This window comes from Anomaloglossus baeobatrachus, chromosome 4 (genome assembly GCF_048569485.1).
Source record: "Anomaloglossus baeobatrachus isolate aAnoBae1 chromosome 4, aAnoBae1.hap1, whole genome shotgun sequence".
In the NCBI taxonomy this organism is placed as follows: Eukaryota; Metazoa; Chordata; class Amphibia; order Anura; family Aromobatidae; genus Anomaloglossus; species Anomaloglossus baeobatrachus.
The window spans coordinates 607757196-608649695 of NC_134356.1; the positions used below are offsets into that span (position 1 = coordinate 607757196).

Below are 892500 nucleotides of genomic sequence, written 5' to 3' on the forward strand. Positions count from 1 at the left end.
TTGTGACTGGCACAACCGCTCCAGGTGAGTGTATCTTTCTACATCCTTACACGGTTAATACCGGGTAAAACCCTATTTGCGCCTTTTCTCCCCCCTTTCAGCAGCTTCCAGTAATATAGGCACCCGTTTTGGGACTCTTTCTTGGTATAATGCCTCCCATCCTGGTACAATGTCCCTATTTCCCATCCAGTAATATAGTCTCATTTCCCATCCAATGATATTGTCCCCATTTCTCATCCATTAATAGTGATCACATTTCCCATCCAATGATATTGTCCCCATTTCTCATCCATTAATATTGACCACATTTCCCATCTGGTAATGTATAGGTGCATCTTAATAAATTAGAATATCATCAAAAAGTTAATACAAAAAGGGAAACACATATATTAAATAGATTCAATACACACAGAGGGATCTATGCCTATAAATTATATAGAGTCATTACACACAGAGGGATCTATCCTATATATTATATAGAGTCATTACACACAGAGGGATCTATCCTATATATTATATAGAGTCATTACACACAGAGTGATCTATTTCAAATGTTTATTTCTGGTAATGTTGATGATTATGGCTTACAGCCATTGAAAACCCCAAAATATCAGAACTTTGTAAAACAAAATGTTGTTGTCTCCATTTTCTGAATTTATTTTAGGCGATTTACCTGACTGAGAACTTGTTTTTTGCCTTTCTGGAGGGCTGATGGGAGCCAATGTACACCTGCAATCGCTCCACTTCAGTGCTACCTTCTGTTATTGACAGTGGCATCTAAACTGTTGAACAGCAGTGATCGGAGCTATGGCCAGTCCCTGCTGTTACATGCAGATGCCAGCTGTATAACACAGCCGTCATCTGCCGCATTTAGAGTTGGCTAACATCCTGAGCCCCTTCACACATGCAGAGCTCAGTGAAAACGTAACAATAAGTTGACTTGAGCTACGGGGTTTACACATACTGACCACAATTCTATCATTAAAGCAATTGTTCTGTGCATATAGAACTTTATATTCTGAGTAGCACATGTGTTCACACATGGCAATCTGCTGCCAATAAACAATTATTTTACACCCTCCTTAAAAATCATTGCAATCTAAGGCCCTCCGACACACTCACGTGAAAATCACGCACGTGCCGCGAGACACGTATTTTCCCTGCGTGTTGCGTGTAGGTAAGTACGTGTCTCTGGTACGTGCGGGCCACGTGTGTTCTCCGTGTGCTATCCGTGATAACATACAGAGAACAGGTAATTTACATACTCACGTGGTCCATTCGGCTGTCTGTGGTGCTGATCTTCGGTCTCCGGTCCTGCCGACTCCCCGCTGCTGCTGCTTCCGGCCGCAGTGAAGTGAATATTAAATGAGAATAATGAGCGGCGGTCGGCAGCAAGTGACAGCAGCGGCAGAGACAGGAGGGCAGGAGAAGGTGAGTTAAGCTTTTTTTTTTTCTCTGACACGTGAGTTTTCTCCGGCGCGTGTCACACGGGACCGCATCCACACTACATCCGTGTGGTACGGGTGCGGCCCGTGTGACACTCGTGATGCCGGAGAAAAACGGACATGTCAGCGTGTAGAAAAACGCACACATGTACAAACGGACACGGACACACGTTCCGTGTGGTTTTACGTGTGTGTGCCTTCTACAATAGGGTAGCATTGCTGTACGTGTCTCCGTGCCGCCGGTATGTGTAAAAAATGGCAAACACGTACCGGAGGCACGGATGTGTGTCACAGGCCTAAGAACAAGCATTCTTGCTGGCTTATCGGGTGATTGCCAGACTGTTTTGACAATGTTCATAGGAATTATAGCAAAGCCGCATATGAAAGAAATATCACTATTAGGGAGCAAACCTTACAGTCGCATCTGGGTCCCAGTATTTGAAGAGGACTAGTTGCCGCTCTCTCACCAAGGCCATCATTAGCATGCCATGATTTTGAGGTACAGCTTCTAATTTTGATTTGAGGATCTGAACCTTCAAGTTACACATCTACACATCTTTCCAAAGAAGTGCTCCAACTTCTGCATCTTTATAATTCGGTAAGGAACAAATAATTCATCTTCACTTTTTATATAGAAGGTTGACAAGTTTTTAATGTATAATTAAAACCTCTTTATGGTTTATATGAAAAGTGGTTGAGTACAAAAGCAACTGTTATGCATCGCTCCATCAGAAAAATGTTTTATAGTGCAGCAAGCGCTATGATTAAAGAATAATGTAGCGGTTTGTGAGTATGCCTGAACTATACCTTTTTAGATCATATGCTATTTATTTGTAGCCTGATATATTAATTACTTATATCCCACTGATATGTTTTTCTTAATGCAGAATACATTTCACAAATGTTTCTAGCAAAGCAGAGGGTTCAGAGTCTCATATCACTGTAGCTCCTATCTAATGGCAGCCAGTGATGGAGCAGTGACACAAAGCTGTTGCCTCATTTACACCTTTGGGATTCAAGTTCAGTGTGTCTCCCCTGCCTACTGCTGGTGATAAGTTCCATCTTGTCAGCTTTTAGATGTGTGAAGCTGCATTTCATAAAAATGCTCAGCGCACATATAGAGACAGCAGGGTTGCCAACATAAAAAATAAACAATTATGGACAGCTTACCAAAAATCGAGGAGAAACAATATTTTTATGGACACACTGGAAAACCATAATATATCAGAGAGAACCTACCACCAGGAGTTTCATATATACGAGGGGCGATCCAAAAGTAATGATAATCAATAATAAACATAATTAATATATTAAAAAAATATATATTTTTCTACATAGTCTCCTAACAAGTCTATACATTTAGTCCATCTCTTTTCTAAACTTAGAATTTCCTTCGAAAAAAATTCTTGATCTTGACCCTCAAAAAAATCCCCAACAGCGGTTATCACGTCGCTATTGTCATCAAATTTCTTGCCCCGGAGGTGTTCCTTGAGGCGAGGAAAGAGAAAGAAGTCACTGGGTGCTAGATCTGGCGAATAGGGGGGGTGTTCCACCAGTTCAAAGCCCGCTTCTTGAATGGTTGCCATGGCAACTGCAGCTTTGTGAGCCGGCGCGTTATCTTGGTGAAACAGCACTCCAGCCCGCAGTTTGTCGCGCCTTTTCTCCTTGATAGCCTCCCGCAATCTTCTTATTTGTTCTGCGTAGTAGGAGCCCGTAATAGTGGCTCCCTTCTCCAAATAGTCCACCATAATAATTCCTTCAGCGTCCCAAAAACACGGACACCTTAACCTTCCCTGCTGAGCTTGACACTTTGAATTTCTTCGGTTCGTCGGCTAGTTTCCATGTCATCGATTGTTGTTTAGTTTCGGGATCAAAGTGGTGGATCCAGGTCTCGTCCATGGTCAAAAAACGTGACAAAAAATTCTCCTTGTCTGCTTGGAACTTTTCGAGATTTGCTATTGAAATGTCAACTCGTTTCTTCTTTTGCTCGTCGGTTAACATTTTTGGCACCCGCGTGGAGACCTTTCTCATATGCAATTCTTTTGCAAGGCTTCTTTGAATACTGCCATATGAGATCCCTGTGACCTCAGCTGCATACCTGATAGTCACTCTTCGATCAGCCAATACAACTTCTTCAACTTTTTTCACGTTTTCTTCATTGAGGGACGTGGATGGGCGTCCTTCACGATGTTCATCTTCCGTCGATGTTCTTCCCAGCTTAAATTCCTTGGCCCAGCGTGCAACTGTGGAATATGGAGGAGAAGAGTCCCTCAATGTTTCCACCAAGTCGCTGTGTATGTCTTTGGTAGTCATTTTTTTCAAGCAGAGGTATTTGATGACAGCTCTGAGTTCGTTTTTTTCCATTTTGATGTTCACTCCTCGGCAGTTCATATTCAAATGAATGTAGCTCCCGGGAATCGTGGCCTATTTAAGTGATTTTTTTTTACCTGACTAGTGGGTACCTAAGAGAGAAGAAAACATTTTATTTTAATTTCTGTGTGCAATAGAAATAACTGATTATCATTACTTTTGGATCGCCCCTCATATATATATATCCTTCAAAGAGTTTTCTTTATTTTCATGACACATGTGGAATGAAATACTTAACAAAAAAGTGTGAAGCACCCTATCACTGCTTCTTAGTCATATAGCCCTTACACAGCCTGAAGGTGTGTTTGGGGGTCATTGTTCTGTTGAAAAATAAATGATGGTCCAACTAAACACAAACCGGATGGAATACCATGCCGCTGCAAGATGCTGTGGTAGACATGCTGGTTCAGTATGCCTTCAATTTTGAATAAATCCCCAACAGTGTCATCAGCAAAGCACCCCACACCATCACACCTCCTCCTCCATGCTTCATGGTGGGAACCAGCCATGTAGAGGCAATCCATTCACCTTTTCTGCGTCGCACAAAGTCGGTGGTTGTATCCAAAGGTATCAAATTTGGACTCATCAGACCAAAGCACAGATTTCCACTGGTCTAATGTCCATTCCTTGTGTTCTTTAGCCCAAACAAGGCTCTTCTGCGTGTTGCCTCTCCTTAGTAGTGGTTTACTAGCAGCTATTTTACCATGAAGGCCTGCTGCACAAAGTCTCCTCTTAATAGTTGTTCTAGACATGTGTCTGCTGCTAGAACTCTGTGTGGCATTGACCTGATTTCTGATCTGAGCTGCTGTTAATCTGCGATTTCTGAGGCTGGTGACTCAGATAACCATATCCTCCGCGGCAGAGATGACTCTTGGTCTTCCTTTCCTGGGGCAGTCCTCATGTGAGCCAGTTTCTTTGTAGCGTTTGATGGTTTTTGCCACTCTACTTGGGGACACTTTCAAATTTTCCCAATTTTTCGGACTGACTGACTTTCATTTCTTAAAGTAATGATGGCCCCTTGTTTTTCTTTACTTAGCTGCTTTTTTCTTGCCATAATACAAATTGTAACAGTCTATTCCGTAGGACTATCAGCTGTCTATCCACCAGACTTCTACACAACACAACTGATGGTCCCAACCCCATTTATAAGGCAAGAAATCCCACTTATTAAACCTAACAGGGCACACCTGTGATGTGAAAACCATTTCCGGTGACTACCTCTTGAAGCTCATCAAGAGAATGCCAAGAGTGTGCAAAGCAGTAATCAAAGCAAAAGGTGGCTACTTTGAAGAACCTAGAATATAAGACATATTTTCAGTTGTTTCACACTTTTTTGTTAAGTATTTCATTCCACATGTGTTAATTCATAGTTGTGATGTCTTCAATGTGAATCTACAATTTTCAGAGTCATGAAAATAAAGAAAACTCTTTAAATGAGAAGGTGTTTCCAAACGTTTGGTCTGTACTGTATATATATATATATATATATATATATATATATATAAATTGCCTTATTCTGTCTGTCTGTCTGTCTGTCTGTCTTGCTCCAAAATTCTGTCCTTACCGCGACAAGCGTCTCATTGGCCGCTCGCCTCGCCTCGGCTCCGCCCCCCTGCACGGATTGGCCGCTTGCCCAGGCTCCGCCCAGGCTCCGCCCCCACACGGATTGGCCTCTCGCCCCGGCCCCCTGCAAGCATTGGCAACTCGGCCACGCCCCGCCCCCCTCACGCATTGCACGCTCGCTCTGGCCCCGCCCCCTTCACGCATTCCCCGAAACGACACGGAGCCCTGACTCCCAGGTGAGTGCTGTACCCCCGGGAGCCTACATCAGCGTACGCCGCCGTGAGTGCTGTACCCCCGGGAGCCCACATCAGCGTGTAACGGGGTGCCAGGGGTGCCTCCGGCCTTGTAGTCGTGGCCCTCGGTATCAGGCTTACCCCTGGTTCCACCGTCACTATGGGGACAGGAGATGACTTGGTGGGGCAGAGTGTGGTGGTGGCGTAGATGTTCTCCGGCGCACAAACACTCTTCAGGCAGGGTACAATGCAAGGAACAAACATTCTTTTATTCTTCACAGATAAAAAAACAAAGCAATCCGGTCAGCAATAGATCTGGCAGATGACAATTTCTGTGGAGCTGGGGACAACCTGTCCAAACGCACCCTCTGGTGGGGCTATGCCCTAAGTACTCCACTTCCGTCGGGCACCCACTCTTCAGCCAAGCATACACCGGACCCACACCGGCAGAATAGGCTCTGAGGTTGCGTCCACCTCCTTATCTCCGGTGTCCCCTGCTGTTCCGCTCACACACTCTGCCTGATGTGCACACACTGCTGTCCCGGATGCTACTTCTCACAAAGTCCCAAACAAAGCCACAAAGGTGCTGATACGCTTTCTTAGCTGGGGGAAGCCTGTCCTTGCGCCCCCTCCAGTGGGGATGTGCCTGACTACTCCACTTCGTCCGGCTCCCACTTCTGGCTACCCACAGCCCGGACCCACACCGGACTGCTTCACACTATGAGGTTCCGCCTGCTCCTTTTCTCACCGGCTTCCCTGACTTCCAGCTCCCACACTCTGCCCCGGCTCTGCTGCTCCGCTCCTGTCCCCGAGACGACTGCTCCCTTGATCTAATCTTTCCCTCACACCCTTGCTCTCCCCCCTCCCCTTGTCTCTGCCGGCTCCTCCTCCCCACTGTGGTGACAGCCGTCCCACCCGGCCACTAGGGGTCCCCTAACACAATGTACATGCACATACAAATAAAACATTTTTATTAATAACATTTCCGGGTTAACTATGCTCCCTTTTGCAGGGGGTCTGCTCACCCACTGCATACCTCCCCTCTTAAAACCCGAGCCTCCCGGCAAGGCTCTTAAACACATAAACACATAAAAACCTTTTGGGTCAGTCCTCAACAGCGGCACCAGTTCAGCGGCGCTCCCGGTCTCTGGACAGCGCCCGGAGGCTTCAATAGCGCTCCCGGTCTTAGATGGGCGCCCGGAGGCTTCAGTAGCGCTCCCGGTCTTTGCTGAAGGTGCCCGGAGGCTTCAAGAGCGCTCCCGGTCTTTGCTGGAGGGCAACAGGCCCGTCAACGTTAAAGAAACTTCTGCCGGCTGAACGGCGCCGGACTTAAACAACAGATCAGCAGTGGTGACTTACTCTGGGGCCAGGCCCGCTTCCATTCTTCCGCTTGAGCCTGTATGTATGCCCCCAGCGATTGTCCCGGCTGCCGACGGATCCTCTGGAAGGACACAGGGGCGTAGGGTGGCTCCACGGGTACAGCTGCTGCAGCTCCTCTCGGTGGTGAAGGTGTCCCTGCCCCTGCCAATCTTGCTGGTAATGGCGGCGGTGTCAATGCTGAGGCTGGAGGAAGTGGAGGCAGGTCTTCGTTTCCCGCTCTTGAACAAACTCCACCCCCAGCCTTGCGCATCATCTCGACTCCTCCGCTGAGGTACTTTTTTTTCCTTTTCTTCGTCTTTAATGCCCTGGAGCTGGCGCCTCCCCTCTTTGGGCGGAGTACTCTGTCCTTTTTCTTCGGCGCCGGCCAGCCCCAGGCTCTTCTTTTGGCGCCAATTTTCCGCGCCTTCTCTTCCTCACAGATAACGGCCTCCTCGCCGCCATCTTGTACCCGGTCCAACGCTACGGGTACTAAGTTCTCTTCCCACCACGGGACTGGAAATCTTGTATCATGGTCCGGATCTTGTGCTTCAGGCACGACCTGATCTCCAGTCTCTTGGGTCCCTAGCAGGGGACTCGTATCCTGCCGACTACGCCACATGTAACGGGGTGCCAGGGGTGCCTCCGGCCTTGTAGTCGTGGCCCTCGGTATCAGGCTTACCCCTGGTTCCACCGTCACTATGGGGACAGGAGATGACTTGGTGGGGCAGAGTGTGGTGGTGGCGTAGATGTTCTCCGGCGCACAAACACTCTTCAGGCAGGGTACAATGCAAGGAACAAACATTCTTTTATTCTTCACAGATAAAAAAAACAAAGCAATCCGGTCAGCAATAGATCTGGCAGATGACAATTTCTGTGGAGCTGGGGACAACCTGTCCAAACGCACCCTCTGGTGGGGCTATGCCCTAAGTACTCCACTTCCGTCGGGCACCCACTCTTCAGCCAAGCATACACCGGACCCACACCGGCAGAATAGGCTCTGAGGTTGCGTCCACCTCCTTATCTCCGGTGTCCCCTGCTGTTCCGCTCACACACTCTGCCTGATGTGCACACACTGCTGTCCCGGATGCTACTTCTCACAAAGTCCCAAACAAAGCCACAAAGGTGCTGATACGCTTTCTTAGCTGGGGGAAGCCTGTCCTTGCGCCCCCTCCAGTGGGGATGTGCCTGACTACTCCACTTCGTCCGGCTCCCACTTCTGGCTACCCACAGCCCGGACCCACACCGGACTGCTTCACACTATGAGGTTCCGCCTGCTCCTTTTCTCACCGGCTTCCCTGACTTCCAGCTCCCACACTCTGCCCCGGCTCTGCTGCTCCGCTCCTGTCCCCGAGACGACTGCTCCCTTGATCTAATCTTTCCCTCACACCCTTGCTCTCCCCCTCCCCTTGTCTCTGCCGGCTCCTCCTCCCCACTGTGGTGACAGCCGTCCCACCCGGCCACTAGGGGTCCCCTAACACAATGTACATGCACATACAAATAAAACATTTTTATTAATAACATTTCCGGGTTAACTATGCTCCCTTTTGCAGGGGGTCTGCTCACCCACTGCACATGAAGTGACCAGGCAGGGAGGCCTCTGGCTGTGTAGTCGTGGCAGCACTATGGTGCAGGCACATCCCTGTCTTCATCACTTCTTTAGGAATAAAACAGTGTGTGTCAGTGTCTTCGTTCTCCATTACACAAATAGACTTCAGGCAAGAGTTGAATGCAATAAAAGAGAACATTTATTCAGCACAGTCCAATAATCCGGACAGCAGACAGTAAAGAAGCAGGCAGTTGCAGACTTTCAGTGGAGCTGGGGACACCCTGACCAAACGCCACCTCGGGTGGGGATATGCCCTCCGTACTCTACTTCCTTCGGGCACCCACGATTCAGCCAAGCATACACCGGACCCACACCGGCAGAATAGGCTCTGAGGTTGCGTCCACCTCCTTATCTCCGGTGTCCCGTGCTGTTTCGCTCACACTCTGCCCAAGTGCACACACTGCTGTCCCGGATCTCACAGCTTGACAGACACTCCGGTAAAAGCCACTCCGGTCAGCGGATCACGGCAATATTAGTGGAGCTGGGGACACTCTGACCAGACGTCACCTCGGGTGGGGATATGCCCTCCGTACTCTACTTCCTTCGGGCACCCACTATTCAGCCAAGCATACACCGGACCCACACCGGCAGAATAGGCTCTGAGGTTACGTCCACCTCCTCCTCTCCGGTGTCCCTTGATGGTCCGCTCACACTATCGCACTTGCCGCTGCAGATGCTCGCACTCCGCTGACCCGGATCTCTCTACCCCACACACATTCAGACCTAGCCTAGATATCCGGCCGACTCCTCCTCCCCGGTGGCAACAGCCGTCCCACCCGGCCACTAGGGGGTGCCCTAACACATCACATAAAAACATATAATTCAACACTTTTAATAATCACAATGCCGGGTAACTATGTTAAACTAGTAGGGGGTAGGCCCACCCACTACATGCCTCCCCTCTTAAAATCCGAGCCTCCCGGCAAGGCTCTTAAACACATAAAAACATAAACACATAAAAACCTTTCGGTTCAGTCCTCAACAGCGGCACCAGTTCAGCGGCGCTCCCGGTCTTAAGGGGCGCTTGATGGCGCAGCAGCGCTCCCGGTCTCTGGATAGCGCCCGGAGGCTCAACAGCGCTCCCGGTCTTAGATGTGCGCCCGGAGGCTTCAATAGCGCTCCCGGTCTTTGCTGAAGGTGCCCGGAGGCTTCAATAGCGCTCCCGGTCTTTGCTGAAGGTGCCCGGAGGCTTCAATAGCGCTCCCGGTCTTTGCTGAAGGTGCCCGGAGGCTTCAATAGCGCTCCCGGTCTTTGCTGAAGGGCAACAGGCCCGTGAAACTTTCCAACAAAAACAACTTTCTGCCGGTTTACAACCATCCCGGTCTTTACAGGTGCTGGAGCGAACAGCTTACTCTGGGGGCCAGGCCCTCTTCCACTCTTCCGCTTGAGCCTGGATATAGGCCCCCAGAGTTTGTCCTGGCTGGCGGCGGATCCGCCTGAAAGACACCGGAGCGTAGCACGGCTCCTCCGGCACAGCTGCTGCCGCACCTCTTGGTGGTGATGGCGTCTCCGCCCGGGACGGTGGTGGTGCGGCGGGCGACGCGTCCAGCATGAAAACTGGCCGGTTGTTGACATTTTGCGTCACCGCCACCACAGTTGGGAGCCTCTCCGGATCGAGGGCTGGCTCTGCCTCTGCTTCCGGGGCAGCCGTCGGTACGCGCCGGGGTTGAGGAGGCGCGGCCGGTCTGGTACGGCTCTGTCGTCGCTCTTGCTGCTCTTCCCACGCAATCTCCTCCTGCCACTGCTCCGCTTCCCGGGTGGTGGGCATGCGGGAAACACACACCGCAAATAGACCGCGGCTGCCTTTGTCCGGCAAGAAGCTGACTTTCTCGCCCGGCCACAGGGTATGGAGTCGCTTGGGGAGTCCTTCTACATCCAGGTGAACTCGGTTGTAAAAGTAGTCATCCCCGGTCTCTACTTCACGGATGAATCCATACCCCTCCTGCTGGTTGAATTTAACAACCACCCCGGTCACGAACTGTTGGGCCAGATCTTCTCCACCGGGCCCGGACAGCATTTCCCGGACTATGGTCTCAGCCAGGAGTCGTTCCCGGACGGGATCAGGCTTCGGGGGCGGAACACTGGGACGCGCCCTCTCCGGCGGGGCGATGACTGGGTCCCAGAAGAAGCCCAGGTGGTCCTCCTCTAGACGCTCGGCTAACTCCTCGGCTGACTCCGGCACCGGGACAAATGGTGTGGCGGCGGCATTAAGCTGCGGGGTGTCCCAAGGGAAAACAGCAACCCCTGGACGGCTTGGCATGGGCGGGGTAGCATAGGTCGCCTTCACTTCCGTAATGGTGCTCCCGGTTTGAGCGTCCCACGAGGTCTTCCAAGAGACCTTGTCCGGTCTTGTAGAGCCTCCCGGCCCAATGGGGAGATCCGCTATCGCGGCCTCGTTAGCAGGGGCGAACCGGGGTCGGCCTCGGCCAAGGCTGATGAGGGCCATGGTCGTCGCCAACTCCGCAGGTTGCCCAAAGTTCTCCATCTCGATAATCACTGGTAATGGCGGTGATGTCGACGCTGAGACTGGAGGAAGTGGAGGCGGGTCTTCGTTTCCCGCTTTTGAACAAACTCCACCCCCAGCCTTGCGCATTATCTCGACTCCTCCGCCGAGGTACTTCTTTTTCTTCTTCTTAGTCTTCAATGCCCTGGAGCTGGCGCCTCCCCTCTTTGGGCGGAGTACTCTGTCCTTTTTCTTCGGCGCCGGCCAGCTCCAGGCTCTTCTTTCGGCGCCAATTTTGCGCGCGCTTTCTTCCTCACAGATAACGGCCTCCTTGCCGCCATCTTGTACCCGGTCCAACGCCTTGGGCACTTCTTCCTCCCACCATGGGACTGGAAATCTTCTTTCATCGTCCGAATTCCGTGCTTCAGGCACTACTTGGTCTTCAGACTCCTGGTTCTCCGGCAAGGGACTTGAATCCTGCCGACTACGCCACATGAAGTGACCAGGCAGGGAGGCCTCTGGCTGTGTAGTCGTGGCAGCACTATGGTGCAGGCACATCCCTGTCTTCATCACTTCTTTAGGAATAAAACAGTGTGTGTCAGTGTCTTCGTTCTCCATTACACAAATAGACTTCAGGCAAGAGTTGAATGCAATAAAAGAGAACATTTATTCAGCACAGTCCAATAATCCGGACAGCAGACAGTAAAGAAGCAGGCAGTTGCAGACTTTCAGTGGAGCTGGGGACACCCTGACCAAACGCCACCTCGGGTGGGGATATGCCCTCCGTACTCTACTTCCTTCGGGCACCCACGATTCAGCCAAGCATACACCGGACCCACACCGGCAGAATAGGCTTTGAGGTTGCGTCCACCTCCTTATCTCCGGTGTCCCGTGCTGTTTCGCTCACACTCTGCCCAAGTGCACACACTGCTGTCCCGGATCTCACAGCTTGACAGACACTCCGGTAAAAGCCACTCCGGTCAGCGGATCACGGCAATATTAGTGGAGCTGGGGACACTCTGACCAGACGTCACCTCGGGTGGGGATATGCCCTCCGTACTCTACTTCCTTCGGGCACCCACTATTCAGCCAAGCATACACCGGACCCACACCGGCAGAATAGGCTCTGAGGTTACGTCCACCTCCTCCTCTCCGGTGTCCCTTGATGGTCCGCTCACACTATCGCACTTGCCGCTGCAGATGCTCGCACTCCGCTGACCCGGATCTCTCTACCCCACACACATTCAGACCTAGCCTAGATATCCGGCCGACTCCTCCTCCCCGGTGGCAACAGCCGTCCCACCCGGCCACTAGGGGGTGCCCTAACACATCACATAAAAACATATAATTCAACACTTTTAATAATCACAATGCCGGGTAACTATGTTAAACTAGTAGGGGGTAGGCCCACCCACTACAAGCGTACGCCGCCAACCCAGCCGACACATACCCTCACATTGCTGGGGTTGCCGGCGTACGCTGGTGTGGGCTCCCGTGCGAGCGGGGGGCGGGGTACGCTGGTAACCATGTAATATTGTGTAGCATGGTTACCAGCGTACACCGGCTTCCAGGTGAGCGCATCAAGGTCCTGCAGCGGCGAAACACAGACACACGCACACACATAAGAACAGACACACACACACACACATCAGATCACACTCACTCTCACACACACCTCACACACACATCAGATCGCATCCACACACTCACAACATCCCTTGATATTGCTTGCTTCTCGGCGGCGATACTGTGCGTGCAGTGACCTTCCAGGACCTGCCGGAGGATCACATGGCCAGAAGCATGTGGTATCTCCGGATGTTGTGAGTGTGTGAGCGCGTATGTGCGATATCGTCAGTGTGTGTGTGCGTGTATGCGATCGGGTGTGTGCGTGTATGCAATCGGGTGTGTGCGTGTATGCAATCGGGTGTGTGCGTGTATGCGATCGGATGTGTGCGTGTATGCAATCAGATGTGAGCGTGTATGCGATCGGATGTGTGCGTGTCGGCAGAAGGCAGAGGAGCACTGCGTGCAGCACAGCTGCTGGGACCGCACACCGGAGGGCACAGGCAGAAGTGGGGTGTGAGTGTATGCGATCAGATGTGTGCGTGTATACTGTCTGATGTGTGACTGTGGAGCACGATGGGGGGTGCACAGCATGGGGAATGGAGCACGATGGGGGGTGCACAGCATGGGGGATGGAGCACGATGGGGAGTGCGCAGCATGGGGGATGGAGCACAATGGGGAGTGCGCAGCATGGGGGATATAGCACGATGGGGGGTGCGCAGCATGGGGGATGGAGCACGATGGAGAGTGCGCAGCATGGGGGATGGAGCACGTTTGGGAGTGCGCAGCATGGGGGATGGAGCACGTTTGGGAGTGCACAGCATGGGGGATGGAGCATGATGGGGAATGCGCAGCATGGGGGATGGAGCACGATGGGGAGTGCGCAGCATAGGGGATGGAGCACAATGGGGAGTGCGCAGCATGGGGGATGGAGCACGATGGGGGGTGCGCAGCATGGGTGATGGAGCACGATGGGGGGTGCGCAGCATGGGGGATGGAGCACGATGGGGGGTGCGCAGCATGGGGGATGGAGCACGATGGGGGGTGCGCAGCATGGGAGATGGAGCACGATGGGGGGGTGCGCAGCATGGGGGATGGAGCACGATGGGGGGTGCACACCTCCCCCCAAAACACACACACACCGCCACACACGCACTGCACAACACACCACACACACACTGGGAACCACAAACACCGCCCTACACAGACACCCACACACACAGACAACGCCGCACACACACAACACCCAACACACAAACACCGCGGCACACACAAATATACGCACATACCGCACAACACACACACTGCACAAAACATACCTCCCCCCAAAACACACACACACACCCCACACAAACCGCGCAACACACACACACAACGCTACAGACACACAGCGCTCCACAAACAACACAACACACGCAACACACAAACAAGACCGCTCTTACCCCCTGCCACACCCAGACAACACCCAGAACATGTACAGCGCCCTACACAAAAACTTGGTAACTACACACAACAACATCTATATATATATATATATATATATATATATATATAACAAAAATCATACATTAACTACACAATACGTAAATTCTAGAATACCCGATGCGTAGAATCGGGCCACCTTCTAGTATATATATTTTATATATATATATATATATATATATATATATATATATAGATTTTATATATATATATATATATATATATATATATATATATATATATATATATATATATATATATTACAGTGTAGACCAGCTCACTCCTGTGAATCAACTGGAACCTCAGCTGACCTGGTTAACTCCGTTGTGCCCGGATCAGGATGTAGGAGTCCATCCATGCAAATGTGAACAACGGCAGAGCAATGTCCAGCAATAACGTGAGCAATCCAGGATGCTGTTAAAAATTTATTTCACTTTATTCGTAAATCCATTAAAAGGCAATGGTCCAAGCAGTTCAAAACACCTCAAGTTCACGATTCTGGACCGTGAAGAAGATGGGTTTTACCGCTGAAACTCGTAGTCCTATCTGTACTACATTCCTGCGTTAATGCTGTTTTGAACTGCTTGGACCATTGCCTTTTAATGGATTTACGAATAAAGTGAAGAAAATTTTAACAGCATCCTGGATTGCTCACGTTACTGCTGGACATTGCTCTGCCGTTGCTTTTATATATATATACACTAAAGCCAGTGCTATAGTGGCACTATCATGCTGATTCTATACATACCTTTAGTTGTGAGATATTAGTTGTATACTTTCTTTAATATAGACAAGAAAAGTTTGTGAAATGCACTGTTATTTGATTGATAGGTGCAACAGAATATCTAATAGGTGGGTCGGGTTTTGCTAGTTATTTCAGCCCCTGTCTGTCTGCCTGTCCTTCCTCCCTCTGTCCTTCCTCCCTCCTCCTCCCCCTGCAATAACAGAGTTAGGGTGAGGAGTTGTTCATTTCTTGTTTCCTGGTTTACAGAGGTTGACGAAGAATAATGGGGATAGAACAATCACTAATAGATCCATCTGTCCCCTATAGTATCATGTTATTGTTATCAGCAGCACATCTCCCGTTTACACAGCGTGATGTGCTGCTCAGAACAATTATTTTTGTTCCCCCATAAACAATCCACTCACTAAAATGATTCTACATATATGTAACGTGACACTGGGCGGTGGCCATTAGCAAGGTACATGAAGGTGGGGTTCCTGGCTAAGTGTGTGGACTTGTGCGATGGGGTGCTTGGCCATTGCAGGCCACATGTATCTGCTGACTTCGGCTGGCCAGGACTAGAGGTTGAATAGTTCAATGAGAAAGACCATCGCTCAAAGCTCATTTCCTTAACCACATCAAAGCACAATACTATGGTTCAGTTAATGAGACTCCTATTCTCAACCCATGGTTCCGCATCTCCTTCCCTTTTAAAAGGAACAGGTTTTCCAACATGGCCGGTAGTTAACTTCTCTACTTCTGACACCTTGGAACTCCTGCCCAAGCACTCTCTTCATCTCATGTTCTCTATTCTATCCTGATATGTTACCTCTCTGAGTTATAAACTCAGGGCTGTACTGCTATGCGCCCTGCCCCAGGATCCTTTTCCAGTTGACCACCCTGTCTTTCTGCACATTTTATTTCTCCTTTACTTAGGAGCACGTTATCTACTGCCTTAGTCTCCACTTACGTTACAGACACCCATGTCTTGTGGCTCTTCTCACTGGTCAGACCATAGGTCCAATTTTACTGCATGCTGGTCCCTATCTCACTTCTTGACATGAAACTGTCAATGTCCCTTCACTTGAGCCTCTCCCACTTTGGGATAGTCCGTAACATTACCTCTAATCCTCCCTACTGTTGATCAGAAAACAATCTATCACTAATAACGAATGTCACAATACACATTACACATCATAAGAATACTTGTGTCCTTAAAGGGGAACGTGGGCAGTGTGTCCATCTCCTTACATTCACACAGTATGTAACACAAACACTGTATGTTACACACATATAGCACACACACATGTATACACCAAGCACATAAACACACATAGAGCAGCTTCATACAGACACATGCATACAAAGAGCAGATACATACATACCAGGAGCCCATACATTCTGATATCCTCACTAATATATACGACGAAGAGCCAATTCATTTTGATGTCTTCACTACTATAACTAATATATACCTACCAGGGCTCAGACATTTTCATGTCATCACTAGTATATACCGCCAGGAGCCCATACATTCTGATGTCCTCACTAATATATACCACGAGGAGCCCATACATTTTGATGTCTCCACTAGTATAACTAACATATACATACCAGGGTTCAGACATTTTGATGTCATCACTAGTATGTCGCGGGCGGAGGAGGGGACGCCGCGCTCTCCCACTGCTCGGGTCCGGCTGCCGCGACGGCTGCTGCGGCCTGCTGCTGCTGCTGCTCGGTGGCTCGAGCGATGGGCCGGATCCCGGGGACTCGAGCGGCGCTCCTCGCCCGTGAGTGAAAGGAGATTGGGTTTTGGGATAGTTTATTGTCCGTGACGCCACCCACGGTTGTGGTGATTAAGTGGACACCACCGCTGCTCTGTCTGGGGATCCCAGGAGTGATGGTATGGAGCAGCCAGTTGTTGATTTGCCCCTCCGTGGGTAGAGGTTTTGGTGATCCCGGGGCCCAGTGATGGGGTCGGTATGGTGGTCAGGCGGGTATGGGGCCTGTGGAGGTGCAGGGGCGCAGGGGCAGCACTGTGCCGCACGGCACGGAGGTACTCACTCAGCCAGTAAACACGACACAGTTCTCGGTAAACAAACGGCTGGTTGGACGGGTCCCTCGGACGGTTGCGGTGCTGCTGTTCCCTGCAGTTAGCGGTGACGGTCTCTTCCTGCACCTATGTAAAGTCTCTTGGTAGCGATGGGTTCCCACCGGGTACCCGCTCCCCGGCTTGGATATGGGCCGGAGGAGCCCCTCTCTTGCCCGCAGGCGCTGGCCCTGGGAAACTGGTGCCTTGGCGGTGGTGGTGTCTCCCCTTAACGGTCGGACTGTTGCCTTCAATCGGGACTTGGTTGTTAGGAGACAGAGGTCCCCTTCACTGACGGATTTGGCAAATTATGGCGACTCCTAGCCTTGCCGGGATCCGAAAGGCCCCTGCCCTGGTGCTGACTGTTCTTCGTATACTGCTCCGGTACTGCCGGGTCACCACCCGTCCGCGGTCCTTCCAGCAACCTCCAAGCAGTCCCCCTGCAGACTATCACCGCCGTCTGCCGACCTTGCTGTCTCAGTCCGGGGCACACACCCGGACCAACTTTAGGCTTTACTACTCTCTCTTTTCTGTCACTTCAGCTTCTCTCTTTTGCTCCTCTACCACTTCACTTCCTTCTACTTTCGCTTCCTAAACTCATCTGCCTGGTTCTCCCGCCTCCAGGGCTGTGAACTCCTCGGTGGGCGGAGCCAACCGCCTGGCCCACCCCCTGGTGTGGACATCAGCCCCTGGAGGAAGGCAACAAGGATTTTAGGTTAGCCTAGATGTACCTGCCGGGAATGTGGGGTGCATGTGATGTTGTGACCTGTGACCCCTGGCTTGCCCAGGGCGTCACAAGTATATACCACCAGGAGCCCATATATTCTGATGTCTTCACTAATATAACTTAAATATAGCTACCAGAAGCCCAGACATTCTTATGTCCCCACTAATGTATACCACAAGGGTTCCATATGTTCTAGACTCAACCACACACAGACACCCACACAGATAGATAGATCAAATACACAGGACTTACCACCAGTCCATAACCTCTTTAGATCTTCCGACTTCCGCAAAGTGTAGTACCTGTGGTAACAACACAGTCACAGTCACCAAAGGTCCTGAAGTAGTCTCCACATCGGAAGCTACACTAATAATGCTGCCATCAGTATAGCACCTGCTGTAAACATGGGGGCTCCTGGTGTAGATGTGGGAGCCCCTAGGGGAGTGGAGGCAACTGACCAGTTTTCTCTGCTTTAACACCAGTCCTGTATGACAATCATATTAATGATCATACTTTGCACATAAAAGGTTTGAATCAGACAATAAACTAAACTAGACTAAAGCTGCCTATTAGTTATATACAAGTCATTTAATTGTTTCGTATAAACCTGATATGATTTTAGGGATTTTAGGACACTTTTATAACTTATAATGGATTGTAATTAGTGTCGTGGGCGGAGGGGACGCGCTCGCCACGCTCGGGTCCGTGGCTTCTGCTGCTGCTGCTCGGTGGCTCGAGCGGTGGGCCAGACCCGGGGACTCGAGCAGCGCTCCTCACCTGTGAGTAAAAAGGGGTGGTTTGGTTAGGGAGATTGTTCGTGACGCCACCCACGGGACGTGGTGATGATGGCACCACCGCTGCTGCTGACGGGGATCCCAGGAGAGATGGCAGGGAGCAGCTAGGATGTTGTCCCCTCGTGGGTAGGGGGTTGGTGATCCCGGGGCCCGGTGGTGTTACGGGGAGGCTGGATGGCTGGGGTACAGGGACTGAGCGGCGCAGTGCCAGACGGCACTGGTGTACTCACTCAGACAATCACTGACAGAGTCGCTGGTAAACCAAAACGGCCGGATGGACGGGTCCCGCAGCTAGCTGCAGTGTTGTTGCTGTGCTCTCCCCGGACGGCTGATGGTGGCTGTCTTTCCCTGCACCTGTTAGAAGTGTTCTGACTCCTGTGGTTGCCCACCGGTAGTCCGCTCCCCGGCGTATAGGTGCCGTAGGAGCCCGTTTGCCTGCAGGCGCTGGCCCTTGGATCTCTAGCCTGTGGCGGTGGCTGTATATCCTCACGGTGTGGACTGTTGCCTTCTGTCGGGACTTGGTTGTTGGGGAACCCCTGGGGTTCCTTTCACACTCGGATTTGACTATTGACGGCGGCTCCAAGCCTGGTCGGGGTCCGACGGCCCTGCCTGTGTGCTTAGCTTCAGTCCGCTCCCCAGTTCGGTACCGACCCCGGTCCTTATGGCTTCACAGAGTTCCACCAACTCCTGCAGACAGCAACCACCGTCTGCCAACCTTGCTGTCAGTGCCTGGGCTCCTACCCAGACACCTGAAGTGTTTACTCCTCTCACTTTCACCTCCAAAACTGATCTGACACTTTTCCCGCCTCCAGGCCTGTGAACTCCTCGGTGGGTGGGGCCAACCGCCTGGCTCTGCCCCACCTGGTGTGGACATCAGGCCCTGGAGGGAGGCAACAAGGATTTTTGATTGACTGTTGTAACTTAGGGTGGGGGGTGTGTATGTTGGTATGTATGTGACTACCTGGCTAGTCCAGGGTGTCATATTAGCACCAACCAAAGATATAGGTTGAGTCGTAGTTTACTTTCATTCACATGTAACAATGTGCGGTGGGCAGTTTTGTGTGAAAAGTTCATGAAGAAGGTCACCTTCTCTCATTTTCAGTGGTGAGAGCAACACCCACCCAAGCACCAGGTTACTTTTTATTGATACGTATATGTGCTGCCCCGGTGGAAGCAGCTGAGCTGCTCGGATCCGGGTTAGCTGTGACTCGAGGGTTTCCGGACCTGGGTTCGTGCGGCAACTCAAATGAAAGAGGGTTATTTACAGGGAATTGATATAGTTCTTGACGCCACTCGTGGTGTACAGTAATTTGGGAGTACCGCCATTGCCGTTGAGAGTACCCGGGGTGATGAAGTGGGGCAGCAAGGTGTCGTAGCCCTCCACGGGTAGGGGAATGCCCCGGGACTCGGTGTAGGGTTGCCGTGGGATACAGGGGTCACTCTCGTACTCGCTCAGTCAATAAGCAGACGCTGACAAACTGGTAAACCAATTCTCTGCCACTGAGGGGAGCTCGTCCGGGTCCCATCCCCTATAGTGTTGCCTGGTGATCCGTGACCTGCCTCCTGACACTAACTTTAACTTCAACGTGGTAGCTCAGTAGTATGGAACTTGCCGGGCCCCGCTCCCCACTGTGGCTAAGTGTAGGAGCTCTCAGGGCTCAAGCTTGGGATTTTCTGGACCGTTTTGGATTGGAAAATCCTTTTCCCCCTCGTTGCGCTGATGCCCCGATTCTGCAGCGGGTGGGAACGGATCATAAAGGCTCCGTTCTCCTCAGGTGAATTGTCGGGTTGCCTTAAGCTATTCTCCGACCTAGGGTCCATGTACCCCATCGTGCCTTCGGTCCCAGACCGGTGATAGTGCTAGGCTGCCGGCTGTCCTCCTCGACAGGTCTAGGCACCTTGCCACAATCCCCTGCGACCGGTGGTCTGACTCCTCTAGGTCTAGACCACCGTCTGCAACCTAGACAGTTTCTCTAGGAGCCACTGCTCCCGACCTCCTCTCACTCTCACTACCTACATTCTACTCCTCACTACACTCCTCACCTTCCCTCCCTGACCCCCCAAGTGGGTGACTCTATTCCACTCAAGCCGTCCACTGGTGTGCCTGGTGGGTGTGGTGCAGGGTATATCTAGGATTTGATTTGCTGTTGAAGGCAACACTATTTAGATAGGGACCCAGAACCACGAGGGACTTGAAATACTGCACGGAAGGGCAGTTTGTGCAGTACCCTGTGATGACCTGATAGTCCAGGGGCGTCACATATATATCTGATTTCTTCAGTTGTCACAGCTTGACAGTTCTTCTATGCCTAGAGGTATAGTTTTATATTGGTATACTTTGTCATTTCCTCCTTGGCTCAGTAGATGGGGTATGATCAGGCCATGTCCCTGTACGGTCAAACACAGCCATTACACAGCACATAGCAAGGGTATATAGTTACATAGGTTGAAAAAAGACCTAGGTCCATCTATTTCAAACTTCCTCCACCGATTATACATTTAGTCACTAAATAATTCATAACCGACAATGTTGTGTGTACTGAGGAAATCACCCAGCCCTTTTTTAAAAGTTGTTATGGTGTCTGCCATTACTACTGTGGCGCCCCTGAGGCTTCAGTCGCCACAGAGTATTGCACTTTATTTTAGGTGCCACATTCCCCTCGGGTAAGCAGGGGGTTAATCACCGGTGTTCCACATTCTCACTTTCCATAAAGCTTTGGAGCCTTCTCCCGGGGAAATGGCTCAGGTTAAGCAGGGGGGTGGCCATCATGAATCATGCGATTTCCCCGGTCACTGAAGCCAGCCACCTGGGGGGCGGGTTCCACTTGGAGTAGAAGTAGGAGCACACTCACACAATCACTAGTCAGTCTACCCGGGACACCAGTTCTGGGACATGACACCATCATCTTTTTCTTCTCTTCTCTTCACGGGGCCTGGGGCTTGGAGCAGAACGCTCGGCCCAGGTGCCTCCCAGCTGGAAGGGCAACTCTGAAAAAGGACTTTCTTCTTCTTTCAAACAATGGTGACTTCTATTAACTTATCCGAGGTCGGCAGAGCCCATCACAGCAGGTGACCAGTACTATCCAGGAGAGCGGCACAGCACAAAGAGTGAGTAAAGACACCTGGAACCGCAGCTATTGACTCTGACTCTTGATTACCGGCACCGCTGCCCCGCACATCGGTGCTTAAACGCCATAACTACTCCCCTCATCATCCTCCCCGGGGCCTGCTCCACCTGTGGGGAGCGATGCCATCTCTGGCTGCTACTACCATCCGCCATGGAGGACAGCGACAGCAGTGGTGGCTAAATCCCTGGCTGCATACCACAGTCGGCGTCACGATATTCATCCTACTACTACCCCCACCATCTTCCCTCCTTATTGGTGTACACCTCGGGGCACGAAGCCGGGCAGGCCACCGCGACATCCCAGATCATCACACCGGCCCGGTGACGAGTAACGCAGGTACAAGACTCCACGTGCCTGACAACCCCTGCCTCCTGGGTGTTACACTACCTCTTGTGGTAGGGCATTCTACAATCTTACTACTCTAACTGTAAAGAAACAGGAGAGCAGATGTGGTTGAAATGCAAAAGAGAATGACAAATTTTATTACATCATAAAAAACAGTTTTTAGATGTAGCACAGAAAAATACATATAGGTGCAACAACAGAGGGCACCTTGGCACATAAAGAGTTAATCAGAATTAACAAGGCAAGTAGAATACATAAGACAACAAGTATGCAGCACAGATGGCAAAAAATACAAAATTACATGCCAGGTGATACCAGAGAGCAATAGCTGGTGTGCAAGATAAGATAAAATTATACAGCATATATATAATTTTATCTTATCTTGCACACCAGCTATTGCTCTCTGGTATCTGGTAGCGTCGGTCATCCCCAATTCATGGAAATGACCGACGCTACACCGATGATACGATTACGACGCTTTTGCGCTCATTAATCGTATCAAAAATGCTTTACACACTACGATATCGCCTGCGACGTCGGATGTGCGTCACTTTCAATTTGACCCCACCGACATCGCACCTGCGATGTGGTAGTCTGCAAAGTGCCCCTAAGTATCTATGGTTACGACCACGAGCAATTAACTAACATTATATAAGTGGACGTAACCATGGATATCTAAGCTGAAATGCCCTGCACATGAGGTAAGAAACATGGCTATATCAGGAGAAAAATACTACATTTCTAAATGGAGGGATTTGCTAATATTATTATTATAACTATGTCGCGGGCGGAGGAGGGGACGCTGCGCTCTCCCACTGCTCGGATCCGGCTGCTGCTGCCGCTGCTTTGTGGTGGCTCAAGCGGTGGGCCGGATCCCGGGGACTCGAGCGGCGTTCCTCGCCCGTGAGTGAAAAGGGAGATTGTTTGGATGGTGGGGAGTTTGGTGATTGTCCGTGACACCACCCACGGTTGTGGTGATATTGGTGACACCACCGCTGCTCTAGATGGGGATCCCGGGAGCGGTGACAGGGAGCAGATTTGTTGTTAGTTCTCCCCTCCATGGGTAGGGGGTTGGTTGTCCCGGGGCCCGGTGATGGGGTAGGGATGGATGACAGGCGGGTTACAGGGCCTGGTGAGGTGCAGGGTCGCGGGGGCAGCGCTGTGCCGCACGGCACGGTGGTACTCACTCAGCCAATGATGAGGACACAGTTCTCGGTAAAACACACGGCTGGATGGACGGGTCCCACAGGCGGCTGCGGTGTTGTTTCTCCCGGCAGGTTGATGGTGACTGCCTTTCCCTGCACCTACGTACTGTAAACGGTTCCAATGGGTTCCCACCGGTAACCCGTTCCCCAGCTTGGATATGGGCTGGAGGAGCCCCTTTTGCCTGCAGGCTCTGGCTCTGGGAACAGTAGCCTTGGCGGTGGCTGTGTTTCCCTCTCTCGGTTGGACTGTTGCCTTCTGTCGGGTCTTGGCTGCTGGGAAACCCAGGAGGTCCCCTTCGCTAACAAGTTTGGCAAATTCACGGCGACTACTAGCCTTGCCGGGGTCCGTAAGCCCCTGCCAGATGGTGCTGACTTCTCTTTGTTCACCGGTCCGGTACCGCCGGGCCACCGCCCGTCCACGGTCCTTACGGTAGACTCCGATAGGTCACTCCTGCAGACGGTCACCACCGTCTGCCAACCTTGCTGTACCGCCCGGGCCACACACCCGGACGCTGTCAGTTAGTTGCTCCACTACTACTTTCCTTCCTTCCACTTTCACCTCCAAAACTAATCTGTCTGCTTTTCCCGCCTCCAGGACTGTGAACTCCTCGGTGGGCGGGGCCAACCGCCTGGCCCACCCCCTGGTGTGGACATCAGCCCCTGGAGGAAGGCAACAAGGCTCTGTGTCTGACTTCGGTGTGCCTGACCGGGAGTGTGGGGTGTGGTGGTGTTGTTCTCTGTGGCCCCTGGCTTGTCAAGGGCGCCACAACTACTACATATTGGGATAAGATCTTTGATATGGAAATAACCCTTCAAGTCATGTTCAGGACCTTTCTGTATATTTTGGAACTAGATAGGCATTATATGTGGATAATAAAGGGTAATATTATACTGATGGGCAAGGATCCCCATCTTTCTTCAGCCCTTGCCAGTCATACCCTTCCATCTCTTCACAGAGGACAGCCGTATTACTGAGACTTCTCCATCTGAAATATACAATTCCCCAGCTGAATCCCCTCGTTCCCAAGCTCCTGTCTCTGTCCTCCGCTCTGCACAAGTTCTGGGGAATAAAACACACTAATAATGGCCTCCACTCTCACTGTGTTAATAGCGTTACTCTGCGAACAGAACCTGGTCTATTTTAGTCTGCTCGTTATAAATAGCTCCCAGCGAGCGCGGCCTGCGCCCGTTCTGCAGCCTGTATACAGGCATGGGTTTGGGTTAATAAGACATTTTTTCACATTAGGGCCCCCACTCTTCATGTGAATCTCGGTACTTGGGTTGGGTTACCATGGAGATGTGAGGGTGGGTGTAGGATGCTGCAGATTATCTACTGTACTGTCTGTGTAGTTAGCTCCTTATACCGACACAGCAGAGCTGACTTTGTCAGCATTGGTTACGAGGCTGTAAAGTTAACTTGCCGCCCACAGCTGATAAAAGGAGGTTGTTTAGTGGCTGACTGGCTGTCCAGAATGGTGATTTTAATGCTTGCCATCCGATAAAGGAGCATTTTATTCATTCGTTGGTGCATTGCTGGTCTGTATAGCCAAGCCGATAATGAACACTCATGTGACGCCCTGACAAAATCAGGTTGTCACAGAAGACTGCATCCATCTTCCAGATGCAGGATTCTCTCCCCTTTGGCCCTCCATCACAACCCCACACAGGTACATACACCAGCCACAAAAGCCTAGTCAGTGAGTCACCCCCCCAAGGACAATAGGGACACACCAGTGGGCGGGGCCCAGGCAGATGGTGACACCTACCTAGGGGTTCTGAGGTGTCAAGGGGAGGGAATAAGACAGTTGAGTTCGGACAGTAGACGTGAGAGGAGTGAAGTGGTAGTCGGAGGTTGTAGCTCCCGGACTACCAGACTACACCTAGTGGCCCCGGGACTACACCTCCCCTACCCATGGAGGGGATACCATCCTGCTGCCCCGCTCCATCAGCCCCGGGCACCCCATACCAAGGCAGCGGCGGTGTCACCAATAATCACCGCAAACCACGGGTGGCGTCACTGACAAACTCTCCCCTGTAAATAACCCTTTTTCACTTGCAGGCGACAGACGGGTGCTCAGGCCCCGGATCCAGTTCCCACCTCGAGCCACCGCAACGAGCCCGGCATCTGAGCAGCCCTTCCACCTTTGCCACGGTCTGTCCCCTGCCCGCAACAGTCATTTCCGATTATTGCCTCATGTAAATTGGCCAAATACAGGTTGTCCAATGAAAACCAGTTATCACCTTGTTGATTGGTCGGGATAAGCTATCGGGACTTACCCCCGTTACAAAATGGGGCTGCAGGTCAGATGCTCAAGCGCTGATCCATTAATTTACCATGGAGATTCCAGAAAAATCCGAAAACACAGCGCTCAGCAGCCCCATAATGAATTATTGGAGTGGTGAACGAGCATGCACATGGGGATAAGTGGTCTGCTAATAAGTGTATTGGGACCCCAACTGATCAACAAGATATCACCTATCGTCTGGATGGGTATGCGTGATAACTAGTTTTCCCTTGACAACCCCTTTAATTTAGAGGGGTTGTCCACTAGTTTGACATTGATGGTCTATCCTTATGATAGGTCATCTATGTCTGATCATCCAGGGTCCAACGCATCACACCCCTACCGATCTGTTGTTTTCGGTCCCAGCGGGGGCACCAGGCAGCTGGAATCCAACTGAGCATCGCCGACCACCTGCTGCTGCTGCCGGGACAAAGAACAGCTGATTGGCGGGGATGCGTTGTGTCGGACTCTGGCTAATCAGACATTGATGACCTATCCTAAGGATAGACTATCAATGTCAAAGTAGTGGACAACCTCTTTAAGGTTGTTGGCTAAAAAAAAAGTCACCAAAACTAAGGGCCAATTCATTAGGGTGTTTACCCCAACATTTTTGAGTAAAACAACTTAATAACAAGCAGTATTTTTGTGCAACTCTGTAATATTGCAATTTGGTGTTTTCACACCAGTGCCGGCGAGCCACGGCAATAAAGGTGACAGGGTGTGGCTACGTATGCACCACAAATGCATGAAAAGTTACACCAGTTTAGTACATTAATGTCGGTAACACACATCAGTTAAGAGATACCCCTTCACTAAAGAGGTAGACCGGACTAAATCTACAAGTCTGCAGATACTCTGTGTGTCACTCTATGTGACTGTAGACTTCTGAATACTCACATCACGCACACTGTGAGCTGTGAGCATTTTCCGATATCAGAGCCAGGAGTGGCAATCACGTGGCCATGAGTATGTGATATTCAAACTCCCGGACAGAATCCTATTAGATGGGCGCAGCTCTGACACCAGCAAATCCTCATAGTGTACTGTACAGTGCATGCAATGTGAGAATTCACAAGTCTCCAGTCACATAGAATGACTTAAAGGGAATCTGTCAGCAGGTTTAGCTATGTATGCTACAAGGGTTAAAACATAGAATTCAGGGATGCCTGTCTTGTCAAGGTCCCATCTGTTATTTATGTGCTATGTTTGTTTAATCAGCAGGATCCTTATCATTGCTCGGACTACAAAGTCACAAGCACAGCAGTCCGACACACCCCTCCTGTGATTGACATCTCATTGTCACAGTACAATCTCTATTGACAGCCTGGTGTGGGTGGGAAAGCTCACTTAGCTCTGCTAAATCTAAAAATTGTGATTGTGTCAGAACAGCTGCACCCAGTAATTTAAGGGATACATCATTGGATTCAGGGGATTTTTGCCTACATTATGCTTCTCTCAGATGAGGTAGCAAAAACCTGCTGACGGATTCCCTTTAAGACTCACGTGCACAATGCCAGTCTTAATGAATCTACCCCCAAGTGTCTTAGCATGCCCACATCCCTTTCATAACTAGAATCTGATAGCTATTCCTCCCGAGTCTCTTATACACCATGCACAATCTGCTTGGCCAGATGTGAGTGTTTTTATAATTGAGAGAGAGGAGGAAGCTGCTGCCAGACCCCTCTTTTAGGGGCTCATTTGCCAAAAAGATCAGGCATAAAGATTCAATATGCCCAATCATTTGGGCACCTCCATATACATTTGATGACTGATCACGCACAAATCAGTGGGATCTGCCAACATGAAATCAAGGCCTCTTTGCACTTTTCACACGCCAGTGAAAATCACACACTTTTTACACTGACGTGATAAAGGTGCATGTGTCCCTCTGTGTGCCATGATTTTGCCACACGTGTAATCTGCATGTGCTATCCATGATAATACACAGAGATCAGGCACTTATACTCACCTGCCCACGCTCCTGCTGTCCGTGGTGCTGAAGTTTCCTGCTATGCTGTGCCCGGCCGCTGCTGTCTCTCCACTGCAGCTACTTTAGGGTCGGCTGTGAGTGCATATATGTGAGCATATTTAGCTGCCTTGGAAGCAGGAGACAGCAGCGGCTGAAGACAGCATCGCTGGAGAAGGTGAGTATAAAAAGCTTTTTATTTTCAATATACGTGTTTTTCTGGTGTGTGTGTGGCGCCCTGGACTAGCCAGGTCGTCACAGATAACACACAAACACCCCCACCCCTAGGACAGCAACATTAGTCAAACACAAAACCCTTGTTGCCTCCCTCCAGTGTCTGATGTCCACACCAGGTGGGGGCGGGGCCAAGGCGGTTGGCCCCACCCACCGAGGAGTTCACAGACCTGGAGGCGGGAAAAAGTGTCAGTTGAGTGGGAGAGTTGAGTCGAGGAGGTTGAAGTGAGAGGACTGAGCACTTGGGTGTCCGGGTTCGTGGCCCAGGCACTGACAGCAAGGTTGGCAGACGGTGGTGGCCGTCTGCAGGAGTGGTGGAGCAACGCGGAACCGTAGGACCGGGGTCGGGCGTTGGCCTGCCGGTACCGACCGGGGAGCGAAGTGAAGCCAGCACAGGCAGGGCCATCGGACCCTGACCAGGCTTGGAGCCGCCAACAACAGTCAAATCCGAATGTGACTGGAACCCCAGGGGTTTCCTAACAGCAAAAGTCCCGATTGAAGGCAACCGTCCGCACTGTGAGGGTATACAGCCACCGCCAACGGCTAGAGACCCAAGGGCCAGCGCCCGCGGCACCCATACACCGGGGAGCGGACTACCGTTGGGAAGCCACAGTAGTCAACACGAAACACTAAGGTGCAGGGAGAGACAGCCACTATCACCTGTCCAGGGAGAGATACAGCAGCCGGCTGCGGGACCTGTCCATCCAGCCGTTTGGTTTACTGGAGACTTTGTGCCTCATTTGCTGAGTGAGTACACCTGTGCCATCCGGCACTGCGCCGCGCTGTCCCTGCAACCCTGCACCTCACCGGCCCTGCAGCCCCATCTCATCACCGGGCCCCGGGACCACCAACCCCTACCCACGGAGGGGGAAAACAACATCCCAGCTGCGCCCCACCATCGCTCCTGGGATCCCCGTCACCAGCAGCGGTGGTGCCCATCTTCACCACAACCCGTGGGTGGCGTCACGGACTAAATCCCCCAAATCACCTCCCCCTTTCACTCACGGGCGAGGAGCGCTGCTCGAGTCCCCGGATCCGGCCCACCGCTCGAGCCACCGAGCAGCAGCACCGGACCCAAGCGTTAGCGAGCACAGCGGCGTCCCCTCCTCCGCCCGCAACATGTGTATCATGGATCACACCATAGTGGGGTCCGTGGGACATCCGTGATGCCAGAAAAAAATTGACTTGTCTCCGTGCGGAACACACAAACATGCATGTGCGCCGTACGGAGACACGTCTGTGAGAAATCACTGATGTGTGTGCAGACCCATTGATTTTAATAGGTTTGCGTATGTCCGTGATTCTGGTACATATAAAAACTGCAACAAATGTACCAGAATCACTGATGTGTGAAGGAAGCCTAATGAATACTTACAAATATTTTTGTTGGTATAAATCATTCCTCCAAACCTCCCAGTATTGGCCCTTGGAAAACCATGGAGTGATCACTTTGAGGGGTAGTACATTTAGACCCTTTCAGTCTGAAGTTGCTGGGATTGGGTTTCAAAATTTGGCCCAATCTTTACAAATTCAGGACGGTTGTCAGAGATGCTGATGTGATTGGACATTTTACAGAAATTTCGCCTTGCTGGAAACCATTCTGTGCCTATGCTTTTGCCTTCCCATTCTTTTCTAACCCTTTTACACCCATTGAGTTTGGGCACAACCACTGTTACCAGCATTACCCGTAGTTCTCCACCCCTCAACTCTGCTATATTTGTCATAGTTAATAAAATACTAACAATATTGTTAATTTGCGCAAATCCACATAATAACCTGTCATGTGTAATTTATTCTACATTTGCGTGGTACTTGGGGTTTTTAATTCACAATATAATGGATGTCACAATGAGGCGCCAACCCTGTTCAATTACTAAATGTACAAGCAATCGATGTTAATCTGAAGAGCATAAAATTAATCTAGCTAATAATTATGTAATCACATATATAGGGTACACCATGCCTCCCGTGGGTTACATATATATGGAAATTGAGAGTATTTATGGAAGATTTTCCAATTTAATTCTGGGTATAAGTTTGGTCATGATTATTACCATCCATTAGATGTATAGGCATGAGAGCATAAGAAAAATCTAATAAAATATATATATATATATATATATATATATATATATATATATATATATATATATATATATATATATCTCTCGGTTCAATCTTTGTGGGAAATTGTGCTGGGTGGCTACAAAAGGAATAAGATTTGCCAGAGAGGTTTAAGGAGTGTGGTAAGAAAACGGTTAATACAAAAGAGGCTTTTTTTTTTCCTGGAGACTCGGATAAGAGCCTGAGAAGAGAGGAGGCAGCGCACAGTGTTCCCATTGTCACACAATTACAGGCTCACCGCATCCTTCCTCTACTCTATATCCAGTTACCATGCAGGTAAGATATGGACCATTATGGAATCCTGTCTATGTCTATCTACTTTTAACTCACTGGTTGTGTCTAGTTTCCTCTCTGCTTCCTTTTTTCCATTCATTCTCACATTTTAACTATTTGCATTCTCCTAAGAGATCCATATAGTGAACAATTCTTTCCTCATCCAGGGGGATGCATTTCTATAGAATCCATGTGGTGAAGATCAGAGAGATGCAGGTTGTCTCTGGAAGTTGTACTTGTTAGTTGATGGTCACTTGCTCTTCTAGCTTCCAAAGCCAGAACAGAGCTCAGCGCTGACATTCAATGTTTTTAGTGGAGTCTTGTACGATTAGTTTATGTACAATCATATAGAGTTGCACACTGTGCATACCATGCAGATCAAATTACCAGGTACCTATGTTGTACTTTGCCGCTCTACACAAAAAAAAAAGATCTTGTGCCTTAGGCTACGTCTACTTTACAACATGTAACTATGTTACATTACGTTAGTAAATATTGTAATGACAGTCGCAAATAATGATAGTGAATGTGATTACACAGGATCCGGGGGAATGCATTTCTATAGAATCCATACAGTGAAGATCAGAGAGATGCAGGTTGTCTCTGGATGTTGTACTTTTTAGTTGATGGTTACTTTCTCTTCCAGCTTCCAAAGTCAGAACAGAGCTAGCGCTGATTTCCAATATTTTTAGTGGATATTCCTACGATTAGTTTATGTACAAGCATATAGAGTTGCACACTGTGCATTCCATGCAGATCAAATTACCAGTACATATGTTGTACTTTGCCGCTCTAGTACCTATGTTGTACTTTGCCGCTCTACACAAAAAAAAAAGATCTTGTGCCTTAGGCTACGTCTACATGACAACTTATAACTATGTTACATTACGTTAGTAAATATTGTAATAACAGTCGCAAATAATGATAGTGATTGCAGCACGGTGGCTCAGTGGTTAGCACTGCAGTCTTGCAGCGCTGAGGTCCTGGGTTCAATTCCCACCAAGGACACCATCTGCAAGGAGTTTGTATGTTCTCCCCGTGTTTGCGTGGGTTTCCTCCTACACTCCAAAGGCATACAGATAGGGAATTTAGATTGTGAGCCCCAATGGGGACAGTGTTCCCAATGTATGTAAAGCGCTATGGAATTAATAGCTCTATATAAATGAATAAATTATTATTGTGATTACGCAGAATCCGGCCAGGTTGTGATCTTATGTTGTACGGCTACTAGTCACCATGTAGTCCTGGACTTAGATTTCTGCAACTTGTGCTCCAAAAAGGAGTATAAAGACCACAACGTCTGATATTGGCACAGGTGCTGCCTGCCTGCCAATTAGTTTGTCATCATATTGTGCAACCACTGCTATAAAATACCACCTTATTGATTACTCTCTGTGATCTGTACAAGTTGTGACCCTGCTGTTTGAGCTTTCTTTGCCGGTTAGTATTAGGGTTTATCCATCGTGAAATAGAAACAGCTTTAATTGTAAGTTTATTCTTGGATGTGAAACATCATTGATATTAAGGGCTCCTGTTCCTTTATGGAACATAGAGGAAGAATATTGGACAGATGTAGAAAGATGTCTTGGGTAATCGGAGGACCGAGCAGCAGGGAGACTCAGTGGTTAAGTGTTTCCGCCTTGCAGCAATGGGGATCCTGGGTTCTCCCTGTTTGCATATACTCTAATAATTATCTTTATTTTCGTATAGCGACAACATATTCCGCAGCGCTTTACATACATCATCTCTGTCCCCATTGGGACTCACAATCTAAATTCCCTATCGGTATGTCTTCGGAGTGTAGGAGGAAAGCGGATAACACGGAGGAAACCCACGCAAACACGGGGAGAACATACAAACTCCTTGTAGATGTTGTCCTTGGTGGGATTTGAACCCAGGACCCCAGTGTTAAACACTGAGCCAACGTGCCTCCCTAGAGACAGTGATAGGTTAATTGGCTTTCTATGACATTTCTTCTACAGTTTGAATCTTATATTATATATAGAATTAATTCATCTTACATTTAATATATTCTATGTTTGCATATGTCTTGGCGCTTGCAGGCAGCTGCTGTATCCCTCTGTGTAGTTTTAGCAGTAAGCACCTGTTCACACTTGCTATATTTAAAGATGCAGTTTTTTGGTTTATACTTCTTATATTGTAAAATAAGACTGTGTGAGGCATCTCTGCACAGATTGTAGACTATGTTGGTGCTTTGTATAAAAAATAATAAATAATAATAAAAATAATGTACAAAAAATATAAGAATTATAATAATAATTAGGTTTGTTCACTAAACACCCATCTGTCCATGGGGCAGGTAGCAGAGCAGCGCGGATGCTCAGTGGTTAAGCATTTCTTCCCTATAACACGGGGCTCCTGGGGTCTCGCTGTTTGCACATACTCTAAAACAGTGATAGCTTAATTGGTTTCCTATGAAATTCACTCCAGGGTATGTTTCTTGTACAATCAGATTGTGACAATCATCTCTGTGCAGAATATGTTGGCGCTTAGAAAGGAACATAGATTCTGATTGACCATAAATGAATAAATACAAATAAAGATATTAATAATTAATTTAAAAAAAAAATAAATAATAATAATCTAGCAACTTTTTACGCACCATTATAGATGTGCCCCCCCCATTAGAACGAGGATCCTGGGTTCAAAAACAACAGATCACAATATAATTATGTAGGAATTAGGTTGCGCGCCTCAATTAAAACTGACACTGAGATTGTGAGCGATGACAAAGCTTGATTTAGGGGACGGCAGCAGGGGCATTTCTGCAGGGTTTCTATTTATTAGGGGTCCCCAAGGATAGTAACCCCAAGAGCAAACTAAAATCACCAGTGTTATTTAGAATGGTATAGTGGTGTTATTGGGAGTGACTATATGGTATTACATGGGAACAATATGGCAGTATCATATGTGCTCTTTAAAAGGAACCAACCAGCAAGATTTCCCCATATAAAGTAAGGCTGTGTGCGCACTTTGCGTTTTTACCTGCGTTTCCGCAGCGTTTTGAACTGCAGCGTTTAAATGCCAAATTCATGCGTTTTGATTTTCAAGCAAAGTCTATGGGAAATTGTGATTTCTTGTGCGCACAATGCTGTTAAAAACGCAGCGTTTCAGTTGCGGCATATTTGGCAAAAACTCAGCATTTAAAGAAGCAACATGTCAATTGTTTTTGCCATTTTGGCAGCGTTTTACTAACATTAGAGTCAATGAGAACTTTCAAAACGCATCCTAAATCAAAATCCTAGCGTTTTACATGCTTTTTTTGATGCAGAAAACATGCTTTTTTGACAAAATAAATGCATCCATTTTTTACATTAAATTAAGGGCATGATATGTCCCTTTACACACACACATAGTCGGCAATTACATAGTTACATAGTTACTTAGGTTGAAAAAAGACCTAGGTCCATCTAGTTCAACCTTCCATTAAATTAATGAAAATCCATATTTTAACGTTATTTTATATATAAATGTTAGAACGCAGTTATAATTTTAATAAAATAATCTATTTTGTGTATGATTTTAATCATGATATTTGTTATAATTTTTTTCCTTTTTTTCATAGTGTTTAAATATTTAAACTTTATTTAGTAGTGTATTTGTAGTCAAAACGCATCTGACTTTAAGCAATGAAAAAGCATGTACGGTAAATCGCGGTAATAACGCGGCTAAAACGTGGAAAAAACGCAAACGTATTTATAGCGTTTTTGTGGTCAAAACCAAATTTGACAAACACATTTCTGCCAGAGGATGCATTTAGAACTGCAAGAAACTCAACGCAAAGTGCGTGCATAGCCTAAAGGCAGTGCCATGCTGGCACTAGCATTACCTTTACCTTTTAGATTGGATGATTGCAGAAAAAATGTTGATAAAGTCCAGAAATCGGTGCATTCCTTGAGTGATATGTTCAGCAGGGCGGGACTTTGGGGGTCGGATCTTCTGTATATATTCCCTATCTGGCTTGCCCTTCTCTTTATTTAAATTTCGCATTTCGCCGCCATTGCCACTGTTGGCAGCGCATGTGCAGTGCTAGTGTAACAATGTCTTCATTAAAATAGCAAATCAGTCAGTGGATGCACATTGCTAGTGTAATGATGTCTTCATTAAAATGGCGCCTGAATCAGCGCATGCGCGTATCATGCTCTCCGGCTCTATTTTATTGAAGACACTATGGAGAAAACTATGAGTAGCACTGGCGCATGCACAGATTTATTTTTTTTCTTCATCTGTGCATACACCAAAGCCTTTCATAGTCTTCTCCACAGTGTCTTCAATCACAGTACGCCCATGGATTGACTCTGGCACTATTTTAATAAAGACATCATTAATCTAGCAATTGCATACGCCGCCAATAGTGGCAATGGTGGCCCATTGCGAAATTTAAATAAAGAAAAGGGGCAAGCCAAGAGGACACTGGAGGAGGAATTTACACTGAGGAACCGACCTACAAAAACCCATCCCGCTGCACATGTAAATCAAAGGACGCAACAATTTCTGGGTCTTCACAAACGTTTTTTTCTGCAATCAAGGATCCAATCTGAAAAGTGAAGCTCTGATTCCAATTACCAAGCTAGTGCCAGTATAGAACTGCCTTTACTTTATATGGGAAAATCCTGCTGGTTAGTTCCCTTTAAGGAATATAATTTATATACTGCATAGTATTCAGGCTCTATACGGAGGTGCTAAGTCAGCTGTGTATAGCAGTATTATTTTGTATTTATATGCAAGGTAAAATTATAAGAACAGTTACTAAAAATGACAAGCAGGAGCCCCAACTTTGTTACTCAGGGTGCTTGATCGCTATGAGCAGGGGAGGGATTCTTGGATGATTGAGTAGCATCAATGTAAATGTTGTAATCAGTGAATCATTTGTGGGAATTAGATATTAATACTTGTATATCAAATCTGTCACCTGAGAACAAAACTTTCTATCTCTGATCATCATATTTCGTAGATTCTCTCAGTCATAAAATGTCATAAAAAGGGTGACTATAAAATGCATACAGTTGCACACTGAAAAAGCCAAAAATGTACAAGCGAAAATATGGCACTGCATTACTGCAAAAGAGAGATATTTAGTTTTATGTATTGGCCAATGCATGTAAGCCCAGAAACCAACGGCAAGACATATCTCTGTAATCCGGGAACCTAACTTAAATGCCTCTATCTAGGTTAAAAACATCCGTGTCTGGGCAAAATGCCACTATTTGGACTACAAACCTCCATGCATGGGCTGCTAGGCTCCTGCTACAATGGTTATGAACACAGCCAGGTCTTAGGGCGGAGTGCTCAGTCAGAAAAAGACTCACTAGAAATATCAAAAAACTGACCCGCACATCCAACAAATGTGAACAGGTGATGACTGAAAAAACATAGTAACTATAACCATTGTAGGAGGAGCCTAGCAGCCCATACATGGAGGTTTGTAGTCCAAATAGTGGCATTTTGCCCAGACACGGATGTTTTTAACCTAGATAGTGCCATTTAAGTTAGGTTCCCGGATTACATGCATTGGCCAATACATAAACTAAATATTTCTCTTTTGCAGTAATGCAGTGCCATATTTTCCCTTGTACATTTTTGGCTTTTGCAGTGTGCAGCTGTTTGCATTTTATAGTTACTATGTTTTTTCAGTTAGCACCTGTTCACATTTGTTGGATGTGCGGGTCAGTTTTTTAGATATTTCTATAAAAAGGGTGATGTCCTGAAGACCTCCCCTGCCTATATGCCTTATAATGAATATCATAGTGGGGGTCCCGATCACCCCTAATACAAACCCACTCCTATAAGCCAGAACGGAGAGCTGTCCTGCTCTGGTGAACTTAACTCATCCTGAAGGTACATGAACGACCATTCTTTTGAGCGGCCATGTAACGCTATATTTCTGACCACTGCAGGAAAAATTCCTCTTCTAAAGAGGATTTCCAAACATAAACAATGGATAATCACCAGACCGGCGTCTATATAAAAATACGTTTTTTTATATATATATATATATATATATATATATATATATATATATATATACATACATACATACATACATACATGCACACACACACACACACACACACACACACACACACACACACACACACACACACACACACATTTCTTAACATTGAAACACTAACAAACTAAAAGTCGTGGAATTATTGACATCATAGGACTGATAGAAATGTTAAAGGGAATCAGGTTTTTGCTATGTACTCTGAGAGAACTATAATATCAAGTCATAAAGTGCCTCTGCCTTTGTTCCTTTCCCATCTAGGGGTTTTCCACTTCGTAAAATAAAGGCAGAGACCCTGATCCCAGTGATGTGCCACTTACTTTACTGGTTGTTGTAGTTTAACTCCATTGTGACGAGGCCAAATATTGTGACCTACAATAAGTTACTTTATATGACAATAACTCTTCAATGTTTCAACATATCCCAGTGATTTTGAGATTATTTTTTTTATGATACTTATATTTTATAATAATTGGAAATTTAGGTCAATATATTTTGTGTTGATTTTATTAAAAAAAATCAGAAATTTGAAAAAAATGTCTAAAAATTAGCCATTTTCAAACTTTGAATGATTATTATAATTCCTTAGCCGGAAGATTCTAGGGCCGTTATTTAGGCATGAATTGCCATGGCAACCATCAGGACCACCCAATCATGATCTCAGGATGCCGATATGGGGGCTCTGTAGGGGCATCATACTCTGTGGGGAGCGGTGTTGGAACATCTTTCTGTCTTGAGGGTTTGTGGGGGCATCATGTGGTGTTGGGAGCTGTTGATCAAGGAATAGAGAGCAATAATATGCTGTTGATTAGCTGCAACAGTTAAGATTACATCTTACAGTAAGATCTATCATAACATGTATTAGCAGAAGCCGCAAGTCAACCTACTTAAAAGTGTTGTCCGGTCTAAATCCACAAGTCTGCAGTCACTCTATGGGTCACTGTATGTGACTGCAGACTTGTGAATCTCCACATCGTGCACACTGTCCACTGTGAGGAATGTCCGGTATTAGAGCCAAGAACAGAGGTCATGTGGCCGAGGATATGCAATATGCATACTCCCAGCCACATTCCAACTGGATGGAAGTGGCACCGTTCAGTGCAAGTGTATTGTGCAAGGTCATGCCCATCTAGTTGGATTCTGGTCAGGAGTATGTATATCACAAACTCGCAGTCATGTGACTACTAATTCCACCTCTAAAACTGGAGAATCTGTAGAATGACGTGGAGCCGTAGTCGTGAGCGATCCCGGTCCACTACATACAAGACGTGGTTCTGGCTGGGTGTGTTGACTTGTTTGGACTGGACAGTCAAGTAGACTGCATGTTCTTCCAGCACATTTTAGTTGTACAAAGCATAATCAAACACATTTATACTTTCCTGTTGAGCTGTTTCTGATCTTACTGGTCCTGTGACTTCCAGCACAACCCAGCCTAACGCTACAATCCAATTCATCACTTTCCCTTCCTGCAGCTCCAAGCCCAGGCTCCTCGTACAGGGAGGGTTAGCGGTTCTGTCACTATGTCCAGAGTAGAGCCATGTGCTCCCAGACAATTCTGTATCCCATCTCTTCTTTTAGAGGATGGGGTATTGGGTAATCAGTAAAGCCAGAGACGAGCCTTGCGCTCTTGGATGCTTGAGGAGATTCCATCCAGGGAAAGCCAACACTGCTCACATCTTAGTCCGTTCTGATCCATTACCTTTCAGGCTTGGAGCCTGGTTGCTAAAGTCCCGTTCTCCGGACCGTTTTATCTGGGACCACTCCTTATGGAACCCAGTTTCTAGCCTCAGTGTTCTCTAGTGTTCTGTGTCCTGGTCAGTACTTGAGGATCATGCTATCTCGACTCCAGTCTCCCTTCTCCTTTCTCTGCCACCACAAGTCACCCACTGAACGCGACCTTCATGACTTACAGGCTATCCGTCAATATCTATAGCACACTAGGTCTTCCCTAACTTTCCAGAAGGCACCGTCTCTTACCATATGAACTAACCACTCCCATTCTGGGTGTTATGCACATAGGTATTCCAGCAGAGGTAAAAGGGGAAATGAAACCTATCTCAATAAAGTCACATTTGCACCCTACTGGTTCCTGTGCAGACTAGGATTCTTAGTTGCATAGCCCATAATGGCTCCTGCACAGGCTGGAATATCCATAGCCACAACACTCGAAACCTGCAACTTTGACCTGTCTACTTAAAAGGTCATTGAGTGTTCCTTGTATCTCCTAAGGAACAAGTTTGGAGGTTGCTATGCACTATGAACCAAGTTAAGAGAAGCATGCAGATATCAACAGGAACCCAAGGTGAGGAAACATAAAATACGTACACAAGTGGAAAAGGTGATAAAATTGTAAGCTAGGGTAGACTCCTACAGACCTCAAACAAGCACAAGGCAAACGCCACACAAGTCTCTGTCACACAGGGAAAATGTATAGCAGCGGGTTGGAACTCCTTAGCAGAACCCATAAAGGAATATAGCCAGCACAGAAAGGTGGTATCAGGAGGGCAGAACTATCCCCACTCAGGTTGTGATAGGACGGAGAAAAGGAGTAAGTGAAAACACCTCCACAACAGTAACAGTCTCTCATGTGGCCCCATGGGAAAATGAATTGCCCACCCCTGTTCTAAACTAAATAAAATAGCATTAGTTACCCTTTATATCTCCGGTTGCACCAGTGCAGTCACTCCAGTGATTCCCACACACACACTTGAAGTGAAGACAGCTCGTCCAGCCAATCACTGGGCTTAGCGGTCACTGATGGACAGGACAAGATTAATGCTTACTTCATTACAGTATTTTATAACATTCCCTATTCTACTTCAACTTTTGAAGAATCATGGAAATGTTTTCAAGGGACATCTCAGAATTAAAGGGGTTGTCTGTGTCGCGGGCGGGGAGTAGGGTGTCAGCACACTACGCTCACCCCTTCTGCTCGGGTCCGGCGGTTGCTGCTCAGTGGTGGCTCGAGCTGTAGGCCGGATCCCGGGGGTTCTCGAGCGGCACTCCTCGCCCGTGAGTGAAAGGGGGGTGTTGGGTGTGGGGATAGTTTATTGTCCGTGACGCCACCCACGGTCGTGGTGATTTCACCACCGCTGCTCAATATGGGGATCCCGGGGATGGTGATGCGGAGCAGCCAGGTGTTGTGTTGCCCCTCCGTGGGTAGGGGTTGGTGATCCCGGGGCCCGGTGATGAGATGGGAGGTGCAGGGCCTGGTGGGAGCAGGGACACGGGGGCAGCGCTGTGCCTTGCGGCACTGTGGTACTCACTCAGCCTGAGACGTTGACACAGTTTTACGGTAAACCACACGGCTGGAAAGACGGTTCCCACGGACGGCTGCACTTGCTCTCCCAGTAGGTAACGGTGATGTCCCTTTGACCTGCACCTAGTGTTTCTGTGTTGGTAGCGATGGGTCCCCACCGGTAACCCGCTCCCCGGCTTCAAGCTGCACTGGAGGAGCTCTACTTTGCCCGCAGACGCTGGCCCTGAGGAACTGGTGCCTTGGCGGTGGCGGTGTTCCTCCTTAATGGTTGGACTGTTGTCTTCAATCGGGACTTGGTTGTTGGGGGATCGACGTCCCCTTCACTGACGGATTCGGCAAATTATGGTGACTCCTAGCCTTGCCGGGGTCCGAGAGGCCCCTGCCCTGGTGCTAACTGTCCTTTGCACGCTGCTCCAGACCGCCGGGTCACTACCCGTCCGCGGTCCTTCCAGGAACTCCCGAACAGTCACCCCTCTGGACAGTCACCGTCGCTGCTGACCTTGCTGACTCTGGCCTGCACACAGCTGGACCACTTCAGGCTTTTCACTCCCTTTCTTTCCTGTCACCACTCTTACTTCCTTCACTCAAGCCCTGCCTGGGCTAAACTTCCACTCCTTCCACTTCCTCCTCCAAACTCTATCTTAGCTGTTTACTCAAGCTCTCCCTGAGCTAATCTGCCTGGTTCTTCCCGCCTCCAGAGCTGTGAACTCCTCGGTGGGCGGAGCCAACCGCCTGGCCCACCCCCTGGTGTGACCATCAGCCTCTGGAGGAAGGCAACAAGGATTTCTGGTTAGCTTTGTTGTTCCTGACTGGGATGTAGGGTGTGGTGGTGCAATGACCTGTGACCCCTGGCTTGCCCAGGGCGTCACATTCCCCCTTAGCAAAATGCAGACCGTCCGCGGGCTGCCCGTCCAACACCGGTTTTATTTTTCTGAAAAATATAACATTGTAAACGGTAACATATATACATTTTTAATAAATCTTCCCATAACGGGAGGCACTTTTACTTTAACGTTTCAAACGGTTTACGGTTACGGTTTCCGCTCTCTCCCACCCAAGCAACCTGGCCCTGATGCTGCCCCTAGAGCCCAGGCAGCACCCCTTGACCCACAGTCCAGCACACGGTACCCGAGTGGGATCTGTCCTTCCCCTCCAGAGGGTAGCCACCGGTTCCTTTGGTGGCTGGGCCCCAGCCTGCTCTGCTGAGGGCCCTCCCTCCAACCTGCCTCTCCGGAGGCGGCATTGCGGAAAACGGTAACGGCAAACAACTTATTTACAAGCCACTTAACGTTTGTGGTTGCCCTGCAAGTTCACGGGCTTGTCCATGGATAGTTCCCATGCAAACTTTTTAAACGGTCCCCACGGGGACAACGATGCCGGCTCCGGCCGGTTGCAAATCACTTTTTGACAATCAGGTGAAGTACTCGGTAATCATCATTTTCTTATCATTCTCAACTTTTTCAAACTTTTAAACAAAAACACAACAACTCACACAGACTTCCTGACCCCCCCCCCTCCTTAAAGGACAGTCTCCCTGTACCTAAGTGGGGGTCTACCTAGGTTGGGACGGGTAGACCTTCGGGGACCGGTCTCAGTGGGGCTATGCAGTGGGGCAGAGGGAACAACCGGTTCCTCCTCCCTTCTATCGTGTGGGACAGGCGGAGGCATAGGGGAGCTGGGTACAGGTTCATCCCTGGGCACTGGCAATGGTTCTGGCTCACGGTCGACCGCTTCCACCCCTTCTTCATCCACAGGTTGTGGGAACAGTATCACTGGAAGAATCACCGCGCCGTTCTGTGTAGGCCAGTCTGCTGGGAAGTCACCCATCACAGTGTGGATCACCTCTTTTGCCTTCTCCGCTGGTGGAGGAACTGGTACGTCAGCCGTTGTCCTCAATGCTGGTGGGCACCTTTTCAGATGGTCTCGGGAAACTGTGGCCAAAGTGCCCCCTTGGTCACGACTGATCTGGTAGGCCTTCCCATCTTCCCACCCTGTGGGTTGTATGACGTATGGGATTGGTTCCCATTGATCATCCAGCTTGTGGGTCTTCCTCTTCCGCTTTAACACCACATCTCCTGGCTGGAAAGGGCCCGCAGACGCTTTCTGGTTGAATCGCTGCTCCTGCTGTTCTCGGCTTTGACTTAGATTCTTCTCCACATACTCCTGAATCTGCCGGTATTGTGCTCTCCACCGAGTTTCCCATTCAGCTGTCGAAGGGAGTGCTTCTGGGGACTCCAACCCGATTTCTAGGTCCACCGGCAGACGGCCGGGACGAGCCCTCATCAGGTATGCTGGGGTGCACTTTGTCGAGCTGAACGGGATATTGTTGTACATATCGACCAAGTCAGGTAGCTTCTCCGGCCACAGGTTCCGCTCTTCCAGCGGTAACGTCTTGAGGAGTCCCAGGACCAAGTGGTTCATCTTCTCACACATGCCGTTGGTCTGGGCATGGTAAGGGGTGGTCCGGATCTTCTTACAGCCGTACAACTGGCAGAACTCATGGAACACCTCCGCTTCAAAAGCCGGGCCTTGGTCAGTAAGCACTTTTTCTGGATATCCATGCGGACGGCAGAAATAAGCTTGGAACGCTCGAGCAGCGGTTCGGCCAGTTAGGTCCTTGACGGGGACAACCACCATGAATTTTGAATAGTGGTCTACGATGGTCAACGCATAAGCATACCCACTCCTGCTGGGGGTGAGCTTGACATGGTCTAGAGCGACCAGCTCCAACGGTTGATGTGTGATGATTGGGTGTAGGGGCGCCCTCTGGCTGGTCTCGTCCTTCCTTCTCAGCGTGCAAGGACCACACTCTCGGCACCAGGCTTCTACTGACTCCCGCATCCCACTCCAGTAGAACCGCTCCCTCAACAGCATCTCCAGCTTCTTCCACCCGAAGTGTCCGGCACCATCATGGTATGCCCGCAGAACCGTAGCCACATCAGCTTGGGGAATAACCAACTGGCAGATTTTCTCATGGGTCTTCGGGTTGATCAGCTCACGGTACAGCTTCCCTTGATGTAGATAGAGCCGTTTCCGTTCTTTCCACAAGCGCTGGGCTTCAGCTGGAGCGGCAGGGTCTATTCCAACCGCACCTTGTTCCACCAAGGTCTTGACGAGGCGGACAGCCGGCGCCTGGTTTTGGGCTTCCTGCCATTCCTGACTGGGCCGTGGGTCTAGATCCACCCGTTGTTGGTATATTTATACCCTCTCAGTTGGTGGCTGGTGAAATGCAGGCAGCTCAATCTCCTCGAGGTCATCATCCTCGCCCCCTTCTTCTGACAAATGGGGCATTCGGGAGAGTGCATCAGCGTTAATGTTGACACGACCAGCTCGGTACTTGATGGTGAAGTCGTAGTTGGCTAGCCGGGCCACCCATCGCTGCTCCAATGCGCCCAGCTTAGCTGTGTCCAGGTGGGTCAACGGATTGTTGTCCGTGAAAGCGGTGAATTTTGCGGCAGCCAAGTAGTGGCGGAACCGCTCGGTGATAGCCCATACCAATGCCAGGAGCTCGAGCTTGAAGGAGCTGTAGTTCTCAGGGTTCCTCTCAGTTGGCCTAAGCTTCCGGCTAGCATAAGCTATCACTTTCTCCTTCCCATCCTGGACCTGGGACAGGACTGCTCCCAGTCCCACATTGCTGGCGTCCGTATAAAGGATGAATGGGCAGCCATAGTCAGGGTATGCAAAGACTTCTTCCCCAGTCAAGGCCGCCTTCAGCTGGCAGAAGGATTCTTCATGCTTTTCCTCCCACACCAGTGGGGCCCCTAGGGGTCTACCACCTTTGGTCTGTCCCACGAGGAGATCTTGCATGGGAGCAGCCATCTTCGTGTAACCTTTGATAAAGCGCCGGTAGTACCCCACCAGACCCAGAAACTGCCTTACTTCCCTCACTGTGGCTGGTCTCGGCCAGCCCTGGATGACAGTGATCTTCTCAGGGTCGGGGGCGACACCTTCTGCACTTACCACGTGCCCCAGGTATTGCACCCTGGGTTTCAGCAGGTGACACTTAGAAGGCTTCAATTTCATCCCGTATTTGGCAAGGGACGCGAACACCTCGGCCAGGTGCTCCAGATGGGCTTCATACGTCTGGGAGTAAACAATCACGTCATCCAAATACAATAGGACGGTCTCGAAATTTAGGTGTCCCAGACAGCACTCCATCAGCCCTTGGAAGGTTCCCGGAGCGTTGCACAGCCCGAACGGCATACTATTGAATTCACAGAGCCCCATCGGAGTGGTGAAGGCGGTTTTCTCCCGGTCCTCCGGTGCCACTGCCACTTGCCAATATCCGCTGGTGAGGTCAAGGGTAGAAAAGTAATTTGCAGTTCTCAGTGCGGCCAAAGACTCTTCAATACGAGGCAGTGGGTAGGCATCCTTATGGGTTATCTGATTAATCTTCCGGTAGTCCACACACATCCGCATGGTACCATCCTTCTTTTTAACCAGTACCAACGGAGCGGCCCAGGAACTACAGCTGTCCCGAATAACCTCTGCCTCCTTCATATTCCTCAACATGTCTTTGGCACACTGGTAATGCGCAGGGGGAATAGGCCTGTACCTCTCTTTGATAGGGGGGTGTTCGCCGGTGGGGATGTGGTGTTGGACCCCTTTGATCCGCCCAAAGTCTAGTGGATGTTTACTGAAAACCTGTTCATACTCCTGCACCACCCTGTACACCCCTGCTTTGTGATGTGTAGGAGTATCGTCAGTACCCACGTGTAGCTGTTGATGCCACTCCTTTACCACCCCTTGAGGCGGGGAAGTGCTGGTGTTAGGTGGGGAGACTGAGGGACTGGCTTCGTGGATGGTGTGGGGATCCAGGGTGAGCAGCTTGGCAATAGTGGCATACCGGGCAAGCCTGACTTCTTCCTCCCCACAGTTCAACACCCTCACAGGCACTCTCCCCTTCTTTACATCCACCACCCCTCTGGTGGCCATTACAGTGGGCCAGTGCTCGGAGGGCATGGGCTCCATCATAGCAGGGTAGTCACGCCCCTGAGGCCCTACTGCTGCCCTACACCAAATCATCATTTCGCTCCTAGGGGGCACAGTCAATGGAGCAACATCCATCACTCTCACTCCACCAATCTCCCCTCCTGTTGAGCTTACATGCTGGCGGTACATCAGAGCTCGGATCTCACGCTGCACAGCTCTCTGCCGGCTCCCTGATGCTGTGGTGGCTAGCTGTTGCAATAGGGTCAACACATCAGACATGCAGTGCTCCATCACATTGGTTCCCAGCACTATCTTCGGATTATGATCACTGGGTTCATTCATGATCACAATCATACCCTGGTGTTGCAGTTCAGCTTGCCCCACTGTCATAGCCACTTGTTTATACCCCACCTGGGTCAATGGAAGTCCATTAGCAGCAATTAGCGTTATACTATTATCTGGGGGTGCCAGCTCGTCTATTGCCCAATACCGCTGGTACAACGTGTACGGTATGGTGGTTACCTGTGATCCAGTGTCCAAGAGAGCCATCACTGGTATGCCATCCACAGCCACGGGGATGATGGGGCGGGCCCCGATATATCGGTCCCGCCAGTCCGGGGGGCCACGATGTTCTACTCCTGAGGATTGGCCCGGGGCCCCAGGGGTTGCTCGTTTAACGGGCACTGTCGGAAGTAATGACCCGGCTTACGGCACTTGTAGCAGGTTGGGGGTCTGCTCCTCGGGTTATTAGCACTTCTCCGCTGCATCCAGGGAACATCCTCGGGGCTGTCAGCAAGCTGTATCTGTGCTGGAGGCTGAGATCTGGTCAGAGGTTGTAGTGCAGCAAGGATCTTGGCGAGGTCTCCGTCCATGCGACGGACCTGGGCTGCCAGTTCTTCCACTGTGCTGCTTGGGGCTGTAGGTATTGGAGAGGTTGATAAGGCAGGGGCCGCCACAACGGGGGCCGTCTCGACGGGCCACGGGGCAGGTTCCCGAATTCTGCAGCTGGGGGCTGTAGTGCTTTAATGGCCCGCTCCTTTAACACAGCAAAGTCCACATCAGGGTGTTCCAGGGCCCACAGCCGGAGTTGTTTACGATCCTCAGGGGACCTCATTCCCTGTGCAAATTGCTCTACTAACATCTTGTTGCTATCCGCCTCATTAATAGTATTCACCCGCTTTAGCGTGCGGAGGGCGGTTTGCAGACGTAAAGCATAGTCCCGAATGCTATCCCCAGCCCGTTGCCGGCACTGATAAAACTGCATCCTCAGCTCAGCTTCAGTCCGGGTCTCGAAGGCAGTCTGTAGCTTCTCAAAGATGGTGGCTACAGAGAGCCGGTCCCCCTCGGCCCAGGTCTCCGCTTCCTGCTCAGCCGCACTGGTTAACTGGCCTAGCACTATCGCTGCACGTTGCTTATCAGTCAGGGGGTACAGTTCTAGCAACGGGTTGAGCTTTTTCCGGAAGGCCTGTAAGGCATCCGGTTTCCCGTCATACTGCGGTAGCCAGGCAGCTCCGGGCGCATAGGGCAAGGAGAACGGCATAACCTGAGCGAGCGTGGGGGCCGCGGCACCTCCCGCCGGTACGGCCGGGACCTGGGCAGGCCCATTCCCATCCGCGGGTGCCGCTGCGGCTGCGACCACCGCTCCTCCAGCGGCTCCGTCGGGCGCAGACATCTTGTTTCCGTCCCCCTTAGCTCTTTCCGGCCACTCCCCTCTTGGGGCGGAGTTTTGGCCTTCGCGCCTCTGCTACTCGAGAAGACGCTCGAGCGGGAACTTTTCGCGCCAAAGATGGCGGCTTCTGAAATTTTCCTGCCGGACACCTCCAGCGGTAACAAGGCGCACCTCTACCTGACGGCAGAGCGGTAAGATCCTGTTCGTGACGCCAAGTTGTCGCGGGCGGGGAGGAGGGTGTCAGCACACTACGCTCACCCCTTCTGCTCGGGCCCGGCGGTTGCTGCTCAGTGGTGGCTCGAGCTGTAGGCCGGATCCCGGGGGTTCTCGAGCGGCACTCCTCGCCCGTGAGTGAAAGGGGGGTGTTGGGTGTGGGGATAGTTTATTGTCCGTGACGCCACCCACGGTTGTGGTGATTTCACCACCGCTGCTCAATATGGGGATCCCGGGGATGGTGATGCGGAGCAGCCAGGTGTTGTGTTGCCCCTCCGTGGGTAGGGGTTGGTGATCCCGGGGCCCGGTGATGAGATGGGAGGTGCAGGGCCTGGTGGGCGCAGGGACGCGGGGGCAGCGCTGTGCCTTGCGGCACTGTGGTACTCACTCAGCCTGAGATGTTGACACAGTTTTATGGTAAACCACACGGCTGGAAAGACGGTTCCCACGGACGGCTGCACTTGCTCTCCCAGTAGGTAACGGTGATGTCCCTTTGACCTGCACCTAGTGTTTCTGTGTTGGTAGCGATGGGTCCCCACCGGTAACCCGCTCCCCGGCTTCAAGCTGGACCGGAGGAGCTCTACTTTGCCCGCAGACGCTGGCCCTGAGGAACTGGTGCCTTGGCGGTGGCGGTGTTCCTCCTTAATGGTTGGACTGTTGTCTTCAATCGGGACTTGGTTGTTGGGGGATCGACGTCCCCTTCACTGACGGATTCGGCAAATTATGGCGACTCCTAGCCTTGCCGGGGTCCGAGAGGCCCCTGCCCTGGTGCTGACTGTCCTTTGCACGCTGCTCCAGACCGCCGGGTCACTACCCGTCCGCGGTCCTTCCAGGAACTCCCGAACAGTCACCCCTCTGGACAGTCACCGTCGCTGCTGACCTTGCTGACTCTGGCCTGCACACAGCTGGACCACTTCAGGCTTTTCACTCCCTTTCTTTCCTGTCACCACTCTTACTTCCTTCACTCAAGCCCTGCCTGGGCTAAACTTCCACTCCTTCCACTTCCTCCTCCAAACTCTATCTTAGCTGTTTACTCAAGCTCTCCCTGAGCTAATCTGCCTGGTTCTTCCCGCCTCCAGAGCTGTGAACTCCTCGGTGGGCGGAGCCAACCGCCTGGCCCACCCCCTGGTGTGAACATCAGCCTCTGGAGGAAGGCAACAAGGATTTCTGGTTAGCTTTGTTGTTCCTGACTGGGATGTAGGGTGTGGTGGTGCAATGACCTGTGACCCCTGGCTTGCCCAGGGCGTCACATCTGTTTTCTGTAACAATGTTTGAAAAGGGATTGCTTTCATTACAGGGATAGATACAACCTAGGACGTATAGGTACGTCCCAGGTCGTACAGGGGTTAAAGGGAATGAGTCAGCAGATTCTTGTTTTCTAATCTGACAGAAGCATGATGTAGGAGCAGACACCCTGATTTTATGGTATCATTTAATTTATTGGGTGCGGCAGTTATGATACACTGCTGATTATAATGCTGAGCTGTGTATATCTCACCACTAATTAGCTTTATATGTACACTGTGCATAGGCAGAAAGCTGCTAACCAGTAGTGACAGCATGGTTGGACTAGGAGGAATGCAGGCAGCTTGTCCTGTATTGATAATCTTCTGCTGATAAAATACTGATTTTATTAAAGCAAAGAACACAATCCAGTAAGTGAAACATTGCTGGAATCAGGCTCTCAGCCCCTACCTCATGCTGCTCTTAGATTACATAGTATAAACTCACTGACAGATTCCCTTTAAAACCATGACAACTGGGTGACATACCCTGGATACTGTGCGTTCACTACGGCTTAGAAGGAGAGGTGTTTGTCATCATATTATGAGGGATAGTGTATTCCCACCACCTTAGAGGTGGCTGTTGGGCATATGCTTGTAGTGTAGCTGTAGTCTCTTCTGAGAAGTGGTCCAGGGACTTCAGGGCAAACTACATCTCAGAAAACTAGACAAAATCCAACACCAAATACACACCCTGTCCCGTGACTTTATTGTTCATCTCCAGAAAATACAACAGCTCGTCTAGCTACTCTGTGGTCACTGCCCTTCAGCATATTACAGTACCATTTGGCTGTCTGCATTATGGATGCAAATCTCAACCCGATCATGGATCTAGGATCTACGAGGCTGTCAGTTCAGGTTTTTCCGACACTCGTTTGGTCTACGACTTGCATCCATTATACAGGCGCTCGTCTGAAATTGGCCATGGTGGGATATTTTGTATGTGTGAGCTGCAGAGAATCTCATCACTGTGCATAAAGTCTACATTAAAAGTGCTCAGAACATAAAATATCGAATATTCGAATATTTATCATGTTTGCTGGCAGGTTGTTAATTTGCAATTTGGTCCCAAAGTGACCTCATAAATGGAAAACTACAGTCTACCTCTCATCATAATACTATGGCTAAAAGTGCATGGGAATCGTCTCTGTGCTCTCCGAGCCTCCGCCACCCCCTCGATCTCATTTACCCTTCTTTAAATCCCCAAGTCGACCTCATCTGCCAGTGTTTATCTCCCTCCATGGCTTATTCTCTCACTTTCTTCCCTTTCCCATTGTTCATCAAAGGTTATTTTTTATCTTGTATGAAGAGGGAAGCTATTTTAAAGGCTTTGTTGTACAAGCTGCAAAGAATAAGATAATAATAAGTCGTATTTATCCTGTAAGAGATAAATTAGAACCTGTGATGAATAGACCCAATTCTCTCAATCTCTCGCGCACTCTCGCTGCATTTCTTCCCTTTGTGTCTATTGTCGAGTGGGACGCTACATATCAGCAAGTTCATGTCCCATTTTAGTAAGATCAAACCCTCTTTATAAAGTGGTTGTATATGGATAGGAAATGAAGTTTGGTATTTTAATTTCCCAGGGACGCTGCCACTCATGACGATGGGGCTTTGTCTTGTATTGCTATGTAAGGCAGTGCAAAAGAGTGAAGTTTTAGTAGAATGTTCTTGTTCTCTGAATGTACCTTAGAAATAAATATGCTGTCATCTTCCTTATCAGATTGGTTGAGATCATGGGGTGCAAACAGGACAATAATTTTTAATCCTGCTTGTTCGTCTCATGACTAGTAGCCTACATAGTCTACCTGGTAGTCGGGAATGAGCATTTATTGACCCATCTACAAGCAGCAGTATGACTCTCCATCAGGTGCCAGAGTAAAGTCCTGCCCCAAATACACTGTAGTTACCGCTATTCTACGCCTAAACCACAGGAAAGGCAGCTCAATCGGTACTAGTAGTGGTCAAACACTACCCTTCACAAAATATTAGACCCTTCACATAGTAGCCTACATAGTCTACCTGGTAGTCAGGAATTAGCATTTATTGATCCATCTACAAGCAGCAGTATGACTTTCCATCAGGTGCCAGAGTAAAGTCCTGCCCCAAATACACTGTAGTTACCTCTATTCTATGCCTAACCCACAGGAAAGGCAGCTCAGTTCAATCGGTACTAGTGGTGGTCAACCAATACCCTTCACAAAATATTAGAGCCTTCACATAGTAGCCTACATAGTGTACCTGGTAATCGGGAGTGAACATTTATTGACCCATCAGCAGTATGACTCTCCATTAGGTGCCAGAGTAAAGTCCGGCCCCAAATACACTTTAGTTACCTCTATTCTATGCCTAACCCACAGGAAAGGCAGCTCAATCGGTACTAGTGGTGGTCAACCACTACCCTTCACAAAATATTAGGCCCTTCACAGTCTACCTGGTAGTCGGGAATGAGCATTTATTGACCCATCTACAAGCAGCAGCATGACTCTCCATTGGCTGCCATACTAAAGTCCTGCCCCAGTAGTTACCCCTATTCTACGCCTAACCCACAGAAAAGGTACCTCAATGGGTACTGGTGGTGGTCAAGCACTACCTTTCATAAAATATCAGATCTTTCACATATGGTAGTATATAGCTCTTCTGGGGATCTGTCAGTAAGTCTAGGAGCTCTGACAAACCCAATGATTCTGAAAATGAAGGGACGTGGCATTGGTTTAGCTGTTGTTTCCTGCACAGTAACATCCCTGAGATTCTGCAGCCAAGCCTATTAAGTTAATGGGTCATGCTGCAGTCTTCTGCACAGTTGCACGAATTGGAACACTTTTGCATCACCATATGCCACGGCCGGGGATAGGAGCTATAACAGCTGTATAGTACAATACAGAGGGAAGGGGAAAGAAATGCCCTATCGCTAGGGAAAGGGTGAATTGGTGACCGTTGACAACAATCTGCAGCTCACCAACCCTATACAGGTTCTGTACCTGTCGCCGTGCAGGAATACCTCACCTTAGGCAAAACCTGATCTGGGCACTAAGTAAGGATGGCGGGTATGAGCACTTGTGAACACCACTAATTCTAAGGGAGACAAAATGAAACAATACAGGGGAAACACAAATGCTATCATCTGAGCCCAGGTAGATAGCAAAAGTCAAACACTTATCTTTGGAGCAGCAAGCACAGAAGTGTTCTGAACAACAAGAGGAGAAGACTGCTGCAGACCACAGCCAGGAATAACTATAAACCACACCCAAACCACCCCAGGGTGAGGTTTATAAAGGAAGCAAGAGGCTGGCAACTGAGAGGAAAAACTGACAGTTTCCCCGGTCATAGAGTCTGCTGCTGCAGAAAACGGGAACTATCAGATAATGCATGCTGCTAATCTCTGGGATTTTCTAACACTCACTGCCACTGGATTGTCAGCCGGCCATAACACCTCCATGACAGGCCATGACACATCCGTGACACTGTGCATTAAAACTTTGGTCGATCCCCATTGATCATATCTTGTACGTATTTACTAGCAATATGTCATCACAAGAGTCTGCCCTTTGGCAGTCTGAAACTGGAGTTATCATATAGTTGCACTTCTACTCTATTCACAGAGGAGACTTTGAGACCCCAATTTGCATGAATGGCAAAGTCTCAGCATTAAGAACCTCAGCAATCATATAATTATCATCCATCCTTTGAATAGGTGATGAGTGAAGGTAGTGGAAAAACTTCTTTACGTTTATTGCCAAGTCACTTTGTAGCTGGGTTATACTGGAATTATTGAGATGAATCGTTATTGTGAGCAACTCCATAATTAATAGCCAATCACTGGAGAAATATGTTCCTTTGTAATCATCTAGTTATACAAGAAAATAAGCTTAAGCTCGTTAAGATTTCTCTTCTCAAAAAGTGACAGCATTTTGCTAAACCAGTCTGACAGCCAGAGAGCCAATGGATCCAGAGAGCAGATTTGGTGATGCATCCAGGATGAGTCTTCCACTGGACAATGGCACTTCTGGACACTTTGCCAGAGCACGGAGCTTACATCAATCATAAAGTTATAACATATTTTAGCAATATATCATCATTTTATAAGAGGAAAACTGCTTTAAAGGAATATTCATAACGTCCCAAAATATTATGAATAGTATTATAACATGATGACTGGTTGGGATTCCTCCCGTCCCAAATTCGTCACCTTTCTAGCAATCCTATCCAACTGTGGTATAAGGCAGTGGTCAGCAACCTATGGTGCTCCAGGTGTGTTGAAACAGGGGACATGCTAGGAGTTGTAGTTTTACAACTAAAGTGTTGCAGGATGCTTACACCTAATAAAGGGAGGAAGAACCCAGTTAAAGAGGAGCTGTCACCTAGCACAGGTATGATATGGTAACTAGAAGTAGGGGCGTCTAGACTGGCCCTCAGACTAAGGACCCTAAACTGTCCCTTATTCCAGAGATATGCTAGATTGTGGCAAGGTCTGGACCACTAGCGTGGCCCTAACTCCTAAGCAGCCCTGGACTTACCCCCCTGTCTCCCACTCCAGGGAGGGCTGGGACAGGAGTAATGAATCCCACAAATACAGACAGACGAGGAAAACGAAGATATAAACTCACTGCAAGCACACACAGGGATAAAGACAATACATGCTCAGGAAGAAATAAAGTAGAGGGAAGAAATAAACAAACAAAAAATATATTTCCACCACATACCAATTGGCATACAGCAGTTCATCAAGAACTGGATCACCATGCACAAAGACTGGTATCACTGGAGCAAAGCTAGAGCTATAATCGGCATGAGGGACCAATTTTCACCATCTTTTAAAGGGCGGAGGAGGCAGCTGTGATAGGTCTTCAGCAACCTGTGACCCCAGCAGCAATTCACAAGCCAGCAAGAATTTAATTCCGGCTAAACCGATCACAAGTGAGCACAAAACCGACCAACGCCCGTCTCTGACAGAGAAACTCAACAGCACCAGGTGTCGTGTCAGACTCTGCAGTGTGAACAGACCCTGAAGACGCCAAGACACCTGATGAGATTAGAGTAGAAGACTGCATGACATCACCAGATCAAAAGTAGCCAGTTTTTGGTCTCATTTTATTCCCACTGTTAAGTACCACATTACTAAATTGTGGTTCTCGTCTAGACAACTAAAGCGGGCTTTACATGCTATGATATATCTAACGAGATGTTGGCGGGGTCACGTCGTAAGTGACGCACATCCGGCATCATTAGTGATATCGTAGCGTCTGACAGCTACGTGCGACGGTGAACGAGCAGAAGTTCTCACCTTCTCGTTCAACGTTGACACGTTGCTCATTTTCAAAAAAAACGAACGTCCGGTTGTTCATTGTTCCCGAGGCAGCACACATCGCTCCGTGTGACACCCCGGCAACGATGAACACAGCTTACCTGCGTCCCGCCGGCAATGCGGAAGGAAGGAGGTGGGCGGGATGTTTACGTCCCGCTCATCTCCGCCCCTCCGCTTCTATTGGGCGGCCGCTGTGTGACATCGCTGTGACGCCGAACGTCCCTCCCCCTTCAGGAAGTGGATGTTCGCCGCACACAGCGAGGTCGTTTGGAATTTAAGTGCGTGTGACGGGGGATTACGACTTTGTGCAACACGGGTAAGAAATTGCCCCGTGCCGCACAAACGATGGGGGCGGGTTCGATCGCACATTCGATCGCATGACTAATTGCAGCGTGTAAAGCAGCCTTAACTGGTTATACTCCAGAGTTGCATCTGATAAACTGATGACATGGGACCTTGCTGCAATCCATGGAGGACACTTTATATTGGGCCACTTTATGATAATGGAAGAGATGATTTCCCATCTGATTTAGCTAATTTGCAAGAGAAGAGGACAGGGACGATACAAAGAAAGACAATAAACACAGCCATTCCATGAGTAGCTTTACCAGTACACAGGTATCGCTCCTCCTAGACCACAGATAGGGTGTTATACGCACCCCCAAAACTGCCCAACTCCATTCCCTAATGTTGCTGGATGGCTGGCCATAGCAGCAAAGATGAGTAATTTGTACAAGGAGGTGTCTGCCATTGTAATAAAGAAACTTGTGGCTAATTTTATAAGAAAATACGAAATGTACCGTAAATGTGTAGGCAGTTTCATTCACTGATTATAGGGTTTGTCCTTTCATAATAACTAATTTTCATATAAAAAAAATCAAATAAAAAAACTAGTCACTGCAGGTAAAAGGCAGCATGGCAGTCATCAATTGATTCCACAACCTTTAATTGCAGTGGCAAAAAAAAAAAAAGAGTCCTGAACATTCACATAGATTTATATATACAAATTGCCTTTTCAGAAGAGGTCTTGAACCACATATTGGAAGTAGCAATTATAAAATGTAATATTGACCCTTTAATGAGCCTTGGCAATGGAGAGAGGATAAAAGCCAAACCAGACCCTCAATTTGCAGACACGTGTTTCAGGATTGTTGCCCATCTTCAGTGCAAAGCAGGAGACCTGATTTGGTTGTAGGAGAGACCTCTGACTGGGGTGTAAGGGGTGTAGGAGTACAGATAGCAGTCGTAAAATGGAATAGAAATTCCTGTTTAAGAAACTTGAAGGCTGCATTCAATAGAACAATTCATTGTAAACTCCTTAGTACACAATATACTCAACTATTTCCACATACTACAGTTACACCCAAGTATTTCTGTCCATTAATCACAGTTATTGCCTAATTATGATTACAGCAGTTATTAAAAGAAATGTGTCACGTTGAAAACGTAGTCCGATAAGTAGGGAGAATGATATAAAGCAGATACATATTTGTGTTGGGAAAAAATAGTATAAATAATAATGAGGTCATTTAAAGGGATTATCCATTCTTTAAAAATTGATGGCTTATACTTAGGAAATGCCCTGACTTAGGAACGTCTGACTGACAGCCCTAACTTGCCGTTCTGACCCAAACCAATTATCCACCTTTCACCACTTTTCCACTAAAATAAGACACAGACTGCGTGACATTGGATGTAAAGGCCACAGCAGCCTCGTTTATTAACACCAAAATAATCAATAACATTTTATTCATAAATATAGTAAATAACTCCATAAGCATAACCACCAGAAAAGGAGGGGGGGGTAAGTGAAGAGTCCCTTTGTCCATGATTGCAACACCAGCTCCACCATGTGCCCTCAGCCGCACCACACCGACTTGAGGACACCCAGCCGAGTGTTGCTCCACCATGTGCCCTCAGCCGCACCACACCGGCTCGAGGACACCCAGCACATTAACATGCCCTGCTGTGACCGAGCACAGCAGGGACCCACCAACCATACCATTGCACACCAGGGGTAACCCGCTCCTGCACTGGGTTCCCCCCCGCTCTTTGTGCAATCCACCGACTTCAAATACCCCCCTCCTTTCCGCCGACTGCTGCGACAAGGTCGATCCTCCTCGTCTCTCCATGACGATCGCCAGGAATCCAAAAATAGGGCGGGTGGGCGGGACAATTCAAGACGTCTTCCAGGTAGTGAATGACCTCCCACCTCCTAATCTAGCCCTGTATATACTCCCCTACACTAGCAACCCCCTGACCAATTACATGGCCCCACAGCCCTATAACTCCACCTCCCACTTTTCCCGCACAAAATACCCTGTACCTTAACCCCTTGCTAACCCTCAGGCCTAGCATCCCTCCTCAGTCATGTTGCCCTCCCTTGAGCCCTTTCAGGGCAGGCGTCCGGGCTTTTCTTTAATATTAGATTGATGATTGATGGGGGCTGATTTTTGACCCCCTTCGATCAGCTATACATAGTTACTTAGGTTGAAAAAAGCCCTAGGTCTATCTAGTTCAACCTTCCTCCACCAATTATACATTTTGTCACTAAATCATTTATAACCAACAATGTTGTGTGTCCTGAGGAAATCATCCAGCCCTGATATAAAAGCTGTTATAGTGTCTGCCATTACTACCGCTTGTGGTCAGCATTCCACAGTCTGACTGCTCTAACTGTAAAGAACCCTTTCCTATTTATGTAAAGATGTTTGGCATTATTGCACAGTATTTTATCACAAAATGCGGGACAGGCATGAAACTCATGTTTTAGTCTATGGACAAGAGTGTTACCAGTGTAGAAAATAAATGTGATCAATAACACTGCAAAAAGCCTCTTCAGAGTACAAGCGATATTGAACTGTAGCGCCACCTATTGGATATAGCAATCCTTTAACTCAATGTCAACCCTATTGAAGGTAATCTGTTAGTAGGATCAACTCTCTAAGTAATGCAGGTTGTAGAAAGCTGAAAAAAATGATATTTTGATATCAGCAATCCGATGTCTTGTTCCAGAGAATTCCATGTTTTCCTTAATATGTAAATGAGCTGCTAAGATCTATGGGCCGGAGATAGATCTACATAAGAATCGGCCTCCAGATATTATTTTAAATGAAAGGGGAGTAACCAGTGTGAGACATGTAATTCCCCCTGCATTGAAGATCAAGAGAGCAGACTGTCAGTCATTACATGTCACACAAGTAATGCCCCCTTTCATTTAAAATAGGCTCTGCAGGCAGATTCTCAGTAATTGTCTGGCACAAGACATTATATCACAGATATCAAGATATCATTTTATTCATCTTTATATGACCAGCATGCCCATATAGACATCTTAGGAGGGTCAATCCCACTGACATATTAACTTTAACAAGCCTTGCCACATGCCAAACCAAATACTCCATTTGCAAAAACATGTTTCAGGGTGTTTGCACCTCCTCAGTGCAAGGCATGAGATCTGATTTAGCTAGTTGAGAGGCCTCTGACTGGGGTCTATGGCAGAACATTTCTCCTTATGGAGTGTCAAGCTGGTATAAGTAGACTTTTATTGACTATGCAATGTACTGTATATATAATTTCCCATAGGAGCATTGCATGGCCTGTAAGTCTACTTCCACTGGCTAGGCACTCTCCAAAAGGAGAAACAGTCCTCCTTAGACAACCAGTAATACTGCTATCCAGTGACCAAATGTATACTGGTCAGATACCAGTACGTCACAGGCATCTGCAGTTTATTCTCACACTATTTGAGAAAATAAAATTCTAATTAAGCAGGAGTCACACTTGCGAGAGACTCACACGAGTCTCGCATCGCATCACCCAACACGGCCTGCCGCCCTCTGGACAGGAGTGTCTCAGCTGCATAGAAATACTGTACATACAGCCGACCTACTCCTGTCAGGAGAAGGAGAGCCCGTGCCGGGTGATGCGATACGAAACTCGTGCAAATCTCTCGCATGTTTGACTCCAGCCTTAGATGGAGTCACAGACAGAAATCACAACAGTTATATCCAGCAACTCATACATTAGATGAGATTTTCTAATTTTACTCTTTTATTCTCAATCTAGTCCACACCACTATGACACCTTCTCCAAAGTTAGCAAAGTTAGCAGAATGTACAGTCCAAAAATATTCTTTGGCTCTTCTCTTTCGAATTCCCAATTGCGCCAGACCCTTCCACTTATTCAGGCCCTAGAACAGTCCACTAAATTATCTTAGTCCACAAATCAAACCTCAACAGAAATTCAGATATTGCATCTTTAATGAATTCAGACCCCTACAGTAAGTTGAACCCCGAGGAAAAATCAGATATCAAATGAGAATCCTAAAAAAATTAGACTCCAGATGAGATTCTCTAAACCAAAAAATCCCAAATCATCTAAATAAATTAGACCCAGAGAAGTATTTAGCTCTGAGACCAATGAGAATCTGACCAATAAGAGGAACCACTATATTAATTTTCAGTACAGCCAAGTCGAAGGGGCCTAAGGGGTACTTTGCACGTTGAGACATCGCTACTGCGATATCGTCGGGGTCAAATCATAAGTGACGCACATCTGGTGCCAGTAACGACGTCGCAACCTGTAAAGCCTGGAAGCACCGATAAACGATCGCAAAAGCGTCGTAAATCGGTGATCTGTGTAGTGTCGGTCATTTCCATAATTTCACTGCAGCGACGGTACGATGTTGATCCTCGTTCCTGCGGCAGCACACATCGCTGTGTATGAAGCCGCAGGAGTGAGGAACATCTCTTTACCTGCCTCCACCGGCTATGCGGAAGGAAGGAGGTGTGCGGGATGTTTACGTCCCGCTCATCTCCGCCCCTCCGCTTCTATTGGCTGCCTTCCGTGTGACGTCGCTGTGACGCCACACGACCCGCCCCCTTAGGAAGGAGGCGGGTCGCCGGCCAGAGCGACGTCGCAGGGCAGGTAAGTGCATGTGAAGCTGCCGTAGCGATAATGTTCGCTATGGCAGCTATCACAAGATATCGCATGTGCGACGGGGGCGTGGACTATCGCACTCGGCATTGCTACCATCGGCTAGCAATATCGCAGCGTGCAAAGTACCCCTAAGTCTAAAGGGTGCTTTACACGCTGCGACATTGCTACCGATATATCGTCGGGGTGACGTTGTTAGTGACGCACATCCGGCGCCGGTAGTGACATCGCAGCGTGTGACACAAATGAGCGACGATCAACGAGCACAAAAACATGAAAAATCGTTGCTCATTGACACGTCGTTCATTTCCTTAATATCGTTGCTGTTGCAGGTACGATGTTGTTCGTCGTTCCAGTGACACCACACATCGCTATGTGTGACACCACAGGAACGACAACATCTCCTTACCTGCGTCCACCAGCAATGCGGAAGGAAGGAGGTGGGCAGGAGGTTACGTCCCGCTCATCTCCGCCCCTCCTCTGCTATTGGTCGGCCGCTTAGTGACGCCGCAGTGACGTCGCTATGACGCCGAACGCATCTCCCCCTTGAGGGAGGGATTGTTCGGCGGTCATAGCGACGTCGCTGCCAAGGTATGTGCGTGTAACGCTGCCGTAGCGATAATGTTCGCTACGGCAGCGATCACCAAATGTTGCACGAGCGACGGGTGCGGGTGCTATCGCTAGCGATGTCGCAGCATGTAAAGTACCCTTAAGTCAGCCATTTCATGTCAGATCATGCAGTGTTTAGTATGGGATGTATGAACAAAGTAAAGAACTTTTGACCTTAAAGGGAATCTGTCACCAGTTTTTGGTATCTCATCTGAGAGCAGCATAATGTAGGGGCACAGACCCTGATTCCAGCGATGTGTCACTTACTCAGCTGCTAGCTGCATGTTTGATAAAATCTTTGTTTTCTCTGCTGCAGATCTAGCAGTTCTGTGAATACGGAGCTCTGTATAACCCCGCCTACACCAGTGATTGACAGCCTTCTGTGTACACTGTGCATACGCAGAAGGCTGCCAATCAGTGGGGTGGGCGGAGGGATTATACAGAGTTCATGAATATGGAAGACTACATAACATCAGGTTTTCTAGTCCTTTAATGATAATCTCCTCCTGATAAAACAGTGATCTTATCAAAACATCAGTAAGCAGCCCAGTAGGTGATCGCTGGAATCAGGCTGTCGATATTTACGTTATGCTGCTCTCAGATATTGAAGGCTATAATTTGATGGCAGATTCACTTTTAGATGCATATTTTTAAGTTTGGTATATCCACTATCTTTGGATTTAGGCTGCTCTCGACTGATATTTGGCATTCCCAAATCAATGGATTGCCAGTGTACATGATCGACCTCTGTACCATTAACTAGAAGCTCTTCAGAGGCCTCGTTCTTGTTATAGGTGGGGGTCTTAGCAGTCAGACCCTCAGTGATCAGGAAATTATTCCCTATCCAATGGATTGAGGATAATTCCAAACTTGAGAATACCCCTTAAAGGGAGCCTGTCAAGTTAAAAAAAGCTATTAACCTGCAGAGATGTGGTTAATCTGCATGTTAACAGCATTCTGAAGCTGTGCAGCTGCACCACTGAGAGCTCCACTGCCGGGAGGAAATTAACTTTATCCCTCTGGACAGCCTCGGCCTTTCAGTCATAGAGATGCGGCCATAGCAGTTTAGGTTCTCAGTACATAGAGAGCTGCAGCTGTAACCACACTTTGACACTGACAGTCCGCTCCTCAGTGCATCAGTACAGAGCCGGCTGTCAGTAAGTGCCAGGGTCGTTATTAGAGCCACTGCTCACTATATACTGAGCAATGACTGAAAACACGTTGGACACACCTCTATGACTGAAAGCTTGAAGCTGGCAGAAGGATATAGAAAGTTTTCCCCGGCAGTGAGGCTCTCAATGCAGCAGCTGCACGGCTTCAGAATGCTATTAACTTGCGGATTAGCCCAATATCTGCAGGTTTGTAGCATTTTTTTTACATGACAGGTTACCTTTAAAGGCCTATATTTTGGCTTCCTGTATTCTTCTCATAATAGGTTTAGGTTATGTGCTGAAGATCAGTAATAGCAGTGTTTAGACGCAGAGTGTTTCCACTGCATTGTACAGTAGAAACACAGTGGATGGGATTTAAAAAAAATCCCCTTGCTTGTTTTCTACACAGCATAAACTGACATCCGGCGTGGCTTCCCGAGTCACAGCATGTCAATTTATGCTGCAGTAACGCACCTGTGCTCCGCAGGGAGAACATAAACAAAGTCCACACCGGCCCAAACCCTGATCGTGGGCACAGACCACTGCGGTCTGCTGTGGTGAAGACTTGTGCTCCGCAGGAGACAACACGCTGCGTCCTGATCATGTGCACCCATGCTTAATGTACAGCTTATATACATCTGGTACTATTAATATACAACTCTACTATTAGACAGTATTATTGTCGCGGGCGGAGAGGGGTTTCGGGAACGCCACTCGCCTGGGGTTCGCTGGCGCTCGGGTCCGGTGCTTCTGCTCCTCGGTGGCTCGAGCACGGGGCCGGACCCGGGGGCTCGAGCAGGGCCTCCTCGCCCATGAGTGAAAAGCGGAGGTTTGGTGGTGGGATGTCGGTTGTGACGCCACCCACGGGGTTGTGGTGATGGTGGGCACCACTGCTGCTGGTGACGGGGGTTCCCGGGAGCGATGGCGGGGAGCAGCTGAGGTGTTGGCCCCTCTGTGGGTAGGGGCTGTTGGTCCCGGGGCCTCGGATGGGGGAGTTGGTGAGTAGGGGATAGGTGCAGGTGCCAATGCGGGGAGGCAGCGCGGAAGCGGGGCAGCGTTACGGTGCAGCGCTGTGCCGGATGGCACTGGTGTACTCACTCAGGTAGTCAATAACAGAGTCTCTGGTAAACCAAACGGCTGGATGGACGGGGTCCGCAGTCGGCTGCGGTGTCTTCACTCTCCCCGGACGGGTTGATGGCAGCTGTCTTTCCCTGCACCTGTATGTAAGTGTTTGACCCCAATGGATTCCCACGGGTGGTCCGCTCCCCGGCTTGTACGTGTCGGGAGAGCCCGTGTTGCCCGCAGGCGCTGGCCCTTGGATCTCTGGCCCTTGGCGGTGGCGCTTATCCGGACGGGTTGGGCTGTTGCCTTCTGACGGGACTTGGTTGGGAATGAACCCCTGAGGTCCAGACCGCAATCAGAGAATTTGACCGATACGGCGGCTTCTGAGCCTAGTCGGGGTCTGAGTACCCTGCCTTGGTGCTTAGCTAATAATAATTTATTCATTTAATAATAATTTATTCATTTATATAGCGCTATTAATTCCATAGCGCTTTACATACATTGGGAACACTGTCCCCATTGGGGCTCACAATCTAAATTCCCTATCTTTATGTCTTTGGAGTGTGGGAGGAAACCAGAGTACCCGGAGGAAACCTACGCAAACACGGGGAGAACATACAAACTCCTTGCAGATAGCTTCGGTCCGCTCCCCGGTTCGGTACCGGCGGGCCACCGCCCGACCCCGGTCCTATGGTTCCGCAGACTCCCATTAACGCCTGCAGACGGCCACCACTGTCTGCCGACCTTGCTGATGGTGCCTGGGCTCCGACCCAGACACACACAGTGTCACTCCAAACTCCACAACTCCTCCACTTGACTCCTGAACTTCACTCCTCTCCCCAACTCCTCCAAAACTTAACTGACTACTTTTCCCGCCTCCAGGCCTGTGAACTCCTCGGTGGGTGGGGCCAACTGCCTGGCTCCGCCCCACCTGGTGTGGACATCAGACCCTGGAGGGAGGCAACAAGGGTTATTGTTTGACGGGTGTTCCTGACCAGGGGAGGGGGTGTGTGTGTATGTGATGTTATTCTGTGACCCCTGGGGTCCAGGGCATCACACTCCCCCTTGGTAAAACGCAGACCATCTGCAGGCTGCCCGTCCACCACCGGTTTTATTTTTCTGAACAGATATAAAAACAAAGAACAGTATGCATTTTCAAATCTTCCCTTACAGGAGGTGTCGCGGGCGGAGGAGGGGACGCGGCGCTCTCCCACTGCTCGGGTCCGGCCGCTGCTGCTGCGGCTGCTGCTCGGTGGTGGCTCGAGCGGTGGGCCGGATCCCGGGGACTCGAGCGGCGTTCCTCGCCTGTGAGTGAAAAGGGGAGTTTGATTGTGGGGATTTGATATTGTCCGTGACGCCACCCACGGTTGTGGTGAGGTTGGTGACACCACCGCTGCTCTGGACGGGGATCCCGGGAGCGATGGCAGGGAGCAGCCTGGATGTTCGTTCTCCCCTCCGTGGGTAGGAGGTTGGCCAGGTGCAGGGTCGCGGGGGCAGCGCTGTGCCGCACGGCACGGTGGTACTCACTCAGCCAATGATGTACACAGAGTCTCCGGTAAAACAAATGGCTGGATGGATGGGTCCCACAGACGGCTGCGGTGTTTCTCCTCCCGGCAGGTTGATGGTGACTACCTTTCCCTGCACCTGTGTAGTGTGTACGATTCCAATGGGTTCCCACCGGTAACCCGCTCCCCAGCTTGGATGGGTGCTGAAGGAGCCCCTTTTGCCCGCAGGCTCTGGCCCTGGGAACTTTAGCCTTGGCAGTGACTGTGTTTCCCTCTCTCGGTTGGACTGTTGCCTTCTGTCGGGACTTGGCTGCTGGGAAACCCAGGAGGTTCCCTTTGCTAACGGATTTGACAAATTCACGGCGACTCCTAGCTTTGTCGGGGTCCGTAAGCCCCTGCCGGATGGTGCTGGCTTCTCTTTGCGTACCGGTCCGGTACCACCGGGCCACCGCCCGTCCACAGTCCTTACGGCTAGCTCCAATAGGCCACTCCTGCAGACGGTCACCACCGTCTGCCAACCTTGCTGTTCCGTCCGGGCCACACACCCGGACCAACTTCAGGCCTCTCAACTCCTACTTCCCTCCTTCCACTTTCACTTCCCAAACCTATCTCTCTCCTTTTCCTCCAGGACTGTGAACTCATCGGTGGGCAGGAACCGCCTGGCCCACCCCCTGGTGTGGACATCAGCCCCTGGAGGAAGGCAACAAGGGTTTTTGTCTGACTTTGGTGTGCCTGACCGGGAGTGTGGGGTGTGTTGGTGCAGTACCTGTGACGCCCTGGCTTGCCCAGGGCGCCACATTCCCCCTTAGTAAAATGCAGACCGTCCGCGGGCTGCCCATCCATCACCGGTTTTATTTTCACAAACTGGAAAAGATTTAAATCGGTAAACAGGTATTACAAGTATACTAACTTCTTCCCACATCGGGAGGCACATTTCTTAAACGTTGCTAAAGGTAACGGCTTCCACTCTCTCCCACCCAAGCAACCTGGCCCTGATGCTGCCCCTAAGCAAATGGGCAGCACCCCTTGACCTCAGTCCAGCACAAGTTACCCGAGCGGGTTCTGTCCTTTTCAGGGGACCCACATCCATGGGGAACCCCTGAAACCCCTGGAGGATCGCCACCGGTTGCGGTAGTGGCGGGCCTGGGCCATCACTTCCCTCCAGGCCCATCCTCCAAATCAGCCTCTTCGGAGGCGGTAACGGTAAAGCCAACATTTTTATTTACAGACCACAAGTTCGTGGTTGCCCTGCCAGTTCTCGGGCTTGTCCGTAGTAGTTCCTACGCAATGGTTTGTAAGGGGTCCCAACGGGGACCAGTTGCCGGCAACGACCGGTTCAAATCAGGGTTTCAATCAGGTAACATCTCGGAAATTATTCACCTATCATTTTCAAAACTTCTAAACAGTACTTTCAACAGACACAGACACAGTTCCCCCCTCTAAAGAGTAGTTTCCCTGTACCTAAGTGGGGGTCTACCTAGGTTAGGACGAGTGGACCTCCGGGGTCCAGTGTCAGTGGTGACAGGCAGTGGGGCAGAGGGAACAATCAGTTCCTCTCCCCTGCTATCGTGTGGGGCAGGCGGAGGCATAGGGGAGCTGGGTACAGGTTCATCCCTGGGCACTGGCTCATGGTTGACCACTTCCATCACTTTCTGATCCACTGGTTGTGGGAATAGTATCACTGGAAGAATCACCGCGCCGTTCTGTGTAAGCCGGTCTCCTGGAAAATCACCCATCATGGTGTGGATTACCTCTTTTGCCTTCCCCTCCGGTCTGGGAACCGGAGCTTCAGCCGTTACCCTCAATGCTGGTGGGCACTTCTTTAGATGGTCCCGGGAAACCGTGGCCAAAGTGCCCCCCTGGTCACGACTGATCTGGTAGGCCTTCCCATTCTCCCATCCTGTGGGCTGTATGACATATGGGGTTTGCCCCCATTGATCATCCAGCTTGTGGGTTCTCCTTTTTCACTTCAGCACTACATCCCCAGGCTGGAAAGGACCAGCAGACGCCTTCTGATTGAAGCGCTGCTCCTGCTGTTCCCGACTCCGACTCAAGTTCTTTTCAACATATTCCTGAATTTGTTGGTACTGCACCCTCCGCCGAGTGTCCCATTCAGCTGTCAAAGGGAGTGCTTCCAGGGCTTCCAACCCCATGTCCAGATCCACCGGTAGCCGTCCGGGGCGAGCCCTCATCAGGTATGCTGGGGTGCATTTCGTTGAGCTGGAGGGGATATTGTTGTACATATCGACCAGGTCAGGTAGCTTCTCCGGCCACAGGTTCCGCTCTTCTAGCGGCAACGTCTTCAGGAGGCCCAGGACCAGGTGGTTCATCTTTTCACACATGCCGTTGCTTTGGGCGTGGTAAGGCGTGGTCCGGATCTTCTTGCAACCGTACAACTAGCAAAATTCTTGGAATACCTCCGCTTCAAAGGCCGGGCCTTGGTCAGTAAGCACCTTCTCAGGGTATCCATGTGGTCGGCAGAAATAAGCCTGGAACGCTATAGCGGCAGTACGGCCGGTCAGGTCTTTGACTGGGACAACCACCATGAACCTTGAATAGTGGTCTACAATAGTTAGAGTGTAGGTGTACCCATTTCGGCTGGGGGTGAGCTTTACATGGTCTAGGGCAACCAGCTCCAGCGGTTGATGTGTAACGATCGGGTGTAGGGGCACCTTCTGGCTGGCCTCGTCTTTCCTTCACAGCCTGCAAGGGCCACATTCTCGGCACCAGGCCTCTACAGATTCCCGCATTCCACTCCAATAGAACCGCTCCCTCAACAGCATCTCTAGTTTCTTCCATCCGAAGTGTCCAGCACCATCATGGTATGCTTGCAGGACGGTGGGCACGTTAGCTTGGGGGATCACCAACTGGCGGATCTTCTCATGGGTCTTTGGGTTAATCAGCTCACGGTACAACTTCCCTTGGTGTAGATACAGCCGGGTCCGTTCTCGCCACAGGCGTTGGGCTTCGGCTGGGGCGGCAGGGTCTATCCCAGCAGCGCCTTGTTCCACCAGGATCTTGACCAGGCAGACAGCGGGTGCCTGGTCCTGAGCTTCTTGCCACTCCTGGCTGGGCAGCGGGTCCAGGTTTACCTGTTGTTGATGGACATGCACCTTTTCAGTTGGCGGACGATGAAATGCGGGCAACTCAATCTCTTCGAGGTCGTCGTCCTCGGGCCCTTCTTCCGACAGGTGGGGCATCCGAGAGAGTGCATCGGCATTAATGTTGGCATGGCCAGCCCTGTACTTGATGGTGAAATTGTAGTTGGCTAGCCTGTCCACCCACCGCTGTTCCAACGCGCCCAGCTTGGCTGTGTCCAGGTGGGTCAGCGGGTTATTATCCGTGAAAGCGGTAAACTTAGCTGCTGCCAGGTAATGGCGGAACCGCTCGGTGATAGCCCACACCAGTGCCAGGAGCTCAAGCTTGAAAGAGCTGTAGTTCTCAGGGTTCCTCTCAGTCAGTCGGAGCTTTCGGCTAGCATAAGCAATCACTTTTTCTTTTCCGTCTTGGACCTGGGATAGGACTGCCCCCAAGCCTACATTGCTGGCATCGGTGTAGAGGATGAAGGGGTGGCTGTAATCAGGGAATGCTAGGATTTCTTCTCCGGTCAGGGCCGCTCTCAGCTGACGGAAGGATTCCTCATGCCTTTCTTCCCACAGCAATGGGGCTCCTAGGGATCTACCACCTTTGGTCTGTCCCACGAGGAGGTCTTGCATGGGGGCAGCCATCTTCGTGTACCCCTTGATGAAGCGACGGTAATACCCCATCAGGCCCAGGAACTGCCTCACCTCCCTCACCGTGGTCGGCCTCGGCCAGTCCTGGATGGCGGTGATTTTCTCAGGGTCAGGGGCGACACCCTCTGCACCGACCACATGTCCTAGGTACTGCACTCGGGGTTTCAGCAGATGACACTTTGAGGGCTTCAACTTCATCCCATATTTGGCAAGGGCCGCGAACACCTCGGCTAGGTGCTCCAGGTGGGCTTCATATGTCTGGGAGTACACAATCACATCATCCAGGTACAGCAGGATGGTCTCGAAATTTAGATGCCCCAGACAGCATTCCATCAGCCGTTGGAAGGATCAAGGGGCATTGCACAGCCCGAACGGCATGCTATTAAACTCGCAGAGTCCCATAGGGGTGGCAAATGCAGTCTTCTCTCGGTCTTCTGGCGCCACAGCCACCTCCCAGTACCCACTGGTGAGGTCAAGGGTGGAAAAGTAGTTAGCGGTTCTCAGCGCAGCCAGAGATTCCTCAATGCGGGGCAGAGGGTAAGCGTCCTTATGCGTTATCTGGTTAATTTTTCGGTAATCCACACACATCCGCATGGTGCCATCCTTCTTCTTAACCAGTACCAATGGGGCGGCCCAGGGACTACAGCTGTCCCTAATAACCCCTGCCTCCTTCATGTTCCTCAACATGTCCTTGGCACATTGGTAGTGTGCAGGGGGAATAGGCCTGTACCTCTCTTTAATAGGGGGGTGCTCACCGGTGGGGATATGGTGTTGGACCCCTTTAATCTGCCCAAAGTCTAGGGGATGTTTGCTAAAAACTCGCTCGTACTCCCGTACCACCCGGTATACCCCTTCTTTGTGATGTGTAGGGGTATCGTCAGTGCCTACGTGTAGCTGTCGGTACCACTCGTCTCACTCCCCTTGGGATGGGTGAGTGCTGGCAGTAGGTGGTGAGGTTGGGGGAACTGCCTCGTGGATGGTGTGGGGATCCAGAGTGAGCAACTTGGCAAGGGTAGTGTACCGGGGAAGCCTGACTTCTTCTTCCCCACAGTTCAGCACCCTCACGGGCACTCTCCCTTTCTTTACGTCTACCACCAGTCGAAGGGCCATTACTGTGGGCCAGTGTTCAGAGGGCATGGGTTCTATCATGGCAGGGTAGTCACGCCCCTGGGGCCCTACCGCTGCCCTACACCAAATCATCATCTCGCTCCTGGGAGGTACAATCAAAGGGGCAACATCCATCACTCTCACCCCACCAATCTCTCCTCCTGTCGAGTTCACATGTTGGCGGTACATCAGGGCTCGGATCTCACGCTGCACAGCTCTCTGTCGGCTCCCCGCCGCCGTGGCGGCCAGCTGCTGCAGTAGGGTCAGCACGTCACTCATACAGTGCTCCATCACGTTAGTCCCTAGCACTACCTTCGGGTTATGATCACTGAGTTCATTCATTATCACAATCATACCCTGGTGTCGCAGTTCAGCTCGTCCCACAGTCATGGCCACCTGTTTGTACCCCACCTGGGTCAATGGGAGTCCATCAGCAGCAATCAGTGTCATACTGGCGTCTGGGGGAGCCAGTTCGTCTTTTCCCCAATACCGTTGATACAGTGTGTATGGTATAGTGGTTACCTGTGATCCAGTGTCCAGGAGAGCCATCACCGGTATGCCATCCACGGCCACGGGGATGATGGGCCGGGCCCCGATGTACCGGTCCCGCCAGTCTGGGGGGCCATGGGGTTCTACTCCTGAGGATTGGCCCGTGGCCCCAGGGGTTGCCCGCTTAACGGACACCGTCGGGAGTAGTGGCCGGGTTTGCTGCACCTGTAACAGATCGGGGGTCCATACCGTGAGTCATTGGCCCTTCTCCGCTGCATCCAGGGGACGTCCTCAGGGCTGTCGGCGAGCTGCATCTTCACCGGGGCCTGGGATCTGGTCGGAGGCTGGAGTGCGGCAAGGATCTTAGCGAGGTCCCCATCCATGCGGCAAACCTGAGCAGCGAGTTCTTCCATCGTTCCGCTTGGGGCTGCAGGTACTGGAGGTGCTGTTGGGGTAGGGGCCACCGTGACGGGAGCAGTCTCAACCGGCCATGGGGCTGGCTCAGAGGCTTCAGAAGTGGTGGGTTGCAGAGCTTTGATGGCCCGTTCCTTTAACACGGCAAAGTCCACATCAGGATGTTCTAGGGCCCACAGCCGAAGTTGTTTGCGGTCCTCCGAGGACCTCATCCCCTGCACAAGCTGCTCACTTAACATTTTGTTACTGTCCGCACTGTTGATGGTGTCCACCCGCTTCAGTGTGCGGAGTGCGGTTTGCAGGCGCAAGGCATAGTCCCGAATGCTATCTGCGGGCCGCTGCCGGAATTGATAGAACTGCATCCGCAAGTCTGCCTCAGTACGGGTCTCAAGGGCAGTCTGTAGCTTCTCAAAGATGGTGGCTACAGAGGACCGGTCCCCCTCGGCCTAGGTCTCCGCCTCTTGCTCAGCCGCGCCGGTTAGCTGCGCCAGCACTACCGCTGCACGTTGCTTTTCAGTCAGGGGGTACTGTTCCAGTAGCGGACTAAGCTTCTTCCGGAAAACCTGCAAGGCATCAGGTTTCCCATCATACTGCGGTAGCCAGGCAGCTCCGGGCACATAGGGCAAAGAGAACGGCATCACCTGAGCGAGAGCTGGGGCCGCGGCGCCCCCCGCCAGCGCGGCCGGGACCTGGGCAGGCCCATTCCCATCCACGGGTGCTCCCACGACTGCGTCCGCCGCTCCTCCAGCGGCTTCGTTGGGCGCAGACATCTTGTTTCCGTCCCCCTTAGTCTCTTTCCGGCTCCTCCTCTACAGGGGCGCGGTTTAGGCCTTCGCGCCTCCACTGCTCGAGGAGACGCTCGAGCGGGAATTTTTCGCGCCCAAGATGGCGGCTTCTCCAAATTTTCGGCCGGACACCTCCGGCAGTCACAAGGCGCACCTCTACCAGACGGCAGAGCGGTAAGATCCTGTTCGTGACGCCGAGTTGTCGTGGGCGGAGGAGGGGACGCGGCGCTCTCCCACTGCTCGGGTCCAGTCACTGCTGCTGCAGCTGCTGCTCGGTGGTGGCTCGAGCGGTGGGCCGGATCCCGGGGACTTGAGCGGCGTTCCTCGCCCTTGAGTGAAAAGGGGAGTTTGATTGTGGGGATTTGATATTGTCCGTGACGCGACCCACGGTTGTGGTGAGGTTGGTGACACCACCGCTGCTTTGGACGGGGATCCCAGGAGCGATGGCAGGGAGCAGCCTGGATGTTAGTTCTCCCCTCCGTGGGTAGGGGGTTGGTTGTCCCGGGGCCCGGTGATTGCGTAGGGATGGATGGCAGGCGGGTTACGGGGCCTGGCCAGGTGCAGGGTCGCGGGGGCAGCGCTGTGCCGCACGGCACGGTGGTACTCACTCAGCCAATGATGTACACAGAGTCTCCGGTAAAACAAATGGCTGGATGGATGGGTCCCACAGACGGCTGTGGTGTTTCTCCTCCCGGCAGGTTGATGGGGACTGCCTTTCCCTGCACCTGTGTAGTGTGTACGGTTCCAATGGGTTCCCACCGGTAACCCGCTCCCCAGCTTGGATGGGTGCTGAAGGAGCCCCTTTTGCCCGCAGGCTCTGGCCCTGGGAACTTTAGCCTTGGCGGTGACTGTGTTTCCCTCTCTCGGTTGGACTGTTGCCTTCTGTCGGGACTTGGCTGCTGGGAAACCCAGGAGGTTCCCTTCGCTAACGGATTTGACAAATTCACGGCGACTCCTAGCTTTGTCGGGGTCCGTAAGCCCCTGCCGGATGGTGCTGGCTTCTCTTTGCGTACCGGTCCGGTACCACCGGGCCACCGCCCATCCACGGTCCTTACGGCTAGCTCCAATAGGCCACTCCTGCAGATGGTCACCACCGTCTGCCAACCTTGCTGTTCCGTCCGGGCCACACACCCGGACCAACTTCAGGCCTCTCAACTCCTACTTCCCTCCTTCCACTTTCACTTCCCAAACCTATCTCTCTCCTTTTCCCGCCTCCAGGACTGTGAACTCCCCGGTGGGCGGGAACAACCGCCTGGCCCACCCCCTGGTGTGGACATCAGCCCCTGGAGGAAGGCAACAAGGGTTTTTGTCTGACTTTGGTGTGCCTGACCGGCAGTGTGGGGTGTGTTGGTGCAGTGCCTGTGACACCCTGGCTTGCCAGAGGCATGTTACTTTAACGTTGCAAACATTAATAAAAACATTTTTAATAACACGGACGAGTCCCATTTCTTCCGTTTTCCCACCCAAACAACCTGAACCTTGATGCTGCCCCTAAGAAACGGGCAGCACCCCTTGTCTCGCACCCGACTGTCATTCAGGGGGCCCCACGTCCAGGGGAACCCCTGACCCCGGAGGATGGTCACCGGTCCTGGGGGTGACTGGACCCCAGCCTGCTCTGCTGCGGGTCCCTCCTCCAACCTGCCTCTCCAGGGGTGGTCAACGGGACTCCTGCCCACATTTATTTACAAACCCACAAGTTCGTGGGTGGCCTGCCAGTTCTCGGCCGTGTTCATGAGTAGTTTCTCATGTGGGCATGGGTATTTAAAGAGACATGTGACTTAAGGTCCCAACGGGGGCCAAACTCTTCATAGCCAATGGGCTACCACACTGTAGGTCCCAACGGGAGTTCCGCTGCCTTTACTTCTCATCGTGGGTCGGTGGCGTGGAGGCTCGGATGTGCAGCTGAGCATCCGCATGGGATTCACGGGTCTCACCGCAGACGGGTTCGGCATCCTGCCTGGCCGGTGGGTCGGGGGAGGCTAGATCCGGCAGGGAGGCGTTCTCCGGGGTGGCCCTTTCATTCGCCTGCACTGCAGCTGCCATCTCCTGGATCCCCTGTTTCTAGCTCATAGCCTGCTGCATTGATTCGACCCGTACCTGGATGCAGAACTGTGCTAACTTGTTCTCCAGCCACTCTGCCGTCCCTGGCGGCCACCGACCCTGGGCCGCCTCTGCTTCCCCGTCTCGAGTGGGTGCTGTTCCTGAGGTGCACGCGGCGACTGTAGCTTCCCCTTGTCTGCTGGTGGTCTTCTCCGCGGGTAAATCTCCTTGAGCCGGGACCGCGGCTTCCGCTGTTGGTGGAGGCACCAGCGGGCCGGGCGGAGGGAGACCGTCAGCCGGCGCGGGCAGCAGGGGAGACTGGATAGGGGCCGGGGGCAGACCGGGTCCCTCAGCCGCAGTGGCCGGTCCCTCCGGGACACAGGGGCGTGGGTCGCTTACCCGCTCCTCAAGAATAGCCTCCACCTCATACAACCATGCGGCTGTAACCAGCTCCTCCACCTCGGCCGTCCACCGGGCCATCAGGAGGCGTAGGTCCACCTGGCTGTGGCGACACAGCAACATCGCCTGGGCCTCCAGCCACGCCGATGTTCCTGGCGTGGGTTCCAAACCCTCGGGCTGTGCAGACGCGGCGGACATATCACTTGCTTGGCTTCCAGGAACCATACGGGTGCAGGGTCCTGGCGTCCCTGCCCTTTATCCCTTCGGTTACATCAGGCAGACCTCCACCCGCCCCCCCCTTGGTTATCTCTCGCACCTCCCTCTCTTGGGGGCGGGGCTTCACTTTTCGCGCCCTCCTTGCTCGGGGAAGACTACTCGAGCGGGAACTTCCCGCGCCCAAGATGGCGGAATTTCAAAATTTTCGGCCGGACGCCGCCGGTGGGAACTGCAAGGCGCACTTCTACTGGTATACTTACCGTAGATGGGTAGGATCCTGTTCGTGACGCCAAGTTGTCCCGGGTGGAGAGGGGTTTCGGGAACGCCGCTAGCCTGGCACTCGGGTCCGGTGCTTCTGTTCCTCGGGGGCTCGAGCAGCGCCTCCTCGCCCACGAGTGAAAGGGGAGGTTTGGTGGTGGGATGTCGGTTGTTACGCCACCCACGGGGTTGCGGTGGTGGTGGGCACCACCGCTGCTGGTGACGGGGGTTCCCGGGAGCGATAGCGGGGAGCAGCTGAGGTGTTGGCCCCTCTGTGGATAGTGGCTGTTGGTCCCAGGGCCTCGGTTGGGGGAGTTGGTGAGTAGGGGATAGGTGCAGGTGCCGATGCGGGGAGGCAGCGCAGAAGCGGGGCAGCGTTACGGTGCAGTGCTGTGCCGGATGGCACTGGTGTACTCACTCAGGTAGTCAATAACAGAGTCTCTGGTAAACCAAACGGCTGGATGGACGGGGCCCGCAGTCGGCTGCGGTGTCTTCACTCTCCCCGGACGGGTTGATGGCGGCTGTCTTTCCCTGCATCTGTATGTAAGTGTTTGACCGCTATGGATTCCCACGGGTGGTCCGCTCCCCGGCTTGTACGTGTTGGGAGAGCCCGTGTTGCCCGCAGGCGCTGGCCCTTGGATCTCTGGCCCTTGGCGGTGGCGCTTATCCGGACGGGTTGGGCTGTTGCCTTCTGATGGGACTTGGTTGGGATTGAACCCCTGAGGTCCAGACCGCAATCAGAGAATTTGACCGTTACGGCGGCTTCCGAGCCTAGTCGGGGTCTGAGTACCCTGCCTTGGTGCTTAGCTTCGGTCCGCTCCTCGGATCGGTACCAGCGGGCCACTGCCCGACCCCTGTCCTACGGTTCCGCAGACTCCCACTAACGCCTGCAGATGGCCACCACCATCTGCAGACCTTGCTGATGGTGCCTGGGATCCGACCCAGACACACACAGTCTCACTCCAAACTTCACAACTCCTCCACTTGACTCCTGAACTTCACTCCTCTCCTCAACTTCTCCAAAACTTAACTGACTACTTTTCCCGCCTCCAGGCCTGTGAACTCCTCGGTGGGTGGGGCCAACCGCCTAGCTCCGCCCCACCTGGTGTGGCCATCAGACCCTGGAGGGAGGCAACAAGGGTTTTTGTTTGACGGGTGTTCCTGACCAGGGGAGGGGGTGTGTGTGTATGTGATGTTATCCTGTGACCCCTGGGGTCCAGGGAGCCACATTATTATCACGATCAAATATCCCTTTTAACTCTTCAATAGACAATGCTCCCCGCCATACAATTAAACTGAATACATGAGTAAAACCAGGTACATCCATCTGTTTTAATTATCTGTCTCCTGTAAATAATTAAAACGAGTATACAAAGTGATACAAAGAAGTCGATCTATTATTTATGCCAAGACCAAATCTGCACTAATTGATGTGATTCATGGTAAAGGCAGCACATATGACCGGCGTATGGTGTCATCTATAGTTATGCTAATACAGAGACTGAAATAGCACCAGCTCAAATTTCTGGAGTTCACATGTACTGACTATACAATGGAGTAAAGAATTAATATTAACAAATAAAGGGAACCTGTCAGGTCCCCTATGCATCCAGAAGCACCAGCAGTTCTGGGTTCTGGGTGTATATTTCTAATCCCTGTCTAAACTGTCCTTGTATCTAGTAGCATAAAGAGATCTTTAGAAAAAGTATTTCTAAATATCCTTTATGATATGCTAATGAGGCCAGGGACTAGTCACAAGGGTGTTAGTTCCTCCAACTAGTCCGTCCTCTTAGCATGTCAGCACAACCACAGGATCTTGCTACCATGCTTTCAATGCCTATTGCCCAGAGTCATTGGTGGTGATGTGAGTACCTGTGCCCATTGTCACTGCTTCAGACGCCGGGTTTAGGGTCAGTGTGCAGGATCAGAAGTCCCGACACTTCCGGTCATGCGCACTATGAAGACGTGTACGCGTCCTGGGTTCAGAGAGATCTAGTGTGCATGAACCTAAGTGCTTCTGGTCATGCGCAATGAGCCTAAAGCCGGCGTCTAAGGTGGTGACTATGGACACAGGTACACGCATCACTGCCGATGTCGCTGGGCAGTGAATAACATGTTAGCACACCCCTGTGGGCGTGCTAACATACTACGAGGGCAGACTAATTGGGGGAAGTAACACCCTTGTGACTAGTCCCTGCCCTCATTAGCATATCATAAAGGATCTTTAGAAATACTTTTTCTAAAGATCTCTTTATCTATACTACTAGATACAGGGACAGTTATGCAGGGATTAGAAATATGCATTGTGCTTGTGGTTCTGGGTGCATATTGGACCTGACAGGTTCTCTTTAAAGGGATAATGCAATATAGGGTTAATCTACAGGCTAATAGCATTAGGCAGGTGCCTAGCCGTCATACTGAAAGTGCAGCACCAGGGAGAAAATGCACTTTATTCCTCCAGGGAGCTGCCGGCTTTCAGTAATAGGGATATGGCAGCATGGATTCAGTCACTGCTCAGTATACTGTGGCAGCCGCTGTCAGTCACAGTGCTGGACTGTGCTTACAGCCACCGCTCACAGTATACTGAGCGTGGAATGAATCCGGTACACCTCAATAACTGAAATCCAACGGTTCTTGGGACGCATCATCATATTCCAATAGCCATAACATTTTTACTTTTTTGTCGACATAGCTTTACGAGAGCTTGTGTTTTGGTGGAGCAGTTGTATCTGTCAGTGGCACCATTTGGGGTACATATAACTTATTATCTATCGTTTAGTATCTCTTTGTGGGGAGAAATAGTGAAAAAATAAACCACCGTGCTGTTGTTTTTCTAATACTTTTACACCAAAAAATATATTAAAATATCTTATAAAAAACTAACAATTCCAGTAGTTTTTATTTTCTTTTGGAATTGACCATGCAGAATAACTAATGATTTAGTTTTATACTATTTGTCGATATTATTACAGTGATACCAAGTTAGTTTTTCATTGCTACTGTGACGCCCCTGAACTATCGGATCGTCACAGGGTATTGCACAATCTGCCCTCCCGTGCTCTATCCACCTCCTTGGTTTAGGGTCCCTAACTACATGGTGTTGCCTACATCAGCTAATTAAATCCTAGATACACCCTGCACCACACCCACCAGACACACCAGTGGACGGCTTAAGTGAATAGAGTCGCCCACCTGGGGGTTGGGGAGGGGAGGTCGGGAGTGTCAGGAGAGAGTCGTGTTTGAGAAGTGAAAGTGAGGGGAGTGGGGAGTAGTGGGTAGTAGTGGGGAGCGGGACCCGGCAAGTTTCACACTACCGGGACCACCAAAGAAGTAAACTTTGTGCCAGGAGGCAGGTTACGGATCACCCGGCAGCACCATTTGGGACGGGACCCAAACTAAGCTCCCCTCAGTGGCAGCGGTATCCAGAACTTTGGTCTAACCAGTTGTCGGTGTCTGCTTAATGGACTGAGTGAGTACACAAGTGACCCCTTTGCATCCAACGGCACTCCCCTTCTATCACCGAGTCCTGGGGCATTGCCCCCTACCCGTGGAGGGTCACAACACCTGGCTGCCCCATTCCATCACCCCCGTGTACACCCAACCGCAGCGGTGGTACTCCTAATTACCACACACCAAGGGTGGCGCCCTGAACTCTATATAAAATCCCTTGTGAATACCCCCCTTCATTTGAGTGGCCACACGACCCCCGGGTCCGGAGACCCTCGAGCCACTGAGAACCCATATCCGAGCAGCTCGGCTGCTGACACGGGGGCGGCACACTACTATTTTGGGATATACTGTTTATGCATTTTGGGTCTTTTGCGGCATTCACTATGCAGGATCAATAAAGATTGTGCAACAATACCGATATGTGTATTTTTGTGACTCAATGTATGCATATCGCATGCTTGTGATCACATGCCCGTCTGCTCTCAGCACAGCACTGGAGAATCTTTACAGCGTGCAGTGTGCGCACTGTGAGGATTCACAGGTCTGCAATCACAGAATCGCTGAAAACTTGTACCCCAAAGGTCGGAGAACCCCTATTTAGCTCTGTGATTAGTTTCTTTATTTTTCATTGCAGATTCCCTGCAACATTTTTTAGTGGGAATTTTCTTTTAAACAACTATTAGAATAGGGCTGTATTTTTTAAAAGATTTAGTGAAAACTCCTTAACACCTTCGTTAAGCAGCCTCTGAAAGATCACCGAGTTATGGCTCCCGCTTCTCGTCTGCACGCAGCTGTAGCTAAGGGACCAAGACAATCATGTCTTAGGCAAAACTATCTGAAATATTCATACCGAAAGCTTGATGAAAAATTAACTCTTTCCACTTGAGGGATAAGAGGCCTGTTCTTTATAAATGCTGTTTCTCTCTTTCTGATTAGTAGACTGGTAATGCGCGGTGACAGCAGGGAGAAGTCTGGCCATTTTTTAGTTGGAAAAATTTACACCTCACTGAACAGAAAGAAAAGAAACCCTTTACATCCCTTGTCTATGTAGTTTTCACTACACTAGTGGGTATACAGTTAGGTCCAGAAATATTTGGACAGTGACACAATTTTCGCGAGTTGGGCTCTGCATGCCACCACATTGGATTTGAAATGAAACCTCTACAACAGAATTCAATTGCAGATTGTAACGTTTAATTTGAAGGTTTGAACAAAAATATCTGATAGAAATTGTAGGAATTGTACACATTTCTTTACAAACACTCCACATTTTAGGAGGTCAAAAGTAATTGGACAAATAAACCAAACCCAAACAAAATATTTTTATTTTCAATATTTTGTTGCGAATCCTTTGGAGGCAATCACTGCCTTAAGTCTGGAACCCATGGACATCACCAAACGCTGGGTTTCCTCCTTCTTAATGCTTTGCCAGGCCTTTACAGCCGCAGCCTTCAGGTCTTGCTTGTTTGTGGGTCTTTCCGTCTTAAGTCTGGATTTGAGCAAGTGAAATGCATGCTCAATTGGGTTAAGATCTGGTGATTGACTTGGCCATTGCAGAATGTTCCACTTTTTTGCACTAATGAACTCCTGGGTAGCTTTGGCTGTATGCTTGGGGTCATTGTCCATCTGTACTATGAAGCGCCGTCCGATCAACTTTGCGGCATTTGGCTGAATCTGGGCTGAAAGTATATCCCGGTACACTTCAGAATTCATCCGGCTACTCTTGTCTGCTGTTATGTCATCAATAAACACAAGTGACCCAGTGCCATTGAAAGCCATGCATGCCCATGCCATCACGTTGCCTCCACCATGTTTTACAGAGGATGTGGTGTGCCTTGGATCATGTGCCGTTCCCTTTCTTCTCCAAACTTTTTTCTTCCCATCATTCTGGTACAGGTTGATCTTTGTCTCATCTGTCCATAGAATACTTTTCCAGAACTGAGCTGGCTTCATGAGGTGTTTTTCAGCAAATTTAACTCTGGCCTGTCTATTTTTGGAATTGATGAATGGTTTGCATCTAGATGTGAACCCTTTGTATTTACTTTCATGGAGTCTTCTCTTTACTGTTGACTTAGAGACAGATACACCTACTTCACTGAGAGTGTTCTGGACTTCAGTTGATGTTGTGAACGGGTTCTTCTTCACCAAAGAAAGTATGCGGCAATCATCCACCACTGTTGTCATCCGTGGACGCCCAGGCCTTTTTGAGTTCCCAAGCTCACCAGTCAATTCCTTTTTTCTCAGAATGTACCCGACTGTTGATTTTGCTACTCCAAGCATGTCTGCTATCTCTCTGATGGATTTTTTCTTTTTTTTCAGCCTCAGGGTGTTCTGCTTCCCCTCAATTGAGAGTTCCTTAGACCGCATGTTGTCTGGTCACAGCAACAGCTTCGAAATGCAAAACCACACACCTGTAATCAACCCCAGACCTTTTAACTACTTCATTGATTACAGGTTAACGAGGGAGACGCCTTCAGAGTTAATTGCAGCCCTTAGAGTCCCTTGTCCAATTACTTTTGGTCCCTTGAAAAAGAGGAGGCTATGATTCCTAAACCCTTTCTCCGATTTGGATGTGAAAACTCTCATATTGCAGCTGGGAGTGTGCACTTTCAGCCCATATTATATATATAATTGTATTTCTGAACATGTTTTTGTAAACAGCTAAAATAACAAAACTTGTGTCACTGTCCAAATATTTCTGGACCTAACTGTAAATCTTCCTTATCTGAAGGCACAAACAAAACAGGATTCAATACAAAAAACCTTCAGAGATAATTCACAGAAGCAATAAGCAAATAACACACAAAAAGTATGAAGCAAAACCATGAACATGGACAAACAGCCAGCACACGCCTATATCCAAAATCAAGGTTTGAGCTGCCAACCAGGTGAGTAGAACTGAGGAACAGAATCCAACCCACTAACAACAACGACCACAGGAGGGAGTCCAAGAGCGAAGTTCCACCAGACTGTATTCACAACAATAGTGTCCCCCATAGTCCTCCAAATAGTTTAATGCACACCCCATAGTCTTCCATATAGTATAATGCACCCCATAGTCCTCTATATAGTGCATAGGCTTTACTAATTTAGGAGTCCCACTCCTTAATAATGTGAAAAAAATTCTATTCTGAGGTCCTCCTTTACGTGGCTTCCAGGACGTATTGCAATCCCTCCTTCTAAGTTTTGGCAGCTGTTACAGTTAAAAACATTACATGTGAACATAGACTAATTGGTGGAAGAGGAGGAGTTTATTTTCCTCTATCTTTTATTTCGCCTTATATACTAGTCATTATACAGGAAAAAAAGGTCTCAACATTTTTTCCTATAAAATCTTTTTTTTATCTTCGGTTTTGCATGTTTGATTGTCAATCCGTACAAGTGGTGTAGTACTCAGACAACATCATTCCAGGACGCAACTTGAGAGTCAGGGATGTGTCTAGACATCTTCCCCTGCTGTTTCCTGTTCCAATTCCAAATGAGGCGGTTTAAAATAATTTTGCTGCCCCCTTTGCCCTTCAAGGGGGGTCTTCCGTAAAAATTCTCAATTTTCTAATTGACTTCCATTATACTCGTTACTTAGATTGAGCCCGTCCGAGTGTCTGATCTGCTCGGTTCGAGTATTGAGCACTCAAGCATTTTAATGCTCGCTCATCAATAGTGGTCACACCAAATGTTCACTTGACTTAAGGCTACTTTACACACTGCGATATCGGTCCCGATATCGCTAGTGTGGGTACCCGCCCCCATCTGTTGCGCGACATGGGCATATCGCTGCTCGTGCCGCACAACATCGCCCAGAGCCGTCACACATACTTACCTGTCCGGCGACGTCGCTGTGACCGGCGAACCGCCTCCTTTCTAAGGGGGCGGTCCGTGCGGCGTCACAGTGACGTCACTGAAACGTCACTGAACCGCCGCCCAATAGCAGCGGAGGGGCGGAGATGAGCGGGACGTAACATCCCGCCCACCTCCTTCCTTCCACATAGCGGCCGGGAGGCAGGTAAGGGGAGCTTCCTCGTTCGATGTGTGCTGCCGCAGGAACGAGGAACAACTTCGTTACTGCTGCAGTAACGATTTTTAAGAATGGACCCCCATGTCGCCGATTAGCGATTTTGCACGTTTTTGCAATGATGCAAAATCGCTTATCGGTGTCACACGCAACGGCATCGCTAATGCGGCCGGATGTGCGTCACAAATTCCGTGACCCCAACGACTCCGCATTAGCGATGTCGCAGCGTGTAAAGCCCGCTTTAGATTTCTCTTTTGTTCATTCACTTTTAATTTTGTTAGTTTATATTTTCTTTAATCAGTCATCAACATTTTTATTTTTTATGCATTCTTACTTTGTCGAATTTTTTCCCCGTACCTGCCTAAAACCTTTGCACAGCACTGTTCTCTGTTTCTGGAAAAGTTGGCTAACAATTAATATGGCTTCCATTCCCACAGGGGCTATAATTTCAATCTATCTAGTGAGGCATCCACCTCTCTGGCCTATTTAGTTCAATTTATCATTTTGGACTCAGTGGAGCCAAATGATAATCCATGTGAAACACATAAAGGTAGCCATATTGGTTGTCCTCCAGTTTTCTATGAAAAGAGAGGTCCCAAGCCTTATCACAGGTAGTGGGTCAAGGTTGACTTGATGATGATTTGTAGGGTAGGGAGACATGTGTAGTTGTAGAGGTGGTCGAGTTCCTACTCTGTTTTATGCTCTATGCTATCTACCTGTACTGCGAAAGTTGTTTTATACTAAATGTATCATATGGTGTTGATTGTTATAAATGTGCGTTAATAAATAAATGCTGCCAGCGCAGTGTAGGTTCCCGATGTAGCAGAGCTGGGACTGTTTGCCAGCAGATACCACCTAGTGGGAGGGCTGCAGAGGTAGAGGAGTGAGAGGTGGAAAGTGCTTTGGCTAGTGGTGCTCGCCACATGGGGAGCCAGTTCTGAATAGAGTTTGAGTAAGAGAAGATGTGATGCCCTGGCCTATCAGGTCGTCACAGGGTATTGTGCAACCTGCCCTTCAGCGCGGTATCAAATCCTCCTTGGTTATGGATCCCTGTTCTTTGGTGTTGCTAAGATCAGAGCCAGTCAAAACCCTAGGAACACTTTACACCATACCCACCAGACACACCATTGGGGGCCTGAAGGGAATAGGGCCGCCCACTTGGGGGGTTGGTAGAGAAAAGTGAAAAAGTGAAAGGAGAAGTAAAAGAGAAGTGAAAAGGAGTGGAAGGAGTAGGAGGTAGAGCGTGACTCTCGGAGAGGGAGAGGTCACTTGCGAGGAGCAGGGCTCCTAAAGTCTCCTAGGTGGCAGACGTTGGCCTGGCCTGGTAGGAGCTGGAACCCTGGTCGCAGGGGATCGTGTCAAGGGGCATGGATTGCCGAGGAGGGCAGCCGGCGGCCTTAAGCCATCTCCGGGCAGGGGCCAGGGCACGATGGGGTACGCGGACCCTAGGCTGGAGTAGCTTCAAGCGTCCTGGTAATTTACCCGACGGGGGTGAAATCTTCAAGATTCATCCCTCACCCGCTCCAAAATCGGGGTACTAGTGCACCGATGGGATAGGACTTTTCCCAGAAACACAGTCTATCAAATCCCAAACGTGAACCCTGAGAGCAAGCTCACTCCGTTAGCCATACAGGTGAGCGGGACCCGATTAGTTCCATACTATAGGGTCCAAAAGTGAGAAGGTGCCACGGAAAAGGTCACAGGCAATCAAGCAACACCAAGGGCACGGATGCAAGCGTGCTCCCTCCTGGCTGCAGCGGTGTTCAGAATTCTGGTTTACAAGCTGTCGGTGTTAGTATTCTTGGACTGAGTGAGTACGCAGAAACCCTTTCTCTTCCCAACGGTACCCCTTCACTGCCATCACCGGGCCCTGTGGCACACAACCCCCTACCCACGGAGGGGTTAAACACCTTGCTGCCATACCACCGCCACCAGGCTCCCCAACAGCAGCAGTGGTACTCCACCTCACCACGCACCATGGGTGGCATCACAAACTTCTAACTCCCCTGTACATACTCCCTTTTTCAAACTCGAGTGTCTGCACGAACTCCCGGGACCGGAGACCCCTCGAGCCACCGCGGTTCCGGATCCGAGCGGTTCGGCCGCTGACACGGGGGCGGTACAAAGATGTGGCTACAATATCAGGGCCAGCTAGGGAACCCTGAAGTAACTTTGTGAGGTCCGAAACCTACAGTTCACCCGGATAGGCATAGAGGGTCGTGTAACCAAAGAAACCGTAGGGGCTAAGAAGCGGACGAAGGTGTAAGGAAAGGGGGGAATAAAGATGCAGACCTGGCAGCTTGAGGATGAGTTCCTAGATAGCGGGGGACAGGTCAAGAAAGAGTACAACTGACACAGTAGAATCAGAACCATGAGAAGTGAGGCCATGTCTGTCATAACAGTGTGAAGAATAAACTGAACAAGTTTGGTTGCAAAGTAAATTCTGTTGTTGCGTCAGTTATTATTTTCTCTACGATGAGGACCGGCAGCGGGGTGATGGACACCAGCCTGAAGAAACCAGTAAGTATCCCGCACCCCACCCAAAGTCACACCAGTACATGCAGTCTCCCGGCGTGAATGCCTTCCTTCATAGCAGAAGTGGTTATGGGGTATATAAAAAAGGTTTTACGGAGTGGATTATCATTGTCGCTCAAGAGACACTAGGTAGTTGGGAAGGTTCTTTAAGTTTGTATCAAATTGGTCCAGATGACTCACTGTTGGTATAGGTCCCTCAACTTGGGGATAACTATTCCTAGTTGGTCTTGTAATTTGGGGTATCTTGGCAAAGGGGTGTGATGTTGCTGGGAGTTGGTTATTGGCAAGTAAACCTTTGGTTTTTATAGCGTTCCTGAGCCAGTGAGGATTGCTGCTGATGGTAATTATGGTCTTCTGAGTTATTTAGTGATCATGAAAGCTTGAAGCTACAAAGGTCCTCCCACTCCATATTGGTAATGATTTTATGTCTAAAAAACTATTATGTTTGGTAGTAAATGACTTCTGCTGCCAAATTTATCTAAACCAAGTTATCGGGGGGTTTTTTGGGTTGGTGATAATTGCTTGATGATGGGAGTGGTAAAACGTAGAAGGTATATAAGACTACTCCCTTGAGAAAGAATATCGCAAAACGCTCGTTGGGCTGCGTGTGGGAACTTCCACATGGGTGAGTTGTGCACTATATGGTCACATTAGGCGATAAATACATGGATTTCTTGTGCCCGATATATTATATTGATTACTTGTATCTAAACATCTATTCAGTCACTTGTTAATGCATTTGACCTGCACTGTACTGTATGTACTTTGAATCACCATTGCCATTTGGTTGTTCTCCCACTTGAGGTGTACTAATCTACTCCTTGTAACCTCTATTATATTTATTGTATGTCATGTGTGTTTTTTAATTTATCCCAATAAAAATTGTATATATTTTAATCCTTTTTAGGTTACTTGATCTGGTAGCTCTGGCCGCATATATTATTATTATTTATTATTATAGCGCCATTTATTCCATGGCGCTTTACAAGTGAAAGAGGGTATACGTACAACAATCATTAACAGTACAAAACAGACTGGTATAGGAGGAGAGAGGACCCTGCCCGCGAGGGCTCACAGTCTACAGGAGGAGAGAGGACCCTGCCTGCGAGGGCTCACAGTCTACAGGGAATGGGTGATGATACAATAAGTGAGGACAGAGCTGGTTGCGCAGTGGTCTACTGGACTGAGGGCTATTGTAGGTTGTAGGCTTGTTGGAAGAGGTGGGTCTTGAGGTTCCTCTTGAAGCTTTCCATGGTAGGGGAGAGTCTGGTGTGCTGAGGTAGAGCGTTCCAGAGTATGAGGGATGCACGGGAGAAATCTTGTACGCGATTGTGGGAAGAGGAGATAAGAGATATAATAATAATAATTATTATAATATATAATAAGATATATTGTTTTCTAGTTACTCTTTTGAGCGTTATACCAGTTAGTATGGGGGGTTCATCTCTTTTTGAGCTGGTCACTGACGCCACTAATTTGTACGTGTCTTGAATCTTGACTTGGTAGAAGGTATATAGTTGGGGTCTCGGGTTAGAACACCAAATCTACAATACCAGAGTCACATGTATAATAATAAAGTGGAAGAACGTGTCAATAGTAGTACAGATATACAGTATTACGGTACTTATTCTGGATACAAATGGTCTTTGGGTACCGGCTCCTCAGTATCATATTACATTTCAGCAACTTACATGTGAAATTAGTGATTATCTATGAGAGCAAAGGCTATGAATAATGTTTGCTAACCGACTTCTGTCCCCTTTGGGACACAGTGGAATTGTATGCAGGATATTGCTGCAAAGCAACTTGTGGATGACCCCATATCTTCACACTAAAGGCTACTTTACACACTGCGATATCGGTCCCGATATCGCTAGTGTGGGTACCCGCCCCCATCTGTTGCGCGACACGGGCAAATCGCTGCCCGTGTCGCACAACAGCCGTCACACATACATACCTGTCCGGCGACGTCGCTGTGACGGGCGAACCGCCTCCTTTCTAAGGGGGCGGTCCGTGCGGCGTCACAGCGACGTCACTGAACCGCCGCCCAATAGCAGCGGAGGGGCGGAGCTGAGCGGGACGTAACATCCCACCCACCTCCTTCCTTCCTCATAGCGGCCGGGAGGCAGGTAAGAGGAGCTTCCTCGTTCCTGCGGCGTCACACGCAGCGATGTGTGCTGCCGCAGGAACGAGGAACAACCTCGTTACTGCTGCAGTAACGAGATTTGAGAATGGACCCCCATGTCGCCGATTAGCGATTTTGCACGTTTTTGCAACGATGCAAAATCGCTTATCGGTGTCACACGCAACGGCATCGCTAATGCGGCCGGATGTGCGTCACGAATTCCGTGACCCCAACGACTCCGCATTAGCGATGTCGCAGCGTGTAAAGCCCGCTTAAGGCTAGTTTCACACTTGCGTTGGACGGGATCTGTAGCATTGCGTTGTGTGACGGATGTAACGGATGCGTTGCATATAGTGGCACAACGGATGCTACGGATCGTACAAAATAACGCAATCCGTTATAGATTTTTTTTCCTTGACTTTACACATCTGAGCATGCGCAGGTGTGTAAAGACGTATGCGTTAACGGAATCCGTCAAAATGACGGATTCTAACGGAATCCGCCACCATAGGCGTCCATTATAAAAACAACGGACGCCGACGGAATCCTTCAGGTTGCGTTTTTTTGACACTCCGCCAAGTGCAGAAAAACGCTACATGCAGCGTTCCATCTGCCCAACGGTCACTGACGGTCAGCGTCAAAACAACTGATGCGCCGCGGGGCGGATGCAATGCAAGACCATCCGTTGCTATCTGTAGATAATAGAAGTCTATGAGGAATATAACGGTTTGCTGCAACGGTTACCGTAATTCCTCAAGGCTGCGGATAGCAACGGAAGCCGTCCAACGCAAGTGTGAAAGTACCCTAAACCTATTAATGCAAATTTGACCCTCCCACCGTCCTCTCCTACCAGAGAAGAATGCTTCTCATATCAGGTTTTTGGGATACCCTCACCATTCATTCACTGACTACTATGTGCTGTAATAAGACCTTTTTGTCTCCGTCAACAACACACAGCCACAACTTTCTTTACAATATGGGCAATTTACTGGGTAACAATGGAAATAAAGGGATTGTTATGATTGTTAGGCATATTCATGGAAATTATATTTGGGGGGGATGTTTCCAACCTGGTACAAAGAGGAATTTCTGCTGCAACAGAACATCAGATCTTTCTTCCCAATGCCAGAGATCAAAGAAACTACAGTATCTAGTTTTTCTAAAATTGATGAACCTGAGCGGCCCCTGTGGTGCCCTGGGGCAGTCTGATCATGCCAGATGTTACGGCATATGCTGCTACATCATAACAGTAGCCTAAATAAATAGTAAAGTAAGGATTATGTTTCAGCACATTACCCTTCAAGCTCTTAAGAAAAGTAAACACGAAAAACAATAGAAATAATGGTAAAATGTTCTAAAACTTCTGTGCTTAAAAAAAAGAAGTTACAGTTGTTAGTTTTGGTAACTAAAACAGTTGCCAACGTTAAAATCATTTTGTTAAAGGGATGTTCTCGCTTCTGATAAAAGTCTGCAGTCAATGTTATTGCAAACGTCTGAATCTTTACAGCTTGCACACCGCACGCTGTCAGGATTCTGCTTTGTACACTGCAAAAGGAGTCACATGAATGCAAGTGTGCAATTTCCATACAGGTGGTCATGTGAAGACTAGACGTGCTCAGCCAGTGAATTGAACATGACCAAGCACGTTGAGTCTAAATGTGGTCAGAAGTATTAAAATTGTATACTTGCAGTCATGGGATCACTTGCTCTTGCCAGCAACACCAGATAATCTTGACAGTGTGTGGTGTGCATGCTGTAAAGATTCATAAGTCCAGCAGTCCCATAGAGTGACTGCAGACTTTAACCACAAGATCACACAACTCCTTTAAGGATTCCAATTTCCACAAAAAAATAATTCAATGCAATATTGTATGTTGTCGCAAGATGGTAATTGTAGGTGAGGAAATTACTCCAGATGCTTTGGCATGGAACATAAAGTACATGGTCCTTGCATGCTGAGTGTGTGGGCTTGTGACGTGTGGGACGCTTGCCCGCACAGGCCAGATGCTGCCACTATTTTCGGCTAGCCAGGACCGGATGATGATTCAGGAGACCACCAGTTCATCTTAAACAACAACTCTTTACTTAACGAGTAACGTTCCTCAGCAACAACTTCACACATGAGATAGTGGGCACATAACTTCCAAGTTATTCAATTTGTTTACAGTAGTTTCAAGCTCAGTCTCAGTTCCCACTGGGTTACTTCCATTTCTACTTGTGCTGCGAGTCTCAGAGCACCCCAGTCCACCACCACTGTAGACCAATCCACCAAAGCACCTTCCTGGGCGGTATGAAGGACATTCCCATCTTGTTTGTACTTGTGTGTAATTGTTTGTACAGAAGAACGAGGCACCTTCAGGTATCTGGAAATTGCACCCAAGGTTGATCCAGACTTGTGCAAGTCCACAATTCTCTTCCTGAGATCTTGGCTGATTTCTTTTGACTTTCCCATGATGCTACACAAAGAAACACTATGTTTCAGGTATGCATTAAAATGCATCCACAGGTGTGTCTCTAATTAACTCAGATGTTGTCAATAAACCTATCAGAATCTTCCAAAGACATGACATCATCATATGGGCTGTACCATATTGTTTAAAGGCATAGTACTCTTAAGGCCGCTTTACACGCAACGACATCGCTAACGAGATGTCGTTGGGGTCACGGAATTTGTGACGCACATCCGGCCTCGTTAGCGACGTCGTTGTGTGTGAAACGTACGAACGACCGTTAACGATCAAAATTACTTACCTTATCATTGATCGTTGACACGTCGTTCTATTCCCAATTATCGTTACTTTTGGAGGACGCAGGTTTTTTGCCGTTCCTGCAGCAGCGCACATCACTATGTGTGACACCGCGGGAACGAGGAACATCACCGTACCTGCAGCCGCCGGCAATGAGGAAGAAAGGAGGTGGGCGGGATGTTCCGCCCACTCATCTCCGCCCCTCCGCTTCTATTGGGCGGCCGCTTAGTGACGTCGCTGTGACGTCGCACGAACCACCCCCTTAGAAAGGAGGTGGTTTGAAGGCCACAGCGACGTCACTAGGCAGGTAAGTACGTGTGACCGTTCTTAGCGATGTTGTGCGCCACAGGCAGCGATTTGCCCGTGACGCACAACCGTCGGGGGCGGGTGCTTTCACTAGCGACATCGCTAGCGATGTCGCTGTGTGTAAAGTGCCCTTAAGTGTGTGTAAACTTTTGACTTTGCAGAAAGTAATAAAAATGCCTTACATCCTCTCTCTCTCATTATTCTGGCATTTGGCAAATATAAATAATTTTGGTTCCTAATTGACCTAAAACGGGAAAGGTTTATTCTGATTTCATGTCAGATAGTGAGAAAAACATGCAGATGTGTCTTTATAGATTTATGTCAACTATACATAATTAAAACCAGCCCTGAACAATTGAAGGGGTATTGCACTACTTTAAAGGGAACCTGTCAAGTCCTTTTTCGATATTAAACTCTCTCAGTGTCTTGTTAGTGATGAAATATGCATCACTAACATGATTTTATCAAACACAAGTTCCCAATATTTGTCTTTAAAAAAAACCCAATACTTTTTTTATGATCAGGTTGAATGCATTAGATACCTTCCCTTTCAGTCATGGGTTGGTGCTTGCCTTACGGGTACTTTGCACGCTGCGACATCACTAGCTGATTGTAGCGATGCCGAGCGCGATAGTCCCCGCCCCCGTCGCAGATGCGATATCTTGTGATAGCTCCCGTAGCAAACATTATCGCTACAGCAGCTTCACACGGACTTACCTGCCCTGCGATGTCACTCTGGCCGACGACCTGCCTTTTTCCTAAGGGAGCGGGTTGTGCGGCGTCACAGCAACGTCACACAGCAGGTGGCCAATAGAAGCGGAAGGGCGGAGATGAGCAGGACATAAACATGCCGCCCACCTTCTTCCTTCCGCATAGCCGGTGGAGGCAGGTAAGCAGAAGTTCCTCGCTCCTGCGGCTTCATACACAGCAATGTGTGCTGCCGCAGGAATGAGGAACAACATCGTACCTGTCGCTGCAGTGAAATTATGGAAATGACCGACGCTACACAAATCACCGATTTACGACGCTTTTGCGATCGTTTATTGGTGCATCTATTCTTTACACATTGCGACGTCGTTACCGGCGCCGGATGTGCGTCACTTTCGATTTGACCCCGAAGAGATCACAGTAGCGATGTCGCAACGTGCAAAGTACCCCTTAGGGTCAGTCATGGTCTAGTCGGGCTCCATCCTCAAATTATGCACGCCCCTCCCGCATTGTGATTGATTGCCGTGACTGGCCCGAGGAGACATGATAAAGCATGAGCATGGGCACTGAATCTGGGTGTACATCCGCTGATTCATTTTATATGTGCGCATGCTCTGGGCCTTATCATGTCTCCTTGGGAGGATGGTGCTGATCTTTAATTGCCATATTCCCTTTTTATTAGATGTGTTTAAAAATGTGTCTTTTTGATGAATTACAAATAAACTATATATTTTTAGTGGGCTTACTCTTCTGTGAAATATAGCTTGTTTGGTTGTTTTTATATTTGAGAGCAGTGTCGGACTGGCTACCTGAGGAATATCCAGTAATACCAATATTATAAAAAACCCCGGCACACAGATGGAGAAAAAGAGAATATCCAGTCAAAGTTGCTTTTAATATGCTGGTGTTTTATTCGTGAAAAATTCCATAACAGTCAGTGTGTGGCATAAAGGCAAAGTGAGGTCCAATGTTTCGGCTCATATGTGAGCCTTCACCAGGGACATAAAATGCCGTATAATATAAAGGAAGAGTCCTGCACACACAATGTATGAAGAAAGATAATGTAGGTTATAGGAAGAGCACAAGGCTATTAAGAATCCGAGGTTCAGGATGGAGTCAGGATAGGGGATTGTACGGGCAGTATTATGGATGTGATGTGTACCATGTAGGGGCTCACATCTAGAGGATGCAGTAAAGGCTAATGCAATAGATTATGAGGATGGGTCACATCAGGAGAGGGAAGCCTGAGGATTGTACTTCGTGGCCATGTAATAGAGGAAATACCCCATGTGTATAACAAGGCTAATCAGAAATGGTATACAGACCGAAGGTAATCTGGAATGCCTATTGCAGCATGTAGTCAGAGTGAGGGAGCCCTCACTCTGACTACATGCTGCAATAGGCATTCCAGATTACCTTCGGTCTGTATACCATTTCTGATTAGCCTTGTTATACACATGGGGTAATTCCCCTATTACATGGCCACGAAGTACAATCCTCAGGCTTCCCTCTCCTGATGTGACCCATCCTCATAATCTATTGCATTAGCCTTTACTGCATCCTCTAGTTGTGAGCCCCTACATGGTACACATCACGTCCATAATACTGCCTGTACAATCCCCTATCCTGACTCCATCCTGAACCTCGGATTCTTAATAGCCTTGTGCTCTTCCTATAACCTACATTATCTTTCTTCATACATTGTGTGTGCAGGACTCTTCCTTTATATTATACGGCATTTCATGTCCCTGGTGAAGGCTCACATATGAGCCGAAACGTTGGACCTCACTTTGCCTTTATGCCACATACTGACTGTTATGGAATTTTTCACGAATAAAACACCAGCATATTAAAAGCAACTTTGACTGGATATTCTCTTTTTCTCCATCTGTGTGCCGGGGTTTTCTATAATATTGGACTACTTTTTTCTCCCGAGCACCGATTCCTTCAGTAGTAGAGCGCAGCTTATCTCTTCTCAGTATCCAGTAATACCAGTCCTGGCCGCAGTTACCTGCACTGAACTCCGGAGCTCTCACCTGAGCTCTCGCCTGCAGCTTGGATTGAACCCAGGGTTTGCAGACTGAACCGCGAGCGACGATTGATTCCCCAGCGATTGTGGTTCAGTTCATGACAGCTGCAGACAGGCCGGGCTGAACTCCGGAGCTCAGGTGAGAGCTCCGGAGTTCAATGCAGGTAACCGCAGCCAGGCCTGGTATTACTGTCGGTTTCTCCAGTTGCCAGTCCGAAACTGTTTTGGACTGCCTTGAATTCTATTTGACATTGTATAGGTGTTTGCAGATGTAAAGAGAGTACGAAACTGAACACCGGAGCTGATCTGCTGTACCCAGGAGAAGCCACTACACAGCGTGTACAGCGCTGTGGTGGTCAACACTGTACCTGGTTTACATTTGGCTACCACCATAGGTGGTAGGTAATAGCTGATGCTGATTTTTGGACCACCACCGATCTGATATAGATGACCTATCCTATGGTTAGGTCATCATGAATATAAAGCAGTGGACAACCCTTTTTAATGAAATGATAGCGATGGATATAAAACATCCTCTTATTTTAGTTCACTACTATTTTCATTTCTTTTTAGGATGATGTTAAAGAAAACGATGGAAGTCTATTTGGTGACCCTGGCCAAACTTCTCCCGAGAAGAAGGACGGTGTGAAGTGGCAGAAGCCTCGCTTAACCCGTAGGACTCTGATGAAATGTTGTCTGGTTAAATGGATTCTGTCCAGTACATCAACACAAGGTCCAGGTACCCAAACTCACATGTTCAACCAAAATGCTTCTCTCTTGTGTTGGAGTGCGAAATATGACTATTTCAAGACTGTCAAATATCATGAATGGAATAACGACACTTGCGCTAGTCTAGGAAATCTGCTCATATAGTGTTGAGTTGTACCCGCTGCACAGTGCACCAAACATACATTGGAGTGTTGTTTAAAGGCAAGAACTATAAGCTAATGTCTGCAGTCCCTCCATGTAACTGCAGACTTGGGAATCCTCACACCACACGCAATGTGCATTAAGGATTTGTCCAGTAATATTGGGAATAATTTAGTGTGCACACTTCCAGATGTGTAGGTGCTGGTAGATGGGATGCAAGATCCCCCATAGTATTTCTGTATGGAAATCACCGCACTCTTTAAAGCGTTTCATGCAATTTGGCTTTTTATTTTAAACAGACAAGTGACGGACAGGTGAGGAAACAGGAAAAAGGCGACACAAGGGACGTTTCGACCTGTGTAGGTCTTTTTCATAACATCGCTCTTGTTAGTTGATGCAGGGGCGCACCAGCGCCTGAATCCCAGCTGTTCTGTCTGTCTACTGTCAGCAAAGAGGTTACATCTTTAAAATGTACTATATCCAGCAGAATAGCACGTATTCTACAGTGTTCAGCATAAATGAGTACACCCTCTTTTAAACATAGACATTTTAATCTATATCTTACAGAACACAAGAAAAATTTCCAAAATTTTAATAAGACTGGGTTTCATAGAACATGTTTTCAACCCATAACATGAAAGTAAGGTTAATAATATAATCTTCATTATTTTTAAGGACAGCACCTATTCTTCTTGTCCTTAAAGGGGAGGACAAGATGGACAGCTATGGCATAAAAATTACAAATTTTATTAAATACATTTAAAAGAGTTGCACACAAAAAAGACAGACACACAGTAATGCGGGCGTCACATGGTACGATATATCGTGCGATTGCAGGAGCGATTGTACCCGCCCCCGTCGTTTGTGCGTCACAGGCAAATCGCTGCCCGTGTCGCACAAAGTCGTTAAACTACCATCACACATACTTACCTGCTGAGCAACCTCTCTGTGGGTGGCGAACATCCTCTTCCTGAAGGGGGAGGGACGTTTGACATCAAAGTGACGTCACACCGCCGCCGGCCAATAGAAGCGGAGGGGCGGAGATGAGCGGGACGTAAACATCCCGCCCACCTCCTTCCATCCGCATTGCCGGCGGATGCCGCGGGACGCAGGTAAGCTGTGTTCATGGTTCCCGAGGTCTCACACGGAGCGATGTGTGCTGCCCCGGTACAATGAACAACCGGCACCATGAAAAATAAACAATTTTTTAAAAATAAGCGACGAGTACACGACTCACGATTTGTGACCAATTCAGCGTCACTCGGAGGTGTCACTCGAAGCGACGTCGCAAACGATGACGGATGTGCGTCGCGAAAACCGTGACCCTGATGATGCATCGCTTGATAGCTCGTCTGGTGTGACGAACACGTAAGTGTTGAGACCGTAGTCCTAAATCATACTACGTATACAAAGTACGTCAAGATAATATGTAAATAGACAATATAATGACAAAAGTTGTGTCATAACATCTCAAATATATAATTAATATACAAAGTGGCTGGTGCAGCAGCAAATGGGGCAAACCAAGACCATATAGTGTACATCAGTTAAGATTAGGAATGCAGATACAAATTCAACCCATATAGGGTGCTCGTATAATACAAGCACTGCATTACCTGAGGTTATGGTGGTATAATAATGGTGGTGGTACAGAGGAAGCCCGGCAGACACACACCGACGAGCGTTTCATGTGTTTGTTTGCTCGCTTTATCAAGGGGTGCATTTCTGCAGGGCTTCATCTGTACCACCACCATTATTATACCACTATAATAAACACATTTTGATGTGTGGACATATGCAATATATATAGTATAACCATGCAGGGATTTATGCATTTATATCTCATGGCTAACATGTATTGTACCTTTGTCTAAATGGCATTGTTGTATTTACCTATTCTTCTTGGCATGGAATCATAGGCATAACTAGGGCTTCAGCTCTGGGGTTGGAAACCTCTGAGTGGGCGGCTAACCAGTTAACCATGTTTACAACTATGTTAATCACAATACTCTGAGTGCCCCTTTAGCAATAGGTGTCCATTTAACATTATTAAATGTTACCTAAGATATGCCCCCCCACCCGTACAAGCCCACCTGTCCCCACAGATCCCCTCTGCAACGTATGATGTCACCACAGTTCCCCTCTACATAGTTGATGTCCCCGCAACTCCTCTAAACACAGTATGTTGGGCCCACAGATCCCTTCGATTTAGTATGATGTCCCCACAGATCTCCAATACACGGTATAATGTCCCCACAGCTCCCCTCTGCACAGGATGATTTCCTCCCAGCTCCCCTCTACACAATAGGATTTCCACCCAGCTCCCCTCTACATAGTATGAATTCCACCCAGCTCCCCTCTACACATTATGATTTCCACCCAGCTCCCCTCTATATGGTATGATTTCTTTCCAGCTCCCCTATACATAGTATGATTTCTTCCCAGCTCCCCTATACATAGTATGATTTCCACCCAGCTCCCCTCTACATAGTATGATTTCCACCCAGCTCCCCTCTACATAGTATGATTTCCACCCAGCTCCCCTCTATATAGTATGATTTCTTCCCAGCTCCCCTATACATAGTATGATTTCCACCCAGCTCCCCTCTACACAGTATGATTTCTTCCCAGCTCCCCTATACATAGTATCATTTCCACCCAGCTCCCCTCTACACAGTATGATTTCCTCCCAGCTCCCCTATACATAGTATGATTTCCACCCAGCTCCCCTCTACACAGTATGATTTCTTCCCAGCTCCCCTCTACATAGTATGATTTCTTCCCAGCTCCCCTATACATAGTATGATTTCCACCCAGCTCCCCTCTACATAGTATGATTTCTTCCCAGCTCCCCTATACATAGTATGATTTCTTCCCAGCTCCCCTCTACACAGTATGATTTCTTCCCAGCTCCCCTATACATAGTATGATTTCTTCCCAGCTCCCCTATACATAGTATGATTTCTTCCCAGCTCTCCTCTACACAGTATGATTTCCTCCCAGCTCCCCTCTACACAGTATGATTTCCACCCAGCTCCCCTATACATAGTATCATTTCCACCCAGCTCCCCTCTACACAGTATGATTTCCTCCCAGCTCCCCTATATATAGTATGATTTCCACCCAGCTCCCATCTACACAGTATGATTTCTTCCCAGCTCCCCTATACATAGTATGATTTCTTCCCAGCTCCCCTCTACACAGTATGATTTCTTCCCAGCTCCCCTCTACACAGTGTGATTTCTTCCCAGCTCCCCTATACATAGTATGATTTCTTCCCAGCTCCCCTCTACACAGTATGATTTCTTCCCAGCTCCCCTCTACACAGTATGATTTCTTCCCAGCTCCCCTCTACACAGTATGATTTCTTCCCAGCTCCCCTATACATAGTATGATTTCTTCCCAGCTCTCCTCTACACAGTATGATTTCCTCCCAGCTCCTCTCTACACAGTATGATTTCTTCCCAGCTCCCCTCTACACAGTATGGTTTCTTCCCAGCTCCCCTCTACACAGTATGGTTTCTTCCCAGCTCCCCTATACATAGAATGATTTCCTCCCAGCTCCCCTCTACACAGTATGATTTCCACCCAGCTCCCCTCTACACAGTATGGTTTCTACCCAGCTCCCCTATACATAGTATGATTTCCACCCAGCTCCCCTCTATATAGTATGATTTCTTCCCAGCTCCCCTATACATAGTATGATTTTCCTCCCAGCTCCCCTATACACAGTATGAAGGGTCCACAGCTCCCCTCTACACAGTATGATTTCCACCCAGCTCCCCTATACATAGTATGATTTCCACCCAGCTCCCCTCTACATAGTATGATTTCCACCTAGCTCCCCTATACATAGTATGATTTTCCTCCCAGCTCCCCTATACACAGTATGAAGGGTCCACAGCTCCCCTCTACACAGTATGATGTACTCACAGCTCTCTTATACACAAAGAGATGCCCCCACAGATCCCCAATACACAGTATAATGCCCCCCAAACTGTATGATGCTCATTCAATAGTCCCTACACTTTATCATAGCCCAATCCTAGCCCCCACATGCACTATTCTGCAGGCATAAAATGACTTGCGGCTACAGAACAGAGAGCGGTAGCGCAGGGAGACACAAAGTTTAACTATACTGGCATGCTACTCACCCTGATACAGTTTAGGGTGGGCCCCTCCAAGTCAGGGGCTCGAGTCAACTGCCCATTCGACCTCCCAGTAGCTATGCTACAGCATGGAATGAACAAATTGGCAATATACTGCAACTTCTATCTATTTCTATTCTTCAAGAATGACCTCTTTCAGAGCCTGGATAGAGAGCGATGACAACTTGTCTTTTCAGAATTCCCCACAGGTGTTCAGATGGGTTCAAATCAGGAGACACTTGGCCACTGAATCACTTTCACCTTGCTCTTCTTCAGAAATGCAACTGATGTGTGTTATGAATCATTTTCATGTTGGAAAAGAGAATGTCTAATAAGGGCATGGAGTGATGGGATCTTATTCTCTTTCAATACAGAGCATATGTAAATTCATGATATCATCAATGTCATGTAGTTCCCCGACACCAGCAGCGCTCATGCAGTCCCACAGAAGGACACGGCCACCATCATGTTTCACTGTAGGCACCATGCATTTTTCTAAATTCATCTTTCTAAATATATGGTGCCATAAGTGAAACATGGTAGTGACAGTCTTCTTATGAGGGGCTGCATGAATGTTGCTATTGTCGGGGAATTACATTTATGCTGAGCCCAGTATAAAGGGCAAAGTATCCATTTACAAACATATGCAACATTTTTTGCCAAATTCATCAAAGCTTTTACATCAGAATTCTGATTCTGCAAGCTTTTAGGGGAAATGGGAGTTGTGCCAAAATTTTGTGTCTTCTGACATTTTCACGCTATTCACGCCGAACTGGCTGGAGCTGAGGCAGAGTGGGGTCACAGCGGGGCATGATCCTTTATCAAAAAGCTCTATCTTGGTCTCATTTGTTTACAAGACGCTTCCCTAGAAGCATTTTGGCTTACTCAGGAACATTTTAGCAAACTGCATTCTAGCTTTTTTGTCTTTGTGTCAGCAGTGGGGTCCTCCTGGGTCTCATGGCATAGCGTTTCATTTCATTAAAATCTGCATAGTTTGCTCTGACACTGATGCCCTCTGAGCCTGCTGGATAGCTTGAATTTCTTTTGGCTTCTGTTTGGCCGCCATCATTTATTGCAGCACAGGGACCCGACAGGTGTCTGTGCTGTAAGACATTTCAGCTGGATATGCATCTTTGGACACACATACAGCTGAAGTAGGCACTGCGGTCGGCGGGGCCCCTCCACTGCTGTGCAGAGTCGTGGTGGCGACCTCTAAGACCGCGATCATTACACTCCTGGTTAAGATCACGTGGCAACTAAAAGTCAGAATAAAGAAATAGGAAAATTTTAGTCACAATTGCTACTGTCACAAGGGTACTTGTGTCTTTTGAAAAATTTCAACAACATTTGGATATAAAATTTTGTAATAAAGCGCCATCCCAGAACGTGAACAGGTAATTTACATTATGACCACTAGATGGTGTAGAAACACCATGAATCACTATGAGTATGAGGGATAATACATTCCTTTGCGCAAGGCGGTGAGCAAAATTCTACAGGTTGCACAGTCATATAAAGAAAAAGGAGCGGGTGCAAACATATTTATAGAGTGTGAATGGAATTATTTCACATGGCAGACAATAAGAAACAGAAAGAGTGTCCATATACCAAATGTGCATTGGGGCTCCCCTTTACAAATAGGAATCATAGACCAGGTCATACATGACTGTCCACGTAAAAGGAGATGTCCTTATGTAGCACTTCTTTGGTTAAATCCAGAAAAAGAAATCTACCCTTGCTATTAACACCAGCTATGGGGCAAAAAATGTTACATTTTGTATCTTTTTGCTTATAATAGTATATATTTTTGATTCTGCGGAAGCTTTGTTCCCACCATTTCTCTTTTATTCGTTTTGGTAAATGAGCTCAAAAATGGGAAACGTTTGTGTAGTTTTGAGGCATACCATTATTTGCAACAACTTTTAAGTGGGAACTGAATTGTGTCCCGGTGGCTGGTAGCACTACATTCACTAACAAGCTGTGGATAGGATACAAGTGGTTAGGGTGTGGTAGTACTAGATACCACCACAAGAGGCGCCTTCACTTCTTTGTATACCCATAGCCATGATTTCATTGACATGGTCGCGGTCTCCTTATTTTATGGGGAAATATTCCACAGAAATATGCACATCCTTAAGCCAATACTTTGTTGATGAACCCTTTAAATTTATGACCACATTGAATCTGAAGAGCATGGCACATCCAGTTCCATGTAATGTCAGTGTGGTGACCAATTTTATTCACTTCTTGATCACCGTGTTCAGTGTGCCATTAATCTGTATTCTTCTTCTGATAATTTTCAACAATGAGATCCCTTTGCTGTGTTGTCAGCTGTTTGTGAACCATCATTTTTGCTATAAAATACAAGTATGAAAGTGTCAGAAAAATCCTACTAGAAAATAAAATTTATATGGGGTTAATCAGAATCACTGTATATCATGGCAGCTGAGTACTGACTACTATTAATAATATTAAAGGGAATGTGTCACCAGGTTTTTGTTTTGTAATCTGAAGACAATATGCTGTAGGCGTTAAAACACAGTTGTCAACTATGTGTCTCTGATCACACAGTTTGCTGTTGTTTACCTGCTATGTTTGTTTTAGCTTCAGGAGATTATCATTGCTGGACTAGGTCAGTTAGAGGTCAACTAGTCCCACACGCCATCTGCTGTGATTAGCAGGACACAGTCTATAGACATTGTATATAGAGAGCCTGGTGTGGACAGGGACAACTTTCTCAGCTTTGCATTTCTAAATCTAAAAATTTTGAAAATACAGAAACGCTGCATCCAGTAAACTAAGTGATACATCGTTGGATTCAGGGTCTCTTTGCCTACATCATGCTACACTCAGATGAGGTAGTAAAGACCTGCTGATAAATTCTCTATAACATGAGTTTAAATGTGATTGGCTAATTCTGAACACATTATATCCTCAATTTTAACAAGGTTTTAAACTTATGCAACCACATTATTATGGGTGTCATTAAAGGAGGAAAATGTCCTAAAATTATTCTTCTTGATATAATTTTTTTACGTGACAAAACACCCCCTACACAGACCATTCCACATGTGTTTAAGTTGCACCCACAAGCTTAAATGTATTTTATTGAGATTTTAGGTGACATACCAACAGAAAGAAGTAAGTATTTGTGAATCGTAAAGAAACACCCATGAATGTGCTTTGATATAAAGCCTCCATTGTAGCTCTGGCAGTATGTTTGCGGTCATTGTCCTGCTGGAAGATGAAACTATGCCCCAGTCTCAAGTCTTTTCCAGACTCTAAGGCCTTGTGCACACGCTACTTTTTTTCCGCCTTTTTCGAGTGCAATTTTGGTTCCACTGCATGCATTTCCTTCCCCAGCAAAGTATATGTGATGTCATTTTTCCTGTGCACACGTTGCAGGTTTTTTAGGCTGCATCTTTGTGGTGACCACAAAGATGCAACATGTCAATTCTTTTTGCGTTTTGTCCCTGCGTTTCGGAGGACTGGCAGATCAATCCCCCGCTAACTCTGGGTCAGTGGGGGATTTCTCCCTGGTATCTGGCCAGATACTGGTCCCTATATAAAGTCTTTGGGGACCAGAATCCGGTGCAAAGGGGTAGGAGCAAGAACTTCATACTTACTGAGTCACCGGGGCATATGTCACACTACCCCTACGGTCTCTCATTCTTCTTCCCCGCCACCCATTAGGCTCATACATATTCACTGTTTCTCCTGCCCACCAATGTCTGTGATTGGTTGCAGTCAGATGAGCCCCCATGCTGAGTGGCAGCGTGTTTGACTGCAACCAATCACAGATGCCAGTGGGCGAGTCTATATCGTACAGGAAAATAAATAAAAAAATTGGCATAGAATCGCCCATATTTTGATACCAGCACAGATAAAGCCCGAAACCTGGAGGCTGGTATTCTTACGCTGCGGATAGCCATGGTTATTGGGCATTCCCCAGCCTAAAAATATCAGCCACCTGCCGCCCGGAATTGCAATATCCATTAGATGTGACAGTGCCAGCACTTTACCCAGCTAGTCTCGATTGTTCTGGTGTGGTGGCAATCTGGGTAAAGTGGGAGTTAATGACAGCCCACAGCAGCCGCTAAGTCCTGGATTAGTAATGGCAGGCGTCTATGAGACCCCCCCATCACTAATCTCTAAATGAAAGTAAATAAACACAAACACTGATAAAATCCTTTATTTGAAATAAAAGACAAAAAGCACCCTCTTTCACCCCTTTATTAACCCCAAAAACATCCCTGCTGTGAGCCGTGCGATTAGCGGTGACGTCACTCAGGTTAGCCGCAGCCACAGCTGGAGTCCTCTACCTGTGACTACAAATCACCTGAGTGATGTCACCACTGATCGCGTAGCTCACTTCAGTCACTACATGGAGCTCACAGTGGGCATTCATGTTCTGTGGTGCTCATTGTGAGCTTCAGGTGTAGCGTTTTTACCGCAGGTGCGTTTTTTGAGGTCCAAAATGTGCATCTTTGTGGTCATAACAAAGATGCAGCATACGCACATAGACTAACAGGTTTTCCTCCAGGATTGCCCTGTAATCTCATAGATTGTAGCTTGCAAGCAGGGCCCTCACTACTTTTGATATCTGTTGCATTGTGTTACATTCAAATGTCTTATATTGTCTGCACCTGTCCAATCTAAATTGTAAGGTGCTGTAGAATTTGTAAGCGCTATATAAATAAAAATTATTATTATTTATTATTTAGCTCCATCCATCTTCCCATCAACTCTAACCAGCTTTCCTGTCCCTGCTGAAGAAAAGCCTCCCCACACCATGATGCTGCCACCACCATGTTTCACTTTGAGATGGTGTTTTCAGGGTGATGTTCAGTGTTAGTTTTCTGCCATACATAATGTTTTTCATTTAGCCCAAAAAGTTCTACTTTGGCCTCATTTGACCAGAGCATCTTCTTCCACATGCTAGCTATGTCCCCTAAAAGTCTTTTTCAATCTGTAAACGGGACGTCTTATGGCTTGCTTTCAAAAATGTCTTTCTTCTTGCCACTCTTCCATAGATGCCAGATTTGTTAAGTATATGACTAAAGGGGGCTTTACACGGTAGCGATATCTCTAGCAATTTGTAGCGATAGCGAGCGTGTAAGTACCCGCCCCCGTCGTGCATGCGATTGTTTGTGATCGCTGCCGTAGCGAACATTATCGCTACGGCAGCGTCACACATACTTACCTGGTCGGCGGCGTCGCTGTGACTGCCGAACAATCCCTCCTTCAAGGAGGAGGGACGTTCGGCATCACAGCGACGTCACCGCAACGTCACTAAGCGGCCGGCCAATCAAAGTGGAGGGGCGGAGATGAGCAGGACGTAACATCCCGCCCACCTCCTTCCTTCCGCATTGTGGCCGGCGGCAGGTAAGGAGACGTTCCTCGCTCTTGCGGTGTCACACATAGCGATGTGTGCTGCCGCATGAGCGATGAACCACCTGGATAAACAACCCTTACCGATTTTTGAGTTTGGGACGACCTCTCCATGGTGAACGATTTTCACCATTTTTGAGGTCGCTTAAGGTCGCTGGTCAGTGTCACACGCTGCGATATCGTTAATGACGCCGGATGTGCGTCACTAACAACTTGACCCCGACGACAAAACATTAACGATATCGTAGCGTGTAAAGCCCACTTAATAGTTGTCCTGTGGACTGATTTTCCTACCTGAGCTGTGGATCTCTGGAGCTCTTCCAGAGTGATGATGGGCCTCTTGGCTCTTTCTCTAACTACTGGGATGTCAGTTTATGTGGACAGCCATGTCTTCATAGATTTACTGTTGTGCCATACTCCTTCCATTTTTGGATGATGGATTGAACAGTTCTCTGCGAGATGGTCAGAGCTTGGGCTATTTTTTTATAACCTAACCCTGCTTTACTCTTCTCCACAACGTTATCACTGACTTGTCTGATGTGTTCATTGTTTTTCAAGATGCGTTTTGATTTAATTTAGGGGTAACAGACTACATGGGGCTGAATACATATGCACAACACAATTTTCAGATTAATATTTTCAACTATACATCATTTCACTTATACTTTACAAATACTTGCTTCTTTGTGTTGGTATAGCACATAAAATCTTAAGTACATTATATATACATATATATATATATATATATATTATAGTTAGATAGACATAAAAATATAAGTGATAATAAGTGATAGTTTATTTCTATAACTTAGCAAATTGTGAAGTGAATGTCCAAAAGAGAAAAGTAAATGAAATCAATATCTGCCCCTCACACTGTTTAAGCCTCCTACATAGCTGTGCCTGTTTCAGTTAAATACATATGAAAGTAATAATCACTATCACCTGTTTGATATAACTATTTACTCATTCACCAAAATCCCACAAAATCTCTCGCTATGTGCAAGTGCTCCTAGAAGAATTGATGCTTTTATGCTATTTTGAAGGGAAAAGGCGGTCACCCTAAATATTGATGGCATTTAGATTTCTCTATTGTTTAATCACATTGCATTTTGTTAATTAATTAAAATAAACCATTAACACTTGTATTTTTTTAAAGTGTTCTTGCTTCGCAGAATTTTTTTACACACCTGACAAAAACTTTTGCGCAACAATTTATATATATATATATATATATATATATATGTGTATATTGCTACCGAGAAATAGGATGCTACTGGGTAAATTATGCAACAGTGTCATGTCTAGTGGGTGAGAGTGGTCTGGAGACTGTACGTTTTATTACCTCTCCTGTGTGTGCTCGGATGGGCTATAAAGCTAAGCGTTAGCAGCATGTTAAATAAATGATAGTGCTTGGTGTAATGTTAAAGAGGTTGGCCTTGTGGCATGGCCCACTAATAGTTATAGCTGTAGGGGATGGGGAACTATTGTGTGCCAAGTGGCACAATGTCACCCAAATACTAAGAACTACTGAGAAAAAATGTTGCTACTTCACAGGACATGAAGATGGCATTGGTAATACCGGCAGAGAATACAAACACTATCTACTTGTATACTGTGCAGCAGTTTAGTCCTTCTGTGTATTATGCAGACAGTATGGACTTATCTTCCTGCAGACTATGGATGACATACGAGGCCAATTACCCTCCAGGACTCCACTGTTCTACGTCCGAACCAACTAGATTTGTGATTACTTTTATTACATCTTTAACATTGTTCATGTGATTTTGAGCACTGTAATACATGGCTCATCCGACCTGTGTAATGTAGATACCATCATAGCCGAACGTTTTGGCACCCTTAAAATTGTTCCAGAAAATAAAGTATTTCTCCCAGAAAATTATTGCAATTACACATGTTTTGCTATATACATGTTTTTTTCATTTGTGTGAATTGGAACAACACAAAAAAATCTGGGAAAAATGGCAATTGGACATAATTTCACATAAAAGGTCTAAAAATTGACAGGACAAAAATGTTGGCACCCTAAACTTAATATTTGGTTGCACACCCTATGATATATATAACTGCAATCAATCGCTTCCTATAACCATAAACGAGGTTCTTACACCTCTCACCTGGAATTTTGGACTCTTCTTTTATTAACTGCTCCAGGTCTCATATGTGAAGGTGTCTGCTCCCAATAGCAATTTTACGGTCTCTCCACAGGTGTTCAATAGGATTTAGATCCGGACTCATTGCTGTCACTTCGGAACTCTCCAATGTTTTGTTTCCATTCATTTCTGGGGGCTTCTTGAAGTATGTTTAGAGCAGGGGTAGGCAATTAATTTTCCCATGGGGCCGCATGAGAAATTCGGATGGTTTTAGAGGGCCGGACTAATATAATTAACTCAGTTCTACCCAATATACTACATCACTACACCCCCTCCATATACTACACCTGTAATATACTACATCACTACACCCCCTCCATATACTACACCTGTAATATACTACACCACTACACCCCCATATACTACACCTGTAATAAACTACACCACTACACCCCCATATACTACAATTGTAATAAACTACACCACTACACCCCCCTATACTACAGCTGTAATAAACTACACCACTACACCCCCATATACTACACCTGTAATAAACTACACCACTACACCCCCCTATACTACACCTGTAATATACTACACCACTACACCCCCATATACTACACCTGTAATAAACTACACCACTACATCCCCATATACTACACCTGTAATATACTACACCACTACACCCCCCTATACTACACCTGTAATATACTACACCACTACATCCCCATATACTACACCTGTAATATACTACATCACTACACCCCCGTAAACTACACCTGTAATATACTACACCCCCATATACTACACCTGTAATATACTACATCACTACACCCCCATATACTACACCTGTAATATACTACATCACTACACCCCTATATACACCTGTAATATACTACACCCCCTCCATTTACTACACCTGTAATATACAGTCATATGAAAAAGTTTGGGCACCCCTATTAATGTGAACCTTTTTTTCTTTATAAAAATTTGGGTTTTTGCAACAGCTATTTCAGTTTGGCGACGTAACGACCAGTTGGATGCTCAAATTAGTGCAACTTAAGTGCCCAAGCATAATGGAAATCAATGGGGAACTCATGCATTTTTCCGGGAAATTTTCCAGAAAAATGTTCAAGTTTCTCATTGACCTCCATTATACTCGGGTACTCGAACATCCAACTGCTGGTTTCGAATACCAAGCACCTGAGCATGGTAGTGCTCACTCACTACTAGTGGGAACTGCCGCAAGGAGGATCCAGGCAGAAGAGGCTCAGAGGCCTCCACCAACTCCTATTCTAATCTGTCTTCCTGGATTGGTGACCACCATTCACATACATGTTGTAACATCATACTTGTCTTCTCTCCTGGATTGTCCAGCTCTCTACAAAATAGTGAAGTTCTTCAACAATCCTGACAGACCAGACAAGTTTTCCACAGTGGCTGTCTATAACAGCCAGTAGGGGACGCTATTGTGATATGTATTCATATTACTCCCATTGTTGGTAATGAAAGATGTGTCAACACCTATACCATGGAACCATATGTTTTAGCCTATGGCACCATAAAAAGTCAACACATATAAGAAAAAAGTGCAAGTGAAAGATCTGAGATAAAACCACATCTTTATTTATATATCTAACATGAAATAGTATAAATACAACAATAGATCACAAGAATACAAAAAAACAAAATTGGAAAACATCTGGATGAGAATTTAACCCTGCAATTTCAATGTCCATAATAAGATCTCAGTATAAGAATCCACAAGTGCAAATATCAAACCTGTGCATGCTGTCAAGGAGTAACAATATAGCAAATGAAATAACACCAAGATTGAAGCTTTCCAAGCAAAACATGTCGAGACCAGTGGGTACCTGGCACTTGCTGTTCAACATTATGTCACTTTGTATTATTGTGGTAACTCTGGCTTATATGCCTGTTTTAAAGGGAATCTGTCAGGTGATTGTAGTACAATACTAATTTTATCTTTAAATAGGGCTTAATCTTTCAGGATCAGTAAGTTTTATTGCTCTACCTTATCCTGTTATCTTGTTGTAAGCTCCATAGAATTCCTTGTCTCAAGCTATGCAAGCATATGTAAATAATACAATTTGCATATTCACTGCTTCACCCTCCCACCTCTAAAGCCCCCGTCACATTTAGGGGTACTTCACACACAGCGAGATCGCTACTGAGATCGCTGCTGAGTCCCGTTTTTTGTGACGCAGCAGTGACCTCATTAGCGATCTCGCTGTGTGTGACACTGAGCAGCGATCTGGCCCCTGCTTTGAGATCGCTGCTCGTTACACACAGCCCTGGTTCGTTTTTTTATTGTTGCTCTCCCGCTGATAAGCACACATCGCTGTGTGTGACAGCGAGAGAGCAACGATCCTGAATGTGCAGGGAGCAGGAGCCGGCGTCTGACAGCCTGCGGTAAGCTGTAACCAAGGTAAACATCGGGTAACCAAGGTGGTTACCCGATATTTAACTTCGTTACCAGCCTCCGCAGCTCTCACGCTGCCAGTGCCGGCTCCTGCTCCCTGCACACGCTAAGCTAAGCGGTGTGCGCTGACAATAGCCATTTTTATATTTGCAATACAGCTGGTAACTAAGGTAAACATCGGGTAACCATACCTGATGTTTACCTTAGTTACCAGTGTCCACAGCTTCCAGACGCCAGCTCCGTGCAAGCGCAGCGTCGCTTGTACGTCGCTGCTGGCTGGGGGCTGGTCACTGGTCGCTGATGAGATCTGCCTGTTTGACAGCTCACCAGCGACCATGTAGCGAAGCAGCAGCGATCCTGATCAGGTCAGATCGCTGGTGGGATCGCTGCTGCGTCGCTAAATTGTGACGGTACCCTTAGTGACTTACCAGAGATCCCGAAAACAATGCGACCTGATAAGGATAGCTGGTAAGTCGCTGGGAGGTCACTGGTGAGATGTCAAACAGTCAGCCCTTACAGTAGCGACCTGTATAACGATCTCTGCTGTCATTGGGACCCTGTCACACAGTGTCAAACATAGTGATGTGTCCTGCCCAGCAGGACATCGCCTTTGAAGAAAATGGTCCAGGACATTCAGCAACAACCGGCGACATCACAGCAGGGGCCAGATCGTTGCTGGATGTCACACACAGTGACATCGCTAGCAAGATCGCTGTTGCATCACAAAAACCGTGACTCAGCAGCGATGTCGCTTAGTGAGATGTGGCCTTAAGTGCATTCACTATCACTGCTGAGAGGTGGGAGGGAGTATGTGTGGGGGCAGCAGTGCAAATTCAGTTCAGATTTACTATCATTGATGTCTGCACTTAGAGAAGGGAAGGGGGAGCAGTGGATATGCAGTTTGTATTTACAAATGCTTGACTATTTACTACATCACACTGAATTCTAAGAGCTTACAACAAGTTAACAAGAAGAGGCAGAGCTACTCCAAGCTGTATAGGCTTGAGAGCCAACTACCAATTAAGTAAATCAGGTGACGTGCATCTCTGTAATGAGGAGGGGTGTGGTGTAATGACATCAACACCCTATATAAGGTGTGCTTAATTATTAGGCAACTTCCTTTCTCTTGGCAAAATGGGTCAGAAGAGAGATTTGACGAGCTCTGAAAAGTCCAAAATTGTAAGATGTCTTGCAGAGGGATGCAGCAGTCTTGAAATTGCCAAACTTTTGAAGCGTGATCACCGAACAATCAAGCGTTTCATGGCAAATAGCCAACAGGGTCGTAAGAAGCGTGTTGGGCAAAAAAGGCACAAAATAACTGCCCGTGAATTAAGGAAAATCAAGCGTGAAGCTGCCAAGATGCCATTTGCCACCAGTTTGGCCATATTTCAGAGCTGCAACGTTACTGGAGCATCAAAAAGCACAAGGTGTGCTATACTTAGGGACATGGCCAAGGTAAGGAAGGCTGAAAAACTACCACCTTTGAACAAGAAACACAAGATAAAACGTCAAGACTGGGCCAAGAAATATCTTAAGAGTGATTTTTCAAAGGTTTTATGGACAGATGAAATGAGAGTGACTTTTGATGGGCCAGATGGATGGGACAGAGGCTGGAGGTGGAGGTGGGGTACTGGTATGGGATGGTATCATCAAAGATGAACTTGTGGGACCTTTTTGTATTGAGGATGGAGTGAAGGTCAACTCCCAGACCTACTGCCAGTTGCTGGAAGACAACTTCTCCAAGCAGTGGTACAGGAAGACGTCGGTATCGTTCAAGAAAAACATGATTTTCATGCAGGACAATGCTCCATCACATGCATCCAACTACTCCACAGCGTGGCTGGCCAGTAAAGGTCTAAAAGATGAAAAAATAATGACATGGCCCCCTTGTTCACCTGATCTGAACCCCATAGAGAACCTGTGGTCCCTCATAAAATGTGAGCTCTACAGGGAGGGATAACAGTACACCTCTCGGAACAGTGTCTGGGAGGCTGTGGTGGCTGCTGCACGCAATGTTGATCGTAAACAGATCAAGCAACTGACAGAATCTATGGATAGTAGGCTGCTGAGTGTCATCAGAAAGAAAGGTGGCTATATTGGTCACTACTTTTTTGGGGTTTTGTTCTTGCATGTCAGAAATGTTTATTTCTAAATGTTGTGCAGTTATATTGGTTTACCTGGTGAAAATAAACAAGTGAGATGGGAATATATTTGGTTTTTATTAAGTTGCCTAATAATTCTGCACAGTAATAGTTACCTGCACAAACAGATATCCTCCTAAGATAGCCAAATATAAAAAAAAAACCCACTCCAACTTCCAAAAATATTAAGCTTTGATATTTATGAGTCTTTTGGGTTAATTGAGAACATAGTTGTTGATCAATAATAAAAAAAAATCCTCTAAAATACAAATTGCCTAATAATTCTGCACTCGGTGTATAAAAGTTACTGATTCTAAAAGGTCTTGTTAAGCCCTATTTAAAGATAACATATGAATTGTACTAGAAAATCACCTTCTAGATTCCCTTTAACCCCTTCACGACCATGGACGGATCTTTCCGTCATGGATCGTGTCCCGGTAAGCTCCGCCCCCTGCCGCGGGCAGGCGGCGTGGATCGGCACACATATCAGCTGTTTTCAACAGCTGACATGTGTGCCTACATGTTCCGAGTGGAATCGCATTCCACCCGGAACATTAACCCCTTAGATCTCGCTGCCAAAGTCTGGCAGCGAGATCTATATGCGCGCGGCCATGTTTTTTACTTACCGCCGCCCCCTCCGGACGTCACGTGAGTGATCACGTGACGTTCGGTGGTTGCCATCGTAGCACAGGGTCATGTGATGACGCCTGCTGCTATGAAGTTTCACTTTCATTCTTCCTCGGCACGGAGCAGAGGAAAAAAGAAAGTGACTATTTCTGCTGTTTACAGCGGTATAGCTGTAATCAGCAGATAGCGATCAGCAATCGGATTGCTGATCGCTATAGCCCCCTAGGGGGACTAGTAAAATAAAATAAAAAAAGTAAAAAAAAAGTTTTAAAAAATTAAAAAAAAAAACAAAAAACCTAAAAGTTCAAATCACCCCCCTTTCCCCCCATTGAAAATTAAAGGGTTAAAAAATAAATAAATATACACATATTTGGTATCGCCGCGTTCAGAAATGCCCGATCTATCAAAATATAAAATCAATTAATCTGATTGGTAAACGACGTAGTGGCAAAAAAATTCCAAACGCCAAAATTACGTTTTTTGGTTGCCGCAAGTTTTACGCAAAATGCGTAGCATCTGCGCAAAAATGGTACCATTAGAAACATCAGCTCGAGACCCAAAAAATAAGCCGTTACTGAGCCATAGATCCCAAAAAATAAGAACGCTACGTGTTTCGGAAAATGGCGCAAAACGCGCGCCACTTTTATTGGACAAACTTGTGAATTTTTTTTAACCCCTTAGATACAAGTAAACCTATACATGTTTGGTGTCTACGAACTCGCACCGACCTCAGGCATCATACCCACACATCAGTTTTACCATATAGTGAACACCGTGAATAAAACATCCCAAACACTATTGTGCCATCACACTTTTTTTGCAATTTTTCCACACTTGGAATTTTTTTGCTGCTTTCCAGTACACCATATGGTAAAACTTATGGTTTCATTTAAAAGTACAACTTGTTCCGCAAAAAACAAGCCCTCATATGGCAAGATTGACGGAAAAATAAAAAAGTTACGGCTCTCGGAAGAAGGGGAGCAAAAAACAAAAACGCAAAAACGTGCCCCGGGGCTGAAGGGGTTAAGGGGTATTTACTAACTTTTTGGCAGTGTTATCTGCCTTTAAGGGAGACATATTTTTGGACCCTACAGGTTTGTGGTGTTGATAGGTGTCTGATATCCCTTTTACTTTATTTTCTATGTTATTTATCGTTTACAGCAACAATTTCATTTTCTTACACTTGTAGTTATGAACTATACTGCTATCTTGTGGTAGATATTGAAATTACAGGGTCTTCATACAGGTGTTTTGGCATCCTGTTTGTATTTTTATGATCTTGTGTTGTCTCTATACTAATCGTATCTGTGTATTTCATTTTAGATATATTAATAAAGATGTGATTTTATCTCAGATATTTGCCTTGTGTATTTTATTTTTTTTGCAAAGACTGATTTTTTTTTCAATCACCAAAATAAGTAAAAAGAATAAAAAATCTATATATACAAGTTTGATATCGCCAAACTCACATTCACCTGAAAAATCACTTAGCAAATATGAGAGACCTGGAACAGTTTTCAAAAGCCAATTGCTATCAATTTTGTCCGTCCATTTTTGAAGTTTTAAGTGAAATTATGTCAAATTTGCCTTTTTTTTCTCCATTTTTTTGTGTTGTTCCACTCCACATGTAAGTGGGTGGTGAAGAGAAGATGTACGCAGCCAACACCGCACAGCAATCACAAAAAAATTGCCATCTGCTGGTTTTATAGACCAGACAGGAATTGAAGAATGGCGAGTGTGTTTCCACAAGGGCTGAGTTTGGAGGAAACAACGGGTCAGGTGACAGCTGTGGTGCAGCTACAAAATATAACAGGTGGAGATGACAAAGGAGGATAGGCGTTGGCACCAAGACTTGAAAGGTAGCGGACGTGTGCACTGTAGATCACGCTTTTGGCCACCACTGTAGCACAGGTACTTGGATAGAATCTGATCCTAAGGGAGCCTAAACACCAAATACCAACTTCAGGAGGAATCCAATGACCAAACACCAAATACCAACTTCAGGGGGAATCCAACATCCAACAACCAAACACTGAATATCAACTTCAGGAGGAACCCAAAGACTGAACACCGAATACCAACTTCAGGAGGAACCCAAAGATTCAACACCAAATACCAACTTCAGGTGGAACCTGAAGACGGAACACCGAATACCAACCTCAGGAGGAACCCAAAGACCAAACACCAAATACCGATTTCAGGAGGAACCCAAAGACTGAACACCAAATACCGACTTCAGGAGGAACTCAAAGACTGAACACCAAATACTGACTTCAGGAGGAACCCAAAGACTGAACACCAAATACTGACTTCAGGAGGAACCCAAAGACCAAACACCAAATACTGACTTCAGGAGGAACCCAAAGACTGAACACCAAATATTTGACTTCAGGAGGAACCCAAAGACCAAACATCAAATACTGACTTCAGGAGTAACCTTAATACTGAAGACTGAACATCATGCCCAAAGGAAGATGCGAGTGAGCCGGGCTGTTGCTTCCTATCCACATGTACAGTACTCAGTGAGGGGAGTTACCCACTTAAATTGGACATGAGGCTTGGCGGTTTGTATTATTGTACCATTAGAGCCTATGTTTTGATTGACTGAATTATTTAAACAAGTGGAATTATGACAAAAGCTGGGGTGACACTAACATTTCCCTGACAGAGATAGGGACCAATATATCTTTAGTAACATCCATTGTTTAGTGTTATAAGGAACCAAGTATATGGAAATTTCATTTAGAACTTGTATATCTCTTGCTGTGTGTTAATCTTTCTATTTTTTTATAATCACTTTTGCTGTTTTCTGATCATACCTTTCCACTGCTACTCCTTTGTTTGTGTAAAATAAATTTCTGTTGTGAGTCACCACTGAGTTGCCTTTACTACGTCGTTGCATCTTTGAGACCTGTTCACACACACAAAGGACATAAACATGTATATAACAAAACATGTGTCATTGTGTGAGATGGTGAAACAGCTCCCATTGTTCATGGCCAGAAATATGTACCTGGTTAAAGATGTGCATGGCAAGCCCCTGTATCACCTCACAAGCATAGTTTAGACATATATATTTGTGTCTAATAAATGTGAACAGTATTTATTGTATGTAACTTTACCACCTGCTTGCTGTCAGTAATGATGTGATAATACTTTATAAGGGACAAAAATGTCATTATTCAACCATAAGAGGACGCTGTTTCTCAGCACAGATGAAAGACTGCAATAGGTAGCTCAGATGGGGGCGGAGCTACAGGCTGATAAAAAAAAGTACATCACAGGAAGTGGAGGAGCAGCCATCTTGGAAGCGGTTGGCAGTTGGCAGTGAATGAATACAGAGACAGAGGACGTGCAGAAGAGGGAAGAGATAATATTTGCCACTAGAAATCTATCATCTTGATCAGAGCTGTGACACTGTATCTGTGACGCCCTGGCAAAGCCAGGTTGTCACAGAAAGAGTTAATCCTCCTTGGTAATCTGATCTCACACCGGTGCAGCAAGACAAACCACATCCCCCAGGGTAGGAGAAAAGCAGAGCAGAGGGGAGGGGCTGGAGCAGAGTGTTTGGAGAGGCAGACAGAAGAGGAGTCTGGAGTTGTAGCTCCCAGGCTGATGGTGAAGCGTGCTCCGAGAGGGCCGGGACAGGCTGTGAGTGAGGAAGGGGCCAGAGGTAGCCGGGCAGGGTAGTGGCCCCCCGGTACCTGGGTGACCCGGATCACTGCAGGGGAGTGTATTCCCCGTTCCCGGCTGAGGAGAAAGAGGAAGAGAGTGGAGAGAAAGGCACCTGGCTGCAGGGAAAGAACAGGAGCTGCTGCACCGTGTGTGGGACACTAACACCACCGTACCGAAGGCTGCGGACACCGGCAATTCATAGTTACCAGTGACTCTGTGTGAACTACTTGTGAGTACGCCCGTGCCCTCAGGCACCGCACCGCAGCACTGCGCCGTGCTCCCTGCTTACCCCATCACCGGGCCCCGGGACAACCAACCCCCTACCCACGGAGGGGAGAACTAACATCTAGCTGCTCCATACCATCACTCCCGGGATCCCCGTCCAGAGCAGCGGTGGTGTCACAACCTCACCACAACCGTGGGTGGCGTCACGGACAATAAACTATCTCCCTCACCAAATCCCCTTTTACTGTGGAGCCTGGGATCACAGATCGGGTCACGCTACCGTGATACCCACAGGAGTGACCCCGTGGCCCGGATCTGAGTACCCCCTGGTCCCCGGGCGACACATATCCGTATCCTTACCAGATGGGAGAAGATTGCTGAAAGAACGCTTTTGCGCTTTTGTGAAGTTGATAGGACGTTGCCAAGGAGACAAGCCACAGTGACCAGCAGTACTGCTCAGCTGTTGGAGAGGCCTCTCATCTTACTGCGTATTTCAGACATATTGTCCAGAGCAGACCCGGGTCGGTAAGATAAGTAAGGCCCACTGCGCCATTGCAGAGGGTAACCGTGCACGCACCTCACATCAGTTTGGCGCCAAAATATTTGAGACTCAGGTAGGGCCTGTAGTTAGTTTAGGTAGTCATTGTAACCCCTTCAGGCCACACTTACTGCACAATCACCGTTTGGGACCATTGTTTCTACAACTACAACATCTAATTATCTGCCATTGAGGCTTCTCTGTGGACCACAATGACCTCACACCTGGATGTTGCTAAGACCTATCATGGACTTTAGGCCAGAGTTGAGCTCATTCAGGAGGGAACTTGTATTGAACAATATATCTGTTTTTTTTATTTATGTCTTTATGCTCTTTGCTAAGCAGTCATTGTATATAGAAAGTTGTTTGGTTATTCAAGGTGAATCTTGGGAAGGATTAATGGGCACTATATTTATATTGGGGCAGGGGAATAGTCCATTTGGGGTTAGAGTAAATTTATTTTAAGTTTGTAAACTGTTGTGCTATATTGCGGGCGGCTTGTGTTTCACACCCATCCATTTTTTTGTTTCATGTTTAAGGGTACTAATAGGTAGTTGGCAGTTGGAATATCCAGTCATGCCTGTAGGTAACATATAGTGTATATATTGTAGTTGACTCATGTTAAAAGGCGCCACGCTGTATAGCACGAGAGTCTCAGCTTATTTACTGAGTGTTTGTGAATTTTTCCCTGAGTGTCTTCCCCTGTTAGATTGTGTTCATATCCAAATTGTAGTAAAGCACTTTTGTTAGTTAATCTAATTTTGGGGCCGTTTATTTCCCATTTGTGACTTCGCTGTATCCTAAAGAGCCCACCCCGGTGCACGGCTTACAATTGCAATCAGTTTCTGGGAGAAATACTTCATTTTCTGGAACAATTTCAAGGATGCTAATGTGAAGATGTAATTTACCCTCTCACTGTATATGCTGTACAGATTCCTATTTCAAGCTGGGTTCATTGTCTTATTTGAACTACTTCTGTGTACATTTCTATTGTTGTAGCTAATCACCCCTAAAATGCAAGGTTATATCCTCTTGAGGCACTTCCATCCCTGGGAGTAGGGGGAGGTGGGCCTAGAGTCCAACTAGTGTAAACTCTGCTTACCTGGGAGATTCAGTCAGAGTGAGCTGAAACTTGAAGGGAGCAGGAGCTCCAGCCTGTGTGGCTGTGGACACGGACGGAGCTAGGCCTGTGTGGCGGCCCGTGGGATTGTGTGGAACTCTTTGGACTACTGTAAGGACGATTGCTTTGTAATCCGGTCCGAGGATTGTCGGGAAGGGCCCCCGAATCTGTTTTACGTGGACTTATCGTGTGCTGTTCCAGTGTTCTTGTGAATAAACCTGTTGGATCGTCCCTCGGCCTCGTCCATCCTTTGCTCTGTTGTACACCCCCGTCACAAACTGGTTGGCAGCGGCGGGATCAGAGCAGAAGAAATGGAGGACAACAGCCAATCGACGTCTGAAACCAGAACCTCAGGATACAGGAACTGGACTGTGGCGAGTCTACAAACAAAGGCCCGTGAATTAGGTGTCGGCTACAAAGGACTCTCTAAGGAGCAACTAATTGAGGCATTGGAACACGCTTGCCTGCAAGATGGCACCGAGGAACAATTTCCACAGCAAGGGGAGCAAAGACGGGAGCCGGAGGTGAATACCCAAAAAAGTCAATGGGTTGTGTGGTACAAGGAAAAGATGGCACTGCTTGGAGATGAGGCCACCATAGAAGATAAGAGGGAGGCCATGCGTGGAGCTGAAGAGAAGGAGCGCAGGATGGAGGAGATGGCATTGCTGGATAAGCAGCTCGCTGTGGAAGCCGCGAGAGGTTCCAGACAGACTGTAACCCCAGCACCCACCATGAGGGAACTTCCCAGGGTGTCCCGCAAAGACTTTAAGCCGTTTAATGAGGCTGCAGGCGACATTGAGGGCTTCTTCCAGGACTTTGAGCATCAGTGTCGATTAATGGAAGTCCCGGACAGGGAGCGTGTCCGGCATCTGGTTGGGCTCCTAGAGGGGGGAGCTGCTGAAGCCTATAGAGCTATGGACCCTCGGTGGAACTGTGAGTATGCGGATATTAAACAGACTATTCTAGAACATTATGCTGTGACCCCAGACACTTACAGGACTCAGTTCCGTGCTTTAGCCTGTGATGGGGAAGTGTCTTTTAAGATATATGCTCATAGACTCAAACAAATATGTAATCGCTGGCTGGAGGCAGAGGAGGCCTTATCTTGGGAGACCTTCCTGCAGGTCATCCTAAAAGAACAATTCTTTGCCCAGTGCCCAGCGGAAATCAGAGAATGGGTGCGTGAGAGAAAACCAGCGACAGTGGAGGAAGCTGCTGCTCTCGCTGATGAGGCTCTCACCATCAAGCCTCAGTGGAGGGTTCTGTTGGAGGATGGAGAGACGCCTAACAGCTCCACAACACCGGATGCCCCCAGTTATTCTGTCCCCATTGTTCCCCGTTCCTCTAAGCCACCACATGTTGATACCCGTGTTAATGTGCCTCCAGTTGCTTCTACTGCACTTTCTGGAATACGCCGGGGAGAGGAAGTAACAGAGCGCAGGTGTTATGTTTGTAGGCATCCCGGGCATTTGCAGGCCTCATGCCCAGCCAGGCCATGGAGGAATCATCCTCAAACCCCTACAGCACCTTCAGGTGGGAGCCGGCCTCCAAGTTCCCCTACCCCTTACCCAAGAGGACGCCTTGGATGGAGGGAGACCCAGCTCAGATGCTATCAATGTGGACAGCCAGGGCATCGGCAAGTCTCCTGCCCAGCTGTTCAAATGAGGACTGATCCTGCACCCAATCGGATTGTTAATTATTTACAGCCCAGTGCCATGGAGGAAGATGTGGCACCGTTATGTGAGGACTGGCCTAGTGACTCAGCCCCCCATGTTGCACCACCAGGAGTTTACGGGGTGCGACCCGCAGTTATGACGACTTCTGCTCATCGAGGTAAGCACTTGCAGGAGGTTGTGCTGGATGGACAGAGACTTGTTGGATTTTGTGACTCGGGTGCTTTCCTCACACTGGCTGATCCCCGAGTGGTTCGGCCTGAGGCAATCCATAGAGGACCTGGGATTGTCATTGAACTGGCTGGTGGACAATGGAGGACTATTCCCACAGCCACTGTGGATCTGAACTTTGGTTTTGGGGTCAGGCGATGTGTGGTTGGGGTGATGGGTGGTCTGCCTGCAGCTGTTCTCCTGGGCAATGATGTGGGAGAGCTACGATGCCAATTCGTGGCTGCATGAAGCCACATGTAAGTAACGCTCTGCCTGTGTGTACTTAACCAGTGACCTGTAGAGGTCCCTAGTATGTACACAAGTTGGGAGGGGGAGGGATTGTGAAGATGTAATTTACCCTCTCACTGTATATGCTGTACAGATTCCTATTTCAAGCTGGGTTCATTGTCTTATTTGAACTACTTCTGTGTACATTTCTATTGTTGTAGCTAATCACCCCTAAAATGCAAGGTTATATCCTCTTGAGGCACTTCCATCCCTGGGAGTAGGGGGAGGTGGGCCTAGAGTCCAACTAGTGTAAACTCTGCTTACCTGGGAGATTCAGTCAGAGTGAGCTGAAACTTGAAGGGAGCAGGAGCTCCAGCCTGTGTGGCTGTGGACACGGACGGAGCTAGGCCTGTGTGGCGGCCCGTGGGATTGTGTGGAACTCTTTGGACTACTGTAAGGACGATTGCTTTGTAATCCGGTCCGAGGATTGTCGGGAAGGGCCCCCGAATCTGTTTTACGTGGACTTATCGTGTGCTGTTCCAGTGTTCTTGTGAATAAACCTGTTGGATCGTCCCTCGGCCTCGTCCATCCTTTGCTCTGCTGTACACCCCCATCACAGCTAACACTTTCGGCCATCACTGTTGATGAAAACAGGGATTGTTGTCTTTGTAGAGGTTGAAGCAGCTACAGAAGCCCCCAAAGACCAGGTTGCATATTTTAGCACCACTGCTGCATCTTTAAAGCTGGACGGCAATGTTCAAGTCTAAGCCTTGCCAATAATTAGCACACAAAGGGGTTATGGTGGCCAAAACTACCGTAGCAGGGTTCAGAGCCTACAACCCGCTAAATATGCCTTTGAGTATGCATCCATAAGAGCCAATCAATACCATTTCCCTATGGCCTAATTTTCCTCCCATAGACCATGTTAATAAGGGTGCCAATATTGATGGCACTGAGCACCGGTCAGTCCATGTGATCCCGCAGGTGTTTGAAGTTCTCTTGTCTTTGATGATCTAAGCCAGAACACGAAGACAAAAGAGTTTTCAGATCTCTGTGTGAAGATGAAGGGTGTTAGTGTTTTCAAAGGATGAAACCTATAAATGTGAGACCCCCTTGTAGAACTGGACAGTAATAGAGACAGCAACACAAGCATCACAACCACACAGGTTACGTGGTATCAATGGGAGCAGCTATGAGCTTCATGAAGATCCAGAGAAGGGTAAATGAGAAGATTCAGAGAGGTCTATCACAAAAGAGGCAACATGCAGCAGGTGACCATCATAGCCGTATTGTTTTATATCTTTGTATCTGTGTATGTATGGTTGTTCATCCATTTTTGTCCTTTCTTATAACGTGACCATAATAGACGACCAAATGGAGTTTTAGCATTATTCCACCAAGGTCAGACTTTTGATGATGATTATATTGCTTGAGGTCATTGTGTGTGATGATGATAATGATGATGATGATGATGTTGATGATGATGAGACAAAATCTGATTAGTCCTGATTCATTGTTAATGTCAATTTTTTTTTAGACTTTTTTGGACTTATAATGGCACATCATACACATAGTGCAGCATTTCTTACTCCACTGTGCCAGGTTTTTGATATATACAGTATTTCTGAGTGTTTCTAAAACAGATATCGATGCTTAGTATATATGGCTTTATTAACACAAAATTTATCAATAGAGCTTAAAGAGCACCCGTCAGCCCCCCTGACTTAGAAGAAGAGAGAAAAAGATGAGATGGTGACCGGTGCTGAAACAACCCTTGAATTATTATCCATATGGATGTGTGAATAGCCATCTTATTATTGAATAACTAATGATCAGCAATGAGTTTCAGCATCAGTCTAAAGTCTTGGTCAGTCCATATATATACGATATGAATCGCAGATTGCAGCCAGGATGATTATCATCTAAAATTCTCCAACACTTTAAAGAAAATAACTAGACCATTTTGGCTTTGCCCCCCACCAGCTCTTCCCAGCACCAAACCAGCTGATTGACAGGTCTCTCTATCACGTGTACACAGGAAGATACCTGTCAATCACCTCTGTTGGCCAGGAACAGAGCTGTCACGGATGTATCACGGGTGACAGACAGTTCTGTGGTGTCTGACTATAGAAGGTCATAGAGTTCGGGTGCACAAACTGCTCCCTGACCTTGTATTATTTCTGCTTGGTTTTCATCCCTTACTCTTTAGGACCCTGTGGAGTTCCCCAGTCTCTCAGCTGCTTTTCATCAGCACTTCCCTTGGTGTCTTTATATACCCTCACTTCCTATTACTCGGTGCTGGTGATAGCTCATATACCTTTAAAAAGCCTTCAGAGCAAGCAGTCAGCTTGCATACATCTGGATAATCTTTGTGATTGTTGCAGTTCCTCTCCCTGAGTCATCTGGAGAACAGTTGTTTGTTCACTTTCCTTCTGTTTTTTACCCCTGTCTTCGTTAGTGCTTAGTTGGGCTGATTAAGCGCTCATCTCATCTGTTGCCTACTTAGGGTCTATTTCAGGGTCAGCCAGGGTCGGGTATCCAACTCGGCGCATAGGTGCAGAAACTATCTAGGGTGGTAACAGATGCCTGGGCTCAGCGGTAGGCTTAGTCAGGGATCACCATCTCCCCATTCCCTAGACACAATGTTTCCCTTCCCTTTCGCCGTTCGCTTGATACGTTCCCGTACCAAGTGTGACAGGAGCCTGACTAGGCTTGCGCACCATAAATTACCCTACAGATCCCCTTTAAATGGGATCTGCCCCAAGATTTCTCTATAGAAACGCCTTACTCTTCCATATAGACCTCTTAGATTGTATAAGAATGATGTACATGCCTAATTCTCCAGCCACCTTGCTTTATAGACAGCTCTTCAGTGTCTTTCCTCCCTGCTGCGATCTCACACTGCTCAGTACAAGTGTGCCACCACTACATCAGTAGCAGCTCAGATCCGGATCCGCAGTGGCTTGAGGGATTTCCGGACCCGGGGGTCGCGTGAACACTCAAATAAAAAGGGGACGTATTTGTACGGGGATTGCTGTAGATATTTCGTGACGCCACCCATGGTGTGTGGAAAGATGTGGTACCACCGCTGCTGTTGGGGAGCACCCGGGGAAAATGGGATAGCAGCTGGATGTTAAGCCCTCCGTGGGTAGGGATGGATGCCCCAGGGTTCAGTGTCCAGAACACAGGGAGTGATGCAGGCCGGAGGTGGCGCGTCGGACCGGACCGGGGAGTGTTGGTGTACTCACTGCGGAATAATTGCACACAAGTCCGTTGGTAAACCAAGGTGTCAGTGGCCGGCTGCCGCATCTGGGTGTACTTGGGTCCCACACCCGGCTGGTGTACCGATGTCCCTTCCTCCGGCACTCTGTAATTTTCCTCACTTTCGGACGACTCCGTCTGGAACGGGGAAGTCCACTCGTGGTATGTTCTGGTTTGGAGAAGTGCCCGCGAAAACTGACCCTTGGGATTTCAGTGGGTGGTTACGGATACCCTATCCCCCGCGGTGGGCTGCCGTTTCGCTCTATCTGGGCTAACACTTCTGGAGCTAGGCTTGAAACCTGCCCCCAGCCTGGTGAATTAGAGAAGGGGCTTGCAACCGTCTTCTAGCTAGGGTCCAGGTACCCCGCCTATGCACAGTTTCCGGACTGGATCTCGCTGTTGGTACCGCCGGGCTCCAACCCTGTCCCGGTCCAGTCTAGATTTCCCGCGACCATATTCCCGGTCCACTGCTTGCCACCTAGCCAGTAGACCAGGGCCACTACCCTGTCTACCCTTCACTAGGCTCACATAAATCACACAGAAAAGGACAAGATGTACGACCAGTTTTACCATATTATTAGGACTGCACCCAGTATACATAAGCACAACCGAAGAGAAACAGGGGCAACGCAGTCATGGGTCACATCAGGGACCACCAAATTAATAGTCAATATACCAACTTTTGCAAAAATATCAAAAATATTTATTTAAATTTAGTGCATAGCAAAAGTAGTGACATTAGATACACATTATAAGAATCATAAATGCTGATCAGGCTAAAGCAGTGTCACAGATGAAAAACAGGTCCACGGACCATATGGGGAGTGCAAGTATACTTATGTCATCAGGAAGCTCCTCAGAGTTATTAGCACACAGGTCATAGTCACCCATTATACACTAACAAGGATCATATGCAAATCAAGGGGCATTACAGCACATGTCCAGGGTGACGGGCACAATAACATTCAGTTACCCATAGCTCAGAGGGGCTAAAGTCAATATAAGGGAAAACCAGCCAGAAAGTAGGTGAAATTAGCTGGAAGCACTCCCATCAAGGCACTCACCCATAGGTAGCCGTGGAGACCGAGGAAAACGTGCCCCGACGCGCACGTTTCGCTGACTTCTTCGGGGGGCCGTGAAGTGGTGTGGAAAAGGCTAGCATGTGTCTTTAAATATCCCGCTTCCGTGGTCCGCTTAACAGCCATTGGGTGCACGCGAGGCGGGACTCCGGCCAGAGACCGCGTCATCGGGCACTCCCGAAAGTGACGTGAGCAATTCCCGTGTCGTCACACAGGATGCGCGTGTCACGCCGTATGGAGGCCGGCCGACGCTGGCATGGTGGGAGTGACGCCGCGCGTGCGTACCACTGAAGTGGCCATGGAGGTGAAGGGCAAACTAAAGAGCAAATCTTAACGAATGGAGAGAGGATCTGCACCATGAACGGTTTGAGTAGGGATAATCAAGGGAAACGTGTAGACGGGAACACCGTCCCTCCATTCATAACACACCTGCATATAGAATACAGCACATGACATCTACCAAACATAGTGCAGCTGCCAATAGTATAGATAATCTAGTCAACTGGGGGAAGACGGGGACACCGTCCCTTCATTCATAAAGCACCTGCATTCAAAATACAACACATGGCATATACTAAGAATAATGCAGCTGCCAACAGTATAGGTGATCTAATTAGTGAGAGAAGATCTACACAAAAATGAGCAAAAAACTCCCCCCCTCCCCCACTCAGTCCATAATCCACAAAAATAGTGCAGAGTGTTGTTTCTTCTCTCCAGAACGTAGCATAATCGGGATGCCGCTAATGCAGTAACGTGATCCTCCATATGTCCGGAGTTCTATCAGCAAGTATCAGAGGATCCGACCAGAATCACTTTCTCCAAAAGGGGTTTTATTCTTCTCTCGGACGCTCCTGACCTCTTAAGCAGGGAAAGAGAGACGGTCGTAGAACCATCACCTATAATTGCAGGGAGGTATATCCGGAAAATCCCAGAAAAAGAGGGGGAGGAAAAAGTTGAATGAAACCTCCAAAAAGGGAAATCCATGGAGCGGGAAGTATGTAAAATGCCATAGCCAAAGCCTGTAAATAAATCAACACAGAAAAACAAAAAGGAAAAAAGACAACACACCAACATTAATAAAATGTTTTAAAAAGGACACCGAGGCATACTGCTAAAATCCAAAACATGATAAAAAGACTCAATTGAAGACTGGGTCAGGCAAAAATCATAAAAAAGGGGCAAATGACAATTTTTCATTAAGTCCCCCAGGTGCCATTGTACCCAGGGTGACAATCCACTTGCATTCAAGGCGCGAGAATGCTTGTTGATAATTACCGCCCCTTGAGCCCAGATGTAACCTATCAATAGCCCGTACTCTAAGGGATGCAGGGTTGCAATCATGATGCAGCTTGTAATGTCGGGGGATGGTCCTCAGGGACTGCAAGTCATCCACCTCTCTTGCCGCTATAATGGCCCTAACATGCTCACGTGTACGCACGCGAAATTGGCGAGTAGTCAGGCCCACATATAGTAAGTTACAGCCACATTTGGCAAGGTAGATGACATGATCAGTATTGCAGGAGATGTCATGTCTAATAGTAAATTCCCTTGTCCCATCCGCCGATGAGAAAGAAAAAGCTCTTTCAATATTATCACATGATATACATGAGCCACAGGGAAAACATCCCCATTTTGGTTTCCCAGTATTAAAGGGTAAGATGTCCCGATGTACGAAGTGGCTGTGTACCAAAATATCTCGCAGATTTTTACCTCTCCTTGCTGTCATAAGAGGATGGTCAGGGAGGGCTTTGGCTAATGTTGGTTCGGTTTTGAGTATCGACCAGTGCTTATCCAAAATACGTCTTATCCCCCCCCACTGGTTACTAAAGGTGGAGATGAAACGAATTGGTCCAGAAGTCGATTTGGTTTTGTATGACGTAGATAACAATTTATGTCTGGAGGCGGCTTTAGCCCTGGAGTAACCTCGCTTGATACTACGCGCACTATACCCCCTATTCCTGAAGCGCTGGGAGAGATCTCTACCAGGAGAGATCCCTTCACTAGGCTCAGCTTTCCTTTTATAGTCTGTCACTGTCACTCCTCTCCACTTGACCTCCAACTTCACACTGCAAACTCAATCTACTGTGTTCCCGCCCCCGGATCCTCAAGAGCCCTAGGTGGGCGCTCCCAATCCGCCTGGTCCGGCCCACTGGTGTGTCCTTCCTACTGGGGATGGGCGGGGTGCGAGGATTTTGTGGCAGATGGAACCTTGTGCGGGAAGGTGTTATGTAGGGTGTAGTACACTTCTGTGTGCCAGGGTGTCATACAAGCTGTAGCTATCCGTCAGGCTGGGTGGGCAGCGAGTAAATAGATTTGCACTCATGAAATATTTTGTTCTATAACTGTTCATTTTAAAAATACAAGTTTCTTTTTTTAAGTTATTTTTTAATGTAAGTATACATGAGCTCTGAAGACTATCAAAATTAGCACAATGAGAACAGTAAAAAAGGTCAATATCTATAGAATCGAATGGTGGATTTTGAAACAGGGAAAAGTGAAGTTCTCTGGGGAGCGGCAGGAATAACAGAAGGACACTTTTGACTTGATGACGGATCCTTTTTATATAAAGTAAAAAAAACTTGGGAATAGTAATCAAAGGGATCAATGTTTTATCCATGTATTTGAATCCTGTATATTGTGTATTATGTATACTGTCTGACCAACGCATCAGAATAGTGGAATGTAAACGAAAAAGAAGACCCTCTTCGCCCATCCGGCCTCCAGGATCATTACAATAGCCCCCGCCATTCCCTGCATTTTTCCTTTTCTCTGATTTACTTTGAATACAATAGTGTTCACTCCAGTGGAGACCAAGGGGACAGCAGGTGATATTAGATTAACATTAAAGTAAGCTTTTTAAACCACCGCTCTAGCGGATTTTTTTTTTTTATTTCACCGCTGGAGTCATACTTTAAATCTAAGATCCCTGTGTTATACTCACCTTCCGGCGTCTACATCTATATCCACCATCACTCCTATTGGTCTTCTGCAGTTTGTGACCTGCCGGCTGCTCCAGTGTTTCAAGAAGCATGCCAGGGATAAAAACTCTATACAAGTCTATGAGAGCCTCGATCTGGTTCTCATAGACTTGCAATGAGCGCTTGTGACATAATCTCTTCGTTCTGGATAGTCAGAACTTACTGTTACAAGATAGCGCCGCAGGACAGGAGTGGCTTTGATAAAAGGTGAAGAAACCCAGTAGTCATAGGAGAGCGTGATTTTATCTATACAGGGCAATGCAGATGCTATTGCCCTGCTCTGTATAGCACAGGCGATCGGCCTACCACAGCTTCAAGTCTCCTAAGGGGACTATTAAGTACTGTAAAAAATAAAAATAAAAAAATTTAAAAAAAAATATATATGAAAAAAACACAAGTTCAAATCACCTCCCTTTTGCCCAACTAAAAATAAAAAATAAAAGAAACTACATATATTTGGTATCACTGCGTTCAGAAATGTCTGATCTGTCAAAACATAAAATAAATTGATCTGATGGGTAAATGGCGTAAAGAGAAAAAAATTAAAAAAGTAGAATTAGGTTTTTTTGATCGCCGCAACATTGAAATAAAACGCAATAACAAGCGATCAAAACATTGTACCTACCCAAAAATAGTATCAGTAAAATGTCAGTTCAAGGAGCAAAAAATAATCCCTCAAACAGCCCATATCCAAAAATAAGAACTGTATAGGTCTTGGAAAATGGCGAGAAAAACAAAATACTTTTTTTATTTTGACAATTTTCAGAATTTGTTTCACCGCTTAAAAAAAAACACAAAAAAGCCCCCTAAACTTGTCTGGTATCTACAAACTCATACTGATCTGGGGAATCATATTGCCAAGTCAGTTTTACCATATAGTAGGGGAGGTTAGTGGTGGGATGTTTGGGGATGTCGGTCGTGACGCCACCTACGGGTTGTGGTGATAGTGGGCACCACTGCTGCTGGTGACGGGGAATCCCGGGAGCGATGGCGGAGAGCAGCTGAGGTGTTGACCCCTCCGTGGGTAGGGGCTGTTGGTCCCAGGGCCCTGGTTGGGGTGTAGGGAGGAGGTATAGGTGCAGGTGCTGATGCAGGGAGGCAGCATGGGTGCGGGTGCAACGTTGCGGTGCAGCGCGGTGCCGGATGGCACTGTTGTACTCACTCAGACACAGAAGGACAGAGTCTCTGGTAAACCAAACGGCTGGATGGACGGGGCCCACAGCCAGCTGCGGTGTTCTTACTCTTGCCGGACGAGTTGATGGTGGCTGTCGTTTTCCTGCACCTGTGTAAGTGTATTTGACTCCTATGGCTTCCCACGGGTAGTCCGCGCCCCGGCTGGCCCTTGGATCTCTGGCACTTGGTGGTGGCACTTATCCAGATGGGTTGGGGTGTTGCCTTCTGACCGGACTTAGGTGGGAATGAACCCCTGAGGTCCAGACCGCAATCAGAGAATTTGACCTTTACGGCGGCTTCGAGCCTGGTCGGGGTCTGAGTACCCTGCCTTGGTGCTTGACTTCAATCTGCTCCCCGGTTCGGTACCGGCGGGCCACCGCCCGACCCCAGTCCTACGGTTCCGCTGACCTACACCACCTCCTGCAGACGGCCACCACCGTCTGCCAACCTTGCTGAATGTGCCTGGGCTCCAACCCAGATACCAACAGTTTTCACTCCTCTCACTTTCGCTGTCTACCACAAACCTACTGTCTTTTCCCGCCTCCAGGCCTGTGAACTCCTCGGTGGGCGGGGCCAACCGCCTTGCTCCGCCCCACCTGATGTGGACATCAGACCCTGGAGGGTGGCAACAAGGGTTTGATTGACTGATGTCACCTACCCAGGGGAAGGGGGGGGTGTGTGGTGTTAGTGTACTGTGACCCCTGGGGGTCCAGGGCATCACATATGCATGTGTGTATGTGTGTATGTTCATTAAAGGAATTTGCACTGTTGCATTTACAATGACAAAAATTTGCAATTTGCACAGACACCCCTATTTCACTCAGGGAACGTTATAGACTATGTTTAGAGGGGAACATTTTAACCCCGCGTTTTACAGTTGCTTGGAAAAACACCTGCTTACTTTAAAGTCAATGGAGCCGGGAGATACAGGTCATTAATAGGAGCTCTGATTTGGTAATATTGTGACGCCCTGGCCGGGCCAGGTAGTCACAAATAGGGCCCATACACTACACCGTTCCCTCACAGGTGACATCAGCCAACCTTTAAAACCCTAGTCACCCCCCTCAGGACTAGATAGACACACCAGGGGGTGGAACCAGGCGGTTGGAAGACGCCCACCAAGGAGTCTAGACAGCCCGGGGGCTGGAAAGTAAACAGAACAGTCTGAGAGTTCAAGTTGGAGAGGAGTGTGGGCTGGAGCTGTGTCCAGCTCCAGCAGAGGCGAATACCCCAAATTGAACGTCACCAGGGTAGGAACCCTGGTGCCACTGGCTAGGAGGCAGATGGCGGTCTCCATCTGCAGGAGCCGGGAAGACGGCTCGGTGGAAACGATGTGGACCGGGACAGGGTTGTAGCCCGCCGGTACCGACCCGGGGAACCGACTCGGAAACCGGAGCACACAGGGGGGTATACGGACCCTGAAGCTGGGATCAGAAGCGACTGGAATCAGCTAATTAACCGATTGAGGCCAGGACTAGAGGTCCTGTCCCACCCAAAGTCCCTATTAGAAGGCAACAGCCCACCGAGGGGGATAAAAGGCCACCGCCAAGGCTTAGAGATCCCACGGGCCAGCATCTGCAGGCAAGGGCTCTTTAGGCTATAACCGGCCGGGAGCGGACTCCTGAAGTCCACGGAGGGGTTAACAACTTGCTGCACTACATCTCCCCCGGGTGCCCTGTAACCGCAGCAGTGGTGTCCAAACTCACCACATACCGTGGGTGGCGTCATATACATACAGAAACAAACAGAAAGACAGAGAGAAAGATAGAGACAGAGAGAATGACAGAGAGTGAGACAGAGAGAACCAGAAAGGGACAGAGAAAGAGATGGACACAGAGAGAGACAGACAAAAAGAGAGACAGAGAGAGAGTGAGACAGAGAGAGTCGGATAGAGACAGACCTAGAGAGAGAGATGGACACAGAGAGAGATAGACAAAAAGAGACAGAGACAGACAGAGAGAGAGTGAGACAGAGAGAGATGGATAAAGACAGACAGAAAGAAAGATGGATAAAGAGAGAGACAGACAGAAAGAGACAGAGACAGACAGAGAGAGAGAAGCAGACAGACAGACAGAGACATACAGACAGAGAGAAACAGAAAGACAGACAGAAACAAACATATAAAGACAGAGAGAAAGCTAGAGACAGAAAGAGAAACAGGGAGACAGACAGACACAGAGTGAGACAGAGAGATGGATAGAGACAGACAGAGAGAGAGACGGATACAGAGAGAGACAGACAGAAGGAGATATAGACAGACAGAGATATAGAGGCCGACAGAGTCAGACAGAGAGGCAGAAAGGGAGAGAGACAGAGACAAACAGAGAGACAGACAGAGACATACAGACAGAAAGAGGGAAACAGCGAGGGAGAGAGTCCAATATCCAATTGCAAAATTAAATATAAGATAGATAGATAATAGATAGAAAGGTAGATTGATGGATGGATGTATCGATATAGATAAATGTATGGATGGATGGATAGATAGACAGATAGATAGATAGATAGAGGGATAATGGTGAGGATCCTCTGTTTACATGTTGCTGTTCTACGTGACTTCCCCCTTCCGTGCTTCCATGATTATCGATCTCGGTGCTAAGTACACAGCTGGCCCCGGCCCAGTGATAGAGGCAAATACACAACAATAAAATGAAAATATTTACAGCCATTAAAATGAGGCCTAAATCAGGTGGATTTATTGATTTGGCTACTGCTTACCACAGCGATAAGGCACTTGCTTACTCATAGTTTATTACAGGCAGCCCTTTTTTGTCTTTAATAATTCACAGCACTAATTGTCTTAAAATACAGAATTTGAAATAGCAAAGCAGGCAGATTGTCTTTCCTACCCTCCGACTCCATCTTGGAGCCTAACCACCTCCCCTAGTGTCCACCTTGTAGATCCCCTGAAGTGAGGGTCCAAGCCTATCAATAAGGAGAGAAGGACGAGCATAATGTATGTGTAATAAAATGCCCTCAGGTCAGTTTAGAATGACATGAGAAGACTCAGCACTATGTGGTGGGTATGAATCATACTTACATAGCAGCGCAGGCACGGACCCGCTTTAGTCTATGGGTCCGTGCATGCACTAAAGTATGGTGTTTTGTATGGGCTAATGTCCCTGACAAAATTGTATTTAAAAAAAACAAAAATACAGAGTGTATTGCAAAAGATAACATACATACATAGGTAAAATAATAATTCTGGACTAACTTTTTCAAATCAAATTTGCCATAATTTTATTAGTCATGAACATTCAGTAGTACTGTTTTTAGAATAACAAAAATTCCTGATGTTATAACAATATAGTTATATCACAATAGCTTATGGGGACCACAAACACAACCAACCAACAAAAAAACACAAATTATGCCTATGTATGGTCATTTTCTCTTTTGTAATACATATGTGTTTGTGCTTATGTAACCAAGTGATAAAAAACTATAACAATGTCAAAATTATACATGACTATGGCGATTTAAACTAAAATAATCTTTAAACTGATTCCTCACTTGTAGACCAGAAGTGGACACAGTGGTTCTAACACTACCATTCTCTACAAATGGTGCATTTAAAACTGGCAACTCCTCAATATCTTCGTCATTGCTTTCATGTAATCTACAGTAATTATGTAACACTACTGTAGCTTTAATGACAGCCTTGACGGTGGTTGGTTGGAGTTGGATGGTGGTTTGATAAATGCGCCATCTTGAGGCCAAAATGCCAAAGGCACGTTCAACATAGTAACGTGCTCTGGCCAATTTGCTATTAAATAGGGCTTTTGATCTGTCCAGCCCCCTTCTGGGATATGGACGCATCAAATGCCTAGACAATGCAAACCCCTGATCTGCAACCATTACAAAAGGGACAATAGGGCCATTAGTACCAGGCAATGGTCTTGGTGCAGGCAAACTTAAACTATCAGTCTTGCTAAACGTGAACTTCTGAAAAAGCGTGCATCTGAGGCACTGCCATAGGCCCCAATATCAGCAAATAAAAAGCAGTAGTTTGTATCTACCATGGCCAAAATAACTACAGAAAAAAACTTATGATAATTAAAATATCTTGATGCAGAGTTAGGTGGTTTCTTCACTCTAATGTGTTTTCCGTCAATGGCACCAATACAATTTAGGAAAGCTGTTTTCTCCAAAAATTCATCTGAAATGTGCATCCATTCCTGTGTTGAAGGCAGTTGCATGACATGATGCCTAAGGGTCTCCCAAAGCACAGTGCAGGTATGCAGGATAATCTTGCCAATTGTGGACCTTCCCAATAAGAATTCGAAATGTAGACTGCTGATGGATTGGCCAGTTGCTAGGTAACTGAAATAGAATAAAAACATGACATTACTTTGACTATTCATGTAAGTTGTATTTCACACCAAATATTTGTATCATCCAATGACTGGCGAGATACTGTGCATGTTTTTTTATAATTTCTTTGGTTGGGAAAACATATGTGATCTTTACTTTCCATATTGGAAAAATATTGAATTTTGTGTTTAATAAACAAGCTTGTTTGAGTTAAGCCTCTTGTTTCTTTAATTTTTGTAGAGATAGAATGGTAGATATGACTTCTCAGATCTTATTTTGAAATTGCACTGTGGTTAAGTGATCAATATAAGTTTTCTACAAAGACCATAATTTTAAATTACATAATTTCAACAAAATGATGCCTTAGCGACTTAACATGTATTTCAATATAACAGATAAAGCATGAGTATACATGACAACACCTATCGTAAAGTCACCAACAGTCGTTCCTCAGGGGAGATGCTGAGGCGCATAGAGGTGTCCTGATGCTTCAAACCATGGTACACAAGGCCAAGGATGTTGTCAAATTAATTCATGGTGAGATGGCAGTAGGCTTGGAATTTTGGTGGAAATTTCCGCATTTCGCCATATAAAATATTAAAATGCCCATTTGTTTTCCTGAGCTTCACAAGGGGGTGAATCCACATCCTTCTCTCCAGTGGTGGCTCTTCTTCAATCATATGTCGCCTAACCCCAAATCTCCGAGATATCAACCAGAGCAAATACATGGTTGCTTCATTGGAGAGAGACATTTTGGAGTGTGTCTAATGTGAGAATGAGCTCTGAAGCCATGTTTTTTAAGGTTTTTTAAGCAAACTAAACAAATTGGGTAGTTAATTGACCAATTTAACACACCAGGAGCACATTTTGATGGGCTAACAAGGTTATTTGTGTGAAAATACGTATCTGAAAAAACGGACGGCACACGGACTGCACACGTACGTATTTTATGTCAATACGGACATTCCACACGTACCGGAGAAACGCCCCAAAAATACGGAACACGGACTCGAAAAACGGACCGTGTCATACGGACGTTTTTTTTGCGGAAGTGTGTTTTAGGCCTAAAGGAGTTTTTACTGTATCACCTATGCATGAGATAGGTAATAAGTACTAGATTGGTGAAGGCCTAACCCCTGGAACCTCCATTGATCACCAGAACAGGGGACCTTACAGGATGAGCATTACTAAAGTGGGTTGTTAGTGGTTAGGTGATAAATGTTTGTGCCTAGACTACCTCTTTACTGGACCAGTCACTTTAAAAAAATATGTATATGTATTTTAATATGTTGTCAATGCCGATGCTCCCCTTAATGTGACATTATTATTCTTGTGTTCCTATTCCTGAGGTATGATCCCTAACTTCCTGTAGATAAATGTAGTTTTTTATCCAACTGGGCGTTGTCCTCAATTAGAATTCCATAGAGAAGTGCTGATGAACATTCAATGGCAGACACAGACAGAGAAGGGCCTGTGAGAAAGAACAATAAAAGGGCTCTGGCAGTCTAAGGCCGGCTTTGCACATTACGACATCGCATGCCAATGCTGCGATGTCGAGTGCGATAGTCCCCGCCACCTTCATACGTGCGATATCTTGTGATAGCTGCCGTAGCGAACATTATCGCTATGGCAGCTTCACATGCACTCACCTGTCCTGCGACGTCGCTCTGGCTGGCGAACCGCCTCCTTCCTAAGGGGGCGGGCCATGCGGCGTCACAGCGACGTCACACGGCAGGCGGCCAATAGCAACGGAGGGGCGGAGATGAGCAGGATTTAAACATCCCGCCCACCTCCTTCCGTCTCATAGCAGCCGGGACGCAGGTAAGGTGATGTTCCTCGCTCCTGCGGCTTTACACACAGTGATGTGTGCTGCCTCAGGAATGAGGAACAACATCGTACCTGTCGCTGCACCGGCATTATGGAAATGTCGGAGACTACACCGATGATACGATAACGATGCTTTTGCGCTCATTCAAAAAGGTTTTACAGACTACGACATCACAAGTGACGCTGGATGTGCGTCACTTTCGATTTGAACCCCACCGACATCGCACCTGCGATGTCGTGGTGTGCAAAGCCAGCCTAAGAGCTCATCAAAATTCACAATCCCACCTTCTTTGGAGGTAGAAGTGCCCCCCTTTCCTCTTGGGCCAATGTGGGGCCACACAAGTTGCTCCAATAATATTTCCGCCCCTGAAGTGGTTGTCTCCCTAAAGACCACCCTTGCGACATCCTCTACGAGGGTGTTTTTTGTTGTTTTTTTAAACTGTTTATTTTTTAAGGTATTTTTCATAGAAATTTTCATATATTTTTCATGTCATCTCCACCTCAAAAACATCTCTAGAATTCGTCCTTTTCTTACCATTGACTCTGCAAAAACTCTTAGGGGTACTTTGCACGCTGCGACATCGCTAGCATCAGCTAGCGATGCCGAGCGTGATAGTTCCCGCCCCCGTTGCACATGCGATATCTTGTGATAGCTGCTGTAGCGAACATTATCGCTATGGCAGCTTCACACGCACTTACTTGCCCTCCTAAGGGGGGCGGGTTGTGCGGCGTCACAGCGATGTCACACGGCAGGCGTCCAATAGAAGCGGAGGGGCGGAGATGAGCGGGACGTAAACATCCCGCCCACCTCCTTCCTTCCGCATAGCCGGTGGAGGCAGGTAAGGAGATGTTCCTCTCTCCTGCGGCTTCACACACAGCGATGTGTGCTGCCGCAGGAACGAGGAACAACATCGTATCTCCTGTTGGTGCGACATTATGAAAATGACCGACGCTACACAGATCACCGATTTTCGACGCTTTTGCGATCGTTTATCGGCGAATCTAGGCTTTACACGTTGCGACGTCGTTACCGGCGCCGGATGTGCATCACTTTCGATTTGACCCAGACGATATCGCAGTAGTGATGTCGCAGCGTGCAAAGTACCCCTAACTGTCGCTCTTTTTCATTCTCACCTGGATTACTATAATTCTGTACTAATTGGTCTCCCTGTTACTAAACTCTCCCCTCTCCAATCCATTCTGAATGCCGCAGCCAGGATAATTTTCCTCTCCAACCACCTTACTGATGCTTCTTCTCTGTGCCAGTCATTGCACTGGTTGCCTATCTGCTACAGAGTAAAACATAAACTTATTACTCTGACCCACAAAGCTCTCCACAGTTCCTCACCACCTTACATCTCCTCCCTCATCTCTGTCACCTCACCCGTGCCCTCTGTTCTGCTAATGACCTAAGGGGTGCTTCACACACAGCGAGCTCGCTGCCGAGATCGCTGCTGAGTCACGCTTTTTGTGACGCAGCAGTGACCTCATTAGCGATCTCGCTGTGTGTGACAATGAGCAGCGATCTGGCCCCTGCTGCGAGATCGCTGCTCGTTACACACAGCCCTGGTTCGTTTTCTTCAAAGGCGCTCTCCCGCTGTGACACACAGATCGCTGTGTGTGACAGCGAGAGAGCGACCAATGAAGCGAGCAGGCAGCAGGAGCCGGCATCTGACAGCTGAGGTAAGCTTGTAACCAAGATAAACATCGGGTAACCAAGGTGGTTACCCGATATTTACCTTAGTTACCAGCCTCTGCAGCTCTCACGCTGCCTGTGCTGCCGGCTCCGGCTCTCTGCACATGTAGCTGCATTACACATCGGGTTAATTAACCCGATGTGTACAGCAGCTAGGAGAGCAAGGAGCCAGCGCTCAGTGTGCGCGGCTCCTGCTCCCTGCACACACAGCTAAGCGGTGTGCGCTGGTAACTAATGTAAACATCGGGTAACCATACCCGATGTTTACCTTAGTTACCAGTCTCCGCAGCTTCCAGACCGCGGCTCCGTGCAAGCGCAGCGTCGCTTGCACGTCGCTGCTGGCTGGGGGCTGTTCACTGGTCGCTGGTGAGATCTGCCTGTTTGACAGCTCACCAGCGACCATGTAGCGATGCAGCAGCGATCCTGACCAGGTCAGATCGCTGGTCGGATCGCTGCTGCATCGCTAAGTGTGAAGGTACCCTAAGACTGACATCCTCAACAAGTCGAACCTCCCACTTCCGTCTTCAAGATTTCTCATGAGCTGCGCCAATGTTCTGGAACACACTACCAAGAACAATTCAAGTAATTCCCAACATCCACACCTTTAAGCGGGCCCTAAAAACGCATTTCATAAAACTAGCCTATCACCTCACCGCCCTGATCTAATCTAGTCCCTTTCTGCCCTTCATAAAATTTACTTCCAATTCTTGTCCCCTGTACAGTATCTTCTGGTTCCTTCCTCTTCATGTACTTTTTAACACTTTGCATATATATATTCTGGCCGGCGACCGGTCCATGCAGCTGGTTTTGAATCCCCTATTAAATTGATGGCTGGACCATACTGTATATGACAAGCTTTTCTCCCCCCATCCACCTTTTGTGCCTCCCCTATCTCCTCATAGACTTTAAGCTTACAAGCAGGGCCCTCACTCCTCCTGGTATCTTAATTTTGTTATTTTGTATTGTCTCATTGTCTGTATATGTCCCCTCTGAATTGTAAAGCGCTGCGGAATATGTTGGCAATATATAAATACAAATTATTATTATTATTATATAAACATAAAACTGCTAAATTACATCATTTTGGTAAGAATAGACGAGACCTCAGGTGGGGAAGACTCAGGGAAGGATGGGGTAACGCAAAACAGGCGGGGGATGACAAACATGTGATATATGTCATCCATCTGAGCAAGGTCTTAAGGCATACAAACTCTTTACTCAGACGACCGGCTGTCAACTGTCCACAAAAAGGTCCCAAGGCAACCATATACACTGAAATTCGTACAGCTGATAGGTGATGTAGGGAGGCAACCATGGAAAATGTAAATTTGTATAATGTTTCCAAATTTTAGTGAATACTCTCTTTTTATTGGAAGCTGGGTTAGATGTTCAGCCGCGAAGATGCTATGACACCCTGTCTCTATGGTCCATTGTATTACATCTATAACGTAATATGAGTGTCGCAGTAAATGGGATGGTTCGACTTTCCATCTTTGACCATCCTGGGAATATAAAAATTTAGCCCTGCAAAAGCAGAAAAGCCCCAGTAACACTTATCATCATATTCATGTTATGTCATCTCTAATATAAAGGTGATGGTATTTGAGACTTATTGACTTGATTAATTATTTAGGATATCCAAAAAAGTGGGGGATTCCCTCTGTAGTATTTTTACTCTCAGTTCCGGAAATCTGTCTGAGTTAAACCTTGCACAAAGTGCGTCTAACTTTATTAATGGACATAACCCTCCTCCCTCTTCTCCAACCCTAATTATCCATCCATTGTCATTGATCTGTGGTCCAAACTGCTCTGCATACCCATGCCACGCGTATCACTCAATGATCCAGAATCTTTAAAGGGACACCCATCACTTAGCAGTCCCAAAATAACTATATAAATCATTGGCTAAATGACCTCAAAATGCGGTTTCTAAACTCTCACTCTACCAGCGCAGGGCTAAAGAACTGGATCATATTGCTTTCTGAGGACAAGGGAAGGAGCAGAGATTATATTCATGAGGAGACGTGCAGTAGAAAGGGTTGTATAATTAGAAATGAGGGCATGTGTTTTAACGACTTTGCAACTTTGGTGTTGGAGGCATGTCATGGATTTTCAGGTCAGTTTAGTTGAGGTAAACATAATACGCTCAAACAAAGGATACCGGCTTACATAAAAGAAGACCAAGAACATAGACCCAAGGTCTACAGCCAACAACAGACCACCCAGATCTTAAATGGGTGTTCACAGAAAGGCCATTAATCACCTGTCCACAGTAGAAGTGATAAGCGTCTGACGGCTTGATGGCACACCAGTGGGACCGTCACTTATCCTTAGAACAGCGTTCCGTGCCTTTTGGCTAAGATGACTGTAGAGATAAAAATATAGCGCAGATGAGAAGCACCCGTGGAGTGATTTCTGTATATCTATATTATAGAATTGCTCACCTGGTTAGGTTGTGCGCCCTCGCACAACCCCGGTGTTAGATGTATAATTCCTCTGGGGGATGAGGGACTGTCTCAGCTGGCATTATCCGTTGTTTTGCTGGGTGGATCCAGGTTTGTTGCCGCTGCTGGCTTCAGATTCACCGACTTTTTGAATCCTGGAGCTCTGTGCGGACCTGTGTCCTCCCGCTGTTAGTTCAAATGATCTGATGGATTCTATTACTCACAGCAGCTCTACCCGGATTCCCTTATGGGAGTAGGCATGTAGAAAAAAGATTCCGGTCTTTGTGAGCGCTAGTAATAGATCTTTGGTCTTTGATCTTTTAAGAAAAATGAAAAAACCATTTCATTTTATCTATAAATTTAATGTGTGTGAAGTGCTCTTGTTACACCTGAGGATGGCAAGTGTATCTTGCTGAAACGCGTTGTGTTAATACAAGAGCTTTATGTTATTAATAATAAAGCCAAATTTCTTAAAAGATCAAAGACCAAAGATCTATTACTAGCGCTCACAAAGACCGGAATCTTTTGGCTAAGATGGGGAATTTTTAAATTCCCGGTCAAATAGTTGAAAACATTCCACTGTTTATTTTGATTGTTTCACTGTGTGTCACCCTTTCCACGTGGGTCTTTGCACCATGGATTTGTCGGATGCATCACACTCCCCTCCCTTCTGACCCTGGCTCTCCTCTTTTTGGGATGACTCATAGTTTCTTGCTTGGGTGGGATGTCAGGAAGAGATTAGCAGCGATATTGGGTCTTCCGTGGCTTCGGCTAGGGAAGACTACTTGTCCCTGTCCCTCACTTCTGTAATACACAGTATACAGGTTTACACTGTAAAAATGTGATGGCTTACACTACAGTATGTCTCATAGGATTCTGACATATTTGGTGCAGCTGATTTTATATGGAGTCTTCAGTGGTACAATCTGGACGCATAGAGGTTAATGTGCACTCTACTAAAGATCTATTTTGTAAAGGTCCATATTATGCTCATAGGCATGGAGCTTTCTAAAATGGTCATGTATTGAGGTACAAGAGCATGCAAGAGTGGAATTGTGTAGGAATGGGTAACGGGGTCATGATTAAACCCATGAGGGGGCTGAATATAGGGGCCATCTTGAGGTTAGGTGTGGAATCTGTCTTGGTCACCATATAAGCTGTCACCTAGCTTTATCAAACATTGCCAAATAGATTATGTAACAACTTGACAGAAGTGAGTTTTTTTATTTTTAGTTTCTTCAATGGCTGATAATGCTTTAGGATAAAGCACCCTGAGTCATCTTGCAGACTCGCTATTTTACATTATTATTTAACTTTGTCATTAAAATTTGTCAACTACTAATGGACCCTATCTTTCCTATTTACTGAATGGCCTCAGAAGGTAACAGCACCTTCTTATGCACAATTCTATAACTTGCATTTGAGTGAATCTAGTTTCTTTTTAGTGCTGTTGATGTTAAGGACTATTTACTATCTGGTTGTCTTTTGTAGCCTTAATCTCAGGTACAGCTCTTTTGTGACCACTTGTTTTCGGAATCTTACCATCAGATGCCGGGTATAGATTCTCATTCTATGCTGACCACTTTGGAAGGAGCAGGTCTCTTGAAGAAGCTGAGGAGTTGTGACTATTGCATCTGTATTGTTAGCTGCAATGGAGGAGCTTGGAGTATTTTCCTTTTTGTGTCTATTTTCACTGTGTCTGTCTCCTTTACCTTGTGGTGTATTATTGCAGTGGTGATACTAGTGTTCTCGCTAGCATTCTCACTAGCCTGGGTGAAGTCATGGCAAGCAAGGGACTAGGCATGTGATGGCGACGGGCTGGAAGGACCCATATAGGAATGTTACGGAGTGAAGGGTACAGACTCATAGGAATTACAAGAGGTATCCCCTCTCCCCATCTCAAAGGCCTTCCTTCTATACCATTTCCTTTGTTACCCTTGTAATGCGCTGCACACTGAGGGTCTCTACGCTCTGGCGTGACACATGCTTGGTACTCGTAACAAGCAGTTTGCCACTCGGACAGGATTGACTCTTGTACCAAGTATAATGGAAGTCTATGGGGAACGCAAGCATTTTTCTGGAAATCTTCTGGTAAAATGCTTGATTTCCCCATTGACTTCCATTATATTAGGTACATGGTCGCGACTGTGATGCTAGTCACTACTTACAGATAGTATAGAAGGAAGGGTAGCCAGACAAGCCTGGATAAGGCAACAGGAGGACACAATAGGACAAAGGGAGTAAGCAGAAATGCACTCAAGTCACAGGCCGAGGGTCAGAATTCCAGGAAAGTACATATTAGATTCAGGAAGCAGACAGAGATGTGGTTAGGTAAATGGTTCCAGGTCAGAAGCCAGGAGGTAACAACAAGAATAGGGACCGGGCAGAGAAGAGTAATGAACGGTCCAGAATCAAGAAACTTAGATCAAAACACAAGCCACAAGCACAAACACAAGAGCACAACTGCAGACCCAGAGAGAATGACTGGCAAGGTTCTGGGAGAGCATGCTCAATGAAAGAGAGCAATTACCAGGAAGGTAGAACACCTAAGTAAAAGCACCTCCCAGAACCTGCATAGAATCCTGTGCTGTCAAACAACCTGTAAGCTTGTTCTTAAAGAAACACAGCAGAGCATCTCAAATGCAAGATGCTCTGCACAAAGGAAACATGTCACTGCCGGCTCTGAAGTGCAGGAAGGCGTGGCAGAGTTTCACATGTGTGCACAATGCTCTGCACAGAGGAATCGTGACAGCGACCATCCAAGTGTCCAACTGCTTGTTACTAGTATCAAGCATCATCAGTGCTCGCTCATCACTACTTCTGACATATCTTCTGGTCTGAGAACCTACACTAACCACCAATATCTTAAAAATCCAATCTTGAATACCAGACATACTGAAACTGCTCACATATATGCTCAGCCCTCCCTTAATTAGTCAATATTTGTATTTTTTTACTGTTTTTTCAACTACCAGCAACAAAGTTTTATACTAAAACTGTGCTGGCCGTGTTTCCAATTCTAGTTAGTACTAGCCTTTTGGTTAAACCTAGACAATCACATTTACAAATGTCATTGATACAATGTCTCTGTCTTACCAACTCATTTATTGGGAATATATCGTCAGAACATGACCAGTCATGTAAATCAAGTTTATATGTTAAAAATCTTCTTTTATAAACTTTTGCCGGTGTTTCTAATATTCCATCTCATTATATTTCAAAATGATCATGTAGTTTTCACTCTGGCAACCAGGCTTCATAGTTACATAGTTACAGTGCTGGCCAAAAGTATTGGCACCCCTGCAATTCTGTCAGATAATACTCAGTTTCTTCTTGAAAATGATTGCAATCACAAATTCTTTGGTATTATTATCTTCATTTAATTTGTCTTCAATGAAAAAAATAAAAAACGCCAAATTAGATATAATTCAACACCAAACATAAAAAAGGGGGTGGACAAAAGCATTGGCACTGTTTGAAAAATCATGTGATGCTTCTCTAATTTGTGTAATTAACAGCACCTGTAACTTACCTGTGGCACCTAACAGGTGCTGGCAATAACTAAATCACACTTGCAGCCAGTTGACATGGATAAAAGCTGACTCAACCTCTGTCCTGTGTCCTTGTGTGTACCACATTGAGCATGGATCAAAGAAAGAAGACCAAAGAACTGTCTGAGGACTTGAGAATCCAAATTGTGAGGAAGCATGAGCAATCTCAAGGCTACAAGTCCATCTCCAAAGACCTGAAAGTTCCTGTGTCTACGGTGCGCAGTGTCATCAAGACGTTTAAAGCCCATGGCACTGTGGCTAACCTCCCTAGATGTGGAAAGAAAAGAAAAATTGACGAGAGATTTCAACGCAAGATTGTGCGGATGGTGGATAAAGAACCTCGACTAACATCCAAACAAGTTCAAGCTGCCCTGCAGTCCGAGGGTACAACAGTGTCAACCCATACTATCCGTCGGCGTCTGAATGAAAAGGGACTGTATGGTAGGATACCCAGGAAGACCCCACTTCTTACCCCGAGACATAAAAAAGCCAGGCTAGAGTTTGCCAAAACTTACCTGAGAAAGCCTAAAACGTTTTGGAAGAATGTTCTCTGGTCAGATGAGACAAACGTAGAGCTTTTGGGGAAAAGCCATCAACATAGAGTTTACAGGAAAAAAAAGAGGCATTCAAAGAAAAGAACACGGTCCCTACAGTCAAACATGGCGGAGGTTCCCTGGTGTTTTGGGGTTGCTTTTCTGCCTCTGGCACTGGACTGCTTGACCGTGTGAATGGCATTATGAAGCCTGAAGACTACCAACACATTTTGCAGCATAATGTAGGGCCCAGTGTGAGAAAGCTGGGTCTGCCTCAGAGGTCATGGGTCTTCTAGCAGGACAATGACCCAAAACACACTTCAAAAAGCACTAGAAAATGGTTTGCTAGAAAGCACTGGAGATTACTACAGTGGCCAGCAATGAGTCCAGACCTGAATCCCATAGAACACCTGTGGAGAGATCTCAAATTGGCAGTTTGGAGAAGGCACCCTTCAAATCTCAGGGACCTGGAGCAGTTTGCCAAAGAAGAATGGTCTAAAATTCCAGCAGAGCATTGTAAGAAACTCATTGATGGTTACCGGAAGCGGTTGTTTGCAGTTATTCTGGCTAAAGGTTGTGCAACCAAGTATTAGGCTAAGGGTGCCAATACTTTTGTCTCGCCCATTTTTGGAGTTTTGTGTGAAATGATCAATGATTTGATTTTTGTTTCATTCTCTTTTGTGTTTTTTCATTGCAAGCAAAATAAATGAAGATAATAATACCAAAGAATTTGTGATTGCAATCATTTTCAGGAAGAAACTGAGTATTATCTGACAGAATTGCAGGGGTGCCAATACTTTTGGCCAGCACTGTAGATACGTTGAAAAAAGACCTAGGTCCATCTAATTCAACCTTACTCCACTAACTATATATTTTGTCACTAAATCATTTATAACCAACAATGTGTACACTGAGGAAAGCATCCAGCCCTGTTTTAAAAGCTGTTATACACCGTGTGCAGAATTATTAGGCAAGTTGCATTTTAGAGGATTTTTTTTTATTATTGATCAACAACTATGTTCTCAATCAACCCAAAAGACTCATAAATGTCAAAGCTTAATATTTTTGGAAGTTGGAGTGGTTTTTTTTAGATTTGGCTATCTTAGGAGGATATCTGTTTGTGGAGGTAACTATTACTGTGCAGAATTATTAGGCAACTTAATAAAAACCAAATATATTCCCATCTCACTTGTTTATTTTCACCAGGTAAACCAATATAACTGCATAAAATTTAGAAATAAACATTTCTGACATGCAAAAACCAAAAAAATTAGTGACCAATATAGCCACCTTTCTTTATGATAACACTCAGCAGTCTACCATCCATAGATTCTGTCAGTTGCTTGATCTGTTTGCGATCAACATTGCGTGCAGCAGCCACCACAGCCTCCAGACACTGTTCCAAGAGGTGTACTGTTTTCCCTCCCTGTAGATCTGACATTTTGTGAGGGACCACATGTTCTCTATGGGGTTCAGATCAGGTGAACAATGGGGTCATGTCATTATTTTTTCATCTTTTAGACCTTTACTGGCCAGCCACGCTGTGGAGTAGTTGGATGCATGTGATGGAGCATTGTCCTGCATGAAAATCATGTTTTTCTTGAACGATAACGACTTCTTCATATACCACTGCTTGAAGAAGTTGTCTTCCAGAAACTGGCAGTGGGTCTGGGAGTTGAGCTTCACTCCATCTTCAACCCGAAAAGGTCCTACAAGTTCATCTTTGATGATACCAGCCCATACCAGCACCCACCTCCACCTTGCTGGCGTCTGAGTCGGAGTGGAGGTCTCTGCCCTTTACTGATCGGCCTCTGGCCCATCCATCTGGCCCATCAAGAGTCACTCTCATTTCATCAGTCCATAAAACCTTTGAAAAATCAGTCTTAAGATATTTCTTGGCCCAGTCTTGACGTTTTATTTTATGTTTCTTGTTCAAAGGTGGTGGTTTTTCAGCCTTCCTTACCTTGGCCATGTCCCTGAGTATGGCACACCTTGTGCTTTTTGATACTCCAGTAACGTTGCAGCTCTGAAATATGGCCAACTGGTGGCAAATGGCATCTTGGCAGCTTCGCGCTTGATTTTCCTCAATTCACGGGCAGTTATTTTGCGTCATTTTTGCTCAATACGCTTCTTGCGACCCTGTTGGCTATTTGCCATGAAACGCTTGATTGTTCGGTGATCACGCTTGGACTTTTCAGAGCCCATCAAATCTCTCTTCTGACCCATTTTGCCAAAGGAAAAGAAGTTGCCTAATAATTAAGCACACCTTATATTGGGTGTTGATATCATTACACTACACCGCTCCTCATTACAGAGATGCACATCACCTGATTTACTTAATAGGTAGTTGTCTCTCAAGCTTATACAGCTTGGAGTAGGACAACATGTATAAAAAGTATCATGTGATCAAAATACTCATTTGCCTAATAATTCTGCACAAGGTGTAGTGTCTGCCATTACTACTTCATGTGGTAGGGCATTCCAACATCTGGCTGCTCTAACTGTAAAGAACCCTTTCCTATTTAGCTGCCGGAATCGCTTTTTTTTCCCAATCGCAGTGTATGCCCCCTGGTCCTTAGTATTGTCTTTGGAAGGAATAAGTCATGTGCCAGTCCTTTATATTGACCACACATGTATTTTTATATATATGTAAATACATATATACGTCTCGTCTGAGACGTCCTTTTTCTAAGCTAAACAAATCCAAGTTTTTCAACCTCTCATCATATGGGAGGCCTTCCATTCCTTGTAGTAATGTAGATAGCCGCCTTTGAACTGACTCTAACTTCTGAATATACCTTTTAAAATGCGGAGCCCAAAACTGGATCCCATATTCCAGATGTGGCCTTACAAGTGATTTATAGAGGGGTAACAATACGTTGGGATCACGGGATCTAATCTCTCTTTTTATACACCCTAAAATCTTGTTTGCTTTAGCAGCTGCTGCCTGACATTGAGTTCTGCTGCTCAGCTTATTTGTAATAAGAATACCCAAGCCCTTCTCCTGTTCTGTAGTCCCGAGTTTACTTCCAATTAATGTATACGCAGCTATAGGGTTACTCCGTCCTAGGTGCATTACTTTACATTTATCAACATTAAATCTCATTTGCCAAGTATCTGCCCATTTTGACATCTTATCCAGATAGTTTTGTAATATTAGATATCCAGATATTTGTATATACTATCAAGGTCAGTTTTTAATATCATATATAGTTTGGTGTCATCAGCAAAGACTGACACTTCACTATCTATGCCATCCACAAGGTCATTAATAAAGAGATTAAAAAGAATTGGTCCTAGCACAGATCCCTGCAGTCCCCACTGCTGACTATAGCCCTTTTAGAGTATATACTAGTTATGACTGCTCTTTGTTTCCTATCTTTTAACCAATTCCTTACTCAGTTGCATTCAGTTTCCCCTAGACCTTGCTTCTGGAGCTTTAGTATAAGGCTATTATGTGGTACAGTATCAAATGCCTTTGCAAAGTCCAAATAAATCACATCAGCTGCATTACCAATATCCAGGTTTGCACTTACCCCCTCATAGAACAGGTTGGTTAGACACGACTTATCTTTCATGAATCCATGCTGTCTGTCAGTTATTATATTATTTTCTGCTATATATTTTTGCATGTCATCTCTTAAAATGCCCTCAAAAACTTTGCACACCACTGATATCAGACTTACCGGATGGTAGTTGCCTGGATCCACTCCCTTACCTTTCTTAAATATCGGTACCACATCAGCAATTCTCCAATACTGAGGCACAACCCTGTTGCGAGTCTAAGAAGATGAGATACAGCGGTCTGTCGATTACTGAGATCAATTCCCTAAATATTCGTGGATGAATGCCATCTGGCCCGGGGGATTTGTCAATGTTTAATTTACTCAGACACAGGCGTACTTCTTTTTGTGTTAAATTAACTATATCAGGGGGGACTTTGATTTTTTTACCTTGTTGTTTGTCTTGTTCATAATAGACCTACATTTCTGTTCTGTAGAGATCACCTTTTAGAAGTCATCTCATTATCTTCAAAGGTAGGATAACCATAACTGGTAAAGCGGAAAGGTAATTGTGAACAAGGGTTCTTAAAAATGATCGTTTCACAATTCTTTTGTCTTAGGCTGCAAATCACTTGATGTATAAACAAAATGCTTGTTCATAGGGTTAAATGATCTTTTTGTGCAGCGCACAACTATGGTAGCCTATATGCACTGAGCAATCTATTACAGATCGCTCAGTGTGCATTATCTACTTTGCCTGTGAAAACTGGCTATTTAATGACCGCCAGTCGGTAAATGTTTACTGATCAACAGTTGTATCTTGTCACCGGTTGGTCCATGTATAGAGATGGTCGAGTCCCCACACTGTTTTATGCTATTGGTTGTTTACCTGTACTGCAAAAGGTATTTTATACTAAACACCTGCCTGAAGAAGCCAGTAAATGCCGTGCACCCCACCAGAAGTCACACCCATATGTGTCGCCCCCGCATCAGCAGCCGGGCTGCTCGGATCCGGATCCGAGGTGGCTCCAGAGGGCTCCGGACCCGGGGGTCGCACGGCTCCTCAAACTAAGGGGGGTTATGCACAGGGGATGGTGTGGAAAGTTTGTGACGCCACCCATGGTGCGTGTTAAGATGGAGTACCACCGCTGCGATTGGGAGTAACCGGTGGCGATGGTGTGGGCAGCTAGGTGTGTACCCCTCCACGGGTAGGGAGAATGCCCCAGGGACTCGGTGATGGTGACGGGGATGTGTCGTTGGGACAGTAAGGGTCACTTGCGTACTCACTCAGTCCAATAACGCTGACACCGACAACTGTAGTAAACCAAAGTTCTGGACACCGCTGCCGCTGAGAGGGAGCATGCCTGGGTCCCGTGCCCATTGGTGTTGCCTGTTAGTCTGTGACCTTTTCCCGTGGCACCTTGTCTTCTAGTTGGTTCCTTTAGCCTGAAACTAATCGGGTCCCGCTCCCCAGTATGGCTAACTGGGTGAGCTTGCTCTCAGGGTTCACGCTTGGGATTTTCTGGACTGTGTAGTGGAAAGTCGTATCCCCCTCGTTGCGCTAGTACCCCGATTTTGGAGCAGGTGGAGAACGGATCTTGAAGGCTCCGTCCTCATCAGCTAAATTGTCAGGACGTCTGAAGCTTCTTCCTATGGGGAGATAAGGTATGCACACCAGTGACTATGGAAGGGGAATACATGGAATAGCAGAAACTGCTGTGTGAATACTGACATGAAAAATTCAATAGCTATTTGTAAGAATGAAATGTGAAAAATGGAACCTGCATTACTGCCATGAATATATGAATAAAGAGAAATTTAGCTACTGAATTGATCAATGCAATAGAGCCCCAACACTACGCCAAAGTATTTCTCTACGTTGGGGTCCCTAGCTTGTGTGTGTCCTCTCATGCAGTTAAAAAACTTACCGTGTATGGGAGGCTGAGACCCAGGCTATATATACGATGTGGATTGGCAATAGGTGTGTATGGGGAGGGTTCACAAACGAAAAACTACTAACATTAAGGAATAACGTTTGGAACTCCATTCTATGTCTGAACTGGGTGCAAAAAACCTAAAAAACATCACTATGGGGAGATAAGGTATGCACACCAGTGACTATGGAAGGGGAATACATGGAATAGCAGAAACTGCTGTGTGAATACTGACATGAAAAATTCAATAACTATTTGTAAGAATGAAATGTGAAAAATGGAACCTGCATTACTGCCATGAATATATGAATAAAGAGAAATTTAGCTACTGAATTGATCAATGCAATAGAGCCCCAACACTACGCCAAAGTATTTCTCTACGTTGGGGTCCCTAGCTTGTGTGTGTCCTCTCATGCAGTTAAAAAACTTACCGTGTATGGGAGGCTGAGACCCAGGCTATATATACGATGTGGATTGGCAATAGGTGTGTATGGGGAGGGTTCACAAACGAAAAACTACTAACATTAAGGAATAACGTTTGGAACTCCATTCTATGTCTGAACTGGGTGCAAAAAACCTAAAAAACATCACTATGGGGAGATAAGGTATGCACACCAGTGACTATGGAAGGGGAATACATGGAATAGCAGAAACTGCTGTGTGAATACTGACATGAAAAATTCAATAGCTATTTGTAAGAATGAAATGTGAAAAATGGAACCTGCATTACTGCCATGAATATATGAATAAAGAGAAATTTAGCTACTGAATTGATCAATGCAATAGAGCCCCAACACTACGCCAAAGTATTTCTCTACGTTGGGGTCCCTAGCTTGTGTGTGTCCTCTCATGCAGTTAAAAAACTTACCGTGTATAATAGTTCCAAACGTTATTCCTTAATGTTAGTAGTTTTTCGTTTGTGAACCCTCCCCATACACACCTATTGCCAATCCACATCGTATATATAGCCTGGGTCTCAGCCTCCCATACAAAAAAACCTGCATGAGAGGACACACACAAGCTAGGGACCCCAACGTAGAGAAATACTTTGGCGTAGTGTTGGGGCTCTATTGCATTGATCAATTCAGTAGCTAAATTTCTCTTTATTCATATATTCATGGCAGTAATGCAGGTTCCATTTTTCACATTTCATTCTTACAAATAGCTATTGAATTTTTCATGTCAGTATTCACACAGCAGTTTCTGCTATTCCATGTATTCCCCTTCCATAGTCACTGGTGTGCATACCTTATCTCCCCATAGTGATGTTTTTTAGGTTTTTTGCACCCAGTTCAGACATAGAATGGAGTTCCAAACGTTATTCCTTAATGTTAGTAGTTTTTCGTTTGTGAACCCTCCCCATACACACCTATTGCCAATCCACATCGTATATATAGCCTGGGTCTCAGCCTCCCATACACGGTAAGTTTTTTAACTGCATGAGAGGACACACACAAGCTAGGGACCCCAACGTAGAGAAATACTTTGGCGTAGTGTTGGGGCTCTATTGCATTGATCAATTCAGTAGCTAAATTTCTCTTTATTCATATATTCATGGCAGTAATGCAGGTTCCATTTTTCACATTTCATTCTTACAAATAGCTATTGAATTTTTCATGTCAGTATTCACACAGCAGTTTCTGCTATTCCATGTATTCCCCTTCCATAGTCACTGGTGTGCATACCTTATCTCCCCATAGTGATGTTTTTTAGGTTTTTTAGGTTTTTTAGGTTTTTTGCACCCAGTTCAGACATAGAATGGAGTTCCAAACGTTATTCCTTAATGAAGCTTCTTCCTGACCTAGGGTCCACGTACCCCGTCGTGCATGACCCCTGCCCGGTGATGGCACACGGCCGCTGGCTGTCCTCCTCGATAGTCCGTGCCCCTTGTCACGATCCCCTGCGACTGGGGTCCAACTCCTACCAGGCCCAGACCAACGTCTGCCACCTAGTAGTTCATGGAGCCCAGCTCCTGATCGCTTCTCTTGAGAGTCACTGCTTAACTGACTGTCTCCTAACACTCCCGACCCCCCTTCAACCAACCCCCCCCAAGTGGGCAACCCTATTCCACTCAAGACGTCCACTGGTGTGTCTGGTGGGTGTGGTGCAGAGTGTTCCTAGGATTTTGATTAGCTTGTTCTTGGCAACACCAAAGGTGAGGGACCCGTAACCAAGGAGGAGATGGATATTGCACAGAAGGGCAGATTGCACAATACCCTGTGACGACCTGATAGGCCAGGGCGTCACACATATAGGCAGTCACTTTGGCGAAGGAGCGCGGCACCCATACGGCCCAACATCCGTGCCTTTCTTCATATCTATGTGGACCCTTGCATACATGAAGCTAATAAAGATTGACACAAATGACAATAGATGAATTTTTCAAGTCATCAGTGCCCCCTCCCTGAACAAGGTCCTTTGCATGGATCACAGACCATCCCAACTGCACGCTCCCATAGAAGTCAATGGATCATCTCCAGACACCAGTTTCCTATCTTGGTTTGCATTTTGCAAAGCTTATCTCTGAACTGAATGGGATCTGGTAATGTGGCGCCCCTGACCTGGTCAGGCACCACTGAGTACTGCACCCATGCTGGGGACAGTACAATACAGGTAATCCAGATGGCTGACAGGGGTGTGGAACACAGGCGCATAGTGATCAGGTCTCACACATGTACCCATGAGAGGACCCCTGGGGATCCCAGGAGGGGGCAAAGCCTATACCTCCACTGGAATAGTGGCAGGGGGTTAAAAAGCCTCCATCTCCTCTCAAGGGGTGTGGTGGAGAGTCTGGTTGCTAGGTGGCGTAGGCAAGAACAGGAGAGGAGGAGCAGTGAGTCAGTTAGAGCAGAACTCCAGAGGGCTCAGTGAGGAGCAGACCTGTGGGGCTGATGCTGTCTAACAGCGCCCGCGCAGTGGCTACAGACGGGGGAGAACGGTCAACTAGGAGTGCTGCCTGAAAGCCAGCTTCAGCTAGAGAGTGCACGGAGTGGGAAGTACGGAGACTTCTAGAGAGCACCAGGCCCAACCGGGCGGCAGATCCCGAAGCGAGGATAGATTCACCTTTCCCTGCTAAACCTGCCGGTGTGGGGCTCTTACAGCCCACACCACAACAACCAAAAGCCGCAGCCACGTAACCGCAAGTAGGGCCCATAGGTCACAGGAGGCAAGAGGCTGGAGTGGCCTGGCCCGGGGAACAAGCACACGGCAAAACAAGAAGGGGAGAGAGGCTTGGAGCATCTTCCCTGGGTGACCCCCATAGGGACTCAAAGTCGGGGTCACCCCAAACCACCAAGGGCTAAGGAAGGCGAGTTTGTAGTCACCCTCATACAGTCAGCCGGAAGGATACCTGGTTCCCACCTGGTTCATCCCAGCTACGCCCGGGTTACTCACCCTGCCACCTGAAGTGAGTAAAAACCCTGAAAGACACTCGGCCTGTGTGTGGTCATTCTGCGACTTGTGGTACTACAGCTTTACAAAGGGCCCTGGGGCTTGCCTCACTCTCAGGAGGCTACTACACCCGACTGCACCCACCATCAGCCCCAGGCGTCCTCTAACCTGCAGTGGCGGTCCCCTCTGACCGCAAATACTGAGAGTGGCGTCACGATCAAAAACCGAAGATTCCCTACCTGTGACCAGCACCAGCTACGTGGAGTCCCTGAAGGTAATGCACCGACACCGACACAACACCTGCGGGGCTTCACATCTGGCGTCACGAACAGGATAAGGACTAGACCTGTTCAGACAGGTGACCATGTGCCTAGGCGGTCCGCTTGAAAAATTGGAAGCGCCGCCATATTGCCACCATGAAAAGCGCGCTGAAAAACAACAGCAGCCCGCGCTGGAAGAAGTTACCGCCCACGAAGAGGTGTGGCTACCCAGAGATCCCCTGCAGAGTTCTGACCTTGCCAGCTATGAGAGTGGAAGCGTCGAGAGACGGCGGGAAGGAAAGGAAGCCACAAGCCTGCTGCTGGGAGAGGAGCTGCTGAAAGAGGCAGAGCAGAAACTGGACAGCTTGTTACAGGAGGCAGCGAAGAGTCCACTGCTGGGAGACCGTGCAGAAGACGGCGCAGAAGAAATGGCGTCTGACCGCAGGAACCCAGAACCAGGCTCCGCTGCCTGGTGGTACCGAGAGCTGGCCCAGTTTTGCAACCGGCTGGAGACCCGGGTCGTGGAGCAGATTCGGGAGGAACGGATGGAACTGCAGGAGCTGACCGCGGCGGTTCGGGCCTATGAAGGGAGAGCTGCATGCCGAGTGTCAGGCGGGACGGCGACGACGCAGACCCCAGTGCTACCAACAACGGGTGAGTCGAATGATGCCCCGGCCCGCGCAAGTGCCCCGACCCCTGCTGCCACGTCCGCGGCCCCTGAAGAGGCGTCCGGTGCGGCGACGCTGAAGCAGGCCGCAGCCACGCCAGGTGCGGCCCGCCAAGCCCCGGCCGCCGCAGCGATGCCCTGCTCGGCCCGCCAAGACCAGGCCGCCGCAGCGATGCCCTGCCCGGCCCGCACAGACCAGGCCGCCGCCATGATAGGCGCGGCCCGCCAAGACCAGGCCGCCGCAGCGATGCCCTGCCCGGCCCGCACAGACCAGGCCGCCGCCATGATAGGCGCGGCCCGCCAAGACCAGGCCGCCGCAGCGATGCCCTGCTCGGCCCGCCAAGCCCCGGCCGCCGCAGCGATGCCCTGCCCGGCCCGCACAGACCAGGCCGCCGCCATGATAGGCGCGGCCCGCCAAGACCAGGCCGCCGCCATACAGGGCGCGGCCCGCCAAGACCAGGCCGCCGCCATGCCAGGCGCGGCCCGCCAAGGAAAGACTACCTCAGCATTTACCCCGGCCTGTAAGGCCAGAGCTGACACTGCTCCCCAGTCCCCGGAGGTCTCTGATAGGAAGCCCACGCTGGAGGAAGAATACTGGCAGATGAGGGCTGACATGGAGGCCAAGTTTCCCCAGTGGTTGGTGGATCTGTACCTGCGCCCCCCATGCACCCCTGAGGAGATTCAGGTAACCCCTGCAGCTACACCAGAGAGTCCCCCGCCTGGGCCAGCAAGAGAAAGTCCATCCCCAGTCCTGCCATCAGAGGAGTGCCAGGAAGAACTAAGGGGGAGAGGAGGCCAGGAGGCAGAAGGGCTAACTCCGACGCCAGCCGCAGCAGACTCCTACTCAGAGCCGGAAATGCTGCCATACTCCCGCTGGGACGAGGAGGACCTGACCCCCTCTGCAGAGGAAGAGCTGCCTAAGAGCTTCACCTGGGAGCCCACAGGCATGGATCCAGCCCGCAAGACACGGCGCAGAAGAACACAGTTTGCTCCAGCACCACAGTCTCCTGAACAGAGAGCAGTCACCGCCAGAGACCTAAAGGAGAAGCGTATGTTGAGAGAGTCCAAAGCCCAGGCTAGAGGACCCCTGTGTTATGGCATAGTGGAAGACTTTAATCTGAGAAGTGGTTATGGCTTCATTGTGGCACCAGGAATAAAAGAAGGGATATTTGTAAACCGCAGAGATGTGAACGCTCATCTGCCAAGAGGACACCCTTGCAGAAATCTGAAAATGGGAGATTCGGTACAGTTTACCATGCACCAAGGTGAAAGGGGATTGTACGCACTTGACGTAACGCTATGTCCCAACAAACCCTACAGCCATCCCATGCAACAAGAAAGACAAGAAAGACAAGAAAGACAAGAAAGACAAGAAAGACAAGAAAGACAAGAAAGACAAGATAGAGATAAAGAACCAGATGTAGAAACAGATGAAGACCAAGAACGGAAAGATAAAGATCCTACAGATGAAGAAAGAGACAAAGAGCAAGAAAGTCACAGGTGCCAGTGCCCAACGTGCCCTCGCCCTAGTGAAAAAGAGGAGTAAAGTAAAGTAAAGTAAGAAGTTTTGACCAGTTAAAGTTTTGAAAAGTTTTGTTTTGCAACGTTTAAGCATGTGCCCACAAAAACTATTGTGAGAAATAAACTTTAAGGCTATGAACTTGCTATAGCCACAAACTCTCGCAGTGTAAATAGTTACACCAGTGGCACCACCACCAGGGCCAGCCTGTTTAGGGGCTTGGCTCGTCTGCAACCAGGGGGGCCCGTCCGTAGAAAAGGGCCTTGGCTCACCTGCGACCAGAGAGCACGCCTGTTTATGGGGCCTTGGCTCACCACCACAAAGAGGGTACCTGGTCAGCACCAACTGTGGAGGCCGCCTCTGCATCCTGCCAGAAGAGGTTGACGGCGCGGATCCACCAGGCCAGGTATACCCTGAAAACCACCAGCCCATGAAAGCCGCCTCTACATCCTGCCAGAAGTGGCTGAAGTCGCGGCCAACGTGAAAGGGTTTTGGGTGGGTTAACGGACTTGTGGGTGGAGGGTGGTGATGTCTGATACCTGGTGCTTTTAAATGTTTTACATGTTTTAATGTTTTATGCATTTTAAAATGTTGTCTTGCAGCCCGAGGACGTGCTGGTGATAACTAAGGGGGAATGTGGCGCCCCTGACCTGGTCAGGCACCACTGAGTACTGCACCCATGCTGGGGACAGTACAATACAGGTAATCCAGATGGCTGACAGGGGTGTGGAACACAGGCGCATAGTGATCAGGTCTCACACATGTACCCATGAGAGGACCCCTGGGGATCCCAGGAGGGGGCAAAGCCTATACCTCCACTGGAATAGTGGCAGGGGGTTAAAAAGCCTCCATCTCCTCTCAAGGGGTGTGGTGGAGAGTCTGGTTGCTAGGTGGCGTAGGCAAGAACAGGAGAGGAGGAGCAGTGAGTCAGTTAGAGCAGAACTCCAGAGGGCTCAGTGAGGAGCAGACCTGTGGGGCTGATGCTGTCTAACAGCGCCCGCGCAGTGGCTACAGACGGGGGAGAACGGTCAACTAGGAGTGCTGCCTGAAAGCCAGCTTCAGCTAGAGAGTGCACGGAGTGGGAAGTACGGAGACTTCTAGAGAGCACCAGGCCCAACCGGGCGGCAGATCCCGAAGCGAGGATAGATTCACCTTTCCCTGCTAAACCTGCCGGTGTGGGGCTCTTACAGCCCACACCACAACAACCAAAAGCCGCAGCCACGTAACCGCAAGTAGGGCCCATAGGTCACAGGAGGCAAGAGGCTGGAGTGGCCTGGCCCGGGGAACAAGCACACGGCAAAACAAGAAGGGGAGAGAGGCTTGGAGCATCTTCCCTGGGTGACCCCCATAGGGACTCAAAGTCGGGGTCACCCCAAACCACCAAGGGCTAAGGAAGGCGAGTTTGTAGTCACCCTCATACAGTCAGCCGGAAGGATACCTGGTTCCCACCTGGTTCATCCCAGCTACGCCCGGGTTACTCACCCTGCCACCTGAAGTGAGTAAAAACCCTGAAAGACACTCGGCCTGTGTGTGGTCATTCTGCGACTTGTGGTACTACAGCTTTACAAAGGGCCCTGGGGCTTGCCTCACTCTCAGGAGGCTACTACACCCGACTGCACCCACCATCAGCCCCAGGCGTCCTCTAACCTGCAGTGGCGGTCCCCTCTGACCGCAAATACTGAGAGTGGCGTCACGATCAAAAACCGAAGATTCCCTACCTGTGACCAGCACCAGCTACGTGGAGTCCCTGAAGGTAATGCACCGACACCGACACAACACCTGCGGGGCTTCACAGTAACAGCTGTTTTGTGGGGGTACTGGTGTTGGATCTCCATTGATCTGATATTGACGACCCATCCTGATGATATCTAGGGATAGGATATGCATATAATACTGTAGTAGTGGAAAACCCCTTTATAAAAAAAAAAAAAAAAAAAAAATCAAACTTGTGGCTTGTAAATAATAATGTTGTTGTTGCAGCTTCCACCGTTACCGCCTCCGGAGAGGCAGATTGGAGGGAGGGCCCGCAGTGGAGCAGGCTGGGGCCCAGCCACCACCGGAACCGGTGGCTACCCTCTGGGGGTACCAGGGGCTCCCCATGGACGTGGGTCCCCTGGAAAGGACAGATCCCGCTCGGGTAACTTGGTGCAGGACTGGGGTCAAGGGGTGCTGCCTATTTGCTTAGGGGCAGCATCAGGGCCAGGTTGCTTGAGTAGGTGAGAGCGGAAGCCGTAACCGTTAACCGTTTGCAACGTTTAAGAAAGTGCCTCCCGTTGTGGGATGATGTTATTTTACTTGTATTGTGTTTTCTTATCTTTTTGCAGAAAAATAAAACCGGTGATGGACGGGCAGCCCGAGGATGGTCTGCATTTTGCTAAGGGGGAATGTGTCGCCCTGGACAAGCCAGGGGCCACAGGTAACAACACCACCTCACCCCACACTCCCTGTAGGCACATCGAAGTCAAAACACAAAATCCTTGTTGCCTTCCCCAGGGGCTGTTGTCCACACCAGGGGGTGGAGCCAGGCGGTTGGTCTCCACCCACCAAGGAGTTCACAGTCCTGGAGGAGGGAAAAACAGGCAGTTAAGCTAGGGAAGTGAAGGAGTGAGGAGATAGCGTTTGGAGGAGGAAGTGGAAGGAGGAAAGTAGTAGAGAGGAGAAAAGTGACAGAGAAAGAGCCTAGTGTGTGGCCCGGACAGGACAGCAAAGTTGGCAGGCGGTGGTGACCGTCTGCAGTGGAGGCCGATTGGAGTCTGCCGTAAGGACCGTGGACGGGTGGTGACCCGGCGGTACCGGACCGGTATACAAAGAGAAGCCAGCACCATTGGCAGGGGCCTTTCGGATCCCGGCAAGGCTCGGAGTCACCGTGAATTTGCCAAATCCGTTAGTGAAGGGGACCTCCGGGTTTCCAAACAGTCAAGTCCCGACAGAAGGCAACCGTCCAACCGAGAAGGGGAGACACCGCCACCGCCAAGGGCAACCGTCTCCCAGGGCCAGCGCCTGCGAGCAAAAGGGGCTCCTCCGGCCCACATCCAGATCGGGGAGCGGGTTACCGGTGGGAACCCATCGATACCAACATTGAACTTAGGTGCAGGGAGAGACAGTCACCACCAACCTGCAGGGAACAACAACACCGCAGCTGTCCGAGGGACCCGTCCATCCGGCTGTGTGTTTTACCGAGAACTGTGTCATCGTCTCAGGCTGAGTGAGTACCCCTGTGCCGTACGGCACAGCGCTGCCCCTGCAACCCTGCACCTCACCAGGCCCCGCAACCCGCCTGCCATCCACTCCTACCCCATCACCGGGCCCCGGGACAACAAACCCCCTACCCACGGAGGGGAAATAACAACTCAGCTGCTCCCTGTCACCGCTCCCGAGATCCCCGTCTAGAGCAGCGGTGGTGTCCCCAAAATCACCACAACCGTGGGTGGCATCACGGACAATATCCCCAAAACCAAACCACCCCTTATCACTCACGGGCGAGGAGTGCCGCTCGAGTCCCCAGGATCCGGCCCATCGCTCGAGCCACCGAGCAGCAGCGGCCGCAGAGCAGCGGCAGCCGGACCCGAGCAGTGGGAGAGCGCAGCGTCCCCTCCTCCGCCCGCGACAACTTGGCGTCACGAACAGGATCTTACCGCTCTGCCGTCTGGTAGAGGTGCGCCTTGTTACCGCCGGAGATGTCCGGCCAGAAAATTTCAGAAGCCGCCATCTTTGGCGCGAAAAGTTCCCGCTCGAGCGTCTCCTCGAGTAGTGGAGGCGCGAAGGCCAAAATCCCGCCCCGAGAGAGGAGGAGCCGGAAAGAGGCTAAGGGGGACGCGGATGGCGGAATGGCGGCGTCCTCGAACTGGAGCGCGGGAGTACCCGCCACTGGGGCGTCTAAGCTCTGGGGGAACCGAGGAGGAGTAGCTTTTGAAGACTGCGGCCCGGGTGAGCTCCCCGCCGGGACCGCGGCGTGGCTGGAACGGGAACTGGGCCGGTTCTGCTTGACGGTGAGGGCACAGAGCCTGCAGCAGTTGCTGGACTGGAAGGCAGAGATGCGCAGAATGGTTGCTGTAGTAGGGGCCCGTGAGCAAGGGGCCACCGCAACCGTGCAGCACCGCGACCAGGCTACCCAAACTCCAGAACCACCCCTGATTGAGTGGGAGCCGGGGACCGGCATCGCGGTTGGAGGCCCAGAAAGAATGCCGTTGATGGAGGAGGGGGTCCCGAGTACACTGCCCCCGCCACCGTTCCTAGCGGCCGTCAGTGGTTCTGGGCTGAATTGTCAATGGAAAGAGAACCCAATGTACCGCTCGGTCCCTGAGTGGGCAGACCCCCTGCGGTGGTAGCTGCTTCAAGGTCAGCGGTTCCCGGTTACCTTGCTGTCGGTCCCCATTGGGACTCTGCTGACGTTCCAGACGGCCCTCAAGGCTAAGGAGTCCGGTTTGAGGAGCAGTCGTACCCACATCATCAGCAGCTGAAAATGGAGTCCTGTGGGACAGTGTCACCCCTGTGTGTGGGTGGCGTTGGGGGCTCTTGCTGTTCGGTGGTGGACTGTGGGAAAGCTCCAGGAGAAGTTGTACTGGAGCCAAGTGTCGTGGATGGCCCCTGGGACCCAGCTAACGGTCCCCGTCGGGACCCTACGGCAAGTCTCCGTTGGGATCCTACAGTTTTGTTTGTGGTAGCCCGTTGGCTACGGAGCACTGTTGTTTACCTGATTGACAAGCCTTGATTTGGAACCGGTCGTAGCCGGCAACTGGTCCCCGTTAGGACCCCCTTCACCTTGCATAGAAACTTCTATGAACATGCCTGAGAACTTGCAAGGCAACCACAAACTTGTGGCTTGTAAATAATAATTTTGTTGTTGCAGCTTCCACCGTTACCGCCTCCAGAGAGGCAGATTGGAGGGAGGGCCCGCGGTGGAGCAGGCTGGGGCCCAGCCACCACCGGAACCGGTGGCTACCCTCTGGGGGTACCAGGGGCTCCCCATGGACGTGGGTCCCCTGGAAAGGACAGATCCCGCTCGGGTAACTTGGTGCAGGACTGGGGTCAAGGGGTGCTGCCTATTTGCTTAGGGGCAGCATCAGGGCCAGGTTGCTTGGGTGGGTGAGAGCGGAAGCCGCAACCGTTAACCGTTTGCAACGTTTAAGAAAGTGCCTCCCGTTGTGGGATGATGTTATTTTACTTGTATTGTGTTTTCTTATGTTTTTGCAGAAAAATAAAACCGGTGATGGACGGGCAGCCCGAGGACGGTCTGCATTTTGCTAAGGGGGAATGTGTCGCCCTGGACAAGCCAGGGGCCACAGGTAACAACACCACCACACCCCACACTCCCTGTAGGCACATCGAAGTCAAAACACAAAATCCTTGTTGCCTTCCCCAGGGGCTGTTGTCCACACCAGGGGGTGGAGCCAGGTGGTTGGTCTCCACCCACCAAGGAGTTCACAGTCCTGGAGGAGGGAAAAACAGGCAGTAAAGCTAGGGAAGTGAAGGAGTGAGGAGATAGAGTTTGGAGGAGGAACTGGAAGGAGGAAAGTAGTAGAGAGGAGAAAAGTGACACAGAAAGAGCCTGAAGTTGGTCCGGGTGTGTGGCCCGGACAGGACAGCAAGGTTGGCAGGCGGTGGTGACCGTCTGCAGTGGAGGCTGATTGGAGTCTGCCGTAAGGACCATGGACGGGTGGTGACCCGGCGGTACCGGACCGGTATACAAAGAGAAGCCAGCACCATTGGCAGGGGCCTTTCGGATCCCGGCAAGGCTTGGAGTCGCCGTGAATTTGCCAAATCCGTTAGTGAAGGGGACCTCCGGGTTTCCAAACAGTCAAGTCCCGACAGAAGGCAATCGTCCAACCGAGAAGGGGAGACACCGCAACCGCCAAGGGCAACCGTCTCCCAGGGCCAGTGCCTGCGAGCAAAAGGGGCTCCTCCGGCCCACATCCAGGTCGGGAAGCGGGTTACCGGTGGGAACCCATCGCTAACAACATTGAACTTAGGTGCAGGGAGAGACAGTCACCACCAACCTGCAGGGAACAACAACACCGTAGCCGTCCGAGGGACCCGTCCATCCGGCCGTGTGTTTTACCGAGAACTGTGTCATCGTCTCAGGCTGAGTGAGTACCCCCGTGCCGTACAGCACAGCGCTGCCCCTGCGACCCTGCACCTCACCAGGCCCCGCAACCCGCCTGCCATCCACTCCTACCCCATCACCGGGCCCCGGGACAACAAACCCCCTACCCACGGAGGGGAAATAACAACTCAGCTGCTCCCTGTCACCGCTCCCGGGATCCCCGTCTAGAGCAGCGGTGGTGTCCCCAAAATCACCACAACCGTGGGTGGCGTCACGGACAATATCCCCAAAACCAAACCACCCCTTTTCACTCACGCACAAGGAGCGCCGCTCGAGTTCCCGGGATCCGGCCCATCGCTCGAGCCACCGAGCAGCAGCGGCCGCAGAGCAGCGGCAGCCGGACCCGAGCAGTGGGAGAGCGCAGCGTCCCCTCCTCTGCCCGCGACACTAGACTTCTACAGTAGGCACTGTGAAGTAAAATCATGATGTAGTGGGACCTGGAAAGTGCCAGAGGTCCCATGGATGCGATCCTGAGGATGTCAGGCACAGAAGTGAAGATCGGCTGCTGTGTAATATTTAGTAGACTAGACACCGCAATAGGGCAGCGTGAAATTAATTACGCATCCCTAATACATTAGTATATGAGCTTGGCAGGGAAGATTTATGGAAAGGTCACAATTTTTGTTGTAGGTCTGTAGGAGAAGGAGAAATACAGCAGGGACTAAAACTTAACTTTTACTCTATAGCTAGATAAAATCAATATTAATAATAAAGTGCTTGTGCATAAATTGTGCAAACAACAAAATGCCACATGGCAACGCATAGGCTTGATCTCACCCAAGCTTCATCCATGGGCTGGACTGCACATCGGTCCCAAGGTGAGAGGTCACAGGCCGGAAGAATTAAGTGGACAGGTATGGTGCAAAAAACCCTGTCGTGCCCCGTGGATAGACTTCCGCCCTGACAAGGGCAGCACCCAAATAAGATGTCTGCCCCGCAACCACAAAGAGAAAAACAAATAATTCCTCCCGACGCATTTCCCTCTCAATAATAAGAGTTCCTCAGGGGAGACGGAGGAAAAAATTGGGAGAGATCGACCTGCAGTGGCAGGGATCAACACAGGCCAAAAAGGTGATTAACCTATGTGTGCTAGGCAAATGGTGGAATTATTTGTTTTTCTCTTTGTGGTTGTGGGGCAGACATCTTATTTGGGTGCTGCCCTTGTCAGGGCGGAAGTCTATCCACTGGGCACGACAGGGTTTTTTGCACCATAGCTGTCCATCCTTTTCTTCCAGCCTGTGACCTCTCACCTTGGGACCGATGTGCAGTCCAGCCCATGGATGAAGCTTGGGTGAGATCAAGCCTATGCGTTGCCATGTGGCATTTTGTTGTTTGCACAATTTATGCACAAGCACTTTATTATTATTATTGATTTTATCTAGCTATAGAGTAAAAGTTAAGTTTTAGTCCCTGCTGTATTTCTGCTTATGCTTTTTGGACTATTGGGCATTACATTTCTGCTTGGCAGACCTGCTATTATACTGTAGGAGAAGGAGACAGAATTGGTAATGCTTGGGAGCTAGAGTAGGACTATTGTCATGATGTGACTGCAAGTGTCATGCCACCAAAGATGGGAGCAGCACAACACAGAGGGTACACAAGGAAAACAATACAAAGGTGGACCCTTGCACTAGGGAGAGGGGAGCAAGGTCACTTGCTAACACTCACCTGAGGCTCAACCCTGCACTCCCTAGCATCCCTAGACGGGTCTTTCCCTCCGTACACCATCACGTGCATAGGTACTTGCTGGCCCTAAACCCATAAACTCACCCTGGCTTGTGAAGGCCAGGACAATAAGACAACTGGAGGATGGTAAGACAGACGGGTGGGAAAAATCACTCCTTGTTTTCTTCAGTAGGAAACTTTGCAGCTGCAAAAGAAACAACACCACAGCTATGCAGCGACAAGCTCCTTCAACATGGTCAGCTTATATATAAGCTATAGCCAGCACAGAGCGGAGTGAAGTGTGGACATTTATACCAGAAGGGAGTGGCTGTAGCTGAAGTTACCCCTACCTGTTAGATCACTGCAGGATATGAAACTTAACCCCTTCAAAATCATGTGGAATGAAATATGTTCTAACTCAGTAAATGACGAGTGGGCGCTAAAGCGGATCTGCTATCCACAATACGCTGTTACCTTCTGATCCCAGATCCCCCCAAGATCGCATCAGGCTGTGACACAATCGTGACAACTATATGGCAACTTGTTGTATTCTGGAGCAAGATCAATACAACTTAGGTGCTGTATACAGAATGTCTATAGGAGGTTGTTGCAACTTTTGATGGCCACTCCATTGTGCAAATAATATGTGGCTACTCAATGAGCAATACCTATATAGAGATATCATCCTCTTAAATGTTCTCCCTAGTTTCTAGAGCCATCACTTCTGCCATATATCTCAGCTTGGTATCTTACCCATACTTCTCTGTATTTTTGCTGTCCTAAGTTGCTACCGCACTTCCATTTCCTTTCTGCTTTCTCAGATAAATCAAGAGAGTTATCATGCTGCGTAATGTGTAAATAGGAGTGTCCCCTACAAACTATTTCCCTTTCTCAGCATTTAGAGATTTAAAGGTCTTGCTTTTAATGGAGCAGGGATCCTATTTGTATAATGCAGAATAGATTCCACTGTCTAGAGCTTTTATCCATTTAAACATCTTTAATATTTTACATTGAAAGAAAGAGGAATCAATCTCCGCTGTATCTTAGCTCTCATTCTGGGGCTCAAATAACAGCACTGGCAGAAATGCTGAGAGGGAGAATCAGAGGAGGCGAATACTGTATATGATAGGCCTGATGGGGAGGGGGGACATCGGGGCCAGCCTGAGACCTTCCAATACTGGGAAAATAAAGAGACGATGGGAAAACACAAACCAGAATGAACAGTTAGAAAATACGCAAGAAGGGAATTTCCACGCTAATTATATTTTAGAATAATTTAAGATTTAGAATAAAAGGTTTCAAGATTAGAAAACATGATGGTTTTCTATCAGAGACCGCAAGATACTTGACTATTAGTTATGGTAGGATTAGCAGCTCAGCACTATTCTGTTAGGAAAAGATGCAATGCCAGAAACAACCAGTGGACAGAGGTGGCGCTGTCTCTGTAAGAAAGCAGTCACGACTCCTAATCCTATACAAGCTCTTTAACTGTAATCATAGAAGGAGTTCTAGGCCATGGTGGGCAGCCCAACCCAACTAAGCCTCATACCCCTTCTTCATGGGTGGTGTAAGCCCTTTAAGAACTCCTCCTCTTAAAAAAACACCAACAATTAAAGGTTAAAGAGGTTATCAACTATTTTTACATTGACAGCCTAGCCTTAGGATGGGTCATTAATGTCTGATTGGCAAGGTCCCGCCAATCACCAGCTTTCGGTGCCACCACAGACAGCAGGCAGCCAGAAATGCTCAGTTGTGGAGCTGTCCCACCAGCTGATAGCGGCTGGGTACTGCACTTCAACCTCCCATTCAAATCAATAGGAGGCGGACTTGCAGTACCCGATGGAGGCTGCTATCAGAAGATGGGGCAGCTCCGGAGCTGAGCATTTCCAGCCACCTGCTGCAACCACCGGCACCATAAGCATGTGATTGGCGGGTGTATCGGGTGTAAGACCCCGGCCAATATAACATTGTTGAGCCACCCTAAGGATAGGCCATCAATGTTAAAGTAGTAGCCAACCTCTTTAATTGTCTTCAAAGGGCCGATTAACCTTCTCTACCATTCATTTGGGGGATAGTTGGTGATATGAATCAATAAAGGAAAAGTTCCCTGTTTTTAATATTTTTCGCCAGAATATAATAGGGCCTGGTCTGGGCAAAATCTCAAAAGTGAAAGAGTTAGGAAATTTAAAGATAAGTCTCTCCTGGCCTAGCTTTAGAGGAGATATGGACATCTTCTTGGTTTGTAAAATACATTCCAAGATTCACCGCCACCATTGTATCAAATTCTTGCTTTCTTTAGGTTATACAGCCCTGATCTTTAATGCATAGGTGAAAAACCAGAGCCATAGCTAGTCTTCCTCTATCTTTATCTAGACATCTTGGTTAAATCAAGTTGATTTGTTGGCACCTAGGACCCAGGGAACATAGTCCAGTTAACCCCAGACATGCAGTTGGAAAAAAATACATTGCAATTGTACTATACAGCTTATATTCTTCTTTTCTGATCAAGCAATCCTTTATTATGGTGGATCCCTTGTCCGTAGCGTTGTCTAACCCCCTTTCAAATGTCTCAAATCCTTCTGTGACGCCCTGGGCAAGCCAGGGGTCACAGGTCATTACACCACCACACCCTACACCCCAGTTAGGAACATCAAGGCTACCAAAATCCTTGTTGCCTTCCTCCAGGGGCTGATGTTCACACCAGGGGGTGGGCCAGACGGTTGGCTCCGCCCACCGAGGAGTACACAGCCCTGGAGGCGGGAAGAACCAGGGAGATGAGTGTTAGAGATTAGCTCAGGGGGAGCTTGAGTGAGGAGCTAAGTGAAGGAGTAAACAGTGGAGCTAAAGAGAAAGCTGAAGTAACAGAAAAGGAGTAGAAGTGAGAGTAGTAAAGCCTGAAGTTGGTCCGGCTGTGTGCCAGGACAGTGTCAGCAAGGTCAGCAGACGACGGTGACAGTCCGCAGGGGTGACTGATCGGAGGTTGCTGGAAGGACCGCGGACGGGTAGTGGCCCGGCGGTCTGGAGCAGTATACGAAGAACAGTCAGCACCAGGGCAGGGGCCTCTCGGACCCCGGCAAGGCTAGGAGTCGCCGTAAATTTGCCAAATCCGTCAGTGAAGGGGACGTCTGTCTCCAAACAACCAATTCCCGATTGAAGGCAACAGTCCAACCATTGAGGAGAGACACCGCCACCGCCAGGGCACCAGTTTCTCAGGGCCAGCGCCTGCGGGCAAAGTAGGGCTCCTCCGGCCCATATCCAAGCCGGGGAGCGGGTTACCAGAGGGAACCCATCGATACCAACACAGAAATATTAGGTGCAGGAAAAGGGACATCACCGTCACCTACTGGGGAAAGCAAGTGCAGCCGTCCGTGGGAACTGTCTTTCCAGCCGTGTGTTTTACCGAGAACTGTGTCAACGTTTCAGGCTGAGTGAGTACCACAGTGCCGCAAGGCACAGCGCTGCCCCCGCGTCCCTGCACCCCACCAAGTCCTGCATCTCCCACCTCATCACTGGGCCCCGGGATCACCAACCCCTACCCACGGAGGGGCAACACAACAACTGGCTGCTCCATACCATCCTTCCCGGGATCCCCATACAGAGCAGCGGTGGTGTCAACAAATCACCACAGCCGTGGGTGGCGTCACGGACAATAAACAATCCCCACACCCAAAAACCCCCTTTCACTCACGGGCGAGGAGCGCCGCTAGAGTCCCCGGGATCCGGCCCATCGCTCGAGCCACCGAGCAGCAGCAGGCCGCAGCAGCCGCGGCAGCCGGACCCGAGCAGCAGTGGGAGAGCGCGGCGTCCCCTCCTCCGCCCGCGACAACTTGGCGTCACGAACAGGATCTTACCGCTCTGCCTTTGGGTAGAGGTGCGCCTTGTAACCGCCGGAGGTATCCGGCTGAAAAATTTCAGAAGTCGCCATCTTTGGCGCGAAAAGGTTCCCGCTCGATCGTCTTCTCGAGTAGCAGAGGCGCGAAGGCCAAAACCCCGCTCCAATAGAGGAGGGGCCGGAAAGAAGCTAAGGGGGACGCGATGGCGGCTGGATGCATGTGAAGGTGGCGGTACAAGCAGAAACACTGAGACCCCCACAGTCCGCCGACCCTGGCAAGGAATGTCCACCCCACCTAGTTATGCGGAGGCTACCGAGTTGGTGCCCGGAACAGCGGCATGGCTGAGGGCCCGGACGGCGGGGATCTGCCGCCACTACCGGAGCCAGATCTGCAGACTGATGGAGCAGTGGACCGCAGAGGTGGAGGCGATAGCTGCTGTTGCACGAGTATATGGAATGGAGGCCATGATGGAGGAGCTGGTGAGTGACCCACGCCCCTGTGTCCCCGAGGGACCGGCCGCTGCGGCTGAGGGACCCGGTCTGCCCCTGGCTCCCACGCCACCTCCGTCCTCTTTACCCGTACACCGTGCTGCGCCTGGCCCGTCGGGCGTACCCCCCTCCGTGACTGTGGCCATGAGAGTAGCCAGCCTGGAGGCTACGGCAGCTGGTAGCCACCCGCCTGGTACAGAGGCCGACGATAGTGATTCCGGGCCTGACACCGAGCCCATGTCAGAAGAGGATGGGCCCACCTCCGCTGAAAGTCCGGAGTAGGGCAGCGGATGCCCGCTGCAGCAGTCCCCGTTGGGACCACCTGTGTGTATGTTTGAAAAGTTTGAAAAGTTTGCAAAAATTAAGTAATCAACTGATGGAGTAACCAGATTGTCTACAACCGTGATTGAAAGGAAACCGGCCGTTGCCGGCACCGTTGTCCCCGTGGGGACCGTTTAAAAAGTTTGCATGAGGAACTGCTCATGGACAAGCCCGTGAACTTGCAGGGCAACCACAAACATTAGTGGCTTGTAAATAAGTTGTTTTACCGTTACCGTTTCCGCAGTTGCCGCCTCCGGAGAGGCAGGTTGGAGGGAGGGCCCTCAGCAGAGCAGGCTGGGGCCCAGCCACCACAGGAACCGGTGGCTACCCTCTGGAGGGGAAGGACAGATCCCGCTCGGGTGACTTGTGCTGGACTTGGGTCAAGGGGTGCTGCCTGGGTTTTAGGGGCAGCATCAGGGCCAGGTTGCTTGGGTGGGAGAGAGCGGAAACCGTAGCCGTAAACCGTTTTGCAACGTTTAAGAAATGTGCCTCCCATTGTGGGATGATATTATGCATTAAATGTTACCGTTTACCTTTTTATACTTTACAGAAAATAAAACCGGTGTTGGACGGGCAGCCCGCGGACGGTCTGCATTTTGCTAAGGGGGAATGTGACGCCCTGGGCAAGCCAGGGGTCACAGGTCATTACACCACCACACCCTACACCCCAGTTAGGAACATCAAGGCTACCAAAATCCTTGTTGCCTTCCTCCAGGGGCTGATGTTCACACCAGGGGGTGGGCCAGGCGGTTGGCTCCGCCCACCGAGGAGTACACAGCCCTGGAGGCGGGAAGAACCAAAGAGATGAGTGTTAGAGATTAGCTCAGGGGGAGCTTGAGTGAGGAGCTAAATGAAGGATTAAACAGTGGAGCTAAAGAGAAAGCTGAAGTAACAGAAAAGGAGTAGAAGTGAGAGTAGTAAAGCCTGAAGTTGGTCCGGCTGTGTGCCAGGACAGTGTCAGCAAGGTCAGCAGACGACGGTGACAGTCCGCAGGGGTGACTGCTCGGAGGTTGCTGGAAGGACCGCGGATGGGTAGTGGCCCGGCGGTCTGGAGCAGTATACGAAGAACAGTCAGCACCAGGGCAGGGGCCTCTCGGACCCCGGCAAGGCTAGGAGTCGCTGTAAATTTGCCAAATCCGTCAGTGAAGGGGACGTCTGTCTCCAAACAATCAAGTCCCGATTGAAGGCAACAGTCCAACCATTGAGGAGAGACACCGCCACCGCCAGGGCACCAGTTTCTCAGGGCCAGCGCCTGCGGACAAAGTAGGGCTCCTCCGGCCCATATCCAAGCAGGGGAGCAGGTTACCGGTGGGAACCCATCGCTACCAACACAGAAATATTAGGTGCAGGAAAACGGACATCACCGTCACCTACTGGGGAAAGCAAGTGCAGCCGTCCGTGGGAACCGTCTTTCCAGCCGTGTGTTTTACTGAGAACTGTGTCAACGTTTCAGGCTGAGTGAGTACCACAGTGCCGCAAGGCACAGCGCTGCCCCCGCGTCCCTGCACCCCACCAAGTCCTGCATCTCCCACCTCATCACTGGGCCCCGGGATCACCAACCCCTACCCACGGAGGGGCAACACAACAACTGGCTGCTCCACACCATCCTTCCCGGGATCCCTATACAGAGCAGCGGTGGTGTCAACAAATCACCACAGCCGTGGGTGGCGTCACGGACAATAAACAATCCCCACATCCAAAAACCCCCTTTCACTCACGGGCGAGGAGCGCCACTAGAGTCCCCGGGATCCGGCCCATCGCTCGAGCCACCGAGCAGCAGCAGGCCGCAGCAGCCGCGGCAGCCGGACCCGAGCAGCAGTGGGAGAGCGCGGCGTCCTCTCCTCCGCCCGCGACACTTCTAACTGTTATTGCCAAATTAAGCTATTGGCTCCACATTTTCCCACCATAGAGAGGATTAATATACTACCGCACCTCTGTCGAAGAGCCGTAACATAGAGTACCGTATTTTCTAGGATATAAGACGACTTTTTAACCTCTAAAAATCTTCTCAAAAGTCGGAGGTCGTCTTATACGTCTTATGCAGCGGTGCACGTGTGGCGCCCCTGAGTAAATCAGGGTGCCACAGGGTACTGCATCCTTACCCAGGGTGCAGGACCTACCCCCCCATGGTTCCAGGTTCTTAAGAAACCAGTGTCACTACCAACAGCACCACAAATCCCAATCAACACCTCGCATCATGACCTGTCAGACACACCAGTGGGTTGGTCTAGCTGGAATAGGGCCACCCTCCTGGGGGTCAGGCAGACTGGTGAGAGGGAAGGAGTCAATTGAGTTTGAGTTGAGGTGAGGGGTCAAGTAAGAGCCCTCAAGGAGAGAGAAGCTGGGGAGACTGAGCTCCTGGGGAGCTAGGCGGTGGTTGGGTCGCAGACGGTGGTCCGGGACCAGAGGAGTCGGGGACCGGTGGCAGTGACATTGGAAAGGGTGCGACAGACACAGTCTAGGAGTACTGTTGGCACCAGCTAACCCAAAGAAACTGACCGGTACCAAGCACAACGGGGTACAGGACTCTAGGTCAGGACCTGATTCTACGTCCTGGCAATTAACCTTTCCACAGAGCTCAGAGATTGGGGGCATCAGCACAACGTGGGGGACAGGGTTTTCCAGCCAAAAGCAGCCCACTGAAGTCCCAAGCGCCAGCTCCCAAGAGCACAGCTACACTTTAGAAGGGTAGTGGGGCCCTAACTGCTTCAAGCCGAGGGGCCACAGACAGACACTAAAATTGTGCACGGAGGTGGGCTCTGGGGCCATCAAGTGACACCGGTGGGAGCGGACACCTGGACAGGCTCTCCTGTAGCAACTGTGACATACGGAGAACTTGTTTATCTGCAGTGTATGTGTCTACTTTATAATCCTAATCCTGCACCATGACTACCCACAGTGAGTACCTCGCTCCCCCCTGCACCCTGCGCTCCCAACTAATCACCAACACCCCTGAGTCCGGGGCCATCCTTACCTGTGGAGGGACAAACATCAGGCTGCTTCACTCCATCTGCCCCGGTACTCCCCACAGCAGCGGCGGTAGTCCTATTACCACAACCCACAGGTGGCGTCACAAACTTATCGCCTGTAAATACCCCACTTTCATGGATCCAAGTGTCCGCCGAGCTGGGTCCAGGCCCCTCGAGCCACCATGATCCCGGATCCGAGCAACCCGACCAACACCGGGGTGGTACACACGGTGCCGTCATGGCTTTACACACAATAAAAGATGTTCTCACCTGTCCTCAGTTCTTGTGGTGCCTCCAGCTGCTTTTTGCAGGCCGCAGGCACACATACCCCTCCGTGATAGAGTCCGATGCACAGAGCGGCCGCTGCAGGATGTCGTCATGGCTTTACTGCAGTTGAATGCTTTACGGCACCACAAAGCATTCAGCTGAAGTAAAGCGCTGACAGCAGCGACGGCAGCCCTGTGTATTGGACGCAATCATGGAGCGGTCTATGTGTCTGCGGTCCACAAAATGCACTCCACCATGATCGTGTCCAATACACAGGGCCACCGCTGCTGTCAGCGCTTTACTGCAGCTGAATGCTTTGTGGCACCGTAAAGCATTCCACTGCAGTTAAGGCATGATGACATCCTGCAGTGGCGGCTCTGTGCATGGAGGCACCGCGGGAATGAATGATAGGTGAGAACATCTTTTATTGTGTGTAAACCATGGCATAATAGGAGACAAGAGGGAAACCAGCAGGATGGCATTATTAAACAATGGGCGTATTACAGCAGGGGACATTACTAAACAATGGGGACATTACTGCAGGGGACATTACTAAACAATGGGGACATTACCAAAAAATGGGGACATTACTGTGTCGCGGGCGGAGGAGGGGACGCTGCGCTCTCCCACTGCTCGGGTCCGGCTGCTGCTGCTGCTGCGGCCTCTGCTGCTCGGTGGCTCGAGCGATGGGCCGGATCCCGGGGACTCGAGCGGCGCTCCTCACCCGTGAGTGAAAAGGGGATTGGTTTTGGGGATTTATTGTCCGTGACGCCACCCACGGTTGTGGTGATTGTGTGGACACCACCGCTGCTCTGTATGGGGATCCCGGGAGCGGTGACAGGGAGCAGCAAAGTTGTTAGTTCTCCCCTCCGTGGGTAGGGATTGGTTGTCCCGGGGCCCAGTGATGGGGTGGAGGATGAGGGATGGCAGGCCAGGTGCGGGGCCTGGTGAGGTGCAGGGTCGCGGGGGCAGCGCTGTGCCTTACGGCACGGTGGTACTCACTCAGCCTGAGACGGTGACACAGTTCTCGGTAAAACACACGGCTGGAGAGACGGTTCCCACGGACGGCTGCTGTTGCTTTTCCCCGGTAGTTAACGGTGACTGTCTCTTTCCCTGCACCTTGTGTAATGTTGGTAGCGATGGGTTCCCACCGGTTACCCGCTCCCCGACTTGGATATGGGCCGGAGGAGCCCCTCTTTGCTTGCAGGCGCTGGCCCTGAGAAACTGGTGCCTTGGCGGTGGCGGTGTCTCTGTCATACGGTTGGACGGTTGCCTTCAATCGGGACTTAGTTGTTTGGAAACCCGGAGGTCCCCTTCACTGACGGATTTGGCAAATTTACGGCGACTCCTAGCCTTGCCGGGATCCGAAAGGCCCCTGCCAATGGTGCTGGCTTCTCCTTGTGTACCGGTCCGGTACCGCCGGGTCACCACCCGTCCACGGTCCTCATGGCACCTCCGATAGGCCACTCCTGCAGACGGTCACCGCCGTCTGCTAACCTTGCTGTCTCTGTCCGGGGCACACACCCGGACTCACTTCAGTATGCTCTCTTGCCACTTCACTACTCCTCACTTTCCCTCTTTCCACTTTCACTGTCAAAACTGAACTGCTGCTTTTCCCTCCTCCCAGGACTGTGAACTCCTTGGTGGGTGGAGACCAACCGCCTGGCTCCACCCCCTGGTGTAGACATCAGCCCCTGGGGAAGGCAACAAGGATTTCTGGTCTAGCTTTGATGTGCCTGACCGGGGTGTAGGGTGTGGTGATGTCATTACCTGTGACCCCTGGCTTGTCCAGGGCGTCACAACTGCAGGGGACATTACTAAATGGGGACATTACTTCATGGGACATTACTAAACAATGGGGACATTACTGCAGGGGACATTACTGCAGGGGACATTACTAAACAATGGGGACATTACTGCAGGGGACATTACTAAACAATGGGGACATTACTGCAGGGGACATTACTAAACAATTCTATATTTTAACTGGAAAAGTTGGGGGTCGTCATATATGCCCAGCCGTCTTATACGCCGGAAAATACAGTAACCACGAAAATCAGGTTTGGCACACCTATCCAATTCATGTATCATGGTGACCCATTTAGTTGAGTAGCCTGCGTGCAATACTACATTGCCGCTTCTATGGCCTGAAACACACATCCGTGAAACACGTGCGTGTTTTGTCCGTTTCTGTATATACCGGAGACACGGCCAAACGTGCACCAATGTTATTTAATGTTTGAGGATACATGTGCGTTTTTCATTAAGGTCCGTGGGTCCATGTGCGTGCTACGTTTGTGTCTCTGTTTTGCACGGAAGCATGTCTGTTTTCAGCACGCAACACGCAGCACGGACCCAATGAAAGTCAATGGGTCTGTGCGCACGTCCGAGTGACACGGACGCATCTCTGTTTGCTCCCTGTACTTTTTGTGCTTTTTTCATGTGATGTCGGTCTTTTTTCTTTTTCTGTTTCGTTCTCTCCCTCAGTCCGTAGGTCAGTCGGTCTCTCTATGTCTGTCGGTCGGTCTCTCTGTCTTATCTGTCCCTCTCGCTGTCTATCGGTCAGTTCCCCCCTCTCTCATACTTACCGTTTCCCGATCTCCGGCGCGGCGCTGCATGGCTGTTCTCTAAACTCCGGCGGCTTTTCATTTTTTGAAAAAGCCGGCCGTCATTAATCAATCTCGTATTCCCTGCTTTCCCCGCCCACCGGCGCCTATGATTGGTTGCAGTGAGACACTCCCCCACGCTGAGTGACAGGTGTCTCACTGCACCCAATCACAGCAGCCGGTGGGCGTGTCACTATGGAGTATAGAAATAAATAAATAATTAAAAAAAAACGGCGTGCGGTCCCCCCCAAATTTAATACCAGCCAGATAAAGCCATACGGCTGAAGGCTGGTATTCTCAGGATGGGGAGCTCCACGTTATGGGGAGCCCCCCAGCCTAACAATATCAGTCAGCAGCCACCCAGAATTGCCGCATACATTATATGCGACTGTTCTGGGACAGTACCCGGCTCTTCCCGATTTGCCCTGGTGCGTTGGCAAATCGGGGTAAAAAGGAGTTCTTGGCAACCCATAGCTGCCACTAAATCCTAGATTAATCATGTCAGGCGTCTCCCCGAGATACCTTTCATGATTGATCTGTAAATTACAGTAAATAAACACACACAACTGAAAAATCCTTAATTAGAAATAACAAACACAAACACATTCCCTGGTTCACCAATTTAATCAGCCCCAAAAAGCCCTCCATGTCCGGTGTACTCCAGGATGGTCCAGCGTCGCTTCCAGCTCTACTGCATGAAGGTGACCAGAGCAGCAGAAGAAACCGCCGCTCCTGTCACCTCCACGCAGCAAATGAAGAGAGTCGCGTGATCAGCTGTGCTGTCACTGAGGTTACCTGGATCCAGCGGTGGATGCAGCGGTGGCCGCGGGTAACCTCAGTGACAGCTCAGCTGATCGCGCTACTCACCTCAGTTGCTGCGTGGAGCTGACCGGAGCGGTGGTTTCTTCTGCTGCTCCGGTCACCTTCATGTAGCAGAGCTGGAAGCGACGCTGGACCATCCTGGAGTACGCCGGACATGGAGGGCTTTTTGAGGCTGATTAAATTGGTGAACCAGGGAATGTGTTTGTGTTTATTATTTCTAATAAAGGATTTTTCGGGTGTGTGTGTTTATTTACTGTAATTTAAAGATCAATCATGGAAGGTTTCTCGGGGAGACGCCTGACATGATTAATCTAGGATTCAGTGGCAGCTATGGGCTGCCAAGAACTCCTTATTACCCCGATTTGCCAACGCACCAGGGCAAATCGGGAAGAGCCGGGTACTGTCCCAGAACAGTCGCATATAATGTATGCGGCAATTCTGGGCAGCTGCTGACTGATATTGTTAGGCTGGGGGGCTCCCCATAACGTGGAGCTCCCCATCCTGAGAATACCAGCCTTCAGCCGTATGGCTTTATCTGGCTGGTATTAAATTTGGGGGGGACCGCACGCCGTTTTTTTTAATTATTTATTTATTTATTTCTATACTCCATAGTGACACGCCCACCGGCTGCTGTGATTGGGTGCAGTGAGACACCTGTCACTCAGCGTGGGGGCGTGTCTCACTGCAACAAATCATAGGCGCCGGTGGGCGGGGAAAGCAGGGAATACGAGATTGATTAATGAGCGGCCGGCTTTTTCAAAAGAGGAAAAGCCGCCGGAGCAGTGTGAACGCCGTGCAGCGCCGGTGATCGGGGATCGGTGAGTATGAGAGGGGGGGGACACTTCAGTCACTCGGGGGATTAGCGGTCACCGGTGAATCCTTCACAGGTGACCGCTAATCAGTACACGGCACACAGACAGAGCCGCGGCATGACAATGAAGTCGGGTGAAGTTCACCCGAGTTCATTCTCATCGCACTACTCTGTCTGCTGTCTGCCAACATGTAGTAAACGACATTTTGCATCACACACGGACATTCCACACGGACAAAACAAACACATGTCAGTTAAGTTTCCCACGCACACACGGACATTTCACACGCACATACGGCTAGCATACGGGATACATACGCAGGCCACACATACCATAAAAACGGACCTAAAATACGGAAAACGGCCCCGAAAAACGGCCCGTTTTACACGGACGTGGTTTTAACGGATGTGTGTTTTCGGCCTAAAACGAAGGACCATGCCTCACTCTGTACCACCCTGAAAATCCCTAAACCCAGCTGTCTTTACATGTTTCTTCCAGGGAATTTAATGGTTTAGTGAGATAGAATTCCACAAATCCAGTCTTTTGCTCTAAAGGTGTGTGTGATAGGCTCAGTCCCTTGGACAAGCCAAGTGCGCATATGTATAATAGCTGCCAAAAAAAGGTTTATGGTAGCCTTAAAAAGACTCTGTCACCAGGTTTTCTGCTATCCAATCTAAGAACAGCATAATGTAGGGACACAGGGCCCAATTTCAACAATTCAGTATATCACTAATTGGGCTACTTGCTGTAGGTTTGATAAAATCACTATTTTATCTCCTGCAGGCTTTCCGGTTCTCTGAATGCTGAACTGTGTATTACCCTGCCCACACCAATGAGGCAGCGTTCTGTGGATACTGTGAATAGGCAGTGGTGAAGGTGGGGTTAACCAGAGTTTATGAATCTGGAGGACTACATGGCAGTAGGTTTACTAGTCCTCAAGTAATACATTTTTACTGATAAAATTGGGATTTTATCAAAACTACAGGAAGTGATACATTGTTGGAATCAGGATCTCTGTCTAGGTGGCAAAACCTGGAAACAGATTCCCTTTTAAAAGGAATCTGTCACCAGGTTTTTGTTATTTCATCTGAGAGCAACATGTTCTAGGCAAAGAGATTCTGAAACTAACCATGGTTATCTTAGATCACTGTGTGCAGTTGTTCTGACTTTATCTCAGAATTGAGTGTAGAGTGCTGATTGAGCTTCACAGCACATACCAGGCTCTCAATAGAGATCATGCATTGACTGTGAGGTGTAAATCCCAGCAGGGGGACTGGTCATAGGGGTGCTTCACACACAGCGAGCTCACTGCCGAGATCGCTGCTGAGTCACGCTTTTTGTGACGCAGCAGTGACCTCATTAGCGATCTCGCTGTGTGTGACACTGAGCAGCGATCTGGCCCCTGCTGCGAGATCGCTGCTCGTTACACACAGCCCTGGTTCGTTTTCTTCAAAGGCGCTCTCCCACTGTGACACACAGATCGCTGTGTGTGACAGCGAGAGAGCGACAAATGAAGCGAGCAGGGAGCAGGAGCCGGCGTCTGACAGCTGAGGTAAGCTTGTAACCAAGATAAACATCGGGTAACCAAGGTGGTTACCCGATATTTACCTTAGTTACCAGCCTCTGCAGCTCTCACGCTGCCTGTGCTGCCGGCTCCGGCTCTCTGCACATGTAGCTGCTGTACACATCGGGTTAATTAACCCGATGTGTACTGTAGCTAGGAGAGCAAGGAGCCAGCGCTCAGTGTGCGCGGCTCCCTGCTCCCTGCACACACAGCTAAGCGGTGTGCGTTGGTAACTAATGTAAACATCGGGTAACCATACCCGATGTTTACCTTAGTTACCAGTCTCCGCAGCTTCCAGACGGCGGCTCCGTGCAAGCGCAGCGTCGCTTGCACGTCGCTGCTGGCTGGGGGCTGTTCACTGGTCGCTGGTGAGATCTGCCTGTTTGACAGCTCACCAGCGACCATGTAGCGATGCAGCAGCGATCCTGACCAGGTCAGATCGCTGGTCGGATCGCTGCTGCATCGGATCGCTGGTCGGATCGCTGCAAGTGTGAAGGTACCCATAATGAGTCACACCAATGTTAATCACAGAGCAAGCAATAAACCCTTTAGTATAGGTAAACAATAGCTGGACACAGATAAGAGAAGCACAGATGTTTTTACTTTTTTAACCCTCACAGCATTCTGTCCTCAGCTGCCATTGCAAAATCCTGGTGACAGATTCCCTTTTAGGGGTATTCCCATCTCCAAGATCCTATCCGAATATGTAGTAATAATAATAGAAAATACCTCCAATCAGAAATATAGTATAGTTCTCTTGATATAGCTATGTGTCTAAAGCGGGCTTTACACGCTACGACATCGCTCAAGTGATCTCGTTGGGGTCACGGACGGAATTTGTGACGCACATCCGGTCGCTTTAGCGATGCCATTGCGTGTGACACCTATGAGCGATTTTGCATAGTCGCAAAAACGTGCAAAATCGTTCATCGGTGACATGGGGGTCCATTCTCAAATATCATTACTGCAGCACTAACGAAGTTGTTCCTCGTTCCTGCGGCAGCACACATCGCTCCGTGTGACACCGCAGGAACGAGGAAGCTCTCCTACCTGCCTCCCGCCCCCAATGCGGAAGGAAGGAGGTGGGCGGGATGTTCGTCCCGCTCATCTCCGCCCCTCCGCTTTTATTGGGCGGCGGTTCAGTGACGCTGCTGTGACGTCGCTGTGACGCTGAACAAACCGCCCCCTTAGAAAGGAGGCGGTTTGCCGGTCACAGCGACGTCGCAGGGAAGGTAAGTAGTGTGATGTGTCCGGGCGAAGATTGTGCGACACGGGCAGAGATTTGCCCGTGTCGCACAAGCGATGAGGGCGGGTATGCACAATGGCGATATCGGTACCGATATCGCAGTATGTAAAGCGGCCTTTACCATGTGTGCAGGGCATTACAGTAGCTTAGACATCCATAGACATCCATCATTATGACCATGAGCTGCTAACTAAGGCTGTGCTCACATCAGTGGTATTTTGCCGCAGGGCTGGATCCGGTACACATGCGTTTCAGCTCCATTCATTTCCTATGAAATCGTGCCAACATCGGTCACATGCGGTCACATGTGGTGCATGTGACCACATCCCGCTTCAACTCCTTTGGAGGTGTATTGAGCTGAAACGCATATGTACCAGATCCAGCCTTGCGGCAAAATACCGCTAATGTCACCGTGGATTAATTGTCACTCTATCAGTGGATGTAACCATGGATACTTAAGCTGCAATGCCCTGCACATGAGGTAAGAGACATGGCTATATCAGGAGAATTATACTACATTTCTAATTGGATGTATTGGGAATATTATTATTATTCCACCTACTACATATTGGGATAGGATCTTGGAGATGGGAATAACCCTTTAAGCTGTTCGCAAGGAATCCCTCATCAACTGTTATTTGTGGGTAAAATATAGTAATAAATTGATTTCATACAACGCCACGACAGTGCCCATTGACGTCAAAGCATTGTCTGTGTAATGCAGGGCATTACAGGTCCTGCAAAGAAAGAAAAACTCTTTCTAGCCATTCTGCACTCTGGATAGATGAGACTCCTGAGCGAATGATTTATTAACTCCTAATACACCAATAGCAAAGGGTATAAGAATGAAGTTAAAGCGAGGGGTATGTCGGATTTTATAAAATGAGCAATAAAACGAATGTGTAGGTTGCGTTACTGTCTGCCACTGACCTTACAGAAGCCTCAGAAGCAGCTCTGCTTTATCCTTCCTTCCCACCCTCCTTCCCACCCTCCTTCTCTCTCCGGTGTCACCTCTACTCATACACATTACTTCACATGCATGGCTGAGAAATCCTGCAGCTCACTTTTCAAAACCGCGGGCTTGCTGAGGTAAGTCTTTTTCTTTCTGAAGACCATCACTCTGTTGTCTCTATGGAAACCTTTATCTCAATCAATGTATGTAAGGAGAGAGTGGTACTCCTCTCACGCTCCTCCCCATCCCATACTGGAGAGAGGATGGTTGAGGAAGGGAGGGGGGGAGTTGATAAGAGCCGGCTAGTTTCTCAGCTTCTAATGGGACGTTATTGGGCTAACACCCACTGCACAACAACATAATAGGTAGAGATGACCCACTGCTTCTTTGGGGTCCAACATAAGAGACCACTTTAGGTCACTTGAGAAGCTTCTCTAGATGCTGCAAGTTGTTCCACCTAACAAAATGCTGACGTGAAGCCATCTCCGCACTTTATCAAGTTCTAGGCTTGTATTCTGGCTTGTTTTGATGACCATGTAGATGTTTTAGGGGTCTTGTTACGCATCCTGGAGCCTTTATTTTTTGCTGGGATATTTTTCGTTGGGCATATCTGGAAATATGATTTCAGATGTCTCCTAAGGGATTCTAAATCAGGACCGAGAAGACCTGGAGACCAGGTTGATTTTTATGCTTGGTCCTACAGACCCCGAGTTGGGTAAAACTGGCCAATCATGGAGATCCATGGAATGGAACTGTGTGCAATTGCGGTGGTTATTGTACTGTTCATAGCGGTCCTCAAGCAATTTGGAATATTGGAACCTATGTCTATGGAAGGTAATTAATCACCAATTCTGTCTCCTTGTATAAATACGTTGGGTCATTGCAGATGAGTTGTAGTCCATTTAATGGGTATAGCAGAGCTGCATTTGTTGTTTAACTCCATAGGCTCAACTATATATCCTTTAAGGTAATATAGAATATATACATGCAGTCCTATGTAAAAACAAAGATTATATGCAAAATTCAGCTCTGCAACATTTGTATTACTAAGCTCCAAAATAATTAATGTAAGTGCAAACAAGGCAAGATGGATTCAAGAAGTTTTCGGCACAGGGGTAGGTTGTAGGGGTAAAGATTTGTAGGGTCTTGCCGGTTACAAGAGGAAGACTAGGACGTGAACTCAGATTCTCCAATGCACTTAGATAATAATAACAAATCCTGTGTGGCAAAGGCAGGAAACACTGAGAACTGGCATCTGCGATACAGATTTATGGAAATCAATCTGTAGAGATGAGCGATGTGAATCAGCAGCTGATGGAGAGAAAGGTTACAAGGCTGCAATCCTCTACTGAGAGTGTGGTACACCAGCAAATGGATCTTCTACTGCCAGAAGGTCTGCTCCAAAGTGGCACGTGATACGCTATTAGAGAACCCTAAACAACAAGGCACCCCTTACTATATGTTCTTTAGAAAAACTAAACTGACCATGTCCACCTAAAATCACAAAATACCTTCACTAAAAATGATAATCTGGTGCTTCGGGGTTTATCTAACATTAGGAAACTGGATAATAACCACAATGGCCTCTATTATAGATACCACAAGTGTAGTCATCCAGCTTTTCTAGAATCCTCAATGGTAAATCTTGGTTACGCAGCAATATGGTTGTGGAGAATGTAGGACTGAGTTTCTCGGTAGACTTGGGAGCCCAGGTGAACACCCTTTAGGAGGCGTCAATTAATGATTAATCAAAGTAGGCTAATCAATGACTAGTTAAATTAGAATAAATATCATCTTGAAACAAGTTTCCTTTTAAAGGGAGTCTGTCACCAGGTTTTTACCACTCAATCTGAGAGCAGCATAACGTAGGGGCAGAGATCCTGATTCCAGCGATGTGTCACTTACTGAGCCGCTTAGTGTAGTTGTGATAAGATCACTGTTTAATCAGCAGTAGATTATCATTACAGAACTACCTGCCGTGCTGCAGGTAGTCCAGCATATTCATGATCTCTGTATAACTGCTAGATCTGCAGCAGAGAAAACATTGATTTGATCAAAATGACAGCAAACAGCTCAGTAAGTGACACATCGCTGGAATCAGGATCTCTATGTTTACTTTATGCTGCTCTCAGATGGGGGAGCAAAAACCTGGTGACAGATTCCCTTTCAAAAAACCAATTCCAGGAAGAAAAGGTAAAATATTTGGGCATAGCCACTGTGGGGTGATTTACATTTCCCACAGACACTGGACCTTTAAACTAAAGGCTGCTTTACACCAGACAATCTATCGTGCGATAGATCGTCGGGGTCACGGTTTTTGTGACGCACATCCGGCATCGCTGGCGATGCCGGCCTGTGTGACACCTCCTAGCGACGCAGTATCGCTCACAAATCGTGAGTCGGGTACTGCTCGCTAGGTTCCATAATATCGTTTAATTTAGTTGATCATCGTTTCCGTGGTAGCACACGCCGCTCCGTGTGACACCACGGGAACGATGAGCAGCTCACCTGTCTCCCGCGGCCGCCGCCGGCTCTATGTGGAAGGAAGGAGGTGGGCGGGATGTTTACATCCTGCTAATCTCCGCCCCTCCGCTTCTATTGGCCGGCGGCCGTGTGACGTCGCTGTGACGCCGAACGTCCCTCCCACTCCAGGAAGTGGACGTTCGCCGCCCATAGTGTGGTCGCACGAGAGGTAAGTATGTGTGACGGGGGTTACTGACTTTGTGCGACACGGGCAGCGATTTGCCCGTGATGCAAAAAGGACGGGGGTGGGTACGATCGATTGTCAAATCGCACAATCGGTCGTACCATGTAAAGCAGCCTTAAGTTGTCAGTATTATCCATATGAAATGAAAAACACAAAAAGAAAAGTTTAAAAAAACAAAACAAAAAAAAACAACTTTACATAAATATCAGTTTTTGGAAGAAAAAAAAAAGAGAATCGTAAAGTGAAAACTTTTGGAAAAAGGTTTTCCCCATATACCTATGCTTGTATTAGGCCGGGGACATACGAGCATAGAGAATCGGGTGCGATTAGCTGACACTCGGCTCAAACTCTGCTGCGAGCATGATCCAAGCGTCATTCACTGTGATCCGAGGAGAGGAGAAGATGTGAGGAGAAGATGGAGAGATTAATCTTTCCATCTTTTCCATTGCCTGTCATCTGAGTGCATTCTGATGTTTCCCACGCTCCCATAGACTTGTATGGGAGCTTGTGACCTGATTTACGGAGGCACTTTACAGCATGCTGTGAATTTTTTGCTCATGCCTAATCGGCAGGAGAAACAACCCTCAGCTCTACTCTGCATCATGGACTAACATTGGTCCGGGTGCAATGTGAGATTTTCTCACATTGCACTTGTTCGCTTTACACGCTAACGTGAGCAACGACTTAGAGGGGTTTACACAGGCATGATATGGATGCAGAATGGGGGTCTGAAAAATGTTACTAATAATTGTATATTAACCAGTTGTTATGCCATGGGTCAGCTTGAACTTTAAAAGCCAAAGAAAACTCTATAGGCATGCAGGCTTTACTAGCTGCCACTTTGGGCTCCTTCACACGCCCGTGAAAATCACGCACGTGTTTGACAGACGTGTCAAAGGTGCGGTTTCCCCTTCGTGAGCCGTGTTTATGGCACACGTGTGTTCTCCCTTTGTTATCCGTGATAACACACGGAGAACAGGAACTTTCTACTCACCTGTCCCTGGCTTCGCTGTCCGTGGTGCTGATCTTCGTTCTCCGGTCCTGCCGTCTCCCCGCTGCTGCTGCTTCTGGCCGCAGTGAAGTGAATATTAAATGAGCATAATGAGCGTTGGTCGGCAGCAAGTGACAGCAGCGGCAGAGACAAGAGGACTGGAGAAGTTGAGTAAAGGTTTGTTGTTTTTTTTCTCTGACACGTGAGTTTTCTCCGGTGCTTGTCACACGGGACCGCATCCACACTACATCCGTGTGGTCCGTATGTGGGCCGTGTGACACCCGTGCTGCCGGAGAAAACGTGGACATGTCTACGTGTAGCGCACACGGACACACGTATGCTCCACACGTACACACGTTCCATGGCAAAACACGCAAGTGTGCGCAGACCCATTGATTTTAATGGGTCTACGTGTGCCCATGTCTCCGGTACGTGCAGGAACGGACCTAACACGTACCGGAGACACGTGCGTGTGAAGGGGGCCTTAGGCAGCGTTATAATATGTGCTTCAAATTGAAGGATTTAGGCCCAAATTTAAAGCAGATCTAATCAGGCCTCACACATATACACACCCTGTGTAAAAACATGGACATGTGAGCCGCCCTATCGGTCATAATGGGTACGTGTTTCTGGTATGTGTGGTATTAGTTATTTTCACTCCACCCAGCTAAACTTATTAGGCCAGAATCACACTTGCTAGTGCCTCGCGTGTAACTCGCGCGAGTCTCTCATGGTAGAACCCGGCATGGCCGCACACTCCCCTAACAGGAGCGGGTCGGTTGCATTTATCTCTATGCAGCTCAGACGCTCCTGTATGCATAGTGTGCGGCCATGCCGGGTGATTCAATGAGAGACTCGTGCGAGTTACACGCGAGGCACTAGCAAGTGTGACTCTGGCCTTATATGAATTTCAAAGCCACATTTTACACTTGCGTTGAAAGCTATTAGCCTGCAGATATTGCCTTAATCTGCAAGTTAATAGCGTTTGAAACCTGCCCGACACCTGCATATTGAACCCTGCTGCCAGAAAGAAATTAACTTTATTCCTCCCAGCAGCCTTCTGGTTTCAGTCGCGGGTTCAGTCACCGCTCTGAACTGGGATATGTTGAAATATTGCAGAGTTATTGGCACATAAAGTGACACGCTAGATTTAAAAAATTTGTCCCGGTGTTAACAAAATTACTGTCACCATTGCCCATAGCAACCAATCAGAGCCCAGCTTTCATGCCTTACACTGCTTTACAAAAATGAAAGTTGCACTGTGATTGGTTGCTATGAGCAACAAGGCCTTTTCTATATAAAATAAATAAATAAATAAATGAGGCCTGGTTATTCCTTTATTATATTCCATTATACCATTGCTCTCCTTAACATTTCACGCAATGCTGCTGCTAAAAGTCTACTAGCAGAGATAGGTGGGCTGAGATACTGTGGTCAGATGCAGAGACAGCAGTCTTCCATTAATCTTAGGTTACACTGACGCAGGGTAGCACAAATTATTTACATCGCTGTATGGCCAGGTCTTTGTGGTCACAGGACTAACGTCAGAAGTGTGACTTTAAGATCCTGGGCACCAAAGCACAGTTGGCATTAGAGCCTAAATACCATGTGTTATCCACTACTCACAAAAAGTTACAGATATCTGGCTTTCTGGTGAAACCTATGGAAAACGTAAAAAGTTCACTCTACAGTGATATTTTTTCATGAGAGTAGGACATTTATGTAGAAGCAGCAATGGTGATTTCCTCATCCCTAACAATTTATTGAAACACAAGCCAACACCAGTGGTGGGTATACCCCAAAATGTCAATGTCTCAATAACTTGTTATTTGGCCTTGAGTATCAATTACAGCTGACAACAACGCCTCCTGCATGTCACAAGTGGAGTTATTGTCTGCTGAGGCATGGCATCCTACTCTTCTTGAAGGGCGGTCCTCAGGTCATTGAGGTTCTGGGGTACAGAGCTTCAAGCCTCTACATGGCGACTCTGCTGATCCCATGGGTTTTCTATGGGATTCAGGTTTGGAGATAGTGCAGACCGCTCCATATGAGGTACTCCAGACTCCAGCAGCCATTCCCTAATGGTGCAACCTCGATGAACTTGGGCATTGTCAGCCATGAAGGTAAAATTAAGCCTGTGTTGTTCATGCAGACACACGATGACTGAATTAATAATGTTATTCCAGTAGTAGGAGCTTGTCACTGGACCATTCACAAAGTGTAGGGCAGTTCTGTATTGACTAGACACACCTACCCCCACTGTAACACCACCACCAAAGGCTCGTCTGGTGACAACAGTGGATGATGCATAGCGCTCTCCTTGATGTTTCCAACATTCTTGGCAGCCATTATTTCTTCTCACCGTGGATCGACTATCATCAGTTCATCCCTCATCCAGTATAGATATTGTCTGTGCCTGACGGCGTGGTTAGATCCCCTTGCAGGTAGCATAGCACGCATACCACGCTGATCTAAATAGTTTCAAATTATCTCACAAAACACTTGGGTATTTCTCACCTCCCTTAAATGTGCCTGGAATTGTGTGCCATTTATCATCTGGTTCCAAAGGCTATTATTCACAATGAAGCTGTCAGCAGTGTAGGATGTGTCCAAAAGATGTCCACTTCTCTGCCTTTCTGTGACTCTTCAGTCTCTCTGTCTCTCTGTCGCAACCTGCTGATGACACTCTCTGACATTCTAAACTCAGTGGACACATCCTGCTTAAAGCTTCGCAATGGCAAGGTACTGCTGATGAATTATTAGGTGTCATCTTGGTCTCATGATAACAAAATGTGAACAGCATGATGAGGAGGACTGTTTATATGCAATTCTAATTGAACCCCGAAATTTAGTGGTCGATTCATGGATCAAACACCTGTTGTGAATTTGCCATTAAGCTCCTTGTTAGAGAACAGCAAGTTGTGCAAAAATTACTGAAACATTGAATAGTTGGACATGTGCATTGAATAGTTTAGAGAAGGTCACATTAGTTCACCTGAAAAGGTTAGAGGGCATTTTAGGATCATCCTGAAATTTCAAGTATAAGACAAATATCCCTAATTTTTTGTGAGTAGTGTATATGTAGTGTACATCAGGGTGCTACAGGGAACTGCATCCTGTCCCCCAGGGTGCAGGGCCTACCCCCCATGGTTCCAGGTTCCCATCAACAGTGTCTCTAACACCCGCTTTCAAATCCCAACCACACCTCCCACCAGACCTGTACAGACACACCAGTGGCTTGGTCAGGTTGGAGCAGGGCCGCCCACCTAGGGGTCAGACAGACTGGTGGGACGGGAGACAGGGTTGTTAACAGTTAGCCCTCAAAGAGTGAGGAGCTAGGGTGTTTGAGCTCCCAGAGAGGCGACAGGTTGGGTCGCAGACGGTGGTCCGGGACCACAGAAGTCAGGGACTGGTAGTAGTGACGCTTGAGAGGGGTGCAACGGACGTTGTCGTGTAGGACGTCGACATCAGCAAGCCCAAAAGAACTTACCAATACCGAGCACGGCGGGGTACAGGACCCTAGATCAGGGAAGAGCTTCAAGCACCTTGATAATTAACCTGGGGAGGATAGTCTCTTTATGAACTTTCCCCAAGAGCTCAGAGACTGAAGGCATCAGCACAACGCGGGGGATAGGGTTCCCCAAACTACACAACCCACTAAAATCCCAAGTGCCAGCCATCAAGAGAACCACTACCATGCACACAGGTAGCTGGGCTCCGAAAGCTTCAAGCCGAGGGGCCACAACAGTCAATCAATTTGTGCATGGAGGCAGGGCTTCGGAGTTACCAAGTGACACCGGTGGGAGCGGGATCTGGACGAGCCTCCCCCCCCCACCCATAGAGACTGCGGTGCCTAGAGACTTTGGTTTACCATCTGTGTGAGTGTCTGCTTATTCCATCTAATCCAGCGCCACGACTACCGCAGTGAGTAATCTGATCCCTGCACCCTGCTTTTCTAAGCCAAGCCACCCGTTCACCAAATCCCCACTGTCCGGGGCCTTCCCTACCTGCGGAAGGACTGACACCTGGCTGCCCCCATACCATCTGCCCCGGTACTCCCTTCGGCAGTGGCGGTACTCCCGTTTACCGCAACCCGCAGGTGGCGTCACGAACATTCATCCCCTGTAAATACTCCCTTTACATTTGAGTGGCCGCAAGTTCCTGGGTCTGGAGACCCTCGAGCCACAGCAACCCCGGATCTGAGCAGTTCGACTGCTGCAGGGGCGGCACATATATAATATTGGTGTTCTTATATGTGGCTTTTGGGCCTTCTCTGGTACCAGAACTTAACTGTATAGTGTAATAGCTACGCCCCTGATTAACATGAGTCCACTACAAGTTAGATTATGAATAATACTATGATACTATCTGCATCAGAGGTCTCCATTGCAGATTCCCCTTATGTAGAAGTAGTTCTGCATGAAGTGCTATTTGTATCATCCATATTAAATCAGAGGGGTCCATTGGACATTACTCATGCACATCATGTGCTGGATCCTGTAAAACGTTGTGGCTTCCATTACCAACAGAAGCCACAATGCAGATGTGAGCAGAACCATATACAATCCATTCATAAGACTTCAAGTACACATTACTGGCCTAGTGAATGGGATGCCGAGTCATGTAATTGTTTGTTACTGTATCTGAGATGTTCAGCACCACCTACGAGAGAATGTGAAGCCACAACACTTAGAAGCCTAGAACTGTGCAGAGCCGGGCAGCCGCTGATTCTCCGCCAGCATGATCCACCAGAGAATTACGTCATGATAGTCAGCAGTATAATACCGTACTAGTATTACTAAGACCCTGGGTCATTATAAACTGAGAGAGTTATTAAACCCTAATGCTCAAGACATACGGCAATAAGTCTATTAGACATGCTCTATATAAATCTAATATAATCTATAATATAATGTCTAGAATAAATCCATTATAAACACGCTCCACAATACATTTTAACCAACAATTTTTACATATTACACTCAATCATGACCTGTGTGTTGACTTCTGTTACCCACATAGATCCAGACTTCCCTGCCATGACTCTGGCGCTCCAGTTACTGGGGGCGGGAGATTCAGGCCCTTTACGTTTTAACATTATGTATATGCCCAACATCATATATCGGTCATGTATGGTTCCGATCATTGGTTCCACTGTACTTGGCTGTATGAAAAGTCTTGGTATTGTATTCTGCATTCTTATATAAAGCTAGAAAAAAGAAGCGCTAATAGGGTTTTACCAGATAAGCATACGGTTAATATGTAGTAGAATACACTCACCAGTTGTGGTTGTGAGAGGTCACAACCACCACAGATAGCATGAGATAATGGCGGCTGCCGCGGCCCCACGTGGTTCAGACTTCAAAGTGGAGGGGAAGGAGGGGTTAAACCCGCGCAATCCGTCAAAGAATGCAGAAGAGATGTTGATAAGTTAATCAATCTTTTATTCCATCGGTCTACGCGTTTCAAGGTATAGAACCTCTTCTTCAGGACCAGAATATCTTCAATCCTGAAGAAGAGGTTCTATACCTTGAAACGCATAGACCGATGGAATAAAAGATTGATTAACTTATCAACATCTCTTCTGCATTCTTTGACAGATTGCGCGGGTTTAACCCCTCCTTCCCCTCCACTTTGAAGTCATTCTGCATTCGTAGGAAGATATCAAGAAAAGTGACTAATTTTCAACTGCTAATGTTAAACAGGCTTTTTTTTGTATAATTGTTTAATAATTGTTGTATGATTCAAATTTCTATGATATACAATATACTTTACATTTTAATTCTTTACCATTACTAAATAAGAGCATGCTCTGAGAACCCATACTGACCTATGGTTTACAATTGACAAGTCTAGGGCCCTGTTCACACTTGTCATATTTGGCACAGATGTTAAGGCGGCATCTGCAATGCAGCAGAAAATATCCAAGGGTATTTTTTTACTCTGCCATGGAAAAAAGTTATGCGGATCTACTGTAACCCAAATACATACAGCAGCAAACCCAAAGCAGAAATCTGAGAGTCAGTCTGGGATTTTTGCTGTTGAAATAGAGAACGGCTTAAAGATGACGTGTGCACATACGCAAGGAAGCCTTCTAAAATATAAAAGGGTTGTCCACTACTTTAATGGCCCATCTTTAGGATACTTAATCAATACCAGATCAAACATACAGCAACTCCCCCCCCCCTCCACTCCTTCTCAGTGGCAGCCCGATGTGCTTGGTTGTGGAGCGGAGAAGCACGGTTCTGTAAACTGCATGGTAGCTGCAGCGGATACAGCGGATTCACCCCTTTTTATTGAAAGGGAACCTGTCACCAGTTTTTCGGCCTATAAGCTGCGGCCACCACCACCGGGCTCTTATATACAGCATTCTAACATTCTGTATATAAGAGCCCAGGCCGCTGTGTAGAACATAAAAAACACTTTATAATACTTACCTAACGATCGCGCTGCTGTGGATTTGAGTCAGATGGGCGTCTCCATTGTCCGGTGCCGGTGCCGCCTCTTTCAGCCATCTTTGTTGTCCTAATTGTGTAGCCAGGGTGCATGACGCTTCCTACATCATCCACACTCACTGGCATTGAGGTTCTGCGCAGGCACACTTTGGCAGATTAAAGTATTGTAGTGCGCCTGCGCGGGATCGGCGTCATGCACACAGGCTTCAGAAGGAGGATGAAGATGGCCAAAAGAGGAGTCACCGGCACTTGACAGCGGAGACACCCATCTGACTAAAATCCACTGCAGCGCGACCATTAGGTGAGTATTATAAAGTGTTTTTTACATTCTACACAGTGCCCTGGGCTCTTATATACAGTATTCTGGAATGCTGTATATGAAAGCCCAATGGTGGTGGCCACAGGTTATAGCTTGAAAAACTGGTGACAGGTTCCCTTTAAATAATGGCAGATGTGCAGTATCTGGCGGCTGCCACTATGTAGCTGATGATCTGTACTATGCAGCTCTGCAACTGATCATGCCCAGCCAGGGCCACAAACAACTTATTATCGGGGATGTATGGTGTACCACCCCCATTGATCTGGTATTGTTGACCTATCCTTATGCCGGCGTCACACGGGACGTTATATCGTGCGATCGCATGAGCGATTGCACCAGCCCCCGTCGTTTGTGCGTCACAGGCAATTTATTGCCCGTGGCTCACAAAGTCGTTAACCCCCGTCACACGCACTTACCTCCCGGACGACGTCGCTGTGGGCGACGAACATCCACTTCCTGAAGGGGGAGGGACGTTCGGCGTCACAGCGATGTCACACAGCCGCCGGCCAATAGAAGCGGAGGGGCGGAGATGAGCGGGACGTAACATCCCGCCCACCTCCTTCCTTCCGCATTGCCGGCGGGACGCAGGTAAGCTGTGTTCGTCATTCCCAGGGTGTCACACGGAGCGATGTGTGCTGCCTCTGGAACGATGAACAACCAGAGCACAGAAGGAGGACCAACATTTTGAAAATGAACGACGTGTCAACGAGCAATGATAAGGTGAGTATTTTTGCTCATTCACAGTCGTTCGGAGGTGTCACACGCTACGACATCTCTAACGATGCCGGATGTGTGTCATGAATTCCGTGACCCCGCAGACATATCGCACGATATATCGTACCGTGTGACGCCGGCATAAGGATAGGGTAGGTAGATTGTAAGCACCAAAGGGGACAGTGATGATGATATCTGTGGGATATGATGGTGCTATATAAAAAAAGTGAAATAAATAAATAAAAGGGACAATATGTACAGTATGTGTGCATAATTAATGGACAGCAATTGGTGTGCATAATTATTAGGCAACTAAATGAAAACAATGTACATTTTCCCATCTAAATTGTTTATTTTCATCTGCTAAAATCAGAATATTAATAAAAATAACCCCTCAAAATGTCCAAAAATGCATTTCTGACATTTCAAATTAAAATAATTGACCAATATAGATGCCCTTCTTTTCAATAAAAGCTATACGTCTTCTATCCATGTAGTCTATCAGTTTCATAATGTGTTGGCAATCAACTTTTTGGGCAGCATGAACCACAGCCTCCATCATTACACAAATTCACATCACCTGATATGCTTCAACGAAAAAAGCTTTTAAGTTAAAATATACATAAAAATGATATGGTCAAAATATTAATTTGCCTCATAATTCTAAAGACAGTGTATATAGACATCTAGGTCTTTGAAACATAAATACACTGAGACCTTTAAATCTTCTATCTGTTGCTGCATTTCCGAGCAATTAGCATTTTCAATCATATTCAAATTAAACATTAAGTGTTCTGGGAGTGACAGAGCACTTAAAGAGCCACTGCCTCCTCAGGTTGTCCTGCACTAGACTCTTTAGCTTAATGGATAGCTCGCTATCTGATTTCCTTTCCCGGGACCTGAGGTCACACTGACAGTGAGCTTTCAATCAAGCTTAAATACTCTGATGCTGAGCAGGGAAACATGCTTGAAGCCAGTGGCTTACTAAGTGCTCTGTCACACCCAGAGCACTTTATTCCTTATTTGCATGTTAATGAAATACTAATTACCCGGGGGGGGGGAGGATGCAGCAACAGATATGAAGGTCCTTGGAATTTCATCTTAAAGACCAACAAATTTTGTGCCCATCAGTCCAATAATTTTCTTTCTTATATCAGTGTAGGTAAAATGTGCAAGTCTGAATTCCAGAGGACAGTGTATTTAAAGGCATTTTCCTCTACAAGGACAACCCCTTCTGATTGCCGGTTTGCCCCAGGTAAAATAGTAAAGACTGTAATCGCCTCCTGTACCTGCGCCGTTTCAGATTACGGTGACAGGACTCATGTGGGATTTTGATGTTACGCAAGTGTAGCGCCCCACAGGGCAGGTAGTTAACCTACTCATTGCCGGTGTGTTTCGGGTCGGGTCAGGCGATGTCACGGGTGCCCTTGCCTGGTTCCGTTGCCCCGAGGCATACAGTAAATGGTGGGGGAAGCGGGGTATTGGGAAAAGTTTGTTGTGACGCCACCTGTGGTATGCGGCCAGGGAGTTCCTCGCCGGGGCAGGTATTATGGCAGCCGGGATGGTGTCGCTCTCCAGAGGAGGAGCGGGCTCCGGGTGGATGATTAGGGTTATAATGGCCATTGGTGCCTAAGCGCTGGGCGGCGGCGCCGGTAAGGACGAGCCAACACAGTCTCTGCAGGTTCAGGATTTAGTTTACTCACAACTTTAGCTGCAGGCCGGTCACACTGGTCACTGCCGTGATGGACTCAGGTCGATCCCGGATCCGCAAAAGGTTAGAACCGGTACAGTAGTCTGTGGGCCCTTCCTCATTGCGCATTATAGTGCCGGTCCCTGTGGCTTGAAGCACTTAGAGTCCCTTCCGTACTAGGTAGAGTACTGTTCCGTATGTCAGTAGCAGGGATCCCTTGAGTCTGACCGTGATCGAGGCCCGGGAGTCCTATATGCCACTTGATTCTGGAAAATTGGGTGGTTGAAGAAGCATGGATCTTCTCCGTCTGGCAGAATCTGGTGATGCAACGTGAAATTACACCACCCTAGGGTGCTGCACCCTGAACAGTGCTGGTCCCGGGGGAACTGACACGGTATCCTCCTCAGTGACCGTTAAACTCCTATGTCACATAGGAGCTACCAAGAAAGACGTCTGCTCACTGTCACTCCTGCTGGAGAACTCTCTAGTTTTCTGTAAACTGTGTGTGTGATTCCTAACTCCCCCTGGTGGCTGCTCCTCCCCCTGCCCAGGTCCTAAGCTAGTGGACTGGGGCCCCTGTTGTGATGGCATCCTGTAAATGCCACACACTGTTGGAAACCCCTTTTATACCCCTCAGGGGCGCCACGCGTGCACCATGTCCAATTAGAGCCAGCTTCTGTCTCCCCGCCTTCGGACCAAATGAGTTCATCAACAAGAAGTGAAATTCGCTTCCTATTCATTCTTTGTTTGGTCCGAAGGCGGGGAGACAGAAGCTGGCTCTAATTGGACATGGGGCTCATGTGATGTCACAACCGTACGTGAGCCCCGGCACCGCAAGTCACAGCACTGCTGGAACAACCAGGTACAGGATGTGAGTATAGGCTTTATTAATTTACCTTGGAAAAATGTGGAATCAGAAGTGGTTGTCCTTGTAGTGGACAACCCTTTTAAGTGTTGTACCAAAATACCAAGTTACCATATATTCACTGGGTGTCTGACTGCTGGAACAACACCGATCCCAAGAATATGGCTTTGTACAGCCCCATCTAAAATAGGCTGCAGTCAAAGTATGTGCGCTACTGCCTAACTGTCTATGGATATGCGGGAGATAGCCAACTGCTCTACTCCAATAGTCCTGAAAGCAATGAATGGACTGGTGGTGCACATGCTTGGCTCCAACTCCATTCAACGGGGGCTACGCAAAAAAGCATTCTCGGCATCAATACAAATCCGCTAAATAAAACACCTTTAACCAAGGTGGGGAAGTTGTCCTGTACAAAATATTATCTCATCATGACCAATTATGTACGTCTTCCAGGTTATGAAGGATTATCCACTTTCTTACATCTTTAGTGTCCTTGACACCTCTGCGTTAAAGGTGAAATTTTGCCGTTGTGTTTCCTTCTACACTTTGACCGTAGAGAAAACCATAAAAGAAAGATCATGGCAAAGAAGAACAAGTGGTCTTTTTAGATGTCACCATGACCCTCTGTGCTGCCATTCTGTTTTCTCCTGGGACCACCATAGACAGGGCCATATTCTCACTAAGTTACCTAGTAAGCCACCAGAAAAAGTGATGAACCATACGGCAAGGATGCAGTTAATCTCTATAGGGTATCCCTCTTCATAAACACCTCCCCTAACAATGCGTCATTCCACTCAGGAAACTCTATCCATGGTTCACGTGTGCTGCATATTTCAATTCCCTGTCTGCAGCTGGGTCTATATTTAGGAGGGGGGGTAGATGGAAGAGATTTCAGAAGGACAGAGCATTGAAAGATGACACTGCAGTCACGTTATGCCTGTCAGATTGTTATTTATTTCACAGGCTATCCCAATACTTGACGGAAATGTTCTCCTCTGTTGGTTGGGGATAACTGATGCGTAAAAATGTTCATCTTAGAGTAAGAGTGCGGGGATTTCACAAATTTCTAAAGTAAGATCTAAGTTAAGGGATAAATATAAGAATCTATTACATGCTGCACTGTTCGTCAGACATTATCTACTGACGAGGGATGACCCTACAAGACAAAGACACCATAATACAACTACCACCTTAAATGGTCATACGACACATGAAGCATCTGACCTCAAATTAACATATACTGGTCTTTATCGTGATTTTGTGCTGTCGGTAAATACTTTGTTCTAAAAGACACGTCAATGGAGACTCCACAACATCTGAGAACAAGTGTTTTAGTACCCAATACATCGATGACAAAATTACCACCTAGCCATGAACATCTTCATGGAGGCAACCCGTTTTTTAGATGAAATGGAGTATATCAACTCAAAATGACTATTCAAACCAAGCTCAATGTGCTCTTGGCGTGGCCAAACAGCTTCTTTCCACCTATTTGCTATTGTTTCCACCAGTTTCTACTCTATACCGGTTTTGAAAAGCCACAGTCCTCAGTCAATAAATAAGGGGGGAAGGGGGAGTTACTAAACAAGTACAGGAAAAGGTGCACTGAACAGCTCAGCCACGCACAGGGTGCACATTGAGCCTGTGCTTGGTTTGGACAGTCATCTTGTGCTGACAGACTCAACTTAAAGCTGCTAAAAGTAGGTCTGCCATCCCTCTCCCATGGCAAGCAACTGATATTGCTATCGGAATGGCAATACATTTTATCCGCAATGCCTACTGCAAGGAAACTGAAGTATTATATGGGGCCATTTATGTTAAATGTGAGATGAAATCCAGCGCAGGAAAGAAGGCACTCTTCAATATAAATTTCCATATGGTTTATTCCATGTGCACACGTATGAAGGTAGGTACAGACAGCCCCTGAGCAGGGGAAAAATGACTAGCGACGCGTTTCGACCGTATTACACGGTCATGACTAAGACCTTGTAATATGGTCGAAACGCGTTGCTAGTCATTTTTCCCCTGCTCAGGGGCTGTCTGTACCTACCTTCATACGTGTGCACATGGAATAAACCATATGGAAATTTATATTGAAGAGTGCCTTCTTTCCTGCGCTGGATTTCATCTCACATGCTTGCAGCTGCCCGGCCGATTGTCCGTGCTGCCCATAGAGGGCCTGGAGACTTGGAGTGGGTGAGCTGAATTCCTTTGTCATTCATTATTTATGTTAAATGGCTTAAATTCACCTGAGGACGGTACATGCTCAGGCAGTGCAGTGTAGTGCCGCTTTCTATGTATTTTTGTAAACCACAATTACTTTATAGTCATCGTCAGGAGCTATATTTAAAGTGTTTTTCTTATTAAGTACCTACTTTCAGTTAATAACAGGATTATTCAGGATCCAGCTGTCACGGTGGTCTCTTCGCATATAGAGACCTGTGACAGATCCACGGCCTGAATCTTATTCTGTTGGGAGTCTCTTCATATTAAATGTGTTACTTTTGGAGCTGAAAGGGTTAATGTCAGTTTTTGTTCAGGAATGGCAAAAATGTCCAGCTTCCACAGAGAGTTCCTTATTTTTTGCTATTTTTTATTTTTCTTTGGCACAAATAAATAGGCATATAACGGTCAGGACAGAGTCATGACTGACGTCAGCGACGCGTTTCGAGTGACGCAGCACTCTTAATCATGATGATCACGATCAAAAAATAAGGAACTCTCTGTGGAAGCTGGACTTTTCTTCATTCATGGAATTGCTTTAGGCATGGCAGCACCTTGTCTGATGCTCCAGAGAGCCTTTGTGATTGATTGAACACGGTGAGCTGAATTTCTTTTTTCTGTCAGTTTTTGTTGCCAGCAGCTTCCCAGCAGTCCATGTCAGGTGCAACTGCTTATTTACCATGCCCCTCACCTTTAAGTAGTGGCTTTATCCAGCACCCATTGTTGTTAATAGAATTCATTCTATCCTGGCCACCTAAGTGAAAGGAGCTGCTGGGGTTCTGACCTGAGTCCATCCGTCTGCTGCATTGGAGTCTGGCCACAGCCGCAGAGTTTGTTGTTGTATCTTTTCCCCCTTGTGTGTCTATCTTTCCCTTGCGTTGTATTAGTGCAGTTGTGGGTCTAGCAACACTCACCTACCAGTTCACTAGCCAGGGATACTGCAGGGTTTTCCTAGGGTTTCAGGTATCCTGCTCGGTGACAGATGCGGAACCCTATATAGAGCTCTTTAGGAGTGCAGGGTACAGCTGCAGGTGAGTGCAGGAGGTGTCCCATCTTCTGCCTCCTTAGCGCCAGGGCCCACCATTGTTATAGTATCCCTAGTGTTCCCCCTTTTGTTTGTGGTGTTTTTGTAGTGCGCCAAACAATCATAGGTCTGAGGGCACTGTCACACTGTGTACACGGACTTATGCTACTCCGTGTGTGACACCAACTGCTGGGACACACATTGATTACCACAACACCTATCCTAGAGATTGGTGATACATTTGTTGATGGTTTTGTTGTAAAATTAACTGATATTTGAAAGAGCATAATTACTTCTTCTTTGACTAAAGCCCTAGTTCTAGCTGCCAATAAACAGCCCCAAAGCATAATGCTGTCTCCACCAGGAATAGTGCCCCATTGGCTGGGACTTGGAGCAATCACACAAGTGGTTAGGGTGTAGTAGTGCTAGATACCACCACAAGAGACAATCTCAGTTGTTTTGTATGCCCATAGCCATGATTAAATTTACATGGTCATGGTCTCATTATTTTATGGGGAAATTATCTTCAACATAATAAATATTCCACAAGAATAATCACATCTTTAAAGAGAACCTGTCAAGTGCAATATGCACACAGGACCACGAGCAGGTCTGGGTGCATATTAGTAATGCCTGCCTTGCAGTCCCTGTATACACCAACATAAATAAACAGATCTTTATAAAAGGTATTTCTAAAGATCGTTTCTTATATGTTAATGAGGCCAGAGACTAGTCACAAGGGCGTGAGTTCCCTTGGCTAGCCTACCCACATAGCATGTTAGCACACCCCTGTGGACGTACTAACGTACTAATGAATGCGCAGCTTCGCTGCACATACCTCATTCTTGATGCCAGCCGGCAGAGGATGGATGCGCACTGCGCATGATCTGGAGTCCCCTGGACTTCCAGTCATGCACACTATAGCTCACTGAAGCCGGGAAGCTTACACCTAGCATCAGTTTAGTGCGCACGATTGGAAGACCCGGGGAATCCAGATCATGTTCAGTGCGTATTCCACTCGGACCAATATTAGCCTATGTGTCAACACCCATGAGCGATTATTTTCTCAGCCCTAATCGGACAGAGAAAACAATCGCAGCATGCTGCAACTGTAATGCTAATCTTGTTTCTCTCGCACCCATTCAAGTCTATGGGGCAAGAGACAAATCGCACTGCACTCGCGGTACACCGGTGTACCACGAGTGCAGGGCGAGAATGGCAATAGCCGGCAACGGAGGATAGAGGGAGATAAATCCCTCCCTCCCCTCCGCAGCACTGGCCCGCCCCTCCGCAGAGCCGGCCCACCCCTCCTCAGAGTCGGCCCGCCCCCCCGCAGCTGAGGTCCGATCGCATGATCGAACCTCAGTTGCAGTGACACTCGCATGACACTCGGCTCCTGCTGTGCTGCCAGCGTGAGCCGAGTATTATGCAAAGATCGTAGTAGATCCCTGTGTGGCCCCGGCCTGAAAGGTGAAATTTGTCATCCGCTTAATAACAGATATTTGAAAGTGTTGATGCAAAATTCACTGATATTTGGAACTGTTCATAATGATCTCCAGCATGATTAAAGCCCCAGTGCCAGCTGCTGAAAAACAGGCTGCACCATGCTACACTGAGGGTATGGTGCTCTTTTGTTGATGTGCATTGTTGGCTTTGTGCCAAACATACCTTTTAGAACCATGGACAAAAAGTTCTTGGTCTCATCAGCCCATAACTGGTTTTTCCAAATGATTTTGGCAGACTTGGTCTAGGTTTTGGCTTGGATGTTTGCTTTTTAAGAAAAAAATTTCCTGTTGCCAATCCACCCCTCAGGACAGAAAATTGAAGAATATGGGAGATTGTTGTCACATGCAATCCACAACCAGTACTTGCCATAAATTCATAAAGCTTCTTTAGTGTTACTGTAGGCTTCTTGGCAGCCTTTTGAACCAATTTTCTTATTTTCATTAATTTCGAGGGATGTCTAGTTGTAGGTAGTGGCAATTTTCTACCAAATTAAACCCACTTCTTGATGACCGCCCTCAGAGTGTTTCATGGTATATATATTGCCTTGGAAAGTTTCTGTACCCTTCTTCTGACTGATAAGTTTTAGCAATAAGATCCCTTTGCTGTGTTGAAAGCTGTTTTTGTACCATAGCATTTGCTCTAAAATGCAACCAAGAAAATGTCAGGAAATTCCTACGATATAAACTAAGTTTTATATGGACTTGACTATGGATTATGAGAATCACTGTAAAAGATGTCAGCAGTGTACTGACTACTATGTAACATGAGTTTAAATATGATTGTTACACGCAACGACTAACAATATATCGCCGGGGTCACGGATTCCGTGACGCACATCCGGCATCATTAGCGATGTCGTTGCGTGTGACACCAACGAACGGCTGTTAACGATCAAAAATACTCACCTTATCGTTGATCGTTGACACGTCGTTCATCTTTAAAAAAACCATTGATTGTTGAGGTCCCAGGTTGTTCGTCGTTCCCGAGGCAGCACACATCGCTACGTGTGACACCTCGAGAACGAAGAACTACAGCTTACCTGCGGCCGCCGGAAATGAGGAAGGAATGAGGTGGGCGGGCTGTTAAGGCCGCTCATCTCCGCCCCTCTGCTTCTATTGGGCGGCCGCTTAGTGACGCCGCTGTGACGCCGCACGAACTGCCCCATTAGAAAGGAGGCGGTTCGCCGGCCACAGCGACGTCGCTAGGCAGGTAATTGCGTGTGATGGCTCAAAACGATTTTGTGCACCACGGGCAACGATTTGCTTGTGACGCACAAACGACGGGGGCGGATACGCTCGCTAGCGTACATAGAACACAACCACATCCCCAATAACACTGTGTGCACAATTATTAGGCAAGTGAGTATTTTGACCATATTATCATTTTGATACACATTTTCCAAGCTGTGCAAACTTGAATGGTCATTGGATAAAGCTGATTAAGTGATATGTATTTGTTTAATGATGGTGTACATGGCCTAAAGACCTCAACACCTTTATCAAGGTGTGCATAATGATATTTTTTTTTCCACTGGCAAAATAGGCCAAACAAGGATTTATCTGAATGAGAAGAAGAATTTGCTAAGGTGATCGCAGAACCATCAAAAGATTTCCTGCAAATAGTCAACAAGGTCCCAAAAGTTGTATTGAGGGAAAAAAGCGTTGCATATTAACTTCTAAAGATTTGAAAAGAATAAAACATGAAGTGACTAGGAACCCATTATTCTCCAGTGCTGTCAAGGCCAAGAAATTAAACCTACATGGAGGGCCCATAAGTACGAGGTGTTCAGTGCTGAGAGACACGGCCAATGTGAGGGAGGCACCACTGAGCAAGACACCAAAGAGAAATGTCAAGGCTGAGACAAAAAAATATCTGAAGACAGGGTTTTCAAAGGTTTTATGGACTGATGAGATGAGTGACTTTGGACAGACCAGATGGATGGGATTTCGACTGGATCAGTAACATCACAGACCTCATCTTCAACTCAACTATCAAGGTAGAGGTGGGATACTATTATGGCCTGGCGTTATTAAAGATGACATAGCTAGACTTTTTAGGGTTGAAGATGAACTCAAAATCAACTCCCAAATCTACTGCTAGATTTTAGAAGGCATTGTCTTCATGTCATGCAGTGGTACAGGGAAAAGTCTGCATATTTCAAGAAAACCCTGATTTTTATGTAGGACAATGTTCCATCGCATGAATCAAAATCTCCACTACTCGGCTGCCAGTAAAGTCCTTAAACAATAAAGAATAATGACCGGTGCCTTCCTCACTTGACCTAACCCTATTGAGAACTTGAGGGCCCTCCTGAGACGGGAGATTTACAATGAATGAAAACGGTCACGTCTCTGAGCAGTGTCTGGAGGCTGGGGTTGGTGCTGCCCAAAAAGTTGATCATCAGCAGATTAAGAAACTGACAGACTCCATGGATGGAAGACTTATGACTGTTATAGAAAAGAAGGGGGGTTATATTGGACACTGATTTTTTTTTAAAAATGTATCTTATACATTTTGAGCTGTTTGATTTTATTCTCACGTTAACAGGTGAAAATAAACAACGGCAATTTTTCATTTAGTTGCATAATAACTCTGCATACTATAATTGCCCAATAATTCTGCCCACAGATATTCTCCTAAGAAAGACAAAACCTCACTTTTACTTTCTTAAAGGGAACCAACCACCAGGATTTTGCTAGATATGAACTAGAGCCAGTGCCATACAGGCACTAAGATGCTGATTGCAGACATACCTGTTATAGGAAGATCAGATGCTTGATTAATGAAATATCTTTATTCAAAGTTGCAGAAATACAATTCTGTCTTCATTGAAAAGGCGCCAGAGTCTGTATGTGTGTACCGCGATCTCTGGTGCCATTTTATTGAAGACACTGCTGTGAAGAATATGAGAGGCATCGGTGAGCGCGTAGATTTTGTTTTTTACATCTGCGACCCGGCGACTCAAAGGGGTACTTTGCATGCTGTGACATCGCTAGCCAATGATAGCGATGCCGAGAGCGATAGTCCTCGCCCCCGTCGCACATGCGATATCTTGTGATATCTGCCGTAGCGAACATTATCTCTACGGCAACTTCACACGCACTTACCTGCCCTGCGACGTCGCTCTGGACAGCGACCCGCCTTCTTCCTAAGGGGGCGGGTCGTGCGACGTCACAGCGATGTCACGCGGCATGCGGCCAATAGAAGCGGAGGGGCGGAGATGAGCGGGACGTAAACATCCCGCCCACCTCCTTCCTTCCACATTGCCGGTGGAGGCAGGTAAGGAGATGTTCCTCGCTCCTGCGGCTTCACACACACAGCGATGTGTGCTGCCGCAGGAACGAGGAACAACATCGTATCTCCTATTGGTGCGACATTATGGAACTGTCCGACACTACACAGATCACCGATTTACGACGCTTTTGCGATCGTTTATCGGCGCATCTAGGCTTTACACGTTGTGACATCGTTACCGGCGCCGGATGTGCGTCACTTTCGATTTGACCCCGACGATATCGCAGTAGCGATGTCGCAACGTGCAAAGTACCCCATAGTCTTCACTGCAGATCCTTCAAGAAAATTTCACCAGAGATTGTGGTACGCGCATGCATGGACTCCGGCGCCATTTTAATGAAGACAGAATTACTGTGGCAATGCGCACGCGCTGCCAACAACAGCAATGGTGTCACGGCGTTATATTCAAACAACGTAAAGGGGGCCAGCCAGGAGGACGCCCGAGGAGGAATAAACTCCGAGGACCCGACCCACAAAGACCCGTCCCGCTGAACACATCAATCAAAGTGCAGTGCATATCTGCAACTTTGAAATTTCCGCAACCAAGCATCCGATCTTTCTATAACAGGTATGCCTGCAATCAGCATATTACTGCCATTATGATACTGCCTTTACTTCATATCAAAAAATCCTGCGACTGTGGGATCAGTATATCACTAATTAAGTTTATTATTATTTATGCTAATTTGCCTGGCATTTTTTGAAGCCACCAATGCGGTGAATGCTGCACTGTTTCTAAGGGCTGCTTCTCACTTGCGAGTTTCTCGCAGTAGAGCAATGCGAGAAAAACTCGCATTGAAATCGGACACATGTTAGTCAATGATTCAGCTCTCATCTGCGATTTTTTTCTCAGTCCAAATCGGACCGAGAAAAAAATCGCAGCATGCTGCTTTTTTGCGAGTTTCTCGCACCATTTGTCCCAATGATTTCCTATGGAAGGGGATTAAAAGTAGCATCACACACGCGCACCACCGTTCACATTTGCGAGTGTGGCAGTAACTTCGCACATTAGATGAATGTGACAGCACATTCCCATAGGTTAATTAAATGACACATGTGTAATAGCTTTTATCTAATTAAGATGTTGCATGAAACTAGCATCGCAATCGCGACACACACGCGAGCAAAAAGCATTGCACTTGCGTTGCACTCGCACCTAACGTGAACTAAAATCAGCCGAGTATTTTTCAGCCCAGTCGGACCGATTTTACTCGCATAGATGTGTTTCCACCCTAAGGCTATGTGCGCACTAGAGATGTGAAGTTTCTCAAGAAAATTTCTTGAGAAACGTCTGCCAGTGAAAGATTTCCGGACCTGCGGAAAAAATCCGCACCAAATCCGCATGCGGATTTGACGCGGATTTGCCGCGGAATTGCCGCGGAATTGCCGCGATTTTCCCGCGGGTGGTTCCCTGCGGATTTCTGCAGGCTATACTGCCGAAATCCGCAGGGTACCTGCGGAAATAATGGACATGTTCATTTTCTCAAGAAAGTTTCTCGAGAAATTCTTCTCGCGGAAATTTCTTGAGAAAAATCCGCACCAGTGCGCACAGCTTTTTTTTTTTTCCATAGAATTTCATGGGAAATGTCTGCACAAAGATTGCAGACATTTCTCAAGAAATTTCCGCCGCAAATCCGCGGGTAAATCCGCGGGTGAAAAGCTCTAGTGCGCACATAGCCTAACAATGGTATTGGCTCAGTTTTTAATGCGCACATTTTCATTGAGTGATAGTTTAATGAACGTCTGATATAAAAATCCACCTTGTTTCATATTCTACATAAACACGCTTGGATAAAGCCACGGCAAAACGCGTCAGGGTGTCCTGTGGTAAGATACAGCATGTGATCATTGGGGTTATTTTGTATATTTGCATATGGCAGGTCATTTAATGTGGTGAGGCGTGTCTGGATTCTTATTATAGTCTTTTGCCCATATTTTCCACTTGGATTTAATTATGGCATTACTTACTTGCATTTACATATGATTGTTTTGTTATATCCTGACACTCCTCATTATTGTGTTATAGGCCAATGTTGTATTGCACCCATTACTATTATTATTTTCATGCTGTTCCATTTCCATTCATTATTCACTTGCTATGCAGGGTGTTCTTTTGGTATGGATCTGAGACGCCCCTGGACTAGTCAGGTCGTCACAGGGTACTGCACACTCTTTATTCTTAGTGCAAGACTCAACCCCTCTTGGTTCCGGATTCCCAACCTGCAGCATTGCCTCCATCAGCATCCAAAAATCCCAATTACACCTCGCACCACACCCTGTCAGGCACACCAGTGGGCTGCTAAGCTGTAATAGGGCCGCCAAGCTAGGGGTCAGGCAGGGAGGTGGGAGGTGACAAGTCAGTTGGCTCCAGGGGAGAGAAGAGAGAGTTTAGTGGTAGCCCTCGAGCAGTGGGGAGCTAGGAGGGAGCGTGTGGCTCCCGGGGAGGAAAAGATTGGGTTGCAGACGGTGGTCTGGACCCGGAGGAGTCGGAGACCCAGTCGCGGGATATTGGGACTGGGTACCTGGACTTAGTCTTGGAGGACGGTCGATAGCTCAAGTACAATAGCCGGTCTGTGGCTGAAAGCACGTCGGGGTACTGGACCCTAGGTCGGGTCGGCTTCAAGCAACCCGGCAATTAACCTGCGGAGGACAGGGTCTTTATGGACTGTCCCCATGAAGCTCAGAGATCGAGGGCACTAGCGCACTGAGGGGGATAATGCTTTCCAACCAAAGCTTAGTGTTGTTCATCAGGATGGGTATGCCATTTGTTAGTTCATTTTCCATTTTTGTCAATATTAACACTTATTATAATAGTATCTACTATTGTTCACATCCTGATAGACTCCACTGCTTATTGTTGTTGAATTATTACAATTGCATTTTTTTGTGTATTGTTGTTCCTCCATATGTCATTGTCTTGCTGTGCATAAACTTTTTTTTTTAAAAAAAAAATAATTTTATTATATTTTTATGCTTCAATAAAAATGTTTCTAAAATTGCATTACTGTAGTTCTTTGTAGGTATAGTAACTTAGTAAGTAGTCACTGTGAACTACTTAGTCATTATGATTGTATAGGCTCTTTTTGAGTGGTGATCAATATTATAGGCTTGTTTAATAAAATTAATCATCAAACAAACAAATTGCCTAATACGTCTGCGCAAAATGTATACGGAGGTGTTTTAGTTTTGTTCTTTATATTTTCCCCCTCAAAATTATTTCACTTTGTTTGTCAATGGATTTGTATATATTATTGGTGACCTAATTTAAGGTGGAAAAGGTTCTACAGGCTTCTTCTAAAGGGGGCTTTACACGCTACGACATCGTTAATGCGAACTCGTTGGTGACGCACATCCGGCCGCATTAGCAATGCCGTTGCGTGTGCACCTATGAGCGATTTTGCATCGTTGCAAAAACGTGCAAAATCGCTCTTCGGTGACATGGGGGTCCATTCTTAAATATCGTTACTGCAACAGTAACGAAGTTGTTCCTCGTTCCTGCGGCAGCACACATCGCTCCGTGTGACACCACAGGAACGAGGAAGCTCTACTTACCTGCCTCCCGGCCGCTATGCGGAAGGAAGGAGGTGGGCGGGATGTTCGTCCCGCTCATCTCCGCCCCTCCGCTTCTATTGGGCGGCGGTTCAGTGACGCAGCTGTGACATCTCTGTGATGCTGAACGAACCGCCCCCTTAGAAAGGAGGCGGTTCGCCGGTCACAGCGACGTCGTCGGGCAGGTAAGTAGTGTGACGGGTCTGGGCGATGTTGTGCGGCACGGGCAGCGATTTGCCCGTGTCGCACAACAGATGGGGGCGGGTACCCACGCTAGCGATATCGGTACAGATATCGCAGCGTGTAAAGCGGCCTTTAGTCCAATTATATTACATAACAAAAACCTGCTATTTTAACAAGGGTGTGTAGATTTTTTAAATCAAGTGTAGTGATGCTATATAGACGTACTATGTGTGCAGTGCTGTGGTAGATTGGATTAGACAGAACAGTCTTGGGCATTTGTAATGGGATCAACCATTCAGACTGCATCATCAATGTAGAAATGGATTTGAACATTGCTTCAGCACTTGCCCACAAGGGGGCAGTGTCAGACTGTGTAATCACAGACACAGAGGTGGGAAATCCCCTACAGCTTGTGTGTTTGAACCAGGAAGAAAAAGAGCGGCAAAGTAGTACAGACCCAGAGCTCGGCCAGGACAGAGCTACGTGTGGTCTCCCTGAACAGAGGGTTCTTTTGCAACCGGATTCTTGGAAGAATCACCCTGTGGAAGTGGGTTCTGCCATCCCCGGTCTGCAGGACTTTGTTTTCACCGAGGATCTAACCGGACTGCAGAGCATCGCGCCCGGAGTGCATATCCAGGGGCTGTGACAACTTGACTGCAGAGCATCGCACCCTGAGTGCAAGTGCAGGGGCCGTTACCGACACAAGGGAGCCATCCGTGCAACCGTGACCTCCCTTCTTCTGCTCGGTGTGCCCCAGGACTAAGAGACTGACTAGAATCCGTTACCAGCGGGAGAAGATCAAAGGAGAAGACCGAGGAGCTGCATCCCTTCAGCGCTGCACCGGGACCCATCATCGTGAGACTCCAGGCCTGCGACGTGGGAGCGGCATCTTCTTCTGGGATAGACTGGTACGTGATTGCAGGGAAAGTTAGGGAAAGTTGCCGCCATTTCTTTGTTTTTTTCTCTTTTCTTTTTTTCTTTGCTGCGTACCCGGAAGGAGTGAAAATCCGGGGACTCCACCATACACATGTGCGCAGATAGTTCGGTTGACTGTGTTATAAATATGTTTCATAGTAAAGAAATGTTACTACCAGTAAAATCTGAGTATGGGGATTTTGTTGGAATAGAGCATACACACACACCCGCGGCCCTACCACCGGTCGCTTCATGTGGCGTAGTCGGCAGGATGTGTGACCAACAAAATCATCCCCCGGTAGTAACTTATAACCGGACAGCTCCCCCGACGTCTATTGTCAATCAGGTGAGAAAGTTTAACGGACGGAACTATCCTGTAACTGAATGGACTGAACAACTTAAGATAGTGGTGGAAATGTATAACACTGATCCTAAGACCTTAGCAGAAATAGCCATGCTAACATTAGAGGGGGAAGCGTGGACGACAGTCAGGCTGGAGACGGTTAGGGGCCAGCGTACGTTGGATGACTTGGTGCGGGTGCTGGAGAACACCTATGGGCCGACCACATATGCGGGAACATTGCACTATATGTTCTTCCGGCGTACTCAGCTCGAGTCGGAGGATATTCCTCAATATGCCAATGCCCTTCAAGTGCTGCTAGAACAAGCCTGTAGAAAAGAAGAACAGATAGCTAGTACGGGTGCCCGTGACCTGGTGTTGAGAGATCAGTTCGTGACCGGATTGAGAGACCCGTACCTTAACCGCTCATTGCAAGATCTACTCCGGATAAATCCGGCCTTTACGTTCGCTGAGGTCAAACAAGAAGCTATAGAACGTTCAAGGGGACCTGTCGTGGAGACACAGACATATACCGCGGCTTGCAGGTCCATATCTGGTATCGGGACTTCGAACAGCGACACGGAAGAACTGAAGCAGATGGTGGCAGAGTTGCAGAAACAGGTGTTACAGCTCACCCTAGACCAACAGGCGGGCCGGCAAGCGAGACAACAACCTAGCCGGCCGATGGGAAGATGCTGGACATGCGGCGACCCCCGCCATAGAGCAAACCGTTGCCCCCAGAACTTTCAAGTTCATCCACGGTCCGATCTACCATAACCAGCAAGTCGTGTCCCACAACAGCGGCCGCCTTTAAACTAGACGCCCCTGCCAAAGAGGCTCACTCGGCAGGGGAGGCCAAAGAGAGGGGTGTAGGAAAACAGAGCCAGCCACGGAGCAAACTTGCATCAAATAGCCCCACCCTGGAAGTATTACTGGAAGGGATCGCCGTACAAGGGTTAATGGATACTGGGTCTCAGGTATCCACCATCTCCGAGCAGTTCTACGAAGAATGTCTAAAGCCGCGGGTTGCCTATGACCCTGATACCGCCATCAAGATCAAAGCAGCCAATAATCTACCCATTCCGGTGACGGGAGTTGCCTGGATGAACACTGAAATCTGTGGCCAAGATCTTGGGAAGAGAGGGATAATCGTGGTCAGGGAAGGCTTTGGATCAGAAACGCCCATGATTATTGGGATGAACATCTTGAAAGACCTGAATCTGGTGTTGTTTACCAAGAGGGGGCCCAAATACTGGCAAGAAGTGACCGCACATAGGGCCACCCGCCGTGCCTTTCAGCAAGTGGTCCGGACCTGCAACCTCCAGCGAATGACCGAAGAACAGCTGCCGCTGGCCACGATCACCGTACCCCGCCATACTAGGATCACCTTACCGGCTGGGAAAGAGACAGTTATCTCACTACCCCTTAGCACCACGAGACAGCTTGAAGGCGTGGAGGTGCTGATTGAGCCGCGCACCCCGAAGGAAGGGAAGCTGAATCCACTAGTCGCTCGAACTCTAGCAGTAGTGAGAAAGGGAAGAATTCCTGTCAGGCTGGGAAACACGGCTAACGTGAGCGTTGACCTAGAAGCCGGGACACAGCTCGCCCGAGTCTACGCTCTAACTGAGGAGGTGAACCCTATGAGCCCCCTCCAGATTGTACCGTCTACAGAGGGAGAATGGACAGTGACGGTCTCTGCCATGGCCGCTGTCGCGGGTGACACCAACGCGGGGCGAGAACTACGAGAGAAGTGTCAGTTGGACGTATCCCAATACTCCAAACGGGAGGTGTCCCAGGTGGAAGAGCTACTTCAAGAGCATCAGGCGTCCTTTGCCCGGCATGACACCGACTTTGGGTGCACCACCAGTATCAAGCACGAAATCCCCACCGGTGACACTGCTCCTATCCGTGAAAGGTACCGCCAAATACCTCCCCAGCAATACCAAGAAGTGAAAAATCTCCTGAATTCCATGCTACACGCTGGAGTGGTACGAGAAAGCCAGAGCCCCTGGGCTGCACCGGTGGTGATAGTCAAGAAGAAGGACGGGTCCCTGAGGTTCTGTGTGGACTACCGCCGTTTGAATGCTTGCACCACCCGGGACTCATACCCTTTGCCAAGGATCGAAGAATCCCTGACAGCCTTGAAGAAAGCCAAATACTTCTCTTCATTGGATCTGGCCAGCGGATATTGGCAGGTACCCATGCACGAGAAAGATAGAGAGAAGACTGCTTTCATCCTACCCATGGGCCTGTACGAGTTCGACCGGATGCCCTTTGGTCTGAACAATGCGCCGGGGACTTTCCAGCGGCTGATGGAGCGCTGCTTGGAAGACTTCAACTTCGACTTCACCCTCATCTACCTGGACGACATTGTAGTCTATTCGGCCACATTTGAAGAACACCTGCAGCAGCTGGGCCGTGTGTTCAGTAGGTTGAGAGAACATGGCTTGAAGTTGAAACTCAGCAAGTGCCGTCTTCTGCAGCCCGAGATCAATTACCTGGGCCACCGGATCTCAGCCGAAGGTGTTCAGCCGTCTTCAGAAAAGATAGCCGCCGTACGGGATTGGCCGCAGCCCACAAACGTCAAGGAGGTCAGGGATTTCCTGGGGTTGGCCGGCTACTACCACCGGTTCGTCAAAAACTTCGCCCGGCTTGCTGCACCCTTGCATGACCTGCTTCGAGGGACCACCAACAGCCCCAGAGGACGACCCATCAGCTGGGGACCCAGCCAGGAAGAGTCCTTCCAAGCCCTAAAGGGTGCCTTAACGTCTCCCCCCATCCTGGCATATGCGGACAACAACCTGCCCTTCCAACTACACACCGATGCCAGTCTACAGGGTCTAGGGGCAGTACTTTCACAGGTACAAGAAGGCAAGGAACGGGTCATAGCTTATGCCAGTCGGTCCCTACATGAGGGCGAGAAGAACCCCACCAATTATAGCTCGTTCCAGCTGGAGCTGTTGGCCCTAACGTGGGCTATGGCGGAGAAATTTGCAGGGTACCTCACGGGGACCGAAGTACTAGTCCTGACCGATAACAACCCGTTGGCCCACTTAGAAAATGCGAAGCTCGGAGTCATGGAGCAGCGTTGGATGGCTCGACTCTCCAAGTTCAATTACAAGATCAAATATAGGGCTGGAGCTGAGAATCAAAATGCGGACAGCCTGTCTAGAGTGTCATACCCCTTACTCAACCGAGACCGGGATGAAGAATTAGAAGGGGATGAGACGCCTGACTTTGCAAAGCTCGCCCAACAGATGATGGATTACCACCAGTTCGTTGTGGGCGAAGCTGGAACTCCAGTGGGGGTCGCCTTGCCACCCCAGGAGTGGTGCAGGCTTCAGGACCAGAACCCTGAATGGGCTCTACTCAAACAATGGGTGAAGCGGCAGCAGAAGCCTCCCGCTGATATACGGGCACGACTGTCGACCGGGACCTTGACCCTGCTCAGTCAGTGGGACCGGCTGATTCTGAGAGAAGGAGTGCTATACCGGAAGGTTCTCTTGTCGCATATGCTGGAGGAATGCACACAAGTTGTGGTGCCTGATCAATTGGCCCGTGAGATGCTGGCCCATGCCCACAAAAGGAATGGACACTTCGGGATAGACAAGACCTTTTGGTGGATTCAACAGTCCATCTATTGTCCGGGGCTCCGCAAGCTGGTTGAAGACGTCTGCCAAACCTGTCGCACCTGTGAACTACACAAGTCCCCTGAACAGCGTGCACCTGTCCAGACAATTAAAACATCCAGGCCCCTTGAGCTGTTGATGGTGGACTATCTGCTGATTGGGACGGCGAGCAGTGGCTATCAGTACTGCCTAGTCATGGTGGATCACGTCACAAAATTCGCTGTCGCTGTTGCTACCAAAGACCAGACGGCTGAATCGGCTGCACGGGCCATCTGTCGACAGTTCATCCATGTCTATGGGTGTCCGGAGAGGTTGCACTCCGACCAGGGGGCTTGCTTCGAAGGCCGAGTCATCGAAGAGCTGCATCGGATGTATGGGATCCAGAAGTCGAGGACCACTCCTTACCACCCACAAGGGAACGGTGCATGTGAACGCTTCAACCGGACTCTACTCCAGCTGATCCGCACCTTGGCCGATGATAAGAAAGACCAATGGCCCCAATTCCTTCCCGATCTAGTATGGGCCTACAACAACCAGGTCCACTCCGTAACTGGTTACACCCCACACACCCTTCTCTTTGGCCGCCCCGGAAAAGGGGTCCATGACCTGAACCTATTCCGCCCCGGAGATGATGTCTGCCATAACTACCCCTCCTGGCTAAATGCTCACCGACAGAAGATGGAGACTGTACACCGGCTGGTGAGCCAACAAATCCGGGGCCAGATACATGCTGACCCACTCCCCGTGCAAGAGCAACCCTTGAAGTTGGGACAGCTAGTCCTGCTCCGTATCAAGAAGCCACAAGGGAAACTTCGAGCCAAGTGGGAGACTGAGGTCTACCGGGTAATCGAACGCCCCTACCCCAATGTGCATGTATACCGAGTGTGGGGTGAAGACAGTCGCAGCATCCGCACTGTGCACCAAAATATGTTGCGTCCCTGCCGATCCCAGCCTGACTCCCCTACCACAGTACCCGGAGGGGGTGACGCTGCCGACACGACTGACGTCACGGACGTTTCCCAGCATAGTGATCATGTCGACTCCGGGACCGGTGACCCACCTACACAACCCAGTTCTTCCCCCGGAGTGCTGACTGAAGTGGGGCGTAAAGACAGTGCCGGGGAGGGGAACAACCGACCCTTGAGGCGCACTGACCGCACCACTGCTGGGATCCCGCCCGGGCGGTCTTACAGGGATCAGTATATATGGCCCACTTCTCAACCAACCCCTGTGACATCTGCAGTCATCACTGCCTGGGAACCGACGGTAGTTGACAGGGACTGCCAACCTTTAAGTGGGGGGTATGTAATGGGATCAACCATTCAGACTGCATCATCAGTGTAGAAATGGATTTGAACATTGCTTCAGCACTTGCCCACAAGGGGGCAGTGTCAGACTGTACAATCACAGACACAGAGGTGGGAAATCCCCTACAGCTTGTGTGTTTGAACCAGGAAGAAAAAGAGCGGCAAAGTAGTACAGACCCAGAGCTCGGCCAGGACAGAGCTACGTGTGGTCTCCCAGAACAGAGGGTTCTTTTGCAACCAGATTCTTGGAAGAATCACCCTGTGGAAGTGGGTTCTGCCATCCCCGTTCTGCAGGACTTTGTTTTCACCGAGGATCTAACCGGACTGCAGAGCATCGCACCCGGAGTGCATATCCAGGGGCTGTGACAACTTGACTGCAGAGCATCGCACCCTGAGTGCAAGTGCAGGGGCCGTTACCGACACAAGGGAGCCATCCGTGCAACCGTGACCTCCCTTCTTCTGCTCGGTGTGCCCCGGGACTAAGAGACTGACTAGAATCTGTTACCAGCGGGAGAAGATCAAAGGAGAAGACCGAGGAGCTGCATCCCTTCAGCGCTGCACCGGGACCCATCATCGTGAGACTCCAGGCCTGCGACGTGGGAGCGGCATCTTCTTCTGGGATAGACTGGTATGTGATTGCAGGGAAAGTTAGGGAAAGTTGCCACCATTTCTTTGTTTTTTTCTCTTTTCTTTTTTTCTTTGCTGCGTACCCGGAAGGAGTGAAAATCCGGGGACTCCACCATACACATGTGCGCAGATAGTTCGGTTGACTGTGTTATAAATATGTTTCATAGTAAAGAAATGTTACTACCGGTAAAATCTGAGTATGGGGATTTTGTTGGAATAGAGCATACATACACAACCGCGGCCCTACCACCGGTCGCTTCACATTCATTATTTTTATGGAAGATTGTGCTTCTGGATTAATGATGTTATTCCAGTAGTAGGGACTTGTCACTGGACCAGTCACAAAGTGTAGGGCAGTTCTGTATTAACTAGACACACCAGCCCACGCTGTAACACCACCACCACCAAAGGCTCATCTGGTGACAACAGTGGCTGATGCATAGCGCTCTCCTTGTGGTCTCCAAATCGTTGGTGGCCATCATTTTCTGCTCAACGTGAACCGACTTTCATCAGTGAACAGCATTGAGGTCCAGTGGTCCCTTGTCCAGTGTAGGTATTCCCTGGCCCATGCAAAGTGATGACGCCTGTGCCTGGTGGTGTGGTCAGGTACTCTTACAGGTTGTCTAGGACATAGACCACGCTTATGTAAATGGTTTGGAATGCTCTAAAATGACACTTGGGCACCTCTCACCTCCCTTAAATGTGTCTGAAGTTTTATGGCATTCATCATCCGATTTTGAAGGACATTGTTCACAGTGAAGTGGTCATCAGTGTGGGATGTGTCCAAAGGACGTCCACTTCTATGCCTTTCTGAGACTCTTCCAGTCTTTCTGTATCTCTGTTGCAACCTGCTGATGACACTCTGTGACACTGTAAGCTCAGTGGCCACTTCTGTCTGAAAACATCCTGCTTGAAGCCTCGTAATGGCGAGTTACTGCTGACCAATTGTTAGGTGTCGTTTTGGTCTCATGATGTCAACCTGTGAACAGCATGAGGAGGAGGACTGTTTAAATCCAACTTCTAATTGAACTTCAAAATTTATTGGATGATTCATAGATAAGACGCCTGTTGTGAATTTTGCTATTAAGCTCCTTGTTAGAGAACAGCAAGTCGTACAAAAAGTACTGAAACATTGAACAGTTGGACACGTGCATCCACAAGTTTACAAAAGGTCACAATAAATTCATCTGAAAAGGTTAGAGAGCATTTTAGGATCTTCCAGAAATATCACCCGAAAGCCAAATATTCCTATTTGTGAGAAGTGTATATACAGTATATCACAAAAGTGAGTACACCCCTCACATTTTTGTAAATATTTTATTGTAACTTTTCATGGGACAACACTGGATATAACATTTTGATATGATGTAAAGTACTCAGTGTACAGCTTGTATAACAGGATAAATTTGATGTGTGCTAAATAACTCATCACACAGCCATTAATATCTAAACCGCTGGCAACAAAAGTGAGTACACCCCTAAGTGAAAATGGCCAAATTTTATCCAAAGTGTCAATATTTTGTGCGACCATCATTATTTTCAAGAGGGTTGTATTCATTTTTGTACATATATGTACAGATATGAGTACTGAACATGTCCTTAATTTTTTAAGTAAAAAAAATGAATTTATCACCAAATGTTTGCAACAACCCATCCAATCCACACAGGTAAGGAGATCAAACCATAGATTCCATAAATTAAATACTGTTTAATAATGAAAAATGACACAGGAAAAAAGTATTGAACATGCTTTCTCAAATTGAATTAATACTTCATACAATAGTCTGCTGTATTGACAAAGCGGCATGCATTGCTCTGGTGTGATTTTGGGTCATTCTTTCACACAAACACTTTTCAATCCTGAAGCTTCTGTGGGCCCCTTCTATGAACGCTGAGCTTTAGTCCCTTCTATGCATTTTCTATTAGGGCATACAAAGTGTTCAATGTATTATTTTTGTGGAAGGATTGCTTTCTGAATACTGATAGATTTCAGCAGGCTTTCAATGGCTTTTTGAACCTCTCTTTCTGCATATGTTCAATACTGTTCCTGGAGTCATTTCTAATTATTACACATACAGTGGGGGAAATAAGTATTTGATCCCTTACTAATTTTGTAAGTTTGCCCACTGACAAAGACATGAACAGTCTATAATTTTAAGGGTATGTTAATTTTAACAATGAGAGGTAGAATATCAAAAATAAAATCCAGAAAATCACATTGTATAAATTATATAAATTTATTTGCATTTTGCAGAGAGATATAAGTATTTGATCCCTCTGCCAAACAAGACTTAGGGTACCGTCACACTTTAGCGATGCAGCAGCGATCCCACCAGCGATCTGACCTGGTCAGGATCGCTGCTGCGTCGCTACATGGTCGCTGGTGAGCTGTCAATCAGGCAGATCTCACCAGCGACCAGTGACCAGCCCCCAGCCAGCAGTGACGTGCAAGCGACGCTGCGCTTGCACGAAGCCGGCGTCTGGAAGGTGCGGCCACTGGTAACTAAGGTAAACATCAGGTATGGTTACCCGATGTTTACCTTAGTTACCAGCGCACACCGCTTAGCTTAGCGTGTGCAGGGAGTAGGAGCCGGCACTGGCAGCGTGAGAGCTGCGGAGGCTGGTAACGAAGGTAAATATCGGGTAACCACCTTGGTTACCCGATGTTTACCTTGGTTACAGCTTACCGCAGGCTGTCAGACGCCGGCTCCTGCTCCCTGCACATTCAGGATTGTTGCTCTCTCGCTGTCACACACAGCGATGTGTGCTTATCAGCGGGAGAGCAACAATAAAAAAACGAACCAGGGCTGTGTGTAACGAGCAGCGATCTCACAGCAGGGGCCAGATCGCTGCTCAGTGTCACACACAGCGAGATCGCTAATGAGGTCACTGCTGCGTCACAAAAAACGTGACTCTGCAGCGATCTCAGTAGCGATCTCGCTGTGTGTGAAGTACCCCTTAATGCTTGGTGGCAAAACCCTTGTTAGCAAACACAGCAGTGAGATGTTTTTATAGTTGATGATAAGGTTTGCGCACATCTCAGGAGGAATTTTGGTCAACTCCTCTTTGGAGATCATCTCTAAATCCTTAAGATTATGAGGCTGTCACTTGGCAACTCAGAGTTTCATCTCCTCCACAAGTTTTCTATGGGATTAAGGTCTGGAGACTGGCTAGGCCACTCCATGACCTTAATGTAATTATTTTTGAGCCACTCATTTGTTGCCTTGGCTGTATGTTTTAGGTCATTGTCATGCTGGAAGATCGAGCCATGACCCATTGTTAATGTCCTGGCCGAGGGAAGGAGGTTGTCACTCAGAAATTGATGGTACATGGCTCTCTCTATTGTCCTATTGATGCAGTGAAATAGTCTTGTGCCCTAAGCAGAGAAACACCCCCAAAACATAATGTTTCCACCTGAATGCTTGACAGTGGGAACGGTGTTCTTTGGGTTATAGGCAGAATGTCTCTTCCTCCAAACATGGTGAGTTGAGTTAAAACCAAATAGTTCAAGTTTTGTCTCATCTGACTACTGCACCTTCTTCCAATCACTCTCAGAATCATCCAGGTTTATTGGCAAATTTCAGACTGGCCGGCTGTACATGGGCTTTCTTGGGCAGTGGGACTTTGCGGGCACTGCAGGATTTTAAGCCATTACGACGTAATGTGTTACCAATCGTTTTCTTGGTGACAGTGGTCCCATCTGCCTTGAGATCATTAAGAAGTTCCCCCTGTGCGGTTTTAGGCTGATCTCTCACCTTCCTCATGATCCTGGATACCCCATGAGGTGAGATTTTGAATGGAGCCCCAGATCGATGTTGATTGATGCTAATTGTGTATTTCTTCCATTTTCTTACAATTGCATCAACAGTTGTCTCCTTCTCACCCAGAGTCTTACTTACGGTTTTGTAGCCCATTCCAGCCTTGTGCAGGTCTATGATCTTGTCCCTGACATCCTTAGAAAGCTCTTTGGTCTTGCCCATGTTGTAGTAGAGGATAGAGTCTGACTGATTAATTGAGTCTGTGGACAGGAGTCTTTTATACAGGTGACAATGTAAGACAGCTGTCTTTAATGCAGGTAACAAGTTGATTAGGAGCATCTAAGTGTCTGTAGGAGCAAGAACTCTTAATGGTTTGTAGGAGATTAAATACTTATTTCTCTCTGAAAAATGCAAATAAATGTATATAATTTATACAACTAATTCATTAATCAACCAATACATTTCAGGGTTCAGTTAGAAGTGGTATATAAACATCCTCATTATGCTGTTCACATTTTGACATCATGAGACCAAGACGACACACTGAGCTTGGAGTGTCGCAGAGTGTCATCAGCAGAGATACTGAGAGACTGGAAGAGTCACAGGCATAGAAGTGGAAATCCTTTGGCCATATCCTACAGTGATGACAGCTTTATTGTCAACAATGCCCTTTGGAACCGAATAATGAATGCTACACAACTCCAGGCACATTTAAGGGAGGTGAAAGGCAAGCAAGTGTCACGTCAGACATGCAAAACCATTTATATCAGCGTGGACTGTGTGCTGGATGACCTGCGAGGGTACCTGACCACACCACCAGGGACAGGTGTCATCGTTTTGCTGGACGAGGGACCAATGGGCCTCAGTGCTGCTCATTGATGAAAGTTGATTCACGCTGAACAGAAATGATGGCCACCAATGATGTTAGAGAAATCAAGGAGAGTGCTAAACATCAGCCAGTGTTGTCACCAGACGAGTCTTTGGTGGTGGTGGGGTTACAGTGTGAGCATGTGTGTCTAGTCAGTACAGAACGCCCCTACACTGTGTGAATGGTTCAGTGACAAGCCCTTACTACTGGAATAACATCATTAATCCAATCATTATTATTATTTATTATTATTTATTATTATAGCGCCATTTATTCCAAGGCGCTTTACAAGTGAAAGAGGGTATACGTACAACAATCATTAACAGTACAAGACAGACTGGTATATGAGGAGAGAGGACCCTGCCCGCGAGGGCTCACAGTCTACAGGGAATGGGTGATGGTACAATAGGTGAGGACAGAGCTGGTTGCGCAGTGGTCTACTGGGCTGAAGGCTATTGTAGGTTGTAGGCTTGTTGGAAGAGGTGGGTCTTGAGGTTCCTCTTGAAGCTTTCCACGGTAGTGGAGAGTCTGATGTGCTGAGGTAGAGCGTTCCAGAGTATTGGGGATGCACGGGAGAAATCTTGTACACGATTGTGGGAAGAGGAGATAAGAGAGGAGTAGAGAAGGAGATCTTGTGAGGATCTAAGGTTGCGTGCAGGTAGGTACCGGGAGACTAGGTCACAGATGTAGGGAGGAGACAGGTTGTGCATGGCTTTGTATGTCATGGTTAATGTTTTGAACTGGAGTCGTTGGGCGATGGGAAGCCAGTGAAGGGATTGGCAGAGTGGCGAGGCTGGGGAGTAATTAATTAATCATTGTGTCTTTGCATGAACAACTGAGTGTAAATTTCATTTTCATGGATGACAATGCTCCAGCTCATTGAGGTCGCAACAATACGGAACGGCTGCTAGAGACTGAGGAATCTGAAATGGAGTGGCCTACACTTTTTCCAGACTTGAATCCCATAGAAAACCCATGGGATCAGCTTAAGGCCGCTTTATACGCTGCGATCTCGCTAGCGAGATCGCTAGCGTGCGTACCCGCCCCCATTGGGTGTGCGTCACAGGCAAAACGCTGCTCGTGGCGCACAAAATCGCACAGACCCATCACACTACTTACCTGCCTTACGTCGCTGTGACCGGCGAACCGCCTCCTTTCTAAGGGGGCAGTTCAATTCAGCGTCACAGCGACGTCACTAAGCAGCTACCCAATCGAAGCGGAGGGGCGGAGATGAGCGGGACGAACATCCCGCCCACCTCCTTTCTTCCTCATTGTCGGCGGACGCAGGTAAGGGGAGCATGTCAACGATAAACGATTTTGCGACCTTTTTTGATCACACGTAGATGTCACACGCAACGACATCGCTAATGCGGCAGGATGTGCGTTATGAATTCCGTGACACTAACGACATCGCTTTAGTGATGTCGCTGCGTGTAAAGCCACCCCTGTTGGCTTTTGTTCCAAGAAATTGTTTGAGATGAGGAATTCACCATTGCTGCTTCTACTTAAATGCCTGACTTTCATGTTAAAATATCACTGTAACGTGAACTTTTTAAGTTTTACATAAATTTCACCCAAAAGCCAAATATCCTTAACTTTTTGTGAGTAGTGTATATACATATACAATACAGACCAAAAGTTTGGACACACCTTCTCATTTAAAGAGTTTTCTTTATTTTCATGACTCTGAAAATAGTAGATTCATATTGAAGGCATCAAAACTATGAATTAACACATGTGGAATGAAATACTTAACAAAAAAGTGTGAAACAACTGAAAATATGTCTTATATTCTAGGTTCTTCAAAGTAGCCACCTTTTGCTTTGATTACTACTTTGCATACTCTTGACATTCTCTTGATGAGCTTCAAGAGGTAGTCGCCGGAAATGGTCTTCCAACAGTCTTGAAGGAGTTCCCAGAGATGCTTAGTACTTGTTGGCCCTTTTGCCTTCACTCTGCAGTCCAGCTCACCCCATATCATCTCGATTGGGTTCAGGTCTGCTAACTGTGGAGGGCAGGTCATCTGGTGCAGAACCCCATCACTCTCCTTCTTAGTTAAATAGCCCTTACACAGCCTGGAGGTGTGTTTGGGGTCATTGTCCTGTTGAAAAATAAATGGTGGTCCAACTAAACGCAAACCGGAATAGCATGCCGCTGCAAGATGCTGTGGTAGGCATGCTGGTTCAGTATGCCTTCAATTTTGAATAAATCCCTAACAGTGTCACCAGCAAAGCACCCCTACACCATCACACCTCCTCCTCCATGCTTCACGGTGGGAACCAGGCATGTAGAGTCCATCCGTTCACCTTTTCTACAAAGACACGGTGGTTGGATCCAAAGATCTCAAATTTGGACTCCTCAGACCAAAGCACAGATTTCCACTGGTCTAATAATGTCCATTCCTTGTGTTCTTTAGCCCAAACAAGTCTCTTCTGCTTGTTGCCTGCCCTTAGCAGTGGCTTCCTAGCAGCTATTTTACCATGAAGGCCTGCTGCACAAAGTCTCCTCTTAACAGTTGTTCTAGGGATGTGTCTGTTGTTAGAATTTTGTGTGGCATTGATATGGTCTCTAATCTGAGCTGCTGTTAACCTGCGATTTCTGCGGCTGGTAATTTGGATAAACTTATCCTCCGCAGCAGAGGGGACTTTTGGTCTTCCTTTCCTGAGGTGGTCCTCATGTGAGCCAGTTTCTTTGTAGCGTTTTTTCCACTGCACTTGGGGACATTTTCAAAGTTTTCCTAATTTTTCGGACTGACTGACCTTCATTTCTTAAAGTAATGATGGCCACTCGTTTTTTTTTTACTTAGCTGCTTTTTTCTTGCCATAATACAAATTCTAACAGTCTATTCAGTAGGACTATCAGCTGTGTATCCACCAGACTTCTGCACAACACAACTGATGGTCCCAACCCCATTTATAAGGCAAGAAATCCAACTTATTAAACCTGACAGGGCACACCTGTGAAGTGAAAACCATTTCCGGTGACTAGCTCTTGAAGCTCATCAAGAGAATGCCAAGAGTGTGCAAAGCAGTAATGAAGCAAAAGGTGGCTACTTTGAAGAACCTAAAATATAAGACATATTTTCAGTTGTTTCACAATTTTTTGTTAAGTATTTCATTCCACATGTGTTAATTCATAGTTTTGATGCCTTCAATGTGAATCTACAATTTTCAAAGTCATGAAAATAAAGAAAACTCTTTGAATGAGAACGTGTGTCCAAACTTTTGGTCTGTACTGTCTATGTATATATACAGTGGGGGAAATAAATATTTGATACACTGCCGATTGTCCATGTTTTCCCACCTACAGAGAATGGAGAGGTCTGTATTTTTGTGGATTTTGACCAACAACCTCCTTTTCTCATAAGAGCATTGAAGATGGGTCATGGCTGGGTCTTCCAGAATGACAATGACAAGAAACACAGCCAGGGCAACTAAATAGTGGCTCCGTAAGAAGCATTTCAAGGTCCTGGAGTGGCCTAGCCAGTCTCCAGACCTGAACACAATAGAAAATCTTTGGAGGGAGCTGAAACTCAATGTTGCCCAGTGACAAATCTGGAGAAGATCTGTATGAAGGAGTTGCCAAAATCCCTCCTGCAGTGTGTGCAAACCTGATCAAGAACTACAGGGAACGTCTGACCTCTGTAATAGCTTACAGTCATGGCCAAAAGTTTTGAGAATGCTACAAATATTAATTTTTACAAAGTCTACTGCTTCAGTTTTTCTAATGGCAATTTGCATATACTGCAGAATGTCATAAAGAGTGATCAGCTTAATAGCAATTACTTGCAAAGTCAATATTGGCTAAGAAAATTAACTTTAACCCCCAAAACACATTTCAACATCATTGCATTCCAGCCTTAAAAAGAGCAGCTAACATTGTTTTAGTGATTGTTCCATTACCACAGGTGTGGGTGTTGATGACGACAGGGCTGGCGATCAATCAATCATGATTAAGTAAGAATGACACCACTGGACACTTTAAAAGGAGGCTGGTGCTTGGTATCTTTGTTTCTCTTCAGTTAACCATGGTTATCTCTAAAGAAACATGTGCAGCCATCATTGCTCTGCACAAAAATGGCCTAACAGGGAAGAGTATCGCAGCTACAAAGATTGCACCTCAGTCAACAATCTATCGCATCATCAAGAACTTCAAGGACAGAGCTTCCATTATTGCCAAAAAGGCTCCAGGGCGCCCAAGAAGGACCAACAAACGCCAGGACCGCATCTTAAAACTGTTTCAGTTGCGAGATCGGACTACCAGCAGTGCCGAGCTAGCTCAGCAATGGCAGCAGGCTGGTGTGAGTGCTTCTGCACGCACTGTGAGGCGGAGACTCTTTGAGCAAGGCCTGTTTTCAAGGAGGGCAGCAAAGAAGCCACTTCTCTCCAGAAAAAACATCAGGGACCGACTGATATTCTGCAAAAGGTACAGGGAGTGGACTGCCGAGGACTGGGGTAAAGTCATTTTCTCAGATGAATCCCCTTTTCGATTGTTTGGGACATCTGGAAAACAGCTTATTAGGAGAAGAAGAGGTGAGCGCTACCACCAGTCTTGTCTCATGCCAACTGTTAAGCATCCTGAAACGATTCATGTGTTGGGTTGCTTCTCAGCCAAGGGAATCGGCTCACTCACAGTCTTGCCTAAAAACACAGCCATGAATAAAGAATGGTACCAGAATATCCTCCAAGAGCAACTTCTCCCAACCGTCCAAGAGCAGTTTGGCACCCAACAATGCCTTTTCCAGCATGATGGAGCACCTTGCCATAAAGCAAAGGTGATCACTAAATGGCTCATGGAACAAAACATTGAGATTTTGGGTCCATGGCCTGGAAACTCCCCAGATCTTAATCCCATTGAGAACTTGTGGGCAATCATCAAGAGACGGGTGGACAAACAAAAATCAACAAATTCTGGTAAAATGCAAGCATTGCTTATGCAAGAATGGAAAGCTATCAGTCAGGATTTGGTCCAGAAGTTGATTGAGAGCATGCCAGGGAGAATTGCAGAGGTCCTGAAGAAGAAGGGTCAACACTGCAAATATTGACTTGCTGCATTTACTCATTCTGTCAATATAACCTTTTGGTACTCATAATATGATTGCAATTATATTTCTGTATGTGATGTAAACATCAGACAAACACAAACAAAAACCAGAGGGCAACAGATCATGTGAAAATATAATTTTGGTGTCATTCTCAAAACTTTTGGCCATGACTATACAAAGGTTTCTATTGTATCAAATACTTATTTCTGTATGCCTTCAATTTTGAATAAATCCCCAACAGTGTCACCAGCAACGGTGGGAACCAGCCATGTAGAGTCCACCCGTTCACCTTTTCTACAAAGACACAGAGGTTGGATCCAAAGATCTCAAATTTGGACTCATCAGACCAAAGCACAGATTTCCACTGGTCTATTGTCCATTCCTTGTGTTCTTTAGCCCAAACAAGGCTCTTCTGCTTGTTGCCTGTCCTTAGCAGTGGTTTCCTAGCAGCTATTTTACCATGAAGGCTTGCTGCACAAAGTCTCTTCTTAACAGTTGTTCTAGAGATGAGAAGGTGTGTCCAATCTGTACTGTATATACTCAGTGTGTATATAGTCCCATTGTGTGTGTGTGTGTGTGTGTGTGTGTGTGTGTGTGTATATACACTGGTCAAGTCACTTCTTTTACCCAATTTCAATCCTAAAGCTAGGGATGAGTGAACCCAAACTGTAAAGTGAGATGAGAAGTTCCTGGCCCTGGCTATTGCTGGTTATTAACAATAGGGGGGAGCCCACACATATTTTTTTATTTTCATTCCATATCCTCAAATTTGCAGGGTAATTGGGTCCATTTTGCTTTCTTTTGAAAACCCCTAGCCCTTACTTTGATCATTTTACAGGCATTTTGCAGTACAGAGGTTCGGGTCCCCCTTGACTTATATGGGATTCGGGGTCTGGGGTCAAGTCCAGGTCCCGAATCGAAAATTTAACTAAAGTCTAGTCAAACCCGGTGAACCTGAACTTCCACAGGTCTGCTCATCTCTATCTGAAGCGCTACAAGAAGTCTAAAAAGGCTGAACAAATGAACAAGTTGTTTCGACATTTCAGTGAATATGTTCATTCTTTTTAGAATTTTCTAAGCCCTTTTTCAGGTAGTATCCGCCTGAAAAAGTTGTCGTGGGACGTGTAATCATTTTTGTATCTGCCCTGAACGGTTCACGTTTCTATAGAGGGGAATGTTGGAGAACAAGCGCAGCTATTAGAGATGTATTAGTTACATAATTTATGTCACCGGCTGCAGTCACATAACAGAGGATATTGGACGCTAGATATTAAACGCAGAAATCCTGCTCCATTATTCCAGTAAGATGTTCTATCCAGCATAATGGTTTGATGAAGCCAAAATCATTTTTGTATTGAACTACCACAAAAGTATTATAGGAACTGGATGTGAGACTGATACTTTGTACATTCAAAATGCTGAAGCAAAACTTTGCATGCTGGTGTTTCTTTGTTATTCCTCCTGGTAATGTATATTTAAATGTCCAATGTCTGATATTGATACCACTGGACAACACCAGAAGGATAACGGAGTAACAAGACAATGCAGAGTAAGGCTGGGTTCACACTGCGTTTGGGCCATACATCAATGGTTTCATTGAGACTTGCATCAGAAACCCTAAAATATTAGATTCAGGAGGAACTCTGATGGGGCCAAAAGCACAGTCAAAGTGGGCACTGGGGTGTAGCAGAAATGCACATAAACATAAACAAACCCTAGTTACAAAAGATTTTCCAGAAGGAGGAATAGGCGCTGTGATGTGATCACTGGTGATGTGCACGAGGGGAGATGTGTCGCTGCGACTGCTGCAATCAGTGATGTGAACCCGGATGTAGTACTCCGGCATATTAGGTGCTGAGAGGGTTCATTTGTATTACCTGGGCTGGGTTTGTTGTGGACAGCAAAAGAGATGGGTGGGATGACAGTTCACCATATCTCCACCTCGGGGTGTGGTCCCAGAGGTAAAAGCCAGGCCTCTGGACACACTCAGGGTCTTCTCTTTGGCTGTGTAATTTCATGTGCTGGAGGAAGTAGTGCTGTCTTTTTGTCAATGGATTGTGACTGATGCTAATAAACCAGGCTTGGCTTAAAATCGACACATGAGGTGTTCCTGCATCCATCCCCTACTGCTGAGAGAGTGGCTCTACCACAAGTGGTGCAGACTGCAGGCAGGCATCCCGGGGCCATTTATACCTGCTACAGAGGAGCTGGATGTCCTGGGCGAAGGCAGCCATGAGCCAGGGAACACGGTCAGACACCATGGAGGACCTGATTAAACACCTGGTGCAGGCCCAACAACAACAGCAGCAGGCCCAGCTGGAGTTGAACAGGTTGTTTATACAGCAGCAGCAGCTAGCCCAGCAAGAGACGAACAAGCTGTTGATACAGCAGCTGCAGCAGCAACGGGAGCAACAGCAGTAGCAGATAGACGTCCTAGCAGAGGTAATCCGTGGCAGAGCGACCAGTCCAGGTGATGACGCTAATGTCCGTAAGGCGGTAAGGCGAGCTATGCAAAAGATGACTCCGGGGGATGATGTTGAGGCCTTCTTGACTGTTTGAGATAGTTACTGAACGAGAAAAACTCCCGCCGGAGCAGTGGGCGGAGTTATTGGCGCCATATTTAAGTGGAGAGCCACAAAAGGCCTTTTATGATCTTGCTTTACAGGACGCTAAGGAGTATGACAAACTAAAGGCTGAAATTGTGGCATGCCTGTGTGTAACTATGACTGTTAGGGCCCAACGGGTCCACCAGTGGGCATATCATGGCGACAAATCCCCTCGCTCGCAAATGTTTGATTTATTGCATCTGGTACAAAAATGGTTGCAGCCAGAGTCCTCCACCCCAGCGCAGATGGTGGAGCGGGTTGTAATGGACAGGTTTATTCACTCCCTTCCAAAGCCAGTGCAGACTTGGGTTGCCCAGGGAAACCCCTTGAATGCTGACACCCTGGTTGGACTGGTGGAGAGGTACCAGGTGGCAGAGAGTTCCCTGGGGAAGCCACGGGACTTACCATTTCCCTATTGGGGGGTTTATTCAGGGAGCGACACCCAAAAGAAGGGTACAAGAGCCACAAGAGGGGGGAATCCAAGGTCCCAAGTGGCAAGTGGAGGCATGCAAAAACCCCCAGTCAGTAATATTATCTGTTGGAGGTGCCAGGGACTGGGTCACATTGCTGCCCATTTGCCCTTGACCACTGAGCCGATCGACTGCAGCATGGGTCGGCACTCTTCCTATTATGCGTACCCAGTCTGCAGTGTGGACAGTCAACCCAGTGAGGGGCCACAGGCACGTCTTGTAGAAATAAATGGTACCAGAATAGTGGGACTGTTAGACTCCGGGAGTTTGGTGACCCTTGTGAGGGACATACTTCCACACCAGATGATTCCTGGGAAGAGGGTGGGCATCCTCTGTATTCATGGGGATGCCAAGGACTACCCTGTGGCCGCTGTGACAATAAAAACAACTTGTGGGTCGGAGTCTCATGAGCTTGGAGTGGTAAAAGATCTGTTGCACCCAATAGGGCGAGACATTGCTTTGTTCTGGGAGTTGTGGATTAAAGGGGTGGAACCCTGTGTCTCAGATAAAGGATAGTTAATCCTCAATGAAAAGACTTCATTTCAGTCGGAGGTGGATGAATTACCCCTATGTGTGTTGGTAGGCGATGGATGAGGACGAGGCCGAGTGCCAGGAGGTTGACATGCCGGAGTTGGCCATTTCCGAAGGGAACTTTGGGACTGTGCAAATGAGGGACCTGACACTAAAGAGGGCATTTGAAAATGTGACTGTCATAAACATGGTTGGTCAAGAGCGGGGGCTGACACCAGATTCCCTCACTTTGCAGTAAATGGGGAATTATTATATCGGGTTACCCAGTTGAGAGATGAGATAATTGAGCAACTATTGGTACCAGGGCCTTCTAGACGCCGGGTGTTAGACATGGCCCATTCTCATGTCCTGGGTGGTCACCTGGGGGTAGATAAAACACAGGAGCGGATTCTTCAGAGGTTCTACTGGCCAGGGTGTCATCGAGAGATTCTCAATTATTGTAGGTCCTGTCCCACCTGCCAGCTAACTGCAGCAGTTTCACACTTTCAAAGTCCCCTTCTGTCATTACCTATAATAGAGGTCCCGTTTGACCGTATTGCCATGGATCTTGTGGGCCCCCTGGTAAAATCCGCTAGAGGGCACCAGTATATCTTAGTTGTTCTGGACTATGCGTCTCGATACCCTGAGGCGGTACCATTGAGAAATTGTTCCTCTAAGAATATAGCCAGGGAGTTGGTCCATATCTTCTCTCGGACCGGACTGCCAAAGGAGATCCTGACAGACCAAGGGACCCCCTTTATGTCGAAAGTCATGAGGGAACTGTGTAAGGTGCTGCGGTTACACAACTGAAGACTTCAGTCTATCACCCACAGACAGACGGCCTTCTGGAGAGATTCAATAAGACCTTAAAGTCCATGCTTAAGAAGGTCGTGGAGAAGGATGGCTGAGATTGGGATTGCCTGCTTCCATACTTGCTCTTTTCTATTAGGGAAGTTCCAAAAACCTCTACCGGGTTCTCTCCCTTTGAACTTTTATATGGTCGACATCCCCGAGGGTTGCTTGACATAGCCAAAGAAACCTGGGAAGCAGAGGTTACCCCCCATAGGAGTGTCATTGAGCATGTGGCCCAGATGCAAGAGAGGATGGCTGAGGTGATACCCATCGTGAAAGAGAGTCTTCTCCGGGCTCAAGAGGCACAGGCGAGAGTAAATAATCGCTCTGCCAGGGTGAGACAGTGCAACCTTGGCGACCGTGTGTTGGTGGTGAGCCCTACTGTGGAAAATAAATTTCTGGCCAAGTGGCAGGGACCCTATAAAGTGGTCGAGGAGAAACTGGGAGAGGTGAATTATAAGATCCACCAACCGGGTAAAAGGAAGCCCTACTAGGTGTACCATATTAATCTTATTAAGCCATGGCGAGATAGGGAAGCGGGGGAAGCTCCGTGTCTAGCTGCCAAGGTGGACGCTGATATCAAGGACGTCACAGTGGCACAGACGCTGTCAAGGGCCCAAAAGCAGCAGTGTCGGGAGTTGCTTTATCAAAATCGAGATCTCTTTACAGAATTGCCGGGGTGTACACAGGTTGTGGAACATGAAGTTCTGACGGAACCACACGTGAGAGTACATCTGAAGCCGTACCAGAACCCCGAAGCCCGCCGAGAAGTGATCTCAAAAGAGGTGAAGAGGATGCTGAGCCTCAGCATGATTGAGGAATCAAGAAGTGGCTGGTCTAGTCCTATCGTCCTTGTGCCAAAGCGGGATGGAGAATGGCGATTTTGCAATGACTACCGCAAGTTAAATGAAGTCTCAAAATTTGACGCTTATCGGATGCCTCGAGTCGATGAGCTCATTGAAAGTCTTGGGCCAGCCAGGTATATTACCACCCTTGACCTGACAAAAGGGTACTGGCAAATACCCCTGTCTCAAGCGACAAAGGAGAAGACGGTTTTCTCTACACCTGACGGATGTTTCCAGTACACCAGGATGCCGTTTGGGTTGCAGGGAGCCCCAGCCACCTTCCAGAGGGCCATGGAGACTGGATCCTAGTTTCTCATCAGAAGTACGCCGCAGCTTATCAGGATGATATTGTGATCTTACCCCCTGAATTGGAGAAGTCATTTACAGAGGGTCCAGGCGGTGCTGGATGCATTGAGGAAGGCGGGGTTTACCATAAACCCGAAGAAGTGTGCCATAGGGAAGGAGGAGGCCAGGTACCTGGGCTATGTCGTCGGTAGGGGCCTAATCAATCCACAAGTGAAAAAAGTGGAGGCGATCCGGAAATGGCCATGACCACTCTCTAAAAAGCAGGTTAGGGCATTTCTGGGAATCGTCGGATACTACCGGCGGTTTGTACCAAAGTTTGCTGGGAGGGCCGCTCCGCTGACTGATCTCCTCAGGGCTGTGGCTGTGAAGCCATCGGTGGCCAAGTAGACCTCTGAGGCGGCGGTGGCGTTCCAGAACTTGAAGTCTGTTCTGTGTCGGCAGCCAGTCCTGGTGGCACCTGATTTTACAAAGGAGTTTGAGCTTCAGACTGATGCTTCGGAGGTCGGGTTGGGAGCTGTGCTGTCGCAGGAAATAAATGGCGAGGAACATCCAGTGCTTTACCTGAGTAGGAAACTCTCTTCTTGTGAGAAAAACTATGCCATTGTGGAAAAGGAATGCCTGGCCATTAGGTGGGCAGTGGACTCTCTAAAATACTACCTGCTAGGCCGTAAATTCAGGCTAGTGTCTGATCATGTGCCACTGACATGGTTGAGAAGTAGGCAGGGAAAGAATGCTAGGGTGACCAGGTGGTTTCTAGCCCTTCAAGACTTTGCCTTCCATGTAGAGCACCGGCCGGGGAAACTACATGGGAATGCAGATGCCCTGTCGCGGCTCCCCTGTTTAGTGGTTGATGGTGCCCATGCCTCTGGCTTTGGGCAGAGGGGGGGATATGTGATGTGATCACTGGTGATGTGCACGAGGGGCGATATGTGTCGCTGCGACTGCTACTGTCGCGGGCGGGGAGGAGGGTGTCGGGACACTACGCTCACCCCTTCTGCTCGGGTCCGGCAGCTGCTCAGTGGTGGCTCGAGCGGTGGGCCGGATCCCGGGGTTTCTCGAGCGACACTCCTCGCCCGTGAGTGAAAGGGGGGTTGTTTGTGGTTGGGTGTGGGGGATTTGTTATAGTTCGTGACGCCACCCACGGTTGTGGTGATTTCACCACCGCTGCTCAATTTGGGGATCCCGGGGATGGTGATGCGGAGCAGCCAGGTGTTGTGTTGCCCCTCCGTGGGTAGGGGTTGGTGATCCCGGGGCCCGGTGGTGGAGAAGGCGGTGCGGGGCCTGGTGGGCGCAGGGACGCGGGGGCAGCGCTGTGCCTTGCGGCACTGTGGTACTCACTCAGCCAGAGACGTGGACACAGTTTGTACGGTAAACCAACGGCTGGTAGGACGGTCCCACAGACGGCTGCACCTGCACTCCCGGTAGGTGACGGTGATGTCCCTCTTCCTTGCACCTATGTTTGACTGATGGTAGCGGTGGATTCCCTCCGGTTACCCGCTCCCCGACTGTAATCTGGGCCAGAGGAGCTCTACACTTTGCCCACAGGCGCTGGCCCTGGGGAAACTGGTGCCCTGGCGGTGGCGGTGTCTCCCCTGTAATGGTTGAGCTGTTGCCTTCAATCGGGACTTGGTTGTTGGGGGATCTACGTCCCCTTCACTGACGGATTCGGCAAATTTGTTGACTCCTAGCCTTGCCGGGGTCCGAGAGGCCCCTGCCCTGGTGCTGACTGTCCTTCGGAACACTGCTCCAGACCACCGGGCACACAGCCAACGGGGTCCTTCCAGGAACTTCCAAACGGTCCCCCTCCAGACAGTCACCGCCGTCGCTGACCTTGCTGATCTGGCCCTCCACAAAGCTGGACCCTTCAGGCTTTCTTTCTCTACTGCCACTTCACTTGCTTTCCTCCTCTTCCACTTTACTTCCTTCACTTTCACTTAGCTTTTGTTTTCTCTCTCACTTAGCTCCTTACTCCTGCTCCTCCCTGAGCTGTCTGCCTGGTTTTCCCGCCTCCAGAGCTGTGACCTCCTTGGTGGGCGGAGCCAACCGCCTGGCCCACCCCCTGGTGTGCATCAACAGACTCCTGGAGGAAGGCAACAAGGATTTTTGGTTAGCATGGATGTGCCTACCTGGAGTGTGGAGTGTGGTGGTGTTGTGACCTGTGTCCCCTGGCTTGTCCAGGGCGACACATTCCCCCTTAGCAAAATGCAGACCGTCCGCGGGCTGCCGTCCTACACCGGTTTTATTTTTCTGTAAAAAGGGGATAACAGGGTTAAGCAAAACATGAATACATTTTTAATCAAAACTCTTCCCAAGACGGGAGGCACATTTCTTAAACGTTGCAACGGTTTACGGTTACGGTTTCCGCTCTCTCCCACCCAAGCAACCTGGCCCTGATGCTGCCCCTAAAGCACAGGCAGCACCCCTTGACCCACAGTCCAGCACAAGTTACCCGAGCGGGATCTGTCCTTCCCCTCCAGAGGGTAGCCACCGGTTCCTTTGGTGGCTGGGCCCTAGCCTGCTCTGCTCAGGGCCCTCCCTCCAACCTGCCTCTCCGGAGACGGTATTGCGGAAACGGTAACGGCAACCAACATATTTACAAGCCACTTAACGTTTGTGGTGCCCTGCAAGTTCACGGGCTTGTCCATGGATAGTTCCCATGCAAAACTCTAAACGGTCCCCACAGGGACAACGGTGCCGGCTCCAGCCGGTTGCAAATCACAAGCAAATCAGGTAACTGTTCGGTATCATTTTCCTTATCATTTCAACTTTTAAACAAACAAACTGTAAACTCAGTGGTTGTCCCAACGGGGACGGTGCTGCGGGCATCCGCTGCCCTACTCCGGACTTCCAGGCTCCAGTGCTCCTTCCAAGGGAGGGGGCGCGGCGCTTGCTAGGGCCTCTGGGCTGCCCTTCAATCTAGCGTCCAGCGCAAACCACCCTCGCTCCCCAAAGAACCGAGTGTACTGGATGATATCACCCGGCATCAGATTACGGCCAGGATGCTCCTCGGGCAGGTGGGCATTCACATCCCGCCGGGCTACAAAAACTTCAGACTCCAGGCCCGGCTCGTAGATGAACCCGTAGCCCCGGCGGACATCAGCCGCCTCACCTGCCCCATGTACAACGGTCCTCGGGCACGGGAGGTTGCCCGCCGGAGGTGCTCTTTCTCCCGGATCGCTCTGACCACCAGTTCGGCCTTCTTCCGCTCCCTCTCATCGATCTCCAGGCCCAGCGGTACCGGCTCCCTATCCCAGTACGGCGCTGCTGCCAGCGCCGGCGCACGGGTCGGGCCCCGCGGGACATCCAGAACGTTACCCACTGTCAGGAAGGTGGGCGGCGTATCCCGCGGTGTCATGGCCTTGGGCGCTGCCTTGCAGCAACAACCCGGCGCCACCTCAGCCGAGGTGTGGGGGATGGGCATAGGGGCTTTCCGCTGCCGGGCCTTCCGCTCGGAACGGGTCATCGGCTCCGGCTCGGGGAGTTTTTCAAGGGATGCCTCCGGTTCTACTTTCGGCGTCTTCCACGGTAACACCTCCGGTGTGCCGCGGGCTCCGGTTACAGGTCGGCCCGCCTGGGCGGGGACGCTGGGTACTGCTACCGGTTGCGGTGGTAGCAGGCCTAGTGGCGGGGTCACGGCCTCCGGGACGGGTGGCGAGGGAGGCAACGGGGGGAGAGGGCTTGGACCGGGCCCCACAGCCGCGATGACCGGCCCTTCAAGGGCATCGGGACGTGGGTCACTCACCCTCCCTTTCTCCGCCTCCTCCTCGCGTCTCAGCACGGTGGCTACAACGTCCGCCATGTCGGCCTCCCACTCCTCCATGAGGAGCTGCATCCTGACCTGCAGCCTTTGATAGAGCTGCGCGGTTCGGATCTCCACCCACGCCGCGGTTCCAGGCGCGGGGGCTACGGTGTCGCGGGACGGCATCCACATGATGGCTTTTCTGTTTGCTTCCAGGAACGGTCTGCTTGCAAGGTCCTGGCGTCCCTGCTTTTATATTCGCGACTACATGCCGCCAGCCGCCATCGCGTCCCCCTTAGCTCTTTTCGGCCCCTCCTCTCTCGGGGCGGGGTTTTGGCCTTCGCGCCTCTACTGCTCGAGAAGACGCTCGAGCGGGAACTTTTCGCGCCAAAGATGGCGGCTTTTGAAATTTTTCTGCCGGATACCTCCGGCGGTAACAAGGTGCACCTCTACCAGACGGCAGAGCGGTAAGATCCTGTTCGTGACGCCAAGTTGTCGCGGGTGGGGAGGAGGGTGTCGGGACACTACGCTCACCCCTTCTGCTCGGGTCCGGCAGCTGCTCAGTGGTGGCTCGAGCGGTGGGCCGGATCCCGGGGTTTCTCGAGCGACACTCCTCGCCCGTGAGTGAAAGGGGGGTTGTTTGTGGTTGGGTGTGGGGGATTTGTTATAGTTCGTGACGCCACCCACGGTTGTGGTGATTTCACCACCGCTGCTCAATTTGGGGATCCCGGGGATGGTGATGCGGAGCAGCCAGGTGTTGTGTTGCCCCTCCGTGGGTAGGGGTTGGTGATCCCGGGGCCCGGTGGTGGAAAAGGCGGTGCGGGGCCTGGTGGGCGCAGGGACGCGGGGGCAGCGCTGTGCCTTGCGGCACTGTGGTACTCACTCAGCCTGAGACGTGGACACAGTTTGTACGGTAAACCAACGGCTGGTAGGACGGTCCCACAGACGGCTGCACCTGCACTCCCGGTAGGTGACGGTGATGTCCCTCTTCCTTGCACCTATGTTTGACTGATGGTAGCGGTGGATTCCCTCCGGTTACCCGCTCCCCGACTGCAATCTGGGCCGGAGGAGCTCTACACTTTGCCCGCAGGCGCTGGCCCTGGGGAAACTGGTGCCCTGGCGGTGGCGGTGTCTCCCCTGTAATGGTTGAGCTGTTGCCTTCAATCGGGACTTGGTTGTTGGGGGATCTACGTCCCCTTCACTGACGGATTCGGCAAATTTGGCGACTCCTAGCCTTGCCGGGGTCCGAGAGGCCCCTGCCCTGGTGCTGACTGTCCTTCGGAACACTGCTCCAGACCACCGGGCACACAGCCAACGGGGTCCTTCCAGGAACTTCTAAACGGTCCCCCTCCAGACAGTCACCGCCGTCGCTGACCTTGCTGATCTGGCCCTCCACAAAGCTGGACCCTTCAGGCTTTCTTTCTCTACTGCCACTTCACTTGCTTTCCTCCTCTTCCACTTTACTTCCTTCACTTTCACTTAGCTGTTGTTTTCTCTCTCACTTAGCTCCTTACTCCTGCTCCTCCCTGAGCTGTCTGCCTGGTTTTCCCGCCTCCAGAGCTGTGACCTCCTTGGTGGGCGGAGCCAACCGCCTGGCCCACCCCCTGGTGTGCATCAACAGACTCCTGGAGGAAGGCAACAAGGATTTTTGGTTAGCATGGATGTGCCTACCTGGAGTGTGGGGTGTGTTGGTGTTGTGACCTGTGTCCCCTGGCTTGTCCAGGGCGACACACTACAATCAGTGATGTGAACCCGGATGTAGTACTCCAGCACATTAGGTGCTGAGAGGGTTAATTTGTATTACCTGGGCCGGGTTTGTTGTGGACAGCTAGAGAGATGGGTGGGATGACTGTTCACCATATCTCCACCTCGGGGTGTGGTCCCAGAGGTAAAAGCCAGGCCTCTGGACACACTCAAGGTCTTCTGTTTGGCTCTGTATTCTCCAGTGCTGGAGGAAGTGGTGCTGTCTTTTTGTCAATGGATTGTGACTGATGCTAATAAACCAGGCTGAAAATCGACACGTGAGGTGTTCCTGCATCCATCCCCTACTGCTGAGAGAGTAGCTCTACCACAGCGCATTTGCTAAACCAGACATGTGTGGAGCAATAACTGGTTCTCCAGACTTTTATGGATACAAGGATATCCAAGTTATTTATGGTTTTCTCTTTCTTTCTTTCTTATTTATTTTACATTTTTTAAAACTTTTCCTATATTTTTACTTAATATAGTCCTATTAGGTAACTTGAGCCTGCAATAGTCTGATTACTTATACTGTAACGTGGTATGGGGCGGCCGCTGTGGGTGAATTACTCATCTTGGACACCAAGGCACGTTACATGTAGGTGGAGTCCTGGCTGGGTGTGTGGACTTGTGCTATCGGGGTGTTATGTCTGTGCAGGTGCCTTTGGCTGGCAAGGACCAGATGTTGGACAGTTCAATGAGAGAGACCTTCATTCAAAACCCCAAACATCAATTGTGCAATTGCACTTTTTTTTGCAATTTCACCGCACTTGGAACTTTTTTTTACTTTTTTTCATTACAATATAGGGCAAAATGAATGGAATTGTTCAAATGTACAACTTGCCCTGCAATAAAACAAGCCTTCATATGACTATGTTGCTGGAAAAAATAAAAAAAGGTATGGCTTTTGGAAGAATTGGAGGAAAAAACAAAAACGAAAAACAGAAAATCTCCAGGGGGTGAAATACTTAAAACTTTTTTCCCACTTTTGATTGTATTTACTAGTGCATATAGGGGACTTGAAGCTGTGATGGTCTGATCGCTAGTGCTATACGGGGTAGTGCATTAGCACTGCTCTGTATAGCAAAAATCACAATCTCTTATGAATGCGGGATTTAACTGGTTAACAGGCGCGGGTGGATTAAATCAACCATCATGTGCAGGGAAAGATACAAGCTCTGCGTGCTTGGCTGCATTAAAGGTAGGGACATAACCTTTGACGTACCAGTACATCAAAGGTCGTGAAGTGGTTAAAGGGTAGAGTTGACTAGTAGGCCGGACTTAACTTCTCTATTTCTGATGCTTTGGGAACTTCCGTCTGGAGCACTTTCTTAGTCTCATGGTCTCTGTTCTTTCCTGGCCCATTACGTCCCTGAATTCTAAACTTGGGGCCCTACCACTAGGGATGCTGTTTCAGGATCCGTCACTCGGTCCTTTTGTCAATCCACTCTCACTTTACTTAGGATCATGATATACACTGTCACAGTCTCCTCTCATGTCAGGAACACCCATATGGCATTGCACACTAGGCAGACCTTAGGTCTGTTCTTACTGCACACTGGGTCCTGTCTAATCTCCAGACAGGAAACTGTCTCTGTCCCTTCACTTTAGCCCTTCCCACTCTGGGTTAGTCTCAAATGTTAATGAATCCTCTCCCTACAGTCGGCACATTACCATCTAACACCAATAGCGCATGTCACAATACACATTACACATCATAACCATACTTGTGTCTCCAGGTGGGAACGTGGGCAGTATGTTCATCTCCTTACAATACAATAAACTGTAATACAATGGTGCGGTGGTATGTAATGTAAATCGCAGTCACATACTGGCTGAACTTCATAGAAGTACCAAGATGGCAGCTAGGGTGGCCTTTAGCCACCATGGTATATAATAAATGACTAGGAATCGCGCTATGAGGGGCCGATGGCTGTTGGTGCATGTGCAGTGGCAACAATTTCATTGAAACGTCAGAGATTGTCAGAGGCAGATAACTGGATAATAGCAGCAATTGGAGCACAGCTCCAGCCAAAAAGTAGCAGGGTATGTAACATAGCTGACATCTAATATATCTAGTGCCTGACAAATGGACACCCCAGGGTTGATGTACAGATACGTTCTTTTGCGCTAAGGCGTTAAACTGCTCTTATCACCATTGGTTAGTTCACGGTGCTAAATTCAGCTCTTAGCCTGCCCTGTTTGCGTTCTTTTACTAATTATACATGACGATAGGCCTTGTCATATTTTGGCTAAAAGCTGCCTTGAAGTTGAGGTTTCCTTTAAATCCTGTACATATATAACATAACATCAGTCTATAGACGAGTGTCCGAGGACCAGACTACACACAGATGTGATGGAAACAAAGAAACTTAATGAAGCTGAGATAAACATAGTGTTTTGCTGATAATAAATTGAATACCCTGAAATGGAAAGATTATAGGGCCGGCAGGATGAGTCAGTGTTGGCGTGTTCGTAATTTGATGCGTCGTAGGGCGCACTATACAGACGGGTTATATTAGTCAATAATCAGCAAAAATAGAACATTCGGAGGTGAAGACATAAAAAACTGATCAGTCCCAATCCTTGTTTTGCTGAACACTTTTACAAATTCTATGTTGTAGTTTTAGATTGGAGCCACACTGGAACCTGTATATTGTCACACGGTGTCTGGCTCAAAACTCGCCGAGTGTCAGGACTACTTCTGACACTGTTCATACAGCAGAGGTGGACACTCCACATGATGCTGCTTTTGAGTTGCATATGTACCGCCCCGTGCTCGGCGGCAACCGAGCCGCTCAGATCCGGACTCGCCGGGTGATGGCTCGAGTGTCTCCGGACCCGGGGGGCCCCGTGGTCCACTTCGATCTGAAGGGGGGCTGGCGCTTTAGGGGGACGTAGGTGTACGGCCGGAGCCGTGTTTGAGTTCTTGACGCCACCCACGGGTTGTGGTGAAGGTGGACACCACCGCTGCGTTTACTGGGCACCCGGGGGAGATGTTGCGCAGCAAGATGTCAACCCCTCCGTGGGCAGGGATGATGGCCCCGGGACCCGTTGGGAGTTGTTTGGTTGGGCGGTGCAGGGAGGTGCGCGGCCGGAGGGCACTGTTGTACTCACGATTAGTAACACACACAAGTCTCTGGTAAACCAAGTTGATGGTGGTTGGTGCTCGCAGCTGGCTGCGTCGGGTCCCCCGCCCGGTTGGTGGTCTCTGCCTTTTTCCTGCACCGTGTTGTGTATCTGTGGACTGCCTGCGCTTCAGCAACGGGAGTCTGCTCCCCAGCTTTGTGAATGTCAGGAGAGCCCTTTTGCCCACAGATGCTGGCCTGTGGCATCTCTCTGCCTGTGCGGTGGCTTTCTATCCCCCTCGTTGGGCTGTTGTCTTCAGTCGGGACTTTGGGTGGGAAAGGACCTATAGTCCAGACCGCAATCAGTTAATTAACTCGGTCCAGTGGCTTCTGGACCTCGTTTCAGGGTCTGAGTACCCCCTTTTGTGCTCCTGTTTGAGTCAGTTCCCCGGCTCAGTACCGGCGGGCCACTACCCTGTTCTGGTCCACCACGGTTCCACCTAGCCGTCTTCCCGGCTCCTACAGGCTGAGGCCACCGCTTGCCTTCTAGCAAAAGGTGCCCGGGCTCCAACCCTGGCACCTGTCAGATTTCTGCAGACCTGAGCACAGGCCTGCTTCTCCTCTCCTTCACCTCCACTAACTAACTCCTCCAAACTTCATCTGCGTTTTTCCCGCCTCAGGCTCTCTGAACTCCTCAGTGGCTGTGGCCAGATGCCTGGCTCCACCTCCTGGTGTGAACATCAAGCCCTGAGAGGGGTGACTAGGGTTTTACTGGTTGGCTGGTGACACCTTATTAGGGGACAGGTGTTGTGTGGGGCGCTATCTGTGACTACCTGGCTAGTCCAGGGCATCACACATAGACAAGCTCAGACGTAAACCAGCTGTGCTCTTGTTAATAATCAGGCTTGCAGGAGTTAATTTCTGATAGCCGGAGGAATGCTGCTTGAGTCACATGTTGCAAGAGACCTATCACAGTCGCCTCAACCTTTTTTAAGATGGTAGAGCCTGTTCACCTTTGCCAATCATAGCTTTATGCGATCCGGTCATTTGTGCTTTGTTATCCACTTGCTGGTGAACTTCTGTGTGCTGTTTGGTGCAATGTGGAAATACTGTTGTTGTCTGAATATTTCCTCCATTCCTTTAGTTTCGTCCTTAGCACGTATTGTCTATACCTCTGTGAGTGATTGCTGTGAGTTTGAGTTTTGATTTTCTTTCCCCCGTCTGTTTATTTGTGAGGGATTAATCACTCCTATCCTGGCCCTCTTATGAGTGGTGGGAGGGGGGCACTTGTTCAGGAGCTAGGGCAAGGAAGGCGGCTCAAACATCATCACCTTAAGACGTACCTTTGAGATCAGAGTCAGCTAGGGTTCCCCTAGTCTGGGGTCTAGTTTAGGCTCTCTGTTCCTAGTGATTGTCACACCCCGTGAGATATATTAGCTTCTTTTTGGAGGATTTTGAGTGCCTACTAACTACGATAGATGTAATGGATACCAATGATAGAAGTGCAACCCTTCCTGCGTAGCCTTAAAAATGAACCCTTACACTGCAGTTTACTAATTAAAAGATAAAAAGGGTATTCCAGAAACACGCAAAACATCCAATTTATTATAGCTTTATTAGAACCATATACAAAACCAAAATAAAAAGAGGAAATATTTGGCCAATGCATTTCCAACCCATAAATCAGCCAGTTACTCAAAAAAATGAATCTCACGCTCATGGCAAAAACAGATCAAAGATGGATAAAAATCTTATTTAGTAAGAACCCGTAGTGGGTTGGAAATGCACTGGCCAAGTGTTTCCTTTTTTTAGTTTTGTTCTGTATATGGTTTAAGCTGAGCGATAATGAATTGAGTGTGTTACTCGCCTTCCTTTATTGATTGCCTAAATTGCCAGCATACCTGACCCTCTCCGAGCACCTCCAATTTTCTCAGGACCAGGAACCTTATGTTCCGAGATTGGTGATGGATGGATTACTACATTTGAACTCTGTTTACTAAATAAAATCAGCTCTCTCCTCAGTGTTTCCTAGAGTGAATGCGTACCGATTATACGCTAAGGGGTACTTTGCACACTACGACACCGCAAGCCGATGCTTGCGATGCCGAGTGCGATAGTACCCGTCGCAGCAGCGATATCTTGTGATTGCTGCTGTAGTGAACATTATCGCTACGCCAGCTTCACATGCACTCACCTGCCCTGCGACGTCGCTCTGGCCGGCGAATCACCTCCTTCCTAAGGGGGCGGGTCGTGCGGTGTCACAGCGACATCACACGGCAGGCGGCCAATAGGAGCGGAGGGACGAAGATGAGCGGGACGTCAACATCCCGCCCACCTCCTTCCTTCTGCATTGCAGCCGGGACGCAAGTAAGGAGATGTTCCTCGCTCCTACGGCTTCACACACAGTGATGTGTGCTGCCTGCTGGAACGAGGAACAACATTGTACCGTCGCTGCTGCTAAATTATGGAAATGTTGGACCCTCCACCGATCATACAATAACGACGCTTTTGCGCTTGTTAATTGTATGTAAAAGGATTTACACACTACAACATCAACAGCGACGTCGGATGTGCGTCACTTTCGATTTTACCCCACCGACATCGCAGCTGCGATGTCGTAGTGTGCAAAGTACCACTAAGCGTATGTTCACATTTATGCAAACGTCCAGAATGTCCCTCCAAAGAAAATAGAAGACATGTCAGTTTTTGATTCAATTTGGGGATCAAAATCACTCACTGAAACCAATGGAATAATAATAAAAAAAACAACACACAAATGCCTTCCATGTCTTCTAACAGTTTTTTACTGTTTAAAGAGTAGGAGAAGCTTTGAATTTTTTTCTTTTGTGCATACCAAAAACTTAAATGCTATTCTGATGGTGACATTAGGGCCCTAGTCCAAAAAGGGATGAAAAATGCTCATTTGTTTTTATAAGCTAAATGTACAGTCGTGTCAATGAGGCCTTATTGTGCAATCTCATAGTGAGGTGTCCTGCTATTAGTGTCTTGACGAGGTGCGGACAATCTAACAGGATTATTCATATTGTAAACTATTTCACAATTGTTCCACTAATTAATAAAATGCCACATTAGAGTCTGGTATAAAAGTCGTTTCATTGGCTATGTGAAACGTTTTCTGGGAAGAACCTCAAAGAATTATAAAATGTTAGAGTTGAAAGAGACCTCCAGGATCATCATGTCTAACCCTCTGCTCAGTGCAGAATTCACTAAACCCTCTCAGACAGATGTCTGTCCAGCCTGTGTTTGAAGACTTCCATTGAAGGGGATCTCACCACCTCTCGTGGTAGCATGTTCCACTCATACCCAACCCTCTGCTCAATGCAAAATTCACTAAACCATCTCACAGATGTTTGTCCAGCCTCTATTGGAAGACATCCAGTGAAGGAGATCTCACCACCTCTTGTGGCCGCCTGTTCCACTCATTGATCACCCTCACTGTCAAAGTGTTTTGTCTAATATCTAATCTGTATCTTCTCCCTTTCAGTTTCATCCCATTGAGTCTCATGTTTCTATGTGCAAATGAGAATAAGGATGATCCCTCTACACTGTGACTACCTTTCAGATATTTGTAGACAGCTATTAAGTCTCCTCTTAGCCTTTTTTTTTTTGCAACCTAATCATTCCCAGATGATGATCCCTTAACCGTTCCTCATAGGACATTGCAGTCCGCTCACCATTGTGGTCGCTCTAGTCTAAACTTGCTCCAGTTTTTCAATATCTTTTTTAAAATGTGGTGCCCAGAACTAGACAGTAATCCAGGTGAGGTCTGACCAAAGGGGAGTAGAGGGATATTTACTTCATGTAATCTAGACTCTATGCTTTTCTTAATACATCCCAGAACTGTTTGCCTTTTTTGCTTCTGCATCATACTGTTGACTCATGTGCGGTCTGTGATCTATTAATATACCCAAGTCTTTTTCATACGTGCTGTTACTCAGTTCTAGTCCTCCCATTCTGTAGATGCTACTTTCATTTTTCTTGCCCAGATGTAGAATTTTGCATTTCTCTCTGTTAAATACCCGTCCATTAACCCCTTCACGACCGCGGGCCGTAAAATTACGTCCTATTTTAACGTGACTTAACGACCAGGGACGTAATTTTACGGCCTAAACTTCATTTGATTGCCGTGGCCATAGCAACGGCTTTCAAATGATGTCCCCTGCTGTTTCTTACAGCAGGGGACCTTTGCTTGACCCCAGGGGGGGCGGCATCGCCACCCCCTATCGACGATCGATGTGATTGGCTGTTCAAATCTGAACCGCCAACCACATCGATCGCACTAATTTCGGCAAAAATAATGCCCGAATTAGTGCGATCCTGTGAGATCCAGCTATGAGATGCCGCAGCTGCAGCAGCATATCATAGGTGGACCTCAAACATGCCGCCCCCAGCCCCTGCAGCACTGATTGGAGCGATCGTGCTATGACGCGCAATCGCTCCAATCAGTGTGCAGTGGGGCGGTCTGATCTGCCGGTGGCCGCCCTCCCCAGGCCTGTGCTGGCCTGTGAGCCCTCCCCCAACATGTCTGCAGCGTGGAGTGGCTGGTACTTTTGGTACCACGCCACCGCTGCTGCCGCCGCCGCCGCCTCTGATGTCTCCGCCGCTGCAGCTCTAATGGTAAGTATTCCGCTCCCTGCGCGCTCCCGTGAAGGCCCCTGCGCGCTCCCGTGAAGGCCCCTGCCCGTGCCCCCCCCCGATCTGCCCCCCTACGCCCCGATCTGCCCCCCTACGCCCCGATCTGCCCCCCCGGCATCCCGATCTGCTACCACCGCTGCTGCTGAGGTCACCGCTGCTGCTGCAAAGTGAGTACTGTGCTCACTTTGCAGCCCGTGCGCGCTCCCGTGGTGCCCCTGCGCGCTGCCGTGATAGCCCCTGCCGTGCCCCCCCCGCGATCTGCTCCCCCCAACCACCACCCCCCCCCCCGACATCCCGATCCGCTCCCCCCGCGATCTGACTGCCTCCCCCATTATTTCTATTCTGCTTCTGCAGCTCCCTCTCCGGTCTCCCCCTCTGCTCTCCCCCCCTCCCCCTCTGCTCTCCCCCCCTCCCCCTCTGCTCTCACCCCCCCCTCTGCTCTCACCCCCCCCTCTCCCCCTCTGCTCTCCCCCGACGTCCTCTTACCTGTCTTCACCGGCCTGATCACATCTGCGTCCATCGCTGGGTCCTTCCTGGGCATTCTGCTGATCTGCCTGCTGCTCCTGTAAAGCTGTCCATCTCTCTGCCATCTGTTCCTCTGCAGCTCTTCTGGTCAGTGATCCTCCTGCTAGTCCTCTGGGTACTGTGAGTATAACTTTTTTTATTTTTCCGTATCCCCTGTCCATTTTTACACCTCATCCGTCCGTGCGTCCCGCCAAGCGCTGATCAGGGATGCAGATAACGGATCGGCATCCCTGCTCAATTTTTGGCGTGACTTTTTTTTCCGTATCCCCGACGCTTTTTGTATCGCATCCGTCCGTGCGTCCCGCCAAGCGCTGATCAGGGATGCAGATAACGGATCGGCATCCATGGTCAATTTTTGGCGTGACTTTTTTTTCCGTATTCACGACGCTTTTTGTATCGCATCCGTCCGTGCGTCCCGCCGAGCGCTGATCAGGGATGCAGATAACGGATCGGCATCCATGGTCAATTTTTGGCGTGACTTTTTTTTCCGTATTCACGACGCTTTTTGTATCGCATCGGTCCGTGCGTCCCGCCGAACGCTGATCAGGGATGCAGATAACGGATCGGCATCCATGGTCAATTTTTGGCGTGACTTTTTTTTCCGTATCCCCGACGCTTTTTGTATCGCATCCGTCCGTGCGTCCCGCCAAGCGCTGATCAGGGATGCACATAACGGATCGGCATTCATGGTCAATTTTTGGCGTGACTTTTTTCCGTATTCACGACGCTTTTTGTATCGCATCCGTCCGTGCATCCCGCCAAGCGCTGATCAGGGATGCACATAACGGATCGGCATCCCTGCTCAATTTTTGGCGTGACTTTTTTCCGTATTTGCGACGCTTTTTGTATCGCCTCCGTCCGTGCGTCCCGCCAAGCGCTGATCAGGGATGCACATAACGTATCTGCATCCATGGTCAATTTTTGGCGTGACTTTTTTTTTTACGTATCCCCGACGCTTTTTTTTATCGCATCCGACCGTGCGTCCTGCAGCGGCCGATCAGTGCACTGCGTCTGTGCGTTTGAAAAGTCAAATGGCGCTCCTTCTCTTCTGAGCCCCGCCATGCGCTCAAACAATTACTTTCCACCACATATGAGGTATCTGCGTACTCAGGAGAAAATGCACAATACGTTTTATGGTGCATTTTTTCCTGATAGCCTTGTGAAAAAAAAAGCTACCTAGTTGAAGCAACCGTTTTGTGGTAAAAAAAAAAATTTTTCTTTTCACGGCTCAACGCTATAAACTTCTGTGAAGCCCCCAGGTGTTCAAAGTGCTCACCAAACATCTAGAAAAATTATTTGAGGGCTCTAGTTTCCAAAATGGTGTCACTTGTGGGGGAGCTCCACTGTTTAGGCACCATAGGGGGTCTCCAAACGTGACATGGCGTCCGCTAATGATTCCAACCAATTTTGCTGTCAAATGGCGCTCCTTCTCTTCTGAGCCCCGCCATGCGCCCAAACAATTACTTTCCACCACATATGAGGTATCTGCGTACTCAGGAGAAAATGCACAATACATTTTATGGTGCATTTTTTCCTGATAGCCTTGTGAAAAAAAAGCTACCTAGTTGAAGCAACCGTTTTGTGGTAAAAAAAAATTTTTTTCTTTTCACGGCTCAACGCTATAAACTTCTGTGAAGCCCCCAGGTGTTCAAAGTGCTCACCAAACATCTAGAAAAATTATTTGAGGGCTCTAGTTTCCAAAATGGTGTCACTTGTGGGGGAGCTCCACTGTTTAGGCACCATAGGGGGTCTCCAAACGTGACATGGCGTCCGCTAATGATTCCAACCAATTTTGCTGTCAAATGGCGCTCCTTCTCTTCTGAGCCCCGCCATGCGCCCAAACAATTACTTTCCACCACATATGAGGTATCTGCGTACTCAGGAGAAAATGCACAATACATTTTATGGTGCATTTTTTCCTGATAGCCTTGTGAAAAAAAAAGCTACCTTGTTGAAGCAACCGTTTTGAGGAAAAAAAAAATTTTTTTCTTTTCACGGCTCAACGCTATAAACTTCTGTGAAGCCCCCAGGTGTTCAAAGTGCTCACCAAACATCTAGAAAAATTATTTGAGGGCTCTAGTTTCCAAAATGGTGTCACTTGTGGGGGAGCTCCACTGTTTAGGCACCATAGGGGGTCTCCAAACGTGACATGGTGTCCGCTAATGATTCCAACCAATTTTGCTGTCAAATGGCGCTCCTTCTCTTCTGAGCCCCGCCATGCGCCCAAACAATTACTTTCCACCACATATGAGGTATCTGCGTACTCAGGAGAAAATGCACAATACATTTTATGGTGCATTTTTTCCTGTTACCCTTGTGAAAAAAAAAGCTACCTAGTTGAAGCAACCGTTTTGTGGTAAAAAAATTTTTTTTTCTTTTCACGGCTCAACGCTATAAACTTTTGTGAAGCCCCCAGGGGTTCAAAGTGCTCACCAAACATCTAGAAAAATTATTTGAGGCCTCTAGTTTCCAAAATGGGGTCACTTGTGGGGGAGCTCCATTGTTTAGGCACCTCAGGGGGTCTTCAAACCCGACATGGCGTCCGCTAACAGGTGCAGCTAATTTTGCACTCAAAATTTCAAATGGCGCTCCTTGCCTTCCGAGCACTGCTGTGTGTCCAAACATTTGATTTCCACCACATATGAGGTATCTGCGTACTCAGGAGAAAATGCACAATACATTTTATGGTGCATTTTTTCCTGTTACCCTTGTGAAAAAAAAGCTACCTAGTTGAAGCAACCGTTTTGTGGTAAAAAAAATTTTTTTTCTTTTCACGGCTCAACGCTATAAACTTTTGTGAAGCCCCCAGGTGTTCAAAGTGCTCACCAAACATCTAGAAAAATTATTTGAGGCCTCTAGTTTCCAAAATGGGGTCACTTGTGGGGGAGCTCCATTGTTTAGGCACCTCAGGGGGTCTTCAAACCCGACATGGCGTCCGCTAACAGGTGCAGCTAATTTTGCACTCAAAATTTCAAATGGCGCTCCTTGCCTTCCGAGCACTGCTGTGTGTCCAAACATTTGATTTCCACCACATATGAGGTATCTGCGTACTCAGGAGAAAATGCACAATACATTTTATGGTGCATTTTTTCCTGTTACCCTTGTGAAAAAAAAAGCTACCTAGTTGAAGCAACCGTTTTGTGGTAAAAAAAATTTTTTTTCTTTTCACGGCTCAACGCTATAAACTTTTGTGAAGCCCCCAGGGGTTCAAAGTGCTCACCAAACATCTAGAAAAATTATTTGAGGCCTCTAGTTTCCAAAATGGGGTCACTTGTGGGGGAGCTCCATTGTTTAGGCACCTCAGGGGGTCTTCAAACCCGACATGGCGTCCGCTAACAGGTGCAGCTAATTTTGCACTCAAAATTTCAAATGGCGCTCCTTGCCTTCCGAGCACTGCTGTGTGTCCAAACATTTGATTTCCACCACATATGAGGTATCTGCGTACTCAGGAGAAAATGCACAATACATTTTATGGTGCATTTTTTCCTGTTACCCTTGTGAAAAAAAAAGCTACCTAGTTGAAGCAACCGTTTTGTGGTAAAAAAAAATTTTTTTCTTTTCACGGCTCAACGCTATAAACTTTTGTGAAGCCCCCAGGTGTTCAAAGTGCTCACCAAACATCTAGAAAAATTATTTGAGGCCTCTAGTTTCCAAAATGGGGTCACTTGTGGGGGAGCTCCATTGTTTAGGCACCTCAGGGGGTCTTCAAACCCGACATGGCGTCCGCTAACAGGTGCAGCTAATTTTGCACTCAAAATTTCAAATGGCGCTCCTTGCCTTCCGAGCACTGCTGTGTGTCCAAACATTTGATTTCCACCACATATGAGGTATCTGCGTACTCAGGAGAAAATGCACAATACATTTTATGGTGCATTTTTTCCTGTTACCCTTGTGAAAAAAAAGCTACCTAGTTGAAGCAACCGTTTTGTGGTAAAAAAAAATTTTTTTCTTTTCACGGCTCAACGCTATAAACTTTTGTGAAGCCCCCAGGGGTTCAAAGTGCTCACCAAACATCTAGAAAAATTATTTGAGGCCTCTAGTTTCCAAAATGGGGTCACTTATGGGGGAGCTCCATTGTTTAGGCACCTCAGGGGGTCTTCAAACCCGACATGGCGTCCGCTAATGAGTGCAGCTAATTTTGCGTTCAAAAATTCAAATGGCGCTCCTTCCCTTCCGAGCTCTGCCGTGCGCCCAAACAATTGATTTTTACCACATATGGGGTATCAGCGTACTCAGGAGAACATGCACAATAAATTGTATTGTGTACTTTCTCTTTTCTCCCTTGTAAAAATGAAAATTTTATGGCTAAAGTAACATTTTTGTGTTAAAAAGTAAAATTTTCATTTTTTCCTTCCACATTGCTTTGGTTCCTGTGAAGCACCTAAAGGGTTAATAATCTTATTGGATGTGGTTTTGAGCAGTGTGAGGGGTGTAGTTTTTAGAATGGGGTCACTTTTGGGTATTTTCTGTCACCTCGGCCTCTCAAAGTCACTTCAAATGTGATGTGGTCCCTAAAAAAATTATTTTGTAAATTTTGTTGGAAAAATGAGAATTTGCTGATGACCTTTGACCCCTTCTAACTTCCTAACGGAAAAAAAATTTGTTTCGAAAATTGCGCTGATGTAAAGTAGACAAGTGGGAAATGTTATTTAGTAACTATTTTGTGTGACATATCTCTCAGATTTATGGGCATAAATTTTCAAAGTTTGAAATTTGCGAAATTTTCAAAATTTTCGCCAAATTTCCTAAATTTTCACAAATAAACGCAAAAAATATCGGCCTAAATTTACCACTGACATGAAGTACAATATGTCACGAAAAAACAATCTCAGAATCGCCAGGATCCGTTGAAGCGTTCCAGAGTTATAACCTGTCAAAGTGACACTGGTCAGAATTGCAAAAAATGGCCCGGTCATTAGGGTGTTTTAGTGGCCGGGGGTGAAGGGGTTAAGGCCGCTTTTCACGCAATGACATCGCTAACGAGATATTGTTCGGGTCACGGAATTCGTAACGCACATCCGGCCTCGTTAGCGACATCATTGCGTGTGATATGCATGAACGACCGCTAGCAATCAAAATGACTTACCTAATCGTAGATCGTTGATGCGTCGTTCCTTTACCGATTATCGTTGTTGTTGCAGGATGCAGGTTGTTCGTCGTTCCTGCGGCAGCACACATCGCTATGTGTGACACCACAGAAACGAGGAACATCACCGTCCCTGCGGCCGCCCGCAATGAGGAAGGAAGGAGGTGGGCGGGATGTTACACCCGCTCATCTCCGCTTCTATTGGGCAGCCGCTTAGTGACGTCGCTGTGACGCTGAACGAACCGCCCTCTTAGAAAGGAGGTGGTTCGCCAGCCACAGCGACATTGCTAAGCAGGTAAGTATGTGTGACGGGGACAAACGATGTTGTGCACTACGGGCAGTGATTTGCCCATGACGCACAACCGACGGGGGCAGGTGCTTTCACCAGTGACATCGCTAGCGATGTCGCTGCGTGTAAAGCCCCCTTTAATCCCTGCCCATTATTCCAGCTTATCTACATCCTTCTGAATCCTTTCTCTGTCTTCTCTAGTGTTAGCTATCCTTCCTAGCTTTGCATCATCTGTAAATTTGATTAGTTTACTTACAGTTCCCTAATCCAGAGCATTTAAAAAATGTTGAGCAACACTGGGGCTAAGATAGTCTTGTGGTACACCACATAAACAATTTGATGTGCAACCATTTATGACGACTCTTTGAGTACGATCACTGAGCCAGTAATGAATCCACCTAACCGTAGCTTTGTCAATCCCATAATTGGTCATTTTTTTCAATAAGGATTGTATGACATACTTTATCAAATGCTTTGCTGAAGTTGAGATATACTATAACTAACATATTTCCCTGATCCATCCAGTCAATTATTCCATCATAGAAGGATATTAGACTAGTCTGGCATGACTTGTTTGCTCCAAACCCATGCAGGCCCTGGTTAATCATTGTATTCTTATCCAAGTACTTACATACATGACGTTTAATTCTTTGCTCAAATATCTTTCCTGGTATAAGAGTAAGGCTCACTGGCCTGTACTTTCCTGGCTCCACCTTCTTATCTTTTTTGAAGTTAGGGACAACATTTGCCTTTCTTTAATCCTGTTCTCCAGGAATTTTCAAAGATTCTAGCTAGTGATTCTGCAATCTCCTCTGCTATCTCTTTCAGTACTCCAAGATGTAATTCATCTGGACCAGAAGATTTATACTAATTCTCTCACCATCTCTCTGTAGATAGTGTGGATTTTTTTATTCCTTCGATAGTATAGTGAAGATCAGTTGATGTTGAAATTTGTTTTCTTAGAGTCCACAACTTTAACATTGATGGCCTATCCTTGGGATAGGTCATTAATGTCTGATCAACCAGGGTCCAACACCCAGTCCCCCTATACCCCCCCCCCAATCAGCTATCGGTGCCTGCAGCGGCACTAGATGACCGGAAATGCTCTATTTCGGAGCTGCTCCATCTTCTGATAGCGACCGCAGCTGGATACTACACATCTGCCTCATTGATTTAACCAATGCTAGGAATGTGTAGAAGATACCTGTGATCAGATTTTAGTCAATACATGTTTGAATATGATTGAGATGGCATGTGGAGTAATACTCGAATTGTGATTTGAATAGTCAATGCGTTTCAGAAATAATTTTCCTTTCTCACCACAAAAATCACATAACCTTAAGTGATTGTTGTTCTGAGGAAGTACTGTATTTCTGAAATGTGACTATTAACATCCTAATTCGAGTATTCCTTCACATGTCATTTTTTCGCGGCAGTGCGACATTAACCCTTTGTACCACTGTCTACAGTTTATTCCCATTAGGGCTGCTGCAGCCGTACATCTAAGCCAGCTAAGTAGTTGTGACTCTCACAACCACGTAAGGTGAGCCTGCTACCTATTCCTCACCCCTGCTTTCTCGCAAAGTAAGACCCTATTTGCGCTCCTTTGTCTTCCAGTTTTTACCTTAGATTGCATACCATTGAGACTGAGCATGCACAGAAGGATTCAGGCATTGACAGTCAAAGGAGGTGGATTTACAAAATACTAAATTAAACTTTTGATTTTTTTAAGAGAAAAACAGTAACAATGCAGTGATGTCACAAGAATCTGTATAACTAATCATATGCTAAATAGTTGCAAGTCAGATTTCTATATGAGATAGCCAAGATGATTGTTTATAAAATGATTGTAGTCTCATATTTGAAGCTTTGGTGGATGGCGAGATATGGACCTTGAAAGTCAAAAGTTCAAAACATTGTTACCCTTTTGCTTGTCAGTATATGTGTATGATGCAACCGACCTGATCTAATAATATGAGCATGACCAATAAGCTGTAAGCCATACAATCTGTGTGACTGACAAATACTGAGCAGCCATCCCCTCCATGAATGGTAGGTGTGCGACATGTTGTTTCATCAGTATTTTGCTCCTATGGTGCCTCTACCTTTATCATGGGACATGGTGCATCGTGTGGTACACCAGTATTGTACATGTCGTTAATAAATCTGACATTCTTTTGCATTCTATTGTGTAGGTGACACCAAGTGCCTTTGAAAAACTGGCTTTAATCAATCCTCATTTTTTACTTTTTAATATCGGAAGGATCAATAATTTATCAAATTAAAACTCGCAAAAATTACCGAAAGTGAAAAATGTTTTGTTATGGGTAATGGTAGGGTTAACAAAAATATATATATGAATTATGATAGATAGAATGACTATTGTAACTGGTTGATATGGCAGGTACTCTGTTTAGGGTGTGACGCTGTGATCCTGTTTTGCAGATAGCAGTGACAGTGAGTTGGAGCTATCGACAGTGCGACACCAGCCAGAGGGACTGGAGCAGCTTCAAGCTGTCACCAAATTCACAAAGAAGGAGCTCCAGTCTTTATACAGAGGATTTAAAAATGTGAGCATGTTGTCCATAATGATGTCTTTACATACGGTCTGTCATCCCAGTGACATATCACATATATATATATCTTTCCTATGTAAGGCTGAGTTCACATGTCCAGTAATCGTCCATTAGAATGGATCCAACGGCAATGAAGTGGCAAAAAAGTTCTGCAAACTCAACCTTTTTGTCCTTTTTGGAAAAAAAAAACGATTTTTGCAGAATCCATATTTTTAACATGGGAGTCTATGGAAAACGGATCCCTTAATGGATTGCTATTTTCTCATCCATTTTTTTTAGCATGTGTAAAGGATCCATTTTTTCTTATTGGATAAGTTTCAAATGGAAGATAAATAGCAATCAGGTAATGGATCAGTTTTCCATAGATTCCCGTGTAGAGATGATTCCCGGTTTTGCCAGGTCCAGCCGGACTTTAGATAAAGTTCAGTTCAGAAGACCCGGAAAGACAAGAATTTCTATGAAAGTCAGACCACAGGATTTTTCCTTTTTACATAATGACATGTTGGATGTATTTGATAACCTTTACTTAGTGGTGTAAACTGTAAGCACATGTTTCTTTAAAAGATAATTCGTCAGAAGTTTTCATATGACTGTTGTTATTGTATTTTCATTGGTCAAACCAATAACAGAGTTATCTAACTACCGTGTTTTTCCAAAAATAAGCCCTCCCCCAAAAATAAGCCCTAGCAGGGATTTTCAGCATTTTCGGAGTAAGACTTAAATATAAGCCCTCCCCCGAAAATAAGCCCTAGCCACGGTTCAATAATGGAGTGTCCGTGCAGCTAAAAAAGTTAGAGATACTGCAATACACTTCATTATAGAAAGCGGGCGAGCGGGAGGCCCTGCAGTGATCACACACCCACACACATCAGATCTCACACACACACATCTGATCACACACACATCGCGTCACACACATACTCACCACATCCAGCGACACCGATTTCTTCTGGCTGGCAGAATCCTGGGAGGCTGTGCAGTGGAGCACAAGATTGCTTACTTACAGGACCTGCGGGACGGACACGTGACTTCCTCCCATCATTCCCTGTGGCCAGAAGTATTCTGTAACACTGGATGTAATGAGTGAGTGTGTGTGTGTGTGTGTCAGTGTCAGTCAGCCAGAAGCATGGGAGGACGGCGTGCATGCAGCACCCACCGGAGATCACAGGGAGGACCTGGGAGCCATGCAGACATCCGGGTCTGGTATGTGTCTCCTGGAAAGTTCGGTGTCTGCTATTTTGGGGGGATAAACTTACCCCCAGCCATGTTTCTCCAAAAATAAGACCTTCTCCAAAAATAAGCCCTAGTGCTTTTTTGGGGGGGCAGTGTCTTATTTTTGGAAAAACACAGTAGTAATATTTTGTGAAATTCATCCTATAGTTGTCTAATTAAATCAATTTAGGGGTTGTTGGATTTCATAGTGAAATTGCTCAAAGACTTGATCTGCTGTGATAACAACATCATTACTTTACCAAAAGAGATAAGCGGACCCGTACAAGTTCAGTTCGCCGGGTTCAGCTGAACTTTAGATAAAGTTCGGTTTGGGACCCGGACTGGACCTGAGCCCCAATGGAAGTCACTGATTGGCAGTTTGGGTCTTCAGCCACATGCAGCCAGCCATAAACAGATCACTTCCGGGATGGATGGGCGCAGTTTGTCCATTTTTTTGGCTTGGTGCACACTACATCCAATCACGCTGTTGTTACCCCCAGTGTGAGCCGTTCAAACACTGCAAGTGGCTCACACAGGGCTGAGCACCGAGCGTAGCTTAACACAGGACCCAAACTCTGGTTGTTTTTTGTAAAGTTTGTATTTGGTACGAACACCAAACCACAGGTTCGTTCGTCTCTATTTACCTAGTGGTTCCAGCACTGGCTCGTTTCTGTGCTCATGTGCAATAGATGGGACTTCTTCATTGCAACCATGTCAACAAAGATTGGGACAGCGGAGAGGTGGTGATTCAACCATGATTGCTGATATTATTTTCAAGCAGAGCAAAGCTTTGGGCAGTTCTACTCTTTGGCTGTGGCATCCAGTTAAGAATGTGGGGCAGTATTTGCTGGTGGAATTACCCAACCAAGGTACAATTCTGGTAATGTTCATCATCCATTTTTATTTCTTTTTAGGAGTGTCCTAGTGGATTGGTGGATGAGGAAACCTTCAAGCTCATCTACTCACAGTTCTTCCCTCAAGGAGGTGAGTATCATATCTGCCTCTTCCTTGTGGCCCGTAGACAAAGCAATGTAATACTAAGGGGTACTTCACACACAGCGAGCTCGCTACTGAGATCGCTGCTGAGTCACGTTTTTTGTGACCTCATTAGCGATCTCGCTGTGTGTGACACTGAGCAGCGATCTGGCCCCTGCTGTGAGATCGCTGCTCGTTACACACAGCCCTGGTTCGTTTTTTTTGTTGCTCTCCCGCTGATAAGCACACATCGCTGTGTGTGACAGCGAGAGAGCAACAATCCTGAATGTGAAGGGAGCAGGAGCCGGCGTCTGACAGCCTGCGGTAAGCTGTAACCAAGGTGAACATCGGGTAACCAAGGTGGTTACCCGATATTTACCTTCGTTACCAGCCTCCGCAGCTCTCACGCTGCCAGTGCCGGCTCCTGCTCTCTGCACACGCTAAGTTAAGCGGTGTGAGCTGGTAACTAAGGTAAACATCGGGTAACCATACCCGATGTTTACCTTAGTTACCAGTGTCCGCAGCTTCCAGACGCCGGCTCCGTGCAAGCGCAGCGTCGCTTGCACGTCGCTGCTGGCTGGGGGCTGGTCACTGGTCCCTGGTGAGATCTGCCTGTTTGACAGCTCACCAGCGACCATGTAGCGATGCAGCAGCGATCCTGACCAGGTCAGATCGCTGGTCGGATCGCTGCTGCATCGCTAAAGTGTGAAGGTACCCTAATGCTACAAGTTGTGTGGGGTACAGCTAACCACTGTAATTACAGTATCAGCAGTGACTACAAATTAATCCATCATTTGCTGCAATGGAGTCCATGAGATTTGGCTCACAGATAATTGGCTGAACCAGATACCATTGTATCCATGTTTTAGGCTCTGTACACATCTGAATTGAAGCCTTTGTTGCAGATTCTATCATATTTCCCAGAAGAATAGACCAACATGTGGCACTAGTTTTTCCAGTAATATGGAGTTCTCTGTGACAGAATACCATTAACTTCATCAAAAGTCATTGGGATCAATTGATATCCTTTATGTTATGCATCAACCACAGCTTGATTTCTGTTTTTATGTTTCTAAGGATATGTTCACATGAATGTATTTTCGGTCAAGGTGCTGTCAGTGTAAAAAAACTGTCCTCAACTGGACAGCATTTGGACCAATGTTAGTCTATGAATTACCAAATGAGGTCCATGTGAATAAAATTGCAGCATGCGCTAGTCTGGTCTGATTTATGGACCCAACTAGTGCACGTAGCAGGCAGCTCCTGTCCAAATAGTAGCGCAGAGCCAGTTACATCTGCAATATGCAATATCATTGTAGGCACAGCGGCAGCATCTTGATAGGGTTAAGGTTGTGACTCTGACTTGACCATTACAAATCACAAATCTTGTTTTTTAACCATTCTTTATAGGTGATTTATTTCTATACTTTGGCTTACTGTCCTCATGTATCACCCAACATCTCTCCATCTTGAGGCTATTCTACCTTTCTTCAGTAAAATCTTCTAATACACTTTTAAACTTATTCCTCAATGATCATAAAGGAACCCCAAACCTTGCAGCGCCCTCCACCATGCTTCACAGATGGGATGAGGTTCTGGTGATGATGGACAGTGTTCTTCTTTTTTGAACCACAAAGCTTAGCATTTGTGGTAAAAAAAAATCACTTTCATCTCCTTTTCTCAGAAGCATTGTGGAATGTCCAGGTAGTCTCATTGAAATGGGCCGCAATGATTTTTGGAATCTAGTGGTTCCTCTGTGAAGTGCATCCATGAAGACAACTCTAATAGTAGACTAGAGATGAGCCACCACCCTAGTGTTCGAGTTCGGTTCGGCGAACTTGGGGTTTGTTCGTCGAACACTTTCGAACATCTTCGAACACCATTGAAAACAATGTCAAGCAAACACAAACACATACAAACATGCACAAACACGAACGCACACACACATATTATGCTCACCTTACCTTCCGTTCCATCGTCAGCCTACTGGGACTTGTAGTTTGCCGGTACAAGATGGGTATCGAGTAACCATCGCGACCGATGCTGGAACTTCTGCTGACAGAGCACTGAAGTCAAAGGCAGGAGCTGCTTGCCTCTGATTTGCCAGCGCGCTGCCTTTGAGTAGTGTCTGACAGAGGAAGTTCCTCCCTCGTCGCGATGGTTACCCGATACACATCCTTTACCGGCAAACAACGTGTATCGGGTAACCATCGCAGCGAGGAAGCAACTTCCCCTGGCCAATCAGAGGCAAGCGGCTCCTGCCTTTGACGTCAGCGCTCTGGCAGCGGAAGTTCCGGCATCGGTCGCGATGGTTACCCGATACACATCTTGTACCGGTGGACTGCAAGTCCCAGGAGGCCGGCGATGGAACGGAAGGTAAGGTGAGCATAATATGTGTGTGTGCGTGTATGGAATGGCACAATAGGGGACCAGGATGGGACATTTAACAAGTTGTGGAAGGAATTGTCTGTATTGCAATGATTTCCTATGGGAAATCTTGCTTTGCTAAACGAGTAACTTGGTTAATAAGCACACTCCCAGAACGGTTTGTTCTCGTTAACCAAGGTTCCACTGTATTAACATTGAATGACAGTATTACTGTGAAAAGCCAGTTACGCTTTTGGTGATCGAACCATTATCGAACATAACCTCGAACTGTCGAACTTGAAGCTAATTGTTCGTGTTCGTCGAACGACTCGAACAACGCCTAAAACAGGTCGAATTTGAGATTTGCGAACAGTTTGATTCGAACACCGCTCATCTCTACAGAGTCTTCAGTAAGTTTTTGCTATTACTCTTCGGTTCTTTCTCACCTTTTTCAGGATTGTGCTCTTAGTATAATCTTTTGGGAATTTCCCGATTTTGGAAAACCCATGTAATCTAGCTGCAATTTGTGTTTTAAAATAAAAAAATGGCTTTATTCACCCACTCCGGGTCCAGCAAAGGGTCTTCACCCATTGAAGGGTGAAAAATGTATAGGGTTTTTTTAGGGGTTTTTTTTGGGGGGAGGGGTGTTAAACAAATTGCAGTCAGGTAAAAGGATTTTTCTTAAAAAGAAAACCTCTTTAGCGGGACATCAACTCTAAGGGAAAATAGCAGAAGTCCTGAATTTTCTCAATTATTTGACAATTTGTCTAACGGTGGTTTATTGCACACAGGCCTTTAGAAATTCTTTAACAAAAAAAAGACAGTTGCACTCTGTAAAGCTAGAGCATGCAAACATTGAATGCAATAATATAGACATGCATTACTGCTTATAGAAATCTAGGAAAAATTGAAATATTTAGCATACAAAAATGGACATTTCAATATCTGCCCAGTATCCACGTCAAGGTAATCTCATAATACTGGAAACCTACCCTAAACTAAAGCCTCTCCCTGGGTTAGAAACATCCATGTGTATGGGCAAGTAGGAACCTGCTACTGAAGAATAAAATCACCTGTATCTAATGGGGGATGGGTGCACAGTTAGAGGGCATAACTCCATAATCTAGACACAATGACTGATGGCACTCCCAAAATGCAATCTGAACAGGTGCAAAACTGAACATGACATATAATAACAAAAAAGACAGTTGCACTCTGTAATGCTAAAGCATGCAAAAATTGAAGAATGCAAGAATATAGATATGCATTAGCCTCTCCCTGGGTTAAAAACCTCCATATGTATGGGCATGTAGGAACCTGCTACTGAAGAATAAAATCCCCTGTAGCTAATGGGGGAGAGGCTTTAGTATAGTGTAGGTTATCAAGTATCGAGATATGCCTTGATGTGGCTACTGGGCTGATATAGAAATGACCATTTTTGTATGCTAAATATCTCAATTTTTCCCAAATTTCTATAAGCAGTAATGCATATCTATATTCTTGCATTCAATGTTTGCATGCTTTAGCATTACTAAGTGCAACTATCTTTTTTTTTGTTATTAAATGTCATGTTCAGTTTTGCACCTGTTCAGACTGCATTTTGGGAGTGTCTTTTTGTTTAGAAATTCTTTGTCAGCCTTCTGCAGCTCCAAGCATCTCAACAATGTTGTTTCCCTCGATGCATGGTTTACGCGATCCCATCTTCTTTTGGGAGGAAACAGTAACAAGGCTTTGGTTAATTTGCACTGCATTGGGCAACCCACACAATTGACCTTAGAAGGTCCAGCATAAGCCTAGTTAAAGGCCTGAGGGGATTATGCTCTTTGCTGTTCCTTTATTTATGAAGTCCCTGTTCCAAGTCTCAGTGCTTAACTGAGCTTCGGACGCCAGATTCTGATTTATTTTTACTCTACTTGAAGATGACAAACTGCTGTAATCTATAGTTAAAACCAATGATGCTAAAATGCTAAAGGTCTTGTACATCATCACCCTGCATAACAAAGGAAGCCTTTTACATTAACTTCCAACCTTTTAACCATCGGAAAATTAGAAAGAATGAGGAATATTATTTGACTTTGGAAAAAAAAAAAGAAACAAAGAAAGAAAGAAAGAAAAGCTCTTTACTTTGTAATTTCAAGAACGGATCGATAAGGTGAGAGGCATGAAGCTGGACATTGTGGAGCAAGGCATCCACAAAGAACTGTATTTTAGTAAAAGATTTATTTAATGTACTTGTGGGATTTAGCTCCTGATCTCTAAGAAAAGTAATCATGTTGTTATCTGAATGATTTCCTGTTGGAGATTCGGAAGATGAAGAACACTTTCATGTAGACTACTGACCTAAAAATGGTGAATAGCCAAATAATGTGTGTAATTTTGGTCGACTTCTCTGAAGCACTGGTGCTAAGATTATAAAAGGATCTATGTTTTACCAGCCACATGACTGAACGAAATTACTACGACTGCGGACCAAAAATGGGTTCACATTGCAGCTGATGTCCCATTTGTCTGCGTATGTCTACAGATCAAGGCACTATGGATACCACTAACATGGCCATGCGCTTGACATAGATGATACTTTTTGGGCATTATTATGTATTCTACTCACCCTTAGAATATGTACAACCCCAGAAATCGCCAATGCACACTTTGGCTACATTCGCGCCACCGTATTTTTGGTCCAAATTCTCTCCAAGAAAAAAATTGACAGCACTCGGACCAATGTTATTCAATATAGCTGCTCAGATGGCCATAGTCTTCACATGGACCTAATATCCTCATGGAAAAAAATCACAGTATGCACTATTCTTGTCACGCATGGAGTATGAGATGTCCATATGTAACGCGTGACACTCGTAGTCAGACCAACAGGCGTCTGGCGCACAACAAAAACACCACAAACAAAAAGGGGGGAGCACCGGGGTCACGATACAATGGAGGTCCCTATCGCTAGGGAGAGGGGTAAGGGAGCACCTCCTGAACACACCTCAGGCTGGCTCCTGAGCTCCCTAGCGTCCCTATACAGGTTCTTTCAACCTGTTGGCAAGCAGGATATTTTGGACCCTCAGCTGGCCCTAAACTCACCCTGCCTAGTGAGTAGGCCGACGAGTTCACTAGACTCGCCACTACACTAATAAATACGGAGGGAAAGGAAAAACAGACGGGGAATACACAGAAGGATACAAACACCAAACTTGACAGCAGCAGACAGACTCTAAAGTAGCAGATGGATGGGTACAGGACAATTCCTCAGCAGCTCCTTCCACCAGGCTGGCCAAAGTAGAATAAATTCTAACAGCAGCAAGGACTGCTGGGAAAGCTCCAGTATTTAAACCTAAATGGCAGTTGGCTCAAAGCAACTACAGCTGACCTGCACTGCTCTGAGCTGCTGGCAACAAAAACTGAAACTAAAGGCCGCTTTACACGCTGTGACGTCGCTGTGACTGGCAAACCGCCTTTCTAAGGGGGCGGTTCGTTCAGCGTCACAGCGATGTCACAGCAGCGTCACTGAACCGCCGCCCCATAGAAGCAAAGGGGCGGAGATGAGCGGCTGGAACATCCCGCCCACCTCCTTCCTTCCTCATTGCGGGCGGCCGCAGGTAAGATGAGGTTCATCGTTCCTGCGGTGTCACACATAGCGATTGTGTGCTGCCGCAGGAGCGACGAACTACTTCGTACACCGAGCAGCAGCGATAATTGAGAATAGGGGGGCATGTCACCGATGAGCGATTTTGAACGTTTTTGCGACGATTCAAAATCGCTCATAGGTGTCACACGCAACGACATCGCTAAAGCGGCCGAATGTGCGTCACAAATTCCGTGACCCCAACGAGATCACTTGAGCGATGTCGCAGCGTGTAAAGCCCGCTTAAGGTATGAGACACCAAAAGAAAGGAAACTTTGTTTAAATGAGGAGTCTAGATGGAGATGGGAGGCTCCAGTTCTAAGGCTGTCACTAGTCTCAAAACAGCAGAGAGACCACTGTGAAAATTCTCTTCTATATTTTGAATGCTTACGCAAGTCTATGAGAGTGCAAAAAATAAATTTGATCCCAAACAGATCATCCATAGATCGTAAAACTTTTACAGATACAGAACATTGCAAATTTTTAACACAAGAAAGTGTATTTTGTCTTGTAAATGTAATATAGCTGCTAATGTATACAAATGGATGTGACGCGCCTACGGGGTCTTGGGGGGGGTTACTTGTCGCCGGGCCGGTGTTGGTTTGGGATGTCACAGCGACCAGGCCCGGTTTTGTGACCCCGGCGGTGTCAATAAAGATAGGGATGGGGATGATAGGAGTAGTTATTCGTGATGTCACCTGTGGTGTGCGGCCAATTATTAGCCGCCGCTACGGAAAATATATTTTTCTAGGGCAGATGGGGACGCAGCTTGGTTGTTACAGCTCTTCACAGGTAGAGCTAGGTCCCAAGGAGGATGTTGGGAGTAGTAGTCGCATATGGTGCAGGGGCGCGAAGATGAGAGCGCCGGCAATGATGGGACAAGACAGAGGTTGCAGTCAAGGATTTTTTACTCACTGAGATGTCACCGCCTTTGGAATGCTGGGGTTTCACTGTGTTAGTCTCCAGTCGATCACGGATAGTTCAAAGGTCAAGGCTGGTGTTTCCTTCTGTGTGTCCTTTCCATTGGTCTTCTCTCCACCCCCAGCTCCTGGGCCGTGGAACGAGTCATGGGTGCCTGCTGCACTCCCCGAGAACCCTGGGATCCCCCTTCTTCCTAACAACTTGGGTTGAGCCTCCAGCTCTTGACCACGGGTTCCTTTCTTTGTAGTGTCTTCCGACGTCTCTTCCGGAGTCTGACCTGGCGCTTGCTGTGCCTGGAGCTAACTGAATACTGTGTGAGATGGCTCCTCACTTCCCCTGAGGGTGCACCACCTCCCAGGTTGCTGAACTAGTGGTCAGGAAGTTCCATACCTCGTGATGGCAAACCCCGGCACCTACCCTGGCACAGTCCCAGTGAAGGAGCTCCCGTGTTATGTGTTGGATGAGTTATGGTGGTTTACCGGTGATGATCTCCTCTGTATCTGAGATGAATACTGATGAGGTGCAGTACCCGGTGGTGCCTGGAGCTGCAGGGGTGCCACAGATGCCATACGGATGACAATATAATAGAAAATCGGAGGATTTTTGTATACGTTTGTGTGAACTTAACCTTACAAACATTGATCACTATGGTCTTTCTTCACACTAACCTCAAAACATGATTTCGACAATATGCAAAAATGTTAACAAAATCAAAATGTAAGTAGAAAACACACAAAAATATTTCACATTTTTTACATTAAAAAAATGCTATAAAACTGTTGTCTTATTATTTATTCTGTGTAGTAACAGTGGAGGGAAAAAAAAGATCAGCAAATAATAGAATTGTTTTTCTTCAGTATGCTGCTTCCAAAAAAATTAAACAATAAAAATTGACCAAACAACATATTGTCCCTAAAATAGTGCAAAAAAAACCCAAAACAAAAAAAAAACAAACAACTTGTTCCAAAGCATAATTTAAAATGTTTTAAAAAACAAAGCATTAATAGCTTTCTTTCATTTGTCTTCAGAAAGAGTTAACAGTTAATTAATAAGTTATATGTACTCAAAAATGGTGTCCCTGAAAAATAGAACAAAAAATAATCCCTCATAGAGTGAGGTCAATATAAAATCATTATTGTTCTAAGAATGCAGCCACAAAAAAATTGAAAACAATTCCTGTGATCTTAAAGGGGTGGTCCGAAATCAAAGTTTAATTTTATTCTAAATGTCAATATATTTAATAAACTAATCACCTTTCTAATATACTTCAGTTAAAAACTCTATACCGTTCCCTTTCTACTCTTTCTTTCTGCTTTTTTGAATGTTTATTTTGTTTTACTTCTGTTACAATGACATTTAGTTTGAGAAAACCCAGTGCATGCTGGGATACCCAAATGGGTCATCATCAGGGGAGCGGAAATTGGTTACTACTGCAGCTGCTTTCCCCACCCTGAAACGAAGCATAATCAGTAACGTTCATTTTTAGGGCAGGATTTGTCTCTGCTCTCCCTGCGTTCTCCTTTTCAATGTACACTGACAGTGCACTCTCTTGCCAGCTTGTTACTTCTCATTAGACCTGGTGTTGGCGCGCACTGTCACTGTGCATTCAAATGAATATAGCACTGGGAGCACAAACTGAGCATGTGTCGGAATTGACAACCGATACCTGCTCAGTAGATCAGAGACTAGCCCTCCCCTGAGATGGACATCACTGATGATGTATTGTTTTAAGCAGGTTTTACACGCTGCGACAGCGCTAGCCAATGCTAGCAATGCCGAGCGCGATAGCACCCGCCCCCGTCGTACAGCCGATATGTGTTGATCGCTGCCGTAGCGAACATTATCGCTATGGCAGTGTCACACGCACTTACCTGCCCTGCGACGTCGCTGTGACCGGCGATCCGCCTCCTTTCTAAGGGGGCGGTTCGTTCAGCGTCACAGAGACGTCACAGCAGCGTCACTGAACCGCCGCCCAATAGAAAAAGAGGGGAGGAGATGAGCAGCCGGAACCTCCTGGCCACCTCTTTCTTCCTCCTTTTCAGGTGGAGGCAGGTAAGGAGATGTTTGTCGTTCCAACGGCATCACACACAGCGATGTGTGATGCCGCTGGAGCGACAAACAACATCGTACCGTCGCTGCAGCGATATTGTGGAAATGAGCGACGTGACGAGCTACGATATCACACGTATTTGCGCTCGTTGATCGTCGCTCCTTTGCGTCACACGCTGCGATGTCGCTGCCGGCGCCGGATGTGCGTCACTACCGACGTGACCCCGACGATATATCGGTAGCGATGTCGCAGCGTGTAAAGCCCGTTTTAGGTTGGGAAAGCAGCTGCTGTAGTGACCGGAGCTCCTGCTCCATGATGACGTCCTGTTTGAGAGTATCTCAACAAGCACTGGGGATTCTCTAATTAAATGTCACTGGATTGAAAATATAAAAAAAAACAATTTTTAAAAAGCGGGAAGATAGAATAGAGGCAGAACTGTAGGGCATTTTACATTTAAGTATATCAGAAAAGTGATTACGGTAGATTGTTGCATTAAACAGATGAACATTTAGAATGAAATTCAACTTTGCTTTTGGACCATCCTTTTAACACAAAACTAATCCTGATTAACCATGAATCTCTTCCCATAATAATAGGAATGAATAATTCTGTAACAATGACTATAGCTCCTGTCTTTTCAGATGCCACAATGTATGCGCACTTTCTTTTCAATGCCTTTGATATGGACAGAGTTGGAGCCATCCGGTTTGAGGTAAGACAATTACAGTTATTGAAAAAAATAAATATATATTATTTATCCTTGTCTAGTATATAGTCTACCTATTCAGCAAATCTCAGATGTAATTTGCCTGAAACCTCCTAGAATCAAGTGATCCTGGGAAGTTTCTTAATTTAGGGGGGTGCAGAATAGGACATGGTGAGGTGGGGGATGGGAGAGGTATGGCTCTAGAAAGGAGCATGGTTATGGCTGCTTTGCTGTGCCCCTGCTATGTACTGTTTATGTGCTGTGTCTGACCGTACAGGGACATGATCTGATCATACCATATCTCCTGGGTCATGGAGAACGCAAAAGAGAGAATACAAACATTATAAAACAGAATCATAGCTGATTCTTTCTGCGAGGTAAAACATTTCCCTGCCTATTTTTTTTTTTTTTTAAATGTTTTATTTCAAAGAAAGATTTATTTGTGATCCCATGTTGTAATGTCTGTATACTTTATTACTTCCTCCCCTGCCAAGGAGATGTGGTATGATTAGACCATGTCCCTGTACGGTCAGACACAGCTATTACACAGTTCATATCAGGGACACATATGCAGTGCCTTGCAAAAGTATTTGGCTCCCTTAATTATTTTCAATCTTTTCCTACATTTCAGGCTTCAAACATAAAGATAAAAAAAAATTAAATTTTATGGTGAAGAATCAACAAGTGGGACACAATTGTGAAGGTGAACAATATTAATTAATATCATAAATAAAAAATAAACAACTGAAAATTGGGGCATGCAATATTATTCGGCCCTTTACTTTCAGTGCAGCAAACTCACTCCAGAAGTTCATTGAGGATCTCTGAATGATCCAATGTTGTCCTAAATGACTGATGATAAATATAATGCACCTGTGTGTAATCAAGTCTCCGTATAAATGCACCTGCTCTGTGATAGTCTCAGTGTTCTGCATAAGGCACACAGAGCATCATGAAGACCAAGGCACACAACAGGCAGGTCCGTGATACTGTTGTGTAGAAGTTTAAAGCCGGATTTGGTTACAAAAAGATTTCCACAACTTTAAACATCCCAAGAAGCACTGTGCAAGTGATCATATTGAAATGGAAGGAGCATCATACTAATGCAAATCTACCAAGACCCGGCCATCCCTCAAAAATTTGAGAATTTGAGAAGACGGATCAGAGATGCAGCCAAGAAACGCTTGAGCACTGTAGATGAACTGCAGAGATCTACAGCTGAGGTGGGAGAGTCTGTCCATAGGACAACAATCAGTTGTACACTGCACAAATTTGGCCTTTATGGAAGAGTGGCAAGAAGAAAGCCATTTCTCAAAGATATCCATAAAATGTATTGTTTAAAGTTTGCCATAAGCCACCTGGGAGACACACCAAACATGTGGAAAAAGGTGCTCTGGTCAGATGAAACCAAAATTGAACTTTTTGGGCACAATGCCAAACGATATGTTTGGTGTAAAAGCAACACAGCTCATCACCCTAAACACACCATCCCCACTGTCAAACATGGTGGTGGCAGCATCATGGTTTGCGCCTGCTTTGCTTCAGCAGGGACAGGGAAGATGGTTAAAAATGATGGGAAGACGGATGGAGCCAAATACAGGACCGTTCTTGAAGAAAACCTGTTTTAGTCTGCAAAAGACCTGAGATTGGAACGGAGATTTGTCTTTCAACAAGACAATGATCCGAAACATAAAGCAAAATCTACAATGGAATGGTTCACAAATAAACGTATCCAGGTGTTAGAATGGCCAAGACAAAGCCCAGACCTGAATCCAATTGAGAATCTGTGGAAAGAGCTGAAAACTGCTGTTCACAAACGCTCTCCATCCAACCTCACTCAGCTCGAGCTGTTTGCAAAGGAAGAATGGGTTAGAATTTCAGTCTCTCGATGTGCAAAACTGATAGACACATACCCCAAGCGACTGCAGCTGTAATCACAGCAAAAGGTGGCGCTATAAAGTATTAACTTAAAGGGGCCGAATAATATTGCATGCCCCAATTTTCAGTTATTTATTTTTTACAAAAGTTTAAAATAAGCAATAAATATCGTTCACCTTCACAAATGTGTCCCACTTGTTGTTGATTCTTCACCATAAAATTTAAAATTGTAATCTTTATGTTTGAAGCCTGAAATGTGGGAAAAGGTTGAAAAATTCAAGGGGGCTGAATACTTTCACAAGGCACTGTATAAGATTATCTCAGCACAAGATCGTTTTTTAACCCATCCAAAGTGGAACTTATTATTATTCCAAGCTCTATTGATTAAAATAAACTTTGTTTGTGGGAAAACCCCTTTAATTCTTTGGAGTCCCAGTAATTTTTCAACTCTTTCATCAAATATCACCATATGATGACTTGTTTTTTGCTGGACAAGTTTTTTTTTTTTAACAAAACCATACATTTTATTGGAAAAATTTGAAAAAATTCCAAGTGGGATATACTGTAACTGCCATTGTTTTTTTGAAATTTGTTCTTGCAATGATCACTTTGCGGTAAAATTGACCTGGTAACTTTGTCTCATGAGTTCGTAAAGTTATGGTGATACCAAATTTATATAGTTTTGTTGTACTATTTAAAAAAAAAATAAAAAATAATAGTTTTTGTTGCCATATTCCAGTTACCTTTATGTTAAGAGTAATAGTTTTATTTAAGGGCTTGTTTTTTCTGGAGTGTGCTGAAGTTTTTTATTACTACCATTTTGGGGTCAAACAACTTCTTGATCTCTTTCTATTCTGGGGGGAGTTAATGATGCACCTCAGGGCTTTGGGGTACTCGGTCCCAGGCGGTATATCACTGGGATAGTTCATTGGGTGGCCGTTGCCCGGTTCCGTGACCCTGGGGGGGGGTCGCTTAAATGGGGGATATGTACAAGGGAGACAATAAAATAATATTTTCGTGACACCACCTGTGGTGTGCAGCCAGGTAAGGGGGCCGCCGCTGCAGGGTTCTTCTCACCGGGGGTCGATGTTGATTGCAGCCAAGATGGAGTCACTCCCCACTGGTGGAATGGGTGCCCGGGGAGGATGGCCGGCTGGCTGGTAGTGGGCCGTAGGTGACGGAGCGCGGGATGGCATTGCCGGTAAATAATGGGGATGAGGCAAGAGCTCCAATTCAGGTGTTTGACTCACTTGTTAGGAGAATGCCCGAGAGCATACTGGTTCACTGCTGGTAAATCTCAGGTTATCCGGTGCAAGATCCAGGTGGTTACCGATGTCAGTGTAAGGCTATGTGCGCACTGGGAAATGGAATTTTCTTGAGAAAATTCCGCATGCTCTCAAAGATTACCGCACCTGCGGTAAAAAACCGCGGGAAACCGCACCCGAAAACCGCATGCGGTTTGCCGCGGTTTGCTGCGGTTTTACCGCGGTATTATTCGCGGTGTTGCCGCGGTTTTGCCGTGTGCGGGTTGGGATGTGCTTTATTGCATTCAATGCAATAAAGCACATTGAAAAAAAAAAAAAAGAAAAAAAAAAGTCATTTAATTCTGAGATAGTAGATAGACAGAAGAATAGATAGAGGGATAGATAGATAGACAGACAGATAGAGGGATAGATAGATGACAGATCGCTGCATTTCCCACGGTCGGCAGTGAGTTCACATTACCGGCCGTGGGAAATGACCGGTAATTACCTCTGCTGTCTGCTGCTTTCATTCAGCGCTGTGTCTGTGACAGTCGCGGCTGGATGTAAGCAGCGCAGGACCTGTGGATTACGCCGGAGTGGTGGATTACGCCGGAGCTTTGGTGCGGGAGGGGTTAATAAAATGGTGAACGAGGCTTGTTTGTTTTATTTAAAATAAAGGATTTTTCGGTGTCTGTGTTTTTTTCACTTTACTTACGGGTTGATCATGTCAGCTGTCACATAGACGCTGCCATGATCAAGCCTGGAATTAATGGCGGTGGTCCCCCACCATCATTAACCCCTTGTATTACCTTGCTGCCACTGCTACACGGTGGCAAGAAGAGCCGAGGACACGCCGGTGCTGCCGCATAATGCATGCGACAGTGCCGGGGCAGCTGCGGCTGATATTCTCGGCTGCGGGAGGGGGAGTGAGGCGGGGGACATTAACCCTGCCCCTCTCCCTCCCCAGCCTCAGAATACCGGGCCGCCGCTGTGTGCTTACCTCGGCTGGACGGTGAATATGCAGCGGAGCCCACGTTCTTTGTTTTCTATATTTCCGTTTTCTTTTTATGTGTGTTCTATGTGTCTGTGTCTATGTGTTCTATGTCTGTGATGTGTTCTATGTGTGTTCTATGTGTGTTCTATGTGTGTTCTATGTGTCTGTGTCTGTGTTCTATGTCTGTGATCTCTGTGTGTTTACTCTCTGCTCCGCTTCCTCTTCCTGTAATGACATCACTTCCCTGCAAACCGCAGACAGGTGATGTACATTACCGGAGGTAAACCGCGAAATACCGCAGGGAATAACGCAGGAAAACGCAGTGAACCGCACAGAATTTACTGCCTGCGTTATTCCCTGCGGGATTTCATGATTAACATTGGAGTCAATGGAGTGAAATCCCGCAGCGATGTGCGGAAAAGAAGTGACATGTGTGGCGCCCCTGACCTGGTCAGGCACCACTGAGTACTGCACCCATGCTGGGGACAGTACTATACAGGTAATCCAGAAGGCTGACCGAGGTGTGACTACACAGGCGCATAGTGATCAGGTCTCACACATGTACCTTTGAGAGGACCCCTGGGGATCCCAGGAGGGGGCAAAGCCTTCACCTCCACTGGAATAGTGGAGGGGGCCAAAAGCCTCCATCTCCACTCAAGGGGTGTGGTAAGAGAGCCTGGTTGCTAGGTGGCGTAGGCAAGAACAGGAGAGGAGGAGCAGTGAGCCGGTTCAGTGCAGAGTCCAGGGAGCTCCGAGGGGAGCTGACCCCTACCCCTGGGGCTGTTGCAGTCTGACAGCGCCCGCGCAGTGGCTACCGACGGGGGAGAACGGTCACCTAGGAGTGCTACCCGAAACCCATCTCCAGCTAAAGAGAGAGCACGGCGTGGGAAGTAAGGAGACTGCTAGGGAGTACCAGGCCCAAACGGGCGGCAGATCCCGGAGCGGGGATAGATCCACCTTTCCTTGCTAAACCTGCCGGTGTGGGGCCCTCAAAGCCCACACCACAACACCACAAAAGCCGCAGCCACGTAGCCACAGTTAGGGCCCATAGTTCACAGGAGGCAAGCAGCTGGAGTGATCTGGTCCAGGCGACAAGCAAACGGCAAACGAAGGGGAGAGAGGCTTCAGCAACTTCCCTGGGTGACCCCCATAGGGACTAAAAGTCGGGGTTACCCCAAACCACTAAGGGCTAAGGAAGGCGAGTCGGTAGTCACCATCATAAGTCAGCCTGAAGGATACCTGGTTCCAGCCTGGTTCATCCCAGCTACGCCCGGGTTACTCACCCTGCCATCAACTGTGAGTAAAACCCCTGAAAGACATCCTGCTTGTGTGGAGTTATTCTGCGCCTTGTGGTTCTACACACCTACACAGGGCCCTGGGGCTTGCCTCACTCTCAGGAGGCTACTACACCCTACTGCACCCACCATCAGCCCCAGGCATCCCTTGATCTGCAGTGGCGGTCCCCACTGACCGCAATTCTGAGAGTGGCGTCACGACAAATAGAAGATTTCCTACCTGTGACAGGATCCAGCCGAGTGGAGTCCCTGAAGGTAATGCACCGACACAACACCTGTGGGGCTTCACATCTGGCGTCACGAACAGGATAAGGACTAGACCTGTCCAGACAGGTGACCATGTGCCTGGGCGGTCCGCTTGGAAAATTGGAAGCGCCGCCATATTGCCACCATGAAAAGCGCGCTGAAAAACAACAGCAGCCCGCGCTGGGAGACGTTACCGCCCACGAAGAGGTGTGGCTACCCAGAGATCCCCTGCAGAGTTCTGACCTCGCTTGTGAAGAGAGCGGAAGCGTCCAGAGACGGCGGAACGGAAAAGAAGCCAGCAGCTTGTTGTTAGAGAAAATGGCGTCTGAATGCAGAGACCCAGAGCCAGGCTCCGCTGCCTGGTGGTGTCGGGAGCTTGCCGAGTTCTGCGATCAACTGGAGGCCAGGGTCGGAAGGCTGATCAGAGAGGGACGTGCGGAGTTCCTGGGAATGACCGCGGCGGTTCAGGCCTATGAAGAGAGAGCCGCGCGCCGAGTGCCAGACCGGGCGGTGACGACTCAGACCCCGATGCTGCCACCGATGGGTGAGTCCAGTGATGCCCCTGCCAGCGCGAGTGCCCCGACCCCTGCTGCCACGTCCGCGGTCCCTGAAGAGGCGTCCGGCGCGGCGACGCTGAAGCAGGCTGCAGCCACGCCAGGTGCAGCCCGCCAAGCTCAGGCTGCCGCAGCGATGCCCTGCTCGGCCCACCAAGACCCGGTCCCTGCAGCAACGCCCAGTCCGGCCCGCAGAGAACCGGCTGCCACCGCGACCCTCATCCGCGCCGCAGGTGTGACGCTGACCCAGGCCGCCGCCATGCTAGGCCCGGCCCGCCGAGACCCTACCGCAGCCGCAACGCTCGTCCGCGCCGCAAGTGAGGTGCTGAACCAGGCCGCAGCCCCGTCAGGTGCGGCCCGCCAAGCCCAGATCGCTGCAGCGACGCCCAGCCCAGCCTGCAAAGACCCCATCGCAGCTGCGACGCCGATCCAAGCCGCGACAGCGACGCCGATCCAGGCCGCCGCAGCGATGCCCTGCCCGGCCCGCCAAGATAAGATTGTATCACCATTTACCCCGGCCTGCAAGGCCAGAGCAGACACCGCTCCCCAGTCCAAGGAGGTCTCTGCTAGGAAGTCCCTGGTAGGTGAAGACCCCGCATACTGGCAGCTGAAGGCTGACCTGGAGGCCAAGTTCCCACAGGAGATGGTGGACCGGTACATGCTACCTCCGCATACCCCCAAGAGGATTCCGGCAACCCCTGCAGCAACCACGCCAAAGAGTCCCCCGCCTGGGCCTGCTGATGAAAGTCCATCCCCAGCACTGCCACCAAAGGAGTGCTCAGAAGAACTAAGGGGGAGGGGAGGCCAGGAAGCTGAGGAGCTGACTCAGGAGCCACCAGCAGTGGATCCATACCCAGAGCCGGAGATGTTGCCATACTCCCGCTGGGATGAGGAAGACCTAACACCGTCTGCTGAAGAAGATCTGCCCAAAAGCCTCACCTGGGAGCTTGTAAGCTGTACCTCGCAGAATCCAGCCCGCAAGACACGGCGCCGTAACAGAACCCAGTCTTTCCCTGCACCGCAGTCCCCAGAGCAAAGAGATGAAATAACGGCCAGAGACCTAGAGGAGAAACGGTTCCTGAGAAGAGCCAAAGCCCAGGTCAGAGGACCCCTTTGTCGAGGAGTAGTGGAAGATTTTAGCCTAAAATCAGGATACGGCTTCATCGTAGCACCTGGTATGAAAGAAGGCATTTTTGTCAACAGAAGAGACGTGAGAGCTCATTTGCCCAGAGGACATCCTGGAAGAAACCTAAGAATGGGAGACACAGTGCAGTTTACCATGCATCAAGGAGAAAGAGGCTGGTATGCGCTAGATGTAACACCATGTCCTAAAGAAAGAGAAACAGACACAGAGGAAGAAAGAAAAGACAGAGATAGAGAAAGAACAGACAAAGAGCCCACTGATGAGACCACTACAGACGAAGAAAGAGATCAAGAAACCAACAGGTGCCGCAGCCCTACAGGCCCAAGCCCTGGTATGGAGGAGTAGAGAAAAGTAAAGTAAGAAGAGAAGTTACTGTTTGACCAGTTTGAAGTTTTGCAACGTTTTCAAGTTTAAGCAATGTGCCCACATAAACTAATGTGAGAAATGAACCTTAAGGCTATGAACTGGCTATAGCCACAAACTCTCGCAGTGTAAATAGTTACACCAGAGGGCACCACCACCACCAGAGTCAGCCTGTTTAGGGGCTTGGCTCGTCTGCAACCAGGGAGCACGTCCGTATATAGGGCCTTGGCTTACCTGCAACCAGAGAGCATGCCTGTTTATGGGGCCTGGCTCTCCACCACAAAGAGGGTACCTGGTCAGCACCAACTGTGGAGGCCGCCTCTACATCCTGCCAGAAGAGGCTGAAGGCGCGGCTCCACCAGGCCAGGTATGCCCTGAAGACCACCAGACCATGAAAGCCGCCTCTACATCCTGCCAGAAGTGGCTGAAGGCGCGGCCAACGTGAGAGGGTTTTGGGTGGGTTAACGGACTTGTGGGTGGAGGGTGGTGATGTATGGTACCTGGTGGTTTTAAAAATGTTTTACATGTTTTAATGTTTTATGCATTTTAAAATGTTGTCTTGCAGCCCGAGGACGTGCTGGTGATAACTAAGGGGGAATGTGGCGCCCCTGACCTGGTCAGGCACCACTGAGTACTGCACCCATGCTGGGGACAGTACTATACAGGTAATCCAGAAGGCTGACCGAGGTGTGACTACACAGGCGCATAGTGATCAGGTCTCACACATGTACCTTTGAGAGGACCCCTGGGGATCCCAGGAGGGGGCAAAGCCTTCACCTCCACTGGAATAGTGGAGGGGGCCAAAAGCCTCCATCTCCACTCAAGGGGTGTGGTAAGAGAGCCTGGTTGCTAGGTGGCGTAGGCAAGAACAGGAGAGGAGGAGCAGTGAGCCGGTTCAGTGCAGAGTCCAGGGAGCTCCGAGGGGAGCTGACCCCTACCCCTGGGGCTGTTGCAGTCTGACAGCGCCCGCGCAGTGGCTACCGACGGGGGAGAACGGTCACCTAGGAGTGCTACCCGAAACCCATCTCCAGCTAAAGAGAGAGCACGGCGTGGGAAGTAAGGAGACTGCTAGGGAGTACCAGGCCCAAACGGGCGGCAGATCCCGGAGCGGGGATAGATCCACCTTTCCTTGCTAAACCTGCCGGTGTGGGGCCCTCAAAGCCCACACCACAACACCACAAAAGCCGCAGCCACGTAGCCACAGTTAGGGCCCATAGTTCACAGGAGGCAAGCAGCTGGAGTGATCTGGTCCAGGCGACAAGCAAACGGCAAACGAAGGGGAGAGAGGCTTCAGCAACTTCCCTGGGTGACCCCCATAGGGACTAAAAGTCGGGGTTACCCCAAACCACTAAGGGCTAAGGAAGGCGAGTCGGTAGTCACCATCATAAGTCAGCCTGAAGGATACCTGGTTCCAGCCTGGTTCATCCCAGCTACGCCCGGGTTACTCACCCTGCCATCAACTATGAGTAAAACCCCTGAAAGACATCCTGCTTGTGTGGAGTTATTCTGCGCCTTGTGGTTCTACACACCTACACAGGGCCCTGGGGCTTGCCTCACTCTCAGGAGGCTACTACACCCTACTGCACCCACCATCAGCCCCAGGCATCCCTTGATCTGCAGTGGCGGTCCCCACTGACCGCAATTCTGAGAGTGGCGTCACGACAAATAGAAGATTTCCTACCTGTGACAGGATCCAGCCGAGTGGAGTCCCTGAAGGTAATGCACCGACACAACACCTGTGGGGCTTCACACATGCACTTGTTTTTGCTGCGGGATTCCCGCAGCAAAACATGCAGCTGTCAAATTCCGCCCAGTGCGCACAGGATTTTTTTTCTCCATAGGATTTGCTGGTGATTCACTGCAGAGATGTTATGAACATTTTCTGCAGCGAAACATGCAGCAAATCCGCGGAAAATCCGCGGCAAAATCCGGTAAGTGCGCACATAGCCTAAATGTCCTGTTTATCCTCGCTATCCAGCAATCCGCAGAAGGAACCTGGGCTGAGCTCCTCCTCACAAGCCCCAGGCCCCGCAACAGAAAGATAAGATATGTGAAGTCCCACCAGCATTGGTGCCTTCCTGCACCCAGTCTGGTTTCATGGGACGTCCCTCCAGGAAGGCTCACTATGTGTCATGGCTACCTCCTCTTATACCCCATGTGGCACCCGCCCCCCAGTAGTTGTCCTGGTGAGTGGGAAGTCCCATACTACTGGATGGCTAACTCTCCCTGTCTACCCCAGTCCACTCCCCCTGTGGGGAAGGCACCTAGCTGCATGTGAAACGTTCCTAGTGTGAGCACCGGCAAACCACCTGTCACTTACCCCAGATAGATAACTCAGTTGCAGTACCCTGTGGCGACCAGAGCCTCAGGGGAGCCACATTAATGTGACTCCAAAATACTGAGATTTTGCTGTTTTGATTTTTTTTTCCAGTTTCAGCATTCATTTTATGGAAGAAATACTTTCATATTTTATTAGTTCTAACAATTATGCATATGGCAATACTAATTCTGTTTTCATTATTTATGTATCGGAAAAGTGTGGTGAATGATTTATATACATAACTACTGATCCAAACCTTGGACACACCTATTTATGCAATGGTTTTCCTAGTCTTACTGGAATCTGGACATTGTAGATTCAGACTGAAGGCAGCAAAATCACAAAAGAAGACAAGCAAACAAGGTGTAAAGAAACTGGTGTGAAAAAGACAAGAGTATGTTCTAAATGTTAGATTCTTCTATGTACTTTTACTCTAACAGCTTAAAACAACCATAACATTCTCTCAAGCAGCTTCATAAGAACGGTTTCCACCACTCTTGAAGGAGTTCTCAGAGATGTTTATCGCTTGTTGGCTGCTTTGCCTTCACTCTGCGTCCAACTCATCTCAATTTGGTTGGGTTCAAGTGATTATGGAGTCCATGTCATCTGACGCAGTACTACATTCCTCTCCTTCTTGGTCACATGGGCCTTATTTCCGAACCCTGGCGCTCAATGCTTCTGACAAAATTATATGTCAAATGTTTTTCTAACTAATTGGTATCCTTGAAGGGAACCAAATTGTGGGCAGCATGTATCAGCCATTGTCTGTATAGTCTCAGCCAGGTATGTTTGACTCTGAAACTCTGCAACGTTTCAGAGAAAAACACACAGGGTCCGAGCGCACTATACACTAATCATACATGTGGGTTTCCGGTGGCTTTACCACTCCAGTTGGCAGTGACTGACAAGTCTCTGCTTATACCTGGGCAGGGAGAAGCCGCTGGGGGCCCACCTATAGGACTAGTGTACAGTGTGGCTCGGTGCCCAGTATGTTTTTCTCTGAAACGTTGCAGCGTTTCAGAGTCAAACATAGCTGGCTGGGATAATACAGCCAGTGGATGATATATTTTGCTCATGGATTGGGCAGCATTTATCAGCTGACAGGTTCCCTTTAACAATAATATGACGTATACAATAAGTAAAAGCTACACCCCACCCTGTGCACGGCACTGTACAAAATGATTTTGGAGCGGTCTCCTAGCAGTTAATTTGTAACATCCTATATTCCCTCTTCTGCTTCACAGGATTTTGTGGTTGGACTGTCTATTCTACTACGGGGAAGTGTCCATGAAAAATTAAAGTGGGCTTTTAACCTGTACGATATAAATAAAGATGGATACATTACCAAGGAGGTAAGTCCGAGAACTTATGGATAATGGGCAGTGAAAAGCACTACCAACTCTCTACAAATTGATCATGATTTTATGGGGTTCTAGGCCGGAAATCTCTATATACCGGGGATGCCAATCTACTAGAAAAGATTGACTTTAAGGGCTCACGTACAGGAGAGCTGCCGTGGATTTTCCATCTGGATGTTTTGGGGAAAATTGAGCAGCAAAATTCAATAGCAGCTAAGTAAATGAAATGCCAGCAAATTCCATATACACTGTAGGTATTCTGACCTACAATACAATTTTTGATCTCTAAAAGGCCTTGTGCATATGCTGCGTTTTTGATGCGTTTTTTGAGTGCAGTTTTTGCTGCAGTTTTCTGCATGTCTATCCTTATGCAAGGAAAGTTAATGAGAATTCTGAAGTGCTGTGTACACGTTGCTTTTTTTTCCTTGCAGTTTTGGGTGCAGGAAAACAAAAAAAGCAGCACGTCAGTTGTTTTCTTGCGTTTTGTAACCCTTCCAGTCATTGATCTCACTAAAAAAAAACGCGTGGCATAAAAGCATACCAAAAAATGCATGCGTTTTTTGGTGTGTTTTTCAGCCACAAGGTGCAGATTTTGGTGCAGAAAATTTCTGCACCAAAAAACCAGTGTGCGTACATACACTAAAATATAACTTTCTGATGTAAATTGGAAATGGATTTAATGTGGCTTTTCTTCCTTTGACTTCAATTGGAACACCAAAATATAAGATAAAGCTGCTAAACACATATGGGTTTTGCAGCCAAAATGTAAATAAAGCCACAGTATTTCCTTTCTCGCTTGGTGATTTGGGGGCTTCCTTACCTAAGCCCATGTTTTATTCTTTCCAACCTGCCTTCCTGTGATGACAACTGCTCACATATGACTGCTGCAGCCAGTAACAGGCTGCAGGGGTCACTTGGGATGTGGTGTTGTCACAGGAGGTCAAGGTCAACAGGATCAGGCAGGAGAACCACAGAAGCACCAAGGGATTAAGGGTATGTGCGCACGTTGCTTTTTACCTGCTTTTTACCTGCTTTTTTGCTGCTTTTTCTTCTGCGCTGTTTAATGCCAAAATGGATGTGTTCTTCTATTCAAGCAAAGTCTATGGGAATTTGGGTTTCTTGTTCACACTATGTTGTTCAAAATGCTGCCTTTTTGTGGCAGAACTTTGGTCAAAAACTCAGCTTTTCAAAGAAGCAACATGTCAATTGTTTTTGCCATTTGGGTTTTGCACTGCAAAGCTGAGTTTTTGACCAAAGTTCTGCCACAAAAAGGCTGCATTTTGAACAACATAGTGTGAACAAGAAACCCAAATTCCCATAGACTTTGCTTGAATAGAAGAACACATCCATTTTGGCATTAAACAGCGCAGAAGAAAAAGCAGCAAAAAAGCAGGTAAATAGCAGGTAAAAAGCAACGTGCGCACATACCCTTAAGCACAGACCTGTTTTTTTTTTGTTTTTTTATTTATGTATTTACATTTTGCCAGAAAATTCCATCAAAACATGGCAAATTTTGAGCAGTTTTGCTGCCACAGATTATATGCTGATTTGCTTTTTCGCAGCACATCCACTATATGTGAATATACCATACAGCTGGATCAGGAATCTGTTCTTTCTGTTGTTAAGGGGGGCATAATTTTACTGTGATGCAATCCAAGTTATGCATCTACACCTTAAATCCGTCTGCATCCAAATCATCTGAGTCATTTGTCATTAGCATGCTATCTCATTCATCCAGAGACCGGTGATGTACACAGATCTAGGTTGAACATATGACTGGTTTAATTACGGAAGTTCACATACATTTAAAGAAGTCAGTTGGCTAGGAGCCAAGAATACATAACAGGTCTTCTATTGGGTAAACTGCAAAAAGAGTTTATTCTGCGATATATGTATATTGTATACGTGTTTCCTCATTTATATGGAGTTAAGTCAGCATGATTCACTTATCACATGAAAGTCCCAGAATGTCTGGTGAGTCTTATGATGTCTGCTGAATATAGGTGTAGTACATATTTCAAGCGCCATCTTACATCTTGTTTTTGGATATCTTCATATAATTCTTAAAGGGAACCAAACATCAGGATTTTCGTGTATAAGGTGCAGCCAGTGCAGTACTGGCACTATCAGGCACCGTGTGTACATACCATTAGTGGGCAGCTCGGGTGTTTAGGCTGTGAAATTCAACTTTATAAAGTTTGAAAATTCATGCACTTTTTGATTGACGTGTGCACCTCGCTGCTAATGCCCGGGCGGGTTATGCACGTGTATCCCCGCCCTTCCCCCCGCCTGTTCCTCCCTCCCTCTGGCCGTATGTAAATTTCTAATCTTCAGTTACACGGCGTCGGATTTAGCGCCTGCGCATAGCGCTTATCTCCGGCGCCGTGTTTCTGATTCTGAAGCCCACAGTATTATGGTGCATGAGAGGGCGGCGCATGCGCCCTCGCTTCTTCAGATCTGTTGTGCGCGCTCCCGCGGTCACAATCACAACAGGACTGGAAAACAGCTGATCTTACGGATTAGCTGCAGCAGACGATATCGTAGCAGACGTCTGCAGCAGCTAATCAGGGTAAGATCAGCTGTTCTCCAGTCCTGTTGTGACCGCGTGCGCTCCCGCAGTCACGACAGATCTGAAGAAGCGAGGGCGCATGCGCCGCCCTCTCATGCACCGCCCTCTCATGCACCATAATACTGTGGGCTTCAGAAACATGGCGCCGCAGATGAGCGCTATGCGCAGGCGCTAACTCCGACGCCGTGTAACTGAAGATTAGAAATTTACATACGACCAGTGAGAGGGAGGAACAGGCATCGGGGGGGTGGGGGGGCGGGGATACACGTGCATAACCCGCCCGGACATTAGCAGTGAGGTGCACACGTCAATCAAAAAGTGCATGAATTTTCAAACTTTATAAAGTTGAATTTCACAGCCTAAACACCCGAGCTGCCCACTAATGGTATGTACACACGGTGCCCGATAGTGCCAGTACTGCACTGGCTGCACCTTATATAGGAAAATGCTGATGTTTGGTTCCCTTTAATACTCATAACAGTTCATAACCATGTCCATAACACTGTAACTGGGGTGGACTCATGGCACCTACATATGTATTTCAATTGAAGAAATGACAATTGACATATTTATAAACAGGATGTTTGATGACAATACAAAGTAAACGATAAAGGATTTTTGGAGGTATCCAAAGTGTGTGAAAACTTGTATCAATGCTACTACTGTATTTTAAAGGGAATGTGTCATCAGAAAATTACTTTTGATTGCTTATATCAGGTTTTTTGTTAACTGTACATTTTTTTTATTTTACATATTACTATATGTACAAAAAAAAAAAAAAAAAAGAAACCTTGCAATATTTTAACTGGCCACTAGGCCTATAACAAACTCCTACTTCCTGTTCTGTACAGATGACTTTTCAGCAGTATCATTATCATCACACACAGGATTTTTAATGACTTACAAAACCTCTTTATGCATTAGATAATCGGCCATATTAAAATAGCTCGCATATATTTTTAACAGCGATGAGCTTCAGTCGTGGCTCTTAATCATTTAAATACCGCTGTCAATCACTAATAATGGCATTTAAATGGAACGTGTGCCAATACCCGTGTTTTCTGGCTCCCGTTGGCGTCCTGTATTGCTACTGCCAATGGGTTAGTATGGGTTAGTATGGTAGCAGGAGCTTGCTGTTTGCCCCCATCGCAACCTTCTTGGTAAACAAATGCTGAGCCTTAAAGAAGACAAAGCTTTCCACTATATCCTGCAATGAAATACACAACTAATGAATACTATATCATACTGTATAAAGGTGGATCATCTAATGATAATTGATGGGTGTAAAAATAGGGAATGGTGTTGTAGCTGTGGCGCCCCTGCGGCCCTCATCCGGGGTGCAGTATTCATCTCGGATACAGAGGAGGTCATCACCGGGAAAACCCACTACAATCCACGAAAACACACAGTTAGTTCTCCTCTCACCGGGACTGGGCTAGGGTAGGGTCATTTGGACGGTCATCACAAGGTAGGGGACCTCCTACAACTAGTTTAGCTACCTGTGGGGTGGAGCTACACACGGGGAGTAAGGCGACACACACGCACAGCCATTCAGTCAGTAGTCAGACAGTGACAGACACGGAACAAGTGAGACGTGGGAGAACACAGTTGCTGAGGGGAGAGCTATGCCATAGCTCCCTCAGGACCAAGCGCAGATTACAAGGTGCGGAGCTCTAGGCTGGTGGGCAGAGGGTTCCAAGTCTTCTGGCCCACACAAAGCTCCCGGGGCACAGCAGCACATAGAGCCAGGAGTCATGACAACAGAGCGGCACCAGTAATGGACTCGCGCTGCCTGCTATACGGGACAGGAACGGGGTCCTTTCAGGAACTCGGGTCCCTGCATGGCTTCAGGCCGCAGGGACTCGCACAACCCAGCACAGGGAGGAAGGACTCACAGGAAGAAACATCGGTTCCAACCTCTGAACTATCCGGGATTGGCTGGAGCCCATCACAGTGGAGTTCGGCAGTCCAAAGGCGGTTATATCTCAGTGAGTAAAGAACTTAAACTGCAAGCGCTGTGTCATCCAATCCTTCCCGTGCCCCTCACTCCTTTTTTTTGAGTGGACTACTACTACTCCCAACCTCCCTGTGGGCCCGAGCTCTGCCTGTGGAGAGCTATACAAACCTAGCTGCACTACCACCGGCCCTCAGAGGAAACCCCTTGCAGCGGCGGCTCCCATATTATAGCCGCACACCACAGGTGGCATCACGAAGAACTACTATTCTTCATTTATTGACACCGCCAGGGTCACGGAACCGGGCCTAGCCGCTGTGACATTCCAACCCCCAGCACTGGCCTGGTGACGAGTAACCCCTCGGACCCCGTGGGCGTGTCATAGCAATTACTAGAATATGGATTAGTAACGCTATGTATATATCATTCCCTGTATCTTAGACAATGCAGAAATCATATAGAAAAAAAATACTCCTTGAAAAAGCTACTAAGTGAAACGTACATCAAAGATCCAGGCGGTCCAGGATCCTCGTGTTGTCCCTTTAATCTGTATGTCCTCTTACTAAACATTTAACACATGCCTGACATATAATGTGCTGCAAAAAAAAATTGCTATATGATTTCTGCATTGTCTAAGATACAGGGAATGATATATATCGAGAGTGACTAATCCATATACTAGTAATTGCTACAACACCATTATCTATTATTACATCCTCACCCCCTCCGTACTGCTTATGTTTTTTATTTGCACTTTAATATTGCTCACCACATCTTGCATTATATCATATTTATTCTTCTGCCATGAATATGTATTTATCTCTAAAAAAAAACAAAAAACACAACCTTTTTAATGATGTATCTAATTAAAAGTGTATTTTATATTGTCCTTCGTTTGAGTAATTTCCTCTGTCTGTTCAACTATATACTGCAGTGTTGTATCGCAGTATATACCACATGTGATCGGATGGTCACAGATTCAAGTCCCCTAAGGGAAATAAAAAAAAAAATAATTAAAAAACAATTTTTTTTTATCATTACTCCTCCCTAAAAAATGCAATTTAAACATATCAAAACCTTATATAGTTTTATTGATGCCACTTTTAAATATATTAGCTTGTCAAGCCCTCATCTCATCTCCATAGATGGAAAAACAAAAATGTCATGGAAAATAGCGACACGAAACACAAAAAAAAATTATTGCAAAAATGTTTTTCTCCACTTCATTAAAATAAAAATGCTTACAGTTTTGGTATCGCTGTAGAATCATGATTCAGAGTAACTTTTACCACAAAAAATACACCATAAAAACGCTAGACAAGCAGTGTGGGGGAAGGGGCAGTGCAGCAGAGGTGACAGTGCTATGACAAGAGGGTATAATGTGACACAGAAACTCAGCTGTGTTGATCCTCCCCCCATGCTGACTACCAAGACCTTATCTAAAAGGTATTATTCATCTGTGCCCTACTCCCAGCAGTTTCTACTCATGCAGGAGGTTAAACCAGGAGATCAGGCAGTTATTATACGTCTCACACACTAAAGCCTGCAACACACTTCCGTGCTGCCGGTACGTGTTTGGTACGTTTTTACACGTACTGGCGGCATGAGCACACGTGCACCAATGTTACCACATGGTAACAGGCACACACACGTAAAGCCACACGGAACGTGTGTCCGTGTGGATTGTACGTGTGTGTTTTTTTCACACGGCTGACATGTCCGCGTTTCTCTAGCATCACGTAGACACGGACCCGCTAAAGTCAATGGGTCCGTGCCTGCATGTTCGTGACACGTAGCATGTACGTGTGCTATCCATACCGTCCGTATAACGTGTATTGCTTAGCATGACTAGGGGGTGGATCCACATCCTTTTCTCACTTGTTGGTTTAAAATCTAGCATATGGCACCATAAACCAAATCTCCTTGAAATCAATCAGAGTAGATACATAGTACACTCATTTGAAAGAGACATCTTTGTGTCTGTCTATCGAGCTATTCTAACCCTTTTAAATGAGTTTAAACAAAGGTTACCAATTAGTGATTATGGCAGCTGATAGTCGAATTAGACACATCAGAATCTCATGATTAGGCATTTTTAACGTCATTTTCCATCAAAAACGGATCAAGACAAACGGACTGAACACGGACATGACACGTACGTATCTCATGCATACACAGACATTCAACACGCATGCACGGCGAGCATACGCCATTACATGGATGTCACACATACCGGCGAAACGGACATAAAAAACGGACACGGAAAACGGAACGCGAGACACGCACGTGTTTTTTGCGGAAGTGTGTTGCAGGCCTAAGAAACCTTTCCTGAGCAATGGTGGGGGCGTGTTATTCTTTCCCTTGCTGTCTTTGTATGATTGGGCAACATCATAAAGTAGGAAGACGTACACGTCCCCAGTGAAAACTGTTAGCTCCTGCTTTGACTAAATGGAAATGAACTCATTAGGTGCCCAAAACTGTGACTGATAAATTCTAATATCTCTGCAACAAAGAAGCAAAGAAGAAAAGAAAGAAATAGTTCCACATTTGTATGATGTGTTCAGTTCAACATAAAATGTTTGGTGAATGGATTTCTTTAAATACTAATGTACATTTCAGTATGGTTTGAGTCAGTCTGCTGCTTATAATATCCATATACTCAACAGGAAGTAGGAGTTTATTATAAGCCTAGTGGCTAGTGTGAAAACTGCAAAAATTTTTTTATATATACAGCAGTTTTAATTTTAGATATTGATATGAAAAATTAAAAACATTATGACACAAGGTTAAAAATACTTTGTCAGCAGGGTTTTGCTATGTTATCTGAAGGCAGCATGTTGTAAGAGTTAAAACAGAGATTACAGCCAGGCCTCTCTTATTACAAAGTGTGTTTTTGTTTACCTGCAATGTTAGCTTAAGCTTCCTAGCCTTATCATTAGTCGGACCCAGCAGCGCGTGAGCTCATGTACAACTCCCTCTGTGAGTAGCAGCTTCTGTCTATAGAAATGTGCACTGAAAGCCTGGTGTGGGCATGAGCAGCTGTATGGGCTCTGCTAAAAGTAAAAACTAAAATCCTGGAATCTGTCAGAACGGCTGCACCCTGTAATCTAAGTGACACGTTGTTGGAATCAGGGCTTCTTTTCCTATATCATGCTGGTCTCAGATAAGGTAGCAAAAACCTCTTGTTTGATTCCCTATAAATAAGAGTATGGATGTTTTAAGGCAAACTATTTAATTTTTGTTTAGGAAATGCTGGCAATAATGAAATCCATTTATGACATGATGGGACGCTACACATACCCCATGCTTCGAGATGATGCCCCCATTGAGCATGTGGAGAGATTCTTCCAGGTAATAGAAAAGGGGTATTCTCAAATTGTGTATTGAACGGCTCAGAGCAATGTAGTCTCCTTATTTCTTGGTTGCTTTGGGGGTGGACAATCCCCTTTGAATAACAGTTCTGATCCAAGAGCTTCATCCTGTCAGTGCATATTAAAGTGTGCCAGTGTTTTTCTAAGTCTACACTGTTATCACTATATTTACATATAAAGATGACAGTGCATTTGAACAAGTACACAGCTCAGTACAGTGAGAGCCATCATTAGGAAAATTCCAGGATTAGCCAGGATTAGGAATTCTTTGGAATATACCTATGAAGGGTGCCAGGGGTGGATGATTTTACAGGACTGATAACAGCTTAGAACCTGAGGGGGAAGGTGAGGGAGGTGAGTAGATAAAGGCTTTATAGAAATCAAAGTGCTGGAGAAAGCTGACTGGGATGTTAGGAGTTGACTCCTCTCCTGAAATGAAACTACTGTGTATGCTCAGCCAGATTCTGGTGGCTGAGTTCCTTGAAAACAAGCTATACACTATGTAAGATAAAAGCTCTCAAAGCAGGAGAATGGCAACAGATAGAAAAAGAAAGTCAATTGTAAACTTGTTGGTTTGAATGCTGTCTAACTAAACCAATTTAATACCACAACAATACTGCTTGAAATTATCATTACATTAGTACATGCTCTTCCTACTTGACACATTATGCTACAGGTCATTCATTTTCATCTGTTTTACAGAAGATGGACCGTAATCATGATGGAGTAGTAACCATTGATGAATTTTTGGAGACTTGTCAAAAGGTAAATTGATTATAAAGAACACATTGCATATTTTAGAATGTATATGTTCTCGTTATTGATAAGGATTTAGCATAGAAAAGCTGCAGATTAGTTTAAGGCAAATCTGACCAGAGTAAACATAGCTTAGTTGTCAGAACCTCCCTTTCCTTTATTAAAGGGAATCTTGTCAGATGATTCATGCTGCCCGACCCACAGAAATAGCCAAGTTTTACTCTGAAAAGAAGCAACATTTCAGAGAAAACATGGGAATCAAGAAGTGAGGTTTGTTAGCCTATGGGTTGAACTCGATGGACTTATGTCTACCTTCAAATGTCAGTCAAACAGAGCCAGGTGGGAAGAAGCCACATAAGTATTTCTCCAAGTCTCCTCATTCCCGGGTTCCTGCTCAAAGTACCATATTTTACGAATTGTAATATGCATTAATTTTCCCCCAAAACTGGGGGTAAAATGGGGTGCGTCTTACAATGCAAATATGGCTTATTGGGGCGGCGGTGTTGGAGCGGGGTCATTAGAGGCAGTGTCGGCGATACTGAGGGTGTCCCTGCAGTGTCACGGCAGCAAGCGTCTGATCTGACTGCGGGCTCCATTGAATTGCCCGCAGTTGATGCGATGAACTTCAAGAAAATTGCTGTGGAGATGGCGTGTGCGCAGATTGACGAGATGGACTTCAAGAAAATGGCCACAGAGGTCTTTCTGTGCATGCGCCGCCTCCACAGCCATTTTCTTGAAGTCCATCGCATCAACTGTGGGCAATTCAATGGAGCCTGCAGTCAGATCAGGTGCCCGCCGCCGCAGCGACATCCCATCCTGTGACCCTCCTGAGTTGCTCCACTGCAGTGACACCCCCGCAGCACGCTGGCAGATCAATGGCGCCCGCCGCTGCGATATTCCTGAGGCTGCAGTATCACCGACCTTCCATCTACTGACCCTCCTGAGACGCAACACCCCGTCGTCTGAGCCCGCAACATCGCTCTGCTTCCTGTGACCTTACTGAGCCGCACCTTCACCGACGCTCCCTCTTAGTAAGCATTAGGATTAAAATGCACTAGGATTATAAAACGGACCCTCCTTTTAACATTAAAAATTATTTTTTCCTGTTTTCCTCCTCTAAATTTGGGGTGCTTATAATCCGGGGTGTCTTATAAACCGAAAAATACAGTATTTTTTAAAACCTTCCTCAATTTTAGAATGAAACATGGTTATGTTTAAGGATGGAGCCAGTTTCTGGTTGATGCCGATAGTAAGCGCAGCATGATTTTATTCCATAATCTATGCGAAGATGGTCTACAAACTGCCTTCAGTTACTTCTATATGGAAACCCACAATGCCATTCATACCACAGATTATTCCACTGCAGATTTGATAACTGCAAATCCACAGTGAGCTTGAGTATCAGCCTCAGCCTACTGTCAGTTCCCCTGTTGTACACATTTTTACCTGCTCCAGCTTTCTCTATGCCCTTTTAACTACGGTATTTGAAAACCAAAACTGAATCCCACCAACACAGTTAACATATCTTTTTATATATCCTAAAATCTTATTTGCTTTAGCAGCTGCTGCTTGACATTGAGTACTATTGCTTAGATGACTTGAAACCAGAATAACCAATTTTGACTGCTATATTCCAACCTATGTTAATAAATATAGGATAATGAAGGGGTAGTAGGTTAAGTGTAGGTTTGACCTCCACAAATTCTGTTTCTTGCTCGTATTTCAAGGGAAATATCATGAAATGTCTTCTTCCTTCTTCAGGATGAAAACATTATGAGATCCATGCAACTGTTTGAAAATGTGATCTAGAAGAATACATTGCATTCCACCCATGCCAGCACTAGAAAGGACAAATCCGACGGAGTATGCCCAAGACTGGATCACACCCACCACTTTTCTTCCTTGTGTCACCAACTATCCATGGATGGTGTAATCTCTCCCAGGGAACAGACAATCCTTCTTACTGCCTGCCTGTTTGCACTGACCCCTTCCTACTCATCACCATAACAAACTCACCTTTCTAAGGACTGTTTTATATTATTACAGAAAAAAAGCACATTTATCTCTGCAAGAGCCAGGATTCTTAAATCAGGGATTTTTACAGAAAGCCACTCTTGCCTGTATTAGATGTGGGAACATATGAACCAACCTACCCCCACCCTCCCCCCCGCCCAACGTCCCCCGCAAAAATTAAAAGAAGCTATATATTTGATGGTTTTAAGTACAAAATAATGAATTGTATGCAGATATCTGCGTTATGTGCTTCCTGAAATTCTGCCAAATTCCCCCACCACCTTACTGCTACGTTTGCAGACAGAAATATGATGGCCTCTTCCTCTGCCGGTTGGAGGCACTGTAACCTACCGGCACTAGAAGGGTTTAGACCAGGTATAGATATCATGTTTTTTATGCTTTTGCCTTCCATTTCTTTTTTTTATTTTTTTTTTATTTTTGGGGGGGGGGGAAACAAACATGGATTTGAGTGCATGTTCTCTACCCGATTCCAATGGCAAATCCTAATAGGACATCCATTATCTGTGTAGTACAAACCATGTTTAAGGGGTTGCCCTCAGGATAGGTCATCAATATAAAAGTAGTGGACAACATCTCTAAGGCTACATGCCCACAATCCGGACTTGTTCTGTAGTGTTAGGCAGCAAGTGTTCTCCACACCGTGCCCACCATCATGGTTTAGGCGGTTGCGGTCTTTCTCGCTCTTCTCCCTGCGGAGAACACTCGCGGCTCCACAGCCATAAAATTGACATGCTGTTGCTCAGGAAGCCGAACCACATGTCAGTTTACGCTGCGGGCAAAACAAGCACAATAGTCATGCGATTTCTAGAAATCCCATCCACTGTGCTTGTACTTTACAACGCAGAGTTTTGGACTCAGCGATAACACACTGCGTCCAAAACGCTGTGAACCCTGATCGTGGGTAAGCAGCCTAATGCCATCCTGAAGCATCTGAAATCCGGTGGTCTAGTAAAGAACATGCACTCACGTTCATTCTACTGTTTTCAATAACTTTATTTTTCTTGAATAGTTTTTTTTGTACCTCTTGGTGCATACACAACATGAAATGTAGCATCAACGAATAATGACCTGAGGGTCACCATCATCCTCCTCTCAAGCAAAAGCACAATTCTTGACAAAGGCATGGGACATCCTGAGAGAGAGGAAGGTACAATGGAGCCTGCTTCAGATATCACAAGCATGAAGATTACTAAAAGCCTTTTTTAAGTTTGTTCTTATGATATTGTTTTTGTCCCTCAACAAATACCCTGCGTTTTACTTTCTAAAAAAGCTTTACTTCATTATTTACGCCTAAATAAAATTGCCCCATAAAGAGCTATTCCCAAAATTGCAAGTTGACCCCTACCAATTGCTGATTTGCTGTGGTATGACATTTGAGCTTTGGATCCTAACAATGGAAGTCTGGAGAACCCAGACATGAAAAAGAATGGATCATGCTCATCCTACGCTCCATACTTTGCCTATTGATTTGCCAGAGAAAGACTAATAACCCAATTGGCAATGAATGGAGTAGAAGCTGAGCGTGCACACCTCTTCTCCTTTTCTGATAGGGCTCTCTAGAGCCCGTTCTGGTGATACCAGGTCCTTATTTGCGGGATCGTATAATCTCTAGAGTCCGAGCTCCAATTTGTGAGATTTCATGGACCCCAGAATTTAGTAAGTTATTCTATATTCTATGACTAAGGAATAACTGCAGAAAATAACACTTAAAATCTCAGATTTGGTTTTCATACTTCCATAATACTCGCATGGACTGTACATCATCTATGTAGTGTACACAGAGGACTAGTTGGCTCTTTTCAGGCGCTGGTTGACCCTAACACTTTTTTCTGGGAGAGGAAGTCATAGTGCCTCATTACATATTCATGACCTTAGTATATTTTACATTTGCTTGATAACATTGGCATTGCAGCACCCATGGGCCACAATTTGGGGCAGGTTCTCACCAATCATTTATATGGTAAAGACTCCAATCTGGAATGGGCACCCTCATCGAGTGACCACCTCTAAAGGTTCATTGTTCATATAGTCATGTTATTTAGGAACAATGGTTTAGCCACCAATAAGACCCAATATATAAGAGATAAGCCTCACGCTTCTTATGCTTCACACATTAGAATACAGTCAGCCAAATCCACCAATAGATAAGCCTCTGCCAGAGTAATTTGGCAGCAACATGATCCTTTTTGAGTTCCCACCCCTAAAATTGGTTCTACCAAATATTAGTCCGTATATAACTATTTCTCTGCGTTGTTTAGTTACAATGACGTCATGGTTATTCTATATCCGTCCTCTTCCATTACTCCTTTTTTATCGTTCTTCCTAGGAATCTGTGTAATGTATAGGAATCTTCTCTATCATCCCAGATAGGGCAGGAACCTTAACGTTTCACACCATTTTTCTCATGGTTTATGTTCTCCTGACAGGCTCCAGGAACCTTCCTTTCCCCTGGGATTACTGAAAATTTGCACTAGACCAGAGAGGCATGTATAAGAATGAATGCATGTTAAAATGGGAGTCTTCTCTTGTATATGCACTCACCTCACTACTACACGATGTGTCTGTGTATGGCAGCACCTAGTGGCTAATCACTGATTATTTTAATAAAATAAATGGAAAATATGCCTCTGGCTTATGTTTGTTTCTGTGTCAGATGTTATGAAAAACCAGTTGTATCCAACCAGGGCTGTTAATTGAAGATAAGAACAGTCAGCAATGGCTGCTTTACTCCAGCAAAGTACAACGGTCAGCTAGAAACTGTGGCTGAGAGCTGAAGGGTAAAACACGTAACTGCCAGTCGGAGCAGTGCAGATACACCAGTGGGTAGACAGCAGGACTGAAGTTGGACTTCCCTGATGAGTAACAGTGGGAGGTCCAGTAGGCTGATGGCATGTACTAGATTCAGAACCAAGCCTATATAAGAAACATGCGACTAGTAATTAGACCATGTGAGAGGGAGACTTATAAAGACAAAACAGCTGTATAACATGGATGACGCACACATCGCAATGCTCGGACTGGCCGACAACTCTCTTGACCTGAGTGTGAGAGCTGCAGAGAAATAGGTGAAGCTATACGCTCGAGTCAGGAGAGTCTGAGCATTGCAATGTGATCATCCATGTTATACGACCATGACTCGCCCACCCCAGGGCTATGGGACACCCGATGCCGGGCCGGACTAGTCCGGGGGACGTCAGTGGTAGCTGGGCCCGACTCCGTACCCTGGTGGGGTCAATTAATATGGCTGGTGACTTGGGGGTGATTAAAGTTTGTATTATTCGTGATGCCACCTGTGGTTTGCGGCTATTAAGCCGCCGCTGCTGTATGGGGCCTCCGGGGCTGGTGGAATGGCAGCTTGGATGGTCCTGCTCCCCACAGGTGGAGCGGTACCCCGGGGCACAGTTGGTGCTTGTAAGTGTCTATGCAGTGATGGAAGTCTATGCAGATGAAATAACAGAGGCAACACCAAGGGTGTAGTTTCAAGTTGTTTACTCACAGTTCCTGGTAGGTGCACACTGGTGCCTCTAGACTGCTGAGACCCACTGTCAGGGACCTCCGCCGATCCTGGGTAGATCTGGGGGTAAAAGCCGGTACACCCCTCTATGTGTTTCTTTCTTCAGCTGTCTAATTAAGCCTAGCCCTTGTTGGCTGAACCTGGCTCGGCCTCCACTACAGCCTCCGGGCCAGGGGCTTGCCTGTCGGTAGTTTACCCCCTTTCTAGAGGTTCTGCTGTGGGCTGTGGCCCGGGGAGCTTGCAGCTTTCCCTGGGCCTCGGTTTTTACTTTTGGAGATGACTTTTTCTCCTCCAGTTTCTAGGGACCGTCCCCTGTGTGCAGCTTGATCCCTCTACCGAATCTTCTTATTGTGGAACAGGCCACGAGCCTGAAAGCTATCTGTGGCCCTGGAATCCCTTCTTTTCTCTACTTGGTGTCACCTGGACCCTCTGAGTCCCAGGGTCTTCACCAGGAAGCGTCACTTTCTTCTCTTACTCCTGACTGACTAGAGTACTACTCTTCTCTCTCTTCTGCCTCCCGCAGAACTCATTCCTTCTCCTTCACTTCCACTTCGTCCCTTTCTCTAGCTTCAACTCCTTCTCACTACTCCTCCTCCTCTGCTCCTCCTGGCAGACTCCTTCTCCTCTGCCTCCCGCAGACTTACTACTAAACTTAACCTTCCTTTCTACTCTACACTCGGCTGGCTCCTCCGACCCACCCAGTTGCTAAGCTACCACCCTATGGGAGCAGGGATGGGTCTTACGGCCCCTCCCAGCATGCAGCATGGGAGGGTTGCTGCCACTGTCCCTGGTCCCTGTGTGTACCTAACAATGGGTGTAGTGTAAATTTGCATGTGGACCGGCGTTCACTCCTTTCCTTACCCAGGATGGGACATCACACCTCTGGCTGGGGTGCAATGTTCCTGTGGCGACGGAAGCCTAAGGAGCGCCACACTCCCCCACAGCGAATCCCAGCATGTCCTCGGGCTGAAAAACAAGAACAGTGGAAAGAAACTGCAAAAATACATTTTTATGTGCATATGCAACAGTAAAACTTTATAACTTTTCTTCCCTTTATGGGAGGTGCAGATTCTTGAACGTTCCTAAACATAAAATAATAAACTTTAGAGTTTTTGGTGCCTTCTCACCAGAATTCTGGTAGGGGGCACAACAGGTGCAACTATGTACATTTTTGGCTACAACAAGTCCTGTAGCCTGGCAGTCTGTTCAACTTTTTAAACTAGACAGGGCAAAATACCAGCCACTAAGTCCAGTGGCCTGGTAAAACAGGACACATAACACATAATAAACAGGGGACCACTTTCCAGTCTAGTGGTCTGGTACATAACGAGGGGGTGACATCTTTGAAAAGCACATGAGGGCAGACATTAGGATGGGTGACGTCTTCAAAAAGAACATGGGACAGTACAAAAAAGGGAAAATCTTCAGAATGACGGGGGACAGACAGGGTCTATGTACAGTTCAGCATCTTCTTTACGTTTCTATTTGCGGGGGTAGATGCGGGGATCCCACTCCGGCATTGCTCCAGGCAACAGATAGGCCGAGGAGATCATGGTTTGGGTCTCCTGGGTGTTGGTGGCCAGCCTGCTGCGGGGCGCTGCAGCCTGGGTTGGAGTGGGACTGCTTGCTGAGGCGGTACTGCACGCTGGCATGGTGCAGCGCCACTCTGGCTCTTCTGGGGCTGCCTCCTCCCGCAAGATATGGACACTCAGGGCATACCAGCCACGGCTCCCCATCAGCCTGGTGTATTCCACCATGTCGCTGGGCTGGACGTCGCGCCCTGGGTGGCCCTTGGTCAGGTGCTCCTCGATGTCGCGGCGGGAGACGAAGACATACTTGCCCAGGCCGGGCTCCCGGATAAAGCCCTTCCTGTCTAAAATCGATGACCTGGCCCCTTCTGACTGGGCCCTGGGATCCTTTGCGGGCCTGCCGGATTTTTGCTTTTGAGGCCAGGTTGGACGCCTCCACGGCTCTCCGCTTCTCCTCCCGGAGCTCCCGCTCTTGCTGGAACCGCTCTATCTGACGTGCACAGGCGATCTCAGTGGCAAGTGGGGTCTCGACAGGGCGCAGGGGACGGGCCAGTCCCAGGTCACGGACCGGGGCGGCATCCCAATTTACCCCCGGTGAGCACGCGCCCAGCAGGTCGATAGGAGGGCTCGGCACGGGGCCTACCAGGTCATTGGGGTCCTCGGGGATCAGGGAGCCGTCTGCACTGCCGGGGGCTGCACTGGCCTCGGTGCGGTCTGCAGACGCCTTCTGCAAGCCTGCAGGAGGGCTGGGCGGTGGCGCTCCATAGTGCCCTGGGTCTGGACGGACAGGGGCGGCGTATCGCTTACCCTGGTGTACTACGACGGCCTGCTCTCGATGGCCCACCACCTCGGGTGCCGCCCGCTCCTCCTCGGCATGCGCCCCTCCAGCTTCACGCTCGATCCGCTTCTCCTCCTCCGCTCTGACTCCACTCAGCCTCCGGGTGTGCAGCTCCACTTCCTCGCGGAGCAGGTCCAGCAGGGGATCCATCTGTCGGCTCCCTGGGGTGCTCAGCTGCAGCTGCTCGGCCATGCTTCCTGCCTGGTTCCCACTTTCTGCTGCTCTGCTCGGGTGCTCAACCACACCACTCGACTGCACCCTTTTTCCTGAAGGCGGGGCCGGGGGCTGCACCAGCGCCTGGCGCCAGACTGGCGCCCAGCCCATCACAGCCGGCACCGCTCCGCTTACGATCAGATACATTTTCTTTATCTGCTGGTCTGGCATTTAGACTCCGTTCTGCCAGCCAGCCAGCTTTTCTAGGCGCCATGTCTTCTTCTTCCGCTCTCCATAGCGGGCACCGCTTCGCGCTCTTTTGCAAGACCAAGGGGGCGGGGCTCACTTTCGCGCCCTCTCCTCAGGCATGCCCCCCTTCTTCCCGCTCTTTGCAAGCTGTAATGGCGGCGGTTCTCACAGTAAAACACTCTTTCAACACAGTTTTGTCACACAGTTCTTCAGGCGCACAGTACCCAGTGGGTCCGGGCACGAAATCCTGTTTGTGACGCCAAAGTTGACTCACCCACCCCAGGGCTATGGGACACCCGATGCCGGGCCGAACTAGTCCGGGGGACGTCAGTGGTGGCTGGGCCTGACTCCGTACCCTGGTGGGGTCAATTAATATGGCTGGTGACTTGGGGGTGATTAAAGTTTGTATTATTCGTGACGCCACCTGTGGTTTGCGGCTATTAAGCCGCCGCTGCTGTATGGGGCCTCCGGGGCTGGTGGAATGGCAGCTTGGATGGTCCTGCTCCCCACAGGTGGAGCGGTACCCCGGGGCACAGTTGATGCTTGTAAGTGTCTATGCAGTGATGGAAGTCTATGCAGATGAAATAACAGAGGCAACACCAAGGGTGTAGTTTCAAGTTGTTTACTCACAGTTCCTGGTAGGTGCACACTGGTGCCTCTGGACTGCTGAGACCCACTGTCAGGGACCTCCGCTGATCCTGGGTAGATCTGGGGGTAAAAGCCGGTACACCCCTCTATGTGTTCCTTTCTTCAGCTGTCTCCTTAAGCCTAGCCCTTGTTGGCTAAACCTGGCTCGGCCTCCACTACAGCCTTCGGGCCAGGGGCTTGCCTGTCGGTAGTTTACCCCCTTTCTAGAGGTTCTGCTGTGGGCTGTGGCCCGGGGAGCTTGCAGCTTTCCCTGGGCCTCGGTTTTTACTTTTGGAGATTACTTTTTCTCCTCCAGTTTCTAGGGAGGGTTGCTGCCACTGTCCCTGGTCCCTGTGTGTACCTAACAATGGGTGTAGTGTGAATTTGCCTGTGGACCGGCGCTCACTCCTTTCCTTACCCAGGATGGGACATCACACCTCTGGCTGGGGTGCAATGTTCCTGTGGCGACGGAAGCCTCAGGGGCGCCACAACCATATGACTCTTCCTTTAGGAAGAATTTTATTGAGGTTTACCGTGTCAGTTTGATGCTTATGAAATTCACAGATCCCAGCAAATTTGTACAATTTGTGATTTTATTCGTGAAAGTCAACAAAAAAAAAATACCCACCAACATCTTACACATTGCAGAAGATTGCATCAGTCACAGAAGACTGACAATACCTCAGGTGCAACCATGCGGGCTTCCTCTTAGGCCCCTTTCACACGTCAGTGATTCTGGTACGTTTGTGCTTTTTTTCTACGTACCAGAATCACTGACTTACGCAGACCCATTATAATCAATGGGTCTGCGCACACATCAGTGATTTTTCACTGACCTTGTCTCCGTGCGGCGTACCCGCGTGTCCGTGATTGCCGCACGGAGACATGTCCATTTTTTTCTGGCATCACATATGTCCCACGGACCACGCAGTGGTGTGATCCATGAAACACGTGCCAGAAAAAAACGTGCATATAAAATAAAAATCATTTTTACTCACCCGGCTCCAGCGGCGCTCTCTGCAGCCTGTGCTGCCTGCTGCTTCTGAGCCGGCTCATTACTGTCGTGCATATTCATGAATGCATGACACAGCCGACCCGTAAGCAGCTGCTGCGGGGATCAGCGCCGGCCGGATGCTGCACCGCGGGAGCGTTCAGCACCATGGAGAGCGGGAGTGGGCACAGGTGAGTTAATCTCTATGTGCAATCACGGACCACGGAGAACGGAGCCCGGATTGCACATAGACAACCCACGTGTTCCGTGAATCACGGCACACGGAGGGACATGTGCGTGTTTTACACGTCAGTGAAGAATGTCTGTGTTTTTCACTGATGTGTGAAACGGGCCTAAAGTAGAAATGAGTGAACCCGTGGAAGCTCGGTTTGGCGGGTTCAGCTGGACCTTAGATAAAGTTCGGTTTGTGACCCGGACTTGACTTAATCCCCAATGGAAGTTACTAATTGAGCAGTTCGGGTCTCTACCCACATGCACCTGAATATTTTTTTTTTTTTGTTGAAAGGTCCGTGTTCGGATTCGATTATCTCTACTCTTAAGGCCTTGCAGCTATAACATTACCATTACATGATCTAGTGCAGCTAATCAGGAGGGACTATAATAGCCTGTATATAATCCGAAGTAAGGAACGTAGCAGACATTCTAGGGTGATTTTAGGATAGTGCGAGTTTGTCAGGAAGACAAAGCCCTAAAACATTGGACAAATACTTCAGACAGTAATAGGTTATTCAACTGCAACAGTGCAGAAGGTGAGAGTGATAATCTGTGAAAAATACAAAGATTAAATTAATTGAGAGAGATAGGAGAGGTGCCAGCAGCCGTGCAGAACTCAGTGGTACTTCAGCACAGAAGGAAATCCATGGGCTCACTTCCAGTGAATAAAATCTTGTTTTATTGCGACATATTATAATTCACCTTTCAATGGAGGCCAAGGCAGGAGTGAGGGAAGAGGAGGACAAAGCGCAGATTCAGTCAGACGATGGATCGTTTGCGCGACTGCGCTTCTACAGATCTGAGACTCAGTGGGATTGATCAGTGATCTGGTGTACCTGGCATACGTCCTGCTGCTTCTGAATTACAATTATACATTTTTTTCATTCTTAAAGGGAACCTGTCACTAGTTTTTTTCCCTATAAGCTGCGGCCACCACCAGTGGGCTCTTATATACAACGTTCTAACATTCTGTATATAAGAGCCCAGGCCGCTGTGTAGAACACAAAAAACACTTTATAATGCTCACCTAAACTGGTTGCTGCAGTGGATGTGGCTCAAATTGGCGTCTTCGTCCTCCGGTGCCAGCGCCGCCTCTTTCGGCCATCTTTGTCGCCACCTCTGTCATCCATCTGAAGCCGGGGTGCATGACCCATCCAACGTCATACACACTCGCCGGCATTCAGGTCCTGAGCAGGGTAGATCAAAGTATTGTAGTGCGCCTGCGCGGGACCGGCGAGTGTGTATGACGTAGATGTGGCATGCACACAGGCTTCAGAAGGAGGACGAAGATGGCCGAAAGAGGACGCGACGGCATCGGAGGACGGAGACGCCCATTTGAGCCACATCGACCGCAGCGACCGGTTTAGGTGAGTATTATAAAGTGTTTTTTGTGTTCTACACAGCGGTCTGGGCTCTTATATACAGCATGTTAGAATGCTGTATATAAGAGCTCACTGGTGGTGGCCGCAGATTATAGGCCAAAAAAATGGTGACAGGTTCCCTTTAAAGGGAATCTGTCAGCAAGTTTTTGTTACCTCATCTGAGAGGAGCATGATGTAGGCAAAGAGATTCTGAATATCATGATGTATCACTTAGATTACTGGCTGCAGCCATTCTGACACAGTGAAAGATTTTAGATTTTGTATGTAGGAGTGTTGGGAGAGTTGCCGCTTCCCACACCAGGCTTTCAGTGCACATTTCCATAGACAGAAGCTGCTACTCACAGGGTGGGGGGGTTGGAGCCGGACTACAGCTCAAGTACTGCTCAGACCCACTAATGATAAAGCTAACAGGCTTAAGCTAAAATTGCAGCTAAACAAAAACAGGCTGAGATAAGAGACAGCTGGCTGTAAACTGCGTGTTAACTCTATGCTGGTTTAAGATTACATATAAAAAACGTCCTGACAGAGTTCCTTTAATTTTCTAAAAAGCAGAAGCAAAACAGCAAAAAAAAACCTGGGTTGATCAACCTCCAATTTACATTGAAAGAAAAGACTGGGTGCTTATTCCACTGGAGCAAAACACATGACTCCCTACTTCATCAGAAAATTAATAGTGTATATAGGAATAGCACATAAAAAAAAGGATATTATACCACAATGTAAAGTATAGTGTAGTGACTGAGCTACTTCCGTTGTTTTAAATCCGTCAGGTCCGACAGGAACGGATCAGTCGTTTTTTAGTTGTCAACTGATGCAACGGATGTGTTTTTCACAGGATTCCTTTCACAGGAATTCTGTGAAAAAACTGATCTGTTGCGTCCGTTGCATCCGCTGTGCGTCCGTTTTTTGACGGATCAGTCATGATCCGTTTGTGTTTGGGACAGCCCAGTGGGTGTGCCAAACATGCTGGGCATGCTCAGTAGAGCATGACGGAATCCAGCGCTGGATTCCGTTGTAAGACGGATTACGACGCAATCCAGCACCATAGACATACATTACAAGCGTGACGGACTGTGGCGGATTCCTGCGCGGTGCATCAATTTTGACGGCCAGAAAAACGTTACATTCTGCGTTGCTCCCGCCCGGCGGTCAGTCAAAAAACGACTGACCGCGACGCAGCGGGTGCAACGCAAGGTCATCAGTCGCAATCCGCCACTAATACAAGTTTATGGGACACAACGGAATCCACTAAACGGATAGCGTTGTTTACCATAGCCGCGGATTGTGACTGATACATTTTAACGGCAGTGTGAACCTAACCTAACACAGGGATGAACAAACCAGGAGAGATGTAATACCTGTAAACAACAGATCCTTAGTCAGACTAGAATTCGTAAATCTGACCCCGATTTCTCCCTGCATGTTCACAGACGTTAGCACCGTAAGATTACAAAATTGTGCACCCACTCAACGTTGGCTTACTCTGAATGACCTGAACTGCACCCTCTTCTATAAAGAAAGTGTAACATCTAACAATAATAACCATAAATGAAGTGCACACAGGTCAAGGGTGAGACACAGGTTACAAATGTGTGAACACAGTCATACAGGGAAAACGAAGGAAACTCAAAAGATTTATTGAATACGTGGAAGCCTTCCAAATCCGAAACGTAAAAGAAAAAGAAGAATGCTGAAAAGAGAAACACACAAACTAACTGCAGGGACAAGCAATAGTGATTATTCAGCAAGATTATCCATAACTGATGAGATGAGACTCCAAACATCCGTCTATCCAGGAATTTAGCCAGCACTTAGGCATGTGCATAGTGATTATAAATAGACCCTCCCAAGATGTGATAGGCCAAACACAGTGAACACATCTAAATAGAAATAAAAAGGAAAGACAAGAGAACCATCAGCAATAGGACATAGACAAAACACGCTGTGATACAACAGAGAGGGAAAGCAACCAAACGACCAGAAGTCACTGGATCGAGCTCCAGAGTCAAGTAATGATGAATAGCCACATTTGGGTACTGTACTCTGTCAGGCTAAGTATGGTATGTGTGAAATGTCCTTCTTGGGCGAAAAAAAAATGCAAAAATCTACCATTATATGAAAAGATAAGATCACTGGGCTGTCTAGGATCCAGAGAGAATGGGGAAAATCTTATTACCCATAGAAGGGATCTAGTGATAAAAAAAAACAGTGGATATAGAGGAATGTCACACTGCATTCCTCTACATCTACTGCTTTTTGCAGCACTGGGTCCCTTCTCCTCCTTTACCCCCTGCAAGCCCATTAATGAGATAGAAGGTAAAATATGGAATATAAAACACTTTAGTCATCTAAATAACAACAGGATGATGTTACCTCTCACAGTGACACCGTCAGTTTGAGTCAGTGTTCTGCACAAAACGATCTGCCTGATCACAAACAACTGAGATGTCTGGGTTTTTGTTTTTTTTTAAATAACATAAAATGTCTGTCAGTGTGCCGTGTTATTGAAGGGAATCTGTCAGCAGGTTTTTGCTACATCATCTGAAAGCAACATGATGTAGGCAAAGAGATCCTGAATCCAATGATTTTTCACTTCGATTACTGGCTGTAGCCGTTCTCACGTAATCAGAATTTTTAGTTTTAGCAGAGCTGAGTGAGCTGCCCTGTCCACACCAAGCTTACAATAGAGATTGTACATTGAAAATGAGGTGTCAATCACAGTAGGGGATGTGTTGGACTGGCATGTTACTATGTAGTCCAGCTATGATAAGGGTCCTGGTACTTAAACTAACATGGCAAACAAACAACAGCTCAGACTGTGACTAGACAGGCATCCCTGAATTTCCTGTATTAACCCTTGCAGCATGCTGGCTTAAGCTTACATAGCAAAAACCTGCTGACAGATGCTCTTTAAATGAGCTTTTGGTTAGGCTGCTTTCACATATCCGTTTTTCGCCATACTGCACATTCCGTCAAAAAAACTCATGCAATGGATCCGGCGAAAAAACTGATTCGTTGCATCAGTTTTTCCATACATTCCTTCCGGTTTTTGACGGATCCGTTGTACTACTGAGCATGCGCAGTTAAAAAAAAAAAAAAACGGATCCGGCAGCCGTATCCGTTTTTTTTGCCGCATTGTGACGGATCCGGTGTCCATAGACTTCCATTATAAAACACGATGTACGGCGTCAGATCCGGCGCGATGCGGTTTTTCGTCAGGGACAAAAAACGTTCCACTCAGCGTTCCATCTGGAACCCGCACAATCAAATTTTGCTGGACCCGGCAAAAGCCGGATGCAACGCTAGGTCATGTGGCACAATCCGGCGCTAACACGGCGAAAAACGGATGTGTGAAAGCAGCCTTATTACCGGTTATCATCCGTTTCTATGGTGAGATCTTTTTGATATTACTAAGGTTGTGTTTGCGTTAAACAGATTGAATTGGGATGAATAGCGTCAAAGAGGATATCCTTTATTTAAATGAGGGGAATTACAGTGCCTTGCGAAAGTATTCAGCCCCCTTGAATTTTTCAACCTTTTCCCACTTTTCAGGCCTCAAACATAAAGATAAAAATTTTTATGTTATGGTGAAGAATCAACAACAAGTGGGACACAATTGTGAAGGTGAACGAAATTCATTGCTTATTTTAAACTTTTGTAAAAAATAATAAACTGAAAATTGGGGCGTGCAATATTATTCATCCCCTTTACTTTCAGTGCAGCAAACTCACTCCAGAAGTTCATTGAGGATCTCTGAGTGATCCAATGTTGTCCTAAATGACTGATGATGATGATGATACATATAATACATATAATCCACCTGTGTGTAATGAAGTCTCCGTATAAATGCACCTGCTCTGTGATAGTCTCAGTGTTCTGTTTAAAGCACAAAGAGCATCATGAATACTAAAGGCCCCGTTACACGCTACGATTTATCTGACGATATGTCGGCGGGGTCACGGCATCGTTAGCGACGTCGTTGCGTGTGACACCTACGTGCAACTCCGAACGATCGCAAATAGGTTGAAAATCGTTGATTGTTAACACGTTCATTTTCAAAATATTGTTGGTCGTTTGGATCGCAGCAGACATATTGGTACGTTTGACACCCTGCAAACGACGAACAACATCCACACAACCGCCTTGGTCAAACAATATATCGCCAAAACGATTTGGCGTCGCTTGTGATGTGAGATAGTTACGTGTGACCGCTAATGAATGACCTATGAGCGATTTCGGCAAATCGTAACTACGATCTGGGCGTGTCACATCGCTAATGAGATTGTCAGATAAATCGTAGCGTATAAAGCGGACTTAAGGAACAACAGGCAGGTCCGTGATACTGTTTTGGAAAAGTTTAAAGCCGGATTTGGTTACAAAAAGATTTCCACAACTTTAAACATCCCAAGCAGAACTGTGCAAGCGATCATACTGAAATGGAAGGAGTATCATACCACTGCAAATCTACCAAGACCCGGCCGTCCCTCAAAAATTTCATCTCAAACAAGGAGAAGACTGATCAGAGATGCAGCCAAGAGGCCCATGATCACTCTGGATGAACTGCAGAGATCTACAGCTGAGGTGGGAGAGTCTGTCCATAGGACAACAATCAGTCGTACACTGCACAAATCTGGCCTTTATGGTAGAGTGGCAAGAAGAAAGCCATTTCTCAAAGATATCCATAAAACGTGTCATTTAAAGTTTGCCACAAGCCACCTGGGAGACACACCAAACATGTGGAAGAAGGTGCTCTGGTCAGATGAAACCAAAATCGAACTATTTGGGCACAATGCCAAACGATATGTTTGGCATAAAAGCAACACAGCTCATCTCCCCGAACACATGATCCCCACTGTCAAACATGGTGGTGGCAGTATCATGGTTTGGGCCTGCTTTTCTTCAGCAGGAACATGGAAGATGGTTAAAATTGATGGGAAGATGGATGGAGCCAAATACAGGACCAATCTTGAAGAAAACCTGTTGGAGTCTGCAAAAGACCTGAGACTGGGACGGAGATTTGTCTTTCAACAAGACAATGATCCAAAACATGAAGGAAGATCTACAATGGAATGGTTCCCAAATAAACGTATCCAGGTGTTAGAATGGTCAAGTCACAGTCCAGACCTGAATCCAATCGAGAATCTGTGGAAAGAGCTGAAAACTGTTGTTCACAAACGCTCTCCATCCAACCTCACTCTGCTCCAGCTGTTTGCAAAGGAAGAATGGGCAAGAATTTCAGTCTCTCGATGTTGATTCTTCACCATAAAATTTAAATTTTTTATCTTTATGTTTGAAGCCTGAAATGTGAGAAAAGGTTGAAAAATTCAAGGGGGCCGAACACTTTCGCAAGGCACTGTATATATTTGTGCTGGCAGACGGCAGCCCCAGGTGATGTGCGGCAGCTGGTGCTACAACACCAAACAATCCCTGGTGATAAGAACAGCAGCAGCAGCCATAATCATGGATTCGGCTAGGATGGATGGGTGTATGGATGCAGCAGCTGAAGTGGATACTTGCGTTAACGGCTATCGTGGTAGCCGACCGGCGTGGATGATTGCAGCAGCAGACTGGTAATGCACTGAAAGACAGGTACGAATCAGCAGCAGAAGACAGCACAAATACAGCAGCAATGGGACCTGAGAACTAGCAATGGTAGAAACTCGTTGCCCAGGCACCTCCCTTAAGGGAAAGGTGCCTTAAATACCTGAAATCTCTCAGCTGGCCTGAGAGGCACTTCTGAGTCAGGGTGCGCTGGTGCTTTTAGAAAAGGGGTGTGGCCACATGCGCACCCTTTGGGCAGTACTAGGATGCCTGTGAGGTGTACACAGGCTCTTGGTGACAGCAGCATGGATCGGGGACAGAGCAGCCACCGCAGGACGACCGGGCAGGTGAGAGAACTAACGTCCCCGCCAGTGGAGGGAGCAGGACAGCGCGGGGCCACCGGTATGGGCATTACAGCCTGTACATCTGCTTGTTGCAATGGTAACTGGATGCTTGTGGTCTCTTTAAAGCAGATATTGTGGGAAGAGATACTCTTACAGACCCTTCTGTTAGTAGTGTCTGCCTGTCTTTCTCCAAATTTTCCAATTCCGTTTTGTACACCTGATTTGACTTCTGTTTGGACTCTTGGTTCTGTTTGCAGTTACAATCCTAGGTTTGATGATCATCTCGCTGACCACCTGGTCCTGAACGACGGCATACAGTATGTCTGGCTACTCTTCTGTGCCTCATCGCTGATTAGTATAGACACCAATTGCTGACAATTCTGAGGACCACAACCTTGGAATCAGACATGTTGAATCCAAATCATCTTGCAGGAGTCTCTTATACTACCCATGCTCATGGGATAAAAGTATTCTAAAATGGCCAATTTTGGCTTCAACCAGCTCCAAATAATTTATACACTTTACCCAAACTACAGCAAATGTATGTTGAAAAAGGTGATGTTAGGTTGGTTGATTGTGACTATATACATATAGCACCATCACCTGATTTCAGCCAATTTTTTGCCACTTTGCACACATATATTGCACTTTTTTAGTATATGATCTGCCACTGCAAGAATGACAGCATAAAGTGCCATTTTTCATGGTATACCAGCCAAACCGTATTTGACCATAGAGCACTACTATTCTCAGACAACTGATTTAGTCAAGAGTCGACATGGTGACCAGCTCAGAATAACTGTCTCAAAGTCGATTGGTGTGGACTCCCTTATTTTTTTAATTAGGGATCATCCTATCAAACTCATTTGACCATTTCACAGTCAAATAATTGAAATGGGATGGCCATGTTTTCAAAAATCCTTTTTGCATGAATCCAAATTTTACTCCAAAATGTTCACATTCAGATCATCTGGAAAAATGATATTCATGTAATGTGTACATTTAGGGTTATAAGGGAATTATTTCTTCGTGGTTTTGAGCCATGTTAGCATTGATGGATTAGCATTATGGAAAGAAACAATATGGGAGGAATCACCCTCAGATGAAAAAGTTGTGCTGCGACTGCAATCCATAAAATCCTACTTGTGTTATACTAACATCAGCATCATCCCAGAAAAATGCTCCACGTCAAGAGTGAAGGTGATGGACCTAGGCAATGTCACTCCCGATGGTGCAGACATCATACAGGAAGACTAACCTACAAGGATCAAAGAATCTGATGTCTTGGGTTATAAAATATTCTGGATTGCCCTAGAAAGGTATACAACATTCAACAGTATCACTTGACGTTCCTGAGCGCTGATACAATTCTATAATAGACCCCCACCTATTATGTAGGGGTCATAACAGAGCCAGCTCCAGGTTTTTGTGGGCCCCGAGAGGAAGAGTCCAGTGCCACCCACAAAGCCCCTCACACCAGTGCCACCCACAAAGCCCCCTATACCAGTGCCACCCACAAAGCCCCTCATACCAGTCCACCCATAAAGCCTGTCATACCAGTGCCACCAACAAAGCCCCTCATAACAGTGCCACCCACAATGCCCCTCATAACAGTGCCACCCACAAAGCCCCTCATACCAGTGCCACCCACAAAGCCCCTCATAACAGTTCCACCCACAAAGCCCCTCATACCAGTGCCACCCACAAAGCCCCTCATACCAGAGCCAGCCACAAAGCCTCTCATACCAGTTCCACCCACAAAGCCCCCTATACCAGTGCCACCCACAAAGCCCCCTATACCAGTGCCACCCACAAAGCCCCTCATACCAGTGCCACTCACAAAGCCCCTCATAACAGTGCCATCCACAAAGCCCCTCATACCAGTCCACCCACAAAGCCCCTCATACCAGTGCCACCCACAAAGCCCCTCATACCAGTCCACCCACAAAGCCCCTCATACCAGTGCCACCCACAAAGCCCCTCATACCAGTGCCACCCAAAAAGCCTCTCATACCAGTCCACCCACAAAGCCCCTCATACCAGTGCCACCCAGAAAGCCCCTCATACCAGTGCCACCCATAAAGCTCCCTATAGCAGCCACTCACAAAGCCCCTCGTACCAGTCCATCCACAAAGACCCTCATACCAGTGCCACCGACAAAGCCCCTCATACCAGTCCACCCACAAAGCCCCTCATACCAGTCCACCCACAAAGCCCCTCATACCAGTGCCACCCACAAAGCTCCCTATAGCAGCCAGTCACAAAGCCCCTCATAACAGTGCCATCCATAAAGCTCCTCATACCAGTGCCACCCAGAAAGCCCCTCATAACAGTGCTAGCCACAAACCCCCTTTACCAGTGCTACCCACAAAGCCCCTCATACCAGTGCCATCCATAAAGCTCCTCATACCAGTGCCACCCACAAAGCCCCTCATACCAGTCCACCCACAAAGCACCCTATACCAGTGCCATACACAACACCCCTCATACCAGTGCCACCCACAAAGCCCCTCATACCAGTGCCACCCACAAAGCCCCTCATACCAGTGCCACCCACAAAGCCCCTCATACCAGTGCCAGCCACAAAGCCTCTCATACCAGTGCCAGCCACAAAGCCTCTCATACCAGTGCCACCCACAAAGCCCCCTATACCAGTGCCACCCACAAAGCCTCTCATACCAGTGCCACCCACAAAGCCCCTCATACCAGTGCCACTCACAAAGCCCCTCATAACAGTGCCATCCACAAAGCCCCTCATACCAGTCCACCCACAAAGCCCCTCATAACAGTGCCATCCATAAAGCTCCCTACAGCAGTCAGTCACAAAGCCCCTCATACCAGTGCCACCCACAAAGCCCGTCATACCAGTGCCACCGACAAAGCCCCTCATACCAGTCCACCCAAAAAGCCCCTCATACCAGTGCCACCCACAAAGCCCCTCGTACCAGTGCCACCCAAAAAGCCTCTCATACCAGTGCCACCCAAAAAGCCCCTCATACCAGTGCCACCCATAAAGCACCTCATAACAGTGCCATCAATAAACCTCCTCATACCAGTGCCACCCACAAAGCCCCTCATACCAGTCCACCCACAAAGCCCCCTATACCAGTGCCACCCACAAAGCCCCTCATAACAGTTCCACCCACAAAGCCCCTCATAACAGTGCCACCCACAAAGCCCCTCATACCAGAGCCAGCCACAAAGCCTCTCATACCAGTTCCACCCACAAAGCCCCCTATACCAGTGCCACCCACAAAGCCCCCTATACCAGTGCCACCCACAAAGCCCCTCATACCAGTGCCACTCACAAAGCCCCTCATAACAGTGCCATCCACAAAGCCCCTCATACCAGTCCACCCACAAAGCCCCTCATACCAGTGCCACCCACAAAGCCCCTCATACCAGTGCCACCCAAAAAGCCTCTCATACCAGTCCACCCACAAAGCCCCTCATACCAGTGCCACCCAGAAAGCCCCTCATACCAGTGCCATCCATAAAGCTCCCTACAGCAGTCAGTCACAAAGCCCCTCGTACCACTCCACCCACAAAGCCCCTCATACCAGTCCACCCACAAAGCCCCTCATACCAGTGCCACCCACAAAGCTCCCTATAGCAGCCAGTCACAAAGCCCCTCATACCAGTACCACCCACAAAGCCCCTCATAACAGTGCCATCCATAAAGCTCCTCATACCAGTGCCACCCAGAAAGCCCCTCATAACAGTGCTAGCCACAAACCCCCTTTACCAGTGCTACCCACAAAGCCCCTCATACCAGTGCCATCCATAAAGCCCCTCATACCAGTCCACCCACAAAGCCCCCTATACCAGTATCACCCACAAAGCCCCTCATAGCAGTGCCACCCACAAAGCCCCTCATAACAGTGCCATCAATAAACCTCCTCATACCAGTCCACCCACAAAGCCCCTCATACCAGTGCCACCCACAAAGCCCCTCATACCAGTGCCACCCACAAAGCCCCTCATACCAGTGCCACCCACAAAGCCCCTCATACCAGTGCCACCCACAAAGCCCCTCATACCAGTGCCACCCACAAAGCCCCTCATACCAGTGCCAGCCACAAAGCCTCTCATACCAGTGCCAGCCACAAAGCCCCCTATACCAGTGCCACCCACAAAGCCTCTCATACCAGTGCCACCCACAAAGCCCCTCATACCAGTGCCACTCACAAAGCCCCTCATACCAGTCCACCCACAAAGCCCCTCATACCAGTGCCACCCACAAAGCCCCTCATACCAGAGCCAGCCACAAAGCCCCTCATACCAGTGCCAGCCACAGTGCTACAAGTAACGTTGCTAACCAGGGTATTCCCCATTAAGAAAGCTCCTCCAGAGACATTCAGTGCCGCCTGCAGGTGGCGCTACAGGCACAGAGCCCCTACCACTGTGCGGCCTCCCCAGCCCCGGTGCCCATAATGCAGCATTTCAGCACATAATCATGGCTGTACTGGCCAGAGTCGCTCCTCTATACAGAGGTTACTCCGCTGTCAGGAGGGACACGTTCACTTCATACTCTTTCTCACACTACTCTGACAAGCATGAAGCTGCAGTGTCTTCTGTTGATTTTACATAAAGCTTTCCGTTGAAGACGAGGCGGCGCGCGGTGCATGCCGGGAGATGTAGTTCTCCGACAAGTGTCACGAGATTGCGCGCTGCTGTGCACCGGAGACGCTGGACAGTCTCGCTCTGTCGCCCTGGAAACAGGTTTCTGGCAGTTACATGTGACGCGTGGTGCGGGGAGGGTGAGGTGCTGGGGAGTCCGCGTCCCATATGCCGCATGTGTGTACATGGCTGTATATAGGGGCGGGGATTGTGGCTTCGCTGTCCATATTCTCGTTACTGCGGGACGAGCTGTAGTGTTTTTAGGGTCCACGTGACCTGCTCTCTGTATTCTCTTTTTGTTAGTGAAGGCTCCGGTGATTCTGCCATTTTGATTTTTTTTTTACCTGGCGTTTACCATATGGAGTAAATATACGGACATGCTATTGGCTCCGACCGCTCCGCGCCGACGCCAAGTATTTATAACATTATTCATTTCACTGATATTTATTTTCTTTAAGGAACTTGGATTTCTTGTATAATCTACCTATAATATTCTGTCCCGAGCCGGGATGGAACCGTTTAATTGGCCGAAGCCGGGATCAAACAGTTTGATTGACCAAAGCCAGGATTGATCAGGCCGAGATCGAACAGTTTGATTGGCCGAAGTCGGCATTGAGAAATTTGATTGGCTGAAGCTGGTATTGAACTGTTTGGCCAAAGAGCCTTTTTTAAAAAAAAAGTTTGCCACTGCAGAAATAACTGACACCTCATTTATGCCTCCCATTAACACTAGAACTACTGGACTCTTGACACCTATATAGAAATACATGGTGCAAAGTAGTCAAAATGACTACCTCAGTAGTTCTAGTGTTAAGGTCGTCCTGTTGCCTATAGCAACCAGAGTGCAGCTTTCAGCATTGAAGCTACTGCGGTAAAGTGAAAGCTGAGCTCTGATTGGTTGCTATGGACAACTGTAGCACCCCTGAACCCATTAGGGCACTACAAGGTACTGCATCCTGACAAAGATGCAGGGCCTACCCCCAGGGACCTGGAGACCAGTGCCAGTAACAGAAAAACACATTATAATCCTAGTCCCCCCCATTCCCACAGACTGGTGACAGACTAGACATGGACCCAATGGATGGCCACCCAGGGGTGGAGCCGATCCAGTCTACTAGCCAACGACCAGGTGGTAGGGGACAAACAGACAGTTAAAGGGGTGGTTCACCCATTTTTTTTATTTTCTGTATGAGCTATACTTACCTTTCTAGGCGTCTTCTCCATTGCCTTCTGTTTCCAGTTCTGGCACTGAGCGGCGCTATCCTGCACGCTCAGTGCCAGTCACATGACCCCCTGGAGCTGTGGCCGCCGGCATCCTCTGACGTCCCGGCATTTCCGGGCTCTCAAACAAGACGGGTACGTCACAGGATGCCGGCGCCACTCAGATTGAGTGACAGGGCTGTGGGCGGTGACTACCGCACGTCACAGCCCAGCATCGAGGGGAGGAGCCGGAGGACGTCACTGTGGAGCCGCGTCCTGCAGAGAGGCTGAGACACGGGGCGCCAGGGTGCAGTACAGGGGGGGTCTTTAGCTGAATCCCCTCCTGCACGTAAGTATGTGATCACACTGTCCACCCGCCCGCTCTGCTGCGATGTCAGGAGAGCGGCCGGTGTCGGACAGTGTGATCATCTGCTCCTCCCAGCAGCAAGACACTGGCAGGCATGTCACCGCTGTGCTCTGCCATCTGTCCTGCTGCATGGGACCAACTGTCTGCACCACAAGTCACAGAGTGGAGACAGTTGGTGACAGAGCACCTCTGCCCCCCCCCCCCCTGTTCTTTCCCCACTCTCGTCTCTCCCCCCACTCTTCTCCCCCTCCCCTCTTCCCCCTCTTCTCTGCCCCCCTCTTATCCCTCTCTCCCCTCTTATCCCTCTCTCCCCTCCCCTCTCTTTTCCCTCGCTCTCTTCCCCCCTCGCTCTCTTTTCCTCCCCCCTGCGCTCTCTTTTCCTCCCCCCTCGCTCTCTTTTCCTCCCCCCTCGCTCTCTTTTCCTCCCCCTCGCTCTCTTTTCCTCCCCCCTCGCTCTCTTTTCCTCCCCCTCGCTCTCTTTTCCTCCTCCTCGCTCTCTTTTCCTCCCCCCTGCGCTCTCTTTTCCTCCCCCCTGCGCTCTCTTTTCCTCCCCCCTGCGCTCTCTTTTCCTCCCCCCTGCGCTCTCTTTTCCTCCCCCCTGCGCTCTCTTTTCCTCCCCCCTGCGCTCTCTTTTCCTCCCCCCTCGCTCTCTTTTCCTCCCCCCTCGCTCTCTTTTCCTCCCCCCTCGCTCTCTTTTCCTCCCCCCTCGCTCTCTTTTCCTCCCCCCTCGCTCTCTTTTCCTCCCCCCTCGCTCTCTTTTCCTCCCCCCTCGCTCTCTTTTCCTCCCCCCTCGCTCTCTTTTCCTCCCCCCTCGCTCTCTTTTCCTCCCCCCTCGCTCTCTTTTCCTCCCCCCTCGCTCTCTTTTCCTCCCCCCTCGCTCTCTTTTCCTCACCCCTGCGCTCTCTTTTCCTCACCCCTGCGCTCTCTTTTCCTCACCCCTGCGCTCTCTTTTCCTCACCCCTGCGCTCTCTTTTCCTCACCCCTGCGCTCTCTTTTCCTCCCCCCGCGCTCTCTTTTCCTCCCCCCGCGCTCTCTTTTCCTCACCCCGCGCTCTCTTTTCCTCCCCCCTCGCTCTCTTTTCCTCCCCCCTCGCTCTCTTTTCCTCCCCCCTCGCTCTCTTTTCCTCCCCCCTCGCTCTCTTTTCCTCCCCCCTCGCTCTCTTTTCCTCCCCCCTCGCTCTCTTTTCCTCCCCCTCGCTCTCTTTTCCTCCCCCCTCGCTCTCTTTTCCTCCCCCCTCGCTCTCTTTTCCTCCCCCCTCGCTCTCTTTTCCTCCCCCCTCGCTCTCTTTTCCTCCCCCCTCGCTCTCTTTTCCTCCCCCCTCGCTCTCTTTTCCTCCCCCCTCGCTCTCTTTTCCTCCCCCCTCGCTCTCTTTTCCTCCCCCCTCGCTCTCTTTTCCTCCCCCCTCGCTCTCTTTTCCTCCCCCCTCGCTCTCTTTTCCTCCCCCCTCGCTCTCTTTTCCTCCCCCCTCGCTCTCTTTTCCTCCCCCCTCGCTCTCTTTTCCTCCCCCCTCGCTCTCTTTTCCTCCCCCCTCGCTCTCTTTTCCTCCCCCCTCGCTCTCTTTTCCTCCCCCCTCGCTCTCTTTTCCTCCCCCCTCGCTCTCTTTTCCTCCCCCCTCGCTCTCTTTTCCTCCCCCCTCGCTCTCTTTTCCTCCCCCCTCGCTCTCTTTTCCTCCCCCCTCGCTCTCTTTTCCTCCCCCCTCGCTCTCTTTTCCTCCCCCCTCGCTCTCTTTTCCTCCCCCCTCGCTCTCTTTTCCTCCCCCCTCGCTCTCTTTTCCTCCCCCCTCGCTCTCTTTTCCTCCCCCCCCTCGCTCTCTTTTCCTCCCCCCTCGCTCTCTTTTCCTCCCCCCCCTCGCTCTCTTTTCCTCCCCCCCCTCGCTCTCTTCTCCCCCCCCTCGCTCTCTTCTCCCCCCCTCGCTCTCTTCTCCCCCCCTCGCTCTCTTCTCCCCCCCCGCTCGCTCTCTTCTCCCCCCCCGCTCGCTCTCTTTTCCTCCCCCCTGCGGTCTCTTTTCCTCCCCCCTGCGCTCTCTTTTCCTCCCCCCTGCGCTCTCTTTTCCTCCCCCCTGCGCTCTTTTCCTCCCCCTGCGCTCTTTTCCTCCCCCTGCGCTCTTTTCCTCCCCCTGCGCTCTTTTCCTCCCCCTGCGCTCTTTTCCTCCACCCTGCGCTCTTTTCCTCCCCCCTGCGCTCTTTTCCTCCCCCCTGCGCTCTTTTCCTCCCCCCTGCGCTCTTTTCCTCCCCCCTGCGCTCTTTTCCTCCCCCCTGCGCTCTTTTCCTCCCCCCTGCGCTCTTTTCCTCCCCCCTGCGCTCTTTTCCTCCCCCCTGCGCTCTTTTCCTCCCCCCTGCGCTCTTTTCCTCCCCCCTGCGCTCTTTTCCTCCCCCCTGCGCTCTTTTCCTCCCCCCTGCGCTCTTTTCCTCCCCCCTGCGCTCTCTTTTCCTCCCCCCTGCGCTCTTTTCCTCCCCCCTGCGCTCTCTTTTCCTCCCCCCTGCGCTCTCTTTTCCTCCCCCCTGCGCTCTCTTTTCCTCCCCCCTGCGCTCTCTTTTCCTCCCCCCTGCGCTCTCTTTTCCTCCCCCCTGCGCTCTCTTTTCCTCCCCCCTGCGCTCTCTTTTCCTCCCCCCTGCGCTCTCTTTTCCTCCCCCCTGCGCTCTCTTTTCCTCCCCCCTGCGCTCTCTTTTCCTCCCCCCTGCGCTCTCTTTTCCTCCCCCCTGCGCTCTCTTTTCCTCCCCCCTGCGCTCTCTTTTTTTCCTCCCGCGCTCTCTTTTCCTCCCGCGCTCTCTTTTTTTCCTCCCGCGCTCTCTTTTTTTCCTCCCGCGCTCTCTTTTTTTCCTCCCGCGCTCTCTTTTTTTCCTCCCGCGCTCTCTTTTTTTCCTCCCGCGCTCTCTTTTTTTCCTCCCGCGCTCTCTTTTTTTCCTCCCGCGCTCTCTTTTTTTCCTCCCGCGCTCTCTTTTTTTCCTCCCCCCTCGCTCTCTTTTCCCCCCCTCGCTCTCTTTTCCCCCCCTCGCTCTCTTTCCCCCCCTCGCTCTCTTTTCCTCCCCCCTCGCTCTCTTTTCCTCCCCCCTCGCTCTCTTTTCCTCCCCCCTCGCTCTCTTTTCCTCCCCCCTCGCTCTCTTTTCCTCCCCCCTCGCTCTCTTTTCCTCCCCCCTCGCTCTCTTTTCCTCCCCCCTCGCTCTCTTTTCCTCCCCCCTCGCTCTCTTTTCCTCCCCCCTCGCTCTCTTTTCCTCCCCCCTCGCTCTCTTTTCCTCCCCCCTCGCTCTCTTTTCCTCCCCCCTCGCTCTCTTTTCCTCCCCCCTCGCTCTCTTTTCCTCCCCCCTCGCTCTCTTTTCCTCCCCCCTCGCTCTCTTTTCCTCCCCCCTCGCTCTCTTTTCCTCCCCCCTCGCTCTCTTTTCCTCCCCCCTCGCTCTCTTTTCCTCCCCCCTCGCTCTCTTTTCCTCCCCCCTCGCTCTCTTTTCCTCCCCCCTCGCTCTCTTTTCCTCCCCCCTCGCTCTCTTTTCCTCCCCCCTCGCTCTCTTTTCCTCCCCCCTCGCTCTCTTTTCCTCCCCCCTCGCTCTCTTTTCCTCCCCCCTCGCTCTCTTTTCCTCCCCCCTCGCTCTCTTTTCCTCCCCCCTCGCTCTCTTTTCCTCCCCCCTCGCTCTCTTCTCCCCCCCGCTCGCTTTCTTTCCCCCCCCCCTCGCTCGCTCTCTTTTCCCTCGCTCTCTCCTGGCATGGTCAGTACAGAAATCTCTCCATCGTGGAGGGGTGAGAGGGAGTAATAAACATGGAGTCCCTACTGTGTCTGTGTATTTATTTCTAATAAAGTATTTTTCTCTGTGTGGTCTTTTTTTTTTTTTAACCCTTTATTGGAGATTCTTAATGGCCAGGTCAACCTTGGCCTGACATTTAGAATCTCGGGCTTTATACCAGCGGGTAAAACATAGCTGGTATTAACCCCTTATTACCCAGCGTGCCACCTGCCACCAGGGCCACTGGAAGAGTTGGATACAGCGCCAGAAGATGGCGCTTCTATAAAAGCGCCATTTTCTGGGGCGGCTGTGGACTGCAATTCGCAGCGGGGGGCCCAGAAAGTTTGGGCACCCTTCACTGCGGATTCCAATCCCCAGCTGCCTAGTTGTACCTGGCTGGACTCAAAAATTCGGCGAAGCCCATGTCATTTTTTTTTTTTAATTATTTCATGAAATTCATGAAATAAAAAAAAAAAAAAGGGCTTCTCTATATTTTTGGTTCCCAGCCGGGTACAACTAGGCAGCTGGGGGTTGGGGGCAGCCCGTAGCTGCCTGCTGTACCTGGCTAGCATACAAAAATATGGCGAAGCCCACGTCATTTTCTTAAAAACGTTTTCAGGGAAAAACCTTTATAAAAAAAAAAAATGCTTCCCTGCATTTCTATTGCCAGTGAAAGTAACACCAAGCAGCGGGGGCTAGCAGCCAGTAGCTGCTTTGGTTACCCTTAGCAACAGAAAATGCAGCGGGAGCCCACAAACAATGTGATTTTTTTTTTTTTATTTTTAATTAATTTTTTTTTTAAAAAAACGGCATGGGCTTCGCCCATCGAGCACCAGAGCATTTTACTGCTCAATTCATCCCAAGTAATCAGATGACTCCAGTGTCGGCCGATTACTTGTTCTGTGTCCCCCTGCATCCATCGCAGCGTGTACGGGCTGTGAGGTCAGCGGAGTGGAGACAGTGACATGCTCTGCTCTGACACATAGTGTGCTGCATGTCACTATCTTTCTCCACTCTGGCACTTGTAGTGCAGGTGACCGGATGCTGCATGTCACGTTTTTGCCGCAATTTGGTGCCTTTTTTGCTGCGTTTTTGCTCACTGCGTTTTTAATCAGTGCACAATTCCATTAAAGATTGTTGATGAAAAAAATAAAAAAGGTCTGATGTCATTTCCTTATTCAAAATGTTCATTGTATGCAGGAGAGCAGACAGCAGCTGCAGAACTACAAGGCTCAGCATCCTCCATCCAGGACTGTATGCAGTTTTTTACCCAAAAAGAAAAAAAAAATGACGTGGGCTTCGCCATATTTTTGTATGCTAGCCGGGTACAGCAGGCAGGTACGGGCTGCCCCCAACCCCCAGCTGCCTAGTTGTACTCGGCTGGGAACCAAAAATATAGAGAAGCCCTTTTTTTTTTTTTAATTATTTCATGAATTTCATGGAATAATTTAAAAAAAAAAAATGACGTGAGCTTCGCCTAATTTTGGTGTCCAGCCGGGTACAACTAGGCAGCTGGGGATTGGAATCCACAGTGAAGGGTGCCCATGCTTTCTGGGCACCCCCACTGCGAATTGCAGTCCGCAGCCACCCCAGAAAATGGCGCTTTCATAGAAGCGCCATCTTCTGGCGCTGTATCCAACTCTTCCAGCTGCCCTGATGCCGGGTGGCTAGCCGGGTAATAATGGAGTTAGGACTAGCTGTATATTATCAGCTAGCCCTAAGCCCGAAATTCATGGTGTCACGCCAATATTAGACATGGCCACCATGAATTTCTAGTAATGATAAGAAAAAAAAAAAAAACACAACACACAGAAAAATATTTTTATTAGAAATAAAACACAACACAATTAGTGACTCCATCTTTATTGAAATAAACCCCCCTCCGCAGTAATCCTGGGTCAGGGTCCCGCGCCGTCCAATCCGGATCCAATATCATCTGATCGGTTTGCTGGAAGGAAGGCAAAGCGATCAGATGATGTGTCAGGATAAAGGATGTGAATCACATCATACATCAGCTGATTGTATAAAAGCCGATTATACAATCAGCTGATGCATCAGTGCAAAAAAAAAAAAAAATAAATAAATACTCACGTCTGTGCTGATGACCGGCAGCTCCTGGAGCGGAGTCTGATCCTGGCCCATCACTGCAGGAGCGGCCGGCTATCAGCTGATGAAGTCCCCTGACGGCAGGATCAGCTGATAGCCGGCCGGGCAAGAAAAAGCCGGCGAGACTACGATCAGCTGATGCGTCAGGTGACTGCATCAGGTGATCCACGGCCAGGTCCTGCAAGCTTCGTGCATGCACCGGGGACACTGCACACAGCCGGAGCGGCGGGACCGAGACAGGGGCTGGAAGCAAGCATGGCACCCGGACCCTGCAGACAGGTGAGTATGACATACACACTCACATACACACTCACTCACACACTGTATATACACACACACACTGTATATACACACACACACACTGTATATACACACACACACTGTATATACGCACACACACACTGTATATACACGCGCACACACTTTCTTCCCCTGGCTGTGCAGAGCTGCTGTATCTGTGATTTCTCTGAGTGCACATCCACTGGGAAGAGGCAGGGAGGAGGGTTTGGGTGGGAGCAGAGTGGGTGTATTAGACACAATGGGTGTGTTAGATAAGCCAGACACCGCCCTAAAGCCACAAAGAATTCTGGGACTTGTAGGAACTGAACACAGGAAGTCAGAGGAGAGATTAACCCCATCAGAGCTGGAGCCAGCAATGAGCATGTGCTGCTAGTGCACAATGAAAGGTAATTTTGCTGAAAAAACATAATAGATGTGTTGAGGGGCACATATTAGCAAGATTTATCAGAAAAAAAAAAAATCAGTTTTGGTAACTGGACAACTTCTTTAAGGCCCCGTCACACATACACACATAAATCTTTGGCAGATCTGTGGTTGCAGTGAAATCATGGACATATTGTTCCATTTATACACAGCCACAAACCTGGCACTGATTGTCCACAATTTCACTGCAACCACAGATCTGCCAAAATATGTATCTTTGTGTGTGACAGGGCCTTTAGAGTTAGTAAGTGGAAGTGAGAGGAGGCGGCCATAACTGCTCTGACACAGGAGTGTGACTGTGACCTGAGGGCCCAGGCGTGTGGTTGCCGGAGGAGTACAACGAAGTACTCCCGGAATCAGAGCACTGATGGGGTGCAGAGCCCTAAGTCAGGCAAACGCTCCAGGCAGACGTGATAAAATCTGCACAGTGAGGGGACCATCCAGGACCTCACTGACCTTAGAAGTCCGGGGGCACCAGCAGTAACGGGAGAGCTAGGGATCGGAACCGAACACTGTCCCTACAGGTTTCACACTGCCGCCGTACGGACCAGAGACTGAGAGACAACCAGGAGGGGACCCCCAGACGCTCCAAGCCACGGGGACCCACCAACTTAAGAAAAGTGCAGGGGAAAGAAGCCACCGGGTCACCAAACGGCACTGTTACTAAGGGAACCAGCGATGAGCACCAGCCTTCCTCCGGGTACCAGTTACCATTTACAGTGAGTTAACAGAACCAGTTAAACAGTAACCTGTGTGTGGACTACCCTTCTTTCTGTGCCCAACTCCTGTAGCTAACCCCCTAGGGCCCCGGCCCTACTTGCGGAGGGTCCAACATCCAGGCTGCCATCACATCAGCCCCAGCGGAGAGACTGTGCAGCAGCGGTTCCATCACCAAAACCGCAACCCGCAAGTGGCGTCATGACATAAACTTTATTGAACATTCCCTTGTACATAAACCCCTTTTAAAAGCGCCCCCAGGGTCACGGAACCGGGCAACAGCCACCCAGTGACATATCCCAGTAGTACACTGCCCGGGACTGAGTACCCCATAGCCCTGGGCGGCACACAACTAGACCCTTATCAAGTGTAACCATTTATCTATTCACTATATAATGCTGAACGCGTCCTTCTGACTGAAGCTGAGTTGGCGCGTGCGCTGTGCTAAGTTCATGTCAACATAGTACTATGCACGTGCTGCCTGTCACCTCCATCCGCTCACACTGGCGCCATGGTGAGGGAGGGGAGAGGCGAGGAACCGCCCGCCCACACCACACACGTCATGGTGAGGGAGGTCAGCAGCGTGCAGACATCACATGACCTGAAGATGGCTGCGCCTGTACGTAGACTACTGACCGGCGCGCTATGGTGCAGGGCATGGGCTGTGCACGCCGAGTGCAGGGGTTTGGTTTCTGCACTGCACAGCACGGGTCTCGGTAGAGGCTGCACAGTCCTGTGTTTAACCCCTTCACGTGCTACCCAGTTACTGCGCTGCGAGACCGCGGTCATCCCCACACGTCTGCTCATCTGATCAGCAGACATGTGCGGCTATCAGGCACCCACGCACGCCTTTTAAAGGGAACCTGTCATCAGAAATTTCGCCCAAAAGCTAAAAGATTCCCCCTCTGCAGCTCCTGGGCTGCATTCTAGGAAGGTCCCTGTTATTATTGTGCCCCATGTGAGACCAAAATAAAGCCTTTATAAAGTTCTACCTTTTTGTATGCAGCTTCTGTAAATGTGTCACGGGGGCGGGCTCTCTGCCGTCCGTTATTCTGCCCCCTGGTCCTGTATGCCGCCCCCATCGCTCCTTTCCATATCTGATGCACCGCCCACTGCTCCAGCCATCCCCGCGCATGCCCAGTGCCAGTCTCACAGGACTGAGCAGTGTGACCGCTGGTGACGTGTGCGCAGGCAAGTGATTATGGGCGGGACTGTGACTGTTATCAGCAAGTACCCGCCCATAATCTCGTGAGCGCGCAAACCTCTCCAGCATTCACACTGAGCTCAGTGTAGATGCTAGACTGTATGGGCTGCTTCCAGGGATGACGTCCCTTTGTCATGTGATAGGGGCGTGTTCAAAATACTATCACATGACAAAGGGACGTCATCCCTGGAAGCAGCCCATACAGTCTAGCATCTACACTGAGCTCAGTGTGAATGCTGGAGAGGTTTGCGCGCTCACGAGATTATGGGCGGGTACTTGCTGATAACAGTCACAGTCCCGCCCATAATCACTTGCCTGCGCACATGTCACCAGCGGTCACACTGCTCAGTCCTGTGAGACTGGCACTGGGCATGCGCGGGGATGGCTGGAGCAGTGGGCGGTGCATCAGATATGGAAAGGAGCGATGGGGGCGGCATACAGGACCAGGAGGCAGAATAACGGACGGCAGAGAGCCCGCCCCCGTGTCAGATTTACAGAAGCTGCATACAAAAAGGTAGAACTTTATAAAGGCTTTATTTTGGTCTCACATGGGGCACAATAATAACAGGGACCTTCCTAGAATGCAGCCCAGGAGCTGCAGAGGGGGAATCTTTTAGCTTTTGGGCGAAATTTCTGATGACAGGTTCCCTTTAACACTGCTTATGATTAAGGACTTATCTATTTCTTCGGCGCTCCATTGGGAGACCCAGACGATTGGTGTATAGCACTGCCCTCCGGAGGCCACACAAAGCAATTACACTAAAAAGTGTAAGGCCCCTCCCCTTCTGGCTATACACCCCCAGTGGGATCACTGGCTCACCAGTTTTCTGCTTTGTGCGAAGGAGGTCAGACATCCACGCATAGCTCCACTGTTTAGTCAGCAGTAGCTGCTGACTCTATCGGATGGAAGAAAAGAGAGCCCATATAGGGCCCCCAGCATGCTCCCTTCTCACCCCACTTGCGGTTTGTAAGGTTGAGGTACCCATTGCGGGTACGGAGGCTGGAGCCCACATGCTGCTTTCCTTCCCCATCCCCCTGAGGGGCTCTGTGGAAGTGGGATCTTACCGGCCCCCGAACCCTGAGGCCGAGCTCCATCCACAGACCCAGAGACCCTGCTGGAGGAGCTGAGTACAGTCAGGGACAAGGCCCTGCAACGTTCAGGTACTCTGTGTCCCCGCACAGACAGGCCACGCACACTCCAGGCTTGCTGGGTGTGCTAGTGCGCCGGGGGCACTAGCGCTGCGCGCTCGGGTTAGAGTCACTGCAGCTTAGCTGAGTGATTTTTGTCTTGGGAACTACCGCGCCGGCCGCTCCGGGAGCGGCGGCGCCGCTGTGACTTGTAGTGCGCCGGGGACTCGCGCTGCCCGCGCTTTTACGGCGGCAGCGCTCATAAATCTAGTCCCCGGCTTTTGCGGCCTAGTTACGGTTCGTTCCCGCCCCCACCCTGTCAATCAGGGAAAGGGAGAGACGCTGTGCAATAGGCAGCGCCGAGGGCTGGAGCCTTATTTACATGCTCCAGCCCTCTCACTGGGCACAGTGGGGACGCAAGTTTCCCGCTCTTGGTCTCAACACGCCCAGGGCCCGCCCCTCTCCACAGGACGCCGGCAGCCATTCCTGCATGCAGTCTGGCTGGAGAACGGACACAGGCTCTGGGGGACTCAGACAAGGGACTCTGGCGACCACACACCCGCGTTTATGCGGGCGGTAAGCTGCACATAAGTGCTGGCCCCACTAGTGCCACAGTGTTATTTGGTGCATTTTTTCTCTGTACCATATATATTTATATTGCACTGTACAGTCGCTTCTTGGCTTATACCCTCATTGCTCTGAGGAGACAACAACATGTCATCCGCAAAACGCAAGGGTGCCAAGGCACAGGCGGTACGCACTGCTTGTGCCGCATGTGGGGCTAATCTACCGGCAGGTTCCAATGACCCCCATTGTGTGCAATGTTCAATCCCTGTGCCACTTCGTCAGCCAGAGTCTATGGTAGTAGTGGCCCAGGCAGAGACGCCTGTGAACCCTGCCCCGGTGACGGGGACAGAATTTGCAGTTTTTGCTGATAAGATGTCTGTGACTATGACAAAAATCCTGGAAACCTTGCAGGCCAGGCCAGTTTCTCAGACCATGGACACTGCTGTGTCTATGCTCCCCGGTCCCCCTCAGTTGGAACTAATCCGTACTTCAAGGGGGTCCCAGGCATCACAGGCTGAAGACTCTGACTCGGATGACAGTCCCAGGCAGCCTAAGCGGGCTCGCTGGGAAAGACCCTCGCCGTCATCACACTGGTCAGGGTCTCAGCGAGACGAGGCTCTGTATGAGGAGACAGAGGTGGGTGATCAGGAATCTACTCCTGACACCGCTCTCAATCTAGATACCCCTGATGGTGACGCTATGGTAAATGACCTTATAGCGGCGATCAATAGACTGTTGGATATTTCTCCCCCAGCCCCTTCTGCAGAGGAGGCAGCTGCACAGCAGGAGAAGTTCCAGTTCCGGTATCCTAAGCGTAAATTGAGTACTTTTCTGGACCACTCTGACTTCAGAGAATCAGTCCAGAAACATCATGCTTATCCAGATAAGCGTTTCTCCAAACGTCTTAAGGATACACGTTATCCCTTTCCCCCTGACGTGGTCAAACGCTGGACCCAGTGTCCAAAGGTGGACCCCCCAATCTCCAGGCTTGCGGCTAGGTCCTTAGTTGCAGTGGAAGATGGGGCTTCACTTAAAGATGCCAATGACAGACAGATGGACCTTTGGTTAAAGTCTGTCTATGAAGCTATCGGCGCGTCGTTTGCTCCAGCATTCGCGGCCGTGTGGGCACTCCAAGCTATTTCAGCTGGCCTGGCACAAGTGGACTCTATCATACGTCCAGCAGTGCCGCGAGTAGCGTCCCTAACTTCGCAAATGTCTGCGTTTGCGACTTACGCTATCAACGCTGTCCTGGACTCTACGAGCCGTACCTCAATGGCGTCTGCCAACTCTGTGGTTTTGCGCAGAGCCTTGTGGTTAAAGGAATGGAAAGCAGATTCTGCTTCCAAGAAATGTTTAACCAGCTTGCCACTATCTGGAGACAGACTGTTTGGTGAGCAATTGGCTGAGATCATTAAACAGTCCAAGGGTAAGGACTCCTCCTTACCCCAGCCCAGATCGAGCAAACCTCAACAGAGGAAGTGGCAGTCGAGGTTTCGGTCCTTTCGAGGCTCCAGCAAGACCCAATTCTCCTCGTCCAAAGGGACTCAGAAGGAGCAAAGGAGCTCAGATTCCTGGCGGGCTCATTCACGCCCCAAGAAAACAACCGGAGGAACCGCTTCCAAGGCGGCTGCCTCATGACTTTCGGCCTCATCCCTCCGCATCCTCGGTCGGTGGCAGGCTCTCCCGCTTTTGCGACATTTGGCTGCCACAGGTCAAAGACCGGTGGGTAGCAGACATTTTGTCTCACGGGTACAGGATAGAATTCAGTTCTCATCCTCCGCCTCGGTTCTTCAGAACCTCCCCACATCCCGACCGAGCAAATGCCCTTCTGCAGGCGGTGTGCTCACTAAGAGCAGAAGGAGTGGTGATCCCTGTTCCTCTGCAGGAACAAGGGCAAGGTTTTTACTCCAATCTCTTCGTGGTTCCAAAAAAGGACGGCTCGTTCCGTCCTGTTCTGGACCTAAAGCTGCTCAACAAGCATGTGAACGCCAGGCGGTTCCGGATGGAATCCCTCCGCTCTGTCATTGCCTCAATGTCTCAAGGAGATTTCCTTGCATCAATAGACATCAAAGATGCTTATCTCCACGTGCCGATTGCTACAGAGCACCAACGTTTCCTACGTTTCGTGATAGGAGACGACCATCTCCAGTTCGTAGCTCTGCCATTTGGTCTGGCGACAGCCCCACGGGTTTTCACCAAGGTCATGGCGGCAGTGGTAGCAGTCTTGCATTCTCAGGGACACTCGGTGATCCCTTACTTGGACGATCTACTTGTCAAAGCACCCTCTCAAGAGGCATGCCAACACAGCCTGAATGTTGCGCTGGAGACTCTCCAGACTTTCGGGTGGATCATCAACTTTTCAAAGTCAAACCTGGCACCGGCTCAATCACTAACGTATCTTGGCATGGAGTTTCATACTCTCTCAGCGATAGTGAAGCTTCCGCTGGACAAGCAGCGGTCACTACAGACAGGGGTGCAGTCTCTCCTTCAGGGTCAGTCGCACCCCTTAAGGCGCCTCATGCACTTCCTAGGGAAGATGGTGGCAGCAATGGAGGCAGTCCCGTTCGCGCAGTTTCATCTGCGTCCACTTCAATGGGACATTCTCCGCCAATGGGACGGGAAGACAACTTCCCTAGACAGGAAAGTCTCCCTTTCTCAGACGGCCAAGGATTCTCTGCTATGGTGGCTTCTTCCCACCTCATTATCGCAGGGAAGATCATTCCTGCCCCCATCCTGGGCAGTGGTCACGACAGACGCGAGTCTGTCAGGGTGGGGAGCAGTTTTTCTCCACCACAGGGCTCAAGGGACGTGGACTCAGCAGGAATCCACCCTTCAGATCAATGTTCTGGAGATCAGGGCAGTGTATCTTGCCCTATTAGCCTTCCAGCAGTGGCTGGAAGGAAAACAGATCCGAATTCAGTCGGACAACTCCACAGCGGTGGCATACATCAACCACCAAGGAGGGACACGCAGTCGGCAAGCCTTCCAGGAAGTCAGGCGGATTCTGATGTGGGTAGAGGAAAGAGCATCCACCATATCAGCAGTTCACATCCCGGGCGTAGAAAACTGGGAAGCAGACTTCCTCAGTCGCCAGGGCATGGACGCAGGGGAATGGTCCCTTCACCCGGACGTGTTTCAGGAAATCTGCCGCCGCTGGGGTGTGCCGGACGTCGACCTAATGGCGTCTCTGCACAACAACAAGGTCCCGACCTTCATAGCGCGGTCTCGCGATCAAAGAGCTCTGGCGGCAGACGCCTTAGTGCAAGATTGGTCGCAGTTCCGGCTCCCTTATGTGTTTCCACCTCTGGCACTCTTGCCCAGAGTGTTACGCAAGATCAGATCCGATTGCGGCCGCGTCATACTCGTCGCCCCAGACTGGCCGAGGAGGTCGTGGTACCCGGATCTGTGGCATCTCACGGTCGGCCAACCGTGGGCACTACCAGACCGTCCAGACTTACTGTCCCAAGGGCCGTTTTTCCATCGGAATTCTGCGGCCCTGAACCTGACTGTGTGGCCATTGAGTCCTGGATCCTAGCGCCTTCAGGATTATCCCAAGGGGTCGTGGCCACCATGAGACAGGCTAGGAAGTCCACTTCTGCTAAGATCTACCACAGAACGTGGAAGATTTTCTTATCCTGGTGCTCTGCACAAGGAGTATCTCCCTGGCCATTCGCGTTACCTGTTTTTCTTTCCTTCCTGCAATCTGGGTTGGAAAAGGGCTTGTCGCTCGGCTCCCTTAAAGGGCAAGTCTCGGCACTATCCGTGTTTTTTCAGAAGCGTCTAGCACGACTTTCTCAGGTGCGCACGTTCCTGCAGGGGGTTTGTCATATCGTACCTCCGTACAGGCGGCCGTTAGATCCGTGGGATCTAAACAAGGTCCTTGTTGCTCTCCAGAAGCCGCCCTTCGAGCCTCTGAGGGATGTGTCACTTTCTCGACTCTCACAGAAAGTGGCCTTTCTGGTAGCGGTCACGTCTCTTCGGAGAGTGTCCGAACTAGCAGCGCTGTCATCCAAGGCTCCTTTCCTGGTGTTCCACCAGGACAAGGTAGTGCTGCGCCCCATTCAGGAGTTTCTCCCTAAGGTGGTATCCTCTTTTCATCTTAATCAGGATATCTCCTTGCCTTCCTTTTATCCGCATGCAGTTCATCGGTATGAAAAGGATTTACATTTGTTGGATCTGGTGAGAGCACTCAGAATCTACATTTCCCGCACGGCGCCCCTGCGCCGCTCGGATGCACTCTTTGTCCTTGTCGCTGGTAAGCGCAAAGGGTCGCAGGCTTCCAAAGCCACCCTGGCTCGATGGATCAAAGAACCAATTCTTGAAGCCTACCGTTCTGCTGGGCTTCCGGTTCCATCAGGGCTGAAGGCCCATTCTACCAGAGCCGTGGGTGCGTCCTGGGCATTACGACACCAGGCTACGGCTCAACAGGTGTGCCAGGCAGCCACCTGGTCGAGTCTGCACACTTTCACCAAACATTATCAGGTGCATACCTATGCTTCGGCGGACGCCAGCCTAGGTAGAAGAGTCCTGCAGGCGGCAGTTGCCTCCCCGTAGGGGAGGGCTGTCTTTGCAGCTCTAACATGAGGTATTTCTTTACCCACCCAGGGACAGCTTTTGGACGTCCCAATCGTCTGGGTCTCCCAATGGAGCGCCGAAGAAGAAGGGAATTTTGTTACTTACCGTAAATTCCTTTTCTTCTAGCTCCTATTGGGAGACCCAGCACCCGCCCTGTTGTCCTTCGGGATTTTTGGTTGTTTTTCGGGTACACATGTTGTTCATGTTGAATGGTTTCAGTTCTCCGACGTATCTTCGGAGTGAATTTGTTTAAACCAGTTATTGGCTTTCCTCCTTCTTGCTTTTGCACTAAAACTGGTGAGCCAGTGATCCCACTGGGGGTGTATAGCCAGAAGGGGAGGGGCCTTACACTTTTTAGTGTAATTGCTTTGTGTGGCCTCCGGAGGGCAGTGCTATACACCAATCGTCTGGGTCTCCCAATAGGAGCTAGAAGAAAAGGAATTTACGGTAAGTAACAAAATTCCCTTCATTCCAACTGTCCAAAACGGTATAGGCAACAGGACGATCTTAATGGGAGGCTTTTATTTTTGCAAGTTCACCGCACTTGGATTTTTATTCCTGTTTTCCAGTACAATATGGGGCAGAATGTTGACAGTCATGTAAGGCTGCTTTCACACCTCTGGTTTTTCTTGTGTGGCACAATCCGGCACTTTGCAGAAAAACTGCAACTGTTTTTTTTTGCCGCCGGTTGCGTTTTTTTTGCATAGACTTACATTAGTGCCGTATTGTGCCGCATGGGCTTGCGTTCCGTCCGTTTTTTGCCACATGCGGCAGATTTAGCCGATGCGGCGGCCGGATGGAACGTTGCCTGGCACATTTTTTTGTCCGGCAAAAAAACCCCGCATCGCGCCGCATCCTGCCGATGCGGCGCAATTTGCAATGCATGCCTATGGCCGCCGCATGCGTTTTTTCCCACTGCGCATGCTCAGTAGCCTGCCGCAAGCGGCAAAATCCGGACGGGCCGCATGTCAAAAACTTATGCAAAGGATGTGGTTTTGTCGCCGCATCCGTTGCATAGGTTTTAGAGCCGGATTGGCCGGCTCTGCTAAAACCGGATGTGTGAAAGCAGCCTAAGGGTTTGATCCTGGATGCCTCTATTTGCAGCCATATGTCTCGGGTGTTTGTGGTATATCATCATCTTCAAGCCGATATATCCTCCAATCGGTATCCAGCTCAGAAAGACGTGTTAAGTGGGCTTTACACGCTACAATATATCTTACGATGTGTCGGCGGGGTCACATCGTAAGTGACGCACATCCGGCATCATAAGTTATATTGTAGTGTGTGACAGCTATGTGCGATTGTGATTGAACGGTAAAACGTTCATCGCATGCACGTTGTTCAATTGCTAAAAATTGAACGTGAGGTTGTTAAATGTACCCGGGGTAGCGCACATCGCAGTGTGTGACACCCCGGGAACGATGAACAGATCTTACCTGCGTCCTGCGTCTCCTGGCCAGCAATGCGGAAGGAAGGAGGTGGGCGGGATGTTTACGTCCCGCTCAGCTCCGCCCCTCCGCTTTTATTGGCCGGCTGCCACGTGACGTCGCTGTGATGCCGAACGTCCCTCCCACTCCAGAAAGTGGACGTTTGCCGCCCACATCGAGGTCGTATGGACGGGTAAGTACGTGTGACGGGGGTTAATCGTTTGTGCGGCACATTCAACAAATTGAACGTGCCGCACATACGATGAGGGCGGGTACGATCGCATACGATATCGTATGCTTAATCGTAACGTGTAAAGCAGGCTTTAGAGGCATCCGGGTTGGTGAAGAGACACATGAGCTCCACAAGGCGGCAGCTGTTAATATATGGAATATATAGTGTCGCATGGTGACCATATAAATAAATGGATTATCATGTAATATATGGGCAGGATGATGATTTTTTAGCAGCTCCTTTTTGATGTCTCTGCCAGGAAGGGGCTCCATGTGTTTTTCCTCTTTTACGTCATCTTCACTCACTAATAGTCAAGGTTAGGAGAGATAGATCTACAGTGATAAAACAGAAATCCTGAAAGCGGTTTTCTAACAAACATGAATAGCCCATTCTGCGCCCCGACCTGAGCCCCCCTCACCAGCACAGGATGTTAATTCACTTCTGCACCATCAGTTTCCAGCACCCTGTCCCCCCGGAATGTTAGGGAATAAATAGAGAGACAATGGGGTGTCACAAAGCTGTGCCGTACATCAGAAATCCTGAGAAAATCCACATGGCTTTTGTAAAATATTATTATTATTATTTATTATTATAGCGCCATCAATTCCATGTCGCTTTACATGTAAAAGGGGTATACATAATAGGGACAAGTACAATACTCATAAACAGTACAAGACACAGACAGGTACAGGAGGAGAGAGGTCCCTGCCCGCGAGGGCTCACAGTCTACAAGGGATAGGTGAGGACACAGTAGGTGAGGGTAGAGCTAATTGTGCGGCGCTGTATCAGACTGAGGGTTACGGCAGGTTGTAGGCTTGTCGGAAGAGGTGGGTCTTCAGGTTCCTTTTGAAGCTTGGCAAGGTAGGCGAGAGTCTGATGTGTTGAGGCAGAGCATTCCAGAGTATGGGGGAGGCATGGGAGAAATCTTGGATATGATGGTGGGAAAAGGAGATGAGAGGGGAGTAGAGAATGAGGTCTTGTGAGGATCGAAGGTTACGCGCAGGTAAGTACCGGGAGACTAGGTCAGAGATGTAGGGAGGAGACAGGTTGTGGATGGCTTTGTATGTCATGGTTAGTGTTTTGAACTGGAGTCGTTGGGCAACGGGAAGCCAGTGAAGGGATTGGCAGAGAGGAGAGGTCGGGGAGTAGCGAGCGGAGAGGTGGATGAGCCGGGCAGCATACTTTAGAATAGATTGTAGGGGTGTGAGACTGTTAGAAGGGAGGCCACAGAGCAGGAGGTTGCAATAATCCAGGCGGGAGATAATAAGGGTGTGCACTAGGGTTTTTGCAGCTTCTTGGGAAAGGAATGTATGGATCCGGGAAATATTTTTGAGTTGGAGGCGGCAGGAGGTGAAGAGGGCTTGGATGTGTGACTTGAAGGAGACAGCAGAGTCTAGAGTTACTCCCAGGCAGCGAGCACGTGGGACCGGGGAGAGTGGGCATCCATTGACATTGATGGATAGGTCAGGTGGGGGGGTTGAGTGAGGAGGAGGAAAAACAATGAATTCTGTTTTGTCCATGTTCAGTTTTAGGGATCGAGCAGAGAAAAAGGATGAAATAGCAGACAGACATTGTGGGATTCTGGTTAGTAGGGTTTTATGTGTCTGCCATTTTCATGGCCTATCCTTAGTTTGGGGTCTGACTCCAGCCCCTCTACTGATCGGAAAACTAGAGGAGCTATGGAAACACCGATGAGCATCATGCCCTTTGCATTGTTTCCCAGGCAGAGCATTGTACGTTTTATAGCCGCTGTTCCTGATAATACAGCTCCGGCCGCCCGGTGGGATGTGATCGTCACAGATAATCTGCAGCCTGATTGGCTGCAGCCCTCGTCCCCCCCCATCTACCCTTTTCAATCCTGAATGTTGATCCCAGGAGACTGGCAGGGAAAGTATGAGCAGCACTAGTCTTGGAGATGAGGTTTTCATATTTGTAAACTCCCAAACCCATTAAAGGGCTATTAAAAAAAACAAGTTGCCCATAACTCTAATCACTGGGGGTCTGATCTTTGGGACTCCCCATAACCCTGAGATCAGTGTTGAGGAGGGCCTTTACATCAAATACTTGATTAACCTCTTGACATAGGGGATTGTGGGAAGTGTATTTAATTTGCCTTACATAAGTCAGTCATCAGAGAACCCAAGATAGCCTCCGATGACGTCATAGACTCTCCCATCAGCATAATCGCAGATCCACCCAGATGATGTCATAGACCCGCCCATCAACAGCACAGATCCACCCATTGATTAACCCACGGATTGTCCCACTGACCAATGAGCATGTCCGAACATGCCTATGCCCTTAAGGCTGCTTTACACGGTACGACCGATTTTCAATTTCACAATCGATCGTACCCGCCCCCGTTCTTTTTGCGTCGCGGGCAAATCGCTGCCCATGTCGCACAAAGTCGGTAACCCCCGTCACACGTACTTACCTCTCGTGCGACCACGCTGTGGGCGGCGAACGTCCACTTCCTGGAGTGGGAGGGACGTTCGGCGTCACAGCGACGTCACGCGGCCGCCGGCCAATGGAAGCGGAGGGGCGGAGATGAGCGGGACGTAAACATCCCGCCCACCTCCTTCCTTCACATAGCCGGCGGCGGCTGCGTGACACAGGTGAGCTGCTGTTCATCGTTCCCGGGGTGTCACACGGAGCGGCGTGTGCTACCCCGGAAACGATGAACAACTAAATTAAACGATATTATGGAACCTAGCGAGCAGTACACGACTCACGATTTGTGAGCGATACTGCGTCGCTAGGAGGTGTCACACAGGCCGGCATCGTCAGCGATGCCGGATGTGCGTCACTAAAACCGTGACCCCGACGATATATCGCACGATAGATTGTTTGGTGTAAAGCAGCCTTTAGTCTATATAAGATGCCGCATGTCTAATGAAAGGTCTCCTGATCACATCTGACCCTTTTGTCCGGTGTTGATTTCCCTTAAGCATGCACTTGATCCACACCAATTAGGTCAGGCAGTAGGCAACATGAGTGAACCCTGGTTAAGTGTTCACCCTGACATCAGGTGTCTGGAACCCCCAGAAGGGTGCACTGCATTCTCGTCCTGAATGCACATTGTCTTTGTGACTGCTGGAAATATCCTAGCACAGCGCTCTGTTGTTCCTTAGAAGTCCAATAAACAATGATTTGAGTAGAGGGCGAGTATGTGCACCTCAGCTCCATGTGGGTTGGGAATGCACAGCACCATTCGTGAGGTTCCAGAGCCTAGATTGCTGTATACCGGTGGTCGTACTCTCTTCCCATACGATCAGCAAGCTATTCCCTGTGCAGACAATAGGGAAAAACTTGACTTTTTGGTAATAACTAGTGATGAGCGGGCACTACCATGCTTGGGTCTCATAATGAGCAGTTGATGCTCGGATCAGCACAACTCATGTATCAAGGATAATGGAAGTCAATGGGGACTCGAGCATTTTCTGAAAGATTTCCCGAAAAAATGCTCAAGTCCCCCATTGACTTCCATTAAGACAAAACAATCACTGATCTCGGGGAGAACAGCCAGAGAAAACACTGCCGGCAGCCAGCAAAGGCGCTCAACACAGTGAAATCCTAGGTGCATTGCCCCCTGGGAAGTATGCAAATCAAAAAAGGTCCGTGGAGATGGGTCCTTCCAAGAGGGATATCTGGCTATTTTCTGTGTCGAGACTCCTAACAGAGGCTCCATGGACCTTTTTTGATTTCCATTGACATCCATTGTAATTGATACACGAGTTGTGCTCATCCGAGCATCAACTGCTCATTACGAGACCGAGCATAGTAGTGCCCGCCCATCACTAGTTACGAGTACCGAGCATGGAAGTGCCTGCTCATCATTAGTTAAGAGTACCGAACACCCAAGCGTAGTAGTGCCCGCTCATGACTAGTTAAAAGTACTGAGCACCCGAACATGGTAGTGCCTGCTCATCACTAGTTACGAGTACTGAGCACCCGAGCATGGTAGTGCCCGCTCATCACTAGTTACGAGTACTGAGCACCCGAGCATGGTAGTGCCCGCTCATCACTAGTTACGAGTACTGAGCACCCGAGCATGGTAGTGCCCGCTCATCACTAGTTACGAGTACTGAGCACCCGAGCATGGTAGTGCCCGCTCATCACTAGTTACGAGTACAGAGCACCCGAGCATGGTGGTGCCTGCTTATCACTAGTTACGAGTACTGAGCACCCGAGCATGGTAGTGCCCGCTCATCACTAGTTACGAGTACTGAGCACCTGAGCATGGTAGTGCCCGCTCATCACTAGTTACGAGTACTGAGCACCTGAGCATGGTAGTGCCCGCTCATCACTAGTTACGAGTACTGAGCACCTGAGCATGGTAGTGCCCGCTCATCACTAGTTACGAGTACTGAGCACCTGAGCATGGTAGTGCCCGCTCATCACTAGTTACGAGTACTGAGCACTTGAGCATGGTAGTGCCCGCTCATCACTAATAATAACCCTTTAAGACCATACAGGACAAATCCTTTGTGAATGGATTTATTTGTGATATATAGCCTAGCCACTACTAAATGTGTGGTCCTCATTCATCTAATAAAAAAGACCATCAATAGAGAAGTCCGCAAAAAATATTTTTGAGTAGAAAAGTGGCTTCTCATTGTTAATAAGTTACCACAGGCTTTGTACAAGAATTTGCTGATGTCATCCGGAGCGGTGAGGGATAATCCACCTCCCTGCAGGACGGGACGGATCGTAGCCGGACTAGGAGCCAGCGGGGACATTACATAGGGCCACATTCACACAACTGGTAGAGGAGCCGGTGAGCGCAATATTCAGAGTGGATTGAAAAGGTAAGAGCAGGATAAATGAATCTATTTTCTTCCCCACCTGCTGCACCTAAGCTGAGTACTGGAAAGGGAAAGTAGTAGGCGTCCTGTCCTGGGGTGTATCAGCCTAATCATGTCCACCAGATTGCTCTTACCACCCTCATTGATCACACTGGTGCCTCCATGTCTTTCCCATAGTCACAGTATAGTGTCCCTTATATTCCAAAATAGCCAAATCAGTCACTCCATTCCTAAGGCTACTTTCACACATCAGTTTTTTTCCATCAGGCACAATCCGGAAAAAAACGGATCCGCCGCCGGATCCGTTTTATCCCCATTGATTTGTATTAGCGCCGGATTGTGCCTGATGGCCTTGCGTTGCATCCGGCTTTTGCCGGATCCATCGTAATTGGCTAATGCAGCAGCCGGATGGAACATCTCTTGTAACGTTTTTTGTCTCCGACAAAAAAACGCATCGCGCCGGCTATATGGCGTGATTTACGATAGAAGCCTATGGACGCCAGATGCGGCGTAATGTGTCAAAAAACGGATGCGGCCGCAAAAAAAACAGACGAAACGGATGTACCGGATCTATTTTTTGACGGATCCGGTATACCGGATCCGTAAAAAAAAAAAAAAAGGATCAGGCGCATCCGTTTTTGTATATTCTGCGGTGGATCCTTTGCATCAGGCACATGCCGGATTGTGTCTGATGGCAAAAAACTGATGTGTGAAAGTAGCCTTAGGGGGGCATTACACGTAGCGACATCGCTTCCGTAATATCGTCGGGGTCACGTCGTTAGTGACGCACATCCGGCGCCGGTAGCGACATCGCAACGTGTAAATCTTAGGTGCGACGATAAACTATCACAAAAGCGTAAAAAATTGTTGCTCTGTGTAGCGTCGTTCATTTCCATAATGTCGGGTCGACCGCAGGTACGATGTTGTTTGTCGTTCCTGCGGCAGCACACATCGCTGTGTGTAAACCCGCAGGAACGACAAACATCTCCTACCTGCGTCCACCGGCAATGCGGAAGGGAGAAGGTGGGCGGGATGTTATGTCCCACTCATTTCCGCCCCTCTGCTTCTATTGGCCAGCCGATTAGTGACGTCGCTGTGACGCCGAACGCACCTCCCTCTTGAAGGAGGGATTGTTCGGCAGTCACAGCGACGTCGCCGACCAGGTATGTGCGTGTGACGCTGCCGTAGCGATAATGTTCGCTGCAGCAGCAATCGCCACATATCGCATGCAGGGGCGGGTGCTATCGCACTGGACATCGCTAGCCGATGCTAGCGATGTCGCAACGTGTAAAGTACCCCTTAGTCGTCAGCATGACAGCAGAGGGCGATTCAGGAATATTGTTTTATTGTTTTTTTTTTACTTGATTTAAAGAGACAATGTTATTATCTTGTGAAATTGTCAGAAAACTTCAGAATAACAGACCATGGGGCCACCACAACAAATAATTAACCACTTCACGACCAAGGACGTGTATATACATCCTTTAATGCGGGCTCTCGCAGCGAGCCTGTAGTATTCCTCGCACAAGTCTTGTGATCTGATCAGCAGACATGTGCAGTGTACAGACTCGGGTGGATCGCACGTGTTAACCCCTTAGATCACGTTCTCAAACACTGAGAACAGGTTCTAATGCGCTCCGACAGAGATTGAATGTTCACCGCCGCCATTGGCACTCCCATGATGAGATCACTGGGCTCCAAGGGGTTGCCATGATAGTGTAGTCAGCTGATGACCCGTCGCTGTCATTCCGTGATTCTGTGAACGCCATTAGAGCGCCGACACTCACAGGAGATCAGCATTTCTGCTAATTAGAGAAGTACTGAAGCATTGATCTGATCAGCAGAAGCGATCGGATCGTGTAGGCATAAGGAAACAAGTTTTTAAAAATATGACGAAACCCCCTAAAAGTTCAGATCAGCCCCTTTTGCCACATTGAAAAATAAAATATTAAACCCCCCCCACATATTTGGCATCACCTGGTTCAGAAATGCCCAATTTATCAAAATATAAAATCAATTAATCTGATTGGTAAAGTGTGTAGTGAGAAAAACAAATAAAAACTCCATAATTACGTTTTTTTGGTTTTTTTTTTATCACCGCAGCATTGCATTACAATTCATTAATAGGAGATCAAAACATTGCATCTACCCAAAAATTGTATGATTATAAACATCAGCTCAAGACACAAAAAATAAACTGGGTTTTTGAAATATTTTATTTCAAATAAAGGATTTTTTAGTTTGTTTTTTTTTTCTTCTTTTCTTTTCACTTACAGATTAGTAATGGGGGGGGGGGTCTCATAAATGCCTTCCATTACTAACCTAGGGCTTAGTGGCTTATTTCCCCAATTTCCACAGCACCACGGTAATTGGGATGACCTGAATAAAGTGCCAGGATTCTTGCATCTAATGGATGCAACAATTTTGGGCGCCTGCAGGCTGTTATTTTTAGGCTGGTGGGGGGCCCAATAAGCGTGGGTCTCACCAACCTGAGAATACCAGCCCCCAGCTGTCGGGTTTTATTATGGCTGGGTACCAAAATTTGGCAGACAACATGATGTTTTTTTAAAAATTATTTATTTAAATAATAATTTGAAAAGCGCACAACTGGGGGCTTTATCTCTGTGATTTATCTGGGTATCATAATACGGGAACAACCTACACCAATTTATTAATTTTTATACCATGATATAGACCCGCAGAAAAGGTTTGTGATTGGTTGCAGTCAGATCTGCTGTCACACAGGCTGGGGATGTGTCTGACATCAACCAATCACAGACGCCAGGACTGCCGGTGGGCGGGGTAAACGGCGAATATGTATGAAGGTAAATGAGCTGCCCCAGAAGAATAATGAGTGACTGTAGGAGTAGTTACAGCTGCGTCGAGACTCGGTAAGTATAGCGCGCCCAATCCCCCTATCCCTTCTACCATCGTTCTTAAGTGCTGGATTCTGGTCCCCATAGACTTAAATGGGGACCGGTGTCTGGCCAGATATCCGGAATCAATTCCAATCCAGAGCAGATTTTTTTTTTTAAAGTTCGGTTAGTCTCGCGATCCTGGATATCTGCGAGTTCGCCCAACACTAATCACACGGTATACATTTTTGCCATGACCTTCTGTTTAGAACAGGCTGGTGCACACTGTCCAATTTTTTCCATCTGTATGGCATCCATTTTACATGAAAAATTGTATAAATAATAGTTTTCTATCTTTATAATCTTGATGGTTCCATGACCCACTGCACGACATACAGATGTTATCGCATATGCAATCTGATTTTTACGTATCCATTGACTTATAATGGACGAGGCTGATCCAAAATACGGATCAATGCTGCAATTTTATTTTCTGCAGGCAGACTATCAGTCTGTGCGTAAAAAACATGTCTGTGAACGTCCCACGTTGACTTGCAATCACTCCCTGTGTAGTCTGTATGTTATCAGTTTTTGCATACAGACAGCACAAAGACATTAAAGGCTATGTGCGCACGCTGCATTTTTTACTGCGTTTTTGCAGTGCGTTTTTGGGCTCAAAACTTCATGTGTTGTGCTTCCCCAGCAAAGTCGATGACTTTTCCATTTTCCCTGTCCGCACACAGCTTTTTTTTTTTTTTGGCTGCATTTTTGAGCTGTGACAAAAAAATGGACCTGTTAATTCTTTTGCTGCGTTTTTCCACCCATCCAATGCTTTGAAAAATGCAGCAAACGCAGTGATCAAAAAACGCAATAAAAAACGCTGCTTTTTTACCACTGCATTTTTGCCGTGGGTGCATTTTTTGTGGCCAAAAACGCAGAGTAAAAAACAATGTAGCGTGAGCACATAGCCTTAGACCGTTCGTTCCAACAAGCCCCAATATGCAGATTACTAGCCAGGTGTAGGGAAACCCTTACCCCTTTATTGGAATCCTCTGAAGATACAGTGCCAGTCAGCACCCCTCCAGTACAAAACCAGATTTAAAAGGATTATTCCCATCTCCAAGATCCAATCCCAATATATAGTAAGTGTAATAATAATATTAGCAAATACCTCCAAATAGAAATGAATAACCGGAGAAAAGAGGAGTTTTTGAATGCAAAAATAGTTTATTAGACGCAAGGAGGGGTTTTTTGGCTAGGATAATTAAAACGAGATGGGCAGGAAACAACGACAAATAGATATAAATACCTTCACAATAGGACATACATGATGACAAGAAGAAAAAAACTGCTTAATCAAGCAGTGGGTCTCTTATCACACTATATTAAATTATCAAAATATAAAGTGCTGCAGAGCAAGTAGGGATCACATGCCGAAGAGTCCACTAATGAACATTTCATATAGTTAACTGCACAAATAATTCCCATATAACATGGAAGGCTTGTCCTGAAAAAAAGTCAAGGCACCACAAAATGATAAAATACCTAATGAGGCAGGAATAGGCTGAAATCACCGGCACCGCGATCACGCCCAGAGCACAAAAAAATACCCCCCGGCCCACCAAAATATTTTTTGTACTCTGGGCGTGATCGCGGTGCCGGTGATTTCAGCCCTATTCCTGCCTCATTAGGTAATTTATCATTTTGTGTGCCTTTGACTCTCTCTCTCTCTCCTCCCTCCTCTCTCCTCCCTCCTCTCTCTCTCTCTCTCTCTCTCCTCCCTCCTCTCTCCTCCCTCCTCTCTCTCTCTCTCTCTCTCCCCTCTCTCTCCTCTCTCTCTCCTCTCTCTTCTCTCATCTCCTCTCTCCTCCTCTCTCTCTTCTCTCTCCTCTCTCCTCTCGCTCTTCCTCTCGCTCTCCTCGCGCTCTCTCCTCTCTCTCTTTCTCTCCCTCTTCTCTCTCTTCTCTCTTCTCTCTCTTCTCTCCCTCTTCTCTCCCTCTCTTCTCTCTCTCCTCTCTCTCTTCTCTCTCTTCTCTCCTCTCTCTCTTCTTTCTCTCTCCTCTCTCTCTCCTCTCTCGCTCTCTCCTCTCGCTCTCTCTCGCTCTCCTCTCTCTCCTCTCTCTCATCTCTCTCTCCTCTCTCTCCTCTCTCTCATCTCTCTCTCCTCTCTCTCATCTCTCTCTCTTCTTGCTCGCTCTCTCTCCTCTCTCTCTCCTCTCTCTCTCCTCTCTCTCCTCTCTTCTTTCTCTCTCCTCTCTCCTCTCGCTCTCCTCTCGCTCTCCTCGCGCTCTCTCCTCTCTCTCTTTCTCTCCCTCTTCTCTCTCTTCTCTCTCTTCTCTCCCTCTTCTCTCTCTCCTCTCTCTCCTCTCTCTCTCTCCTCTCTCTCTCTCCTCTCTCTCTCTCCTCTCTCTCTCCTCACTCTCTCTCCTCACTCTCTCTCCTCACTCTCTCTCCTCACTCTCTCTCCTCACTCTCTCTCTCTCCTCTCTCTCCTCTCTCCTCTCTCTCTCTCCTCTCTCTCTCCCTTCTTTCTCTCTCCTCTCTCCCTTCTTTCTCTCTCCTCTCTCCCTTCTTTCTCTCTCCTCTCTCTTTCCTCTCTCTCTCCTCTCTCTTCTTTCTCTCTCTCCTCTCGCTCTCTCTCCTCTCGCTCTCTCTCCTCTCGCTCTCTCTCCTCTCGCTCTCTCTCCTCTCGCTCTCTCTCCTCTCGCGCTCTCTCTCCTCTCTCTCGCTCTCTCCCTCCTCTCTCTCTCCTCTCTCTCCTCTCTCTTCTTTCTCTCTCTCCTCTCGCTCTCTTCTCGCTCTCCTCTCTTGCTCTCCTCTCGCTCTCTCTCCTCTCGCTCTCTCCTCTCGCTCTCTCCTCTCGCTCTCTCCTCTCGCTCTCTCCTCTCGCTCTCTCCTCTCTCTCCTCTCTCTCCTCTCTCTCTCCTCTCGCTCTCCTCTCGCTCTCCTCTCGCTCTCCTCTCGCTCTCTCTCCTCTCGCTCTCTCTCCTCTCGCTCTCTCTTCCTCTCGCTCTCTCGCTCTCCTCTCCTCTCGCGCTCTCTCTCTCCTCTCTCCTCGCTCTCTCCTCTCTCTCTCCCCTCCTCTCTCCCTCCTCTCTCTCTCCTCTCTCTCTCCTCTCTCTTCTTTCTCTCTCTCCCTCTCGCTCTCTCTTCTCGCTCTCCTCTCTTGCTCTCCTCTCGCTCTCTCTCCTCTCGCTCTCTCCTCTCTCTCTCCTCTCTCCTCTCTCTTCTTTCTCTCTCTCCTCTCGCTCTCCTCTCTTGCTCTCCTCTCGCTTTCCTCTCGCTCTCTCTCCTCTCGCTCTCTCCTCTCGCTCTCTCCTCTCGCTCTCTCCTCTCGCTCTCTCCTCTCTCTCTCCTCTCTCTCCCCTCTCTCTCCTCTCTCTCTCCTCCTCTCTCTCCTCTCTCTCTCCTCTCTTCTTTCTCTGTCCTCTCTCGCTCTCCTCTCTCGCTCTCCTCTCGCTCTCTCCTCTCGCTCTCTCTTCTTTCTCTCTCCTCTCTCGCTCTCCTCTCACTCTCTATCTCCTCTCGCTCTTCTCTCCGCTCTCTCCTCTCGCTCTCCTCTCTCTTCTTTTGCTCTCTCCTCTCGCTCTCTCCTCTCGCTCTCTCCTCTCGCTCTCTATCCTCTCGCTCTCTATCCTCTCGCTCTCTATCCTCTCGCTCTCTATCCTCTCGCTCGCTCTCTCTCCTCTCGCTCTCTCTCCTCTCGCTCTCTCGCTCTCCTCTCTCTCTCCTCTCCTCACTCTCGCTCCTCTCTCTCTCTCCTCTCCTCACTCTCGCTCCTCTCTCTCTCTCCTCTCCTCACTCTCGCTCCTCTCTCTCCTCTCGCTCTCTCTCCTCTCGCTCTCTCTCCTCTCGCTCTCTCTCTCTCCTCTCGCTCTCTCTCTCTCCTCTCGCTCTCTCTCCTCTCGCTCTCTCTCCTCTCGCTCTCTCTCCTCTCGCTCTCTCTCCTCTCGCTCTCTCTCCTCTCGCTCTCTCTCCTCTCGCTCTCTCTCCTCTCGCTCTCTCTCCTCCTCGCTCTCTCTCCTCTCGCTCTCTCCTCTCGCTCTCCTCTCTCTCTCTCCTCTCTTCTTTCTCTCTCCTCTGTCGCTCTCCTCTCTCTCTTCTTTCTCTCTCTCCTCTCGCTCTCTCCTCTCTCTCCTGTCGCTCTCCTCTCTCTCCTAACTCTATATATTTTGATAATTTAATATAGTGTGATAAGGGACCACTGCTTGATTAGCAGGTTTTTCTTCTTAAATTTACGCTTCGCATCATCATGTATGTACTATTGTGAAGGTATTTATATCTATTTGCTGTTGTTCCTGCCCATCTCGTTTTTAATTATCCTCGCCAAAACCCCCTCCTTGTGTCTAATAAACTATTTTTGCATTCAAAAACTCCTCTTTTCTCCGGTTATTCAGTGTTTAATATGGACTTTGTGGAGGCATATAAGGGGCCTTGATGTGGTACTCTTCTGCCAATATTTTCATAATGGTTTTATGGAGATTTGTTTTCTTGTCTCCAATTAGAATTGTAGTATAGTTCTCCTGATATATCCATGTTTCTTACCTCATTTGCAGGGCATTGCAGCTTAGCTATCCATGATTACAACCACAAGCAACTAACTGTCACCATATGAGTGGCTATAACCATGGCTTCCTAAGCTGCAATGCCCTGCATGACAAACTGGACAAGTGTGGTAAAATGGTATGGCTTTTGGAACAAGGGGAAGAAAAAACGAAAGAGCAAAAGTGAAAAATTCCCTGCGTAATAAAGGGAAAAGTGAATGGTTTTATCACAGGGGGCGGCAGATAGCGGGGTTTGTATAAGAATACCCAAAATGTGACCATCTTTCTTTGTCGCTCCATTGGGAGACCCAGACAATTGGGTGTATAGCTATTGCCTCTGGAGGCCACACAAAGTATTACACTTAAAAGTGTAAGGCCCCTCCCCTTCTGGCTATACACCCCCAGTGGGATCACTGGCTCACCAGTTTTGTGCTTTGTGCGAAGGAGGCAACACATCCACGCATAGCTCCACTTTTTAGTCAGCAGCAGCTGCTGACTATGTCGGATGGAAGAAAAGAGGACACATATAGTGTCCCCAGCATGCTCCCTTCTCACCCCACTGTATGTCGGAGGTGTTTGTAAGGTTGAGGTACCCATTGCGGGTACGGCGGCAGGAGCCCACATGCTGATTCCTTCCCCATCCCTTTTTACAGGGCTCTGGGTGAAGTGGGATTTACCGGTCTCCAGGCACTGAGACCGTGCTCCATCTACAGCCCCTGGAGAAGATGCTGGATGGAGCGGAGTACATCAGGGACATGGCCCTGCTTCCTCAAGGTACTCTGTGTCCCCGTGCATTTGGCGCTCACACCGCAGCATGCTGGGTGTTGTAGTGCGCCGGGGGACATCAGCGCTGCGGCGCCTGTGCCATGGCCTCATTCAGCTTTGCTGAAGCAGGCTCACTTATGGGAATTGGTCGCGCCGGCCGCTGGGACTGCGGCGCGGCTGGCACTTGTAGTGCGCCGGGGACTTCAGCGCGGCCTGCGCTTTTTACGGCGGCCGCGCTGATAACTAGAGTCCCCGGCTTTTGCGGCCTGCTTCCGTTCGTTCCCGCCCCCAGACCTGCCAGGAATCGGTCGCGCCGGCCGCTGGCAGCGGCGCGGCTGGCACTTGTGGTGCGCCGGGGACTTCAGCGCGGCCCGCGCTTTTACGGCGGCCGCGCTGATAACTAGAGTCCCCGGCTTTTGCGGCCTGCTTCCGTTCGTTCCCGCCCCCAGACCTGCCAGTCAGGAGAGGGGCGGGACGCTGGCCACTTCTATGAATCGGTCGCGCCGGCCGCTGGAACTGCGGCGCGGCTGGCACTTGTGGTGCGCCGGGGACTTCAGCGCGGCCCGCGCTTTTACGGCGGCCGCGCTGTTAACTCGAGTCCCCGGCTTCTGGGCCTAGTCTCCCTTCGTTACCGGCCCACAGCCCTGACAGTCAGGGTAGGGGCGTGACGCTGCATAGAGCAGAGCTGAGAGCTGGAGTATGTTTTGCATACTCCACCCCTCTCACTGTGTGCACTGTGAATCCGGATTCCCGCACTTTCTCAGGCACGCCCACGGCTTCCTTCTCTACAAGGACACCGGCAGCCATTAGTGTCAGTTTCTGTACGATACAGAGACAAGTGTGGAAGACCCTGGCATTCTGATAGTCACACAATCGCTGTAACAGGCGTTAAGCAGCACCTGTGGTGCTAACCCCACTAGTGCAGAAGTGCACTTATAGATATGCTTGTACTATATACATTGCACTGTTTGGTCGCACGTTGTATATACCCTCCTGGATTATGCGGAGGAGTTATCAGCATATTCTCTGTGTAAAACAAAGGTGCAGAACCACATGTTTTTCTATACAGCTGGTACAGCATGTACGGCTATACGGCCGGCAGGTACATAGACTCCCACTGTATGCACTAATGGCCAGGGGATGAGGACGGTGTCTGCAGTATTTACTGACAGTTTTTTCTGAGACTATGGCTATGATACTAGAAGCCTAGCAGTCCGGACATGTCTCTCACAATATGGGCACTGTTGAATCATTGATCCATGGCCCCCCTCAGTGTGAATAACTAACAGCTCCGGGAATGTCACACGCATCCCAGAGTCACGGCTCTGCACGGACGTCAGTCCCAGACAGCCTAAGTGGGCTCGCTATGAGCGGCCTCGGTTTCATCAGGGTCCTAACAGAAGGACTCGCTGTGTAATGAGGCGGAAGTAGCGCTCAGGATTCTGATCCTGAGACCGCTCTCAATCTGGATACACCTGATTGTGACGCCATAGTAAATAATCTTATAGCGTCCATCTATAGAATGTGGGTTATTTCTCACAGCTCCTCCAGTGGAGGAGTCAGCTTCACGTATTTTTCTGGACCACTCTGCCTTCAGAGAGGCAGTCCAGGAACACCACACTTATCCAGATATGCGCTTCTCCAAACGGCTTAGGATACACGTTATCCCTGTCCCCTGACTTGGTCAAGGACTGGACCCAATGTCCCGAGCGGCATCCTCCAATCTCCAGGCTTGTAGCTAGATCTGTGCCGCAGGTGGCATCCTTAACCTCTCAAATGTCTGCATTTGTTTCTTACGCGATTCAGGTTGTCCTGGACTCTGCGAACCGTGCGGCGGTAGCCTCCGCTACTCCGTGTTTTTTAAGCAGAGCCTGGTCTGCTCGTTAAGTGAATGGAAGGCAGATTCTGCTTCCAAAAAAGGTTGCCTAACCAGTTGCCTTTTTCTGCTGACCGACTGTTTGGTGAGCGTTGGATGTAACCATCAAACAGTCCAGGGGTAAGGATTCATCCTTTCCTCAGCCCGGACACAACAAACCCCAACAGAGCAAGAGGCAGTCGGGGTTTTCGGCCTTTTCGAGGCTCGGGCAGGTCCCATTTTTCCTCGTCCAATGTGGACTCAAAAGGATCAGAGGAGCTAAGATTCTTAGCGGGCTCAGTCTCGCCCAAAAAAGCGACAGTCTGAAAACCCGCTTCCAAGGCGGCTTCCTCATGACTTGCGGCCTCGGTCGGTAGCAGGCTCTCCCGCCTTGGCGATATTTAGCTGCCATAGGTCAATGACCATTGAGTGTGAGACATTCTGTCTCACGGGTACAGGATAGAGCTCACTTCTCGTCCTCCAACTCGATTCTTCAGAATTTCTCCACCTCCCGGCCGGGCCGCTGCTCTTCTGCAAACAGGGTGCACTCTATAGGCAGAAAGAGTGATGACCCCCGTTCCTCTTCAGGAACAAGGTCACGGTTTTTACCCCAAATTCTTTGCGGTACCTATAACAACGGGCCGTTCCGTCCCGTTCTGGATCTAAAAATGCTCAGCAAGCTCGTGGACACCAGGCGGTTCCGGATGGAATCCCTCCGCCATGTCATCGCCTCAAGGTCCCAAGGATATTTCCTAGCATCATTAGGCATCAAGGATGCTTATCCACACGTGCCGATTGATCCAGAGCACTAGCGTCTCTACGCTTCGTTATAGGAGACGAACACCCTCTGTTCGTAGCTCTACCTTCCGGCTAGCGACAGTCAACTGGTCTTCGCCAAGGTCAGGGCAGCAGTAGTCACAGTCCTGCACTCTCAGGGTCACTCTGTGGTCCCGTATTTAGACGATCTACTTGTCAAGGCACTCTCTTAGGAAACATGCCAACACTGCCCGAACGTTGCGCTGGAGACTCTCTAGAGTTTTGGGTGGATCATCAACTTTTTAAAGTCAGATCCGACCCCGACCCTATCGATAACATATCTAGGCATAGAGTTTCTTACTCTCTCAGCGATAGTGAAGCTGCCGCTAGACAAACAGCATTCACTACGGGCTGCAAGCTCTTCTTTAAGAACCAGTCGCACACATTGAGACGCCTCATGCACTTCCTACGTAAGATGGTAGCAATGGAGGCAGTTCCTTTCGCGCAGTTTTACTGCGTCCACTACAATGGGACATTCTCCGCCAATGGGACGAGGAGTCGACGTCCCTCAACAGAGTCGTCGTTCTTTCTCAGGCGGCCAAGGAATCTCTACGGTGGTGGCTTCTTCTCACCTCTTGGTCAAAAAGAAGGTCCTTCCTATCCCCGTCCTGGGCGATAGTTACGACAGACGCGAGTCTATCAGGGTGGGGAGCAGTTTTTCTCCACTACAGCGCTCAGGGTACGTGGACTCAGCAAGAGTCCACTCTTCAGATCAATGTTCTTGAACACAGAGCAGTGTATCTTGCCCTACAATCCTTCCAACAGCGGCTGGAAAGCAAGCATATCCGACTTCAGTCGGACAGCTCCACAGCGGTGGCATACATCAACCACCAAGGAAGAACGCGCAACCGGCAAGCCTTCCAGGAAGTCCGGCAGGTTCTGATGTGGGTGGAAGACACGGCATCCACCATATCCACAATTCACATCCCAAGTGTGGAAACTAGGAAGCTGACTTCCTAAGTCGCTGAGGTGTGGCCGAAAGAGTATGGTCTCCTCACACGGACGGGTTTCAGGAGATCTGGCGCCGCTGACAGAGGCCGGACGTCGATCTAATGGCGTCACGGCACAACAACAATGTGCCAGCTTCATGGCACGGTTTCACAATCATCGAGCTCTGGCGGCAAACGCCTTAGTTCAGCATTGGTCGCAGTTCCAGCTACCTTAGGTGCCACCTCTGGCATTGTTGCCCAGAGTACTGCGCTAGATCAAGACCGACTGCGGCCGCGCCATCCTCGTCGCTACAAATTGGCCGAGGATGTTGTGGTACTCGGTTCTGTGGTGCCTCACGGTAGGCTAACCGGGGGCACTACCAGACCAATCAGACTGGCTGTCTCAAGGGCCATTCTTCCATTTGAATTCTACGGCCCTCAACCGGATGGTGTAGCATTGAGTCCTGGAACCTAGTGTCGTCAGGATTACCTCAGGACGTGGTTGCCACCATGAGACAGGCTAGCATACCAACGTCCGCCAAGATTGACCACAGGACGTGGAAGATGTTCTTATCTCGGTGCTCGGCGCAGGGTGTTTCTCCCTGGCCGGTTGCATCGTCTATGTTTCCTTCCTTCCTGCAATCTAGGTAGGAAAATGGGTTGTCGCTCAGTTCCCTTTAGGGACAAGTCTCAGCGCTATCTGTATTTTTTCAGAAACGACGACTTCCTCAGGTACGCACGTTCCTACGGGGAGTTTGTCTTCTCAGCACTCCGTACAAGCGGCCGTTAGAGCCCTGAGATCTGAACAAGGTTCTAATTGCTCTCCAGATGCCGCCTTTCGAGCCTTTGAAGGATGTCTCCCTTCCCGTTTTTCACGGGAAGTGGCCTTCTAGTAACGGTCTCGTCTCTTAGGAGAGTTTCCGAGCTAGCAACGCTCTCATACAAACTCCCTTCCTGGTCCTTCACCAGGACAGGGTAGTTCTGCGTCCGGTTCCGGAATTTCTCCCTAAGGTGGTATCCCATTTTCATATCAATCAGGATATCACCTCACCTTCTTTGTGTCCTCGTCCAGTCCATCAATTTCAGAAAGATTTGCATCTGTTGGTTCTGGTGAGAGCACTCAGGTTCTACTTCCCGCATGGCGCTCCTGCGCCACCCGGATGCACTCTTTGTCCTTGTCGCTGGTCGGCGTAAACAGTCGCAAGCTTCCAGATCCACCCTTGCTCGGGGGCTCGAGGAACCAATTCTTGAAACCTACAGTTCTACTGGGCTTCTGGTTCTCTCAAGGCCGAAGGCCCATTCTACCAGAGCCGTGGGTGCATCCTGGGCATTACGGCACCAGGCTACGGCTCAGCAGGTGTGTCAGGCACCCACCTGGTCGAGTCTACTTACTTTTACCAAGCATTATCAGATGCATACCTACGCTTCGGCAGACGCCAGCCTAGGTAGATAAGTCATTCAGGCGGCGGTTGGCCACCTGTAGGAGAGGGCCGTTTGACGGCCCTATCATGAGGTATTCTTTTACCCACCCAGGGATTGCTTTTGGACATCCCAATTGTCTGGGTCTCCCAATGGAGCGACAAAGAAGAAGGGAATTTTGTTTACTTACCGTAAATTCCTTTTCTTCTAGCTCCAATTGGGAGACCCAGCACCCGCCCTGTTTTCTCGGGGTTTTTCTGTTTTTTCGGGTACACATGTTGTTCATGTGGTATGGTTCAGTTCTCCGATGTTTCCTCGGATTGAATTGGTCTTTAAACCAGTTATTGGCTTTCCTCCTTCTTGCTTTGGCACTAAAACTGGTGAGCCAGTGATCCCACTGGGGGTGTATAGCCAGAAGGGGAGGGGCCTTACACTTTTAAGTGTAATACTTTGTGTGGCCTCCAGAGGCAATAGCTATACACCCAATTGTCTGGGTCTCCCAATTGGAGCTAGAAGAAAAGGAATTTACGGTAAGTAAACAAAATTCCCTTCTTCTCTTTCTTGAAAGGTTGATGCTGGCGTCTGTCCGCGGTGTCCTGCGAGAAATCCAGCGTAACGCTGTCGTCTTCTTGCCCCGGAGAGGCATTTCCTACTTTCCTCCACTGAGGATGAGGCTTATTCAGTTTCAGAGCTCTACTTCCACAGGCCGGAGGATTGGATTAGAGCTGGATGGAGAGAGAGTCATTGACCTAAACGCCTTTGATTCATCGCTTCCATGTGGGATGAGAGAATTTCTAGAAGGTGGAGATGTAACATTGCAGATAGCGAAGAGGTACACTCCAGATATCTACTGGGCTATACCCTTACAGACTCGTAGAAATCATCCCATTCAAACTCCTCCTAGTTGTGATGGTCTCTGTCCCCCGCTCTGCAGTGATAAGTGCGTGAACCACCAGATTCCATAATCTTTTCCCGATTTCTTAGCTCTCTTTATCTATATCATAGTTGGCGAGCATCCTTTAAAGGGAACCTGTCACTAGATTTTGGCCTTCTAAACTAAAACTAGCATCTTAAAGGGAACCTGTCATCAGAAATTTCGCTCTAAACCTAAAAGATTCCCCCTCTGCAGCTCCTGGGCTGCATTCTGGAGAGGTTCCTGTTGTTTATGTGCCCCCTTTCTGACCAAAATAAAGACTTTATAAAGCGGTACCTTTTTGTATTCAGATCTTGATAATGGTACACAGGGGCGGGCTCTCTGGTGTCCGTTAGTCTGCCTCCTGTCGATTTAGGCCATCCCCCATCGCGCAATTTCAAAGAGGTGACATGAGGTAAGCTGGCCAGCGCTTGCGCAGAACGGTGGAGGCGACGGTGAAAGCGCGACCACGAGATTATGGGCGGGTACTTGCTGATGAAAGTCACAGCGCCGCCGATAATCTCACGCATGCGCCGTGCCACTCTCACGGGACTGTGCAATGTGGACAGTGTGACCGCTGGTGACGTGTTGCGCATGCGCGAGATTATGGGCGTCGCTGTGACTTTCATCAGCAAGTACCCGCCCATAATCTCGTGCTCACACTTTCATCGCCGCCTCCACCGCCGCCTCCACCATTCTGCGCAAGCGCTTACCTCACGTCACCTCTTTGAAATTGCGCGATGGGGGATGGCCTAAATCGACAGGAGGCAGACTAACGGACACCAGAGAGCCTGCCCCCGTGTACCATTATCAAGATCTGAATACAAAAAGGTACCACTTTATAAAGTCTTTATTTTGGTCAGAAAGGGGGCACATAAACAACAGGAACCTCTCCAGAATGCAGCCCAGGAGCTGCAGAGGGGGAATCTTTTAGGTTTAGTGCAAAATTTCTGATGACAGGATACCTTTAAGGCTGTTTTACACGCAGCGACATCGTTAGCGATGTCGCTCGTGAAAGCACCCGCCCCCGTCGTTTGTGCGTCACGGGCAAAACGCTGCCCGTGGTGCACAATATCGCTAACACCCGTCACACGTACTTACCTTCCTAGTGACATCGCTGTGGGCGGCGAACAACCTCTTCATTAAGGGGGAGGTTCGTGCGACGTCACACAGCGGCCGACCAATAGAAGCGGAGGGGGCGGTGACCAGCCGCATTAACGACATGCCCACCTCGTTGCCAGAGGACGCAGGTAAGCTGTTGTTCGTCATTCCCGGGGTGTCACGCGTAGCGATGTGTGCTGCCTCAGGAACGACGAACAACCTGCGTCCACAACGACCAACGAGATTTTGAAAATGAACGATGTGTCAACGATCAATGATTAGGTGAGTATGTTTGATCGTTGACACTCGCTCGGAGCTGTTACACACAATGATGTTGCTAACGACGCCGAATGTGCGTCACGAATTCCGTGACCCCGACGACATCTCATTAGATATGTTGTTGCGTGTAAAGCCCCCTTTAGACAGCGCCTGTGCTGCATTCTATAAGGGTGCACGTTACCCCCGTCTGCGCAGACATATTCCTGGCTTGCGCAGGCACACTTCACTTTGCCCTATTACGGGTAGAGCCAAAAACATATGTGAGCCTGCGCGAACGTGGATGGCAGCCGAGACATCATCCACATGAATCAGCACAAGAGGACGCTGAAAGGAGGGACAGGTGCAGATTAGGACACCTATTGTACTGGACCGGGCAATTTACATACATGGCATTAGATTTTCTAAAGGTATTTTTGGGGTCTACAGGAGGGTCAGGGGGTAACATGCACCTTCATAGAATGCAGCACAGGTACTGCTTAAGGTGCTAGTTTTAGTTTAGAAGGCCAAAATCTGGTGACAGGTTCCCTTTAACACTAGAACTACTGGACTTGTGACACCTATATAGAAATACATGGTGCAAAGTAGTCAAAATGACTACCTCAGTAGTTCTAGTGTTAATATAGACCTCAAAATCACCTGCATAAACATAGGGATAAATGTGAAAATTACTGTTGGGTACTTGTCTGCTCACCGCATAATGCCCATGACATACTGTTACACTCTGGTCATCATTTTCAGCTGCCTGTTGTATTATACATCTCTCTTAACAGATTATTTAACCCTTTAGACACTGCTATTAGTGCTGATCAAGGCAGCTATGTAGGTGACAGAAGGAGAATGCTTCTTCCGTCATCTCAGATTCCAACAGTAATAGCAGGAACCCTACCGTGTGCACTGTCCCCTTGTAATCATAGCACTCTACAAGTGCAAAACTATTTTCTTACTGACTGGGAACATTGTCATTTGGCAGTCGTAGGGAGACTTGTATGCCAGGGGATGTACCCTGGGAATTTAATATGCAAAGAAGATCTCCAGGACAAAGAAAGCTGGATATTTCCTGCCTACCCTATCGGTCAATGTCTGATCTTTTAATAAGCTGTCAAGAGTTGGGAACTACATACCTGCTTTTTCCTTAGAGCTATTTTGCTTATCGCATTATTGTAATAATGATTTCCCTTTTAGGGCCCTGGATTCTGGTCAGCACATCCTGAGTCGCTCCCAGCTCTCCATCTTGGCGCCCATCACCAACCCTGAGAAGGTTATTTGTATTGGGATGAACTACGTTGACCACTGCCTGGAGCAAAATGTTCCTGTTCCAAAAGAACCAATCATCTTCAACAAGTTCCCCAGCTCCATCGTTGGTCCATATGACTCCATTGTCCTTCCTGCAGAAAGTCAGGTGCCTATGCTGATTTTTAGAGGGGGAGTGGCGCTATATACAGTATGTTTCCACCAGCGCTAACTAAAGTGCGCACATAGAAATAGAGAGTCTGTCAGCACAGAATGACTGTTCAACCCCAGTATATATACTTGTGGCACCCCTGGCGTGGCCGATCAGTTCACTGTGCCTTCCCATCTACTTGTTTTCCGGTCATCTCCTGTTTTTTTGATCGACAGTTGTAAAACCACTTTTTTTGCAAGGCTCAAAGACAAATGGTCGGGGTAAAGGGGAGGACACATTTGGCATAATGTCTTGCAGGTTTCACAGTGAACTGTATAGAAAGATGCAGACCAGCACTCTTTCCAACACACAGGTATGAAGAACATTTGCAGCATACAGGCAGAAGCATGCAGTTGTATATGGTGACAGTCACATATGTTTAGACGTCCTCTGTCAGTCCAGCTTAACAGAATTGTAAACTATGGTGTGAACTATGCACTACAGCACTGTCCATATACAATGGAACCTTGGATTATGAGCATAATTCGTTCTATGAGTGTGCTCGTAATCCAAGTTACTTGTATAGCAAGGCAACTTTTCCCATACGAAACAATTGAAACTCAGACAATTTGTTCCACAACTTCCCTACTGTGCCATTACACATACACACATTATTCTCACCTATCCTCCGTTCCCTCGGTGGCTTCTTCTCTGGTTTTTGCAGTCTGCAGGCATGTGGTCCCAGTAACGATCGCAACCGATGCAGGGGCTGCCGCTGTCAGGGCTTCAGCAGCAGATGTCACCCATGAGCCGCTCTTGCCTCTGATTGGCCAGCGCACTGATGTCATACGCATGAGCCGCTTGCCTCTGATTGGCCAGCGCACTGACGTCATACGCATGAGCCGCTTGCTTCTGATTGGTCAGCGCGCTACCTTTGGGAGGTGTGCAGAGCTCAGCGCCGGCAGACATGAAGCACAGACAGCAGCAGCCCCTACACGGGCTGCGATTGTTACCAGATGCATGTGCCTGCGGACCACAAGAAGCAGCCAGAGCGGGTCAGAGCGTGGTGAAAGTACGGAACCGGAAGTGTGTGCGGTATTTGCTAATACAGCAAAGCATTACTCGCAAACTGAGTTAAAAATTTGCAGCAAGTTTTGCTCGTATAGCGACATACTCGTACACCAAGTTATTCATAATACGAGGTTCCACTGTATATCGTTCACACCACTTGCCTGAAACATCATTGTGTTCGTATTCACGAGTTTGGGATTGGGTCATCTGCTCAGGATTGTGAGCATGCATTGTAGAAGGCCGTTGCGCCATCACAACATGCAGTTGTCAATGTTTTAATTTTGCTGCCCACTGCCTTTAGGAAAGTGACCGGCTCTGCTGAATTTCCGGCTTATGTATATTTTTCCAGGGCTGAAGCACATTAGTTTGCTGGGTTCTTCAGTCCACATGGAACACGGCTGTAGATGCAACCGCACAGAGCTTCATCCATGTGAAGAATCTGGGACCGCCAGAGGTGGCAGCAATTGAGCGTTTCTCTCCATTGATAGAGAGTTACCTAAACTGCCAAACAATTTTTCAGTTCAGTTAAAAAGATGGCAATAACCTTTTCATGGCTAAGACTCTGCTTACTCCTCGGCCACAATGTACGAAAATGTAATCCTATAATAGGGAATCGCCTAATATATCCTGTAGTGACATGAAAGGTCTAGCTTTACGAAAAAGAGAACCTTTCACTAAATTTTTCATATTGAATTAGACACACAATGGAACAGAATAAAAAGTTTGTTGTTTGTTTTAATTTTGCTTCTCCGTTGTGGAGATATTAGCAAGCAAAGTATTTTGGCACCTAACTTTTTTTTTTTTAAGGTTAAATAGGTCTTATCAGTTTTCACTAGACTGTGTCTTTCTCCCTGTATGATGCTGACCAATCATAAAGAAGAATGAGCCCCCACAACAGATGAGAATAGGTTTCTCAGTGTGAGATGTCATGATGTAGCCCTGAACTCCTGGTCTCACCTCCTGCATGAGTCAGTGTGGGGGATGGGGCAGTGCAGCTGAGCTTAGCTCTGTCACATTACAAACCCTACTATCAGCTCTCCTCGTCTCCTAGCACTGTCAGCTCTACTATACTGCCTGCCTGTCTGGAGATATGCGAGTGTCACACTTAGGTCTGTTTTACTAAGACCCGCAACACACATCCGTTTTTTTTTTTTGTACGTGTGTGGTACATATTTGCACGTACCGGAGACACGTACACACGGAGACCCATGTTATTCATTGGTAGATGGCACACACACACAAAATCACACGGAACGTGTGTCCGTGTGATAAGTACGTGTGTGCGCTTTTCTGCACGGACGACATGTCTGTTTTTGGCCGGCAGCACGCAGGCACGGACCCGCTAAAGTCTATGGGTCCGAGTATGTCCGTGTTCAGCACGTTTCGTGCGTGTGCGTTTTTACACTAGCGATCTTATTTTTTTTTTTTAAATTAAATTCAGTATACTTACTTTTTTTCTGCTGTTCTCAGTCATACTTACATTGGCGCTCGGTTTTTTTCTTCCCCCGGCTCATACCGCTCCCCGATCACCAGCGCGGCGAGGAACAGCTGTGCAGAGAATACGCGGCAACAATCACTTTGAATATGCCAGCCGCTCATTAATCAATCTCGTATTCCCTGCTTTCCCCACCCACAGACGCCTGTGATTGGTTGCAGTCAGACACGCCCCCCACGCTAAGTGACAGCTGTCTCACTGCACCCAATCACAGCAGCCGGTGGGCGTGTCTATACTGTGCTGTAAAATAAATAAATAATTAAAAAAAAACGGCGTGCGGTCCCCCCCAATTTTAGTACCAGCCAGTTAAAGCCATACGGCTGAAGGCTGGTATTCTCAGGATGGGGAGCCCCACGTTATGGGGAGCCCCCCAGCCTAACAATATCAGTCAGCAGCCACCCAGAATTGCCACATACATTATATGCGACAGTTCTGGGACTGTACCCGTCTCTTCCCGATTTGCCCTGGTGCATTGGCATTCGGGGTAATAAGGAGTTTTTGGCAGCCCATAGCTGCCAATAAGTCCTAGATTAATCATGTCAGGCGTGTCCCCGAGATACCTTCCATGATTAATCTGTAAATTACAGTAAATCAACAGACACACCCGAACAATCCTTTATTAGAAAAAAAAACACTAACAAATTGCCTTGTTCACAAATTTTATAAGCCCGAAAAAGCCCTCCATGTCCGGCGTAATCCAGGATGGTCCAGCGTCGCTTCCAGCTCTGCTGCATGAAGGTGACCGGAGCTGCAGAAGACAGCTCCTGACAGCTCCATGCAGCTAATGAAGGGAATAGCGCGATCAGCTGTATTCAGCGTTGGCCGCGAGTAACCTCAGTGATAGCTCAGCTGATCGCGCTATTCCCTTTATTTGCTGCGTGGAGCTGACAGAAGCGACGGTGTCTTCTGCAGCTCCGGTCACCTTCATGCAGCAGAGCTGGAAGCGACGCTGGACCATCCTGGATTACGCCGGACATGGAGGGTTTTTTCGGGCTTAGAAAATTTGTGAACAAGGCAATTTGTCAGTGTTTTTTTTCTAATAAAGGATTGTTCGGGTGTGTGTGTTTATTTACTGTAATTTACAGATTAATCATGGAAGGTATCTCGGGGAGACTCCTGACATCATTAATCTAGGACTTATTGGCAGCTATGGGCTGCCAAAAACTCCTTATTACCCCGAATGCCAATGCACCAGGGCAAATCGGGAAGAGACGGGTACAGTCCCTGAACTGTCGCATATAATGTATGCGGCAATTCTGGGCGGCTGCTGACTGATATTGTTAGGCTGGGGGGCTCCCCATAACGTGGGGCTCCCCATCCTGAGAATACCAGCCTTCAGCCGTATGGCTTTATCTGGCTGGTATTAAAATTGCGGGGGACCGCACGCCGTTCTTTTTAATTATTTATTTATTTATTTTACTGCACAGTATAGACACGCCCACCGGCTGCTGTGATTGGGTGCAGTGAGACAGCTGTCACTCAGCGTGGGGGGCGTGTCTGACTGCAACCAATCACAGGCGTCTATGGGTGGGGAAAGCAGGGAATACAAGATTGATTAATGAGCGGCCGGCATATTCAAAGTAATTGTTGCCGCGTATTCTCTGCACAGCTGTTCCTCGCCGCGCTGGTGATCGGGGAGCGGTAAGTATGAGGGCTGCTCACTTCAGTCACTCGGGGGATTAGCGGTCACTGGTGAATCCTTCACAGGTGACCGCTATTAAGTACGCGGCACACAGACAGAGCAGCGGCATGACAATGAAGTCGGGTGAAGTTCACCCGAGTTCATTCTCATCGCACAACTCTGTCTGCTGTCAGCCGACATGTATCAACGACATTGTGCAACACACAAACTGACATTCCACACGGACATTCCACGTACACATACACGGGCATTTTACACACAAACACGGACATTTTACACGTACACACGGCTCGCATACGCCATCACACGGATGCCATACGTACCGGAGAAACGCCCCAAAAAAACGGAACACGGACTCAAAAAACGGACCGTGCCACACGGACGTTTTTTATGCGGAAGTGTGTTTTAAGGCCTAAACCTGTACACGCTCTGCAGTGAGATCAGAGCAGGGACTCATTATATCTCACACAGTAGTCGTCCAGAACAGGCAGGTTTTCTGGTGTGTGAGATGTCATGTCAGCCCTGCTCTCACTGCTGAGTGATTACTTGAGCACAGCAGACATAAGTGTGACACACTCCATAATCAAGAGAGTTGAGAAGGGTTTGTAATGAGACAGAGCTAAGCTCAGCTGCTCTACCCCTCCCCCACATTGACTCATACAGGAGGTGAGACCAGGAGATCAGGGCTCCATCATTACATCTCACATACCGAGAAACCTGCTGTAAGCTACGGTGGATCCTGCTCCCCTTTCCTTTCAATATTGCTGCCTTCTTATGATTGGTCAGCATCATTCAGGGAGAAGTACATGCCCCCAAGTGAAAACTGTTGACACCCACTTAAAAAGTTAACGCATTAGGTGCCAAATACTTTAACTGCTAATATCTCCAAACCAGATAGGCCAAATTGAAAGAAAAAAATAGTTTTATTCTGCTCTGTAGCCATTGCATTGTGGGTCCAGTTCAACAGAAAATATTTGGGGAAAGGTCCTCTTTAATGGTATGCTCATATTGCAGAAATGTTTGCCATGTGTGAATATGTCCGAGTGTTTAGTGGTACCATCGTTGTAACATACATTGTCATTTATTATACACAATACAGTGATAATGTTAAATAGTTTGATAACGGACATATATAACAAAATTTGTTCTCGTTTTCTCCACTAGATGGCAGCATTACATTGCTTATCAATTTTCTGTGTCGTTCCACTTGTTATGTTTTCATCCTTTTCTGTTTGCAGGAAGTGGACTGGGAAGCTGAACTTGCTTTTGTCATAGGAAAAAAGGGGAAAAATATCAAGGTAAAACTGAAAAGATAGACGCACGATTCATTTTGTTTTTTTGTGAACGTCAGCGTTACATAAAATAATGCTCAAAATCAACCAAAAAATGTCCTCCAGTATAAACCGTGAATAGGAGGAGGGGGATGCAGCTGCAGCTTCTCAGTGATGTCCGTGAGGAGAGGCCTTTATAACCTTATGTGGTGAAGGCTTCCTCGACCCTATCCATGTAGTACGTGCTTTACCCGTTTTGTTGTGTGACAGGGAGCATTGTCCTGCGTGAAAACTGCTGGCTGATTGAGTGATGAAAGCAAGTAAGGAACCATGTGATGAAGAAGGTTCTAATACACACTTGCATTCACTCTTCCATGTAGCTGTATGAGAGGTCCAACTCCTGCGGCAGAAAACATTCCCCAAACCATGACACTTCCTCCACCACCTTTCATTGACAAACACTTTGGGTTTAGTCTTCCCCCAGTTTGTTGACGAACATGTTTCCCATTAGACCTAAATAAATTAAACTTGCTTTCATCACTAAAATGAACTGTGGACCACTTCTCCTCTGTCCACACAACATGCTTCTTTTGATTCTTTCTGCTAATGAGAGGTTTGGTCACTGCAGAGTGTGCTTTCAGTCCAAATGCTTTTAAACATCGTGACATGTTATGACAAGACAGATCCTTACCCTGCTCAGTGCTGAACTGGCGAGCAATTCTAGCTGCAATGTTGAGACAATTACCCATGGAGATTCTCCGTTTTATCCTGTCCTCTCTTGCATTTGTCTTTTGAAGCTGACTAGCCTCCTTGGAAGAGTTTGTGATGTTGTAAAGAAGCAACATTCTCGATATCACAGACTTGGAACAACCAACTTCTCTTGCTATGGCTGATAGGGTCACCCCTTTGGCCTTCATCTGGACAACCTGCTGCCGGAGGGTTTCAGTCACTTTGGAACAGCACAACATTTTTGGAAAGTTAGGCTGCCAGTTACATAGGGTTTGTCAGATAATTAAGGAAATTAGCACCAGGTCTAAAGCTGGTGTCACACATAACGACGACGACAACGACGTCGCTGCTACGTCACCATTTTCTGTGACGTTGCAGCGACGTCCCGTCGCTGTCGCTGTGTGTGACATCCAGCAACGACCTGGCCCCTGCTGTGAGGTCGCCGGTCGTTGCTGAATGTCCAGCTTCATTTTTTGGTCGTCACTCTCCCGCTGTGACACACACATCGCTGTGTGTGACAGCGAGAGAGCGACGAAATGAAGCGATCAGGAGCCGGCACTGGCAGCTGCGGTAAGCTGTAACCAGCGTAAACATCGGGTAACCAAGAGAAGACCTTTCCCTGGTTACCCGATGTTTACGCTGGTTACCAGCCTCCGCCGCTCTTGCTGCCAGTGCCGGCTCCTGCACTGTGACATGTGGCTGCAGTACGCATCGGGTAATTAACCCGATGTATACTGTAGCAAGGAGAGCAAGGAGCCAGCGCTAAGCAGTGCGCGCGGCTCCCTGCTCTCTGCACTGTGACATGTAGCTGCAGCACACATCGGGTTAATTAACCCGATGTGTGCTGCAGGAGAGCAAGGAGCCAGCGCTAAGCGCGGCTCCCTGCTCTCTGAACTGTGACATGTAGCTGCAGCACACATCGGGTTAATTAACCCGATGTGTGCTGCAGGAGAGCAAGGAGCCAGCGCTAAGCGCGGCTCCCTGCTCTCTGAACTGTGACATGTAGCTGCAGCACACATCGGGTTAATTAACCCGATGTGTGCTGCAGGAGAGCAAGGAGCCAGCGCTAAGCGCGGCTCCCTGCTCTCTGAACATGTAGCACAGCGACCTTATGATCGCTGCTTCTGCTGTGTTTGACAGCTAAGCAGCGATCATAACAGCGACTTACAAGGTCGCTGTTACGTCACCGAAAATGGTGACGTAACAGCGACGTCATTGTCGCTGTCGTTTAGTGTGACACCAGCTTAAGTCTTCTCTAATTTTGATCAGTATTCTTTTTTATTTATCTCATTAACATTTTTATTATGTGTTTTGGAATAAATTCAGTTTATGAAATTTAAACTACTGCGAGTTTCCTTATGTTAGGATATAATCACATAGGACTACACAATGACAGCTACATTTAGGAAATTGTGTGTTGTTCTCTAAGTTTGATCTCCAGTGTATATGTGACACTTTATATAGACACATTTCCATTGTGTCCGCAGGAGCAGGAGGCAATGGAGCATGTGGCTGGATATACTGTGGCTCATGACGTTAGTTCTCGTGACTGGCAGATGGAGAAGAATGGAAAGCAGTGGTTGCTGGGTAAAACATTTGACACTTTCTGCCCATTGGGCCCAGCACTTGTTACTAAAGACTCTATTTCAGGTAATTCACATGTTACACTATTTACTGAAAATATATTGTTCATGTAATGGCAATGTGGGATTGTGCCTAGGTTGTGGTCATACATAGTGTAAGTAACAACCAGTTTTCTCCATCGTTTCATTGGGGGACACAGGACCATGGGGTTATGCTGCTGTCACTAGGAGGCTGACACTAAGTAGACAGAAAAAGTTAGCTCCTCCCTAGCAGTATACACCCCGAGCCGGAGGCGGACTCAATCAGTTTTTGCTTAGTGTCGTAGGAGGCTGATGTGGGCCGGCTGGGCCCCCTTCAGCCACTTGATTTTTTGCGTATTTTTTTCATTTTTTCTCGACGATGCTCGTCGCTCTCATCCCTTTACCTCTCTGTTTCCAGTTTTTTAAGAGCGCTTGCAGGGATCAGGGCGGCTGTCCCTGCACATCCTACTCTACAGGGCTGCTAGGTTCACTCCGCTAAACGACCTGGTAGTCCAGACTTCTTCCTTCAAGGACCCTCGTCTTGAGGTTTAGACCGTCATCGTCACTTTTTCGCTACTAGGGTAGCTGAGCTACCGGATGGAGTCCTATCAGAACCCGGCCCGGTAGATCATCCCTTTAGGCACGGTATTCGAGACCGTCCAAGGGAAGTTACTCCACGCAGGAGTAGTTTTCTTCCCTGCACCGAGTCGGGTTCGGTATGCGAGTCCTCGGCTGTTGGTGGCGGTGATAGCGGCGGTACACTTACCAGTTTTCATCCTTGGCCATCCAGCGGACCCCACTAAAGAACGGAGACAAGTAGGTTCCGTCTGCCCTGGGGACCCGCCAATCCCTTCCTAGTGGACCAGTCTTCGCAACCGTCCCTTGGGAAGGTCCCCTCTCCTTCTCCTCTGGAGGATAGTATCAACCGTCACCAGTCTCCTATGCTAGGGTATGCTATTCCACCATCCCACAGCACGGTAACGAGGGACACCCCTAGAGTGTTGTCTCCCCTTCAACATTCCGGAAATCAGAGCCATCCGGTTAGCCCGGTTACGATTTCTTCACTGGGACGAGGTTGCCCGGTCAGGTTCCAGTCGGACCATGCCACAGCGGTGGCGTGCATCATCCACCAGGGAGGCGCAGGGAGTGTCATGACAAGGGAACAGGTCAAGAAGATCTTGCTCTGGGCTGGATCTCGTCGCTCTCTAATCTCGGCAGTGCACATCCCTACCGTGGACGTTTGGACGGCCGTTTTTTCTCGGCAGGAAGGGCCTCGCTTAGGCAAATGGCTTCTCAACAGGGAAGTCACCAGCCAGATCTCCGACGAAGGAAGACCTCCAGTCGTGGACCTATTGGCCTCCTGATCCAGCTTTCAAGTCAACGGCGCATCGAGGGTGCCCCCTTCTCTGGACTAGGTGACGACGCCCTCGCCCGGCCGTGAGGCCAGTTCAAGCTCTCGGGCATCTTCCCACGGCTTCCCATGATCTCGAGGATTCTCAAGATGGACCAAGGCAGAAGGTGGCTCTGGAGTGGCCCAGGCGAGCATAGTTCACAAAACTCACTCAACTCATCGCAGATGCCCCGTGGCGCCTTCCAGACCGTCCAGTTCTTCCGTATCGGGGCCCTCTCTTCCACCAGGACTCAGAAGTCCTAAGTCTGACGGCCTTACTAGCGGATCCCGGGTACTAGCTCGCACAGGCCGGTTGGCAAGAAGGATGCAGACAATGATGGAGGCCGGGAAACCGGTTCCCTCGAAGATTTATTACCACACGTGAAGAGCCCCTCCGGGGTGTGAGGAGCACATCTTCTCTTCTCTCTCTCTCCCTTCCTGCACTGCTGCCATGCTTGCAGTCAGATCTGGATGCGGCTTTCTCGCGCATCCCTCTAGGGGCCAGGTGTCGACGCTGTCATTTCGGTTTCAGAGACTTATCACTTCTCATCCCACGATCAAGGTTTTCACGCAGAGAAGCGTCCATCTGGCTCGGCGGCATCACTGTCCACTAGAAACGTGGGACCTTAATCTAGCGATGGGTTCGCTTCAAGGCTCCCGGTTTGGACCTTTCCGAGTGCTTCCTGCTCCCACCTGTTTGGATAGGTGGGCTCCTCGTGGCCGTCTCTTTTTTACAAGGGGCATCAGGGCGGACAGCCCTCTCTTGTCGTTTTTTCCCCCCTTTTTCCGGGTCCTCCAGCAGGACAAGGGGGGTGCTCCGGCTGCAACCCTCCTTTTCGGTCCAAGGCAGCTCATCCTCCTTCCAGATAAGGAGATTGGGTTTCGGGTTCGGTCCTAGTCTCTTCTCTCAGCCTGAAAAGGGCCTAGTTCGTTCCTGAGCTGGTACGAGTCCTAAGTCGTTTATGTCTTCAGGACCGCACTTTTCGGTTTACACCGACAGTCAGTTTATCCTTTCACCCGGTTCCAGGATGCGCATGCCGGCGCCCAGGGTCAAGATTGCCACATGGATCCATTCCGTCATATGTGAAGCCTATCGCATGGAGGACGGACCTCCGCCGCATTCTACCGTCCAAGGGGAGCCTCTTGGATGATTGGACTTCAGACGTTGACCGACCATGTCCGCCGGGCCACCACCTGGTCTAGTCGGCATACCTTTACTAGTTCCTACCAGGTTTACACCCAAGCTTTGGCAGAGGCCAGTCTTGCCGTTATGTTTGCGGGTGGCAGTAGCACACCTGTAACAAGGTAGGTGTTTGTACGTCTGGGTCAAGCCCGACAGGAGGAAGCGGTTTCCTACCGATCTCCGGTGATGGTTCTCTTCCCACCCACGGACTGCTTTTGGACGTCCCATGGTCCTGTGTCCCCCAATGAAACGATGGAGAAAGAAGGATTTTTGTGTACTCACCGTAAAATCTCTCTGAGTCTTCATTGGGGGACACAGCACCCACCCTGCTTGTGTTTTTTGGTTACATATTACCTGCCTGTTGCCTCAGTGGCCATATTCCCAGGCCACTGGTCGCATGACTAATTGGTTATAGTTTTTACCTTGTCTTATCTAGGGTTGTTTGGTTCTCCTCCTACTGCTTGTGCACTAAACTGATTGAGTCCGCCTCCGGCTCGGGGTGTATACTGCTGGGGAGGAGCTAACTTTTTCTGTCTATTTAGTGTCAGCCTCCTAGTGACAGCAGCATAACCCCATGGTCCTGTGTCCCCCAATGAAGACTCCGAGAAAGAGATTTTACGGTGAGTACACAAAAATCCTTCTTTTTCAAGCATTTCAGAACTTTTTTAAAAAATTACTTCATTTTGGCAAAAATGTACTCCAGTCTGGAGTAGTTTCTATATACATTGGGTACGGAAAGTATTCAGACCCCTTTAAATTTTTCACTCTTTGTTTCATTGCAGCCATTTAGTGAATTCAAAAAAGTTGTTTTTTTTTGTCATTAATGTACTCTGCACCCTATCTTGACAGAAAACCCCCCCCCCAGAAATGTAGAAACTTTTGCAAATTTATCACATGGTCATAAGTATTCAGAGCCTTTGCTCAGACACTCATATTTAACCCCTTCACAACCTTTGACAGATCTATCTGTTATGGATCGTGTGGCGTTAAGCCCCGCCCCCTGCCGCATTCCACCCATAACATTAACCCCTTACATCTCGCTGCCAAAGTCTGGCAGCGAGATGTATATACGCGCAGTGAAGATTTTCACTTACCGATGCCCCCACCGGAAGTCACGTGAGTGATCATGTGACTTTCGGTGGTTGCCATGTTAGCACAGGGTCATGTGATGACGCCTGCAGCTATGACATTTCACTTTCGTTTTCACTCGGCCGGGAGGCCAGTGAAGCAGGAAGTGACCGTATCTGCTGTTTACAGCTGTATAGCTGTGATCAGCAGATTAGATCAGAGCGATCGGATTGCTGATCGCTATAGCCCCCTAGGGGGACCAGTAAAATTAAAAAAAAAAAGTAAAAAAAAAGTTTTAAAAAATTAAAAAAAAACCTAAAAGTTCAAATCACCCCCCTTTCACCCCATTGAAAATTAAAGGGTTAAAAAACCATAAATATACACGTATTTGGTATCGCCGCGTTCAGAAATGCCCGATCTATCAAAATATAAAATCAATTAATCTGATCAGTAAACGGGGTAGTGGCAAAAAAATTCCAAACGCTAAAATTACGTTTTTTGATCGCCGCAAGTTTTACACAAAATGCAATAACAGGCGATCAAAACGTAGCATCTGCGCAAAAATGGTACCATTAGAAACGTCAGCTCGAGACACAAAAAATAAGCAGTCACTGAGCCATAGATCCCGAAAAATGAGAACACTACAGGTTTTGGAAAATGGCGCAAAACGTGCGCCACTTTTTTGGACAAGCTTGTGATTTCTTTTTAACCCCTTAAATACAAGTAAACCTATTCATATTTGGTGTCTACAAACTCGCACTGACCTGAGGCATCACATAGATTCATCAGTGTTACCATATAGTGAACACGGTGAATAAAATATCCCAAAAACTATTGTACAATCACACTTTTTTTGCAATTTTTCTACACTTGGAATTTTTTTGCCGTTTTCCAGTACACTATATGGTAAAACTTTATGGTTTCATTTAAAAGTACAACTCATCCCGCAAAAACAAGCCCTCATATGGCAAGATTGACAGAAAAATAAAAAAGTTACGGCTCTCGGAAGAAGGGGAGAAAAGAAGGGAATTTTGTTTACTTACCGTAAATTCCTTTTCTTCTAGCTCCTATTGGGAGACCCAGACAATTGGGTGTATAGCTTCTGCCTCCGGAGGCCACACAAAGTATTACACTTTAAAAAGTGTAACCCCTCCCCTCTGCCTATGCACCCTCCCGTGCATCACGGGCTCCTCAGTTTTGGTGCAAAAGCAGGAAGGAGGAAACCTATAAATTGGTCTAAGGTAAATTCAATCCGAAGGATGTTCGGAGAACTGAAAACCATGAACCAAAAGAACAATTCAACATGAACAACATGTGTACACAAAAGAACAAACAGCCCGAAGGGAACAGGGGCGGGTGCTGGGTCTCCCAATAGGAGCTAGAAGAAAAGGAATTTACGGTAAGTAAACAGCGCTGCAAGCTCCGACACTCTTCGGAGTGAGGTAATTGCCACAAGAAATACCACCTTCTGCGAAAGACGTGATAAAGAGACATCCCTCAGCGGCTCGAAAGGTGGTTTTTGAAGAGCCATTAACACCCTGTTAAGGTCCCAGGGTTCCAGCGGACGCTTGTAGGGTGGAACTATGTGGCAAACTCCCTGCAGGAACGTGCGGACCTGCGGAAGCCTTGCCAGGCGCTTTTGAAAAAATACTGAGAGCGCCGATACTTGTCCCTTGAGAGAGCCGAGTGACAAACCCTTGTCCATTCCGGATTGAAGGAATGAAAGAAAAATGGGTAAGGCAAAAGGCCAGGGAGTAAAACCCTTATCAGAGCACCAGGACAAGAAGATCCGCCACGACCTGTAATAGATCTTGGCGGACGTTGGTTTCCTGGCCTGTCTCATAGTGGCAATGACATCCTGAGATAAACCCGACGACGCTAGGAGCCAGGACTCAATGGCCACACAGTCAGGTTGAGGGCCGCAGAATTCAGATGGAAAAACGGCCCTTGTGACAGCAGGTCTGTGCGGTCTGAAAGCGCCCACGGCTGACCCACCGTGAGATGCCACAGATCCGGGTACCACGACCGCCTCGGCCAATCTGGAGCGACGAGAATGGCGCGACGACAGTCGGATCTGATCTTGCGTAACACTCTGGGCAACGTCGCCAGAGGAGGAAACACATAAGGGAGTCGAAACTGCGACCAATCCTGAACTAACGCGTCCGCCGCCAGAGCTCTGTGATCTTGAGACCGTGCCATGAAGGCCGGGACCTTGTTGTTGTGCCGTGACGCCATGAGATCAACGTCCGGCGTTCCCCAGCGGCGACAGATCTCTCGAAACACGTCTGGGTGAAGAGACCACTCCCCCGCATCCATGCCCTGACGACTGAGAAAATCTGCTTCCCAGTTTTCTACGCCCGGGATGTGAACTGCGGAGATGGTGGAGGCTGTGGCTTCCGCCCACAGCAGAATCCGCCGGACTTCCTGGAAGGCTTGACGGCTGCGCGTGCCTCCCTGGTGGTTGATGTACGCGACCGCCGTGGCGTTGTCCGACTGTATGCGGATCTGCCTGCCCTCCAGCCACCGGTGGAACGCTTTTAGGGCTAGATACACTGCCCTTATCTCCAGAACATTGATCTGAAGAGAAGACTCGGTCGGAGTCCAGGTTCCCTGAGCCCTGTGGTGGAGAAAAACCGCTCCCCACCCTGACAGGCTCGCGTCCTTCGTGACCACAGCCCAGGATGGGGGCAGGAAGGATTTTCCCTACGATAGAGAAGTGGGAAGAAGCCACCACTGAAGAGAGGTTTTGGCTGCAAGGGAAAGAGAGACGTTCCTGTCGAGGGACGTCGACCTCCTGTCCATTTGCGGAGAATGTCCCATTGGAGTGGGCGCAGATGGAACTGCGCGAAGGGCACTGCCTCCATTGCTGCCACCATCTTCCCCAGGAAGTGCATGAGGCGCCTCAAGGGGTGTGACTGACCCCGAAGAAGAGATTGCACCCCTGTCTGCAGCGAAAGCTGTTTGTCCAGCGGTAGCTTGACTACCGCTGAGTAAGTATGAAACTCCATCCCGAGGTAAGTCAGTGATTGGGTCGGTGTCAACTTGGACTTTGGGAAGTTGATGAGCCACCCAAACTGCTGGAGAGTCGCCAGAGCGACGGTCAGGCTGTGTTGACACGCCACCCGGGAGGGTGCCCTGACTAGGAGATCGTCTAAGTAAGGGATCACCGAGTGGCCCTGAGAGTGCAGGACCGCCACAACGGATGCCATGACCTTGGTGAAGACCCGTGGGGCTGTCGCCAGGCCGAAAGGCAGTGCCACGAACTGAAGGTGTTCGTCCCCGATGGCGAAACGCAGAAAGCGTTGATGTTCGGGTGCGATCGGCACATGGAGATAAGCATCCTTGATGTCGATTGATGCTAGGAAGTCTCCTTGTGACATCGAAGCGATGACCGAGCGGAGAGATTCCATCCGAAACCTTCTTGTGCTCACATGCCTGTTGAGCAGTTTGAGGTCCAGAACGGGACGGAATGATCCGTCCTTCTTTGGCACCACGAACAAGTTGGAGTAGAAGCCGTGACCATGTTCCTGAGGGGGAGCGGGAATCACCACTCCTTCTGTCTTCAGAACGCCCACAGCCTGAAAAAGTGCGCCGGCCCGAGATGGGGGCGGAGATGTTCTGAAGAAACGAGTCGGGGGACGAGAGCTGAACTCTATCCTGTAACCGTGAGACAGAATGTCTCTCACCCATCGGTCTTGGACATGTGGCCACCAGGCGTCGCAAAAGCGGGAGAGCCTGCCACCGACCGAGGATGCGGTTCGGGGAGGCCGAAAGTCATGAGGAGGCCGCCTTGGAGGCAGTGCCTCCGGCGTTTTTTTGGGGGCGTGACTTAGACCGCCACGCATAGGAGTTCCTCTGGCCTTTCTCTGGCCTGTTGGACGAGGAGGATTGGGACTTGGCTGAGGGCCGAAAGGACCGAAACCTCGGTTGTATTTTCCGTTGCTGAGGTCTCTTCGGTTTGGACTGGGGTAAGGACGAGTCCTTTCCCTTGGATTCCTTAATAATTTCATCCAATCGTTCGCCAAACAATCGGTCGCCAGAAAACGGCAAACCGGTTAAGAACTTCTTGGAAGCAGAGTCTGCCTTCCATTCGCGTAGCCACATGGCCCTGCGGACTGCCACCGAATTAGCGGATGCTACCGCTGTACGGCTAGCAGAGTCCAGGACGGCGTTCATGGCGTAGGACGAAAAAGCCGACGCCTGAGAAGTCAAAGACGCAACTTGCGGAGCAGAGGTACGTGTGACCGCATTGATCTCAGACAGACAAGCTGAGATAGCTTGGAGTGCCCACACGGCTGCAAAGGCCGGGGCAAAAGACGCGCCTGTGGCTTCATAGATGGATTTCACCAGGAGCTCTATCTGCCTGTCAGTGGCATCCTTGAGCGATGAGCCATCTGCAACTGATACTACAGATCTAGCCGCCAGTCTAGAGACTGGAGGATCCACCTTGGGACATTGAGTCCAACCCTTAACTACGTCAGAGGGGAAGGGGTAACGTGTGTCATTAAGGCGCTTAGTAAAGCGCTTGTCCGGAAATGCTCTGTGCTTCTGGACAGCATCTCTGAAGTTAGAGTGATCGAAAAACGCACTCCGTGTACGTTTGGGAAACCTAAACTGGTGTTTCTCCTGCTCCGAAGCCGACTCCTCTACAGGTGGAGGTGGGGGAGAAAGATCTAGCACCTGGTTGATGGACGATATAAGATCATTTACTAAGGCGTCCCCCTCAGGTGTATCAAGATTGAGGGCAACGTCAGGGTCAGAGCCCTGAGCCGCGACGTCCGCCTCGTCCTCCAGAGAGTCCTCAAGCTGGGACCCCGAGCAGCGTGAGGAAGTCGGGGAAGATTCCCAGCGAGCCCGCTTAGCCGGTATGGGACTGTGGTCCGTGCCGGAGTCCTCCACGTGAGACCTAGGGGCCACCCCGGGAGCACGCTGCGGCGCAGACCGAGAGGGGCCTGGAGGCGATGATCCAACAGTGCCCGGGCCCTGTGTAAGGACCGGTCTGGACTGCAAGGCTTCTAGTAGCTTGGCAGACCATTTGTCCATAGACTGAGCCATGGATTGTGAAAGCGACTCAGAGAGTTTCTCAGCAAAAACTGCAAACTCTGTCCCTGCCGCCTGGACAGTGGAAGCAGGAGGGTCTGCCTGAGCCGAGGGGCCCACTAGTGACCGAGGCTCCGGCTGAGCAAGTGCAACAGGGGTCGAGCATTGCTCACAGTGAGGGTAGGTGGAACCCGCAGGTAACTTAGCCGCACAAGAGGTACAGGTGGCAAAATAACTCTGTGCCTTGGCACCCTTGCTCCTTGTGGACATGCTGTTGTCTCCTAGGAGAGTGATCACTGAGGGTATATAGCCAAAAGTAAACAACCCGGCCGCACAGAGAAAATATATACGAATATATATATATATATACTCTGGCACCCTAGGGGGACCAGCACCGGGTGACCGGTGTGGCTTACCGACCGCCCAAAGCGGAGTGTGTGTCCACCAGATTCCCTGCCTTAGGTCTCCCAGAGCTGCCCTGAGAGCTCGTTCCTGAAAATCCTCCACCGGCAGAATGTGTGTAAAAATGGCTGCCGGAGCTCTCAGGGGAGGAGGGAGCCGTGGGCGGCGACTAGTAAAGTGCGGGAATCCGGGGCCCACAGTGATCAGTGAGGGGGGGGAGGAAACCTAAAGTCTGCTCCAGCCCTCACTGCCGACGTCAGGTCGACCGTCCCGCCCTTACCCCTGACTGGCAGGCCCGGGGGCGGGAGTTATGGTACTAGGCCGCAATGAAGCCGGGGACTAAATTTAATACCGCGGCCGACAAACAGGCTCGGTCGGCGCGGAAGTCCCGGTCTTCACAAACCAGCAGCTGCTGCAGCGTCTGTGAAACAAGCGCTCCATGCACAGTCCCCATGGGGACACAGAGAACCTTTAGATGCAGGGCCATGTCCCTGAGGATACATAGACTCCTGTCCGTCAGATTCCCACAGGGGCTGCGGAGGGAGCCCGGTCCCAGTAAATGGATGACCGGTCAGGATCCCACTTCTCCCAGAGCCTCTAAGGGATGGTGAAGGAAAAACGGCATGTGGCTCCAGCCTCTGTACCCGCAATGGGTACCTCAACCTTAACAGCACCGCCGACGTAGTGGGGTGAGAAGGGAGCATGCCGGGGGCCCTGTGGGGGCCCTCTTTTCTTCCAACCGATAAAATCAGCAGCTGCTGCTGACTAAAATGGGAAAGCATGAGTGGATGTGTGCCTCCTTCCACACAAAGCATAAAACAAAACTGAGGAGCCCGTGATGCACGGGAGGGTGTATAGGCAGAGGGGAGGGGTTACACTTTTTAAAGTGTAATACTTTGTGTGGCCTCCGGAGGCAGAAGCTATACACCCAATTGTCTGGGTCTCCCAATGGAGCGACAAAGAAAAAACAAAAACGCAAAAACGGAAAGTGCCCGGGGGCTGAAGGGGTTAAGTCACAAGCTGTCCATTTCCTTGTGATCCTCCTTGAGATGGTTCTACTCCTTCATTGGAGTCCAGCTGTGTTTTAATTAAACTGATAGGACTTTATTTGGAAAGGCACACTCCAATCTATGTAAGACCTCACAGCTCACAGTGCATGTCAGACCAAATGAGAATCATGAGGTCAAATGAACTGCCCAAGGAGCTCAGAGACAGAATTGTGGTAAGGCATAGATCTGGCCAAGGTTGCAAAAGAATTTCTGCAGTACTCAAGGTTCCTAAGAGCACAGTGTCCTCCATAATGCTTAAATGGAAGAGGAGAAGTTTGGGACTACTAGAACTCTTCCTGACCTGGCCATCCAGCCAAACTGAGCAATCGTTGGAGAAGTGCCTTAGTGAGAGCGGTAAAGAAGAACCCCAAGATCACTGTGGCTGAGATGCAGTAGGGAGATGGGAGAAAGTTTCACAAAGTCAACTATCACTGCAGCCCTCCACCTGTAGGGCCTTTATGGCAGAGTGGCCTGACAGAAGTCTCTTCTCAGTGCAAGACATGAAAGCCCACATAGAGTTTGCAGAAAGCACATGAAGGACTCCCAGACTATGAGAAAAAAAGATTCTCTGGTCTGATGAGACGAAGATAGAACTTTTTGGTGATAATTCTAAGTAGTATTGCTTTATCACCTGCCCAATACAATCCCAACAGTGAAACGTGGTGGCAGCATCATGCTATGTGGGTGTTTTTCAGCTGCAGGGATAGGACGACTGGTTTCATTTGAAGGAAAGATGATTGCAGCTAAGTACAGAGATATCCTGGAAGAAAACCTCTTCCAGAGTGCTCTGGACCTCAGACTTGGCTGAAGGCTCACCGTCCAACAAGACAATGATTCTAAGCACACAGCTAAAATATCAAAGGAGTGGCTTCAGAACAACTCTGTGACCATTCCTGACTGGCCCAGCCAGAGCCCTGACCTAAACCCAATTGAGCATCTCTGGAGAGACCTGAAAATGGCGTCCACCAACGTTCACCATCCAACCTGACGGAACTGGAGAGGATCTGCAAGGAAGAATGGCCGAGGATCCCCAAATCCAGGTGTGAAAAACTTGTTGCATCATTCCCAAGAAGACTCATAGCTGTACTAGCTCAAAAGGTGCTTCTACTCAATACTGAGCAAAGGCTCTGAATACTTATGACCATGTGATATTTCAGTTTTTCCCGTTTAATAAATTTGCAAACATTTCTACATTTGTTTTTTTTCTGTCATGGGGGGATGGGGTGCAGAGTGTGCATTAATGAGAAAAAATGAACTTACCAAATGGCTGCAATGAAACAGAGTGAAAAATTTAAAGGGGTCCGATACTTTCTGTACCAACTGTATGTTTGTCATTTTTGTGCAAATCTTACAAGTCGCAAATAAGGATAATGACCAAAAAAGAGCATATTTGGAATTTTGAACAAAATCCACGCGTCGCCTGCACCATTTTGAATAATAAGGTGGAAAAACCATCAATTAAATAACATGAGGAAAAAAAGTCACCCCAAAAAATGCAGATGAGAAGTAGGCCCTATGAATCCACTAAACTTTCCATAGTGTCAGGACTTTCTGGACAGACCCTTTAATATTATCACTGCAGGATTAATCTCGTTCTTCTCCTTCCCAGACCCCCATGGCCTTGGAATCCGCTGTCGTGTGAACGGGAAGCTCGTCCAGAATAGTAACACCAAGCAGATGGTTTTTAAGACGGAAGCTCTGATCGCCTGGGTCTCCAAGTGAGGACTTACCGTATTTTTCGCTTTATAAGATGCACTGGATTATAAGACGCACCCCCAAATTTGGTGAAGGAATAGAAAATTTTTGTTAATAAATAGGGTCTGTCTTATAATGCCAGTGTTCGTCTAACAAATCATATAGAGTATATGTCCCTCATAGCCCCCACATCCTAAAATTAGCCCCCTTCATCTGGATATGGCCACCTTATATTGAATATAGCCCCCTTGTGCTGGCACACGTCCCCCAGTGATGCAACATGTCCCCTATTGCTGGCACACGGCCCCTATGCCTGACACACAGCCCCTATAGCTGGCACACACTGGCCCCCTGTGGCTGGCACACACGCTGCCCCCTGTGGCTGGCACACACACGGCACCATGCTGCTGTTTTTAGTAAAATAAATTCTTTCCTTACCTTCTCCAGCACTGTGCTCCCTTGTGTACCCCTCCTCGGGGTTGAGCTCTGGCCTCCTGCATTTCCTGGTTCTTCAGCACTGTGCTCCCTCTGTACCCCTCCTCGGGGTTGAGCTCCGGCCTCCTGCATTTCCTGGTTCTCCAGCACTGTGCTCCCTCTGTACCCTTCCTCGGGGTTGAGCTCCGGCCTCCTGCATTTCCTGGTTCTCCAGCACTGTGCTCCCTCGTGTACCCCTCCTCGGGGTTGAGCTCCGGCCTCCTGCATTTCCTGGTTCTCCAGCACTGTGCTCCCTCGTGTACCCCTCCTCGGGGTTGAGCTCCGGCCTCCTGCATTTCCTGGTTCTCCAGCACTGTGCTCCCTCGTGTACCCCTCCTCGGGGTTGAGCTCCGGCCTCCTGCATTTCCTGGTTCTCCAGCACTGTGCTCCCTCGTGTACCCCTCCTCGGGGTTGAGCTCCGGCCTCCTGCATTTCCTGGTTCACGGTCCGGTCATGTGATCGGCACAGCAGTGTGACATCTCTGCGTGCCTGATCACAGCAGCAGGAGGGAGTCCGGGCAGACACGCTGGAGGAGGTGAGTAAAGAGTTTATTATTTTACTATGGGCAGCAGCATGGGGGCCATAGCTAACACAGGGGGGGCATGTGTGATCAAAGGGGTGCACAGGCACATATAATATGCGCAGCTCCCCCAGCCCATCGCCGCGGTGCAGTTTCAGCACCACAGTTGTGGACAGCGGCTATGTATATTATATGAGCGGGTGCAGGAGATCAAAGTCTGCCGCCCGCAGCTTCACAAGCCTCTACCAGCCTCCACCAGCCCCCCCAGCACCGCTCCAGAGCGGCCCCCACCTACCCTGGACCCTGCAGTATATAATCCGTATATTCGGTTTATAAGACGCACCCCCTACTTTCCCCCAAAATTTGGGGGAACAAAAGTGCGTCTTATAAAGCGAAAAATACGGTACTTATAAACCTTTGGTCAAATCTAGCAAAGTGTCTGTGCCCTAAATGTCTGCCTCTTCACCTCTGCTCGGTGCCCGTACGTAAAGACACAAAACCATAGCGTTCTGCATGTCTCTACTCAAGGTGCAAGACTTATGCCCATTTTAATGGGATGATCGCCAATATTGCTGTTTTGTTATATGGCAAGGACATACTGTACGCAGATGATGAGGAAGCAGAGAAAAGTGCCAGATAACTAAATCACAGCTGAAAACATCACACCCACACACCCAACATCCAGAAAGCATCGGGCAGATGTGCCTTATGGATGTGCAGAGTTTACTTTGTACACAAATTTCAGTTTTCTCATGTTTTTACAAAAACATTAGGAGCATTAATGTGTGAACTCCTATTATACAATCATTGTATTAAAGAGGTGAGCTGGGTTCAGATGTTGAATGTTTGAGGCAGATTTGAGAAGACTGAAACATCATTCCAGCATGCCAGTGGTGAGGAGACTTTAAGCCACATTGCGCCTTAAAGTCTCCTCACTACTGAAATGCTGGATTAATGTGTCAGTCTCCACAAGGAGAATAGCTTTCCCTTTAGTCCCTGTCTTAGCCTCTCATATAGCCAGATCAGATCTCATACTTTGCACTGACGAGAGACAACCATTCCAAAACACAGTGTCTGATCTGACATAAATCCCAAGTCATCTGACAAGGCTCATTAAAGGGTTACTTTTGACTTTTAGGATTGCTACCACCAATAGGTGGCACTAGAGTTCGTCTACTCCTCACTGAAGAGACAATGGGGCAGATTTTACACACTGATCTCTAAACTGAAATCCACAGCATTCTTGCATTAAAATCAGCACAAATTTTCCACACTTATTCATACACTTTTTTTTGTGCGGAAATAAAAAAAAAAAAAAAAAAAAAAAAAGGAAGCTAAACAATGCCAAATCGTAGTTTACCTTGCAGATTTGAGAATGTTTCTGCAACAGAAGGTGACACGCTCCATAATTTTAAAAAACACAGCAAAATTAAATTCATGCTGTGATTCTGCACAAAAAAAAATCAGCATGTGGATGAGACTTAAGGCCATGTCTCACACACACATAAATCTTTGGCAGATCTGTGGTTGCAGTGAAATTGTGGACAATCAGTGCCAGGTCTGTGGCTGTGTACAAATTGAACAATGATTGTCCACAATTTCACTGCAACCACAGATCTGCCACAGATTTATCTCTGTGTGTAAAGTGGCCTTTAGGTAAAGCTCATCTACTTCTATGGATTTTACTTACAGAAAATCCAAGTGTAAAGTCTGCACCAACTCCGCATGTGTGAATATTGCCCTAGTGTAAATCTGATTTAAAACTGATATTATTACTACACCTTACAGAAGTCACTACATATTCTGACTTGGCTATGTATCATTCTCAGATTTGTCACATTAAATCCAGGAGACGTATTTCTCACTGGGACACCCCCTGGAGTTGGGGTATTCAGGAAACCACCGGTATTCCTTAAGGTGAGAGATGTCGACCATAAAACTTGTAATTCGCACTTCTATTTTCTGTATATGAAGAATGGCATTATCAAATGAAGCCTATCAGCACGTGGTATAGTTGTATGGGCCCAAGTCCCACAGGGAAAATTATAATACTTATGTAGTGGTCCGATGTTCCAGTCATGAGAAACCTAGTGCATAAGCCATATGTAAATCAAACTAGAAGTGCACTGGGGGCGGGGCAATGCATTGCACTGCTTCCAATGACACGCCCCCAGTGCACTTCCAGCCTGATTTGCATATAGCTATTATTTACAGCATTCATTTCACCATAAAACTGACCTGGCGGTATGATTCTCCAGGTCAGTACAATTACGTATATACCAAACATGTATTTTTATTATTTTATTTAAGTAGAGAAAAAAAAAATTCAGTAACTTGGTAAAAAAAAAATTTCTGCTTGTGTTACAACTTTCCGAGAGCCGCAACGTTTTCATTTTTTTTTCGATCTGGGGATGTGTGGGGAGGGTTTGTTTTCTGTGCTCTGAGCTGATGTTTTATTGATATTACTTTGGGGTAGATATGTTATTACATTTTCATCTGTTGTTGCGGCGACTAAAACAGAAATTTTGGGGTTTTGAGTTGTTTCTCTTGTCACTTTTTTACTGATCGTATTAATTTATTTCATATTTTGATATATACAACCTTTACAAATGTAGCAATACGGAATATGTGTTTGTTTTTTATTTCTTTGTTTTTAATGTGGGTGATTTGAACTTCATATAAATATGCTAATGAGCTCGAGGACTAGTCCCGAGGGCGTGAGTTCCCTTGGCTAGTCTGCTCACATAGCATGGTAGCACACCCCTGTGGGCGTACTAATATGCTAATAAATACGCAGCAACACTCACATACCTCACTGTTCATGGCGGCTAGCGAAGGATGGATGTGCTCTGCGCATGATCCAGAGTCCTCAGCACTTCCGCTCATGCGCACTATACATCACTGAAGCCAGGAAGCTTAAACCTAGCATCAGTTTAGTGCGCATGATTGGAAGTCCTGGGTACATCCATCCTCCGCTGGCTGCCATGAAGAGTGAGGTATGTGCGGCGTTGCCACTATTAGCATGTTGGTACACCCACAGAGGAGTGCTACCATGCAATGTGGGCCGACTAGCCAAGGGAACTCGCACCCTCAGGACTAGTCCCTGCGCTCATTAGCATATAATATTTGATCTTTAGAAATACTTTTTCTAAAGATCTCTTTATCTATGCTAGTGTATACAGAGACTGTTAGGCAGGGATTAGCAATATACACCCAGAACTGCTCGTGGTCCTGGGGGCATATTGCACTTGACAGGTTCCCTTTAGTAGTCTCCTTAGGTAACCTGCAACTGTCTGATCACTTGTTCCATAGACCGCAATACCACACACAGCTGTATATTGAAGAACTCAGTCTCCTATGAACGTCGGCCACTGGCTGGTTTTCACAGGAATACTGTCCTGACAGCCAGGGGTCATCACCTCTCACTGGTGTCCTGTGATCACATTGCGGGGAGCGCTGATGGGGGGGTTGTAACAGCACGTGTTAAATGCCACTGTCAAAGATTGAAAACAGTATTTAACAGGTTAACAGCCGCAGGGAGGGCACCGATGAAGACTGACTATTTCAGCCTTCATCTGCAGGGAAAGATGCAGGTTTAGCGTTCGAGACTGCATCAAAGGCAGGGATATGATGCATGAGCTGCATAGCACATCATTAGTTGTTAAGGGGTTAAAGCCACATCTGACTAAAGTAATAGTGGATATAAAGCCCTGCATCAGTATTTTAATCTATATTTAAACCAGGCATTGCTTCGATTTTATTACTTCTTTGTGGTGGATATTTCTTTCAAATGCAGCCATATAAGTTGCTCTGAAGCCAGTGAACACCACGATAATAAAAAAAAACACAGGCCCCAGCGCTCAGGTGACCAAAGAATGGGACGTCACCACTTCCGGTCCCAAGTTCCAGCGTGGACGGCGCTGGTGTGACCAGGTTTCAAGCTAGAGCGTATTCCTAATTTATTTATTTATTTATTTTTTTTACTCTTAACTGCCTATGGGGCATTTTTTATATAAAGAAGCCTCACATGAAAATAAATCTGTGTATACGTGCATGTAGTGTCCGTGTATAATATACTCACCTACCGCTGCTCTCTCCGGCATCCAGCATCGTTCTGCTCCTCTTCTCAGTGATATCACCGCTGTTCACACTCTTGGACTCGCTCTATGCTTGAGCCAGATGTCCCTTACAGTGCAAGCATTTACAGCTGTGTTCTGACTCTCCATAGACTTACATTGTAAAAGCCACTTCTGGGTTAAGTATAGCTCAGTGTGACCTGGAAAGTGTGAAGGGCAGTGATGTTACTAAGAAGAGAAGCAGAACATCGCAGGATCCCGGAGAAAGTGCAAGTAGGTGATTATATGAAAGGGAATCTGTCAGGTTTTTGCTACCTTATCTGAGAGCTGCATGGTGTAGGCAAAGAGACCCTGAATCCAATGATGTATCACTTATATTACTGGGTTCAGCTGTTCTGTCACAATCAAGAGTTTTTAGATTTAGCTGCTCCCTCGCACACCAGGCTTGTATGTACAATGCCTATAGACAGTGAGCTGCTTATCACAGAATGGGGCGTGCCGGACTGCCAAGCACAAGGCAATGTATTCCAGCAATGATAAGGTCCTGAAACTAAAACAAACTTTGCAGGTAATCAGCAGGCTGCTTGACAAGAGACATCCCTGAATTCTATGTGTTAATTAGGGATGATCGAATATCTCAAATATTCGGCTTCGCGAATATTTTCTGAATAGGTCGCCGCTATGCGAATATTCGATGCGCAATGTAAGTCTATAGGCAGCCCAAATAGTTGTTATTCGGGTTTCTCATAGACTTACATTGCGCATCAAATATTTGTGAATAGTCGAATAGCGGCGACATATTCAGCAAATATTCGCAAAGCCGAATATTTGAGGTATTCGATCATCCCTAGTGTAACCCCTACAGCATGCTGTTTTCAGATTGCATAGCAATATCCTGCTGACAGGTTCCATTTAATACAGTCACACATGCACATATACACAGGGAGTGCAAGCTTTTTAAGAATTGGTCAATTTATGTCAATGGAAATACCCTTGAAGGAGAAAAGGATGGGTGACTGATGGCATCTATCACACGTATGGTTTTTTTTACTTTTCCTAGAATATACGTCACAAGATGTGGAACATGTCAGGTTTAGAGACAATTTAGGACGGACACCTCTGTACATGACCCGGCGATCAGCCCAATTCCTGCACAATGTTATAAATGGTACTAAATGTGTCTTTTTAACAATCAGTTGCTTTGATTTTATTTTTCAGGCCGGAGATGTGGTTGAATGTGAAATTGATGAGCTGGGAGTGATTAGTAACCCTGTGGTGTGACGATCCGGACATTACGAGAGAGGAGCGGACACCGCGGTGCACAGCACTCGGCTTTAATAACAGGCAAATCACACATCGCACAGCAACAGAAGCCATTCCTGCTGCGCCTCGGCCGTCTGAGCGTCCGTCCAGACCGGATCTCTAATCAGAGTTTAATTCAAACAAGAAACAAATCAATCTAGATACAATGTAACGATCATAGTGATATAATGACAGCCAGATATTTTACTAAAAAAAACATAACAAAACAAAAGTAGTTTCCAACACCAGTTCGTTAGATGCCTTGCTTCAGATCGGTGCAGATGAAATGATACTTAGTCTCACAGGATAGGCCTCGGCAGCTCAGCGTCTGTATATAAACTGCTGGATGAAGGACGTCAGCTTCTTGCAGTTTTCCTCTAGAAGAAAGGTCTCTGAGAGGTGGAGAATGGACCCGTGACCGCTCGATGAACGCTCGAATACCTGCAAATCCAGACCAGCAGGTTTATATCGGGGGTACAATAGTCAACTGCATACAGATGACTTTATAATACAGAAATGCCATCCTCAAGGCTGCAAAATAAATCTTGTGCACTGTGATTCAGTATCTGAGAAATTGTCCTGATCCTGTCCGGTGGGCCATGATCCCCCCCATAGCTAGGAGCCAGATCTGCTACAATTGGCTGATTGTGGTGTTTACAAGGGGTGTCTGTGATGAGGTCTGTGCTGTATGAGTCTGTGCACCCCATTACTGGCCCAAACGCAAACAATGGTGAACATGAAACCATGGTTTTATTAAAGGCTGTATGTCAGTTGCCAAAAATGGAACTTGATCCCATCAGGAGAGGGCAGAGAAATCTTTTGGTTTCTGCACAAGCCTTAAGTGGTCATATTAAGTTTATGTCAGACAAAGGTTTTCCAAACAAGAATAGTAAAGGGTTATTCTCATCTCTTAACCCTTAGTGACGTATGACGTACTGGTACATCATAGGCCACCTCCCTGACTTTGATGCGGGCTCAGATGCTGAGCCCGCATCTTTGACAGCAGATGGTTATTGTAGTATTCATCCATCATTTGCCTCTAAGGCTGAGGCCACATGGGGATTACTGCAAGTCCTCGCATGACGCTCGGCTCACGCTCGCAGCACAGCAGGAGCCGAGTGTCATGCGACTGTGGTCCAATCGTGCAATCAGACCACAGTTGCAGAGGGGAGGGATTTATCTCCATATCTCCTCCGTTGCCGGGTGATACGAGAACTGCACTGCTCTTGCATTACACCAGTGTAACGCGAGTGCAGTGTGATGTTTCTCTCGCTCCATAGACTTGTATGGGTGTGAGTGGAACAGAATCGCATTGCGCCCGCAGCACGCTGCAACTGTTTTCTCGGTCCGATTAGGGCTGAGAAAATAATCGCTCATGGAAGCGGCCCCATAGAATAATATTGGTCCGAGTGGAATGCGATTTTTTTTTTTTATCGCATTCCACTCGCTCCGTATTACTTGCCATGAATGAGCTCCACCGGCAGCTGTTAGCCTGTTAAATGCCGCTGTCAATCTCTGACAGCGGCACGGCACTCAATGAATGCCAGCACATCAATCCCCTGACATGATCATAGGGTGTTGATGGGTTGCCATGACAACGGGGGGGGGGGGTCTACTGAAGACAACCGCCTGTCATTACAACAACACTCCTGTGAAAACCAGCCCATGGCTGCCATTCATAGGAGACTGTGATTTTCACTATACATAGCCACGCCATAGCATAGCACTGCTACGTATAGCACAAGTCATCGGATGATTGGATTGGAAGGTTCAAGTCCCCTAAGAGCACTAATAAATAAAGTAAAACGTTTTCAAAAATATGAAAAAAAACCATAAAAATTTAAAATCGCCCACTTTTCTCTTAATTGAACATAAAAAAATACACATTTGGTATTCCTACGTTCGTAAAAATCTAACATACAGTAAATTAATCCAATTGGTAGACTGCATAACGACAAAAATATCAAAAACACCAGATTTACGCTTTTTTTGTCTGCCACCAGAACACAGATGAAAACATTGTTATCAACCCCAAAGTTATATCAGTAAAAACACTGACTCGGGTGTGCAAAAAACAGGCATTTTTGTAAAATGACGTCACAAGGACATAAACTTTTTTTTTAAAAAAATGTTTGCTTTTTAACAATTAAATTAAAATCTATGCACGTTTGGCATCTGCATAGTCGTACTGACCGGGAGAATCATATTGCAAGGGCATTTTTACCATAAAATGAACTTGGTAAATCAAAATATTGCGAAATTGCGCTTTTTTCATTATTTTGCCTCACTTTCCTGCATGTCACATGATAAAACGGGTGGTGCCACTTAAAAGTACATGTCCCACAAAAAAAAAGACGTGGCTATGTCGACAGAAAAATATAAAAGTTATGATTGTTGGACTACGTGGAGGAAAAAACAAAAGTGCAAAAATGGAAGATCGTTTTGTTGGGAAGGAGTTACAAGGGTAAAATGTCAGTGAGTGTAAAAACAAGCAACTTTGCCATTTACCTCCTATTAAAAATCCTCTAATTTTCCTAAGAATGAAGGGATTTTCAGCTGTATAGCTTACTACTCATTTCCTAGGTTACCGGCCCCCTTTGGAGTCTATCAGCAGTGGCTGCTTTACTAATCAAGGTTTTTCCGATTGTAGGCACCTTGTTTTAAGGCCCTGTGCGCACTGGAAAATGGAATTTTCTCAAGAAAATTCCGCAGGTATTCAAAGATTACCGCACCCGCGGTAAAAAAAACGCGGGAAACCACACCCAAAAACCGCATGCGGTTTGCCGCGGCATTGTTCGCGGTATTGCCGCGTGCGGGTTGGTACATGTGCTTTATTGCATTCAATGCAATAAAGCACATTGAAAAAAAAAAAAAAAAAGTCATTTCATTCTGAGAGAGAAATAGACAGAAGAATAGATAGACAGACAGAGGGATAGATAGATTCCCTGTGAGCACACTCTGCATTTCTCACGGTCGGCAGTGAGTTCCCATTACCGACCGTGGGAAATGCTCTGGAGTTACCTCTGCTGTCTCGCTGCGAGGCTGCATTCAGCAGTGACTGTGTCAGTCGCGGCTGGATGCAAGCATCGCAGGACGCCGGAGCTGTGGATTACGTCGGAGCTTTGTTTCGGGAGGGGTTAATAAAAGGGTGAACGAGGCTTATTTGTGTTTTATTTAAAATAAAGGATTTTTCGGTGTATGTGTTTTTTCACTTTACTTACGGGTTGATCATGTCAGCTGTCTCATAGACGCTGCCATGATCAAGCCTGGAGTTAATGGCGGTGATCCGCCACCATTAACTCCTTGTATTACCTTGACTGCCACTGCTACACGGCAGCAAGAAGAGCCGGGGACACTCCGGTACTGCCACATAATGCATGTGACAGTCCCGGGGCAGCTGCAGCTGATATTCTCGGCTGCGGGAGGGGGAGTGAGGCGGGGGACATTAACCCTGTCCCTCTCCCTCCCCAGCCTGAGAATACCGGGCCGCCGCTGTGTGTTTACCTCGGCTGGACGGTAAATATACAGCGGAGCCCACGTGTTTTGTTTACTATATGTCCATTTGATTTCTGCGTGTGTTCTATGTGTCTGTGTTCTATGTCTGTGATGTCTGTGTGTGTCTGTGATCTGTGTGTGTTTACTCTCTGCTCCGCTTCCTCTTCCTGTAATGACATCACTTCCCTGCAAAACTGCAGGCAAGTGATGTACATTACCGGAGGTAAACCGCGAAATACCGCAGGGAATAACGCAGGAAACCGCAGTGAACCGCACAGAATTTGCTGCCTGCGTTATTCCCTGCGGGATTTCACGATTACATTGGAGTCAATGGAGTGAAATCCCGCAGCGATGTGCGGAAAAGAATTGACATGCAATTGTTTTTGCTGCGGGAATCCCGCAGCAAAACATGCAGCTGTCAAAATCCGCATAGTGCGCACAGGATTTTTTTTTCCCATAGGTTTTGCTGGTGAATCACTGCAGAGATGTTATGAACATTTTCTGCAGCGAAACATGCAGCAAATCCGCAGAAAATCTGCGGCAAAATCCGGTAAGGCTATGTGTCCACGGTAGAATGTTGCTGCGGATTTTTCTGCATCAAAATCCGCGGCTTTCCCGCAAAATCCGCATCTTTTCAAAGGTGCAGATTTTGGTGCGGATTTTTTTTTTCCCCAATTCTCAGGCCAAAATCCGGATCAAAATCCGCAACAATAATTGACATGTTGCAGATTTTTACGGATCAAAATCAGCACCAAATCCGCCGCGGAAAACTCCGCAGCATGGGCACAGCATTTCCAAAATGCCATAGAAATGGCTGGGAAGTGCCGCTGCTGCAGATTTTCGGAAAATCTGCAGCTTTTCCGCGAGAAATCCGCGGCAAAATCCGCGCATTTTCCGCAGCGTGGACACATAGCCTAAGTGCGCACAGGGCCTAAAACCATGACTGCACAACATGCGGCGTACCAAAGGGATTGTTACTTCCTTCAGAAACGGGGAGATGCTGCCTCCCTTTTTCCTATATTCAAATGTATTTGAGCCTAAAAAACATATATGTTTGACCATTTGATCGCCAGGACTAAGGCACAAGAGCGCTAGTCAGCCCTATCCCTATGTGCAGCAGCTGGCACCACATGAAACAGGGAGCGCTCCATGAAGGAGCCGAAGATTAAAAATATCTCATTATTTTAGGTAGGGGGCGGGGAAAACTTTAAAAGTAAAACAGTATGGCGAGGTGCAGTGGGGATATTATGGAGAAAGGTAGTGTAGGGGGAATGTTATGCAGAGGATCAGTGTGGGGAAGATAGTTTGGAGAGGGGCAGTGTGGGGAGAAATTAGGAAGAGGGGAAGTGTGGGGAGAAATAAGGAAGCGGGGCAGTGTGGGGAGAAATTAGTTAGAGGGGCAGCGTGGTGAGAAATTAGGAAGAGGGGCAGCGTGGGGAGAAATTAGGAAGAGGGACAGCGTGGTGAGAAATTATGGAGAGGGGCATAGTGGGGGAAATTATAGAGAGTAGCAGTGTGGTCGCATATTTTGTGCAAGAAGCACAGTGAGAGGCAATTATTTATTCAGAAACACGGCATGGGAGGTATCTTTGTTTATAGGGCTGTCATCAAGTGCGGCATAAGATGCAGGCTCAGCGTGTGATTCAGCATCAATGGTAGGGACACAGCCGATGATATACATATACATTATCGGTCACAAAGGGGTTAATTTGTGATACGGACTACCTCTCATCAGTACTTTGGTTTCTAGTATGTTTCATAGTCTGATGATGTCTGGTATCAGCAACTCCAAGTATCTCCTTACCATTGTTAAAGACATATTGAGAGTTGTAGGTTATACTATACTATTGTATATGGGGCTGACCTAACATTACAATTGATCACTGTACTAAGCTTGGTATCATATTCATGTAGACTATGATTATAATGCTGTATTCATGTACGGATTGTGGTTCTGGCTTCATGTGCTGATAGTGGTTCAGATGCTGTATTCAAGTACTGACTGTGGTTCTGGCTCTGCATTTATGTGCTGATGGTGGTCCTGATGCTGTACTTATGTACTGACTGGTTATGGCTCCACTGTGGCTCTGCATTCATGTGCTAATGGTGGTTCAGATGCTGTACTCATGTGCTGAGGGTGGTTATTGTTCTGCATTAATGTACTGACATTGGGTCTCTCTCCCAATTCATGTGCTGATGGTGGTTCTGAGCTTGTAGACATGTAGCAATAATCCATAACATACTTCATAGCTTTGTTAAAACTTAAAAACTTGATCTGGTGATGTATTAATGTACTGGCAGTGGTTCTGGTGATGTATTCAAATAAATTCCTCTTTAAATTTTCTGGCAAGCTGCAGTGCCCCTGTGCTTCTCTGATGCTGCAGAGGAAGTGCCTTGCTGAAAGAATTGGAGAAAGCACAGTTTGTGCCAGTGGTGCAGCCACGCCAGAGCCCTAAGCTGTCAATCTTTAGGAGCACACCATACTCTGCAAGTAGAGGTGTGTTGCTGAAGAACCTAATGAGACAACCCTTTTAGTGGTCTATCCTTAAAATATGTACCATCTGCAGAGGGCAAATCCGGACGGTGGTAAATTCAGTGGGTTTTGTCTGGAGTAGGCGACTCATTGCAGGTGAGCGGATAGGATGGGGCTGTATTCTCAGAAATAGTGAGGGCTGATGGGTGAGTATATCAAGGATCACTGCATTTAGATAGCTTTTACCATCCTCCCGATCTAATAGAAACTGCTTATCCTTACTCTATTCTCCTTCCTACACATTTCCAAGGCTTTAGGGACGTTATTATATAGAAGCAAATGTCTGTGAACACAGGGGCTGAAGCCTTCATGATTACTGCAGTGGCAGGAGCCCTGGATAGCAAACAGCAGCAATGCTCGCAGGTCCCACTGTGCTGACTGTGTACGCTAGGAGCTGTACTTATACGGATGGAAAACCACATAAATCTGGAGGGACAATCGAGTTCTGACAATAACATTTAGTGCGTCTTGTGATCAATTACTGCAGATGGAAGAAATAGTCTAAATGAAGGAGGAGGTGATAAACACGAGACGATGTGGATACTTACTCCGAGATGTATGAATGTTCTGACAGCGCAGGCGACCAGGGAATGCTCTGCACACTCTGCGAGAAAACAGACAGCGTTAAGTACCCGCCATTTAATGTTACTTATCAAGTCGTCCTAATTTGTGTGCTGGGAATCCGAGCTACTTTCCTTTATGAGTTCTCACGCAGGAGTTTAATATTATCAATGCGGACGGCTGTGTATGTGAGGAGTGCTAGGGCCGGGTTCACACGGAGATACGGAGATGCGGAGATAAACACATCAGCCAGCAGATAACACAGCATTTACTGCGCTTCTGGGCCTTCCTGCAACCGCTGAAAAAGCGGAGAACACTTCACAGAACTGTTACTAAGTGAAATGTCAGAGGTACGGCTTGTAAGATAATACACACACTGGTATGAGCGCAGCACACCGGTCCCAGGAGAAAGCCATTGTTCCTCTGTATACAGCTGGAGTCACACAGAGGGGCACAATGGACAGCCAGGACTAAGTAGATAGGTTTGGCTGAAAAACCGGTAAAAAAGTAAGAAAAGTGACAGAGCGCCATGTGCAAATCATGTTATTGGGTTACACTCAAAACCTGTTTACTCAAAAGCTTCAGATTTCCCTGACCAAGAGCGTCCTTTACACATTAGATGGCCGGTCACTGACGGAGCGTCCTTTACACATTAGATGGCCGGTCACTGACAGAGCGCCCTTTACAATTTAGATGGCCGGTCACTGACGGAGCGTCCTTTACACTTTAGATGGCCGGTCACTGACAGAGCATCCTTTACACTTTAGATGGCCGGTCACTGACAGAGCATCCTTTACACATTAGATGGCCGGTCACTGACGGAGCGCCCTTTAGACCAATTGATTGTAATGGGCCTACATGTGTCCATATCTCCGGTACATGTGAAAACGGATGTCACACGTACTGGAATCACGGACATGTGAAGGAGGCCTCAGACTGTATGAAGCCCAATGCCACATCACGGTGAACCTCTGAGTGGGTCCCTAACTTGACAGTGAAATGGACCAACCACAGCTACAATGACGGTGCACCCGCAGTAGTACTTTTTATATATTTATTTATTTTTAAGACACCTTAACCCTAGCCAAGAAAGAAAAATAGGACAATAAAATAAGAAAAAATAAATAAAAATAATACTCTGACTAGGGGATGACATTAGGGAGGGTTAGGGGGGGAAGGAGAGTGATCAAAGAGTTGATTTGTATATTGTGGGAAGGCTTTAATTGAATATAGGTAGGAAATTGACTTTCTTCTTCATTGACAGCACTTGTACTGCATTTCTCTCCCAGAACTACAAGGGGGAGAGGAGACGCACAGCCCAAGTGCTCCTAAGATCTTCTAAATATTGGGGTTTTGAGCACTGACCGCTGCAAGGTGACAAGGGCAGATCCTTGAGGGTGCACAGCGCATGCGCCGGCCATTTTATACTTGGAAGAGGAGGAGGGGGGCCAGGTGAGGACTTTCCAACTCAAATTCCGGGATCATGTGCACTGAGCCGAAATCCAGCGTCGAACGCAATGGCAGCAGAGAGGTGACGCTGCACATTCATTAGCAGGTTAGCATGCCCACAGGGGCGTATTAACATGCTAATGAGGGGCGACTGGCCAGAGGACTAGTTCCTTTGCTCATTAGCATACGGTAAAAGATCTTTAGAAATACTTTTTCTAAAGATCTCTTTATCTATGTTAGTGTATACAGGGACGGTTAGGCAGGGATTAGCAATATACACCCAGAACTGCCTGTGGTGCTGGGTACATATTGCACCTGACAAGTTCCCTTTAAATGGTAAAAAAAAACAAAAAAAAACAAAACAATTGATCACTGAAGGGGGAATAAGATAAGTGCAAATATTGGTCACTTCTCACCTGATAACGGGGCCTCTTTAAATATTGGGACATTTGCTAGTGCCCCCATAGGGCTATTTATTTTATGCATACAAATAAAGAACAATCTTCGGCATTTTAATTTCGGAATACTTGTATGAAAACAGCAGACGCCAATAACTATAAATCTGACGATGCAAATTTCATTAATTTCTTATCAAACATGTTGCCCAATAACAAAGAAAGAAAACCACACGTGGCATTGTATCTTTTGTGCTCTGAACATACAGTTCTTGATTCAGTTCCTGTACGAGTATAATCAGCGGCGCACAATTACTAAGATTACTCTGTACTGTAAACATACTGAGTGACTTTTGCACTCTTGGTTAGATAAGACCGCCATTAATGTGTAATGAACCGTTACAGGAACAACACGAGGCCGCCTCGGTGCCTGGTTTTCCAGCGGTGTTCTCAGCGTCATCTGCAGAGACTAGTTGTATGAAGGCTGACGTCGGTGCCGTCATAGCTGGCATGGTATAAATGATTCCAGCCCGGCAACTGTGCTGCGATTTCATAGTGAATTTTCTAATTTCTCTGAATACATTTCACTATCGCTCCGAGTGTCCAGTCTGACAACTCTTTTCAATTGCATTTTTGTAGTAAGCATAAAATCCTTGTGTTGTCGGATCCATTTACAGACATAGCACCATAGGTGTAAAAAAAAGTATAGGTTCCACCTATACAGGACATAACGCTCCTACAAATTGTAGGCTAGAAGAAAACGTATATAGAATGTGAACAGAAAACTAACATATTTTCTAATTTTGGAAGCAGCTATCAAATTTCTGGGAAAAAAAAATACTTTGTTTAGGAAAGTCCAGTACAAAAAAGAGAATTTTGTTTACTTACCGTAAATTCTTTTTCTTATAGTTCCGTAATGGGAGACCCAGACCATGGGGTGTATAGCTTCTGCCTCCGGAGGACACACAAAGTACTACACTAAAAAGTGTAGCTCCTCCCTCCGAGCATATACACCCCCTGGATAACCAAATATAGCCAGTTTAGTGCAAAAGCTGAAGGAGAATAGCCACCCACAAGTAGAGATAGAGCAAAAAACCGGAACAACCGGAGCCTCTGTCTACAACAACAGCCGGTGATAACACGCGGAACAAGAAACTGCCAACAGGCAACAGGGAGGGTGCTGGGTCTCCCATTACGGAACTATAAGAAAAAGAATTTACGTAAGTAATCAAAATTCTCTTTTGCTTCATCGTTCCTATGGGAGACCCAGACCATGGGACGTCTCAAAGCAGTCCATGGGTGGGAAATAAACAGAAAACTGAGAAGTAGGCAAAACCTAACTTCACAAATGGGCGACAGCCGCCTGAAGGAAGCGTCTGCCCAAGCTCGCATCTGCCGAAGCATGAGCATGCACTTGGTAGTGCTTCGAAAAGGTGTGCAGACTAGACCAAGTGGCAGCCTGACAGACCTGCTGAGCCGTAGCCTGGTGCCTGAAAGTCCAAGAGGCACCGACAGCTCTGGTCGAGTGTGCCTTGATCCCCGGCGGGGGAGGCACCTGAGTACACTGGTAGGCATCGGATATGGCCGACCTAATCCAACGAGCTAGGGTCGGTTTAGAAGCCGAGAGACCCTTGCGCTGACCTGTGGTCAGCACAAAAAGAGAGGTACACCGCCTAAGAACAGCGGTGCGTGACACATAGATCCGGAGCACCCGCACCAGATCTAAAGTATGCAACACTTTCTCAAAGCGATGAACAGGAGCCGGACAAAAAGAAGGCAATGAAATGTCCTGGTTAAGGTGGAAAGGAGACACCACCTTAGGGAGAAAGTCCGGAGTCGGACGGAGAACCACCTTGTCTTGATGAAAAACCAAAAAAGGTGACTCCGAAGAGAGCGCAGCCAAATCAGACACTCTCCTGAGAGAAGTTATGGCCACCAGAAAGACTACTTTCTGTGAAAGTTGAAACAAAGAAACCTCCCTAAGAGGCTCAAAGGGGGGCTTCTGTAAGGCCGTGAGGACCAGATTAAGGTCCCAGGGATTCAAAGGCCACCGGTAAGGTGGAATGATGTGAGATGCGCCCTGCATGAAGGTGCGCACCTGAGCCAGTCGAGCGATACGCCGCTGGAACAACACTGACAGAGCCGAGACCTGTCCCTTAAGGGAATTGAGGGATAGTCCTAGCTGCAGACCGGACTGTAGAAAGGACAGGATGGTCGGCAAGGAAAAAGGCCAAGGGGCATGGCCGGAAGAACGACACCAGGACAGGAAAATTCTCCAAGTCCTGTGGTAAATTTTGGCCGAGGAAGACTTCCGAGCCTGAGTCATAGTGGAGATGACTTCGGGAGGAATGCCGGAAGCAGTCAGGATCCAGGACTCAAGAGCCACGCCGTCAATCTGAGAGCTAAAGAATTCTGGCGGAAAAACGGACCTTGTGAGAGAAGGTCTGGGCGGTCCGGGAGATGGCACGGCACCTCTACGGATAAACGGAGCAGGTCTGGGTACCAAGCTCGCCTGGGCCAGTCTGGAGCAATAAGTAGGATCCGACGGCCCTCCATTCTGATCTTGCGCAGGACTCTGGGCAAGAGAGCTAGAGGGGGAAACACGTAAGACAGACGGAACTGGGACCAATCCTGAACCAGCGCGTCCGCTGCAAAGGCCTGAGGATCGTGGGAGCGAGCCACGTAAACCGGGACCTTGTTGTTGTGCCGGGATGCCATTAGATCCACTTCCGGAGTGCCCCACTTGCGGCAGATCGACCGGAACACTGCCGGATGCAGAGCCCACTCGCCGCTGTCCACGGTTTGACGGCTGAGATAATCTGCCTCCCAGTTTTCTACGCCTGGGATGTGGACTGCGGATATGGTGGACTTGGAGTCCTCCGTCCACTGAAGGATGCGTTGAACCTCCAACATTGCCAGGCGGCTGCGAGTCCCGCCCTGGTGATTGATGTAGGCAACTGCTGTCGCGTTGTCTGACTGGACTCGAATGTGCTTGCCCGCCAACAGATGGTGAAAGGCTACGAGAGCTAGGAGCACAGCTCTGATTTCCAGCACATTGATCGAGAGTGCTGATTCGGACGGAGTCCAAGTGCCCTGTGCTCGGTGGTGGAGAAATACTGCTCCCCAGCCGGATAGACTGGCATCCGTGGTGAGGATCAGCCAGGACGGGGTCAGGAAGGAGCGTCCCTGAGACAGAGAGAGGGGCCGAAGCCACCACTGAAGAGAGCTCCTGGTCTGTGGCGACAGAGCCACCAACCTGTGCAAGGAAGTCCGCTTGTCCCAACAGCGAAGAATGTCCAGCTGCAGAGGACGCAGATGGAACTGGGCAAAGGGAACCGCTTCCATTGACGCCACCATCTGACCCAGCACCTGCATGAGGTGCCTGATGGAATGACGGCGGGGCCTCAACAGAGAGTGCGCCGCCAGATGGAGGGACTGCTGTTTGACTAAGGGCAGCTTGACAAGTGCCGGCAGAGTCTCGAATTGCATCCCTAGGTACGTGAGTTTTTGGGTCGGGGTCAGAGTGGACTTGGGCAGATTGACAAGCCACCCGAATTGAACAAGAGTGGCGAGAGTGAGCGAGACACTCCGCTGACAGTCCGCACTGGATGAATCCTTGATGGGGAGAACGAGGCCCCTGCCGCCTCATAGACAGACTTGGCCAGGAGGTCAACCTGGCGGTCAGTGGGATCCTTAAGTGAGGTGCCATCAGCCACAGATACAACTGTCCGGGCTGAGAGTCTAGACACCGAAGGGTCTACCTTTGGTGAGTGAGCCCACTCCTTGACCTCTGGTGGAAGCCTGGGAAGGTCGTCCAGGTAAGGAATCACTGCCAACCCCTGGAGGTGCAGAACCGCAACCACTGCTGCCATGACCTTGGTGAATACACGAGGGGCCGTGGCTAACCCGAAGGGGAGAGCCACGAATTGGAAATGTTCCTCTCCGATTGCAAAACGTAGCCAACGCTGGTGTGAAACTGCAATTGGCACATGCAGATAGGCATCTCTGATGTCGATGGATGCCAGGAAATCTCCTTGGGTCATTGAGGCAATGACTGATCGCAGAGACTCCATGCGAAAATGCCGCACCTGAACATGCTTGTTGAGAAGCTTGAGATCCAGGATGGGCCGGAAGGAACCGTCCTTTTTGGGGACTAGGAAGAGATTTGAGTAGAAACCTCTGAACCGTTCCCGGGCGGGAACCGGTACAATTACTCCGTTGGCCTGCAAGGATGCCACGGCCTGAGAGAAGGCGGCGGCCTTGGAGCAGGGGGGAGTTGACAGAAAAAATCTGTTTGGCGGGCTGGAAGAGAACTCTATCCTGTAGCCGTGGGAGATGATATCCCGCACCCACTGATCGGAGACGTGCTGAAACCACACGTCACCAAAGTGGGAGAGCCTGCCACCGACCAAGGACGTTGCTGGCTCGGCCAGATAGTCAAGAGGAGGCTGCCTTGGTGGCAGCAGCTCCTGCGGACTTTTGTGGACGCGGCTTCTTGCGCCAGGTGGGCTTCTGGTCCTTGGCTGAGTTAGTGGACAAGGCCGAGGGCTTAGAGGACGACCAGTTAGAGGAACGAAAGGAACGAAAGGAACGAAACCTCGACCGAACAGCCTGGACCCAGCAAATGGGAGCCCAGCAAGGTACTTCTTTGAGGAAGCATCTGCCTTCCACTCTCGAAGCCACAAGATCCTGCGGATAGCGAGGGAATTAGCGGAAGCCACCGCAGTGCGGTGAGAGGGCTCCAGCATGGCAGACATGGCGTAGGCTGAAAAGGCTGAAGCCTGGGAAGTTAAGGCAACCAATTCAGGCATAGAGTCCCTAGTGAGGGAATGCATCTCCTCTAGGGAAGCAGAGATGGCTTTGAGAGCCCACACTGCTGCAAAGGATGGGGAGAACGAGGCCCCTGCCGCCTCATAGACAGACTTGGCCAGGAGGTCAACCTGGCGGTCAGTGGGATCCTTAAGTGAGGTGCCATCAGCCACAGATACAACTGTCCGGGCTGAGAGTCTAGACACCGAAGGGTCTACCTTTGGTGAGTGAGCCCACTCCTTGACCACCTCTGGTGGAAAAGGAAAACGGTCATCAGAACCACGCTTTGGGAAGCGTTTGTCAGGACAGGCTCTGGGCTTGGACACAGTGGCCTGAAAACTGGAGTGGTTAAAGAACACACTCCTTGTTCTCTTAGGCGAGGTAAACTGGTGCTTTTCTGCCAGAGAGGGTTGTTCCTCTGATACCGGCGGATTGAGGTCCAGTACAGAATTAATGGACACAATCAAATCACTAACATCTGCATCACCCTCGGTCAGATCAATGGGGCACATGGAGGTAGCGTCCGAGCCCCCAGTAAAGACATCCTCCTCGTCCTGCGAGTCGGCTCGTGAATCGGAGCCGCGGGACGAGGAAGGAGAGGGGACCCTGCGTCTCCTTTTAGGAGGACGGGGTCTGGGAGCAGATGAAGAATCCTCTGTGAGCTCTGCAGAGCGAGCCGAAGCAGAAGAGGCGCCCTAAGAAGGGGGCTGATGCATGCTCAGCAGAGTCCGGGACAACTCTCCCATGGAGTCTGCAAAGGACTGGGAGACTTAGAAAACAATTCTACCCAAGCCGGGGGTTCAGCCGGAGGGACCACTGGGGAGACTCCCGGCTGAGGCACAACCATGTTAGAGCAGGCATCACAATGAGGATATGTGCTCGGTTCAGGCAGTACGAGCTTACATGCAGTGCATATTGAGTACAGACTTGCAGCCTTGCTCCTAGTGTGAGAAATGCTGCTGAGGTGGGGGCTCTGCAGTAAAGAACACACTCCTTCAGAATGACCCCCAGAGAGTGTATAAGAAGGTCCACAACCAGAGGTTGTGGCTTACCAGACCGTTTTGTGTGCCCTCCGGATCCCACAGCTCGGACCCCCAGACAGGTTGCAGAGATGCAGCAGCCAGTGCCGATCAGTGTGAGAACGCTGATAAAATGGTGCCGGAGCGAGGAGGGGGGGCGGGGCCTAGTCCAAGAGCGGGAACCGTAGGGCCAAGGAGATATACAGTGGAGGAAAACATCTCTTCAGAGAGGAGTGTCCTCCCCTGTGCTGAATGGCCGGTGGGCGGCGCCGCACTGTCCCTCTGCATGACTGACATGCAGGGGCAGTGAAAACGAAAGTAGGCCGCAGCCGAAGCCGGGGCCTAAATTTTACAATGCGGCCGGCGCGCAGGCACCCTCGGCGCGGTTCTCAGGTGAAAACCAGAGAACCGGCCGGAAATGTCACCAAAGTAAACTGACACACTCTCCCCAACAATAAAGATGCAAGGGACCCCCTGACAATAACGTCTCAAATACTTAGCTTGTGAGACGCAGGGCCAGGTCCCTGAGGGATGAGTGCTCCGTCCGGCAGGGTCCTGAAAGGGCTGCGGATGGAGACCGGTCTCCTGCAAAGCAGTGAGAACCGTGCTGGCTCCCACTTCAAGCCAGAGCCCGAGGGATGGTGAAGGAGCGCGGCATGTAAGGCTCCAGCCTTGAAATCAACCTTAACAACACCGCCGACACAGTGGGGTGTGAAGGGACATGCCGGGGGTCCAGGCTTGGACCCGCTTTTCTTCAAACGCTTTAAAATCAAAAATCAGATGAGAATGCATGTGTGGATGTGTGCCTCCTGAACACAAAGCATTGAACTGGCTATATTTGGTTATCCAGGGGGTGTATATGCTCGGAGGGAGGAGCTACACTTTTTAGTGTAGTACTTTGTGTGTCCTCCGGAGGCAGAAGCTATACACCCCATGGTCTGGGTCTCCCATATGAACGATGAAGAAAATCCAATTTTCTAGTGAATAGCTTTGTAAGACACAGCTCTAAAGGAGTCCCAAAGAGTGGATACGTAATAAGTAGGGTTGAGCGGACCCGGACTGTAAAAGTCCAGATCCGCGTGGTTTCAAAGATGCCCGGGTGCCAGACCTGAGCCTGGGATTCCGGGTGTACGAAAAATGAAAGGAAAAATAAAGAAAACAAGAATTAGTCGAGCGTGAAAACTCCTAGACCGGCCAACCTGCCTTTCCAGGGTCCCATCTTCAACAGCAATGCTGTTAAGTTGAGAGACTGTGAATTCTGGTGGAAGCCACGGTTTTGAGAGCCTCAGGTTTTGCTGATCAGGTCATTCAAACCATGATCAAAGCTCGAAAGTCGTCTTCCCATATTTACCATCGAACCTGGATGTTTTTTTTCTGCAAGTGAGAGTCTAATCACACCTCCCCCATGTCCTTCTCTCGTCTATGCCTCCTGGCCTTTTTACAATCGGGGCTTGAGTTTGGTCTTAATCCCCATTCTCTCAAGAGTCTGCTTTCTGCTCTGACCATCCTGTTTCAGAGGAATATAGCCTTCAGTCATCAGGTTAGGACATTTCTCCAGGGCATATCCCATTCGGTCCCTCCCTACAATTCCCCGGTAGGCCTCAATCTGATTTTGGATGCCCTTAAAGGCCCCTTCTTTGAACCTCTTTGGGAGATCTCTCTGCTTCTTCTATCCTGGAAAACTTATTTCCTAGTGGCTTTCACATCCATTAGACAAGTTTCTAAACTGGCAGTTCTTTCTTTCCATTCTCCCTTCTTCATTCTCCACCAAAACAAGGTGGTCCAGAGTCCAGTGCCCCTCAAAGTGGTTTTGGCTTTTCATTTTAAAGAGCAAATTGTTCTTCCCTCATTCTGTCTTTCTCTCCTCCCCCTTTGGAATGATCCCTAAACAAGTTTTTGCATCTACGGTTGCAAGTGGTTTGCATCCACCTCTCCAGGACAGCTCTGTTCGGGTGCTTGATTTGTAATGAATCATTTTTGATGGTGCCTGCCAACCAAAGCTATTATTGTTTGTTAGATCAGATCCACAATTTAAGAAGTGTTTCAGACAAAGAACAGAACACCTTTCCCCCAGGGTTACAGCTCAATCCACTAGGGAAGTGGGGGCTTCCTGCACGGTTTATCATCACGACTCCACTCTTCAGGTTTGCAAGGCGATAACTTTGGTCTTTGTACACATGTTCTCCAAGGTTTAGATGCCAGCCTAGGTAGGAGTGTTCTACAAGTGGCAAATGTTCAGACCTCCAACCTGAAGGAAATCTGTCTCCATGTGTTTCTTTGTTTATTACTTTTTTCCCACCCTTTGGCTTTTGGTTGGCCAATGATTTCCTGTGTCTCCCACTGAAGCGATAAGGCTGCTTTCACATTGCGCTTTTACTTACGTTCAGTAGTCCGTCGGAGTCTACTGGAGTCTGCCCCATTATAGTCAATGGCCCTGTCGGCGCATGCGTCCGAAACACGTTTTGCGGGGTGGGGGAGGGGCAGTTCGGACGGATGTCCCAATGGGACCACTGAACGTAAGTAAAAACGCAATGTAAAAGTAGCCAAAGAGAAAAGAGGATTTTGGATACTCGCCATAAAATCTTTCTCTGAACCTTTGCATACCTTTCTTGGTCTAATCTGTTATATGTTGCTTCTCCTACTACTTTCTCAACTATTAACTTGGTTTCAATTTGTGGGTGTAAAATGCAGAGGCGAGACAACTTTTTTCCTCATGTCAGCCTCCTAGTAGCATCAGCACACACCCATGGTTTTCGGTGTCCCCCAATGAAGGTTTTAAGAAGGAGATTTTATGGCCTTTTTTTTTTTCTCCATTTTGCAGCCAATACTGCACAGTGAGTCTGGTTCAACATCAAAAATTTGGTGAAAGGTCCTCTATACTTCTCCACATGCTAAGAATGGGACTGCAGAAGAAGCTCATTCTTGTAGATTTCTAGAGCTAAGCAAATATAACAAATAAGCATGCAGGTTTGTACATGTATTAGCAAGTATAAACTCACCATAAGAGTGGTCTTCATTAGCCTTCTGCAGCAGGTACTGGTGCCCCCGGGTCACATAGTCCGCCTCCAGCTCTGTGAGTAAAGCACTCTTATAAGTTCTCCTGCACAATATCTCTTACCTATGTTAACAACCAAACATCTGTCCCTCTAGCTTTGAAAACACATTAGAGCTGCAGCGATACTTAGATGTATTTTAACACCTACAGCCATTAAAATCCCTGGTACTAAAATCCTGAAAATATGCAAAAAGTAACAACTATTACAATATATGTAATAATACTATGGGGTAAAATTGTGTAATAGTTTCTGTAAAGAAATGGACCAGGTTTAGGTCAAAAGTGGACAGTGTTTGCGATTATTTTATTTCCACTACTTCTGAGGAATACGTTTTGTTTCTATTTTCTTTTCAAATTTGTTGTTTGGTTTCAGAGAAATGGGTATAATAAGTACTATTATTTTTTTGGATTTTATTTTTCCAAGAGGGCATGGCTAAAGACACCCCTGGGGATCCTGTAATCAACACCCCTTTGCTAAAGACCAAATAAATTAACTACATAAAAAGGCCCGTATCTCTGGAAATGAATGGCAAATTAAAAAAAAGAGAATTTTGTTTACTTACCGTAAATTCTTTTTCTTATAGTTCCGTCATGGGAGACCCAGACCATGGGTGTATAGCTACTGCCTCCGGAGGACACACAAAGTTACTACACTCAAAACGTGTAGCTCCTCCCTCCCAGTATATACACCCCCTGCTAGCCAGTCCTAGCCAGTTTAGTGCAAAAGCTGAAGGAGGACATCCACCCACAAGAAGAGACAGAGTAAAAACCGGAAGAACCGGAACCTCTGTCTACAACAATAACAGCCGGTGAAGACACCGGAACAAGAAACCTGCCAACAGGCAATAGGGAGGGTGCTGGGTCTCCCATGGCGGAACTATAAGAAAAAGAATTTACGGTAAGTAAACAAAATTCTCTTTTTCTTTATCGTTCCTATGGGAGACCCAGACCATGGGACGTTCCAAAGCAGTCCATGGGTGGGAATAAACAGACAACTGAGAAGCAGGCAAAACCTAACTTCACAAATGGGCGACAGACGCCTGAAAGATGCGTCTGCCTAAGCCCGCGTCTGCCAAAGCATAAGCATGCCTTGGATAGAGCTTCGAAAAAAGTATGCAGACTAATTCGAGCTGCAGTCTGACAGACCTACTGAGCCGGAGCCTGAAAGCCCAAAAGGCACCGACAGGTCTGATCAAATGTGCTCTGATCCCCGGCGGGGAAGGCACTTGAGTACACTTGTTGGGCCTCGGAAATGGCCGACCTAAGCCAACGACCCAGGGTCGGCTTAGATGCCGAGAGACCGCTACGCTGACTAGCGGTCAGTACCAGAGAGAGGTGCACTGCCTAATAACGGCGGTGCAAGACACATAGATCCGGAGCGCCCGCACCAGATCCAGGATATGCAACGCTTTCTCAAACGATGAACAGGAGCCGGACAAAAGGAAGGCAGGAAAATTGCCCCGGATAAGGTGGAAGCAGTAACCACCTCAGGGAAAAAAGTCCGGAGTCGGACGGAGACCACCTTGTCTTGATGCAAAAGGCCAAGAAGGGGGTGACTCCGAGAGAGTACAGCTAGAACTCTCTGGCGGGAAATTATAGCCACTAGAAGACTACTTTCTGTGAAAGATGAAACAAAGAAACCTCCCTAAGAGGCGCAAAGGGGGGTTTCCGGGAACCGGGAGGACCGGATTAAGGTCCCAGGGCTCCATAGGCCGCAGGAAAGGCGGAATAATGTGAGATGCGCCCTGAAAGGAGCGCACCGGAGCCAGCCGGACGATACGCCGCTGGCACATACTGACAGAGCCGAGACCTGTCCCTTATGAGGGATAGTCCTAGCTGTAAACCGGACTGTGAAAGAGACAGGAGGGTCGGCAAGGCTAAAAAGGTCAAAGGACACTTTGAAGCTCGAGTCATAGCGGAGATGACTTCAGGAAGGATACCAGAAGTCGCCAAGATCCAGGACTCAAGATCTACGCCGTCAATCTGAGAATCCAGAATTCTGACGGAAAAAACGGACCCTTTTGAGAAAAGGTCTGAACGGTCCGGAAGATGCCATGGCAATCCAACGGACAGAAGGAGCAGGTCAGGGTACCAAGCCTGCCTGGGTCAGTCTGGAGAATGAGAATGACCCGACGGCCCCCTTAACTGATCTTGCGCAGGACTCTGGGCAAGAGGTAGAGACGAAGCTGGGATCAAACATGAACCAGTGTGCCTACCGCAAAACCTGAGGATTGTGGACCACGGTTGGACAGCTGAAATAGTCTGCCTCGCAGTTTTCACATCTAGGATGTGGGCTGCGGATATGGTGGACTAGGAGTCCCTTGTCCACTGAAGAATGATGAGCCGCCAAGATTGCCAGACGGCTGAATGTCCCGCCCTGGAAGTTGATGTAGGAAAACGCTGTCACGTTGTCCGACTGGACTCGAATGTGCCTAGCCGCCAACAGATGGTGAAGGCTTAGAGAGCTAGAAAGACAGCTCTGATTTCCAGCACATTGAACCAGAGGGCTGAATCGGACAGAGTCCAAGCGCCCTGCGCTCCACGGTGGAGATATACTGCTCCCAAGGCGGAAAGACCAGCACCCTGGTGAGGATCACCCGGGACGGGGCTAGGAAGGAGCATCCCTGAGACAGAGTGGCCGAAACCACCACTGCAACGAGCCCCTGGTCAGTGGCGAAGCCACCACTCCGAGAAGGAGGGAGGTCGCGTGTACAGCGGAAACCCTCCAGTCTCAGAGGACGCAGGAGAAACTGGGCAAGGAATCGCTTCCATTGACGCCACCGTCTGACCAGCACCTTATTTGGTGTCTGATAGAACGACGTCGACCCGGAGGGACTACTGATCGACTAAGAGCAGCTTCACAAGTGCCGACAGAGTCTCGAATTGCGTCCCTGAAAACCTCTGGTGCGAAGTCAGAGTGGACCTGGACAGAATGACAAGCCACCCGAATAGATTAGAGTGGCGAGAGTAAGCGAAGTACTCTACTAAGAGTCTGCGCTGGATGAAACCCCGAGAAGAAAACCGTCCAGGGCAAACGATCACTGCCAACCCCTAGGGGTGCAGGACCCTATCACAGCAGCCCCAAGGAGAATACTCGAGGGGCCGTGGCTAACCCAAAGGGAAGAGCCACGAATTGGACCACTCCGATGGCAAAACGTAGTCAACGCTGGTGTGAAACTGCGATTGATCCTTGCCGAAAGGCATCCCTGATGCCGATGGCTGCTAGGGAATCTCCTTGGGTTCTTGATTGATCCGGTGAAAAACACACGGAACAAGACCGAGACTCCATGTGAAAACGCCACACCTGACCATGCTTGAAAAGCTAAAGATCCAGGTCGGAAGGCACCGCCCTCTTCGGGGACTAGAAATAGATTTAAGCAAAAATCTCAGAACCGTTCCCAGTCGGGAACTGGAACAATTATTCCGTTGGCCTGCAAGAAATGCCACGGCCTGTGAGAAGGCGGCGGCCTTGGAGCCGGGAGGAGTTGACAGAAAAAATCTGTTTGGCGGGTGGACAGAATTCCATCCTGTAGCCATGGGAGATATAAACTCACCCCCACTGAACGGAGACGTGGTAGAACCATACGTCGCCAAGTGGAGAGAGCCTGCCACCGACCAAGGAGGTGGTTGGCGTGGCCAGATAGCTCGGAGGAAGCTGACTCCGAGGTAGCATCTCCTGCGGTCTTCTGAAGACGCAGCTTCAAGCCATTTGGTTCTATGAACTAAGGCCGAGCTAGAGGACGATCAAAGGAGGAACGGAAACCACCGAAACCTCAACTGATTCCTGCCCTGGTTTAGGTTTGTGGCAAGGAAGAACTCTCGTCGCCGAGAGCTTCCTAAATTTCATCTAGTTGGTTCCGAAGAGACTGGTCCCACCAAAGGGGAGCCCAGCAAGGAACCTCTATAGAGGCATCTGCCTTCCATTGCCGAAGCCACACCTGCGGATAGCGAGGAAAGTAGCCAAAACCACCGCTGTGCGGTGTCCAGCATGGCAGACTTGGCAGAGGATGGAAAGACTGAAGTCTGGAAGTTCAGGCAACCGTCTTGGGCATAGAGTCCCTGTGAGGGAATGCATCTCTTCTGAGGAGCCATCAGCCACTGACATAACGGTCCGGGCTGAGCCACCTGAGGTGAATGAGCCCACCTCTTGACCATCATTGGTGGACGGGGGAAACCCAGTCCTCAGAATCACGCTTCATGGGAAGCGACTGTCAGAGCGGACCCTGGGCTGGTTACAGGGGCCTGAAAACTGGCGTGGTTAAGGAACACACGTTGTGTTCACCTAGATAAGGTAACTCCGGCGGATTGAGGTCCAGTACAAAGTTAATGTACCGTGGGATCCTTATAAAGGTGCCGTCAGCCACTGATACAACTATCCGGGCTGAAAGTCTGGACACCGGAGTGGCCACGCTTAGCGAATGAGTACACTCCTTGACCACCTCTGATGGGAGGGGGAGACAGGCAGCAGAACCCCGCTGTGGGATCTGCAGGACCGGCTGCGGGCTTGGACGCAGCGGGTTGAAAACTGGAGTGGTTAAGGAACACACTCCTCGTCTTGTTAAAGGTATACTGATGCCTTTTTGCCAGCGGGGAATACTCCCCTGATACAGGCGGATGGAGGTCCAATATAATGGACGCAATCTAATCATTCGCATCCCCGTCCTCTACGGACGGATCAAAGTACGTAAAGCAGCGTCCGAGCCCCTGATAGAGACATCCTCCTCGTCCAGTGGGTCAGCTCGTATCGGAGCTGCGGGACGGGGAGGACAGGGGACCCTGCGTCTCCCTGTCAGGAGGACGGGGTCTGTGAGCTTTGCTGAGCAAGCAGAAAACGCCCTGAGAAGGGGGTTGCATGCTCAGGGGATGCCGGGACAGCCGACCCCTGGAAAAAGAGATTCCCCCAGGGGTCAGCCACCGAACCCGGAGCAGCTGGAGGGACCATGCATGAGGCTTCAAGCTGAGGGGCCACAGCGGTTATGAGCTCGGTACAGCCGTACGAGACTACCAGCAGTGGATAATAAAAAACAGCCTGCAGCCTCGCTCTGTGAGACCTGCTGCAGAGGTGGGGGGCTCTGTCTAGAATGTCTAGAAAACACAAGACAGGGGTTCAGCCTGGGGAGACTCCAGGCTGAGGCACCACCACCTAAGAACCATGACAGTATGGGTCTGTGCCGGTTCAGGCAATATGAGCTTACATGCAGAACATGTAGTGTACAGCCTTGGAGCTTTGCTCCTAGTGAGACATGCTGCTGAGGAGGAGGTTCTATAATAAAGAATTAACTCCTTCACGATGCCCTGATAGTATATAAAAGTGCACAACCAGAGGTTGTGACTTGTCAGGCCGCTGTGAGTGCCCCCCCAGGTTCCAAGCCTGGACCCCCAGCCAGATATTCACTCCCTCTGCACTGCAGAGCAGCCAGCGCCGATCAGCGTACTAAGAACGCTGAGAAAATGGCGCTAGAGTGAGGGGGGAGGGCGGGGGTTAACCCAGGAGCGGGAATCGGAGGGCTAAGAAATGTACAGGGGAGGGAATCATCTCCTCAACAAGGAGTGTCCTCCCCTGTGCAGAGCGGCCGGCGGGCGGCGCTGCAGCGTCCCCCTGCATGACTGACATGCAGGGGAACGAGACGAAACTAGGCCGCGGCTGAAGCCGGGGCTTAGAGTTAAACATGCGGCCGGAAATCAGGCATCATCGGCGCGGTACACAGAAAAAAACAGTGGAACCGGCCGGAAACACAGTACAAGCAGCATTATCAAAGTCAAACACTGTCCCCCTAATAAAGTGCCCCACATTGCAGAAGGACCCTCTGAATAACGTCTCTATACTTAGCTTTGAGACGCAGGGTCCAGTCCCTGGTGGGGTGGGGGTCCAGTGCTCCGTCCAGCAGGGTCCTGTCAAAGGGCTGCGGATGGAGGCCGGTCTCCTGCAAAGCAGTGAGAACCGTGTTGGCTCCCACTTCAAGCCAGAGCCCCAGCATGGGATGGTGAAGGAGCGCGGCATGAAAGGCTCTTGCCCTGAATCAACCTTAACAGCACCGCCGCCAGGGGGGTGTGAAGGGACATCCCGGGGGTCCAGTGGACCCGCTTTTCTTCCAAATCTGTAGAAAAAATGAAAATCAAAAAAGGATGCATGTGTGTGTTGTGATCCTCCTGACACAAAGCAAAAAACTGGCTAGGACTGGCTAGCAGGGGGTGTATATACTGGGAGGGAGGAGCTACACGTTTTGAGTGTAGTAACTTTGTGTGTCCTCCGGAGGCAGTAGCTATACACCCATGGTCTGGGTCTCCCATAGGAACGATAAAGAAAAAAAACAAAAACAGAATATTCATTCAACCATACTATGCACCCATCGGCGTGCCATGATTGCCGGGGTTCTGCTGAAGACCCTCAGGCCTGGGATAACGATATTCCTGAGATATTCCTGAGAAGGCCAGCCTGTGGCTGGCATTCATGGGAGACCATGTTTTTTGCTATACACAATGATGCATGTGTGGTAAAAATGTAAAACTTTTTTAAAAATATTACTTTCATCCTCCAAGGGGACTTGAACCAGTGACCACTTGTGTAATACTTTTGCAATATAGCACATTGTCAATTGACTGATCTCTTGTGAAGCTCAGCACCAGGGATTCATGGGAGTACGAAAACTACAGTACAGTGAGTACATTGACACAAGGGGACTTTGGCAGGCCCCCGATTGTCATGGTGACCCCATCAACCCACGATTGCATCAAAGATGGATGGCGATGCCATGAGCAACCTCATATCTCCCATCATTTCAAACTTCTTCACAGGAGCACCTAGGTGGTTAATCCCTTTACAACTGGTCGACTTTTCGCTTTCCATTTTTTTTTTCTCGCCATTCTTGTTCCAAGACACGTAACTTTTTTTTATTTTTCAGACAATATGGTCATGTAGGGGCTCATTTTTCTGCGAAACGAGCTGTACTTTTAAAGGAAACCATAAGTTTTACCATATAGTGTACTAGAAAACGGCAAAAGAATTCCAAATGCGGAAAAAGTGCAAAAAAAGTGTGATAGCACTATTGTTTTTGAGATATTTTATTCACTGTGTTCACTATATGGTAAAACTGATGTGTGGGTATGATACCTGAGGTCGGTACGGGTTCGTAGACACCAAAAATGTATGTTTACTTTTATCTATAGTGTTAAAAAAAAATCAGAAGCTTGTCTGAAAAGAAGGGAATTTTGTTTACTTACCGTAAATTCCTTTTCTTCTAGCTCCAATTGGGAGACCCAGACAATTGGGTGTATAGCTTCTGCCTCCGGAGGCCACACAAAGTATTACACTTAAAAGTGTAAAGCCCCTCCCCTTCTGCCTATACACCCCCCGTGCATCACGGGCTCCTCAGTTTTGGTGCAAAAGCAAGAAGGAGGAAAACTTATAAATTGGTTTAAAATAAATTCAATCCGAAGAAATTTCGGAGAACTGAAACCATTCAACATGAACAACATGTGTACACAAAGAACAACAACCCGAAGGGAACAGGGGCGGGTGCTGGGTCTCCCAATTGGAGCTAGAAGAAAAGGAATTTACGGTAAGTAAACAAAATTCCCTTCTTCTTTGTCGCTCCATTGGGAGACCCAGACAATTGGGACGTCCAAAAGCAGTCCCTGGGTGGGTAAAATAAAACCTCGTAATAGAGCCGTAAAACGGCCCCTTCCTACAGGTGGGCAACCGCCGCCTGAAGGACTCGCCTACCTAGGCTGGCATCTGCCGAAGCATAGGTATGCACCTGATAGTGTTTCATGAAAGTGTGCAGGCTCGACCAGGTAGCTGCCTGACACACCTGCTGAGCCGTAGCCTGGTGCCGCAAAGCCCAGGACGCACCCACGGCTCTGGTAGAATGGGCCTTCAGCCCTGAGGGAACCGGAAGCCCAGAAGATCGGTAAGCTTCGAGAATTGGTTCCTTGATCCACCGAGCCAGGGTTGATTTGGAAGCCTGTGACCCTTTACGCTGGCCAGCGACAAGGACAAAGAGTGCATCCGAGCGGCGCAGGGGCGCCGTACGAGAAATGTAGAGTCTGAGTGCTCTCACCAGATCTAACAAGTGCAAATCCCTTTCACATTGGTGAACTGGATGAGGACAAAAAGAGGGTAAGGAGATATCCTGATTGAGATGAAAGGGGGATACCACCTTAGGGAGAAATTCCGGAACCGGACGCAGAACCACCTTGTCCTGGTGAAACACCAGGAAAGGGGCTTTGCATGACAGCGCTGCTAGCTCAGACACTCTCCGAAGTGATGTGACTGCTACTAGGAAGACCACTTTCTGCGAAAGGCGTGAGAGAGAAATATCCTTCATTGGCTCGAAAGGTGGTTTCTGAAGAGCCATCAGCACCCTGTTCAGATCCCAGGGTTCTAACGGCCGCTTGTAAGGAGGGACTATGTGACAAACCCCCTGCAGGAACGTGCGTACCTGTGGAAGTCTGGCTAGGCGCTTCTGAAAAAACACAGAGAGCGCTGAGACTTGTCCCTTAAGGGAGCCGAGCGACAAACCTTTTTCCAATCCGGATTGAAGGAAGGAAAGAAAAGTGGGCAAGGCAAATGGCCAGGGAGAAAACCCCTGATCAGAGCACCAAGATAAGAATATCCTCCACGTCCTGTGGTAGATCTTGGCGGACGTTGGTTTCCTAGCCTGTCTCATAGTGGCAATGACCTCTTGAGATAACCCTGAAGACGCTAGGATCCAGGACTCAATGGCCACACAGTCAGGTTGAGGGCCGCAGAATTCAGATGGAAAAACGGCCCTTGAGACAGCAAGTCTGGTCGGTCTGGTAGTGCCCACGGTTGGCCCACCGTGAGATGCCACAGATCCGGGTACCACAACCTCCTCGGCCAGTCTGGAGCGACGAGGATGGCGCGGCGGCAGTCGGACCTGATCTTGCGTAACACTCTGGGCAACAGTGCCAGAGGAGGAAACACATAAGGGAGTTGAAACTGCGACCAATCCTGAACTAAGGCGTCTGCCGCCAGAGCTCTGTGATCTTGAGACCGTGCCATGAATGTCGGGACCTTGTTGTTGTGCCGGGACGCCATTAGGTCGACGTCCGGCATCCCCCAGCGGCAACAGATCTCCTGAAACACGTCCGGGTGAAGGGACCATTCCCCTGCGTCCATGCCCTGGCGACTGAGAAAGTCTGCTTCCCAGTTTTCTACGCCCGGGATGTGAACTGCGGATATGGTGGAGGCTGTGGCTTCCACCCATAGCAGAATCCGCCGGACTTCCTGGAAGGCTTGCCGACTGCGTGTTCCGCCTTGGTGGTTGATGTATGCCACCGCTGTGGAGTTGTCCGACTGAATTCGGATCTGCTTGCCTTCCAGCCACGGCTGGAACGCCTTTAGGGCAAGATACACTGCCCTTATCTCCAGAACATTGATCTGAAGGGAGGACTCTGGCTGAGTCCAAGTACCCTGAGCCCTGTGGTGGAGAAAGACCGCTCCCCACCCTGACAGACTCGCGTCCGTCGTGACCACCGCCCAGGATGGGGGTAGGAAGGATTTCCCCTTCGACAATGAAGTGGGAAGAAGCCACCACCGAAGGGAAGTTTTGGCTGCCTGAGAAAGGGAGACGTTCCTGTCGAGGGACGTCGACTTCCTGTCCCATTTGCGGAGAATGTCCCATTGAAGTGGACGCAGATGAAACTGCGCAAAAGGAACTGCCTCCATTGCTGCTACCATCTTCCCTAGGAAGTGCATGAGGCGCCTCAATGGGTGTGACTGACCTTGAAGGAGAGATTGCACCCCTGTCTGTAGTGAACGCTGTTTGTCCAGCGGAAGCTTCACTATCGCTGAGAGAGTATGAAACTCCATGCCAAGATATGTCAGTGATTGGGCCGGTGTCAGATTTGACTTTGGAAAATTGATGATCCACCCGAAACTCTGGAGAGTCTCCAGAGCAATGTTCAGGCTGTGTTGGCATGCCACTTGAGAGGGTGCCTTGACAAGCAGATCGTCTAAGTAAGGGATCACCGAGTGTCCCTGAGAGTGCAGAACTGCTACTACTGTTGCCATGACCTTGGTGAAGACCCGTGGGGCCGTCGCCAGGCCGAAAGGCAGTGCCACGAACTGAAGGTGTTCGTCCCCTATGGCGAAACGCAGGAAGCGCTGATACTCTGGTGCAATCGGTACGTGGAGATAAGCATCTTTGATGTCGATTGATGCTAGGAAATCTCCTTGGGACATTGAGGCGATGACGGAGCGGAGCGATTCCATCCGGAACCGCCTGGTTTTTACGTGTTTGTTGAGCAGTTTTAGGTCCAGAACAGGACGGAAGGATCCGTCCTTTTTCGGCACCACGAACAAGTTGGAGTAAAAACTGTGACCCTGTTGCTGAAAAGGAACAGGGATCACCACGCCTTCTGCCTTCAGAGTGCCCACCGCCTGAAGAAGAGCATCGTCTTGCTCGGGGGGCGGAGATGTTCTGAAGAACCGAGTCGGAGGACGAGAGCTGAACTCTATCCTGTAACCGTGAGACAGACTGTCTCTCACCCAACGGTCTTTTACCTGTGGCAGCCAGGCGTCGCAAAAGCGGGAGAGCCTGCCACCGACCGAGGATGCAGTGTGAGGAGGCCGAAAGTCATGAGGAGGCCGCTTTGGGAGCGGTTCCTCCGGCGGTCTTTTTAGGACGTGACTTAGACCGCCATGAATCGGAGTTCCTCTGATCCTTCTGAGGCCTTTTGGACGAGGAGAATTGGGACCTGCCCGCGGACCGAAAGGACCGAAACCTCGATTGTACCTTCCGTTGTTGAGGTCTGTTTGGTTTGGACTGGGGTAAGGATGAGTCCTTTCCCTTGGATTGTTTAATGATTTCATCCAATCGCTCACCAAACAGGCGGTCGCCAGAAAATGGCAAACCGGTTAAGAACTTTTTGGAAGCAGAGTCTGCCTTCCATTCACGTAGCCACATGGCCCTGCGTACTGCCACCGAATTGGCGGATGCTACCGCCGTACGGCTCGCAGAGTCCAGGACAGCATTAATGGCGTAGGACGCAAACGCCGACGCCTGAGAGGTTAAGGACACCACTTGCGGAGCAGACGTACGTGTGACTGCATTAATCTGCGCATGACAAGCTGAGATAGCTTGGAGTGCCCATACGGCTGCGAATGCTGGAGCAAAAGACGCGCCGATAGCTTCATAGATGGATTTCAACCAGAGCTCCATCTGTCTGTCAGTGGCATCTTTGAGTGAAGCCCCATCTTCCACTGCAACTATGGATCTAGTCGCCAGTCTGGAGACTGGAGGATCCACCTTGGGACACTGAGCCCAGCCCTTGACAACGTCAGGGGGGAAGGGATAACGTGTATCCTTAAGGCGCTTGGAAAAACGCTTATCTGGACAAGCTCGGTGTTTCTGGACTGCCTCTCTGAAGTCAGAGTGATCCAGAAACGTACTCATTGTACGCTTGGGAAACCTGAAACGGAATTTCTCCTGCTGAGAAGCTGACTCCTCAATTGGAGGAGCTGGGGGAGAAATATCCAACATTTGATTGATGGTCGCTATAAGGTCATTCACTATGGCGTCACCATCAGGTGTATCTAGGTTGAGAGTGGCCTCAGGATCAGAATCCTGATCTGCTACCTCAGCTTCATCGTCCAGAGAGTCCTCCTGCTGAGACCCTGAGCAGTGTGATGAAGTCGAGGGAATTTCCCAGCGAGCCCGCTTAGGCGGCCTGGGACTGCGGTCCGTGTCAGAGACCTCATCCTGGGACCTATGAGTCACCCCAGGAGCACTTTGTTGCTCCAAATGAGGGGGGCCTGGGGTCAATGATTCAACAGTGCCCGTGGCCTGAGTTACCGGTCTGGACTGTAAGGCTTCTAGTATCTTAGCAGACCATTTATCCATACTCTCAGAAAGTTTGTCAGCAAATACTGCAAACTCCGTCCCTGTCACCTGGACAGTGGGAGCAGGTGGTTCCACCTGGGCCACCTGTAGCAGAGGCTCCGGCTGAGTAAGTGCCACAGGTGCCGAGCATTGCACACAATGAGGGTCGGTGGAACCTGCCGGTAGTATAGCCGCACATGAGGTACAGGTTGCAAAGTAAGCCTGTGCTTTGGCACCCTTGCTTTTTGCGGACGACATGCTGTTGTCTCCTCTGAGTACAATCCAGGAGGGTATATAGTCAAAAATCAACAGTGCGACCGTCCAGTGTAAATGTATAGCATATAAGCATATATATATATATATATATATATATATATATATATATATATATATATATATATATATGTACACTTCGGCACTCAGTGGGGCCAGCACCTCAGGTGCTGCTTACCAGCCGCTCAAAGCGGTTGTGTGATCACCAGATTCCCTGCCTGGGCCTCCCAGAGCCTGTTGTCTCTCCTCTCCAGCGTCAGAAGTGCTGACAGGAATGGCTGCCGGCGTTCTGTGGGGAGGAGGGGGCCGTGGGCGTGCCCTAGAAAGTGCGGGAATCTGGTGCCCCACGGTGCTCAGTGAGGGGGGAGGAGGATACAAAGTATGCTCCAGCCCTCAGCGCTGACGTCCTGTGCAGCGTCCCGCCCTTCCCCTGACTGGCAGGCCTGGGGGCGGGAATATGCGATACTAGGCCGCAAAAGCCGGGGACTAAAGTTATAAGCGCGGCCGGCAAATAAGCGCGGTCGGCGCGGTAGTCCCCGGCGCACTAACACACCCAGCAGCGCTGCAGTGTGTAATGGCACAAGCGCTCCATGCGCGGTCCCCAAGGGGACACAGAGTACCTCACAGTAGCAGGGCCTTGTCCCTGACGATACCCGGCTCCTGTCCAGCAGATTCCCCAGGGGCTGCGGAGGGAGCACGGTCCCAGTGCCTGGAGACCGATTAGGATCCCACTTCACCCAGAACCCTTAAGGGATGGGGAAGGAAAACAGCATGTGGCTCCTGCCTATGTACCCGCAATGGGTACCTCAACCTTAACAAACACCGCCGACCAGAGTGGGGTGAGAAGGGAGCATGCTGGGGGCCCTGTTATGGGCCCTCTTTTCTTCCATCCGACATAGTCAGCAGCTGCTGCTGACTAAGATGTGGAGCTATGCGTGGATGTCAGCCTCCTTTGCACAAAGCATAAAAACTGAGGAGCCCGTGATGCACGGGGGGTGTATAGGCAGAAGGGGAGGGGCTTTACACTTTTAAGTGTAATACTTTGTGTGGCCTCCGGAGGCAGAAGCTATACACCCAATTGTCTGGGTCTCCCAATGGAGCGACAAAGAAAAGTGGCGCACGTTTTGCGCCTTATTCCGTGACCCATAGCGTTCTCATTTTTCGGGATCTATGGCTTAAGTGATGGCTTATTTTTTGCGTCTCAAGCTGCTGTTATTAATGGTACCATTTTTGCGCAGATGCTACGTTTTGATCGCCTGTTATTACATTTAGTGCAAAATTTGTGGCGACCAAAAAACATAATTTTGGCGCTTGTATTTTTTTTGCCATTACGCTGTTTACCAATCAGATTAATTGATTTTATATTTTGATAGATCGGGCATATCTGAACGCGGCGATACCAAATATGTGTATTTTTTTTTTTAAACCCTTTAATTTTCAAGGGGGCTAAAGGGGAGTGATTTGAACGTTTAGGTTTTCTTATTTGTTTTAATTTTTTAAAACTTTTTTTTTTTTTTATTTTACTAGCCCCCCTCGGGGGTTATATGGATCAGAAATCTGATCGCTCTGCCATATCTGCTGATCACAGCTACACAGCTGTAAACAGCAGATAGCTCATGTTCTACCTCACCCAGCTCTGGGCCGGGTGAAACCGAAGGTAAGTAATGTGAGCTACAGGAGTTATCACGTGACCCTGTGCTACCATGAAAAACACCGGAAGTCACGAGATCCTGTCCCGTGACTTCCGGTATCGGCCGATGAGTAAATGTTTACCGCTGATGCCGTTATAATGGCGCTGTCACATATTGACAGCGCCATTTAAGGGGTTAACGGCACGGGCAGATAACGATTCTGCTCGTGCCTGGCAGGTACACATCTCAGGTGTAAAAATCAGCTGAGATGTGCGCCGATCGCTGCATGCTACCGGCAGTAGACCGCAGGCAGTAACACTATGACCGCTAGGACGTAATATTACTGCCCATAGTCATTAAGGGGTTAAGCAGGGAGTGGCGCTAGCACTGAATAATGTAACAGAGATACAGGTCAGTGATAAACACCTCCATGGCCATACATTTGTGATGTAATTCTTTTATGCCTTCATACCTTGCCCACACATCCCATGTGACTGCAGGAATAATGCGGTTCCTTCAAATGTCCTCAGCACTGGCTTCAAGAGGTGACAAAGGAAGACAAAGAAGTCCGCATGACGGCGGGATCGTCCCAACTAATGGAAGAAAAACACAAGTTAACGTGCACAAATAAAGAGTGGTCGTGCACCACTGCCTGTCACCTGCGGTACCGCATATGCCCGGGGTATTTACTTGCCGGTGATTCAATCCAGAGCGGGGTGCACGTCACAAAACAAGATCCAAGGATGATGATGAGGTAAGAAAAAGGACCGCACTCCTTCGCTGTGCTGGAAACTTTATTCAGCAGACAGGTGCAAGGTAAAAAGCTGGAGGCAACCTGTATGTCAGCTCCTGCTATGGACGACGGCCGTTTCGCCTATTGATTAGGCTTCCACGGGTCCACATGTGGTAATAGAACACCACCCCTTTTGTAGGAGTGCATACAGGTTACATCACAACCACATTAAAAGCATACCCAAGATACATAAGAATAGGGACGATCCACCTGCCCGTCCGATAGTGGCAGGGATTGGCTCACTTACGGAGCCCCTGTCACATTATCTGGATTGGCTGCTCAGACCTATTCTGAAGCATATCCCTTCTTATGTTAAAGATAGCAGTGATTTTTTGACACTTCTCAAGGGTATGACGTGGCAGGAGAATTACAAATTGACATCCATTGATGTGGAAAGCCTGTACACCAGTATCCCACAGGATATGGGTGTGCAGGAGGTTAAAGAGATGGTTGCACAGAGTGGCAAGAGCAAACATTTTTGTAACTTTGTGGGGGAGGCCCTGGAATTTGTTTTAGCAAAGAACGCTTTTATGTTCTTGGACCAATGGTTCTTGCAGTGCGGGGGTACCGCTATGGGTACCCCCGTATCTTGTGCCATGGCCAACATTTTTGGGGGCCTTCGAACGCAGGTATGTTTTCTCGGACACCAACCCATACTTGAGATATATTCGCCATTTTATGAGGTATGTGGATGACATTTTCATTGTGTGGGACGGTACGGAGGCCTTGTTCTCTGACTTTGTATGTCATCTCAACACCGTCAACACAATGAATATGTCCTTCACTTCCTCCTTTGGTGGCAATACCCTCAGTTTTTTAGATGTGGAGGTCTCTATTTATGATGGCGAGATCCACACCAAAGTGTTCAGAAAGCCCACAGCGACAAATTCGCTCTTGAACTTTCAGAGTGCCCATCCAGTCCACACCAAAATAGCTCTGCCTTACAGCCAGTTTTTGAGAGTGAGGAGGGTCAACAACACTGAGGAGTCATTTTTACAACAGTCTTTGGATCTCCAAAAAAGATTACAAGGGGTTACCCCAAAAAGTTAATCAGCAGTGTGTACGAGAGAGTGAGATCCACAGGTAATCAACCAGATTGGAGAGTTGGTCTTAGGGACAAGGGTGACAGTATGAAGAGGTTCATGTTCAGCTTTAAGTTTGGACCCCTGGAAGATGTCATTAGGAAATGTTGTGTAAAAATTGGCACATCCTTGAGAAAGACTCCGACCTAAGTGAGATGACTAAGGCGAAACCCTTGGTCACGTTCAGACGCTGCAACAATCTGCGGGACATGCTAGTAAAGAACAGAAGTACCAGCCCATTGACATAGCTAGATAAATATTGCCCACCGGGTAATTACCGGTGAGGGAACTGTAGGTTTTGTAATCTACATGTTACTGGCCGGTCCCTGCAGATCGGAGCACACATGCATGGGATCCAGGAGTTTATTTCGTGCAAAACCAAGTTCGTTGTCTATGTGATTCTCTGCCCATGTGGCAGATTTTACATAGGCAAAACGATAAGGTGTTTGTACGTTAGATTCAGGGAGCACTACAATTCAATTGCGTCTGGAAAAGGGTCACCTAGGTTGATTTCCCATATAAGGGACCACCATGATGGTAACCCGGACACTTTACGCTTCGCAGGCCTCAAGAAGGTCACCCTCCCTCCTCAGGGGGGTGATTTACAGAAATTATTATTACGGATGGAGGCAAAATTAATAATAAACTATGGAGCGCAGGGTGACCTAGGTTTGAATGACCGTGTCGATCTCTCAATATTTTTGTGATAATTGAACTCCCATTGTGTTTTTTCCTGTACCTCGTGTCTTGGTTTTTTAATGAAAATATCATGTTTTGTATTTGCATGCATGGTACATATAGATTTTATGTTATGTCATTCCCCATTGCTTTTAATGTGGTTGTGACGTAACCTGTATGCACTCCTACAAAAAAGAGAATTTTGTTTACTCACCGTAAATTCTTTTTCTTATAGTTCCGACATGGGAGACCCAGACCATGGGTGTATAGCTTCTGCCTCCGGAGGACACACAAAGTACTACACTAAAAAGTGTAGCTCCTCCCTCCGAGCATATACACCCCCTGGATGACCAAATCTAGCCAGTTTAGTGCAAAAGCTGAAGGAGTACATCCACCCACAAGTAGAGATAGAGTAAAACCCGGAATAACCGGAACCTCTGTCTCCAACAACAGCCGGTGAAAACACACGGAACAAGAACTGCCAACAGGCAACAGGGAGGGTGCTGGGTCTCCCATGTCGGAACTATAAGAAAAAATTCTCTTTTTCTTCATCGTTCCTTATGGGAGACCCAGACCATGGGACGTCTCAAAGCAGTCCATGGGTGGGAAATAAACAGAAAACTGAGAAGTAGGCAAAACCTAACTTCACAAATGGGCGACAGCCGCCTGAAGGATGCGTCTGCCCAAGCTCGCATCTGCCGAAGCATGAGCATGCACTTGGTAGTGCTTCGAAAAGGTATGCAGACTAGACCAAGTGGCAGCCTGACAGACCTGCTGAGCCGTAGCCTGGTGCCTGAAAGCCCAAGAGGCACCGACAGCTCTGGTCGAGTGCGCCTTAATCCCCGGCGGGGGAGGCACCTGAGAACATTGGTAGGCATCGGATATGGCCGACCTAATCCAACGAGCTAGGGTCGGTTTAGAAGCCGAGAGACCCTTGCGCTGACCTGTGGTCAGCACAAAAAGAGAGGTGCACCGCCTAAGAGCAGCGGTGCGTGACACATAGATCCGGAGCGCCCGCACCAAATCTAAAGTATGCAACGCTTTCTCAAAGCGATGAACAGGGGCCGGACAAAGGGAAGGCAATGAAATGTCCTGGTTAAGGTGGAAAGGAGACACCACCTTAGGGAGAAAGTCCGGAGTCGGACGGAGAACCACCTTGTCTTGGTGAAAAACCAAAAAGGGTGACTCCGAAGAGAGCGCAGCCAAATCAGAGACTCTCCTGAGAGAAGTTATGGCCACCAGAAAGACCACCTTCTGTGAAAGTCGAAACAAAGAAACCTCCCTAAGAGGCTCAAAGGGGGGTTTCTGTAAGGCCGTGAGGACCAGATTAAGGTCCCAGGGATCCAAAGGCCGCCGGTGAGGAATGATGTGAGATGCGCCCTGCATGAAGGTGCGCACCTGGGCCAGTCGGGCGATACGCCGCTGGAACAACACTGACAGAGCCGAGACCTGTCCCTTGAGGGAATTGAGGCATAGTCCTAGCTGCAGACCGGACTGTAGAAAGGACAGGATGGTCGGCAAGGAAAACGGCCAAGGAGCATGGCCGGAAGAGCGACACCAGGACAGGAAAATTCTCTAAGTCCTGTGGTAAATCCTGGCCGAGGAAGACTTCCGAGCCTGAGTCATAGTGGAGATGACCTCGGAAGGAATGCCTGAAGCCGTCAGGATCCAGGACTCAAGAGCCACGCCGTCAATCTGAGAGCCGCAGAATTTTGGCGGAAAAACGGACCTTGTGAGAGAAGGTCTGGGCGGTCCGGGAGATGCCACGGCACCTCTACGGACAGACGGAGCAGGTCTGGGTACCAAGCTCGCCTAGGCCAGTCTGGAGCAATGATTATGACCGGACGGCCCTCCATTCTGATCTTGCGCAGGACTCTGGGCAAGAGAGCTAGAGGGGGAAACACGTAGGCCAGACGGAACTGGGACCAATCCTGAACCAGCGCGTCCGCTGCCAAGGCCTGAGGATCGTGGGAGTGAGCCACGTAAACCGGGACCTTGTTGTTGTGCCGGGATGCCATTAGATCCACTTCCGGAGTGCCCCACTTGCGGCAGATTGACCGGAACACTGCCGGATGCAGGGCCCACTCGCCGCTGTCCACGGTTTGACGGCTGAGATAATCTGCCTCCCAGTTTTCTACGCCTGGGATGTGGACTGCGGATATGGTGGACTTGGAGACCTCCGTCCACTGAAGGATACGTTGAACTTTCAACATTGCTAGGCGGCTGCGAGTCCCGCCTTGGTGATTGATGTAGGCAACTGCTGTCGCGTTGTCTGACTGGACTCGAATGTGCTTGCCCGCCAACAGATGGTGAAAGGCTACGAGAGCTAGGAGCACAGCTCTGATTTCCAGCACATTGATCGAGAGGGCTGATTCGGACGGAGTCCAAGTGCCCTGTGCTCGGTGGTGGAGAAACACTACTCCCCAGCCGGATAGACTGGCATCCGTGGTGAGAATCACCCAGGACTGGATCAGAAAGGAGCGTCCCTGGGACAGAGAGAGGGGCCGAAGCCACCACTGAAGAGAGCTCCTGGTCTGTGGCGACAGAGCCACTAGCCTGTGCAAGGAAGAGGTCCGCTTGTCCCAACAGCGGAGAATGTCCAGCTGCAGAGGACGCAGATGGAACTGGGCAAAGGGAACCGCTTCCATTGACGCCACCATCTGACCCAGCACCTGCATGAGGTGCCTGATGGAATGACGGTGGGGCTTCAACAGAGAGCGCACCGCCAGATGAAGGGACTGCTGTTTGACTAAGGGCAGCTTCACAAGTGCCGGCAGAGTCTCGAATTGCATCCCTAGGTACGTAAGTTTCTGGGTCGGGGTCAGAGTGGACTTGGGCAGATTGACAAGCCACCCGAATTGAACAAGCGTGGCGAGAGTGAGCGAGACACTCCGCTGACAGTCTGCACTGGATGAAGCCTTGACTAGAAGGTCGTCCAGGTAAGGAATCACTGCCAACCCCTGGAGGTGCAGAACCGCAACCACTGCTGCCATGACCTTGGTGAATACACGAGGGGCCGTGGCTAACCCGAAGGGGAGAGCCACGAATTGGAAATGTTCCTCTCCGATTGCAAAACGTAGCCAACGCTGGTGTGAAACTGCAATTGGCACATGCAGATAGGCATCTCTGATGTCGATGGATGCTAGAAAATCTCCTTGGGTCATTGAGGCAATGACCGATCGCAGAGATTCCATGCGAAAATGCTGCACATGAACATGCTTGTTGAGAAGCTTGAGATCCAGGATGGGCCGGAAGGAACCGTCCTTCTTGGGGACTAGAAAGAGGTTTGAGTAGAAACCTCTGAACCGTTCCCGGGCGGGAACCGGTACAATTACTCCGTTGGCCTGCAAGGATGCCACAGCCTGAGAGAAGGCGGCGGCTTTGGAGCAGGGGGGAGTGGACAGAAAAAATCTGTTTGGCGGGCTGGAAGAAAATTCTATCCTGTAGCCGTGGGAGATGATATCCTGCACCCACTGATCGGAGACGTGTTGAAACCACACGTCGCCAAAGTGGGAGAGCCTGCCACCGACCAAGGACGTTGCTGGCGCAGCCAGATAGTCAAGAGGAGGCTGCCTTAGTGGCAGTGGCTCCTCCATTCTTCTGAGGACGCGGCTTCGTGCGCCAGCTGGGTTTTCGATCCTTGGCTGAGTTAGTGGACGAGGCTGAGGGCTTAGAGGATGACCAGTTAGAGGAACGAAAGGAACGAAACCTCGACTGGTTCCTGCCCTGGACAGGTTTCCTGGTTTTAGTTTGTGGCAAGGAAGTACTCTTCCCGCCAGTAGCTTCCTTAATAATTTCATCCAGTTGTTCACCGAACAGCCGGGACCCAGCAAAGGGGAGCCCAGCAAGGTACTTCTTGGAAGAAGCGTCTGCTTTCCACTCTCGAAGCCACAAGATCCTGTGGATCGCGAGGGAATTAGCGGAAGCCACCGCCGTGCGGTGAGAAGCCTCCAGAATGGCAGACATGGCATAGGATGAAAAAGCCGAAGCCTGAGAAGTTAAGGCAACCATTTCGGGCATAGAGTCCCTGGTGAGGGAATGCATCTCCGCCAGAGAAGCAGAGACGGCCTTAAGAGCCCACACTGCTGCAAAAGACGGGGAGAACGAAGCCCCCGCCGCTTCATATACAGATTTGGCCAGAAGGTCAACCTGGCGGTCAGTGGAATCCTTAAGTGAGGTGCCATCCGCCACAGATACAACTGTCCGGGCTGAGATTCTAGACACCGGAGGATCTACCTTTGGTGAATGAGCCCACTCCTTGACCACCTCTGGTGGAAAGGGAAAACGGTCATCAGAACAGGCCCTGGGCCTGGTTACAGTGGCCTGAAAACTGGAGTGGTTAAAAAACATACTCCTTGCTCTCTTAGGTGAGGTAAACTGGTGTTTTTCTACCAGAGAGGCTTGTTCCTCTGACACTGGTGGATTGAGGTCCAGTACGGAATTAATGGACGCAATCAAATCACTAACATCCGCATCACCTTCAGTTAGATCAATGGGGTACATAGAGGTAGCGTCCGAGCCCACAGTAAAGGCATCCTCCTCGCCCTGCGATTCAGCTCGTCAATCAGAGCCGTGGGACGAGGAAGGAGAAGAGTCCCTGCGTCTCCGTTTAGGAGGACGGGGTCTGGGAACAGATGAAAAATCCTCTGTGAGCTCTGCAGAGCGAGTCGGAGCAGCAGAGGCGCCCTGAGAAGGGGGCTGATGCATGGTCAGCAGAGTCCGGGACAGCTGTCTCATGGAGTCGGGAAAGGACTGGGAGATAGCTTTAGAAAACGATGCTACCCAAGCCGGGGGTTCAGCCACCGGGGCTGGAGCAGCCGGAGGGACCCCTGGGGAGACTCCAGGCTGAGGCACCACCATGTTAGAGCAGGCATCACAATGTGGATATGTGCTCGGTTCAGGCAGTATGAGCTTACATGCAGTGCATATAGAGTAAAGCCTTGCAGCCTTGCTCCTAGTGAGAGACATGCTGCTGAGGTGGAGGCTCTGCAGTAAAGAACACACTCCTTCAGAATGACCCCCAGAGAGTGTACAAGAAAGTCCACAACCAGAGGTTGTGGCTTACCAGACCGTTTTGTGTGCCCTCCGGATTCCACAGCTTGGACCCCCAGACAGATGCAGAGCTGCAGCAGCCAGCGCCGATCAGTGTGAGAACGCTGATAAAATGGCGCCGGAGGGGGGCGGGGTTTAGTCCAAGAGCGGGAACCGGAGGGCCAAGGAGAAATACAGGGGAGGGAAACATCTCCTCAGAGAGGAGTGTCCTCCCCTGAGCTGAACGGCCGGTGGGCGGCGCCGCACTGTCCCCCTGCATGACTGACATGCAGGGGCAGTGAAAACGAAAGTAGGCCGCAGCCGAAGCCGGGGCCTAAATTTGACCATGCGGCCGACGAGCAGGCACCCTCGGCGCGGTTCTCAGGAGAAAACCAGAGAACCGGCCGGAAATCACAGCAAAGTTAAATAACACACTCTCCCCACCATAAATGTGCAAGGGACCCCTCAATAACGTCTCAATACTTAGCTTATGAGACGCAGGGCCAGGTCCCTGAGGGATGAGCGCTCCGTCCGGCAGGGTCCTGTAAGGGCTGCGGATGGAGACTGGTCTCCTGCAAAGCAGTGAGAACCGTGATGGCTCCCACTTCAAGCCAGAGCCCGAGGGATGGTGAAGGAGCGCGGCATGTAAGGCTCCAGCCTTGTAAAATCAACCTTAACAGCACCTCCGACACAGTGGGGTGAGAAGGGACATGCCGGGCGTCCAGCTTGGACCCGCTTTTCTTCCAACTCTTTGAAATCAAAAATCAAAAATCAGATGAGAATGCATGTGTGTGTGACCTCCTGAACACAAAGCATTGAACTGGCTAGATTTGGTCATCCAGGGGGTGTATATGCTCAGAGGGAGGAGCTACACTTTTTAGTGTAGTACTTTGTGTGTCCTCCGGAGGCAGAAGCTATACACCCATGGTCTGGGTCTCCCATAAGGAACGTTGAAGAAAGGGGTGGTGTTCTATTACCACATGTAGACCCGTGGAAGCCTAATCAATGGGCGAAACGGCCGTCGTCCATAGCAGGAGCTGGCATACAGGTTGCCTCCAGCTTTTTACCTTGCACCTGTCTGAATAAAGTTTCCAGCACAGCGAAGGAGTGCGGTCCTTTTTCTTACCTCATCAAAAACACAAGTTAATCTGACTATTTTCCTGATTTATTTTTTTTCTTCCACATTGTAATAACTATTAGCCTTAATAGAATCCTAATGTAACGTGTCTTTCTTGCAGGAGGCACCGATGAACCCATTTACCAGCTTAGGGCTCAGTACAGTGCAGATCGTGATCAGCTTTTCCCAGTGACACATGCTCACATATCAGCACATACCATTTGCCCTGTCTTAAAAAAAAAAAAAAAAAAAAAGTATAATTTGTTAAAGTGAGATGATCCTGTTTCCTAAAGACAATTGATTTCCTATCATCTCCTCTAGAAAATCCTTTATATAAGAGGTGAAGCAGCGACGATCAGGTGATTTTGCCTTTGGCTGCCCATTTTATCTGAAGCAGCCTCTGCGGGTGTAATAGTGAGTAACATACAGCCGTTGAAAGGGAATCTGTCAGCAAGGTATTGCTGTTATATGAGATCAGCATAATGTAGGGGCAGAGACCCTGATTCCAGAGATGTGTCACTTGATGATATACTTGCTGTCATTTTGATACAATCACTGTTGTCTCTGCTGCAGATCTAGCAGTGCTCAGAATGCTGAGGTGTATAACCCCGCCAACAGCACTGACTGGCAACTTTCTGTATACACTGTGCAGTGACAGAAAGCTGCTAATCAGTGGTGGGGACGTGGTTATACAAAGTATGTTGACTAGGCAACACGAGACCGCAAGGTGCCGCAAGGCTCTGTTCTGGGGCCAGTGCTGTTTAATATCTTTATAAATGATCTGAATAACAGAATTATTGGGGAACTCATAAACTTTGTAGGTGATACTAAGATAGGAGGAATATCCAACACTAGAGAGGAAAGAGAGCGGATTCAGAAGGATCTAGACACACTCGAACAATGGTCCGAGGAGAACAGAATGGTGTTTAACAGGGACAAATGCAAAGTCCTACATCTGAGTAAAATAAATGTAAAAGCATATACAGTTGGTATGGAAAGTATTCAGACCCCTTTAAATTTTTCACTCTTTGTTTCATTGCAGCCATTTGGTAAATTTAAGAAAGTTCATTTTTTTTATCTCCTTAATATGCACTCTGCACCCCATCTTGACAGAAGAAAAACAGAAGAAGGGAATTTTGTTTACTTACCGTAAATTCCTTTTCTTCTAGCTCCTATTGGGAGACCCAGACAATTGGGTGTATAGCTACTGACTCCGGAGGCCACACAAAGTATTACACTTTAAAAAGTGTAACCCCTCCCCTCTGCCTATACACCCTCCCGTGCATCACGGGCCCATCAGTTTTGGTGCCAAAGCAGGAAGGAGGAAACTTATAAATTGGTCTAAGGTAAATTCAATCCGAAGGATGTTCGGAGAACTGAAACCATGAACCAAAAGAGCAATTCAACATGAACAACATGTGTACACAAAAGAACAAACAGCCCGAAGGGAACAGGGGCGGGTGCTGGGTCTCCCAATAGGAGCTAGAAGAAAAGGAATTTACGGTAAGTAAACAAAATTCCCTTCTTCTTTGTCGCTCCATTGGGAGACCCAGACAATTGGGACGTCCAAAAGCAGTCCCTGGGTGGGTAAAAGAATACCTCGATAAAAAGAGCCAAAACAACGGCCCCCTCTTACAGGTGGGCAACCGCCGCCTGAAGGACTCGCCTACCTAGGCTGGCATCTGCCGAAGCATAGGCATGCACCTGATAGTGTTTCGTGAAAGTGTGCAGACTCGACCAGGTAGCCGCCTGACACACCTGCTGAGCCGTAGCCTGGTGCCGCAATGCCCAGGACGCACCCACGGCTCTGGTAGAGTGGGCTTTCAGCCCTGAAGGAATCGGAAGCCCAGAAGAACGGTAGGCTTCAAAAATCGGTTCCTTGATCCACCGAGCCAAGGTTGACTTGGAAGCCTGCGACCCTTTACGCTGGCCAGCGACAAGGACAAAGAGCGCATCAGAGCGGCGCAGTGGCGCCGTGCGAGACACGTAGATCCGGAGTGCTCTCACTAGATCTAACAAATGCAAATCCTTTTCACATTGGTAAATTGGATGAGGGCAAAATGAAGGTAAGGAGATATCCTGATTGAGATGAAAAGTGGACACCACCTTAGGGAGAAAATCCGGGACCGGACGCAGAACCACCTTATCCTGGTGAAATACCAGGAAAGGGCCTTTGCAAGACAGCGCTGCAAGCTCTGACACTCTACGGAGTGAAGTAACCGCCACTAGAAATGCCACCTTCTGCGAAAGACGCGATAGAGAGACATCCCGCAGCGGCTCAAAAGGTGGTTTTTGAAGAGCCCGTAGAACCATGTTGAGATCCCAGGGTTCCAGCGGACGCTTGTAAGGTGGGACTATGTGGCAAACTCCCTGCAGGAACGTGCGGACCTGCGGAAGCCTGGCTAGACGCTTTTGAAAAAACACGGAAAGCGCCGAGACTTGACCTTTGAGAGAGCCGAGAGACAAACCCTTGTCCAATCCCGATTGAAGGAAGGAAAGAAACCTGGGTAAGGCAAACGGCCAGGGGATGAACCCCCTCTCGGAGCACCAGGCTAAGAAGATCCTCCAAGTTCTGTAATAGATCTTGGCTGACGTTGGTTTCCTGGCCTGTCTCATAGTGGCAATGACGTCTTGAGACAACCCTGAGGACGCTAAGAGCCAGGACTCAATGGCCACACAGTCAGGTTGAGGGCCGCAGAATTCAGATGGAAAAATGGCCCTTGAGATAGCAAGTCTGGTCGGTCTGGGAGCGCCCACGGTTGCCCCACCGTGAGATGCCACAGATCCGGGTACCACGGCCAATCTGGAGCGACGAGGATGGCGCGGCGGCAGTCGGACCTGATCTTGCGCAACACTCTGGGCAGCATTGCCAGAGGAGGGAATACATAAGGCAGTTGAAACTGCGACCAATCCTGAACTAAGGCGTCCGCCGCCAGAGTTCTGTGGTCCTGAGACCGTGCCATGAATGCCGGGACCTTGTTGTTGTGCCGAGACGCCATGAGATCGACGTCCGGCGTTCCCCAGCGGCAACAGATCTCTTGAAACACGTCCGGGTGGAGAGACCATTCCCCCGCGTCCATGCCCTGGCGACTGAGGAAGTCTGCTTCCCAGTTTTCTACGCCCGGAATGTGAACCGCGGAGATGGTGGAGGCTGTGGCCTCCGCCCACAGCAGAATCCGCCGGACTTCTTGGAAGGCTTGACGACTGCGAGTGCCTCCCTGGTGGTTGATGTACGCAACCGCCGTGGCGTTGTCCGTCTGTATGCGGATCTGCCTGCCCTCGAGCCACCGATGGAACGCCTTGAGGGCTAGATACACTGCCCTTATCTCCAGAACATTGATTTGAAGGGAGGACTCTGTCGGAATCCAGGTTCCCTGAGCCTTGTGGTGGAGAAAAACCGCTCCCCATCCTGACAGGCTCGCGTCCGTCGTGACCACAGCCCAGGATGGGGGCAGAAAGGATTTTCCTTTCGACAGAGAAGTGGGGAGAAGCCACCACTGAAGCGAGGTCTTGGCTTCCAGAGACAGAGAGACGTTCCTGTCTAAGGACGTCGGCCTCTTGTCCCATTTGCGGAGAATGTCCCATTGGAGAGTACGCAGATGAAATTGCGCAAATGGAACTGCCTCCATTGCTGCCACCATCTTCCCCAGGAAGTGCATGAGGCGCCTCAAGGGGTGCGACTGGGCCCGAAGAAGGGATTGCACCCCTGTCTGCAGCGACCGCTGTTTGTCCAGCGGCAGCTTGACCATCGCTGAGAGAGTATGAAACTCCATCCCGAGGTACGTCAGTGACTGGGTCGGAGACAATTTTGACTTTGGAAAATTGATGATCCACCCGAACCTCTGGAGAGTCTCCAGAGCAACGGTCAGACTGTGTTAACAAGCCACCCGTGAGGGTGCCTTGACTAGGAGATCGTCTAGGTAAGGGATCACCGAGTGGCCCTGAGAGTGTAGGATCGCTACGACGGATGCCATGACCTTGGTGAAGACCTGTGGGGCTGTCGCCAGGCCGAAAGGCAGTGCCACAAACTGAAGGTGTTCGTCCCCGATGGCGAAACGCAGGAAGCGTTGATGCTCTTGAGCGATCGGCACATGGAGATAGGCATCTTTGATGTTGATTGATGCTAGGAAGTCTCCTTGGGACATCGAAGCGATGACAGATCGGAGGGATTCCATGCGAAACCGCCTGGTTGTCACATGTCTGTTGAGCAATTTGAGGTCCAAAACGGGACGGAATGAGCCGTCCTTTTTTGGCACCACGAACAGATTGGAGTAAAAACCGCGACCGCGTTCCTGAAGGGGAACGGGGATCACCACTCCTTCTGTTTTAGAGTGACCACCGCCTGAAAAAGCGCAACGGTCCGCTCGGGGGGCGGAGATGTTCTGAAAAAACGAGTCGGAGGACGAGAGCTGAACTCTATCCTGTAACCGTGAGACAGAATGTCTCTCACCCATCGGTCTTGGACATGTGGCCACCAGGCGTCGCAAAAGCGGGAGAGCCTGCCACCGACCGAGGATGCGGTTTGGGGCGGCCGAAAGTCATGAGGAGGCCGCCTTGGAGACGGTGCCTCCGGTGGTCTTTGGAGGACGTGACTTAGACCGCCATGCAGAAGAGTTCCTCTGGCTCTTCTGTGGCCTGTTGGACGAGGAGGGTTGGGATCTGGCTGAGGGCCGAAAGGACCGGAACCTCGCTTGAACTTTCCGTTGCTGAGGTCTGTTTGGTTTGGGTTGGGGTAAGGACGAGTCCTTTCCCTTGGATTGCTTAATAATTTCGTCCAATCGCTCGCCAAACAGTCGGTCGCCAGAAAAAGGCAAACCGGTCAAGAACTTTTTGGAAGCAGAGTCTGCCTTCCATTCGCGTAGCCACATGGCTCTGCGTACTGCCACAGAATTGGCGGATGCTACCCCTGTACGGCTAGCCGAGTCCAGGACAGCATTCATGGCGTAGGATGCAAATACTGACGCCTGAGAAGTCAAAGATGTTACTTGTGGCGCAGCGGTACGGGTGACCGCATTAATCTCAGACAGACAAGCTGAGATAGCCTGGAGTGCCAAACACAGCTGCAAAGGCTGGGGCAAAAGACGCGCCTATGGCTTCATAGATAGATTTCAGTAGGAGCTCTATCTGCCTGTCCGTGGCATCCTTGAGCGATGCACCGTCAGCCACTGCTACTACGGATCTGGCCGCCAGTCTAGAGACTGGAGGATCCACCTTGGGACACTGAGCCCAACCCTTAACCACGTCAGCGGGGAAGGGGTAACGTGTGTCATTAAGGCGTTTAGTAAATCGCTTGTCCGGGAAAGCCCTGTGCTTCTGGACAGCATCTCTAAAGTTAGAGTGATCAAAGAAAGCACTCCGGGTACGTTTAGGAAATCTAAACTGGTGTTTCTCCTGTTATGAAGCCGAATCCTCTGTAGGCGGAGTTGGGGGAGACAGATCTAGCACCTGGTTGATGGACGCTATAAGGTCATTTACTATGGCGTCCCCTTCAGGTGTATCCAGATTGAGAGCAACATCAGGGTCAGAGTCCTGAGCTGCGACCTCCGCCTCCTCCTCTAGAGAGTCCTCAAGCTGAGACCCCGAACTGCGTGATGAAGTCGGGGAAGATTCTAAGCGGGCCCGCTTAGCTGGTCTGGGACTGCGGTCCGTGCCGGAGTCCTGCACATAATAACTAGAGGCCACACCAGGGACACGCTTAGTCGCAGACCGAGAGGTGCCTGGGGGTGATCCCGCAGTGCCCGGGGCCTGTGTAAGGGCCGGTCTGGACTGCAAAACCTCTAGAAACTTAGCAGACCATTTATCCATAGACTGAGTCATGGAATGAGAAAGCGACTCAGAGAGTTTGTCGGCTAAAACAGCAAACTCTGTCCCTGCCATCTGGACAGGGGGTGCCGGCAGTTCTACCTGGGCCGAGGGACCCCCTAGTGCCTCAGGCTCCGGCTGAGCGAGTGCCCCAGGGGCCGAGCATTGCTCACAGTGAGGGTAGGTGGAACCTGCAGGTAACAGAGCCGCACAAGAGGTACAGGTAGCAAAATAACCCTGTGCCTTGGCCCCCTTGCTCCTTGTGAACGACATGCTGTTGTCTCCCAGGAGCGTGAACACTGAGGGTATATAGCCACAAGTGAACAGTATAGCTGAACCGGAAAAAAGTATACAAATATAATGTATCTATATACAGTTCAGCACCCTAGGGGCACCAGCACCAGTAACCGGTGTGGCTTACCAACCGCTCCAGCGGTGTGTGGCCACCAGAATCCCTGCCTCGGTCTCCCAGAGCTGCAGCCAGAAGTCCTCCACCGGCAGGATGTGTTAAAACATGGCTGTCGGCGTTCACAGGGGAGGAGGGAGCCGTGGGCGTCACTTAGAAAAGTGCGGGAACTGGTGCCCCATAGGGATTAGTGAGGGGGGAGGAGGACAGCAATGTGTGCTCCAGCCCTCACTGTCGGCGTCACGCCGACCGTCCCGCCCTTGCCCCTGACTGGCAGGCCCGGGGGCGGGCGTTTAATGTACTAGGCCGCAAAAGCCGGGGACTAAAGTAGAAACCGCGGCCGGCAAGCAGGCACGGCCGGCGCGGTAGTCCCGGACAAAAAAAAAAAAAACAACACTGCAGGCGCTGCAGCGTCTGAAGCCCAGGTGCTCCATGCACCGTCCCAAAAGGGATACAGAGTACCTGTAGTTGCAGGGCCTTGTCCCTGAGGATACTCAGTCTCCTGTCCGGCAGATACCACCAGGGGCTGCGGAGGGAGCCCGGTCCCAGTGCCTGGATGACCGGTTAGGATCCCACTTCACCCAGAGCCCCTAAGGGATGGGGAAGGAAAACGGCATGTGGGCTCCAGCCTCTGTACCCACAATGGGTACCTCAACCTTAACAACACCGCCGACTCAGTGGGGTGAGAAGGGAGCATGCCGGGGGCCCTTAGGGGCCCTCTTTTCTTCCATCCGAAATAGTCAGCAGCTGCTGCTGACTAAAATGTGGAGCATTGTGTGCATGTGTGCCTCCTTCAACACAAAGCATTAAAACTGATGGGCCCGTGATGCACGGGAGGGTGTATAGGCAGAGGGGAGGGGTTACACTTTTTAAAGTGTAATACTTTGTGTGGCCTCCGGAGGCAGTAGCTATACACCCAATTGTCTGGGTCTCCCAATGGAGCGACAAAGAAATATCACATGGTCATAAGTATTCAGACCCTTTGCTCAGTATTGAGTAGAAGCCTCCTTTTGAGATAGTACAGCCATGAGTCTTCCTGGGAATGATGCAAAAAGTTTTGCACACCTGGATTTGGGGATCCTCTGCCATTCTTCCTTGTAGATCCTCTCCAGTTCCGTCAGGTTGGATGGTGAATGTTGGTGGACAGCCATTTTCAGGTCTCTCCAGAGATGCCCAATTGGGTTTAGGTCAGGGCTCTGGCTGGGCCAGTCAAGAATTGTCACTGTCAAGAGTTGTTCTGAAGCCACTCCTTTGTTATTTTAGCTGTGTGCTTAGGGTCATTGTCTTGTTGGAAGGTAAACCTTCAGCTAAGTCTGAGGTCCAGAGCACTCTGAAGGTTTTCTTTCAGGGTATCTCTGTACTTGGCCGCCCTGTCCCTGCAGCTGAAAAACACCCTCATAGTATGATGCTGCCACCACCATGTTTCACTGTTAGGATTGTATTGGGCAGGTGATGAGCAGTGTTCATCATGTGTGTTGTTTGTAAACTCAATGCGGGATTTCATATGTCTTGCACAGAGGAGAGGCTTCCGTCAGGCCACTCTGCCATAAAGACCCGACTGGTGGATGGCTGTAGTGATAGCTGACTTTGTGGAACTTTCTCCCATCTCCCTACTGCATCTCTGGAGCTCAGCCACAGTGATCTTGGGGTTCTTCTTTACCGCTCTCACCAAGGCTCTTCTCCCACGATTGCTCAGTTTGGCTGGATGGCCAGGTCTAGGAAAACTTCTGGTGGTCCCAAACTGCTTCCATTTAAGGATTATGGAGGCCACTGTGCTCTTAGGAACCTTGACTACTACAGAAATTATTTTGGAACCTTGGCCAGATCTGTGCCTTACCACAATTCTGTCTCTGAGCTCCTTGGGCAGTTTGACCTCATGATTCTCTTTTGGTCTCACATGCACTGTGAGCTGTGAGGTCTTATATAGATTGGAGTGTGCCTTTCCAAATCAAGTCCTATCAGTATAATTAAACACAGCTGGACTTCAATGCAGGAATAGAACCATCTCAAGGAGGATAACAAGAAAATGGACAGCATGTGACTTAAATAGGAGTATCTGAGCAAAGGGTCTGAATATTTATGACCATGTGATATTTTAGTTTTTCTTGTTTAATAAATTTGCAAAAATGTCCACATGTCTGGGTTTTTCTCTGTCAAGATGGGGTGCAGAGTGTGCATTAATGACAAAAAAATGAACTTTTTTAAATTTACCAAATGGCTGCAATGAAACAAAGAGTGAAAAATGTAAAGGAGTCTGAATACTTTCCATACCCACTGTATAGTATGGAAGGAAAAGAACTAGGTGATAGAACCGGTGAAATGGACTTGGTAAATCCCAGATTCAACATGAGCCAACAGTGTTCGGATCACATGCAAACATCAAATCACACACACACACACAAACATCGGATCGCACACACAATCAGATCGCATAGACACTCACCTCATCCAGCGACACCGATGTCTTCTCGCCAGGAGAATCCTGAGAGGCAGTGCGGTGGAGCACAACGAACAGGACCTGCGGCCGGACACGTGACTTGCTCTCATTCCCTGCTGCCGTAAGTGCTGGTTGTGATGTGATGTGTGTGTGTACGTGTGCGTGTGTGTGATCTGCTGTGTGTGTCTGCGATCGGCTGTGTTTTTCTGCGATCGGCTGTGTGTGTTTGCGTTCGGCTGTGTGCATCTGTGATCGGCTGTGTGTGTCTGTGATCGGATGTTTGTATCTATGATCGGCTGTGTGTGTCTGCGTTCGGCTGTGTGTATCTGTGATCAGCTGTGTGTGCCTGTGATCGGATGTGTGTATCTGTGATCGGATGTGTGCGCCTGCGATCGGATGTGTGTATCTGTGATCGGCTGTGTGCGCCTGCGATCGGATGTGTGTGTCTGCGTTCGGATGTGTGTATCTGTGATCAGCTGTGTGTGCCTGTGATCGGATGTGTGTATCTGTGATCGGCTGTGTGCGCCTGCGATCGGATGTGTGTATCTGTGATCGGCTGTGTGCGCCTGCGATCGGATGTGTGTATCTGTAATCGGCTGTGTGTGCCTGCGATCGGATGTGTGTATCTGTGATGGCTGTGTGTGCCTGTGATCTGCTGTGTGTGATCTGCTGTGTATATCTGCGATCGGCTGTGTGTACCTGCGATCGGATGTGTGTATCTGTGATCGGCTGTGTGTGATCTGCTGTGTATATCTGCAGTGTGTGTGTGTGTGTGTGTGATCTACTGTGTGTGCCTGCGATCTGCTGTGTGTGTCAGCTAGCAGCAGGGTAGGACTGCATGCAGCACCGACCGGAGATCACAGGAGGACCTTGGAACCACGCAGACGTCCTGGTCTGGTGAGTATGAGTCTCCTGGGAAGTGGGGGAGGTCTGCTTTTTTGGGGGGTAAACTTACCCCCAACCGTGTTTCTCCAAGAATAAGACCTCCTCCAAAAATAAGCCCTAGTGCTTTTTTGGGGGGCAAAAAAAATATAAGACAGTGTCTTATTTTTGGAAAAACACGGTAATAGCGGTCTACAAATATCTGAAAGGTGGTCACAGTGCAGAGGGAACTGCCCTATTCTCATTAGTACAAGGAAGTACAAGAAGCAATGGGATGAAACTAAAAGGAAGGAGATACAGATTAAACATTAGAAAAACCTTCCTGACAGTGAGGGCAGTCAGAGAATGGAGCAGGCAACCACAGGAGGTGGAGAGCTCTCCATCAATGGAAATCTTCAAGCGGAAACTGGAGGAACATATAGCTGGGATGATTTAGGAAAACCTGCACTTGTTGGACCCGATGGCCCTTGAGGTCCCTTCTAAGCTTACCATTCTATGAGACGCCTAATCCTCTAGTGATAATCTCCTGATGATAAAACAGTGTTTTATTGAAATAGCAACTCACAGCCCAGTAAGTGACATTACTGGAATCAGGGTCTCTGCCCCTACTTTTTGTTGCTGTCAGATTACAAGGTAACGTAAAAATATAAAGATATATTTGGAGATGTGGAGACCCCAGTGCAGACATGTTACACATATGGTGGAATTGTAGTAACATCAGACGTCTCTGGGAAGCAATAAATCATTTAATATCTCAGATTTGTAATGCACCAATAATGCTGACCACACAGCAGCGCTGCTCGCCATTGATCTGGACTCATTCCCCCATGAGATCCGTACAGTTATTGTACATATTATTGTAACAACAAGAATCAAAATTGCAAGTTTTTGGAAAAACCCCAAATGCCCTACAATGTCCGAAATCATCCCACTGATTAATGAGAACTGTTTATCAGAAAAAATAATTGCTTCATCTAATAATAACATATCGCAATTTCATATAAAAATGGAACAATTGGTTGTCTTTCCGTTTAAATACTGTTATTAAATAACTTTGTAGATTTATATATAGAGAATGTGATTGGAAAATTAATGTAACGTCACCATTTCCCCTACCCTCTCCCCTCCCCAACCCCCTTATTATTGTGTTGACTGTTGAGAACTTATTGTCAATATGATGTAATACTTGACACATTTTATTAATAAAAATTTATGGTTCAAAAAAAAAAAAAAAAAAAAGATATATTGTGAAATTAGTCAATACAGAATGTTTTGCCATATTTTGACTAAAATAAAAAGGAAAAAAGGGGCTTCAGTAAAGGATATCACAGATAGAGATCTGATCGAACAGTCCATAAAGTAACCTTATAGTGACGCTTCCTTTTTTCTCCGGCGCAGTCACTGTCACTATCTGACATGTCTTCATCTCTCCACATTAGTGTGTCAGCGAAATGTCGTCTTCCGGTGTCACAGACTGGAGGAGCACCGGGGTCCTGAGACAAGAAAAGAGACTTGGGCTGATTTACTAACCTACATGGACCAGAATGCTGACATGATCTAAATTACATTTATAGTTTTATATTGTTTTTCTTTTCTTTTTACATGCTTGACAAGGGGACGTGACCTATCAGGAAAAGGGCAAGAAAGGGGCATGACCTAAACTGCAATCCTTTGGTCAAATTGCAACGCAATTTAGTGTAAAGGGGGCTTTACACGCTACGATATCGTTAATGTTTTATCGTCGGGGTCACATTGTTAGTGACGCACATCCGGCGTCATTAACAATATCGCAGCGTGTGATACTTACCAGCGACCTTAGGCAACCTCAAAAATGGTGAAAATCGTTCACCATGGAGAGGTCGTCCCAAACTCAAAAATCGGTAAGGGTTGTTTAGCGTTGTGGTTTGTTGCTCCTGCGGCAGCACATATCGCTATGTGTGACACCACATGAGCGAGGAACGTCTCCTTACCTGCCGCCGGCCCCAATGCGGAAGGAAGAGGTGGGCGGGATGTTTACATCACGCTCAGATCCGCCCCTCCGCTTTGATTGGCCGGCCGCTTAGTGACGTTGCGGTGTCGTCGCTATGATGCCGAACGTCCCTCCCCCTTGAAGGAGGGATTGTTCGGCAGTCACAGCGCCGCCGACGACCAGGTAAGTATGTGTGATGCTGCGTAGCGATAATGTTCGCTACGGCAGTGATCACAAACAATCGCATGTGCGACGGGGGCGGGTACTTACACGGTCGATATCGCTAGAAATTGCTAGCGATATCGCTACCGTGTAAAGCCCCCTTAACTGTATGGACAAAAGAAGTCATCCAATAGAGGGTGGAAACACAGACTAGATACTCAAAAGACACAACAAACTTGAGCCACTTTACTAAATTTGTCGCATTTTAAGAGTGTCTTGGCTAAAAGTTTCCATTAGCTTTAAAAGATTGCTGCTACATATGGGATGTGTATGTGGGTCTCTGGGCTCTCCTGTCAGGGAGAGAAAGAGTTGTCAGCCGAGTTAAGTAGTCGAGTGACACTTCTGTCCCTGTTGACCACACAGGAGCGCTAAGCCAATGTGTATAGGGGAGGCTTGAGAGATAGATGTCGGCATTCCGCTATCTCGGGTATGGCCAGCTTATGGGGTGGTCGGGTCATCTAAAGTGTCCTTAATAAATATCTAGCTTTATACCCTAATCACTTATATAATACGCTTTATTACACAATACAATACACTTTTACACTATTTGACTAATCCTTAAACATGGTGTTTTTTTTATTTACTGCACTTTTTGTGAGGTTTTGTGATGTCACAGGAGGCTGGGGGTGCACACACTTCCCTGCAGAGTCTGTGGCCCTTTCTGGAACAGTACATCATCAGGGAGCAGCGCTGCAGTTACTTACTATGTTCTTGCTTTACCGCCCTCTGAAGATGTCCAGAATCCTTGGTGATAGATGCAGTGGGAGAGGTGAGTGCAGCACCAGCTGTCACGCTAGGTATGGGGAAATACTGAGTAAATGGTAAAAAGGGAGGGAAGAGGGAAACCCGATTTCTAGGGGTGGGGGAGATGGTGACCCCTTTCGCTGGTCCCTGGCTCCTCTAGATACGTTCCGCATCTATGCGCTGAGTAGGATTCTTGGCCCTGGCTGACCCTGAACTGGGCCCTGGGTAATGAACGGGCGGGATTAGCATTATTCAGCCCCACTAAGTCCTAAAGAACACACACAAAAAACAAACAGGGGAATACAAACAGGGAAATGCAAACAAACAACTTATGTCCAAGATGACTTGGCGAGAGGAACACCAACATACAACGTTTCTCCAGGTGATTACAAGCAGACTGCCTGCAATCAGGACTGTATAGAAACTTAACTCTATCACCAGCAAAATACCAAGGGGAAATGCAGATATATAAAGACACAGAAGGATAATAATTAGCAGCTGAAAGGAATAGATCTCCACAGGGTCCTAAAGAGTAAACCCTAACAGAGAAGACATACCAAACTCCATTTACACCACACAAGAAAAGATGGACAATCAAGGAGCAGTTTGTGCGGCCAAACGCAGCGACCTTCTGCAGCCGGACACCACAGGTTTGTCTGTCAACCGTGACACACCTGTGACACCAGCACTCTGTCTCTATTTCCACTGCCGCAACTTCTAATAGTGAAATAAGACATCATCCAGGGGGTAGTGATAGAAGCAGAGACTGACACTAGCACCACTTCATACTTCCTAGCACTGCCCTCAAACAAATCATCATTAGGAGGCTATGATAGAAGCGACGTGAGCGACACCAGTGTCGGCCAGTGAGGATGATACATTTGAATTGGTACTAGAAGATGTCGGGCGGCACTGGTATTACTCACTGCTTGTATCTCTGCCCTCTGATGATAATGTCTTTCACAGTTAGAAGCTACAAACAATGGAAGGAAGAAAAGGGTTAATCTCCTGCCTCAAACTAGTCCAAATGATGTAGATAAAATTTGATTTATTAGTCAACGCGTTTCAAAGCCCTCAGAGGCTTCTTCACCAGGTCCTGATGAAGAAGCCTCTGAGGATTTTGAAACGCGTTGACTAATAAATCACATTTTATCTACATCATTTGGACTCGTTTTTTGAGGCAGATTAACCCTTTTCTTCCTTCCATTGTTTGTATCTCCACATGGGTTCTGCAGCGGCCTCAGGCGTTTTATGGTGGTTGTGACTTGCACAGCCACACAAGGTGAGCCTCTCTGAGTTGTTTCACCTTTGATTTTAATTGGATAAGACCGTATTTTGCGTGATTTCTCTTTCCAGATCCTATTTACGCTGGCGCTGCATTCACTTACATCACAATTTCAAACAGCACCATGTATCCAGGACATCTTCGAGGGCGACAATGCAAGAATTTGTAATATGTAACTGCAGTGCCTCCCCTGATAATGTCCTATTACAGGGAGGTTAGACGCTGCAGAGAAGTAAGTGCAGCCCCAGCATCCTGTGACGTCACGTTTCAGACTCCTCCCAAATAAAACGTTACATAAAGTGCAGTGAAAACAAACACATTTAAGGATTAGCTAAATAGAGAAAAAAAGAGAATTTTGTTTACTTACCGTAAATTCTTTTTCTTGTAGTTCCGACATGGGAGACCCAAACCATGGGTGTATAGCTAGCGCCTCCGGAGGACACACAAAGCACTACACTCAAACGTGTAGCTCCTCCCTCCGGGCTATATACACCCCCTGGATGACAATTTACCCAGTTCAGTGCAAAAGCTGAAGGAGGACATCCACCCATAAGTAGAGATAGAGTAAAACTCGGCAAAACCAGAACTCTGTCTACTAACAACAGCCGGTGAAACACACGGAACAAAAAACTGCCAACAGGCAACAGGGAGGGTGCTGGGTCTCCCATGTCGGAACTACAAGAAAAAGAATTTACGGTAAGTAAACAAAATTCTCTTTTTCTTTATCGTTCCTTCCATGGGAGACCCAAACCATGGGACGTTCCAAAGCAGTCCATGGGTGGGAAATAAACCAAACTGAGAAGTAGGCAAAACCTAACTGCACAAATGGGCGACAGCCGCCTGAAGGATGCGTCTGCCCAAGCTCGCATCTGCCGAAGCATGAGCATGCACTTGGTAGTGCTTAGAAAAAGTGTGCAGACTGGACCAAGTGGCAGCCTGACACACCTGCTGAGCCCTGGTGCCTGAAAGCCCAGGAGGCACCGACAGCTCTGGTCGAGTGCGCCTTAATCCCCGGCGGGGGAGGCACCTGAGAACTCTGGTAGGCATCGGCGATAGCCGACCTAACCCAACGAGCCAGGGTCGGTTTAGAAGCCGAGAGGCCCTTGCGCTGACCCGTGGTTAGCACAAAAAGTGAGGTGCACCGCCGAAAAACGGCGGTGCGAGACACATAGATTCGGAGCGCCCGCACCAAATCCAAGGTGTGCAACGCCTTCTCAAAGCGATGCACAGGGGCCGGACAAAGAGAGGGCAATGAAATGTCCTGGTTAAGGTGGAAGGAAGACACCACCTTAGGGAGAAAATCCGGAGTCGGACGAAGAACCACCTTGTCTTGGTGAAACACCAAAAAGGGGGATTCCGAAGAAAGCGCAGCCAAATCAGAAACTCTCCTGAGAGAAGTTATGGCTACTAGAAAGACAACTTTCTGTGAAAGTCTAGACAAAGGAACCTCCCTGAGAGGCTCAAAAGGGGGTTTCTGTAAGGCCGTGAGGACCAGATTAAGGTCCCAGGGATCCAAGGGCCGCCGGTAAGGAGGGATGATGTGAGATGCGCCCTGCATGAAGGTGCGCACCTGAGCCAGTCGGGCGATACGCCGCTGGAACAATACCGACAAAGCCGACACCTGTCCCTTGAGGGAATTGAGGGACAGACCTAACTGTAGACCTGACTGTAGAAAAGACAGGATGGTCGGCAAGGAGAACGGCCAAGGAGCATGGCCGGAAGAGCAACACCAGGACAGGAAAATTCTCCAAGTCCTGTGGTAAATCTTGGCCGAGGAAGACTTCCGAGCCTGAGTCATGGTGGAGATGACCTCAGAGGGAATGCCTGAAGCCGTCAGGATCCCGGACTCAAGAGCCACGCCGTCAATCTGAGAGCCGCAGAATTCTGGCGGAAGAACGGACCTTGAGAGAGAAGGTCTGGGCGGTCCGGGAGATGCCACGGCACCTCTACGGACAGGTGGAGCAGGTCTGGGTACCAAGCTCGCCTGGGCCAGTCCGGGGCAATGAGTATGACTCGACGGCCCTCCATTCGGATCTTGCGCAGAACCCTGGGCAAGAGCGCTAGAGGGGGAAACACATAGGCCAGACGGAACTGAGACCAATCCTGAACCAGTGCGTCTGCTGCGAAGGCTTGAGGATCGTGGGAGCGAGCCACGTAAACCGGAACTTTGTTGTTGTGCCGGGAAGCCATTAGATCCACTTCCGGAGTGCCCCACTTGCGGCAGATTGATCTGAACACTGACGGATGCAGGGCCCACTCGCCGCCGTCCACGGTTTGACGGCTGAGATAATCGGCCTCCCAGTTTTCCACGCCTGGGATGTGGACTGCGGATATGGTGGACTTGGAGTCCTCCGTCCACTGGAGGATTCGTTGAACCTCCAACATCGCCAGACGGCTGTGAGTTCCGCCCTGGTGATTGATGTAGGCAACCGCTGTCGCGTTGTCCGACTGAACCCGAATGTGCTTGCCCGCCAATAGGTGGTGAAAGTCTAGGAGAGCTAGAAACACAGCTCTGATTTCCAGCACATTGATCGGGAGGGCTGATTCGGACGGAGTCCAAGTGCCCTGTGCTCGGTGATGGAGAAATACCGCTCCCCAACCGGAGAGACTGGCATCCGTGGTGAGGATCACCCAGGACGGAGTCAGGAAGGAACGTCCCTGTGAAAGGGAGAGGGGCTGAAGCCACCACTGAAGGGAGTTCCTGGCCTGTGATGACAGAGCCACCAGCCTGTCCAAGGAAGAGATCCGCTTGTCCCAACAGCGGAGAATATCCAGCTGCAAGGGACGCAGATGGAACTGGGCAAAGGGAACCGCTTCCATGGACGCCACCATCTGACCCAGCACCTGCATGAGGTGTCTGATGGAATGACGGCGGTGCCTCAGCAGAGAGCGCACCGCCAGACGAAGGGACTGCTGTTTGACTAAGGGCAACTTGACAAGTGCCGGCAGAGTCTCGAATTGCATCCCTAGGTACAAAAGTACCTGGGTCGGGGTCAGAGTCGACTTGGGCAGGTTGACAAGCCACCCGAACTGAACTAGCGTGGCGACAGTGAGAGAGACACTCCGCTGGCAGTCTACACTGGATGAGGCCTTGACTAGAAGGTCGTCCAGGTAAGAAATCACTGCCAATCCCTGGAGGTGCAGGACCGCAACCACTGCTGCCATGACCTTGGTGAACACTCGAGGGGCCGTGGCTAAGCCAAAGGGAAGAGCCACGAACTGGAAATGTTCCTCTCCGATTGCAAAGCGTAGCCAGCGCTGGTGTGAGACCGCAATAGGCACATGCAGATAGGCATCTCTGATGTCGATGGATGCCAGAAAATCTCCCTGGGTCATTGAGGCAATGACCGATCTCAGAGATTCCATGCGAAAGTGCCGCACCTGAACATGCTTGTTGAGAAGCTTGAGATCCAGGATGGGTCGGGAGGAACCGTCCTTTTTGGGGACTAGAAAGAGGTTTGAGTAGAACCCGCTGAACCGTTCCCGGGCGGGGACCGGAACAATTACACCGTTGGCCTGCAGGGATGCCACGGCCTGAGAGAAGGCGGCGGCTTTGGAGCAGGGGGGAGTGGACAGAAAAAATCTGTTTGGCGGGCTGGAAGAAAATTCTATCCTGTAGCCGTGGGAGATGATATCCTGCACCCACTGATCGGAGACGTGTTGAAACCACACGTCGCCAAAGTGGGAGAGCCTGCCACCGACCAAGGACTTTGCTGGCGCGGCCAGATAGTCACGAGGAGGCTGCCTTGGTGGCAGCGGCTCCTCCGGTCTTTTGAGGACGCGGCTTTGCGCGCCAGTTGGATTTACGATCCTTGGCGGTAGTGGACGAGGCCGAGGGCTTAGAGGATGACCAGTTAGAGGAACGAAAGGAACGAAACCTCGATTGGTTCCTGCCCTGGACAGGTTTCTTGGCTTTAGCTTGTGGCAAGGAAGTACTCTTCCCGCCAGTAGCTTCCTTAATTATGTCATCGAGCTGTTCCCCAAACAGCCGGGACCCAGTAAAAGGGAGACTCGCAAGGTACTTCTTAGAGGAAGCGTCCGCTTTCCACTCTCGAAGCCACAAGATCCTGCGGATCGCGAGGGAGTTAGCGGAGGCCACTGCCGTGCGGTGAGAAGCCTCCAGGATGGCAGACATGGCGTAGGATGCAAAAGCCGAAGCTTGAGAAGTTAAGGCATCCATCTCAGGAATAGAGTCCCTGGAGAGGGAATGAATCTCCGCCAGGGAGGCAGAGACAGCCTTAAGAGCCCACACTGCCGCAAAAGACGGGGAGAACGAGGCTCCTGCCGCCTCAAATACAGACTTGGCCAGAAGGTCAACCTGGCGGTCAGTGGGGTCCTTAAGAGAAGTGCCGTCAGCCACAGCTACGACTGTGCGGGCTGAGATTCTGGACACTGGAGGGTCTACCTTTGGGGACTGGGCCCAGTCCTTAACCACCTCCGGTGGAAAAGGGAAACGGTCATCTGAACTACGCTTCGGAAAACGTTTGTCAGGACAGGCCCTGGGCTTGTTAACAGTGGTCTGAAAGCTGGAGTGGTTAAAAAGAAGGGAATTTTGTTTACTTACCGTAAATTCCTTTTCTTCTAGCTCTAATTGGGAGACCCAGACAATTGGGTGTATAGGCTATGCCTCCGGAGGCCGCACAAAGTATTACACTTAAAAGTGTTAAGCCCCTCCCCTTCTGCCTATACACCCCCCGTGCTCCCACGGGCTCCTCAGTTTTGGTGCAAAAGCAAGAAGGAGGAAAAGATTATAAACTGGTGTAAAGTAGATTCAATCCGAAGGAATATCGGAGAACTGAAACCAAACAACATGAACAACATGTGTACACAAAAAAACAGGGGCGGGTGCTGGGTCTCCCAATTAGAGCTAGAAGAAAAGGAATTTACGGTAAGTAAACAAAATTCCCTTCTTCTTTGTCGCTCTATTGGGAGACCCAGACAATTGGGATGTCCAAAAGCAATCCCTGGGTGGGTAAAATAATACCTCGTAATAGAGCCGTAAAACGGCCTCTTCCTACAGGTGGGCAACCGCCGCCTGAAGGACTCGTCTACCTAGGCTGGCATCCGCCGAAGCATAGGTATGCACCTGATAGTGTTTCGTGAAAGTGTGCAGGCTCGACCAGGTAGCCGCCTGACACACCTGCTGACCCGTAGCCTGGTGCCTCAAAGCCCAGGACGCGCCCCCGGCTCTGGTAGAATGGGCCTAGAGCCCTGAGGGAACCGGCAGCCCGGTAAGCTTCGAGAATTGGTTCCTTGATCCACCGGGCCAGGGTTGATTTGGAAGCCTGTGACCCTTTACGCTGGCCAGCGACAAGGACAAAGAGTGCATCCGAGCGGCGCAGGGGCGCCGTACGAGAAATGTAGAGCCTGAGTGCTCTCACCAGATCTAACCAGTGCAAATCCTTTTCACATTGGTGAACTGGATGATGACAAAAAGAGGGTAAGGAGATATCCTGATTGAGATGAAAGGGGGGTACCACCCTTGGGAGAAATTCCAGAACCGGACGCAGAACCACCTTGTCCTGGTGAACACCAGGAAAGGGGCTTTGCACGACAACATTGCTAGCTCAGACACTCTCCGAAGTGAAGTGACTGCTACTAGGAAAATCACTTTCTGCGAAAGGCGTGAGAAAGAAATATCCCTTATTGGATCGAATGGTGGTTTCTGAAGAACCATCAGCACCCCGTTCAGATCCCAGGGTTCTAACGGCCGCTTGTAAGGATGAACGATGTGACAACCCCCTGCAGGAACGTGCATACCTGTGGAAGTCTGGCTAGGCGCTACTGGAAAAAACACAGAGAGCGCTGAGACTTGTCCCTTAAGGGAGCCGAGCGACAAACCCTTTTCCAGTCCAGATTGAAGGAAGGACAGAAAAATGGGCAAGGCAAAAGGCCAGGGAGAAAAACCCCGAGCAGAGCACCACGACAGGAAATTTTTCCACGTCCTGTGGTAGATCTTGGCGGACGTTGGTTTCCTAACCTGTCTCATAGTGGCAATGACCTCTTGAGATAATCCTGAAGACGCTAGATCTAGGACTCAATGGCCACAGTGTCAGGTTGAGGGCCGCAGAATTCAAATGGAAAAACGGCCCTTGAGACAGCAAGTCTGGTCGGACTGGTAGTGCCCACGTTTGGCCTACCGTGAGATGCCACAGATCCGGGTACCACGACCTCCTCGGCCAGTCTGGAGTGACGAGGATGGCGCGGCGGCAGTCGGCCCTGATCGTGCGTAACACTCTGGGCAACAGTGCCAGCGGAGGAAACACATAAGGGAGTTGAAACTGCGACCAATTCCGAACTAAGGCGTCTGCCGCCATAGCTCTGTGATCGTGAGAGCGTGCCATGAATGCCATGACCTTGTTGTTGTGCCGGGACGCCATTAGGTCGACGTCCGGCCTCCCTCAGCGGCAACAGATCTCCTGAAACACGCCCGGGTGAAGAGACCATTCCCCTGCGTCCATGCCCTGGCGACTGAGAAAGTCTGCTTCCCAGTTTTCGACGCCCGGGATGTGAACTGCGGAGATGGTGGAGGCCGTGGCTTCCACCCACATCAAAATCCGCCGGACTTCCTGGAAGGCTTGCCGACTGCGTGTTCCGCCTTGGTGGTTGATGTAAGCCACCACTGTGGAGTTGTCCGACTGAATTCGGATCTGCTTGCCTTCCAGCCACTGCTGGAACACTTTTTAGGGCAAGATACACTGCCCTGATCTTCAGAACATTGATCTGAAGCGAGGACTCTTGCTGAGTCCACGTACCCTGAGCCCTGTGGTGGAGAAAGACTGCTCCCCACCCTGACAGACTCGCGTCCGTCGTGACCACCTCCCAGGATGGGGGTAGGAAGGATTTCCCATGCGATAATGAAGTGGGAAGAAAGCCACCCCCTAAGGGAAGCTTTGGTTGCCTGAGAGAGGGAGACGTTCCTGTCGAGGGACGTCGGTTTCCTGTCCTATTTGCGTAGGATGTCCCAATGAAGAGGACGCAGGTGAAACTGCGCGAAAGGAACTGCCTCCATTGCTGCCACCATCTTCCCCAGGAAGTGCATGAGGCCCTTCAAGGGGTGTGCTTGACCTTGAAGGAGAGATTGCACCCCTTTCTGTAGTGAACGCTTGTTGATCAGCGGAAGCTTCACTATCGCCGATAGGGTATGAAACTCCATGCCAAGATATGTCAGCGATTGGGCTGGTGTCAGATTTGACTTTGGAAAATTGATGATCCACCCGAAACTCTGGAGAGCCCCCAGAGAAGCGTCGGGGCTGTGTTGGCATGCCTCTTGAGAGGGTGCCTTGATCAGCAGATCGTCCAAGTAAGGGATCACCGAGTGACCCTGAGAGTGGAGGACCGCAACTACTGTAGCCCTGACCTTGGTGAAAACCCGTGGGGCTGTAGCCAGGCCGAACTGCAGTGCCACGAACTGCAGGTGTTCGTCTCCTATGGTGAAGCGCAAGAAGCGTTGGTGCTCTGGAGCCACCGGTACGTGGAGAAAAGCATCTTTGATATCGATCGATGCAAGGAAATCTTCTGGGGACATTGAGTCGATGACGGAGCGGAGGGTTTCCATCCGGAACCGTCTGGTCTATACGTGTTTGTTGAGCAGTTACGGGTCCAGGACAGGACGGAAAGACCCGTCCTTCTTTGTAACCACAAACAGGTTGGAGAAAAACCCGTGACCCTGTTGCTGAAGAGGAACAGGGACCACCACTCCTTCTGCCCTCAGGGTGCCCAGCGCCTGCAGAAGAGCCTCGGCTCGCTCGGGAGGCGGGGATAACCTGAAGAATCGAGTCGGGGGACGAGAGGCGAACTCTAACTTGTAACCGTGAGACAGAATGTCTCTCGCCCAACGGTCTTTTACCCTTGGCAGCCAGGAGTCGCAAAGGCGGGAAAGCCTGCCACCAACCGAGGATGCGGATTGAGGAGACCGAAAGCCATCAAGAAGCCGCTTTGGTAGCGGCACCTCCGGTGGTCTTTTTGACTTAGACCGCCATGAATCGGAGAGCCCTTGATCTATTCAGAGGCCTTTTGGACGAGGAGAATTGGGACCTGCCCGCGCCCCGAAAGAACCGAAACCTCGACTGCCCCATCCTCTGTTGGGGTATGTTCGGTTTGGGCTGGGGTAAAGATGTATCCTTTCCCTTGTATTGTTTGATGATTTCATCCAAACGTTCGCCAAACAGTCGGTCGCCAGAAATTGGCAAACTGGTTAAACGCTTTTTTGGAAGCAGAATCTGCCTTCCAGTTCCGTAGCCACAAGGCCCTGCAGAGTACCACCGAATTGGCGGAAGCAACCGCCATACGGCTCGCAGAGTCCAGGACAGCATTAATAGCGTAAGACGCAAATGCCGACGTCTGTGTGGCTGCGTCAATTTGCGCTTGACCTGCTGAGATAGCTTGTAGCACCCATACGGCTGCAAATGCTGGTGTAAAAGAAGCGCTGATAGCTTCATAGATGGATTTCAACCAGAGCTCCATCTGCCTGTGAGTGGCATCTTTGATTGATAGACGCTATAAGATCGTTCACTATGGCGTCCCCGTCAGGCGTATCAAGATTGAGAGCGGCCTCAGGATCAGAATCCTGATCAGCTGTCTCCGCTTCATCATCCAGGGATTCCCCCCGCTGAGACCCTGACCAATATGAAGATGTCGAGGGAATTTCCCAGCGAGCTCGCTTAGACGGTCAGGGGCTGGGGTCTGTATCAGAGACCTCACTCTGGGATCTATGAGACACCCCGGGGAGACCTCTGGTCCAACTGAGGTGGGCCAGGGAGCAATGATTCAACAGTGCCCCTGTGCTGAGATACCGGTCTGGATTGCTCAGTGGATCCTGCCGGCAGAGGGGTCGTACATGCACGCAGGCAGCATAGTAAGCCTGTGGTTTGGCGCTCCTGCCTTTTATGGGCGCCATGCTGTTGACTTCCCTGAGCAACACAATATATATACAGAATCAACTGTGCACCATACAGTGTAAAGCATATCTTATAAACATGTGATTTAAAATTACACTCCTGCACAAATGTGGCTAGCACCACAGATGCTGCATACCCCCAGCATAAAGCGGTTGTGAGGCCACCAGGGTCCCTGCCTGGGTCTGTCAGAATTTGTCCCCCTCTGCAGCATTCAAGGAGCTGACAGGAATGGCTGCCGGCTTCTGAGGAGAGGACAGTGAGGGGGGTGGAGTATGCAAAGCATGCTCCAGCCCTCAGTGCTGCTCATCCTGTGCAGCGTCCCGCCCTTCCCCTGCTTGTCAGGGCTGTGGGCGGGAGGAAGAAAGACTAGGCCGCAAAAGCCGGGGACTCGAGTAATAAACGCTGCCGCCGTAAAAGCGCGGGCGCGCGGAAGTCCCCGGCGCACTACAAGTCCCAGCCGCGCCTCAGTGTCAAAACATGGCGGCGGCGGTCAGCGCGGTAGTCTCCCTACATAAACACACTCAGCGATGCTGAGTGTGTAATGGCACGGCTGCCGGCGTCCTGAGAGAGGAGGAAGCCGTGGGCATGACCCTTAGAAAGTGCGGGAACTGGTGCCTCACAGTGCAGTGAGGGGAGTGGAGTATGCAAAGCATGCTCCAGCCCTCACTGCAGCTCGTCTGTAAAGCGTCCCGCCCTTCCCCTGCCTGTCAGGGCTGTGGGCGGGAGGAGGAAACACTAGGCCGTACAAGCCGGGGACTCAAGTAATGAGCGCGGCTGCCATAAAAGCGCGGCCGCGCGGAAGTCCCCGGCGCACTACAAGTCCCAGCCGCGCCTCAGTGTTAAAAACATGGCGGCGGCGGTAGTACGGTAGTCCCCCTACATAAACACACTCAGCGACGCTGAGTGTGTAATGGCACATTAACCCGGTCAGCGCCGCGGTCCACGGTGCACTAGCACACCCAGCAATGCTGGAGTGTTGCTGTGCGCGGTCCCCACAGGGACACAGAGTACCTTGATGTAGCAGGGCCATGTCCCTGAACGATACCCGGCTCCTATCCAGCAGAGTCTTAGGAGCTGTGGATGGAGCACGGTCTCAGTGCCTGGAGACCGGTAAGATCCCACTTCACCCAGAGCCCTGAGGGGGATGGGGAAGGAAAACAGCATGTGGGCTCCAGCCTCCGTACCCGCAATGGATACCTCAACCTTAACAACACCGCCGACAAGAGTGGGGTGAGAAGGGAGCATGCTGGGGGCCCTATATGGGCCCACTTTTCTTCCATCCGACATGGTCAGCAGCTGCTGCTGACCAATCTGTGGAGCTGTGCTGTGCGTGTCTGACCTCCTTCGCACAAAGCAAAAAACTGAGGAGCCCGTGGGAGCATGGGGGGTGTATAGGCAGAAGGGGAGGGGCTTAACACTTTTAAGTGTAATACTTTGTGCGGCCTCCGGAGGCATAGCCTATACACCCAATTGTCTGGGTCTCCCAATAGAGCGACAAAGAAACAGACTCCTAGGTTTCTTAGGAGAGGTAAACTGGTGTACCTCTACCAGAGAGGGTTGTTCCTGAATCAGAGCCGTGGGACGAGGAAGGAGAAGGGTTCGTGCGTCTCCGTTTAGGGGGACGAGGTCCTAGGACATGCTCTGAGGGCTCTGCAGAGCTCGGAGCCGCAGAGACACCCTGAGAGGGAGGCTGATGCATAGACAGCAGCGTCCGGGACAGCTGCCCCATGGAGTCGGCAAAAGACTTGGAAAGAGCTTGTGAAAAGGATGCTACCCAAGCCGGGGGTTCAGCCACCGGGGCCGGAGCAGCCGGAGGGACCCCTGCGGAGGCTCCAGGCTGAGACACAACCATGTTAGCACAGGCATCACAATGTGGGTATGTGCTTGGCTCTGGCAGAATGAGCTTACACGCAGTGCATATAGCATACATGTTTGCAGCCTTGCTCCGAGTGACAGACATGCTTGTGGAGGAAGTTCTGCAGCCAGAATACACTCCTGTAGAAAGCCTGAGAGTGTAATAAAAGTCCACAACCAGAGGTTGTGGCTTACCAGCCCTGCTCTCTGTGTCCCCTCCGGATTTCACCGCTCCCCTGAAGTGTCAGCCCTCTAGACAGTATGCAGCTGCAGCATCCAGCACCTTCCAGTGTAAGAAACGCTGAGAAAATGGCGCTGGGAGAAGGAGGGGGGGGCGTGTATAAGCCCAGGAGCGGGAAAAACAGAGGGCAGAGAGATACAGGGAGGTAGACAGGGGAGGGGACATCTCCCTAGAGAGGAGTGCCCTCCCCTCTGCTGGTCGGGCGGTGGGCGGCGCTGTATGCAAAACATGCAGAAGAAGCCAAAAACGAAACTAGGCCCAAACTGAAGCCGGGGCCTAGATTTTAAAGTGCGGCCGACGAGCAGGCACCGTCGGCGCGGTTCTCATGGGAAATTCCCAGAACCGGCCGAAATTAACAGTAACGCTAAAGCACATACTGTCCCCCTAATAAAAGTACCTGGGACCCCTGAAAAAACGTCTCAATACTTAGCTTTGAGACGCAGGGCCATGTCCCTGGAGAGGGGGGTAAATGCTCCTTCCAGCAGGGACCAGACAGGGCTGCGGATGGAGACCGGTCTTCTGCAATGCAGAGAGGACCGTGATGGCTCCCACTTCAACCCAGAGCCTCTTAGAGGATGTGAAGGAGCGCGGCATGTGAAGGCTCCAGCCTTATAAGTCAACCTTAACAGCACCCCGACAAAGTGGGGTGTGAAGGGACATGCCGGGAGTCCAGACTGGACCCGCTTTTCTTCCAAATCTTTAAAAATTAAAAAAAAAAATATCAGGAAATGAAAGTGTGTGTGATCCTCCTGGAACACAAAGCGTTGAACTGGGTAGATTGTCATCCAGGGGGTGTATATAGCCCGGAGGGAGGAGCTACACGTTTGAGTGTAGTGCTTTGTGTGTCCTCCGGAGGCGCTAGCTATACACCCATGGTTTGGGTCTCCCATGGAAGGAACGATAAAGAAAGTGTAGTGTATGGTCTAATGAAGGAATTACAAAAGTGGTTAGGGTGTACATATAGATATTTAGAACGGACATTTCAGGTGCCGGACCACCCCATTAAGTTTGCACTGTCTAAGGCCACCTTCACATGTCCGTGAAAATCATGCACGTGTTACACGGACGAGTTAAAGGTGCGTTTTGCCCTCCGTGAGCAGTGGTTATGGCACTACGTGTGTTCTCCGTGTGTTATCCGTGATAACACACGGAGAACGAGAACTTTCTTCTCACCTGTCCGTGGCGTCGCTGTCCGTGGTGCTGATCTTCGTTCTCCGGTCCTGCCGACTCCCCAGTGCTGCCGCTTCCGGCCGCAGTGAAGTGAATATTAAATGAGCATAATGAGCGGCGATCGGCAGCAAGTGACAGCAGCGGCAGAGACAGGAGGGCTGGAGAAGGTGAGCAATGTTTTTTTTTTTCTCTGACACGTAAGTTTTCTCCGGCGCGTGTCACAAGGGACCGCATCCACACTACATCCGTGTGGTCCGTATGCGGGCCGTGTGACACCCGTGATGCCAGAGAAAATGTGGACATGTCTACGTGTGGAACACACGGACACGCGTATGCTCCACACGTACACACGTTCCATGGCAAAACACGCACGTGTGTGCAGACCCATTGATTTTAATGGGTCTGCGTGTGCCCGTGTCTCCGGTACGTGCAGGAACGGACCTAACAAGTACCGGAGACATGTGCGTGTGAAGGGGGCCTAAAAGTTAGACAGGATTTGCAAATCAGCCCCTATTCTCATAAACCCACCTCATACATAGAGAGAAGACCGCAATTGACTAGCTTGTCCAGGATGTCTTGGCACAGAAGATATATGTTCCGACATGGCTGGTAAACAAAGTAGACAATGGCAAAATTAATACTAAATAACAGATTCCTAACTTTAAAAAAAAACAATGGTAGAAATTGCAATATGATCACTGCGATGTGTATGGGACAGGAGACGACATTTGCAGAATACCCAGGTGAGGCAGCCCCGAATGTAAAGGCTCCACTCTGCAGCTGGATTGTATTGCTCTAATGCATCTAAAGTGAGAGGTGAAGGATCGTGTTCAGTGGACGGCTCTGCTGCTGAAGGATCGTGTTCAGTGGACGGCTCTGCTGCTGAAGGATCGTGTTCAGTGGACAGCGCTCCTGCAGAATACAGTGGAACCTCGCTTAACGAATAACCCAGATACCGAGAATTTCGCTTAACAAGCAAAGCTTTCTGTAAATTTGTAACTCTGTTTACGAGAGAGCTTTTCTGTATGAGCAAAATCCTCACCGCACACACTTCCGGTTCCGTACATCCACCGCGCTCTGACCTGCTCTTGCAGTCCACACAAACACACACAAGCACGCACAAATACACACACACAAACACGCACGCACACACATACAGTATTATGCTCACCTTACCTTTCGTTCCACCATCGGCCTTATGGTTCTTGTAGTTCGCTGGTACATGGAGGAATCCTCACGGCGAACTACAAGATCCAGGAGGCCGGCGATGGAACGGAAGGTAAGGTGAGCATAATATGTGTACCTTCAGTTCCATCGCCGGCCTCCTGAGTCCTGTAGTTCGCCGGTATAGGCTGTGCATCGGCAACCATAGCGACGAAGCAGGAACTTCCTCTGTCACCGCTACTCAAAGGCAGCGCACTGGCCAATCAGAGGCAAGCGGCTCCTGCCTTTGACGTCAGCGCTCTGGGTGCAGAAGTTTCTCCCTCGTCGTCATAGTTACCCGATACACAGCCTGCACCGGAGAACAGCAAGTCCCAGGAGACCAGCAATGGAACGGAAGGTAAGGTGAGCATAATATGTGCGTATGCGTGCCTGCTTGTGTGTGTTTGTGTGTGTTTATACATGTTTGTGTGTGTTTGTACATGTGTGGAATGGCACAATATGGGACATTTAACAAGTTGTGGAAGGAATTGTCTGCATTGCAATGATTTCCTATGGGAAATCTTGCTTTGCTGAATGAGTAACTTGGTTAACAAGCACACTCCCAGAACGGATTGTTCTCGTTAACCAAGGTTCCACTGTAGTGTGTCTGCGCGTCCTGCACCATACACATTGCAGCATGTACACTACCGGCTGGAGCAAAATGCTTTTGGACAGTAAGGAGCAGAGGCACATCATCATTTCAGTCATCTCCTCCTGGGTAAATAAGATCTCCACCACACACAGGCTAGGAAGCTGAGCCAGAAGAGCGTGAATGGCACAAGCTGCAAGAAATAGGAAGGACAATGAGTGAGAATAGGTGTCAGGAGCCGCGAGGATACATCCAAGAGAAAGATCATCATACAGTATGTGCAGACTGATTCTTAGCCCTTTACCCCGGGTGACTTTCTGTTTCCATTTTTTCCTCCCCTTCTTCCAAAAGCCATAACTTTTTTTATTTTTTCTATCACTAGAGCCAAATGAGGGTGTCATGATCCAGGCCAGCATTTCCCTGCTGCTGGTTACACCCAGCTCTGGCCTGGTCATGTCAAGGGTTAACTTCCCTTGCCTTGTTCTGGATCCAAGGATGCTATGTATTGCCTCTCCTATGGGTCAGTGCCAGTGATATTTCTGCCTTGCAGCTTGGATACTGGCTCTGGTGGGCGTTCCCGATCTGACCTGCCTCCCTGCTACTGTGTCTTAACTTTGACCCTCCCCCATTCGTCTGTCTGTCCCGGTCCCTGACTTCCCGCTCTGGTCTGTTGTTTGTGTTTCCCTCTGCATACCTGATCTTCTGGTTTCCAACTCGGTTCTGTTTTCTGACTTGATATTGATCCTCCCTTTGCAGTGACTTGACTTTCCTAGCTAGACCCTGACTGTTTGACTACCCTATTGCCCCCTGGTGGTTTGCCTGTTAACTGCCTGCTGAAGTTACTCTGCTGTACTTCAGCTGGCTTTCCGTCAGTGTTTCTCCTACACTACTCTGCTGCCACCTAGTGGGGAATACGCTGTACTACGTCTTACTAGCCTTTGTACAGCGTGACAGAGGGCTTGTTTTTTGTGTGACGAGTTGTACTTTTGAATGTCACCATTTACTTTGCCCCATATTGTACTGGAAAACAAGAAAAAAACTTCCAAGTGCGGGGACATTGCAAAAGAAGGGAATTTTGTTTACTTACCGTAAATTCCTTTTCTTCTAGCTCCTATTGGGAGACCCAGACAATTGGGTGTATAGCTACTGCCTCCGGAGGCCACACAAAGTATTACACTTTAAAAAGTGTAACCCCTCCCCTCTGCCTATACACCCTCCCGTGCATCACGGGCCCATCAGTTTTGGTGCCAAAGCAGGAAGGAGGAAACTTATAAATTGGTCTAAGGTAAATTCAATCCGAAGGATGTTCGGAGAACTGAAACCATGAACCAAAAGAACAATTCAACATGAACAACATGTGTACACAAAAGAACAAACAGCCCGAAGGGAACAGGGGCGGGTGCTGGGTCTCCCAATAGGAGCTAGAAGAGAAGGAATTTACGGTAAGTAAACAAAATTCCCTTCTTCTTTGTCGCTCCATTGGGAGACCCAGACAATTGGGACGTCCAAAAGCAGTCCCTGGGTGGGTAAAAGAATACCTCGATAAAAAGAGCCGAAACAACGGCCCCCTCTTACAGGTGGACAACCGCCGCCTGAAGGACTCGCCTACCTAGGCTGGCATCTGCCGAAGCATAGGCATGCACCTGATAGTGTTTCGTGAAAGTGTGCAGACTCGACCAGGTAGCCGCCTGACACACCTGCTGAGCCGTAGCCTGGTGCCGTAACGCCCAGGACGCACCCACGGCTCCGGTAGAATGGGCTTTCAGCCCTGAAGGAAACGGAAGCCCAGAAGAACGGCAGGCTTCAAAAATCGGTTCCTTGATCCACCGAGCCAAGGTTGACTTGGAAGCCTGCGACCCCTTACGCTGGCCAGCGACAAGGACAAAGAGCGCATCAGAGCGGTGCAATGGCGCCGTGCGAGACACGTAGATCCGGAGTGCTCTCACTAGATCTAACAAATGCAAATCCTTTTCATATTGGTGAATTGGATGAGAGCAAAATGAAGGTAAGGAGATATCCTGATTGAGATGAAAAGTGGACACCACCTTAGGGAGAAAGTCCGGGACCGGACGCAGAACCACCTTATCCTGGTGAAATACCAGGAAAAGGCCTTTACATGACAGCGCTGCAAGCTCTGACACTCTACGGAGTGAAGTAACCGCCACAAGAAATGCCACCTTCTACGAAAGACGTGATAGAGAGACATCCCACAGCGGCTCAAAAGGTGGTTTTTGAAGAGCCTGTAGAACCATGTTGAGATCCCAGGGTTCCAGCGGACGCTTGTAAGGTGGGACTATGTGGCAAATTCCCTGCAGGAACGTGCGGACCTGCGGAAGCCTGGCTAGACGCTTTTGAAAAAACACGGAAAGCGCCGAGACTTGACCTTAGAGAGAGCCGAGAGACAACCCTTGTCCAATCCCGATTGAAGGAAGGAAAGAAAACTGGGTAAGGCAAACGGCCAGGGGGTAAACCCCCTCTCAGAGCACCAGGCTAAGAAGATCCTCCAAGTTCTGTGACAGATCTTGGCTGACGTTGGTTTCCTGGCCTGTCTCATAGTGGCCACATAGTCAGGTTGAGGGCCGCAGAATTCAGATGGAAAAATGGCCCTTGAGATAGCAAGTCTGGTCGGTCTGGGAGCGCCCACGGTTGCCCCACCGTGAGATGCCACAGATCGGGGTACCACGACCGCCTCAGCCAATCTGGAGCGACAAGAATGGCGCGGCGGCAGTCGGACCTGATCTTGCGCAACACTCTGGGCAGCATTGCCCGAGGAGGGAATACATAAGGCAGTTGAAACTGCGACCAATCCTGAACTAAGGCGTCCGCCGCCAGAGCTCTGTGGTCCTGAGACCGTGCCATGAATGCCGGGACCTTGTTGTTGTGCCGAGACGCCATGAGATCAACGTCCGGCGTTCCCCAGCGGCAACCGATCTCTTGAAACACGTCCGGGTGGAGAGACCATTCCCCCGCGTCCATGCCCTGGCGACTGAGGAAGTCTGCTTCCCAGTTTTCTACGCCCGGAATGTGAACCGCGGAGATGGTGGAGGCTTTGGCCTCCGCCCACAGCAGAATCCGCCGGACTTCTTGGAAGGCTGGACGACTGCAAGTGCCGCCCTGGTGGTTGATGTACGCAACCGCCGTGGCGTTGTCCGACTGTATGCGGATCTGCCTGCCCTCGAGCCACCGATGGAACGCCTTGAGGGCTAGATACACTGCCCTTATCTCCAGAACATTGATCTGAAGGGAGGACTCTGTCAGAGTCCAGGTTCCCTGAGCCTTGTGGTGGAGAAAAACCGATCCCCATCCTGACAGGCTCGCGTCCGTCGTGACCACAGCCCAGGATGGGGGCAGAAAGGATTTTCCTTTCGACAGAGAAGTGGGGAGAAGCCACCACTGAAGTGAGGTCTTGGCTTCCAGAGACAGAGAGACGTTCTTGTCTAAGGACGTCGGCCTCTTGTCCCATTTGCTGAGAATGTCCTATTGGAGAGGACGCAGATGAAATTGCGCAAATGGAACTGCCTCCATTACTGCCACCATCTTCCCCAGGAAGTGCATGAGGCGCCTCAAGGGGTGCGACTGGGCCCGAAGAAGGGATTGCACCCTTGTCTGCAGCGACCGCTGTTTGTCCAGCGGCAGCTTGGCCATCGCTGAGAGAGTATGAAACTCCATCCCGAGGTACGTCAGTGACTGGGTCGGAGACAATTTTGACTTTGGAAAATTGATGATCCACCCGAAACTTCTGGAGAGTCCCCAGAGCAACGGTCAGACTGTGTTAACAAGCCACCCAAGAGGGTGCCTTGACTAGGAGAACGTCTGGGTAAGGGATCACCGAGTGGCCCTGAGAGTGTAGGATCGCTACGACGGATGCCATGAACTTGGTGAAGACCCGTGGGTCTGTCGCCAGGCCGAAAGACAGTGCCACAAACTGAAGGTGTTCGTCCCCGATGGCGAAACGCAGGAAGCGTTGATGCCCTTGAGCGATCTGCCCTGGAGATAGGCATCTGTGATGTCGATTGATGCTAGGAAGTCTCCTTGGGACATCGAAGCGATGACAGATCGGAGGGATTCCATGCGAAACCGCCTGATTGTCACATGTTTGTTGAGCAATTTGAGGTCCAAAACGGAACGGAATGAGCCGTCCTTTTTTGGCACCACGAACAGATTGGAGTAAAAACCGCGACCGCGTTCCTGAGGGGAACAGGGATCACCACTCCTTCTGTTGTCAGAGTGTCCACCGCCTGAAAAGCGCAACGGTCCGTTCGGGGGGCGGAGATGTTCTGAAAAAAACGAGTCGGAGGACGAGAGCTGAACTCTTATCCTGAAACCGTGAGACAGAATGTCTCTCACCCATCGGTCTTGGACATGTGGCCCCAGGCGTCGCAAAAGCGGGAGAGCCTGCCACCGACCGAGGATGCGGTTTGGGGCGGCCGAAAGTCATGAGGAGGCCGCCTTGGAGACGGTGCCTCCGGTGGTCTTTGGAGGACGTGACTTAGACCGCCGTGGAGAAGAGTTCCTCTGGCTCTTCTGTGGCCTGTTGGACGAGGAGGGCTGGGACGCTTGAGAAGCCAAGGACACAACCTGCGGGGCAGCGATACGTGCGACCGCATTAATCTCAGCCAGAGAAGCTGAGATAGCTTGGAGAGCCCTCACGGCTGCGAAGGCCGGAGCAAAAGATGCGCCTATGGCTTCAAAGATGGCTTTCATCATAAGCTTTATTTGCCTGTCAGTGGCATCCATGAGAGATGAACCATCTGCCACTAATGCTACGGATCTAGCCGCCAGTCTGGAGACTGGAGGATCCACCCTGTGACACTGAGCCCAACCCTTAACTACGTCAGGGGGGAAAAGGGTAACGTGTGTCATTAAGGCGCTTAGTAAAGCGCTTGTCCGGAAAGTTCTGTGCTTCTGGACAGCCTCTCTGAAGTTAGAGTGATCGAGAAAAACGCACTCCGTGTACATTTGGGAAACCTAAACTGGTGTTTCTCCCGCTGTGAAGCCGACTCCTCCATAGGAGAAGATGGGGAAGAGAGGTCTAGCACCTGGTTGACGGACGCTATAAGGTCGTTTACTATGGCGTCCCCTTCAGGTGTATCCAGATTGAGCGCAACGTTAGGTTCAGAGCCCTGAGCTGCGACCTCCGCTTCATCCTTAACTACGACAGTGAAGTCGTGGAAGGTTCCCAGCGAGCCCGGTTAGCCTGTGTGAGGCCGCGGTCCGTGTCGGAGTTCTCACCGTGGGATCTGGGTGTTACCCCAGGAGCCCCTTGTTATACCGACCCAGAGGGGCCTGGGGGCGATGAACTCACAGCTCCCTGGTCCTGTGTTACCGTTCTGGACTGCAAAGCTTCCAGCTTAGCAGCCCCTCTGTTCATAGACTGGGCCATGGAATGACTCAGAGAGTTGCTCAGTCAAACGTGCAAACTCTGTCCCTGCCATCTGTGCAGTGGAAACCGGTGGTACCACCTGAGCCGAGGGTCCCACCCGTGCCAGAGGCTCCGGCTGAGTGAGTGCCCCAGGGGCCAAGCATTTGCAATGATAGGTGGAACCTGCCGGCAATATAGCCGCACAAGAGGTACAGGTTGCAAAGAAAGCCTGTGCCTTGGCACCCTTACTGTTTGCGGACGACCTGCTGAGGTCACCTCTTAGTAATCAGCGAGGGTATATAGCCAAAAGCAAATAGTGCTGCCGAACAGTGAAATCATATACCATATAAATATATATATATATATATATATATATATATATATACACTTCGGCACCTAAGGGGGGCCAGCACCCGATTGGGAAACTGGGAAACTGGTGCCCCACAGTGCACAGTGAGGGGGGAGGAGGATACCAAGTATGCTCCAGCCCTCACTGCCGACGTCCCGTCGGCCGTCCCGTCGTTACCCCTGACTGGCAGGCCCGGGAACGGGAGTATATGGTACTAGGCCGCAAGAGCCGGGGACTAAAGTTAAAGACGCGGCCGGCAAACAGGCGCGGTCGGCGCGGTAGTCCCGGTCTCACAAACCACACAGCAACCGCTGCGGCGTTTGTAACCCAGGTGCTGTATGCAGCGTCCCCCAACGGGGACACAGAGTACCTTATGGATGCAGGGCTCTGTCCCTGATGATGTCCTGTCTCCTGTCCGTCAGAATCCCCCAGGGGCTGCGGATGGAGCCCGGTCCCAGTGCATGGCGACCGGTTAGGAACCCCTTCTCCTAGAGCTGCAGTGCTGCCGAACAGTGAGCACATTCTGAGATCTCCACCGGCAGAATCATGCCATATAACAATGGCTGCCGGCGTTCCGAGGGGAGGAGGGAGCCGAGGGCGGAACCACAAAAGTGCAGGAATCTGCGCCCCATAGTGAACCGTGAGGGGGGAGGAGGACAGCGAAGTGTGCTCCAGCCCTCACCGTCGACGTCATACCGACCGTCCCGCCCTTCCCCCTGACTGGCAGGCCCAGGGGCGGGAGTTTAATACACTAGGCCGCAAAAACCGGGGACTAAAGTAAAAACCGCGGCCGGCAAACAGGCACGGTCGGCGCGGTAGTCCCGGTCGAAAAAAATCACACCGCAGTCGCTGCAGCGTCTGAGGCCAAGGTGCTTCATGCACCGTCCCAAAGGGGACACAGAGTACCTGTAGATGCAGGGCCATGTCCCTGACGATACTCCATCTCCTGTCCGGCAGATACCACCAGGGGCTGCGGAGGGAGCCCGGTCCCAGTGCCTGGATGACCGGTTAGGATCCCACTTCACCCAGAGCCCCTAAGGGATGGGGAAGGAAAACGGCATGTGGCTCCAGCCTGTGTACCCGCAATGGGTACCTCAACCTTAACAGCACCGCCGACTCAGTGGGGTGAGAAGGGAGCATGCCGGGGGCCCTGTTAGGGGCCCTCTTTTCTTCCATCCGATATAATCAGCAGCTGCTGCTGACTAAAATGTGGAGCATTGTGTGAGTGTCAGCCTCCTTCAACACAAAGCATAAAACTGATGGGCCCGTGATGCACGGGAGGGTGTATAGGCAGAGGGGAGGGGTTACACTTTTTAAAGTGTAATACTTTGTGTGGCCTCCGGAGGCAGTAGCTATACACCCAATTGTCTGGGTCTCCCAATGGAGCGACAAAGAAAAGTGCAATTCCACAATTGTTTTTTGTTCTTATTTCCCATGTTAACTATATTGTAAAATTGACCTGGCATTCTGATTCCCCAGGTCAGTATTAGTTTGTAGACACCAGACATGTATAGTTTTACTTTCATCTAAGTGGTGAAAAAAATTCAGAAGTTTGTCAAAAACCAAAATAGCGCTTTTGTCGCCATTTTTAGGGATCTGGGGCTCAGTAACTGCTTATTTTTTGCGTCTTGAGCTGACGTTTTTAATTATCACATGCTTTGATCGCCTGTTATTGCATTTTAATGCAATGTTGCGGCAACAAAAAAAAAAACAAAACATAATTTTGACGTTTTGATTTTTTTTTTCCTGAATGAAGGGAATTTTGTTTACTTACCGTAAATTCCTTTTCTTCTAGCTCCTATTGGGAGACCCAGACAATTGGGTGTATAGCTTCTGCCTCCGGAGGCCACACAAAGTATTACACTTTAAAAAGTGTAACCCCTCCCCTCTGCCTATACACCCTCCCGTGCATCACGGGCTCCTCAGTTTTGGTGCAAAAGCAGGAAGGAGGAAACTTATAAATTGGTCTAAGGTAAATTCAATCCGACGGATGTTCGGAGAACTGAAACCATGAACCAAAAGAACAATTCAACATGAACAACATGTGTACACAAAAGAACAACAGCCCGAAGGGAACAGGGGCGGGTGCTGGGTCTCCCAATAGGAGCTAGAAGAAAAGGAATTTAGGGTAAGTAAACAAAATTCCCTTCTTTGTCGCTCCATTGGGAGACCCAGACAATTGGGACATCCAAAAGCAGTCCCTCTTACAGGTGGGCAACCGCCGCCTGAAGGACTCGCCTACCTAGACTGGCATCTGCCGAAGCATAGGTATGCACCTGATAGTGTTTCGTGAAAGTGTGCAGACTAGACCAGGTAGCCGCCTGACACACCTGCTGAGCCGTAGCCCGGTGCCGCAATGCCCAGGACGCACCCACGGCTCTGGTAGAATGGGCTTTCAGCCCTGAAGGAATCGGAAGCCCAGAAGAACGGTAGGCTTCAAGAATCGGTTCCTTGATCCACCGAGCCAAGGTTGACTTGGAAGCCTGCGACCCCTTACGCTGGCCAGCGACAAGGACAAAGAGCGCATCAGAACGGCGCAGGGGCGCCGTGCGAGACACGTAGAGCCGGAGTGCTCTCACTAGATCTAACAAGTGCAAAACCTTTTCACATTGGTGAACTGGATGAGGGCAAAATGAAGGTAAGGAGATATCCTGATTGAGATGAAAAGGGGATACCACCTTAGGGAGAAATTCCGGGACCGGACGCAGAACCACCTTATCCTGGTGAAAAACCAGGAAGGGGGCTTTGCATGACAACGCTGCTAGCTCTGACACTCTACGGAGCGATGTAACTGCCACTAGAAAAGCCACCTTCTGCGAAAGACGTGATAAAGAGACATCCCGCAGCGGCTCGAAAGGTGGTTTCTGAAGAGCCCTTAGCACCCTGTTAAGATCACAGGGTTCCAGCGGCCGCTTGTAAGGTGGGACTATGTGGCAAACTCCCTGCAGGAACGTGCGGACCTGCGGAAGCCTGGCTAGACGCTTTTGAAAAAACACGGAAAGCGCCGATACTTGTCCCTTGAGAGAGCCGAGAGACAAACCCTTGTCCATTCCGGATTGAAGGAAGGAAAGAAAAGTGGGTAAGGCAAACGGCCAGGGGGTAAAACCCCTATCAGAGCACCAGGATAAGAAGATCCTCCAAGCCCTGTGATAGATCTTGGCGGACGTTGGTTTCCTGGCCTGTCTCATAGTGGCAATGACATCTTGAGATAACCCTGAGGACGCTAGGAGCCAGGACTCAATGGCCACACAGTCAGGTTGAGGGCCGCAGAATTCAGATGGAAAAATGGCCCTTGAGACAGCAAGTCTGGTCGGTCTGGGAGTGCCCACGGTTGACCCACCGTGAGGTGCCTCAGATCCGGGTACCACGACCTCCTCGGCCAGTCTGGAGCGACGAGGATGGCGCGGCGGCAGTCGGACCTGATCTTGCGTAACACTCTGGGCAGCATCGCCAGAGGAGGAAATACAAAAGGCAGTCGAAACTGCGACCAATCCTGAACTAATGCGTCCGCCGCCAGAGCTCTGTGATCTTGAGACCGTGCCATGAATGCCGGGACTTTGTTGTTGTGCCGAGACGCCATGAGATCGACGTCCGGCGTTCCCCAGCGGCAACAGATCTCTCGAAACACGTCCGGGTGAAGAGACCATTCCCCTGCGTCCATGCCCTGGCGACTGAGAAAGTCTGCTTCCCAGTTTTCTACGCCCGGGATGTGAACTGCGGAGATGGTTGAGGCTGTGGCCTCCGCCCACAGCAGAGCCCGCCGAACTTCCTGGAAGGCTTGACGGCTGCGCGTGCCGCCCTGGTGGTTGATGTACGCGACCGCCGTGGCGTTGTCCGACTGTATGCGGATCTGCCTGCCCTCCAGCCACCGATGGAACGCCTTTAGGGCTAGATACACTGCCCTTATCTCCAGAACATTGATCTGAAGGGAGGACTCTGTCGGAGTCCAGGTTCCCTGAGCCCTGTGGTGGAGAAAAACCGCTCCCCACCCTGACAGACTCGCGTCCGTCGTGACCACAGCCCAGGATGGGGGCAGGAAGGATTTTCCCTTCGACAGAGAAGTGGGAAGAAGCCACCACTGAAGAGAGGTTTTGGCTGCCAGGGAAAGAGAGACGTTCCTGTCTAGGGACGTCGACCTCCTGTCCCATTTGCGGAGAATGTCCCATTGGAGTGGACGCAGATGAAACTGCGCAAAGGGGACTGCCTCCATTGCTGCCACCATCTTCCCCAGGAAGTGCATGAGGCGCCTCAAGGGGTGTGACTGGCCCCGAAAAAGAGACTGCACCCCCGCCTGCAGAGAAAGCTGTTTGTCCAGCGGTAGCTTGACTATCGCTGAGAGAGTATGAAACTCCATCCCGAGGTAAGTCAGTGATTGGGTCGGTGTCAATTTTGACTTTGGGAAATTGATGATCCACCCGAACCTCTGGAGAGTCTCCAGAGCGACGGTCAGGCTGTGTTGACATGCCACCCGGGAGGGTGCCTTGACTAGGAGATCGTCTAAGTAAGGGATCACCGAGTGGCCTTGAGAGTGTAGGACCGCCACAACGGATGCCATGACCTTGGTGAAGACCCGTGGGGCTGTCGCCAGGCCGAAAGGCAGTGCCACAAACTGAAGGTGTTCGTCCCTGATGGCGAAACGCAGGAAGCGTTGATGCTCTGGTGCGATCGGCACATGGAGATAAGCATCCCTGATGTCGATTGATGCTAGGAAGTCTCCTTGGGACATCGAAGCGATGACTGAGCGGAGAGATTCCATCCGAAACCGTCTGGTTCTCACGTGTCTGTTGAGCAGTTTGAGGTCCAGAAAGGGACGGAATGATCCGTCCTTTTTTTGGCACCACGAACAAGTTGGAGTAAAAACCGCGACCACGTTCCTGAAGGGGAACGGGGATCACAACTCCTGTCTTCAGAGTGTTCACCGCCTGAAAAAGTGCATCGGCTCGCTCGGGGGGCGGAGATGTTCTGAAGAAACGAGTCGGAGGACGAGAGCTGAACTCTATCCTGTAACCGTGAGACAGAATGTCTCTCACCCATCGGTCTTGGACATGTGGCCACCAGGCGTCGCAAAAGCGGGAGAGCCTGCCACCGACCGAGGATGCGGTTTGGGGAGGCCGAAAGTCATGAGGAGGCCGCCTTGGAGACAGTGCCTCCGGCGGTCTTTGGAGGACGTGACTTAGACCGCCATGCATAAGAGTTCCTCTGGCCCTTCTGTGGCCTGTTGGACGAGGAGGATTGGGACCTGGCTGAGGGCCGAAAGGACCGAAACCTCGATTGAATTTTCCGTTGCTGAGGTCTGTTTGGTTTGGACTGGGGTAAGGACGAGTCCTTTCCCTTGGATTGCTTAATAATTTCATCCAATCGCTCGCCAAACAATCGGTCGCCAGAAAATGGCAAACCGGTTAAGAACTTCTTGGAAGCAGAGTCTGCCTTCCATTCGCGTAGCCACATGGCCCTGCGGACTGCCACCGAATTGGCGGACGCTACCGCTGTACGGCAAGCAGAGTCCAGGACGGCATTCATGGCGTAGGATAAAAATACCGACGCCTGAGAAGTCAAAGACGCAACTTGCGGAGCAGAGGTACGTGTGACCGCATTAATCTCAGGCAGACAAGCTGAGATAGCTTGGAGTGCCCACACGGCTGCAAAGGCCGGGGCAAAAGACGCGCCTGTGGCTTCATAGATGGATTTCATCAGGAGCTCTATCTGCCTGTCAGTGGCATCCTTGAGCGATGAGCCATCTGCCACTGATACTACAGATCTTGCCGCCAGTCTAGAGACTGGAGGATCCACCTTGGGACATTGAGCCCAACCCTTAACTACGTCAGAGGGGAAGGGGTAACGTGTGTCAATAAGGCGCTTAGTATAGCGCTTGTCCGGAAATGCTCTGTGCTTCTGGACAGCATCTCTGAAGTTAGAGTGATCGAAAAACGCACTCCGTGTACGTTTGGGAAACCTAAACTGGTGTTTCTCCTGCTGCGAATCCGACTCCTCTATAGGTGGAGTTGGGGGAGAAAGATCTAGCACCTGGTTGATGGACGCTATAAGGTCATTTACTATGGCGTCCCCTTCAGGTGTATCAAGATTGAGAGCAACGTCAGGGTCAGAGCCCTGAGCTGCGACATCCGCTTCATCCTCCAGAGAGTCCTCAAGCTGAGACCCCGAACAGCGTGATGAAGTCGGGGAAGATTCCCAGCGAGCCCGCTTAGCTGGTCTGGGACTGCGGTCCGTGCCGGAGTCCTCCCCGTGAGACCTAGGTGGAACCCCAGGAGCACGCTGCGGCGCAGACCGAGAGGGGCCTGGGGGCGATGATCCCACAGTGCCCGGGGCCTGTGTAAGGACCGATCTGGACTGCAAGGCTTCTAGTATCTTAGCAGACCATTTGTCCATAGACTGAGCCATGGATTGTGAAAGCGACTCAGAGAGTTTCTCAGCCAAAACTGCAAACTCTGTCCCTGCCACCTGGACAGGGGAAGCCGGCGGTTCTACCTGAGCCGAGGGTCCCACCAGTGCCCGAGGCTCCGGCTGAGTGAGTGCAACAGGGGCCGAGCATTGCTCACAGTGAGGGTAGGTGGAACCTGCAGGTAACATAGCCGCACAAGAGGTACAGGTTGCAAAATAACCCTGTGTCTTGGCACCCTTGCTCCTTGTGGACGACATGCTGTTGTCTCCTATGAGAGTGATCACTGAGGGTATATAGCCAAAAGCAAAACAATGCGGCCGAACAGAGAAAATGTATACAAATATATATATATATATATATATATATATACACTTCGGCACCCTAGGGGGACCAGCACCGGGTGACCGGTGTGGCTTACCGACCGCCCAAAGCGGTTGTGTGTCCACCAGATTCCCTGCCTTGGGCCTCCCAGAGCTGTAGAGCTCGTTCCTGAAATCCTCCACCGGCAGAATGTGATTGTAACAATGGCTGCCGGAGCTCTCAGGGGAGGAGGGAGCCGTGGGCGGCGACTAATGAAGTGCGGGAATCTGGTGCCCCACAGTGATCAGTGAGGGGGGAGGAGGACACCTAAAGTATGCTCCAGCCCTCACTGTCGACGTCAGGTCAACCGTCCCGCCCTTACCTCTGACTGGCAGGCCCGGGGGCGGGAGTTATGGTACTAGGCCGCATGAAGGCGGGGACTAAATTTAATACCGCGGCCGGCAAACAGGCGCGGTCGGCGCGGTAGTCCCGGTCGTCACAAAAAAACAGCAGCCGCTGCAGCGTCTGTGACACAAGCGCTCCATGCACCGTCCCCATGGGGACACAGAGTACCTTTAGATGAAGGGCCCTGTCCCTGATGATACCAAGTCTCCTGTCCGGCAGATTCCCACAGGGGCTGCGGAGGGAGCCCGGTCCCAGTGAATGGATGACCGGTTAGGATCCCACTTCTCCCAGAGCCTCTAAGGGATGGGGAAGGAAAACGGCATGTGGCTCCAGCCTTTGTACCCGCAATGGGTACCTCAACCTTAACAGCACCGCCGACTTAGTGGGGTGAGAAGGGAGCATGCCGGGGGCCCTGTGGGGGCCCTCTTTTCTTCCATCCGATACAATCAGCAGCTGCTGCTGACTAAAATGGGAGCTAGAGTGAATGTGTGCCTCCTTCAACACAAAGCATAAAACTGAGGAGCCCGTGATGCACGGGAGGGTGTATAGGCAGAGGGGAGGGGTTACACTTTTTAAAGTGTAATACTTTGTGTGGCCTCCGGAGGCAGAAGCTATACACCCAATTGTCTGGGTCTCCCAATGGAGCGACAAAGAAAATTGATTTTCTATTTTGATAGATCAGGCATTTCTGAATACAGTGATACCAGAGATGTGTGGTTTGTTTTATTATTGGTTTTTTTTTCAATGGGGCAAATGGGGATTGGAACTTTTGTTGTTTTTTTTTTCCAGGTTTGTAAAAACTTTTTTTTTTTACATTAATTATTGATTTATATTGGTCCGCCTGGGGGAATTTATGTCTGCACTGTCCGATTGCTTAGCTGATCAGAGCGGTGCTTCAGCATCGCTGTGATCAGGAGAAATGCTGTGTTACTGTGAGTACTGGCGCTCTACTGAAGTGAGTTATGGGACCGACAGGGGTCATTATCTGACCCTGTGCTGTCGTGGTAATCCATTGGTGCCCTGTGATGGCATAACGGGGCCACTGATGGTGGCGGCGGACAGTGTGATCCCCGCTGGAGCGCGTTTGATCGTACTGTAAGAGCTGGACCATGCAATCTAAGGGTTAGCTGCACATCTTCTGATTAGATCAGCAGACATGTGCGGGGAATAATGCGGGCTCAATGCGCGAGCCCGCATTAAGAAAGACAGGGCCAAAGACTTATATGTACGTCCTTGGTTGTGAAAGGTTTAAAGGGGTCCTGCAGAAAACTGAAAGGGGTTGTTTATGACCGAGATTAAAATATCCTAAAGGCACCCGCCATCCCTTGTGATCAGCGGTTACCAGAACAGTCTACAGAGGTCTGGTGGTCACCTTCCGCACACTGTGTATGTCCAGCGGCTATGGGGCCTGGTAAAGCTGGGCAGTGGGGTTGCAGAGTGTTGGACCCCACTCATCTAATATTGATGACCTATCCCAAGGATGGTTCATCAATATCTTATCCCTGGACAATTTCTTCTATTTACGTTAAGTGGAAAGTTGTGTTAATATACTGCTGGTCCGAACAGCTACATAAACCAGGAGGCATAAATGAGTAGTTAGGACACATTCACACACCGCGATTTTAACATATTGGCTTGTGTGAAAATGGTGAACAACTGGGTACCATGGCCCTTATCAATGGTGCAAGCCCCTTCACACTGGATTATAGCCAATCACCAATTAGATCGCATTGGGAGTGACCCTACTGACAAGCGGAATGGTCACACCCAGATGTGAGCAGATTCACACATTTCCAGGAGGAATAACAGAGGTAATACGCAACACAGAGTTCCAGAACGGACTGCTCCAGACTTTTCGCTTCATTGGGGATGCAAAGCCAGACATATACATCTACCTCCTAAAGCTTCATGCAAGAAGACCGGCAGCACGGAGGCGCTCTGCAGGGACAGTCCTCTGATACCATCTAGTGACTCTCTGCAGAGCACATAGACATCATCTGAGGGAGTGGAATACAAGGCAGCGGAGCAACGGAGGATGGAAAGACCGTGCCGGAGAACGTCCCACCGCTGGCCAGAAAATCCAACATCAAACCCACGAAGAAGAATCTCTTCTGTTATCACAGGGAGGTCAGAAAGCAGCTGGGACAGGGAGACACCCTGAGAAATGGAGAGGAAAGGGGAGAGCAATTAATGCAAATGTGGCAAAAATGCACAGATTCATGTTATGAAGAGTAATCATATGAGAAGAAGGGAATTTTGTTTACTTACCGTAAATTCCTTTTCTTCTAGCTCCAATTGGGAGACCCAGACAATTGGGTGTATAGCTACTGCCTCCGGAGGCCGCACAAAGTACTACACTTAAAAGTGTAAGGCCCCTCCCCTTCTGGCTATACACCCCCCCCGTGGGAGCACGGGTCCCTCAGTTTTAGTGCAAAAGCAAGAAGGAGGAAAGCCAATAACTGTTTCAAAAACAAATTCAATCCGATAAACAATATCGGAGAACGTAACTTATCAACATGAACAACATGTGCACCCGAAAAACAAATACCCTAAGAAAAAACAGGGCGGGTGCTGGGTCTCCCAATTGGAGCTAGAAGAAAAAAAATTTACGGTAAGTAAACAAAATTCCCTTCTTCTTTTTCGCTCCTAATTGGGAGAACCAGACAATTGGGACGTCCAAAAGCAGTCCCTGGGTGGGTAAAAGAATACCTCGTGATCGGGCTGTCAGGCAGCCCTTTCTTACAGGTGGGCCACCGCCGCCTGCAGGACTTGTCTACCTAGGCTGGCATCCGCCGAAGCGTAGGTATGCACCTGATAATGCTTGGTAAAAGTGTGCAGACTCGACCAGGTAGCCGCCTGGCACACCTGCTGAGCCGTAGCCTGATGCCGTAATGCCCAGGACGCACCCACGGCTCTGGTAGAATGGGCCTTCAGTCCAGAAGGAGTCGGAAGCCCAGCAGAACGGTAGGCGTGAAGAATTGGTTCCTTGATCCACCGCGCAAGGGTGGATTTGGAAGCTTGCGACCCTTTATGCTGACCAGCGACCAGGATAAAGAGTGCATCCGAACGGCGCAGAGGCGCCGTGCGGGAAATGTAGATCCTGAGTGCTCTCACCAGGTCCAACAGATGCAAACCCTTTTCAAATTGGTGAACTGGATGCGGACACAAAGATGGTAAAGTGATATCCTGATTGAGATGAAAGGAAGATACCACCTTGGGAAGAAACTCTGGAATTGGACGCAGTACTACCTTGTCTTGGTGAAACACCAGGAAGGGAGATTTGCAAGATAACGCCGCCAGCTCCGACACTCTCCGAAGAGACGTGACCGCCACCAGAAAAGCCACTTTCTGTGAAAGCCGAGAAAAGGAAATCTCCTTCATAGGCTCGAAAGGTGGCTTCTGGAGAGCAATTAGAACCTTGTTCAGATCCCAGGGTTCCAATGGCCGCTTGTAAGGGGGAACGATATGACAAACCCCTTGCAGGAACGTGCGTACCTTAGGAAGTCGCGCCAGGCGCTTCTGAAAAAATACGGATAGCGCAGAGACTTGTCCTTTAAGGGAGCTAAGCGACAAACCTTTTTCCAACCCAGACTGCAGGAAGGAAAGAAAAATAGGCAATGCAAATGGCCAGGGAGAAACTCCCTGAGCAGAGCACCAAGAGAAGAATATCTTCCACGTTCTGTGGTAGATCTTGGCGGAGGATGGTTTCCTAGCCTGTCTCATGGTGGCAACAACATCATGAGATAAACCTGAGGTCCCTAGGATCCAGGACTCAATGGCCACACAGTCAGGTTCAGGGCCGCAGAATTCAGATGGAAAAACGGCCCTTGAGACAGCAAGTCTGGACGGCCTGGTAGCGCCCACGGTTGTCCTACCGTGAGATGCCACAGATACGGGTACCACGACCTCCTTGGCCAGTCTGGAGCGACGAGAATGGCGCAACGGCAGTCGGACCTGATTTTGCGGAGCACTCTGGGCAACAATGCCAGAGGCGGGAACACATAAGGTAGTCGGAACTGCGACCAATCCTGAACTAAGGCGTCTGCCGCCAGAGCTCGGTGATCGTGAGACCGTGCCATGAAAAGCGGGACCTTGTTGTTGTGCCGTGACGCCATCAAGTCGACGTCCGGCATCCCCCAGCGGCGACAGATCTCCTGAAACACGTCCGGGTGAAGGGACCATTCCCCTGCGTCCATGCCCTGGCGACTGAGAAAGTCTGCTTCCCAGTTTTCCACGCCTGGGATGTGAACTGCGGATATGGTGGATGCTGTGTTTTCCACCCACGTCAGAATCCGCCGGACTTCTTGAAAGGCTTGCCGACTGCGTGTACCCCCTTGGTGGTTGATGTACGCCACCGCTGTGGAATTGTCCGACTGAATCCGGATCTGCTTGCCCTCCAGCCACTGTTGGAAGGCTCGCAGAGCAAGATAGACTGCTCTGATTTCCAGAACATTGATCTGAAGGTTGGACTCTCTCTGAGTCCACGTACCCTGAGCCCTGTGGTGAAGAAACACTGCTCCCCACCCTGATAGGCTCGCATCTGTCGTGACCACCGCCCAGGATGGGGGTAGGAACGACTTTCCTTTTGACAATGAGGTGGGAAGAAGCCACCATCGGAGAGAGTCCTTGGCTGCCTGAGAGAGGGAGACATCCCTGTCGAGGGACGTCGACTTCCCGTCCCATTGGCGGAGAATGTCCCATTGTAGAGGGCGCAGATGAAACTGCGCGAAAGGGACTGCTTCCATTGCTGCCACCATCTTCCCTAGGAAATGCATGAGGCGCCTCAAGGAGTGGGACTGGTTCTGCAGGAGAGATTGCACCCCTGTCTGCAGAGAGCACTGCTTGTCCAGTGGAAGCTTCACTATCGCTGAGAGAGTATGAAACTCCATGCCAAGATATGTTAGTGATTGGGTCGGGGTTAGATTTGACTTTGAAAAGTTGATAATCCACCCGAAACTCTGGAGAGTCTTCAGTGCCACGTCCAGACTGTGTTGGCATGCCTCTTGAGAGGGTGCCTTTATAAGTAGATCGTCCAAATACGGGATCACGGAGTGACCCTGCGAGTGCAGGACAGCTACTACTGCTGCCATGACCTTGGTGAAGACCCGAGGGGCTGTTGCCAGCCCGAAAGGTAACGCTACGAACTGCAGGTGTTCGCTTTCTATAACGAAGCGTAGAAAACGCTGATGCTCTGGCGCAATCGGCACGTGAAGATAAGCATCTTTGATGTCTATTGATGCTAAGAAATCTCATTGAGACATTGAGGCTATGACGGAGCGTAGAGATTCCATCCGGAACCTCCTGGTTTTTACGTGTTTGTTGAGCAACTTTAGATCCAGGACGGGCCGAAAGGACCCGTCCTTCTTTGGCACCACAAACAGATTGGAGTAAAAACCGTGACCTTGTTCCTGAAGAGGAACGGAAGTCACCACTCCTTCCGCCTTTAGAGCGGCCACCGCCTGCAGCAGAGCATCGGCTCGGTCGGGCGGTGGGGAAGTTCTGAAGAAACGAGTTGGAGGACGAGAGCTGAACTCTATCCTGTACCCGTGAGACAGAATGTCCCTCACCCAACGGTCTTTGACCTGTGACAGCCAAATGTCGCCAAAGCGGGAGAGCCTGCCACCGACCGAGGATGCGGAGAGAGGAGGCTGAAAGTCATGAGGAAGCCGTCTTGGTAACGGTTCTTCCTGCTGTCTTTTTTGGGCGTGATTGAGTCCGCCAAGAATCTGAGCCTCTCTGATCCTTTTGAGTCCTTTTGGACGAGGAGAATTGGGACCTGCCTGAGCCTCGAAAGGACCGAAAACCAGACTGACCCCTCCTTTGTTGGGGCTTGTTTTGTCTGTGTTGAGGTAAGGATGAGTCCTTACCCTTGGAGTGTTTAATGATTTCATCCAAACGCTCCCCAAACAATCGGTCACGAGAAAAAGGCAAACTGGTTAAGCACTTCTTGGAAGCAGAATCTGCCTTCCATTCTCTCAACCACAGGGCTCTGCGCAAAACCACGGAGTTGGCTGACGCCACCGCCGTACGGCTCGTAGAGTCCAGGACAGCATTAATCGCGTAAGACGCGAATGCAGACATTTGAGAGGTCAATGGTGCCACCTGCGGGGCAGATGTACGTGTGACCGAGTCGACTTGTATAAGCCCAGCTGAAATGGCTTGGAGTGCCCATACGGCTGCAAAAGCTGGCGCCAACGACGCTCCAATAGCTTCATAGATGGATTTCAGCCAGAGCTCCATCTGCCTGTCAGTGGCATCTTTAAGTGCCGCTCCATCTTCTACTGCAACTAAAGATCTAGCTGCAAGCCTGGAGATTGGAGGGTCCACCTTGGGACACTGGGTCCAACCCTTGACCACGTCAGGGGGAAAAGGATAGCGTGTATCTTTAAGCCGTTTAGAAAACCGCTTCTCAGGATAAGCGTGGTGTTTCTGGATTGCATCTCTAAAGTCAGAGTGGTCCAGAAAAGTGCTTAATTTACGCTTGGGATATCTGAAGAAGGGAATTTTGTTTACTTACCGTAAATTCCTTTTCTTCTAGCTCCAATTGGGAGACCCAGACAATTGGGTGTATAGCTACTGCCTCCGGAGGCCGCACAAAGTACTACACTTAAAAGTGTAAGGCCCCTCCCCTTCTGGCTATACACCCCCCCGTGGGAGCACGGGTCCTTCAGTTTTAGTGCAAAAGCAAGAAGGAGGAAAGCCAATAACTGTTTCAAAAACAAATTCAATCCGATAAACAATATCGGAGAACGTAAGTTATTAACATGAACAACATGTGCACCCGAAAAACAAATACCCTCAGAAAAACAGGGCGGGTGCTGGGTCTCCCAATTGGAGCTAGAAGAAAAGGAATTTACGGTAAGTAAACAAAATTCCCTTCTTCTTTTTCGCTCCTAATTGGGAGACCCAGACAATTGGGACGTCCAAAAGCAGTCCCTGGGTGGGTAAAATAATACCTCGCGATCGGGCTGTCAGGCAGCCCTTTCTTACAGGTGGGCCACCGCCGCCTGCAGGACTTGTCTACCTAGGCTGGCATCCGCCGAAGCGTAGGTATGCACCTGATAATGCTTGGTGAAAGTGTGCAGACTCGACCAGGTAGCCGCCTGGCACACCTGCTGAGCCGTAGCCTGATGCCGTAATGCCCAGGACGCACCCACGGCTCTGGTAGAATGGGCCTTCAGTCCAGAAGGAGTCGGAAGCCCAGCAGAACGGTAGGCGTGAAGAATTGGTTCCTTGATCCACCGCGCAAGGGTGGATTTGGAAGCTTGCGACCCTTTATGCTGACCAGCGACCAGGATAAAGAGTGCATCCGAACGGCGCAGAGACGCCGTGCGGGAAATGTAGATCCTGAGTGCTCTCACCAGGTCCAACAGATGTAAACCCTTTTCAAAATGGTGAACTGGATGCGGACACAAAGATGGTAAAGTGATATCCTGATTGAGATGAAAGGAAGATACCACCTTGGGAAGAAACTCTGGAATTGGACGCAGTACTACCTTGTCTTGGTGAAACACCAGGAAGGGAGATTTGCAAGATAACGCCGCCAGCTCTGACACTCTCCGAAGAGACGTGACCGCCACCAGAAAAGCCACTTTCTGTGAAAGCCGAGAAAAGGAAATCTCCTTCATAGGCTCGAAAGGTGGCTTCTGGAGAGCAATCAGAACCTTGTTCAGATCCCAGGGTTCCAATGGCCGCCTGTAAGGGGGAATGATATGACAAACCCCTTGCAGGAACGTGCGTACCTTAGGAAGTCGCGCCAGGCGCTTCTGAAAGAATACGGATAGCGCAGAGACTTGTCCTTTAAGGGAGCTAAGCGACAAACCTTTTTCCAACCCAGACTGCAGGAAGGAAAGAAAAATAGGTAATGCAAATGGCCAGGGAGAAACTCCCTGAGCAGAGCACCAAGATAAGAATATCTTCCACGTTCTGTGGTAGATCTTGGCGGAGGATGGTTTCCTAGCCTGTCTCATGGTGGCAACAACATCATGAGATAAACCTGAGGTCCCTAGGATCCAGGACTCAATGGCCACACAGTCAGGTTCAGGGCCGCAGAATTCAGATGGAAAAACGGCCCTTGAGACAGCAAGTCTGGACGGCCTGGTAGCGCCCACGGTTGTCCTACCGTGAGATGCCACAGATCCGGGTACCACAACCTCCTTGGCCAGTCTGGAGCGACGAGAATGGCGCAACGGCAGTCGGACCTGATTTTGCGGAGCACTCTGGGCAACAATGCCAGAGGTGGGAACACATAAGGTAGTCGGAACTGCGACCAATCCTGAACTAAGGCGTCTGCCGCCAGAGCTCGGTGATCGTGAGACCGTGCCATGAAAACCGGGACCTTGTTGTTGTGCCGTGACGCCATCAGGTCGACGTCCGGCATCCCCCAGCGGCGACAGATCTCCTAAGACACGTCCGGGTGAAGGGACCATTCCCCTGCGTCCATGCCCTGGCGACTGAGAAAGTCTGCTTCCCAGTTTTCCACGCCTGGGATGTGAACACTGTTGGAAGGCTCGCAGAGCAAGATAGACTGCTCTGATTTCCAGAACATTGATCTGAAGGGTGGACTCTCTCTGAGTCCACGTACCCTGAGCCCTGTGGTGAAGAAACACTGCTCCCCACCCTGATAGGCTCGCATCTGTCGTGACCACCGCCCAGGATGGGGGTAGGAACGACTTTCCTTTTGACAATGAGGTGGGAAGAAGCCACCAACGGAGAGAGTCCTTGGTTGCCTGAGAGAGGTAGACATCCCTGTCGAGGGACGTCGACTTCCCGTCCCATTGGCGGAGAATGTCCCATTGTAGAGGGCGCAGATGAAACTGCGCGAAAGGGACTGCTTCCATTGCTGCCACCATCTTCCCTAGGAAATGCATGAGGCGCCTTAAGGAGTGGGACTGGCCCTGCAGGAGAGATTGCACCCCTGTCTGCAGAGAGCACTGCTTGTCCAGTGGAAGCTTCACTATCGCTGAGAGAGTATGAAACTCCATGCCAAGATATGTTAGTGATTGGGTCGGGGTTAGATTTGACTTTGAAAAGTTGATAATCCACCCGAAACTCTGGAGAGTCATCAGTGCCACGTTCAGGCTGTGTTGGCATGCCTCTTGAGAGGGTGCCTTTATAAGTAGATCGTCCAAATACGGGATCACGGAGTGACCCTGCGAGTGCAGGACAGCTACTACTGCTGCCATGACCTTGGTGAAGACCCGAGGGGCTGTTGCCAGCCCGAAAGGTAACGCTACGAACTGCAGGTGTTCGCTTTCTATAACGAAGCGTAGAAAACGCTGATGCTCTGGCGCAATCGGCACGTGAAGATAAGCATCCTTGATGTCTATTGATGCTAAGAAATCTCCTTGAGACATTGAGGCTATGACGGAGCGGAGAGATTCCATCCGGAACCTCCTGGTTTTTACATGTTTGTTGAGCAACTTTAGATCCAGGACGGGCCGAAAGGACCCGTCCTTCTTTGGCACCACAAACAGATTGGAGAAAAACCGTGACCTTGTTCCTGAAGAGGAACGGAAGTCACCACTCCTTCCGCCTTTAGAGCGGTCACCGCCTGCAGCAGAGCATCGGCTCGGTCGGGCGGTGGGGAAGTTCTGAAGAAACGAGTTGGAGGACGAGAGACGAATTCTATCCTGTACCCGTGAGACAGAATGTCCCTCACCCAACGGTCTTTGACCTGTGACAGCCAAATGCCGCCAAAGCGGGAGAGCCTGCCACCGACCGAGGATGCGGAGAGAGGAGGCTGAAAGTCATGAGGAAGCCGTCTTGGTAACGGTTCTTCCTGCTGTCTTTTTTGGGCGTGACTGCGTCCGCCAAGAATCTGAGCCTCTCTGATCCTTTTGAGTCCTCTTGGACGAGGAGAATTGGGACCTGCCTGAGCCTCGAAAGGACCGAAAACCAGACTGACCCCTCCTTTGTTGGGGCTTGTTTTGTCTGTGTTGAGGTAAGGATGAGTCCTTACCCTTGGAGTGTTTAATGATTTCATCCAAACGCTCCCCAAACAATCGGTCACGAGAAAAGGGCAAACTGGTTAAGCACTTCTTGGAAGCAGAATCTGCTTTCCATTCTCTCAACCACAGGGCTCTGCGCAAAACCACGGAGTTGGCTGACGCCACCGCCGTACGGCTCGTAGAGTCCAGGACAGCATTAATCGCGTAAGACGCGAATGCAGACATTTGAGAGGTCAATGGTGCCACCTGCGGGGCAGATGTACGTGTGACCGAGTCGACCTGTATAAGCCCAGCTGAAATAGCTTGGAGTGCCCATACGGCTGCGAAAGCTGGCGCCAATGACGCTCCAATAGCTTCATAGATGGATTTCAGCCAGAGCTCCATCTGCCTGTCAGTGGCATCTTTAAGTGCCGCTCCATCTTCTACTGCAACTAAGGATCTAGCTGCAAGCCTCGAGATTGGAGGGTCCACCTTGGGACACTGGGTCCAACCCTTGACCACATCAGGGGGAAAAGGATAGCGTGTATCTTTAAGCCGTTTAGAAAACCGCTTCTCAGGATAAGCGTGGTGTTTCTGGATTGCATCTCTAAAGTCAGCGTGGTCCAGAAAAGTGCTTAATTTACGCTTGGGATATCTGAAATGGAATTTCTCCTGCTGTGAAGCTGCCTCCTCCTGAGTAGGAGCTGGCGGAGAAATATCTAACATCCTATTGATGGACGCTATAAGATCATTCACTATGGCGTCACCATCCGGTGTATCCAGATTGAGGGCGGACCCAGGATCAGAATCTTGATCAGTTACATCCGCCTCATCACCCATAGATCCGTCCCGCTGGGACCCTGACCAGTGAGACGAAGTTGAGGGCCCCTCATAACGAGCCCGCTTAGGTTGTCTGGGACTGTCGTCCGAGTCAGAATCGTCACCCTGGGGTGCATGTGACACCCCCGGAGCTTGGAAGTGTTCCAGCTGAGGGGGACCAGGGAGCAATGATGCCACAGTGTCCATGGTCTGAGTTACTGGTCTAGACTGCAATGTTTCAAGAATCCTTGACATGGTCATAGACAATCTGTCAGCAAAAGCTGCAAACTCCGTTCCTGTCACCTGGACAGCATTCACAGGTGGTACACCCTGGGTCACGTCCAGCAGAGGCCCCGGCTGTGCAAGTTGCACAGGGGCCGAGCACTGCACACAATGGGGGTCAGTGGAACCTGCCGGTAGAGCAGCCCCACATGCGGTACAGGCAGCATATAATGTCTGTGCCTTGGCACCCTTGCGTTTTGCGGACGACATGCTGTTGCCTCCTTGTAATCTAGGAGGGTATATAGCCGAGAATCACCATCGACCGTACAGTACAAAGTATTTGCAACACAAAATACTCAGTATACAAACGGCACAAGTGGGGGTGAGCCCTTGAGGGCTGCTTACCGCCCGCTGAACAGCGGGTATGAGGCCGTAGAATCCCGTGTCTGGGTCTCCCCGTCTCCCCTCTGCAGCTCAGCGTGCAGGCAGGAATGGCTGCCGGCGTTCTGTGAAGAGGGGCGGACCGTGGGCGTGCCACAAACAAAGAGCGGGAAACTGCGTCCTACTGTGCCTGGTGTGAGGGCTGGAGTATGTAAAAAAGACTCCAGCCCTCAGCGCTGATGCTCTGTACAGCGTCCCGCCCTCCTCCTGACTGGCAGGTGCGGAGGCGGGAACGAACGAACTAGGCCGCAAAAGCCGGGGACTGTAGTAATAAGCGCGGCCGTGATATATGCACGGCCAGCGCGGAAGTCCCCGGCGCACCACAAGTCCCAGCCGCGTCGCAGTCCCAGCGGCCGGCGCGACCGTTCTCCCTGAGTCTACCCACTCAGCTAAGCTGAAGTGAGGAAATGGCACAAGCGCAGCAGCGCTGTTGTCCCCGGCGCACTAACACACCCAGCCATGCTGCGGTGTGCGCGCGTATGCACGGGGACACAGAGTACCTTGACGGAGCAGGGCCATGTCCCTGACGATACTCAGCTCCATATCCAGCGGCTTCTCCAGGGGCTGCGGATGGAGCACGGTCTCTGTGCCTGGAGACCGGTAAAATCCCACTTCGCCCAGAGCCCTAATGGGGATGGGGAAGGAATCAGCATGTGGGCTCCAGCCTCCGTACCCGCAATGGGTACCTCAACCTTAACAAGCACCACCGACAAAAAGTGGGGTGAGAAGGGAGCATGCTGGGGACCCTTGTATGGGTCCTCTTTTCTTCCATCCGACATAGTCAGCAGCTGCTGCTGACTAAACAGTGGAGCTATGCGTGCGTGTCTGACCTCCTTCGCACAAAGCAAAAAACTGAAGGACCCGTGCTCCCACGGGGGGGTGTATAGCCAGAAGGGGAGGGGCCTTACACTTTTAAGTGTAGTACTTTGTGCGGCCTCCGGAGGCAGTAGCTATACACCCAATTGTCTGGGTCTCCCAATTAGGAGCGAAAAAGAAATGGAATTTCTCCTGCTGTGAAGCTGCCTCCTCCGCAGGAGGAGCTGGCGGGGAAATATCTAACATCCTATTGATGGACGCTATAAGATCATTCACTATGGCGTCACCATCCGGTGTATCCAGATTGAGAGCGGTCCCAGGATCAGAATCTTGATCAGTTACATCCGCCTCATCACCCATAGATTCGTCCCGCTGGGATCCTGACCAGTGAGACGAAGTTGAGGGCCCCTCATAACGAGCCCGCTTAGGTTGTCTGGGACTGTTGTCTGAGTCAGAATCGTCACCCTGGGGTGCATGTGACACCCCCGGAGCTTGGAAGTGTTCCAGCTGAGGGGGACCAGGGAGCAATGATGCCACAGTGTCCATGGTCTGAGTTACTGGTCTAGACTGCAATGTTTCAAGAATCTTTGACATGGTCATAGACAATCTGTCAGCAAAAGCTGCAAACTCCGTTCCTGTCACCTGGACAGCATTCACAGGTGGTACACTCTGGGTCACGTCCAGCAGAGGCCCCGGCTGTGCAAGTTGCACAGGGGCCGAGCACTGCACACAATGGGGGTCAGTGGAACCTGCCGGTAGAGCAGCCCCACATGCGGTACAGGCAGCATATAATGTCTGTGCCTTGGCACCCTTGCGTTTTGCGGACGACATGCTGTTGCCTCCTTGTAATCTAGGAGGGTATATAGCCGAGAATCACCAGCGACCGTACAGTACAAAGTATTTGCAAACACAAAATACTCAGTATACAAACGGCACAAGTGGGGGTGAGCCCTTGAGGGCTGCTTACCGCCCGCTGAACAGCGGGTATGAGGCCGTAGAATCCCGTGTCTGGGTCTCCCCGTCTCCCCTCTGCAGCTCAGCGTGCAGGCAGGAATGGCTGCCGGCGTTCTGTGAAGAGGGGCGGACCGTGGGCGTGCCACAAACAAAGTGCGGGAAACTGCGTCCTACTGTGCCTGGTGTGAGGGCTGGAGTATGTAAAAAAGACTCCAGCCCTCAGCGCTGATGCTCTGTACAGCGTCCCGCCCTCCTCCTGACTGGCAGGTGCGGAGGCGGGAACGAACGAACTAGGCCGCAAAAGCCGGGGACTGTAGTAATAAGCGCGGCCGTGATATATGCACGGTCAGCGCGGAAGTCCCCGGCGCACCACAAGTCCCAGCCGCGTCGCAGTCCCAGCGGCCGGCGCGACCGTTCTCCTTGAGTCTTCCCACTCAGCTAAGCTGAAGTGAGGAAATGGCACAAGCGCAGCAGCGCTGTTGTCCCCGGCGCACTAACACACCCAGCAATGCTGCGGTGTGCGCGCGTATGCACGGGGACACAGAGTACCTTGACGGAGCAGGGCCATGTCCCTGACGATACTCAGCTCCATATCCAGCGGCTTCTCCAGGGGCTGCGGATGGAGCACGGTCTCAGTGCCTGGAGACCGGTAAAATCCCACTTCGCCCAGAGCCCTAATGGGGATGGGGAAGGAATCAGCATGTGGGCTCCAGCCTCCGTACCCGCAATGGGTACCTCAACCTTAACAAGCACCACCGACAGAAAGTGGGGTGAGAAGGGAGCATGCTGGGGGCCCTGTATGGGCCCTCTTTTCTTCCATCCGACATAGTCAGCAGCTGCTGCTGACTAAATAGTGGAGCTATGCGTGCGTGTCTGACCTCCTTCGCACAAAGCAAAAACTGAGGGACCCGTGCTCCCACGGGGGGGTGTATAGCCAGAAGGGGAGGGGCCTTACACTTTTAAGTGTAGTACTTTGTGCGGCCTCCGGAGGCAGTAGCTATACACCCAATTGTCTGGGTCTCCCAATTAGGAGCGAAAAAGAAAAGTCGCTTTACACATTCAGCAGATCATAGCATTCACATACAGTACATACGGTATATGCAGCAGACCATAGTACTGATATACAGTATATAATATATGCAGCAGACCATAGTACTGATATACAGTATATAATATATGCAGCAGACCATAGTACTGATATACAGTATATACAAGTGCTCCTCAATAAATTAGAATATCCTCATAAACTAAACTTTTTTTCAGTTATTCAAAATAAAAAGATGAAAACACGTATTATATAGTCATTAAACACAGAGGGATCTATTCCTATTTATTATATATAGTCATTACACACAGAGGGATCTATTCCTATATATTATATAGAGTCATTACACACAGAGAGATTTATTCCTATATATTATATAGAGTCATTACACACAGAGGGATCTATTCCTATATATTATATAGTCATTACACACAGAAGGATTATTCCTATATATTATATAGAGTCATTACACACAGAAGGATTATTCCTATATATTATATAGAGTCATTACACACAGAAGGATCTATTTCTATATATTATAGAGTCATTAAACACAGAGGGATCTATTCCTATAACACACAGAAGGATTATTTCTATATATTATTTAGAGTCATTACACAAAGAGGGATCTATTCCTATATATTATAGTCATTACACACAGAGGGATCTATTCCTATATGTTATATAGAGTCATTACACACAAAGTGATCTAATTATATATTATATAGAGTCATTACACACAGAAGGATCTATTCCTACATATTATATAGAGTTATTACACACAGAGGGATCTATTTCTATATATTATATAGAGTCAATACACACAGAGTGATCTATTTCAAGTGTTTATTTCTGTTAATGTTGATGTGATTATTGCTTACAGCCAATGAAAACCCAAAAGTCATTATCTCAGTAAATTAGAATAATTACCACAAAACACCTGCAAAGGCTTCCTAAGTGTTTAAAATGGTCCCTTAGGGTATGTGCGCACGTTGCTTTTTACCTGCTTTTTTGCTGCTTTTTCTTCTGCGCTGTTTAATGCCAAAATGGATGTGTTCTTCTATTCAAGCAAAGTCTATGGGAATTTGGGTTTCTTGCTCACACTATGTTGTTCAAACTGCTGCCTTTTTGTGGCAGAACTTTGGTCAAAAACTCAGCTTTGCAATGCAAAACCCAAATGGCAAAAACAATTGACATGTTGCTAATTTGAAAAGCTGAGTTTTTGACCAAAGTTCTGCCACAAAAAGGCAGCATTTTGAACAACATAGTGTGAACAAGAAACCCAAATTCCCATAGACTTTGCTTGAATAGAAGAACACATCCATTTTGGCATTAAACAGCGCAGAAGAAAAAGCAGCAAAAAAGCAGGTAAAAAGCAGGTAAAAAGCAACGTGCGCACATACCCTTAGTCTGGTTCAGTAGGTTACACAATCATGGGGAAGACTGCTGACTTGACAGAAGTCCAGAAGGCAGTTATTGACATACTCTACAAGGAGGGTAAGCCACAAAAGTTCATTGCTAAAGAAGCTGGCTCTTCACAGAGTGCTGTATCCAAGCATATTAATGGAAGGTTTAGTGGAAGGAAAAAGTGTGGTAGAAAAAGGTGCACAAGCAACCGGGATAACGGCAGCTTTGATAGGATTGTTAAGAAAAGACCATTCAAAAATTGTGAGGGAGATTTACAAGCTGTGGACTGCTGCTGGTGTCAGTGCTTCAAGAGCCACCACACACAGACGTATCCAGGACATGGGCTACAAGTGTCACACTCCTTGTGTCAAGCCACTCATGACCAATAGACAACACCAAAAGCATCTTACCTGGGCCAAGGAGAAAAAGAACTGGACTATTCTCAATGGTCCAAGGGGTTGTTTTCAGATGAAAGTAAATTTGCATTTCATTTGGAAATCGCAGTCCCAGAGTCTGGAGGAAGAGTGGAGAGGCCACAATCCAAGCTGCTTGAGGTCTAGTGTGAGGTTTCCACAATCAGTGATGGTTTGGGGAGCCATGTCATCTGCTGGTGTAGCTCCACTGTGTTTTATTAAGACCAAAGTCAGCGCAGCCATCTACCAGGAAATTTTACAGCACTTCATGCTTCCTTCTGCCGACAAGCTTTTTGGAGATGGAAATTTCATTTTCCAGCAGGACTTAGCCCCTGTCCACACTGCCAAAAGTACCAATACCTGGTGTAATAACCACAGTATCACTGTGCTTGATTGGCCAGCAAACTCGCCTGACCTAAACCTCATAGAGAATCTATGAGGTATTGTCAAGATGAAGATGAGAGACACCAGACCCAACAATGCAGACGAGCTGAAGGCTGCTATCAAAGCAACCTGGGCTTCCATAACACCTCAGCAGTGCCACAGGCTGATCGCCTCCATGCCACGCCGCATTGATGAAGTAATTCATGTAAAAGGAGCCCCGACCAAGTATTGAGGCATTTACTGTACAGACTTTTCAGTAGGCGCCAACATTTCTGAGTTTAGAATAATTTTGTCAGTTGATCTTATATAATATTCTAATTTTCTGAGATAATGACTTTTGGTTTTTCACTGGCTGTAAGCCATAATCATCAACATTAACAGAAATAAACACTTGAAATAGATCCCTCTGTGTGTAATGATTCTATATAATATATAGGAATAGATCACTCTGTGTGTAAGGACTCTATATAATATATAGGAATAGTCCCTCTGTGTGTAATGACTATATATAATGTATAGAAATAGATCACTCTGTCTGTAATGACTCTATATACCATATTTTTCGGACCATAAGACGCACTTTTTTCCCCCAAATGTTGGGGGAAAGTGGGGGGTGCGTCTTATGGTCTGACTATAGGGCTGCGGCCGGGAATGAGGGTGCTGCAGTGGAGCGGGTCATTGGGGGCACGAGCAGGCTTGTAGCAGCCTGCCGTGACCACGTGGGCCCGCTCATTACATATGCACGCCCATCCTCCCGCCCATATCTCAGCGCTGAAGCCGGTGCGCGCATAGTAAACAGCCGGCCATGATCACCCCTGGCAACTACAGCTTGGAGTGATCATGTGCGGCTGTATTCACTGCCCCCCGTGTATCATCATCAGCGCGGGGGGCAGTTAACCAGTATGGCATACTCACTGTTCCCGTGCAGCTCCGCGATGTCCTCCTGTCTGTGCCGGTCAGCTGATCTGTGCAGAGAGCGGTGAGCACAGCGATGACGTCATCGCTGCGCGCGCTGCTAGTCAAGCAGGTCAGCTGACTGGCAGAGGGGAGGACATCGCGATGCTGCAGGGAAGTGACCGGTGACGGCTCCACACTCCAGCGGCGCTGTTGCCGCCACAGACAGGGGGAGAAGCAATGCTGCATGGAGCGAGGAAAGGTGAGTATAAACGGGTTTTTGTTTTTTTTTGTGTGTGATACAGAATACATGCCATATACCAGGATGGGGTTATTTATCAGGATGGGGGTATATAGCAGGATGGGTGTATATAGCAGAATGGGGCCATATAGCAGGATGGGTGTATATAGCAGGATGGGTGTATATAGCAGAATGGGGCCATATAGCAGGATGGGTGTATATAGAAGGATGGGTGTATATAGCAGGATGGGTGTATATAGCAGAATGGGGCCATATAGCAGGATGGGTGTATATAGCAGAATGGGGCCATATAGCAGGATGGGTGTATATAGCAGGATGGGTGTATATAGCAGAATGGGGCCATATAGCAAAATGGGTGTATAGAGCAAAATGGGTGTATATAGCAGGATGGGGCCATACAGCAGGATGGATGGGGTATATAGCAGGATGAGAATATATAACAGGATGGCAGCATATATCAGGATGGGGGCATATAGCAGGATGGCAGTATATAGCAAGATAAGGGCATATACCAGGATGGGGTACATATACAAGGCAGGAGGATCATTACCAGGATGGGGTACCTTAGCAGAGAATTTAGGGACATTACCCCCATAACAGTGTCAGCAGAAGATCCTTGCCCCATAACAGTGTGTCATGACCACATTTTTTGCTTAAAAATTTTCCTATTTTCCCCCTCTAAAACCAGGGTGCGTCTTATGGTCCGGTGCGTCTTATAGTCTAAAAAATACGGTAATATATGTGTCTCCCTTTTTGTATTGATAAATTAACTTTTTGATGATATTCTACTTTAGTGAGATGCACCTGTATATATATTACTACAGACCAAAAGTTTGGACACGCCTTCTCATTCAAAGAGTTTTCTTTATTTTCAGGACTCTGAAAATTGTAGATTCACATTGAAGGCAGCAAAACTATGAATTAACACATGTGGAATGAAATACTTAAAATGTGAAACAACTGAAAATATGTATTATATTCTAGGTTCTTCAAAGTAGCCACCTTTTGCTTTCATTACTGCTTTGCACACTCTTGGCATTCTCTTGATGAGCTTAAAGAGGTAGTCACCGGAAATGGTTTTCCAACAGTCTTGAAGGAGTTCCCAGAGATGCTTAGCACTTGTGGGCTCTTTTGCCTTCACTCTGCGGTCCAGCTCACCCCAAACCATCTCGATTGGGTTCAGGTCTGGTGACTGTGGAGGCCAGGTCATCTGGCGTAGCACCCCATCACTCTCCTTCTTAGTCAAATAGCCCTTACACAGCCTGGAGGTGTGTTTGGGGTCATTGTCCTGTTGAAAAGTAAATGATGGTTCAACTAAACGCAAACCGGATGGAATAGCACGCTGCTGCAAGATGCTGGGGTAGCCATGCTGGTTCTGTATGCCTTCAATTTTGAATAAATCCCCAACAGTGTCACCAGCAAAGCACCCCCATACCATCACACCTCCTCCTCCATGCTTCATGGTAGGAACCAGCCATGTAGAGTCCATTCATTCACGTTTTCTACAAAGACACGGTGGTTGGATCCAAAGATCTCAAATTTGGACTCATCAGACCAAAGCACAGATTTCCACTGGTCTAATGTCCATTCCTTGTGTTCTTTATCTCAAACAAGTCTCTTCTGCTTGTTGCCTGTCCTTAGCAGTGGTTTTCTAGCAGCTATTTTACCATGAAGGCCTGCTGCACAAAGTCTACTCTTAACAGTTGTTCTAAAGGTAAGAAGGGGTGTCCAAACTTTTGGTCTGTGTATATATATACCCCCACACATACATACACACATTTTATATATATATATCTATATATATATATATATATTATATATATATATACACATTATATACTAGAAGGTGGCCCGATTCTACGCATCGGGTATTCTAGAATTTACGTATTGTGTAGTTAATGTATGATTTTTGTTATATATATAGATGTTGCTGAGTGTAGTTGGGTGTGGCGGGGAGTGAGAGCGGTGTTGTTAGTGTGTTGCATTGTTTGTGGAGTGCTGTGTGTCTGTAGCGTTGTGTGTGTGTGGTGCTGTGTGTGTTGCGCGGTTTGTGTGGGTGTGGAGTGCGTGTGTGTGTTTTGGTGGGAGGTATGTTTTGTGCAGTGTGTGTGTTGTGCGGTATGTGCGTATATTTGTGTGTGCCACGGTGTTTGTGTGTTGGGTGTTGTGTTTGTGTGGCGTTGTCTGTGTGTGTGGGTGTCTGTGTAGGGCGGTGTTTGTGGTTCCCAGTGTGTGTGGTGTGTTGTGCGGTGCGTGCGTGGCGGTGTGTGTGTGTTTTGGGGGGAGGTGTGCACCCATCGTGCTCCATCCCCCATGCTGCGCACCCCCTATCGTGCTCCATCCCCCAAGCTGCGCACCCCCCATCCTGCTCCATTCCCCATGCTGCGCATCCCCCATCCTGCTCCATTCCCCATGCTGCGCACCCCCCATCCTGCTCCATCCCCCATGCTGCGCACCCCCCATCCTGCTCCATCCCCCATGCTGCGCACCCCCCATCGTGCTCCATCCCCCATGCTACGCACCCCCCATCGTGCTCCATCCCCCATGCTGCGCACCCCCCATCGTGCTCCATCCCCCATTCTGAGCACCCCCCATCGTGCTCCATCCCCCACGCTGCACCCCCCATCGTGCTCCATCCCCCACGTTGCACCCTCCATCGTGCTCCACCCCCCATGCTGCACTCCGCATCGTGCTCCATCCCCCATGCTATGCACCCCCCATCGTGCTCCATCCCCCATGCTACGCACCCCCCCATCGTGCTCCATCCCCCATGCTACGCACCCCCCATCGTGTTTCATCCCTCCATTCTGGGCACCCCCCATCGTGGTCCAACCCCCATGCTGCACTCCCCATCGTGCTCCATCCCCCATGCTGCACACCCCCCATCGTGTTTCATCCCCCCATTCTGGGCACACCCCCCAACGTGGTCCACCCCCCATGCTGCACCCCCCATCGTGGTCCATCCCCCATGCTGCGCACCCCCCCATCGTGCTCCATCCCCCATGCTACGCACCCCCCATCGTGTTTCATCCCCCCATTCTGGGCACCCCCCATCGTGGTCCAACCCCCATGCTGCACTCCCCATCGTGCTCCATCCCCCATGCTGCACACCCCCCATCGTGTTTCATCCTCCCATTCTGGGCACCCCCCCCATCGTGGTCCACCCCCCATGCTGCACCCCCCATCGTGGTCCATCCCCCATGATGCACTCCCCATCGTGCTCCATCCCCCATGCTGCGAACCCCTCAGAGAGGAGTATAATAGGAGGAGTATAATAGGAGTATAATGGGAGGAGTAGTCCTGGGGAAAGAGTATAATGGGAGGAGTAGTCCTGGGGGGTGGTGTACAGGTGCCCAACGTGTGCGGGGGGGGCGTGGCCTAGCGGGCATCGTGTGCGGGGGCGTGGCCTCGCGGGCATCGCGTGCGGGGGCGTGGCCTAGCGGCATCGTGAGGGGCGTGGCCTAGCGGGCATCACGTGCGGGGCGTGGCCTAGCGGGCATCGCGTGCGGGGGGCATGGCCTAGCGGGCATCGCGTGCGGGGGGCGGGGCCTAGCGGGCATCGCGTGCGGGGCGGGCCTGGCTAAACGGTTAATCCATGCGGGGGGCGGGGCCGAGCGGCCAATCCGTGTGGAGGGCCAGGGGCCAGGCCAATCCGACGGTTGTCACTGTAAGGACACAATTTTGGAGCAAGACAGACAGACAGACGGAATAAGGCAATTAGAGAGATATATATATATATATATATATATATACATACATACACACACACATATTACACACACAACCATGGAGGAATGGACTGGACCCTGAACTAAGTCTCTAACTCCTGGCATGAATCCTGTGCACGTTTTGTATGAGATCCACAGTATACTCACAGCTCTGTACTTATGGAGAAGAAGTGCTGAAATAATGTGGGAAGGCATGACGGCTGTACAAGACACGGCAGCTGAAAGACAGAAAGCGGAGGGTTAAATGGCACGTGCCGCAGGGGCTTCCTTCCCCATTCATTGTTTCAGTGAGTAATACATAGTTGTGATCACAGATGTAAGCAGTGATTATGCAGCGACCGCATACACAATAACAACCTGTCACTCTCATACTCCGAGGGAGAGTTATCACCGGCTGAAGGAAACCTGAAGGAATACCCAATATCTTCCACGATCCGCCAAAATGAGAGGTGGCACCCTTCCTTTCCACCAGTAGACCCTATAGGGCTATGATGCAGTCACGTGTGAATCCACACCAGTATGTAATGGTCAGGGAATGAGGTTGCCGTTACGTAGGACTGGTCGGACGGTACAAACACGTGAAATCTGTACAGCCCTATCACATGGGCAGCGCCTCCTTTGCCGAGGCGCCGGCTTGGATGAGAGGCATTACCTGTACGTCATTCCTTATTACCGGGAGTGACAGCCAAACTTTCTCAGGTCGATCAAGTATATGCTACATACACTTACATGTACCCATGAGGGAACGTGTTTGATTAAAGTTGTCGGAGAACGCTTTCTAGATTTATGTCCATCTCACAGCCCCATTAAAGTGATCCTGTCGGCTTATCAGGCCAAACCACCCCATGTCCTTATTTAACCCTTACAGGCGTTGTCCCATGAATAAAGTGCATTTTAATTAATAGATCTTGAAATAAAAATAAAAGTTCTACAATTGCATGTGTTAAAAGAAAAATTTGTGTGCTGAGATAATCGTATATATGTGTATGTATGACTGTACAGGGACATGGTCTGATCATACCAAATCTCATGTGCAGGGGAGGAAACAAAAGACTATACAGACATTACAGAATGGAAACACAGCTGCTTCTGTGAGGTAAAACATTTCCCTGCTTGTTTAAAAACAAGCTGCAAATGTTTTACCTCACAGAAAGCAGCATCTGTGATTCCATTCTGTAATGTCTGGATAGTCTTTTGTGTTCTCTCTTGCCCAGGTGATGTGGTATGATCAGACCATGTTCCTGTGCAGTCAGACACGGCCATTACACAGTACATAGCAGGGACACATATATAAGATTATCTCAGCAGCACAAAAACATTTTTTTTAGACACATCCAATTGTGGAAATTATTTATTATTCCAAGGTCTATTAATTAATATATACTTTGTTCTTGGGAGAACCCCTTTAAAATAATGTTAATCAAGTCCCATTTGGTGACTTATTGCTTTATCTATCACCATAAAGTCGTTGTGATAACTTGGCCTGTGATAAACTTATTAGTGGGTGAGTAGTCGTTGGGGCAGACTTTCATAGTAGGTTTTCTCTTTTTTGCTCTTTGCAAATCCCTGCCTGCCTGACACTGCACAGTTAGTCGGGTGTGAGCACCCTGACTCCATCAGCGCACTGCACACCCCCATGGACTCAGCCCATTGTTACTGCCAACTCTGCAAATCTCCCTGGGCTGGAGTGTGTACACCTCACTTACTCCGCATTGTCAGAGGCAGACAGACATTTGCAAACATTTGGCAGTGTTGCCGCTCTTGCACCTAATGTCACTCGCACCCACAGGGACACGATATAACATGATTAATGGGATGATTAGTGTATGAAAACGAACGCCCCCAGGACTAGTCACCCGCTAATTAGCATAGCACAGGCTAAGTTGTAAAATTTCTGACGATAAAGCAATAAGCCCCCAAAAGGGGCTTGATGTGAAAGTTTATTAAAGAGGTTGCCCCCTAATTTTACATGGATGGCCTATCATTAGGATAGGTCATCAATGTCTGATCGGCCGGGGTCCGACACCCCACCAATCAGCTGTTCTTGGTCCTGCTGGTGGCAGCTGGAAATGCTCAGTTGTGGAGTTGCTCCGTCTTATGATAGCTGCCGGGTACTGTACATCCGCCTCCTATTGATCTGAATGGGAGGTGGATGTGCAGTACCCGGCCACGGCCACTATCAGAAGACGGAGCAGCTCTGGAACTGAGCATTTCCAGCTGCCTGCTACCGCCGGCGGGACCGAGAACAGCAGATTGGCGGGGCACCGGGGTGTCGGACCCCGGATGATCAGACATTGATGACCTAGCCTAAGGGGCAATTTGCACACTACGACATCGCAGGTGCAATGTCGGTGGGGTCAAATTGAAAGTGACGCACATCCGGCGTCGCAGGTGATATCGTAGTGTGTAAAGCCTTTTTGATACGATTAACGAGCGCAAAATCATCGTAATCGTATGATCGGTGTAGCGTCGGTCATTTCCATAATTTGGAAATGACCGATGTCACGATGTTGTTCCTCGTTCCTGCGGCAGCATGCATCGCTGTATGTGAAGCCGTAGGAGCGAGGAACATCTCCTACCTGCGGCTCACGCCGGCTATGCGGAAGGAAGGAGGTGGGCGGGATGTTTACGTCCCGCTCATCTCCGCTCCTCTGCTTCTATTGGCCGCCTGCCGTGTGACGTCGAAATGACGCCGCACGACCCGCCCCCTTAATAAGGAGGCGGGTCGCCGGCCAGAGCGACGTCGCAGAGCAGGTGTGTGCATGTGAAGCTGGCATAGCGATAATGTTCGCTACACCAACTATCACCATGATATCGCAACTGCGACGGGGGCGGGGACTATCGCGCACGGCATCGCAGTATCGCCTTGCGATGTCGTAGTGTGCAAAGTGCCCCTAAGAATGGGCCATCAATGTAAAAGTAGAGGACAACCCCTTTAAGGATAGAATAAAGACATGGGGAGCCTGGGCAAGCTGACAGGTTCCCTTTAATCAATCTTACTACACAGAAGGGACTGGTGTGTGACATACAATTTACACTCTGTAATGGGAAAATAGTAGATAAACTAAACCGCTATAATACAACAAAATATAAACTATTCCCTGACCTAAGGTGAAGAACAAATGCAAAACAGATCTACGGATGGGGCTTCATAAAGGTATTTATATTATCATTATAGGTTTATTAGTACATCATAACAGCCCAGAGAAGGCCCTCTATTTTAATAAGAGGTATAGGTCGTATCATTGGTGCAAGGTCACTTATTTGCCGGAGAAAAGTGCCATTCTTTGTGATATTGCTGCAGCCCCCTCTTTATTGTTCTGAGCCGCTGTCATCTGATAAAGGATCACTTCAGCTGTACACGCAAATCACCAACACATCAAAATGTTCCAAAGGCTCCTAGACAAAAGGATTGAGGGAGATGGAGCAATTTACATTAATGAAGAGGAAAGAAATGAGAATAAACCCATCTGCAGCTCGCCTACGACATACTGTGGGGAGGAGCGAATGATGGGGGGCGAGAGGCTGAAGCCTTGTCACAGCTCCGAAATTACAGAAGCTCAACTCCGTCACTTAGTCATCGGTGTCATATCGGTGGAGAACGCAAATGGTCTGAAGAACCCGAAATCAAACTGAGTGCAAGACCAAAGTGCTGGCTCTACGAGAAGACGCACGGGTGATGCGGCACCACATGTGATTACACTCAGGGACAAGAGGCTGAAGGCAAAAATCATCGGAAATTATGATGAGACTGAACCTCATCAGAAAAAAAGGACATTAAATAGAATGGACTGGAGAAAAAAAAAAAGGATGGACCACTGCACTCAACATGCAAAGTGTGGTGCCGGCTAGTGAGCGAGTGTCAGCTCTGGGAAACAATTAGTGTCAACCAGAGGAAAAAAGAAAAACAAGCCTCAGCTTCAGGTTATTCACTCAGCCCAATTGCCACAGGTTAATAAAATCAAGGCTGTTGTAAGCAGCTAATAAAATCCTGCCATGCAGTCTGGCCGTAACAGCAATTGTGAATGAATAGCTCATTCCGAAGAGCTCACTGGAATGGAACGTGGCCCTGTATTAGGAGGCCCAAGTGTCTGCTTTCTCCCACCATCTAGTGAGTGAAGAGCCACAGTGACTCAGCCTCCTGTAGGTGTCACTATTAGTTATGGGCAGACCCGGACTGTAAAAGTCCAGACCCGTTCAAAGGTACCAGAGTGCCGGGCCTGGAATTCTCTTGGAATTTCGGGTATTCATCCAGATCCGGCACTTGAGTAATACAAAAAAATAAAGGAAAAAAAAAAAAAAATAAAGCAAGCGGGCTATACTTACTGAGTCTCCAGTGCGGCTGTAACTGCTTCCTGGCCGCTCACTCACTAATTGGACCACTCATTATCTTCATTGCATATGCACTGCTTTCCCCGCCCACCGGCGTCTTGATTGGTTTCAGTAAGATGTGCCCCCAGCCTGAGTAAGGGGTACTTTGCACGCTGCGACATCGCAAGCCGATGCTGCGATGCCGAGCGCGATAGTCCCCGCCCCCGTCGCAGCTGCGATATCCTTGTTATAGCTGCCGTAGCGAACATTATCGCTACGGCAGCTTCACATGGACTCACCTGCCCTGGGACACCTCCTTATTAAGGGGGCGGGTCGTACGGCGTCACTGCGACGTCACACGGCAGGCGGCCAATAGGAGCGGAGGGGCGGGGATGAGTGGGATGTAAACATCCCGCCCACCTCCTTCCTTCCGCATATCCTACGGGAGCCGCAGTGACGCCGGTAGGAGATGTTCCTCGCTCCTGAGGCTTCACACACAGCGATGTGTGCTGCCGCAGGAACGAGGAACAACATCGGACCGTTGCGTCAGCGTAATTATGGATTACACCGACGCTACACCGATGATACGATTACGCCGCTTTTGCGCTCGTTAATCGTATCATCTAGGCTTTACAAACTACGATGTCGCCTGCGATGCCGGATGTGCGTCACTTTCAATTTGACCCCACCGACATCGCATCTGCGATGTCGTAGTGTGCAAAGTACCCCTAACAGTGTCTGACACGTCCAATCACAGATCTGGTCTGCGGATTTATTGTGGTGTAAAGATAAAATTAAAAAAAAATTGGTATAGGGTTCCCCTGTATTATGACACCCAGCAAAGATAAAGCCTAAGACTATAGGCTGCAGCCGCCAGCCATGCTCTTATCTTGGCTGTGTATCAAAATAAGAGGAACCTGGCCAGAATCCTACTCCACACTGATGAGGGGCAATACCCCGAAACAGCTGTCTGTGGATGGATACCTGGCCTTGGTATTTCCCTTGTCATATCTTTAAACTCGTCAAGAGTTGGATATTGACTCAAAGGGCCACTTAATATGGTGAATATGGTGGTCTCCTAAAAAGAGCCACTCCTTGGCTAGGTCCTTCCCGGAGGGATATCTGACTATTTTCAATGTCGAGACTCCTAACAGAGGCTTCATGGACCTTTTTGATTTGAAAAATAAGAGAAACGGCATGGGGCTTTTTTTAATTAAATAAATAAATTTTAAAAAACATTGTGAAGTCCCCCCCCCAATTTTGATGATACCCAGCCATGATAAAGCCAACAGCTGGGGGCTGGTATTCTCAGGCTGGAGAGACACATGCTTATTGGGCCCGCCAGCCTAAAAATAGCCTGCGGCCGCCCAAGGCTGCAGCATCCATTAGATGCGACAATCCCATCACTTTACCCAGCTCTTCCCGATTGCTCTGGTGCAGTGGAAATTGGGGTAATAAGGGGTTAATGTCAGCTCACAGCTGCCATTAAGCCCTAGATTTGTAATGGCAGGCGTCTATGAGACCCCCCCATTACTAATCTGCAAGTGAAAAGAAATAAACACAAACACCGAAAAAATCCTTTATTTGAAATGAAAGACAAAAAACACCCTCATTCCCACTTTATTAACACCCAAAACACCCCTTGAGGTCTGACTTAATCCACACGAGGTCCCACGATGCTTCCAGCTCTGTTACATCTGAAGTTACAGAGCGCGATCGTGGAACATGCTGCGGACTTTAGGCAGAGGCTAAGTTGCAGCGATCAGCAGTGATGTCAATCAGGTAAGCTATGGGCACAGCTGGAGGTTCCCACGGCCCTCCACCTGTGAGTGCAAGTAACCTGACCTCAAGTGATTTCATTAAACTTAAGTGACTTCACCTGTAAATCTGTTGTGGAATGGGCACCAGTGGTGTCCATGCTGCCATGGACCTGCCAACATGTCAAAGTTTTCATCATTGGTTTGGAGTAAACATCATTTAGATGATAATGATCAGGTTTTAGGTGGAGTGATGTTCTGGGAGTTATAGCAGCCAGGTATGTTGCACTCTGAAATGCTGCTGTTTCACAGAAAAAAATGCTTTCATAGCCTCCGGGGAAAGAAGGGAATTTTGTTTACTTACCGTAAATTCCTTTTCTTCTAGCTCCAATTGGGAGAGCCAGACAATTGGGTGTATAGCTACTGCCTCCGGAGGCCACACAAAGTATTACACTTTAAAAAGTGTAACCCCTCCCCTCTGCCTATACACCCTCCCGTGCATCACGGGCCCATCAGTTTTGGTGCCAAAGCAGGAAGGAGGAAACTTATAAATTGGTCTAAGGTAAATTCAATCCGAAGGATGTTCGGAGAACTGAAACCATGAACCACAAGAACAATTCAACATGAACAACATGTGTACACAAAAGAACAACAGCCCGAAGGGAACAGGGGCGGGTGCTGGGTCTCCCAATTGGAGCTAGAAGAAAAGGAATTTACGGTAAGTAAACAAAATTCCCTTCTTCTTTGTCGCTCCATTGGGAGACCCAGACAATTGGGATGTCCAAAAGCAGTCCCTGGGTGGGTAAAAGAATACCTCGATAAAAAGAGCCGAAAAACGGCCCCCTCTTACAGGTGGGCAACCGCCGCCTGAAGGACTTGCCTACCTAGGCTGGCATCTGCCGCAGCATAGGCATGCACCTGATAGTGTTTCGTGAAAATGTGCAGACTCGACCAGGTAGCCGCCTGACACACCTGCTGAGCCGTAGCCTGGTGCCGCAATGCCCAGGATGCACCTACGGCTCTGGTAGAATGGGCTTTCAGCCCTAAAGGAATCGGAAGCCCAGAAGAACGGTAGGCTTCAAGAATCAGTTCCTTGATCCACCGAGCCAAGGTTGACTTGGAAGCCTGCGACCCCTTACGCTGGCCAGCGACAAGGACAAAGAACGCATCAGAACGGCGCAGGGGCGCCGTGCGCGAAATGTAGAGCCGGAGTGCTCTCACGAGATCTAACAAGTGCAAATCCTTTTCACATTGGTGAACTGGATGAGGGCCAAAAGAAGGTAAGGAGATATCCTGATTGAGATGAAAAGGGGATACCACCTTAGGTAGAAATTCCGGGACCGTACGCAGAACCACCTTATCCTGGTGAAACACCAGGAAGGGGGCTTTGCATGACAGTGCTGCTAGCTCAGACACTCTCCGAAGTGATGTGACTGCCACAAGGAAAGCCACCTTCTGCGAAAGGTGTGATAGAGATAACCCTGAGGACGCTAAGAGCCAGGACTCAATGGCCGCACAGTCAGATTGAGGGCCGCAGAGTTCAGATGGAAAAATGGCCCTTGAGACAGCAAGTCTGGTCGGTCTGGGAGTGCCCACGGTTGACCCACCGTGAGGTGCCACAGATCCAGGTACCACGACCTGCTCGGCCAGTCCGGAGCGACGAGGATGGCGCGGCGGCCGACGGACCTGATCTTGCGTAACACTCTGGGCCGCACTGCCAGAGGAGGAATACATAAGGCAGTCGAAACTGCGACCAGTCCTGAACTAATGCGTCCGCCGCCAGCGCTCTGTGCTGGTGGTTGATGTACGCGACCGCCGTGGCGTTGTCCGACTGTATTCGGATCTGCCTGCCCTCCAGCCACTTCTGGAACGCCTTTAGGGCTAGATACACTGCCCTCATCTCCAGAACATTGATCTGAAGGGAGGACTCTGTCGGAGTCCAGGTTCTCTGAGCCCTGTGGTGGAGGAAGACCGCTCCCCACCCTGACAGACTCGCGTCCGTCGTGACCACCGCCCAGGATGGTAACAGGACGGATTTTCCCTTCGACAAAGAAGTGGGAAGAAGCCACCACTGAAGAGAGGTTTTGGCTGCCAGTGAAAGAGAGACGTTCCTGTCTAGGGACGTCGACCTCCTGTCCCATTTGCGGAAAATGTCCCATTGAAGTGGACGCAGATGAAACTGCGCAAAGGGAACTGCCACCATCTTCCCTAGGAAGTGCATGAGACGCCTCAAGGGGTGTGACTGGGCCCGAATGAGAGAGTGCACCCCTGTCTGCAGCGAACGCTGTTTGTCCAGCGGAAGCTTCACTATCGCTGAGAGAGTATGAAACTGCATCCCGAGGTAAGTCAGTGATTGGGTCGGTGTCAATTTTGACTTTGGGAATTGATGATCCACCCGAACCTCTGGAGAGTCTCCAGAGCAATGGTCAGGCTGTGTTGACATGCCACCCGGGAGGGTGCCTTGACTAGGAGATCGTCTAAGTAAGAGATCACCGAGTGGTCCTGAGAGTGTAGGACCGCCACCACTGATGCCGTGACCTTGGTGAAGACCCGTGGGGCTGTCGCCAGGCCGAAAGGCAGTGCCACGAACTGAAGGTGTTCGTCCCAGATGGCAAAACGCATGAAGCGTTGATGCTCTGGTGCAATCAGCACATGGAGATAAGCATCCCTGATGTCGATTGATGCTATGAAGTCTCCTTGGGACATCGAGACGATGACAGAGCGGAGAGATTCCATCCGGAACCTTCTGGTTCTGACGTGTCTGTTGAGCAGTTTGAGGTCCAGAACGGGACGGAATTATCCGTCCTTTTTTGGCACCCCGAACAAGTTGGAGTAAAAACCGCGACCACGTTCTTGAAGGGGAACGGGGATCACAACTCCTTCTGCCTTCAGAGTGTTCACCGCCTGAAAAAGTGCATCGGCTCGCTCGGGGGGGGCGGAGATGTTCTGAAGAAACGAGTCGGAGGACGAGGACTGAGCTCTATCCTGTAACCGTGAGACAGCATGTCTCTCACCCATCGGTCTTGGACATGTGGCCCTCAGGCGTCGCAAAAGCGGGAGAGCCTGCCATCTACCGAGGATGCGGTTTGGTGATGCCGAAAGTCATGAGGAGATCGCCTTGGAGGCGGTTCCTCCGGCGGTCTTTGTAGGACGTGACTTAGACCGCCATGCAGAAGAGTTCTTCTGGCCCTTCTCTGACCTGTTGGACGTGGAGGAACGGGACTTGGCTGAGGGCCGAAAGGACCGAAACCTCGATTGTATTTTTCGTTGCTGAGGTCTGTTTGGTTTGGACTGGGGTAAGGACGAGTCCTTTCCCTTGGATTGTTTAATAATTTCATCCAATTGCTCGCCAAACAAACGGTCGCTCGAAAATGGCAAACCGGTTAAGAACTTCTTGGAAGCAGAGTCTGCCTTCCATTCGCGTAGCCACATGGCCCTGCGGACTGCCACCGAATTGGCGGACGCTACCGCTGTACGGCTCGCAGAGTCCAGGACAGCGTTCATGGCGTAGGAAGAGAAGGCCGACGCCTGAGAAGTCAAAAACACAACTTGCGGAGCAGAGGTACGTGTGACCGCATTAATCTCAGACAGACAAGCTGAGATAGCTTGGAGTGCCCACACGGCTGCAAAGGCCGGAGCAAAAGACGCGCCTATGGCCTCATAGATGGATTTCATCAGGGGCTCTATTTGCCTGTCAGTGGCATCCTTGAGCGATGAACCATCTGCCACTGCTACTACGGATCTAGCCGCCAGTCTAGAGACTGGAGGATCCACCTTGGGGCACTGAGCCCAACCCTTAACTACGTCAGGGGGGAAGGGGTAACGTTTGTCATTAAGGCGCTTAGTAAAGCGCTTGTCCGGAAATGCTCTGTGCTTCTGGACAGCATCTCTGAAGTTAGAGTGATCGAAAAACGCACTTCGTGTACGTTTGGGAAACCTAAACTGGTGTTTCTCCTGCTGCGAAGCCGACTCCTCTATAGGTGGAGTTGGGGGAGAAAGATCTAGCACCTGGTGATGGACGCTATAAGGTCATTTACTATGGCGTCCCCTTCAGGTGTATCGAGATTGAGAGCAACGTCAGGGTCAGAGCCCTGAGCTGCGACCTCCGCTTCATCCTCCAGAGAGCCCTCATGCTGAGACCCTGAGCAGCGTGATGAAGTCGGGGAAGGTTCCCAGTGAGCCCGCTTAGCCGGTCTTGGACTGCGGTCCGTGTCGGAGTCCTCACCGTGGGACCTAGGTGTCACCCCAGGAGCACTTTGCTGCGCCGACCGAGGGGGGCCTGGGGGCGATGAACTCACAGTGCCCTGGGCCTGTGTTGCTGGTCTGGACTGCAAGGCTTCTAGTATCTTAGCAGACCATCTGTCCATAGACTGAGCCATGGATTGTGAGAGTGACTCAGAGAGTTTCTCAGCCAAAACTGCAAACTCTGTCCCTGCCACCTGGACAGTGGAAGCCGGTGGTTCTACCTGAGCCGAGGGTCCCACCAGTGCCTGAGGCTCCGGCTGAGTGAGTGCCACAGGGGCCGAGCATTGCACACAATGAGGGTAGGTGGAACCTGCAGGTAACATAGCCGCACAAGAGGTACAGGTTGCAAAATAAGCCTGTGCCTTGGCACCCTTGCTCTTTGCGGACGACATGCTGTTGTCTCCTTTTAGAGTAATCAGTGAGGGTATATAGCCAAAAGGAAATAATGCGGCCGAACAGAGAAAAAGTATACAATATATATATATATATACACTTCGGCACCCAAGGGGGCCAGCACCTGATAACCGATGCGGCTTACCGACCGCCCAAAGCGGTTGTGTGTCCACCAGATTCCCTGCCTGGGCCTCCCAGAGCTGTAGAGCTCGTTCTGAAGTCTCCACCGGCAGAAGTGATTATAACAATGGCTGCCCGCGTTCTCAGGGGGGGAGGGAGCCGTGGGCGTGACTGATAAAGTGCGGGAATCTGGTGCCCCACAGTGCTCAGTGAGGGGGGAGGAGGATACCCAAGTATGCTCCAGCCCTCACTGCCGACGTCCAGTCGAACGTCCCGCCCTTACCCCTGACTGGCAGGCCCGGGGGCGGGAGTATATGGTACTAGGCCGCAGAAGCCGGGGACTAAAGTTAATAACGCGGCCGGCAAACATGCGCGGTCGGCGCGGTAGTCCCGGCGTCACAAATACACAGCAGCCGCTGCAGCGTCTGTTACACAGGCGCTCCATGCGCCGTCCCCAAGGGGACACAGAGTACCTCTTAGAAGCAGGGCCTGTCCCTGATGATACCCGGTCTCCTGTCCGTCAGATTCCCCCAGGGGCTGCGGAGGGAGCCCGGTCCCAGTGCATGGTGACCGGTTAGGATCCCACTTCTCCCAGAGCCTTTAAGGGATGGGGAAGGAAAACGGCATGTGGCTCCAGCCTTTGTACCCGCAATGGGTACCTCAACCTTAACAGCACCGCCGACCATAGTGGGGTGAGAAGGGAGCATGCCGGGGGCCCTGTGGGGGCCCTCTTTTCTTCCATCCGATAAAATCAGCAGCTGCTGCTGACTAAAATGTGGAGCTTGCGTGAATGTGTGCCTCCTTCAACACAAAGCATAAAAACTGATGGGCCCGTGATGCACGGGAGGGTGTATAGGCAGAGGGGAGGGGTTACACTTTTTAAAGTGTAATACTTTGTGTGGCCTCCGGAGGCAGTAGCTATACACCCAATTGTCTGGGTCTCCCAATGGAGCGACAAAGAAACAAAAAGTAACCGAACAACAGCTTCTCCACGCTGACAATCACCTTTAGGCAGAGACCCTTCAGTCCAGGGCAGTGGATGGGTAGAAGCTGCAGGGACCCACCTGTGATGTAATCCTAATGAAACCAGTGGCTGATACATATTGCCCATGGATTGGGCTGCATGTGTCTGCCGTCAGGTTCCCTTTAATAAGCCTGCCATGTGTCTACTATAATGCCATGTGTCATCTCTTCACAGTGTATGGGTTCACGGCCAAATAAGCAAAGCATATGACAGTGCCACCTTTTTCTGTTTTGTAAGACAGTACAGCTGGCAGAATAAATACTTCAATGCCTTACGTGTCCTTTCCGCACAGCGAGGCAACAATGACATGTGGATAAGGTCTCTACACAACGTGTGACTCAGATTTGTCACAGGCCTTGGTCCTAACTCACGCTGGCGTCTGTGAACAATACAGCGCAGGATACTCTCAAAATGATCAGGTTCTTTAGAATATGGCGTTTTAAATAAGCACAAGGGGCATTTGGGGAATTTTATGCATTTTTTGACATAAATAATATGGTAAAGTCAGAAGGGAAAATAAATGACCGCTAAATCCTTTTCATGATCTGAATGTTGCTCTATGGTGGTTGCTACTTTCAAGTTTTATAGGGAAAAGTAGTGACAGCTGCTTATCAACACTGACAGTTTTGCCATACATTGAACATGTCCCCGATTTTCTAAGTAAATATTTTTCTAAAGGGGATATTGACATTAATTTCTCACCAGCTGTTGGTAACAATCCATCCTATCCACACTGGCAAAGAAATCAAACCATAGATATTCATAAATTTAGTGATGTGTAATAAGAAATGACGCAGGAAAATGTATTGAACACACTTACTGAAATGTATGTAATACTTTGTTGGTGATGACAGCTTCAAGACGCCTCCTGTATGGAGAAACTGGTTGCAAGCATTGCTCAGGTGTGATTTTGTCCCATTCTTCCACACAAACACTCTTCAATCCTGAAGGTTCTGTGTCTCCTTCTATGGACTCTGAGCTTTAGTTCCTGCCATAAATTTTCTATTGGATTCAGGTCAGGTGATCAGCTCGGCCATTCTAGCATCTTTATTTTCTTTCTCTGAAACCAATTGAGAGTTTCCTTGGTTGTATATTTTGGCTCAATGCCTTGCTGAAATTTCCACCCTCATTTCATCTTCATCATTCTGGTAGATGTCAGCAGATATTTATCAATAATTTCTCGGTACATTTATATTTTTCATCTTTCCTTTAATCACATGAAGTTTGCCAATGCCGTATGTTGAAAACCAGCCCCACACCATGATATTCCTTCCTCCAAATTTCACCATCGGTTTGATGTTTTTCATGTGACATGCAGTGCCTTTTGGCCTACAAATATGGTGTGTATTATGGCATCCAAAGAGTTCAATTTTGGTCTCATCTGACCAGACTATATTCTCCCAGCATTTCACAGACTTGTCTAAGGGGTACTTTGCACACTAAGAAATCGCAGCTGCGATGTCGTTGGGGTCAAATCGAAACTGACGCACATCCGGCGTCGTTGTCGAGATCGGAGTATGTAAATCCTTTTTGCTACGATTGACGATCGCAAAAGCGTCGAAATTGTATCATCGGTGTAGTGTCGGTCATTTCCATAATTTCGCTGCAGCGACCGGTATGATGTTGTTCCTCTTTCCTGCGGCAGAACACATCACTGTGTATGAAGCCGCAGGAGCGAGGAACATCTCCTTACCTGCATCCCACCTGCAATGAGGAAGGAAGGAGGTGGGCAGGATGTTTACGTCCCCCTCATCTCCGCCCCTCCGCTTCTATTGGACGCCTGCCATGTGACGTTGCTGTGACGCCGCACAACCCGCCCCCTTAGGAAGGAGGCGGGTCGCCGGCCAGAGCGACGTCGCAGGGCAGGTAAGTCCGTGTGAAGCTGCCATAGCGATAATGTTCGCTACGGCAGCTATCACAAGAGATCGCATGTGAAACGGGGGCGGGGACTATCGCGCTCGACATCGCTACAATCGGCTACCGATGGCGCAGCGTGCAAAGTACCCCTAAATGTTGCCAAGAAAACTTTATAATTATTTTAACATTATTTTAGTTCAGCAATGGAGTCTTGTGTGGTGAGCGTGCATACAGCCAACGGACGTTGAGTGCATTACTTAATGTTTTCTTTGAAACAATTGCACCTATTTATTCCAGGTTTTTCTGTTACTCTCCACAGGGGGTCCTTGGCTCTAGGACAACTCTTCTGACAATTCTTTATACTCCTTTGTCTGAAATCTTGCAATAACCACCTGGTCACGGCCGTTAATTTCACCCTTAAGTTTTTTCTACTTCCGGATTATGGCCCTAACAGTGCTCACTGTATCTTTCAGTAGTTTAGAAATTCTTCTGTAAGCAATGCCATCAGTTTGTTTTGGAACAAGAAGGTTGTGAAGGTCTTGGGAAAGCTACCTGATTTTACCCATCATGAGATGTTTCTTGTGTGGCAACTTGGTAATGAGACAACTTTTATAGGTCATCAATAGAACTAGCTGATTTTATTTTTCATTAAGTGGCAGGATTGCTTTTGGCTGGTATCATTACTTTCCATGGCTTTTTGCATCTCTCTTCCATCCATCATGTATTCAATACTCTGAGTCATTTCTCATTATTACACATCACTACATTTACGGGCATCTATGGTTTCATTTCTTTGCCTGTGTGGGTTGGATGGGTTGTTACTGACATCTGGTGAGACATTCATATCAATAGCATATATAGAAATTTACCGTATTTTTCGGAATATAAGATGCACTTTTCCTCACAAAAATTCGGGAGGAAAATGAGGGGTGCGTCTTAAAATCCAAATATAGCTTTACCTGGGGGTCCTGTCTGTGCGGCGATCGGGCGGCCGGGTGCCTGTGGCTGCATGCGGGTGGCAGCCGGGTACCTGTGCAGGCGGCAGTCGGATGCCTGTGCCTCCGTGCGGGCGGCAGTCGGATGCCTGTGCCACCGTGCGGGCGGCAGCCGGGTGCCTGTCGGTGCCAGCTGCCTCTCTGTGCGGGCAGCCTCCTGGCTGCTACTCTGTGCGGGCGGGCGGGCAGCCTCCTGGCTGCTACTCTGTGCGGGCGGGCGGGCAGCCTCCTGGCTGCTACTTTGTGCGAGCGGGCGGCTGTGCAGCAGGTTACCCTGTGTTACAGTGTGTCCGTGGTCCCAGTTCAAATAATGGCGCCGGGAGCGGGCGCGTGCGCAGATGGAGCTCTTGGATGAGAGCTCCATCTGCGCATGCGCCACTTCAGGAGCCATCATTTGAACCGGGACCACAGACACTGGGACACTCACCGCACCGGCCTGCTGAACCACTCACAATCACTTCTCCCATTTTCTGTCCCTCTAGATAAAGCAACCTATGGCCATCATGATAGATAGGAGTGCAGATCCCAAAGATAAGATGTGTATCTATAGGACATTTATTATAGGTCTGTAGTGAGAATATTAATTGGATTTGTGCTTACAGCAGCAGGAGACCCCTTCCCTGGACACTACACAAGGAGACCAGTAACCCAGAAGTATCGAACAGGGAGGTGACAGTCCATGTGGGATTGACTGTGGTGGTGCCTTTACCATGGGCATCATTAAATGGAGCATTTAGCTTCTGATTTAGGGACTTGGAATATGACAACATCATCAAATCAGTTCTATATCAGTTATATAGTTAGGATGGTCCAATGAGGGTTATAAAAGAAGGATTTTTGTGTACTCACCGTAAAATCTCTTTCTCTGAGTCTTCATTGGGGGACATAGGACCATGGGTTATGCTGCTGTCACTAGGAGGCTGACACTAAGTAAACAGAAAAAGTTAGCTCCTCCCCAGCAGTATAACCCCTAAGCCGGAGGCGTGCTCAATCAGTTTAGTGCACAAGCAGTAGGAGGAGAACCAAACAATCCTGGATAAAACAAGGTAAAAACTATGACCAATAGTCATGTGAACAGTGGCCTGGGGATATGGCCACTGGGGTAACAGACAGGTAATATATAACAAATAACACAAGCAGGGTGGGTGCTGTGTCCCCCAATGAAGACTCAGAGAAAGAGATTTTACAGTGAGTACACAAAAATCCTTCTTTCTCTATCGTTTCATTGGGGGACACAGGACCATGGGACGTCCAAAAGCAGTCCCTGGGTGGGAAGAAAAACCATCACCGGAGATAGGAAGGCAACCGCTTCCCCCTGTCGGGCTTGCGTCAGACCTACAAGCACCTACGTTGTTACAGGTGTGCCACTGCCACCCGCAAACCTTACTCCAAGACTGGCCGCTGCCGAAGCTCGGGTGTGACCCTGGTAGAACTAGTAAAGGTATGCCGACTAGATCGGGTGGCGGCCCAGGGGACCTGGTCGGTCGACGTCTGGAGTCCAATCATCCAAAGGGTACCCCTTGCTCGGTAGACCGCGGCGGAAGTCCGCCCTTCATGCGATAGTCTTCACATATGGAGGAATGGATCCATGTGAAAATTCTGGCCCCTGGCGCCGGCATGCGCCTCTTGGGAACGGGTGGAGGGATGGACTGACTGTCGGTGTAACCGAAAAAAGGTGTCCTGCAGACATGAAAGACTGAGGGCTCGTACCAGTTCTGGAACGAACTAGGCCCCTTTCCGGCTGAGAGAGGAGACTAGAACCGAAAACCGAAAACTAAACACCTCTTCTGGAAGGAAACAGCGAGCTGCCTTGGACAGAAACGAAGGGTTCTGGCCGGAGCCCCCCCTTGTCCTGCTGGAGGAGCCGGAAAAAGGGGGGGAAAAAACGACAAGAGGGCTGTCCGCCCTGATGCCGTCTGTAACAATGAGATGGCCACGAGGAGCCCACCTATCAAAAACAGGTGGGAGCCGGGAAAAAGGGGTACCTTGAAGCAAACCCATCACTGGATTAAGGACCCACGTTTCTAGTGAACGATGATACAGCCTAGCCAGATGGACGCTTCTCTGAGCGAAGGCCCTGATTGGAGGACGGGAAGTGAAAGGACTCCGAAAACCCGAAACGAAACGGGCCGACACCTGGCCGAAACAGGGACGCGCGAGAGGGCCGCAATCGGATCTGACTGGAAGAATGCTAGCAAGAAGAAGGGAAGATGTGGTCCTCACACCACCGGGGGAGCTCTTTCCGAGTGGAAATAAACCCCTGGAGGAAACTGGATTCCCGGCCCTCAACATTGTCTGTAAACCTCTTGACAACAGACCTGACCGAGGCAGCACCCGGGATCCACTGGTGAGGCCGACGAACTTGGGACTTCTGAGTCCTGGTAGAAGAGAGGGGCCCCGACACGGAAGAACTTTGCGGTCGGGAAGGAGCCACGGGGCCTCCGCGAGGAGTTGAGTAAGTTATACGAACTATGCTTGCCTGGGCCACTCCAGAGGCATCGTTGCCTTGGTCCATCTTGAGAACCCTCGAGACTATGGGAAGCCGCGGGAAGATGCAGGAGAGCCTGAACAGGCTACACGACCGGTCGAGGGCGTCGTCACCTAGTCCAGAGCATGTGGCACACTCGAAGCACCATTGGCTTGAAAGCTGGATCGGACGATCAATAGGTCCACGACTGGAGGTCTTCCTTCGCCAGGGATCTGGCTGGTGACTTCCCTGTTGAGGAGCCCTTTTCCTAAGGGAGGTCTTTCCTACCGAGAAAATCGGCCGTCCAAACGTCCATGCTAGGGATGTACTGCCGAGATTAGCGAGTGAAGGGACCCGTCCCAGAGCAAGATCTTCTTGGCCTCTTCCCTTGCCATGACACTCTCTACGTCTTCCTGGTGGATGATGCACGTCACCGCTGTGGCATGGTCCGACTGGAACCTGACTGGGCAACCCCGACCCAGAGAAGAAATTGTAACCGGGCTAACAGGATGGCTCTGGTTTCCGGAATGTTGAAGGGGAGACAACGCTCTAGGGGTGTCCCTTGGGACCGTGCCGAGGAATGGTGGGGTAGCATACCCTAGCACGGGAGACTGGTGACGGTTGATAATATCCTCCAGAGGAGGAAAGGGAAGCTTCCCAAGGGACGGTTGCGAAGACTGGAACCTTCCTGTCTCCGTTCTTTAGTGTGGTCCGCTGGAGAGTCAGGGATGAAATCTGGTAAGTGCACCGTCGCTATCACCGCCACAGACTGCCGAGGACTCGCATAGCAAAAAACCGATGGAAAAAACGGGAGCGGGTGGCAAAGGGTACGCGGGACTCTGTGCCAGGAAAGAACCTACTCCTGCGTGAGGAGTAGCTACCCTTGAACGGGCTCGAAAACCGTGCCTAAGGGATGATGGACCGGGCCGGGGTCTGGGAGGACTGCTTCCGGTATCTCAGCTACCCTAGTAGCGAAAAAGTGAAGAGGACGGTCTAAACCTCAAAGAGAGGATCCTTGAAGGGAGAACTCTGGGCCTCCCGGTCGTACCTGGGCGTAGAGAGCCTAGCAGCTCTGTAGAGTAGGATGCGCAGGGACAGTGATCCCTGGAAGAGCTCTTAGAAAAACTGTAACGGTCCACTGCCACGCAAGGCGGAGGGGCTGTTGGAGGGATAGAGGCTCCCTGACGGGTGCGGCGTGAACGGGCTGGGACCTAGCGTGAGGGGACGATCCTGATGCATCTGGGCCGATGCAGGGAAAGGGGTGTACCCTTCCCTACGTAATCTAGGGGAGAGATGTACTCTACCCTGACGTAGCCTAGGGGGGCCACTGGACTCGCCCATCTCCAGAGAGGCGTTCCCTAAGTCGGAAGGGAAGTCAGCGACTTCATAGATGTCGAATCTGCGTTCCTGATCCCGAGTCGTAAGTCTCGACGGGTGGACACACTGATGGTAGAGGCTGAGGCCGAGCAGCAGGCAAACCCCAGGCTTGTGAAGAGAGGGTACTCACTGAAGATGATAACCAGTCCTGGGACGGCATAGGTGGAACGTGGTCCGCTGCGTATGGTGTCCGCTGAGTCCCTGAGGGGCGTCACGTTAGGGACGAGAAGCCCGGAGGAACACAGGCGGGTCGACTACAGGGTAGCTTGCCCCTTCCTTTCGGAGCTCCTTTCGAGAAGGGGTAATGACAAATAAAAGGACTTACCACTGGTAAAAATCGTGTCGGGGATTATCCGTGATAACGCAGTCACACGGCGAACTGGATGTCCACTGAAAACCGCAGGGGCCTGCCACCTTCGTCTCTGCAAGGTGGACTGCCCCCTCTCTCCAGAGCCCTTTGGGGGAATGATACTGACAATAACACGACTTACCGCTGGTAAACGCCGTGACTGGTAGATGTCTGTGATCAATCAGCGACTCCAGTGTAGCATGTCCATTCTCTCCGAAACCCCTTTGGAGAAGGGAATAATGACAATGACATGGCTTACCGCTGGTAAACGTCGTGTCTGGTAGTTGTCTGTGATCACGCGGTAACTCGGCGAACTCTGGATGTCCCCTGAGCACATCAAGGGTCCGCTCCAAATTTCTTAAAGGAGACCTGCGTGCATGGAGAGAAGAGGGCTGTCCGTAGCCTTACGGCTTGACTCACCATTTCTAGCCGGCTATTCATCCTGCGCCAAAACATCCAGGTCCTGCTCGGAGTCCAGCGGAGGTGGAAAGCCTGGGCCATCACCCGAGAGGTCGGAAGACTACCGGAGGAAGGGCAGTCTGGACCTGGGGAATAAGCTGGAAAACTGGGGGGCCACGAAAGACGAGACCTGGCGGGTCCGCTTCTAGCCTAGGAAAAGGTCCCTGGTACGGGACTCGTCTCCACGAGGGGATTGCGCCGTTCTGTGGATGGTATGACCGAGCGACGGAGGGGGACGCAGCGCATGCGCACGAACCCGAGGGACGTCAGCGAGGGAATATATGGCCTGAGACAGGCCGCTAACCAGCCGGCAGGGGCGAGATACAGGGGCGTGCGGTGCCAGGGGCTGCGGTAGCTGTCAACACTAATCTGCCATTATGTGGGGGAAATTACAATTAAGGGAACCGCAAACCTGAGCTACCGGCCCAAAATAACTAAAAACTCATCTCTGAGAGCTCTATATACAAACCCTATTGGGATGTGTGTCTCTGATGCAAAGCCCGAAAAAGTACCTGAAGGGGTTAATATATAATGTAAAAAACTCAACCCCTGATAAAACCCCACTGTATTTAATAACCATGGAAGACTTGGGTTTATTCTTCCCTGATATACGGGCTGCTGCAGCGTCAGCAAACCGCATACCGGAAGTCTGCCATAATCCCTTTTTTTTTTTTTCAAAATGAATGCTGAGGAGGCTGGAGGTGGGCTCAGGAGAGCGGGAAAAAACATCCACCGCCCCCACTGTGATGCCTGGGGCTGAGCGGAGGGCGGAGACGGAGCGGCCAATAGCGATGCGGCGGGGGGTGGGCCTGGAACGCCGGAGACAGGGCCGAAGCCGGGGCCTAAATTTGAAGCAGCCGGCGCAGGGGAAGGTAGAGACCGGCGGTCCTACCTGCGGGAGCGGCGGCGCGGCAGCAATGTCCGGGTACCGGCCGAGCCCTGCATGTGTGCTGAAGGACTCCAGCGCCGGATGGGGACGTGGCCGGGGCGCCCGGTGAGTAGGCCCGGACCGGGGCCTAAATTTTGCAGCCGCCCGGGAGAAGGTAGGAGAGGGTGTCCTACCTGATCGGCGGCGTCGCATCTGCCAGTGTGCAGGCGAGGAGCTCTGCACCTGTGTCCGTGTGCTCCGCACACCGGAGGAATGGCTGCGGGCAGCAGGAGAAGAATGAGGCAGGCAGGGAGGTGGACGCTGGTGGGGGGAGGGAGCCCCTCTGTAGTGTAGCAGCGCTGTGGGCCCCATCATACAATCCAGAGGCGCTGCGAGGTCCAGTCCCTGCTGTATGCTCCTTGCACCCTTTGGGGTGATACCGCAGGGTGAATAGGGGGTGCCCAGGAAGGTTCAGCCCCGCGTGCCAACCCGGGAGTGGTACCGTGGAATTGGACGGGGGAGAGGGCCCGACGACTCAAGCCTCTGCGACCCAGGGGAGTGGTACCCACACGGGCTGCGAGAGCTGAGGTAGAGAAACGATACCTGCAGAAAAAGAGAATTACCACAGATGAGAGCGACGAGCGTCGCCGAGAAAAAAATGAAAAAATATACTCAAAAAATCAAGTGGCTGAAGGGGGCCCAGTCGGCCCACATCAGCCTCCTACGACACTAAGCAAAAAACTGATTGAGCACGCCTCCGGCTCAGGGGTTATACTGCTGGGGAGGAGCTAACTTTTTCTGTTTACTTAGTGTCAGCCTCCTAGTGACAGCAGCATAACCCATGGTCCTGTGTCCCCCAATGAAACGATAGAGAAATCCCTGCATAGAGTAGTTAAAGGTTCCCAGATTCTGCCCTTGAATATTTCCTAGTATGGGTGTAAGTAACATATCATGTAATTTCTTATTGAGCCAAACAAACATGATCAGAGACATTTGAAGCCTAAAAATATTCACTTTTTATTTGTACTGGAAAGTAATGGTGAAACAGAAATGTAAGCGGGATAGAACTTTCCTTAGTGGGTTCCATTAACCTAGGCCAGTGTATCCAATCCAAGTACCAACTTACTCCATGGTATTAAAGTACCCCCAAGGCTGTGATCCTGAAGACTTGGCATATGCCTCCAGTTCCTGAGCTATAGGCTGAGCAGTCAGTGAGCATGCAGCCCATTTTATATAATAACACTTCTATCATCTGTATCTCACACTACCTCTCAATGAATGCAGCAAGAATCCATCAATTAGGTTTTGCTGGGGTTTGTCAGCTGGTGCCAGATCCCTATCCGATGCCAGATCCCTATCCGGTGCCGTCTCATCAAACATGCTTTTCCTGTATGTGACGCAAAATAAAAAAAGAGGAGTGGGATGTCATTAGTAGACCTTCATCGACTTATGAGCAGACGTAACAATCAGTAAACTGTACTCCGCATGCTGCACCCTGTGATTGGCTACAGAGGTCAGGTGTCTTGAGCATTGGGTATTTTTTATCAGATGAACTAGTAACCTGACCACTGCAGCCAATCACAGGCTGCAGTGGTCTAGCAGGTTGTGACATCTTTACTTCATGTGCTGGATACAAGTGGGTGCTGTTAGTCGGTCGTAATGAGCGATATTTTTACACATCCAATCCCTTATGGAAGCTTGCCCAGAGTAACCCTTTGGCTTTTATTATTTTATCTGTCTTATCACACAGGTGGGAAGTATTTTTTTGTTCACATGGAAATACAGGTGTCTAACAGGGGTATCTGATTTGGACAGATTTTGGGACCATACACTAGCAGCTATCTGCTGGAATATTACCAACCTCATCCTCTGATATCACTAATGGAACCAAAATGAAAATACCCGTTTCTCCTGTAGGGAACCATGGCTCTGTATCCTGTATTTTTCTGTACGGCAGGCTATAATTTTCTGTGGTCTTGGATTTATACTATATATACAAACTATAAGCTATGCTGCTTTCCATACATAGTACACAGAGATATGAGGGATTCCTACTCTCCTAGTCATGCAGCACATGTTTAAAATCAGCATCAGCATGGAGGACAGTATAAGGCATTTAACCCTAGAACGCGCAACCATAGAAATCTACCATAGAAAATACCTGCGAGGCCCCAGATATGCGTTCTAGGGTTAAAAAAAACAGTATAGCTGTGAATCCTTGTACTGGCGGAGAGATGAAACACTTAAGGTACCGTCACACATAAGGAGATCGCTAGCGAGATCGCAGCTGAGTCATGGTTTCTGTGACGCAGTAGCGATCCCGTTAGCGATCTTGTTATGTGTGACACCTACCAGCGATCAGGCCCCTGCTGTGAGATCTCTAGTCGTTGCAGAATGGTCCAGGTCATTTTCTTCAAAGGCGATATCCTGCTGGGCAGGACACATCGCTGTGTGTGACACTGTGTGACAGGGTCACAGTGACTGCTGAGATCGTTATACAGGTCGCTACTGCGACCTGTATTGTTTCTGCATCGCTGGTAAGATCTGACTGTGTGACATCTCACCTGCGACCTCCCAGCGACTTACCTGCGATCCCTATCAGGTCGCATCGTTTTCGGGATCGCTGGAAAGTCGTTGTGTGTGACTGGGCCTTTACTAATAAGCAACAGCACCTTGTGTGTCTACCTAATAATACATAACTCCACAGCTACTGTGTAAGAGATCCAGCAGAAACGGGTTACGTATCATTACAAGTCTTTCCAGATCCCATCTCAAATCAGTTCTCACCCCCCATACTGAAATTAGATTTGGAAGGCTTTATAATGGCACATAAAGGCCCAGTCACACACAACGACTTACCAACGATCCGGAAAACGATGCGACCTGATAGGGATCGCAGGTAAGTCGCTGGGAGGTCGCAGGTGAGATGTCACACAGTCAGATCTTACCAGCGATGCAGGAACAATACAGGTCGCAGTAGTGATCTGTATAACGATCTCAGCAGTCACTGTGACCCTGTCACACAGTGTCAAACACAGCGATGCGTCTTGCCCAGCAGGACGTCGCCTTTGAAGAAAATGACCTGGACCATTCAGCAACGACTAGCGATCTCACAGCAGGGGCCTGATCGCTGGTAAGTGTCACACATAACGAGATCACTAACGGGATCGCTACTGCGTCACCAAAACGGTGACTCAGCTGCGATCTCACTAGCGATCTCGTTATGTGTGACAGTACCTTAACTCCGCTCTGCTGTATCTCTACATAATAGCTGCAGATCTGTGAGGAAGGCGTGTTCTTTCCTCCTCTATGTTTTTCTGCCTGATTCTGATTGGTCAACCTCATGCAGTGCATAAAGTACACGCCCCCCAGAGACAAATCTCTGGGTAACGCCCAGTTGAATGTTAAATAAATAATTACTTAAACTTTAAACGCTAATATCTCCGCAAAGGGGAGGAGAAATTAAAAAATTAATTACAACTCAGTTCTTCAGCCACTATTTCATGATGTGCCCAGTTTAAAGGGAACCAATCACCAAGGTATGCTTGGATTCAGCATCCTAGTACCTTTACTTTATATAGCAAAATCCTGGTGGTTGGTTCACTTTAAAATGCCATACTGGTGAATACAGATCTTTGGAGCAGGGAAGGTCTGTCTCCCATGGACACTAAGTTAAAACCAATTTTGGCCAGAGTCTGCACAATGATATGGGTTGTAAGAAATGATAACAATTATTGTGCTGGGTTCTACCTCTTAACGGCAGCAAATATACTCAAAGTCTTCATCTGTGTCACTCATTGACATGAATGAGAAACACTGATATTTCCATTACTAACCAAAGAGATAATGGTAGCAAAGATTAAAGGGAACCGGTCAGGTCCTGTATGCACCCAGAACCACGAGCAGTTCTGGGTGCATATTGCTAATCCCTGTCTAGCAGTCCAAGTCTATAGTAGCATAGATAAAGGGATGATTAGAAAAAGTATTTCTAAAGATCCTTTATGATATGCTAATGAGGCCAGGGACCAGTAGCAAGGGCATTACTTCCTTTGGATAGTCGACCCCCTTAGCATGTTAGCACGCCCCTGGTTGTGCTCACCTCTGCTGCCACCGCTGGTTTTCGGCTCAGTGCGCACGATCAGAACATTTTTGGACTTCCAGTCATGTGTACTACACCAGTTTGAAGCCTAGACGCGTACACCCGGCTTCATAGTACGCATGATCGGAAGTCCGGGACTTCTGATCATGCACACAAAACTGAAATTCAGCGTTGTGCGCAATGGCAGCAGAGGTGAGATCGACCATGCCTCCGATGCTCCGCATTCATTAGCATGTTAGCATGTAAGCAAGCCCCTGTGGGTGTGCTAAGGGGGCCGACTAGCCAAGGAAAATAATGCCCTTGCGATTAGTCCCTGGCCTCATTAGCATATCATAAAGGATCTTTACAAATACGTTTTCTAAAGATCGCTTTATGTATGCTACTAGATACAGGGACACCTAGACAGGGATGAGCAATATGCACCCAGAACTGGTCTTAGTTCTGGGTGCATCCTGGACCTGACAAGTTCCCTTTAAAAACAACAATCTTCTAAGGGCAACTCCATTATTTTGCTTTTTCTCCCCTCATTGTGCTTGGCGTCAGTACTTGAATGCACACATATCTTAATCTGTATCTATTCCCCCTAAATCCTTGAGCTGTTTAAATGCTGCCGACATCAGGGCCAGCCACAATGTGTTCAGGACATGTGTCCAGTTATTTTTATCTACGGTGGTCTGCGGCACTGTTACCAGGAAGCTTGGGATTAATACAATATTATTCTTTAAAAGCTGGGAATGATTTAAGAACTAAAGACCACCACCCACACAATTCTTCTGTTCCTATTTACCCAAGAAATAATATTCTTCATTATTTTAGACAGTATCTCTGAAGTGTAATCCCAAGTGAGGAAATATAAATACATATAGATGGGTTAGAATGAAATGTTCTCCCTCTGACAAGAGAAAAAAAAATGCTTTTTTTCTTATGTTACTGGGGATCTTATTGCATCACTTCTGCACTTTTTGTACAGTATGTAGGCTACTGGAAAAAAAAAATATGACAAAACGATGAGATGCTATGGCTCCAAACAGACATACTTCTGCAACTGTTTAGAGGGTAAAATATACATTTATTTAGCCTATGATTGCAACATGGGGTTAAAGGGAACCAAACATCAGGATTTTCGTGTATAAGGTGCAGCCAGTGCAGTACTGGCACTATCAGGCACAGTGTGTACATACCATTAGGGGGCAGCTCGGGTGTTTAGGCTGTGAAATTCAACTTTATAAAGTTTGAAAATTCATGCACTTTTTGATTGACATGTGCACCTCACTGCTAATGTCCGGGCGGGTTATGCACGTGTATCCCGCCCCCCCCCGCCGCCTGTTCCTCCCTCTCACTGGGCGTATGTAAATTTCTAATCTTCAGTTACACGGCGTCGGAGTTAGCGCCTGCGCATACCGCTCATCTCCGGCGACGTGTTTCTGAAGCCCACAGTATTCTGGTGCATGAGAGGGCGGTGCATGAGAGGGCGGCGCATGCGCCCTCGCTTCTTCAGATCTGTTGTGACCGCGGGAGCGTGCGCGGTCACAACAGGACCGGAAAACAGCTGATCTTACCGATTAGCTGCAGCAGACGATATCGTAACAGACATCTGCTGCACCTAATCAGGGTAAGATCCGCTGTGCTCCAGTCCTGTTGTGACCGCGCGCGCTCCCGCGGTCACAACAGATCTGAAGAAGTGAGGGCGCATGTGCCGCCCTCTCATGCACCGCCCTCTCATGCACCACAATACTGTGGGCTACAGAAACATGGCGCCGGAGATAAGCGCTAAGCGCAGGCGCTAACTCCGACGCCGTGTAACTGAAGATTAGAAATTTACATACGGACAGAGGGAGGGAGGGAGGAACAGGCGGCGGGGTGGGGGGGGGGGATACACGTGCATAACCCGCCCGGACATTAGCAGCGAGGTGCACACGTCAATCAAAAAGTGCATGAATTTTCAAACTTTATAAAGTTGAATTTCACAGCCTAAACACCCGAGCTGCCCACTAATGGTATGCACACACGGTGCCCGATAGTGCCAGTACTGCACTGGCTGCACCTTATATAGGAAAATGCTGATGTTTGGTTCCCTTTAAGGAGTATTCGCGTCTTACAAAATAATGGCCAGGATATCCCTTCACTTTTTGATAGGTGGGATCTGATCTCCGGCACCCCTACCAATCTGAGAATGAAGGGGCCACAGAGCAGATTTCATCGTCCGTGCACAGCAGTCCCTCTTGCAGACTACACAAGCTTTCAATCCATTGTAATTACCTGGTACCCAGAATTCGAGGCAGGAGAGCCTCCCGCAGGGAGGGGAGAGGTGCTGAGTGTTTCCAAGTGTAGTTGTGTATGTACTCCTGAAACAGAAACCCATTCTATCATCTAGACCATTGTGACGGAGCATGTGATACCAACAAACATGCCAAGGCTGGGGGTATAGCGGTTCAAGAGGTAACAATGGCTGGCCACGCTGCTGCCCGAATCATTCTGGCCTGTCAAGTGTCCATATTTTTCTGAAGTTGAAGAAACACCTTGCATGTTTATGCTAGTGTTGTTCCAACATTCAGGCGACACCAACAGAGATGATGATTACTTACAATAGGCCAAATAGGAGTTGATATCGAGCAAGTACTTCAGCCTCATGAAACACTATTAACATAGCTAATAGAGATGAGAGGGCTCGTGGAAGTTTGGGTTCAGCTAGACTTTAGATAGACCAGGACCCCAAAGGAAGTCACTTGACCTGAACCCCAAAGGAAGTCACTGATTGGGAGTTCGGATCTCCGCAACACAAGCAGCCAGCCATAAACAGATCCCAGAAATAGATTTTGTTTGGTGCACACTACATCTGATCCCGCTGTTGTTACCCCCAGTGTGAGCCGATAAAGCACTGCAAGCGGCTCACACCGGGCTGAGCACAGAGTGTACCCGAGCACAGCGATGCTCGCAAGAGTGGTCTACATACGTAAAGCATCCGAACTCCAAACCCAAACTATGTTTTTTATTTGTAAAGTACGTGTTTGGTACGAACACCAAACTTCCAGTTCACTCATCTCTACAAAGAATTAGATGTTTTAACTTGAAAAATCAATCAAACACGTTCCATATAATCTGCGGCTTAATTTCATTAAAGAACATAATAAGATACTGTGCTAAAGGGGATGGCTTCTGAAAAATGCACCCTTAGGGTACAAGCCCACAATCAGGACCCGCTGCATCCTGGATGCGGTGGGTCCTTACCTGCGGGGCCGTGAGTCTCCTCCGCAGGACACCGCAGCTGTTCGTGCCCCCGATCGGAGTTCAGGCCGCTGCAGTCTCTCGCTTGTGTTCTCCCTATGGAGGACATTTGCAACTCCACAGTAAAGCATTGACATGCTTGCGGCTCGGAAAGCCGCACCGCAGGTCACTTTTCGTTGTGGGCAGTACACGCACAGTGGGCATTGGATTTCTATAAATCCCATCCACTGTGCTTGTACTGTACAATGCAGCGTTTTGGACACAGCCAAAATACGCTGCATCCAAAATGCTGCAAACACTGATGGTGGTCACCCACCCTTAGAGAAATCTAGCATCTAGCTCACCGAGGTGAAAGCTAAGGGTGCATGCCCACGATCAGTGTTCACAGCGTTTTGGATGTAGCATCTTTCAGCTGCGTCCAAAACGCTGCGATGTACAGTACAAGCACAGTGGAGGGATTTCTAGAAATCCCGTGCCCACTGTGAGTGCACTGCACACAGCGTAAACTGACCTGTGGTCCAGCTTACCAAGCCGTAGCATGTCAATAGTTTGCTGTGTAGTTGCAAGCGTTCTCCGCAGGGAGAACACAGAGAAAGACCGCAGCGACCTGAACCCTAATGGTGGGTACAGGCAGCTGCGGTTTCCTGCAGAAGAGATTTGCGGCCCCGCAGATCGGAAGTTTCCGCGGACACAGCAGGTCCTATCGTGGGCACGTACCCTTAAGCCTGCTTTACACGAGACGACCGATTGTGCGATAGCACGATCGATCGTACCCGCCCCCGTCGTATTTGCGTCACGGGCAATTAGTTGCCCGTGGCGCACAAACTCGTTTAAGCCCCGTCACATGTACTTACCTTCCGGACGACCTCGCTGTGGGCAACGAACGTCCACTTCCTGAAGTGGGAGGGATGTTCGGCGTCACAGCGACGTCACACGGCAGCCGGCCAATAAAAGCGGAGGGGCGGAGATGAGCGGGATGTAAACATCCCGCCCACCTCCTTCCTTCCATTAAGCAGGCGGGTGCCGTGGGACGCAGGTACGCTGTGTTCATCGTTCCCATGGTGTTACACGGAGCAACGTGTGATGCCACGGAAACGATGAACAACCTGCACCCATGGAAATAAACGAGATTATGAAAGTTAAAGACGAGTACACGACTCACGATTTGTGAGCGATACTGCGTCGCTCAGAGGTGTCACACGAGAAGACGTCGTGCACTATGCCGGATGTGCGTCACGAAAACCGTGACCCCGATGACATATCGCACAATCTATCGTCTAGTGTAAAGCCCGCATTAGGGTGACTGTCAAAGCCAGAGCAGTCCAAACTTTGCCACAGAGAGCTGGTAAGTGTTGTCCGGACCTGTGGATTTCAGCTTAATATTCATATTTGAATTAGGGGCTTCTGAGTGTCCCTCAAAAGTTATAAGTGGTTAAAGAGAACGGTTATGTCCAAACCATTAAATCAATTAATATGTAAAAGATGTTTTTGAAACAACATGGATGTTTTTAATAGAAACCATGCTCAGCCACATTACCGCAATGGATCCAGTGCAGCCACTCTGATGGACGGCAGCCAGACTGTAATCCCCACCTTCCTGCTCCTCCGTCACCGGACCATTGAGGCCTGTGACTGGCTGCACAGGTCAACGTGTTTGATGCATGTCATTAGAGACACTAACATACTGTTCTAGTGACTGATGCAGTCTCAGCATTGTCACTGCCACACCTGTAACAGATATACAGAGAGGCTTGCACTGGATCCAAAAGGGTTACAGCGGGTGAATATGTCAAACCCCTCCTTTAGGGTTCACCAAAAAATATTTAAAGGGTATATCCAGGACTTTAACAAAAAAAAAAAAGTGTCTAAGCATTAACAGTTGCTAACTACCTACCTGTTGTGCCGGGCGCGTTTCTTCGCTGGCACAGACCACTGCTGTTGGCGGCAAAATGGCATTGTCAACAGAGTGGAGGCTTCTTTTCCACTCTGCTCTGTAGACGGGGCGGGACAGCTGACATAATGCTAATTGACAGCCGACTACCTGCTGCCTAACTGGGGGAGCCGGTTGTCAATCAGTGTGATCTCAGAAATCCCGCCTTGACTACAGGGCAGAGCGGATGAGAAGCCGCCGCTCTATTGTCGTGACATCAGCAGAAGCAGCTAAATCGGCAGCATGAGAGGTCTGTGACCCCTCTGTGTCACCCAAGAATGACACTGGGCACAACAGGCAGGTAGGTAGCTAACTAACTGCCTGTTAGTGCTTGGGCACAAAAAAAACCCAGTCCCGCATAGAACCTTTAAAGGGAACCAATCACCAGGATTTTCATATATAACCTAAAGCCAGTGCTATACTGGCACTATCAGGTTGAGTCTATACATATCTTTAGTGGTCACCTCAGAGGTTTAGGTTTTGAAATCCAAGAAAGTAAAGTTTATAAAATCACCAGCTTCTTGAGTGACAGCAGCTGAGGATCAGATAATACAGTATCTGGGGGGGAATTCAGTTATCCCCTCCCCCTGTTAGCATTAGCATAAGTATATAAGTATTACACAATCGATGTAAGTTTTCACTTCCAGGACTTGTGGTGAGGTTATATCCATGTGACCAGAAGGGGCGGAGCCTCAGTCAATAGGAAAATGTTGCTTCCTCATATCAGCTTTGTTGGCCAAGGCCCTGCCCCTTCTGGTCACACGGGTATGACCTCAGCACAGGTCCTGGAAGTGAAACGTTACATTGATTGTATAATACTTATGCTAATTCTAACAGGGGGAGGGGACAACTCTGAATACCCCCCCAGATATTATCTGATCCTCAGCTGCTGTCACTCAAGCAGCTGCCGATTTTATAAACTTTACTTTCTTGGATTTCAAAACCTAAACATCTGAGCTGACCACTACAGGTATATACAGAATCAGCCTGCTAAAGCCAGTGCTATACTGGCACTAAGTTATATACAAAAATCCTGTTTATGGACTCCCTTTAATGTTGAAAACTCTCAGACCAACCCTTAACATTCTAAGAGATAAACACAGATGAGGCCGGCTTACTGACAATCCACACGTGTACAGTGTATGTTCAGACCTTTCTCAGAAATCCTTCATAATTCAAGACTTTCCTTGTGTAGTGTCACTGGATACAGCTCACTGTGTACAAAGTGAATAATGTATAGGTAGAAAAACCAACCTGTAGTGAAAAGGGCTGAGCAAAATCCACACGTGCACAACCCAGAAAGCGGGACCAGGGACAAAAGGCAGACGTGAGAAAGCGCCACAATCCTAGAAGAGATGCCAGCTGACAGAACAAGACAGATGTTACAAGGAGAACAGGGGGAGGCAGCAGGGATCATCTCACGTATCGATATAGACTGACCTCTCTACCAGTGCCGGCAACTTCTGGGCAAACATCATAGGATATACCAACAGGTGTAATAAGGATGTCCGGAATTGCTCCAGATTGCACGGCGGACATCATCTGCCGGACCCACTCATGAGCAGAGGGGGACACTCTGTGACAACTCGGAGAGGAGGCGGGCTCCAAAAACACCAGCAGATGTTGTCCCTCTGAAAGTAGTGTCTCAATATACTGGTGGAATGAGGTAAAGCGATTGTAGACCAAAAATTTAAAATTTGAATTTAAAACATGAAAACATATCAGAGCAAATTCATACAAAGAACTGAATAGTTATGGAGAGGTAGAAATCAGCGGCAAATAAAGACAACTTTCTGTAAGGCTTCATTGCTCACCACAGAAACAACAGCTTCGCTGAGGGACTTCGATGTTCCATTTGGCGGAATAAAGACAACTCCCAATTTCTGCAGGAACCACCTAAGAGTCCATGAAATCATTAGGTTAGAAATGAGTAATCAAGATGAAAGTTAGTTCTCTGGCTTCAGTGCACCTAGGAACAATACTGTCCAAGCCTCAGAGGAAGGTCCTTAGGGGCTAGGACAAATGAGCACTATGGAGACAGTAAGTTGGGAGGTTCGAGCACCTCCGGTGGTGGTGAGGTGACAGCAGGGTAATTACTATAGGCATTCCTGAAGAGTTTTCACGTTGTATCTGAAGGTTCCGAATGTGGGAGGCAGTCGGACGCGCTGAAGATGTGGACTTAGAGGATGTGGAGATGGTGTGTACCTTTTTGTGAATATGTACTATACTAGTCTGCATCATGACAGGAAAATCTGGTAACTAAGCAAGCATCTCTGATGTCATTAACCAAGACCTTATAAGGCAGGCCATGGCCACCATAAGTATTTAGAAAGCCTAGTACCCGGAGACAAATGCTTTTTCATGGGTTAGCCTCATCTTCTTCTAGCCTTTTCTCCAGCCAGGTGGCTAAATATCCTCCCTGCAACTACTGCTGCTTTCCAGCATCCAACTACTACTTCCTAGCTGAGCCCATTGAATACTGATGCTGTCTTAGTTCTGCTGTGTTAAGCTACAATTTACCTAATTCCGAATAATACGTGTCTGCTACCTCTCCTCCTTACATCATGTCAGCCAATAGATAGAAAAATATTAAGATATGAGAGCCCTCCTTAAAAGGCATCAACTACTGAAGACTCCCAAGTCTTAATAATCTGCCATTCCTGTGATTAACCATATCCCTGCTACAAGAATTCTAATTTCATATACATCTCTGCTGTTCCTGTATGCATTTAGGCTATGTGTCCACGGTAGAATGTTGCTGCGGATTTTTCTGCATGAAAATCCGCGGCTTTCCCGCAAAATCCGCACCTTTTCAAAGGTGCGGATTTACCGCGGAATTGCCGCGGATTTTGGTGCGGATTTTTTATTTTTTTTTACCAATTCTGAAGCCAAAATCCGGATCAAAATCCGCAACAATAATTGACATGTTGCAGATTTTTCCGGATCAAAATCAGCACCAAATCCGCCGCGGAAAAATCCGCAGCATGGGCACAGCATTTCCAAAAAGCCATAGAAATGGCTGGGAAGTGCCGCTGCTGCAGATTTTCGGAAAATCCGCGGCTTTTCCGCGAGAAATAAGCGGCAAAATCCGCGCATTTTCCGCAGCGTGGGCACATAGCCTTATGCTCCAGCTGCATCTACTGCTTCCAGCTTAGCTCGCTATCTGGCATCCTGCATACCCTGCTGTCTGGTACTCATTGATCCGCGTGCTGTCCAACAAGACCAGATCCGCTGCAGCACTGCGCCTAGTCCGTGCTGCTCATCCTGACCTACCACTTAGAAAATCCACCTCACCAGTGCGCCCCTAACAGATAGATCATACAAAAAGGCACAAGCCCAAGTAGAGAAGTGTAGGAGCTCAAAAGAAAGTCTATACGTCCAAATGTCAATAAACTCACGCTCTGAGAATAAGCTGTGCACTGACTTTTTATTTCAACAATTGGTGGGGGTCATACGTGCTGTCCAGCAAGACCAGATCCGCTGCAGCATTGCCCCTAGTCCGTACTGCTCATCCTGACCTATCATATGAAGAACTTGTCAATTTATGAATATTGTAAACTCCAGAGGACCATGTAAACGCTTTCTTCTTATGGATCGATGATGCCCGAGAACGCCATCTGAACTAATATTTTCCAAAATGGGACTAAAACACAAACAAAAACGACTATAAAGTCACTAACTATGCCAGGCTAATTTAGCTTTATTCTACAATATGCTACACATAGCAGAGGCAGCTTTTATGGGCAGGGATCAATAGTAATAAGAATACAGCCTACACTTGGAACTATTGACATTTGACAATAATGGCAGGATCCCAGGCACCGTGACGGCCACTGACTGACTGCTGTATGTTTCGTGGGAGGTGCGAGGGCATTATAAAAAGGTACGTGATCAATGAAGAATACATTTTGGCTTCCATTTAATGTAATGCTATGTTGATTGATTTTACATTGAATATACAAATAATAAACAATTTTTAAATCCTAATAAAACAAAAGAAAAAAAGAACCTCAAAGAACTAAAATATGATTTAATTACATAAGCCAATGGAGAAACACTAATAATTAAATTTTTAAGGCACAAAAGTAAAGTAATGCTAAACCTTTATTTTTTAACCCTTTATTTTTTATTCACCTTCCCACCGATTTTGGTTTACTTCTCTGCAGTGGTCATGTGCGATTACATGTGACTGCTCCTGCCAATCACTGTCCTTAGCAGCTATGATAAGGCCAGTGATTGGCTGCAGACTTGGACGACACAAAACTCATTGGTTCCAGAAGTCACGTGTGTAGACGGTGTGTGACTACTAAAGAACCAGCAGTGAGTGTTAGGGGCATTCATTAGGCAAGTACAATTATTATTTTATGGCATTTACCATTTTAAGGCAAATTTAATGGATCCTGAAAACTCCTTGAAACAAGCCACATATGGGCCGATATTTCGGCCTCACTCACTAACTGGACAAGAAATCAGATATTGTTGGTGGGATGCCAGCAACCTCACCAAAAGAAGATTTTTGATTAGTCACCGTATGTCACTTGTGTGTCACGGGTGACAGTCAGTCATGTGGTTTCTGGCCATAGAAGGTCACAGCATTTGCCTGCGCAGAATGCTCCCTGACTTTCCACTGTTCCAGCCGTCAGTATTCATATCTCCCCCTTTTGGACCTACAGGAGCTCACCTTCTACCCAGCTGCTGATCATCAGCATTATCTTGGTGCTTAAAAACCCCTTCCTTCCTTAGACTGGTGCTGGTGATATTTTTCAGTTCATTCAAGCCTTGGTTGCAAGCAGGAGGCCTGTACTCCTCTGTGGTATCGTTGTAGAAAACTTTACTGAACTTCTACCTCTGTCATCTGTAGATAAGTAGTTCATGCAGTTTCCCAGTGTGTCCTCCTTGTGTCATCTATAGTGTTTAGTGGAGTTGACGAAGAGCTCTTCCCATCCGTTCCCTAGTTAGGGTCCAGCACTAGGGATACCTAAGGTCAGGTATCCCACTGGGTGCATAGGTGCAGAACCTATTGAGGGTGTTGAGGGACCCCAGGAATCAGCAGTAGGTTCGGTCAGTGGTCACCATCTTCCCTTTCCCTTGACACAGAGTCTCCCTTCCGCCGTTTGCTTGGCACTTCTCCGTACCTAGTGTGACACCGTAAAATCTCTTTCTTGGAGCTTATTGGGGGACACAGGAAACCATGGGTGTATGCTGCTGCACCTAGGAGGCTAACACTAAGCAAAAAAAAAGTACCGAAAGTACCAAAATCATCTTTTCTCTATCACTTCATTGGGGGCACAGGACACCATGGAATATCTCAAAAGCAGTCCCAAGGATTGAAAGAAAATAAATCCAAAAAATGAGAAATCAAAAAGGCAAATATCTCAGGTCGAAGCCCTGGCTACTGCCGCTTGTAAACCCTTTCTACCTATGCTTGCATCTGCCAAGGCATAGGCATGTACTCTGAAGAACTTGGAGAAGGTATGTACAGAGTTTCTGAAGGGAGTAGTCTTCGATAGATAGAGGCGCACAGCTCTGGCCATGTACAGCTTATTTAGGGACCACCCCAAAGGATGAGAAAGGGATGGATAGAAGAAAGGGAGAACAATCTCTTTATTAAGGTGAAGGGTGGAAACCATTTTAGGGTGTAAGGAACCGGATGCAAGTCCACCTTGTCCTTGTGGAGTACAAGGAAGGAAGAAATACACGATAGAGATGCTAGTTCTGAGACTTGTCTAACGTGGATTACTACCAGCAGAAAGGCAGCTTTCCAGGAGAGCAAAGGATAGGAAATATCCCGAATGGGTTCAAAACAAGAACCCTGGAAAGTGCCCAACACCAAGTTGAAGTCTCAAGGAGCCAGGGGAGGCCGATAGAGAGGCACAGAGCCTTGTAGAATGGTCTTGGTCTGAGAGTGAGAGACCAGATTCTTTTTAAAAAAATAATAGAAAGGGCAGATACCTGGCCCTTGAGAGAACTCAGGTATATACTGGACTCTATGCCAGACTTTAAGAAGGCCAACAAGGAAATAAGAGTTAAAAAAAAAAAACCATGGGGGCAGCTTGATTGGTTTCACACTAATGAGAAAAGGCCGTGCATGTATGATGATAAATCCAAGAGGAAGAGAGCTTCATTACTTTGTTCATGGTTTGGGTCACTAGCTCTTAGAACTGTGGCTTTAACAGCCATGCCGTTACATTGAGAGAATGTGAATTCCGGTGGGAAACAGGATCCTGGGAAAGCAGGTCTAGACAATATGGATATTTTTAAAGGGCGTCTGCGAGAAGCTTGACTACCTTGGCATAATAGATTTTTCTTTGCCAGTCTGATGCCACAAGGATGGCTTGCACTCCTTCCACCATGATCAGCCTGGGTATCAGTGGGAATGGGGGGACACACAGATACGGAAGGACAACCTGTGATCAGGAGATCGCATGGGCATCTGAGTGAACTGCTAGAGCAGGGGTGGGGAACCTCCGGCCCACGGGCCGTATGCGGCCCGCAATGACCTTTTCTGTGGCCCCCGGGGCACTGGAGCAGATTCCCGGTGGCTGCGGTGCTCGGGCAGCCGCTCATCTTGTCTATTGCCAGCAGACAGCACTGGGGGTGGGACTTCCTCCCTCTTGCTCCTACATGCTCCCTGTGAGATTACAGCTAGAATCAGAGTGATGGGGGAGGGGCCTGCACGGGATATAGAAGGCTGTATAGTGCCGTGCGTTCTACCTCTCACTCCCATTCTGTGCTCGGCTGTTCATGGCTAGCAGGTCTTTTCTTGGAGAGAAAAGACGAGAATGAAGCCAGCCCTTGAGCTGAGCTGCTGCATCCATCACTTGTGCTGCACCTGATCTTACAGGGCAACCAAGCAGCAGGTACTTATATCTGCGCTAAGTGTGTTTATATCTAATATATACCACCATATAGCAAATGTATTTGTCACTTAAGTGTCCAGCGTCTGTTGTGTATACGACATGTGCGTGTGCTGTGTATACTGCGTGTGTGCTGTGTATGTGCTGAGTATACGGCGTGTGTGCTGTGTATGTGCTGTGTATACGGCATGTGTGCTGTGTATGTGCTGTGTATACGGCGTGTGTGCTGTGTGTGTGCTGTGTATACGGAGTGTGTGCGCTGTGTATACGGCGTGTGTGCGCTGTGTATACGGCGTGTGTGCTGTGTATACGGCGTGTGTGAGCTGTGTGTGTGGTGTATACGGCGTGTGTGTGTGCTGTGTATACGGCGTGTGTGTGTGCTGTGTATACGGCGTGTGTGTGTGCGCTGTGTATACGGCGTGTGTGAGCTGTGTGTGTGCTGTGTATACGGCGTGTGTGTGTGCTGTGTTTGGCACTTAATAAAGTTTCATATTGTAAGGTTTATTGGTATATCTAATTCCTGGTGTGCACATGTTTACATGCAGAACTTTTTGGCTTGTTGAGTGCTGTGTATGGCTTATGTGTGTGCGGTATACGGCATGTGAGTGCTGTGTGCAGTATACCGTATCTCCTGTGCATGTGTACTATATATGGCCAGTGTGTGTCATGGGTAGTGTACAATATGACAACTGTGTCAAGGCTGTGTGCAGTATACGGGCAGTGTGTCAGAGCGGTGTGTGTATGTACAGTGTCTCCTGTGTAATATATATGATTTACCAATCTGCGCTTCAAAGAAAGACAAACCTGGAAAAGCAGTTGTGAGAAGCAAACATCACAGCGCACCAAAGAGAATCAGCTCTGGCCGCCACAGTAGGGGTATAGGGGTGAGTTAATTAATTGTTTGACCAATTATAGCCGGGTCATTTTCAAGTTGATGATTTTGTGCGGCCCCCGAAGGTTGGTAGAATTTTCCAAATGGCCCCCGGCAGTAAAAAGGTTCCCCACCCCTGTGCTAGAGGATCGTGGGACCTGGATACCAACCGATAAAACTTGTTGTTCATTCTAGATGCCATCAGATCGATGTTGGGATTGCCCCACCATGGGAAAATCTGGTTGAAGACCGTCAAATGTAGAGACCATTCCCCAGCGGATAAGTCCTTTGCGACTTAGGAAGTATTATGATTTTGTAATATACTCACACAGGATAAATTGTTGAAACATTGAAAATACTGCAACTGACTCAGCCAGTTCTTGTACAGAATAGAGATTCAGATCCCGCAGTCCCTAGTGGTTCCTGCGTGGGCTGGAATAGCCCTAACTCCAGACTAAAGGATGCCAACTCTGACCTATCCTGCCTGAAAAACCATCCAGCGTTTCACATTCCTCCTAAGGTACAGGAGGGCAGAGAAGAGTGCAATATATCTTCAGAAATGAAGGAGTGCTGAGACACAAAGGGTTCCCAGAGTGAGTAACACCAATCCAATAAATACGAAATGAAAGAATAAAAGTACGTACTGCTAGAGAGTATGCCGCCTACTATTTAACTCGAAACAGAAGATAAGTGCAGGTTGAATAGCATAAACAGCAGAGTTAAAACCCTAGCTGGTTTTTCACAGTCTGGCATAAACACGGCATTATGGCTGGACATCCAAATGAGAATTCTTTTTTCACCAGCAGGAAATCCCAGCAGGGGGAAGGTATTTATAGCAGCAAAGGTGACTGGACAGACAAATGAGAGCACCTGTTAAACCTAAAAACTAAAGTAAGGATAACCGATAACAAAGACTCAGACAAAAAGTGTATCTACTGTGGCTCAGTGGCAGATAAACCGACCACAAAGCACAGGCTCAAGGGTTCAAATCTCGATGCATCAGAGGACGTTGGAAGCCCAGTTGTCCACTCCATGGATGTGATGTGAACTGCTAAATTGCGGAGACCATTTGGGCTGCCCACGACAGGCTATAACTCTGCAATGACCAACCGGCTTTCAATTCCACCCTCGTGGCTGTTGTATGCCGTGGCAATGTCGGGCTGGATGCAGACCAGACAGCAAGTTAGAAGATCCTGCCAATAAAGAAGAGACAGATGGATTGCTTTGAGTTTCAAGATGTTGATGGTAAGAGAGGATTCCTGAATCTTCCAACAACCCTGAACTGTGAGATTTTGGCTCTGAACGCACTTTGCGTTTTCACCTGCGTTTCCGCAGCTTTTTGAGCTGCAGCGTTTTCATGCCAAAAGGCATGCGTTTTGCTTTTCCATAATAGTCTATGGAAAATGACGATTTCCTGACCGCACTTTTTGTTTTTAAATGCTGCGTTTAATTTGCATAATTTGTGGCAAAAAACATGCGTTCAAAGAAGCAGCATGTCAATTGTTTTTGCCATTTCTGCAGCGTTTTGCTAACATTGAAGTTAATGAGAAATGGCAAAAACCAAAAAACTTCAAATTTCCTGCGTTTTACCTGCTTTTTAGGTGCAGAAAACATGAGTTTTGGACATACAAAGAAGGGAATTTTGTTACTTACCGTAAATTCCTTTTCTTCTAGCTCCTATTGGGAGACCCAGACGATTGGGTGTATAGCACTGCCTCCGGAGGCCACACAAAGCAATTACACTAAAAAGTGTAAGGCCCCTCCCCTTCTGGCTATACACCCCCAGTGGGATCACTGGCTCACCAGTTTTAGTGCAAAAGCAAGAAGGAGGAAAGCCAATAACTGGTTTAAACAAATTCACTCCGAAGTAACGTCGGAGAACTGAAAACCGTTCAACATGAACAACATGTGTACCCGAAAAACAACCAAAAATCCCGAAGGACAACAGGGCGGGTGCTGGGTCTCCCAATAGGAGCTAGAAGAAAAGGAATTTACGGTAAGTAACAAAATTCCCTTCTTCGGCGCTCCATTGGGAGACCCAGACGATTGGGACGTCCAAAAGCTGTCCCTGGGTGGGTAAAGAATACCTCATGTTAGAGATGCAAGACAGCCCTCCCCTATAGGGAGGCAACTGCCGCCTGCAGGACTCTTCTACCTAGGCTGGCGTCCGCCGAAGCATAGGTATGCACCTGATAATGTTTGGTGAAAGTGTGCAGACTCGACCAGGTAGCTGCCTGGCACACCTGTTGAGCCGTAGCCTGGTGTCGCAATGCCCAGGACGCACCCACGGCTCTGGTAGAATGGGCCTTCAGCCCTGATGGAACCGGAAGCCCAGCAGAACGGTAGGCTTCAAGAATTGGTTCTTTGATCCATCGAGCCAGGGTGGCCTTAGAAGCCTGCGACCCTTTGCGCTTACCAGCGACAAGGACAAAGAGTGCATCCGAACGGCGCAAGGGCGCCGTGCGGGAAATGTAGATTCTGAGTGCTCTCACCAGATCTAACAAATGTAAATCCTTCTCATACCGATGAACTGCATGAGGACAAAACGAAGGCAAAGAGATATCCTGATTAAGATGAAAAGAGGATACCACCTTCGGGAGAAACTCCTGAATGGGGCGCAGCACTACCTTGTCCTGGTGGAAGACCAGGAAGGGAGCCTTGGATGACAGCGCTGCCAGCTCAGACACTCTCCGAAGAGATGTGATCGCTACCAGAAAAGCCACTTTCTGTGATAGTCTAGAAAGTGAAACCTCCCTCAGAGGCTCGAAGGGCGGCTTCTGGAGGGCAACTAGTACCCTGTTCAGATCCCATGGATCTAACGGCCGCTTGTACGGGGGTACGATATGGCAAACCCCCTGTAGGAACGTGCGCACCTTAGGAAGGCGTGCCAAACGCCTCTGAAAAAAGACGGATAGCGCCGAGACCTGACCTTTAAGGGAGCCGAGCGACAAACCTTTTTCTAACCCAGATTGCAGGAAAGAAAGAAAGGTAGGCAATGCAAATGGCCAGGGAGACACTCCCTGAGCAGAGCACCAGGATAAGAATATCCTCCACGTTCTGTGGTAGATCTTAGCGGACGTGGGCTTCCTAGCCTGTCTCATGGTGGCAACGACCCCTTGGGATAATCCTGAAGACGCTAGGATCCAGGACTCAATGGCCACACAGTCAGGTTCAGGGCCGCAGAATTCCGATGGAAAAACGGCCCTTGGGACAGTAAGTCTGGTCGGTCTGGTAGTGCCCACGGTTGGCCGACCGTGAGCTGCCACAGATCCGGATACCACGCCCTCCTCGGCCAGTCTGGGGCGACGAGTATGACGCGGCTGCAATCGGATCTGATCTTGCGTAGCACTCTGGGCAAGAGTGCCAGAGGTGGAAACACATAAGGGAGCCGGAACTGCGACCAATCTTGCACTAGGGCGTCTGCCGCCAGCGCTCTTTGATCGCGAGACCGTGCCATGAAGGCTGGGACCTTGTTGTTGTGCCGGGACGCCATTAGGTCGACGTCCGGCCTTCCCCATCGGCGACAGATTTCCTGAAACACGTCTGGGTGAAGGGACCATTCCCCTGCGTCCATGCCCTGGCGACTGAGGAAGTCTGCTTCCCAGTTTTCTACGCCGGGGATGTGAACTGCGGATATGGTGGAGGCCGTGGCTTCCACCCACATCAGAATCCGACGGACTTCCTGGAAGGCTTGCCGACTGCGTGTCCCCCCTTGGTGGTTGATGTATGCCACCGCTGTGGAATTGTCCGACTGAATTCGGATCTGCCTTCCTTCCAGCCACTGCTGGAAGGCTAGTAGGGCAAGATACACTGCTCTGATTTCCAGAACATTGATCTGAAGGGTGGACTCCTGCTGAGTCCACGTACCCTGAGCCCTGTGGTGGAGAAAAACTGCTCCCCACCCTGACAGACTCGCGTCTGTCGTGACCACCGCCCAAGACGGTGGTAGGAAGGATCTTCCCTGTGATAATGAGGTGGGAAGAAGCCACCACTGCAGAGAGTCCTTGGCCGTCTGGGAAAGGGAGACTTTCCTGTCCAGGGATGTTGACTTCCCGTCCCATTGGCGGAGAATGTCCCATTGAAGTGGGCGCAGATGAAACTGCGCAAACGGAACCGCCTCTATTGCCGTCACCATCTTCCCGAGGAAGTGCATGAGGCGTCTTAAGGAGTGCGACTGACTTTGAAGGAGAGCCTGCACCCCAGTCTGTAGAGACCGCTGCTTGTCCAGCGGAAGCTTCACTATCGCTGAGAGAGTATGAAACTCCATGCCAAGATACGTTAGTGATTGGGTCGGTGACAGATTTGACTTTGAGAAGTTGATGATCCACCCGAACGTCTGGAGAGTCTCCAGTGCAACAGTCAAGCTGAGTTGGCATGCCTCTTGAGAGGGTGCCTTGACCAGTAGATCGTCCAAGTAAGGGATCACAGAGTGTCCCTGAGAGTGCAAGACTGCTACCACTGCCGCCATGATCTTGGTGAACACCCGTGGGGCTGTCGCCAGACCAAATGGCAGAGCTACGAACTGAAGATGGTCGTCTCCTATCACGAAGCGGAGAAAGCGTTGGTGCTCTGTAGCAATCGGCACGTGGAGATAAGCATCTTTGATGTCTATTGATGCTAGGAAATCTCCTTGAGACATTGAGGCAATGACTGAGCGGAGGGATTCCATCCGGAACCGCCTGGCGTTCACATGCTTGTTGAGCAGTTTTAGGTCCAGAACAGGACGGAATGAGCCGTCCTTTTTTGGCACCACAAAGAGATTGGAGTAAAAACCTTGACCTCGTTCCTGAAGAGGAACAGGGACCACCACTCCTTCTGCTCTTAGAGAATTCACCGCCTGCAGAAGGGCATCTGCTCGGTCGGGATGTGGGGAAGTTCTGAAGAACCGAGGCGGAGGACGAGAACTGAACTCTATCCTGTACCCGTGAGACAAAATGTCTGTTACCCACCGGTCTTTGACCTGTGGCAGCCAAATGTCGCAAAAGCGGGAGAGCCTGCCACCGACCGAGGATGCGGAGGGAGACGGCCGAAAGTCATGAGGCAGCCGCCTTGGAAGCGGTACCTCCGGTTGCTTTCTTGGGGCGTGAGTGAGCCCGCCAGGAATCAGAGCTTCTTTGCTCTTTCTGAGTCCCTTTGGACGAGGAGAATTGGGGCTTGCCCGAGCCTCGAAAGGACCGAAACTTTGACTGCCACTTCCTCTGTGGAGGTTTGCTTGATCTGGGCTGGGGTAAGGAGGAGTCCTTACCTTTGGACTGTTTAATGATTTCCGCCAATTGCTCACCAAACAGTCTGTCTCCAGATAATGGCAAGCTGGTTAAACATTTTTTAGAAGCAGAATCTGCTTTCCATTCTTTTAACCACAAGGCTCTGCGCAAAACTACAGAGTTGGCGGATGCCATTGAGGTACGGCTCGTAGATGCCAGTACCGCATTGATAGCGTAGGTCGCAAACGCAGACATTTGTGTAGTTAGGGACGCCACTTGCGGCACTGCTGGACGTATGAGAGAGTCCACCTGTGCCAGACCAGCTGAAATAGCTTGGAGCGCCCACACAGCCGCGAATGCTGGAGCAAACGACGCGCCGATAGCTTCATAGACAGATTTCAACCAAAGGTCCATCTGTCTGTCATTGGCATCTTTAAGTGAAGCCCCATCCTCCACTGCAACTATGGATCTAGCTGCCAGTCTGGATATTGGAGGGTCCACTTTTGGACACTGGGTCCAGCGTTTGACCACGTCAGGGGGAAAAGGATAATGTGTATCCTTAAGGCGTTTAGAAAAACGCTTGTCCGGATAAGTATTGTGTTTCTGGATGGATTCTCTGAAGTCAGAGTGGTCCAGAAAAGTACTCAATTTACGCTTGGGATACAGGAAATGGAATTTCTCCTGCTGTGCAGCTGCCTCCTCTGCAGAAGGGGCTGGGGGAGAAATATCCAAAAGCCTATTGATGGCCGCTATAAGGTCATTTACCATGGCGTCACCATCTGGCGTATCCAAATTGAGTGCGGCGTCAGGACAAGACTCCTGATCACCCACCTCTGAGTCATCATATAGAGACCCTTCTCGCTGAGACCCTGATCCGCGTGATGACGTGGAGGGTCTCTCCCAGCGAGCTCGCTTAGGCGGACTGGGACTGTCATCGGAGTCAGAGCCCTCAGCCTGTGATGCCTGGGACCCCCTTGAATTACGGATTAATTCCAGCTGAGGGGGGCCGGGGAACATAGACACAGCGGTGTCCATGGTCTGAGCAACTGGCCTGGACTGCAAGGTTTCCAGGATTTTTGCCATAGTCACAGACATTTTATCAGCAAAGACTGCAAATTCTGTCCCCGTCACCGGGGCAGGGTTCACAGGCGTCTCTGCCTGGGCTACCACCACCATAGGCTCTGGCTGACGAAGTGCCACTGGGACTGAACATTGCACACAATGAGAGTCGTTGGAGCCTGCTGGTAGATTAGCCCCACATGCTGTACAAGCAGTGTAAGCAGCCCTTGCCTTGGCACCCTTGCGTTTTGTGGATGACATGTTGTTGTCTCCCCAGAGTAATATAGGGTATACAGCCAAGAAGCGACCAAACAGTGCAGTATATATAAATATATATAAATATATCTGGTACAGCGAAAAACAGTACACAAATATAACACTGTGGCACTAGTGGGGCCGCACGTATGTGCTGCTTAGCGCGGGTGTGTGGTCGCCAGAAATCCCTAGCCTGGGTCCCCCAGAGCCAGCGTCCGTTCTCCAGCCAGACTGCATGTGTATAATGGCTGCCGGCGTCCTGGGGAGCTGCAAGCCTGGGGGCGGGCCTAGGGCGTGCACAGAGAAAAGGCGCGAAGCCTGTGTCCTACTGTGCTCAGTGAGAGGGCTGGAGCATGTAAATCGTGCTCCAGCCCTCGGCGCTGCCGATTGAACAACGTCTCTCCCCTACCCTGATTGACAGGGTGGGGGGCGTTAACGAAGCGGAGCTAGGCCGCAGAAAAACCGGGAACTAAAGTTAGAAGCGCCGCCGCCGTAAAAGCGCGGTCGGCGCGTCCCCGGCGCACTACAAGTCGCAGCTGCGCCGCCGCTCCAGGGGCGGTCGGCGCGGCGATCCACACACATAAAGTCCCCCAGTAATCTGCGGGGACTATAAGCCCAGCGCACAGCGCTACAGTCCCCGGCGCACTAGCACACCCAGCAAGTCTGGGGTGTGCGTGGCCTGTCATACGGGGACACAGAGTACCTGAAAGTTGCAGGGCCTTGTCCCTGAACGGCACTCCCGCTCCACATCCAGCAGGTTCTATGGGTCTGTGGATGGAGCCCGGCCTCAGGGCTTGGTGGCCGGTAAGATCCCACTTCCTCAGAGCCCCTCAGGGGGATGGGGAAGGAAAACAGCATGTGGGCTCCAGCCTCCGTACCCGCAATGGGTACCTCAACCTTACAAACCACAAGTGGGGTAAGAAGGGAGCATGCTGGGGGCCCCATATGGGCCCTCTTTTCTTCCATCCGATATAGTCAGCAGCTACTGCTGACTAAACAGTGGAGCTATGCGTGGATGTCTGACCTCCTTCGCACAAAGCAGAAAAACTGGTGAGCCAGTGATCCCACTGGGGGTGTATAGCCAGAAGGGGAGGGGCCTTACACTTTTTAGTGTAATTGCTTTGTGTGGCCTCCGGAGGCAGTGCTATACACCCAATCGTCTGGGTCTCCCAATGGAGCGCCGAAGAAATGCATGTTTTTCTAACATTAAATTAATGGAATCATATGCCCCTTTACACACATACATAGTCCGACAATTTAATTAAAGAAAATTATGATTTTATTGCTATTTTAGCATTAAATATTATAAAACCGCTATAAATTTCATGAAATATAACTTTTTTCTTTATTAATTCACAAAATATAAATGTATTGGGTTTTTTTTTCTCTTTTTTCATTCTGTTTGACTGTGTAAACTTTATTTAACAGTGTCTTGATGTTTAACCTCATAACGACGGCCGTACGAATTAAAGCAGCGGCAAAACAGGGTACTTATTCTGTTCCGCCGCTTTAAAGCGGCGGCCCGAAAAAACCCTGTAGCGCCCCCCAGTGACCAAAAATCTTGGGGGTTTCAGCTACCAGGGGTAGCTGAGACCCCCCAGATTATGAATCGGGGTGGTTTTTATGGACCCCGATAATGTGATCAGCGGTATACACCGTATACCGACGAACACATGAAAAAAAAACAAATGACCGTTCTTTTTCATCTGACGTGATCAAACATGTCAAAACGGAGCAGTCAAAATGGCGCCGAAGCGCACAGAAAACTGCCGCCGCCGCCGGCTCTGCATTAATTTCCCTCCGATCTGAAATGATCAAACATTTCAGATCGGAAGGAAATGTCCTCCCCCTGACCCCTCCTCCGGTCCACCGGAGCCCTCTGGTCCACCGGAGCCCCTCCGGTTCTCTATAGCTCTCCCTCTTCCCCCCCTCCGGAGCATGCAAGATTGCGGCGCGCAGCACACAGCGCGCGGCCGCATTCATTCTGCTCTTTCTGCCGCATGTGACACGTCACATGCGACAGAAAAAAGTCATCCCCAGGTCCCCCGGTCAGCCCCGGTCAGCCCCGTTACCTGGCTGCTGCTCCGTCCCCGCGATCACTCCGCCTCCTAGAAAGCTGGCGGCGCATGCGCAGACAGCGGCTGTCAGCTGGATCATTGCAAGCAGGGACGCTGACCTCGCTGCTGCGCTGTGGACCGGGGGAGAGTGAGTGCAGTAATCTGCAGCCACACTCCTCACATGGAGAGCCTGCTGTTCTAGAAAATGGGGGGTACGTTCTGTGAGCGTGCCCCTCATATTCTGGAATGAGGTTACTGCAGGTCACTCTGCCCTAGGTTGGACCGGGGCAGTGTGAGTGCAGTATTCTCAGATTACTGCACCCACACTGCTCATGGAGAGCTTGCTCTTCCAGAAAATGGGGGATACGTTCCCTGAACGTGCCCCCCATATTCTAGAAGGTCCAGAGTTGCCGAGGGACCTCCAAAATGGATTACAGCGACCGAAATGTATTTATTTTCAATAAATTGGTGAAAGAGGAATGTTTCGGGGAGTTTTTTTTTTTCAAATAAAATTTTTTTTTGTCTTTATTTTTTTCTATTACTGACTGGGTTAGTGATGTCTGGTATCTGTTTAGATGCCGTGACATCACTAACCCCAGGGCTTGATGCCAGGTGACATTACAGCTGGTATCAACCCCGTATATTACCCCGTTTGCCACCGCACCAGGGCACGGGATGAGCTGGAGCGAAGCGCCAGGATTGGCGCATCTAATGGATGCGCCACTTCTGGGGCGGCTGCGGCCTGCTATTTTTAGGCTGGGAAGAGTCCAATAACCATGGCTCTTCCCACCCTGAGAATACCAGACCCCAGCTGTCAGCTTCACCTTGGCTGGTATCTAATTTGGGGGACCCCACGTTTGTTTTTTTTTTTTTTTTTAGAAAAAAAACAACAAACAAACGCCTGGGGAGCCCTCCAAATTGATCACCAGCCAAGGTGAAGCTGTCAGCTGTGGTTTGCAGGCTACAGCTGTCTGCTTTACCCTAGCCGGCTATCAAAAATAGGGGGGACCCCACGTCGTTTATTTTAATTATTAATTTTTTGGGGGGCTAATTACAAGGCTAGGCACCCTTTAGTGCCACATGAAAAGCACTAAAGAGCGCCAGCTTAGAATATGCAGGGGGGTGGGACGTTATATATGTTTGACATCTATCCATTAATCCATTGTAGCATTTTACGCCGTGTACCCACAATCAGGGTTTGCAGCATTTTGGGCGCAGAGTGTTTTCCCTGCATCCATAGCGCTGCATTGTGCAGTAGAAGCACAGTGGAAGGATTTTTAGAAATCCCATGTCCACTGTGCTTCTTTTCTCCGCAGCATAAACCGACCTGTGGTGCAGCTTCCCGAGCCTCAGCATGTCAATTTATGCTGCGGAGACAAGAGTGTTCTCTGCAGGTAGCATAGAGCTCCACAGCAGCCTGAACATGAATCGTGGGCATGGGCAGCTGCGTTCTCCCGTGGACAACACTCACATCTCTGCAGGAAGGCTGACACTGTGTACTAGACGCCGTGTCGCTGGAACATGGCCATATAGCCTAAAAGTGAGAAATTTGTTGCTACAGCAAAATTTTTATGAAGTACCTGTGGATTCAAAATGCTTACTATACTCCTGAATAAAATCCAGTTTCTAAAATGGGGTCACTTGTGGGGGGTTTCTGCTGTATAGGTACCCAAGGGGCCCTGCTAATGTGACATGGTGCCCGCAATTTATTTCAACTTTTCCAGAATTCAAATGGTGCTCCTTCCATTCCAAGCCCTCCCATTTATCCAAACAGAGGTTTTTGGCCACATGTGGGGTATCCCTGTGCTCATAAGACATTGGATAACAACCTTTGGGGTCCACGGTTTGTTGTTGCCTCTTGAAAAAGTAAGAAATATGATGCTAAAGCAACATTTTTGTGAAAAAAATGAAAATTTTCAATATGGCAACCTAAACTTATCAAATTCTGTGAAGTACTCTTGGATTCAAACTGCTCAATATACACCTAGATAAAAGCCTTGAGGTGTCTTGTTTCCAGAATGGGGTCACTTGTGGGAAACCTCCACTGTTTAGGCACCTTAGGGGCTTTCCAAATGCAACATAGCGTCCGCTAATGATTCCAGCCAATTGTGCAGTCAAATGGCGCTCCTTCCCTTCCGAGCCCTGCTGTGCACCCAAACAGTTGATTTTCATCACACATAAGGTATCAGCATACTCAGGAGAAATTGCACAATAAATTTTATGCTGAATTTTTTCCTTTTACACTTGTAAAAAAAAAGCTACCTGGTTGAAGTAACAATTTTGTGGTAAAAATGTATTTTTTTATTTTCACAGCTCAACATTATAAACTTCTGTGAAGCACCTGGGGGTTCAGGGTACTCACCAAACATCTAGATAAATTCCTTCAGGGGTCTATTTTCCAAAATGGGGCCACATGTTGGGGAGCTTCACTGTATAGACACCTCAGGGGCTCTCCTAATGCAACATAGCGTCCGCTATTGATTCCAGCCAATTTTGCAGTCAAATGGCACTCCTTCCCTTCCGAGCCCTGTCATGCGCCCAAACAGTTGATTTCCACCACATATAAGGTATCGCCAAACTCAGGAGAAATTGCACAATAAATTTCATGGTGATTTTTTTCCTGTTACCCTTGTGAAAAAAAAGCTACCTGGTTGAAATAACAATTTTGTGGTAAAATTTTATTTTTTTATTTTCATGGCTCAACGTTATAAAATTCTGTGAAGCACCTGGGGGTTCAGGGTACTCACCAAACATCTAGATAAATTCCTTGAGGAGCCTAGTTTCCAAAATGGGGTCACTTGTGCGGGGTTTCTGCTGTTTAGGTACCTTAGGGGACCTCCAAATGCGACATGGTGCCCGCAATACTTTTCAGCCAAATTTCCTTTCCAAAATTCAAATATTGCTCCTTTCGTTCCAAGCCCTCCCATTTGTCCAAACAAAGGTTTCAGACCACATGTGAGGTATCACCGCGCTCATAAAAAAGTGGGTAACAAACCTTGAGGTCTAGATTTTGGAATTACCTCTTGAAAAAGTGAGAAAATTGATGCTAAAGCAACATTTTTGAGAAAATTATTAAAATTTTCAATATGACAACGTAACGTTAACAAAATCTGTGAAGTACCTGTGGATCTAAAATGCTCACTATACCCCTAGATAGAAGCCTTGAGGGGTCTAGTTTCCAAAATGGTGTCACTTGTGAGGGGTATCTTCTGTTTAGGTACCTTAGCGGACCTGTAATTGCAACATGGTGCCCGCAATCTATTTCAGCCAAATTTGCTTTCCAAAATTTAAATATTGCTCCTTCTGTTCCGAGCCCTCCCATTTGTCCAAACAGAGGTTTCTGACCACATGTGGGGTATCGGCGCGCTCATAAGAAAGTGGGGAACAAGTTTTGGGGTCCATTTTGTTGTGTTATATCTTCTAAAAGTGAATAAATTTGGGTTAGAGCAACATTTTTAGGTAAAATTTAATTTTTGCTTTTTTTCATTTCACATTGCTTTTGTTCATGTGAAGCACCTGAAGGATTAATAAACTTCTTGAATGTGGTTTTGAGTACTTTGGGGGGGGGGGTGCAGTTTTTAGAATGGTGTCACTTTTGGGTATTTTCTGTCATCTAGGCCTATTGAAGTCACTTCAAATGTGATGTGGTCCCTAAAAAAATGGTTTTGTAAATTTTGATGTAAAAATGAGAAATCGCTGATAAACTTTGAACTAACTTCCTAACAAAAAAAAATTTTGTTTCCAAAATTGTGCTGATGTAAACAATGATGTAGACATGTGGGAAATGTTATTTATTAACTATTTTGTGTCACAGAAATCTCTGGTTTAACGGTATAAAAATTCAAAAGTTGAAAATTGCTAAATTTTCAAAATTTTTGCCAAAATTCAATTTTTTTCATAAATAAACGCAAAAAATATTGTCCTAAATTTGGTACTAACATGAAGTCCAATATGTGACGAAAGAAGGGAATTTTGTTTACTTACCGTAAATTCCTTTTCTTCTAGCTCCTATTGGGAGACCCAGACAATTGGGTGTATAGCTTCTGCCTCCGGAGGCCACACAAAGTATTACACTTTAAAAAGTGTAACCCCTCCCTCTGCCTATACACCCTCCCGTGCATCACGGGCTCCTCAGTTTTGGTGCAAAAGCAGGAAGGAGGAAACTTATAAATTGGTCTAAGGTAAATTCAATCCGAAGGATGTTCGGAGAACTGAAAACCATGAACCAAAAGAACAATTCAACATGAACAACATGTGTACACAAAAGAACAACCAGCCCGAAGGGAACAGGGGCGGGTGCTGGGTCTCCCAATAGGAGCTAGAAGAAAAGGAATTTACGGTAAGTAAACAAAATTCCCTTCTTCTTTGTCGCTCCATTGGGAGACCCAGACAATTGGGACGTCCAAAAGCAGTCCCTGGGTGGGTAAAAGAATACCTCCATAAAAAGAGCCGAAACGACCCCCTCTTACAGGTGGGCAACCGCCGCCTGAAGGACTCGCCTACCTAGACTGGCGTCTGCCGAAGCATAGGTATGCACCTGATAGTGTTTCGCGAAAGTGTGCAGACTAGACCAGGTAGCTGCCTGACACACCTGCTGAGCCGTAGCCCGGTGCCGCAATGCCCAGGACGCACCCACGGCTCTGGTAGAATGGGCTTTCAGCCCCGAAGGAAGCGGAAGCCCAGAAGAACGGTAGGCTTCAAGAATCGGTTCCTTGATCCACCGAGCCAAGGTTGACTTGGAAGCCTGCGAACCCTTACGCTGGCCAGCAACAAGGACAAAGAGCGCATCTGAACGGCGCAGGGGCGCCGTGCGAGACACGTAGAACCGGAGTGCTCTCACTAGATCTAATGAGTGCAAATCCTTTTCACATACGTGAATTGGATTAGGGCAAAATGAAGGTAAGGAGATATCCTGATTGAGATGAAAAGGAGATACCACCTTAGGGAGAAATTCCGGGACAGGACGCAGAACCACCTTATCCTGGTGAAAAACCAGGAAGGGGGCTTTGCATGACAGCGCTGCAAGCTCCGACACTCTTCGGAGTGATGTAACTGCCACTAGAAATGCCACCTTCTGCGAAAGACGTGATAAAGAGACATCCCGCAGCGGCTCGAAAGGTGGTTTCTGAAGAGCCGTTAGCACCCTGTTAAGGTCCCAGGGTTCCAGCGGACGCTTGTAAGGTGGGACTATGTGGCAAACTCCCTGCAGGAACGTGCGGACCTGCGGAAGCCTGGCCAGGCGCTTTTGAAAAAATACGGAGAGCGCCGATACTTGTCCCTTGAGAGAGCCGAGTGACAAACCCTTGTCCATTCCGGATTGAAGGAATGAAAGAAAAGTGGGTAAGGCAAAAGGCCAGGGAGTAAAACCGTTATCAGAGCACCAGGATAAGAAGATCCGCCAAGACCTGTAATAGATCTTGGCGGACGTTGGTTTCCTGGCCTGTCTCATAGTGGAAATGACATCCTGAGACAACCCTGAAGACGCTAGGAGCCAGGACTCAATGGCCACACAGTCAGGTTGAGGGCCGCAGAATTCAGATGGAAAAACGGCCCTTGTGACAGCAAGTCTGGGTGGTCTGGAAGCGCCCACGGTTGACCCACCGTGAGATGCCACAGATCCGGGTACCACGACCGCCTCGGCCAATCTGGAGCGACGAGAATGGCGCGACGACAGTCGGACCTGATCTTTCGTAACACTCTGGGCAGCATCGCCAGAGGAGGAAATACATAAGGCAGTCGAAACTGCGACCAATCCTGAACTAATGCGTCCACCGCCAGAGCTCTGTGATCTTGAGACCGGGCCATGAATGCCGGGACTTTGTTGTTGTGCCGTGACGCCAGGAGATCGACGTCCGGCGTTCCCCAGCGGCGACAGATCTCTCGAAACACGTCTGGATGAAGAGACCATTCCCCCGCGTCCATGCCCTGACGACTGAGAAAATCTGCTTCCCAGTTTTCTACGCCCGGGATGTGAACTGCGGAGATCGTGGAGGCTGTGGCTTCCACCCACTGCAGAATCCGCCTGACTTCCTGGAAGGCATGACGACTGCGCGTGCCGCCCTGGTGGTTGATGTATGCGACGGCAGTGGCGTTGTCCGACTGTATACGGATCTGTCTGCCCTCCAGCCACCGATGGAAAGCCAATAGGGCTAGATACACTGCCCTTATCTCCAGAACATTGATCTGAAGGGAAGACTCTACCGGAGTCCAGGTTCCCTGAGCCCTGTGGTGGAGGAAAACCGCTCCCCACCCTGACAGGCTTGCGTCCGTGGTGACCACAGCCCAGGTTGGGGGTAGGAAGGATTTTCCTTGCAATAGAGAATTGGGAAGGAGCCACCACTGAAGAGACGTCTTGGTTGCAAGGGAAAGAGAGACGTTCCTGTCGAGGGAAGTCGACCTCCTGTCCCATTTGCGGAGAATGTCCCATTGGAGAGAACGCAGATGGAATTGCGCGAAGGGCACTGCCTCCATCGCTGCAACCATCTTCCCCAGGAAGTGCATGAGGCGCCTCAAGGGGTGTGACTGACCCCGAAGAAGAGATTGCACCCCTGCCTGCAGAGAAAGCTGTTTGTCCAGCGGTAGCTTGACTACCGCTGACTGTGTATGAAACTCCATCCCGAGGTAAGTCAGTGATTGGGTCGGTGTCAACTTGGATTTTGGGAAGTTGATGATCCACCCGAACTGCTGGAGAGTCGCCAGAGCGACGGTAAGGCTGTGTTGACACACCACCCGAGAAGGTGCCCTGACTAGGAGATCGTCTAAGTAGGGAATCACCGAGTGGCCCTGAGAGTGTAGGACCGCCACAACGGATGCCATGACTTTGGTGAACACCCGTGGGGCTGTCGCCAGGCCGAAAGGCAATGCCACGAACTGAAGGTGTTCGTCCCCGATGGTGAAACGCAAGAATCGTTGATGTTCGGGTGCGATCGGCACATGGAGATAAGCATCCTTGATGTCGATCGATGCTAGGAAGTCTCCTTGTGACATCGATGCGATGACCGAGCGGAGAGATTCCATCCGAAACCGTCTGGTGCTCACATGTCTGTTGAGAAGTTTGAGGTCCAGAACGGGACGGAATGATCCGTCCTTCTTTGGCACCACAAACAAGTTGGAGTAAAAGCCGCGACCATGTTCCTGAGGGGGAACGGGGATCACAACTCCTTCTGTCTTCAGAGCGTCCACTGCCTGAAAAAGTGCGTCGGCCCGAGCGGGGGGCGGAGAGGTTCTGAAGAAACGAGTCGGAGGACGAGAGCTGAACTCTATCCTGTAACCGTGAGACAGAATGTCTCTCACCCATCGGTCTTGAACATGTGGCCACCAGGCGTCGCAAAAGCGGGAGAGCCTGCCACCGACCGAGGATGCGGTTCGGGGATGCCGAGAGTCATGAGGAGGCCGCCTTGGAGGCAGTGACTCTGGCGGCTTTTTGGGGGCGTGACTTAGACCGCCACGCATAGGAGTTCCTCTGGCCTTTCTCCGGCCTGCTGGACGAAGAGGATTGGGACTTGGCGGAGGGACGAAAGGACCGAAACCTCGATTGTATTTTCCGTTGCTGAGGTCTCTTCGGTTTGGACTGGGGTAAGGAGGAGTCCTTTCCCTTGGATTCCTTAATAATCTCATCCAATCGTTCGCCAAACAATCGGTCGCCAGAAAACGGCAAACCGGTTAAGAACCTCTTGGAAGCAGAGTCTGCCTTCCATTCGCGCAGCCACATGGCCCTGCGGACTGCCACAGAATTGGCGGATGCTACCGCTGTACGGCTAGCAGAGTCTAGGACTGCGTTCATGGCGTAGGAAGAAAAAGCTGACGCCTGAGAAGTCAAAGACGCAACCTGCGGAGCAGAATTACGTGTGACCGCATTAATCTCAGCCAGACAAGCTGAGATAGCTTGGAGTGCCCACACGGCTGCAAAAGCCGGGGCAAAAGACGCGCCCGTGGCTTCATAGATGGATTTCACCAGGAGCTCTATCTGCCTGTCAGTGGCATCTTTTAGCGATGAGCCATCTGCAACCGATACCACAGATCTAGCCGCCAATCTAGAGACTGGAGGATCCACTTTGGGACATTGAGCCCAACCCTTAACTACGTCAGAGGGGAAGGGGTAACGCGTGTCAGTAAGGCGCTTAGTAAAGCGCTTGTCCGGAACCGCTCTGGGCTTCTGGACAGCATCTCTGAAGTTAGAGTGATCGAAAAACGCACTCCGTGTACGTTTGGGGAACCGAAACTGGTGTTTCTCCTGCTGAGAAGCCGACTCCTCTACAGGTGGAGGCGGGGGAGATAGGTCTAACACCTGGTTGATGGACGAGATAAGATCATTTACTAATGCGTCCCCTTCAGGTGTATCAAGATTGAGGGCAACGTCAGGGTCAGAGCCCTGAGCTGCGACGTCCGCCTCGTCCTCCAGAGAGTCCTCAAGCTGGGAACCCGAGCAGCGTGAAGAAGTCGGGGAAGATTCCCAGCGAGCCCGCTTAGCCGGTCTGGGACTGTGGTCCGGGCAGGAGTCCTCCACGTGAGACCTAGGGCCCACCCTGGGAGCGCGCTGCGGCGTGGACCGAGAGGGGCCTGGAGGCGACGATCCAACAGGGCCCGGGGCCTGTGTAAGGACCGGTCTGGACTGCAAAGCTTCTAGCAGCTTGGCAGACCATTTGTCCATAGACTGAGCCATGGATTGTGAAAGTGACTCAGAGAGTTTCTCTGCAAAAGCGGCAAACTCTGTCCCTGCCGCCTGGACAGGGGGAGCAGGGGGGTCTACCTGAGCCGAGGGGCCCACTAGTGACCGAGGCTCCGGCTGAGCAAGCGAAACAGGGGTCGAGCATTGCTCACAGTGAGGGTAGGTGGAACCCGCAGGTAACATAGCCGCACAAGAGGTACAGGTCGCAAAAAAACCCTGTGCCTTACCACCCTTGCTCCTTGTGGACGACATGCTGTTGTCTCCTAGGAGAGTGATCACTGAGGGTATATGGGAAAGGGTATACAGCCCGACCGAACAGAAATATATATATAGAATACGTATCTATTCCGGCACCCTAGGGGGACCAGCACCGGGTGACCGGTGTGGCTTACCGACCGCTAAAAGCGGAGTGTGTGTCCTCCAGATTCCCTGCCTTAGGTCTCCCAGAGCTGCAGAGCTCTTCCCTGATAATCCTCCACCGGCAGAATGCCAAAAAAATGGCTGCCGGAGCTCTCAGGGGAGGAGTGGAGCCGTGGGCGGTGCTAGGAAAGTGCGGGAATCTGGGGTCCCCACAGTGATCAGTGAGGGGGGAGGAAACATACAGGATGCTCCGGCCCTCACATCCGATGTCAGGTCGGCAGTCCCGCCCTTACCCCTGACAGGCAGGCCCGGGGGCAGGAGTTTTGCTACTAGGCCGCGATGAAGCCGGGGACTAAATTTAAGACCGCAGCCGACAAGCAGGCGCGGTCGGCGCGGAAGTCCGCCGGTCTTCACAAATCAGCAGCTGCTGCAGCGTCCGGGAAGAAGGCGCTCCATGCACAGTCCCCATGGGGACACAGAGTACCTTAGAGATGCAGGGCCCGGTCCCTGAGGATGAATAGACTCCTGTCCGGCAGATTCCCACAGGGGTTGCGGAGGGAGCACGGTCCCAGTAAATGGAAGACCGCTCAGGATCCCACTTCTCCCAGAGCCGCTAAGGGATGGTGAAGGAAACGGCATGAGGCTCCGGCCTTTGTACCCGCAATGGGTACCTCAACCTTAACAGCACCGCCGACGTAGTGGGGTGAGAAGGGAACATGCCGGGGGCCCCGTGGGGGTCCTCTTTTCTTCCAACCGATATAACGAATATGAGAATGCATGAGTGGATGTGTGCCTCCTTCCACACAAAGCATAAAACTGAGGAGCCCGTGATGCACGGGAGGGTGTATAGGCAGAGGGGAGGGGTTACACTTTTAAAGTGTAATACTTTGTGTGGCCTCCGGAGGCAGAAGCTATACACCCAATTGTCTGGGTCTCCCAATGGAGCGACAAAGAAAAACAAACAAACAATCTCAAAATCACCTGGATCCGTTTAAGCGTTCCAGAGTTATAACCTCATGAAGTGACACTGGTCAGAATTGCAAAATTTGGTCTGGTCATTAAGGTGAAAATTAGCTCCGTCACTAAGGGGTTAAAACGCATCTGTCAAAACGCAAGTGAAAAAGCATGTAAAAAGCGCTGAAAACACATCTAAAATGCGGTAAATCGCATGCGTTTTTAGCGCTAAATTTCTTGAAAAGGCAACTTTAGCCAAATCAATTAAGGCAAAAACGTGCGTTTAGAACTGCAAGTAGGACAACGCAAAGTGCGGTCATAGCCTTTGGATTACTGCTCCCCAACTGTGAAGGTTTTTATCTGTTAACATGATTGCGGTAAAGAAAAGGATTCACGATGTATGAGAGGAAAATATTGCCACCAGGCAAGAGAATGCTTGACTCGTGGTGGAAGTAGGATCAGTCGGTCCAGGGACAGGACTGGAGAAAGCTGGAGTGTTTGGTGTGAAACTGCACAAAGGGATCACTTCTATTGCAGCTACATATTGCTCAGCACCCTCATTCTGAGACAGAGAGGACAACAGAATACGTATCCCATGATAAATTGTGGCTATATTTTTCCTCGGGAAGAAAGACTCTTGTGCAGTATTGAACTGGATACCCAGTAAAGACTAAATGCTGGACTGGGATCAGAGATTACTTTGACCTGTTAATGATCCCCCTGATGTGAGATAGTGTGTACAGGGTAACTTGAAGACTCATTACACAAGTAGAATAGGAAGGACACTTGACCAGAATGTCTTCCAGATATGGAATCACCAGGATGCCCCTGGCTCGCAGGAAGGCCATAACCGCCGCCATGAGCTTTGTAAAGACTCTCGCTCTAAGGCTAGGCCGAAGGGAAGAGCCAAGAACTAAAAGTGTGAGTCTTGGACTGTAAAGCAAAGAAATCTTTGGTGCCATGGAAAGATGGGAATATGAAGACAAGCATGTTGGAAATCCACTGAGCAGAGGAATTCTTCGGGTTCCACGGAGGCTATCACCGAAAGAAGAGAGTCAATCTTGAAATGGCTCCCACTGACTCATTTGTTCAAAAGCTTGAGGTCCAAGATAGGACAAACAGAACCATCTTTCATGGGTGCCACAAAGAAGCTTGAATAGAAACCTGTGAACCACTCCTGTGGAGGAACGGGAATGATGACACCTGCTTGACGGAGAGATGTGATGTCCGTGAGAAACCCAAGAACCAAAGTGGGGTTCTTTGGATGACGTGATTCAAACAAGCAATTCTGAGGGAAGGAAGAAAATTCTACTATGTAGCCAGAAGAGACGACCACTCTGATCCAATGAGTTGTCGACCGGGAAGAGGGGTCCTTTAAAGCTGTACTGTCTGGGAGAAGAAGGGTAGTGTTGGTGAATAACAGGGATACCAGAGGATTCATAGCACCAGATTCAGTCCAGTTCCTATTGAGGCTGGAAGGAAAAGGATACAGGATGTCCATAGGTCTCTGCCTGTTGAAGCATTTGTTTAGGATCACCCCATTCCTTACCAAACACTTGGTCGAATTCCTTGTGGTTGGAAAAGATTCTGGCTGCCCTTTTAACCGACACTAACTGGTCTAAGGGCAAGGGGTCCCTTCCTTGACGTTCAAGGTCTGGTTGGCAGCCTGAATAAGACTCAAATATATCCTTCAATTTGGAGGCTTGGTCTGAGTCAATGTCTGAGTCATACTCGGATTGGGAGTGTCAGACTCCTGAACTGTTTGAAGTCCGGGAGATGGCAACCGGGAATAGGAGTCCAATCTGAAGGAGGTTCATGGAGAAGTTGACCTAGAAGAAGAACTTGATCGGAACCACTTCTTGGATCTCTTGTGCGATCTGACATGTTGATGTAGGGTATCTGGGTCTGATTCACCCTGGGAGGTGAACACAGGAAAAGGAGCAGAATACCCAGTAGGCAGATGCTCCAACATTACTACCAGGGACTGAAAAACTCTAGTTAGGGCAGCAACAGATGGGTAAAGAGCCGCAAACCTCTTGCGGGAGCTCCTGTGGGCCATACAGCGGAGGGCGACTGCAATCAGGGCAGAGGACCGCAGGTTGACCTGAGGGAAATTTGCACATAGAAGACGAATAGGCAAATGCATGACTAAGGGAAGTTGAGGATGGTAGGGTGCGATCCTCCTTAGGGTTAAAAATGAATAAAAAAAGAGAAGAAAAAAGGAAACTACTTACGAGTTTTGTCTGTAGCTAGATGTAGCAGAGCCTACCCGGACATGAAGACATCGATCCACATCAGAGGAAAGGAACATTAATGTGGGGATCGGTGCTATGAAGGCCTGAGGAATTTGCTTAAAATGGGAGACCAGGGATGTAGTCAGAAGAGGGGGGAACCTGCAGTAGCCCTGTGGATACTGAGGTCAGTGCAGATAAAAAAGGCACTGGCCTCAGGAGAAGGCAGAGCTAAAAGACGTGCATGATTGGCCGACCAACTGTGATAGGTACTGGAAAAGGGCAAGTAGTGACATGCTGAGAGAGGATGGTAGGACAGGCAAAAGCGCCCGATTAGTACCCGTACACTCCTGATTGGGTGGCAGGTTAGGGGGATGTGGCAAAGTAAACCAAGTAGGCTGTGGCAGAAGCTAGGACTTAAATTTTAAGCTCCGACTGCCAGAAGGTGCTAGGAGCCAAGGAGCAGTGGGAAAGAGGCTGGAGGAAAATACAGAGAGAGAGGGAGCTTCATGAAGAGCAGGAGCCCCCTGCTTGAAAATCTGTAAGAGTGAAAGTACTTTTTCCTGAAAGTTATATTTCAACATCTTTCTTCACAGAACCTGGAACCCCAGGAAGGGGAATAAGATCCGATTCCCTTCATGCACACGTTTCGCTATGATGGACGAGAGTGCTGGAGATAGATGGCAAAGACTATCCACCTGGTTGTTCAAATGCTCTCCATGTGTTAGGGTCCTGCTGTGTACCAGAGAGGATACAGTGTGATATTTTCAGTAGTGTGCCCACTAGCACTATGTGGGGTGAAGGAGCGGCATATCCACTCTGTTTTCCAAATCACATACTGTATCTCGAAGACAAAAAGGGAAGGGAAAACTGAAAAGACAAATAGCAAACCTAAGGAAGAAACGGGTTTGTAAACAGACACATGCCTGCCTCCTACTAACACTAAGGTAAAACTGATTCTAATAATAATATTTCTTCCCTTATATAGCGCCATTGATTCCACAGCGCTTTACATACATTGACAACACTGTCCCTATTGGGGCTCACAATCTAAAGTCCGTACCAGTATGTCTTTGCAGAGTGGAAAGAAACTTGAATACCTGGAGGAAACCAATGCAAACATGGGGAGAACATACAAACACAGGACCCCAGCGCTACAAGACTGCAGTGCTAACCACTGGAGCCACTGTTCCGCCGAGCTTGGTTCCAGTTGTTGGGTGCAGACTGCTGAGCAGGAGCTAACCTTTTCGTTGCCTAGTGTCAGCCTCCATGTGGTAGCAGCATACAATGATTTCTTGTGTTCCCCAATGAAGCCATAGAGAAACATAGTAGACTTATACATGTTATAAATATTAGCGCAATGTAAAATATCATTCCTTTTTTTTTCATAGGAAAAGAAGGATTGTCACCCTGCTGGTATGCCTATGCCAGGGCAGAAGTTAGGTGGTGAGCACACATCCCATGATATAAATGGACCATGCATTTTAACAGAGGGCTCAGGAGCTGAGTTTTCTCAATGCACTGTAGATGCTGGATTTATTACATAGCTGGCATCTGTGTCCAACAGGAGCGGCAGGAGGGGAGCTCAAATGCCACTGTCAGTCTCTGACAATGTCTCTAAAATGACATCATCGCTCATTCAGGCTTCATATGAAACCTAAATAGATGTCAATAAAACCATAAGCTCAGTATGCATAAACAAGTCCTCACATGGCTTCACCGACAGAAAAATTAAAATGCCATAGGTCTTATACAATGGCAACACAAATCTCAATTCTTTTCACCACATCTCTTGAAGAAGTTTGGAAACGTACGTTGAGGCGGCAGGAATCCCAACACTTTACACTGTTATATTTGTAAGTACAAAGCTGTGTACTGCGCTATTATTTCAGTTATTTATACTTTAGCTGTATTCCAGGTAGATACACTGGTTTTTGATTTGTAATACACAAGTCCTTATGAAGTGAACTTTCATCAAACCTCTTTTACTAATAGCACCTTTGTGCTGACTATCTACATAATATACCACCTCTTTCTACCCTGATTATAACAAGTTCAGGCGTTGTGATTTGAGACTTGCTGGTCTCCTATACGCCAACCATATATTTCTATTCAGTCAATTACTAGGAAGGGTTGGTTTACTTTACCTGTGCAATTTTCCCATGTACTACTACAGCTTCATGAATTGTTTTTGATCTCTTTAATTTTGTATAAGATTAAATTGATGGTTATATTATCTATTTGGAATATTCTTACTATTTATAATAGCAGGATATCAGTTTTTTTTTGTCTGTACTTATTTATTTATTCTACAGATGAATGTTATCCTGCTTTTTTCAGTAGTCATTTGATATACTGTATTTTCCAGCGTATAAGACGACTTTTTAACCCATGAAAATCTTCTCAAAAGTTGGGGGTTGTCATATACGCTGGGTGTCATCTTACAGGGCATATAATTAGCAATGCACAGTGCTGCTGTCTGTCGTCTTGGCTTTACTGCAGTTGAATGCTTTACGGTGGCGGCACAAAGCATTCAACGGCAGTAAAGTGCTGACAGCAGCGTCGGTCCTCTGTATTGGACGTGATCATGGAGGGGTCTATGTGCCTGCGGTCCGCAAGAACCACCTCTTGATGATCACGTCCGCTGCACGAAGCCGCCGCTGCTCTCAGCACTTTACAGCAGTTGAATGCTTTGCGGCACCGCCGCCGTAAAGCATTTAACTCAGTAAAGCCATGATGGCAGCCTGCAGCGGTGGCTCCCTGCACCGGATGAGATCACCGAGAGGTCTATGTGCCTGCAGACTGCAAGAAGCAGCTGAGGACACCTCGGGAACAGAGGACAGGTGAGAATATTTTTTTATTGTGTGTAAACAATGGCATAATAGGGGACCAGTAGGAGGACATTACTAAACAATGGGCACATTACTGCAGGAGTCATTATTAAACCATGGGCACATAACTAGAGGGTCCAAGGAAGGGGCACAAGGATGGGCACATTACTACAAGGGGGGACAAGGATGGGGCACATTACATTTTATTGGGATCTATTTTTATTTTTGAAATTTTCCAGTAGCTGCTGCATTTCCCATCCTAGGCTTATACTCGCGTCAATAAGGTTTCCCAGTTTTTTGTAGTAAAATACGGGTCTTGACTTACACTTGGGTCGGCTTATACTCGGAGTATATACAGTACATCCCAACCTTTGTATTTTAACTGGAAAAGCTGGGGTTTGTCTTCTACGCCCAGTCTTATACGCCAGAAAATACGGTATATTTTAAACGGTACGGTGTATTTTAAAGAAAAATATTTTAATATTTTTCAAATAAAAAAAACCTTAAGCGTAATATACTCTCTTTGCTTTTTGCTCCAATTATTATTATTAGAGTTAGCTTTTTTATGTGATACAATACTAATGGGCACCGTCTTACATAACTAAGAAATGTGGGATGAGGGACACAGTATGACCAATTATAATTTACAGTCAATTACTTGTGCATACTGTGTTAGTGCACTAAACAATATAGGCAAAGTTAAAAACAAACAAAGAAGGGAATTTTGTTTACTTACCGTAAATTCCTTTTCTTCTAGCTCCTATTGGGAGACCCAGACAATTGGGTGTATAGCTTCGGCCTCCGGAGGCCACACAAAGTATTACACCTTAAAAAGTGTAACCCCTCCCCTCTGCCTATACACGCTCCCGTGCATCACGGGCTCCTCAGTTTTGGTGCAAAAGCAGGAAGGAGGAAACTTATAAATTGGTTTAAGGTAAATTCAATCCGAAGGATGTTCGGAGAACTGAAAACCATGAACCAAGAGAACCATTCAACATGAACAACATGTGTACACAAAAGAACAACCAGCCCGAAGGGAACAGGGGCGGGTGCTGGGTCTCCCAATAGGAGCTAGAAGAAAAGGAATTTACGGTAAGTAAACAAAATTCCCTTCTTTGTCGCTCCATTGGGAGACCCAGACAATTGGGACGTCCAAAAGCAGTCCCTGGGTGGGTAAAAGAATACCTCGATAAAAAGAGCCGAAAACGACCCCCTCTTACAGGTGGGCAACCGCCGCCTGAAGGACTCGCCTACCTAGACTGGCGTCTGCCGAAGCATAGGTATGCACCTGATAGTGTTTCGTGAAAGTGTGCAGTCTAGACCACGTAGCTGCCTGACACACCTGCTGAGCCGTAGCCCGGTGCCGCAATGCCCACGACGCACCCACGGCTCTGGTAGAATGGGCTTTCAGCCCCAAAGGAAGCGGAAGCCCAGAAGAACGGTAGGCTTCAAGAATCGGTTCCTTGATCCACCGAGCCAAGGTTGACTTGGAAGCCTGCGAACCCTTACGCTGGCCAGCGACAAGGACAAAGAGTGCATCTGAACGGCGCAGGGGCGCCGTGCGAGACACGTAGAGCCGGAGTGCTCTCACCAGATCTAATGAGTGCAAATCCTTTTCACATTGGTGAATTGGATTAGGGCAAAATGAAGGTAAGGAGATATCCTGATTGAGATGAAAAGGAGATACCACCTTAGGGAGAAATTCCGGAACAGGACGCAGAACCACCTTATCCTGGTGAAAAACCAGGAAGGGGGCTTTGCATGACAGCGCTGCCAGCTCCGACACTCTACGGAGCGATGTAACTGCCACTAGAAATGCCACCTTCTGTGAAAGACGTGATAAAGAGACATCCCGCAGCGGCTCGAAAGGTGGTTTCTGAAGAGCCGTTAGCACCCTGTTAAGGTCCCAGGGTTCCAGCGGACGCTTATAAGGTGGGACTATGTGGCAAACTCCCTGCAGGAACGTGCGGACCTGCGGAAGCCTGGCTAGACGCTTTTGAAAAAATACGGATAGCGCCGATACTTGTCCCTTGAGAGAGCCGAGAGACAAACCCTTGTCCATTCCAGATTGAAGGAATGAAAGAAAAGTGGGTAAGGCAAAGGGCCAGGGAGTAAAACCATTATCAGAGCACCAGGATAAGAAGATCCTCCAAGACCTGTAATAGATCTTGGCGGATGTTGGTTTCCTGGCCTGTCTCATGGTGGCAATGACATCTTGAGATAACCCTGAGGATGCTAGGAGCCAGGACTCAATGGCCACACAGTCAGGTTGAGGGCCACAGAATTCAGATGGAAAAATGGCCCTTGAGACAGCAAGTCTGGGCGGTCTGGGAGCGCCCGCGGTTGACCCACCGTGAGATGCCACAGATCCGGGTACCACGACCGCCTCGGCCAATCTGGGGCGACGAGAATGGCGCGACGACAGTCGGACCTGATTTTGCGCAGCACTCTGGGCAGCATCGCCAGAGGAGGAAATACATAAGGCAGTCGAAACTGCGACCAATCCTGAACTAATGCGTCCGCCGCCAGAGCTCTGTGATCTTGAGACCGGGTCATGAATGCCGGGACTTTGTTGTTGTGCCGTGACGCCATGAGAACGACGTCCGGCGTTCCCCAGCGGCGACAGATCTCTCGAAACACGTCTGGGTGAAGAGACCATTCCCCCGCGTCCATGCCCTGACGACTGAGAAGAAGGGAATTTTGTTACTTACCGTAAATTCCTTTTCTTCTAGCTCCTATTGGGAGACCCAGACGATTGGGTGTATAGCTACTGCCTCCGGAGGCCACACAAAGCATTACACTAAAAAGTGTAAGGCCCCTCCCCTTCTGGCTATACACCCCCAGTGGGATCACTGGCTCACCAGTTTTAGTGCAAAAGCAAGAAGGAGGAAAGCCAATAACTGGTTTAAACAAATTCACTCCGAAATAACATCGGAGAACTGAAAACCATTCAACATGAACAACATGTGTACCCGAAAACAACCAAAAATCCCGAAGGACAACAGGGCGGGTGCTGGGTCTCCCAATAGGAGCTAGAAGAAAAGGAATTTACGGTAAGTAACAAAATTCCCTTCTTCTTCGGCGCTCCATTGGGAGACCCAGACGATTGGGACGTCCAAAAGCTGTCCCTGGGTGGGTAAAGAATACCTCATATTAGAGCTGCGAAGACAGCCCTCCCCTACGGGGAGGCAACTGCCGCCTGCAGGACTCTTCTACCTAGGCTGGCGTCCGCCGAAGCATAGGTATGCACCTGATAATGTTTGGTGAAAGTGTGCAGACTCGACCAGGTAGCTGCCTGGCACACCTGTTGAGCCGTAGCCTGGTGTCGTAATGCCCAGGATGCACCCACGGCTCTGGTAGAATGGGACTTCAGCCCTGATGGAACCGGAAGCCCAGCAGAACGGTAGGCCTCAAGAATTGGTTCTTTGATCCATCGAGCCAGGGTGGCCTTAGAAGCCTGCGACCCCTTGCGCTTACCAGCGACAAGGACAAAGAGTGCCTCCGAACGGCGCAGGGGCGCCGTGCGGGAAATGTAGATTCTGAGTGCTCGCACCAGATCTAACAAATGTAAATCCTTCTCATACCGATGAACTGCATGAGGACAAAAAGAAGGCAAAGAGATATCCTGATTAAGATGAAAAGAGGATACCACCTTCGGGAGAAACTCCTGAATGGGGCGCAGCACTACCTTGTCCTGGTGGAAGACCAGGAAGGGAGCCTTGGATGACAGCGCTGCTAGCTCAGACACTCTCCGAAGAGAAGTGATCGCTACCAGAAAAGCCACTTTCTGTGATAGTCTAGAAAGTGAGACCTCCCTCAGAGGCTCGAAGGGCGGCTTCTGGAGGGCAACTAGCACCCTGTTCAGATCCCATGGATCTAACGGTCGCTTGTACGGGGGTACGATATGACAAACCCCCTGCAGGAACGTGCGCACCTTAGAGAGTCGTGCTAGACGCTTCTGAAAAAAGACGGATAGCGCCGAGACTTGCCCTTTAAGGGAGCCGAGCGACAAACCTTTTTCTAACCCAGATTGCAGGAAAGAAAGAAAGGTAGGCAATGCAAATGGCCAGGGAGACACTCCCTGAGCAGAGCACCAGGATAAGAATATCCTCCACGTTCTGTGGTAGATCTTAGCGGACGTGGGCTTCCTAGCCTGTCTCATGGTGGCAACGACCCCTTGGGATAATCCTGAAGACGCTAGGATCCAGGACTCAATGGCCACACAGTCAGGTTCAGGGCCGCAGAATTCCGATGGAAAAACGGCCCTTGGGACAGTAAGTCTGGTCGGTCTGGTAATGCCCACGGTTGGCCGACCGTGAGATGCCACAGATCCGGATACCACGCCCTCCTTGGCCAGTCTGGGGGCGACGAGTATGACGCGGCTGCAGTCGGATCTGATCTTGCGTAGCACTCTGGGCAAGAGTGCCAGAGGTGGAAACACATAAGGGAGCCGGAACTGCGACCAATCTTGCACTAAGGCGTCTGCCGCCAGAGCTCTGTGATCGCGAGACCGTGCCATGAAGGTTGGGACCTTGTTGTTGTGCCGGGACGCCATTAGGTCGACGTCCGGCCTTCCCCAGCGGCGACAGATTTCCTGAAACACGTCCGGGTGAAGGGACCATTCCCCTGCGTCCATGCCCTGGCGACTGAGGAAGTCTGCTTCCCAGTTTTCTACGCCGGGGATGTGAACTGCGGATATGGTGGAGGCCGTGGCTTCCACCCACATCAGAATCCGCCGGACTTCCTGGAAGGCTTGCCGACTGCGTGTCCCCCCTTGGTGGTTGATGTATGCCACCGCTGTGGAGTTGTCCGACTGAATTCGGATCTGCCTTCCTTCCAGCCACTGCTGGAAGGCTAGTAGGGCAAGATACACTGCTCTGATCTCCAGAACATTGATCTGAAGGGTGGACTCCTGCTGAGTCCACGTACCCTGAGCCCTGTGGTGGAGAAAAACTGCTCCCCACCCTGACAGACTCGCGTCTGTCGTGACCACCGCCCAGGACGGTGGTAGGAAGGATCTTCCCTGTGATAATGAGGTGGGAAGAAGCCACCACTGCAGAGAGTCTTTGGCCGTCTGGGAAAGGGAGACTTTCCTGTCCAGGGATGTTGACTTCCCGTCCCATTGGCGGAGAATGTCCCATTGAAGTGGGCGCAGATGAAACTGCGCAAACGGAACCGCCTCCATTGCCGCCACCATCTTCCCGAGGAAGTGCATGAGGCGTCTTAAGGAGTGCGACTGACTTTGAAGGAGAGCCTGCACCCCAGTCTGTAGTGACCTCTGCTTGTCCAGCGGAAGCTTCACTATCGCTGAGAGAGTATGAAACTCCATGCCAAGATACGTTAGTGATTGGGTCGGTGACAGATTTGACTTTGAGAAGTTGACGATCCACCCGAACGTCTGGAGAGTCTCCAGTGCAACATTCAGGCTGAGTTGGCATGCCTCCTGAGAGGGTGCCTTGACAAGTAGATCGTCCAAGTAAGGGATCACAGAGTGTCCCTGAGAGTGCAAGACTGCTACCACTGCCGCCATGACCTTGGTGAACACCCGTGGGGCTGTCGCCAGACCAAATGGCAGAGCTACGAACTGAAGATGGTCGTCTCCTATCACGAAGCGTAGAAAGCGTTGGTGCTCTGTAGCAATCGGCACGTGGAGATAAGCATCTTTGATGTCTATTGATGCTAGGAAATCTCCTTGAGACATTGAGGCAATGACTGAGCGGAGGGATTCCATCCGGAACCGCCTGGCGATCACATGCTTGTTGAGCAGTTTTAGGTCCAGAACAGGACGGAATGAGCCGTCCTTTTTTGGCACCACAAAGAGATTGGAGTAAAAACCTTGTCCTTGTTCCTGAAGAGGAACAGGGACCACCACTCCTTCTGCTCTTAGAGAATTCACCGCCTGCAGAAGGGCATCTGCTCGGTCGGGATGTGGGGAAGTTCTGAAGAACCGAGGCGGAGGACGAGAACTGAACTCTATCCTGTACCCGTGAGACAAAATGTCTGTTACCCACCGGTCTTTGACCTGTGGCAGCCAAATGTCGCAAAAGCGGGAGAGCCTGCCACCGACCGAGGATGCGGAGGGAGGCGGCCGAAAGTCATGAGGCAGCCGCCTTGGAAGCGGTACCTCCGGTTGCTTTCTTGGGGCGTGAGTGAGCCCGCCAGGAATCAGAGCTCCTTTGCTCTTTCTGAGTCCCTTTGGACGAGGAGAATTGGGGCTTGCCCGAGCCTCGAAAGGACCGAAACTTTGACTGCCACTTCCTCTGTTGAGGTTTGCTTGATCTGGGCTGGGGTAAGGAAGAGTCCTTACCTTTGGACTGTTTAATGATTTCCGCCAATTGCTCACCAAACAGTCTGTCTCCAGATAATGGCAAGCTGGTTAAACATTTTTTAGAAGCAGAATCTGCTTTCCATTCTTTTAACCACAAGGCTCTGCGCAAAACTACAGAGTTGGCGGATGCCATTGCGGTACGGCTCGTAGAGTCCAGTACCGCATTAATAGCGTAGGTCGCAAACGCAGTCATTTGCGTAGTTAAGGACGCCACTTGTGGCACTGCTGGACGTATGAAAGAGTCCACCTGTGCCAAACCAGCTGAAATAGCTTGGAGCGCCCACACGGCCGCGAATGCTGGAGCAAACGACGCGCCAATAGCTTCATAGACAGATTTCAACCAAAGGTCCATCTGTCTGTCATTGGCATCTTTAAGTGAAGCCCCATCCTCCACTGCAACTATGGATCTAGCTGCAAGCCTGGATATTGGAGGGTCCACTTTTGGACACTGGGTCCAGCGTTTGACCACGTCAGGGGGAAAGGGATAACGTGTATCCTTAAGACGTTTGGAAAAACGCTTGTCCGGATAAGCATGGTGTTTCTGGATTGATGCTCTGAAGTCAGAGTGGTCCAGAAAAGTGCTCAATTTACGCTTGGGATACAGGAAATGGAATTTCTCCTGCTGGGCAGCTGCCTCCTCTGCTGAAGGGGCTGAGGGAGAAATATCCAACAGCCTATTGATGGCCGCTATAAGGTCATTTACCATGGCGTCACCATCTGGCGTATCCAAATTGAGTGCGGTGTCAGGACTAGACTCCTGATCACCCACCTCTGTCTCATCATATAGAGACCCTTCTCGCTGAGACCCTGACCCGCGTGATGACGTGGAGGGCCTCTCCCAGCGAGCTCGCTTAGGCGGCCTGGGACTGTCATCGGAGTCAGAGTCCTCAGCCTGTGATGCCTGGGACCCCCTTGAAGTACGGATTAGTTCCAACTGAGGGGGACCGGGGAACATAGGCACAGCAGTGTCCATGGTCTGAGCAACTGGCCTGGACTGCAAGGTCTCCAGGATTTTTGTCATAGTCACAGACATTTTATCAGCAAAGACTGCAAATTCTGTCCCCGTCACCGGGGCAGGGTTCACAGGCGTCTCTGCCTGGGCTACCACCACCATAGGCTCTGGCTGACGAAGTGCCACTGGGACTGAACATTGCACACAATGAGAGTCGTTGGAGCCTGCTGGTAGATTAGCCCCACATGCTGTACAAGCAGTGTATACAGCCCGTGCCTTGGCACCCTTGCGTTTTGTGGATGACATGTTGTTGTCTTCCCAGAGCAATATAGGGTATACAGCCAAGAAGCGACCGTACAGTGCAGTATATATATATATATCTGGTACAGGAAAAAGTACACCAATACACACTGTGGCACTAGTGGGGCCAGCACTAATGTGCTGCTTACCGCCCGCTAAACGCGGGTGTGTGGTCGCCAGAAATCCCTAGTCTGGGTCTCCCAGAGCCTGTGTCCGTCCTCCAGCCAGACTGCATGCAGGAATGGCTGCCGGCGTCCTGTGGAGGGGGGGGCGGGCCCTGGGCGTGCCAGACCAAAAGCGGGAAACCTGCGTCCCACTGTGCCTAGTGAGAGGGCTGGAGCATGTAAATAAGGCTCCAGCCCTCGACGCTGAGTAATCGTACAGCGTCTCTCCCCTTCCCTGACTGACAGGGAGGGGGCGGGAACGAAGCGGAGCTAGGCCGCAAAAGCCGGGGACTAAATTTATAAGCGCCGCCGCCGTAAAAGCGCGGTCGGCGCTAAGTCCCCGGCGCACTACAAGTCCCAGCCGCGCCGCCGCTCCGAGAGTGGCCGGCGCGGTAGTTCCCAGCACATGAAGTCACACAGCTAAGCTGCTGTGACTCAAACCCCAGCGTACAGCGCTACTGTCCCCGGCGCACTAACACACCCAGCAAGTCTGGTGTGTGCGTGCCCGCCTGTACGGGGACACAGAGTACCTGAAAGTTGCAGGGCCTTGTCCCTGAACGGTACACAGCTCCGTATCCATCAGGTTCACTGGGTCTGTGGATGGAGCCCGGCCTCAGGGCTTGGGGGCTGGTAAGATCCCACTTCCACAGAGCCCCTCAGGGGGATGGTGAAGGAAAGCAGCATGTGGGCTCCAGCCTCCGTACCCGCAATGGGTACCTCAACCTTACAAACCACAAGTGGGGTAAGAAGGGAGCATGCTGGGGGCCCTATATGGGCCCTCTTTTCTTCCATCCGACATAGTCAGCAGCTACTGCTGACTAAACAGTGGAGCTATGCGTGGATGTCTGACCTCCTTCGCACAAAGCAGAAAAACTGGTGAGCCAGTGATCCCACTGGGGGTGTATAGCCAGAAGGGGAGGGGCCTTACATTTTTTAGTGTAATGCTTTGTGTGGCCTCCGGAGGCAGTAGCTATACACCCAATCGTCTGGGTCTCCCAATGGAGCGCCGAAGAAAATCTGCTTCCCAGCTCTCTACGCCCGGGATGTGAACTGCGGAGATGGTGGAGGCTGTGGCTTCCACCCACTGCAGAATCCGTCGGACCTCCTGGAAGGCTTGACGACTGCGAGTGCCGCCTTGGTGGTTGATGTATGAGACGGCAGTGGCGTTGTCCGACTGGATACGGATCTGCCTGCCCTCCAGCCACCGATGAAAAGCCAATAGGGCTAGATACACTGCCCTTATCTCCAGAATATTGATCTGAAGGGATGACTCTATCGGAGTCCAGGTTCCCTGAGCCCTGTGGTGGAGAAAAACCGCCCCCCACCCTGACAGGCTCGCGTCCGTGGTGACCACAGCCCAGGTTGGGGGTAGGAAGGATTTTCCCCGCGACAGAGAGTTGGGAAGGAGCCACCACTGAAGTGACGTCTTGGTTGCAAGGGAAAGAGAGACGTTCCTGTCGAGGGAATTCGACCTCCTGTCCCATTTGCGGAGAATGTCCCACTGGAGTGGCCGCAGATGGAATTGCGCGAAGGGCACTGCCTCCATCGCTGCCACCATCTTCCCCAGGAAGTGCATGAGACGCCTCAAGGGGTGTGACTGACCCCGAAGAAGAGATTGCACCCCTGCCTGCAGAGAAAGCTGTTTGTCCAGCGGTAGCATGACTACCGCTGACTGAGTATGAAACTCCATCCCGAGGTAAGTCAGTGATTGGGTCGGTGTCAACTTGGATTTTGGGAAGTTGATGATCCACCCAAACTGCTGGAGAGTCGCCAGAGCGACGGTAAGGCTGTGTTGACACGCCATCTGAGAGGGTGCCCTGACCAGAAGATCGTCTAAGTAGGGAATCACCGAGTGGCCCTGAGAGTGTAGGACCGCCACAACAGATGCCATGACCTTGGTGAACACCCGTGGGGCTGTCGCCAGGCCGAAAGGCAATGCCACGAACTGAAGGTGTTCGTCCCCGATGGCGAAACGCAAAAAGCGTTGATGTTCGGGTGCGATCGGCACATGGAGATAAGCATCCTTGATGTCGATCGATGCTAGGAAGTCTCCTTGTGACATCGATGCGATGACCGAGCGGAGAGATTCCATCCGAAACCGTCTGGTGCTCACATGTCTGTTGAGTAGTTTGAGGTCCAGAACGGGACGGAACGAACCGTCCTTCTTTGGCACCACGAACAAGTTGGAGTAAAAGCCGCGACCATGTTCATGGGGAGGAACAGGGATCACAACTCCTTCGGTCTTCAGAGCGTCCACCGCCTGAAAAAGTGTATCGGCCCGCGCCGGGGGCGGAGAGGTTCTGAAGAAACGAGTCGGGGGACGAGAGCTGAACTCTATCCTGTAACCGTGAGACAGAATGTCTCTCACCCATCGGTCTTGAACATGTGGCCACCAGGCGTCGCAAAAGCGGGAGAGCCTGCCACCGACCGAGGATGCGGTTCGGGGATGCCGAGAGTCATGAAGAGGCCGCCTTGGAGGCATTGCCTCCGGCGGGTTTTTGGGGACGTGGCTTAGCCCGCCACGCATAGGAGTTCCTCTGGCCTTTCTCCGGCCTGCTGGACGAAGAGGATTGGGGCTTGGCGGAGGGACGAAAGGGCCGAAACCTCGATTGTATTTTCCGTTGCGGAGGTCTCTTTGGTTTGGACTGGGGTAAGGAGGAGTCCTTTCCCTTGGATTCCTTAATAATCTCATCCAATCGTTCACCAAACAATCGGTCGCCAGAGAACGGCAAACCGGTTAAGAACCTCTTGGAAGCCGAGTCTGCCTTCCATTCGCGCAGCCACATGGCCCTGCGGACTGCCACAGAATTGGCGGATGCCACCGCTGTACGGCTAGCAGAGTCTAGAACTGCGTTCATGGCGTAGGAAGAAAAAGCTGACGCCTGAGAAGTCAAATACGCAACCTGCGGAGCAGAATTACGTGTGACCGCGTTAATCTCAGCCAGACAAGCTGAGATAGCTTGGAGTGCCCACACGGCTGCAAAAGTCGGGGCAAAAGACGCGCCCGTGGCTTCATAGATGGATTTCACCAGGAGCTCTATCTGCCTGTCAGTGGCATCTTTTAGCGATGAGCCATCTGCAACCGATACCACAGATCTAGCCGCCAATCTAGAGACTGGAGGATCCACCTTGGGACATTGAGCCCAACCCTTAACGTCGTCAGAGGGGAAGGGGTAACGTGTGTCAGTAAGGCGCTTAGTAAAGCGCTTGTCCGGAACCGCTCTGGGCTTCTGGACAGCATCTCTGAAGTTAGAGTGATCGAAAAACGCACTCCGTGTACGTTTAGGGAACCGAAACTGGTGTTTCTCCTGCTGAGAAGTCGACTCCTCTACAGGTGGCGGCGGGGGAGATATATCTAACACCTGGTTGATGGACGAGATAAGGTCATTTACTATGGCGTCCTTTTCAGGTGTATCAAGATTGAGAGCAACGTCAGGATCAGAGCCCTGAGCTGCGACGTCCGCCTCGTCCTCCAGAGAGTCCTCAAGCTGGGAACCCGAGCAGCGTGAAGAAGTCGGGGAAGATTCCCAACGGGCCCGCTTAGCCGGTCTGGGACTGTGGTCCGGGCAGGAGTCCTCCACGTGAGACCTAGGGCCCCCCCTGGGAACGCGCTGCGGCACGGACAGAGAGGGGCCTGGAGGCGACGATCCAACAGGGCCCGGGGCCTGTGTAAGGACCGGTCTGGACTGCAAAGCTTCTAGCAGCTTGGCAGACCATTTGTCCATAGACTGAGCCATAGATTGTGAAAGTGACTCAGAGAGTTTCTCTGCAAAAACGGCAAACTCTGTCCCTGCCGCCTGGACAGGGGGAGCAGGGGGGTCTACCTGAGCCGAGGGGCCCACTAGTGACCGAGGCTCCGGCTGAGCAAGCAAAACAGGGGTCGAGCATTGCTCACAGTGAGGGTAGGTGGAACCCGCAGGTAACATAGCCGCACAAGAGGTACAGGTCGCAAAATAACCCTGTACCTTGGCACCCTTGCTCCTTGTGGACGACATGCCGTTGTCTCCTAGGAGAGTGATCACTGAGGGTATATGGGAAAGGGTATATAGCCCGACCGAACAGAAATATATTATATATTATATATATATATATATATATATATATATATATATATATATATATATATATATATATATATATATATATATATATATATATATATAGTGTATCTATTCCGGCACCCTAAGGGGACCAGCACCGGGTGACCGGTGTGGCTTACCGACCGCTAAAAAGCGGAGCGTGTGTCCTCCAGATTCCCTGCCTTAGGTCTCCCAGAGTTGCAGAGCTCTTTCCTGGAAATCCTCCACCGGCAGAATGCCAAAAAAATGGCTGCCGGAGCTCTCTGGGGAGGAGTGGGGCCGTGGGCAGCGCTAGAAAAGTGCGGGAATCTGGAGTCCCCACAGTGATCAGTGAGGGGGGAGGAAACATACAGGATGCTCCGGCCCTCACATCCGACGTCAGGTCGGCAGTCCCGCCCTTACCCCTGACAGACAGGCCCGGGGGCGGGAGTTTTGCTACTAGGCCGCAATGAAGCCGGGGACTAAATTTAAGACCGCGGCCGACAAGCAGGCGCGGTCGGCGCGGAAGTCCGCCGGCCTTCACAAATAAGCAGCTGCTGCAGCGTCCGGGATGAAGGCGCTCCATGCACAGCCCCCATGGAGACACAGAGTACCTTAGTGATGCAGGGCCCGGTCCCTGAGGATAAATAGACTCCTGTCCGGCAGATTCCCACAGGGGCTGCGGAGGGAGCACGGTCCCAGTGAATGGATGACCGCTCAGGATCCCACTTCTCCCAGAGCCGCTAAGGATACTGAAGGAGATGGCATGAGGCTCCGGCCTTTGTACCCGCAATGGGTACCTCAACCTTAACAGCACCGCCGACGTAGTGGGGTGAGAAGGGAACATGCCGGGGGCCCCGTGGGGGCCCACTTTTCTTCCAACCGATATAACTAAAATGAGAATTCATGAGTGGATGTGTGCCTCCTTCCACACAAAGCATAAAACTGAGGAGCCCGTGATGCACGGGAGGGTGTATAGGCAGAGGGGAGGGGTTACACTTTTTAAAGTGTAATACTTTGTGTGGCCTCCGGAGGCAGAAGCTATACACCCAATTGTCTGGGTCTCCCAATGGAGCGACAAAGAAAAACGGATTTTTGTGTACTCACCGTAAAATCGTTTTCTCTTAGCCATCATTGGGGGACACAGGACCATGGGTGTTATGCTGCCTATCCATAGGGAGGACACTAAGTAGATTCAAAAGCATAGCTCCTCCTCTGCAGTATACACCCCCTGGCCTGGCCAGGCAGTCTCAGTTTTAGTACACAAGCAGTAGGAGAAAAAAGCAGTAAAAAACTTCTCAGAGGAACATGAGAAAAGAAGAGTCAAAACCAAATAAGGTACTGAGAGAACCAAGGCCCCGCAGGGCAACAGGGTGGGTGCTGTGTCCCCCAATGATGGCTAAGAGAAAACAATTTTACGGTGAGTACACAAAAATCCGTTTTTCTCTGACGCCTCATTGGGGGACACAGGACCATGGGACGTCCTAAAGCAGTCCATGGGTGGGAAACATAAAAGAAGACAACACAACCCAAGAACTAGGAACCAGTCACAGACAGCCTGGAGCGCCTACTGAGAGAGGTGCTCTACTGCCGTTTGCAGAATTTTCCTACCAAGATTTGCCTAAGTTGAAACCTGGGTATGGACTCTGTAATGCTTTGAAAAAGTATGTAGGCTAGACCAGGTCGCAGCCTTACACACCTGTTCCACTGAAGCCTGATGCCGAATGGCCCACGAAGCACCAACTGCTCGCGTGGAATGAGCCCACAGCCCACTAGGAATGGGCTTGAGTTGCAGGCGGTAGACTTCCTGGATCGCAGAGCGAATCCAGCGAGCCAGAGTCGCCTTTGAAGCTGCCTGTCCCTTCTTAGGCCCCTCAGGAATGACGAACAAAGAGTACGTTTTCCTAAAGGGGGCTGTCCTGGATATGTAATATCTGAGAGCTCTGACGAGGTCTAATGAATGCAGAGACCTTTCCACCCTATAAACTGGGTGTGGACAAAATGAAGGCAGACCAATGTCCTCGTTCAAATGAAACGGGGTAAGAACCTTTGGAAGGAAATCCGGATGGGGGCACAGAACCACCTTGTCCTGGTGAAAGATCAGGAAAGGCTCGCGGCAAGAGAGTGCTGCTAGCTCCGAAACCCGTCTGATGGACGTAATTGCCACCAGGAATGTTACCTTCCAGGACAGAAGAGCAAGGGAGGATTCCTTGAGGGGTTCAAAGGGAGACCTCTGGAAACCGTCCAGAACGAGGTTGAGGTCCCATGGGTCCAGCGGCCGTTTGTACGGGGGAACTAGATGGGAAACGCCCTGGAGGAAGGTCTTGACTTGCGGTTTTTGAGCCAGGTGGCATTGGTAGAAGATTGAGAGCGCTGAGACCTGCCCTTTAAGGGAACTGAGAGCCAACCCCGCTTGCAAGCTAGACTGTAGAAAGTCGAGAATTCTGGGGATGGCCAGAGGTATAGGCTGGACGTTAGTTTCTCTGCACCATGAAAGGAAGATTTTCCACGTACGGTGGTAAATGCGGGATAAAGCAGGCTTTCGGGCGCTGCTCATGGTGGAAATAACTGCGGGGGAGAATCCCGCTCTTGTTAATACCCAGGTCTCAATGGCCATGCCGTCAGCTTCAGGGCTCTGGAGTTCTTATGGGAAATGGGCCCTTGGGTCAGCAAGTTTGGGATGTCTGGAAGGCGCCATGGTGCGTCTGTGAGCATTTGTACTAATTCGGCGTACCAGGCGCGCCTGGGCCAGTCCGGTGCTATCAGTATCACCGGGACTCCCTCTGCCTCGATCTTCCTGATCACCCGCGGCAGCAGGGGTAGAGGTGGAAATATGTAAGGCAGGCGGAAGTGGTGCCAGGAGCAGACTAGAGCATCCGCGCCGATGGACTGCGGGTCGTGTGACCTGGCTATGAACGCGAGTACCTTTGCATTCAACCTTAAGGCCATTAGGTCCACGTCTGGTGTGCCCCAGCGAGTGCAGATGTGTAGAAACACATCTGGGTGGAGAGACCATTCTCCGGCGGCCAGGCCTTGGCGACTCAGAAAGTCTGCTGCCCAGTTCTCTACCCCCGGTATGTGTACCGCTGATATCACTGATCCCGTCGATTCGGCCCAGCTGAGGATCTTGTGGGCCTCGAGATAAGCCGCTTTGCTGCGGGTGCCCCCCTGCCGATTGATATAGGCTACAGCTGTCGCATTGTCCGATTGGACTCGAATCTGACAACTCGCTAGCAGAGGGCATTTAAGGATAATGAAAAAAACACGGTATCGGCTGCGCTGCTAGGAAAGTTCATAGAGATGATGGTATTATTTCAGAAGTTTTTATTTGCAAAAATATATGCCACAACGCGTTTCGGGGATAAAATTCCCCCTTCCTCAGGTAGCCACCTGAGGAAGGGGGAATTTTATTTCCTAGCAGCGCAGCCGATACCGTGTTTTTTTCATTATCCTTAAATCTCTCATCTCCTTGCTGGAGTTCACGGGGCTGCTGCAGCTAATCTAAGATTTGCCTGAATCCATCTACGCTTCTGAAGGGCCGGTGAGTCACCGGCATCGTGTCTACGGGTCCGTCCATCCCAGAGGAGGAGCTGCAGCCTAACGCTGGTCTGGCGGCTGAGCTCTCCACGTGGGTTATCGATCGCGTGAGCGGCCGGCCGGGCTGGAAATCTTGCGGGCTTGAGAGGACGAGATCCCCGCTGATGCCATAGTGGTACACCCTGCATTTCCCTTCGGCTGATTCCCCAGTGTTGTACCTGATGTACAACAGGATCAGGTGAGTGTGGCCATCACACTGCATGTAAAAAAAATTTTTATCATTGGATTTTACACAGGAGCGCGCCCCCCTTTTTTCTTTTAGCTAGCAGAGGGCAGAAAGCTCTGAGCGCGAGGAAGATCGCGCGGAGTTCCAGGGTGTTTATGGGTAAGGAAGACTCCTGGGGCGTCCAAGGTCCTTGAGCAGTGTGGTTCCGGTACACTGCTCCCCAGCCTAGGAGGCTGGCGTCCGTGGTCAAGACCAGCCGGTTCACTGGGAGAAAAGATCTCCCCTTTGATAGGGATGAGGACCGAAGCCACCAGCGGAGTGCGTACCTGACTGAAGGCGTCAGGTGAAGATGTCTGTCCAGGGAGAAGGGGCTCTTGTCCCAGGCCGCTAGAAGGGCTAGCTGCAGTGGGCGGAGGTGCAGTTGAGCAAAGGGTACTGCTTCCATAGCCGCCACCATTCTGCCGAGCACTTTCATGCTGAATCAAATGGAGCGAGACTGAGGACGTAGAAGGCAGCGTACCGCTCGTTGAAGAGTGATCGCCTTGTCCTGAGGGAGAAGGATCAAGCCCCGACGGGTGTCCCAGGAAGGTGATGGATCGTGAAGGGACCGGGGATGATTTGTCCAGATTCACTAGCCACCCTAAGCGGGATAGGGTGTCCACAGTGATCTGTACGCTGGTTGAGCAGTCGCGGAAGGAGGGGGCCTTGATGAGGAGGTCGTCCAAGTAAGGGAGAGCGACCACTCCCCTGGCGTGAAGGACGCTCATGGCGGCCGCCATGACTTTTGTGAAGACCCTTGGTGCGGTGGCAAGGCCGAAGGGTAGAGCTACGAATTGAAAGTGGGAGTCCTGAATTGCAAAGCGGAGGAACTTTTGGTGATCTGGGGCGATGGGTATGTGCAGGTACGCGTCCTTGATGTCTATGGATGCGAGGAATTCCCCTTCGACCATGGATGCAATAATGGACCTTAGGGACTCCATTCTGAATCTCCGTACGTGCACATGCTTGTTTAGGTGTTTGAGGTCCAGGATGGGTCGAACTGACCCATCCTTTTTGTGGACCACAAAGAGGTTGGAATAAAAAACCCCGAACTTCTCGTCGTCTGGGACAGGTATTATCACTCCTGCTGTTAGAACCGACTCGGGGGTCGAGTCCGAAATTCTATGTGGTAACCGGAAGACACAAGGTCTCGCACCCATTTGTCGTCTGAGGCGGCAGCCCACATGTGTTGGAAGAGCCGCAGTCGACCTCCTACAATGAGGGTGTCTTCCGGGGCGCCGAAGGAGTCATGAGGGGGGAAAACGTCGTGGCCGAGTCTCCCTAGTCCTGGACTGTTTCGGTCTAGGCTGCCATGACGAACTAGGTTTCAGGGAGAGCTGAGGTCGGTCGGTCCCTGCGTAGTCCGCGGCTGGTGGCGTGGACAGCACGGGGTGTCGACCAACCAAATGAGTTCCGAAAGGAGCGGAACGAGGACTGTGGACGTCTGGTGAAGGACGTCCTAGACTTCAGCTGGGGGAGGGAGGTACTCTTTCCTCCCGTGGCGTCAGAAATGAGCTTGTCCAGACATTCGCCAAACTATCGGTCTGGAAAAAAGGGGAGGCCCGTGAGAGACTTCTTGGAGGCAGAGTCCGCTTGCCATTGTCGGAGCCAGAGAGCTCTACGGATGGCTATGGTATTTGAGGCGGCAAACGCTGCGCAGGTAGCAGCGTCCACGGAGGCCTGCATGAGGTACTCCGCGCAGCGGCAATTTGAGCTGTTACCTCTGTGAAGGTATGAGTGAACTGGGATTCCTCAAGCGAAGTGTTAAGGGGTTCTGCCCAGACCGAGATCGCCTTTGCGACCCACACAGAGACAAAGGAGTGCGAGAGGGAGGAACCCGCAACCTCAAAAGCAGAGCGGGGGGGGTGCTCCACCTGTCTGTCTGTCGGATCCTTGATGGAGGAACCATCGGGTAAAGACAGGAGCGTCTTTGTGGTAAGGCGGGAGACCGGGGGGGTCGACCGAGGGCGGATCGGCCTAGCCCTTAGGGGCAGGTGAGGCAAAAGGGTACCGGGACTCCATGAGTTTTCGGTTACCGAAGCGCCTGTCAGGCTTCTCCCTTTGCTTTGTGAGTATATCCTGAAACTCAGGGTGATCAGCGAAAACCTTTTGGGGTTTCCTTGCCCTCTTAAAGGAGACCACATGGTCAGTGGTAGTAGATGGGGGATCCTCCACAAGCAGAGTTTGGTTGATTGCTGCTATAAGGGAGTCTATTGCAGTTTGATCATCTGGGGAGGCTGAAACCAAGGAATCCTCCTGGTACAAACAGCATTCTCCCTCCTCCATCTCTTCAGAAGCCGTGGAGCGTGTGGGAGAGCCTGCCCTGTGTGCTCCCGAGGGAGAGCCCGCACCCGGCCGTGTGCTCTTTTCCTGATCCCTGCAACCAGTGAAGCATGTGCCCGGATTACCTCAGAAGGATCCTCCATAGGGGTATCCTCAGGCTTCGTTCCGTCCAGGGACCCAGAAGGGTGTGGAGGACGACATTGCATAGCCAGCACCAGGTTCTGTGACAGTTTTTCCATGGATTGGGACAGAAACTGTGCCCATTCCGGTGGGAGCCCTAGGCTCTGGGCTGATGGTTGCGGCGGTGGTGGCAGGGAAGTCTTGGAGGGCTATAGGGGCACAGGACTAACAGAGAGAAGAGGTGTGTGGTAGCTCAACGTGGCAGGCAGTGCAGGCTGAATAATAGACTATGTGAGCCTTAGCCCTCTTAGTGCCTCTTGAATTCTGCATGTTCCTGATAGGAGTATGCTAGGAGGGGGAGCAATGCTCAGCAGAGCTACAGTGAGCAGCACCTTACCAGAATCAGCCGATGGCTGGAGATCTTCCCACGCTTTCCCGGGGGAGGAAGGGGGGGGCTTATCGCGGCCGCGGGGGGGGGGCTTAGCGCTAAAAGAGCGCGAATAAGTAGTCAGTGTGCCCCCCCCCACTGGGGGTAGTAAAAAACGACGGGAAAGGAGCTTCTGATAGTTTTCCTCCCTCCAGTCAGCACACAGCTTCTCACTGGTGGTTATCAGCCGGCTTTTCTGCTAGATCAAATAAACAGAGCAGATAATAAACAGGTGAGTCCTTGAGCTCTGTGATTCTCTAGCCACACCCTCCCCCTGCCACTGAAAATTATCTGTGCAGGAGTTTGCAAACAGGAGGGACTTCCCCCCTCCTCCAGCCAGCAAGCTAGGGAAAAGTTAACACTGTGTGTTCAGGATTCCGGGGCTCTCTTCCTTGCATTAGCCAGGGACTTTCTCATAATAAATACTGTATATTCAGTCATGGGAGCCTTTCCTGCACAGCCTTTTCTCCCTTTGTCTGGGAAACCAGTCAGGGGGGATATCACCTTAAACACTGCTTCAATCCAGGCAGTGACAATATCAGAGTCAGCTTGCTGTATCCGGTCACAACGGTGCCATATTCAACTCAGAGCCTGCAAAGAGGTGCTGAGGAATTGTGCCTCTGCCCTCGGCTTTGGAAAATCGGTGTCTATGGAACCCGTCGTCCAGCCCAGGATCCAGCGTCGCGGGAGGGGTTACGTGTAGGCAACACTTCACGTTCCCACCCGTTGATGGTAGTGGGAGATCGGTCCCAAAAGGAAACCGTCGCCCTCAAAAAAGAAGGGAATTTTGATTACTTACCGTAAATTCCTTTTCTTCTAGCTCCTATTGGGAGACCCAGACAATTGGGGTGTATAGCTTCTGCCTCCGGAGGCCACACAAAGTATTACACTTTAAAAGTGTAACCCCTCCCCTCTGCCTATACACCCTCCCGTGCATCACGGGCTCCTCAGTTTTGGTGCAAAAGCAGGAAGGAGGAAACTTATAAATTGGTCTAAGGTAAATTCAATCCGAAGGATGTTCGGAGAACTGAAAACCATGAACCAAAAGAACAATTCAACATGAACAACATGTGTACACAAAAGAACAACCAGCCCGAAGGGAACAGGGGCGGGTGCTGGGTCTCCCAATAGGAGCTAGAAGAAAAGGAATTTACGGTAAGTAAACAAAATTCCCTTCTTCTTTGTCGCTCCATTGGGAGACCCAGACAATTAGGACGTCCAAAAGCAGTCCCTGGGTGGGTAAAAGAATACCTCGATAAAAAGAGCCGAAACGACCCCCTCTTACAGGTGGGCAACTGCCGCCTGAAGGACTCGCCTACCTAGACTGGCGTCTGCCGAAGCATAGGTATGCACCTGATAGTGTTTCGCGAAAGTGTGCAGACTAGACCAGGTAGCTGCCTGACACACCTGCTGAGCCGTAGCCCGGTGCCGCAATGCCCAGGACGCACCCACGGCTCTGGTAGAATGGGCTTTCAGCCCCAAAGGAAGCGGAAGCCCAGAAGAACGGTAGGCTTCAAGAATCGGTTCCTTGATCCACCGAGCCAAGGTTGACTTGGAAGCCTGCGAACCCTTACGCTGGCCAGCGACAAGGACAAAGAGCGCATCTGAACGGCGCAGGGGCGCCGTGCGAGACACGTAGAACCGGAGTGCTCTCACTAGATCTAATGAGTGCAAATCCTTTTCACATTGGTGAATTGGATTAGGGCAAAATGAAGGTAAGGAGATATCCTGATTGAGATGAAAAGGAGATACCACCTTAGGGAGAAATTCCGGAACAGGACGCAGAACCACCTTATCCTGGTGAAAAACCAGGAAGGGGGCTTTGCATGACAGCACTGCCAGCTCCGACACTCTACGGAGCGATGTAACTGCCACTAGAAATGCCACCTTCTGCGAAAGACATGATAAAGAGACATCCCGCAGCGGCTCGAAAGGTGGTTTCTGAAGAGCCGTTAGCACCCTGTTAAGGTCCCAGGGTTCCAGCGGACGCTTGTAAGGTGGGACTATGTGGCAAACTCCCTGCAGGAACGTGCGGACCTGCGGAAGCCTGGCCAGACGCTTTTGAAAAAATACGGAGAGCGCCGATACTTGTCCCTTGAGAGAGCCCAGTGACAAACCCTTGTCCATTCCGGATTGAAGGAATGAAAGAAAAGTGGGTAAGGCAAAAGGCCAGGGAGTAAAACCATTATCAGAGCACCAGGATAAGAAGATCCTCCAAGACCTGTAATAGATCTTGGCGGACGTTGGTTTCCTGGCCTGTCTCATAGTGGCAATGACATCCTGAGATAACCCTGAAGACGCTAGGAGCCAGGACTCAATGGCCACACAGTCAGGTTGAGGGCTGCAGAATTCAGATGGAAAAACCGCCCTTGTGACAGCAAGTCTGGGCGGTCTGGAAGCGCCCACGGTTGACCCACCGTGAGATGCCACAGATCCGGGTACCACGACCGCCTCGGCCAATCTGGAGCGACGAGAATGGCGCGACGACAGTCGGACCTGATCTTGCGCAACACTCTGGGCAGCATCGCCAGAGGAGGAAATACATACGGCAGTCGAAACTGCGACCAATCCTTAACTAATGCGTCCGCCGCCAGAGCTCTGTGATCTTGAGACCGGGCCATGAATGCCGGGACTTTGTTGTTGTGCCGTGATGCCATGAGATCGACGTCCGGCGTTCCCCATCGGCGACAGATCTCTCGAAACACGTCTGGGTGAAGAGACCATTCCCCCGCGTCCATGCCCTGACGACTGAGAAAATCTGCTTCCCAGTTTTCTACGCCCGGGATGTGAACTGCGGAGATCGTGGAGGCTGTGGCTTCCACCCACTGCAGAATCCGCCTGACTTCCTGGAAGGCATGACGACTGCGCGTGCCGCCCTGGTGGTTGATGTATGCGACGGCAGTGGCGTTGTCCGACTGTATACGGATCTGTCTGCCCTCCAGCCACCGATGGAAAGCCAATAGGGCTAGATACACTGCCCTTATCTCCAGAACATTGATCTGAAGGGAAGACTCTACCAGAGTCCAGGTTCCCTGAGCCCTGTAGTGGAGGAAAACCGCTCCCCACCCTGACAGGCTCGCGTCCGTGGTGACCACAGCCCAGGTTGGGGGTAGGAAGGAGTTTCCTTGCGATAGAGAATTGGGAAGGAGCCACCACTGAAGAGACGTCTTGGTTGCAAGGGAAAGAGAGACGTTCCTGTCGAGGGAAGTCGACCTCCTGTCCCATTTGCGGAGAATGTCCCATTGGAGTGGCCGCAGATGGAATTGCGCGAAGGGCACTGCCTCCATCGCTGCCACCATCTTCCCCAGGAAGTGCATGAGGCGCCTCAAGGGGTGTGACTGACCCCGAAGAAGAGATTGCACCCCTGCCTGCAGAGAACGCTGTTTGTCCAGCGGTAGCTTGACTACCGCTGACTGTGTATGAAACTCCATCCCGAGGTAAGTCAGTGATTGGGTCGGTGTCAACCTGGATTTTGGGAAGTTGATGATCCACCCGAACTGCTGGAGTCGCCAGAGCGACGGTAAGGCTGTGTTGACACGCCACCCGAGAAGGTGCCCTGACTAGGAGATCGTCTAAGTAGGGAATCACCGAGTGGCCCTGAGAGTGTAGGACCGCCACAACGGATGCCATGACTTTGGTGAACACCCGTGGGGCTGTCGCCAGGCCGAAAGGCGAAACGCAAGAAGCGTTGATGTTCAGGTGCGATCGGCACATGGAGATAAGCATCCTTGATGTCGATCGATGCTAGGAAGTCTCCTCGTGACATCGATGCGATGACCGAGCGGAGAGATTCCATCCGAAACCGTCTGGTGCTCACATGTCTGTTGAGTAGTTTGAGGTCCAGAACGGGACGGAATGATCCGTCCTTCTTTGGCACCACGAACAAGTTGGAGTAAAAGCCGCGACCATGTTCCTGAGGGGGAACGGGGATCACAACTCCTTCTGTCTTCAGAGCGTCCACTGCCTGAAAAAGTGCGTCGGCCTGAGAGGTTCTGAAAAAACGAGTCGGGGGACGAGAGCTGAACTCTATCCTGTAACCGTGAGACAGAATGTCTCTCACCCATCGGTCTTGAACATGTGGCCACCAGGCGTCGCAAAAGCGGGAGAGCCTGCCACCGACCGAGGATGCGGTTCGGGGATGCCGAGAGTCATGAAGAGGCCGCCTTGGAGGCATTGCCTCCGGCGGCTTTTTGGGGGCGTGACTTAGACCGCCACGCATAGGAGTTCCTCTGGCCTTTCTCCGGCCTGCTGGACGAAGAGGATTGGGACTTGGCGGAGGGACGAAAGGACCGAAACCTCGATTGTATTTTCCGTTGCTGAGGTCTCTTCGGTTTGGACTGGGGTAAGGAGGAGTCCTTTCCCTTAGATTCCTTAATAATCTCATCCAATCGTTCGCCAAACAATCGGTCGCCAGAAAACGGCAAACCGGTTAAGAACCTCTTGGAAGCAGAGTCTGCCTTCCATTCGCGCAGCCACATGGCCCTGCGGACTGCCACAGAATTAGCGGATGCCACCGCTGTACGGCTAGCAGAGTCTAGGACTGCGTTCATGGCGTAGGAAGAAAAAGCTGACGCCTGAGAAGTCAAAGACGCAACCTGCGGAGCAGAATTACGTGTGACCGCATTAATCTCAGCCAGACAAGCTGAGATAGCTTGGAGTGCCCACACGGCTGCAAAAGCCGGGGCAAAAGACGCGCCCGTGGCTTCATAGATGGATTTCACCAGGAGCTCTATCTGCCTGTCAGTGGCATCTTTTAGCGATGAGCCATCTGCAACCGATACCACAGATCTAGCCGCCAATCTAGAGACTGGAGGATCCACCTTGGGACATTGAGCCCAACCCTTAACTACGTCAGAGGGGAAGGGGTAACGTGTGTCAGTAAGGCGCTTAGTAAAGCGCTTGTCCGGAACTGCTCTGGGCTTCTGGACAGCATCTCTGAAGTTAGAGTGATCGAAAAACGCACTCCGTGTACGTTTAGGGAACCGAAACTGGTGTTTCTCCTGCTGAGAAGTCGACTCCTCTACAGGTAGAGGCGGGGGAGATAGATCCTCTACTGCAGAGGAGGAGCTATGCTTTTGCATCTACTTAGTGTCCTCCTATGGATAGGCAGTATAACACCCATGGTCCTGTGTCCCCCAATGAGGCGTCAGAGAAAATCCTTTTTTTTTGTTTACAGGTGATGCAGATTGTACCGTGACACAGATGAAGCATTCTTTAAAGGAACACTCGTCACACCATGAACTTTCATTTGGAGCACCAAACGTTCGTCTGCAATCTGCGTAGCACGGGGGACTCAATGACAGATTCGCATAGGTGCACGACAGCTGTGGAGATGCCACGTCATTCATCTTTAGAAATGCTACATCTGAATTCTGACCAGAGAAACAGTATTTGTTGTCAAAGCCACATCCCTGCCCGTACCTCTCAGGAGTGTATACAATGTTCTCCATAACTAATATATATATATTGTACTGTGCACTACGAACCGAGCACAATCCTTACAGAGTACAGGATATCCTCTTTAAGCAATATCTGAACTGCATCGGCTTCTTAAATTAGCAATAATGTATTATAATAAAATAATGTATACTGTATTTGTATTGTTTCCTTTTATAATATATTGTATATTTTTATAAACACTGCCTATTTTGGATTAAATATATAAAATGTAATAGTTTCTTTCCTCATGCTCTATATACCAATCCGAACCCGAAGCCTTCTGCTATCTGAAACAAGTCCCCAGCTACCCCTAAAGTTGGGTGGTGGCAGCGGAATTATTGTTGTGTAGAATTATTGGGGTGCTATCATTAAGGGTACCGAGGTATATATATATATATATATATATATATTCCATTAGCGGGAATCGGTGATATATACATTTACCTTTGCTGTGAGACCTCCAATATTTGGCATTATTAGCTCAGCAGACTCATTTACTTATTGTCCGGCAGTTCTGAAATTGACCTGACACTAAGGGGGCGCTAGAGAGTAGTCGTGTTCTTGACAAATCCGTGAACAGCGGGTGGGATTCTGGTGTGACACCCCCAGCTGTTCATGGCAAATTGGCATGACATGATCAATTTGCAATAACTAATGAGTATTAAAAGAAAAATCTTGTGGGAGTAGAAAATGCGTACAACATATATTAGAACTGATAAGTGTAGAATGAATACAATTGGTAAAACTCTTCCATAAGTTAATGACTTTTTGCATAAAACTATAATGATGTGAGTTATTATGAACCAAATCTAACAAATTTATTAGGGAAACTCACAACATAGACTAAAGGGGGCTTTACACGCTGCGACATCGCTAATGCGGAGTTGTTGGGGTCACGGAATTTGTGACGCACATCCGGCCGCATTAGCGATGTTGCTGCGTGTGACACCGATGAGCGATTTTGCATCGTTGCAAAAACGTGCAAAATCGCTCATCGGTGACATGGGGGTCCATTCTTGATTATCGTTACTGCAGCGGTAACAATGTAGTTCGTCGCTCCTGCGGCAGCACACATCGCTATGTGTGACACCGCAGGAACGAGGAACTTCACCTTACCTGCCTCCCGGCCGCTATGAGGAAGGGAGGAGGTGGGCGGGATGTTCCGGCCACTCATCTCCGCCCCTCCGCTTCTATTGGGCGGCCGCTCAGTGATGTCGCTGTGACGCCGCACGGACCGCCCCCTTAGAAAGGAGGCGGTTCGCCGGTCACAGCGACGTCGCCGGGCAGGTAAGTATGTGTGACGGGTCTGCGCGATGTTGTGCGGCACGGGCAGCGATTTGCCCGTGTCGCACAACAGATGGGGGCGGGTACCCACGCTAGCGATATCGGGACCGATATCGCAGCGTGTAAAGTAGCCTTTAGACAACACCTACATGAAGGGCTCTCGAGCATCGCATCTGTACCTGATTACTGGTGAACAGTCTGCCTTGTCCCAGGCCACACGGGGCACTCGAAGATTTTGAGAAAATAAGATGAAAGGTACAAGAAAGAAATCCAGCCATGATGGATGAGTGGAGAGAAAGACCAGCGGTGTTTTTGGGCACTAGAAAAAAAAATAATGAAAGATAGGTCAAGTTCTGATGTGGTGGAATAACCATTTAAAGGTCTTTATGGAGTTGGGGTTCGGCGTTCCCAACAAGCCAACTGGCAGTGAAAAGAGGTATAAATGACCCAAACTGAGCCGGGAAGTAGAGTCCTGTAGCTTCGGGCACGTGTGTCTTGCACAGATGAAGTAGAGGACAGTACAACTTTCCATACAGCACATACAATCATATTCACCAGCTTCATCTGCACAATGTGAATGCGCCCAATGCTGATGGAGTCTCCTAGGAACTTTTACCATCACAGAAATAGACGGTTTTGACACAGGCTGATTTGAAATGCTCAATTTCAGCTGGGGGTTTATTAACCTCAAACCTACTGATAGGTTTCCTCTTAAAGAAAATTAAAAAAGGATCTACTGTATGAATCAGATTTTTGTGGTATATTTATTTTTTGGGGTAATTTTTTTTGTAGAATAATAAAGAAAGTGAACTTTGATCCTCTAATTCAGGTCACGCAGGAGATAATTAATACATGGGCCTCCAGTCTACTTTCTCTATTGAGAAGAATACATATTTTTAAGATAACTTATCTATACATATTTCTATATTGTTTCATACTCACTCTCTTCCGCTTAGTATCTTATCTAAGTCTCTAGAGAACCTAAGTACATTCTATTGGCAAGGTCAACGTCTTAGATTCAAGGTGTAGACCCTGCAGGCTTCAAGGGAGTCATGAGGTTTGATGGCTCACAAAATGGGGAACTTCTCAGTGGCAAAACTGGAGGTTGGGATCCTATAAACTTATCAAACTTTCTTTAAATGTATAAGACTCCCTGCAAAGTATGGGATGTTAGGGGCGGAGGGTTGACTTTGCACTTCCCTATGGTATAATCCTCATTTGCCTCACCTGTTAGACCACCCAGCAGGGGGAAAGCTTTGAGAAGAGAAAAGGACTTAAAGAGAAACAACCACCAAAATGTTCATGTCTAAACTAAAGCCAGCGCTATACTGGGGCTAGGATGCTGAATCCAGGCATACCTTCAGTAATGAGATTGGATGTTTTATTACAGTAATATTTGCAAGTAAAGTTACAGAAATGCAGTTAATTGACAGGTGCAACAGGGGCACAGGAAAATAGGCGGATCAGGTCTTGCAATCTATTCCCGCCGCTGTCTGCTGGCCTGGCCTTCCTCCCCCTGCCACTGTTATAGACTTTAATTCTGGCGCCTGCTATTTAGCATTTATGACTATTGCAGCAAACTCTTCACTAAGAAAGTTTTGAAGTCAGCGCCCGCACATAGCGCTATACCCGGCACCATCTTTGTGAAGACTCTCTCTTCCTTCATTGGAGCGATGGATGCGCGGTGCAAGTGCGGCGCATGCGTCCTCACATCCTAAGCTCTCATTGTGACTGCAGAAGCATGCACGGTCACAACAGAAGTGGAGAACAACATCAAAATCAACTCACCAGTCTCCTCTGAAGCGTGCAGCTTGTTTTCTGGGTGCGGTCATATGCGGGAAGCTGATCTTGTGGGTGGGCGGTCTTCCCTTCTGTTGTGACTGGGCGCGCTCCCGCAATCACATTGAGAGCGGAGGATGTGAGGGCACATGCACCGCCCCTCAAACCGCGCATCCATCAGTCCAATGAAGGAACAGAGTTTTCTCAAGGATGGTGCCGGAGATAGCACTATGCACAGGCGCTAACTTCAACGAAATCTTAGAGAAGAGTTTACGGCAATAGTGATAAATGCTAATGAGCAGGCACCGGAATTAAAGTCTATGATGGTGGCAGGGGGAGGAAGTTTCACGCATGGACTTGGGGAAGGTCCGGCATGCAGGCGAGACACAAACAGCGATTTCACCAGAACAAAAAAGGGCTACACTGTGGGCAATTTAACAATGATGGGCCTTAGCCCTAGTGAGATGGAAGATGGACATCTCCTCCACTTAACTGCAACCGTACCCTGCACTCCTAGGCAGTCCCTATACAGGTTCCTACGCTGTCGCCAAGCAGGAGTACCTGAAGCCCTGTAAAGACCCTGTGGTAAACCCTGGCTAGTGAGTGAGGAAGGTAAGGATCCCTTGTTCCAACGCTGCACAAATACAACATGAAGGGGAAGACACGACAGACAGGGGAAACAACAAAAGGATAAGCCCAGCTTCACATCTGCTGTCAGACCCCAAGACTGCTGCCTACACCGCTACACTGCAGCAAAGGCTCAGCAGCTCCTTCTCCCTTCAGACCAAGCTTCAGACTGGAATCAGAATAACCGGCGCCCTCTACTGGGAGATGTGACCATGTATAGGGGAAGGGAGTGGTCACCAGCCGGAAACACCTGAGGTCAGGAGTCAGAAATGACATTAACCGTTTCAGCACTGAAGGAAAGGGAATACATTTAATGTAGGGAGTCTCAGATGGCAAAAAGAGTCTCTGGCTCAGATCCTGTCAATCAAGTAACAGTGCATTTCTGTAACTTTACTTGCAAATATTACTGTAGCATCCAATCTCAGAACTGAATGTATGCCTGGATTCAGCATCCTAATGGCAGTATAGCACTGGCTTTACTTTAGACATGAAAATCCCGGTGGTTGGCTCTCTTTAAGATTTTTATGGAGTCAAATGTCTTCCCTACTATTGATACCTTGAAATCTCAATATGTCCTTCCTAACTCTGCTTTCTTTCAGTATCTTCATCTCATGAATGCTTTTGTTGCACAGTTTGGGTTCACTACAAATTAAATTGGAATCCTTCAATTTAGAACATTTCACAGAGATCCTCTGATCTAGCGGCACTCCTAATGTGTGTATATAGTGCAATGTCTAGGTCTGCTGTGTCACCATTTGAGGGGCTCGGGCCACGTGGTGCCGTGACTGGAGGACAGTGACTGGGAGGAAGTGATGGACTCTGTTTGGTCATCAGTTGTAAGTGCACGAAGAACACCAATGTAGGGTAGATTCCGACATAAGATATATTACATCCCAGTGCAGCGGGATGGATGTCCTGGAGATCCAGTGCAGCCCTTGGGACCCTCCTGCTCCAAACCTTACCCATTTGTTACGGTTGCTGCGAGCACTGGAGACTATGTCCAGATTTCTTGCTACTGCACATGTGCGAGCGCTGGAGACTAAGTCCAGATTTCTTGCTACTGCACATGTGCGAGCGCTGGAGACTAAGTCCAGATTTCTTGCTACTGCACATGTGCGAGCGCCGGAGACTAAGTCCAATCTTGGAGCCATTGCACATGTGCGGGTGACATCATCGCTGACACGAGGTCACATGTCTCTGACACCTTCTATGCCGATTGGTCGCTGGTCATGTGCTTGTGACGTCTTGCTCGGTGATAGGCCAGCATGACGTCACTCCTGTCGTTCCGGCAGCGGATTGGCTCTGGTGTCCTCCATCTTGGATGAGGCACAGAGTCTATATAAGACCCTGACCCATGCCGCATGGTGCTCAGTCCTCTTGGTTCATGCATATGAGTAGACGCTCTGTGCGCGTTCCTCTAGGCATTCCTCTGTCTATGCTAGGTGAGCGCTACCGGCAGGGTAGCGTTCTTATACCTTACAGCTTCGGCTGCTGTCCGTATCCTTACCTCTTAGGGGAGCGGACATAGGCAGGTGCCTGAGGCACATGGTCTGGCTGGGCCTTGTGATTCTACTCGTAGGTGGACGTTGCCGCTAGGGTAACGTTCCTTATACTGCGTCTGGCAGTTGTTCGTATCCTCGCACACTAGGGGAGCGAACAGAGGTAGGAGCTTTGTGCGGCTTACGCTGCTGTTCGTCTCTTTTGCACCACTAGAAGAGCGGACCTAGGCAGGTGCCATATCTAGTGGTTCGTGTCCTCGCACACTAGTGGAGCGAACGCAGGTAGGAGCTTTGTGCGGCTTACGCTGCTGTTCGTCTCTTTTGCACCACTAGAAGAGCGGACCTAGGTAGGTGCCATTTCGCACACATTGCCTTTGTCTCTGTGATTATTAACAGAGATCATTCCACACACCCTCCAAGCAAGGGAGGAATTGCTTTACTTACTTATTATATCCTTCTGTGAGTTAACAGAGGTATTGCACTCTGCCATAGTCTGCAGCAAAGTCTTTGCACGGTGGACCCTGACTGTCTGATACTCCTTTCGGTTATTATCAGACAGCCCCCCGTAACACCATTCTGGTTGGTTGCCATCTTTAAAAAGGAACCTGTCAGGTCAAATATACACCCAGAACCACGAGCAGTGTCGGGTACATATTGCTAATCCCTGCCTGACCGTCCCTGTATACACTAGCATAGATAAAGAGATCTACCATATGCTAATGAGCGAGGGCACTAGTCCCCTGGGCGTTCGTTCCCTGGCTAGTCGCCCCCATTAGCATGTTAGTATACCCCTGTGGGCGTGCTATCATGCTAATGAATACGCAGCGTCACAGGATGATCTTACCTCTCCGCCGCCATTGCGTCCAACCCGGAGTTTGGGTCATGCGCACTATGCAGCCGTGTGTACGGGTCCTGGCTTCATACTGAAGTAGTGCGTCCAAACTCATGGGTCATGGGCACGGAGCCGAAATTCAGCATTGGGCAGCGATGAGGTGAGATCATCCTGTGACACTGCGCATTCATTAGCATGCCCTCAGGGGCGTACTAACACACAAATGGGGGTGACTGGCCAGGGAACTAGCACGCAGGGGGCTAGTGCCCTCACTCATTAGCATACGGTAAAAAGATCTTTAAAAATCCTTTTTCTAGAGATCTCTTTATCTATACTAGTGTATACAGGGACAGTTAGGCAGGGATTAGCAATATGCACCCAGAACTGCATATTGCACCTGACAGGTTCCCTTTAAACTCAATTTAACTTTATGAGAATTCTATCCCACAATTACATTTACTGGCCATCTTGGAGGAGGCAATACAGGGTTCGTCCAGTCTATTCTTTTTTCGGGTATTGCCATTTTGTGCTAGAAAAGTGGTAATAGTGGCCTGGAACTCAACTGATACATCGCCTAGATCTCAACAGATTAATTATGTGCAAATACAAATGACTTAACATGACTAGTAAATTAAAAATGGCAAATCTTCAAAAATTTGCTATGTGTGGATGGCTCAAAGGTAGAGTTATTTTTTTTTCTTAACTTATTAGTGGCAGTTAAGTGAGTGCTGTACTCCAATTACTCTGATATAATAATACAACGGCTGCACCAGTACCAACTCAGTAGTGATGATTATACATGTTGATGCAGATTAGAACCGTTTCTGATCCTCTTATCTTGTACTCCCACTTTGTGGGCCATGTTGTATTCAATTATGCCTTTCTCATGGTCAGACAACTTGTAAGTTGTTGCACACCTTTATTTTTGTTCTTGTTAAAACAAAAATAAAACCTATAAAATAAAAATAAAAAAGGATGATAATCAAGAATAAACCCTACAGTTGAAACTAGAAGTTTACATACACTATCTAAAAAGACACATCCGTATGGTTTTTTTTCACCATCTTCTCCCTATTGAGAATTACTGCTTTATTATGGTACTATTGTTATGTTTTGTTATGTTATGTATTTTTAGATATATCTTGTCTGTGTCGTGCCGCTTGTTATATACACCTGCAAAAGTAATTTCTAATCCCAGGTATATACTCTGTGTACGATGCCTCCGGTTGCATTATCCTCTTTGCATGTATGCCAGTCTCTCCTCCTGACGCATTATTTGCCTCTAACATCATGGTGTTTTTGTCTCTTATGTCCCATTACCCGTGTATCACATAGACAAACACTATGTAATTTTTATGCAACAAATAGCATTCTTCCCTCCCCTTCTACTTTTTAGTTTTTATATTGTATGAATAATCATTTCTTGGAATTTCTCCTATTTGTATCTCGTTTGTACTTAGATAACAAAAACCCTTGAGAAAGGCTGAATATAAGCTGAAACGTCAGTTACGGTTTTTTTTGTATTTCCTTTACGTATATTGAATTCCAATATTATAGTGGACTTTTTTATTTATTGCATCATCACTAAAGTGTGCCGGAGTTATCCTTTCTATTAAATTATATTTTACTTCCAAGCACCTCGTGCCAGTTGAGCAGACCTACGCTTCTAGGATGATATCAGAATAAATCTTGCCTGTTTTAGGTCAATTAGGAACCGAAATTATTTAGATTTGCCAAATGCCAGAATAATGTGAGTGAGAGAATGTTTTAAGGCATTTTTATTGCACTCTGCAAAGTCAAACGTTTCCATACATTTCATTAGTATTTGGTACCATTGCTCTTAAACTGTATGACTTGGGTGAAACGTTTTGGATCTCCTTCCACAAGCTTCTCACAATAGTTGGTAGGAATTTGGGCTCATTCATCCTGACAGAACTGGTGTAACTGTGCCATGTTTGTAGGTCGCCTTGCTGGCACTGGCCTTTTCAGCTTTGCACGTAAATTTTCAATAAGAATGAAATCAGGGTTGTGTGATGGCCACTCCAAAACATTGACTGTTATCCTGAAGATACTTTGTAACCAGTTGGGCAGCGTGCTTCTGGTCATTGTCCATTTGGAAGATCCATTTCTGCCCGAGCTTTAAGTTCCTGGTTGATGTCTTGAGATGTTGCTTCAGTATTTCCACATAATCTTCTTTCCTCATGATGCCATCTATTTCGTGAAGTGCACCAGTCCCTCCTGCAGCATAACAACCCCTCAACATGATGCTGACACCCCCGTGTTTCACAATTGGGATGGTGTTCTTAGGCTTCAAAGCTTTTACCATTTTCTTCCAAACATAATAATGGTCATTATGGTCAAACAGTTCAATTTTAGTTTCGTCAGACTACAGACCACGTCTCCAAAAATTAAGGTCTTTGTTCCTGTGTGCATTTGCAAACATTAATCTGGATTTTTAGGTTTCTTTTGGAGTAATGGCTTCTTCCTTGCAGAGTGGCCTTTCAGCCCATGTTGATACAGTACTCATTTCACTGAATAATAACACAATCTTAACAGCTTCCGCCAGCATCTTCACAAGGTCTTTTGCTTTTGCTCTTGGGTTGATCTGCACATGTCTGACCAAAGCACGTTCATCTCTGCTACACAGAACCTGTCTCCTTCCTGAGGGGTATGATGGCTAAATATTCCCATCTTGTTTGTACTTGCGTGTAATTGTTTGTACAAATTAACGAGGCACCTTCAAGTATTTGGAAATTGTACCCAAGAATGAACCAGATTTGTGCAAGTCCATAGTTCTCTTCCTGAAATCTTGGCTTTTGACTTTCCCATGATGCTACACAAAGAAGCAGTCTATTTCAGGTGTGTATTAAAATACATCAACAGGTGTGTCTCTAATTAACTCAGATGTTGCCAATAAACCAAAAGCTTCCAAAGACATGACCTCATCATATGGGCTGTCTCATTGTTTAAACCCATAGCGCTCTTAGTGTATGTAAACGTTTGACTTTGCGGAAAGTAATAAAAATGTCTTAAACCAGTCTCTCTCTCATTATACTGGCATTTAACAAATATACATAATTTCCGTTCTTAATGGACCTAAAACGGGAAAAGTTTATTTTTATTTCATGTCAGATAGTGAAAAAAACATGCAGATGTGTCTCTATAGATAGTGTATGTAAACTTCTGGTTTCAACTGTACATCTCCTTTTTGATGTCCTCTGGTGTGTGGGTTGTCGGAGGGAGACCAAAAAAACATGTTTTCCCAAAAACAAAAGTCATTTTACAGTTCATTTTAATAAAAATATCTTGAAATAATCATTTCCACATTCGGATGTGTTTAAAAAAAAAAAAAAAGTTCCTGTGCTGAGATAATCTTCTATATGTGTCCCTGCTGTGTACTGTGTAATGGCCGTGTCTGACCGCATTTTTTTTAAATACATCCAATTGTGGAAATTATTATTATTATTCAAAAATGTCTGTTGGGGGAGATGAGGTGTGAGGATTCTGAATTGAAAAGCCTAATATTTTGATCTCGCACTGGCTAAGCCACTGTCAGAGGAGTCTGTGGTTTACTGTGTCCTTTCCAGAAAAAACAAGAAGGCATTCATGTGTATGGGAAAGTCTGGACACACTGCAGTCACCCAACAGCTATCTAAGGTGTATGGACCCCTTAACAAAGTATACTCATCTCTATAAAAGAATACTTCCTAAGGCTCAGATCCCAGCAGGGTCTCCATGTCAGTTTTTTCATTCCTTGAGGAGAATAAAGGTCAGCTGGAAGGTTTGGTGACCCTATTGTTGGCAAGTTAGGGTAAGTGTACATGATCAGGACCCGCCGTGTCCTGACCTGTGGGACCGCAAGTCTTCTCCGCAGGAGACCACAGCGACTCGTGCCCACGATCATGTTTCGGGCTGCTGCAGTCTTTCTTCTGTTCGCCCTCGCTTGTGTCTCCACAGAAAAGAATTGACATGCTGCAGCTTATGAAGCCGCACCGCAGGTCAGTTTTCACTGCGGGAAAAACAAGCACAGTGGGCACAGGATTTATAGAAATCCCATCCACTCTGCTTGTACTGTACAAAGCAGTGTTTTGAACGCAGCAAAAACACGCTGCGTCCAAAACGCTGTGAACCCTGATCATGGGCACGCAGCCTTACAGGGGATTTGGTAGTGCACTGTGCCTTCTTTCCTTCCATCGGGCATCGTAGACAACAGTGGGGTCAGCTCTTACTGCACATCCCCTCAAATAGGGGGTCAGGGAGATCTGGTCTACTTTGTATTATCAGCCTAAAAGTTAAAACTAAAAAAAAAGGTGTTCCTGCTGAGCATATACATTAGGCCGGGGCCAACCGGGGACTGCTGCGATCCTCACATGACACTCGGCTCACGCTGGCAGCACAGCAGGAGCCGAGTTTAATTGCGACTGAGGTCCGATCATGCGATCGGACATCAGCTGCGTCACTGAGGAGGGGCGGGCCACCGCTGCGGAGGGAGGGCCGATGCTGAGGAGGGGAGAACTAGCGCTGCAGAGGAGAGGGAGGGATTTATCTCATCTCCTCCGTAGCCAGCTATTGCCATTCTCGTTCTGCACTCGCATTACACCGGTGTACCGCGAGTGCAGTGCGATGATTCTCTCACCCCATAGACTTGAATGGGTGCGAGAGAAACAAGGATCGCATTGCACTTGCAGCATGCTGCGACTGTTTGCTCGGTCCGATTAGGGCTGAGAAAATAATCGCTCATGGGTGCTGACACACAGGCTAATATTGGTCTGAGTGGAATGTGATGTTTTATCGCATTCCAATAGCTCCGATTTTCCTGCCGTGTGTCTAAGGCTATGTGCGCACTAGAAATGAGAAGTTTCTCAAGAAAATTTCTTGAGAAACTTCTGGGAGTGAAAGATTTCCGGACCTCCGGAAAAAATCCGCACCAAATCCGCATGCGGATTTGCCGCGGATTAGCCGTGGAATAGCCGCGGAATTGCCGCGATTTTCCCGCGGGTGGTTCCCTGCGGATTTTTGCAGGCTGTACTGCCGAAATCCGCAGGGTACCTGCGGAAATAATGGACATGTTCATTTTCTCAAGAAAGTTTCTCGAGAAATTCTTCTCAAGGAAATTTCTTGAGAAAAATCCGCACCAGTGCGCACAGCTATTTTTTTTTACCATAGGATTTGCTGGGAAATGTCTGCACAAAGATTGCAGACATTTCTCAAGAAATTTCCGCGGCAAATCAGCGGGTAAAAGGCACTAGTGCGCACATAGCCTTAGGCCTTAAGCTAAAACTTGTTTAGATCCATGACTGCAGGAGTGTATAACTGGTTGGAAGAGCTGACACTTTTTATCCCAGGTCCTCATCTATGTTTCCCAATTGCAAAGGCTAGAAAACCCAATAACCTTATGTAATCTCCTTCACATAGATTGATGATACCTGGGAAATCCAAATGCTCCAACAATCAAGTTAACATACAGCATCAAAGAGCTAAAAAAGATGACAAAGGGAAAGTCCCAAAAGAGGCCTTCTCCAGCAAAAGTGACAGATTTCTTTATCAGTGCTGGAAGAGATAAGATGGCTGCTTCCTCCTCCACTGTTTCAACACACTCATCCAGGAGGGGCTCCACGGCTGCTACAGACTTTGACACTGATAATGCTGACATTCCACTTACCGTGTTTCCCCGAAAGTAAGGCCCTGTCTTACATTAATTTTACCCCCAAAAGTCCCACCCTGCCTTACTTTCGGGGGAGGCCTTACATTGGAAAAAAAATGACAATCCTCCCCCCTGCAGCCTCCCCATTGTTTGAGATCCGGCATCCACCCCTTCCTCCCCCCTGCAGCCTCCCCATTGTTTGAGATCCGGCATCCACCCCTTCCTCCCCCCTGCAGCCTCCCCATTGTTTGAGATCCGGCATCCACCCCATCCTCCCCCCTGCAGCCTCCCCATACAGTGGTTCTGCCCCCCACTCTGCCACCACACACACTGACACATACGGTACCGGTACAGCCCCACACGGCACCCACACACATATCGTACCGGTACCGTACACACACACACACTGACACATACAGCCACATACGGCACCCATACACATACCGTACACACACACACACACAGTTTCGGAACTTACCGAAATCGGAGCGAGCCTGCAGGCGGTGACGTCGCGGCTGATTTCGGCCAATCAGCTGCGAGCCGGCTGACTGGCCAATCGCAGCTCGAGCTGAGGGCCAATCAGCTGCGAGCCGGCTGACTGGCCAATCGCAGCTCGAGCTGAGGGCCAATCAGCTGCGAGCCGGCTGACTGGCCAATCGCAGCTCGAGCTGAGGGCCAATCAGCTGCGAGCCGGCTGACTGGCCAATCGCAGCTCGAGCTGAGGGCCAATCAGCTGCGAGCCGGCTGACTGGCCAATCACAGCTCGAGCTGATGGCCAGCAGGGAGCCTTGCGGGGGCCATTCACCGGAGGCGGACCACGGGTGGCACGAGACTGGAGAAGGCCTGGATGGAGCGAGGGAACAGCGGCAGCGGTAAGTTCCTGTACTTTCCCCAGGGACCCCCACCCATATGCGGCCTTACATTACGCCGCGACCACCACCCATAGGCGGCCTTACATTCCCCGGCCCCCCCCCCGCTACCCTGCCTTACAATCGGGGGGTGCCCTACATTGGCGGACCCCCCCGAAACCCCCACCCTGCCTTACTTTCGGGGGGTCCTACTTTCGGGGAAACACGGTACCAAGCACACAATGCAGAAGCTTCTCAGTGCCCTCTGGGCCTCACTGCAAGAGGACTGGAAAGGCATGGTAGCTGAGCTGCGTGCAGATATTACAGCCATAGGAGCCCGCACCTCCCACATTGAAACAAAGATGGAGGAGCTCACAAGATCCCATAACAGCCTCATAGATTCCAATGCAGATCTGGAAGAGCAAGTACAGGGTCTGCAAACTAAAATCCTGGATCTGGAGGACCGATCTCGCCGAAACAATATAAGAATAAGAGGGATTCCAGAGGTTATACCAGACGGAGGATTCCAGAGCTTCTTGGTATCCTTGCTGCAGGAGGCCTTGCCAGATCTGGGCCCAAATGATTTCATAATAGACAGGATTCACAAAGTCCCAAAACCAAAATTTCTTAACGCTGAGGCCCCTCGGGATACCATAGCTCGCCTGCATTTCTACAAAACCAAGGAGGCCCTGCTACAAGCTCTGAGGAAGAAGCCATCCCTGCCTGAGAAATTCCGCCTTATATCCATTTTTCCTGATCTGTCGGCTGGAACTCTGGCAAAACTGAGAGAATTTGCTCCTTACACCAAGATCTTAAGAGATGAAGCTATCGCCTACAGATGGGGCTTCCCTGTCAAAATCCTGATCACCCGGGCAGGGAACACCCACGTGTGTCACTCGCCAAACCAGCTGGCTAGGCTCCTCTCTTCGTGGAACTTGATGAATCTCCCAGACAGATCTCCGAGAGCCGCAGGGCCATCCCGCAGGGAGAAAATTAATGAAGAGTGGTCCGTAGCGTGAGTTATCTAATATTCCGAGTCGTGGTTGTGACTTAGTTATTTTTCTTGAAGGCCCTCTGGATATGGTTCATCCAGGTCCTTCTGGCCCCCAGGGCGGCAATCTCCTATCATGCCGCTGGTCCTTTTTTGGATTTTTTTTTCCTTTTGGACAAATGTTGGTTATGTTCTACCTAACCTTCCTTTCCCTCCTTGCAGTCTTAGCCAAGAGACTCTAATTCTAGCATAATGGTGTTAAACTGTATGTCTATAAATGTAAAAGGTCTAAATTCGCCAGCTAAAAGGTCTATGTTCTGGCGGGAAGTGTCAAGATCAAAATGTGATGTGATTTGCGGACAGGAATCACATCTTCTCCAAAATGACACGTATCGGCTGAATAATCCTAAATTCCCATTTATTATGCATGCATGTGGTCAAAAAAAAAAGGCGGGTGTATTTATTTGTGTAAAAAAGAAGGGAATTTTGTTTACTTACCGTAAATTCCTTTTCTTCTAGCTCCAATTGGTAGACCCAGACAATTGGGTGTATAGGCTATGCCTCCGGAGGCCACACAAAGTATTACACTAAAAGTGTAAAGCCCCTCCCCTTCTGCCTATACACCCCCCGTGCTCTCACGGGCTCCTCAGTTTTGGTGCAAAAGCAAGAAGGAGGAAAAAATTATAAACTGGTTTAAAGTAAATTCAATCCGAAGGAATATCGGAGAACTGAAACCATTCAACATGAACAACATGTGTACACACAAAAAAACAGGGGCGGGTGCTGGGTCTCCCAATTGGAGCTAGAAGAAAAGGAATTTACGGTAAGTAAACAAAATTCCCTTCTTCTTTGTCGCTCCATTGGGAGACCCAGACAATTGGGACGTCCAAAAGCAGTCCCTGGGTGGGTAAATAATACCTCATAATAGAGCCGTAACGGCTCCGTCCTACAGGTGGGCAACCGCCGCCTGAAGGACTCGCCTACCTAGGCTGGCATCTGCCGAAGCATAGGTATGCACCTGATAGTGTTTCGTGAAAGTGTGCAGGCTCGACCAGGTAGCTGCCTGACACACCTGCTGAGCCGTAGCCTGGTGCCGCAAGGCCCAGGACGCTCCCACGGCCCTGGTAGAATGGGCCTTCAGCCCTGAGGGAACCGGAAGCCCCGAGGAACGATAAGCTTCGAGAATTGGTTCCTTGATCCACCGAGCCAGGGTTGATTTGGAAGCTTGTGTCCCTTTACGCTGGCCAGCAACAAGGACAAAGAGTGCATCCGAGCGGCGCAGGGGCGCCGTACGAGAAATGTAGAATCTGAGTGCTCTCACCAGATCTAACAAGTGCAAATCCTTTTCACATTGGTGAACTGGATGAGGACAAAAAGACGGTAAGGAGATATCCTGATTGAGATGAAAGGGGGATACCACCTTAGGGAGAAATTCCGGAACCGGACGCAGAACCACCTTGTCCTGGTGAAACACCAGGAAAGGGGCTTTGCATGACAACGCTGCTAGCTCCGACACTCTCCGTAGTGAAGTGACTGCTACTAGGAAAACCACTTTCTGCGAAAGGCGTGAGAGAGAGATATCCCTCATTGGCTCGAACGGTGGTTTCTGAAGAACCATCAGCACCCTGTTCAGATCCCAGGGTTCTAACGGACGCTTGTAAGGAGGGACGATGTGACAAACCCCCTGCAGGAACGTGCGTACCTGTGGAAGTCTGGCTAGGTGCTTCTGAAAAAACACAGAGAGCGCAGAGACTTGTCCCTTAAGGGAGCCGAGCGACAAACCCTTTTCCAATCCGGATTGAAGGAAGGACAGAAAAGTGGGCAAGGCAAATGGCCAGGTGGAAAAACCCTGAGCAGAGCACCATGACAGGAATATTTTCCACGTCCTGTGGTAGATCTTGGCGGACGTTGGTTTCCTAGCCTGTCTCATAGTGGCAATGACCTCTTGAGATAATCCTGAAGACGCTAAGACCCAGGACTCAATGGCCACACAGTCAGGTTGAGGGCCGCAGAATTCAGATGGAAAAACGGCCCTTGAGACAGCAAGTCTGGTCGGTCTGGTAGTGCCCACGGTTGGCCCACCGTGAGATGCCACAGATCCGGGTACCACGACCTCCTCGGCCAGTCTGGAGCGACGAGGATGGCGCGGCGGCAGTCGGCCCTGATCTTGCGTAACACTCTGGGCAACAGTGCCAGAGGAGGAAACACATAAGGGAGTTGAAACTGCGACCAATCCTGAACTAAGGCGTCTGCCGCCAGAGCTCTGTGATCGTGAGATCGTGCCATGAATGCCGTGACCTTGTTGTTGTGCCGGGACGCCATTAGGTCGACGTCCGGCATCCCCCAGCGGCAACAGATCTCCTGAAACACGTCCGGGTGAAGGGACCATTCCCCTGCGTCCATGCCCTGGCGACTGAGAAAGATTGCTTCCCAGTTTTCTACGCCCGGGATGTGAACTGCGGAGATGGTGGAGGCCGTGGCTTCCACCCACATCAAAATCCGCCGGACTTCCTGGAAGGCTTGCCGACTGCGTGTTCCGCCTTGGTGGTTGATGTAAGCCACCGCTGTGTTGTCTGACTGAATTCGGATCTGCTTGCCTTCCAGCCACTGCTGGAACGCTTTTAGGGCAAGATACACTGCCCTGATCTCCAGAACATTGATCTGAAGGGAGAACTCTTGCTGAGTCCACGTACCTTGAGCCCTGTGGTGGAGAAAGACTGCTCCCCACCCTGACAGACTCGCGTCCGTCGTGACCACCGCCCAGGATGGGGGTAGGAAGGATTTCCCCTTCGATAATGAAGTGGGAAGAAGCCACCACCGAAGGGAAGCTTTGGTTGCCTGAGAGAGGGAGACGTTCCTGTCGAGGGACGTCGACTTCCTGTCCCATTTGCGTAGGATGTCCCATTGAAGAGGACGCAGGTGAAACTGCGCGAAAGGGACTGCCTCCATTGCTGCCACCATCTTCCCCAGGAAGTGCATGAGGCGCCTCAAGGGGTGTGACTGACCTTGAAGGAGAGATTGTAACCCTGTCTGCAGTGACCGCTGTTTGTTCAGCGGGAGCATCACCATCGCTGAGAGGGTATGAAACTCCATGCCAAGATATGTCAGCGATTGGGCCGGTGTCAGATTTGACTTTGGAAAATTGATGACCCACCCGAAACTCTGGAGAGTCTCCAGAGTAGCGTTGAGACTGTGTTGGCATGCCTCTTGAGAGGGTGCCTTGACCAGCAGATCGTCTAAGTAAGGGATCACCGAGTGACCCTGAGAGTGGAGGACCGCAACTACTGTAGCCATGACCTTGGTGAAAACCCGTGGGGCTGTCGCCAGGCTGAACGGCAGTGCCGCGAACTGAAGGTGTTCGTCTCCTATGGCGAAGCGCAGGAAGCGCTGATGCTCTGGAGCAATCGGTACGTGGAGATAAGCATCTTTGATATCGATCGATGCAAGGAAATCTCCTTGGGACATTGAGGCGATGACGGAGCGGAGAGATTCCATCCGGAACCGCCTGGTCTTTACGTGTTTGTTGAGCAGTTTTAGGTCCAGGACAGGACGGAAAGACCCGTCCTTCTTTGGAACCACAAACAGGTTGGAGTAAAAACCGTGACCCTGTTGCTGAAGAGGAACCGGGACCACCACTCCTTCTGCCTTCAGAGTGCCCACCGCCTGCAGAAGAGCATCGGCTCGCTTGGGAGGCGGAGATGTTCTGAAGAATCGAGTCGGAGGACGAGAGCTGAACTCTATCCTGTAACCGTAAGACAGAATGTCTCTCACCCAACGGTCTTTTACCTGTGGCAGCCAGGTGTCGCAAAAGCGGGAGAGCCTGCCACCGACCGAGGATGCGGTGTGAGGAGGTCGTAAGTCATGAGGAAGCCGCCTTGGTAGCGGCACCTCCGGCGGTCTTTTTAGGGCGTGACTTAGACCGCCATGAATCGGAGTTCCTCTGATCCTTCTGAGGCCTTTTGGACGAGGAGAATTGGGACCAGCCTGCACCCCGAAAGGACCGAAACCTCGACTGTCCCCTCCTCTGTTGGGGTATGTTTGTTCTGGCCTGGGGTAAGGATGTTTCCTTTCCCTTGGATTGTTTGATGATTTCATCCAATCTCTCACCAAACAAACGGTCGCCAGAAAATGGCAAACTGGTTAAGCACTTTTTGGAAGCCGAATCTGCCTTCCATTCCCGTAGCCACAAGGCCCTGCGTATTGCCACCGAATTGGCGGATGCTACCGCCGTACGGCTCGCAGAGTCCCGGACAGCATTAATAGCGTAGGACGCAAATGCCGACGTTTGAGAGGTTATGGACGCCACTTGCGGCGCAGACGTACGTGTGAGTGCGTCAATTTGCGCTTGACCCGCTGAGATAGCTTGGAGTGCCCATACGGCTGCGAATGCTGGAGCAAAAGACGCGCCGATAGCTTCATAGATGGATTTCAACCAGAGCTCCATCTGTCTGTCAGTGGCATCCTTGAGTGAAGCCCCATCTTCAACTGCAACTATGGATCTAGCCGCCAGTCTGGAGATTGGAGGATCCACCTTGGGACACTGAGTCCAGCAATGATTCCACAGTGCCCATGGTCTGAGATACCGGTCTGGACTGCAAGGCTTCTAGTATCTTAGCCATAGTCTCAGAAAGTCTATCAGTAAAAACTGCAAACTCCGTCCCTGTCACCTGGACAGTGTTAGCAGGTGGTTCCCCCTGGGCCACCCTTAGCAGAGGCTCCGGCTGAGCAAGTGCCACAGGGGCCGAGCATTGCACACAATGAGGGTCAGTGGAACCTGCCGGTAGTATAGCCGTACATGCGGCGCAGGCAGCATAGTAAGCCTGTGCTTTGGCACCCTTGCTTTTTGCGGATGACATGCTGTTGTCTCCTCTGAGCAATCCAGGAGGGTATATAGCCAAAAATCAACCATGCACCATACAGTGTAAAGTATAGCCTATAATCATATAATCTATAAGTACACTTCTGCACTAGTGGGGCCAGCACCTCAGGTGCTGCTTACCGCCCGCTTAAAGCGGTTGTGTGGTCACCAGAATCCCAGCCTGGGTCTCCCAGAGCTTGTCTCCCCTCTCCAGCGTCAGAAGAGCTGACAGGAATGGCTGCCGGCGTCCTGAGGAGAGGAGGGGGCCGTGGGCGTGCCCTAGAAAGTGCGGGAATCTGGTGCCCCACTGTGCACAGTGAGGGGGGTGGAGTATGCAAAGCATGTTCCAGCCCTCAGTGCTGACGTCCTGTACAGCGTCCCGCCCTTCCCCTGACTGGCAGGCCTGGGGGCGGGAAAAGAGTGAGACTAGGCCGCAAAAGCCGGGGACTAAAGTTATAAGCGCGGCCGGCGTATAAGCGCGGTCGGCGCGGTAGTCCCCGGCGTACTAACATTCCCAGCCGCGCTGCAATGTGAAATGGCAGCGCGCGGTCAGCGCGGTAGTCCCCAGTAAACTAACACACCCAGCCACGCTGCAGTGTGTGATGGCACAAGCGCGGTCAGCGCTGCGGTCCCCGGTGCACTAACACACCCAGCAATGCTGGAGTGTTTCTGTGCGCGGTCCCCACGGGGACACAGAGTACCTCAAAGTAGCAGGGCCTTGTCCCTGACGATACTCGGCTCCTTGTCCAGCAGAGTCCCCAGGAACTGTGGATGGAGCACAGTCTCAGTGCCTGGAGACCGATAGGATCCCACTTCACCCAGAGCCCTAAAGGGGATGGGGAAGGAAAACAGCATGTGGGCTCCAGCCTCCGTACCCGCAATGGATACCTCAACCTTAACAACACCGCCGACAAGAGTGGGGTGAGAAGGGAGCATGCTGGGGGCCCTGTTATGGGCCCTCTTTTCTTCCATCCGACATAGTCAGCAGCTGCTGCTGACTAAGCTGTGGAGCTATGCGTGGATGTCAGCCTCCTTCGCACAAAGCATGAAAACTGAGGAGCCCGTGAGAGCACGGGGGGGTGTATAGGCAGAAGGGGAGGGGCTTTACACTTTTAGTGTAATACTTTGTGTGGCCTCCGGAGGCATAGCCTATACACCCAATTGTCTGGGTCTCCCAATGGAGCGACAAAGAAATACGGTCTCTTTCACTTTGCTAGCCCAGCACTCAGATCCTGACGGCAGATATGCTATTCTAAATTGCTCCATAAATGGGTCCAGGTATACTATTGCATCTGTATATGCCCCCAATACAGGCCAGATCTGTTTCTTGCGCAAATTCCTAATTAAACTCTCAGCAGTCACGGGAGGTAAGCAAATCATTTGCGGAGACTACAATATGTTAATGTCAAGCTCCTTGGACAGTTCAAATGCTGCTGTACAGAGGAAAGAGATGAGAGTAGTGGTCTCAGAATGGCACCTTCATGATATATGGAGATACCATCATGCAAATGAAAGAGACTACACATACTACTCACCTCGGTTCCTCTCCTACAGCCAATTGGACTGTTCAGATTCTAAAATTGGAATAATATCATGGTCGGATCATGCCCCCATTTATTTGACTATTCGAGAGCAAGATCGCTCGCCTATATTTGACCGGTGGCGAATGAATGATTCCCTTCTAGCTTCCAAACAAGTAGCTGAGGAACTAAGATCTGACCTCAACGAATTTTTCAAATTTAATGATAATAATGAAGTAAAAGAGGAGTCATTGTGGTCCTCTCACAAAGCTTATATTAGGGGGTCATTCATAAAAATCGCCACTAGGGAGAAAAAAAGACGTCAGGCAGCTTCCAAAGCTATCCTAAACCAAATCAATTTCCTTGACTCTCTTAATAAATCCTCCCCAAGTCCCTCTGTTTCGAACGATCTCAGAAAACTACTACTACTAAGACTACAGCTCCACCAATTGCTCTTGGTGGACTATGAGAAAAATTTGAGAGCTTTAAGTTAAAATTTTATGCCATGGGTGACAGGGCAGGAGCCTTATTAGCCAGGAGAGTCAAAAAAAGAGAAGTATAAAACAAAATAGAGTTCCTTATATCAGGCCCTCATTCAAAAATTCGCAACCCAACAGAAATCGCCAATGCATTTGCTGACTTTTACCAATCACTATACAACCTTAAAGATGACCCCACCGCCCCAAAGCCCTCCCAAGACACAATTAGTTCCTTTTTAAATAGCATTAACCTCCCCCGGTTATCCACAGATCAGCTAAAATTGCTCAATGTGCCCTTCTCTATACAAGAAGTTCGCCAGGAAATTAATTCGGCAAAAAGAAACTCAGCTCCTGGCCCAGACGGGCTCACTAACACATATTATAAACAATTCACTAACATTCTGTCCCCATTTATCCTGAGAATCTTCTCCTCTTGGCAAGAATCAGCAGCTATCTCACCAAGTAATCTTGAAGCCATAATAACTACCTTACCTAAACCGGGAAAACCCCCAGTAACCCCCGGAAACTTTAGGCCCATATCCCTTTTGAATTGCGATGTAAAATTGTATGCAAAAATTATTTCGGCCAGGATTCATAAAATTCTCCCGAAACTAATTGCTCCAGATCAGGTGGGGTTTGTGGCGGGCAGACAGGCGAAGGATGGAACGCGAAGGATGTTGGACCTGATCGCGCTAGTTGAGAAAAGGAAAACCCCCAGTGTGCTCCTGTCCTTAGATGCAGAAAAAGCATTCGACAGAGTGCACTGGGGTTACCTGAAATCGGTACTAGATAAGTTTGGATTTGAAGGCCCTATTTTATCTGCTATAATGGCGCTTTATTCTAGTCCCAATGCTAAGGTATTGGCGTCCGGGTTTATGTCTCGGAGCTTTGAAATCACTAATGGGACACGTCAAGGATGCCCCCTCTCCCCTATCATTTATGCTCTCACCATTGAACCCTTGGCCCAGGCCATTCGTGAGTGTCCGCAGATTTCGGGAGTGAAAGCGGGCAAGATGGATCATGTGATCAGCTTATATGCAGATGATGTCATCCTATCGTGTACCAATGTGGTGGTGTCCCTGAAGCATATAATGGAGATTTTGACCTCTTTCTCACAAATCTCGTACTACAAACTAAGCGTTAATAAATCCCTCATTTTTCCGCTTTTCCTGCCTCCCGCTACCAAAACCACCTTATCTCAGTTATAACCCTTTAAGTGGGAAGAGGATGGCATCCCTTACCTGGGTATTATACTGGCCCCACTTAAAACCATAATTCAAAAAAATATGATAGCTCTACATAATTCACTAGAAAATGAACTTGCCCGCCTCACTCTGCTTCCCCTGTCCTGGATGGCAAGAATGCAGACTTTCAAAATGATATGTCTCCCAAAAATCATCTACCTCCTGAGATGCCTCCCCTTGGCAATCCCACAAAGCTATCTATCTAAAATCCATTCACTAATGGGAAAATTTATTTGGGCTGGGAAAAAAACAAGAATAGCCCTGCGCTGTATGCATGCACCGTTGAATGGCGGAGGCATGGGTATCCCAAACATTCTAACATATCATAGAGCTGCCATTTTGGAGGCGGCCCGTGACTGGTGGAAAAACGAACTAGACCAGAGATGGTTGCAGATCGAACATTCCTCAATCAATTGTCACACCCCTAAACAGTTCATTGAATCATTAATTCTAGCCCCCTCTTCCCATGGCGATCTTCTTCCCACAACAGCAACACTGAAGAAAAATTGGAGCGAGTGGAGTGGAACAGTGTCACAAGCTTTAAGACCAAATATCCCCCTGAGAGCGCTTGAATCTTTCATCCCAAATTTAAACCTTACCTCATGGGTAAAAAAAGAGCCTGTGGTGTTAGCGGACCTATATAAAGATGGAGTTCTACTTCCTTACTCAGAGATGTGTGAGAAATTCAATCTTCCTCGGCACAGCTTGTTCCAATTTTTTCAGTTGCGCCACTTTCTCATAAACGCTCCAACCTTCTCCAACCCTCTAGTAGCTGACCCCATCTCAATAAAAAACTTCTTTCAAAATAGTAAAATTAAGGGCCTCTCATTCGTGTATAAATTACTAAATGGCCTGCTAGATGATAAACAACTCCCCTACATGCTTAAATGGGAGAAGGATCTTTCCTCCCCACTCCAAACTCAGGCCTGGCACTCTGCCTCAAAGTGGATCCAAAGATTTTCCTCATGCCTTAACCATATTGAACAACTAAAAAAAATCCACCTGAGATGGTATAATTTCCCCACCAAATTAGCAACCTTTTCTCCAAATATGTCCCCACTGTGCTGGAGGGGCTGCAACCACAGAGGTACTTTAAGTCATATGTGGTGGTTCTGCCCGAGGACCTTTGAATTTTGGAATTTAGTTTTTGAAATGATCCGGGAGGTCACTGGTCTCCAGATCCCCCCTTCCCCAGCCCTCGCCGTTCTACATATGGGTATAGACACAATTCCTGACCCCTTTAAAACCATTATCTCCCATTTCCTTATGGCAGGTAGGCATTGTATAGCTTACAGGTGGAAGTCCCCGCTGTAACCAACTAGGACAGAGCTAACAGACAGGCTGAATCTACAGTGGGCATATGAAACGAGTTTAGCTTCTAGTCTGAAAAAGAAAGAGGCAGTGCTGGAACAATAGGCCCCCTGGGCGACTTCTCCATATGCCGCGGCTCTCCCGCAACCTTCTAATCCCCCACAGTCACCAGGCTCCTCTGAACCCTGAAGTAACTTAGGGGTGCTTCACACACAGCGAGATCGCTGCTGAGTCACGGTTTTTGTGACGCAGCAGTGACCTCATTAGCGATCTCGCTGTGTGTGACACTGAGCAGCGATCTGGCCCCTGCTGTGAGATCGCTGCTCGTTACACACAGTGCTGGTTCGTTTTTTTATTGTTGATCTCCCGCTGATAAGCACACATCGCTGTGTGTGACAGCGAGAGAGCAACAATCCTGAATGTGCAGGGAGCAGGAGCCAGCGTCTGACAGCCTGCGGTAAGCTGTAACTAAGGTAAACAGCGGGTAACCAAGGTGGTTACCCGATATTTACCTTCGTTACCAGCCTCCGCCGCTCTCACGCTGCCAGCGCCGGCTCCTGCTCTCTGCACATGTGGCTGCAGTACACATCGGGTTAATTAACCCGATGTGTACTGTAGCTAGGAGAACAGGGAGCCAGCGCTAAGCAGTGTGCGCGGCTCCCTGCTCTCTGCACATGTAGCTGCAGGACACATCGGGTAATTAACCCGATGGGTACTGTAGCTAGGAGAGCAGGGAGCCAGTGCTCAGTGTGCGCGGCTCCCTGCTCATGTTGCAGCACAGCGACGCGCATGGTTATGATCGCTGCTTCGGCTGCTGTGTTTGACAGCTAAGCAGCGATCATAAGAGCGACTTACAAGGTCACTGTTACGTCACAGAAAATGGTGACGTAACAGCGACGTCGTTGTCGCTGTCGCTTAGTGTGAACCCAGCCTTAGAGATGGCCCCTTGAGACAGATAACCCCAGGGAAAATGCTAGACTCACTAAGGTAATTTACCTATATGGCTGCTCACCCCATCCCCCTATGTTTTTCCTTAGTTATTCCCAGTTTGTACTATAGGGGTATTTAATGTCCCACAATGATATGTTGATATAACCTATATGTACTCTGTTTTTGTATTGTTACCTGTATGTGGTTTGACATTGTCAAATTTCTTTGTTATATGCTGGAAATTTAATAAAACCTTTATGATTAAAAAAAAAAAAAAAAAAAGGCTTAAAAAGGAAAAAAAAACAAAACCTGTCCAGGTGCCTAGGAATAAAGACGGCTATACACAATACATAGCTGTTAACAGCCATGTCTCCCGACCTCGCCACACACCGGAGCGCTCAGCTCGGCCACAAGTCGCAGAGTCCACAAACTCAGATGGGCTGTAAAGGGGAGGCTAGAGGGAAGCCACTCACCAAGTAGGACCCCCAGAACCCTGAAACCCTTTAACCCCTATACAGGGATTTGGAATTACACCGGGAACTGGAGATAACTACCTGTTGAAGGCTGCAGTCCGATGAGAGTAGTAGTCAGGCAGGGTCAAACCAGGAATTGCGGAACAGGGACAGAATCGGCAGGCAGTGACGTAGTCAGTAAACGTAGCAGAGGTTAAATCCGGATCGGGCAGTGAGGTACAAAAACAGTAGGCAGAAGAGTAGTCAAAACACGCAGAAGTCAACACACAGGAATCACCAAACAGAATAGGACGTAACAGGAGCCAGGATAATCAGAACTATATCTGGCAGTAATCATGTGACAGGAGGGGAAATAAGAAGGGTGTGGTGTCTTCCCATTGGCTGTAGCTGAACGCTGGCAACTTCAGCTGGAAGACACATGCCACCCACAGTTAGCCAGCGGTACTGCAGATCCCAAGCCAACCCAGCCCAGTGGATGATCGGAGCCTGCGCCCACTGGTGCCGCTGGCATCGACGTCTCTCCCATCACCAGCACCATCCACGGCAGGAACACGGCGTCGCCTGGCGATCGGAGCAGAAGTCGCTGGAGCAGACTCCGGCGGTGACGTAACAGATCTCTGTAACAGAGCCACTATCAGACTCCTCCGTCTTTGGCTTATCTCCAAGAAGAACATTAGTTTTAGCAGTTGAAAATCTAACAGCAGGACCTTCCCCTACATCATCCGTCAGGGGTTAGGGCTGAATGCCCTAATACAAATCAGTGGGCACGGCAGACGTTTTTCTAATGGGTATTGTGGCTTTTAGACATGGAGGAGTGGTAGCTTCACTTGACATTGTTCCTTTCCCCTTTGGGATGGCTGTATGCCTAATTTGGAGGATTTTTGGGCACAAATTAAAACGAGTTAAAGAAAACCTATTGCATTCCCCAGCCTCCTACAGTATCGAGAATCTATATTAGTATAAAATAACAGTATTACCATCCATTATAATGAAGTTATATGAGAGTTCAACCACAATAGTTCTTCTTTACCAGGTTATTCTCTAATTCTGCTGCAAAACTATTAACTGAACATATAAAACCTAGTATAGGGCGTCTCACCGCAGCAGATACTTCTTGAAGCGTGGCCAATTGTCCACATTGGAGCTGAAGATTCAAGTACAAGCGATTAAGTAATTTGACGAGTATCCAACGTGTTATTCTGGGAGAAATGGAAGAAAAATAATGAAGATATACTACAGTGGACAGCAATTTCCATATTATTTTTTTTATTAGTAATGCTGAGAGAATATTTCCACCAAACTAAGTGAAAATTATCTCTTCAGTGAGAAAGTAGACAATCTCTAGTGCCATCTATTGGCGGTAGCAATCCTAAAAGTCAAAAGTGACCCTTTAACGAGCCTTGTCATTTGACTTAGGATTTATGCCAGTTCAGAACCTTAATTTGCAGACACGGTGTTTCGATATGGTTGTCCCTCATCAGTGCAAAGTATGAGATCTGACCTGGCTGTATGAGAGGCTAAGACGGGGTCTAAAGGGAAAGCTATTCACATTAATCCAGCATGCCAGTGGTGAGGAGACTTTAAGACGCAATGTTCCTCTGGGAAATATGCAAATTGTCTCTTCAGTGAGACTGCTACGTCCAATAGGTTGCACTAAAGTACGTCTACTTCCTCACTGAAGAGATCATTTGCATATTTACCAGAGGAGCATTGCAGCTTAAAGTCTCTTCACCACTGGCATGCTGGAATGGTGTGTCAGTCTCCGCAAGGAGAATAGCCTTCCCTTAAGCACCAAACTAAGTGAAATGCAATGCCAAACTGTCACACAATAAAATTATTACTGCCGTTTTGTTATTTTATTGCAGTGATGGATGGTTGATATCATCAGTAACAGAGAAACAAGAAGTCCTAGAGTCGGTGAGCAGGTGCCAGGAGAAAGCACCACATTCTGTACCGGCGGACTACAAGAACCAGGAGCCCAGCGAGGGAACGGAAGGTAAGGTGAGCAGAATAGGTGTGCGTCTGTGCGTGTTTGTTCATACTACAAAAGCGGGTCAGAGCGCGGTGAAAGTACGGAACCGGAAGGGTGTTCGGTGAGTATTTTGCTCGTATGGCAAGGCTTGCTGATAAACTGAGTTACAAATTTACAGCAAGCTTTGCTCGTATAGCGACATACTCGCACACCAAGTTACGAGTAAACCGAGGTTCCACTGTACAATGGAACTGAAAAAGGCATCATCCCATATATATCAAACCCCCAAACCCCACGAGCAGATAAATAAGTTTTAGTCAGGGCTGTAGAGGCAGTTGGGCTGAAATTGAAATGTGTTTGTAGAGGTTCGGACATGGCTGGATCACAACTGCTTGTCTGGCGTTTTATATTAAAATGTATTACAAAATATATTTATTAATAAGTTCTCCACTACCTTATGAGACTCGACGAGAGAGACTTCTGAATGTGCCCCACAATCCTTAGCACCTCCTTGTGGCCGTCAATACTTGGCGCACTTGCTGACTCGGTAGGTTGATTGCTGCTTTCTTTTTCCTTTTTTAGGGCAGATTGGATCCTATGATGCGAGCGACATATGGAGAATTGCAGATGTACGCACTGGCTTATTCGGATAACATTTACATAAACATAAAGCTCTCACTTCATTGTCAACACCTATTTTTGGAGCTCCTGGCCTACCCAACACACATATCCATAAAGCTCCATTTACTCACTGGAAGCCAACAGACTGTCCTTATGGCTCGCATTAGGCCAATAATCATCAGTACACCATTTTTAAAATGTACATAATAAATATCCCAAATATATACCACAAGGTATATTGGATTCTTATATAACTGAATGCTCTACACCGTGGGAAATGACGCAACCTTACAACGAAGGCTTTAAAGGGAATCTGTCAGCAGATTTTTGTATGTCATCTGAGAGTAGCATATTGTAGGCAAAAAGACTGAATCCAACTTTGTTTACTGGTGCAGTGGTTCTGACACAATCAGAGTTTTTAGATTTAGGATGTAGCAGAGCTGAGAAAAAAAGAGAATTTTGTTACTTACCGTAAATTCTTTTACTTATAGTTCCGACATGGGAGACCCAGACATTGGGTGTATAGCTTCTGCCTCCGGAGGACACACAAAGTACTACACTAAAAAGTGTAGCTCCTCCGTCTGAGCCTATACACCCCCTGGAGAACGAGATCTAGCCAGTTTAGTCCAAAAGCTGAAGGAGAATAGCCACCCACAAGTAAAAACAGAGCAAGAACCGGAACAACCGGAGACTCTGTCCACGACAACAGCCGGTGATAACACGCGGAACAAGAAACTGCCAACAGGCAACAGGGAGGGTGCTGGGTCTCCCAATACGGAACTATAAGAAAAAGAATTTACGGTAAGTAAACAAAATTCTCTTTTTCTTTATCGTTCCTATGGGAGACCCAGACATTGGGACGTCTCAAAGCAGTCCATGGGTGGGAATAAACAGAAAAACTGAGAAGTAGGCAGAGCCTAACTTCACAAATGGGCGACAGCCGCCTGAAGGATGCGTCTGCCCAAGCTCGCATCTGCCGAAGCATGAGCATGCACTTGGTAGTGCTTTGAAAAGGTGTGCAGGCTAGTCCAAGTGGCAGCCTGACAGACTTGCTGAGCCGTAGCCTGGTGCCTGAAAGCCCAAGAGGCACCGACAGCTCTGGTCGAGTGTGCCTTGATCCCCGGCGGGGGAGGCACCCGAGAACCCTGGTAGGCATCGGAAATGGTCGACCTAATCCAACGGGCTAAGGTCGGCTTAGAAGCAGAGAGGCCCTTACGCCTACCTGTGGTTAGCACAAAGAAGGGAATTTTGTTACTTACCGTAAATTCCTTTTCTTCTAGCTCCTATTGGGAGACCCAGACGATTGGGTGTATAGCACTGCCTCCGGAGGCCACACAAAGCAATTACACTAAAAAGTGTAAGGCCCCTCCCCTTCTGGCTATACACCCCCAGTGGGATCACTGGCTCACCAGTTTTAGTGCAAAAGCAAGAAGGAGGAAAGCCAATAACTGGTTTAAACAAATTCACTCCGAAGTATCGTCGGAGAACTGAAAACCATTCAACATGAACAACATGTGTACCCGAAAAAACAACCAAAAATCCCGAAGGACAACAGGGCGGGTGCTGGGTCTCCCAATAGGAGCTAGAAGAAAAGGAATTTACGGTAAGTAACAAAATTCCCTTCTTCTTCGGCGCTCCATTGGGAGACCCAGACGATTGGGACGTCCAAAAGCTGTCCCTGGGTGGGTACAGAATACCTCATGTTAGAGCTGCGAAGACAGCCCTCCCCTACGGGGAGGCAACTGCCGCCTGCAGGACTCTTCTACCTAGGCTGGCGTCCGCCGAAGCATAGGTATGCACCTGATAATGTTTGGTGAAAGTGTGCAGACTCGACCAGGTAGCTGCCTGGCACACCTGTTGAGCCGTAGCCTGGTGTCGTAATGCCCAGGACGCACCCACGGCTCTGGTAGAATGGGCCTTCAGCCCTGATGGAACCGGAAGCCCAGCAGAACGGTAGGCTTCAAGAATTGGTTCTTTGATCCATCGAGCCAGGGTGGCCTTAGAAGCCTGCGACCCTTTGCGCTTACCAGCGACAAGGACAAAGAGTGCATCCGAACGGCGCAGGGGCGCCGTGCGGGAAATGTAGATTCTGAGTGCTCTCACCAGATCTAACAAATGTAAATCCTTCTCATACCGATGAACTGCATGAGGACAAAAAGAAGGCAAAGAGATATCCTGATTAAGATGAAAAGAGGATACCACCTTCGGGAGAAACTCCTGAATGGGTCGCAGCACTACCTTGTCCTGGTGGAAGACCAGGAAGGGAGCCTTGGATGACAGCGCTGCTAGCTCAGACACTCTCCGAAGAGATGTGATCGCTACCAGAAAAGCCACTTTCTGTGATAGTCTAGAAAGTGAAACCTCCCTCAGAGGCTCGAAGGGCGGCTTCTGGAGGGCAACTAGTACCCTGTTCAGATCCCATGGATCTAACGGCCGCTTGTACGGGGGTACGATATGACAAACCCCCTGCAGGAACGTGCGTACCTTAGAAAGTCGTGCTAGACGCTTCTGAAAAAAGACGGATAGCGCCGAGACTTGCCCTTTAAGGGAGCCGAGCGACAAACCTTTTTCTAACCCAGATTGCAGGAAAGAAAGAAATGTAGGCAATGCAAATGGCCAGGGAGACACTCCCTGAGCAGAGCACCAGGATAAGAATATCCTCCACGTTCTGTGGTAGATCTTAGCGGACGTGGGCTTCCTAGCCTGTCTCATGGTGGCAACGACCCCTTGGGATAATCCTGAAGACGCTAGGATCCAGGACTCAATGGCCACACAGTCAGGTTCAGGGCCGCAGAATTCCGATGGAAAAACGGCCCTTGGGACAGCAAGTCTGGTCGGTCTGGTAGAGCCCACGGTTGGCCGACCGTGAGATGCCACAGATCCGGATACCACGCCCTCCTTGGCCAGTCTGGGGCGACGAGTATGACGCGGCTGCAGTCGGATCTGATCTTGCGTAGCACTCTGGGCAAGAGTGCCAGAGGTGGAAACACATAAGGGAGCCGGAACTGCGACCAATCTTGCACTAAGGCGTCTGCCGCCAGAGCTCTGTGATCGCGAGACCGTGCCATGAAGGTTGGGACCTTGTTGTTGTGCCGGGACGCCATTAGGTCGACGTCCGGCCTTCCCCAGCGGCGACAGATTTCCTGAAACACGTCCGGGTGAAGGGACCATTCCCCTGCGTCCATGCCCTGGCGACTGAGGAAGTCTGCTTCCCAGTTTTCTACGCCGGGGATGTGAACTGCGGATATGGTGGAGGCCGTGGCTTCCACCCACATCAGAATCCGCCGGACTTCCTGGAAGGCTTGCCGACTGCGAGTCCCCCCTTGGTGGTTGATGTATGCCACCGCTGTGGAGTTGTCCGACTGAATTCGGATCTGCCTTCCTTCCAGCCACTGCTGGAAGGCTAGTAGGGCAAGATACACTGCTCTGATTTCCAGAACATTGATCTGAAGGGTGGACTCCTGCTGGGTCCACGTACCCTGAGCCCTGTGGTGGAGAAAAACTGCTCCCCACCCTGACAGACTCGCGTCTGTCGTGACCACCGCCCAGGACGGTGGTAGGAAGGATCTTCCCTGTGATAATGAGGTGGGAAGAAGCCACCACTGCAGAGAGTCCTTGGCCGTCTGGGAAAGGGAGACTTTCCTGTCCAGGGATGTTGACTTCCCGTCCCATTGGCGGAGAATGTCCCATTGAAGAGGGCGCAGATGAAACTGCGCAAACGGAACCGCCTCCATTGCCGCCACCATCTTCCCGAGGAAGTGCATGAGGCGTCTTAAGGAGTGCGACTGACTTTGAAGGAGAGCCTGCACCCCAGTCTGTAGTGACCGCTGCTTGTCCAGCGGAAGCTTCACTATCGCTGAGAGAGTATGAAACTCCATGCCAAGATACGTCAGTGATTGGGTCGGTAACAGAGTTGACTTTGAGAAGTTGATGATCCACCCGAACGTCTGGAGAGTCTCCAGTGCAACATCCAGGCTGAGTTGGCATGCCTCCTGAGAGGGTGCCTTGACAAGTAGATCGTCCAAGTAAGGGATCACAGAGTGTCCCTGAGAGTGCAAGACTGCTACCACTGCCGCCATGACCTTGGTGAACACCCGTGGGGCTGTCGCCAGACCAAATGGCAGAGCTACGAACTGAAGATGGTCGTCTCCTATCACGAAGCGTAGAAAGCGTTGGTGCTCTGTAGCAATCGGCACGTGGAGATAAGCATCTTTGATGTCTATTGATGCTAGGAAATCTCCTTGAGACATTGAGGCAATGACTGAGCGGAGGGATTCCATCCGGAACCGCCTGGCGTTCACATGCTTGTTGAGCAGTTTTAGGTCCAGAACAGGACGGAATGAGCCGTCCTTTTTTGGCACCACAAAGAGATTGGAGTAAAAACCTTGTCCTCGTTCCCGAAGAGGAACAGGGACCACCACTCCTTCTGCTCTTAGAGAATGCACCGCCTGCAGAAGGGCATCTGCTTGGTCGGGGTGTGGGGAAGTTCTGAAGAACCGAGGCGGAGGCCGAGAACTGAACTCTATCCTGTACCCGTGAGACAAAATGTCTGTTACCCACCGGTCTTTGACCTGTGGCAGCCAAATGTCGCAAAAGCGGGAGAGCCTGCCACCGACCGAGGATGCGGAGAGAGGCGGCCGAAAGTCATGAGGTAGCCGCCTTGGAAGCGGTACCTCCGGTTGCTTTCTTGGGGCGTGAGTGAGTCCGCCAGGAATCAGAGCTCCTTTGCTCTTTCTGAGTCCCTTTGGACGAGGAGAATTGGGGCTTGCCCGAGCCTCGAAAGGACCGAAACTTTGAATGCCACTTCCTCTGTTGAGGTTTGTTTGATCTGGGCTGGGGTAAGGAAGAGTCCTTACCTTTGGACTGTTTAATGATTTCCGCCAATTGCTCACCAAACAGTCTGTCTCCAGATAATGGCAAGCTGGTTAAACATTTTTTAGAAGCAGAATCTGCTTTCCATTCTTTTAACCACAAGGCTCTGCGCAAAACGACAGAGTTGGCGGATGCCATTGAGGTACGGCTCGTAGAGTCTAGTACCGCATTGATAGCGTAGGTCGCAAACGCAGTCATTTGCGTAGTTAAGGACGCCACTTGCGGCACTGCTGGACTTAAGAAAGAGTCCACCTGTGCCAGACCAGCTGAAATAGCTTGGAGCGCCCACACGGCCGCGAATGCTGGAGCAAACGACGCGCCAATAGCTTCATAGACAGATTTCAACCAAAGGTCCATCTGTCTGTCATTGGCATCTTTAAGTGAAGCCCCATCCTCCACTGCAACTATGGATCTAGCTGCAAGCCTGGATATTGGAGGGTCCACTTTCGGACACTGGGTCCAGCGCTTGACCACGTCAGGGGGAAAGGGATAACGTGTATCCTTCAGACGTTTGGAAAAACGCTTGTCCGGATAAGCATGGTGTTTCTGGATTGATTCTCTGAAGTCAGAGTGGTCCAGAAAAGTACTCAATTTACGCTTGGGATACAGAAAATGGAATTTCTCCTGCTGGGCAGCTGCCTCCTCTGCTGAAGGGGCTGGGGGAGAAATATCCAACAGCCTATTGATGGCCGCTATAAGGTCATTTACCATGGCGTCACCATCTGGCGTATCCAAATTGAGTGCGGTGTCAGGACCAGACTCCTGATCACCCACCTCTGTCTCATCATATAGAGACCCTTCTCGCTGAGACCCTGACCCGCGTGATGACGTGGAGGGTCTCTCCCAGCGAGTTCGCTTAGGCGGCCTGGGACTGTCATCAGAGTCAGAGCCCTCAGCCTGTGATGCCTGGGACCCCCTTGAAGTACGGATTAGTTCCAACTGAGGGGGACCTGGGAACATAGCCACAGCAGAGTCCATGGTCTGAGCCACTGGCCTGGACTGCAAGGTCTCCAGGATTTTTGTCATAGTCACAGACATTTTATCAGCAAAAACTGCAAATTCTGTCCCCGTCACCGGGGCAGGGTTCACAGGCGTCTCTGCCTGGGCTACCACCACAATAGGCTCTGGCTGACGAAGTGCCACTGGGACTGAACATTGCACACAATGAGAGTCGTTGGAGCCTGCTGGTAGATTAGCCCCACATGCTGTACAAGCAGTGTATACAGCCCGTGCCTTGGCACCCTTGCGTTTTGTGGATGACATGTTGCTGTCTCCTCAGAGCAATATAGGGGTATACAGCCAAGAAGCGACCGTACAGTGCAGTATATATATATATATATCTGGTACAGGAAAAAGTACACCAATACAACACTGTGGCACTAGTGGGGCCAGCACTAATGTGCTGCTTACCGCCCGCTAAACGCGGGTGTGTGGTCGCCAGAAATCCCTAGTCTGGGTCTCCCAGAGCCTGTGTCCGTCCTCCAGCCAGACTGCATGCAGGAATGGCTGCCGGCGTCCTGTGGAGGGGGGGCGGGCCCTGGGCGTGCTCAGACCAAAAGCGGGAAACCTGCGTCCCACTGTGCCTAGTGAGAGGGCTGGAGCATGTAAATAAGGCTCCAGCCCTCGGCGCTGACGATTGCACAGCGTCTGTCCCATTCCCTGAGTGACAGGGAGGGGGCGGGAACGAAGCGGAGCTAGGCCGCAAAAGCCGGGGACTAAATTTATAAGCGCCGCCGCCGTAAAAGCGCGGTCGGCGCTAAGTCCCCGGCGCACTACAAGTCCCAGCCGCGCCGCCGCTCCGAGAGTGGCCGGCGCGGTAGTTCCCAGCACATGAAGTCACACAGCTAAGCTGCTGTGACTCAAACCCCAGCGTGCAGCGCTACTGTCCCCGGCGCACTAACACACCCAGCAAGTCTGGAGTGTGCTGTGCCTGTCTGTACGGGGACACAGAGTACCTGAAAGTTGCAGGGCCTTGTCCCTGAACGGTACCCAGCTCCGTATCCAGCAGGTTCACTGGGTCTGTGGATGGAGCCCGGCCTCAGGGCTTGGGGGCCGGTAAGATCCCACTTCCTCAGAGCCCCTCAGGGGGATGGGGAAGGAAAACAGCATGTGGGCTCCAGCCTCTGTACCCGCAATGGGTACCTCAACCTTACAAACCACAAGTGGGGTAAGAAGGGAGCATGCTGGGGGCCCCATATGGGCCCTCTTTTCTTCCATCCGACATAGTCAGTAGCTACTGCTGACTAAACAGTGGAGCTATGCGTGGATGTCTGACCTCCTTCGCACAAAGCAGAAAACTGGTGAGCCAGTGATCCCACTGGGGGTGTATAGCCAGAAGGGGAGGGGCCTTACACTTTTTAGTGTAATTGCTTTGTGTGGCCTCCGGAGGCAGTGCTATACACCCAATCGTCTGGGTCTCCCAATGGAGCGCCGAAGAAAAGAGAGGTGCACCGCCTAAGAGCAGCGGTGCGAGACACATAGATCCGGAGCGCCCGCACCAGATCCAGAGTATGCAACGCTTTTTCAAAGCGATGAACAGGAGCCGGACAAAAGGAAGGCAGGGTAATGTCTTGGTTAAGGTGGAAAGGAGAAACCACCTTAGGAAGAAAGTCCGGAGTCGGACGGAGAACCACCTTGTCTTGATGGAAAATCAAAAAAGGTGACTCCTAAGAGAGCGCAGCCAAATCAGAGACTCTCCTGAGGGAAGTTATGGCCACTAGAAAGACTACTTTCTGCGAAAGACGAAACAAGGAAACCTCCCCAAGAGGCTCAAAGGGGGGTTTCTGCAAGGCCGTGAGGACCAAATTGAGGTCCCAGGGATCCAAGGGCCGCTGGTAAGGCGGAATGATGTGAGACGCGCCCTGCATGAAGGCGCAATCAAATCACTAACATCTGAGTCACCTTCGGACAGATCAATGGGGCACATGGAGGTAGCCTCCGAGCCCCCTGTAAAGGCATCCTCCCCGTCCGGCGAGTCAGTTTCAGAAGCAGAGCCGTGAGACGAGGAAGGGGAGGGAGCCCTACGTCTCCTCTTAGGAGGACGGGGCCTGGGACCAGATGAAGAATCGTCTGTGAGCTCCGCTGAGGGAGCCCTAGCAGCAGAGGCGCCCTGAGAAGGGGGCTGATGCATGTTCACCAAAGTCCGGGACAGCTGTCCCATGGAGTCGGCAAAAGACTGGGAGATTGACCTAGAGAAGGATTCTACCCAAGCCGGGGGTTCAGCCACCGGAGCCGGAGCAGCCGGAGGGACCACTGTGGGTGCGATTCCAGGCTGAGGCATTGTCAGGTTAGAGCAGGCATCACAATGTGGATATGTGCTCGGTTCAGGCAGTATGAGCTTACATGCAGTGCATATTGAGTACAGCCTTATAGCCTTGCTCCTCGTGTGAGACATGCTGCTGGAGTGGGGGCTCTGAGCCAGAATGACCCCCAGAGAGTATATAAGAAGGTCCACAACCGGAGGTTGTGGCTTACCAGACAGTTTGTGTGCCCTCCAGATCCCACAGCCCGGACCCCCAAGCAGTTTAGCAGGGATGCTGCAGCCAGCGCTGATCGCAGAGAAAAACGCTGAGAAAATGGCGCCGGAGCGAGGAGAGGGGGCGGGACCTGCTCTGAGAGCGGGATCTGGAGGGCCTAGGAGACTTACAGGGGAGGGGACATGTACTCAGAGAGGAGTGTCCCTCCCCTGTGCCGAACGGCCGCTGGGCGGAGCCGCACTGTCCCTCTGCATGATTGACATGCGAGGGCAGTGAAATCGAAAGTAGGCTACGGCGAAGCCGGGGCCTAAATTTGAGCGATGCGGCCGGCGCGCAGGCACCGTCGGCGCGGTTCTCAGGCGACAGCCAGAGAACCGGCCGGAAATGTCAGAAAAGTTACACAGCACACTCTCCCACCATAATAAAGTACAGGGACCCCCAGAATATAAACGTCTCAGCTACTTAGCTTGCTGAGACGCAGGGTTCCAAGTCCCTGGGGATGAGTGCTCCGTCCAGCAGGATCCTGAGGGGCTGCGGATGGAGACCGATCTCCTGCAAAGCATGGAGAACCGTGCTGGCTCCCACTTCAAGCCAGAGCCCGAGGGATGGTGAAGGAGCGCGGCATGTAAGGCTCCAGCCTTGGAATCAACCTTAACAACACCGCCGACACAGTGGGGTGAGAAGGGACAAGCCGGGAGTCCAGACTTGGACCCGCTTTTCTTCAAACACTTTCCAAAAATGAAAAATCAGATGAGAATGCATGTGTGGATGTATGCCTCCTGAACACAAAGCAATGAACTGGCTAGATCTCGTTCTCCAGGGGGTGTATAGGCACAGAGGGAGGAGCTACACTTTTTAGTGTAGTACTTTGTGTGTCCTCCGGAGGCAGAAGCTATACACCCAATGTCTGGGTCTCCCATAGGAACGATAAAGAAAGGCTCTCTATATACAATGTCTGTAGACAGAGAGCTAATAATCATAGCAGGGGGCGTGCCGGACTAGCTGACCTCTAGCTGACTTAAGGTACCGTCACACTAAGCAACATTGCTAGCAACATCGCTGCTGAGGCACAACTTGCTAGCGATGTTGCTTAGTGTGACATCTAGCAACAACCTGGCCCCTGCTGTGAGGTCGTTGGTTGTTGCTGAATGTCCTGGGCCATTTTTTAGTTGTTGATCTCCCGCTGTGAAGCACACATCGCTGTGTGTGACAGCGACAGAGCAACAACTAAATGTGTAGGCAGCAGGAGCCAGCTTCTGCGGACGCTGGTAACCAATGTAAATATCGGGTAACCAAGAAGCCCTTCCCTTGGTTACCCGATATTTACCTTTTTTACCAGACTGCGCCGCTCTCAGCTGTCAGTGCCGGCTCCTGCTCTGTGCACATGTAGCTGCAGTACACATCGGGTAATTAACCCCATGTGTACTGTAGGTAGGAGAGCAGGGAGCCAGCGCTAAGCAGTGTGCGCGGCTCCTGCTCTCTGCACATGTAGCTGCAGTACACATCGGGTAATTAACCCCATGTGTACTGTGGCTAGGTGTGCAGGGAGCCAGCGCTAAGCGGTGTGCGGGTTGGTTACCCGATATTTACCTTAGTTACCAAGCGCAGCATACTTCCACGTGTAGCGACGCTCCAGCGATCCCTGCCAGGTCAGGTTGCTGGTGGGATCGCTGGAGCGTCGCAGTGTGACATCTCACCAGCAACCTCCTAGCAACTTACCAGCGATCCCTATCAGGTTGTATCGTTGTTGGGATCGCTGGTAAGTTGTTTAGTGTGACTGGGCCTTTAGTCCAGTAATGATAATCTCCTTAAGCTAAAACAAACATTGCAGGTAAACAATTGCACACAATGTGATAAGTAGAGATGTTCGTACCAAATACAGATAAAAAAAAAAAAAAAGTTCGGGTCCAGTATTAGGATGCTTTAAATATGCAAATCACTCACATGAGCATAGCTGTGCTCGGGTACGCTCGGTGTGTTTGAATGGCTCACACTGAGGGTGACAACAGCGTTATCGGATGTAATTTGCACCAAACAAAAAAAAAAAAAAAATTGAAAAACCACTGTCCTCCCGCCCTCAAAAGTGATCTGTTTATGGCTGGATGTTTGAGACTCAAGCTGCCCAATTAGCGACTTCCATTGGGGTTAAGGTCAACTCCAAGTCCCAAACAGAACTTTATCTAAAGTCCGGCTGAACCGAACTTCCATGGGTTTGCTCATCTCTAGTGATGAGAGACACATCAGTGGAATCTGTGTTAGCCCCTGCAGCATGCTGTCTTCAGATTACATAACAAAAACCTACTGACAGATTCTCTTTAACCTCTTCCTGGTGTAAGTTGTAATAGTAGTTCCTAATTGGGATGCGATTGGTACCTAATTGGTATAGCGCATGTTCAGGAAGTGAGCTCGCACCTTACCAGATACCAATTGTGTTACATAGCACCCATCTGTTTGCAACAAATTTGTGTTATTTAACCAATCACCAGCAGTAGAATATAAATGGCTGGGTTGTCGATACACGGTGCCTGTCCCCCCCCTCAAAAAAAAAAAAAACGACAATACCATGGTGACAACAAACCAACTACTTTTTCTTACTCAGAAAGTATTAGGCCCGGGCCACATGGGAACTAATGTGATCCTCGCATGACACTCGGTTCATGCTGGCAGCACAGCGGGAGCCGAGTGTCACTGCGACTGAGACCTCAGCTGCAGGGGACGGGCTGACACTGAGGAGGGGAGGGAGTTATCACCCTCTCTCCTCTGTTGCCAGCTATTAACCTTCTTGCTCTGCACTCGCATTACACCAGTGTACTGCGAGTGCAGTGCGATTTTTCTCTCCCCACATAGACTTGAATGGGTGCAAAAGAATCTAGTATCACATTACAGCTGTAGCATGCTGCGACTATTTTCTCGGTCCGATTAGGGCTGAGAAAATAATCGCTCTTGGGTGCTGACACACAGGCTAAAATTGGTCCGAGTGGAATGCGATGTTTTATCGCCCTCCACTCGCTCCGATTTTCATGCCGTGTGTCTTAGGCCTTATGAGATTACCTGGGATGTTTCCAAATCTTCTCAGACCATGCTGAACAGGAGTCTTCATCGGCTGGCCTCTCGCATATAAAGACGACATGGCATAATCTTCTGACCAACCAACCGCGATACCTTCACAATATGAAAGGAAATGGAAATAAAGAAAAAAACATAGTAGTGTTTGATACAGGTGTTTGGTAGAAACGCCCTAACAGAGAGCCTAAATTACATTTCTCTCCATAGCAATGGCCTAATGCCATATGTACAGGACACCCAGGAGGACACATGATTTAGGAGTGGACCACATCTAGAAAAATTGTCCAAGATAGGAAAAGGTAAATACAGTAAAACAATAAAAAAAGAGAATTTTGTTACTTACCGTAAATTCTTTTTCTTATAGTTCCGTATTGAGAGACCCAGACCATGGGTGTTTAGCTTCTGCCTCCGGAGGACACACAAAGTACTACACTTAAAAGTGTAGCTCCTCCCTCTGAGCTTATACACCCCTTGGTAGCCAGTCCTAGCCAGTTTAGTGCAAAAGCTGAAGGAGAATAGCCACCCACAAGTAGAACCGAGTAAGAACCGGAACAACCGGAGACTCTATCCACGACAACATCCGGTGATAACACACGGAACAAGAAAATTGCCAACAGGCAACAGGGAGGGAGCTGGGTCTCCCAATACGGAACTATAAGAAAAAGAATTTACGGTAAGTAACAAAATTCTCTTCTTCTTTATCGTTCCTTTGGGAGATCCAGACCATGGGACGTTCCAAAGCTGTCCCTGGGTGGGAATAAACAGAAAAAACTAAGAAGTAGGCGGAGCCTAACTTCACAAGTGGGCGACAGCCGCCTGAAGGATGCGTCTGCCCAAGTTCGCATCTGCCGAAGCATGAGCATGCACTTGGTAGTGCTTCGAAAAGGTATGCAGGCTAGTCCAAGTGGCAGCCTGACAGACTTGTTGAGCCGTAGCCTGGTGCCTAAAAGCCCAAGAGGCACCGACAGCTCTGGTCGAGTGTGCTTTGATCCCCGGCGGGGGAGGCACCTGAGTACTCTGGTAGGCGTACGAAATGGTCGATCTAATCCAACGGGCCAAGGTCGGCTTAGAAGCAGAGAGACCCTTGCGCCGCCCTGTCGTTAGCACAAAAAGAGAGGTGCACCGCCTAAGCGCAGCGGTGCGAGACACATAAATCCGGAGAGCACGCACCAGATCTAGAGTATGCAGCGCTTTCTCAAATTGATGAACAGGGGCCGGACAGAAGGAAGGCAAGGGAATATCCTGGTTAAGGTGGAAGGGAGAGACCACCTTAGAAAGAAAGTCCGGGGTCGGACGGAGAACTACCTTGTCTTGGTGAAAAAACAAAAAAGGTGACTCCGAGGAGAGCGCAGCCAAATCAGAGACTCTCCTGAGAGAAGTTATGGCAACTAGAAAGGCCACCTTTTGAGAAAGACAATACAAAGAAACCTCCCTAAGGGGCTCGAATAGGGGTTTCTGCAATACCGCGAGGACCAAGTTAAGGTCCCAGGGATCCAAGGGCCGCCGATAAGGCGTAATGATGTGAGACGCACCTTGCATGAAGGTGCGGACCTGAGCCAGCCGGGCGAGACGCCGCTGGAACAGCACTGATAGAGCTGAGACTTGTCCCTTGAGAGAGTTGAGGGACAGTCCTAGCTGCAGACCGGACTGTAAAAAAGACAGAAGGGTCGGCAACGAGAATGGCCAAGGAGAATGGCTGGAAGAGCGACACCAGGACAGGAACATTTTCCAAGTCCTGTGATAGATCTTGACGGAGGAAGACTTACGGGCCCGAGTCATAGTGGAGATGACTTCAGGAGGAATACCAGAAGCCGTCAAAATCCAGGACTCAAGAGCCACGCCGTCAATTTGAGTGCCGCAGAATTCGGGCGGAAAAACGGACCTTGCGAGAGCAGGTCTGGACGGTCCGGAAGATGCCACGGCATCTCCACGGACAGTTGGAGCAGGTCCGGATACCAAGCTCGCCTGGGCCAGTCCGGTGCAATGAGGATGACTCGACGGCCCTCCATTCTGATCTTGCGCAGGACTCTGGGCAAGAGAGCTAGAGAGGGAAACACGTAGGACAGACGAAACTGGGACCAGTCTTGAACCAGAGCGTCCGCGGCGAAGGCCTGAGGATCGTGGGAGCGAGCCACGTAAACCGGAACCTTGTTGTTGTGACGGGATGCCATTAGGTCCACGTCCGGAGTGCCCCACTTGCGGCAGATTGACTGAAACACTGCCGGGTGCAGGGATCACTCGCCACCGTCCACGGATTGACGGCGGAGATAATCTGCCTCCCAGTTTTCTACGCCAGGGATGTGGACTGCGGATATGGTGGACTTGGAGTCCTCCGCCCATTGAAGAATGCGTTGGACCTCCAACATTGCCAGGCGGCTGCGTGTCCCGCCTTGGTGATTGATGTAGGCAACCGCTGTCGCGTTGTCTGACTGGACTCGAATGTGCCTGCCCGCCAACAGGTGGTGAAAGGCTAGGAGAGCTAGAAGCACAGCTCTGGTTTCCAGCACATTGATTGAAAGGGCTGACTCGGACGGAGTCCAAGTACCCTGTGCTCTGTGGTGGAGATGTACCGCTCCCCAGCCGGATAGGCTGGCATCCGTGGTGAGAATCACCCAGGACGGAGTCAGGAAGGAGCGCCCTTGGGACAGGGAGAGGGGTCGAAGCCACCACTGAAGAGAGCTCCTGGTCCGTGGCGACAGAGCCACTAACCTCTGTAAGGAGGAAGGCCGCTTGTCCCAACAGCGGAGAATGTCCAGCTGCAGAGGACGCAGATGGAACTGGGCAAAGGGAACCGCCTCCATGGAGGCCACCATTTGACCCAGCACCTGCATCAGGCGCCTGAGGGAATAACAGCGGGGCCTCAGGAGAGAGCGCACTGCTAGCCGGAGAGACTGCTGTTTGATTAAGGGCAACTTCACAAGTGCCGGCAAAGCCTCGAACTGGATCCCTAGGTACGTGAGACTCTGGGTCGGAGTCAGAGTGGATTTGGGAAGATTGATAATCCACCCGAATTGGGCTAGGGTGGCGAGAGTGAGCTAAACACTCCGCTGACAGTCTGCGCTGGATGTACGCTTGACTAGAAGGTCGTCCAGATAAGGAAGCACTGCTAACCCCTGGAGGTGCAGGACCGCAATCACTGCCGCCATGACCTTGGTGAATACCCGAGGGGCCGTGGCTAACCCGAAGGGGAGAGCCACGAATTGGAAATGATTCTCTCCTATCGCAAAACGTAACCAACGCTGATGTGACACTGCGATTGGCACATTCAGATAGGCATCTCTGATGTCGATGGACGCCAGGAACTCCCCTTGGGTCATAGAGGCAATGAATGATCGCAGAGACTCCATGCGAAAATGCCGCACCCGGACATGCTTGTTGAGAAGCTTGAGATCCAGGATGGGCCGGAAGGTACCGTCCTTTTTTGGAACTAGGAAGAGATTTGAGTAAAAACCTCTGAACCGTTCCTGAGTGGGAACTGGGAATCACTCCGTTTGCCTGCAAGGACGCCACGGCCTGCGAGAAGGCGGCGGCCTTGGAGCAGGGGGGAGTTGAGAGAAAAATCTGTTTGGAGGGCTGGAAGAGAATTCTATCCTGTAGCCGTGAGATATGATGTCTCTCACCCACTGATCGGAGACTTGCTTTAACCAAGCGTCGCCAAAGTGGGAGAGCCTGCCACCGACTAAGGACGTGGCTGGAGCGGGCCCAGAGTCATGAGGAAGCTGCCTTAGTGGCAGAACCTCCTGCGGTCTTCTGCGGACGCGCTTTTGGGCGCCAGTTGGATTTCTGGTCCTTAGCTGAGTTAACGGACGAGGCGGAGGGCTTAGAGGACGACCAGTTGGAGGAACGAAAGGAACAAAACCTCGACTGATTCCTACCCTGGGCGGGTTTCCTGGTCTTGGTTTGTTGCATGGAAGTACTCTTCCCGCCAGTAGCTTCCTTAATAATTTCATCCAGCTGTTCACCGAACAGCCGGGAACCAGCAAAAGGGAGCCCAGCAAGGAACTTCTTTGAAGAAGCATCTGCCTTCCACTCTCGAAGCCACAAGATCCTGCGGATAACGAGGGAATTAGCCGAAGCCACCGCAGTGCGGTGAGAAGCCTCTAGCATTGCAGACATGGCATAAGATGAAAAAGCTGAAGCCTGAGCAGTTAAGGTAACCATCTCAGGCATAGATTCCTTGGTGAGGGAATGCATCTCCTCTAGAGAAGCAGAGATGGCTTTGAGAGCCCACACTGCTGCAAAAGTCTGGGAAAACGCGGCCCCCACAGCTTCATACACAGATTTGGCCAGAAGGTCAATCTGACGGTCAGGGGAATCCTTAAGTGAGGTGCCGTCAGCCACCGACACAACGGTCCGGGCTGAGAGCCTAGACACCGGAGGGTCTACCTTTGGGGAGTGAGACCACTCCTTGACCACCTCAGGTGGAAATGGAAACCGGTCATCAGAACCACGCTTTGGAAAGCGTTTGTCAGGGCAGGCCCTGGGCTTGGTCACAGCGGTCTGAAAACTGGAGTGGTTAAAGAACACACTCTTCACTCTCTTAGGCGAGGTAAACTGATGTTTTTCTGCCAAATAGAGTTGCTCCTCTGACACTGGCGGATTGAGATCCAGCACAGAATTAATATAAGCAATCAAATCACTAAGATCTGAGTCACCCTCAGAGAAATCGATGGGATACATAGCCTCCGAGCCCCCAGTGAGGGCATCCTCCTCATCTTGAGAGTCAGCTCTTGAGACAGAGCCGTGGGATGGGGAGGGGAGGAAACCCTGCGCCTTCTCTTAGAAGGACAGGGTCTGTGATCAGATGATGAATCCTCCGTGAGCTCCGATGGACGGAGGTCAGAGGATAGGAGTCCTCTGTCAAGAGTATTAGAGGCGCCCTGTGAGGGAGGCTGATGCATATTCATCAAAGTCCTGGACAAAAGTCCCATGGACTCAGCAAATGACTGGGATATGGACCTAGAAAAGGACTCTACCCAGGCCGGGGGTTCAGTCACAGGTGCAGCAGCAGCCTGAGAGACCACTGGGGGTGAAACTCCAGGCTGTGGCACCGCCAAGTTAGAGCAGACATCACAATGTGGATAGGTGCTCGGCTCAGGCAGCAGGAGCTCACATGCAGTGCATGTAGAATAAAGCTTTGGAGCCTTGCTCCTTGTGTTAGACATGCTGCTGGAGTGGGGGCTTTGCAGAGAATGAACCCCAGGGAGAATATACAGAGGTCCACAACCGGAGACCGGCTGTGGCATACCAGACCGCTGAGCGCGGTGTTGTGTGCCCTCCAGATCCCGAAGCCCGGTCCCCCAGTCGCAGCACCTCAGCAGAGATGCAGAATGTCCCAGAGCAGAGTGAACTCTGCCTGAGAAACTAGGGGGCGTTCCTATAAAAGAGCGGGAACTGGAGGGCTATAGAGACCTGCAGGGAAGGAGGGACGCCCCAGCAGTGGGAAGTGTCCCTCCCCTGTGTAGAACGGCCGCCGGGAGGAGCCGAACCTGTCCCTCTGCATGAGTGACATGCAAGGGCAGGAAAATGAAACTAGGCCTCCGGCGAAGCCGGGGCCTAAATTTAAGCAGCGAGGCCGACAAGCAGGCACCATCGGCGCGGTTCTCAGGCAAAAGCTAGAGAACCCGCCGGAAAAGTTAAAACAATCACATACAGCATACTCTCCCCTTACAATAAAGAACCGGGACCCCGAACATAAACGTCTCAGGTACTTAGCTGCTGAGACGCAGGGCCATGTCCCTGGGGATGAGTGCTCCGGTCCAACAGAATCCTCAAGGGGCTGTGGATGGAAACCGGACTCCTGCCAGGCATGGAGACCGTGCTGGCTCCCACTTCAAGCCAGAGCCCAGAAGGGATGGTGAAGGAGCGCGGCATGTAAGGCTGCAGCCTTGTAAATCAACCTTAACAACCCCGCCGACACAGTGGGGTGAGAAGGGACATGCCGGGAGTCCAGACATGGACCCGCTTTTCTTCAAACTCTTTCCAAAAGTCAAACAAATCAGATGAGAATGCATGTGTGGATGTATGCCTCCTGACACAAAGCAATAAACTGGCTAGGACTAGCTACCAGGAGGTGTATAAGCTCAGAGGGAGGAGCTACACTTTTTAGTGTAGTACTTTGTGTGTCCTCCGGAGGCAGAAGCTAAACACCCATGGTCTGGGTCTCCCAAAGGAACGATAAAGAAAAGATCCTTTTCTCTGACACTTCGTTGGGGGGACACGGGGATTATGGACGTACGCTGCTGACCCTAACAATCACAACCTAAGAAAAAAAGTTAGCACCTCCCCAGCAGACTACACCCGCCTAGTGGCAACTAAGGTATTCCCCCTTGTCTTAGGGAGCAAAGACGGGTGCGGAGCTCTAGACTCATGTCTGCCAATGGCCTATTTTTCAATTTTATCTTCTTCTCTTTTTTTATCGTCTTCACAGATAGGGTAACAGAGGGGAATGGGCCGCTGCTATCTTGACCCAAAAGACAGAGAATACAATTGTGCCATGAGTACTCTGTATCCTCTCAGCAGGATGGCACGACCTTTTCTTCTAATACAGTTGGCATTATCGCACTGGTGCGGAAGGCTTTTGCATTATTTCTTGGCTTGCCTTGACCCGAGGAGCCAGATGTGTACATGGAGCAAAGACCGAGCCAAAAATTATCTCCACCGGATACAGACAATGGATGAACCAATCTTTAGGACAGGCAATTGGATCTTCTCCCCGCATCCCGCTGTGTTGCGACAACTCCCAGCCCAGCAACGCGATGCTCGTCCCAGCTTCTTCTTTTCTCCTCTTTTTAAGCGTACCTAAATCTAAAATGAAAATGCTCTTTTTTTCTTTATCTACAGCCTTCTTTCTTCCTTCTGGGGGTCCCTCCAGGCTCCTCCTACTGTTGGGACTCAAATGTAGTCCCCGGCTTCAGTTGAGACCTCCTCCTTCTCGGGCATCGCTATTTCTTTACTTTGCCGTTTCAGTGACAGTAGTACCCAGCAAGGTGCCATAAGGGATTCCACAGAGCCTGTCACCAGCACCTCTCCTTCAGTGATCCTCACCTCCCCAGCGTAGGACTCGAGGATTGGTAGGTTGTCTGCCCTAGGATCCTGCGTAACGGTCCACATCATGGCTCCTTCACTCCTGGGTCCTGTTAACCTCTTCCTGTCTACTCTCTATTTTTTCTCTGTACTTAAATATGTCTGGCCCATTAGAAAAGTGCACATGCCAGCCCATCTAGCCCTCGTCATTGGTCATGTACTTTGGTTGTGTGTCCTTTAAGGGTAAATTGCATTCGGGTCACCCATGGCAATTTCAAGGCCCCATCACGCCAGCTCTAATAACCTTCAAGCGACCTGCCATGATGACCAAAATGTGCTGTCATAGCCTGTGACATTTACCTCCCAGCCTCAGTTGCAAAATTGCAGTTACATTGATCAATGCGATCGCTAAATATCTCCTTTTTCCTAATATTCATGTCAGGTATGCAATTCATTATTCACATGTTCAAGTTAGCAAGTAGCATTTTTCATTGTATTTTTCAATATTTTTCCATATGCTTGAGGCATTATACCATTATCTTAGTTTGATGTGCAGCCTTATCCTTATATAGTATGTATTTTTTTGGCTTGCACTCAGAATATATATATTAGTGCTCACTTCAGTTATCCTATTCAGTTATATGTAGTTTTTTTTCTGAATGTGAACACAGCTCCGCCCCTTTCGGCCATGTTTTTTCCATCTCCTATATAAGACAGTCCTTGGTTACCCCTCTCCACCCACAGCAGTTTTTAATTGCAATGAGATGACACACAGTTAGGGTCACAGAGCTAGGGACCCCAATATAGAGATATACCTTGACGAGGTTTTGGGGCTCAGTTACATTGATCAATGCGATTGCTAAATATCTCCTTTTTCCTAATATTAATGGCAGGTATGCAATTCATTATTCACATGTTCAAGTTAGCAAGTAGCATTTTTCATTGTATTTTTCAATATTTTTCCATATGCTTGAGGCATTATACCATTATCTAAGTTTGATGTGCAGCCTTATCCTTATATATCAGTTGCAAATTTGACCAAAGAATTACAGACCCTGATCATTACCATGCAGCAGTTTTCCATATTTACCACTGCACCTACCACGACACTGCCCAGAGTGAGTCAGGACCACCAGCCATTCCACACCAAAACGACAGAGCACGTGTAAAGCTAAGTATGGGAACTACCACGCGTACGGTGATGGGCAAGAGGAACCCTGTGTCTCGAGAAGGGGGATATGGTGACCCCTGACCAAACCTACTGCTGGCCTTGGGCACCCCTGTCCACCCTAAATAGGTTCCAGTGTTCCGCACCTATGAGCAGAGCAGGATACCTGGCTCTGGCTGACCCTGAACTGGGCCCTAGGTAAGGAACGGATAGGATGAGCGCTTAGTCAACCCCACTAAGCTCTAGAAAAGACACAGGAAGCACAAACCGGGGGAAGTGAACAAATAACTTATCTCCAAGAAGACTCAGGGAGAGGAACTGCAACACACAACAATGTTTATTCAGATGAATACAAGCTGACTGCTTGAATCCAAGGCCTGTATAGGCATATGACCCTATCACCAGCAAACACCAAAGGAAAATGTGGGTAATTAAGGACACAGGGGAAAGTGAGGAGGATGAGCAGCTGAAAGGTAAGGATATCCGTAGGGTCCTAAAAGGAAAGGGATAAACCCCAAGCAGAGAAGATACATAGCATACCATTTACAACAGAGTAGGAAGCACAGAATGTCAGGGAGCAGTTTTTGTAGCTAAACGCTGCGACCTTCTACAGCCGGACACCAAAGGACTGTCTGTTAATCGTGACACACCCAGCACACCAGCGGGCTAATGCGAGTTTTTCATCTGGGTCTCTCTTTGCCTGAATCAGCCCTTTAGTTTCTATTCCTGTCTAGTTCCAATAAATCCACAAGGATTTGTATGAATTTAGAAATAAGGGCATTAGTGTCCTCATGGAATCAGACACAAGAAAATACACGGAATATGCTTGGAACAACAAAAAAAAAGAGGTTGAGGGGCTCCAGTGATCCTTTACTTTTTTGACAGCCCCAATATTTTTCTACACAAAACCTACGCTTAGAATAGGTCATTAAATGCAGAAGTCTGGAAAACCATAACAAACTATTCTTCATGTATATCTAAGCTTCTTCACAAACTAATTATTAGCACAAAGCGCACCGGCTGTCCTCCTCCGTTATACTGATGGCGTTACGAAATCCCATCTGGGTGTGCCTCTTATAGAAGAAGTTCTCCTGCACAGAAAAGTGGACATTGTAAATTAATTACACAAAAAAATAATATTCTAAAATCATTGTGATGATGGAATATTGGAGGTTGTGTAGAATTTTGTGTAGGTTCATATTTTAGGCATGGTGCTCTGTCTATTCTGTGTATATTGTCCTGTTAAGTTAGGTTAATCACCCCCAGCCAGGTTTTGTCCCCAAGTCTGGGGGAGGGGGGCCTGGGATCCACCTAAATTCTCTGCTTACCTGGGAGATTATTCATTCTGGCTGGGAAGGACAAGAGACAAACAGGAAGATTGATCCTCTGGGGGAGAAGCTGCGCTAACAGGCAGTACCCCAAAGAGCTGTTGAGAACCCCCGATTTCCCTGGAAAAGGACTACTGGAGAATTGTGACTGATTCCCAGGACATTTATCCCATTACTGGACTACTTTATCCTCTGTGTGGTGGATTATTTTTATGGACTTTCTGATTTGCTTAAGGCCCTGTCACACACACCGATAAATCTTTGGCAGATCTGTGATTGCAGTGAAATCATGGACATATTGTTCCATTTGTACACAGCCACAAACCTGGCACTGATTTGTCCACAATTTCACTGCAACCACAGATCTGCCACAGATCTGCCACAGATCTATCTGTTTGTGTGACAGGGCCTTTAGAATAAATGTTTTTTGGATTGTTCACTCATCTTTCGCTCTATTGATTGTGTGATATCGGAGAAGGACCCCGTGACAATCATGAATTCAGCACTTACCATACTTTTTGGATTACAGGACTGACAGGGCTGCCCCACCAATGGTCGATATTGCCCTTGGAAAGGATATATTGTTTCTATCTTCATCCCCAATCCAAAGGGACAGATCTGAGTCTAAAAGAATTGAAAGAAAGTAAAGGCCTCATTAACGCGGTGCACAAAATGGTACAAATGTTTTGGATGAGTGTCATCAGTGTAGCTCCATGTGTCAAGTTTCATTAACAGTGTTTTTCATGAATGGATTAATAAATAAATGACAAAGCTTTTCCTATGCTTGGTAATGCTAATGCACAGAGACTATACATGGTTACCATCCGTGTTTTTCATGAACCCATAGACTTGTATTGTCCCTTGTCATCTGTGCTGCAGGAAAAAAAAGAAGGGAATTTTGTTTACTTACCGTAAATTCCTTTTCTTCTAGCTCCTATTGGGAGACCCAGACAATTGGGTGTATAGCTACTGCCTCCGGAGGCCACACAAAGTATTACACTTTAAAAAGTGTAACCCCTCCCCTCTGCCTATACACCCCCCCGTGCATCACGGGCTCCTCAGTTTTGGTGCAAAAGCAGGAAGTAGGAAACTTATAAATTGGTCTAAGGTAAATTCAATCCGAAGGATGTTCGGAGAACTGAAAACCATGAACCAAAAGAACAATTCAACATGAACAACATGTGTACACAAAAGAATAAACAGCCCGAAGGGAACTGTTCCCTTGGAAGGGTGCTGGGTCTCCCAATAGGAGCTAGAAGAAAAGGAATTTACGGTAAGTAAACAAAATTCCCTTCTTTGTCGCTCCATTGGGAGACCCAGACAATTGGGACGTCTAAAAGCAGTCCCTGGGTGGGTAAAAGAATACCCCGATAAAAAGAGCCGACAACGGCCCTCCTCTTACAGGTGGGCAACCGCCGCCTGAAGGACTCGCCTACCTAGACTGGCATCCGCCGAAGCATAGGTATGCACCTGATAGTGTTTCGTGAAAGTGTGCAGACTAGACCAGGTAGCCGCCTGACACGCCTGCTGAGCCGTAGCCCGGTGTCTCAATGCCCAAGACGCCTCTACGGCTCTGGTAGAATGGGCTTTCAGCCCTGAAGGAATCGGAAGCCCAGAAGAACGGTAGGCTTCAACAATTGGTTCCTTGATCCACCGAGCCAAGGTTGACTTGGAAGCCTGCGACCCCTTACGCTGGCCAGCGACAAGAAAAAAGAGCGCATCAGAACAGCGCAGTGGCGCCTTGCGAGACACGTAGATCCGGATTGCTCTCACTAGATCTAACAAATGCAAATCCTTTTCACATCGGTGAATTGGATGAGGGCAAAATGAAGGTAAGGAGATCTCCTGATTGAGATGAAAAGGAGACACTACCTTAGGGAGAAAGTCCGGGACCGGACGCAGAACCACCTTATCCTGGCGAAATACCAGGAAGGGGGCTTTGCATGACAGCGCTGCAAGCTCTGACACTCTTCGGAGTGATGTAACTGCCACTAGAAATGCCACCTTCTGCGAAAGACGTGATAGAGAGACATCCCGCAGCGGCTCAAAAGGTGGTCTCTGAAGAGCCCGTAGAACCCTGTTAAGATCCCAGGGTTCCAGCGGCCGCTTGTAAGGTGGGACTATGTGGCAAACTCCCTGCAGGAACGTGCGGACCTGCGGAAGCCTGGCTAGACGCTTTTGAAAAAACACGGAAAGTGCCGATACTTGTCCCTTGAGAGAGCCGAGAGACAAACCCTTGTCCATTCCGGATTGCAGGAAACAAGAAACGTGGGTAAGGCAAACGGCCAGGGGGTAAACCCCTTATCAGGGCACCAGGCTAAGAAGATCCTTCAAGCCCTGTGATAGATCTTGGCTGACCTTGGTTTCCTGGCCTGTCTCATAGTGGCAATGACCTCTTGAGATAACCCTGAGGACGCTAGGAGCCAGGACTCAATGGCCACACAGTCAGGTTGAGGGCCGCAGAATTCAGATGGAAAAAATGGCCCTTGAGACAGCAAGTCTGGTCGGCCTGGGAGCGCCCACGGTTGACCCACCGTGAGGTGCCACAGGTCCGGGTACCACGACCTCCTCGGCCAGTCTGGAGCGACGAGGATGGCGTGGCGGCAGCCGGACCTGATCTTGCGCAACACTTTGGGCAGAATTGCCAGAGGAACGCCTTTAGGGCTAGATACACTGCCCTTATCTCCAGAACATTGATCTGAAGGGAGGACTCTGTCGGAGTCCAGGTTCCCTGAGCCTTGTGGTGGAGAAAAACCGCTCCCCACCCTGACAGACTCGCGTCCGTCGTGACCACAGCCCAGGATGGGGGCAGGAAAGATTTTCCCTTCGACAGAGAAGTGGGAAGAAGCCACCACTGAAGAGAGGTCTTGGCTGCTAGAGAAAGAGAGACGTTCCTGTCTAAGGATGTCGACCTCTTGTCCCATTTGCGGAGAATGTCCCATTGGAGTGGACGCAGATGAAACTGCGCAAAGGGAACTGCCTCCATTGCTGCCACCATCTTCCCCAGGAAGTGCATGAGGCGCCTCAAGGGGTGTGACTGGGCCCGAAGGAGAGATTGCACCCCTGTTTGCAGCGAACGCTGTTTGTCCAGCGGTAGCTTGACTATCGCTGAGAGAGTATGAAACTCCATCTCGAGGTAAGTCAGTGATTGGGTCGGAGTCAATTTTGACTTTGGGAAATTGATGATCCACCCGAACCTCTGGAGAGTCTCCAGAGCAACGGTCAGACTGTGTTGACATGCCACCCGGGAGGGTGCCTTGACTAGGAGATCGTCTAAGTACGGGATCACCGAGTGGCCCTGAGAGTGTAGGACTGCCACCATGGATGCCATGACCTTGGTGAAGACCCGTGGGGCTGTCGCCAGGCCGAAAGGCAGTGCCACAACTGAAGGTGTTCGTCCAATGGCGAAACGCAGGAAGCGTTGATGCTCTGGAGCGATCGGCCCATGGAGATAGGCATCCCTGATGTCGATTGATGCTAGGAAGTCTCCTTGAGACATCGAAGCGATGACAGAGCGGAGGGATTCCATGAGAAACCGCCTGGTTCTCACATGTCTGTTGAGCAAATTGAGGTCCAAAACGGGGCGGAATGAACCGTCCTTTTTTGGCACCACGAACAGGTTGGAGTAAAAATCGCGACCACGTTCCTGAAGGGGAACGGGGATCACAACTCCTTCTGTCTTCAGAGTGTCCACCGCCTGAAAAAGTGCAACGGTTCGCTCGGGGGGCGGAGATATTCTGAAAAAAACGAGTCGGAGGACGAGAGCTGAACTCTATCCTGTAACCGTGAGACAGAATGTCCCTCACCCATCGGTCTTGGACATGTGGCCACCAGGCGTCGCAAAAGCGGGAGAGCCTGCCACCGACCGAGGATGCGGTTTGGGGAGGCCGAAAGTCATGAGGAGGCCGCCTTGGAGACGGTGCCTCTTGCGGTCTTTGGACATGACTTAGACCGCCATGCAGAAGAGTTTCTCTGGCTCTTCTGTGGCCTGTTGAACGAGGAGGATTGGGATCTGGCTGAGGGCCGAAGGACCGAACCTCGCTAGAATTTTTCGTTGCTGAGGTCTCTTTGGTTTGGGCTGGGGTAAGGACGAGTCCTTTCCCTTGGATTGCTTAATAATTTCATCCAATTGCTCGCCAAACAATCGGTCGCCAGAAAAAGGCAAACCGGTCAAGAACTTCTTGGAAGCAGAGTCTGCCTTCCATTCGCGTAGCCACCTGGCCCTGCGGACTGCCACCGAATTGGCGGATGCTACCGCTGTACGGCTAGCCAAGTCCAGAACAGCATTCATGGCGTAGGATGAAAATACCGACGCCTGAGAAGTCAAAGACGCTACTTGCGGAGCAGAGGTACGGGTGACCGCATTAATCTCAGACAGACAAGCTGAGATAGCCTGGGGAGTGCCCACACTGCTGCAAAGGCTGGGGCAAAGGACGCGCCTATGGCTTCATAGATGGATTTCAATAGGAGCTCTATCTGCCTGTCCGTGGCATCCTTGAGCGATGAACCGTCAGCCACTGCTACTACGGATCTAGCCGCCAGTCTAGAGACTGGAGGATCCACCTTGAGACATTGAGCCCAACCCTTAACTACGTTAGAGGGGAAGGGGTAACGTGTGTCATTAAGGCGTTTAATAAAGCGCTTGTCCGGAAAAGCCCTGTGCTTCTGGACAGCATCTCTGAAGTTAGAGTGATCGAAGAAAGCACTCCGAGTACGTTTGGGAAACCTAAACTGGTGCTTCTCCTGCTGTGAGGCCGACTCCTCTATAGGTGGAGTTGGGGGAGAAAGATCTAGCACCTGGTTGATGGACGCTATAAGGTCATTTACTATGGCGTCCCCTTCAGGTGTATCAAGATTGAGAGCAACGTCAGGGTCAGAGTCCTGGGCTGCGACCTCCGCCTCATCCTCTAGAGAGTCCTCAAGCTGAGACCCCGAACAGCGTGATGAAGTCGGGGAAGATTCTAAGCGAGCCCGCTTAGCCGGTCTGGGACTGCGGTCCGTGCCGGAGTCCTCCACGTAATAACTAGAGGCCACCCCAGGAGCACGCTTCGTCGCAGACCGAGAGGGGCCTGGGGGCGATCCCGCAGTGCCCGGGTCCTGTGTAAGGGCCGGTCTGGACTGCAAGGCTTCTAGTATCTTAGCAGACCATTTGTCCATAGACTGAGCCATGGATTGTGAAAGTGACTGAGAGAGTTTCTCAGCTAAAAACTGCAAACTCTGTCCCTGCCACCTGGACAGGGGAAGCCGGCGATTCTACCTGGGCCGAGGGTCCCACCAGTGCCCCAGGCTCCGGCTGAACGAGTGCCACCGGGCCCGAGCATTGCTCACAGTGAGGGTAGGTGTAACCTGCAGGTAGCATAGCCGCACAAGAGGTACAGGTTGCAAAATAACCCTGTGTCTTGGCACCCTTGCTCCTTGTGAACGACATGCTGTTGTCTCCCAGGAGAGTGATCACTGAGGGATATATAGCCACAAGCTAACAGTACAGCCGAACCGAGAAAATGTATACAAATATAATATATATATATATATATATATATATATATATATATATATATATATATATATATATATATATATATACACAGTTCGGCACTCTAGGGGGACCAGCACCGGGTGACCGGTGTGGCTTCCCAACCGCTCAAGCGGTGTGTGGTCATCAGATTCCCTGCCTCGGGTGTCCCAGGGCTGCAGCCAGAAGTCCTCCACCGGCAGAATGTGCTTAAAAACATGGCTGTCGGCGTTCACAGGGGAGGAGGGAGCCGTGGGCGTAACTACAAAAGTGCGGGAATCTGGTGCCCCAGAGTGATTAGTGAGGGGGGAGGAGGACAACTAAGTGTGCTCCAGCCCTCACTGTCGGCGTCAGACCGACCGTCCCGCCCTTACCCCTGACTGGCAGGCCCGGGGGCGGGAGTTTAAGGCACTAGGCCGCAAAAGCCGGGGACTAAAGTTAAAACCGCGGCCGGCAATCAGGCGCGGTCGGCGCGGTAGTCCCGGTCTCATACCAACACCGCAGTCGCTGCAGCATCTGAGGCCAAAGTGCTCCATGCACCGTCCCCAAGGGGACACAGAGTACCTGTAGATGCAGGGCCCTGTCCCTGATGATACTCAGTCTCCTGTCCGTCAGAATCCCACAGGGGCTGCGGAGGGAGCCCGGTCCCAGTGCCTGGATGACCGGATAGGATCCCACTTCTCCCAGAGCCCCTAAGGGATGGGGAAGGAAAACGGCATGTGGCTCCAGCCTGTGTACCCGCAATGGGTACCTCAACCTTAACAACACCGCCGACTCAGTGGGGTGAGAAGGGAGCATGCCGGGGGCCCTGTTATGGGCCCTCTTTTCTTCCATCCGATATAATCAGCAGCTGCTGCTGACTAAAATGGGAGCATGAGTGAATGTGTGCCTCCTTCAACACAAAGCATAAAAACTGAGGAGCCCGTGATGCACGGGGGGGGGTGTATAGGCAGAGGGGAGGGGTTACACTTTTTAAAGTGTAATACTTTGTGTGGCCTCCGGAGGCAGTAGCTATACACCCAATTGTATTGGGTCTCCCAATGGAGCGACAAAGAAAATAACATGTCTCATTGAGCTTTGCATGGACACACGGTGAATGATTAATCACGCACATGTGAATAGCACCATAGATTACAATGGGTACAAGATGTATCTGTGAAAGAAATAAAGAAGGGAATTTTGTTTACTTACCGTAAATTCCTTTTCTTCTAGCTCTAATTGGGAGACCCAGACAATTGGGTGTATAGGCTATGCCTCCGGAGGCAGCACAAAGTATTACACTCAAAAGTGTTAAGCCCCTCCCCTTCTGCCTATACACCCCCCGTGCTCCCACGGGCTCCTCAGTTTTGGTGCAAAAGCAAGAAGGAGGAAAAAGAATTATAAACTGGTTTAAAGTAACATCGATCCGAAGGAATATCGGAGAACTGAAACCATTCAACATGAACTACATGTGTACACAAAAAAACAGGGGCGGGTGCTGGGTCTCCCAATTAGAGCTAGAAGAAAAGGAATTTACGGTAAGTAAACAAAATTCCCTTCTTCTTTGTCGCTCTATTGGGAGACCCAGACAATTGGGATGTCCAAAAGCAATCCCTGGGTGGGTAAAATAATACCTCGTAAGAGAGCCGTAAAACGGCCTTTTCCTACAGGTGCGCAATCGCCGCCTGAAGGACTCGTCTACCTAGACTGGCATCCGCCGAAGCATAGGTATGCAACTGATAGTGTTTCGTGAAAGTGTGCAGGCTCGACCAGGTAGCCGCCTGACACACCTGCTGAGCCGTATCCTGGTGTCTCAAAGCCCAGGACGCACCCACGGCTCTGGTAGAATGGGCCTTCAGCCCTGAGGGAACCGAAAGCCCAGCAGAACGGTGGACTTCGAGAATTGGCTCCTTGATCCACCGAGCCAAGGTTGATTTGGAAGCCTGTGACCCTTTACGCTGGCCAGCAACAAGGACAAAGAGTGCATCCGAGCGGCGCAGGGGCGCCGTACGAGAAATGTAGAGTCTGAGTGCTCTCACCAGATCTAACAAGTGCAAATCCTTTTCACATTGGTGAACTGGATGAGGACAAAAAGAAGGTAAGGAGATATCCTGATTGAGATGAAAGGGGGATACCACCTTAGAGAGAAAGTCCGGAACCGGACGCAGAACCACCTTGTCCTGGTGAACAACCAGGAAAGGGGCTCTGCATGACAGCGCTGCTAGCTCGGACACTCTCCGAAGTGAAGTGACTGCTACTAGAAAAAACCCTTTCTGCGAAAGGCGTGAGAGAGAGATATCTCTCATTGACTCGAATGGTGATTTCTAAAGAACCAGCAGCACCCTGTTCAGAATCCAGGGTTCTAACGTCAGCTTGTAAGAAGGAACGATGTGACAAACCCCCTGCAGGAACGTGCGTACCTGTGGAAGTCTGGCTAGGCGCTTCTGGAAAAAACACAGAGAGCGCTGAGACTTGTCCCTTAAGGGAGTTGAGCGACAAACCCTTTTCCAGTCCAGATTGAAGGAAGGACAGAAAAGTGGGCAAGGCAAAAGGCCAGGGAGAAGAACCCTGAGCAGAGCACCACGACAGGAAAATTTTCCACGTCCTGTGGTAGATCTTGGCGGACGTTGGTTTCCTAGCCTGTCTCATAGTGGCAATGACGTCTTGAGATAATCCTGAAGACGCTAGGATCCAGGACTCAATGGCCACACAGTCAGGTTGAGGGCCACAGAATTGAGATGGAAAAAACGGCCCTTGAGATAACAAGTCTGGTCGGTCTGGTAGTGCCCATGGTTGGCCGACCGTGAGATGCCACAGATCCGGGTACCACGACCTCCTCGGCCAGTCTGGAGCGACGAGGATGACGCGGCGGCAGTCGGCCCTGATCTTGCGTAACACTCTGGGCAACAGTGCCAGCGGAGGAACACATAAGGGAGCTGAAACTGCGACCAATCCTGAACTAAGGCGTCTGCCGCCAGAGCTCTGGGATCTTGAGACCGTGCCATGAACGTCGGTACCTTGTTATTGTGCCGGGACGCCATGAAATCGACGTCCGGCACCCCCCAGTGGCAACAGATCTCCTGAAACACGCCCGGGTGAAGGGACCATTCCCCTGTGTCCATGCCCTGGCGACTGAGATAATCCGCTTCCCAGTTTTCCACGCTTGGAATGTGAACTGCAGAGATGGTGGAGGCCGTGGCTTCCACCCACATCAAAATCCGCCGGACTTCCTGGGAGGCTTGCCGACTGCGTGTGCCGCCTTGGTGGTTGATGTATGCCACCACTGTGGAATTGTCCGACTGAATTCGGATCTGCTTGCCTTCCAGCCACTGCTGGAAAGCTTTCAGGGCAAGATACACTGCCCGTATTTCCAGAACATTGATCTGAAGCGAGGACTCTTGCTGGGTCCACGTACCCTGAGCCCTGTGGTGGAGAAAAACCGCTCCCCACCCTGACAGACTCGCGTCCGTCGTGACTACTTCCCAGGATGGGGGTAGGAAGGATTTCCCCTTCGCTAATGAAGTGGGAATAAGCCACCACCGAAGGGAAGCTTTGGTCGTCTGAGAGAGGGAGACGATCCTGACGAGGGACGTCGGCTTCCTGTCCCATTTGCATAGGATGTCCCATTGAAGAGGACGCAGGTGAAATTGCGCGAAAGGGACTGCCTCCATTGCTGTCACCATCTTCCCCAGGAAGTGCGTGAGGCGCCTCACGGGGTGTGACTGGCCTTGAAGGAGAGATTGTACCCCTTTCCGTAGTGACTGCTGTTTGATCAGCGGAAGCTTCACTATCGCTGAGAGTATGAAACTTCGTGCCAAGATATGTCAGCGATTGGGCCGGTGTCAGATTTGACTTTGGAAAATTGATGATCCACCCGAAACCCTGGAGAGTCTCCAGGGTAGCGTCAAGGCTGCGTTGGCATGCCTCTATAGAGGGTGCCTTGATCAGGAGATCGTCCAAATACTGGATCACCGAGTGACCCAGGGAGTGTAGAAGCGCTACTACAGTATCCATAACCTTGGTAAAAACCCGTGGGGCTGTTGCCTGGCCGAACGGCAGTGCCACGAATTGCAGGTATTCGTGTCCTATGGCGAAGCGCAAGAAGCGCTGGTGCTCTGGAGCAATCGGTACATGGGGATAAGCGTTTTTGATATCGATTGATGCAAGGAAATCTCCTTGGGACATTGAGGCGATGACGGAGCGGAGGGATTCCATCCGGAACCGCCTGGTTTTTACCCGTCTGTTGAGCAGTTTCAGGTCCAGGACCGGGCGGAAAGACCCGTCCTTCTTTGAGACCACCAACAAGTTGGAGTAAAAACCGTGGCTCTGTTGCTGAAGAGGAACAGGGATCACCACTCCTTCAGCCGTCAGAGTGCGCCGCGCCTGCAGAGGAGCCTCGGCTCGCTCGGGAGGCGGGGGATGACCTGAAGAATCGAGTCGGGGGACGAGAGGTAAACTCTATCTCGTAACCGTGAGACAGAATACCTCTCACCCAGCGGTCTTTTATTTGTGGCAGCCCGGTGTCGCAAAAGCGGGAGAGCCTGCCACCGACCGAGGATGCTACTAGCGGAGGCCGAAAGTCATGAGGAAGCCGCTTTGTTAGCGGCGCCCCCGGTGGTCTGTTTAGGACGTGACTTAGACCGCCATGCATCAGAGCTCCTTTGTCTTTCTGAGACCTTGTGGACGAGGAGAATTGGGACCTGCCCGCGCCCCGAGAGGAGCGAAACCTCGACTGCCCTCTCCTCTGTTGGGATATGTTTGGTTGGGACTGGGGTAAGGATGTATCCTTTCCCTTGGATTGTTTGATGACTTCATCCAGACGCTCGCCAAACAACCTGTCGCCACAAATTGGCAAACTGGTTAAGCGCTTTTTTGGAAGCAGAATCTGCCTTCCATTCCCGTAGCCATAAGGCCCTGCGGAGTACCACCGAATTGGCGGCCGCAACCGCCTTACAGCTCGCAGAGTCCAGGACAGCACTAATAGCGTTGCCGAGGTTTGGGAGGTAATGGATGCCACTTGTGGCGCGGCCGTGCATGTGGCTGCTTCAATTTGCGCTTGACCTGCTGAGATAGCTGGTAGCGCCCATACGGCTGCGAATGCTGGGACAAAAGAAGCTCCGATAGCTTCATAGATGGATTTCAACCAGAGCTCCATCTGCCCGTCAGTGGCATCTTTGAGCGAGGCTCCATCTTCCACTGCAAGTAATGATCTAGCCGCCAGTCTGTGAGATTGGAGGGTCCACTCTGAGACACTGAGTCCAACCTTTAACCACGTCAGGTGGAAAAGGACAACGTGTATCCTTAAGGCGCTAAGAAAAAACGCTTATCTGGACAAGCATGGTGATTCTGGACTGCCTCTCTGGAATCAGAATGGTCTAGAAACATACTCGGTGTACGCTTGGGGAACCTGAAGCGGAATTACTCCTGCTGATAATCTGACTCCTCCGCCGGAGGAGCTGAGGGAGAAATATCCAGCATTTGATTGATGGACGCAATGAGATCGTTCACTATGGCGTCCCCGTCTGGAGTATTACGATTGAGAGCGCCCTCAGGATCAGAATCCTGATCAGCTGTCTCCGCATCATCAACCGGAGATTCCCCCCGCTGAGACCCTGAACAACATGATGTCGAGGGAAATTCTAAGCGAGACCGCTTAGTCGGTCTGGGGCTGGGGTCTAAGTCAGAACCCTCAGCCTGGAATGTATCCCGGGAGGACATTGTTGGTCCAATTGAGGGGGGCCAGGGAACAATGATTCAACAGAGTCCCTTTGCTGAGATACCGGCCTGGACTGCAAGGCTTCTAGTATCTCAGCCATAGTCTCAGAGAGTTTTGCAAACTCCATCCCCGTCACTAAGGACCGTGTCAACAGGTGTCTCCCCCTGGGCCCCTCTTAGCAGATGCTCTGGCTGAAGAAGAGAGTCACAGGGGCCACACATTGCACACAATGAGGGTCAATGGGACCTGCCGGCAGCTGGGTCGTACAAGCGGCGCAGGCAGCCTAATAATCCTGTTTTTTTGGCACCCCTGTCTTTGTGGGCGCCATGCTATTGTTTTCCCTGATTAACACAAAAGGGTAAATAGCCATAATGAACTGTGCTCATACAGTGTAAAGTATATAGTAATAACACAGAATGTATCAATACACTACAGCACCATGGGGCTAATACCCCAGGTGCTGCTTACCAGCCGCCTAAAGCGGTTGTGAGGCCACCAGAGACCGTGTCTGGGTTTCCCAGGGTTAATCCCTCTCTGCAGCGTCGGAGGAGCTGACAGGAATGGCTGCGGCGTCCTGACGAGAGGAGGGAGCCGTGGGCGTCTCACACAGTGCACAGTGAGGGGAGTGGAGTATGCAAAGCATGCTCCAGCCCTCATGCTGCTCGTTTGTCCCTCTCTTCCGTGCAGCGTCCCGCCCTTCCCCCTGCCTGTCAGGGCTGAGGGCGGGAAAAAGGAAGCTAGGCCGCAAGAAAGCCGGGGACTCGAGTATAAGCGTCGCCGCCGTAAAAGCGCGGCCGACGCCGAAGTCCCCGGCGAACTACAAGTCCCAGCCGCGCCGCAGTTTCCCATGGCAGCGGCGGTTAGCGCGGTAGCCCCTACATATAAACACACTCAGCGACGCTGAGTGTGTAATGGCACATATAGACCCGGTCAGCGCCGCGGTCCCCGGTGCACTAGCACACCCAGCAAAGCTGAGGTGTTGCCGTGCACGGTCCCTACAGGGATACAGAGTACCTTCAAGATGCAGGGCCATGTCCCTGAACGGAACCCGGCTCCTATCCAGCAGTCTCCACAGGAGTTGTGGATGAAGCACGGTCTCAGTGCCTGGAGACCGATAGGATCCCACTTCACCAGAACCCTGAGGGGGATGGGGAAGGAAAGCAGCATGTGGGCTCCAGCCTCCGTACCCGCAATGGATACCTCAACCTTAACAACACCGCCGACAAGAGTGGGGTGAGAAGGGAGCATGCTGGGGGCCCTATATGGGCCCACTTTTCTTCCATCCGACCTGGTCAGCAGCTGCTGCTGACCAATCTGTGGAGCTGTGCTGTGCATGTCTGCCTCCTTCGCACAAAGCATAAAAACTGAGGAGCCCGTGGGAGCACGGGGGGTGTATAGGCAGAAGGGGAGGGGCTTAACACTTTTGAGTGTAATACTTTGTGCTGCCTCCGGAGGCATAGCCTATACACCCAATTGTCTGGGTCTCCCAATAGAGCGACAAAGAAAAACACTTATGAGCAACACTGATGTCTGAATAAGGCATAAAGGTGTTTCCAGATTTGCTTTTTTGATAGCCTATCCTTAGGACAGGTCATCAATACCAGAACTATGTTGGCCCAACACACAGCACCGCCGCTGATCTGCTGAGCTCCTACTCACTGCACGTGAGAACGGCCGCTCCACACTGCACAGAGCCAAGATGTCCCGAAAGGACACCAATATAGAAAGCCTGGAAAACCCCATTAACACCTGGGCGATTTTCCATTTTTTGCTTCCCTTTTGCTCCTCTCTGTCAATCTTGCAATATGAGGGCTTGTTTTTTGTGGGACCAGTTGTGCTTTTAAATGCAACCATGAGTTTTACCATATAGTGTACTGAAATACAGCAGAAAAATTCCAAGAGCGGAAAAATTGCAAGAAAAGTGCCATTGTATGATTGTTTTTGGCATATTTTATTGGAAAAAAATTGAGGTCGCACAATTGTTGGGGAGATTTTATTCACCTTCTTCACTAAGTGGTAAAACTGATGTGTCGATGTGATGCCTCAGGTCGGTACGAGTTCGTAGACACCAAACATGTATAGCGTTACTTTTATCTAAGGGGTTAAAAAAAAAAAATTACAAGATTGTCCAAAAAAAGTGGCACACTTTTTGCGCCATTTTCTGCAAACCGTAGCATTCTCATTTTTCAGGACCTGGGGCTCAGTGACGACTTATTTTTTGCGTCTCGAGCTGACGTTTTTGATGGTACCATTTTTATGCAGATATATTTGCTCACCCGTTATTGCCAAAAAAAATGTAATTTTGAAGTTTGGAATTTTTCTTCCCTCTACGCTATTTACCAATCAGATTAATTGCTTTTATATTTTGATAGATCGGGCATTTCTGAAAGTGGTGATACCAAATGTGTGTATATTTTTTTATATTTTTTTTAAACTTTAATTTTCAATGGGGCAAATAGGAGGTGATTTAAACTTTTAGGTATTTTTAAAAAACTTTTTTTTTTTTTTTTTTTAATTTCACTAGCCCCCCTAGGGAGCTATAAGGATCAGCAGTCTGATCGCTGATACATTTCTGCTCTTACCAGGACAAATGCTCCGTTCTTGTTTCAGATGCTGCTCTGTCGGCTTTAACAGGAACTATGTCATGAAAGCGACAGGAGTCATAACATGACCCTGTGTGAACATGACAACCATCAGCTCCCCGTATCGGGGGCTTCCGTTGGCGTCAGGGAAAGGCGCGTTCCCTGCTGTGAGCATTTAAAATTGCGCCGTCACATTTTGACAACACGATTTAAGGGGTTAACAGGTGCAGGTGGATCGCAGATCCACCTGCGCTGGCACACGTCTGCTGTACAAACAGCAGACATGTGCGGGGATCACCACTTGCTCACTGTAGCAGCCGGTGGTGATCAACCCTTCATGATATAGGACAGGGTTCCCCAACTCCAGTCCTCGAGGGCCGCCAACAGTGCATGTTTTCAGGATTTCCTTAGCATGGGTGTTGGAATCATCAACTGTGCAGGTAATTAAATTATCACATGTGCAATACTAAGGAAATCCTGAAAACATGCACTGTTGGCGGCCCTTGAGGACTGGAATTGGGGACCCATGATTTAAGATATACCATGTTACTGAGATGCTTAATGTAGTTTTGATAAAATCACTGATTAATCAGCACTAGATTATCATTACAGGACTACTTGGCGTGCTGCCAGGTAGTCCAGCATATTCATGAGCTCTGTATAACTGCTAGATCTACAGCAGAGAAAACATTGATTTTATCAAAATGACAGCAAACAGCTCAGTAAGTGACACATCACTGGAATCAGGGTCTCTGTCTCTACATTATGCTGCTCTCAGATGGGGGGAGCAAAAACCCGGTAGCAGATTCCCTTTACGTTTCTTGTGGCAGAATAGCAATATGTAGCTATAGCACACACCTCTATCCAGGGTGCCAATGTGAAATATCTTTATTGAGGACCTCCTAAAATGAGATTATCTGACAGCCTGTATAAAATATCTACCAGCCAGTGCTGACTGACAGCGCAGGATAACCACTACAAATCTGCTGCACAGCAGGTCATTTCTGACAAGGCTGTGAATAAAGGAAGCATTTATAGGGAACTTTTATCAAAGTTTTTGCTATATAATCTGCAAGAAGCATAATATAGGCGGCAGAGATCCCGATTCAAGCAATATATCACTTACTGGGCTACTTGCTGTCATTTTGATAAAATCCCAATCAGTTTTATCTGCTACAGATCTACCAGTTGACTAAATGTGGAGCTCTGTATAACCCTACCCACATCACTGATTGCAGATTTCTGCCAATGCACAGTGATACAGAAAGCGGTCAATCAGTGGTGGAGGGTGAGGTCATACAGAGCTTATGAATATGGCGGATTACCTGGCAGAAGGTTAAAGGGAAGGTGTCGTCCAAAAAACAAAACATTTCAATAACTGAAAAAAATTTAAAGTATTAATGTTTTGTTTAAATATTATTTGTTTTTAATTGAGCAAAATATTGAAAAAAAAAAAATTAAAACGTTTGATATTTTCCACTCTTAAACCCTAGGGGGAGCAGCTGCTGAAATCCTACTGTAGAGCTACTGTAGAACTAGCTCACATTACAGCTGCAGTAAAGTGGGCAGAATCTGCTCTCCTGTGTGTGAGGTCACCTCCCCCTCCCAATCTGGGTGTTTCCGAAAGGATAAGGGAGGATGAAGCTTAGGATCACAGTGTGGAGCCATTTTGTTGGTGACTGTAAAGTGGTTCTAATATGTCTAAAGTGTCACCAAGGACAGCTGCATAGTGCTCTCCACATTGTGCTCTGCACGCCCCATACCAGCAATGCTCTGCCGCACACACACCCGCCTAAAATTCTCTGCCGCACACATGCACTGCTCTGCCGCACGCACGAACGCATGCAATTCTCTGCCGCACCCACGGACGCATGCAATGCTCTGCTGCACGTACGAACGCATGCAATGCTCTGACACACGCACGAACGCATGCAATGCTCTGACGCACGCACGAACGCATGCAATGCTCTGACGCACGCACGAACGCATGCAATGCTCTCATGCACGTGTGCCGCCCCTGCAGTGGATCGGACCGCTCGGATCCGGGGGTGGTAATCATTCGTGGCTCATGGATCTCCAGACCCGGGGGCTTAGGGGCCACACTCAAATGAAAAGGGAGTATTTACAGGGGATTTGGTATAGTTCGTGATGCCACCCGTGGTGTACGGTAATTGGGAGTACCGCAGCTGCCGTTGGGAGTACCTGGGGGTGATGGAGTGGGGCAGCAAGATGACGTCGCCCTCCACGGGTAGGGGTAGGCCTCGGGACTCTGGATGGTGATGCGGGGGTGCAGTGCAGGGGTCAGTCGGGTACTCACTCAGCAATGAAGCAGACGCTGACAACAGGGTAAACCAAGTCTCTGAACGCCGTTGCCTCTCAAGGGGAGCTCGTCCGGGTCCCGTCTCCTGCAGTATTGCCGGTGGTCCGTAACCTGCCTCCTGGCACAAAAGTTGGAAAGTGTCCGTTGTGGCCCGGTAGCTTGGAGCTTTCTGGGCCCCACTCCCCACTATGGCTATGTGAAGGAGCCTGCTCTCAGACGCTCACGCTTGGGTTTTCAGTGGGCTGCTTGCTCCGAAAGCCCTATCCCCCTTGTTGCACTAGTGCCCCCGATCTCGGAGCTGGTGGGAACAGTCCATAAAGGCCCTGTTCTACGCAGGTTAATTGCCGGGTCGCCTGAAGCTTCTCCCCGACCTAGGGTCCGTGAACCCCGACGTTCCATCGGTCCCGGGCCGGAGATTGGACCAGGCTGCTGGCCGTCCTCCTTGGCGGGTTCCAGGCACCTAGCCTCAATCCCCTGAGACCGGTGGTCCGACTCCTCTAGGTCCAGACCACTGTCTGCGACCTAGTATACTTCTCCCCTGGGAGCTACAACTCACCAGCTTCCTCAGAGCTTCTCTCAGCTCGAGGGCTACCACTCAACTAACTTGACACTTCCCACCTCCCTGCCTGACCCCTAGGTGGGCGGCCCTATTCCTGCTTAGGCAGCCCACTGGTGTGCCTGACAGGTGTGGTGCAAGGTGTATCTATGATTTGTGAATGCTGGTGGAGGCAGTACTGCAGGATGGAGACCCAGAACCATGGGGGGGGTTGAATACTGCACGGGGAGGGCAGTTTGTGCAGTACCCTGTGATGACCTGAATAGTCCAGAGGCGTCACACCCGGACACCCGCATGCAATGCTCTGCAGCACGCACGAACACATGCAATGCACTGCCGCACGCACGAACACATGCAATGCTCTGCCGCACGCACGAACGCAATCACGTCCGCCATGCTCTGCCGCACGCACACACGCAATACTTTGCCGCATGCACGACATGCCCTGCCGAACGCCCATGTATACCGCCCCACTGTAAACCGCGCTCAGCTGTATACCACTGTATACTGCGCTCTTCACTATACTGTGCTGAGATGAGGAGCGGTGGTCCGAGGTGAGCACACGAGAGCGAAAAGAGTGGTGCGGGGGGAGGGGCGGCAGCGGGGAGAGCAAAGGGGAAGAGAGCGGGGGGGGGTGGAGCAGTAGCGGGGAGAGCGCTGTGACGAAAGCAAAAGTTTGAAGGAGAAAATTATTATTTCAAGTAAAAATCATTATTTCTAACCTCGTCAATGTCTGGACTATATTTTCTATTCATTATGCAACTCATTTGTTAAATAAAAGTATGATTTTTTTTATGGAAAAAACAAAATTGTCTGGGTGACCCCAAACTTTTAAACTGTAGTGTATGTGTGGAGAAAAAAAGGTACAGAATTTCAGGAAAAGAAGATCTCGCCAACCAAGAAGCATGGGGCTGGAGCAATCATGCTTTGGGGTTGTGTTGCAGCCAATGACACGGGGGACATTTATGGGTAGAGTGAAGAATGGATTCAATGAAATAGCCACAAATTCTTGATGCAAACATAACCCCATATGTAAAAAAGCGGAATTGAAAACAGGAGGGCTTCTACAACTGGATAATGATCCTACACACATGTCAAACTCCCCAACAGATGACCTCAAAATGCACAAGCTGAAGGTTTTACAATGGTCCTCACAGTCCCTTGATCTGAACGTCAATGAAAATCTTTGGCTAGACCTCCAAAGAGCAGTGTATGCAAGACAAGCCAGGAATCTCACAGAACTGGAAGACTTTTCTACGGAAAAATGGATGAAAATCCCTCAAACAAGAACTGAAAGACTCTTGGTCGGCTACAAAAAGTGTTTACAAGCTGTGATGCCAAATGGGGAGCTAGTAGGTACTCAGCATACAGGGTGCCCAAACTTTTGCATCAGCCCATTTTCCCTTTTTGTTAATTTTAAAATGTAAAAAGATGAAAACAGTTATTTTTGTTTACCTTAAATACAAAGGAAAAGTGTCATCTTGAACGTTATACCTTTTAGAGATCATTTCATATTCAACTTGCTTAAAGGGAACCTGTCAGCAGAAATTTCACCCAAAACCTAAAAGATTCTCCTCTGCAGCTCCTGGGCTGCATTCTAGAAAGGTCCCTGTTATTATTGTGCCCCATGTGAGACCAAAATAAAGAGTTTATAAAGTGGCTGGAGCAGTGGGCAGTGCATCAGCTATGGAAAGGAGCGATGGGGGCGGCATACAGGACCAGGAGGCAGAATAACGGACGCCAGAGAGTCCGCCCCCGTGTCACATTTACAGTATCTGAATACAAAAAGGTACCACTTTATAAACTCTTTATTTTGGTCTCACATGGGGCACAATAATAACAGGGACCTTTCTAGAATGCAGCCCAGGAGCTGCAGAGGGGGAATCTTTTAGGTTTTGGGCAAAATTTCTGCTGACAGGTTCCCTTTAACTGTCCACAATGTAATTTTGATTAGGGATGCCACTGTAACTGTTGTCTGAACGATAGTTCAAGCAATTATTCAGCCGGCAGCTCTCTCTCTCTCAAATCTCCAATACACAGGAGTGTTCATCCTACAGAGCGTTGCTTTGTTCTCTGCGAGAGAGCCACTACCATACTGTTACGTCACCACCGGAGTCTGCTCCAGTGACTTCTGCTCCGATCGCAAGGCGACGCCGTGTTCCTGCCGTGGATGGTGCTGGTGATGGGAGAGGAGTCGATGCCAGCGGCATCGGTGGGCGCAGGCTCCGCTCATCCACTGGGCTGGGTTATCTTGGGACCTGCAGTACCACTGGCTAACTGTAGGTGGCAGGTGTCTTCCAGCTGAAGTTGCTAGCGTTCAGCTACAGCCAATGGGAAGACACCACACCATTCTTAGTTCCCCTCCTGTCTGCTGACCTCTGCCAGAGATAGTTCTGATTTTCCTGGCTCCTGGTCAGCCCTATTCTGTTTTGTGATTCCTGTGTGCTGACTTCTGCGTGTTTTCTGACTACCTTTCTGCCTGCTGTTTTTGTACCTCGCTGCCCGATCCGGATTTGACCTCTGCTTGTTTCTGATTACGTCCTTGCCTGACGATTCTGTCCCTGTTCTGCTATTCCTGGTTTGACCCTGCCTGACGACTACTCTCCGGGCTGCAGCCTTCCACAGGTAGTGATCTCCAGTTCCCTGTGTAATTCCAAATCCCTGTATAGGGGTTAAAGGGTTTCAGGGTTCTGGGGGTCCTGCTTGGTGAGTGGCTTCCCATAGTCTGTCCATTACATCCCACCTGAGTCTGTTGATCCAGGAAGGCGCTACACATACTCTTCTTGCGGTGACCTACGTCCTAGAGAACAAAAAGATCGGCAGTTCAAAATCGATCAGGTCGGATTTTTATCTTCCCTGGCGTCATCAGAAGGGGGAGAGTTGGGAACCTGCATACACACTAGATGGCGACCGAACCGATGGAAATAGACAGATTCGGCAAACGTTAGTCTACTTTAGAAAAATATAATGGTTGTAACCACTCCTTTGTCCATCAGTTAGGCTTCATATACATACATTTCTGGTACGTACAGTGTGACCTGTATCAATACCTAAAGAATAAATCTTTAACAAGACACTCACAATGGTTCTTCCATTAGTACGCTGGGTTGATGCTTCTGAGCTCATCTTATGATTGGGATATTTTATGAAATGCACCCAAGTCACAAATCCTAGAAAAAAAATATAGAAGATGTAAGAATTATAACATAAGTGTAATTAAATGCTGTCAGTATTTTAAAGGTAAATACCGGTTTCAACTTTTACACTTAGGTAATGGAATAAAATAAAATATTAAAAAAAAATAATTTTTCCCAGCTGTCAGCTCACCTTTGGTTAGAATTGCAGATCTACAGATATAGTTGCAATTAAAGTTATTCAACCTCCATTACAATTTATGATTATCAGTATTAAAGGGAACCGGTCAGCAGATTTGTCCCCTATAAGCTGCGGCCAGCACCAGTGAGCTCTTATACAGTGTCTTGCAAAAGTATTCGGCTCCCTTGAATTTTTCAACCTTTTCCCACATTTCAGGCTTCAAACAAAGATAAAAATGTAAATTTTATAGTGAAGAATCAACAACAAGTGGGAGAGCATCATGAAGACCAAGGAACACAACAGGCAGGTCCGTGATACTGTTGTGGAGAAGCTTAAAGCCGGATTTGGTTACAAAAAGATTTCCAAAACTTTAAACATCCCAAGAAGCACTGTGCAAGCGATCATATTAACATGGAAGGAGTATCATACCACTGCAAATCTACCAAGACCCGGCCGTCCCTCAAAACTTTCATCTCAAACAAGAAGACTGATCAGAGATGCAGCCAAGAGACCCATGATCACTCTGGATGAACTGCAGAGATCTACAGCTGAGGTGGGAGAGTCTGTCCATAGGAAAACAATCAGTCTTAACTTGCACAAATCTGGCCTTTTTGGAAGAGTGGCAAGGAGAAAGCCATTTCTCAAAGATATCTATAAAAAGTGTTGTTTAAAGTTTGCCACAAGCCACCTGGGAGACACACCAAACATGTGGAAGAAGGTGCTCTGGTCAGATGAAACCAAAATCAAACTATTTGGGCACAATGCCAAACAATATGTTTGGTGTAAAAGCATCACAGCTCATCACCCTGAACACACCATCCCCACTGTCAAACATGGTGGTGGCAGCATCATGGTTTGGGCCTGCTTTTCTTCAGCAGGGACAGGGAAGATGGTTAAAATTGATGGGAAGATGGATGGAGCCAAATACAGGACCATTCTTGAAGAAAACCTGTTGGAGTCTGCAAAAGACCTGAGACTGGGACGGAGATTTGTCTTCCAACAAGACAATGATCCCAAACATAAAGCAAAATCTACAATGGAATGGTTCACAAATAAACGTATCCAGGTGTTAGAATGGCCAAGTCACAGTCCAGACCTGAATCCAATCGAGAATCTGTGGAAAGAGCTGAAAACTGCTGTTCACAAACGCTCTCCATCCAACCTCACTCAGCTCCAGCTGTTTGCAAAGGAAGAATGGGCGAGAATTTCAGTCTCTCGATGTGCAAAACTGATAGAGACATACCCCAAGTGACTTGCAGCTGTAATTGCAGCAAAAGGTGGCGCTACAAAGTATTAACTTAAAGGGGCCAAATAATATTACACGCCCCAATATTCAGTTTTTTATAAAACTTTAAAATAAGCAATAAATTTCGCTCAACTTCACAATTGGGTCCCACTTGTTGTTGACTCTTCAACATAACATTAACATTTTTATCTTTATGTTTGAAGCCTGAAATGTGGGAAAAGGTTGAAAAATTCAAGTGGGCCAAAAACTTTCGCAAGGCACTGTATATTGCATTCCAGAATACTGTATATAAGAGCCCAGGCCACTCTGTAGAATTTAAAAATCAGTTTCAGAATACTCACCTAAGGGGCAGTCCGGTCCAATGGGCATCGCTGCTCTCCAGTCCGATGCCTCCTGTCTTCAGTCCAGCACTGTCCTCTGGGTCCCGGATGCATAATGCGTCCTACATCATGCATACTAGCTGGCATTGAGGTGCTGCGTAGGTACACTTTGATCTGCCATGCCACTTATATAGTGCTGGGCAGCCCGCCTAATGTAATAGTATGGGAGTCATCAATAGGTAGTAAGACGTAGTTGGAAATCGGGTATATACTGCGCTGTTACTCAATAGTATATTAAAGTAATTCCTTTATTGTTCGTACAGGTCTACGCGTTTCAGAGATATCCATCTCCTTTCTCAGGACAACAAAGAAACAATACCTTAGGTATTGTTCCTTTGATGTCCTGAGAAAGGACACGGATGTCTCTGAGGGGTGCTTCACACACAGCGAGCTCACTGCCGAGATCGCTGCTGAGTCACGCTTTTTGTGACGCAGCAGTGACCTCATTAGCGATCTCGCTGTGTGTGACAATGAGCAGCGATCTGGCCCCTGCTGCGAGATCGCTGCTCGTTACACACAGCCCTGGTTCGTTTTCTTCAAAGCCGCTCTCCTGCTGTGACACACAGATCGCTGTGTGTGACAGCAAGAGAGCGACAAATGAAGCGAGCAGGGAGCAGGAGCCGGCGTCTGGCAGCTGCGGTAAGCTTGTAACCAAGATAAACATCGGGTAACCAAGGTGGTTACCCGATATTTACCTTAGTTACCAGCCTCTGCAGCTCTCACGCTGCCTGTGCTGCCGGCTCCGGCTCTCTGCACATGTAGCTGCTGTACACATCGGGTTAATTAACCCGATGTGTACAGCAGCTAGGAGAGCAAGGAGCCAGCGCTAAGCAGTGTGCGCGGCTCCCTGCTCTCTGCACATGTAGCTGCATTACACATCGGGTTAATTAACCCGATGTGTACTGTAGCTAGGAGAGCAAGGAGCCAGCGCTCAGTGTGCGCGGCTCCCTGCTCCCTGCTCACACTGGTAACTAATGTAAACATCGGGTAACCATACCCGATGTTTACCTTAGTTACCAGTCTCCGCAGCTTCCAGACGGCGGCTCCGTGCAAGCGCAGCGTCGCTTGCACGTCGCTGCTGGCTGGGGGCTGTTCACTGGTCGCTGGTGAGATCTGCCTGTTTGACAGCTCACCAGCGACCATGTAGCGATGCAGCAGCGATCCTGACCAGGTCAGATCGCTGGTCGGATCGCTGCTGCATCGCTAAGTGTGAAGGTACCCTGAAACACGAAGACCTGTACGAACAATAAAGGAATTACATTAATATACTATTGAGTATCAGCGCAGTATATACCCGATTTCCATCTATGTCTTACTACACTTCGGGGCTGCAGCTGATACCACTACTGAATGTGTTACATTGGGGTTGTGACTTTCACAACCTGAAAAGGTGAGTGTATCGTGACCCCTTTGTTTCCTATATCCCTACCGGGTAAGACCCTATTGCGCTCTCTCTTTCCCAGTTTTATAACCGCATCAATAGGCAGTAAGACAGACACTGTGCACCTACATGTGTGAATATGTGCACCCTATACACACCAGTTGTGTGCAATTTTAATACTAAGTGTGTGAGTGGTTGCTCCATCAGTGTTTTGCACATGTTTACTCCATCTTTTATTAAGGGGTTTTGCTGCATCCTGTTCATGCTGCATTAGATTTTGTGGCCCGGGCAGGTAAACATTGTTGCCCTTTTGTTGCTTTATACTACTTCAGATCAAAGTATCATAGTGCGCATGCGCAGGCAGTCTTTAACCTTTCCTTGCGCCAGTCATCTACCCTCAGCAGGGCAGATCAGAAGGATGACGGAGATCTCAGGAGACAAGAGGTGCCGGATCGGAGAGCAGCGACACCCATTGGACCGGACCGCCCCCTAGGTGAGTATTATAGAATTGTTTTTTACATTATACAGAGCGACCTGAGCTCTTATATACAGTATTCTGGAACGCTGTATATAAGAGTGTCACTTTATGGGGTAAGGCTATGTGCGCACGCAAAAGGTCCGCTTCAGAGTGCAGCTGAAAAGCTCCGTTCTGAAGCGCCTGGTGCCTGCAGAATTTGTGCGCTCTGATGCTGCCTCTCCCTATAGACAGCAAGCAAAGCGCACGGAAGAAGTGACATGTCACTTCTTAGAACGCAGCACTTCGGGCAGCAGCCGAATCATTGCGCTCTAATACGCCACGTGCACACGGCTCCTGCATAATCTTCATAGATTGTGCTGGGGACGCAGGACGCATGCAGTTATGCTGCGGTGCAGATAGCAGCGTAACTGCATGCAATTCGCACATAGCCTAATTACTTGAACTCTTCAGCGGATCTCAATCATTCTGAGAATGTTTTTTCGTGACACATTGTACTTATCTTAGTGGCAAATTTAAGACGATATTTTTTGCGTTTATATGCTGCAATTGCTGTTGATCGCAGCGTTTAGTGGGTTAAACAACCAGGGGCCCAAAACTACATGTCTTTCCTTCTGTCTTGCCTTTCCAGCAAAGTCTTTGAGAATTCAGGAATGCTGCGTGCATGTTGCTTTTTTTGTCTGTAGTTTTGGGTTGACAAAAAAATCTGCAGCCTGTCAATCCTTTGTGTGTTGTAATTTAGCATTTTTTAGCCCTTTCTGCCATTGATTTCACAAAAAAAATCAGGAGAAAAAAAATGCATTAAGGGTATGTGCGCACTAGGCGTTTTTTTCACGCTTTGTCTCAAAAAACGCACCCGCGGCTAAAAACCGCGACAAAAACGCATGCGTTTTTACCGCGATTTGGTGCGTTTTTTGCTGCGTTTTTGCTCACTGCGTTTTTAATCAGTGCACAATGCCATTAAAGATTGTTGATGAAAAAAAAAAAGATCTGATGTCATTTCCTTCTTCAAAATGTTCATTGTATGCAGGAGAGCAGACAGCTGCAGAACTAGTGTATGCAGGAGAGCAGACAGCAGCTGCAGAACTACAAGGCTCAGCATCCTCCATCCAGGACTGTATGCAGGAGTTTTTTGCCCAAAAAGAAAAAAAAAATGACGTGGTCTTCGCCATATTTTTGTATGCTAGCCAGGTACAGCAGGCAGGTACAGGCTGCCCCCAATCCCCAGCTGCCTATTTGTACCTGGCTGGGAATCAAAAATATAGGGAAGCCCTTTTTTTTTTTTTCATGAATTTCAAGAAATAATTAAAAAAAAAATGACATAGGCTTCGCCCAATTTTTGAGTCCAGCCAGGTACAACTAGGCAGCTGGGGATTTGAATCCGCAGTGCAGAGTGCCCAAGCTTTCTGGGCAACCCCGCTGCGAATTGCAGTCCGCAGCCGCCTCAGAAAATGGCGCTTTCATAGAAGCCAGTATCCAACTCTTTCAGCTGCCCTGGTGACTGTGGCTCGTTGGGTAATAATGGAGTTAGGGCTAGCTGTATATTATCAGCTGGCCCTAAGCCCAAAATTCATGGTGTCACGCCAATATTAGACATGGCCACCATGAATTTCTAGTAATGATAAAAAAAAAAAAACACACAGAAAAATATTTTTATTAGAAATAAAACACAACACAATTAGTGACTCCATCTTTATTGAAATAAAGAACCCCCCTCCGCAGTAATCCTGGGTCAAGGGTCCCACACCGTCCAATCCGGATCCAATATCATCTGATCGGTTTGCTGGAAGGAAAAGCGATCAGATGATGTGTCAGGATCAAGTGCCTGAATCACATCACACATCAGCTGATTGTATAAAAGCTGTTTATACAATCAGATGATGCATCAGTGCAAAAAAAAAAATAAATAAATAAATAAATACTCACGTCTGTGCTGATTACCGGCAGCTCCTGGAGCAATCGGATGAGAGTCTGATCCTGTCCCATCGCTGCAGGAGCTGCCGGTAATCAGCTGATGAAGTCTCCTGACGGCAGGATCAGCTGATAGCCGCCGGGCGCGAAAAAGCCGGCGACACCGCAAGAATTACAATCAGCTGATGCGTCAGGTGACTGCATCAGGTGATCCACGACCAAGTCCTGCAAGATTCGTACGTGCCCCGGGGAGACTGCACACAGCCAGAGCGGCGGTACCGGGACAGGAGCTGGGAGCGGGCATAGCACCGGGACCCTGCAGATAGGGGAGTATGACATTTTTTTTTCTACTGTTCACTTTTGTTTTCGCCGCTGCCTCCACCTCCCGCCCAGACATGGCGCCGCACGGAGCTGACATGGCACAGGGCGAGTTGTGGACGCAGCGGTGACGGTACCGGGAGGATTCATGCTTCTGTGTTTACCAACAGAAGGAATCCTCTTCCTGTACACGTCACTTTACTGCCCACCTCCTGCGTTTATAGCTGCGTTTTTAGTCATAGAAATGCAGCTATATGCGTTTTTCATTGCGTTGTTGAACATCTCATTGAACTCAATGGGTAAAAAACGCAGTGAAAAACGCAGAAATAATTGACATGCTGCATTTTTGTGGTCACCACAAAAACGCAGTTACAAAAAAACGCTGTGTGCGGACAGCACACCATAGACATTGCTGGGGAAGCAATGTCACTGCGTTTTCAGCACAAAAACATGGTAAAAAACGCCGCTAAAAACGCCAAGTGCGCACAAGGCCTAATAATGTTTTTTTGTTGCGTTTTCTGCCACAAGGTGCAAATTTGTTGTTACATTTTCTGCAGCATCAACAAGGCTAGTGCACATCTACACTGGCTTTTGACATTTAGTTATGTGCTATTTGCGTAAATAAGCTCTAGCATGCGCACACAGCCGTACAAGCTTCTGGGGACGTTTTCCCCTGTTACTCACTGTATAAGTACCATTTTGGACTAAATCTTTTAGTGGAAAAAAAAATGTAATTTTTCATTTTAGATCCAAGCAACAGGCCAATTCCTTTAAGCTCAAAATTGTCTCAGTCACTTGGTGAAGCCCTTCTTACATACTATCACTCCAATTCATAATAGCAATCTCACCAGAAATGTGGAGTAAAGTGCTTAGAAAAGCAGCAAAAACACAGCAAAAACTATTGACATTTTTGGTGATTTCACACAAGTTTACCTCAGCTGGGGCAGGATGGGCAGAGCTGGGGCAGGATGGGCAGAGCTAGAGCAGGATGGGCGGGGATGGAGCAGGATGGGCGGAGCTGGGGCAGGATGGGCAGAGCTGGGGCAGGATGGGCAGAGCTGGGGCAGGATGGGCAGAGCTGGAGCAGGATGGGCGGAGCTGGGGCAGGATGGGCGGAGCTGGGGCAGGATGGGCAGAGCTGGGGCAGGATGGGCAGAGCTGGGGCAGGATGGGCAGAGCTGGGGCAGGATGGGCAGAGCTGGGGCAGGATGGGCAGAGCTGGGGCAGGATGGGCAGAGCTCGAGCAGGATGGGCAGAGCTCGAGCAGGATGGGCAGAGCTCGGGCAGGATGGGCAGAGCTGGGGCAGGATGGGCAGAGCTGGGGCAGGATGGGCAGAGCTGGGGCAGGATGGGCAGAGCTGGGGCAGGATGGGCAGAGCTGGAGCAGAATGGGCAGAGCTAGAGCAGGATGGGCAGAGCTAGAGCAGGATGGGCGGGGATGGAGCAGGATGGGCAGAGCTGGAGCAGGATGGGCAGAGCTGGAGCAGGATGGGCAGAGCTAGAGCAGGATGGGCGGGGATGGAGCAGGATGGGCAGAGATGGGGCAGGATGGGCAGAGCTGGGGCAGGATGGGCAGAGCTGGGGCAGGATGGGCAGAGCTGGGGCAGGATGGGCAGAGCTGGGGCAGGATGGGCAGAGCTGGGGCAGGATGGGCAGAGCTGGGGCAGGATGGGCAGAGCTCGAGCAGGATGGGCAGAGCTCGAGCAGGATGGGCAGAGCTGGGGCAGGATGGGCAGAGCTGGGGCAGGATGGGCAGAGCTGGGGCAGGATGGGCAGAGCTGGGGCAGGATGGGCAGAGCTGGGGCAGGATGGGCAGAGCTGGGGCAGGATGGGCAGAGCTGGAGCAGAATGGGCAGAGCTAGAGCAGGATGGGCAGAGCTAGAGCAGGATGGGTGGGGATGGAGCAGGATGGGCAGAGCTAGAGCAGGATGGGCGGGGATGGAGCAGGATGGGCAGAGCTGGGGCAGGATGGGCAGAGCTGGAGCAGGATGGGCAGAGCTGGAGCAGGATGGGCAGAGCTGGAGCAGGATGGGCAGAGCTGGAGCAGGATGGGCAGAGCTGGAGCAGGATGGGCAGAGCTGGAGCAGGATGGGCAGAGCTGGAGCAGGATGGGCAGAGCTGGGCAGGATGGGCAGAGCTGGGGCAGGATGGGCAGAGCTGGGGCAGGATGGGCAGAGCTGGGGCAGGATGGGCAGAGCTGGAGCAGAATGGGCAGAGCTAGAGCAGGATGGGTGGGGATGGAGCAGGATGGGCAGAGCTAGAGCAGGATGGGCGGGGATGGAGCAGGATGGGCAGAGCTGGAGCAGGATGGGCAGAGCTGGAGCAGGATGGGCAGAGCTAGAGCAGGATGGGCGGGGATGGAGCAGGATGGGCAGAGATGGGGCAGGATGGGCAGAGCTGGGGCAGGATGGGCAGAGCTGGGGCAGGATGGGCAGAGCTGGGGCAGGATGGGCAGAGCTGGGGCAGGATGGGCAGAGCTGGGGCAGGATGGGCAGAGCTGGAGCAGAATGGGCAGAGCTAGAGCAGGATGGGCAGAGCTAGAGCAGGATGGGTGGGGATGGAGCAGGATGGGCAGAGCTAGAGCAGGATGGGCGGGGATGGAGCAGGATGGGCAGAGCTGGAGCAGGATGGGCAGAGCTAGAGCAGGATGGGCAGAGCTGGAGCAGGATGGGCAGAGCTAGAGCAGGATGGGCGGGGATGGAGCAGGATGGGCGGGGATGGAGCAGGATGGGCAGAGCTGGAGCAGGATGGGCAGAGCTCGGGCAGGATGGGCAGAGCTCGGGCAGGATGGGCAGAGCTGGGGCAGGATGGGCAGAGCTGGGGCAGGATGGGCAGAGCTGGAGCAGGATGGGCAGAGCTGGAGCAGGATGGGCAGAGCTGGAGCAGGATGGGCAGAGCTGGAGCAGGATGGGCAGAGCTGGGGCAGGATGGGCAGAGCTGGGGCAGGATGGGCAGAGCTGGGGCAGGATGGGCAGAGCTGGGGCAGGATGGGCAGAGCTGGGGCAGGATGGGCAGAGCTGGGGCAGGATGGGCAGAGCTGGGGCAGGATGGGCAGAGCTGGAGCAGAATGGGCAGAGCTAGAGCAGGATGGGCGGGGATGGAGCAGGATGGGCAGAGCTGGAGCAGGATGGGCGGGGATGGAGCAGGATGGGCGGGGATGGAGCAGGATGGGCAGAGCTGGAGCAGGATGGGCAGAGCTAGAGGAGGATGGGCAGAGCTAGAGCAGGATGGGCAGAGCTAGAGCAGGATGGGCAGAGCTAGAGCAGGATGGGCAGAGCTGGAGCAGGATGGGCAGAGCTCGGGCAGGATGGGCAGAGCTCGGGCAGGATGGGCAGAGCTCGGGCAGGATGGGCAGAGCTGGAGCAGGATGGGCAGAGCTAGAGCAGGATGGGCGGGGATGGAGCAGGATGGGCGGGGATGGAGCAGGATGGGCAGAGCTGGAGCAGGATGGGCAGAGCTCGGGCAGGATGGGCAGAGCTCGGGCAGGATGGGCAGAGCTGGGGCAGGATGGGCAGAGCTGGGGCAGGATGGGCAGAGCTGGAGCAGGATGGGCAGAGCTGGAGCAGGATGGGCAGAGCTGGAGCAGGATGGGCAGAGCTGGAGCAGGATGGGCAGAGCTGGGGCAGGATGGGCAGAGCTGGGGCAGGATGGGCAGAGCTGGGGCAGGATGGGCAGAGCTGGGGCAGGATGGGCAGAGCTGGGGCAGGATGGGCAGAGCTGGGGCAGGATGGGCAGAGCTGGGGCAGGATGGGCAGAGCTGGAGCAGAATGGGCAGAGCTAGAGCAGGATGGGCGGGGATGGAGCAGGATGGGCAGAGCTGGAGCAGGATGGGCGGGGATGGAGCAGGATGGGCGGGGATGGAGCAGGATGGGCAGAGCTGGAGCAGGATGGGCAGAGCTAGAGCAGGATGGGCAGAGCTAGAGCAGGATGGGCAGAGCTAGAGCAGGATGGGCAGAGCTAGAGCAGGATGGGCAGAGCTGGAGCAGGATGGGCAGAGCTCGGGCAGGATGGGCAGAGCTCGGGCAGGATGGGCAGAGCTCGGGCAGGATGGGCAGAGCTGGAGCAGGATGGGCAGAGCTGGAGCAGGATGGGCAGAGCTGGAGCAGGATGGGCAGAGCTGGAGCAGGATGGGCAGAGCTGGGCAGAGCTGGGGCAGGATGGGCAGAGCTGGGGCAGGATGGGCAGAGCTGGGGCAGGATGGGCAGAGCTGGGGCAGGATGGGCAGAGCTGGAGCAGAATGGGCAGAGCTAGAGCAGGATGGGCGGGGATGGAGCAGGATGGGCAGAGCTGGAGCAGGATGGGCGGGGATGGAGCAGGATGGGCAGAGCTGGAGCAGGATGGGCAGAGCTGGAGCAGGATGGGCAGAGTTGGAGCAGGATGGGCAGAGCTGGAGCAGGATGGGCGGGGATGGAGCAGGATGGGCAGAGCTGGGGCAGGATGGGCAGAGCTGGAGCAGGATGGGCAGAGCTGGAGCAGGATGGGCAGAGCTAGAGCAGGATGGGCAGAGCTGGGGCAGGATGGGCAGAGCTGGGGCAGGATGGGCAGAGCTGGGGCAGGATGGGCAGAGCTGGGGCAGGATGGGCAGAGCTGGGGCAGGATGGGCAGAGCTGGGGCAGGATGGGCAGAGCTGAGGCAGGATGGGCAGAGCTGGGGCAGGATGGGCAGAGCTGGAGCAGGATGGGCAGAGCTGGAGCAGGATGGGCAGAGCTGGGGCAGGATGGGCAGAGCTGGGGCAGGATGGGCAGAGCTGGGGCAGGATGGGCAGAGCTGAGGCAGGATGGGCAGAGCTGGGGCAGGATGGGCAGAGCTGGAGCAGGATGGGCAGAGCTGGAGCAGGATGGGCAGAGCTGGAGCAGGATGGGCAGAGCTGGAGCAGGATGGGCAGAGCTGGGGCAGGATGGGCAGAGCTGGGGCAGGATGGGCAGAGCTGGGGCAGGATGGGCAGAGCTGGGGCAGGATGGGCAGAGCTGGGGCAGGATGGGCAGAGCTGGGGCAGGATGGCCAGAGCTGGGGCAGGATGGCCAGAGCTGGAGCAGAATGGGCGGGGATGGAGCAGGATGGGCAGAGCTGGAGCAGGATGGGCAGAGCTGGAGCAGGATGGGCAGAGCTGGGGCAGGATGGGCAGAGCTGGGGCAGGATGGGCGGAGCTGGGGCAGGATGGGCAGAGCTGGGGCAGGATGGGCAGAGCTGGGGCAGGATGGGCAGAGCTGGGGCAGGATGGGCAGAGCTGGGGCAGGATGGGCAGAGCTGGGGCAGGATGGGCAGAGCTGGGGCAGGATGGGCAGAGCTGGGGCAGGATGGGCAGAGCTGGGGCAGGATGGGCAGAGCTGGGGCAGGATGGGCAGAGCTAGAGCAGGATGGGCGGGGATGGAGCAGGATGGGCGGGGATGGAGCAGGATGGGCAGAGCTGGGGCAGGATGGGCAGAGCTGGAGCAGGATTGGCAGAGCTAGAGCAGGATGGGCGGGGATGGAGCAGGATGGGCAGAGCTGGAGCAGGATGGGCAGAGCTGGAGCAGGATGGGCAGAGCTGGAGCAGGATGGGCAGAGCTGGGGCAGGATGGGCAGAGCTGGGGCAGGATGGGCAGAGCTGGGGCAGGATGGGCAGAGCTGGGGCAGGATGGGCAGAGCTGGGGCAGGATGGCCAGAGCTGGAGCAGAATGGGCGGGGATGGAGCAGGATGGGCAGAGCTGGAGCAGGATGGGCAGAGTTGGAGCAGGATGGGCAGAGCTGGAGCAGGATGGGCAGAGCTGGAGCAGGATGGGCAGAGCTGGAGCAGGATGGGCAGAGCTGGAGCAGGATGGGCAGAGCTGGAGCAGGATGGGCAGAGCTGGGGCAGGATGGGCAGAGCTGGGGCAGGATGGGCAGAGCTGGGGCAGGATGGACAGAGCTGGGGCAGGATGGACAGAGCTGGGGCAGGATGGGCAGAGCTGGGGCAGGATGGGCAGAGCTGGGGCAGGATGGGCAGAGCTGGGGCAGGATGGGCAGAGCTGGGGCAGGATGGGCAGAGCTGGGGCAGGATGGGCAGAGCTGGGGCAGGATGGGCAGAGCTGGGGCAGGATGGGCAGAGCTGGGGCAGGATGGGCAGAGCTGGGGCAGGATGGGCGGGGATGGAGCAGGATGGGCAGAGCTGGGGCAGGATGGGCAGAGCTGGAGCAGGATGGGCAGAGCTAGAGCAGGATGGGCGGGGATGGAGCAGGATGGGCAGAGCTGGAGCAGGATGGGCAGAGCTGGAGCAGGATGGGCAGAGCTGGAGCAGGATGGGCAGAGCTGGAGCAGGATGGGCAGAGCTGGAGCAGGATGGGCAGAGCTGGAGCAGGATGGGCAGAGCTGGAGCAGGATGGGCAGAGCTGGAGCAGGATGGGCAGAGCTGGAGCAGGATGGGCGGGGATGGAGCAGGATGGGCGGGGATGGAGCAGGATGGGCGGGGATGGGGCAGGATGGGCAGAGCTCGGGCAGGATGGGCAGAGCTGGGGCAGGATGGGCAGAGCTAGAGCAGGATGGGCAGAGCTAGAGCAGGATGGGCAGAGCTGGGGCAGGATGGGCAGAGCTGGGGCAGGATGGGCAGAGCTGCGGCAGGATGGGCAGAGCTGGAGCAGAATGGGCAGAGCTAGAGCAGGATGGGTGGGGATGGAGCAGGATGGGCAGAGCTAGAGCAGGATGGGCAGAGCTGGGGCAGGATGGGCAGAGCTAGAGCAGGATGGGCGGGGATGGAGCAGGATGGGCAGAGCTGGGGCAGGATGGGCAGAGCTGGGGCAGGATGGGCAGAGCTGGGGCAGGATGGGCGGGGATGGAGCAGGATGGGCAGAGCTGGAGCAGGATGGGCAGAGCTAGAGCAGGATGGGCAGAGCTCGGGCAGGATGGGCAGAGCTGGGGCAGGATGGGCAGAGCTGGGGCAGGATGGGCAGAGCTGGGGCAGGATGGGCAGAGCTGGGGCAGGATGGGCAGAGCTCGGGCAGGATGGGCAGAGCTGGGGCAGGATGGGCAGAGCTGGGGCAGGATGGGCAGAGCTGGGGCAGGATGGGCAGAGCTGGAGCAGAATGGGCAGAGCTAGAGCAGGATGGGCGGGGATGGAGCAGGATGGGTGGGGATGGAGCAGGATGGGCAGAGCTAGAGCAGGATGGGCAGAGCTGGGGCAGGATGGGCAGAGCTAGAGCAGGATGGGCGGGGATGGAGCAGGATGGGCGGGGATGGAGCAGGATGGGCAGAGCTGGGGCAGGATGGGCAGAGCTGGAGCAGGATGGGCAGAGCTGGAGCAGGATGGGCAGAGCTAGAGCAGGATGGGCAGAGCTGGGGCAGGATGGGCAGAGCTGGGGCAGGATGGGCAGAGCTGGGGCAGGATGGGCAGAGCTGGGGCAGGATGGGCAGAGCTGGGGCAGGATGGGCAGAGCTGGGGCAGGATGGGCAGAGCTGGGGCAGGATGGGCAGAGCTGGGCAGGATGGGCAGAGCTGGGCAGGATGGGCAGAGCTGGGGCAGGATGGGCAGAGCTGGGCAGGATGGGCAGAGCTGGGGCAGGATGGGCAGAGCTGGGGCAGGATGGGCAGAGCTGGGGCAGGATGGGCAGAGCTGGGGCAGGATGGGCAGAGCTGGGGCAGGATGGGCAGAGCTGGGGCAGGATGGGCAGAGCTGGGGCAGGATGGGCAGAGCTGGAGCAGGATGGGCAGAGCTGGAGCAGGATGGGCGGGGATGGAGCAGGATGGGCAGAGCTGGGGCAGGATGGGCAGAGCTGGGGCAGGATGGGCAGAGCTGGGGCAGGATGGGCAGAGCTGGGGCAGGATGGGCAGAGCTGGGGCAGGATGGGCAGAGCTGGGGCAGGATGGGCAGAGCTGGGGCAGGATGGGCAGAGCTAGAGCAGGATGGGCGGGGATGGAGCAGGATGGGCAGAGCTGGGGCAGGATGGGCAGAGCTGGGGCAGGATGGGCGGGGATGGAGCAGGATGGGCGGGGATGGAGCAGGATGGGCAGAGCTGGAGCAGGATGGGCAGAGCTGGAGCAGGATGGGCAGAGCTGGAGCAGGATGGGCAGAGCTGGAGCAGGATGGGCGGGGATGGAGCAGGATGGGCGGGGGTGGGGCAGGATGGGCAGAGCTGGAGCAGGATGGGCAGAGCTGGAGCAGGATCGGCAGAGCTGGAGCAGGATGGGCAGAGCTGGAGCAGGATGGGCGGGGATGGAGCAGGATGGGCAGAGCTGGGGCAGGATGGGCAGAGCTGGGGCAGGATGGGCAGAGCTGGGGCAGGATGGGCAGAGCTGGGGCAGGATGGGCAGAGCTGGGGCAGGATGGGCAGAGCTGGGGCAGGATGGGCAGAGCTGGGGCAGGATGGGCAGAGCTGGGGCAGGATGGGCAGAGCTGGGGCAGGATGGGCAGAGCTGGGGCAGGATGGGCAGAGCTAGAGCAGGATGGGCGGGGATGGAGCAGGATGGGCGGGGATGGAGCAGGATGGGCAGAGCTGGAGCAGGATGGGCAGAGCTGGAGCAGGATGGGCAGAGCTGGAGCAGGATGGGCAGAGCTGGAGCAGGATGGGCAGAGCTGGGGCAGGATGGGCAGAGCTGGGGCAGGATGGGCAGAGCTGGGGCAGGATGGGCAGAGCTGGGGCAGGATGGCCAGAGCTGGGGCAGGATGGGCGGGGATGGAGCAGGATGGGCAGAGCTGGAGCAGGATGGGCAGAGTTGGAGCAGGATGGGCAGAGCTGGAGCAGGATGGGCAGAGCTGGAGCAGGATGGGCAGAGCTGGAGCAGGATGGGCAGAGCTGGAGCAGGATGGGCAGAGCTGGAGCAGGATGGGCAGAGCTGGGGCAGGATGGACAGAGCTGGGGCAGGATGGACAGAGCTGGGGCAGGATGGGCAGAGCTGGGGCAGGATGGGCAGAGCTGGGGCAGGATGGGCAGAGCTGGGGCAGGATGGGCAGAGCTGGGGCAGGATGGGCAGAGCTGGGGCAGGATGGGCAGAGCTGGGGCAGGATGGGCAGAGCTGGGGCAGGATGGGCAGAGCTGGGGCAGGATGGGCAGAGCTGGGGCAGGATGGGCAGAGCTGGGGCAGGATGGGCAGAGCTGGGGCAGGATGGGCGGGGATGGAGCAGGATGGGCAGAGCTGGGGCAGGATGGGCAGAGCTGGAGCAGGATGGGCAGAGCTAGAGCAGGATGGGCGGGGATGGAGCAGGATGGGCAGAGCTGGAGCAGGATGGGCAGAGCTGGAGCAGGATGGGCAGAGCTGGAGCAGGATGGGCAGAGCTGGAGCAGGATGGGCAGAGCTGGAGCAGGATGGGCAGAGCTGGAGCAGGATGGGCAGAGCTGGAGCAGGATGGGCGGGGATGGAGCAGGATGGGCGGGGATGGAGCAGGATGGGCGGGGATGGGGCAGGATGGGCAGAGCTCGGGCAGGATGGGCAGAGCTAGAGCAGGATGGGCAGAGCTAGAGCAGGATGGGCAGAGCTGGGGCAGGATGGGCAGAGCTGGGGCAGGATGGGCAGAGCTGGGGCAGGATGGGCAGAGCTGCGGCAGGATGGGCAGAGCTGGAGCAGAATGGGCAGAGCTAGAGCAGGATGGGTGGGGATGGAGCAGGATGGGCAGAGCTAGAGCAGGATGGGCAGAGCTGGGGCAGGATGGGCAGAGCTAGAGCAGGATGGGCGGGGATGGAGCAGGATGGGCAGAGCTGGGGCAGGATGGGCAGAGCTGGGGCAGGATGGGCGGGGATGGAGCAGGATGGGCAGAGCTGGAGCAGGATGGGCAGAGCTAGAGCAGGATGGGCAGAGCTGGGGCAGGATGGGCAGAGCTGGGGCAGGATGGGCAGAGCTGGGGCAGGATGGGCAGAGCTGGGGCAGGATGGGCAGAGCTGGGGCAGGATGGGCAGAGCTGGGGCAGGATGGGCAGAGCTGGGGCAGGATGGGCAGAGCTCGGGCAGGATGGGCAGAGCTGGGCAGGATGGGCAGAGCTGGGCAGGATGGGCAGAGCTGGGGCAGGATGGGCAGAGCTGGGGCAGGATGGGCAGAGCTGGGGCAGGATGGGCAGAGCTGGGGCAGGATGGGCAGAGCTGGGGCAGGATGGGCAGAGCTGGAGCAGGATGGGCGGGGATGGAGCAGGATGGGCAGAGCTGGGGCAGGATGGGCAGAGCTGGGGCAGGATGGGCAGAGCTGGGGCAGGATGGGCAGAGCTGGGGCAGGATGGGCAGAGCTGGGGCAGGATGGGCAGAGCTGGGGCAGGATGGGCAGAGCTGGGGCAGGATGGGCAGAGCTGGGGCAGGATGGGCAGAGCTAGAGCAGGATGGGCGGGGATGGAGCAGGATGGGCAGAGCTGGGGCAGGATGGGCAGAGCTGGGGCAGGATGGGCGGGGATGGAGCAGGATGGGCGGGGATGGAGCAGGATGGGCAGAGCTGGAGCAGGATGGGCAGAGCTGGAGCAGGATGGGCAGAGCTGGAGCAGGATGGGCAGAGCTGGAGCAGGATGGGCGGGGATGGAGCAGGATGGGCGGGGGTGGGGCAGGATGGGCAGAGCTGGAGCAGGATGGGCAGAGCTGGAGCAGGATCGGCAGAGCTGGAGCAGGATGGGCAGAGCTGGAGCAGGATGGGCGGGGATGGAGCAGGATGGGCGGGGATGGGGCAGGATGGGCAGAGCTCGGGCAGGATGGGCAGAGCTGGGGCAGGATGGGCAGAGCTAGAGCAGGATGGGCAGAGCTGGGGCAGGATGGGCAGAGCTGGGGCAGGATGGGCAGAGCTGGGGCAGGATGGGCAGAGCTGGGGCAGGATGGGCAGAGCTAGAGCAGGATGGGTGGGGATGGAGCAGGATGGGCAGAGCTAGAGCAGGATGGAGCAGGATGGGCAGAGCTGGGGCAGGATGGGCAGAGCTAGAGCAGGATGGGCGGGGATGGAGCAGGATGGGCAGAGCTGGGGCAGGATGGGCAGAGCTGGAGCAGGATGGGCAGAGCTGGAGCAGGATGGGCAGAGCTGGAGCAGGATGGGCAGAGCTAGAGCAGGATGGGCAGAGCTGGGGCAGGATGGGCAGAGCTGGGGCAGGATGGGCAGAGCTGGGGCAGGATGGGCAGAGCTGGGGCAGGATGGGCAGAGCTCGGGCAGGATGGGCAGAGCTCGGGCAGGATGGGCAGAGCTCGGGCAGGATGGGCAGAGCTCGGGCAGGATGGGCAGAGCTCGGGCAGGATGGGCAGAGCTCGGGCAGGATGGGCAGAGCTCGGGCAGGATGGGCAGAGCTCGGGCAGGATGGGCAGAGCTGGGGCAGGATGGGCAGAGCTGGGGCAGGATGGGCAGAGCTGGGGCAGGATGGGTAGAGCTGGGGCAGGATGGGCAGAGCTGGAGCAGAATGGGCGGGGATGGAGCAGGATGGGCAGAGCTGGAGCAGGATGGGCGGGGATGGAGCAGGATGGGCAGAGCTGGAGCAGGATGGGCAGAGCTGGAGCAGGATGGGCAGAGCTGGAGCAGGATGGGCAGAGCTGGGGCAGGATGGGCAGACCTGGAGCAGGATGGGCGGGGATGGAGCAGGATGGGCAGAGCTGGAGCAGGATGGGCGGGGATGGAGCAGGATGGGCAGAGCTGGAGCAGGATGGGCAGAGCTGGAGCAGGATGGGCAGAGCTGGAGCAGGATGGGCAGAGCTGGGGCAGGATGGGCAGAGCTGGAGCAGGATGGGCAGAGCTGGGGCAGGATGGGCAGAGCTGGGGCAGGATGGGCAGAGCTGGGGCAGGATGGGCAGAGCTAGAGCAGGATGGGCAGAGCTAGAGCAGGATGGGCGGGGATGGAGCAGGATGGGCAGAGCTGGAGCAGGATGGGCAGAGCTAGAGCAGGATGGGCGGGGATGGAGCAGGATGGGCGGGGATGGAGCAGGATGGGCAGAGCTGGAACAGGATGGGCAGAGCTGGAGCAGGATGGGCGGGGATGGAGCAGGATGGGCGGGGATGGGGCAGGATGGGCAGAGCTGGGGCAGGATGGGCAGAGCTAGAGCAGGATGGGCAGAGCTAGAGCAGGATGGGCAGAGCTAGAGCAGGATGGGCGGGGATGGAGCAGGATGGGCAGAGCTGGAGCAGGATGGGCGGGGATGGAGCAGGATGGGCAGAGCTGGAGCAGGATGGGCAGAGCTGGGCAGAGCTGGGGCAGGATGGGCAGAGCTGGGGCAGGATGGGCAGAGCTGGGGCAGGATGGGCAGAGCTGGGGCAGGATGGGCAGAGCTGGGGCAGGATGGGCAGAGCTGGGGCAGGATGGGCAGAGCTGGGGCAGGATGGGCAGAGCTAGAGCAGGATGGGCGGGGATGGAGCAGGATGGGCAGAGCTGGAGCAGGATGGGCGGGGATGGAGCAGGATGGGCAGAGCTGGAGCAGGATGGGCGGGGATGGAGCAGGATGGGCAGAGCTGGAGCAGGATGGGCAGAGCTGGGGCAGGATGGGCAGAGCTGGGGCAGGATGGGCAGAGCTGGGGCAGGATGGGCAGAGCTGGGGCAGGATGGGCAGAGCTGGGGCAGGATGGGCAGAGCTGGAGCAGGATGGGCAGAGCTGGAGCAGGATGGGCGGGGATGGAGCAGGATGGGCAGAGCTGGAGCAGGATGGGCGGGGATGGAGCAGGATGGGCAGAGCTGGAGCAGGATGGGCAGAGCTGGAGCAGGATGGGCAGAGCTGGAGCAGGATGGGCAGAGCTGGGGCAGGATGGGCAGAGCTGGGGCAGGATGGGCAGAGCTGGAGCAGGATGGGCAGAGCTGGGGCAGGATGGGCAGAGCTGGGGCAGGATGGGCAGAGCTGGGGCAGGATGGGCAGAGCTAGAGCAGGATGGGCAGAGCTAGAGCAGGATGGGCGGGGATGGAGCAGGATGGGCAGAGCTGGAGCAGGATGGGCAGAGCTAGAGCAGGATGGGCGGGGATGGAGCAGGATGGGCGGGGATGGAGCAGGATGGGCAGAGCTGGAACAGGATGGGCAGAGCTGGAGCAGGATGGGCGGGGATGGAGCAGGATGGGCGGGGATGGGGCAGGATGGGCAGAGCTGGGGCAGGATGGGCAGAGCTAGAGCAGGATGGGCAGAGCTAGAGCAGGATGGGCAGAGCTAGAGCAGGATGGGCGGGGATGGAGCAGGATGGGCAGAGCTGGAGCAGGATGGGCGGGGATGGAGCAGGATGGGCAGAGCTGGAGCAGGATGGGCAGAGCTGGGCAGAGCTGGGGCAGGATGGGCAGAGCTGGGGCAGGATGGGCAGAGCTGGGGCAGGATGGGCAGAGCTGGGGCAGGATGGGCAGAGCTGGGGCAGGATGGGCAGAGCTGGAGCAGAATGGGCAGAGCTAGAGCAGGATGGGCGGGGATGGAGCAGGATGGGCAGAGCTGGAGCAGGATGGGCGGGGATGGAGCAGGATGGGCGGGGATGGAGCAGGATGGGCAGAGCTGGAGCAGGATGGGCAGAGCTGGAGCAGGATGGGCAGAGCTGGGGCAGGATGGGCAGAGCTGGGGCAGGATGGGCAGAGCTGGGGCAGGATGGGCAGAGCTGGGGCAGGATGGGCAGAGCTGGGGCAGGATGGGCAGAGCTGGGGCAGGATGGGCAGAGCTGGAGCAGGATGGGCAGAGCTGGAGCAGGATGGGCAGAGCTGGAGCAGGATGGGCAGAGCTGGGGCAGGATGGGCAGAGCTGGGGCAGGATGGGCAGAGCTGGGGCAGGATGGGCAGAGCTGGGGCAGGATGGGCAGAGCTGGGGCAGGATGGGCAGAGCTGGGGCAGGATGGCCAGAGCTGGAGCAGAATGGGCGGGGATGGAGCAGGATGGGCAGAGCTGGAGCAGGATGGGCAGAGCTGGGGCAGGATGGGCAGAGCTAGAGCAGGATGGGCAGAGCTGGGGCAGGATGGGCAGAGCTGGGGCAGGATGGGCAGAGCTGGGGCAGGATGGGCAGAGCTGGGGCAGGATGGGCAGAGCTGGGGCAGGATGGGCAGAGCTGGGGCAGGATGGGCAGAGCTAGAGCAAGATGGGCGGGGATGGAGCAGGATGGGCGGGGATGGAGCAGGATGGGCAGAGCTGGGGCAGGATGGGCAGAGCTGGGGCAGGATGGGCAGAGCTAGAGCAGGATGGGCGGGGATGGAGCAGGATGGGCAGAGCTGGAGCAGGATGGGCAGAGCTGGAGCAGGATGGGCAGAGCTGGAGCAGGATGGGCAGAGCTGGAGCAGGATGGGCAGAGCTGGAGCAGGATGGGCAGAGCTGGAGCAGGATGGGCGGGGATGGGGCAGGATGGGCAGAGCTGGAGCAGGATGGGCAGAGCTGGAGCAGGATGGGCAGAGCTGGAGCAGGATGGGCAGAGCTGGAGCAGGATGGGCGGGGATGGAGCAGGATGGGCGGGGATGGAGCAGGATGGGCGGGGATGGGGCAGGATGGGCAGAGCTCGGGCAGGATGGGCAGAGCTGGGGCAGGATGGGCAGAGCTAGAGCAGGATGGGCAGAGCTGGGGCAGGATGGGCAGAGCTGGGGCAGGATGGGCAGAGCTGGGGCAGGATGGGCAGAGCTGGGGCAGGATGGGCAGAGCTGGAGCAGAATGGGCAGAGCTGGAGCAGAATGGGTGGGGATGGAGCAGGATGGGCAGAGCTAGAGCAGGATGGGCAGAGCTGGGGCAGGATGGGCAGAGCTAGAGCAGGATGGGCGGGGATGGAGCAGGATGGGCAGAGCTGGGGCAGGATGGGCAGAGCTGGGGCAGGATGGGCAGAGCTGGGGCAGGATGGGCGGGGATGGAGCAGGATGGGCAGAGCTGGAGCAGGATGGGCAGAGCTCGGGCAGGATGGGCAGAGCTCGGGCAGGATGGGCAGAGCTGGGGCAGGATGGGCAGAGCTGGGGCAGGATGGGCAGAGCTGGGGCAGGATGGGCAGAGCTGGGGCAGGATGGGCAGAGCTGGGGCAGGATGGGCAGAGCTGGGGCAGGATGGGCAGAGCTGGGGCAGGATGGGCAGAGCTGGAGCAGGATGGGCAGAGCTGGAGCAGGATGGGCAGAGCTAGAGCAGGATGGGCAGAGCTAGAGCAGGATGGGCGGGGATGGAGCAGGATGGGCAGAGCTGGAGCAGGATGGGCAGAGCTGGAGCAGGATGGGCAGAGCTGGAGCAGGATGGGCGGGGATGGAGCAGGATGGGCGGGGATGGGGCAGGATGGGCAGAGCTGGAGCAGGATGGGCAGAGCTGGAGCAGAATGGGCAGAGCTGGAGCAGGATGGGCGGGGATGGAGCAGGATGGGCGGGGATGGAGCAGGATGGGCGGGGATGGGGCAGGATGGGCAGAGCTCGGGCAGGATGGGCAGAGCTGGGGCAGGATGGGCAGAGCTAGGGCAGGATGGGCAGAGCTGGGGCAGGATGGGCAGAGCTGGGGCAGGATGGGCAGAGCTGGGGCAGGATGGGCAGAGCTGGGGCAGGATGGGTAGAGCTGGGGCAGGATGGGCAGAGCTGGGGCAGGATGGGCAGAGCTGGGGCAGGATGGGCAGAGCTGGGGCAGGATGGGCAGAGCTGGGGCAGGATGGGCAGAGCTGGGGCAGGATGGGCAGAGCTCGGGCAGGATGGGCAGAGCTGGGGCAGGATGGGCAGAGCTCGGGCAGGATGGGCAGAGCTGGAGCAGAATGGGCGGGGATGGAGCAGGATGGGCAGAGCTGGAGCAGGATGGGCGGGGATGGAGCAGGATGGGCAGAGCTGGAGCAGGATGGGCAGAGCTGGAGCAGGATGGGCAGAGCTGGAGCAGGATGGGCAGAGCTGGGGCAGGATGGGTAGAGCTGGGGCAGGATGGGCAGAGCTGGAGCAGAATGGGCGGGGATGGAGCAGGATGGGCAGAGCTGGAGCAGGATGGGCGGGGATGGAGCAGGATGGGCAGAGCTGGAGCAGGATGGGCAGAGCTGGAGCAGGATGGGCAGAGCTGGAGCAGGATGGGCAGAGCTGGAGCAGGATGGGCAGAGCTGGGGCAGGATGGGCAGAGCTGGAGCAGGATGGGCGGGGATGGAGCAGGATGGGCAGAGCTGGAGCAGGATGGGCGGGGATGGAGCAGGATGGGCAGAGCTGGAGCAGGATGGGCAGAGCTGGAGCAGGATGGGCAGAGCTGGGGCAGGATGGGCAGAGCTGGGGCAGGATGGGCAGAGCTAGAGCAGGATGGGCAGAGCTAGAGCAGGATGGGCGGGGATGGAGCAGGATGGGCGGGGATGGAGCAGGATGGGCAGAGCTGGAGCAGGATGGGCAGAGCTAGAGCAGGATGGGCGGGGATGGAGCAGGATGGGCAGAGCTAGAGCAGGATGGGCAGAGCTAGAGCAGGATGGGCAGAGCTAGAGCAGGATGGGCGGGGATGGAGCAGGATGGGCAGAGCTAGAGCAGGATGGGCAGAGCTAGAGCAGGATGGGCAGAGCTAGAGCAGGATGGGCGGGGATGGAGCAGGATGGGCGGGGATGGAGCAGGATGGGCAGAGCTGGAGCAGGATGGGCGGGGATGGAGCAGGATGGGCGGAGCTAGAGCAGGATGGGCAGAGCTAGAGCAGGATGGGCAGAGCTAGAGCAAGATGGGCGGAGCTAGAGCAGGATGGGCGGAGCTAGAGCAGGATGGGCAGTATTATCGAAGGGCTAGGGCAGGATGGACAGAACCAAGGCCAGTGTTGGGGTCAGGGGCTTGGCCTCGGTTCTCACCCTTCACACGTCCAAGTTTCTATTGAGGAAAGTGTGAGTACTGCAGCTGCTCTTCTTTTTTTTTTTATTTCACACTAAGGAAAATAGTGTTAATGAAGGGTTTGCCCAGGCAGGAAGTGGACACCCCTTTATGACCCTTTCAGGGCTGGTCACAGGGGGGTTAATGAGGCCCGGCCGCACACCCTCCTCTTGCTCGTTGTGCTTGTCTCGGTAACCGCCAGGTTTTGAGCACCTGCTACTATATGCTGTAGCGGAAATGGGAGATCACGGGCATGTGCTAATTGGTAACAAACAGTGACACATAAACCGCCCCGTGTGCACCAGACGTAGAGCGCCAGCAAATAAAAACATCGGAAGTGAACGTCACAACTTCTTCTTTAAGCAGTTAAACGCTCGCACTCAGCCATAACCAGAAGAACTGAAAGCCTCAGCAAGCCAAAAACAACCAAATCCGTTATTATCTGTGCGACAATAGGCGTCCGGTATACTCACCGCAGGCCGCTCAACGGAAGCGGAGAGTGAGAAGGACGCATGCGCAGTGATCAACGGGCCGCTCCCAGGAGGAGCCTGGTGACGTCACCTCTAGACTTGCCACAGGCTGCTGCTGCCCGGCTGTGTGGAGACTCCAACTCTACAACTCCCAGAGCCAGGTAGTGCAGGGCATGCTGGGACTTGTAGTTTTATAGCACTTGCAATCAGTAGCGTTCACACTTTGCACTGGCGGTGTCCCCTGGGTTTATGTACTGGATGCCCTTCTTGTCCATGCCATTTTTTATTATTCTTCATTTCTGAGGCCATTCCCGTGTTTCTCGTGGACGGAGTGGGGACAGTTCCCTCTATGGCTAGCTTCCTTAGGCTAATTTCACACATCAGTTTTTTCCATCAGGCACAATCCGGAAAAAAAACGATCCGGCGCCGGATCCGTTTTATCCCCATTGTTTTGTATTAGCGCCGGATTGTGCCTGATGGCCTTGCGTTGCATCCGGCTTTTGCTGGATCCGTCATAATTGCCTAAAGCGGCGGCCGGAGGGAACGTATCTTGTAACGTTTTTTTGTCCGGCAAAAAAACTGCATCGCGCCGGATTCGGCGCGATACGGCGTGTTTTACAATGGAAGCCTATGGACGCCAGATCTGGCGTAATGCGGTAAAAACGGATGCGGCCGCCGGATCCGTTTTTGTAAACTGAGCACGCTCCAATGTATTGAAAAAACGGATCCAGCAAAAAAACGGACGAAAAGGATTCAAAAACGGTTGCGCCAGATCCGTTTTTTGACGGATCAGGTATATTGAAACCGTCAAAAAAAAGGATCAGGCACATCAGTTTTTGCATATCCTGCGCCGCATCCGTTGCTTCAGGCACACGCCGGATTGTGCCTGATGCCAAAAACTGATGTGTGAAATTAGCCTCAGGTTATGTGCGCACGTGTGCGCTCTGCACCGCACCTAAAAGGCCTGCTTCAGAGCGCAGCTGAAAAGCTCCGTTCTGAAGCGCCTGGTGCCTGCAGAATTCATGCGCTCTGATGCTGCCTCTCCCTATAGACAGCATGCAAACCGCACGGAAGAAGTGACATGTCACTTCTTAGAACGCACGCTTCGGGCAGCAGCCGAATCATTGCGCTCTAATACGCCACGTGCGCACGGCCCCTGCACAATCTCCATAGACTGTGCAGGGGACGCAGGACGCATGCAGTTACGCTGCGCTACAAATCGCAGCGTAACTGCATGTAATACGCACACGTGCGCACATAGCCTCAGCGTTTATCTGCCGGTCGGCAGAAAAACTGAAAGCGCATGTTGCCGGATCCGTTGACAGCACAATGCAATGTCAATGGACTTGCGGTAACATGCGTTTGCATCCGTTTGGATGCGCCATTGTCTGGATCCTGTGAGATGCAGTTTTCTACCATGTTTCCAAAATGCAACATGCAGCGTTTTTTCCCTCCGATCAAAAACTGCAGCTCACCGGATCCTGTACATTGCAGCACTAGCTGCAATGTATTGCAATGGGCGCCGGATCTATTTCTCACATTTGCGGTTGCCTGCCTATATATATTTCTTTCCATAATCTTGCTCACTTCCTATCTATCTATCTATATTTTTCCTCTCTCGATCTATATATCTCTGTATCTCTTCATTAGCTAACTATTTTTTTTTGTTTTAATTTAAAGTCTCTATTCTCTCTCTGTCCATGTCGGTCTATACCTCTCCCCCCCCTCTCTCATACTCACCGATCACCGGCGCGGCACTGGACGGCGTTCACACTGCTCCGGCGGCTTCTCCACTTTTGAAAAAGCCGGCCGCTCATTATTCAATCTGGTATTCCCTGCTTTCTCCGCCCACCGGCGCCTATGATTGGTTGCAGTCAGACACGCCTCCATGATGAGTGACAGCTGTCTCACTGCAACCAATCACAGCCGCCGGTGGGCGGGTCTATATCATGAAGTTAAATAAATAATTAAAAAAAAACGACGTGCGGTCCCCCCCAATTATGATACCAGCCAGGGTAAAGCCACACGGCTGAAGGCTGGTATTCTCAGGATGGGGAGCCCCACGTTATGGGGAGCCCCGCAGCATAAAGATATTAGCCTGCAGCCATGAGATGCGACTGTTCCGGAACTGTACCCGGCTCATCCCGAATTGCCCTGGTGCAGTGGCAATCGAGGTAATAAGGAGTTAATGGCAGCAGCCCATAGCTGCCACTAAGTCCTAGGTTAATAATGGCTGATGTCTCACCGAGATACCTTCCATGATTAACCTGTAAATTAAAGAAAATAAAAACACACATCCAAAAAATCCTTTATTTGTAATAAATGACAAAAAAAAAACAACCTCTTTCACCAATTTATTAAACTCCCCAAATACCCTTCCATGTCCGACGTAATCCAAAAAGGTCCCACGACGCTCTCAGCTCTGCTACATCAGAAGCTGACAGATAGCGGTCACAGACCACGACCGCTCTCTGTGAGCTCCCCGCAGCGACTGAAGTGAGTCGCGCTATCAGCGAAGCTGTCACTGAGGTTACCCGCGGCCACAGATCTCAGCTGGAGGACTTCAGCTGTTGCCGCAGGTAACCTCAGTGACTGCACCGCTGATAGCGCCGATCACTGCGGTCACTTAGGGGATTTGCGGTCACCGGTGAGACCTTCACCGGTGACCGAAAATCAGGCCATGCCACACAGACAGATCCGCGGGATGACAATGAAGTCGGGTGAAGTTCATCCGACTTCATTCTGATCGTGCGGCTCTGTCTGTGTCTGCTGTCAGCGGCCATTCATCTCTGCTATATGGCTCTGTCTGTGTCTGCTGTCAGCGGCCATTCAGCTCTGCTACATCCAGGGGCGTAACGATCGCGGTCGCAGAGGTCGCCACTGCGACCGGGCCCGCAGGGTTATAGGGGCCCGGCAGCCGTTCTGCAGAGCCGGCTGCCGGGCCCCTATGTGTAGTGCCGCTGTGTAGTGGCCGGCCTGTGAGTCAGGGGGCCCAGTGTCTGCAGGGGGCAGAGGGGCCCCTGACCTGGAGAGGCCACCAGGCGTTCCTGACCTGCTGCAGAGGAGATGTGCTCCTGCACGGCAGACGGAAACCATCCCTACCAGGACCTGCGATGATGTCACCCCCATGTGACTGTGTGGGAGGAGACACAGGATGCCGGGGAGAAAGCAGGAGAAGATACTTCGAACACATGAGTGGTAATGAGAAAAGAGGGGACATGAGGGGAGGGGCTGCAGGGTGAGTGGGATATGAGGGCTGCAGACTGTGACAGAAGCATGTGAAAGGGTGCAGAGTGTTTGAGATGGGTAAGTTGGGGTACAGGCAGGGTGAGATATGTGGGTCAGGGTGTGTGTGTGATATGGGGGTGCAGGCTGTATAGGGAGCAGGGTGTGTGACATATGGGGGCAGGAGCGTAACTACCGCAGTCGCAGGGGTCAGAAGGAGCAGAGAGGTACTTGTTTTTTTATTTTGCTGGCTGCATGACACATATAGGCCCGGGGAAGCTGCCTGCATGATACATGGAGGCCCTGGTGGGGCTGGCTGGCAGGCTGCATTACACATAGAAGCCCTGGGGGCTGGCTGCATTACACATAGAAGCCCTGGGGGCTGGCTGCATGACACATGGAGGCCCTGGGGGGCTGGCTGCATGACACATGGAGGCCCTGGGGGGGCTGGCTGTATGACACATGGAGGCCCTGGGGGGGCTGGCTGCATGACACCTGGGGGGGGCTGGCTGCATGACACATGGAGGCCCTGGGGGGCTGGCTGCATGACACCTGGGGGGGCTGGCTGCATGACACATGGAGGCCCTGGGGGGCTGGCTGCATGACACATGGAGGCCCTGGGTGGGCTGGCTGCATAACACATGGAGGCCCTGGGTGGGCTGGCTGCATGACACATGGAGGCCCTGGGGGCTGGCTGCATGACACATGGAGGCCCTGGGGGGGCTGGCTGCATGACACATGGAGGCCCTGGGGGGGCTGGCTGCATGACACTTGGGGGGGTGCTGGCTGCATGACACATGGAGGCCCTGGGGGGGCTGGCTGCATGACACATGGAGGCCCTGGGGGGGCTGGCTGCATGACACATGGAGGCCCTGGGGGGGCTGGCTGCATGACACATGGAGGCCCTGGGGTGGCTGGCTGCATGACACATGGAGGCCCTGGGGGCTGGCTGCATGACACATGGAGGCCCTGGGGGGGCTGGCTGCATGACACATGGAGGCCCTGGGGGGGCTGGCTGCATGACACCTGGGGGGGTCCTGGCTGCATGACACATGGAGGCCCTGGGGGGGCTGGCTGCATGACACATGGAGGCCCTAGGGGGGCTGGCTGCATGACACATGGAGGTCCTGGGGAAGCTGGCTGCATGACACATGGAGGCCCTGGGGGGGCTAGCTGCATGACACCTGGGGGGGCTGGCTGCATGACACATAGAGGCCCGGGGGGGGGGGGTTGGCTGCATGACGCATAGAGGCCCTGGGGGGGGGGGGGGCTGGCTGCATGACGCATAGAGGCCCTGGGGGGGCTGGCTGCATGACACATAGAGGCCCTGGGGTGGCTTGCTGCATGACACATAGAGGCCCTGGGGGGGCTTGCTGCATGACACATATAGGCCCGGGGGAAGCTGGCTGCATTACACATGGAGGCCCTGGTGGGGCTGGCTGCATGACACCTGGTGGGGCTGGCTGCATGACACATGGAGGCCCTGGTGGGACTGGCTGCATAATACATGGAGGCCTGGGGGTGCTGGCTGCATGATACATGGAGGTCTATGGGACTGCATAATAAACATGAAGGACACCTTATACATAGACTATAGCAGCGCATTATACATGGAGGTCTATGGGGCTCCATTATAATACATATAGGACTATGGGGGCTACATTATAATATATGGAGGACTATGGAGGCTACCTTACACATGGTCTGTGGGGGTGCATTATAAAGCATGGGGGACTGTGGTGCAGTATAAAATATGGAGAACTATGGGAAATGCATTATAATACATGGAGGACTATGGGGTGCATTCTAATATATAAAGGGTTATGTGGGACCCTTTATACTATATGGAAGGCTATGTTGGGGCCATTATAGTATTTGGAGAACTATATACGAGGGAGGAAAAAGATACAAGTATGGGATGGGAATGTTTTGTGCTGAGGGAAAAGGGCTCTTTCCCATGCTCTGCTATACATCTCTCAGCACCCAGCTTTCCCATGCTCTGCTATACATCTCTCAGCACCCAGCTTTCCCATGCTCTGTTATACATCTCTCAGCACCCAGCTTTCCCATGCTCTGCTATACATCTCTCAGCACCCAGCTTTCCCATGCTCTGCTATACATCTCTCAGCACCCAGCTTTCCCATGCTCTGCTATACATCTCTCAGCACCCAGCTTTCCCATGCTCTGCTATACATCTCTCAGCACCCAGCTTTCCCATGCTCTGCTATACATCTCTCAGCACCCAGCTTTCCCATGCTCTGCTATACATCTCTCAGCACCCAGCTTTCCCATGCTCTGCTATACATCTCTCAGCACCCAGCTTTCCCATGCTCTGCTATACATCTCTCAGCACCCAGCTTTCCCATGCTCTGATATGGGAAAGCTGGGTGCTGAGGGAAAGATGTATGACAGAGCATGGGAAAGCAGGGTGCTGATAGAGGGATTTTAGATCATGGGAAACCTGGGTGCTGTGGGTAAAAGGCAAGTGTCAGCATCATTATCCCGTACCCTAAGTGTTGTGTACATGGAGGGGGGCCCCGGTCCAAAGTTTGCACCAGGGCCCATCAAACTCTAGTTACGCCACTGGCTACATCACTCTGTCTGTGTCTGCTGTCAGCGGTCATGTAGCAGAGCTGAATGGCAGATGACATAGAATAAACGGATCCGTCAAAACTAAGCTGAAAAACAGCAGCCAAACGCATGTAAACGCAAGTGAACGGTCCGTTTTTTTACTGGATCCGTTCAATGGAACCAGTAAAAAAACGTTCAGGTCACTAGCGGTGGCATGCGTTGTAATCCATAAAAACAGGATCCAGTGACATGCAGTTTGCGTTTTTTTGCCTTAAGGCAAAAAAACACTAATGTGAAGCTAGCCTTACACGAGCCGGCGGTCCCATCAATACCATTCTAGGGGATTATCAGGTTTTGATTGCTTTTTATTGCACCGTTTTGAGGGACGGGTGGTGGGTAAAGAAATTAAAAAAAAATATTTTTTTTCTGCTTTATGGCAATTACCAAACAGGTTACATAATTTATTAGTTAGTTTGGGAAAATGAGGTGATTCTAATATTTTTTTTCATTTTTTTTGTTTTTTTACTTGAACCTGCAAACACTTGTCTGATGTATTGCAATATATATTATGTTTTACCACAAAGCCCAGTCAGGAGTACAAATATGGCAGCCATTGGGGCCTTCAGCTGGCCTCTGTCTGCCAGGGCCACCCATCGACTCCCATGGGGCAGGGGGAGCAATGAGAGCCCAAAACCGTGTGGCACCCAGATTGGGACAGGTCAGTTCTTGACCCCTTGTTAAATGAAACCGTGCCCCTTGTAAATTAAAATCAGCACATACCACCTTCTGGTGATGGCGCCGCTCTGAGAGTTACATATAGGCTATTTTTGTTTGCTTTTTTTAACATGGGGCACAGTTTCATTTAAGGCCTTCTTCACACATCCATGTCTCCGGTACGTGTTACGTACGCTTCCAAATGTACCGGCAGGGGTGGGATTTAGCCGATTCTCCCCGGTTCGGTGGAACCGGTTGTTTAAATAGCAGCCAGTTTCCTGAACCGGTAAGATCGCAGAGCCGCGATCCGGTTCTCTCGCCGATGCCGCGACCCACGCACAGTATGCTCTGCTCTGCGGCGCCTGCGCTCTTCCACCCCACCCCACCCCTCCGCCGAGGATCGCACTTTCAATTGTATCGGCATCCTAAATGCCGATACAATTGAAAGCAATGATGATAGAGGGAGTAGCGTCTGTCTGCCTCTGACAGCTCAATACAGAGAAGCGCGATGACGTCATAAGTGTGCGCGCCTGTGTCCTGAGCTGTCAGAGCGGCAGAACAGTGGACTCACTGAGTAGACCGAAGCAGCAGGGCAACGGGTAGAAGTGAGTATGTAATCACGGTGGCCAGACTACTATGGGTCTGCATAATGCTGCCACATGGAGGCTTCATAACTTTATATGGATGAATTTGACGCTGCATTATGTTATGTAGAGCAATATGGGGTGCATTATATTATATGGAGGAATATTTGGTGCATTATTCTATTTGGAGGACTATGTAAGCTGCATAACATTTATATGGAGTAATATGAGGCTGCATTAAACTATGTGGAGCAATATGGGTGCATTATGTTATTTGGAGGAATGTGGGGCTGCATACTTCTATACCCCCCAGAGCTGTATGTCCCCTCCACCCCAGTGCTGTATACCTCCCCAGAGCGCTCTGTCCCTTCCACCCCAATGCTGTATCCCCCCTCTGGAGCTGTATGCCTCCCATTGCTGTATACCCCTTTCCTCAGTAATATTGTACCGCCCCGCGGGCTCGGCTGCGACCGCCGAGCCGCTCGGATCCGTGCTCGTACTGCGGGTGGTGGCTCGAGCCTCTCATGGACCTGGGGGTCACGTCGCTCTGCAAGGGAGTTGGCGCTACACGCGGGGATTTGGGTGGTGAGTTCCACGGCCCGGGCCTCAGTGGTTTGGTTTTGGATATTAGTTTGTGACGCCACCCACAGGTTGTGGTGATTGTAGACACCACCGCTGCGGTGAAGGTATGGGGGCTCCTGGGAGCAGTGTAATGGCGCAGCTAGGTGTTGACCCCTCCGTGGTTAGGGGGTGTTGGTCCCGGGGCCCGGTAGGTGAGGGCCGGGGTGCAGGGTGAAGTGTTAAGGTGCAGTGTGGTGCGGTGCCTGATGGCACTGGTGTACTCACTCTGACACAAGACACTGGAGTCGCTAGTAAACCAAACGGAGTGATGAACAGGGCCCGCAGCCGGCTGCAGCTTCTCCCAGAATAGGTTGGTGGTTTCCGCCTTTCTCCTGCACCTCTGTGTGTAAATGTTTGACTCCTATGCCTAGACACCGGTAGTCCGCTCCCTGACTTGCATATGCCAGAGGAGCCCGTTTGCCCACAGACGCTGGCCCTTTGGGTCTCTATGCCTTGGCGGTGGCTTTACCCTTTATGGTTGGGCTGTTGTCTTCTAAAGGGACTTGTGTGGGATAGGTCCTTAAGTCCAGTCCGCAAACAGTTGATTCGGCTCGGCCCTGTCGGTTCAGGGCTTTGCACTGGGTCTGAGTACCCTGCCTGGTGCTTCGGTATCCAGTTGGCTCCCCGGTTCGGTTCCGGCGGGCCACTACCCTGTCCCGGTCCCTTACGGTTCCATCGGTCGTCTTCCCGGTCTCCTGCAGGAGGCCACCACTGTCTGCCTTCTTGCCAATGGCGACTGGGCTCCGACCAAGCCACCTGGTAGTCTCTTATCAGGGCACGGACACAGGACTCCCCGTGACCTTGACTGCTCTAGACTCGCACTTGACTCAGACTCCTCTAGACTGTGTGTTTTCCCGCCTACAGGCCTGTGAACTCCTCGGTGGGCGGAGCAAACCGCCTGGCTCCGCCCCCTGGTGTGGACATCAAACCTGGAGGGTGGTGACAAGGGTTTTAGGTTGGCTGGTGTTACCTAACTAGGAGGGGGTGTGGTGTTGTGTGTGACTACCTGGGACGACCCGACTAGTCCGGGGCGTCACAATATGTATGCCCCTCAGTAATGTGTATGTCTCCAGCCTCTCCTGTGATGTATTTACAGCAGTGTTAGTGTGCTCTGTGTGCGGCCAAGTCTATAATGTGCGCGCCTGTGTCCTGAGCTGTCAGAGCGGCAGAACAGTGGACTTGCTGAGGAGACCGAAGCAGCGGGGGAACGGGGAGAAGTGAGTATGTAATCACGGTGGCCAGACAACTATGTATATACAGCAGTGTTAGTGTGCTCTGTGTGCGGCCAAGTCTGTTAGTGACGGCCACCAATCAGCACTGTACAGTCACATGCCCAGGAGGAGCTGGATGGAGACAGGCAGGGAGGTGAGTGAGGCTGCTCCCAGATTCCCCATATTAAAAATACCTCTAATGTGTCTGTGTGTGTGTATATGTATGATGCGTATATCTATGTATGTCAGTGTATATGACTGTATGGATTTGTTTTTTTATATGTGTATTTTTCTGAATTTTTCTTTAAATATGTAAATGTACGTATGCCTGTATGTGTTTGTGCGTGTCTTCTTGTGCATGGGGCCCACAAAAACCTGGAGCTGTCCCTGCTCTTCACTCACTCATCCCTGCAAACAGCGTGGCTGTGATGGCAGAGATCAGAGAGGAGCAGCGCGGCTGTGATGGCAGAGATCAGAGAGGAGCAGCGCGGGTGTGATGGCAGAGATCAGAGAGGAGCAGTGCGGCTGTGATGGCAGAGATCAGAGAGGAGCAGCGCGGCTGTGATGGCAGAGATCAGAGAGGAGCAGCGCGGCTGTGATGGCAGAGATCAGAGAGGAGCAGTGCGGCTGTGATGGCAGAGATCAGAGAGGAGCAGCGTGGCTGTGATGGCAGAGATCAGAGAGGAGCAGCGCGGGTGTGATGGCAGAGATCAGAGAGGAGCAGCGCGGCTGTGATGGCAGAGATCAGAGAGGAGCAGCGCGGCTGTGATGGCAGAGATCAGAGAGGAGCAGCGCGGCTGTGATGGCAGAGATCAGTGAGGAGCAGCGCGGCTGTGATGGCAGAGATCAGTGAGGAGCAGCGCGGGTGTGATGGCAGAGATCAGTGAGGAGCAGCACGGGTGTGATGGCAGAGATCAGAGAGGAGCACCGCGGCTGTGATGGCAGAGATCAGAGAGGAGCAGCGCGGCTGTGATGGCAGAGATCAGAGAGGAGCAGTGCGGCTGTGATGGCAGAGATCAGAGAGGAGCAGCGCGGCTGTGATGGCAGAGATCAGAGAGGAGCAGCGCGGGTGTGATGGCAGAGATCAGAGAGGAGCAGCGCGGCTGTGATGGCAGAGATCAGTGAGGAGCAGCGCGGCTGTGATGGCAGAGATCAGAGAGGAGCAGCGCAGCTGTGATGGCAGAGATCAGAGAGGAGCAGCGCGGCTGTGATGGCAGAGATCAGAGAGGAGCAGCGCGGCTGTGATGGCAGAGATCAGAGAGGAGCAGCGCGGCTGTGATGGCAGAGATCAGAGAGGAGCAGCGCGGCTGTGATGGCAGAGATCAGAGAGGAGCAGTGCGGCTGTGATGGCAGAGATCAGTGAGGAGCAGCGCGGCTGTGATGGCAGAGATCAGTGAGGAGCAGCGCGGGTGTGATGGCAGAGATCAGAGAGGAGCAGTGCGGCTGTGATGGCAGAGATCAGAGAGGAGCAGTGCGGCTGTGATGGCAGAGATCAGTGAGGAGCAGCGCGGCTGTGATGGCAGAAATCAGTGAGGAGCAGCGCGGCTGTGATGGCAGAGATCAGAGAGGAGCAGCGCGGCTGTGATGGCAGAGATCAGTGAGGAGCAGCGCGGCTGTGATGGCAGAGATTAGAGAGGAGCAGCGCGGCTGGGATGGCAGAGATCAGAGAGGAGCAGCGCGGCTGTGATGGCAGAGATCAGAGAGGAGCAGCGCGGCTGTGATGGCAGAGATCAGAGAGGAGCAGCGCGGCTGTGATGGCAGAGATCAGAGAGGAGCAGCGCGGCTGTGATGGCAGAGATCAGTGAGGAGCAGTGCGGCTGTGATGGCAGAGATCAGAGAGGAGCAGTGCGGCTGTGATGGCAGAAATCAGAGAGGAGCAGCGCGGCTGTGATGGCAGAGATCAGAGAGGAGCAGCGCGGCTGTGATGGCAGAGATCAGTGAGGAGCAGAGCGGCTGTGATGGCAGAGATTAGAGAGGAGCAGCGCGGCTGGGATGGCAGAGATCAGAGAGGAGCAGCGCGGCTGTGATGGCAGAGATCAGAGAGGAGCAGCGCGGCTGTGATGGCAGAGATCAGTGAGGAGCAGCGCGGCTGTGATGGCAGAGATCAGAGAGGAGCAGCGCGGCTGTGATCAGGGCTGTGGAGTCGGTAAGCCAAACCTTCGACTCCGACTCCGACTCCTCAAATTCTCTTGCACCGACTCCGGCTCCGACTCCGACTCTGGCTCCGACTCCGACTCTGGCTCCGACTCCGACTCCTACATATATTGCGTATAGTTAGGTGAAAAATGTATTGTAGTACATGAATATGTGTATGTGAACATCAGACATTTAATAATTTTTATGATACAATAATCAAGATATTTGGATAGAACATAAAATATATTTATTGGAATACAACTTTAGAACACAAAAAACTGTAATAAATTGTAAATATGTAATACACTATGTAATATACAGTAGATTACAAATATATCTTGTGTGTGTATATACACTGTGTGTATATATATATATATATATATATATATATATATATATATATATATATATATATATATATATATATTACATATTTACAATTTATTAGTTTTTTGTGTTCTAAAGTTGTATTCCAATAAATATTTTATGTTCTATCCAAATATCTTGATTATTGTATCATAAAAACAATTAAATGTCTGATGTTCACATTGTACTACAATACATTTTTCACTTAAATATAAGCATTATACTAAATGTTATTATTTAGTAAAATATTCAGCACATTCTGCATTGCACTCCTGTCCCCAATTTATTATATATTTTAGGAGTCGGAGTCGGTGCATTTTATACCGACTCCGACTCCGACTCCACCAAAATGAGCTCCGACTCCGACTCCGACTCCACGACTCCGACTCCGACTCCACAGCCCTGGCTGTGATGGCAGAGATCAGAGAGGAGCAGCGTGGCTGCGATGGCAGAGATCAGAGAGGAGCCGTGCGGCTGTGATGGCAGAGATCAGAGAGGAGCAGCGCGGCTGTGATGGCAGAGATCAGAGAGGAGCCGTGCGGCTGTGATGGCAGAGATCAGTGAGGAGCAGTGCGGCTGTGATGGCAGAGATCAGTGAGGAGCAGCACGGCTGTGATGGCAGAGATCAGAGAGGAGCAGCGCGGCTGTGATGGCAGAGATCAGAGAGGAGCAGCGCGGCTGTGATGGCAGAGATCAGTGAGGAGCAGCGCGGCTGTGATGGCAGAGATCAGAGAGGAGCAGCGCGGCTGTGATGGCAGAGATCAGAGAGGAGCAGCGCGGCTGTGATGGCAGAGATCAGTGAGGAACAGCGCGGCTGTGATGGCAGAGATCAGTGAGGAGCAGCACGGCTGTGATGGCAGAGATCAGAGCTGTGATGGCAGAGATCAGTGAGGAGCAGAGATCAGCGCGGCTGTGATGGCAGAGATCAGTGAGGAGCAGCACGGCTGTGATGGCAGAGATCAGAGCTGTGATGGCAGAGATCAGTGAGGAGCAGAGATCAGCACGGCTGTGATGGCAGAGATCAGTGAGGAGCAGCGCGGCTGTGATGGCAGAGATCAGAAAGGAGCAGTGCGGCTGTGATGGCAGAGATCAGAGAGGAGCAGCGTGGCTGTGATGGCAGAGATCAGAGAGGAGCCGTGCGGCTTGGATGGCAGAGATCAGTGAGGAGCAGCACGGCTGTGATGGCAGAGATCAGAGAGGAGCAGCGTGGCTGTGATGGCAGAGATCAGTGAGGAGCAGCGCGGCTGTGATGGCAGAGATCAGTGAGGAGCAGCGTGGCTGTGATGGCAGAGATCAGTGAGGAGCAGCGCGGCTGTGATGGCAGAGATCGGAGAGGAGCAGCGCGGCTGTGATGGCAGAGATCAGTGAGGAGCAGCGCGGCTGTGATGGCAGAGATCAGTGAGGAGCAGCGCGGCTGTGATGGCAGAGATCAGTGAGGAGCAGCGCGGCTGTGATGGCAGAGATCAGAGAGGAGCAGCGCGGCTGTGATGGCAGAGATCAGAGAGGAGCAGCGCGGCTGTGATCGCAGAGGCTGTGATGGTGAGGAGCAGAGATCAGCGCGGCTGTGATGGCAGAGATCAGAGAGGAGCAGCGCGGCTGTGATGGCAGAGATCAGAGAGGAGCAGCGCGGCTGTGATGGCAGAGATCAGAGAGGAGCAGCGCGGCTGTGATGGCAGAGATCAGAGAGGAGCCGTGCGGCTGTGATGGCAGAGATCAGAGAGGAGCAGCGCGGCTGTGATGGCAGAGATCAGAGAGGAGCAGCGCGGCTGTGATGGCAGAGATCTGAGAGGAGCAGCGCGGCTGTGATGGCAGAGATCAGAGAGGAGCAGCGCGGCTGTGATGGCAGAGATCAGAGAGGAGCAGCGCGGCTGTGATGGCAGAGATCAGAGAGGAGCAGCGCGGCTGTGATGGCAGAGATCAGAGAGGAGCAGCGCGGCTGTGATGGCAGAGATCAGTGAGGAGCAGCGCGGCTGTGATGGCAGAGATCAGTGAGGAGCAGCGCGGCTGTGATGGCAGAGATCAGAGAGGAGCAGCGCGGCTGTGATGGCAGAGATCAGAGAGGAGCAGCGCGGCTGTGATGGCAGAGATCAGTGAGGAGCAGCGCGGCTGTGATGGCAGAGATCAGAGAGGAGCAGCGCGGCTGTGATGGCAGAGATCAGAGAGGAGCAGCGCGGCTGTGATGGCAGAGATCAGTGAGGAGCAGCACGGCTGTGATGGCAGAGATCAGAGCTGTGATGGCAGAGATCAGTGAGGAGCAGCGCGGCTGTGATGGCAGAGATCAGTGAGGAGCAGCGCGGCTGTGATGGCAGAGATCAGTGAGGAGCAGCACGGCTGTGATGGCAGAGATCAGTGAGGAGCAGCGCGGCTGTGATGGCAGAGATCAGTGAGGAGCAGCACGGGTGTGATGGCAGAGATCAGTGAGGAGCAGCGCGGCTGTGATGGCAGAGATCAGTGAGGAGCAGCACGGCTGTGATGGCAGAGATCAGAGAGGAGCAGCGCGGCTGTGATGGCAGAGATCAGAGAGGAGCAGTGCGGCTGTGATGGCAGAGATCAGTGAGGAGCAGCGCGGCTGTGATGGCAGAGATCAGAGAGGAGCAGTGCGGCTGTGATGGCAGAGATCAGAGAGGAGCAGTGCGGCTGTGATGGCAGAGATCAGAGAGGAGCAGCGTGGCTGTGATGGCAGAGATCAGAGAGGAGCCGTGCGGCTGTGATGGCAGAGATCAGTGAGGAGCAGCACGGCTGTGATGGCAGAGATCAGAGAGGAGCAGCGTGGCTGTGATGGCAGAGATCAGTGAGGAGCAGCGCGGCTGTGATGGCAGAGATCAGTGAGGAGCAGCGCGGCTGTGATGGCAGAGATCAGTGAGGAGCAGCGCGGCTGTGATGGCAGAGATCAGTGAGGAGCAGCGCGGGTGTGATGGCAGAGATCAGAGAGGAGCAGCGTGGCTGTGATGGCAGAGATCAGAAAGGAGCAGCGCGGGTGTGATGGCAGAGATCAGAGAGGAGTAGCGCGGGTGTGATGGCAGAGATCAGTGAGGAGCAGCGCGGGTGTGATGGCAGAGATCAGAGAGGAGCAGCGTGGCTGTGATGGCAGAGATCAGAAAGGAGCAGCGCGGGTGTGATGGCAGAGATCAGAGAGGAGTAGCGCGGGTGTGATGGCAGAGATCAGTGAGGAGCAGCGCGGGTGGTAACTTGACACTTCTCATGGACTGGGAGGAGCTATTGGCTGCAGCAGGGACGCGCTGTGACAGTGACACCCACCAGCGCTAACTTCTTAAACAGCAGCTTTACAGAGGAATTACATGCAGCTTTCATACGCGGGTCAGGAGAGTCGCCAGCCAGAACATGAAGTATTCCAATGTCGCTCCAATTGTGGACAGCCGTCAGACTGCACCCTTATTCATATAGGTTTGATGAATGGGTGTGGCTTGAAATGGGAATGGCTTAAAATGGGTGTGGGTTTTAAAAAATGGGTGGGGCTTCCCTTACACAGACAGAACCTGTTCTTACAAATTTGAATCCCACCCCTTTGTACCGATCAATGGGTCTGCACAAATGTCCATGTTTTGAAACGGACTGTGTGTCCATGTGGAGCATTTGTGTTTCGTGTGCTCCACATTGCGTCATATCCATTTTCAACTGGCAGCACGGGTGTCACATTGACCGCGCACTGATCTGATCCATGTGACATGTGTGACACGTGCCGGAGAAAACAGAGGTGACATAAAAATAAATTATTTTTATACTTACCTGTCTCCAGCGCTGCTTCCGGGTCCCGCTCATTAAACTCATGCATATTCACTACGGACCTGGAATTAACAGCAGCGCAGGGTATAGGTAAGTATACCAGCTCACGCTGTCCGTGTGCTATCCGAATGTCACACGGATAGCACAGGGACTTTACACGTAACACGCACACATACGTACCTTCATCATGGACTGTGCAAAATGTTAGTGTCAATTATTTTTGCATTTTTCCCTGCGTTTTTCACCCATTGGTGATAAAACCATGCATGCGTTTTTTTTGATGCGTTTTTTGACACAAGGTGCATTTGTGGCCACAGGATACAGTTTTGTGATTCATGCGGACATACCCTAAATGCCCGTGTTGACACTAGGGATCCGTTTGTACAGGACGTCTTCCGGCAAACTTCTGCAACCGTCAGTAGATTGGATAAGTCCTGGAGTTCAGAGGGTCTCTACTTTCTCCGGGGGCACCCTGGAAATTCTGAGCAAATTGGAAACCATAAAAATACCGTATTTACTATGTATCACATGGTCGATGTCATCACAGTGTATTTATAGTGCATGGACCTGACCAGACCGTGCAGAGAAGTGTAGGGCCACATAGCAGCTGTATGGCCACCTCTAGGGACCGTGTGCTTGTACAGTCATCGTGTAAGCAGATGATATGAGAAGATGGTGATTGCAGCATTTGAAAATAATGAACCTAACTTTAGAAGCATAAAATGTTGCTAAAAATTGGTGGCCCTGTCCTCAAACCTGGGGCTGCAGCGCAGTGATGTAACCAGCGGTGTCTGTTCCACTTCTAGCAGCAATAATGTGTTTATCCGCTCTGCTGTCACATCAAAGCATCGACCTGCTCCCTAATGACTTATTAGCCTCTGTGAGGTCTGCGTCCACGTCATTCACAGGGTTAAACCAAAGCGCTCATTTCTCCTTTATATCACTAATTAGGTCAAATCCAGCGTGACATACTGCATTACCATCTTATATGCCGTTTTAAGAGAACTTTCTATGGTTTTGTGCCGTCATCTACGTACGGGGTGAGTATATTTGTGTCTTATTGTGCAGTTTTGAGAATATCTTTAATTCAAGGAATCCCATCTTAAGAAAGATCTTTAAAGATTTAGAGGTTCAGATCTTATCCATAAGGGTATGTGTGTGCCACCCCTGAGTAAATGGGGGTGCCACAGGATACTGCATCCTTACCCAGGGTGCAGGACCTACCCCCCATGGTTCCAGGGTCTTAAGAAACCAGTGTCACTACCAACAGCACCCCAAATCCCAATCAGCACCACATAATGACCTGTCAGACACACCAGTGGGTTGGTCTAGCTGGAATAGGGCCACCCACCTAGACAGACTGGTGGGAGGGAAGGAGTCAGTTGAGCAGTAGAGTTGAGGAGAGAAGTCTAGTAAGAGCCCTCGAGGAGAGAGGGACTGGGGAGAGTGAGCTCCCGGGGAGCTAGACCGTGGTTGGGTCGCAGATGGTGGTCTGGAACCAGAGGAGTCGGGTACCGTTTGCAGTGACATTGGAAAGGGTGCAACGGACATAGTCTAGGAGGACTGTCGGCACCAGCTAACCCAAAAGAAACTGACCAGTACCGAGCACAACGGGGTACAGGACCCTAGGTCAGGAGACAATTCAACGTCCTGGCAATTAACCTGCAGAGAAATGAAACCTTCAGGGATCTTTCCAAAGAGCTCAGAAATTGGGGGCATCAGCACAACGCGGGGGACAGGGTTTTCCAGCCAAAAGCAGCCCACTAAAATCTCAAGTGTCAGCTCCCAAGAGCACAGCTAAACTTTACAAGGATAGCGGGGCCCTAACTGCTTCAAGCCGAGGGGCCACAGACAGTCACTTAAATTGTTCACGGAGGTGGGCTCCGGACTATCAAGTGACACCGGTGGGAGCGGACACCTGGACGGGGCTCCCCCGTAGCAACTGTGACAAACAGAGACTTTGGTTTATCTGCAGTGTATGTGTCTACTTTATAATCCTCATTCTGCACCACGACTACCCACAGTAAGTACCTTGCTCCCCCTGCACCCTGTGCTCCCAACTAAACACCAACACCCCTGAGTCCGGGGCCATCCCTACCTGTGAAGGGACTAACATCAGGCTGCTTCACTCCATCTGCCCCGGTACTCCCCACAGCAGCGGCGGTAGTCCTATTACCACAACCCACAAGTGGCGTCACAAACGTATCCCCTGTAAATACCCCACTTTCACAGAACCAAGTGTCCGCCGATCCGGGTCCGAGCCACCCGACCAACAGCGGGGCGGTACATGTGAGTTGTATGACATCTTGTGAACTCCTCGTGAGGTTTGATTTTCCGCCATTTGACTCATTCCAATCAGTGGTTTTAGGTGACTTCTGCCCCATACCATGTGTAGGACCATGCTGCAAGGTCCTTATCACGAGTCCTCATAAAGACAAATCTTGTATACCTTTGTATAACCCTGGATTGGGAGTCGTGTGGTATTGGATTCACATGTGGTCACGTGCAGGAGGCCTGAGAGTTTATTCATACCCATTTAATTCAAATGTGGTTCATTGCCCTCCTGGGTGGTGTAAAAAACAAAACTGTAGTGGTGATCGTCTGCAGCCCTCACATTACATATGATTGGAGGAAACTGAGTGCGAAATAATATAAAGGCTGCAGCTGATTAGTGACCAACCGTGGTCACCTAATGTCTTCTGTCGGATGTTGATTCCAGGAGCCCAGCGGGGAACAGAGAGGACCGCGCTGATCTCGGAGGTGAGTATAAGTTTTCTTGAACAGCCTAGGTGCCTTTAAAGGGAATCTGCCAGCAGGTTTTTGCACTCCCATCTGAGAGCAGCATAATGTAGAGACAGAGACCCTGATTCCAGCAATGTGTCACTTACCGACCTGTTTGCTGTCATTTTGATAAAATCAATGTCTTCTCTGCTGCAGATCTAGCAGTTATACGAACAGAGGTCATGAATATGCTGGACTACCTGCAGCACACCAAGTAGTCCTCTAATGATAATCTCCTGCTGATTAATCAGTGATTTTATCAAAACTACACTAAGCAGCTCAGTAAGTTGCACATTGCTGGAATCAGGGTCTCTGTCCCTATGTTATGCTGCTGACAGATTCCCTTTAAGACTTGTATAGTGTTTAAAATTCTTTAAAGGGAAGCTTTAATGTAAATAAATGCTATTAATCTGTAAATCTGGGGTTAATCTGCAGGTTAATAGCATTCTGAAGCTGCTAAGAGGAAATTAACTTTATTCCTTCTGGCAGCCTGAAGCTTTCGGGCATAGAGTCACAGCTGGTACAGTCTGAGTGACTGCTCAGTGTACAGTGAGTGCCGGCTGTAACCATACCCCGGCACTGACTGACAGCTGGCTCATAATTGCATCAGTACAGAAACGGCTGTCATTCATTCCAGAGGTGTGGTTATATAAGCAGGATACGAGAATGCAACGGCACAGTGAAGACAACTCAGTGGTGACTCAACAACAGACGTTTATTGTGCACAAACAAAGGGGAAGCGGTGATAGAGTACAATAAGGGAACATCGCAAGTGACTATGAAAAGAAATTCATACATAGAAATGGATATGCAAGATATCAATGCAATATTTGTACCCGAAGCCGCACAATTTGGTGTGTATGTGCTGCTGCACATTATCTGGATGAATTGCTGCAGAAAGTTTCTGGGTCGACTATGCCGTGTTAACATGATAAGGCAGAGATCCCAAACACGCTGCCTGCATGTCACATGCGGCCCCTGAGGCTACATTATTTTGCCAATTGGCACCAGAGCTCCCATGATAATCACTGACACCAGAGCTGCAGTTTCCGTTAAATGTCTTTGGATGCACATTCAATTAAAAAGTATTGCAGGGTAAAGATCAGGTCTCTCCACCTCAATACCAACATTACCTGCCAAACAATGACATCAGCAAACCTGAGAGAACGGCATGTGATGTCACTGCCAAGCACTGTCCGGGTTATGAAAAAGATATGAAGTCTGTTCTCCAAGGGAGCGAGAATAGGTGAGAAGAATCTTTACATTACTGCAAGATGGGGACCAGAATGGAAGACATTACTAGAAGATGGGGATCTGGATTAGGGACATTAATACAAGATGGGGACCAGGATAGGAACTTTACTACAAAATGTGGACAAAATGGGCATAGTTCTACAAGATGTGAACCAGGATGGGGGATATTACTACAAGAAAGGGACCAGGATGGGGGATATTACTATAAGATGTGAACCAGGATGGGGGACATTTACTACAAGAAGGGAACCAGGATGGAGATATTACAAGAAGGGGACCAGGATGGGGGATATTACTACAAAAAGGGGACCAGGATGGGGGATATTACTACAAAAAGGGGACCAGGATGGGGGATATTACTACAAAAAGGGGACCAGGATGAGGGATATTAATACAAAAAGGGAACCAGGATAGGGGAAATTACTACAAGAAAGGGACCAGGGTGGGGGATATTACTACAAGAAGTTGACATTACTTCAAGAAGGGGTCCAGGATGAGGGACATTAAAAATGCTGTTTTATGTACAAACTAAAGTAAACAAAAAAGTACACGTATGCCACATCTGTAACAACCCATACTATAAAACTGTACAATAACCCATAAACACTAGTGCCATTTAAAAATCAAAACAAATGGGGACCAGAATGGAAGACATTACTACCAGATGGGGCTCAGGATAGGAGATATTACTACAAGATGGTGACCAGGACGAAGGACATAACTACAAGATGGGAACTGGGATTGGCATACTACTACAAGATGGGAGCCAGTATGGAGGAGATTAGTGCAAGATGGGGACCAGAATGGAGGACATTACTAAAAGATGTGGACGTGGATGGGGCACATTACTACAAAGATGTGCACATTACTACAAGATGTGGATAGGATGAGGGATATTACTACAGAAAGTGCACCAGGATACTACGAGAAGGAATCCAGGATGCGGGATATTAAAAATGCTGTTTTATGTACAAACTAAAGTAAACAAAAAAAAAAAGTACACATTTGTTATTGCGACATCCGTAACAACCCAAGCCATAAAACTCCCATATCCCATAAAACTAATGCCATAAAAAAACAAATACGCCAAAATTTTTATTTTTTTTTTTTAAGTGCAGCACAGGTAGACAGCCGTGTTTAAGACCCCTTCATGGAAACCTCAGTAACAATTGTACTGTAATCCGAATATAAGGAGGGGCAGCAGCTTCTCATCTAGCACCGAATTAGACTCGGAGGTGACATTATCCCACCAGTTTTCTGGGAAGGTAAGAGTTACACACAAGGCAAGTTTTGGAGGTAGGAGGGCTGCCATTTACTGAAGTGCGAATCGTTGAGCACTTGAACATTTCATCTGTATTTGCGTAGGCTGTTAGCTAAATTCCTGGGGTGCAAGAAGCAACATGAGTGTTCGATGCTATAGAGACGTGTGTACGTAGGGTTGGATCAGTGCATGATCATGTCTTCTGTCTCAGTACTTACAGTCCTGCTCATCATTATTGGGACCCATGAAGTTTATGTACATAATGTGGAATATCTCCTGAAAAAAAAATAAATCAATTGAAGCAGCTTTTTTGTATAGAGCACTCGTATTAAATACAAATGAGCAAATGATAAACAACAATTTAACACAAAAAACAATGGGAGGGGAAAAAATAGAAAAACCTAAAGCTGCTGTGACATGTGTATTGTCACCTTTACATTACATTAGTATGGAAACACATTGTGACTCGCCTGTGGTAACTCACAAATGAGAATCACCTGTGATAAATTGTCGGTGCCCATGGGGCATGAATTAGCTAATGAATGTGTGGCGCCCCTGAGGCTTCAGTCACCACAGGGTACTGCATCTCTTTTAAGATGTAGTACTCATGCCGGGTTATAAAAAGTTAGTCACTGGTGTTTTTCCACTTACACAACATCCAGCCAGTGATTCAGACAGTTACACAATTCAGGAAGCCAGCCAGCTTGGGAAATTCCCGGGTGCTGGGACAACCACTGTGAGTCATCAAAAAGGTAGGGGCTGCACTGAGGGAGTAGGAACACACAGTTTCATTTTAGAATAGTCTGAGACTCTGAAGAATACAGTCACAGGAAAGAGTGCTTGAGAGATTCTCCTGCTAGAACCGGGCAGACTGGAACAGGGCGAGAGGCAACTGGTGGAGCTAGTGAGACAGAGGAGAACATGGTAGCTGAGGTCGAGCCTAACCGTTCCCACAGTGCCAGCGCAGTCAGGGTGCAGAGCCCTGGGGTAGGACATTCGCCACGTTGGACCACCAGAATCTGCAGAAGATGGTTATTTCAAGTCCCATCGCTCACCATCCATTTTCCCAGAGCACAGTGACACATAGGATCCGGGGTCGGGATTGTAGCCAGGCCCCACGGCAAGGATCCGCGTCACCTGGATACGGGACGGGACACTTTACAAGAACACCGGGGTCCCCAAGTTGCTTCAAGCCACGGGTATCCACAAGTAAGCGCAGAGGAGGAAGGTTTCACACTCCACAGACACCGGTGATTGCTTCTGATTTACCCGGGACTGGCTGGAGCCCATTGCAGCGGAGAGCGGCACCACCAGTGCATCTTGCGAACCATGAGTAGAAAGAACTTTGAACTGCAGCGTCAGGGTAAAGGGTATAATGCCATGTCCAAAAACTTTCAACAGTACGCAAGGTTATTAAGAAGTTTGCCAAGCAGGGAACCGTCAACAACCTCCTTGGATGTGGGGGTAAAAGGAAAATTGACAAGAGATATCTTCGAAGGTTCGTGCAAATGGTGGAGAAAACACCACGTCAAACATCCAAAGAGCTGAAAGCCAACCTGGAACAGTCTGGTGTCATTGTTTCAACAAGTTCCATACACCACACACTAAACCGAGCAGAGCTTTATGGGCGAGGACCAAGGAAGAAATCATTGCTGAAGAAAGACATAAAAAGGATTGACTAATCTTTGCCAAAGAGTACCTTGACAAACCACAATCCTTATGGGAAAATATTCTGTGGACAGATGAAACAAAAATAGACCTTTTTGGCAATGTAAAGCAACAGTTTGTTTACAGACGGCACAATGAAGCTTATAAGGAAAAGAATACCCTACCACCAGTTAAAGGGAACCTGTCACCAGATTTGGCGACTATAAGCTGCGGCCACCATCAGTGAGCTCTTATATATAGTGTGACGCCCCTGGACTATTCAGGTCATCACAGGCTACTGCACAAACTGCCCTCCCAGTGCAGTATACAACCCCCCATGGTTCTGGGTCTCCATCCTGCAGTATTGTTTCCACCAGCATTCACAAATCATAGATACAACTTGCACCACACCTGTCAGGCACACCAGTGGGCTCCTGAAGCAGGAATAGGGCCGCCCTTCTAGGGGTCAGACAGGGAGGTGGGAGGTGTCAAGCAGGGAGTCGAGTAGGAACCCTCGAGCTGTGAAGAGCTCTAAGGAAGCTGGGAGTTGTAGCTCCCAGGGGAGAAGTAAACTAGGTCGCAGACGGTGGTCTGGACCTAGAGCAGTTGGACCCCGATCGCAGGGGATTGAGGCTGGGTGCCTGGAACCCGTCGAGGAGGACGGTCAGCAGCCTGGTCCTATCACCGGTATGGGACCGAAGGCACGTTGGGGTACACGGACGCTAGGTCAGGGAGAAGCTTCAGGCGACTGGCAATTAACCTGCGGAGGACAGGTCCTTTATGGACTGTTCCCACCAGCTCCAAAATCGGGGCACTAGCGCAACAAGAGGGATAGGGCTTTCCTAGCAAGCGGCCCATAAAAATCCCAAGCGTGAACCCTGAGAGCAGGCTCCTTGACTTAGCCACAGTGGGGAGCGGGGACCGGATAGCTCCAAGCTACTGGGCCACTACGGACAATCTAAATTGGTGCCAGGAGGCAGTTAACAGACCACCGGCAGTGCTGCAGGGCATGGGACCCGGACGAGCTCCCCTCAAGTGGCAACGGCAGCCAGAGACTTGGTTTACCGTGTTGTCAGAGTCTGTTTCATTGCTGAGTGAGTACCCGACTGACCCCTGCACTGTGTCCCCGCAAAACCATCCAGAGTCCCGAGGCCTACTCCTACCCGTGGAGGGTAACGTCATCTTGCTGCCCCACTCCATCACCCCGGGTACCCCCAATGGCAGCGGCGGTATTCCCCAATTACCGTACACCACGGGTGGCATCACGAACTATATCAAATCCGCTGTAAATACCCCCTTTTACATTTGAGTGTGGCCCCTAGCCCCCGGGTCTGGAGACCCTAGAGCCACGAGTAATCACCACCCCCGGATCCGAGCGGTTTGATCCGCTGTAGGGGCGGCACAATAGCATTCTAGAATACTGTATATAAGAGCCCAGGCGGCTGTGTAGAAAGTAAAAATCACTTTTATAATACTCACCTGGGGGGCAGTCCGGTCTAATGGGTGTCGCTGCACACCTTAGGTGAGTATTATAAAAGTGTTTTTTATGTTGCACAGAGTGGCCTGGGTTCTTATATACAGTACTAGAAGGTGGCCCGATTCTACGCATCGGGTATTCTAGAATTTACGTATTGTGTAGTTAATGTATGATTTTTGTTATATATATATAGATGTTGTTGTGTGTACTTACCAAGTGTTTGTGTAGGGGCTGTACATGTTGTGGGTGTTGTCTGGGTGTGGCGGGGGGTGAGAGCGGTGTTGTTTGTGTGTTGCGTGTGTTGCGTTGTTTGTGGAGCGCTGTGTGTCTGTAGCGTTGTGTGTGTGTTGCGCGGTTTGTGTGGGTGTGGGGTGTGTGTGTGTGTGTTTTGGGGGGAGGTATGTTTTGTGCAATGTGTGTGTTGTGCGGTATGTGCGTATATTTATGTGTGCCACGGTGTTTGTGTGTTGGGTGTTGTGTGTGTGCGGCGTTGTCTGTGTGTGTGGGTGTCTGTGTAGGGCAGTGTTTATGGTTCCCAGTGTGTGTGTGGTGTGTTGTGCAGTGCGTGTGTAGCGGTGTGTGTGTGTGTGTTTTGGGGGGAGGTGTGCACCCCCCATCGTGCTCCATCCCCCATGCTGCGCACCCCCATCGTGCTCCATCCCCCCATGCTGTGCACCCCCCATCGTGCTCCATCCCCCATGCTGAGCACCCCCCATCGTGCTCCATCCCCCATGCTACGCACCCCCCATCGTGCTCCATCCCCCATGCTGCGCACTCCCCATTGTGCTCCATCCCCCATGCTGCGCACTCCCCATCGTGCTCCACCCCCCATGCTGCGCATTCCCGATCGTGCTCCATCCCCCATGCTGCGCACCCCCCATCGTGCTATATCCCCCATGCTGCGCACCCCCCATCGTGCTCCATCCCCCATGCTGCGCACTCCCCATCGTGCTCCATCCCCCATGCTGCGTATTCCCGATCGTGTTCCATCCCCCATGCTGCGCACTCCCCATCGTGCTCTATCCCCCATGCTGCGCACTCCCCATCGTGCTCTATCCCCCATGCTGCGCACTCCCCATCGTGCTCCATCCCCCATGCTGCGCACCCCCCATCGTGCTCCATCCCCCACCATGCTGCGCACTCCACATCGTGCTCCATCCCCCATGCTGCGCACCCCCCATCGTGCTCCATCTCCCATGCTGCGCACTCCCCATCGTGCTCCATCCCCCATGCTGTGCACTCCCCATCGTGCTCCATCCCCCATGCTGCGCACCCCCATCGTGCTCCATCCCCCATGCTGCACACTCCACATCGTGCTCCATCCCCCATGCTGCGCACCCCCCATCGTGCTCCATCCCCCATGCTGCGCACTCCCCATCGTGCTCCATCCCCCATGCTGCGCACTCCCCATGGTGCTCCATCCCCCATGCTGCGCACTCCCCATCGTGCTCCATCCCCCATGCTGCGCACTCCCCATCGTGCTCCATCCCCCATGCTGCGCACTCCCCATCGTGCTCTATCCCCCATGCTGCGCACCCCCCATCGTGCTCCATCCCCCATGCTGCGCACTCCCCATTGTGCTCCATCCCCCATGCTGCGCACTCCCCATCGTGCTCCATCCCCCATGCTGCGCACTCCCCATTGTGCTCCATCCCCCATGCTGCGCACTCCCCATCGTGCTCCATCCCCCATGCTGCGCATTCCCGATCGTGCTCCATCCCCCATGCTGCGCACTCTCCATCGTGCTCCATCCCCCATGCTGCGCACTCCCCATCGTGCTCCATCCCCCATGCTGCGCACTCCCCATCGTGCTCCATCCCCCATGCTGCGCACTCCCCATCGTGCTCCATCCCCCATGCTGCGCACTCCCCATCGTGCTCCATTCCCCATGCTGCGCACCCCCCATCGTGCTCCATCCCCCATGCTGTGCACTCCACATCGTGCTCCATCCCCCATGCTGCGCACCCCCCATCGTGCTCCATCCCCCATGCTGCGCACTCCCCATCGTGCTCTATCCCCCATGCTGCGCACTCCCCATCGCGCTCCATCCCCCATGCTGTGCACCCCCCATCGTGTTCTACAGTCACACATCAGACAGTATACATGCACACATCTGATCGCATACACTCACACACACACCCCACTTCTCCCTGTGCCCATCGGTGGGCGGTCCCAGCAGTTGTGCTGCATGCCGTGCTCCTCTGCCGACACTCACAGATCCGATCGCATACACTCACACACACACACTCACACATCAGAACACACTCACACACATCCGATCGCATACACGCACACACACACACTGACGATATCGCACATACGCGCTCACACAATCACAACATCCGGAGATACCACATGCTTCCGGCCATGTGATCCTCCGGCAGGTCCTGGAAGGTCACTGCACACACAGTATCGCCGCCGAGAAGCAAGCGATATCACGGGATGTTGTGAGTGTGTGGATGCGATCTGATGTGTGTGTGAGGTGTGTGTGAGAGTGAGTGTGATCTGATGTGTGTGTGTGTGTGTGTCTGTTCTTATGTGTGTGCGTGTGTGTGTGTTCCGCCGCTGCAGGGAGTCGGTTCGGGGAATGCGTGCGGGGGGCGGGGCCAGAGCGAGCGTGGAATGCGTGACGAGGCAGGGCGTGGCCGAGTTGCCAATGCATGCAGGGGGCCGGGGCGAGAGGCCAATCCGTGCGAGGGGGCGGAGCCGAGGCGAGCGGCCAATCCGTGCGGGGGGGGCGGGGCCATGGCGAGCCCAGCGGCCAATCCGCTGTTTGTCACCGTAAGGACACAATTTTGGAGCAAGACAGACAGACAGATAAACAGACAGACAGAATAAGGCAATTATATAAATAGATTCTGGAACATTGTATATAATGTTGCAGAAAATGTTCATAACCTTGCTGCAGTCCTTCCCCAGCAAAACCTATGGTAAAAAAAAATGCTGTGCGCACACTGCGTTTTTTTCACCAACAGGTTTTGCTGCGGAATTTCCGATGTGGAATTAATGTGCATGTCACTTCTTTTTCGCAGGTACCTGCAGGGAATTTCACGCAGGTAGCAAATTATGTGCGTTTCATTGCGTTCTTCCCGCGGCATTTCACATTTTTCGAGACATAATGTTCATCACTGCCCTGCGTTTTGCAAGGAAGTGATGTCATTAGGACAGGAAGAAAAAGTTGAGCAGACTAAACACACACATATCAACACACACACAGACACGTATACATATATAATACACAGACACATAGAAAACAGCAATGTACATATTAAAAAAAAAAATAAGAAAAAAAAATGGGCTCTGCTATATTTGTACCATCCAGCCACAGTAAGCACACAGCAGGGGCCTGGTATGCTCAGGGCGGGGGAAGGCAAGGGCCATGGTTAATGCCCCCCCCCTCAGCCAAGAATATCAGCCCACAGCTGCCCCAAGAATGTCGCATCCGCTATGCAACAGTCCCGGCGTGTTACCTGCTCTTCCCGATTGCCGTGATGCGGTGGCAATCGGGGTAATAAGGAGTTAATGGCAGCCCATAGCTGCCACTAAGTCCAAGATTAGTAATGGCAGCATCTATGACACGCCATCACTAAACTGTAGTGACAGTAAATAAACATACACACCAAAAAAAACTTTATTTGAAATAAAACACAAAAAATCCCCCTCTTCCATTACTTTATTAAAATCCCAAATACCCCTCCAGGTCCGGCGTAATCCACACGAGGTCCCATGACACTTGTATACTGATCCAGCGACGTCTGAGAGCTAGTACTCAATGCAGCCTCATACCATGAACGAAGCTGCAGAGGTAACTCCAGGACATTTCTCACAGTTGGTGATGTCAACACAGTACCGCTCGTGAGAACTTCAGGGCCTCACAATCGATAATAGAGTGATGTCACCGACTGGCAGTGACCCTGCGAGAACTCAGATACAAGGTCCTGCAGGGTCACTGCTCCATCACAAATACTGTTGGGGGGGGACACAAACATCAGAAATAAAAGCTGTAATATCTATCAACCATTTCCATCATCTATCTATCTATCTATCTGTCCATCCCTCTATCTATCTATCTATCCATTATTTATCTATTCATCTATCTATCCATTATCTATCTATCCCTCTATCTGTAGCGCCCAGAGAAGGGGGTACTCGGTCTCGGGCAGATACAAATGGGAATGTCACTCTGGTGGCCGTTGCCCGGTCCCGTGCCCCTTTTGTAATGGGGGGTATTTACAGGGGAGTTAAGAGTTTTTGTCATGTCATGCCACCTGCGGGTTGCGGTTAAGGATGGAAAACCGCCCCTGCTGAATGTGTGTACTCCCAGGGCTGATGGTAGTGGCAGCTGTGATGGTAGGTCCTCCGCAGGTAGGGCTGTGCCTGGGAGATGTAACGGGGGCAATAACTGAGACCACACCAGGTTGTCTTTAACAGTCTCTACTCACTGTGGACCCAGGGGTTGCTGGTTCAGGTCCCTTGGAGGACCAGTGCCAATGTAGTGACCCAGGTTGCTTTGTCCCTGGCACTCTTAGTTGATTGGGTCCCCGTAGTGTAGAGCGTTTGGGGGCCCCGACTGTCCCTTTTGGGGTACAGTGTCCTCCATACGGCGGGCAGTGCGGACCCTGTGGGGAGTGTCTGAACCCCAATCCTAGTTTACTGCTGATGCCCCCAGATTATTTGGTTCGGTGAAGTCCGTGAAGGTTCACCGGTATCACCGTTTTACGCACAGGCCGACAGGTGGCAGGAGGAAGGAGGGGGGGTGAGCAGGGGGTGTTTTTTGGAGACGGTAGCAGTGGCGGTACTCACATGCAGTGGCGCACAAACACACACAGCAGCGACGGCGGGGTGCAGAGCGGGGGCTGGGTAGAGCGGAGGGAGTGTCATTGAAGACGGTAACGGCGGGGGAGGGGCGGCGACGGCGGCAGCAGCAGTAGCGGGGATTGGGTAGAGCGGAGGGAGGGGGTGTCATTGGAGATGGTAATGGCGGGGGGAGGGGAGGGTAGGCAGCCCGTACTCACAAATCCCGGCGGTTGACAGGGGTAAAGTGGAGCAAACAGCATAGCTGTGAGCTCCACAATGATGGTGCCGATCTCCTCCCTCTGCTGTGATCTGGACAGCCCAGGGGGCGCGTCCATTTCACAGCAGACGCCTACTGTAACGTTATGCCTAAGCCACACGGCGAGAAAATCGGTGCGAGTGGAGTGCGATAAAACATCGCATTCCCCTCGGACCAATTCTAGCCTGTGTGTCAGCACACATGGGCGATTATTTTCTCAGCCCTAATCGGACTGAGAAAACAATCGCAGCATGCTGCGATTGTAAGCTGAGTCTCTTTCTCTCGCACCCATTCAAGTGAATGGGGCGAGAGAAAAATCGCACTGCACTCGCGGTACACCGGTGTACTGCTAGTGCAGTGCGAGAATGGCAATACCCGGCTACACAGGAGAGAGGGAGAGAAATCCCTCCCTCCCCTCCTGAGTGCCGGCCCGCCCCCCGCAGCTGAGGTCTGCTCGCACGAACGGACCTCAGTTGCAAGGACACAGGCATGACACTCGGCTCTGCTGTACTGCCAGCACGAGCCGAGTCTCATGCAAGTGGATCGCAGTAGTGCCCGTGTGGCCCCAGCCTTACTGAATGGGGTCGGATCCCAACCACTGTTCTCTATGCACAGGGGCTGCCATAAAGGAGTTAGTTACTGTCGTTACACACACAGCAAATCCAGCATGGCAGCCCCCAGTGCCTCCAGTAAAATTAGAATTAAATAAAAACTAAATAAGCGCTGAATTTAATTTTGTATTAAAAATACTTGATTTCATAATCACTATTTTTAATACAAAAATAAAAAACTGCAACATCTTCACTTTAAGAAAATTCCATTTTCTAGTGTGCACAGGGCCTTAATCCCTCGTGACCCCACACATAAACCTCACCTCATCCAGCACCATGACAACTAGCACAGCAGAGTCCTGCATACACTGAGGAACTGATCATGTGAACCCTGACTCCTCCCATCCATGTGACATCATCACAGGTCCTGTAAGCATAGAGACAAATAGCTGTATACCAGGGAGGTGAGCTGTATACCCTTGGGGGTAAGAGAGCTGTATACTCTTGAAGGGAGAGCTGTATACCTTCTGGGGAAAGGACAATTGTATACCTTTGAGGGGAGCTATATACTAGTGAGGTGAGCTGTTTACCCCTGGGGGGAAAAGAGCTCTATACCCGTGGGGGGAAAGCTGTATACCATCGGGAGGGGAGCTGTGTACCCTTGAAGGGAGAGCTGTATACACTGTGAGGGAAGGACAGCTGTATTCCTTTGGGGGAGCTATATACAAGGGAGGCAAGCTGTATACCCTTGGGGGGAGGAGAGCTGTATACCCTTGAGGATGAGAGTTGTATACCTTTGGAAAAGCTATATACTAGGGAGGTGAGCTGTATACCCTTGTGGGGAGGGGAGCTGTATACCCTTGGGGGGAAGGGAGCTATTTACCCTTGGATGGAGAGCTGTATACCCTTTGGGGGAAGGACAGCTGTATACCCTTGGGAGGGAGGACAGCTGTATACCTTTGTGGGAGCTATATACCAGGGAGGTGAGCTGTATACCCTTGGGGGGAGGAGAGCTGTATACCCTTGAGGATGAGAGCTGTATACCTTTGGGGGGAGCTATATACAGGGAGGTGAGCTGTAAACCCTTGGGGAGAGAGCTCTATACCCTTGGAGGGAGAGCTGTTTACCAGGGAGGTGAGCTGTATACCCTTGGGTATGAGAGCTTTATACCCTTGGGGGGAGAGGAGCTGTATACCCTTGTGGGGAGGAGAGCTGTATACCCTTTGGGGGAAGGACAGCTGTATACCCTTGGGAAAGGACAGCTGTATACCTTTGGGTGGAGCTGTATACCCTTGAGGGGAGGAGAGCTGTATAGCCTTGAGCCAAGCATTAGCTGGCTGAGAACAGCTAGTTCTCTCATATGAGAGAATCTGGTTGATTAAGCACATAACACTTTTAGCAAACTCTTAGTGGGCTAAGATTCTCTCGTATGAGAGAATAGGAGCACACTGTGAGGAGCAACTGGAGAGCAAAATTTCTACATTCTGGCAATTCGTGGAAATTGAACACTCAGATGTCATCCGAGTGCAGTCTGATGTTTTCCACACCCTCATTCACTTGCATGGCCAAGTGTGATTTGAGAATTAGATCTAACTTGGACATGTGCACGGGCCATAGACTAATATTGCTGCAAGTGTGATCCAATGTTTTGCTGTTTTATGATCACACTAAGACCGAATATACAGTCATGTGAACCTGGCTTTACAGTAATGGCTTCACATTACAAAATCGTGCTGACAGGTTCTCTTTAAGGGCTTATTCAGACGACAGTTCCATCTGTCCTGTTCAGTTCCTGTGTTTTTGCGGACCCACAGACAGGACCATCTTTTCAATGTCTTTTGTGTAGGATCGGATGGCACACGGTAGTACTTCCATGTGCATCCGATCCTACAAAAAAAACACATCGGATGCCGTATGTCCGTTTTGTTATTATGGAATCTGTCTTATTCTGTTCCGTAATAACGAACTGTGAATCAATACAAGTTAAAGGGTCCGCAAAATTCCCGGAATCCACATGGAAGCACTTCCGTGTAACCTCCGTCGGGTGCCCCTGCAGTCTGTGTCCTGCTCCCGCCCCGCGGCTGCTCGCACCGCAGTGTCAGCAGATGCTTGCACTGCAGTGTGTTAGCAGCTGCAGGGATGATGAGCGTTGCTGTCAGGAGGTTAGTAAATTTATTTACCTGCGGTGATGAAGTCCTGCACTCCTGACGTCAGCGCTTGTCGCTGACTTCCATACTCGCCGCGTTCTCACATCACCTCTCGCGGGCGGCCTGAGACTATGAAGAGCGGTGACGTCACGGGCGGCTCACGATACTTGTGAACGCAGCGGTCATTGAACTCAGTGACCAACGCTGACATCAGGAATGCAGGGGCAGGGTATTGTACCTCGCTAACCTCCTGAAGTCAGCGATTGTCATGCCCTGCAGTGACCTGGGCTGACCTCATGAAGTTAGCTCAGGTCACTGCACTGCTCTCCCAGTCAATGGGCAACATTCTGTTCTTCATGGACTGGAACAGTGAGTATGGATCGTCGTGGGACCCCTTATTGGATTACATCGGACACGGATTTGTTTTTCTTTACAATAAATTGGTGAAAGAGGGAATGTTTTGGGGAGTATTTTTTTTTTAAATAAAAATTTGTTTGTCGTCAGGTTTTTTTTCATTACTGAATGAGTTTTGATGTCGGGTATCAGACACAGTGACATCACTAACCCCAGGGCCTGATGCCAGGTGACATTACACAGCTGGTATCAACCCCATATATTACCCCATTTGCAACCGCACCAGGAAATCCGGATGAGCTGGGCCAAAGCACCAGGATTGGCACATCTAATGAATGCGCCACTTCTGGGGCTGCTGCGGCCTGCTATTTTTAAACTGGGGAGTGTCCAAGAACCGCGGACCACCCTATTCTAAGAATACCAGACCACAGCTATCCACTTTACCTTGACTGGTGATCCAATTTGGGGGTGACCCCACATTTTTTGTTTTAAATTATTTACCGTATTTTTCGCTTTATAAGACGCACCTTTGTTCCCTCAAATTTTGGGGGAAAGTAGGGGGTGCGTCTTATAATCCGAATATACGGGGGGGTATATATATATATATATATATATATATATATATATATATATATTGTGAGAAGGTGACCGGGGTTATCTATGATGGCCGTTATGTCTCACCCCGGTTGTGCTCACTTCATGATAGAAAGCAACTCCACTCCAGGGTTCATGCTGTTTCCCGGCAGGCTGAACGAAGGGTTAATGCTGTTTCCCTACAGACTGAACGAGGGGTTAAAAGGAAACAGGACCAAGGGCGGGGTGTGCCTGGTGGGAGGGAGTGAATACAACTTCCTGAGTTTCTGCCGGAGAGGCACATATGTATTGTAATGGACTCTTGTGACTATTAAACCGGCTGTTATGAACCTTGATGCCTGGATCCCGTGTCTTCTGCTGCGCAGCCGACCACGCTACCTCACATATGGTGGAGAATCGGCGGGCATGCCAGCCCGGTGAGGTGTAGCTTCCATTGCTGGTTACCCGGTGGCACATGTCCTGGATTCAAGCAGCTATATTACAGGCCAAACCCGGCGACGCCATGGAGGAGATACTGAAGCAGCAGCAACAGATCAATGCACACCTGCTCCAGTCCTTGAAAGCGCAGGACCAAAGGCACCAGGAACAGATGGTTCTCCTGGCCAAGGCGATCCGTGCTGGACCGGCAGCAACAAACCCGGGATTCGGTGATGACAGCAGCGTCCGGAAAGCGGTGAGACAAGCGTTGCAAAAGATGACCCCGGGGGATGATGTGGAAGCGTTCCTGGCGGTGTTTGAGCGGGTGGCTGAGCGGGAAAAGCTGCCGACCCCCCAGTGGGCTGAGGTATTGTCGCCCTATCTGACGGGGGAGCCCCAGAAGGCGTACCTGGACCTCTGTACCGAGGACGCCATTGACTATGTGACCCTGAAAGCCGAAATACTGGCTCGGTTGGGGGTGAATACCTATGTACGGGCTCAGCGAGTAAATCAGTGGTTCTATGAGGAAGCCAAACCCGTACGCTCCCAGGCCTATGATTTATTGCATCTCGTAAAAAAGTGGTTGCAGCCTGACACTCTGAGCCCGGCGCAGATGGTGGAAAGGGTAGTGGTGGATCGCTTTGTGCGCACTTTACCCGTCACCATTCAACGGTGGGTAGGACAGGGCGACCCGAGTACCCTGGACCAATTAGTGTCCCTGGTAGAGCGGCATGTGGCTACGCAGGACTTGATACGGGACACTGAGACTTTGCGTACCGCCCGTCGGTCCGGCCCCTCCAAGCCTAGGGCCAAGGACCCACCGCCGACACCGGTGCAGGAGTCCGCTACTGTCCCATCGGAAGCCGCGGCCGCCGTCCCTGAGGTCCGGAGGATCCAGTACCCTAAACGACAATTCGTCAAGGGAGTGTCCTTCCCTATTAGATGTTGGCGGTGCCAGCGGGTGGGACATATGGAAGCCCAGTGTCCACTTACCACGGAGCCCATGGACTGTGGTGTCACCCGGCGGGGTTCAATGTATGCCCAGGTGGTGTGTACCGCTGACCTGGGCTCCCCAGAGACTGAGCCCCACTTGTGCCAAATACAGGTGAATGGGTGTCCGGTTACAGGCTTGTTGGATTCCGGGAGCTTAGTGACACTTGTGCGATCAACCCTAAGGGCTAAAGTAAAGGCCACAGGACGTACCGTGGGGGTGGTGTGCATACATGGGGACCGCCGAGACTATCCCACAGGGACTGTCACCCTCACAGCACCTTGCGGTCAGGTGCAACATGAGGTGGGACTTATTGACACTCTTCCCTATGACGTGATCCTAGGAAGGGATCTGCCGTATTTTTGGTCATTATGGAAGGGACCTCCTAAGTCCCCTCAGAGATTGGTCAGTCCGGGACCTGAGCCCTACAATCCTGAATCCGGGACGCCTGCCGTAGGGGTTCCCATGATAGGGTCAGAACGGGAACCCGATAGGTCGCCCCTAGAGGTATTGGCAGGAGAGGCTGAGACGGTCGAACCCATCCCGGACTTGGAGGCATCCCCGGATACGTTTGGGACAGCCCAACTCCAGGATCCTACATTAATACATGCCCGGAGTCGGGTGACAGTAGTTGATGGGGTGGCACAGCTACCCGGTGCCCAGGTAAGGTACCCCCATTTCGCTCTTAAACAGGATTTACTCTACCGGGTAGATGAAATACGGGGCGTGGGGGTAGAGCAGTTGGTGGTGCCCCAGCCGTATCGACGGCGGGTCCTCGACTTAGCTCACAAACACCTGATGAGTGGCCACCTAGGGGTCAAGAAAACGCAGGAGCGAATATTGCAAAGGTTCTATTGGCCCGGGGTCTTTGGGGAGGTAAAACGGTTCTGTGAAACCTGCCCGGAGTGTCAGCTTACCGCACCCCTGGCCCACTTTCGCAGTCCGTTGGTACCGTTACCCATTATAGAAGTCCCGTTTGAACGGATAGGGATGGATTTGGTGGGACCCCTCGTAAAGTCTGCTCGAGGGCACCAACACATCCTAGTGATCGTTGACTATGCCACCCGGTATCCAGAGGCGATACCTCTCAGACATACTGCAGCAAAGCTGATTGCTCGGGAGTTGTTTGCTGTGTTCTGCCGGGTGGGGTTGCCCAAGGAGATCCTTACGGATCAGGGAACCCCATTCATGTCTAAAGTGACCAAAGAGCTATGCCGGCTACTCCAGATCAAGCAGTTGCGTACGTCGGTGTATCATCCTCAGACGGACGGTTTAGTGGAACGATTCAACAAAACCCTGAAAACCATGCTCAAAAGGGTGATTTCCAGAGACGGGAAAGACTGGGATATGATGCTTCCCTATTTGATGTTTGCCATACGAGAGGTGCCACAGGCATCCACGGGGTTTTCGCCCTTTGAGTTGTTATACGGGCGACATCCCCGGGGATTGTTGGACCTGGCAAAGGAAACATGGGAGCAAGAGCCCACCCCCCATAAAAGTGTGATTGAACACATTTTAGGAATGCAGAACCGCATAAGCGCGGTCATGCCCATTGTGAAGGAGCATTTACAGGAGGCTCAGGCAGCGCAAAGCGGTCGCTACAATAGACAAGCCACCATGCGGACCTTTAAACCCGGGGATCGGGTGTTGGTATTGATCCCCACGGCGGAGAGTAAATTCCTGGCTCAGTGGCAAGGCCCCTACGAGATAAAGGAAAGAGTCGGGGTGGTCAACTATAAAGTATTGCAGCCCGGTAGGCGGAAACCTGAACAAATATACCATGTCAACCTGTTAAAACCGTGGCAGGAACGGGAAAGCCTGATGGTTGATTTTTCCCCCTCTCCCTCCTCTTCGGGTCGTTCACATCCGGCTTCAGCGACCTCCGGAGAGGACGAACCGGAAGTAAGGATCGGAGAAGCCCTCACCAAGCAACAGAGGCGAGAGGCCAGACGGCTGGTTCAGCAGAACCCCGATGTCTTCTCCGAGCTGCCCGGTAGGACCAGTCTGATACGACATGACATTGTCACCGAGCCTCACCAGAAGGTACGCCTGAAGTCATACCGGGTACCGGAGGCTCGAAGACAAGCCATATCGGAGGAAGTGAAGACAATGCTACGCCTGGGGGTCATCGAAAAATCCCGGAGTGAATGGGCTAGTCCCATTGTCCTAATACCAAAACCTGATGGCTCCTTAAGGTTCTGCAATGACTTTAGGAGATTGAACGAAATATCCAAGTTCGATCTCTACCCCATGCCCCGGGTGGATGAGCTGATTGATAGGCTGGGACAGGCGCGATATTTTACCACGCTCGACCTGACCAAGGGGTACTGGCAGGTGCCACTGACTGAGTCCGCCAAGGAGAAAACCGCTTTTGTTACGCCGGAGGGTCTCTTCCACTATGTTGTCTTGCCTTTTGGGTTACACGGCGCTCCAGCCACGTTCCAGAGGTTGATGGACTTGGTGCTGGAACCCCACCAGGCGTATGCATCAGCGTACCTTGACGACATCATTATTTACAGCTCCGAGTGGCAGACCCACTTGGAACAGGTACAAGCGGTGGTGGACGCGCTTCGAACAGCCGGATTGACAGCCAATCCCAAGAAATGTGCGTTGGGACTCACGGAAGCCCGCTACTTGGGCTACGTGATAGGCCAAGGAGTGATTAAGCCCCAAATTAACAAGGTTGAGGCGATCCAGAAGTGGCCTAGACCCCTGACCACGAAGCAGGTTAGGGCCTTCCTGGGTATCGTGGGGTACTACAGGAGGTTTGTCAAAGATTTTGCGGGACTATCAGCCCCCTTGACGGACCTTCTCAAAGGCAAGAAGTCCGTCATGGTGCGCTGGACTCCGCAGGCCGAGGACTCCTTCCGGGCCTTGAAGGGGGTCCTGTGCGGACAGCCCGTTCTTGTCAACCCTGATTTCCGGAAGGAGTTTATTGTACAGACTGACGCCTCTGAGGTCGGCCTGGGGGCAGTGCTGTCTCAGGTGGTTCAGGGGGAGGAACACCCCGTCACCTTCTTGAGTAGGAAGCTCACCCCTCCCGAGCGGAATTATAGCGTAGTGGAGAAGGAGTGCCTGGCGATCAAGTGGGCCTTGGAGTCCCTACGCTATTACCTGCTGGGACGGCAGTTTCGCTTGGTGACGGATCACTCTCCACTGGTCTGGATGAGGTCCGCCAAGGAACGGAATGCCCGGGTTACCCGGTGGTTCCTTTCTCTGCAGAACTTCCGGTTTACGGTTGAACACCGGGCCGGTAGGTTGCTGGGCAATGCCGATGCCTTGTCCCGCGGCCCATGTTTGATGGCGGGAGTTCAACCCCGCACGCTTGAACTGAGGGGGGGGGTATGTGAGAAGGTGACCGGGGTTATCTATGATGGCCGTTATGTCTCACCCCGGTTGTGCTCACTTCATGATAGAAAGCAACTCCACTCCAGGGTTCATGCTGTTTCCCGGCAGGCTGAACGAAGGGTTAATGCTGTTTCCCTACAGACTGAACGAGGGGTTAAAAGGAAACAGGACCAAGGGCGGGGTGTGCCTGGTGGGAGGGAGTGAATACAACTTCCTGAGTTTCTGCCGGAGAGGCACATATGTATTGTAATGGACTCTTGTGACTATTAAACCGGCTGTTATGAACCTTGATGCCTGGATCCCGTGTCTTCTGCTGCGCAGCCGACCACGCTACCTCACAATATATATATATATATATTTATATAATATTGATATATATATATAGATACACACTGCAGAGTCCAGGGGAGGTGGGGGCAGCTTTGGAGCGGTGCTGGGGGCAGGTGAAAGCTGTGGGCGGCAGCGTTTGATCTCCTGCTCCCGCTCATATAATATGCACAGCCGCTGTCCATCACCATGGTGCTGAAACCGCGGCGATGGGCTGGGGTAGCGGCACATATTATATCTGCCTGCGCCTCCTTTGATCGCACATGCCCCCCCTGTGTTAGCTATGGCCCCCATGCTGCTGCCCATAGTAAAATAAAACACTCTTTACTCACCTCCTCCAGCGCTGATCTCCCGGTCTCCCTCCTGCTGCTGTGATCATGCAAGCAGAGATGATATCACTCTGCTGTGCCGATCACATGACCGGCTGAGAACCAGGAAATGCAGGCAGGAGGCCGGAGCTCAACCCCAAGGAGGGAGTCACGAGACAGGACAGTGCTGGAGAAGGTAAGGAAAGAGTTTATTTTACTAAAAGCAGCAGCATGGGGGAGATATCTAACACAGGGTGCTGTGTGCCAGCCACAGGGGGCCGTGTGCAGCAATAGTGGGCCGTGTGCCAGCCACAGGGGGCCATATGCAGCCACAGTGGGCCGTGTGGCAGCCACAGTGGGCCTTGTGCCAGCAACAGGGGGCCGTGTGCCAGCCATAGAGTATGTGTGCCAGCCATAGGGGACATGTGGCATCACTGGAGGGGACGTGTGCCAGCACAAGGGGGCTATATTCAATATAAGGTGGTCATATCCAGATTAAGGGGGCTAATTTTAGGATGGGGGGGCTATGAGGGACATATACCCTATATGATTTGTAAGACAGACACTGGCTTTATAAGACGGACCCCATTTATTAAAAAATTCTCTATTCCTTCACCAAATTTGGGGGTGCATCTTATAATCAGGTGCGTTTTATAAAGCGAAAAATACGGTATTTAATTTAAAATAACAGCGTGGGGTGCCCTCTGTTTTGGATTACCAGCCAAGGTGAAGCTGCCAGCTGTGGTCTGTGGTTACCCAAGCTGGCTACAAAAAATAGGGGGACCCCACGTCGTTTTTTTTATTTTTTTTCTAGCTAAATACAAGGCTAAGCACCCTTTAGTGCAACATTATATATGTCTTTCTCATCTACTATCTATATATCCCTCTAGCTATCCCTCCAGTCATCTCTCTCTCTCTATTTATCCCTCTATCTATCCCTCTATCTCTCTGTGTATCTCTCTATCTAACCCTCTATCTATATCTATCTCCGTTTTTTGCGGTCCGCAAAAAAAAAAAAAACGGACGGCACATGGATGACACACGGCTCGTGAACGGAAGGGATGTCACACGGATGCCACACTGATGCATCCGTGAAAAAACAGGACCGTTTTTTGCAGACCGCAAAAACGGGACAGTCATATGAATGTAGCCTAAGGCTAAGTTCACATATCCAGTAATCATCCATTAAAACGGATCCTGCAGCTATTCGTTTAAAAAAAAAAAAGTTGTGCAATTAACTTTTTTTGTCTGTTTTGAAAAAAAGAAAAAAGATTTTTGGAGGATCCATTTTTTAACATGGGAGTCTATGGAAAATAGATCTGTTAACTGAATGCTACTTAGCCATCTGCTTTTCTTTCATTTGTAAAGGATCTGTTATTTTCTTACCGACTCAGTTTCAAATGGAAGGTAAATAGCAATTAATTAATAGATCCATTTTCCATAGACTCCCATGCTAAAAAAACGCATTTTGCAAAAATCAATTTTTTTCAACTGATTCTGCTGGATCCATTCTCAGATGATTACTAAACATGTGAACCTACCGTAATAGGACATTGGGCAACCGCTTTACACAATGCCTCGTATGCAGATGAGCTTCGTGCTTTCCCTTTTAGTTACTTTTCAAACTTTCTCAAACAATAAGAACCCTTTAAAGCATCATTAGCCACTTCTTGAATAAATGCATCTCAAATAGAACATAATTTATTATTTGGAAATGACAGATCCGTGTTATATAATCCTTTTTAACTTTTCTGCTGCATTCTTATTTACGTCACACATCTTCTTTTTAATGTCAAACCTCGGCATTGTGTGTCACATCCAGGATAATACCTTTTGTTCATTGCATTTATGAATTTTATCCTTGTACCATACTATTCCATCACTGAACTTCATCCAACAAAGTGTTAACCAAAAGCTGCAGACGGATAACACGAGGTCACTTCTCCAGTGATGGGACACAGACCGCAGCCTAACATAAATATACTTTACGGTATTACATATGGTCGTGTAGCAGGATTGATATACAGGTCAGTTTTGTAGGCCAAGAGCCAGATAAACATTCTCTCCAAGAGAACATGCAGTGTGATCAGACCACACGTACACACACTGCCAGTACGAGGGTCGTCACTGTGATAGACGTGTCATATCATAAGTTTCCATATTTAGTCACAGGGTTTTTAACCCCTTCATGAAAATATAACGTAAATTTACATCATTCATGTAGGGTTTAGGAAGTATGGGCTCAGGAATGGAGCCTGAACCATGCACGGCAGTTCCGACCAGAGCTAGCTCCACTTGCTGCTGTTAAACCATTTAGATGCCACTGTCAATCGCTGAAAGTGACATTTAAAGGGAACCTGTCACCTGCAAAAACGCTATCAACCAGCAGGTTAATAACATTTCAAACCTGCCCGTAGCCTGCACATTGAATCCTGCTGCCGGGAGGAAATTAACTTTAATCCTCCCAGCACAGATCGGGTTTGTCATGGGTGGGGCGTCTTTTTTTTTTTTTTTTTTTATACAGGTGACAGGTTCCCTAAAAATGACTGGTTGCCAGTGAGCACACTGATCAGTCTCCACACTACCTCGTGATTTGATCACATGGTACCAAAGGGGTACCATGGCAGGGGCATTTGCTGAAGGGCCATATGGCTGCCATGTTGTATGAAAATAAGACAAAAGGTGTATTTTAGTCTGAACTAAGTTTCACTTGTCCATTGGATAGGTAATTGTTTTCTGAGATTTCACCATGTGGTTCTTCTTGACTGCAAGATGTAATGCTACGTCCCTTCTCTACTTGCTCTGTTGCAGGGACTCCGCGGCCAGGTCCCTCCACGCTGCCTGGCGTCTCTGCCTCTCTTCCACGTTTTTTTCTCCTTTGCCTCCCTAAGGAGCGCGCGACTACCGCTGCTCTTCTCTTAAAGGAACAGCACGCCACACCCAGGAAGTGTCTCTCAGTCTATTGCTGAGATGCACTGGGTATTTAGGGCAATCTCCCACAAGGGGAGTTGCCTGTTCAACACCATAGTTCCTTTTAGTCAGTTCACTTTGTCTAGTCAGTTGTCAGGTCACCCATCCATCTGGTCCTTCCCCCTTATCCTGGTCCTGTCCTGTCTGTACCTGGTTCCTAGGCCGTTCAGGATGTTGGCAACTGGGGCCAGCCTGTCCTGTCCCGTACCTGGCTACCAGCCCGTCCTGCCTGTTTCTCACCTGGTTCCAGTCCTGTCCTGCTCGTTCCTGGGCTCTACGTGTCCTGTTGGTACTAGAGACTGCCTGTCCGTCCTGTCCATACCTAGACTTTTCCTGCCCTGCTGTGCTTGGGACTCGGCTTGTCCATCCTGCCTGTGCTACCTGCCTTGAGCCACCCTGGTGGTCCCCGCCTATACTTGAGACTCAATCCTGCCCGCTCCTGTGTCTGCCCCTGTCCTGGGGGGTCAGCTGCCACAGTCCCAGTCCTCTATCCCACGTTTCGGTAAACCTGGGGTTCCCCTGTGGTCCAGTGGGTCTACTTTCCAGCTTGCCGCAGTACCACCATCACCTGGCGGCGAGCTTGGGACACAAGACCATTATCAAGAGACGTATAAGGTCAAATTTAGATGGCCATGAAGTATGATTTGTATACGGACTGTTGCTGCGTGTCTCCTTACCAAAATTCAACAGCCTAAATATATGTCTATAAGTTAAAGGGGTAGTCCTGAATCTACATTGTAACACATTATTTCCTCACCACCCCCTGATAACAGTTTCTTTCACAGAAGCTACGGTGAGATAGAAGCAGAATGCTGACACTGCACTCACCTCTCCCACAGCTTTTATTACCATGGATCCAGGACATCTTCAGAGGGCAGCGATACAACTGCAGGGCTGCTCCTTGTTCATGTCTTGTTCCAGGAGGGGTGATAAATGCTAAAAGACTGAAAAAAAACTCTAAGGCCCTGTGCGCACTAGAAAATGGAATTTTCTTAATAAAATTCTGCAGGCTCTGAAAGATTACCGCACCTGCGGAAAAAAAACACACCCGAAAACCGCATGCGGTTTTACCGCGATTTGCCTCAGTTTGTCGCGTTTTTACCGCGGTTTTGCCACGAATTTTCGCAGGTTGTTCCCTGCGGTTTTTGACCATCATCTATGGCAAAAACTGCAGGTACCTACGAAAAAGAAGTGACATGCAATTCATTTTTCTGCGGGAATCCCGCAGCAAAACCTGTAGTTGTCAAAATCCGCCTAGTGCGCACAGCAATTTTTTTTTCCCATAGGTTTTGCTGGTGAATCACTGCAAGAAAGTTATGAACATTTTCTGCAGCGAAACATGCAGCAAAACCGCAGGAAATCAGCGGTAAAATCCGCCAAGTGCGCACAGAGCCTAAAAACAGATATTTATTAATTCTGGTTAAAAAAATGGCAAGGCCATGTAACACAAATGGCTACAACAGTCAAAAAACACACAGCAAATGTCGTGCAGGGGTGGGTACACAGAAATAGGGTTATCTACAGTCATATGAAAAAGTTTGGGCACCCCTATTAATGTTAACCTTTTTTCTTTATAACAATTTGGGTTTTTGCAACAGCTATTTCAGTTTCATATATTTAATAAATGATGGACTCAGTAATATTTCTGGATTGAAATGAGGTTTATTGTACTAACAGAAAATGTGCAATCTGCATTTAAACAAAATTTGATAGGTGCATAAGTATGGGCACCCTTATCAATTTCTTGATTTGAACACTCCTAACTACTTTTTACTGACTTACTGAAGCACTAAATTGGTTTTGTAACCTCATTGAGCTTTGAACTTCATAGGCAGGTGTATCCAATCATGAGAAAAGGTATTTAAGGTGGCCACTTGCAAGTTGTTCTCCTATTTGAATCTCCTATGAAGAGTGGCATCATCCTCAAAACAACTCTCAAATGATCTGAAAACAAATATTATTCAACATAGTTGTTCAGGGGAAGGATACAAAAAGTTATCTCAGAGATTTAAACTGTCAGTTTCCAATGTGAGGAACATAGTAAGGAAATGGAAGAACACAGGTACAGTTCTTGTTAAGCCCAGAAGTGGCAGGCCAAGAAAAATATCGGAAAGGCAGAGAAGAAGAATGGTGAGAACAGTCAAGGACAATCCACAGACCACCTCCAAAGACCTGCAGCATCATCTTGCTGCAGATGGTGTCACTGTGCATCGGTCAACAATACAGCGCACGTTGCACAAGGAGAAGCTGTATGGGAGAGTGATGCGAAAGAAGCCGTTTCTGCAAGCACGCCACAAACAGAGTCACCTGAGGTATGCAAAAGCACATTTGGACAAGCCAGTTACATTTTGGAAGAAGGTCCTGTGGACTGATGAAACAAAGATTGAGTTGTTTGGTCATACAAAAAGGCGTTATGCATGGAGACAAAAAAACACGGCATTCCAAGAAAAGCACTTGCTACCCACAGTAAAATTTGGTGGAGGTTCCATCATGCTTTGGGACTGTGTGGCCAATGCCGGCACCGGGAATCTTGTTAAAGTTGAGGGTCGCATGGATTCAACTCAGTATCAGCAGTTTCTCGGCAATAATGTGCAAGAATCAGTGACGAAGTTGAAGTTACGCAGGGGATGGATATTTCAGCAAGACAATGATCCAAAACACCGCTCCAAATCTACTCAGGCATTCATGCAGAGGAACAATTACAATGTTCTGGAATGGCCATCCCAGTCCCCAGACCTGAATATCATTGAAAATCTGTGGGATGATTTGAAGCATGCTGTCCATGCTCGGCGACCATCAAACTTAACTGAACTGGAATTGTTTTGTAAACAGGAATGGTCAAATATACCTTCATCCAGGATCCAGGAACCCATTAAAAGCTACACGAAGTGACTAGAGGCTGTGATTTTTCCAAAAGGAGGATCTACAAAATATTAATGTCACTTTTATGTTGAGGTGCCCATACTTATGCACCTATCAAATTTTGTTTAAATGCGGATTGCACATTTTCTGTTAGTACAATAAACCTAATTTCAATCCAGAAATATTACTGAGTCCATCAGTTATTAGATATATGAAACCGAAATAGCTGTTGCAAAAACCCAAATTGTTATAAAAAAAAAGGTTAACATTAATAGGGGTGCCCAAACTTTTTCATATGACTGTATATAGTGCGGGATAGTGTATACAAATATAATAGTCTCTCAGAAATGATGTTTAGAGTATTAGTTTATAAGACTGGGCTACAATTCCTTGGTCTCACTCCTTCCTAACCGCGGAGGTTAATAGACCATAATGTTTTGGGCGCCCCTGCTCAACGTCAAGTCACCCTATTTAACCTTATACTTACCAACGTGCAAAATTCATACCCATCACCCAGAAAGGTGCAATTAGTGCTGAAGTCAAGATAATTCACACAATCAAACATTGCACAATGTCAGTATTTGGAGATATTGATGACAATAATAATAATAATATTGTTGGTCATATATTCAGTCCCAGGTGGGATAAATAATTAAGCTGTTTAGATATACTAATTGTTAATAGTCCCATTTATATATAGACGTCCAATGACCAACAGAATATTCTCACAATATGATCAAATAGGCCCATAAGTAAGTACGTCCCAGTAAAGGGGTACACTTATCTTGCTGGAAAATCAATCCCAATAGAATCCTGACTCGTTTCCCCCCCACTCTTTCTGGGGTTCATCAGGGGATGTTATAGAGCCGTGAAAATTCACAATACTCAAGGCCACCTTATAGTTTCTAATGTCTTGTTATGCATCCATGTAAATACTTCCAAAAACGTCCTCCTGGGCAATGCAGAGAGGAATAACCAGATAGCCGCCCTGTAAATACAGGGCTGAAGAGATCCGTGAGATTGCAGCTCCAGCCTCCTGTGATGTCCAGTTTGACACTCCTCTCAAACAAAACATCACAGGAAGTGCAATAAAGAAAAAAATTTAGGGGTTACCCAGATAGAGAGAAATGTATTGCATAATACAGATAATTGCACAAGTGGTTAAGCCGTAAAGATGGATATTTAGAAAGGACTTTTTAGGTTTCGGACCATCCCTTTAAATTCGGGCTATATTCAGGTATCTTTACAGTTATAGATTTAAGTTAAAAGGTAGGGTACATGTTTTGCTTAATGCTCCATTTAACTTGTGTTGGCCACAGTCTTGTGGCCAGAGGAGAGCGAATGGTGGGAGCCCAACGCTGGATCTATTACTAATCCAACAACCTATCCAGTAGATGGGTCATAGGTCCTTAAGGCAGGAATATCCTTTTGAAAGCTTCTTGTAATGAAAAGACTTTCCTTGCATAGAAATGTAAAAGAGGATAAATAAACCCGATGCACATTGTGGTTAATATATGGATAAGGATAGGATATTATTATTGACCGGTGTACAAAGACTGACCACAATACAGCCATCAATACATCTCTTTGGGAACAGTTAATCCAGTAATAATCATTGACCTCAGTGATCACATTAGGAGACATTTATACCATATGGCACCACCACATATCAACATGTGATGCTGCTATCCAGTGACCTCTAGTCCATACATTCTACAGGAGCAGCTTGCACAATTGTTGCAAACAGATGAATTGTATGCTTTTTTTAAAGCACAATAACAGCGACACATCATGTCTAGGACAAGATACAGCACAAGTAAGGATAAAAAAACAGTGGATAAAATTGTTGTTACCCTTCTGTTAAAGTAAGGAATACACACAGTGATCAACAATTTGAAACTGACAAAAGTCATTTACATTTTCTAAATGTCAGCTAATAAAAATCAGAGATTGATTTTGATTTGTAGTTCAATAGAAAATAAAAAATAACTAATGAAAATAGCCTGTGGCTGTTACCCTGTTAAATGCTACCATCAGTCTCTGCAGGGATCCCCAGGAATTTATATATGATCCCATGTGTGGGCTCATAATGCATATAGGAGGCTATGTGGGGCTCATAAGGCATATAGGAGGTCATGTGGGGCGCATAATGTATATAGGGGCCTATAGGGTGGATGTGTTGACGCCCTGGACTATCCAGGTCGTCCCAGGTAGTCACACACACAACACCACACCCCCTCCCGGTTAGGTAACACCAGCCAAACCAAAACCCTTGTCACCACCCTCCAGGTTTGATGTCCACACCAGGGGGCGGGGCCAGGTGGTTGGCTCCGCCCACCGAGGAGTTCACAGGCCTGGAGGTGGGAACCTAAGTAGTCAAGTTCAAGTAGAAGCAGAGCAGTTTTGACAGTGAAGGAGGGAGGTTGAGTACACAGGCAGACCTGCGCTCAGGCCTGCCAAAGACTACCGGTGGCTGGGTCGGAGCCCAGTCACCGTTGGCAAGGAGGCAGACAGACGGTGGTGGCCGCCTGCAGGAGACCGGGAATACGACCGGTGGAACCGTAAGGGACCGGGACAGGGTAGTGGCCTGCCGGAACCGAACCGGGGAGCCAACTGGATACCGGAGCACCAGGCAGGGTACTCAGACCCAGCACAAAGCCCTGAACCGTCAGGGCCGAGTCGAATCAACTGATTGCGGGCTAGACTTAAGGACCTACCCCACACAAGTCCCTTTAGAAGACAACAGCCCAACCATACCGGGTAACGCCACCGCCAAGGCATAGAGACCCAATGGGCCAGCGTCGGAGGGCAAATGGTCTCCTCCGGCATATACCAGTCGGGGAGCAGACTACCGGTGTCTAGGCACAGGAGTCAAAACATTCACACAGAGGTGCAGGAGAAAGGTGGAAACCAGAAAAATCAAAAAAACTCACCAGAAAAAAGCCACCAGCCAACTCAGGTCAAAATGGCAATAGCACTCGCAGGATGCAGCCGGCCCACCATGATAGAGGTATAGGTAACAGAGGTGCGGAATACCGATGGAACAGCCACTCTCTACCTACCAAATCATGGGGAGGGTGGCTGCTGGTATTGAACATGCACACTAATAGGGTTTTACATAAGGCACCAGTCACACAGATATGTGCAATGCACAGTGTCCGATTCACAGCCTATTGATCACGCCCTTCTATTAGATCAGGCGGGCTGCCCAGCACTATTAAAATTTATTAAAGTGCCCTCCAGGGTGTCAGTTCTGTGCATTCAGTGCACTTTAATTGTGCTGGGCAGCCCGCCTGATCTAATAGAATGGCGTGATCAATAGGCTGTGAACCAACATGGCTACCACAGCATCTTGCAGCGGCATGCTATTCCATCCGGTTTGCGTTTAGTTGGACCATCATTTATTTTTCAACAGGACAATGACCCCAAACACACCTCCAGGCTGTGTAAGGGCGATTTGACTAAGGAGGACAGTGATGGGGTGCTACGCCAGATGACCTGGTCTCCACAGTCACCAGACCTGAACCCAATCGAGATGGTTTGGGGTGAGCTGGACCGCAGAGTGAAGGCAAAAGGGCCAACAAGTGCTAAGCATCTCTGGGAACTCCTTCAAGACTGTTGGAAAACCATTTCCGGTGACTACCTCTTGAAGCTCATCAAGAGAATGCCAAGAGTGTGCAAAGCAGTAATGAAAGCAAAAGGTGACTACTTTGAAGAACCTAGAATATAAGACATATTTTCAGTTTCACACTTTTTTAAATATTTCATTCCACATGCTTCAATTCATAGTTTTGATGCCTTCAATGTGAAACTACAATTTTCAGAGTCTTGAGAATAAAGAAAACTCTTTGAATGAGAAGGTGTGTCCAAACTTTTGGTCTGTACCTGTGCAGGAGATCATCACAGCAGGTAATGATCTCATCTAACCTCCTGACAGCCGCGCTCGTCATTCCCTGCAGTGACCTGGGATGACCTATTGATGTTAGCTCATTACTCTCCCAGCCAATGGGGAACATTCTGTTCTTCATTGACTGGGACAGTGACTATGGTATGGGTCGCCGTGGGACCCCCTTATTGGATTACGCCGGACCTGGATTTGATCTTTTCAATAAATTGGTGAAAGAGGGAATGTTTTGGGGAGTGTTTTTTCAAATAAAACTTTTTTTGTTGTCTATTTTTTTTTTTACTGACTGAGTTAGTGATGTCGGGTATCTGATAGATGCGTGACATCACTAACCCCAGGGCTTGATGCCAGGTGACATTACACATCTGGCATCAACCCCATATATTACCTCGTTTACCACCGCACCAGGGCAACGGGATGAGTTAGGGCGAAGCGCCAGGATTGGCACGTCTAATGGATGCGCCACTTCTGGGGCGTCTGTGGCCTGCTATTTTTAGGCTGGGGAGTGTCCAATAACAGTGGACCTCCCTAGTCTGAGAATACCAGACCACAGCTGTCCGCTTTACCTTGGCTGGTGATCCAATTTGGGGGGGACCCCACGTTTTTTGTTTTAAATAATTTAATGTAAAATAACAGCATGGGGTGCCCTCTGTTTTGGATTACCAGCCAAGGTGAAGCTGCCAGCTGTGGTCTGCAGGCTGCAGCCGTCTGCTTTACCCTAGCTGGCTACAAAAGATGGGGGGACCTTACGTCATTTTTTTTTTTTTAATTATTTATTTATTTTTTGGCTAAATACAAGGCTAGGCACCCTTCATTGCCACATGAAAGTCACTAAAGGGTGCCATCTTAGAATATGCAGGGAGGTGGGACATTATATATGTCTTTCTCATCTATCTATCTCTCTATCTATTAATCTATCCATCTTTCCCTCTATCCATTATCTGTCTATCTATCGATTATCTATATTATTTATTGCAGTGCAGCATACAAAAAATGCAGGGACCAACCTGCAGAAAAACCGCGGCAAAAACGCATGCGTTTTTCCCGCGGTTTTGGTTCGGTTTTTTTACCGCAGGTGCGGTAATCTTCAACTCCCAGAAGTTTCTCAAGAAATTTTCTTGAGAAAAATCACTTTTCTAGTGCGCACATAGGCTTAATGTTCATACCCTTTGCTGTGCGTTTCGAGAGACAAAATCCATTTTGCTTCTTTAGAATGCGGTTTTTGCACAATATCTTCTCCACTTTTTGATGGAGGAACTTTCTCCAATGCATTCACCTGCAGAGAACTGACATCACCTGAATGTTCGTACAAAAAATGACATGAGGCACCTGATGAGCTGCGTTTGGTGGAGTTTTGAGCATCGTAGATATCTGTGCTCAGAGATGCATTTTCTTAATGTGCGGCTCGTGCAGCCCACAGATTGTTTGCTACATTTGATGCATGTTATGACATACAATGGAGATCAAAATTAGAGAACAATGTATGATCACTTGTTTTTTTCAGAAATAATGTAATCTACATTGATCAACATTCGCAGGTATTTTTTGTAAAGGGTGCACCATGCCACCATAACAGTGTTTTACAAAACATCCAAAGTTTATCAACATAAAACCTTTATTTTGCCCAAAATGTGATGATCATAATTAGAGAACAGCAATGACTGTAGCACAGAGAAAGATTAGAAGTAAATTTCTGAAGGTAACAACAGTCACCAATCAGTAGGAAGTGTACTGGACTTTGCTGTGAATGACTTCAGCACATCTGTGGCCACAGGACATCACTAGTCTCTCACACTGCTCTGGTGGGATTTTGGTCCACTTCTCTTCCAGTCTCTTTCCCAGTTCTTTGACTGTTGTGGGTTTCTTGGCCGTATATTTGTCACCAAACAAAGTTAGAAAAAAGACGTCTCAGAGGAGATCTCATTTATTAAATGTATAAATACATGTGTGGTCAATATAAAGGACTGGCACATGACTTATTCCTTCCAAAAACAATAGTAAGGACCAGGGGGCACTCACTGCGAGTGGAAGAAAAGCGATTCCGGCAGCTAAATAGGAAAGGGATTCTTTATAGTTAGAGCAGTCAGACTGTGGAATGCCCTACCACAAGAGATAGTAATGGCAGACACTATAATAGCTTTTATAAAAGGGCTGGGTGATTTCCTCAGTGCACACAACATTGTCGGTTACCAATAACTTAATGACTGAAATATTTGGTGGAGGAAGGTTGAACTAGATGGACCTAGGTGTTTTTTTCAACCTATGTAACTATGTAACCAAGGATTTTTCCGAGGTTTTCTATTGGGTTTAGATAAGGACTCCAGGCTGGGCATTTCATTGTTTTCTGTTTTAAGGAACTGTTTTACCCGTTTTGCTGTGTGACGGGGCATTGTCCTGCATGAAAATTGCTGGCTGAGTAATTTATGCACGTAAGGAACCTCGTGTTGTTGAAGAACGTTCTGATACACACTTGCATTCACTCTGCCATGTAGCTGTATGAGAGGTCCAACTCCTGCTGCAGAAAACATTCCCCAAACCATGACAAACAAGACCACCTTTCACTGACTTATCCTTTGGTTCAGTCTTTCCCCAGTTTGTTGACGAACATAATGTTTCCCATCATATCCAAATAAATTAAACTTGCTTTCATCACAAAAATGAACTGTGGACCACTTCCTCTCTGCAGTAAGAAGAGTAAGATCACCCCACCTGTTCAATCTTGACGTGGATCATTGTTCCAGGGCGGCGCACGGAGAGCAAAACTTCTCGTTCAAAAGTGGAAATCCATGAGAGGAAATAAAATTCCAGCAACTTCGTCCCAAAAATTTTTTTGTTAAAACTTGTAAGTTTAATTCATAGTATTAAAAACAAACATACATGTTAAAAATATGAACAGCCATTGTTTTTAACACGTATGTTTGTTTTTAATACTGGGGGTCTGTATGTAGGGGAGACAGGACAACAGCTCAGAACAAGGATGAATTCTCCCCGCCACACAATTATAGAAAAAAGAATGGATCTACCTGTGGCCAAACATTTTTGTAACCCAGACCACAGCATCATGGATATGAAATTGCTGGTATTGAAAGGAATAAAACTTTCACACTGCTTATCTATGAACTGCTGCAATATTTATGGCCACAACAGTTTGTCCTCTTGCCATGCTGATAGTTCTGCTTCACATAACTTGTCTTATTTACTACTCCATTCTATGTCCTGTTGTGTATAAATATGTGACTCTTCAGACTTTGTGATAAGGCTCTTGTCCACTTGCGATTTTCCTGTGCGAGTGCGATCCGATAAAAAATCGGATCGCACTCGCACCAGTGTTAATCTATGAGGCCGTGTCCTCTTGCTTAATTTGTAACGGCACGACGGGATGCTGCGATTTGCACCAAGTCTCAGCTCTCGCACCCCCATGCAAGCCTATGGTAGCGAGAAAAAAAATCAGAATACGGGTGGCATACGCATGTCATACAGATGGCATACGCATGTCACACGGATCCTTGACACTTGCATACAGCGTCGGACTGGCTACCGGAGGAATCTCCAGTAATACCAGTCCTGGCCGTTGTTACATGCACTGAACTCCAGAGTGCAGCCTGGACTGAACAGCGAGCATCGGGTGATTGATTCCCCAGCGATTGCTGTTCAGTTCATGACAGCTGCAAACAGACCAGGCTAAACTCTGGAGCTCAGGTGACAGCTCCGGAGTTCAGTGCAGGTAACCGCGGCCAGGCCTGGTATTACTGGAGATTCCTCCGGTAGCCAGTCTGACGCTGCTTGCATAACACTCACATAGCACTCACATGACGCTCGCATGTCATACGGATGCTATGTGAGAAAAAACAAACACCGTACGCAGACCATACGCAGGACACTCGACTCACAATTGTAGCAGAGTATTGCAGTGATTTTTTTAACTCAAGTGGACAAGAGCCCTTATACTGAGCTTGATGAAGAGACCTGCTTAGTCTCGAAAGCTTGCTATTATATCCATCTTTCCAGTTAGCCATTAAAAAGGTATCAACCACTGAGAACTCTCAGTTCTTTTAAACAGTTTTTTTATCTCTAATTTTGATCTCCAGTGTATATGTGCAAAATGTACTACTACAATTCATATATGATTTAATTTTATTACGTGTACCATTAGTACATGAAATACTTTTCTTTTTATTTTACATATATTGACACAAGCCGCACTGCTTCTGTCTACACTTTTGCAAACCCATAGTGGATAGTCATGATGTAGCTTAATTATTGTAATTGGTCAAGTGGTCAATGGGGAATATCATATTTCCAATTGTGTATGCTTGTTTGGAAACAAATTTATAGCAGATTTTCAGGATTTCACTCCCCAGATGGTATGTGATTTTTCTTGCTAGATTTATTCTAGGACAAATATTGTTTCCTGGTTTTTCTATTTGCCACATTTTTTTGCTTTATAGCCGGTTGTCTATCTGTTCACATTCTTGTAGGTAATTGTTATCGGACGTGCAGCAACTACGTGCCCTAATATATTTACCCACAGGTATGTTGTGGACCACATGTTTGTAGTATTACATTACCAGTTATTGGTTTTCTGTATTATCTTGCAATTGATAGTATTACCTGTTTATACAATTCCAAAAAAGGGGCAACTTTTCTCTGTGTAATCAAAGAAATAAATCAAATTGTGGTGCTTGTTATTGATCTAAGAGAAAAAGCCCAGTACAGATGCTTCACTGCCCGGCAAGACTATGAGAATATCGTCTATGAAATGTCCGTACCACAAGAAAACCTTAAAAAAGGGGATTCTCAGAGGTATATATCAATTTTTCTTTCCTCAAGTTCATATAGTTCATATAGATATTTGCAAGGGATGGCAAGAATTTTGTTCCCAACCTTAATGTTGGAAGTAAAGGCATTGTGAAAACACAAAGTAATTGTTCCACTTTGCGGTGGATTTTGTCACTATAAACACTCACACCAAAGAGTATGAATGTGAAGACCGATTTAATGTATATTTATGCTAAAAATGTAATACAGTTGATTACCTGTAGCTGAGTAACGTGTTTTCAGTGTTACTAAGGAAATTACATCATTACTAAGGAGATGTGCATCTATATGTTTGTGTTAGGCTAGGTTCACATTTCCGTTGTTTTTCATCATTTCATTTAGGCCGTGCGGTTTTGTGCAATGTCTTTTTCTCCTATGGTTTTTGCGTTGTTTTTCATCAGTCACATGCGTTGCTTGACGCTTGTGACTGATGCGTTGTACGACGGATGACAAGAATAAGAATTCATTGTCGGACTCCGTTGTAAAACATGAGAGAGAGAGCGATCAGCTGATCGCTCTCATTAGTCGGCCGCCGGCTTTTGAGAGTGAATGAATTATCTCCCGGCGGCCGGCTAATGAGAGCGAGTGATCAGCCGATCGCTCACAGCAGCCGGCCGCCGGGTGATCAGCCGATCGCTCATAGCAGCCAGCCGCCGGGTGATCAGCCGATCGCTCACAGCAGCCGGCCGCCGGGTGATCAGCCGATCGCTCACAGCAGCCGGCCGCCGGGTGATCAGCTGATCGTTTGGCCGCCGAGAGACAGCATGCGCAGTGGAATCAAAAGAATTCCGCTGCTCAAAAAACGCTACATGCTGAGTTGCTGCTGCCCGACGGTCAGTCGTTCCACGACTGATCAGTCAGGCGGAGGATGCAACACAGCATCATCAGTCACAATCCGCCGCTCAAACAAGTCTATGGGAAAAACGGAATCCTTCAAACAGATTCCGTTGTTTACCAGAGCCGCGGATTGTGACTGATACAAATTGACGGAAATGTGAACCTAGGCTTATTTGTAAAGGAACAGTACTATGACTAAGCACAGACAGGTTCAAAATGTGTAAGCCAACCTTTATCCTTTGGCATTTTTTTTTTTTTTTAGAATTGCTGTATTTTTTTTTTAATTGAAGAAATAAGGGTGTTTTTTTATGTACAATTTTGGAGTAATGTCCCCAATCCTGTACAAATGTCCATTATCCCGGGGCCCCTTTCTGATTGTGGCCACAAACTGTGATATAAAAGGAAATACTAAAGTCCTGGGTCAATGGTGGCTGAAGGTTGGTAGCTGTCAGCCAATGAGAATGCAAACAGTCAAATATACAGTTGCCAGTGAGTAGCCCTGCTGTGTGCTTGATGCTACGTTGCACAATGAGATCGCTGGGGGAGAGGTCCGGGAACTTTGGTGGAGATTTGGGATCCTGCGTATGATCTTCTTGGTGCACGCTGCTGGGGCTGAGGGCACTCTGCACGGAAGTGTTGCCTCAGACGAGCGCGGGCACTTTCGAATGTGAAAGTGGAAAGACTCCAGCGTGTGACATCACAAGGTACTACAGGTGCCTGGCAGGCTCATTTTCCGACGCATTTCAAAGGGACCGCCTTTCTTCCTCAAGAAATGCCATCTCTTATAATACCCTCAAAAATTTGCACACCACTGATGTCAAACTTACCGAACATTAGTTGCCTGAATCTCCTTTCTTAAAGCATCACTTTAGCGTTTATCTTTTTTTTCATCGCTGGAGAGGCACGTTAAATACAAGGACCCTGGTATTACACTTACCCTCCAGTGTTTTCATGTCTTTTCGGCGCCACTCCGGTCCAAGGCGCCATCTTGTGACTTTGATTTAAGACTGACCGGAAGTGAGAAGTTACGTCACAAGCTCTCAATGCTCTCATAGACTTGTATTGCTTTGTGACCTTTGGTGCACTCCATGAAACACAAATTGCCGGAGACTGACAGGAGAGGCATTTATAGAAGATGAAGACGCCGGAGGCTGAGTTAAAAACATGGGTCAGGGGACTTAGATATAAAGCACCACTTTGGCGTTTGTTTAGGGGTTTTTTTAGGGGGGGGGGATTCAGTTCTGCAGTTGTGCTTTTAAACTAAGTTTCCTGTCCCCGTTCCGGTCCTGCTCCGCCATCTTGTGACCGCATCTCCTGACATCCCGGAAGTAAGAAGTTACATCACAGCTGTCAATACAAGTCTATGAGAGCCAGAACAAGACCAGAACAAGGCTCTTATAGACTTGCATTGAAGAGTGACCGTTAGCTCGCTACATGAAACACTGGGGAGTTCAAGCAGGTCACAAACTGCAGGAGACCGATGATAAAATGTGAAAATGTCGGAGGGTGAGTAGAAAGCTAAAGCTTTAAAGAAGACTGGAGTGGTGCCTTAGGGCTCGCTCACCTTCATGAGAAACTAATTTGGTCACATTCTTCTCCTGAAAAGTTAGTCGAGTGTAATCGTCTGGGAAACCTTTTGTCATGAAAGTGTGTGATATTTTTTTTTGTCTTCTCGCATAGCATCTGTATGACATGCGTATGCCAATCATATGCAGTGTGTATTTAAGGCTACTTTCACACATCAGTTTTCTGTATTCAGGCACAGTCCTTTTTTTTGCCGTATCCAACGTTTCCGTTTTTGTTGTGCAAACCGGAGCCAACCGGACCCACCGGATCCGGTTTTTTTCGGATCCGTTTAGGACGGATCCGTTAAAAAACGGATCCGGTGGGTCCGGTTTGCATCCGTTTTGCATCCGTTATGTCCGTTTTTTAACGGATCCGTTTTTTAAACACTAAACAAACAATTAACGAGTTCCGTATTCTGATTGGCTATTGGGAACATATAGTATATATACAGTATTTTGAAGCATATATTACAGAATGAAGACAGAGACAAGCAGAAACCATGGATGCTATTCTTGCAAATTACACAAAGATCGCTGCAGATTTTATATTTGAGGCAAATCGCTTGGCTATCATCGTCAGAGAAAAGGAGCGACAGCGACTGAGGCGTCAGCGACATCGACGCTTTTGGATCCATCCCCTGACTGCCCAGAGACTGACACGTGGGGTGTTTTCAACCCTATACCTGGAGCTCCGTGGAAACCATGAAAAATTCACAAGCTATGTCCGGATGGCAGTGAATAATTTTGACGTCCTCCTTGGCCTTGTTGCGGACAACATCCGTAAAACGGACACCTACAGCCGGTTCTCTATAACACCCGAGGAGCGTTTGCTGGTTACGCTTAGGTAAGTTTTTTTTTTTTTAAATTGTATCCTCCTGTAAATTGACTTTTAACTGTAATGTGTTTGCTATTATTTTTTTATAATTATTGTCTTTCCTTTACAGATTCCTTGCAACTGGAGAGTCGCTTTCATCCCTCCACTACCAGTTTCGACTAGGAATTTCCACCATCTCGGGAATCATTAGAGACACTTGCCAAGCCTTGTGGGATTGCCTCCATGAGGATTTCATCCCCCAGCCCACCAGGGAAAGATGGCTTGCAATTGCTGAACAATACTATAACATTTGTCAGTTTCCAAATTGCCTTGGCTCAGTGGACGGCAAACATATCAGAATTGTGAAACCTGCTGCTTCGGGGTCAGAATACTACAATTATAAAAAGTATTTTTCAATTGTCCTAATGGCAATAACGGATGCGGAATACAAATTCATCTCAGTGGACATTGGCGCATATGGGAGATCCAATGACTCTCAGGTCTTCAAAATGTCCCCAATGGGGCGGCGAATCTATGGGAATACTTTTGATTTCCCTCCTGCAAGACCTCTTCCTGGCACATGTGAGCCCCCAATGCCCTTTGTTTTTGTGGCCGACGAAGCCTTTCAACTATCCCAACATCTATTGAAGCCATATGCAAGCCGTGGATTGACGCAAACACAAAAAATATATAATTACAGATTATCCAGAGCCAGAAGAATGGTGGAATGCTCCTTTGGGATACTAACCAGCAAATGGCGAGTCTTGTTAACAGCCATTAATTTAAACATTGAAACTGTTGATGAAATTGTGAAAGCATGTGTGGTACTGCACAATTTTGTTTTAACAAAGGAACCTTTGTCGTTGGATGACCAGAGTTTGGAATCCACCTCTTTGTCAGACTACACCAGTCCTGGATTTAGGAGTAGTGTTGCCTGTTCAACAATCCGTGACATATATGCTAACTATTTTGTGTCCCCAGAAGGTAGAGTAGATTGGCAAGATCAAATGGTGTAAGATTTTTCTTCAGTTTTATAACAAATAAAAATAATTATAAATAAATTAAATAATATCTTGTTAACCTTGTTAATTTTAATCTTTCACTCGCTTTAAAAATTTGTAATTTTTACCCCGTCAAATTACAACATGTTATGTTTTTGTATTACCTTATTATTAACTTAACTTGCTAAATAATATTCACACCAAAAAAAACAAGAACAAATAAATACTTTTCAACCAAAAACTTTTATTTTTTATTACATAGATAAATAAATTATAAATTTGTAAATCTTGGGCTTGGGGTGGAGATAGTACTGGAGGGGCTGACAGGTGGGAACACACGCACAGTTGGAGTATTGAGGGTGGAAAGTGGTGTTGGTGGTGGTGGTGGGGAAGTAACAGAAGATGAAGGTGTGGTAGAGAAACCAAGAGGGAAACCAGGAGATGGGATGGGATTTGGTAAGGATTGAGGGGTGGAGTGGAGGGATTGGGAGACAGAAGAGGTGGCGGGTGAATTAGTGGTTTGAGTTGGGGTCATGATGGTTGTGGAAGGCGAGATGTGGTAGTGGGTAGGAAGTGTAGGGGCAGATGTGGTTGGGAGCTGGTACTGGCCCGCAGGCTGGTACTGGGCCGCAGGCTGGTACTGGGCCGCAGGCTGGTACTGGCCATCAGGCTGGTACTGGGCAGCAGGCTGGTACTGGGCAGCAGGCTGGTACTGGGCAGCAGGCTGGTACTGGGCTGCAGGCTGGTACTGGGCTGCAGGCTGGTACTGGGCAGCAGGCTGGTACTGGGCAGCAGGCTGGTACTGGGCACCAGGGGGAGTAGGGACAATGGCTGGAGGGGGGGCAGGTGGTCTTGTAGGGGTGGGTGGAGGTGGTTGGGAGTCAACCTGCCCCAGAGCCTTCCGTGTGGCTTGCATTACATGCATCTGATGGTCAAGAGATAGCTTTTCCATGCGCTCTAGTACGGCTTGAAAAAAACAATGATTGGGAGATTTACTTGCATCTAAATGCAGCCTGTCCAGACGCGTGCACAATTCGTGTGTATTTTTTTCCATATTTGCATTTAGGAAGCTAAAAGAGGCACGATTTTGTTCGGATAATAATTGAATGGCGTTCTGGAAGGCTGCATTTAGATGCAAGAACTCTGGCGCATAGCTCTTTTCCTGACCCCTATGACGCTGACGCCCAGAACCCAAAGGTGTTCTACTGAGGGCAGCAGTGTCAGAGGGGTGGGGTAGGGGAAAAGCTATCTCATCACCAGCAGCTTCAGGTAATGAAGTCTCACGGGAAGCTCCAGCGCAGGTGGATGGGACAGATGTAGATGGAAGGGAAGGTTCAGATGGGTGGGGTCTGTGCGTGTGTTCACCAGTGGCGGACTGTTCAGGGATCGCTCCTGTCGGGTTCGATGCAGGCTCCTGAGTGCTGCAGACGGTGCTGTTAAAAAGAGGAAAAACAAAACAATAATTAATTTAATTGCTATACATTGGCCCTGACTAAAAAAAAAAAGCAAAAAAAAACAGACATAAAATATTATACTTTGTACATATTGTGTGGAATATTTACCTTCTGCACACCATAGTTGTCCGGAGGAACGACAACGCTCTAAAGTAACGGTATTTCGATCTGCGTCCTCCGGATCCACTCGGGGCCTGCATCTCTTGATTTAACTCCTTTTTGAAGCGATCCCTGATAGACCGCCACCGCTTCTGAAGTTTGTCACCTGAAAGTGGAAAGCAGAAAGTGGTTATTATACAACACATTACATCATGCAGCATAACCTACTGAACTGTGAATACTTACGCTGTTTCTTCTGGCCACGAGAATTGAGCTCCCCCCAACCTTCTACCGCTGCGTGGCATACCTCGTCCCAGAGTCGACGGGTTACGATCGAATCAGCGTGGCGGCGGTCAGCCATGTTCCACAGCGGCTCCCTCTCTCTAACTTCATCGATGAGGAGGTCGATGTTGATAAATCCGGCCTCCTCACCGTCAGAATCGGGAGCACGCTGGGATGCCTGTTCAAAGAAAGAAAAAAGAAATTAAAAAAAAAAATAGACAAAAATTCACACTGACATGAAAAAAAAAAAAAATAAAAAAAAAAAAAACCTTACACTATGACCACCGCCACCTCGACGACGACCCTGGGACGGTCTTGGGGGAGCTCTATCATGAGCCCTAGAAGTTGAAGCCTTTAGTGAAGAAAACAAAAAAAAATTATTTACTTATATGTTTGGTGTGCTGTGGTAAACAATTCCTGTATGAAACTTACACTATGATCGCCCGCTCCGTGTCTTTCTCCACCCCTTCCGTCCTCTTCTGGCAGCATCTCCTGTGATGTTTCGGCCACCTGTGTAAATGTCGTTGATTTAAAAAAATGTTTTTTTTTGTATTTTTTAAAAAAAAAACAAAAAAAAAAAAATACCTCAGTTTGTGAACCGAAGGGCGGGCTACCAGAAGACGACATTTTTTTGATTACAGGCCACGCACAACAGGACCTCAACCTCAGGAACACTCTTGCACTGCCACGGAAGATAAAAGGACCCAGCAACAGGCTGCCCAGAAATGTACCGCAACACTGCACCTGCAAAAAAAGAAAAAAAAATGTCTAAGTACATGTACGCAGCTCACAGCAGTGATCTGTGGACAGTACTGTGGACATTACCTCAGGAACACTCTTGCACTGCCACGGAAGATAAAAGGACCCAGCAACAGGCTGCCCAGAAATGTACCGCAACACTGCACCTGCAAAAAAAGAAAAAAAAATGTCTAAGTACATGTACGCAGCTCACAGCAGTGATCTGTGGACAGTACTGTGGACATTACCTCAGGAACACTCTTGCACTGCCACGGAAGATAAAAGGACCCAGCAACAGGCTGCCCAGAAATGTACCGCAACACTGCACCTGCAAAAAAAGAAAAAAAAATGTCTAAGTACATGTACGCAGCTCACAGCAGTGATCTGTGGACAGTACTGTGGACATTACCTCAGGAACACTCTTGCACTGCCACGGAAGATAAAAGGACCCAGCAACAGGCTGCCCAGAAATGTACCGCAACACTGCACCTGCAAAAAAAGAAAAAAAAATGTCTAAGTACATGTACGCAGCTCACAGCAGTGATCTGTGGACAGTACTGTGGACATTACCTCAGGAACACTCTTGCACTGCCACGGAAGATAAAAGGACCCAGCAACAGGCTGCCCAGAAATGTACCGCAACACTGCACCTGCAAAAAAAGAAAAAAAAATGTCTAAGTACATGTACGCAGCTCACAGCAGTGATCTGTGGACAGTACTGTGGACATACCTCTTCCCTGGAGCACTGGACTGGAGGACAGCAGAAGTTGAAGTCAGGAGCCGGCAGGAAGTGTGTAGAATGTGCTGGATCCTTTTATAAGTTTTGTGATGAGGAAAAAAAAAAATTTGCGCACGCTCTGTTTAACAAACCGGATGCGGTCACCGCATCCGGTTTAAACCGCATTGCGCCGGATCCGGCATGCATAGACACCCATTGTATACAATGCCGTATTGCGCCGGATCCGGCAGAATGCGGTTTTTTTAAGGGGACAAAAAACGTTACATGATACGTTCTATCCGGCCGCCGCATTCAATTATTTTGCCGCATCCGGAAAAAAACGGATGCAACGCAAAGCCATCCGGTACAATCCGGCAACAATGCAAGTCTATGGTGAAAAACCGGATGCGGTACCGGATCCGTTTTACCCGTTTTTTTCCGGATTGAACCTGATGGCAAAAAACTGATGTGTGAAAGTAGCCTAACTTCATCTTTTACATCCTACGCTATCCTATGTAAAATCTTGATAGTTGTAAGAAATAATAAAGCAATAAAATATAAAACAATAGATAAATATCCTGCACATAAATAATGTGCTTGCCCTCTTACGTATTATAAACTAGCATCCTTTAGTGCCTTTCATGGGACACTAAAGGATGTTTACCCCTGTTTAACATAAAAAAACCTATATATGTGTGTATATATATATATATATATATATATATAGGGATAGTAACTGTCTCTCTGTCTCTCTCCCAGTCTGTCTGTCTGTCTCTGTCTGTCTCTTTCCTTGTCTGTCTCTGTGTGTCTGTCTGTGTCTATCTCTCTGTCTGTCTCTGTATCTTTGTGTCTCTGTGTCTGTCTGTCTCTATCTCTGTTTGTCCCTCTCTCTCTATCTCTGTGTCTCTCTCTCTGTGTCTGTCTGTCTCTTTCCCCATCTCTCTTTCCTCGTCTGTCTTTGTCTGTCTCTTTCCCTGTCTGTCTCTCTCCCCATCTCTGTCTTTTTCTCTTTCCAGGTCTGCCTCTTTCCAGGTCTGTCTTTTTCCAGATCTGTCTTTTTCCAGGTCTGTCTCTTTCCAGGTCTGTCTCTTTCCAGGTCTGTCTCTCTCCCCAGGTCTGTCTTTTTCTGTCTGTCTGCCTCTTTCCAGGTCTGCCTCTTTCCAGGTCTGCCTCTTTCCAAGTCTGTCTCTTTTCCCGTCTTTCTTTGTCTGTCTCTCTGTCTCTTTCCTTGTCTGTCTCTCTCTGTCTCTTTCCCTGTCTGCCTCTGTCTGTCTCTTTCCCAGTGTGTTTTTCTTTCTGTCTCTGTCTGGCTTTTTTTTCCCTATCTATGTGTGTGTTTCTGTTTGTCTCTGTCTTTCTCTTTCTGTGCCTATCTGTCTCTGTCTGTCTGTCTCTCAATCTGTGTCTGTCTGTGTCTGTCTCTCCACGGACATCATATTACCTCACACATAAGCTTCTTATACTATGAATGTCCTTTGTTCCTATAGCATCCAACCACAGCTCCTATTAATAGCCTGTAGCTCGCAGCTCCATTCACTTTAATGGAGGCATGTTTTATGGAGATTAACTGTAAAACGCGGGGTTAAATTTTCTTGTCAACACTATGACGTTCCCTGAGTCACATGGGGTGTCTGTGCAAAATTTTGTGCTTGTACATGCAACAGTGCAGATTCCTTTATACACATACATACATGCACACATACACTCAGCTTTATATATTAGATATATACAGTACAGACCAAAAGTTTGGACACACCTTCTCGTTCAAAGAGTTTTCTTTATTTTCATGACTCTGAAAATTGTAGATTCACATTGAAGGCATCAAAACTATGAATTAACACATGTGGAATGAAACACTTAAAAAAAAAGTGTGAAACAACTGAAAATATGTTTTATATTCTAGGTTCTTCAAAGTAGCTACCTTTTGCTTTGATTACTGCTTTGCACACTTTTGGTATTCTCTTGATGAGCTTCAAGAGGTATTCACCGGAAATGGTCTTCCAACAGTCTTGAAGGAGTTCCCAGAGATGCTTAGCACTTGTTGGCCGTTTTGCCTTCACTCTGCGATCCAGCTCACCCCAAATCATCTCGATTGGGTTCAGGTCTGGTGACTGTAGAGGCCAGGTCATCTGGCGTAGCACCCCATCACTCTAATTCTTAGTCATATAGCCCTTACACAGCCTGGAGGTGTGTTTGACGTCATTATCCTATTGAGAAATAAATGATGGTCCAACTAAATGCAAACCGGATGGAATAGCATGCCGCTGCAAGATGCTGTGGTAGCCATGCTGGTTCAGTATGCCTTCAATTTTGAATAAATCCCCAACAGCAAAGCACCCCCACACCATCACACCTCCTCCATGCTTCACGGTGGGAACCAGGCATGTAGAGTCCATCCATTCACCTTTTCTGCGTCGCACAAAGACACGGTGGTTGGATCCAAAGATCTCAAATTTGGACTCATCAGACCAAAGCACAGATTTCCACTGGTCTAATGTCCATTCTTTATTTCTTCAATTAAAAAAAATACAGCAATTCTAAAAAATAGCTCCAAAGGATAAAGGATAGCTTACGCATTTTGAACTTGTATGTGCTTATTCATAGTACTGTTCCTTTACAAATAACACAAACATATAGATGCACATCTCCTTAGTAATGATGTAATTTCCTTAGTAACACTGAAAGCAAGTTACTCAATCAACTGTATTACATTTTTAGAATAAATATACATTAAATCGGTCTTAAAATTCATACTCTTTAGTGTGAGTGTTTATAGTGACAAAATCCACCGCAAAGTGGAACAATTACTTTGTGTTTTCACAATGCCTTTACTTCCAACACAAAGGTTGCAGCTTGGGAACAAAATTCTTGCCATCCCTTGCAAATATCTATATGAACTATATGAACTTGAGGAAAGAAAAATTTATATATACCTCTGAGAATCCCCTTTTTTAAGGTTTTGTCCTACTGAGTAGACTGTTAGAATTTGTAGCATGGCAAGAAAAAAAGCAGCTAAGTAAAGAAAACCAAGTGGCCTTCATTACTTTAAGAAATGAAGGTCAGTCAGTCCGAAAAATTGGGAAACTTTGAAAGTGTCCCCAGTGGCAAAAACCATCATACGCTACAAAGAAACTGGCTCACATGAGGGCCGCCCCAGGAAAGGAAGACCAAGAGTCACCTCTGCTGCAGAGGATAAGTTTATCCGAGTTACCAGCCTCATAAATCGCAGGTTAACAGCAGCTCAGATTAGAGACCAGGCCAATGCCACACATAGTTCTAGCAGCAGACACATCTCTAGAACAACTGTTAAGAGGAGACTTTATGCAGTAGGCCTTCATGGTAAAATAGCTGCTAGGAAACCACTGCTAAGGACAGGCAACAGGAAAGATTTTTTTCAGTCTGCTATAGCGCTTCAGGAACCATTTGCTAATATTTAAATGTTGTATTTTTATTTTTTATTGTTGAGCTCCTATTAATACAACACGTTTCAGCAATCAAATATGCTTTCATCAAGCATATTTGCTTGCTGAAACGCGTTGTATTAATAGGAGCTCAACAATAAAAAATAAAAATACAACATTTAAATATCAGCAAATGGTTCCTGAAGCGTTATAGCAGACCGAAAAAAATCTTTCCTATATGCATACTCCCTGCCTGGGATTTCGGTAATAGCTGCATAGGACCTGACAATCCATTAGAGAATCCAGCTGGAGAACGGAGGATCGCAAAGGAAAACCTGAATCCCAAGGTGCCGGTGGACTTCAGGAGCCTAAAGCGATACCAAAGTCTGGATCCAACAAGCACGGATACAGCAATCAGAACGGAGGATCACCTCGGACTGTCACACTTTCACTGGGGTTGTGCGGGGGCGCACAACCTGCAAAGGTGAGCAGAATTTAATTATACCTATTTGGGATTTATCCACGGATGCTTCTCATATTGCGCCTGTATCTATTTTTATTTATTTATATACAAGGACAGGCAACAAGCAGAAGAAACTTGTTTGGGCTAAAGATCACAAGGAATGGACATTAGACTAGTGGAAATCTGTGCTTTGGTCTGATGAGTCCAAATTTGAGATCTTTGGATCCAACCACCGTGTCTTTGTGCAATGCAAAAAAGGTGAACGGATGGACTCTACATGCCTGGTTCCCACCATGAAGCATGGAGGAGGAGGTGTGGTGGTGTGGGGGTGCTTTGCTGTTGGGGATTTATTCAAAATTGAAGGCATACTGAACCAGCATGGCTACCACAGCATCTTGCAGCAGCATGCTATTCCATCCATCATTTATTTTTCAACAGGACAATGACCCCAAACACACCTCCAGGCTGTGTAAGGGCTATTTGACTAAGAAGGAGAGTGATGGGGTGCTACGCCAGATGACCTGGCCTCCAAAGTCACCAGACCTGAACCCAATCGAGATGGTTTGGGGTGAGCTGGACCACAGAGTGAAGGAAAAACGGCCAACAAGTGCTAAGCATCTCTGGGAACTCCTTCAAGACTGTTGGAAGACAATTTCTGGTGACTACCTATTGAAGTTCATCAAGAGAATGCCAAGAGTGTGCAAAGCAGTAATCGCAAAACGTGGCTACTTTGAAGAACCTAGGGGTTGATGTCAGCTGTATAGTATCAGCTGGCATCAAGCCCTGGTATTTGTAATGAAGAGGAGTAGAAAAAGTTTTTTCAGTAGGAAAAGTTTCAATTGGCGTTAGTTAGATTTATCAGAACCTATGTGATTACACAGCACGTTTTTCTTCATTACTTCAGTTGGAAAACAGCAGACCTTTAAAGTTAAATATGAAAAAGGTGACAGCAGAATCTATAATTTGCCCTTATTTATTGAATGTCACTTCTTTATATAGCATTTTTAATTGCGGCTTAATATTACAGATTTTCTCGTTGTGACAGGTCCTTTTTAAAGTTGGACTTTATCACCTAACCATGAACTTAGTCAGACACTGGCAAACAGTCATAAATCTGCTCTCCTGCTTTGACGGCAGAAAACGAGCAGCTGCTAATTAGAGTAATTTGAAAGCGCAGACGTTTAATAAGTGGAGCATTGAGTTGTGCAGACCTCAGAGGCTTCCGTAAATCACATAATCTATAATTCTATGTATGCGGCCTCATTTCAGGAGGATGTTTGTATCTCTACCTCTGCTCACAAACACGCCAGCCGGGCCCATATCTATGAAGAAAAGAATATAGAATCTTAAGAAAAAAGAGGAACATATTAAAAATTTTTGATAGATTCTCAGATTGTACTGTACTCAGTGATAAATATTAGGGATGATCGAATACTTCTATTATTCGGCTTTGCGAATATTTTCCGAATACCTCGGCACTATTCGACTATACGCGAATATTCGATGCGCAATGTAAGTCTATGGGAAACCCAAATAACAACTATTCGGAACTATTCGGGCATCCCATAGACTAAGGGCCGCTTTACACGCTGCGACATCGCTCAAGCGATCTCATTGGGGTCACGGAATTTGTGACGCACATTTGGTCGCTTTAGCGATGTCTTTGCGTGTGACACCTATGAGCGATTTTGAATCGTCGTAAAAACGGTCAAAATCGCTCAACGTTGACATGCCTCCCTATTCTCGAATATCGCTGCTGCTCGGTGTACGAAGTTGTTCCTCGTTCCTGCGGTAGCACACATCGCTATGTGTGACGCCGCAGGAACGAGGAACCTCACCTTATCTGCTGCCGCCCGCAATGCGGAAAGAAGGAGGTGGGCGGGATGTTACGTCCCGCTCATCTCCACCCCTCCGCTTCTATTGGGCGGCGGTTCGGTGACGCTGCTGTGACGTCGCTGTGACGTTGAATGAACTGGCCCCTTAGAAAGGAGGCGGTTCGCTGGTCACAGCGACGTCGCTAGGCAGGTAAGTAGTGTGACGGCTCGGCGCAATGTTGTGCGTCACGGGCAGCGATTTGCCCGTGTCGCACAACCGATTGGGGCGGGTGCGCACGCTAGCGTTATCGGTCACAATATTGCAGCGTTTAAAGCGGCCTTTTCATTGCGCATTGAATAGTCGAATAGCGGCGAGGTATTCGGAAAATATTCGCGAAGCCGAATAATCGAAGTATTCAATCATCCCTAATAAATATCAATTGCACAACTTCACATAATGTAAAGAAATTCAGAAGCTTCCAATTTTTTCCATTCCTATCAACAACAGAGCAGAGACCATTGGCATAGAGGAGATATATTAACCTCATCACGACCTTGGAGCTACTGGTACATCCAAAGTCATGTCCCTGCCTTTGATGCGGGCTCGAAATGCGAGCCCGCATCTATCCCTGCACAAGTCGGCTGATCTGATCACCTGACATGTGCCTCTAACAGCTACAAGTGGATCAGAGATCCGTCATCGTCTGTTAACCAGTTAAATCCCGCTATCAATCTCCAACAGTGGAATTTAACATGCGCCGGCAGAGGGTACATCATTCCCCGCTCCCATTGGCATCCCCGTGGTGTGATAACGAGGCGCCAATGGGTTGTCCTAACAGACAGGGGTCAGCTGACGATCCCTGTGGCTTTTATGACGAGCTTCCTGTGAATGCCTGCTGCGAGCTGGAATTAATAGCAAGTCATCATTGCTGTACAGAGCAGTGCTGATGTACTACTATGTACAGCACAAGTGATCAGATGATCACAGCTACAAGTCCCCTAAAGAGACTAGTAAATACAAAAAGAAGTGAGAAAAAAAAGTTTTACAGATGTGAAAAAATATATATATAAAAAAATTGAAAATAAAACATTAATAAAAAAATACATATATTTGGTAACGCTGTCTTCAGAAGTGTTCGATCTACCAAAATATAAAATAAATTAATCCATTCTGTATACAGCATAATGAAAAATAAAAAATCAAAACTCCAGAATTGCAAGGTTTTTTTGCTGCCAAACCATTACAATAAAAAGCAATGAGGCAATCAAAACATCACAGCTACTCAAAATTGGTATCAGTAAAAACATCAGCTCAGGGTGCAAAAAGTAAGCTCTGACGCAGCCCCAGAGCCTGAAGATGTTAATGGATGGCCAAGAGCAATTTTTTTTTATTTTTTACAGATCTCTGAATTTTTTTCACCAACTAAGTAAAAGAAAAACTATAAGTTTGGTATCTATGTACTCATAGTGACCTGGAGAATCATACTGCCAGGTCAGCTTAATTCAAAAGAACAACTAATCTTGCAAAAAACAAGCCCTCATATGGCTATGTTGATGGAAAAATAAAAATGGTTGTGGCTCTTGGAAGAAATGGAGGAAAAAACAAACGGAAAATCGCCAGGTGGTAACGGGGTTAATACGCTATCACTTCAACAGAGTCTTGTATGACATTTTGCTTGCTCCCTCTTTCAGAGTCTTGGGTATCGGTGACATGAGATGGTGCCTCTTTCATCTGTTCCAGTAGCCGGGCCATCCTCCCATCTACAGTTAGGCCATGTGCACACACTGCGTTTTTTGGTGCAGATTTGTCACAAATCTGCATGCCTATCCTTAAGCCAGCAAAGTCAATGAGAATTCTGAAGTATCGTGGACATGTTGCTTATTTTTTCTTGCAGATTTGGTGCAGAAAATAATCTGCTGCATGTTAATTCTTGGTGTGTTTTTTTCCTACGTTTTTCAGTCCTTTTGATGCATTGACTTCATATCAAAAACGCATTGGCGAAAACGCACTGCGATTTTGGTGCGTTTTCTGACAGAAGATGTAGATTTGGTGCAGAAAATGCCTACACTAAATACTCAGCATGCGCACATAGCCTGAGGCTATGTGCCCACAGGAAATTAAACCTGCGGATTTATCTGTGGAAAATCCGCGGATTTTCTGGATTTTCCAGATAAATCCGCAGGTTTCAGCATGTATAGACACTCTCCATGTTATCCTGTAGGACATGGGGAGTGCTGTGTCCATGCTGCGAATACGTGCGACTGCAGAACATGCTGCGGATGTCCCGCAGCTGCACGTAATTGCATGTCAATTATTTCTGCAGAATTACCTGCGGAAATCCCCTCCACTATCGAGATAGAGGCCGGGACTTCCGCATGTATTCTGCATGAATGTCCGCAGATTTAACGCAGGTATTTCGCTGTACTACCGCAGCTACAATTAGCTTCAGATTCCGGCGAGCAGCTGCGGGAAACCTGCGGACGTACCTGCGGATATATCCGCAGGTACAAACTCCCGTGGGCACTTAGCCTAAAAGTGCATTGCTACAGGATGAGCTCCCACCAATTTCCTAAATGAATCCTATGGACCCTAGAAGCACCAGCTAAAGTGTGGCTCACCCCTTAAGAAAGTGATGCTGTACTCCAATTTTTGTGCTTGATTATCATTTGTGATAAAGTCCCCCCCTTTTTTTTTTTTAATAAATCTTGTGTTATTTGCTGATGTTCTTATCGCTAAATTCTTCAAACTGGCACATGAAGATTGGGGGCGAAATCATACATGCCATTAATTTATTTTCCTTTAATCTGTTTTTGCAACGTTTTAGTTTCAAAAGTTGCAAATCATTAAAAAAGTTGCAAAAATGCACCAAATTGAAAACCTCTGTAGGAACGCAACTGCAGGCGGGTACTGGAGTGAGATGTGCGAAAGAAAGAAAAAAATTGAGACATTTGGTTAAAGTTGCATTTCAGGAATCTGTCGAAAAAACTAATAAAAAAGGAAGACAACTTAAAAAGTAAATCAAAAAGTATAGAAAAAATGGTACTGATACTAAAGTCATTTAAAAATATATTCTAGAAAAATACTCTAGGAAACTGGAGGAATAGTGATATTTCAGGGCCTTAATTTTTATAATGACAATAATCTCCATTAAAGTGCCCATAAGAGATTGTCCTCCAATTTTCTACAGATTAGTCTTGCCCAAAAAATTCTTGACCTATTTACCAAGAAATGTATCCATCAGCTATGGGTAATTGAGGCCATATTCTTCATCGATAGGCTATGGATGCTAGTGGCTCAATCAATATATACTAGAACGCAGACGGATGTATAAATCAGAGCGCAGTCTGAACTCAGTGCATGAAGAGGATGCGGCCCTACCAAACAGAACATGACAGCTGCATAGAAATACATAGATCTGTCACGCTTGGGTCGGGAGAGCCGCCGGGCGGTCCAGGCGCTGCGTTTTGGTCTCGCTCTGATTTATATGGCAGTCTGGCTGCTCCCTTACCAGCATTGTTCAAGCATACTGACTCCACCTGATCTCCATACTTGCCAGGTTGCAATCTAAACTGTAGGAAGCAGTTCAGCAGACACTGGATTCAATGCAAAGATTATGCAGATAACGTTTTGAACGGTCCGTAGTGAAGGTACATATGTGTGTGCGTTTGTCCATGTGTGTGTTTCAAATGTGCTATTCGTGTGACATCCAGATAGCACACGGCAGCATGAGTTGGTATACTTACCTATCCCCGTCACTGCTGTCTCTGATCCTGCTGTTACTTCCAGGTCCACATTGAGTACAGTGAATGTGCAGTGAGCATTATGAGCGGGACGTGGAAGCAACAGCAGAGGCAGAGACAGCAGCACGGAGACAGGTTAGTGTAAAAATTCTTTATTTTTATTGCACCCGTGTTTTCTCCAGTACGTGTCACACGGATCACATCAGTGTGTGGCCCATGTGACATCCGTTCTGCTGACAGAAAAATGACATGTCTCCGTCTGGAGCACAGACACGTGTGTGCTACACACGATCCATTTTAAATCACAGACGGCTGCATAAACCCATTGAATGTAATGGGTCTATGTATGCCTATTGGGTGCTTTACACGCTGCGACATCGCTAGCGATGTCGAGCGCGATAGCACCCGCTTCCGTCGTTCGTGCGACATTTGGTGCTCGCTGCCATAGCGAACATTATCGCTACGGCAGCGTCACATGCACATACCTGTTCAGCGACGTCGCGGAGGGGCGGAGATGAACGTGACGTAACATCCCGCCCACCTTCTTCCTTCCGCATTGCTGGTGGACGCAGGTAAGGAGATGTTCGTCGTTCCTCCAGTGTAACACATAGCGATGTGTGCTGCTGCAGGAACGATGAACAACATCGTACCTGCAGCAGCAACGATATTAAGGAAAGGAGCGACGTGTCAACGATCACCGTTTTTGAACGATTTTGCGATCGTTGATTATCGCTCCTTGGTGTTACACGTTGCGGTGTCGCTACCGGCGCCGGATGTCTGTCACTAACGACGTGACCCTGACGATATATCGGTAGCGATGTCGCAGCGTATAAAGCACCCTTATGTCTCCGTGAAAACGGACATCACATGTACCGGAGACTCGAATGTGTGAAGGAGGCCTAACTGTGTAATTGGAACAGGAATCAGCAACCTGGTCCTAACAATTTTAATTGCTTCTGGGTCTGTGACAGGAGGGATATAACTTATAGCTGGGTTTACACACTGAGACTTTCTAGCGATCCAACCTGCGATCTCAACCTAGCCGGGATCGCTATAAAGTCTCTGGTGAGCTGTCAAACAGGCAAACCTAGCCAACGACCTAACAGCGATCCGGACCTGCAGAGCGACTAGCTGGTCGTTGGGGACGTGTCAAAAAAGCAGGTGAACTTCACCCGACTTCATTTAATGCCGCGCGGCTCTGTGTGCCGTGTAAATAAATAAATAATTAAAAAATCCGGCGTGCGGTCCCCCCCTATTTTAATACCAGCCAGATAAAGCCATACGGCTGCAGGCTGGTATTCTCAGGATGGGGAGCCCCACGTTATGGGGAGCCCCCCAGCCTAAGGGCTACTTTGCACACACAGATAAATCTTTGGCAGATCTGTGGTTGCAGTGAAATTGTGGACATATTATTCCATTTGTACACAGCCACAAACCTGGCACTGATTGTCCACAATTTCACTGCAACCACAGATCTGCCGCAGATTTATCTCTGTGTGCAAAGTACCCCTAACAATATCAGCCAGCAGACGCCCAGAATTGCCGCATACATTAGATGCGACAGATCTGGGACAATACCCGGCTCTTCCCGATTTGCCCTGGTGCGTTGGCAAATCGGGGTAATAAGGAGTTATTGGCAGCCCATAGCTGCCAATAAGTCCAAGATTAATCATGTCAGGCGTCACCCCGAGATACCTTCCATGATTAATCTGTAAATTACAGTTAAAAAACACACACACCCCCGAAAAAAATCCTTTATTAGAAATAAAAAACACAAACAAATTCCCTCATTACCAATTTATTACCCACAACAAAGCCCTCCTTGTCCGGCGTAATCCACGGTCCTCCAGCGTCGCATCCAGCTCTGCTGCATGCAGGTGACAGGAGCAGCAGAAGACACAGCCGCTCCTGTCACCTGCACGCAGCTAATGAAGAGAGCCGTGTGATCGGCTGAGCTGTCACTGAGGTTAACTGGATCCAGCGGTGGATCCAGCGGTGGATCCAGCGGTGGATCCAGCGGTGGCCGCGGGTAACCTCAGTGACAGTTCAGCTGATCGCGTTACTCACCTCATTTGCTGGTGATTTCCCCCCTCTCTCATACTCACCGATCCCCGATCACCGGCGCTGCACAGCGTTCACACTGCTCCGGCGGCTTTTCCTTTTTTGAAAAAGCCGGCCGCTCATTAAACAATCTCGTATTCCCTGCTTTCCCCGCCCACCGGCAAATGTGATTGGTTGCAATGAGACACGCCCACACGCTGAGTGACAGCTGTGTCACTGCACCCAATCACAGCAGCCGGTGGGCGTGTCTATACTGTGCAGTAAAATAAATAAATAATTAAAAAATCCGGCGTGCGGTTCCCCCTATTTTAATACCAGCCAGATAAAGCCATACGGCTGCAGGCTGGTATTCTCAGGATGGGGAGCCCCACGTTATGGGGAGCCCCCCAGCCTAACAATATCAGTCAGCAGCCGCCCAGAATTGCCGCATACATTAGATGCGACAGTTCTGGGACTGTACCCGGCTCTTCCCGATTTGCCCTGGTGCGTTGGCAAATCGGGGTAATAAGGAGTTATTGACAGCCCATAGCTGCCAATAAGTCCAAGATTAATCATGTCAGGCGTCTCCCCGAGATTCCTTCCATGATTAATCTGTAAGTGACAGTAAATAAACACACACACACCCGAAAAAATCCTTTATTAGAAATAAAAAACACTAACAAATTCCCTCATTACCAAGTTATTACCCACAACAAAGCCCTCCTTGTCCGGCGTAATCCACGGTCCTCTAGCGTCGCATCCAGCTCTGCTGCATGCAGGTGACAGGAGCAGCAGAAGACACAGCCGCTCCTGTCACCTGCACGCAGCTAATGAAGAGAGCCGTGTGATCGGCTGAGCTGTCACTGAGGTTACCTGGATCCAGCGGTGGCCGCGGGTAACCTCAGTGACAGCTCAGCTGATCGCGCTACTCACCTCATTTGCTGCGTGGAGCTGACCGGAGCGGCGGTGAGTAGCGCGATCAGCCGGCACCGGAGAACGGAGACGCCCATATGGCCAACCGAGCGACCGTTAGGTAATTATTATAAAGTGTTTTTTATGTTGTCACAGCGGCCTGGGCTCTTATATACAGCATGTTAGAACGCTTTATATAAGAGCCCGGTGGTGGTGGCCGCAGCTGATAGGACAAAAAAGTGGTGACAGGTTCCCTTTAAAAGTCTTTTCCTGTTATTTGGACAGAATTAAGCTAAGTTTGGACTTTATTCCTGAACTGTCTGTGAAGTTGAGATTGTCAGTTACACGTCCCACACAGTCAGATCCCGACAGAATAAATGTGACAGGAGTTTAAAATTAGATAGACATGATCAAAGTTTAGAAAGTTATATAGAAATTACAAATACTGAAAAGGAAATAAAGACAGAGGAGGAAGACGAGATACAATATGATAGTGGGGGTGCGCTACCATTATCACCATTTTCAACTAATTCTCTATTATAGCTAAAAAAAATATATAATAACACTTTCTTTAAAGCCATTATGTCAGGAAATGTTCCCAAGTGACTGTCTCATTTGCACACACATTGTTCTCTCTTTACACGTGACAATACCAACGCCAAACCTTATTTATTCCATTTTTTTTTAAGCTTCCTTACTAATTACTAAAAAGGCTTTGGTGACACTTTTAAAGGGAATTGCATCCATTCTCCCATTTACAACAGCACAGACTGGGAAATCTACATGTTCCATCAGTAAGTCTTTTATCTCACATGAATAGACAGTAAAGCATCAAAGGACTCAATCATATAACGTCGCCTAATCTATGTATAAGTGCTGACATTAGAAAGACAGGTAATGATATATGTGACGTAGTCCCTGAAAATCCGCAGCGGAAAGCAAACTGGGGTAATTATTAATAATATTAAAAGATATGCCATTAAAAAATTGATCACTTGTGATCCGACTAATTGGTAGCCCACCAATCCCCAGAAGAGGACGAAGGTAGCTCAAGTGGTGGCAATTTTCTAATAGTCCGAGTTCTATCGGTGAGAAAAAATGGACAGCACTAGGACCAAAGTGATGCAGTGAGCGAGTACAGATGATCTAATTTTTTCAATGACCGAGTGTGTGTGTGTGTGTGTGTGTGTGTGTGTGTGTGTGAAAAATGCCACAACATTAATTATTTTCCTCCAGGAATCAGATGAGGTTCAACCATTCAGGTCTATCTATGCAAGAAAAGAATCTAAAGGCCGCTTTACACGCTGCGATATCGTGACCGATATCGCTAGTGTGCGTACCCGCCCCCATCGGTTGTGTGACACGGGCAAATCGCTGCCCGTGGCGCACAACATCGAGTGGACCCGTCACACTACTTACCTGCCTACCGACGTTGCTGTGACCGGCGAACCACCTCCTTTCTAAGGGGGTTGTTCGTTCAGCGTCACAGCGACGTCACAGCAGCGTCACTGAACCGCCCCCAATAGAAGCGGAGTTATGTAATCAGAAGTGCTGAAGGAATACATATTTACAGACAATAGGGCTCTGATCAGTCAGGCAACAGCCAATGACTAATGACTAACTTCTCTTGATTTAACAAACAAAGGACCCCTACGTCTGGCCTAATTAAAAACAATTCACCCCCTACACAAATGGCCAAACGCTAAGTCGTCACAGATTTTCTGTGCAAGCACCACTAAGGACTCATTCACATTACTGTTAAAAAAAAATTGTTCAACGTTTAATCCAGAAAAGTGGGACGATTTTTTTTCTCATTTGTCATCCATGTGCCCGTTGCTTTACAGCAGCAGCTATTAATAATTTATAAGAAAATGTACAGTTTCTGATGATACAGAATCTTAATGTGTGCCAAAAAATAGAAGGAAACGGGCCTTAAGTGGGCTTTACACGCTGCGATAGCGCTCAAGCGATCTCGTTGGGGTCACGGAATTTGTGACGCACATCCAGCCGCTTTAGCGATGTCGTTGCGTGTGACACCTATGAGCAATTTTGAATCGTTGCAAAAACGTTCAAAATCGCTCATCGGTGACATGCCCCCCTATTCTCGATTATCGCTGCTGCTCGGTGTACGAAGTATTTTGTCGCTATGTGTGACACCGCAGGAATGAGGAACCTCACCTTACCTGCGTCCGCCCGCAATGAGGAAGGAAGAAAGTGGGCGGGATGTTACGTCCTGCTCATCTCCGCCTCTCCGCTTCTATTGGGCGGCGGTTCAGTGACGCTGCTGTGACGTCACGTTGAACGAACCGCCCCCTTAGAAAGGAGGCGGTTCGCCGGTCACAGCGACGTCGGTAGGCAGGTAAGTAGTGTGACGGGTCCGCGCGATGCTGTGCGCCACGGGCAGCGATTTGCCCGTGTCGCACAACCGATGGGGGCGGGTACGCACGCTAGCGACATCGGTCACGATATCGCAGCGTGTAAAGCGGCCTTTAGTTTCCTATTAATTTTAATGAAAAAAAACTCCATGCCTATAATACATGAGGGTTTTTTCCCCACATGTATATTTTTGAGTGAAATAAACTGTTTCAATTTTGACCACAAAGTGATACTTTTTATATCAAATAACATCACAAGAACCTACCCTTAAAGGGAATTTGTCAGCAGCTTTTCACCCCAAAACCTTTTGTATGCCCATGTAGCTCTTTTTTAGTCAAGTCAAGAAGTAGCTTTACATGGCCAGTTCATTCCTCAGACATTGAGAAATGATTAGCCAATAGTACAGTAGATCTGAAGCCTCTGTCACTCCAGCTCTACCCCTCCCTCCCTCCAAACCAGCACTGTGTCCTCCTGCCTGTCTGTCAGTTCCTTTGCATGAAGTCACACAGCATAGGGGCTGTGAGTGAAGTAGGAGGAGATGTCACTGGGCAAAGAATAGAGCTGGAGTGACAGAGCTAAAATATCCATTTGCAAGTCATTCAAACACGGATTCTTAGTAGCTTAGTAACAATCTGGCCATATAAAGGTATTGCTGGCCTTGTCCTTGAAAGAGCCACATGCACTTATAAATAGTTTGGGATGTCATTTAAAGTCGCATCTCAATGAATTTGAATATCATCAAAAAGTTAAATTTATTTCAGTAATTCAATACAAAAAGGGAAATGCATATATTATATAGAGTCATTACACACAGAGGGATCTATTTCAAGTATTTATTTCTGGTAATGTTGATGATTATGGCTCACAGCCAGTGAAAACCCAAAAGTCATTATCTCAGAAAATTAAAATATTATATAAAACCAACTGAAAAAATTATGTTAAATTCAGAAATGTTGTACAATAAATGCCCTCAATACTTGCTCGGGGCTCCTTTTGCATGAATTATTGCATCAATGCGGCGTGGCATGGAGGCGATCAGCCTGGGCCACTGCTGAGGTGTTATGGAAGCCCAGGTTGCTTTGATAGCAGCCTTCAGCTCGTCTACATTGTTGGGTCTGGTGTCTCTCATCTTCCTCTTGACAATACCCCGTGGATCCTCTATGGGGTTTAGGTCAGGCGAGTTTGCTGGCCAATCAAGCACAGTAGTACTGTGGTTATTAAACCAGGTATTAGTAGTTTTGGCAGTGTGGACAGGTGCCGAGTCCTGCTGGAAAATGAAATTTCCTTCTCCAAAAGCTTGTCACCGAAGGGAAGCATGAAGTGCTCTAACTCTGCGCTGAGTTTGGTCTTGATGAAACACAGTGGAGCTACACCAGCAGATGACATGGCTCCCCAAACCATCACTCATTGTGGAAACTGCACACTAGACCTCAAGCAGCATGGATTGTGGCCTCTCCACTCTTCGTCCAGACTCTGGTACCTTAATTTCCAAATGAAATGCAAAATTTACTTTAATCTGAAAACAACACCTTGGACCACTGAGCACCAGTCCAGTTCTTTTTTTTTCAGCAGTCTTCCCCATGATTGTGTAGCCTACTGAACTAGACTAAGGGACCATTTTAAATGCTTAGGAAACCTTTGCAAGTGTTTTGTGTTAATTTTCTGAGATAATGACTTTGTTTTGTTTTTTTTTGATTGGCTGTAACCCATAATCATCAACATTAACAGAAATAAACACTTGAAATAGATCCCTCTGTGTGTAATGACTCTATGTAATATATAGGAATAGATCCCTCTGTGTGTAATGACTCTATATAATATAAAGGAATAGATCCCTCTGTGTGTAATGACTATATAATATAAAGGAATAGATCCCTCTGTGTGTAATGACTCTATATAATATATAGAAATAGGTCACTCTGTGTGTAATGACTCTATATAATAGGAATAGATCCCTCTGTGTGTAATGACTATATAATATAAAGGAATAGATCCCTCTGTGTGTAATGACTATATAATATAAAGGAATAGATCCCTCTGTGTGTAATGACTCTATATAATATATAGGAATAGATCCCTCTGTGTGTAATGACTGTATATAATATATAGAGATAGATCCCTCTGTGTGTAATGACTATATATAATATAAAGGAATAGATCCCTCGGTGTGTAATGACTCTATATAATATAAAGGAATAGATCCCTCTGTGTGTAATGACTCTATATAATATATGTGTTTCACTTTTTGTATTGAATAACTTAAATAAATACATTTTTTGATGGTATTCTAATTTATTGAGAAGCACTTGTAGCTGTGACTAGTGGAATAACTATAGGGGCTGTAAAAGTGATCACTCAGATTGACAAGAAAGCAGCAATAGTCTACACCATCTGCCAGAACTGAACTACTACGTTGGCATATCTATGGAAGTAGTGAATCAGTCATGTGGAAGGGATAAGCAGTGACGGACGATGCTCATCCAAAGCATTAGGCAGCTCTGACTCCTGAATGGTAGTGATAAGCGGCGACACTTATCCAAAGCATTAGACATTGCTGAGTCCTGACACCTGACTGGCGGCATCAGGACTCCTCGCGGCCTAGTACAAGGAATAAGCGGCAGCGCACGTCACTTACATCAGTATACAAGGTCCTTTCCAGAACTCTGATGCCATTTGCCTGTGGCGCCAGAATCCCTTGTCTCGGTCTTGTATATAAGTACAGTACCTCTAATTTGTGGCAACATGCAGAATCACAGGCCCCTCATAACTAGAGAATTTTACATACAATGATTTTACTTCAGGTTCCCGTCACTTTAATGTTACTAAATTATTGCTTCAGCTCACTTGAAAGACTATTTTAAAAAAACACAGCGAATACCTTAAAAGCTCAATTTTATCAGCAGCGATTAACGTGTTCCTGGAGCTTTTGCTCATCTTTAAAATTATTCAAAGAGGTTTAGTGTCATCATTTTAACTTCTGAATATTGAATTTCAGATGAAATAGGATTAGCTGCTGCCAGATAATAACTTCTAGGAAACGAGGGAAGAGAAGGTGAAGGTAAAAGATCCAATATACAAAATGTGCTAAGAAGAGAGTCTTTATTCTTTATAGTCAGCTCGTCAGGGCTTTTACCACCACACAGACCCATGTAGTTTTCCATGATTTTGGGGATAGGTTCTCCCCTTCAAATTTAGTGAACAGACAGCCAAATAATTCATTCAAGAATCTGTAACTAGTGAAAAAACCAGCTGTGAGCTAGTGATGAGAGAGCATGCTCGTTCCTCAATGGCGCATCGAGGTACTCGTGAAGCTCGGTCGAGAATTGCCAGCACTTGGATGTCTCGTCCGTGAAAAAATGACCCCAACGCACAGGCTTGCTTCACTGCATGAAGTGAGCAGGCACCCCTTGGAGAGCCAATCGCAGTCTCTAAATGGCTCTCCCGGGGGATGAAACAAGGTTCTCAAATGTAGCGCGACCCCACCCTCCCTTAAGCTATGTTCACACTATGTGCATCTTTTGGTGCGTTTTTAGTGCGTTTTTGAGGTCACAAAATGCACCAAAATGCATGTATTTGATTCCCCCAGCAAAGTCTATGAGATTTCTATTTTACTGTCCACACTGTGCATCTTTTTTGTCTGCATCTTGACTGCATTTTTGAACATGTAACAGATTCTTTTTGCATTTTTCCAGCGTTTTTGACCCTTCCAGTCAATCGATTTGACTTAAAAAACACATTGGGTAAAACGCGGCAAAAACGCGTAAAAGATGCATGGTTTTTTTTTTATGCGTTTTTGCCACTGGTGCGTTTTTTGTGCATTTTTTGGGGCCAAAAACACTTCATCTTTGTAGTTACAAAAAAATGAACCATGTGAACATAGCCTTAAAAAAATGTAAAAAAAATTTCCGCCTTCCGTACCACCGGAAATGCTCTGGCTATGGCTGGCTGTATGAGGGCAGAGACAAGTATTATAGTGCTCGTCTATCACTACTGGGAGGTAAGGTTATGGTCTTTTTTTTTTTTTTTTTTTTTTTTTTTTTTAGCGGACCCTCTTTAGGGTATGTGCACACAATTTCTTTTTCAGGTGGGTACACTCCATAATCCCCTTACAAAAAGGCTCAATAAACGTAAAACAGAATGACCATGCATATACGCTGTGATGTAAAAACGACTTGCAGTGCAAATGTTCAGTCTATTGAGGATCTTTTAACCGCTCCAGGTTTCCAAAGACGGAAAACCGGTTAAAAGCAGTGATTGTTCCAATCCTCAGTTTCGCTAGTTTGTATGTATAAGTAAAAAAAAACTGCCAAAAAATGGCCAATGATACGCCAAAAAAGAAACTTCAGAAAAAACATTTGGCATTTTCCCAAAGCCTCTTCTGCTCCCAAATCTTGGCAGGTATGTCAGTGTATAACAGACATCGTATACACTTACCATTGAAATCCTCCTCAAAAAAACACTTAAAAAATGCTTGGAAAAATGTTACTGTCTTCTATGAGAAATACACTTTGCTGTTCATGTGAGGCATTTCTGGGCTATTTCTTTTCTTTAAGGCTACTTTCACACATCCGGATTTTTGCTCTGCGGCACAATACGGCGTTCTGCAGAAAAACCGCAACCGGCTTTTGTAACGCCGGTTGCGGGGTTTTTTTGCATAGACTTACATTAGTGCCGTATTGTGCCGCATGGGCTTGCGTTTGGTCCGGTTTTTGCCGCATGCGGCAGATTTAGCCGATGCGGCGGCCGGATGGAACGTTCCCTGGCACGTTTTTTGCTCCGGCAAAAAAAAACCGCATCGCGCCGCATCCGGCCGATGCGGCGCTTTTCCCAATGCATCCCTATGGATGCCGGATGCGGCGCGATGCGGCAAAAACCGCATCCGGCCGCCGCATGCGGTTTTTGCCACTGCGCATGCTCAGTAGCATGCCGCAAGCGTCAAAAACCGGACCGGCCGCATGTAAAAAACTTATGCCAAGGATGCGGTGTTTTCACCGCATCCGTTGCATAGGCTTCACAGCCGGATTGAGCCGCACTGCTCAAACCGGATGTGTGAAAGCAGCCTAAGAGGTTTTGAAAAACATCTGATGGAAAAGAAAAAAGTACAGTTCATGTCTGTAAAATAAGTAATGCAGGAAATCTTTCAGAGCGGAGCTATCCTATCAACAGGCTGCAAAACCCCCCCCCAAAAAAACCCAAAAACATTTTCAGCTGGAATCCTGCTAAAAAGCTCTAAACAAAATGACAAAAAGAATGAACATACGCACAGCAATGTCAAAATGAATTGCTGCACTTACTGCTTCCTTTCTAACTTCTTTTTCGAAAGCCATGAAGTATTTAAAGAAGTGACCGGTCCATTCTTCTGGCATCTTTCGCTTGGGAGGCACTGTATCATATATGAAATAAAAAAACAAAGCTATCGCAAAAGACATTAGAAAAGATGCTTCAGGGTTTGAGGGTACGCCAGTGTCTAAAAGACGCCATGTTCACATTCTCATACTCTCCAAAAAGGAGCAAATCGTGTAGCAGTTTACTCTTGAGACTGCAAATGTACAAACACTTTCAACATATATTGTCTCCTTTTAAGTTGACTGATGCACAAGAAAGACACAAAACCTTTTCTCTTTGTTGGGTGGGATCGACCACAGCTTTATTTTCATTTCCATGAAATCTGTAATAACCATATAACATGTTTAAACTCTTTAATATTCAGAATCTGAGGCAGTATGCACCACCAGATTTCCAGAGGACAAGCCCATCCTCCGCTCCATATTCTCCAATCTCTGATTATAAACCACCACGAAGTGGCCTGTGTAAACCTGCACCATGCCCCGACTGCTATTAAGCAAAACTAAAGGCCACTTTACACACAACGACATCGTTAACGAGATGTCGTTGGGGTCACGGAATTTGTGACGCACATCCGGCCTCGTTAGCGACATTGTTGCGTGTGAAATGTAGGAACGACCGTTAACGATCAAAAATACTCACCATATCGTTGATCGTTGACACGTCGTTCTAATCTCAAATATTGTTGCTGCTGCAGGTACGATGTTGTTTGTCGTTCCTGCGGCAGCACACATCACTATGTGTGACACCGCAGGAACAAGGAACAACATCGTACCTGCGGTCGCCGCCAATGAGGAAGGAAGGAGGTGGGCGGGATGTTATGGTCGCTCATCTCCGCCCCTTGGCTTCTATTGGGAGGCCGCTTTGTGACGCCGCACGAACTCCCATTAGAAAGGAGCCGGTTCGCCGGCCACAGCGACGTCGCTAGGCAGGTAAGTATAGGGTGATGGGTGTTAGCAATGTTGTGCGCTACGGGCAGCGATTTGCCCATGACGCACAACAGACGGCGGCGGGTGCTTCCACCAGCGACATCGCTAGCGACGTCGCTGTGTGTAAAGTGCCCTTAAGGCCTGTTTGACCCCGTCCTGTAAACCCAATAAGAATATGTTCAGGCCGATGTCATTCAAATGCACCCCATCTTGACCCATTAAGTGAATGATTGTCCAATTCCAGCTGCCTATGGCGTACCACCACCTCTGCCTTTGACCTAACAAAGCAGGAAATTTAGCAGTTAACGGTTATGACTGCTTTCTCAACTACCACATTCCTAGCGCCTTGCCAAATGACCAGTGATATTATTTGGGACCACACTAAGACTACTTCTGAGAAAAAAAAAATTATTCGCTCCAAGTCTGCCTACATGAGGGTCATGAATTCGGCCATCTTGAGGAAGCATAAGATGTATTACTAGACTGTTCGGGGAACGTATGATCCTGGTGATATCCATTGTATACGCAGTACTTGGGCCCAAGTAAGTCCCTGGATTCCTCTCCACATCACTTTGATTTCTCGAAAACTTAGGTTTCTTTCCCCCGGGTCTGCAAGCGGCTCTCTGGGCGGCCCAAAATGCCCTAGTAGCTACACGGAAAGGCGCAAGGACCCTGGAAAGAAGAAGCAGTTAAGTTACCAGCTCGGGACGGACATAGCCTGCAAAACAATCAGATTTCCATCAGCTGATGCACTTAACCTTGCCACTGGATAAACTCATTGGGTTTTACCTTTGATGGGGACACCAGTTCACTTACTCGCAAGGTGCCAAAAAATGCCAGACAGAAAGCCCTGTTGTATAACGTAGCTTCAAAAGAGTTGTGGCACACAACCTTGGTTGCGGTAATTAACTGCCCTAACAAACTATAAGAAACAGGACAGTGACTGTTCGTTGTGACATTCTCCTTCTTAAGTACTTGTTGGACTGAAAAGGTCTTTGTCATGTTTTCCATGCCCCGCAGCAAAAATGAAAACTTAGGCCCTCCATCTTTCTGCTGGCCATGGAGAGAGATACCTTCATAGACCTGAGGTGAAGCAAATAGTGTAACGCTGTCCATGACGTCTGGGCAATCCAGCTGTGAAAACCTTTCCCCCGCTATCTCGCGCCACTCCTTCTACACCTTACCGTAATTGTTCCAAGTCAATAGGAGAATAACTATATGCAAATCAACAATGAAGTCACTGTACAAGGTCTTCAAATTGAGGAACATTTCACTGATGACGAAGACACGGCTTGCACATAGTCTGGTCTTTTCTATAGTAACATAGGAATGTAAAACCTGGACGATAAAAACAAGACAAAGGAAGAATCAATGCCTTTGAATGTTTGGTGTGTCATGCTTTAAATAAAGCTGATTTGTTTTTGAAACTTCCTGTAATTTGGCATTGACAAAACTTTATTGACAATCTTAGGTGTGGATTACATGTGTTTTTTTAATGCGTTTTTTATGTGTAGATTTCCCCCATATAATGTAAGGCTATGGAAAAAATCTGCACAGAATAACAATATAATAGTAATAATAATGTTTATTTCTATAGTAGCAACGCATTTCACAGCACTTTTCATTTTATAGGGGACATATATAGACAATATCAGACATTACAGAGAAACACAATTCAACACTGTTGAATTCTTTTGTTTGTGTAATATGCACTCATAGCAGCTGGCAACTGTTCACACTTGATGTATTACTTTTGGAGCTGCTGGTCAGTTTTTTGTTTTGTTTTTGGTAATTGAATTGTCTGGTCCAGTCAGGGTACCCAAATAATGCTGCATGAACAGTTCACTAGCCAGTATGTGTACAAGTGTTGAGGAGAGCCATAAAATGAAATACTTAATTAACCTCTGGACATAGAGCATTGTGGGAAATATGTCGATTTGCCTTACATAATTCAGGTTTCAGATCATATACATGACACAGATATAAAGGTGGCTGTCATTGCATGTTTCTCCACACCTTGCCTGGAATGCAAGGAATGTCCAGGTGTAAGAAGATACCATATAAGAGAAGATCAACCCAAAGATCAGATGACATTACAGACCAGACCATCCAGCATGGATCCACCAGATGACGTCCCTCCCATCACCTTCGCCATGGATCCATCCAATGATGTCATAGACCCGCCTACAATGACGCCTACCAATCAGCTCATGGACTAATACATTGTTCGACCCACTGACCAATGAACACATCCGGACATGCCCCTTTGCAAGGTTATATCAGAGCAAGCTCAGTTGTAATAAAGCAGAGCATGGGCTGACTTCTGTCGAGGAAAGATGAATATCCGACTGTGTCTGGTCTCATTTTTCAAGCATGCACTCGACCCACACCAATTAGACCAGGCAGTAGGCAACTAGTGATCTCTGGTTAAGAGTTCACCTTAACATTATTGGTGCCCAACGTGGAGCCAATAGACGTAGACACCTGAAATCCTGATGAACCGGCAACTGGAATGGCATGACGTGCTGGACACCCCAGGAAACTGATCACTTCCTAACGAGAGTACGGTAGGTCTGCTGATTTTTCATAATCTGTAGTCTTCCCGTGGTCTCGGTGGGGTGTGTGGCACTGATTGCCTGACTGTGTCCGGTTTGTTGGGGTATCTGTTGACGGGCAGACGGGTCTCACGGCTATTGGCCATATTTGATTGCAGAAGAACCGTCACATATTCAGTTGCCTGCTGTCTCTTCTGTATTTGTCTAGAGGGGAGATTGACTGGTAGTTAGGATAGCAAGTGAGTTTTTGAGCGGTGTTTGGAAATGTGGAGGACACTCCATGTAGTACGGTTTTTGGTTGTTGCCTGTCATATGTTTTGCAGTTCTGGTGGAGATTTAAATAGAATTGTGGTTCGAGGCCTAGAGTGAATGACTCGGCGAGAGGCCTAGAGATAAAGCGCAAGTTTTAATTGGTCAGGTTAGGCACGTGTTTTTCACGAGCTCTCAAATTTGTTAACGGAAGTCTGTGTTATAGAGGCTAGTTAACATGTCCTCCAAGAGAGGCAGGTTAATGGGAGCCGGTGTTATAGAGGCTAGTTAACATGTCCTCCAAGAGAGGCAGGTTAATGGGAGCCGGTGTTATAGAGGCTAGTTAACATGTCCTCCAAGAGAGGCAGGTTAATGGGAGCCGGTGTTATAGAGGCTAGTTAACATGTCCTCCAAGAGAGGCAGGTTAATGGGAGCCGGTGTTATAGAGGCTAGTTGTAAGTCCTCCAAGAGAGGCGAATCGGCCGGTATAGACACCTTGTAGTCAGGGGTGATACTAGGTGGTTTTTTATTAGGCTAGTTGTAAGTCCTCCAAGAGAGGCGAATCGGCCGGTATAGACACCTTGTAGTCAGGGGTGATACTAGGTGGTTTTTTATTAGGCTAGTTGTAAGTCCTCCAAGAGAGGCGAATCGGCCGGTATAGACACCTTGTAGTCAGGGGTGATACTAGGTATTTTTTGTATATTATGGAACGCAGAAATCAGACAGGGACCACGTGGCAGTATAAGGAAGGATTTGGAAGTGTGTGCTGCAAACTGCAGGTTTTCTTTAGTGTTTCAGTTGTGAATCATCTCCCCATCTTTGTTTGTCTGTTGTTTTTATCTTGGTCTGCATAGAGAAAGATTGTTTGGTGTTGTTTATCTTGAGAGAAAGATGGAGAAATTGGTGAAGTTGCGTCTAGTTGTGCTGGAAAAATCCGGATGAGAGTGGATTTTGTTGGGATGGGGGGACTCTAGGCTGCAATCCTGTGATAAACCATGTGCTATTTTTGGTTGCAGCCATTTTAGGTCAGATTTTAAAATGGTGGACGAAGCACATGGCTGAGGCATGCATGGTTTAAAATGGTGGATGAAGCACATGGTGGCCGAGGCATGCATGGTTTAAACAAAGAAAAGGCGGGGGATGTGTGAAGAAGACCATGTGCTCTGTAAATGTTTGAGCAATGGATTGGATGGAGTACTATATACTTAGCCAGAAAAATAAGTGTTTTTATCTATAATTAGACTTAGATCGTGGACACGTGTGTGTGTGTGTGTGTGTGTGTTTGTGTATATATACACAATATATATATATATATATGTACAGACTACAGAAAATAGGAGAGAGAGAGTTGGAGCAGATGTGAGGTCCTTTTTCCCTGCCACATGCCAAAATGGTGGATGAAGGCCACATGGTGGCCGAGGCATGTTTGAGACAAAGAAAGGAAGTTAGTGGGGGGGGAGGTGTGAGAAAAGCCATGTGCTATTCTCCCAGTGGCCATTTTGTTAGTAAATCTGTGTAAAGTTGACAAAACTGCTCCCACCAAATAACATATGAAGTGTTAGTAAATGTTATTAGCACTAAAAGATGGAATATTGAATGATTGGGTGGTTGTGGAAAACACTTAATATAGATCCAGTGTGCAGGTTGGATTGAGTCAGGACAGTAACAAGGAGGAATATCTTATTAATTAATATGCAATAAAATTAGAAAATAAACTTTTAAATAACGTACCTTTGCAGTAGAGGTCATGATAAAGAAGTAAATAGTAAATATTTCCGTTATGGATCTGATAGATTTATCCTGAGAGTTGCATGTTTTAAAAAAAATTAAAAATAAACAAATCAATAGAAGAAGGGAAATGTGACTAGTCTCTTGCAGCTTAGGAAGCCTCTTTCCATCTGGTTTTTGGGGGGGAGGAACAATCTTAAAAACTTGTGGAACAGGGTTTTTTTTTTGTTTTTTTTTGTCTCACCTTTGATCTATTGTGAGAGCAGCCCAAGAGAGAAAAAAAAAAAAAAAAAAAAGGGAGCTTTCTGCATTTAATTCATTGCAAATTATACTGTAAAAGGTATAATTTATTTTACTAATTTTATCCTAAAGGAATAAAACTTAATTGTGTAAATGTTTAGATTTATTGGTAGATACAAGAGCATAGGAAGCTGTTTAATCAGATGGATTTCTATGGTAAATCAGCATTTTATAAAAAGTAATAGTATTTATGGACAGAATTATCACAGAGATGCTGAAAATTTACTGATGATGTCCTCAGTTTTGCAAATATGAACGCCTCTATATCCAGAGGTTGTGTTACGTTATTAATATTTTTTTTATTAATAATAATTTATTCATAATTACAATAATTTGGTTTAAAAGTATGTGGATGATTTATGGAATTCTGTGTTTTATATATAATGTATTGAATCATCTGTTTTCTTTTTATAGAAAGTTTGTAATGCAGATATCTGTGGTCCAAGCAAAGGTTAAAAAGCCAATGAAATAGTTTTCCATTATAAGGCTACACATAAAACGATATTTCTGCTGTTCCCGTTTAGGTACAATCTTCACAATGTGACTTTTTTTTTTGCCTAAATGTAGAACTCCGGGGCCACACAGTTTTTGAATCTTATTATGTTTTGGATAATAGATTCAAAAAGGGGGGGGAAAGATGATGTGGAAAGTCACACATTATTTAAGGTTTTAATTTGTTCATCGATTGAGTTTTTCTATTAAGTTGTTTTTATATTTTTTATCTGTAAGGAGGATACAGCAGACAGACATATATCTCATGATTGCTCTGATGTAACAATTGTCAGGTTTTGAACATGTCTCAGATAAGCCCATTGCTAATGCAGATTTTGAGTTTTTCCGTAGATGGATCCAGATACCAAGATGCTGGTTGATTCTGCACTGGATATGCTGAGGTTACGCAACATGAGGTAATAAAAATCAAACCACTCCTCTCTCATTGGAATAGGAGAATGAGATGAAGATTTGCGATCACTGTGGTTCGTAGAGCGGAAAGGGGTAAGATAGTCAAAATGTGGATATAGGCAGCAGCCGGAGGAGATGCTCGCACAGGTGCACAACAAAGAAGCAGTGAATGGGCCTAGAGTTGAGAGTCCAATGCAGACCAGTACCTCGGTGGCTCCTGTCACTTCGTCCGTGACATTGGTCACTCCTTGTGTTCTTAAATCCTTACAGGAACAAGCGATTCAGCAAGGAACGGCGTGTGAGACGCAGGGAGCCAGTGACTGAGGAAGGTCTGTGGATAAAGGGCGGTAAGCTTTCTCTGCCATGAGCACTCTACTCAATAATGGCCCAGGTAACCCATGTGACAAAGGTGTTGGGATGGACAAGATATGGGCGGCACCACTGCTCAGTACCCAGGTGGCGAGACACATCTAGTCTAGTAAGACGTGTGTCTATTAAGGTAGAAAAACTGTAAAGACCTCGTAGAAACACCCCCTCATCCGCTCTACTTCTCCGGTGATTGCAGATTAGTCATATACATCTACCATGAGTAGGTTTATATGAGTTTTGTGCGTGTTGTGTGAATTTCTTTTCAGGTCTGCTCTGAAACATATCCAGTGTGGAAAACGTTACTGCTGAAAAACTCATGATGCTGGTGGTATGTAAAGATGGAGTTCCTAAAAAGCGGTAAAAGTACATATCCTATATCCTATAGCAGAGGTCATTATAGAGATCAGTACCTGATGAACCCATCTGCCATTGTGAAGAGGGGAGAAACGCGTTGCGCTTCTTTCATGCTAAGTGTCTGATAAATATGCGTTTATTTTATTAGCCTGAGTGTGCATTGGACGGTGGAGGGTCTGTGATTGGACGAGATCTCCTCATGACTTTACCTGGTTTTATTATTATGATATTTATACAGTGGGTACATGTTATACATGTGAGATATTTAATTTATTTTAGGGTTTGGTTCTTGAATTTGCTGTATCATATTGATTTAAGCTACCAAACAGCTATGTAAAATACAGAGTGTGAATATTTAATCTTTGGGAATGAATTGGATATATATACTTGCATATTGACGCCTCTTTATCCCCGGTATCTCACGGTTTCTATATTTCCTCACTGACATTAGCAGCACGTATTAGCTTAGCAGTGTAGGGATAGGGAGGGCGAGCCGTCGGTGAGCGGGGGCGCCAATTCGCCTTATAGGGTGCCGACCTCCGCTGCGAGGTAGGGAGAGTTTAGGGCTATTGCCCCAATCCCTGCCCCTCCTTTATTGGAATATTTAATTGTGTCTATACTCACATGGGTGTATGTTGTTTGGAATTTTAATGATTATAACATAAACATGTAACGATCCACAAGATAATGGTGAACGCTGCAAATCATGTAACAAATGTTTGTTTTCCTTAATAATTCGATCTTTATATAAGGTATTTTTGGTTTAGTACCTAGAACGTCATTATATTTCTCACACATACTGCAGATACAGTGTGATATCCTGACCAGTGATGTATGAGCCGTATACAACTGCCTATATAGTGTGTTAAACATGTGTATCCTCCAATTCCAGATCCTAAATCAGTGTCAGGAGCACGTGGTCTCAAGCCAGGAGACCGGGTGATCCTAAAAAGACAAGTCAGAATGATCCCTGAGTCAGAATCAGGTGGACCGATCCAGCTTATCCCAACGATAGCAACTTCCATGAAGCTTGAGGGAAAACCCATCTGCAGACAACAACCACTGTAAAGAGTCCATCGTACCAGCAGAATGAGGGTCACAACACACATAGTGCTGGATTATCTCACATAGAACCTTATGGAGAATTTCTAGATTGGGGATGATACATGGGAAATAACCATAATAAGGGAACAATGGGTACAGGAACATTACACAAATAAGGGCTCATGGTGGGAAAAACATTATCTGACCTGAACCAATCAATTATTTTAAGGGTTTAAGTGACTTAAGGATAACATACACTTATAGGTAACTGGTATTGTTTTATTTGTTGGTATTTGAAGCCGTAAAAGTGCTACTCTGTGTTAAGCTGGTGTCACACTAAACGACAGCGACAACGACGTCGCTGTTACGTCACCATTTTCGGTGACGTAACAGCGACCTTGTAAGTCGCTGTTATGATCGCTGCTTAGCTGTCAAACACAGCAGAAGCAGCGATCATAAGGTCGCTGTGCTACATGTTCAGAGAGCAGGGAGCCGCGCTTAGCGCTGGCTCCTTGCTCTCCTGCAGCACACATCGGGTTAATTAACCCGATGTGTGCTGCAGCTACATGTCACAGTTCAGAGAGCAGGGAGCCGCGCTTAGCGCTGGCTCCTTGCTCTCCTGCAGCACACATCGGGTTAATTAACCCGATGTGTGCTGCAGCTACATGTCACAGTTCAGAGAGCAGGGAGCCGCGCTTAGCGCTGGCTCCTTGCTCTCCTGCAGCACACATCGGGTTAATTAACCCGATGTGTGCTGCAGCTACATGTCACAGTGCAGAGAGCAGGGAGCCGCGCGCACTGCTTAGCGCTGGCTCCTTGCTCTCCTTGCTACAGTATACATCGGGTTAATTACCCGATGCATACTGCAGCTACATGTCACAGTGCAGGAGCCGGCGCTGGCAGCAAGAGCGGAGGCTGGTAACCAGCGTAAACATCGGGTAACCAGGGAAAGGTCTTCCCTTGGTTACCCGATGTTTACGCTAGTTACAGCTTACCGCAGCTGCCAGTGCCGGCTCCTGATCGCTTCATTTCGTCGCTCTCTCGCTGTCACACACAGCGATGTGTGTGTCACAGCGGGAGAGTGACGACCAAAAAATGAAGCTGGACATTCAGCAACGACCGGCGACCTCACAGCAGGGGCCAGGTCGTTGCTGGATGTCACACACAGCGACAGCGACGGGACGTCGCTGCAACGTCACAGAAAATGGTGACGTAGCAGCGACGTCGTTGTCGTCGTCGTTATGTGTGACACCAGCTTTACTGAAGGTAATCGGATCCATGCATAAGGGAAATCTTGTTAAAGGCCTCCTGGTGGTAGATTATAGACCAGAGACAAGAAGAGATCCATTAGTGTTGTTATACAATCAGGTGTATTCGGGTAGAAAAGTCTCGAGGACGCGGACAGCACTCAGATATTGACTGAGAATCAGCCTTTCAGAAACAGTAACGCTAAAAGCTGCAGCATAACAGTAAGAAGCTTATTCTTACAATTGCCTTACTCTTTCTAATCGATTAATCTCGAAATCTGAGTAAGCTCTTCAGCATTAAATAAATCTGTTCTAGTTACCTATACCTCTGTGAACTGTGTGTGCGGGATGTGATCAACTCTCTGATCAGCAGTCTGTACCAGCGGGGGCAAAAGCTTAGTATTGCTTGTATAGTGGATAGCAAAACGAAAAAAAGGTTGCAGTTAAAGCATTAGAGCTGATGTGTTAGAGGACCATGGTAGGGTCAGAAGGTTAATAAAGTATTTAGGGGGGACTGTTGAGGAGAGCCATAAAATGAAATACTTAATTAACCTCTGGACATAGAGCATTGTGGGAAATATGTCGATTTGCCTTACATAATTCAGGTTTCAGATCATATACATGACACAGATATAAAGGTGGCTGTCATTGCCTGTTTCTCCACACCTTGCCTGGAATGCAAGGAATGTCCAGGTGTAAGAAGATACCATATAAGAGAAGATCAACCCAAAGATCAGATGACATTACAGACCAGACCATCCAGCATGGATCCACCAGATGACGTCCCTCCCATCACCTTCGCCATGGATCCATCCAATGATGTCATAGACCCGCCTACAATGACGCCTACCAATCAGCTCATGGACTAATACATTGTTCGACCCACTGACCAATGAACACATCCGGACATGCCCCTTTGCAAGGTTATATCAGAGCAAGCTCAGTTGTAATAAAGCAGAGCATGGGCTGACTTCTGTCGAGGAAAGATGAATATCCGACTGTGTCTGGTCTCATTTTTCAAGCATGCACTCGACCCACACCAATTAGACCAGGCAGTAGGCAACTAGTGATCTCTGGTTAAGAGTTCACCTTAACACAAGTACATATGCAGAGTGCTATTAAGTGCATGTTGTGTGTAAACAGATGATAAAAAGAACGAGATTTGGAGGGATATCTGGCTATTTTCGTAGTCGAGACTCCTAACAGAGGCTCCATGGACCTTTTTTATTTGCATACTTCCCAGGGGGCAATGCACTTAGGATTTCACTGTGTTGAGCGCCCTCGCTGGCTGCCGGCAGTGTTTTCTCTGGCTGGTCTCCCCGAGATCAATGATTGTTTTGTCTTGCTGGTCTACTAGGCCATTGCTCCCACCTAGCCAGAATCCTACTCCACACTGCTGAGGGGCAATACCCCAAAACAGCTGTCTGTGGATGGATACCTGGCCTTGTTATTTCCCTTGTCGTATCTTTAAACTCGTCAAGAGCTGAATATTGACTAAAAGGGCCACTTAATATGGTGGTTATGGTGATCTCCTAAAAAGAGCCACTCCTTGGCTAGGTCCTTCCCGGAAGCATATCTGGCTATTTTCCATGTCGAGACTCCTAACAGAGGCTCCACAGACCTTTTTGATTTGCGTACTTCCCAGGGGGCAATGCACCTAGGATTTCACTGTGTTGAGCGCCCCCGCTGGCTGCCGGCAGTGTTTTTTCTGGCTGGTCTCCCCTAGATCAGTGATTGTTTTGTCTTGCTAATATGCAGTCATAGCAGCTAGCAACTGTTCACACTTGATTTATTACTTATGGAGCTGCTGGTCTGTTTTTTGTTTTGTTTTTGGTAATTGCATTGTCTGGTCCAGCCAGGGTACCCAAATAATGCTGCATGACCAGTTCACCAGCCAGTATGTGTACAAGTACTGATGCACAGTGCTATTAAGTGCATGGCGTGTGTAAACAGATGATAAAAGTGACGAGATTTGGAAGCAAATTTTGTAAGGGCAAAACAGGAATAGTTAGATAATTGAGGTAAAGCGATAGGCCATTGTAAAGAAATGCATTTTAGTTCATGCTTAAAACTGTGGGTATTGGGAATACTATATTTGAATTGTCTTTGGTAGAGCATTCCATAAAATTGGCACACCTAGTGAGAAGTCTAGGAGGGCGGGTGAAGAGCCCAAGAAATCTTACAGTGTGGACCTCAAAACAAAGGCAAGATAAATGAGGTTACTGGAGGGATAACTTGATAAGCACTTTTTTGTTAAAAGGGGCAACACCTCTCCTAGCCTGTTCTTAGGTCTGGCGGATTGTGAAAATTGTAGGCCACTATACGAGAGCAGCAGTGGTGGTGTTATCCCACTGCTTGGTCCATGTATTAGTTAAAGGTAGGAGTTTAAGGGAATTGAAAAAGAAAAAGTCATTGATGTAGGAGCATTTGTTAAATGCCGACCGTGGGTCTAGAAGGCACAATGATGAGATTTATGGGGTTTCTGAATGTAGCAGGGAAGGAGTTAAATTTACAATTACAAGAAGGGCCTGGGTTAGGGGAGATATCTTCTGCAACTATGAGGAGAATAGAGTGAGTGAGCACATGGTTAAGTGATTTGTGAGAGCTTTTCAAGTGTTGTGTAGTGGATCTGTGTGTTTAATTTGGGAAAAGAGCTTGAGACCCGTACATAGAAGAAGAGAGGAGAGAGGGACTGATATAGATGTGTGACACCCTGGCCTATCAGGTAGTCACAGGGTATTGTGCATTCTGCCCTTCTGCACAGTATCCACTCCTCCTTGGTTACGGATCCTGGTCCATTGGTGTTGCAAACAGCTTAGCCAGTCAAAATCCTAGGAACACTTCGAACCAAACCCACCAGACACACCATTGGGGGGCCTGAAGGGAATAAGGCCGCCCACATGGGGGTTGGTAGGGGAAAGTGAGAAAGTGACAGAGAAGTGAAACAGGAGTGAAAGAAGTAGGAGGTGGAAGGTGACTCTCAGAGGGAGAGGTCACTGGTCCGGAGCAGGACTCCTGAAGTTTACTAGGTGGCAGACGTTGGTCTGGGCCCGGAAGGAGCTGGAACTCCGGTCGCAGGGAATCGCGTCAAGGGGCACACACTGTCGCGGAGTTCAGCCGGCGGCCTTGAGCCAAGGGCACGACGGGGTACGTGGACCCTAGGCCGGGAAGTAGCTTCACGCGTCCTGGTAATTTACCCGACAGGGGTGAAGACTTCAAGATTCATCCTTCACCCGCTCCAAAATCGGGGTACTAGTGCACCGATGGGATAGGACTTTCCCAAATACAGTCCAAAGAAATCCTATGCGTGAACCCTGAGAGCAAGCTCACTCCGTTAGCCATACGGGTGAGCGGGACCCAAAAAGTTACAAGCTTGAGGGTCTAACTTGTGAAAAGGTGCCACGGAAAAGGCCACAGGCTAACAGCAACACCAATGGCACGGATCCACACGTGCTCCCTCCATGCTGCAGCGGTGCTCAGAATTCTGGTTTACAAGCTGTCGGAGTTGTTATTCTTGGACTGAGTGAGTACGCTGAAAAGCTCCTTTTCCTCTACCCAATGGCACCCCAGTCACCAACACCCAACGGGCCCTGGGGCACAAACCCTACCCACGGAGGGGTTAAACATCCTGCTGCTACACCATCGCCACCGGGCTCCCCAACAGCAGCGGTGGTCTCCTACATTACCACGCACCGTGGGTGGCGTCACGAACTTACACAACCCCTGTATATACCTATCCCCTCTCTTTTGAATTTGAGTGTCCGCGCGAACCCCCGGGTCCGGAGACCCCTCGAGCCACCGCGACTCCGGATACAAGCGGCTCGGCCGCTGGCACGGGGGCGGTACAGATGGCGTGCAAAGAGTGTGTGAAAGGGCAGTAGATATGAGGCATTGAGCAGCTAATACATACAGTGAATAATACAAATGCATATGATGAAAAACATTTTTCAGCAAAACTGAACTAGGAACAAGTTTGTTTGATTATCTGGCATGACTTACCTGTCTCCTGCCCAACTGCCATGTTTTGGGGAGGGGTTAAATCACTACATACCCTGTGTCCTACCTGCCCGCATAACCTGCACAATGCTATCTGCTACCTTACTCCAGAGTCCCGGGGTCTCCTCTACCCGTGGAGGGATTACCACCTGGCTGCCCCACGCTATCTCCCCCGGGTACTCCCATCGGCAGCGGCGGTACTCCCCTTACTGTGAACCACGGGTGGCGTCACAAACTCTCTCTTGTAAATAACCCCCCTTTTTTACATTTGAAGTGGCCGTAAGCCCCGGGTCCAGAGACCCTCGAGCCACGACAACCCCGGACCGAGCAGTTCGTCTGCTCCAGGGGGCGGCACTCTGCCATGTAGCTGTATGAAAGGTCCAACTCCTGCTGCAGAAAACATTCCCCAAACCATGACAATTCCTCCACCACCTTTCACTGATTTCTTAACACACTTTGGGTTCAGTTTTGCCCCAGTTTGTTTACGAGCATAATGTTTCCCATCAGACACAAATAAATTAAACGCAGTTCTAGCTGCAGTGTTGAAACGATTACCCATGGAGATTCTCCGGATTATCCTGTCCTCTCTTGCATTTGTCTTTTGAGGGCTACGAGCCTTCATGGGGGACTTAAAAGAGTTTGTGATATTGTAAAGAAGCAGTATTCTTGAAATCGCAGACTTAGAACGACCAACTTCTCTTGGCTGATAGGGTCACTCACCCATTTGGCCTTCATCTGGACAACCTGCTGCCGGAGGGTTTCAGTCACTTTGGAACAGCACACCATTTTTGCAAATCCAGTGGGAACTGGAAAGTTAGGCTGCCAGTTACAGTCAGATAATTAAGGAAATCAGCACCAGGTGCCAGATTTACACCAATAACTTGCAGGTATCTGAAAGTGTTCTCTAATTTTGATCGGTATTCGTTTACATTTATCTCATTTACATTTTTATGTGTTTTTGGAAAAATTCAATTTATGAAATAAGCTTAAAATACTGAAAGTTTACTCATGTTAGGATATAATCACATAAGACTGCACAATGACCTTAACATTTAGGAAATTGTGAGTTGTTCTCCAATTTTGATCTCCAGTGTATGTGGGACAAACAAGGAAATAAACCAAAGCAACTCAACTCCTCCCCAAAGAGAACCAAAACAAATATACACTTTCACTGGGCCATTATACACCATCAGTCTGCAATTGTTATAGCCCAGTTATATATAATATCTAACCTGAATCCGGTTAGCAACAGCATCTCTCCCCCCTTACTTGGGTACCACTTGGAAACATAAATCCCACTCACCTATCAAGAAAGTATATGCTACTCAGGTCAAACCAGCTAACAAAGATCTAGTCCATGTCAAAGTCAGTGGCGCCAGGTTCGGAGTGTCAGCCAAGGGGCCCGCATATCTTCAAATGTCTTCTATGCGTTTCTTTTCTGGTACACATATTTCTCTAAATGAGGGTTTTGTTTACACTATCAGTCAATTCTCTAGTGACCAGGGCTGTGGTATTTTTCTAATATGAAGCTATAGTCTTCCACGCTTGGTATAGTATACATGTAAATGCTAATGTGCCGCCACCATGCCAGCAGCCGGGCCGCTGCTCGGATCCGGATCCGCGGTGGCTTGAGGGGTCTCCGGACCTGGGGGTTGCGCAGCCACTCGATCAAAGGGGGGAGTATGTACAGGGGGGTTAGAAGTTCATGACGCCACCCACTGTATGTGGTATGGTAGGGTACTACCGCTGCTGTTGGGGACGCCCGTTGGCGGTGGTAAGGCAGCAAGATGTTTAACCCCTCCGTGGGTAGGGGGGTTTTGCCCCAGGAGCCCGGTGATGGTGGTGAAGGGGTGCCATTGGGGAGAAAAGGCTTTCTGCGTACTCACTCAGTCCAAGTATACTGACACCGACAGCTTGTAAACCAGAATTCTGAGCACCTCTGCAGCAGGGAGGGAGTACGTGTGGATCCGTGCCCCTTGGTGTTGCTTGTTAGCCCATGATCTTTTCCGTGGCACCTTCTTAACTATTTGGACCCTGTAGTGTGGAACTATTCGGGTCCCGCTCACTCGTATGGCTAACGGAGTGAGCTTACTCTCAGGGTTCACACTCGGGATCTTCTGGACTGTATTTGGGAAAGTCCTATCCCATCGGTGCGCTAGTACCCAGATTTTGGAGCGGGTGATGGATGAATCCTAAAGTCTTCACCCCCGTTGGGTAAATTACCGGACTGCATAAAGCTACTTCCCGGCCTAGGGTCCACGTACCCCTTCGTGCCCTGGCCCCTGCCGGAGATTGCTCAAGGCTGCCCGCTGCCCTCCTCGGCAGATCCGTGACCCTTGACACGATCCCCTGCGACCTGGGTTCCAGCTCCCACCAGGTCCAGACCAACGTCTGCCACCTAAGATTCTACGAGGAGCCCAGCTCCTGACCTCCTCACTCCTCTCCTCTCTCTTCACACTCCTTTTTCACACTGACACCTCTCACCTCCCCTCACCAACCCCCCCCCAGTGGGTGGCCCTATTCCCTTCAGGCTCCCCAATGGTGTGTCTGGTGGGTGGGGTGCAAAGTGTTTCTAGGATTTTGACTAGCTTGGCTCTTAGCAACACCAACAGACAGGGATCCGTAACCAAGGAAGATGCGGATACTGTGTAGAAGGGCAGATTGCACGATACCCTGTGACGACCTGATAGGCCAGGGCGTCACACTAACTTATGACTTGCCTGGAATGGAATTTCTGACGTGTAACCGAAGATACGCGTCAGAGGTCTTTAATCAATCTGACTGTCATAGACTGAGTTTATGAGATCAATTACACCTGTCTAATACCTCCCTAGTCGCGGGCAATTCCACATGAGATGTATCACGTCCAACTGCCATATTTAACTGCCTGGGACTTATAAAAAGATGACCTTACAGCAACAGAGAACTAACTTCGTAAGATGAGTGAAAATATACCATTAAGAGAGGCTCTCAAAAATTGGTTTGAAAACTCAGCGTACGCATAAGAAAATTGACATGTTGCTATATGAAACACGTGCTGCAGATTAGTTTACGCAACATAAAAAAACAAGCACATTGGACAGGAGATTTCTATAAATTCCATCCACTTTGCTGTAACTGCAGCAAAAACACGTAAGAACGTAGTATAAATGTTTCTAGGCACCAAAAGATTAAATAGAGACATGATTTTCTGAAGACCCTGCGTCCCTTTAACATATTCATATCAGTATTTTTTAGCTTGGTAATTATTATGGCTGCTCCCGGACTTCTGGATCTTTGTGCTGCGGTGCAGACTGTCAGTGTCTATGGCGGAGCCTATTGCACAATACATTGTTCTCTTTTTGTTCTTTGTCGGTGTTGTAATTGTGAAACCATAATTAGTCAGACAAATAAACAGTCAGAGATGAAATGCGGGAATACTGTGTTTTTGCTTTCATGCTAAAGAGCCATTATGCTGGAAGAATAGGTAAATTACACCTATTTTATTTGTTGAGCAGCATATATAAAAAACAAAAAATAAATGGTTCGGGATTTCTGCAGAAAATCTGCAACAATACAGATTTATTTATTTTGCCTGTTCTAGTATGTGTCCACACTGTACAATACGCCGGCAGAACAGGATGTCCCTCTCCCCTAATAGTGGATGCGCTGTGCGGCATGTCTGTTTAACTTCACACGACCTATCACCCGAGCTCTGGAGTGGCCCCCTCTCTCCCAAGGCTCTGCTGGGACATTGAGGTCAGGGGGCAACAGGAAAGCCGTGTGCTTGTGTTATATGTGTGTGCAGGCTGTCATCTGTATATATGTAGCGTGTCTTCTAGCATATACATAGTCTGATACAATAAGGGGGTGGTTTCATACCAGTGTCTTGGACGTGTACCGCCGCAGCAGCGGTCGAACCGCTCGGTTCCGGGTGCTGCTACTTGTGGCTCAAGCGTCTCCGGACCCGGGGGCTTGGGGTCACTCCGAAACGTGATGGGGGGTTATTTACAGGGGAGTTCGTTTGTGACGCCACCCGTGGTGTGCGGCAACAGGGAGCACCGCCTCTGCCATTGGGAATACCTGGGGCGATGGAGTGGGGCAGCCAGATGACGTTACCCTCCACGGGTAGGGAAAGGCGCTAGGACGCTGGATGGTGGGATGGATTGCGGGGGGAGCGCAGGCTCGCTGGTAGCAGGTGCTAATCAGGTACTCATTCAGAAGGAAAGCAGACGCTGACAACGTGGTAAACAAAGTCTCTGGGTGCCGCTGCCTTTTGGGGAAGCTCGTCCGGGTTCTGTCCCCTGCAGCACTACCTGGTGGTCCGTAGCCTGTGTCCGTGCACAGAATTTGAAAGTGTTCAGGTGGCCCGTAAGCTTGGAGCTGTCCGGGCCCCGCTCCCTACAATGGGTGGGTAGCAGAGGAGCTTGTTCTCAGGAACTCACGCTTGGGATTTCAGTGGGCTGCTTTGCTGGAAAGCCCTATTCCCCTCGTTGCGCTAGTGCCCCCAATCTCTGAGCTTCGTGGGAACAGTCCATAAAGGACCTGTCCTCCGCAGGTTAATTGCTGGGTTGCTTGAAGCTTCTCCCCAACCTAGGGTCCAGTACCCAGACATGCTTTCGGCCCCAGACCGGCTATTGGACTGCAGCTGCCGACCATCCTCCTCGACTAGTCAGGCACCCAGTCCCAATATCCTGCGACCGGGTCTCCGACTCCTCTGGATCCAGACCACCGTCTGCAACCCAATCTGCTTCTCCCCTGGGAGCTCCAACTCCCAGCTTCCTCAAGCTCCTCACTGCTCGAGGGCTACCACTCAACTGTTTTGTCACCTCCCACCTCCCTGCCTGACCCATAGGTGGGCGGCCCTATTCCAGCTTAGCAGCCCACTGGTGTGCCTGACAGGGTGTGGTGCAAGGTGTGATTGGGATTTTGGATGCTGGTGGAGGCAGTACTGCAAGTTGGGAACCCAGAACCATGGGGGGGGGTTGAGTGCTGCACTGGGAGAGAAAGAGCGTGCAGTACCTGTGACGACCTGACTAGTCCAGGGGTGTCACACCAGCATAGTGGAGAAACTGGTCCCAATTCTAAAATTGTCAGGACCTATTTTTTTGCACGATAAGTTTCAGTCCTGAATGTTATCATATAAGGTGCCATAAAAAAACAGGAACATGTTCTAAATGCATTCAAATGGAGAAAGAAAATAAGGATTTGTTTATACAATATTCAGTGTTCCGTAAAAATTACCTTACGACACGATTCTTCGAGTCAGCACCGTAGCAGTGATGCCAAACTTGTAAAGTTATTATTTTTTTTTATTATTTATGTATATAGTCAAGGCCAAAAGTATTGGCACCCTTGAAATTGTTCCATAAAAGGAAGTACCATATTTTTCGTTTTATAAGATGCACTGGATTATAAGACGCACCCCAAATTTAGAAACAAAAAAGAAATAAAAAAGGTCCATCTTTTAATCTGGTGTTGTCTTACTGGGTGGGGAGGAGGGGAGAGGGGTAGCAGCAGTGGTGGAGCAGGGGTCACAGGAGTCAGGGGAGGTCATGGAGCAGGGCGATGCTGTGGGCGGTGCGGCGGGTGTCCCAGATACTCTGCATCACTCTGAGGCAGAGAAAATCTCCAGGAACTGTCAGCAGTGCGGGCTTCAAAGAAATGGCACCCGGAAGCGGTGCATGCTCAGATTGAGTTATTGGCTCAGTGACAAGCCGATATCTCATCTGTGCAAGCTCCATTTTCCTGAAGTCCGCTGCTGGGACACTAATGGACCGGAGGCAGCACATGCGCAGATGAGATCTTAAGCCGAAAGCTCCATTTGAGCACGTGACAACTCTGGGCGCCATTATTTGAAGCCCGCATCGCTGACATCTTCACAATTGTGAGGTAAGAAGTTGAAGGAAGGATCCGGCACAAAAAAACTCCTTATAGTAAAAACATCGTAGCCTTTATTTTAAACGTTAAAAACCAACATGTAGTGGAGACTCAAGATTGTATCTATAACGGGGGAGCTTTACGCGTTTCGGACTTGAATAAAAACAAACAAGTCCTTAGTCATAAGTCAACTTCTTACCTCTGCATTACCGGCTGGGACCTGCCGGTGGATACCGTGCACTTGCTGGATTCCACAGCCCAGGCTACAGGTGAGCTGAAAATTTCTTTTTCATCTTCACAATGGCCCCTGCCTCACCACCTGCCGCACAGAGCACCGCCGCCCAGAGCAGCACCGCCCACCACACAAAGCAGTGCTGCCTGCCGCACCGAGGGAGGGCCCGGTGCGAAGCCCCAGCAGCACAGCGCGGCCGCAGCACACAGCCCACAGCTACCTCCCCTGCCTCCTGTCACCATTCTCCAAACACCCCCCCCCGGTTACCTAAATTCGGATTATAAGACGCACCCCTCATTTTCCTCCCAAATTTGTAGGAGGAAAATTTGTCTTTTAACCCAAAAAATACAGTATTTCTCCCAGAATATTGTTGCGATTACAAATATTTTTGTTATACACATGTTCATTTACATTGTGTGTACATGTTATGGTTTTTTTTCACTCACATATGTTTTAAATATTTTTGAACAAATTATCAAATTTTGACTTCAACTCATCGGAAGGTGCATCATTTTCCTTCATCCTTCATAGTGCCAACACCCAGCAGTGGTGTCGTTTCGTGCTTCCATACCACTTGGACATTGCGGACCATACATCAAGGGTGAGCGGGTTTCTTTTCCCGTATTGGAATGTGAAAAATAAAAACCACAAACAAAAAACGGCAAAGTGGATATAATTTCATACAAAACTGCAAGAATGGGCAGAAGAATAATGTTGGCACCTTCAACTTAATATTTGGTTGCACACCATTTTAAATAAATAATTGCAGTCAGTGAGGGTGAGCAGTTGGTCAGCTTTTCTCGCCTGCAGATTCTGGATGCAAGAAAAGTCGACTGCGACTTTCTGTGAGAGCCGTACCACTCGCACCCATTCAAGTGAATGGGTGTGAGAGAAACAGCGGACTGCACTCAGATGTTATCCCAGTGCAGTGCGATATACGCACATGCTGACAATGGAGAAGATGGGTGGATTAACTCCTCCCTCTCCTTCGCAGCGCCCGCCCTCAGCTTCACCGCTGTGACCCGATTGCAAGATCGGCTCACAGTCGCATGACAATTCAGGTCATGCTCGCAGCAGAGCCTGAGCTGGGGGTCATTAGCATATCGCATCCGATGCTCTCGCATCGGATGCCATACGCTAGTGTGACTCCATCCTTACCTAAAAGCTCTATCTTTGTCTCATCTGTCCACAAGGTGCTTTCCCAGAAGGATTTTGGCTTACTCACGTACATTTCGGAAAACTGCAGTCTAGCTTTTTTATGTCTGTGTGTCAGCAGTGGGTTCTCCTGGGTTTCCTGCCATAGCATTTAATTTGATTAAAATGTTGATGGATAGTTTGCGCTGACACTGATGCACCCTTCACCTGCAGGACAGCTTTAATTTCTTTGGAAGTTGATTGGGGTTGCTTATCCACTATCTGGACTATCCTGCGTTGCAACCTTTCATAAATTTTTATCTGCCATCCACATCCAGGGAGATTAGCTACAGAGCCATGGGTTGTAAACTTCTTCATTATGTTGTTCACCGGGGTCAAAGGAACATGAAGATCTCTGGAGATGGACTTGAAGCTTGAGATTGTTGATATTTTTCAACAATTTTGGTTCTCAAGTCCTCAGACAATTCTCTTCTCTTTCTGTTCTTCATGCTTAGTGTGGCACACACAGACACACAATGGAAAGATTGAGTCAACCTCTCCCCTCTTTTTTATCTGGTTTCAGATGTGATATTCATATTGCCCATCCCTGTTACTTGCCACAGGTGAGTTTGAACGAGCATCACATGCATGACACAGAGTTCTTTATCCATAATTTTAGAAAGGTGCCAACAATTTTGCCCATTTTTGGGGTTTTATGTAAAATTATGTCCAATTTGCATTTTTTTTTCTGTTTGTTTTTTTTTTTTTTTTTGTGGTGTTCCAATACACATAAAGGAAATAAATATGTGTATGACAAAATGTACAATTGCAATAATTTTCTGGGAGAAATACCTCATTTCCTGGAACAATTTGAAGGTTTCCAACACTTCATGGTCTGGAAGGGGTGCTTGCAGGGATCGCCATCGGGATCTTGGTTTAAGTGATAGAGACACAAACACAGAAAGAGACACACAGAAAAGAAACACACAGATACACAGACAGAAAGTGAGATATACACAGAAAGAGGTACATACCCAGAAAGAGACCCACACTGAAATATATATACACACACACACACACACACTGAAAGAGACACACCCCAAAAGACGCACACATAGAAAGAGACACACAAACACACAGAAAGAGACACACACAGCAACTGTTTGGATGTTTGAGGTAATATATTGGCTGTTTTCACAGTTACCCTGGATATTTATCAGGTGCCCTACAGCAACCAATCACAGGTGTGCTTCTATTTTGTTCCAGATCAAGGAGCTGTGATTGGTTGCTATAGGCAATAAAGGACATTCTTAGTATAAGAAGCTTATGTGTGAGTTAATATAATTTTGGTGGTGACGCATAGCCAACGCTGTTGGAGAGGCTGATGTAAGTCACATGACCTTACCAGTATACTGATTGTGTGGGGTTTTATGAGGCATTATATAGGCAATGAAGGACATTCTTAGTATAAGACAGTGTCAGTTGATATGATTTCAGTGGTGAGAGAGGGAAAGAGAGAGACTTAGTTACTATCCCAGGCAATGCCGCGTTCTACTGCTACTGTTAAATAACTGTAAAAATATTTGTAAAAAAAAATAATCATAAAATAAATACAAAGCAAATAAATAAAATATTATACCAATAAACATATATAATTATGTTAAAACTAAAATAAACAAAAGTACACATATTTAAATATCGCCTCTTTCAGAACATCCAAATCTATAAAACTGTCACCCTTTCATTGAACATAGTAAAAAAATAAAAAAAAATAAAAACATGTTAAAAACTATGCTTTATCATCATACTGCCCCCCAAAAAGTGGAATAAAACGCAATCAAAAAGTCACATGTATTTAAAAATGTTATTGCTGAAACTGTCATCTTATCCCACAAAAACAAGCTGCCATACAACCCCATTAGCGGAAAAATAAAAAATTACAGTTCTCAGAGTAGAGGGATGCAAAAACAATTATTTTTTCAATAAATAGTTTTATTGTGCAAAAGCAGCAAAACATAAGAAATGATATAAATGTGTTTATACTATAATCATAGGGACCTGAGAAATAAAGCCGTCTTTATCACTTTACCAAAGTTACAATAATATGTACAGCAGCACTTTGAAAATTTAAAATATGTAAACATTGAATATGGGAAATTTGGCATTGCATTACTACTATTGGCAAAAATGAGATACTTAGGCTTACACTGGCAAAATGCCTGTTAGACCATGCTGCTAACATGGTCTAAAAGGCCACTGTAGCTGGCAGACCCAGATGATGTCATTTGACCTTGGGTTGCTATAGGCCCCCGTGATTGGGCCCCTATAATTATGTGAAGGGGTCAAAATCGGGAGGGAGATTGAGTGGACTCCATCTCATAGCCCCCTAAATGCTGCGATCACTATGGATCAGGGACTGGCCCTGGCTTTGATAGCTGGCGCTCAGCTATCATGCTGAGCTCCCGGTGGCAATCATGTGGGCACAGCTAAAGTTTACCTAATTTTGCGGGAACCCCTTCCCGCCATAACGTAAACTTACATCAAAAGTCGTGAAAGGGTTAAAGGGAACCTGTCAGCAGAAATTTCGACTTAAACCTAACAGATTCCCCCTCTGCAGCTCCTGGGCTGCATTCTAGCAAGGTCCCTGTTAGTATTGTGGCCCCTTTCTGACCCAAAAAAAGAGTTTATATCGAGGTACCTTTTTGGCTTCTGATTCTCTAAATGTGTCACGGGGGCGGGCTGCCTGATGGCCGTTATTCTGCCCCCTGTTCCTGTATGCCGCCCCCATCGCCGATTTCTATACTTCTGGACGCCGCCCACTGCTCCAGCCATCCCCGCGCATGCCCAGTGCTCATCTCTCGTGGATGAGCACTGTGCCCAGTGTCACCGGTGGTGACGTGCGCACAGGGTTTAGATTATGGGCGGTGCTGTGATGTTAATTACCAAGCAACCGCCCATAATCGCGGGACCGCGCATTCCCCCTCGGCCTGCTTCTTTCTGCGCAAGCGCGCTGCAGCTGAACTCCTCCTGATCGGTGTAGTCACTGCTCCGCGCTCCTCCCATCTATTTCCTGCCTCAGGGCAAGATGGGAAGGAGGTGACGTGAGTTCAGCTGCAGCGCGCTTGCGCAGAAAGCAGGCCGAGGGGGAATGCGCGGTCCCGCGATTATGGGCGGTTGCTTGGTAATTAACATCATAGCACCGCCCATAATCTAAACCCTGCGCGCACGTCACCACCGGTGACACTGGGCACAGTGCTCATCCACGAGAGATGAGCACTGGGCATGCGCGGGGATGGCTGGAGCAGTGGGCGGCGTCCAGAAGTATAGAAATCGGCGAAGGGGGCGGCATACAGGAACAGGGGGCAGAATAACGGCCATCAGGCAGCCCGCCCCCGTGACACATTTAGAGAATCAGAAGCCAAAAAGGTACCTCGATATAAACTCTTTTTTTGGGTCAGAAAGGGGCCACAATACTAACAGGGACCTTGCTAGAATGCAGCCCAGGAGCTGCAGAGGGGGAATCTGTTAGGTTTAAGTCGAAATTTCTGCTGACAGGTTCCCTTTAAGGGCATAAAAACTCAAAAAATTGCTCCTTTTTTGTTGTCAAATTTTGATATTGTCATAAATAAATGGAAAACATATCAACCATAATTTAGCACTAACATGAAGTACAACGTGTCATTAAAAAACAATCTCTGAATCTCTTGGATCCATTGAAGCATTCCAGAGTTATTAGTAGAGATGAGCAAACCTGAAGTTTGGTATGAACTCAGGCTTTTCCAAGAAAATAAAGTTTGGGTTCGGAGTTTAGGTGCTTTACCAATCCAAACCAGTTGCACAAGCACCACTGTACTCAGGTACACTCAGTGCTTGTCCCAGTGTGAGCCACTTGCCGTGTTTGGACAGCTCGCCCTGTGGGTAACAACAGCATGATCAGATGTAGTGTGCACCAAAAAAAATAAAATAACATGGAAAAACCTCCGCCCACACGCCCCTGAAAGTGATCTGTGTATGGCTGGCTGCATATGGGCGGAGACCCGAACTGCCAATCCGTGACTTCAAATGAAGTTCAGGTCAAGTCTGGTTCTAAAACTGAACTTTAGAAAAGTTCAGCTGGACCAACAGAACCCGAACTCCCATGGGTCCGCTCATCTCTAGTTATTACCTCATAAATAGATGTTCAGGTTTGGTGGGTGTGGCTGGATTTTAAAAAAAAAAAAAAAAAGTCTAGTTCGAGACCGAACTTGACCTCGGACGCTGAACCCTATATAAGTCTGAGGGACCCAAACTTAAGTGTTATAAAATGGTTAGTAAGGCTAGAGAGCTGCAAAAGGAAGCAATATGGGGATTAAAGCAGGACAATTATACTTACAGAGTTTCCAGGCGACTGTCACACTGCTTCCGGGTCCACTCGTTAAATCTCATGAATACTCACTGCTTCTGTAGCGCCCCTGAAGTCATTAGGGAGCTACAAGGCTCTGCATCCCCCCCAGGATGCAGGGCCTACCCCCTAGGGCCCCGGAAGACCAGTGTCGGTAATACGCAAAAACTCCAGGTAATCTCAGTTTTCCCCAACAATCCCCCATACAATGGTGCAAAGATAGCGCTGGACCAATGGATTGCCGCTTAGAGGTGGAGCCAGTTCAGTCCACTAGACTGTGTGCAGAATTATTAGGCAAATGAGTATGTTGATCACATTGACTTTTTATACATGTTGTCCTACTCCAAGCTGTATAGGTTTGAGAGACAACTACCAATTAAGTAAATCAGGTGATGTGTGGAGGGGTATCATGGACCTGCCTGTTGTGTTCCTTGGTCTTCATGATGCTCTCTGTGCTTTACACAGAACACTGAGACTATCCCAGAGCAGGTGCATTTATACGGTGTGACGTATCAACCGGCTGTATTACAAAGGGCCGGTATGTTTTGCAGAAGCATGGGTGCTCTGCAATGTGAAGTTGGCTGGGACCTGTGGTTCCACAGGATTGCATTACATGCAGAGCCATGGAAGGGTGTGTGATGCTGATTACACACTCCTTACCACCTGTGGGTGTGGCTCCAGGGGTTAAAGCAATCCTGTCTCTGAACCTAGGTGGAGTGTGTCTAGGGCAGTCTAGATAGAGACTAGCTCCAGACGTCCAGTGTGTGGACTGGAAACAAGTGAGAGCAGGGAGCTCTGAGTGTGTGTCTAGGGCAGTCTAGATAGAGACTGGCTTCATACTTCCAGTGTGTGTGTACTGGAAACAAGTGAGAGCAGAGCCAGGAGCTCTGGGTGTATCAGCCTGTGTGGAGGCTGAACACAAGGCTCTGATATTGAGTCTGAGGTGAGTGCAGCCAAGCCAGGCCAGGGCTGTAGGGCCGAATCTCTCCAGGAGGAGAGACAGACAGGGGTCTGCAGAGGGCCCTGGGTGCTGGAAGGAACCTTGGCTAGAGTTGTACGCTGGCAGGAGCCAGAGAGTGGGGAAGTTGCTAAAACTTCCATTATGGACTTATTGTTTATGTTTGAGGGCAGTTTATGCTGAGTGTTTTTAAATAAACTGCCGGAATTTCTATGAAGAGACTGTGTACGTGTGTTGCTGAAGCTACCTCACACCTCTGCAAGCGAGTGGAACCCCCACGTTGCAGGGCGCAACGTTACAACGGAGACTTGATTACACACAGGTGGCTTATATTTATTATCATCAGTCATTTAGGACATTTAGGACTGTGGCACCCTGGACAAGCCAGGACGTCACAGGTACTGCAACAACACACCCTACACCCCGGTTAGGCACATCAGTCACACACAAATCCTTGTTGCCTCCCTCCAGGGGCTGATGTCCACACCAGGTGGGGTGGAGCCAGGCGGTTGGCCCCACCCACTGAGGAGTTCACAGTCCTGGAGGCGGGAAAGAAAGTTAGAAAAGAAAGGAGTTAGGGAGTGTGAAGTGGAAGGAGTAAGTGGCAGGAGAGGAGCAGTCTGACTGTGTCCGGGTACGTGGCCCGGGCACCTAAGAGCAAGGTTGGCAGACGGTGGTGACCGTCTGCAGGAGGGGCCGATCGACGCGGAACCGTAGGACCGGGGACGGGCGGTGGCCCGCCGGTACCGAACCGGGGAGCGAAGAGAAGCCAGCACCATCCGGCAGTGCCTACGGACCCCGACCAGGCTTGGAGTCGCCATAAAACCGGTCAAATCCGTTAGCGACGGGGACCTCCGGGGTTTCCCAGCAGCAAAGACCCGATTGAAGGCAACCGCTCAACCGTGAAGGGAAATACAGTCACCGCCAAGGCTACAATTCCCAGGGCCAGAGCCTGCGGGCAAAACGGGCTCCCTCGGCATCTATCCACGCTGGGGAGCGGGTTACCGGTGGGAAGCCATCGGGGCCGAAAACACACTACAGGTGCAGGGAACGGCAGTCACCGCCAACCTACCGGGAGTGACCACCGCAGCCGGCTGCGGGACCCATCCATACAGCCGTTTGTTTTACCAGAGACTCCGCATACATTATTGGCTGAGTGAGTACCACCGTGCCGTCTGGCACCGCGCTGCCTCCGAGACCCTGCACCTCACCAAACCCTGCCATCCACTCTCCAGTTACCCTCACCGGGACCACCAAAACCCCCCCTACCCACGGAGGGGAGAGAAACATCTCGGCTGCTCCCTGTCATCGCTCCCGGGATCCCCATCCAGAGCAGCGGTGGTGTCCCAACCTCACCACAAACTGTGGGTGGCGTCACGGACCAACTTCCCAAACCCCAAAAACTATCCCCTTTTCACTCACGGGCGAAGAGCGTCGCTCGAGTCCCCGGATCCGGCCCACCGCTCGAGCCACGGAGCAGCAGCAGCGCCGGACCCGAGCGTTAGCGAGAGCGCAGCGGCGGCCTCCTCCCCACCCGCGACAGGACAACACTGGATCATTCAGAGATCCTCAATGAACTTCTGGAGTGAGTTTGCTGCACTGAAAGTGAAGGGGCCGAATAATATTGCACGCCCCAATTTTCAGTTATTTATTTCTTAAAAAAAGTTTAAAATAAGCAATAAATTTCGTTCAACTTCACAATTGTGTCCCACTCGTTGTTGATTCTTCACCATAACATTAAAATTTGTATCTTTGTTTGAAGCCTAAAATGTGGGAAACGGTTGAAAAATTCAAGGGGGCCAAATACTTTTGCAAGGCACTGTATGTATGTACTGCTGGTTTCCTGTACGATATCAAAACAAACAAGACATTATCCCTTATGGCTCTGCTCGCTTTATCTGCGTGACTCTTCAGCATGTGTATATCTGGCTGCCCGGCTCCTGTCTGTGTCATCTCATGTAATATCATTAGAGCTGTGTGCCCGCAGGGGCTCAGGGTTCCTTCAGAGTTTGAAGGAGGACAGCCAGGGACTTCAGGCAGCTTGTGGGGCAATTTATTAGTACCAAATCCAATCGGAAATGTGAGAGGCATTTGATTACCCTCATAGACCTGCTCATCTCCAGAAGGCAAATTTAATTTGGTTTGAACTGTTAACGTTTAAATTGCATTAATGAATATTCCAACTAACACATGCAGTAAGAAAATTCAGGATTCACCCACAGTGCAAAGGGTGACACAAGCCCAACATAACAGGAAATTCTAGGAGAGCTTGACGAGAAATCGTTCATGGAAATGTCAGAGTCACATAATTCATAGTAATGATTACATCACATTATTTCTCTATCTTTAGCATGCTTGTTGGGAATGGATAAAACAGCGAGAATGCTGGATTTAGCCCTCAAGTGAGGTCCAAGACTGTAAATGTTACAGCACACGGAGAAATATGTAGATTAAAACATGAAAAAAACTGACCAAAGTTAGGCTATGTTCACACATCCTCTCCATCTCTTCAAAATAATAAAGGCTTTTAAAAACACTAGGAAATAGTTGGGTTTTTTTATGTTAAATTTCTATGGAAAATCCAATTTGCATGTCATTTTCTGGTAAAGAAAAAAAAAAGTACTAATTATTTCTTTTAAAGGGAATCTATTAGCAGGTTTTTGCTATGTAAGCTAAAGACAGCATGCTGCAAGGGTTAACACAGAAAATTAAAGTATGCCTGTTTTGTCACAGTTCTATCTTTTGTTTATTTAGTATGTTTAAGCAGCTAGACACATTACAGGACTAGAAACTCACATGCACAGCAGTCCGACATACCCCATGCAGTGATGTGCTCTGGAAGGGATCAGCTATAGGTGACTGTGTGTTATTTTCTCTAGAGTCGCGTCATGGCAGGAAGAAGTGATAGCAGTCAGTGCCAGATGAAGAGGAAAAGTGATGAATAACCAGCTAGAAACATCACTGTTAAGTCAGTGTATTACATGTATGTACACACACACACACACACTATACACAGAGCTCCTGTCACTGGTGATTGCTGTATTACCTGTACATGATATACAGAGCTCCTGTGTATAATGTCACTGGTGATAATATTAGTGTTATTAGTATTGTGGTTTTTATTCATTATCATTATTGTAGTATTGTTCATCACTGTGTGGTAGTAATATGTTCTCTGGTCACGGTTTGGTAGTATTCGTCTCTTGTATGTGCTATTATTTGGTTATTATGTGGTCTGGTCATAATGTCGCGGTATTTCTCCCTTGTATGTGGTAATATTTGGTTACCATATGGTCTGGTCACGGTGTGGCGTGGCGGTATTTCTCCCTTGTATGTGGTTAAATTCAGTTACTATGTGGTGGTAATATGTGGTCTGGTCATGTGGTATTTCCCCCCTTGTATATGGTATTGTTGTATTCGATAACTATGGGGTGGTAATATGTGGTCTGGTCACGGTATGGCGGTATTTCTCCCTTGTTTGTGGTTGAATTCGGTCACCATGTGGTGGTAATAAGTTGTCTCGTCACGGTGTTGCGGTTTTTCTCTCTTGTATGTGGTACTATTGGTCTTCATATAGTGGACTGTGTTGTGTATGGAGGTTATTTTTTCTCTCTATCTATAAGGGGGAGATTATTTCCAATAAAGATTAAATACTTGAATGTTTAGCCCCTCCCTGTCCTGTGACTTTAGCAAATATGCACTTACATAGGTTCTCTGCAGAAAACAAGTAATGATGACCTTTTCTAACGCCACGTGCACACATTGAGTATTTTGGCAGTATTTGTAACCAAAACCAACAGTGGTAAAATCATTGCAAAAGTATCATAGAAACACGAGCACCACTTCTGCATTTTTCACCCACTCCTGTTTTAGCTTTACAAATACTGATGTAAGATACTGACCAAATACTGAAAGTGTGACCGTGGCCTAAGGATAAGTGATAACTCATTCATCAGCAGGGTCTGATTGCTGGGATCCACACTGACTGGCAAAATGTGCAACTTTTATCCCCATTGGAGCTTATGTCCGACTCGACCCCTGATCCATTCATTCCCTCAGTGGCTGTGAGCGCTGCGCTTGTTTTTATCTGACTGCTCCACAGAGGATGAATGGAGCTGCGATCACACATCCCACCTGCCGCTGCATTGTATAATGGGGATATAAGTGCCCTGTCAGGGATAAAAGTTTCCGATTCTTCCGATCGGTGCGGTTTCCACTGGTCGGATGCCACCAATCAATAAGTTATCACCTACCGAACCTGAGGATCGGTGATAACGTTTCACCAAAGACCCTCTACTACAAACTACTGTAATTGTACATCAGTTATTCTGAGCACAGGAGATGTGCAGGAGCAGCCTGTGTTTTACAGTCAGTGCTCCACTACAATGGGGATAACAGCTAATTAGGTATTTGCATATAGCTTTAGAGTGGGCCCTTAGAGTCAATTACCCCTGTAGGGCCCAGACACCCCAGTCCGACCCTGTACATAGACATAAAACTGGACAACCATTAAAAAATGGAAACAAAATTCTATCCGCCATGCAGGGCCGGCGTCAGCACGCGGCATACCTGGGAAAATGCCGGGGCCCTGGAGAGCTGGGGGGGCCCACTCGGCCTCGTCAGTTCTGCTGCCCCCGGGCCGAGTTCCGGGGACCGCAGTCCTTGGTACTGGAAACTGTGGCTGCCGGCCCTTTAAGGCCCGCAGACCACAGCGTTCACTGTGTTCTCCTGCATTGAGCATCATCTACGGGCGGAGCTACCGCCCGGCGTCCTGGAGTCACAGTGCTAGCCAGCGACCCCCAGCACATCGCTTCCCTCCAGCGCTGTGTGGGCCCCATCTGCACTGTGACCTGATCAGTATGTGGGACATCACTCCCTCCCCGCCCCTCCCTGTCCCCCCGTGCGTGTGTGGACCCCGCAGAGCCGCATGTGTGGGCCGCGCAGAACCGCTTGTGTGGGCCCCGCAGAGCCACGTGTGTGGCCCCCGGAGCCGCGTGTGTGGGCCCTGCAGAGCCGCGTGTGTGGGCCCGCAGAGCAAGGTGTGTGTTTGTATGTATGTATGCAGGCAGCAGAGCAGTATGCGTGTCTATATGTATGTATATATGCAGCAGAGCAGTATACGTGTCTGTCTGTATGTATGCATGTATGTATGCAGCAGAGCAGTATGCGTGTCTGTATGTATGCAGCAGAGCAGTATGCGTGTCTGTATGTATGCATGCTAAGCAGTATGCGTGTAGTATAGCATGTATGTATGCAGCAGAGCAGTATGCGTGTCTATATGTATGCATGCAGAGCAGTATGCGTGTCTGTATGTATGCATGTATGTATGCAGCAGAGCAGTATGCGTGTCTGTATGTATGCAGCAGAGCAGTATGCGTGTCTGTATGTATGTATATATGCAGCAGAGCAGTATGCGTGTCTGTATGTATGCATGTATGTATGCAGCAGAGCAGTATGCGTTTCTGTATGTATGCAGCAGAGCAGTATGCGTGTCTGTATGCATGTATGTATGCAGCAGAGCAGTATGCGTGTCTGTATGTATGTATTGTGAGGTAGCACGGTCGGCTGCGCAGCAGAAGACACGGGATCCAGGCATTAAGGTTCACAGCACACGGTTTTAATGTCCAAACAAAGTCCATAACACAATACATGTGCCTCTCCAGCAGAAAACTCAGGGAGTTCTGTTCACTCCCTCACCCCCGGCACACCTGCCCTTGTTCCTGATTCTATTTAACCCTTCCTTCAGCCTGTAGGGAAACAGCATTAACCCTATAGTGGATTTACTTTCTATCATGGAGTGAGCACAACCAGGGCGAGACATACCGGCCGTCATAGATAACCCCGGTCAGAGTCTCACATACCCCCCCCCTCAGTTCAAGCGTGCGGGGTTGAACTCCAGCCATCAAACACGGGCCGCGGGACAGGCATCGGCGTTGCCCTGCAACTTACCGGCCCGGTGTTCAACCGTAAACCGGAAGTTTTGCAGAGAAAGGAACCACCGGGTAACCCGGGCATTCCGTTCCTTGGCGGACCTCATCCAGACCAGTGGAGAGTGATCCGTCACCAAGCGAAACTGCCGTCCCAGCAGGTAATAGCGTAGGGACTCCAAGGCCCACTTGATCGCCAGGCACTCCTTCTCCACTACGCTATAATTCCGCTCGGGAGGGGTGAGCTTCCTACTCAAGAAGGTGACGGGGTGTTCCTCCCCCTGAACCACCTGAGACAGCACTGCCCCCAGGCCAACCTCCGAGGCGTCAGTCTGTACAATGAACTCCTTCCGGAAATCAGGGTTGACCAGAACGGGCTGTCCGCACAGGACCTCCTTCAGGGCCCGGAAGGAGTCCTCGGCCTGCGGAGTCCAGCGCACCATGACGGACTTCTTGCCTTTGAGAAGGTCCGTCAAGGGGGCTGATAGTCCCGCAAAATCCTTTACAAACCTCCTGTAGTACCCCACGATACCCAGGAAGGCCCTAACCTACTTCGTGGTCAGGGGTCTAGGCCACTTCTGGATCGCCTCAACCTTGTTAATTTGGGGCTTAATCACTCCTTGGCCTATCACATAGCCCAAGTAGCGGGCTTCCGTGAGTCCCAATGCACATTTCTTGGGATTGGCTGTCAATCCGGCTGTTCGAAGCGCGTCCACCACCGCTTGTACCTGTTCCAAGTGGGTCTGCCAATCGGAGCTGTAAATAATGATGTCATCCAGGTACGCTGATGCATACGCCTGGTGGGGTTCCAGCACTAAGTCCATCAACCTCTGGAACGTGGCCGGAGCGCCATGTAACCCAAAAGGCAAGACAACATAGTGGAAGAGACCCTCCGGCGTAACAAAAGCGGTTTTCTCCTTGGCGGACTCCGTCAGTGGCACCTGCCAGTACCCCTTGGTCAGGTCGAGCGTGGTAAAATATCGCGCCTGTCCCAGCCTATCAATCAGCTCATCCACCCGGGGCATGGGGTAGAGATCGAACTTGGATATTTCGTTCAATCTCCTAAAGTCATTGCAGAACCTTAAGGAGCCATCGGGTTTTGGTATTAGGACAATCGGACTAGCCCATTCACTCCGGGATTTTTCGATGACCCCCAGGCGTAACATTGTCTTTACTTCCTCCGATATGGCTTGTCGTCGAGCCTCCGGTACCCGGTATGACTTCAGGCGTACCTTCAGGTGGGGCTCGGTGACAATATCGTGTCGTATCAGACTGGTCCTACCGGGCAGCTCGGAGAAGACATCGGGGTTCTGCTGAACCAACCGTCTGGCCTCTCGCCTCTGCTGCTTGGTGAGGGCTTCTCCAATCCTTACTTCCGGTTCGTCCTCTCCGGAGGTCGCTGGAGCCGGATGTGAACGACCCGAAGAGGAGGGAGGTGGGGAAAAAAACAGCCATCAGGCTTTCCCGTTCCTGCCAAGGTTTTAATAGGTTGACATGGTATATTTGTTCAGGTTTCCGCCTACCGGGCTGCAATACTTTATAGTTAACCACCCCGACTCTTTCCTTTATCTCGTATGGGGCCTTGCCACTGAGCCAGGAATTTACTCTCCGCCGTGGGGATTAATACCAACACCCGATCCCCGGGTTTAAAGGTCCGCACGGTGGCTTGTCTATTGTAGCGGCCGCTTTGCGCGGTCTGAGCCTCCTGTAAATGCTCCTTCACAATTGGCATGACCGCGCTTATGCGGTTCTGCATACCAAAAATGTGTTCGATCACACTTTTATGGGGGGTGGGCTCTTGTTCCCATGTTTCTTTTGCCAGGTCCAACAATCCCCGGGGATGTCGCCCGTATAACAATTCAAAAGGCGAAAACCCCGTGGATGCCTGTGGCACCTCTCGTATGGCAAACATCAAATAGGGAAGCATCATATCCCAGTCCTTCCCGTCTTTTGAGATCACCCTTCTTAGCATGGTTTTCAGGGTTTTATTGAAACGCTCGACTAAACCGTCCGTTTGAGGATGATACACAGACGTACGCAACTGCTTGATCTGGAGTAGCCGGCATAGCTCTTTGGTCACTTTAGACATGAATGGGGTCCCCTGATCTGTAAGGATCTCCTTGGGCAACCCCACCCGGCAGAACACAGCAAACAACTCCCGAGCTATAAGCTTTGCTGCAGTATGTCTGAGAGGTATCGCCTCGGGATACCGGGTGGCATAGTCAACGATCACTAGGATGTGTTGGTGCCCTCGAGCGGACTTTACGAGGGGCCCCACCAGATCCATCCCTATCCGTTCAAAAGGGACTTCTATAATGGGTAACGGTACCAACGGACTGCGAAAATGCGTCAGGGGTGCGGTAAGCTGACACTCCGGGCAGGTTTCGCAGAACCGTTTTACCTCCCCAAAGACCCCGGGCCAATAGAACCTTTGCAATATTCGCTCCTGCGTTTTCTTGACCCCTAGGTGGCCACTCATCAGGTGTTTATGAGCCAAGTCGAGGACCCGCCGGCGATGCGGCTGGGGCACCACCAACTGTTCTACCCCCACGCCCCGTATTTCATCTACCCGGTAGAGTAAATCCTGCTTAAGAGCGAAATGGGGGTACCTTACCTGGGCACCGGGCAGCTGTGCCACCCCGTCAACTACTGTCACCCGACTCCGGGCATGTATCAACGTAGGGTCCTGGAGTTGGGCTGTCCCAAACGTATCCGGGGACGCCTCCAACTCCGGGATGGGCTCGACCGTCTCAGCCTCTCCTGCCAATACCTCTAGGGGCGACCTACCGGGTTCACACTCTGTCCCTATCATGGTGACCCCTACGGCAGGTGTCCCGGATTCAGGATTGTAGGGCTCAGGTCCGGGACCAACCAATATCTGAGGGGATTTAGGGGGTCCCCTCCATAAAGTCCAAAAATAGGGCAGATCCCTTCCTAGGATCACGTCATAAGGAAGAGTGTTAAGAAGTCCCACCTCATGTTGCACCTGACCGCAAGGTGCTGTGATGGTGACAATCCCCGTGGGATAGTCGCGGCGGTCCCCATGTATGCAAACCACCCCCACGGTGCGTCCTGTGGCCTTTACTTTAGCCCTCAAGGTGGATCGCACAAGGGTCACTAAGCTTCCGGAATCCAACAATCCTGTAACCGGACATCCATTCACCTGTATTTGGCACAAGTGGGGCTCCGTCTCTGGGGAGACCAGGTCAGCGGTACACACCACCTGAGCATACATTGAACCCCGCCGGGTAACCCCACAATCCATGGGCTCCGTGGTGAGTGGACACTGGGCTTCCATATGTCCCACCCGCTGGCACCGCCAACATCTAATGGGGACGGAAACCCCCTTGACGGGTTGTCGTTTAGGGTACAGAACCTTCCGGACCTCAGGAATGGCGGCCGCGGCCTCAGAAGGGACGGTAATGGACTCCTGCACCGTTGTCAGCGGTGGGTCCTTGGCCCTAGGCTTGGAGGGGCCGGACCGACGGGCGGTACGCAAAGTCTCAGTGTCCCGTATCAAGTCCTGCGTAGCCACATGCCGCTCTACCAGGGACACTAATTGGTCCAGGGTACTCGGGTCACCCGGTCCGACCCACCGTTGAACGGTGACGGGTAAAGTGCGCACAAAACGATCCACTACTACCCTTTCCACCATTTGCACCGGGCTCAGAGTGTCAGGCTGCAACCTCTTTTTTACAAGATGCAACAAGTCATAGGCCTGGGAGCGTACGGGTTTGGCTTCCTCATAGAACCACTGATTTACCCGCTGAGCCCGTACATAGGTATTCACCCCCAACCGAGCCAGTATTTCGGCTTTCAGGGTCACATAGTCAATGGCGTCCTCGGTACAGAGGTCCAGGTACGCTTTTTGGGGTTCCCCCGTCAGATAGGGCGACAGTACCTCAGCCCACTGCGGGGTCGGCAGCTTTTCCCGCTCGGCCACCCGCTCAAACACCGCCAGGAACGCTTCCACATCATCACCCGGGGTCATCTTTTGCAACGCTTGTCTCACCGCTTTCCGGACGCTGCCGTCGTCACCCGGTCCCGGGGTTGTTGCTGCCGGTCCGGCACGGATCGACTTGGCCAGGAGAACCATCTGTTCTTGGTGCCTTTTTTCCTGCAATTGCAAGGCTTGCTGCTGACGTGCATTGGCTTGATCCATCTGTTCTTGGAGTTTTTTTTCCTGCACTTGCAAGGATTGGAGCAGGTGTGCATTGGTCTGTTGCTGCTGTGCATTAGCCTGAGCCAAATGCTTTAGTATGTCCTCCATGGCGTCGCCGGGTTTGGGCTGTAGTATAGCCGCTCGAATCCAGGACATGCGCAGCTGGGTCACCAGGGATGGATGCTACACCTCACCGGCTGTCATGCCCGCATTCTCCACCATATGTGAGGTAGCACGGTTGGCTGCGCAGCAGAAGACACGGGATCCAGGCATTAAGGTTCACAGCACACGGTTTTAATGTCCAAACAAAAGTCCATAACACAATACATGTGCCTCTCCAGCAGAAAACTCAGGGAGTTCTGTTCACTCCCTCACCCCCGGCACACCTGCCCTTGTTCCTGATTCTATTTAACCCTTCCTTCAGCCTGTAGGGAAACAGCATTAACCCTATAGTGGATTTACTTTCTATCATGGAGTGAGCACAACCGGGGCGAGACATACCGGCCGTCATAGATAACCCCGGTCACAGTCTCACAGTATGTATATATGCAGCAGAGCAGTATACGTGTCTGTCTGTATGTATGCATGTATGTATGCAGCAGAGCAGTATGCGTGTCTGTATGTATGTATGTATATATGCAGCAGAGCAGTATGCGTGTCTGTATGTATGCATGTATGTATGCAGCAGAGCAGTATGCGTGTCTGTTTGTATGCATGCAGAGCAGTATGCATGCCTGTCTATGTATGCATGTATGTATGCAGCAGAGCAGTATACGTGTCTGTCTGTCTGTATGTATGCATGCAGAGCAGTATGTGTGTGTCTGTCTATATGTATGTATGCAGCAGATCTAAATAGGAGAGAGAAGGCGCAATAGGGTCTTACCCGATATATTGGGTGGGAAAGATCATGTAAAAGTGATGCACTCACCTGATCGAGTTGTGCCAGTCACAACTCCTTTAACAGCATAACGTGAGCACCAAAAAGGTCCAGCAGCAGCCCTGTTGCACAAGTAGAATATCAACAGAAGAAAAGACAGGTATTTTGCCGTGCTTGAAGACCATAGACTATGATGTCAGGCAAATGATTCTTTTTATTTCATCCTACGCGTTTCGGAGACCATAACTGTCTCCTTCTTCAGGGAAAGGAACTATTACAGAGACCAAGGAAGAGTGCTTTTATAAAGCAGTCAAAAAAAAAAAAAAAAAAAAGGGGAGGGAAAACAAAGAAAGGAAACCCTGCCCATGACATCAGCTCACCATGTGCTGCAGGGCCATGACTCATAGCCACATGGAGCAGAGCCGTGTCAGGATCACATTAGGGATTTCCATAAATTACAAGATAAAACTCGCTGAACATTAATCATCCATCATAAATAAATGTCAAGGGTGCACAGATAACTGTGAAAAAATTGTTAGACATATTCATATCAAACTATGCACACAGATATACATATGATATAGAAAATATGAAGTGAAAAAACAAAATATAAAGCATCCATTAATCATAAACCAGACATAAAAATAAAACTTAAAACATGAACATTGAAAGCTGCCCCACAGCCAAGGATATGACTGCAAAAACAGTTTCTTACTAATAGCTAATGGTCAGCTGTAATCAGCACCATTAGCATACGGACATAAAAAACATTGCATAAAGTGCAGGTGAGCATACTGAGTTATTAAGTGTCTCTATTTGTTGGTATTGCTGATTTTAGATTTTACTGCTATTACTTTTGAACATTAACCTTTGAAAAAACAAAAAACAAAAAGTGAAAACATGAAAAATTGCAATTGCTAACAAAAAGTGATGGGGTGTGCATTTGGAACACTAAGAAAGCGGACTGATGAAAAAAAAAAACAAAACAAAAACTGAAAGAATTAATATTGTGTACTTGCGTGCAGAAAGAGAAAAAATCTCTTACCAAAGGGGGTGAAATGGGTTCAGGCCGTGGGAAAAAATTAAAAGGCGCAGGCGCGCTGCACAGGGACGGTAGCAGGATCCTCACAACAAGGTCAAGTGAGTTCAGGAGCGTGGGAAACCGCTGTAGCACGCATGCGCGCACATCATACTACAGCAGCTAAAGAGAAAAAGAAGAAAAAAAAGAGAGGCATTTAAGCTCTAACCAAAGAGCATTCACAAAAGAATTAGTGCCAAAAAAGAGGATGATCAAGCAAAGGATTCGGCCTTGCTCCGTAAACAAGAGAAAAAATGTTTTTATTTTTACAGGGAAAGATCTGAAACACGCAGTGATGCTTAAAAAGAGATAAAAAAATATACTATAAAAACATGGAGGTATAAGAAAAACTGCCAAAATATGGAGCTGAAAATATCGTTATTATCCAGCATCCAATATCATTGGTGTCTGCATTTATGACCAGGGGAGGGGGGGGAGAGGGGGGGGAATTGAAATTAGAAACATACCTATGACGTTTATTTACACCTATTAAAATTATATATAATATTTAAAAAGATTTTTTGGAACTTTTTACGTATAGAGGATTTTTTGAAAAAATATATATATAAGAATATAAGAATATAGAAATATAAAAAATATATAAGAATGCCACAACAATATATATGTATCTAAAAAGCAGACATTATAAAAACATAATAAAAACATATTATTCGCCTGAAGTTAAAAAGTGAATCTACAATTTTCTTGAACATATTCACCCACACTTAATAAAAATTTTAATAAAATAAATCAGTAATTTCATTGAGGCCAAACGGTTTGAGAGTATTTAGCCTGTGTATCCAGTAAGACTCCTTTCTACTAAGGGTTTCTGCCCTATTAGTGATGTTAGGAGAGACTTGCTCTATGGGTGTAATTTTAAAAACTGGATTTTTGTTGTGTACAAGCGTGCAGTGTTTAGACAACCCATGTTTTAGGAAACCAGTTCTAATATTGTAACGATGGGAGTTTAGTCTATTATGGAGCTCCTGACTGGTTCTACCCACGTATTGCTTCCCGCAAATACAATCCACCAGATACACTACATGATCAGACTGACATGTCAGACGATCCTTTATCTGGAACACATCTAAACTTCCTGGAGCACTGAAAGAGGTCCTCCCGTGGTATATGCTTTTGCAGCACAAACATTTTTTTATGCCACATCTAAATGCTCCCCCCATAGCCGGGGTACTCTTTTTTTGACTCAATGTTGGTATTCTGAGTCTACTAGGCGCCACGATGGTTTTAATAGTGGGTGCTCGTCTGAAAGTGACTCCTGGAGTTGAAGGCAAAACAGAACTAACGATGGGATCCTTTTGCAGGAGAGCCCAATGTCTAAGAAGGGTATCTCTTATAACACTGCTGTCACTGCTGAACGTGGTAATGAAATTACATGCGAATTTGCCCTTATTGATAACTGGTAGGTTACAATCAGTTACTTGTATGGGGCTAGGGGAGTCCTTCCTCCTTTTAATGAGATCAGATTGTTTAAGCTTAATAGTCTCGTGGTAAGCTTTCCGAACCAGGGACTTGGGGTAATTTTTCTCTGAAAAACGTCCTTTCAGTATACCCACTTGGTCTCTAAAATCAGCATCTCGTGAACAATTTCTCCTAATTCTTTTGTACTGATTGAGTGGGATATTATTTAACCATTTCACATAATGCTCACTCCCAAAGTTTATATAGCCATTAGCATCTACTTTCTTGAAAAAGGTTTTAGTGTGGATCTTAGTATCATCATGAAAGATGGTTAGATCCAGAAAATTAATTTTCTGGATCTAACCATCTTTCATGATGATACTAAGATCCACACTAAAACCTTTTTCAAGAAAGTAGATGCTAATGGCTATATAAACTTTGGGAGTGAGCATTATGTGAAATGGTTAAATAATATCCCACTCAATCAGTACAAAAGAATTAGGAGAAATTGTTCACGAGATGCTGATTTTAGAGACCAAGTGGGTATACTGAAAGGACGTTTTTCAGAGAAAAATTACCCCAAGTCCCTGGTTCGGAAAGCTTACCACGAGACTATTAAGCTTAAACAATCTGATCTCATTAAAAGGAGGAAGGACTCCCCTAGCCCCATACAAGTAACTGATTGTAACCTACCAGTTATCAATAAGGGCAAATTCGCATGTAATTTCATTACCACGTTCAGCAGTGACAGCAGTGTTATAAGAGATACCCTTCTTAGACATTGGGCTCTCCTGCAAAAGGATCCCATCGTTAGTTCTGATTTGCCTTCAACTCCAGGAGTCACTTTCAGACGAGCACCCACTATTAAAACCATCGTGGCGCCTAGTAGACTCAGAATACCAACATTGAGTCAAAAAAAGAGTACCCCGGCTATGGGGGGAGCATTTAGATGTGGCATAAAAAAATGTTTGTGCTGCAAAAGCATATACCACGGGAGGACCTCTTTCAGTGCTCCAGGAAGTTTAGATGTGTTCCAGATAAAGGATCGTCTGACATGTCAGTCTGATCATGTAGTGTATCTGGTGGATTGTATTTGCGGGAAGCAATACGTGGGTAGAACCAGTCAGGAGCTCCATAATAGACTAAACTCCCATCGTTACAATATTAGAACTGGTTTCCTAAAACATGGGTTGTCTAAACACTGCACGCTTGTACACAACAAAAATCCAGTTTTTAAAATTACACCCATAGAGCAAGTCTCTCCTAACATCACTAATAGGGCAGAAACCCTTAGTAGAAAGGAGTCTTACTGGATACACAGGCTAAATACTCTCAAACCGTTTGGCCTCAATGAAATTACTGATTTATTTTATTAAAATTTTTATTAAGTGTGGGTGAATATGTTCAAGAAAATTGTAGATTCACTTTTTAACTTCAGGCGAATAATATGTTTTTATTATGTTTTTATAATGTCTGCTTTTTAGATACATATATATTGTTGTGGCATTCTTATATATTTTTTATATTTCTATATTCTTATATTCTTATATATATATTTTTTCAAAAAATCCTCTATACGTAAAAAGTTCCAAAAAATCTTTTTAAATATTATATATAATTTTAATAGGTGTAAATAAACGTCATAGGTATGTTTCTAATTTCAATTCCCCCCCCCTCCCCCCCCCCTCCCCTGGTCATAAATGCAGACACCAATGATATTGGATGCTGGATAATAACGATATTTTCAGCTCCATATTTTGGCAGTTTTTCTTATACCTCCATGTTTTTATAGTATATTTTTTTATCTCTTTTTAAGCATCACTGCGTGTTTCAGATCTTTCCCTGTAAAAATAAAAACATTTTTTCTCTTGTTTACGGAGCAAGGCCGAATCCTTTGCTTGATCATCCTCTTTTTTGGCACTAATTCTTTTGTGAATGCTCTTTGGTTAGAGCTTAAATGCCTCTCTTTTTTTTCTTCTTTTTCTCTTTAGCTGCTGTAGTATGATGTGCGCGCATGCGTGCTACAGCGGTTTCCCACGCTCCTGAACTCACTTGACCTTGTTGTGAGGATCCTGCTACCGTCCCTGTGCAGCGCGCCTGCGCCTTTTAATTTTTTACCACGGCCCGAACCCATTTCACCCCCTTTGGTAAGAGATTTTTTCTCTTTCTGCACGCAAGTACACAATATTAATTCTTTCAGTTTTTTTTTTTTTTTTTTTCATCAGTCCGCTTTCTTAGTGTTCCAAATGCACACCCCATCACTTTTTGTTAGCAATTGCAATTTTTCATGTTTTCACTTTTTGTTTTTTGTTTTTTCAAAGGTTAATGTTCAAAAGTAATAGCAGTAAAATCTAAAATCAGCAATACCAACAAATAGAGACACTTAATAACTCAGTATGCTCACCTGCACTTTATGCAATGTTTTTTATGTCCGTATGCTAATGGTGCTGATTACAGCTGACCATTAGCTATTAGTAAGAAACTGTTTTTGCAGTCATATCCTTGGCTGTGGGGCAGCTTTCAATGTTCATGTTTTAAGTTTTATTTTTATTTTTATGTCTGGTTTATGATTAATGGATGCTTTATATTTTGTGTTTTTTCACTTCATATTTTCTATATCATATGTATATCTGTGTGCATAGTTTGATATGAATATGTCTAACAATTTTTTCACAGTTATCTGTGCACCCTTGACATTTATTTATGATGGATGATTAATCTTCAGCGAGTTTTATCTTGTAATTTATGGAAATCCCTAATGTGATCCTGACACGGCTCTGCTCCATGTGGCTATGAGTCATGGCCCTGCAGCACATGGTGAGCTGATGTCATGGGCAGGGTTTCCTTTCTTTGTTTTCCCTCCCCTTTTTTTTTTTTTTTTTTTTGACTGCTTTATAAAAGCACTCTTCCTTGGTCTCTGTAATAGTTCCTTTCCCTGAAGAAGGAGACAGTTGTGGTCTCCGAAACGCGTAGGATGAAATAAAAAGAATCATTTGCCTGACATCATAGTCTATGGTCTTCAAGCGCGGCAAAATACCTGTCTTTTCTTCTGTTGATATGTATGCAGCAGAGCAGTATGTGTGTGTCTGTATGTATGCATGCAGCAGAGCAGTATATGTGTCTGTCTGTATGTATGTATGCAGCAGAGCAGTATGTGTGTGTCTGTCTATATGTATGTCTGCAGCAGAGCAGTGTGTGTGTGTCTGTCTATATGTATGTATGCATGCAGAGCAGTATGTGTGTGTATGTATGTATGTATGTAGCAGAGCAGTATGTGTGTGTTTGTCTATATGTATGTATGCAGCATAGCAGTGTGTGTCTCTGTATGTATGCATGTATGATGTGTATCTATGCATGTCAGTGTATAGGACTGTATAGATTTGTCTGTTTATATGTATTTTTGTGATTTTGTCTTTAAATATGTATATGTACGTGCATGTATCTGTGTATGTGTGTGTGTCTGCGTGTTTATGGGGCCCACTGGGACTCTTCCGCCCGGGGCCCACAAAAACCTGGAGCCGGCCCTGCCACCATGTCATAAGATAGACAGTATGCTCAAATAAAAACTTATGATCTTTACCTACAACAAAGTGCGTTCAATAATGTTAGGACTTAAACATGATATAATAGAAACAATGGCTTATATGTAACGTACTATACTGATATCCAGTATGATCAAGTATATATACAGGTTGGAATAGAGCAATAAACAAAATCAATTATAGTAATGTCATACCCAGGGTCGGCTCCAGGTTTTTGTGGGCCCTGGGCGAAAGAGTCTCAGTGGGCCCCATCCACACAGATATATACACATACAGGCATACGTACACATATATATTTAAAGAGAAATTCACAAAAACACAAATAGACATAAATCTATACTCCGTCATATACACTGACATACATAGATACACATCATACATGCACACACAGGCACATTAGAGATATTTCTAATATTGGGAAGCCGGCAACATACTTATTCACCTCTGCTATTTGTCTCCATCCAGCCTCTCCTAGGTATGTGTCTGTGCCACGCTGATTGGTGGCCGTCACTAACAGACATGGCCGCACATAGAGCACACTGACACTGCTGTATATACATCACAAGAGAGGCTGGGGACATACACATTACTGGGGGGCATACAAATTACTGAGGAAAGGGGTAGACAGCAATGGGGGGCATACAGCTCTAGAGGGGGCAGTGGCGGTGGGGTGGGGAACAAACAGCTCTGACATGGGGGGATGACATGCTACTCTGGGGGTATACAGCTCGAGGTGGTATACAGGGGTGGAGGTGACATACAACTCTGAGGGTATAGTAGTATGCAGCCCCTATATTCCTCCATATAGTGTTATGAAGCCCCCAAAGTCCTCCATATAGTATTATGTAGCCCCTATGTAGTATTATGCAGCCCCCATATGGCACTATGCAGCCCCCATATTGCACTATGCAACCCCCTATAACATTAAACAGCCCCCATATAGCACAATGCAGACCCATATAGCATTAGGCATCCTCATGTAGTATACAGGCACCATATAGCACAGTGCAGACCTAGATAGCATTATACACCTTCATGTAGTATACAGCCACCATATAGCAGTCCAGACGCAGATAGCATTAGGCACCCTCATGTAGTATACAGCTGCCATTTAGCACAGTGCAGACCGAGATAGCATTAGGCAACTTCATGTAGTATACAGCCTGTATATAGTACTATGCAGACCCACATAGCCTTAGGCACCCTCATGTAATACACAGCACCTATAGAGCACAGTGAAGACCCAGATAGCATTGGGCATCCTCATGTAGTATACATCCTGTATATAGTACAGTGCAAACCCAGATAGCGTTAGGCACCCTCATGTAGTATACAGCCCGTTTATAGTACAATGCAGACCTAGATAGCATTAGGCACCTTCATGTAGTATATACAGCCTGTATATAGTACTATGCAGACCCAGATAGCATTAGGCACCTCCATGTAGTACACAGCCTGTATATAGTACAATGCAGACCCAGATAGCATTAGGCACCCTCATGTAGTATACAGCCTGTATATAGTACAGTGCAAATCCAGATAGCATTAGTCACCCTCATGTAGTATACAGCCTGTTTATAGTACAATGCAGACCCAGATAGCATTAGGCATCTTCATGTAGTATACAGCCTGTATATAGTACTATGCAGACCCAGATAGAATTAAGCACCTCCATGTAGTACACAGCCTGTATATAGTACAATGCAGACCCAGATAGCATTAGGCACCCTCATGTAGTATACAGCTTGTTTATACTACAATGCAGACCCAGATAGCATTAGGCACCTTCATGTAGTACACAGCCTGTTTATAGTACAATGCAGATCCAGATAGCATTAGGCACCTTCATGTAGTATACAGCCTGTATATAGTACTATGCAGACCCAGATAGCATTAGGCACCCTCATGTAGTATAGAGCCTGTATATAGTACAATGGAGACCCAGATAGCATTAGGCACCCTCATGTAGTACACAACACCTATATAGCACAGTGCAGACCCAGATAGCATTAGGCATCCTCATGTAGTATACAGCCTATACTGTATATAGTAAAATGCAGACCCAGATAGCATTAGGCACCCTCATGTAGTTTACAGCCTGTTTATAGTACTATGCAGACCCAGATAGGATTAGGCACCCTCATGTAGTACACAGCCTGTATATGGTACAATGCAGGCCCAGATAGCATGAGGCACCCTCATGTAGTATACAGCCCGTATATAGCACCATGCAGACCCAGATTGCATTAGACACCCTCATGTAGTATACAGCCCCCGTATCATTTCATGCAGCCCCATGGTCGTCTGGCCACAATGATTGCATACATACTCACTTTTCCTCGTTCTCCCGCTGCTCCAGTCTCCTCAGCGCGTCCACTGCTGTCGCTCTGACCTCGCTGCAGGTGCGCAGCGATGACGTCACCGCGCTCCGCTGCAGAGCTGTCAGAGCGCCGACAACCAGACACAGCGGGGAGAATAATGAGAGAGGGAGCGCGCCGCTCTCTCATCATTGCTTTCAATTGTATCCCGCACCTGCGATGCCAATACAATTGAAAGTGTGATTCTCGGCGGGGGGGGGGGGAAGGCAGGCTGGTGACAGCACTGACACCAGGCCCCTCTGCCCCCCCGGCAGCTCAGGGCCCCGGCATTTTGACCGGGTTTGCCGGGTGCAGACGCCGGCCCCGGTCATACCTACCACCATCCAGGATTCTGTGGGACTTTCCCAATTTGAGCACTGCCTCCCACAGTCCCGCAGCTCACAGCTGTTGTCCTGGCTTATCCCCTCAGTGCAGTGAATAAATTAATTCCTTTCAGTTCATAAATTAAATTATCATCTTTGCTCTGGTTTACTGGGACTCCTAAACTCCTTGTCCAAAGGCAGCAGCTCTACCAGTGAGCCACTACCTCTATTGAAAGACATAGGAAGATTAGGTAATCTTCACCTGTATTGGAGTAGAGAAACCAGAAGCAGATTACTGTATTCAGCTAATAGATACATGATAGATTGAGATAGATATAGAGGGATAGATAATAGATAAAGAATAGATAGAGGGATAGATACATGATAACTAGGTAATTAGAGGGATAGATACATGATATATAAATAGATACATGATATATAAATTGATACATAGATAGATAAATAAATAATAGAGGGATAGATAGATAAATCAAATAAGCTTTATTTTTATATAGATATAGTAGACACATGATAGATAATATATACATGATAGAGAGATAGATAATAGATAGATACATGATAGATAGAGGGCTAGATTATCTATCCCTCTATTTATCTATCATGTATCTATCATAGATACATGATAGATAGATAATAAATACATGATAGATAGATATAGATGTATACATGATAGATAGATAAAAAGATAGATACATGATAGATAGATAGATAGAGGGATAGATCAAATCAAATAAACTTTATTTTTTATATAAATACATGATATATAGATAGATAGATACATGATAGATATCTAATAGATAGATAATAGATAGAGAGATAGACAGATACATGATAGATAGATAGAAAGATAGATGATAGATAACAGATAGATATATAATTGATACATAATAGAGAGATAGATACTGTATCTCTTTGTAGGTGAAGTAAAGAAGATTCAGATTCATTTGTACCCATAAAACTACTACAAAGAAATGAGAAAAAAATACAAATATATATATATATATATATATATATATATATATATATATATATATATATATATATATATATATATTCTTTATTTTCACCACCATGGATTCAAGGCAGCAACTTTCAAACATGTGTCCAGCAGCCCTCCTAGCTTTTCTAGCTGTTCTAGCTATTGAGCCACTAGGAATGATGTTGTAAGAGGGAGAATTTTATATAGATGAAACTACAATGCAGCCTCTGATTACACAGCAGATTATACAGGACACAGAGATCCATTGTACAGAGCATCATCTCTGTGTCCTGTATTCTAGAAGGAGAGGAAAAGGTTTTTTTTTTCTTTTAAGAAAATTACTTAAAAAAAAATTAGAATGTAATTTTTATTACACTTTTTAATGAAATAATGAACATCACAAATCAGCAAATAACATGGTGTCCATGTAATTGTAACGACCTGGACAACCCAGCAATCAGATTATTTATGGGGATCAGTAAATGGTGAGAAAAAAAAGGCGCAAATTATTTTTCTTTATTAAAACCCATAAAAAATGTAATAAAAATGTAGTGTTGAGGTCGTGTTCACACATAATGTAAATGCTGCATTTTTTCTGCAGGTGTCCGCACCACAAGTGCAATAACATTCATCTCTGATTATTGCGTGTCTGCGGTATTTTTTAGGCATTGTCCCCCATATTTGATACATGTTTGTAAAAAAAAAAAAATAAATCATGGTTATCAGATGGTATTACTAATCCCAGGGTGACCTGTGAGCACTGATTAACATATTCCAGTAAGATCCGTAGATGAAACTGAGGAACGGTACAAACAATTTTTCGGTAGGAGTTTTGTCAGAGGATATCGGTTTGGATGTATGGGACTCCTCTATTAGGTTTTGGGACACAGAAGACATTATACCTTCTGCTAGTATAGAAATAGAGTCGTCAGTTTGGGATAGACAAACTACGGGATAGAGCATCAGCTTAATCACAAAATCAAACCTAGAGAAGAATAAGATCCATCTAGCTTGCATAGGGTCTTTTAGCTAATTTGAGATACATAAGGTTTTTGTGGTCTGTGATAACAGTAACTTTATGTTTGGTGCCTTAAATTTTAAGATGTGGTACTATTCCTTGAAGGCCCACTCAAATGTCAACAATTCATGACTGCCGATATCATAATTTTTTTTGGTGTAAGAAAAATATCATGAAAAGAAGGCACACAAAGAGTTGCATGAGAGACGCTGCGCTGTGTGAGAACAACGCTCCAACTCCAACCTCTGAGGCGGCTTCCTCTACCACAAAAAGGATGTTCTAGGTCAAGTCTGGCCAATACCGGGTCAGATGACAACCGTTTCTTTGACTCAGAGAAGGCCCTGATTTCCTTAGGTTTCCAGGTAGCCACATCAGCCCCCTTAGTTAAATCGGTCAGTGGTTTAGCCATTTTAGAAATAGGTTTATTAAATTACAGTAGTTATCAGAAAACCCAAAAAAGTGCTGCAAAGCTTACCAAGATTTGGGTTGAACCTACTCTTTAACAAAAAATAAACACTTGAAATAGATCCCTCTGTGTGTAATGACTCTATATAATATATAGGAATAGATCCCTCTGTGTGTAATGACTCTATATAATATATAGAAATAGATCCCTCTGTGTGTAATGACTATATAATATATAGGAATAGATCCCTCTGTGTGTAATGACTCTATATAATATATAGGAATAGATCCCTCTGTGTATAATGACTATATAATATATAGGAATAGATCCCTCTGTGTGTAATGACTCTATATAATATATAGGAATAGATCCCTCTGTGTGTAATGACTCTATATAATATATAGAAATAGATCCCTCTGTGTGTAATGACTCTATATAATATATAGAAATAGATCTCTCTGTGTGTAATGACTCTATATAATATATAGAAATAGATCCCTCTGTGTGTAATGACTATATAATATATAGAAATAGATCCCTCTGTGTGTAATGACTATATAATATATAGAAATAGATCCCTCTGTGTGTAATGACTATATAATATATAGGAATAGATCCCTCTGTGTGTATTGACTATATAATATATAGAAATAGATCCCTCTGTGTGTAATGACTATATAATATATAGAAATAGATCCCTCTCTGTGTAATGACCCTATATAATATATAGAAATAGATCCCTCTGTGTGTAATGACTCTATATAATATATGCGTTTCTAATTAGAATATGATATTCTAATTTATTGAGACGCACCTTTTATTTTTGTAATAGTAAGAAAGTAAGTTTGCGTGAATGTATTTTCTATGTCTTACCCATTTTAGTCCATGGATATGCTGACATTTCTAAATATTTTTTGGGGCAATTTAGGCTTTACATGTTTAGCAGAATGAACTGTATATATGTGACTAGGGGGTGGATAGAGAATAAAAAAGTTGCCCAAATACGGAGGAAGAAGTAGATTTTTAAGTTAAGATATATTACAAAATTACAGAGTTGCTTATTCACATTTACTATTGATTTATGCAAAGTTTGTTGAAAGTACAGTTCCCATTGAATCCTGTCAAGATCCACATGAAAGCTACACATAATGACAGTCTCCATTGTGGATATACTGAATACTGACAAATCAGAGTTGTTTTTCTGCTTTGTTCCCCCATACATTGCCGTTGATGGATCTTGCCGGTTTTGGCATGATCCGCATAGGATTTAATGAAGGCGGGAGATGCCAGACACTGTTGGGTATCTGCTTTTTGAGCAAATTGCCATGTTTTATTCATTTTAGGAGAAAATATTTTTGTCCAAAAGTGTATCTTAATGAAGGGGCATTATCTAATATGAAAGGCCGGCTACAGAGAGAACTAGAATGGACATAAAAAAGCATAAAAGTAGCAGATAATTAACCTCGCAGGAATCTTTCCAGGTTCGAATAGTCTTTTAGTCTTCTATTCTTCACTATTCTTTTCAGTAATGTAATATCGTGTACCACGGGACCAATACACCACCGAATGATTCAGAATACAAGTCATTTTCCATTCTCAATGTCCATTTTGCTCTTTTGTGCATTCTGCTAATTCTGTTTTAAGTGGCATTATATTATGCTGTAACTGTTAAGCTCCTATTTAACCTACGGTGAGTAAGTGTCTTTTAGTTGTAAATCCTGAGGAACACATTTAATATGTTAAAAAGAAAAAAAGTATCTGTTTTACATCATTTTAATACCAGTTAAACAGAATAAACATAAAATCAAATCACTGTTAATAATATGGTCCCCACTCATTAACGAGAATCTGTCACTAAGTTTTTTCTTCCCCATATTAGAGTAGTATAATATTTGGTCAGTCCCTGATTCCAGCAATGTGTCACTTACTAAGCGGTTTGCTGTTATTTTAATAAGATCCCTGTTTTCTCTGCTGCAGTTCTCCGAATGCTGAGCTCTCTATAACCCCGCCCATATCACTGATTGGCAGCTTTCTGCCCATATACAGTGTACACAGAAAGCTGCCAATCAGTGCTGTGGTGGGGTTATATAGTGATGATGAATATTGATGACTACCTGTCAAAAGGTTTACTAGTTCTCCAGTAATAATCTCCTGCTGATCAAACATTGATTTTTATAAAACCTTCAGCAAGCAGCCCAGTAAGTGACACATCGCTGTAATCAGGGTCTCTGGCTCTACATGATGCTGTTCTCAGACTATGTGGAAAAAAACGTGGTGACAGATTCCATTTAAGTCTTTATAGAGCAGTATTAATGAAAGGTGCTTTGGAGGAAGATGGGGAGAATGATGAGCCAAATACTTTAAGAGGCGCATGTCTCCTATGAAACAGGCTTATCTTATAAATGATGTGCTCCTGTGACAGCAATGTAACTCCTGCCAGAAGCCCCCAATCCAGCCTGACCCACTTTGGTGGAGCTTGCTGGGACTGGCGTCAAAAGTCATATTTTTGTACAAATTTATAAAACCAAAAATAATGACAAAAGAAAATGTACTATATAGCAATAATGTACAGTCAGGGCCAGACATATTTGGACAGTGACACAAGTTTAGTTATTTTAGCTGTTTACAAAAACATGTTCAGAAATACAATTATATATATAATATGGGCTGAGAGTGCACACTCCCAGCTGTAATATGAGCGTTTTCACATCCAAATCGGAGAAAGGGTTTAGGAATCATAGCTCTGTAATGCATAGCCTCCTCTTTTTCAAGGGACCAAAAGTAATTGGACAAGGGACTCTAAGGGCTGCAATTAACTCTGAAGGCGTCTCCCTCGTTAACCTGTAATCAATGAAGTAGTTAAAAGGTCTGGGGTTGATTACAGGTGTGTGGTTTTGCATTTGGAAGCTGTTGCTGTGACCAGACAACATGCGGTCTAAGGAACTCTCAATTGAGGTGAAGCAGAACATCCTGAGGCTGAAAAAAAAGAAACAATCCATCAGAGATAGCAGACATGCTTGGAGTAGCAAAATCAACAGTCGGGTACATTCTGAGAAAAAAGGAATTGACTGGTGAGCTTGGGAACTCAAAAAGGCCTGGGCGTCCACGGATGACAACAGTGGTGGATGATCGCCGCATACTTTCTTTGGTGAAGAAGAACCCGTTCACAACATCATCTGAAGTCCAGAACACTCTCAGTGAAGTAGGTGTCTCTGTCTCTAAGTCAACAGTAAAGAGAAGACTCCATGAAAGTAAATACAAAGGGTTCACATCTAGATGCAAACCATTCATCAATTCCAAAAATAGACAGGCCAGAGTTAAATTTGCTGAAAAACACCTCATGAAGCCAGCTCAGTTCTGGAAAAGTATTCTATGGACAGATAAGACAAAGATCAACCTGTACCAGAATGATGGGAAGAAAAAGGTTTGGAGAAGAAAGGGAACGGCACATGATCCAAGGCACACCACATCCTCTGTAAAACATGGTGGAGGCAACATGATGGCATGGGCATGCATGGCTTTCAATGGCACTGGGTCACTTGTGTTTATTGATGACATAACAGCAGACAAGAGTAGCCGGATGAATTCTGAAGTGTACCGGGATATACTTTCAGCCCAGATTCAGCCAAATGCCGCAAAGTTGATCGGACGGCGCTTCATAGTACAGATGGACAATGACCCCAAGCATACTGCCAAAGCTACCCAGGAGTTCATGAGTGCAAAAAAGTGGAACATTCTGCAATGGCCAAGTCAATCACCAGATCTTAACCCAATTGAGCATGCATTTCACTTGCTCAAATCCAGACTTAAGACGGAAAGACCCACAAACAAGCAAGACCTGAAGGCTGCGGCTGTAAAGGCCTGGCAAAGCATTAAGAAGGAGGAAACCCAGCGTTTGGTGATGTCCATGGGTTCCAGACTTAAGGCAGTGATTGCCTCCAAAGGATTCGTAACAAAATATTGAAAATAAAAATATTTTGTTTGGGTTTGGTTTATTTGTCCAATTACTTTTGACCTCCTAAAATGTGGAGTGTTTGTAAAGAAATGTGTACAATTCCTACAATTTCTATCAGATATTTTTGTTCAAACCTTCAAATTAAACGTTACAATCTGCACTTGAATTCTGTTGTAGAGGTTTCATTTCAAATCCAATGTGGTGGCATGCAGAGCCCAACTCGCGAAAATTGTGTCACTGTCCAAATATTTCTGGACCTAACTGTATGCATGTAACCCCACAATCAGGCTGAACTGGCCATTAATCAAATTTAACAAATGCCAGATGGGCCAGTCTAACAGTGGGCCACATAAGTTCTGTATCAACATCCTCAGGACACTAAAACTGGTAACAGCTGTAGAGGAGCAGGAAGCAATGGTCTCCCTGCCCCACCTGTTATTCTAGCAGGTTGCAGATTATTTTGAGCCAGGATATGAGTGCATTTGGTACTTCTGGCAGGGAAACAGAACAGGGTGAGTAGAAGATTTTTTTTTTTAAATTTTGTTGAAGTATTCAGCTTATGAGTCAGGGGTGATGGGTGATCATGCTGTGATAGCATTATACATTTTATAGGGTAGTGTATTGTAGAGTTGTCTATCATGGCCGGGGATAGAAGCCATACCATCCATATAGGACGACACAAAGGGAAGGGGAAAGGAATGCCCTATCACTAGTGAAAAGAGGGGGGGAGGTCGGGGGAGGCAAAGTGATGACCCCTGACATAACCTGCAGCTCAATCTCACTGTCCTCACCTGTCACAAAGCAGGAATACCTAACACTGATCTGGGCCCTAAGTAAAGATGGAAGATATGAGCTCTTTGTCAACACCACGATCACTAAAGGAAGACACAAGGGAACAATACAGGGGAAACAGAACAGCAATCACCAGATCCCTGATAGATAGTAAAAGACAACACTTATTTGAACTGCAGCAATTACAGAAGTCTGGAGCAACAGAAGAAAGCCTTTCCAGAGCTCAGTAAGGAACAAACTATAAACCGCACCCCAATCCCCCCAGGGTGAGGTTTATAAAGGAAGTCAGAGGCTGGCAACTGAGAGGAAAAACAGACACTTTCCCAGGGTCAGAGAGTCTGCTGCAGAAACTGGAAACTGTCAGATAATTCGTGCTGCCAATCTCTGGGATTTTCTAACACTCGCCGCCACTGGATTGTCAGCTGCCCGTGACACATCTGTGACATGGTCATACTGTATTTAGGGGGCTATAGGTCATTATATTGTGTCTGGTGGGATGTGGGACACCGTACTGTGAATAGGGGGGCTATGGAGCTATTATACCATGTATAAGGTTTATTGGGCAGCATACTGTGTAAGGAGCTGTGGGGGCCAACATAATGTAAGCTTGTGAGCAGGGCTCTCACTCCTCCCTCTTGGTATCTGTTGAATTATGTGTTTACTCCGTTATGTCTTTACTGTCTGTACAAGTACCATCTGAAATATAAGAGTGTGAAATATGTTGGTGTTATCGAAATAAAAATTATTATTATTATTATTAATGTGTGTAGGCAGCTGTGGGGCTTCAAATTGTAACAACCTATACAAAGAAAAATAGGCAGGAAAAAAAAATCATAAATATATAGTTTAATAATTTCATTAAAATGAACAGCAAGGTAAGAAAGTAATGAAAATAAGTGCAAAGGAAATTACACCACAGAGAGCGGCTTAGCAGAGGAGATTGACAAATCCAAAAAAGGATCTAACAAAAATTATCTATTTGTCAAAAGATACACGAATTCAAGAGTAAATATGCAGGAACATACTGTAGTAAGCATATATTTCAATATGATATATCATCAGCCCTGATTCTGGCACTCTACAACTGCAGTCTGGCCAGGAGCGGGGTGTCTCTGGGTCAGTCTTCCACAGTGACGGTCTGATTGTGCCTGCAGACCTGGGGAATTTGCTGGTCCCTTGCCACAGTCTTCTACATACATGATCTCATTACCAGAGTGGACAAACCATGTTCTAATAGTAAAAAGGTCCTTGGGGTTAACAAATACGTCTCAGACCAGGGAGGATTCAATGTGGCCTCAAGCTACAGCACGGCTGCAGAGGCTGTTAACATATATATTTATAGTTACTCATTTTATATAGCGCTTGTACCACCCCGCTCTCAGCAGCTGACGCTGCTCGGATCCGGCCCTTCTGTGGGTGGCTCGATGAGTCTCCGGACCTGGGGGTCTCGCGGTCACTTCAATTGAAAAGGGGGTTATGGTGTATGGGATTTTGGAAAGTTTGTACGTGATGTCACCCACGGTATGTAGTAAATGGGGTATCACCGCTGCCGTTGAGGGGACTCCCGGGGGCGTTGGGCTGGCAGCTGGAGGTTATTAACCATCCGTTGGTAGGGATGGATGCCCCGGGGCTCAGTGGGAGTTGTGGTGGTGGCAAGGATTCTAGGGAGCAGAAAACTCACAGTTCAGTTGTCCTGGTGTTGGATGAGGCTGCTTACATATGTAGGGTCAGGAAACACAGAGTCCAGTACTTAACCAGAAATTGCCGGTGTCCGTAGGCCTTTGGTACAGGGTGTTCAGATCCCACATCCGGTACAAGAAGCAGGGCCCTCTCTCTCCTGCACTCCAGCTAAGAGTCATCTTCTCTGTTACGGGCGGGGGAAGTCCTCTCTTTGCACAAGTCCGGGGTCCCTTGCACAGCACACTAACGGCGGGCCACTACCCTGTCCCGGTCCACTGCAGGTTCCCCTGAACCTACTCTCCACTTCAGCTCCAAGACTTCTGCTTTCTCCTGGCTTCACTTCCCCTGCAGCACAGGGAACCACAACCCTGTCTGCACTCCTCTCTTCCTTCCACCGACTGACCCAACTCCTCCCCTCCTGCTCCTTTTGTTACACTGGGGGGAGGTGCAGCTGCTTCACTGTACCATTGTGGGATCAGGTGGTACCAAGGAGGTTTAACTCTTTCTGTGACTACCTGGTTTTGCCAGGGCGTCACATACCCCCTTGGTTAAACACAGACCGTGCGCGGGCTGTCCAGACACCGACTTTTTTTATTTTTTTCAGGAAAACTGTAAGGGAAAAATGGGTAAAACATTAACATTTTATCCCCCTAAGGGGAGGCATTTTTGCTTAAACGTTACTAAACTGTCCTTCCCGCCAGTCCATAAAACAACATTTTTACAACTGCTGCCACTCCCAATACGGGGCACGGGTTCCGTGCTCCGACTCCTGCTCAGGAGCTAGGCCCACTCGGATGCCCTCGGCGCCGGCTACAACCGGCCTCGCTAACTGCCGAGATCCCCAACGCTCAGTAGCCTGCTCCTCCTCTCGGCAGGTGCACTCCTGCTGTTCCACAGCCGGGACGGTGTATTTGGGAGCGGCTGGCATTGCAGCTGGGGGAGATTTCAGGACGGGTGCTGCAGTTGTTGCGGCCGGGCGTACTGCTGGGGCCGACGTCATCACCGTTGCAGCCGGGCGGACTGCTGGAGCCGACGTCATCACCGTTGCGGCCATGCTCAGGGCCGGGTGAGATGTCATCGGGGTTGCAGCCTGGCTCGGGGCCGGACAGGAGGTCATCGGGGTTGCAGCCTGCTGTGACATCTTGCCGCTCTTGTGTCCAGGAACGGAATTTTGCAGAGTCCTGATGTCCCTGCACTTTACAGTCCTGGTTACATGCTGCAGATTCTTCACCCGCCCCCCTTGGTCTTTTGCCGGCACCTCTTTCTCCGGTCTGTTAGTTTCGTTTTTCAACTTCCGACCTCGCTTTGCGGCCATGTTCCCAGGGGGCGGGGCCTCGTCTTTCGCACCCTTTTCGCGGGAAGAAGACGCTGGGCTGCAGTTTTCGTGCCTAAAAATGGTGACTTCTGAAAAATTTGCAACGGATCACCGCTGACTGTCCGATACAAGGCGCACTTCCACAAGGTAAGTGGATGGGTAAGTATCCTGTTCGTGATGCCAAAAATTGAAGTGTACCACCCCGCTCTCAGCAGCCGACGCTGCTCGGATCCGGACCTTCTGTGGGTGGCTCGAGGGTCTCCGGACCCGGGGGTCTCGCGGTCACTTCAATTGAAAAGGGGGTTATGGTGTATGGGATTTTGGAAAGTTTGTACGTGATGCCACCCACAGTATGTGGTAAATGGGGTACCACCGCTGCCATTGAGGGGACTCCCGGGGGCGTTGGGCTGGCAGCTGGATGTTACTAACCCTCCGTGGGTAGGGATAGATGCCCCGGGGCCCAGTGGGAGTTGTGGTGGTGGCAGGGATTGCAAGGAGCAGGAAACTCACAGATCGGTTGTCCTGGTGTTGAATGAGGCTGCTTTCATGTGTAGGGTCAGGAAACACAGAGTCCAGTACTTAACCAGAAATTGCCGATGTCCATAGGCCTTTGGTACGGGGTGTTCAGATCCCACACCCGGTACAAGAAGCAAGGCCCTCTCTCTCCTGCACTCCAGCTAAGAGTCATCTTCTGTGTTTCAGACAGAGGAAGTCCTCTCTTTGCACAAGTCTGGGGTCCCTTGCACACTTCCGGCGGGCCACTACCCAGTCCCGGTCCACTGCAGGTTCCCCTGAACCTACTCTCCACTTCAACTCCAAGACTTCTGCTTTCTCCTGGCTTCACTTCCCCTGCAGCACAGGGGCTACAACCCTGTCTGCACTCCTCTCTTCCTTTCACCGACTGACCCAACTCCTCCCCTCCTGCTCCTTTTGTTACACAGGGAAGAGGGGGGGGGTTCGGCTGTTTGACTGTACCAGTGTGGGATCAGGTGGGACCAAGGAGGTTTAACTCTTTCTGTGACTACCTGGTTTTGCCAGGGCGTCACACGCTATTAATTCCACAGCGCTTTACATATATCAGCAACACTGTCCCCATTGAGTCTCACATTCTAAGGTCCCTATCTGTTTGTCTTTTTAGTATGGAAAGAAACTGGAGGAAACCCATGCAGACACTGGGAGAACATACAAACTCCCTGCAGATGTTGTCCTTGGTGGGATTTGAATCCAGGACCACAGCTCTTCAAGACTGCAGTGCTAACCAGTGAGCCACTGTCCCATGCCTCACAGAAGGGCAATTTGTTGGCTCATGATCCTCCTTGACATCATCCAATTGCAAATAGTTCCTGAGATATCTAAAGTCCTGTTTGGATGGAAGGTCTTTAATTCCGGAGGTAAATGGGTGTGTCGGTATGAAATTGCCTCAGTGAGAGAGGAATTGCAACATTTTGTAGACAGACTGGACTTCCTGGAAGAGGAGCATGATGTCACAATCACATGCGTCAGACTTTCAACAGTTAATAACATCCTTAGGTAATGTAATCATATGAAAAATAAAAAAAATAAAAAAGTTCAGCACCCGATATAATGAATTTAACACAAGAAGTACGCCTACGTCTGAGTAAATTAAACATTGACAAATCCCCAGGGCCAGATAGCATTCATCCACGAATATTGAGGGAACTGAGCTCTGTAATCAACAGACTGCTGTATCTCATCTTTCTAGACTCGCTTGTAAGAGGGTTTGTTCCTCAGGATTGGAGGATTGCTGATGTGGTACCGATAATTAAGAAAGGTAAGAGGGTAGATCCAGGCAACTACCGTCCAGTAAGCCTGACATCAGTAGTACGCAAAGTTTTTGAGGGCATTTTAAGGGATGACATGCAAAAATATATTGCAGAAAATAATATAATAACTGACAGACAGCATGGATTCATGAAAGATAAGTCGTGTTTAACCAACTTGTTGGGGTTCTATGAGGGGGTAAGTGCAAACCTGGATATTGGTAATGCAGCTGATGTGATTTTTTTTGGGACTTTGCAAAGGCATTTGATACTGTACCACATAATAGCCTTATACTAAAGCTCCAGAAGCAAGGGCTAGGGGAAACTATAAGCAACTGGGTAAGGAATTGGCTAAAAGATAGGAAACAAAGAGTAGTCATAAATGGTACATTCCCTAAATGGCCTATAGTCAGCAGTGGGGTGCCGCAGGGATCTGTGCTAGGACCGATTCTTTTTAATCTCTTTATTAATGACCTTGTGGATGGGATTGATAGTAAAATGTCAGTCTTTGCTGATGACACCAAACTATGTAGGATATTAAAAACTGACCTTGATAGTACAATATTATAAAAAGATCTGGATAAGATGTCAGAATGGGCAGATACTTGGCAAATGAGATTTAATGTTAATATATGTAAAGTAATGCACCTAGGACGGAGTAATCCTATAGCTGCGTATACATTAAATGGAAGTAAACTCAGGACTACAGAACAGGAGAAGGACTTGGGTATTCTTATTACAAATAAGCTGAGCAGCAGAACTCAATGTCAGGCAGCAGCTGCTAAAGCAAACAAGATTTTAGGGTGTATAAAAAGAGAGATTAGATCCAGTGATCCCAACGTATTGTTACCCCTCTATAAATCACTTGTAAGGCCACATCTGGAATATGGGATCCAGTTTTGGGCTCCACATTTTAAAAAGGACATTCAGAAGTTAGAGTCAGTTCAAAGGCGGGCAACTAGACTACTACAAGGAATGGAAGGCCGCCCATATGATGAGTGGTTGAAAAAGTTAGATATGTTTAGCTTAGAAAAAAGACGTCTCAGAGGAGATCTCATTTATTTCTATAAATACATGTGTGGTCAATATAAAGGACTGGCACATGACTTATTTCTTCCAAAGACAATACTAAGGACCAGGGGGCATACACTGAGTGGAAGAAAAGCGATTCCGACAGCTAAATAGGAAAGGGTTCTTTACAGTTAGAGCAGTCAGACTGTGGAATACCCTACCACAAGAGGTAGTAATGGCAGTCACTATAACAGCTTTTAAAAAAGGGCTGGATGATTTCCTCAGTACACAACATTGTTGGTTATAAGTGACTTAGTGACCAAATGTAGAACTGGTGGAGGAAGGTTGAACTAGATGGACCTAGGTCTTTTTTCAAACTAAGTAACTATGTAATATGTAATATTTATGCCCCAAATACAGGGCAACTACACTTTTTTCAGAGAGTTTAATTTTTCCCTCCTGTAGATTTTTTTTCTGAAATCTGGGATAAGCTTTCGGTTAGCCTCTGCTAATTTGAAAAGCTAGTCTTCCAAGTTCAGAAAGGTGATTAGGAATAATTCCATGTTTGATCCTTGGAGAGTAGACTATCCTAGCAAAAGGGCATAATCTTCCCAATCTTCTAACTCTAAAGGCCCCGTCACACGCAACGACGTATCTAACGATATATCGCCGGGGTCACGCATTCCGTGACGCACATCCAGCATTGTTAGCGACGTTGTTGCGTGTGACACCAACGAGTGACCGTTAACGATGGAAAATACTCACCAAATCGTCCATCGTTGACACGTCGTTCATTTTAAAAAAAAATCGTTGGTTCTTGAGGACGCAGGTTGTTCGTCGTTCCCGAGGCAGCACACATCGCTACGTGTGACACCTCGGGAACGACGAACAACAGCTTACCTGCGGCCGCCACCAATGAGGAAGGAAGGAGGTGAGCGGGATGTTACGGCCGCTCATCTCCGCCCCTCCGCTTCTATTGGGTGGCCGCTTAGTGACGCTGCTGTGACGCCGCACAAACCGCCCCCTTAGAAAGGAGGCGGTTCGCCGGCCACAGCGACGTCGCTAGGTAGGTAAGTCTGTGTGACGGCTCCGAATGATATTGTGCGCCATGGGCAGCGATTTGCCTGTGATGCACAAACGACGGGGGTGGGTACACTCCCTAGCGATATCGCTGCTTGTGACGGGGCCTTTAGATTGATGGAGGGTGTTGAAAATGGGTACACACTTCTTTGGACCATGCTCCTAATGTGTTGTGTTAGATTTGAGGTCCAGTTTTCCCTCATTGCGGACTTGTTGGCATTTAAATTAATTTTACTTACTTAATGATCCCAATATAATAAAAACGCTGGCTGGGCAACTTAAGGAATTCCTCACACACAGCTCCGACTTTGTGTCTTTGCCGGTGGTCCTGTGAGAAGCCCAAAATGCGGTGATGATGGGAAATTGTATTGCAGAGGGGTCCAGGTAGAAGAAAGATTGAAATTACATACACTCAAAACTTTCTTCTTAACTTAAATATTTGGAAAACAAAGTTTCTATATAGCTGACTACGGGGGTCCTGTGGAGGGTGATAGCAAGAATAGACAAGCTGAAAGACATCAATACACTAAACAAATATATTATGAAAAGGGTAATAAAGTTCATCACTTCCCCGTGAACTTAAAGATCGTTCTGTGTCCTTGGCTTCTCAAGCTCCTAGTTGATGGGTTATACTGGATACTACCATCCTCATCTCTATCTCAAATACTTTTTGAAATTTCTATTAAAAAGGAAAAAAAAAAACACTTTTAACCTACATGTTTCCCTCCCCTCGAAACCGAAGCACTGATCATCCCTGTTTAATAGTTACTTGTCTGTTGGGACATCCAGCCCTATCAGTAGAATCTGTCAATTCCGTTAAACAGATAACAGTAGAGGAAGTTACTTATATAATAGGTGCCCTGCGTCTTGGCAAGTCCCCAGGACCAGACTGTCTGACATACAGTATGTGTACTAATGTAATACTATTGTATGAACTGAGGATTTTGATCGCGTCAGGGCAATGACAACCAGAGAAGGGTTCTTGGTGCAAGAAGTCTTATAATATGCAACCAACAATATGTACACAGAACAGAACATAAACACAGTATATACCTGCCAGGTTCGGAGCAAAGGGGAATTCCCGGGACCACGCACCGGACTCCCCCAGGGAGGCCACCAGGAGCGAACCCCTATACAGGGGCTGTCTGGCGATCACCCCAGAAGGTCTTCTAAATGCGCAGCAGCCGGAACACGAAAGAGCAACAGGTTATAGTCCAAAAATGTCCGTACGGGATGTGGAACACGGGTCCTAGGGTGGATATGTACCGGAAGGGACCGGGCACAAACGCCAATCAGAGACGGCAGACAGAGTCCGGGACCAGCGAGGGCACAGCTCGATGAGACCAGGTGGAGTCCAGGGCCGGTGTCAGGTGATTCACCAGGATCCAAAATAACAATCAGGAAATGAGAGCAGCGGGGCAGGAGTAGACAGGAAGCAGTATACTCAAGCAACTAGACTAAGCTTAGCGGTGGGCTTTTAAACAGATGAACAGGAAGTAGGGCAACAGAACAGAAAACTCCATGTTAACAAAGGGCAAGATCCTTCAGAAGCAAACTGGAAATCCCGGAACACTGACAACTATAAGACATTTGCAGATGAACTAACTTACCACATGACCATGCTGTTTAACTCCTTTATGTCAGGTTCTCCCATACCAGATACTTTTTCCCTTTCTTATCTGATTCTAATACGTAAACCAGGTATAGAATCCATTCATTGTGCAAACTATAGGGGAATTGGTCTTCTCAACTCAGATCTGAAGATTTTTACTTGCTTTCATGCTAATAGCCTTAATGTTTGGTTATCACAATTAATTTATAAGGACCAGGTGGGATTTGTTCCTTTCCATAGGGGTGGGGACAAGTCCAGGAGGGTGGTCGATTTAATTGACATGACTAGTAGCAATAAGATTCAAGCTGTTCTTTAGAGTCTGGATGCGGAGAAGCCATTTGATCATCTTAACTGGTCCTTTATGTTCGAACCGATGAAGAGTTTCGGTGTATCAGGTCCTTTTCCAGTAGCCTTAAGAGCACTTTATAAACCTACTTCAGGTTATATTGCCCAATTTCAAAGAAGCTCTCGGAGTGTATGGGATCTTTTTGGGGTATAAGGCTAATGCCTCTAAGGCCCTGTGCGCACTGGAAAACGGAATTTTCTTAAGAAAATTCTGCAGGGTCTGAAAGATTACCGCACCCGCGGCAAACCGCTCCCGAAAACCGCATGCGGTTTGCTGCGGTTTTGCCGCGGTTTTGTACATGTGTTGTAATGCATTCAATGCAATAAAGCACATTGAAAAAAAACCCCAAAAAAAAAGTAATTTTCTTCTGAGATAGATAAATAGACACAGAAGAATAGATAGAGGGATAGTGATAGAGGGATAGATAGATAGAGTCCCTGTGAACAAACGCTGCATTTCTTCTGAGCAGTAATGTGTTGTTCACATTACCGACCGTGGGAAATGACCTGTAATTACCTCTGCTGTCTTGTTGCGAGGCTGTATTCTGTACTGTCAGTCACGGCTGGATGCAAGCATCGTAGGACCTCCTGGATTACTCCGGAGCTGTGTGTTTGGGAGGGGTTAATAAAGGGGTGAACCAGGGGCTTTTTTGTGTTTTATTTAAAATAAAGGATTTTTCGGTGTGTGTGTTTTTCACTTTACTTACGGGTTGATTATGTCAGCTGTCTCATAGACGCTGCCATGAGCAAGCCTGGACTTAGTGGCGGCGATGCGCCGCCATTAACTCCATATATTACCCTGATTTCCACTGCATCATGGCAACAGGAAGAGCCGGGGACACTCCGGGACTGCCGCATAATGGATGCGACAGTCCCGGAGCAGCTGCGGCTGATATTCTTGGCTGCGGGAGGGGAGGAGGAGGGACATTAACTCTGCCCCTCGCCCTCCCCAGCCTGAGAATACTGGGCCGCCGCTGTGCGTTTACCTCGGCTGGAAGGTAAAAATACGGCGGAGCCCGCATGTTTTTTTTTTTCTATATGTCCATTTGATTTGTATGTGTATTTTATATGTCTGTGTCTGTGTGTGAGTGTGATCTGCATGTAGTCTGTCTGTGATGTGTGTGTGTGTGTTTACTCTGCTCCACTTCCTCTTTCTGTCATAATGACATCACTTCCCTGCAAACCGCAGGGCAGTGCTGAACATTATGTCCCAAAACCGCGAAATACCGGAGGGAATAACGCAGGAAAACGCAATGAACTGCACAGAATTTGCTGCCTGCGTTATTCCCTCCGGGATTTCACGATTACATTGCAGTCAATGGAGTGAAATGCCACAGCGACGTGTGGAAAAGAAGTGACATGCAATTGTTTTTGCTGCGGGAATCCCGCAGCAAAACATGCAGCTGTTAAAATCCGCATAGTGCGCACAGCATTTTTTTTTCCCATAGGTTTTGCTGGTAAATCACTGCAGAGATGTTATGAACATAATATGCAGCGAAACATGCAGCAAAACCACAGGAAATCCGAGGCAAAAACCGGCAAGTGCGTATAGGGCCTAAAGGCTACTTTACACACTGCGATATCGGTCCCGATATCGCTAGTGTGGGTACCCGCCCCCATCTGTTGCGCGACACGGGCAAATCGCTGCCCATGCCGCACAACATCGCCCAGAGCCGTTACACATACTTACCTGTCCGGCGACGTCGCTGTGACCGGCGAACCGCCTCCTTTCTAAGGGGGCGGTCCGTGCGGCGTCACAGCTATGTCACTGAAGCGTCACTGAACCGCCGCCCAATAGCAGCGGAGGGGCGGAGATGAGCGGGACGTAACATCCCACCCACCTCCTTCCTTCTGCATAGCGGCCGGGAGGCAGGTAAGGAGAGTTTCCTCGTTCCTGCGGCGTCACACGCAGCGATGTGTGCTGCCGCAGGAACGAGGAACAACTTCGTTACTGCTGCAGTAACGATTTTTAAGAATGGACCCCCATGTCGCCGATTAGCGATTTTGCATGTTTTTGCAACGATGCAAAATCGCTTATCGGTGTCACACGCAACGGCATCGCTAATGCGGCCGGATGTGCATCACAAATTCCGTGACCCCCAACGACTCCGCATTAGCGATGTCGCAGCGTGTAAAGCCCCCTTAAGACTAAAGCACTTCCATGGAATATTTTACCAGATGTATTGAATTATCTCAAAAGAAACTAAAAAAGTTCTGATGAAAATTATATGCAATTAACCGATTTTCATTTTATTGGGGGTTTTTTTTTACTCCATTTTTTCCAAGAGTAGTAACTTTTCTGTCAATCTTGCAATATCAGGGCTTGTTTTTTGCGGGGCAAGTTGTACTTTTAAATGAAACCATAAGTTTTACCATATAGTGTACTGGAAAACTGCAAAAAATTCCAAGTGTGGGAAAATTGAAAAAAAAAGTGCGATTGCATGATTGTTTTTGGGATATTTTATTCACCGTGTTCACTATATGGTAAAACTGATGTGTCGTTGTGATGCCTCAGGTTGGTACAGGTTCGTAGAAACCAAACATGTAGAGCAGTGTTTCTCAACTCCATTCCTCAAGACCCACCAACAGATCATGTTTTCAGGATTTCCTCAGCATTGGATAGGGAATAAGTCCATCACCTGTGCAATACTAAGGAAATCCAGAAAACCTGACCTGTTGGTGGGTCTTGAGGACTGGAGTTGAGAAACACTGATGTAGAGGTTTACTTTTATCTAAGGGGTTAAATAATTCAGAAGTTTGTCCCAAAAAAAAAAAAGGGCGCATTTTTTTGCGCCATTTTTCGCAACCCGTAGCGTTCTCATTTTTCAGGATCTCTGGCTCAGTGATTGCTTATTTTTTGCATCTCAAGATGACGTTTTTAATGGTACAATTTTTGCACAGATGCTACGTTTTGATCGTCTGTTATCGCATTTTGCACAAAATTTGTGGCAACCAAAAATTTAATTTTGGTGTTTGGAATTTTTACCGTTTACCAATTAGTTTAATTAATTTTATATTTTGATAGATCGGGTATTTCGAAACATGACGATACCAAATGTGTGTATTTTTTATTTTTTTAACCCTTTAATTTTCAATGGGGCGAATGGGGGTTAGTTGAACTTTAAAAAAGTTTAAAAAAAAAACCTTAACTTTTTTTTATTTTACTAGTCCTAGAGGACTATAAGGATCAGCAGTCTGATCGCTTATTCATTTCTGTTGATCACAGCTACGCAGCTGTGATCACCAGAAATACTCATCTCTTGTTACAATCAGCACTCGGCTGGCTTGAACAGGAAATGAGTCATGATAGCTACAGGAGTCATCACATGACCCTGTGCTACCATGGCAACCTTCGGCTCACAGTGAGCACGGCACGGCGCAGCTGATGGATGCTGGTAAGTTAAGATTTAACACGGCGGGGATTTAAAATCGTGATGTCACATTTTGACATCGAAATTTAAGGGGTTAACAGGCGCCAGTGGATCTGGTCATGCCTGTGAGGCACACGTCAGCTGTTCAAATCAGCTGACATGTGCACAGATCACCGGCAGCTGCCCGCAGCAGCCGCAGGTGATTACAACTATATAGGTTAGTACGCAATGTTACAACCCGCAGTCGTTAAGGAGTTAAACATCTAGGTGTTAACTTATTACAGGAAGAGGTTAAGTAAAACAGGACAGACCAGCTCAAATGAGCAGTTTCTTCTTTATTTCTTGAGAATTTCAAGTAGACGAGACATCAAAACTTTCACAAGGAAGCCCCACTATAATGGCGTAAATTAATTTATTTACACAAGAAAGATGAAGGCTACAAGAACATCAACAAAGCTTTATCAGTCAGAGTACTGTAGTAAAAGTTATACAATTTTTTTTTTACATGGATTGAAGTGCAATCATCTCACAGCGATGCCCAGGACTACCACAGAAGTTAACACAGGATCATCTTCTGATAAGGAGGATTGAATAAACATGGACATTCACTGCAGTTCATTAAATAAGTAGAAAGACAAACCAGGGCAAGTATTTTCTGTGACGCAATATGGCATAGACTGCACAGGAATGGCATGTGACTCGCCCACCCCAGGGCTTTGGGACACCCGGTGCCGGGCCGGATTAGTCCGGGGGTAGTCAGTGGTGGCAGGGCCCGGCTCCGTGACCCTGGCGGGGTCAACTAATATGTCAGTTGTGGGGGTGGTAATTAATAATAAAATTTGTGGAATATTCGTGACGCCACCTGTGGATTGCGGCTATGGAGCCGCCGCTGCTGAATGGGACCTCCGGGGCTGATGGATTAGCAGCTGGGATGGTTCTGCTCCCCACAGGTGGAGCGGTACCCCGGGGCAACCGTTGGTGCTTATTAAAGTCTATGGTGCTTGTGTGAATGGTGCAGTGCAGGGCGGAATAAAGGAGGCAACACCAGGGGGTGCAGTTTCAAGGTTTTACTCACTGGTTCATGGCTGCAGCGAACTGGTCGCCCACTGGTGTGCTGGGATCCTCTGTCAGGGACCTTCGCCGATCCCGGGTAGTTCTGGAAGCAAATGCCGGTGCACCCTGTTATTGTGTCTCTTTACTCGGCTGTCTTCAAGCCTTGACCTCTTTGGATAAATCTGTCTCGGCCTCCACTGTAGATTCTGGACAAGAAGGCTTGCCTGGATGGAATCTTGCCCTCTTCCCAGGGGATCTACGGTGGGATGTGGCCCTGGGCGCTTGCAACCACCCTGGGCCTCGGTGTTTTTTTTTTTTAACCAAAATGTTTTTATTAAAGATTTTATACATTACATAAATCATACAATTCAGGGTCAACATAACCCCTAAGGTCCCATCCCTCCCACCCCCCAAATGAGAAACCAAAAAATGCAAACACATATTTGACTATTCGCCACATGTGATACATAGATGCCGTAGCCCACCAGAAAAGACACCATGACCAATGGTATATTAGAGGATCTGGATCAGCCACATTCTTATCCCAGTTTATAACATGTATGCCTATAGTTGGATACGAACAGGCAATGAGTCCGTAGAAGGAGGTTACAATTTCCGCAGTCATACAGTCTTTCAGTTATTTATACCGTAGTTTAAAACAAGCCCAATCGGAACCTAAATAAATCCCTAGATGCAAGACCAGAGTCGTCTATCCACGGGGCCCAGATCTTTTCAAATTTGGCCATACAATTTCTTTTTAAAAATATATTCCCTTCTCCAGATTTACTATCCAATTGACCTTATTAACAAACTCTGATAAGGTGGGAACTTGATCAGTAATCCAATATTGCGCTATTAGTTTCCTTGCCATAAACAGCATACGAGCAGCCGCCACTTTACCCTCCTCTTCCACCTTCAGGTCTTCGATATACCCCAGGATACATACCAAGGGGGTGAGGCTCAGATCTATGGTATACACTCTGTTAATAATTGAGGTCACACCCCTCCAAAACACCTCCAAACTAGGGCAGGACCACAACATGTGGAGCATGGACGCTGAGTCCGCCCCACATCGTGAACAAGTGGGATCCGGTCTGGCACCTATATCAAATAAACGTTTTGGAGTACGATAGACTCTATGAATCACATACAGGTGAGACAATCTGTAAGCTTCCCCCAGTGACAAGTCGGGTGTTCTTTCTAGTATTTCCGCCCACTGATTGTCCTCAATAGGCCCCATCTCCTGCTCCCACCTGTGCTTAGAGTTCGGTGGATGATGTATTAATAACCTGTCCAGTACTTCGCCGTACAATACTGACCATCACCATACCATACACGCCTGAATTTGGTTTGCAATGTATTCCTCCTGTTGGTAGCTATTCACATTCAGTTGCCTCACCCCTTTCCACAGGCAATGCTAATTAAGCACCATACTTGGATCTGGTCCGCCTTTATCAATGGTTGCTGTGTGGCACTGGGAGGGTCAGTTCTGATATAGTCCTGGTAGGTGTAGAGCTTGCTCCACATACTGGGACCTGGGCTGGCCTCTATCCATAATTGCCTCTTTTGCAACATGGAAGCGGCTATATACAGGTTACAGCTATGTGTGCTCCATTATGGTTCTGCTTTTAACTTTATCTAGGAGGCCGCATGGCACATGAAATACATAATATAGGTTAGGACCCCCCTATTGAGATTTGCCGGGACGTTGGCAGGGGTGGCTCAAAGAATTGATCAATTATTTGCTAAAAATTTAATTTTTTTTATTATAGTACAGTTGGAATAAATCTGTGAATTTGCACTTTTTATATGATGCATGCCAATTTCAGATCATGCTGGCTCCTTTTTCTCAATACTGATATCAAGCCTGATGAGCCCCTTGAGGAAGCAATTCTCTGAATTATTTTATTACATTGAATCGTATGGCCTACTATACTAGCTTCAGCACGGTATGCATGTCTTAATTGGAGGTATTTATAGAATTCACCATTCAAAAACCCAAGCTCTGATTGTAACATGGAGAACTCTTTAAAGTTATCTCCATCCATTAGCTGTGTGAGTCGGACTAAGGGGTGCTTCACACACAGCGAGCTCGCTGCCGAGATCGCTGCTGAGTCACGCTTTTTGTGACGCAGCAGTGACATCATTAGCGATCTCGCTGTGTGTGACACTGAGCAGCGATCTGGCCCCTGCTGCGAGATCGCTGCTCGTTACACACAGCCCTGGTTCGTTTTCTTCAAAGCCGCTCTCCTGCTGTGACACACAGATCGCTGTGTGTGACAGCAAGAGAGCGACAAATGAAGCGAGCAGGGAGCAGGAGCCGGCGTCTGACAGCTGAGGTAAGCTGTATCCAAGATAAACATCGGGTAACCAAGGTGGTTACCCGATATTTACCTTAGTTACCAGCCTCTGCAGCTCTCACGCTGCCTGTGCTGCCGGCTCCGGCTCTCTGCACATGTAGCTGCTGTACACATCGGGTTAATTAACCCGATGTGTACAGCAGCTAGGAGAGCAAGGAGCCAGCGCTCAGTGTGCGCGGCTCCCTGCTCTCTGCACATGTAGCTGCATTACACATCGGGTTAATTAACCCGATGTGTACTGTAGCTAGGAGAGCAAGGAGCCAGCGCTCAGTGTGCGCGGCTCCCTGCTCCCTGCTCACACTGGTAACTAATGTAAACATCGGGTAACCATACCCGATGTTTACCTTAGTTACCAGTCTCCGCAGCTTCCAGACGGCGGCTCCGTGCAAGCGCAGCGTCGCTTACACGTCGCTGCTGGCTGGGGGCTGTTCACTAGTCGCTGGTGAGATCTGCCTGTTTGACAGCTCACCAGCGACCATGTAGCGATGCAGCAGCGATCCTGACCAGGTCAGATCGCTGGTCGGATCGCTGCTGCATCGCTAAGTGTGAAGGTACCCTAACCCTCTCACCCTTCCAGCTTATTTAAATTGGGTAGCCACAAAGTGTCCCAGATAAAGGTAAACTGTGTTGGCCCCTTGATATCATGTATATCTTTTAATCCACAGCTTGTGTATCAACAGAAGGGTAGGCGTAGATTCCTTAAATTTACCCGCTTCCAGTGCCTCGTAAAGATTAACTGACTTGAAATATTGCTGCAATAACATTCTTTGCGGGTCCCCCCCGGGTCCTCCCACCCTCGGATATGTTGCATCTGGGCGGCTACAAAGTATGCCCATGGATTTGGCACTGAGAGTCCTCCATTGAGTTTGTTCCTCTGTAGCATTTCTAGTTTAATTCTTGGACTACGCCTCCTCCAAATCAATTCCCTGAAAAGTGAGTTAACTTTATAGAAATATCTTTGGGGTATCCAATGTGGAAAATTATGCAGGACGTACAACAACTGAGGCATCCATATCATTTTCACCAGGTTCGCTCGTCCTACCACCGACAGAGGTAGCCGGGTCCATATGTCAACTTTATCTTTTGGGCCTCTGTGTTTACTTTGGAAATGTCTCTCTTTCCTTGGTTTCTAGGGACCGTCCCTGTATGCAGCCTGATCCCTCCACCCGATGATTTAGTGGAACAGGCCACGAGCTGGAAAGTCTTTCAGTGGCCCTGGAATCCGCTCTTTTCAGTCTGTGGTGTCACCTGGGCCTAGCTGGGCCCCAGGGTCTCCACCAGGAAGCTTCACTTTCTGTTGCTTTTCTGAGGTATCAACCTCTCTCTCTCTAACTTCTCACTTCTCACTCCTCTCACCTCACTCTACTGACTGCTAACTCCTAACTCAACTTGAACTTCCTGTATCTGCTCTTTCTTGCTGTTGGCTCCTCCCACTTTCCCAGTTGCTAGGCCCCACCCTATTGGAGAAGAGATGGGTCTTACAGCCCCCCAGCATGCAGCATGGGGGTAGCTGCCACTATCCCCGGTCCCAATATATGCCTAACAATGGGAGTAGTGTGAATTTGCCTGTGAACCGGCGTTTACTCCTGTCCTTACCCAGGATGGGACATCACACCTCTGGCTGAGGTGCAATGTCTCTGTGGCGACGGAAGCCTCAGGGGCGCCACACTCCCCCACAGCAAATCCCAGCACATCCGCAGGCTGAAACAAAAAGACAGTGGAAGAAACTGCAAATATTTGTATATGCTGAAAACAATAAAAATTTTAAAACATTACATCCCTTTATGGGAGGTGCATATTCTTGAAAGTTGCGAACATTAAAATAAAATAAAACTTTAAAGTCTTTGTTATTCCTCCCAGAATTCTGGTAGGGGGCACAACTGGTGCAACATATTTACAGGGGGATAGCTGACCACACCTAGTCCAGTGGCCCAAATGTCTTTTTAACTTTAACTTAGGGGGACAAAAGGAAAGAACCAGCCACTAAGTCCAGTGGCCTGGTTAAACATGACACATATATTCACACTTAACTGTGGACCACTTTCAAGTCTAGTGGTCCGGTACACAAACAATTGGAGGGGTGACCTCTTCAAAAAGAACAGGGGTCAGGAATTCAGGGATAGGGTGTCATCTTTGAAAAGAACAATGGACAGACATACAGGGGCTATTTACAGTTTAGTATCTTCTTAGTTGCTGGGGTCCCGATGCGGCAGGGCCCTGGGTAGCATGTAGGCCATGGAGATCCTGGTCTACGTCTCCTGTGTGTTGGTTGCGGGCCTGCTGCAGGGTGCTGCGGTCTGGGCACTGGCTGGAGTGGGACCGCTTGCTGGAGTTGTACGGCGCCACTCTGGCTCCTCCGGGGCTGCTTCTTCCCGCAGCATATGAACATCCAGGGCGTACCGGCCACGGTTCCCCATCAGCCGCGTGTACTCGACCAGGTCGCCGGGCTGGACGTCGCGCCCTGGGTGGCTTCTGGTCAGATGCTCTTCTATGTCCCGGCGGGAGACAAAGACGTCCTTGCCCAGGCCGGGCTCCCGGATGAAGCTCCAGCCCTCCGCCAGTCTGAAGTCTATGACTTGGCCCCTCCTGACTGGGCCCTGGGACCCTTTGCGGGCTTTCTGGATGCGAGCCTTGGAGGCCAGGTTAGACGCCTCCACTGCCCTTCGTTTTTCTTCCCGGCATTCCCGTTCATGCTGGAACTGCTCCAGCTGCTGCGTGCAGGCCAGGTGGGCGGCTAGCGGGGTCGCGGTGGGGAGTATCGGCAGCGGCAGTCTCCCATCTTGGACTGGTGCGGCGTCCCAGTTCACCCCTGGCGAGGACGTACCAGGTAAGCCGGTGGGAGGGCTCGGCAAGGGGCCCACTAGATGCTCGGGGCCCGCGCTGCCTGGGAAGTCATCCTCGCTGCCGGGGTCTGCGGTGCTCTCCCTTGCCTCGGTGTGGTTGGCGGGGACCCCCTGCAGGCCTGCAGGGGGGCTGGGCGATGGCACTTCGTAGTACCAGGGGCTTGGACAGGTAGGGGCGGCATACTGCTTACCCGGGTATAGCACGGCGGCCTGCGCTCTGTGGCCCACGACCTCGGGTGCCGCCCGGTCCTCCTTGGCACTTGCCCTCCTTTCTCAATCTTCCACCCACCGCTCAACCTCCGGGTGAGGAGCTCCACTTCTTCCCGGAGGAAGTTCAGCTCGGGATCCAACTTCTTGGTCGCTGGGGTGCCTGGCTGCAGCTTTTCCGCCATGCTGCTCGCCTGGTGACTGCTCGCTTCTGCACCGTTCGAGTGCTCGACCACGCCACTCGGCTGCACCCTTTCCCCTGCTGAAGGCCGGGCCGGGGGCTGCACCAGCGCTTGGCGCCAGACTGGCACCCAGCCCACGGCCGGCATCACTCCGCCTATGATCCAGTACATTCTCGCGTTCTTCTGGTCTGGCATTTAGGATCACTTTGCCAGCCATTCAGCTTCTCTATGCGCCATCTCTTTCTCCTCCGCTCTGCATAGCGGGCTTAGCTTCGCGCTCTTCTGCAAGACCAAGGGGGCGGGGCTTATTTTTGCGCTCTTTCTTCGGGCACGCCCTGCTTCTTCCCGCGCTCAGCCAGGCTAATGGCGGCGGTTTTCAAACAGTAAAACACAGTCTTTTTACACAGTTTCTTCAGGCGCACAGTACCCGGTGGGACCGGGCACGAAATCCTGTTCACAGCGCCAAGGTTGACTCGCCCACCCCAGGGCTTTGGGACACCCCGTGCCGGGCCGGACTAGTCCGGAGGTAGTCAGTGGTGGCAGGGCCCGACTCCGTGACCCTGGCGGGGTCAACTAATATGTCAGTTGTGGGGGTGGTAATTAATAATAAAATTTGTGGAATATTCGTGACGCCACCTGTGGATTGCGGCTATGGAACCGCTGCTGCTGAATGGGACCTCCAGGGCTGATGGATTCGTAGCTGGGATGGTTCTGCTCTCCACAGGTGGAGCGGTACCCCGGGGCAACCGTTGGTGCTTATTAAAGTCTATGGTGCTTGTGTGGATGGTGCAGTGCAGGGCGGAATAAAGGAGGCAACACCAGGGGGTGCAGTTTCAAGGTTTTACTCACTGGTTCATGGCTGCAGCGAACTGGTCGCCCACTGGTGTGCTGGGATCCTCTGTCAGGGACCTCCGCCGATCCCGGGTAGTTCTGGAAGCAAATGCCAGTGCACCCTGTTATTGTGTCTCTTTCCTCGGCTGTCTTCAAGCCTTGACCTCTTTGGATAAATCTGTCTCGGCCTCCACTGTAGATTCTGGGCAAGAAGGCTTGCTTGGATGGAATCTTGCCCTCTTCCCAGGGGATCTACGGTGGGATGTGGCCCTGGGCGCTTGCAACCACCCTGGGCCTCGGTGTTTTGTTTTTTTTTAACCAAAATGTTACTGAGGCAACTGAGGCATCCATATCATTTTCACCAGGTTCGCTCGTCCTACCACCGACAGAGGTAGCCGGGTCCATATGTCAACTTTATCTTTTGGGCCTCTGTGTTTACTTTGGAAATGTCTCTCTTTCCTTGGTTTCTAGGGACCGTCTCTGTATGCAGCCTGATCCCTCCACCCGATGATTTAGTGGAACAGGCCACGAGCTGGAAAGCCTTTCATTGGCCCTGGAATCCGCTCTTTTCAGTCTGTGGTGTCACCTGGGCCTAGTTGGGCCCCAGGGTCTCCACCAGGAAGCTTCACTTTCTGTTGCTTTTCTGAGGTATCAACCTCTCTCTCTCTAACTTCTCACTTCTCACTCCTCTCAACTCACTCTACTGACTGCTAACTCCTAACTCAACTTGAACTTCCTGTATCTGCTCTTTCTTGCTGTTGGCTCCTCCCACTTTCCCAGTTGCTAGGCCCCACCCTATGGGAGAAGAGATGGGTCTTACGGTCCCCCAGCATGCAGCATGGGGGTAGCTGCCACTATCCCCGGTACCAAAATATGCCTAACAATGGATGTAGTGTGAATTTGCCAGTGAACCGGCGTTTACTCCTGTCCTTACCCAGGATGGGACATCTCACCTGTGGCGACGGAAGTCTCAGGGGCGCCACACATGCATGGTTGTCATCCACAAACAAAGCCTCCCCTAAAGCCCATCTACCAGTTTGCCAGGGTCCATGCTAAAAAAAATAAATAAACATGAAGGCTACAGGGACTCTTAACTTTGGACCAGGGGTGGGCAATATTGTGTAACTTAATATTGAGCAGAATGAAGTAAAGTGACATCCCCCTATATTCAGTACAAGCTTAAACACAAGCCCCCTTATATAGAGAATAAGACCTAACATAGCTCCCTACATACAGGATGAGCCTCCACAGAGCTCCTTATATAAAGTATGAGCCCAAACATTGAAATTCTATATACAGTGTAAACCCCACATAGCCTACTATGTACAGTATGAGCCACCACACATCCCCCTATATACAGCAAGAGCTCACACATAGCTTCCTAAATACAGTAGGAGTCTAACATAGCCTCCTATATACAGTATGAGCCCCCCTTGGCCTATATACATTGACACCCCCCATGGCCTCATATATACATTTTGAGCCCCACATAGCCTCCTATATAGTATAAGCCCACACATGTAGTATGAGCCCCACAGATTTGGAGCAGAAATGTCTGAAACCAAATACTGAACGTATGCACATAGCCTAAGCCAGCAGTCAGGTCACCGGAGTTCACCCTCAGTTAAAGTGGAACCTGCTGCTAGATTGGTGTGCAGCCGTGTCCTGCAGTCCGAGAGCCCGTTAAACCGGCAGCGGGTTCCACTTTCACTGAGAGCAGTGGGTTCAACTTTCACCAAGAGCAGCAGGGAGCCCCGAGTGTGAACTGCGGTGACTTGATTGCTGGACTGTTGGATTGTGGCACCATGTGCCACAATCTGAAAATCCACCAGTGACTTAACCAGAGTGCACACTAGGGTCTCCCCGTCGCCCTCAGTGAAAGTAGAACCACTTTAACTGAGGGAAGCAGGGATCCCAGAGTGTGAATGCCGTTGACTTGATTGCTGTTGCTAGATGTCCCAAAATCCCGCAGTCAGGCACCGGCTTCACCAGTGGTGACACTTAGTACCATGGGAACTCATCTGTGACCTAAGGTGACCTGACTGACATCACTGCTTCTTACAGTCGGGTCCCCCGCTGCCCTCAGTATGTCCCAGAAGCTACAGTGAGTGGTCACATTTTCCATCACTGCAGCTTCTGGATGTAGCAGAGTTGGGATTGTCATTGGACCTTGTGTGAATTACGTCAAACCTGCGGGGTTGTTTTGAAGGTTAATAAATTGATAAAAGAAAGTGTTTTATGTTTTTTTTAAATGTAAAATCATTTTTTTGTGTTTATTTCTTTTTAGTTAAAGAGTTAGTAGTGGGGGGTGTCATAGACCTCCTTCCCACTACTAACCTCGAGCTTGATGATAGCTGTGATTTTCTTTTACAAATCACAGCTGTCATTAACCACTTATATTACCCAGATTACCACCGATCGAGAGCAATCAGGTTGAGCTGGGTAAAGCAATCGGAATTGTCGTATCTAATGGATGAAACAATTCCGGGGCAGCTGCAGACTACTATTTTTAGGCTGGGAGGCCCAATAACTATGGGCCTCCCCTGCCTGAGAATACCAGCCCCAGCTATCTGCTTTATCTTGGCTGGGTATCGAAATTGAGGGGAACCACATGCAGTTTTTTAATTAATGATTTAAATCATATTTAAAAATCTCCATTGGGTCCCTCGTATTTTGATACACAGCCAAGCGAACGCACACAGCTGAGAGCTACAGCTTGTAGCCATCGGCTTTATCTGCGCTGAGTATCAATATATGGGGAACCCTACGTAATTTTTTCAACTGATATATTTTTGCACTCCACCATTCACAGACACCAGCAAATAGTGGGCGGGGGAAGCAGGACGTCAAGCTATCACTGACGCCGGCACAGAGGGTGGGCAGGGGAAGCAGTGCATATTCATAAGTGGTATTGAACGGACCAGGAAGTAGTGTCACAGGGAAACTCGATAAGTGTATTCTCCTCCTTTAATGACTTGATGTAATTTTTTTTTTTAGACTGCGACTCCCAATCACAGTAATGTGCGTAGGGGCTGCTTGGGTACTGCTGGTAAATATATAAAAAAGACTGACCCACACATCCAACAGGTGTGAACAGGTGCTAGCTGAAAACACATCATAACTACAAAACATATACAGCTACACACTGAAATGCTGACAATGAATAAGGGAACTCTGGTATTGCATTACTGCTATAGGAATATTTGGAGAAACCCCCCCCAAGATATTTAGCTTATATACTGGCCAATGCATGTGAGCCCAGTCATCATGGCAAGGTAATTTCTGTGTACCGGGAACCTAACCTGAAATGCCACTAACTGGGCTAATAGCCTCCATATGTCTGGGCAGCTAGACTAAAAACCTAACTTGAAATGCCACAATCTCGGTTGAAACCTCCATGTCTGGGCAGTGAGATACTGCAGGTACTGCGGGTACTGCTGGTGTCAGTAAGATAAATGTCATTGATGGTAACAGGAGTTCACAGATGGTAGCATCTTCTCTTTCAATATAAAGCATTACATCACTCCATGCCCTTGGTAGACGTGCACTTTTCCAACATGACAATGATCTAAAACACACATCTAAGGCCACTGCTGCATTTCTGAAGAACAAGGTGAAAGTGGTTCAGAGGCCATGTGTCTCCTGATCTGAACCCAACTGAACACCTGTGGTGAATTCTGAGGAGACAAGTTGTCATCACTCTCCATCCATCATCCGGACTCTAAAAGAGGTCGTTCTTGAAGAATTGAAAAAGACAAATATTGTAATATGTCACCAACTTGTTCATTCCATGCTTAAAAGACTCTATACAGTCCTTAAAAATCTTAGAGATCATACAAATCATAGAAAATACTAGCTGTACTAGTTTTTTTTTATGTGGGGTGTATTCATTTTTGCATCAACTCATTTGAATAATAACAGGAGCTTTTAGAATTAAAGTTATATTATTAACCTTACTTTCATGTTATTGGTTAAAAAAAAAGGTTCTAAGAAGCTCAGTCTTGTAAAAATTGTGATAATTGTTCTTCTGTTCAGTGAGATATTGATTAAAATCTTACATTTCAAAAGGGGGTGCAGTTATTTATGCTGATCGCTGTGATAAACTATTCCACCTTCCTGCTAGCAATGTATGAAAATAATGGTATAACATATCATCGTAATTATCTCAGCATATAAAAAGGTATTGGACCAGTAGTTTACATTGAGTACTGGAAAATAACAAGGCCACTACAGTGCTACAGAAAGTCCATAAGGAAAAAAGGCCATAAATATGCATGGTAAAACATAGGAAAAAAGGAATTAAAATCCTTATATAGCAGCAATACGCAATAACATCTACTGCAAAAAAAGAGATGTATAGGAAGTTCAATGGTATAGAGACATGAAATCGATAAAAAGGAGTCAGTGAAAAATCAATATTCATTCCTGAGGATGAAAGTGTCCAACTCATAAATCCATCTCTTTTTGTTTGAGGATCCTTTTCCTCTCCTCTCGTCAACAAAATCTAAACTGGCTGATGTTGTGATAAAATTTCACAATGTGTTTTGGGACCGGTAACTCCTCGACCCCGGTGAATCGTCGACTTGTGCTGATTTATTTTCTCTCCCCAATCCATGGTTGGCTCTTCTACAAAAAACAAACCACGGAAGCGTTGGAGAGTATATATACACAAAACACAATAAAAGAGCAATATGTTTTAGGGTCTTCTATATAGTATTTCTTTGTGGTCCTAGGATTGGGAAATGACAGCTCTACAATTGCAGCGCCCAAGGAATGAGAAATTGCCCCCTTTTTTGGTTTTAAAAGAAAGGTCCATGTAAATTGTATAATGTAAATTTATGGGGTTTTCAAAGCCTCAAACACATAATTTCTCAGATATAGATATCTTCCACTATTTCTTTCTCCTGGACTGATTATTGATTCTCAATTCAGGGTTACAATCTGTAATCAGTGTAGACAGATTATTACATTACTGACAGGAGATGACAGATGCTACTAATGAGATTCCCTGTGGGAAGGGGAGCTATAGACAGAGCTCCTCCCCTTCCCATCTACATAGAATCTTATCAGTACTAACTGTCAGCTATCTCAATAATGCAAAAAATCTGTCTTCATTGAATACAGAGTTCCTGTGAATGGAGGTGGGTGGACCCGGACTATAAAAGCCCAGATCCGTTCGGTTTCATCAAAGTAGCCTGATCCAGGCCTGGGATCCCGAGTGTTTAATCCGGATCTGACACTCAAGAAATAAAAAAAAAAAAATAAAAGGAAAAATAAAGAATATAAGATTGAAACAAGCGCTTCATACTTACCAAGGCTCCGGCCTGGCTGTAAACTGCTCCTGTGTAGCTGTACGCTGCTCCTACGGCCTCCGCTGATCATTGCTCATACATATGCACTGCGTTCACAGTCTTGTCTGGCTTCTGTGATTGCTTGCGGTCAGACGTGCCCTTAGCCTGTGTGACAGAGTCTGCCTTACAACCAGTCATCGCTCATCGCAGCTCATTCATTCTCTGCCCTCACAGAGGGCAGTCGTGCTCTACAGCTCTACACTGTGTGCAGAATTATTGGGCAAATGAGTATTTTGATCACATGATACTTTTTATACATGTTTTCCTACTCCAAGCTGTATAGGCTTTTTTTTAAAGTGTTTTTAACTTTGGAAATTTAATAAAATACCCTTGTAAGTATATTTTTGTGTGGAGTTTTCCATATAGGCTTTACTGTTATTGTTAAACTCCCTTACTGATCTATTGATTGGTATCTGTATAGGCTTGAGAGCCAACCACCAATTAACTAAATCAGGTGATGTGCATCTCTGTAATGAGGGAAGGGGGGGGGGGTGCTGTAATCACATCAACAACCTATATAAGGTGTGCTTAATTATTAAGCAACTTCCTTTTCTTTGGCAAAATGGGTCAGAAGAGAGATTTGACAGGCTCTGAAAAGTCCAAAATTGTGAGATGTCTTGCAGAGGGATGCAGCAGTCTTGAAATTGACAAACATTTGAAGCCTGATCACCGAACAATGAAGCGTTTCATGGCAAATAGCCAACAGGGTCGCAAGAAGTGTGTTGGGCAAAAAAGGCACAAAATAACTGCCCATGAATTGAGGAAAATCAAGCGTGAAGATGCCATTTGCCACCAGTTTGGCCATATTTCAGAGCTGCAACATTGCTGGAGTATCAAAAAGCACAAGGTGTGCCATACTCAGGGACATGGCCAAGGTAAGGAAAGCTGAAAAACTACCACCTTTGAACAAGAAACATAAGATAAAACATCAAGACTGGGTCAAGAAATATCTTAAGACTGATTTATCAAAGCTTTTATGGACTGATCAAATGAGAGTGACTCTTGATGGGCCAGATGGATGGGGCAGAGGCTGAACAGTAAAGGGCAGAGAGCTCCACTCCAACTCAGACACCAGCAAGGTGGAGGTGGGGTGCTGGTATGGGCTGGTATCAAAGATGAACTTATGGGATCTTTTAGGGTTGAGGATGGAGTGAAGCTCAACTCCCAGACCTACTAGCAGTTTCTGGAAGACAACTTCTTCAAGCAGTGGTATAGGAAGAAGTTGGTATTGTTCAAGAAAAACATGATTTTCATGCAGGACAATGCTCCATCACATGCATCCAACTACTCCACAGCGTGGCTGGCCAGTAAAGGTCTAAAAGATGAAAAAATAATGACATGGCCCCCTTGTTCACCTGATCTGAACCCCATAGAGAACCTGTGGTCCCTCATTAAATGTAAGATCTACAGAGAAGGTAAACAGTACACCTCTCGGAACAGTGTCTGGGAGGCTGTGGTGGCTGCTGCACGCAATGTTGATCATAAACAGATCAAGCAACTGACAGAATCTATGGATGGTAGGCTGTTGAGTGTCATCATAAAGAAAGGTGGCTATATTGGTCACTAATTTTTTGGGGTTTTGTTTTTGCATGTCAGAAATGTTTATTTCTAAATTTTGTGCAGTTATATTAGTTTACCTGGTGAAAATAAACAAGTGAGATGGAAATATATTTGGGTTTTATTAAGTTGCCTAATAATTCTGCACAGTAATAGTTACCTGCACAAACAGATATCCTCCTAAGATAGCCAAATCTAAAAAAAACCCCGCTCCAGCTTCCAAAAATATTAAGCTTTGATATTTATGAGTCTTTTGGGTTGATTGAGAACATAGTTGATGATCAATAATAAAAAAAATCCTCTAAAATACAACTTGCCTAATAATTCTGCACCCGGTGTTTGGCTCTACACTGAATGAGATGTAGTAGAGCACAAAAAAGTAAATTTGAGAGTATTATCCATATGGGTGCTGGACAAACATTCTTTGAAGTGGTTTGCAGAATTGTTATTGCAGCCATTGGCAGTTAGGGGTGCTTCACACATAGCGCGATCGCTAGTGAGATCGCTGCTGAGTCACGGTTTTTGTGACGCAGCAGTGACCTCATTAGCGATCTCGCTGTGTGTGACACTGAGCAGCGATCTGGCCCCTGCTGTGAGATCGCTGCTCGTTACACACAGCTCTGGTAATTTTTTTGACGTTGCTCTCCCGCTGTGAAGCACACATCGCTGTGTGTGACAGCGAGAGAGCAACGATCTGAATGTGCAGGGAGCCGGCGTCTGGCAGCCTGCGGTAAGCTGTAACTAATGTAAATATCGGGTAACCAAGGGAAGCCCTTTCTTGGTTACCCGATATTTACATTAGTTACTAGTGTGGCGCCCTGGACAAGCCAGGGGCCACAGAGAACAACACCCACACACCCCACATTCCCGGTCAGGCACACCGAAGTCAGACACAAACCCTTGTTGCCTCCCTCCAGGGGCTGATGTCCACACCAGGGGGTGGGCCAGGCGGTTGGCCCCGCCCACCGAGGAGTTCACAATCCTGGAGGCGGGAAAAGAGTTCAGTTTTAGTTTGAGAGTGGAAAGTGAGAGGAAGGAAAGCGGCAAGTGAACAGACTGAAGTTGGTCCGGGTGTGTGGCCCGGACAGATCAGCAAGGTTGGCAGACGGTGGTGACCGTCTGCAGGAGTGGCCTATCGGAGTCTACCGTAAGGACCGTGGACGGGCGGTGGCCCGGCGGTACCGGACCGGTACACAAAGATAAGTCAGCACCATCTGGCAGGGGCACGCAGTGAAGCCGGCGGCCCTCCGCTGCAAGTTGTTCCCCATTGGGACCACCAAAGTACCGTTTAAATGTTTGGAAATGAATGATAAGAGAATGATTTACCGAAGAGTCACCTGATTTACTGCTTGATTGAAACCGGTCGTTGCCGGCAACTGGTCCCCGTTGGGACCCCCTTTTCAAATAATGCGTAGAAACTACTACGAACAGGCCCGAGAACTAGCAGGGCAACCACAAACTTGTGGCATGTAAATAATGTTGTTGTGGCTTTCACCGTTACCGCCTCCGGAGAGGCAGATTGGAGGAAGGGCCCGCAGTGGAGCAGGCTGGGGCCCAGCCACCACCGGAACCAGTGGCGATCCTCTGGGGGTTTCAGAGGGTTCCCCATGGACGTGGGTCCCCTGAAAAGGACAGAACCCGCTCGGGCAACTTGTGCTGGACTGGGGTCAAGGGGTGCTGCCTGTTTGCTTAGGGGCAGCATCAGGGCCAGGTTGCTTGGGTGGGAGAGAGAGGAAGCCGTAACCGTTACGCAACGTTTAAGTAAGAGTACCTCCCAATGTGGGAAGATGTTATTTTAATTGTAATGTGTTACCGTTTTTCTATCTTTTCAGTTCATGAAAATAAAACCGGTGATGGACGGGCAGCCCGCGGACGGTCTGCATTTAACTAAGGGGGAATGTGGCGCCCTGGACAAGCCAGGGGCCACAGAGAACAACACCTACACACCCCACACTCCCGGTCAGGCACACCGAAGTCAGACACAAACCCTTGTTGCCTCCCTCCAGGGGCTGATGTCCACACCAGGGGGTGGGCCAGGCGGTTGGCCCCGCCCACCGAGGAGTTCACAGTCCTGGAGGCGGGAAACAAGTTCAGTTTTAGTTTGAGAGTGGAAAGTGAGAGGAAGGAAAGTGGCAAGTGAGCAGACTGAAGTTGGTCCGGGTGTGTGGCCCGGACAGATCAGCAAGGTTGGCAGACGATGGTGACCGTCTGCAGGAGTGGCCTATCGGAGTCTACCGTAAGGACCGTGGACGGGCGGTGGCCCGGCGGTACCAGACCGGTACACAAAGAGAAGTCAGCACTATCTGGCAGGGGCTTACGGACCCCGGCAAGGCTAGGAGTCGCCGTGAATTTGCCAAATTCGTTAGCGAAGGGGACCTCCTGGGTTTCCCAGCAGCAAAGTCCCGACAGAAGGCGACTGTCCAATCGTGAGAGGGAAACACAGCCACCGCCAAGGCTACCGTTCCCAGGGCCAGAGCCTGCGGGCAAAAGGGGCTCCTGCGGCCCATATCCAAGCTGGGGAGCGGGTTACCGGTGGGAACCCATTGGAACCGTTTACAGAACATAGGTGCAGGGAAAGGCAGTCACCACCAACCTACCGGGAGAAACAACACCGCAGCCATCTGTGGGACCCGTCCATCCAGCCGTGTGTTTTACCGAGAACTGTGTCTCATCATTGGCTGAGTGAGTACCACCGTGCCGTGCGGCACAGCTCTGCCCCCGCGACCCTGCACCTCACCAGGCCCTGTAACCCGCCTGTCATCCATCCGTACCCCATCACCGGGCCCCGGGACAACCAACCCCCTACCCACAAAGGGGAGGACTAACAACAAAGCTGCTACCTGTCACCGCTCCCGGGATTCCTGTCTAGAGCAGCGGTGGTGTCACCAATATCACCACAACCGTGGGTGGCGTCACGGACAATCACCAAATTCCCCCCCACCATCCAAACAATCTCCCTTTTCACTCACGGGCGAGGAACGCCGCTCGAGTCCCCGGGATCCGGCCCACCGCTCGAGCCACCACCGAGCAGTGGCGGCAACCGCAGCAGCATCAGCGGCCGGACCCGAGCAGTGGGAGAGCGCAGCGTCCCCTCCTCCGCCCGCGACACTAGCACCGCCGCTCTCAGGCTGTCAGTGCCGGCACCCTGCATACGTAGCTGGAGTACAGATCGGGTAAATAAGCACAGCAGTTTGCTTATTAACCCGATGTGTACTGTGGCTAGGAGTACAGGGAGCCAGCGCTAAGCGGTGTGCGCTGGTAACAAAGGTAAATATCGAGTAACCAAGCCCTTGGTTACCCGATATTTACCTTAGTTACCAAGTGCAGCGTCGCTTCCATGCGTCGCTGCTGGCTGGGGGCTGGTCACTGGTCGCTGGTGAGATCTGCCTGATTGACAGCTCACCAGCCACGCACCAGAGATCCTGACCAGGTCAGATCGCTGGTGGGATCGCTGGAGCGTCGCTAAAGTGTGACGGTACCTTTAGGGTGATAGTCTGTTCTGTATAGCATAGTCTTTTCTTCAAAATTTGTCAAGATGGTGATGTGTATGCACCACTTTGGAGCCAATAGCTGAGCCCGGTCTGGTCTTGGAATGTGTATAGAATGTGTGATAATTTTCTGTAATTGCAGTTTAAGGCTATGTGCCCACGCTAGAATGTCCCTGCGGATTTTTTTGCCTGAAAATCCGCGACTTTCGCGGCAAATCCGCACCCGCGGATTTGCCGCGGATTTACCGCGGATTTGCCGCGGATTTTGATGCGGATTTTTTTTTTTTTTTTTTTTCCCCATTCAAAGCCAAAAATCCGCACCAAATCTGCACTAAACAATTGACATGCTGCAGATTTTTCCGGATCAAAATCCGCGGCAAATCCGCTGCGGAAAAATCCGCAGCATGGGCACAGCATTTCCAAAATGCCATTGAAATGGCTTGGAAGTGCTGCTGCTGCAGATTTTCGGCAAATCCGCGGTAAATCCGCGGCAAAATCCGCGGTAAATCCGCGGTAAATCCTGTAGCGTGGGCACATAGCCTAAAACCTCAGAACTGCAGTACATACAATATTCAATGTTTTCTTGACTTTTTTTCTGGTATGCAGTAGACATATGTAAACTTACTACATCAAAAGAGGTCAGAACGGCATATTCAGGTCCTAAGTGAGTAATTTTACTAGAACATCTTATGTGGAGTTTGTTATAAAGTCCTTCGGCAGTCTAAGAAGATGGCAAGTGTAGAAAAAGAAATGGAGCTGCTGCCACAAACAATTGGTCAGCCTAGAGGTTTATTACGTCTCTTGTGAGTTATGAATCATTACATTTGATTTTTTGCTGAATATTAACTGATAAAAATTTCATAAAAATTCCCTTTTGTCATCAATTGATGCTGTCATCGCTATGCATATGGTTAGTTGTGCACAGGTCTTTGTTATAGCATGCCTAGCTGAAACTTTACATTTAGAGATTAAAAATTCCCCTTTAAAAGTGCTGCTAACCTTTAGTAGTCCATGGTCATTTTTGTATTTGCAGACATGGCAAACCAAACCCAGTAGTAGGTGACTACCGTGGATATCTGAATATGTTGTTTCAATGATCATTTTATTATTCAGATATTTTTACCCACATTATAGTAGATGCAAGGAGTCTATGACCTGTAGCCCACGGAAGATGTCGTTCTAGAATGTGTTTTATATGTGTATTAGTAGTCAGGTGTGTAAAGTCATTACATCCAGGGTCCCAACCTAGTGGGACCATGGTTGGAATGGCCTGAAGTGAGAGAAGACATTAAGACATTGAGCGCTCAGAGAAGAAAATAATTTTTAATGGTGTTTCATTGGATTTATTACATGCTTTTAGTTTTTTACAAATTTCCACATAGCTGAGGACGGCCATGGTTAAAGATGGGAGTTATGTAAGGAGTGGTCTGTGACCTATAACCAACGAAAGACGTCATCATTCTACAGTGTGTTTTATATGTGTATTGGTAGTAAGATGTGTAAAGCCTTCATGTGTGTGTAGGGGGGTAACGGTTAGGCCCACCCCTGCATCTGTACCCAGCACACCACTGTCCTGTGTAATAAATTTAAATGCCTTGCTTGTGTGATTTCGCCACCAGGTGGCAGTGTTGCTATTGGTAGATCCTGGCACCTGGGTGGGCAGAGGAGGATAGGGATGTGTATATAGTAGGAAGTTGAAGGAGTAGACAGGAGAGGGACCAGAGGGATGTAGGGCGAAGATGTCCCAAAGAACAGTCCCTGAACCTATGGGTCACCTGTTATGATCCAGAACCATTGAGTAAAAAGCTGTGGAGAAGAAGCGCAATAGGGTTTTACCCCTATAACACACGGGGTAGAGACAGGGAGCAGTAATACTCACCAAGTGAAGTTGTGAAAGTCACAACTACTTTGCAGGCATGGAAAGTTTTGATCAAGGCCACAGCAACCCAGACTGCAGATAACAGAGAACAATAGAGGAAAATAGGGTTTTTTTGAGCCGCGCCAATGATCACTTCTCAGGTATTCAGATTAATGGATCTTTATTTTGCACAGGTCTACGCGTTTCTGGAGTCTCAGCTTCCCTTCTTTAGGTGTCCTCTCTATATATATATATATATACATTTATTTCCTCCGGCTATTATACATGATCTAGTCTATTCAGGTCTGATTAGTGCACATTTATTGTTGTTTTGCTACATGTCTTACTCCATTCACTCTAATTAAAACGCTATCCACTTGCTCCCTGGCTCTCAGCGCTAGCGCCGTAATTTTTCTTCTCACGGTCCTGCACTCATTTCACCTTCTCGTTCTGGCACTTGCTTTTTGCGCATGTGGAAGGTTTTTGGTTTTTTTTGGTTTTTTTCCCCACGCTCCTGAACTTTCTTGAACTCACTCACTACATCATGTTCCTAAGCGGTTCCTTGATCCTTGGACTTTTTTCCATCTGGAATCTAGGCTATGGATTTTTTTCTCTTATATATATATATTTTTATTTTCACGGATTCAGGGCATTTTGACTGTTTCTTTTCTTCCATCACCCGGAAACAGTAATTGCCTTGTTGGATGCGTGGTCTCATGCTCTCACTGATCTATCCTACATTCCTGGGTTTTCCAGCACTGACATGTCTAAGTGAGTTCTAGGCTCATTTCATGTCCTCCCTGCACATACATACATATGTATATTTTTTGAGAGATAATCATGATCACACATAGATCTGTTATTTTTGGTGTTTTTATGTTTTGAGTAATTTCATTATTTCACGATCTGAGATATGTGTTATCGCCACTATAATTGATTTTATTTTTCACATCCTTCATGAAGTTACTTGTATTGCATCATGCTTCACTGCAATGCACCCTTTCCCGCTTTTTTTTTTTTTTGTCAGGGGCGGTCTTGTGATGTCATCAAATGTATTTATACTGTGTTAGTCTCCATTATGGTAGATTTGATGTGTTCTTATGCCTGATGGTCCTGAGGAAGGGAGCTGAGACTCCAGAAACGCGTAGACCTGTGCAAAACAAAGATCCATTAATCTGAATACCTGAAAAGTGATCATTGGCGCGGCTCAAAAAAACCCTATTTTCCTCTATTGTTCTCTATGATCCGGAACCATGGAAGACCACCACAAATCATTGGTAAAAGGTGACAAGAGCATTGGCAACTAATCTGGCCGCCATCCCCTCACTAACCATCAACACTAGAAGTAGCCGAGGGGTGAACTAACATCCTGTGCACCGCGAACCCAGCCGGAGAACTAACATGAGAGTCCCAATCATCAGAAAAAATCAAGATGTCATCCAAATACACAAATCAAAAATTTACCAATAAGGTCCCAAAAAATATCATTCATGAAGGCCTGGAAGATGGAGGGTGCATTAGTGAGCCCAAAAGGCATCACTAGGTACTCAAAATGCCCCTCAGGAGTATTAAAAGCCGTCTTCCATTCATCACCCTCCTTAATACGGATGAGATTATACGCACCCTTGAGATCCAATTTCGTAAACCATTTGGCACTCTTCACTCTAGAGAACAGATCAGACATCAGAGGCAAAGGGTACTGATATTTGACCGTAAATTTATTAAGACGGTAATCAATACAAGGCCTCAACGACCCATCTTTCTTAGAAACAAAGAAGAAGCCGGCACCCAAAGGAGAAGATGAGGGCCGAATGTGCCCCTTCTCCAATGATTCCCTGATGTATGACCGCATGGCATCATGTTCGGGCACAGACAAGTTTAAAATCCGCCCCTTGGGAAATTTACAACCGGGCACCAACTCAATGGCACAGTCACAGTCACAGTGTGGGGGCAGAGAATCAGATTCCTGGTCATTAAATACATCACAGAAATCAGACAAGAAGGCCGGAACATCAACTGCCTGAGCAGACGTGGACGACACGGAAAGGTCCTGATGCAAACCTTGACAACCCCAACTAGCTACTGACAAGGATCTCCAGTCAAGAACTGGATTATGGGTCTGCAACCATGGAAATCCCAGTACCAAGGTATCCTGTAGATTATGCAATACTAAAAATGTACAAGTTTCCTGATGCGCTGGTGCAACTCTCATAGGCACTTGGGTCCAAAATTGGGGTTTATGTTCTGCCAAAGGGGTAGCATCAATGCCCCTTAAAGGAATAGGAGTTTGCAAAGGAACCATGGGGAAACCACAATCCCTAGCAAACCCAAAATCAATCAAATTGAGCGCTACCCCTGAGTCCACAAAGGCAAATGCAGAAAAGGAAGACAATGAGCAAATCAATGTGACAGACAAAAGAAACTTTGGTTGCAAAGAAACCACAGTAACAGAAGTAGCCAATCTCCTTTCACGTTTAGGGCAGACAGAGATGTTATGAGAAGCGTCTCCACAATAGAAGCACAGTCTATTCTTCAGTCTGAACCCCTGCCGACTAGTATTAGAAAGGACCCTATCACACTCCATAGGTTCCAAAGGCTGTTCCACATTCACAAAACCAGCAGGTATCTTCCTGCGCTCACGTAACCGTCTATCAATCTGAATGGCCAAGGTCATAGAGGCATCAAGACCAGAAGGGACGGGAAATTACATCCTTCACAGCATCCGCAATACCCTTCCGAAAAAGAGCCGCAAGCGCATCATCATTCCATTTGGTAAGGACCGCCCACTTTCGAAATTTCTGACAAAACGTTTCTGAGAGGGGAGCCAGCACGATCTGAAAATGGCATGCATCATATAAAAAGTGCAAATTCACAGATTTATTCCAACTGTACTGTAATATAAATGAGATTTTTAGCAAATAATTGATCAATTCTTTGAGCCACCCCTGCTAACGTCACGGCAAATCTCAATAGGGGGGTCCTACTCTATATTCTGTATTTCATGTGCCATGCGGCCTCCTAGATAAAGTTAAAAGCAGAACCATAATGGAGCACACATACCTGTAACCTGTATATATAACTGCTTCTATGTTGCAAAAGAGGCAATTGTGGATAGAGGCCAGCCCAGGTCCCAGCATGTGGAGCAAGCTCTACACATACCAGGACTATATCAGAACTGACCCTCCCAGTGCCAGACAGCAACCATTGATAAAGGCAGACCAGATCCAAGTATGGTGCTTAATTAGCAATGCCTGTGGAAAGGGTGAGGCAACTGAATGTGTACAGCTACCAACAGGAGGAATATATTGCAAACCAAGATCAGGCGTGCATAGCATGGTGGTGACCAGCCACCAGACATTTGTAGCATAACTACAACCAAACAGAGAGAGAGGGGAGCCAGCACGATCTGAAAATGGCATGCATCATATAAAAAGTGCAAATTCACAGATTTATTCCAACTGTACTGTAATATAAATGAGATTTTTAGCAAATAATTGATCACTTCTTTGAGCCACCCCTGCCAACGTCACGGCAAATCTCAATAGGGGGGTCCTACTCTATATTCTGTATTTCATGTGCCATGCGGCCTCCTAGATAAAGTTAAAAGCAGAACCATAATGGAGCACACATACCTGTAACCTGTATATATAACCGCTTCTATGTTGCAAAAGAGGCAATTGTGGATAGAGGCCAGCCCAGGTCCCAGCATGTGGAGCAAGCTCTACACATACCAGGACTATATCAGAACTGACCCTCCCAGTGCCAGACAGCAACCATTGATAAAGGCGGACCAGATCCAAGTATGGTGCTTAATTAGCAATGCCTGTGGAAAGGGTGAGGCAACTGAATGTGTACAGCTACCAACAGGAGTATAGAGTAGGACCCCCCTATTGAGATTTGCCGTGACGTTAGCAGGGGTGGCTCGCTCAAAGAATTGATCAATTATTTGCTAAAAATCTCATTTTTTTTTTTTTTATTATAGTACAGTTGGAATAAATCTGTGAATTTTAACTTTCTATATGATGCATGCCAATTTTAGATCGTGCTGGCTCCTTTTTCTCTGTTATGACTGTAGTTATCCTACAATTTCTGGTGACTGACCATCACCATACCATGCACGCCTGATTTTGGTTTGCAATGTATTCCTCCTGTTGGTAGCTGTTCAGATTCAGTTACCTCACCCCTTTCCACAGGCAATGCTAATTAAGCACCATTCTTGGATCTGGTCCGCCTTTATCAATGGTTGCTGTCTGGCACTGGGAGGGTCAGTTCTGATATAGTCCTGGTATGTGTAGAGCTTTCTCCACATGCTGGGACCTGGGCTGGTCTCTATCCACAATTGCCTTTTTTGCAACATGGAAGCGGCTATATACAGGTTACAGGTATGTGTGCTCCATTATGGTTCTGCTTTTAACTTTATCTACGAGGCCGCATGGCACATGAAATACAGAATATAGAGTAGGAACCCCCTATTGAGATTTGCCGTGACGTTGGCAGGGGTGGCTCAAAGAATTGATCAATTATTTGCTAAAAATCTCATTTATATTACAGTACAGTTGGAATAAATCTGTGAATTTACACTTTTTATATGATGCATGCCAATTTTAGATCGTGCTGGCTCCTTTTTCTCTGTTATGACTGTAGTTATGCTACAATTCTGGTGACTGACTATCACCATACCATGCACGCCTGATTTTGGTTTGCAATGTATTCCTCCTGTTGGTAGCTGTTCAGATTCAGTTACCTCACCCCTTTCCACAGGCAATGCTAATTAAGGCCTGAAAAAAGGAGTCCACATCACTGAGAATCGGATCATCAGACGCTAAAGAGAAGGCCCAGTCCTGAGGGTCACCACGCAGTAAGGAGATGACAATCTTAACCTGCTGTACGGTATTCCCTGAGGACTTAGGGCACAGGTCAAAAAATAATTTACAATTATTTTTGAAGCTCAAAAATCTCGACCTATCTCCCGAAAAAAATTCAGGAACGGGAATCTTAGGCTCTGCAAGGGGAGTCTGTGTAAGATAAGACTCTATACGACGAACCTTAGCATCAAGATGAGCAACAAGCTCACCCAAGTCATCCATGCTAGAAATAAAATCTTCCACGGAACCCAAATAAGAAGAGGAAAAACACAAAAAAAAAAATTCTCCGCAGACTTTTTTTTTTTCTTTTTTTTTTCCTTTTTTCCTTCTTAAGAGTACCCTTTAAATTTGTTGGCCGGATGTACTGTTATGATCCGGAACCATGGAAGACCACGACAAATCATTGGTAAAAGGTGACAAGAGCATTGGCAACTAATCTGGCCGCCATCCCCTCACTAACCATCAACACTAGAAGTAGCCGAGGGGTGAACTAACATCCTGTGCACCGCGAACCCAGCCGGAGAACTAACTATCCTAAAGGAAGGAAAGATGAATAACTCTCTGCCTCAGAAAATAGACAAGAATAGCAAGCCCCCCACATTCAAAGACTGCGGTGATATAGGAACAACACAATACACAGATAGATGACAGGATTAGCAAAAGGTGAGGCCCCCACTGACTAAAATAGGAAAGGACAGGAAAGGGGCTGATGGTGGCCAGAGAAAAACCCTGCAAAATTCCAAATTCCTGATAGTACAAAAAGGCTCTCAGATCGCACGATCTGAACTCCGTCCTATACCAGGTGCTCTTGTCATACCAATGAACAGAAAACAAGAATCATAAATTCAACAAGTCACAAACACATGGACCCAAAGGAGCTATACTCCAAACAGAACTGCAGGGAGTTCCCCAGCCAAGAAACTGAGGGGGAAAATCCCTGCATGCAAATAAACTGAAAATAACCACAGCAAATGACAAACCCAGACAAGAGCAAAAGAACCAAACAATAAATAAAGAGCAAGCACTTATCTGGGTAGATGTGGTGTGGAGCAGAATGAAGCAGGCTGGTAATACAAAGAACAACTGACATCCGGCATAGCCTGCTATCAGACCAGGATTTAAATAAGCAGAGAGTTAGCAAAGGAAACGCCCATTGCACAACACACCTGGTCCAAGTCCAAACCATTCCTGGCCACCAGAGGGAGCCTCCCAGCAGTCAAAACATAACCAACATTCACAACAGTCACCCCCACGGCTGCGACACGCGGGATCCTGGAGGGATGGCGGAACCGTGTACCCCACGGAGAGGGGGTTTAGTCTGACAGTCGGGGGTCTAGCGTCTAGCATCAGTGCCTGCTGATGGTAACGGGAGGAAGCCCTCACCCACGGAAGAGGTCATTGCACCCCTTGGTTTAGGGGTGTGTGTCTGGATGGCCTGGCATGTAGTGGAGACCCCTGCATGGATGCGGACCCCTGTGCGACATGAAGTGGAGTGAGGGAAAGGAAGGGTTTAGACTGTAGACGGTGCCCAGGTGCCAGAGGACCAACCGCTGCAACTGTGACGTGTGAATGTGGCACCCCTGATGCTTTAGTCACCACAGAGGTACTGCACCTCATCCAGGTGGTGTGGTATTGCATCCTGGGTAAGGAAGAGGTCAACACCAGTTCACACAAAGCACGACACCCAGGCTCAGAAACACCTCATCAGACATGGCAGAGGGCGTGATTAAATTTACTCATCGCCGGGCCGGTGATGTCGGATCTGGGATATAGCGGGTGGCCTTGCCCGGCTTCGTGGCCCCAAGGTGTACAATAAAAGGGAGTAGGATGGTAGGAGTAGTAGTTTGTGAGTTTGTCTCATGACGCCACCTGTGGTATGCGGCCATGAATTAGCCGCCGCTGTGGGTGCTGTCCTCTGGTGCGGATGGTGTCGCAGTCCGGATGGTTCGGCTCCCCACAGGTGGAGCGGGCCCCAGGGAGGAGGATGGTGGAGGTAGTGGACGGTGGCACCTGAGCGCGGGGCGACAACGACGGCAATGACGGGATGACATGTACTGCCCCGCGGCCTCGGCTGTGACCGCCGAGCCACTCTGATCCGTGCTCGCACTGCGGGCGGTGGCTCGAGCCTCTCACGGACCCGGGGGTCACGACGCTCTGCAAGGGAGTTTGTCGCTACGCGCGGGGGAATGCGGAATTGGTTTTGGGATGATTGTTCGTGACACCACCCACGTTTTGTGGTGATGGTGGACACCACCGCTGCGGTGAAGGTACGGGGACTCCCGGGAGCGGTGTAGTGGCGCAGCTAGGTGTTGACCCCTCTGTGGGTAGGGGATGTTGGTCCCGGGGCCCGGTTGTGCGAGGGCCGGGGTGCAGGGCTGCGGTGCGGTGCCGGATGGCACTGGTGTACTCACGATTAAACCACACAGAGTCACTGGTAAACCAAACGGAAGTATGAACGGGGCCCGCAGCCGGCTGCAGCTTCCTAGTCGGGTTGGCAATGTCCGCCTTTCTCCTGCACCTGTGTTTGCAGTGTGACCACTGTGCCTGGGCACTGGTAGTCCGCTCCCCGGTGTGTATGTGTCGTAGGAGCCCCTTTTGCCCGCAGGCGCTGTCCCTTGGATCTCTGGCCTCTGGCGGTGGCTCTTATCTGGACGGGTTGGGCTGTCGCCTTCAATCGGGACTTTGGTGGGAATGAACCTGCCTGGTGCTCCAGTCGTATTCCTGGTCTCCTGCAGGCGGCCACTGCCGTCTGCCTGCCTGATCGATCTGGGGTCCTAGGCTCCAGCCCAGGCCCCTAGCAGAACTGTACTCCACTACTCTCCACTCCACTGTACTGAACTGGACTGTCTGTCTACTGTTTTCCTGCCTCAGGCAAGCAGACTCCTCGGAGGGCGTGTCTTTCCACCTGACTCCGCTCACCTGGTGTGCCTGTGACTCTGAGGGAGGCAGGTCTTTGTGGTTGACTGATGGTACCTTTCTAGTGTGGGGGTGTATGTGGTGAGTGAAATGACCTGTGACCCCTGGGGTCCAGGGCGTCACATTCCCCCTTGGTTTAATGCAGACCGTCCGTGGGCTGCCCGTCCACACCGGTTTTTATTTTTTTTCTGAAAGATAAATAACAGGTAAAACATTCAAAAGCATTTTTTTTTCATTTCTTCCCTTGCGGGAGGCACATCACTTGAACCGTTGCAAACGGGAAAACATTTTTAATAACATTAACTGCAACGGGTCCCTCCGCTTTCCCACCCAAGCAACCTGAACCTTGATGCTGCCCCTAAGAAACAGGCAGCACCCCTTTTCCCCAGTCCGGAAAACGGGAACTGGCCCAGGCCACCCAAGCGGGAACGGGTACGGTGATACGCACCCGGCCGTCATTCAGAGGCCTCACGTCCAAGGGGACCCCTGACCCGGAGGATGGTCACCGGTCCTGATGATGACCAGACCCTAGCCTGCTCTGCTGCGGGTCCTTCCTCCAACCAGCCTCTCCGGGGACTGGCAATTGCGGGAAGGGGCAATTGGGGACTATTTACAAACCCAATAGTTTTTGGGTGGCTTGCAAGTTCTCAGCCTTGTCTTTAGGGAGGGGAAAAGGGGTCAACATCAGTCCCAATGGGGACGGGCACTTCAGCAGCCAACGGGCTGCCACAAACACTTTATGTCCCAACGGGGACTGTCAGTAAGGTAGCCGGGAACCGCTACCGATTCAACCTTCCTCAGAATAAACGCAGGCATGCACATCCGCTCTCCTGCCCAGGAGCCAGGACCACTTGGGTGCCCACAGCGCCGGCTACAACCAGCCTCTCATACTGCCGTGGGCCCCACCGATCAGTGGCCTGCTCCGGATCAGCCTGTGTGGGTAATGGGCCCAAGCTGGAGTCCCTCCGCGCCGGCTACGACCGGCACCTTCGGTAACGAGGCACCCCGCTGTGATGTGGCCTGTTCTGCCGCTTGGCAGCTACATCCCCGCCGTGCCTCAGCCGAGGCCGGGTGTCTGGGAGCAGTCATCGGGACTTGCAGTGCTGGCTTCGGGTCGAAGATCGCCTATGTTACGGCCGGGATAGAAGCCGGGACGGGTGCCAGGGCGGTAATAAAGGTAAGGCCCGGGGGCCCCAGGTCTGGGCCCTCTCCCTGAGACGCTGCGGGCTCCACTACTGGTGACAGGGGTAACGGGTCGGTCGGAGCTGTGGCCATGGGCATGGACAGTGAGGGAGGTGGCGTGGTGGATGGCAGCAGGCCGGGCCCCTCAGCCACAGCTTGGGGACATAGGGGCGTGGGTCGCTTACCTGCTCCTCGGAGACCACCTCCACTTCATATGCCCGCACGGTTGCAACCAGGCCCTTCATCTCCGACATCCACTCCGCCATCATGGAGTGGACTGTGGCCTGGAGCTCCTGGCACATCTTGCTGCTGGGTCCAGGAACGGGTTTCGGGCGAGTCCTGGCGTCCCTGCACTCTGCAGTGCTAGTTACATGCCGCCATTCTTCACCCGCTCCCCCTTGGTTTTTCTACAGGACATCTCTCTTTGGGGGCGGGGCTTCACTTTTGCGCCTTCACCGCTCGGAGAAGACTACTCGAGCGGGAAACTTTCGCGCCCAAGATGGTGGATCTTCAGATTTTTCAGCGGGACGCCGCTGACTGGAACCACAAGGCACACTTCAACCGGTAAGTAGACTTGTTCTATCCTGTTCGCAGACACCAGAAGAGTCGATGTGTACCGCCCCGCGACCTCGGCTGCGACCGCCGAGCCGCTTGGATCCGTGCTCGCACTGCGGGCGGTGGCTCGAGCCTCTCACGGACCCGGGGGTCACGTCGCTCTGCAAGGGAGTTTGGCGCTACGCGCGGGGGAATGCGGGTATTTGGTTTTGGGAAGATTGTTCATGACGCCACCCACGGGTTGTGGTGATGGTGGATACCACCGCTGCGGTGAAGGTAGTCAGGTTGGCATTGTCCGCCTTTCTCCTGCACCTGTTTGTAGTGTGACCACTGTGCCTGGGCACTGGTAGTCCGCTCCCTGGTGTGTATGTGTCGTAGGAGCCCCTTTTGCCCGCAGGCGCTGGCCCTTGGATCTCTGGCCTCTGGCGGTGGCTCTTATCCGGACGGGTTGGGCTGTTGCCTTCAATCGGGACTTTGGTGGGAATGAACCCCTGAGGTCCAGACCGCAATCAGTTAATCGGACTATGGTGGTGGCGTATAGCCTAGTTCGGGGCCTGAGTACCCTGCCTAGTGCTCCGGTATCCTGTTGGCTCCCCGGTTCGGTTCCGGTGGGCCACTACCCTGTCCCGGTCCCTCACGGTTCCACCGGTCGTATTCCCGGTCTCCTGCAGGCGGCCACTGCCGTCTGCCTGCCTGACTGATCTGGGGTCATAGGCTTCAGCCCAGGCCCCAAGCAGAACTGTACTCCACTACTCTCCACTCCACTGTACTGAACTAGACTGTCTGTCTACTGTTTTCCTACCTCAGGCCAGCAGACTCCTCGGGTACGTGTCTTTCCGCCTGACTCCGCCCACCTGGTGTGCCTGTCTAACTCTGAGGGAGGCAATCAGGTCTTTGTGGTTGACTGATGGTACCTTTCTAGTGTGGGGGTGTATGTGGTGAGGGAAATGACCTGTGTCCCCTGGGGTCCAGGGCGTCACAGACACAGGGGGCTGCGGTCAAAGTTCTTTTTACTCACCGTACTATTGTCCCCCTCGGAGTGCCGGTTTCCGCTGTGATGGGCCTCAGTCGATCCCGGATATTTCAGAGGCCACCACTGGTGTTGTGGAGTGTGAGACCTTCCTTCCTTCCTCGCGCTTGTAATGTGGCGTCAAGCTACTTTGGGACCCATGCATTTGGTAATTCAGTTCCTTTCCCGTCCACAGGCAGCGTGAATCAAACGTGGGCCTGACTGTGGTTCTGACTCTGTATGCTGCTGTGCCCTAGGATCTTTGGTGGCCAGAGAGAAGGGAAATCCCCCTGTCCTGCAGATTCTGGTGATGCAACTTGAAGTGTACTCCAACCTAGGCTCCGCCCCCTGAACTGCGCTGGTACTGAGGGAAGAATTGAGCTCAATCTCCAGCTACCATGTTGCTCCTTTGTCTCACCAACTCCACTGGTAGTCTCCTGTTTATTCCAGTCGGGCTGGTTCTAACTGGGGAAGCTCTGAAGCACGCGCCCCAGTGACCATGTTCTTCTGTGTCCCAGACTATTATGAAGTAAAAGTCTGTTCTCTCACTCCCCTCATGCTGCCCCCACCTTCCTGATTACTCACTAGTGGCTGGGGAAAAAAACGTTGTTATGGTGACCACCTTTAGCCCAATTCCAATCTCTGGCTGCTAAAGCCGGTTTCACATTTGCGTCATTTTGACGGAAACTGAATTCAGCACAGATGCTGTACCGTTCATTTATTTACAGTGGATGCGCGACACCACGCAGTTGTGTGCTTCATATACAACTGCATGTGTCCACATGGTGTCACGCTTCCACTGTAAATAAATGAACTGTACTGCATGTGTTCTGGATTCCATTTCCATCAAAACGACGCAAATGTGAAACGGGCCTATGCTGTGCGTTATGTAACTGCTGACTCACTTCCTGGCTGTGTTGTGTAAGATGAAATGTGAAAACACCAGTGATTAACCTCTTCCTTACCCGGGATAAGTACTGCAACTTAAGTGAGATGCAATACCCTGTGGCAACTGAGCTTCAGGGGCGCCACACAAGCGCTTGGAGAAATTAAAGCAGCACAGCCAGATGTGGTGTACTGAAGGTTTCTGTTTATTACATCATGTGAAAAAGCTTATATAGTCCATCACACAAAGAAATTACCATGTACCAATTGAAGCCGCAGAGCCGCAGGGGTGTGTATAGAAATGTGAAACTTCCCCACCCATTAGTGTAAGCTGAGCCTTATGACATCATTAAGTTATAAGACAAGATGGTTTCTATAGAATACAAAATGGCTTGTATTCCCTCACAGCTGCATCACCATCTGCCCCATCTCGCAGCGGCGGCACCTAACTTGCCACACACCACAGGTGGCGTCACGAATAAACTGTCATCATCCCCTTCATATTCCCTAAACAACACTGCCGGGCTCACAGAGACGGGCCACGCCACCGCAGCGCCCTAGAGCCAGAACCGCCACCCGGTAACGAGTCACCTCACGGCTTCAGTGCGGGCGTGTCGTGAATAGTAGAAGAAAACCTTGTGAGATGTATACCGGTGCCAGTGAGATGCGGACCAAGGCTATACCCCCAGAAATAAAGTTGAAAGTGTTTTTGAGAAAGAACTTTGCCTGAACCTTGTCTGACGAAAGGAGATGGATGTGCAACGCCTGAGACTGTAACGGAGTCTTCCTGTGTGTGGTGTGGCGACGGGGAGGTGAGGGGTTAACAACAGGTTGTGTTGTGACCTGTAGCGTAGCTGCGACTACGACTACTACACACTGCTTGCCCCGTGCCAACCACCACATGTTTATCTTTAGGTGCCATGCTACCAGCTACAAATAGGTGTCACTGGTCCTGGATTCCCTGGCTAGAAGGAGAAGCTTAGGGCTCAGGTATAAGACAGAGCTGAGAGAGTTAGGCTACTTTCACACATCCGGTTTGAGCCCTGCGGCTCAATCCGGCTGTGAAAACTATGCAACGGATGCGGCGAAAACACCGCATCCTTTGCATAAGTTTTTACATGCGGCCGGTCCGGTTTTTTCCGGTTGCGGCATGCTACTGAGCATGCGCAGTGGAAAAAAATGCATGCGACGACCGGATGCGTTTTTTTCCGCACCGCGCCGCATCCGGCCTCCATAGGGATGCATTGAAAAATGCACCGCAGCGGCCGGATGCGGCGCGATGCGGTGTTTTTTGCCGGAGCAAAAAACGTTGCAGGGAACGTTCGATCCGGCCGCCGCATCGGCTAAATCTGCCGCATGCGGCAAAAACCGGACCGAACGCAAGCCCCTGCGGCACAATACGGCACTAATGTAAGTCTATGCAAAAAAAAACGCAATCGGCGTTACAAAAGCCGGTTGCGGTTTTTCTGCAGAACGCCGTATTGTGCCGCAGAGCAAAAATCCGGATGTGTGAGATCAGCCTTAATGAGAAGTCGGCCCACAGGGAGGGGCTGTAGATTGGAGCATTTCCTGGTTTTAGTTAGGCTACTTTCACATCAGCGTTTTGTTTTTTTTAACTTCAGCACAAATGAATTAGCTGCAAAGCCGGATCCTTTACAAATGCGCTGTCATTTCAATGCCTTTGCAATGGAATCACAGCGATATGCGGTTGCGTGCAGCACACACTGGATCCGTTGCTTTGCGGTATTTTACCTTTTTTCAAAAATGCTACTTGCAGCGTTTTTGTCCTCTGGCAAAATACTGCATGTGAAGGGATCAGTTACATTGCAGGTACCGCCGCAAGCTATTTGAAAGGGCGCCGAATCCTGCTGTACTGGAAGTCGGCGGATCCTTATAGACAGGATCTTGTTTTCTGTATGGAACATACCCAGAAAACAGCCTGGCATGGTCAGTACAGAAATCTCTCTCTCTCTCTCGTGGAGGGGTGAGAGGGAGCAATAAAGATGGAGCCCCTTAGTGTGTCTGTGTATTTATTTCTAATAAATTCTTTTTCTCCATGTGATGTCTTTTTTTAACCCTTTATTAGAGATTCTTAATGGCTGGGTCAAACTTGGCCTGACATTAAAGAATCTCGGGCTTTATACCAGCTGGTATTAACCCTTTATTACCCAGCTTGCCACCCGACACCAGGGCCACTAGAAGAGTTGGATACGGCGCCAGAAGATGTCGCTTCTATGAATGCGCCATTTTCTGGGGCAGTTGTGGACTGCAATTTGCAGCGGGGAGGGGCCATCCTGCGCTGCAGATTCCAATGCCTAGCTGGCTAATTGTACCTGGGTGGGGTGAGAGGGAGCAATAAAGATGGAGCCCCTTAGTGTGTCTGTGTATTTATTTCTAATAAATTCTTTTTCTCCATGTGATGTCTTTTTTTAACCCTTTATTAGAGATTCTTAATGGCTGGGTCAAACTTAGCCTGACATTAAAGAATCTCGGGCTTTATACCAGCTGGTATTAACCCTTTATTACCCAGCTTGCCACCCGACACCAGGGCCACTAGAAGAGTTGGATACGGCGCCAGAAGATGGCGCTTCTATGAATGCGCCATTTTCTGGGGCAGTTGTGGACTGCAATTTGCAGCGGGGGGGGCCATCCTGCGCTGCAGATTCCAATGCCTAGCTGGCTAATTGTACCTGGGTGGACACAAAAAATTGGGCGAAGCCCACAGTTTTCTTTTCGTTTTTTTTTTAAACCAAATTTTTATTTATTTTCTTGCAATGGTAAAATAGGGTACAGAATGAAGAAAATAAGGGTCAACAAATTAAAATAGCAAATAACAGTCTCTACAATTTATCAACCAAATATCTATCACTGTCATCAAATTTGCTCCTTCCCCTTCTTCGTCAGTGTATATTTCCATTTTTCAGTCTCCGCTACCCCCTTCAGCCTTCCTTCATAACTTGTTACAAACATTACTTCTAAACACTATCCCCCCCATCCCCTCTCCATGCGACACGACCCAGACTCTAGCCAGCTATACTTTCAGCTCGCACAGGGACCCTGACAGATCTTCCTTCATGTACCATTCTGTAGACATAAATGTGGACATTATTGGTATTATTTCTACTCTAGAACATATAACGCTTATGAACTTTCTCCATTTACTAAAAAATTATTTTGCTGTCATCCTTTCTTTACATCTCTCCACCATCACCTTCTCCAACATGAGCATTTTTTTTTCAATTGATTAACCAGTTCTTCTTTTGTTGGTACTTCCTTCACCAGCCACTTCTGAAGAATATTCCTTTTACTTATCATTGCTATATCATGGAAAAGATTCGGTAACTTGTCTCCCCCTTTCTCTCCCTCCTCCCGATGCGGATAGTGAAATAACCAGACCATTGGATCCAACTCCACATTTCTATTCCATATTTTCCTCACTACCCCTGGACTTGTTTCCAAAATCTTTCAATCCTCTCGCACTGCCATATCCCATGATATAGATCTGTTTTTTCCGTACCACAATTTGGACAATTCATCATCTTATCTGGATGTCTTGCATTCAATATAGTAAATCCATAGATAGCTCTATGTATGATCCTGAATTGGGTATCTTTTTCCTCATCACCATCCAACCATTCAAAATCTTCTCCTCCACTTCTTGATCTCCCAACTACCTTGCCCACCCTTCCAACATTCTTCCTGATATGTTAGGGACTAACACTTCTCTCATATTTCCATAAAGACTTGATATATTTGTGGCATGGATGTCCCTTAATATGATCGCATCCATCTGATTTGCCTCATATTCGTTAGTTATGTTGTGTAATTTCTTCATTATCCCTTGTTTCACCTGTTCAAACTGGAGAGTCTGGAATGGGCGCAAGTCATACTTTGCTCTCAACTCCTCACACGTCATCCATCTCCGTTCTGTATCATGTATCAGGTTTTTTAGAGTTCTAATCACCTTTTCCCTCCACTCTTTAACCCCTTCAGCCCCCAGCCTGTTTTCACCTTAAAGACCCGGCCATTTTTTGCAATTTTGACCAGTGTCACTTTGACAGGTTATAACTCTGGAACACTTCAACGGATCCTTGCGATGACATTGTTTTTTCATGACATTGTACTTCATGTCAGTGGTAAATTTAGGCAGATATGTTTTGCGTTTATTTGTGAAAATTTCGGAAATTTGGCAAAAATTTTGAAAATTTCGCAATTTTCAAAATTTGAAATTTTATGCCCATAAATCTGAGAGATATGTCACACAAAATAGTTACTAAATAACATTTCCCACTTGTCTGCTTTACACCAGCGCAATTTTTGAAAAAAAAATTCCGTTAGGAAGTTAGAAGGGTTCAAAGTTCATCAGCAATTTCTCATTTTTCCAACAAAATTCACAAAAAGAAACTTTTTTTTTAGGTACCACATCACATTTGGAGTGATTTGAGAAACCTAGGCGACAGAAAATACCCAAAAGTGACCCCATTCTAAAATATGCACCCCTCACTCTGCTCAAAACCACATCCAAGAAGTTTATTAACCCTTTAGGCGCTTCACAGCAACCAAAGCAATGTAGAAGAAAAAATGAAAATTTTACTTTAAACACAAAAATGTTACTTTAGCCATAAAAATTAGTATTTTCACAAGGGTATCAGGAAAAATGCATCATAAAATGTATCGTGCATTTTCTCCTGAGTACGCAGATACCCCATATGTGGTGGAAATCAAATGTTTGGGCACACGGCAGGACTCGGAAGGCAAGGAGCGCCATTTGAATTTTTGAGTGCAAAATTAGCTGCACTCATTAGCGGACGCCATGTCGGGTTTGAAGACTCCCTGAGGTGCCTAAACAATGGAGCTCCCCCATAAGTGACCCCATTTTGGAAACTAGAGCCCTCAAATATTTTTTCTAGATGTTTGATGTGCACTTTGAACCCCTGGGGGCTTCACAGAAGTTTAGAACGTTGAGCCGTGAAAAGAAATATTTTTTTTTTTTTACCACAAAACTGTTGCTTCAACCAGGTAGCTTTTTTTTCACAAGGGTATCAGGAAAGAAATGCACCATAAAATGTATTGTGCATTTTCTCCTGAGTATGCAGATACCTCATATGTGGTGGAAATCAAATGTTTGGGAACACAGCAGGACTCTGAAGGCAAGGAGCGCCATTTCACAGCAAAATTGGTTGGAATTATTAGCGGACGCCATGTTGCGTTTGGAGACCCCCCTGAAGTGCCTAAACAATGGAGCTCCCCCACAATTGACCCTAGTTTGGAAACTAGACCCCCTCATGGAATTTATCTAGCTGTTTAGTGAGCACTTTGAACCCCTGGAGGCTTCACAAACGTTTGTAATGTTCAGCCGTGAAAATATTTTATTCTTTTTTTTACCACAAAATTGTTTTTTCAAACAGGTAGCTTTTTTTTCACAAGGGTATCAGGAAAAAATGCACCATAAAATGTATTGTGCAATTTCTCCTGAGTATGCAGATACCTCATATGTGGTGGAAATCAATTGTTTGGGCGTACGGCGGGGCTCAGAAGAGGAGGAGCGCCATTTCACAGTAAAATTTATTGGAATTATTAGCTGACGCCATGTTGCATTTGGAGACCCCCTGAGGTGCCTAAACAATGGAGCTCCCCCACATGTGATCCCATTTTGGAAACTAGACCCCCCCCACCCCATACAAAAAAATTAGTTTGGCGAAATAAAAAATACAGACATCAGTAAAAGAAAAAAAAAAAAATAAAAAAAAAAAAATATGAGCGCCTGCCACTAAGACCAGTGCCAAACGTGAGAGCAATGCACGAGTCTCACATCGCATCATCCACTCCAGTCTGGAAGCGAGCAACTGCGCTGGATAATGCGATGCGAGAGGGCGGGGCGGCAGATGAGAAAGGGCGCAGCGGATGGAAGATGGGAAAGAGCGCAGTGGATGGAGGAGCGGCAGAGGATGGGAAAGGGCGCAGCGGATGGAGGAGCGGCGGAGGATGGGGGGGAGGGAGGTGAGATGGGGAAACCTACCTTACAGGATGGATCTAGGCAGCAGGATCACAGCAGACAGAAGAGGCAGCAGATGAAGGAGGCAACAGATTGAGGAGTGCGAGAGGGGGCAGTAGATGAAGAGGATGGGAGAGAGCAGGCAGCAGATCGGGGATGGGGGCAGAATCTGATGGGAGAGAGAGATGGCACATGGAGGAGGGGGGGCTTGCAGCACATGTGGGGGGAGGGTGGCTTGCAGCCCATGGAGGGGGAGGAGGTGTAGTGGCGATGGAGAAGGGGCAGCCGATGAAGGAGGCGGCGGCCGATCGGGAACAGTGGGGGCCGATTCCGGGGCAGCAGCGGCTGAAAAAGGTGGGTGCGACGGCGGCGGGGACAGTGGCGAGCGTGGCGGCGGGGACAGTGGCGGGAGGGGCGATCGGGGACAGCAGTGGATCGGGAGCAGCGGCTGGGCTGGCGGGGCGATCGGAGACAGCGGCGGGGCTGGTGCTGCCGGGCGGAGCGATCAGAGACAGCGGCGTGGCTGGCGGTAGCGGGCGGGGCGATCGGAGACAGCGGCGGGGCTGGCGCTGGCGGGCGGGGCGATCAGAGACAGTGGCGGGGCTGGCGGGGCGATCGGAGACAGCGGAGGAGCTGGGGCTGGCGGGCGATCGGATACAGCGGCGGGGCTGGCGGTGGCGGGAGGGGCGATCGGAGACAGCGGCGGGGCTGGCGGGGAGATCAGAGACAGCGGCGGGGCAGGCAGGGCGATCGGGGACAGGGGCGGGCGGCGGGGGCAGCAACTTACCGATGGGCACCCGCAGAGACCGCTCTCCTCGGCTTTCAGGGATGGACACAGGTCACCGGCACCAGATCCACGGTGATTGGAGAGATCGGTCACAAGACCGGTCTCTCCAATCAGAGCTGGGGGCGGGTGAAGCACCGATCATCCAGCTCCAGCCATTGGCCAGTGCTACAGCAGCACTGATCAGGGCTGGATTTCAATGTTCCAGCCATTTTCAATGGCTGGAACATTACAGTGACTGTAATTGGCTGAGCGGCGTTCGTCAGCCAATCACAGCCTCTGTAAATTCGGGGAGGAGGCACCACCCCTCCTGAGGTCAGGCAGAGGTCCCCTCCTTCCCGAATCTACTGTTTAATTAAACAAATTCCACCCCCCGGGGCTCCGGGACCGCAATTTCGCCATGACATACTGGGTACGTCATGGGTCGTTTAGCACCATGTCACCATGACGTACCCAGTACGTCAAGGGTCGTTAAGGGGTTAAAGAGATAGTTTTCCCTTCCCTGTGGAAAGTCAGGACAAGCCCATATATTAAGGAATTTGGAGATGTTCCAGGCTAACCCAAACTTTTTCCTAACCGCCTTCCAAGTCATCACTGTGTCTCTACAAATCAGTGAGTGTTTAATATTGGGCGGCAAATTTGGAATGGAGGTATGTATTATTGAACTCAGGTCCCAAGGCTTACAAAATTCAGCCTCTATATCCCAGTCAGAATACCTACTTGTTCATCTAATCCAATCGACTACATGTCTTAAGATACAGGCCAAATTGTACCCCCTGATGTTTGGTAGTTTGATCCCTCCATTTTTCTTTTTGTTTTTTGTTTTTTTTTGTTTGTTTTAATTATTTCATGACATTCATGAAATAATTAAAAAAAGGGCTTCCCTATATTTTTTGTTCCCAGCCGGGTACAAATAGGCAGCTGGGGGTTGGGGGTAGCCTGTACTTGGCTAGTATGGGGTAAATAGGGTGAAGCTCATGTCTTTTTTTAAGTTATTAAAAAATAAAAATGAAAAAAGGACTTCCCTGGATTTTCCATTGCTAGTGAAGGCAACACCAAGCAGTGGGGGTTAGCAGTCAGTAGAGGCTTGGGTTACCCTTAGCAATAGAAAATGCAGCGGGAGCCCACACATTTTTTTTTACCCCCTAACCCTAGGGTTTGGGTTGTGTGTTTGTTTGTTTTTTTTGTTAAATTCATTAAAAAAGTAAAAAAAAAAAAAAAATAATAAAAAAACCCAGACATGGGCTTTGCTCATCGAGCACCCAAGCATTTTACTGCTCACTCATCCCTATTCCTGACCACACAGCCAGCAGAACAAGTAATCAGATCAGCTGACTCCAGTGCCAGATGATTGCTTGTTCTGTGTCCCCCTGCATCCATATCTCAATCTCAGTGTGTGCATGCTGTGAGGTCAGCTGAGTTCGGCCAGCACTGGAGTCAGCTGATCTGAACTCAGCTGACCTCACAGCTCGCACACTCTGCGATGGATGCAGCGGGACACAGAACAAGTAATCAGCCGACACAGGAGTCAGCTGATTTGATTACTTGTTCTGCTGGCTATGCGGTCAGGAGTTCAGCTGAGTTCAAATCAGCTGACTCCAGTGCCAGCCGAACTCAGCTGACCTCACAGCCCGCACATGCTGCGATGCATGCAGCGGGACACAGAACAAGTAATCTTCCGACACTGAAGTCCGTTGATCTGAACTCCTGACCATACAGCCTGCACACGGTCACACGTGATCGGCAGCAGGCAGTGACTGCTGTTAACCTGCATCCATCGCAGCGTGTGCAGGCTGTGAGATCAGGAGTTCAGCTGACTCCAGTGCTGGCCAATAAATTCTGTGTCCCGCTGCAGAAGGATCTGGTAAAATAACTGCGGTTGCATGCCTTGCACCTTCAATCCACAAGATCCGGTCATATGTGGTTTGCGGTTTTTTGCCTACAGGCAAAAAAAACCCTGATGTGAAAGTAGCCTTAGTAAAGTGTGACGCCCTGGACAAGCCAGGGGTCACAGGTAATGACATCACCACACCCTACACCCCGGTTAGGTACACCTAAGCTAGACCAGAAATCCTTGTTGCCTTCCTCCAGGGGCTGATGTCCACACAAGGGGGTGGGCCAGGCGGTTGGCTCCGCCCACCGAGGAGTACACAGTCCTGGAGGCGGGAAAACCAAGCAGTTGAAGTTAGAGTTGAGTGGTAGAGGAGCAAGTGAGAGGAGAAAAGGGACAGCTAGAGAGCCTGAGAGCATCCGGGTGTGTGCCCCGGACAGAGACAGCAAGGTTAGCAGACGGCAGTGACCGTCTGCAGGAGTGGCCTATCGGAGTTACCGTAAGGACCGCGGACGGGTGGTGGCCCAGCGGTACCGGACCGGTACACAAGGAGAAGCCAGCACCATTGGCAGGGGCCTTTTGGATCCCGGCAAGGCTTGGAGTCGCCGTGAATTTGCCAAATCCGTCAGTGAAGGGGACCCCCGGGTCTCCAATCAACTAAGTCCCGATTGAAGGCAACAGTCCAACCGTATGAGAGAGACACCGCCACCGCCAAGGCACCAGTTTCTCAGGGCCAGCGCCTGCGGGCAAAGAGGGGCTCCTCCGGCCCATATCCAAGTCGGGGAGCGGGTTACCGGTGGGAATCCATCGCTACCAACATTACACAAGGTGCAGGGAAAGAGACAGTCACCGTTAACTACCGGGGAAAAGCAACAGCAGCCGTCCGTGGGAACCGTCTTTCCAGCCGTGTGTTTTACCGAGAACTGTGTCATCGTCTCAGGCTGAGTGAGTACCACCGTGCCGTGAGGCACGGCGCTGCCCCCGCGACCCTGCACCTCACCCGGCCCCGCACCTGGCCTGCCATCCCTCATCCTCCACCCCATCACTGGGCCCCGGGACAACCAACCCCCTACCCACGGAGGGGAGAACTAACTCCTCTGCTGCTCCCTGTCACCGCTCCCGGGATCCCCATACAGAGCAGCGGTGGTGTTACCAAAAGTCACCACAACCGTGGGTGGCGTCACGGACAATAAATCCCCAAAACCAAACCCCTTTTCACTCACGGGCGAGGAGCGCCGCTCGAGTCCCCGGGATCCGGCCCATCGCTCGAGCCACCGAGCAGCAGCGGCTGCAGCAGCAGCGGCTGCGGCAGCAGCGGCAGCCGGACCCGAGCAGTGGGAGAGCGCTGCGTCCCCTCCTCCGCTCGCGACAGAAGAATATAGGGAAGTGAAAACCGCAGTTGTAGCAGAGTGGAGAGAGTGGTGTGTTGCTGTGAATACACCAGAGAGGAGAGCAGCAAGAACCTGTACAAGAAAATTAATTGAGGTGACAGCGATCACAGAGACGGCAAGTTGAAGTAAATCTGAAGGGAGAAAGACTCAGAACCCAGTGAGTCCAGTGTTGCTCAGGCTTATGGAACTGGTGAAGTGAGGATGCTGCCCGGCTGAGAATACAGTGAAGAGATAGAAGCTCTAGGAGTTGTGGCACCCCTGACCTGGTCAGGCACCACTGGGTACTGCTCCCATGCTGGGGGCAGTACCTTCAGGAAATCCAAAGGCTGAAATAGGGTGTGTACGCACAGACACACAGCAACCAGGTCTCCCACACCTTAGAGGGAACCCTTGGGCAGACCCAAGAGGGGGCGTTCCTCCACATCTCATCTAAGGGTGTAGAGGAGGGGCTGAAAGCTAGGTTGCAGTGGTTGTAAGGAAAGTTGAAGGAGTTAGCCAGTCTGCTAGTGGAGAGCTCAGAGTGTGGTCGCAGAGGAGTGAGGGGCGCTGACACGCTAGTCAGACCCTGCACATGTAGTAGCCATTAGCGGGGGAGAACGGTTGCCAGCAAGTCGATCAGAAAGATGCTGAGGAAGTCAGCTGGTCGAGTACGGAGACTCCTGGGAACTAGGCACGCAGGGGAAACAGGTTCCCGAAGTAGGCTAAAGTTTAACAACCTGCCAGTGAGGGGACCACAAGTCTCACACCAACCAGAGTCCGAGCATCAGCAGCAACGAGGGGGCCCATAAGGAGTATTGAGCCTGAGCTATCCACCTTGGTCCACGCTGCCAGCAAACAGGCCAAAAAAGGGGAGAAAAGGCAGTAGCGACTTCCCTGGATGAACCCCACGGTACTTCAAGTCGGGTTATCCGAAACAAGAAGTGCTAGGAAGGCGAGTTAAAGGTTAGGCTAGTTTCACACTTGCGTTGGGCTGAATCCGCTGGGTCAGTTGCTGTGTCGTTTTGACGCATCCGTTATTTTTGTGTTGTCAACGGATGCAATGGGTCCGTTATTTCACAGGAATCAGTTAGCGGATTCCTGTGAAATAACGGACCCGTTGCATCCGTTTGGCGTCCGTCGGTTCAGTTTTTTTTTTCTCAATTTTTTTCATTTTGGGCATGTTCAATAGAAATTAGCGGAATCCAGTGGCGGATTCCGTTGTAAAGCACTTTGCAACATCCAGCTGCTGACCCTATCAGCCCCAGAAGCTCGTTAAACCAGCAGCGGTGGTCATCCATAACTCTGTCCATGAACAGTGAGTGGCGTCACGACTCCTATATACACACAGAACCTGACATACCTGTAGCCAGAATCATTGCCAAAGTGAAGACCCTGTGGCGTCCCCGAAGGTGGATAATAATAATTTATTCATTTATATAGCGCTGTTAATTCCACAGCACTTTACATACATTAACAACACTGTCCCCATTGGGGCTCACAATCTAAATTCCCTATCAGTATGTTTTTGGAGTGTGGGAGGAAAACTGAGTACCCGGAGGAAACCCACGCAAACACAGGGAGAACATACAAACTCCTTGCAGATGTTGTCCTTGGTGGGAATTGAACCCAAGACCCCAGCGCTGCAAGACTGCAGTGCTAACCACTGAGCCACCATGCCGCCCAGATGTCCCTAGAACCGGGTGGGCAACACAGAGTGAGTCTTTAAAGGGGATCACCATCTGCGGTACTGGGCAGGGAACCCAGCAAAACATATTGACTAGTTGGTTCCGGTGCCATAGGAAGCAGGACTAGCTTCACTTGCTGGCCAACAAACCGATCACAAGAAATTACCATCACCAGTAACCATTATATTTATGCCTCTGTGTTTTGAAGATGATAAAATGAAGTGTACGGCCTGCTGCATTCTGTTCACAGGTGTTGTGCCAGTCAAGACTGACTTGTTGTTAAGAGGGAGAGAACTCGGGCACACTACCCCAAATAAAGTAAGGACTCAAAATGTATATTCAATCAGTTTGTTCATTTATTTCAAAAACGGATAGGAAAAAAAAGGTCCACATGAATGAGACGTTTCCACCAAACTCTTGTCTTCCTCAATCGGGACTTATCTCAATGCGTGGGGTGTTGGTGGATATACAGTCAGAGATGCAGCACAGTAGATGAATGTAGGTCAGTTTCTGAATATGTAAGGTATGATCCTACTGATAAAGGAGGGGGCCATCAAATACTTATCGTCATGAGGAGGCTCAAATTACTAAATCCTAAATGGACGTTTGGACAATCAACTATAGGTGCCCTATGAGGCCAGAGGAAAACGCCAAAAAGCTATTATGATAGAGGCCTGATACAGTAAGGAGGATTGGTATCATAGACTCTATTGGTAAATCAGGTATTCAATGTAGCTTCAATATGGCTTTAAATGGCAGGCACCCATAGAAGGGACGGTGGGTATATGTCAGGTGTATGGGCTTTAATGGTATGTAGCTTCGGTGCTCCTGTATAATACTGAAACAAAATCACCGTTGGCTGTTATGGAAGGGAGGACCACAATGGGTGTGTAGCAAAGCGTGCGTATGTGCAGAGGAATAGGCTCCGGGGGACTCACAGTCTGATTTACCAATTGATTCTAGGATACCATTCCTCCTTACGGCATCAGGCCTCTATCATAATAGCTTTTTGGCGTTTTCCTCTGGCCTCATAGGGCACCTGTAGTTGATTGTCCAAACGTCCATTTAGGATTTAGTAATTTGAGCCTCCTCATGACGATAAGTATTTGATGGCCCCCTCCTGTATCAGTAGGATCATACCTTACATATTCAGAAACTGACCTACATTCATCTACTGTGCTGCATCTCTGACTGTATATCTACCAACACCCCACGCATTGAGATAAGTCCCGATTGAGGAAGACAGAGTTTGGTCGAAACGTCTCATTCATGTGGACCTTTTTTTCCTATCAATTTTTGAAATAAATGAACAAACTGATTAAATATACATTTTGAGTCCTTACTTTATTTGGGGTAGTGTGCCGGAGTGCTCTCCCTCTTAATTATTTTTTCTCCAGAGCACCTATAAGGTGAAGCAGGGTCCTCTCTCTTATTTACTATTGCCTTGTTGTTAAGACTGTCATCCTTCTCTGTGACTCCCATGGACTGGGTGAGGACTGACCTATAGGTAACCAGAGAGGAGAAAGAACCACAGGGGGCGCGCATACACACACACACACACACACACACACACACACCTCTCATTTAATTTAAAAGCCACATGCCCAGGGGCTGAACATTCCACCCTCGCCTATGGCTACTGCCCCCAGCATCAATGCTTCATAGACCTGCGAAGTCTGGGTCAGGGAGAAAACCAGATTGTAATACATTCAAAATTTGCTGAATATTTACAGCAAAAGCTGCCATGTCTGAACATATCTATGGTGTGTCCACATGAATCAAGTGTTCCCATACTTTTAGATAGTACAGAACTAAATTTCCAAAGGTCTATATACCACTGCTCCCATCATGTACCTAGCTACACGTGAAGCCTAAGGCTCAAGCTACACAGTGGCTTTGGTCACAACAGACATTGCCTAGCCCACTATTACACTATGGTGCGATGTAGCATCAGCTTATTGCAAGTTTCTTGCAAGTGATTGTGGTAACAAGTTGTAAAATAAATTCAATTGGATTTTTTTGCAACATGTATGTTGTGGTTTCAATGCAATCCTCTTAATTTTACACTGGAATGAAGCTGTAGCTTCTTCCCTTAGCCCAGCAGGGATACAGACGCCGTTACCTACTGGGCCGCTCGCTTCTTTCTGCAGGCATGCACACGTTGCATGGTCCTCTGCACACCCGCATGTCTATCCTCGTGCTGCATGGTCCTCTGCTGAATCGCATGGCCACCAATGTGTCGTGTGATCCTCGGCTTCTTCTCATGGCCATCCACTTGTGTATTGGTTATGTGACGCCCTGGCTCCCCCAGGTGGTCACACATAGAATAGGCCCCCGCATAACACCTTCCCTCACAGGGTTACACCAAGCCAACAAAACCCTAGTCACCCCCCCCAGGGTAGGACAGGCATACCAGTGGGCGGGACCAGGCAGATGGAGAACGCCCACCTAGGGGTCTAGAGAACCCGGGGGCGGGAAAAGAGTCAGTTCAGTTAATAGTTGAGTTAGGAGTTGAAGTCAGTGGAGTTGGTAGTTGGAGTTGAGGAGAGGAGGTCAGGTGCAAGTAAAGTCAGAGAGCAAAGGTGTCGGGGTTGGAGCCCAGGCGTTCTGGCTAGGTGGCAGGCGGTGGTCAGTGTCTGACAGGAGACGGGAAGATGGCTGCCGGAGATCCGAGGTGGACCGGGACAGGGTAGGAGCCCGCCGGTACCGATACCGGAGAGCCGACCCGAAAACCGTGCACAGAGGGGGTACTTGGACCCTGAAGCCAGGACCGGAACCAACGGCCTCGCTAAATAACCATTTGAGGACAGGATTAGAGGTCCTGTCCCAACCAAAGTTCCAAAAGCAGACAACAGCCCACCGCGGGGTATAGGGCATCCGCCAGGGCCCGGTAGATCCCAAGGGCCAGCGTCAGCGGGCAAGGCTCCCAATAGAAGTAACGGGAGCGGGCTCCCGTGTTCCATACCGGGAAGTCCCCAAGAAACAAAAGTAGTGCAGAGGAAAGTGACACAAATCATCACCCCAGGTGAGGGACCAGAATACACCTGGCTGCGGAGCTCCGGCCACCAGAACCTTAGTTTACCACGGACTTGTGTGATTTTTCAATAGTGAGTACACAAACATTCCCCGGTCCGTCCGGGCGCGCCGACCCCTGCAATCACCATCCTCAGCACAGAGACACTGGGCCCCGGGGCATCCATCCCTACCCACAGAGGGTTAACAACAGCTAGCTGCCATCCCAACACCCCGGGTGCTCCCCAATAGCAGCGGTGGTACCCCATTTTACCATACACTGTGGGGTAACATCCCCCCTTTTATTTCGAAGTGTCCGCGAGACCCCCGGGTCCGGAGAACCCTCGACCCACACTGCAGATCCGGATCCGAGCAGCCTGACTGCCAACGTGGGGGCAGTACAGTTCCCTGTCCTCTCCCATAAGCATCCTCATGGAGTGTGGTGCTCTGGTCATCCGCATCACCACCCACGTGTTGAATGGTCCCTTGTGCCCCTGTATTGCCACCTACGTTCAGTGCGGTCCCTGGCTTGATCTGGACCCTGAAGACCAGTGCTCCTTCCAATCTCCTGTGCCCAATTACCTTTACCCTCATGTCTGGAGTCGCTCCTGATGTCCTGTACATCCTGTACCTGTCCATATGTGTTCCTGTCCCTATCCAGTCTATGTCCCGGTTGTTCAGTGAGTCCTCTCCCGCTCACCACCTCATCACTATCATGTGTTACAGTAGCCACAGTATAATAATGTGACGCCCCTGGACTATCAGGTCGTCACAGCATACTGCACGCTCTCTTCAGTGCAGTATTCAAATCCCTCATGGTTCTGGGCCCCCATCTTACAGTGCTGCCCCCAACAGCAAATCAAATCCTAGATACACCCTGCACCCTTGAGACACACCATTGGGCAGCTTGAGCAGAACAGGGTTGCCTACCTAGGTGCAGGAAGGGGAGGTGAGGAGTGTCAGTGTAGAGAAGTGAGAGTAGTGTGCTGGAGCAGTGAAGTGGAGGAAGCAGGGAGCATTGGCTCCCAAGAGTAGCTGTCAAGGTTGTAGACGGTGGTCTGGACCTAGAGGAGTCGAACCCCCGGTCGCAGGGGATTAAGGCAAGGTACCTGAACCTGTCAAGGAAGATGGTCAGCAGCCTGGTCCTATCACCGGTCCGGGACCGAAGGCACGGCGGGGTACACCAACCCTAGGTCGGGGAGAAGCTTCAGGCAACCCGGCAATTAACCTGCGGAGAACGAAGCCTCCATGGACTGTTCCCACTAGCTCCAGAATCGGGGCCCTAGCGCAACAAGGGGGATAGGGCCTTCCATACAAGCAGCCCACTAAAATCCCACGTGTGAGCCCTGAGAGCAGGGTCCCACACTTCGCCATAGTGGGGAGCAGGGCCCGGCAAGTTCCAGACTACCAGGCCACTACGGTGAATTTAAACTTTGTGCCAGGAGGCAGGTCACGGATCATCAGGCAGCACTGCAGGGGACGGGACCCGGACGAGCTCCCCTTTGAGCGGCAGCGGCACCCAGAGACTTGGTTTACCCGGTTGTCAGCGTCTGCGGCGGTACTCCCAGTTACCGCACACCACGGGTGGTGTCACGAACTATAACTCCCCTGTAAATATCCCCCTTTTACTTTAGATTGTGACCTCTAAGCCCCCGAGTCCGGAGACCCTTGAGCCACGAACGGACACTACCCCCGGATCCGAGCAGTTCGATCCTCTGCTGGGGCGGCACTATAAGCAAGGTAGCTGTCGCGGGCGGGGAGGAGGGTGTCAGCACACCGCGCTCACCCCTTCTGCTCGGGTCCGGCAGCTGCTCAGTGGTGGCTCGAGCTGTGGGCCGGATCCCGGGGTTTCTCGAGCGACACTTCTCGCCCGTGAGTGAAAGGGGGTGTTTGTTGGGTGAAGGGATTGTTATAGTTCGTGACGCCACCCACGGTTGTGGTGATTGCACCACCGCTGCTCAGTGTGGGGGTCCCGGGGATGGTGATGCGGAGCAGCCAGGTGTTGTGTTGCCCCTCCGTGGGTAGGGGTTGGTGATCCCGGGGCCCGGTGATGAGATGTAAAGTGTAGGGCCTGGAGGGCGCAGGGACGCGGGGGCAGCGCTGTGCCTTGCGGCACTATGGTACTCACTCAGCCTGACACACGGACACAGTTTGTACGGTAAACCAACGGCTGGTAGGACGGTCCCACAGACGGCTGCACCTGCACTCCCGGTAGGTGACGGTGATGTCCCTCTTCCTTGCACCTGTGTTGACTGATGGTAGCGGTGGATTCCCTCCGGTTACCCGCTCCCCGACTGCAATCTGGGCCGGAGGAGCTCTACACTTTGCCCGCAGGCGCTGGCCCTGGGGAAACTGGTGCCCTGGCGGTGGCGGTGTCTCCCCGGTAATGGTCGGGCTGTTGCCTTCAATCGGGACTTGGTTGTTGGGGGATCTGCGTCCCCGTCACTGACGGATTTGGCAAATCTGGCGACTCCTAGCCTTGCCGGGGTCCGAGAGGCCCCTGCCCTGGTGCTGACTGTCCTTCGGAACACTGCTCCAGACCACCGGGCACACAGCCAACGGGGTCCTTCAGGAACTTCCAAACGGTCCCCCTCCAGACAGTCACCGCCGTTGCTGACCTTGCTGTTCTGGCCCTCACAAAGCTGGACCCTTCAGGCTGTCTTTCTCTTCTGTCACTTTACTTGCTTTTCCTCCTTTACTACTTTCACTTTCACTTTCTTAGCTCCTCTCCTCCCTGAGCTGAACTCTGTTGTTTACTCAAGCTCGTCCCTGAGCTATCTGCCTGGTTACTTCCTGCCTCCAGAGCTGTGAGCTCCTTGGTGGGCGGAGCCAACCGCCTGGCCCACCCCCTGGTGTGCATCATCAGACTCCTGGAGGAAGGCAACAAGGATTTGTGGTTAGCTGTGATGTGCCTACCTGGAGTGTGGGGTGTGGTGGTGTTGTGACCTGTGTCCCCTGGCTTGCCCAGGGCGACACATAGCCACAGCCCAAGTCTTCATATCCCCTAGCACCCCTGCGGTCACTTACAATACCTAGCAGTATCTTCATTTCAATACCAGTAGCTAGTGTTTAATACATCAGTGACATGAATAATGTGTCATACAATTTTAATCTTTATAATCCTTGAGAACTTCTAATAGCATGAATTTTTTCGGAGAACTTTTTGACCAGTGGTGGAAATATTCAGTCCCCAACCAGATTCCCAGGAACCACAGTGCTTGGGCTGCCAGTCTTGTTTAAAGCGGGCTTTACACGCTACAATAAATCTTACGATGTGTCGGCGGGGTCATATTGTAAGTGACGCACTTCCGGCATCGTAAGTAATATTGTAGCGTGTAAAACCTACGTGCGATTGCGATTGAACGAAAAAATGTTCATCGTACGCACGTTGTTCAAAAGCTAAAAATTGTACGTCGGATTGTTCAATGTTCCCGAGGCAGCACACATCGCAGTGTGTGACACCACGGGAACGATGAACAAATCTTACCTGCGTCCCGCGGCTCCCGCCGGCAATGCGGAAGGAAAAAGGTGGACGGGATGTTTACGTCTGGCTCATCTCCGCCCCTCTGTTTCTATTGGCCGGCTGCCGCCTGACGTCGAACGTCACTCCCTTTCCAGGAAGTGGATGTTCGCTGCTCACATCGAGGTCGTATGGAAGGGTAAGTACATGTGACGGGAAAGAATAGTTTGTGCGACACGGTCAACAAATTGAACATGCCGCACATACGATGGGGGCGGGTACGATCGCATACGATATCATATGCGTAATTGTACCGTGTAAAGCAGGCTTTACTTGCCAATACAGCTTTACTTTCCTTCTTACACCATCAGCACGTGCATGGAACATTCACCATTGAAACCTGTGATGCATGTGTCGCGGGCGGGAAGGATGCCGCTGCTGCTGCGCTCTCGCCAACGCTCGGGTCCGCTGCTGCTGCGGCTGCTGCTGCTCGGTGGCTCGAGCGGTGGGCCGGATCCGGGGACTCGAGCGGCGCTCCTCGCCCGTGAGTGAAAGGGGTGGTTGGTTTGGGGGATTTAGTCCGTGACGCCACTCATGGGTCGTGGTGAAGATGGGCACCACCGCTGCTGGTGACTGGGATCCCGGGAGCGATGGTAGGGAGCAGCTGGGATGTTGTTTTCCCCCTCCGTGGGTAGGGGTCGGTGGTCCCGGGGCCCCGTGATATAATGGGGAGGCAGGGTTGGTGAGGTGCAGGGTTGCAGGGACAGTGCGGTGCGGTGCCGGATGGCACGGGTGTACTCAGTAAGAAATGTACAAAGTCCTCGGTAAACCAAACGGCTGGATGGACGGGTCCCGCAGCCGGCTGCTGTGTCTCTCCCCGGACAGGTGATGGCGGCTGTCTTTCCCTGCACCTTGATGTTCTCGTTTGACTACTATGGATCCCCAATGGTAGTCTGCTCCCCGGTGTATGGGTACCGGAGGAGCCCGTTTGCCCACAGGCACTGGCCCTTGGGTCTCTAGCCTTAGGCGGTAGCTGTATACCCTCACGGTGTGGGCGGTTGTCTTCAATCGGGACTTTTGCTGTTAGGAAACTACTGGGATTCCGGTCACATTCAGATTTGACTATTGTCGGCGGCTCCAAGCCTGGTTGGGGTCCGATGGCCCTGCCAGTGTGTGCTGGCTTCACTTTGCTCCCCGGTCGGTACCGTCGGGCCAACGTCCGACCCCGGTCCTACGGTTCCGCGTTGCTCCACCACTCCTGCAGATGGCCACCACCGTCTGCCAACCTTGCTGTCAGTGCCTGGGCCACAAACCCAGACACCCAAGTGTTTACTCCTCTCACTTCCACCTCCTGGACTAAAAACTGTCACTTTTCCCGCCTCCAGGCCTGTGAACTCCTCGGTGGGTGGGGCCAACCGTTTGGCTCCGCCCCCACCTGGTGTGGACATCAGACTCTGGAGGGAAGCAACAAGGGTTTTGTGTTTGGCTGGTGTCCCTGTCTAATGGGGGTGGGGTGTTTGTGTGTTATCTGTGACGGCCTGGCTACGCCAGGGCGCCACACATGCAATGAAGGATTAATGCCTGACACTGGCCAGTATCGGTACATTCTTTGTAGGATCAGTTGGTGCTCTGTGCTCCTGTCCCAATAATGAAGGCAGCAGTTGCAATGTCTCCTATGTGATGTACAATATATACATCAGCCCCAGTGTCTCCAATGGTATGTGTGAGGGTGGCTAAGGGCGGTAATCACGGGCAAGGAAATCCTTACTGTAATCCACACGCCGGTAATCACCACAGAGCAAAGGAGTTAGTGTGTGCAGTGGTCCTTGTTGAGTGTGGGGTCTTTCGGGGTGCAAGTCATACCCTGTTTCAGGCTGTTCAGCAGGCCAGAACCCATTCACAAGGGAGTCGCCTACACACATTCATTCTTTTTCAACAGTCTTTTACTAAAAACGTACGCATCAGTACCATCAACAACTTGATACTGCGGGCACAGCACTTGAACATGTGACCTAAAGTGAATTGTGGGGTTTTTTTCCAAAACGTTTTTTATTGATTTTTCAAATTTGTAAAAACATGACAAGTATCATTGCAAAAGAAGAACATTCGTCTGACAAAATGTGACATAGAGGTGGGTGATACCCCAATTTGGAGTTCCATGTTGCTGTTCGATTTAAGATAGTATACAGTAACATTAAACCAAAACATAGGTAATGAAATATAATATAACATATGCAATACAATTCGTTAAATCTCTGTGTCGTCCCTGAATGATTTCAATTTTGCTAGCGTGTCTTGGTATTCCCAACCGTCTCGTCTCCCCCTCCCGCCAGAGCCCCCTCCTAGGTGATTCTCAGTTTACCCAGGCTGTCCTGAATATCGCTCAGGATATACCACTCCGAGTGAACAAAAGGTGCCATCAGGTTAATTATTTCTCCCTGTGTGAATTGGCTTTCAATAAAATGTCTCCATCTCACAAAAAACTTGGCTGTCAACCCATCTTTATCCCTCTCCGCTTCTAGTTTTTCCCACTTCAGAAGGTTGTGTAGTTCGCCCACAACCTCCTTTATGGATGGGCCCTCCCTTTGAATCCAGTGTTTTAAGATGCAACGCTTAGCTATCATGGCTATGTCATGCATTATTGCGTATTTCCTCTTTTCCTGCGTGCTCGGTCCTCCTCCTACTCCTCCCTCAAAGGAGTGGAAAATCCACACCATTAAGTCTAGTTTGCTGAAAATTCCCCATGTTGACTGGGCAAATAGTCTGACTTGGTTCCAGAACCTAGCGATTGTCTCACATTCCCATAGCCCATGCAGCATATCCGTTTTTTCTTTTTGACACTTAGGACACCACCTATCCCTACCTGGTATGTTGAAACCTATAATGGCCCTATGTAGAATTCTGAATTGAGTGTCTCTCCATCTCTCATTGGTAATATGTTTCCGCACTTGTACCCATCCTCTCAGTATATCATCCACCACTTCTTCCCTTCCCAATTGTTTCCCCCACGCTTTTAAAGTCCGACTATCCTCCCGTGAGATAAGCACCCCCCTTAGCGATCGATAAATTTTAGAGACATTTATACTTGTTACATCACATTCCAGTAACTCATCAATCGAACTTCTGTTCAGCTCTCTTCCAACCACACCCAGGTCTCCTATTATTCCATGTTTCAATTGTTCATACTGGATGACATGTGAGCTATTAAGGTTGTACTTATCCAACACTTCCCGACCTGTCATCCACCTCCTGTCCTCCACATTCATAACATCTATCATTCTCCTGACTCCCCTCTCTTTCCATCTAGTAAATAGCTTGTTTTCTCGTCCCAGGGGAAAATTTGGGAATGCCCAGGGGTTCAAGTACTTGGACACTTTCCATGAGAGCCCCAGTTTTTTCCTTACCGACTTCCATGTTAGCATGGTGTCTCGGAATATAATTGAGTTCCTTATGTGCCCTTCAACCCTGGATAGTGGGGAGTGCAGAATGGACGTCAGATCCCACGGTGACGCATATTTAGTTTCCATCGCATGATCTGAGTGCCTACTCGTTCCTCTCACCCAATCAATTACATGCCTCATGATACATACAAGATTATACCCTTGGACATCTGGAAAGTTTAGACCTCCCTCCTCTGCTGACTTCATCAGCGTACGCAGCTTTATTCTGGGTTTCCTTCCCCTCCACAGAAATTCTGTATACGCGGAGTTGAGCTTATTCACATCCTTTAGTTTTAGCAATAGCGGGATTGTCTGGAAGGGATACAGCAGCCTAGGAAAGCTCATCATTTTTATCAGGTGGCATCTTGCCAGTAATGGAAGTGGCAGACCTTTCCATCCCTTTAATTGAACTATAATTTTCCTGATTAGCGGTCCATAATTCAAGTTATAGATTGTTTCCACCGATCTTCCTATATGCACTCCCAGGTATTTAATTGAAGATTGTGCTATAGGAATTCCACATAGACAGCCATCCCTTATTTGTCCCCCCATTGTCCCATGATGCCCCTTTAGGAACATGATCTCGCATTTTTTTTTGTTCAGTTTGAAACCGGAGAATGAGCCAAATTTTTCAATCAAGGCAAGAGTCTGTGGCAAATCCGCACCGGGGTCCCCCATATAAAGTATGATGTCATCAGCAAAAAGCGCTGTCTTTACTTCTGAACCCCTTATCTTGATTCCTTTAAAGCTATTTTGTCCCTGTAGTATTCTTGACAACGGCTCGATTGCCAGGTTGAATAAAAGAGGAGATAATGGGCAGCCCTGTCTTGTTCCCTTCATCAAAGGGAACACGTCTGATAGAAAGCCCGGAGTGTGTACCCTAGCTCCCGAGTTGGCATAAAGGTTTCTAATGTAAAGTCTCATCTTGCCTACAATCCCTATGGCCTCCATTACCCTGTCTAACCACCCCCAATTTACATTATCAAACGCTTTTTCTGCGTCAAGTGTAACTAGGGCAGGTCTAGCCCCTCCCTCAGTGAGACCCAGTCTAACCGCGTCTACCACTAGAATTGTCTTTCGGATATTGGTAACGGCATTTCTCCCCTTGATAAACCCCACCTGGTGATTCGTAATGATCCTAGGTAAGATCTCGACCAGTCTATTAGCCATGATCTTGGACATAATTTTTAAATCCTGATTTATGAGCGATATAGGTCTATAACTAGAGGGATCATCCAGGTCCTTGGTTCCCTTGGGGAGTAATTTAATATATGCTATGTTGGAATTTTTGGGTATTTCCGCCCCTCCCAGGAAAGCATTAAAGACTGAGGTTAGATCCGGCGAGATCAGATCCTTCAGAGCCTTATAGAATTCACTATTGAAACCGTCAGGTCCCGGTGCCTTGTTGGTGTTAAGCTCCCCAATTGTTCTCGTCACCTCCTCTACTGTGATATCTGCGTTTAAGGCACTCAAATCTTCCTCCATCAAGCTAGGCATTTGGGCTTGTCTTAGCCACTCTGCCTCATCAGTCATGTCGTTATTCCCTGACCCATATAGTTTTCTATAGTAATCTCCCAACAGTTTATTAATGTCCTTAGGATCCGTAGTCACCTCTCCCCCCTTTGTTTTCAGTTTAGAGATCACTGTCATCTTTCTGCTGCCCCTTGCCAGATTGGCCAACATCCTTCCCGCCTTGTTGCCAAACCTATGTAAGTCAACCTCCTTGTGCGACCAGAATAGTTGTTCCTTTTTTTTGGCCCATTCGTCAAATCCCTCTTTTGCCTCCAACCATCTGCCTTTTGTCATGGGAGATCTATTTGTCACATAATTTGTATATGCTACCCGTACTGCTTCACTATGGAAATTATAATTCTCATTGGTTTTCCGTTTGATCATGGCTGCGTACCCCACCAGACGGCCCCTTAGGACCGCTTTTGCCGTTTCCCAAAATATCACTGGGGACTCTCTATGTTCCTTATTGTCCTCTGCGAATTCTCCCCACCACTCCTGTAGCACCTTATGGAAATTATCTTGCCTGAGAAGGAACGATGGGAATCTCCATATGATATCTGTACCTCTCCTGAATTTCTCTCTAATGCCCAATCTCACTATGATCAGAGATCACCATATTCTCTATCACACAATCTTGCGTTCCACTCAGTAAGTCTTGCGAGATCCAGAACTGATCAATACGTGACCAGCTATCATGAGGGTGAGAGAAGTGTGTATACTCTCTGTCATGTGGGTGAGTTAGTCTCCAGATGTCTTTCAGTCCTACGTCTTCTAATGTTACATCCCTATTGTCTAAACTCCTGCCCACATTAGCTGTCCCCTCCTCGCCCCTCCTCCTATCTTCAGCTGAGTCTGGGACGGTGTTAAAATCGCCTCCCACTATAATGTTAGCCTCCCCATCTGCTAATATGGTGGCCTTTATGTCATCATGAAATGTGATTTGTTGTGAATTTGGGCCATAGACATTATAAATACTGAGTTTACCCGCTGGACTAACGATTGTTAAGTGCTGCCACCTTCCATGGTCGTCTGCCTCATGTGCCACTACCTCATGACTGAATTGTTTATTTATTAGAATCATAGTGCCCACTTTTCTACCTTGTGCCGCTGCCCCGTAAACGGTGCCCACCCAATGTTTCTTCATGCGGAAAAAGTCCTCCCCCCCCAAGTGGGTTTCCTGTAATAAGGCAATGTCTGTCTTTAGTCTTTTCAGATGTCTCAATATCATTGCTCGTTTGTTAGGTGATCTCAGCCCTTTAACATTCCACGTAGTTATCTGTATCATGTTAACCTGTGTATTCTGCTTTTACTACTCCCTCCCCTATGGGCCCCTGCATCAAGGAAGACGAGATGTTCGACACTAGAATCACAGTTGGTACCACAAAATCGACACTCCCCTTCCCCACCTTGCAAATATAACAAATACAACAAAAAGCATGTAACTGTAAAACATATTTTCCCTTCCGAGAAATCCACGGCGTTTCCCGCCACGTTGGTGAGCTCCCCTATTCCTAGCCAAAATATGTAGCTCCCTAATCACCCCCCAAAAAATATATGTTCTATCCCCGGACTAACTTGAATAAGCCTTTGAAAATTATGCAAAAATTAGCACAGTATGTCAAAACCTCAGCAAGATTCTCCAGTCCTACTTATCTCTGACTCCAGGTAGCCATCGGTCCGCCCAGAACAGGCCCACTTCATTTGAATTTGGATGATGTTCCTGGACAAAGGAGAAAAAGAAAAAAAGAAAAAAAAAAGACCAAGGGGAGAGAAGATGGAGAAAGAAAGGAGAAGAACAAAAAAAAAAAAAAAGAGAGGGGGGGGGGGAAGAGGACCCAGACTTTGGGATGTTTTCCTCTCTTTTCTCCCTTCCCCCTCCTCCTCTCACCTCCCCAACCCTGTCTCCGTAATGCATCCTCCTCAACGCCTCTCCCTGTTTGGGAAGAGAGAAAAAAAAAAAAAAAAAAAAAAAAAAACAGGCAAAAAAAGGAAAAACAATGAGCGAGTTCCAGTTCAGGTATCATGGTTTCTCTCCAAGGGTTGGTTCCTGTGTTCCAGGCGAGAATTATGCTGTCGACCCGGGCTTGGCCTCCTTTCCTCCCTGGTCTTGACTTGCTTTTGTCCCCCAAGACGTCCCACATCTCTTCCTGAGCTTGTGGGGGATCCTCTTCTATTATTCCCTTCTCCACTAGCTCCTTTTTCTTGCCTTTCTGACCTAGTCTTGTTGAGCTCTGCCATGAGAATGTTTTCTGCTTCTTTGTAGTCCTTGTAGTATACAAACGAGCCATTGGGGTTTCTAACTTTCAGTGTAGCAGGGTATAATAGCTGGCACTTTACTTTTTTGTTGTACAGAAATGAGCAAATTTTGGCAAATTCTTTTCTCCTTCTGGATACTTCCGCTGAATAATCCCCAAAAATTAGCAGTCTGTTGCCTTGATATTGTAGTGGACGCTTTCGTTCTCTAAAGGCCCTCAATATTTCCTCCTTATGCTTATAATCAAGGTACTTGACAATCACCTGCCTGGCTCTTATCGGGGTATTCTTGTTTGAGTTTTGGCCCTCTCCCTTATTCGCCTCCTGGTGTCTCAGTGGACCCACTCTGTGGGCTCTTTCAACTCTGAATTTCGCCTTTATGCCCAGGGCCTGCGGTAGCTCCAACTCGCATATATTATCCAACTGTCCAATCGATACAGACTCTGGCAACCCGACTATACGTAGGTTGTTTCGTCTCGATCTGTTTTCCAAATCGTCCGCTTTATCCTTCAAGTATTCATTAGATTTTGCTAGAGCTGCTATTTGTGCTTGCATAGCCAGTATTGTCTCCTCGGAGTCAGATATTCTCTGCTCTGATTCTGCCAGTCTAGAGGCATGGGCATTTATCTGTTTTTGCATATTAGCTAATGATGTTTGTATGGCTGCCTCAATAGCCACTTTAACCTCTTTTGACAAGTGTGATGTCACTTCTTCAGCCAGTTTTTTATAGTCCACATTAAGCTTTTGTGTGTACTTGTCTTGGCCTGCAGGTGGTGCTGTTTTCTTAGTTCTCTTTGTCTGGACTGGGCCACCACCTCCATCCCCCAATAGCTTGCAGGCTTGTGATGTTGGTGTAGTAAGCTGCTTTTTGTTTCCTTTGGAAGGGGTACTATGAATTCTTGCATTTGACTTCCTGTGAGTCTGAGTGGGATTAATCTCCCTGTGCTGTTTGTCAGTTTCATCCTCCAACACTGCTGTGTCTCTGAGCTGCCCTGCTTTGTCTGCATCTTCTCTCCCCTCTGCCTCCATATCTCCTTCATCCTCCCATTGCGATCCACCGTCATCAGTCCCCTGCATCCACCTCTCTCCTGCTGTGTCCTCCTGTGACTCCTCGCTCATATCTTCCTTATCTCCTGTCTCCTCGCTCATATCTCCCTTATCTCTCCCCTTCCAGCTCTGTGTTTGCTTTTCTGTGTCTCTCACCATGCGTTCAGGCTCCTCCCCCATCAGGCTCGGCGCCATTATCTTATCTTCTCCCCTGTCCATATCAAAGCTTCTCCAGGCTGATTCACCGCTCCCAGCACTTCTCAGGAGGTACCGTTCCATAGCTGTCTGCTTTAGGTAACCTCCTGTGCTGCTCTCTGTTTGGTGGCTCGTCCGGGGGGTCTGTTTTTAGTCGGTTTCTGTGAGGGGTGGCAGGAGATTCTCCTCTAAGCTTCCACCTCAGCCAGGACAGGAACAGGAAGTCCGAATTGTGGGTTTTAAAGAACACTTTCTCTATGGGCTTCTCCATAGCCTTTGGTACTACAGAAGTTCCCCTCCACACTCCTCAGCATCATATTGAAGTATGTCAGAGTCATTAAATTCCCCAAGGTTCAAGGTCAACGTCCCATCCATAGGGATTCGTTCAGTAATGATACAAACTTCGACTGGAGGGCGCAGACTATTAAGCTCAACTAATGTCCATTACTGCATTGACCTGTTCGCCCAGGTCCATAGTAAACGTCCTCCTGAGGACTCGTGCTATTGGATACAGGCCAACGTCAGGAGAGCCTGTGTGGCGCCCTGGACAAGCCAGGACGTCACAGGTACAGCAACACACCCCGGTTAGGAACATCAGAGTCAGACACAAATCCTTTTTGCCTCCCTCCAGGGGCTGATGTCCACACCAGGTGGGGTGGAGCCAGGCGGTTAGCCCCACCCACCGAGGAGTTCACAGTCCTGGAGGCGGGAAAGGAAGTCAGTTTAGTTAGAGTTTGAGTTTTGAGAGGAGAGTGAAGGAGTGAAGTGGTAAAGGAGCAGTCTGACCGTGTCCGGGTACGTGGCCCGGGCACCTAAGAGCAAGGTTGGCAGACGGTGGTGACCGTCTGCAGGCGAGGCCGATTGACGCACAACCGTAAGGACCGGGGTCGGGCGGTGGCCCGCCGGTACCGGACCGGGGAGCGAAGAGAAGCCAGCACCATTCGGCAGGGCCTACGGACCCCGACCAGGCTTGGAGTCGCCGTTAAACCGGTCAAATCCGTCAGCGACGGTAACCTCCGGGGTTTCCCAGCAGCAAAGACCCGACTGAAGGCAACCGCTCAACCGTGAAGGGAAATACAGCTACCGCCAATGCTAGAGTTCCCAGGGCCAGAGCCTGCAGGCAAAAGGGGCTCCTCTGGCAAATACACTGCTGGGGAGCGGGTCACCGGTGGGAAGCCATCGGGGCCGAAAACACACCGCAGGTGCAGGGAGAGACAGTCACCGCCAATCTACCGGGAGTGACCATCGCAGCCGTCTGTGGGACCCGTCCATCCAGCCATTTGTTTTACCAGAAACTCAGTGTACGTTACTGGCTGAGTGAGTACCACCGTGCCATCTGGCACCGCGCTGCCCCACGACCCTGCACCTCCCCAACTCCTGCCATCCACCTCCCAGTCGCCATCACCGGGCCCCGGGACCACCAAAACCCCCTACCCATGGAGCGTAGAGAAACATCTCAGCTGCTCCCTGTCATGGCTCCCGGGATCCCCGTCCAGAGCAGCGGTGGTGTCCCATTATCACCACAAACCGTGGGTGGCGTCACGGACTACATCTCCAAACCCAAACTATCCCTTTCACTCACGGGCGAGGAGCGCCGCTCGAGTCCCCGGATCCGACCCACCACTCGAGCCACCGAGCAGCAGCAGCACCGGACCTGAGTTTGGTGAGCGCAACGTCCCCTCCCCGCCCGCGACACCTGTTTAGAGGCCAGGGCCTGGAGTACCTTGTTGTGGAACGGAGCTAGTATTCTACACATCCTCATGCTTTTAAGTACTTCCCGGGAGCTCTATTCTCGGTTCACTAGATGTAACAGTACACAGACGTTTTCCACTGACGTGATAAAGGTGCATATGTCCCTCCGTGCGCTATCCTTGATAATAAACGGAGATCATACACTTATACTTACCTGTCCACGCTCCTGTTGTTCATCGTGCGGATATCTCCAGCCGCTGCAGCTACTTCCGGGTTGGCTGTGCAGTGCATAACTGCATATGTATGAGCATAATTAGCCAGGCTAGAAGCAGTAGTGAGCAGAAGCCGGAGACCGCGTCGCTGGAGGCAGGGGAGTTTAAAAATAATTTTATTTTAAATGTACGTGTTTTTCTGGTACGTGATTCACGGATCACACCACTGTGTGGCCTGTGCAACATCAGTGATGCCAGAAAAAAAAAACAAAAAAAAAAAAAAACGGACATGTCTCCGTACGGAAATTCCGGACACTCGTGTGCGCCGCATGGAGACACTATCAGTAAAAAATCACTGATGTGTGTATGCAGACCTAATGATTTTAATGGGTCTGCGTATGTCCGCAATTCTGGTACATATAAAAACTGTCACATATGTACTAGAATCACTGGAGGTGTAAAGGAGGCCTAAGGCTGTTAAAAGAAGGAAAAAATAAGATACAAAATGGAACAGTAGAAAGTGGAAAAATCCAGCTGCTTTTGACCTAGTGTCAGGTCTTCTTCAATTTCATATGTGTATTAAAATGCTTAAAAAGCAGCTGGCATATCAACTTTTTTTTTTAAATACCTTGAAAAAAAATACTTTTGCTCTCCTGATTCTACTGCCCTTTTCTATTTTCTGCTGTGTCACTCTATTTCGAAGATACTCACATTTGTTGCTTTTGGCACGCAGTATGTGAAATCTCTGCTTGTGATTCAACTAGGCATTGCTTCAGAGTCATCTCTTGGGTATGTGCCTTAACCCCTCCCAGACGCTGTTAATCACAGCTCAGCAGCTGATCTAACAGTCTCAGAAGCTGCTGACTTGTGATTGACCCCCTCACACTCAAATGCAGCCAAAAGCACCCACAGGGATTTTTACAAGGCTTTTAAAGGGAATCTGTCACCAGGTTTTTAACACCTATCTGAGGCAGTATATCGTAGGGGCGGAGATCCGGATTCCAGTGAGGTGTCACTTACTTGGCTGCATAGTATAGTTTTGATCAAATCACTATGTAATCAGCAGGAGATCATCATTAGAGGACTACTTGGCCTGCTGGCAAGCAGTCCAGCATATTCAGGAGCCCTATGTAATCCCACCCCCACCACTGATTTACACCTGTGTACACTGTTTATTTGCTGAAAGATGCCAATTACTTGGGGGGAGCAGGATTATAGAGGTCAACACTCAAATAACTGCAAGATCTGCATATATATATATAAAAAAATAAAATAAAAATAAATTGTCATTTTATTAAAAAGACCGCACGCAGGCCAGTAAGTGATGCATTGCTGGAATCAGGGTCTCTGTCTCTACATTATGCTGCTCTAAAATGGAGGAGCAGAAACTTGACAGATTACGTCATTTTGTTTGCGTGAGAAAAAGGCAGGGGTTCCCTTTAACAAGCTAAAATGATTTAAAAAAAAAAAAAGAAGATGATCGGCTAAAACAAAAAAATTATTCAGGAGCTGTTCCTATGCTCTTTTAAATCCCAAGTACGTGTAGCAAACGATGTAGTCAAAACAGCTTAGAAGATGGTGCAGAAAAGAGCACTACATGTTAGCGTCAACTATTAAGGCCCCTTTACATACTGCAACATCGCTAGCGACATCGCTGTAACATCACCGGTTTTGTGATGTAATAGCGACCTCCCCAGCGACATTGCAGTGTGTGACGCGCATCAGCGACCTGGCCCCCGCTGGTCCTTTGTTTCCCGCTGCGCAGCATGCATCGGTGTGTTTGACACCGTTACAACGACTTCCCTTTCAAATAGCTGCTTTGACACGTCCACAACGACCAGCTAGATTGTTCTGCAGGTCCGTATCGCTGCTGCGTCGTTGGCCCGGTCTACCTGTTTGACAGCTCACCAGAGACTTTCCAGCGATCCCGGCCAGGTTGGGATCGCTAGAAAGTCTCAGTGTGTAAAGGGGCCTTTACACTGCAGAAGCCTGTAGAAGCCAGGTGGTCCAAAATGTTTAACAAAACCAGTACAAAATGCTTATTAGCCAAAAATGCATCCATTGAAGGATTTGCCTAGGCTTGGGGTTAAGTGACTTCAGACTTGTAAATCCTCACAGCACGCATTGTGCTCTGTCAGAATTCTCCTGTGCCGGGAGCAGGACCGTAAGTATGCAATTTGTCACATACAGACTAGTGATGAGCGAGTATGCTTGTTACTACTCGGTACTCGCACGAGTATCAATGTACTCGGGCTACTCGGCGGGGAACGAGTAATCTCGCGATACTCGTGCTGTACTCGTGGTCTTCATGTTGGCGCTCTTTTTACAGCCATCCCTTATGCAGGGATTGGCTGGCAGACCACTGCAATGTCACAGCCCTGTTGTGGTATTGCAGTGATTGGCCAGCCCGCACAGCGTGACCGTGCCTTTAGCCCGACACTTCCCCGCTCGGCTACGGCCCCTCCCGCACTCCACTCCGCGTGTATATATATATGCACGCTTACACACACACGCACGTTTTTTTTTTTAATTTACAGTTTTCTGGTTTCTACATGCTGCCGGGGGTGATTTCACAAAAATACTCGGGTCTCCCATAGGATAACATTGGGCTCGTTGCTCGGGCCGAGTACACGAGTATCTTGGGATGCTCGGCCCGAGCCTCGAGCACCCGAGCTTTTTGGTACTCGCTCATCACTAATACAGACTAGTCGTGCATGACCTACAGGTGAATGGAGCAAGGATGGACAAGTCTAGTCAGAATGTGTCAGGATGTTTGCAAAAGTATACTGTTGGCATTGCAGAATCCTGAAAGATCGCACGATGAGGATTCAGAAGTCTGCAGTCAGAGAGGAGAGTCGACTTATAAGGCCCTGAAACCGGTCTCCATATCTAGATTTAGCCTAGAACATTTATCCTGCATATGGATACAATATGCTAAATCACAGTTATAAACCAAGAGTAAATCAGACTGAGTTGTTAAAAGGTTTATTCCGTGAATGTTTGCCCTGTCCAATAATCCTACATCATAGCATCCTTTATAGGCTTTATTGTAGACCGTTAGGGCCGAATTAGTGCATTAACTCTGGTCTCGCAGATCGTTACAGTTTAATTTAGACATTAGAAAATTAGCAGGCAAGAAATAAAGCCGCTATGGATTGTAACCCAACCACGCCTGGTACTCCTCAATACGACAAGTGCACGTCCAGGCCAATTTCCATCTAACTTCAAAGCAAATAAAAATGTACTAGGGCTTATATAGCACAGACGTCAGTAGTGTAATCACCCTAACAGGTTTGCTTTAAGATTTATATTCAGTAACAATACAAGGATCAGAAAATGGTGAAAATGCCTTGGGGAGAGGTAGCATGGGTTGAGGGTGTAGTGGACATGAGTATGGTTGGTTGGGATGATGGAGCCCATTTGTGGTTGATGCTGATTAGGGTTACCATTCTAATCAGCCCTCTATGCTGATAGATGGTTTTCCTCTGGTCACAGAGTACAACACACTAAACAGAGCTAATATCCAGAGCAGTTATGCTGTCCAGTTTTGGCAGTTATAAACCCAAGCTCGGCAAGTTCTGACCCATTAACGGCCTTCCATGGCAAGGAATGGAACGCCTCCCGTAGGATGAGAGGTTGGAAACGTTGGATTTGTTCAGCATAGAAAAAAAAACAAAAAAAAATAAATAAAAAAAAAAGATGTCTCAGAGGCGATCTCAATCTCATTTATATGTATGGTCAATATAAAAGGACTGGCACGTGACTTATTCCTTCCAAAGACAATAATAAGGACCAGGGGGCACTCACTGCGAGTGCTAGAAAGGCGATTTCGGCAGCAAAATAGGAAAGGGTTCTTTACAGTTAGAGCAGTCAGATTAAGGAATGCCCTACCACATGAGGTAGTAATGGTAGATACTAAAGCCCCTGGCAAAAATTATGGAATCACCTGACTCTGAGGAAGTTCATTCAGTGGTTTACTTTTGTTAAAAAAAAAAAAAAAAAAAAACACAACAAACACACAACAGATCCCAGACATGGCACAAAACTCATTTCAAATGGAAACTTTCTGGCTTTAAGAAACACTAAAAAAAAAAAAAAAATCATGAAAACAATGTGCTCACCAGTAATGGTTACTTTTCAAGACCAAACAGGGGGAAAAATTATGGAATCACTCAATTATAAGTAAAAAATTATGTTGTTATCACCCTGTAAATTTTCATTCCCAAAACGAACACCTACATCAAATAAGATCTGCTCATTAGTCTGCATCTAAGGCTTCCTTCACACGTCAGTGTCTCCGGTACGTGTTTGGCCCGTTTCCTCACACGCCGGAGATACGGGCACACGTAGACCCATTAAAATCAATGGGTCTGCGCACACGTGCGTGTTTTGCTGTGGACCGTTTGTACGTGTGGAGCATACGTAGACATGTCCGTTCTTCTCCAGCATCACGGGTGTCATACGGCCCGCACACAGACCGCACATATGTGATCCGTGTGACACGCCCTGGAGAAAACACACGTGTTTGTAAAAAAAAAACCACTATACTCACCTTCTCCAACACTGCGGTCTCTGCCGCTGCTGTCACTTGCTTCCGACCCCCGCTCATTATGATCATTGCATATTCACTCCACTGCAGGTGGAAGCAGCAGCAGCGGGGAGTCGGCAGGACCGGAGACCGAGGAGCAGCACCACGGAGAGCAACGCCAGGGACGGGTGAGCAGTAAGTTTCCGTTCTCCATGTGTTATCACAGATAAAACACGGAGAACACACGTGTGCCATAAAAACGGCACATGTAGGACAATACGCACCTTTGACACGTCCGTGAAAAACATGCGTGATTTTCACGGACGTGTGAAAGAGGCCTAAAAAGGAGTGATCACACCTTGGAGAGCTGTTGCACCAAGTGGACTGACATGACTCAAGGCTCCAATACGAGAGATGTCAATTGAAACAAAGGAGAGGATTATCAAACTCTTAAAAGAGGGTAAATCATCACACAATGTTGCAAAAGATGTTGGTTGTTCACAGTCAGCTGTGTCTAAATTCTGGACAAAATACAAACGTGGGAAGGTTGTTAAAGGCAAAATACTGGTAGACCAAGGAAGACATCAATGCGTCTAGACAGGAAACTTAAAGCAATAGGTCTCCAAAACAGGAAATGCACAACAAAGGAGGAACGAATGGGAGGAAACTGGAGTCAATGTCTGTGACCGAACTGTAAGAAACCACCTAAAGGAAATGGGATTTACATACAGAAAAGCTAAAACAATAAAAAGATGACTGCCTGAAGAGAACATGTAAATTTCCACAGTCATTGATGATATGGGGCTGCATGTCAGGTAAAGACACTGGGGAGATGGCTGTCATTACATCTTCAATAAATGTCCAAGTTTACATTGACATTTTGGACATTTTTCTTATCCCATCAATTGAAAGGATGTTTGGGGATGATGAAATCATTTATCAAGATGATAATGCATTCTGCCATAGAGCAAAAACTGAAAACATTCCTTGAAAGAAGACACATAGGGTCAATGACATGGCCTGCAAATAGTACGGATCTCAATCCAATTGAAAATCTTTGGTGGAAGTTGAAGAAAACGGTCCATGACAAGGCTCCAACCTGCAAAGCTGATCTGGCAACAGCAATCAGAGAAAGATTGATGAAGAGTACTGTTTGACACTCATTGAGTCCATGCCTCAGACTGCAAGCTGCTATAAAAGCCAGTGGTGGTGCAACAAAATACTAGTGATGTATTTGATTATTATTTTGCCTTTTTGTTTTTCCTGATTCCATAGTTTTTTCCTCATAATTGAGGGATTCCATAAGTTTTACCCGTTTGGTTTTGAAAAGTAACCGTTACTGACTAGCAAATTATGTTTTCATGATTTTTTTTTAGTGTTTCTTAAAGCCAGAAAGTTGCCATTTGAAATTACTTTAGTTTTGTGCCATGTCTGGGATCTGTTTTTTTTTTTTTTTTCAACAAAAGTAAACAACTGAATGAACATCCTCAGAGCCAGGTAAGTCCATAATTTTTGCCAGGGGTTGTATAACAACTTTTAAAAAAAGGCTGGATGATTTCCTCAGTACATACAACATTGTCATTTAAAAATGATTTAGTGACAAAAGTACTGTATATAATTGGTGGAGCAAGGTTGAACTAGATGGACCTAGGGCTTTTTACAGCCTATGTGATGAGCCTTACAATATGACCAGGGTAAAAGCCTAGCCAGAAGTTCTTCTCCAGAAAAGTGTTTTGGGTTAATTGCCAGTAATTAAAGGCTTATTCCCATCTACAAGAGCCTATCAAAATATGTAGTAGGTGTCGTAATAATATTAGCAAATCCCTCCAATTAGAAATGTAGTATAGTTCTCCTGATATAGCCATGTCTCTTACCTCATGTGCAGGGCATTGCAACTTAGGTATCAGTAACTGCCTGTCACTATATGACTGATTGTAACTATGGATACGTAAGCTGCAATACCCTGCACATGAGGTAAGTGACATGGCTATATCAGGAGAACTATACTACATTTCTAATTGGAAGCATTTGCCAATAGTATTATTATACCTACTACATATTGGGATAGGATCTTGAAGATGGAATACCCCTTTAAGCTCTATAGTGATAACGGGGCAAAGCAAGACACCCGTGAGGCAATGTGGTGCTGGGGAATTACCAACTATTTGTGCTACTTGTGAGACTAAGGTCCCTTTATAAAAGACATATGAATAAATCCACAGATCTGCGGTCTCCATTCTGTATCTCTCCAGCTATTGCTTGGAATTGAGGCATATTTGGAATGTTAGTCTTGTAATAGCTGAAAAGGTTGGAGACCACCATTATTGACGTCTGCTACTGCATACACACAAGACAAACATCCCCCCCAGCAGCATTCAGCTAGCACAGTGCAGAAGCCGACTGTTCCCATGCTCTTTGTTTGCCCTTTTCTGGACCTTTGCCATATAAAAAAAATAAAATAATATTATTTATATATCATTTTTAGCACCATTTTCATAATCTTTAACAAATTTAAAACTAATTAACTATTCCCTGACTGCTTAAGTGGCAGCAGTTTTTTTTGATAGACATAACTTTCAGATTATAGCAGTAATTTATGTTTTTTTGTGTGTTTTTTCAATCATGCCATTTGTGATCACTAAAAACAGCTGTGCAATCACAGAAATGGATTAAAAGTCAGGTTAGACTATCTATGGGAACAACAGGATTTGGGTGTTTAATAGGTATTGGCCCAGTCACCCTAAGGCTACGTTGACATAGGGCATTTTTGGGGGCAGCCTGACCTCTTAGGCCGGTTTCACACATCCGGCTTTTCGCCGGTTTGCCGGATCCGGCGCTCTCCCATACAGTGACTACAGTACAGTGACAGCGCAACAAGCGCCGGTCACATGCTGTCATGTGACCGGCGCATGTGACCCGGAAGTTACAGCGCTGTCACTGTACTGTATTGTCTGTACGGGAGAGCGCCGGCAAACCGGCGAAAAGCCGGATGTGTGAAACCGGCCTTAGCAGTAAAGAAGCTGCGTTTTTTTGTGTGTGTCATTTGTCTACAGTACATGTTTAAATAAAGTTGGTTGCATTCACCCAAAAAGGCAGCAATAAAAAACGCAGCTCCATTTTTTTTCCAAAAGTGAAAAAAAGCTGCACAAATGCTGAAAGAATTGAAACGTTGATTCTGTAAAAAAAAACGCAGCATTTTACTATTTCAGTAGGGAAAAAAAACAAACAAAAAAACAAGCAGGTGTGTGTATGTGTGCATGGGATTTCTGGAACCTCATAGGTTTTGCTGGTACTGTAAAAAGCAGCTTTTTGTTTGCATGTTTTTGCATAAAATCAAATGGAAAAAAAATGCTAAAAAAAGAGCAAAACACAAACGTGTTAACAGATCACAGTATCACTCACCATCATCCTCTTTCTCAGAGATGGAGCTTAGGGCTGAAGTACATGACGTTATATAGCCATCGGCTAGCCAAAACCTATTCTAATGAGCCGATATCACATCGCAGGTGCACCAGGGACACAATGTTTAATTCATTTTTGCACTGAGCATTCATCTGGCAATGAACGACCAAGAAGCATCTCAACTGCAGGTAAATCTACTGCAATAGAAAACAGGTCTTCAAGGGTTAAAAGAGGTGTTTAGCCTTCACCCTATAAAAAAAAAGGCAATTTCGCTTTATAGAAAAGTTGTAACTAGTGCATGTCATTGACCATTACAGCAACATTAGGAAAAAAGGTGTAAAGTTAGGAGACTGCAAAACATTGAACTCAATTAACCATTTGCGATAGCAGCTTTGGAGCACACATGTAAACTGTTTATTTGACCAAGCTCATCTTGGCAGACAAACACGTAGCAGAAGATAATACCCATCATCGGTAAATATATATAGCATTTGGTTCTTCTAGTATATATTACATCTAATCTCTTACACGCCTACATCTCTGCCTCCGGTGCACAATAAAATAAGTAGTTCATTGCTGGCGGTCACCAAACAGAGTGAGTCCAATGACTACAAAGAATCCGACGGAAAGCCTTTCTGAAGTCCTGGTTGAATATGGTGTAGATAACTGGATTGAGCGAGCTATTACAGTACCCGATCCAGAAAAAAAACTGAAAGACACTTTGTGGGATGTAGCACAACTCAGGACAGATGGCTCCTAGACTGTAGGTGAAGAAGAACGGAAACCAGCACAAGACAAAGACCCCAATGACCACCGCCAGGACAAAGGTGAACCTCTTTTCCCGATTAATGTGGCTTTTCTTCTTTGTCATGGAGACATCGTCTGGTGACTTTTTTGGCAGCAAAATAACACCTTTTGGTGTAACAACAGTGTCCATGACGGAAGGCCCATGTCCATTTATCTCTTTGGCCATACTCGACAGTGCTGGGTCAGCATGGTTCTTTAGTTTACCACCACAATGGATGTCAGCATTAGGTTTCTCCTGTGGAGTCGTACAAGTCTGACCAGGGAAATTCTCCGCACTACATTTAGTCTGATGGTCAACTAGAGCACAGGACTTTTGTTTTGGTCTGTTGCCTTCCTTCTTCTTCTTGCTCCGACGTTTGGCAATCAGGTAAATTCTGAGGTACACTAGAATCATGATGAGGCAGGGTGCGAAGAAAGAGCAGATGCTGGAGGATAAAATATACCAGGAGTCCTCATTCAGCTTGCATTGGGGTTTCTCATTTTTGTGATCTTCCTTCTTACCCTTGTAAATCAATGGTGGCAATGAAATTAAAGCCGCCAGAGTCCAGACCATTAGGATAATGCACTTTATCCTCCTAGGAGTTCTCTTGGAATTATACTCAATGGCTTGACTGATAGACCAGTACCTGTCCAAGCTAATAGCACATAGGTGCACTATGGAGGAAGTACAGAACAGAACATCCAAGGCCAAGTACATTTCACACCAAATCTTCCCAAAATACCAATATCCCATAAGCTCATTAGCCAAGGAAAAGGGAATAATCAGAGTAGCCACGAGTATGTCCGCCGCAGCCAGAGACACCAGGAACAGGTTCTGAGGAGCTTTTAATGAACGGCTGGTCAGAACTGCAATGATCACCAACACGTTTCCAAAAATGGTGAAAAGGATGAGAAAGGTAATGATTGCTGCTATAGCAGCTGTGGTTTGTATAGAGTAGAAGAGGGTGGATGCCATGTCTGGTACCACAACTGAAAAGTGGCAGATCTTCCAGGACAAGAAAAGTCCAGGCTAAGGAAATCCTACTATAAAATGTTCAGGCTCCATCAGTCCAAAGCTTTCTTCAGAAGAAGGCTAGAAGTTTTTAGAACTTCATGAAAAGTTCAGTTGACCAGGTGGTGGTTGTAGACATCAAATCAGTCCTGGTGGTCAAGGATACATCCAAGTGTAAAGATCCTTTGAAGGATTTTCTCCTTTTCGATCTCCAGTGAAATTATAAAAGATCTGGCTTACCCTCCTCTCACCGAGGTGAGAAATGCAGATTTTTCTGGGCTTTTAAAGTACTGAATGTTTAGTTTCTCCAGCCCTAGAGTGATGTCACATACTCCACAGCTCAGCCCCCTTTCCACGGGAGGGAGTCGCATATTGAATCCTCTTCACTATACAGATTTATTCGCGAATTGTGTTCCACACAGCATTTCCTCCTGCTGTTTATTTGTGAGCGGAGAGTTTAGTGACTGCACATTACTTACAAAACCACCGGGAGCATCATTACTAATCTCACCAGCATTCAGATAATAGCATTCGGTGCTTCAGTCGCACTGCACAGACATTAATGCCATAGCCTCCGGGATATACACCACTTGATGGAGAAAGAATCTGGATATTTTTACAGTTTATAGCTGATCTCTACAATGTTTCACCCCGGTAGCAAAACTTCCTACCAACGCTCTAGTCAATGACACAATGTACCAGTTAATGTGCGATATTGTTGCAATATATACCGAGCATTCCGCTTTAGTGTATTGAACAAGTAGAACAAATGTATCCTGTGCGCTCGAAAACCCATCAGTGCATTAACCCTTTGAGCAACCAGATTTTAGTTCAGCACCAAGGATAGCACAGGCAACGCTACATCACCAGCACCCTCTACTGATCGTTTGGTGAAGCAGCAAGACATTGTTCGTGCTAGGTCTGTGTTAAAAGGTTTATTGTGTTGATACATGGAAAAACACAACTTTACATCAACTGCACGGCCCAACGTATAGGTCATCAATGGCAATGTTACCCCCGTCCGATCGTCCTAGAACTCCTTCCACAACCACCTAGAGAAAAAAGAAACACAAAATTAGTTAATCCTCAGCCTTAGCAGTTTAGACTAGTATGGATTTTTTACACATCATTCATGATCTAACAAATAAGTCATGAAATACATTACATGAAAGATATAATTCTTAAATGACCATAATCGCCATAGCCAATACTATAAAAGGTACCGCCAAAAAGGAGTCCTTCTTCTGCACTCTTAGGCCTCTGCCACACTCACGTGAATTTCACGCACGTGCCGAGAGACACGTATTTCCCCTGCGTGTTGCGTGCAGGTAAGTACGTGTCTCTGGTACGTGCGTGACACGTGTGTTCTACGTGTGCTATCCGCGATAGCACACGTAGAACCGGTAATTATTATACTCACCTGGTCCTTCCTGCTGTCCGCGCTGCTGTCCGTGGTGCTGATCCTCGGTCTCCAGCCCTCCCGTCTCCCCGCTGCTGCTGCTGCCAGGCAGTGAAGTGAATATTCAATGAGAATAATGAGCGGCGGTCGGCAGCAAGAGGCAGCAGCGGCAGAGACAGGAGGGCTGGAGAAGGTGAGTTAATGTTTTTTATTTTTTTCCCTGACATGTGTGTTTACTCCGGCGCGTGTCACACGGGACCGCATCCACACTACACCCGTGTGGTACGGGTGCGGGCCGTGTAACACCCGTGCTGCCGGAGAAAACACTGACATGTCAGCGCTTTGAAAATCGCACACACGTACAAACGCACACGGACACACGTTCCGTGTGGTTTTACGTGTGTGTGCCTGCTACCATAGGGTAGCATTGCTGTACATGTCTCCGTGCCGCCGGTACGTGTAAAAAATGACAAACACGTGCCGGAGGCACGGATGTGTGGCGCAGGCCTTAAAGGGAGTATGTCACAAGGTTTTGTGCTACCTCATCTGAGAGCAGATGATCATAGGGGCACAGACCCCAAATACAGCAGTGTCACTTAGTGATTTTTAAGAAAACTGCAGTAAGCAGCCCAGTGTTTTATCTGGTACAGATCTAGCAGTTCTCTGAATTCTGAGCTCTGCATAACCCCTCTCTCACCACTGATTGGCAGCTGTCTACACACTGCATGGGCAGAAAGCTTCCAATTAGTAGAGGCGGCGGGGTTATACAGAGCTGATGAATATGGAGGACTAGCTTGCAGCAGGTTTACTTGTCCTCTAGTGATAATCGCCTGCTGATAAAAGAGTGATTTTAACAAAATAACACTAAGCAGCCCAGTCAGTGACCTCTCTACAATTAGGGTCTGTCTCTACATTATGCTGCTCTCAGACTAGCAGATTAGATGGCAGAAACCTGGTGAGAGATGATGGCTAAAGTAGTTGGCATTTATCTCTATTTAAAAAAAAATAAATTCTAAAAAATGATCTATATATAAATATTATAAAAAATGATCTATAGATTCATATATTATAAAAATCATCATTTTTATAATATATATAGATCTATATATACTGTGTATATAAATATTATACATACAGTATATACACACACATACATGTGGCATATGTAGCGCCACAAAATTATGTCCTGAATAGGGATGGGCGAACCCGAACTGTATAGTTCGGGGTCCGTACCGAACACATGGTGTTCATGCACACGACCCCGAACACGAGCTTTCTGGGACGTTAGTGTTACAGTCCGGGTCCAGGGGCTGTTAAAAAAAAACAAAAAAAAAAAAAGAAAAAAAAAAACAAAACGTTATTAAACATACATTCTGTTCATACTTACAGGTCCCGCGATGTTCTGCAGATTCTGCCTCCCAGCGCTTCTGCTTCCGTGTCCGTCCGATCACGGCTGTTCCGCCCGGTAAGCACCTCTGGCTAATAGGACCTGCCTTGACTGTGATGTCATACCCATGTGACCAGTCACGTGTGAATGTTGTATTACCTCATTGGCTACAGACTGGTCATGTGAGTATGACGTCAAAGGTCCTGGTGCGCCGTGATGCAAGTGTCATCACATCATGGCGCACAATCTCCCGACGGCAGCGGGTCAGCTGCATGTATTTCCACAGCTGAGGCGCTGCTGTCGAGAGAGTGGGGTGATACAATGCGAGACGCAAGTGTAATCATCCCATCACTGTGAGCCTGCTGCATCGCTCTGACCAGAACGATGCAGCAGGCTGACATTGCTCTTCACTTCTCACTATGTATAGACACTGTCTATACATAGTGATGAAGCTGACTTTGCTGTCCCTGTGGATTATGTCGGACCAAGGATTTTTTTTTTATATAATAAAAAGGTGGAGTTTCTAAATTTTTTTGTTTTATTTCTAATAAAATAAAAAAATTCTGTGTTGTGTTTTTTTTTTACTGTTTCCAAGAAATTCATGGTGGCCATGTCTAATTTGGCGTCACACCATGAACTTCGGGCTTAGTACCATCTGAGAATACAAAGCTAGTATTAACGAGCCAGGTAAAGCGCCTGGAAATGGCGCTAAGAAACAATGCACCATTTCCAGGGGTGGCTGCAGAGAATCCCAGCCTCCAGCTGCCTGGCATTACCTGACTGGCGATCAAAATACAGCGGGAGCCCATGCATTTTTTTTTTTTAAGTAAAAAAAAAAATTAATGGGCTTCCCTGTATTTTGATTGCCAGCGAAGGTAAATCAGGCAGATTGGGGTGGCAGCCCGTAGCCGTCCGCTTTATCTGCCCTGAGAATCAAAAATACCCGCGCTATTTTTTTTTTTTGTTAAATGATTTATTTTTACAGTACTGTGATGTCAGGCAATCAAAATACAGGGAAGCCCATTTTCTTTAAGCTATTTAAATAAATAATTACAAAAACAATGCAATACGTGTGCTCCCACTGCTTTTTTTGTATTGCTAGCTAAGGGTAAGCCAAGCAGCTACTGGCTGCTAACCCCAACTGCTTGGTGTTACCTTCACTGACAATGAAAATCCAGGAAAGCCTTTTTTAAGTTTTTTTTGCCAAACAACAACAAAAAAAAAAAAAAGACGTGGGCTTCGCCATATTTTTGTATGCTAGCCAGGTACAGCAGGTAGGTACGGGCTGCCCCCAACCACCAGCTGCCTATTTGTACCCGGCTGGGAACCAAAAATATAGGGAAGCCCTTTTTATTTTAATTTCATGAAGTTATTAAAAAAAAATGACATGGGCTTCGCCCCATTTTTGTGTCCAGCCACGTACAAGTAGGCAGCTGGGGATTGGAAACCACAGCACAGGTTAGCCCAAGCTTTGAGCCCCCACGCTGCGAATTGCAGTCCACAGCCTCCCCAGAAAATGGCGCATTCATAGAAGCGCCATCTTCTGGCGCTGTATCCAACTCTTCCAGTGGCCCTGGTGACGAGCTGGCACGCTGGGTAATAAGGGGTTAATACTAGCCTTGTTTTACTAGCTAGTATTAAGCCAGAGATTCTTAATGTCAGGCAAGTTTGACCCGGCCATTAAGACTCGCCAATAAAAAGGTTAAAAGAAAACAACAAAAAAAAAAAAAACCACCACCACACGGAGAAAAATAATTTATTAGAAATAAATACACAGACACACTTAGAGACTCCATGTTTATTACTCCCTCTCACCCCTCCACGATCCTGGTCTTCTGTCTTCTTTCTCCTTCAACCCATGCAGACCTGCTACATCAGACAGCACGGGATGGTAGGAAGAACGCTGCTGCTCCCAGTGCAGTCTAATAACTCTAAATCAGTGAGCAGAGGCTGTGGGTTGGTAAGTGGTGACATCACCGCTGCCACCGTTGCAAGAGTAACCTGACAGGCAGGTTACTATAGCAACTGTGATCTCCAATCACCTGATTTCCGGCGCCGCTATTTACCGGCTGTGGCAGCCAGTCCCTGCATGTGGGCCGACACTGTAAAGAGCGCCGACATGCAGGGACGGGGAGCCAAGCATGAGCCCGAGCATCTTGCCAGTACACGGCACTCGCTGAGTATACTGAGTATGGAGATGCTCGGGCGAGCACCGCATACTAGCGAGATGCACTGACAGGACCTAGCATAACGTCATAGCCATGTGACCAGTCTATAGCCAATGAGATAATACACATATGACTGGTCACATGCTATGATGTCACGGAAGGTCCTATCATCAGTGCTGGTTACCGGGAGGGCACAGCGATGATCGGAAGGAGAAGCGGCCGGGAGACAGTCTGCAGGACACATCGCGGGACCTGTAAGTATAATGACAATGTTTATTATTAACTATATTCTTTATTTTACAGCCCCCCATCACATAACTGTAAAGTCCAAGTTCGGTGTTCGGACGCAAGTTCGCATTATATCAGAACCCAAACTTTACAAAACGTTCAGGCAAGTCTCCCGAACATCGAGGGGATCGCCCATCCCTAGTCCTGACCTATATAATGTAAAAAAAGTGTGATTGTGTATGTATGTATGTATGTATCGGGGTGTATGTGTATATTATAATATATCTATCTATACACACACTTTTTTAAATTATATAGTTCAGGACACCATTTTGTGGCGCATATACTGTAGATAGATGTTACATCTTCTGTACATGCAAGTACAGCCTTCCTCCCAAGCCTTGTGTTCCTCCAGCTGAAGATATTTGATGGACATATGACCAGACGTCCATCACCCACCAATTAAAATACATCTTACATGGGAAAGCCACTTTTTAGTTGGAGGCGGCTGATCAACGTATCTGGTCACACAATCTTCCGTCATTTTAAGAAAGGAGAACTGTACGGTCTAAAGAAAACTGCACTGAATTGAAGGAGAAAACTAATACCTATATAAGTATGACCTCATTCATACATCAGTATTTTTAAATCTGTATTTGCACACCAAAGCCATGAGTGGAAGTTGTAGAGAAGAAATATAATTGAAAGATTGATACCTGTTCTCTGTTTCGGATACACACCAATTTTTTTTTTATCAGTATTTGTACACGAAAACTAGAAAAATACTGATATGTGATTGAGGCCTTAGGGTATGTGCCCATGATCAGGGAGCACAAAGTTTTGGACAAAGCATGTTTCAACTGAGTCCAAAACGCAGCGATGTACAGTAAAAGCACACAGTGGATGTGTTGAGGGCGGGGGCCGCTGCCGCTTCCGAGGGGCCGCTCGGATCTGGGTTCGCTGCTACGGCTCGAGTGGTGACCGGACCCAGGCTCGCACGGCCGTCCGTCCTCACAACCGTCGCAAAGGGATGTTTGATGTGTCTGTGACGCCACCCATGGGTTGCGGTGAGAGATGGTGGCACCGCCGCTACTTGGTGATGGGACGCCCGGGGCTGATGGAGCGGGGCAGCAAGTTGGGATCCCCTCCACGGGTAGGGGAGGTGTAGCCCCGGGGCCCGGTTTCAGTACACGGGAGTAATGGGTGCTGGAGGAGCCACGCAGAGTTGGACCGGAGATCAATGGTGTACTCACAGTTCAGTAATCACACACAAGTCCAGTAGTAAACCAAGTTGCCAGTGACCAGCTGCCGTTGGAGGGTGTATTCGGGTCCCAACCCCGGGTGTAGTGAACAGGTGTCCTTTCCTCCTGCACTGTGTGTTTCTTTCTTCTCTGGGATAACTCCGTATGGAACGGGGAAGCCCAATACTCTATGTTGGGAGCTGTAGCCCGCGAAATCTGACCTGTGGGATTTCTGTGGGTTCTAACGGACACCCTATCCCCCGCGTTGGGCTTCCGTTTCGCACTCTGGAATTCTGGAGAACAAGGCCTGAAACCTCGTCCTCTGCTGGTTAACAACAGGCATGCAACCTTCCTCGTCCTAGGGTCCAGGGCACCCAGTCTGTGCACGGCCTCTGTACAGGATTCCCGATGTTGGTACCGGCGGGCTAAAACCCTGCCCTGCTCCACTTTAGGTTTACCGCGACTGGATCGCCGTCGCCTGTGGCCCTGTTCACCGTCTCCCACCTAGCCGGGTAGTCCAAGGGCCCCTACCCCTGACTACACTTCACTTCAGCTCCACCCTCTACTCAACTCTCTTCCACTCAACTGACTTACTCAGACTTCAATTTCAACTACAACTACTGTGTTCCCACCCCTGACACCTCAGGACCCTAAGTGGGCGTTCTCATCCACCTGATCCCGCCCACTGGTGTGTCCTTATCACGAGGGGGTGGCTAGGCATTAATGGCTGTGTGTTGTACCTGAGTGTGGGTTTTTGGTGGTATCAAGGAGGGTGGACTACTTCTGTGACTACGTGGCTTCGCCAGGGTGTCACAGATGGGATTTATAGAAATCCCATGCCCACTATGAGTGTATGGTCCACAGCGTAAACTGACCTGTGGTGCGGCTTTCTGAGCCACAAGCATGTCAATTCTTTGCTGCGGAGCCACGAGTGCTCTCCCCAGGGAGAACAGATGAGAGAGACCACAGCTGTCTAAATCCTGATGGTGGGTACGGACAGCTGTGGTCTCCTGTGGAAGATACTCGCGGCCCCGCATGTCAGGATCCGCCAAGTCCAGGACGCAGCGGGTCTTGATCGTGTGCACATACCCTTAGTGTCACAAAATCAACCCCCTTAAGGAAATCATACACTTTAGATAGCTGTCAAGCTATATAGCCACAGCTTTTATCCTCTGTGGAACAACGTTTTGATTTGCTCAATTCACGTGTTCTCAATAAGGAGGGGAAAATCCAGACAACTACCTTGAGAACAAAGAATCAAGTTGAAATCCATGATGTCCGATCCTACGTTTCTATGAATCGGCCACACACATTATGTTAGGCCATTTTCTGCCAAAATTAGTTGGTTTGGTTAATATTTATGGTTATGGTTACCTTTAAAAGTTATTCAAGTTTGGATCTTGTCCCCTAATCATGGGATAGAGCATAACCTCCTGATCACTGGAGTGAGACTGCTGAGACCCTCACCGATCCTAAGAATCGGGGCTCAATGTCGATCATGCGCACTACCATTCTATTCATTCTAATGGGACTGCCAGCTACACTCAGCTGGTCTAGTGTATTCCTATAGGAAAGGATAGAGTGGATGTGCATATGATCAACTACTCCAGTCACATTGGGCTCTTCATAGCCCTAAAATCTGAATTTCTTAACTTGAAAATACTGTTTAAAAAGAAAGAGGCGTCAGGACAGCAAAAATGAGTTTACAGTTTAGAGGATCTAATCCAAGATTCATTAGCATGCTTAGAATTGTGTTTGCAAAGGAGCTGGAAGGCAACAGGCTGAGGAAGACCCCCTGTCTCGCTCGTCACTGGGTGAAGCCGCTCTTATTTAGCATTATTGTACATAAGTCTATGATACACCAAAGGGCACCATGGAAAGATTAAAAAAAAATCTACCAAATTTCTATAGTTATGTTAGAATGTGAGAGACTTAAAATTTTCAATATTTTCTGTTATATGGCACCACAATATTTAAAAATCTGCAAAACCTTACTTACATGGGCATTATTGTACAAGAGATTAGGCAGTAGCATTATTTTGACATTAGTCCACTTCCCATGATCTTGATGACCAGATGACCACAAAAGTATTTTTTCCTGACGAAAAGAAGCAACATAGACATTCAGAGTACCTTTAGAGTGAAAGGAAAAAAAAAATGGCATTAGGGTTTAAAATAGGTTTTTGCGCTTTCAAAAAAATGTGAACCCCCCAAATAAACAAAACAGAACAAGTACTCACCTTCCCCAGGTCCAGCATCGGCTCGCTGCTGCTGATCAGGTCTCAATATTTTTTTTATTGGCTGTGTTGACTTCAACGCGCTAGAGTGGATCGCCACCATAGAGGTCATCACAAGAAGAAAACGCTCCCCCACTCAGAGTCCTCTCAACTAGCCAAATTACTGTTGATCTCCTTTTTTTTGCACTGAGCTTTTTGTTTGGTGCCGATGCATCAAGAGAGTTGGAGGTTCGGAATGCAGAGGCGGTGAAGAAAATCCAGTTGAGGAACCTTCAATCCTTGCCAAGGAAGCTCAATTTTGCTTGTAGGGGTATGCCCATGGGGCGGGTTTTCTCACGTCACCTGCCAGCATCGCCAGGGGGAGGAGGGTGTTCTCCTCTTGGCACTACATTCGTTTAACTGTGAATCTAGGGGACAGCTTGCCAGCACGAGAGAAATTTTTGGAGAAGTATTATGGCTGGTCTTTAACGATTACAGAATTTTCAGCGTAAGCTATTTTTACCGATGTTGTGAGGTGTATGGGTTTTGGTGCATATTGCAAGGGCCATATGGTGCGTGGTCGAATGGCTGGCATGGTGGATGGAAGCAGGGATCACAAAGAATCTTACGTTATTGGAGTTTTCTCAAATTATAGCCGGGGAGCAATTCAGCGATAAGAAAATCCGCTTTCACTATGATAATGTTAGTAGGAATGGCTAATAAATTAATAGGCACTGTCGCCACCTGTCATTAGTTTATTGTGATACTTTGTTTTACAGTGCCTTTGCCTCAATGTATGGGTAGTAACTGTTCATGTGCTAGCGGTTAAGAACTCAATTGCTGATTCTCTCATTTGCAGTGGGAACTTTTTCAGTTCTTGACTGTTGTAGAGGAGTCCAAGGGCTGCAAGTGGAGCTCTGGGAATTGGTATCTGAGCATTGCGTTCATTAATTGGAGCATCCCTCGCGGACAGTACATGGGTAGCATACCAGGCCACTTGGAAGGAGTGGGATGCCAGGAGGCAGCAATTTCGCAAACTTGGGTCTGAGGAGGACCTTGTGGGCACATTGCTTTGTTGGTTGAGTCGGGTGGCAGCTAAAAGGCCATACATTTCAAAAGTCAAATAGTTTTTTTTTTTGGCCAGGGCAGCTTTTGGTTGTAAGCTTAGGAGCTTGAGGGACATCACAAAATTTCTTGGACAGTTAAACATTGAAGGGTTTTAGGAAGGGGTTTACAAGAACACATACTCATAGGCTAGTTTAATTTAAGCTTTTGGAAGATTTGGGATTCAGACTTCTGCATGTGTGCATGTGTAGGAGACACTTTCAGTTGTTTTTTCATGGTCCTTTTTCGGGTCATGAGGGTTTGGGATTTGTTGTCACCATCTTCACTATAAGGGGGTGGTGTGCTGGTCAGGATATGGTAGTGCATGGCGATTGTCGAATCTTGGGTGTGTGGCACCCCTGACCTGCTCAGGCGCCACTGAGTACTGCCCCCTCGCTGGGTGAGTGTAAACAGGTAATCCTAAAGGCTGGAATAGGGTGTGTACGCACAGACATATAGTGACCAGGTCTCACACACCATTGAGGGGACCCTTGGGCAGACCCAAGAGGGGGCAGTAGCTTTCACATCTCATCAAGGGGTGGAGAGGAGGGGCTGGTTGCTAGGTTGCAGTGGCAGTCAGAAAAGGGAGCTGGAGGTGGCCAGTCTGAAGTGGAGACGCAAGAGAGCGGACACGCTAGTCAGACCCTGCATGTGTAGTGGCTGTTGACGGGGGAGAATGGTTGCCACAGTCAGCCTGAAAGACACCTCAGAAGAAGAAGTGAGGCAGTCGAGTACGGGGACTCCTGGTAGACTAGGCACGCACGGGAAACAGATCCCCAGAGCCAGATATCTTTTTAGTGGACTGCTAAAACCTGCAGGTGAGGGCACTCGAGGTGCCTCACCAACCATTACAGAGTTTAAGCATCAGCAGCAATGAGGGGGCTCATAAGAGGGATCGAGCCTGAAGCCATCTTCCTTGGTCCACGCTGCCAGCAAACGGGCCAGAAAGGGGAGAAAAGGCAGTTGCGACTTCCCTGGATGAATCCCATTATACTTCAAGTCGGGGGTTATCCGAAACAAGAAGTGTTAGGAAGGCGAGCTAACAGTTACCCTTATACCAGCCTGGAGGATACCTGGTTCTTCCTCTGGTTAATCGCAGCATCACCCAGGTAAAACGTAAAGCATTTGAAAGTGAGTAAAAACCAGTTGCAAGGCACTTTGGACTGAGACTGCGTTATTCTGCAACCTGTTGTTCTACACACACACACCCGAGCCCCTGGGGCCAGCCTCACTCTCGGGAAACCACACCATCCAACTTCAGATTCCACCAGCCCCAGACGCTTGATAAAACTGCAGTGGCGGTCACCCATCGCCCTGACCGCAAACAGAGAGTGGCGTCACGGCAGATGAAAATAACCTGACATACCTGTTGCCAGAAGTGATCCTAAAGAGAAGACCCTGCGGTGTCCCTGGAGGTGGAGCGGAGTCCCTGAGGCGACCACTGCAGCAGGTGGGCGACCGACACAGGTGCTCTACTCCTAAACCGATCATACAGGAAATTGAAAAAGGATTATGTTGGGTTCTTTGAAAAGGTCCATGATGTGCTTTGTGGAGTGTTTGCAAAGATTCTTTGGTTGAGGAGTGGAACGTACAGGCCCATTGTTAAAACACAGACGGCTCCTTTTTGTCTCAATATCAATTTCCGGCAGTTTTTAGAAAATGTTTGGAATTTTGCTGTTGGAGGAGGACAGGTTCTCTTCCCGTTCAATCCAAATCAGGCCCGAAACGGAGGCTGAAAAGTAAAGCCTCCCGGGCTGAGGTGGCACATAAGATGAAAAACAAACAAAAAAGGGATCTATATTATATTTATATGTTTTTATACATAGTCTGTGTCTGGTTTTCACTCCCACCTTCCCTTCTTTCTCCACAGGCAGACCACGCCTAGTTTTTATTTTGGGCCAAACTTTTGTGCATTGCGGTATGTTGAAAGTTGATGTGCGAAAAAACAGAAGTCAGTTGGGCTTTCCTAGAAGTGAGGTGGTAGCTAGGTGGATTGGAGTTCATGGTATGAACTGGTGACAGGTGTTGCCTGAGTTTCATCATTCCCCCACCAAACTGATACTGAATGTGGGGGTAATGATCTGGGGAATCAGACCCGGTAGAAGGTTGATTAGGGACATCACATCATAATTTTCAAAACTTAAGGGCATCTTTTCCGAACAGGAGGAGGATGTGGTCGGACATTGTGCCCAGAAAAACAAGGCATGCTGCTGTTGAAAAGATTAATAAGACTTGAATGAAAGTATACAGGGCAGTGGGAAATTTTGTCGCAAGGAACAGAGGTTTGGTAGTAAGGCATAAGGATTTGGAGTCCGGCGAGGGGAATCTGTGGTGGAACTGTCGCACCCAGGGATATGGGGTACTCTGTCCCGGGCAGTGTATATCTTGGGAATGTCACTGTGGTGGCCGTTGACTGGTTCCATGCCCTGGGCCCCTTTTGTAATGGGGGTGTATTTACAGGGGATTAGAATAAGGTTTATATGTGATACCACTTGCGGTGTTGCGGCTATAGATTTGGAGCCGCTGCTGCAGAATGCCACTACTTAATTGTAGCCTGGGTGGTAGGCCCTTCACAAGCAGGGCCAGGCCCCAGAGGATGGGTGATGTAACGAGTGTCTGAAGAAGGTAGTCCACACAGAGGGTTTAGTGCAACTGTTTTTTACTCACTGCTGGTTGATGGTAACAGGTTACCCGAGAACGGCTGGTTTCACCTCCAGGTCCCCTTCGTCCCAGTGCCAGTTTAGTACTCTGGTACCTTCTTCCCCTGCACCTGTCTCTGGTAAATGAGTCCCCATGGTGTAGAGCAACTGGGGGTCCCCGTCCGGTGGTTTGTCCACTTCTGTCCGCCTGACGGTAGCGTGAACCCTGTGGGTTTGAAGTCTCTGGTCCTGTCCCCGGTTCTCCCTTTGCTACTGAGTCTTCGGATTTTTAGTGTCAGTGAGGTCCTTGATAGTCCCCTCGCTGTGCAGGTGTTAACAAGTCGGCTTGGAGCTCTTTCCTAATATAAAGGTTAGTATAACCCCAGCTCTCAAAGAAGTAAGGGAGGACAAGATTTGAAATGCAAGTGAATTTATTTATGACAGACTGCAAAAAGTGAACCTCGACTAGAGCAACACCAAAGTTTCGGCTTTTATGCCTTTCTCAAGGTTGTTGCATCATGAACAAAAACAAGATTGCCTGGGACACATCGGACAACCATACTAGAGAGGTAGATGCAAGGTTCTTTGCATTTTTCAGAAAGCAGTCGCAGTGAAGGGGAGGTAATGGAACAGAGTGGAGCTGTGAGAGAGCGCCTGCATAGATGGCCCAGGGAGCACGGTATGAACGGTGGTCATGGCAGCTCTTTCCTGTCCTGGGGTCCTGTAACCCGTCGGTGCGTAGTTCCGGGAGTACTCTCCTAGGTACCAGGTCACTGTTAACCCGTCAGCACGTCTCCACTTCCACCTTCACTCCTCTCCTACTACTGTTTTTCTGACTACTCTCCACAGTCTGCCCCTCCCACCTGGTCAACTAGTGGAGTGGACTGTCTCCACCTCTAGGCAGCCATCCATTGGTCCAACCCTAGCTTTACACCATTGTATGGGGGATTGTTGGGGAAAAACTGGGATTACCTGAGTTTTTGGTGTTACCGGCAGTGGTCTCCCGGGGATGCAGAACCTTGTAGCACCCTGATGGCTTCAGGGGCGCAACAGAACGATGGAGCGCACTTGAAAGATAGAAATTGATTTATGGGCCTTGAATATTCAAGGTGGTGTGGAGCAGGCACTTATTTTGGTGGAATAACTCATGAGGGGTCAAGTAATGCTCACTGTTTTGGTGGAGAGAGGGTTATTGAAGTCAATGGAAAAGTTGTGGCGATGGGAGGAAGGGGGGGATTTGTACATCTGATAGATTGTAACCTCTTGTAGTTTCGGAATTTGTTTCCTGTGAGTTGGTGATATGTAAGTAGTTTTCCCACAACAGAGGTGCTCCCATGCCTGGGGTTGTGGCTTTGGGTACTGCCGGATGGTTTTATATAATTATAGCGGTTTCTGCCAGATTTTGCAGCTTCAAGAACCTATTAACATTCAAGTTACTTTATTATTGTATTATTTACAATATTTCTTACAATAAAGGCCAAATTAATTAAAAAAAAAAAAAAAAAAAAGGTGGTCGGTCTGTTTGTTGGGAAGGGATCTGGAAAAGAGGGTTAAAAAAGTAGATGGTAGCAGGTTCATCAAGGGGAAGCCTCAGCAATACAGCAGTCACAGGAAAAATTAAAAAAAAAAATGGGTTAAGAAAAAATAACTAGTTTAGAGTGACAATTTGTAGGGGCAGTTTAAAGGGGTGGAAAATGGGGGGGTGGGGGCTGGGAGATAGAAGGGGTATATATAGCTGGATAAGGGGTGGTGAGTGTGACGCCCTGGCAAAACCAGGGTGTCACAGAGCCTGCAACAATCCAGCAAAGTGCAGGCCATTCTCCTCCTTGGTAACCTGATCCCACACCAGAGCAGCAGGACAGACACCCCCCTCCCCCCCAGTGTAAGGGTATGTGCACACGTTGCTTTTTTTCCGCGCGGAAAAAAACGCACCCTCTGGCAGAGGGGAGAATTGTAAACAATGCTTTTTGAGAAACAACGCATCGAAAACGCATGCGTTTTTCATGCGTTTTTCATGCGTTTTTCATGGGTTTTTCATGCGTTTTTTTAGGTGCGTTTTTTAAGACTTGTCAGTGATAATAAAGTTGGTTGAACACAGACCTTTGGAAAAAAAAACCTGTGATGTCATTTCCTTCTCCACATTCTGTTTGGATAAATGGGAGGGCTTGGAATGGAAGGAGCACCATTTGAATTTTGGAAAAGTTGAAATAAACTTCGCGCACCAAGCCCCTTAGGTACCTATACGTCAGAAAACCCCCACAAGTGACCCCATTTTGGAATCTGCACCCATCAAGGATTTTATTCAGGAGTATATTAAGCATTTTGAATCCACAGCTACTTCACCCAAAATGTTGCTGTAGCAACAATATTCTCACTTTTAGGCCCGCTTCACATGTCAGTGAAAAACACTGACGTTTTTCACTGGCGTGTAAAACACGCACATGTCCCTCCGTGTGCCGTGAATCACGGCACACGTGGGTTGTCTAAGTGCAATCCGGGCTCCGTTCTCCGTGGCCCGTGATTGCACTTACAGATTAACTCACCTGCACCCGCTCCCGCTCTCCATGGTGCTGATCGCTCCCGCGGTGCAGCATCCGGCCGGCGCTGACCCCCGCAGCAGCTGCTTCCGGGTTGGCTGTGTCGTGCATCATGAATATGCGCGACAATAATGAGCCGGCACAGAAGGAACAGGGAGGACGGGCTGCAGAGGACATCGCTGGAGCCGGGTGAGTTAAAATGTTTTTTATTTTAAAAGCACGTTTTTTTCTGGCACGTGTTTCACGGATCACACCACTGCGTGGTCCGTGGGACATCAGTGATGCCAGAAAAAAATGGACATGTCTCCGTGCGGCAATCACGCACACGCGGGTACGCCGCATGGAGACACGTGCAGTGAAAAATCACTGACGTGTGAGCAGACCCATTCATTATAATGGGTCTGCGTATGTCAGTGATCCTGGTACGTTTAAAAAAAAGCACAAACGTACCAGAATCACTGACGTGTGAAAGAGGCCTAAGGCTATGTGGCCATGATCCAGCGACACGGCGTCTAGTACAGTGTCAGCCTTCCTGCAGCTGCCCATGCCCACGATTTGGGTTCAGGCTGTTGTGGAGCCTCTATGCTACCTGCAGAGAACACTCTCGTCTCCGCAGCATAAATTGACATGCTGAGGCTCGGGAAGCCACGCTACCGGTCAGTTTATGCTGCGGAGAAAAGAAGCACAGTGGGCATGGGATCTCCAAAAATCCTTCCACTGTGCTTCTACTGCACAACGCAGCGTTATGGACGCAGGGAAAACACTCAGCGCCCATAACGCTGCAAACCCTGATTGTGGACACACAGCCTAAAAAGCGTCAATGGATGAAGGGATGTCAAATATATAGAACGTCCCACCCCAGCCTGCATATTCTAAGCTGGCACCTTTAGTACCTTTCATGTGGCACTAAAGGGTGCCTAGCTTAGTATTTATCCAATAAAAAAAAAAAAATGAAAAAAATGGCGTGGGGTCCCCCCTATTTTTGATAGCCAGTCAGGGTAAAGCAGACAGCTGTAGCCTGCAAACCACAGCTGGCAGCTTCACCTTGGCTGGTGATCAATTTGGAGGGCTCCCCATGTTTTTTTTTTTATTTTTAAATAAAGAATAAAAAAAAAAAATAACGTGGGGTCCCCCCAAATTAGATCACCAGCCAAGGTGAAGCTGACAGCTGGGGTCTGGTATTCTCAGGGTGGGAAGAGCCATGGTTATTGGACTCTTCCCAGCCTAAAAATAGCAGGCCGCAGCCGCCCCAGAAGTGGCGCATCCATTAGATGCGCCAATCCTGGCGCTTCGCCCCAACTCATCCCGCGCCCTGGTGCGTTGGCTAACGGGGTAATAAATGGGGTTGATACCAGATGTGTAATGTCACCTGGCATCAAGCCCAGCAATTAGTGATGTCACGGCGTCTATCAGACACCCGACATAACTAATTGACAGTAAACAAAAGCAAAAAAAGACAACAAAAAATGTTTTATTAGAAAAAACACTCCCCAAATCATTCCCTTGTTCTCCAATTTAATAAAAAAAAATGGGTCCGCAGAAATCCATATGGATGTCCCACGTCGCCTCTGGACCTTCTAGAATATGGGGGCACGTTCAGGAAACGTATCCCCCATTTTCTAGGAGGGCAGACCCTCCATTTGAGGAGAGTGGGTGCAAAAATCTGCACCCACTCTCCCCGGGTCACAGCTGCAGAGTGCCGAGCAGCCAGCACAGCTCTCTGAACACAGTGCTGGCTGTCAGCTGCTCTGCACATGTGACCGGCCAGCGTGCACTGAAGGAGGAGGGGGCCGCGAGGGATCAGCGCTGCGACCGGACAGGTATGTATGACACCGGGGGGAATAGGGGGTGAACGGGCAGGGCCTGGGGAACAGTTTTCTGTCGCATGTGTTATTGCACATGCGACAGAAATCATAGGAGCAGGGCGGCCGGTGCGCTACTGTGCGCGCGGCCATGTTGGATTTTCGGGAGGGGGGTCGGGGGGTCGGGGCGGGCACTTTGGCGACACCGGGGGCTTTGCCAGGAAGTGAGGTCAACAGGAAACCTCTTGACCTCACTTCCAGGTAAATGCCTGCGTTCTGGCGTGCCGACAAAGGCCGCGGACCGCAACAAAAAAGCAGGTCCATGCGTTGTGGCTGCGTTCTGACCCCACATCATTGATTTCAATGGGGGAGAGAACGCAGCCACAACGCACAAAAGAAGTGACATGCTGCTTTTCTTTCCGCACCGATTTTTGGCATCCAAAACGCTGCGGAAAGAAACGCAGCATGTGCACTGATTTTTCAGCTTTCCCATACACTTTGCTGGGAAAGCTGAACGCATGCAATTTGCCACTGAAACGCTGCGGTTCAAAACGCAGCGTTTCCGCGGTAAAAAACGCATCGTGTGCACACAGCCTAAGGCTACTTTCACATTGCATTTTTCCCTACGTCCACAGGTCCCGTCTGGGTATCCGTCCGAACCGCCCCTCCACCACTCTGCAAAGCGTGCTCCGGACGCATGCGCATGGCAGGGCCATTCACTTTTATGGAGCGCACTGCGTTAGCGTGTGCTCTGTTTTGTGCCATTTTTTGCACATATAAGTTTCTGCAGACGGACACCCGAACGTACTCCTCTACGTGCGGGTGTCAGTCTGCAGAAACGTATATGTGCAAAAAATGGCACAAAACAGAGCACACGCTAACGCAGTGTGCTCCATAACAGTGAATGGCGCTGTCGGACGCATGCGTCCGGAGGACGCTTTGCAGAGTGGGGGAGGGGCGGTCCGGACGGATGCCCCGATGGGACCTGTGGACGTAGGGAAAAATGCAATGTGAAAGGGGCCTAAGAGCTAAACTGAGCAGGAGGGGAGGGGCGGAGCAGAGTGTGTGGGGAGAGGAAGAGGAGAGGAGCCCGGAGTTGTAGCTCCCGGGCTGCTACAGAAGCGTGCTCCAAAAGGGCCAGGACAGGCTGTTAGTGAGGAAGGGACTTGAGATGACCGGGGCAGGGTAGTGGCCTGCCGGTATCGAAAGAGATCGTGGATCACGGCAGGGGAGTTCCCGTTCCCGGCTGAGGAGGAAAGAGAGAAAGAGTGGAGAAAGCGGCACCTGACTGCAGGGAAAGAACAGGGGCTGCTGCACCGTGTGTGGGACTTAAAACACCCTCCGTACCGAAGGCTGTGGACTCCGGCAGTTTCTAGTTTACCATAGACTGTGAATTTGTACCTGAGTGAGTACAGCAGTTCCATCCGGCACCACGCTGCGCTGCCCCTGCAACCCTGCACCCCAGCCATCCAGCCTCCCCATACCACCACCGGGCCCCGGGATCACCAACCCTTACCTACGGAGGGGGAACCAACATCCTAGCTCCTCCCTGCCATCACTTCCGGGATCCCCGTCACCAGCAGCGGTGGTTCCCATTATCACCACGACCCGTGGGTGGCGTCACGGACTATCTCCCCAAAACAAACCACCCCCTTTTCACTCGTGGGCGAGGAGCACTGCTTGAGTCCCCCGCGTCCGGCCCACCGCTTGAGCCACCGAGCTGCAGCCGCGGACCCGAGCGTAGCGAGCGCGGCCCCTCCGCCCGCGACAACTTGGCATCACGAACAGTATAGAACCAATCTACCTACCGGTAGAAGTGCGCCTTGCAGTCCCCGCCGGCGGCGTCCGGCCAAAAAATTTGAAGATCCGCCATCTTTGGAGCGAAGATTTCCCGCTTGAGCGTCTTCCCCGAGCAGGGAAGATGCGAAGGTTAAGCCCCGCCCCCAAAGAGGAAGTGCTAGAAAGAACCAAAGGGGGGGGGGGGGCGGGTGAAAGCCTGCCTCAAGTAACCGAAGGCATGAGAAGTGGGGACGCCAGGACCCTGAAACTTTCCCGTTCCTGAAGGCCGAGCAAGCAGGATGTCTGTTCCGTACAGCAGGCCCACGCCCGGAACAGCGCCGTGGGTGGAAGCCCGGGTGGCGCAGTTAAGCCGCAGGCTACAGACCCGGCTCCAGCTCCTTGTACAAGAATGGGAGGCTGGAATGGTGGAAGTGGTGGTGGCCGTGCGGGCCCGTGAGGCGGAAGCAGAGTTGGAGGAGCGGGTGGGTGACCAACGCCCCTGTGTCCCAGAGGGACCAGTCGCTGCGGCTGAGGGGCCCGGTCTGCCCTCGCTCAGCCTGCTGCGTCCCCCGCTGCCCGCATTGGTCGTCGCCGCCTCGCCGGTCGGCCTGTTGCTCCCAAAACCGGCAACAGATGGCCCCGTTCCCGCCCGCAAAGATCCAACCGCAGGCGCTGCCCGCAAACAAAAGCTTGCCCGGCCAGCACCGACCCTGCTCCCTTGGAAGGTGCCTGCTCCCCGAAGGGAGCCATCTGACTCGGAGGCGGCCACACCTGAAGAAACCCTGGCAGTCCGCCCGGCCAGCACAGAAGTGGACGATGGCCCGCCTCAGGCCCGAAAGGTGACACTGACCGCCCCCAAGCTCCAGGCCTCGGCTGAGGCTGCGGAGGGTTGCCGCTGCAGGGCAGCAAAGCAGGCCTGGCTCTTACGCAGGAGGCTGAGCACGGGACCCGTGCCCCGTACCGGGAGCAGCGGCGGCAACAGCCACGGTAGTGGAACATGGACGGCTACCCACAAGTTAAAAAGTTGACTGCTTTATGGACTGTCACCCCTGTTGAACGTCCTCAAGTTCAGGAGGAGGCCATCTGCACCGCAGGTTTGGGGTGGCAGAACAGTTTAAAGTTTTAGTAAACGTACCTCCCGTAGAGGGAAGATGTATAGTTGTAATGTATGCACTTTTTTCCCGTTACAATAAATGTCGGTGCCCAGACAGCCCGAGGACGGGCTGTGTTTTACCAAGGGGGTGTGTGATGCCCTGACAAAACCAGGGTGTCACAGAGCCTGCAAAAATCCAGCAAAGTGCAGGCCATTCTCCTCTTTGGTAACCTGATCCCACACCAGTGCAGCAGGACAGACACCCCCCCCCCCCCCCCCCAGTGTAAGAGCTAAACTGAGCAGGAGGGGAGGGGCGAGAGCAGAGTGTGTGGGGAGAGGAGAGGAGCCCGGAGTTGTAGCTCCCGGGCTGCTACAGAAGCATGCTCTAAAAGGGCCGGGGACAGGCTGTTAGTGAGGAAGGGACGAGGTGACCGGGGCAGGGTAGTGGCCCGCCGGTATCGAAAGAGATCCCGGATCACTGCAGGGGCGTGGACTACCTGTTCCCGGCTGAGGAGGAAAGAAAGAGAAAGAGTGGAGAAAGAGGCACCTGGCTGCAGGGAAAGAACAGGGGCTGCTGCACCGTGTGTGGGACTTAAAACACCCTCCTTACTGAAGGCTGTGGACTCCGGCAGTTTCTAGTTTACCAGAGACTCTGTGAATTTGTGCCTGAGTGAGAACAGCAGTGCCATCTGGCACCACGCCGCGCTGCCCCTGCAACCTGCATCCCAGCCATCCAGCCTCCCCATACCACCACCGGGCCCCGGGATCACCAACCCCTACCCACGGAGGGGGAACCAACATCCTAGCTGCTCCCTGCCATCGCTCCCGGGATCCCCGTCACCAGCAGCAATGGTGCCCATTATCACCACGACCCGTGGGTGGCGTCACGGACTATCTCCCCAAAACAAACCACCCCCTTTTCACTCGTGGGCGAGGAGCGCTGCTCGAGTCCCCCGGGTCCGGCTCACCGCTCGAGCCATCGAGCAGCAACAGCCGCGGACCCGAGCGTAGCGAACGCGGCCCCTCCGCCCGCAACAACTGAAGAATGGCACCACCACTGGAAAAGTCCCACCTTGGTGAGCGTGTGGGCAAGCACCTTGGAATTTTTAAAATGAAGTGGAGGAAAGTGTGGAGGGATGGGGTTAATGGGTCATTTCGGCAAGCAGTGGAGGAGAGGATGTTCTTGGAGTTGGTTGCAAAATGTGGTGATAATGGTAACCTCTTATTAGGTTTGTAATTTGTTTAATTGCCTGTCAGATTTGGGGGCTTGCCAGGGTGGGGTCCCTGGGAGTCTGTTATATTGTATGTTAATTTTTCTAGGCGATTGAGGTGCCCCCGAGCTGGCGGTTGTGACTTGGGGTAATACTGGATGGCTTTATTTATTATAGTGGTTCCTGCCAGGTTTTGGAGCTCCAAAAACCTACTCATCTTCTAGTTATTCATTATTTTCACGTTTGTTATAACACAGGCCGATTTGAGCAAATTAATCCTGAAATGTTGGTCGGTCTGTTTGTTGGGTAGAGATCTGGTAAAGGGGTGAGGGGCATTAAAAGGTAGAAGGTTCGTCGAGGGAAGCTTCTACAATACTGCAGTCATGGAGTTTCTAGTTTGTCTTATCCTAAATCATGTGACAAGGCTCATTGAGGGATGGATATTGACTTTTAGGATTACTATAGAAAAAATGTGCACACCTCTATGTACACTATGCTCCACTGAGCATGCTAAAAACACTATCACCACAGTTAATTCTGCCCTTAAACACTTGGAAATCATACCACCACACCCAGGTCTCTATTGTGCCCACTCATACGCGTGACATTTTTCCACCTTATTCTAGTCTTTACTCAGTGTGCTCAAACATTGAAGTTTTACCACTGTGGTTAGAGCTTATGTACTTATTGCACCACTATAATATGGTCTGTGTGTGGCTCATTGAGCTCCGATGATTATATGCTGATGTATTTACTTGGACATTTGATCTTTCAATATTCCCCATTTGCTTTGATTGGATGGATGATTGATATTCCGTCATCCCCTTCCGGCCGATGGATGTCGGCTGATTTAGTAAGGCTATGTGCCCACGTTGCGTTCCGTCCCTGCAGAAATTTCTGCAGCGATTTCAACAGCACATATGCGCTTCAAATCGCTGCAGAAACACTGCGTAATGAAAAGCCGATTTCAAGCGCTCTGGATGCAGCCCCCACCATAGATAGAGCAGGACCTGCATCCAAAGCGCACGGAATTAGTGTCATGTTGCTTTTTAGAACGCAGCGATTTGGCAGCATGCAAATAGTTGCGTTCTAAAACGCAACGTGTGCATGGATTAGGCACAATCTTCATAGATTGTGCTGGGGATGCAGGACACATGCAGTTACGCTGTGATGCAGAACGCAGGGTAACTGCATGCAATACGCACACATGGGCACAGAGTCTAATGGAATACATAAGAGGCATTGATACTTGAACTCCTGAATAGAGTTTTTTTACACTCTCCTGCTTGGGGGTTTTATTTTTCAGCTTATTGACAGTTCTTGACGTTTGCTAGTGCATTTTGTGCTTGACCTGGTGGATAAATCTTGCTAAACACCCTCTAGATATTCTATTGTTCTTACAATTTTTGGATTTTGCACATAGAACCTATTCATTTATATTATTATAGGAACAATAAAGTACAGTATAGAGAGCATAGAGCAGAATCTAGCTAAAGAATAAATTGCTTCTGGCACTTGTAAAATGTATCAAATCAGTTGAGTGCGCTTGCGCAATTCTCATTCCTGAAAATCTCTTAGGCTATGTGCGCACGTTGCGTACTGGCCCTGCAGAAATTTCTGCAGCGATTTGAACAGCACACGTGCACTTCAAATCGCTGCAGAAACAAAAGCCGATTTCATGCGCTCTGCATGTAGCCCCTCCCAGCCCCTGCCATAGACATAGCAGGAGCTGCATGCAGAGCGCAGGAAAGAAGTGACATGTCACTTCTTAGAACGCGCGCGCTTCGGGCAGCAGCCGAAGCGCTGCGCTCTAATGCGCTACGTGCGCACGTCTCCTGCACAATCTCCATAGATTGTGCAGGGGACGCAGGACGCATGCAGTTACGCTGCTGTGCAGATCGCAGCGTAACTGCATGCAATTACGCAACGTGCGCACATAGCCTTAATGTAATCCACCATTAAAGGGAACCTGTCACCTAAGTCATGCACACAGGCGGGCATTGAGGCCCTGCGCAGGCGCACTTTGATCTACCCTGAGCAGGGCAGATCAAAGTATTGTAGTGCGCATGAGCGGGACCTCAATGCCGGCGCATGTGCATGACTTAAGACGCAGCATGCACCCAGGCTTCAGAAGAAGGACAAAGATGGCCGAAAGAGGAGGCGCCGCACCCGGAAAACGGAGACACTCATCTGACCCATCTGCACCGCACCGACCGTTTAGGTAAGTATTATAAAGCGATTTTTAATGTTCTACACCGCGGTCTGGGCTCTTATATACAGCATTCCAGAATACGGTTTATAAGAGCCACTGGTGGTGGCCGCAGCTTATAGTCACCAAATCTGGTGACAGGTTCCCTTTAATAAGATGGGACTTGTGCACTTGCACAACGCGTTGTACTGGTAAACTTAATGCAAAGTGTCATAGAAGACAAACATTTTTTTTATTTTGTTATTTACGGAGCAGGTTTAAACACTTAGAAAATGTATTACCACATTCTCTCTACTGAGTGCGCTCAACCAATTGGAAAGTGTACAATCACATCCAGGTCACTAATAAGTGCACTCAAACGCTGACATTTTTCTATCATGGTCTTTACAGAGCGTACTTAAATGTTCTAAAACTCTGTTATTGCAGATAGATCTCATGTGAGCGTGCTCAAGATATCTGACAAGACCGAAATTAAGTCAGTCTCAATACAGTATCAGCTGCTGATTGTGATGTGGCTTTGTTAAACCACCAGTAACCGATACCATATTGTCACGCTTGCCAAGTGTGGCAAGCATGGCGGGGGGGCGTTCAGACCTACGTGCATTTGACACACAACAAAAACGCAACAAACAAAAAAGGAACACAACAACAGTGGGAGGGCCTGGAACTAGTTAGAGGGGTAAGTGGGAACCTATCCTCACCTGCAGCTATCCCTACTCTCCTAGTCAGTCTCCACAACTGCCGCCAAACAGGAATCTGAGACCCTAAGACGACCTTACAGATGCCCTGGCCACTGAAGGGCAGGCGAAGTTCACTAGACCCCCGCCGCTGCACTAAGACAAAACAAAAAGGTATGGTAAGACAAACCGGGAGAAAAGCAACAAAAGGATAAAGCCTGAGAGCAGGAAACATCCACAGCAGAACCTTCCTCCAAGGCGTCCAGAAAATAAATGAGTTTGTATCTTAAGCAAGGAGTCAGGGGTGGGCTGCTCTGGGGGGGGGGGGGGAAGGCAGGCAATTGCCCCCCGGGCCACCCTCCCAACCGATGTACAGGGCCAGCCGCCTACTGCATAATGTCATTATAAACACATACATGGCCGTGCACAGTGAACTGCGCGCGGCCGTGTCTCCTGTACTGTGATGCCGTGGGGATGGCACTGACACTTCTACGGGCACAGACAGTGTCAGCCAGCAGCATTATAGTACAGGAGACACTGCCGCGCAGTTCACTGTGCGCGGCAGTGTGTTGTAACGACGTGATGCCAGGGCCGCTATCAGGACATTACTGCCCTTACTGGTGTAGGGGTTCAGTGAGAAGAAGCAAAGAGTGGGACCCGGCCTCAAGCCGCTCACAGAAAGCTGCCCTTCCCCCTGCTACTCTGCACTAACCTATGTGATTGGTGCAGAGCAGGGGAGGAAGCACCCGGGAGATGAACGGAGGCTGTTGGAGCCCAGCAGGTGAAGTAAGTTCAGGACCTTTCAGGCCATGTGCCTGATCACATGACCGGTGAACTGACAGGTCCTGTTGTTCAGCTGCTGCAGCCTCCGTGCAGCTCCCAGCGGCTCTCTCCTGCCCTGCACAGATCAGGAACTGCAAAATGAGGTAATGTATAGTGTGTGTAAGGAAATGTCCTTGTTGTAGGGCTGTGTGTGTGTGTGTGTGTGTGTGTGTGTGTGTGTGTGTGTGTGTGTGTGTGTGTGTGTGTGTGTGTGTGTGTGTGTGTGTGTGTGTGTGCAGCATTTACCAGAGTTGTTTGTTAATAGGTGTGTGATGCCCTGGCAAAACCAGGTAGTCACAGAAGTAGTCCATCCTCCTTGATACCACCAAATCCCACACTCCGGTACAATACCAGCCAGTAAAGCCTAGCTAGCCCCTCATGACAATAGGAATACACCAGTGGGCGGGGTCAGGCGGATGAGAACGCCCACCTAGGGGTCCTGAGGTGTCAGGGGCAGGAACACGTCAGTTGGAGTTGGAGTGAGAGGAGTCAAGTATAGTCCGGGGTAGGGGCCCTTGGACTACCCAGCTAGGTGGCACACAGTGAGCAGAGCCACAGGCAACGAAGAGGGTAGGGTTGTAGCCCGCCGGTGCCGACAGCGGGAATCCGGTCCGGAGGCCGTGCAGAGACTGGGTGCCTGGACCCTAGGACAAGGAAGGTTGCAAGCCCCTTGTTAATTGATCAGCAGAGGACGAGGTTTCAGGCCTCGTGCTCCAGTAGCCCAGAGAGGGAAACTGAAGCCCAACGCGGGTGATAGGGTGTCCGTCAAAACCCACTAAAATTCCAAGGGTCAGATTTCACGGGCCACAGCTCCCAACACACAGTACCGGGAGTGGACTTTTCTGTTCCATGCGGAGTCGACAGCAAGACAAAACACGCAGTGCAGGAGGAAGGGACATCTGTTCACTAACCAGGGTGTGGGACCAGAGTACACCCCCCCCCACCCCCTGACGGCAGCCGATCACTGGCAACTTTGTTTACCACTGGACTTTGGTGGACTCACAGTTCAGTAATTTCACACGTGTCCCCCTGCTCCACCTCCTGCCGCCATCACTCCCGTGTTCCGACCGTGGGCTCCGGGACTACATCTCCCCAACTCGTGGAGGGGATTCAACTAGCTGCCCCACTCTATCAGCCCCGGGCGTCCCATCACCAGGAAGCGGCGGTGCCTCCATCTCTTTCACCGCAACCCACGGGTGGTGTCACAGACACAACAAACCTCCCTGTAAATAATCCCCCTTTTCCGACGGTTGTGAGGACTGACGGCCGTGCGAGGCCGGAATCTGGTCACCACTCGAGCCAAAACAGCGAACCTGGACCAGAGCGGCCTCTCTGAAGTGACAGCGGCCCCCGCTCGCAACAGGTGCATGTATTAAAGCTGTGTATGTAGGTGCATGCAGTATAGAGCCATGTGTATAGGCCTGTGGAGAGCCGCGTGTGTGTGTGTATGGGCCTGTGGCTGAGCCGCGTGTGTGTGCGCGTGTATGGGCCTGTGGAGAGCCGTGTGTGTGCGCGTGTATAGGCCTGTGGAGAGCCGCGTGTGTGCGTGTATGGGCCTGTGGCTGAGCCGCGTGTGCGTGTATGGGCCTGTGGCTGAGCCGCGTGTGCGTGTATGGGCCTGTGGCCGAGCCGCGTGTGCGTGTATGGGCCTGTGGCCGAGCCGCGTGTGCGTGTGCGGGCCTGTGGCCGAGCCGCGTGTGCGTGTGCGGGCCTGTGGCCGAGCCGCGTGTGCGTGTATGGGCCTGTGGCCGAGCCGCGTGTGCGTGTATGGGCCTGTGGCCGAGCCGCGTGTGCGTGTATGGGCCTGTGGCCGAGCCGCGTGTGCGTGTATGGGCCTGTGGCCGAGCCGCGTGTGCGTGTATGGGCCTGTGGCCGAGCCGCGTGTGCGTGTATGGGCCTGTGGCCGAGCCGCGTGTGCGTGTATGGGCCTGTGGCCGAGCCGCGTGTGCGTGTATGGGCCTGTGGCCGAGCCGCGTGTGCGTGTATGGGCCTGTGGCCGAGCCGCGTGTGCGTGTATGGGCCTGTGGCCGAGCCGCGTGTGCGTGTATGGGCCTGTGGCCGAGCCGCGTGTGCGTGTATGGGCCTGTGGCCGAGCCGCGTGTGCGTGTATGGGCCTGTGGCCGAGCCGCGTGTGCGTGTATGGGCCTGTGGCCGAGCCGCGTGTGCGTGTATGGGCCTGTGGCCGAGCCGCGTGTGCGTGTATGGGCCTGTGTGCGTGCGTGTATGGGCCTGTGTGCGTGTATGGGCCTGTGTGCGTGTATGGGCCTGTGGCCGAGCCGCGTGTGCGTGTATGGGCCTGTGGCCGAGCCACGTGTGCGTGTATGGGCCTGTGGCCGAGCCGCGCGCGTGCGTGCGTGTATATAGACCTGTGGCCGAGCCGCATGTGTGTCAGTGTAATTATAATATATATATCATATATATATATTGTGAGACTGTGACCGGGGTTATCTATGACGGCCGGTATGTCTCGCCCCGGTTGTGCTCACTCCATGATAGGAAGTAAATCCACTACAGGGTTAATGCTGTTTCCCTACAGGCTTAAGGAAGGGTTAAATGGAAACAGGAAGGAGGGCAGGTGTGCCGGGTGTGAGGGAGTGATCACATCTCCCTGAGTTCTCTGCCGGAAAGGCACATATGTACTATTGTGGACTTTTTCTTTGGAATAAACCGTGTGCTGTGAACCTTGGTGCCTGGATCCCGTGTCTTCTGCAGCGCAGCCGACGACGCTACCTCACAATATATGTATATATATATATATATATATATATATATATATATATATGTATATATATATATATATATATATATATATATATATATATATATATATATATATATATATATATATATATATATATATATATATATATATATATATATATATATATATATATATATACATATATATACATATATATACATATATATACATATATATACATATATATATATATATATATATATATACATATATATACACATATATACACATATATATACATATATATACATATATATACATATATATACATATATATACATATATACACACACACACACACAATATATATAAATATATATATTATATACACTATATATGTGTGTGTATATGTGTGTGTATATGTGTGTGTATGTATGTATGTATGTATGTATGTATGTGTGGCAGAGCCATATGGGTCTGTGGCAGAGCCGTATGTGTCTGTGGGCATGTGGCGAAGCAGTGTGTGTCTGAGAGAATATAGTGGAGCCGTGTGTGTATAATATATACACTGCAGAAAGACACTAATAATAGATTTATTACCTTCCTATTCTACCCTAGTACATTTAAAATGAATAATAATGACTCCTCCCCTTTACAGCACAGAGGACGTTTTAATAGGAAAAAGTTTTTTCTTTCTTCTATTTTCTGCTGTGTAAACCCGGGGTGTGTCTTATGGTAAAGAGCGTCTTATAGTCCCAAAAATATGGCGCTTAGCTTTATTAAGCTTGAGGGCCCCAGTCATAGCCCCAGCTACTTAAAAGTATGAACAGGGGATCAGCCGTGTATGACCTCATCAGTGAAGTCTGATGCTGCTGGCCGCCCTCTGTTCATTATTGTGACGTTTGTACTGTGCATGCGCTAAAGAGGCTGCTGTGCACAGTACAAACGAGACTGTCCCGGAAGATGAAGGACGCCTGCGACAACTTGGCGTCACGAACAGGATCTTACCATTCTACCGTCTGGTAGAAGTGCGCCTTGTGTCCCGCCGGAGGTGTCCGGACGAAAATTTTCAGAAGCGGCCATCTTGGGCGCGAAAAGTTCCCCGCTCGAGCGTCTTCCCGAGCAGTGGAGGCGCGAAAGCCGAAGCTCCGCCCCTGAAGAGGAGGTGCCGGAAAGAAACCAAGGGGGCACGGATGGCGTCCGGCCGCATGTAGATCGTGGCTATAAAAGCAGGGACGCCAGGACTCTGCGGTCATCTTTTGGTTCCTGGAAGAGGCCGCCGCAGCGATGCACCGTCCAGCCAGCAGCACCGCAGCCCCCGCGCCCGGCACCGCGGCGTGGGTGGAGGTCCGGACCGCCCAGCTGAGTAGCCGTCTGCAGGTCCGTGTGCAGCTCCTCCTGGAGGAGTGGGAGGCCGACATGGCGGACGTGGTGACGGCTATGCGGAGACGCGAGGAGGAGCAAGAAATGGAGAGGCGGGTAAGCGACCCACGGCCCTGTAGTCTGAAGGGATCGGCCATGGCGGCTGAGGGGCCCGGCCTGCGACCGCTCACCCTGCTGTCTCCCCCGCTACCCGTATTAGTTGCTGCCACCCCGCCACTAGGCCCGCTACACGCCCAACCGGTAGCTTACCCTGCCCGTCCGCCCAAGCGGACAGACTTGCAGCCGAAGCCTATAACCATCTTGAATCGCTCTCCTGGAAGCTGCCGAAGACCGGGCCCGTCGGCGTTGATGTACCGGAGACAAATGCGGTGATCGGGCCTGGTTCTTTGCCCGCGGCCTTCACCCTGCGCCCGGGACTCTGGCGTGGTTGAGGGCCCGAGTAACTGAGTCCAACCAACGCCATCGGAACCAGATAAGTCTCCAATGGACCACCGAGGTAGAAACACTGGTTGCGGTTGCCCAGATGCCCGAGATGGGAGCAGACGTGACGGAGCTGGTGAGTGACCCACGCCTCCATGTCCCACAGGGGCCGGCCGCTGCGGCTGGGAGGCCCGGTCCGATCCTGGCCCCCGTACCATCCCTGCCACGACCCATGGGGCATCCCAGTGTTAGTCTACCTGACTTGCTACCCCGCGCTGCAACGGCCGGGCCTGGCGTGCTGAGTACCTGGGGTCCGGATGCTGCCGCGGCTGGTGGCGACCCACCTGGTGCAGAGTCCGAGGAAGCGAGTGAAAGCCCTCACCACGACGGTGTACCGGTGGTTTTCTATAGCCCGTGCACCGGTGGAAATGGATACTGGGCGCCCCTTTCCCAAAAGGCCTGCCACTGCATGTTTGAAATATTGGTGGCAGAGGGTGAAGCCACCTCAGCAGAAGAGTCGGAGTGAGTCAGCGTTCCCTCCGCCGCAAGTTGTCCCCGTTGGGACCACCAGTACCGTAATGTAACCGAATGATAAGAGAAAGTAATCAACCGAACTGTGACCAGATTAGCACCGTGATTGAACCTGCCGTTGCCGGCAACTAGTCCCAGTTGGGACCCTTTGCACCGTGCGTAAGGAACTGCTTACGGACAAGCCCGAGAACTTGCAGGGCAACCACAAACTTGTGGCATGTAAATAAAAATGTTGGCTTTTACCGTTACTGCCTCCGGAGAGGCTGATTTGGGAGGATGGGCCTGGAGGAAAGGGATGGCCCAGGCCCGCCACTACCGTAACCGATGGCGATCCTCCGGGGGTCAGGGCCCCCCCATGGACTCTGGGTCCCCTGAAAGGGACCGTACCCGCTCAGGCAATTTGGTTCTGGACTGGGGCAAGGGGTGCTGCCCACTTCTTAGGGGCAGCATCAGGGCCAGGTTGTTTGGGCGGGGGGAGAGCGGAAGCCGTTACCGTTAATAAAAGACTACTGTTTTAAGTACCGTGCCTCCCATTATGGGAAGTTTTATAAAGAAATGTATATGTTGATGTTTGTGTGTTTTCTACTTTTTGCAGTTTAAAAAAGAAAATAAAACCGGTGATGGACGGGCAGCCCGCTGATGGTCTGCGTTTAACCAAGGGGGAATGTGGCGCCCTGGACAAGCCAGGACGTCACAGGTACTGCAACAACACACCCCACACCCCGGTTAGCAACACCAAAGTCAGACACAAATCCTTGTTGCCTCTCTCCAGGGGCTGATGTCCACACCAGGTGGGGTGGAGCCAGGCGGTTGGCTCCTCCCACTGAGGAGTTCACAGCCCTGGAGGCGGGAAAAGGAAGTTAGTTGAAGTTCCGTGAGGGAAAGTGAAGGGTGGAAGTAGTAGTTGAGGAGCCAGACTGACCGTGTCCGGGTTCGTGGCCTGGGCACCTGAGAGCAAGGTTGGCAGACGGTGGTGACCGTCTGCAGGAGAGGCCGATTGACGCACAACCGTAAGGATCGGGGACGGGCGGTGGCCCGCCGGTACCGGATCGGGGAGCGAAGAGAAGCCAGCACCATCCGGCAGGGACTACGGACCCCGACCAGGCTTGGAGTCGCCGTTAAACCGGTCAAATCCGTCAGCAACGGGAACCTCCGGGGTTTCCCAGCAGTAAAGACCCGACTGAAGGCAACCGCTCAACCGTGAAGGGAAATACAGCTACCGCCACAGCTAGAGTTCCCAGGGCCAGCGCCTGCGGGCAAAAGGGGCTCCTCTGGCAAACATACCGCTGGGGAGCGTGCTACCGGTGGGAAGCCATCGGGGTCGAAAACACAACAAAGGTGCAGGCAGAGACAGTCACCGCCAACCTACCGGGAGTGATCACCGCAGCCGCCTGTGGGACCAGTCCATCCAGCCGTCTGTTTTACCAGAGACTCCGTGTACGTTACTGGCTGAGTGAGTACCACCGTGCCGTCAGGCACCGCGCTGCCCCCGCGACCCTGCACCTCGCCAAACCCCGCCATCTACCTTCCAGTCAACATCACCGGGCCCCGGGACCACCAAAATTCCCCCTACCCACGGAGGGGAGAGAACCATCCCAGCTGCTCCCTGTCAACGCTCCCGGGATCCCCGTGCAGAGCAGCGGTGGTGCCCCAACCTCACCACACATCGTGGGTGGCGTCACAAACCGACATCCCAAACCCCGCCAAACCATCCCTTTCACTCACGGGCGAGGAGCGCCGCTCGAGTCCCCGGATCCGGCCCACCGCTCGAGCCACCGAGCAGCAGCGCCGGACCCGAGCGTGGTGAGCGCAGCGTCCCCTCCCCGCCCGCGACATAAGGGTACGTGACCATGATCAGTGTTCACAGCATTTTGGATACAGAGTGTTTTCGCTGCATGCAAAACCCTGTGTTGTACAATACAAGCACAGTGGATGGATTTCTAAAAATCCCATGCCCACTGCGCGTGTACAGCCCACAGCGAAAACTGACCTGTGGCGTAGATCCCCGAGCAGCAGCATGTCAATTTAGTGCTGCGAAGACACGAGTGTTCTCCACAGGGAGAACAGAGAAAACGACCAGAGTACTGAACCCTAACTGTGGGCTCAGGCAGCTGCAGTCCCTTTGGAGAGCACTCGCGGCCCCACAGGAGAGGACACGCTGCCTCCAGGACGCATATCCGGACCGTGGGCACATACCCTTCTAGTTTTGTGGTGTAGGTGTAAAACATTTGTATCTTATCTGTAAGGGTGAGTGTCCACCATCAGGCTTCCTCACGGTCTGGACACAGGGTACTTTATCGGAGACGCACTGTCCGTCTATACGATCAGGGTCACTGACACAGTGGATTTCCACTGTATTCTCCCACTCAGAGCACTAACCTCTTTCTTAGAATAAATTCACAAGCTGCAGCTAGCTCAGAAACTCGCGCCACAGGTCAATTTATGGAGAGTCTAAAGAAGCACAGGGGGCCAGAGATTTCTATAAATCCCATCTACTGTGCCTGTGCTGTACAACACAGCATTTTGGACGCAGCGAAAACACTCTGCGTCCAAAATGCTGCCGACACTGATCGTGGGCACGGGCCATAAGGACCCGCTCACATATGTGTTAGGGACTTTCATTTGTCTTTCTGTGTTTATGAAAAGACAAGTGAAATTAACCCCTGCCTGCACTGTGACGTAACTGTCACCTTAAGGCCTCCTTCACATGTCCGTGTTTCTGCTACGTGTTGTATCTGTTTTTTTTTACCACATATATCCATTATAACCTATGGTGCTGCTCGCATGTCTGTGTATTTACACAGACCGTGTGTCCACGTGGTCCACATGGAGATGTCTGTTTTTTTTCCTGCAGCACAGATGAGAACGGTCAATAGAAGACTATGAGGCCGTGAAAAATACGTACAGCACACGGATGGCATCAGTGTATAGTCCGTGTGCCATCAGTTTGATGTACGTGTTTAACATTAAAAATATAGGAGAAGCTTTGTATTTGTTGTATATGTAGTTAGTTGGGTTATGGTACTATATCTATGCAGTAAGCATGGTTTTGCTCCCATATCTATATAGTAAGCTCAGTTAGGGTACCATATATAAGTAGTAAGCTTAGTTATGGTACTATGTGTATGCAGTAAGGTTGATGTATGTATGTATGTATGTATGTATGTATGTATGTATGTATGTATGTATGTATGTATGTATAATATATATATATATATATATATATATATATATATATATATATATATATATATATATATATATATATATATATATAATGAGGCTTAGTTCTGTTGCTGTTTCTATGTAGATGAGTAAGATTGTGATCCTATATTGATACACTAAGCTCTGTTCTGCTCCCATATCTCTGTAGTAAGCTTGGTTCTGATTTTGTATGGCTATGTGTGCACGCTGCGTTTTTTTTGACGCTGCGTTTTTTTCCGCAAAAAACGTACCCGTGGCAAAAACGCATCGGTGAAAACACATGCGTTTTTGGTTGCGTTTTGTTGCATTTTTGATCTCTGCATTTGACTCGCCCACCCCAGGGCTATGGGACACCCGGTGCCGGGCCGGACTAGTCCGGGGGTAGTCAGTGGTGGCGGGGCCCGACTCCGTGGCCCTGGTGAGTGTCAGTAGAATATGTGGCTTAGTGAATAAAGTTTGTGTTCGTGACGCCACCTGTGGTATGCGGCTATGAAGCCGCCGCTGCTGTGTGAGGCCACCGGGATGATGTTATGGCAGCAATGGTGGTACTGCTCCCCACAGGTGGAGCAATGCCCGGGGCACAGTTGGTGCTTGTGAGTGTCTATGCAGCTGAAATAACAGAGACCACTTCCAGGGTGCAGTTCAAGTTCTTTACTCACAGTTCTGCAGGGACCCTCGGGCTGCTGGGACCACTGTCAGGGACCTCCGCTGTTTCTGGGTGAATCCAAGAGTGAAAGCCGGTGTCCTTCTCTTAGTGTCTCCTTCTCTGCTGTCTTCGCTAGCCTTGCCTTAGTTAAGATGAACCTAGCTTGGCCTCCACTGCAGCCTCCAGGCTGGGGGGGGGGGGGTCACCTGTCGGCTGATTACCCCTTTTCTGAAGGTCTGTTATGGGTTCTGGCCCTGGGAGCTTGCAACGTCCCTGGGCCTCGGTTTTTACTGTTTGGAGATTGTCTTTGCACTCCTCCAGTCTCTAGGGACCGTCCCCTGTCGCAGCTTAATCACTCCACCGATGTCAATGTGGAACAGGCCACCGCAGCCTGCAACTACCCCGTAGCTGCCTCTAGGCCCTCGGCTTCGGTACCTAACAAGGACTGCTCGTGGTACCTACAGGACTACCCGCGGCCCTGCGACCCTTTCTTCCTTTTCTTTCTCCTTTTCCTTGCCTGCCTCCAGCAGGCCTCCTCCTCCCTCCTTGCTCTCGTTCTTCTCCTCCAACTACATGCTCGCTCCTTACTCTCTCACTCCCTGAGGGAACTAAACTTGACCTTCCCTTCTCTATCTACTCTCAGATGGCTCCTCCCACCTCCCCAGTTGCTAAGCTACCACCCTATGGGAGCAGGGATGGGTCTTACAGCCCCTCTCAGCATGCAGCATGGGAGGGTTGCCTGCCACTTTCCCTGGTCCTGTGTGTCCCTAGCAATGGGTGTAGTGTGGATTTACCAGGGGACCAGAGTTCACTCTCTTCCTCTCCCAGAATGGGGCATCACACCGCTGATGGGGTGCAATGACCTGTGGCGACGGAAGCCTCAGGGGCGCCACACATTTTGCTGCGATTTTCCAATGCATTGCCTGGGTGGAAAACGCAGAAAAACGCAGAAAATAATTGACATAACCATTTTTTTTTCCAGCTCAAAAATGCAGCAAAGAAAAGAAAAAGTTGTGTGCAGACAGCAAAAATGAAAACTCATACGCTTTGCTGGGGAAGCAAAGTCATGCTGTTTTGAGCCCAAAAAAACGCACCCGAAAAACGCGCAAAAACGCCACGAAAAACACACTGTGCGCACATAGCCTCTCTCTGTAGTAAACTCAGTTCTGCTCCTATATTTCTGTAGTAAGCTCGGTTCAGTTCCCGTATCTATGTAGTTGTGACGCCCTGGACTATTCAGGTCGTCACAGGGGACTATACGATCTTTAATCTTAGTGCAGGACTCAACCCTCTTGCTTCTGGGTCCCCAGCTTGCAGTACTGCCTCCATCAGCATTCACAAATCCTAGATACACCTTGCACCACACCCTGTCAGGAACACCAGTGGGCTGCTTAAGTAGGGAAAGGGCCACCCACCTAGGGGTCAGGCAGGGAGGTGGGAGGGGTCAGGTCAGAAGGAGAGTAGCCCTCGAGCTGAGAGGAGCTCTGAAGAAGCTGAGAGTGGAGCTCCCAAGGGAGAAGGAATCTAGGTTGCATGCGGTGGCCTGGACTGAAAGGAGTCGGACCCCCGGTCGCGGGAGATCGTGACTGGGTGCTGGGCTGATCTTGGAGAACAGCCAGCAGCCGCAGTTTGATAGCCGGTCCGGGACTGAAGGTACTCGGACCCTAGGGTCGGGGAGAAGCTTCAGGCAACCCGGCAATTAACCTGTGGAGGACACGGCTTTCAGAGACTGTTCCCAAGAAGCTCAGAGATTGTGGGCACTAGCGCAATGAGGGGGATAGGGCTCCCTAAACTCACAGCCCACTGAAATCCCAAGCATCAGGCTCCCACACTTAGCCACGGTGGGGAGCAGGGACCGGACAGCTCCAAGCTTACGGACCAAAAAAGGACACTAAAATTTGAGCCAGGAGGCAAGTACAGACCACCAGGCAGTGCTGCAGGGGACGGGATCTGGATGCGCTCCCCTCAAGAGGGCAGCGGCACCCAGAGACTTGGTTTACCCGGTTGTCAGCGTCTGTTATTTGCTGAGTGAGTACACAGTTAACCCCTGCAACCAGCGAGCCTACGCCCTCTGTCATCCATCCCATCATCCAGAGTCCCGGGACCTATCCCTACCCGTGGAGGGTAATGATCCCTTGCTGCCCCACTCCATCACCCAGGGTACTCAGCAGCGTTATCCCCGATTACCGCACACGACGGGTGGTATCACAAACTATACCTCCCCTGTACATAGCCCCTTTTCCATTTGAGTGTGGCCCCGAGCCACGAGTAGCGACACCCGGATCCGAGCGGTTCGATCCGCTGCAGGTGCGGCACATAGTCACCTTGGTTCTGTTACGGTATCTATGGACGCAGTAAGTGCGGTTCTGTTCCCATATTATATATATATGTACCAGCCTATTCATAAAGCCTGATATTACTGATGCTTTAATGCAGCAGCCAGAAATAAACAGTCAAATGGTGAGCTGCCGCAACTTGAGGGACACTGCTTTGTGATTGCCCCCCAGGCTAAATTGTGCCAGCCAGCCCCTGCAAGGAGTGCTGGGAAGAATCCTCTATTTAAACCTGAATGGGCATGGCTACAAAGCAGTTGCACCTGAAACACTCAGCTAGGAACTGCTGGACAACAAAACTCACATATATATCCTGATATACTGAAAGAAATGTAACCACGTTTAAATCAAAAGACCCAGATGGACTTGAGGGATCCCAACTCACAGTTTGTCACTCCAAAAATAAAGAGACGACCGTGACACATATATACCAAACACCTCTTGGTTCTTTATTTCCCTCCCCTGATGAAGCTGGCTTGAATAGTGATACGCTTGAAGTAGATTTCACCAGATATCTCCAGCGGTCACTACTCTTGGCCCATATCTTTTGGTCTGAGACCTTTTACCTTCTCATATGGCCGCTTTCTCATCCATGTTTTATAATATATTTGCACTTTATTCCATCGTACTGTGATACTGGCATACACTTATGTGGCTCTATGGCTTTACAGTGCCTTGCAAAAGTATTTGTGACGCCCTGGGCAAGCCAGGGGTCACAGGTCATGCACCAACACACCCTACATCCCAGTTAGGAACACCAAAGCTACTCAAATCCTTGTTGCCTTCCTCCAGAGGCTGATGTTCACACCAGGGGGTGGGCCAGGCGGTTGGCTCCGCCCACCGAGGAGTACACAGCCCTGGAGGCAGGAAGTACCAGGCAGATTAGCCCAGGCAGGGCTCGAGTAAAGTTCAGTTTAGAAGGAGGAAGTGAAAGGAGTAAAACAAGAAGTTAGCTAGGGAAGTGGTAAAGGAGCAGTAGGAGAAGTTGAAGGAAGGTGAAAGGTGACAGAAAGAAAGCCTGAAGAGAGTCCAGCTGTGTGCAGGACAGGGTCAGCAAGGTCAGCAACGGCGGTGACTGTCTGGAGGGGGACCGTTTGGAAGTTCCTGGAAGGACCGCGGACGGGTAGTGGCCCGGCGGTCTGGAGCAGCGTACCAAAGGATAGTCAGCACCAGGGCAGGGGCCTCTCGGACCCCGGCAAGGCTTGGAGTCGCCAGAATTTGCCAAATCCATCAGTGAAGGGGACGCAGATCCCCCAACAACCAAGTTCCGTTAGAAGGCAACAGCCCAACCATTGTAGCAGAAACACCGCCACCGCCAGGGCACCAGTTTCTCAGGGCCAGCGCCTGCGGGCAAAGAGTAGAGCTCCTCCGGTCCAGCTTGAAACCGGGGAGCGGGTTACCGGTGGGATCCCATCGCTACCAACACAGAAGCAAAAGGTGCAAGGAAAAGGGACATCATCGTCATCTACTGGGAGAGCAAGTGCAGCCGTCCGTGGGAACAGTCTTTCCAGCCGTGTGGTTTACCGTAAAACTGTGTCAACGTCTCAGGCTGAGTGAGTACCACAGTGCCGCAAGGCACAGCGCTGCCCCCGCGTCCCTGCGCCCACCAGGCCCTGCATCTCCCATCTCATCACCGGGTCCCGGGATCACCAACCCCTACCCACGGAGGGGCAACGCAACACCTGGCTGCTCCGCATCACCACCCCCGGGATCCCCATATTGAGCAGCGGTGGTGAAATCACCACAACCGTGGGTGGCGTCACGGACAATAAACTATCCCCACACCCAACAAGCCCCTTTCACTCACGGGCGAGGAGTGCCGCTCGAGAACCCCCGGGATCCGGCCCACAGCTCGAGCCACCACTGAGTAACAACCGCCGGACCCGAGCAGAAAGGGGTGAGCGTAGTGTGCTGACACCCTCCTCCCCGCCCGCGACAACTTGGTGTCACGAACAGGATCTTACCGCTCTGCCGTTTGGTAGAGGTGCGCCTTATTACCGCCGGAGGTATCCGGCTGAAAAATTTCAGAAGTCGCCATCTTTGGCGCGAAAAGTTCCCGCTCGAGCGTCTTCTCGAGTAGCAGAGGCGCGAAGGCCAAAACCCCGCCCCGAGAGAGGAGGGGCCGGAAAGAGCTAAGGGGGACGCGATGGCGGCTGGCTGCATGTGAAAGCAGCTATAAAAGCAGGGACGCCAGGACCCTGCGGCCATTGACTGGTTCCTGGAAGGGGCCGCTTCTAAAGATGCTGAGTCCGACCGACAACACCGTGGTCCCCGTGCCTGGCCCCGCAGCGTGGGTGGAAGTCCGGACCGTCCAGCAAAGCAGCCGTCTGCAGGTCAAGATGCAGCTCCTCATGGAGGAGTGGGAGGCCGACATGGCGGAAGTGGTGGCGGCCATACGGAGATGCGAGGTGGAGGGAGTCTTGGAAGGGAGGGTAAGTGACCCACGCCCCTATGCCCCTAGTGGGTCGGTCATCGCGGCTGAGGGACCCGGTCCATACCCGCTCGCCCTGCTACCTCCCCCGCTACCCGTGTTGGCTGCTGCTGCCCCGCCACTAGGCCCGCTACCACCACCACCGGTAGCGGTACCCTGCCAATCCGCCCTGGCGGACCGACCTGCAGCAGAAACTCGTGACCGCCCTGATCCGCTTCCATGGAAGGAGCCGAAGGCTGAAGCCGTCAGCAAAGATGCACCGGAGGCACGGCGGGGATGCAGCTGCCAGGAGGCAGAGCAGGCCATGTCACAGCGGGGTCCCTTATTGCTGAAGGTGCCAGTTGTAGCCGACATGGAGGGACTCTGGCTGGGCCCGTTCCCCGCACACGCTGAACCGGAGCAAACAGAAAGTGCTCCCGGCTGGGAGCAACGGCAACAGCAGCTGCGCAGGGAGATCGATGCCCGAGAGGGGTGTAGAGCGGATGTACATGCCCGCATGAATATGGAAGAAGATCGCCTGCAGCGATCTACCATTGGGGTCCAGAGCGGTGCACCATGTGAAGGTGACACTAGGGTCCCACGAATGAGAATGGACTGTTGAGCCGCAAAAGGGCAGCGGATGCCCGCTAAAGCAGTCCCCGTTGGGACCATCTGAGTTGTTTGTTTGAAAGTTGAAAAAGTTTACAGAAAATGATAAGAAAAATGATTACCGTGTACTTCACCTGATTGTCAAAAAGTGATTTGCAACCGGCCGGAGCCGGCACCGTTGTCCCAGTGGGGACCGTTTAAAAGGTTATTTTGCATGGGAACTATCCATGGACAAGCCCGTGAACTTGCAGGGCAACCACAAACGTTAGTGGCTTGTAAATAAGTTGTTTACCGTTACCGTTTTCCGCAATGCCGCCTCCGGAGAGGCAGGTTGGAGAGCAGGCTGGGGCCCAGCCACCACAGGAACCAGTGGCTACCCTCTGGAGGGGAAGGACAGATCCCGCTCAGGTACCGTGTGCTGGACTGTGGGTCAAGGGGTGCTGCCTGGGCTTTAGGGGCAGCATCAGGGCCAGGTTGCTTGGGTGGGAGAGAGCGGAAACCGTAACCGTAAACCATTTGAAACGTTTAAGTAAAAGTGCCTCCCGTTATGGGAAGATTCATTAAAAATGTAAATATGTTACCGTTTTACCATGTTATACCTTTTTATGCATTTGCAGAAAAATAAAACCGGTGTTGGACGGGCAGCCCGCGGACGGTCTGCATTTTGCTAAGGGGGAATGTGACGCCCTGGGCAAGCCAGGGGTCACAGGTCATGCACCAACACACCCTACATCCCAGTTAGGAACACCAAAGCTACTCAAATCCTTGTTGCCTTCCTCCAGAGGCTGATGTTCACACCAGGGGGTGGGCCAGGCGGTTGTCTCCGCCCACCGTGGAGTACACAGCCCTGCAGGAAGGAAGTACCAGGCAGATTAGCCCAGGCAGGGCTCGAGTAAAGTTCAGTTTAGCAGGAGGAAGTGAAAGGAGTAAAACAAGAAGTTAGCTAGGGAAGTGGTAAAGGAGGAGTAGGAGAAGTTGAAGGAAGGTGAAAGGTGACAGAAAGAAAGCCTGAAGAGAGTCCAGCTGTGTGCAGGACAGGGTCA

The 892500-nt window shown here is 49.0% G+C and overlaps 4 protein-coding genes and 1 long non-coding RNA gene across 10 annotated transcripts in view; 2 read left to right on the forward strand and 3 right to left on the reverse strand.

Moving 5' to 3' along the window:
* The first annotated feature begins 29880 nt into the window (after positions 1-29880).
* KCNIP3 (potassium voltage-gated channel interacting protein 3) lies at positions 29881-278281 on the forward strand. Of its 4 annotated transcripts, none has more exons than XM_075346186.1 (9): positions 29881-29962; positions 89844-90009; positions 241593-241717; positions 243850-243919; positions 253500-253585; positions 264862-264969; positions 272745-272849; positions 273572-273634; positions 275387-278281. In XM_075346186.1, exons 1-9 carry the CDS (start codon positions 29957-29959, stop codon positions 275432-275434), a joined length of 777 nt encoding a protein of 258 aa, XP_075202301.1. In that variant the 5' UTR covers positions 29881-29956; the 3' UTR covers positions 275435-278281. The 4 variants fall into 4 exon arrangements, with proteins under 4 accessions (XP_075202301.1, XP_075202302.1, XP_075202305.1 ...); XM_075346187.1 differs by having other exon boundaries at positions 253515-253585; XM_075346190.1 differs by lacking the exons at positions 29881-29962; positions 89844-90009 and adding an exon at positions 172740-173281 and having other exon boundaries at positions 253515-253585.
* A 17397-nt stretch (positions 278282-295678) lies between these two features.
* On the forward strand, positions 295679-361875 carry LOC142304127 (oxaloacetate tautomerase fahd2, mitochondrial-like). 3 transcript variants are annotated; one of them, XM_075346191.1, is made up of 8 exons: positions 295679-295783; positions 332197-332460; positions 335104-335320; positions 340749-340808; positions 342998-343160; positions 354856-354964; positions 357765-357852; positions 361230-361875. In XM_075346191.1, the coding sequence occupies exons 2-8, from the start codon at positions 332201-332203 to the stop codon at positions 361290-361292; spliced, it is 960 nt and encodes a 319-aa protein (XP_075202306.1). In that variant the 5' UTR covers positions 295679-295783; positions 332197-332200; the 3' UTR covers positions 361293-361875. The 3 variants fall into 3 exon arrangements, with proteins under 3 accessions (XP_075202306.1, XP_075202308.1, XP_075202307.1); XM_075346193.1 differs by lacking the exon at positions 295679-295783 and adding an exon at positions 295798-295821; XM_075346192.1 differs by lacking the exon at positions 295679-295783 and adding an exon at positions 318342-318448.
* On the reverse strand, positions 361236-638284 carry GPAT2 (glycerol-3-phosphate acyltransferase 2, mitochondrial). Its single transcript, XM_075346194.1, has 22 exons — positions 638228-638284; positions 615205-615293; positions 595969-596082; positions 595148-595221; positions 585922-586032; positions 574356-574496; positions 573029-573128; positions 549074-549213; positions 494205-494286; positions 493831-494043; positions 493645-493752; positions 489495-489580; positions 484405-484523; positions 463062-463132; positions 443496-443757; positions 428844-428977; positions 427521-427598; positions 411972-412100; positions 392852-392972; positions 378574-378645; positions 367890-367945; positions 361236-361754 (listed from the first exon to the last, which is right to left on the reverse strand). The coding sequence occupies exons 2-22, from the start codon at positions 615247-615249 to the stop codon at positions 361635-361637; spliced, it is 2376 nt and encodes a 791-aa protein (XP_075202309.1). The 5' UTR covers positions 615250-615293; positions 638228-638284; the 3' UTR covers positions 361236-361634.
* A 212995-nt stretch (positions 638285-851279) lies between these two features.
* ADRA2B (adrenoceptor alpha 2B) lies at positions 851280-852978 on the reverse strand. Its single transcript, XM_075342925.1, has one exon. The coding sequence runs from the start codon at positions 852670-852672 to the stop codon at positions 851494-851496; it is 1179 nt and encodes a 392-aa protein (XP_075199040.1). The 5' UTR covers positions 852673-852978; the 3' UTR covers positions 851280-851493.
* Positions 852979-853688: 710 nt separating this feature from the next.
* LOC142301890 (uncharacterized) overlaps positions 853689-892500 on the reverse strand; it is a 58919-nt gene continuing 20107 nt past the window's right edge. The window contains exons 2-3 of the long non-coding RNA XR_012752905.1: positions 861131-861264; positions 853689-853760 (exon numbers count right to left, since the gene is read on the reverse strand). This is a non-coding gene — a long non-coding RNA (uncharacterized LOC142301890). The remainder of the gene's footprint in view (positions 853761-861130; positions 861265-892500) is intronic.

Coding starts and splice junctions, on each gene's coding strand:
- ADRA2B (XM_075342925.1), bottom strand. CDS start 852,672: ATGGCATCCACCCTCTTCTACTCTATACAAACCACAGCTGCTATAGCA.
- LOC142304127 (XM_075346191.1), top strand. CDS start 332,201: ATGCTGGCGTCTGTCCGCGGTGTCCTGCGAGAAATCCAGCGTAACGCT. Junction 332,461..335,103: donor ACATTGCAGATAGCGAAGAG/GTACACTCCAGA, acceptor TTTCCCTTTTAG/GGCCCTGGATTCTGGTCAGC. Junction 340,809..342,997: donor AAAAGGGGAAAAATATCAAG/GTAAAACTGAAA, acceptor TTGTGTCCGCAG/GAGCAGGAGGCAATGGAGCA.
- KCNIP3 (XM_075346186.1), top strand. Junction 90,010..241,592: donor TACATCAACACAAGGTCCAG/GTACCCAAACTC, acceptor CCTGTTTTGCAG/ATAGCAGTGACAGTGAGTTG. Junction 241,718..243,849: donor TATACAGAGGATTTAAAAAT/GTGAGCATGTTG, acceptor ATTTCTTTTTAG/GAGTGTCCTAGTGGATTGGT.
- GPAT2 (XM_075346194.1), bottom strand. CDS start 615,249: ATGAGCTCAGAAGCATCAACCCAGCGTACTAATGGAAGAACCATT. Junction 549,214..573,028: donor TTCAAGAAGTATCTGCTGCG/GTGAGACGCCCT, acceptor TTTTTTTTCTAG/TGCCCAAAAACACCGCTGGT. Junction 494,044..494,204: donor GCGAAGCTGTTGTTTCTGTG/GTGAGCAATGAA, acceptor TCATTCCACCAG/TATATTGAGACACTACTTTC.